General features: G+C 43.2%; 7 protein-coding genes and 5 long non-coding RNA genes across 47 annotated transcripts in view; 4 read left to right on the plus strand and 8 right to left on the minus strand.

Moving 5' to 3' along the window:
• Positions 1 to 8,445: 8,445 nt before the first annotated feature.
• LOC119845041 (chymotrypsin-like elastase family member 2A) lies at positions 8,446 to 16,266 on the minus strand. The gene is given in 9 exon segments (XM_038376770.1): positions 8,446 to 8,610; positions 9,048 to 9,193; positions 9,938 to 10,074; positions 12,458 to 12,552; positions 12,554 to 12,587; positions 13,920 to 14,017; positions 15,851 to 15,915; positions 15,918 to 15,932; positions 16,224 to 16,266. Coding segments are annotated over 9 exon segments (798 nt in total).
• A 2,760-nt stretch (positions 16,267 to 19,026) lies between these two features.
• Positions 19,027 to 29,384, minus strand: LOC119845040 (chymotrypsin-C-like). 3 transcript variants are annotated; one of them, XM_043500021.1, is made up of 8 exons: positions 27,893 to 29,384; positions 27,084 to 27,172; positions 26,887 to 26,984; positions 25,966 to 26,088; positions 24,445 to 24,581; positions 23,494 to 23,639; positions 22,245 to 22,394; positions 19,027 to 21,317 (listed from the first exon to the last, which is right to left on the minus strand). In XM_043500021.1, the coding sequence occupies exons 1-8, from the start codon at positions 27,930 to 27,932 to the stop codon at positions 21,300 to 21,302; spliced, it is 801 nt and encodes a 266-aa protein (XP_043355956.1). In that variant the 5' UTR covers positions 27,933 to 29,384; the 3' UTR covers positions 19,027 to 21,299. The 3 variants fall into 3 exon arrangements, with proteins under 3 accessions (XP_043355956.1, XP_043355955.1, XP_038232697.1); XM_043500020.1 differs by having other exon boundaries at positions 19,027 to 22,397; positions 23,497 to 23,639; XM_038376769.2 differs by having other exon boundaries at positions 19,027 to 22,394.
• A 7,965-nt stretch (positions 29,385 to 37,349) lies between these two features.
• EFHD2 (EF-hand domain family member D2) lies at positions 37,350 to 58,310 on the minus strand. Its single transcript, XM_038376942.2, has 4 exons — positions 57,930 to 58,310; positions 44,327 to 44,474; positions 40,105 to 40,239; positions 37,350 to 39,492 (listed from the first exon to the last, which is right to left on the minus strand). Exons 1-4 carry the CDS (start codon positions 58,205 to 58,207, stop codon positions 39,358 to 39,360), a joined length of 696 nt encoding a protein of 231 aa, XP_038232870.1. The 5' UTR covers positions 58,208 to 58,310; the 3' UTR covers positions 37,350 to 39,357.
• An 11,829-nt stretch (positions 58,311 to 70,139) lies between these two features.
• FHAD1 (forkhead associated phosphopeptide binding domain 1) lies at positions 70,140 to 141,215 on the minus strand. 5 transcript variants are annotated; one of them, XM_043500163.1, is made up of 31 exons: positions 141,029 to 141,215; positions 139,347 to 139,429; positions 138,105 to 138,216; positions 136,439 to 136,645; positions 128,679 to 128,952; positions 126,859 to 126,950; positions 126,159 to 126,386; positions 121,649 to 121,772; positions 120,581 to 120,711; positions 116,320 to 116,385; positions 115,579 to 115,683; positions 113,829 to 113,936; positions 111,317 to 111,397; positions 109,543 to 109,695; positions 107,739 to 107,934; positions 104,167 to 104,237; positions 103,684 to 103,821; positions 102,138 to 102,245; positions 101,191 to 101,280; positions 100,407 to 100,636; positions 99,602 to 99,682; positions 98,378 to 98,484; positions 97,265 to 97,424; positions 96,787 to 96,916; positions 92,810 to 92,945; positions 87,233 to 87,357; positions 86,099 to 86,194; positions 83,844 to 84,064; positions 77,583 to 77,748; positions 76,676 to 76,756; positions 70,140 to 72,248 (listed from the first exon to the last, which is right to left on the minus strand). In XM_043500163.1, exons 3-31 carry the CDS (start codon positions 138,198 to 138,200, stop codon positions 72,150 to 72,152), a joined length of 3,900 nt encoding a protein of 1,299 aa, XP_043356098.1. In that variant the 5' UTR covers positions 138,201 to 138,216; positions 139,347 to 139,429; positions 141,029 to 141,215; the 3' UTR covers positions 70,140 to 72,149. The 5 variants fall into 5 exon arrangements, with proteins under 5 accessions (XP_043356098.1, XP_043356099.1, XP_043356100.1 ...); XM_043500164.1 differs by having other exon boundaries at positions 126,859 to 126,932; positions 141,029 to 141,214; XM_043500165.1 differs by lacking the exons at positions 116,320 to 116,385; positions 139,347 to 139,429 and having other exon boundaries at positions 126,859 to 126,932; positions 141,029 to 141,214.
• On the plus strand, positions 140,416 to 180,101 carry LOC122457093. 2 transcript variants are annotated; one of them, XR_006276417.1, is made up of 3 exons: positions 140,416 to 140,667; positions 149,219 to 149,309; positions 179,698 to 180,101. It is a non-coding gene; the product is annotated as an uncharacterized LOC122457093 (long non-coding RNA). The 2 variants fall into 2 exon arrangements; XR_006276418.1 differs by lacking the exon at positions 179,698 to 180,101 and adding an exon at positions 150,004 to 150,388.
• TMEM51 (transmembrane protein 51) lies at positions 147,042 to 184,762 on the minus strand. 8 transcript variants are annotated; one of them, XM_043500169.1, is made up of 5 exons: positions 184,145 to 184,242; positions 174,464 to 174,537; positions 160,549 to 160,627; positions 153,796 to 154,273; positions 147,042 to 148,015 (listed from the first exon to the last, which is right to left on the minus strand). In XM_043500169.1, the coding sequence occupies exons 4-5, from the start codon at positions 154,140 to 154,142 to the stop codon at positions 147,592 to 147,594; spliced, it is 771 nt and encodes a 256-aa protein (XP_043356104.1). In that variant the 5' UTR covers positions 154,143 to 154,273; positions 160,549 to 160,627; positions 174,464 to 174,537; positions 184,145 to 184,242; the 3' UTR covers positions 147,042 to 147,591. The 8 variants fall into 8 exon arrangements, with proteins under 8 accessions (XP_043356104.1, XP_038233047.1, XP_043356105.1 ...); XM_038377119.2 differs by lacking the exon at positions 174,464 to 174,537 and having other exon boundaries at positions 184,145 to 184,735; XM_043500170.1 differs by lacking the exon at positions 160,549 to 160,627 and having other exon boundaries at positions 184,145 to 184,250.
• Positions 184,763 to 194,593: 9,831 nt separating this feature from the next.
• KAZN (kazrin, periplakin interacting protein) lies at positions 194,594 to 922,938 on the minus strand. 9 transcript variants are annotated; one of them, XM_038376718.2, is made up of 17 exons: positions 921,940 to 922,938; positions 796,269 to 796,426; positions 605,410 to 605,599; positions 351,094 to 351,285; positions 274,889 to 275,025; positions 268,007 to 268,177; positions 262,338 to 262,527; positions 258,005 to 258,135; positions 254,116 to 254,166; positions 251,235 to 251,358; positions 224,062 to 224,267; positions 223,132 to 223,250; positions 219,908 to 220,139; positions 218,039 to 218,140; positions 217,555 to 217,721; positions 203,543 to 203,675; positions 194,594 to 197,618 (listed from the first exon to the last, which is right to left on the minus strand). In XM_038376718.2, exons 1-17 carry the CDS (start codon positions 922,058 to 922,060, stop codon positions 197,454 to 197,456), a joined length of 2,589 nt encoding a protein of 862 aa, XP_038232646.1. In that variant the 5' UTR covers positions 922,061 to 922,938; the 3' UTR covers positions 194,594 to 197,453. The 9 variants fall into 9 exon arrangements, with proteins under 9 accessions (XP_038232646.1, XP_043356110.1, XP_038232648.1 ...); XM_043500175.1 differs by lacking the exons at positions 796,269 to 796,426; positions 921,940 to 922,938 and adding an exon at positions 606,940 to 607,078; XM_038376720.2 differs by lacking the exons at positions 796,269 to 796,426; positions 921,940 to 922,938 and adding an exon at positions 605,857 to 606,081.
• On the plus strand, positions 225,932 to 250,335 carry LOC119845024. 2 transcript variants are annotated; one of them, XR_006276422.1, is made up of 4 exons: positions 225,932 to 226,766; positions 227,116 to 227,214; positions 245,802 to 245,882; positions 246,236 to 246,383. It is a non-coding gene; the product is annotated as an uncharacterized LOC119845024 (long non-coding RNA). The 2 variants fall into 2 exon arrangements; XR_006276421.1 differs by lacking the exon at positions 246,236 to 246,383 and adding an exon at positions 248,345 to 250,335 and having other exon boundaries at positions 226,550 to 226,766.
• Positions 606,208 to 615,472, plus strand: LOC119845023. 4 transcript variants are annotated; one of them, XR_005289485.2, is made up of 3 exons: positions 606,208 to 607,022; positions 607,728 to 611,582; positions 614,542 to 615,470. It is a non-coding gene; the product is annotated as an uncharacterized LOC119845023 (long non-coding RNA). The 4 variants fall into 4 exon arrangements; XR_006276419.1 differs by lacking the exon at positions 606,208 to 607,022 and adding an exon at positions 613,554 to 613,712 and having other exon boundaries at positions 607,604 to 611,582; positions 614,542 to 615,472; XR_006276420.1 differs by lacking the exon at positions 606,208 to 607,022 and having other exon boundaries at positions 607,604 to 607,932; positions 608,284 to 611,582.
• LOC122457094 lies at positions 733,893 to 748,841 on the minus strand. Its single transcript, XR_006276423.1, has 3 exons — positions 748,675 to 748,841; positions 735,707 to 735,716; positions 733,893 to 733,903 (listed from the first exon to the last, which is right to left on the minus strand). It is a non-coding gene; the product is annotated as an uncharacterized LOC122457094 (long non-coding RNA).
• Positions 776,333 to 800,678, plus strand: LOC122457095. Its single transcript, XR_006276424.1, has 4 exons — positions 776,333 to 776,343; positions 786,846 to 786,858; positions 798,795 to 798,800; positions 800,515 to 800,678. It is a non-coding gene; the product is annotated as an uncharacterized LOC122457095 (long non-coding RNA).
• Positions 922,939 to 946,635: 23,697 nt separating the features above from the next.
• Positions 946,636 to 1,071,832, minus strand: part of PRDM2 (PR/SET domain 2) — a 127,741-nt gene continuing 2,544 nt past the window's right edge. The window contains exons 1-13 of one of the 10 annotated variants that reach the window (XR_006276388.1): positions 1,068,184 to 1,068,302; positions 1,052,620 to 1,052,693; positions 1,052,329 to 1,052,393; positions 1,039,559 to 1,039,601; positions 1,037,068 to 1,037,185; positions 1,033,292 to 1,033,395; positions 1,025,133 to 1,025,285; positions 1,014,858 to 1,014,984; positions 980,920 to 981,024; positions 974,769 to 979,242; positions 950,944 to 951,070; positions 948,227 to 949,168; positions 946,636 to 948,091 (exon numbers count right to left, since the gene is read on the minus strand). Coding sequence is in view for 1 of the 10 variants with exons in the window: in XM_043500041.1 (XP_043355976.1) it covers positions 972,530 to 972,542; positions 974,769 to 979,242; positions 980,920 to 981,024; positions 1,014,858 to 1,014,984; positions 1,025,133 to 1,025,285; positions 1,033,292 to 1,033,395; positions 1,037,068 to 1,037,185; positions 1,039,559 to 1,039,601; positions 1,052,329 to 1,052,393; positions 1,052,620 to 1,052,628 (5,211 nt within the window). In the remaining 9 variants the exon portion in view is untranslated. Of the gene's footprint in view, positions 948,092 to 948,226; positions 949,169 to 950,943; positions 951,071 to 970,927; positions 972,543 to 974,768; positions 979,243 to 980,919; positions 981,025 to 987,011; positions 987,071 to 1,014,857; positions 1,014,985 to 1,025,132; positions 1,025,286 to 1,026,917; positions 1,026,965 to 1,033,291; positions 1,033,396 to 1,037,067; positions 1,037,186 to 1,039,558; positions 1,039,602 to 1,052,328; positions 1,052,394 to 1,052,619; positions 1,052,694 to 1,054,978; positions 1,055,026 to 1,059,726; positions 1,059,795 to 1,068,183; positions 1,068,303 to 1,071,832 lie in introns of those variants that run through there. The other 9 variants (XR_006276391.1, XR_006276393.1, XM_043500041.1 and 6 more) reach the window with 9 other exon arrangements.

Here is a 1,071,832-nt window from a genome sequence, read left to right on the forward strand (position 1 = left end):
AGTCTGTATTCGCAAAAAGAAAAGGAGTACCGGTGGCACCTTAGAGACTAACAAATTTATTAGAGCATAAGCTTTCGTGAGCTACAGCTCACTTCATCGGATGCATTTGGTGGAAAAAACAGAGGAGAGATTTATATACACACACACAGAGAACATGAAACAATGGGTTTATCATACACACTGTAAGGAGAGTGATCACTTAAGATAAGCCATCACCAGCAGCAGGGGGGGGAAAGGAGGAAAACCTTTCATGGTGACAAGCAAGGTAGGCTAATTCCAGCAGTTAACAAGAATATCAGAGGAACAGTGGGGGGTGGGGTGGGAGGGAGAAATACCAGGGGGAAATAGTTTTACTTTGTGTAATGACTCATCCATTCCCAGTCTCTATTCAAGCCTAAGTTAATTGTATCCAGTTTGCAAATTAATTCCAATTCAGCAGTCTCTCGTTGGAGTCTGTTTTTGAAGCTTTTTTGTTGAAGTATAGCCACTCTAAGATCTGTGATCGAGTGACCAGAGAGATTGAAGTGTTCTCCAACTGGTCTTTGAATGTTATAATTCTTGACGTCTGATTTATGTCCATTCATTCTTTTACGTAGAGACTGTCCAGTTTGGCCAATGTACATGGCAGAGGGGCATTGCTGGCACATGATGGCATATATCACATTGGTAGATGCGCAGGTGAACGAGCCTCTGATAGTGTGGCTGATGTGATTAGGCCCAATGATGGTATAACATATATGTGTATATATACACATAACCACCACCCTATATCGGAAACCTACTGACCGCTATTCCTACCTACATGCCTCTAGCTTTCATCCAGATCATACCACTCGATCCATTGTCTACAGCCAAGCGCTACGATATAACCGCATTTGCTCCAACCCCTCAGACAGAGACAAACACCTACAAGATCTCTATCATGCATTCCTACAACTACAATACCCACCTGCTGAAGTGAAGAAACAGATTGACAGAGCCAGAAGAGTACCCAGAAGTCACCTACTACAGGACAGGCCCAACAAAGAAAACAACAGAACGCCACTAGCCATCACCTTCAGCCCCCAACTAAAACCTCTCCAACGCATCATCAAGGATCTACAACCTATCCTGAAGGACGAGCCATCACTCTCACAGATCTTGGGAGACAGACCAGTCCTTGCTTACAGACAGCCCCCCAATCTGAAGCAAATACTCACCAGCAACCACACACCACACAACAGAACCACTAACCCAGGAACCTATCCTTGCAACAAAGCCCGTTGCCAACTCTGTCCACACATCTATTCAGGGGATACCATCATTGGGCCTAATCACATCAGCCACACTATCAGAGGCTCGTTCACCTGCGCATCTACCAATGTGATATATGCCATCATGTGCCAGCAATGCCCCTCTGCCATGTACATTGGCCAAACTGGACAGTCTCTACGTAAAAGAATGAATGGACATAAATCAGACGTCAAGAATTATAACATTCAAAGACCAGTTGGAGAACACTTCAATCTCTCTGGTCACTCGATCACAGATCTTAGAGTGGCTATACTTCAACAAAAAAGCTTCAAAAACAGACTCCAACGAGAGACTGCTGAATTGGAATTAATTTGCAAACTGGATACAATTAACTTAGGCTTGAATAGAGACTGGGAATGGATGAGTCATTACACAAAGTAAAACTATTTCCCCCTGGTATTTCTCCCTCCCACTCCACCCCCCACTGTTCCTCTGATATTCTTGTTAACTGCTGGAATTAGCCTACCTTGCTTGTCACCATGAAAGGTTTTCCTCCTTTCCCCCCCCTGCTGCTGGTGATGGCTTATCTTAAGTGATCACTCTCCTTACAGTGTGTATGATAAACCCATTGTTTCATGTTCTCTGTGTGTGTGTATATAAATCTCTCCTCTGTTTTTTCCACCAAATGCATCCGATGAAGTGAGCTGTAGCTCACGAAAGCTTATGCTCTAATAAATTTGTTCGTCTCTAAGGTGCCACCGGTACTCCTTTTCTTTTTGTAAGGGGGAACATGGGTGAATACTGACATTTGGGCATGTGTCCAAAGGGGCAAAGGCCTGGGATGGGCCTGTATTGAAGGGACGGGCATCAGAATATTATTAGACCTTGCCTAAGTTGCCTTTTTCCCGGGGTGAGATGGGAAGAACAGTGGGCACTTGGGAGCAATAATTATAGTCCCCACCCCCAAAAATATAAAGACCCAAAGACAATTCCCCTCCTCACCCTTCTCCTTCAGCCCCAAAGTAATTGGAAAGCTAGAAACTGTCTGTAATAACTTTTTCACAGCCCTGATAAAGCTCTTCCTGATGGAAACTCACCAGGCTGCTACGTATGGGTCCCACCACACTGGGCCGTGTGAGGTTTAGGCTATCCTTGGTCTCGGTAGACTCCAGCACTGTCTCTTTCTTTTGGCCTCTCTGGCATGGTCCCATGGCACAGGCTGTCTATCTGTTTCCCCATCATGGCAATGGGACATCAGGGGCTAGCTGCCCTAGGCCCCCCAGGATAAATGCTGGCTCCACAAAGACACCCCAGTTGCTCAAGCACTCCTGGTCCAGGTCTCCCACCTTTGTGAGCTTTCTGGTTTATACTTGCCAGTTGATGCACACACCCCACAGGCTTTGCAAAAGGGGAATCCTAAACCAATTCCTCTCTACTTCAGGCAGCACAAAAGACAGACAGATCCAGACATAATAATAAACACACCTGCACCTGTTTCCCCTTCTCAGTGTCTTCACCACTCTGGAGCATTCTTTGGGCATAGGTCAGAGTTCTTTAGGGTGTCCAGGATCTCCCTCCTGCAAGTCATAGCTTCTCCTTCAACTCATGGAGTTTGTCAAACTTCCTTTGACCATGGCTGGTTGTGCAGTATGAAAAGGTCCCTCAGCTAGGAAAGTAACGTCCATTGTTCCTTTCTCTTGACACAAGCTTCCTTTTATCTCTCTGACTGGCCCAGGCTCTGTGTTTGTAAAGGGCTGTACCCTCACCTCCTCTTTGTTCTCACTCCAAACTCCTTCCCTGCAGACACACTTGGTCCAACTGGGTTTCCTAGACTTCAGCCATCCCTTTGTCCTAAGGTGCTCCAATATGAATGGGAGCAATTCATGTTAATGACTCTCCATTGTCCCTGGATTGGGAGAGCCATGCTACCAGGCCTGAGAGCATATATTCCCACACCCACTGAGGCATTCAGTGATACAGCACTTTCATAAAATCATCCAGAATTCATATGTTCTACATAGATTCTCCAATTTTCCACACTTTACATAAAGAAGTATTATTATTAATGATTGAAAACAAACAAAAATATAACCCTTCTGCCAGTTGGAGTGGCAGCAAGAAGGGCCAGGTTCAATATCTAGGGGGGTTCTTTTTCAACAATATAACCAGAACCGGCTCGAACCCCCACCCAGTAACCTGGGAAAATTTCAGTCTACCCTCTGGGCACCTCTAAGAGACATTTATTCCCCTCTCGCAAGCACTGAGACAGAGGTAGAAAGAGTTTCTTTAATAAAAGTAATCTAGCATTAATCTGAAAAAACAACACACACGGTATTCATAAACATAAAAACAGGAGCAAGACACCCTCCCCAGAGTACGCTGGGCAGTGTCCTTTGTTTCAGGTTCTTGAGGCCAACACCAAAGTTCCTATAGTGTGCCCTCCCCCTGCCCTTAACTCCCCACTCACAGTCTCTGTCCCTGGTCAGTGCAGACCTAGAGTTCAGAGGTGCACCTGCATGAATTCTCCTCCTGCCATGAGTGTGGGGGGATGGGGGGTAAAAGCCACCATGCTCCCTCCACTGCTCACCATCCCCGCCTCTCTGCTGTGACCTCTGCCAGTCAGTCGCCCTGTGATTTTCAGCTCTGGGCAGAATATGATCTTACCACAAGTAATTTCAACTCTCAGCGATTGTCAGCTCTGGGCAGACACATCGTCCCACTGTGACATTGCACTCCATGTGCTTTATGAAATATGCTTATGAATGTGAATATGATGTAACGGGAATATGCTTCATGCAAAAGGTCTCTTGTAAAGTAGCATTAAAAATCTTATAATCTACTGCGTGTGCACCTCTTGTTTGTTTGCATGGACTAGTTCTAGGGCTGGAGTTCGGAGAATAAGATACAAACTTGTGTTACTGATGCAAACATACTAAGTGGAAGCCATTAAGGATGCTTCAAAATCAATGACCTGTGAATGGCTCTTGTGGCGGGTTCGGTCACAGAGACCCCCATTGGGACTGTCACCTGGCGTGCTGAGACTGCCTCTGAGCCCGTTTTCTCTGCCAGTTTGGGCCTCCGGAACCTGCCTTGTTGAGCCAGACATGCTGCAAACACAGACCCAGGCCACACCCCCAAAGCTGAAAACATCTTAGCAAGTGCTCCTGTCTCCAGCACCCACACACCCAGCTCCCAATGGGATCCAAACCCCAAATAAATCCATTTTACTCTGTATAAAGCTTATACAGCATAAACTCATAAATTGTTCACCCTCTATAACACTGATAGAGAGATGTGCACAGCTGTTTGCTTCCCCAGGGATTAATTACTTACTCTGGGTTAATTAATAAGCAAAAGTGATTTTATTAAGTATAAAAAGTAGGATTTAAGTGGTTCTAAGTAATAACAGAAAGAACAAAGTAAGTTACCAAGCAAAATAAAACAAAACATGCAACTCTAAGCCTAATACAGTAGGAAACTGAATACAGGTAAATCTCACCCTCAGAGATGTTCCAAGAAGCTTCTTTCTCAAACTGGACTCCTTCCTTGTCTGGGACCAATCCTTTTCAGACCAATGTTGTAGTTTATCACTCAAACCCCCGTAGTTACTGTCCTTTGTTTGAGTTTCTTTAAAAGGCATCTCTTTGGGGTGGAGAGACCATCTCTTGAGCCAGCTGAAGACAAAATGGAGAGGCTTCCAGGGCCTTTTATATTCTCTCTCTTGTGGGTGGAAACCCCTTTGTTCTTCTGTGCAAAATCACAGCAACAAGATGGAGTTTGTGGCCACCTGGACAAGACACATGTCCATGAATGATTCAGCTTTTTGCAGTCTGATGCCATTGTTTATATGTTAGTTTGAATGTTCCCAGAAAAGCTCAGATGTGAATTGGCGTCTCCCAAAGTCCATTGTCAGTTAAGTGTTTCTTGATTGGGCACATACTCAGAATAAGCCTTGCTCAAGAAGTTGACCAAATGCTTCACTAATGCTACTTAGAATCAAACACATTGAGATACAAGTACAGAGTCAATATTCATAACTTCAAATACAAAAATGATACACACATACAGATAGTATAATCATAACTAGCAAATTACAACCTTTCCATAGACATCTTACTTGACCTCCTTTGTACAAGATTTGGTGCAACTATAGGACCTTGGTTGCAACAATGATCTATATGGTCACAGTTCATGTCAATAATGTCACAGCTCTATTTACTTGCAAACCAGCCTCTGTACATGTGGGCCAGCAAGGGAAGAATGGAGGCTGGGGTCTCACAGGACATGTAACCATGTCACATGATGCTGGAATCCATTTTAAATTTTTCCATTTAGAAGGAGGGGGTGGGGACCCAGAGAGACAAAAGATTCCTTCCTTGTGCCAAAGCTATAAAAGAGGGTGGAGCAGGACAAAGAGGCTGCCAGTCATAAGAAAGCCCCTGCTTACCACCTGCGATGTCTGCTGGAACTAACAAGGACTGTACCGGCGAAAGGATTGGGCCCAGAGTAGGAAGGAGTCTAGTCTGTGAAAGAAGCTTATTGGAACATCTCTGCGGGTGAGATATTACCTGTAATCAGTTAATTAATGTATTAGGCTTAGACGTGCATGTTTTTGCTTTATTTTGCTTGGTGACTTACTTTGTTCTGTCTGTTATTACTTGGAACCACTTAAATCCTACTTTGTATACTTAATAACATCACTTTTGTTTATTAATGAACTCAGAGTAAGTGATTAATACCTGGGGGAGCAAACAGCTAGGCACATCTCTCTATCAGTGTTATAGAAGGCAGACAATTTTTCAGTTTATCCTGTATAAGCTTTATACAGAGTAAAACGAATTTATTTGAGGTTTGGATCCCCTTGGGAACTGAGTGTTGGAGGGGTAACCTACTGAGCTGTTTTGGGTTAAAGTCTGCAGCTTTGGGGTCTGTGTGGGAGTCTGTGTGCAACAGGCTAGCATGTCTGGCTCAACAAGGCAGGGTTCTGGAATCTCAAGCTGGCAGGGAAAATGGGCTCAGTCGTAATTTCAGCACATCAGGTGACAGGCCCAAGGGGATCTCAGTCATTGACCCCATCACAACTGATTTTAAGCTCTGATTGAGTATTTAAAATAACAAAGACGTTCTTATTTAGCTCTAGTCTTTGAACAATGGGGAGAAACAGACTAAACTAGTTTGCAGAGAGCCCTTGGAAACAGTTTGCAGTCCTTTGGCTTAGATATCTGTCTCAGCCCCTCTTACTTTCTCAGGATTCTGGCATTCATGCTCCTGGCTTAGTGAGGTTCTTTCAGCTGAGTGTGACTCCCTCATTTAGGACAGGTTAAGCACAGTCCTGCTTCCCTGTATTCCTACAATTATTACCACATTGGTAATCATATTTCACTACCCCTGCATTAAGTACTAAGGTGATTTGTAACCCAACACCAGCAAAAGTTGATCACTTTGACACAGCTCTGTCTGCTGAATATCTAAGCAGAGCAGGAGCAAACTGTATTTACATAAACACAACCAAAGTCTCTCCCCCTCCAAGCTAGCTGCCAGGGGAGCATTCATTCAGACCCTGCTTACAAATATGGCACTTTTCATCCATCTGGCTTTGAGTCGGAACGTTTCCCAGGCCATAGCTCATCCTGATTCTTGCTCTTTAGTTGATAGAAAAATGAACACTGGCTTCAATTTTCCCTCTGCAGGTGCACCTGGAACTCCTGTTGCTATGAGATTTATGGGCTGCTGGGAAGAGATAAGCTCCAGGGGCTCCATTCCCCTTAAAAGGGTAAAAATGTATCATCAGAAATTATCCTCAGTCTTTAAAAGCCTCCCTGATATTTCAAAGTGGCTTTCAGGTGGTTCCTTGTACTATGGCATGCAATTCAGCCAGTAGCCACTCCAGGATCATTTCCAACGGTCGGCCATAACACAACGAGTAAAGGCATCAAATCACTGAAAGGGGAAGTGCCGGGAGCTCTGCATTGCGTATTTTGGGTTCCCATCAAGAGCATTGTCAGGTTCTTGGGATTTATAGTTCTTATCATTCCCCCATGCTCAGGTCTGAGGCAAAGGGAGAGTTGGCAGCTGGAGCCTAGTACAGGAAGGTGGCATTAGAAGGGAGTGTGGGGACACCAGGGTGACAACACACATTTGTCATGTCAACCACTGTGGAAGGAGATGGCTCTGGGTGAGACCCAACCACCATTCTTGTGTCATGCTTCATATTCCACTTCCATTCACGTTGGGTTTTATCTAATGGAAGAAAATGCTCCATTGCATAACTTCCTGCAACCGTGTCATATACTTCCATCCTAAACCCTCCCTTTCCCCAAGGCACAGGCTATACATGTATGTTGCAATCAAATGTTAGTTATTTATCATTCACAGATTCCTTCAGCACCTCAGATTGGAATTTCATGATTACGACTTTATTTCAAACAACAAAATAGCTTCCCTTCCCCCAGCACAGGGTTAGTCTGTTGTCCACGGCTCTTCAGGTTAGTTGTTTGCCATAACCTGAAGAAAGTGTAAAACAAAATGGGACGGGAGCAATCAGAGCAGAAAACTAAAGAAATCTGTAAACAGGGACATCGAGATTCCACAAATTGTCCCTTTAAATACATAAACCAGTCCTACAACCCTCTCTCTTCCTAAGGATTTAAAAAAGGTGATTTGGCTTCTGAGTCATCCTTTACATTAAGGGTTCATTTATAGTTAATAAATATTTGAGAAGAACGTTATAGCCATGAGCAGTATGTGTTACTGATTATTATTATTAGTAATAGATGATAGATAATTAAGTTGTTGGACATCAATTTACATTTATTAAAATTCTATAAATATACCCTTAATATAAAGTGTGACAGATTTATTCCAAAATGTCTGAACTTTGGTTAGAAATGAAGAACATTTGGATAGTTGCATTCAACATGAAGACACCTCACCTTCTCTGCAGGAATTAATTCCCTAGAAACAAGACAACATTCTCTTTTATTGTGTTAAGGGATTGTCTATGTGGTGACATTATAATGGAATAAGTTAGGGGGTGAATTTAAAGTGCACTAGCTATTCCGGGGTAAGTGTGTCCACATTGGAAGCTACTGCTGGCCAATATACCCATATGGACAAACCCTCGGTCTTGAACTGTTTTGCAGGTGTTTTGTTTTACCCCGAATGACCATTTAGAAGTTCACAGCAGAGTTTATTCTTGCTCAGCAGCAGACACTAGACCCTTACCGTAGTGATCCAGTTGTTGAAAGCGGAGACCCGAGTGAAGACGGAGGGTTTCTGGTAATAATTACAGCTTAGTGCAGAGCCGAAGCTGACTACACCATGCACTGCCCACCTGCCATCAGCACCTCTGCAGTTCAGTGGACCACCAGAGTCCCCCTGCAAGGAAGGAGAGGCAGAGTCATTGAACTCCAGATTGGAAAAATCCACGTCTTTCTATGGTGCATGAGAAGAGAAGTCACTGACAGGGGTCTCTTATAATTGGAGATGGGACATGGGAGAAAGGCAAGAGTGTGAATGAAATTAATATAGGCTCTGTCTTATGAGATGGCTCCCAGCTGCCATGTTCAGGTCCAACATTTAGGGGGAGTTTGGATTCAGGGGTTTGTGGTGGGTCCTTCTTGTAGGTGGGGGTATAGAAATGTGTTTATTAAATAGTCTTTCAACACGTTAATTGGTATCAACCTCTACGAAGGGGTTTCAAAGACCATCTAGAATGGGTAGATCCTAGTACCCTGCCCCATCTTCAGAGTCCCTTCCTATAATGGAGAACTCTCGAAAACCATGCCCATGAATGCCAAGTTCTCCAGACTCACATTGCAGCTGGAGATCATCCCGTTGCCAACTGCGCAGATCATAGTGCGTTTCACTATGCTACCCCACCAGGTAGGCAGGGAACAGGTGGCGTACTCCACCACAGCCAATGGACCTTGCTGCAGTTTATTTGGGAGAGGACCATTTGCTGGAAGGGAAGAGAAACAAAAGAGTAGCATTAGCTCCTGGCAGTCAAAAAACAGCACATGACACATCCAGGTACAAGAATCAACAGGGATTCCAAGCACAGAGGGGTTGCAGAATCCAGTCCTTAGTGCATCCCTCCTTCAGAAAAGTGTCTGAACTAGATGGATAATCCTTGTCCATTTTAACAACGTCTCTGTCAATATCGCATGGGAAATCGGCTGGTGGCCTAGCACTTTAACATTCACATATCAATACCCTACTGGCCGTAGCATCAGCAAACAGGCCAAGGAATGAATAGGCCAGGATCCCTGCTCTGTGCTCTCACCTCTCCAGGTGATGCATCCTCGTCAGGATTGATGCACGAGGCTGTTGCCTGCATTGTTCCCGTTCTCTGCACAGGGACTTCCCTGTTCCAGGCTGGCGGTCCATCACTAACATTCCTTTCTTTAAAGTGGCTTTTCAACTCTTCCATGAGCACTAGCAGCCCCAGCCTCCTTCAGTCCACTCTGACTTGGGTTACAATTGCATCTCAAGGCCTCAGCTGGGATCCTGACAAAAGCTAAACATTCTGCAAGGAAAATGCAAAAACATCTCTGGTGAAGGAGTGGAGCCAGAGCCTGGTCAGCTCTCTCTTTGAATTGAGGGCTGAGGGGCACTGGAAAAAAGAACCTTATTCCAGCCAATCCCAAAGGAGACGTTAACACAGATGGACTTAGTGTTACCACTGAACTGTATTAACACTTACTGTACAGCCTTCCCCATCCTGTTACGTAGCAGACGACACCAGAGGCCAGGAGACTGTCTGCCGGAGGGAGGCAGGCCGGCTGGATTTGATTGCTCAGGGCAACGCTCCGGGAGAGTTTGATCAAAGCAATGTCGTTGCTGTGTTTCCATGTGCACAAGCCGGGGTGGGGGAGGGAGCGCGCACAGAGGGAGAGTGGAAGAAAACACAGACGCATTAATACATAGCATTTATAGAGTGTTCCTCCTATTCGAAAGAGGGGGCCCTGCCTTTAGCGGGAGAAGGAGGGAAGAAATGTCCTCAGGCCATGGCAGAGGCATCCCACCCCTTGGTGTTGCCCATACCACATGCAAACACATGCCTCAGTGCCCATAGGCCCTGGTGGAGCACCTTGATTTTCCTTCCCCATGGCTCAAAAGCCGCAAGGAAATCCAGGCACCAGCATCTGCAGCTCCTCTGCCTGCTCTTCCCTCACAGCAGGGCAGTGTGCTGTACCTTTCCTCTCCAGACAGGGCAGCATTTAAGTAATTTTTCAAGCCTTCCTGAGCCTCAATAAACATCATCATATTGTGCCCTGTAACTGCTAGCCTGAAGTGTAATAAACCAGTGGAATCTAAAAGTGTCGGCTGCAGTTGGACATAGTGTAGCTCTGTTTAATGGTGTTCAGCCCTACATTTGATAGATAACATAATGTAGCAAGTTTCTCAAATGCTTGGTGTTCGGGCCCCTAAGGGAGGCTGCTCGACCCTGGGCAGTTATCATAAGAGCACAATGCCATTCTATTAATCCCTGGTACGGCCACACTTGAATATTGCGTGCAGTTCTGGTCACCCCATCTTAAAACAGATATATTAGAATTGGAAAAGGCACAGAAGGTCAATAAAAATCATTAGGGGTATGGAACAGCTTCTGTATGAGGAGAGATTAAGAAGACTGGAACTTTTCACCTTGGAAAAGAGATGATGAAGAGGGGATATGGCTGAGGTCTATGAAATCATGACTGGTGTGGAGAATGTGTTATTTACTCCTTCATGTAACACAAGAACCAGGGCTCATTAATAGGCAGCAAGTTTAAAACAAACATAAGGAAATACTTCTTCATACAACACAGTCAGGGGATGTTGTAAAGGTCAAAACTATAATGGGGTTCAAAAAACAACTAGATAAGTTCCTGGAGGACAGGTCCATGGATGGCTATTAGCCAAGATGGTCAGGGATGCAGCCCCGTGCTCTGGGTGTCCCTAAGCCTCTGACTGTCACTCAGTGATTGCCCTGTTCTGTTCATTCCCCCTGAGGCATCTGGCATTGGCCACTCTGAGAAGACAGGATACTAGACTAGATGGACCATTGGTCTGAGGCAGTATGGCCATTTCCGTCCTTGTTCTTGTACTACTGCCTTGGGTATCTGGGCTTGGCCAGATATTTGGGGATGAAATGCGTAGAAAGTTGGAAACAGAGCTGATTCACGGAGCTAATGCACTAGGACTTTAATGCTAATGCACTAGCACCAAGGAGTCCTTCAGCAATGTGGCATCAATCCAAGTTACTAATAATACTTTACATACATTAATTGAACCTCTCCACACACCTGTCTGGTGAGAGCTCCCCTCACCCACTGCTAAGATGCAGGAGACACTGTTGGGTCGAGCAAGACAGCTGTTAAGCAATGCACAGCTGTGTCACGCAGCAGTTTAGAGGCATTGAATTGAATTCAGTTGCAATAACTGAAATCTGAGTAGGACACTGGGGTTAATTCACTTGTACTCTTACAGAAACTGCTGTGGACTCTTCAATAGTCACAAGTGGTCAGCAGCTCAGGTGAGTGTGTCCGGAAAGTTTCTGAGATAGTGGAGGCTGAACGCATCACTTAATTATTAGGGAGGTGGCTCTTGCACTTGCATCTGTCTTTCTGGGGGTCATGGGCATCTGATCATTGAGCCAGACACGCCCATCCTCCATAGTGTGACAAAGGTTTGAACTGGGGAAAGAGTTCACCACTCCCCACATCCAGTCTCCTGGTATTTTGGAATCATCAGTATGAGCCTATGCCAGTGGTCCCCAAACTTTTTACCTCGCACCCCCCTTACTGCAGTCTGCACCCCCTCTCCCCCAGGCTGGAAACAGGGCCACAGCTCTGGGTGGGGGGGATGCAAATGGTATAAGGGGGCCAAAGCTGGAGGCCAAAGTGGGGCTGGGGCCGGGAGCGGAGCCTCGGCTGGGGGCCTAGGATGACTGCCGGGGTCCCAGGTGTGGGGCTGGGAGTGGAGCCCTGGGCACGGGGCCAACCGTTGGGGCTGGGGCCAGGAGAGGAGCTGGGTGGTGGTCCCTCCCCACCCCTCATGGGGGGGCTGGCCCAGGCCCCAGTTGCATCACCCCCCCCGAATGTTCCTCCACCCACAGTTTGGGGACCTCTGGCCTATGCTGTAATAACTAGCTCCAGATTTGGAGCTGCCCACAGTGCAGGGGTGTTTGGTTTGGGGCCCTATCTCTCATACTTTGTACAAACAGCTTCTATCAACTTACCCGTCTGCGACACTGTTTGGGTTCCAGCCTTCATGGACAATGATTTTTGGTGGATTGACTGCAATTGATCCTTTTTCAGCAACACTTAGGTCAAATTTGACCAAGAAACACTAGATAGGTCAGAGAAGAGCTGGGGAGGAAAAGGAACAGGGAGACATGCTTAGCTGTGTAGCTCCCGGCTTGTTGCACAGTCACACGCCTCTTTGGGAAGGGTGGCCAAATGCAGCCTGGGGTCTCCAGTGGGAAACCTCTGAGAACTGCAGGGGCCAGCATGCATTGATCTACATTAACAGCTGTTGGCTTAGGATGGAGCATTGAATGCTGGGACCTATAGTGGCTAGAGGCTGCATCTCCACATGGTCCTCTGTCTCTTGCCAAGATTCCTGCTAAATGTGGGCCCCAGCTGATCTTCGAGCTTGAGGCTGCCATTTCCTGGCACATCTGAGCAATTCTGAAGGCCTCTCTGGTAGTGTGACAATGTCTATTACGAAAGCATCTCCACTGGTAAAAAAGAGGTGTGTGTAAGATTATTGTGTACCCTGGATATCCGACCTCACACACAGCGCGCCCGTGAGAGCTCATATCTGCTCTGACGATGTTTTCCGTAACTGGAGTGTTAGTAACTAGCCCCGGTGCATGTGTGTACAGGAAACAGGCCTGTACTGCGTAGTGAGTAAGACAGCTGGCCTAGACTGAGGCATTTAAGGTGATGAAGTCAAAGCTGATCACGCCCCTCATTTTGACACCATCCCATAATCTGAGAACAAGAAGCTCTCACTGAATTCGATGGCAGGTGATTTTAAACCCAAAGGGAATATTTCCTCATGGAAGTGGGTGCGCTAGTGAACCTTTGGAACTCACTGCTATATGCGCTTGTAAAGAGAACACAGCTGATTTTAAAAAGGGCTGGATAATTTAATAACTAATATTTATTGTTATACATGCAAAAATAAAGCCAACAGTGCAGGGCATGGCACAAGCAGGGGAAGAGGAAGGTAGTTTTCCCCTTTCAGTGAATCATCGGGTAGGGGCCACTGCCAGAGACATGATCTAGACATCGTTACCTTTTTGGTGGGGGGAGACACTGTTGGGTCGAACAAGGCAGCTGTTAAGCAATGCACAGCTGTGCCATGGAGCAGTTTAGAGGCGTTGAATTGAATTCAGTTGTAATAGCTGGAATTTGGCTCAGACACTGGGGTTAATTCACTTGTACTCTTACAGAAACTGCTGTGGACTCTTCAATAGCCACAAGTAGTCAGCAGCTCAAGTGAATGTGTCTGAAAGTTTCTGAGACAGTGGAGGCTGAAGGAATCACTTAACTAATGGGGAGGTGGCTCCTGCACTGGCATCTGTCCCTTTTGTTATTAATATGCATTGGCTTTCTCTTTCCCTCAGAGCATTGACAGCTTTCTGCACGTTGACTTAAAAGAAATGATTGTCCAGGCTTCAGCAGCTAATGTACCTGATGCAGTGAGCAGCTGTCAGGACCCAGCTGGGTGCAATGAGGGTTCCACCACAGGTGTGATACCAGCCACCATTGACAGCGTATGTCAGGGACACCTAGGAATGATAGGGTAAGAATGCTACTCACTGATCGACTTCTGCTTCTGTTGCGAAGGTGAAAAGCTGAGCACCCAAGTGCTCCGGGTACAGATCACTCTCTTGTGATAAGGCTTTTTTTCAAAGTTTCATTCACTGTTGCTTTGCCAAAGCAATTTACTAAGCATGGGCCAAACAGAGGGTTGTATTTGCTACAGAAGAAATGGATTCATGAAAGACCTCTTTGTCACTCTATGTAGATATAGGGCCCTGTAAGTGGTTTGGGGTTTTTGTTTTGTAAATATTTTGCTGGGTTTAGTGGGCTTGTGGCCTGATCATGGAAACGGAATCTAGGGAAATAGGGATCCGGGAACGCCCGTGTTGTCGCTTTTGTTCTACCTTTGACTCATTGTGTGACCATGGGTAAGTTGCTTAGCCCATCTGCCACAGTTGCCCAAATATGTCATTTGGATTGTATCAACTGTACAGGGTTGTCATTTATTAACCTTTCAACAGGTGAAGAGCTAAATAAGTGCAATTTTTAAAATGTATTCTAGGAGTTAAATTGTCCCTATTTGGAGACACCGGTTACTTGCTGAGCATGGCTCTGCATACCTAGCAAAATATAATGACATCAATCTCTTATTCCTCTAGAGCTTTCATCCTGATGGATCCCAGCAGGCTTTGACACTTAGCTGACCTGTCAGCTGTAAATGGGAATCGCTTCACTCCGCAGTTAGTTCTTTAAAAGAGCACAGTAACACTGCACAACCATCTGGGATGTTGTGATTAATAGTAGTCATTAATTGGTAACTCGTCTTTAGCACACTCCATACGAGGAGCTCCAGCATTAGCAAATGAATCCCGACACACGCCCTTGGGAGGAGGATCAGAAACGGAGGAGCCGTGTCCCAAAATAGCATGTCAGGATCATTTCCCAGCATGCTCCTTGTTTGCTATTTATTGACAAGCTTATCAAAGGGCTCACCACATGGGGCTGGGCACAAAAAGAGCCAGTTCCCACACCCACTGAAGCCAGGGATAGTTCCTCCTTCTTCACTGATTTCAATGGGAGCTGGCTTGGGTGCTAAGTGACTTGCTTAAGGGCAGGCAATGAGTCTTGGCAGAGCTGGGGTTAGAAATCAGTTCTCTCACCTCTTCCTGCACCTTAAGCACAAGGCCAATTGGCTGTGTAGTGTGTCCCATTCAGAATACAGACATGATACATCTACACGGTCTCCCACTTTGTTGCCTCTGTAGGCTGAGCTCACCGCACCCACCATGGGTCCTTAAGTTTCATTCCCCATTCTACCCCCTAAGCTACTTGTGTGTTGCCCTCCCATCCCCCTCACGTCAGGGACATGTGTAAACAGTTAAATGTTTATAATCTGTTAAATTATTTCTTTTCTTTCCATGTGGGAGCGAAGTCCTTCAGGGGGTCAAAATCTTCTGCTCCATTGGGATGCTGGGCAGGGCTGAGATCTGGGGCATGTTGTTACACTAGAAGGGGTCAATGGCTGCCATCAAGCACATCACTGATCTATGTCTATTTTTATAGATCCAGCTATAGCTGCTGGGTTTGCTAACCAGATGCCGGGGGCTCCAGGTGTCCTCCACTTTCTTCCTTCTCGTTTTCCGATTTTTACTAAACTCAGTAGGGCTCTGACCACTGATGCCTAGCATGTTCCCTGGAAATTTGGAATTGATTGGATACTGTGTTCAAAAGTTATTGCATAACAGATAGGGAAATGCCATCAACACGAGTGCAGGCTGAGCAAAGCAAGTCCCAACGTAATGGGAAGGCAACATGGCTCAAGGTATCCTGGACTCTAAGGAAACCCGGGAATCACTAACCTGCCAGGGCCAGCTGAATGCATCTTCTCCTCCAACCACTCTGGTCAAGACAGGCGGATAGGCGGGATTTCACAACTGAGGGCTGCAAGAGACACAAGATGGGGTCCGCTTTAGAAATCAGAACAGATCAAGCCACCAACCAAAACTGACCTGATCTCTGTGTATCACATTTGAACTTAGGGGACCAATCTGGCGCCCTTTCTATCGCTATAGATGTTTCTGAGCCATAGTCTATTCTGACCCTTACACTGAGCCCATTTCTCTAATGTCTGAGCAGCTCCAGGCTCCTGGTCAGTGTCAGGACCACAGGATGAAGCTCGAAGTCTGTGGTTGGTAAAACAGATGAAAACCTACGTCTAGGTGGGATACATACCCCCAGAGGCCAGCAGCAGGGTAGCGAACAGGATACGGATCATGATGCCCTGTAGCTGTGTCAGGAGCAGTGCCTCTTCTGAGCCCGTTATATGGCTGTGGGGTTTATCTCTGGGAGATACAGCCTGGAGGAGGCGGCGTGCGGCTCAGTCACCACTGGGAAGGTTTCACACCCATGGGACATTTTCCTGTGTGTGCACATGCTAAAAAAAGATGGACCTTGAGATGCAGGCTTCAGCTCTGCCTTGGGTGGGGAGTGCTGCATGAGCTGGATTTTGTTTGTTGCAGCTGTTCGCTCTCCCGCTACCTTGAGTCCTGGTCGCAAATATGTGGATGGAAGGGAAAATTACCTGAATTTGGGGGGGGTGTAAATCTCCGCCCCAGCAATTCATGGGGAACCCCTAATCCACAAAGTCCTCCAGGAGCCTCTGGTGTTGCAGTGAAAGGATGGGGCTTAGGGCAAAACTACCAGGGCCTGGGTTTGAGGGCTAGGTAAGGGGGGTGCATGGGTGAGGAAGGACTTCGGGCTTGTGGCCAAAGGGGCAAAGGTGTGGGAAGTGCCTGCATCGAAGGGACTCGTATTGGCATATTATTAGACCCTTATCTAAGTTGCCTTTTTTCAGGTGGTGAGATGGGGCAAACAGTGGGCACTTGGGAGCAATAATTAGAGCCCTCCAGCCCCAAAAATATGAAGACCCATAAACAATTCCCCTCCCGCACCGCCACCTTCTCTTTCAGCCCCAAAGTAATTGGGAAGCTAGAAACTGTATGTAAGAACTTTTTCACAGCCCTAGTAAAGCTCTTCCTGCTGGAAACTCATCAGGCTGCTGCGTCCCACCAAACTTTGCGTTTGGGTCCCACCAAACTTTTCCTTCCAAAATCCATTTTTGGTTGTTTTCCAAACATTTCACAGGTAATGACGGTTTAGGATATTAAAGGGGGCTAGTTCTTACAATCACACCTTGGGTTTCCCCATCATTTACTTGCTTCTGTTGCATTGGAGGAGGTGGTTCTTGAGAGGTGGTAAAAAGAATTTAAGTCCTTTGGGGGCAGGAAGCCGGGCTCCTCCAGACCTGCCAGTATAGTGCCTATCACACTGTTGGTGCCAGATACATAATGTGGCTTTCTTACTGTTATCTGCATGGAGAAACTGCCCATTAATTGATCGGTTCTTGGGGCATCTTTCTATCTACAATACTTGTCATCCTGTGTCACTGTAATATCTGATAGGTTTCAGAGTAGCAGCCGTGTTAGTCTGTATTCGCAAAAAGAAAAGGAGTACTTGTGGCACCTTATAATTTGCAAACTGGATACAATTAACTTAGGCTTGAATAGAGACTGGGAATGGATGAGTCATTACACAAAGTAAAACTATTTCCCCATGGTATTTCTCCCCCCCACCCCACCCCCCACTGTTCCTCAGATGTTCTTGTTAACTGCTGGAAATAGCTTAGCTTGCTTGTCACCATGAAAGGTTTTCCTCCTTTCCCCCCCCCCCCCGCTGCTGGTGATGGCTCATCTTAAGTGATCACTCTCCTTACAGTGTGTATGATAAAACCCATTGTTTCATGTTCTCTGTGTGTGTATATAAATCTCCCCACTGTATTTTCCACCAAATGCATCCGATGAAGTGAGCTGTAGCTCACGAAAGCTTATGCTCAAATAAATTTGTTAGTCTCTAAGGTGCCACAAGTACTCCTTTTCTTTTTGTAGTATCTGAGCACCTCACACTCTGTAATGTGTTATACTCAAGTGAAGTGCCATTGACCCCATATTAAAGCTGGGGAACCCAGGCACAGAGAAGCTATGTGACTGCCCAAGGACGTCAGTGGCAGAGTGGGGAATAGATACTGGGTCTCCTGATCCCTACACCATGGCTATGAGTAGATAAACCCTCCTCTCACGGGGGATGTCAATATGTTTAGGTTTTCAGTCTGGCTCAACTAAAGAAACTTGTAGCATTAGCTTGTCTGAGCTACTTCAGTCCTGTCTGTTACCCCAGCATGTGATCTCAACTCCCATTAAACTTAACCACAGCCCCATCTCCACAATACAACCTGAACTTCTGCCCCAAGACCTTTGGATCTGCAGAAGTTGTTGTTCATTACCTTGCTGTTCTTCCTTGCCTTGATGACGGAACTCTGCAATGCACCTGGGGTGGCTCAGATTTGAGACGAGTTTGGTCTCAGTATCAATTCACAGCAGCGGAATATTTGAACGAAGAGCAAAACCCACTTCAGAATTTGGAGCCATTAATCCATGTACTCTGGGAAGACCCAGCACACTGGCAGGGGAACTGGTGGCAAATAGCTGTGTGTGCAACAGGAATTGGGCTGTTTTTAACCAGTTTGCGCAATTCCCCAGTGTCACGGGCACTTTAATTTAGAAAGGCCAATTGACTTATACAGAGAGCTAGGGATGGTGGTGGGGCGAGGTGTGTGTGTGTGTGTGTGTGAGAGAGAGAGAGAGAGAGAGAGAGAGAGAGAATGAATATTTTACAGTATTTCCCTTCTACAATGTAGGTTGTGTAGTGAACCTAAAAGTCACCAGGAGGCACGGTTTGGAGCACATGGATTGGGTGCTGCCCCTTCATTTCTGGGGCCCTCTGCTCTAGCTCTGTGAAGCCTCTTGATCTGTCTTTGTCTCTCTGCTGTGCATGTGCATTCATCCCCAAAGCACAGACCAGCAAGCCTGCTCTGTGCTCCCTGGGAAGTAGGGAAGTGTTAACCCCATTTTGCCAAGAGGAGAATGGCGAGGTGGCTCATGTGAGATAACAGTGAATGGGTTAGAACTCAGCAATGAGATGCAATACAGAGTTAGAGCCAAATCTTTTCTCTTCCCCTCACCCTTAAAAAAAAATTGTGTAGCAATCCCTGATTGCAGTCAAACAGGTACCATCCCCCTGCCCATGGGAAAGTGGGACAGGATTCCAGGAGCCCACAGATGGATTCTACAGAGCCATGCTCCCTTCCCCAATGCATGGGTGTTTTTGGAGGAGCAGGTCAGGGGAGGGTTGGATCTGGCAGGTCTAGGACTGCATTAATGCCCTAGCCACTCCCCTATGCAACATGGCTGTGCGACAGGGCAATTTTCTGCATCATCCAGGAAAATCCTTAGTGAATTAAGGTTAAGTAGCTCTGGCATCCTTTAAAAATGCAAAGTTTATGTGTTAGTGTGGAATTGTACACAACTTCTCTAGTGGCAAGAGGTGACCAGTGTAAACTCTGGGACGTGTTTTGAGCCTCAAAGGACTATTTGAAACAATGTGCCCGGCAAGAATGAACTTTTGGGACAAATAAATTTAAATGGGCTTCCCAGAAAATCATCGGGGGGGGGTAAATGCAAATATACAACCACCCCTCCTTCCCAGTTGTGCAAAACCCCAGCCTTCTGAAGCTATGCCCTGAGGAAAGGACCTTTGTCTGCTGATCACCTGTTACATGAGGACAACAGCAAAGACCCAAACCTTAAAAAGGAAAAACATAACCTATGCATGGTTGTTCTTGCTCTGAGCTAAAGCAGTTGTGAACTTGTAGCCCCAGGAGAAAACCGTGCATAGGGTTTGAAAGACTGACTCCTGCCAGCGCCTGTTGGCGTTAGAGTGCTGAACTCCAGTAAGCTTAATAGCAAGCGTGTCGGTTCTTTTATCGTTTCTAATGATTTTGCTGTAATGCTTTCACCTTAAGAATAAATGTGCTTGCTTAGAAAGGGCTGCACAGTAACTTAACTGTGGGCCACTACCTTGTTGTAGCCTCTGGAGAGAAAGCAAAGCACAGATGCTGGCTGGGTTAGCAGTCTGGCTTGCTGGAGAACTCACCATGTAGGCAGGGAACAGTGCAGCCTGGAAATACCCTGGTCAAAAATGGGAAAGATGCAGGTCTCCACCCAAGAGAGGTGACAGCTGGGGAGGGGGTGCTTTGCTGGACCACGGAGGGGGAATACAGCTGCCATTGCCCTGAACTATGGCAGGGTGCACAGCAGCCTCCATGGAGTGGCTCCACTGCTTTGCTCCTCCTCCCCCCATGGTTGGGGATCTCCTGCAGTGAACATCCCAGTCACATCAGACCAGTGGTGTTAACGGAGATGGTCACTTGTCATTTTAGCCCTGTGTTCCCTCAGACAGTTCTACTGCATGATCTCTCAAAGCATATGGGGGCATCCAAACATCTCTTTCAACGCAAAAATGAAAGGATCAGGCAGAGAGTGATTCCAGGTAGGACCAGCACCTTCCCCCTCCTTAGCTTTGTTGCTTGTGTATAACAAAAATCTTCCTTTGAGTAGTTGCGGGGGAATGTGCTATGCGATTTTGCAAGCACAGGACAGTAAACATATGGGTGAATGCTTCCCTCTGCCACAGAGGGAAATGGTTTATACTTGTTCAAACGGAGCCTGAAGTTACTGACCAGTAAGACAGGGGATACTTTATAGTTACATTCCACAAAGAGCCAAGCCTGGTTGTGTGCAACTGACGCGGGTTCGTGGGCTTGCTGGTTTAGGATTCATCACTGGCGAGATAAAACCATTGTATAAGCGAATGTATCAGCATCCAAAATCAAAGCATGCGACTTTCACTTGAGCATTATGTACAGGTGCCAGAATAGCTTTGGTCATTTCACTGCTGAGCTGATACCCCTTGTTTTTAGCCCAGCCTGGGCTCGCCAATCCTTTAGGAATTGGCTGTTTGAGGTACAGACCATATCTCTGTTGTGTGTTTGGACAGCGCGTGGTGGAATAGCAGCGGGAACTCTAGGTTCTGCTGCAGTAATAGCAGTAGTAAGGACAATCATCCACTTTCAAGTCTTGCCTATTGATAGTCACACATGATTACACAGTTTAGTCTCAGGTATTTTCTCCCCTGTATAAGTGTCCATGGGAATAGGCAAAAAGCTGGGCCAGATCCTCAGCTGGTGTCAATCAGTGTAACTTAACTGAAGTCACTGGCACTGTGTGTATTTTCTGTAAATAAGTATCCATGTGTCAGACACATTTCAAGCAGCCTCTGGACCAATGAAAGTTATGATGAGACAATTTATTAGGGTTTCCTGGGATTTACAACCAATGAAATGAGCTGGACTCTTCAGTTGAGATTTATTTTCTGGTGATGGGGGAAAGAAAAGAAGCAGTGTTAATCATTTTTTTAAAATAAGTTAGTTTCTCACTAAACCAGACTAAATCGTTCCCAGTAAAGCAAGTTCTTATTTACAAATCCAGTCTGTCTAAAGCATCAATGGCTCTCTCCTACTGGAGAAGTGTAACGTATACTGTGGCAAGCTAAAATAGATGGCCCGAAGTCCTGGGTATCCAATTAGATTTATACACATGCAACAAGCTGGTCATAAAACTGGGAGATTTCTTTATAAATTTCAAAAAGTGTCCGAACAGCTGACTTTAGAGCTGACTCCTCTAAAGTAAAGTCCGCATCTGAGGCAAACCCCCAATCCTTCTGCATGGTGCAGCTGAGTTAAGTCTCTCTGGGTTGCCTGCTCTCCTATTGGCATTTCCAGCATTGTAGACTATTTCTAGGCCAGGAGGCTCAAAGCTAGGGCCTAAATAAATGACTGGACTTTCAAAGTTGCCCATTACCTAGTAGCTCTCACTGAAATCCCACTGAAGTCAATGGAAGCTCCTTGGTGCTCCAATTACTTACTTCAACACCTAACTAATGACTTAGGAGCCTAACTTTAGGCCTTCATTTTTGACACTGGAGACAAGAATGCCTCATTTTTGTAGGACAGCAGTAAAACCATTTGCTGTGTAGAGATGGCACCAAAGATGGGCCAAGGCTGTTCAGTTGCGATCCTGCTCCAAACTTCCCCAGAATTTGAGGGGTTTGGTGCAGGCCTGTACATTTGATTTAGTCATCAAGAACGGACTGAAAAGGAAACAGAGATAGTAGTTCTGGGATGGGTCAACTGGTTTTCTTTTAGGTACTTAAATAAAAGCAACTAGATAATCATTTCACTTAAGTGTGCAGAAAGCTAGTTAAGCACTTGTAGCTTTGCTTTAATGGGCTGATACCTACCTCATTTATCCAGTCGATGTAGGCAGACACCCGGGTGAAGACAGTTGGCTTCTTTTTAGTGTTGCAACCCAGCCCAGATCCAAAGCTCACAATGCCGTGTACTTCCCAAGCATTAGCGCCATGGCAGTTCAGTGGGCCCCCAGAATCTCCCTGACATAATATAAAACAGAGAAACTTTTATTATAGTAACAGTCCTTCTGGCTCAGCGATAAGGCTTGGCTGATTTTCTTAGTATTAAGACTTTGGGAGGATACAGAGAGAATATCTGACTTTTTTTTTTTTGTCTAGTGTCCTGGACTTCTTCAAACTCTTGGGGATAATGCCTTCATTTTGTACTGTGGTCACTGTTCAAAAAGTCAGTATGTGACCCAGTGTTGTACATAGGATACTACCATTTTTCTCTGTACTCGGAGTAGGAAATAACCAGTAGCTTTGACTTTTTCAAGGCAGCCTTGCGTATCTTCATTCGTGCATTCGAGTAACTCGTTCTATTGGATGTGTGGCCAAGCTGAATTCCACTGTTCTATCAGAAGTGGATGAATTGGTGTCTGCATGAAAATAAGAGGCTTTGGGTGAGGCGAGCACCTTCAGACTTCTTCTCCACCCAGGCACTTCAGTTCTAACCTGCAACAGCTGCTTCAGTTCAGACGATGGGCCTTGTGCTCAGCTATGAAGTGGATAAATCTTTTACATTTGTGTTCTGCTTTGTCAACAGCATACATCAATTACCAGTGAAATGCAGCCACTCTGGTGTGGTGAATAGCCAGATTAGCTCTTTCTGCTCAGCAGTTAGAAGAGACACTGGGATCTTATGAAAAGCACTGTGGGATCTTTCATTAATTTGCACAGATCAAATATGACATTGGTTTGCAATATTGAGTTCAATCCTCTCCTTACACCTCCAAAAAGAAGAAATAACATGGCTTGAGGGGTGACTTGATCCCTGCTTAGGTTTGACCCTGTAACTCCAGGGAGTCCTGTATTCCAAACTTGATACATGGACTGCTCAGCTGTGCCACAAAACTCACTCAGCTTGTTAGCAAATATCAGAGGTGCCAAGTCTCACTTCGATGTCATTATCCAGAGGACTTTCTTGGTTGAATTTTCATAGCTAGGGAGTCCCTAGGAGCCGCTGAGATGCAGCTGTGAACCCATCAGCACATGCCCCTGTTCCTGCCAACAGGATTTGCTCACCTTCCTTGAGAGGTGATGAGAAAGGATGCAGCACTACCATGCTGGGAAGACTTACATTGCATCCAGAAACGACTCCATCTCCTCCGGCACAGACCATGGTTTTCTTGACCATGAAGCCCCACCAGTCCCACCGACTGCAAGTGGCATGGTCCACCACAGGTAGCAATGCCTGCTGGAGATCATCAGAGATGGGGCCATTGGCTGGTAAATAGAGTGGATCACAAAAAAAGAAAAAGAACCATCAGGAGCATTTTACACAGGTGAGAAGCCAAATCAGGAGCTGTCTTCTACACAAGGGAGGTTATTCAGAAAATGGAAACATCAGATTGACTGGCTATTGGTGATCACACAAAATACCAGTATATGAAGGATGCAAACAGCAAAGGAAGGAGAAGAATCACTGACGGTGCATAAAAGCATTATGGGAAGAAACTGAGTAAAGGTAAATTTAAGATGTTAATCAGAGAAGACTAGACTGGGAAAAGGACTAGAAACAAAGAGTAGGGATCAATGCTGCATTGTCAAGCAGAAAAATAGTAACTCTCCTCCTAACTCTCTTCCACCTCTAACCTCTATGATTTATTAGCTCTCTTGGGAGTCTGAGATCTGATCTGGCTCCAAGGGAAATCCAAGCTCAGATATCCCTTGGTTTCTGGTTCAGGAGCTCAGTCAGTCTGAAGGCACTGTGTCCTATTTGCTCCAGCATAATAGTTTCCAATCTTTTTGGCCACCTGCACCAGTACCCCATGCTTTGGCCTCCACTGAACCAGCCCATACTCACTCTAGCCTTTCACAGTGCATGAGCTGTTCCAAATCTTAGCTTTGTGAGAGGGCCAATGGCCATGGCATGTCAGAGCAGGACCAGTGACATGGGAAGCTTGCAAAGGAGGCTCATTGTTAAAACAGGTAGCCTGGAGTAACACTCAGCAACGACTGGAGTATATCGGTATTGGGCCACGTCCTAGGAGTGGGACACCACGGCTGTAGGAGAAGGTGCTCTACTCACTCCAGAGGAGTCCCCATCCGGTGATGTAGCAGGGGAAGCCTTGTGTCAGGATTGCACCATTTTCAGGCAGGCAGGCTGGCTGGATCGTCTTGCTCAGTTGCACGGGCTCCGCTAGCTTGATCAGGGCAATATCATTGCTGAAACCCAAATCAGATTGGGAAGGGAAGTTTAAACTCAGCTGGGAAACACTGGACTCCTGAGGATTGAGAGACCCTTTCAGACCCTCTTACCCACATATTTCTTTTCTAGCTGAGTAAGATGTTCAATTTCTTGTTCGGTCCACACTCAAGAGTGAGAGGACTCACTAACAACCTTCCTTTCCTTCCTTCGCTCATTTCTAACTGCCGGATGTCTATGTCAATATCTATGCTCAATCCTGACTTAGTGTGGAAGGCAGACCCACAGAGCAAACAGCAACTCTCTCAAGCAGAGAGAACACAAGTCCAGTTTTTTTTTCCCACTGAATGCATCCGATGAAGTGAGCTGTAGCTCACGAAAGCTTATGCTCAAATAAATTTGTTAGTCTCTAAGGTGCCACAAGTCCTCCTTTTCTATTTGCGAATACAGACCAGCACGGCTGCTACTTTGAAGTCCAGTTCAGTAGCTCTATGCAGGGCCAGATTTCAGTGAGAGTTTTGCCTGTGGGAAGGAAGCTGCCGGGTTGGCATCTTTAAGTAGTATTAGAGTAGGATCCAAATTTCAAAACATGGTATTAAAAAAGAATCCCACCGTAAATAAAGATGCAATATTAATAAACTGGATAAAGAGCAAAAGTGTCAAAACGGCTTAAGTCCCATTTTCAAAAATGACCTGGGTACTTAAAGCCTGTGTCCCTTTGACTTTCAGTGAGACTTAGGTGCCTAAGTCACTTGGGTCTTTTTGAGAATTTTACCAACCACTTTTTCGCACACATTAAATATATGCCTTACAAACACTTGCAAACTTGAGTTATGAGAATAAATGAAGTGTAATATCTGAGCCAGTCAAAAAAAAATACATGGACAGCTAATGTAGCCATAAAACAACTGCTGAGGTGTTTGTGCCTTAACCCGGCCTGTCTTCTTAATTTGATTGAATTGATTTAATCTGACCCGTGACATTCCATTACAAAAGCAATCCTTCACTAGAACTACCTCACCAAAGCACATCCCACACAGCCGCCGTTAGAAAGCAAATGGAACCAAAAATCTCCCCTGCCCGCTCCTTAGCTTCCCAAAGGAAACACGTCACGTGACTCCAGGTCAAAGCAGGGAGAGGCTGGCAGTGCGTTTGGGGTGGTGGTGGGAGAATGAGGGTTGGTGACATTACCCAATAATTCTCTTTACACAAGAGTGGCCCGTCTGAATAGCAACTTTCCTTATTGCAGTTGTCAGAGGCATATTTTAATCAAAGTGGCTTTGGGGGCAATCAGTGAAAGAGAGCCAGAACTGGCTGATCTGAGCTAAGCTTTCACAGCACAATTGCTGAAAGAGAAACTGCAGAGCTCCCACCACCAGCACCCTGGGGCCTTAGCGGATTTACATGATCAGGAAGGAGTTCCATTTCTCATGGACAATGATCTTCTCCACCGCAGCGGCCACAGAGCCAGGTTCCTCGACCTCCAGGTTTTGTTTCCCCAGTAGAACTCGGTATGTTCTGCTGCTGCTATAGGAACAAACGGCAGGAGAAAACACCGTTAAACTTACGCCTCTCTTGATTGCCTCCAAATTCACAACTTATCTGCTAGGTCTTGCATTAGTTTCCTAGCTGTGACAAGGCCATCAATGAAAGCTAAGGCAGTAACTCTGTTAGCGGACAGCTATTAGCCTCATTGTGGATCAGGCACCAGATGAAGGCAAAGACCCACGCGCCCCTAGCACGAGTTGTGTATTCTCACTCTTGGTCCCCTCCCCCAGCTTTTCTCACCTCCATTTCTGCACTAAACACTTGGACTTCCTGGACAAGGATTTTGGGCCTGTTCCCTTAGCAAAAGACTTCAGCTCCTAGTTTGTGCACATGGCTTATCTGCCCTCTTTCATCCACCATGGCTATTTGTTTAGCTCAATGGTTCTGAGCCATGGTACATGTATCCCTGGGAGTACGCAGAGGTCTTCCAGGGGGTACAGTAACTCATCTAGATATCTGCCTTGTTTTGCAAAAGCACTAGCAAAGTCAGAACAAAGTAAAATTTCATACAATAACTGGTTTATACTGCTCTGTATACTATACACTTAACTGTGAGTACAATATTTACATTCCAATTGATTTATTTTTATAATTATATGGTAAAATTGAGACAGTAAGACATTTTTCAGTAATCGTGTGCTGTAACACTTTTGTGTTTTCGTGTCTGATTTTGTAAGCAAGTTGTTTTTAAGTGAGGTGAAACTTAGGGTACACAAGACCAATCAGACTCCCGCAAGGGGTACAGTTGTCTGGAAAGCTTGAAAGCCACTGGTTTACCTGATGCAGTGGGCTGCAGTGAGGACCCAGTTGGTAGCAATAAGGGTCCCGCCACATGTGTGAGCCCAGACGCCATTTTTGTCGTATTGGAGGGAAATCTGGAATTCACCGAAAGCATGAGGACATTAGCCTGGATTTCACCCAATGGTTAAAAAAATAAAGCCCGATCTTGGGCAATAATAACGCTGCTTCTTTACCTGCCAGGGCCAGCTGTGAGGATTGGCATCTTCACCTCCGACCACACGGGCGACATAAGGTGGGTAGGCAGGGACGCCACAGCTGTAGGCTGGGAAATGCAGCAGGGAAGAGAAATGAGCATTTACAAATTACCACAACCTCATACTAATGGCCTGACCCTATGTTCCTGTCTGCTAACCAGCTCAAGGAGCCCCAAGTTCATTTGGGGACCGGGAATGTGCTTGTGAGCTTTATTTCCACCTGAACTCCCCCGCTCCTCCATCCGCCCATGTAACTGGATTGAATGCAAGTTTGTCATCAAGCTGAGCTGGGCATCCGCAGAAGAGATGCTCACTAAAGGATGTGGTGCAACATACCAAGGAAACTTAGGAGGGAAGAGGAGAAGCCCTGTGTATGGTAAACCTGCATTCAATATGCTGTGGGCACTGACAATAAATTGCACCAAGGAAATTCCCCAAGTTAACTGACTCAAATTGGGTCCATTCTCAATCGCAACTGTCAAATTCTCAGGAACAAGCATCCATATTGCAGCGGGTGTGAACTAGTCACCTTGCCTGGAGTCTCTGTAGTGAGACCAAGGTCTAACTGGGCCAAGGTAACTGAATTCCCATCTGGCAACTGGAAGAAGTCCCTGTGGAGTAGGTTTGAGGGACACCGGCAGGAAGCTTGCTCAGTGCTCCAGCTTGTGGTGAGTGAGAGGCCTTCAGTAGCCAAGGCTGTCATTTGGCAGCCCCTGCACTCATTTCGCGCCTCCCCTCTCCCTTCCCATCCAAGGAGACTGGAGTTGCCAGACATATAAAAAACTTACCATAGCCCAGGAGCAAAGCGAGGAACACAAACCCGAACATAGTGACTATCTAGGTTCAGCGAAGGGGACTGCTGACTACTTATAGGGTAAGACCAGTTTGACCTGAAGCCAAGAATGGAGATTAGCTGCAGCATAGAACCAATACGCGGTGAGATAAATATTTGTTCCTAACCTTGGGAAGTTATCGTTCAGCAAACATGATGCATTGGGCAGTTTGGAAGAAAAGGCAATGTCTTACCTTTAAAATGTGTGACCTAGCAGGATTTCTCTCTCTGGAGAAAGAAAGGAGTACTTGTGGCACCTTAGAGACTAACAAATTTATTTGAGCATAAGCTTTCATGAGCTACAGCTCACTTCATCAGATGCATGTAGCAATGGCTCACTCACCGTGCCGTGCCGTGAAAGCCACAGTTGCTTTTAGGCATACCCATGATGTCACGTACAATGAACCAGGCAATGCTTTCATTCTGTACAGAGATCCTGGGGTCAGTAAAGAAAAGGCAAAACTTTGCTCTCTGGCCTCCATACGCCGGGTTTGTACCGTGTTTAATCCGCTAATGGGCAGTCGTTTTGGGCTCGCCTACCTGATCTTCTCTGTGCATCAGTTTTTCCATCTTAATTAATGCTCCCTGAAGGCCTCAGATGGACAAGGCTATAGCACAGTGTTATAGTCAAGTATTTTATCATTTCGGAAACTTTTTCTTCTCAAGTGGGAGGCTTGGGTTGGTCTGGGTTACTGGGCCACCCACTGCTACTGTATAACAGTGGGGCCACTATAAGATGCGTATGCATCTACAGCACCTAGTTTTGACACTGAAAAGGGGTCAAGCCGGTATCTGCCAAGGTATTTAGGTACCTAATGCTCATGGGAATTTGGTGCCTCAAGCCCTTTGAGGCTTTGAGCCTCACTACTTAAACAGTCCAGTGATAACCTTAGCAATAGCTTCAGTCCAGCTGAGCACTTGCACGCTGTAGCAATTTCCTGGACAAGAAGCCACCTGACTTCAATGGAACGACAGTGGAGTAAGATTGCAGACAATGTGAATAAGGGAGGCAGAACCTGGCCTGTCGCTAGAGAATCTGTATCATTTTGCCTCACCTTGTGACAGATTAGCGAGGATTTTCTCTTACTAGTTACAAGATCAGGGTTTCTAGGCCTCTGAAGGACTTCTGTAACATTTAAGCACTTCCGTATTTTCAAGGTGTGTTCTCAAAAGGGCTCACGCAAGTGAATCTGTGGGCCAATTGTTTTTGGTAACGGGATTAAGGAAAAACCATCTGGTTACTTCCTAAAGTAAAGCTGATGTTCCAGCTTCTGCAGAAAGCATTTTAGGTGCCGCTGGCATTCACAAAATCCCCATCCAGCTGCTGCCTGACCTGTAGGAGCCTCAAAGATATTTAGATGGTTTCAGTGGGAATTAGGTGCCAAACTAGATTTGGATTTAGGCACCTAAGTTTCCACTGTGACAGTCCCTAAAGCCCCTGACTGGCTAATGCAAGGGTGGGCAAACTACGGCCCGCGGGCCGGATCCGGCCCCTCGGGGCTTTGGATCCAGCCCACGGGATTGCCCCCGCTGCTCTGAAAAGCGGCTGGCACCATGTCCCTGGGGCCCTGGGGGGGCAGGGGGCTCCGTGCGTTGCCCTTGCCTCCAGGCACTGCCCCCCCACTGGCCGGGAATGGAGAACCACGGCCAATGGGAGCTTTGGGGCGGTACCTGGAGACGTGGCAAGGGCAGCGTGTGGAGCCCTGTGCCCCCCACCCCCAGGGGCCACACAGGGATGTGGTTCCTACCACCTTCCGGAGCGGCACGGGGCCAGGGCAGGCAGGCAAGAAGCCTGCCCTGGCCCCAGTGCACGCCGCTGCCACCCTGGAGCCTGAACCCCTCCTACACCCCGCCCCCCAACTCCCTGCCCTGAGCCCTCTGCCGCACCCCTCCTGCACCCCAACCCCTTACTCTGAGGCCCCTGTTGCACCCCAACCCCCTTCCCTGAGCCCCCTCCCACAGTCCGCATCCCTGCTCTGACCCCCCTCCTGCACCCCAACCCACTTCCCTGAGCCCCCTCATATACCCCGCACCCCTCCTCTGCCCCAATCCCTTGCCCTGAGCCCCTTCCTGCACACCGCACCCTCTCCTACACCCCGTACTTCTTCCCGCACCCCAACCCCCTGCCCCAACTCTGCATACCATTTCCCCACCCAGATGTGGCCCTCGGGCCAAAAAGTTTGCCCACCCCTGGGCTAGTGGCTAGTTTAGGCAGCTCACCGCTGAGCTTGCTGGCTTTTGTGACTCGGTGCCTAACGCGCCCCACACATTTTGTGTGTGGGGAGCCTGGACACCTAACGCGGAGCTGTGAATTCCCCTGGGCGGCCCAGCACCTAAAAGATGGGTGCTGCCCCACTCCGCCTTGCAGCACTTAGTTCCTCCTTGAGCACCCGGCCCTTAGACTCAGCCTGGAGTCTGGGTGACCGGAGCTGAGTTGCAGAAGGCAGGGGTAGCCCTACATGAAAAAGGAAGCCAAGCTTTAGAAGGGTCAGTGTGTCAACAAGGGGAATGGAGAGCCCAGACTCTGTGAGATGGACACTGGGCCTATCAAGAGGGAATCTGAGGAGCAAATAGCCAAAGGCAGAAATAAATCACAAGAGGCAACATATGGGCTTGTCTAATTCACAGGGAATTGGGGAATTCACAGGGCCATGAGTGAAGAATAGCCAGGGTGGGAATTCAAAGTGCAATAACTGTTCTGCACTAACTCCCTGTGTGGACATTTACTCCACAGTGGATTGACCTAACCCACACAAAGACACTCACTTGGCAATAAGAGTGTTCACACGAGGCGCTTTGCTGTTCCGGGCTTTCCCCCCATGGAGATAACACTAGTATGTCAGAGACAGTAGATCTGAAACAAGAAGCCTGTGAGAGAATCGGTGGATTTGCTGGAATACTAGAGAACTGGGAGTGTAACTACAGAGACAAATGTTTGCTTTGATGTTCATCACAGAGGATGTTGAGGCGATAGCGAGCCTAGACCCACCTTCTCAAGTAATAAAGGTGAAACGGTGAAAGATGTGGAGTCATCAGAAGAGGAGGCGCTGGAAGAAATTATGACGTATCAGCTGGGTAGATCTCACGCCATGGTGGGGCCCTCAGGCAATGGTACTCCTCAGGTTTCCCTGTTCTCTGCCTGTCGCACACAGTAGCTTAGTCTCTTGAAGGTTGTTTAATTTGGTCTTATTCTGACGGTTGGGTTCAGTGTGTGGGTGCTGGGTAGAACCTGTGATATTCAGGTCAGACTAAAAGATCTAGGGGGATCCCTTCTGGACATAAAGTCTGACTGACTCTAAACTGATAAGTCAGTGGGGCTGGAATCCTGGCTCCATCAAAGTCAATGGGAGTTCTGCTATTGACTTCAATGAAGCCAGGTCTTCACCCCAATATCTGAATTTGGTAAGAGACCGCCCAGAGTGAGGTACTACTCCAAGGGCCTAATCCAAAGCTCAGCGAAGGAAGTGCAAATGTTTTTACTGAGTTCAATGGCCTTTGGGATCAAGCCCTCAGGAAGTAAGTGTGGTAGAACTGGGTCTCCAGATGAATGGGGAGTTGGGCGCCTGAGATTATCCCTGGGTTTGCCACTGACTGACTGTGTCACCTTGGGCAAACCCCTCATTTCACTCAGCCGCACGACCCTTACTGACCTCCCGTCATTAGCGTTTGGGAAGCAGATTGCCAGCACAGCTGGAGAAGGACGTGTACTTACTATGTTAGTCTCCTCCACTCAGAACTTCACAGAGGCAAAACGCAAGCTGTTAAAAGGTTTCTGCCATGCTTTTTACCTGTTTGACATTGAGCCAACAGGGGCTGCTTTGTGGGGGTTGCCATGTATCTGAGTCTTGCAAATGGCCTTGTTTGCTATGGGCTAAACAAAAACCCCAGATCAGAACCCTGGGAGGGTTCAAAGTCCTGATCCCAGTTTTGTGCCTTGAGGCTGATCCAGGATTGGATGTTGCTGTAAACACTTCAGGCTGACTGTAAAGAGTTTCAAAAGGCTGTCACTGAACTGAGTGTCTGGGCAACAAAATGGCGATGAAATTCAGGGTTGATAAGTGCAAAGTAATGCACATTGGTAAACATAATCCCAGCTATACATACACAATGATGGGGGCTAACTTAGCGGTTATCATGCAAGACGGAGATCATGTAGTTATTGTGGCTTGTTCCCTGAAACCATGAGCTTAATGTGCACCAGCAACCAAAAATGCTATCAGGAACTCTTAGGAAAGGCCTAGACAATAAAACAGAAAATATTAGAACACTGTTATATAAATCCATGGTACGCCCACACCTTGAATACTGGTTGCAGTTTTGGGTGCCCCATTTAAAAAAAGATATTAGAATTGGCACAGCTGCAGAGAAGGGAAATGAAAGTGATGTGGAGTATGGAACAGCTTCTATATGAGGAACAATTAAAGAGATTGAAGATTAAAAAAACCATGACTATTCTTTTTAGAAAAGAGATGACTAAGGGGGGATAGGATAGAGGGCTGGAAAATCATGACTGGTGTGGAGGAAGTGAATAAGGAAGTATTATTTACCCTTTCACATAACACAGGACCCAGTGGTGGGGGGCGGGAGGTGTCAGACAATAAAAATAATGAATTAAAACAAGCAAAAGGAAGTCCCTCTTCACCCAACTCATAAGCAACTTGTGGCACTTGTGGCCATGGGATGTTGTGAAGTCCAAAAGTATAACTGGGTTTAAATAAGAATTAGATAAATTCATGAAAGATAAGCCAATCAATGGCTATTATCTAAGATGGCTGAGGAGGCAACCCCATGCTCCGGGTGGCCCTCAACTGCTAGAAGCTGGGATTGGACAGCAAGGGATGGATCACTCAAAATTGCCCATGTCTGTTCGTTTCCTCTCAATCCTGTGGTACTAGCCACTGTCAAAGACAGGATATGGGGCTAAATGGAGCATTGATCTGACCCAATATGGCCATTCGTATGTACTAGCCAGTCTTTGGGGATTGCTAATTCCCATGCAGCCCAAAAACAGGCCATGCTGGGTAGGTGGGAACGTTGAGGAAGTTTTCCCAACTTAAAGAAGAAAAGTCAGATTAGAGTCAAGATCTGAATGACGCCCTGTCAGGGTTCCCTCCCCACTCTGAACTCTAGGGTACAGATGTGGGGATCCATGAAAGACATGAAAGACCCCCTTAGCTTATTTTTACCAGCTTAGGTTAAAAACTTTCCCAAGGCACAAATTTTGTTTTGTCCTTGAACAGTATGCTGCCACCACCAAGTGATTTAGATAAAGAACAGGGAAAGGACCACTTGGAGTTCCTATTTCCCCAAAATATCCCCCCAAGCTCTTACACCCCCTTTCCTGGGGACGCGTGAGAATAAACAAGATGAGCACAAACCAGCCTTGGATTTTTTAGACCCAAAAAACCCAATCAGAGTCTTAAAAAACAGAACTTTATTAGAAGAACAAAAAAAGATAAGAGAACAACTCTGTAAGATCAGAATGGAAGCTGATCTTACAGGCAGTCAGATTCAAAACATAGAGAATCCCTCTAGGTAAAACCTTAAGTTACAAAAAGACACAAAAACAGGAATACACATTTCCTCCAGCACAGCGAATTTCACAAGCCAAAACAAAGAAAACCGAATGCATTTTCTAGCTAGATTACTGCCCTAAGGTCAGTTCTCATTTAGCGCAGCGAGGCTGCTCATGCTCAGTGTAGTAGCACCCCTAGGGTGAAGGGAGCAGGGCAGGGAGTGTTGAGATATTTTGTCCTTTTAATGGTTGCTACCCAACAGGAAGACATTGCAAAGGGACTGGCCAACCCTTGCAGAGAGCTCAGCTGTGAGAGGCTCCAGTTCTTTTACACGTTGGCGTGAATTCAGGCAAGCTACCACAGATTGGAGCATTAGCTTTGCTTCTGGTGGGAAGGCCCCTGAGAGCGAGGAGGTTTGCTAACAGGTGTTTCACAGAAAGACAAATATACAAATACTCAGGGACCCATTTTTCAGCTGTGTCATGAAACCTGTGTAACCAGCTGCTCAGTTCCCCCCAGAGCCCTCGCTGGTAGCAAACCATCAGCTTGGGTGCCACAGATGCAGTGAATTTTACTGCCAAACCTCATAGTCAGACATAGAACCATGGGCCTCCAGGAGGGCGCGAGGCAAAGTGCTGTGTTCTCACGCCCTGGGAGGGCACAAACCTTAGAGCGTCTTGCAGCCCACGGACTGACTGACGCATCAAAATACAATGAAGCTTCCTTTCCTATAGAGTTCCTGATAGAGTCCTATGCAAACTATCCCCGGCACGCTTTGTAGATGCCAACGCAACAGTTGATGCTGGGTGTGAAATGGTTTTGGCACCCCTTACCGGGTAGCCGTGCTCGAACGCCAACGGAAGCTATAGGTGCAGGTCAGCCTGTGTTACGTGACCATAATGGTCCCGTCTGACCTTAAAAATCTATTAATTTAGTTCTTACAGCTTTTGCATAGCTACTTATTATCGGAACCTGAGCAATGGGGTGGCATGGGGGGGATGTCTTTGCAGCCTGCCTATTTGCTCTCCTCCCCTCTATACACTAGTGTCAGTTTTGTGGCTGCAAAATCTGCAGCCCCACTGAACGCCCTTGGCTTTCAAAAGCAGCCTGGAATGACCTCTAGCCACGGATGGCTGGCACTGGAGCCAGGGTGGGACGCTGGTACAGATCATCCCTCACCCCTGCTGGCTTAGATGGGCTGCTTAATATGGGACTTGCTGGCTGCTTCTAAAACTTCATGGTATCATCAGGGCTGGATTAACCTTTTGTGGACCCTGGCACCTGGACTGTGGCCACAGCCCCCCACCCGCTTCACCTCTTCCCCCAGAGGCCAGGCCCACCACTCGCATAGGGGCTAGGGGGCAGAGAGGAGCAAGCAGCAGGTGGGGGTGGAGAGGAATGAGCCAGAGGTGGGGCATCCGGGGCAGGAGAGGCCAAGTGGGGGAGTGGCCTCAGGGCAGAGCACATGTGGAGCAGGGGGTGTGGCCACAGTCTGGGCACCAGGGCCTCTTCTGGCACCATTGTAAACCCAGTACTGGGTATCATACAGATTGCACCAGCCCGGGCTGCACTGTATCAGGATGTGGAGGGTGGGGAGAAAATGGCAGGACTGGGATTAAAACTAACTGTCACGAGCTCAAATAAACCTAGCATGGTCATAGCCAGCATCACCTCCCATTGCTCTCTACTGAATTGCCCCATCTTAGATCCACCCTATAGAGCACTTTGTATCTCCACCCCGCTCATGCATCTCCTTGGATCTAGTTTCCCACTGCTGTGGCCTCCCAACTCCCTTTTCCCCCTGGTTCTTATGCTGGGGCTCAACCTCTCTCCAGAGTCTCCCTCGCACCCTTCTGTTTCCCCGTGTTGTTTGTGTTTCCCCTTCTGCTTTAGCCCATCTTTCTTCTCCATCTCTTTTTTCTAAGGGAGGCAGGCGCCCAACCCGCATTAATTTTCCGCTGGTGCTTAGTGACTAATTTCCATTAGGCCTCTCTGGAAATCTTATCCTCAAGAGGAAGCTGGGAGGTTCGGCTTGGCAGCCGCAGGGGATTTTCGTGGGCAACTTGCTCATTTCATTATGTTTTATAAAACATTTCTTAACACGGACATGTGTGCCATTTCCGCCTTCCCATTCCCCAGGGTCGTGAGCAGGAGAATAAATAGCTGCTGTGATTTAACTATCTAACAAATCCACAGCCCACATGGAGATTTTGCTTACTAGGGGGCTGCTGGTATGAAAGTAGGGTTTGGGCTCATGAAAATTTCATCTGGGGCTCCCCATGCTGGATCAATGAGTCACGAGCAGGAGGATTAGGGAATAAGTTTTAAGAATCCCTTTACTTAGGAACCTAGATCCAGACACTAAAATGATGCAGTGAAAAAGCTCTTCTTTGGCAAGAATTCCATTGGGTCAATTTCTAAGGTCAAGCATGGACGCAGACATACGAGAGGGGAAATGTTCTACTATATCAGCTAGTCCATCACCTAGGAGGCTGCACAGGGTAGTCACCTACCTTGTTCTCTAGCTCAGTGCACCTCAGCCTTTCCTGCATCAGGACCCCAACCCCTTTTAGGGAGCACTAGGGGATCCCCAGCTTTGTCCAGTCCATTTTTAAGTGGTCCCAGTAATGAAGTTTCCATTACTTACACCTTGAAGCTGTTACATGATCTAAGATCCACTGGCAGGACAATTTTCCTTATCTTCAGCCTCAGTGTATATTTTCTGAATTTCTTCCCAGGTCTCCTAGTTATTGTTTCCTGTACCACATGCTGGGTCGCAACATGTGGACTCCTTGCTTGTAAAATTAACTGCTGACAGAGGTGCTGCAGCCAGCATTCCAGCCTTGTGCACACAGACTAGCTTCCTGGTCCGTCCTCCAAACTTCTCCTGCAACTAGTGCTCCTCCCTCACAGTTCCATACAGGTTGCTACAGCTCCCCAGAAGGTTAGGCTGCTAATCTATGGGCAAGATGATGTCATAAAAATTAAATCCCAATCTCAAATACAACACATACAAACTCCTGTTGGTTAAACTAATCCTAAAACTTCTCTCCATTTTCTAGTCTAGGCTATGGGTCTCAATCTGTGGTTCCCAAACTGGTCTGCAGAGAGGAGCTGGTGATGTGGGAGAAGAGGCATCCATGGGTTTGAGATGTGGGTGTCACTATGAAAAAGCTTACGAGTCACTGGTTTAAGCAGAACCAGGAAAAACAAGTGAACAAAATTGCCTATTGCAATTCTACATGCTAGGTGGCAGTGTGATTTAATTCTCAATTAAACGGCCACGTTATTTTTGCAGGGGTCTATGTATTGCTGTCATAGTGGCTGGCTGTACAATACTGCATGTGCATCTTCTGCACTGTTTCCATTTTAAGGGATAGTGACCAGAAGTATTTTTGAGTAATATTTGCTGCCAGCAACATAGGGGGAAAAGTATGTTGCTCTTCGCCACTGCAGTGTCATGCTCAATTTCAAACAGAACCTACGGAGAGTACACAGGTCAGGGGCTACACAGATGTTCACTTGCAACAAAGCTGTTTTGTGCATGCGTTAGGCAGCTTGATGCCTAACGCATGCCCAAAACAAGGTGAATGGGCAGCTTTGCACCTAAACAGCAGCGCTGCTGCTAGGATTTAAACAAGCAACTGATGCACAGAGTCAGAGTTTAAGGCCAGAAGGGACCACCAGAGCATCTGATCTGTCTGTCACAGGCCAACAACACCACCCCTCACCTGCCCGCTAAACCCAACCAATTGGAATGAGACCACAATATTACAGCCCACGGGAGACTAGACAGACTTATGGGTCACAGGCAGAGAATAATGCCTACATAATAGTAATAATAATAATAAATCTCTTTGCATTTTAAATTCGCCAGCCATCAGCCACACACAGGCATAAGAAATATAGGTTTTATTTTAGTTTAGTTACAAAAAATAATCAGACCACTAAATGGAAGGAGCTTTTGAAGGAAAAAATAAAAGCAACAACTTTTAAATTCATCTGTATAAACATTTGCTAAAGAAAAGCAGTAAAAGAATGGAAGAAACGAATATAATCTTTTAGCAGATAACCGTATGAAAAATAATAGAGCCTCTAAATCCACCAATGGGTTTCTTCTTAAAATCTTTTACCAAAACACCAGGTTGGTCTAAAAGCAATCAAGCAACTAATTTTTCAGGATGAACATGACAATCTGAATTTTGCATACCAGTGGCAAGGATTTTTAAAACATTTTTTTCAGTAAACATCAACACTTAAATGTCAAGTCTTCTGTTCTCACACTTCACTTCCTCATCTGGACGATGACATTAAAGGTTAGTTTGGGCTTTCCATGCTTACAGGCAGGCACAAAACAATTCTATTGGTTTTCATTACAAACACCTCTTAGTGCAATGGAGGTTTCTGTGTATTCCAGTTGACCTCATCATAAATGCAGTTAGAGACATTAGTTATGTGTACGGTTTCGTTACAAAACCTGAAAGGACTGAACAACGGTGATTAGAGTTTGTCCCTTTCTTTTAAAGATCACAGTGCATGCAAAAGACATATAAAAGCATTTTTCAGAGAGGTGTTTTTCCAGCCTGAATGTTTATTGGTTGTTAAAGAGCCGTAGCTATATTCAGCAAGTTTCCCCAGCATGCCTGTGGCTTTCCCCTAATTTTTTGCAGGTGACCAAAATATTTAAGCCTGATACTGAGAAATCCCCTGCGTTTTTTCTCCCACCATGGCTCTTTCTGCACAGGGAACACTGTCTACAAACCAATTCAAGTGACATACACAGGATTATGCTAGCGCTAGCTGCATCTTCCAGAACTAGGATGTGTCCTTTTCCCTAACACCTCGGTACTAAGTGTTTATCAAGAGGGAATGCAGAGAGAGGCAGAGCTTTGTCATGAAACACAGCACTTGGGTCTCAAGTCAGCAATATGCCAAGTAACTCCTGGAGGTGCTGTGAGTCCTTAACTCCCACTGCCATCAAAGGCAGCTCAGGGAATTGTCCAGATTGTAAAGTTGAGCCGTTAGTGTATGCAACCATTTAGGACCAGTCTGTGGTGCTTAGCATCTCACAGAGAGGCAAGCCCTGCTCAAAATCCACCTTCTCGTCCGCACCCCCGGTGAAGGGAGGTGGCCTTGTCCTCATTGTATGGGCACAAAAAGTTTCAAGCAACTCATCCAAGGCCACACAGTGAATCAGTGCCAGAGGCAGGACTGGAACTCAGTGTCCCCAACTCCTCATCCCACATTCAGTTGACTGACCATGCTGCCTTAATGTGGGCTTTCCCCCACATGATTTTTGGAACGGTTTCAGCTACGGGCCTTTAAAGGGACTGATTTAAAGCATTAAGTGTAGACTGTTTCCAGAAGACCGCGTGCACTAACAGCTGCCTGAGGCACTTCTGCACAAGCAGGAGATGCTAGTCCAAAGTGCAGTACATTCAGTGCCGGGGGCATAGCCACAGTGCTTATCATACGGTTTGGTTTACAAAATGGTTCACAGCTAGAGAACACACACGAGTTCAGAACCCACAGAAAATTTTTTTTGTTTTTTGTTTTTTTAAAAGCAGAGTTACACCCCCACCAATTTACAGACGCACATCGTCACAGAACAGCTAACAGACCAATGGGAAACAGCTTACCAGGTCTTCACTTGCCATATTTACATTGCAAGACAACAGGATGATAAACAAAACCATCAGCAGCCTGTCCCTGAAGATGTCCCCACAACTCTGGATTCACAGACAAAAAATGTTTTTTATAAATTGGTCCATTCAACCATCACTTAGACAAATCATTCCGGATATTTCCCAGACAGCAGTTTGCTCAGCACCTCCTTGGCACTCTGTACCGTGGAATTCCTTTCCAGGGCTGCTGCCACCCCCCCCCCCCCCCCGCCAACCTCTGATCATTGCTTGAACGCGGACTGTAGTTCCTTAAAGGCGGCTTTCCTCTGTTTCATCTCCTCCGCCTGCTTTTTCTTCTCCTCCTGCTCGGCTTTGATCTCCTCTTCAAAGCGGCTGGCCTCATTAACAGCTTGGACCTGGAAGTTCAATCGCATTAGGCAAGGGAGTCAGAAGAGCCAACCCCACAAGGCCTTTGGCAGCAGGATTTCTCACAAAGAGTGTGAGCCAAAGCCCAGCAGAATCTAAGGGAAACTTTCCACTCCCTTCAGTGTGTTGGGGATCAGTCCCTAACAGCGAGGCTTCTAGCCGGCTCTTTGGGCACTACTCATCTACAAGTCACCATCCAATCTAGTCACATGTGAACCGGCAGCATGTGTTAAGCCACGGCACCTTTGCTGTCTCGGCTGTGATTCAGCAGACTTGCAAGGAAGAGCAGATGCTGCATGCAGCAGCTTTGCAGGCTACAAGCCAAGCTCTACCCTCGGGGGCACGCAGCTGCCATTGGCTCACATAGGAAATGCACGACAATGGGTGGTGGTAGGGGTCTGGCTCCAGAGTGGCTTTCTGTAAACCGTAGTGCGACACACACTGGTTATATAGGACATCTGAACACTGGGCACTATGGTCAGAATCATCTACCAGTCCCAGAACACCCATTACCTTGTGATAATGGAAAACACCCTCATTTGTTCCCCCTGCCCCCCTCCTAGTTGCACTAAAATGACTTCAAGTTGTATTTTTATCCTTACTTTGGCCTCGAAGAAGCTTTTGGCTCCTTTCACACCCTCCGTGGAGACGTCGATCTCCGAGAGCCGTGCTAAGGCGTGAAGCCCGCTGTCCTCCTGCAATTCGCCCGCCGCGGCTTTGCGGAAAATCAGGAGAAACTGTCAGAGGGAAGAGGCACAAAATTGCAGTAAGTGGAACTTGGCTGGAGGGCCTAAGAGAATAATCCTGGGAAGAGAGACTTGCTCTCCACTGTGTTATTTATTACTGACCAAGATGAGGGCCCCACTGCACTAGGCACTCTGCAGATACATAGGACAGTCTCTGCACTGAAGAATGTACACAATCTCCACCACCGAAGAGGAGAAGGAAAAGCTGAAGTGACTTTCCCAAGGTGTCACAAGCCAGCAGTGGCAGAGCTGGGAGACGCCAGGTCTCCTCAGTCTTGGTCCAGTGTCTTGCCCACTGAACCTGGCCCGATACAAAATGTTCAGAGTCAGTTGTATCAAGCACGAGAGGGCGAGTTAGGAGACGCCGTGTAACCAGGAAAGACAGGTTAGACACTGAAAATTAGGTCATTGGGCAGCATCACCATCTTATTTAGCTACTGTAGGACCAAACACCATGAATATTCATCTTGTGAATGACACTGAGCTGTGTCACATGTCTGCTGCACATCTGCTCATTAATATTTTAAGGGCAAATGCCGAGATAACTGCATGGAGCAAGCAAGCAAGCAAGCATGAATACCAGCTGCTCAGGGTTGCATGCACCCATGTCCCTCACAGAGAATGAAGGCGCTGGCAACTGCCTGGACAGTGCGTAAAACAGGAAGATGTAATCCCCTGAGTGCATTATTTTCCCTCGCTGCTAAAGTCTCACTTGTCTTTTTGGAAGGGGATTTCACTTGATCTGCAGAGGCTTCATTACGATGCCCCAAGAGCGGAGTGCTTTTGCACAGATGCTGTTTAAGGAGGCAAGCAGCCCGTCTCCCACAGGAAGCATGTTTAGAGCGATGCCATCCCAGGGTCTCCATGCAGTCAGTGTAACTCACTGGAAATCTCTCGCAAGGAAGGAAGACTTTTCAATGCAAGGGGCTGCATGTCCGCATGAGTGTCCTACACTGGGGGCGAGGTTCAATGCTGGAGAGACCTAGAGAGCTGCAGGAATGCAGCAACCTAAACATGACTGCCCCATTAGACTTACCCTTGTTCATATAGCACCGTAGGAGTGCACAGTGCTTCACAGCCGGAAGAATGTATTAATACCTGCCAGGAGCTTACAATCTAACAGACATAGCGATCCTCCCCTGGGTGGGGCGTCAAGAGGGGAAGACATTCTGGGGAAAGCAGGTTTAATCGTTTCTTACATTATCCTAGACAAGCTCCAGAGCAGAGATGGGTGCCAGCCGGATGCTAGGCCAGAGGGTCGAGAGGGGGGTCTGAACCGAGGACAGCGAGGACGTGAGAGGCAAAGGGGGAAGGAAGATTTTGTAGGCGAGATTGGCAGCATCCGCAAAGGCGTAAGTGGAGGGAGAGAAGGAAGGGCACAGAAGCATCAAGGCAATAGCAGAATTAGGGATGTAAATATCAGTTAAAAAGTTAACCAGTTAAAATTATATTGTTTAACTGGTTAACTGAGGTCGCTCTGGCCGGCCTGGCAGGGGTCCCTCCAGCCAGCTGGTGTGGGGCAGCAGGGGCTGGGGTCCCTCTGACCAGCCGGCACGACTGGGGTCCCTCCCGCCAGCCCGACCCGGCATGGCTGGGGCTGGGGTCCTCTGGCCAGCATGGGACTGCCGGGGTTAACAGTTAAGGTCAGTTAACGGTAAACCTAATGCTTACCGGTTAACCTTTACATCCCTAAGCAGAATGTGGGGCCCAGCAGGGTGACCACAGAAGTGGAGGCAGCAGCATTGATGGGGAGGAACATGCAGCAGATGACACCGGGGAAGGATGTTACACCACTGTGATGTTTTATCTATTTTAAGTGGAAGGGACCATCCTCCTCCAGCCTGACCTGCACAACACAGGCCACAGACCTCACCCTGTGATCCCTGCAGCAAGCCCAGCAACCTGTCATGAGCTAGTGCAGATCTTTTAGCCTTGATTTAAAGTTTATGTGATGGAGAATCCACCACATCCATAGGTAAGTTGTTCCAATGGTTTGTTGCCCTCACTGATTTAAAAAAAAGCACCTTATTTCTAGTCTGAATTTGTTTAGCTCCAATCTCTAGTGACCATTCTGCCATTGTCTATTAGACTGACAAGCCCGCTATGAAAAATCTCTTGCCTTGTAGGTACTTCTAAAGCCATGTTCAAGTCACCCCTTAACCTTTTGGTTGTTAAGCTAAAGAGATTGAGCTCTCCTAGCCTCTCCCCATCAGGCAAGTTTTCCAGACCTCAAATTTCAGCAGAAGGATTCTTGAAGGGGGGAGATGACAGCTCAGAGTGAGAGGGGACCAGCTGCATGGAGGAAGCACTCACAGTTTTGATTTAAACCCAATACAGATATTTGCAGGGAATCCAGCTCTGTTAGCAGTGACCCTGTTTGCCCTTCCATTTTCCAGGGAGAATTTCTTGCCAAAAAGAAATGGCGTGGGGCATGTTAATTTCTCATCCAACTGAATAAGGAGTGGCTGAGCACTTGTAGACCCGGGAATCAGGTTAATTGTGTGTGGTCTCCTGGGAACCGTCTTATTTAAGCGCGTGATGGACAGGGAATGGGGAGGGGCACAAGGCTGCGTTACTAGTCTTTTCCAGTTCCCAGGCTCACATTAACAACACTGGTTTTGCCAAAAGTACCTAGTAGGTGAAGCAAAAAGTGCATCACAGAGTAACAGAACCAGACCCCCTCCATCCTATCTGTCATTCCCAGCCCCGTGCCAACTCCCCCCTCTTCCCTGCTTCATCTCCCCTCGAAGAGACACTGGGCCTGGGGCCAGACTGCCTGCTGGCCCTCCGACAGAGCTAATGTGTAATGGGGACATGTTGCACTCCAGACGATGCAGGAAGAGGGTGAGCTAAGATCTGGACCAACGGCTGCTACAGGGGACTCCGAAAATGGCACAAGCATCGCTCAGACAGGAGGCACAGCGTCACGGCTCCGCACAGAGGCAGCTGGACCCCTGGTGCCCAGAGAGCTTTTCAAAGGTGGGAAGGAGGGAGAGGCCTTTATCAATCACTTGAGCAGCAGCCCAATCCTTCCCGTAGCAAACGCCCAGAGCGCACATTGACACTTACCCCCTCCCCTCTAGTGACTGGGCACTCAGCCTTTATACGCCGTCCCCCAGTGCGAAACCCGCCCACGCTGCGCAAGTCAAACTCCGGTATAACCTCACCATGTCATGGAAGCTTTGCAGATCCCCAAGAAATCAGAGTCAGACAAGCCCCTGGATTAGTGAAATGCTGGTGATTTAAAAACACGGGAGCTGAAAAAATAAAGAGCCCCAAATTTGGCAGGTTACTGAAGTCAGTGGGACTGGTCGAGGCTTAAAGATAGGCACGTGCTAAATTATCTTGCTGGATCAGGGCCAAGGGAGAGATCACACAAGCCCCACGCTGCCAGCTACAGTAACACAAAGATGCTACATCTGCGCAAGGTGGGAACCTCAATCACAGCCCAGCGGCCAGTGGCCTCCAGGTTGAAGTTGCCAGCTGTAAAACCGCCCGAATGCAGTTTCGCTGGCATTTAAGCACAAGCTTCTCCCCAGGGCACAGCTGCTACAGACATGTATACGGGGCACATGTTGAATTCTCCTGCCTTCGACTGGGAGGCCATTCCCTTAGGGCTATGGCAGAAGAAACAGGTTGGTGGATCTGGAAACTGACTCAACCCACCCTGACTCCAAGCTGACCCAGATCTAGCCCTCTAAAGCATTTCTAACACACCCATCACCATGGTATCTACATCCTTCTACAGGAGCCAATAGACACATCAGAAGAGCTTTTAGCCAGCTACTTTCTAGGGCAAAAGGCAGTCTTGTTGAATGTTCACAGCACAGATATTCAGTGGTAGAGGGTTCAGAGGCACATGCAGCGTGAGTAACTATACACTGTAACCGAGGGTACAAAGATCACGGTGGAGCAAGTGAAGGAGCAGTTGTCCTGCTCTGGCAGAGAAGAGAAACATCTAAAAGTCTCAGTATCCCCGGAGAGGAGCAGGTGCTTCCATGGATCGGGCACACAAACCAGGATGGGCACACTGTCCTGGAGCGCTCACTCTGATACTGCTCGCTAGAGAAGGCCTTACCTCCCGGAAGCTAAGCTTGCCATCAAAATCTTCGTCAACTTCTTTGATCATATTTTTCAGTCCAAGGTGCGTTTGTGATGCTCCTAGTTTTTCCATCATTAGCTTCAATTCCATCAGGTCAATGAAGCCATCTTTCCCCGTGTCATACCTAAGAGACAGAAACAATAACTACAGAGACCAGCTTCCCTTCAGAAGTTGCTAATTCAGATCCTGTGAATTTGCCTCTGTGTTATCAGCACTTTTCTAGAAGGCCCTGTCCTATCGCTCCCCATCAGTGCTGTCTTTGCAAGCCCACCTGTACCATCTCTCTATGCCGTGGATTCATTAAATACCATGGAGTCAGTGGAACTCAGGGATTTCAGTATCAAATGATCAGGCCTCTCCCAGTTGAGCTAAATGTTAGCTTAGCTAAAATCTTAGCTGTGAGCAATAGCAAGCTGTCATCCTCTGTGGGCAGCAGCTACTCGAGGAAGACATGATCATACATGATGGATGAAATTTGCTCTCCTCTTCCCACAGAGCCATGCAGCAAAGCATCAGGAGGGACATATATAACATACTAAGAGTGAAATCCACCTCTGTACAGGAGACCAGCAGAAGTGATGCAAGGAGACAGTACTGACCCTCTCTATTATGCATGCAACCCCTGATGCTTGACTACAGCCGCGCCTGAATGGCTAGTTCTCAATCAAAAAAGAAACGTAACTCCACAAAGCATCATTCCAGATGGCAGAGAGTGAATCGAAGACTTTTGCCTAGAGCCCCTGGCAAGGGATTGAACTACACACCCAGTAAATGCAATCCCTTTCCTGCTCAGGACCCTGAAGCTCTAACTTTCAATGCCCTCTCCAGCAACACAACATACAGACTGTAAAAATAGCTACAGTTAGTGACATTCAGATCCAGCTTAGGAAGCTGATCTACTGCCCAATGGTACAATTTCCCCACTGTACAAAAGCCGACCAGGTGAATACCACAACAGGAAGTTCATAGTCCATAATAAAGTAAGTTCTTAAAATAATGGATCTGCCTTTGTCTCTTAATGGCCTACCGCCATGCATTATGCAGCCTGTTGTCACTGAGTGCAAGTAAGAATTATGGTATAGCTCAGCCCCTTCATTGTACTTAGTGGGCGAGTCTGTTAGCTTTCCAGCCTCCAATCCTGGCAATAGCTGGAGCTTATCACAATGTCCACAAACAACGCCATGCTAAGGACAAAGATCAGACTCTGTGTGGGTGCGGAAAGAGCATGGGGACATGCCAACCTGAATGGGGCAAGGCAGGAAGCAAGAGCAGGAAGCATTTCAACATCGCACTACTGATTGTACAGAGTGCAGTGGCTTGCAAACAGACAAGGACAAAGCGAACAAAGGAGGAAATTACAGGGTTGGTTGTGGGTTTTTTTGCACCATTAAAATATTTCTTCAACTTATTGTTCCAAAAATTGTACAGGGGGCATAAACAAAACCAGAACTTACTACAGCAGTTGCTCTGATAAGAATCGGGGCAACCCTAGAAAGTGAGCAGAAGTTCGGGTAATGTGCCATCACTTCCTTCAGTGGAGATTCCAAGGCCAGAAGGGACCACTGTGATCATCTAGTCTGACCTCCCGTATAGCACAGGCCAGGGCACTGCCCCACGATAATTCCTAGAGCAGAGCTTTTAGTAAAACCTCCAATCGTGATTTTAAAGTGGTCAGTGATGGAGAATCCACCATGAGCCTTGGTTAATTATCCTCACTGTCAAAGATGTACGCATTATTTCCTGTCTGAATTTGTCTAGCTTCCACTTCCAGCCATGGGATCATGCGTTAAATCAAGCAGAGAAAGGGTTAAGAGCCCATTATTAAATATTTGCTTCCCATGTAGAGATGTATAGACTGTGATCAAGTCACTTTTTTAACCTTCTCTTCGTTAAACTGAACAGATTTAGCTAAGTAGATGGAATGGCGGCACTTTGGCAGTCTCAGTACACTCTGCATCAAGCAATAGCTCTCAAACGGCTTGGGGGAAGAAAGGGAGAGAGACTTGGCACAAGCCTCCAGGCCTGGCAGCTGAACTGTGAATATCAGACATGCAGAGCCCCTGCTGTAAGAGAGAGCCTCACAGATCTCCAGTTGGTGGCTTCAGCCGGTTATAGACACATCTTTATGGAACTTGGCTGCTGCACTCCAAGTTGAGTACTCTCAGGGAATTTTGTTTCCCACTCTGAGGAGGAGATGACGCATTCAGGTATGAAATTAGCTACCGGGACGGGAAGAGAAGCAATTAAGAATCTGCACATTCTAGGAAAGCCTCTCCACCCGCTTAGCGTGCAGATGATCTGCCTGGTGAGCTGTCTAAAACCTTCCTGTTAAAGGAATGAATAGTGGAAACCATACACCTCCCCAGAGGCTTATGATATTGTGAGGTTTTAGATGAAGAGCTGGTTCCTCTAAAATAATGACAGGTTTCAGAGTAGCAGCTGTGTTAGTCTGTATTCGCAGAAAGAAAAGGAGTACTTGTGGCACCTTAGAGACTAACAAATTTATTTGAGCATAAGCTTTTGTGAGCTACAGCTCACTTCATTGGATGCATTACGATGCATCCGATGAAGTGAGCTGTAGCTCACGAAAGCTTATGCTCAAATAAATTTGTTAGTCTCTAAGGTGCCACAAGTACTCCTTTTCTTTTTGGTTCCTCTAAAGTCTCTCAGGTCAATGCTCAACACGTATTTAAAAATAGTAGCCAGAATGTAGATAGCCAGGATGTGGCTGGAAGCACCTAGTATCGAAACTCATCACCAGGCATGTACCAATGGACCTCAAAACACCCTCAGTCTCCTCTCTTAGTTTCGTCTCTGGCTAGGAATTCTCTGTCACTAAGGAGTGCATAAAGAGACATGAAGTTTTATCATCCTCAGATGCAGCCTCCCATTCACGCTGCCAAGAGCTCTGTGGCTACAATTATTAGTACCGGTGTTGCTTATGATCCACTGTGTCCTGGCCCAGGGGTTCCCCATAAGGACGTCAATATCCCACTATAATAATAGTCAAGGTTCATTGTGAACATGCCCCATAAATCCCATCACAGAACATGTTTGTACTGAATGTTTATAGCAAGCATTAAGATGAGACAGGCTGTGCTTTGGTGGCTTACTCAAGATGGCTTTGAGTGTGTTTCAAAACCACCGGAGGCATGTGTGAGACCACTAAAGGCACCCGAGAGTGTCTTTTTATAGCATCTAGTTTTACTTTTGGCTTAAATGAGATTGGTTTGCAATGGTATTCAAGCCCTCCAGGACACATCCAAGTGCTCCATTTGCTTATCACTCTCGGGGCTTAGAATGCATTTGCACTAAGCATTAATAACCCCACTAAAGGGCTCCCTGCGGGGGGGAGTGGATGCTTTTTGAATGATACTTTGTGTTATTTCTGAAATTAATACTCCAGATGCTTTTCTCCCCAGTGAAGCATGCACCACTTCAGCTAAAGAATTTGTTGCAGTACAAGAGGAGCTTTTCCAGGTAAATCTTGCCATCGCTACCAAGCATGGAAGATTGGTTTGAGACCTGTGCCTTGATAATCCCCCTTCAACCTAAGCCAACCTACTTCTGAAGTGGTATCACAGCTGTACATGTGCTTTGAGTTGAGTGGATTTAATTTGCTTCATCATCTGAAGACATCCTACAACTCTTTGTTTAAGTCCTACATGGTAAAACGTGCACATGCTATATGAGGTTCAGTGTTTGCATTACTTGGCATATACGAGATTTCCAATAAAGTGATCACTCTAAATCCATTCAATAATACTAAATTAGAAAACATAGTACTCCAGAGGCAGATTAAATATAGGACTGGTGTGTGCATCAAGACAGCACCCGCACTAATGTAGCTATGCACATCCGTTAAGGAAGGAGGAAAACACATCCACTTCAGTTGCTGAATCATTATAAACTCTGAAGAGAAGTTTAAAATCTACATTAGACATTTGATCGCACTAAGCAACAGGACTGAACCCAGAGACTGATGTCTCTGCCAATATAATGGGGTGGAATAAATAACCTAAATGTTCTTATTTACCATTCTTCTTTCTGCCATGATGTCCAGACACTGGAATGTTGTGCTGAAACAAAAGGATTTCTGCTAATATACATGTCTATGTTGACAAAAGAGACGTGTATGTTAAGGCATAGAGTAGCTCTGCACTGGTTTTCAAACCAGGAGAGATGGCCACAGGATCAGTGTTTTAACAAGGACTTCATTTCTATTGAGCAATGAGAACTGGTGAATCAGCTAACCTGACAGACACTTTTCAGAGTAGCAACCGTGTTAGTCTGTATTCGCAAAAAGAAAAGGAGTACTTGTCCTGTACTGTCCAGCTGTAGCTCATGAAAGCTTATGCTCTAATAAATTTGTTAGTCTCTAAGGTGTCACAAGTACTCCTTTTCTTTCTTCTGACAGACACTGGTACTGAAAGCAACTATTATGCTGCTACGCCATTTACCTGCTCTATTAAGATTGGTTTAGAACAAGGTTGCTGTTCTTTAACGAATCAGAATAGTTTGTTCATAAACTAGAAGGTTCTTCTGATTAGGGTGAAGTCTTCATACCTACTCTTATCAGTGAATCATTGTCGGGCAGCCAACAATTGTAGAAGTCACAGATGGAAACAACCCTTTAGAACACCTCTTCCTGCAAATGCTAGATTAATCTGTCTAGGAAAGCAGATTCAAGTCATATCCATACTTAAAAATTTCACAAAGACATCTAGTGAGTTTGTTTGAAGACCCTGATGTTTTTTGTCCCTAGAATACACCTGCTGAAGTTACCTGACTTCCCTAAAGAATCATAGAAGATTAGGGTTGGAAAAGACCTCAGGAGGCCAACACCCTGCTCAAAGCAGGACCAACATCAACTAAATCATCCCAGCCAGGGCTTTGTCAAGCCGGGTCTTAAAAACCTCTTAGGATGGAGATCCACCACCTCCCTAGGGAACCCATTCCAGTGCTTCACCACCTTCCTAGTGAAATAGTGTTTCCTGATATCCAACCTAGACCTCCCCCACTGCAACTTGAGACCATTGCTCCTTGTTCTGTCATCTGCCACCAGTGAGAACAGCCAAGCTCCATCCTCTTTGGAACCCCCCCTTCAGGTAGTTGAACGCTGCTATCAAATCCCCCCCCACACTTCTCTTCCGCAGACTAAATAACCCCAGTTCCCCCAGCCTCTCCTCATGAGTCATTAACAGATGCCAGGCATATTACACTAAACACCTGGTGTCTGACACAGTAGATCCCAGCAACGTCCGGCAGGAATTACTTCATCTCCTTGAGCTGACTTATTCAGAAAGACGATGTATATGTTTGATCTGGATGATCGCTGCACCTAGCACAGTTATCCCAGCACTGCTTGATGGTTCCCCATCAGCAGTTCTTTTAGTTACTTGGCATTGTTCATCTTCAAAGCCCTTTGCAGACATCCTCCCAACACCCTTCGGACACAGGCAGATATTTTTACAGGTTTATAGAGGGGAGAAGCCCGTGGTCAGAAAGTTGAGCTCAGAACTCAGGAATTCCTGGCTCACCATTAGAGTTGGTAATTCAACGATCTGGAGCGGGTAGCCCTGATTTCAGAAGTTCTGAACTCCCCTAATCCAGCTGAATGGCAGCCCCTACCAGCCCCGCTTGCTTCAATATGGTACAAAGGGTTGGGTTTGTAGAACATGCAGGTCAACATCTTGTCTACAAAAATGAAGCTGGAACAGTGGTGGATTTAGAGTTAGTGGGGCCCTATGGGCAGCTTCATTTTTTGGGGCCCCCCCAAGAAAAAGAACATTCTCTCTTATCTCCCCTCCCCCCCGTTTTTCACTCTTTTTTTCTTCATCTTCCCCCTATATTGTAAGTAATGGGAAGTAAATGAAAATAAAGTGAGCTACCTTGATTGGGGCAAGGGTTGGGGTGCAGGAGGAGGGTAAGGGGGCAGCGCTTACCTTGGGCAGCATGGCTCCCAAAGCAACCGACACCCCCCCACACTCCGTCAGCGATTGCTAGGCGGGGGGAAGGGCAGGGGGTCCGCTGCCTGCAGGCACCGCCACCGCAGCTCCCATTGGTCGCAGTCCCCCCCCCCCCCGCCAGGGGCACGCAGAGACGTGCCAGCCTGCCAGCCTGAGCCCTGCTGCACCACCTGCCGGGCCTCGGGGCAGGTTGTCAGATATTTGTCCTGCATTTGGGGAGCCCCCCCATCATTGGGGGCCCCGTGCCACCCCACGGTTTGTTTCATGGTGAATCCGCTCCTGAGCCGGAAGACATAACAGGGGGTGGAGGTGGGGAAAAAGTTTAATCTTCCAATTTTCCAGGGTTGGAAACAACCCTTGCACAGTACTGGAAAAATGGAGCCCACTGCTTCCCAGGGATACACACCGCTCTCCATTAGGCATGGGGCGTCAGGAAGCGTCCCTTAAATCTCTGCATGGTCCCTCAGCCGAGCGGAGCCTTTCTGGCACTCCTCCAGGGATTAATAGAACAAAGGCCTTGGATCAGGGTAATTTCTGGTCCTGAAAGCGAGATCTGAAAACGCTCCTGGCAATTCTCATAATTGTGCTTCGGAGGTTGGAGATGGAAAGTCTCAGCCGTGCCTTGTCTGATCCTCTGTGAACAGAGACCTGCTTTTCAGTCCCGGCTGCCAGTTCGCGATACCCGATGCCCACGCTGCTAGCCAAAGTTAAGAGCTACCCTGCAGCACAAACGAAGGCTTGGTCATTTTTCACCTTTATCGGGAGCTAGCGCTGTGAGTAAGTGGTGGCGGGCCAAGGTTCCAGATTGCCTTCCATTAAGTATCTTGCCTGCAGAACATTCATCCAGCCCCAGCTTGTGCCGTCTGCTGCCAGAGGACAATGTTCCCCACACTGAGCAGAAGAGAGGAGAATGTGGGGCTGCCCCGACAGCCGTCTCTCTGTCTTACTCATTATGGACAACGTAGCGTAACTCACGACTTCACCACTTGTGCGTGCCACACTCTCTCCCCTGCACGAGAAGGCCTGAAGATCCCAGTGGCGTGTCTCCAGCTTCTCTGGCTGTCCTGGAGCGAAATTGGACCCGTGAAACACAGACCCGGGGACAGGTCCCCACCCCCAAGGAACCTGCCAATTGCGTTGGCTTCAGTGGCAACGGGGGTCAGGCTTCTCCTCTGCAGGGCGCTGAACAGAATAATTTGATTCCTCTGTTCAGAATTCCTTGACGCAGGCCCCTAGAGAATTAGTGATCCACATGGCTGGGATTCTCGAGCTGCTACAGTGACTCGTGTGTTGGAGAGGTGGACACAGCGAAGAGATTCCCAGACAGACATGTATCCCTTGGCTTTGCTCCTCCAAGGATGCCAAAAGGGCCAGGCCAGGCTCACTTTGCTGGGAGGGGTCAATCTCACCCTCCCCTCCCTGCCACAGTAGCTCCAGCTAAGATCAGCTGGAGAGCAGTGCCTTGGGGCCACCTCAGCTGCTGACTCTGATCCTAGTGTTAAGAACCGAGGAGGGAAATTGGGCTCTTAGATGTGGGCCAGTCAGTGCCCCCACTGTCCTGAGAGTTCAGGGGCAGAGGGACTTCTCTGTGCTGTCCAGCTGCAGGAATCCGGCACTTCACCACCATCAGCAAAGCACAGGTGATCCTGAAAACATTCCCAGGCCCACCTGATCATTTCCTTTCTTCCAGCAGGAAAATCCACAGATTGGTCCCACCTTGTTAGTTACCGCAAGCAAGACTCTTTTCCCTCTGGAGGAGGGGGGAGAAGTTGTGTTTAGGCTCTGCAACAAGCAGCCACTGTAATCGCAGCTCGATGAGCTAGAGCTGGGTCCGAATCAGGCGTGTTTGAAGCTATCATGCAAGGGGAGCAGAGGCTCTTCACAATGCAGAGCCTAAACCTGCGCCAGACTGTGACTCAGGGGCACAGTTTGCTTTTGGAGCAGCAATGGTTCCTCTCATTCCACATGCTCTGTGGGCCTTCCTACTATATTAGGAGAAAGGACGTTCTCCTGAAGCCTGGGTACATTTGGTTGAATGTGTAGCTAATGACAAAGCCAGCTTGGGAGGGGGAAAAAAAAGCTTCTGTCTAGACTGGGTTCTCTCCAAACAAATGCAGCTCCAATTCCGTGGCTACTACACTGGCTGCCTTGAATTAGGCACATGCCCCGTCTTTTCCCTTCCTTAAGTTATTCTAGGGATCCATTTTAACTTCAGTGCGATAGCCTGGGCTATAAAGGAAATCTCCCCTCTTGCTAGCATGACTCACTCTTTGCGTGCCAGGGCTGGTAGCCGCTCTCTTGCTGAAAATCCCACCGCCCTGTATGTAACCCAGTCCTTCCTCTTCGCCAGTAGGTTCAATTCAATGCAGCATTTCAACAAAGCCTCTGTCTGGATAACATTAAATACACCCTGTGGATGAATTATTGCAGTGTTGCAAATTCCCTCAGCTTCCTAACTTGGAAAGGGGGATTACCTCTCTTGGAGACAGGCTTCAATTGTGCCCCTAATGTCTGGCTAAGTGGTAAATGACCCCATTATTAGCAACCTCAAAAGAAACATCATTAGAGCATTTCTGGTTCAGAAGGGTCAGTCAACGGCTCCTTCAAATTCTTTGCTAGCTTGTGTTACTTAGTCTTCCCCAGTTCTTTGCCTCATTAAACAGGACTGTCCCAGAAACCCTTCATAATTTAAAACAGCCATGTTTAGCAGTTTGACACCAACAGATCGAATAAGGATTAGGCCAGGCAAAGAGGACAAGGACGGACTATGTTAAAACCAGGCTCCTAGCTAGAGACAGCATGTCCTTCGCTGGTTTAACCCCATCCACACCGGGTTATGTTCGCTGGCACCAACCAAGCACGATTTTTAGAATTTGGGACGTAATGCCTGTGTAGATGGAATCTGGAAGATGCCAAGATTCTAGAATCTTGGAAGTAACGGGGCTGCAATGAGAGGTGCTGGATAGGAGGGGATGGACCGTTTCTTTCTCTGAGGAAGAAGTATCCCCTAATCTGCCAACTCCTTTCAGGAAGAGAGCATGGCACACAATTCAGCAACATCTAACAGCATTTTGTCTGACATTATATATTATACCGTAGGAAAAGAAGTACTGATTAGATCTCTACCACAGTTGCTTCAGGGAAGACAGATGACTAAGTATGTGACTGACCTATACTATAGAAGCAGATGACTGTATTTCCTGTGTCTTTCTAAGCCTCTGGTTCTATGGTCTCCTTATAAAAATACTTAATTGCTGTAGCAGAGAGAAACACACACACTCAAGAGACTGCAGAAAGCAGTGAGCTCATTTCAAATTAAGTGTAAAGGTATTTGAAACTTACAGAACTAAACGTAAGTATGTTGATAGCAACGCGGCCTTTTGAGCAGGAGCTAATAAATGCAGAACCAAAAATACACCCCACAACTCAGAAGAAAGCCAATGGGGTAGAAGAGGAACACCCTGCAAGCATATACCGGAGGAGAAAAGCAGAACTAGAAAAAACAGCATGAAAGGAAGAGAAGTAAAACCTCTAAAGCCGGAACAAGCTAACACAGCTTTGGAGGTGGACTGACTTAAATCTTTACCTATGCGGTTCTGGTGACTAGGAAGGAGAAATAATTTAAGGCTAACTTTTGTTTTTCTTTAAAAGATTAGGGGAGAAGCAGAACTTAACAGAGGGATATTCATGGGCAGAGCATTACTTCTGCAACCTTTTCATTTTACAAGAAATATTTTAATTGTTGCTTTCCCTTCTGGACATCTACAGAAATGCCTTACACTGATTTAGGAAGTGGGGGATAAAGTCAGGGTCCCTTAGGTTTTGTTACTCACACACAACCAGGCTTTGCAAGCTCTGCTACTGCTACAGGCCAGCACAGCTACACTACAAGAGATTAAAAAGTAGCAATTTGCTGAATTCAATGCGACATCTAAGCCACCGTCCGAGGGCCTGATCCAAAGACCAAGGAAGTCAACGAGACACTTCCCATTGACTTAGACAAACTCTGAATCACATCTCGTGTTAATACCCTGAAAGGGAAGCAGGAGAAGGGAGAGAATGAGAAACGGTCCATTCAGTAGGTTTTAAAAATGAAGAACAAGGGAGATCACACATAGGCAGATTACAAAGCAGCTAATTACAAAATTCCTGGGTAATGCTAGATCTCAGGACCCAGACCAGTAACTCTTACTCACATGAACTGTCCCAATGAAAATTGAGCTCTGGAAATCTTAGTACAAATACACATTTAGAAACTGAATGCCTCATGCTATGATTAATCACTTCCCTATCACTGAGGTGGCCTTGGGCACTGGTGCACCTCGCTCCCTCCTGTTCTCTAACTGTGGCAAATAACAGGTTAGTCTCCTGTGGGCTCTGGTGCTGTGGTTTAGTTTTGGTTGTTGGGTTTAGTGTGAGGGTGCTGGGTGGTGTTGGTGGCCTGTATTATATCGGAGGTCAGACTAGATGATCTGGTTGTCCCTTCTGGTCTTGAACTCTATGACCCTTTGATTCCACTAGGCTCCACAGGGCGAGTATTACATCTCAGGCCTCAATGGAGAAAAAAAAACTTTCCACAGACCCTCATATTTTACCTACCAAATGTCTGTTAACACTATCAGAACGGGGGCAGTCTTGTCACTAAAAAAGGCATCTGTGCAAAAGAGGAGCAGCAAATTCATCTATACCAATGAGAAAATCTTCGGAGAACAAGTCAGATACAGAGAAATTAACACAAGAATCTGACAGGGATTGCCACTGCTCTAGTTTTCATCAATATATAGACAACACAGGCAAATCCAGAAAGTAACCTGAACTTGTATTCTGGCTACCTGGATTTGCCAGCGATTTTGGGTAGAATTCTCTAGATTTTGCTAATTATCCAAGTTATGCCAGTGGCACTAGCTTGATACATAAGAATGCAATTTGCTTGGCTTTACTCTGCAATCTAGCCTTACAGCTCCCACACAGACTCTCATTTCTCATGCTGCAGCAAAATGCTCGGAAGTGTGTTCAATGTTAGAACAAATGAGCTGAGTGTGTAGAAACTGCTCACTCTGTAGTTCTGTAATCTGAAGTAGGCATTGGAGCTGGGCCAGAATATGGCTAAACACAGCTTTTGCCCAACAATACAGCATTTCCTCATTTTAGACTGCAACATGCAATGCCCCTCCCTGAGCAGTGGGTTGTACTCCAATTTTAAAAGAACAAACCCAGATCAGAACTGGTCCAAAATTAAGATCTCTGTAGCCAGGAAAAATGTAAGTTTCAGGGGAACAGATTAACAAACCCCAAACAAACATTCCAAAACAATGCATCAGAACAATGCCCATGTAAAGTATCTGGAAGTGAAATTGACTAGGAACTTACGGTAAACAAAAGCAGAACTAGTCCATTTTTAATGTCCCAGCAGAAAAACATTTAAAAAAAAAAAAGGCCCCTCATAGTGAAAAGTAACTTATTCAAACAAAGTGTTTCCAGTATAATTTCAGATTTTGTAAAGATGAGGAAACGGTTTTTTTTCCCAATAGCATCTCCCTTAGTTCCATCACTGTATTTATTTTAAATCAGCGTCAGAGTTTAAAGCCAGAAGGGACCATTAGATCATCTCGTCTGACTTTCTATATATCACAGGCCATTAAAATTCACCTACTTACTCCTGTATGTAGCCCAGTTAAGAGCTTATGGATCCTGAAGATCCTTATGTTTTTTTAGTGCAGCCTTTCTAGTTAACACGCTCAAACTCTCTAAATATTTGTTCCTAGACTGATTTAGCTAAACACTGTTTAAATAAATGGCTAACAACATATGCCACGTCTCAGCTGGATGCTAACTTAAAATAGCTGAGCAGGAAAGGTCAGGATTTAAAGAGCAATGATAGGCCCTTATACTGATGGTAGTAACATACATAGAGCAGCATCCTTTCCACCGATTTCATCCCTGTTCCTACCCCTATTGAAGCCAATAGTAAAACTCCCAGCAATGGTGCAAGATTGGGCCCTCAAAGCATTACACAACTGACCAGGCACATTATGGGATTTTTCCACTTTGCTTTGAAGCATTTGGTGCTAGCCAGTGCCAGAGGCAGGATACCAGACTACATGGTCCATTAATGTGATCTGTATTCCTGGAATTTTAACTTGTTACACTGAGAAGGTAACGTCTGAACATCAAGCTATACATCAACCAATTTTTACAGAGGAGATCCAGTCTATTTTACTTATTAATGTTGCAGCTTGTAACTTAACCCATAGACTGCAGAATTCTTATGTTTCCAGAAGATCAAAATTTGCGTTTCTTTTCGGTTTCCATGAGAAATCTCTACAACTCTAAGGTTTCTTCCCTTATTTGAAGCAAGCTAGTACAGTAATTGTCAGAGCGCGAGCCTCAGGAGGGACTGAATGGAGAGCAACCGAAAAGAGGAATACAGCAGAAATTAATAGAGCCGGAAGTGTTGCTCTGATGTGTGAAATTTATTGCCATGTCAGGTTTTTCTAAAAGTTGCCTTCTATCCTCTAACTCTACTGAAAAGAGCAATGTCTGCAAAGCATAACAGGCACGGCCTGGTTAGCTGGGAAGAGATTGAAGGATTTTCTTGTTAAATCCAAAACAAGAGCAAGTCATCTCCAATTCTGGAAGTGGAACTTGCAAAACACACACACAGACACACACGACAAAAAAAGGTACAAGATTTCCTAAGCTTTAACTATTACAGAAGCAGCACTGGGTATTATCTCAGCATGCAGCAGAAACGCGCTCACACCACTAAGCCTTCTTGTGCAGGATCAACTTTTTCTGTAGAGGTCCGGAGGCTTCACACCGTTGGCAGACTCACTTAAAAGGAGAGGGGGGGTTTGTGCAGAGATCTTTTCCCTCCTCTATCCACAGGCACACTGCACACCCTGCTTGAAATCAAAAGCCCAGCCTCTCTCATGCAGCTAGGTCTGGCAGTCTTTTGGGGGAGGAAAGGGGGAATTCCTCATGCTCCTAATGTAACCATTCCTACTCCCCCCAGCGTCACATGGCTGAGAGTGGCATCTCCAAGCCGGCTGGAAGCCAACACCCCACTTGTGCATAGGTCGGTGATGCCCCGAGGGGCAGAGGAGTGTCTGCGGGGCAATTCTCCCCCCAAGATAGAGGCCAGTGATGCGCCCGGGGCAGGCGATGAGGATGGGGAAGCGGCTGGGTTTGCTCCTCAGGCGGGGAAGGAAAGGGGCTGGATTCCCCCCACCAGAGAAACAGGTGTCTCTGCCCAGAGGAAGGAGGCTGGGGAGGAGGAGGATCTCCATCATCTCCCCCCCCCCCCCCCCCGGCACGCAGTGGTTGCAAGTGGCTCCATCCATGCCCTGTCGTGTGTGGCTAGGAGGTCGGGTGGGGGGCTCCCCTTCTCCCCGGCACCCGAAGGCCCCCCTCTCCCCCCCCCCGGACTTTACGGGGGTGGTGGTGAGGGGGGGGGTCGCTTTCCCGGTACCCAGCACCGGCTGCCGAGGGGAGCGGCTCGATTCCCCGGTCCTCCTCTCCCCGGGCACTCACTGCGCCAGCCTGCACGGCCGCCGGCGAGCTCCCTGCCCTGCCCCCCCGGCCCCCCCGTGCCCCCCCCGGCCACTCACTGCCGGAAGAGACGCTCCATGTCGCGGATCTGCCGGCGGGAGAACTCGCGGAACTCGGGGCAGGGGTTCAAGAGCTTGCGGCCGCCGCCGGGCGAGGGCTCCCCGCCGCCCTGGCTCAGCTCCGGGCGCCGCTGCCGCCGGGCGCTCAGCTCGCCGCCCAGGGGCCCCGGGCCGTCGGGCTCGGGCGCGGCCGCCTCCCCGTCCTGCCCCTCGGGCCCGCCGCCCTCCTCGAGCTGCAGCCGGCGGCTCAGCTTCCCGGCCAGCTCGTCCGCGGCCATGGTCCCGCCGAGCCCGGGGGGCGGCGGCTGGCGCGGCGGAGACTCTGCAGCAGCCGCGGCGCCGACGGGCCCAGCGCAGGAGCAGGCGCCGCCCCCCCCCCGACTGACAGCGGGGCCCGGCTGCGGCGGGAGCGAGCCACACAGCGCGCGCGGGGCGGGGCACGGGACAGACGGACAGGTGAGGTCGGTGCACAGGGCAGGACAGACAGACAGGTGAGGTCAGTGCACAGGGCAGGACAGACAGACAGGAGGGTCAGGCTAGACAGGACAGGGGCTGGGGCACGGGACAGACAGACAGGTGAGGTCAGTGCACAAGGCAGGACAGACAGACAGGTGAGGTCAGTGCACAGGGCAGGACAGACAGAGAAGCAGGTCTCGCTGGACAGGACGTGGCTGGGGCACAGGACAGACAGACAGGTGAGGTCAGTGCACAGGGCAGGACAGACAGGAGAGGTCAGTGCACAGTGCAGGACAGACAGATAAGCAGGTCTCGCTGGACAGGACGTGGCTGGGGCACAGGACAGGACGGACAGGTGAGGTTGGTGCACAGTGCAGGACATAAAGACAGCAGGGGCAGGCACAGGACAGACAGGTGAGATTGGTGCCCAGTGCAGGACAGACAGACAGCAGGATCTGGCTGGCCAGGACACGGGCTGGGGCACAGGACGGACAGACAGGTGAGGTTGGTGCACAGTGCAGGACAGACAGACAAGGGGCGTCAGGTTGGACAGGACATGGCTGGGGCTCAGGACAGACAGATGCATCAGGTTGGTGCACAGTGCAGGACAGATAGGACAGAGGGTCAAGCGCAGGTCAGACCGACAGGAGGGACAGGCTGGACAGGACACGGGCCGGGGCACAGGACAGACAGACGCGTCAGGTTGCTGCCCAATCCAGGACAGACAGACTCAGGCTGGTGCCCAGCACAGGCCAGTCTCAGGGGCTGCAGCAGGATACAAACAAACAGGGGAGGCTAATAAGCTGCCTCTCTTCCTGACTCTCCCCCAGTCCAAGCGCCACCTCTTAGAGAGAGAGAGTTTCCTTCTGGAGCAAACTTTAGCAACCTGCGCAATTCTCTCGACCCCCTCCTATGCCCTGCACCTCCAGCTGTATCATTTCCTAGGGGAAGCAGTTCTTGGTGTGCTAGTCTTCTACACTCCCACGCTCTAGTCCAGGAGTTGTTAAATTGTCTCATAAAGTGGCCCACCTCTTAAGGAGATACGGGCCAATACACCCCTTCCCTCCCATTGATGCTGGCATGAACCGTTTTCCCTCCCACTGCCAGAACGCCACTGGCAGCTACTGCGATGGCTGACATGACAAAGTCACAAGGGTGGAAACAAGGAGAACGCTCGGCCCTACTAGACCAGCCAGCTTGCTGCAGTCCATTGGGGGTCTGATGGATGGCTGCTGTTTGGGAACCATGGGTCGAGTAGTTAGCTAGAACCAGAAGCCTAGACTCCCGGTTATATTTCTGCCTCTGCCCCAAACTTCCTATGGGATCTTGGGCAAGTCACTTAAGGCCAAATTTTTAAAGGTAGTTTAGGCTCTTAACTTCCATTGATTACTTTTGTGAATCTGGGCCCTGGCCCTTAAAGTCTCTGTGCCTGGCCTTTGCTTGTTAAACAAGGACAGACTGAGAGAGAGAGTGTGTGTGTGTGTGTCTCTCTTCCCCCTTAATTTGTGTTTTGAGATCCTTGAATGGAAGACACCACAGATTTGCAAGCTATCTACTCCCTTGTGGTGTTTGTGACCATACTGTGTGTAATAATGGCATATCTGCCCTGGGAGATTATGAGGATGCTGAGTGCAGGGAGGGACACTGGATTAGCTGGTGTGTGTAGAGATGTCAAACTAATTATCTGCCAGCATTTGAAAGAGATTAATAGGTTGGAGTTTTTTTTAATACCAAGCATTGCTACGATAGATGAACATCTCACAACAATTACAGACAAGGTAACATCACAGAATGCTATAAAAAGAAGAGCATGCTTGGCAGGTAGACCTTAAAAGGAATCGTACAAGACAGTAGCTTTTGTAAGAGCTAAGCATTATTATTGCTGCCTTTTAGTATTCAGATCCCAAATCAATTTACTTTGCACATTAAATGTTCATTAATCAACACCATTAAAGGAAACCTCTAATTTCACTGTCAGTAAAATGAAGTAGACGGGGACATAGATATTTTATGAAAAAAATACAACCCCTAATTGGGGCTCTCCCTCCCCTAGGGTGATGAGCTGATCTTTCTTCTCTCCCGCCAAGCTTCTCCTTCTGCCGGAATCCCCTGTAGTCAAGTCATAATCCTCTGTTTGTGACACTCGTCTGTTGTTGTGAAAGTGATGGTGATGGGCAAGACTTGGCACCGACATAGCAGGGTTACCCAGGAAGAGCTGGCTCAAATAAGAAAAAGAAGCCACTGCCTCCCCAAAGAGAGTATTTTTTTATTATTGTCAGGAATAAATATGTGCGCATATCTATATGTACAGAAGCACCACTATATGTGAGCTAAGTCAATGCCAGCATCAACTGACAAGTTAGAAAACGGCTGGTAGAAACACTGCATTTAAGGATGGATTTATATCCTTTTATTAAATTAATATTAAACACACAACAGCAAACTATCCCCAGGGGATGGAAAGATAGGAAAAATAGTACAAGGCCAATATGGCTCCATCAGGAACTTAAAGTGCAAACTTGGACAAATTGCTAGAGATGGGTACAAAAGAAGAGTGCAAGCATCTAGGGACAAAATTAGAAAGAGTAAGGCACAACATGAATTACATCTAGCAAGGGACAGAGAAGGCAATAAGACAGAGGTGGGCAAACTACGGCCCGCGGACCACATCCGGCCCACAGGACCGTCCTGCCCAGCCCCTCAGCTCCCGGCCGGGGAGGCGTCCCCAGCCCTCCCCTGCTGTTCCCCCTCCCCCGCAGCCTCAGGGTGCTGCGCCACCAGCGCTCTGGCCCACCGCTCCTGCCGGGCAGCTCGGAGGTGTGTCTGGCTCTGGCATGGTAAGGGGGCAGAGAGCGGTGGTCCCAAGGGGCAGTCAAGGGACAGGGAACAGGGGGCGGTTGGATGGGGCGGAGATTCGGGGGTGGTGGTGGTCAGGGGACAGGGAATGGGGGGGGTGGACAGGTGTGGGAATCCCAGGGGGCCTGTCAGGGGGTGGTGGTGTGGATAGGGGTCGGGGCAGTCAGAGGACAGGGAGAAGCGGTGGTTGGATAGGGGCAGGGGTTCCGGGAGGGGACGGTCAGGGGACAAGGAGAGGGGGGGTGGATGGGTCTTGGGTTCTGAGGGGGGCAGTCGGGGGCGGGAAGTAGGAGGGGGCGGATAGATGGAGGCCAGGCTGTTTGGGGGAGACACAGCCTTCCCTACCCAGCCTTCCATATAGTTTTGCAACCCCAATGTGGCCCTTGGGCCAAAAAGTATGCCCACCCTTGCAATAAGAGTTTATTTATATATTTTAGCCCTGGTCTACACTAGGCGTTGAGGTTGAATTTAGCAGCGTTAAATCAATGTAACCCTGCACCCATCCACATGACAAAGCCCTTTTTTTCGACTTAAAGGGCTCTTAAAATGATTTCCTTACTCCACCCCCGACAAGGGGATTAGCGCTGAAATCGGTTTTGCTGGGTCGAATTTGGGGTACTGTGGACGCAATTAGATGGTATTGGCCTCTGGGAGCTATCCCAGAGTGCTCCATTGTGACCGCTCTGGACAGCACACTCAACTCAGATGCACTGACCAGGTAGACAGGAAAAGGCCCGCAAACTTTTGAATTTCAATTTCCTGTTTGGCCAGTGTGGCAAGCTGCAGGTGACCATGCAGAGCTCATCAGCAGAGGTGACCATGCAGAGCTCATCAGCAGAGGTGACCATGATGGAGTCCCAGAATCACAAAAGAGCTCCAGCATGGACCGAACGGGAGGTATGGGATCTGATCGCTGTATGGGGAGAGGAATCCGTGCTATCAAAACTACGTTCCAGTTTTTGAAATGTCAAAACATTTGTGAAAATCTCCCAGGGCATGAAGGACAGAGGCCATAACAGGGACCCGAAGCAGTGCCGCGTGAAATTAAGGAGCTGAGGCAAGCCTACCAGAAAACCGGAGAGGCCAATGGCCGCTCCTGGTCAGAGCCCCAAACATGCCGCTTCTATGATGAGCTGCATGCCATTTTAGGGGGTTCAGCTACCACTACCCCAGCCATGTTGTTTGAGTCCTTCAATGAAGATGGAGGCATCACGGAAGCAGGTTTTGGGGACAAAGACGACGATCATGAGGAGGTTGAGGATAGCTCACAGCAAACAAGTGGAGAAACCGGTTTTCCTGACAGCCAGGAACTGTTTCTCACCCTGGACCTGGAGCCAGCATGTTTAATGATTAATTTGCCCTGGCATTCGTGGCTCTCCTGGATATACTCCCAAAGCCTTTGCAAAAGGTTTCTGGAGAGGGCAGCCTTATTCCATCCACCATGATAGGACACTTTACCACTCCAGGCCAGTAGCACGTACTCAGGAATCGTAGAACAAAGCATTGCAGTGTATGTTTGCTGGTGTTCAAACAACATCCGTTCTTTATATCTTTGCATTATCCTCAGGAGAGTGATATCATTCATGGTCACCTGGTTGAAATAGGGTGCTTTTCTTAAGGGGACATTCAGGGTGCCCATTCCTGCTGGGCTGTTTGCCTATGGCTGAACAGAAATGTTCCCCGCTGTTAGCCACGCGGTGTGGGGAGGCAAAATGCGACCTTGTAACGAAAGCACATGTGCTATGTATGTAATGTTAACAGCAAGGTTTACCGTGAAAGAGTGTACCCATTGTTCTATAAAATGCGTCTTTTCAAATACCACTGTCCCTTTTTTTTTCTCCACCCGCTGCATGTGTTTCAAGGATCACAGGATCTTCTCCTTCCCAGAGGCTAGCGAAGATTAGAAGGCGAAAAAAACGCACTCGCGATGAAATGTTCTCTGAGCTCATGCTGTCCTCCCACACTGACAGAGCACAGACAAATGCATGGAGGCAGACAATGTCAGAGTGCAGGAAAGCACAAAATGACCTGGAGGAGAGGTGGCGGGCTGAATAGAGGGCTGAAGCTGAAAGGTGGCAGCAGCGTGATGAGAAGAGGCAGGATTCAATGCTGAGGCTGCTGGAAGATCAAACTAATATGCTCCAGCATATGGTTGCGCTGCAGGAAAGGCAGCAGCAGCACAGACCGCCGCTACAGCCCCTGTGTAACCAACCACCCTCCTCCCCAAATTCCATAGCCTTCTCACCCTGATGCCCAAGAATGCGGTGGAGGGGCCTCCGGCCACCCAGCCACTCCACCCCAGAGGATTGCCCAAGTAACAGAAGGCTGGCATTCAATAAGTTTTAAACTTTTAAAGTGCTGGGTGGCCTTGTCCTTCCCTCCTCCACCACCCCTCCTGGGCTACCTTGGTAATTATCCCCCTATTTGTGTGATGAATTAATAAAGAATGCATGAATGTGAAGCAACAATGACTTTATTGCCTCTGCAAGCGGTGAACGAAGGGAGGTGGGGAGGGTGGTTAGCTTACAGGGAAGTAGAGTGAACCAAGGGGCAGGGGATTTCATCAAGGAGAAACAAACAGAACTTTCACACCGTAGCCTGGCCAGTCATGAAACTGGTTTTCAAAGCTTCTCTGATGCGCACTGCACCCTCCTGTGCTCTTCTAACCGCCCTGGTGTCTGGCTGTGCGTAACCAGCAACCAGGCAATTTGCCTCAACCTCCCACCCCGCCATAAACATCTCCCCCTTATTCTCACAGATATTATGGAGTGCACAGCAAGCAGTAATAACAGTGGGAATATTGGTTTCGCTGAGGTCTAACCGAGTCAGTAAATTGCACCAGCGCGCTTTTAAACGTCCAAATACACATTCTACCACCATTCTGCACTTGCTCAGCCTGAAGTTGAACAGCTCCTGACTACTCTCCAGGCTGCCTATGTATGGCTTCATGAGCTATGGCATTAAGGGGTAGGCTGGGTCCCCAAGGATAACTATAGGCATTTCAACATCCCCAACGGTTATTTTCTGGTCTGGGAAGAAAGTCCCTTCCTGCAGCTTTTGAAACAGACCAGAATTCCTGAAGATGCGAGCATCATGTACCTTTCCCGGCCATCCCACGCTGATGTTGGTGAAACATCCCTTGTGATCCACCAGTGCTTGCAGCACTATTGAAAAGTATCCCTTGCTGTTTATGTACTCGCTGGCTTGGTGCTCCGGTGCCAAGATAGGGATATGGGTTCTGTCTATGGCCCCACCACAGTTAGGGAATCCCATTGCAGCAAAGCCATCCACTATGACCTGCACATTTCCCAGGGTCACTACCCTTGATATCAGCAGATCTTTGATTGCGTTGGCTACTTGCTTCACAGCAGCCCCCACAGTAGATTTGCCCGCTCCAAATTGATTCCCGACTGACTGGTAGTTGTCTGGCATTGCAAGCTTCCACAGGGCTATTTCCACTCGCTTCTCAACTGTAAGAGCTGCTCTCATCTTGGTATTCTTGTGCCTCAGGGCAGGGGAAAGCAAGTCACAAAGTTCCATGGAAGTGCCCTTATGCATGTGAAAGTTTAGCAGCCACTGGGAATCGTCCCAGACCTGCAACACTATGTGGTCCCACCAGTCTGTGCTTGTTTCCCGAGCCCAGAATCGGCGTTTCACCGCATGAACCTGCCCCATTAGCACCATGATGCCCACAATGGCAGGGCCCGTGCTTTGAGAGAAGTCTGTGTCCATGTCCTCATCACTCTCGTCACCACGCTGATGTCGCCTACTCGCTCAGTTTCGCTTTGCCAGGTTCTGGTGCTGCATATACTGCTGGATAATGCGTGTGGTGTTTAATGTGCTCCTAATTGCCAAAGTAATCTGAGCGGGCTCCATGCTTGCCGTGGTATGGCGTCTGCACAGAAAAAAGGCGTGGAACGATTGTCTGCTGTTGCCCTGATGGAGGGAGAGGCGACTGACGATATGGCTTATAGAGTTGGCTTACAGGGAATTAAAATCAACAAAGGAGGTGGCTTTGTGAGAAATTGAATGGCCGCCTCAAGAATAGAACTCAAAACCTCAAGGATAGAACTCAAAACTGGGTTTAGGAGGCCATTGATTTCACAGAGGGAGGGAGGGAGGAGAAAATGAATACAAAACAAACCTGGTCTATTTCTTGTTTTGAACCACTTCATCTATCTTTATACATCATGCTGGCAGCAGACTGTGCAGTACGACCGCTAGCCATCATCACCTCCTGGGTGCTCGGCAGAAGACGGTGCAGTATGACTACTGGCCATTGTCTTCTGCTAGCTGCAGATTAAAAGACATTGCACTGCCGGTAGGACTCAATTGCCATGAGACGAAACAAGGGAAATGACCTGGCTGAGTCACTCCCATGTTTGCCCAGGCGCCCAGTTAAAAGAGCACCCAGGACTACGTTGATGACGGCTACCAGTCATGCTGCACTGTCTGCTGCCAAAAGGCAAGAAACTGCTGCTGTGTAGCAATGCATTACCACCGTCCGCCAGCACCCAGGAGACATACGGTGACGGTTAGCTGAGCGGGCTCCATGCTTGCCATGGTATGGCGTCTGCACAGGTAACTCAAGAAAAAAGGCGCAAAATGATTGTCTGCCCTTGCTTTTATGGAGGGAGGGAGGGAACGGGGGCCTGATGATATGTACCCAGAACCACCTGCCACAATGTTTTAGCCCCATCAGCCACTGGGATTTCTACCCAGAATTCAAATGGGCGGTGGAGACTGCGGGAACTGTGGGATAGCTACCCACAGTGCAAAGCTCCGGAAGTCGACTGTTGCCTCGGTGCTGTGGACACAGTCTGCCGACTACATGCACTTAGAGCATTTGTGTGGGGACACACACACTCGACTGTATAAAAACGCTTTCTACAAAACCGACTTCTATAAATTTGACCTAATTTCATAGTGTAGACATACCCTTAGTAACAAGAGAAAGACAAAGGACAGTGTAAGTCCTCTACTTAGCAGGGAAGGAGAGCTAATAATGGATGATATTAGGAAGGCCGAATTGTTTAATGCTTATTTTGCTTCAATCTCCACTAAAAAGGTTAATTGTGACCAGATGCTTAATACAATTAATATTAACAACAAGGGGGAAGGAATGCAAGTCAAAAAAGAGAAAGAATGGGTTAAAGAATATTTAGATAAGTCAGATATATTCAATTCAATAGAGCCTGATAAAATTCATTGTAGGATACTGAAAGAACTAGCTGAAACAATCTCAGAACCATTAGCGATTATCTTTGAGAACCCACAGAGGATGGGTGAAGTCCCAGAGGACTGGAGAAGGGCAAACAAAGTTCCCATCTTTAAAAAGGGGACTCGACAAATTGTAGACTAGTCAGCCTAGCTCTGATACTTGGAAAGATACAGGAACAAATGATTAAACAATCCATTTGTACGCATCTCGAGAATAGGGTTATAAAGAATAGCCAGCATGGATTTGTCAAGAACAAATCATGCCAAACCAGCCTAATTTCCTTCTTTGATAAAGTTCCTGGTCTAGTAGATGGGGGGTGAAGCTGTACACATGATATTTCCTAATTTTAGTAAGGCTTTTGATACAGCCCACATTATAGTCTCATAAGCAAACTAGGGAAATGTGATCTAAAGGAACTTACAATAAGGTGGGTACAACACTGGTTGAAAGACCGTACTCAAAGAGCCGCTATCAATGGTTCGCTGTCAAATTGGGGGAAAAGCATCAGATATGGTCCTGGAGGGATCTGATACTACTCATCATTTTCATGAATGACTTGGATAATGGAGTGGACAGTATGGTATAAAATTTGCAGATGACACCGAGGTGGAAGGGGAGGCTAGCACTTCGGAGGACAGGATTAGAATTCAAAATGACCTTGACAAATTGGAGAATTGGTCAGACATCAACATGATGAAATCCAATAAAGACAAGAGCAAAGTGCTACACTTAGGAAGATAAAATCAAAGCACAACCACAAAATGGGGAATACCTGGCTAGGTGGTAGTACTGCTGAAGAGAATCTGGGAGTTATATGGGATCACAAATTGAATACGAGTCAGCAATGTGATGCAGTTGTGAAAAAGGCTAATATCATTCTGGGGTGTACTAACAGAAGTGTCATATATAAGACACGGGAGGTAATTGTCCTGCTCTATTCAGCACTGGTGAGGCCTCAGCTACAGCACTGTGTCCAGTTCTGGGCACCACACTTTAGGATAGAGGTGGATAAACTGGAGAAGAGCAACAAAAATGATAAAAGGTTTAGAAAACCTAGCCTGTGAGGAAAGGTTAAAAAACTGGGCATGTTTAGTCTTGAAGACTGAGGTAGGACCTGGTAACAGGCTTTAAATATGCTAAGGGCTATTATGCAGAGGATGGTGGTCAACTGTTGTCCATGTTCACTGAGGGCAGGACAAGAAGTAATGAGCTCCATCTGCAGCCAGGGAGATTTAGGGAAAACTTTCTAACTACAGGGATAGCTAAGCTCTGGAATAGGCTTCCAAGGGAGGCTGTGGAATCCCCATCTCCATCACTGGAGATTTTTAAATACAGGTTGGAGAAATACCTGTCAGGGATGTTCTGTGTTTATTTGGTCCTGCCTCCGCACAGGGGGCTGGACTGAATGACTTCTCAAGGTCTCTTCCAGCCTCACATTTCTATGATTTATGGTTTTGGAGTATTTATTTAAAAAGAAAGGCCCCCAACAGGCTAGCCACTGGGCAAATGCGTGAAAAAAGACAGCACCTGATCTAAAGATCTTACAATCTGAATATCAGGATAAAAGATGGAGGAAATTGCTGAGATGTCATCTCAGCAACAGAGGGGTATGTATGTGTGGTCTCAAGAGTCTTGACACACTTTAAAAATGGCTGCAAATGTCACCTGAATTACATTCAACCTGAATTACACTTCTAAAAAACAACCACCAATAGGCTTACTCACACAGATGATATGACCCATAACAGGCCATTTTGATCAAGAGGTCTTATATATTCAGGGGTAAATTTTCCAAGGCGTGGTGAACTATGCACCCACAATTTAATTGCTGATGAAAAGCAGACTATTTGAGCAGCTGCAATCAGGTAGCTATAGCTCAGTGCCTGCAAAAACAGGCTAGGTTACAGAGAAGCTGAATATATAACCCGTAATGATTGCTTTGCGTGTTCAACAAGATAAAGATTCTTCTTTTGTTTTCTTTAAATTATTCTTCTTTGGTTCAGGTCTTAAGTTTTCTGGCAACAGAAATAGTTTTGATAAAGGTGATTTATGCTTGTAACCAGCTATTTTAAGAATATCAAGCCTGAGGATGGTAGCTGGCTGACTTGAAACAGATATTTCTGAATGCCAGCCTCTTGTCAAAACCTCCTGGTTTCAACATGAGGCCTGACTGAATGAGTGGGAGAGAACTGCGAGCAGCAGTTTAAAGCGTAGTTGTTTTGTGTCCTTTTCAATGGCCTGGGAGTAAGAAAAAAACCAAACATAAAAACCCCATCAGGCTAGAGTGCGTGAAAATGATATTTAATTAAAGCAGCAGTTCACAGTACTAGAGATGCAATTACTAAAGGACATTTATAATTGAATTAGTGGAGCAACTTTTCAGAAGCTGTTCTATGAAGTACACAGCAGTGGTGAAGAAATAAACAAAGCAAACAAATATGTCTAAGCTATAAAGGAGAACTTGTTCCATAGATTCCAAAGCCAAAGGGACCATTGTTGTCATCTAGTCTGACCTCCTCTATAACACACTCCAGAAAACTTCCCCCAAATAATTCCTAGAGCAGATCTTTTTGAAAAACATCCAGTCTTGATTTAAATATGGTCACTGATGGAAAATGCACCGTGACCCTTGATAAATTGTCTAACAGTTAATTATCCTCACTGTCAAAAATGTACACCATACTTCCAGTCTGCATTTGTCTAACTTCAACTTCCAGTCATTGGATTGTGTTATACCTTGCTCTACTAGAAGTGAAGATCCCATTATTAAATATTTGTTCCCCATGTAGATACAATGCATCCGATGAAGTGAGCTGTAGCTCACGAAAGCTTATGCTCTAATAAATTCGTTAGTCTCTAAGGTGCCACAAGTACTCCTTTTCTTTTTGCGAATACAGACTAACACGGCTGCTACTCTGATACTTACAGACTGTAATCAAGTCACACCTTAACCTTTTCTTTGTTAAGCTACATAGATTAAGCTCTTTGTTTCTCACTGTAAGGCATGTTTTCTAATCCTTTATTCATTCTCAAGGTTCTTTTCTGTACCTTCCTTATTTTATCTATTTCCTTCTTGAATTATGGGCACCAAAACTGAACACAGTATTCCAGCAGCGGTTGGATCAGTGCCAAATACAGAGATAAAATAATGACTCAATGCAAGTGTGAATCGCAAAGATGTAGATATTTCCATGCATGAGGTTGCTGGAAAAGGTTATTGTAGCACATTGGCTCTGTGCACTGAATCTTGAGAATAGGTATTCTATTCAAAATAAGCTTTTTAAAAATAATTTCCCCGATTTTCAAAGGTGCTGAGCACATACGTGTTCCCACTAACTTCTACAGAAAGCTGCGGTTGCTCAGTACCTCTGAAAATCAGGCTAAATTTACTTTATTTATATATTTTTAACAATTTGGGAAGAGCAGTAACACACTAAGTACATGACTTGTACTAGTTTCCTCAACTTCTCAGATTGTTGGACGTTACTAGACTTTTGGCATCACATGCTGAGAGCAAAGCTATTGATTTTTGGTGTCATCAGAGCTCTGCAGGAATGATATAACCTTAACAGGTTTCAGAGGGGTAGCCTTGTTAGTCTGTATCAGCAAAAACAACAAGGATTCCTTGTGGCACCTTAGAGACTAGCAAATTTATTTGGGCATAAGCTTTCGTTTTAGCCCATGAAAGCTTATGCCCAGATACATTTATTAGTTTCTAAGGTGCCACAAGGACTCCTCATAACCTTAACAGTTTCCCTGGGTTGCAAAATATCTTGAAACATCTGAAAACATATTTGAGCAAAGGTCTGATGATCAGTGATGACCTGTTGTTTAGACACAATATTGACTGACATATGGGAATTAGACATATAGATAAAAAAGCTGCTAAACGTATTTGCTAGAGAACTGTTTAATTAGACTATAAAGGGTCTGAAACTGACCACAAGCCATCAATTATTCTTTATGAAGTCACTGAGTGACTGCCCTCTGCAGATTAAAATAATTATGATCAAGCTTCTGAGATGACCTGAAAGTATTCCACTTGTAGCAAAGCTACATCTACAGCTGATGCACTGGGAAGAGCAATGGATAAGAGTATGAAAGAAAAAAACATAGGAAATAAGGGAGCATATGCTAGTTTGGTAATGATTACCTTTCTAGCAGCTGACCAGAAGATTAAATTTATCAAAAGCAAGACAGAGGAGACTTTTCAAATCTTTGGGACAATACTGAAGTGATAGCCACATGCAAATCTAGATTATTCAAGGTACGGCAGCTATAGAAATTAGCTAATGTTATAGGGCAGAGGGAAGGGCAATATATGAGGATTGCAAAATAATGATGCCCCAAAAACGCTCAAGGAAGAACTGCTGCAAAGGTTCAAACAGAACAGATGGACAGGGCCAGAGCAAAATGTTAAAATAAAACTGGCATGTGAGGTCATGTATTGACCCCAAATAAACTCAGGACATTGTACAAATGGAAGCACATTGCATATCTGGTAATAAAAATAGGCCAAGTCCTAAAGAGAGACAGACTTTACCCAGTGTGTTAGGAACTAAAACAAGTCTGCACTAGAAAAGAGCTATTAGTTATGGACTATTGTACCATACATAACATTAGCAGTGAGACTCTGACTAAAGCGTGTCCACGCACTGGACATTTTAGCACTAATGAGCCAGTTTGTTAGTGCCAAAATGTAGACAATTTGCAATCTAATAAGACTTTATCTATACAGCCTGGAATCCAAATTACCCATTGTTGAAAGGATCTGTGCAAACTGTTCAGAATACAACAAAGGGAGAATGACTGTGGGGACAGTGTGTACCAGAACCACTAGTTTACTACGCTGACCCAGCAGCAAATGGGCTAACACGTACCTCATTACTTAGCAAGATTAGCTTTCTCAGATATCAAGGATTATTTTGGGTGGTAGCTAGTACGAACATTTTGCTCTGATTTTGCAAAGAAAAATAGCCTTTAGTTTTCAAGAATGCTATAGTAATAAATAATACATCTGATCAGAGTAACAGACAGGTGAGCCCTTGCTGTTCTGTATTCACTGGAATATGGGAATTTGGGTTGGTCCCTAAGGCTGCTTATCAAATGTGGCTCCCAGATTGCTCATGCAGGTGTATTATTTAAGTAACATTCTAGAAAATGAACGGTGTTCTTTCAATTGGTTGTAATTACACAATGGACTCAGAATGGTTCTGTTCAGTCACATTTATGCAATGCTGGAATTTAGTTGCCAGAACCTGGTGGTCCATTTTCATACCTCATGCTGGAACTCTATCATGGACCTACTTGGATTTAGGATTGTGTTAGGGGTCAAGTGAGCTACACCAGCATAACAAAATTTAACCTAAGCAGACCTTAGGAGTTTGAGACTATTTAAAAAAGGATACTTATAAAGATAAAAAATACACTTCTGAATTTATATATCAGTTTGTATTAAAATGACCATTTTTCTTACACTTCTAATAATCAGAAATACAATATGGTACATAAGCAACATTTTAAAAAAACAAGTCCTAAGTAATTCAAGATACACTGCAGCATTTCATGTATTTACACAAGGGCTAAATGGATTCTCATCAAAACAATACAATTAATAACAGGTCTAACCCAAATAGTATTACAGTACTTGGCAAATTCCTACCACAGGATTTTTGCAAGAGAAATGCCTATGAGGTGGCATTACTATGTGCTCTCCTCTTAAATGTTTCTATCACATGGTCCGTCGTCTTCAGCTTTTCGGGGAATGATTTTGTTTTGGGTCCAAACTGCGAGACAGAGAGAGATTAAAAAATTGTTCTTATACGGGACAATTTAAAACTTGTAGATTGCAATGTAAACCTTCTCATGCTCATGTGTTCTTCACATCAGTATTATGCACTTTAAACCAAAGACTAAACTTGCCAATGTAGATTGCCAACATGTACCAGGTAGCAGTAACACCACACGGAGGGAGGTGCAATGGGGCAAGTGTTGTCTATGATGCCTGCATCTAGTTAGTGCAGCACACAAGATGGAAGGCCTGGATGAGAGGATGAGGCCTGGTTCAGTGTGTGGAAGCTGCTGCATATCCAGCACTTAAGAAAAATCAGGCCACTTATGATACCTAAATATGAATCTCAGAGCCAAACTTTAAACACCCATTTTTTAATGATTCAGTTCAATCCTCATAACAATGAGCTACTGATAAAGCTGGGTTAAACCACAGAATCATAAAAATGTGGAGCTGGAAGGGACCTTGAGAAGTCATCAAGTCCAGCCCCCTGTTGTAATGTATTTACATTTGAATGAAATGTATTTCATTTTTAGACTTGAAATTAGACGAAGGTTTCTAACCATCAGAGGAGAGAAGTTTTGGAATAGCCTTCCAAGGGAAGCAGTGGGGGCAAAAGATCTATCTGGTTTTAAGATCCTACTCGATAAGTTTATGGAGGAGATGGTATGATGGGATAATGGGATTTTGGTAAGTAATTGATCTTTAAATATTCAGGGTAAATAGGACTAATCCCCTGAGATGGGATATTAGATGGATGGGATCTGAGTTACCCAGGAAAGAATTTTCTGTAGTATCTGGCTGGTGAATCTTGCCCATATGCTCAGGGTTTAGCTGATTGCCATATTTGGGTTCGGGAAGGAATTTTCCTCCAGGACAGATTGGAGAGGCCTTGGAGGTTTTTCGCCTTCCTCTGTAGCATGGGGCATGGGTGATATGAGGGAGGCTTCTCTGCTCCTTGAAGTCTTTAAACCATGATTTGAGGACTTCAATAGCTCAGACATAGGTAAGGTTTTTCGTAGGAGTGGGTGGGTGAGATTCTGTGGCCTGTGCTGTGCAGGAGGTCGGACTAGATGATCAGAATGGTCCCTTCTGACCTTAGTATCTATGAATCTATCTATGAGGAGTCTGTCCAACTTCTTCTTAAAACCTCTGATGATGGGAACTCCACAGCCTCTCTTAGACGCCTATACCAGAGCTTAGTTTGTTAATTTCTGCCCTAATATTTAACCTAAACCCCCAGCTGCCGATTAAGCCCACTACTTCTTGTCCTACCTTCAGTAGATACGGAGAACAATTGATCACCATCTGTTTCACAACAGCCCTTAACATATTTAAAGACTGTTATCAGGTCCCCCCTCAGTCTTCTTTTCTCAAGACTAAACATGCCTACTTTTTTAATCGTTCCTCAAAGGCTGGGTTTTCTAGATTTTTTATTATTTTTGTTGCTCTCCTCTCGACTCGCTCCCATTTGTCCACATCTTTCCTTAAGTGTGGCACAGAACTGGACACAGTGCTCCAAGGCCTCACCAGTGCCGAACAGAGAGGGACAACTACCTTCTGTGCCTTACATATGACACTCCTCACACAGCCTCACATAGCATTGCCAATGCACTTTAATCCTAATGAGCTATACTCCTGTTTACTACAGTGATGAAACTGTTTGTAGGAGAATGCCAGTCCCACTGCATTCTGCTAACTTGTCTGATGATTTGGTGACTTGCATAAATGCAGATTAGACCAAAGTATGAAGGCCCTGGACACTGGGGCACTGCTTTATAAGATGATACTTGTGATTGTGCAGAGCCAAAGGAAGTAGGACAAAGGGAGGTGAAGTATTTTAGAAATATTCCCTTCACTATTATCACCACTTCCTTTTCATGAACAGACTGCATGTGACCTTCAAGTGGAATCCCTTTCCCTGTTTCTTGACTCTCTTCTCACACTTCTGAGTAAGCTCTGTTCTTTTACATCCTGGTTTCCCTTCCAGTTGCATTTGTTCTGAAAATGAGTACACGCAACTACAAGTTCTTTTCTCTGGTGTGTGACTAAGACCGGAGGTTAAGACAATCCCTGCATCACTCATCACCTCTCTTTATCTGACCAGTGGCACTATGCCAGTTTTTCGTCATTAACACTGTAATTACTAATCTTATACACAGTACTTCACAGTACTTGATGGTACTGTGTTTAAACCCTCTTGAACTCCTAGCTGATTATGTCTGCTGCCTCTCTCCTGTCAGCTCTCATTGTAATTTCCACAAGGAAGTTAATCAGATTTGTTATGCATGACCTACCCTTTATAATCCTTACTTACTGATCGAGAGAATCTGGTGCTGGATCCTGTTTTTTTAAGCATCTGCTTGTTAATACAAATGAAATGTACTAGTTTCTTTTCCTTCCCTCACAGGGGAATGTCAGATATTATTTGTGAAACACCACAAGTGTACATGGAGCTTTATGGTAACTAAGCAGTGATCAACAAGTCACAAAGAAATTATCTCGTTTCATCTGTGTGGACTGCCTAGTGAATATTAGAGATTTAAGTGAGCTGTGTAGGGTAGGTGGGTGTAGATCTGTAAAGAAGATTACCAATTACTGGTTCATAACCCTACCTTGGGATCCCCTCCGTACATCCTTGCACCTGGGAGAACTAAAACCAGTGCTTCACAGTGAAAGGATGGTGAGTGTGAGGATGCCATCTGTGACAACAAATTCAGAGGATTGCCAGTCCCAAGCACTAAAAAATAATGAGTCAGGCCCCCCATATTGACCATTTAACAACTGGTTAAAAAAATCTTGAGAGTTGAAAAATAATACATCTTGGGTTCTTTTTATTCTTTTGCCTTCGGGATTTTGAGCCTCTGGGGATCACGTTTTCAGGCTTTTCTCTGCAACCATGAGGGCCAGAGATTTACTTTTTAAAAAAAATAAATGCTGAGAGTCTCACGTAAACACATGACTCCAGGAGATGGATCTTTAAAACAAATTCCAAATATACTAAAAAATTCTAAGCACCACTTTACTAGAGTGAGCCCCCTATGTGGTATATCAAGACCATATTATTTCCTACCTGGTAAAAAGTAAAATGTAATACCTCGTGTTTACAGATGCTTAAAGCAAATGGTGTGGCCACATCCATAAAAAAAAGACCATTCGGACCTTCTGGACTAGGTATTTTCATAAGCAAATAACAGATTCTGCACAATTCTGTTTCAGATAGAGATATGGAGACCTTTAGATTCCATAAACGGAGTGTGATTTACAAAAAAGACCTCTCAGCTGCAGAGAAGGTAAATTATTGCTTCAACAATGTCTTCCCCTCTAGATATAGAGGGTAATGTTTTCAAAAGGGCCCAAGCAAAATAAATCTCATTTAACTTTTAGAGGGATTAAGGCACTTTTGAAAATTCTACCCAGGTTCTATAAAAGGGGATTTACAATCAATGGGTTAATTAGGCATAGAATGCATTAGACAGAGCACAGGTTAATTAAGGTGATTGTCTTAGGCCGACCAAGTGGTTAAGAGACCATAACTTTATGCAGTATGATGGGGGGTTTACTGCAAGAATCTACAGTTCACTAATTCGTTATGTAATCAGAAAAAGGCATGCACAGTCCAGACACCCAAGTGTAGGGAGAGGATGACTCTGCAATGGTGATGCTTGCAGCTTTGAAATGTACAACGTTTTTAAAGGTTCTCTAGGTAGAGCTTGCAGAAATTTCAAATTCTGTACCTGTTGATGTTTGTAGTGCCTTGCACATAGAAATAACAATAGTCAACTAAGGAATGAAGAGGCCAGAGTTCCCCTGAGGAGTTCAGGATGTGCATACACTGAGAGCTTGAGCGCCTCTATGGAATTATACTCATTTCACTTATGTTCCAAATTTGGCCCATTTTAATTCCATACATGGCTCCCTCCTTCTTTGGCAGCCCCTCCCAGTTTTCCCTGTGTTGTCATCTGCTCCCCAGGCTCCTGCTGTGTGCGATTCCTCCCCTCCACAGTTCGTTGCAGCTTCCCTCCTGCTGTTCATTCAGTTGCAGCACTAGCTTTCACCTACTTCACTGTGGTCAGAACAGGGGACTGGAAATCAGGAGAGCTGGGTTCTGTTCCTGCCTCCAGCTGGGTATGTGATCTTGAATGAGTTACTTAAATTCTCTGTGCCTCAGTTTCCCATTCTGTATAATGGGGTTTCTGCTTTGAGTTCTTTGGATAAATTAATTTTACTACATTAATATTACTACTACCTTACTGACAACTCTTCATTCATATTACTGGGCCAGTTCAATCTCTTCATTCATGGGTGTTATGACACACAAATGAATTATTATTAGATGGACTGAAGTCCATCACTTATAAGTTAGGCAAAATGATTACACTGATCCTGCTACTATGAGCAAGTGTTCAGACATATTCATACCTTCCTGGCTCTGTCTTTTTGTGAACAAGTACAACATGGTGACAACTTTTCACTTCTCTTCTCCAGTTCCTCTAAATGGCTCTGGGTGAAAATACCAGTAAAATGACATCCAATTGCAAATCTTGCCTTGGACATTCTATCAAAAATATAGCTGAGACACATCAGAACTAAATATGACTCCAAATTTTATAAGATCAACAAAGCGGACTTAGTTACTCACATTCCCCAAAGCCAACAGCAAGCTGCAATGAAAAAAGCAGCTAACTGCTGACAATTATTGTTTAATCTCAATACTGCCTTCAAATATGAATTGTCTTTACTTGTACCAATGTACAATTCACTCTTCTAAGGGTCATTTTGATGAAGACCCAAAGCATCAACTAAATATGAAAGTCTGGATAAAACCACTTATCAATTGGCCTTTTGGGGCTACAAAGCATTCTTCAAGCTCATGGCACTACACAGATTAGAGAAATCAAGGAAAAAATAGCAAATATACTACTATTTTTGTCCCAAACCTCAGCTAGTTCTATTCTTGGTTACATACTAAGGTGATAGGCTCCTTGGGATCTTCCGGATCCTGTGCAAAGATAGACACACAGAGGCCCTTCCAGCTTACTACCTGTTTGTGATTAGCTCCCTTTCCACCTCCACATACCCAAGTCAAAACTTGCAGGGTCTTGTTCTATGGTGTTTGGATTGCAGGGTGATGTCTCAGTGCTAACCCTGCAGCTATAATATAATCTTTCATCGGTGCCTGCCACAGTGAGGATGTTTCCAAGCAGGACCTACCAAAATTTAGCCCCCTAAATAATTAGGTTACTGCCCAACACACAGCTGGAGAAGAGGATGTTTAGTTACCAGGTTCATGGAAGCAGTGCCATGACTTTTGTCCCTAGACCGTTACCTTATGCAGTTTAACAGCTCTGTTCAACCTTTTCTCCTGATTCAGCTGGAACTGTGTCCTCTCTAGAGCCTCTTTTAGCAGAGCATTCTCTTCTGCTTCTCTATAGACTTCATCTTCCAGTTTAGTCATCTCGGCCTGGTATGCTTGCAAAGAGACCTTATTCGCCCTGTACAAAACAGAAGAGGTAAAATCTCCTGGGCTTTATTATCATCTACACTACAGCCTCTTGATACAACTCTGGCAGTATAAGGGGCCTTAAAAAGAGAGGATAAATTACATTTACACCCACTTTAAGGGTATGTCTACACTACAAAATTAGGTCAATTTTATAGAAGTTGATTTTTAAAAATTGATTTTATACAGTTGATTGCATATGTCCACACTAAGCGCATTAAGTTGGTGGAGTGCGTCCTCACTACCATAGCTAGCATCGACTTATGGAGCGGTGCAATGTGGGTAGCTATCCCACAGTTCCCGCAGTCTCCGCCACCCATTGGAATTCTGGGTTAAGCTCCCAATGCCTGATGGGGCAAAAACATTGTTGCAAGTGGTTTTGGGTACATGTTGTCAGTCACCCCTCCCTCCGTGAAAGCAATGGCAGACAACTGTTTTGCGCCTTTTTCCCGTGCAGATGCCATACCATGGCAAGCATTGAGCCCGCTCAGCTCAGCTCACTGTCACCGCGGCTGTTGTGTCCTGGGTGCTGCTGTCAGCAGACGGTGCAGTAGGACTGCTAACCGTTGTCATCCACCACTTCCGCTGCAACTCTGCTCTCCTGCAGACGCCATACCACGGCAAGCATGGAGCCCGCTCAGCTCACCGTCACCGCTGCTGTTGTGAGCATTGTAAACACCTTGTGCATTATCCTGGAGTATATGCAGAACCGAGGAGGATTTTGATGAGGACATGGATACAGATGTTCCTGAAAGCCCGGGCTGTGGCAATTGGGACATAGTGGTGGCAGTGGGGCTGGTTGATACAGTGGAATGCCAATTCTGGGCCCGGCAAACAAGCACAGACTGGAGGGATCGCATAATGTTGCAGGTATGGGATGATTCACAGTGGCTGCAAAACTTTCGCATGCGTAAGGCCACTTTCCTGGAACTCTGTGAGTTGCTTTCCCCCACCCTGAAGCACAGGAATACCAAGATGAGAGCTGCCCTGATAGTTGAGAAGCGAGTGGTGATAGCCCTGTGGAAGCTTGCAACGCCTGACTGCTACCAGTCAGTCGGGAATCAATTTGGAGTGGGCAAGTCTATTGTGGGGGCTGCTGTGATCCAAATAGCCAATGCAATCATTGACCATTCTGTTATCAAGGGTAGTGACTCTGGGAAATGCGCAGGTCATAGTGGATGGCTTTGCTGCAATCGGGTTTCCTAACTGTGGTGGGGCGATAGACAGAACGCATATCCCCATCTTGGCACCAGACCACCTTGCCAACCTGTACATAAACCGCAAGGGGTACTTCTCAATTGTGCTGCAAGCACTGGTGGATCACAAGGGACGTTTCACCGACATCAACATGGGATGGCTGGGAAAGGTGCATGACGCTCGCATATTTAGGAACTCCGGGCTGTTCAAGCAGCTGCAAGAAGGGACTTACTTCCCAGACCAGAAAATTACCGTGGGGATGTTGAAATGCCAATAGATATCCTTGGGGACCCAGCCTACCCCTTGCTCCCATGGCTCACGAAACCTTACACAGGAAGCCTGGACAGTAGTAAGGATCAGTTCAATTATAGGCTGAGCAAGTGCAGAATGGTGGTAGAATGTGCCTTTGGACGTTTAAAAGCTCGCTGGTGCTGTTTGCTGACTAGGTCAGACCTCAGCGCAACCAACATACCCATTGTTATTGCTGCTTGCTGTGTGCTCCATAATATCTGTGAGAGTAAGGGGAGACATTTATAGTGGGGTGGGAGGTTGAGGCAAATCACCTGAAATCTCATTTTGAGCAACCAGACACCAGGGTTAGAAGAGCACAGCAAGGCGTGCTGTGCATCAGAGAGGCTTTGAAAACCAGTTTCATGACTGGCCAGGCTACGGTATGACCGTTGTGTGTGTTTCTCCTTGATGCAAACCCGCACCCCTTGGTTAATTTTAATTCCCTGTAACCAAATCACCCTCCTTCCCCACTTCGAAATAAAGAAACTATTGTTTTGAAACCATGCATTCTTTCTTTATTAATTAAAAAAAAAGTGAGATAACTGACAAGGTAGCCCGGGTGGGGGAGGAGGTAAGAACAAGGCCACATTGCTTTTTGTAGCCATACTACAAATCGAACTGTTTGAAAGACAGCCTTCTGTTGCTTGGGCCATCCTTTGGAGTGCAGTGGCTGGGTGCCCGGAGCCTCCCACGCATTCTTGGGCATCTGGGTGAGGAGAATATGGAACCTGGGGAGGAGGTCAGGCGCTTATACAATGGATGCAGCGGGGGTCTGTGCTCCTGTTGGCTTTCCTGCAGCTCCAACAGACGCTTCATCATGTCCGTTTGCTCCCCCATTAGCCTCAGCATTGCCTCCCGCCTCCACTCTTCGTGCTCCTGCCTCCGGTCTTCGTGCTCATTTAATGCTTTCCTGGCCTCTAACAATGAATGCCTCCATGCATTAAGCTGTGCCCTATCAGTGCGGAAGGACTGCATGAGCTCGGAAAACATGCCATCGCGAGTGCATTTTTTTTGCTTTCTAATCTGCGATAACCTCAGGGATGGAGATGATAAGGGGAGCGTAGAAACATTTGCACCGGGGGGAGGGGGAGGAAGATAAAAAGGGAGAGTAAAATTTAAGATGATACATTTCTGAGAACAAAAGAGATACTCTTTCACAGTGAATCAAGCAATTCACAGCAGACAGCACATGCGCTTTAGGTACAAGTTCGCATTTTGCCTTTCATATTGAGCGCCTGCCGGTATGGTGACACATCACACACGTCTGGGCAACAGAATTCGGTTTCCAGGCAGCCATGGTAAGGCACAGGGTACGCAGGGTTGGCTTCTTAGATATAACATGTCGGAACGGTTTCAAACTGCTGCACCACCCTTTCCCATAGCAAGCAATGGGTTGGGTTTTATATTTAAAAAGAGAGGCTGCGGTTTTCGGGTGGATGTGCAGCACACACCTCCCTCCACCCCACTGCATGGCTATTCTCCAGGATGATCCCTTTTAGCCAAGCACAAACAGCCCAGCATGAACGGGGTCCTTTTACTATTCCCTTACAAAAATTTCCCTATTTCAACCAGGTGACCATGAATGATATCACTCTCCTGAGGCTAACACAGAAAGATATAGACCGAATGTTGCTTAAATGCGACCAAAACCCAGGACCATTCGCTGCCATGCTTTGTGCTGCAATGATTCCAGAATACTTGCTACTGGCCTGGCGTGGTAAAGTGTCCTACCGTGGAGGACAAAATAAAGCAGCCCTCCCCAGAAACCTTCTGCAAAGGTTTTCAGAGTACCTCCAGGAGAGCTTCATGGAGATATCCCTGGAAGATTCCCGCTCCATCCCCAGACATGTGAACAGACTTTTCCAGTAGCTGTACTGGCCGCGAATGCATCCCAATTCTTCAGGGCAAATCAAACATTAAACACTATTGCTTTTAAACCCTGTACTGTAGTTACAAATGTGCACTCACCAGAGCTGCCTTCTCCAGCTTCAGGGTCAGGGATCCTGCCTTGGGAGGGTATTGGCTCCAGGATGATGAAAAGGTCCTGGCTGCCGGGAGAACGGATTCACCGCTTGCCTACTGCGCATTCTCCTCCTTCTCCTCCTCTTCCTCATCCACAAAATCCTCCTCCCTATTGGGTGAGACTCCCCCCTTGCAGGTGTCCACAGACAGTGGTGGGATAATGGTAGAGTCCCCCCCCCTAGAATGCCATGCAGCTGATCATAGAAGCAGCATGTATAGGGATCTGACCCAGAGCACCCCCCATTTGCCTCCTTTGTCTTTTGGCAGGCTTGCCTGAGCTCCTTAACTTTCATGCAGCACTTCTGTGTGTCCCTGTTGTAGCCTCTCTCCATCATGCCCTGTGAGATTTTGGCAAATATACTGGTATTTCTTCCTTTTGCTCTGAGTTCTGCCTGCACAGATGCTTCTCCCCATAGAGCAATCAGATTCAGTGTCTCCCTTTCGGTCCATGCTGGAGCTCGTTTGCGATTCTGGGGGGACTGCATGGTCACCTTTGCTGCTGAGCTTGCCACGCTGACCAAACAGGAAATGAAATTCAGAAGTTCCTGGGAATTTTCCTGCGTACCTGGCTAGTGCATCGGAGATCAAAGTGCTGTCCAGAGCGATCACATTGGAGCACTCTGGGATAGCTCCCGGAGGCCAATACCGTCGATTTGCGTCTGCACTACCCCAAATTTGACCCAGCAAGGTCGATTTTAGCGCTATTCCCCTCGCCGGGGAGGAGTACAGAAGTCGATTTTAAGAGCCCTTTAAGTCGATGGAACAGGGTTGGTTATGTGGACGCATCCATTTTAAAATCGACCTAACGTAGCTAAATTCGACCTAACCCCATAGTGTAAACCAGGGCTAAGGCACCTTTACACTACCAGAGGCATGTAAAAGGCCTTAGTGTAAATGAGAAATAGGCCCCCTGTTTTTTCCTGTGAAATGCTGAAAATATTTGAACAAGGATTTCCCACAAAAATTTCTCCTTGGTCCATGATAAACCCCTCTCTTTAGGGTACATGTCTCTGCTGAAAGAAGTGGCTAGTGATGGGGAATCTACTCATCCTATTGAAACAAAAACGCTTTCTCATAACCACAACCAAACAAGGAGGTAGCATCATCCCACAGACCATACTGAGTGGGGTTTGCTAGGAATGTTTATACTTGATTTCTGCAAAGTACATGGAGTGAGAGGATAGTACAGCACAGCATTCGGTGTGCATGATTGGGAACACTAGGTGAAGACTCAGTAGGGGCTCCTGGGAGTTCCTTCCTTAGGAATTATGTTGAAAACACCTGCACATTTGGGGCAATTTTGTACATTTCAAAGTACAAAAAAATTCCTTTAAAAAGCATTTTAACGAGTCCCAGGGATAAATAGTTCCGTTAGGGAGACTTTACTATCCACAGGGATGGGGATTTCTTCACAGGCAGGGAAATAACCCCAACCTTCCCTTCAATTTCAGGGTGGAATATTAACCAGAGATTCCAGAGAATCTCATCCAACACTCCACTGTTCTTTTTGGCTTCATTTTCCAAATTGTTTAGACATTTTTCTAGTACAAGACAAACACCACATGTGATGCATATGATTAAGCAGAATAACACCGCATTACTTGCCATGGATTGTTCAAAGAATCATATAAATAATTAAAGACTATATAATTATTATATCTGTTACTAATAATAAATCATGAACAGGAAAAACAGTCCAGAGTAATGTTGCTGTAGAATAAAAGCAGCAGATGTCCCTCTGCTCATACTACAAACCTTTAGATATCATTTTCATCTGCAGGATCCTATTTTCAAAACTGAGTTTCTGTGGTAGGTAGTTAAGTGATCAGCCCTAAACTTAGATTTCAAATGGGCACTCAGATGCTTAAAATGAATGAATGCCTAAGTGCTGATATAGGGGCTCAGAATTTGGATGTCCTATTAAAATATCCATTTTTGAAAACTGGGCATACAGTTTCCAGACATAGTTTGTAATGGACAATCCTACCAACACATAGGTATTTAGTACAATAATAGACATTGTGTCATCTTGAATGGTTAGTTTTTAAATAGAATTCCTCATTTATTTAACTGGTTAGCTCAGTAGTTCTCCAACTTTTGTACTGGTGACCCCTTTCACATAGCAAGCCTCTGAATGCGACCCCCCCTTATAAATTAAAAACACTTTTTTATATATTTAACACCATTATAAATGCTGGAGGCAAAGTGGGGTTTGGGGTGTAGGCTGACAGCTTGCGACCCACCATGTAATAACCTTGCGACCCGCTGAGGGGTCCCGACCCCCAGTTTGAGAATCCCTGGGTTAGCTTGATGTGGCCTTAGAAGATACCATTTTAGAGAGCTATGAAGTTCAAAGAGGGCATTTCCTAGCTTACGCCAGCTTTATTTCCACGCAATAACATAGTGAATGTTTTTATAGAAACACAAAAGTATCCTGTAATTAAAACTGAATTGTAAATATGCTCCTTCCACTAAATTTCTCACAATTTTTTGTCACAGTTTTGGGTCTTTTTGCTAAAATGGCTGGATCCACGGTCACGACTTTTAGTAAATAGTAAGTAAGTGTGTTTTCTCTACCTGAGTTGCCCAATGTCAGACTCATACTCTTTCAGAAGTTCTTCTTTCCTTTCTAGCCGACTCTTGAGTTTACTGATCTTATTGTACAGCAGCTCAAGGTCCTTCTGTCGCTGCATTCTCACTTTTTCCCTCTCATCCTGAGAAAGATGCTTAACAGACTGCACTCCTGTCAGCTCCTTCACATTCATCAGACTTCCAAGAGCATGAATTAAGTTAAGATACTGTATGAAGAGGAGAGAGTGAATTATTTACTAGGTGTGCTGACTCCTAATTAGAAAAATATCACACTGCTCAACCAATCTGCTTTCATTTTGCTTTAGTGTAAAGGATTAAAAGGTAATACATAAGCTACTGTGTGCAAGCCTCTTCATTTAAATTTAACCTATTTTTTTCCTTAGCTTCTTTGTGTGTTCCTAAGGAATCAAGCAGAACAATAATGTACCAAATCATTCATTCATAATGTATTAGACAAATTAATTTGACTATGAAGCAGTTAGGTGCAGAACTGGATCAGCATCCAATGGTTCTAAAGTCACTAATTGTTGGGTTGTCACAATGCCCATGTAATGGAGGCATAAGGACTTGAAACTAACTAGACCTTGGAGAAAGAAAAGGAGTACTTGTGGCACCTTAGAGACTAACACATTTATTTGAGCATAAGCTACAGCTCACTTCATTGGATGTATGCAGTGGAAAATACAGTAAGGGGATTCAGTGTTGTTTCCAGGAAGTAGAAACCAGGATGAAATGTTGCTATTGGGTTTAAAATAGGGAGATTTTATTTACAGTGCTTTGATGATGATCAGCATATTTTAAAAAAGAGGAGATAAATAACACACAGTAATTGGGACATAAATAGAAATAAAATGAGTCAGTGCACTGACTGTGTCCTAGGGCAGTGGTTCTCAGCAGTGGCTCACAAAGCCATTATTGGGGATATGCAGGATCAAGTTGAAACATTCTCAGACCCAAACTGTGGGGAAGCGGAGAGGTGTCACTCAGATAACCTGTTCTGAAGAGGAAAGATTGGAGAGTCTCTGACACAGGTGAAGCATTCAGATTATGGGCACGCTATAAAGGCCTAGACTGATACATAAGATATATCAAAATCTCCTTCCACCTCCATACAGCATGGGAGTTGAACCAGTTGTTTTACTGGATTTTTGGTTCTGTATTCCACTTCCAGTCAGTCAGAGGGATACCCAACCATTTATTTTCATACAGAACACTCAGGCCCCTATGTCTCCTGAAGTTTAGGATCGTAGAATATCAGGGTTGGAAGGGACCTCAGGAGGTCATCTAGTCCAACCCCCTACTCACAGCAGGATCAATCCCCAATTTTTGCCCCAATCCCTAAATGGCCCCCTCAAGAATTGAACTCACAACCCTGGGTTTAGCAGGCCAATGCTCAAACCACTGAGCTATCCCTCCGCCTTCTCTATATACACAGCCCTTCTTATATCATGCAACACACAGGCAACAACAGGCTTGGTAATGTTTGACGGAAACACCTTGCCCTGTTAGTAAGTCTCGATTCTGACAGAAAAGTATTTAGTGTGTTTTGCTGTCTCACTAACGCGCGTGGCTCATAATCCCATTCTGCTACAAGTAGAGACAGAAGAGCAGTTCGGAGGTAGGAACCCTAGGAACAGCTCAGCTTGGGGAAAAGGCTTGAACTAAACATTGCTAAATTGCCAAACCTCAGAAAGAAACTGAGTGTTTGGCTTTACATAGTGTGTGGTCTGTGTTTTAGAAAAGGTTAAGAATGGCACTTGTTCCCAACACATTTAAATACATATTAAAAATCCCTATGTCTCAGGCTATTTATTCCTACATATCCTCTCTTCTTTTAAGGCAAAGCATACTCCAGCACATATCCACGACAGTAAGCTGTCATGCCATTGAAGGGGCCCATTAGCTGGAGGGCAGTCTGGCTCCATAAATCATTTGGGCTTTATTTTAATGCCATGCTAAGGAGACATTCAAAGATCTAAGGTCTTTTAAGGGAACATTTTTTTGGAGGTTAAAATTGAAGGGAAAGAAAACACATGCCATTGGGAGCTGCTCAGACTGTATATTTCCCAGGCAGCTAAAAGAGGTTTTGAAGTTCCTGCAGATATGAATTCATACTCTAAGAAATACATGAGATTCCCAGGGTACCTGGAAGCTGATCACTAAATTCTGAAACTGACTTTAACAGGACCCACAATATACGGTTCCTGAATGTGATTGTACCTTGTCTTTTATTTACATACCAACTTCTCGCTGAGGTCTAAAGCATCAGACATTTCCAACTTTGCTGTCCTCTCTAAGGCTACATTTGAATATGTGTTGGGAAAATGGCTTGGAAGCTGAAATAGATAGAGTAATGGATCACCTTACTACTTGTAGACCAAATCCTGTTCTTCCTCTCACAGAAAACAAACAAACAAAACAACCGCAACAACCCAAAGCTGTGGTGAAAAAATACCCACCAATGTCAAAGTGTGTCACTTCTGGCTGTCAGAAGGCCTATTATGTTGTTGTGCAAAGTACAGCATCGGGTCTAAACAAAGTGTCTGTCAGCAAGTATCTGCTTACACTAGATTACATGTTAAACACACCTGATTTCTGGTTAACCATGCCTCTTTCCTCTCTTATCCACCCTCAAAGGGGCACCACCTTGACATGAAGCTTTCTACCTGCTTTTAATTAGAGTTCACCTCTTGCTCAATGCCCAGTGATTGTTGGGTTTTGGTGGTATGTGTACTGTTTATTTTTTCCGGCAAGCACACTCTTCCCTTTAGCTAGTGCTTGCCCATATTACCATTGACTTCTTAAGGCAGAAAATGATTTAAAAAACTATAAATGTAAGCATCAAAACATTCACTTCAACTTAAAAGCCACTTGATTCCACCAGTTGGCTTCCTTGGTTTTTTACAGTCATTCACACTATCAGAGCAGTTCCTTTATTATTCTCCATATACATTTTGCTACCTTTTTACATGGTTCACAGCCTAAAGGCAGATAGAAAAATGGACCGACAGAGGATGTATGGGTAGTGGGGCCAGATCCTCTGCTGGTGTAAATCAGCACTGTTCTATTGAAGTGAAAAATATTGAGAACTGGGTGTCTGAATCTCCTATGCAGCTTTGAAAATCTCAGCCTAAAAGTGTTAACTCAACATTCATTGTGTAATGCTGAGTTAAAGGAGAGAGATATTGGAAAAGTTCTATATAGATATAGTTACAGGAAGTCACTTTTTGTAAGGACAGATGACTTCAAGAACTGTACTAAAAAGTCAAAGATATTAAGGAATATTTATCTGTAGTTTTCTTATTGCACCTTAAAGATGTTCCTACATATTCTAATGAAACCACAACTAAAATAATATATAAAATTCTGTTTACCTTGGCCTCCATTTTTTTTATTGATGATGGCACACGTTCCTTTTCTAAGCATATTTTCTGAGCTATTTTCTCAGATAGGTCTTTCTTTAGCACTATAAGTGGCTCAGGAACCTTCTCTTTAACAGCTAAGGGAACAAGAAAACCCCCCACGCAGAGTTGTTACCTTGTCACATGTAAGATGTAATGGGTTTACTAAAAGCACACTGTTTTAATAATAGATCTCAATATTTCCTGAAGAAATTTTCCTGTAAAAATATAAATATAAAACGGGTAACACATGGAATGTATTTCTCATAAAATCAGGAACGGAACCCACAATAAATCTAGTAATCAGACACTGTACTCCAGGTTTGAAATCTAGGGATTGCACTGGAAATTACTATTCTAATCCTGGAAGTTTAGGGGGATTATACCTACCTTCAATATTTTTCTGAAGATGTATAAATTGTGGACAGAGAATGGGGCTAATTCTATACTTGGAGCTAGGGGTGTGATTCTCAGCTCGCATAGACACATTCACACAAGCTCTGATCTAGCTAGCGCACTACATATAACAGTGTTGCCGGGTAGCACAGCCAGCAGTGGCACAAGCTAGCAGTGCTAAGTATGTACCCAGGGGGTTCAGGCACATTTGTACTCAGCATGGGCTAGCCACGCTGCTACTGCAGCTGCACTACTATTTTTAGCGGGTTAGCTTGATGAAAACTAACGTGAGTATGTCAACACGAGCTTTGCCCAGCTTCAAATGTAGACATACCCAGAGCGAAAACAATTAAAAAAGTTAAATTAAACCTGGAAAGGAACCTTACTGCAAAAACACATGTAATTTACTGTATTAATACTGCTCACAAAGCCAAGTTCGTTGCTGGTATAAGCAGGCATAACTATTGATTTTAGTGGCGTTGTAACTGCATATATCAGGAGTAGATGTGGCCCATGATATTTAGATGTCTAGTCAGACCTCTGCTCAGTATCTAAATCTTAAAATATAGTGAATAGAGCTGAAAGGGTTCTTCTTGCTGATTCATTTTGCTAATCTCTGAGCAGAATAGAGCCCCTTCATACATATATACCTATATACACTTGACTGTCTCTGAATGATACACGGTATGCACCAATTATCATTTAACTGTGGGCCTGGTTTTGAAGAAGTGTAAATCCATTCAACTCTATCGAGTTATGCTGGTGAAAGCAAGAGCAGGTTTTGGCTATATAAGGGCAAAGGTTGCACAATGTAGGTTAGTTGGCTTTCCTAGCTTTAAACATTCTATTGGTTCAGGCCCCACTCACGCAAAGACTTACACGCATGCTTAACTTTAAGCATCTAAGTGAGGGATGGCCAACCTGAGCCTGAGAAGGAGCCAGAATTTACCAATGTACATTGCCAAAGAGCCACACTAATACGTCAGCAGCCTCCCCATCAGCTCCCCTCCTCCCACCTCTAGTGCGTCCCGCCCGCCGGCAGCCCTGCCGATCAGTGCTTCCCTCTCCCTCCCCATGCCTCCCACCCGCCACAATCAGTTGTTTCACAGCATGCATGTATGGCCACTGTGAGGCATTCACGGACAGAGGTCAGTTCTCTCGGGATGGACTTCATCTGAGTAGGGAAGGAAATAGACTTCTAGGATCGAGGCTGGCACAACTGATAAAGAGAGCTTTAAACTAGGAATTGGGGGGAGATGGATGGGAGATGTCCAGAAAATCTCCACGCCAGATTTTAGCAATGAGAGGGAAGAAGATGAAGTAAGAAAGGATACAGCCGTGGGTAGGAGAATGTATATAAGGAGCGAGGGCGGTGTGGATACTAATCTAATAGGTTATACTGGCTGTAGAATGACTGTGCCTAATAGGGTACAAAATGTGAGTGAGTCCAAACAGCAAAAATTAAGATGTTTGTACACCAATGCGAGGAGTCTAGGTAACAAAATGGAGGAACTAGAGCTACTGGTGCAGGAAGTGAAACCAGATATTATAGGGATAACAGAAACATGGTGGAATAGTAGTCATGACTGGACTACAGGTATTGAAGGTATGTGCTCTTTAGGAAGACAGAAACAAAGGTAAAGGGGGGTGGAGTAGCATTGTATATCAATGATGAGGTAGAATGTAAAGAAATAAGAAGCGATGCAATGGATAAGACAGAGTCCGGTCTGGGCAAAAATTACATTGGGGAAGAAAACTAGTAAAGCCTCTCCTACGATAGTGCTTGGGGTGTGCTATAGACCTCCGGGATCTAATTTGGATATGGATAAAGCCCTTTTTAATGTCTTTAATAAAGTAAATACTAATGGAAACTGCATGATCATGGGAGACTTTAACTTCCCAGATATAGACTGGAGGACCAGTGCTAGTAGTAATAATAGGGCTCCGATTTTCCTAGATGCGATAGCTGATGGATTCCTTCATCAAGTAGTTGCTGAACAGACTAGAGGGGATGCCATTTTAGATTTAATTTTGGTGAGTAGCGAGGACCTCATAGAAGAAATGGTTGTAGGGGACAATCTTGGCTCAAGTGATCATGAGCTAATTCAGTTCAAACTAAATGGAAGGATTAACAAAAATAAATCTGCAACTAGGGTTTTTGATTTCAAAAGGGCCGACTTTCAAAAATTAAGGAAATTAGTCAGGGAAGTGGATTGGACTGAAGAACTTATGGATCTAAAGGTAGAGGAGGCCTGGGATTACTTTAAATCAAAACTGCAGAAGCTATCGGAAGCCTGTATCCCAAGAAAGGGGAAAAAATTCATAGGAAGGAGTTGTAGACCAAGCTGGATGAGCAAGCATCTTAGAGAGGTGATTAAGAAGAAGCAGAAAGCATACAGGGAGTGGAAGATGGGAGGGATCAGCAAGGAAAGCTACCTAATTGAGGTCAGAACATGTAGGGATCAAGTGAGACAGGCTAAAAGTCGAGTAGAGTTTGGACCTTGCAAAGGGAATTAAAATCAATAGTAAAAGGTTCTATAGCCATATAAATAAGAAGAAAACTAAGAAGGAAGAAGTGGGGCCGCTAAACACTGAGGATGGAGTGGAGGTTAAAGATAATCTAGGCATGGCCCAATATCTAAACAAATACTTTGCCTCAGTCTTTAATAAGGCTAAAGAGGATCTTGGGGATAATGGTAGCATGACAAATGGGAAGGAGGATATACAGGTAGATATTACCATATCAGAGGTAGAAGCGAAACTGAAACAGCTTAATGGGACTAAATCGGGGGGCCCAGATAATCTTCATCCAAGAATATTAAAGGAATTGGCACCTGAAATTGCAAGCCCATTAGCAAGAATTTTTAATGATCTGTAACTCAGGAATAGTACCGAATGATTGGAGAATTGCTAATATAGTTCCTATTTTTAAGAAAAGAAAAAAAGTGATCCGGGTAACTACAGGCCAGTTAGTTTGACATCTGTAGTATGCAAGGTCCTGGAAAAATTTTGAAGGAGAAATTAGTTAAGGACATTGAAGTCAATGGTAAAGGGACAAAATACAACATGGTTTTTACAAAAGGTAGATCGTGCCAACCAACCTAATCTCCTTTTTTGAAAAAGTAACAGATTTTTTAGATAAAGGAAATGCAGTGGATCTAATTTACCTAGATTTCAGTAAGGCATTTGATACCGTGCCATATGGGGAATTATTAGTTAAATTGGAGAAGATGGGGATCAATATGAACATCAAAGGTGGATAAGGAATTGGTTAAAGGGGAGACTGCAATGGGTCCTACTGAAAGGCAAACTGTCAGGTTGGAGGGAGGTTACCAGTGGAGTTCCTCAGGGACGGTTTTGGGACCAATCATTATTTAATCTTTATTACTGACCTTGGCACAAAAAGTGGGAGTGTGCTAATAAAGTTTGCAGATGATACAAAGCTGGGAGGTATTGCCAATTCGGATAAGGATCTGGGATATTATACAGGAGGATCTGGATGACCTTGTTAAACTGGAGTGATAGTAATAGGATGAATTAATAGTGAGAAGTGTAAGGTTATGCATTTAGGGATTAATAACAAGAATTTTAGTTATAAGTTGGGGACGCATCAATTAGAAGGAACGGAAGAGGAGAAGGACCTTGGGAGTATTGGTTGATCATAGGATGACTATGAGCTGCCAATGTGATATGGCTGTGAAAAAAAGCTAATGCGGTTTTGGGATGCATCAGGAGAGGCATTTCCAGTAGGGATAAGGAGGTTTTAGTACCATTATACAAGGCACTGGTGAGACCTCACCTAGAATACTGTGTGCAGTTCTGGTCTCCCATGTTTAAAAAGGATGAATTCAAACTGGAGCAGGTACAGAGAAGGGCTACTAGAATGATCCGAGGAATGGAAAACTTGTCTTCTGAAAGGAGACTTAAGGACCTTGGCTTGTTTAGCCTAAGTAAAAGAAGGTTGAGGGGGAGATATGATGGCTCTCTATAATATATCAGAGTGATAAATATAGGAGAGGGAGAGGAATTATTTCAGCTCAGCACCAATGTGGACACAAGAACAAATGGGTATAAACTGGCCACCAGGAAGTTTAGGCTTGAAATCAGAAGAAGATTTTTAACCATCAGAGGAGTGAAGTTTTGGAATAGCCTTCCAAGGGAAGCAGTGGGGGCAAAAGATCTATCTGGTTTTAAGATTCTACTCGATAAGTTTATGGAGGAGATGGTATGATGGATATGGGATTTTGGTAAGTAATTGATCTTTAAATATTCAGGGTAAATAGGCCAATCCCCTGAGATGGGATATTAGATGGATGGGATCTGAGTTACTATAGAAATCTTTCCTGGGTATCTGGCTGGTGAATCTTGCCCATATGCTCAGGGTTTAGCTGATTGCCATGTTTGGGGTCGGGAAGCAATTTTCCTCCAGGGCAGATTGGAGAGGCCCTGGAGGTTTTCGCCTTCCTCTGTAGCATGGGGAATGGTTGACTTGAGGGAGGCTTCTCTGCTCCTTGAAGTCTATTGAACCATGATTTAAGGACTGCAATAGCTCAGACATGGGTGAGGTTTTTATAGGAGTGGGTGGGTGAGATTCTTGGCCTGCGCTGTGCAGGAGTCGGACTAGATGATCAGAATGGTCCCTTCTGACCTTAGTATCTATGAATCTATGAATCTATGCAAGAGGCTCTGGGGGGGAGGGGGGAAGGGAGAGGAGCGAGCGCATGGAAGGCTCTGGGGAAGGGGTGGAGTGGGGTCAGAACCGTGGGGCAGAGCCAGGGGTTGAGCAGTGAGCACCCCTGACACATTGGAAGTTGACTGCCTGTAGCTCCTGCCCCGGAGTCGGTGCCTATGCAAGGAGCCGCATGTTAACTTCTGAAGAGCCGCATGTGGCTCCGGAGCCACAGGTTGGCCAGCCCTGATTTAAGTATTCCTATTTGTTGCATTGGGCTACTCATGTGCTCAATGTTAAGCACGTGGGTAGTCTTAGAGAAGGACTGGGGCCCTAGTCAGGGTATACTACGAAAATTTAGCAATCCCAACATCACAAATTTGATTTCTTTCACTGTTGCACAGAGCCAGTATCCCTTTCAATTATATTCACGCTACACAATTACCAAGATATGTTCTAGCAGAAGAACTGCGTCCTGGACTTACTTAAAGACTGAGTCTTTTCCAGCGTCTTGATTCTGTCTCGGAGCTCAGTCAGTGCAGTTTTTTGGCGCTGAATTGTCTCCTCATGTCTGAGGCCTTTACACTTAGCTCCTAGGTCAGCGAAGTCCAAATTCTGCTTCTGAAATCAGAAACCCATCCAAACCATCCTTGATTATATTACAAATTACTGTGCTCTGCACAAACGAGCACCATGCAACTCTTGAATAACTGCCGTATCATAACCTTGGTTCAACGTAAACATATACATGCAGGTGCTTGGGCCCTAAAATTCTGCAGCTTTCCTTAAAACTATTATCCCACTTGCAGTATTTGTGATTCTGATGTCACCAGCTAGAGCTCATATGCTAGTCATCTTAAGTATTTTGAGAATCAAATTCTGGTTGGTGTGAGAAAAGTAGCTCTCTCCATTGGTTTTAGAGATAAGGAATTAAAACAGGAGTAGTCAGCTAGCTAGCTATACCTATGTAACACATGGAGAATATGTGTTATAGGTCCCCCTCTGCATCAATCCACAAAGGACAGGAGTTGTCCTAGCTGCAAAGCTTTGGCTCTTCAGTTCAAGCTGTTGCAGCTCATACTTTTTAGCTCTGGAGGTTTCTGGTTCAGTCCCTGCTGTGTCAGCCAAGATTGCGGCCGACGCACCTCGATGCAGCTTATACAGCATTGGTCTCAACGTATAAACTGAATGTAAAGTCAGCTTTTTCAACTCCTTTCAACAGAGGTTTAAATTAAGGCACTATTCTCTTCAATTATTCCATCCCTGCCTTCTCAAGAAACTGCATCTCACATTGATTGTTTGTGTTTCCAAAGCAATTCACTCTGTACGCAACATCTGAAGGTGAGCTTATAAATTACGCCCCATTTGTCTTTTAAAAATATATATAAATTATGCATTTCAGTATTCCACCACTGTTCAGTGACTGGCTTTATGATTAATATACATATATAGTAAGCATGTTAATTCAAAACTGCATCCAGCTAATGATAAATGGATGATACTATCTAGGGTCTCAATGCTATTTTCATTTATTGTTTAAAATCAACTCATTTAAAGATTAAAAAATATATAGCTGCAAACTTCCCACCTCACATGTATGGAATAAGTGGCTGTTGATAATTCTCAGTGCAATGCCCAGCCATGATCACCACTTTGGCTGCATAATCAAGTCAGTTGGTCTGCATGTGCCTGTCATTATACAGAAGATTTTCATAAAGGCATGATTAAAAAACCTCTTTCTGCGATTACCACCTTTTTGAATCTGTTTGTATTTTTACCGTAATATATCAGCATTCAATACAACGCAGGAAAACTGCACAATTTCCCCCTTTCTTATTCACAAAAACACCCTATACTGTACTTAGACCCTATCTACCTAGGTTATCACAGGAAAGAACAGGAATGTGTTGTGGGAGAGCTAGAGTATGGTATCTTTTTTCCAAGCTGCTTTACACAATCTAATTGGCAATTAAACAACACTTAGCACTTTCCACCTTTCACATTTGCAAAATGGCTGTACAAACATTAGCTAAGTAATCATCACAAATGCCTGTGCAGTATGTAAAAACTGTTATCCTGAGTTTTCAGAAGGGAAATGAAAAGATTAAGGCCAAAATATTTCAAAAGTTGCTAGTGACTTGATGAAGTGGGTTTTACCCCACGAAAACTTATGCCCAAATAAATTTGTTAGTCTCTAAGGTGCCACAGGGACCCCTCGTTTTTGCTGATACAGACTAACACGGTACCACTCTGAAACTAGTGATTTTGAGTACTTCAGTATTTTGAGTATCTGACTGGGGACACCATAGGCCTAGACTTTCCCAAGTACAGAGCATTGACAGAAGCCACTGGTGCTCAGCAACCCTGGAAATCAGGCCCTTTTGAGAATTTCAGAGTAAGCGATTTGCCCAGGGCCAACATGTCAGTGGCAGAATTGGGTAGAAAACCTCAAATTTCAGACTCTCAGTCCTGGGCTTACCCCATTAGAGAATGCTAGTTGTCTAACAGTGAATGTACTTCTATGACAAAGCCAAGTAAACAAACTTGTTCAAGAACTTTGAAGCCACTTACTTTAAAATATTTTATCATTTTCTTCTTACTACCGTTATGGTCAATAAAGCCATCCATCATAAATCCCACATCTACATCAATATTGCATTTATTGGTATTGTGGTAGCACCCAAAGGCCCCAATCATAGATTCAGAGATACTAAGGTCAGAAGGGACCATTCTGATCATCTAGTCCGACCTCCTGCACAGGCCACAGAATCTCACCCACCCACTCCTACGAAAACCTCACCTATGTCTGAGCTACTGAAGTCCTCAAATCGTGGTTAAAGACTTCAAGGCGCAGAGAAGCTCCCTCAAGTGACCCGTGCCCCATGCTACAGAGGAAGGCGAAAAAACTCCAGGGCCTCTCCAATCTGCCTGGAGGAAATGCTTCCCGACCCAAATATGGCAATCTGCTAAACCCTGAGCATATGGGCAAGATTCCCAGCCAGATACTACAGAAAATTCTTTCCTGGGTAACTCAGATCCCATCCATCTAATATCCCATCTAGGGGATTAGTCCTATTTACCCTGAATATTTAAAGATCAATTACTTACCAAAATCACATTATTCCATCATACCATCTCCTCCATAACTTATCGAGTAGAATCTTTAAAACAGATAGATCTTTTGCCCCCACTGCTTCCCTTGGAACGGCTATTCCAACACTTCACTCCGCTGATGGTTAGAAACCTTCGTCTGATTTCAAGTCTAAACTTCCTGGTGGCAGTTTATACCCATTTGTTCTTGTGTCCACATTGGTGCTGAGCTGAAATAATTCCTCTCCCTCTCCCTGTATTATCCCTCTGATATATTTATAGAGAGCAATCATATCTCCCCTCAACCTTCTTTTACTTAGGCTAAACAAGCCAGGTCCTTAAGTCTCCTTTCAGAAGACAAGTTTTCCATTCCTCGGATCATCCTAGTAGCCCTTCTCTGTACCTGCTCCAGTTTGAATTCCTCCTTTTAAACATGGGAGGCCAGAACTGCACACAGTATTCTAGGTGAGGTCTCACCAGTGCCTTGTATAATGGTACCTAAAACCTCCTTATCCCTACTGGAAATGCCTCTCCTGATGCATCCCAAAACCGCATTAGCTTTTTTCACAGCCATATCACATTGGCAGCTCATAGTCATCCTATGATCAACCAATACTCCAAGGTCCTTCTCCTCTTCCGTTCTTCTAATTGATGCGTCCCCAACTTATAACTAAATTCTTGTTATTAATTCCTAAATGCATAACCTTACACTTCTCACTATTAAATTTCATCCTATTACTATTACTCCAGTTTACAAGATCATCCAGATCCTCTTGTATAATATCCCAATCCTTCTCCAAATTGGCAATACCTCCCAGCTTTGTATCATCTGAAAACTTTATTAGCACACTCCCACTTTTTGTGCCAAGGTCAGTACATCTGGTCACCCTACCTCCACCTCCTTCCCTCACAGCTGCCTACAGCACCAAATCTAGCAGTGAAAATTTCAAATATATGCCAGGAAAGCAATGGATCCAGCAGCCTCATTCTCATCTCACCACTGTACAGGTTTACACCACTGTAACTCCACTGACTTCAACTGGTGTACTCTGATGTAACGTACTTGGTGTAAGTGAGATCAGAATCAGGAGCCGTGTCTGATTAAAGAGTGGCCCTAGTGAACAAAACATCTCAAATCAAAAGGAAAATGGAAAATGTTATGAATATTGCGGATCCTTCTCTCTCTTCCTTTTGCTCTCTGGATATTGCTTCTCATAGATTGTTGACCAGGCCTTGCCCATTCAATTTGATTCTGTTACTGCATAAGGACATATTGCTCTAGGTTTTCTTTATTTAACAATTGTTTATTCTTTATTATTCAGTTTAGTCTATTGCGTCCTCAGTTTCTTGGCTTGTTTTGATTTGGACTTGCCTTTTTGGTTTTGGGGACTTCATCCTTTGTGGTGTTACTGGCCTGCATATCTGTTTGTGGTAGCTTTTCAAACTCACTCTCCTTTTCTTTTGCTGCATTCTTCAGCTTTTTCAGTTTTTCTTTCGCATGCCTATGTCAAGAGCAGAAAATATTGCTGAGAGGATGACTGGTGTGAAGGTGAATAATCAATTTGCTGAAAACAGCAACATGAATAACTATTAAAGCATACAAATGCACAGTCAGGAATAGATAACTAGCTGTGATTTAGCTCCAACTCAATTTGCAATGGCTCTTCCAAATCCCTGTAGAAGACTGTTTGAGATTTCTGCAGAGGAAAGTAAAAATTTACATTTTAAAATGTTTCCAAGGGAAGTAGTTATCTAAATGAAGCACTAATCTGACTTATAAAGTCGGTGGGTTTTTTTGCTGGGCTGGCTAGCTCAGCCTCTGCTATTCTTTATGTTGAGGTTGCTTATACCTTAATTCTTCAGCTGAAGTTCTCAGGTCTTTATCCTTCTTGTCCACAAGGTCTGACATCTCAAATAGCTTCTCTCTAAGCATGTTCAGCTCACTCTCTTGGCTTCTAACAAGAATTAGGTTCTGCTCCAGTTCCATCTTTTGTTTCTCACTGAGTTCTCCTGCATGGAGAGAGGTTTCAGTGGTTATTGGCTACCTTAGTGTCTGATGCTGCCAGATGCTAGATGCCTTCAATTCTATAAGGATCAGGGCTTTGGAGAATGCCTCTGTTCCCCATGCAACATCATGATGTCTGAGATCAATGAAGGTGCTTTTTCCAACAGTCCATAGCTGTGTACACCCAAGGACCTCCGCTGTAGAACTCACTCACTCTGGCAGTCCCTTAGAGCTTGAGTTTACTGCCCCTCAGAAACCAGAGCAAGGCATATCTTTTCATTTCAGCAGTTGTGTCTATACCATTGCTAGTGCAGTTTTTCTTCTGGGTTGGAAAAGGACTGGGATGAGATAGGCTGTATTGTTTATTGTGGACAATTTAAATGAATATCCTGTTTGTAATGTAGGTACATGCACCCATATTCCATGGCTACCAGCACACTAAATAAATCAGATACACTCATTTCTAGTTATAAAACTATTCTTTCAGACTCTATTCCACAATATTCCTTCCTTCCTATGCAGAGGACAATATTTAAGCCCCTAAAGGATACAGCATTTAAGAATTCTGGCCAAAGTTTTCATTAGTGTCTAGTGATTTTGGATGCCCAACTTGAGACCTCTTAAAGGGGCCTGACTTTCAGAAGATGGACACCCAGCACTTTCTGAAAACCAGGCCCCCTTAAGGTGTCTCAAGTTGGGCATCCAAAAATAGAGGTATCCAAAATCACTAGCTACTTTTGAAAATCTTAGTCTCTTTTTGCTAAGTCCAAAGTGGAATCTACCCAGCCAAAGAGAACAGACAATTTTGCTTTTGCCTAAACCTCAATGAAAATGTTCCAGTGAGAAAGTAATATCCATTTTCACTATCTTGTTTCTCCTTCCATTAACACCTATTCTCCAAGTACGTTTTGGGGGAAGTCATGGCAGTATTGTAAATTACATGATACATTTCACAAACCTATCATATCCGACATTCTGGCTTTGGCTTCTGAAAGGTCTTTCTTTAATCCCAAAATGATAGCCTGTTTGGACAGGATTTCCTTCTGAGCAGCTGCTAATTCTCCTCTGAAATTCATGAGACAGATAATTGCAAAACCCAATTTCATTTGAAAGATTAATATTACTTAAAGTGTACGTGTCATGTAGGTTAAGATCATATAAGTAATACACACACATTATTTTAAAAATACGATTCTAAATCCCCTAAACCCAGGCACGTAGAATTAGGTATTACTGTCTCTCTCACTGCTTAATTCAAGCCAACATGCCTAAATGTTGCAGAATGGATGACAGATAAAATGACACGACATTTTGTAACAGAACCACTCCAATCAAGATGGAACACTATATAACATAGTCTCAGCTGGATGCAGCTCAGCAGTGAAGATAAGAGCAGCTATGGATCAGTGTAGAACTCTGAGAGCCATCACTTGGCCTATGGGCAGTCCATTGGCCATCCATACTCAAACCCACAAAAGCAATGAATGTAGTAGTCCAGGCAATGTCAGAACTACATGCTATATGTTTTTGTAGCTTAATATACTTTAAGTCCCCAGAAGTGATACTGATCTGAAGAAAAACCACAAAAATAAGATGATATAAAGACTGGCTCCCCTCTCACATACAAATCATTTCACATCTAGATGGGCCTCTATGCACATTTATTAGATGTTCTGGGCCTGATTCTCATTTACAATAAGGGTATGTCTACACAGCAAAGAAAAACCCATGGCTGGCCCATGCCAGCTGACTTGGGCTCACGGGCTTCGGCTGTGGGGCTGTTTGATTGCTGTGTAGATTTCCAGGCCTGGGCTGGAGCCCGGGCTCTAGGATCCTGCGGGATGGGAGGATCCCGTGCTCAGGCTCCAGCCCAAGTCCAGAAGTCTACACGACAATGAAACAGCCCAGCAGCCTGAACCCCGTGAGCCCGAGTCAGCTGGCATGGGCCAGCCATGGGTTTTTCTTTGCTGTGTAGACATACCCTTAAGGACCTGAAAGCATGAATAACTTCAATTTACACCCATGGGAAGGCTCCTTTCTATAGCCAGAGAGGTATTAAGGGGGCTTCATGTAAATGAGAATCAGGCCCTTGGTCTTTTTAAAAGTCTGTTACTGATTACTAGTTTTCCTTAAACCCTTTTACATGACAATCAAAATCAGAGAATAGTTGTCCGCTGCTTACATCAGAAGAACATGGTCCTCTTCATTGTCAGAAAGCTCTGTGAAACAGACAATGCTGACTGCTGAGGCTCTTTCTGAAATACTAAAGAAAAAAATAAAACTGACTATCTACAATTAACTAAGTTACTAGTTTATTCTCAAAACCTATGGATACTTGAGGTCTGTTTGCTTTTCTGGTGCAACCTGAGTTTAATAGAGGGCTTTTGAGAGATTGTTGAGTAGATTTCCCATCAACAAATTAATTACGTTATTTGATTAGGGTCTTTCTTTTTGTAAGTCTGTCTGTTCAAATCCAGACATTAATATCTTTGTATTAATAGGCAGCAAGCCACTACAAGGAAATATTTGTCTGAGCAACCCTCGCACATTATACAGAAAATGTTGGATTTGGTTCTTCATCCTGTCAATCACTTAGGCCCCAATTCAGGAAAGCTTTTAAACATGTACTTAAGTCCATCCTTATTCAGGTGCACTTAAGACTTGCTTAACTCTAAGTATGGGCTTAAATCCCATTGCTGTCAAGGGTTACAGATCCTTCACTGAAGCAAGGCCTGAGTGCACCTGGAAAAGACATACAAGAAAACATAGTAAAATAAAAGAGACTTTTTATAGATATATTATTCATAATCTGATTCATGTCATCACTGAATTATTAAGATATCCAGACCCACCTCAGAGTAACACACAAGAGAATGATCTTCCAGAGTAGAAGTCCATGTACTACAGTTTATGTAAGTATGCAGCTAATTTAAAAGTAGCTGAGAGTTTACAATAATAATAAAAAACAATCTTATACATCCATTTACCTACTTTCTATTTTTTCCTGTAGAGCTAAATTTTCCTCCTCTATATTCTTCTGATGCTGTGTGGCTTCCAGCAGTTTGTCTTCTAAAGCCACAATTGTCTCTGAATGTTGCTTGATTTGTTCTTTATATTCCATTATCTCTTTCTGAATTTTCTGCTTCAATAACTCATTCTCATCCTGAATGAGTGTTAGATGTTTGTCTTGCATCAACAGGTGCTCTTGCAACATGGCCTAGGAAACATTTATTAAGTCTCTGAGATGTGTTTAACTTTAAACATTTTTTAAAAGGGATAATGAGCTTAATCCTCAGGCTAGTAGATACTGCGGAAATTTTTCAAAACTCTGCTCCAAACTTTTCTTCCATATCGTAAAAGGAGTATAGGAACAACCTGTGTTTCATGAACAGTAGCAAGACCTGAGAACCGTTCCCAGTCCCAGCCCAAATGCGTTAGTCTGTAAGGTGCCATAAGAACTCCTCGGTTTTTTTGCTGATACAGACTAACACGGCTACCCCTCTGAAACCTTTGACTGATTATGTAACTGACCCTGTTTGAGCCTGGGACCTACAGAGCTAAAAGCATGAGCTACTACTACAATAGCCACACACTTCTAATGTAGATTACAGTTACATAGGAGGTGACCCCTCAAATGAATAGGTTTGCAGGGGGCTCTGGATGTGCTTGAACCAGCCTGGCTCATCAAGGTGCAATGAAGAAATTGCATTCAATCAAAAATGTGTTTAATGCAAAACATAGTAAATATATTCTCCTTTCTACTGTAGTTACCTCTCTCTTTCTAGCCTCTTCTAAGCTGTCCACTGCTTCTATCAGTTTGGCATTTACAATTTCTTCTTCTTTCATTTTAAGTTCAATTACCTAAATCAGAAAATAAGCAGTAGATGAGAAAAAAGAACTAGACTCTTTCCTTTTAATCCTAATAGAGTTGAAATCTATCTGAATCCCACTCAAACCATTACAAACATGGAATCTCTGGGAAAATTCATCATGTGTAAGTAGGCGCACTCCCCGTGAAGTCAATGGTGACGTGCCCGCTTACACCAATCATTAATTTGGCTCATAGTCATAAACATGATTTACATTTTTTATTTAAGTACCAGGAATTTGCAATAAATCTAAGAAATAAGTGTATGTAGTAATTATTTTTTAAAATTGTGAATATTAAATATTTCAACTGGAGAAACTCACAATTATGTACTTTGCGTTCTACTACAAAGATTAAAAAAAAATGTCAGAGGTCACTAGCTATTACTGTACCAGAGTTAATTCCAATTGGTGCCAAATCTATTCTTTTGAATAGGGACAAAGAAAGTATATATAGGCCTGGGAACACCAACAGGGAAAAGAGAACTTGGCTGCACATCACTGTTGCTGCAAAGAAATACAGCTGCAGGTGTATTGATCTGACTATAAATAAAGTGGTGCAGAGCCTCATCTGCTTTACCTACTGGCTGCTTCCCTTGCTTCTAGGTCTTTAATCAATTCAGAGCCCTATGGATGATTGGCACATACTCAAAAAGGTTATCCCAAAGCATGTGTGTTTGGTGTGGGCATACACATGTTGGATGTATAGCTAACATGTTGATCTCCTGTTGAAGTTTTGCCTGAGATTGAAACTCTTGATGGAACAAAATCCAATGGGCTCCAAGGTTAGAATGGATTTTGAAAATGGGAATGTAGGATGTTCTATTTCATCTCTTTGGTTTTCTAAATACCTCAGTCAAATGTCTCCATTGATTTTCCAAATGTTGGACCTTTTTCTTTTCTTCCTCCACAGATTCCTTTAATTTGTCTTTTTCTTGGGCAACAGCACTGTCCAGAATCTGAGAAAACATATCAAATTATCACCCAAGTGCCGACGGTTTGTGTAACAAATAAAGAAATATTATTTAGAGGAAGGATATTGTTGAGATGTAAAAGGCAGAGAGCAACTAATATGAGTCAGGGTTTTGGAGGGAGGATGGATTACGAAGGAAGGTTAGCTGGACTTGGCACAACTTTAAAAAGAAGAGTGAAGAATGCTTCACGAGAGATACTGCAGAGGTCACAAAAATAAAAGAGTAAGTGAATGGTCTACTGATCAACTGATTAATTTGAAAACCAGAAGTCTGGGAAGGAACTTCAAAAGGAGACTGATGAATAATTCAGGCAAATTTGTAACACACAGTGTCATTTGAAATATGGCTACTAGCAAGAAATTAAGTCAAATTGGAGAGAACTGTGATTTTTTTTTAAAAGTAAGTGTGTCCCCCACTAACTCCAGATATTGTGAAGATCTGTATTTCCTTGAATTTAAAGGAAGTCAGTGAAGACTGGTAAAGAGACAGCCCCAAATCTGACCTAACAGGGATATTTTTCTTCACAAATATATATGTTGATATATTTCAATTGTGGAGAGCTGTTTCCACAACAGAGGCTACAGCAGTTTTACAGAGATACATTTATGCCATCATCCCACTGTTCACAAACAGCCCTATAATATGCATTCCACCCGTGTGGCCATGTGAGGGGGGAGGAAAAGGTGAGATGCAGATTCCAGCTTCAGCCTCCCGGGGAGTTATTCTAGACAATATCACTACTGAATACATTATAGTACTTCTATAAAGCATCTTTCATACAAAATTATCACAGCATTTCACAAACATACTCTGAGGTAAATTAATCTCTTATTATCCCATTTGAAATATCAGTCATCCGATACACAGAATGGTTTACATTTTTTTGCCCAGGCTCCAATGAGGAGTCAGCTGTGGAGCTGTGAACAGAAGGGCTCCTGATTCTCAATTTGTTGCTCTAAACCATGAGTAACAAAGTGTCTCGTGGCCCACTAGGGGCTTACCCTGAACAAGCAGCAAACCAAGTTTGGGAACCCCTGCTCTAAACCTTAGACAACAATATGTTTAACAGCGACATTATTGTTTTCTACTGGCCCCTACTTATATTCATTTAGTATTTGTGCAGTAATTGCAAGTCTTGATTTCTCTCCTCACTTTAACAGAAACATACATATATGGGCCCAAAGCAAAGCACCAGATCTGGGGTAAAATCCTGGCTCCATTGAAGACAATGGCAAAACTCCCATTGACTTCAATGCTACCAGGATTTCACCCCTGGACTTTTTAGAAGTTTGGATCTGGATCTGAATTTTGGGGTTAGAGTTTATCTTCTTTATACATGCAAAACACAACAATGTATTTGTATATATTGTTTGTGCATATAAGAAACATACTGTATTTTTAAAAATACACTGCTTTACAATACCTTTTTATTTTCTTCCTCTTTTTCTAAAAGTATTAGTTTTATCTTGTCCTGTAATTCTTTCTCATGTTCCACTTTTAGTTCATTCAGCTTTTCGTGTAGCAGAGAATTCTGGGATTCCTGTAATTTGTCTAATTGGGCCTACAGAGAAATGTTAGAAAACAAAGATATTAAGGAACTGGCCCTTTAAGCATAAGAAGAAGGAAGTGTGTGGACATTCACTAACATTTTAACAAACTGTTCAGAAAAGAATGATGTTTAAACAACATTCGTAATTAGTGACTTCTGAAAAAAGAATTCATCTATAAAGCTGGCTCTGGACATAGAATGTTTCCATAACACTGCATTGCAGGCATATCCTACTTCACATCTCAGCTCCACTCTGGATTAATCAATCAAAGTCTCTAAACCAGATTGCTAATAGTTATCACCATATTTTGTTTTAATACAAATCCACTCAAAGAGTTTTATGACTTTTTTTTTTACCTGCAAAGTTTGAATTCTGCCCACAGTTTCATGATTATTCTCCAGCAGACTCTTCATGTATGAGGCCATTCCTTGGCAAGAAATGAAAAATTAAAATGACAGGGGTTTATATAATCCCTTTTTTACTACCTGGGGATTTTCTCAGTTCTGGTCATTTACCAAAGGAATGTGATGATGCATGGAAAAGCCTAGCCAAGGGTGCCATTTATTTTGCTTTCTAAATCAAGAGCTTCAAGGTTGGCCTTTTTAATCCTAGATTTCACTATCCTCACTATAGGTTCTATCCTCCCTCCCTTTTACAATGCTGAGGAGACCAAACAGATGTAAGAGAGTCAGAAAATGGCCTCCATGGAATCATCCAATGCCATGGTGTAGCTGCTACTGCCCCCTCTTTACCAAATACATGTGCACAATCCACGCTCTGAGAAGGGAAGGGCCTGGGAGAAATCAAGGAACAGACGCTCTACATGGCATGTTCATCTCACAGATACATAAATCAAATGTGGGAAACAGCTGCAGGAGCTGATACTACTTGGAGCAGCATAACTTTTTGCCCTCCTCCTTCTCTCTCCCCCCTCCATGGCCTTTGTGACCTGTTACAATACCTGGGAGACTGGGAGTGGTTGTATGGCAATGGAACAAGTATTGCTACTAATGCAGGGGAAGAACCTGGAGTCACACTCTGGTGGGGACACTATATGGAATGGGCTGAGACTCATGGGATCTTCTTTAAATCTATTGTTCAGGATTTTCTGACTTATGTGTGAATTTGAGGTCACCTGCTTTGCCCTTTCCATGCTGTCCTTCAGTCCTGAGGAGAAGATGCAGTTCATGCTTTGGTGCTCAGAAGTAGTGGGTTAATGAGCATAAATTCTCTCCTTCTGCTGTTTTCACACAGGAAAGGAACACACTGCCTATTCATTTATTTATGCAGTAACTAGTCTGTGATCAAGAGGGCACAACTACCAGGTTTTTCCTTGGATGCCAATCATACTTCAATGGAGCAGCATATTGTCACTGGATAAGAATCACTTGCTCATACTGGAGAGGCAGCACTGGCTAGTAGCAAGAGAGCCAAGAACTCCTGGGTTCTTGTCCCAACTCCACCAGCGACTCTCTTAAACATCTCTGTGCTTCAGTGTCCTCATGTGCGACATGGCGCTAATAATTAGCTACGTCATATGTATGTAGTGAGGAGTGTCATGTTTGTCAAGTGCTAAGTATCATTATTGGTATATAGATCCCAAAAATGCAGAGTAGATGTCGTTTTGGATGTGTTATTTAAGATACGCACAATTTATCCCTGTCATCATCTGCTAACTGGGTGAGGAAAACATATGCATACCACACCCTGTGGTTTCATGATACACTGTGGTCTATAACATGCTACAGGGTATGTTTTAGCTAAGAAAACTATAGCTATTTGAAGAGATCATGCAAAATAATCAAAGAAATCAATGGGCCAATACCTGCAACATAGCCACAATAAAATGTCCCCCTTAACTGAGGTTCGTTTTAAGAACATCCTGAAACTAGTACTTTCCCCTGAAAGGATGATCACAAAATGATGGTGTTGCTTAATGATGCTACCATTGTTGCTGTGGTTCAACTTATTTCTGCTTTGGGGATTCCTTCAAAAGAGGAGGAATCAACTTTCCCTTAGGTAAATGTTATTCTTAGGCCTTTTTGGCACTAAGTTTAAAACCATGCTAACCACAACAGCGTTAAAACACAGTCCTAGCATTGTTTCCCTAAACAGTGTGGGTTCTCTTGCCATCCTCTTGCCTTCCTGCACCCTTTTAATTCAATTTGTATGAGTAGATACACTTTTTACAGCTCTGTAGGCAACCACCATGTGAGAGAAAAGTTAATTTCCCCTCTTCTCAGTGCAAGGAATCACCTCTGGATCAGATTACATAATGTGAGTTGCATGACATGATGTATTGTTCTGCATCAAGACATAAAAAGCTGTTTGTTTTTCCACTCACGAAGTTAACTTATTTTCAGTAAATCAGAATAGAAACAGCTCTGTTTCACAATACAGATTAAAGTGGAAGGGAAAGACAGGACAATCTGTTACCTTGCACCATTGAGTTAAGATAAGGGCTCTGGCACTAGAACAGCTAGCAGTGCTAAATTCACTGCCAAGAGCCTTTTCTTTTATTACAAAAGGAAAAAAAAACACCAAGATAGAATAACTGGCATGGAGGGAGATATGAAACTGCATAAGAGCCAAAATATAAATAGTATATTTAGAGGGGCAAAGATCAAAATATGGTTTAGGTGATATCAACTGACTTTGGTATCAATTTGGCCATAAATATAGGGATACAATAAGAAAGATGGACAGAAATTACTTCAGGATCTGATTCTTTAAATGCCATAGGATGAATAATGACCATAACAGAAATCAGCTGATTTGATAATACCCAAGCACTTGCTAAACCCAAGAGATGCAGAGGTAGCCAAGTTTCAAACTTAAAACAAAACTTTCACAGTTTGGGAATGTCAGGAGCTGGAGTTTTGGTTTGAGCCATGATAAAGATAGTGACCAGCCGTGCAATTTCCACATAGCTTGGACCCAGATCCAAACTTCCCCAAATCTGGGGATGTTCAGGGCTGGGGGGTTTTGGTTTGGACCTGTCTCTACTAAGAGGGTCTAAGAAACTGGAAGCCCATACATATTAGTATTTTAAAGAGGAATTAATAATGATTGAAATGTTACTTTTGTCACAGACATGACTTGCAGGACAATAACTGCCTTTTAGGTTTCTCTTGTAAAAATGATCCTTATTACCCTGAATCACCTACTATTGAGCAAGACTTCTCCATGAATTTTAACACATTTGACTCTATATAAGTCCAGGGGAATGGAGTGTGGGTTTTAAGATACATTGCAACTATTAGTTAAATATTTTATTGTAAAATTAAGGAATTTAATAGATTGTTCTCAGTTTCCCTAAATAAACAACTTTAAAATATTGTATCCTGTGACTTTCTTCTTTTTTGCTAAATACTAAAACGACAATTTCTTTTTTGCCATGACTCATCCTATATTTTTGCAATAACCACCATTGGCCTTCATGATGATTTACAATGCTGCAGGTCTACAAACTTGTTCAAAATAATGACGGCTGGTATTCTCACAGGAGAATAAGGAAGTTAGGCAAACAACTACCATTGAATTTCAATAGGAGATGAGCACCTAGCTCCATTAAGCTTTTCTGAAAATCCCAGCTACAAATACTAAAAGGAGAGCTGGCAAGTCTAGTATTAGAACTATCTATTGTGGTTTTGCTCACGTGTTCCTCCTTGTTTTGCTTGTCTATTCAATTCCTCTGAGGAAGTATGGTATTGAAATGCACAAGAATCTTGCTTTCTGCTGCTCTCCAGATGTCCCCAGGTGACTCTATCTTCTAAGACACTGTAGTTGCTAAGCCCAGCCTTAGTTATTGTGAAACACTGAGTCTAAGATTAATATGTGATAGTATTTTAAGCTGCATTTTGAACTCTCATGCTTAGTATATGGAAAAAGGTTACACATCAGGTAAGAAAAAGAAAACTCGAAGAACCTTTGTCAGAACAAGACACGTCAATCCCCACATCATGAAGGAGCTGCTCCATTGCTTCTACCCATGAGAGTAAACTGCTTAGAATTTCAACTACTGGTGTGTGGATCCACAAAACAGAGGGGTGAATGCACAGATCTTGAAGGTTACAAATCTCTCTTTTCAAGCTACTGCTGCAATAGGAGGTATTTAAGAAAACCTGAAAGAGAATTAATAACAAACAATCCAAACTTTATGATTATGGGTCATTTGTGTCTTAATACAATAAACCCTTTACAATAAAATACATTCTATTATCACTACAACAGTCATGCTCTGTTTTAAAGTTGCCTATTTATTTATTGCAACAACTTTCAGGAAAGTGGTTTCTGAAGAATGTGATGCAACTTTGTCCACTCCATCAGATACTGCATGTGTGTTGTGATGCATAGCAGGCCCTATCCTGCAATAACCATTTCCATTGTCGTCTGGACTCAACTGGGTTTCAACCAACATTTCAGACAACTTTTGATACTTCTGTGATGGGGAGTAGTTAGTGCTCCACAGTAAAACATATTTGTATCTCTGGTACTATTACCCCTACCAATTTTTAGGGACCTCAGCCACAAACCTGTTTTCAGGTAGACTATCTTTACACACACACACACACACACACACACACACAAGGTCAGATACTGTTTAAAATATAAAGTCAATCAAGCACACATTCAGTAATAGGATCGAGAATAACTATAGTTATTTCAAGACAATTTGAAAAAGCAAAATTATGTGATTTTCCACTCCCATACACTAGAAAAATTATCCAGGCCAAATCAAGAATATACTTTATCCTCCAGAGTCTTGCATCTAGCACTGAAAGACACTTGGAACTTGGTGCCCAACTTCCTTGAGTTCCTTTGAAAATCCCAGTCTAAAACTTTCTCCTGTCATCTTTTTTCCAGTTTCAATAAATGCATTTTGCTGAGCAGTCTGCATGGCCAAAAATGGAGTTTTCACATTAACTGTAAAGTTTGTTCAGATCAAATGGACAATGGATCATATTTTTCATACCCCTGTGATGCACTGAAGAACCTAACTTGGAAGATTAAAAATAATTTAAAAAAAGAACTGCATCTTTTTTTTAGAGTTGCATACAACATTTGTATTCACAGTAAATTCACATGCAAATGGCCAACCAGAGGTCTAACTTGCATTTGTACATGCAATTACCATGATTTTGTTGTGTGCAGTTCTAAAAATCTGGGGCTCCCAGGCTCCCAGCAGCTTGGCAGCCTGCCTGGCAGCCAGGAAGCCCAGGGAACCCCAGCTCGACAGCCCACCAGTGAGATGAGAAGGAGCCAGGAGCCTAGAAGTCCCAATTCTGCAGCAGCCCACCACGCAGGCTGCCAAGGAGGCAGGGAGGCTAGGAGCATAGGGATTCCCAGCAGGCAAGCTGCTGAGGAACAGGGGAGATGGGCAGGTAGGCGAGCTGGCAGGAAACAGGGTACGTTTCCACTGGAATCCTGTTTGGTTTCCTTTGAAAGGTTCGCTGAAATCAACATGCTCCAGTGAAAAATTTTGCTTTCGACTAATCGGCATTTTGTGATGGGAAAATGTTTCATCCAAATATTTCTGTCCAGCTGTAACAACAACAAAGCATTGCCACTGATTTGTAGAGCAGGAGCACATCTCTTCAGTACCATATGCAGCAGATCTTTTCTCTGGTTAAACATATAGATTAAGTCACTATTTAGGACAATCATGTGCAATATATCTGAATTATCTTCTAATTCACTTTCAGTATACAAAAAGCACTTAAACAAGTGACCTGGAATTCATCCAATGATTTCTTCAACATCTCAACACTTTCAGATACTTCCTTCTCTTCAGAGTCCTTGGAACTTATTTCCTCCTGTAATAACTTTTCCTCTTCATGATTCTGCAGATTTTCATTTGTGATCTGTCTTATCTTTTCCATTAACTGACAAAAGGATATGAAGGCATAAGAAGAAATAAATGCACAAAAAAATGGAAGACATTCCCATTTTCACTTGAAAAGAATGGCTTAGTAAATGTAAGCTTACATTTTTCACAACAATTCTTATTTCAGTGTCAAATAATTGACTAAAATAGTTTGGTGCTTTACTCATCACTAAGGCCCAGATCCTCAAAGGTATTTAGGTGTCTAATTCCCATTGACTTCTGGCTAAATACCTTGGAGTAACCTAAATAACTTTAAGGATCTAGGCCCAAATTAATTTTTATGAGTTGGCATAAAGAATATCCCACCATCAAGAGGCCAATTTTCAAAAACAGCTTCTCAAACCACATGCATATTTTGTGCTCTGAACTAATTTTCACCGCCATATGAAAGAATGCGTGTGCCAGCACACACACTCAGGATTGCTGCATGCAAACGGAGTAATTTTAAAGTAGTTAACTGCCAAATCTGTATGCTGCTCAGTATTGACTTCAATGGATGCTTAAATTTAAACACGTGCTTAAGTGCTTTGCTGAATCAGGGCCAGAGCACTCAGCACCTTGCAGGATCAAGGTATCTCTAATGTGCAACCCAATTTGTCTCCATTTTGTAGAACTTCCATGCAGTAAGTGTCAGCAGCAGATCCTGCAGACTGAAATGAAAGAGAAAATGAGCCTCTCCCCAAGTCATGGGCAAACTTTCGGAGTCTTGGAAATCTAGGATGCAAACTATAATTTGGTGCAAAATTTTACCCACCCTGAAATGTGTTTTCCTATTAAAGCATACTTGCTCAACCCCAGATTTGGAGGGGGGAAATGATCACATTTCTTCTTAAATACAACAACGTTAGATATTGTTGATTTTTCAAGTGAAACCAGTAAATCATTATATTTTAACTACACCTTCTTCAAGTATTTAACTTTGATGGTCTCCTGAACCTAGATGAAGAAAGTGTTAGAGAGGCAGAAAGCCAACTCCTGGAGCAGTAAAATATTTGAATGTAACATTTTTCTTAAAGATGAGCTCCCTCCTTTCTTAATTGGTATTCCAGTGAAATAAAACTCAGATATAGTACCAGATTCATTTACCTGGACTGTACAATTTATCCATATATTATTCAACTCACCTCTCTCCACACCCCCCTGCTAGAAAATTCTCCATTAAGGTACCTTAGCTCTGTACTCATGAGCATCTTTTGGACCAGCGTCATCTGCCACCTTGTGAGGAGGGAGGGCTCAGTGGTTTGAGCATTGACCTGCTAAATCCAGGATTGTGAGTTCAATCCTTGAGGGGGCCATTTGGTATCTGGGGCAAAAATTGGGGATTGGCCCTGCTTTGAGCAGAGGGTTGGACTAGATGACCTCCTGATCTCCCTTCTAACTCTGATATTCTATGATAAGGTGTCTGCATGGAAAGAATTCCAGACAGGATGGATACAGAGACAATTACAAAATTATCTTTGTTTTTCAATTGGTAAAATGAGTCTGTATCATTAGGAGTGAGGTCCAACAAGATAATTGTGTGTAAACAAATAAAATCAAAAAGATCTGCTCCCTCAGTATCAGAAGCTCCCAAAATGTAAAAGCACCAAGAAGTTGTGTTTGCTGTCACGTGAACTAACCTGTTGATCTGTTACAGTCTCTGGAATTTCCACTTCTTGTGAATAGAAGATTTCAATCATTTGCCTTTTGAAACACTCCAGCTAAAAGCAGAGATTGATAAAGTAAACAAAATCACTAACAGCTAGAGTCAACAGAAACTCCATTTGGCTAGTCTGCGCTAGTCCTGAAAAATCAATTAGGAGGGCACACCAGTTTAATAATTATGTTGTTCTATGAAAATTTTCAATAATTATAGAGGGCAGGAGTAGTAATTTTGAATTAATTTTGAAGGTATTCTGCTCATGATCATTGACTTTGGAGCCCAGTGACCACACTTGCCCTTGCCTTAGGCTATAAATTCAGCTCACAATCAATTTTCTATCAGAATAGTCCACAACAAACACTACTACTAAACTGACAGGTTTCAGAGTAGCAGCCAGGTTAGTCTGTATTCGCAAAAAGAAAAGGAGTACTTGTGGCACCGTAGAGACTAAGAAATTTATTTGAGCATAAGCTTTTGTGAGCTACAGCTCACTTCATCGGATGCATTCAATGGAAAATACAGTGTACCGCTGTATGCATCCGATGAAGTGAGCTGTAGCTCACAAAAGCTTATGCTCAAATAAATTTCTTAGTCTCTAAGGTGCCACAAGTACTCCTTTTCTTTTTACTATTAAACTGTAAGTTTACATCACATAGATAGAATAGCCCTGTAGTTAGTAATATTACTCATATTGTCTACTAAGTTAAAGGGTATAATCAATAGTGAGACACCAGGTGGATTGTTAAATCATTATCAGTGAATTAAAAGTGGTTCTTGAAAAGTGAATGCCATCTTTTGTAAGTACTGTATGTTGGAAGGAATGTGAAGAAAGTATGCATAAAAATAGAAACATAAATACATTTAAAAAACCAGAATAAGGATCACTATAATCATTCCTAAGCAAAGAGAGCAAACAAAATACAAAACAGAATAAGAAAAAATTTAGCTACATAAGTAGTAAACACACAAGCAAAAGGCTCCACTGAGGAACTACACTGGAAAGCTGATGTCCAAATCTGCTCCCACATTAGAGTCAATACAAGTTTTGACATTTATTTTACTGTGAGCAGGATTTGGCCTACACTAACAAATGTGGAAAAGGTCAAGTGCTAGACGGGGCTCTTTGTAGCCTCTTGTTAACATTACAGCCCCAATCTGTAGGGAAGATTGAACTGAATTCTCTGCCTCTGATTGAGTCACCTCTCTGGATACTGCTAACACACTTCTGTCAGAGATGATTTATCTGTGAAACTCATAAAAATGTTTCCAGAGAGCAAAGGCACCAGATTGCATCACACGTCAGATATTTAAACAATTGTCCGAAGATACTTCTACAAGGTTTTAACTAGCCTTGCTACCATTTTAAATTTCACAGACTAGACAGATTGCTGGACTAGAACAGGTTGCTAGGTTGTATGTTCTCAGTGCGATTTTCTCAAGTAAAATTCCCATTGCCAGCACTGAAGGCTGTTGAAAATGCTACCCACTGTGTATTTTTCAGAAACAAATTATAAACATTTCCAGTGAAGTGAACTTAACATAACTTTGTTTGCTAGGTGGTATTTGTCTCTTCCCTTGGCTGTGACAAAACATTACCCAGTCTTTCATCTAACGCATCTACAAAAACATGCACTCCTGGGACAAGGAGTTTGTAATCTGTGACAATTGTGTGGGTTCCTGTTAGACACTGGCAGGACTTCCAGTGAAGTAGCTGTTACTAGGGGCCTGATATTTACCCTTTGCTCCATTAGTCACAAAACTAATGGATAATTAGCATACACCTGTTCAAAAAGTTAATGCTATAGCAGAGCTTCTCTGACCAAGGTCAACAGGATTTCTTTGCCGAGAACCTTGCTAACAACACTGGGCTATAAGCCACTGAGGAAGATGGGATGTGAGATGATGGCATAGTTTTATAATACTGTTCTAATATGATTGTCAGACCAAAAAATATATCCCTGTCCATACCAGTCAGGAAACTTTACTGAATCCTGCTAGCAACCATCGTGTTTAAAGATGGTGGTAGCTGGCTCCATTCTGTAAGAAGAGGGCCCTAAATCAGGAAATTAAACATTTAAAGGATTTGTAATTGCACCAGAGCAGATACTTAAACAAAAGAATTTTACCAAGGCGCTTGTTCTTCTTTGAAGTAAGTCAGGCAGCAGTTGTCGATGATTTGTGGGTGATGGAGAGGATAACAGAAAATAGAAGGAGCATATAATGCCTATGCATCATATAAACAATAGTCATCTGTAAATGAAATATGGAAAAACACCCTGTAGTATAACCCAGCCATGATCTACACAATTTGGAATTAATACCAATGTAGCAACCACAGAGTTCTGTGCTCCAGGTTTATATTTGCTCTGCGGCACTCTATCTTTCAATAGCTTTTATGGCTATTACAAATCATTTTTTCCTAGAGAAACGCTCCTATTGTTAGCTATAATGCAGGGTACAGAGTAATGTTTCTTTTCAGCAACCCCTACCTGAGCTTTTGCCTGATCCAAGTCAGCTTTAATGAGGCCTTCTCTGCGCCCCATCTCTTGTAACTGCAGACATTTCCTTTCACATTCTTTTTTCAGTTCCTCTTCGGCCTGAAACAATGAAATCACTTGAATATCAAAGTGATACCATATAATAATGCCATAAGCAGATCTATCACTATTTCCTACAGAAATCTTATTTGAACAGTAGAGTCCACATATAACTTTGTGTCATGCGATGTCACTTTTTATTTTTTAATTTGCAATGCTGGGTACTTAAGCTGTTTAACATCCTAGCTATAGGTCATTGGTAGCTCACCAGTCATATAGTTCTAGCCGTGCTGCCCATGGTTTTAAATTAAGTCACTGGTACTGAGCTTTTTGGGTCTCCTCTTGCACAAGATAAAAGAGTTACTGAATGTGCTTCATTCTACAGCCATTCTACAAAGAAAGGATTCCTGTAGGCTCCCTTACTTATGAGCAATATATAGACAACTCCTTTGATTCTCGACAGTACCAGTATACCTGATAAATCTAAAAAGGACATATCTAATTCTCCATGCATGTGTCATGTACCAGCTAGGGTGTGTGTGTGTGTGCACGTGCATGTCTTTCCTCTACTGAATGTAATCAGACCTATTCAAGTACCAGGTAGTTTGCAACCATCATACCCTCTAGTGACTGGCCAGCAAATATGTTTAGTGCTCTAATACTATGGCCGATTAACAGAAAATGTCATTCTTTAGGTCAGGTGGTAGACATCTGTTTTCTAATTGCTAACGGCTGAGCATGTGGTTTAAGCAGATGATCTTGGAACAAAGTACAGTTACAATTAACATCCACTGAATTGAAGGTAACAAAGTTGGAAACCACTGCTAGACACAAGAATTCTATCACTTTCATGGAAAGTAAGAATTCTTTATTGGAGAGCAAGTAGTGAGATCAAAGAAATAAAAATCTAGGCAATAGTTCTATAAACCCATTAATGGACCTTTCAAGGGGGCAGGATTATACTCAGGAACATCAGAATGGGTTTCTGCTTATCTGACTCCACAAGTTGCAGCCTGAGTTGCACAATAGTCTTGCTTTGGAAAAGGAGAGCATTATCAAGAGTTATAGAAGAAAGAAAACTGAGATGATACTGGGGGACTATACCAAAACACCACCCAAGAAACAGCAAGGAAGCGTAAAGGCAATAAGAGCAACTTTAGCACTTTAGCAAATTCTCCTTTGTAATGGACAATATCACATTGCAGAAATACTGTAAAAGCATCTTAATTTTATTTTCGTTCTAAGTCACTAAGAACAATAAAAAAAGCTATGCCAGCAGAGTATCTGAACATGTGCTGCAGAGGCTAGCCCAAATCCTGAGCTGGCCTCTGCTGACACATTAGAACCAAAAGCAGGAACAATGCTGCAGCATGGCTGGGCAAAGCGGCAAAGAATTTCCTTGGGGGGCATCCACCCTTGTATGTGTGCTGGGATGAATCCTAATCAGTGGGTCTCCACAAAGGAATGTGAAAGGGGGAAAGCGGGCATGTCACTCAAAAATAAACAAGAAGCTGCATAGCCAAAGATCAGCACAGGAACTGTGCTATGGTGCTTACCACCACAGTGGAGTCAGGGAATCCATTCCCAATCTCAAGACTGTGTTAGCCTGGAGTTTCACACTTTCCTTTTATTCAGAATTATAATTTCCTTTTCAGGATTGTACCTCATGAGAGAGAAGCTAGCAGGCAGAACGGAAATTTACCTTTGTTTTTTCTGCAAGCCTACTTGTTATGATTTCTTGTTCGGTGCAGTTCTTCTGCATTTCTCCCTGCAGCCCCTTCACTTGCAGCTCCAGCTCTCCAATGCGCTGTAAAAATCCCAATAAAATGGAATCAGCCACACAAAATAGTAAGTCACCCAATTTAATGAGATTATATTTCGATAAATCACCTAGTTTCATTACATTAACTTCAAGACCTTTTTTGTTTTATTAAACAATCTGAGTAATTCAGTTATTGCATATCTTAAACCTTTAACTAATAAGAAATACATTTGCCCTATCTATCATTTTAAAGATATTGGATTTACAGAGCTGGGTGAAAATAATCATTAGCTTATTTGGGAAATTAAGGAGTAACATTTCATTTACAGTACAAAACAGACAGGTTTATGGTTTCATTTACCTCTGATGCTTTGCTCTAAACTCCAAATAAATGAAAAAAAAATACATTTACTAATCAATATAGTAATTGACAATTGTAGTTTAAATCTTATTTCAAACAAATTTCCACTTCACAGAAAACTACTATTAAAATATTTCCAGGAGTCGACATTTCTCTAATCTGTTATGTAGTTACATCCCTTTCCACGACAAGACCCGGATTATAAATACAATTCTTAACGTGTTTAGTTAATTTTTCTCAAAGGGATGCAGAGTTTCATTTGTTGCTTGCCTATATGCTAAAACAACCCAGGCAACTAAAAACTAAGAAAACTAACTCACATTTTGGTATGTAATTACTTCTCTCTCTCTGAATTCATGCTTCATTTCCTCTTTAATTCTAGAACACTGGAATGAACAGCAACCAAGGAAAAAATCATCAAGCAAGGAAGATATGATCATTTTTATATTATGTTGAGCACACAGCAAAATAGTATGGCACCACAGTAAGGGCCCAATACCACAGATTGCTGACTGTCCTCAACTCACAATAAAGGAAATGAGAGAAGGGGCTGCTCAGCATCTTTCAGGGTTGGACTTTTAGAAAAGCATTCCCTGCTTGAGAAAAGAAAAACAGAAAGACAATTAAGAGTTAACAAAGCTACATGAGACAAACCCCTTGTGCTTCTGAAAAAGAGTGCTATTGAAAATGCAGAGGTAAGGAAGAAAGGAATAGAAGAATTTTTGAAACCTACAAGATGATCAGAACTAGTGTTAAACAGAAATTTTAAAACAAATATATGAAACAAAACGTGTATGTTCTGAGATAGTATTCTGAGCCTAGAGAAATTGGTCATATTTATAGGACCAAATGTTATCAGAAGTTCAGATAATGAGCCAGATTCTGACTGACACATATATACAGACACATATCAGAAAGCCCCTGGCTATAGGGTAGCGCAGTGTGAAAGTTGTATGCCCCAACTCTGGCTCTTTCCAGAACTCATGAAGAGGCTTCTCTGCAAGCCCCCCAACAAGGGAAATGATGGAGGGAAGTTCTGGGATGGGGCTATATGTAAGGACTTTATGTTTCCTGCATATAAGCATATACCTCCTGGCCTGGTAAAAGAAATTACAGTCTGCCCATTCCCACTACAGCTGGGTTAATACTTGATTTTTCAGTTCCACAGGCAAACCACAAAAATCCCAAACAACTTTTGTTTCAGGTCAATGTGAAATGACAATTTTTTGTTTTTTCTTGTTGAAATGAAAAACAAACAAAAAAATCATTTTGGGTAAACCAAAACATTTTGTTTAGTTTTCAAGTGCTTTTAACCCTTTTGTTTTAGTGAAATTGAGCTACATTTTGAAACAAAGTTGTTCTGAAACAAAAAGTCTTTGACTTTTTCAGCATTATTTCCCCCATTTTTTTTTGCAGTCAAAACTATTAGCTGAATTTGACCCAATTTGGTGCACAGTTTTGATTCACCCAAAATTGCATTTTTCAATAAATAAACTGTTTGCCAAAAAAAAATAATTCATCCTGCTCTATTCCCATTGCTATCAGGATTAACTTGAGGGGCCAACATGGGTACTTTTAGCACAACATTTTGCAACTATTTGTTTTCCACAATCCTTAGAGCTCTATCCTGCAGCCCTTTGTCTCATCACTAATCTCACTGGTTTGAAAAGAACACCTCACACAACATGGCCTGCAGGCCCAGCCCTATAATGCCATCAGTTTGAAGGAAGTGTTGAATCTGTGCAATGGAGTTTGTATGAGATGAAAGATCCCTGTCTTCTGTAATGCTACCCAGAATCATAGAGCGCTGATCCTGAAAGGAGCTGAGTGACTCCTGTAAACTGCTAAGCATATCAACTCCTGTGTTCGGTGATGGAACCGTATCCACTCGGAGTCACACAGGGAGCTTAGGATCTAGCTATTTTTAAGAATTTCAGATGTTCTCACAATGAATCATTGAGTCATATGCCTCCAACCATCAGCTACTTTGTGCCTTCCAAGTTAAAATTGAATAAACTGATCCAAAAATCTAACTCAGAAGGAAAGGAGAGGAAATACATTTCTTCATTTACAGGCAAGAAAACTGGGTTACTTATAATTAATTGGTATTTTGCTGTTACAGCTGCCTGCTCCTTAGGAATTCTACAAGTATGCCATTGTGGTACTCCAGAAAACCCCACCAGTTGAACTCTCAATAGTAAACTCTCATTCATGCACCATTGATTGCTCCTTCTCATCTAGAAATATGCATCTTGCACAACTCATCCCTCCCATGTTTCAGCCAACTCAGTATGATGTTAAGGGGGAAAGATCTGAAATGAAGGGGATGTGGACAGACGAGTGGGGATTTGGTGAACATTTCTTGGTCACAAAAATCCAGTATGCATAGTTTTTGAGGTCTCCTTCCCTTACTGCTTGGGAGCTACAAAATAATAGTGTGGTTTTAGGTTACAATATTCTGTAATGCAGCCTGACCAAAATCAAGCATCTGCTCTAAATTTGATTTGATTATGCTGCCTTTGCAAGGAGTAGAAGCACAGCTTGAGAGTAGCATCTTTGTAAATACACAGGACATGTTTAGGAAAAGCCATACCGCAGCTTTCTTAAAGAACAGAATTGAAGACAATCAGAAGTGGGCCTGGTTGTGAGACGGAGCAATGATGGGATCTCAGACGTAGAAAATCCCTGTTTGGAAATAACCTGACGCAAGTGTTTTGGACAAGCAAACAGAGGAGATGATTCATTGAAATAGCACCACACCGCACAATGGGAGAAGGCGGAGGAAAAATCACAGCGGGAAACTGGTAACTGAAAAAGAAGGATCCATAAAAACACCCTGCAACTTGCTGGCTTTACAAATGAACCTATCACTATAATACCTGAGCAATGTGGCTCAGCTTTCCATTGACTTCTATCTGAGTTAGATCAAATCGGAAGCACCAAACAAACAACAAAAACAAAAACCACTCACTAAGCGAGAACAGGTGATGAGCTCCATTTGTAGAGGCTCAAACCTAGGGTCCCAGAATTGGATGAGGATCAAATTCAGGCCCTATGAGAGAGGAAGAATTTCTCCTGCTGGAGGGTACCTATATAGTAGCCCTTTCAGGAAGTATCAGACACCAGATGATGATGATGAAGAAGCAGCTCTATGATGAAAAGCTGAGACAGCAGCCAGATGAACTCTCGGAGAAGGGTCAGATTAAACAACCGCCACCACCATCAAAAGGTAGTAGTACTCTCCCAAAGTCCACCCAAATCCCAAGATCTGCTCACATCCCAGAATTCTCCAATTCCACTACCAAAAAGAGGCACCAAATTTTGACAAAGTGGTTTGAGTTTGCTTTCCTCCTGGCTGGCATGCAAACATGCTCACATGCACAAATAAATCTACTCCCACCAGCTTGGTCTTTTCTTCCCTCCCCAAGGCTTCCTGATAGGGTGTCCAACCCATCAGGGAATATGCTATTCCTCTTAGTTGGCTGGAGGAACCATAGAACTCTTCTCTCAGGCAGAACTAGGAAGTTCGCTGGTGAGGTTGCTGAGTAGTTGATTTGCTCTTCAGGGTACAGGGCATGCAAGATGGCTCTCTTGCAGTCATGTACCAGGAAGATCAGTGGCTGCTCCCACTGGATTTGGGGACAGGAAGCAACAGCGTTAAGTGGGGAGCCAGCAAAATTTTGAATTTGGCACCATTGTCTCTTGTGAATGGATAGTTGTGTTGTCGTTACTCTAATATGGCCACAACCTAGCAACAGAGCAGTCAGAATAACACAGCAAAGGGCGTGAACAAACCTGTTGGACACAAGCTTATACACGCTTTCTTTGAGAGGATCTTGGAGAGGTTCACTGAACTGGAAGAGAATGACCATGCAGACTAGGAAAAGGATTTTCACTTGATTGAAATTGTTGCTAAAATTGGAAGGAGGAGAATTAAAAAAAAAGACGTATCAGCTAGCGCCTGAGTTTTTCACCTGCCTTGCAGTAAGGGGTGTACTTTTAACAGGAACTCAGTGCTATTCAGTGGAATTCACCATGCAGGGCAAGTGGGATTCAATGTGCCAGAGCCACACAACAATCCTGAAGCACATCTACATGAACAGCAGAGTGAAATTTGAGACTGATACAGAAACTGCATAGGTAAAATTGAAGTCTGGCATAAGAGGATGAGACACTGGTATGTCAGCACTGAAATCAGGTGATGTGATTGAGACTATGTAGACATACCTGAATTAGCTTTAATCTAGCTAAATCAAAGGTAGCTCAAGTAACAATAGCAGAGAAGCCATAACAAAATGGGTTGCAGCCACCTACGGATGTGCCTAGGGTCCTGGGTGGGCAGGACATACCCCATTTCCCTGACTCTTAGTTCTTGCCTAGTACGAAACTACTGTACAGATACAGAAACTATAGACGTTGTCCCAAATTTGGCTCTGGTATAACTCTGGTGAAATCAGTGGAGTTGTTGAATTGGGTCTGAATTAGGTTGAATTGAGTTGTTGAATTGAATTTGTTGTTGTTATTTTACTAAACCATTTGTTGTATAGTAAATAACAGTGCATATAAGCATGGGGTGTCAACCTTGGCAGAAATGACTGCAAGCTGATTATCCTTCTCCCTGTTTTCCTTCTTTAGTTTATCTGCATTCAGTTTTAGTTGCAGTATTCTCTGCTCTTTTGCTGAAATGTCTCTTTGCAAACTGGTCACCAGTCCTGTGAAGAACAGAATTTAGGTCAAAGAATACCTGCTAAACAATATCATCATCATATAAACACTGAAGAAGAAAAAATATTTAGCATATATTAACAATATCTGGTTTTGAAAGCAGATCCAAATTTAGTCCATACAATCTGGGAGTTATTTAGTGTGACCATTAGTCCCAAGGAATTCAGTGCTTTGCTCCTTTGGGCAAGAACAATTCTCTTACAGCTCAGTTTTTCTTGAAAAACTATGCTTAGGTCTGAAACTTTGATAACTTGTCCCTGTGGACTGGTGTAAGTAAATATAACACACTCTGTTTGCTTTTGGAAAACTGAGATGGAGTAAAATGATTTTGCTAACAGGACTTTATTGTTAGCTACTGTTTAAATAAAAACACTTGAGTATTGTGTATAAATATTAAAGTCCTTTTGACTACTAAATTATTATATAAAGGAAGGCTGGTAATTGGAAAATGGTTTGCATTCTGAGACAGGGCCTTTGAGAGATGTTCAGAACACTGGACATAGGAGCCGGATCCTCAGTAGGTGTAAATCAGTAGTGTCCCTGAAGTTACTGAAGCTATACTGATTACACAGCTGAGGGTCTGACCTACAGTGACTAACAGTTCCTTATATCCCAGGGTTTTTTTCCCCTCTTTTTTTAAATAAACCATCTGTCCCACAACTCACCCAGGTTTAGGTCCCAATGCTCCTTATTTCTACTCTAATAGTTCTTCTGTCAGAAGATATCTGTAAGCCTCAAAGAGGTTAAAATGAAATAGAAAAAAGGGACGAACAATTTTAGAAGGTCCACAAAGCCACCAAAAATAATTTCTTGCCAGAAAAGTTTTCAAGTATACATTTTCATTGCTAAACTATATTAACTGTGATCCTAGCCCTAAAAACTTCATATTAAAGTACACTACCTGAAATGCCAGAGGAAATATACCTGTAGTTAAAGCTTGGTTCCTCCTTAGCTTCTCACCCTCTTTTTTCAAGTTTGCAATTTCTAAGTCTCTTTCAGAAAGGGAATGGCACAAGACTTGGCTCGAATCTCTCTGCAGATTGCTGATCTACAAAAGATATGTAAAGAAAATAAATTATTGGTCACCTTAAATAGGGAATGGGCGAACCAGCTCAGGTCAAACAAACCCTACCTTTGTTCTACATTTGAACCAGACTTGTTTTGAGGTTTGAAATAAGTTAAATGGCTTTTTGTTTAAATTAATCAAATATACTCATGTCCATACTTCCCAATTCAGTCGTGATCAAAAGCTGCTATGAGAAAAGTGTTCTTGCTACATTTCCAACTCCATGGATATGCCAGATATTTAGACAGTCTGTCCAACAACAAGTTAAGGAGGGCCTTTACAGCTCTCCCTTTTCACTCTATGCAGACAGCTAACCTAAAAGTCTGATATACGGCATTGAGAAATGTAATCACCTCTGTCTGTGGGGCTTTGGGTAGGTGGAAGACCTACCCCATTACTTATGATTTTGTAATTTGTATTGCCACTTGAGGTCAAAATGGCTTTCTGTGTTTTTGTCCCAGATGCCTGTTTCTAGAAAAAAGAATATTTGTTAGGAATTGAAAGTGTATCTGTGATTCAAGCAGTTGCCCTATTTGCATGGTCAGCCGCTACAATAAGGAAAAGACAAGTGGCACGGTGATTATATATGGTTTAATTGTTTTTTGTTCTTTTTAATTGGTTTGTACATATATTTTAAATATTTTATCATTCTGGATATAACTTTAAGTTTTATTGTAATATATTTTATTTTTTGTGCATTGAACTATGGCTAAGTTGCTATTAGGAAAGTTGATTTGATATTTCCAACTGGGAAAAAAGCATGAGAAGCTTCATTTGTGAATTTGTTTTCCAAGATCTCCAGCCCAATTCTGACAGGTTTCAGAGTAGCAGTCGTGTTAGTCTGTATTCGCAAAAAGAAAAGGAGTACTTGTGGCACCTTAGAGACTAACAAATTTATTTGAGCATAAGCTCGATGAAGTGAGCTGTAGCTCATGAAAGCTTATGCTCAAATAAATTTGTTAGTCTCTAAGGTGCCACAAGCCCAATTCTGCAGACCTGAGTGGTTTGAATAGTTTAGGCAAATATTCAAACCAGAGAGTTTATCCAAATTGAACAGGGTTCAGCCAAGATTACTCTAAGCACAAACAAAAGTCAAATACTCTTTGCTACTGAAATATTCCAGCAGTCAAACATTCAGGAAAAAAAAAAACAACCATAGATCACAGATCCTTCTCAGCTAACTCACGTGAGCAGCCCCAGGGATGCTTGCATGAGTAAGTCAACAGGATTTATATATCATGGGCCAACTTATAGCAACAGAAGAAGTAAGCGTAGTATTTCAAGGTCATTGGTTTATGTGTTTTTTTCGAGAGCCTTCAGCCAATTGTCAAGAACAAATATTTCAGATAATAACTTACTGAAAGCACTCGAAGTCATTTACATTTTCTAATGCAAATAAAGATCAGCCACATTACTTCCTGGCCGTCATGAGTGAAGATGAAACTTTGCAGTCTACTTTTGCATATCATGGCCAAAGAAGGGAGGAAATATAAATTTCCCATTGTTAAAATAATTGGTTTCATGAGCCTAATTCAGAGCGGATAAGTAGTCTGTTTGAAGGAGTCCACTGGGGGAGCGTGCAGCTCTACCTGCAATATATCGTCTTCAACATAATACAAAACCAGAGCTGCTGACAACTCTTTGAAAACAATCACCAATGCTCTGTATAGCAATAATTCTATTTTATGTATCAGATTTTCAGTACTGCTCTTTATCACTGTGTGCATTCATAGATTCATAGATACTAAGGTCAGAAAGGACCATTCTGATCATCTAGTCTGACCTTCTGCACAGCGCAGGCCACAGAATCTCACCCACCCACTCCTATGAAAAGCCTCACCTATGTCTGAGCTATTGAAGTCCTTAAATCATGGTTTGAAGACTTCAAGGAGCAGAGAAGCCTCCCTCAAGTCAACCATGCCCCATGCTACAGAGGAAGGCGAAAAACCTCCAGGGCCTCTCCAATCTGCCCTGGAGGAAAATTCCTTCCCAACCCCAAATATGGCGATCAGCTAAACCCTGAGCATATGGGCAAGATTCACCAGCCAGATACTACAGAAAATTCTTTCCTGGGTAACTCAGATCCAATCCATCTAATATCCCATCTCAGGGGATTAGTCCTATTTACCCTGAATATTTAAAGATCAATTACTTACCAAAATCCCATTATCCCATCATACCATCTCCTCCATAAACTTATCAAGTAGAATCTTAAAACCAGATAGATCTTTTGCCCCCACTGCTTCCCTTGGAAGGCTATTCCAAAACTTCACTCCTCTGATGGTTAAAAACCTTCGTCTGATTTCAAGTCTAAACTTCCTGGTGGCCAGTTTATACCCATTTGTTCTTGTGTCCACATTGGTGCTGAGCTGAAATAATTCCTCTCCCTCTCCTGTATTTATCCCTCTGATATATTTATCGAGAGCAATCATATCTCCCCTCAACCTTCTTTTACTTAGGCTAAACAAGCCAAGCTCCTTAAGTCTCCTTTCAGAAGACAAGTTTTCCATTCCTCGGATCATCCTAATAGCCCTTCTCTGTACCTGCTCCGGTTTGAATTCATCCTTTTTAAACATGGGAGACCAGAACTACACACAGTATTCTAGGTGAGGTCTTACCAGTGCCTTGTATAATGGTACTAAAACCTCCTTATCCCTACTGGAAATGCCTCTCCTGATGCATCCCAAAACCGCATTAGCTTTTTTCACAGCCATATCACATTGGCAGCTCATAGTCATCCTATGATCAACCAATACTCCAAGGTCCTTCTCCTCTTCCGTTCCTTCTAATTGATGCGTCCCCAACTTATAACTAAAATTCTTGTTATTAATCCCTAAATGCATAACCTTACACTTCTCACTATTAAATTTCATCCTATTACTATTACTCCAGTTTACAAGATCATCCAGATCCTCCTGTATAATATCCCGATCCTTCTCCGAATTGGCAATACCTTCCAGCTTTGTATCATCTGAAAACTTTATTAGCACACTCCCACTTTTTGTGCCAAGGTCAGTAATAAAAAGATTAAATAAGATTGGTCCCAAAACCGATCCCTGAGGAACTCCACTGGTAACCTCCCTCCAACATGACAGTTCGCCTGTCAGTAGGACCCGTTGCAGTCTCCCCTTTAACCAATTCCTTATCCACCTTTTGATGTTCATATTGATCCCCATCTTCTCCAATTTAACTAATAATTCCCCATGTGGCACGGTATCAAATTCCTTACTGAAATCTAGGTAAATTAGATCCACTGCATTTCCTTTATCTAAAAAATCTGTTACTTTTTCAAAAAAGGAGATTAGGTTGGTTTGGCACGATCTACCTTGTGTAAAACCATGTTGTATTTTGTCCCATTTACCATTGACTTCAATGTCCTTAACTAATTTCTCCTTCAAAATTTTTTCCAGGACCTTGCATACTACAGATGTCAAACTAACTGGCCTGTAGTTACCCGGATCACTTTTTTTTCCTTTCTTAAAAATAGGAACTATATTAGCAATTCTCCAATCATTCGGTACTATTCCTGAGTTTACAAATTCATTAAAAATTGTTGCTAATGGGCTTGCAATTTCTGGTGCCAATTCCTTTAATATTCTTGGATGAAGATTATCTGGACCCCCCGATTTAGTCCCATTAAGCTGTTTCAGTTTCACTTCTACCTCAGATATGGTAATATCTGCCTCCATATCCTCATTCCCATTTGTCATGCTACCATTATCCCTAAGATCCTCTTTAGCCTTATTAAAGACTGAGGCAAAGTATTTGTTTAGATATTGGGCCATGCCTAGATTATCTTTAACCTCCACTCCATCCTCAGTGTTAAGCGGCCCCACTTCTTCTTTCTTAGTTTTCTTCTTATTTATATGGCTATAGAACCTTTTACTATTGGTTTTAATTCCCTTTGCAAGGTCCAACTCTACTCGACTTTTAGCCTGTCTCACTTTATCCCTACATGTTCTGACCTCAGTTAGGTCACATGAACACAGAGCTTAAAAGGGACACGGTCAACTTGAAATATAGTCAACATAAAAATGTCTTTAAAGTAGTTTCAGATATTATACGTGCCTTCCAGCCACCCTCCCAATTTATATAGCTTTTCAATCAGATTTCCATATTTTAAAAATGTTTTCTTTCTCCTGTTGTTGTATGAAAGACACACACAAACAAATAAGGAAGCTAATTAACTGTCTATACAGGGGAAACAGTGTCTATATACAAAGGATTGTCAAAAAGGTGAACAAACTGAAAAAAAACGCATCCCTTTTTCTCCTCTAAACTCTTTTATTTCTAGCAACAATTGTTAGAAAAAAAAATTCACAAAGGAGTCCAATTAAAGTTGACAGTGTCCCATTAAGAGTTCAATACCTGCTCTTTCAAGGCTTTAATCTCTCCTGTCTTTGTTTCAATATCTCGCTCAAAGGTCAGAAGTTTTTGAGTAAATTCGACATCATTCCTAGCAGCCTGAGCCATCTTCTTTGTCATCACTGCAATTTCATCCCGAAGATTGGCTATCACTGTATCTTTATGTTTTGACTCACTTTCAAAACCCAAGAGACGACTGATTTCATCTTTCATTTTCAGAATTATTTCATCCTACAGGCAGAATAAATGTGAATATTATACACAAATGTGGATACAACATTGTGCCTATTCCAAAAAAAGGTTTTCAAATTATTTTATTTTATGATAAATTTTCTGTCTCCAAAACACTACATTTGCTCATTCTAGTATTATTAAAATATAGTGGTAGTCCAACAACTTTAAAACAAAATTTCAAATACTCACATTTGCTACTTACAGTTCCTCACCCTGAAATTCACTAGCTTCAAGACATCTCATTCCTTTGTCCACATAGTAATTCTCACTCATGTATGTAGTCCCATTCAAAATCAGTTACTCTACACTGATGTGCATGAAGGAAATTTTACTATTAGTCATTTAAAGACCCTCTTTGTGTAGCGTTTCTGCATCGTTTGCCCACTAATCACACTATTTGCTTCAATATATTCCTGTTGATATAAACAATGTTTTTGTGATCTACCTCCATGTCACACTCATACATCACCTTTTCCTGAAGAAGTAAATCCATATGATGACTTCCTGATAATGGAACTCCACTTGCTCCAGATTGTCCATTTCCTGGTACATTTGTCAAGACTGAATATAAAAAATAAAAGGGCCTTCTAATGACTTGCACAGAAATTCAACACTAGACTATGTTCTAATTAGGATTAATGCATCTTTATCTCCCTAGTTTGTCTACAAGCATTTCCAAAGCAACCATCATTTTAGTACCTATGCTCTTTATCCATGCAGCTGCAGAATAATAATAAAATGTTATAATACATGACATTCACCGGCATAAACAAACTATATAATCAGTGAAGTATAATATGGTTTCAAGATAAGAAAAATCCTCAAGTGGAGGAGGAATAGATATAATGTCTGAATGTTTTTCGGAATATTCAACGTTGAATAACTATGCATATACTAGCTATAATGTTATGACATATGAATAACTATGACTATGTAACCTATAACATTATGAAATACAGAATATGGATCATTTTGGCCCTGATTAAGAAAAGCATTTAAGCTTCAGTCCACCACTATTCAGGAAAGCACTTAAGCATAAGCACGTGCTCAGAGCTAAGTGTAAGTCCCATTAACTTCAATGAACTTAAACATTCAGTTAAACACATGCTTAAGTGTTTTCCTCAATCACTACTTTTCTGTTGTGCTGGCATGATTGTGCAGCAATGTTTTTTTGTCTGAAACAATTTCAATTCAATTTGATGATATGCTGTTTAATCTTTTGTATTACTATATGTATAAAAACAAGAATAAGAAAATTAAATATTTAATTAATGTCACGCTATAATGTTAGGGACTAGAGTAGAGTTAGGGACATTACCAAGTTTTAACTATCATATGGCCCTAAAATTTGCTGGCATGCAAATTCTTATATAATGTGCCAACCATGGTTAAAAACTTGGTTCAGCTTTTTCAGTTATATTTGGGTTTAAACCTCTAGAACCTTTCCTTAACCATGACATTGTCCTGTTCTTTACACTTAGAAAATATATACAAGATATGGCTCTTTTTTTAACTCACTCCCAATGAAAACGGCTGATAACCACAGATCAAAGGGAAAACAAAGTTACTCCAACAAACAGATGTAACAGTTGAATGTATCACCAATGGAAAACACAGTAAGTAGTAACAGAGCAAGTTACACTTTCATAGAACCATAGGACTGGAAGGGACCTCGAGAGGTCATCTAGTCCAGTCCCCTGCACTCATGGCAGGACTAAGTATTATCTAGACCACCCCTGACAGCTATTTGTCTAACCTGCTCTTAAAAATCTCCAATGATGGAGATTCCACAACCGCCCTAGGCAATTTATTCCACTGCTTAACCACCCTGACAGTTAGGATGTTTTTCTTAATATCCAACCTAAATCTCCTTTGCTGCAGTTTAAGCTTGCTGCTTCTTGTCCTATCCTCAGAGGTTAAGAACAACAATTCTTCTCCCTCCTCCTTGCAACAACCTTTTATGTACTTGAAAACTAAACAGCAATTCTATACTATGAACCTGATCCAATGCCCACTGAAGACAATGCAACAACTCCATTGGCACTGGATTGGGTCTGCACGCCTAATTCTCCTGTCACTTGCCAATGTAAACCAGAAATAGCTCCACCAAGGTCAGTGGAATTACATCACTGTGAAACTAGTGTGAGAGGAGAATCGGTCCTGTCAATCCTTCTATAGACTGACAAGTAGATACATGTGAAAAAATATCATTTTGCATGGAAGTCATCACCAACTTTACTATTGTGCAATGCTATATAAAGGGTTAATAATGAAAGCACCATGAAATACCTTGTCTGACTGCAGTAGGCCTACTGAAGGTATCTGGAGAGAAAGAAGAAGTCATACTTCTCCCCCAAGCACTCACGGGTCTTTTTCTGTTTGGTGGATGGGGTGTAGTTCCATTTGTTCCATGTATCCAACTGTTGTGAACACTGGATGGGTGTTGAGACTGGAGGAAAGGAAGTTGAGGAGGAGCTGTTGAAGGGATATAAAGTTTTGTCTCTGAAATTAACTGGAGCTGCCCAGGCCATGCTGTGCGATGTTTCATTGGTGGGCAAGACATCTGCAGGGGGAAAAGAATGCAATCTTGTACAGAAGGTGGGAAAAAAATTACTTAATACAGTGTGTGTATGTTATATATTAATACAGAACCCTGCAACATGTATGAAAAGAAGAAAAATTCAAATCAACCTGCATTACCTTGCCATTTTCAACTTTGAATTTCATCTTTCATCATGCCACCTAATCACTTAGCTTTGTTTGGTCTTTTCGTAGTTCTTCACAGTCTTCTCTAAACTACTGTCATCTACAAAATCTGCCACCTCTTGATTCACCTTTTTTCCAGATCATACATGAATATCTGTACAACATCAATACTAGTAAAACTCATCCCGATGCTCTGTTAGCATACTTTGCTATGACGACAATAAAAATGAAGTCTTTCAAACTATTCATGTGCTTAAAGTTAGGCATGTCCTTAAGCGACTACTGGCCGAGGCCTGAGTTTCTTAATCAACTCTTGAATAGAATTTTGTAAAGGCTTTGTAAAAGTCAAACCGGTTCTCTTTTATCCATTATATTATTGACAGGATTTAAGAATTCTAGTAGATTACAAAGCACAAATTTCCTTTACATTGGTTTGTACCAATCATATCAAGTTTGTGGATCTTTGGAGGCAAATCTGGCTAGGTATTCATAAAGCTTGTGGTTGGGTTATGGTTTCATATGGAAACCACTGGTCTGCACGATTTCAACCCAAAATCCTGGCATTTTGGCAAAGTTTCACTTTGAGACAATGGATGCAAAGAAACTGAATAAAAGTTTGTACCTTGGGGTAATTGTATGAAGGGAACTATACCAAATAAAGTGGTTAAGCGAATGGTTTGTGAGCAACAACACTGTGTTGTGGACAGGAGACTAAACTGGAGGCTATTTTCTTCAGCAGTTCTCAGACTTTTGTCTTGATGATCCCTTTCACACAGCAAGCCTCTGAGTGCGACCCCTTTTATAAATTAAAAACAATTTTTTTATATTATACACCGTTATAAATGCTGGAGGCAAAGCGGCTGATAGCCCACGACCCCAATGTAATAACGTCATGACCCCCAAGAGTTCATGACCCCCAGTTTGAGAACCCCTATCTTAATCTGTCATTTGGTATTCTGAAATCCCCATGAGGACATCTGGCTTGAGATCAGATTTATCCAGCCTGATAGCCCTATATGTCAGAGAAATTATGTAGGGCACTGCATGCTCATCTGTTAATTAGAGCACCTTTTAATTGTTGTAGAGATGAGCCAAAACTGAAGCTCTGAATTCCAATTCCTTTTAATTTCATGCTGTGGCTTTATATTCCTGCCCTGGAATACAAACCTAGCCTGTGGTTTCGGTCTTGGGTCAGATCCAAAATCAAGAGAGGTCTAGTTTCCAGTTTGGTTGTGACTGAATTCTGATGAAAACTGCCAAAGTCTTGTGAGCTATGATCCATCCTATCCAAACCCTATCCCTGGTTCAGCATTAAACCTGAACCCAACCCTAATCCTGAGCCACAACTGAACACTGCTAACTTGACCCATCTCTAAAAGAAGCTGGACCTTCCACAAAGGGATGACTCCACTGGCAAACAGTAAGTATGCTGTACAATACTTCCCTTGCTACAGGACAAGTCCCAGAATTTGGAAAGGGGAGAGCCTGAGTTTATCAGCTGTATGGCCCATGAAATCAAGTTCTTTGGTCATCAGACTAGTATCCTTCCACAGAAAGTGTGAGCCAGGTATCTCTCTAGGTAGCTACCCAAGTTTTCAGGCAAAGGCTAATATTGCTCCCTGGACTTCAGTGTTCCTCCAACTATCATTCTGTAACACCATCCTTTTTGGATACAGGTCTGCACTACATGACTGATTTTCCAAGCAAAGGAAGAGGCTGGACTCAAAGAATCTCTTGATTGTGGCCTAGCTGCAGCTGGAAAAATATAACCACTTTGGGAGATAAACAATATTTTGTCTGTTTTATTCTTTTAAATCTGTTTATCACTGAGGCATTAGCAATTGACTCCTCAGAGTTTATCTTTTTCTCTGTGACGCTGTGGAAATATAGGTTTCAGAGTAGCAGCCATGTTAGTCTGTATCCGCAAAAAGAAAAGGAGGACTTGTGGCACCTTAGAGACTAATAAATTTATTTGAGCATAAGCTTTCGTGAGCTACAGCTCACTTCATCGGATGCATCCAGTACGTCCCTCGACCCGCGCACCTTCCTGCAGCCCCCATTGGCCAGGCACAGAGAACCTTGGCTAGTGGGAGCCGCGATCAACTGAACCTGCGCTCGCGGCAGGTAAACAAACCGGCCCAGCCCACCAGAGGCTTTCCCTGAACAAGCGGCGTCCCAAGCTTGGGAAACACTGACTTAAGGTGAACTGAAATACTTTTAAAATACATACAAAAAAGATCTTAAGTCTCAAACAAAATGCATGCATGAATTAAAAAATTATAAATAAAATCTGAAGCAAACAATGTGAAAATAATGTCTTCTTTTACTTATCTGCCCAGACCCAATTTCAGGGTCCAATGTTTCCCCTGCAAGAATTGATAACATCATACACACCTAAAGCAGCATTATGGATGCAGCGGCTCACTTTGTATAGGTGTTTGTGATGCTCAGATCTTGACAGGTTAAAAAAAAAGGGCTTTTATTTACCTTTAAAATGTATTTGTAATTTCAGGGCTACACATTGTTTTGTTCAGGATTGAATAATTTAACATCTTATACAATTATAATTAAAAAATTGTTTCACTTTTAATACTAAAAAAAAAGGGAAAATCGTCTTTTTATATATATAGTAAGTACTTGGTGTACTGAAACTTAACCATGATTTATCCTCTACAGTGAACAATGTCAAACATCAAAACTATTACATCAGAAAGGAATCATAAAGCCTGAAGTTTTAAAAAGGCACTGTTGTGCTGTTTCTGTGTCAGTAAGTACTGTACATAAAATATTTTTTTAAATGAAAATGCTTGATGTTCTGGTATGGATAAACTTTATTTAAACAGTTTTTCTGCCACAGCATTGGAATTCTAACTGCATTAGTTCATCAAGTTGGTTTCACCACCTAGAATCAGGATTTTTCTCTTCAGTTATCAGCTCTCTGTGTATCTTTGGGGAGAAGAGTCCAAACTACTAAACTGGGCTAGGACACCCAAAATCTGCATCCGGATACTCAAATTAGCACTCAGGGACTATTACGTGTATTGAGGTGGTGCTTAGAGGCCCAAGATGAGGGCTTAATTTTGCTTGGCACTCTACACACTGCAGAGATAATCCCAGTCCCTGCCCAGAAGAATTTACAATCTAAGAGGAATTATTTAAAATCAGTACCAATGTGGACACAAGAACAAATGTATATAAACTGGCCACCAGGAAGTTTAGACTTGAAATTAGATGAAGGTTTCTAACCATCAGAGGAGTGAAGTTTTGGAATAGCCTTCCAAGGGAAGCAGTGGGGGCAAAAGATCTATCTGGCTTTAAGATTAAACTTGATAAATTTGTGGAGGAGATGGTATGATGGGATAACGTGATTTTGGTAATTAATTGATCTTTAAATATTCATGGTAAATAGGCCTAATGGCCTGTGATGGGATATTAGATGGGTGGGATCTGAGTTATCTAGGAAAGAATTTTCGTAGTATCTGGCTGGTGAATCTTGCCCATATGCTCCAGGATTTAGCTGATCGCCGTATTTGGGGTCGGGAAGGAATTTTCCTCCAGGGCAGATTGGAAGAGGCCCTGGAGGTTTTTCGCCTTCCTCTGTAGTAGATGATCATAATGGTCCCTTCTGACCTTAATATCTATGAATCTAATTTATAATTTATATGTTAGTCTCTAAGGTGCCAAAAGTACTCCTCGTTGTTTTTGCTGATACAGACTAACACGGCTAATTCTGAAATCTAATTTATGTATAGGAAATGTAGCCTAGTGCTTAAACCACAGGATTGAGAACCAGAATTTCTGGGTTCCGCTCCTGGATCTTCTAAGGATTCACTCTGCGACCTTGAATAGGTCATTGAACAGCTCCCTGCTTCAGTTTCCATACCCATACAATAGAAGTAATGCTTCCTTAATTTACAGGGTGCATATGAGGTTTAATTATTATATGTTGGTAAAGCACTTTAAGATACTGTGATGGAATGAGTTATAACCGTGCAAAGTGTTAATACAAATGTGCATTGTGTGTGCCCAATGTTAGTTTGAGTGATAGAATAGGTCACCGCATTAAGTCACCCATTTTGGAAAGTTAGGCCTTGACTATTTATTTGAAGTGCAGCATTTCTGTGTTTGCAATATGGGAATACAAACTATTGCAACATCATTTGCTACTTGCTGCATTTGAGCACTCCTCCCCAAATTCTGGAGACATGTCTCCAAAGACAAGCCTGAATCTATCAGATTGTTTTTTATCCTATTCCAGGAAGATTTCTAGATCTCCAATTTCTTGAGATCTTCAAGACCCAAGCAATAAAGGTATTACGGGTTCTTATCAATTCCTTCCCATATAAATTGCCTGAAATCTTGGTGATACTAGCTGACTGTCCGGTGACAGGAGTACTACACTTCCTATTTTAATGTCATTTCCTATACATGTGAATGCTTTTATTTTCACTGTGTTCAAGGTTTGTGGTGTGACACTGTTTCTTTGCTGGATGCCTGTCTCATGTTAAGGACATGAATGATACTATTGCTAATAAAGTAATTACATATAATCCAGGTATACTTTTGAGTTTGAAAGTGCAAATTTTTAAGCGCAAATTTCAAAAGGTAACCATTTTTATAATCTGTTATTTTTACCATTTAACTTTTGAAAACACAACTTGAAAAGGGAATTTTCCAGTTTGGATACTCTGTACTTCTGAAGAAGAATCAGAAAAAACTGGAGATATTTCTGAGTTTTCTGGAGGCTTAACTTTTCTTGTCCCTCGTGCATTTGTAGAAGAAAAAGCCAGGAGGTTATACAACCTCTCAATGAAGGGCCTGAGATTGTGCAGCAGGTGGAGCTAAAGACCTCTTATTTTCCAATTCCCTCTCACAATGAATCCATGAACATTTCTTTCCCTTTTTTTTGAGAGAGAAGGCGTCTCAAATGGAAAACAATTTGCCTCAGTACCATATCTAGCTATGCTGACTTTTTGAAAAATAAAATGTTAAAAACCTGAGTAAGATGTCTAGGCTGTGATTAAAGTACAATTATCATACTTTATTTCTGAAAGAGTCTTCTGTTTGAGATGCATGCCCTATACCTAGGGCCCTACAAAATTCATGGTCCATTATGATCAATTTCATGATCATAGGATTAAAAAAAATCATAAATTTCATGATTTCAGCTACTTAAATCTGAAATTTCATGGTGTTGTAACGGTAGGGGTCTTGACCCAAAAAGGAGTGTGTGTGGGGGGGAGGTCACAAAGTTATTGTAGGGGGGGTTGTGGTACTGCTCTCCTTACTTCTGCACTGCTGCTGGTGGTGGCGCTGCCTTCAGAGCTGGGCAGCTGGAGAGCAGTGGGTGCTGGCTGGAAGCCCAGCTTTGAAGACAGAACCACCCCCAGCACCTGCGCAAAGTAAGGATGGCATGCTATGGTGTTGCCACCCTTACTTCTGCGCTGCTGACTGCAGAGCTGGGCCCTCAGTGAAGAGCCGTCACTCTCTGGCCACCCAGCTCTGAAGGCAGCAGCACAGAAGTAAAGGGTGATATCATATTGTATTGCCACCCTTACTTCTGCACCGCTGCTGGCAGCGTACTGCCTTCAGAGCTGGGCGCCTGGTCAACAGCTGCTGCTCTCCAGCCACCCAAATCTGAAGGCAGCGCAGAAGTAACAGTGGCAATACCATAACCCCCCTAAAAAAACCTTGTGACTCCCCCGCAATTCCCTTTTAGGTCAGGACCCCCAATTTGAGAAACGCTGGTCTCACCATGAAATCTGTATCGTATAGGGTAAAAGCACACAAAAGACCAAATTTCACAGGGGAAGACCAGATTTCACGGTCAGTGACACATTTTTCATGGCCGCAAATTTGGTAGGGCCCTACCTATACCTAAAACAGGGTTTACAGCTGGAACCGGCAATATCTCTCAATCCAATAAAACCTGTTAAAGTATACCCACTGTACTAGTTAAGGAAGTGAGTATCAGACAAGGGGAACATGGAACATGCAAAGAAAAGGATGAGGGAAAAAAACAGAAGGAAGAGAAAAGAAGATCCTTAGGCATGGACCATCTTTTTTGTACAGCACCTAGCACAATGGGAGCATAATGGAGGGGCACACAGAACCCTTAGTGTCAGGCCTGGATTAACCAATATGCACTGGGTGCACTTGCACAGGGTTCCCATCTCACGGAGTTCCTCAGCCACCAGAAAAAATAAACAGGGTCAGAAAGGGGGCAGGGCATCACAGACATGGGCCATGCCTGAACACTGTGAGGAGAGCCATTGGGCTGGAGCAGGGAGCTAGGCCAGCACTACAGCACCGGAGGCAGGACCAGACACCCTCCCTGGGGCCTTTCACTCCCCTGACAGCAGGAAATATGGGGGGCCCCCAATTGCCATAGTGCAGAGAGCCTCTGATGGTAGTGGTGGGAGATTGATGGAGCCATTGTGGAAGAAGGAGAAGCATACAGGCCTCCAGCCATGGGGGGAAAGGCAGGGAGGGATGGAGGTAAAAGGCATATGGGGAAGTGAAAATGGAGATAAACCCAGAGTCACTGGTTTGTGTGGGGGAGAATGGGGGAACAGAAGAAATGGGAGGTACACAGATCCTCTGGTGCTGGAAGCAACACGGAGTCCCTGAAACAGAGGAGGATGGGAAGGCACCACACAGCGAGTTGTGGAGTGAGAAATGGAGGTATGCAAGAAGCCCTTGGTGTGTGACCCTCTAGTACATAATAATACTGAAAATGAGTGAAAACTACAAGGTGAGGGATGGAAAAAAGGACCAGAAATGCAGACATTACAAGAGGTAGAAACATGAGAGAGGGAAACAACTAATAAAATAAGCAGAATTTTTTAGCTTTTATTTTTCTAGTATATTAATATAGTAATATATTTGGGTTTTAAATGTAACCAAATACATAGCTATTGGAGCCTTATTCCGCACTGTAGCTTGATGTCAAAGGGAGATTTACCTGAGAAATGAGGTACTGAATCGGACCAAGGAAATAGTCATTTGGTATAATCACATGATTAACAAATCCAGTCAGACTTCTGCAATTTCAGCCCATTTTTTACCAAACATTTCACTCCATTCTTTGTATCAATATATTTACTTTTATAAATAAGGAGGGTTGTCCATTCCTCAGTTCTAGATTTTACACATCTGTCAGGTTCCACTCTGCATTATTCTTACATTGGCATAAGAGGGTGAACAAATTAATTAAAAAAGGAATTTCTAAAAGGTCTTGGGTGAAAACTCCTCAAAGGGGCCAGAATGTCACCCCTGGAGCAGACACTCATATGCAGCTACCTTACAAAATAGGAAGATGTTATCCACTCATGGGACATTACCTGAGAAGTGTTTTCTATCACTAGCTCATAGGATGTTCCTCCTGAACCAAAGCGCAGAATATCCCCTGCGCCCACTTTCACTGCTGCATTCTGTATATGGCAATCATTAATGAAAGTGCCATGAAGAGAGTTGAAATCTTGAAGAACATAGCTGTTTTCTGAATCACTGAATTCAATGACTGCATGGTGATCTTCAATACCTACAGACTGAAATTGGATAACAGTTTCAGAAATCAGTGCAAAGAATTTCCCAGAGTTACGGATTGCAATGGGGATTTTGCTGGGATTTATTTTGCTTTGTCTCATCTGGCTAACATCATACCATAATATGTTTTGGCTCAGAGGTAGTCAAAATGGCTGCTGATTACTCATCTATTATGCAAGATACTGTATTTTTTTTATTTTGTTCAATGGCTAGATTTTTTTTTAAAAAAGCTTCACATTTTTGCATTTTATAAGTCAGACATGTCATCTGAATAGGTACCAAAACATACAAGATCCCAGCAATAAAAATGGATAACTGATGTTACAGATAGATGCATATGATAATAATGAAGGTATCATTTTAAGAACTTTTCCCTCACCCTTGCTTCTTGTGATCTTTCTCTATAGCATTTTATTTCATATCCAACTTAGGCCCCAATACTACAGACACTTAAAACACAGGTAACTCTTTTGCACATTTAGTACTTCCATTGAACTCAGTGGGACTACCACTCACATATGCAAATGTTTACAGTATCAAGACTCTAGCTTGTAAGCTACTTGGAGCAAGAACCTATCTTTTTTTCTCTCTGTAGTGTAAAGCATCCTTGACACTTACTGTAGAGTGCTAATATACAAGTGTTAAACAGTACCAACATTAAGATCTACTACATACATTTAGGTGTGTGTTCTAAATAAATAAACACTATTTGACCACTTTTGATTATGAAGGTGCAAATTGTTTTCAGTTGGCTCTTTTGGTGACTAACTTGGGTGTTGTACACTTGGGTGTACAATACCCCTAATGTATGCTCATGGTTTAAAAACCCTCCTGCATAGAGACATCTGTGGTTTTTAGCAAACTAATCTCAGAAAAGGAACTATTTTTAATTGTGATCTTAAACTTAATCACAGATGAAACAGCTGTAAAATGACATTCTGATCCAACCCTTATTCACATAGGGCTTGATTCAAAGCCCACTGAAGCCAAAGGAAAGATTCCCATTGACTTCATTGGGCTTTGGATCTAGTCCCTAGCACTACTGAGGTATTATTTTCTATAATACCCTATCCTTTTCTAAGTGTTATAGATAGTTCATGTATGAACACCTGTAATGATGGTGCTTAAGCAACCTCCTTGGCAAATTATTGAGTTTTCTAATTGAACTGGTGGTTCCTAATGTCTATGTTAAGTTTTCCTTTGTTTAGGATGCTGTTTTCAGACTGTTGCTTCATGTTATATGACCCTAACCAATATCAAATAATTCCTCTCTCTTTTGGTTGTCTAACTTAAATATTTAAACAGGTTCTGTAATTGCCATTTCATCCCTGTTGCTCTAAATGAAATCAAATAAACCACTGCTGACTAAGAAAGGCTGGAATTATTATAAATGGGGTAATGAAGTTAAGGAAGAGTAAGTGCTATAAAGAATAATAATTAAAATAAATTTTATGCTCATACCTTCAGAACGAGATCTGAATCTTCATGTCTTCCTATAGTAGTTACTTTTGCTCTCAGCATAAAAACACCATCTGAACTTTTTAAAAAGGCTTTCATTGTCTCTTCTTTTTATCTGTAAGGTTTTATTTTTAAAAAAACCTCAATTGCTAAGTGTTATCCAATGCACTTTTGCAATTACTACAGTCAAAACATTTTAAATAGCTTAAATGAACAGCATCAAATAACATAGAAGAAATATCGTAATTTATTTACATGAATGCTGTCAGACTGAAATTAAAATTAAAGACAAATTCTCTACCCTCTATAACTAAAAATAAAATAAAATTTAAAACAAATTTTCAAGTCAGTCTGAGAGAGTTAGACATCCATTTACCATTAAAATTCAAATTCCATCCTAAGACAGAAAGAATTTTAAATATCTAATTTACTTTTTACACCATTCATGATATTTGGATACTTTGAGAACTTCACTTTGAGACTGAGAGGCATCTAGAGACTTGTCACCTTCACTTTCTCGGTCACTAACAGATGCTGCAATGTTTGGGTTTCATGCAGGGTGAAAATATTTAGATCCAAACAAGCAAATACTTTTATTAACCTTTTAAAAACATCATTACCAATGTTTCTTTGTAAATTTGTTTCCCCACTTGCAACCTAGACTAGCTGACAGTGTCACTTTAGGAGGTCAAACATTCACAGTAGGGTGAGAAATTTGTGCACCCTCTGCAAAATTGGTATCCTATGCAGCTGACATCACACCAAAAAGATCACTACCTCCCACAGTGAATTTCATCTGTAAAATATCATTCCGCTTAAAAACTTTGTGTTCAGTCCTGCAAGTGCCCTATGCACAGAACTCATACTTCTGCTGGTATAAGTTCTGCATATCATTTTGAAATGCATTTCACAGTTCATCAGTGATGTGCTACCAATATTAAACAAGGTTCTCCAACAACCATTTGCTCACATAGCCAATGACAAATCCTCTGTTCAAGAAGCACTGGAGAAACTATTCATTTGTATTCCACTATATATGGATATAAAAGGTATGTTTGTAGACAGGAATGAGAATAACACCACTTAGCAAACAAACTAAAGCTACACGTCATTGGAAAAGCTTGTACTATGATACTGAAAATTACACAGCAAATATTGAGAGAGCAGCAGAGTTCAATATGTATAATTTGAAGGAGGGCATGAAGCGCTGTTAAGGTCTCCAAATGTAAAGCTACATTCACTAACTTAATACGCCATCATCGGATCCATTGCTGGAAAGCAGAGGGAGCGGTTTGGGAGTCAATGCTGCCCCACTTCCTCTCATGAGGCTGTGGAAAAGCAGAAGGGCGGCAGCTTATGTTGAGTCCAAGGGATACATAATCATGCAAAAATCGTGTGGAGAGAGGATATGTGTACCTGCAAGGGAGGTCAAGTTTCTACTGAAAAGTGGTTAGAGTTCAAGGGGCCACTGGTTCCTCAGGACAGTGGTTCTCAACCAGGGGTACATAGAGGTCTTCCATGGGGTACATCAACTCATCTAGCTATTTGCCTAGTTTTACAACAGGCTACATAAAAAGCACTAGCAAACTTAATATAAACAAAAATTTCAAACAGACAATAACTTGTTTATACTGCTGTATATACTATACGCTGAAATGTAAGAACCATATTTATATTCCAATTGATTTATTTTATAAGTATATGATAAAAAATGAGAAAGTAAAAGGATTTTTTCAGTAATAGTGTGCCGTGACACTTTTGTATTTTTATGTCAATTTTGTCAGCAAGTGGTTTTCAAGTGAGGGGAAACTTTGGGGTACACAAGACAAATCAGACCTGAAAGGGGCACAGTAGTCTGGAAAGATTGAGAGCCATTGGCTCAGGATAACGTGTGGGGGAATTCTGGGCTTTGGGTAGTAGAAGGGCAATAACCAAGGGTGAGAAGGGAAACTAGCAAGCAGAGCATGGTGACGAATCACTAGACTGCTTATTTCTTTGCTTTTTACGGTGCACTGGTGTCTGTCAACCTTAACTCAGTTGTCCTGCTCTAACTATAATTAAAATGGTACAACTCCCCTAGTGGGGGTTCAGCTATACTGGTCTAAACGTGCTTATACCAGGACATCTTATTCCTACCAGGAAGTGGAATAATAATCTATCACAGAACAAGGCATTGTTGAACGGGTAGAACTGCGTCCACTCCAGGTGTTTGACCAGTATAACTATATCACACCCCCGCTACCGGATATAGTTATACCTGTACATAATCTGTGCCTAGGCCTGGCCTTAGTTTTGAAGCCGTTTGTGGGGCAACATGCTTGGGTCTCGCACACACTACCGCACATATTGTTTTTAGCCCTTCGTGTAGAGTTGCAGCCTCCGTCCCCGGCAGATTTCTTGCCCACCCGCAGAACAGCCCGTGCCGCACTGCACCAGGGAGTCTCCCACACAAGGCTTCCTCCCCCCCAGAGCCCTTAATGGCGAGGCGAGGGCTTAGCACAGGGCGCCCTTCCTCTCCACGAGGCCCTTGGGGGCAAGGGGGATGCCACCCACATGGGTTTCTTGGGTAAGTGGGGCACCTGGCCCCTGTGGGGCTCCCCGGGAGCCTGGCACGATGCAGGCCGTGGAGGTCACTACACCAGGGGGCCCCTCACACCGGCCAGGCCAGTGTCTCCTGGAGGTCGCTGGCGGCCTGGCACAAGGGCGTGCCTGGGGTCAGTGGGGTCCCGCGGGGCAGCGGGAGCCTGGCCGGGTGGGGGCGGCAGGGCCCCAAGGGGACCGGTCATCCCAGAGGGGGTGAGGGGAGTCTTGCCCCTCCGGCCAGAGGGGGCCTGCTCCACCTTGCGCCCGCCTCGGAGTCCCTGCAGTAGCCCCTCGGGCTGGGCCGTGCACTGGGGCGCCCCCAGCCCCAGCTCGCCCCCACTCACCGGCGCTGCCGAGCCCCGCCGCGGGCACTAGGGCCCCGGGGCCGTCCCCGGCCGGGCCGCGCCTGAGGCGGTGCTAGGCCTCTGTGTTACCCGGGTCTCCGAGGCAACGGAGGCGGAGCGGGGAGGCCGCCCCCGCGCTCGGGGCCGGGGCGGGAGCCGGCAGCGGGCGGGCCCCCGGCCTAGGGCTGCAGCCCCGAGCGGGCGGCGGCGGCAGGTCCAAGCCCGGCGCTGTGCTGGGGGAGGGGGGAGGCAGCGGCCCACACACCGCGGGTTGCAGCCAGGCCGGGGCCGGGGCCTTGCTCTGACGCAGGGCAAAGGGGAGAGACGACATGGGCCAGCTCCAGGGCTAAGCGCAGGCAGCGCTGACGGAGTGAGATCGGGGGGGGGGGGGCTCACCCTTTAGCGGCCCCCCGCCCAGGGCCCCCTTTTTGATTGACAGTTTTTCGGGGATAAAATAGTCAACAAGGAACAAAACTCCAGCGCCAGTTGAGGAGGGGAGGGGGATGTAGGGTGAGCAGATGTCCCGATTTTATAGGGACAGTGCCGATTTTGGGGTCTTTTTCTTATATAGGCTCCTATTTACCCCCACCCCCACCCCACACACACACACACACACACACTCCTGATTTCCCACATTTGCTGTCTGGTCACTCGAGGGGGATGAGCCCTACTAATGAAACGTGGGACTTCAAAAGGGGTCATAATTATAAAGATTACACGGTGCACAGACTAGCCCCCTGCCCCCAGTGCTTGGATGTTGTATTCCTTCCCCCCCCACACACACACACACAAGCTTGGGGGGGGGGGGAGAAGAGGGATGCTGTTTCAAATTGTAAGGTTTTCAGTCCAGAGCCCGTCACCTCCGCTAAGAACATTAAAACGGCCGCACCGGGTCAGACTAAAGGGCCATCTAGCCCCCCCAGCTGTCTTCCGACAGTGGCCAAAGCCAGGTGCCCCAGAGGGAATGACCAGAACAGGTCATCATCAAGTGATCCATCCCATCGCCCGTTCCCAGCTACTGGCAAACAGAGGCTCGGGGCACCATCCCTGTCCACTTTGGCTAATAACCATTGATGGACCTATCCTCCATGAATTTGTCTAGTTCCTTTTTGAACCCTGTACGCTTGTATAGCACCTAACCGGCTTTGGGCACCATCCTACCGTAAATAATAATCAGCTAACCACAATAGGGCTTGGGTGGACCTGCCTCCTGCACAAGAACAGAACATCCTTGTGTAAACACAGCTTGTTTTCCCATCTAGACCTTATCATCTGTATCTGATTCTATAATACTGTGGGCTAGGGGAAAGAGCTGTTTTAAAAACAAAAAACAACCACAGGTAACCTGCATGTGAAGAGGGATACAGAAATTAGACAAACTTAACAATGAAAAAGACAACTTAAAAAAAAAACAACCAAAAACCAAGGACTAAAGTCTGCCCTGATTACACTCCATGCAATCCTATTAACTTCAACAGTCAAGTGCAGATCAGGGCAGAATCTAGTTCAAAATTAGATACAGAAAAAAAATCCCAATAACTTTGCCTTACCTCTTAAAAACAATGCTTTCACAATCCAGAAAAGTACAAGTTCAAAGTAATTTTGAGTTTGTACATTGTGATCATACATGACACTGTTTAATCCACATTTTCTGAGTTTTTTAACCTAGACTCCATAATGTAAAATAATGAAAAGAAAGAATTTTGTTCCTAAAGTCTCGCCATTTTGACAGACATTTTTCTGATGTCAGTTTTGCAAACCACAATTTCTTAACTGAGAGCAATTCTTCTGGCAACACAATTAGAAAGTAGGATAACTTGTACCTGTAGAACAAGTTTGAGCACACAATGCCAGTAATTTTTTTTATTTCTTTTGAAGGCATATCAGTTCTCTTGCTTGGTTTACAAATATCTTTTACAAATATAATTTTACATTTCCACTATTACATGTTTTCATTTTTTGCATTTCTCAGTTCAGAGGAGGAAAAGTCGGTTTAACTTTTCCAAATTATATTGTCAGATGGTATTATATATTCCTTTATACAAGTTATTTCCACTGAATTTTCTTAAAGAACAGTAGAAAAATAATTCTTTTTAAATAAAACCACATTTTTGGTTGTAAATTGATCCAACTCTCTAGCTCATTCTTTCCCTTTTACATCCATACTAGTTCTTGATTGAAACTTTAAAAAAGTACTTACAATGAAGTCCTGTTATTTTACTCTGGCTAGAAAACAATAGATGACATAGCTCAGCTCAGCTCACTTTAATGCTGTGTCAGTGCTGGCCAAGAAACTAACCTTTCTAGCAATAGCATTTAAGATCAGTTCTTGCTAGAAACATGCCTTACGAGGAGTTTAAAAATTGACTTACGAAAACATATTCCCTTTGTGCTACAAACATTATCATCATCCAGAATGTTTTAGGAGATAAGAATAGCATAAAGGTTAAAAAAGCTTAGAGGCCGACAGATAACGAAGGCAGCTATTGTGTAACTGACATGTCAGGGAACAGACTTGGACAAAGGAACTGTGGAGTTTTACTGTATTACCCAGAAACCAATATTCACGTCTCACAACTTTCAAGACTTGTGATGGGTGTTGCAACTAGCCAACTGACATAATGGTGCAATACTCAAGCGTGCAGTTTGCTGGTGAGGTTATAGCCACCACAGATGTATGCACCTATAAAGGTCAGGTACAAAGTGTAATTGTGTGTGTTTGGTTAATGAACTTTGTAACTTATGTGATACCAAAGAAAAATTCTGCAACCACGTTGTACAGATATTAAGAGGAATAGAACTCTTGTTTTACTACACATGCAGTCTTTCAGTATCTTGTATTGTACCTATTTGGTATATTACGATCCCTGGTATAAATAGGAGCAACTCCATTGGCTTCAGTGGCCGGACACTTGCTTAAAGCAGGTCTGAATTTGACTCAGAATTCTTGACGTGCTTACATGTGGGGCTTATATAAAGTCAGAACAATCGTGTGATTTATACCTTTTTTCCTGTATATGCACAACATAGCTTACGATCTTGTTTCTTGGGTGGTGATCTTCCTTTTCAGATTGGGTCTCAATTCATTTTGACTTCTTGTCTCATTCTCCCATAGAAAATGTGACCCTTGACTAGTTCATACACTATGATGAACCATATCCAAGTGGCTGTTGTGGAACAAGAATGTTCACCCAGGTTTGATTTTGTTACCTTTTTTCTTGACTATTGCAGTCTGGGGTCCCCAGGTTATTTCCCAAGGAGATGGAGTAGTAGAGTCCCACTACTCCAAAACTATGCAGAATGATTTAGTATAATCATCTTAATTAGCACACCTACTCAAAAGAGAAGCATATCATATAAATGACAGTAGCCTATGCTAATTAGGACAAAGATATGGGCTGATTATTCGTTTGCTGTATTTCATTAATTTCTGTTTTTTAATCCATTAACACATATTAGATGTTTTATGGCACAGCTGACTAATCTGACACAATAGATTTGGGAAGTGAACAGAGATTTTTTTGCTAGCAAACACCCAAATCATACATGGTAGTTGCTGGAAATAGGCAGACAGATAATACCACCCATTGTTCAAAATCATTGAAATGCACTACCTTGGAGCTGCTCTCCCTAGCAATTATCCAGATTAAATGGGTGTGTCATATTTGATGTAGATTTAGTATATCTTACATCGGAGTCAACTCTGTCCATTTGCTAGCACCAACACATAGCTGGTGTTTCCTTCAGCAACAGCCCTGAGGTTCGCAAAAAGAAAAGCAGTACTTGTTGCACCTTAGAGACTAACAAATTTATTAGAGCATAAGCTTTCGTGAGCTACAGCTCACTTCATCGGATGCATCCGATGAAGTGAGCTGTAGCTCACGAAAGCTTATGCTCTAATAAATTTGTTAGTCTCTAAGGTGCCACAAGTACTGCTTTTCTTTTTGCGAATACAGACTAACACGGCTGCTACTCTGAGCCCTGAGGTTGTTTCTTTAATGACCCAATGCTGCTCCCAGTGGAAGAACTCCCACTGAGTTTTGGAGGGAGCAGGATTCAACCCTCTGTGCCTAGGCAATCTTTTGATATAGAGAAAAGGAACTACAGTAGTCACGAAAATTGCGCGACGGGTGGGCGGGGGAGACTTGCTTATGATGTGGATTAAAAAAAAAAATCATAGCAGGGTGCAAACTAAGTGTCAGACCTAAAAAGCCAGTTTAGGAAGAAAATGACAAGACTATGCTGAAGGATTACTTTGTAGTCAAGAGACTCTGCCTTAAAACTTGAGTGGCTTCACAGCCAAAGTGGCTTCACAGTCAAAGAAACAGATTATCCTCAAACAGTATCTGCATTTTTAGGGGGTAGCTTTATTGACCCTGCAAAAGGGCAGTTCAAACTGTCTCATTTTTCCAGAGATCATCTGCCTTTTCACAAAAGTGGTTGAGGGTCACATTTGTTGCTCAAGAGCAACAGAGCAAGCAACTAGCTGACTGAGCTGGAATTTGAACCTGGGCTGCTCTTTCTTACCCTTGGGCTTTAATCATTACTGCACACTCCCCCCCTCTTCCTCAGTTTTAGTTCAGTAAGATATAGTGCTCCAAACTTGATCAGAAATTGCCAAAAATCAAGCTAGAATGGGCAAGGGGTTTAGATGGGCAATCTGTTTTAGAGACCTGGGTTGGAAAGGAAGGTGCTCCCTTAAGGAAAAGGATCAGGTTTAATAAGTTTCTCTCAATCACTTTATTGTACCAACAATTTCTTACATTACTGCTCCTTTGGAAACTAGCAACAGAGGGTTTAAACTACGGGCCAAAATCTGGACTTCAATGGGTTTGCTTGGATACAGCACAGCAAGATTTGGCCCTTAGCATAAACAAAATAGCACTCATTCTATTATTTTCCAGTTGAATGTGGAAAACTAGAAAATTTGACTCACAGACAAGGATTCAAAAGTTGTGCCTTCTTAGAGCTGCATATGGATAGGTGCAGTGAAAAACAAATCAGAATGTGCTGGCAAACAGGAACATAGGGTACTGGGAAAGCTTTTCCCTATAGGCTATTTTAAAATCTTGTTCAAGTGGGTCTTCCCTACCAGACACAAAAATGAGACAACTCCCTCCTCCATTCAACTCCAGAATAGATGTCACTGAATAGTAGGCATTGCACATTAGTGAAATATTATAAAAAGCCTGATGTCTGACAAGGAGCAAGGCTCATTCCACTCTAGCTGGGGCCAGCTTCTGGGTACAGAGAATATGCCTCAACAATACATCTATATGTAGCATGATCGCTGAAGCGTTCGTCACATTTTCCAAACACCAAGCTGGAAGAAAAGCCTCTTTTCTAGCTTATTTTTACTATTAGATAAAGTCTAGTGTAGCAAAGAGCGCCTGAAGGAGTTTGCATCAAAATTGCCCTGTGACAGGAGACATTCGTTAATCTTGCAAGTGTTACATAATTAAACTTAATGTTGCATTTACATCATACATACTAGGGCATAGCATTGTCTTATACAGGCCATCCACATTATTTGAGTGCATTCTACCTTCTTAATGTCGTATTCTTTGCCTTATATCACGTCACCACATTCATCAATGCAAGTGGTTTCTTCTCAGCTGCATCACCAAACAGTTGAGACCATTACCAGGAAGAGGCATCAGAGGAACTGGCTGATTTTGGCTGGCCAAATGCCAGAGCAAGAGCACTTAAGCATGCCAGAGACATAGGGATCAAGCTTGAGTTTGCATGTTGAGAACTTCTACTCTATGAGTTCAGAAAAGTTTATCTTCTGACCCATCAGGTATGCATATTCCCTCATTTGGCATCCCAGCTTGAGTGAGCATGCTTTTGTAATCTTTGTGGGCTTACTAAAAACCCAGAAGAGAGATTGTGTGCTTCAAAGTTGCTGAAACTGCCATTTTCCAAGCTAGAATGGAAAGAGAATATATTTCCCTACATTTCTTACAGCCCCTGATTAAAAGTACCTGTGTTGTTCCCATTTACAACACACACATACGCACAAAACAGTTATTTAGAAAAAGTCTCCAATTGCTCAGCATATTTAATGCTAACTTAAAACAGAACATTAAACATTTTTGAAGTAGCACAATGGAGTAGATACCAACTGAATGAATTTACAGGTTAACCTTAAACACACTCTCCCATCACACTCAAAAACCATCTTCTCCTCTATGGTTGTCAGTGCTTAGAAAGCTTCTCACAGGCATCATGAGTACTGCTGAAAGGATTAAACAAATCTGATAGTTCAAAACTGTCATTTCATTCAATAGATTTCACAGCATGACTATGAAGTGTTACAAAATGCAGACTTGCTTTCTTCAGTTATCTCGACTCCATTTTAATGGAAGCGGAGAAAGCCACAATGTTGTTTGGTTTTTCTGACGTGGAAGAAGAGAAACTAAAAAAAAAAAAAATTACTTTTCCTTTTCTACTTTTAAAATTACTGGTAAAAAAGACAATTTAGTGGCTTAAAAAAATATAGTGTAGAAAAAAGAACTATAAAAGAGAGGCATACAATGTACTTCCTTGCTATCTGGTACTTGCTATCTGTCTTTATCTGGTACTTCCTTGCTATCTGGTGCTTTATCTGGGACATCATCATACTGTGGAGGAGGGGTCAATGGTTCTATTGTTATTTGACCTGAACTGTTTCTGTCTGGAAGGTTTATTCGGAAGTCCTTTAGGTGCAGCTTATCAGACTTAATTCTCCGAATTTTCAGGGGTTTCAGTCGTTTGTTCAAGCGAGAACTGTGCCTGCTTGGCTGATGCTGTATGTTTGAATCGACATTTACGGTGGTTGAAGTTGGTGTATTTTCATCAATCCCAGTTAGAGATTCATAAGAGGGCAGAGACATGCTGATCCTGGTGTTTCTGTCCAATTCTCTCATCTCAGGATAGCCTTCGTTCATAACCTCCTCATAACTGGGAACATAGTATCGCGACAGTGTCTCATCATCCTCTTCTTGACTGTAGGAGACAATTTTAATACTGTCAGCATCGTAAGCCATTTCAGCTGCATTTCTAGTCATTCAAATTTTGGGACCAGAAATACATGATGATACAATATAAATTTCTACAGCACATTTCATCCCAGGATCACAAAGTGCCTTACACGCATTAGTTAAATCTACAGCATCTCTGTGAGCAAGGATTATTATCCCTATTTTACAGTTGGGAAACTGAGGCACAGAACTTGTGCCTTGCCCCATATGTGACAAATTCATTTCCGGGGTGGGAATGCAATGCAGGAGTATGGTTCACAGTTCCCTGCGTTTATCACTGGGGCACAGTAATGTTTTAGGGTGTACAACTGAGTTCAAAGTATCCATATCAAAGTAAAAATTAGCATCTTGGTGGTGTCACACATTAACAAGTTGGGTTCTTATAGCAATGATTGTAGACTCAGAAGTTAGAAGTGGAAAAGATCTGTTTAGGACATCTAGTTAACCCTCTCTCACTTTCCACTAAACTTTCTGGAGAAATCTGTAGGTGTAAACTGCTTACTTTTGATCTATCATATGGCTTTGTGTACACTGAAAAAGACAGCAAAGACACTTTACACATTGCTTTCTGTAGTCTAGTCTAGTGTGTCATTGAAATGAGCAGGCCAAGAACGATTATGCATTTTTTTTCCCCATCTTTAGTTATTTTCCAGATACAAAAGTCCCAATCTGCTTGCAAGTCTGTGACTGTGTGGCAGGAATGGGGGAATACTAACAGCCAGGACTCACTGCAATTGACAATTCACTTTACCCATCTAAAAAAAAAATCACATTTGTAAAACCCTTCACGATCCTCAGATGAGAAATGCTATGTTCAACTATGTTGAACAGTGTTAGAATTTAAAATTCTTCTGCAACTAACATTCAATCAACTGTTAAATGTAACACCATCCCACCCAAGTTAAAAAAAAAATAAATCAAGAAAGGAACAGACAGGAGGAGTTACAGTTGCATCTTTACAGTGTTTAAATACCAGGCTGGAAATGCCAGTTTTTCTTTCCTTTGTGAAACTGACTATAGCACCATTATTTTGATGTTAAGGTGTCTTTTCATTGCCCTATGACTAATGAGTTACAGATCAGGCATCTTTCATTAATTATTCCTTGTTTCTCCATTCCATTTCCCACAAATAGAGATATCAGAATAGTGATTCTCTTCCAACAGACAGGTGAAGAATTACCCTAACATCTTCCTTGCCAACTGTACCACTCAATTGGAATTAATTTAGAAGGATATCATTTAATGCCTTTGTAATTAAGGTAAGGTATAATCATGTAAACCTGGTTATTTTTTTTTCTTTTCCTTTTTGGCGGGGGGGGGGAGTTAGGAGAGAGGAATTCTGTTAGCTACTATTAACGGACATTGTGCCAATCTATAACATGGGTATCTACATGTAGTCTGCGTAAGTACAAAGTCTGCATTTTATTAGCATTAGTAAGTTTCTCTTCACATAATCGGTTATAGTACAAGAACCTTCTCTGCAGATTCTGGTTTTCTATAGCTCCTATCATGGTACTTTCTAATTAAATGAAGCTGGAGAGTTGCCGTCTCAGACTCTCTTGTTACATATTTCTTATGAAAAGCCTCTTTCCCTTCTTCAGAGGGAGTGAATAAAACATTGCAATTTATCTAGTGATGCCCTGTTGTCCACTCCCAACTTCTAGCAGTCCTTCTTCAGAGGGACAGAGCAATGTTTTGGGGACAGGATACAGTCTGAATCAAACACCATCACAGTTTACGCACGGCCAGGCTAGGTTGTCAAATTCCCTGGGATGTTGAATCAATGTTAGTAAACTGAGTATTTAAGATTGTCTCTGTTTACTAGAACATCCTTACTCAGTATTTATTGGAGTTTCCCTACCATCAATGGATGTAAAAGTTTGCTTCGTTTCTCTGCAGCTCTTATAGGTACTTTCGTAAATGCTGTTGAAAGGCCGTTTTGTAACTTTACAGAATTACTGGACTTAACAAGCCACAGCAGAAAGAGAGATACCACATTACCCTCTAGCAGTGGCACACTCCTTTTTACTTCTCTGCCGTCTAGAAGCCCTGCCTGGCTCACGAAAAGGATTTTGTCTCCTCTACAGTTATACCAGTGGGGTCTTGGTTTTAAGATACATACCTCACCATAGCATTTTTATGCTAGAGAAGGAATCTCCTAAAGCTTTGTATAATAGCAGAGGTGGGAAAACTACAGCCCGCAGGCCACATTTGGCCCGCGGAACCGTCCTGCCCGGTCCCTGAGCTCCCAGCTGGGGAGACTAGCCCCCAGCCCCTCCGCTTCTGTCCCCCCTCCCCCACAGCCTTAGTGTGCTGCACCACCGGCGCCCTGCTCAGCCGCTCCAGTCGGGCAGGGGGACGGGGAGCAGGAGGATTGCATAGGGGAGTGGGGTCCCGGGGGGCCTGTTAGGGGTGGGGGTGTGGATAGGGGTTGGGGCAGTCAGGGGACAGGGAGCGGGGGGGTTGGATAGGGGTGGGGTCCCGGAAGGGGTAGTCAGGGTCAAGGAGCAGTGGGGGTTGGATGGGTCAGAGGTTCTAAGGGGGGCAGTCAGGGGGTGGGAAGTGGGAGGGGATTGGACGAATAGGGGGCAGGGGCCAGGCTGTTTGGGGAGGCACAGCTTTCCCTACCTGGCCCTCCATAAAGTTTCCACAATCCCAATGTGGCCCCTAGGCCAAAAAGTTTGCCCACTTCTGGTATATAGGATGTAGTCTATTTGTTCTAAACATTGGTCCATCCAGTGAAGTACGTTGTTTCCAGCTGTGGCCAATAGCTTATACTTCTGAGGAAGATGAACATTTATCATTCCCTTAGCACATTATACTATGACAGGTTTCAGAGTAGCAGCCGTGTTAGTCTGTATTCGCAAAAAGAAAAGGAGTACTTGTGGCACCTTAGAGACTAACAAATTTATTAGAGCATAAGCTTTCGTGAGCTACAGCTCACTTCAACGGATGCATCCGATGAAGTGAGCTGTAGCTCACGAAAGCTTATGCTCTAATAAATTTGTTAGTCTCTAAGGTGCCACAAGTACTCCTTTTTTTTCACATTATACTATGATATTTATAGAGGGATAAACTCCTCCTTGACCTCTAAGGCAATCAACTCATGCACAGAATCATAGAAATGTAGGGCTGGAAGGGATCTCAAGAGGTCATCTACTCCAGCCACTTGTGCTGAGGCAGGACCAAGAATACCTAGTCCATGCCTGACAAGAATCTGTCTAATCTGTTCTGAAAACCTCCAGTGATGGGGATTCCACAACCTCCCTTGCAAGCCTGTTCCAATGTTTAACTATCCTCCCAGTTAGAAAGTTTTTCCTAATAGCTAACCTAAATCTCCCTTGCTGCAGATAAAGCTCATTACTTCTTGTCCTACCTTCAGTGGACATGGAGAACAACTGATCACTGTCCTCTAACTAACAGTCTTCAAATATGTTAAGGGCTGTTATCAAGTCCTACCTCAGTCTTCTTTTCCTAAGACGTGCCCAGTTGTTTTTTTAACCTTTCCTCATACATCAGGTTTTCTAAACCTTGTATCACATTTTTGAAGCTTGAGACTTAAGAACATGAGAATGGTCATAGTGGGTGACACCAATGGTGCATCTAGCCCAGTATCCTGTCTTCCAGCAGTGGCCAGTGCCAGATGCTTCAGAGGGAGTTAACAGAACATGGCAATTTATCAAGTGATCCATGCCCTGTCATCCACTCCCAGCTTCTATCAGTCAAAAGTTTAGGGACACCCAGAGCAAGGATTTGTGTCCCTGACCATCTTGATTAATAGCCATTGATGGACCTATCCTCCATGAACTTATCTAATACTTTTTTGAACCCAGTTATAGTTTTGGCCTTTACAGCATCCCTTGGCAACTATTTTGATAGGCTGACTGTGCGTTGTATGAGGAAGTACTTCCTTATGTTAGTTTTAAACCTGCTGCCTATTAATTTCATTGGGTGACCCCTAGTTCATGTGTTATGTGAAGGGGTAAATAACACTTCCTTATTCACTTTCTCCATATTATTCACAATTTTAATAGATCTCCATCATATCCCCCCCCCCAGTCATCTCTTTTCCAAACTGGACAGTACCAGTCTTTTTAATCCTTCCTCATACGGAAGATGTTTCATACCCTAATCACATTTGTTGCCCTTTTCTGTACTTTTTCCAATTTTTATACATCTTTTTTGAGATGGGGTAACCAAAACTTCATGCTGTATATAATGTATGGGCACACCATAGTTTTATATAATGACATTATGATGTTTTTTGTCTTATTATCTATCACTTCCCTAATGGTTCCTAACATTGTTAGCTTTTTTGATTGTCACTGCTCATTGAGCAAATGTTTTTAAAGAACTACCCATGATGACACCAAGATCTCTTTCTTGAGTGGTAACAGAAAATTTAGAGCCCATCATTTTATATGTATAGTTGGGATTATGTTTTCCAAAGTGTATTACTTTGCATCTATCAACATTGAATTTCATCTGTCATTTTGCTGCCTAGTCACCCAGTTTTGTGAGATTCCTTTGTAACTCTTCGTAGTTTGCTTTGGACTAAACTAGCCGAAATAATTTTGTATCATCTACAAACTTTGCCACCTCATCATGGTTTACCCTTTTTTCAAGATCATTTATAAATAAATGGAACAGAACTGGTCCCAGCACAGATCCTTGGGAGACCCCACTATTTACCTCTCCATTGTGAAAACTGACAATTTGTTCCTACCCTTTGTTTTTTAAGCTTTTAACCAATTACTGATCCATGGAAGGACCTTTCCTCTTATCCCATGACTTCTGACTATGCTTAAGAGTCTTTGGTCAGGGATGTTGTCAAAGTATTTCTGATAGTCCAAGTACACTATATCCACTGGATCATCTTTTTCGACATGATTGTGGACACACTCAAAGAATTCTAATAGATTGGTGAGGCACAATTGCCCTTTACAAAAGCTGTATTGACTCTTTCCCAACGCGTCATGTTTATCTGTGTCTGATAACTCCGTTCTTTATTATAGTTTCAACCAAATTTGCCTGGTACCGAAATTAGGCTTAGTGGCCTGTAATTGCCACGTTCACCTCCAAAGTCTTTTTTAAAAATTGGCATTGTATTAGCTATCCTTCAGTCATCTGGAACAGAGACAGATTTAAGTGATAGGTTACATACCACAGTTAGCAGTTCTGCAATTTCACGTCTGAGTTCCTTCAGAACTCTTGGGTGAATACCATCTGGTCCTCGTGACTTGCTACTGTTTAATTTATCAATTTTTTCCAAAACCTCCTCTATTGACACCTCAATCTGGGACAGTTCCTCAGATATATCACCTAAAAAGAATGGCTCAAATGTGGGAATCTCCCTCACATCCTCTGCAGTGAAGACAGAGGCAAAGAATTGATTTAGCTTCTCCAAAACTGCTTTGTCTTGCTTGTGTGCTCCTTTAGCACCTCAATCATCCAGTGGCCCCACTGATTCTTTGGCAGGCTTCCTGCTTCTGAGGTACTTAAATTTAAAAAAAAAAATTTTTTTTTTGGCTGTTTTTGTGTTTTTTTGCTGGTTGCTCATCAAATTATTTTTTGGCCTCCCTAATTATACTTTTACACTTGACTTGCCAGAGTTTATATTCCTTGACGCCTATAATTTAGGCATGTGGTACAAGTTTAATTTCTAAATGTGATTTTTTTTTTAAAAGAACACCCTTTAATTTTACCTGTATACCAGACCCAGCACCCTTTTACTGAAAGACTTACCTATCCTCCTGATGTTGAGGTTCAACAGATGTTCTTTGCTGGTTCCTAGTAAGATTCTCATTTTGTCTTTTCTTTTTCCTGTCCCGGACATTCAAGCAAATGGAGAGCAAAAGGAGCAGCACTCCTGCCCCAACCAATACATAAGCCACCGAAAAGGTCTTACTCTTCAATATTCCTCCACCATCATGCTCTGGATTGCTACTATTTCCAGCAGATGAGGGAGGCTTATCAGTATGGCCAAATCCTGGGACCAGGTTCCAAACTGCCATTATGATCCCAAGGACAAGCATTCCTAACCCGATAGCAGTCAGGGCATAGTAAGATCCATTTGACCTGGACTGGGCCATTATATCCCGTGCTAGATCACTAGATAATAAGCAGGGTCAGCTTATAGCATGCCACTTCCAAAAAACAATGTGTAAAATCCAAGCTTCGCACTTTTATGAATCCACCCAAATGCTTGAGTTTAGAGAGAAATCTGGAAAAGGAAAAAGAATAGCAATTAGTACATGTGACTTAGAGAACGAGCTACAATTACGGTGAACAAGAAGGCCACATGGCATCATTTTGTTTTATCAACCTTAATACTGGAAATTAAAGCACATTTTTATGACCCCATGCAGAGTAAGCCAAGGGCTAATATAATGGCCAGACTTAAGGAAGGATCACTACTGGCCATTCTGATAAAGCCTGGGAATATCTCTTCCCATGCATATTGTTCCATGCTGCTTTTCTGGTACGAGGCGTGAAAGACAGATCCTGGCCATTTGTCAAAGTCGCCCCCTCCCTCCCCACGTCAAGTTCTGCAAAAACAGGAGGTACTGAAGCATCCTTCTGGCCAAATTCCAACTTGAGTGATTACAGTCTGTCTAAATGCAATTCACCCTATAGTTTCAACTGGAGAATCTCTCTCTTCCCTTGCTAGGTGGTTTAAACACCACACAGGGAACGAGAATTCCTAGGTTATAATCCTGCCTTTAAACAGAGACACCCTTTTCTGTTGCATGAAGGATCCTGAGTCAGAGCTTTGGGTAATATTTGCAAAAGCACCTAAGAGATTTAGGGGCCTAAATCCCATTTGAAAAAGTGATTTAGGTGCCTGACTCCTACATTCCTGGTGCATTTGAATGACACTTACTAGGTGCTTTTGAAAAATTTACCCTATGTGACTTACCTACTTCAGAAAGGTGTCAAAGTGATTGAGTGTTAAGCACTTTCAAAAGGAAGACTGCTAGGTATTCGTGCTAGTTATTATTGGTGAACAATCGCACCTTGATCACACATATAATCTGTACACTGCTTTGGAATCTCAGAATGAAAGCTTAGAGACTAACACATTTATTTGAGCATAAGCTTTCGTGAGCTACAGCTCACTTCATATGCTCAAATAAATTTGTTAGTCTCTAAGGTGCCACAAGTACTCCTTTTCTTTTTGCGAATATAGACTAACATGGCTGGTACTCTGAAACCTGTCAGAATGAAAGGTACTTTAAAAAAATACAATATGGTAATATACATTTAAGATTCTTTATGTCACACACCCTATGGGGCTTCACTATTTTGAAGACTAATTCCAGTTGGCATAATATACTGGTCCCAATACCAAAATGGAAAATCACAAGCCTTAAGAACAATACTTTAACCAGTTATTCTTTCGAAGATCTGTCTGGCCATAGCGTGGTGGTGTGAGGGAAGTCTCTTCACACACAAAAGAAAAGCAAGCAAGAATTCTGTCTCAGCATTTCTGCAAGGGAGCAAGCTGAACCACAGGTTCCTCTTCTCCCAGCTATTGAGAGAGAGAGAGAGAGAGAGAGAGAGAGAGAGAGAGTGCCCAGAGAACAGTCTCTCTTAAATACAAAGATGCTTCACTGACATGAAAGGCATTCTCCTGGTAAGTGATATTAATACAATAGAAACTAGTGATGACAAGATTCGGCCATGTGTCTCCAAACTGACATGCCACGCATATCCAAGTCAGAAGGTCAAGTTGTTGAACCAGCAGGCGGACAGGCATTGTAGTTGACCTTAGAATCTCCTACCCCTGGCCCCCAACATCTTGTAAACTGAATTTTTTTCCCCCCCACCATTGATGGAACTAATCTTGGTTGGCTTCCCAAGATAATATAGCAACTGGCACCTTATTAATGCCTGGATAGATGCCAATCCAAAGCAATTTATGGCTAGCCTTAAGCTAACAAAGTATTAATTCCAAGGTATTTAGGGACCTCTTTGGTGTGTTTACATCAGTATGCCTGTAACCATTTATATCCTCTGGAAGGTTTTATGATAGGTCCCTAAATCTCTTATACATGTAGAGCAAAAGCAAAGTAAATCAAGGAGATCCATTATAAAATTACTGCATTTTGCCAATTAGTATGTAAATAACAAAGGACACTGGATTACAGAACATACTTTGTTGATTTTGTTTCGTTTTAACACTCCTAAACATAGTAACAGGTTTCAGAGTAGCAGCCGTGTTAGTCTGTATCCGCAAAAATAAAAGGAGGACTTATAGCACCTTAGAGACTAACCAATTTATTTGAGCATAAGCTTTCATGATCTACAGCTCACTTCATTGAACTGTAGCTCACAAAAGCTTATGCTCAAATAAATTGGTTAGTCTCTAAGGTGCCACAAGTACTCCTTTTCTTTTTGCGTAGACATAGTAATACATCCTGTAAAAATAATGAAGTCTTAGTATTCTGAAACCTCACTTCAGAATTTTACTGTGAAATCTTTGCTGATATAAAGGAAGGACTTGAGTTCAATAACAATGGGTAAATTAGCAAAGTTTCACTGGCATTATTGCTGTATTTTGGTGTGTTTTTCCACGTTTTACATACGTACTTCCTGAGCTGAAATACTGTGGTTTAGTGTTAATTTTTACCTTAGTCCAGGCATACGGAGTATTATTGTGCAGTGCTAATTACACTATCAAAATTTTCAGATGTATCATGACGACTTTGTTGCTTATTAAGAATCTGAAGCAATGCTTAATTTGTAACGAAGGAGGTGCCAAGGCTCAAGCCATTTTTTTATATTCATAACTGATGCAGCCCAGAGGTGCTGGGGCTATGAACTGCCAAGCCTAGAAGTGCCAGGGATCTGCCCTGGCAGAAATTAAGCACTAATCTGGAGGAAACTGACCATACAGGTTATCTGAAGCATCATAATGTTAGAATGCTGAGCAACCACTTCAGAATTCCTCTCCACCTCCCCCAAAACAATCATGTTGGAGAATGAGATTTCTCTTAAATACCAGTTGTGATCTCTTCCAAATGTGCCTCAGATACTCAGTTTCTAGTGTGTTTGATTTGCAAAAATTGTTATGGAGATGAATGAATTGTTTGCGGAGTATTGGCTGCCAGATAATTCATCCATTGGCACCTGCAGTTACCTTCCCTGATGACACATGCTACTGCAAGAGTGCTCAGAGTCCCAGTGATGTAGCAGATTATACCAAGCAGTAATGTGGCTTTAAGGTCAACACAGAGAAATGTGAACAGCATTTGGACTCAAGCAAGGCTTTGGGTCGTATTAAAAACTAGCTGCATAGTCTCTTGTTGGGTCAGCCCCATATATCAATCTGGGGTCGGAGCCTCTGCACATGGTTACTAATAGCATTTAATACGGACTAAGGTCTGGTGGAAGGCTGCACATAGGCAATTCTATATTTTATTCTACCATTCTGTCATGCTTGAAAAATGGGTTCCCCTCTAATCTGTTTGAAGCTCTTTGAGGGCAGAGTTTTTTCTAATCAGGAACTCCACCTGTGCAACTCTCTGCCATTTATGATCATTTGCAGTGTTTTGTTCTGCATTCTGCGCCTCGGCTTTATGTCGCAGAGCCCTGCGAGATACTTTTCAGAGTAGCAGCCATGTTAGTCTGTATTCGCAAAAAGAAAAGCAGTAAACTTGTGACACCTTAGAGACTAAAATTTATTAGAGCATAAGCTTTCGTGAGCTACAGCTCACTTCATCGGATGCATTCAGTGGAAAATGTCTGTATTTTCCACTGAATGCATCCGACGAAGTGAGCTGTAGCTCACGAAAGCTTATGCTCAAATAAATTTGTTAGTCTCTAAGGTGCCACAAGTACTCCTTTTCTTTTTATGTACACAGAGAACATGAAACAATGGGTGTTACCATAAAGACTGTAACAAGAGTGATCAGGAAAGGTGAGTGCCCCCCCCCCAGCTCTCCTGCTGGTAATAGCTCACCTTTCCTGATCACTCTTGTTACAGTTTGTATGGTAACACCCATTGTTTCATGTTCTCTATGTATATAAAATCTCCCCACTATATTTTCCACTGCATGCATCCGATGAAGTGAGCTGTAGCTCACAAAAGCTAATGCTCTAATAAATTTGTTAGTCTCTAAGGTGCCACAAGTACTCCTTTTCTTTCTGCGAGATACTGAATCCCACTACGCTATCGAAGCATATCATGGAAAGCTCTTAGACGGAATATGAACTTTTGATTAAAATTCTACTGCATGCAGGAAATCTACTACATTATGTATTTAAGCACTGTGGAAATCAGGAGCGCGGCTTATATTAATCTCGGTAAAAGTTAAATAAATTATAAAAGATGACTGGACGCTCTTTTGTTAAAAAAAATAAAAAGTGAGCTAGGTCCAGATGACATCCTAAAACCTGAAAGATAAGAATTGCAGCCAGTAGTGGAATCTATATAAATGTATCTTGGAACTCTGTAGTGGAGATCCTAGCATTCTACAATGCGGACTAGATAAACTTTGCAACTGATTTTGTTTGGAATGTTCCAGCTTTAATTGGCTGCCACGAAAAGTATCCCAGCTGCACATATATGGACACATTTTCTATTCCTTCTGCGCCTCTATTTTTCCATGGTTATTTATGTTGGATGGGACCTCATGAGTATATGGTACTTGGGTATTTAGCGCTGTGGAACGCTTATTTTTTATCATTTGCCCCATACCTTTTATCACTGACTTACAATTCATCTATATTTAGTATTGTGATTTCTTGGTTAGATTAAGAGAAAGGCTAGTTCTTGTGTCCTTTAAACTGCAGAACAGCCTTCCCAAGAAAGTGGTAAGTGATCCAGTTACTTGAGGGAACAGACCCACACTGGCCAGGTTGGAAAGAGCAGTGGATTGCTGACAGCAGGCATAATACCACAGAGAATCTGACCCCAGATTTTCATGGCGATCCTACATTCTGATGCTTCGTAGCAATTAACATCTAGCCCTCATGAAGGACAGATTTCTCTAACCACTCTGAGTTGGAGGATTGATCCCAAGTCAATCTAGATAGTATCTGGCAGAGAAAGAGGAATCACTGAACCAGTCTAGATATAAGATGGTTGCTTTGCTAGATATAAGATGGTCTGCCAAATGCATTGGCCAATTAAGTTTGTAGAAAAGTCCTTAGCGTCCAATTGAAAAACAGAGTTCGATTATTTTGTATTTCTCTATTGAACAAAGATTAAAATAATGAATACTGCAGCAGATGGGGGATTCCGTAAATGCTGAATCCCAAGTTCTCTCCAGTGAAAATGTCAGTAACGAGAGCAAGTAAACAAAATTTGAAAGTAGTATTTATACTAAGTAGAAAATTTGTTACCCCAGGATTTCCTTTCCTGGGACTGACCTCTCTCCTCTCAGTTTGAGCCATATACTCTGTAGACCTGCTATAGGGTCAGACCTCTCTGTTGCTAAACTCTTCATTCTTGCTAAACAGTTTAGTTACTAAACATGGATCGTGTTTCAAGTGGAGAATGAATGCTGCAGTTATGGCACCAATGGGAGAGGTATATATTATGGAAGATTGTACATACCAAAAGAGAATGTGGTATCTATTACAGGCAGGATATGGGCCTAGAGGCTGCATGGTTCTTAATGAGGCTACTTCCTACTTGTGACATATGCTAAAGAAATGGAAATGTATATAAAAATTTGGTAAAATTTTTTCATTGAAAAATAAAGCCAGGCCAGGCCAGATTTGTGCTTATCAAGGATTGTTCTACTGATACAATGGTCAGTTTTAGCAAAGCCATTTGAGTAAGAAGAGAGCAAACCCAAAAATCCCAACTTCAAGAAGATGTGTAGTTATAAAACAATTCTCAGCCCGACCCATCTTTAACCAAGTTCCGCTCTTCTCTTTAAATCTACTCAAAATGGATTTTCAAATCAATTCCCATAGTAACCATGCGGAGGATCATATCTGCCAACTTTTCAATCTGCTCTTGAAGATGAAGTTCACAAGAAAATTTGGGGGGAGGGGAGGGTCTGCTGTAACCATATGATCAAATATTTGGGCAAGGGTTTTCACATGTTAAAAAAAAAAATCAGATGTTATGGATGATGCCACACCTCAAGGAATAACAAAGCCCAATTCAAATTGCATCTTTTAGGTGAATGACACAGAAAATATCACAAAAATAATGTATGTGTAAATAAGGCAAACAACACGTCAGGGGCCAGGAACAAAGTCCATGCAAATTAAGGAGGTAAAGTTCATGAACAAAGAAGGCTATTTAGGTCTTAACTATTGGGAAGGCCTTGAAGCTATCAGTTAAATATATGGCTGCAGTAAAAAGAGAGTGCTGGAATGAAAAAACAGAGGGGATACAAAGTAAAGTCTTCTCCCTGTAAATGCCCGTTAGGTACAGCTCTTCTGCTAGTCTATTACAGTGCATGCAATAACTTTACCACTAATGTGTTTCTTTTCAGTTGCTCCAGATCAGGTATATAATATTTAAAAAGGAGTTACCTCTTTAAGTGCTGTGTCTGTGTGTGCATTGCCCAGTCGTGCAGAGTTTCTGAATTTCAATTTGTGAATTTACCGAATTCTGTAAGTTTTAAAAAAAAAAAAAAAAAGCCTGCTGTATCATACAGCTTATTTTATTTATTTGCTACTGCTGCAGCTAAACACAACAGTTCTTTGCTACATTTTATGGAGCCCAAGCTTTCTGTGATGAACATTAATGCATCTGGATGCTACTGAAAGTCATTCACCTTATCTTGTAGATTTGTTGAAACTTCCCTGGTCTTTTCCCCTTCCGACTCCTGTCTTTAATAAATATGCTCCAAAAGGCACATATGGTGAATTAAATCCCAGTTCCTGTATCCTGGTATCTATAACCTTTCAAGCCCAATGGATGGAGCCAGAAAGTTGTCGCTATCTGATATGTCTGCCATTTAAACTAGCCCTTGTTCGTCAGTAACTTCCAATTTAACAGTTGACAGCTGCTTACATTCCCAGGCTCCATCCCATGTTGCAGGGAAAATATGAAGTGTAACATCTGTCCTTTGAAACAGGTGATAGCCATGTCCTGCAGTATGGTGTGTGGATGTTTATCTGAATTACAGCAGACCCTTGCTAACCAGCATGCACAGAAATAGAGCTCTCTCCTCCTCTTGGTAAATTAACAGGAGAGTCCTGTACCAAAAGGTTTATATTAAGACTTCTTCCCCTCCTCCATTATTATACATTTACCAGTTCCTTATGAAATGTAAAATTAAAGGATTACCAAAAGACAAAGGACATTTTGTCAGACATTATCTTTGAGATTTTTATTTGATCACTTACTAAATTTGCATAATGCTTTCCTTTGTGGTTATGGACCTGATCCATAGCCCATTGAAGCCATCAGAAAGATTCCCATTGACTTCAGGGAGCTCTGGATCAGACCCTATATGGACAAGTTGGCAGGATTCTACAGGCATTGTCTAGCTCCTTCATAAGAGCAGGTGATTAACTTTATTTTACTCTATTAGGAGTACTCATCACTGTAGTTTCCAGCCTCTTCCATACCACAACTCCATATTATGACACCCAAACGTTTCACACCTCCATCCCATAAATCTGGGATTACCCTTCGTCTAAACTTAAAGAAAGGGATAGTGGAAGAGAACCCACAAGTGGCAGAAATCAAAATTGTAATTGTCTTTGTTCTATTTCACCTTCCCTCCCCAAACTTATTTTAAGACCTATTAATTTAATGTTCCTTAAAGCGAGCTGAAAGCACTGCCTTGAGACACAGCTGACATAGATATGCACTGAGTAAGCCTCAGCTAACTCCACCCTGCTACCTCTTTTTCTCCCATGTCAGTATAATAATGCACAGGACAGTGGTTCCTTTGACTTGTTCTCTTATTATTGTACCACCATAAAGGGTAAGAAATTATTTCTCAGACAGAGGGTAACATTTCCAAAAGCATTAATATACTTAAGTTTCTCAACTCCCATTTTCAGAAGTGATTTCAGCACCTAAACCTCACAGAAAGGCAATGAAATTTAGGCTCCTGAACTACTTAGGTGCTTTTTGCAGTGTTGTAGCTGTTTTGGTCCCAGGATATTAGAGAGATAAGGTCGGGGAGCTCATATCTTTTATTGGAGCAGCTTCTGTTGATGAAAGAGGCAAGCTTTCGAGCTACACAAAGCTCTTCTTCAGGTCTGGGAAAGGTGCTTTTGAAAGTTTTACCCAGAGTCCTTTGAGTGTTAAAATGCAGTTGGGAACAGGGCAAATTAAACTATGATTTTTTATTTTTTTAAAAAATAGTCCACTTTTTAACTGAATTTCCCTCCTCTTCCTCTTTGTAAGATGACAAACCTCTTTTCCTCTGCTTGTGATGTCAGTAGTTAGTGCTGTCCCCATCTGTTTAAGAAATATCTGCTTGGAAGCAAGGCCTGTGCTTTGAAGTACAGGCCAGTTTGGTGGGACTACAGCTCCAATCACTTGCTGGAAGTGCAGAGCCAGCTTCAAAGGGGAGGCAGCCTGAAGAAGTATTCCTGGCACCTTATAGGCTGGTTTTGACCAAGCCACTTGACTCTTTCCTTTCACTTCCAATCCCATGTGGTGGTGAGTGCTCAACTCCGATTTAGTCCTAAATTGGGCCTTAAGAGACTCACCCTCACTTTGTTTATTTTTTAAGAAGATAAAGGGAGTTCAGTATTTCCAATTCCACTTTAATGAGAAATTGCCCTGCCCCCCACCTCACAATTAATCATACTTCTAGGAGACGGGTCGAGTCCCTGCATTTAGACCCAGCTCTGCCTCACTCACACCTGCCGTTATCGCATTTCCAGGACTGTCAGTGATTTACACTAGAAACACTAAATGACCAAACTAGAACTGCTGTTATCAAAAAGGTTGTTTATGATGGAGAAGTTAATTCCCCCTGCCCCCACGTAGAACTGTAAACCAGGTTTTTCTTGTGCTCCTCATTTTATCCCCATGACCAAGCATAAGAAAAAATCATGAAGGAGACAATATAAAATGGAGATGGAGAGATTACCGTGCCAATCTGTATGCCTCATCAGATCCACTTACAATAGATGATAGACTATTGATAGGCGGATAGAAAGGAGAGCCATCAATCCTGCATGAGGAAGCAGCACATGCGATTATGAAAATGAAGCCCAGGACAACACCAGGGCTAGATAGCGTACCAGTAGAATTGCTATAAGTGATTGGTGACACCACTATTGTTCTCATGTGGAAAATTTGTAACCACGAGTGGATGAATAGAAATCGGCCAGGCGACTGGAAGAAAGCCATCCTTTGCCCTTATCAAAGAAAGGGGATATAAAAAGGACGACTACCCAATTGTATCACCTCCCTGATAATGCACACAAGTAAAGTGCTGCTCTGCATAATTCAGGATCACATGAAGCAACGGATAGAATCAGAACTACTGGTTCCAGAGAGGGACAAGTCACACAGAATCAAATCGTGAATATCTTCTCATATCACTGAAAAGTACAAAGAACATAATCACCCATTGATTACATGTTTCATTGACCACTCCAAAGCATTTGATACTCTCCAACATGGCAATCTCTGGAAGATACTGGCAGACATGGGGATTCGGAAGCATCTCGCTTGACCTCATTGCAAGTCTCCACTGTCAACTACAGACCGCAGTGCAAACTGTGGGTGACTGCGAGTGGCTTTCCATTAGTCAGGGTGAGAGACCAGGGTGCATTCTGTCCCCCAAGTCTTTTCAATATGTATGCAGAATTTATTATGAGACAAGCCCTGGAAGATTTTCATAAAGTGAAAGGAGCTGGCATTTCAATTGGTGGACACTTCTTAATCAACCTCAAATATGCTGATAAGACAACACTCTTTTCTGTAACCATTGTTGCAATATAATAAATGTTGGAATCTGTAAAAAGTTTGCGAGGAATATGGACTATTCCTGAATGTGGCAAAACCAAAATGCATGTATGTTGACAAATTAATAACAATAGGATGCAAGCGGGCATCACAATTAAAGGTCACTCTGTAGTGGCAGTAGATTCATTAAATTTTCTGGGATCATATATATCCAACCAAGGAGGCTACTCCAAAAAATCAGACTCCAACTAGGGATGGGTTGCTCAGCCATGGCCTCCCTTCAGAAGTATAGAAAATCTGTGGCATCTCAAAAGGTACAAAAGTTCGCCTGGTGAAAAGCTTAATTTTTTCTATAGCAATTTATGGATGTGAATGCCACTGACAAGAAAAAAACCTGAAGCCTTTGATATGTGATACTGGCATGTTTCCTGGATGGAAAAGATAAACATTTGTTAGAAATATTACTGGAGAGCAGTGGACTCCGCTCTTGGAAATCAACAGGTATGAATTTATGTGCTTTGGTCACATAGAATCATAGAATATCAGGGTTGGAAGGGACCTCAGGAGGTCATCTAGTCCAACCCCCTGCTCAAAGCAGGACCAATCCCCAACTAAATCATCCCAGCCAGGGCTTTGTCAAGCCTGACCTTAAAAACTTCTAAGGAAGAAGATTCCACCACCTCCCTTGGTAACGCATTCCAGTGTTTCACCACCTTCCTAGTGAAAAAGTTTTTCCTAATATCCAATCTAAACCTCCCCCACTGCAACTTGAGACCATTACTCCTCGTTCTGTCATCTGCTACCACTGAGAACAGTCTAGATCCATCTTCTTTGGAACCCCCTTTCAGGTAGCTGAAAGCAGCTATCAAATCCCCCCTCATTCTTCTCTTCCGCAGACTAAACAATCCCAGTTCCCTCAGCCTCTCCTCATAAGTCATGTGTTCCAGTCTCCTAATCATTTTTGTTGCCCTCCGCTGCACTCTTTCCAATTTTTCCACATCCTTCTTGTAGTGTGGGGCCCAAAACTGGACACAGTACTCCAGATGAGGCCTCACCAATGTCGAATAGAGGGGAACCATCACGTCCCTCGATCTGCTGGCAGTGTCCCTACTTATACATCCCAAAATGCCATTGGCCTTCTTGGCAACAAAGGCACACTGTTGACTCATATCCAGCTTCTCGTCCACTGTAACCCCTAGGTCCTTTTCTGCAGAACCTTTGCCAAGCCATTCGGTCCCTAGTCTGTAGCGGTGCCTGGGATTCTTCCATCCTAAGTGCAGGACTCTGCACTTGTCCTTGTTGAACCTCATCAGATTTCTTTTGGCCCAATCCTCTAATTTGTCTAGGTCCCTCTGTATCCTATCCCTACCCTCCAGCGTATCTACCTCTTCTCCCAGTTTAGTGTCATCTGCAAACTTGCTGAGGGTGCAATCCACACCATCCTCCAGATCATTTACGAAGATATTGAACAAAACCAGCCCGAGGACCAACCCTTGGGGCATTCCACTTGATACTGGCTGCCAACTAGACATTCATCACTACCCGTTGAGCCTGACAATCTAGCCAACTTTCTATCCACCTTATAGTCCATTCATTCAGCTCATACTTCTTTAACTTGATGGCAAGAATACTGTGGGAGACCGTGTCAAAAGCTTCAACAAGTGTAGAGATGGAAATAACCTAGAGAAAGTTATCACGGACAGAATAGTGACAGGTCATCATACTAGGGGATGAGTAGCGAGGAGATGGATAGATGGTGTGCAACAGATCAGAGGGAGGTCAGCTGCCAAGAGTGCAGAGTCAGCAATAGATTGAGAAGGCTTCTGAACATTCTGATGGGATGTCCCCAGTATTCAGATATGAATTACTAGACCTGACATATTCACTCATTTTGGTCTCTTGCCGGCACGCTGGATCCCACATCCAGGTCACAGCAGGTTTGTTTTCTCCCTTCCCCCTATTACAAGTCTAAAGTTTTCCTATGTGAATCTCTCTCTCTCTCTCTCACACACACACACACACACACATACACACGCCCCTGTTTAAATAATTAGATAAGCCAATGGCTAAAGAGGGGAAGCCACTTCTGTTTTGTGTTCCTTTAAAGTGCTCAGTGCCCTGGAGCACAGGAGTTTAAGCCTTCCTCAGAGATGCTTTAAGGACGGATAAATCAGAATTGGAGGGAGGATTTAGGAGCCCTCAGCCATGTGAGATCCAGATGGATAACTGCACCTCTGTTAGGAAAATGATAATATGTTGGTCAGTCTGCAAAGGACACGGAACAGAGGTCAGGTACAGAATTCCAACCCAAAGGCAGCTACTGATACCACCTTTGGAAAGAACACAGCTTCTTTGGAACTTGGAGCTTTTTTAGTGGAATCATGCTGGCAGGTGCACTTATGCAGGTCTGTGAGCTCTTTAGAGATCACTGCCCACAACAATTCACCTGTAGGGGCATCTGAGGATTCCTCCGCCTGCCCCCTCCCAACAAACTTTGGACTGATTTGTTCCCCATTATGTTGCTCCCCTCCCATGTTTTCAGAAATATCAACAATCTGAGTCATGAGATAGCCATAGATGAACCCACAGTTAAGGGAAAAGGTCAAATCCGTGACGCAGCCATGATGCATAACAAGCCTATTAAATTAGGCTTGAGGGCTATTTCACCCTCCTGCGTGAAATCAGGGTAGCATACAGTGTGCATTCAGAATTGCAGGGGTACGCATCGTTTGAAGTCCTTTGTTGCAAAACTAGACTATGGGGTTCTACTGGAAGTCATAAAGCAAAGATGGAATCTACCCATGAGACTACTGAATTAATTAGGCATTCCCAGACAAGACGGACAAATCTACCATTGATGCTGGTAAATGAGGAATCTAAGCTAAGATGCCAGGTATAATTTTTCTCCCTCGACAATTGCTGAAGATAAGCCCATCGTTTGCTGCAGCAACAAATTGTACTTACTGTAGTTTGCACAATTTAGGACTAATCCAGTTTAAAAGAAGACAGTTATATCCTAGCAGAAATGGTAGGGGGTGTTGGTCTATGCTTTCTGCTGCCATCATGGTCAGACTTCCCATTAGCCTGCACACCACAGATTTAAGCACTCAATAAATACAGTGGACCCTTTAGGCCATTGATGAATTTGAACCGTGAGGATGCAATTAAAAAAAAAAAGTATACCACAACCTATGAGATAAATTTTACAACTTTATAAAGTTGGCAAGAAAGATAATGCCAATGTAATGCAATGCTTGGGCATGCTTTGAGAATTGATTGCCATTTAGAAAGTTAAATTACTGTGGTTTACAAAGTATAACACTGCCAGATAGCTGCTCTGAAGTTTGAGTGAATCATTCTCTAAACAAAAAAAATACTATTTCTTAATGCTTTCTTTTTTGTTGCCAAGAGCGAGTGTCATATATTCAAGGCAACTGTGCCTGTACTTCCCCCTCAGTGATCTCTTGAGGTCACCCACTTAACAGTTTCCATCTCCCAGCAGTCACTTCCCTGAACAGAGACCCACATCTCGCTCCCTTCTGAGTGGGGGTTTTAAGTTCTGCACAGCTCAATGAATTTACACTGTGATATCCAAAGCAGGTCCAACTGCCTAAACAGGCCAGTGCCTGCACTTCGCTTTCTCTTCAAAGGCTGTGACCAGTGTATTGCCTGCAGTTATAGAAGTCACCACACAGCTCCTTCTAAGCAAGCACATTTCTTCCTAAGGTAAAATCATTACAGAGAAATATATTGAAACAATAAAAGAACCTACACACATGGTAAAAAGCTTACCAGAGGACTCCCCCAGCTCTAACATAGTGCTCTAGTAGATTTTAATCCTTCAGAACCCACACTGGGTTTTCTCTGTGATTATAGTTTATCTGACTTAGATCCAGAACCAGAACAAAGGTTGGGAAAATCGGCCATTTCTTTATACAGCTTGGGCCTTTACCTGTTACAGAAGGCCAAGATCAATCAGCAGACAAAGGCTCTCTCTCCTCAGGCTTAGCTTCAAAAGGCTGTTTCTTTGCATAACTGGAGGTGGATAATTTGCATTAGGGGAGAGCCCAAGGGATTCCACGGGAAATCCATTAATACTTATTGTCCCAAAAGTCCATTCTTGTCTGGCACATTTTCAGTGTAGTCTTTTGAACTTCCAGGTCTGACCTCTGTCACATCAGATCCCTTAGAGAGGTTACATGCAATCGCAGCCCACAATAATACGTAAATTTAATACTGTAAGGTATTTGAAGGCCAGGAAATTGCCCTGTCATAGCCTGGATTCCACTTCATATTAATTTTCTTTGGGTTATGGATGTGACGGGTTCCCCCCACTCCAGGGTGCCACCTGGAACTGGGGAACCACCGAGCCTGCCTGAACCACCAGCCTGGGCTACCTTTAACTGTACTGCTGTGACAAGCTGCATACCTGCTCCCAGTCTGACACTTCCACCAGCACATATACAGGTAGGGACAAACCCAGCTGTTGTAAAATGCAAATAGGCTTTCTGACTAGCCCCTGCATGGGAAGGCTTCAGCTAAGGAACTGCCCAGTACTCAAGTGCACACCCCCCTCTAGAGGGTAGACCCAAAATTGTACCATCTTGCACTGCACAGAGAACTGTACAGCATAAGCTCATGAAATTTACTCTCTCCTTCAATGTGGAGAGAGATAGGCAACAGCTTTTTGCCCCACAGTTACGAATTCCACACAGGTTTCAGAGTAGCAGCCGTGTTAGTCTGTATTCGCAAAAAGAAAAGGAGGACTTGTGGCACCTTAGAGACTAACAAATTTATTTGAGCATAAGCTTTCGTGAGCTACGGCTCACTTCAAACGCATCCGATGAAGTGAGCTGTAACTCACGAAAGCTTATGCTCAAATAAATTTGTTAGTCTCTAAGGTACCACAAGAATTCCACACACTGGGTTTAGACAAAACAAGTTTATTAACTACAAAAGATAGATTTTAAGTGATTATAAGGGTTAGCAAACAGCTCCAGGAAGATTACTTTAGTAAATAAATACACACTCTAACCTTAAGATACTGGTTAAAAGTAGCAATTCTCACCCTAAATGTTGTTATAGGCAGATTGCAGAGATTCTTGAAGGCCAGTTGCCCTGGCCTGCAGCTTAAAACGTCAGGTATTTCATTCACAGGCTAGACACCCTTCCAGCCTGGGCTCAGTCTTTCACCCCTCACCCTTTGTCTTTGTTTCTTAAATGTTTTCAGCAGTCATTCTGGGTGGAGATTCAGTGAAGAATGAACCACAATAATGCCACTCCCCTGCCTTAAATAGGTTTTACCTATGGCGGGAACCCTGTTTCCAAACTTAGTTCCCATGCCAGTCATTGGAAAAACACTGGCATTCCAAGATGGATTCCAGTTTCAGGTGACTTGATCACATTACCCTGCAGCCATAACTCAAAGGTTGGTTGTAACATCCTCAGGAAGACTACCCAGGAAGGCGTGAGATTAGCATCTTCTAAAACTTATTGTTCTCCCTAATGGTCCATTGACTTGTTCCCAGCTAGCCATCTAGACTGCCTGCATTCTGTCTAGTGGGCGTTCCCCACATGTAAACACAATTTGTACTACAGATACCTAGTCAATATTCCTAACTTCAGATACAGAAATGATACATGCATCCGATGAAGTGAGCTGTAGCTCACGAAAGCTTATGCTCAAATAAATTTGTTAGTCTCTAAGGTGCCACAAGTCCTCCTTTTCTTTTTGCATACAAATAGGATAATCATATTCAGTAAATCATAACCTTTCCAATGATATCTCACATGACCTATCTAGCATAAAATATATTATGATTATGTCACAATCATATGATATATTACTATGAAAAATATGAGCAGTGTCACAATGGGTTCCCTGGTTTAAACTGGGATTGTCAGTGGGAGTCAAGCATCTTAGGCTCTTTTAAAAATTCCAGCCTTAATGATTATTGGCTTAGATCTGTCAAAGCTTTCTAGACTCAAGGAACAGACATCATAGAGTTTGCACCTCTCAAAAGCTGGCATTATTGGAAGGCTTTATCCGCAGATGTTTACTGGGAAGTTGAAAAAAAAACAAAACAAAACACCATAGAAAGTCCGCAGAGTTCAGTTGCCATTAGGAGACCCAGGGTCAGATTATCCAATACATTTTACTCTACCCCTCTTCAAATCTACTAAAAATGTAAATTAGGGACCTGAATTTCAGAAGTGCTGAGCCCTGGCTTCCACTTGCCATTGAAGCCAATGGAAGCTACAGTTGATTAGTACCCTAGACTTATATTAAAAGCAGCTACCTTCCGTTTTCATGTTTACTAGCTATTCCACAGCTATTTTCTGTATGAGGTGGAACTGAACACGCTGGCGAAATCTTTATTAATACTGCAAATGCCAATCAGCTTTTGCTCCATTAGAGGGTTCTTTAGGAGCAGTCACCTGCATTTACCCATTTTGTGCACAGTCATGATTTGTAAAAGGATTTGACTCCACGAGGAACAGTACATTCAACAGAGGGCTAATACAACAATGAACCAGAGTCAGGATTCCCTTGCATGCTTCTCATTGCTGGGAACAGGATGCACTAAACAGTGGAACCCCGTGCGTAATGAGGATAAGCTGATTTTAAGAATTTAATACTGAAAACACACATGGCTCTTGTGTGCTTTTCCAGGAGCAAGCCAAAGAGGCACTCATTAAAGTGCACCAATTCTTTCCTGAACCAAGTGCTTCTGGAAATCCATTTGTCTCATTATTCCTTAACGGGCTCAAGATTTCTAAAGGCGTGAATCAGAAAGTTCTGTATGTAGCAGGTCCGATAGGTTTTAGCCATTGCAATGTACATGTTGAGTACATTATTCCATAAAGATATGGAGAAGAGAAATAATCCACTTACCTTAAAGGGGCCAATCTCAACTCTAACAAGCCTATAATTATACCTTCCACTCCATAAGGAACACTCAAGGCCTTGGGTAAGTTGGTTTGTAATTCCATTGACTTCAATGGAGCAGAATAGCATTTAGGGAAAGTATACGTAGAGCAGGGTTGTCTTATATTTGGATCATTTAATTACTGGTTTCAAATTAACACCGGCAAGCAGTCACATTAATATAATTCTGAGGAACAATTACATTTTTTTACAAGTTGAAATGCTTCCACTTCCTGCCAAGATGCTACATACTGCACCCAAATTCCAAAACCTTTTCCATTCCTCACAAATATTTTTAAAAGTTATCCCTTGAGTCCTCTCAACAAATGGCCTTATAGGTCCACCTTAAGTAAGACCAGTTATCACCCTACACAGATAAGGAATTATGCAAGAAGTTAGATTTTTTTTTTAAACTGGTGGTTGTGTTTTGCCAATATTGTAGAGCACCTAGAACTATGGGGCCCCAATCCTGACAAGCAGCTGTGGCCACTAGTGTATTATAAAGAGCACAAATAATGGGAGCACCTATATGCACCTAAGCTTGAGCAAAGAGCAATGGTGTCAGCATCCCTGCTCTTAAGACAGATACTGCACCCATTCTAGGTTCACCAGCTCTTAACACAGTAGTTGCCAAAGCTATGATGGTGAAAGTGATATAAATAAGGTAACAGCACAGACCATTCAGTCAATCAGATTGGATAGCTTCCATCAGCTATATATAGGTAAAACTTCCTTCCTAACCCCCACAGCCATCAGCTCAAGAATAAGCATGACCTTTAGCAAGTCTTACCAGTCAGATCCAGTTCTTTAAAATCAAGTGGTGTTTTTAAAGTTTAATCGCTATTGGCATTTCAAGCCTAGCACCTGGGTTGGCCATTTTGATTTAAAGGGATACGATTCTGGACACCAGAGTATTATACTATAGAAGAGGGTATACATTAGCTACTATTCTGCTTTAAATATTGTCTTAATCAGCAGAAGAAAAAATGTCAACGTTCCATGTTTTTAAGTCAACTCTAAAATTTAAACAAGTCAACAACCAGCAAGCTACTATGAAATTAGGATGGTAACACGGCTTACAACCTCTTCCATTGGGTTCCCAATATATTAGCATCACCAATGATAGTGTAATCCACCAGTGCATGAGGACCATCCTTACTCCCCGGTGGGTTACAAGAACACTCTTCTGCAATCCTGTACTAGATTCAGAACTGCCCATTGTAAACTAACTTCACACTAAAAAACACTTCAGTTAATTCATGGCGATCATTTCCAGGCGGCTACACTGACCAAATGGCTGCAGTTTTCATGCAAGCACATCATGCTGGGAAGGCATTATCTACTGATCCGGGGAAGGGAAGTTAAATCCCCCTGAAGTCTGAAGTGAAGTAGTTGGATTTTACCTGCAGCACGTGCAAAACAACCTAACCAGTTTAGAGTCAGTGAGAACTGGCAGGTTGATTTAAGTAGCTTACATTTGTCCATGTTACGCTTCAGCAGGAGTAGCAAAGAGCATGCCTGCCCCAATTTACAACAACGTAAGTGATCCATTAGCTCTCAATTGTATCCTGTCCCTTTTATGAATATCTTTTCAACGCCTTTTGCACATCAAACAAGCAGGACAGCCTGACCTCATTAGCCTGCCCAGCTGTCTCGCACATTCCCCTAGTGCGGAGATTGAACCATTACAAACTAGAGAAAATGCAAACTCTGTTCTCTGCCAGCTAGAGGATTCAATCAGCTGGTCAAATGACACACTGGAGGAGGAAAAACAACAAGGAGTCCCGGTGACACCTTGAAGACTAAACATTTATTTGGGCACAAGCTTTCATGGGCTAAAACTCGCTTCAAAGCTTATGCCCAAATAAATTTGTTAGTCTCTAAGGTGCCACTAGGACTCCGCATTGTTTTTGCTGATTCAGACTAACACGGCTACATACTGGAGGAGGAAGTAGCTTACCAGTCAGCTCCAGGAAAACAGCCACGTGAGAAACTTAGCACTCACACTTTCTGGGAATAGGAAGAGTGCTGGAATTTTTATCAGATTGATGTCCCTAGGCCCTGCTTGCGGGCTGCATCTTTTGTCCCAGACATCGTTAAGCAGAGGCTGCTAAGTCTGAAACCTCTTTGCCATATCTTGCTGATAGAAGTGGGGAGGAGCAATCTCCCCTGCTACAGCTCTTCCACAGCCTGGTGACTTAGGCATGGGAAGTCTGCAGTACTTGAAGGTGCAACCAGCCTCTAGCTGCTCCATCAGCCACTACTCTCTCTCTCTTCCTCAGTCTCCATTGCTCACAGCTCTGCCAAGCACCAATCCAGTCAAATTGCAGTATGCTTATCAGTTTTACAGCTGCCCTCTCCCAGCCCTGAAATCGTCTAGCAACTTTGTCATTTCACTCTGCTGTGGCTTGGCACGCTGGGGCTCTTGGGCTGGGAGACTCAAGTTGACAACAGGCTCATATCTGCAAGGTGCTTCACAACTTTAAGGGTTAGAGAATGACCTTCTGTTTACCAGAAACAAATTTTTCAGAAACTAATGGTCTAGTGCCACCCATCCCTATTCACCAAGAAGAGCTTCCCATATGTTGACAAGCAAACAAGGGGCTATTTGTAAGAACTATTTGTGCTGCCCTATTTGGGAAATCCTAAACTCCTGAAGTCTGTTCCAATTGCCTAGTGGTTTGACTGACAAGGTGGGTGAGGCAATACCTGTCAACAGAAGCTGGTCCAATAAAAGATATTAGTTCACGCACCTTCTCTCTAAAATATCCTGGGACCAACACAGCTACAACACACTTGCAAATAATGATCTGACTGTCAGATACCTGCTAATGTTCAGTTGTGCACTGACAGTGTTTGTCAGTCTCTTCCCCAATCTCCATGTTGATGCTTAGCTGTACTAATAGAATGTACGGTCCAAAAATAATCTAGAACAAGGTTTACAAAAATAGGTGCCTACTCCTGGGGACCCAGGTAAGTGGCTGAACTCCAAGGATGCTGAATGCCCTGTGGCTCCCATTTACTTCAAGGCAGTTAACTGTTCACACCTATTTTTTAAACTCAGAGGTACCCATCTGAATGGTCTCTCTGGCCAACAAGTCCTTAACAAAGGAAGGAACTGGGAGAAAGAGTGACTTGATGAAACCACAGAGTCTACTAAATTAAAGCACATGTGGTCCAAGAAAGTCCGAAAATCCTCCCCGATAGGGAATGGCTCAGTGCTAATTATGTCAGCAGGTTTTAAAAATTTTAGAAGCGGAGCCTCAAGACTGAGCAGTCTCATTTAGTGTCACTGTTTTTGCATTCCTAAACTATCAAAGTCCTTGGGCACATGCAAAAAACAACACTATGCTCAGACTATAATATACTCTTCAGCAACCAACAAAAAAAAAATAGAAAAACGGGGAAGTCCCAACATTATGGCCTTCCTGAGATTTCATGAGTTTCTCCAGTTTACTTTTGAGTAATACTTAACATGTATGTAGCACTCTGATTCATCTTCACAGCAATCCAGTGAAGCCCAATAGGCATTGTCTCCATTTCACGAAGGGCTTGGGGGAGAATAGAAGGAAATGACTTTGTCAAGGCTCCTTAGATCAGTCACAGAAGTAGGATTAGATCTCAGCAGTTCCTGCCTCACAATCCTGTGATAAATCCATTAGGGAGATATGGTGGGTGAGGTTTTATCTTTCACTGGACCAAGTTCTTTCTAGGCAGGACAAACACAAGACGAAACTACCAGAATCTGGCAATTAAGATTTAGTAAAGTAAGGAAAGTCTATTTACTGTGACGAATGTAGTACCCCGGAACAGGCTCTGTCAAACAAACAGATTCAAGAACACTTTCTGCAAGCCTATAGATTACTAATGCTACATATTTCAGCCTTATGATGGAAAAGCTAGATAGAAGGCTGCTCTCCTTACCTGGACCTCTGTGGAGAAACTTATACTCTAATAAAAACTTAAGCGCTTAGTTCCTATGAGCATCTTGGACAGTGATCAAAAAGAACTGAGCTGAATTAGAACCTAACTATAGCCACATCTCTGGTTTTCCAAGAGCTAAATGCAGCTGCAGAAGGCTGGATAGTTAACAGATAGATTAGAATGGGTGACTTAGATCCCTCCCTTCTTCTCAGTTGGGTTTAAGGTGATTTATATATACTGGGTACCTTTATATTCAGTTCCATAGCACTCAGGTATTGAATATTATATTTCTAGTATTGCAAACAGCAGCTACAGACCTAAGGGATATTTAGAAAAATGTGAAGCCAGGTGTGGCATTGGCAATATCCTCTTTTTCTTTTGAGCCAGCAAAGTATTTTCTACCTATTTATCTATGATTGTTCATACAGGGTCATAGATGTGCATGATCCTATGCATAAAGAGAGAGTCTCCATGTCCCCAGGTTGCTTACAGTCTTAAACACATAATCTTAAGAGTCCAGTGATTTCAATGGGAGTTTGATTGGACCCCAATTTTCTACAACTGCATCCTGAGACATTCTCTCGCCTGTTCATTTTTTTAACTAGCTGTTCACCCATCTCTACGCTACCAAACGGCACCTTTTACATTCTCCTTGTATAGCATCAGGTAGAGACAAAATTTATTTCACTGCAACAGTTGTCTACTGACAAGGAGACAATCATAAGTAGTACACTTTCTTGACAGGTGCACATTTATTACTGTAATTGCTTCATCCTTGTTTTATTCTATTCTATATAGGTTCTTATATTGTGCTCATCACTGTAGAATTCAAGAGCCTTCCAGTAGCTCATTAAGCAATATGACTAACATGTCACATTTGTTCTTTCACCACCGTTCCCAGAAGGGTGTTTGTGGTAGAATGTTTTGTTATTTTAAAAAATTACAAATGTAGCAACACTTATTTTAAAGAAGGCAACGTCAATTGAATGCTCCTTGCACTTGGAGCAGAAGGTGGTGAGGTTTGTGAAGGTTCTTAGTTCCTGTGGGAGTTCATTGAATTTGCAATTGACGCTGCTATAGGAATTATGACCAAATGTAGTGATTAAGCCTAATGTTTGTCAGAAGCTACATAAATTTTTAAAAAAAAAAATCTCATTTCAATATATGGCTTAAATTAACCCATTTTTTCAAAATATTTCTTTTTTTAAAATCATGCAAACTGATGAGATATGGCACTTGTATGAAATCAAAAACAGAGGCCACTTCAGTTGACAGAATTTCATACCTAGGGCTTTACTTATCTCCAGTTAGCAGCACAAGATTTTGCTTCAATATTGCTCAACATTCCTGTAGAAATGCATGCTGTACTTGTGAAGCACACATCCAAACATTGAAAAACAGAGCTAAGTCGAACTTATCCCACCTTGCCAAAAAGGAATTACTTTCACATTCCCAAACTTCAGGAACTGGCAAATGTTCTCACCTGTGCATTTTACAGGATGCAGGTTTTCATTCAGGTTAGAGCCATCTGGGTCTCTGGTTTTAAGATGCCAGGTAACTTCCTGCTCATTAAACCGATATAAAGGATATACTAACATATTCATTCAGATAGGAGAACAGTAAAAAAATACACACACACACACACACACACACTTTTGCCCCTTAAGACAGCAGGGCTGAGACATCTAAAGTGTATTTACAAAATGAAGCCATCACCCTGCTCATACTCCACACTGAATATAGTCAGAAATCAATATGGAAGTTCTACTGATGTTGTGGTGCCAAAGCTACTGTAACAATCTTATTAAAAAAAAAATCAAACTACTTTGACGTTCATGGTAATTTGCATCTAAGCAAACTCAACTATAGCTGTGTAAAAGGAAACATCTTTCCCTACTACTCAAACTTTATATTCTCAGTCCCATCCTCAGATATCTGGGCACAAATTGGGGTGAATTTTATGATCAACTCTTGTTGCAAATGCAGTCCGGCTCTACAGAAGGGCTCTACTTTCTTGTTCAGAGCAAGCCCTAAAACAGATCATCAGTTTTCAGAAGCTGTAACTATTGACACAGAGCGATAGGAGAATTTTTGCTACTTCAGGCTTCTAACACATCATCTCTGGGCATAACACCATGCTGTAGTTTGGAGATACTCTGAACACATTTAGTTAATTTCAAACCTAAGCGACTATCCCAAATCTACATATCGCTTTGTCAATTATCTTCAGCATAAAATCTTCATGACTTGATCCAAAACTCACTGCTATTTACCTTGTGCTTTTAAGAAGGGAGTAGAAGGCCTCCCAAAATCCCATTCTGTTAGGTGTGATGACCAGGGTTGTATAGGAAGCACATGAGCTGAGGTTTATTTATTGCTTTCTCAAACACCAATGCCATCCCCTGCTCTTTAGAACCCTTACTCCTGGGAATGCATTCAGAAGCAAAATCAATTGAACATGACTAGGCTTAGCACCTTCCCCTGAAGAAACTGGCCCCTTAGGTTGGGATTAACCTAGGAAAAGCTCCCTCTTCCAGTCTGTAAACCCTTGCAGAGCAGGCTGTATCTTGTCTGTCTGTGCAGCACTGCCACTCTGTGGGTACTATGGAATCACTCACTTCATACAGTGTCTAAGTGTCTCTAACTCCTTGCTCCTGTGTCCATGGAAAATTGTCCCATGGTTACTGTTCTTTGGGTTACAGAACTCTGCACAAATCAGTTTCCATAATGTGTTGGCTTTTACATTTATGCTTGCGAAGCATTAAAAGTGTCAGCCATCTTATGTTGCCATAAATGCTGGGGTTGGTCCAAGGCCTTCTCCAGTTCTTTACTATATTGTCTCCTTCAGTATGGTAGGGTTAAAAAAAGAACTAGATAAATTCATGGAAGATAATCTGTCAATGGCTATTAGCCAGGATGGGCAGGGGTGTCCCTAGCCCCTGTTTGCCAGAAGCTGGGAATGAGCGACAGGGAATGGATCACTTGATGATTCTTGTTCTGTTCATTCGCTCCGGGGCACCTGGCATTGGCCACTGTTGGAAGACAGGATACTGGGCTAGATGGACCTTTGGTCTGACCAGTATGGCCGTTCTTATGTTTTATGGTGCCTTCTCGCTCGTAGTTCCCGCCCCCCTTCTGTTTTTAATTCAGTTGCACTTTTTCAGTATCTTTCAAAGCCCTGCCACTTCCCTCTTGCATTTTGATGACTCCTACTGTATTACATCACCTCCAAAGCCTTTTTTTTACCCTCTTCAGCTGAAGTAAAACAAGCTAAATAAGGTCCAAAGTCATTCCTCTTAAAAAGACTGACTGGATCCATTCCAACCCTTATGTTCCTCTTGATCTTGTCTCCCAAGTAATTTTCCTTCAGTACCCTTCAGAATTTTAGACTATCTCCACTTGCAGTCTCCTCCTTCCAGTAGAAGCCTATTTCCTATATTTGGCAAAACATTAAAATTGCCAACTGACCATCTTTCTTCATTTCCCAGTCCAATTCCCATAGCTTCAGAATAAATACAGCCTCTGTATATCAGATGTGGTTTTGCATAATTTTTTTTATGCACACTAAATATTTTGCAAAGAAAACAGCTAAAATTAAATCAGATCGCGAGAGTAATGTTCAAACACTCACACTGCTAGGAAGCTCCCATCACCACTCCTGACCATGTTTGCCATTAGAATGCTGACAAAAGAATGCTTTTGGGCATAGCCTACCACGACTGTGCCCAAAAGCACTGCATGAGACAAGGGTGACAGCTACTAATAGTTGCAACATGCCGATAAGATGCATTTTCACAGAACTATAAATTCTGCTTGAATCACAGTGTGAGTTCACTCATTCCTTGCTCAGTGGCACAAAATTTGGAGTTACACCCACGATTGAGGAAAGTTATCTGCTTTGGGTAAAAGACCTGAGAAATTTTAGCCTGAGAAAGCATCTGGTAAAGTTTCTAAGTCCTACAGGTCTCTGCATGGGTTCGGAGTGTGGGGGAGAGGTGGCAGGAGAGCCGGAGCCTGACAGGATAAGTTAGAAAAGGGAAGTACATGAAGGGGTGGGAGGCGGGGGGAAGAAAGAAAAAAGAAATTTTAACAGAAGTGGTAGAATGCAAGGTGTAGGGCAGAGGAGAGGGAAAGAGACAGAAACTGAAGACAACACAGGAGAAAAAACAGACCAGGGCCTACTGCAAGAAAAGGAAGGAAATAACAAAAGCATGAGAAATGCACTGAACAGTTACAGTGGAACAGTGGTCAGGGAATCACTGGATGAATTTCACTGGTATTCCGATAATTTACTCAAACCCTTGTCTATGCTATTGGATCAGCTCTGTATAGTTGGCCAAATACTGTTCAGGCAATGTATTATTTTACAAGTACCTACAAGATTCAAATAATATATTGAACTCATTTTTTTTCCTCTTTCTTTCTTTCTTCTGCTGTTCAGCCAGTCCTAATTGTAAATTACTCACCAATGTGCTGAGGGTGGGATGACTGGTCATGCTCCTTTCTCTTCTATTCCTATGTATCTGAGGTGGAAGTAACCTATTAGTGCATCTAATCTGTCTTCACAATTATGTAGGATTGTTCCCTACAATACATTCTCAAATGATTCAAAGTTAAGTGACTCAAGCAATGGGGCTTTCACCACATCCCTTGGGAGACTGTTGAACAAACTACTTGACCCCTCTAATTCATCTAAAAGTAAATTAACCCTGTACATACCAGCTGGTCCTGTGTGCTCCTGTAATTTGTTCAAATGACCACTTGCATCAACTATTCATAACATGCATTTTCCAATTTTCTATCCCCCATGCATGATCTACTCCTAACAAATGCCTCTGTATCTAATATATCTGGGGGCAAAGGGAATGGGAAATAAATGACAAGAGGAAGGAGATGAAAAAAGGTTAATGGCTAACTTTAAGACAATTAAATTTTACACCTAAAGGATATAAGAGGCAAAGACTGAAGGCTTTTGAATCTATGTGGTAACAGGGCAGGTTCAAGAAGAGAGAGGCGGTTTGCTGCAACACGTTTACTTTCAAAGCAAATGGAAGGAATGGCTTGTCTCTTCTCTAAATACTGTAACAAACAGAATTTGTCACTGCTACAGCTGAAGATAAGATCATTTTGAAAAAAAAAACTGGACTAGAATGTTCAAAATTCTAACCAAACTGCCTAATAAAGTCTTTTAGGATGTTGTCACGCATTACTCGCACACTCCTGCCAAAAGAACTGTTAGAACAAAATAAGCTTGCTTTTATTTCTACTACCAATTGTATTGGCATTACTGTCAACTTAAAACATTTACCTATGTTATTAATACCATCTTAGATTATTAGACGGTTTTTGTCATTATTTATTCTCTGTTTGCTTTCTGCATCCCTTGGGTAAAGTCAGCTTCACTAACAGGTTGTTAGTACAGCAATGTTTGGGTTTCAGGGGGTCGCTAATAGGTTCTAAAACCAGCTATTTTAATTAAATTTTTTAAAATTTTAGAAACATTTCTAGCGGTTCTTATAAAAAACTGTTGGCTGGTTTGCTTTTAATAAAGAGCTAGGGTAACATTTTTAAAAGCCCCTAAGCGACTTAACAGCCTAAACCCTATAGACCTTCATAAAATAGATGTGCCTAAGTCACTCCTGAAAATGAGAGACTTAGGCTCCTTACCTCTAGTACATAAATTGGGTTTTTTTGTTTGTTTGGGTTTTTTTTACAACACACCATGTGGCAGAAGTCCTTTTGTTTTGTTCTCCCACCATATGCCTGTGTGCAAGTTCCCTTAAACAAAGCCACAGACTGAATCAAACTGGCGTTAGACAAGTGGAGTTTTCTGCTAACTACATCAGTTCCACTTTTTCCTTTTAGCCCCAATTGCTGCAAAAGTTCACATGCACATTCATCATCAGTCACATACTTAAGCATACGCAAAACAAGGACTCTTGAGAGAAAGACAGAGGCCCAACTCTCCACTGCCTTGCACTGTGTATCATCATTTAGATCGGTGCCAAATGGGCACTAAACACAACTGATCAGGAAGTGTTCACATCCCCTTTGCACTGGTGTGAGGAAATACACAAAGCACAAGACAATGCAGAAGGAAGGTCACCATTTAATTTTCTTACAATTAACATAAATGAAGAATGATTCTTCATTCTGACACTCTTTGGAAAGGTACAAGCACACAGACACACTGGAATGCCAAAATATGATCCAACATTCAGAATAACCATAAGCCCACATATGATTTATAAATATATCCTGTCAGAGGACAGGTTCTCAGCTAGTAAGATAGAGTGAACCATTATGAAGTCATAGCTCTCTATACTAACAACAGATAGTACTAAGATTGCTTTAGTGACATATTCCATGCTCAGTTGCTCAAAAAACAGGTTTTTCCACAAGTGTTGTAAAACCAGTTTCCATCTCTCTATTTTAGAAGACTAGTTTTCTGTTTATACTGTATTTAAATTGAGTGTTTTAAATTTCTTAGACTTTCAGCTGCTCCTCCTTTGTCTTTGGGAATGAGTGAGGCTGACTTTCAACTGGACTTTATTTGCCCCCAGGTGGTTGTTATTAATTTTTAACAAGAGAAAGTTAGAAGGCAATATGAAGGCCATGAAAGTTGCAGTTACACATGAGAAAAGAATCTCTGTAAACAGCAGATCTGCTCGCATGGTCATAAGACTCAGGGCATGTCTATACTATCCTGCAGTTTGGTTCACTGGGGTGTGAACAGCAGTGCACACCAAAGAGCTACGTTGTACCTCCCCTGTGTGGACACCATGGGCAAGAACTTAAGTTCCTATTTCTCATTAATGTGACCCTGTTTGAAGAGGGTTAATGCGAATTAAGGACCTTTTGGTTTGTTCCTGCAGCATCCATACAGGGAACTTTTAGCACAGAACTTTGGTGCACACCGCTATTCACACCCCAGTAGTCCAAACTACAGGGCAGTGCAGACATGCCCTTACTTCCACTATTCATGAGTGAGACAATCAACATGATTCACAGAAGCCTACACCAGTGCCAGTGGGTGGGGTCTGGATCAGACTGGGAAAAGCCAAGTAGCGTAGCTAGGAATCTTTCAGACTCCTGGCTCCAAACGTCTCTCTCTTCCCTTTTAATACAAAAAAAAAAAAAAAAGAAAGAAAGACGTTTTACCTAGCAATTTTTCTACTAGCCCCCATCTCCGTAAACTCCAACCTCCCCCCAAACCCCTGCCCACCTACAGAAGTGGGATATGTTCACTATAAATCAATTACACAGTTTAATCCCTCCTCAGTATTTTTGCTGGAAGTTAGGCCCTCAGCTCAGAAACCTGGCCAGCTGGTAAGGCAAATTTTCTTTTTTGATTAACCATTCCACTACAATCAGGTGAATTAAAACACACTAGAGATGCTGAGAACACCAGCTTGGGAAATATTAGATATAAATCTATTCTTAGGCATACAATCTTCTCATATGAGATAGTAGTGCCAACTTGTTCAAGTTGAGGAACCACTCCAATCTTTCCCCCATGTTACTTACAAGGTAGCATACTGAAAGTACCCCCAAGGGTCATCTCAGAAGTTAATGAGCATCCAGAATTCCCCAATATTCTGCATCATTTCACCCCAGTAAGTTTTCCCTCTAGCCTAATTCAGCTGTGCTCATCAAATGCCCACAAAGAGTACTAATAAAACTGCATGGAATTATAAGCTACCCAAGCAATGATTGGATAATGAATTACATGCCGCTGGGGGGTGCAACTTTATTGACAGGACAGTTGTCTCAGTTGTAATATACCCGCCAAAGTCATCTCTGTAGTTCTCTATCATACCAGCAGTGAAATAATCCTCTCATATCCTCTTGACACCCAGATACTATAGCAATTACTGCCCTGGCCTTCGGTATTATTGTTTATATTGCAGTAACACCTAGAAACACAAAACAGGATCGTGGCCCCACCGTGTTACGTACTGTAACAAACAGTCCTTGCCCCCCAAAGAGCTTATGGACAAGATAAATGGTGAGAAAAAAAATATCCTATCTCCATTTACAGGTGGGGAACAGAGGCACACAGAGAGATTAAGCAATTTGCCTGAGGTCACACAGGGAGTCGGTGGCAGAACAGCCAACTGAATCCAGAGTCCCTGCTGAATCCCTCGGACAGAAGGCTACCCTTTCTCATAGGGCAGAGGTTCCTGAAAAGGATACTTACGGTGAAACCCATTTATAGTGAGAACTCCCATTGATAAGAAAATGGCATTCAAGTCCTGTTGTTTCCAGCATGCAAACTGCAACACCGATTATTATCGGGGTGGCCAAACTGCAGCTTGCAAGCCACACGCGGCTCTTTTACAGTTGAAGTGTGTCGTCCCCATTCTCCACCTACCAGACTGGGGGGCACGGAGGGGACGACTCATGGCTTCTGACACGGCATCAGCATGGTGGGGCTAGGGGCTTCGCCCAGTGGGGAAAGGGGTCTCGGGGCTTCAGCCCCAGGGGAGGTGCCCACTGAGGCTGATGGCTTCAGCCCCACTCTTGCTGAAGCCCCGAGCCCCGGCAGGCGCCTCCCTAACCACACCGCCCTGCCGCAGGGCAGAAGCCCCGAGCCCTGGCGGTTGCACCCAGCTCTCGAACTTCTGAAGATCATCGTATGGAGTTCGGAGAATCAGTAAATTTGGCCACTCCTGGGTTACAGGCTGCTTGGAGGGCAAGTTCTGGCTAACCAAATAAGGTGATCTCAGGGCAAACCATTTCCAGTTCAAGGAGATGTTCGGCCCGCCCTGTTATGGAGGCTCGCTGTTCAAATCCGAGACAATCTGCTTCAGTGGCAAGTTCCCTAACGGCAGCGCTGCCAGAAAAGTCTACAAGGCCACTTGGAGGAACTCCGGGATCCCACCCAGCACCTTTGAAGCAAAGCAGAAGCCCGCTGGGACAGCCCGGTGCGGCAGGGATCCTGTTCCCAGGCTCCGGCCAGGGCCAGGTCCGGGGCCAAGTGTTACAGCTGGAAAAAGAAAGCGACTTACTCCAGGCCAAGGCGGAGGAACGAGTCCGTCCGGGAAGCGTGGACAAGAGGGAGCCGCGCAGGAGAAGCGCCGGGTTTCTCCTGGGGCAGGACGTGGCACAGCCCGTCCACGGGAGACTAGGGCGCACCGGAGCGCGGCCAGTCCGCCGGCGACCCGAGCGCACCGGGCAGGGGAGGCGCCTCCACCGGGGAGCGCTCGGAGCCTGCCTGGAACCAGGGCGCCAGGTCAGGGCACAGCTTCCCCCGGGAGGCGCCAGGCTGGGTGAACAGCCCCCGGCGGCTGGGGCGGACTCAGCTCCCTCCCCCGGGCACGGGGAGTCAAGTCCGCGGGGGAAGTTATCGGGCTCCGGGGGCGTCCCGCCCGCGCCCGGGCCCCACTTACCTGCGCGCCTCGGACGCCGCTCCATGCCCTGCGGCCCTCCCCAAGCCCCGCTGCGCGCCGCCTCCTCCCCATGGCAGGGGAGAGCCAGGGCGGCAGCAGGAAGCCAGCAGCAACCGGGCGGCTCCAGCAGCGCCCTCCCCGCGGTGGCTCCACGCCCCCTGGACGCCGCGCCCGGGTCCTAGAGTCTCCCGGCACGACACAGCAATGAGGGGCGTGTGCCGGGACGAGCGCCTCTCCGCGCAGCATGGCGAGGGGGCCCTTTCCAAGCCGACAACCGCCCTAGCCAGTGGGTGGGCTCGGGCCAGGGCCCCCTGGGGTCCAGCTGGCCCTTGCTGGGGACTCCAGCCTGCCTAGACAGGCCTGGGCTCCGGGTGCGGGAGCTGGATTCTGCTCTTCCCACAGCTGCTTCTTCACCTACAGCACAGGGGTGTTACTTGACATTCCCATAGCACCTCTCCTTCCACCGGGTGCCCGGCGCTCCCTTCCCCAGCCCTGAAGGGCCAGGCCACAGGGCAGAACAGTCAATGGGCCCCCCTCGCACCCCTGTGGACAGGGCCCACCGGCTGCGCTGCTGAGCGCACTCTTCCAGCAGGGCCAGGGCTTCCACCTGCCCACCTAGTAGGGTTGCCAACTGGCTGATTGCGCAAACCCGAAGACCCTTTCCCTGCCCCGAGACCCCGCCCCTGCTTACTCCATCCCCCTCCCTCTTTCACTCGCTCTCCCGCACCCTCACTCATTTTCACCAGGCTGGGGCACGGGGTTGGGATGCGGGAGGGGGTGAGGGGTGCAGGCTCTAGGAGGGAGTTTGGATGTGGGAGGGGGTGCGGACTCTGGGAGGGAGTTTGGGTGCAGGAGGGGGTTTGGGGTGTGGGCTCTAGGCTGGGGCAGGGGTGCAGGAGGGAGTCAGGGGGTTGGTGCTTACTTCCAGCCCCTCTCGAAAGCAACTGGCACACCCCTGTGGCAGCAGCTCCTAGGCGGGGGCTAAAGGGAGCTGAGGAGTTGGCACTCGGTATTTAAAGAGCATGAGAGCTGAGATTCCCATGTAATCACTTGTCTCCAGGAGCTGGAGGTCTAAGTAAAATTTCAAATATCACGGGACTTGTGATAAATTCACAATCATTAGCAACAATTTATTTAAAGCTATTGGCACAAAGGACTCGTTGTAAGGAGTAGACGGTGCCAAAGACTAGACCACTGCTCAACAGAGTTTACAGTCCATTCTGGGATTTTCAAGAGACTCTAACAGAGTAAGGAACCCAAATTCCAATTGGTGTTGGGTGCCTAACTCCCTTTGGCATCTTAGAAAATCCACCCTTAAAGCATAAGTGGGCATAATGTAGAAAGATAAACGTACAGTTCCCATGAGGCTGGGGTGAGGGCGGTGCGGTCATGGCAGCGTTAGGACACTGAGGAGTGATGTCAGAGCAAACAGTATCTTCTGGGGGAGGGGCAGGATCTCCCTGGATGAGTGACTGCTAAAAAGATAACAAATGGCAAGAGTGATCCAGCACCAGAATTTCCACCTGATAGCTCCCAAATACAGTGGTCAGCCAGGAAGGATGGGTCTGCTGTGGAGGATCAGGGAGAAGAACGCAGCCCCTTAGAAGCCCCTGCCTGTTGATCTTTAGACCCCATCTCTGGTTCCGTCTGCCCCATCCCAAGCGACTATGCTGCAGTTATTATAGCCGACAAGACTATAATATAATGGGAGGAAGAAGGAAATAGTCTGTTGGGAAACTCGCCCCTCCTCAATGCAACTTCCTCTGAAGCAGCTGGTGCTGGCCACTGTCAGAGCCAGGGTCCTGGACTAGGTGGACTTTGGGTCCAATCCAGCCTGGCAATTCCTGTTTTCCTACAAATTAAACCCTGTGAGGAGAGGACTGACAATGAGGACATAACCCCTCAGTTTCTTTTCCTTATTGAAAGGCCTTGTCTCCAGGCTCGCGGAGAAGAACTGACAAAATCATGGCATTTTCAGGGCCCTTACTTTGTCCTCAGCCACAAATCATGCCCCATACTGGGTCCTGGCTCATCTCCTTTTTCGGTCCATAAACTGAAAGTGCATCAAATCATTGACCTTGGACAGAGATCTTTATCCATATTTGTCCCTGCCTGGTGTCACTCCATTGTGATTTTTCAATGAAAACATCCAGGTGGGACAGAGGGGGCATTCACTACTCTGTGGAACACGCAGGAAATGAGGCCTAGATCCCTGAAGTCCCCAAAGTGCAAAGAAAGTGTCTGCAGTCAGGCCGAAGGTATGAGGGCACTTAAGACATCCACTTCTCTCCATTGAAAAATAGGCCATATTGCAGATAATCCACATTGTCCCTACCCTCTGAGGGATGGTGGGAATGGTATCATCTGTCCCACCCTTTTGAACAATCAGCTAGTGAAATTTCTAAAGCACCTTGCAATCTTTTTGAATGGTACTGGTGTCTAGTAGTAGTAATGGTGCTTTGAGGCCCCTACCAGGATCGGGACCCCATTTGATAAGTGGGGCACAAAGCCAGAGCAGACGCAGTCCCTGCTCCAAAGACGGTATACATGAATAAACATCAGATATAAAATGCCGGATGATCACTATAACTCAGTGTTTTGACTTCCAGTTTTCCATTTGCAGTGGTGCACTAAGGACCCGATCCAAGGTCAATCTGAAGTCACTGGAATGACATAGATTGACTGCAATTTCCTTTGGATCAGGCCCTAAGAACAAAAAAAGAAACCAGAGCTGTGGAGTCTCTGGGTTAGAGAGCAGCCTTCTCCTCTGCACTTTTGTTTTAAACTCTCACTTTTGTTTTAATCTCTGTTTACCACGGTGTTTTCAAGTATATCAGCTTTTAGTAGGTCAAGAGCCCCACACACAGGCTTTTGCTTTGGTTGTCAGTAATTACATCCGTTGTGCTGTACTGTGAATACGGCCCTGGGAAGAATGCAAATAAATATCCCATTTACTTAATGGCTGGAAAGCAACTTTGGTGCAAACATGAACTAAGTCATCCTGATCCCGTAAGCATGGCAGGGCTGATGCTTGAGGGTTAATCGCTCGCCGCCTTCTTTTCCTCTGGATTTGTGGTGTATTCCTTCGGGCAGCTTTTTTGAATAATGTAGCAGGTTCAGCCTCATAAAACATCAGAAAAGGGCAACCAGAAAATCTGATTTTGTTCCCTTTCTCTACCAAAGGCTTTGATGATCAAACAATAATCTTTTTATGAATAGGCTTATCTCTAACTAGGGCTATATATGCAGCCAATAGGATTTTTATGGCATCTCTACTTTGATACCTGTTTAAAAATACTGCCTTTTCCTCAAACATGATTGTACATCAGAATATAAGCATGGCCATACTGGGTCAGACCAAAGGTCCATCTAGCCCAGTATCCGGTCTTCTGGGCCAATGCCAGGTGCTTCAGAGAGAATGAACAGAACAGGTAATCATCAAGTGATCCATCCCCGTCACCCATTCCCAGCTTCTGGCAAACAGAGGCTAGGAACACTTCAGAGCATGGTTTTGCATCCCAGCCCATCCTGGCTAATAGCCATTGATGGGCCTAACCTCCATGAATTTATCTAGTTCTTTTTTGAACCCTGTTATAGTCTTGGTCTTCACAGCATCCTCTGGCACAGAATTCCACATATAGGCAAGACAGGAATTGAATCCAGGCTGCCTGTCTCCATCCCCTCCTCTAAACACTAGACAACACTGCCTCTGAAGTTACTTTCTCCCTCTCTAAATTCCCCTTACGCAGTTTCATCTGGATTTGGTATTTTTCACCTACTATCCTAAACTAATGTATAGGGTTGTCATGCACTGTTAAACTGCTGCTATGTTTCAGCCCAGAGGTGGCTGTATGTTAGTAGTGGATGAAGTAATTCTTTCCTGTGTAGAGTCTGTAAAAAAAACCCCTCTGGGTGAAATTCTGGAAATGAGCTGACAGTCTGAGTAAAGGGCATGAGGGAAGAAGGAAGTAACTCCTTAGCCACAATCAGAAGTCAGGTCCGAGTAGCTCCACAGCTGCTACTGCAGGGAATGGACCCATGTCAAAGCCCAGGATCATTGTGTTCAACCCTAAGCAGGTTCGTGTACTAGTGGATTCATGATTTTCCTGGAGCTGTCCTTGCCCCTGGTCCTCCCCATCACGTCTTTCTCCCCGTGGTGGGTGTCAGACATGGGGCTGCTGATTTGCTCTGAGTGGCTTCTGGAACCTTGTCTACACTGTGGACATTTGGCAAACTGTTTCTAACATAGTTCAGTTCCCCTCGATGGTAGATGGTGTCTCAACCTTCATCAGTGACTATCATGTCATCTAATTCTGTTCTGAGGATATGTCAGCAACATGGTGCTGAAAATGCTGCCACCAGCCCAGCTAGTCTGGGGTTCCTACTAACAACTATTATTAATTATTATTATTATTAAGCAATATGTATATCTGGTCACTAGGGCTGCAGCAATAGTTACTATATCAGATAAGGGAGGAATTATACTGAGAGGAAGAGATGAAATTGCTTAGATGTATTCTCTCTCATTTCACTAGATGTGCAGTTTTGATCAATCAGGGGAAAATTATTTGAATGGTTGAGAAATTCAGACACTGTTTGCTTCATTTCTGCTGTTGTTCCCCATTTACAGCGACTAGAACATATCTAAAAGACCAGAATACATTATGCTGAATACAGCCTCACAGAAGAGCTTGCAGTGTTGATGAGAACAGTTACAGCAAACACTGAAGTTAATTCAGAACTGAATAGTGATTTCTGATGCCTCAATTTTTGGGTGTCCAACTGAAGACATCTTAAAGGAACCTGATATTCGGAGGTTAACTTCTCAGCACTTCCAGAAAATCAAACCCTTTTAAGGTATCTCATGGTGAGCAACCCCCCGCCCCCCCAGTTTATTTTGCAAAATTAGGCATGAAATTTCATGTTATTTTGCATCTGAAATGTAGGATTATTTTATTTATCTAGCAGACATCCAGCAAGAACATTTAGTGTGTAGTATCCCCATGAGCAACTAAACCAGGAAAAGCCAGAAAGATTTTAGAGGCAAAATTGAAGTGCAAGGCCTAGCTCTAATACAGATCAGTACATTCCAGAAGTTTGGAGTTGTATCGAGACAAGCGTGAACAAAAGAACAAATCCTAATCCAACCTTCCTCCATCCAGAATTCTAGATCAGACTCATCTCTAGTTTTAAAGGAATAATATTTAGCTTTTATACAGCGGTTTTTCATCTGTAGATCTCAAAGCATTAACAAAAAAAAAGAGAGAGAGAGACAAGGTAGGCGAGGTAATATCTTTTACTGGACGAACTTGGTGAGAGAGACAAGCTTGCCTCACCCATCTTGTCTCTCTAACATCCTGGGACTGACACGGCTACAACAATACTGCATACGTATTAAAAAAAAAAAAGGACACAAATTTTTTCCATTTTTCAGGTGTGAAAGTGGAGGCACAGAGAGTTTATATAACTTGCCTCGCATCACACAGTGAGTCAACGGAAGCGTTAAGAACAGAACACAGCTCCCCTGACTTGCAGGTCTTTGCCCAGACCAGTGAACCAGGATGGTACCCACTATAACAAAAGAATACATAACAATGGGAGGTCACAGTGAGCGACTCTAGCTGTACTGGATAAAAGGCATGCATCCACTCTTCAGATGGAGCTATTACAATCTACACAGGGTGAGGATCTAGTCCCCTTGCCACCATTATCTATGACACTGGTATTCATGCCTTTAAAAAGCTTGCATTTTATTACTATTAAAGTTTATTTAAACTTAGCTCCTTATTAGTCTGGAGATTTCATATGGACCAATCCATTTTGGTAATATATGTAAAGTTATCTTAATAGGCACTAGATAGCTGTAACAGGATCGCCCCAAACTCAGCATCAGACCCTGCCTCTGCTTTAGTTTCTCCACACTCATGTAAGCCCACAGGCCAACTTACCAGCCAGCTGCATCAAAGGAGTTTCCACCACTATCAGTATTGCCTTCCCTTTTCCTAGGGTTGCATTTATTGTTCAAATACAGTCCAAAAGCAATCAGCTAGGTAAACCAGGTCCTGCTGCCTGGCCCCTCCTAAGACCTACTGCCTCAGAAGGCTGCTTCTACTGAGAGAACAACAGGTGTCACTAGCCAGGTCTGTCCCTACCTAGTGTAACAAGCCCCTTTCTGGTACTTTCCCTGGATCCAGAATCTCCAGCAATCCCTTCCATACAGCTCCTTCCCAGCCCCCAAGTAAGCTGCTTGTTGGTCCTATCTCACCATTTGAGATGCAGCTAGTCAGTCACACGCGGGGGCCAAGGGCTCTGCCTGACTCCCTTAAAGAGGTCATCTCACCCTGAAACAACAGCCCTAATATGTGGGACAATATTTTCTCCGTTTCTTTTCTTATTAGTATCATCTTCTTTTTACTGAACTAGCAAAACTTACAGCCTGCATTGATTTTGCTGCAAATGCAATTTTGCATTCACTTAGAGCTTTGTCTGAACTCTTTAGCCCCTTCAAACAATTGCAGTTTGCTTTTTCCCCCTAATGCTTCCACTGTACTCATCTGTCTCTATGGGCACTCTCTAGTTGGTGGCTAGTTCAACATGATGCCTTTGGAATTTACCTCTACTAAGCTTTTGTGCAGCTAATGCAACTGCCTTATGGTCGTGTGTTCCTGTGGTTTGCAAGGTGCATATCCTTGGGAAATGCAGAGACGCAGGGACAAACCTAACAGATACCACTGTTGCATAAACATGTTCCTTATGTGATATGATGCCATAAGACAAAGTCATAGCTGCAATTTTTCTATAGTAGCACAATACAGTGTTGTGGCTTGTTCAAAGTTAATTGGAACGGGGGCGGGGTGGGAAATTTCCATGCACAGCTCTGGTGCCGATTATCTATGACTCATCTGCAGTATAATACAAAGCCCAAATGAGAAGCATTGCCCCTAAACTTTTCCAGCTTGTGACTGGCAGGCAACCCAGCGGAACAGACGTACCAGTTGGATCTGTCTAAGAGCCGAGCAGCCAGTGTCTACTTCACGCTGACCAACTTGGCACACTCTGCAGTGATTATGACTGTGTCCAGTTTTACCTCCCCTTGGCTGGCATGTGTCCATTAATTGGGGCTTTCATATTTACAGGCTCTTTCCACAGCTGACTGCCGTTCCTGCACAGAGGTCTGGATTTTAACTCACATGGCACTATACAATCAGGATGTCTCTACGTACATCAGGCATTCTCCTGGTGCAGCTAAGAGTTTGGTAGGTTTGTATCTTCTAAAATGCATGGCAACTCTTGTTGTCATGTTTCCCCGTGTCTAGTGGTAGTGCTTTCTTCCAAAGAGTTTAGCCATCTATCCTTCTGCAGTTACTAAGGATTTAATTTAGTGGCATCAAACAGCTGTTAGATATTAAGGGCCCCAATCCTAACTCCATTGAAATTCCATTGATTCTGATGGGCTCACAAATTATATCTAAGGATTCAGAATCTGCTGGGGCTGAGTTTTCATTGCATCTTTTCTTGCTGGGGAGTGAAGAAGACCTGTAGTCTCATCAGACAAGACGTGCCTGCTGCTTGTCCTTAGGAGTTCAGTTTTACTTGTTACCTAAGGCCTTAAAAGTCAGACAGAAGTTTCCTGGGAATATGAAACCCAAATTACATCCCCTCTACCTCTCCCCAGTAGAGGTGAAAATAGCTCACTATGTGTTCCACAGGGTCACCTAGACAAATTAGTCTACATGGAGCTATGGGCTCTTGCCTTCATCCCACTGCCTGTTGTTAATCTTCTTCCCAAATGAGACAAGCCCAGCCCAACCCAGCATGTAACCATGAGCCATCAGCCCTGCACCAGGTGGCCTCTGACTCACTTGTGGATTTGGGTCACTTCCAATTTCAGGGGCTCATTCCTAGCGATAATGCCTTAAATTACTCTTAGCATGAATTGGCAGGCCAGAGTTTTGGCAGAAAGGCAGAGCAGGCAACGCTCCCTCTGTTGATTTGGTGAAGGTCCACCATGCCCATCCAAATTAAGGGCTTTGCTTGCATGGGTACATGCAAATAACCCTCTGTAAGTCCAGCTTCAATGGGAGCACTGTCATGAGTTAAGGATTGCAGGACTATATCCCGCTCCTTGTTTCTCCACTCTGGGTGCTTTTGTTATGTTATGTTTTCAAGATGGCAGCCCTCAGACTGGGGAAATTACTTAAGGATGTTTGGTGTGAGCAAAATTCCTTTATCCTGAGCAATGGTCATGCGGATGTCTTCTTGGAGAGGGGGTAGGAAAGCCTCCATGCACAGCAGTGTCAAAGTCCAATCTGATTAAACAAGCCTTTCTCCACCTGTTCTACAACTATTTTTCAATAAGCTTTAGTAACAAATGCCACCACTGGTCAACCCCAGGGTCTGAACTCAGAACTAGTGCTGGTCAGAGAAACTTTGATGGAACCATATTCTTTCAGTTCCATCAAAATTGAAACATTTTGGGAAATTGGGTCAAAAATAGTTCTGACAATGTCGTAATTACTGGGTTTGACATTTTTTGGAATGAAAGGTTTAAACTTTTGTTTTGAAATGACTTAGTTTAGATTTTTTATTTTATTTTGCAGTTTATTATATAATAATCAAAAATCTATAAAAGTCAAAATGGAAGTGAAACATTTCCATTTGTCAAAATGAAATCTTCTGATTGACCTGAACCTATTTTCCCCTGGAATTTTCCATAGCAGAAAAATTCAGAATTTTCAGTTTTTGTTCCTCTTTGGAATTAAGCTAAATTTAGAGATCTCAAAATTCTTCACAATGTGGAACTTCCATCCTCCCACAGCTCTACTCAGAACTCCCAGTATTCAGACCCAGACCTTGATTTACCTGCCTGCATATAACTACATCAGTTCTTGCACATTTCCTCTCCTAATCACTTATGTAATATTTGTGAAGGCTGTCATATAAAGCCTACTTGATCTACAGGAGTAACTACAGTAGCTGGCAGCAATAGTGGGCTGTTATATGTTCTTTGTGGATTAGCCACTAGAGGAAGACACAACATACACTTTACATGTTTACATTAATGTTACTGGTTTTGTGATCTTATGTATTTAAATTGTTACTTAATCTGTCAAAAACGTGACTATTAAATGTAGGACTGAAAACATTCAGGAGATGCTGCTTAATTAATATTTCAGATTCTGCCCAGTTCAATTTTTAACTGGGTATCTTTCTAAGTGTGTGATTAATGCCTAGCAATTTCCACAAGGCACTCTGAAGGCGGGCAACAAAGAGTGGAGTTTCATCTACATAAATAAGCTCCTTGTGCCCTCAGTTTCCCGCTAGGCTCCCATTCTGTAAAGCCAAAGATCTTCCAAGGCTGGACGTTTTAGAAACCATGGGCTGAGGCTAAGTCAGCTCTGTAATGAGTAGAAGGGAATGTTAAGAACTGACCTTGGTGTCATTTCTGTAACAGTGAAAGAAAAGTAGGCCGTACTGATGAAAAACAGAACCATGAGTTGCAGCTTGTAGCAGACAAGAAACAACAGAAATGTCTACCAGAATGTTAAGTGGAATTCCCTTGCCAAATTCCCATGTGGTGATTACATGCTCTCTTCCTGCATATAGTTATGTCAATACTTGTGTATTTCCTCTCCTACTCAACGGTGTCATATTCTCCTGTTAAACACCCATTGCCTTTCACCACAGAGGTGTCTGCATTTCAGAGGTAGATGGCATGATTCCTGTATGTACATATAATTGATTTATCCATACCCAGATAGTTTGTTTTATCTCGCCTCTCTCAACTCTGCCTTTCAAAACAGATTTACTTCTCAGTCCTTGTCTCTCTGCTGCCCATTGGCCCCGGCTTTCTCCTCCCTTCAACTCTTTCCTTAAATCAATGGGACTTGCATACACATATCAGAGGGCAGAATCTGACCTGTTGTCCTTATGGAGCCTTTCCTATGTCCCCTCCCCTTACCTCCCCTTTGGTAAAAAGAAAAGGAGTACCCGTGGCACCTTAGAGACTAACAAATTTATTAGCTAACGCGGCTGCTACTCTGAAACCTCCCCTTTGGTACAGAACTTCCTGATAGATCCTGATTCATTTACATGACATCTAAATAGCTCCTTTCCTCCTATATCTATACTAGAGTCCACAGGGGTGATGTATTTTTAAGTCTTTGACTCAGTCGCACTGCTGACCTTGCCCGTGGCAGGTTTGTCTCTCTTTGGGGCTCCTGGAGTCAAATATGTGATGATAAACACCTTGCTGCTAACAAAGGAAATGATTCCTAGGTGAGCTTTCAACAGGTAAACAAAAGGGCCATTCAAAGTGACACTTGATGCCACTGTACTAGAATAGAGGATAGTATGTTAGTAGGTGAAGTGATTTTTGAGGTTACACTTTTGTGGAGGAAATTGGTTACAAACATATGCCCCATCTCTGTTTCAACACAGTTCTAGTGGTTATTAAAACAAGGTATTTAACATCTGAATACACCAATGATACTGAAATAGCTTTCACATGACACACAAGTCATGGTTCCTTTCCTAGAGAAACAGTAAACGGTATCTTAGTGTTCACTGAATGGTTGCTTTCAGTTGTCAGCGGAGCTCATTGATGCAAAGCTGGCATTTGGACTACAGATTTCCCTAGAGAATTCAGTAAGTCTTAATATCTGACTAAAATGTAAGGGCCTGATCCAAAACCCACTAATGTCAATGGAAAAACTCACATTGGTTTTAATAAGCTTTAGATCAGGCCCTTAGTTAAGAAATTGTGTGGGGGCCTGATGCGAAGCCATCTGAAAATGTGGGTCTTTCCATTAACTTCCAGGAGCTTTGGATCAACTCAAATATGCTCTCTGCAGCCATTATGCCCATGGAGCAGCTGCGGTATTGGGCCTGGAATGTGAAATTCACCCCATGCAGAGAACACACACAAGATTTATGTGTCACTTAAGATCTAAGCACTTAAGCAGGTACCTAACTTTAAGCACACAAGTGGTCCCACTGAAATCAATGGGATTGCTCACATGCTTGAGGTTAGTCACATGCTCAAATACCAGCTGAATTAGGGCCAATAGGCCAGATTTTTAAAGCTGTTTTGGTGCGTAAGGATGCAGATAGGCACCTAACTAACTCTCATTGATTCAATGGGAGTTAGGCACATATGCCCCTAGCAGGTGCAGCCTCTAGCATGCTAGCTGATTGCTCCTAAATCCATATTCAGGCAGCTAAGTTGCCTAATTTTCAGAGATGCCAGGCACCCTGGACTGTGGCGCTACCTGTCTGTAAGTGAGATCAGAATTCAGCTCCGTATATTTAAAATTCCTTTTTCTAAATACTTGTTTGTCCCGCTCAATACCCAAGAGGAAAAGAAAAAAGAGAGAGAGGAAAAGAGTGAAGCAGAAAATATGTGTTGTAAGTGATGTTCTCCTCTGGACAGAGATTTGAGTTTCATATTCTGCTTTCTTGATCTCCCCCCCACCCCGCCTTTCATTTTTCGTCATTCATGCTAATGAACCTTGTAGTCCCAGGGAATCTCTTCATTTCAGTTTTCCAAAAGGCTTGTCTGACATCTACTCTGTGGCCTTAAATGTGTAAAATTGATCTTTCCTCACTGTGAGCCACTCTGAGCTACTCCCCCTTAGTGAGCCACTTGACTGTACTGGGCCAGATCCTCAGATGGTGGAAACTGGCAGAGCTGGAGCAAGGCCATCATGCCTAAAACAAACCCAACAGCTGCCTGCCCAACAATATGTTTCATCAAAAAGAAAACATTTACTTAGAACCCAGAGCTCCGATGAGCTTCAATAACTTCTAATAAATAAATGAAAGTGTCCTTTGTACCCAGAAATTTTTAGCAATAATTGTTCCACAGTAAGACCATACTGATAATAATACAGAACCACTGAGCCAGAAAGTCCCCAAAGTGCTTTACAGACTGCAGCAAAGAGCTTGCTCAGTCACAGCTGAAATGCATCCACCTCTGGGGAGGAAGACAGTACCCATCCTATGCCAGACACACTAAACAATCATTCATAGGGAGGGAAGGGAACTATTATAAGACGCTAGGCACGTGTGTACCAAGGTTTGAATTTGGCCAAGATATCAGGACCAACACTCTGTGAGCAGGAGCTCATCTTTCCACATTTTTAATTGGAGCGAGGACACCTCCAACAGCATAAGCTCCTCAATGCCGTGCTGGGGCACTGGCTCAGGACTGACTCACAGGGAAAAATGTCACCTACGGAATTGCCGGCATTGCTTCTTGTAGCAACAGGCACTTCCTAGCAGGTATCCCACCCAGGCACTGAAACCTTGCCCATGTTGGTGAAATCACATGGGATTGCAGGCTGAAAGTGTAGGGCTGCTCCTACAGATGGTATCTGTCAATTCTGGAAGCTGTGAGTGCTCCAGGGGCTGAGAGGTGAGTCAGGTTTTTGAACTCTTGCTGCACAACGCTGAAGTGACTTCAGATGAGGAAGTACTGCCCTTGCCTGACATTACTGTCTATCCATGGTATTTCTAAAGCACGGCTCACCATGGGATCTATGCACTTGAGAACAATGAAAGGGCCCGATCCTTCAAGGTTCTGAGTGGGAGGCGTTTCACTGCCTCACTTCCCACTGATCTCCCTGCAGCGCTCCCAGCAGGTGTTCACCACTTTGCATAATGAGGGTCAGTGGCAGCACGGAGGGTGACCCAAAGGGCCATATCCCTCCCGGCTCCCCACACTGTTCCAAAATACGGGTTGATTTTCATTCACCTAATTTCGCTTCCTCCTCATGTTTCCTCTCTCTTTTTATCCTTTCTCCCCAGTGTGACATTAAAGCAGTAGACAAACATGATGGGCTGATGCTGGGTCATGACAACTGGAAGCAATCTCACTGGGGCTGGTCTTTCCTGCCCCATTCAAGCTGGCAGTCCTGGGGGCCCACAGTCATCCCATGAGTGCATTTTATATTTTTGGGGGTCCCACCCAGAGAGAAGAATGGATCAGTCAGGTCATTGGCTGGACATCACTATCATTTCACAGAGGGTCTCTGAAAATTTTCTGGAATGCTTTCTGGAAATCTTTTACTATAGGGAATCAGTACTGGGTTTATCTGGGTCCCCCAGCATTAACACAATACAGACACTTTAAACAAAGACATGCCACGGTGTTAGGTTTGAACAGAGTTTGCCTCTAGCAACGGCTACAATATGTACAACCCAAGAAGCGTGCATTTCATTCATCCTTTTCAGATTTCTTTCCCATTTGCTGGCCACAATGTCACCGTTGATTTCAGTGAGTCCTGTGTTGCCTGAACAATCCAATTCATTACACATTGGTGACTTCCAGACTACCAAAGCGTTCCAAGCGGCACTGCTCTGGCCTACTTAGCTTCATGTCCTCACAGCACTCTTCGTTTCTGAGAGATCCATAGTCATCATGGAAATCAGTGTCTTTTCCACTGAATCCCCTTCCAATTTTCCCCAGGGGAAGCTGCAAATGAAACCAGAGGAATGTAAGGATAATCACCATCATTGTATGGCAATTTTTAAGAGCAGGTTAGAAAAAACACCTGTCAGAGATGGTCTAGATAATACTTAGTCCTGCCACGAGTGCAGGGGACTGGAGTAGATGACTTCTCAAGGTCCCTTCCAGTCCTATGATTCTAATCTCATGGGGAGAAAGAGACAGGATGCACAATAGTGTCATGGAGGGAAGGAGGCACCAGATCTGCTTAATCAAGAACTGACCCCAGCTCCTTTAAAATCCACGTACAGTCAGAAGTAGGATTGTAAAGATGTCATTGCCGCAGAGTTCCATATCGCAAGAGCTTCCAGATCCAAATTTGCTCAGAATACAAATCAAAGGTTTGTTTCTCTAATTGCCAGCACTGGAAACTCAATCTGGAATCTGAGGGTATTAAAAACCCACAGCTGGCCCCTGCCAACAGACTCGGGCTCAGTCTAATGGGCTATCTAATAGCAGTATAGACTGGAGCCCGGGCTATGGGACACTGCAAGCGGGGAGGGTCCCAGAGCTTGGGCTCCAGCCTGAGCCCAAATGTCTACACTGAAATTAAACAGCCCCTTAGCCCGAACCCCACATGCCTGAGTCACCTAGCACAGACCAGCCATGGGTTTTTAATTGCAGTGTAGACATACCCCTGAGGACAAGATCCTTGTCTGGTGTAAGTTAGCATAGCACCACTGGAGTCAATGGAGTGATGCTGATTTACACCAGCTGAGGATCTGATCTGCAGAGTCAAACCCTGTGAGTTCTGCCTCTTGCACCGATAGCATTAATACCGATTCTGTAATCAGAATGGCAAGGGCACTGGTTGATTCCCAAGGAGGTATCAAATCCAGCTCACTCACCAGTAGCTGGACTGGCTGTTCTAAGAGGAGACAAGAATGTTTTTTGAGTAAAAGTCAGCAGGGCTGCATTTGTATTGAGTAAGAAAAAGGTATTTTTTGTTAAAGTGTAGTAATAAGCACAAAAGTGACTCTAAATCTTGCTCTTCTTTACACCACAGATCTGGTTCCCTGAGTCTGTCTTACTGGCTCAGCTGACTAAAACAGGTTCCTATTGCTTTTGTACGCTTATCTTTGTCCAGCCAACACAGCTGCAGGAGAACAAGATGACAGGTTTCAGAGTAGCAGCCATGTTAGTCTGTATTCGCAAAAAGAAAAGGAGTACTTGTGGCACCTTAGAGACTAACAAATTTATTTGAGCATAAGCTTTCGTGAGCTACGGCTCACTTCATCAGATGCATGTAGATGAATGCATCCAATGAAGTGAGCTGTAGCTCATGAAAGCTTATGCTCAAATAAATTTGTTAGTCTCTAAGGTGCCAGGAGAACAAAATGAATCTATTCTGGCTCAGGTGTCCTCAATAGAATTTTTAAGTTCTGTCTGCAGATTCTTCATTGCCAGTCATATCAGCCAACAGCTTGATTGTCAGCTCCCTTGCTGAGGGGCCCAATTCTGCCACTTGTACTCAGGGTACTTCCAGTCAAACTACCCACATAACGAGGGACGACTCGGCATGAGTAAAGGTAGCAGAATTAGACCCACAGTTTGCAGGGCTGGCGGTTAGGAATTTATTATTTTGTGCTTGTAATCTGGGTGAATCTAACCCCGAGTCACTGAGCTACAACCACCAGGGAAGTTCCAGGGTGGCATTTTTACAGTTACTTTTCAGAGGAGAATCCACCCATACTTTAAAAAATGGCTTCTCTGATTATAGCCTCAAATTAAGGCTTGAAATATGTTTGCATAGTTTGCATCCTGCTCCATACTTCCAAACAACCACCCTCCAGCTTCCATCAGGGACTCTGTGTTCTCTATCTGTTGTTCCTAAGGAAGAGGTTGTTGGGGGGGATGGTTTCATAGTCTGTCCTGAAGTCCCCCATTGTTTCCCCTTTAACCCTAAAGACCCAGGTCCAGTTCCTCCACTGGCATTAATCAGTACAGCACCATTAAAGTCAATGGAGAGATTTCAGTTTGGACCAGCTGAGATTCCAGCCCTTTTTCAGGCTGAACCCCCTTCCAGCCATCTGGAGTGGCAGGCACATTGCCAGTCAATGGAGTTCATAATGCTGGCCAGCAAGGGGCGCTAGAAAGCAACATAAGATACTAACCCTGCAAAAAGAAAAGGAGGACTTGTGGCACCTTAGAGACTAACAAATTTATTTGAGCATAAGCTTTTGTGAGCTACAGCTCACTTCATCGGATGCATTTGATGGAAAATACAGAGGGGAGATTTATATACACACACAGAGAACATGAAAAAATGGGTTTTATCATACACACTGTAAGGAGAGTGATCACTTAAGATGAGCCATCACCAGCAGCAGGGGGGGGAAAGGAGGAAAACCTTTCATGGTGACAAGCAAGGTAGGCTATTTCCAGCAGTTAACAAGAACATCTGAGGAACAGTGGGGGGTGGGGTGGGGGGGAGAAATACCGTGGGGAAATAGTTTTACTTTGTGTAATGACTCATCCATTCCCAGTCTCTATTCAAGCCTAAATTAATTGTATCCAGTTTGCAAATTAATTCCAATTCAGCAGTCTCTCGTTGGAGTCTGTTTTTGAAGTTTTTTTGTTGAACGATAGCCACTCTCAGGTCTGTAATCGAGTGACTGGAGAGATTGAAGTGTTCTCCGACTGGTTTTTGAATGTTATAATTCTTGACATCTGATTTGTGTCCATTTATTCTTTTACGTAGAGACTGTCCAGTTTGACCAATGTACATGGCAGAGGGGCATTGCTGGCACATGATGGCATATATCACATTGGTAGATGCGCCGGTGAACGAGCCTCTGATAGTGTGTCTGATGTGATTAGGCCCTATGATGGTGTCCCCTGAATAGATATGTGGACAGAGTTGGCAACGGGCTTTGTTGCAAGGATAGGTTCCTGGGTTAGTGGTTCTGTTGTGTGGTGTATGGTTGCTGGTGAGTATTTGCTTCAGGTTGGGGGGCTGTCTGTAAGCAAGGACTGGCCTGTCTCCCAAGATCTGTGAGAGTGATGGGTCGTCCTTCAGGATAGGTTGTAGATCCTTGATGATGCATTGGAGAGGTTTTAGTTGGGGGCTGAAGGTGATGGCTAGTGGTGTTCTGTTATTTTCTTTGTTGGGCCTGTCCTGTAGTAGGTGACTTCTGGGTACTCTTCTGGCTCTGTCAATCTGTTTCTTCACTTCAGCAGGTGGGTATTGTAGTTGTAGGAATGCATGATAGAGATCTTGTAGGTGTTTGTCTCTGTCTGATGGGTTGGAGCAAATGTGGTTATATCGTAGAGCTTGGCTGTAGACAATGGATCGTGTGGTATGATCTGGATGAAAGCTAGAGGCATGTGGGTAGGAATAGCGGTCAGTAGGTTTCCGATATAGGGTGGTGTTTATGTGACCATTGCTTATTAGCACCGTAGTGTCCAGGAAGTAGATCTCTTGTGTGGACTGGTCCAGGCTGAGGTTGATGGTGGGATGGAAATTGTTGAAATCATGGTGGAATTCCTCAAGGGCTTCTTTTCCATGGGTCCAGATGATGAAGATGTCATCAATGTAGCGCAAGTAGAGTAGGGGCATTAGGAGGTCTCCTCAGCTCTCGTCTCCTAATTCCACCATGATTTCTACAATTTCCATCCCACCATCAACCTCAGCCTGGACCAGTCCACACAAGAGATCCACTTCCTGGACACTACGGTGCTAATAAGCAATGGTCACATAAACACCACCCTATATCGGAAACCTACTGACCGCTATTCCTACCCACATGCCTCTAGCTTTCATCCAGATCATATAACACGATCCATTGTCTACAGCCAAGCTCTACGATATAACCGCATTTGCTCCAACCCCTCAGACAGAGACAAACACCTACAAGATCTCTATCATGCATTCCTTCAACTACAATACCCACCTGCTGAAGTGAAGAAACAGATTGACAGAGCCAGAAGAGTACCCAGAAGTCACCTACTATAGGACAGGCCCAACAAAGAAAATAACAGAACGCCACTAGCCATCACCTTCAGCCCTCAACTAAAACCTCTCCAATGCATCATCAAGGATCTACAACCTATCCTGAAGGACGACCCATCACTCTCACAGATCTTGGGAGACAGGCCAGTCCTTGCTTACAGACAGCCCCCCAACCTGAAGCAAATACTCACCAGCAACCACACACCACACAACAGAACCACTAACCCAGGAACCTATCCTTGCAACAAAGTCCGTTGCCAACTCTGTCCACATATCTATTCAGGGGACACCATCATAGGGCCTAATCACATCAGACACACTATCAGAGGCTCGTTCACCTGTGCATCTACCGATGTGATATATGCCATCATGTGCCAGCAATGCCCCTCTGCCATGTACATTGGTCAAACTGGACAGTCTCTACGTAAAAGAATAAATGGACACAAATCAGATGTCAAGAATTATAACATTCAAAAACCAGTCGGAGAACACTTCAATCTCTCCAGTCACTCGATTACAGACCTGAGAGTGGCTATCGTTCAACAAAAAAACTTCAAAAACAGACTCCAACGAGAGACTGCTGAATTGGAATTAATTTGCAAACTGGATACAATTAACTTAGGCTTGAATAGAGACTGGGAATGGATGAGTCATTACACAAAGTAAAACTATTTCCCCATGGTATTTCTCCCCCCCCACCCCACCCCCCACTGTTCCTCAGATGTTCTTGTTAACTGCTGGAAATAGCCTACCTTGCTTGTCACCATGAAAGGTTTTCCTCCTTTCCCCCCCCCGCTGCTGGTGATGGCTCATCTTAAGTGATCACTCTCCTTACAGTGTGTATGATAAACCCATTGTTTCATGTTCTCTGTGTATGTATATAAATCTCTCCTCTGTATTTTCCACCAAATGCATCTGATGAAATGAGCTGTAGCTCACGAAAGCTTATGCTCTAATAAATTTGTTAGTCTCTAAGGTGCCACAAGTCCTCCTTTTCTTTTTGCGAATACAGACTAACACGGCTGCTACTCTGAAACCTCCCTAACCCTACAAAAGGGCTCAACCAGGGCTCCCTTGACATCTCTAGAGAAAGCTTTGACTCTGCCATTGCACTGGACTGCTTTAGACTGTTGGCCCAACACCCACGTGTATAAGACTATTTAAAATAGTCTTAGAAATATTTAGAAAGTATTTTTTACATTATATATAATGTAAGAAATAGTTTAATACACACACACACACACACACACACACACACAGAGCGCTAATTTTAAAATGAATGCAATTAATTATTTCATTAGCTCACACATGCCTCTTCTGAGTATTTACATCCCCAATTATCATGGAGATGAAATGACAACTCCAAGCAGAAAATCAGTCATTTCCAGCTGGGAGAGGGGAGTAATTTGGATGTGGTAATTAAATGGCCCATCCTGTGCAAGTTATAATTGGTTTGTTATTGAGCTACTCATCACATAAATTCCAGGCTTAAAAATGCCAACTTTCCCTGGACACAAAAAGGTTTTTCAGTGCAATTTAATTACTGTAAAGAATATGATTTATAGTCACCCATCTTGCATTATGCTGCTTAATGCCCTTACTCACACACCTGGTTGATAACTGTTATTAGCATCAGTGGGGAAAAAATGCAGAGGGGTTTACTAGGGCAATCTAGAGTTGTATTGCCTGTCCAGTTTCCCATTGGTCTCTATATGAACCTCCATAGGCTGTACTGATAGGACCATAAAAGTGAAGAGATCAAACCTCAAAGGGAGAGCAGCAGGGAAAGGGGATCTGAGCCCGAGTAAGCAGTCATCAAGTCATATTTTCAAAACAGCTCAGGCTCAGATTTTTCAGTAGTGTTTAGTAACCAGTTCGAGTCATAGTGTCATATTCACCTCCCCTCCAGCTTCCGCTGTAAAAATGTAAACAGACTTACCCGGCTTGCTTTGCATTTTAAGCCGTTCCCCTCCTCCTTGCTCTGCTTGGTAACGCTGGAGGCCCACCTGAGTGAACCCTGTTGGATGACAGTCGACGGTCCATACCGCTCGCTCTCTAGAACACCTGTAGGGCTGAACAATGAACAGGCACTCATCTCACAGAAGTTTTTAATGTGGAGCCAGTAAACGAAAGAGCCACATTCAAAATCCACCAAACCAAACAAGTGGTGGCTGGATTTTTTAAAAGGACTGGTTCATCTGATGCCCAGTTATAACAGGCATCCGTGAAAGCCAATAACTGAGGCTCAAATTGTAACATATATGCTAGGGCAGCACCAAAGGTGAAAGTAAGCCGGTACGCTCCCATACGGCGTACTGGTAAGAGCCAGTGCGCCGTACCGGGACCAGCTTTCCCAGGTGGCAAGTTAAAGCCCTGGGGTAGTGGCAATGGCGGGGCTCCAGCAGGGATTTAAATGGCCCCAGAGCTCCAGCCACCGCTACCGACCCGGGGCCCTTTAAATCCCTGCCGGAGCCCTGTTGCCGAAGCCCTGGGGTAGGCTCCGGAGGGGAATTAAAGGGCCAGGACAGTAGCAGCGGCTGGAGCCCCGGGCCCTTTATATCCCTGCCAGAGCTCGGCTGCCGCTACCCCAGGGCTCGGGCAGCAGGGCTCAGGCCGGGATTTAAAGGGCTCGGGGCTCCGGCAGCCGCTACCACAGCGGAGCCCCAGGCCCTTTAAAGCTCTGCCAGAGCCCAGAGCCCCGGGGTAGTGGTGGCAGCCGGGAGCCTCCAGGGCTCCTCAGTGATTTAAAGGGCCCGGGGTTCTGCTGCGGTAGCGGCAGCTGGAGCCCTGAGCCCTTTAAATCGCCCCGAGCCCCCAGCCGCCTCTGCAGCCGGTAGCTCGGGGGTGATTTAAAGGGCCCCAGGCTCCCAGCCGCCATTACTGCAGCTGGAGCCCCGGGCCCTTTAAATCAAGATTTTAAATCAAGATTTAAAGGGCCTGGGGATTTAAGGCCCTGCCTCTTCCGGTTGAGGCCACGCCCCCTGCTCAGGACTCCGGCGTACCGGTAAGTCATCCAACTTACTTTCACCTCGGGCAGGACTAATGTGTTCTCATTCTGCACAGTGTATTGTGATGGCCGCAGGGATCAAGAAAGAATCCCCCCCCCCCAGGTGTAGAGGTGCATACCTGGCCAAGTGTACGGCTTTTTTGCCTTCCTCTCAAGTGTCAGGTACTAGTGACTGGCCAATAGTCTCATGAGCCAATACTGTCCGCCAGAGTCAGGCCCAATACAAAACTTCAACAAACCCAGTATTTGTGAAAGGCCAGATTCAGAGCCAAACTTTCCGCCTGGCCCCTGTGTCTATAATGAGGTGAACAAAAACCTGGCTCCACATCCCCAAAAGCTTCAGAAGAGGTCAGCTCCATCTGTGCTCTGACTCGGAGCAACAAATTCCTGCTTCCCAAAATAATGAACTTCAGGCACTGATCAGCACTCCGGGCTTTCCAGTTGTATATAGATGAGGGTACATTTGCCAAAGAGAGATTTTTACAGGGTGCAGGGAGGAAGACATACCAGGCCCCTTTCCCGTCTGCAAGGTTAGGTGGCTCCAGATGCTCCCACATGCATGTACTAGCAGTGGTGGGACTTCTTTGACATACCCAAAGTGGACCAGAGCTCTAAACTGGCTTGGCCAGAAAAATCAAAGGCATTGGATAGTGAACACTAGGATGGCCTCCAGCAGAGAACTGATTACAACACAAAGCAGGTGTATGTGCTAATCTGGACAGCTGACCCTGCTTTGGCACTAGAAGCTCTATTCCAAAGGAGAAATTGCTTTGGCTTGATTCTAGGATTGCTTTTCCTGGAGGAGGGGGGTGTAATTCATCCCCTTTCTTGCGCCATCCACAATTAGAACGGCTGGCTCCAATCCTTTTGTGCTGTGACAAAGTCCAGTCCTCTCCATTGCTCGCAGTGCATGTCACCTGCTCCTTGCTGTCATCTAGTCGCTTTCCATTTGCCTTCCCATCAATCGACACCCTGGCTTTCTTCCTCCCAGCAGCCATTCCGCCCAGTGCCACAGTCCCTGGCAGCCAGGTTTTCTTCTCGCTCTGCAGCGTTAGATGGTAGGGACACGGCGGCACAAAGAAATCTTTTTGCTGCTCCTCTGCTCTCTCGAGAGACATAGGGTCCAAGTCAGTCCCTGCACCTGCCTCGCTTTTGTGCCTTTCATGGACATTCCCCTTTTCTTCACAAGTGTCATTTGATCTCACAAGCCAATCTCCTGTGGCCAGCAGTGGGCTAGGCTCCATTCTGAGACATCATGGGGCCAGGATCGTTCAGCCTCTCCATTGTCAATGGACGTGCTTTGATTTTACACAACTACTTGGGAAGCAACTCTTTTATCTCACCAGCCTTTCCATCTCCTCCTGCTGCTGCTGCTGCTGGCCCCTTATTAGCTCTAGCTCTCTGGCTGCTATGCTGGTCTTATTCCCTCTCTGCAGGAGGGAGAAACCATTGCTGACAACTCTGGATTCCTCTAATGGGAGAAACGGATTCAGGATGGTGCCTCCTGGTTCCCCCTCTGTAAGGTCCCTCTCAGGCACTACCATGATCATCTCATATCCTGCTTCACCCCTGAACAGGTATAGCCTGGAGAAAGGCAGAGTAAACTTCCTCTCACTGCCCCTCTATCCTTACCTGAAGGGACCATCCCTGGAAATGAGGATGGGGATGTTTTCCAGACACATTTCAGCCCTGACCTCTCTGCCTCTTCTACCAGTTGGGATGATGGACTGAAAACCCCCAACTTATTCTGTATAGGTCTCCAAAGACCCAGTAATATGGTAGCATCTTTAAAGTTACTCCTGACACATTGGATTTCAACAGCTGACCTAGCAGTGAAATCCTTCCCATAACTCATTAGCAATGCCATGAGCCATCCTTTAGACAGCTGGTTTTGATGCCAGGTTTTGTGCCTTTGCCATTCTGACTGCTGCTTCTCATTGTGACAGTAACAGAGCAGTCAGTAATCAGGGCAGGCAGAAATATCGCTTTCTAGTGGATGGGTTCTGCAACGTACAATGCTGCCATCCCCAGACAAAGTCTTCTGCTGTCAACACAGCAAATTGCTTGTACAGTACTGAGAGCTCAGAAGCTCTAGGGCTCCCAATTTGCCTGTGCTCTTTGCGGGTGTGTGTACGTGTGTGCAAACAAACGCACAATATTTGCAATGTGAACCATCTGTTTCGGGTGAGCCAACTAACCAGAGCCATCTGTGTAGTCGGGCCTGCAAAAGCTTGAAATCTCACTGCCTCCACTGGAAATTTGCAGGAGAATTCCCTTCTCCTCTCTCAACTGGATACTTTGCATAAATCCTGCTTGCGTGGACAGAAGTGCCATGCAGTGAATGAGTGCCAAATACGCCCTGCAGAGCCCCAGTGCAGCAGCCTGTACTCTATGTTGCCCCAGGTAACTGAAGTCCAACTCAGCCTGTTATACAAAGTTGTTTGTAAAAGTCAGCAAAAAGAGGCGATAAAGAGCCTGATACTAACTGGATTGTTTAAGTTACAAGAACTGTGCTAAGGGATTTGCAAGGCTCCTGGTAAAGTCACAGGGCGGCATAAGAATGAGCGGAAAGATTCTAGAGATGGGTGAAAATGTTTATGTTGGAAATTAGTGGCATATTTTTCCATTTCCTTGGACATTGTTGACCGGGGGGGGGGGGGCGGGTGGTCACAACATGGATGCGGGGGAAGAGGAAGACATGGACTGGAAGGAGTGAGCTTAACAAGCTAAAAGCAATGCCCTAAACAGCCCTGCGCTGGAACGAGCTCAGTGTAGCTGATAAGACATTGGGCCGTGCCTGCGTTACTCCAGCAGCAAAGTTGCAAGTGAAAGTCAGCACCAGAAACAGAAGCTGTATTTTCTAGTTTAGCTGTTCTTTTTTTCTCCCGGTGTGTGCGCGTGTGTTCTGTCTAAAAGAAAACAGGACTGGACGTCACCAGCAGCAACAATACCCTCTCCAGACCACCTCAGCTAACTTCATCTCTTTTTCACATCCAAAAGGACAGTTAATACCCTCTGAAAGACTGTCACACGGGGATTTCTTTCAATCAACAAAAATTAAAAACAGCTCAAATGTTTTTTTAATGGGTGGTTGTTACAATTAAAGTAAGCCGTGATAATTTGACACAAACCTAGGCTGACCACATTTCCCAATGCTGAAAAGGGACACCTGGTAAAATTACTCATATTCAAATGAGTTCAATGGCAATCAGTCAGAACTATGCTCTATAAACATTCAAATTAACTTCAAGCTGACTGAGCCCCTGTTAAAAAGCTGCTTAAAGATAAGAAGGTAAATAAAAAGAATCCAACTACTCAGTATAATTGGATTCTTTTTATTTACCTTCTTATCTTTAAGGCTTTAGTGTCCACACGGGGAGAGGTCCCACACGCACATGTCCACCTCTCTCTCGCTGGGGGTGTGTGACTGTGACTGACCGACCCAACCCTCCCTGCCTGGTGCTCTCTGCCCTTCATGCCTGGCTGGGGCCTTGGGATGGGCCTGCCTCTCCTGGTACCTGGCACCTGGCACCGTGTCTTTCCAAGGCAACAAATGGGGGCGGGGAGACTCAGGGTCTCTTGCCCCCCCCCCAGATTTCAGCCAGGATTCATACCAGAATGTGGCCAGCAGCAGCCTTTCGGGGAGGGAAGGGATGGGAGTTGCTTCCAGCCATGGGGGGGCAGGGGTGGGGGAAAGGGATGACTTGGCCCATGTCTTTGCAGAACTCATCTCTTCCCACCCCCATTACTCCCCTGTGGCTAGGAGCAGCTTGTCCCTTCCTGCCCACACAGTGTCGAAAGGCAGCTAACACCTCCAGGCTTCTGCTGGCCACCAACATAACCCAGCCGCCACCTGTCCCCTGACTACAGCGCGGGCAGGAAGGGGTTAAGCCCTAAGGACGCATTGGGCACCAGGGCCCAGGGAACCTGACTACAGGGGCTTCAGCGAACCCGGCCAGAGAGGTGGCCCAGCAGAGGAGGGTACTTAGGGGATGGAGCGGGTGAAGAGGGTCCTAAGCCCCTGCCCGGGGGGCTGCTGTGGAGCCTGCAGGATCGGGGTGCAGACAGGCTGGAAATTGCTTCTCCCTGTCCTGCCACTCCAGAGCTTAGCTGGGAGGCAGAGAGGCTTCCCCTTGCCAGCGCTGTGTGGGGCTTTAGCATATGCAGGGCTCGGCTCCTCCTGGCCAGTGCCCCAGGCTGGAGGGTCTTGGGCTTTCCCAGGGCGCCTGCCCAGCCGGAGGCAGTGGGGAAAGGAAGGAGCCTGCCGGCTAGGCTGTTGGTGAGCTGAGCGCTCTGACCAGGGGCTGGTTCTCTGCACAGCGCTGGGAGCAGGACACGCCCTGCCGGGGGGGGGATATGGAGGAGCAGTGGGGCGGGGGGGAGTGAAGGGGCAAAGCAGGGAGAGCGCAGCGAGAGGGGGAACATGTAAAGGGCCAATGGGTAGGCAGCAGAGGAGACACGTAACCAGCCGCCGCCTGGCACCTACCCGCACTCACCAGCCGCCGCAGCTCGCAGCCAACGCTGGCTGGAAACGGGACGGGGGTGTGGGGCCCTGCTGGTCGAGAGCTGACAGACCAGCAGGGGGAGTGACTGGCCCCCCCGCGCTGCAGCTTTGTCCCACCACCAGGCTTGCACCCCCACCCCCATCATCGGTCACCGGACCCCGCCACTCACCGCTGGTGGGCGGGTGGTTGGCGAGCAGGTATCCAGCCAGCAGCAGGACCTGCCAGTACTGATGGGGAGGGGGCAGGAGACAGAAAATTCAGGACAATTTGCCCGTTTTTAAGAAAAAGTCAGGACATCTGCAGGAGGGCTTAAATATTGGACTGTCCCTTTAAAAATGGGACATTGATCACCCTACACAAACCCCCAGACCACATTTTGCTATTGAATATTGTAACAGTGAACATGGGTTTTATTACCATCTTATCCCTTGTTGGGACTGACACCCCCCCCACCCCCCCCCCCACTCCCTTTCAATACAGCAGATCTCCCAGAGAGGCAGATTTTGTCCCTACTAGAAACGATGAAGGACGACAGTTGACTCAGAGCTCCCCAAAGCACAACAGCCGTGAGCATGGTACAAATGCTTCAATAGATTAGATTGGATCTACACAGTCCAGCTATAATCACAACAGCTGGCTGTATTTTAGCCTCAATCTACAATCATCGCGTGTCAGTGTGAATGCTGTGCAAGGACCGATGGGAGAGACCCGCCCTTTATGATGCCTCCACAATGATCAGAACTTTCAGCAGGGCCTCAGAGCTCGCCAGCTGGCCACTTATCAGCATTTCATCCACTGGCAGCGGCAGTCACTCAGTTTTTTCCATCTACAAATCAATAGGCGTGAAACACATTCCCTGTGCACAAGGTTTATGCACCACATAAATCGCACTTAATCCCTCAAAATAGAGCTTTATCTGATACTTGCGTGATAGTCACCGTCTTCCGCCAACGACAGGTACTGAAGCACAGAAGCCTACAGCTGAAAGCATAAGTCTCTACAGTTTGAGCTAAAAAGCCAAAATATGTGTGAATTAGGCACAGAGAGTGCATATAATAGACACTGACTAATGTGTTACACAAGAGATTTATACTGGCTCTCTGACAATGGAGAATTTCACAGTGGGATTGTAATTCCAACCCAGTGGTCCACAGGACATTATTTCAGAGCTTTAGAGAGTTTAAGGCCAGAAGGTACCATTAGATCATCCAGCCTGATCCCCTGTATATCGTAGACTATTACATTTCACCCAGATACCCCTATACTAAGACCAAATACATTAGTTAGATTAAAGCGTTTCAGTCCTCAGAAGCCAGACAGAAAACAGGGGAGACCGAGATGTTGCCAGTGTCTGAGGCCTTGCAATGGCAGGGGATTGGTTAGGTGAGCTATGCCCAGATGATCTCAGCAGTCCCATGTCCCAGAGTGTGGAGGAAAGAAAATATACCCCATGGTCCCTGTCAAGCTCACCTGGGAAAAATTCCTTCATGACCCCAAATCTGGTAAGCAGTTAGACCCTGAGCACGTGAGCAAGACCACCAGCTGTGCATCCAGATACTTAATACTTCAAACTTTTGTCTGCCCATCTCTTCATTTATATATGACCAATTTATGTGCTAGGAAATTCCCTTTTCTGCGCTCTCCTCCCATGTCTGCATGATTTTAAAACGAAAATGGAGAGCTGCCTAATCTTTGTTTGAATTGTTGAACATACTCCTTGGAAGCCAGTCTGAAAGTAAAGTTCTCCACAGCTAATAGGTCCTGTCTTGCTTTGAGCCCATTTGAAGTGCAGCTGGGTCCCAGCCAGTGGCAGATTTGGAGTTAGCGGGGCCCTGTGTGCAGCTTCATTTTTGGGGTCCCCCCTTGGGACCCAGACAAGAAAAAGAACATTCTCTCTTATCTCCTTCCCGTTTTTCATTCTTTTTTTCCCTTCATTCTCTTCCTATATTATAAGTAATGGGAAGTAAATGAAAATAAAGTGAGCTACCTTAATTGGGACGGGGGTTGGAGTGTGGGAGGTGGTGCAGGCTCTGGGAGGAAGTTTGGGTGTGGGCTCTGGGCTGGGACAGGGGGTTGGGGTGTAGGAGGGGGTGAAGGGTACAGGCTCTGGAAGAAAGTTTGGGTGTGGGCTCTGGGCTGGGGAAGGGGGTTGATTTGTGGGAGGGGGCCAGGGGGCAGTGCTTACCTTGGGCAGTGTGGCTCCCAAAGCAACCGGCACACACACCCCTCCGACAGCAACTCCTAGGTAGGGCGGGCCAGGTGCCCGCAGGTGCTCCCATTGACCACAGTTCCCAGCCAATGGGAGCTGTGGAGTTGGCACTCAGGGCGGGGGCAGCGTGTGGAGATGCCTCCCCCCGCTCCAGGGGCCGCAGGGACATGCCGGCCACTTCCGGGAGTGGCATAGCATGGTGCGGAGGGAGGGTCACAGAGTGGGCAGGGAGCTGCCTTAGCACTGCTGGCACATCACTGCGCGCCCTTTGGGGGAGTGGGACAGTGGGTCTCCATGCGCTGCCCGGGGCAAGGGCAGTGTGCGGAGCCGCCTCCCCCACGCCCCACCAGGGGCATACAGAGATGTGCCAGCAGCCGGCCGCTTCCGGGAGTGGCGTGGGGCCACTGGCCACAGCATGCAGTCAGCCTGCCTGCTGGAGCCCTGCTGCACCGCCGGCCGGGGCTCAGGTGCAGGTTGTCAGAAGAGATTTGTCCTGCATTTTGGGGGGCCCCTGTCATTGGGAGACCCGTGCCACCACATGGTCTGTTTCATGGTAAATCCACTCCTGGTCTCAGCAGCTGTGGAGAGACATTTTTAGAACCTTTGCACAACCTCTTGCAAACTAATTCGATGAATCTAACCTGTCGGCCTCTTTCCTCAGCAAAGGATCATTTTTTAATGATGTGCCTCGGCTTTCGGACGAGTGCATGGAGCGAAAGCTCACCTGAGGTTTGCCAGGTGATAGCAAAGATTGAGGAAAGATCCCTCAGAACTGATGGGATATCTACACCTTGCAAAGAGTTCACCAACAAACTGCTAGGTGGCAAATTGCATTGTGTTCTTTTGTACTTTGAGGAAGATTGGTCACTTAGGACACTTACTAAGGGACTTTGGTTTCATATAAAACCAGGAAACTAACTAAGTATATTCATGCAACATTTGGCTGACGTTTCAAACACAGAAAAGTCAGGAAACCTAATGTTCTGGCTACCATGGCAACTGTAACTCAGCTGCATTGTGCATGTAAAGCGAACACCACAGGCAGTAGTGGGGGTTGATATCATAATCTGTTACAATCGGATTTAGCTGTCAAAACTAGAAATGCTAACTAAAGATCCAGCAGCATTGGCTCTCTTTCCCACAGGAGTCTCCTTCAACAGCGCTGCATAGGATTTGGGAGCATGGGATAGGCCCTGCGGACCCCATGGGATTTCCGTGAAGTAGCATGAGCTCCTGCTGGGATTTGTCCTGGTTGCTACTGTGTAGTCCTGAGGCCACTCTGCTGGCTAGAAGAGCGGAACCAGAGTGGCAGAGATTGGTGGTTCCATTTCAGAGTCCAGGAGCTGCCCCCTTCACCCCATCAGTGGGCCCCCATCTGTCACCCCCCAGGGAGCTTCTTGAGCCTTCCATGGGTGTTTCCACAGTAGGGTCTGATCCGTCTTATGCTTTTTCTTGCTCTGAATATACTTCTGACTTTCAGAAATGTAACTTGGCTAAAGAAGAAAGAAAATACTCTAGCTGCCATCACCACACATTGGATTTGGGCGAGGGACTTTTTTAGCTTTTCCTAATGGTTCTTTTGTGCTGGGTGGCGAGATCTCGAAGCCAAAGCCAGACAATCAAGAAAGCATTGGAAAATAGCTTTGGAAAACGAAATCCAGGACTTTAACATAATGGGGCTGTAAGATAAGCACTGGGGTGGTATCATAGCGACAGGAAAATTGAAAGTTGAACAGAAGTTGAATGTAGCTTTGCAGAATTAGGAAAAGATGGCTAGTGAGGGCTTATGCTGAGAGAGAGAAAACAGTGGAAAATATGTTGACAGTTATGATAAAACACCGAGGAAGCCTTATTTGGATACAGATCTTAGACACTGTAGGCATACTGCAGCTCAAATATCAGAGCAAAGCAAACAGTTCCATAGATTAGGAGCCGGGATAGAGATTCATCCTCACTCTGGGTGAAATTTGCTCCTGTGCAGACAGCCCGCATAAGACCTATGCACCTCAGTACAAGCTATGGAAGGTAGCATTTTACCTAGATGAGATCCATCTAGTCCCTGTCAGAGAGATCCAATGATGTGAGGCTCTCCTCTCCTTAGGGGAGGGTTGGTTGGCAGGATCCCAGACAGAAAAGAGCTCTATGTTTTATATATATTGGTAATATGGCGACTTATGGTTATACCATAGAAGAGCCAACCCATGTCACCACCATGTCACTCTTAGCCCCAGTGCCAGTGGCTGGTCCACGTAAGAGGTTAATGGGCTACCAACTAAGGACAAACATCCAATACAAACAGAAGAATTCTCTGGGTAGCTGGGGAAGAATCACTTTCTTCATCAACAGCCTTATTTTAAACAAAAAAAGTAAAAAGAGCATGAAATTGCGCACAAGGAAGATGATGAGTGGAACTTGAGCCAGGTGAAATTGTTCAGACAAAAACTTTTTTTCCAGTTAAAAAATGCAGCTTCGGCAATATTGAAACGTTTTGTGAATTCATGTCGAGTTGGCTAAATTTGTTCATTTCAGGAAAAAAAAAATCAAAATGTTTGATTTTGACATTTTCAGAATAAAACATGCTGATATTTTGGTTTAAAATGACTTTTTGTTCCAAATTTCCTTTAAATGAATACTAAAAATATAAAAAAAAAAATTTAAATGGTGGAATTCAAAATGAATGTTTCAGTTTTATCAAAAAAAACCATTTCATTCAACCTAAAATGATTTTTCAAACTTTTTGATGCACTGAAAATTTTGAATATTTTCATTTTTGCTCCAACTCAAAACAAATTTTTTCCGACTTTTCGAAATTGTCAACAAGTTGAAAAATCTGTTACTCACTTAGCTGAAAGTGGAACCACAAGCTGATGTTTCCAGTCATGACACACTGCATGGCCGCTTTGTGATAGCACAAAAGGACTGACTAAGTTAAGACCATTCACATGCATTTTTCATGTTCAAGCACCAATCAGGATTTTAACTGAAGACTTCATAGCTGTGGAGTGGTGCACTAATATTGTGCTTTATGACACTTATAGCCAGTGCTTTTAAGTTCATATGGTTCACTGATCAGAGGCCCGAATTTCTTCTTGAAATATTTCCTGCTATCTCCCTCTGGCACAGTGTAAGGGTTTCACTGCTTGGGTGAGAGATCCTCAGCACTAAAATGTTGTTGTTTTTTTAAGGAGATGTGGGGTGAAAAGATTTCTTCTGCTTCCAGTTGGCAACTAGGTGTGGGAACAGAGCAATGTACTGGTTGGTGGTTCTACTGGCCTCTAACTGGATGTTTTTCTAAAAGATCTGCTCAAGGAATTATTTTGGGGAAGTTCTCTAGCCTGTGTTGTACAGGAGGTCAGATTAGATGATCACAATGATTCCTTCTAGCCTTGGGATCAAAAAGAGAAAACATAAGCGGCCAGTAGAAATCAACAGAGACCAGTAAGAACCAGCAGAGACCAACTGGAGGATTCTAATGGAAGCTACTGCAATGTCCACTGGGGAAGAGGACTCTCCGCACAGAAAGTGAAAAGAGCTCCTGTGATGTGTCTTCTTATCATTCCACATTCTCACGTGGCAACCTGTAAAGAGTTCCCAGCCTGTGCGCAGCTGAGTGACAGCTGAGGATCACCCACAGCAGAGGGATGAATTGAGAGCACTACAGTCAATGGATGGATTCTCCTGCTCAGAGACCTCCTCAAACCAAGTGTCTTAAAAAACATGAACTGTCCTGCTGCTTTATTTAGCTGTTTAATATATATAAATATGTACATACTGTAATGCTATTTTGCACTGTCATCTGCATATCTCAAAGCAAGTTACAAACAGGTTTCAGAGTAGCAGCCGTGTTAGTCTGTATTCGCAAAAAGAAAAGCAGTACTTGTGGCACCTTAGAGACTAACAAATTTATTAGAGCATAAGCTTTCGTGAGCTACAGCTGACTTCATCGGATGCATTACAAACAGTAATTATCACCACACTTTTGTGAGGTAGGTAAGTATCATTATGGGCACTTTACAGCCAAGTTAAATGACTCACCCAAGGTCACAGAGTGAGTTAGTGGCAGAGCAGTAGAAGAACCCAGGAGTCCTGACTCCCATTTCTCCTGCTGTCACCACCGGAACACACTGCTTCCCTATCTATTTTAATACGTTACTGAAACATGACAGACATATCACCAAGATGCATTAACGAGATTGCTTGGAAATAGTGCAGACAGTTTCATTACAATTTCAATATTATGAAAAATGTTCAATAAACTTAATTCAAAGACCAGCACACAGCTCCTGAAAACATGAAAATGGGCTGTGAATGCTGATGAATCCTTAGGAGCGAAAGGATAACCTCTTCCTCTTTGATTTGCCAAGCCCCACCCTGTAATTTCCTCCTAGCAAGTCCACACTGTCCCTGGCTCCAACATTCCACTGTGGACAATTCCTCCTGCTTCTGGGGTGCAAAGGTAGAAAAGCAGATGGTTAGAATTATCGCCAGGGTGATATTTCAGCTGGGATGGCACTGAACACTGTAGACAATAAATAACTGCCGTGCTCCCAAACATGAGGGGTAGCAGGTAATCCTGGTGGCCCCTGGCTTGCCAAGGGCATCATGGGAACGGCTGACAGAAATGTTGTGTTGAGTACCAGCAATAAGTGAGGCACACTCCGCACAGGTGCCCATATCCTACTGATGCCTCTGTGCAATGCTAGGTTGTCTGTCCCTGCTTCATCCTTGGGAATCCCCATCCATTCACTGTGCTTTCAGAATTCACCTGGGTGGGGCCAGAATTCAGGCCTCCTTTTCAAGGCCATGTAGTGCAGTTGCCCTGAAATATGGAATATCTGTTGCCTCTTTCCCCAGATCAACCATCAGCCTGCCTGAGGCACTTGAGACCTTCAAGGAGGAGGGATTCCAGGGTTTCCTCAGACATCCTTGGGCAGGCCTTGGCGCAGGAGCCATCTCTTCTTTCCCAGACTGCCCCTTGGGCAGGCCGCGCTCAGCAGAATTTGGCTGTGAAGAGGAACCAGGCGAAGGGTGGGTGACTCCCTCTTTTGGTCCATGCAAAAATCAATATTCTTCGTTATCTCCTCCCCTGCTGTGTTTGGGCTATTTTTAGCTCTAATAACGGATCAATTGATTTAGATTGGGGTGAATGTAGTTGGCAAAATTATCTCCTAACTCCCCATGGGGTGAAAATCATCTCTGTGCAGCTCTCCCACACAGAACCTGTACACCACCTAAATCCCACTTAGACCCCTAGACTTTAGCTGTGACTTGGGTGGTCTATATATGGTGGCAAACGGGACTTGAGCATTGGAGTTTTGTGCTGGCCTTTTACACGGGGGGAATTTCATTTTATGCCCTCCTCAGACATATCCCGCCCCCCTAGTACAGTATTCAAGAATGACTCTCTGTGGAGGCTGCATACACATATATACGGTGTCTTGAGAATCTGTCCTACTGGGAAAGGACCACAGGCTGGTTTGTGCTTGCCTGGGGAGTGAAGGAGGTGTGTTGCCTTTATGGTTGTTCTAGTTCTTTAGAAGATTTCTATTTCAGTAGCTGTTGGGCTTTTGCTGCCTGGAGAATTACCTGCTCTTTGAACAGGTCTGCATCCGATGAAGTGAGCTGTAGCTCACGAAAGCTTATGCTCAAATAAATCTGTTAGTCTCTAAGGTGCCACAAGTCCTCCTTTTCTTTTTGCGGATACAGACTAACATGGCTGCTACTCTGAAGCCTAGAACAATCAAGCTGCAGATGTCTAGCATGCAATGGGCTTTACCCAAAGCCCTTTGAAGTCCAGGGAAGTCCATCCCATTGACTTTAATTTGATGGGCTTTGGAGCCGGCCCAAACAGAATTACATGCTGGTGGGTTAACAAGGCGTCCGCTCCCAGGCTGCTCTGCAGCTGCTTCTGCATCAGAAAGCTGGAGCAACCCTCACGGTTGCTGTTCCCTCTGTATGCAGGGAGAAGGGAGTGAATGGTGGATCGGTGGCTTGCCAGATCCGCTAGCCTTACCCCCATCACCCCCTTCCCCCAAAGCTCCCTGCATCTGCAGAGAACAGAACCATGGCAGATGGGGGGCTGCAGACCCCCTGGCTGTGTTCCCACCATCCTGTCCCCCACATCCCCAGCCGAACTGCACCATCCCCAGTGAGTCCATGGGAGGAGAAGGGGCAGGAAATCCTCCACCCCACCCCGAGAGCCAGTGAATGAATGCTGCAAAGGGCCTCACTTGTCTGGGTTGACGATGGCGTTCATCTCCTCTGCCAGGTGCCGCCTCAGGATGTGCTTGCTGCTTGGGATGCCCAGCGCTGTGGCCATGGCTTCTGCGTTGAACGTGGGCTCCAGGATTAGCAGAGCCCCATGCACGCCGCTGTTCGTCAGGTTATCCGCGTACTCCTAAAAGCGGCAACCAGAGCACGGATTTACCCTGTCAAGGAAGAACACCTCTGCCCGTTGCCCTTGGTGGTAGATGCTAAGATGTCAGTGGGTGCTATTCACAGTGGCAGCTGCTAGGGGGAGCAGACAGGTTCCTCTCTCCTGTATGACCACCATGCCCCGACTACCCTGTCCCTGGTGCTTAGCTAGTTCTATACCTGGTGCTTCCAATGCCCACTTGAGATCTGAGTGATGAAGAGTGAGCCCTGCCCAGGCAGACTCTTCCCCTCCCTGGACTTTTACACCCCACCAGCCACTTCCTTACAAGCAGGTCCTACCTTCAGGTCAATGTCCCGCACCCACTTGAGCACCCGTTGATTTGTCCAGACAAGTGGATCGATGTTCTGGATCTCACAGCGAGCTCTCCGCTCTTGCAAAACCTACACACAAGGACACTGACATTATCGACAGTAAAATAGGCCCTGCCCTCTCCTTATTCGGATCCCTCCTAAAGTCTCACTTCTTCCACAAATACCAGAGCTGTGCCCTCTTCGGCCTTTGGAGAGCCTAAGATCCGGAAGTCCCATTCCCTAGAGTCTTGGCCGGCCAGAGGGGAGGAAGGGAACTAGCAGCTCAGTAAATTATTTGAGACCCAGGCCAATAAGAAATTAATCAAACATGAGGGATCACTTCTTGAATTATGATTTCCATTTGCCATGTAACTAACTATCTAGAGAGACAAGGTGGGTGCGGTAATGCATTGGATTAGATTGACATCTGTTGATGAAAGAGACCAGCTTTCCAGCTTACACAAAACTCTTCTTCAGGACCACGTAAACTCAAAAGTCTGTCTCTTTCACCCACAGAAGTTGGTCCAATAAGAGATATGACCTCACTCACCTTGTCTCTAACATCCTGAGACTCACACCACTACAACAACACTACAAACAATCGTATCTACCTATCCGTCCATTCAGCTGTCTAAGAAGAAGAATCACTTGATGTTGGGGAAACAAAATGGGTTAACATTACCTGAGCAATTGCCAAATCTCCCAACAACAGAGTTCAGTGCAGCTCTTTTGTTCTCCTTCCTTGCCCAAGCTAAGGGGTTATTTTGTTCCTGGTTCCATTTTGAAGGTGCTTTGTTGGGAGAGGGCAGAGTTACATATTTCAGGTTCCCAAAAAGAGGACACTGCCAGAGGGTGGGGGAGCTGGAGAAGGAGAGGCTAGAGGGAGCCGGAGGGACTGTACAGTTGTGGGTACTGGAGGGGGTATCTGAGGGGTGCGGGAGGGGTGTGTGTGTACTGGGAGAGCTATCTGGGGGGGGCGGGAGTGGATACCTGCAGCCTCACTCTTGGGGTGGGAAGGGCAGCGTAGCTCCCACTCTCGGTGGCAGGGTGGGTGGTGCAAGCCAACGACACAGCGCCAACCATCAGTCAGCACTTCCCTGCAGAACCCCCCTCTCCCCCCCGGGACTGGGATCCGGGGCCTGGAGCGGAGGAATTCGGCAGGTGTGGCTGCAGTGGAATGGACCAATCAGCTGCGGATGCAGGGATGGACCAATTGGGATGTGGACCAATCGGGGTTTTTTCTGAGCTACAATGACTGCTCTGCAAAAATCCCAAACATCCCATAATCCACTCAGACAGAAGGTGGAGGATCAAAAGAGAGGCAATACCCAGGAAAACCCGGCTGTATGGTAATCCGAGGTGAGGGCTGCTCCGGCAAAGTCGACAATCTCTGAAATCTCCACTCCCTGGAGTTGCTGAGTGGTACAGCTATTTCTATAAAAGAAGGCCAATGGGAGACGAGGGTGCGCTGTCCCTAATGATCAATGAAATGCATAATGAAATGCATCCGATGAAGTGAGCTGTAGTTCACGAAAGCTTATGCTCAAATAAATTTGTTAGTCTCTAAGGTGCCACAAGTCCTCCTTTTCTTTTTGCGAATACAGACTAACACAGCTGCTACTCTGAAACCTGTCCCTAATGTAATTGATCTATTCGAGACAGGAACTTGGAATTGCGAGCACTCAGAGGAATTGCACTGGCCTGGAGCGATAGAAAGTTTGGGTTGGTCCTGCTTTGAGCAGAGGGTTGGACTAGATGACCTCCTGAGGTCTCTTCCAACCCTGATATTCTAGGATTCTATGAAAGGCTAATTGTTTGGCAAACCAAACCACCTGTTTTAACCATTTCTTGTCTCACCTCTTTGCTGAAGTTGACTTGAAAAAGCAGCTCTATTCCTAGCAATATGCTGACCTGGTGGAACTTTTTAGACACATTAAGATATTTCTCCAAGTCTCGTTTCATTAGCGAGTTCAGCATCCTTCCATCCACGAGGTGATTTTGGAAACCCTGGGAATACTGAGACAGCCCAATATCATTCAGCCAGGCCTTGGCTACCCAGTGGTGATCCAGTTCAGAGGCTTTAGACAAGCTGTGGAGTGTAAGGAAGACAGGAGGTGTAAGGAAGGTCATGAAACTTCTGCTACCCTGTGTTAAAAATCATGCAAATACCTTGCACAAGGGCTGTGCAGGCAATGGGCCGGATTCTCTGGTCCACTCCAGTCACTTTGTGCCACTGAGCTTTATGCCAGTGGAAAATTCTCTTTGTGGAGGAGAACTACTCATTGGTATAACCCCCCAGAAGTTCCTACCTCCACCTGGCTTAGGGGGCATGCCACGGAAGGGGTAGGAGTGTGGCAAATGTGAGTTAGGGATGAGCTCTGGGCAGGCAAAAAGCATGGCAGCTCTGTTGTAAGTCTTTATAGAGATTCCATTGACTGGAGTGGGAACACTGACTGCATAAAGCCAAGCATGTGCTTAAGTCTTCTGATGGATCAGGGCCTGACTTACAGTTGGGAATCTATGTATGCTTTAATGTCTTCACAGAAAGTTGTTTTTTGCTCCCTAAATTTAAAAACAATGAAGGAAGTGTGCTGACTGTTTGGTGCTGGGTTGATTATTGTGACTTTCCCCCTTTGAAACAAATGCCAATCTGAGATGGGTGCAATTATTCAGGTTTGCCTGAATAATTGGATAAATATTGGATAATGATTGAATAATTTTAAAGGAATCCCTGGAGTCACCTCCACAGAAAGAGAAGGCCTACACCCGTGCTGCTCATCAGCTAGCCACAGGAGGTCAGCATTGCAACATGGAAGACCGTGGGTGAGGCACACCAGGATGTGTGTTTTTTCTAATGGGACAGGCAAATCCAGGAGCATACATTTCTGCACACTTCTCATGTCTGCCTTATTTGTTGTGAGGGAATGCAAACAGGGGCGAGTCACAGCACCAGGAGACGTGTGTCCACGTTAATCACTAGATGCCTTCACTGATTACATGATTCAAAACACCACCCATTACAGGTGGAAGAAACAAGCCACTCTGAGCCTGATTCTCACAATGTTTGCCCTATGTATTTACAGGTCTATAATCCCATGTGTTTCCTTAGAGACACACCTGTGATCTGCTGGCTCAGACGTGTGTTTGTTCACTTACAACTAGATGGGAGTTGCCCAGCTGCTGTGGCAGCTGGCTCTACATCATTCAATAGATTAATTAATTAAAGGATTAAATAATCCTTCATTAATCTAGCCTTGCCATCCCTATTCCTAGCTCTGAAGATTATAATAAAGCAGAAACTGAGCAGAAAGCCTGGCTTCAAAGCAGAAGAGTCTTTCCAATTGTCTCCCTTAGCACTGGTAAGGAAGCGTAAGAGTGATTTACAGCACACTCTGTTGACTAGCTGTTTCCTCTCTTACTCTGTGGAGACAGTTTTCCCAGAACGAATCTCATTGGCGGGCAACAATGAAAAATGCTTTAAAAAGCAGGTGAAATAGCCATTCACAAATGGTTAATGCCTGTCATTTCTTTCCTCTGTGAGAGTCATCTGTTCCCATGAAGCCAGGTACATGCAGACCTGGAGCTGCCAGTCACAAGGGATTTAAGCACGAGCCGTGTCTAAGCGCTGGTATGACAGTTATGTCGAGACAGAGTCTGGAAAGCAGCACCCAGCTCCGGGAGCTGAGCTAGGATCTGGTGTTCTTGTCCCCAGGGAGCAGAGCAGCAGCATGTGTAAGGCTAGTCTCTTCTTTGGCTCCAGTCCCAGTGATCTGCAGGGGTACAATAGCCAGCAGAGGTCTGTAGTAGAGGATCCCCCGACCCATCACTGCTCCCCCGGGCCCACTCCTCAGAGGCTCAGCTCTGGGCCGTGCAAGGTGCAAAGGTCGTGTGCAGCTGCAGCCTTCCCAAATCTCATCTGCCCTCAAGCAGCAGAACAGCAACAGTTTCGCCGTCTCTGGGGTCCTCTGCATTGGCAGAGAGGGGATGGGTCCTGCCCCCGAGTATGGCTCCTTCCCTGTGCTTCTCTCCACTCCTGGCAAATAATGAATCTCTGCTAGGAATGGAATACTGTAGGGGCATGTTGTTTGCAATTCGACCCCAGTCTGAGAAGCTGAATACTACAGTGCAGCTACCAACCATTAAAAGGTTCTAGGATATAATAGTCCTGACTAAGCCCCGGACGAGGCAGAACCTGGTTTTAACGCTTTAAGATCTAGTATGAAGGTGAAGACAGAATAGCAGCTTCACTCAATCCATCCAACCTGCCTATACCTCTCAAGTATGTAACCTGTCCTAGTTTGGTGGGCCTTATGTAAAACCTGGGAATGAATTCTTCTAGACTGCTTCATTTGTTTTAAATCCTACACGAGGAAACAGAGGAGATAGCTCCATAACACTGAATTCTGCCAGGTACAAGACTGAGAGCTATTGGTTTTGCTTCCACTGGGGTCATTTGATTTTAGGAAAATCTTGCTCTAGCCTCTTTGCTGAATTGGTAGCTAGGCTCACTCCCAAAGCTCACCGGGGTGTTTATGTTGTTGTTGGTTTTGTGGCTTTAAATGCAGGAGACAGTTTGATTTCTTTCTTTTTTTAATCACCCAGGCTAGCTCTGTGAGGAGCAGCACCATACGCTAGAGTTGATTAATTAGCAGAGCAAAAATGAGGGGGACGTGACTGAAGGAAGTAATTATGCAAAACAGAAGTGTCAGTTTTGTTAAAGTGAGTTTTCTCTCAAACTGAGCACAGCAGTAAGAATTGTTCCGAAAATTGTTTTTTTCCCCCTCTCTCTCATTCTCTCACTCTCTTTTTTTTTTCCCGCCGCCCCCCCCCCCCAGATAATTTGGCTGCTGTCTGAGGAGAATATGTAAATACACACACACAAACATGCACACATCAATACACATGTATGCACATGCATGTTTGCATGCATATGCATGCCTAATGCTCATGTACACATACATACAGACATTTGTATACATACACAAATGCACACACACGTGGACATGTGTATGCACACACAAGCATGCATACACACAATGAATGCAGAAAGTGGGGTTCTGATGCCCACTGGCAGAACTTACCATTTGCCTGCTTCTGCCTCCCTGTAATCCTCTATTGCCAGCCTGAGTTTGCGGCGGTGAAGGCAGCTACAGATGCCAAGCCCTGTCGCCAAATCTTCATCACTCAAACTTAGCAACATCTGCTCTCCAAGAAAAAAAACAACAACAAAACTCAACCATTGACTTTGGTCACTTACATAACAGCAATGCAGTATGCTGGGTGGGTTCTTATAAACTATACCCCAAAATGCTTTACAGCGTAACTAACAAAACAATAGAGAAGAAGGGAGGAAGTGGTTAAGGTGTCAGACTGGGGCCCAGGCAATTTGGGTTCTGTTCTTGGCTCTGCCACAAATTTCCTCTGTTATCTCAGACATGGCACTTAGTCTTTGTGCCTCGGTTTCTCCATCTGTGAAATGGGGATAATGTTTCCCCCCCCCACCCTCGCAGTGGTCCTGTGAGGATGAATTAAGTGATTCATCCTATAGGGGAGTGCATCATAGAAAAGCCTACCAGTGAAATAACATCAACAGAGATTAACTAACAATAGTGGGTGAGGGCAAAGGGGGGGAAGCTGAGCTTTGCAACGAGGTAGAAAACTGTTGCAAATGGCAGAAGCTGCAGTGGAGAAGGCTCTCACCTCAGCAGTGCCCAGCCTGCATGTGTGGGGGGGCGGGGATGACAGAGCAGGTCGGGTTGTGCTAGTGAATCGGAGGGTACAGAGAGACCTAACAATCCCCTGCATTAACTGGGGAACCCTGGGCCTAACTAAGCACTTTTTCCCACCAAAAAACTTGGCTGCGAGTGTGGATGGGGTAGGGCTGGGACAAATGGCCACAGCTCTGGCTTTGGAAGCCCCTCGTCACTCAAAAGGTTGTTTGGGATCACGTGCTTTGGCGCCGACAGCAGATTGTAGACACACCAGTGCAGAGACGTAGCTTGCTCTCCTACCTTCCCGCTCTTGACGTTCTCCCCACAGGCTTTGACGTACATGGGCATAGCCATGACCACCTCCAGCCATGCCTGCACAGTGCCTGCCTTCCAGTGGGACATGGGTGTGGTGCGGACCAGCTCCACCTGCTGCAGCCGGTCCATCTGTTCCTCCCCTTCAGACAGGCTGAGGCTTAGGTGAGTGGGGCTGGAAAGGCTGTCAGAATCTGGAACACAAAGCAAACGGTGGAAATGCTGCTGGGCTCCCTGCCCAAGGGGCTCATGGGGATCTAACACTTCAGCTAGGCAGCTCTCCAGCTCTCTCACCGAGACCCTGCCCTGAACCAATGTCTAATCAGGGTAGATCATCTTCCCACCCTCTGGGTGCAATTTCAGCCCTGGCCCCTTTACGGAAGATCTTCTTGCCCAGGAATGTACTGACGTACTGACGTACTGACATACTGACCGTTACCTTTCCGTCTCCTCTTTCATTGGAATTACCGCACAGCAGTCTCCTAAATAAAGACCTGATAGAAAACAAGCGTTGACTCTCTTGTGGCTGCAAGAGGTAAGAGCCAGATAGAGGAAAACGGGGCAACTCAGCACAGTCAGTCGGCTGGTCGCCGGAATCAGTGGGCGTGTCCAGTAGCTACTGCCCATCACCGACGCTGACTCTCGTGCCGGCTCCTCCTTAGGTCACGAGAGGGGCTGAACACTTCCCCATGGTTGGTCGGCAGCAGTTCTGCTAGGTGAGACGGATGGAGACTTCCCTCTCAGACCTTCCTTACAAGGCTCCAGGCAAGCATGGCCCGCGCTGCCAGAGCAAGGGCATCAGGTGACTCCTTCTCCCTCCCCAGCCCCAGTGCCACTAATAGAGAAGGGGGAATTTGGCAGAGTTGACTCTAGTCCCATAGTGGGAAGGGGAGAACAGGCAAGCCCCTGAGTCTGTTGGGTGCTCCAGAACTGCAGGGCCCCCGGCTCTATTTGTGGCTTGCGGTGAAGGCTCATCTTGCTTCCCCATCCCAACAGAGGCAGGAGGAGCTGCGCTAAATCCTTTGTCGCTCCCCATCTCACTGCCAGGGGCACAGCCAAATCCAAATGCTGCTGGAATGGGACCCAGGTCTGCTTATTCGACCAGGCTACCACACAGCCTCTTCCTCTCTCTGTTTGCAGGGCAACACCAGGGCTCCTGGAAGGAGAGGAAAAGAACTGACTGGTTGGAAGGGAAATGCAAATGCTGTTTATTGCAAAGAGACATATCGCCAATAGGCACAGACCGATCACCCCCAAGGGATCACTCGCACAGTAGGGCAATAGCTGCCCATCCATCAGGCTGATTACCAGCAAGGAAAGGCTCTAAGCTGGGCTAAACAGGCTTTCAGGACCTCTGAAACCCAAGGCGAGGCAGTAATTTGCATACTCTGGATGGCAGGGGAGGGTTTTATGCTCTGTGCATTGATTGGTTTTCTGCTAGCTGACCATAATCTTAGGCAAAACAGATTGATGGGATACATAGGGAGGAGGATAGCTTGGCGGGGATGGGAGTCCCTAGGAATAACTAGCGGGGTGTGTCCCCACAGCCCATGGGCTATGAATATGGCTGGCTTCTCAAAAATACCTTCCAAATCAATGCACTGCAATGAAGAAAAGAAAGACTGGCCTTTACCAAGAGATCGGGGCATTTGCCTGCCCCTTTCCCCACCCCTAGCTCAGCTCATCATACCCCCACGCTGCCTCGCTAGGCACAGCTGCCCAGGTCCCTGTCGAACCAGCTGTATGGAAGCGCCTACACATGTGGCTGGATGTGCATCCTGCCCGTGATGTCGTATTTTTCATTCCTGGCCTCATCCCGCAAGGCTGAGCACCAGCGGCCTGTCAACCTGTCTGGCTGACGTCCGCTGGAGCTGTGGGACCCACCTCACTCCCGCACAGTTGCATCCCTCCACCTCCCTGCGGGGCAGTTGCCAAACCTGAGGCCTGCTGACAATGAACTTTGGCGGGGGGGAGGGGCCTTTCACACCCCCTGTGCAGAGAGGAAGTACAAACCTCTGCCTGACATGAATCACATTGCAGGCCTCGCAACACGGCTCAGGCAGGCTGTCAGCGTTGCATGGGCCCGGTGCAGGCTCCTCTGTACAGAGCTGAATTTCAGTCGTCATTACTGTGTCTTTAAAGCTGTAGCAGGAAGCCAAGCAGGCTGAGGTTGTAAGCAGAAGCTTTAAAGTTGCTTTGTTTTCAAGGTTCCTTGTTCCCTGATAGGGGTCACTGGTTCTCTTACTGGGTCATGCTTCATGATGCACTCAGCTAGTTTAACTGCACAGGTGCAGCGTTGTTCCTTGGTGTACAAACGGGGGGTGTTCCTTTGCCTTTCCTCCAGCTTTCAGCTGGGTCCTCTTTGTCCATATTGTACTGAGCTGAGGGGAACACTTGAAATCCCTTTCTCCTCTTCTTTAAAAGTGTTCAATAAATCGCCCAAAGAAAAGGACATACCCTGTGAGTGCTTTGTATTGCCACATGGGCCTAGCACACAGGTTGGAAGCGATATGCCACTGGCCTGAGTATGTTCCCAATAGCTATCAGGTGGGCTGTAAGCATGAATTGTCCACTAAATAGGATGCACAGGTGTTTCATGTGAGCACTAATACAGCCAGAGCAGAGGGGAAGTGGCTTCTAAGAGCAAGTGCATTGCAAACTCTCAGCTTGGATCTTCAGCCTTTTCCATATAGGTAAGTTTATAGTGTGATGTCTTGGACCCTGATCCTGTAAGCGGGTGGATTCCTGCACTTGTGCAAAGCTCTGTTGAAGTCAGTGGGCTTCTGCAGGGAGCAGCGGGCAGGTGGGGGGCCTGGTTTGAATCACATGGCTTCAGTGCCTTTGCTGTCTCCTTGATTCATTTGTCTTTGACAACTAGTAAAGGCCTGAGCATCAGCAATATTTGTGTCTGCATTTGCACATTGGAACACCCTGCCACACTTAAGGCAGCCTGGGTTTTAAGTATTCTACACAACGGTAGGAAAAAACTCTCCCATCTTTACTTTGCTGTCCCTGATCTCATTAAATCTGGGCTGCCTGTAGGCCTGGATGGATGATCTGGGAAGAAGAGCAGGACGCATGCTGTGGCTTGAACTCCCTGCAACCGTTCCACAGGGATCTGGGTCTGCTTTACATTTGCAGGTAGGCTCCCCTCTTTTAATTAAAGGTTCGTTAAGATGATGAGTAGTAATAAAAGTGAGTTCTCAATTACAGGAGGAATAGTCAGAAATGGTGGCTCTGTGATAATGAATGATTACAGTGGTGCTTACTCCAGGCATTCAAAAGGTCATGATTCAGAATGCCAAAAGCATGAGATTTACTGAAATATCAGGAGCTTTAAGAAAAACAGAGCTGCTTTTTCTTTGCCTTGTGTTGAGCCTTTAAGGGGGCACTCGGGTCACATTTGCAAATTCTTCTGTGAAATCATGTAGGGAGATTCTAGACTTTTTTAAAAAAAATATGGACAGCTAAGATTCTTCTCTAATCATGTCAGTCCAGGAGCTGGGACTTTTTTTTTTTTTTTTTTTTTTTTAAGTACCAGATACCGTAGGAGTGGGCAACATGATGTCATTAGGAAAAAGCTTCAGCACACATTTGCAAAATAAACCATGTGGTTGCAGAGAGGGAAATGTGCCGAGTTTAAGATCTGTAAAGTTATTGCTTTGGTGTTGGCTTTATCAATGAAAGAGCAGTACTTCCCCCCTCCTCAAAACTAAAGTTTGGTAGCAGTTTCAGACTAAATGCTAAAGAATACATTGTGATCTTTTAAAAACAGGCTTTGATTCTGTAAATATGCACATACTTAATTTGCTTCAGGGGTACTGCTTATGTGCTTCAAGTTGAGCATATGCATTAATATTTGTAGGACTGTGGTTGGTATAGGTGCAGGTCCTGCATTATCTTTAAGCATATGAATAGTAGCATTGATTTCAATGACTCCATTTATGGTAGTAAAGTTAAGCATGTGTTTAAGTATATTCAGCACTGGGGCCACAACGTGGAAAATTGTTACCTGTCCTGTATTTGTTCAAAAAACCCAACTGATTTATTTTTGTGACAAATTCCTCCTGCTTTTTCTTCTGTCAAAAGTTCAACAAAAACCATCAGCGTTTTAACACTGAGAACATTTGGCTGGTTTTGTTTGACACATTATTTGCTTTTGTCATGTGCTTTTGTGTTAGTAGTGCAAGAAATGTAGAGTTGGTGTGAATGTGATTAGCTGTTCAGGGAGATGTTTTTGCTGCAAGGGTGTGAATTCCCTGTAACACATCCATAGTGGTTGTCTGCTGCATTGTATTTGCAGAGCTACTAAGATATATCCAAGAAAACACCCAGAGCTGTCTGTGAATATAACACTTCTGGGTGCCCCTTAAACAACCTCTCACCTGCGCCAGTGGTGGCAAAATCCACTGGGGAGAGGTCTGGCTGAGAATGTATTGCTTGTTATACTAATCCAATCAAGAAATAGAAACAATGCCATATTACCTGAGAAATGCATCTCAAATTATTAATTTATTTGACTTCTTCCAATAGGCCCTCATTAGGGTTGCTAACTGTCTAATCACACAAATCCAAACACTCTGGTCCTGCCCCGACCTACGCCTTGTCCCAGGCCCCACTCACTCAATCGCGCACCCCCCCCATTGCTCTATCTTTCCCCACCCTCACTCACTTTCACTGGGCTAGGGCAGGGAGTTAGGGTGTGGGAGTGGGTGCAGGCTCTGGGCTGGAGCCAAGGGGTTTGGAGTGTGGGAGGGGGCTCCAGGCTCAGTCTGGGGCAGGGGTGCAGGAGGGGGGAGTTTAGGTGCTGGAGGGGGGCTCAGGGTTGGAGCAGGGGTGCAGGCTGGAGTGTGGGGTGCAGGCTCTGGCCAGGAGGTGCTTACCTGGGGCGGCTCCCGGTCAGTGGCACAGTGGGGCTAAAGCAGGCTCCCTGCCTGACCTGGCCCTGCCCCGCTCCTGGAAGTGGCTGGCACGTCCCTGCAGGACCTGGGGACAGGCCCTGGGGCCCGCAAGCAGCACCCCCACAGCTCCCATTGGCCACAGTTCCCGGCCAATGGGAGCTGTGGAGTCTGTGCTCAGGGCAGGGGCAGCACATGGAGACTCTCTGCCTCCTACCAGGACCGCAGGGATGTGCCGGCCACTTCTGGGAGTGGCATGGGCCCTGGCAGGCAGGGAGCCTGCCTTAGCCTCACTGCACCGCTAGACTTTTAATGCCTAAAATCTCCGTTTGGCTTCGTAGCCTCGGGGAGATAGAGCCTGATTCCAGGAGACTCCCGGCGAAACCGGGAGGGTTGGCAATCCTAGTTCTCATAAATGAGCTGCAGACTAAGTAGGGTTGCCAACTTTCTAATTGCACAAAACCGAACACCCCTGCCCCTCCCCTTCCCCGAGGCCCCACCCCTGTTTGCTCCATTTCCCGCCCCACCTCCGTCTCTTGCTCTCCCCCACCCTCACTCATTTTCACCGGGCTGGGGCAGGGGGTTTGGGTGAGGGAGAGGGGTGGGGGCTCTGGGGTGGGGCTGGGGATGAGGGGTTTGGGGTGCAAGAGAGGGCTGGGGCAGGGTGTTGGGGGAGGTGCGGGGTCTGGGAGGGAGTTTGGGTGCGGGAGGGGAGTCCAGGCTGGGGCAGGGGTGTGGGAACAGGTTTGATGTGCAGGGTCTCAGTGGCACTTACTGTGGCTCCCAGGAAGCAGTCGCCAGGTTCCTGCAGCCTCTAGATGCGTGGTTGGCCAAGGAGGCTCCACGCCTTACCCTCCCCCCTGCAGGTGCCTCCCTGCAGCTTCCATTGGTTGCAGTTCCTGGCCAATGGGAGCTGCGGAGCCAGCCCTCAGGACAGGGGCAGTGCACAGAACCTCCCTGAACCCAGGGGCCACAGAAACCTGGTGGCAGCTTCTGGGAGCCGCAGGGAGCCTACCTTAGCCCCGGGTCCCCATTGCGCTGCTGACCAGACTTTTAACAGCCCGGTCGGCAGCGTCAATGGGAGTCGCCAGGGTCCCTTTTCAACCGGACGTTCTGGTTGAAAACCAGATGCCTGGCAATCCTACGACTAAGAACTATTCAGAGAGTCGTAATGCCACTTGAGTCCTACGTAAGTGGCGCGTAGGCCTGGTCTTAGATCTCTGCAGGGTGAATTTCACCTAGAGTACTGGGCATTTAATTCTAAAGAGCAGATTAGGATTTGACAGAATCTCACGGTGCTCGCAGGCAATTTGCAAAATGGCTAAATTCACAGAATGCGTTAGTGCTAAATACTCCTCCGAGTGCTTCTGCATTCTGACCGGGTTTCTATCAGAGCCAGTTACAGTCTCATAGTCACTAAAGCACAGCCATGGGAAGATGTATTTATCTATCTGGGATGCCTTTGTATTTTGTTGCCTCTGGGACTAGAAACTAAAAGCACCATTTGCCAGATCCTGCACAGCCTTACACTTTGACTTCAATGGGTCTACTTACATGACTGAAGTTAAACATGCGTGTGCGGCACTGATCCCGTGTTGTCACCCATGCGGGCAGACTATTGAACCTGCACAGAGCCCCATCTGCTCACTCAGGTCAAAATGCAGGATCAGGGCCTAAAATACCATACACAGGAAGCTACTGTATAGTATTTCTGATCTAGACCAAATAGGAGGGGTAAGCAGAGTGAGGAGAAATTTTTATATCCAAGGGGCTTTTGGGTAAGTGCAGATAAACCACAGAACTTTCCAGTGCTTCAGTGAAGCTATGAGGTTTGTTCATAGCAACCACCAGTCCAGATAAACTTTCTGCTGACAGATGTGGTGATTTTTAGTCATTTAGAGGCACCAAAAGTGATGACACCCGGCCATATGTTAGCTTTTAGTCACTTCTTCCTCGTTTTTTAAACTCTCTTCTGAGTAATGTGATTGCCAAAATAATCTCCAGCTGATAAAACTTTATACAGATTTCCTCTTAGTCTGTGATCAAAGTGATTAAACTCTAGAAATAATGATACTGCATCCTACTGACACCACTTTACCATGGCGTTACGTGCAAAAATGCCCTGATAGACGGTAATTTATCTATTAACAAGCTTTTAAAATGCAAATGTTCTACTGCTATTTTAATGCTTTGTATTATCATAAAAGAAGGTCTTTATTTCTGCTTTCCATCAAGTCCCAAAAGCCAGTGGCCTGTAATCATGACTCCATTACATCCCTGGAGATGCAAAGGCAAGGAAATGCATAGGTGCAATAAACGTTTTCTTAAGACACAAAATATATGCTTGAGTGCCCTAGTGAGATTAGTGGTTGTCTGGGTAGATGATGTTGGGGGGGTCAGCTCAGCTGTATGGCACCAAGCCATGTGTCTCGGGTTTTTCTATAGCACTCATCACCATAGTATCTGAGCTCTGTAACTATCACCAAAGGGCCACAGACTGAATTGAATTGAGCATCCTGATTAGGAATAAGAATGGCCCTACTGGGTCAGACCAAAGGTCCATCTAATCCAGTGTCCTGTCTTCTGACAGTGGCTAATGCCAGGTGCCCCAGAGGGAATGAACAGAACAGGTCATCATCAAGTGATCCATCCCGTCGCCCATTCCCAGCTTCTGAAACATTACTATAAACTGGAGACAGAACTTAACCCCACAGGTAGGAGCTTGGGTCCAAACTTTAAGGCTAGGGTGTTTGGATCGCTGGTCTGACTGGGTTTGGAGCCATCTTTATCTTTGAAGCAGCCATAAAGTGCACTCCTATCCTCTACAGCATATAGTTATAGCTGGCTTTAGCCCACCATCATTGACTTCCTGACAGTGCTAGGGGTGGTGCAAGCCGACCTCTGCCCCCTGCCTTGGGCTCAGTAGCAGTGCATGGTGGAATTCCCCACTCCACACTGTCCAGTAGGTTTAGAAGTTGAGCAGACCTTACGCATGCATGGGCATGTTAGTATACAACAACTCTAAGTCTAGGCAAGCAGCTTTCCTTACTAGCAGTCGTATAGCTGGGAGGTGAGGATGTTCAGGATGGTGAAGGGAAAAAAGCAGCTTTATGGTCAAAGTAGGGAATTGAAAATAGGAATTCTGGATTCTGACTCTTGGCTCTGATGCTCATTTGGGTCAGGCATGTCACTTTGCCGTGCCTCAGTTTCCCCACCTGAAAAATGTGGAAATACCACTTATCTACTTCCAAGGTCTGAGACTCGGTTCATTAATGTCTGTGCCACACTTTGCTGCCCAGAGGTGAAAGGTGCACGGTATATGGCCTTGGTTTTTAAAACCTGCCCTTCCTTTGTGCACCTGCAATTTCAATGGCAAATAGCTGCAGGCACATTTATTTAGGGGCACAAATGAAAGCAGGTAGATAGTTAACTCCCTGAATGCTCCTGGGTCTGAGACTTTTTCATGTCTTACCCACAAAATTGCTCCCACAATTACATCTGGGCTCAAAATTTTGGAAGGAAGGCCCAAAGGTTCATAAAGGAAGGTCAGGTAAAGACCCCATTTACAACTCCAGTCTAATAATGCATTGGCTCACTAGCATTGCCATGTGCCCCATATGTCAGATCTGACCCGCTGTATCCCAGCTAGCTAGTTCTGAGGTCCCTGAAAGGCTCAGAAGCTGCCAATTCTCCTGAACTCTATGAACTAGCATGATGCCTGTGTGAGATGGTCCTATGTCTGCTGGGGGAAAATGCCAAACTCCTCTGCACAGAGATGTGGTTCTCACGACCTCTGCAGCAAAGAATTCCTTAGGAACCCCAGGATCAGTAAAAAAAGCCACAGTAATCACCGCTCCATTACTCCATCACTGACTGCAGTATGCCAAGGGGAGTGATGCTGTGGAGAACAGCCCCTTGGTGTGAAAAGGGGACAAAGCAGCATTGTAGGAGTTTAGATTTTGACTGCATTATTAGGAAGCACAATATACTTATAGGTGCTGGAACTAGGGGTGCGGCTGCACCCCCTGGCTTGAAGTGATTTCCATCATATACAGGGTTTACAGTTTGGTTCAATGGCTCAGCACCCCCAGATTGTTCAAGCAATACAATACAAATTGTTCCAGCACCCCTGGATATACTGCCTGGGGACACAACAGGAGAAGGCAAATCTGGGGGTACTGCACTACATTAGCCAAACGTCGTCCCTTATGGCGATGGGATGAAACTTGAGTCCATTGTCTTGTTTGTTTGTTATCAACAATGCTGTGTTAAATGATGTGAATAGGCGCTAGAAGTGAGGAAGGGTTGTAATAAAAGAGCAGCAGATGTGCATTATGGTTAATTATGCCGGGAACACGGTGACGAAAAAAAGTGGGGAGAATTTCCTCCATAATGCCATTGCAGCTGCCCATTCCAGCCACTTGATCCAGAATTTCTGTTGGAGTGAAATGCGCCCCTATGCAGAGGACCGTGACAAATGATGCACAGTCTTTAAGTAACACTTACTCCTCAAACCAGCATCTAAGTGGCACTTGAGTGGTGCAGGGGCTAATGTTTGCCATGTAAGTAAAGAACTATGTATGGGAAGATTCCACGTGTTCCATGCTGATCTTGCTTACACTGGTGTGTAGCTGATGGCAGAAAAGACCCGGTGTGAGCTGCTCAGGTGTGGAGAACGGGGATATTTCTTGGTCCAATCATGATGGTTTTGCTGCGTAAATGGGGATTGGATAGAGACACACTGTAAAGCTGGCCAGATCTCAAGAGTACATTAAGACTTTGTTGCAGAGCTAAATGCTCAGGCTTGTTGCGAGATTAGCAAGGTGGTTTTTTTTCCATCTTGTGTGCATGAGTCTTACTTTTTGACACATGAGTCCACAGGCCCAGTATCGTCGATTGAGGTTAGGATGGAGAAACCAAAAAACCCTAGGAAAAGTGACTTTTGTAAAACCAGAATGAAAATGTACCAGCCAGGTACTTGTCTACTCTTTAATAGGATAATGATGGGGAGGGAAGAGAAAGTGCCATTTTACTCTTCAAAACAAGGTCCTGGCCCCAGCTGAGTTAGCTAGGAGAATTTTGAAGGGCTTAGGCCAGGTCAGCTATTAAAATAACCCAAACAAATTCTTGAACATGTTTCCTAGAGCAATGAAGATGCTTGGGTCTGGCTGAGCTGGGTTCATCACCAGGCAATGGAGGAAGGTTAAAGGTGACTTTATGCCACCATTGCGGCCCCTGGATCCTGGAGACCGATCCAGTGTCAAGTGAGCATTAGAGCAGCCCAAAGGCTGCTCTAACTTATGTCTGGTTGCTCATGGTGCCAAGTGGCCATTGCGGCAGCTCACGTGGGCAGAGGCACTTCAGGTCAGGGCCCCTGGTGCTCAGGGATGATTGATGCTATGTCCATCCATATTCATGTTTTCTAAAAACACATTAACAACAAAATGTAATGTATTCCCCTGGATCAACTGCTTCCAAATAATGCTTTGTTTTCAGATAAAGTGTTTTAAAAGATGCAGACAAATACCAGTCAAATTACAGGCATGTTTGGTGTCGAGAAGCAAAGTGAGCACAGCAGTTTGATCATTCACTCCTTGTATCAAACCATCCCAGACCTCCCTCACCCTCTTTCTCCTTTTCTCTTCTCGTCTTTACCTGGAAGCTGGCTGCAGGATAACTGTGTGGGCAAGATCTAGGAGAAACAAAGTTCCATCCAGCATTGCTTTCACACCCAGCCCTTGTCTTACTGTAGAACGTTCTCTCTTTCACCCTCTGCACTTGTTTACAGTGGAACAATTCCACTGGAGTCAGCAGTGGCGGTGTGCTGGATTTACCAGGGGAAGTAAGAGGCAATATTGATCCAGTTCTTTATGATCAATGGGTTACTTGAGCTGCTAACTCGTGCCCAGCTAACACATCTGTATGTCCACTAAGAACTCATAGCTAAAGATGACGCGACAGGCACTTTAACAAAGCCCAGCCAAACTTGGGGTCTGGTAAAAATGAATAAGAAAGGGGATCGCTGACAGATCCAGTCCATCCCACCAGGGACCAGTGCCAGGATTATTCCCCGCAATGGGCCAGTCCCTCAGCTGGTATAAATTGGCATAGATCCAGTGAAATCAGCAGACATATGCTGACTAAAAACAGCCGAGGTTCAGGCTCAATATGTTTCGAAATTCTTAGTCCAGTGTAGTTTTAAATGTCCCCAGACATAGGTTTTCCACATTCTAATCAATCAATCTTGCTAACAGGATGTTTTCCCGATAATCAGCCTTGTTTCCCTTTTCTTAGTTTCATCTCATTACTTCCCCATGCACAATGCTAAACAATTCCTCTCCCCTTTTGGTGTGTATGTAACAATGCCCTTGGCTGGATCATCAAGCAGGGCTGAACAAAGGACCTCAGCATCTAAAAGCAGGATCTGCTACTGCTTGAACTAAAGGAGCAGGTGCATTAGCTTAGAGGCAGTAGACGTATACTTGATTCAACCATGAGAGGGATACAGAGAGCCACACCGGTCGTGTGGATTACATTGATCCCTTTCAGATGACTGTCTTGTACCCTGTAGAATCCAAGACCTAAGAGAAATCTCTCTGCCTTGATATTGTGTAACATGTTGATATGGATCAGAAAGCACCCGAAACTGAATAGTTTTGGTGTTTGAGTTTGCTGATCTGCCATTGGTTACCCTTGTCTTCAGCCGGTGGTTATGCAGCTGTGGGACAGGTTTCATGACAACCAGCTCTGTCAGGCCTCCTGGCTGCACTTTGCGCATCTCTGACAAGCATTGCACAGGGCAACATTGGGCATAGCAGCATGGGGCCAAATACGCAGAAGGTTGTGCGTAATGCAAACCCTTACAGGAAACCAGCTTATCGTGTGGGATTCCATTAGCCGAGCACGGTGCTCCCAGGCTTTAGGCAAATGCTCCTGCCCTTCTGCAGAAGGGTGGTTTCCCATCCAGGATCTTCCGAGTGTTGCTTTTGCAGGCAGTTCCGCTGTTGCTCCTTGCATCTTGCAAAATAAAGTAGCTCTAGGGATGGCACAAATTGTAGCTCTTCACCCAAGGCTGCTACCTTAGATGATCAATGCACTCTCCATTCAGTTGCTTTCATTGATATTTAAGTCCTTTTCCACTCCAAAAGCCACAGCATGTCCCAGGTTGTGTCCATTGCTCAAGGTTATTACCACTGCAGGATTAGTTTCTTGAGCAACTAACGTGGGCTCACTTGTGGAGGTGTAAAAATAACAAGTGTTTGGTACTAATGCATTTGTGATTCAGTTTGACGCAGGTTCCTTTGCTAGTAGACATGGGCCTAATCCAGATCCAACGTTCAAGAGACATTGGATATTCCGGGGTTTAGTTTACTCTGTTGTAGAGATGGATGCAACAATCAACTTCAGATCAGCGGATTGTACTTGGATACCACCATGTCAGGGGTGTTAAAAATACTGTGAGAGACAAGACTAGACAAATGGTCCAGTCCTGACTCTGAACAGCACCAGAGTTTGGATGTTAAATCAGGCCCATCTTTACATATAGTTGTTTTTAATTACACTGACTGCATGATTTCATAGGGGAAGAAGGCACCATACAGTTTAGATCATGCCGCAGCCATACACATCGTATTGGTTTGCTGTGTACTTCTAGTACTGCTGCCCAGCCCCTCAGAGGGTATTGCCTTCATGAGCTGCATTTGACAATGTCATTATTAGTCATGGGATCCTATTGGCCTCACTAGCTGAGGTCCCAGGAGCAGCTCTGTTATGTCTGAGTAATGGCCTTGCACACCGTTGTGCCAGCAGGCCTATCACATCAGAGAGCGCTGAGCTCCATCCTGATGTGACCTGGGATCAGTCCGTAGGCCCATATTCCTCAGTGTCCAAATACTCTCCGTAGCATTACATGATTTAGTGCCGCAATCCAGGGTGCTGGTGTAAAGGATTCTTTGCTGGTAACCCGTGGAAAAGCTGAGGCAATATTACAACTGTCAATCACTGTTAACTCTATGATGAATTCTTGAGATCTCTCCACCTTTCATTTCAGCAGGGTGAGTCTGACTCCCATCAGCATGTGCCAAAGGTTTGGGGTAGGCCTTGCTTTTAATTGACCTTTCCAGCTCTAAAAACATCCACTCTGTACTGAAATCTCTGCACTGGCCTAGTTGCTTAATGCGGATGGTAGGTTTTGACACCATAAGGCAACTAACTATACATTGTACAGAGTATTTTTGCAAACTATACCATGGAGTTATATACTACAATTGGAGAGATGCATAACTGCTGGAGAAGAATGAAATAAAGTGGTATAGACAAGGAGAAAAATGTCTCCTTAGCCAAGATGTGAAATAAAACAGAGTCAATGAGGTGGAGGGTGGAGCTGGGTGAATAATGGATTTTTTTTTTTGGTTCAGTGGCAATTTTGAAAAATAAATTAAAAATATTTTGGGTCAAATTGCAAACAATTTTCAAACTTTTCAGTTAATTGAGAGTTGGGAAAGAATTTTTGGCTGAAATAAAATGTTTTATTTGACCCTGAAATGTTTAGATTTTGAGCATTTCTTTATACATTTTTTATAAAGAAAATTAAAGAAACTTTCAAAACAAAAAGTCCAATCAAATCAAGAAGTCAAAAAGTTTCACTGAAAAAAATGTTGAAACAAAATATGATTTTTTAAATGTTTTTTTCCCCACTGAAACAATTAGGTGAAATCAACACAAATTGGTTTCAGTGTCACCAAATCTGCATTTTTTGAAGAAAAAAGGTATAGGTTGAAATATTTCACCCAGCTCTAGTGGAAAGATCTAGGAAAGCTGTTAGAAGAGCTACAGAGAAGAATATTCTTGCACCAGCAATGGTCAGATTGCATGGAAGGCCACACAGGAGACCAGTACAAGATGAATGGATGGAGCAAACAGGGAAGGCAAGAGATAGAAGGTGCGACAGCTGGCTGGAGCAAGTGGATGTGGGTTTTAAAAAGAAAGGGCCAGATTCACAGCTGGTGTATATTGGTGTAACTCCATTGTTTTTCATAGAGAGGCCAAAATACACCAGCTAAGGATCTGCTATGAAGAGGCTAGATTTAAACTGGATACTGAAGTGAGGGGGGAGCTAATGGGGTTGGCTGAGAATATAGCTGCTGTAGTTGTTTCCTTATACGTGTGTGAAGAGGCTGGGAGAGGAATTCTGCCAGGGCCGCAGTCTGTGAAAAATTTTAAATCAAAATGGGGGTCCTCGGGTTGCTAAAGTTTGAGAACCGCTCCCATAGTGCGTAGGTCTCTAAAGGTTTCAGTTGGCAGACTACTAGGCAAGGCTCACAGAGTTTAAGGCCAAAAGGGACTATCATGATCATCTTGTCTGATCTCCTGGACCACTCTTTGGACCTCTATTCCCTCCCACAGCCAAATGCAGGATGGTTCCTTTCAGTATTTTATCTAGTGCTTTAACTAATCTAGTTTTAAATAGACCAGACAGTGGAAATCCCACATCTTTTCTTGGCCCTTTAGATCTCACTGTCAGAATGTTTCCTCTGACAGTCAACCTCAAGTTACCCCTTTCTTGATTTCATCCCATTCTCCTGAGTTAGACCTCCTTGCACCTCCCCAAATACCTCCCTCCTTGGTGTTTCTCTCCCTCCTTCAGGTATTTTTAGATTGTTTTCTTGCTCTCCCAGACATTGCTTAGCCAAGGTGGGGTTGTTGAGCTTTCCAGGTTTTTGTCCATAAATCATCTCTCTAGTTTCCTAGTCACGATGCGCTAGATTGTGGACCCTGGTGAACATTTACTCAGGTCAGTTGACTGACTCGCGCCATTTGTCCGAGTAAATGTTCATCCACCTGCATATGGCTTGTGCGGCTCTTCTGCAATGTGCGGCTCTTCTGCACAGACAGTTTCACAAGGCAGGGCCCCATGGGGAATTCCTAGGCACCACATTGGTCAGAATATGACTCCTCTGCTGAGACCTTCAGTGTCATACCTATGTCGGGTGTGAAATTGACTATGTTGTGTCAATTGCAAGAAAGAGCCTGGGGGGCCTGACAATTGAATAGCTTAAAATAATTATCTGACGAATATTTTATTCACACTCCCTGTCTCCAGGTAATTCCACTCACGCTCAGTGATACGCTCTCATTTTTTACTCCTGCATACTCTGAGAGACCCAGTGTAATCGAAATCAATCACACAGCTATTCACTCCATTTTAGACAGCATGACACCCTGCTTTCCTACTTGGGCATACATTTTTATTAAGTCATTATTGATTAGCATCTCTCTTTTCCAGCTAACTAGGCCACTGTACACTCCTTAGCCGATATAGCGGATCACGCCCAGACGACAGATCTCTGGGGAAGCAGGAGGGGATAAAAATTATATTAGACACAGTCCTAGAATTTAGCACGATGGTTTCATCCTGGGCTTTAAAAACAGAGCACACAGGCTACTGCAGGAATTAACTGAATGCAAATTCTGGGCTCAAGTTGGAAAACAGCTGCTGAAATTCAGAGGTTTATCCTAAGTCTGGAAAATGAGGGAGGCACTCTCACAAGAATGGGGCTTTTCCTCCTTATGAGATTTCGGGTGTTTCCAGCAGGGAACAGGTGTTTGACAACGTCAGCCAGTTTGTTTCTATTCCTTTTCCTACTTGTCAGGGTTGGGGACTGAAGTTTGTGCTCTCCACATTTTTTCAACGGTCAGGATTGTACATTCTAGGGATCCTGGCAATTCATACCACATAGTTATTTGCGGAGAAGGATGGCCACACATACAAACAAGTTCAACTCTGTAGGACAGGAATGCGCTATGTTTGTGAAATGGAGAGCTGCATTAGCAAAGGGGTATACAAACGCACCCAGCTGTAGCATTGGCTTGTACATCCCCTCGGTAACGGAATGCAAATGGCTGGTTGGTTGGGAGAAATACCTGCAGCTCAGCTTTGTCCTTGCTCTGCGGTTGCATTTTATTGCTCCGCAGTTTGCACAAGGGCTACATGTCGGGCACTCTTGACTCATAAGAACCATTTGACCACATAGTTTGTGCAAGGGGGTTATAGCCTCCTCATTAGGAATCGGCAGATAGTCCCAGAAGTGTTGATGGGAGCTATGCTGCACAGGCATTAAGGAAGGCAGATGCAGAGAGGTCTGTAGTGAATAAAATAGAAGCTGTTGCTGTATCTTCTGCATTCCCTTTCCAGCAACACAAGACAGCGAAATGACTACATTAACCACCAGCTGCTGGCCCGTGCATCCAGCATTACACTTAATCTTAAAGCACATAGCCTTTGAGCTCTTAGCTTGCACAACCATCCTACGAGTGAATGGGGGTCTGCAGGGGTGTGTATGTTCTGAGGCCTGGATGGGTGATATTGGGATTTACCAGAATAAAGAAAGATATTACCCTATCTGAGATGTCAGTAAAAAGTCTCTTTAAAACACTATAGTAAATGCTTTCATTGAATGTTCATTAAAAAATTGTTTCAACTAAGAGGGGTGGATTTCATTTGGGTTTTTTGGTGGGATTTAAACAGTCCCCTGCAGTTTGTCATCACAATGTTGTTCTAGGGTGTGTCAGATGACAACTGTAATAACTAGACCGGTCTAGTTTCATTGTCTAAACCTGAGTGAAAAGCAAAGAGGGAAATCATCACCACTAAGAGCAAGAACTAAATTACTCCAGCAGTTTGAGCACTAGCCTGGGACCCAGGAACTCTTGGCTTTGGCACATTCATAGATCCCAAGGCCAGAAGGAACCATTGTGATGGTCTAGTCTGATCTCTAGTATAACACAGGCCAGAGAACGTCCCCCAAACAATTCCTAGAGCAGAGCTTTCAGACAAATATCAAGTCTTGATTTAAAAGTTGTGTGATAGAGACTCCACCACAACCCTGGGCAACTTGTTCCAATGGGTCAGTATTCGCATGATCAGAAATGTACACCTTATTTCCAGCCTGAAGTTTTCTAGCTTCGGATTCCAGCCAATTGACCATGTTATACCTGCCTCAGATAGATTGAAAAGCCCATTATTAAAGTGGTTCCCATGTAAGTACATAGACTGTAATAGTCACCCCTTAATCTTCTCTTTAAGCTAAATAGATTCACTATAAGGCAAACTTTCTTATCCTTTAATCATTCTTTTGGGTCTTCTCTGAAACCTCTCCAATTTATCAACATACTTCTTGAATTGTTGACACTAGAATTGGACACAGGATTTCAGCAGCACTTGCACCAGTGCCAAATACAAACATAAAATAATCTTTTTACTCCTCTCGAGACTCCACTGTTTATGCCTCCAAGGACCACATTAGCTCTTTCTCCAAACTGCCATACTGGGAGCTCACGTTCAGTTGATTATCCACTATGACCCCCAAATCTTTTTCAGAGTCTCTGCTTCTCAGCATGGAGTCCCCCAGCCTGCAAGCAAGGCCGAATTTTTTTGTTCCTGGATGTATATACTTACTTTTAGCATAATGAAAATGCATATTTGCTTGCGCCCAGTTTACTCAGTGATCCAGACTGCTCTGACTCAGTGACCTGTCCTCTTCATTATTTACCACTCCCCCAATTTTTGTGTCATCTGCAAACTTTTAACTTTTAAAATATTGGCACAGCATTAGCTTTCTTCCAGTTTTTTGGAACTTCCCCGTGTTCCGAGACTTATTCAAAATCAAAATTAACAGTCCAGCATGCTCCTCAGACAGCTCTTTTAAAACTCTTGGGTGCAAATTAAATGGACTTGCTGGTTTAAAAATGTCTAACTTTAGTAGCAGCTGTTCAACATCCTCCCACTATATTAGTGGAATAGAAAGAGTGTTAAGAGTGTTATCATATGATATGACTACATCTGATTTTTCCCAAATACAGGACAGAAATATTTATAAAACACTTCTACCTTTTCTGCATTACTATTGATAATTCTTCCATTTCCATCTAGTAATGTACCAATACCACTATTAGGATTCTTTTTGTTCCTAATATACTTAATAAACCTCCTGTTTGTCCTTAAGTCTGCTAGTCCTTCAGTTCCCTTATCAATTTTCTACAATTCCTAGTTTCTGAATTATATTCATTACTATCAACATCCCTTTTCTTCCCCCTGCCTTCATTTCCCCTCTAAACCAGGTTGTGGGTTTGTTTGTTTGTTTTTTTTTTTTTAAACTAATACAACCTCTTTCCTCAATTGTTGGACTTTGGCTTTTTGGGCAACTAGTAAAGCATTCTTAAACAATTCCCAATCATCATTCACATTTTTCTGATTAAATTCATCCTCCCCCCACTTCATTTGGCTCATAGTTGTTTTCAGCTTTGTGAAATTGGCCCCTTTAAAACACCAAATATAAGTATTACTGGTCTGGACTTTTTTTCTATTTGTACATTTAAGTTACCATTATCTTTTAGTTCTGTGATCAGTTCTTCTTATCTGTCAAGATTAGGTCTAGAAATAGAATTCCCCCAGGTTGGCTGCAGCACTTTGTGAGTTAGGAAATGATAGTCTATAATGCTTAGAAATTCAAAGGATGTTTTAGTACTGGCACCATTAGACCTTCAGCATGTATCACTCAAATTTATGTCCCCCATGATCACTCAGCTTTCCCCCCCTACACATTGTAGGCAGGTGCGTAAGGAGCCGTCTTCCTGTTCCCTAATGTGATTTTGTGGTCTGCAGTGGATTCCAACTAACACCCAGTCTTGTGCTTTATCGGCTAGGACATTGATCCAGAAGCATTCAAGATCATTTTCTTCTGTGTTGTCAGTGACTCAGAAAAAAGGTGATACCATTTTTTGACGTAGAGTGCCCCTTCCCCTCCCCTTTTGCCACTCAGTCCTTCCTAAATAGGTTATAACCATTGATTTTAACATTTCAATTACATGAATCATCCCACCACGTTTCAGTAATACCAACTAGAGTGAATTTATGCTCATAAATGAGCCATTCCAATTCCTCTCATTTGTTACCTAGGAGACTAGCATTGGTTTATATGCAATTAAAAGTTCTTCTCTTCATGTCCTTTCGTTCCTTGATTAATTTTGTTCTCAAGATCTTGAATCTTTTCTGTGTCTTCACTCTTTTTACCCTCTCCTTTTGTTATTAGTTTAACCCCCTCCACAGTACTCTAGCCTGCCTGTCCCCAAGGAGATTTGGTCCCCTGCTACTGAGGTGGAGGCTATCCAAATTATTCAGCCCTCTCCCCCATAAAAGAAGGTGGATCAATGTTCCACAAAACCCAAACCCTCCACCTTACACCGCTTACCTAACCAGCGGTTCACTTCCAGAATCTTCTGCCTTTGGTCGTCTTTTGCTTATGGGACAGGAAGGATCTCCAAGATCACTTGGACATTCTTCTGCTTCAGCATGCTTCCAAGTTCTCTGAAGTGATGTTATCTGTGAGCTATCCCTTGATGCACTGTCGTTACTGTCGACATGAACTATCACAAATGGATCCTGACCTGTTCTCTTCAGAAGGCTATTCAATCTTAGAGTGACGTCTTGTGTCTCGGCTCTGGGAAGACAGCATCCTGTCCTGTTGTCCACTTGTCCCTTGCAGAATGCTCTTTCAATTCTTCTGAGTATTGAATCCCCAACAAGGATCATCCGTCTTCCTTCGATGGCTGGAGAACTCGTTGTGGGCAAGCCTGCTTTTCTTACAGGTTGGGCTGAGCTGCCATCCTTAGTGTGTCCCATACATCTCTCCATTCCCATGGACCAACTGGATCTTGAGAGGCAACTTCTACTGTTTCCACACTGAGGAACTAGTGTCAACTGGAAACTTCTAGCTGTGTCGAATTCCTCCTGGTCCTCTTCTCTCTGGTGGCCACAGCCTGCCCATCTTCGTCTGTCTCCACTGGTAAAGAATGCTGATGTGATTTCTTGTGTCTGATGGTTAGGAACTGCCAGGCCTCCTCTGACTCCTTGGTAGCCAGCTCCTTGCTTCCTTGAGCCTGGCTGTCCAGAAACAACTTAGCTACTCTGATTCCAAGTAGTGTCTTGAATCCAAGAAATTTTTCCTCGAGCACAGCAACCAACTTGCACTTCATACACCGGAACTCCCTTCTGGCTTCAGGTAGGAAAGAAAACATGGCACCTCTGTTGCAGGTCACCACCATTGTTCCATCACTGGCCATCCCGAAATCGCACATAGCACTGAACCCAGAAGGAAAACCTCACACTCCCTCTCTCATCTCCCCCCGAAACTCTGTTAGTTGCCTCTGATCATGGCTCTCAAGGTCACCTGGCAAGTGACTTTTTATACCAAGTCTCCTGCTTAGCTCAGCTTGGCTCCACCCGACGCCACTAGGGAGCGATGAACCTGTCAGAGACTTCAGATGGCAGGGCTGGTCAAAGCTCCAAAGGGCAGAGCCTTATAAGATACTAAACAGACCCCTCTAAGCTGCATACTCAGAGGCCCATGGTCGCTATACAGCCTGGGCCCAGAGAACAGCCGACCCACAGACGGACCAAATGCACCACTCCCCAAGTCCCACTACCTTCAAGCACTAAGTCCACCTCTGTGTCCTCCAAAACGCTCCTGTTAGCGGCTTGTTGTGGTTCTCGAGTTCGCCTAGCAAGTGTCTCGAATGGCCTTGAACAAACTGCTCTGGTGCCTCAGTTTCTCTCTAGGAGGATTACTGATGCCTAATTTAGCTCACAGCAGATTTTAATGTAACGGTTGCAAAGTACTGTATGGATTTTTGAACCCCCCCCAGGTGATATTAATAACAGTGGTAAGGAATATATTAAATATGAAACCTATCATCGTGCCCCCCCCCCTTTCATTGCAGGCTGTTGTCTTTCTCTTTAAGCAGGATGGGCTGGCCTTCTTGTAATTTTCTAATGAATGATCAGGCCAGATCCACCAATGGAGTCAATCAGTGCTGTTCCATTGAAATCAAGGGGCCAGATCCCCAGCAGGTGTTAATTAGTGCAGCTTCCCTGAAGTTGGTGGTGCTATGGAGTTGTAGGCCAGTTGAAGAGCTGGCCATTATGTTCAGAATTTGGTTTGGACACAAAGGGTGACACTGGTTTGGACACATGGTCTGGGATAATTGCTAATAATCAGTGTTTATGCAAAGGATTGGGTATTTATAAACAAGCAGGGAACCTGGTAGGGTAGCTAGTGTTGCACTTGTGGCATGTCTTGCAGTGTTCTCAGCAGACAAGAAAATAAAAAGGCGAATGTCTCCCACCACTTAACTTAACTTCAATCAGGAGGTAAGTTAAATGAGACCATTCTAAACTGTGAAACACCCCATAGAGCAAGAACTGACCTTTCTGAGCAGTGTTGTTTCTGTATTATTTCTCTAAACTATTGGTTGCTTGTTTTTACACTTTGCTACAGTTCATTTGTATGGCAGGTGGTTGTGTATGTATATAGATGGGACATGAGGAGGCAGAGCTCCTAGGTTCTATTCCCATCTTTGCCAGGCAAGATACTGCACCATTGTGCCTCAGTTTCCCCATCTGCCTCACGGGGATGTTGTGAAGCGTAGTTGTTTGTAAAGTGCTCTTAGAGCTTTAAAGGAAAGGTCCTGGGGACTGGCAAAAGAATGATTATGCTCTCTGACATGTTTCTCTGTTACAGAAATATAGCTGGAAGGATGGTCCTTGCAAGACCTGGGTTCAAGTCCTAGCTCCCCCACAGCCTTCCTGTGTGACCTGAGGCAAGTCACTTAGACTCAGGCCCTCAAAGGTGTTTAGGTGCCCAACTCCCACTGAGAATCTGTGCCTGTTTCCCCTCTATGCAATGGGGAGACTAGTAGATTTTATAGTAATGGGGGCGCTCTCTTTAACTTAGACATTACACTTGTGTCACTTATGTGTTTCTGTCTAAACAGGAGAAACGGAAGATGGGAAGGCTGGAGGACCACCAATCAGAGGGCAGGACTGTGTGAGAGATGCCTAACTGAATGATCCTGGTAAGCACTTCTCTCTCCCCATACAGGAGGGGGAATAAACTGTACTGGTATAACTGCATCCACGCTACAGCTTGTATTGCTATTTCAGCAAAAAACCAACAACACCAAAGCCAAAAACTACCCCAAAACATCCCGTAACCGAGCTCGTACAAAACCCTCCGTACTGGTACAAAACCCTCTGTAGGCTCGGCCTTAGACTACGACTCCACCAGCAGCTGTGGTTCTGAATAAACAAGCCTCCTTTAAGCCTATAGCATCACAGGCAAATTAATCCTCTCTCTAAGCAGTTATCAGAAAGGGATAACTCCCATGGAAGAAGGAAGTGGAGTAACTCCTGTCTCTCCTCTGTGCAGGGAAAGTAGAGACCTTGCTGTCCCAATTCCATGGTCCCTGCACAGGTCTGACTCTGTAATGCAGGCCTGACTGCAACAGTACCTGCTCTTACGGACACCAATAATCCTACTGGATTTTGTCAAATATAATAAGCCTGAAGTTCCAGCAACTGGGGGACAAGAATAATCATTGGATACGTTCTTAGCTTCTCGAGAAATTGCACCACTTGGCACTCGAGAGAGCCCATGTTTCCCATGAAGAGGCCCTGACTTTCTGCCCTCCTGCATTTTGTTTCCATATTCTTCTCAGAACGGCTCCATGACTTTCCTGCTAGTGCCTCTGGAATCACTGCTCCTGATGCATTTTGCACTGGTCATGAAATTCTAACTGCCACCTTGAAAGACTTACAAACCAAAGTTGGAGACCGCTTACTTCACCTCCCGGTTTTCTGGTCTACTAAACCTTTTCCTAGATTCTCGCTGCCAGTTCCAACTCTAAAAGCCACTGCCCTATATTGATTGGGAGATCAGCCTGAGACAAAACTCCTGGTTCAAAGATCCTTAGATTTTAGAATAGTTTGGCTCCACGTCCAAACTTTACAGCTGGCCCTGTACAGGGCCAAACGCAACTCCCAGTTCTAAACATTCCTGAGCCATGGGAAAGCTCAGATCCCAGAGTCAGCATCACTGCTGGACTCTCTCAAGAGACTGGTCTCACTTCTGTTCTTCACCAAGTGAGTGTTTTTCAAGCATTGTTTAGGATTAGCAGCTTTCTCTGCTGCTCCAAATTGAGCTGCCCTAGGTAAGGATTTCCTAGGTCTCCTCTACTAAAGCTAGGTTATGTGCCTGCTGCTACTTCACACATTTCTGAGTGCTACAGTATTCAACACATTCAAAGCCAGCCCAAGTCAAGTTTCCTCTGAAGTGAAAGATGGTCAGGTTTTCTTTACATCCTCTCCCTTTCCTCCCACTCCTCTTTTCTTCTGTAGTTTTCACTATGATTTTTTTCTCCACTTAAATCTCCATGTCCCTCTTCTCCACTCATTCCCTGATGGCCCCGCATTCTCCCCTTTAAGTTCCCCTCCCTCCTCTCCCCTTTCCCCCCATATGGTGGCATTCTACAAGAGAGCAAGGGACAGACAGAGCCATTCTGTTGCCTTGTCCTCCCAATAGTGGGGCTGGAGTGCGGTCCGGTGTGGAGGACACTAGCTTGGGTAAATACATTTGACTGAGAGGTGCTCTGCTACGTGACAATAGGAGCCACATACCTTTAGAATGAGGGGCAGTGGGTGAATTTGGCCTAACAGTTTGGCCTCATTATTCACTCTATCTTGGGTTGTGAAAGGACATTTTTAACAACATTGTTCTTTCACTGATTTTGATTTTTCTTTGCATTTTGCTCCGTACAGAGGATGAAACTAGACCAGTCAGTTTCAGCTGCTGTTTCTAGACAATTTTCACTTTCTAGTGAACCCTGCCATGTTTGGGTTGGGAGCACTTCAGGGGGAATGTTCAGGTCCACCCAAACCTTGGGGTTGAAATTAAAAAGAAAGGAGGGGAAGCATTTCAATTTCACGCAGGTTTTGTGAAAGTCAGTTCAGTCCTCAGTGGCCGTACTTGATAGCAGCTATAGAATCCAGCACATGATGGGGAGAAGGTGATGGTGATTCACAGTTAGGGTAGCCTACAAACTATAGCTTCATTAGGGTGTGAATTGGGGCATGTCTAGTCCCCATGGTCAGCTGACATTCACACTGCCATGAGCAGCAAATACTAGCTCATTGATTTTTGGGTCTGCATGTTTTTCCTGCTCAGAGGATAAGCAAGGCAGACTTAAGGGCGTGTCCTCCTATTCGAATCCTTTCCTGGCCAGGGCTTCTTGCTGCCAAAGACCCAATGGACAGAGTCTCTGCTCCCTTCACCTTGCTGTCTTGACTGGGACATGGGAATGATTGGGCTTTAAATGTATCTTTTTTTCATAGGCAAGTCATGAACGGATATTTTCCCCCCCTTTCTTTTGTTAAGGTGGACACAGCCACAAGGGCTGGAAAATAATGGACAGCAAAGGAGAGTTTTTAAGAGGAAATGAAAGTTATTGTCTATAGGCCTCAATTCTCTCCCCACCCGCAGGCAGTTCTTGGAATCTACCTCAAAAAAGTCAGTCACTGGATTCCAAAGCTGCAATAGCTTCTGTGTGTTGAGTCGAGTTTCTGAAACTTCATATCCTTCCTAACTGTCTGGAAAGAAATCGCTATATTAGACAAACTCTGGTTCTGAGGAAATGAACACATAGAGCTTCAGCTACCCTGCTGGCATGTGGTATAAATACTTAATTTGTGTTACAGTATGTGATAATATATATGATCCGATTTAATCACCTGGACTAGCCAAGGATCCAGGCCTAGCAAACACAACTTAGAAACCATTAAATCACATAGAATTCATTCATACTTTAAAATAAGCTTTATTTTTTTTAATATTTTTATATTTGCATCCATGCCTTCAAGGACTCTTCCGCACTCACATGGGAAAAGTTAAATCTAATGTTACCCATAATTCATATGCTATTAATTGTAGTTTTCTTTTAAATAAATCATCCTCTTAGTAACTTTTTTAGATTATTTCCTAATTTAGAAAAACTGAAATGAAAAGGAAACGTCTAAAATAACCAGGAGTTTTGCTTGCTTGTTTTTAAATTATAAAAACACAAGAGGGGGAAAATGTATAAAGATGGTCCTCTGCAGAGAAGGATGCCACAGGGTTGTTCTCCCGCACCCTGGTTTGGGACAGATCCCCATTGCAAAGCAGTGCAGGTATTTAAAGCTGCTTTCCCTAACCCCCTGTGGTTTCTCCAGATCATTCTGTTAGAAGAAAATATAACATGGGGGTATTTTGTGTTTTAGTGTCATAATTAAAGACCAAATATCCCTTTCAAACAGGGTGCACATATTGGAATTAAAAAAATACACAAAATTTTATTAAATAATCTTAAAGTTAAGAGCGTAAAATTGTATTGTAAGCATTAAAGCACGACACACTGTAGTTTGTAGTAACCAGATAGCCGTGCACGTTAGTGAAAAGAGAAAAAAAAATCACAGATTTTGAAGAGAGCCTAATGGATTTAGGAGCCCAAGTCCCCAGTAAAAAGAGTGGGCTTTGTGCTTCTAAATCTTTTAGGTACACTGGCAAAAGTCTCTGCCCCCCCAATAAACTAGAATTTAGAAGAGAACAAACAGACATGGTTTCAGAAGCAACTACATCAAATTACCAGATCTTTCCAAAATGCACATTTGTTTGCCTGTGAAGTAGAGTTAGAAGGAAACAATGCCCCACACTAAGGGTTGAAGAGATGCAACTGCCAGCTTTGCTTACCTGGGGGCACCAACGCTATTAGACTGCTCCACTGTGGGGTGAATGACAGGAGTAGCCCAGACCCAGACCAGTTTTCTTACAGACAAAATAAATATTCCTGGCCTGAGTTAACAGCATTAGATACAGAACGGTTTTCCAGGGTTCCATGAGTGTCTGATCGAACGCTGTATCCTTATATTTAGTCAGTCAGACTCACTCCCAACTTTACTCTGGAGTCTCTTAGGATCCCATTCAACAAAGCACAACTTTAAGCAGGTGTTTAAATCACACTGAAGTCAATGGGACTTAAGTATTTTCCTGCAAAGAGATGGATTGCTGAATCAGGGCCTTGGTTCCTTAAGACACGCTTTATCCCCCTTTCTTATTAATAACCCAAATGAATCCAGTAAATAGGAAAAGCCTCAGACATGAGGCAAAAACTAACTATGTTTCTGTGGACAGAAAATACAATCAAAGCAAAGGTCCGTGCTTCCTTCCAAACCCATACAGTACTGAAAAGGCCGGTCTGCTTTGCAGTCTAACATTTTCCTCCACATTATTCCATAATAAATATCTCTGTTGCTCTTTTCCAATATGTTGAGCATTGTTGTTTTTTTTTTTATAGTTTTAGATAAAGACATCTGAAAATCTCTGACCTGGTTATACTACCTATATAGCAATCTGGCTCCCCGATCCTGCTGTCTGGATTGACTGCAGGATAGGGGAAAGTACACAATGTTAGCACGAGAGACAGAGAAATGCAACAGAAATTCATTTGGAAAAAACCCACAAAGACAAATAGAAAAATGGATTCTCTCAGCTTCTACCCAATCCTACCCTAGCTCTGCAGACAGCAGTTTAATAGAACAGTACGGTATAAACACACCCTCCCATCCCCATCCAAACCATTGTGGAAAAATATAAATTCCAATCTGTATGCAATAATTTAGTTAGAATAGCTCTTCTGGATTTGCGCAAATAAATTAAACTAAAGAATCAAAGGAAAGTTAAACCATCATTCCAGACTGGCAGGCATTAAAAAGAGAACAGTGTTGCCTCCTGCGATTTTGGCCAGGAAGACGTCACACTGAGTGAGATTTTAAGGTCTTTCTGGATAGGCAGAGCCTAACGGTTTTTGTAACTCAGGTGCACCCTGTGAATAGGATACTGTCCCCTCCAACCCCCAACTTTTAGAACATACCAGATACAGAATGCACCAACATGAGGGGCTCAAGAAAACAGCGTTTTTGGACAAGAGACGTCACAAGCACAAAGTGCACAATATTGTTGTTATTTACAAATACACAGCAGTCCTTCAAGTTTCAAGTTTCATTAAGAAGAAAAAAGTAAAAATCAAAAACCAAAAGAAACCAAACAAAACAAAAAATAGAAACAAAACGAGAGGATTACAACACAACTGCATCGCTCCAAAGACAACAGTTAACATAGTCACACACAGGCTTTGTTTGTAGTATGTACATCAGTTACAGAAGTGGCGACGCAGAGGGAAAAAGGCTCACTTTCTTTTTTAGTTAGATGCATCCGCGCACACACAACCACACACCCACGCACGCACACCGGCAGCAGAGGAAGGAGGCAAGCTACCAGCTTGGGGAGGGGAAGGGTCACCAGTCTGCGTCTTCCTCTATGTAATAATCGGGAGCAGTACCATCAAAGAGGCCCGGGTCTAGGGATTTCCGCTGCTTCCCTCTGGCAAATACCCTGGAGATGGAACCAAATCCCATCTTCTCTTTCTTCTTTTTTCGTTTTTGGTCTTCGAGGTCCTCTAGAGACTGCAAAGCAGAGGGAGAAGAAAGAAGGGGAAATAACATGAGTGTTGACAATAAACAGTCTGGGGAGAGAAGGTGCTTAGATGCTGGGATGGGGCAGGAACCATATGAGGGAAAGGAGAAGATCCAGAGACTCCATGGAGGCCACTGGGAATGGCTAAGGTTATTGGTTTTATGTGGAAAGTGCCCAGATGCTATGGTGATGGGCAGATGGCTAAAACCGTAAGATGGTTTGCTTTCAAAAATCTCTATCTAAGAGACTGGGAAATACCCAGACATCCAAATTCCTTTGGTGGCTTTAAATATCTCAGCCTTGATAACTAGGACAGGGGGATGGTCCAGGCCGTCAGAGAATGCCTACAGAATCAGCAAAAGCGCTCAAGCTGGAGCTTCCATAATGTAAATGAGAAGGAGCTGCTGGCAGGGGCCCTCAGTTCTGGAATGTGCTCCCCACCCTTGGGTCCACAAGAGCCCGGAGTTGTTGCTCTTCCAGGCAAGCTGGTGAGGAGCCTGTGGGTTGAGGTGGAGATGTTTATGGGCTGTCCCTGGCCTATCTATGTTATAATTTTTCATTTACAGGTTAGGCACCCTGAGCAGAGGGTAGGTGCCTATTGGTGTACTTTAAAATGTGAAGAAATTAATAAGGGCCTAATCTGACGTCACTGAAGGCTAACTGGACTTTGCTTTGGCCCCTATACCTGGACTGTCTCTTATCCTAAATAATAACCATAATATTTATTTACATAGTATCCATGCATTGGAGATGTTATTAAAATTAATAATACTTTGTGAAAAGGCAACAGGGTCTAGTAAATTCCAGCACCAGAGTGAGGGGAAAAGAATCCAGCCCCAATAACCCCCTTTCCTGCAATCCAAAAGAAACCAACTTCAACCTAAGGAAATGGGATCTGAGCCTGCTCCCATTGTAGCAAAAGACTCATTCAACTCTATGGAAGCCAGAGTGGATCTTTAAGTGAAAGGATGCTACAGAGAAACTTGTGCCTGGGGAGAGGATTGCAGATTAATAGGATGGAAGTTCTTGTTTTCTTATATCCGGGTGCATTGCTTTGTGCAGAACGTAGCCTAGCTGGATGCGCTTTTACATAACCCCATGGACTCACCGACCTGTTCTTTAATCTAGGCTAGAACACTAGAGCCAGACAGAACAAGCTCAAAACTTGGTCCTGTCTGTCAGAAAGACTATGGAAACTTTTGAGCAAACCTGGGAGGATTTAGCAGAGTCAAGATTTCACCCTTGGAAGTGGGTGTTTTGCCACTTACTTCAAGGGGACCAGGTTTCACACTGGGCTTAGTGAGGGGGGTTTTTGAGGGTAAAATAGGAGAGTCGTTTGACTGAGCTCTGCCTTGAAACTCTGAGTTTATTCAAACCAGAGACAGGACTCTAAAGCCCAGATCCTCAAAAGAATGTAGGTGTCTAACTCCCATTGAAACCTAAATACCTTTGGGGATCTGGGTCAAAGTTATTACAGCTGGATTTTGACCACCACAAGTGCTCCTGGGGGCAGGGGTGTCAGTGTTTGGACCCAGGGTTTTGGAGCGGCTCATTTATATTTGGAACACCACACAGTGCAGGAATAGCTGTGGCACAGGCCCATCTGCAATCCAAACCCCCAGGTGTGTGAATCCACATGGGCAATATTCACACAAACCCTTGTGAAGAGAAATCTCTGAGTCTAAAGGAGGTGTTTTAACCGTTTTTCTTCTCTCTCATCAACCTTCTCCCCTCTTGTTTTTCTTTAGTAGCAGTGGGCTCTAACTTGGAGACAGATCAGCCATTGCTTTTGCTTTTCAGACCACAAGGTGTGGTTTACTTGAAACTTTCTTTCCAAATAAAGTGTCTTGAAGTTAAAAAACACTGAGTCAAGGAGCAAACGCCAGCTCCAGTGTCTCACTCCAGAACAGGTAAATTTGTGCAAATGGCTGGTGCGGAATGAGTCTAAGGTCCGTTCTGCTAAGGACGTTTACAACAGAATAGCTATTTCAATGCAGTTACCTAGTGCAAGCCCCTAAGGTATCTGGCTCCCCAGCTGCAGCTTACTGGGGGATGTTACAGGATGATGATGTATCAGATAAAGGCCTGTGTGAGGCTGGTGCAGCACATCATTTAGTTACACCACTGCAAATTTTTTTAATGTAGACAAAGCCTCAGTTACTTTTGTTTCCACCATTCTGCATCCAGGTGCCTGAACCCAGCCTAGCTAGCTCATGCCGCTGCTTGCCCCTGCCTGTTCTGCCAGGGCTATGCTCCTTTTAGTGCTCTAGCAGCTCCTTGAGTTAGCAAGAGCATGTCTAATGCGAGCTGCCAATCACCGCCCCTTGCTCCTGGTGTAAATGTAGTCTACGTTGGTGTAACAGATACCGAGCAGCTGGCAGAAGGTGCACTTTACACCAGATTGGACTCTTCTGCATATGACCCAGCGGGTCCATCCCCCTCTCTGGAAAAGGCAACTGCTATTCCTTATATCGGCCATTCTCTCCCACCTCCTCGACTACAGCTGGGCCGGTGTCAGAGAGTTTGGCTCTGGATCCAAAGTTGAGGGCTGCTCAAATCCAGAGTTTTGATTCAGGCCCATTTCCAAAACTGACAGACGTTACCAGTCGTGGTCTACCTATAGACTTGCAATATACCTATTAGGCATGGCACGTGACTCTAGCCTCTGCACCCTGTGTGTGCATCAGCCACGCTGCGCACTAGTAAACTGTATTTCATTAGGAGATTGGTCAAGAAAGGTTTCCTACCTGTACAATTGGGTTGTGCAAGTTCTTCTGTACCGGGCCAGGACTATCCCCCTACAGGTAGAAGGAGACAGATCACATTGAAACAGCATAAACACAGCCCTAGTACCACCCAGCACTGTTAGAGGAAAACCGGCCCAGGGATACAAATGCCCAGCCAGGAGCTCTCTCTCTGGAAATCCTGCTTGTTTCTGGGCTTCAGAGCATTAGCTGGTGCAAAGTTGCTGCTGTTTAATGCTGAAGCCAGTTCTTTTTGGGAAGGAGAAGAGGGGTTTGGGAAAAGAGAAGATCATGCTGACGCAGGTAAAACTGTATGTCCCCTGTTATTTTATTGCCATATAGACTAGGCTAAGGGGAACCAAGGGGGAAATTCGAACATGGTTTTGGAAAAGTCAGAATCTCAGAATAAAGAAGGGTGAATCCGCTGAACTCAACCAAACTTCCTTGAACCAAGACAAGATTCATATAACCCTTTGTTCTTAGGACTCCTGCACCTGTGTCTCATCTTTGCAAACCAGAGAAATGTCTGAGAAACACCCAAACTTCGGGGTGCTTCTCGGGGCCCAGACACACGCTCCCAACCCCCACATTAGTAACAAAAATAAAATCCAGACAAATGCAGACATTTCGGTCCAGGTCCCTTTCCCCTTTGGGTGACTGGTCAAGGAACTAAAGAGAAAAAATTTAATCTGGAGCCACCATTTATGCTGTTCTGAGTTGGTCTGCCTCTGCCCGTTGCACGGGACTAATGCCATTGGTTCTGGACTGGTATAGGAAATGCCACAGATTATCACATTAATTCATGTCGGGCCAGGTTTGAAGGCAATGGATTTAAGTTACACATTGGTGAGCAGGTGGAAAGGAGCATGCATTGGTGAAACAGACATGCCAAGTGACCAAATTGGTGTGGAGATGGGTCTGCTTTACTACCACTTCTCAGCTCTTTACTACACCCCTCTCTTCTGGCCCCCTAATCATGGAGTTTACACCAGCTTACACTCCCTTAGACTGAGATCTGCTCCCTGAACTCAGATCCCCTCTGACTCGTATCTTGATTCAAATGCCACAGGTACTGGAAGTAATTGGTCAAGCAAAAATGTAACGAGGAGGACTGAAGCTAGCCCCTCGTTAACGAGGAGGGATGTGCCTGACTATCACCAATTAGGAATAAATCATTATTTGTACAGCACTGCCAGGGTGCTGGATGCTTTATGTGGGAATGGTCCAGGACTCGATGGGAAATGGCTTTATCAGCTTGCACAATTTTGGGGAAGCTGCCTCATATTCTGCCCATTTGTGTTTAGACCCAGCTAGGAAGCACCATCTGAGAGGGTGTGTGTGTGTGTGTGTGTGTGTTTCAAATGGGAGGAACAGCCAACGTGAAAGCATAACTGTCAAACTACAAAAGACGCACAAATAAATCTGCTCACTAAAAGTTAGCTCTAAGGGTTTGTCTCCACAGCAAGCTATTTCAGATTAGCTAATATTCCTGATTAATGCCATGTGTGGTTGCCCTTATTCCAGAATAAGAGTACTTTATTGTGAATTAGTTTAATCCAGTTGGTCCTTTCTGTAGTAAAGCTCCTTAAACTAACTTGGAAACAGGCACTCTTAGGGCTTCTTTACACAAACAGTTAGTGCATGGTAAACTGAGGTGAAAATCTACCTTGCACTAGCCTGCTGCACACTAACTGGCTGTCTGAACTCTGCTGTTGTGCACTGAAAGTTCCCTAATGCACTTTAATCTGCTCCCATTTTGAAGAGGGGCAGCTCAAAGCACACCAAGGAACTGCTGGTGCACAGCAGCAGGGTCTATTTTGGACACAGTGCGTGGCAGGCTAGAAATAGGTAGATTTACATCCCAGCTTGCCGTGAACTGCTGGTCTAGACAAGCCTGTATTCGGGAATCAGGAATAGTTAATCTGCTTTAAATTCATACCGTACCTTATTCAGGATTAATTTTCATGCGCAGACAAGCCCCAAGAGAGAGCTTGTGCCACACACCCCACTGGTCTCCCTGCCAGCGAGAGGCTCGGTGAGCCTCAGCTGTGAGGGGGGGACTTTGGAGATGCCAATTCCTCTAGGAGCGAGACAAATGCTACCCCCTCATTTCACACAGGTCACTTGAGAGCGATCAGATGCTGCCTTACAGATGTAAGCTGGATTTTAATTGGTGACCCACAGCTAAAGGGTCTGTTATTGATACACTGAACCAGACAGTCCTCACACACTGTTCTTCTGACTGCACAGTGCAGACACCCCCCCCATCTTTCTCTCTCTCCCATTGTGGTGGGGCAATCGCCTGAGGGGCTTGGAGATTGTTCTCTCATTCCTATATGGTTGCCTTAGTCAGTAGGGCTTTCTTATCTGGCAAATGCTCACTCCCTGAACTCCGCTCCTAGAATTAAGTTACATTTATCTGCATCTATTAGCCAGGACATCTTAATTATGAACCATACAACCCCTCTGCTCTCCCATTGCAATGTTTCTGGATATTTCCTGCACCTTCCAATTTATTTTCTCTATTGAACTTTGAAATATTCTCTTCCATGCCATCGCTCCAGTCATTTAAATCAATTCTACTGATACCGAAGCAAGACTCCTGGCCTCTCTTTCTTTGCTTCTTTCATTAGTAGAAAAGGCTGCCGCCCTCAGGTCGGAAGCTCTCTCTTTTCTCCCCTCCCCCAATTAAAAAAAGTGGAATGCAAAGGGCCAAATTCTGCTCTCATTTACACAGTTATACATCAAGAGTAATTTCACGGATGGAATTACTATAGATTTACACCAGCCTAAAAGGAGAGTAGAAATGTGGATTTACACCAGCTCGGTGTGTGAGATCATGTCTCCCTCTAGTGGCTAAAGAAAGTATCAGCCCTAAATCTGTTCACTAATGGAGATTCTCCTTTAAACTCACAGCTATGCTTTTTGGAGAGGAAGTTGCTAGGTTCTGTCCCCAGTGTTGCAGGTGTGTGGTTTACCCAGTGACTGTGGCTGGTAGCCTCAGTTCACAGGGAGTTTGACAAACTGTGTTTTCATTTTGACTCATGTGGGTTCACAGCTCTCAAGTTTGATTCAGAGGAACTTGAAAGCTCAGAGTGAAAGTCTGTCTATGTGGCTCAATTTTGATTGATGGGGGGGCAAGGGGGTGTCCCATCATGAGAAACTTTAAAGCTCTGCACGTACTCAATCAAAACCTATAAAATGCAACTCAAGGGGAGAAACACTTTGTCAAAGTCTCAGTCCAGGTCCAGCTCAAACGTAGGCCTGTTTTTAAGTACGTTTGTAAATTTTTAAATTTTTCACTCTGCTGAAGCTTGTTCCTTCCCTGGAAACCTGAGAGATTCCGAATATCTAGTTAGGAAAACTGCCATTTCAATAAACCTCTTTTCAATCAATCTTCCAGGCTGCAAAAAATAATGGCCTGGCACAAAATGATAGTAGTTTGTTCAGGACATTTTACTAAAATAAGAGATGCATCATTTTTGCACAGGTCTTGAAAAGAGGGACTTGGATTCCCCCACTGCCTCGACTTTGTGTGGGCATGGCCACCAGTGCAAAGTGAGAGCAAAACACTGCCCCAGCCACTCTGGGAGCCAGGGAAACTCACTTTTCAGAGGTGCAAGTGAGCACAGAGACTTAGGCAGTGTAGAATCAGCTCCTGGTTGGTATGTGGATAGTTTTAAGTTTAATTCAAACACAGGATTTACATTAATAGCCTGATTGAAAGCCCAGTGAGAGGCTTTGCCTTGTCATTGGTGGACTTTGGCTCAGGCCCCAGAAGAAGGGGTGGCAAAAGACAAGCAGATAAGAGTGATGGTTAAGGATAGAAACATTGGCACAGAGGTTAAGAGGACAGCTTTAGGAGTCACAAACGACCTCACAACCGCCTTACATTGCAGAGAGAATGCGTCCGATGCCGGGGTGAGTTGATGTCACTTGGCGTCGATGACCTATCGCCTTCTGCTGCTGACACATCGGAGATTATGGAAGGCTGCCGTGAATGGCACGGACTCACTCTGACAGCTGGAAGGCAAGGAGCAGAGTTAGGGCTCAGTGGAATTAGTATTTTCATCTCCATGCCCTCCCTGCTTTAGCTCGGATACTATACCATTCTCAGTACGTGAATTTGGTTCTCTCTAGTGCTGTGTTTATACATGGACAGTCGCCGGCTGGGGCATTGGATGAACGTTTTAGACCACAGCATAACGCCACAGATCTACTGTCCTGCCTGTAACTTGTGGAGGGGCAGTTGCAGAGATAGAGAGGGTGCGATGGCTCAGATGCTGGACTAGAGACCTGGATTCAGGTCCCAGTTCTGCCACAACTTAACTGCGTGAGCTTTGACAAATCCCTACGTTTCTCTGTGCTTCTGTTCCCTATCTATAAAGTTTCTTAGTGTTTCTTAGCGAATAGCAAAGCTGAAGTCGGTACATCTTAGGTGACTTACCTGGCCGTGAGGATGGCAGTGAGTCGACCGCTGCCACTCCTCCGTTGACTCCGCTTCTGCCTCTCGTGAGCTGGAGTTCCAGAGTCAACGGGGAGCACGTTTGGGGATCTATTTATCGCGTCTAGACAAGATGCGATAAATCGATCCCCTATAGATCGATCACTACCCACCAATCACTACCTGCCCTTAGTCTCCCTTCTTTATTTAGGCCCTGACAGAACAAGGCGCAATGGTCTCAAGTTGCAGTGGGGGAGGTCTAGGTTGGACATTAGGCAACACTATTTCACTAGGAGGGTGGTGAAGCACTGGAAGGGGTTACCTAGGGAAGTGGTGGAATCTCCTTCCTTATAGGTTTTTAAGGTCAGGCTTGACAAAGCCCTGGCTGGGATGGTTTAGTTGGTGTTGGTCCTGCTTTGAGCAGGGGGTTGGACTAGATGACCTCCTGAGGTCTCTTCCAACCCTGATATTCTGTGATTCTATGATAATTAGTTAGATGGGTAACAACTTGTGCCAAAGGGAGAAGCATCTTCATTATCAAAGCTAAATAATATAACTACTTTCTTTGGCCCCACATGGAATGAGGTTTGCTCAAAGAAACATGATCAGTTTAGTTTGCACCCCATAGTTAGGTTTGGTGGGTAAAGGACAGAAAGGATGAATAGACACATTAATAAATGTTGCAGGTTTTCTTTTAAGATCCCTTGCAATATTGTGAAGTCAAACCCCGGAGCATGGTGTTGTGGTAAGAGACTCAGAAACTTACCAGACTAATTTCATGGTGAAAGCTGAATGAATTTAATCTATCGCTAATTTATGATATTTGTAAAGCGGGAAGATTAAATGTACATATTTAAAAACAACCACTCTTGATATTGTCCTTTTAAAACAACTCACCCTAGAAGTTTGTAGCTCTAATATGACTGCAAACATTTTTTGTAGGAATTTCTTACATTTCAGATGATGACACGCACTAATAAGTTACTAGTTTCTTCCATCCTTCCTGCTCGTGTTGGGGGCTCCCCAGGCTTGCCCAGTACCCAGAATGCTACTCAATAGTTTGAGACAATAGTGACCATCCCAATATTCGCTTTCCTTGGTGAGTTCCTGAGCATGAAAGCCACTGAAATGAAGCTCTCTTGTGCCGGACGACTTCAGCACGGGCAATGGTTTGAGCACAGCACTGGCTGTGAGGACACCTGGGTGCCATGCCTGCCTGTGACAGAGATGTGTTGTGTGGCCATAGGCAAGTTTTTTAATGTTTGGGCTTCAGGTACCCCACTTGTAAAATGAGGAAAGTAATAGTCATTTCGATAAATTAACGTCTGTAAAGTGCTTTGAGATCCCCAGGTGAGCAACGCTACAGAAGTGCAAAGATTATTATTGTTGTTAAAAACAGGATCCTTGGGGCCCATCCAGGCCCAGGTATTATCTATGTCATGTGAGAAGGAAGGATAATGTCCTTTTGTTGAGAACAGACCTTTAATCTGGATCCCAAAGTGCTTCCTAAACATGCTGACGGAGGTTTTCAAAAGCAGCTAAGAGAGTAAGATACCTAAATCTTGGGAGCTGGGTGTCTAACTCCCTTAGGCTCCTTTGAAAATCTCCTGGAGTCACCCAACACTGCAGGGCAACCACCGATGGCCTTGAACGTGGCAGCTGTTTCACAGCCCTGCAGGACAGGTACGGCAGTGAGGAAGCATGCTGATGAAGCCAAAATTGCAGGGGTGTGTGTGGATTTACAGAGGCAGACTGCAATCACCCCCGATAGCCGTATGAAGGACACTGGGATACTACAGTGTGCTGCAATAACAGCTCATGCGTTAGAGCAGTGTCACTCTCGTGTTCTGAGCAATTACTGGAGTATTTGTACTAAACATTTACAGTTAATATGCGGCTCCTTGTATAGGTTCTGACTCTGGGGCTGGAGCTACAGGCGCCAACTTTCCAATGTGCCGGGGTGGTGCTCACTGCTCAACCCCTGGGTCTGCCACAGGCCCTGCCCCCCACTCCCTCCCCCTTCCTTGAGCCTGCTATGCCCTCGCTCCTCCCACCCAGAGCCTCCTGCACGCCACGAAACAGCTGATCAGGAAGTACATGGAGGGATGGGGAGGTGCTGATCGGCGGGGCTGCCAGTGGGTGGGAGGCACTGGGAGCGGGGTGAGGGAGCTGACGGTGGGCTGCTGATGTATTACTGTGGCTCTCTGGCAACGTACATTAGTAAATTCTGGCTCCGTCTCAGGCTCAGGTTGGCCACCCTGGCTTAAAGGAACGAGGCACTGAGGCCTTTGAGATCACCTCTCAGGAAAGGCTGGGAACTGCTGCTTCCCGAGACCTGGGATGCAGACAGTTGTGGGGCTGTGGAGATTATTGGAAGAGGGAGAGCACATAGGGTAGCTTAGAATTTAAAGCGAAGAGGGCAAAGCAAAGCACTCAAGCAGGTGAGTGTAGGCTCCAGCGAGGCCAATGCTTTCAAATGTGGGCATTTAAAGGTAGGCAGCTCAATCCATTTAGCTTGTAAAGCTCTACATGGCAGGGACTCTCTCTTACTATACGTTTGTACAGTGCCCGGATCTCACTGGGGGCTTTAATGTGCTACTGCAATACAGATAATTATGAGGTGCCTAAGCCTGTACCCTGATTTCCAGAAGTGCTGAGCTCCCATTGACTTAGAAGCTGTGGCTGCTTAGAAAGTCAGGCTCCTTACTCAGATGCCCAACTCTATGCCCCCGGCTTGGAAAACCCTGGCCCAAGTTCACCGCGTGGAAGGCAGAGAGTGGGGAGATCAGCCTCCATTTACTCCCGCTGCTGCTCTGAAGCGGAGTTAAAGCTGCTCCCTGAAAGGGGATTAGTTCAGCAGGCCACCTAGCTTTGCAGAGAGTCTGGACTCTGAAGCCACAGGGGAAGGTGAGGTTATGCAGCCCAGGTCTGAATCTGTATTTCGAGACCTGGTCAGGTTTCTTACACGCCCTTGTCAAAACACGGGAGAGATTTGTCCCACAGAGGGTAGAACCAGCTAATCCCTCGCCCTCCCACAGCGCCCCTTCTCCAAACACCTACACGGGCTTTACAGGTAGGCCTCGCTTAAGCCTTACAACATCTGGAGGAGACGGGAAAGAGAGAGCAGAGGATGACATCATCCCAACCACTGAAACTCAGCCAGCCTCTGGGGTGAAAGGTGGCAACTGTTACAGGGCACTGCATAACTGCTCGGAACAGGAAGCAACAAAGAACGTTGTGTATCCATTGGATCCTGCAGGAGGCAGAACGTAATTTATCTTAACTGGGATTCAAAAGAATCCTAAAACTTCAATGACCCCAAGGCCTCTGGCTTACACCTCATCTGAAAGAGGGGAAAAACACGGGTGAAAATCCTCAGTGCTAAAGATAAACCCTCATTTTAAAAGGAATGAGAATTGTTGATATTCAAAAGGGAAATTGTTAAGCTTCAGATCAAAGTTGGCTCAAGCCTGTTGGCCAGATCCTCAGCAGGTGTCGACTGGCATAAATACACTGCCTCCAGTAAAGCTACGACCTGGGGATCTGGCCTCGTGCCTCCAGAACGCTCATATGTATTTAAATCTTTCTCCTATACCTGCCTCTCCTTGGAGCGGAGTCATACCAAGCTACTGGACTTTATTTCCCTTCTTGCCACAACACACAAGATTAACCCTTTGCTGGAACAAGGAGGTGCTCGACTTCATCAAGAATGCCATTGTCTTAAAGGCAGAAGAGATCACGGAGATTTCCCAAAGGGGTTAGCGGCTGGCTTGGAGCTCACCTTGTCGGTCTGCTGAGTGCTGGGGGTGCGCATGGTAAAGCGTCTGCTGGCTCTGCCGGATAGCAGCTGTGAGCGGGAGATCTGCCTGCATCACCCATTCCTGATTCCCATTCAACACGGTCTCACCTGGCATGGCTAACGAGTGACGCTTGGGGACATCCTTGGTTAACGTGGCTAAGGACTGCTTGGCCTGATGGGATAAAAGAACAAAATACAGGACAATGAAACACTTCTCTCAAGACAGCACTCGGATTGCAATGAGTTCAAGTCACCCCTGTGCAGAGGAGCTAACAATGCACGGGATCAGTTTCACACTCCAAGAAAAGAATATGACATAGGTGCTGCTCTTAGGGTTAAAAGAAAAGGAGTACTTGTGGCACCTTAGAGACTAACAAATTTGTTAGTCTCTAAGGTGCCACAAGTACTCCTTTTCTTTTTGCGAATACAGACTAACACGTCTGCTACTCTGAAACCTGTCATTATGCAAGGCTCTTAGGGTTAAATCCTTCCAAAAGACATGGTTTCTTTTACCAAGGTTGATAATTAACTATTCTGGGGATCTGCGTGCTGCCACTGTTGCAATAATTGGATTTCAAAATGCAAGCAGCTACCATTTAGATCTGATTGAGTGCAAAACAGAACATGCACTTGTTGAGAGCTGGGAAGCCAGCCCCAACGTTCCTGCAGCCACCAGGTAAGACGAAGCATGAATGATTGAGCTGGGGGCAGGCTGACCAGTTAAAGTCAAGCCTATTTGGTCATCACAAAGAAAACAAAAACAGCACAACAAAGTGTTAGCGTATGATTTACCTTTGAGAGAAATCTGGACCAAAAACTGAAATAGCTGTTCCTGCAAATACAGGAGCCAGTGATTTATACAGTAAGCGGTGCCAAATTTCATGAAGAAAGGCAAAGGCACACAGAGAAAGTCAGCGGTTGGCTTTGGTTCAGATGTGTTAAACAAGCCTGTTGGTTCTTCTGCTGTTCCCAGTGGACTTGGCAGGCTCAGAGGGACGTTTTCCCCCTGTTCAATATTTTGATTTTTTGAAAAATTAAACAGAAGCATCTACAAAGTAAAAATAATTTAAAAATTCTCATTAAAGAGGTGCCAGTTGCTTGACTGTACCTTTTAATTAGCCAGCGGAGAACAGCTCCCATGATTCACTTGATGTTTCATAACTAGGAAAACACAGAATATTTCCACAGTTCTAAAGTGCCTTGGAAATCATAGGCTGGCTGGGTTTTTTCCAGTCTCTCAAGGTGTCGCTTATTAAAGGCCCAGTCCTGCATTTTGATCCCTGCCTGTGGTCCCTTTATGCCCGTGTGATGCCCTGTTGACTTCCCTGGGACTCTATGCAGGTGTCGAGGTATGTCAGTGATCAGATTAAAGGATCAGGGTCTATATCAAGCCTGACTGTTGCCTTAAATGATGTGGTGCCTTTGGTCCAGAGGAACAAGGAGGGCACGAATTTGCTCCTAAGGTACAGACAGAGCTGCTAGCAGCAACATACCATGCACCTCCCATTCTCTGCCTCGAGTCCTGCAATGGGTTTCTTTGGGGAACACCCCAAACATTGCACTGCAGAACACGCAAACCACGAACGAGGAGCTACACACAACACCTCTGGGGCCCAATACTGCTCTCAGTGGAGTGAGTGGGTGCAGAATCAGCTCCTACGTGCCTGAACCAAAGCCTACTGAAGTCAATGAGAGTCTTCCCTTTGACAGACTCCGGATCATGTCCATGGGGAGAAACGATTATTGGTAAACGATTCACTTTTTAAAAATTAAAGAGGAAGAAAAAAACCCAATCAAATCACGACCTATTTTTTTTTGTAGCTTTGGAATGAATACTCAACTTACCTATGCAATATTCCATTCCCACTGACTACAAGCAGGGAAAAGAGAGACTGTGTCATACAATATGATTAAAAACAAAGCCCCAAAACTCTCTGATGCATCCGATTCCCTCTTTCCCCCTCCCTCCCGGGCATCCTACCTAGTGCTTAGTCTAATCTGTTCTACCAAACTCCATCTAATGCTAAGAAAGTGACTCCCAAATCCTGCTCTTATGCCGCCATTACAGCAGGGAGGAAAACAAAAAAACACACAGCACACACTGAATGTAAATATATGCATCGGTAAGTCTCGTATATTCCACATCTCCAGTGTGTTTTGCTTTTGTGGAAAAGCCTAAGTAAAAGGGATCCTGCAACAGTGTGTGGAATTTGCATATAAATACCCCATAACAGGCCACAGAAATAAAACATACACCGATCTGAAAGGCAGTGGAACATTATGTACAATGGCCCAACTTGGAGAACATGCATAAATTGCCAGCAGTGCTGCTGCAGTTTAGGATCTGTCAGCATTTCCATTATAAAACCTGGTTTTCAAGGGTTAGAAGTCAGCTAGGAAAAGGCCCTCCAGGATACACCTTGGCCATGCACACAAGATCTCAGCCCGTAAGCAGTTTTTATTTTTTAAAAGCACATTTTCAAAAAAAAATCCCCAGTTGAAAATGTTTAAAAGTGCTTTTCGACTGTGTAAACATGTGTTCTGATGAGCCTCCATGTTTACTGGGTCAAAGCCACTTCTACCTCACATAGGCTTGGTGTACAAGGAGAGAGAGAGAGAGAGAGTTTTCCTAACTCCCTGCAAAGCCACCCTTGGCACAGAGGCCCAGATCCCTCAAGGAGAGTTAGGAGCCCAAATCTCTTTGAGGATTTGGGGCCTGAGTCTCCAAGTTGGCCTCTTCCCTTTTTACCCCTCACCTCCAAAGTTCTGTAGGTGGAACTCTGCCCTCCACGAACCTGTACAATGCTGTTCCTTCATATCCTGCTTGTCTGTCTTACATCGGCACAACCCCCTGCTGTTTTCCAGGGGGCTTTGGCGAGCTACTGAGTGAAATATCTGTTGGTTTAATGTGTGCTGAATGTGTGCACAATTGCCACAAATGGCTCCAACACGAAAGACTTGGTTCATTTCTCCAGATCTAAGGGCAAATATCTACATCCTTCAAGTGAGGAAACAAGGCACCTTTTGGACTGCTGAGGTAGTGATCAGATCACAAGCACACTGCTGGTTTAACGTCCAGTAAGCAAACACCCCTGGATTACAATCAGACTGGCAAGATGACAACTTGCTGCCAAGGCAGCAAACATGTCTGAGCTGGAACTCAAATGAGGGACTAAGGGCTAGATTCTCCTGTGGTGAAAACTGACATAGCTCCATTGAAGCCAACGGAGCTATGCTGGAGATTTGGCCCTATTAATGTTTTAATAAACAACAAAAAAAAAAGCAATTCTCTGAAAAGCAGAGCACCTTTAAAGCAATGCATCTCAAATTCTTATCCCTGGGAGTTAAATAGTTAAAAAAACAACACACCTATCCGACTATGATTGTTATCTAACAGATATTCTTGTCACACTGTGCTATAAAAGTTGTAAGCTCCTTTATGGAGATACTTGCCCTAAAAGTTGGTGCTGTGAATTCACCTGTATAACACCAATGTTAATATGCTTGATTACCCATCACACACTATAAAATCTCTAACTTTACTTCTTAAATATGAATGACTCTGGGCCCATTCTTCCACCTTTACTTAAAGAGTCGTGCCTTCCTTTGCAAATAGCCCCCTTGCTTTCAATGGAGCTAACTGCAAGATACCACTCACAGTGATTAAACATGACCGAATTCTGGCCTAACATTAGAAACATTGAGCTCTCAACAGACAGTCCAATAAAGGTAAGAAAAATCATCACAGTGCCCTTTCCTGAGATCTGCTGTCTTTACTGTGAAGCACACTCCTTTCTCAGCTAGGTGAGAAACCACAATCTTCCTTCTCTCTGAGCTACCCAGTCTGCCTTCTGGAGACAACTGAGCTTCAAACACTAGGTGTCGCAGTTAGGCAGTGACTGTGCACAGTGAAATTATGCAGCGCAAGGTGAATCAACGCACAACAAATTGTGATGTATCTATTTAATACCGGGGAATATTTCTAAGCTGGGGAGAAAACTGACTGCATATCCAGCTGTCATTTGTATTTTATGGCAGAAATTTGCTTTGAACAGTGAAAACATAGGAGGCAATTGACAACCAGAGTGTTTATGGATTTCAGAGCCAAATGCTGAAGAATATGAAGGCAGATATGGCACGGGCAGGAGGGTGGGTGCATGGACACATGCTTGGAGTGGTGAAGGAATAGGGTTATGGATACGCTTGCGTGTATGTGGTTGAATAGATCCAGCACTGTATGTATAAGTAAAGGGGCATATGAACTTGTGTATTACAGTGGGGACAGGTGGGTACTTGTGATGTGGGTATATGTCTGCACCTGTTTGATAATTCTAAGCCTTTCAGAGGCATCAGTCACAGCGGTATTAGTCTAGATAGGCGGGGAGGTCTGTGCACTCCCATGCGCTGGGAATGGGGACATCCATATGTATTTCATGGAAGGAAACTGCACCTCATACTGAAGCCTGCCAGGCTTGCCAGACACCCTTTCAACTCTTTGCCTTCTCTACTTAATTCATTGGCCAGATGGCACTCAGGGAAGCTTACAGTGAGCAGTCACAGACACACAAGTAAGAAGGGTGCCAGCTTTCAATGACATTCACCTTAGGCTTCCAGCATCATGTCGATCTGCAGAGAAGCCAGACAAACAAAATGGTTCCAAAGAGATTGTTTTGTTTTTTGCTTTTCCTGGCAAGCTTTTGAAGGTAATTAGGGTCCTTATGTGGGAATCGTACCTTTGGTTGGTATTGCAACCCCCTTAACGAAATGAGATCATTGATCACCCAAGCAGGTCAACATTGATTTCAAGTGTGCTTCCACAGCCTAGTCATGCTTTGCAGCACGCGGGGAAAGCTGCAGGTTGTTCAACAGCTGGGAAACAGAGTTCACATCACAGGCTGCTATGGCACAAAGGCAGCAAATAACAAGTGCTGGGGGAATTGCCAAGGGTTCTGGGGTGACTGTAGAATCTGAACCGCAGTGTCTTTCCAGGGTGGTTTGAAAGGTTTGCTGGACCAGAAACATACGACCATCTGCTAAGGTGAAAGTGTCCAGCCAGGAGACATCCACTGGGCAGGGGCTGTCACAGCAAATCAAACCAAAAGCAAATCCTACAGAATTCATGGTAATGGCAGAGACTCTGGACTGGCTGGGGTTTTCTAGGGTATGTCTCCGCTGCAGCTCGGAGCTGCAATTCCCGGAGTGGGTACCTGTACACACACTAGTTCTGCTTGGGCTTAGATGCTCAAGGATGTCCCTAGGATCTCAGATAGTATGGTACTCGGGCAGCTAGCCTGAGCTGCAAGGGATTGAGGTTGGATATTGGGAAAAACTCTCTTACTGTAAGGTTAGCTAAACACTGGAACAGGCTTCCAAGGGAGGGTGTGAAATCCCCATCTTCAGGGGTTTTTGAGAACAGGCTGGACAAACACCTGAAAGGGATGGTCTGCTTGGCCCTGCCTCAGAGCAGGAGGCTAGACTAGATGATCTCTCGAGGTCCCTTCCAGCCCCACATTTCTATGATTTTTAGCTAGCAGGTGAACATCTTCCTGAGCTGGGATTTACACCTCCCAGCTGCACTGTAGAGGTGCCCCATCTGCACGCCAGCCTAAACAAATGCCTCCAGCTACCGATGCAGGAGGGAGGGCTCTCACCATGGCTAGCTCAGCTTCCAGTTCCTTCATTCTGTTGTCTTTCAGGTCCAGCTGGGAGCGGAGCGAGCTGGCGTGGTCTGTCGCCTCTTTGGCTTGCCGGCGTAGCTCCCACTTCTCTCGCTCCAGAAGATCCTTTTCTTTTGCAAGTGCTTTCACCGCATCCTCGCTCTCCTGCAAAGACACCAGGGCAAAGGCAGGGAATGAGAGAACAGGCCCAGCTTGCTTCCCCAAGAAATCCATGCTAGGCAACACAGGGCAGCGTTTTATCCTGTGTTAGAAACACTGGGCAAAATCATGACTACACTGGAGTCAATAGCAAAGCTCCTATTGGCTTCAATGGGGCCAAGATTTCATCCCTCTCTTCACTAGCAGGAACTCTTCACTATTCCCGTTTCATCTCTTCCTTACCTTCTCCTACCATAGCCTATAGCCGGGGTGAATAGGGAGCGTTGTAAGGAAGCTGCAGGCCTGTGTCAGGGGTAATAAGTAGGGACAGAAGCAACACACGGAAAAACAGAAGGACAAAAACAAAAGTAAGAGATGGTTTTCACTGCCTGCGTCTCTTTACCACACTTTGGACTAGACCCCTCCTGGAGACCATCTGAGTGCCACCGACCAGGCCCATGGGGCAAAATGGATCTCCACTGCAGCCCATGGGTGGCCATAATGAAGTGCCAGCGTTTCACCAGAAAGTTAGCACTGAAACGAACACTGGAGAGAAGCAAGGAGTTCGCTGCTTGAGACAGAATCCCCAGTGCTAACCCCCGGTGCCAAAGAACCTAAAGCGAAGGCAAGCTTGTTCGCAAGCCCAGCTGTCCTGAAAACGCATCATTTTCTACTGTTTGACACAAGCCTGTGGTATCTCTTCCTGAATTGCACATTTAGTCTATCCTCTGTGGATACAGTGATGTGAGAACTGGTCTCATAGGAAACCCATCCCCCCCTTCATCGTTCCCAACAGAGCTTAATAAAAGTGAAAGATTCCCTGTTTCTACAAGGAAACAAATATTGAAAAAAAAATACAGGTGGGAGCTGCTTTGTGTGCAGCTTCGGTACAGATACAGAAGTTTTCTGTGTTTTTAATCTGTGTCTGTCTGTCTGAGTTCTTCTCTCCTACCTACCATTGTGATATCTGAACACCTGCCACATAAAATTTGGTGGCAACAGTCTAGTCCCTAGTGGGATTCAAGGAACCCTGGCTCTTCTACTTTTCTGGGTTTGAGAGCTTTGTTATGCTTCTGGAGATTAGTCATGTTCAGGCCTTCTCCAGCCCTTCTCATTCATAGATCTCAATGCACTTTACAATGGCAGCTAAAGTACCATCATCTCTGTTTGACATGGGGGGAAACTGAGGCATGGTGGGGTCATGTGGTTCAGGACAGAGAGTCTGTGGCAGAGACAGGAATTGAATTGTAGTCTCCTGACTTCCACTCTGGTTCCCTGCCCACTGGACCACACTGTCTTCAGGTTCCTGTGCCAATGAGATGAGATCCCGGAGCCACCTGGGAGGAGATTGCTGGATGGGAAATTACCTGGATACAAAAAACACACAAGCCAGCTTGCTTGCGCTGTCAAGGCCATGCAGGACTGGGGGGAGCCCAGCTGATGCAGAATGCCAGCTAACCAAGTTATTAGTTTGACGGTGGTCATAGCCCGGTGCAAACTAGTTCAGTGAGGCGAAAGCAGCACTGACGTGATTGTGCTAATGGCACCGTGCATCCTGCTGGCTGTATTTTTCACTTTTCAATCCATTATTTTTGGTAAAAGAGACTGTAGATGGCAGCTGCATTTGCATGCTGGGTATTACATTCTGCCAGGGATCCCTCCCCATGACACGCTTTAGTGACTGAGCGATTAGCAGCTGCAGAAAAGTCCAGCTGTTTTGTGAGTCCGCTCCTCCAGGAACGGGTCGAGGGACATGAAGCTTGGTGCCACCTGTGCCCGTTCAGGGGAACAAATCACTGAGGGCTGATTTGGCACCTCACAGCCCAGGCCACATAGGGGGCAGTGCACAGCGTACTTTGCCCAATGGACAAAGGGGGAAGCAGGGAAGGGAAGTGTGAAGCTGTAATGCCTTTCTCCTGGGTCCTTCCTTGGTTACTTCCTTCTGCATGGCAGCTCAGCTAGAGAGAGGAGGAAAAGGTGGAGCCAAGGTTGCGTCTGCCCTTCGCCCCCTGCCCACCCACCCACGTGAGATCAGCAGCTCAGCACCAACTGCTTCCCCAGACACCATGCAGGGGCTGGGAACATAGATAGCCCATGCACAGGGCCTAAGGGCACTGCTTACATCCCCTTATGTCAACATAGATAGCCCATGCACGTGGTTGAGCCCAAAGGCTGAAATTTGCAAAACTGCCCATGGGAACTGGGTGCCTAACTGCCTGGGAATCTCAGACTAAGTGGTAGTACATGGGAGTGGTGGCTTATACCAAATAGGACCAGGCTGACATGCTTTGCAGCTAGTCTCATTTTTTTTTTTTACATTCTAGCCCTACCGAAAACCTCAGTGCATCCCTCTCCTTTCCAGGACGGCTAAAGAGACATTCAGAGAGCAGTTCCTGTATTTGATCATGTCAGTTTCTGCAAGGCCAAGCTCAGGAAAACACGAACAAACCCCCAACCACCCAACGTTGCATGTAACGAAGGCAGCAGTGTTCTCGCCTCACCAATAGATTTGCATATATGTAGAATTCTAATGACCTCAGCCAAACAGCGCCAGTCCTTCCACATACAGCACTGGACTGAAGAGTGCTGAGTTAATACTGGGGACACAAGGAAAGGGTATGAGCTTCAAACATCAGCAATGCCATCCCTCTGTCCTGCTTTCCACTGAAATCCCCTCCACGCTCCAAGCTGTTACCAGAGCAAGGTTGAAGCCCTACATTTTTATAAAGAAGAGCCAGCAGATGTTTTGCATCACCCATCAACCACTGTGATGGAACATTGTTGGCTCTTCCCCACACTACACATGAAACTGTTCTATTAACACCAGCCTTCAAACTCTGTTGCCGAGGGCATGGTTTCCCCAGCCATGCAGACAAGTGCTTTTTCCTGGGCAACTTGTTTGAAAGCCATGCTGTTGTGAGAGTCTATAGCATGGTTTGATCAACAGAGCTTTCGGAATAAGCAGATCCTCTATGGTGATTAGGGAAAACATGATAAAACCGCTGCTAGCCACAATCATGTTCTGAAACACTGAACACCCTCAGCTCCCAATGACCCCAGCTTGAGGTTGAGTCTTGAATGCTCAACACTTCTGATAATCAAGCCTCGTTATTGCACAGTTTCCAGTCACACTGCGGACAAGACCTAAGCCGCTTACGTCACTGCTACAGACTATGGGTGCGGGTCCTTGAGACCAGGGTGGCAATAACATTTCTCCACAGGCCTCAAAGGAAATGACATGTGATGCCCTTGGAGAACAAGCACAAGGAAGAGGAAGGGTGATTTTTCTCTCGTTTGATCCTCCTCCATGAATACAGGAGGTGACATCAGAGTCACCCAGACCCCAGTTCATAGGTTATTTCATATACCACGTTTCTCTAGTGAATCAGTGGTGAAAATATGCAGGCTGCCTGTCACAGAGTGGAAATGAGGACATGTCCTAAGCTCTCTGCAAACACAGTCCCCAGGGAAGAATTGCCTCCAAGACACCCATAAAGATCCTACCAGCAGATCTGGATGAAGCAAGTGGAGGGGCTGCAGAGAACATAAGATCTTCAGCATCCTTGCAAGCAAATAATCAGCGCACAGAGCTTCTCCCCAACCTACATGCCTTCCTCCATGCATTCCTCCCTCACTTGTCTTTGCGTTTTTTTAAATTGCATTGATTTTCTCATATGAGCAGGAAAGAAAAATACAACTTTTGGAAAAAGTTGAAAGCTGGATTCGAGTGATCTTTGTTATGATACTTTAAAAATAGAAACTTTCTCCCTTTGCATGGAAAAAAGAATAATTACAGATGTTTGATTCCCATGGCTGTTTATTGGAGCGGATGGCTTTATGCAGCCTAATCAAAAGCAAAACAGGAAACTGTCTATATATATATATCCTCTTGCAAACAGAGCAGAGATGCTGAAAACCATTTCAGAGAAATGTTATTTATTATTGAGCGACTTAGTCTAGAGTCACTGCAGTTTGTATGTTCTTTTAACAAGCTCTTAACTTTAAGGACAATTATAAAACCTGTCCTTGAAATAACCAGTTGTAAAGGTTCATTCCCTTGAGCAAGGAGAGAGAGAGAGAGAGAGAGAGAAAGAGGCACACCATATTGGTTCAGTGATTTCTCCCAGTTCGATCTGTTACATGATACAGATGGAGCAGTACTCAAATCAAACACTGCTAACTTTGCTCATTGACCTGACTTTTCCTGTATTTATTTATTTACTAGTGCTCCAGTTTCTACAGTTATATTGCCAGCTGCCTTACAATATTTTATTTGCTCACTCACCTGAGATAAGTTTTTTTTTTGATCAGGGAGTGAAAACTCTCCAGGTCTTTTCACTACCATCATTCATCACAGTAATGCAAGTAGATTTTGGACTCGATCTTGCAGCACTGAAGTGAATGGGACTTTTGCCATTGACTTCAATGGGGACAATCAAAGAGTTTCTGCGTGGGCTGGTAATGTTTTCAGGACAATTTAGAAAGGCCAGTGCACAGATTCAATACAAGCCATTGTAGGACTGTGGTACAGAGAGAGCCAACAGGAGATCAGCCCCTTGCTTTGGATAGTGCAGATGTCATGGCTTTTAGAGTCTAATCCAGAGCCCACTGATATCAATGGAAAGGCTTCCACTGAATCCAATGGTATCAGCATGTCCCCAGGATGTGAGAGAGATGGAATCTGCAGCCCCCAAGAGCATGGGAAGGTGGACTCTGTGGTGTGATACAGGCTGCTGGTGCAAATGGCACCAAGTAAGTGCTCATATACTCTACAGATACAACGAGGAGTCCTATCTGCAGCTACAGTATCCTGCAGCCCTAGTGTTACCAGCAACAGACTGCAGGCTCCCTTGATATAGATTGCACTAGCTAGGGGGAGAGGGGGTGTGTGTGTGTGTGTGTGTGTGTGTGTGTGTGTGTGTGTGTGTGTGTGTGTGTGTGTGTGTGTGTGTGTGTGTGTGTGTGTATAAAATGGCTGGTGGTGGGTTGGAGTTTGTACATGCACAGACCACACCTCCTTACCCTTACATCCTGGAGAGTATGCATCAGCGTGGCATCTCTGAGGACTCTGAGGGTGGAATCAGGCTCACAGAGGATGATTTCCCACCCTGATCCCTCTCTGCCTGGGGGCTTTGTCTAGTAGGAACCTTTAAACGTGGCAGCCATGTTTAAGAAATGTACAATATTTTTGCATTTTGACAGCTAAAGTTTATCACTTACACTATGTTAAACACCTATGTCTGAGCTAAAATGAAGCCACAGTATAGAACAACTAAAATCGAAGAACATCAGAATGGCCATACTGGGTCAGACCAATGGTCTGTCTAGCTCAGTGTCCTGTCTTTGACAGTGATCAGAGCTAGAGGCTTCTGAGGAAACAAACACAACAGAGCAATTTTTGAGTGATCCAGCCCCTGTTATCCAGTCCCAGCTTCTGGCAGTCAGAGGCTTAGGGACATCCGGAACATGCGATTGTGTCCCTGACCATCTGGACTAATAGCCATTGATGGACTTATCCTCCATGAACTTATCCAATTGTTTTTTTTAACCCAGTTATACTTGTGGCCGTCACAACATCCCATGGCAATGAGTCTACAGTTGATTGTGTGAAGAAGTCCTTCCTTATGTTTGTTTTAAATCTGTCGCCTATTAATTTCATTGGGTGACCTCTGGTTCTTGTGTGACGGGAAGGGGGAAATAACACTTCCTTATTCACTTTCTCCACACCATTCCTGATTTTATAGATCTCTATCATATCCTCCCTCAGTTGTCTCTTTTCTAATAGAAACAGTCCCAATCTCAACTTGTACGGAAGTTGTTCCATACCCCTAATAATTTTTGTTGCCCTTCTCTGTATTTTTGCCAATTCTAATATATCATTTTTGAGATAGGGTGCCCAGAACTACACACAGCATTCAAGCTGTGGGTGTCCCATGCACTTATATAGTGGCATTATATTTTCTGTCTTATTTTTTATCTCTTTCCTAATGGTTCCTAATATTCTGTTAGCTTTTCTTTTACTGCTGCTGCACATTGAGCAGATGTTTTCAGAGAACTATCCACAATGACTCCAAGATCTCTTTCTTGAGTGGTAATAACTAATTTAGACTCCATCATTGTGTAGGTGTATTTGGGATTATGATTTCCAATGTGCATTACATTGCACTTAACACTGAATTTCATCTGCCATTTTGTTGCTCAGTCACACAATTTTGTGAGATCCTTTTTAGCTCTTTTCAGTCAGCTTTGGACTTAACTGTCTTGAGTAATTTTGTATCATCTGCAAATGTCACCTCACTTTTTATCCGTTTTCCCAGATCATTTATGAAGATGTTAAATAGCACTGGTCCCAGTACAGATCCTTGGAGGACCCCACTATCTACCCCTCTAAACTGTGAAAATTTACTATGTAGTCCTACCCTTTGTTTCCTATCTTTTAACCAGTTACTGGTCCATGAGAGGATCTTCTCTCTTATCCCATGACTGCTTGCTTTGCTTAAGAGCCTTTGGCATGGGATCTTGTCAAAGGCTTTCTGAAAGTCCAAGAACACGATTATCAGTTTGATCATCCTTGTCCATATGCATGTTGACATGCTCAAAGAATTCTAACAGATTGGTGAGGCATGATTTCCCTTTACAAAAGCTGCGTTGACTCTTCCCCAACATAGCACATTCATCTGTGTCTGATAATTCTGGACTGGCTATGCAGGAGCTTACTTTTCTGTGTTGCTCGTAGTTCCTGATGAAGTCACGTAGCTGTTCCTCCCGGCTCTCCAGCGTGGCGTAGAGCTGTTGCATTTGGCTTACCAGGTCTGTCTTCTCTGCTTTCAAACGTTTTCGATCTGCCTTCATGGCTGCATGAAAGAACAGTTACAGCTCAAGGTCAGAGACAAGAAATGGGGCTCTTCTCTATATTCAGAAAGTCAGATCTCAATCTTTCCAAAACATTCTGGGCTTATTTTAAACACAGTACAACTACAATTCTACAAAGGACTCCGAACTCCTGATTTCCCTGTAATAATTAGCGTGAATAGGAACTGCCACAGATGCTCTGCCATAGTTAGCTGAATGAAACAAATGGAATCAGAGCCTGATCTACACTAGGGATCTCTGTAAATTCACCAGTCTATATCCATGTATTATGAATGCCTCTTTCCATGATAGGAAGCTAAGGCCCTTATCCAGCAGAGAACTCAAGCACATGGCTAACCCAATTTACTTCAGTGAGCCTATTCATGTGCTTAGGACAAGGATGTGCTGAAATGCTTTGATAGATTGTGGCCTAAGTTTGATCTAAAAAAGGAAAGACCCATGTTATTTTTAATCTAAAATGTTACCAGTCTCCTACAACCAAAACCAATGTAGTTTTCAATGCTGTGCAAGTTAAAAAAGGAACAGTGGAGTTGGTAGTGACTAATCCTACTAGATTTTAAGAACTGGTCTGATCATTTACAGTTCTGGAGTCTTTCAAATGCACCTGTCTGCCAGAAGACAATGCCTTTATTTTTGAAGCATGAACTCAGTGTTATTCAGTGCAATCTATGCCGGATGGCAGGAAATTCTTCTACTGATTATGCCAAGTTTCCTTCTAGGGTGGAGATAAATCATGCCAAGTTTATAGCTAACCCTAGAACCACAAGGTAGAATCCTGGTTTCATTGAACTCAGTGGCAAAACTCCCACTGACTTCACAGTGGGGCCAAGGTTTCACCCATAAAGTCTGAAGGGGTTTGAATTTAGCATTCCATCTCTATGCCAACTGCAATTAAAGAAAATAACTAAGACCTGAAATGACAGTCCCGGGGCTAGATTCTGATCTCATCCATGTTGGCATAAATCCAGAGCAGTTCCACTGAACCCAATGTTGGCGTGATGCAGATCAGAATTTGGTCATCAGACCTTCCAAGCCCAGCTCAACCTGAGCCAGCAGGGCAGCACTAACCGTTTGGATGGAATAATCACACCCAGCTGATTTTCAAATTCCAATTACAGAGCAAAACCAGAGGGGTGGGGAAAAAAGCATTTGAGATTTTTCATCTCCTAAATTTCAGGCTAAAGGCATTTCCCAGCAGGCATGTTCCTGTGCTGTGCAGAATGCTCCCTTCTGCTCGTTACTGAAAAAATAAGTCACCCATCGAGTTACATCACATCAAGCATCTCTCAAGGGGGAGGATCAGGGGATATTTGGGGTGCTTGAATGAAACAGAATAAGAAACTGAGGAAGGGAGACCAAAGGGCAGGGAGGTTGACTCTAAATAAACAGGGTATTTCCTCCTTGCTCACAAACTAATGTAAATTACAAACACCATGACCCTTTCACAACACTGAAACATCACAGCGGTAGTTATGGCTCTTAATCGTCCCACCTCCCATTAAGTTACAATGCAGCAAGCTGATGGGGAGTAGCAGAAAATGAATGCCCACTTCTCACCAGTTCACTTCATTTCCCCAAGCCCTCCTGTACCAGCTCAGAGAAGTAGTGCTGTCCTAGCTGTGGCTTCCTGGTGGGAGGAACGAAACATGTACATCTGAGCTGGAATAGGAGAATAATGGAGAAAGTTCATTGCTTGGCTTGTTCCACAGATTACAGGTGGAAAGAGAAGTCAGAATCAGAATGCAAACAGAAAGATATGCCATGATAAAGGGGGTTCTTGTGATACTTTCAGTCCAATCAGAAGTAGGAAGTGCCAGGAATCTCAAGAAAACTCGTGCCCATGAATCTTCTAGCCTAATATTGCAGAGTCAAGGGTTTTGATAGTTCATATAAACATGCTCACATTACAATGCTCCTGAGGGCATGTCTACACTTGCCAGTAGATCGAAACTGCTGCAATATAAGTGTTAATTTAGTGGGGCTAGTGAAGACATGCTAAATCGATGGGAGAGCACTCTCCCATCGATTTGTGTACTCCACCTCTCCAAGAAGCATAAGGGAAGTCAATGGGAGATGCTCTCCTGTTGACACGGTGCAGTGTTGCCACCGCAGTAAGTGGATCTAACTACATCGACTTCAGTTACATTATTCACATAACTGAAGTTGGATAAGCTGGATTGATTTACTGCGGTAGTGTAGACAAGGCCAATGTAGGGTTGGAAGAGACTTCAAGATTCATCCCCATCCCTCTGTGCTGAAACAGGACCAAATATACTTAGACATCTGCAGGGATTGAACCTGGGACATCTGGATCTAAAAACATGAGCTTCTTCTGCTCAAGTTAATGAACCTGGTCTACAACATTGGGCTGTTACACTCATTTCCGGGCTCTTATTCAAACCGAATCCTGAACCTCTTTGGAATTTGCCCAACACCCACTGGTACATTCTTCAATTTTATGGAATACATTTTAAAAAGGGCCAGATTCTGTCCCCTTTAGATATGTTAAGTCACTTTATTTCATTGCTTTCAATGAGACTATTTGCAGCACAAAATGCTAAACTAAGCATGAGCAAGAACATCAAAAATGAGGCCCAAACGGTTTCAATTTTCAAGTCTTGTTACTTTGAACTCTCCCCACTGATTTCAGTTCCCTACAGAATTCCCGTATTTTACCAGAAAGAAAATACCAGGCATTACAGCAGAGAAAGGCAGAACAAGCACCAATGGCTGGAAGTTAAACCCAGACAAATCCAAATGAGAAATCAGGCACACACTTGGAATAGTGAGGGTGATTAGTTATGGGAGCAAAACTACCAAGGGAAGTGGTGGATTCACCATCTCTTGATGTCTTCAAAGCAAGACTGGATGCTTTTCTGGTTGATGCTTTAGCCATTGGGCTCAACAGAGGAGCAACAGGGTTAAATTCAATGGTCTTTATTATAGGGGAGATCAGACAGATGACCTCATACGAATTCTGGCCATAAAAATCAAAAAGTTTACATTGCAAAACTCTGCAGCCGTTTGAAATCATGTTGGCTTGAGAATCGCGTGGGGGGAGGGGAGGGGAGGGGAAAACAAAGAAAACAACAACACAACACTTTTGCTTTAGCTTACATTAAAATCAACTTATTTTCTCCCTATTTGTTTTCTAGATGCTCATTTGCAGTGGTGGAATTTTTTGCCTTATAAATACTGTATGGAGCAGAGAAAAAACAAGGCCAAATAATGATATCATAAATCAGGGAATATTAATTAATGAGCCAAACTGCCAGTAGTTTCCTCTCACTTCTCTTCTGCACACATTTCTCTAATTCTGTTCCTGGCCAGGCTTGGTGTTGATGGCTGAAAGCAGCAATCAGTTCTCATCTTTTTATTCTTCTAATAATTACAAGACTTGGTGATCTCTTCCAGGGCAGAACAGCTTCAGAGGAGGCTTGAGATGAGTCAGAGCTGGAATCTGAATCCAGCAATGCTTGGGAGATGGTGTGAGAGACCCACCTGTAGCTCATGCTGAGTGTGGAGGAGCCAGCTGTTGGCTTCTTGCAACTGCCGGAAGTCGCCGCTCCCTGCCCTCCCTTCCACAAAGCAACTTCAGTATAAGTAAAATCTCCATTTATATGTTATATAAAGGACAGGGAGCCATTATTCTTATTAATAATCACTACATGTTCCATCTACATTGGTTATTATTTGCATCACTGTAGCAACCAGGAGCTCCAGTGAAGGACCAGGACCCCATGGTGCTAGGCGCTGCACAAACACAGAACCAAAGGACGATCCCTGTCCCAAAGGCTCAAGTTGCAGAGTGGAAAATCAGGTTAAATATAAGGGAAAATATAGATAATGGTATTGGTTCAAGAGTTGGAATGAGATGCAAATGGTGATTGTGGCATCATGGGAAAATCCAAGGAAAAGCCCTGATGCCATCAGGGATGAGTCAGGAATAGTTGAGTCCATCCTGCCACAATGCAGGAGGAGGGTCCCAAGTAAGCCATGAGAAGGTATTTTTCCAACCCAAATCACTCTAGGACTCTGATTCTGCACATAGGAAGCAGTATATCCGGATGGTGCTAAAAACAGAATGCATGTGTCACAAGTCCGGCAAATGAGACAGCTGAACATCTCTCACTACAGATGGAGCTTGTGGAGAGGGTTGGTACACATATACTGATCTATCATCTTCCAGTGTCCCCGCCCCACACACACAGAGAGCAGAATCTCTGCTTATCATTTAATAGATCTCATGACTGGTTTAGCTTGCAGAGAAGACCGGTATACACAAATGTATTTATCATGTTCCAAGCAGAGCTCACAGCAGAAGCTCTGCTAACCATTTGGCAAATCATTTTTTTTTCTTTACAAGCGATTCTGTGATATGATCAGCAAACTCCTTAAAAAAACAAACACAAAAGTGCCAAGGGCGTACATCAGAGGACAAATATCTCACAGAGGTGCCACTGAACAAGCTGCAGGCAATATATATATTTATACACAGACAAAAACATTATGAAGGTTGCGAAGTCAAGGACTCAAAAGTTAGGAAGTGCCAGAACTAAGGACGCACCGGGCAACCTTAGCAACAGGGAGCACCCTGTCTATCTCTTGTGCACGCGTACACAGAGAGCAAGAAGACAGGAGAGCTAATTTTGTTGCCAAGAAGAAGATTCCAATTTTACAGCTTGGTGTGCTGGAGAGATTGCACCCTTGCCAGGCATTGTCCAGCCTGCAGGGATTAAAGAACAGAATCAGGTCGAACAGAAACTCTCTCATAAGACCTCCATCAACCATAGGTATTTTCTCTTCATGATACTGCTGATGGGATTCCCCCTGAGACGTTTCCACTCAGCTTATCTAGAACAAGTTTTCTGGAATCCAAAAAGCTTGGTTTGACTCCAGCTTGGCACTCAGGTTACATTATTAGGTAAGTAACAGCTCTTTGCACATGCTGGCAAGGCCCAAACTCAGGCGTGTAAGGGATGATACCACAGTTCTAACTCATGTCCCACACCACACAGTGTAGATCACCTTTCCTAGCTATCAACATCTATACTTGCATGAAAGGACCAATCGCTGTGCAGATTGCATTACAGCAGGCTTATCAATTCAGGTGTTTGTGCATACTTTGTTCACTATCAACATATCCACAATAATTAGTTTAGTTGGTTTCTACCTCCCTTATTTACTATACACATATTCACAATGACAGATTTCAGAGTAGCAGCCGTGTTAGTCTGTATTCGCAAAAAGACAAGGAGTACTTGTGGCACCTTAGAGGCTAACAAATTTATTTGAGCATAAGCTTTCGTGAGCTACAGTTCACTTCACAATGGTTAGTTATTTCAGCATTTACTTGTTCTGGCTTGCTCAGCTGTTACTTGTTCGGGCTTGGCTTGTCTAAACTTGGGGCTGCTCATGTCATCACCCCACAAAGATCAGGGGGATTTTGCTTCAGTCCCCATCACTATTAGACCAGTTTGACCTGCCAGCAATCCTGCTGTGCATCACATACCTAGGGTAATGGGGCTGGTATAATGGCAGACAGGGTTATTGGTGGCAAAATCCCAAGGCAGTACGAGAACCAGCCAAGTTGAAACAATCAGCGAGCACTTCTAGATCACCCTTGCCTGGGACCTCACAGCCTTTTAGAAACAGCCAGTTGAGCTTCGTAACAAACCTGCGAGGTAGGGTCAGGATCATCAAAACTTTACAGAGGCACAGAGGAGTGAAGGGAATTGCCTGCTGGAAGCATCCGGCAGACATAGGATTAGGCCCAGTTCTCCCAGGCTTGTCTACGATCCACAAGACCATCCTCCTGGCTATGGTGGAGCAGCTGCAAGTATCAGAGAGGTGGCTCTTTGGGAAGAAACATTTTCGACTCTCTCCCTCGCTCACGTACTAAGATGAGAAAAAGTCTCGGAGCACCTTGGGGTCGACAACCAACCCAGCAGTAGCTCTGATGTGTGCCGTCTTCTCTCTTTGATAAGATTTCCATGGCGCATTATTCCGGCTCGCGCATGTGGCAGATTAAAAGCAGCTTTAATTACCAAATTTGTTGAGGACAGCAATGCCGGAGGGTGGGGTGGGGGAAGACATTTACTGTCATTACCTACTACTGCAAAGCTCTGTTTAAAGTTACAAAGTCCTGAGGGTAGTACAGATCCGGGAATATAACCGTCATTGCTGAGAAATTTCACCAAACCGTCTATGAGGCAGAACACTTTAGGCAAATACTCAGTGCAGAAAGCATCTAATACCATATTTATCTAATAAAAGGGAGCCAGAAGGACTTTCACCGTGCAACAGGCCAGTCTGAGTTTGTTAAAGCGATGCTGTGAGAAGCTTCAGGACTTTAGTGTACCTCAGCATGATGGAAAATCCCCTACAGGGCAGTGCTAGACAGGGTGGTCGTATGTCTACAACTCCACAATACAAGAGTTGTCTCCCAAGTGGAAAAAGTCCCATTACTTGAGTCACTGAAGGGTAGAGTAGCAGAGACTATCCTAAAGGTCACAATCCAATTGGCTGAGAGAAAAGGACTATGGGCAATGTTCCCTCTAATTTTTTACATCCATGTGTGGAATGAATTTTGTTATGTGCACCAATATGGAGGTGATGAATGGTGGGAGTGTGGGAGGGGGCTCAGGGCTGGGGCAGAGGGTTGGGGTATGCGTGGGGAATGAGGGCTCTGGGGTGGGGCCAGGGATGAGGGTTCGGGGTGCAGAGAGGGGACTCAGGATTGGGGCAGGTGTGGAGAGTGAGGGCTCCGGCTGGGGGTGAGGGCTCTGGGGTGGGGCTGGGGATGAGGGGTTCAGGGTGCAGGATGGGGTCTCAGGGCTAGGGCTGGGGCGGGGGAGGGGATGAGGGCTCCAGCTGGAGCCAGGGATGAGGGGTTCAGGGAGGAGACTCAGGGCTGGGACAGAGGGTTGGAGTGTGGAGGGTGAGGGCTCTGGCTGGGGGTGAGGGCTCTGGGGTGTAGCCAGGAATGAGGGGTTTGGGGTGCAGGCTGCTCCAGGGAGAGAGGACTTGCCTCTCTCCTCTCCAGTCCAGGCCCCTGTGATTGCGCGCCTGTGTGGCCCTTAATAGCCTGCTGCGCTAAAGGGAACTTAAGACTACGTGACCTTCTGTTCTTTATTATTCATATTATAGGAGTACCTGGAGGTTCCAACCCAGACCGAATCCCCATTGTACCGGGCTAGGCCCAAACACACAGAAAGTGACAGTCTCTGCCCCAAAGATCTGACAGTTCTAGTACCCAGGAGAGGACGGATTATTGTCCCCATTCTGTAGATGGGGAATTGAGGCCCAGCGTGGGACTTGACCAAAGTCACACAGGGAGACTGTGGCAGAGGCAGGAGTGGAATTCAGATTTCTTGAATGACAACCTGATGTCTTAACCACAAGCCCATCCTTTCTCCTGGATAGGTCTTCTCTGTCGTTCGCTTCCACTACTCAAGCTCCCAGGGCACTGATGATGTAAGTAAGCCAGAGCCAAGTTTTGTAGGAAACATACAGGGTGAAATTCACCCCTGGGCAGAGAGACAGCACCAGACCTGTGCACTATTAGCCCTCAAAACAGGGCTTAAGTGGCTCACAAGCATCATGCTGGCCCCTGCACAGGGCAAAATTTCACCTATGGAGTGAAACAAGACACACCTACTGTATGTGTAATTTTAAGGAGTGCTTGAGAACCTCTCAAATATTACTGGCAAGTTTTTGACAGTAAGCAACCCAATGAGAGCCAGTGGCTTATGGCAGACAGCAGAAGAATTATTAGCTTGTCGTGTGTGCAGATTTCATCTCAGGAAAAATATACAAGGAAGGCTGATCTGATGAATGGAGATTCCCTCCTAGGCTGAAAGAAAAGGAGTACTTGTGGCACCTTAGAGACTAACAAATTTATTAGAGCATAAGCTTTCGTGAGCTACAGCTCACTTCATCGGATGGGATGCCAACCATGGGGGAATGCTCAGAGCAAGCTGGCTGCAGGTTTTCAGACACCACTTGCTGTGTGCATTGTCGAAGGAAAGCGCCCCCCCAAGTCCTAAGCCGAAGGGACCTCTCTCTTTTTAAAAGGGCTCTGCTCCTGCCCTGAATGATGCTATTCATCTCAACATGCCTGTAGTTCCAGTACCAGGACTCCAGTACCTTCAAGCAATGCTCCTGCTGACATAGTGCTGTCCACACCGGCGCTTAGGTTGGCGTAAGTTACATCACTCAGGGCGATGGCATATTCACAGCCCGGAGCGACATAAGTTATGTTGGTATAAGTGGCAGTGTAGACATGGCCTTAGGCTCCCCTGCCTTATAACCGGCCCATTCTGTTTAGGGATGAGACAGCGCAGCCTTGGCGACATCAGAAAGGCCAACACTTGGCTGCATTATGATGCTCCCAATGCAGGACTGCAGTGTTACTTGATAAACCAAAAAGAGGGGCATAAGTATGAGGGAGCCAAGTTTCTGTTACACCCAAATTAAGATCCTGACCAATAACAAGGATGGGAAAGGAACACTGACTCGGCACACAACGATATGAAGGATTTCAGTCCCACATTGCATTCACTTTTATTATGGATGATGTCAGGTTGCAAAATTTAGATCTGGATCTGCCCCACAGCTTGGGAGGCATCTGGCTTGGCCCATCAGAAAGAGAGGAGCCAAAGGCAAAATACAAATTCCCACCTTGAATGGCTGCCAAAAATGTAACCGTCTCCGTCTCTAGGATTTCAGTCCAATTATTTTAGAACAATGCATCAGCAATTCTTTAAAGTTAAACCTGCTCCTGCAGCTCCCTATTGCCAAAATTCAGGCATGTTCTTGCCTCACAAATTAAGAAGCAGCTTTCCCTGACTATGTCCCTGGCATGACCTTGGATCCAGCTTTTAGAACAGCAACACAGCCAGCACTAATAAAAATTCAGCGTCCCATAACTCCTTAGCCTCCATTAAACACAAAAGCATGCAGCGTGGGAGGGTTCTCCATTAAGCAGCTACACTAACAATGTTCCCCACAGTTTAAAACTCCCTTGCTATGATAAGCAGAACAGAGAAGGACCCGTTATCATCATTGCTGTGGCCAGCAGAGGGCTCCCCAGTTTATTTTTGCTAGGCTCGGTCTCTTCGCCTCTGAACAGCACAGAGTGTTTCTCAGTTTCTGAAAAGAGCCCCAGTTCGCTAACAGATTCCTTTAACGCCAGGTGTCCCATCAGCATGCAGTTCACATGCAAGAGAAACAAAATTTGTCTTAAGCTAAGTCTCCTTTCCTATGCATAGCGATTATTGGCAAGTACGCCAGGCCGATCATAAAACTTGCAGCCACTTTAAATTCATGCCAGGGCTACAGACGGCACTAGCATGGAAATCTGACATGATATTATTTATGAGCTATAAGACGGTGGTAAATTCCAGTGCAGCTTTAAAACCCATTCCCCAAAGTGATTAAAAATTGATGAATCTGTGATTACTTTTGGACTGCAATTCTTTAGCTTGCAGGGCACGGGGTGCCATAAGCTGCATAGAGTGCTGTTGGGGAGGAGGGAAGAATGAGCGGATGATGGATACGCAGATCTTGATGTGCTATGTGATCTGACGAATACAGCACCTTCTAGCAAATGAGTTGCTTCTGCAAGCAACATGAGCTAGAAAGTGTCTTTACTGTGCTCCTATCCCTTTGAAACCTAGGGGCCTCTTGAGTGGCTTGTTCTCCTCCTGGCTTCTCCGCTCAGGTCCAATCCTGCCAATGCCATGGGGGGCAGTGCTTACTAGCCAGGGCATTACCACTGACTGCAAGAGTAGTCAGGGCAGCAAATGTTTGCAAGATCAGGCCCTTGGGATGGGATTTTCAAAGGTGTCTAAGGGAATTAGGCACTCAGCTTTCACTGGATTTCAAAGGGATCTGGATGCCTAAACCCCATGGCCTATAGGCTGGGAATTTCAAAGGTGGCAGGGTCCCGGTACAGGTACACAGGTGTGGCACTGGTGGGAAGGGGCAGTGGAAACCTGTCTGCAAAACCCTTGCAGGCTTCAGTTCTGCAGCATTCAGAGGGGGGAACCACAGCTGGGGCTCCTCACTTAGACCTACCCTTCCTCACTTGTCGAAGGGCAATATCTGCCCACAGGAGGAAACCAATAGACAAATAGCAGCGTATCCGTGGCAACATGCGGTCTGGTTCGTAACTCTTCCAGACATAATCAATTAACTTTTATAGAAATTTTTTATTTTCTTCTTTAAAAAATAACAAAACACAAAACACATTGCCAGGGTTTATAAATAGCAAATAGTGAGCTCCAGGCCAGGCATTTCCTGGCTGATAGTGATTGTTGGGTTAGCTCCTCTGGCCAGTCGCTCTGATTAACTGCGTGGAAATGCCTCTCTGCTTGTCACTGTTTAATTAGGTCCTATGTCAATTTCCATGATACCCCCAAGCAAAACAAAACTGAACTGAGAATGGACACAGGCTGCAGCTCTGGCACCTTCAACTGCAGCCTTGCCCCAAGGAAGCCGCAGGAGGAAAATGAGTGTCACCTTGGCAATGAAAACCAAGCCCCACAGACTGCAGAACAGAGCGGCTGGAAGAGTGGGTTTTCCAAGAGCAGCCATTATTGGTGGTGCTAATTAGCACATCCCAGCATCTATTTTGCCCATGATGCTACTTGTACTAATTTTCAATGAGGGCAGGCTCCGTGGCTTTGTTATGCAGGGCCGTTTAGAATGATAACAGCATGACTCTGCCATTGGGAGTGCAGGAATGTCCTTGCTAAGAGCTTGTCTTCATTACGGGGGTAAGTCGACCTAAGTTACGCTACTCCAGCTGCTGGAGTCAACATAGCTTAGGTCAATTTACCCTGGTGTCTTCACTGTGCTGCGTTGATGGGAGATGCTCTCTGGTCGACTTCCCTTACTCTTCTCGGAGAGCTGGAGTACCGGGGTGGACCAGAGAGCGCTCTGCCATTGATGTAGTGGGTCTTCCTGCTGCATCGATTGCAGCAGCATCATAGGATCATAGAATCATAGAATATCAGGGTTGGAAGGGACCCCAGAAGGTCATCTAGTCCAACCCCCTGCTCAAAGCAGGACCAAGTCCCAGTTAAATCATCCCAGCCAGGGCTTTGTCAAGCCTGACCTTAAAAACCTCTAAGGAAGGAGATTCTACCACCTCCCTAGGTAACGCATTCCAGTGTTTCACCACCCTCTTAGTGAAAAAGTTTTTCCTAATATCCAATCTAAACCTCCCCCATTGCAACTTGAGACCATTACTCCTCGTTCTGTCATCTGCTACCATTGAGAACAGTCTAGAGCCATCCTCTTTGAAACCCCCTTTCAGGTAGTTGAAAGCAGCTATCAAATCCCCCCTCATTCTTCTCTTCTGCAGACTAAACAATCCCAGCTCCCTCAGCCTCTCCTCATAAGTCATGTGCTCTAGACCCCTAATCATTTTCGTTGCCCTTCGTTGTACTCTTTCCAATTTATCCACATCCTTCCTGTAGTGTGGGGCCCAAAACTGGACACAGTACTCCAGATGAGGCCTCACCAGTGTCGAATAGAGGGGAACGATCACGTCCCTCGATCTGCTCGCTATGCCCCTACTTATACATCCCAAAATGCCATTGGCCTTCTTGGCAACAAGGGCACACTGCTGACTCATATCCAGCTTCTCGTCCACTGTCACCCCTAGGTCCTTTTCCGCAGAACTGCTGCCGAGCCATTCGGTCCCTAGTCCCTAGTCTATCAATCAATCTCCCCATAAACCAACCCGTGTGAATAGCTGGCTGAAAACAGGATCATAGTGAATCAGAGCAGTGGTCTATCCCGTTCCACATCCCGTTTCCACCAATGGCCAGTACTAGCTGATTCAGAGGAAGGAAATCTCACAGAAGGCAGTTATTGGGTATTTGACCTGCCAGAAAACGGTCTTCTCAACCCCCAGTAGTTAGAGGCTGGTTTATGATCGGAATCATGAAGGGTCATCTCTCTTTCCAAACTTGCTATTACTTTTAACCTTTTTTATTCATAGACTAAGGCCAGAAGGGACCACTGTGATCATCTAATCTGACCTCCTACATAACACAGTTTCTCACTTTGCATCCAACTTCCACGAATCCCTTGAAATTGGGAAGGAGGAGGATTTTGTGCAGAACATATTTTACACAGCAAGGGAATCTATGGGGAGGCTCTGAATTTACAAAACTAATTGAAGGAAGTTTCAGATGGACTCGACAGATTACAGGCTGCTGAGCCTATCATCACGGTCTCTGCAGAAATCTGGTTTGGTCTATTGGATCACGGGCACCTGGAGCCACACCATGGAAAAAAAGTGAAAAATGTCTCAGAGAAGCTGTGGAGCTTTTCTATTATTTAGCCCCATGACTGGTCAAAATATCAAGGTCATATGGTGAGCCCAGGACAGCAAGGTAGTGTGAGATGGATCACCATCCTGAGTTTGTTTCTTTTTTGTGGGATTTTTGAGACAGGGAAAATCACAACTCTTGATTGAACTCCTTCTTGGCAATCCCAGCAGAGGCACAAAGGATTGAACGGACCACAATATTTAACTCCCCCTAGAGCTGGTAAGTCTATTGTCAAGGTGAGATACACTGGTGGAGAAGTACTTTACTGATGTTGCCAGTGCAGCTTTTCCTAGCGTGATATATCTCAGTTTGCAGGAACTCTCCTGGCCTGGTTCCTCCCGGTTTTAACTCATCCTGCTCTGAAGGACTGTCAAATCCAGCACCTTTGTGAACCCTAGACCCTCTAAAGAAACACCTTCCATTCCTTCATGCTCACATCCTGCAGCACAATCCATCCCTGAGAGGTGATCACTATCCTTACAGTGTGTATGATAAAACCCATTGTTTCATGTTCTCTGTGTGTGTATATAAATCTCCCCACTGTATTTTCCACCAAATGAATTGGATGAAGTGAGCTGTAGCTCACGAAAGCTTATGCTCTAATAAATTTGTTAGTCTCTAAGGTGCCACAAGTACTCCTTTTCTTTTTGCGAATACAGACTAACATGGCTGCTACTCTGAAACCCATCCCTGCTTTGTCTGTCTTTGTGAATAAGACTTAACTGGAGACAAAAGGGCTTCTTAACAACCACCCCAGTGGGAAAAGTTTATCACATGGGGATAACAAATCTTGCAAGTGCAGAGATTGGTCAGTAACCAGAAACAATTTAGGTCTTGACCATTGCTTGTGAACAAGTGCTGATTTAAGGGTGAAGTGAATAAGTTATTCGCTTACTCTGTCCCATGCACTTGAATCTCTCCCAAGGGAAGTACGAAAGGCTCCCGTTTTGGGGTGTATTTTTAAATCTTTATTTAAAACAACCTGCGCTATCCGACATGCCAGAACCTCCCACAAGAAAGAGAACACGGTCCTCCTGGATACAGTTGCCATGGAAACTACTGCTACAGACTCTACATGTACAACAAATCGGTTTCATTTTATCTCAGCCTCTCAGGGAAGCAAAGTTACAAAGAGACGTCATAAAAGAAAGGGGAAGCAGCTCTTATGGGCATATAATCTGTAGCTAGCTACACAAGTTGCTTTCCAGAAAAAAAAAAAACCACCCAGTATAAATATTTAATCTTTCAAGTGAAGCTGGGGTTGATGAAAGGCTCGGAATTGACAGCTGAAGAGAGGGGAGTCCTCCAGGAGTTCAGAGGACAGGTACAATCCAGTACAATCCTGACAATGGCTCATTGCTAGTGACTGATAAGAAAGCACTAGAAGATGCACTGAGGACAATCCAATTGGGTTTTCATCTCTGACTCCAACCTTGGCATGGATGGTTCACTGTCAGAGATGCTCAGCTTCAGTCCTTGGCCTCTTTGGAGACTGTCAACAAGGATGTGAGGCACGATGGTGAACAAATGTCACTTCACAATCACCACCAAACAATGGTTCCTTCCAGTCCCTTCTGGCCTGGAACCCGTGAGCTAGTGAAAGGTTCCATACCCTCCATTAGCAACTCTCTTGAATTCTGTTGTATTTAACAACACAGGAAGGTCTTTGAGCATGGTGGGGTTGAGTTATGGGGTGGGAGGAGCCCTGTAGGTTGTTTCCCATAAGACTAACTGCTGGAGATGCCTCAAACACACCTTTAGAAAGGACCTCTCTCCGGATATTTCCCAATTAAAGATGCTCCCATTGCTGTGTTTCTCTCATTAAATCCGTAAATATCAAAACTGGGTTCTCAGTCTCTGTCTCCTGATTCTCCGTTGGAGGGACTGGGGGCTTCCCTAGATGTTGTGCGAGTATCGCTTGTGTCAGTGGCAGCCAAGTTCTCTCTCTCTCTCTCTCTGTCTCTCACGCACACTTTTTCTTACTAGCCGAGAATGCAACATGCACAAAACAAGTCAAATACAAACAACCAAAAATATTTTCCACAGGAATTAATGCTCTTCTGAGCCCATGTGAGGGTGGCAGCACTGCAACGAAGTTTCATCAAGAGCCTGACATGAGCAAGTTTCAGAGTAGCAGCCATGTTAGTCTGTATTTGCAAAACTAAAAGGCGTACTTGTGGCACTTTAGAGCTACAGCTCACGAAAGCTTATGCTCAAGTAAATTTGTTAGTCTCTAAGGTGCCACAAGTCCTCCTTTTCTTTTTGACATGAGCAAGACTCCAGAGCTAATGCTCATGCAAGTACATTACACAACTGCCGTACACAGGCAATTTTAAACAGCGAGATGCCACAGTGCAGCACAGACCATTAAGGGTATGTCTACACGGCACCATAAACTGGGTCTGTGGGCTTATGGACTCTGTTTCCATGCCTTCGCTTAAGCGTCCACACTGCACTGGAAACCAGGGCTTACAATTCCTGGACCCAGTCTCACTGCCATGCTAATGCGCCCATACTGCATTCTGCAAACCTTCTGACTCAGATCTGTGGCTTGAGCTGCACCCATGCTGCAGAATGACAGGGCCCAGACCTGAAACACAGCAGGACTTGGGCTCTCATCTCTAGGACCAGGATCCTGAGTGCTTGCTGACCCAAGCCAGACTGATTTGTGTGTGGATGGAAGTGGGGGCTTGGGCTCAAACCTCAGACAGAGCCTGGGCTTAGTGTGTAGTGTAGACATACCTAAAGGTCCTTGCAGCCCCACGGAGCATTTTCTGCAGAAATCACATTACAAAATAACTCCCTGAAACATTGTGTATTTCAAAAGGTTTTCACTATAACTGCCCACCAGTGGAACTGATTTATTCATGCTGAACATTAACGAGCAATGCCTGAAAAGGTGTAGTAGCTTCAGGAGACCCAAGCTCACCCAGCATAGTCAAAAGACTGGCCCTTTGTAGGCAGCTGTTACATAGCAACATGGGACTATCGGAATGTAGTTGTTTTGCTGGTTATTTTTATCTGATGGCCAAACCTCCTCTAATGGTCCCAGCTACAGCAGACACAGGAGTTCTGTACATTTTGCAGCATTTCATTCTCCAGAATCACAGGTTTCAGAGTAGCAGCCGTGTTAGTCTGTATTCGCAAAAAGAAAAGGAGTACTTGTGGCACCTTAGAGACTAACAAATTTATTAGAGCATAAGCTTTCGTGAGCTACAGCTCACTTCATCGGATGCATAAGTGAGCTGTAGCTCACGAAAGCTTATGCTCTAATAAATTTGTTAGTCTCTAAGGTGCCACAAGTATTCCATTCTCCAGAATGGTTGTTTACAGCTTTAAGACATTGCTCCTGGGAAATCCAAAGAGAGTGGATCATCTGCGAATGAGGGTCAAAGGGTATGGGCAGAAACAAATGCAAGCAACACCTCCTCCACATTAAAGACTTGCAAGGAGCAGCACCCCAGAGAAACAGCCGTGGCACGTTACATGATTTGTGCTCAAATCCCCTTATGTTCCTGCTGCCCTGGGTTAGAGAACAGTGCCGATATACTAATGCATTAAAAGTGGGGAAATAGAGAAGTGTACTGTCAACTGCAGGCCACTTTAATTCCATTGTCCATGATTTCACGCTTGACTTATGTGACATGCAGAATATGCTTGCGGAAGTCAAGAAAATCAGATGAAGTTTTGATAATTTGCACATGAGTTTGCAAGGGACACCACTGAGGGTGGCAGTCCACATCTGAGCTGCAGCAACTTGGTAAGCATGCACATTGCTCTGACCATTCAAGTTCCCCCCACCCTCCGCCCTGTTTAAACTGACAAGTGTCTCCAAGAACTAGTGCTCTCTCTCTCTCTCTCTCTCCCTCTCTCTCTCAGAGATATCTAGTTCATTTCAACAGCACACCTGTCCTCCAGTTCAGAGAAGCCAAACATAGCAGGGAAACAGAGGAAAGAGATGATTCTACTGTGTATGAGCATCACAGTCATCACAAATCAGACCGGGCAGTTTGGCATTGTGTCCAACTCTAACTGATTAGTGCGAGAGCTGGTATATGCAGTGCTCATTTGAGAACACTAGAGTAAGCAGGGAAAGTGTCTAAGAGGAAGAGAACAACTGGTGGAAAGCTGTTGGGGAGCTGGATGAAAAACAGAACAGATTTTGTAAAAAGTTTCTGTTTCCACTTTGCAGGATTCATAATTAGCCCTGTGACTCATAACTGATTTAACTCTTTAACTGATTCTTTTAAAAAATAAATATAGGTTTTAAAATGTTTCGTTTTAAAATGTCCCGTTTTTCTGCTCAAAAATGTGGTCTTGGGTAAACAAAAAATGTTGAAAATTTGGTAAACAAAAATTGTGGAAAATGTCCTGAAAAATGGGACATGTCCATAATGGTGACAAATTTTTGGAAAAAAAAATAAAAATTTTTAAGTCTTCCCCCCCCCCCCCCCCCCCGAAACAAAATTGCGTTAAAAACGTTGGCCAGCTCTAACTGTTATCTTTGATGGGTTAGTTTCAGTGAGGAATCCAGTTTAATCCTGTTAACTGCTTGCTTACTTCAGCCAAATCATGACAATTGAAAAGCTGGGGCTAGGAGCAGACATGAGATTTTGGGAAGAGATCAGACTTCAACTTTTTTCGTTGAAGTATTTTTTTTAGCTCTGGTTCGTTTCTGGCTCTGTTGTCAACCTTAACAGAGACTCCAATTCTGACCTACAGAAATCAGCAACTTGAGAAAAAAATCTCTCTCTCAAAGACAGGCCTTCAGTTCAACAGAATTCCTTTATGCGAATTTGATCATATGGGTGTGTGCAAGGAATGCTATGCTTGCCAGAGTCCTGGAAGAAGCGGTATGTGCAAACCACATGTTGAACTGGCAGAGTGCAGTCTGCAAGCTGGCTCATTGCAATGCTTTGAGCCGAAAACATACCCATGACCTCTCTTATCCATACACCAAACTGGCTTCTCGAATATATCCTGCTGAAATAAATCAACATTGGGTTTCAAAACCTGAAATGTTTTCGGGGAATGAAAATGGGGAAGTCCAAAAGCCTGCTTGTCATATGTTGTTATAATAATAATAGTTATTAATTATCTGTATTACAACACCTTGGCCCCAGTTCAGATCAGAGTCCCGTTGTGCGTGGGGATAACAGGATACAGCTCCTGCCTCGGCAGGGCAGGGCACAGTAGCTCTGCAACACGCATTCTCCTGCTGGTCCAGCACCGCAAGTTAGTTCTTTTGCAGAGCAAGGGGGGTTTGAGATGTTAACAGCCCCCACTACAGGTGGCCAGCACTGTACTCTTCTGTAGTTACTAGGTGGCTGGCTTAAGCATGGGCTTGAGCAAAGCTGCAAAATCAAACAGGAGAGACATATTAGTATGTCGGATCTAATCCTCCAGCTGCCACTTCTCCTTTTGTCGTGTAAGCCGTGGTAATACCAACGAGGGGAAGCAACAGCCTAGTGGTTACAGTGTTGGACTGAGGTGTGGGTCAATTTCTGGCTCTGCCACAGATGCCCTGTGTTACCTTGAGCAAGTCACTTCATCTCTCTGCCCATCTGTAACATGGGGATTGCAACAAGGTGGCTTGCCTGTAGGCCTCGGAGCTGGGGCTAAGCCAGCCCTGATGGCAAGATGAGCCCACCTGAGAGGAATCGGGATTTCTGTATAAAAGGTAGCAGGAAGTGTAGGGGGGGTGTTGTTGAGAGAGTAACAGAGCCTGCTAGAGGCAGGAAACCTGACAGTAAGATGGAGAGGTTCAGGAGAAAGCTCTCCAGGCAGGCGTGGCCTGGGAGAGACTGTGAAGCCTGCCTGGAATGGCCTGTGGAGAAGGACAGGCCAGGCAGGAGGTCCTGGGCAGCAGACAGACAGAAACCCTTGGGGAGGAGCGAGTGAAACTGGGGTAAGGCTGCGTGAGTTGGTGTTTTGTTTCGAAAGACTCTGTCGGACTGTTGGGAGAGAGACAGATCTAGGGTTGGGGCTTGCAGGGCCAGTGTGCGCCTCAGGATTACATCAGTGGGACTCTTGGGGCCGGGGGCGGCTTGTGGGACATGGTGACCTGAGAGTTTTTCAAGGGGCCATGAAGAGGACAGACGGCCACCGAGGCAGGGTGCCGTAGAGTGACCTCTGGCCACAAGGTCGCTCTTGAGAGGCAGTAAATGGCAACAGCACTACAGGGATAAACTTACTTTCTCCCATCTCTTGTCTATTTAGAGCAGTGGTCCCCAAACCTCACACCGCCCCCCACCCCGTCTGCACCCCACCAGGGCCGTGGCTTCAGGAGGGGGGTGGGGACATGGACAGGGGTACGGGGGCTGAGGCTGGGGCCAGAGAGGCCAGATGCTCCCTCCCCATCCCCCCATGGCCCAGGTTCCAGCCATGCCCCCCCCCCCCCGAACATGCCCCTCTAGGGATGCACGCCCGACTGTTTGGGGAGCTCTGATTTAGAGGGTCAGTCCCAGAAAAAGGCCCACCGCACAGTGCGCCCTCTAGGGGCCATCAACGATAGCGGCAACACACATTGGTACCTAAGAAAAGGAGTACTTGTGGCACCTTAGAGGCTAACAAATTTATTTATAAATGCATCCAATGAAGTGAGCTGTAGCTCACGAAAGCTTATGCTCAAATAAATTTGTTAGTCTCTAAGGTGCCACAAGTCCTCCTTTTCTTTTTGCGAATACAGACCAACACGGCTGCTACTCTGAAACCTGACATTGGTACCTGTGCATCGGCCCTCATTGCATTTCAAACAGCTTAGCCTCTTTACATTGTGCTTTAAAAAAAAAAATCTTCAGAACCTGGCTTAAAAATAAAGCCAGCTCCTTCTGTATTAGACACGACAATGAATGATGATTGCGTGATTAATACTTTAAACTGGAATGCCGAGGTTCAGCTGTCGTGTAAAATGACCCTCCCGCTTTTATTCTTTTAAGTGTTTCGAGGGAACTTAGTGCTGGTGGAAGAGGGAAGAGTGACAGCCCCAGGGTGTGCAGATCCCGATTCACCTACAGGCAGGTTATGCACGATTTTGAGACCTGGATGCCTGTCTTCTAGGAACCAATCTGAGACCCAACCAACTCATTACACACAGCAGTCACCAAACTCATGCTTTGAAATATCGTCCGAACTTCTTGTCTGGACCCTGAAACTACAGCCAGGTTTGCCCATGTGAAGGCCCACTCAAGGGTGCAAAGGTCCACTCAGGTGGATCCAATTGCAGGATAGGGGCCTCACAGTTCGTAACACCGTATTATTTAATATTCATATCACAAAAGCATCCAGAATCCCCAGTCAGGATCCAAGCCCCACTGAGCTCAGTGATGAACAGGCTCCTAGGAAGATGCAATATTCTCACCTCCCTTTTCCATTTTATGCACAGGACAGAATGTCCAGGTAAATCCAGACAAAGCCACGATTTCCTTCTTAGGAGAGATTCCAATAAAATCACACATTTCTTACTAGGTGGAATTTACCCTACAGAAATGAACAGGTGAAACCCACAGGAGAGCAGAATGCCTGCCCCAGATACAGCTCATTACTGCCAAAGATTCAGGGAATAACTCTTTTCTGGCTGATTCAGAATGCTTTGAGTCTTACAGCTTTTGTCACCTTCATGAGATGACTAACTCTGATCTTAAGCTGCTGTCACGTCTTCTTAAGCCAATGTGACCTGGTGGGCGTATACAGCGGGGCGCACACAAACCTTCCCCTGCAGGGGTTTGAAACTGACCTCCATGCCCTCTGCTGGGCTGAGAGGGATGTTTGCAATGAAACATTTAAACAATGTTTTTTCTAGTTGACTCTTTTCTGCAGGGAAATGGGAACCAGCTTTGCCCAAAGCCCTGCAGCAAGCCAATGCCAATCAGTGAGGAATGTGACAGAAGCTTCTCTTCACCTGACTCAGTCATTAGGAGCAGGCAGCTTGTCTAGCAGTTAGACCATGACACCTGGACCTGAGCAACTTGGGTTGTATTCCTGGCTCTGCCACAGATTTGCCGTGTAATTCAGGGCAAGTCATTTAAGGCCAGGCTATCAAGACAACTCAGGTTCCCTTTAATGTGCCAATGTCAGCAGCCGGATTTTCAAGGAGCCCAGCCCTTTGGGTGTAGGAAATCTGGCCATGAGCATCATCATGGGAGCTGCCAGGTGCTAACCATTCACAGGGCCTTTTCAGCCATGCTGAGCAGGAGCAAATCCTACTGACATTCCTGGGAAAGGAGTGCTCAGCACCTCTGAGATAAGGCCTATCCCCCTCAGCGCCCCTGTGTATCCCGTGTGTAAAGCCGGAATGCTCCCAACTTGCCTTTGTCAAAGACTATCCTAGGATGGAAAATACCACGTAAGCGCAAAGTCTGCTTCTGATTACAAGAGGGTCACTGCTGAGATAAAACTGAGATTTATAACAACCCCTGTTCCACGTTAGTAACAATTCTGCAGAGTCTTATAAACTGACATGATTTATTGATACATTTAATTCTTTTTCACTATTTTGTTTTGATTTTTTTGCATTTTACTCAGTTTAGACACTAAAATGATGCTGTCAGTTTCACTTTCCACTCCTAGTAAGTTGAGCTTTTGGGTCCTCACTTGCTCGCATAATATTCTTTTGTTTGGGTTTCCAACACCATAAGCCAATGTTTAGAGATAGGCCCACTACATACATGTCTGCGCACAGACACGTGCTGCTTTAATTGAATTCAAAGGCCAGAAAAGCATTTCTACTTGCATTAAGTTCGATAAGATTCCCCCAACTCTCTGTTATGTATTTATTTTTTAAACAAGAACTTCATTTTGTGGCTTAAACTACATAATGATGTGCCTTTAGCTAAAGCTCTCTCTCATCCTGACAAGACACATATGGGATGAAGACCTGGAATAAAGGATACAACAAAGTCGTTACAAGAAGCATAAAAGGTGATTAATTTCCTTAGCCCAATTAACACCTGCTGTAACCTTTGGCGCCTGACTCTGTTCCTTATTAGAAATGGGCCTGGGCTGCAAAGTATGGATCGGGTTCTGAACCACCCCATAGTTTAAGGCACTTTGGGTCAGATGCTCAGGTTCTGATCTCTCTCTATTTCTGATTTAAAGAATAAAGAGAGAGAAATTAAATCTGCATGGGGAAGAGATAAAAGTCTTAACTGAACAACAGTGGAGAGATTAATCTGCTGAAGAAACAAGTGCACTTTCTCCCTGAAGGTCTCTCTTCAGAACTGTTCATCAGCTGCTGTGTTTTAGCTCAGAGGTGGCTGCATTGTAGTGGTAGGCAAATCATTGTGGGGTCCCTTTATAAGAGAAAAGCCTTAAAAGAAAGTTCTTTAAAGAATCAGCCTTGTCTACCCAGGTTTCCATGCTTCCTTTTTGGGTGATGCCTTCACAGTGAAAGCCCTAATTCACACAGTTTGCAGCTATCCTATAGATTCCAGATCAAATCCTCTCTCCCCTCATCGTGGCCTCAGGGTGTGTGACATTTACTGTTCCTCGCCCATATCTTCCCCCCCCCCCAGTCTTCAGCACAAGTTTTAATTTCATTTTACTTTCAGACATGAAGTAGCCTGTTTGCTGTGATGTTTTCAAAGTTAATATAAAGGTTATTGTTCTTGCAAAATCGCTGTAGGCGGCTGATAAAAAAACCTCTACCCAGTGCACGGCTGCTTTACATTTCTATCACTGCCTCCCAGCTGGCTGTGGGATACGCTGTCAGGAGAGAGAGGAAGGAAGGAAAACGGAGAGAGCGGGGAGGGGGGCTGGAAGGGGAGAAAAAGAAGGAAGATTTTCTATGAACAAAAGCTTCCTCAGCCTGAGATTACAAACAGAATCGTCAAGAGCTTGGACACAACAACCAGTTGCAGATGCACTGAGCTCAAGCTGAAGGAGGATCACAATGTGATTGTCAAACTGCAGCAACATGAAGAGTCCATCCCATCTGATCTCCCAAGGAGGAGCTATCCCCACTCGCCTTTGTCCAAATCTCTCTCGTTTTAGCTCTTCTTCACTTAAGCCCAGATTTTTAAAGCTAGGTAGGCATTGCTGCGCTCAGCAATGCTGTCGCTACGTGATTTAGGAGAGAAGTCTCTTTTCCAGAAGGGATTTAGGCACTGAGGAGTCTAAATCCCATGGAATTTAGATTCATGTGTGCCTAAATCCCATCTGAAAAAGAGATCTAGGCTCCTAAATCAGTTTAGCATTGTAATTCTGTGCCTAAATACCTTTACAAACCCGGGCTTTAGTGACAACACTGGTGATTTCTGTCCTTGAACCTCACCCCTGCCACCAAAACTGCATGATCCAAGGGAACAGCTGCAGTTTGTATTACTGGTAAGGGCTGCTCATTCATCGTGCATTAAATTCAGTCCGTACGTCTACAGAGCAGCCTTACTACGTTCGCCTCGGCCCCTGCTCGTCGCTTGGCTGCCAATGCTCACCTTCACTCTCTTCACATGGCGAGCAGAGGGGAATGGCAATTGAGTTCCTGGGAAGGGTGCCAGACTGGCCTCCTCAGAGACCGAAGTCCTCTGTGGATCTACAGGACACTAACCAGCCTGGGTTGTGGCTATGCAGCTTTCCCCTCATGTGTCCCATAAACGGACATGAACTCTGCCTTGGAAGGGCCATCTCTTGGGGTGAGAGAGCCATTCTCTGTGGATCATCCAGGCCTTGCTGAGGAAGTTGCTAATAAAGGCACTAATGTGCCACTGTGGCTTTTACTATGTGGACACCCATCCGGTGGGGATTCAGACGAGGCACCAAACTCGTGGGACAGAGGTCTGTGAACAGGGATCAAAGGATAAGGACTTCTGGCTAGGACCAGGTGAAGATATGTGGGAAAGCGGGATACCGGGAGGAAGCACAGGCAGGAATGTCTGTGAGGGGAGGGCTCCTGCCTCATACTGGGAATGAGGGGCGATCAACAGGTTATCTCAAGTGCTTATATACAAATGCACAAAGCCTTGGAAACAAGCAGGGAGAACTGGAGGTCCTGGTGATGTCGAGGAATTATGACGTGATTGGAATAACAGAGACTTGGTGGGATAACTCACATGACTGGAGTACAGTCATGGATGGTTATAAACTGTTCAGGAAGGACAGGCAGGGCAGAAAAGGTGGGGGAGTAGCACTGTATGTAAGGGAGCAGTATGACTGCTCAGAGCTCCGGTACGAAACTGTGGAAAAACCTGAGTGTCTCTGGATTAAGTTTAGAAGTGTGTGCAACAAGAGTGATGTCATGGTGGGAGTCTGCTATAGACCACCGGACCAGGGGGATGAGGTGGATGAGGCTTTCTTCCGGCAACTCACGGAAGCTACTAGATCGCATGCCCTGATTCTCATGGGTGACTTTAATTTTCCTGATATCTGCTGGGAGAGCAATACAGCGGTGCATAGACAATCCAGGAAGTTTTTGGAAAGCGTAGGGGACAATTTCCTGGTGCAAGTGCTAGGGGAGCCAACTAGGGGGAGCGCTTTTCTTGACCTGCTGCTCACAAACCGGGTAGAATTAGTGGGGGAAGCAAAAGTGGATGGGAATCTGGGAGGCAGTGACCATGAGTTGGTTGAGTTCAGGATCCTGACGCAGGGAAGAAAGGTAAGCAGCAGGATACGGACCCTGGACTTCAGGAAAGCAGACTTTGACTCCCTCAGGGAACAGATGGCCAGGATCCCCTGGGGGACTAACATGAAAGGGAAGGGAGTCCAGGAGAGCTGGCTGTATTTCAAGGAATCCCTGTTGAGGTTACAGGGACAAACCATCCCGATGAGTCGAAAGAATAGTAAATATGGCAGGCGACCAGCTTGGCTTAATGGTGAAATCTTAGCGGATCTTAAACATAAAAAGAAGCTTACAAGAAGTGGAAGGTTGGACATATGACCAGGGAAGAGTATAAAAATATTGCTCGGGCATGTAGGAAAGATATCAGGAGGGCCAAATCGCACCTGGAGCTGCAGCTAGCAAGAGATGTCAAGAGTAACAAGAAGGGTTTCTTCAGGTATGTTGGCAACAAGAAGAAAGCCAAGGAAAGTGTGGGCCCCTTACTGAATGAGGGAGGCAAGCTAGTGACAGAGGATGTGGAAAAAGCTAATGTACTCAATGCTTTTTTTGCCTCTGTTTTCACTAACAAGGTCAGCTCCCAGACTGCTGTGCTGGGCATCACAAAATGGGGAAGAGATGGCCAGCCCTCTGTAGAGATAGAGGTGGTTAGGGACTATTTAGAAAAGCTGGACGTGCACAAGTCCATGGGGCCGGACGAATTGCATCCGAGAGTGCTGAGGGAATTGGCGGCTGTGATTGCAGAGCCCTTGGCCATTATCTTTGAAAACTCGTGGCGAACGGGGGAAGTCCCGGATGACTGGAAAAAGGCTAATGTAGTGCCCATCTTTAAAAAAGGGAAGAAGGAGGATCCTGGGAACTACAGGCCGGTCAGCCTCACCTCAGTCCCTGGAAAAATCATGGAGCAGGTCCTCAAAGAATCAATCCTGAAGCACTTAGAGGAGAGGAAAGTGATCAGGAACAGTCAGCATGGATTCACCAAGGGAAGGTCATGCCTGACTAATCTAATCGCCTTTTATGATGAGATTACTGGTTCTGTGGATGAAGGGAAAGCAGTGGATGTATTGTTTCTTGACTTTAGCAAAGCTTTTGACACGGTCTCCCACAGCATTCTTGTCAGCAAGTTAAGGAAGTATGGGCTGGATGAATGCACTATAAGGTGGGTAGAAAGCTGGCTAGATTGTCGGGCTCAACGGGTAGTGATCAATGGCTCCATGTCTAGTTGGCAGCCGGTGTCAAGTGGAGTGCCCCAGGGGTCGGTCCTGGGGCCCGTTTTGTTCAATATCTTCATAAATGATCTGGAGGATGGTGTGGATTGCACTCTCAGCAAATTTGCGGATGATACTAAACTGGGAGGAGTGGTAGATACGCTGGAGGGGAGGGATAGGATACAGAAGGACCTAGACAAATTGGAAGATTGGGCCAAAAGAAATCTAATGAGGTTCAATAAGGATAAGTGCAGGGTCCTGCACTTAGGATGGAAGAATCCAATGCACCGCTACAGACTAGGGACCGAATGGCTCGGCAGCAGTTCTGCGGAAAAGGACCTAGGGGTGACAGTGGACGAGAAGCTGGATATGAGTCAGCAGTGTGCCCTTGTTGCCAAGAAGGCCAATGGCATTTTGGGATGTATGAGTAGGGGCATAGCGAGCAGATCGAGGGACGTGATCGTTCCCCTCTATTCGACACTGGTGAGGCCTCATCTGGAGTACTGTGTCCAGTTTTGGGCCCCACACTACAAGAAGGATGTGGATAAATTGGAAAGAGTACAGCGAAGGGCAACAAAAATGATTAGGGGTCTAGAGCACATGACTTATGAGGAGAGGCTGAGGGAGCTGGGATTGTTTAGTCTGCAGAAGAGAAGAATGAGGGGGGATTTGATAGCTGCTTTCAACTACCTGAAAGGGGGTTTCAAAGAGGATGGCTCTAGACTGTTCTCAATGGTAGCAGATGACAGAACGAGGAGTAATGGTCTCAAGTTGCAATGGGGGAGGTTTAGATTGGATATTAGGAAAAACTTTTTCACTAAGAGGGTGGTGAAACACTGGAATGCGTTACCTAGGGAGGTGGTAGAATCTCCTTCCTTAGAGGTTTTTAAGGTCAGGCTTGACAAAGCCCTGGCTAGGATGATTTAACTGGGACTTGGTCCTGCTTTGAGCAGGGGGTTGGACTAGATGACCTTCTGGGGTCCCTTCCAACCCTGATATTCTATGATTCTATGATAAGAATCAATTTGTCCGTTTGGTGGTCTAAACATTTCCAATTTCCGCCCCCGCCAGCCAAAACTATTGGTCAAATTCGCTGGTAGTTCTGGTTGACCCAAATCCACATTTTTCAGCGAACAAAAAATTGAATGAAAAGTTTCACCCAGCTCTACTCCCAGAGGAAAGGAATGGCTCTACGGCCCATTGACAGGGTGGGTGGGGAGTTGATTGCTGACACCTGCGCTGTAACCCCCTCTGTGGGGTACGACACTTCAGTACCACAAGCCATCCCTGCTGGGGCACTGCAGTGACTTTCATGTTAGGCTTTTTTTAAACTGCACTTCTGAGAGAAACCCTCCTTTCCTGAAGTGACCGTTGCTAAACCCAGTAGTCCCCATGACCAGAATACTCATGCCCAGCCCACTGAGTGACCTATACACAGATACTGATATCAATGCCTAATTCTTTCTTAAAAGAATGGAGTTCTGAAATCAGTCCTTTGAAAGAAGATCAAGACAGCATGGGCTAGTGGAAAGGGCGCTGGACTGGGAGTGAGGACAGGTGGGTTCTATTCTTGGCTCTGCCACTGGCCTGCTAGGTGGCCTTGGGCAAGTCACTACACTGCCCCATGCCTCAGTTTCCCCTCCCACCCTTTGTCAATTTAGACTGTGCTTTTTGGTATTCTCTCTCACTATGAGTTTGTACAGCGCCTAGCACAACGGGGCCCTGATCTCAGCCATGGACCTTCCACACCACTATGCTATAAATAATAGAGTCAATGTTGAGTCTGTAGCTAAACAGGCCATTAGTCAGGTGCCTAGAGCGCTTCTCCGGGCTTGTGTTTTGAAATCCTTTGACGGAAGATGTTGGGTGAATTTCCCAGTATTGTCATCTTCGAAAAGAAAAGCAGTAAGTGTCAAGAAAACAAATCACTAAAAGAAATCTGTATCTGCAGAAAACCTGCTACAGTCCGATGGACTCCCTGGCTGAGAGCAGGGAACTGCGACACTAGGTTTTAAGGGATGGATGAGCTCTGGGAGGAACATATTGTGCCGAAGGCCAGATTTTTTATAACATTCCATCACCTTCCTTACCCCCAAATCGAACCCAAGCAGAGAGCTGTAAAAGGGAAGTCAGCATGCTGAGTGCAATTAAGAGAAAAATACATCCTGTTGCAGTCTGTATCCTTCCAAGATTTGTGAGAAATATCTCCTTCCATAAACACAGCATCCCAGCTGCCAAGCAAAGAGGGCGGCTGCTTGGGATGTGGTGGAACAGGTGATCAATACTCAACTGGCTGGGAAGAGAAAGAAAGTAAGAAAACAGAAGAGATCCGAGGTGGCAGCACTGCTGATAAAGCAGAGAGGGAGAGAATTGCTGGCATCGCCCAACCAGAAACCAATGGTATCGACTTCCAATAGCTAATTTGCTTTCACTTGTGATTCCAACACAGGCTCTAGCCCATGTCAGGAGGTATATACCACTAGCTAACACCACGGCAGAGGGGATGCTGGAGATGGACTGGGAAAGGCATTGCTGGCAACAACAGTGGACAATAGGGGTGACTGATCACAGGGAATAAGTGGGAAGGGAGAAAGAGGAATGATATTTAAAGGGGCAGTAAGAAATTAAATGCAGCAGCTCAACAATGGGCTGTCACAGACTGTAGACTCTGATTCTGCAATGCGCTCCATGCATGTGGACCCCATTTGCCCACAAGTCCTGCCAAAGTCAGCCCCTTTGGAGCTCATTGCAGGATCGGGGCCTTGGTGTTTGTAGCTAAACCAATGAGAGCAGTGATCTCACATGCAAAGCAGGGCTGGGCCTAGGTGCTGAATGGGGGGCCTTCCAGCAACACCTTCATGATGGTACTGGTGACTCGTGAGGTGGGACTCTTCCCTATGGGTTTCAGTGCTGACCAAATGCCTGGTGATGATTGCAGACAGTCCTCTCCGAAAGCACCAGGAGCCACGTGCCAACAGATTATAGTCATGGCAGCCAAGAGTCTCTCCCAAGCTCTGCTCTGTTTCAAACCCAACTTTCAGACAAGGCTGCACAAGTGGTACCGTTAAGTAAATTGCAAACAGCATGGAGAGCCCTTGACTTCCATGTAAGTACAGTGTGGACAGGGATGTCCTTTCGTAACACTTCCAGTTCTTACCCACAGGATGATAATGGACAAGTTAAGACTAAATTCCTGTTCTGACCTAACACAGACCTTTACATGAACACACAATATGTCACCAGAGAACAGGAAGTGAAAAGGCCATGTCACATTGCATTTACCCGTCATGGTGATGATAACCATTGGGGATGATCCTCAGCAACTCTCAGGATCAGGCCCTACTAGGGCCAAATGTAATATCTGAAAGGCAAGCTGCATACTCTAGTCAACACCCTCTTTCTACCAGGCAGACCTCATCTCTCCATTGCCTGCCTAAAATGGTTCCCCCTTCTTGACTTCACGCATCTGAAAAGCTCCAGTTGACTTCACCTCTATTCATTGCCAGACAAAGCAGAAGAAAACAGCACCTCTTTAACCTTCCTTCAACATTTGAAAGTGCAAGAAGGGGAACTAAGATATGAAATGAATGAGTGCCAGTCTCCTCTGTGCTTTCCTGTTAGCATTCAATGCTTTCCAACTTCCTCCCACTTTAGGTTTGAGCAGGCATTCATGTGAACATTAATTCGGCAAATTAGCCTGTATATTATTTTGATTTTATTTGGTGCTACAACAAGCTTTGTATATTGAGGCTCCAAAATAATGTTGACGTAGCAATACTCATTTGGCAATAATGCCTCCTGATGTAAGAAGAAAAGAAAACAGGCCAATAGCTAAGTCTTGAAGATTTAGGAGATCTGACAGCTTCAAGCAAATAGTCACCTGGTACCATTCAATAGAGCTACATGGATTTGTACCGGCTGAGGCTCTAATCCACGTAGTTTAAAATGGCTAAAAGAACTGTCCATCAATTGTATATGGTAACATGAAGCAGCAGGAAGGCTGTCCAACTCAGCTAATTACCAGAACACATTTTCTGTTTTGTGAACAATACATTAGATGACAACGTTTTCCCATCCTCCTCCTTTTACATAATAAAGCACAGGGAGATTGTCCAAGGCCATGTAGCAATCCAATGGCAGGGCTCTGTACAAAACCCAAGAGTCCTGAATCTCACTCCCTTGCTCCAACAAACAAACCATCTATCCCAATTAGGAAAGCAAAAGCTGATGGGGCGCTGTACATTTTCCCCAAATGGCTCTTGGAAAAAAGTGAACATACAAATGTTTTTCCTCTACTGCATACCTGCACATTAGTTTGTTATTTATTGTTGAGTAGCTTCTATCTAGCATTAAAACTGAAGGCTCTGACTTTTAGTATGAGGTGGGCAACAAAAGTCCCCATTCCCACACTGTATGAAGTTTGCAGAATGATTTGAAAATGAAAAAAGAAACAAAAACCCCACCAGATAATACAGGTTATTACTTAGGGTCTATAAACCTTGCTAATGGCCCCTTTGAAGCCAAAATATTTATTTTATCACAATGTATCCCTGATTATTAGGATGGTGTGACACTTTGTACCTCAAAGCAGCACCCTGGAACCCCCATATTCACCGCTGTCATATAATGATGATACGCTTGGTACAAAGCATGCCTTGTGAGGTATCATTTTGAAAGTCTTGATTTGTTGAACATTAATATCCTTTTAGATTGTATGTGCTCTCATTGGATGGGATGTTATGAAGTTTGGCTGCGTATGTGTTACTGAAATATGTGGTGAGGTTGGGAACACCTACAACCAGCCTTTCCGGTAGAATGGAGCAGCCAGACAGCAGTTAATGGCTCATCAACACCCATCAATCCACTAGTATAGAGATTTCTCAGAGGAGGCTAGTACACCATGGGAGTGGACTAACCCACCTCACAACAAAGATCTTTCCAGCAAGCTGGAAGAAAGTGTAAAAGAGGGGAAGTGACATCATGACTTGGTAGGATGACCATACGTCCTGTTTTGGCCGGGACAGTCTCTTTTTTAAGCTTGGTCCCAGTCATCCTGTCTTTTTTTATTTTCTGCACAAAAATGGGCATTTGTCCCATTTGCTCTTCCTGACTTGATCAGTTGGCAAAAGCAAACGGGACAAATGCCCACTTTGGTCAAAAAAGTGGGGTGCAGTGTGGAGGAATGTGCAGGGGAGTGAGCAGAGCTGCCAGCCCCATGCACAGAGGGAGGCAGGACTGGGAGGGAGGCAGGGTTCCAGCAACCAGCAACAGCCATGAAGGGCTGTGCTTCAGGTGAGCAGCTGGGGCCAGCCCCAGGGGGAGGGAGGTTCTTGGGTGAGTGGCTGGGGTGTCCTGTTTTCCCTTTGGGAAATCTGGTCACTCTATCACTTGGCTTCTCTCCCCTCTCAACACATAACCTGGAGGAAAGTTTGGAGGACAAAGACTTTGAATGGGGGAAAGGTGGTCCTGGGCTGGAAGGCAGTGCCAGCCTGTGCATTGAGGAACTAGAGCATCTGTCAGGGTGAGATGCTACTTGATTCAAATCCTGTTTAGTTTGTAGAACTCGGACAGCGTATTTATTCTTATTTCTTAGGTAACCAACTTTGATCTCTACGTTTGCTATTTCTAATCACTTACAATCTCTCTCTCTCTAGTTAATAAATCTGTTTTATATTCTACCTAAACCAGTGTGTTTTGGTTGAAGTGCTTGGGAAATCTCAGCTCAGTTTACAAAGGCTAGTATGAGTCCTCTCCACTTCAAGGGAGGGGTTGACTGAGTAATGAACTTACAGTGGCCAGGCTCCTGACCAGTGCAAGACAGTACAGTTCTGGGATGCAAGGCTGGGGAGCTGAAGGGAATTGGCTGGAGCCTCCCTATTATTGGCTCATGAGTGGCTGGGAGATCATTCATGTAACTCAGCTGGGTGTGTTCCTGCCTGTGGATGTCTGTGTAAATGCAGTATCTGCCAGAGATCTGGGGCTTAACAAGTATCACAGGCAACCCAGCTTGGTGCATTTGGAGGGCTCAGTGGTCCCATGCTCCAGGCTGCACCCCGGGGACCTTGTCACAGATGGTCTTTGAACTGGCTTGGAAGGAATATGAAATTGCAACATATGATTTAACCAGCAACCACCATCATTAAGATTTAATCTAATTATTGTCAGCTAAATCTTTATCAAATGTATATGGCATAAGGAACGAGCGCGGCCAGGACTTTTATTAGCAGATGCTCCACTGGGGACCCAAGATTTCTTTAGGGGATGAACATAATAACTAAATATAAAACATCCTGGTATAAAAGGTACTATTAGAATGTGTAAAAATAGCTCTCTAAATAATAGTGGCTTTACTTTCTACTTTTCAACAAGCTGTATATAATAAGTTTCCATTATCTCAGATGTCCTACGCTGAGCGGATTACAACAAACAATGGTAGGAAAAAGATTTATTCAGATAGAGATTTATCTGCAAGGAGGTTTTTACTCCTAATAGTTTACTTGAAAAAAATTATACAGTAAAACAAGGCTGGTTCAGGAGGAAGATGGGAAAGAAAAGGAAGGTTTGCATGTGAGACAAACCGACAAACAGAAGATAGAAGAGAACTAAAAGGAAAAAAAAGGAGCGTGTGGGAGATGAGGTGAGAGAGGGAAAAGTGTATTTTTTATTTAAAATATTTAGGAGAGATTTTTTAAAGCATCCAAGGGATTTAGGTGCTCAACTCCAACCAGAATCAATGGTGTGCTTCTAAATCACTTGGGCACATTTGAAAATCTGCCCCTTACTTGACATCCTAAGAAAGGACAGAGGCGAAGTTGGACTGGCTCATTCAGAGCCTAGTGCAGACCATAAAAATAGCAGAGGGAGGTAGATTTATTTAGGGTACAACACTGCTGTCTCAGAGACATAGGATCTCCGGATGGACTTGCTGCCCTGGTTTATCATATGGTCAACGTATTACATTTTCTCACCCCTTCCTATGTTTAGTTTTGGTCTCTGTCTAGGACTCACCCCATGTTGTCTGCTGAGAGGTAACCCCCAACTTACAGCCCAAGAGGAATGGATGGACAATCCACCCAAGGCATGCTCTCCACTGGATACTTCGCAGTAAAGATCATACTCCAGTGACTGTATTTGATGCTTACACAGGGTGGGGTTTTGAACTGCATGGCTGGACTATTGTTTTCACAGCTCTTATTGCTTATTTGCTCCTTTCTGAACTGGCTGCTGCAGCTTGGTTTCCCTGCTCTGGAGCGGAGATGAACTGGCAAGATAGCAGTTGGGAGGGAGCAATCTGGCCAACTGCTAGTTGAGAGTCTCGCTACCCAGGGCCTTGCTTTCAGCACTCATTCAATGAAGTGAGGCAGAGCATTCGAGGAGTAATCTGCATGAAAGGACTTTTCCACAAGAAAATCAACTTTGAATTCCTGTCTGCATGGTGATCATGTCTGATGGCCAATGCCTACATTCGCAAAAAGAAAAGGAGTACTTGTGGCACCTTAGAGACTAACAAATTTATTAGAGCATAAGCTTTCGTGAGTTACAGCATCCGATGAAGTGAGCTGTAGCTCACGAAAGCTTATGCTCTAATAAATTTGTTAGTCTCTAAGGTGCCACAAGTACTCCTTTTCTTTTTGCGAATACAGACTAACACGGCTGCTCCTATGAAAAATGCCTACATTGTAATCCTGCAAACACTTATTATTGAGAGTATTGGCCAAGCTACTTACATGCCCCCTCCCCTTTACCAGAGCACCTTAAAGTATTTAGCTTTGCAACATCCCCGTGTGGTAGGGAAGTACTACCACCCTCATGTGAGAGATGGGTTAAGTGAGGCACAGAAGAATTAAGGCCTGAGTCAGCAAAGTACTTAAGCACACACCTAACTTTAAGCATGGGAATAAGCTACACATACTAGGAACACACTTAAACCTTGCTGAATCGGGGGATCTGCAGCCTAAGTATGATCACAAAGGAGTTGTGTGGCAGAGCCAGGTATTAAACCCCGACCTTCCGAGTCCCAGCCCAGGCTCCATTTCAGAAAAGCATACTTAATCCGGAAAGTGCTTCAGTCCCATTACTAGGGCCCTACCAAATTCACGGTCCATTTTGGTCAATTCCACTGTCATAGGATTTTAAAAATCATAAATTTCATGATTTCAGCTATTTACATCTGAAATGTCAGAGTGTTACAATTGTAGGAGTCCTGACCCAAAAAGGAGTTCGGGGTGGAGGAGATGGTGTTGCTATTTTTACTTCTGCATTGCTGCTGGTGGCGGCACTGCCTTCAGAGCTGGGCAGCTAGAGAGTGGTGGTTGTTGGCCAGGATCCCAGCTCTGAAGGCAGAGCCGCCTCCAGCAGCAGCAGTGCAGAAGTAAGGGTGGCCTGGTGTGGTATTGATACCGTGACCCTCTTAAAATAACCTTGCGATCCTGCTGCAACTGCGTTTTGGGTCAGGAGCCCCAATTTGAGAAACGTTGGTCTCCCCTGTGAAATCTGTATAGTATAGGGTAAAAGCTCACAAAAGACCAGATATACAGATTTCACAGGGGGAGACCAGAGTTCATGATCCGTGATGCATTTTTCATGGCCATGAATTTGGTAGGGCCCTACCCATTACCGTTAATGGGATCTGAGAATGTAGTTAAGTACTTCCCTGTATTGGGGCCTCCAGGCCTTAACCACACAGCCATTCTTGTGCTTGAAGTCCATGGTAGTGCTGATCAAATTGTTTTTGTCTGAACAATTTTCTGACAAAAAATGCCCTTTCAATAAAACTGAAATTTTCCATGTGAAAATTTCAGTTGTGCTGAACATTTTTGATTTTTCCGCCAGGCTGTGACACTCCAGGCTGCCCAGCTGTGACCCAAGAATTTCTAATACCAGCTGACAAGGGGATGCGTAAGGTCATACAAACTGGATACCATTAACTTAGGCTTGAAGAAAGACGGAGTGGCTGGGTCATTACACAAATTGAATCTATTTCCCCATGTATCCCCCTACTGTTACTCACACCTTCTTGTCAACGGTCTGAAATGGGCCATCTTGATCATCACTATAAAAGTTTTTTTTTTTTTATCTCCTGCTGACCATAGCTCATCTTAATTAATTAGCCTCTTAGAGTTGGTATGGCAACTTCCACCGTTTCATGTTCTCTCTCTCTCTCTCTATATATATATATTACACACACACACACACACTATACATACACACACACACACACCCGTATCTATATATGTTCCTACTGAATGTTCCATTCTATGCATCTGATGAAGTGGGCTGTAGCCCACAAAGGCTTATGCTCAAATAAATTTGTTAGTCTCTAAGGTGCCACAAGTACTCCTTGTTCTTTTTGCGGATACAGACTAACATGGCTGCTACTCTGAAACCAGTGATAATCAAAATCACTGTGAAACGTATGGACATGTACTATGTAAGGAGTTATGTATCTGGACTAGAAAATTATATTCTTAAGCATGCATGATAAAAGCAGATCACCAAAAGTTGATATGCCTTAGACCAGTTCCTCCAGGCAAGCATAAGAGAGGTGTCTCTCTCTGTAGGGATGTAAATTAAGCATTGTAAGCTAACACATTGGATGCCCAGTTACATACGAAGTCAAACATTAGCAAAGAGATGTGAAGTCAACAGGAAAGGTGTACACAGTAAAAAAAACAAGCTGCAGGGGGTTATCCTGTTTATGGGAAAAGACAATGAATTTTGGGGGTATTTCTAAAAGACACCTTGGTATCCTGAACCTAGGAAGTGTATGGACAGTACGTCCGCATTCATGAAAGCCTTTGTTGAAAACACTACAAAGGACCTGAGTGAGATAAACTTAAATTTAGTATCTAAACAGCGTGTTATGATTTTATTTTATACACAATCACTTGTTTCCAATACTCTTATTCAACATTACTTGAATCTCTGATAATAAACTTATTCTTTTTTCCACTATAAATATATTTAAGCGCTGTGATGTTATGCAAAGTGCTGGTCCAGAGTGGAAACTTACAAGCTGGTGTGCTCTGTTCCTTTAGGAATAGCAAACCTGGTAATTCTGTGAGTGCCCAGTGGACCAAGGGCAAGACACTACAGGGTTCGAGGAACTGGGGATAGGTGTGTGCCTGTTGCTACATGTACAGAGAGAGGCCTGGAAGGCAGTGCTTGTGCTGCGAACACCTGGTGGTTTCAGGGAGCTGATCCACAGCCAGCACTGCTTTGTGCTAAGGGCAGGTATTGGTGAGGTGCCTCACAATTTTAGGTATCCCAGGTGAGTATCACAAAGGCTCTTGTTGCTTGACAAATTGACGAAATTGACAAAAGGTTTCCCAGAGAGTGCCCAGGCTCACTGCCTGCCTCCCATCAGCTCCTGGAGCTGGAGAGGCAGAGCACCCACGGTCTCTGCTTCTCCAGCTCATGTAGCAGAGGAGAGGCTGAGTGATCAGGCTCTCTGCCAATCCAGCAGTTGGGATGGAAGACAGGCAGCCAAAAATAAAAAAAGCCACATTGGTTCTCCCCAAAGATCATTTCTACTGATTTCCCTTCCTGCAAACCCCCCCCCCCCAATGTTTTTGATGTTTCGTCCTGGTTCAAGACAATTTTTTCCCCACAACACAAAGTTTTTTATAGGAAAAGATTCACAGTTTTCAACCAGCTCTAGTCCATGGCTCTATGGACAGCAGGAAGGGATTGCAGGATCGTCTCCTGAAATGAGGAATGACTGTTTCAACTGGTGGCATTTCAGAAGGGCTCTCTCCTCTCCCTCTCCATGAAGTACTTCTTTCTGCTGCCGGTTGGTTTGATTTTTGATGACAGCTGGGTAAGCAAACTGTTCAATTTCCTACAGAGGTCGAGGCTAGTGTGCGTCTGAATGCAATAAGGTTTGATTTATTGCTGCCAGGGCTGGGTTTTGTTATCCAAAACAAAATCAGTGAAGACCAACTGAAACATATATGCTCCCACCATTTATAATTTTCTATTCTAAAGCTTTAGCAATCCGAAATGTAGGCTTAAATATTAATTTAATTAATCTTTCAGCTAATTATACTCATTTAAATAGTTATAATCATTAATATCTTTAGGCAGACTGGTTTTTTTTAAGGGAGGTTTAATTATTTTGAGCTTCTAAATTTGCTATCCAAAGCCCATTTCAGATTCCTAAATAAATGAATGTTATCAAATAGTTTATAGGCTTTGGATTTGACCTACTTTAAAATTGTTACAATCTAGGAAGGCAATTGCTCTCCAGAGTTTAAATATCTGCTTTGCATCCTGTAACCCATGAGCATTTGTGTAGTACTTAAGTGTGTGCTTAACAATAATACCAACCAACGCTTACGAAACCTTTTTCAACAATAGATCTCAAAGCACTTTACAAAGTATCACAGAGCCACATTGGCTTGTACTCCATTAAAAACAAGGGCTGAGGTTAAAAAAAAATAAAAGGGGAAATAACATTTACAATGGACACTGCTCCATAATTAGACATCGCTAGCAGTTCTGGCTATTCAATTGGAGATACCCGATTTTCAGAAACCTATGTGCCCTTTAAGATGTCTTAAATCAAGAAACCAAAATTGCTAGTGACTTTTGAAAATCTTAGCCTTATGTTTTAAAGAAAAACCCACTATTATGGTCCTGATTCAGCAAAGCAATTGATAACATGCGTAAGTGCAAATTGGAGTTAAGCATGTGCTTAACTTTTTTGTTGAATAGAGAAGGGATCATCCATGTGTTTCAAGTTAAGCACATGCTTAAATGCTGTGCTGAATTGGGGCCAAGCGTAGTATTTTTACAGCCTTGATGAATAAGTTAGTATACAACAGCTCGATACCTACATGAACTAAGAAAGCAAACCAAAAATTGCCCAATTAAAGTTTTTTATGGTGGCAATGGATAATTAAAACACCCATAATGAGTTCAATTAAATATCATAATGGGTTCAATTAAAACCAGACAAAATATTACTGAGGATATAGTGGCAGTAGGATGCAGAATTCTCATGGCTTCCATATGTTTTCCCCACCAATGAATGTTTTTCATTCTTGTGGTACTCAGGGGTTACGAGGTTTTCCCCACTAATAAATACTCTAAGTATCCCCCAGGAAGCTATTAAATATCCTCCTCATATGTAAATAATGACTTTTCATGTCATCAACTTCAGGATTAGAATTCCCAATGTCCTACCATTACGTACTGTAAAGAGCATTCATGTTGAGACCTACCCAAACAACTCCTGATTAGACTTGGCAGGTTTTGCCTTGATTATTAAAATGCTCATTTTGTTCTGTTAGCAATAGGATTTGTATTTTTATTTATTTTACTTATTTACCCATCAACTCTAGTTTTTCCATCTCCAGTTTCCTAACTAATAGCCTGTGACAAGCTGACTTTCCCAACCCTGCCTTGGCAAAATTCCAGGGTCTGATAATTATCCAGCAACTTGGCATGGCCAGTTATTTTACCCCGAGGAACCACTGCATGAGAAAAGCAGCAAACCACACATGCGTGGGGCGCTGGGACTAATAAACTTGCTATTTAACAAAGCTTCATTCTTGAATTGACAGTTGAGTTGGGGTGAAGAGAATTCCACTAAGTTTGGAGAGATGCAAAAAGGACATATGACAATTGGCTGTCATGTTGACCGATGCAAAACTAAATAAAAGCGCGCTGCTAGGTGATCCAGTGAAGCACATTAGCATGCGTTTAACCTCAAGCACATCAGTGGTTCCACTGAACCCAACTAGAATATATGCATTAATGCAAATTAGTACCTTTTAGTTCGCACCAGCAAGGTCTTCGCAGGGCAGTTTGAAACACAGAAGAGCATTCTACAATTCACACCCTCATAGTCTGGATTGTGTCACTGTGTGGACAAGCCCTGAATTACTATTATTTTTAGAATTTAGTCAGCTCTATTGACTAAATGCATCTTTGTAGATTAATTACAGAATATTTACATTAAAAAAGTGTGTCTTTTTGGATACCTGCTTATCTATGTTCTTATATAGTCCTCTTTACGATGCTAAGGGAGCACTTCTCAAACATTCATGAATTTATCCTCATACCATCCTGTGGGACAGGGAAATGCAATCACCATTGTAGAGATGGGGAAACGGAGGCATGGGGGTTAAGTGACTTGGACAAGGTCACATAAGGAGTCTGGGGCTATGCTGGGAATTAAGCATAGTCCTGAGTCCCACTCTAGTACCTTAAGCACTAGACCAATCCTCCCCTAGCTCATTAATACCTAACAGAAGTCATCGGTCATATCCAAGGTCTTATTAAAAAAAAATACCAGAGGAAAAATCTCCAACAATCTTTCAAATTGTATAGGACATAACTTTCAATGGCTAAAAGTCTAGAGTCCCAGACCAAGCATTCATTCATTCCCCATGCCCAGATTATACATCTGAAATTATTATAGCTCAGACTAAGTCATGTTAGCCTTGCTGGTGTCTGGTGGTGGCATTTGGTTGGCTGCAATGGCGGATTAAGTGAGTCAGTTCCAGTAACTGGATAAGTGGCCACACATTTTGAGAGTTTTGGTTTATTCAGGGATTAGGACAGCATTCTCCCAACCCCCAGAAGTACAGAAATTAAAAAGTGGCAGTCAGGGGAGAGGGAAAGTTAAGATACACTTTTCATCCTCCTCCTGTTCTACATTGTTCTTAGACTGGGCCTCAACAATGTGCTGCATCCCCTCTTCCTCCTTTAAAAGTCCCTCATACCAAGACACTCTGAGCCCTGGTCTACACTAGGCGTTGAGGTCGAATTTAGCAGCGTTAAATCAATGTAACCCTGCACCCATCCACATGACAAAGCCCTTTTTTTCAACTTAAAGGGCTCTTAAAATCGATTTCCTTACTCCATCCCCGACAACGGGATTAGCGCTGAAATCGGTTTTGCTGGGTCGAATTTGGGGTACTGTGGACGCAATTAGATGGTATTGGCCTCCGGGAGCTATCCCAGAGTGCTCCATTGTGACCGCTCTGGACAGCACTCAACTCAGATGCTCTGACCAGGTAGACAGGAAAAGGCCCGCGAACTTTTGAATTTCAATTTCCTGTTTGGCCAGTGTGGCAAGCTACAGGTGACCATGCAGAGCTCATCAGCAGAGGTGACCATGGAGTCCCAGAATCGCAAAAGAGCTCCAGCATGGACCGAACGGGAGGTACGGGATCTGATCTCTGTATGGGGAGAGGAATCCGTGCTATCAGAACTACGTTCCAGTTTTTGAAATGCCAAAACATTTGTTAAAATCTCCCAGGGCATGAAGGACGGAGGCCATAACAGGGACCCGAAGCAGTGCCGCGTGAAATTAAGGAGCTGAGGCAAGCCTACCAGAAAACCAGAGAAGCGAACAGCCGCTCCAGATCAGAGCCCCAAACATGCCGCTTCTATGATGAGCTGCATGTCATTTTAGGGGGTTCAGCCACCACTACCCAGCCATGTTGTTTGACTCCTTCAATGGAGATGGAGGCAATACGGAAGCAGGTTTTGGGGACGAGGAAGACGATGATGAGGAGGCTGTAGACAGGAACTGTTTCTCACCCTGGACCTGGAGCCAGTACCCCCCGAACCCACCCAAGGCTGCCTCCCGGACCCACCAGGAGGAGAAGGGACCTCTGGTGAGTGTACCTTTTAAAATACTATACAAAGTTTAAAAGCCAGCATGTTTAATGATTAATTTGCCCTGGCATTCGTGGCTCTCCTGGATGTACTCCCAAAGCCTTTGCAAAAGGTTTCTGGGGAGGGCAGCCTTATTCCATCCACCATGGTAGGACACTTTACCACTCCAGGCCAGTAGCACGTAGTCGGGAATCATTGTAGAACAAAGCATTGCAGTGTATGTTTGCTGGCGTTCAAACAACATCTGTTCTTTATCTCTCTGTGTTACCCTCAGGAGAGTAATCTCATTCACGGTCACCTGGTTGAAATAGGGTGTTTTTCTTAAGGGGACATTCAAAGGTGCCCATTCCTCTTGGACTGTTTGCCTATGGATGAACAGAAATGTTCCCCGCTGTTAGTCACGCGGGGGCAGGGGGGGAGGCAAAATGCGACCTTGTAACGAAAGCACATGTGCTATGTATGTAATGTTAACAGCAAGGTTTACCGTGAAAGAGAGTGTACCCATTGTTCTATAAAAATGTGTCTCTTTAAATACCACTGTCCCTTTTTTATTTCTCCACCAGCTGCATGTGTTTCAAGGATCACAGGATCTTCTCCTTCCCAGAGGCTAGTGAAGATTAGAAGGCAAAAAAAAACGCACTCGCGATGAAATGTTCTCTGAGCTCATGCTGTCCTCCCACACTGACAGAGCACAGATGAATGCATGGAGGCAGACAATGTCAGAGTGCAGGAAAGTACAAAATGACCGGGAGGAGAGATGGCGGGCTGAAGAGAGTAAGTGGCGGGCTGAAGAGAGGGCTGAAGCGGAAAGGTGGCAGCAGCGTGATGAGAGGAGGTAGGATGCAATGTTGAGGCTGCTGGGAGGATCAAACTAATATGCTCCAGCGTATGGTTGAGCTGCAGGAAAGGCAGCAGGAGCACAGACTGCTGCTACAGCGCTGTGTAACCAACCGCCCTCCTCCCCAAGTTCCATAGCCTCCTCACCCAGATGCCCAAGAACGCGGTGGGGGGGCCTCCGGCCACCCAGCCACTCCACCCCAGAAGATTGCCCAAGTAAGAGAAGGCTGGCATTCAATAAGTTTTAAACTTTTAAAGTGCTGGGTGGCCTTGTCCTTCCCTCCTGCACCACCCCTCCTGGGCTACCTTGGTAATTATCCCCCTATTTGTGTGATGAATTAATAAAGAATGCATGAATGTGAAGCAACAATGACTTTATTGCCTCTGCAAGCGGTGATCAAAGGGAAGAGGGGAGGGTGGTTAGCTTACAGGGAAGTAGAGTGAACCAAGGGGCAGGGGATTTCATCAAGGAGAAACAAACAGAACTTTCACACCATAGCCTGGCCAGTCATGAAACTGGTTTTCAAAGCTTCTCTGATGCGCACTGCACCTTCCTGTGCTCTTCTAACCGCCCTGGTGTCTGGCTGTGCATAACCAGCAGCCAGGCAATTTGCCTCAACCTCCCACCCCGCCATAAACATCTCCCCCTTACTCTCACAGATATTGTGGAGCACACAGCAAGCAGTAATAACAGTGGGAATATTGGTTTCACTGAGGTCTAACCGAGTCAGTAAACTGCGCCAGCGTGCTTTTAAAATGTCCAAATGCACATTCTACCACCATTCTGCACTTGCTCAGCCTGTAGTTGAACAGCTCCTGACTACTCTCCAGGCTGCCTATGTATGGTTTCATGAGCCATGGCGTTAAGGGGTAGGCTGGGTCCCCAAGGATAACTATAGGCATTTCAACATCCCCAACGGTTATTTTTTGGTCTGGGAAGAAAGTCCCTTCCTGCAGCTTTTGAAACAGACCAGAGTTCCTGAAGACGCAAGCATCATGTACCTTTCCCTGCCATCCCACGTTGATGTTGGTGAAACGTCCCTTGTGATCCACCAGTGCTTGCAGCACTATTGAAAAGTACCCCTTGTGGTTTATTAGAGACTAACAAATGTATCTGAGCATAAGCTTTCGTGAACTACAGCTCACTTCATCGGATGCAACGATGCATCCGATGAAGTGAGCTGTAGCTCACGAAAGCTTATGCTCAAATAAATCTGTTAGTCTCTAAGTTGCCACAAGTACTCCTTTTCTTTTTGTGAATACAGACTAACACGGCTGCTACTCTGAAACTTGTGTTTTATGTACTCGCTGGCTTGGTGCTCCGGTGCCAAGATAGGGATATGGCTTCCGTCTATGGCCCCACCACAGTTAGGGAATCCCATTGCAGCAAAGCCATCCACTATGACCTGCACATTTCCCAGGGTCACTACCCTTGATATCAGCAGATCTTTGATTGCGTTGGCTACTTGCATCACAGCAGCCCCCACAGTAGATTTGTCCACTCCAAATTGATTCCCGACTGACCGGTAGCTGTCTGGCATTGCAAGCTTCCACAGGGCTATTGCCACTCGCTTCTCAACTGTGAAGGCTGCTCTCATCTTGGTATTCTTGTGCCTCAGGGCAGGGGAAAGCAAGTCACAAAGTTCCATGAAAGTGCCCTTACGCATGCGAAAGTTTAGCAGCCACTGGGAATCGTCCCAGACCTGCAACACTATGCGGTCCCACCAGTCTGTGCTTGTTTCCCGAGCCCAGAATCGGCGTTCCACCACATGTACCTGCCCCATTAGCACCATGATGCCCACATTGGCAGGGCCTGTGCTTTGAGAGAAATCTGTATCCAGGTACTCATCACTCTCGTCACTGCGCTGATGTCGCCTAGTCGCCCGGTTTCGTTTTGCCAGGTTCTGGTGCTGCATATACTGCTGGATAATGCGTGTGGTGTTTAATGTGCTCCTAATTGCCAAAGTGATCTGAGCGGGCTCCATGCTTGCCGTGGTATGGCGTCTGCACAGAAAAAAGGTGTGGAACGATTGTCTGCTGTTGCCCTGATGGAGGGAGGGGCGACTGACGACATGGCTTACAGGGTTGGCTTACAGAGAATTAAAATCAACAAAGGGGGTGGCTTTGCGAGAAACTGAATGGCCGCCTCAAGGATAGAACTCAAAACCTCGAGGAAAAACTCAAAACTGGGTTTAGCAGGCCGTCGATTTCACAGAGGGAGGGAGGGAGAAAATGAATACAAAACAAATCTGGTCTATTTCTTGTTTTGAGCCACTTCATCTATCTTTATACATCATGCTGGCAGCAGACTGTGCAGGCTTCTCCAATGCAGCCTCACACTCACGTAAGTAAGGTATTAGCGGAGAAGGAAAACCATCCCCCCCACTGGAAAGTTACAAGGATAGCCTTAGATCTCCTAAAGGTTCCATTCATTAGTGCTTCAGAAGGCTCTGTTGTGTGACCAGCTGCTGAGTGTCAGCACTGAAGGAATAGGCTAAGGCTGTGTTTTTTGAAATGGGCCAATGGGAGTTGGGCACTTAATTCTGTTAGGTCTCTTCGGAATGCCGAGCCTAAAAGGATCAAGTATTGCTGTTCCCTCTTTCTGTTCTCTGAGCATAAGGGTTAGTGGGAGAACCTAGAGAGGCCCCAGCCCCTAGAAGGAAGTGTTACTGAATGAAGGAACACAGAGAAGTGGGACAAGGGGAAAAGAAAACCAGTGGCTGTGCTTACAAACGTCTCAATTGCCTTTCTGAGGTGACCTTGGTATTGCAGCATTCCCTACTAGATGACCTCCTGAGGTCCCTCCCAACCCTGATAGTCTATGATTCTACTTTGGACTTACTATGCAGAGAGAAATGCAGGGAATGCATCAAAGACTAGCTGGCCCTTGAAAGCCAACTTGGAAAGATTTAAAAGGTAACCCCCTGCGGTTGCTGCCACAAGCTGGTGAGATATCAAGCTACAATTGGTCCCAGAGCTGGATGGGGAGAGCAGATTGGCAGGACCTGAGAGTTTGTTTGCTACCTGCTACCCCTCTTCCACCTCTCCCCAAATCATAAGCCTCACTCATGTTAAGCAGTCACTTGCATCTCTTGTGTGGCCAGCCCTGACCTAACTTTAGCTTCATTACCCAACATGCCTGCTGTCTGGGAATGTTTTTTTTTTTTAATCTCCTAACTTTCCTATATCCTTCCTGCTGTGTTTCACCACCACACCCCAGCATTTCCTCTGGCAGGGAAAGCAGAGGAGGGGCTGCATGCCTTGTTGAGACCTTTTGGCTTAGATCTCGTGGCTGGACACTGTGCCCCAGTTTGGGAGGAAAAGCACTCTTTGGCTGAATCATGCTGCCTCTGTGCTTGAAAGTTTGGAGGGATGAAGAGGAAATCAGAAAGAGAATTGAAAGAACAAACTGGGGCTCAAGTAAGACAAAGGTCAAGCTTATGATTGCTAGGAGCTAAGAGACAGGAAGGAACCCAGTTGTCTAGAGGCCTCTGGTGCACCTGTAGTTCCTCAGATTAATTTCTCATGGAAATATGTGTTCCTTTCATTAGATGATTCAACTTTTAAAGGACACCACAGATCATGTGCTGCATGGATCCTGGCACCTCTTTGGCATCACCAGACCCTTCTCAGGTTTGAACGATACATCTGCCCAGGTATTTGTTTGTAAAGCACCAGCTGCTATTTAGTTCATTTGAAACATGCCAGAAAGAAAGGAGTTTCAGATGCTCTTAAAAAAGACAAAGCTACTTCAGTGGGTCAGATTCAGGCCTTATGTGAGTGGGTGAAGCAGCGCCATGCCTGTCCATGGGGTTTTACCTGCTTAAGCCTGGCCTGAATTTGGTTCCATACGTGTACAGTATCTGGAGATGGGCCAAGGGGGTGAAGTTTGGATCAGAGTCAGGTTTATGGTTCAGGTTTAAGGTTAAGGTTCATGGGTTCACAATGAACAGCATCAGGATTTCACAGGCTGTTTGCAGGACAGAGGCATCCAACCTGGAAAAGAGGTCTCCCCAGGGCTTGGCTCTGTCCTGGAACCAGAACTGTAGGGGGGTGAATTTGGAGTCTACTATTCAGCACTCAACCTCTTGAAATTCAAAGGAACTTGGAACGGAGGCCAGAGAAAAATCTAAGCGTAACTGACTTTCCATGAGTGCTCTCTATTTCCCAGCCTCCCGCCCCATTTGCCTGAGTTCTTGGCCTCTCCTTTCTTCCCTCTCATCTTCCTCTTTCTCCTACTTCCAAGAGCCCAGTGCAGAGTGGTGGGACTGAAACATGGCAGTGTGCTTGGGACTTGATGAGACAGGAGTGGCCTCATGTACTTGATGCTACTCTCACTAAAATCTATGACAGAACTCCTGTTGATTTTCATGAGGGCAAGCCCAAAGTTATTAAATGTACAGAGATGCTAATTTGGCTGCGGAATTATTGGGCATTTACAGAGATAGGCTCTAATCATCCCTTAATAAACTTCCCTGCATTTGTTTATCTCACTAGAAAAAGAAAACAAACACCAAGATATGAAACAGGCAAATATTGTGGTCATGGGTTACTAATGTAACAGAGAGATCAACTCTACCTACATTCCTATCTAAGAGATGAGACAAAAGCCAGGTTGAACTTTCCAGGCAAATCATAATTATTCTGCCTCTCCAAGAGGTGAAAATAAGTGCACTACCCACACCTCTACTGTTCTGTGTTTTCTTGCGTAAATGTTGTAAACTGATAGACTGATCCAAAAAATGTCTTATGTAAATGCATCACTGAGGGCAACAGCAGTGAAGGAAACAAGTTAGTGAGCAATGAAGGAAACAAGAGAATGGAGCTATGTTCCCAAACAATTTCCCATATATCTTGAAATTAGCACTTTACATGGCTTGTTAAACCATCTGTCAAAAAATCAGGCCAGATAGTTATCAATTTAGCTCCTGAGTGTTTGTAACAAGGAGTTAGTCTAGGCAGGTTCCCTTTTCAACAACAGCCACATTGTTAGCATTCCAGGCTATCATCATGGAAAGGAAAAAAAAACAAGAGGAGCAAATAAAACCTCATTTACAGCAACAAGTTAAGCATCAAGGTGACACTCTCAATTTGCACAGCAAACGTGTGATTCACAGTGTTGCAGAAACCTGAATTAAGCCAGCTGGTAATCAGAGACTGCACTGTCTCTTGCCACCTGTGTTCTCTTCAGTCACAAAGTAGCTAAGAGATACGGAGAAATCGGATTCCAAAATGCAGTGTCTCTGCTGCACCTGCAAGGACTTTAGATTCTTTGCATGGCCACAAGGCAGAAAATCTAGGCCATTCTTAAAGGGAGCTAAATCAAGTTCTCAAGGATTTCTGCAGGAACTTTTTTTATTATTTAAATAACATTTGTTCTCTATTCTGGGTGGCTGTAATCTTATATGAAAGACCATGCTTCCCTCCCTTCCCAAACTCCAATGGGAGCAGAAGGATGCCACATCTCTATAAATCAGGCCCTATGAGGATCAAAGTGGGGGCCAAAAATGGAGGCATCCCAAATCACTGGCCATTTCTGAACATTTTAACCTACAGGCCCAGTCCCGGAAGCTTTTACTGAGGCAAAACTCCGAGTGAAGTTAAGAGAGTTTTGCGTGATGAAGATCAGCAGCACTGCCCCAATGTGAGTAAGTCATTACTATTATTTTGTATTAACATTTGTAATACAGGTAGGGCCTCCAGGCCTCAACCAGGTCAGGGACCTGTACACACATAGGAAATTAGAGTCCCTGCAACCCAGGAGATTACAGCTTCATTCTTCACATAACTCTTGGTGAATATACACTGGGGCACAGACAATGGATGAAATCCTGGCTCCACTGAAGTGAACAGCAAAACTCCCGTTGACTTCATTAGGGTCAGGATTTCACACTCCCTCCGTAGTCCCTGCAGAAGTATCTAGCCCCTGCCTCCGTCTTATCTCTATACGGGCAGCTAGCCTCACATGTCATATGCCCTTGCTGGGCTGAAGCTGGGCGTCTTAAACATAGTTTGCCCATTCCCTTATTGTAAGAAGTTACATGTAAAACATTTCAGTTCAGTTTGGTACAAATGAACCAGATCAAGTGATTTGTAAGATTTTTTTAGAATGTAAACTCTTTGGAATGGGGGCTGGCTTCTAGCCTATGTTTGGGCAGTGCCCAGAACAATGATGTTCTAACATTGGTTGGGGCCTTTAAACAGTGCCAGAATACAAGCAATAAATAATAGTCTAAATAGAGCACTGATTGTCTAACCCAATTCTACCACCAATTCCAGGGATCCTTTGCCAGAGAGGTTTAAAAGAAGAGACTGATCAACTGGCGAGAAACCCTCTATAATCTTGAAGGCAGGCAGTATAGCCTAGTGGTTAGCACACTGGAGTGGGATTTAGGAGATCTGGGTTCAATTTGAGGCTCTGCCACTAGTTCGCTGGCTGACCTTGGGCGAGTCACTTCCCCTCTCTACGCACAAGTTTCCAGATTGGTAAAATGGGGATAACAAGACTGGCCTACTTTGAGATCTCTGGATGAAAAGTGCTATAAGAGCTAGGTATTAATTAATTAATTATTATTTAATACCCCAATCAAATTGGATCTACCCAACAGATTTGCTTGGTCTTGAAGTCTTGTCATGGATAACAGTTTGGGGGCAGATAAAAACATTTTTAAAAACTTTCATGAGGATAACGAGACTGACTTATAAAAATTTAAGTTACATTGGTACTTTTTGGGGCTGAAGGCGACAAAAGACTTATATGAATTTAATTAAACAGCTAGTGCCCTATAGTAATAATCTACTCTAATTAGCAGTAGTCTTTAGGGGATCCTTAAGTATTTATGGAAAATACTTCATCTCTATCAAAAAGAACCCCAAACCCATGTAGGAGTATTATTAGAAGAATGCTGTGTAAAGTCTCGGTTTAATATTTGGTAAACACTGTCCCAGTCCATCCAAGTCTGGGTTAGCTCTACACATCCGTCACCTTTTAAAACATGGCATGGCTCTGGAAGGAGTGGGAGCTAAAAGTCAATACTGAGGGGCCTAGTTTCAGCTGTGCCACAGTCTCACTCTGACACCTTGGCCAAAGCACTTAACAGCTCTTTGCCTCAGTTTCCCCAGCTGTAAAATTAGGATAATACCAATGTCACAGAAGGGTCATGAGGCAGAGGTGAACATTTTCAAAAGTGACTATGATTTTGGGTACCCAACTTGAGACAATTTAAAGGGGACTGACTTCCAGACAGGTACATGTGCAGCACTTTTTGAAAATCAGGCCGTTGTAAAGCCTCTCAACTCAAGTACCCCAAGTCACCAGTCCCGTTTGAAAAGGTATGTAGATATTTGCACAGCACTTTGCGATTCTTTGCTGAAAAGTGTTGCATAAATCCAAAGCACTTCAACACTTTTGTCCACGTGATGACTAGTCTTCCGTCCAAGACAAACACTTGCCATGCTCTAACAAGGATATTTCTCTCCACACAATGAAAAACTACAACCCTTATGAATGATGAAAACCAGCATGTAAGTGTTTCCTGGTTTGTTTCTCCAAGAGAACCCATTTTTAGCACTACATAGCGTAGATTTTAACCGCAGAGTGGACCAGTCTGTACATTGAGCCCAGTGGCTCTCAACCTTTCATGAACACTGTACCCCTTTCAAGAGTCTGATTGATTTGTCGTCTCTCGCCCAAGTTTTATCTCACTTAAAAAAAAATACAGAAAAGTGTCCCAGCACACTATTACTGAAAAATTGCCGACTTTCTCATTTTTACCATACAATTATAAAATAAATCATCTGGAATATTAATATTGTACTTACATTTCATTGTGCAGTCTACAGAGCAGTGAGCATTAGAGCTGTGGAGCTGCACTGGTGTGCACAGGAGGAGAAGCAGGGCCCAACAGACTGATGCAGTAAGTGCTGAGTAATTTTTCTTGATCTAGCCGTTACTACTTGTATTATTCCGTCAACGCATCTCCCACTAAGCCTGAAGACTCTCTCCTCCACCAGGAAATCATCTGAGCATCAGTGTATTCAGAAAGCTGGCCTCCTGACTAGATTCATAGATTCATAGATACTAAGGTCAGAAGGGACCATTCTGATCATCTAGTCCGACCTCCTGCACAGCGCAGGCCACAGAATCTCACCCACCCACTCCTATGAAAAACCTCACCCATGTCTGAGCTATTGAAGTCCTTAAATCATGGTTCAAAACTTCAAGGAGCAGAGAAGCCTCCCTCAAGTCAACCATGCCCCATGCTACACAGGAAGGCAAAAAACCTCCAGGGCCTCTCCAATCTGCCCTGGAGGAAAATTCCTTCCCGACCCCAAATATGGCGATCAGCTAAACCCTGAGCATATGGGCAAGATTCACCAGCCAGATACCCAGGAAAGAATTTTCTATTGTAACTCAGATCCCATCCATCTAATATCCCATCTCAGGGGATTTGGCCTATTTACCCTGAATATTTAAAGATCAATTACTTACCAAAATCCCATTATCCCATCATACCATCTCCTCCATAAACTTATCGAGTAGAAACTTAAAACCAGATAGATCTTTTGCCCCCACTGCTTCCCTTGGAAGGTTATTCCAAAACTTCACTCCTCTGATGGTTAAAAACCTTCGTCTGATTTCAAGTCTAAACTTCCTGGTGGCCAGTTTATACCCATTTGTCCTTGTGTCCACATTGGTGCTGAGCTTAAATAATTCCTCTCCCTCTCCTATATTTATCCCTCTGATATATTTATAGAGAGCAATCATATCTCCCCTCAACCTTCTTTTAGTTAGGCTAAACAAGCCAAGCTCCTTAAGTCTCCTTTCATAAGACAAGTTTTCCATTCCTCGGATCATCCTAGTAGCCCTTCTCTGTACCTGCTCCAGTTTGAATTCATCCTTTTTAAACATGGGAGACCAGAACTGCACACAGTATTCTAGGTGAGGTCTCACCAGTGCCTTGTATAATGGTACTAAAACCTCCTTATCCCTACTGGAAATGCCTCTCCTGATGCATCCCAAAACCGCATTAGCTTTTTTCACAGCCATATCACATTGGCAGCTCATAGTCATCCTATGATCAACCAATACTCCAAGGTCCTTCTCCTCTTCCGTTATTTCTAATTGATGCGTCCCCAACTTATAACTAAAATTCTTGTTATTAATCCCTAAATGCATAACCTTACACTTCTCACTATTAAATTTCATCCTATTACTATTACTCCAGTTTACAAGGTAATCCAGATCCTCCTGTATAATATCCCGATCCTTCTCTGAAATGGCAATACCTCCCAGCTTTGTATCATCTGCAAACTTTATTAGCACACTCCCACTTTTTGTGCCAAGGTCAGTAATAAAAAGATTAAATAAGATTGGTCCCAAAACCGATCCCTGAGGAACTCCACTGGTAACCTCCCTCCAACCTGACAGTTCGCCTTTCAGTAGGACCCGTTGCAGTCTCCCCTTTAACCAATTCCTTATCCACCTTTTGATGTTCATATTGATCCCCATCTTCTCCAATTTAACTAATAATTCCCCATGTGGCACGGTATCAAATGCCTTACTGAAATCTAGGTAAATTAGATCCACTGCATTTCCTTTATCTAAAAAGTCTGTTACTTTTTCAAAAAAGGAGATTAGGTTGGTTTGGCACGATCTACCTTTTGTAAAACCATGTTGTATTTTGTCCCATTTACCATTGACTTCAATGTCCTTAACTAATTTCTCCTTCAAAATTTTTTCCAGGACCTTGCATACTACAGATGTCAAACTAACTGGCCTGTAGTTACCCGGATCACTTTTTTTTCCTTTCTTAAAAATAGAAACTATATTAGCAATTCTCCAATCATTCGGTACTATTCCTGAGTTTACAGATTCATTAAAAATTCTTGCTAATGGGCTTGCAATTTCAGGTGCCAATTCCTTTAATATTCTTGGATGAAGATTATCTGATTTAGTCCCATTAAGCTGTTTCAGTTTCGCTTCTACCTCTGATATGGTAATATCTACCTGTATATCCTCCTTCCCATTTGTCATGCTACCATTATCCCCAAGATCCTCTTTAGCCTTATTAAAGACTGAGGCAAAGTATTTGTTTAGATATTGGGCCATGCCTAGATTATCTTTAACCTCCACTCCATCCTCAGTGTTAAGCGGCCCCACTTCTTCCTTCTTAGTTTTCTTCTTATTTATATGGCTATAGAACCTTTTACTATTGGTTTTAATTCCCTTTGCAAGGTCCAACTCTACTCGACTTTTAGCCTGTCTCACTTGATCCCTACATGTTCTGACCTCAATTAGGTAGCTTTCCTTGCTGATCCCTCCCATCTTCCACTCCCTGTATGCTTTCTGCTTCTTCTTAATCACCTCTCTAAGATGCTTGCTCATCCAGCTTGGTCTACAACTCCTTCCTATGAATTTTTTCCCCTTTCTTGGGATACAGGCTTCCGATAGCTTCTGCAGTTTTGATTTAAAGTAATCCCAGGCCTCCTCTACCTTTAGATCCATAAATTCTTCAGTCCAATCCACTTCCCTAACTAATTTCCTTAATTTTTGAAAGTCAGCCCTTTTGAAATCAAAAACCCTAGTTGCAGATTTATTTTTGTTAATCCTTCCATTTAGTTTGAACTGAATTAGCTCATGATCACTTGAGCCAAGATTGTCCCCTACAACCATTTCTTCTATGAGGTCCTCGCTACTCACCAAAATTAAATCTAAAATGGCATCCCCTCTAGTCGGTTCGGCAACTACTTGATGAAGGAATCCATCAGCTATCGCATCTAGGAGAATCTGAGCCCTATTATTATTACTAGCACTGGTCCTCCAGTCTATATCTGGGAAGTTAAAGTCTCCCATGATCACGCAGTTTCCATTAGTATTTACTTTATTAAAGACATTAAAAAGGGCTCTATCCATATCCAAATTAGATCCCGGAGGTCTATAGCACACCCCAAGCACTATCGTAGGAGAGGCTTTACTAGTTTTCTTCCCCAATGTAATTTTTGCCCAGACGGACTCTGTCTTATCCATTGCATCGCTTCTTATTTCTTTACATTCTACCTCATCATTGATATACAATGCTACTCCACCCCCTTTACCTTTGTTTCTGTCTTTCCTAAAGAGCACATACCCTTCAATACCTGTAGTCCAGTCATGACTACTATTCCACCATGTTTCTGTTATCCCTATAATATCTGGTTTCACTTCCTGCACCAGTAGCTCTAGTTCCTCCATTTTGTTACCTAGACTCCTCGCATTGGTGTACAAACATCTTAATTTTTGCTGTTTGGACTCGCTCACATTTTGTACCCTATTAGGCACAGTCATTCTACAGCCACTGACTGTCTGACTACGCCACCAGCCTTCCCTTTGAACATGGACCAAATTCTGCTCTCAGTTATACATCAACCTCCAAAGGGCAGAGACAGTTCTGGGGCGAGAGTCTGAGCTGGCATAAATCAGGGAGAGTGCCATTGACTTCAGCGCCAATTTACACCAGCTGAGGATCCAGCCTTGAGCAGTAAACACAAACTTGTCTCCTAGTTCATTTTCCTTGCCTAGATTTTAGTTCCTTTCAAATGAATGAATACATTTTATAGACCAAAATCTCAATTGGTTTCTTCTAAAACAAATTGCTCCCTATTTGAAGTTAGACAAACTGTCCTAGCCTAATAAATAATAAGAAAGTCCCAAGTACTTCACAATTTGTTCTTGTTCACTTTTGAAAGAGAGTTACTGTATATTAATTTTAGTTTTAAACCACCACCTCTCCCCAGCTCAAAAAGTGATTAGCTTGTAAGCTTAAAAGATTTATCAGCCATTACAGAACTTCATTCCAAAACCGATTAATAGGAAATTAATTGAAACAGCCATGAAAAAGTTATGCAAAGATGAACAATTACAGCCGTAGATTTATAGCTGCTACTCGCAGAGCATACAGAACATTTTTGGTGGGGGGTGGGGTCACCATTTTTAATCATCATCTAGTAGGGTTTCAGCTTCACAGAACAAAGTTTGGAGAAAAAAATAATGACTAGATATATAATGCCTCAAACGGTTAGATTGCACCAATGTGCGCTGTTAAACTGCTGCTGCGTTTCATCCCAGAAGTGGCTGCATTTCACTGATGAAGTGCATTAGGCTCCACATACCAAGGTCGTTTTAGCGAGTACAAAGCTCCCATGATCATTAACTTTGTCAGATTCAAGATCAGACACATAAGGCTTGACCTGCTGGGGTGGCTGCTGCAGCAGCAGTGGGAGACCCCCATTTGCACCACTAGCATTCTGGAGCGGTGGAGCCCTGTGAAAGTGACATGCTTGGCTTGCAGCAGAGCTGGGAAGCTGGTGCTCAAGCAGAGCACAACTGCCTGCTAGCCTGTCTAAGGAGCAAAATCAGCCTCAATCTCAATTCAGATGATAGTAAACAAGTCTCCATATCACAGTCCCCACCTCCACAACTATTTAGCTGAGTCAGCAGGGGGAACATGGACTCAATTCTCTTCTTGCTCTGGAAGGTGGCCCAGGATCAGAGCGATGCAGGGAGGCTTGTATTATAGGCTGCCCATGCTGTACTTGTTCTGTGGATAAGGGCTCCAGCATTCAGGCATGGCCACCTGGTACCTTTCACCCAGGCTACTAATAAACCAGAAGTCATTACCACAAACCAAAGGTGAAAAACACCAACCATTTAACAGCCATGTAATAAAAACTTGGCAGAAATCTCAAAGGCTAAGCGCCTCCTGATAACACGTTATAAGATACCACGAGAACTATTTTAAAGGTCCCCCTTCTGCATTTTTAATTGCCTGTTGTATCACACAAGTATCTGGGTTACACTGGCAGAGTTACATTGACTTGAATGGCGCAAGGGTGGTTGACACTCACTGGGGATCTGGCGCTCAGCTTTCATCCCTGCTCTAAAATGCATCCTCCGGCTCTGATTCAAAATACAATGCAGCCTTCGCATTTTGAACAGGCGTTTGCGGTGAAATTTGCTCCCACTTAAGTATTAGACAAAAGTTAGACAAACTCCTGTCAGGGGTGGTCTAGCCAACACTTAGTCCTGCCATGTATGCAGGGGACTGGACTAGATGACCTCTCGAGGTCCCTTCCAGTCATACGATTCTATGATTATTTTCTTAAAGCAGGTAAAAGTACCTAGCAAGGAACACATTATCCAAGGACTTTGGATCTGAATTAAATTCCTTGCCTATAAAAGGAATGTAAGATGCTGGACGACTAGTGTGATTTCCCTGCTCTCCAACCCCCACCGCAACTGCTTATTTGCTCTGCCAACTGGTAGGGGCGGCAGAAATGTACAGCACTATAGTTACAGAAATATGGTGGTGAAGTTGTTTGGATCCCTGCTCAACTGTACATTTGGCATTTACTTGTCACTCGCCACCTCCTCCTCCATTGCTGTGACAAGGGTTAAATGCCACGCCCATGCTTCTCCCGTCCCTTCCAGTGCAGCCTGAACTCGTACCATGGAAGGGTCGCAGGACCAAGTCTATGCAACTGTTGATTAGAAAGAGAGTCCCGGACCGTGCATTTTTCTATTGCAAACATTATTTCCTTACTGCTCAGAGGTTAGTGTGATAAATGCTAGAAAGATCTCGGAGATCCAGTGGAAGGGGTAGGGGGCTTAGGCATTGATGAAAACTGGATGAATCCTGGATGAACTTAGAAGTTTACATCACTTCTTCTGAGCACTTGGCAATAATCCATTCATCTACCATCAAGCCCCCTTTCTATTCCTAAAAATAAACCTGAATTCCAAGAACCGACCCAAAGCTCCCAGGTCAGTAAAAACAACAAACGTGACTCATCAAGAAAGATCAGCCATGGGTGCTTCCTGCCTGCACATTACACCTCTAGCTGCTGTCACACATGCCAATTTCTTATCCAGGAAGCCGCAGCCTCCCTTGTGTCTGGGATACTTTCTCGCGATGCCCAGGACTAGAAATCACCTTCTTACCTCTCGGCTTTAGGAAAAAGGGGTAACAAGGCGACTCGGAATTCTGGGGGCCCCGAGAAAGCGTCTCAATGGCACAGCTGGAACAGGATTCACCCCCAGTTTGCTGGTTGGCAAAGGGTTCATTGTCATGTAATAGTAACTCCCATCAGAGAGCTCAAGCCAGCTGAGGCATTGCTGTGGCCCACACTCCAGAGAACAAACAGCGGGAATACATTTCAGAGGTTTACTGGACTGTAAGAAGAAGGGGGAAAAGGATGTTTTGTTAATCATCACTGGGGGAGCAAAAGTTCAGCACTTTTTGTATCCATGAAAGCTGGATCCTGGCTCTGGGGGCTGTGATGCTGAGAAGCTGCTATAGGTGAGAAAAAAGAAAAGGAGTACTTGTGGCACCTTAGAGACTAACAAATTTATTAGAGCATAAGCTTTCGTGAGCTACAGCTCACTTCATCGGATGCGATAAAGTGAGCTGTAGCTCACGAAAGTTTATGCTCTAATAAATTTGTTAGTCTCTAAGGTGCCACAAGTACTCCTTTTCTTTTTGCGAATACAGACTAACACGGCTGCTACTCTGAAACCTATTGGTGAGAAACTTAGCCAAAGATTTTAGCCTGCTCAAGTTATGGCTGGTCTCTTAGAACTGTGTTACATTTTTGTTTTAAATTGTAACCATATCTGTTTCCACTGTCCTCACTCAGAATCACTTAAACCTCTGTCACTGATAACAAACCCCAAGTCGATCTCAGGGCTGTAATATTAAGTCAAGTGTGAAGTCTCAGCTGAACCAAATAGGCTGGTGTATATGCTGTCTCTTTGGAGACAGTAAACTTGGTAATTTCTGTGTCCAGTGACAGGGGCTGGATAGTACAGGGGGACACTTGCCCGAGGGGCTGATGGATTGGGATACACATGAAGTTAACCTGCAAGGCAAAGTAAAGGCTGGCAGAGCTTCTGAGGAGATTGTTTGGGGGTGGCTAACACACTGGAGTGACAGGGAGCTGACATCCTGTGTAGCACCAGCAAGTCTCTCTGTCACTGAGACAGGCAGGTAACACAGTGACTTATGATCCTCAGCGCACCAAGACAGCAGCAGTGTCCCAACACCCAGCGGAAGGTGCCCCACACAGAAAGCAAGACTCAGCCGGCAGCAGACTCACGAAGGTCCACCACAAAGGAAATGGAACCACAGAGATAATGGCTCCCGGGAAAGGTAAACAGGAAAGTTACTTATATTGCAGCAGCTTAGTCCATCTCAGCAAACGAGCCGGTATAATTGCTTAGCCCAGACAACCAACCCCCATTTAAATCCACACTGCGGTGGGAGAGCCAGCCAAGAAAGATTAAGCTAGACATTTTTTGCTTGTTCCTTTTAAAGCAGCCAGGAGAATAATATTCATAGTTCATAGGATTTCATTGTGTCACAAGGACATTCCTGCGATGGACTCTAACAGGCCTTTCATGTCTCTTGCTACTATCAGGTCAATATCTTGCCCCCCTCTCTTTTTTTAATAGTGCTCACTCAGTTCAAGCTGCAGGAAATGTCTTACCTGGGTCCTGATCCAACTCCCATTGGAGTCGATGAGAATCTTTCCATGGACTATAACAGCAGCTTCATTGGGCCCTTTTGGGGGAAATTTCATCTGAGACAATCTCTCTTCCAGAGCCAGAGGGCCAGGCCAGGTTCTTTTCCATTCTGAAAAGCCCAAGGGGTATTTTCATGGAGTGCCTGTCGAGCTCTGTCAGTTGTATGAAGAGATGGCAGGTTGTACTGAGGGTAGCAGCCTGGGTCACCATCCAATTAGAATCTCCCTGGCTCTGATCCCAGTCCCTGCAGCCCTGCCAGTTATCATGTCGCTTTCCACTCCTCTAATGCAACCTCACGAGAATGCTCCAAAAACAAGCCTGCTCTGGAAGCCGAGCTGGCCCGATCTTGGCCGTACAGGCCAGTGGGCAGCATTGTGCAGGGCAGCAGATGCCACTGTTCATATGATCAATATTTATTTGTGTTGTACTAAGAGACCCGATCAGGGCCTCACCGTGCTGTACAAACACAGAACCGAAAGGTGCTCCAAAGTCAGTCTACCGCCAGCCAAGAAAGGTTTCGGGAGGGAGGACTTTTTTATAATATGAACCACATCTAAATAGTCTCACACAGACAGCTCCTCCCCAGCCATGATTGCACCAACCTCGGCCTTTCCCATTCATCATTGCATAACATCCCCTGGGGAACTGACATTTGGAAAGTTCTTTTGCTCTTTATTTCACCTCCCCCTCCCGCCGTGCTCTCAGATGGAAAGGAGAAGAGCCCAGTGTGACCAGCCAGTGCGCCCCAGCAAAGGAACCTCTCTGCTCTGAGACTGTTGGCAGGAAGCTCAAGGAAATGTTTTAAGAAGCCCTCATGGGGCTGCCTTTTAAGGTGTAAAGCAGCTGGGGCTCCTAACGAGAGCCCCCAACCTGCTCATGAAGCCGGAGGACAAGTCAATGGCCCTGAATGTTTACACACTGCTGCGCTGACCCTCTGTGGCATACCCCAAAGCCAGCCCGCTTACCCCAGGGACTTTACATTCAAAGTGCAGCTGTGCAATAGTCTTATTAATATGTCTAGTGAGAGGCCGGGGGAGAGCGGGTGAATGCGTTAGCCCTTTGTCGCTCCAGACAGGGCCGTACCGTTTAACTTCAGCCACTGGTGAAAATGAGGTCTCTCCACCTAATCCTTATAAGATATTTGTCTACATCATAAACCGCGCAATGCAGTTTGACAGTCTGGCTAAGAAACCCAACACCTGCAAATCTTTGCTCACACGAGCATAGCAAGCTCCAGGAAGGTTTCAGTCTGCACGGAGAATCAGGATGGCAAAGCTGCTATTTGAGGTCTAAGAGAAGCACTTTGCAAATGACAGCAAATGTAAGCAATCATTTCCATTCCATCCCAGTGCAGGACACAGCAAACCAGCATGCCTAGGGCAGGGACAGTAGATTAGGATACTCTGTGCATATCTGAATGGAAAAACCTCACTGCTCTCATCCAATAATTTTATAATCAAGCCTTTTCAGTCAACAGGAAGCACGATTCTTGGGTCTCGAGTCCAAACACCTTGTTCTTGATATTCAGATCTTCTACCACATAGCCCTGGTCTCTGTCTGACCTGCGTCCTTTTGTGCACCGGTGACGCCAGCCTCAATCCCTCTGCATTCTCTTCTCCCACTTCCAACTCTGTGCCTGCCACCATGTTGCTCCCTGTGCATGGAACTTCCCCACTCCCCAACCCTCCCAAACCTACATGCGAAGCTACTGCTTCTCCTTCACAGCCCTTCCAAAAAACCCAACACCCAAACCCAAACCACTTCTGCTGTTCCCAGAAGAAAGCCGACACACTCAGAAAAAACTACATTAACTCACTTGTTAAAATGAATTGTAATATCTAGTGATACTTTAAATTAAAAATTTAATGCAAGCATCAAGGAGTGCACATGCCTCCTTAATGGAGCAACTGTAGGACCTTATCGGTATAATGCTTGCCCTTGACCACTGGGTCTGCTGAGCCTATGCAATGCCAGCTTCCTGCATGGTTAACTTGTCCTCCTACAACCTTCATTTTTCATTCACCTGATGTCAATGTCTAAATGCCAGACTGTGAGCTCTTTTGGGCAGATGCAACCACAACAGAAAGGATGAATTGTGCTAAGTCTCCTTTTCATCCTACTTTGTTTTTCAAACGAACATTGAGGACCCAACTCTGCAAACACCTATACACACTTCACACCTGAGGTCCATTAACATCAGTGCTGTGTGAGTAAAGTTGTGCTATTCCTCTGCTATGCAGGAGGACATCCTAGACGGATGCAGAATCTATGAAAAAGTTCCTCCCAGGTATGACCATTTGCCAGATTGGGCCTTGAAAGCATGAGCTCTTCAGAGCACGGATCACCTCTTTAATTATTTCTCTAAAGCTCTTAGCATTAAAAATTAATTGATTGAGGAGATGACGATGAGGTTACTGAGCTGACAGACTTATGAGCAGAGGACTGTAGCGTGCAACTGCAAGGCACATGGTGATACGTTCCTCGTGAGGAGCGGTGCTGTGATATGGGCAGATAGGTAGCCTGCAGAACACAATAAGAGGGACCCATTGATTTTTTTCATGTTGCTTCAAGAGTTGCTGAAAGGCCACCTGGTAGGTTGGTCGGGTTCGTAAAGGAGGCTCTCTTCTCTTTGCACTTCGGGGGGGAAGAGGTTAGCCCAGCAGCATTCCAGCTGGGGAGCTTTGAAAACGCACAAAGGGGGCCAGGAGATGAGAGAAGGGGAGGAAGGAGCAAAAGAAGAGGGATGTGACAATGGAAATAAGGGGACGGAGAAGAAAGGGCAAGAAAAAGGGCAGAGAGAGGAGAAAAAAAACAGAGTAAAAAGGGGAAGTGAAGGAGGAAATTTGGAAAAGACAAGGAGAGAGGGACACAAAGCAAGGAACAGGAGCGGGAGAGAGAAAGGGGGCAGGACAGCAGGGAATGGATGGGGAAGGGACTCTGTCACTCACACCAGATGGGAGTGAAGATGGCATCAGGCCAGGGGAGTGGCTCCACCTAGTACCCAACTCCTCTGCTCTTTGTACGGCCAACAGGACTGAAAACACAGGGGATTCAAATGGGGGACGCAGAGGAGAAATAAGAATTTTACCCAGCTCAATCACTCCTGCTTCCTCATCCCTGCTGAGTGCATCAGAGCCCTGAGCAGAGAAATCATCAATCATTCCTCACACACGTGCAGTCATTGCCTTTACACTGGAGTGCTTGGTCCTATGGCAACCTGGAGAGAATTTTGAGCCCGGACCAAGCCGGCTTTCGCCAAGGCTGGAGCACGTGTGACCAAGTACTCGCGCTGACCACGTTTGTTGAAAATGGCTTCTAGAGACACTTGAAAACGGGCGCTGTTTTCATCGATCTAACAGCGGCATATGATAGGGTAAGGCACACTGGCCTGCTTGTGAAGATATCACGAGTCCTGCTACCTTGTGTCTCAGGCATCGTTGAACTGTTCCTCCACGATAGACAGTTTAGAGTCCATATTGGGGAGAAGACTAGTGCTTGGAGGAGACAGAGCAATGGGTTGCCCCAGGGCTCTGTGCTTTCTCCAACCCAGCCATGGAAGCTGAGCAATCAAACCACCCTTTGATGGAACCTGGGACCTCTGGATCCTACAGTCTGAACTTCCATTAGCTGAGCTAAAGAAGCCAGGTCTGTCAGACAAGGTGATAGCAGGCTCATTGACCTCTATATGGGGCCTGGTCACAACATACTGAGGTGTGGATTACGTAGACCAGGCAAAGTGTCATTTTAACACATGTGGGCTGAGGGTGTACTGCAATCAGCTAACACATGTTAAAATGACAACTTGCTTAGTCTACACTAGTATTTTGACATGGGACAGTTAACATATGTTTAAAATACACCCCCCCCACTGTGCACATGGCCTTTAATCTTTCCATTTCAATTAATGCTCTCCCCATCACTTCAAACAACAGATTCAACCAATACCTTTCACCCCTGTCCATATACTTCAAACAGAAAAGACACCACCAACAAATGGCAGCGACAGACGAGGAAAATTAACTGCATAATTGTACTATTTAACTCGGTGAAGTGTTTAGGGATATTGAAATACACAAAATAATTATGTATCTCAGTAAACGTGACACTAGATGAAAAATTCATAGCAAAGGAAGACAGAATAATTTGTCTATAATTCAGAGTGACTAAATACTACTGTAATGAAAAAATTAGATTAGAAAGATCAAATAGATTGTGTGTGTTGTGCATAAGGAGAGGAAGAGATTAGATATCTATCTATCTAGAGAGAGAATAGATGGAGAATACCTCACTCAACACATATAGTCTCTAAAGAACCTATTATTAAACTAAGGACAGGCAATAGAGAATGATTCATTATTGAGACCTCTGCCTATGTGAAATAATGTAGGAACAAAGAGGACAAATCCCAGGAATTCCTTTGTGTTCTAGGCATCAGAACAAGATCTAAGAAATAACCATTGCAACTTGGTTTTAGAGGAGAAAGGTAAGAAGAATACAGGCAGGAAGGAAGGCGGAGATTGTGCAGCACAGACAGGCAGAGGGATGGCCTTGTGGTTAAGGCACTGGACTGGGACACTGGGGATTTGCCACCTATTCTCTGTGTGATTCTGTGAAAGTCTCAATCTCTGTAGGCCTCAGTTCCTCATCTGTAAAATGGGGATAATAATTTTTCCTTTCTACTTACACTGTACAAAGTAATTACAATTTGTCTGTCTACTTCCACTGTAATGTTTTCAGGGCAGGGGCCTTCTCTTACCTTGTTTGTACAGTGCCTAGCACAATGGGGTCTCAATCATCTTGGTGCTACTATAATACAAATAGTTAATAGTAAGTAATAATTATCTTTATTACTTGTGATAATAGATTAATCAAAAGTAACCCAGCTCGCTTTCCCCAGCTCAGGCTGGGTAGGTAGGGCTGGCACAGGAAACACATTTTTGTAATGTAAACTGAAGCCAAGGTGATATGAAAGACAAAGAAACATGAAACTCCCTGGGTCACTTTTCCACAGCAGAACTGCACCTTGAAGTTTGTAAGAGGTGCCCTAGGCTTCCCTTTAGCTTGATCCTAGTTTCAAAATATTCTCTAATTCTCTGGAATACTAAGGGCCCGATCCAGTGAGCACTGAAGTCCATGGGAGTCTTTTCAATAGCTTCAATGGTTCTTGAGTCAGGCTCTAATTCTCTAATGCCGGGAAAGGCATCTTCTCACAAGGCCACAGTGCTCAGACCTCAGCAACATGCTGTGAAAGAAGAATGCAGAGACCAGCTTGTCGCATTAACATTCACTTAATTTCTGCTGTAGCTATGTCCCAGACATGAAATTCGGTATCATCACCACGACTGACCCCTAACATTCATCAACCCCATGCACAGTTTACACACACAACAGTCATCCTGTCTCTACACTTTGCTATAGACTGAGTCTTCAGGCTTAGTCTTTAACGGTGACTTCATAATAAAGGTGTATGTTGGAGCAGAACCATTTCTCGTGAAGGATCCGGAAGCGCTTTACAGATGGTTTGCCCAGAAACTGTGGAACAGAGTCGTCTCTGGGGCTGAGTGCAGCAGTTGTTTCAGAGAATAATGCAACACTGTGCACATTGAGTTAGGACAGCTAGTCAGTCAGACTCAGGGCAAATTTCCATAGGCAGATCGGAACTGCCCTAGCTGGAATTTAACCAGTAATACGTTGCTAAAAGTGCTCTAGGACCTTTACTGAACACAGTAGTTTTACATCTCTTCTGAGAAACAGACCTTCAGAAGCGTAGGCCATACTTCTGGCAACCCTCCAAGGTGGTGGTCCAGTACTCCTCAAAGACTATTTAGTCTGTAATCTCTTTGGGGCAATTTGTCACATATATTGACATTATAGGTGCTAAACTGTCCCTTTGTTCTGGGTCTATATGGAGCCTAGAGCTATGGGGCCCTGATCCACAACCAGGGCCCCAAGGTGCTACCGTAGTACAAATGATCATTATAATCAGGGACTTGCCTCCACTGTCCAATGCCATTGTGTTTTCACACGTTAACGGAGACGTTAAATATACGTTCACACAAAGGATCCTCAGGGTAACCATGACCCCAGTCACCATCTACACTGAGCAGTATCATATCTATTATCATGTTATAACAGGTCGTCATTTTCCGTGTAAACTAATCCTTGGAAGGGAAAGTACAACCTACCTAATCATTAACCGCATCCACCAGGCCAGACTGCTTTGCTAGGATCAGCAGATCAGCCCATCTCCAAAAGTGGTCTGATTGAGGTCTGTGTAAACAATAAAAAGAAAAGGAGTACTTGTGGCACCTTAGAGACTAACAAATTTATTTGAGCATAAGCTTTCGTGAGCTACAGCTCACTTCATCGGATGCATTTACTGCATTTTCATGAGCTGTAGCTCACGAAAGCTTATGCTCAAATAAATTTGTTAGTCTGTAAGGTGCCACAAGTACTCCTTTTCTTTTTGCGAATACAGACTAACACGGCTGCTACTCTGAAATCTGTGTAAACAATGTGTCATCCCACTGAGTAGGCATTGCAAAATCCCAACAAACAGGCAGCCGACTTTATAAAATCTAACAAACACCTGCTCCCAATTCAATTTATCCCAAGAATATTGGTGCTTCCAACACCAGATAAATCGAGAGTGCAGGAATGCAATACGGCATACTCTGTATCATTATACTAAGTTTGCAGCAGCTCTCTATTTAATTAGAATTCCCTTTAGAAGATCTTCTTTAGTGCAAATACCAGCAGGCAGCAATTCACTCACTAAACAGATTCCTTTACTGCAAAAGAAAAGAGTCTCTGGGAAAAAAAAAATCAAATCAAAGTCAGCATTGGTTGAAAATATTGCTGTAGGGATTCGAATACAATTTGTGTTACATATCAAACACTTTCAGAGACTGGATGAGCAAATCACCTTAGTCTTTTGTTTGGATTAATAAATTAGGTCTTTGAAAAGCTGATTGGGTTTTTGTTCAGAGTCCTGTGCTTCTAATAGGGAGGTAAAAGAAAATCTGGACAATCTCTATAGATAGCTTCTGCTCTACACAGCAGGCTGGGAAGTCTGTGTATCCATTTCCACAATTAAATATATGTTGTTGTGGCCAGCCTGGCGCTCAAATAGGATTAAGCAACCACACAAGAGGCGGCGATGGAAGGAGAGAGATAAATAAATAAAATAATCAGAGCTTCAGGGCCTGAGCCTATCTTAAAACAGAGCCGTAAGTGCTTTGCTGAATGAAGATGGATGGAAGCAGGCACTTAAGTGTTCTGAATTAGTGCCTTAGTCTGTTCCTTTTACCGAGCCATGTTTGTTCCCTATGCTACAATCTCCAATACTGAGTCCTGTAGAGTTTGAAACCTCCCAAGAAACAAGGCTTCTGTCACTTCCCAAGGGTGACGGCTGTACAATCTAATACAGCTCATTCATCCAGGTCTTCATCTCAAGCTCCTACAATTCTGCAAAACACCTGGGTACAGCCAATTCCCATGACGCAGCCTCTTAATAATACAACTGTCCGCGTCTGCTCTTGCTGGCTATTTACTTGTTAGACAAACAACCTTACTCTTGAAGGGGTCTGAAGTAAAGTCTCTTTCAAATGCAGTCCCTAAAAGTCATGATAGTCTTGAAAGTGCGGTTTGCACAATCCAGGGTCACAGAATCAGAATGCTAATACAGACAGGGGTTAATGGGCTGCAGCTCAAAAGGGTGTTACTTGGACAGCATGTGATCAAAAATAGAGATGGCGTGTGATGGGATTAGCACCCAAGGAAGGAACAATGGGATAAAGACAAGCAGACTACACAGTTGTGTTCTATTAGGAATCAAGAAAACCGCTTGGTTTATTCAAACATCCAGCCCTGCCTGGATTCAACCTATATTCTGCTAAATAAATAGAATGTTTATCCCATTTATTTATATGAAAACACAGGAAAGTCAGAACTCTGTTCCTTTCCCCCACAGAAGGGTTTTAGTGAGGGAAAGGGACACTGCATTCAGCTTATCACCTTGTTCATGTTGCATTAAAGCACTAACAAAAGCGTGAGAAATGTATTTCAAGTACATAAAGAGGGACGATTAATCCGTATTTTGCATTCAGACTATTACAAAGCAAACCCTTCAGGAGATCTCTGGAATTTAAGAACAAGAAAAGTGTTGTCTCAGCATTTTGTGGGATTGCAGTTTTAATATTTAAATATTTCAGGAGAAGTAACATCACAGTACATGAATTTTCTAACTCCAGATGAGAATTAACATCTGTCACTAATCACTTGGCCAGCATCAAGCTGGTGTCAGTGAAGCAAAGTTATGCAAAAGTGAGGCTGTTAAAATTACTGAAGCCTAGTAAAACAAACACTCCAGGCAAAGCTATTCCAGATCTCAATGCTTCCCTCCACTTTAAGCACCAGGTATTCCATATCCATTCTAAGTTTCTGCATTGCACTTGCAGGTTTAAAACCAACAGCAAGAATAGGCTTCTATAATTTTTCCACTAACAACCGTAAGTGTCACTTTACATGATCTATACACTGCTGTAAGAGCACCTTGGCGTTTATTGTGTACAGAACCTAGAAGAATACATGTTTTTACACAGAGGAATTACTGAGATGAGGTAGCTTAGTGGACAGGGCACTGGACTGAGAGTCAGGAAAGCTGAGTTTTATTCCTGGCTCTGCTAATGACCTGGAGCGGGTTCCCTAGGGAGGTGGTGGAATTTCCATCCTTAAGAGGTTTTTAAGGCCTGGCTTGACAAAGCCCCGGCTGGGATGATTTAGTTGGGATTGGTCCTGCTTTGAGCAGTGGGTTGGGCTAGATGACCTCCTGAGGTCTCTTCCAACCCTAATCTTCTATGATTCTATGATGTTTTGTGACCTTGGGCAAGTCACTTCACTTTTTATACCCATGTCTTCTCTCACTCTTTGCCTTGTCAATTTAGACTGGAAGCTTTTCCAAGCAGGGGCTCTCTCTTACTATGTATTCTCATAGGGCCCAGCACTTCTGTCATGCAAATAAATTTTCAACTGCATTAAAGATACAGATTTATTTCTTATTCCTCATTGTGTGTAACAGCTTTTTAGAAGGTGGACAATAAAAAGCTAATGCTCTCCCAGCAATCACACACACACACTTTATGATGTTTCACATTAAGTAAAAGCCAATATGGTTGCCTGTGTTTACTTCCCTGTCTGTGTACCAGGGTGTCTGATTTCTCTGCTGGCACACAAGTGCACCACCTGCCCCAGACCAGCAGGAGGAAATCACACATTGCTTTTCAGCATGACACACCAAAATTCTGGATATTTAATTTTTTTTTTAAAAGAAAAAATTAGGAACTGCCACAACTGCCAGAATCATTGATTCACTCAGTGTAGTATCCTACCTCCTACACTGACAAACTTCAGCAGACAAACCCCTGTCAGCAGGCGCCTTTCTCAGCCTGCTCTACAAACACAGCCAGAGAGTATGCAACGTGCAAACACCCTCTTCTCCAAGTGTTCAACACAAACCCTCTTCCCAGGCTTAGCAGCTCCTTAATTTCCTTCTCGGGACTGCTCAGGCCACACCCTGGATCTTCTCTCTTATAAACAGCTCATCCTGCTGTGAGGGTGTCCAGTTTTCAACCAGAAAATTCGGTTAAAAAGGAAACCTGATAGTGTCTGAGCAGATCTACTGACTGGACACCCAAAGTCCGGTTACTGAGGGAGGGGGAGGTGCCGTGTCATCACCCGCACCAGCCCCTACTCAGCTGCAGCTCCCAGCCCTGGCTCCATAGGCAAGTCCCTCCTGACCTGGCAATCCTACCCACTGCCCTTATTTCAAGTTGGGATAACCAGTTATATCTGCCTGGAGAAATGAGAAGGACCCATGCAATTCTCTCCCAGCAGGATCAAGAGCTGGTAACAGAGCGGGAGGTTTCAGGAAGCAATGGCCAGTATATTAACCCATATAGCCTCGTGACCCATCAGCTTACATGCCAAGTATCAGGTTGAATTGCTTTTGTCATTATTTTCCTAGCTAGTGTACATACAAGTACTCTGTTATTCACACATCTAACCACTACCTCCTTTTTATTTGCAAATTTCTAACACATAATGGTTACTTACCAAACTACTGTTTTCACTGACCTATTTGCCTCAACAGTAACTATTTCAAAGTTGCTTTCTGCCAAGTCTGCATGACTTGGGTTGCAATAGATTATTTCCATAAAAAGTTGATGCAGCCTTTTGCTCACGGCAGGATTCCAGAGTCTATTTGTAAAATAAATCAGACTGTAAAATAATTAAAAACAAGGGGGGAGATTGCAGCAACTTTGTGAGGCGTGTGCAATCTGGAGCTGCTCAGAATGACGGTAGAAAGCTTCCACTATGGCTCTATCCCCTCCAATATACCCCTTATGCTCAGGGGGGAGACAGACTATATTAGAGCAACCTATGGCTGTCCCATGCAGTATCTGTGTGAAGGAATTCACACAGGTTGCTGCTGTGAGAGATTGTATGGTTGGTTACTTGGTGCCACATGGTATTTCCTCTTCCCTTCCAAAACTACGGCCCAGTTCCTGCAATGTGATCTGTGGGAGCAGATCCAGCATAGCAAACTCTCACAATTTTATCATGAGCCTCGCAATATTTGGAAAATATGAACCCTAAAGGTTCAAATACCAGAAGACAAATAAAAAGTCCCCACATTTAAGCTGGACACACTTTTTTTCTTTTTGAGAATCTGACTAATGATTTTTGAATGTTTATGAATGGCAATACTGCAGATCTATGCATGTTCTCTGCCTGAATTGGTTTCAAAACATTCCTAAAGTAGTTTTCCTCTAGCATATTTGGCAATTGCAGAACACATGATGGTGTAGTATAAAGGTTTTATTGGCATTCATTCAGGATCAGCTGCATAATTTCATCACAAGATTAATGTGCCATTCCTAAATTCATGTTGATAAAAATGTTTATTTCACTCCATACTAATATGTATTCTATGGACATATTAATTATATACATATATATTTACACACACACACACACACACACACACACACACACACACACACACACACACACACACACACACACGTACATAATACATACTTACTAGGGCCCTACCAAATTTGCGGCCATGAAAAATGTGTTACAGACTGTGAAATCCGGTCTCCCCCCATGAAATCTGGTCTTGTGTGCAGATTTCATGTGGGAGACCAGCGTTTCACAAACTGGGGGTCCTGACCCAAAAGGGAGTTGCAGGGAGGGTCACAAGGTAATTTGGGGGGAGGAGGGGCGGGTGTCACAGCATTGCCACCCTTACTTCTGCGATGCCTTCAGAGCTGAGCGGTCGGAGAGTGGTGGCTGCTGGCTGAGGGCCCAGCTCTGCAGGCAGCAGTGCAGAAGTAAGGGTGGCAACACCATACCAAGCCACCCTTACTCTGTGCTGCTGCTGGCAGTGGCTCTGCCTTCAGAGCTGGGCTCCCGGCCTACAGCTACTGCTCTCCAGCTGCTCAGCTCTGAAGGCAGCACTGCCACCAGCAGCCGTGCAGAAGTAAGGGTAGCAGTACCGCAACTCCCCCTACAATAACCCTGTGATCCCGCCCCCACCCCCAACTCCTTTTTGGGTCAGGACCCCTACAATTACAACACCGTGAAATTTCAGATTTAAATAGCTGAAATCATGAAATTTATAATTTTTAAAATCCTATGACCGTGAAATTGACCAAAATGGACCATGAATTTGGTAGGGGGCCCTAACAATCACACACAATAAACAGAAACCAACAAGGTAACACAGCAAGCAAACCTCAATCTCTCTCTCTCTCAAGCCAAACACTCAATGCAAATAAAATAAGGAATTCTTAAAACAACTATAAAACCCAGACAAGCAGCGCAAAACAGGGGGAGGTACATTCCACAGGGCTGCTATCATGACAGATCAGAAAAAGGACAGGGAGGGAAAGGTTAGTGAAACGAGAGAAATGCTAACATGGCATTTAAAAAAAATAATAATCAGCACTGAGGCATGCGGTGAAGCACATTTCCTGGCCCCTATCGATCCCTGGGTTGTGTTCTGTTTACAGTTTCCATCCCCCTAGAGTTTTCAAGACAGATGTGCAAGACTGCAGGGAACATTCACAGATGAGCTGCTCTCTCTTCTCTAAGAGTTTAGGTTTTTTTCTGGCTAGATGAATGCTCTGTCAGCTGCACTGGGATGGAACAAGAGCTGCAGTTAAGGCTACATATCCATGTATTTTCTGGGGATATTGAATCCAGGATATTGAATCTCAGCGAGATCTAGAAAGAGGTGGATTGAGACTAAAATGCGGCTTCCAAAACTTCATCCTCTGATCACCTAAACATCCAGCAGCCCTCTTCTCCCATCCTCCCCTGTCATAACCATAAGGGTAGCCTAAAATTCCTCCTTACCTGTAAGGGGTTAAGAAGCTCAAATAACCTGGTTGGCACCTGACCAAAGGAACCAATGGGGACAAAAGATGCTTTCAAATCTGGGGAGAGGGGGGAAGAGGGTTTGTTTTGTGCTCTTTGTTTTGGTGGTTGTTCTCTCTTGGGACAGAGAGATCAGACAGAAATCCATCTTCTCCAACCCATCCTAATCCAAGTCTCCAATATTGCAAACAGTATAGGTAAGCCAGGCAAGGCGAATTAGTTTATCTTTTGTTTTATGTGAAATTTCCCTGTGTTAAGAGGGAGGTTTATTCCTGTTTTCTGTAACTTTAAGGTTTTGCCCAGAGTGGGATCCTCTGTGTTTTGAATCTGAATACCCTGTAAAGTATTTTCCATCCTGATTTTACAGAGATGATTTTTATCTTTCTTTCTTTCTTTTTTTTTTTTTTTAAATAAAATCCTTCCTTTAAGAACCTGACTGATTTTTCCATTGTTCCAAGACCCAGGGGTTTGGATCTTTGATCATTCTGTAACCAATTGGTTAGGATATTATTCTCAAGCCTCCCCAGGAAAGGGGGTGTGTAAGGCTTGGGGGGATATTTTGGGGGACGACGTCTCCAAGCGGTCTCTTCCCTGATTCTTTGTTAAATCGCTTGGTGGTGGCAGCATACCAGGGTTTAACCTAAGCTGGTAGAAATAAGCTTAGGGGGCTTTCAGGCGGGTCCCCACATCTGTACCCTAGAGTTCAGAGTGAGGAAAGAACCCTGACATCCCCTCTAGACACTCTTCATCCCAATCCCATGCCTCTAAACTTCCATCTCCCCCCTAGATTAAATGCTTTGCAGTCCCACTCCAAGACACTTCCTACCACTGGAATTCTTTGAATCCTCCTCCTCAGATAAACTCAGTTCCAAGTCTTGTGTCCCTTCATGAGCCTGATCCAACGCTGGCTGACTTCAGTGGGTGTTGAACCAAGCCCTGAACAACAGGGGGGTTTCGAGAGAGTGCATTTCAGACTGCTGTATCACTCTGTTTAAAACCAGATTTTAAAATAGTTGGTACTCTCCATGGATTGGTATAACAAGACCCTGAGAGAAGCTGAATAGCTACGGGTCAGATACTCGGCTGGTATTAACTGGCGTAGTCCACTGAAATCAATACAGCTACACTGGATTTATACCAGCTGAGGATCTGTCCCTATTTCTCTTTTCCTTTTGCCAATTTTATCTTCCATTTGACAGTCATTGATTCCCCAGCTATTATTGCTAGCGAGGAGCTGAAAGTCATTAATGTGCTTTTAAAATAACAGCTGCAATTTACATAGCATTTTTCTCCAGCTCAAGCATCGTTGTGCACCAACACTATCAATGCACCTCTGGAGAGCCCTAGGAAATTGCATTTGAGTTAACTGCAGCTATACGGGGGTGAGGAAGAGTGATGGACAGACGAGGCACATCCTGCTAACTAGGAACTCCAGAGAGATTTTATCGATCTCCCTAGACCTGCACTTATTACAGCGTTACCAGCTTCCGCTGTCACAAGTCTCATTATATATGTTTTTTTCTTAAGGTGCTAGAGCCTGCAGGCATCTGATTAGAGGAGAAACTTGGCATTCCGTTCAAAATAAAAAGAAATTTCCAGCTCTCATCATTCTGGAATGAAGCCTGAAAATGTGAACCCTAAAGGTTCGGAAACCAGAAGGCACGAGAAAAGAACCCCACATTCATGTTTCTTTAATTCTCCCGATTTTAACACCGGCCTCACGATAGCTGGAGGGACCCAACTCAGGACTTTTCAGTGCTTGGGATCTGCAACACTGTTATTGCTTTGTACTTTTACATTTCGTCAGCCTCAACCAAGTGCTGGTGTAAAACAAAAAGCCCGCCCCTTGCAAGCACTTTCCCAAACAAGGGTGGTGGTTACTTTCACTGCCATCCCCGTAGGCCCACCTCAATCAGCTCTGGGCACAGCAACAGTCTCTGCCCTGGCTCCAGTGAAGCCACCAGCAGCCTCTGAGGCTCCCTGCCTGATTAAAGCCACAGCAAGCTCAGCCGGTTTTAGCTGGCCTAGCCACCACTAGAGGGGGACAAAGCGCCACTCCGAGCAAGTGGGGGCTACATTTATATTTAGACCGGCAACTTTGCCAGCATTTGAAAGATGAGTTCCTTCCCTGACTGGTAGGTGCATTGGAGCCATCAGGATAGTCTGCTGGCTCTGGGTAAGAAATGGTGCTTCCTGATTTCATTTACAGTTCATTAATAGAAGGGTCTTGTGCTGTAAAAAATCCACTCTCCATATTCCAGTGATGTCCCAATGAGCATCCACCAGTAACCTAGCTTTGTGTTTCTTTCCCTGTCTTGCTACATTTGTTCTACAGCAGCCGTTCTGGGCTCAGCACCCAATTGTAAATATTGATAGCCTCTTGCAACCCCGTAAATAGGCCGGGGAATGAAGGGTCCTCCCCCTTGGGGGGAGTAGGAGGCCCAGAGTGGGGGATAGGTCTTGTCCTAGGAAGGGGGTACAAGACCCTGGAGGGGGTGGTGTTGCAGAGCCCACCCCACACTCATCCTGCAGTGGCAACTCCGGTCCCGGGGGGCTGGCTGGCTCAGTTTCCCGCTCGGGGCAGTCTAAACTCTGGGGTTGCAGCGCTGCTCAGGTTTGATCCTGCCCCCACAATGGGGGCCAGCTGGGCCAATTTTGAGTGAATGGCATTGTGACCAGGCACACGGGGTCACAGAATCACTCACTCAAATCTGGCCTGGCTGGCCCCCATCATCCTGACAGAGCAGCGGCTGGGCCAAACCTGAGCAGCACTGAGACCCCAGAGGCAAAGCCCCTGCATGGATACCCAATTTATATCCACAGATATAAAGCGGATATTCATGGAGCTGAAGGGCTTTAGCAACAACGAGTGAGATGAGCAGGGCCATGGCCAACGACCGGGCAGGAACCACAGCAGTAAAATGAGCAGCACGTTGGGCCTCGGGGCTGGAGAAGCCAACGCCCAGCCCAGGCAGCTCCTCCGCTGTGGCTGTACTGCCCCCAGCCCTGCCCCATGGGGCAGGCACCAGGCTCACCGGCCGCTGTCCCTGGTCATGCTAGCATGGTGAGCTGCTTATCGACATAAATTGTGTATCCGCGCAGGGCTCTACCCAGAGGTCATGATGCCCAGACAGGGCAGCTGAGCCCAGCCAGCCCCGCGGGAGTGGGGCTACCCCATGACCCCTTGATACATTCTGGCCACCCGATTTTGGGTCATGACCCACAGGTTGAGAAACCTTGTTCTACATAGAGTGCTAGCAAGGTTCACGACGCACTGCTGATGCAAGGGACTGCATCCATCTGCTCAGAACAGGCTGGTGAAAAACCACAGCAGCAATACTACGGCAAAAACCACGGCAGAGCATTGAAGGCGGTGGGTAGTTTTCTGTCCCATACACATCTTTGCAATTTGTCTTTTGCAACCAGTAAGCATCTCCATCCCAGGTATGCAATTTATGGCGATGCTTAGCCAGCATCCTTAGGGCTATGTGCTGTACCTGCTTCGGGATCAGATGCCATTTCTTGAGGCAGAATAAATAACTGATCTTGTTCATACGTCACTAGCCCTTATATGCTTATTGTTTCTCTGAGTTTAGAGTCCGAGGCAAAATGAAAGGTGGATACGCTGGTTACTATTGTAATGCTGACTTTCACCACAGGCAAATAATAAACATTACTTCACTAATATAAAGGACAGCCATACCAGGAACCATGTTATAACATAACAGCAAATAGGTAACCTTCCTCCTCTTCGCCTCCCCCAAGATGAGACAAAATTAGTAACATCAATAATGTCAATTGCTTGCAAGTTGCAGATCACAGGATCTGAATATCCCTGATCCTAGAAATCAAGTCCATCCAGGCAGACTCTTCATGGAACCCTCTTGACTGCACTGGCATGCAATCTGAGGGTAAGAGTCCAGCTGTGAAGATATGATTGCAGGATCTATGTTCTCTGACTTGTAAATTGCTGGAATTAAGTTTTGCTCATTTTGAGCTCAAGTTTATTAAAGCTCCTGCTCGCTCCAGGGTGTCATCTACGCAGCGGAGCAGAGGCCTGGGAGATAAGTTGTGGGGTCTATTCTGAGCTGATCCATTCAGGGACCTTGGAGAAGTTACCACTTGCCTTTGAAAAATTCACTTTCCTGTGGTCCATAGCTAGGCTGACCTAGTCCATGGTGTAGATGTGGCTCGGTTGAAATTCCTCCTTCGACATAGCTACTGCCACTCAGAGAGGTGGATTAGCTACCTCGATGCAAACACCCATCTGTTGATGCAGAAAGCATCTACATTATGGCTCATAGCACCGACATGCCCTCAGTTTCCCCCTCAACACGGATAACTCTTCCCAACCTCACGGGTATTGTGAGGTTTAATTCATGCTTGCAAGTGAGTCTCAGCCAAAAGACACTACGCAAGAGTCAAAAAAAATATTCATAGCCAAACGGGAGGTAATTGTGCTGTTAGGGATTATCTGAACATCTTTCTGAGTCTGAAAGTTGGGATTCATCCATCCCTGGTGTGACTCTTCTCTTGCTCTTTTCCTACAGGCCTGATACGGTGGTGTTAGCAGATGTTGCCTGACAGCTGCTGCTTGCTCGGTTTTTTTCCCTAAACAACCAACAACAGCCACAGATTGTAGTTTTTCATACTTTGGGCCCATAAATTCCTTTTATACCAGTTGCATTCAGATTACACCTGCCTGCAATTTATCCTCTACATTTTGTAGCTGGGTAGAAAGCACTTTCAGCAATTACATTCAGCTTTGCTTTGTCATTCCATGTCCCTAGCTGCACCTCCAGCACTCAGGGGGAGTTGGTTTGCTTCCCCAGCTGTGATAATGCCAGCCGCTGTGCACTTGACCTTGAAATCTCCAAGACGGGATGTCTGCATTTCGGGCTGGGAAGTGATTCTTAGCTTGAGGAGACATACCCATGCTAGCTTGCTAAAAATATAGAGTAACCAAGGCGGTGCAAGTGGTAGGAGGGGCTAGCTGTCTGAATACAGACCTAGCACCTTGGATGGGTACCAACTCAGGTGGCTTGTCCTGGCTGCCATTTGCACCGCTGCGGTTACATTTTATTTTCTGGGCACTAGCTCGATCAGATCTTGGAATCACACCCCCACGCCAAGTGTCGACAGACCCTTTACTCACATCAAGAGTTTTTAATTCTTCCTCTTCAACGTCTTTGTTGTTTTTTCCCAGTTTACCTTCATGTACGACACTCAGTCCCTCTGCTTTGGGGACACGTCTGCCAGAGATCCAACTCAAACTAAAGGGAGCAACTTGCATTTTCCCTGAGCTGGTTTTCACACCACGAACTAGAGCAGCTAAAACATCCTAGGAGATCTTCTTGCCGCTCCCTCTGCTGCTTTAGACTGCCACTTTGTGCCCATCATTTAAATCACCACCATTCTTCTTAAGGGACCAAGCAGCATCACGGCACAATAAATCCTTGGTAGGGACAGTGATCCCCATACTGCATGCCTTGAGCCTCACAAGCTCTGTTGTTTCAACCAATAATCTTTTCTTACAAAATGGTTTAATTTTAAAGGGGAATTTCAGAGCCGAATATTTACTTCCCTGTGTGTAGTAGGATCAAATCCAGAAACTATACAGATTTTTTTCCCCCACCCGGTGCTTCTTAACATCACAGCTTATGCAAGATCAGAAATAACACTGCACCCCCTTTAACAGTACAGCTCAATCCACTGGAAATCCAAATGCAAAATCTTTTATTTCAACTTTACCTAAGGGCTTAGAGCAGCCACAGAAGAGGATTTAGGCCAGGTCTGCACTCAAAGTTAAGTCGACCAGCTGTGTCGCTCAGGGGTGTGAGAAACCCACACTTTTGAGTGATACAGTTAAGTTGATCTAACACCAGTGTAGGCAGCGCTAGGCCCATGGAAGAATTCCTTTGCCAACTAGCTGCCACCTCTCGGGGAGGTGGATTAACTACAGTGACAGGAGACTGGAGTGAATGGCTACAGTGAAGCAGCTACAGTCCTGCAGCAGTGTTTCAAGTGTACACTAGCTCTGAGCCCTAGTTCGCAAGCTGAGTAAACTGGAATGGTAGTTTATCAATGTTTTCATTTGGAAACATAGGCTCATTCTCTCTAATACTCAGACAAGCCATGCAAGTCACCAGGAGACAAAGGCAAAGCCATGAGCAAGTTCATTGCCACCTTCAAGAGGAAACTTGAAGTATTTATAATATAATTTTTCAGATTAAACTATCTCACAAGCGTTGTGAGCTGGAAAGCAGTAGCCAGTGTGACTAGCTCAATCCCATTATAACCTCACACAGGAGACAAAGAGCAGCTCTGCAAAGAGACAAAGAGTAGGAACGACAACAAAATGTCCTCGGTTGTATTCGTATGCAGGTTGGTCCCGGCCATTCCTGATCATTCTGCCATTGGCAGCACATTGTCCAACTTGCAGGGTGACAGTGCTCAAAGACAGTATTGCAATTTAAAAAAAAATCACCCAAATCTACAGTGGTTAGAGACACAAATAAAGGTACAACGTCCTGAACAACCTGTCAAGAGGAGGAATTGTAGCCAGCTCTATTAAGAAAACCTCAGTTCTGCTAGGATGGGTCACCGGCCACCCAAGTCAGTCACATACACACCCATCTCAAAGAGACAAAGCAAGGCAAAAGTCTGGAGGAAAAAAACAACTAAGGAAATAAGAAAGCAGAATGATTTATTTCAACCCAGGGAAACAGAAAGCTAAGCCCAAGGGATTCAGCTAAGCAGACTCAGCCCCTCCCCTTCCCGTGCCCCTCCGCCCCCTTTGCCCCCATCACTACACCAAGCCCTGGCCGAAACTCAAGGCATCGGTGCATAATTTGTTAAGTCTCTGCAGCTTTCCTGACATCCACTGGCATTCATGGCTACGCCCACCATCTAATGCTGAAACAGGGCATTGGGGGTGGAATGCAGACAGGCACACACACGGATAAATGACATTGGGACACCATCCATTTCAAGGAGAAAGCTCTCTGCTGAAGAGGTTGCAGAAGGCTTAGTGAATGTTCACCGTATAGCAGGGAAATTCAGGCCTGTCTATCGGGCTAAGTGTGGAAACAAGGGACAGAATTTTGGTGGGAGTGAAATCATTTCACCTGGGCCCTTATAAACAACTTCCCCTTCACCCTAAACTAAAAGGCCCTTAAAAAGAAGCCCGGTTCCTTCTGACCCCAGCAGATAAAGGCAGGAGGCTCTGGGGTGACTATAAACCCAGTAATCAGAATGAAAAGGGCAACTTTTTGTTCCTCTTTGGTAAATATTGTGGACGAATCTCAGGATGTGACAGATAGACAGAGGGAGGGAGAAAGAGAAGGGAGGAGAGAGACACACGGAGATGTTCAGAGACAGTGTGTAAAGCACAGATCCTGTGACAGAGCCACGCACAGAAAACAGTACTCAGAAAGACCTGGGCACAAAGACAAAGGGAAGGATTAAAGGCTTACCCTGTAGGGCTTCTTTGGCTCGCGCTAGCTCTTGCTCTTTCTGGGCCAGTTGGAGTTTGAGCTCAGTGGCGGAGAGAACCTCCGTCGACTTGCTGCCATGTGTCTCCTCCAGATCTTTTGTTAGCATTTCCTTCATTTGTCGGAGCAGGTGAACCTCCTCTTGAAGCTGGGTCACTTCTTCTCGTAACAGCACTGGAGGAAGAGAGAACACAATTCGAGGAAGTGACTAGCTGCTCTCTTCGGCTCTGGCAGGTTTTCAGTCGCTCGGGCAGTTAGACAACCGAAACCTGGTTGGTGACAAGAACCCAGCACTGGCGTTGTGCGTGCAACTCTCAAGCCCCCACAATTCCACTGAGTGGGAAGCACAGCACCCTCAGGTTAACCTGTTTGTCCTGCTTAGACACATGGTGCCAGAGGCACAGGTAAAGTGCCATGGCAGTGAAATCAATTTTATTCTCCTTAGAAATGCTTCACTCTAATTTGATAAGGGATACTGCAATCTGCACACTGCAAAGCACTGAAGATATTTTGGACGGTCACCCAGGGCTACTCCATAGGTTTAAAAAGATGAATATGGTAGAGCAAATGCACCCTTGATGTCAGAATTTTTCAGAGAAGGGATGGAACCAGTAAAAGGGAGCTCAGAGAGCTCCTGCCAGTAACTAGTTTCTATTCTGTTCCTTTTCCAGTTCTTATAGCCATGATCAGAGAGAAAATTTCAGCCCTTGGAGAAGCACTAGCAAAGATTTTCAAGGGTGATAGGTGATTTTGGGTGTCTTTATTTTTGGATGCCTGACTTAAAGCAGCTTGAAAAAAGGGTCGGATTTTCAGAAAGGGCTGAGCACCTACCTTCTGGAAATCAGGGTGCTTTAAGATTTCTCAGACTGGGTACCCAAAAATCACCCATCATTTAAAAAAAATCTTGACCATTACCTCTTAATTCTGCTAATTTTTAAGGCCCCTGCTTTTCCTTAATGATTTTTGCTATAGCCACAATATCTAGAGAAAGCAATTGTTCAGCCTGTTCTCAGTAGATGTTGCCCTCAACTCTCGATCTACTCCACTGAGTTTCACTATATCTAAGTTAAATGCAAGCAGGTTCTGCTTACATTCACCCATGTGCTCAAACTCTGCCCAAGAAATCTTAGCAAAGGTGTTTTGAGAGATCTTGGGGGGAGGCGGGTGGGAACCTCCTTTCATTTATGGGCAAAACCCAAAGTTTTAAAGCTTTCAATTCTTGTTGTCTGTATCTAATTCTTCTATATTAATTACTAACTATCTCTAGCCCCTTAAAGTACTATCCCTGCAAGTATGGAAGCAGAGGGAAAGGATCCTGAAAACGTTAACAAAGCAAGTCCAGAAATAGTCCTTGAGAGTTAAATTCCATTAATTTTTTTTTTTTGCATAGTTCATGTGTGTACAGGAAAGGAGGTTCTGATTGGCTCTAGAAAAACACCTGCTTCTATTGAGAACCATTTGGTGGCCAACTAAAACCCAACCAAATGCTATCCAGAAGCATCTCTAAGAGTCAAGGCAACAGAGATGAAGTATCCTCCATAGGTCATTTACAAAATATGCATCTTTAAAGAGACTCATGAGAAGCCATTATTACAAACTGCTGTAAAATGATGCATTTTGGGCTGTGACGCATGCCAAATACAGCTTGCCGGAGCGTTGTAGTGCATCAATTGTCATAAATATTGCAAGTGTGTATGCGAGTGGGGGAGGAGAGAGAGAGCCTCATACATCATAAGGTTAAAGTGATACACTGGAGCAGATCTGTTCCTCAGCTGAATAATGGAATCCCAGACAATACTGTAGGGGGCTAGTTTCTGAACCATTATCAGCAATATGGAGCGAGAACAGCAAAGATACTTACTGCCGTTTAAAAAGGGTAATACAAGACGAGACTCGTATCACTGCTGGTTATAGATGAAATATTCAGAGACACCGCACTCAGAAATGCATTATGCTCTATTGTTCTTAGGACCTGCTTGCCCTCGCTTTCCATTATCCTTACACCCACTGGGTTTTCCCCACCTAAGTCTTTGGAAATCTTCATATATATTGCTTTAAAAAAAAGTAAATAACCCCTCCAAACAAGCAGTTGTACTTTCAACAGGGCATGTATTCAAACTCCAGTTTGACCCAGGGTCACTCCTAGAACAGCAGCATGAACATAAAACAGGAATCAATGAGCATATTCAAGAGCACAGCCGAAAAATCTGCCAGCGCCGACTCCACCAATAACAATGTTGCAATGAAGACCAGTGGAGCCAGAAGTTAAAACTCTACAGTCCCCTGTATTTAGGTGCCATTCGGTGCCTGCCAAACTGGTATTTTTAGACCAGCCAGCTTTCTGCTACCATTGGACTGCCGTTGTGGAGCCCCTAATTAAAAAGGGCACTGAAGCGCTGTATCTACCCCTCACCACAGCACCACTGTGGAAACAGGGCATGAAGGGAAGACAAGAGCAGAACAAGGACAGTTGGGAGGGGGGAAAAAGGAGGGTGGGTTTTCTTTAAATAAATGTACATGGTGGGAAACGGGAAGGACATTTTGTTTGCAGCTTCAAAGTGGTCACCCCTGGTTACCCAGGGAGAGATTATACCTGCGTCGCCTGCTTCTTTGGAAAATCCGTTTATCTGCCAAATCTCCCTCCTCTGCTGATAGCTGGCTCTGGCAAGGGTAGACTAACTCCAGGCTCTTGCCGAGACCTTCGTCTGTGCAAATCTTAGGCCAAATTTTCTGCGGCTGGAAATTGTGCATGGCCTCCAGAGAGCTGCACCGAAGTGCACCACCAGCTTTCCGTGAAACAGGCAGCTGGCACAGAACCACGCTGCGGGGAGTGCCGGCGGCCCAAGGCCTCCCAGAGCTCCCCTGAGCACTGGCTGCATCTTTGAGGGTGCAGCACATGCTCCTTTTGCATCCAGTTAGCTGCACCTACAGTACTTCTCTTTCTCCCTATTCCACTTGAGGTGGCCAAAGCACACGGTAGGGGAAAGGGGGAGGGAGTGCAAGGACTGAAGATGTGGCTGGCCCCTGGACAGGGAGTACAAAGTGGGGGAAAGCTGCTTCTCTCCCCGCCCCGCCTGCCCCTCCTGTTCAGGGACCAGACCATCTGGCCAACAGCATTAAAAGGATAACCCTGTGATATCAGCCTGTCCTGAGAGGTACCAACACTGTGCCATTGCTCAGCCCATCCTGTCTCTAGAAAGCAGCTTTCCAGGGAGCAGACCCGCCCTGCGTTTCCAAAGGGCGGTCTGATCCCCCTCGGAGCCTCCAGCTCCTTATCTATTCCTCTTGTTGGCCTTGAGAGGGCAAGACAGAGAAGCACAAGTTGATCGTGATACACAGAATCACGGGTTGCTCTGATCACCAACCCAGAACCTGGATTCCTTTGGATCTCATTGGACAATCATCAAAACCCCTCCAAAAGCAGACATTTGTCCCAAGTTTAAACTGCTCTTTGCTCTTCAGACCTAACTTTAATCATGACAACAGAAAACCCCCATCTAAACCAGCGTTTGACTACATTTATACTGCGCATTCACTCCCCATGGTAAATAATGGACCCCGATAAATGGTGCCTCTGTGGGCAGCACAGAAGCAATTTGGTTTCGTTAGTCCAAGCAAGAGGAATATTGCTAGTTCATATTGTTTTGAAGGGTTGATTCCAAACCATAAATATCTATTTGTTACATACAGGAATAAAACGTGCAAGAAATATTTCAAAGGATTTTATTCAAACCAGAAACTCTGCCTTCTTACTGATCCACATCTTTAAAGAGGCAGCAACCCCAATGTAATACTAATTGTACTTATCGACCTGCACATCTGTGGACATCCACTTTATATCCACAAACATGGCCTGTGGATTGGATGCAGAACGCAGGGCTCTACTGATGAGCTAAATAAAGCAGAGAGGAGTCTTACAGAGAGTCAGTATCCGAGTGGGATGGTAGAACCCAGGGGTCCTGTCTCTTTGTCCCCTACTGAACTACAATGTCACTATACAGTGTGGAACAAGGAACCATACATGTCTTAATCTATCCAGCTTGAGTCAGCCCCACTGACAAACTACACATGCTAGTATCTGCATGGGGCAGGTGTGTCCCTGGATGATTCACTCCCAGGGGAGTGCACTGATGACAAATGGAGCCTGCAAGAATCACCCATTTTCACTTCTCGTCCTCCAGGCAGAGTTTGCAGGTGCCTTGTCCCGCTGTGACAGATCAGGCCACCTATCCAGGCAGACTTTCTGCCCAGCTCTTGCACCCAAGTTTCTGCCAACTTAACCCAGAAGCAAGCCTGCCTCGCTACACGTGTCATTTCATCATTCTGGACTGTCCCCCCTCTGTGACAGCAGCATACACCTGTCCTTATTTCCACATTCTGCCCATTGAATCCCAGCTTGGATTTACACCCTTGGAAATCATTAAATTATGTGGGCTTCATTTACATCCTTAGTGTACCTCCATTCATCTTGATTCAATGGAGCAGTATTGAAGCAATGCCACAGTGTGATGTCAGGGGGCACAGTCTAGTTGGTGATTGTATGAGCTTCAGTGACTGACTGGTACATAGGCTAGAGGGGATGCCAAACTGAGCTTGTAGGGGCCAAGAAGAAAGCTGCTCATTGCCACAACAGAACGCGCCAAGCCTAGGCAGGCAACTAAACTGGGAGGAAACAATAGGAAAAAAACCCCACAACCCCGCCCCCAACTCCTGCAACTAAAAACAGGTCGCTGTACAAAGGAATCCCATAAAAGATCGCACAGATAGATGATAGGTTTCAGAGTAGCAGCCGTGTTAGTCTGTATTCGCAAAAAGAAAAGGAGTACTTGTGGCACCTTAGAGACTAACAAATTTATTAGAGCATAAGCTTTCGTGAGCTACAGCTCACTTCATCGGCATCCGATGAAGTGAGCTGTAGCTCACGAAAGCTTATGCTCTAATAAATTTGTTAGTCTCTAAGGTGCCACAAGTACTCCTTTTCTTTTTACAGATAGATGAGGCTTCTAAGGATACATCTACATAGGGATAAAAGAGTGCGCTGTGCAGGAGGTCAGAATAGATGATCAGAATGGTCCCTTCTGACCTTAGTATCTATAAATCTATGAATCAAGAAGTTAAACAGAATGTCACTTCAGAAGGAAGCATTTTGCTCCCTACAACAAAACCAAGCTAAGAGCCATGTACATAACACATGGTTTAGTCTCATCATATGATGATGATGATGATGATGATGATGATGATAACGATAACAACACTCTTTCCATTCCACTAGTATATCAGAAAGATGTTAAACATCAGCCACTAAAGTTAGACATTTTTAAATCAGCAGGGCCTGAACACTTGCATATAAGAGTTTTCAGACAGCTGGCCAAGGAACTCATTGGGCAGTTAATACTGATTTTCAATAAGTCTTGGAACAACAGGGAAGTTCCAAAAGACTTTAAATATTGGCACATTAGCTTTCTTTCAAAGGATAAATGGGATGACTCGGCTAATTATAGGCTTGTCAGCATGACATCGATCCCAGGCAAGATAACAGAGTGGCTGATACAGGACTCGGTTAATAAAGAATTAAAGGAGGGTAATATAAATTAATACAAATCAGCATGGTTTATGGAAAGTAGATCCTGTCAAGCTAACTTGATATTTTTTCTATGAGATTACAAGTTTGGCTGATAAAAGTGCTAGTGTTGATATAGTATACTAAGACTTCTGTAAGGCATTTGACTTGATACTGCACAACATTTTGATTAAAAACAGATATAAAATTAACATGGCACACATTAAATGTATTAAAAACTGGCTGATTGGTCTCAAAACGTTCAGCAGAACCTCAGAGTTACAAACACCAGACCTACAAATTGACCAGTCAACCACACACCTCACTGGGAACTGGAAGTACGCAATCAGGCAGCAGTGGCAGCAAAAAAAAACGCAACAAAACCCCCTGGAAATACAGTACAGTGCTGTGTTAAACGTAAACTACAAAATAGAAATAAATAAAGGGAAAGCAGCATCTGTCTTCTGCATAGTAAAGTTTCAAAGCTGTATTAAGTCAATGTTCAGATGTAAACTTTTGAAAGAACCACCATAATGTTTTGTTTAGCGTTACAAACAACCTCCTTTCCCGAGGTGTTTGCAACTGAGGGTCTACTGTAACAGTAAACAGGGAATCTTCATCAAGAGAGTGTGTTTTAGTGGGGTCCACATGGCTCTTTTCTGGGCCCTACACTATTTCTATCAATGACCTGGAAGAAAATGAAATAATCCCTGATAAACTTTGTAGATGCACAAAAATTGGGGGAGTGGTAAATAAATGGAGAGGATAGGTCACTCAGAGTGATCGGGATCGTTTGGTCAACTGGGCACAAGCAAACAATGTACATTTTAATATGGCTAAATATAAATGTGTACCTCTAGGAGCAAAGAATGTGGGCCATACTTACAAGACGGGTGACTCTATCCTGGGAAGCAGTGACTCTGAAAAAGATTTAGGGGCCGTGGTGGATAATCTGTTTCCAATGCAACACTGTGGCCAAAAGGGCTAATGTGGTCCTTGGATGCATGCACAAGGGAATCTTGAGTAAGAGTAGAGAGGTTTTTTGACTTCTGTATTTGGCACTGGTGCAAGTGCTGCTGGAATCCTGTGTCCAGTTCTGGTTTCCAAAATTCATGAAGCGTGTTGAAAAATTGGAGAGGCTTCAGAGAAGAGCCACAAGAATGATAAAAGGATTAGAAAACCTGCTTTATAGTGATTGAGCTCCTTGAGTTTATCTATTTAGCTTAAAGAAAAAATCCTGCATCCTGCATGTTGGCAGGGGGTTAGACTAGATGATCCTTGAGGTCCCTTCTAACCCTATGGTTCTATGATTTTAAGATTAAAGGGTGACTTGATTACAGTCTATAAGGATCTATGTGGGGAACCAATATTTAACAATGGGCTCTTCAATCTAGCAGAGAAAGGTACAACACGATCGAATGGCTGGAATCTAAAGCTAGACAAATTCAGACCTGAAATAAGGCATACTGGGAGTGGCTGGATCATTGCACATATTGAATCTATTTCCCTATGTTAAGTATCCTCACACCTTCTTGTCAACTGTCTAAATGGGCCATCTTGATTATCACTACAAAAGTTTTTTTCTCCTGCTGATAATAGCTCATCTTAATTAATTAGAAAAGGAGTACCGGTGGCACCTTAGAGACTAACAAATTTATTAGAGCATAAGCTTTCGTGAGCTACAGCTCACTTCATCGGATGCATTAATTAATTAATTAGCCTCTCGCAGTTTGTATGGTAACTTCTACCTTCTCTGTATGTGTGTGTATATATACATCTTCTTACTATATGTTCCATTCTATGCATCCGATGAAGTGGGCTTATGCTCTAATAAATTTGTTAGTCTCTAAGGTGCCACAAGTACTCCTGTTCTTTTCGCGGATACAGACTAACACGGCTACTACTCTGAAACATTTTTAACAGTAATTAACCAGTAGAACAATTTACCAGGATCATGGTAATGTCTCTATCACTGACAATTTTTAAATCAAGATTGGATGTTTTTCTAAAAGATCTGCTCCTGGAATTATTTGGAGGCAGTTCTCTGGCCTGTGATACAGGAGGTCACACTACATGTTCACAGTGGTCCCTTCTGGCCTTTGAATCTGTGAAAAAGAAGAACCTACCACTGGCTGAATTAGTGCCTGAAACACAGAAGTACAGGATTTACTAGATACACTCCAGAGAGCAAGTATCACCTGACAACTTGTGCAGATGAAGTGGCTATTTCGCTTGCCCGGGACACAACGGAATACTTGACAGAGACTGGCTCCACCTGAGAGTTTGCGTATTTTAACAGCAGGCTTGCCAGTCTTGTGACTGAAGCCACAACTGAACCCCAGCCTCTAGGGACCTATCAACGGAGCATTAACACAGTGATTGGCAGGATTCAAGTCAGAAAGTTCGCCAGCTCCCCGATTAGCATTAATAAAGCCAGATCTTTTCATCTAATAACAATCCAATTACAACAGTGCAAACTCGTAAACAGAGATCTACTCAGTGGGTCTGCCCAGCTGCAAAGCAAAACTCCCTCCTCCTGGAGACACAGAGAATGTTTTGCCTGCAACATTTCCAAGAGCAAAACTCCCAACTAGGGGGCAGATTCTGGAGTGAAACTAGAGTAACTCCAACCACCTCAGTGGTTTCCCCCTTCAGATTTACACCAGTGTAACTCAGAGGAGAACACTGGCCCCTGGAATTCGAAATGCCCAATTCTCAACCCATTCTGGTCATTACAAAGTCTCACCCTTGCTGCTTTTCCCACTAGCATTTAATTAAGCTGGGCTATACTTGCAAATCAAGGGCATTTTATTTCCAGGAGAACTGCATGGTAACGAGGTACTAAGTGGCGCTAGGAGCCTAACTCCCATTAACTAAATGCCATTTGGGCCTTTGAAAATCCGCCCCCCCCGAACCTTTCACCTCTTGGTGACAAGGTTAACCCCCCCCCAGGTAAGTAATGACAAAAGGCCATTAACATCAGGTGGTTTCTGGGTGGCCTGTGTGTGATGAGTCTGGCAGGTCTCCATTCAGCCACCCCCCAGCCTGTGCACAACTAGCACTAATTGGCAATCTTATCTGGGCGCACTCAGACGAAACCCCAGGACTGAGGTGGTCCCTCCATGGTGGGGTTTTGGCACACGGATGTGAAGCTGACACTTATGCTGTCACTACCAATTGTGTTGTGGGTATAAAGGGATGAGTCTGCAGTGCTGGCTGCGGTCCCCTCCTTCTGACCCTATGACCCGCACCCCATCCCAGGCTTTGCATTCTGTGTCCCGCATGCTTGATTAAGTCCTGGGTCCTGTGGCCCTTCCTTACCTGAAAGGGCAAGTCTTTTGTTGTTCTGATGGACTCTGCCTGCCATCCCAGAACTTAAACAGGCCAGCACCTTTCAACCAGCACTACATTCACTTTGAAAAGATTTTAAAAAATGCTCATTTGCTCTGTTCCAACTGAGAACTAGGCTATAGATAGGAGACAATTGTCTCAGGCCTCAGGTTGCTTTGTGTGGCATCACTTCTCCCCCTTCATTATGCCCGTGTAACCCACTGTTCTGTACATGTGTCACCCTCTGCGCCTGATCCAAAGAGGAAACAAGCATGCTACAGCTCCTGCCTCGGAGACTCAGCCCTTTAGCTCTCCCTGTAGAGGTTCATGAAGTCCTCAGTTCAAATCCCAATCACTAGCGGTGATAGAACCAACCTCTTACATTTGCTAAGCTAGACCTGAAATGTATAAACACCCTTTGTGGCCATAACACCACTCTACTGTCCTGCTAAGTAGCAGACCGCAAGTAATTAGCCAGAAGCAAACTATTCTACCTGCTACCCGACAGCGAGTCAGATCTGCCATCACGACATATTTTTGGCCAGAAAACACCATATCCTGACTTCCCTGAAAACAAACCAGCTCTCGGTGCGAGAGAGACAACAGCTTATGCGATGCTGTAGGCGTAGGCATGTATCACATACAGAGAAACTGAAATGTTTGCTAACTGCTGTCCTTGGAGTCTCATTGGAAAGCACTTGTGTCCCGCTCCTCAATCCCTACACCAAACGAGACAGCCCATGCACTAATAGGAGAAGGCAACGTAGCAATCCGCAGGCAGCAATCAGGAAACTCACAGCGAGTCAGGGTACCATTTCACCTCCACAAGGGGGTGCCTTGTTAAAACAGGACCCACATCCCAGCGAGCGGTGGTGTCCTAGGGACTTGAGGGCGCCAGGCATTTTGCAGGATTGGGACCGTATAGAGTGGATTAAACCGGATTGTGTGCGTGTAGAGGCGTGCTGCTTTCCTCTCCCAAATGCAGAGGTACCAAACACTCATGGCCCTATCTGGCGGAAGTACTGCCCCCATCCACCTTTAATCTAGTTGGCCCAGGTACCAATGCAGTGAAGCCACAGAAGCACCAGCTTCCACACAGGCTATAAAAGCCTGCCCAGAATCCTGGGTGCTTACTTGGGCGCTAGCCCATGTGGAAGCCTGTGGTGCCCTGGCTTCATTGCTACAGGTACTTGTACCAGCTAGATTAAAACTACCTTGGATAGGTCTACATGTGTTGCAATTACCCTCCCCCACCAGGTCCCGCCACTGCAGGAGTGTTACAACATTGCAAAGCAGCACCACACAGACACAAGTTGCGATTCCTTGGTCCTGCAGGTCAAAGGTAACTAGGTGGCACGCACCTAGACAGATCTCTGCCACCACAAGAATGATGAGCAACCCCTGCTAACAAACCATTCGCCCGCCCCCCCCCCCCCCGGGTCTTGAACACGTAGCTGCATCGGTGCCTGGCGTCAAACGTTCTGCAAAGCCACATGAGAAACAGCATCTGCCACTCTTCAGAAATGGGCACGGCCAGTGCAAAACTTTTCACAATTTCCACCACCCTCCAAAAAGTCCTAAATTCCAATGCCGCCGTTACCAGCAACGTACTGCCAAGATTTTAAATCCCAGACACCCCGCTTCCCTTTATGCTCAGTATACTGGGGTACAGGTGCTTGCTGAGCCTCATCTAAGGGCCACTAAAGTCAGTAGAAAGACTCACATTGGCTCTGAATCAAGCCCGAGGCAAAAGCATTAAAGAACTAGGAAATGTATTCGTTTGTTTCTTCCTTTCATTTAAACAAAAACATTTGGGAAACCAACTGCTGATACCAAGTGCAACTGGCTGGAAATATTTATGCTTTGTTCCTGAAAACTATATGGTATTTTCTGAGAATACAGTTACAAAGTTCAACTTTTGGAATTTCAGACAGGGGCAGGGTAAAGACCTTCTTAGAGGAGATGAGAAGGCCTCTGGACCTGGCACTTGATGCAGTCTGGTCTGGAAGCAAAATGTTTGCCTTTGCTAGAAGCAATGTTATGAGCTCTGGAGATAGAGAGCTGGGATGATCTGACAGAGATAGAGGTGACTCCATCTGAGGCTGAGGAATTAGGCTCACCTTCAATTTATTATTTGTACTGTGGTGGCTCCTAGAGACCCTAACTGAAATCAGGGCCCCACTCTGGGAGGTGCCATACAAACTAGTGAGACAGTCACAAAGAGCTTATGGTCTTAAAGACAAGAGAGATGAAGCGGAAAGGAACCAGAGGCAATTAAAGGAAAGAGTCTTGCTTCGGGTCCATCCAAGTTCAGTGCCAAAGGCAGGAATAGAACCCAGGTCACCTGACTCCCAGTCCAGTACCCTACTCACTAGACCATGCTGGCTTGGAGTTGGTAGTAACATTTTTAAGAGCGGCTTGCTCCCAAGAGTCCTCTCCGGCACATCATTGCTTTGGGTCCTTCCTAGCCCCACCAGGACCTTCTTCACATTTCGTTTCTTTGTGTCTGACGGTACCCATCACATGAACTACGCACTGATTGCCCAAAGCTTTGGGCATAACACACAGCCTCCTTTCTAGGCAGAGCGGGGCCTCAGCTTCCGGAAGACAAAGAGACGATATGCTTATTACAGCGGGCAGGCCTGCCATTGTCTTCTCATCTGTTAGGGTAATTTTTATAAGCCACACAAATCTATTGATTTTTTGAAAAGGGTCATTACAATAGGAGATGGAGAAGGAGAGATGCATCCAACCATGGAAAGGCACAGGGAATTCCTAAGGAAACATACAACACAGATTGTACTTCTCTAGAGACATCTATGATGCCCGATAGAGGTTTCCAGCTTTCATTGAAAGAGTTGATGGTTCCTTTGATTTTGGACTTGTCTGAGTGGGGAAATTGACTGGACCAATTATTCGGCTATAGCTGTGCTGGTCAATTTCTCCATATAGACTAGCCCGTTGGTTTTGTCACCCCTCCCAATCCCATACCTGTTAATTTTACAGATCTATCTATGAAACTGATTCTAATTAAACTGTGCAGTAAATGATCCTTTCAAGGTATCTCATCAAATTGCAATGGCCTTTTTTGCTAGGTGTCAGTTATAAAGAATGCTGACAGCTGTGCATTTTTATTTTAAACCTGTGCAGCTGGACTGGGAAAGAAGATTTGATTTTAGGATGACTACCAGTGATAATGGATCCCAGAGGTGCAGAGCATTATTAATTATTTACATTACTGTAAAACTGAGAGGCACGAACTGAGATGAGGACCACATTATGTTAGGTGCTGTACACACACACACACTCCCTGCCCCAAAGAATTCACAGCCTAAATAGACAAGACAGACAAAGACAGGGAGGAGAAAAGAAGCACGGGGAGGGGAAGTGACTTGCCCAAGGTCACACAGCAGGTCAGTGTCGAAGTCAGGGACAGAACCCAGGTTTCACAACTCCAAACCCAGTGCTGCATTCACCAACCTAACCTCTCAGCCTTGGAGCCAAAAATCACAATCTATATTAGTCACAAAACACATGTAAAAAAAATACTGAAATCTTTTGTATACCAGACAAAAATTATCCAGCTCAGCATCCATATTACCATTGTGGAGTCTTTGTTCTAGACCCTAAATATAAGTTTTGTTCAAAAAGCGGTCTCTATCCCACATTATTCTGTTTCTGCTTACTCTCTCAATGCACCTTTCATCACAGACTTGCTCTCATACGTGCATGTGCTGCATATCAATCATCTTCCCGAGCCTGAATAAAGTTTTATTTTCTAAAAATGTTGTAGGCAACATGGTTTCATACAGAGAGTTGGATACTAGAAACACAGCTATGCACAGTTCACTCAGGGCTGGGAAGAACCAAGGCTGTGGGTGGATATAGACTTAAAAGAACATACAACAAAAAGGATGGAAATTCAAAACCTCTGGCACTAAAATCAGATTCTTATTTGCAAGCTAAAGTTTTTCCCTTCCCCACTCACTGGAAGCTGAAGTAGAAGGATATTTGCTCTTCAGAAAACCGAATGTAATGCTGATTTACATATCTGTAATTAATTTTTTTTTTAACATACTTGAATCTTTTTGCATTCAAGGCTCGTTTGAAAATGCACTTGAATGATCTAAAAAAACCCCCAAATCTCCCTTCTTTGTTTCTAGCAGGCATGTCAGGTCAGGAGGGGCACCAGTAATTCCACAGCAGCAGGTTTCTAGAGCTCAAGATGACAGTCAAACAGCTGGTTTCTGGAAGTTCCTGTCCCAGGTTGCTGAGAGAGAAGAGGAGAGGCTCCCAGATGGAGGTGGGTGGAATAGACACTAGGGGCTGTCACTCAGGGGGGTGACAGCGAACTGGCACACATCTGCTGCAATTCATTAACAGCAGCAGGAAGGGCAGTGGGGAAGGGAAACTGGACAAAAAAGGGGGAGGGAAGAAGGGATGTGATCTTAACGTTTTCAAAACTGAGTTCCTGGGTAAGAGATGATCTGAGTGGGGAGATGGAGAATCTCTATGGGAGGAAGAGGAAGAAGAGATGAACGAGAAAGGAAAAGTAAACAGAGTCCCACTGACAAGAAATGAGACCAAGACCTATTTTGGTGGTGATAATCCTTATATGGCTCTCAGGAACCACAGTGATGAACAAGGCCTGGATAGAGAGGATCAGATCTGTGGTCCCTCTAGCCCAGTATCCTGTCTCCAGCAGTGGCCTGCACCAACTGGTTCAGAGGAACTTACAAATAACCACCCAAGAGTAGATGTGGCATAATCTGTCCCTCCATTAAGGTCTGATCCTAACCCTGAATAGTCAGAGATTGGCGTAAACCCTGAACCAGGAGGTTTTATATGCCTTACGAACTTTTTTTTTTTTATATTAACTTTTATACCGCTGGATATACTTGCTAGCCATAGAAAGGTCCCTTCCCTGCTTGAATGTTGCTAAATTCTTGGCCTCAGTGACACAAGTGGGTAGATAGATTGGATGGATTTGCCAGTCATCATTATTTACAATATGGAGAACAAGAGAAAAAATATGCCAGCAAAGACCCACTTAAGATGTAGTTGTCAATCTCTTGAAAGCAGTGGTTCTCAACCCGCAGCTTGCAGGCCGCATGTGGCACAGTTGTGTGCTAAAAAAATTTGTTTTTGAAAATTTGCCGTTCTGGACTGTCAGGGGGCAGGGCTGGCTGAGAGGGAGACAGTGTCTTGCAGCCTGCACCAGCACTCCTGCCAGCAGGGGGCTGATGAGTGCCATAGTGGGTGGGAGAGTGGGTAGGTTGGGGGGCACAGGGAATTAGGGTTTTGCCGGGGTTCTGCAGCACCCACGAGTTTTAGGTAGGGCTTTGCTCCTGGGCCCCCTTTGTGGGTCCTGGCTACTGGCCCATTCCAGATGCTCTGCTCCTGGCCCAGCACTGGGAGTCCCAGCTGCCCGTCCGCAGCCCGTATGGCGGCACTCGAATCCAGGTCTGGCTGCTGCCCGGTCCCAGGGTCCGGGGTCTGGCTGCCCGGCCCATGCCCAGGGCTCTGCTCCTGGCCCCTCTCTGGGTGAGTGTGCTGGGCATAGGAGATTGTGGGCAGTTTTTTTGGGGAGGGGGCGGGGGGGGGCGCTGTAGTTTTCAACCTGTGGCCTACAATGATGAACAGGTTGAGAACCACTGCTCTAAAACATCTTGAAAGATAGTTTCTTTGTAGAGCACACATGCTGCTTTAGTACTTCAACTTTTGAGGGATATATACTGGGGAGGTTGGGGGGGAGGAGAGAAGAGGGGGCACACTGGATTATTCTCCATCCCAAATGAGCAGCTGCTTCAGGAAGACAAAATGTTTTGCATACTTTAAATGTTTCCCTTACGAAAATTGGCAAGGACGGGCTCTGTAAATTATTTAGCAATAAAATCACTAACTAGGAACAGTTGAGCTTTGGACTGGGGATTTCATTAAAGTCCAAAGTGCTCTTTGAATTCCTAGCAAAACTACCATAAATGAGCGTCCAAGGGCGATGTGACAGCTTGTGATACCCTGCCAATGCAGTGTTACAGTTTCTCAAGGGTGTGAATTTAGCTCCTAAATTCCAGCATTTGGGATCATTCAAGAGAACACAAGTAGCAGTCATCCATATCCAAACATGCTGCAATCAAAGCTGTCATCTGGAAGTTGATCCCTGGGTATGGTTCCACGGGGAAAAACAGCTTGTTTCTAGTGAATTTTCCCACACTACAGTTACTGAAGAATTTTCAGCAAAGAGAGGCTAGATACATTGAGAAGAACCAATTCAGTCATCAGCCATTTTGAAAATGCACAAATATACTTAAAAGGTCGCCAAATATTTTAGGGCCAAACTTAGACCAGATAATAAATTCACCCAAGACATTCTAAAATATAAGGCCTGACCCAACATCCAGTGAAGCCAGTGGAAGTTTCTTCCATTTACTTCAATAGGCATTGAGCACTCATTAACGAGAGGGACTTAGAGCTGGTTTACACACAAACTTGCACCTATTTATTTCACTAAATTGGTTTCCTAAACATTGATTTGTTACAAATTCAGCTAAATTGGTGAGCTAAACTGACTTCAGCCACTTTCATTCCAAAATGAGTATCCACACACAGACAGGCACCAAAACAGCTAACGCATTAGTTTGAATTCACACTTTTTAACTGTTAGCACAAGCTTATGTGGACACTAGCCAGACCTACCATACATGGGATGGAGTCAGCATAATACAGGCAGTGGCTGTGCAAGTTTCCTCCCAAACAGCTCTGCTAGGGAACCTTCATGCTGAAATACAATAGCCATTGTCATTCTGGAGCTTGTTCCCCTACCTGCTCTCTCCAACACTGAAAATCCTACAATCAGCTTTTCCATAACAAATAACCACCAATGATGGAAACACAGTGGAGAAAATACCTTTAAAATACAGACCTTTTCCTCTGGTAACAACTATGATGCAATTTCTTTTATTTTTGCAATAGCTGGTAATTAATTATATGAGGTACTTCGTACAAGAGCTATTAGTTATTCCTTGGGAAATGATTGATTAGAGACTCAAAACAAACCCAGGAGAACCAGATTTCATTACAACAGACACGGTTCTCCAAGCCACATATTATTTCTCCTGTACCACAGAGAAATAAGTCTCCAAACTTTGGCATTTCTGTGGCAGACCCCAAGGGTTTTCAGTTGGGGAAAATAGCTTTAATTCACAGCTAAAATTAGAAATGGGTTCTGTGACAACACATTGCCCTTTTAAGAGAAGGAAAAGCTGGGGAAAAGGTATAAAATAAGAGTCAGCAGAGTGAAGTCAATCTGAGACAGTGTTTGGTGAAGGAAAGACCAGAGGTCACTTGTAAGCCAGGGAACCCAGGCCTGGAGGTACCTATGGGTTGTGTCTGTTTTTTGTTTCTTTTTCTCTCTCTTTTGCATGCGTTTCTTTCCCCTCATTGTTTGATTTGGCCTTGTATCCCAGGGGCCTGACTCTCCACCCCATTACATCAGTTTTATGCGGGTGAATCCTTGAAGTTAGCAAGCTACACCAGCTTAAAAATGAGGTAATGGAGGGGAGAATCAGGCTCCTTGATCTCTGAAATTCTTGGCTTTGTGCCTCAGCTGCTGTATTTAGAGCTGGGACCCCAAATCTGCAGAGTTAGGTGTGATTCACTGGGGGGAGTGAGGGGGAGTTGTTGGTTGGACCCCATTTGCAAAACTTGGGGGAATGATAAATAGACAGGTCACTGATTCAAAGTGATCAGGATCGCTTGATAAACGATGCACAAGCAAACAGTATGTATTTTAATATGGCTAAATGAACACCTTTACATCTAGAACATAAGAACAGCCATACTCGGTCAGACCAGTGGTCCATCTTGCCCAGTATCCTGTCTTCTGACAGTGGCCAATGCCAGGGGTCCCAGAGGGAATGAACAGAACAGGCCATCATCAAGTGATCCATCCCCTGTCACCCATTCCCAGCTTCTGACAAACAGAGGCTAGGGACAACATCCCTGCCCATCCTGGCTAATAGCCATTGAGGGACCTATTCTCCATGAATTTATCTAGTTCTTTTTTTAACCCTGTTATAGTCTTGGTTTTCACAACATCCTCTGGCAAAGAGTTCCACAGGTTGACAACAGTGGAACAAAGATAGTAGGTCACACTTACAGGATGGGGATTCTATACTGGGAAGCAGCAACTCTGAAAAAGATTTGGGATAATCAGTTGACCAAGAGCTCCCAGTGCAATGCTGTGGCCAAAAGAGCTAATGTCATCCTTGAATGCACACATGGGGGAATCTCGAGTAGAAGTAGAAAGTTATTTTACCCCTGTATTTGGTACTGGTGCAATAATGTGTCCAGTTCTGGAATCCAAAATTTATGAAGGATGTTGATAAACTGGAGAGGATTCAGAGAAGAGCCATAAGAATGATTAAAGTATTAGAAAACATGCGACAGACGCAAAGAGCTCAATCTATTTATCTTAAAGAGAAAGGTATGGGTGACTTGACTACAACCTATATGTACCTATACTGGGAACCAATATTTAATAATGGGCTCTTTAACCTAGCAGAGAAAAGTATAACACTATCCAATGGCTGGAAGCTGAATCGAGACACATTCAGAATGGAAATAAGGTGTCGATTTTTGACAGCGAGCGTAATTAACCGGTAGAATAATTGACCAAGGGTCATGGTGGATTTTCCGTCGTTGGCACTTTCAATATTAAGATTGAGTATTTTTTCTAAAAGATCTGCTGTAGGAATTATTCTGGGGAAGTTCTATGACCTGTGTTATGCAGGAGGTCAGTCTAGATAATCCTAATGGTCCTTTCTGGCCAAGAATCCCTGATATATACAAGCCCCGAGTGTCTGGAGAGGTTAGTTTTCCCCTCTGTTCAACGCTCCTTTTGTATTTCAATAAAACTCTGTTAACGTGCTCTAGCTGCCGTCAGTGCTTCTTTCCTCACTAAGCATTTTCACTTACTACAGATCAGTCAGTGCTGTGGCAGGCAGGCCATGGACAGAATAAATTGAGCTTTTAATAAATCACTGTCAGGCCAGGATTCATTGATCAAAATGATACAAACTGTTAAATGGTTTCAGTTATTTTTCCAAAGGATTTTTCCATTTCACTTACCAGAAGCAACACATCTGTAATTGGTTGCCATTGCATTATAACTGGAATCACAGGCTAACAGATCATACAGAGCAGCGTGATTTTATTTGCATGAAGCACATTATAAGAAGAACTAGGCTTTAGAAAGAGGGATTTTTCCCCTTTAAAATTGGTGAAGTTAAGGAGTTCTCCCAAACCAAACTGAGAATATCACTTATGCCTCTATTTCCCTATTTATCCTTATGCACATAGCCCAGGGACCCAAAGTTGGGCTCCTAAAATCTCCACTTGGACACTTAAATGACCAGATTTTAAAAAAAAGTGCTGAGCACCCAACAGCTGCCAGTGATCTCCATGGGAGATGCTGGGGGCTTGGGACTTTTGAAAAGCAAGCCAATTATTTAGAAGCCTAAATTTAAACTCTATTTTTTGGGGAAATCTTTGCCAAGAAACCTGTTATTAGACTGTGTCTTCTAATTGCATCAATGTAGGCAGCTGGACAATTATACACACACTTCCACTTTTCCCTTATATTCCCAAATGGTCCCATTTGACTGTACGATTGACTATCACAAAGGGTGTTTACAACAAAATCTGAGTTTCTCCCAAAACAGCAAAAAGTTTACTTGCTCCAGAAAAGTGGAGAAAGATTTTCAATAAGCACAGCTAACATTTCCTTCTGAGCAAACCACCTCGCCCATTTGAGATGGGAACCCCGTTCAGCTTCATGCAGCTTCTCTCACCTACAGTCCATGACAACCTCATTTTAAAACAGGAAGTGAGTGGACTTTTTACACCTGCAGCGGTGCTCTCTGTAATCCTGATCACTCCCAATCAGCTATTCAAGAAGGAGGCGAGCATTAACTTAGGGCAAATCAATGCTGAAACCTCAGGCTGCAGCGGGTTACAAAACTGAGTGAGCTGCGGTTCACACTTGTAATTAATAAGATTCCTCTTCACACTTTCTGATAAACCAGTGTGGGACAATTCCAATGTGAGCAGTAGGTTTAAAAATTCTTTACTCTGCATTCTTTTCTTTCAGTTGTATCTTCTTCCCTATGGGCTGCAGCACACAGGGAAACTGAGTGCAGTAATTATTCTGGAATAAAAGTGTCAACACAGGGGAGTTATACCGGCATAGCTACAGTGGAATAATTATTCTGCTAGCACTAGGCCAGTCAATTTACCTATGTAGACAAGCCCCTATAGACAAGCCCCTAGTTTCATGGCAGTTCATGCTTCAATTCTTGAAATCATCACCAATAGATAGCTATGGAATTAATGCATATAAAAGATTTCTAGACCAAGTGATGAAGGCTACAGTTAACTTTGAAATAATTAAGAGCTAACTTAATTTTATTAATTAAGTTATTTATAAAGTATTATTAAAGTTAATTTATTTATTAATTATGTGAACTTTATTTCAGTTCACATAATTAGACTTACACGGCATTATAAGAAGGAGTCCAGATATTTTATGCTTTAAGATCTGATTGGTGATTATAGATTTATCTATGTAAATAATGGAATTTTTTTAAAAATGTTTGAAAGTTTTGAATAAAAAAGGGGCATTTAGGGCTGAAGTCACAGAAATCTTGAGCCTTTACAATCCCATTCCTTTCTACAAAAGCACAAGAACTTTTCTAAGAAAAAAAATTAACCACCTACCCACTCTTTATGAACTGTGGATGTGACCCAAAGCCCACTGAAGCCTATGGAAGCCTTTTTATTGACTTCACTTGGCCTTGAATCAGGCCCCATTTGAATTTTTATTTAAAGGAATCTATGTAACTCATTTGATATGGCTTCTGGGTGTATTTTTCTATGTGCACTTATTTTAAAAAGTGTATTAAACATATAAACAAGCAATTCCTTTTCACAAAACCCATGCTTGGGAAATAAGTGTCCTAGAATGAAAGCTGTGTGTGTGCTGGGGCGGGGTGGGGGGTTAGGGGGCTGAATCTATTCTCCGATTTGAGGATCAGAGAACAGAGTCTAGCTTGCATAGGCCAACTTTAGGGGTAGTTCAGGGAAAACTTCCAGAGGTACAGTAATGTACTGAATAAATGAACTGAACATTTGCACCGAAACATTTCAGTTTCAGCCTCATGTAGCTTTAAAACTGAACAATGGATACAGTTCACGCACAAACCTACACAGGTCATTGAGCCATACCCCTCGGTCCGTATGCTGGCAGGGCTCCTACTGACTTCAGTGCCTGTACAGAACTAGTATTCTTCACTCCGCAATTTACCCTAGGCTAGAAGAGTGTCTACAGAACACACACTGCGTAGTGGGGACTTATGAAAATGCAAATTGGAGCCTGTCTTTTCTCTAAAGTTACTGAGAAGTTACCTATGTGCTTTTAGGTTTGATACTAGGAAAAGCTTTCTAACTCTAAGGGTAGTTAAGCTCTGGAATAGGCTTGCAAAGGAGGATGTGGAATCCCCATTATCGGAAGTTTTTCAGAACAGGTTGCGCAAATACCTCTCAGGGGTGGTCTAGGTTTACTTGGTCCTGATTCAGCACAGGGGGCTGCACTAGATTACCTCTCGAGGTCCCTTCCAGCCCTACATTTCTATGAATTGTGATTCTATGACCAAGATGGGGTGGCTGCATGTACCAAGCAGCAATTTCACCCAGCAGACCTTCCCAGTAATGATCCTGATCCTGAGAAGTGCTGAGCGTCCTTCACTTCCACTGGTTTGAAAAAGCAAGCGAGGGTGCTCAGCACCTGAAGGCTCAATCCCAGAGCTCAGAGGGGAAATATCATGGCCTGAATTCAGCACTGCTTGTGGGTTAAAGACCTTAGGATGTAGCCCAGGATATGGATTTTTAAAGCCAAGACTGTCCTCCAAATATTCAAATGAGCTACTGTAGTGTAGCGAAGGGGTTGAATTGATTAGTGGGTAAATCACTGACATACCCATTGCAGCTGGATCCAGGCTCAAGCGCACTGTACCTGACCCTGCAGGGTCACAGAAAGGTGACTCATCACATCATGTCTGTGGAAAACGAGCTCTGGTAGTGAGCTATTGAGGTGGTACAATCTTTCCCTCACACCTACACTATCCAGCCTGAATAGCTGAGGTCATACTTTTTGCTGCCCATGCTCAAAGCACGACAGCACGTGCCCCTAACTTTAAGTCAACGGGTTTTAAATGGGCGGTGAAGAGCTCACACCGATTTGGGATCTATATTACTGTTATTCAGCATGTGAATGCAGAGAAATTTAGTCTCCACCTCTCTTCATTTCTTCTATAAAAGAGGAAGAGGAGAAGCTGGTGCCAAATGGAGAAGAAAAATGGATGGTAAGAAGAAAGTCATCCCTAATTACCACCTACATATGCGACTTTATATCTCATTCCCCAAAGACAGTATTGTACAGTACAAGCTTGGGACTGTTTACAGGAAATTCATGCCACTTACTATTTGGTAGTACAGTCTCACTCCACATATATAGTTTGTCTAATATGCTTTGCAGAGATAATAGGACAGTTGGTATGCAGTCTCAAGATCAACATGACCAGAAGCCTGCATAGGTGGACTCACCTGTTAGCAAGCATTAGACTAAATAAATCTTCCCTCTATTTCCCTTCTCTACTCTTCTGAGAGTAATTCTGATTCTGTTTCAGAATTATTACTACTATTTTTTTCTGATTGGGAGGAAAGTTAGAACTTGGGAAGTCATGAAAAAAATTATTAAAAGAATGATCATTGGTTGGGAAAGCATGGACTGCCAAACGAGGGATTTTTTTTTAAAAAATCTTATTTATGATACTAACACATTTGATTATTAGAACTTGGTGACATACCTAAGAACGAGAGGTTTCAGAGTAGCAGCCGTGTTAGTCTGTATCCACAAAAAGAACAAGGAGTATTTGTGGCACCTTATAGACTAACAAATTTATTTGAGCATAAGCTTTTGTGCATCTGATGAAGTGAGCTGTAGCTCACGAAAGCTTATGCTCAAATAAATTTGTTAGTCTCTAATGTGCCACAAGTACTGCTGTTCTTTTTAAGCACATGAGATATACCATTCACCACATGTGATTAAAATTAGGCCTATACCTTAGTGAATCTGGGGTGCAAAAGTGTATTGAAATCAGACCTAGTTACTCCATTTATGCTGGCTATTAAAGTGGTGCATCACTACTTCTGTTTAAAGGTTGACCTTTCCACATCCTCTAAAACCAGCATGATTAGTTGGAGTCCTTTGAAATTTGGTGTGCCACAAGGCAGGGATAATGATCTAAATTTGGGGTATTTGTGGCGGGGTTGCAGAGATATAAGCCCTAAAACAATAGCCATTTTTCAAAAAGTTTCTATGTTTTGGGGGAGTGGGGAGGATTGTGTAGTGCTAGAGAGCAAACTATTGATGTGATATAGGTTCAAACGGTCTCAATCTGTCAAGTTTTACCCATTATGGAGCATGATACCCACTAAATCTTTGGGGGACCCAAACTGAGAACAGTATTTAAGAAAATACACAATTATACAGTGTGCATGGGCCACTACAGAAAAACTGGCTAGAGGGTTTCCATCTTACGTGCTTAAGGCTTCACTTACAAGAGTCGTCTAAAATCCGAACAGTTATGCAGAATGCTTTGCAATTTGGGGCCATTTGCTGCAGGGTAGCATTAGAGATCCGAATTTGGGGCCATTTGACCAATGGGTTCCTGTGTCACAGGCTCCGCAAACAAGTTTCCCTTCTGCAGCCTTGTACAGTTAAACTGAGATCCTAATGGCTGCATGAATCACAGACCTCGTTGAGTTTCATGGCTGTGAACAACTCACCCTTCAATTAACGTAACGGAGGATACGTTAATCACAAGTCCCCACCTAAAACAAAAGGAGTTTTAGACTGAGTGGCTGGAGGTTGGAAAATTTGTGAGTCACAGGCAAAAACTGTATTTTGGAGGGAACGTAATAAACGTATTGTTGGGGAAAAAAATTAGACCTATGGATGCCTCCGGAGAAACGGGAGAAGGACATTAGGGGGCCATGGAGGGGAAGGGGTGGGTTGGGGTTGCAGTGAGTTCAGTTTTACCCAAGGTAGTGCATGGCACCCCTCTAAATCCATGTTTTCAACCGTACAATCCGTGTGAGCAAAAGGAAGAGCTGCATTTGTACCTTCGAAATCTAGAAGGCATGATTTCAGTGCAGAATTAGGGCTTCTGATTTTAGGTTTTAACTGATAAACACCAATAAAACATCCCCGAGAGCAGAAAAAAAAATCAAATTGGGGTTTAGCCAAACAATGAAAAACATCAGAAATGGTTACTGAGATTCTGTTGACTTCACCCCATTCCCAGTGCACTTTGTTTACATAGGCAATGTCCCTACTCCTTGCCTTGTATCTAATTGCTTATCAACTATGGCGGTGTGATTTCTAAAGGGCACTAACATGTCGCACATTAATGGGTCAATGTCGCACATTAATGGGTCCGTGTCAACCCAGCTGATAAGCACTAAAGGTTTCCTAAGGTGCTTTAATGTAGCGCTGTTTGAAACGGTACTATGTTAAAACTCACCAGGGACAAACGCACTAAATGCTAAACCAGGGAGTCAATAACACCACACACAAGACATTTTTACACATATAATCCAAATTAAAATAGATCCCATTTAGACAAGAATTTTGGGAAACACCTAATAAAACAAACAAAATCTTCTCACAGCAAAGGAAAAGCTCCCCTCCCCTGCAAAACCCCTGAATTTGGGACATTTACATAGGAGCTAAAAAAAACCCTGAAAATTAATAACCCCTCAAACCAGAAGTCCTATGTCTGTTATATAATTAGCCAGGCACTGGGGTTTTATTACAAAGGGCATTGTCAATAGTGAGTTCGGATATGACAGCAGTCTAAGTATTTATTATCTGCGTGTGCTCCAGGTAGAGCGAGTGTGGTCAGAGCCAGGCAACACTCTACTGACTTTTGCAGGTGGTAGTTTGCTCTGTTTTGCAGAGATGTGTTTGTGAGATGTGTGGATTACTTTGAGGTGTGCGACACAGCTGAGCTTATGACACGAGGAGATCTATGTGTTGCACCCTCGCGTGTGTGTTTGGAAAGGGACGAGGTGCCTGGGTATGTTCAGGATGTAGTATGCATCATTTCTATTGAGTATTGTGTAGGTTGTGTCAGTAACAGGGCATCAGGCTTTTATTATAAAGGATACTGTCAGCAGTGAGTTGGAATATGAGATGATCTTAATGCTTTAATGACGGTTAATTGAAAGAGTAGGCTGCGATGATACCCTGTGAGTAAGTGTAAGGGAGTTGTAAAAGGCCATGAAGTTGCTCTTAAATTATATGCATGTGGTATTCTTTTGGGGGAGTTGGCTAAGTGTGTGGGTGTATGCCAGGCTCTGGTACCTCCAGAATCTCAGTGAGAAGGGTCAACACGAGGCATTGCTTAAATAGGGTAGAGGGAAGGTGGACTGGAAACCATTTTTTTTGTCCTTTAATGGTGTTAGATGGGATTCTGTGGGTGAGAGTGAATGGGTTGTAAAAGGAAGTAAAGAGCTTGTACTTGAGTCAACATTGTAACACAGTTGCAAAAAAAGCGAACATCATTCTGGGATGTATTAGCTGGAGCACTGTAAGCAAGCCACGAGAAGCAATTCTTCCGCTCTACTCCGCACTGATTAGGCCTCAACTGGAGTACTGTGTCCAGTTCTGGGCCCCACATTTCAGGATAGATGTGGACAAATTAGAGAAAGTCCAAAGAAGAACAACAAAAATGATTAATGGTCTAGAAAACATGATCTCTGAGGGAAGATTGAAAAAAAAAAAATGGGTTTGTTTAGTCTGGAGAAGAGAAGACTGAGAGGGGACATGATAACAGTTTTCAATTTCATAAAAGGTTGTTGCAAGGAGGAGGGAGAAGGATTGTTCTTCTTAAACTCTGAGGATAGGACAAGAAGCAATGAGCTTAAATTGCAGCAAGGGAGGTTTAGGTTGGACATTAGGAAAAACTTCCTGTCAGGGTGGTTAAGCACTGGAATAAATTGCCTAGGGAAGTTGTGGAATCTCCATCATTGGAGATTTTTAAGAGTAGGTTAGACAAACACCAGTCAGGGATGGTCTAGATAATACTTAGTCCTGCCATGAGTGCAGGGAACTGGACTAGATGACCTCTCAAGGTCCCTCCCAGTCCTATGATTCCAACAACTATGGGTTGGCAGCATAAAGGTATGTATGTTAACTGGGTATATTGGAGCATTGCTGAAAGAGGGCAGAGTTAAGGTTACATGGGCAACTTTAATTCTGTATTTCCTGGTTTTCAGAATTTTGCGTTTTGCTCAACTCAGCATTCTGCAAGGGAATGGCATAACGCAAGCAACCTTAACTCTGCATTAATGTAGGGGTTTTTTTTTAAACCTTGAAATACAAAGAGTAAATTCAGTCAGGTTGGGCAGTTAAACTAGTTTAGGTCAATTGCATTCCCTGGCTTCACAAATACTATAAATAAATAAATAGCCAGCTCTTATATAGCACTTTCATCAGTAGAGCTCAGAGTGCTTTACAAGGAACATAGCATCATTTTATAGATGGGAAAGCTGAGGCACAGAAAGGTGAAGTGACTTGCCCAAGGTCACCCAGGAAACCAGTGGTAGAGCTGGCAACAGAATCCAGGTCTCCCAAGAGTTCCAGTCCAGTGCTCAATGGAAACACTGCCTCTTCTCTAACAAGCACATTGTGGTTGTGTTTGAAAATGCTGATTATTTTTCCATTTTTTCATCAAAATTTTGAAATTCATTCAGCCAGCACTAATTTGTAGTACTGAAGAATAAAGTTTGAAAACCAAAAACCCCTTCAAAAACTGTCTTTGTTCATATGTTTTAACTCAGATTGAATACAAAACATTACTCAAGCAGATGGTAGGATTTTTTAAAATTAAAATTAGAATTTTCTGTGGGCACATGCAGGCTTTGTGTAACACTCTCCGCTAAGCGGAGAAATAATGCCAATTGACTTCCACAACAAATGAAAACCAAGCAATAGATCAAATTTCACCACGCCAGTTCACTTCAGTAGAAGTTGGGGATTTTCTGAAGTTCAGGCCACTTAATTTAAGCCACCTAAAGATGGGGGAGTTTGGTGACCAAATTTGAAATAATTGATCTATATTTTTCTGAGACCACATTACTGGTTATGTGTTTCATAATGGAATCTCTCACAGACAGTGAAATGAACTCTACAGATAAGGTATAAAACTCTTTATTGCGTCAAGCAATTTGCTATTGTATGGAACATTTTGTTTATGGGCCATTAGGAATACACAGCCTAACTGATCATGTCAAAGATGCTGATGAAGACATGCCTCCATTCCTGCTGGAGTTGTTTGTTTAAATGTTCTCAACTGGCTGAAAAAGAAATCACGTTCACACAAAGAAAGCAGAGGCAGTGAAGCGGACAATACCCTTGGAAAAAAAAGGTCTAAGGTCTACATAAGAGATGTGATGGGTCAGTTTATAGTGTTACTATTTTGTCATGACCACATTGCACAGAGCCACAAAGTATGCTCTGCTAGTCTCTCCTAGATAAGTGGCAATAAACTTTTTATAGCATCCCACATCATCATGTGTTCAGTTTATGCCATATATATCCAATTACACAATTTGTTAATTGACTTCCTCTGTTCTGCTTTAGTCTCACATGGTTCCCCCCCCACCCTCTGCCCATTTAAAAAGAGGGGGAAGCTAGTATTAAGGCTAACTGGAAGTCAAGAGATCCAGGTTATAATCCCCAGACCTCTTGTGTGATCTTAAGGAAATTATTTACTAATCTCTCTGAGCTTCCATTTCCCCATCTGTAAAATGGGGTAATAAGAGTTAGTGACCTGCCAGGGTTGTAGCGAGGCTTAATTAATGTTTGCAAAGCACATTGAGGCCTGGTCTACACTACAAAGTCAGTTGCAATGTTATTGTAGCCATGTTGATCCCAAGATATTAGGCTGTGGGAGATAATATCTTTTATGTTGGACCAATAATAGCTATTATCTCACGCACTTTGCCTCGCTACAAAATTAGGTCATTCAACTACATCGCTCAAGGCTGAGAAAAATTTCACGCCCTGTGCAATGTAGTTAGGCCAACCTAAACTGATCCCATTAGGTCAACGAGCTGGCTACCACCTCTGGATGGAAGAACCCCTTCCATCGCTGTAGTGTCTACAGCTTGGCGCTGCAGCTATGCCACTGTAGCATTTCTAGTGTAGACATATCCCTGAGATCATTCAATGGAAAGCACAATGTGTTTATTTAGACAAATCAAAACGCTCCTAAAACATTAAGTGCAAACTTTTTGGCCAGCCCCTCAATATCTAACACACCCAAAAATCTTGGAGAAGTTTGTCCACTTTGTATTTGAGCCATTTCCAGTTTTGATGCAAAACCATAAATCTGCCTAGATTGGCTTGAACCAGGGCGCTGAGTGATTTTAGAAGGAAACTCAAAATCACGCAGTTTTCATATGGTTTCAAGTTCATGAACAGACACAGTTGATCTGATAGCTTTCATGACCACTTCTGTGACATAAATAAGTCAAAGACAAACACGGATACAAGCTGCACTGGGTACACAGACATTCCAATAAAGACCTACAAGAGAGACCAAGTTAACAAAACTTGGATTAGTCTGCTAGGGCAAAGGTTATAGCTCTTGCAGAAGAGGTTTGACAAGCTAGTTCTGGGGAGCAGCCTGGGGTATTGAATGAGATATACTGAGAGAGAGAGAGAAACAATCAGAGATCATTAAAAAGAAAAAACAAACAATGACACCTTTTCTGGAACTAGAGCAAGGAGATGCACAATCGTGTTTTCTGTGAGATTACCAACTACTGCTAAGAGTGGATATTTTATAAACAGGTGTAGAAGCATGAATGTGCCCCTGGATGGCTATCAGAGCACAATTTGTTTTTTGGCTGTTTACGGAAAACACAGAGCAGTACAGAGGGTCTGTACCTCAGTTGTATAGAGGGAGAAGAACTCTCTCTAATATGGAGAAATTGCTGGGACAGCATATCGATTAGTAAAGATGAGAACAATGAATTTTGGTGAGGGAGTGAAGGGTTAAATAGAAGAATTCTTCTTATTATTATTAATTACTGTATATGTATTGTGGTATCACCTAGAGACCCTTATCAGGGCCTGGGAGTCTCATTGTGTTAGGTATATGCAAACCATCTGTCATACTTATATGGCCCCCAGCACTGCAGTACCTGAGTGTTTTCAAATCTTAAATATATTTATCTTCAGACTAAGGCCATTTCTATACGTACCGCGCTTTAGCAGTGCAGCTGGACCGATACAGCTGTGCCACTGCCAGCACGTCGGGTGAAGACGCTCTCTTCCATCTGCATAAAAAACCACCTCTGCGAGCGGCAGAAGCTATGTCAGCAGGAGAGCTTCTCCTGCTCTGCTGTGCACACGAGCGCTTACACTGGTGTAACTTATGTCACTCAGGGGGGTGGAATAGTCACACCCCTGAGCGACATATATGTTGCTGACATAAGCTATGTCTACACTACAGCTTAAGTGACTTGCCCAGGGTCATACAGGGAATCTATCTGTGGGAGACCAGGGAATCTGGATCTCCGACAGCCTACTGGGCCCCCTACCACTGGGCCAACCTTCTTCTCTACAAACGCATAATGAAAACATAGCCCCCCTTCGTCCACAGTGTCCTAATCAACACAAGAAACATTGTCAGAAGGAGGAGGGGGATTTGGAAAAGTTTATCATCACTTATTACAGTTATGAGTGCCTGGCTCAAGGGTCAGCTCTTCATGGTGAATAAGCAAATTTATTGCCACGCGAACTAAGCCTTGGCTGGATCAAGAGAGCAAGCAGGAATTTTAAAAGACAAGGATAGAAAATGTTTTATGGATGGGTATAGACAAAATGGATCAGAGTAAGTGGTGTCAATAGTGGCATGGGGATGCTAAAAAAAAGACAACACAACACTATTTTGGCTGAAGCAGTAAGCACAGCTTGGATCGAAGTTAAAGACAATATGGCTGTTTTATCCCCCCACGCAGCTCAGAAAAGCAGGTGCAAGAAACATTTTCATAGATTAAAGAGAGGCCTATAAGGAGGCATGAACATTGGCTATGGGGGATTTTATCACTCAGTGGATTTGAACATGATTTCAGAATTAATGCACGAGTACTTTATTGCGTTGTTTATACAAATAGGGAAGATGAGAAGACAGACAGAATGGGCTGAGGCCATTCTAGGCTTATGATAGTACTGAGAAAAATCAAATACGTAAGTTGGGGAGCGTCAAAAAACCTTTAGCCACATTAAACACATTGTTTTTCTTTAATAATCAGTACCACTGCTTGGAAAGGTTCACTGGCCTGAAAGCATTTACACTGGTCCCCCCCCAGCCTGCTTCTGGAATTGTAAAATCACACCATTTTGATTATCTTGCTTTCATCCCCACTCCTACTTCAGTCCTGAGCTAATTTTAAGTAGGCAGTTTCTCACAAACTACTTGTGTAAAAGCTGAATGCCTTTCCCAGCTGAAAGCTGAGGTTTCAAGTGCGGTTAATAAAATGGTCTAGTTAGTTTTGTTTTTGCTTCTAGTCAATTGATAGACATCCTTACTTTCAGGTTCTGGTGACCTAGCAAATTGCTGCAGGGGCAAGAAAATAAAAAAAAGTTTCCTTTATAATGAAAAGAAATATCATGGAAATATTTGGATCTAGTCTTTGTAATTTTTTTAAAATAAAGTCTAAATGAGGGTCCTTTTAAAAATTAAGGATAAAGCTGAATTATTCCACATGAAAAGCAAAACACAGGATGAGTTGCAAAGGAAAGTCTCTGAAGCAAACAGAGTGCAAGGCATTTAGGCAGTGGAACAGAGCTGGTGGAAAGATGGAAGGAGGAGATCACTGCAGAATCCATGGACAGTGGGGCTTAAACTTAAATGGGCAGCTATGCTGGGCCAGAAATTTCTACGGAGGAAATTGACCTTTGGGAACCACTGAACCACCAGAATATTTGCATTGGTTAAAGACTTGGGAAGAGCCAGAACTATACAAATTATCTTCCTGCCTGGCTTGCCCATCTCTAACTGACACAGGCTAACAGAGAGAAGACATTGACCAATGTTAATAATAAGCATTCTAAGATTGTAACTAAATTCATGTTGCGGGGCCGGGGGAGAGGGGAAATGGAGGAGATTTAATCTGTTCAAGAATTTCACGCAGATTGCTTATTAAAAAGCAAAGTAACTAAGATCCTAACCCTGCAATGTACCATGTGCCCTCAATGCCCATTGACTTCAGTATCTCAGATGATCAAGCGCTACTATATAAAGATGGTGAAGGAGGAGCAGCATGATGTTTAAAATCCCTTGAATATAGGAGGGAGGTGCATTATTGGAGAAAATAAGAATCTACAAATGTCCACTAAATGTTAGGGGTTCACATGGGAACGTAAATTGATCTAGTCCCTCTTATCAAGCTAACTAGGATTAATGGTCAAGGTCTCTAAAGCCTAAGCAGTAGGTGCTATGCTCCCATTGACTTTCACTGAGATCTTCAAGGATCCCTTCTGAAGCGGAGTGCTGTAGAGGAGGCACCTCACTCCATATTCAGACACTTGAATAAGTAAGTGGCCTGATTCTCAGAACTTGAGAGCCAAATCCAAGCAGCAACCCTTTCTTTTAGGGTTTTTAAATAAAGCTTCTAATATTTCTGTTCAAAACACTGTCTGCTCTTGTTTCAAGTTCCAAAAAGACTCACAATACTACAGATACCATGTCAAACTGCCCGTAATATCACAGGCAACACTTGGAGTAATGTAATGAGCCATAGCAGTAAAGTTGTAATGAACGGCCTGCCTACTGGTTGGTCTCAAGATTGCTCATCTGTATGTCACATGGCCTGTACAGCTAACAACCAGTACAAATTCTGCTGCAGTTCAAGCAGTAAGATTCTCGTGCTTTTAGATCAGGAAGATCTAGGTTTTATCCCCATTATTTCCAAAAGAGAAAGTTGACAAGCATGGTGACAGCCAGGAAGTCAGATCTATGGGCAACTATGTTACAATCGTGTGTGTGTGTGTGTGTGTGTGTGTGTATATATCTCCTTTGATTATCTAGGGTACAGGGAGTTTTCAGAAATTATATTCACAGAGTGCGCATGTGTATATATCTATATAGGGATATGCACCCTTGCAGATGCAGTGTAGATTATTACAACTACAGCAGTACACCTAGATAACGCACACACATTATCATACTATCACAGAAGTTAACAGTGCCAGTCAAACCAGCCTCTATTCATCATGAAGCAGCTGAACAGTGTACAAATCCTACACTCACGCTCAAGTTAACTCACGCTGCCCGTTTCCTGTGTTTTACCAACTTGCTGCATCTACTTCTTTTTAAAAACAGGATGATGTGTACACTGTTCGGCCAATCAGATTCTCGTTTTGGCTACCCATTCCCAGCCTTCTAAGTCGGAACGGAAATTGGCATGTTCCTTATGCAGAGTGACAGAGTCCACCACAGACTGTTTCAAAATGACTGTACTTTGGGATAGGGCTAAGGGGGAGTGAGGAGGGGAAGAGGAGAATATAGGAGATAGGGAAGGAAAACTGGGAATATTGCAAAGACTCAAAATTATTTTCCACTCAAAATAAAGGGCCAAAGCAATGAAGCTCCATCCATTTATGTCAGCTGAGGAACTGGCCCAAGTTCCTTAGGGGCACTTTATGCCAAGATTTTCATCCGATCCACAGGTTCATCTGAGTTTGAATGAGAGAGCACCTCATACACAATTCAGGCAGCCTGGATACAATTCCTCACCTGCATTTTCCTTTAGCCCCACATCTGAATAACTCACAAGCACCATACAATTCAAACAGAGGGTCAACTTGTAAACTTCCAGCCTGCTCGCAAGCAGTTTATAACCTTAAACTTCTCTTCTCAGGTTTCTGTAATGACCTGAGATGAGCTAACTATACACAAATCAACCTAACACCACATGTATCTTCTCAGCACTGTAATTTCCCTTTCTGTGTTGGTGGAGGTTCTCAGTTTGAAAAATTCAGCAATTTCCCCATTTGTAGCCAATCTTTCAACCTGAGAGTATAAAAACTACAAAGAAGCCAGTTATTTTTAATCCATTTGCTGAGCAACTTGGCAGTATTGGAAGGGGAGGTACAAATAGTCTTAAACAGTTCAGAGAAAAAAACCCTAATGCACATTAAATGAAACTGCAACCAGCCTCATCAGAAGCAAAGACAGAGAGTAAGATTACCCGAGGCAAAGAATGCACAACTGCCTCTCCACTGCTTTAAAGCCAGGCATGTTGCAAACTGTATCTTACAATCCTATCACCGTACAGTGATCACTACAGTTTTGAAACTAGCAACAGGGAAGTCATATTTCATAAATACTTGAAGACTGTTTTTTTGGGCCGCTGCTCCTGGAATCAGCTTCCCAGACTGAGCACTCACCTTTCTTTTAATATTGCAGTGACCAACAAGAGGTATTGCTTCTGGCCTTTCTGTTCATGATCCTCAGCGAATACTCGAACGGTTAAAACAACCGCTCCACGAGTTAACCACTCATTCGCAAGTTTTGGAAGCAAGAACTTTCCCACACAGCTCCCTTTGAACATCTGCAGCCCAAAACATGCTTGCGTTTAACAGACAGGGTTGCTGTATTTTTTTTTTCTCCTCCCACCGACAGAGCTTTTCCCCAGCAGCAAAGGAATGAAGGAACAGCAACTAACCAGAATTCTGAAGGACTGTTTGTTTCAATGAACAGCCAGCTTGGAAAAAAAAAATCACTGGGCGTGTAATGACCCAAACAGGCAGGGCCTGAAAGGAGGACTCAATCAGCAATTTTCCCATAAACGCACACACGAGTGTTGTTCCAAACTCTCCTAACCTGCGTCTAAGACAGTGCGGTTCCACTGGGACAGACGTACCTGGCTTGGTCTCCTCGCTGTCCGATTTCATGTTGGGAGATTTTTTGGGTGCCCTGCGAATGGCTGGAGATTGCATTCTGTCACTCTCACTCTCCTTCCCCCGACTCCTCCCCAGCAGGGCAGGAAGTGCAATGTGCTCTACCTGTGCGGCTTGGAATTTGACCCCTTGGCAGGTTGCTGACTGTGCTCCCATGATGTCACTGGCAGGGGGGTGTGGTTTTCCAGCCCGGGGAGGTTTCTAGGCAGAGAATGAAGGTGCACAGAACAGTGATGTCAGAATTCGTGGCTTTTAAAAGCTCTTTGGGCACCATCTCTCTCTGCCTCCCCCTCACTCCTGATTTCTGAGCTAATTCTTCTCACCACAACTGACTGGGTCAACTTTTTGCCGAGTCCTGTAGATGATCTTGTCAGTGACACTTTGCAGAAAACAGGAGGGAGAGAATTTAGCACTAGCTGCCTTATATTGGGAAGAAAGGATTCTTCCCTTTACAACTTGTTCCTCGAAGAAAATAAGTTAATATAATCAAAATCCGTCATATACTCTGCAGCTCCTGTGTGATTAATGAACTCTATTAGGTTACTTTTATGAATAACCCTGGAGGATCAATAACTTGTCAGGCAGCATAGTCCAGTGGATTACTAAACATAATCCAAGCATAGTCCAGGTCACTAAACTAGGTGACACAAGCTGTATGCCCAGCTCTGCCTCTGACCTGCTGTGTGACATTGGGCGAATCATGTCCCCTTTCTGTGCCTCAGTTTCCCCCACTCCTTGTCTGTCTTGTCTATTGAAACTATATGCTCTTTGGGGATAGAGACTGCCCTGATTGGGGTCTTTAGGCATCAAAAGTGCCAAAGTGACTTAGGCTCCTAACTCCAATTCTCAAAAAAGTGACCTAGGCAATTTACCATTAACTTTCAATAAGGCTGAGGCTCCTGTGTGCCTAAGAACTTGTCCACATGGGGCACCCAGTAAAAGTAATCCAAATTAACTAAGGGTGTGAATTTAAAGTGTCATAGTTAAACCACATTATGTGTGTGTGAACTGAATACTCTTCTTCAGAATTAAAGTGAGCTTAATTTAATTGATCTTAATTCATTTCATGAATTAAGTTAAATCAAATTAAGGTCTCTTTAATTCTGAAGAAGAGTGTCCACGAAGAGGTTTAAAGCAATTTAAAAGGTTGATTCAGATTCATTTTTGTGAGTGTCCCGATGGAGACAATCCCTTTCCCTATGGCAGTGCAAATAGCAAGGAAGGGTAGCAGCAGCAGGTTGTCTATACACTATTCTCCAAGGTCCTACCTATACAATAACTGTGTCTACACGGGCCCTTTTTCTATCATATTATTGCCAACAATGCAGCTCCATTGCTGATAACAATGGTGAGAAAACTTAAGCACAGGGAGGTTAGCTTCAGCTCTGTAACACTGTCTTGTACACAGGATGACTCAGGGTCGTGAAAATGGCCTTGTGGATGACTGGCTTGACTCCAGTTTGGTAGCGACTGAAAGCTGTTACCAGCTACTGGCTGTTTGATAGTAGATTTTCACAGACCAGTTGCAAGTGGATAAATAGCCACAACACAAACCCGCCCCTTACCACTGGCAACTCTATCTCAGAATGGAGATCAAGAACGAAATGGGTCGTGGAGCCTGAACTCCCCCTGGAAATGGGGTCTCCAGGACAGGTTTGGCACTTTAGAAAGTGAGAAGATGGCAAGGGAGTGAAGGGGAACAAATACAACAGCAACAGGGTAAGAGAGGGAAATGGAAAGGTGTCTTTATAATATAACGGGAAGGTAAAAATACGTTGTAGGCTGAAGAGGCCATATATGAATGGGAAGAAGTCAAAGGGAACAGGCACAAGTTGTTACATTTTCTGCCATGATTTGGGTTTTTTAAAAAAAAATCATTTAGGATGTTTTACAGCTCCTGCCCTCAAAACCAGGCCCTATTTGTAATTTATTTGCCATGTCCAACAGGTGGAGAAGGCAGACAACACTTGGGGTGCATGGATTTATGTCTATCTCTTTATTGCGCCTTTGTAATGGCAAAAGTGGAGCAATAAATACTGATTGATTGGATGGGTTAGGACCCCGGACAGGCAAACACATTCCAGCTGCCGAGATGAGGTCATATGACCTTGTTCCACACTATTGTCCTGCTAGCTGCTCAAGGCTGGTCTGTGATTGGCCGAGACAAGGTCACCTGACACTTTTTGTGTCTAGCTTACAACAATGCAGACTTCTTACAAAATAGCTCGTCTGGTTTATTTCCATTCTTCCCCACTCCCACAGGGCCAGCTTTAAGCATAGGCAACAAGAGGCAGTTAACTAGGCTGCAACATCCCAGTGGGCACTGGAACCCTGCTGAGGTCACTCCCCTCGAGGCAAGCAGAGTCCAGAGTAAAAAGGCCACACGGAGCCAAACTTTCAGCCCCAAGGAACTTACACAATAGCCTCATAAATCCAAATAACCACAGTATATTGCCCTCTTGCAGCCCCTTCCAACCACCCACCTGCCAATGATAGTGAACGAAGCCTCACAGCCTGCATGGCAGTAAGTATATGGGGAAACTGAGGCACAGCAATGTGAATCGACTTGTCCAAGGTCACACAGTGAGCAGTAATGCCAAGAACATAACCCAGATCTCCCGAGTCCCCCGTCCCATGTGCCTTAACCAGAAGCCAGGTTCCCCCATTGCAATGAATGCAACAAGCTAGCGTGGGATGAAACCAAGGGTCAAAATCTTTTCTTCTCACAGTCAGGACAGGTGGCATATAACCTGGAGTGGTTATCACTGACATCTCCCTTCTGAGAGTCTCCTGAAGATGCGTCTCTCTATACGTCAGTCACATCTGCCCCAGAATCTGAGCTGTGTGCATTACAAATCTCTTAGCTAAACAGCAAGAGCAGTTCCCAAAATCAGTGTCACGTGCATCTCATTCCTGCTTCTCCTGCTAGGAGTGCACCATCTCCCTTTCACTGTCCACCAGCTCCATGAGGATACTTGCAGGGGCACTGGTTGGCAAGATGATGTCATTCAAAGCAGGCATCAGCCTTTCTCCCTGTGACAGCCTATAGCGTATCGTCAGCAACAGTCCAACATCCAGCAAGGTAGATAAAGTTCACCTTTCGGTTTGTCACCTCATAGTCCTGTCTCATCTCTGCCCCAAAGGAGCACTGTAGGCATACACACACTGCCCTCCTGGTTTCAGAGTAGCAGCCGTGTTAGTCTGTATTCACAAAAAGAAAAGGAGTACTTGTGGCACCTTGGAGACTACCAAATTTATCTGAGCATAAGCTTTTGTGAGCTACAGCTCACTTCATCGGATGCATTCAGTGGAAAATACAGTAGGGAGATTTATATACACACTCAGAGAACATGAAACAATGGGTTTTATCATACACACTGTAAGGAGAGTGATCATTTAAGATGAGCTATTACCTGCAGGTAGGGAGGGTGGGAGGAAGCTTTTTGCAGTCAGTTGTAAGGCCTCTCTCCCCTGTTGTGAATTTACGATCAGGAGGAACTCTAGGACACTGGTAGATGCATCCTGCTCTGTCCCTTGGTAGCAGCTGGAGTATTTTCATCGGGCCAGCCAGCAGAGCTGGGCCACAAAGTTCAGATTCAGAACCAACTACCTCTAAAGCCCAGAGTCATTTGGATCTGTGATTTTGGTTCAGACCCCTCTACTAGCCACATGTGCTTTCTGACACAAAACAGGCAGTCTACAGCACCCACAGACAGGGGATCCATTATGTACAGGGTTTGCCGGTGACTCAAGACTAACGCTCCTAGGCCCCTGTGCTGCACGCTGACTTCTCACGTTTTCACAGCAGCTGTGCATGTGAGCTCATTTTGCTCTTTGTAAATAAGGCTGTAATCCCATGCAGGGCCACTCGTATTTCCCTGGCTCACTGCAGTTATAACCAGTTACTGACTATAAAGGAAGAGGGGAGAGAGAAAATAAAAAAAACCTCACTGTCTCCACATTATGGTTTGAAATCTAGGCTGTGGAATTACTGTCTTCCCAGGCAAGGCCCCGCTCTCTCCTTGTTATGACTCGGGTCAGACAATGACCTGTTGCCCTGACCCGATGCTGACATGAAAGAAGGCAAAAGGGTTCACTGGTGATAACTATGGGAGAAGGTCAATTGGCAGTTTCCATTTGAAACATCCTCTTTCTCAGGGGCTGAGAGAGAATTTGGTTATTTTAATCCGCTCTAGACTGGAGAGATGGATTTTCTAAAATGGGGAGAGAAAAAAAAAAAAAAAACCTTGAAGGGTTTGTTGTTTTCTCCTCTTTTAAATTATTGCTACTTTAGAGATGTCCAAAAGGTTGTTTTGATCATATTCTGGTAAGGTTTAATTTTTGTTGGTTTACTGTTTCTAATTATCTATCTATCTCTGGTACTAACATGGCCTCCCTCACAATAGTTTCTGAACATCTCATGATCTGTAATGTATATATCCTCACCCCACCCATGTGAGCAGGGCAGATCTATTATACCCAAATGTACAGATGGGGAACTGAGGCACTCAGAGGCTAATGGACCTGCCCAATGTCCCACGGGAAGCCTATAGCAGAGCAGGGATTGTGATGAGTGAATTCCCAGCCATGGGAATACAAGACACTAAGGGCTCGATCCTGAGAGGTGCTGGACAGCTGCTACTCTAATGAGAAGTCATGGGCACTCAGAAGAACTGCATGGAAGATGAAAGTTCTCTTTCGTGAAGGATTTTGAGATTTCAGAACCTGGCTTCATTTGGAATGGGAGGGAAAACTGCAAGTTTTGAAATTCTCCATGAAGGAAAGTTCAGAATTGTTTGTGTATTTGGGGTCAACTGAATGTTACCTTTCGAGAAAACCTAAACATTTCATTTCAATTTTGACTTTAAAAAATAATTGTCTTACATTCGCAGACACAATACAGAACAAATAAAACATTTTAAATGAAAAGTCATTTCAAAATGAATACGGAACAAAATGTTTCCATTTAACATCTAAATGACCTGTTTGGACACCATCAGCACACTCCCGGCCTTTTTTCCCAAAAAAGGGAATTTCGGTGAAATTGGTCTGATTTCACAAAGTATTGTGATATCCCCAGAACAGCATGTTCCAACGGAATATAGTTCCATCAAAGTTTCTCCAACCAGCGCTGGTACTTATCACCCTGCCTTACGTGCATGATCCTGCTAGTTTGGAGTGCCATCAACCCCCACTGAAGCCAATGGGTATCGAGGGCTATTCACAGCTCACAGGACAGGGCCCTAAATGATCTCGTGAATTGCTGTAGATGGCTTGCGCTGGGAGCTCCTCAGGGGTGGTTCAAGCCTGCCTTGATCCTACCATTGTAATAGTAACAGGAGCGTCACTGTGTTTGCATTGTTTTCCTACAACGCAATGTTCTTTGCCAGCATCACAGCTGCTCTCTGGAAACAGATGCAACTTTGGGGATTAAAGACAAACCTGGAAAAATACTGTAGAATTTTGAACAGCGTTGCTCTGTGTCCTCATAAAACTGTTTGGAAGTGGGTTTTGTTTTTGTTACCTCATTTTAATAAGAGCCAGCTCCTACCATCTGCCTTTCTTGTGCTGTCTTGGCTGGTGAGTGATGTTTGGCTTGGCACTGCCAGCCCGGATGCTGGCAAACAATTGGCCAATGCTTGACATCACTTGCATTGCTGATGCCAAATGCCACCCTGGAAAAGAGTCTAAGCTCCCCCAGCAAAGGACTGATAGCATCTGGCCTTTAACCCTTTCAGGTATTCCATGGGAAAAGACAGCATGTTTTCCACAGTTGTGTTCCCCCCACCCCCACCTTTTCTGGTTGCCTTGATGGTGACATTGCAGCAGGTACTCCATTTGGCCACATCCTGTGCACAGAAGGATCACACCCCTTGGGCAGCAAACCTTTTCCTCTGCCTCTCTCCTTCCTCTCCTCCAGTCAGACCCAGTCACTGGCGAAGCTCTGCCTCTATCTTCTCTTCTCTCCTGTGAGGCCTCACTCCCAATCTCGGATTCTTTCCACTCTTGCTTTCTTTCTCTCCTCTTCCCCTCCTGCTCTGCCACCCCCATGCCTCACTTTCCCCATCTCTCCATATGTATTGGAACAGAGGAATCAGTGTTTCATCCTCCTTCAAATCCTGTTCATCCTTCACCTGTTATTCTCTTTCCTAATGTTTCTAGCCCCTTCTGTTTGATGCTCCTTCCGCTTACTCCTGCGGATGCTTCACTTCTGCTGTCCTCCCACTCATTTCATACTGATTCTTCCCCTCAGTTACCCTCCTCTCATTCTCTGTTGATCCTCCACATCTCCCCTCCCCGTTCAGTCCGTAATCAAGTTCTACCTTCTCTTCAATCCTTGCTGGTGGTTACGCCTCTTCCCACAATCCCAGTGATATTCCATCTCTCTGCTCCCAGAAGGCCTGGGTGACGCTCTGCCTCTTCCCCCCATCTCAAAAGACACGGCCTATTCTCTCCCCACTGGATTCACTGGCCGGCCAAAGGTTTGGACAGCACTTGCCTCAGATTTCTACAGGATAGTTGCTAGTGTACGTCAGAAAAGTTAATGCTTTGAAACAGAAAGGAGAAGTAGAAACAAGCACCGAGACACCAGACCTGCCACATAGTTCTACAGCCTCAGGATATCTCTGTAAATGGAGCTTGTCCAGCTGTTAGTCAGGTATTTGAACTACCCCAGCTGCCCCCTGAAACCAGCAGGATGCAGTGTCTGATCTCCTGTCAACCAGGTAGGGAGTAATGCTACCTGAATAGAGGAGCTGTCCTTCTGAGAAGAACAGTCCCACAATGCATGTGCTGATCAGCTGTTCAGAGTTATCACCTTTAGCCTTAGGTACTCACATACCCTCAAGGCAAACCTGCTATTGCTGAGACACCTGCTGGCAGCATGGCTAGCAGGACATTCACTTCATAAACCATCTCTACCTGCCGGTAATACCAGTGAGCAACTGCAAGTGGGTTAGGAGCCTGAAAATCTTTGATCCAGGTACATATCCCTCGCCAACATGTTACCTCCTATCTCCGATTGTTTGCATAACCCTTCTAGTGATGCACTGTGTTCTAGGGCATCATCTGCAGCATTAAATCACCGGGCAGTTCTTCATGCAGGGTTACCTTGGCTTTCCAATAGTCGAGGGCATCTGCACCGGAGCACCAGCCGCTAAGATCAGGTCCCCATCTCCACACAGCAGTTAACCCGATCCAGACTAAACAGGGAGTGCTGAAGCCCACACCATCAGGAGAGCTCGGTTACACTGATTCTATGGATTTGCACCACCGTTACAGAGATCAGAACCATGGCCCATGGAGTTAGTGAGCCTCACAGGACTTGCCTGGACTTTAAGACAGTGGTAGAAGAAAACAACCCAAAACTGTATGGGATCAGTTCCAGCAAAGCAGGACTAGCCATCTCAGAGCTAATGCATGCCACTCGCCAATGTTTTCTGTAAGAGGTAGTGATGCTTAGCTCCCTATAACAGGGTTCTGATATGTTGCCTGCTGAAATCTGTTCAGAACACCCTAATAATACACATATTTCTTGCCTTGTTAAGGACTACAAGGGACCCTGCTCCAGGTTCGCAGGATAATGTAATAACCTTGTGCTTTTATGCACATAGGTCTTCATCCAAGGATTGTAAAACACTTTGCAAAGGTTCATTTACTGAGCAGGTATCATCACAATCATATACATTGGACAGTTGGAAAAAAAAAAAAAACCTTGGCACGGAGAGAAGGGTGGGAGAGTCTTGCCCAACACCACACAACGCCAGCAGACCTAGCTCCCAGCCCCCTGCATGAACCATGAGACTGAAATCTCCCAAACCCCATAAAGGTGACTTTAGAAACCTCCACGGCACTGCAGAAACCTGTCTCAGGAAGGGCTATGAGTGTGGGTATAAGGAAACACGCTGTTGCCAGTCCTCACTATAAGTCTTTACCATGCACTTGAAACTCCAGTTACTGTTGTCCCAACTGTCCCAGTTGTCCCTGACCAAGAGCAGGATTGAGTTATAAAGACCAATGTTATTCACGTCACATTGAGATGTGAATAAAAATGTGCAGTGCCCTTCTCCCTTCACTGCCTATTGCATTACAAGCAAAGCAAGGGGAGGTTGTGCTTTCGCAGCAATACTTGTGCCATGACAATTACATAGCTACGAAGCTGCCCACGAACATGTTCTTTGCAACCTAAACAAAAGGTGCTAGGCTCCTCCCTTGGGGGGAAAAAGTCACATGGCTAAGAGTGGAGGAAGGTCTGGGCTTGCATGTTTGTATTACTGACTAATTGTGGGCTTTTGTTAGCCAACTGGCATTAGTCACATCTGCAGAACCAATACCACTATGCTCCCTTGTATTGTGTCTAGATAGATAGATAGATAGATATAGATAGTAGGGGCTGCCAAGGTGGTCAGATGAGGGGAAGGCACTGCCAGCTTTTTATTTAATGATGCCGCCTGTATAGATTTGCTTGCCAGTTCCTAACTGGTTAACTGATTAAAAGTCTCATGGGAAAGTCCATAGGGAGTGGGTATTAGCTAATTAAATTACTATGGATGCAAGAAGCTTGTTAGGGTTTTTATTTGCTATGCCTGGGTTTTAATTTGTGACTGTGACCCTGGGGGCCAACGGAAGGGGGGCTGGATTGTGTGTCATCTGGATACATTTCTATTCAGAGTCTTTTGGGTCAGGGTCTTTTTCCTCTCTTTTTTAGGGTGAAAAAGAAATCTGCCATCAGCTGGTTACCAGTGATTCCTGCTAGATAAGGAGATGCAGAAGTTGTCATGGTGACAAGATGATGCTCTTCTGCCTGCTGCTGATCTAACCAGCAGTTCACAAACATCTCCTGAGACATCATGTGAAGAACAGATGGATCCTAACAAACTTCAGGCTTTGAAGGGATTTCACTACGGCTTCTGATTGGATGGTGGGAAAGAGGCCAATGCAGTTTATACTTCACATGTGGCTGGGTTGGGTTTTCTTAACCATGATCTTTAAAGGGCCAAATCCTGTGATGTGCTGAGCATCTGCAACACCCAGCGTCTAGCACTAAGTGAGATTGCTTTGAGAATTGGGCAAACAGGTCCAGAGAGCTGAAGAGCACTCAGATTTCCAGGAAACCTGAGGGGAGGTCACGAGCAGATGGAGCAGTTGTAAACAAAGGTTATGCAGCCCAAATAGCATATGCATGTCCATTAAATTTGTCTTGCAAAGAAGAGCTTCAAGTAGCACATGTCACTAGTTAAATACATCCTTAAAAATTAGGCAATGACTCTGGAAATGAGTCTTGACCACCTGCTGGTATTATACCTTCGCAAGTTTTACTTTGACAAGCAGGGTGTAACAGGATCAAAATACAGAGCATGAGAAGACATGATCCAGATACTGTGATGGGGATGGGTGGTCAGGGAACTGTTACCTGAAGCACGATCAGGGCTTCTGGGGAACAGGATTGAAGGCCAGGTTTGTGGAAAGGTTGCAAGCCTCGGAGTGAACGTGGACAAGTTTCATGCAAGCCTGGGCTGATTGGTACCTTGGGGTAAAATGATTTCCACCCAAAACCAGGCAACGTTTGGCAGTTTCGGCTGAATTTCACTTTGATATTTTTGGGTTCATTCCAACATGAAGCTCAAAGCTAAAGTCAGAGGAGAAAGTGTGAAGGGGAAGGAGGTGAAACCAGAGGGCTAGAAACTCATCTGGTATAAAGTGGTGTAGCTCCACTATAGTCAAGGAGAAGGGCCTTATGGGTGAGACTCAGAAGATCTGTGTTTGATTCCTGGCTCTACTACAAGTTCTCTGTGTGACCTTGGGCCAGTCATTTCACCTATCTGTGATTCAGATCCCTCTCTGTAAAAGGAGGGAAAAGAATCCTCCCTATCTCCCACCCAGTGTCTAGCTCACTTGTTTAGACGGTCTATCTCATTATGTGTGTTTGTACAGCACCCAGCACAATGGTACTGCAATTCCAATAATAAATTAGAACAGTTTGCACGATCTAAGGATGTAGCCCAGAACATGCCAACTCATGTAAAATTCAACCATAAAATGGCCCATACAAAATGGTGAAGCTTCACCCAACACCAACAGCCGTTATCGAACCAAGACAAGGAATCAAAAGCTTGAGCCCTCACTTTCACTTGAAAATGGGAGAGAAAATCAGCAATGCCCTGGAAGCTGAGCAGTCTGCTGACGAAATAAATGACCATGAGATTTCAAATTGGATTTATACTTTGCCATTTGCATTTTCCTCACAACTGTCTCCTAAAGATGCCCTATGGGCAAAGAGGTATACGGCTCCTATGTAGTTATCTATATAACCCTGCAATACCTTTCTCGAGAAGCAGCGTAAATTAACCTAGTCTTAAATTCACTAGGTTTCTTGCACTATAAACCTAGAATGGTGTCTGCTCTCTAAGGGGCCAATTATTATTTTTAAAGTCCTTATTTTCTCAAAATTCTTCCCCTTCCTTGTCCTGTTAGTTCATTCTAAATACTTATTCAAAAAAAGAGAGGGGTTTTAAATAAAGTTTTTAATGGGAAAAATAACTTAAAAAAACCTGATCTGTATTTTAAATGAAAGGGAAAGCGTGTGCCCGCGCACGTGTGTGTGTGTAATACACACACTCATTTATTTATTTAATTTATAAATATATAATTAAATACATATACACATACATAAATACTAAATAAGATTCCAGAAATGTCACTGTGCGTCTGAAGCCATATGTTGAAAGAAAGAAAAGAAAAAGAAACAAACAAACAAACAAACAAACTTCAAACACAGAGTGCAACATTCCTGGAATCTTCTTATAAAGATGGAGAATAGGATCCTCTGTCTGAGGAGAAGGAAAGGCTAAATTCAGTGCAAGTTTTGTATTATGGTAGCTCTTAAGAATCCTCAACCGAGATCTGGGCTCTGTTGTGCTAGGCACTGTACAAACAAATAGCAAGAGACGGTGCAGCTAACCGAGTGCACCTTCGTCAATTGATTAACTTCCAGGAAACCCAGTGTGTTGTGGTATGTTACCTGTATGGAGGTCACTAGTATTTTGTGACAGAGGCCCAAGTCTAGAAATCTGTTACAAATCAAGAGACAATGATCTGTCCATGGCAGAGTCTTCAATTCCAAGACTAGGATAAATTTACATCAGACTGACCATTGGTCCAGAATGCCCACATGACATGCTGGGGGCAAAGGTTTGTCAGCAGAAGCTCAGGAGCCGACCAATGCTGTTTATCCGGCAACAGGCCACAGTGCTGTGTGAATGCGGTTGACTCCACTTCATTCACTGGAGACTGTGCATATGGTCAAGGCAGAGACGCTTGACGAGCGACCCCGAATTAATATTGTGAAAGTGCCCCAACAGTGACAGCAGTGGAGGTTGCTAGTCAGAATCCAGGAAATGTATTCATCTCTAACATGTTTGTTTTAACTCCCTTCCCTCCTGCTTCGTGCTGGCTGGGGAAAGCGGTGGAGCCTTTCATTCCTCGAGATCAGACAACAACCTCATGGCCAGCTCTGTTTTGAACCCAGCCTGTGCTTAGGAGGATGAAGATGGTGTGTTGTGTTTCTCCATCCTCCCTCTCTAGTCCTGATAGCCCAGTGGGATCTTCCAATCTGCTACACTTCAGACATGAGGACAGCAGTTGGCCATTCATCCTATGGCAGGGAAGGTGATGCAGCTTACTCTTGGGGGCAATTGCCTGCTGACTTTACAATCCACTGACATCCAGAACAAGATCTTTGGTGTCTCTTTCAGTGGGAGGGCACATGGTACCCAAACCAGAAGCATAAGTGCTCTCAGAGCTCTGTCCCCTGAGAGTTAGAGGCTTTGTATTCAAGAAGCACAAAGGGTTAATCAGATAAGACCAGTCAAAAAGTACAGAGCAGTACATAGCTCAGGTAATGCCACCTTTAGAGCATGACGCAAAACTCCTCTCTTTGTAAAGGGACAGGTAACGGCCCCAGCAGAGCTCTCCTGAAAAGCAGCCCCCAAGGGCTAGGAGAGGAGTTTTCTCAATTTACAATTATGTAAATGATGCCTCGGTTCCAAGGTAACGAGTGCATTAGAGATCACAGTTCAAATAGGTCAACTGTTCCCCGTTCCATCAGGGCAAATTTGAAGCAACTCTAATGACATCCAGACTGACAACAGCGTGAGCGAGGAACGATCTGTATTCCGAAGTGCTTATTGGAGCAGCATCGCCGAGCAAATGCTTCACTCCATCCCTCTTGTGTATGGAGTCAGTGAAGTCACGCCAGAGTTACACAGGTGTAACAGAGCAGAATTTACACCCAGGGAGTAGAGAAGGAGCCCTAGCTCAGGGTACAACAGCTCCTGGGCCAAGTTCTCTGTTAGCATAACTATTCATTGCAGTGGAGTTGCGCCACCCAACTGGGCCCCTCATGAACTCATTCCCCAGGACGACCTCGTGCTTCAAAGTCAGGGTGCAACAAACCATGATCATAACATGCAGTGACCAAGGCAGCAAACTGATTTCGTGGACTGAACAGCAACAAGGAAACGGTCATCACTGGGCCTAATTTCCAGTCGGATACTGATTTTGACTCCCGCTGCACAAGGGGCATATCTGCCTGAGGATGGACTAGAGAAGTCAATGATGCATGTTACGGGTAGCAGTGAAAGAAATCAGCGGAGCAACACGGAGTTCCTGTGGGCTGCAGTGACACAGAGAACTCCGCAGTCGCAGCTAGGAGGCTGGATTCCCAGAGCTACAATACAGCAACAGGAGTTGCAGCATCAAACAAAACCACACTGGGGGGGATTCTTCTCTTCATTGGCCTATTTAATTCCCGTTAATGTCTGTGGGCATTCCAGGAGGGAGGGCAAGAAAGGGATTTATGGACTCTCGGTACAGTAATTACAGCCAGCCAGCCCAGACGGCACAACTGTATTTCCTCTTCACTTCCTGGCCTACCTCGCATGACCCCGTTGCTGTGCCCTGTCAACCAGCCTGGAAGCTGCTGCATTTCAATGGTGCTGTATGTGTGCAGTCTACGAAGTGCTTTGGGATCCTTTAGTTGACTTTTCCCTCTATGTGCTGTATGTCTTCCTCCTACCCTTGAGGAAACCTGATTTGCTAGGGGAATGAAATTTAATGGACAGCTTCTTCCCAAGGCCAGATCAGGGCAGCTCCATGAACAAACCAAGAGGGGACTCAAAAGGGAAGTGCCACTTGGGTAACAGGACAAAAGACTGACTGCATTACCCATCTCATCCTGCTGCAGGGAACCAGCTTTGCCATTGCACCAGAGATTTACTATCACAGGGTCCAGCCTGAAAGATGCTAAGCTCCTACTGCTCCCTTGATGTCAACTAACTTCAATGCCACTTACAGTGGTCAGCACCTCTCAGGATTTGGGCTGGGATATTCAAAGGAGCCTAAGGGAGGTAAGCACCCAAATCCTATTGAAATCCAATGGAAGTTGTGTACTGAATTCCACTAGGCAGAATATCACAGCCTTGGCCTACAAGGGACAGACATTATGAAGAGATTGTTCTAAGAGGAAGCGGTTTTGCACAGAAAAAGCATCACAAGGAGGTAGAATCCAAACCCTGGTTCACAGCATAGCCAGTGTTATGTGTATGTACCACTTGAGTCGCACTTAAACCCCATCTTGATGACTTAAGTGGTGTGTAGACCTCAAGCTAGTTGGGGTGAGTTTCTCCTCAAGAACTGTGCATGTGGTCTTTGTAGAAATTGATCAAAACGATTTCTGGCCAATGAAATATCCATCAACCAGGCTATAAAAATCAGATGGCCTCTTAATAGCAAAATCATTTGTCTTCCCTGGGCCCTCTGCTCTGCTTTATTGGAATTAAGTGAGTAACATAATTTGGCTTGACTTTTACTACAGAGCATTTCCTCCTCTCCTAAAAGACCAGCATAGCCGCAAGGCCAACAAGATGTGAAAGAAATGGTATTATCCCAAGGTTGGATAAAGAGCAGCAATGACATTTAAAAACAACATGATCTTTATGTTTGAACAGGTAACCTTAATGAGCAGGACACAGATTCCTTCATTATCCCTTAACTCGGCTAAAACGGACAATGACAAGAAAAACGATATTAAAAAAGCTTCCCAATATTCATAATGCAATAGTATTTTGGATCATCATCAGTGACAGAGAGGCAGCGTGAGCTAGCGGATATGGCACTGGACTAGAAGCAGATGGCCTAGTTCTGCCACCGACGTATGTTGTGATCTTGTGCAAGTCACATCACCTCTTTAGGAACGTCTACGCACTTACAGCAGGATGTAGAATACAGACACCGGATACTCAGCTAGCACAGGTCTAACTAACAATGTAGATGGTGAGGCAAGGCTTAGCAGAGTAGAGAGCCCTACAGGCCTGAACCCAACAGGGTATATACCCCACACAGCTTTCTACATACCCAAACAGGGCCTCCCATGTGTACATGACTATTTTTAGCAGCATGGTGTCCCCGTGGCCAGAGCCTTTCCCTGCAGCATGTAGCTCCACATGTAAAGCCTGTACTCTACACACAGCCAAGTGTGGACATAGCCATTGTCACTCTGTTGCTCCCATCCATCCTTTGTCTGCCTTGTCTATTTAGACTGTAAACTCCTCGGGACAAGGACTGTCTTACGGTGTGTTTGTACAGGAACTAGGACAAGGGGGCCGTTGGACCTCTAGATGGGGAGGACTAAAATATTTTAGTTTAAGTCAGTGATACTCAAACCTCAGTGGTTCAGGAGCCAAATTAGCAATCAACATTACTCAAAAGAGCCACAGTCATGTGAATTCATTGTCTCGTTTACTATAGTACCTATAGATTGATATTTAATCAGTATGACGGGAAATATTTAGTTCACATATATTGTTCTCACTGCAAAATGACTGACCAAGTATTATTTTCTCAACTACAATTGGTTAATAACATAGTAGAAGCCTCCTGACTGGTTAATAACTTAGGGTGGTTAATAATTAAATCACACAGTGTTTTAATACTGTGTGTGCAAAGAGCCACAGGAAACACATTAAAGAGCCACTTGCAGCTTCGAGCCTTAGTCTGAATATCACTGGTTTAACACAGGGAATTTGGGTGAAACGGAGTGTCCTTTAATATTCAGGAGGCCAGACTAACTGATCTAATGGTCCCGTCAGGCCTTTAAACTCTAGGAAGCTATCAAACTAGGCTACTGTAATACAAATCATTCATACTAAAGATCCAAGAATTTTGAAACTCCTGTTTGGCTTGTTGCCACCTGTTTACTTTTCACACAAAGGAACAGATCCCAGGGTTAAATCTGAATCCCACCACCAAACATTCAAAAGGGATCTGAATTTATGTTCTAGCTTGGACCTCCAATCTCTAAAAAAGCAGACTGAAAAGAACTTGCCTGCTATTAACCTCATTATCTTCTGGGAAGACTGATAAATGTGGGTCTGATTCTGTGAAAGCGCTGAGCCATGCTTCAAAGGGAGAGGAGGGCGCTCAGCATTTTGCAGACAGTGCTTGTTACAGGTAGAACCCAATCCTGCAGGGTGTAGAGACCCTTCCTCTAAGATGCTTAGCTCCCTCCACTGCATTGACTTCAATGGCGTGGCTGGTGCACAGCACTGCGCAGAATTGGGTCCCTACATTCGGTACAGTTTGGTTTGTTCAGTGAACAACACAAGCTCGTTTAGGACTCATTCTTTGCTGCCAGCCCACAGAAAGTTTTGCAAATGACCAAAACAGTGGCATTTTCCATGAGTTTACAACCTGTTCTTGTCACTCAGATCTTGGACGCTTTACAAAAAAACAAGGGCTCGGGTTTGTTCGACACAAAAATGTGACTAAACAGCATAGCAGTGAAAGAAAGGTCGTCCCATGGGGAAAGCAGGACATCAGGCTGTGTCAGAGGCAGGCCCAAGTGTCAGCCGTGAAAGGCAGCAGGGAAAAGCAAGGGAAGAGAAGCAGGGAAATTGTCGGCAGCAACCCAAAATGACAGCTCATGATTATGAAATCATAAGATACCTAGATTTGTTTTCAGGAGGAAGGGATCGAAGAGGAGGGTGAACAAAATAGGGAAACGGAATCACAAATGTGCTAGGTATTTCAGTTGCTTGATTAGTTGATTCTTTTTCTTAAAGGGATCCTCGCTATCAAGAGCCAGGGCCCGATTTTCAAAATTGCTCTGTGTCTGTTATTCAGGGGAGCTGGGGTCTTTGGAAAACTGGCCCTGAACTTATGGAACAAACCCCACAGTCTGAAATCGGCATGGATGCCCTTAGCAGATGTGGCACCCAAACCAAGTGCCACAGCCTGGTAATGCCATGGTCTATGTGTACTTGAGGCCAGCCTAGGTAAGCAATGTGCTCCTGGTTTGCTCTGAGGTCTAACACACACACACGTTTAGGGTTATATGCTTCTGATTGTAGAAAAAGACACAGCCCCCCCGGTTAAATTCATATTTGGGTTTAGTCCTGAAAGCGTCTCAAATACGAGCCTGATTCTGTGACAATGCTGAACGCGGATATCAACAGAAGAGGAGGACATTCAGCATTTTGCAGACAGCAGTTGTTACAGGTGGAACCCAATCCTGCAAGGCACAGAGGCCCTTCCTTTGAGATGCATAGTCCCCTCCACTGCATTTACTTCAATGGCGTGGCTGGTGTGGAGCATTTCACAGAATTGGGTCCCTACAGTCGATAGTTTGGAGGAGCACCTGACTCAGCGACGCTTGAGGGGAACAGCTCCTGACATCAACACCCCCTAAAGTAATGCACGGTAACTGGGCAAGTCAGAACCTGGTGCTGTTGGGTCCGGGTCAGGATCCGGCAGCTCCAACCCCCCCCCCCACTAGGAGATCCTCCTTTTATTTGTGTTGTTTTCATTCCCCAGGCAAGTGAAATGAACGAAAGGAACAAACTAAATGGAACGAAAGTCAAAGGAATAGCGGGCAGGCCAGCCTTAGCGAGCTCATTTCCCAGGGGAACGTTGCATCCCAGCTGGGCAGGGAGAGGGGCCAAAAGAGACAAAGGTGCATTCTACTGCTCATTGAATAAAAGGGTTAGGTCATAAGCATGACTCCTGCCTTCACCTGCTGCAAAGCAGCTGATCATCAGCTCCACCGCATCCTCCACCTCACCTAGTCCTGAGTACTCCCATGCCTGCCTCCCTTTTCACTAAGCTGCCACCTCCTAGTTCCTGACTTTGTCCTTCTAGCCGCCAATCACGCCTCTTCCCTGACCTGCCTCTGCACACTGCACCTAGTCTGCTGCAGCCCCTGTCCACCACACCTCGGCCCAGCGGGCAGCCACCCGTCCTACAGGTTGCAATAAAATTTTGCATTAGTGACATAGACCAAACCATGCCAAGTCTGTGTGGTCTGGGTCCAAGGTCTGTTTGACCCGAACCAGCAAAGTTCTTTGTGGTGGGAAGGGGTGCAGTTTTGGTTTGGGTCCCTCCTCCCTGGACCAGGAGGAGAAAATATGGACCTTACTACTCAGCTGTTTACCAAAGCATTTGTTGGGGTCTGTGAAGAAGGAAACGCTTGCTAATTCAGAGAAATCCAGCTCTTCGTTATCTCTGTCTAATCTTTCCAGATGAATCAGTGAGTGTCCCTGCAGAGTCTGGATGGCAGATACGCTACCTAGCAAACAACTAAAAATCCTTGAAGTGAGCAAACGCTTAAAACTATCCAGTCAAACACGTTGTTGTTGATTTGCAGTCAGTGTGTGAGTTTAGTGTCCAGGAGAGGTGCCAGTTGGAAAACCCTGGAGAGCAATAGCATCTGTTTATCCACAGGAATGGACAGCAGAAGTGCAAGGCTGCTCTGCTAATGGGCTTCAATTCTGTTCTGGAAGGACCACATCTAGGGGTTACAGAGATGTGCATTCAATAATTATTATTAATTATTGTACTACAGTAGTGCCTAGAGGAACCAAGTGAGGTCAAGGACCCTTTGTTCTATGCACTGTACGAATGCCTAAGCAGCAGCAGTCCCCCCCCCCCCCCCAGTGAGCTTACAATCTAAATAGGCAAGACCAACAAAGGATGGGAAAGGAAATAGCAGCACTGAGAGGGGAAATGACTTGCCCAAGGTCACAGAGCAAGCCAGAAGCAGAGCTGGGGATAGAACCCCCAGCTCCTGACTCTGACTCACATGGTGTTTCCAGCTGGCCACCCAAAAATGAAAGCCGCCAAAATCATTAATTGTTTTTTAAAATCTTGGCTCAAGGCTCCTGGTTTCTATTCCAGCTCTGCCACTGACTCCCTGTGTGACCTTGGGCAAATCATTTCACCTCTGTGTCCTTCCATCTCAGTATGACAATACAGTACCTACTGCAGAGGCTTCATAGCTTGCTTGTAAAGTACTTTAAGATCTTGAACTGGAAGGGGCTATTGTGGAACAAATGATTATAATAAGCAGATCAACTTGCAAAAGAATGGGGATGGAGTGGGTTGAAAAGTTCATGTTTCTTTATTAATGCAGGAACAATCGCTAGTGAATTAAGAATGGAAAATCAAAACCCTTTTTCTCAAATTTTTCTTTCAAAATGAACTGTGATCAAAATTGACATCTTTTCGGGAAACAAACTGGCATTTTCCGATAGAAAAATATTCCAGCAGAAAATTCCCAACTGGCTCTAGGAAGTACAATTAGTCTCATTTTAGGGAGGAGAAACTGAGAGGTTAGGTTACTTTCCTTAAGGTCACATGACAGACTCAGTAGCAGAACTGGAGTATGGAACCCAGGAACCCTAGGGCTCGATTCTCCCCTCCCACTAGTTTTAAACTTGATTTACATAGAGCTGCTCCTGATTTACACCAGTGTAAGTGAAAGGAGCATCAGCAGATGCAGTCAGCTGGAACCATTACATGACACTGCTTCTCAACCCTATGGTATTATCAAGTCTCAAATACACTAGTATTTTTTTCATATTTTCTCTGACGATTATGACTCTGTCTCCAAGGCAAAAATGCAGTGAAGTAACAGAGCGAAATCACCCCAAAGATAAAACAGGGTATGTTACAAGGCAAGAAAATTAACATGTCAGATTTACCTATGAAACATATAACACACCTACGGAGGTAAGTACTAATGAATTTCTCTGGTCTCAGCTCGGATCGCAATGAACTGCTGTTTTGATGAACAAGGCACCATTTGCCATTCTCAAGACCACTACAACATTTCAAGAAATCAAAGGCTGCTCCTCAAATTTCTCCCTGCAGTAACTGTTACATCTGTGGCCCTGGATTGCAGCTGCTGTGAGTATAAAATATGTTGCAGCCTTTCTGATCTGACTTGTATAGCTCTGCTCCCAACCTACAAGTGTGTTCTACTGGTCAGTTACAGCAAGGGGGTGGGTGGAGATGTGTGTGATTACTCTCATTAACGCTAGAAGGAAGTAATTTAAGGCTCCTAAAAGCATCCTTGCCCATTAGTGCAAGAACAGATCCACAAAGGCCTGGTCTACACTACAGTTAGGTTGACGTAAGGCAGTTTACACGTCAATCTAATTATGTCGGTGCACACACTACAGCCTTGTTCCACCAATGTAAGTGCCGTACTGCACCAAACAACAACTCTACCTCCACGAGAGGCATAGGGCTTATGTCAGTGTAGTTAGGGCGATGCAGTGTCTGGGTAGACACTGTTACTTACATTGGCTGTCTTGTCAATTTCAGGGCTCCATGGGGAAGCCGTGAAATTGACAAGAAAACCCAGCAGCTAGAGCCCGGCTGCCCCTGGCTCCCAGCGGGGAGGTGAGAAGCCTAGGCAGCTGCTCCCTGTTCCCAGCTGGGATTAGGGAGCTCAGAGCCCAGAGGGCAGCTGGGCACAGAGCTGGGAGCCTGGCTCTCAGTGCCCCCACACTGTCCCAGTTCATTTGGTGGAGACGTTCCTGGTGAGAATGCACACCACCGACAGAAGGCGGGTAGGGTGCACATCAGCCACCACAGTAATTACTGCTGTGGCTATAAGTCAACTTAATATAGGTTGACTTAAGTCTGTAGTGTAGACATGCCCGAAATTCATCTAGACCCGCTTTATTCCCCAGAGGGTTGGAATCACCTGGCTCATGGCACCTTTCAAAGCATATTGAATTAAAAAAAGAAAAAAGTTTAGCTGCAGCACAGAAATGAGAGCAAAAAAATCTCACCGCTGCCCTCTAATGTTTGGTAAGTGCCCAAAGGGAAGTGACCTTGCTGTGGAAAGGCCTCTCTGTTGCAGATCTATAATGTAATTGCACAGAATATTTGCTGGGCAGGATTAGATGGCCAACTGCTGTTTAAGATCCTCCAGCTCAAGGTTAGCTCTGTTTGTGTCCCTAAGGTTTGCAAACGTGTGTTTGCTGTACTTCGCGTTTGACCCAGCTGCGCTGTCTGCAGAGGTCACTGGCAGAGGTCTGCGGCACTACGGGCCTCAATTACATTTTGCCACTGCTCCTCATAGCTCGGTGCCATCTGGGCTAAAGACGGGAGGTCAGGAATTGTTTCAGAGAAACATTCAGAAATTGGGATGCAAAGCTGAATCTCAGACTTCTCATACCCTTCCCCACCTCCCATTCACAGTCTCACTCCTGAGCCATCCTATGCTAGCTAGACCTCACTCAACCCATTCCCCAATGCACGGGGTGCATACTTAGAATCATCACAGAATATCATGGTTGGAAGGGACCTCAGGAAGTCATCTAGTCCAATCCCCTGCTCAAAGCAGGACCAATCCCCAATTTTTGCCCCAGATCCATAAATGGCCCCTCAAGGATTGAACTCACAACCCTGGTTTTAGCAGGCCAATGCTCAAACCACTGAGCTATACCAGAAAATCCTGGAAAGTATTTGAGTTGAAAGGCCTTATAACCCCAGCTACCTGTGCCAGAGAGAATGAGAGAGAGCCTAGCAATAAATACCACACACTCAAAATGAAGCAAAGAAGCGTTGAGTGGCATCTTGCAGATCTCACAATTGTGCCCTGGCAAATACTGAATGAGAAAAGAGTCCAGAGTTACAGATCCTTGTCACAGAAGGTCCTAGCTCATGTCATGGCATCCTTGTAAAGTGCAGTGAAGGATACTGATTTTGACAGGCATTCTCTGAAAGCAGCCTTGGATGCTGAAATCCTTTATTTGCATGAGAAGTCCAGCCCAGGCAGTAGCCATGCAAGCTTTCTCCTCACTTCCCATCTCACTGTGCCTCAGTCCAGCTCTAGAGGGACCACTGATCTTCCCCTATCTCATTGTTGACAGAAGGAGCAGAACTGAACTCAGATGAGGGTTTCCCATGGATGTATATAACTAAGAACAGTAGGAAAATGGCACAAACTGCTGTGGGAAGTCATGCACTCTGCTTCACTGGAGGTTTTCAAAAGGAGGCTGGAGAGCCACCTATCTTGGATAGTTTATTCACAATAAATCCTGTATCTCAGCAGGGAGTTAGACTAGATGACCCATGTGGCCCTTTCTAACCCTATGGTTCTATGGCCCCCGGGGAACAAAGGGAGGTTCAGCCTCCTTATCTAGCCAGTCCTTGTCTTTCAGCTGACACTGCCAGAAGAGGCTTCAGAGGTGACAGGGGTGCTGGAATGGGGTGAGGGGCAGGGAGCCATGGCTCCACTGGCCATAAGGACGAGCGACAGGCACTTGGGGACAGAGAGAAGTGACTGCAAGGATGGGGGCTCAGAGGAACGGGCAGCATGAGGGTAGGGCCACAGTTTGGGCGCCGGTGGCCCCCCCACTTTTAGGGCACTTCTGCCACTCCTGAGTGGCGATATGGATTGCGTGTGTGTGTTTGTGTTATGGACATCTGTCCCCTAAAAATTGGATTGACACCACCAACACATCTCAGGCGGGTCACCAGACAACAGATGGCCACTGGCTGCATAGTTGGGTTATGAACCAGTGCCTGGGGCTCTGTATGCCACTACTATTCCTTGATTCGGTCAGTCCGCTAAAATCAACTTCTGCTCCCTCTGTTTCATGGTATTCAGTTCTTATGAATTCTAGCAGAGTTTTTACACATTCTCAATCTAACCTCCTGTTCCCCATATCCCTTTCTAAACGCCATACTGACCCTGATTAAGGAAGAGTGGGTCTATAGCTAAAAGCAACCAGTAAAGATCAGCAACAACAACTTGCCTAAGCATTCAAAGGCCAAAAACATTCTAGATATATTCAGGACAGTTTTCATCTCCAAAGAAAACAATCAAATGAAATGAAGTTCATGCACCATAGGCAGCGCTAACCTGGATTTAGCAAGGCTGATTTGGAAGTTTCTAAACAGTTGCAGAGGAGTGTAATTTACCAGCAGTTCAGTTTCCACAGGAGAACACTGCTCTGAAGTCAACTCTGTACTTTCTCAGCCAGGTCTAACTCGGCTAGAGTTTGGCTCCATCTGCGTTATACAAATCCTGACTCTCAGGCACGTGAACTGATGCCCTCAACCAAATTTGGATGTGGTATCTTCCCAAAAACAACTTGGCGAAGAGCTGTGGAAGCCGACCTGAAAACCCTGGGGCACAGCTGAGGAACCATTGAAAGACTTGCCAGAAACAGACGGGAGTGGAGGAGCTTCGTCACTGCCCTAAACATCAGAGGTGTAATAGGAACATGATGATGATGATCTTCCCCACAGGAGAAGGGAGGAAGGTCTTGGAGTCAATTAGAGCAGAGTACTCTCCGATACACTCCTGATTGCTCTGTTCCTGTAGCGGGATAGCAGGGGCAGGAACTGCTTCTGGGGGCCAACATAAGACAAGGTTCTAGTTCCTGATGTGCAGGCAGACATGGAAATGTCCAGATCCTTTATGTCCCATGTGGCACCATCCTCTACAAGGACAGGCTTGAGGCCTCTCTAAGCTTTGATTGTTGATACAGTGCTCGACTCCTTGGTGCTATTGTAAGTACACACTGATGTATGTTCCCTCTGGGACTGCTCCTGAGATGTGCCAAACGGTATTGACAGCCTGCAACTACAGTGATTTCATTGTGGGTGGCAGGGTTGAAAATGGCATTCAGGATGTGATCAGTGCCTCAAAAGGTCACACTCAGATGGAGCATTTAAAGGGAAGAAGGGGGCCTGTTGCCCAAGGAGCTTTCCCCTTTGGCTGGCTCAAGAGAAGTCGTTTCCTGCCCTTCCAGTTTGAGGAATTGTTTGGAGATGGGCCAGCTGCTAGGTTGGATGGAAAGGAGTAAGGACGAGGAAGCTTTGTGCAGGGCCCGAGTGCAAAGCATGGGTTGATTTGTCTACCGTACGCCTTGAATCCGCTTTAAAATACTTACACTTGCTACTGCATTTAAATGGAACTCTTAAAACGAAAGCCTCCCTCTTCCCCCCCACAAGCTCCAACATTTCATCTGTGGATTCCCAGCCCCTGCTGTGGGCAATCCATTAAGAGCTGCCCTTTTGGATATTTATCAGCGGGCTAAGAGGAAGCACGACTGCTGCGAGTGTGACTGTTAATATGCAGTTAACTAGGGAACATAGCATGGAGCTCTGGGATGCCCAGATGCATCAGCCGGAGCTGGCACTTAAGCGTTTTAGGGGTTTTGTGCAGGTTGGCAGAGCCCCATTAAACTTTTTGTCTTTAACCCTCTTATTCCAAAACACCAGCTTTGCAGCAGTGCCTCCAACCCAAATTCCACCTTCAGCGACTGCAACTGCTTTCACCATGAAGACACTCGTTATTACAGGCATGGCGCACTGCTTGAGTGACAGCTCCGGCTGATGCATCTGGGCATCCCAGAGCTCCATGCTATGCTCCCTAGTTAACTGCATATTAACAGTCACACTCGCAGCAGTCGTGCTTCCTCTTAGCCCGCTGATAAATCTTCCTAATGTTGTTCTGTACATGTTACCACTTTGTCTGCCACTTCATCAGAGCAGCCCAAGAGACTGGAACAGCAATATTAATAAAGTGGGTGCTTGGGTCTGTATAATATATTCTGAAGGAAGAAAAATTCTAAAAGGATTTAGCTGGGAGCGGCTAAGATCTGGGCCTTCACTCTTCTGGGACCATTGGTTATGTTGCATGTTCATATACATTTGTTAGTAACTGTGCTTAGTTTTGGTTTTGCAAAATCATAGGACAATTTGAATCCCCACATTTGGGAGTTGGAGAGCATTAGACGGTTTTGTCCTGTCATTGCTTACAATGCAGTCCCGGCTAAAAGAGCAACCTACTACCTGTAATTGACCTAGCTTGAGTGTGTGGTGGAGAAAATACCTTTATGATCTTTGTGAAGTGTCTTTTGACTCATTTTTCTCACAATGTGGCTCTGAATTCACCTCTCTGTGCCTTGTGCTCTATATTTTAGCATCCCTGGTGCTGGCTTTGCTAATGCATTTGGTTTTGGCTCCTTTTTGCATTTGGTTTGATCCTTACCTAGTTTCAAAGGGTTATTCCAGGCACAGTACGATACACTGGTTAGAGCAGGGGACTAGGAGTTAGGGCTCCTGGATTCTGCTACCATCTTTGTGTGTGACCTTCAATTTACTCATGTGTGTGTGTTTTAAAAGGTGAATAATAATACACTCCTACATAGACAGGGTGTGCGGGGTGTGGCTTTAATTGATGTTTGTAAAAATGCTTTGAGATCCTTGACAGGGTGTTCTGTAGGCCAGGACTGTAATTAGATCAATTTGAATTTACCTCAGGTTTACTGTGGCCACACTGGAAGTGCTGTCCTAATTTAGAAGGCCCTCCAGTTTAACGCACCTACTCATTATTAGTTGATCACTTCCTGAAAGAGTGCGGTATAGTCTGAGCACAGGACAGGGAAACAGGAACTTGTCTGACTTCTAATCTTGGCTCAGACACTCTGTCCCTTGGTGGCTCCTTTACCTTCTCGATCTCAGCTTCCCCATCTTAGAAAAGGGGAATAAAGCTACTTTGCTAACTACTTCAGAGAGGTATCGTGGGGACAAATGAGTTGTTTGCAAAGCATTTTGAAGATGAAAATATCTATAAAAATATTAACAGAGGCCTTATGGGGGAAGTTCTGAAGAACGACATAGGGCGGACACCAACAGGCTTCCCTACAAATTTGATAGGATCCTATAGCAGTCAGTCTAAAAATGCATAAAATCGGATTATCAAAACCAATGAGCTTTGACCTAACTCTGCCTTTATTGGCATCAGTGGAGTAAAACTACCATTGATATCAACAGGAAACAAGTTAAGCCAGGCCTGAGCTCTTCTAAAAAACCCCACTCATAGGCCATGGGATTTTTTCAATGGGTTTATTAATATTCCTAGAATTTCTATAAGCAGGGATAAAGTCCACTGAATTCTATAGAATGCTTAAAAAAATCATAGAAAGTGTGTGATTTTCTGTTAAATTCCACAGGACTTTTCTATATTTAGACTGACATTTATTGGACCAAGAGACAAACGTTCAAGCTCCAGAGAGCTCAGCCTGAAGACGACCGCTGTGGAGTTCAAAAGCGTGCCTCTTTCAGCAACAGAAATTGGTCCAGTAAAACATATTACCCACCTCTCATATCCTGGGACCAACAGAGTTGCAACAGCACTGCAAACAACAGATGTTTAGACTGGCTCTATGAATTTATACAGCACCTCGCACAATCAGGCCCTGATCTCAGTGGTGGTCTACTACCATAACAGAAATAATAACAATAATGAGAATAAGAGGAAATGAATGATCCCATAAAAATGTTCCACAGTGACTAAAAGCCCTGCACATTGAGAGACAGCATTTAATGTACCGCAAATATACTATCATCATCAACAGTCCACAATTATGCTGAAAGGACTTCATAAGCTGCATTCACAGAGCACTATGAGATGACAGAAGAGTCATGAGACTGGTTAATTTCCATTCCTCATTACTGCATGGGCAACAAGGACAAATGTTGTTGTGATATTTCCCCTGTTCTCAGTTACAGTCTACAGGCTGTCAAACAACAGACTAATTTGATACCATTTCCTGGACTCATCACACTTTCTTGTCATAAGAATTAGGGTAGTTATCACAGAACATTATGCCTAATGGGTTCTGGTTTCCTTTAGCTATTCCCATTCCGATGCTAAAACACTATAACGAGACGAAGAAAATGGCCCACAAAATTAATGATAAAGATCAAATAGAGACAGCAAATTTAGCAAAATAAAATAAATAAAATATATAAATCATCCATCCCAATTAGAATCTAAAGATGGTAGCTGAGAAATCAAGGAAAGAAAAGGCACAACGATGCATTCCCAGGGAAATGGGCTTCATTTCTATTGCAGATCTCAGAGTTGATAAAAATCACTAACACAGGTTAAATGTGGGATTTACAGAAGATAATAAAAACACCAGATCCTGCAACTCTGACACTAATAGTTCCATTGAAATCAATGCGATTACTCACATGTGTAAGGATCTGCAGGATCCAGCCCAGTGATTTGTATGCTAAGGCCCTGATCCAGCAAAGTATTTACGCTTAACATTAAGAACACGAATGGTCCCATTGGCTTCCATTTGTTTAAGTGCTTTGTTCAACTGCAGCCTAATGTAAGCGGGGGAACAGTCCCGCTATTGTGGGGAACTTTCTTGGCTTCTGCACTACCCCGGTGAAGTGGGCTAGCGAAAGGATCTGTGTCCTCGCTCCCACTTCCTTTACCCAGAGGCCTCCCTGCCCTTGAGAACTCCCCTTCCCCTCTTCTGTCTGGCAGAGTCCTCATAGCCCCAACAAGGCTGGGTCCAGGATTCCTGGGGGGCTCGACCCCCAACCCTGCTGTGGTCACCTAGGACAGGGGCTAGGGTGTCCCTACTCTGGGGTACTCTCTCTGCACTGGGCACTTCTCTGACCCACTAATTATTACATACAAGTTAAAGCAAACGCAAGTTATTTAATCAACAATTAATTTTAAAAAGAATAAGGAAAAATGGGAAAGGTTAAAGGAAACACATCACCCCGCTCTGTGGCAGGGAACTTCACAAACAGCGTCGCTGGAATGCCCGAGCAGTTCACAGTCTGTTCCTTGCAAGTCCCAGGCCACCTTCTCCGGCCCTGGCTGTGCTGCACGGATGCTGTGGGTTGGACACTTGCTCTGGTGGTGGCCACACGCTCTCAGGCTCTAAGTGGTACAACCCTTCTTCCCAGTGTCACTCCCGCCCTGTCGGGGTTATGATCCAAGCCTGGCCTCCAGAGCCTCTTGGCTGAGGCATCTCCCTGTGCTGGGCCTGCTGCCCAGGGTCCCCCTCGGTCTCCCCAGCTGCTCACCACACCCAGCTCCGGATTGCTCCAGCCCCGGCTCCACCACTTGGTCTCAGCGGCTGCTGCTGCAGCTCTGCCTCCAGCTCCCTGGGCTGCTTCTCTGGCCCCTCTGGCTCTGGTTGCTGCAGCTCTGCTCCCAGGACAGGTCTGCTCTCTCTGGGCTGTGCCTCTAGCTTTGGGGCTGCAGCTCTGCTCCCAGGACAGGTTCTGGGCTGCTTTTCTGGTCCCTCTGGATCTGGCACAGCTCTGCTTCCCAACTTAGCTCGGCCCCACTCTCTCTGACCCAGGCAAATCCAGCTCACACAGAGGACGGGACCTCCCTGGCCTCCTGACTCTCTGATTAGCCTGCCCGCCCTGTCATTCAGGCTGACCTGGAGCATTGGCCTCTCCCCATTGTTCCTAGGGATAGTCTCAGGGTCCTGGCTTCCCATAGACCCTTTCCCTTTTAGTACTAGGAGCTAGCCAACCAAAACACCCCCACTGAATGTTAGTAAGGGGACAACAGTCCCCTTACACTAAAGATCAGATCCCAATCTGTTGTAAATTGGTGGGGTTTGCTTGACTGCAATGCAGCAATAGCGATTTACACTGGATGAGGATCCAGCCGTAAGATCACGAGCTAAAATGATCTACTACTGTTAAGGGAGTGGGAAAAACCACAAACCAAATCTTAAATGCAAGTTGTGCCCGCTCCTGCCAGGGAAATGTGTCTATGTTGTTTAAGGGCTTTTTCCTTTCCTCAAGAAAATCTAAATAAATAAAAAATGGAAAGCACTTGGAAACCAAATCATACAAAATTAATCCAGTCCCATGGCAAGCATCATAGCAAGGAAGGAAAATGGCATCATTTAGGAGGATTTGTTCATTTTATTTGTGGGCTATACCATAGTATCAGAGAGTTCACGGTAACAGCATTATTAGCTTCTGCCCAGATGTTGAATCTAATGTGTGCAAGTGCTGAATATGTTTTCAGTGCTGCTCAAACAAGGTTGCTTAATGTCCATTCCCCCACCCATCCCTCCTCATATCTGCTGAAACAGCAGCAATTTCTCTTGATGGTTAAGCAAACAACTGATAAACGGTATGTTCCTCTTTGCTAATCTCAGGCAAACCTCTGGCAGATTCTTTCCTCTTTTCTTCTAAGGTTAATGGAAATCTAATAGGATACTTCAACTACCCTACTGCATGGAAAAATGGCACCAGAGTAACCATATTTTTATTGTAAGCAAAGCAGAAGTCCGTAGTATCGATCCTGTAAACTCTTTCTTGCACAAGGAGTCTTCATTCGGATCAGCCCTACTGAAGTTAATGAGGCTACTTGGGCTAGTAATCGTTTGCAGCATTGGGCTCATTCACAGGATATCCAATACAGATGTACCACAATAGCAGCAATGGACAGACACCGTAGGCCAATTATTCAAGCAGCCGAAGGCTTGCCTCCATTTTTCCTCAAGTAATGACTGTCTACAAAAGTGGGCGTGCACCTGTTTTGTCTTTGCAAAATAGGTTGGTATAGTCAGCTGTGCATCGATTTGTTACATTTTTGTTACAAGAAGAAAAGGAGGACTTGTGACACCTTATTTTATTTATTTATTTATTTAAATTTATTTGAGCATAAGCTTTCGTGAGCTACAGCTCACTTCATCGGATGAACTGTACCTGTGACCTCCTTCACAGTCTCCGTCCAGGCACCTTTCAAGTGACAGACCTACACTTCGCACTTCTCTCAGATTGGAATCCTGCAATTCACCCCACTTTAGACTGGATCATCAGGTTACAGCACCTCCCATTTACCATATTACCCAACTGTTATTACCTCCAGAAGGTTTGGCCCCTGCTCTAGAATCCTGTCTGGGAGCTGTGACCCAGCTGGTAAACTTGGTGACAGAACAGCTTGTTCAAAGGGAGTATGAATTATTTATCCGTAACATCACAAGCAGAGAGAAAGGGGTTAAAATAATAAAAAAGTCTAAACTCATTATCTCACCTAAACCTTGTCCTTTTCTTGCCAGTTTAGGCAGATTCCACCTGCCCTTGTCAGCTCTTCTGAGGCTAAGGTTCAGCCTGCATCTCTGCAGACCCTTTCTCTCAGTCAGAGTTCACTTTTCAGTTCACAAGCAAACGTTTATCCATTTAAAAAGGTCTTCTGTCTGACCAGGGACACTGAACCCAGTCCAAAATGGTTTATGCATTTCTCCAGAGAGGATCAGAGGTAGTCTTCAAACATTGGATTCCCTGTATTGTCCATTTGAGCACCAGACTGTTTAAAGTCATTAACTGGGGTCCTGCAGCCCAAAAGGTAACTAAGAGACTTAACCCTTAACAAGCAGCACAATCTATCAGACCCACGAAGACACATTGTAAACTACAGACACGTAGTAAACTAGACAGACAACCTCTATCTCCTTTTCATTCAAACCATGTATATACACATTATAGCCAGCGTATGCATATATATATATATATATATATATATATGCATAAAATATATATATTATATATATATTTTCAGAATTTTCAACAGGATTTCCAGTGAGACATTCACTATTCAGAACTTCTGGGTGTACAATATACAACATTATGAGGTTGTGAATGAATCAAAAACTGAAATTTCAAGAAGCTGGGGAATTACTGAATTATTGCATGTAAAGCAATGGCAGAGGATTGTATGTTTAGTGAAATATATAGATAGATAGAGAAGTGCATTTATTATATGCTACAATGACTGGTTCAGTGGAAGTTCAAATATTCCATGAGGAAAGCGCCCAGGTCTTGGGGGAGACAGATTCAGTTCCACGCTCCATTACAAGTTTCCTGTGTGACCTTGCACAAGTCACTTTGCCTCTCTGTGCTTCAGTTTCCCATCTGTACAAGGGGCATAATAGCACTCCCCTACCTCACAGGAAGGGTGTGAGGATAAGTGCATTAAAGACTGAGTCGCTCAGATACTGTAGTAATGGGGGCCATGGAAGTACTATCCATAAAGTGGAGTGGTACATAAAATAGTAACTGAGTGTCTTGGAGTGGAAAAGGCAGACAGTGGACTCCACAAGCTGTCTGGGATGGGTGGTTGTCTAGTTGCGTAAAATCCTGTCCAGCTCCTCAAAAAAAACGGACAGGTTACATGTCCCCTGGTGGATTCTTTTCTGCTTCACCCTTGTTGAATGTTGGTCCTTCACGGACATCTGCCTAGCCAAGTCAACAAAAATCTTTATTCCGGTGGCTGGCCACAAGGGCTTCCTGCACTGATATTTCTCATTAGGTGGCAATGAGATCCAGGGTCTCAGCATGACCCCAAATAGCTGCTCCAGGCATGTTGTGGGGCTTCGGAAGTATTATTGGAGGTCTTGTGATAAACCTGAATCCAGGAGCAAATGGACAAAATCTGTCTGTGCAACAGCTTATAAATGGGAAAAGGGACATCTAGGCAACGTGACTCCAGAGCAGGAGAGGGCACACAGGTAAACAGAGAGGTCAGTCATGGGTGATGCAAAGCCCTGTTGGATAGCTGCTGGAAGACCGCCAATGTAATTCACAGAAGCATTGCGTGCACATGAATAGATCGGATCTGCAGCAAAGTAAGTTCACTTTGAAACAAGACTCCAGAGTTTGCGATAAATGTGGAGTCAGTGCACTACAATAAATAGCATTGTGTGTACGCAAGTATTTTCAAAGCCGATTAAATAAAAAAAAACAAAAACAACCCTATGGATTAACCCCGCCGACCCTGTGTAAACAAGCCCTTAGTGGCCAGTGACAGAATCCAAAGCAAAACAGTGGAATGAAACAGAAATGGCTGTAGCAATAGCAAAGCCAGAATCATGTGAAGCTCTAAAGTTATAGTTTACCAGAGTCCATTGGAATATTATTTCCAAGTTTGCTACTTCTGGGTTTGCTCTGCCTGAGTTTCAGTTTTGGATGAACCCCAAAAAGAAAAAGAAGAATCTACCATGCTCCCCTGGTTTTAGACAAAATTATAAACCAATCCAGGTTCCCGCAAAAAACTAGAGAACTTTTTGGCTAACGTGGTATGAGTTACACATTTGTAACAAAATCCACCAAACAGCTGATTTCTGCCTACTTTGGGTTTTTTTTCCCCCACAGAGAACATTTTGCAGACAACTAAGTCCCTCTTCACCCAGTGGGTTCCATTTGGAAAGGAGTAATGATTAGAAAAAAAATCTAGCTGCAAAATTTGCATCTGGATCTGAACTTTCCCAAACAATGAGGATAACTGGACTTGGGTTTTGGTTTAGTCTGGTCTCTAGTACAACTCCATTTTCTATTCATCAACTACAGGCTTTTATATGGATGCCCACCACTATAGCACGTGAGTGTAGTGGTCTCCCTACAAAACCATGTTACTGTCATTGCATGACAATCTCCAGCATGGCGTAAGTTGGCTGTTGATCTAGGTCAAGTTTTTCAAGTGGTTCTGGTTGCTTTAGTTATTGAGCACCCAACTTGAGACACATCTTAAACTCAGCTGCACCTCAGTCCCTGCAAAAATCATGGAGCAGGTCCTCAAGGAATCCATTTTGAAACATTTGGAGGAGAGGAAGATGATCAGGAACAGTCAACATGGATTCACCAAGGGCAAGTTATGCCTGACCAACCCGATTGCCTTCTATGATGAGATAACTGGCTCCTTGGATATGGGGAAAGTGGTGGGTGTGATATATCTTGACTTTAGCAATGCTTTTGATACGGTCTCCCAGAGTTTTCTTGCCAGCAAGTTAAAAAAATATGGATTGAATGAATGAACTAAAATGTGGATAGAAAGCTGGCTAAATCGTCAGGCTCAATGGCTAGTTGGCAGCCGGTATCAAGCAGAGTGCCCCGGGGTCGGTGCTGGGGCCAGTTTTGTTCAACATCTTCGTTAATGATCTGGATGATGGGCTGGATTGCACCCTCAGCAAGTTCACGGACAACACTAAGCTGGGGAGAAGAGGTAGATATGCTGGAAGGGAGGGATAGGATCCAGAGTGACCTAGACAAATTGGAGGATTGTGCCAAAAGAAATCTGATGAGGTTCAACAAGGACCAGTGCAGAGTCTTGCACTTAGGACGGAAGAATCCCTGCCTTGCTACAGGCTAGGGACCGACTGGCTAAGCAGCAGTTCTGCAGAAAAGGACCCGGGAATTAAAGTGGACGAGAAGCTGGATATGAGTCAGCAGTGTGCCCTTGTTGCCAAGAAGGCTAATGGCATATTGGGCTGCATTAGTAGGAGTGTTGCTTTCACCCTTCCACTGCCAGAGGCATTTCTCAATCATACTACCCACCTGCCCCAGAGTGAATTTTAAGGAGAACAAGGCTGCTACTTCTGATGCCATCTCACATTGCAATCTGCATTTCTACTTCAATAAAATTAACACAACAAAAGCAGCTCCAGGAGGACAGGTAACATTGAAGTATGTGATCACTTACACAGGACCAGCAAAGTGGAAGTGATACTGCTGAAAATTCTATAAAAGAAACCCAATCTATTGTTTGCTTTTTACACCATGTCTCAGCAGCACCCTAATGAGAGAACATCTGTTAACACCACATTCTGGGTTTTCTCTCTTTTTTTGTTAGGATAGAAATGTTTTGGTTTGAATACAAAGATTAAAAGCAGTTACTTGCCCATTAAAAAAAAAACACCCTAACCAATTACCCTTTCAAGGCTGCAGAGAGATCACACACAAACACAAGATGTGATTTGGAGGCAGATGTGAATTGCATCTCCCTAAGCCAGTGCTTCTCAAGCTTTCTGGGCACAAGACACATTTGTAAATGTTTATGGCCTGTTGGGACCTAATAAATAAATAGTTTTGGGGGGGAAATCGCCTGGGGTGGTTTCAATCAGGTCCTGCTCCCCGTGGAGGGAGGGAGGGTTGTGTCCTGCCTAGCACTCACCCAACAGTGATGGCTCCAGAAGCTCCTGTGCTGTGGGGCTGGCTGGGCTTGGCTCTCCACTCTGGGTGTTGTAAGCAACCTCTGGGATTGCAGCGCTGCTCAGGTTTCGCCCCGCCCCCCTGACTGGACCAAATTTGTGCGAGTGGAGTTGTGACCTGGATCCTGGGGTTGCAGTGCCACTCACTCAGATTTGGTCTACCCAGACTCCTGTCATCATGATGGCTGGGCTAAACCTGAGTGGCTCTGGGACCCCAGAGGTTGCAGTGTCTGGAGCAGGGAGGCAAGTCCAGACAGCCCCGGGGGACGGGAGCCACAGTAACTGCCACACGACCCTTTAAAACATTCTGGCGACCCGATTCTGGGTCCCAACCCATGGGTTGAGAAACCCTGTTCTATACCACTTGCCCCTGGGTGAAAGGTGCTTGCACAATGACATCCCTAATGGTTCTGCCAGGAGAAGGAAGCCCTAAGGTGAGATCATAAGTCCACAGGAACCCCCTATTTGCAACTTCAGGAACCCTGGCCTTAACCCCTAACTGATCAGCATTGTTCATTTTTGGATGATGTCGTCTGGCATAGTGGGGAATGGAGACAATGTGCATCACAGGGAGTTACTGCCACTGTTAGGTTTGGCACCAGCTGAAGCCAGTACAGACCCTAAAACAGGAATCGGCAAACTTTGGCACACGACCCATCAGGGTAAGCCGCTGGTGGGCCGGGCCAGTTTGTTTACCTGCAGCGTCTGCAGGTTTGTCCGATCACAGCTCCACTGGCTGTGGTTCGCTGTGCCTGGCCAATGGGAGCTGCGGGAAGTGGCATGGGCCTGGAACAGCGAACCACGACCAGTGGGAGCTGTGATCTGCCAAACCTGTGGACGCAGCAGGTAAACAAACCAGCCTGGCCCGCCAGGGGCTTACCCTGACAGGCCGTGTGCCAAAGGTTGCCGATCCCTGCCCTAGAATCAAACTAATACAATGGTCACTGCTAAAAATCAATCAATCAACATTTAACACAGCAAAGTACCTGAAACCCTGAAGATATTTCCTATTCCAAGTGCAGAGAAATACTGCAGTATCTCAGATACCACAGCATGGTAACTATCGGTGACATCTGACCACAGTACATACAACGTGTATGTGTGCATGATGTGCAATTGTCTGTGCACTCACACACACATGTACGTAACAAGGCCCAACCAGAACCACAAATCAAAAGCCATCCACCTCCATGAATTCCAGGGGCAAAGGGTGTAGGGGAGGTGGGGAGCAGGGAATATCACATTCAGATCCCCAGTTCCAAGCTTACTTCCAAGGTTGTAGATCCATTTTGAATTCAGACCTGGAAGGGGTAGGCAGCATGTTTAAAACCCCAACCTAAATTCATATCCACCTTTTGCAAACAGCCCCTATATACAATGGGCCAAACCAAACCCCCTGGATCTGAACACCCCTGAAACCTGGATCCAGATTTGAATTTTGCAGCCTCTCTTCTTAATATTTTATCTTACCGCTCCCCCCGCTTGATTTTCTCACCATGTCTCAAATTCTTCCCTGGCTTGTTAGCACTACTGACAAAACACTTATTGGTGGGGGCAAAGGCCAGCAGCATCGCGTGCTCCTGTTCTTCCTGAAGATCTTAATAATGCAAACCTCCTGGAGCAACTTGGTAAGCTAATGAAATCCATTTCTTGCAATCACTGCAAAATGGAGTGCGACTTACCTGAAAGCCTGTAATTTGCAGACATGAAGGGGAATAGGATATGGTGCTCAAACATTACCAGCAACTAGGTTTAGAATATTGATTACAAGCTCAAAAGTGTAGACACCCCGTGTGAGCTTTAAACCTCTGAACCCAAATCAAAATCAATATTTTCCCCCTCTTTAAAAAAAAAATAAAGGCTGGGAGAAAAGTACATTTAATATGGATTCAGTGTTATTTGAGGTTTTACATTATTCATTGGATCCCATCGTATGTCATGCTGCAGTGAATACATTACCATAAGTGATGATAGAGAAATTATAGCTCTCCTAAGAAATGTATAACAAAGCAATAGCCTTGTGTAGTAATGGTGCACTAAAGTGCTACTCTCCAATTAGCAGCATGCAATTAAGCCTGGGCCCTCTGAGCTTGTATCTACTTGCAGATTTACTCCAGTAAGATTGAGTACAACAAACAGTGTTGCAGCTACAGGTCCGTCTTCACTGTCTGGAGTGTTGGCCCCAACCCGACACCTGGGCACGCACAAAAATCTCTAGTTTGAGTTAGATGGTGCTTTAAACTCAAGCGAGTTACCTCATCTGGGGAGTCTGGTTTGAAGCTCAGGGGCTGGAGAGCTGATGCTGGAGTTAGTCAAGCAATGGAGATGCGGCTACTCTGTGCTGTTAGCTGTGCAGTAACCCAATCCCTCTCTGCAGCTCGAGTGCTGTATGTTCACTCTCATGCAAGCCAAGCAAACTCTCAAGAGGATTTACCTGGAGGGTAGATAACTCACGATCAAACCACAGTGAAGATAAAACCCTCTATGGCAAAGGCCAAAGACCTCTAGAAACTTTTCTTTGTTATTTAACCTTTGCAACTCCCCTGTGAGGCAGATGTTACACCCATTTTACAGTCAGGTAAACTGACTTTCAGAAAGGCTAAGGGAACATCTACACTGCAGCTGGGAGGCGTGATATCCAGCTCAGGGAGATATATGTGCGCTACATCTGCTTGAGACAGCACACTAAAAGTAGCAGGCTGGCCTCGGAGGCTCGGGTTAGCCATTTGAGTACATACCTCAGACTGGCCAGCCTGAGCCACCAAAACCACACTGCTATTTTTAGCATGCAGCTCAAGCAGAGTTAGCTGTGCAAGTTGACACAAACTGGGAATTACACCTCCCAGCTGCAGTGTGTAGACATACCCTATGTGAGCTGTACAAAGCCACTGAAAAGCCTGTGAGTAGAACACAGGAATGCTGATTCTCAATCCTCTATTCCACCCACTTATCTACACTCCCCCATCAGCCAGGAACAGATTGCAGAAGTCTCGACTCCCAGTTACTAAGCCTCTTGTCCTCCAGAGACAGGAATAGACCCTAGGAATTCCCAGATTCTAACCACAAGGCAACATTCCCACAGAGCCAAAACAGAATGGAGAAGTCCTAGCTTCTATTTGCCACTCTAACCACTAGCCCACTCTAACCACTAGCCCACAGTACATCTCACAGATTACGCAGCACTGCTGAGAAAGCTAAGCACATTCCACCACCACAAGTAGCTGACCACTCCGGTTTTGTTTCAGTCCTGCGGTCAAAGTCCAACAATTTTTGGACCAAAATTTTCCAACCTGCTCAGACATACGCAGTGTGATTCTCCCAGATCAGATTTAATAATGCACAATAAATCTTCAAGGGAAAAGTGGGGAAAAAAATAATCAAAGTGCTGTTTTGTTGCTCAGCTGGTTAGGTGGAGAGCAGAGGACTACTGAAATACAGCCCCCTTCAAGGCAGAAGTCAGTTGCACAGCATGTTACACAATAATGGAGTTGGAGAAGCAAAGTGGAAGGTGAAATTTTGTCTAAGGAGATTTTTCTTCCTCTTTGCTTCCCCTTCCTGCATTCCCAAACCCTGATCCCTCAACGCTCAGAGAGCCGACCCTGATCGTCGGAGCCCTGGGCGCTTGGGACCCCTGCAACGAGTGCGTGCTGCAGACCTGTGGGATTGGTCGACGCTATGCACGGCTCATGTGGCGCCTCATGGTCTCGGACACCATCTGATGGTCCAAGGACATCTACATCGAACACATCACCGGCCACCGTACCAGGAGGTGTGAGCTGGTACGACATCGTGCATCAACTATGGGAAAGGGACTGAGAGACTTTTTCCATTTGACCATATGAACTGGAACCATAAACTCACTGAACATTAAATTCCACCAAATGAGGGTAGATCCATCTTCATCATCGTATCCACTCATTATACTCCACACCTGAACATAGCCATTATATGGACAACATACCTCCATATCTCAGGTTTCAGAGTAGCAGCCGTGTTAGTCTGTATTCGCAAAAAGAAAAGGAGTCTCAGTGTCTGTACTTTGACCCGTTAAACTTTTACCCCCGATCAGGGAGATTGCAGATTATGTATTCCTTACAAAAAGAAAAGGAGTACTTGTGGCACCTTAGACACTAACAAATTTATTTGAGCATAAGCTTTCGTGAGCTACAGACACTCATTCCTAAACTGAATTTCTCACCCCTTGATAATCTTTACCTTATTCCCTGATAACCAGAAACTTCTATGCTTAAACTCTGTACCGTTTTCTTTTTACTTCAACATTATCTTAATAAAATTTTTAAGGACTCATCTGAAAGAAGCCCTCCCACTACTCCCACGTCGAATGACCACCTATGGAACCCAATTTACTTGGGAGATCTGCGTTCAAGTCTCTGCTCTGCTACAAGCTTCCTTGGGCATGTAATTTAGCCTCTCTCTGTGTCTCAGTTCGCAGTCTTCCCTAACCATTATCCCTCCTCTCTTGCTGAGTAGTGGCGTTTGTTTGAGGTAACAGGAATTGCTACACTAGATGAGATCAGTGGTCCCTCCAGTCCAATATACTGATAGCAGCCAGTTCCAGATCCTTCAGAGGAAGTTGCAAAAAGCCAAGGAGTAGCAGTTATGGGAAAATCTATCACCATGGAAAGGCTCTTCTGACTTCCAGAAGCCAGAGGCTGGCTTAAAGCCTGGATCATGAGTTTATAGCCCTTTCAAAACTCTTGGCTATTTTTTTTTAAGCATACACTATTAGAACTAGGCTATTCTGATTAATTCTAAATGCCTAATGCCTTTTTCAATCTTGCTAGGCTCTTGGCCTCAGTGATATCATGTGGCAGTGAGGTCCATATTCAAAGAAAGGGAAGGGAGACACTGGGTAAAGCAACAGGTTGTTCCTTGATGGATGAGGGTCAGACCAGCAAGCAGTGATCTCTTCTTCAGGGGAAATTGCTCATGTGGCTTCCAGGAAGGGGGCAAGGAGAGCCCTGAAAGGAGTTGTCAAGAAAAACAAAACTGAGGGGAGAGGGGCAGGGAAACACATCAAGAAAAAATAATAGTAAAAATATTTTAAATGAAAAATGTACAGCCATTTGTAAAATCCATGACACCAATTTCCATCCTCAATTAAATGCATGATTTTAATGGCATTGAAGGGGTGTAACTGAGAGCAGGTTTTGGGACACTATCTTTATAAACCAGATGCTATTGTATTGTGGTTTTGTTTGCTTTTTAAAGCCACGCTTTAGCTCTCACAGATAGCTTCTAACAAGAAATTCTAATGGATCATCTTCATTAATTATTCCATTCCCACCACAATTTAGATGCATATTGGAGAATCTGGTGTGGAAAAGCTTCCTATAAAATATCTACCCCTTGCATTGTCAAAATGGGCATATGCACTGTCATGCTTATCAGTATGAATGGAATTTACCTGTAAATGGCAGTTTGTCTCACTGAAAACTGGTTACATTCCAATTGCAAATAAAAGCCCCGTTCTGCATCCCTAGCTTCAACTGGACTATTCACATTAGTAAAGCTTTATTGGGCACATTTATAGTACAAAAAGATTGAAAGCATCTAATTCACATCCAGGTCTGGATTTGAAATAACACAAATTTTGGGGTATGGAAGAGAATTCCAGGGGCTTGGTACAACCCACAATACTGTACAGTTGGGTGCCATTTGCAACATTCAGATTTGGATTTCAGACACTCACAACATTTTAAGTGTTTGGATTCAGGACAGTCTCTCATCAATGTCCAGTTCAGCAAAGCACTTAAGCTTGTGCTGATCCTTAGATCTTGTCAAAGTCAATGGGACTTATGTATGTGCTTAATAGCAAGCCATGAATCCATATTTCCTTTTACCCATTGATTTTAAATGCTGTATAAGAGCGAAGTGTTATTATTAGCAAAAGAATGATAGAATTCAAACACAAAGAGCTGTGGAATCTGCCAGCATTTCTCAGAATCTGCTTCTTTGGTCCATTTAAAAAAAATGGAAGTCAGTCCTCATAAAGTAGATCGATCATAAAAATCTGCTGTCTTTTTGGAACAGACTTAAGCTAAATGGAGCCAAACACCTAGACAGACAGACTAAACTTTTAATCACTAATTAGAACATGTTTTAGTGAAAGATACAAATGTTCTGATGGCTAATTAATAGAGGCAGTGCAGGCTAACAGGATTTGGAGACATGCACCGGCTAGGATGATGGTAATCAGACCCGATGCTGCAGGGCTTTAGTGGATTGCCTGTAGGAATCAAAGAATAAACAAACAGTGTCTGTAATGACACAGCATTAAATAAATGACTAAGTAAGTTCTGGGCTGCTTCTATCTTCCTCCAAAGCATCACATGTGAGACAGTGCTGGAGGCATGATACCAAACCTGACAGACCAGCGGTCTGATCTGGTATGACAGGAAGCAGGATGTCAGAACTGATGGGTCAATGACCTGATGTGCTATGAAATAGCCTATGCTCCTGCTGTGTGTTGTAGATATTAAGTGTAATACTCATAAATCAATTGAAAGCAATTAATCTTTTACAAGAAGAAAGGGGAGAAAATGAAGGTCTGATTAGCTCATGATACTCCAACAGAACTCTTCCCTGGAGAAACCTTTGTGGTTGGAAAGCGCCTTTTCAAAGCCTTTTAATTCTGCTTTTTAAGAAGAGGTAACCTGAATGATTAAAAGGAAATGTTAATGGCTCATGCTAACAGTTTTTACAAATGACTGTTTGTAACAAACACAGCATATTGGTTCGGTTCAGTACATTATGGAACAATCAAACATGCAAAAAAACCTTCCCCACTGTGAGGTGAGAGGTGAGGTGAGAAAAATCTCATTGTCTCCAGTAGTAACTGAGAGCGCTCAGGAATGAAGTCTAAAGCGTTCGCTATCCTGCAGGATTGAGACCTCATTTGGTAAATCAGGATAAAAAACCCTCTTACCTCTTGGATGGGGGCGAGAGAGCCAGAGCGACCAGTGAAGTCTCTGCCCTTTGGTTTAACACAGGAGGGAGTGTTATCTAGTGTTGAGACCAGGGAACGGGGATTAAGAACACAAATTGGCCAATGACTGACTCGCTGTATAGCCTTGACAAATCCCATTGCCTCAAGTTTGCTATTCTGTAAAATGAAGAGCATAGGAACTGACAGATTGGATCAGAACCAAGGTCCATCTAGCCCCGGATCCTGTCTCAGAGTGGCCAGTACCAGCTGCTTCAGAGGGAGACAGAACCCTGCACTAGCAGAAAGGAGATAATCTGACTCCCACATCAGGTCTCATCCTCCTGATCAATAACAGTGAGAGATTGGCTTAAACCTTAAAGCCTAAAGACTATACCTACCTCACAGAGCTGCTGAGCACTTAAGTACATTAGCCCTTCATTCTCCTCTCCCTTTCAGTGCAGTTACTCCCAATGTCAACCAGTGAAATCAACTTGATGTAAAACTATTGTGAAAGGAGAACGAGGCCCATTAGCGTCTCTAAAGAGGTGCAAGACGCTGAGCCAGAAGGTGCTAGCTAAGGCCCAGTCTACACTTAAAAGTTCGGTCTCCATAGTGACAGTGACAAAGTGTGAAGAATTCACACCCCTGAATGCTGTAGCTATGCCAACCCAACCTTGGGGGACGATAAGGCTAGCTACTGCCACGCAGAGAGGTGGATTGCCTAGTGATGGGAAAACCCTTTCCATTGCTTCGCTGTAGGAAACGTATATCAATCTCCCCTCTGTATTTTCCACCAAATGCATCCGATGAAGTGAGCCGTAGCTCACGAAAGCTTATGCTCTAATAAATTTGTAAGTCTCTAAGGTGCCACAAGTCCTCCTTTTCTTTTTGCAAATACAGACTAACACGGCTGCTACTCTGAAACCTGTAGGAAACGTGTACACTACAGTGCTACAGTGGCATAGCTGCAGGCCGTGCACATGGCCGAGAGAACTGAATTATAGTTATGAGGCACAATCGGCTAAGTGAGTGTACTTTTAGTTGCCACATTCACACACACATCCCGAAAAATAGGAAATACACTGGTGTTTTCTTGGCCCAGTTCAGCAGGGTTTAGTGAAGTGACCTGCCCCTTAATGCTGGGTTATAAAAAAAACAGTAGCCTAATGACTATATAACTTACAGAGAAGCCTCTGAGGATATAAACCCTAATATTATCCATTTGACATATCCCATGGCACTAATCCGTCCCCTTGCAGTAAGATAAACATTAAATGTACTTTCATTTTGGTGTCTGATTGGAAACAAAAATTTACTTCTCAGCTTTCACAGATGCATTTTACATACATTTTAAAAACATTTCTTCTCTTTCTCCACCTGATTCCATCCTCCCCACCCCCAGCTGCCATACTTTTGGGGAAAAATTTTTGGTCACCTCAGGCCAATACAACAATCTGCTTTAACAAACTTGCAGGGCTGCTTTGGTTTGCAACCCCTACCTCCTCGCTAAGTGAGCGAGGCAAACAACAAAGTTGAGCCTTGTCTTAGTAACAGGTTTCAGAGTAGCAGTCGTGTTAGTCTTAGTGTAATTTTCTTCGTCGGCGTGAACAGGACAGCAACCTCAGGAGCAGTTTATTACTCAGACAAATTATCCTTTACCACCTTTACAGGCATTTAGGATCATTGGCTAATTCTATTCTGCTTAGTCCATGTTGAGAAGAGAGGGAATTACAATACCCCATTTATTTACACGTAACCTCAGTTCACCTGGTTCGACACACTGGTGCTCTGGGATTTGACCGACTGAAACGCTGTATATTAGGGTCCTGTAACTGAGCTCACTCACCGCTAGGCACCCCGTGGTGACCAGGCATGGGGTCACAGCTCTTGCGCTGGGCTGGCTCCCCCTGCCGACAGTTGCTTCAGTGCGGTGGTGGTTTCTCTGTCAATAATTCAGCCCTCCGGCTGGGTCACCATCTTAGAGTCCATCCCTGCTGGGGTCCCAGTCGTTCAAACTAAAAGTCCCCAAAATATCTAACATAAAGAAAAATCCTTCCCCCACTCTGGGGCTCTTCCTCAGTCATCTTCAGCTCATCCTGGAGCCCTCTTCCTGGGCCCAATAACCTTTGCAGTGGGTTTCTACCCCCCCATTCCTGGGGGCTGGTAGGGGAATCCAGTCTCACCCTTAACTCTGAGCACTGGCCTCAGGATCCTGGACTGAACAGCTACATCTGCTCCTTGAACTGTGCTGCAGCTTTCCCTGGGCCACTTCCTACCCTCTCAAGCTTTACCCTGCTTCTCTCTGTCTCTTCCCTGCTTAATCAAGGTCTCCCCTAGGCCTCCCTGCCTGGACAGCTTTCCTTACTCCCTGAGCTTCTTGCCTGGCTCTTCCTCAACCCCTTTTCCCAGCTGGACTTTATCACCTCTTAAGCCTGGCTCCATTCCCACTAGCGCAGCCTCCTGCTGCTCATTATGGGGAATTATTTGATTCCCTCCAGGTGGGGATCATTCTGTAATCAGGTTGGCTTAGTCGCAGGGTGAAGCCACCCTGCTATAGTTCCCAATTCTCCCCATGTAAAATTCACCGCTGGGCAGAGTTGCCCATACAAAAATGCATCAGTTACACCCTCAAAATTAGAATTAAGTGGGATATACGCAGCACGAAAGCCTTGTGCTGGACCGCTGCACAGGGGGGTAATTCATCTCCTCTTCAGGACTGGGGTACTGCAACTCCCCCTGAAATCAACAGGAGTTTTACTACTTGTTCCCTGGTGGCAAAGCACCTAAACTCTGCAACTCTAAAGTTCAACTCCTAGTTCAAAGCTGCTAGACTCTGCAGTTCCACTCCTACAGAGCTATAAGAGCTGAGATTCAGTTCAGGTGAGGTCCAACGCTCTGTAGAGATGAAAGCACCAGGTTAGACATTTCTCTCTCATTTACCCCCAGGCTTTGATTTATGTATTTAATAGGAGTTTCATTCTGCCAAAATAAACTACCCAATGTATGGAGTCAGCAAAAGACAGACAGTTATTCTTAAATCATCAGATTATACTGCAGCATTGCCATATAAAAGGGGTGGGCAAACTTTTTGGCCCAAGGGCCACATCTGGGCATGGAAATTATATGGCGGAAATTGAATGCTCATGAAATTGGGGGTTGGGGTGCAGGAGGGGGTGAGGGCTCTGGCTGGGGGTGCAGGCTCTGGGGTGGGGCCAGAAATGGGGAGTTTCTGGGGTTTGAACCTTTAGGCTACACCCAGGTTATGTTTTCAAGCTTTTCTTCACCATTATGAGGGCCAGAATGCTGGTGGAGATTGTTAGTTTTTGTTTGCTTTTATTGAAAGCTGAGATTTTCACTTATTCATCTGATTCCAGGAGCTGGGGCTTTAAAAAATACCTACACCTAATATGAGAGTTGGCAACGCTGGATTGTATCTGAACCAGATCATACTGGTTCAAAACTTAGCCCCAAAGGCATTCATGACTGAGCACAACACAAACGCTAACCTCCAATTTGGAGGATTTTATTAAGAATTTCAATATGAAATGTACCACTATAAAGTATATTTAAGAATGTAATATTTGAAAATTTTGCAAGATCAGGACTCAGACCTATACATTGGAGGGGGAGAAGCATCTCTCATTGCTATTCACCAACTTGCAAAGCAGCAACTTAACCTTTAAGGAAAAATTCATTTAGTAACAATCGTTATCTACAGGCTGGGGGCAGAACAATTCTATTGAGAACAATATATAATAGATAAAAAATAACTGTACTGCAGCAAGACCACCAATAATATGGTGCAGGGCAGTATAGAGACTATTTCTTACTTCTAAGATAGAGGATTAACGTAGTGCCAAGTTACAGCCAGGCAGCAGGAAAGCAGCTACAAATTCTGATGTTTAAAGGGGTACTGTCAACTTAAAGACAGGTTTCAGAGTAGCAGCTGTGTTAGTCTGTATTCGCAAAAAGAAAAAGGAGTACTTGTGGCACCTTAGAGACTAACAAATTTATTTGAGCATCACAGACAGCTACGCGGGGCAGGCCTGTCTCCCGGTTCCGAGTACTCCTTTTCTTTTTGTCAACTTAAAGACCATACTTCTGTCTAGGGTTTAACTATTTGTTGTTCCAAGTGACAATTAATGTTAGTAAGAGATCAGAGCAGAAAATATATTTCAATTTATTTATTTTGTGTCCTGGCAGCACTTTGCAGAGAGGCTGTTTTTTTTAAAAATACCCAACTTATAACTGCACAGCTCCCGTTACTTACTGTATTTTTCACTCCATGCATCTGATGAAGTGGGTTTTAGCCCAGGAAAGCTTATGCCCAAATACATGGGTTAGTCTCTAAGGTGCCACAAGGTCTCCTCGTTGCTTTCGCTGATACAGACTAACACGGCTGCCCCTCTGAAACCATTACATTTCAGCATCCCTGCACTAATCAGTTCCATCATTTCCCAGGTATGGAGAGCTTATGTTCTGATCTCCCAACCACTGAATCACATGCTTAATTTTACTCAGCTGAACAGTCCCACTGAAGCCAACGGGATTACTCCAGGGCATAAAGTTACTCACGTGCTTAAGTGTTTGCCTTAAGTCTCCTTCCATTTGCTTGTGGGTCTTTCCTACAGCAACGTGGCACATTGATTTCCATGGGATTTTGGTGCCTGGGTGCTTTTGCAAATCCCAGTAAAGCCTATGGGCATCTTTAGGCACTTAAATACCTTTAAATCTGGCTGTAAGTGCTGTAGAAGTGTAAAAATGATTTAGTCAAAATTTCATTGCAAGTCTCACCAAGGTGCCCGGGGACAGAATTTTAAAGGTATGTAGGTGCCTAAAGATGGTGATAGGCACCTATCATATCACCGCATCTCAGAGCCTCAGTCATAGATCATAACCCCACTGTGCTAGGTGCCGTAGGAAAGAAAGAACCAAAGAAGAGTTCCTGCCCCAGAGCTATTACAATGTAAGCCCAATGGGATATTAAAAAGCACCTACACAGGTTAGGTGCTTAAGTCCCATTGATATCAACCTTATACAGCCTTATTTTCTAGCATAATAATACAATTAACTTTTCCAGCAGATGCCTGTTATAATCTTTATATAATCCTTCAATCCTTCAAATAACCAGTCATGAGCTTACCTTTCCCTCTGACATTCACTATCAGACTCTTTTGGCCGGAATCACATTTCAAATTCCAAAACTAGCAAAAAGTACTAAATTCTAGTGGAAGGGTTTACACAGCCTATAAATTTCATTTCTCTGTTTGCTGTCAGTTTTTTCAGAGCAGCTCAGATGTACTAGTTTTCATGACAATGCATAGAATCTGAAAAAAACCCCAAACTACAAAAATTGTTTTATGCAGAAGGATTGCAGAAAAAAATCTGTTTCACAGCCTATGTTGAAGCGTTGTTAACGTCCTTACAAATATTGTAATAGGTGCTTTCTTTGCAGTACTGTACTTTCAATCTTCTCTGCATATCTGCATTGTCCATTGCATCACATATACAAATATTCCATTGATAAGAATATGGAAGGCTCCCACAGCAAGAATTTACAATCTATAAACAGGAAAAATCCTCACCTGTCATCCAATTGCAGCCACATCAAGGGAAGAGCATGGCAGCTGTCTGATAATGCACAGCAACACTAGATAACAGTTCTGGCCAGTAAATGAAGAAAATCCTATCTTACTGAAATGTTAAAGAGCTATAATGATATAATAATAATAATTAATATGTATTTAGGAAGTTTTAACAGATTTACAAATCATTGCTATGTAAAATCAGAAACAAAATGATAATCATTACAACAGAGATTTTATGTGTTGGTATTATTTTTTACCTTATTTATTATTATAAACTACAAAGGGAATTTAGACAGACTGTAATTAACAGATCTGGGAGAATACTGCACAAACATCTTCTGTGCATATCCACTTGAATGTGCAATAGTGAGGTTTACTGGTTTCAGGTGAATTCTAATCCAGGGATAGTGAAAAGATCTGGCAAAAGTCAACACGAACCTTGCTAGGTTCCATCATTGTAATGAAATACAAAGCCTGGCAAAATGGTTTCAGGTTTTGTTGCAATAGTCTGAGGTTAACCAGTGACACAGGGTCAATTTAGTGGGCGGCCTTGAAGGGGACCTGAAAGCAGAATCAGATTTCGAATTGCCTGTCCTGAGTAGCTAAAGAAAGCTATGTGCTTGAAGGATATACACTTAATGGCTGGTGAAGAACAAAAATGACTGCCCAGAGTAAACTCATGCAAGCATCTAAATCAGTCATGGTGCTGAAGTAAAGGCAAATGCTGTTAAAGTCACAAATTTGGAGGAAGCTGTGAAAAAATGAGCAGCTTTTTGCAGCAATGCTTGAAACAATAAAAGAACTCATTTGGTCCCTTTTCAGATGGAAAAAAATATAATACATTAGTTCACAACAATTACACAACAGCACAAACAGTCTGCACAGAGAACTCTGCCAAAGGGCCTCTGCTGAATCAATGATGCAGGAGTTTGGAGCAACATACATGCAGGTTGCATGCACAAATAACATTTGAATCAATATGCAGTGTTGTTGTGGTCATGTCAGTCCCAGGATATTAGAGAGACAAGATGGGGGAGGTCATTTCTTTTATTGGACCAACTTCTGTTGGTTAGAGAGACAAGCTTTCAAGCTACATAGAGCTGTTCTTCAGGTCTGGGGAAGGTACAAAGAGTGTCACAGCTAAATACAAGATCTAACAGATAATTTAACAAAAGTAGTTAGCTCACATATTCTAAGCCAATGGGACAAATTCAAGGTGAAGTGGCCTGTTATTACCCCGTTGTCATAGGACAAAAGGGCGGGTTAGTGGATTACAGATTGTTGTAATAAGCCATAAATCCAGTGTCTTTATTAAGACTGTGATTTTTAGAGTCTAGCAAAGTTATGAATTTAAGCTCCGAGGCTAGGGTGACCAGGTGTCCCATTTTCAAACGGAAAACCCAGTCAAAAAGGGACCCTAGTGGCTCCGGTCTGCACCGTCGAGCGGGCCATTAAAAGTCCAGTCAGTGGTGCTGCGGGTTGAAGGCAGGCTAGTCCCTACCTGTCCTGGCCGGCACCACGCTGTGCCCCAGAAGTGGCCAGCAGGTCCGGCTCCTAGGCGGTGGGGCCACGAGGCTCCATGCAGTACCCCTGCCCCGAGCACTGGCTTCACACTCCCATTGGCCAGGAACCGGCCAATGGAAGCTGGGGCGGCGGTGCCTGCAGGTGAGAGCAGCATGTGGAGCCTCCTGGACCCCCGTCTAGGAGCTGGACCTGCTGGCTGCCTCCAGGGCGCGTGCAGCGCTGTGCCAGGACAGGCAGGCAGCCTGCCTTAGCCCCCCACCCGCTGCGTCACTGACCTGGAGTCGTCTGAGGTAAACCCGTGCCCCAAACTTGAGCTCCAACACCCTACCCTAGCCCTGAGCCCCCCCAGCCTGGAGCCCCCTCCTGCACCCCAAACCCCTCATCTCTGGGCCACCCCAGAGCCTGCACCCCCAGCCCAGAGCCCTCACCCTCTCCTGCACCACAACCCCTCTCCTGCACCCCAAACCCCTCATCCCAGCCCCACCCTAGAGTCAGCAGCACCAGTAAGAGCCCTCACCCCCTTCCACACTCCAACCCCTGCCCCAGCCCAGTGAAAGTGAGTGAGGGTGGGGGACAGCGAGCCACCGAGGGAGGGGAAAATGTAGTGAGTGGGGGCAGGGGCAGGGGCAGGGGCAGGGCTAGGGTGTTTGGTTTTGTGTGACTGGAAAGTTGGCAACCCTATCCAAGGCTGGTCTTTAGAAAGTATTGTGCAGGTTTCCCTTGGGGATGAGAACAGATGGGTCAGAAATCAAGTCATGGCTTTGTGAAAAGTGTTCACCCACAGGTGAGAGGGTGTTTTTGTCTTATCTTTTTCCCATATGAGTTCATTCAAGAGCATAGGAATTGTCTGGTTTCACCCACACAGTTGCTACTGGGGCATTTAGTGCACTGGATGGGGTACACCACATGTTGTGATAGGCATGTGTCGTACTCATGGATCTTGAAAGGTGTGTCGTGGTGGATGTTGATCATTGTAGCAGTGGAGATATATCAGCAGGTTTTGCATCTGTTGTTCTGGCAGGACTGGTGCTGCTTTGAGTTGGTGGGCCCTGGTCTGTGGGGACTTGGGGAGCTTGTTTTTGATGATGAGCTTGGAGAGGTTGAGGATCGTCTGAAGGCCAGAAGAGAGCTTTCAGGAAAGAGTTCTTTCAGGATGGGGTCTCACTGAGTATGGTTTGTACTTGTTTGATGATACTCTGTATGGGTTCCAGTGTTTTTCTTCTCTATACATTTGATTTCTAAATGAAAATAATAGCTACATATTTAGGGAAATGTAATTGGGTTTGAGACTGCAGGACCAGCTATGGAGGAACAAAGCTAGATTCCTGACTCACCCTGGTAGCCAGAGCAATAGGGTCTGATTAGCATCATTTGGGAACAAAAAAGGCCAACAGTCTCCCTGTTGCAAGAAGGAAGAGCTGGAGGGTTCTGTAGGGAAAAATCTTAATTAGACCACCCCAGGACAAAGAGTGCGAGCTAAGGCTTATGTTTGTACATACAGTCCTGTCCTAGGAATGAGATACTTTTAATAAAGAATAGAGGCAAACCATCCCAAGTACAGATGTTTGGGAGGGTGGAGGAGAGTTGTGGGTGAATTTGGACAATATCCGTTGTGTGTGTCCTATGCCATGACTCAGCTGGGGGCACCCACCACCTGCTTACTGGGTGAAACTAAAATATGGTCTCAATTCATATAACACTGGTGATACAATGAAGCAGCAGAATCTGCCAACTACAGGGGCAAAATGGGTACGGCAATCTCTGGATCTGAGCTTGGCTGAAGACCAGTGATGTGTGAACGTTAGAAGGGCCAGTGATTCCGTTAAACACACAAACATTCTGATGCTTATTTGAACCTTACCCGATCCAACATGGGCGGCACAAATCGACAGGGAATGTCTAATCCCCAGATGAACTGGGAATACCATGAGGTCAACGACATTTTAAAACAAAGGCTAGAAGCCTGGATCTTGTCCTTATTACATGGAAGAGGTGGTGGCTGTGCAAAACCTGCTGGGGCTTGAAACAAACTGAAGCAGAGCTCTGTGTAGCTCAAAAGCTTGTCTCTTTCACCAATAGAAGTTGGTCCAACACAAGATATTACCTCGCCCGCTTTGTCTCTCTCTGAAACAAAACAAAGTCAGAGGAAGTGCCCTTGACCTCAGTGAGGCTAATGCCTTGGAATCTAAAACATCTGATTCTTTCCATGGCCAAGACAAAGCTCCAGAGCAGAGGCACAATTTAAAACCCAGCAGTCTGGAGTCCCCCCTGCCGAAGACACAGCGTTTAAAACGATTTCTGGAATTATTTCCACCTTTTCAGCATCCATCAGCGTGTCTGTCAAAGTGCCAGCACATTAAGCAGTATTTCACCAATGCTTACTCTGTTTGCAGCCTGTCACTCTGTCTTTCCCTTTGCGGCTCTGCTTACTCCAGCACTAGCTTTGCAAATGCCCTGACAATATAAAAATGTTCCATTTTCCTGGCTTCTTGCTGTACTTACCATCCCCCTATCCCCAGCCAGTGATGAGTGTGTTTTAGGTCCCAATTGTGCAAGCTGCTACATGGAGTAAATGCAATTAGGGCACACACTATGCTAAAGCCTTTTTTTTTTCCTGGGGCTCTCTATTTACATGTTCCATGCCAATAGGCTTTTAATGATGTTCTAATGGTTTCTTGTTAGCTGGGGCTGGGGTGGGGGAGAATGTTAACAAGATGATTCCCACTGGCCTGGGATGAAATCAATGACCTACAGTAATAAGGTCTTTCTATCGCTATCTTCTCTCCAGTTTCAGAGTAGCAGCCGTGTTAGTCTGTAATCGCAAAAAGAAAAGGAGTACTTGTGGCACCTTAGAGACTAACAAATTTATTTGAGCATAAGCTTTTGTGAGCTACAGCTCACTTCATCGGATGCATTCGGTGGAAAAACCGAATTCTCTCTGTTAAACTCGAGTGTGTGTTGGTGTCTGGGGGTGAGGGAACGATGGAGCAAAGAGCCTTTTTCATTACCAGGGCAGAAGCCCAGCAGATCACTGCTCTACTGAGCAGTTGATAAGGAGCCTAATTGCCTTTGCTTAATGGCCCTAATAGATAAGGTCAGACCCTGCCATACCATTCATGGGTGGATAGGGAGTACTGGCCTAGGACATCTCTTTGATGCATTTTCTCTCAGATAATCATTAGAATTACCAATCCAAAGTATTCAAAAACCACAGAAATCATGAAATTGGCTTAAATATCGTGATTTTTAAAAAGGCAGGTTGGGTTCTTTTTATTTACTTTTGGGGGGTTAGGCTACATCTGGGTTACATTTCCTGGCTTTTCTTCACCATCATGAGGGCCAGAACCTTTATTTTTAACCCCAAAATGAAAGCTGAGATTTTCACATATTCACGACTCCAGGAGTTGGTGCTTTAAAACACCCTCAAATATTCTGAGAGTTGGCAACACTTATATATGAATCGGATCACAATGGTTGAGGGAAAAAACTCCAAAACGCATTAATGATTGCATGCAGTGGTCGCTAATGAAGAGTCAGCATTCATCCCTACTGTTAAAGCATGTTGTTCTGAGATACTGCAGTTGAATGGCAAGCAATTTTGTGGGATCTCAGATGGCACAGTGTGGCTGGCTTTACAATACCGGCCACAGTAGACCTATTTCACAAGCACCGCACAAAGCAGTTTAAAAGCTTTGATAGCGGCAGTTCATGCCTGCCTGGAATTAAATAATGCAGTAGATTACAAAGTTAATAAAAGTGACAGGCTTTTATTAATCTTAGCTCTTGCCATAATGCTCTGAGACAATAGGCACCAGTTTTGATAAAGTTATCATTGCTTCACATGCGACGAGCTGAGTGCTCGAAGAAAAAAAAAAAGAAACCAAAAAAACCAGCAAACATAAAGCTTCTGACAATACCATCAGCATTAGTAACATTATATAACCTAGGAAAGCCAGGAGTTCTAGATCCAGGAAAGAACGAATGCCCCCTTCCCTCCCTCCATTCTGATATGGTGCTAACTGGCAGCAAGGCTGGCATAACATAGGCAAGGCGTGATGTTAGCGACAGCGAGCATTCAGATGCTCTGAGGACAGTAGTTCTGAGCTAGGTATGGATAACATGGCTGTTGGTCATGGGAATGTCACGTGCCATCAGTACTGTATGCTAGCAGAATCCCACCGGTTGTGCTCTGCAGAAGATCATAAAGGCAAAGAAACATGAGGAGAAAAGGAGCCAAAATGTTTGTGCATGGCCTAAAAGGAAGCCATTAATTACTCACACGCACAGCTTGTCATAGCTGCATTCCCTGTAGGCCTCTGCTAGAATCGTCCCTTTTAATAGCTGATATTAACCAAGCCCATTACTCTTCCTTTTTTTCACGTGCATGGATTCAAGCCAGCAGTGTGAGTAGGGTGCAATTGCACCAGAGGCCATATACTCCTTTGAAATACATCTTCTGGCACCGAGCGAAGCCTTGGATAAAACACCAACATGGCAATTTTCACAAGCTTGCCCCCTCCCTTCCCAACAGCTGCCAACAGTGGCAAGAGAAAAGGCGACCATGGGTGACTAGACACTTGCGATTCCTGCATCTTGCCAGGGGGTTAGACTAGATGACCCTTGGGGTCCCTTCTAACCCTAGGGTTCTAGAATTTTGATTCGGACGTTTTGGGGGTGGGGGAGAAATACCCCCGAGCAGGAGCCGTGCATTTTAAAATTCTCCAGGGCTCTAATTGCCATGCTAATAACTGGAGGTTTGACGCCGCATAGCAAGTTCAGAAGCAGTACAAAATAAGTTGCTCGGCATGTATCAAACGTGCCGTTGTGCTTACACCACGGTGCACCACTTGAAGGATCTTATTCATTTAGCTTTCTGATTGCAGAGCAGTTTCCAGACGCCATTCGGAAGCAAGAGAGATGGAAAAACAAACACTTAAACCTGTTTATTTTGAGCAAAACAGAATTTGCGATGGAGATGGGATTGCTCGAAAGCTGAGCGTTGGAGAGATTTTAGTTGGGGGCTGATTCTGCCACCCAGAATCCAACACATCATCAAGGATCTACAACCTATCCTGAAGGACGACCCATCACTCTCACAGATCTTGGGAGACAGGCCAGTCCTTGCTTACAGACAGCCCCCCAACCTGAAGCAAATACTCACCAGCAACCACACACCACACAACAGAACCACTAACCCAGGAACCTATCCTTGCAACAAAGTCCGTTGCCAACTCTGTCCACATATCTATTCAGGGGATACCATCATAGGGCCTAATCACATCAGCCACATTATCAGAGGCTCGTTCACCTGCGCATCTACCAATGTGATATATGCCATCATGTGCCAGCAATGCCCCTCTGCCATGTACATTGGTCAGACTGGACAGTCTCTACGTAAAAGAATAAATGGACACAAATCAGACGTCAAGAATTATAATATTCAAAAACCAGTCGGAGAACACTTCAATCTCTCCGGTCACTCGATTACAGACCTGAGGGTGGCTATCTTTCAACAAAAAAACTTCAAAAACAGACTCCAGCGAGAGACTGCTGAATTGGAATTAATTTGCAAACTGGATACAATTAATTTAGGCTTGAATAGAGACTGGAAGTGGATGGGTCATTACACAAAGTAAAACTATATTTCCCCATGTTATTTCTCCCCCCCACCTCCTCCCCCACTGTTCCTCAGAGGTTCTTGTTAACTGCTGGAAATGGCCCACCTTGATTATCCCCATAAAAGGTTTTCCTCCTCCCCCTCCCCCCGCTGGTAATAGCTCATCTTAAGTGATCACTCTCCTTACAGTGTGTATGATAAAACCCATTGTTTCATGTTCTGTGTGTGAGTATATAAATCTCCCCTCTGTATTTTCCACCGAATGCATCCGATGAAGTGAGCTGTAGCTCACGAAAGCTTATGCTCAAATAAATTTGTTAGTCTCTAAGGTGCCACAAGTACTCCTTTTCTTTTTGCGATTACAGACTAACATGGCTGCTACTCTGAAACCTGTAACAATAATAGTGGAAAGACAATTGATCCGAAATTGAAAACTGCATCTCACAGTGAAAAAATGAAGACATCCAAGCTGAAAAGGAAAGGAAGACTGGTCAAGAGCTTTAGCCTGAGTCCTAAAAGACCCAGGTTCAATTTTTGGCTCTGCAACAGACTTCTTATATGACCTTGGGCAAATCACTTAATCTCGTTGTTCATCTGTAAAATGGGGATAATAGCAGTCTCCTACCTCACAGAGGCATTGTGATGATAAATATATTAAAGTTTGTGGGGTGCTCAGATAGCACAGTAATAGAGGCCATATATGTACCATAGACAGATGGAAAAACAGGTATTATGCAATCTCTGTCTCACCTTAAACAGGGTTATTTTTCGTTATCAGGTGAAATGAAGCAGAATATTTCCATTCTTTGTATGAAAATATGCTGTGAAACAAACCCAGAAGATGCAGAAGGTTTTAACACTGCATTTCCTCGGACTATGAAATGCAAGAGAGCCATCAGCATACGCAGGAGGTTGCACCACAGAGAAACTTTGTGTGTAGACACAATTCTGACGAAGCGAAAGAAACGTGGTCTTTGTGGTTACAACGTGTGACAGGGAGTCAGCCCCCAAAGAGGCACAAATGCAGTCAGAGTGAATTTAATTCTTTAGCTGAGTGAAAACTGGCATAAAAGTTGGTTGAGGAATTTGCTCAATTGTTCCGCTGCATAAAATGCTTTTCAAAGCTCTCCGGGAGGGCTTCAGCAGCTATTTAAAATTACAGCACAGTTTGGACAATCACCAACTCTCTTTTTATTTTAAAAAGGCCTGTTACTTTTGTGAAGGTTGCAACGATCATTTACTATATTACACATTTAGGCCCCGATCCTGCACCTGGATCTCCATGTGCAGACTCCCATGTTCACAGGGAGCCTTATTGACTTCCATCGGGCCCGCCTGGCTCACTCTGCCAGCGTGGATCCATGGTATTGCCATGGCACCTAGAGGTTCCAGCCAAGATCTGGGCCCCGTTGTGCTCGGCCCTGTACAAACACGCAGCAAGAGGCAGCCCCCATCCTGAAGAGCTTACAAACTAAACAGACAGGACAGAAAAAAAGGTGGGAGGTGGAAGTAAGGAGAGATTAAGGGATTTGCCCTAGGTGATGCAAAAAATCTGTGGCAGAGAGAGGAATTTAGTCAAGATCCCACTGAGTCCCTGTCCAGTCCCTTAACCATAAAACTAATCCTCCTCACTGGATCCTGGTAATCTGGAAACTAGTCCTGCTCTTTCCAGAACCAAACAGAAACAGCTTGCTCAGGCCAAAAGCTGTAACTCTGTTTCCTTTTTCAATAATGTGAAATAGCAGTCTGTAATAAAGCAACTTTTGGAATTATGAACTTCGGTTCCAGAAAAAACACAAACTCGGTGATGGACAGCATAGTATGTCCTGGCAATACCCCATCTGGGTCCCTGACTGGGAAAAAATAAAAAGCTATGAAGAATGCATTGCGTTTTATTCAGCTCCTGATTAAGTACCAGTGCAGTGATATGATGTATGAAGAGTAGGGTGGATGCAGACATTTTAATCACTCAGACCAAGAGAGGGATGCTGCTTAATGGAACTGTCGATCTTACTGACAGCCTACATCCGTAAATTCAGGCTTAGGAGCTGATGTTAGTGTTACCCCCTCGCTGTACCTGCTGTATAACTCCAGAACAAACGCAGCCCACTATTTACACAGAGGCAAACCCCTTAATCATTGATTTCTAAGCAAAGGAAGAGAGAGCTTGGGCAACCCCAGAACCATTTATCCCAAGTTGTCCCCCTGCTAGGCCTATATTTGTAGTCCATAACTGTCTACTGCCGGGTTTCCTTTCTCTTTCCTCTGCAACTGATGATGGAGGATACCGGCCCATGGTCTGATGTCATATGGCCATTCCTGTGTTCTTCTAACACTGGCGTGAATGTATTATGGATACAGAACCATCGTCACAGCGCTCACAATTCCATATTCGCTTGGCTCACGTGACTTAGTGTTATGAGACCCTCCCTCCAGACTCCCCTCCCCCCGCCGCAACCCTCCATCCCTTTTCAATCTCAGAGGAAATATACAGGTTTCCTCCCCTCCTAATGCCTGCTCATTCTGCTCTCCACTCCAGTCTTCATGTCTGTAATCATGTTATTTAAACTTCATACAGTATTTGGGATGCTATAAATGATGCTATAGTTGTAGTGTGATTTAATGGTCATTATCTTCCTCTGGACAAATAGTTTTTAAAGAGCTAGAAATTAATTCCCTTTATATATTCCACTGGGGCAGGCACCATGCCCCTCTCTGTGTTTGTGTACCGCATGTAGCACAATGGGATTCTGATCTTGAGTGGGTCTTCTGGGCATAACCATGTACCAATAATAAATAATATTCATGTATGGCTTTCAGAGGGGGAAATAATGTTTGTTCTTGGAGTATTTAGAGAAGTGTAGCAAAAAATTCCATCAAAAGGTGCTTGCATTGTTCCACTACACATGCTGTACAATTGTGTGCTGCTGTCATCTAGTGGATGGAACGAGAACCACTTAACTGTGTGTCATAAGACCTCCATAGCTATTAGAAAATCTTCGTTTATCCAAATGGCAGGTGGCTGCATCTTCTCTGCAGTAGGACCCGAGATCCAAACCTGCTGTCCACATGACGTTTCAAGTGACAATGATATGAAGCACAGTGAAGTTGTCAGATGGCCATGAAATTGCTACACCACAAAAATCTTGCATTTAATGTATATTTAAAACTAACTTCCATACACAGTATTCCACACAATTAAATAATTAGTGTAGATTACTTTAAAAAAAATCAGTGCAAAGAGCAACATTTATAATTGACAGTAATTGTTGCCAGCTTTACAGTTCATTAATTATAGTAAGAGCACTTTCAATGGATTTGACACAGCCATCCTGAAATCCTGGCTGTCACAGATGCAGGAAAAGGCATTGAAGAAATGCCAAGGATTTTGTGGCCTAAATGCTCAGAAGTACTTAGTGATTTGGGTGTCCAATTTGGGACACCTTTAACACGACCTGTTTTTCAGAAAGCACTGAGCATGCAACGTCTGAAAACCAGGCATGGTAAGGTGTCTTAAATTGAGCACCCTTTTGAAAATTAAACTCTGTCTCTTCCTTACTCTCCCTAGTTTATCAATGAACCAGGAATAGGACTGCTGAGATATACCCTATGGAAGAGGGAACACCTGATTTTTTTTTTTTGAAGCAAAAATGTCTCTGTCAGGGCAGGTCTACACTACAAATTTACATGAGTGCAGCTGCACCAATGCTCTCCCGTTGGCTTAATAACTCCACCTCCGCGAGAGGTGGTGGCTATGTTGGTGGCAGAAGCTCTCCCACTGACACAGCTCTCTCTACAAGGTGGTGAGGGGGTAAGCTTGATATAATTATGTCGCTCAGGGGTGTGGATTTTTCACACCTCTGAGTAATGTGACTATACCGAAAGAAGTATGTAGGGTAGACCGAGCCTCAGTAGTGCAGCGAGTCATCAATTCAGGATAGGTGCATGGTCTGAAAACAAAAACTAGCAGCCAGAGAGAACTGTGCAAATCTATTACAGGTACAGAGCTTATTTTAATTTTGGATTCTATCTCCTGCACTGGGAGGGGGATGGGAGGAGGGAGGAAGAGAGATGGAGCGATTTCTCTGCTCCACTTTGATACCCTTCAAAAATTCACTGCATCAGAGCAAGGAAGCATGATTGATAAAGGGAGGAAAGGGGAACTCGGGAAGAGAGATGAAATGGAATTTTAAAATGTAGACAAGGAGTGATGGGAAAGGAGGAGAATGTGGATTATCTGAATAGGATATGAAAGGATATGAAACTATAATAAGAAGCATTGCCAACTCTCACTATTTTACAGTCTAGCAATAATTTGTGCTTTTTGTAAAGTCTCAGCTCCTGGAGACATGTGAATACATGAAAACCTCAGCCTTCAATTTTAAAAAAAGTATGTTTATAGCCCTTATGCAGTCAAAAAAAGCTTGAAAATGTGACCCCGTGTACTATTCAAACTCAAAAAAGGCAAAGAAAAAGAACCCAAAAGGAATTTTAAATATATATCTGATGACTTTTTAAGACAAATTCATGGTTCTGCGGAGGCCTGAATCATGATTTTTGAATGCTTGGGATTGGCAGTATGGTAACAATTAACAAAAATGATAACTATTATTGTTATTAGTGGCAGACAGATACCCAGGAAGCAGTCGTACAGAATGAGAACTAAAGGGGATAGTCACCAATCATTTGGATTTGCATTTGCAGTGCAATATGGCAGCAGAATAAAGACTATGTAATTTTGGGCTGTGTACTCCAAGGCTTCACATCATGGACCCTGCTTCTACAGCTTTGATAAGATCTCACCTGGACTGTGTTTGGTTCTGGGCACTTTATCAGAAAGAAACTGATGCAAGTAAGAAAAAGAACACTAATTACCAGGGGGCTTTAAGGATTTGGAGGATAGATTTTTTTTTTTAAATGAATGGGTGAGATCTTCGGTTAGTGTGAATCACTAACTCCACTGATTTCACCAAGTGAAAATCTGGTTCAATATGTACAGTTTGGCTGAGCAATAACAGGGGAACAGAAATGCCTCCAAAGAAGTGAAGCGTGTAAACACCACACAAAGTAGAATAGGGTAATTCACAGTGATACTATTAGGAGCAATGAGATAAAATTAATTTTAACTAGGTGTCAGGAAAAACTTCTTCTGAATCTTTACCTCCCACACTGCATATAATCAAAAATACCAATGAGCGAAATACACAACGGTGTAAAAGATCTGGGATTCAGCTCAGTTTGATGCATGGATTAGGTCACTAGGGTCTAAATCATGGAATTACTCCTATCCCTGTTTGGGGAGAGTAAATGGCTCTCAGCAGATTAACACTGTCAAGTTTTTATTAATTTAAATCCTAATCACAGAATCCAGATCTGATTTTAAATTGGCCCCATTCCAAAATGGAACCTAGCAAACATCTAAAAGTGAACTGCATTGATTTTCAAAACAAATACAAACATTAGACACTGGGCCCAAATACAAGCACCCAAACCACTCATGCACTTGGGCCCGGTGTGCTTAAACGCCATCAATTTAAATGCAATTTACGTACCTTTTTAAAGTTAAGCATATGCTTAAATGAGTTCACAAATTGAAGCCTTAAGCAATCCAATGGAATCAATGGCCTGATTACTCAGTTGTATAAATTTGCTCATGTGCATAAGTGTTTCAAGGATCAGGACTGAAGCAAGGAACTGAAGGAAATACATGAAGCAGCCAATATCACATACAATTGCATGTGCTATTAAGTGATTTGTAATCATCACTTCAAACCTAGACCTCTCTCAATTTAAATGGCTTTAGGTCAGATTTCTTTAGGACAGAATGGAGAGAGATATTTTAATTTTTCATAAAGTGCTTTTGTCTTTCCCTACACAGATGGAGAAGGGAATGGGGGGAGAGAGGAGGGAGGGAGGGAGTACGATGCTTTGTATCTGTGACATTAAATCTACTTCTTCTATATCAGCCTGGATTCTTAAGATAGGGGGCTCCTGGTTGATTTATGGTACAGGCGAGTCACATTTTACGTGGGGATTAGGTTCTAAAGTCAGTGCGTAAGGCGAAAATCGCGTGTAGTCAAAATTACCCTTGAAAATCCCTTAAATCGTCCATAAACTACAGTACAGTATACTGTACATGGTTTTGTGTATACCATACAACCCTGTACAGCCGGGGTTGGCAATCTGCGGCACACGTGCCAAAAGTGACAGGTGAGCTGAATTTTGGCGGCACTCTGCTGCCACTCTGCCGCCGGCCCTGCTCAGCCTGCTGCCGGCCTGGATGAACGGAAACTAGGGCCAGCTGCGGGCTGAGCAGTCCTGGCCCCTGGCACCGCTCAGCCCGCTGCCAGTCTGGGGTTCCAGCCGCTGGTCCCTGTAAATGTAAAATGTATTATTGGCACACAGAACCTTAAATTAATGAAGACTTGGCATGGCACTTCTCAAAGGTTGCCGACCCATGCACTAGAATCCACTCAGCACGGCAAGATGCTCACACATAGGGTATGTCTACACTACCCACCGGATCGGCGGGCAGCGATCGATCCAGCGGGAATCGATTTATCGCGTCTAATCTTGATGCGATAAATTGATCCCTGAGCACTCTCCCGTCGACTCCTGTACTCCACCGCCGCGAGAGGCATGCGGGAACTGAGACCGACTGAGGGAATAGCAGATTCACGTGTCCTATCTCACGCTCACTCCGGTGCATATGCTCATTGAGTAGAATGGTGGGCGGAATCGTTATTTTTCTTTTTTTCTTTCTTTTTTTTTTCTTTTTTTTTTGCCAAGCGCGTACAGTTGAATTCGTGTAAGTTAAATGTGCGTATGATGCAACTCGCCTGTATTACTTTGAACAAAGAAAAAAAAACAAATACGGACTCAAACTCAATCTTCACAGTTGTCAATATTAATGTAAGTTTTCAGGTTTCACTGACTTAGATCTACGTTTACATAGGAGAAACCAAAAAATATTTTGTATTCTCTGTATGGAATAGGTGACTAAGAGACCCACCTTTTTTCCTTTCATAACCCCAAAAGAAGCTGATATTACAGAATTCTCAGAATAATTCAAAACTCTTTTTCTTTCCCATTAGGTCTACTACATTTTAGAAACATCATCTTACAGATTATACATGGCGGGGTAGATTCTGATCTCAGTTACACAGAGCAAATCCAGAGTCACTTCAGAGAGTTGGATATTGACAGTTACATCAGGACTATTCCAGACTCACTCCCACTGGGAGAGATTCTTAGGGCACTTTAGGCCTTATCTTCACTACAAAAAAAAAAAAGTGTGTTCTTAAATCATGTTAACTAACTCAAGGTAAAATCCTACTGAAACTAAGGAAGTTTGTAGGTTTCATGTGAATTAGCTGGTTGATCTGCTACCTCATGTGAAACCTATAAACTTTCTTAGTTTCATTAGGATTTTACCTTGAGTTAGTTAACCCAAATTAGCTATAATTTAGATATGAGTTTGCAATGTTAAGAATACATCTTTTTTATTTTATTTTTATAGTGAAGACAAGGCCCTATTCTGGCTTTACACCAGTGTAACTCCATTGTCTTGAGTACTTTTGATTTATACTGGTGTAATTGGAAATCAGAATTGAGCCTAGTGACTTGTTCTATCTCAGTGGAATTACTTCAGGTTTACACCAGCATTAACCATGATTCAGATGTGGCCCAGTTTCTTTGTCTCAAGCTAATTGCTTCTGTTTTTATAGTCAGTATTTCCTTAGAAGCTACTGTCAAAACGCAGACCTTTGTGATCTGAGGCTGGGATTTTCAAGCAGCCTAAGGGAGTTAGGCACCCAATTCCCAAATAATTTCCTCATTCTCTCAGACTCTCTTGAAAATCCAATTTTAAATATCTAAGCCTTTCTTTGAATGAAACAGGCAATGGAGTAGCTGACCTCACAAGTGATCTATACATGAAGGACCCATAATGCTTAGGGTTGCCAACTTTCTACTTGCACAACACTGAATACCCTTGCCCCGCCCCTCCTCCGTGGCCCCACCCCTGCTCACTCCATCCTCCCCTCCCTCTGTCGCTCGCTCTCCCCACCCTCACTCACTTGCTCATTTTTACTGGGCTGGGGGAGGAGATTGGGATGCGAGAGGGAGTGAAGGCTCCAGCTGGAGGTGCCGGCTCTGGGGTGGGGATGAGAGTTGAGGAGTTTGGGTGCTCTGGACTGGGATCAAGGAGTTTGGAGGGCAGGAGGGGAACAGAGCTGGGGCAGGAGATTGGGGTGCAGGGGGGGAATCAGGGGTGCAAGCTCTGGGCGGCTGTTACCTCAAGCAGCTCCTGGAAGCAGTGGCACGTCTCCTCTCTGGCTCCTATGTGGAGGTGTGGCCAGGTGGCTCTGCACACTGTCCTGTCTGCAGGCACCACCCCTGCAGCTCCCAGTGGCCGTGGTTCCTGGCCAAAGGGAGCTGCAAGGACGGCGCTTGGGGCAGGGGCAGGGGCAGTGTGCAGACCCAACTGGCTGCACCTCTGCATAGGAGCCGGAGGAGAACATGCCGGCTGCTTCCCGGGAGCCACACAGGGGCTAGCAGGGAGCCTGCCAGCTCTGCTGCACAGCGCCGCCAACCAGACAGTCAACGGCCTAGTCAGTGGTGCTGACCGGAGCCGCCAGGATCCCTTTTCGACCGTTTATTCCAGTCACCCTATGCTTTAAATTTACTATCCTGAATTAAAAAAACATAAGAATCTTTTTAAAAGGCAGTGATTGGCAACTCAAGGTATATAATAGGTTACTTTACTGTAACATAAGGTGTACTCAAAATACACCAATGGCAATGACTAGAATTAGATCTTCATCTTGAGGAAGTGTTTGGGTTTGAGGTATTCACATTCAAGTGCAACACTGTTAAACTGTAATGAGGTTTTGGCCATTTGGGGCCCCGTCTGAGCCAAGGACAGCTCTGAGTCCTAGCTGCAAATCCAGGTTTAACTCCAAGTTCACAGCTTGAGCTCACTGTCGAAGTTACTAGGCTAACTGGTCCTCTGAGCCCCTTCCCGGTCTCTGAGTGCACCCCTCAGGTCTCTGGACTCTAGCCACCGTCTTGCTCAGGACGAAAACACACAATTCTTCCATACTCCAACTGGGCCCTGGACATCAACTATGATAACCTCAGCAGGTCCGACTTATGTTCAGCACATAAGTGTATAATGAACATTCCACTATCCCAGGATAAGCGATAGTGTCTCTCTCAATAACTAGGTTGCATATAAGTAGTTTTAAATGATTATGCAGCAGTCCTACCTCCTATCACACATCCACCATTGACTCCTCATGGCAGGAGTCTTCAGAACTTAGGGCTTTGGTTTGGCCCACTATAGAGATGAAAAATAAGGATTCTTATCATGTCCCAATCCAATGCCTTAACCACAAGTCCATCCTTCTACTTGGCTAACTGCTCTTTTATTCTTTAAGTCTCTTTATATCCCACAGCATTGAATAGATTATAAAATACACTCCAGTGCTGACGACTAGTCTAGCATGATCGCATTTCGCAAGCCAAGAAGGAAGGAGCTGGGGAGAAGGGGCAGCCGACATGTGCGCATCCCAAGCACAGTGTAAGTCATGTAGCAGATACAGGGAGCAGGAGGCCTTGGAGAAGTCTCCAGCCTTGCTGAGGGGATGAGTGGCAACCACAGCCTGGTAGGGTGGAGGATTTCTTCTTCCTCTGGCTACCCTGAGCTGCTATCACTCAGACTAGAATTGCTCATGTTTGTTAGGTCTTCTGGCAGGGCAGGGAGAAAGACATATGCGGGATTTTGACCATCTGTGTTTTTGTCATTGAGAAATCTCATTTAAACCTTGACTTCACTCCAGAAAGAAAACCTATTAAGATGAACTCTCCAGCACACCTATATGAAAGAGGCATGGATGCACTTGTATCAATAGTCTGGCAAAGGCCCTTTATCTAAAGACCCACTAATGCAGCTATTACTAACGTTTCTAATGACACCTGCAAATTTGGGGGAGACATTAACTTGAACTTCTCACTCATTTCTCTCCAGCCTTCTCCCTGCAGGGTCTATGCTGTCTTAGGTCACACAGGACTGTTCTTTGCTTCCACAACAAAAAATTCACTTCTTCAGCACTCTGTTTCCAAAAGCAAGCCAACCAAAACCAAAAGGAACTAGTATAGTGTTTGTATGCAACCCTTCATCAACAAACTGGAGTGGACAGCCTGGACTCTCAAACTACCTATGAAAACAAACCAATGGGCCAAATCTACCCCTGGTGTTACTCCACTGAAGGCAATGGTGTTACCCCAGGGGATAAATTTAGCTCAATATTTTCAAAAAAGTGGTAGCTCAACCTGAGACATCTTAAAGGCACCTGATCTTCAAGAAGCGTTCTTTGGAAAATCAAGCCCCTTTAAGGTATCTCAAACAGGACATCCAAAAACTGACATCCAAAATCATAGGTACTTTGGAAAATCTTGATGACAGTCCAGCGGTCATGCTATCGTACAGTAACAAACCAGTGCATATTAGGGAGGGATGAATGTGACTGCTTAAAACAAGGACAAACTCAAAACTTTTCCCACATGGAACTTTTTTCAAGTTTGACAAAGGGTTGGTTAGCTTTATTTCTCTGCTCACTTTCATTCTTTGGCAGTTTTGCTAGTATACGCGGGATCAGCACATTATAAAATGATAAAACATTTCATTCCCGCTTGAGTGAGAGTGACCATAGCAACACAGTCCCTCTGGGATTACAAATATTTGATGTGCTTGAAAAGAAAAGAAAATTGTCCCAAAATGACACCCGAGACAGAAGCAATCTGGCTTTGCGAAGAAGTTTAACCTTCAAAATATGTCACTTAATTCATGTCAAGATTTCTGCACAATTAAGAGGTTAAAAAACAAACCTTCAGAACAGTATGTGCTTCTCTTTTTCCTTCTTTATAAACTAAACTGCAGGAAATAGATTGTTTTTTTTAAATAAAATGAGTACTAATAAACTTAATACCATTAAAATTCAAACTTCAAGGAAGATTGACACCCCAGTCATTCCTGGGTACAAATCACCCAATGCATAGTCATTCTGTACTGCCCATCGCTGTTAATTTTCTCCTTTATTTAAAACAAAACAAAAAAACAAAACAAAACCTCAAGGAAACAAACTGTTCATCAATCCAACTCACTGGCCTACATTCAGTGGATGCAATTTAGCAGGGTAACACAACTCTCTGCAAATTTTCACAGCTTTTGCTGGCACAGAGCCTGATGGACGACATCTGGCAGCGTAAAGCTCATTGGGGTTAGGGGGTAGAGTGAGACAACACAATTTTCGCTCAGCTAGTGGGCTCTGCAGGGGTCCGCAGCTTTGGGGCAGCGTGCCGTGGGGACTGCCTCAGAGGTGGAGACCTCAGTGCTTTCAGGCAAACTGCCCCACAGCTGGGCTCCGTTCCTCTTTGCAAAGAATTTTGAAGTGTTTGGTTTTCATTCCATATCAGAGCAAAAGCCAATTCCAAAATATTGAAATCTTTGGCAAAATGGAATTACCCATGTCCACCCCACTCGCCTACCGCACTCAATGCCAAATCCTAGGGGAAACAAGGCACTTGTTTACCTCAGGTGAGAGGGTGGGTACAGGGTTAACCTCAGCTCCTTACATCAAGGTAAAAACCACCTGTGCCTTGAGTATGTCTACACTGCAAAGAAAAACTCACTGAGTTTCAGAGCCAGGGTCAATTGATTTGGGCTGCGTGACTAAATACAGTAGAGTGTAGACATTCCCGCTTGGGATAGTGCCCAGGCTCCAAAACCCTCCCTGCTTACCAGTTTTTATAGCCTGGGCTCCAATCTGAACAGGCAATATTTACACTGCTGTTTTTAGCCCCATGGCCCAAGCCCTGCAAGTCTGAGTCAACTGACACAGGCTCTGAGAGCTGGCACCGCGGGTTGTTCTTTAGTGTAGACATACCCATTGTCTCCATTAGGAATTGACATCAAGTTAGTTATTTCCATGTTAAAAAAACCCCAAAACACGCCTTTTCTGCAGTGAAGACCAGACCCAAAATATTAATGCACCAGTACAAATTGAACCCAGCCCCACTGCAAAATATGATAAAGCCACAGCAAACACCCCCAGAACCTACCTCATTGTGTACTCTTGCCATCCCAAGCTCTGTATACAGACTGGCTCACTGATAGGTCTGACTGCTACTTATTTACAAATTGGATTTATTGCACTAAATACCAGATTGGCTTCCTACTACCAGTGTCAAAATATTGACAGTTTCTCACTGTGTGCATTATCTGCCGGTAGAGATTCATGTGCATTCTGTGTACCTGTTTGCATCTTTTACCTGTATTACCTCAGCTTCTCTGTGCTCTCCTGCACTTATCCATCTGGATCACAAATGAACAGTTGATAGGAAATAAATGTGTCAGATTACTCTCTATGTAATCTAATCTAGATGAGATCATAGATTACATTGGCTGGTCTAGGCACAAACCCACATAGGCGAGAATCAGGCAATAGTGCTGAATTACCCTAAGAAAGGGTGCTGCTCACTCAGCCAGAATCAGGAAGTGAGAAACGATTTAATCCAAGGGTGAGGAACCTCTATATAGACAGGTGGGGAGAGATGTTGGCTAACCATTATACCAATCGGTGGGGCGAAACATGCAACCCTTATTCACATGAGCAATATTTACTCACACAAGTTGTTCCATTGATTTGAAGAAGACAGTGCTTGTAAGTAAGAATGACACCGAGTAAGAGTAGCGGGATCTGGTCCAATTATTTAACGTAAGGGTTCAGACTGGAAGGTGCGAGCCAAAAGCAAATGATATTAGCATCTAAGGCCTTGGTTCTGCCAAAATTTATATATGTGCTTAAATTTATGCATGTGCATAATCCCACTGATCTCAATGGGAAAACTCCTCTGCATAAAGTTTAATACATATATCAGTTTTGCAGAATCAAGATCTAAATCTGTAAAGCCCCTTAAGGATCACTTAAGAGCTAAACACATATACATATATATACATATACATATACATATATATATATATATATATATATACACACACACACACACACACACACACACACACTATTATTTATACATGCACACTTTTTTTTACACTTAAGGTTGGATATAAACTTGATATATTCCAATTAATCCTATATCTGGAGATTTGACTATGTTCTTCAGCTACTTGGGAAATCCTTCTGAAAGATTGCTTGGGGTTATAGGGGGATTATATTGTTTAGTGAGCCAGTTATTATCCCTCAGATAAGAGGATCTGATCCTAACAGAGAGGCAATGGCTGTATGATATTTGCAAATAAAAATTAAAACAGATGGCAGCAGGCTTGCTTAGCTTTGTTCTTTTATCTTAAAAGGGGGTTTGTAAAGAGGAAAAGACATTATTTGTTCTAACTCTACCTGAAACAGACACGGCTTGGTAGGGATTTAGCAACGGCAAAACTTTAAGACATTAGCAGCCTAACTACTGAAAAAAAAAAGAAAAAAAAAAAGACACCAGTTCAGTAGGACAGATTCTGTGAATGCAACAGGGACTTGCATGCAAAAAAAAGTAGCTCTTTGCATGCTCAGCAGTCCTGTCTGCATGCTCAAATGTCCTTTTGCATGCACAAATACAGAGCTTGTGCAGGCAAGGGGCACACACATTTTCTATTATCTCAGTTTAGGTGCAAACGCCCAAAAACCGGACCTTTGATGACCAAGACTGAGGAAAGCATCCCATGTCAGGAAAGCATCCAAGCAAGTAGGTGTTGAATCCCACTGAAGTCAAAGGGATTTAAGCAGACACTTGAAAGCTAACTATGTGCTTTTGTGCTTTCCTGAATTGGAGCCCAGGTTAGGTAAGCTGGACATGTTGTGCAATTTAAAAGGTTCCCTCCCTCATTCCAAATAATGGAACCTCGCATGCTGAGAACATCCACTACCTGCTAATCAGCAAAGATCGAACTTAAAATCCCATCGGTGCTTATTTTAGCTCACCTAAATTCAGCTCTTATGACATCACCAAAAAAACTGAAAGATAAGGAGTCAAAAGGAGCTTTTCCCCCTGCAGTTATAAACCGAGTAGGACTGGATGCCATTTGCAATGCTTAACACAGTCATTTATAACTGAACCTCCATCATTGTAGAAAATCCTTTACAATTAATACAAGATATTTCTTCTTCTTCGTTAATCTAGGGCCAAGGATAAACCCAGCTGGAAGGAATTCATTTCCTTAATCTGTTTTTGAAAGGGCAAAATTCTCAGCACTTACTTTCACCAGCCAACATTCAATAAAGTAAACAAGCTTGCATTATTCACACTCTGAAGGATTTTATTTTGCGTTCACAAGACATTGATCAGACAGTTAAAGATTTGGGAGCATTTCCTTGTGACAAAAAGCAGACGTGCTCATGGAATGAAAGGAGCAAATGTCTTCAATGACATTCCTCCCTCCCGAATACTGTCAAGGCTAATGTGACCCTAAGGATTTTCCCTACAATTAGGCTCAAGTTGCAAAGTTCAGATCCAAATTGGATCCTGAAAATTGAGTGTTATTTGAATCTAGGATTCTGGGACAGGCCCAACTCTAATTACCCCTCCTGGAACGTTTCCATGGGCTTGAAGGCAGATCCTCTGGATTTCATTACCAGCTAGTTCAGGTCAAAGAATAGACACTTTGTAAAAGGCAGTGTCACCCTTCAACAGGACCTCAATAGGAGGAAGGTAGTGCTTCATTGTAGACTCCAATTTAACACCAGGCCACTCAATTGGATGTTTCCCTTACTGCTCATTACTGGGGAAAAATAATGTCAGAAATGCTGAATCTCAAAAACAAGGTTATAGGAGACTTCAAATGTGTTCAAGAAACTAAACCCCAGATCACTTCAAACGCCTGCCTGCATTCCTGTGTTGTGTCCCTCTTGAGCCCAGAGAGTCCTTGGCCTCTATGCAAAGAATGCCAGCGATGGGACCAATTAGTTTAATCACATGGACATCATTCCACAGGGAGCTGGTGTATGGCGGCCAAATAGGCCATTAAATAGCTATTGGATGACAACTACTTTCAGTCACGATCAACTTGGTCTGAGTTCAATGGGGCAATCCAGAGGTTAAAGACTCTGGGCCAGATCCTGAGTTGGTGTAAATTAGCTTAGTTCCACTGAAGTCAAATGAGCAATGCCGGTTTACACCAGCTGAGGATCTGGCCCCGCTGATCTCATTCTTAGAGCTGGCTGGAAAATTGTGCCTGAAAGTATTTTTGAAAAGAATTCAACAAAAGTTTTTGCAGTTCTCTGACAACACACACACATTTCTCAACCATCTCTACCCTTCACAATCCCTAAAGGCCAGCCAGATCTCCTCTTGTTTTACCTTCAGCCTCCACTTGCTATCTGACATGAACATTTGCTGCTTGATTTATATGTACTGAGACTAGCTACTCTTTTTTTCTTTGCTAGACCTCTCCTGTTTCTTAGGGCTTTACGGCAGAGGTCTGAAGAGGCTTGCTGACACTAATTGCCCTGTCTGTTAAATATGAATCGTGCTCCGATTAAATGATCTGTCACCGGACTCCCTTGGCGAGGAAGGAAATATAGCGGGATCCAGAACTGCTAGTTACTCTTAGTTTTCTAACAACGTTTCAGATTTGGATCTCCACAGCATTTGGGGAAACTAAACTCAAAAGACTTAGACTTCTTTACTCCCCAAATACAAGACAACAATCCATATAATTCAGAGCCAAATTGCATGGAGAAGGGGGAAGATGGGGATGGCTTTTATAGAATTAAAAACAACAACAAGCAGGAAACGAACTAGATAGGTGGCAAAAACCACTTAGATTGCTTTGCATTTATGATTGATTATTTGTACTGTGGTAGTATCTAGGAGCCCCAGGTTGTGACTTCCCTATCCCCCATCCTTTGCCTGAGGTTTTCCAGTCTTTTTTTATGGCTTGGTCTTGTGCCTAGGATTACCTTTATTCATGGGGTTAGTTCTGTTATTTCAGTGGAACTGCCTGTACATAAAGTTACTCATGCTCAGGCTGGCAGTTTTCAAAGGCACATAAGGGAGCTAGGCACCCATATCCTATTGAAAAATCAATGGATCTCAGTTGCTTATCTCCCTTAAGTTGCTTTTAAAATCCCATCCTTAAATATGTGCAGAGGCAGGCCCTTAAACCTCATCCTGAAAGGTTTCAGAGTAGCAGCCGTGTTAGTCTGTATCCACAAAAAGAAAAGGAGGATTTGTGGCACCTTAGAGACTAACAAATTTATTTGAGCATAAGCTTTCGTGAGTTACAGCTCACTTCATCGGATGCACTTCACGAAAGCTTATGCTCAACTAAATTTGTTAGCCTCTAAAGTGCCACAAGTCCTCCTTTTCTTTTTGCTCATCCTGAAAGTAACTCTGCACTCTTCATGGAGTGCCTTCAAAGAGGCACTGTGACACAGTCAATGGGCTTCAGCAAGGTCTGTTCACCAAGCATGATCTCCAGGATCAGGCCCTTACACTGTAAACTCTGTGAGGCAGATATCAAATATCCCCTCAAACCCCCCAAAGTTTTAGATAAAAATGGACAAATTTCCATAAAACATCTGTGTTGTTGAAAAGCCATCTTCAATCCCGGAAAGTACATTTTGACCAAAAATTTCTGGCCTGCTCTAATGAACAACAGCAATGCACGTTGCCACCACTGGGCTTCCACAGAATTGGGAGGAGTGGTTCTGCTCAATCCCGCCACTTCCTTTCCTTTATTTTATTGCTCATGTATTAAAAAAAGAGAACATAGAATCTTTTAACATTTCTGCTGCATGGAGAAGGAAAAGAGCTGAGTTACAGAGAGTTCTGCAAATCAGAAGCCCTCTCTACCATTTCAGGCACTCCGTTACAAAAAACCCCCATCCCCACTGCATGTCAGTGCTTTGCTTTCACTTACCATGCAAGGAGAAATATTTTGACTTGCAAAGCCCTCTGCAGAAGCCTGCGGTAGTATCGCTGACACACGTTCCATTAGCCAGGGCAGTCTGACAGGTCTCTATAAACCTTTAAATAAGAAACGGTTATGCTTTGATCTGGTCTCTTTTACAGTTATCTTCAGGCCAGCGCCTCGGGAAGTAACAGTGTGTGTGTGCATGTCTGTCTCTCTCTCTTGGTCTCTTGCTTAGCTAAAATTCCACAGCAACTTACATCTGTTTTCTGTGCTGTTTCTTTCCTGATTTCTTTAATGGTTTTTATTACTTAGGCTAAATCAATATCACCGCCAAAGGCTGTTTCAATTCAGATCAGAGTGGGATTCCGCTTTGACGTGTAGCTGGGAAGTGAGCTATTAGCCTTGGCACTTCTGCAGAGGAATCTACTGATTACGCGCTAGACAGGGTCCAGCCCTGAGCGGATGTGAAAGGAATAGGAGAAGGTGCAAGGAGCTTTCCCTTGATGGAGCCCATCGGTAGGAACTTCTGGCGCAGATGGGAATGGAGATATTCAAGTCAGTGCAAGACTGATCTAGCAGCAGAGTGGAAGATGGGACCATGGATGTTAAGAGAAGGAGAGGTGCCATGGACCCGTCTCGTGTAGCTAAAAAGAATCAGAAGGAAAAGTCTCGGGGAAGTCTATTGCAGTGGTTCTCAACCAGGGGTTTGAGGCCCCCTGGGGGGCCACGAGTAGGTTTCAGGGGGGCCGCCAAGCAGGACCAGCATTAGACTTACTGGGGCCCATGGCAGAAAGCTGAAGCCCCACTGTATGGGGCTGAAATCCAGGGCCCTGAGTCCTGCCACTCAGGGCTGAAGGCAAAGCCTGAGTAACTTAGCTTTGTGGGAGCCCACTGTGGCATGGGGACCCAGGCAATTACCCTGCTTGCTACCCCTGAGGTTGGTCCTGGCTTTTAGAGGCAGAAAAATGGTTGCTGTGCACCACGTGGAGTTTTATAGCACATTGCGGTGGCCTCAGAAAGAAAAAGGATGAGAACCCCTGGTCTATGGTACCACATGTGTCTGCACTGTTCTGTCTGCACCTAAACTAGACGAGCACCCTGGGGCAGGGACCGTGTGTGGTTACTGACTTGCAAAGTGCTGTTGGCGTTCAGTAAAAAAAATAATCAAAGTAAGGGTGCAAGTGTGGGGGCGGTGGGGGGGGGGAGGAAACACCACTTAGAGAAAAGACAAAGGAGAATAACGTTCATGAGCTTGGGGAAAGAAAGTAGCTCAACTAAACTACCCTCCAGGCCAGCCATGGAAAATGCCTAGGCTAAGCAATGCTGCCCCAGTGCATCCTATTCCTTGGAATATACCCCCCCACACACACATACTTGCACAGTGAAAGGATTTCTGTACCCAAAATAAAGTTGCCAGGTGTCCAGTTTTCGACCAGAATGCTTGGTCGAAAAGGGACCCTGGTGGCTCCGGCCATTAGAAGTCCAGTTGGCGGTGCTAAGGCAGACTCCCTGCCTCCGCAGCTCCCATTGGCTGCAGTGCGGGTGGCATGAACCATGCAGAGCTGCCTGGACATGTCTCCACCTAGGGGCTGGACATGCCCTCTGCTTCCAGGAGCAGTGCGGAGCCAGGGCAGGCAGGGAGCCTGCCTTAGCCCCACTGCACCGCGGACTGGGAGCTGCCTGAGACAAGCGCTGCTCAGCCGGAACCCACACCCTGAACACCTGCCCCAGGTCAGAACCCCCTCCCGCACCCTAACTCCCTCCCAGAGCCCACACCCCCCCTCCCACAACCCAACCTCCTACCCCAGCCCTGAGCCCCCCCTGAAGCCCACACCCCCTCCTGCACCCCAACCGCCTACCCCAGCCCTGAGCCCCCTCCCTCACCCTAACTCCCTCCCGGAGCCCACACCCTGCACTCCCTCCCACACTGCAACCCTCTCCCCCAGCCCTGAGCCCCCTCCCACACTCCAAACCCCTTGGCCCCAGTCCAGAGCCCCCTCCTGCACCCCAAACCCCTCATCCCCAGTCCCACCCCAGAGCTCACACCCCCAGATAGAGCCCTCACCCCCTCCCACACCCCAACTCCCTGCCCCAGCCCAGACCCCCCTTCTGCACCCTGAATCCCTCATTTCTGGCCCTACCTGGGAGCCCGCACCCCCTTCTGTACCCCAAACCCCTGCCCCATCCCAATGAAAGTGAGTGAGCGAGCGATGGAAGGGAGGACTGGAGTGAGTGGGGGCAGGGCCTCAGAGAAGGTGCAGGGCAGGGCCTCGGGGGAGGGGGCGGGGCTGGGGACAAGAGTGTTCGATTTTGTGCAGTTAGAAAGTTGGAAACCCTAACGCAAAAGGTCCCAGCCCTCGTGTGGCTGCCACGTTCAGACAAATCGCACACAAGGATCGTGTGGGACTGGCATGCTCCTTCCAGGTAACAGCCGTGGAATTAGCAGTTCTCAAAGGAAATAAAGGTGCTGCCTGGCAGAGCCAAAAGTCTTTCCTGGGTCCAAGGATACTGCGAAGTGGCACTGTGAGCAACGATGGGAAGCATCCGGACTTGGCACCGAAGTGAGAAAGGGCCTTGCCTTTCATCTCAGGCTGACATCCCAGTATAGGACAGTCAGAAGAACCTGTCAATGAAGTGATTTGATGTTTTCCCTCTGCAATAGGGGGTCTATAAATCACGCCCTTCTCTCTCTCTCTCTCTCTCTCTCTCTCTCTCTCTGAGTTTTTCAGTCCCTACTCATTGCACTGAGTCAAAGAATAACTGAACATACTCAGGTTTGGTCTATGCTTAAAAGTTCGGTCGACATAGTTATGCTAGTCGGGGTGTGAAAAAACACCCTCCCACCAATTAAGCTACGCTGACCTAACCCCTAGTGCAGATACAGCCACACAGACGGAAGAATACTTCCATTGATGTAGGTACCATCATGGTAATAGGATGCATTGGGGCAGCATTGCTTAGTCTAGGCATTTTACATGGCTGGCCTGGAGGGTAATTTAGTTGAACTACTTTCTTTCCAAACCCCATCATGGGCGCAGGCTGTGTGTACGCTACAGGGTTATGTCAGCATAGCTACAGCAACCTATGGTAATGGTGGTACTGTCTCCATAGCACAGCCTCGGGGCTTGTCTACATGTAAAACACCACAGCAGGACAGCTGAGCGGCTGCAGATACACCACTGGAGTGCTTCAGTGTAGATATTACCTATGCAGATGGAAGGGGTAATCCACCTCCTCAAGAGGCGGTGGCTAGGGTGACGGAAGAATTTTCTTCCATTGACCTAGGTCTGTCTCCAGGGGGACTTTGGTCAGCTTAACGACACTGCTCGGGGTGTGGCTTTTTTCCACCCTTAGTGGCGTAGTTAAGCCAACCTAATTTTCTAGAGTAGATGAGGCCTCAGACACTTTCATGCAATGAATTGAGAAAGCTGTTGCCTATTTGGAATTAGTTTAAAAGGACCAGTTGAACCTCTCTCCTCTTCTCACATCTTTCGAGCAGCAAGCATTGGGTAGCTGACACATGCACCCCTAATGATTATATCACCACCACTAGGGAAGAAGAAAAGCCCCAGTGTTTTTTGCCAGTGGGTTTTGTAACATGTGATTAGCTTCATTTGGAATTTGGAAACTTCCAACAAACCTAATGATTTCAATTGGCATAACAACAACAATAATGGGAATAACTCACCTCTGCAAAGAAAGACGCGTGGGCAGAAATGTGCAATTACTCTTTCTAATCTTCCAGACCCATTTAAGACGCAAAGGGAATTCTTAAATCTTGAACAGCCAATAAGAATAATATGATTAGACAGATTACTTGCAGGAGATTCTGCACAAACACTCTTTAGAATTCTATAGAAGTCTTTTTACAAGCAGGCAAGGGAATAGGGAGGGATGATACCAGTTGATAGGATCGGTGTTGTTCCCACTGAAAGCCTGTTCTAGTCATCTAGGTGCTGATGAGTGTCATTAAAAATAAAGAGCGGAGGGATCTGAAAACAGGGTCAGAGAACTAGTATCTAGGCTAACACACAACAGCCAATTTCTCCTGGTTTCCTACTAGACATCACAGCGGGGGAATCAAGGGAGACAGATCAAAACATCATGCTGGGAAAATAACGGGCTTTGGTTCTAATGGCTGCAGATTTGCCATAAGGTAATGATGGAGATGTGAAGGATGGGTAGGGGGATCTACAGATAATAGGGCAGATATATTACATGATGTATAATCCTATAATTGTTGCTGTTGCTTAGGGACTTATATGGCTACCTTTAGTTTAGCATCTGAGCTCCTCACAATCCATTAATGTATTTATCCTCACTACACACCAGTGAGGTAGGGCAGTCTTTTTATTCCTCTTTTACATTTGAAGAGCAGAGAGGCTAAGGCCCAGATTTTCAAAGGTATTCAGGCACTGCTGCGCTCAACGTGGCAACACCTACTGACTTAGAAGCCTAAATTTCATCTTCGAAAGATAATTTAGGCATTTAGGAGCCTAAATCCCATTAACAGTCAATGGGAACTATGCTCCTAATCTGTTTTGAAAATGACATTAGGCCCCTAAATCAGGTAGGTGCAGCAACACCTAAATGCCTTTCAAAATCTGGGCCTAGGTGACTTGCCTAAGGTCACACACACGAAATCTTTGGCACAGCAGGGTGTTGAATGTTGGTCTCTTGAGTCCCAGGATAGTGCTCTAACCACTGGACTAGCCTTTTTCTGCCTTACTAGGGAGGCAATGCGGAAGACACATGGAACTGGGAAGCAAAAGGTTTGGATTCTATCCCTGACGGTTTTATGACCTCTGTAGTATGGGGCATGGTTGACTTGAGGGAGGCTTCTCTGCTCCTTGAAGTATTTGAACCATGATTTAAGGACTTCAATAGCTCAGACATGGGTGAGGTTTTTCATAGGAGTGGGTGGGTGAGATTCTGTGGCCTGCGCTGTGCAGGAGGTCGGACTAGATTATCAGAATGGTCCCTTCTGACCTTAGTATCTATGTATCTATGAATCTATGACCTTAGGCATGTCATCGCTCTGTTCTCGTATCTCTAAAACAGATAATACTAAGCCTCTTTTGTAATGTGCTTTAAGATCCCTGGATGGAAAGTGCTGTATTAAGACTGTGGAGCATCATTATTACCACCACATTGCAGGAAAGAGGAGCAGAGGCAGAGAATTGGAACAACGCTCAAAGGGCCAGATTCTCCTGGCACTGATTTCACACTTGGTTAACTCCATTGACTTCAATGAGGTCACGTCTGCTTTTCACCTGTGTAAGTTAGAAGAGAATGAGGCCTGCCAGGAGAAGCAGGTGAAAGAAAACTATCAGGACAAAACTAAAGACCCTCACTAATGTGACGTATTATTCCTGTAGTATGTACTACACAGAATCCCATTCACTGTAATGGGCAGGGCTTAATTTATATGAACACAAGCAATAGAGAGAACAGAACAGGTGTATCTTTGGTTATCTGTATGCAGGGAACTGAAGACAATTTTTTGTTTTTAAGATATGCTCTGAGGATATTCATTCAATGCAGTCTTTTGTGGGTGCGGGAGCAGCTAATATACAAACTAGACATGGACTTAACTCGTAACATTCGCTTTGGATCCTTGCTTACCCATTGTTTAGATCCAGGTCCATTATAGTGCTTTGCAGTGCAGATCCAATCCAAATTCTGCAGCTTGAACCCACCTCTCGAGGACAGTAATGTAACAGTTTGCATCGCAGTGCATCATTTGTACTTTCCCAATTTATTGTTAACAACAGACAAACGCTAATCCTGCACCATAATCTTCTGGTATTATCAATTCTACAATACTGTGCGCCTCCGTCATTACATTACGAAGTTTATATAACAGCTGGATAATCCTATCAGAGCAGGTGATAGGAATGCAATGTGATTTGGATTTTGATAAGCGCTCCCTTTCATTTTCACGATAGGCACATCTACGAAATGAACATCTTATTTTCCTACATGCAAACTCCAGTGCTGCTGACTAATTCCAGATTGTATTAGCTAGCACTAACCTGTGCCATATGAATCTGTAGGAAATCTATTGAGCCATGTCTGAAAAAGTAGCACAAAAGTAAGGATTTAATAAGCATATCTGGCTTTTTCTAAGGTACAGAGAAATAATGCAACTCAGTGTATTTCAGAAGACTCTGATGTGACATATTGTAAGTAAAAGATACTTTAAAACACTGTGTTGCCAACTAGAATCAGCAGAAAAAATTTTTTTTCACCCAGTGGAAAATGTTGATGAAACCCTCAATTTTTTATTTTGTCTAAATTTTCAGCCAAAAATTCTGTCTCGTCATCAAAAAACCAAAAGCGAAAATTTTTTGATTTTCTAACAAAAAGCTGAAATTTTTTTGAGGAAAGTGGCGCTTTCTGTGGAAAATGCAATTTTCCAGAGGAAAAAAAAAGGTTCCAATGGAAAATGTTCAACCAGCTCCAATGCCCTGCCCCCGGGATTCCAAAACCAGGAATCTGGCCCCCAAAATAATGAGATTGACTTAAGAATCATGAGTTTAAAGGAAGAAAACTGGGTTCTTTTCATTTGCTTTCTAGTTTTTGAGCTTCTACTTACTTCTTCCTCATTTCTTTCATTCAGTATCTTCTTAGCCCCTTTCCTCCCCTAGAAAAAGAGGGATGGCATGTTTTTCCAGCATCTTGAGCCACAGCAATATGTGTTACAGTGTTGCCAACTCTCATGACTTTATTGCAAGTCTCAGAATACTTGGTAGGTTGTTTGTTTTTTTAAAACAGCTCCAACTCTGAGAGTCATGTGATTAGACTCAGTCTCTAAGGACAGAAGGGACCATCATGATCATCTAGTCTGACTTCCTGCACATCGCAGGCCACAGAACCTCACCACCCACTCCTGTAATAGTCCCATAATCTCTGGCTGAGTTACTGAAGTCCTCAAATCATGATTTAAAGACTTCAAGTTACAGAGACTCCACCATTTACACTAGTTTAAACCTGCAAGTGACACGCATTCGATGCAGCAGGCAATCATTTCATTTAAAAACAAAAACCAAAATCAAAGCAAGTTGCTAGCCCTTCCAGTTGCAGAAAAGAATTTGAAAAGATTTTTATGCAGATCCTGGGTGCCATAGAGGCTTATTATGTGGTATACAAACAAACAAAATACATACACACTTCTGATGCCCACTTCTGATGCCCACAAAATACATACACACTTCTGAAGGCCTATACAGGGTGTTGCTGATGTTGAACAAGCTTCTGAAGATGCAGAAATAAACACTTTGGGCAAAATTCTCCATGGGTATAAACTGGCACAGGTTTATTGAAGTTACTTTTCACCAGCTGTGGATCTGGCCCTTATCCTTCTATTCAGAACCAAGCTGACACTGACCCAGGAAGCTAAAGGGCCTGTTGGATTAAGATCCTTATCAAGCAGCATAATAAACTATGCAGGAAAAAACATCAATACTCGCATAATAGTAAATTAGGGAACCTGCCAGGGTAGAAAGAAAGCCAAACAAAATATCTGCCTATTAGGAATGTCACTAGTTTATGCCTTTCTTAATTAAATGCAAAGCTTTTGGAATCTGTCCCACCTGGGCATGAAATATGGCTACACAGTTTGCTCACGGCTGTTTTTAGAAAAAGCTATGGGGGAAACCCCTGGAATACTGGCAAACATCTTGGAAACCGAGTAATAAACAAATCCAGGGTCAACATTTCCAATACACAGATGCACCCACAGCTCCCACAACAGTAGCAGCAGCAGTGCTCACAAAATCCTGTTCGCCAAACAAATCAGCTCTTGCGTTGATTATTCTTACCAGAAGCATAAAACATCTGCAACTCACAAGGGGGAATTCTTTCCACTGAGGTCTCAGGGGCCATGGGAGCAGAAATATGTGATGCTTGCCCCAGGGTGTTTGAGATATTCTTCTCCATGGCTCATGACACAGAGGAGCTGCTGGGGAGTATTGTGAATAAATCCCTGGGGCTGGGAATTAAGAGACTTGGGCTGGTCCCTGGCGCTCTCACTGACCTGCTGTGTGACCTTGGACAAGTCATTTTGGATATAATTTTCAAAAGAATCTAAGGGATTTAGGAGCTTAAGTACCATGAGCTTTCAAGCAGACTTGCACTTCTAAGTTCCTAAAGAGCTTTTGAAAATGTTACCCCTCAATTCAGTGTTTCAGTTTCCCCTCCCATTCTTTGTCGCTCTTGTCTATTTAGACTGTAAGCTCTTCAGGGCAGGGGCTGTGCTTGCTAGATGATTGTACAGTACCTAGCTCAGTGGGGCACTGATCTCTGTTGCAGTCTCTAAGGGCTTGTCTACACTACTCGCCGGATTGGCGGGCAGCGATCGATCCAGCGGGGGTCGATTTATCGCGTCTAGTAAAGATGCGATAAATTAACTGCTGAACGCTCTCCTGTCGACTCAGGTACTCCATTAGAACGAGAAGCACAAGCAGAGTTGACGAGAGAGCGTCAGCTATTGACTTACCACAGTGCAGACACCATGGTAAGTGGACCCAAGTACGTCAAGTTCAGCTACACTATTCACGTAGCTGAAGTTACGTATCTTAGATTGACACTGCGCAGTAGTGTAGACTAGCCCCAAGTGCTACTGTAACAGCAATAATAATAATAATAATAATTAATAATAATTTTGAGTGAGTCAGAACCGAGCTGCAACACTTTCCCCAAAGGGCTGGAATTTCAACCACTGTACACTACCAACCAGAGTTGGACCCACATTTCCAGCTGACAGGCAGCTAGTTGCACAATATTATTTTGCACTCCGTTTTCTACGCATGGATTTCAAAGATCTTAAACCAAATTAAAGTGTCTAACACTGCCCCCTGCAGAGCAGTCAAGTAGTAGCATCCCCATCTTACACACTGGTTCTTGTGTAGCATTGTCAGCAAACATGGGTTGGTTTCAGTTGCACGAGGGGAGAATAGCACTGGATAAAAAACTATGACCAACATTTGCAAAACTGGTCATCTAAATTAGGCACCGAAATCAGCGATCTCATTTGCAGAGCAACTGAACACACACGTCCCATGGACTTCAGTGGCAGCCGTGAATTCTCAGCACCATGGAAAATCAGGCCACTTCTTTCAGTCCCTAAATATGGATGTAAGTATCTAATTTTATGCACCCAAGTTTGAACAACAACAAAAAATACTGGCTTATCTTTTTGCTCCACTACACTTTTTGCAAAAAGACAGTTTAAATAGTGGGCCAACCAAGCTTGACAGCACCCTGTTCACTCAAGTCACCAAGTCATCAGCAGCAAAAATGCTGATGGTGAAGTTTAGGATTGCAGAGTAAATGAACAGAAAGCCTAGTGAAAGAAAACAGACCTTGAAAAGCACTTGCTTGCACAACTGCACAGAAATAACTACTTGGAATAGCCTGCCAAGCAAAGATTGTTGAAGCACAGATGCTGAGGTCAAGAAAGAAGCAATTAAATGCCACATCTTGCAGGGAATAGAGTATTAAAAAATATAGAAGAGGCCAAATTGTCTGTTCTCTTTCCCATCATGTTATATTCTCATACAGATTTTCTTTAGCCACCAGCAGACCATTAAATAATCCATAACTTAATTAACACAAATTGCAAAACTGCCCCTTGCCTCCACCTTTCCAAACATTCCCAAGCCCCTCATCTTGGCCTCTGGCTGGGAATTCCTGAGGAATTCAGCTATAGATCTATGCAAGTAAACAACAGAGACCAAGAGGGCAGAGTTCAGAGGGCAGAACATTCATAACACGAAGAAAGTGTCGTTTGAGGAGGGGAAGTAGAGGAGGAAATCTTGACGCGGTGTCACAACCTGACACCACAGACTAAAATGTATAAGGAAAAACAGTGTCAAGAGAGGCTAACTGGGGTCCCCAAAGTGTCCCAATTTCATTAGAATGTGGAGTTTAGAACAAAAGATAAGGAAATCCTAAATCACACCCCATAAATTTTGCCATCCCATCACAAAGTCAGAGCTGGGGCTGGCATGGAGTCACTAGCTGTGGTGAAATCCAGAGCTATTAGTGCAAATTAAATGTGGCATATGCTTTGTATTTATACTCAGGCCTTTCCCACTCCACGCAGCCCCACCACGGAGAGTAAGCTGTTCAAAGGGCCCATCCCCATGCTAGCAACGTATGTCATAACGTCAGTCAGCAAAGGAAGTCACCAAGTCCTATACTGTGGCTAGCTTTAAAATGGGGCTGGGGTAATCTGATGGCCAATGGTGTGTGCAGTTGTTCAGGCTGGGATTAAATGATTAAAAGTGGGGTCCTTAGCTACTCTACAGAACAACTCCTTTCTCTGTGCACGCAATCCCAGCAGCTGAACTCCTCCAAGAGACTGTCCACAGGCCTAAACTGCAATCATTAAAGTGAAGGACACGTTGCACTTCTCTAGCATCCTCCACCTGAGGTTGTCAAAGAGCACGAAGGGCCGGATGGTGATGGCCTTTGCTTAGTGGTGGTGCAAGAAGCATCTGCACCCTCGCACAGCTCAGTATGGGCCTCCAACAACAGCCATCCCTATGCTCAGTGGAGGGCAGATAGCTCACTCCTGCTCACCCCAAGGAGCCAGCTGCCCAAAAAGAGGACAAAGAGGAGCTGCAGACATCACCCCATCCCCCTTCTACATCAACTAGGGGAGTCAGGCTAGAGCACGGGGGAGTAATTTGCTCCATTCTATTGCATAGAGCAGATTGTGTGCACGGAGCAGTCCCCAGATAGATTTTGCCTATCCCCTCCAGGGGCAGCAGAGTCCTGGAACTGACCCCTACACCAGACAGGGGCATCATCCCATGATCTAACCCTAATGACTCAAGTCTCTCAATATTGGCGTAAGGCCCGGTAACTTCAGAACCACTAACATTATAAACACATTAAAAAATACATTTCCAGAACTGAATACTGCACTAACCCTAGAGGGGATGGGGAACCCTCCATCCGAATAATTCCAACAAACATATTTTAATTGCTCCTAGGATGCTTGAATGAGGCAATGGAGCTGCACAGCCAGGAAAGTCCTGAGCATAACGTGGTTAAGTTTCCCTAACTAATACCAGCCTTGCCAGGCTGCTTGGCAATTTTTGCCAAAATATTTTAAATGAAGCAGCTGTGTGCTAACAAAAACACCGGGAATCACTCTTGCTTCAAGCATGAAGCTGAATCATTCATGTACTGTATTTGACTGGCTATGTAATTACCATAAACCCTATTATCTTCCCTACCAGTTGTTGAAGTGTCATTAGGACACCTCAAATGAGAGGCTAAATTCTCCTATACACACAATTTTAATAATTACAGTCTTTTTATATTGAGCAATATACAGTGTTCATAACATACTCAGAGCAAATGCAGGCTTCTGGGTTGAAAAACGGATGCCAGGGGACTTCCCAAAATTGGAAACTGATGATTTTCCCCAAACACATCTTTTGAACAATTCAGGTTTGTAGTATTGTATCCACCCAACAGCTACCTGCAGCTGATGCTTACTTTCATTCCTCGTTTTCATTATATATTCAATATTTTCTGTATTATACATTTATGTTGAAGATAAATCCAGGGCCAAATCCTGTTCGCTTCACTCAGATAAGTAATCTCACTCTAGTCAATGGGATTATTTGCATGAGTACAGCAAGTAGGATTTGGTTTTAGTATCAGGTCTAGGCTGACTGCAATCTACCTAGTCTGGAGGAATCTACTGTGCCCTCACAGGAAAATCAACTTAACGATCTAGTAGGATGTTTATTTCTAATGCATATGAGCCTACCAGACATCTTTCCAGCACTTCAGTTAAGGCCTCATGTAAAATTCTGAGATACATTCTCTACATTATAGGCCAGATTCAGCCCTGTGCATCGTTCCGATTTAAGACATTTCAGAGCAAAACTTAAGTCAAGTGATTTCAAAGTTAATGTAACATTAGAGGTACTGTGCAATGCCTTTGCATGGAGATAAACAATCTGTCCCCAATCCAAACAAGACAGCACCCATAAAAAAAACCTCCCCCCAAACTGAAGCATTCCAGTACTGCAGCAAATGCATAAACCTTGGTTAAACATATGTGGTTGGAATGAGATACATTACCCAAAGGGAATTACACAAGAGAGCATAAACTATGTGTCATATTTACTCTGCACACACGCGCCCAGCAACAGCTGGCACCCGGTACCTCGGAGACAGAAGCGTATTGACTAGAAGAGATTAAATCTCAAGGCATCTCAGCAGAACACACAGACAATGCTGCCAACAATAAATGATTGTTCTCCCTCATTGTCGCTGGTCTGATTCTGAGAATGATACTATCATATAAAAACAAAAAACAGCCAACAAACAAGAATGCACAGCAGCCTCAGGTACCAGAGTGAGGGATCCACCATCTGTTTAAAGATGTCTATAGTTACCCAAACTCGCATGCACACAAAAGGGAGATAAATGCCAAGTTTGATTGTCTGCTTCTCCTAATTTAATTGCAGTGTGATTTCTAGAACCGCTTCTATTGCTCTGATATTTGGAAATAGATTTATTTGTCAGTCAACAGTGGCATCCTCCAGACTTTTAAGGAGTAATTAGATACTATTTCATTCTCCCCAGCTAGGCCACAAAACAGCAGGAAATGAGTGAGTTCAGTCGAGCAGAAAGGTAGGCCAAGGGGAAAAAAAGAGTAAAGGACAGTGCCACAGCATGATGTATGATTTTGCAGACTATGTCTCACCTGCCTGTATTAGGCAAAACCCAATGAATTTCAATTGGAAGCTGTGACCTACCAGGGCACAATCCAGACTAATGAGTAGCTGTGTCACCCCTGCCCTCTAACCTGGGGTACCCTTTACACTGCTTTTCTGCTGTAGCCTGAGCCCTGGACTGCTCACCAACAGCCTCCAGCAAGTCACTCCCAGCTATGTCTGTGTGCGTGCTGCAGCCAGCCACACCGGGGCTCTCTTGTGGGCAACTACTTCTCTCTCTTTCAGCTTCTCAGCTTCCAGGATGCACTGGAGGGGGCTGCTTCTCACTCTTTTTTCACTTCTCAGCTGCTATTTCTTGTTCTTTCAGCTCCCTGGCTTGCCGATGGGCAGCTGCCTGCTTCTTGATCCTCATCTTTGCTTGCTACCTTTGGTGCTCAAGTCCTCTGCCTCTCTTCCTTCTCCAATCTGGCGAGCTCTAGCTTTGAAGTAGTTTTGCTGTGGATCATTTTTATGCTTTACTGTTTCTATGCACTTTACCCAAAATGAACAGAAAACAACAAACTGTGACCTCTCTGTTTCCAGCCACTACGCTTGAGACTCACTTAAAATTGCTACACCCGTGCATAAAGTGTCAACCTCATTTAAAATAACAAGCTGTACATAAACCCTAGTTCCCTCACCACTGTGACATGCCAGAGCACAATCCAGATTAATGAGTAGTTGTGTCATCACCCCTGCCCTATAACCTGGGTTGCGCTTTACAGTGCTTTGCTGCTGTAACCTCCAGCCTGGACTGCTCACAAACAGCCTCCAGCAAGTCCCACCCACCTATGTGTGCTGCAGCCTGACAGCCACACCTTGGCTCTTACCAGCCTGGGTTATACTGCAGGGTGACCCCAACACACCCCCAGTTTTAGATCTTCCCCCAGAAACGTATGTCCTGTCCTGTCTAGCTCTCTCCTAGACAATACAAGTTTATATAAAAGTCCACTGTTTCTTTAATAGAAATAATATGCACACAACTTGCCACCCCAAATGGAGTATCCCTAACACTTCAATTTAAAAACACTGGATAAAACAATAAATCAAGTTTATTAACTTGCAAAGAGACAGATTTTAAGTGAGAACAAGTAATGAGGAATAAAAGTCAGAAATAGGTACAAGAAAAATAAAGATAAAACACAACTGGTGCGTAACTTAACAAACTATGTTAAATTAAAAGCAAAGTTTTCTCACCCTAGGCTTTCAGCAGTCTTACTGACTGAACTTCTTAGGTATGGACCCCTTCTCCCAGAATTCAACAACTGCTTCCTTTGTCTCTTCAGGTGCCCTCAATATGATGGACGGGGTGTGTGTGTGCCTATCCCTACTTTTTTTAGTTTCAGTCCCCCACTTGAAAAACATTTCCAGCTGGGTATAAGGACACAAAATGTCTATGGGGAAGGATATTCCCTGCTGCTTTTCCTTCACCTATTTAAGCTTCCCTTGTTTCCCTTCCTGCTTGATGATGCTTAAATGAAAATTAAACAGAGCACATGTTCCTTTGCTTGAGACAGACTTGTTTGCCAACTTCAGTTTGCAACATGTGTTAACGACACAATACAGTGTAATCATATAATTTCACATGCAAGCTTATGGCACCTTAGAAACTAACAAATTTATTAGAGCATAAGCTTTCGTGAGTTACAGCTCACTTCATCGGATGAATCGGTGCACTTCATCGGAAGTGAGCTGTAACTCACGAAAGCTTATGCTCTAATACATTTGTTAGTCTCTAAGGTGCCACAAGTACTCCTTTTCTTTTTGCGAATACAGACTAACATGGCTGCTACTCTGAAACATACAAGCTTGCCACACATTTTACCAGGACAACAACCACCAAGTTTTCAAATGATACCTCACAAGGCATACTCTGTATAAAGATTATTATAGTCGTGTGTAGGGTGTGGACACAGGGGTACATTCTGTCACAGAAGCATTTGCAACTGGAAGTGATGTTGTGTTGAAGATGGTGGATAGAAGCATTGTTAAAGTAAATGCATGGAGGGAGGCAAACAGACATACAGGTAGGTAGGTAGGTAGGGGGATAGAGAGACAGACAGATAGATAGTTCAACAGACAGGCAGGCAGGTATTTAGACAGACAGACCTGCTGCACCACAACACCATGGAAGGTACTAGAATAGATAATCGCTATACTATAGCTGCATCAAATCAATAGGCAGGATCTGAAGCCTGGGAAACCTCTCACTGACTTCGGTGGGCTTTAATTTAGCCCTAAAATTGCCTATGGAGAAGCAGGGGAAGAGAAGGGAATAATCTGAGAGAGGCACAGAAAATACACATTGACACCAGTAAGTGTTCAAGTGAACCCTCATGGTGGGCTCACTTACTCCGCCTTACAACTGTCCCGCAGAGGGAAGCTTAGGGAGAGAGAGAAGGGTTTTGCAAAAGCCTGATTGGCTCAGAGTGTAATTCGCTATCCTGTCAAGGAGTTGCCATGACAGCAGATGGGAAAAGAATATAATTAAATGTCAACAAAAATGTACATGGTTTCATACTGACTGACATGCCAACTTCTTCACAGAGTCTGAGTGATACCCAGTGCCAATCACTGACCCACTGTCACTTTAATTGCACATCACTGGTTTGATGTGATCTAACGCCACTGACATCTGAGAGAGGGAGGGACCAGTTTTACTTAGCAGCTGACAGCAGAAGATTAATTGTGAAAGGCCGATGACTTGATCCTGCCCTCCAATCCGTGCTGCTCACGGTCCTTTGGAAAAGGATCACAGCTGGTTTTCCAAACTGGGTGGTGACAACGCAGCGGGCTCCAGGAACAGGGGAATGTGATATTACCCACAGCACGTCTGACAGAGACGCGATCAGGTGCTGTCACAGAATGGAGATGATTCTTTAACTCCAATTCAGGCACAACACCTGGGCTACCACCCCTGTTCCTGCCTAAGTCCCATGACATCTTCATGAACACAAGTTGCTAACATCTATGTTTTACACGCCTTCCAAATTGCAGCATTTCCACCAACACCTAACACCTTGCCAGAGGGTGGAGTACCACCCATGGCAACTTAAGCACAGGTGTAAGTTTGTTCATATGTGGAGTCCCATGGGATCACCAATAAGAACAGAGACATGCTCATGCCTGTGTTTGCAGCCTAGCTCTTTGACTTTTATTCCTTTTCCTGGGACTAAAAAGAAATGATGACATAAAATATGTGTGGCTTCATTTCAGAACAAGTTTTTAAAAGAGAAGGGAACTCTAAAAGAAATGTACTATTTCTTAAAAAGTGGGGGGAAATGACCTTCTGTGCTATTCCAAAGTAGATTAACAAATATTTCCAGAAACAGCTTTTCCTTTAGCTATTTTATCCCTTTGTTAATCATAGCATGTCTCACCTCACCAGGAGCTTTGTTTACTCACAGCCACTTGACTGGATTAGTTTGATAGCCTAGGAGATAATGGCCACATCTCTTCATGGTGATATTCAACGGTCAGTTTATTTCCAATCTCTTTAATGGTACCAGTGGGTCCTCTACAATTAAAAGCATGATGCAGCCCAGAAGCTGCACTTTCTACAAAATGTCAATTTTCAAGAGGTTTCTGGTACTATTAATCTCTGATAAATCATCATCTAATGGATGCTTTGGTACAATTTGGTTAGTTTATTTTTACATTTAAATCATTCAATTTGAAAGTTAAGCCATGTTGTACATGGATGTCCAAAATGATGAGAGTGATCAGGCAAAAATGCCTAATTAAAAAATTAAATCTTTGCAAGTGATCATTAAAATGCATATTTCACTGCCTCCCTCTCCCTGAACACTTTGTATGTTGTCATTTGCCTTCTTAGGCCCCGAGCCTGAAACCAGAAATTTTAAAGCTAAATCCTGATTCTAATTGGAGGTCAATGGAACCAAGATTTGGCCCATCAGTAGTTCTAAGTATAGACTAGGGTTGCCAACTTTCTAATTCCAGAAAACCTAATACCATTGCCTGCCCCCTGCCCTGCCCCCTGCCTGAGGCCCCACCCCCACTCACTCCACCCCCCTCCCTCCGGCGCTTGCTCTCCCCCACTCTCTCTCACGTGCTCATTTTCACCGTAAGGCCCAAACAGGCATATTTATTGTTTTGATAGATGTATTATGCAAAGTTTGGGTTTTATTTGTTACAGGATGGTAGACCTGGTAGCAAAATAGTCAAAATGAGTAATTTAAAAAAAAAAAGAAAGAAGAAATTTCGCAAATGTTTTCATGATTCTTTCCCTTCTCTCTTACCATTTTTCATAACTAGCTCCATGTTTTTTGTTCACTAAAGTCACTGTAATTTTATGTGTGGAATTAGGACCACACATTATCTATCACAGCTGCAATGGGTCCATTAAAGGCCCATTCTCAAAGCCCAAATCCAAATCCAGAGAGCACAACCACAGAAATGCACACCTGTCCAGATACATGTAAAAATAAGTCCGTAGAAACTGACTCCCACACCTACATGCAGATACACATGTGTATTCATGTGTACAGCTCTGGCATGCACTAACACATATACTTCCACATTCTTTATTATTACAATAGTTGGTTAGTGCCTAGAGATCCCAACTAAGATCAGGGCTCCAGGGTGGTAGGTGCTGAACGTACACATAAAAAGAGAAAGTCTGCAACAAAGAGTTTATAATGTAGCTAGACAAAGGTGGGGAGAAATGTATGATATATTGGTTCTTCTGCAATTACTAGTCAACAATATTCACTTTTGAAGAAATAATACATTTCTTTTAGAGTTCCCTTCTCTTTTAAAAACTTGTTATGAAATGAATACACACATTTTATGTCATCAATTTTTTTGTGCGCAAACCATCAAAATGAATAAAAGTCAAAGAGTTAGGCTGCAAATTGTATTCACACAGGTATATATACATGCGGCAATACACGCATCTACCTACACAAAGACACACAGTCTCTTACACACATACACTGCATGCATACATTTGCCTACATAGAGACACTTTTTCATACACTTTTCCAGAGGCTGCCTAAATCACCCAACTGGGAAGGGAGGAGGGTGGGCTGGAGGGGAAAAGATGGGGTGGGGACCGGGATGGAGGAGAGAGGATGGAGAGGGAAAGAGGCCAAGGATGAGAGCAGGGTGGGGGTGAGAAGAGGCAGTGAAGGAGAGAGGAGGGGTTGTGAGGAGGTATATGGGGTGGATGGGGATGCAGGGGGAGGCAGAAGGCTACAGGTGCATGAGGATGGGGGGGCACAGGTGTGTATAGGAACATAATGGGAGTGCAGCAGTGTATGGAAGTGAATGGGGTGCAGGGCTGTGGTGGCTCTGGGAGGTGTAGAGGATGGATGGGAGAGCGCTATAGGGGGTACAGGACTGGGATGGGTAGGTGTGGGGGGCAGGATAGGATGGGGGAGGGATGCAACGACGGGGGGATGGCGTCTCGCAGAGTGCTCACGAGTGGATCTAGTTCCTCCCCTGCCCTGACACAGACAATGGGAGCTGCGCCTGCGGGTGGGGCAGCACGCGGGTCCCCCCCGGAAGCCCCTAAGGCTAGAAGCCACACATGCCATCTGCTTCTGGACCCGGGAACCATGCAGGCTGTGGCACGGCGCTAGCAGGGAGACAGCCAGCCCCGCTGCGGTGCTGTGAACCAGCATTCAAGCGGTGCTGTCTGGAGCCATCAGGATTCCTTTTTGACCAGGTGTTCCGGTCCAAAACCGGACACCTGGTCACCCTAGTATAGGCATGTGATTAAATTTACTCCCCTGCATCAGTGGTTGGGGTGTAAGGTCTCTGGGGTCAGGGCCTTGTCTTCTATGTTTGTGCAGACTCTAGCACCATGGGGTCCTCAACCTGATTGGGGCCTGTGGTTGCTAATTCAATATAAATGTTAAATAATATTAATGCCTTGACAGCTCAATGCTCCTTGCAATCTTGAGTCTTTTCTGCTTGCGGAAATTCCTGAGGGCCTAAATCTGGCCTCAGACAAGCCTAGGTGCACCAATCTCCATGGAAATTGTGTACAGGCAAAGAAAGTTTTTGGCCAGTAGTATTACAGGAGACTTCTGGGATCAGGCCCATCGCCCTTCTGTACATGGAGGTAATGGGACTGGCGGGAGTCCAGGATCTTGCTGGATTAAGCCTCAGTTTGGTAGGAAGATAGAGAAGAAGGCTTGGAAATCAGAACAGCTTTATTTGTAATGTCTCTTAGCCCTCTTCATCTAGAGGTTTAACTCCTCCATATCATGTCTCCAAGATTACAAGGGTTGTTTAGTTGGCAGGGTGATAAGCTGAGAATATTTAGCCTAAGGAAAGGCAAATTGATTCGGATGAAAGATGAACCCATTGCACTTTCACCAAAACATAGATTAAAATAGTGGGCCAAATTCTTCACACTGGAGTGAAGGGAACAATACTTTGCATTAGGCAATGATTCACAAACGCACATGGTTAATCCACCTGCACTCAGAACACTATGCAAGTATGACTTTGACCTTAACCATGGGCTTAAAGTTGAAGTCAATGGGACTAAAGCATGTGTTTAAGCTCTTTGTTGACTAGAGATGGATTTACACACACGCTTAAGTGCTTGGTTGAATCAGGTCCTCAACTTAGCATGGTATCTTTACTGTAATTTTTCCTATTCAAGTATTAAAGCCTTGAACCAAAGCTCCAGATCCAAAACACCTTCAGAAACAGTTGGGACCAGAATTGGACTTTGCAGCTTGGACCCATCTCCTATGAAAGGGAAGGAAATTCCTCCCCAACACACAGCAGCTTACACATTCTTCAGAAACTGCACCCGTGCTAACAAGCACAATATGTTCTTCTTGGTTCATTAGGTTGCCAAACATATTTGGAGAGACTGTTTTCTCCACCACCAGATGAATCAAAGCCGCTGTGCATCCTGAAGTTAGCTATTGTGCTGCAGCGGGGAAAGTTGTGTTGCACGAGAGAGGCCAAGAGGGATTTGACATTTAAGTCTTAAAGGAGACGAGCACAGGCTGTTCCAGGAATGTACACGTCTGTGCCAGGAAGCTCACAGTGGGCTGTCAGGCAACACACACCACTTCTCACATCAGCAGAAAAGTTCTCTTATAGGTTCCCACGCAATGAAACCTTATTAAACTGCACAAAAAGGGTGCGGAAGCAGATTAATGCAACAAGGGGAGTTCAAAGAGGTGCATCAATTCAAATGCTACAGATGCAAGTCAGTACCGCTGCTTAAAGCATCGTCTGCCTCTCTCAGGAGCAGAACCTGGCTGGCGGGGATAAAACAGGGGGAAATGAGCTGAAATGGGATGAGATAACAAAGCATGTACCAGGAGGCAGATGAGTGAAAACATTCAAACACAAAAACTGATACCTCCACAATACCCACATGCCCGTGGGCACATTGATGCAACACACTTACACACCATCAATCCTACTGCTTGAAAGCCGGGCTGTCACGCACATCCTGTGACTCCTAGGGTATGTCTATACAGATTTTTAGAGCACTAGTGTGAGCCCTGCTACCCTGAATTTGTCACTCCAGGCTGGGAGGCTCACCCCTGCGGGCTGTGTAGACATATACCTAGGGACCCATTTAACTGCCCTCACCAAGTAACAACTTAATTTCCTGCCATGGCTGGCATGTGATCAGGTGCAAGGGTGCAAAGTGCTAGGAGGGAAGAGAAGAGGGCTCAAAGACAGGCCGGGGGCAGCTTTCAGGGAACAGGGTCCTCCTACGCTTTGTCCCTTGGATATTTCCCATGCCCTTTCCAGACCATTTCAACTTTTCAAGTGCTGTCTTCATGTACTGGCACATCAGACAAACTGCAGCCCCAGGGCTTCTCAATGTACTGGCTACATCTTCCTCGATTCACAGCTGCCACATTCTGCTGTGGTGAAGAACAGCATGACTATGATAGGACAACAGCGTGGCGGAGATATTCTAGGCAGTGTGTAACACGCTATCACTGCTTTAAATTTTCATTCGCCATTAAGGTCATTCTAAACATTCAGGTTGGGTGATTTATCCTGACATCTCAAACGCAGACACATTTTCCAATTAAGTTACTTATTTCAGTGAGACTGAGCTGAGGAAGAGCTCACCAAAGTGAGAGGCTTACAATCTGGTCTTAAAATGTACTTACCCATTACCTCTTTGAGAAACCTAGCCCTTTTGTACCCAAGGTTCAACCCCCAATGCTTTTTAGTAGTAGAGAAAAGAAACACAACGTGAGGTTACTTTTACACGACCGCCTATATCGGCATAATTTATGTCACTCAGAGGTGTGAAAAAAACCACCACCCGGAGCCACAGAAGTTACACCGATATAATGGTTGTGTGCCCAGTGCTATGTCGGTGGGAGAATCAATTTCTGCCGCTCGCGGAGGTGCTTTTATTATGACAGCGGAGAGTTCTCTCCTGTCGGCATAGAGCATTGTCACCAGACGTGCCGCAGAGACACAGCTGCAGCACGGGACGTATCAACATGGCCTTAGATGTTATGCTATGATTGATAGACAGGTAGACAGACAGGAAATGGTCACTAGCGGAGCTAGTCAGTTGCCATAATACTAACATCATCAAAGAAAATCTTGCCAGACCCAGGAGTTAGGGTATTTGAATCATGGCTCTGCAGCTAGCATTTTAGGTGTCTACTTTGTCTGGAGACATCTTTTGTTCATGCAGTTAGAGAACAGCAGCACGCTCCTCATGGCTTTAGCCCCGATGGTGAAAAATGGCAGCATGTGCTCAACATTAATCTTCTTGGAAAATAACCACCAGCTCCAGGAATTTCCTTCAGTTCCCCTTTTTTCCTCTCCAGACTCTGAATCTAGTTAGCGCATCTCTGCTTCCCCGAAGTGGCGATAGTGGTCTTAAATCATGAGCCATTTTCAGCCAATGGCTTATTTTATTTTCCTTTAAAATGCAGTCCTGCTCTGAGAAGAGGCATTGTTGGGGTTCTATATGTATTTTCTCTATGATTTTCATGTCAAATGTACTCAGTTTACAAGTAAAAAGCTGAGGAAACGGGTAGGTAGATTCCTAAGTGCAAGCCCTGCAAATTTACCTATAGATCTGACAGTCAACCTGGGTTTTTTCCTTTATCTCATCATCACCAGCAAAAAGGGTCTTCTAAGCCACAATAGGTTGACTTTTGCAACCCCATTGCTTTCAGTGGATGTACAGCTCTGACTGCCTGGAATTTAAGCGTATGCAGTGTTGTAGTTGTGTTGGTCCCAGGGTATGACAGCAATAAGGTGGATGAGAATCTCTCTTATTGGACCAACTTCTGTAGGTGAGAGACAACCTTTCGAGCTGACACAGAGCTCTTCTTAGGCTAGCTTGGATACTGGAGCAGTGAAACTGTGGCAGCATGGGCTTCAGAGCAGGGTAACCCCTCCACTAATTGGAGCAGGGCTTCACTCCTCCAGTAGCTGAGCTAGCTGGATTACACCCCATGATTGCACTACAGAGATACCCTCCGCTCAGACACAGAAGAAGCAGCAGCTCCATGTAAGCTCAAAAGTTTGTCTCTTTCTCACCAACAGAAGTTGGTCCAATAAAGGATATTCCCTCCCCCACCTTGTCTCTGGAACTTAAGTGAACATTTCTGTGGACGATGCACGGGATGGACTAGAACCCAGCTCACGCTCTCTTTAGCTGGGCTGGCCTTACACGGCTAATAGAAGCAAAAGGTAGTAAAGACTCATTTATGCTCCTAGGTGTGACTCTGAATACACACAGAGAACAGATCTGCTGAGTAAAAAGGAGCCATTTTACCACTGTCACTTCACTGAATACATGGGCACTATACAGAGGTCCTCTTGCTTCAGAATTTGTATTTTATTTACTGTTTGTTTAGAGTTTCCATCCCCACTCACATTAAATGACCACCCTGCTGACTTAAGCTCTGTTCATGGAGCAGGCAAAGTATGAGCTACAGCACCCAATCCCCCCAAATACTGGGCCTCCATCCTGACCCAACAAAGCCATCTCTATAGGTGAGACAGTTGAGTATTGCAATGTACTCTTGATAGCCATTTAATCACCAGTTGCTTTTCCTTGAGACCTATCACAGACAGATGTGGAGGAGAAGGGGTCCCTTATATCAGTGAATTTTAGGACACACACCTGTACATCAAGTAGAGTACAGAGTCTTTTCAGAGAGGGAGAAAGCCCCAAACAGCTTTCAGACTGTAAGTGATTAACATCCAGAGCCAGATTTGAACTGCTGACCTACAGCGCAAAGGGTCTATATTCCATTACCAATCCTCTCAGCCATCTAGGCCCTTATTTAATTTCTAGTTAAGCCTTTGCCCTCTTTACTTAATCTTCCAAGTTCAGTTAAAAACAGTTCCTCAATTACAATTATCTCAGCCGCTGCGCTCATGATTTGGAACACTCCAATTTAGATTTCCCCTCTCACTTTCTCTACGATAAGGCACTCACAGCTTTGCAACTTGCCTGCAATATCGGCAGCCCCAAGATTCTGTTGCTCCCCTTTGCGATAGTTTGCAGGAGCCTGACATTATCTTTGATCAAGCTGAAGGTGTGAGGAAGGGAGACTTTCAAGGATGGGTCTGAAAAGAAATGCACATCAAGGAAACATGCGGCTTTTGAAGGAAGTGGGGGATTCCAAAGTTTTTTCAGAGACATGAATGAACCATGCAGTCTTCAAAAATGCCCTCACCAGACACGACGGTATCGCAGTAAAGACTGCAGCTCCTTGCACTTTCATAGACTTCAATTCTTTTTGTGGACATAAGGAGGAAGGGAGGAAGGCCTGTGACAGCGTAGTCCAGGGGTGGGCAAACTACAGCTCATGGGCCACACCCAGCCCGTCAGACCATTTAATTCGGCCCTCAGCTCCAGCCGGGGAGTGGGGTCGGGGACTTGCCTTGCTCCACGTGGCTGCCAGGAAGCAGCCGGCATGACCCCTGCTCCAGCTCCTACGTCGTACTCAGAGGCGTGGCCAGGTAGCTCTGCGCACTGTCCTGTCTGCAGGCGCTGCCCCCGCAGCGCCCATTGGCTGTGGTTCCTGGCTAAAGAGAGCTGTAGGGGTGGCGCCTGCAGACAGGGCAGCGTGCAGAGCCACCTGGTCATGCCTCAGAGCCGGAGCAGAGACATGCTTCCAGGAGCTGTTTGTGGTAAGTGCCACCCAGAACCTGCACCCCTGAGCCTCCCCGCACCCTAATCCCCTGCCACAGCCCTGATCCCCCTCCCGCCCTCTGAACCCCTCAGTCCCAGCCTGGAGCCCCCTCCTGCACCCCAAACCCCTCATCTCCAGCCCCACCCCAGAGCCCACACCCCTCCGCACACCAACCTGGAGCCCCCTCCCACACCCTGAATGCCTCATTTTTGGCCCCACCCCAGAGCCCACACTTCCAGCCAGAGTCCTCATCCCCTCCCACATCCCTACCCCAATTTCATGAGCATTCATGGCCCACCGTACAATTTCCATACCCCAATGTGGCCCTCAGGCCAAAAAGTTTGCCCACCCTTGGTGTAGTCCTATGTTCCTTGCAATTCAGTGCCCAAGGACCTACATGCTACACTAACATCTAGCCCCAGGTATATCAGGGGGCTGTTGGCACCTACTTCACCTGCCCCCTTTCTACAGAGAGACACGTCTTGGAAACCTTCGTGCATTGCTGCCCATTTAACTGTCCAAATGCGTGCAGTGCTGCGGGAACAGAGCTCTGCACAAAGAAAACGGACGAAGTACATATTGATTTTTCTAAGTATGTGTCTTAATAAACCTGTCAGAAAGAGGTGGGGAGGAACTTGGTCTCTATTAAATGAGCACAGGGGGCTGAGCCAGAGTTTGAATGGGCAGGAATTGACGGTGATTTTCCTTGAAGCTAGTCTGTGAGCTGTATATACCCACCAGGGTGAGGTACACACCACATGTACAAAATCCCCTTGCAGAGCTTGACACAGTGAGATGTCCCAAGGGCTCACTGAAGGAGCCAGACACTGGATCCAAAAAGCAGATTTCTCCCCATTTTCCACAGATTGACACTCTCATTGCAAGCTGTGGTATCACCATCCCCATTATACAGAGAGGGACACTGAGGCAGGGAGAGATTCGCGGCAACACCTTGAAATGTGTCTAGTGGTTCCAGGTGTGCAACTTGAGGTTTGGCCTGGCTTTCAGAGCTGCTGAGCCCCCTACAACTCCAGCTGAAGGCAATGCAAGCTGAGGGCATCCATCATCTCTGAAAATCAGGCCCTGTGTGTCGCAAGCTGGTGGCTCAAATACTGAAACACACCAAATCAGAAGCCATTTTTAAAAATTTTCTTCCAAGGTCACACACGAAGTCTAAGGCACATATAGGATTAGAACCCATATCTTCTACCAGACAGGCTGTGCCTTAACCCTATCACTATCTTTCCTCCCACCCTTACCTAACTCAGGGTTTGTTTATACTGCGAAGTTGCACCAGTATAATGTGAATCAGCTTTTGAACCAATATAGGTAAACCAGTGCAGAAGGCTGTGCGTGGCCAGTCTTATTTTGGAATAACAGAGTGGCTTTTTCAGTTTAGCTTACCTTGATTGGGAAGAGCTTTAAATGAAACTGAAATAAGCCACGCAAAGCAAAATAAGAGTTTGCACCAGTTTAACTATAGGGGTATAAAACCAGAGTTAAGTTAAACCAATGTAATTTGCTGATGTAGAGAAGGAGTATGCAAGGCTCGTCAATAACGCATTCATTGTCAGCTGTGCTGCCGGCTAGAATCTTATTAATTCTCCTGTGAATCTCTCTGATAACTGAGAAAGTGAGGAAAGGGCATGCCTCTACCGGTTTCGTTAGTATCATGTCAAATACACTTTAATCAGTGTTAATTTCTCATGCCTGCTATATCCAAGTGATAATAAAAACACATTTCCCTCTCATCTTTGCCCCACAGCTTAACACTCCCCAGCAACTTGCAGAAAACTGAGGGCAAGAATAACCAGGAGAGGGATCAAGTTAAAGGCAGCTCTTTATCCAAAAAGAAAGCAGAGCATTGCATGCTACACACAGAACGTGAGGCTGGTGACTACTTAGAGTGGGAGCAGATAGCAATGCCATCTTTTGAAAAGAAGAAACAAGGAAAATTGGTTTGTTTAGTTTCATAGCAAAGATAAATAATGATCAAAGGGGTAATTCTAAAAGGGCTATTGGAGCACAGAAAAGAGCTAGTATATGTCTCCCCATAGCCCCAGTGCTGCAGCTGCATCTCGTAGTGTGGATTCCCCACATCCAAGTCCATTGGAGTTCTGCCTGGTCACAGGGGTCTGCACTAATGGATCCTACTGCAAGATGGGGGACTAGTGGTACATCTGTGAATTGTGGAAAATCAAGCCAATGAAGGCCCCCACTCTATTATTTTATTTCTTAGTGCCTACCGGCAAGAAGGCCTTAGGTCACTTCCCTCTGCCCTTGGTATTTTCTAAACCGACATGCCATACAGGTACGTATACTATACCCATCACCATAGTAACCCAGGGTCTCATGATCATTAATCCTCCCCAACACCCCTGTCAGAGTAGATAAGAATTATTACCCCATTTTACACTGAGGCACAGAGACTTGTCTAAGGTCACACAGAAAGTCGTTGGTTGAGCTAAGAAAACAGAACCCCCGAGGGCTTTAGCCACAGATTATCCTTCCTCCCTGCCCACTGTGATCCCCATTCAGCATTCCCCATAGCAGTAAAATGCTGTTGCAAAAAAAGCAAATGCAATTTTAGGTTGCATTAACAGAGGCATAGCATGCAAGTCCTAAGAGGTGATAGTAGTACCACTCTACTTGGTGCTGGTTAGGCTAATTTTAGTTACTGATGTTGAGACAGGATGTCGAGAAACTAGAAAGGATCCAGAGGCGGGCGACAAAGACGATCAAAGGGATGGAATGCAAGCCATATGAGCAAAAGCTGAAGGAACTGGGTATGTTTAGTTTGGAAAAGAGGAAATTAAGGGGGGGGGGAGGAATATGATAGTCTTCAATATTTGAAAGGCTGCCATAAAAAAAGATGGAGACAAGTTGTTCTCTTTTGCCACAGAGGGCAGGACAAGAGACAATGGGTTCAAACTGCAGCACTTATTTATATGAAATTTATATTTATAATAAATCTCAGAAAAAAAACTTCCTAACTGTAAGACCAGTAGGACAATGGCACAGACTGCGTAGGGAGGTTATGGAAACTCCTTCACTAGAGATTGTCAAAAGGAGGCTGGAGAGCCATCTGCCTTGGATGGTTTAGCCACAACAAATCCTGCATCTTGGGAGGGGGTTAGACTAGATGACCTTTGCGGTCTCTTCTAACCCTGTGGTTCTAGGATTCCCTTCTCAGGTTAAACCAACACCAAGTTCTACAGACCAAATTCTGAGGTTCTTGGTCAGGCCAAAATTCTGCTGGCTTCAGTGAGAATTCCATCTGGGCAAGGAGTGAGTCAAGGGTGCTCTTGGGAATGAGCAAGTGTGATCTCTGGGTTTGACAGTCTGCTCTGTGTAATACCAAATCAAGGAGCTGGAATTTCTGGATGATTTCAGCATCAAACCAGGGGATTTGAACTCACATAAAAAAGCATAACTATGTGTTTCAGGCCTCTGTAAATGGCAGTTTACAGAAGCACCGAGAAGTACTCACTGACATGGAGGAGTATAATCCACATATCAGACCATCACATACTAGCACATTACAGCAAATTTAAGTACAGCACAGATGACCTGGGAATTCTGAATTGGGGATGGCAGGTTAATCTGTTTTCTGCATTGGCAGTGGGGATTTAGTCAATTTTGGTTAGATGCTATATGAGAAGGAAGTAATAAGAGCAGGTCAAAAGGCCCTCTGTTTATCTGTCCAAGTTGCTAGGGGCAAATCTGGCTCTCTTTTTAAAAAAACACCACTAAAAACACATGCCAGGTTCAAACTGAAAAAGGAAAGTTAAATTCGCTTCACTGAAGACTTGGACTGGGGGGAGAGAAACTACTGAAGAATTTTTGGATTAACAAGTAAATAATTCATCCCAGCACAGCTTGGTACTAGAATGAGACACTCCACAGATTTTAAAAACAACTCCCTTCTATGCCCAATTGATTAAAGAACACAGGCAGGGTACTAAAAGGCTCTACCATGAGGTCACATTCACCGTTACAACAATGGACTAGACAATACGGTTGCTTTATATTCAGATGATGTTGTAGCAGGTCTATATAGTCTCCACTTGAAATTACATCATGATTTATGATGTCTGTTTTACACCTATTCTACCTACAAACAGAAGGAACAATTTCATGTCAGTGTAAATATTCTACCACTGTATTTTGATTAATGGCTGTATTCTTAAGAAAACAAGGATATTTGCAAGCAGATGAGAGCATTTGCTATTTATTATTCAATATTCACTATTTTCCTACTTATTTTCCTCCAATCAGGGAACAAAAGCAAACCCATGAAACTAATCACGTGCCATAAAGAGCAAATATGATAAGCAGACTCACACTATTGGCTCACACTATTCAGCCAATACTGACGAAGAACAAATCCATTTGCAGAAACCTGAATGGGATGAGCCCAACTCACAAAGAGTAAAAAAAAAAAAAAATCACTGGATAATTTTATTTCCCATGATTAATTTGGCCCACTCTATTTACATCATAAAACACATCAATACTCCTAATCCTAGTAAGGTCTGCGCCTTCTCCCATTGAAGTTGACTCCCACTGGAATTAGGCTTCTGCAAGTATTTGTCACATACAATATTTAACAGTTTCAGACAGTTTGCTGTCTATGTGTCTAGAAGCAGAATAAACAAAGAAACTGTTCAAAAGGGAGAGCAGAACCACCCTCTGCAATGAGGCATCTTAATCTAGATGGATCCTGATCCCATGATGCCAAAAGACAAACATCACAAAAGGAACAACCTATTAGCCAGGCATACAGCCCGTTATTGTCCAAAGCAAACTAACATAGAATGCAATAAATAAATCAATAGTCATCAACCTGGCAGATCAGAAACAAAGTTGCCCTCAGGACCTGTGTCGTGTTTGCTCAATATTGCGAGGAGGTCGGATGCCTGTGTGAATTGATTATAGCTTTTAAATTCAGAGATTAAAATTTAATTTAATGTCTACTGCACCTGCTGCTGCAGCATCTAAATGCTTCATTTTTTGCTCTGATTTTTTTTTTGGTTATTGTAACTCTGCTGTTTCAAATATTGTTTTTAATATGTGTTTCCAACAAGTATGAATCTCACCCAGTGCAGTTCCTCACCCCAACTGGCACACAGCTACAGGAATTGTTCTGGGGAAGGTCTATGGCCTGTGTTACATAGGAGGTCAGATTAGATGACCACAGAGATCCCTTCTGGTCTTAACTCTATGGATCTATGTTTCTACGGAGAACCACATGGTATGAAATGAATCGAGTTTATACTCCCAGGAGCAACGAGTGCAAACCAACAGCCAAGTCCTGAAAAGGCAATGAGTTCTTACAGCTCCCACCGAATCACCTCTCATGATTTCAACCCCAAATGTGCATTTGTGGAAACTGCTCTGCAGTCTTAGAGCTCCTTAGAATGTAAATTTCTTGGGTCAGTGATTGTCTTCTCATTCTATACATTAGTACAACGCCTTGCACAAATTGGGCCCTAGTTCTTGACTAGGGCCTCTAGGAACTACCACAATAAAAATAAAATAATAATAGCCTCGCTGCCAGCTCTCAGGAGCAATAAGGCAATATCAAACTTTTGACAGTTCTTGGGAAAATCAGATGAAGCCTAGAGAAAACTCCCAATGGCAGTGAAGCAAAGAGTCTATATCATCTCCAACTGGCTTAGATTGATCTGTCAGCATCTGCAGCCAGACAGAATTCCACTCCTTAGTACTGCATATCCAATAAGGTAGGCAGGCAGCAATCCTGTCCCCTCCAGCTGGAGAAATGCCCTGGGCTATTTCAGAGGCAATAGGATATTTTAAATGATACAATGAGTAGCCAGCCGATACACCAGGGAAATGAAACCTTGTGGACTGCAACCAAGACTTCCACTTTAAGAAGAACATTCTAGGGTCCTTTCACCTTAAGTTTCCTGCAGCTCCAGGTAGTTTCCACATTATCTAGTATAGCATAAAAAAGACCTATCCAGTAAAGGTTTTCTCTAACACTTTGGAATCCAACCCAGTCTCTGGAAGCCCCAGGCTAAAGAGGCACAGAGCCATCTTCCTTTTTCAAACAGCATATGCAGAACCACACCTTTAAGAAGTAATTGAACGAGCTGACAGAAGAGAGCGAGGGCATAACAACTCAGATCTTCCCTTGGGAGTGCCAGATAGCATCCCAAGTTTCAGCTGTACATGAAAGGAAGCATTTGTGCTTGGATGATACCACATTTACGTCAAGTTTGTGGAATCACTGGGGCCGACACTGCTAAAAAATATGGAATCAGAGCTGATTGCTGCTCCTTCCCCACCCTACCTTTGGCAAACCCAACTTATGAACAAAATCCACCAAAGCTATTATTTCCTCACCTACCACTTTTTTTTTTTTTTTTTTTGCTTTGCCTTACAAATAAGAAATACCTATTTACCCGGTCTATCCCCACAAGGTCTGCAACAGAAATCTGTCTTCAGCTGACTTACTGCAATGCTGTAAATGCATGCATGCTTGTTGAATACATCCTTGGGACATCAAAAAAAAAAAAGGGAGTGTGGTACTAAAGGAAAATCGGCTTTTTTAGACATAAACCATGATATTCGAAGGAAATTTAAAGCACAGGGGGTTTTTATAATTAGTTTTGAGACATCTTTGCCCCATGTTTTGCTTGAAATGTCTACAAGAAAAATCAATACAAGAAATATGATTTTTATTTTCATTTTGGCTTCTGAAAGCATTGAAGTTCACTAACTATGAGTTTTCTGGAGCTTAAGAAAGTGTTTAGAATATCACATTAATCAGAGCAGGCAAATACCGAATCAAATATTCAGTGAAAGCCTCACTAGTGACATTGTGTTGTTAAACTATGTTCATGAGAAACTGACTTCTTTAGAATTGAATGTGGATGGATCACAGAGCTTCTTAGCAACTGGGGAAGAGAGCAGTGTTAATCCAGGTCCCTGTGGATGGGTGCCTACATCAAAAAGCCTCCACACTTCCAGAGCTGACACTAATGAACACCTTGGTTGGCTATCTAAGCAGAGGGCTGAAAAGACCATGGACACTTTGGCGTGATCCCTGCAGAAACGGGGTGAAGTCCGTTGGGATAGCTACATGGGATTCTGCACCAGCTCTTCCTGTGCTGTCCTTGTTCTGGGGATAACTAAAGCATCTCAGACCTCTCAATCTGGCATCTTTTCAATAGTGTCAAATTCACAGCTAAAATCTAGAAAAAATTCCTGTTGAGGGAAAAAAAGGAATTCTGCTTCTTTAGATAACATTGAGTTAGCTAGTTGGTTTCACGGCTGCAGTAAGCCACCAAGTCAAATACTCTATTGAAAATGCTGGCCTCAAGAGCAGTGTTATTCCAGCACATTTCACTACAACATGAACAATGTAAAGGCAGGCCACAACCAAAGGCTTGTGCAAAGTCCCATTGCCTTCAAAGGAGGCACGGCAGCTACTACACCCTTTAGTGGCCTGAAGCATACATTTCCCATCCATGCCCTTCCAACCTCCCCGGCTCTTCGGGTGGCTGGCACTCAGAGACATGTTAGCAGAGAGCAGCCAGAACTTACTCCTTTGCCAGATGCCTGGGTGGGGAAGGAGATTTCATGCCACTTAGACAGACAACAGCAATGATTTGGCTCAATATTTGCAAGAGGAGACCCCTTGCCATGAACAGGTCTCTGAATATGGTTGAGGCTGCATAGTAAATAACTTTGCATTGAAACACACACTGGAAGGCAACTCTCCCTTTCACGAAGCCATTTGTGGAGTAGTTTAGAAAAAGTCAGTCAGCAACAGGAAAACCACCCTTAAGGAAAACACCTACCATATCTAGTAGAGATGTAATTGCAGGGTTCTAGAGAAATCACTCCAAAAAACCTATAGAATTCAATCAAGAATGAGACCATTTTGCGCAGGTATTTTTTTTAAACCACCTTGTAGAATATTGTAGCAGGGTGTGATTATTATTATTTATACATATTACCATAGCACCAAGGAGCCCTAGTCATAGACCAGGACCCCATTGTGCTAGGTGCTGTACTAGCAGAGAGCTAAAAGACAGTCCCTGCCCCAAGTGACTTACAAACTAAGTATAAGACGAGAGAGGACAGTTCGATATGGACAGATGAGGAGGTACAATGGAACAATGAGATACTATTGATCAGCATGATAGGCAGAGGCCTCAGTGCGTCAGCAGCCTAACTGTTGTCAAGTGTTTTGTAGGTGTCACACACAGGAGGGTTTTGAGGAGTGATTTGAAGGTGTATAATGAGGTTGCTTTGAGGATGTTTACGGGGAGCACCTCTCAAGTGTGATGGGTAGCATGGGAGAAAGCAAAAAGGTTTTGGGATCAGGATTTGGGCTCAAGTGGGTAGTGGAGGACTTACGTTTGATATCACAGAGAAAGGAGAGCAGTGGTGGGATTCAAAGAGGGGGTGACATAGTCAAAGCAATGGGCTAGGCAAATGATCTTTGCAGCAACATTCTGAATGGACATAAGGCCAGGCACGACTGCGTTTCTCAAGGTCAGAGAAAGATGTTTTGCAAGGGTATAATTTTCTATTCAGTTCTGCAGAATAGTTCACAAGGCAAAATAAACGGGGCTGCTTTTTTCTATTATTCTCTACAGGACTATTCCATCAGGCATTTTCTATGCACACAACAAAATTGCAATTCAACTTTCTTCCTTAGCAATAATTAATGTTACAACATCATAAAGCCCTGATCTTAACCTCAACAAGGTAGGAAGCCAATACCCTCTGGTTTTATCAACCCCATGGAAAGATCCTATACATTTAATACAGAATTATAACCTTCCTATGGAATGGGCCAATTTATACAATTCTATAGCAAGATTATTATTCTCTGCATAAGGTTTAGAAATCCTAGAGAAAGTATTTGTTCTCTATTAAATTCTATAGATTTTTTAGTGTAATTCCTGTAGAGTCCTATTTCATTTCTGTGGAACTCAGTTGGTTTCATCCCTATTAAATTCTACTCCACAGGACTTTTTTTTTTTTTTTCACAAGAGTCAGTTCCAATGGGCTTCTGCACTGCTGCATATATTCTCCTCCAATAGAGGATCTAACATGTTATGTGAAACAATAATATTAGGTTAAGCAATTTGTATCAAGATTCTGATCTAAGTTACACTATAAATCTGGAGTAAATCAGCTACAATCAGTTGAAGTACCCTAGGTTTATATTAGCATAAGATCAGACTTTGTCCCACCGCATAGGAGACATTAAAAACTTTATGCGTTGGAGAGTTAAAACAACATTAGCATTATACTCACTTTGTTGAAGTTTATTTAAGTATGTTGATCTCTTCAGCTACTAGATAACAATGGCCAGAAATTAAAATTCATGTTCATTCTTTGCAGGGTCATATCTCTGATTTGTATTTGCCTTTCATGGCAGCTCTATTAAAAATCTCAGATGCTTCACTCATAAAATGGCTGTAATCTATCAAAAATGTACCTTGGACTGATCCTTAGACATCCATTATTGAACATCTGTCTGTCTGTTCAAAGAAGCTGACATTCACCTGATTTGCAGTTCTGAAGGGAATGCAGAACTCCCTGTAGCTATGTATCTGTAGCTAGTGCTTCTTTTGGCATCCTCACCTTAAATTTACAAAGCATCAGATGTCACTTGATCTCTAGTGACAGCCATAACTTACACTGAGAAGATATAAATTAATGCTGAATTATGAAGCCCTAACTTCTCCAGCTAGCTAGCTACACTGCTTGTGTAAATTCTGTTCCTTGGAGAACTGTATCCTTGAGGGAATTCACTGATGCTACTATGAGAAGACACGTTTTTTTTCTCGTTAACCATTCAGAGACTAAATGCTAAGGAAGTCAGCTTGGCTTTTTAAAGAAGGGAAACAGAGTTACCAATAAATTGTTAGTCTCTACGGTGCCACAAGTACTCCTTTTCTTTTTGAGAGTTACCAAGCTTTCTGTATCAGCCAAGTCAAGTCTCAAGCAAAATAAAAGCCAGTGTTCGTATCACTGCTAGCTTACCCTCTGGGATTAAACACTGTATGTCTGCTCTGGTTCTCCAATCTACTACATATGGATATGGTTGTCAAAGTCATTCATTCTAGTGTGTCAAGTCTGGTATTGTTCTCTACACAGATGGGGAGAAAAGACAGATTTATAGATAAGCGAAACACCTGAGATCTGGGTTCTATCCCTGGCCCTACCAATTGCTGCCTGTTTGTCCTCGGGCTTGTGACTTAACCTCTGTGTGCCTCAGTCTCCCCAACCATAAAATGGGGACCATAGTTATCTGCAGAGGGTTGAGAGACTTATTTGTAAAGTGCCCTGGGATCTATGGATGGAAGGCACAATACAAGCACACAAACTATCAGAGTTCTCACCACAGACTATAGGAAGCAAGTTCACAGATAAAGCATGCAAATCTCATTTTCATCCACAAACCCCTACACACTGGGGCAGAATGCTGCTAAACACGAGCCGGGATTTTCAAAAGACACTAAGAGCTTCAATGGGATTTGCGTGACCAACTCCTATAGGCTCCTCTGAAAATACAAGCCACTGTGCAGGATGCATTTTGTGCTTTATTTCTTTACAAAGGAACTGAGATCCAATCCTTATGCTGCTTTGTATGGGACTCAGGCTGTTTTAAACACTAACAGTAGCATCTGTGGACAAGGAATTAAATAGATGGATTGTTGATGGGGAGCAGAATCTAGATGCTAGAAAATCACACTAGTAAATAAATGCTATCGAAGTCACTAACACGGGAGACAGGCTAATTTTGGCACTAAGTGATTTGGGTATAGACTGAATTTTCTCCATCTGCTTTAAATCTCATTTATTGCTATTATGTAGCCTTTGCATCTCTGGTGGAGAAAATATTCCAAGAATCAGACACTCTTTAACTAGGGGAGGTGTCGACATAAATAATATACCTTGTTTACACAGAATGAGGCTCTTACAGAGCAAGGTGCTTAGTGAAAGACAAATCAGGACATATAGGACTAATCAGCCCACTTTGTCATTATTACTGGCAGTCCTATATCCCTTAAGGAGTGGCATTGCTTCATCATAATGAAATTCTTCCCTTTCTCATAATGCACATTTTACATGGCAGATACATGGTTTAATTGTATCAAGCATAAATATTCGCCCTTCCCTTTTAAGGCTTCGACACATGTGCCAATATATAATTAGCACTAATCACATCTGCATCAGATAAGTTTATGAATGGTTTGTGTATCACTGTGGGCCAGGGACTGCATGCAACTCCAAAGGGGAGGGTCACTACAGCTCCTCCAGGCACCAAATAACTTAGTTTGTAAACACCTCCAGAGAGGTGCCACCTGCTGGGTTCTGATTCAGACTAGGATTTTCAGAGACCAACAGATAAAGTGGGATTTTGATATAAAAAGGCTGCATTTAAATTGAATGGGGACCTTCCTTCTGATCCAGCAAACAGACAGGACATTCTGCCAATGCGGGGCCCCAACTGTTGCAGAAGAATTGGAAAGGCCTATAAGTACGGTCAGTGACTTGGGATAAGCTTTTAGCATACATATAGGAACTTTTATTATATTTTGTATGTTTTCTCTGTGATGCTTTTACCTTAAGAATAAACCTGCTTATTAGAAAAAGCGCTGTTGTAACTTGTAACGGCTGCCAATGCACTGTTCATAGCCCTCAGGGGAAAGCAAAGCACAGGCACTGGCCTTTAGGCAGACTGGCCTGCTGGGGACATCACAGCATAAGGCAGGGAGCTCTGCAGCCTTAAAACCCTGGTCAGGAGTGAGAGACGCAGGTCTCCACCCAAGAGAGGTGATGGCTGGGGGCCAGAAACTTCAAGTGGGTGCCTTCAAGGGACCACGAGGGGGGATACAGGTGCAGTGACCCTAAAACTGTGACTTCACCTCAGTTCACACTTATAATAACAAAAGAATTAGTCCGGTTGTGCCTCTGCATTTGTTCATTTGGCCACTGACCTGCTTGAGTAATTATAGATTATTAAAACATCACTCCACATTCACCACAATTCAAATCAGTCCCCTACAGAAAAATGCCGTTAGGCCTGATTTCTAGAGGTGCGGAGCATCCGCAGCTCCTATTGACCTCAGTCAGTGTCATTGGTTCTCAGCTGGTGGAAACGGGCATTGCTCCACTGAAGTGAATTAAGTATGCCCATTTACACCAGTCAAGGAGCAGCACCATAGTGTTTGACTCCAGGGGGGAAAATATCTGTTCACTGCAGTACTGCTATTTTCTCCTGCAGGCAGGCAGACTACAAATATTATGCTGGATGGAGTGAAGTTGGACACAGATTTGATCTGTGAAGTCTATGGCATGTGAATAACTAAACGTTTGCATTAAGCTATTGGGAAGAGCACAGCACCATTGTCACTAAGCATTTGAGAAGTCATCAGGAAAAGTTGGCTCTTTGTTAACCAAAATAACATGCGAGAAGATTAATGATCGACACGGTTTCATCTCGGAGTTTGGAAAATGATTTCTGTGCCTAGATGACTGTGAAGCCTATTCTAGCCTTGTGCCATAAATACCTATACAGAGAACCCAGCTAATTTTCTCCTTCAAATAGTATTTCTTCAATTCGATTTACTGGCTTGACATCTCTATTGACTATGTAAGTCTTGATGACTTTAGCAGAGAGCTGCAGAATACAATATTGAGGGCCAAGGTTAGCGGTGCTGAGTCAGAAACACACGGCTCACAATTCCACAATAAAACACACACCCAAAGAGAGGAGGCCATGAATGGAATGCAAGATAAGAAAGTCTCACCTTGCAGAGAGAACAAATTTGCATTCTTTTCCCTGATCAGATATTTCAAAACAGTGTGAAAAATCAACTCATTTTACAGAGTCCTCCAATGGTAACTGCTTTCTGTCATTACTGACCTAGGTCAGATCCAAACGGGTTACCTAGGAGATTATTATATTGTAGTGACCATATAGCCAAAATGTGTACTGATTAAAACTGGCAGGTGTTATGCGTCTCCTGGAGACACACACAGGGATCAACAACAACCATCCCCAAATACTCGGGATGGACTTGGCCATCAAAAGACCACATGTGCAAAATAGCAGCCCCGTTTTCCTCAAACCTGGTCTTGTCATCAACACAACATCTATGACCGATGATGACATTTAAATCCTCACTGTAGACATTGGTGGCATTTCCACCACATCTGTCTACAAACCACTGTGCAAACAATTCAAGTTCACTAGCCCATAAAACCTTGAACACGATAAAAGGCAGGGGATCATCAGCGACTAACAATTTATAGCGTAACTGAAGAAAATGGTGAACTAGTTGAATAGTGGCAGATGCACAGCACCGGAGCTTAATTCAGGACCATCAGCTCCCCAGTTCTTTCAACAGAAAGCTGATGGAATGCAGTGTGCTCTGTCTCAAAGGAGCATAGTCCGTAAGGCTGCAGAAGAAATTAAGTGCCAGGACTAACATCTGAATTATCGGATTGGTACGCAAAATACAAGTAAAGGTTTGAAGCAGACCCATTCACTACGGGATGCCGTTGCAGCCAGCCAAGAAATGGTCTCTGCACTGAAGGAGGAAAAATAGAGGTCATGGCAGAATCTCGTTGACTGTGTGGACATGACCGGACAGCAAGGCAGAGTAATATTACAATTTTACTGCAGACTAGGTTGCACACCAGCTCCTAGAAAATGGCAGGGCACTGAACAAACAAACCAAGATACAGCATAAGCAGCAAGATGACCAGGAGACACATCATTTTGGGGCATGGTATATAATGATTTAATTAACGGCCTCAAGAATGGCAAGCTGCTGGCTTCGATGACTTTTGACTGAAGAAATCAGGCATTTTGGACCAGCAGAAAAGAACTTGTTACTCAAGTTAACACATGCTCAGCCACGTACAAAGTACCTAAGATCTGGCGATGAGCACATGTTGTGGCTCTCCTGAAGCCAGGGAGGGATGCAACAGAGCTGAAGAACTTCAGGTGTATATTACTATTATGTCTACAAACTGTGCAAGCGTCTCATCCTAAACCATCATCAGCATTCACTGAAGAGCACCTAATCCCAGAGCAAGCTGCATTCCACCCAGGCACATCATGCACCAATCAAGTGCTGAACATCACTCAAAATATCAAAGACGGCTTGGAAAAGGGTATGGTAACAGGTGCTGCGTTTGCAACCTATCAGCAGCATACAAAACAGTAAATCAGCAAAAACTCCCCACTAAAATATATAATACAACAAAAGATCACAATCTTGTGGGAAGTGGAGCCAATGGCAGCAACAACAAAAATGGCCTACCACAAGGGAGCATACTCTTGCCAATACTTTTCAATATCTATACGAATGACCAACCAATCCATATCAGCACAAGAAGTTTTATCTATGCCAATGACCAGTGTGTCACTGCCCAAGCTGAATATTTTGCCAAGATCAAAGGTATGCTAACACTGGCTCTACCTGGGCTCTCAGTCAATTACACGAAGAATCAATTGTGCACCAACGCAGCCAAAATGCAAGACTCTTCCATTTTCAGAATCGTGAGTCCAATAGACAACCCAACATCATCTGGAATGGGGTACCACTTGCCCATGACTGGAATCCTGTCTACCTTGGAGTGATGCTAGACTGACTCTCTCCTTCAAGGCTTACGACGAGAAGACAAAAAGAAAAGTTAGCACCCAGAACAACACACTCAAGAAGCTTGCAAATTCAAAATGGGGAACCAACCCAGCAACACTAAGAGCCACTGCACTTGCACTTTGCTGTTTGGTGGCTGAATACTCATGTCTGGTGCAGGAAAGATTGGCTCACAGAACGTAGCTGGGCCCTGTCTAACAACAAATCGGTCTAAAATCAATAAACGTGAACAGCCTTTTATGTGCTTGTCGGAATCGTTCCATCAAATATCAGGAGAGTGGTCACAGGCAGAACTGAATAATTGCAAAAGGCTGAAGATACCAGACATCTGCTACATGGCCAAACTGTGGCAGTTAGCCACCTAAAACTACAGAAAAGCTTCCTAGCAGCTACCGACCCCCATAAGAGATCAGCGACGGCTAAACAACTGGAAATATGGTGTGCACAGCTCAAAATACTCAATGAGGATGTCAAAATGCACACTGACATGGCTGCATGCTTTCTTGCAGGAGTGGAGAAGGATTGGTCTACCTGGAGGTGTTTAAATTGCCTCTGAACAAGAGCGGGCAGGCCAAAAGTCAATATGCAGAAGTGGGGCTATGCGAACGACCATTCGTTGGTCTGCTGGCTCCGAAGGAACCAGGCATAATGGAAGATCTCGCCAGGGCTACGTATCGAGCAATATCACGTGGCCAACACTGAAAAAACATATGATTGAGGTAGAAGGACACGAGAAGAACAACAACAACTTAGGAGATGGAAAGTTTTAACTCCCGTTACCAGTGCTCTGAACAGTCTGACCCTGTCCCTACTAATGTCGTAACTAGCCTCTGGAATCCCAAAGCCTTATCATCATTATTATTATTTGTATTACGGTAGTACCTAAAGACACCAGCAGAGCTCAGGGCCCACTGTGCTGGAAGATGCTTACACACATAGTGAGAGATAGGTTTCAGAGTAGCAGCCGTGTTAGTCTGTATTCGCAAAAAGAAAAGGAGTACTTGTGGCACCTTAGAGACTAACAAATTTATTTGAGCATAAGCTTTCGTGAGCTACAGCTCACTTCATCGGATGCATTTGGTGAAAAATACAGTGGGGAGATTTATATACACACACAGATAACATGAAACAATGGGTTTTATCATATACACTGTAAGGAGAGTGAGAGACAGTTACTGCCCTGAATAGCTTGCAAGTTAAACAGGCAAAGGGTAGGAAGGGAAAAGCAGCACTGAGAAAGGAAGTCTCTTGCATAAGGTCACACTGAAGGAATGGAATCATTATCCAGGACTCCTGACACCCAGTCCTGTGCCCAGTCCACTAGATCACAGTGCCTCTTTTTAGGGCTCGATTGTGGAGTCTTTGCTCAAGTTGGTGGGCACTAATTCAAGCAGTCCCACTGAAATCACTGGGTAAAATTCTCACCCCTACTCTGTCCCTTTTACACCAGGTACCAGGGCCGAGTGGCATAAAGGGGCTCTAAAAGCCCTGGATCCAGCTGGAGGAGAATCCCCCTGATGCAGGAACGGAGAAGAACAGCCACAGGCACATATAGCGCTGCAGATTCTGGGCAGCCTGGGAGTGTGGTTTGCAGATGCCTTAGCCCCCCTTCCCCTAGGCTGCAAGTTTTGTGCTGTAGCCCTTTAAGGCGCTGCACAGAATCTCATCTGCTCAGAGTAAGAGGTTCTCAATCTGGCTCTTAGGAGTTAACGATTTCTACCCCTACATGCCACATCTGTGTGCATTTCCCATATCCTGTAACAGCTGAGAACATCCTCGTTTGCTGCACTCATCACTGATTTCACTTGTCTTTGAGCCCTTTTCTGCAGAGTAGCAAGCATCCTTAGAGAAGGCATGAGAACCCTCAGCTTGCCTTCAAGCCAGTGAGAACTGAGGGAATGCCGCATCGCTCCAGAGGCCCTCAGCATTTTGCAGGACTGAGCGCAAATCATTCAAACACTTGGGCCCCAATTCAGGAAAGCACTGAGGCAAATGCTTAAGTTCTTTGACTTCAATGAGGTTTAAGTACTTGCTAAAGAGCTTTTTCAGTCATTGCTTCCAAGCCAATATCACAACTAACAAGACTTTGCAGGATAGGGCATTCACTGGTCTTACCCAGTTTCTACCTGTTGAAAGGCCATTTGTTTAGGTTTCTATAATAATATAATCATGCACGTATTTAGCAGGGTCTCAATTGTCCCTTTGGAAGATTTACATCCCAAAGAGGAAGGAGAAAGCTTGGCGTGGACTCCATTGTGTGAAAAAAAATATATGTAACAACACCAGGCCAGATCCTCATCTGAGAAATCTGCACAGCTGTGTTGAGCTTAATGGAGTAATGTTGATTTACACAAGCTTACGATCTGACCCATTAGCTTCCAAATGAACAGTACCCTGGGTTTTGATGTGCATCTACTGTTCACTAAAGGTCGAACTGATTAGTTGTGCCCAATTTTCTGTCCTCGTCACGTTGTTTTCTATGTATGACACTGATTCTAAATTGATATTCTGCCTCCTCTGGATCCATGGCACATGCCTGTGGACATGTGCTACTTCGCTGATCTGATCAATAAGAAGATATAAAAATGGTGGCTCCTTTCTGACACACGCTAGTCCTGCAAATGAAGAACTCCAGGAACACTCAATAGGCCCCTGCCCTCTTTATGCCATGCGGCAACCCTGCTAGGAGGAAAATGAGGATTACCCTCCACAAAAGATACAAATGTGCACATTGTTCTCTTCCAGACACATTGATCCAAGACAAAATTCTTCCCTCTTTTCTATGCACACATGCCGATCCCCCTCAAATCGATAGGAGTTGTGAGCACATCACCAATGGGTTATTTTCATTTTAATAATGATTTTTGAAGAAGTGAATGAACTTTCTGCAGGGGAAAACCACAAGAGGCATCTTCCAGTTGCAGTGTGTACAGTCAAACATCAAGGGGCAGGAATGACAGTGGAAAAGCATTGGAGTTTGATGTCACCTCCCACACACATCTGTGGGTGAAAGGGTTTGATAGCTGGAAACAGGTGCTAATAATTTAGACAGACATTACAAGAAGTAAACCAGAGCATCTACTTTTACTGTGGGAGGAAGGAAAATGGGGTTCACAACGAGACAGCCATGTAGGATTTGAGCAGCTCTGAAGGGGCCCTTCTATTTCATCCTTCAGGATGGTGGTTGAACTCCTTGAAGACCCTGTCGCCAAGTGGGACGAGTCAAGGTGATCCAGGACATTGTGGGGGGTTTGGCTGTGTGCCTGGAGGAAGTGCTGACAGAGCACCAGGTCCCATGTGTCCCAGCACTAGCAAGAACACCTCACAGCCCATAGGGGAGCGCTGACTGGAGAACAACATTGTCCTCTGCATTTATTGCTGTACTTACAGAGAGGCAATTTTTGAAAGATAAGAGAGGCGCCATTTTCAAACGTGCCACATCTGTACTGTGACGTGGCCACAGCTGGCCTGGGTCAGCTGACAGGCTGGCAGGGCGTGGGCTGCGGGGCTAAATACTGCAAGGTAGACATTTGGGCTTGGGTTGGATCTCAGGACCCTAGGCTCCACCCCAAGCCTGAACGTCTACACCACAATTAAACAGCCCCACAAGCCTGAGTCAGATGACATGAGTCAGTTGCGGGTGTTTAATTGCAATGTAGACATAGGCTCCGAGATCACTTAGGGTAAGTCCCATTTTCAACATGCAACTTGGGCATGTACGAGTCTAAATCCCATTGGCTTTCAGTGAGGTTTAGCCGAAGTGACTTTTGTAAATGGGACTTTGACTCCTAAATCACTTAGGCACTTCTGAAACTGTTGCCCTAGATGTTTATCTGTGTGAACACGGGAGAAGATGAGCACCCCCCCCAGATTCCTGCTCTAAAGCAAGAAGCAACCGGTCCTCCATGACTGGTGGGGCTCACACTTGGCCTTGTTATGTGCTTATACTCTAACATGTCATTTGGTCTCCATAGTTCCTCTGCACTGGTTTATCTACTTATTTATTTTCATTCCTGTGTAAGGATCAAATTCAGATCTGATGTTAGAGGGTCAATACCCCTGACTCAGCATTGCACCTGCTTATACCAGGTCTGAATTTAGCCCAGATGCTTGACTGGGGTTGCTCATTTCCATTATTCTGCCTTCCCACGTAATATCCTTGTGCAGAATAGCAAACCTGAGTCAGGTCTGTCAATACACCAATCAGATCTCAAATTAACCCCAGTCCCACATCACTGGGAGACAAAGATGGGCTGAGAAAAAAATGAAATCAGGCACCACTAGAGCTTTTCCTAACAATTAGAAAAATCAGACTAGGAAAACTGCCAGGCCATTAATTTTTTAAGGCTGCTTTCAGAGTCAACACCTCTGTGCGCGTCTTCTGGCAATCAACAAACTCAGCTCATGCTACCTGGGACCATGCTATTCCTTTACATAACACCCTTTTGTCATTGCAGGAGGATGGACTTTCCAAAAAGCAGAATAGAGCCAAAGTCATTACAATCAGATTCACATTCATCTTGAATCAGTGATAAACTCCCCACAAGCCAAGGGAATACTTTTATGATAATGTGCTATTGAAGGAAGGCAAGAGTGAGCAAGCTGTGAAGACTTAACATATATTTGCAAATGCAGAGCTAGCCGAGATCTTGAAAATGTATGTAAGCCCCTGCAGCCCTGATGGATTGTGCACCTACATGCAATACCACCTTTATGAGAGTAGACCCAACTCCAAAGAACAGCGTCATTGACTTCAAAGGTGCTTCATATCGACTGCAAAGGGACAGTTCAGATAAACAGGGGCTACTCGCATGAAAAGGATTTGCAGCATCTTTCCCCATATCTGTCACAGGGAACTTGAGTGAGAACACCTCAGATTTACTTTGGATTCTGCTGTAGTTCCCATATTTACACAATTACCTGAGTTAAAAGATCAGAAAATTTAACATGTTTGGAAAGGATTTTGAGCTGGTTGTATTAATGTGATTATTTTAGTGCTGGCTTTAATCAATTCCATGCAGCTCTCTAAAAATTTGTATTATTTGTTAATGGCCAATTGTGTGTTTGATGCTGTACAAGACACACAGGAAAACAGAAAGATATGGGCTGAGATTTTCAAAGGGATTTAGATACAGCCCCTCCATTCATGTCAACCACAGTGTCTCTCCAACATAGCAGACACTACAGAAGACAAGCAAAGATCAAATTGAAACACCGTGGGGGACCCAGAACCCTAGAATTTGACACTGACCTGCGTGTCACAGAAGACAAAAGTTATTGGGAGCACACTGAATGCAGAGAGGTTGGGCACACTGTGTAGGGTGACCAGACAGCAAGTGTGAAAAATTGGGACGGGGTGGGGGGGTAACAGGAGCCTATATAAAAAAAAGACCCAAAAATTGGGACTGTCCCTGTAAAATTGGGACATCTGGTCACCCTACCACTGTGCACTGGGAAAGAGAGACTGAAGGGCAGTCTGCCAAATTAGATCACTTCACTCACGAAACGCTAATCTCTCCATGGGCCAAATTCAGGGGTGACGCAAGTTACATGATGGTAAGTGTGTGTGACCTAAGACAGTGTTACTTACACCATATCATACCAAAGGGTGTAACATGAGAGTGTAAGAAGAGGTAAATTAAATTAGGCCACCTCACACTTCAATTTATACCTTCCTTCATCCCCATGACATGTACCACATCATATTAGACTCCTTTACAACCACCTTGCACTTACATCACCTCTGAACGTGTCCCTGTGCCTTAAAACCATGAAACCTGAACCTACTCTCCCCTCCCAGCATCCCTCAGATGAAGGGAGAAAAATATCAACCCATATGCCCCACAGATTGCTGCTTCTCTTCCCTTAGCATTTCAAGATCGCTTTGCAGCATCATCATACACACACCTCCACAGGAAGAGTGATTCATCTCAACATTGTGTGCTAAATTGCCTCGCCAGTATGAAAGGGCCCCATACAATGCACTAAGTGCAAAAATGTCACCACACATCACGCGTACATATGGCTGCAGAGATGCTTTTGGGACAGCTGTGAGCTGCAGCAGCTAGCTTATTCGAATGACTCTCTTATTTCCCCTCTGTGTTCAAACTTGAAATTCAGGGCCTTGGTGTGCTCAGTTCTTGTCTGGCAAAATCACTCTGCAGGCACACCGTTTTTGTAAACTTCTAGCTTTAAAAAAAAAAGCCCCCTTAATTACTTAATCCAAAGGGAACTCCTGCAGTCAAAATAGGGGGTAAATGTCCTCTGAATTCTAAAGGTTATCAGAATATCAGGGTTTGGACAAACAGGGCTGTTATTAAAGAGCGACACTATAAAAACAGTAAAGCAATTCCTTCAGAGAGAGAGAGAGATAAAGAATTTCTTCTTCCAATGGCAATAAATCAAAGGGCACCATTTAGACAGTGGAAATTGATCCTCCCGGCCTGCTTTGCATTTACATCTGGAGAATCTTTCCTATGGCCCCAGATGAACAGAGTTCTGCTCAGCCAAATCAATGAACCACCTAAGAAATATCAGGAACGTTTTTAGCACTGACCTGATGATACAAATCTTTAGTGCAGGGCACGTCAGTTATTTTTTGGCAAGGTCTAAATTCCTTGGTCAAGGTATAGTCAAGATCCAGACTCCAGAGAAAATAATAAAAATAAAAGAACAATAAGGATAAGAAGAAGTAAATAAAGATTTTGAGAGCCATTCCAAAGTGGCTGGTGGTCCGGATTTGGCCCACGGTTTGCCTATTGACTATCCATGCTTTCGTGCAACTGCCCTGGGCCACCCTTGCTTTTCCAGAGTCTCTCTCATTTTGAGCCTTGCCTGCACTCTGGACTAGCCCCACTTCAGCCATCAGTGTAGCTGAACTGGTGCTGCTGACTCCGAAGAGCGGACAAGGGCAAGTCAAAATTAGTACCAATTGCAGTGTAACTAGATTACCACAGGAGGTGGGCAGGGGGCCAAGGGGTGGCAGCAGCAGCAGCATGGCAAATCCCACAGGGACATAGCCTCCTTGCAGACTGAGTACCACCCAGATCCATCTCTAGCTAGTCTGTCTGGATATTCAATTTATGGTCAACACTGGCAATCTTATTGCACTTCTGAAGCTTTTGGTGGCCACATGATCAGCGGCATTGCCTGGTAAACACACTTTGGAATTTCTTGGTCTTCCACCCTCATAACATGGGTAAACACACCTTCATTACCTCAGGGCAAACACATGCATGTTCTCTAGGGGTCAGCACTGAGAGAGCTACACTGGTTGTTAGCCACCAATGACTGAATCAGGGCTATTCCAGTCTGGAGACAAGACCTAAATCTAACATTTCACCTTCTTGCCAAAGTTAACGTCTACCATGGTTCTGCAGGAAACCACTCCAGAAGGCTGAGCAATGCCTTTCAATTGGTTTTCATTCATGCACAGAGAGAAAGTACTTTCACGTGCACGTAGGGTTACCAGATAGCAACTGTGAAAAAATGGGATGGAGGGGGAGGGGGGAATAGGCACCTATATAAGAAAAAGTCCCAAAAAATGGGACTGTCCCTTTAAAAACTGGACATCTGGTCACCCTATGTGCAAGTCAAAATGGAGTTTGTTTAGTTTTTTTAGTTTCATCCCTTAGAAATGGCTTCTCATTCCCACCAACCCTTTTATGCTAATATGTCTGTGCATCTCTCAAACATGTGACTTTCTGGCATTATGAGCAGAGACAGGCTTAAGCCACAAAATTCAGATTTTAATGGAGGGTCTCAGTTCTGCAAACATACCCACCTTGGTGGATCCTGGCACCCATGCAGAGAGACACTGACTTCAATGGAGCATGGGTCGGCACCTTGCAAGGATAGGTGTTGTAAATCAGTGTAGATCCTGAAGTCAATGAAGCTGTGCTGATTTACACCAGCTCTGGCTCTGGCCCCTTGCCCTCCTGTGTGTGTCTGTAAAGTTCTGTGTACATTCCTGAACCCTTGGAATTGCAGCTGTTCTGAAGTTTACCTCCTGCCTTACAGGATGAGTTCCACTGAACAACACTGAATTCCTGTTAATACTCATGTCCCCCATACCCCTGGAAGAACTGGAGGGATTTTACATCTTACAAATAATAGCTGTTACACCACTCAAGAGAGAGATCTTGGAGTCATTGTGGATAGTGCTCGGAAAACATCCACTCAATGTGCAGCAGCAGTCAAAAAAGCTAACAATGCTGGGAATCATTAAGAAAGGGATAGATAATAAGACAGAAAATATCATATTGCCTCTATATAAATCCATGGTATTTATATTTATTTATTTATTATTTAATATTTATTTATTTAATATTTAATAAATATTTATATATTTATATAAATCCATGGTATTCACATCTTGAATACTGCATACAGATGTGGTCGCCCCATCTCAAAAAAGATATATTGGAATCAGAAAAGGTTCAGAAAAGGGCAATGAAAATGATTAGGGGTATGGAGCAGCTGCCATATGAGGAGAGATTAATAAGATTGGGACTTTTTAGCTTGGAAAAGACATGACCAAGTGGGGATATGATAGAGGTTTATAAAACCATGACTGGTGTAGAGAAAGTAAATAAGGAAGTGTTGTTTACTACTTCTCATAACACAAGAACTAGCCATTACCGAATGAAATTAATAGGCAACGGATTTAAAACTAACAAAAGGAAGTATTTTTTCACAAAATGCACAGTCAACCTGTGGAACTCCTTGCCAGAGCATGTTGTGAAGGCCAAGACTATAACAGGGTTCAAAAAAGAACTAGATTAGTTCATGGAGGATAGGTCCATAAACGGCTATTAGCCGGGATGGACAGGGATGGTGTTCCTAGCCTCTGTTTGCCAGAAACTGGGTGACAGGGGATGGATCACTTAATGATTACTTGTTCTGTTCATTCCCTCTGGGGCACCTGGCATTGGTCACTGTCGGAGGAACAGGATGTGGGCTAGATGGACCTTTGGTCTGACCCAGTATGGCCGTTCTTATGTTCTTATCTAATAATTAATAGTTTACCCAGCCTCATAACAGATCAATGTGTTACAATCTTCTTCTCCTGTGCTGCAACCTAACAATGTTATCCCTAATGTTATCCCACTTTAATTAAAGGGTAAAAAAAGACATTTCACTAGAGGTTCCCTCAAGGTGACAAACTGAAATCTTTTACTTTGCAAGGGCAGGAGGAGAAAGCATTGTTAATGCAGAAGCCCAAAGAAGCCATTCATATGAAGAGAAGATCAATTCGTCTCCCCCTTGCCAAAAACTCTCTAGTAACAGTCATTCAAAGCCAATGATTCTTCCCTCCCCCTTTTTGTATTTAGCATAATCAGTCACAGAGAGAAAAAAACGCATGAGATTGATTTAGTTTCATTTAAAATCCTGATAATATCCTGAGGCTGCTTTATATAAAACGGGTGGCCTGATTTAACAGGTTATAAAGTTCCATAGTTTTCTTACTATTGACTTTTACTGTGGTGTAAAATTTTTAATGAGAAATAAATTGATAGAGATACATTGCCATGAAGAAGCCATGGTCTGATCATTTGTGAGCCGTAAATGGAAGGATCACATTTTTAAACCTAAAGAAAAAAGTAGCCTCCTTGTATTAAAGTTACTATTTAACTGCACTTGGCATTGGCAGTAAAACACTGAGGTCTAGATCCAACCTTTGCCTGCAAGAATCCCCCAAAACACTTAAATCCCTTCACTCAAGTGATCAAACTAGTAAAAAGCCAGCATGGACCAACAGCTTCCATAGCCCAGCTCCCAAATTTGTCTGAACATGCAGCTCAGTTTAAGATGCCTCTTTTTCTCATTTCGCTTATCTAGTGTCTCCCTTCACTCTGGCTTTGCTTTACTGCCTTTTTAAAATTCTAAACTGGGGCAAGACTCAGGGTATCCGAGGTCTTGAAACAATTTCTGACTCTGTTACAGGACCTGTCTATACTGCAAACACAGCGGAGTTAGGGGAGGGAACACGGGCCTGTGGCTAGAAGCTAAGGTTCTATCTTCAGATCTGCCACAGACATCCTGTGTGACCTAAGGCAAGTCACTTGATCTCTCTGTGCCTCGGTTCCCCATCTGTACAATGGGGACTACAGTACATCCCTTTCTCACTAGAGAGTTCAGAGGATAAATGAATTATTGTTTGCAAGGTGCTCAGATACAACAGTGATGAAGGCCATATAGACCAATAGCTTGATGACCTGGTCATAATACAGTAGGGCTGTTTCCAGCATGATTCCTGATCACAGTCTTTCAGGGACCTTAATTATGAGAAGTGCCTAAAGGATAGCACACTTCCCACTGGCACTACAAATTGAAACTGAACAGCCATGCTGTATCCAAGCCCCTGACTCAGCTGTGCCTGCAGTGAGGACAGGCCTTCAGCCACAGCCCTGTAACATGCTCTGGGCTCTGTGTGCAGGGATCAAAACAATCAGCTCTTCCCATCCTCACACTCAATCCCCATAGAGCCTCCGGAGACAGATAAGAGGGGCTTCAGCACAGCTCATCTCTCATTCAACATTTCACCACCCTGTACAGTGCACAGCACAACCGGATCCTGGTCTAGGGCTGTGGCTCTGAGATGCGACCACCATGCAAGTAATAAAAAATGACTTTTTGTCCATCAAACCCCTCTCTCCTCCTCCCTCCTGAAACCTCATTTCTCCCATGAACTCCTCTCCACGCTAGTCTCTTTACCAGTGATCCCTCCACACACCACTTGCCTACAGGTTGCAGTGTTGTCTCTTATTTACCTGATGTTAAAAGCTCTTTGGGACAGGGACCCGTCTCTCATCCTAGGTATTGTGCACATTTACCTCAATATAAAAATGCTCAACAATCAGCCATTGCCAGGGCCTCCCCTAGTCTTGGATTGCTCTGAGATGGGCAATTTCAGCTCCTTTCTGTTGAAATGGATAGAGGAGCAGACTGCATCGCTAACGTTACTCAATAAAACTAGGTGCTGCCTGGTCAGGTCTCTGGTGGAGCCCCAAACCGTATGTTTGAAAATGCCTTGAGATGGGACAACAAGGGGGCGGGGGAGGGGGGAGGAACAGCAGATTAGCCACATGATGCTCAGACCCGTTTGTGCCCCTTGAGGCAGACTGAGCAGCAGGGCAACCCAATGTTATAGGTTCCCACTGGAAGTCGGGATTGCAGTGGGGGAGGGGGAGGGGGTGGGGGGGGAAGAGTTATACTGGGATACAATGTGAAAAGAAAGCCTCCCCCAGCAGCACCAGGCCCCGTCTCCTAATTCTCCTCCTTCAATAGCCAGGAAGTCGGCACCCGCCTGCTTAGAATTAAGGTGTGGCAGCACCATCTGGTCTCAGCAAACCCTGGAAGGCTTCGAACGGCTGATATTGAACCAGACAAAACCAGCAGGGGGTCCCCTAAAAGATCACCTGCTTCAGGCCTGAAAAGGGGATAGAAAAAATACCCACAAGGGGAGGGGAGAGAGAGGTGGACAGGAAAGAGCCACGCGGGAGGAGCACAGAGGGGCCGCCCTCTGCCCTTTTCAGGCCATTCCTTCTTCCTCTCCTCCATACCCTGCCTCGCTCTTTCCTCTGCACTCTTCACCTGTCTCTCTCTATCTCTGCTACATTCCCTTGTTCCACCCGCCTGTGAGGCCAGGGAGGAGCCAGGAGTCCCCGCTTTTTAATGAGGAGCCAATTTAAAGTGTGTGTGGGTGAGGAAACGCAAAAAGGAGCAGGAAGGGGAGGGTTATTTTTGTAGCATAAAGAAAGGGAGCGGAGCTGAAGCAATACAAATAATAGGGCTGGAATGTACAAGGCCCAGCGGATGACCCATCGCTACGGGCATTCACCCCTTCACGGCTGGCTAGGCTGTCATAGGAGAGCTCAGCAGACCTCTTGTCAGCAAGACAATTTTCCATTCTAATGTCGGCCCTCCCAAGGGGACAGAGTGCTGCACCCCAAGCCACACTAGAGGGTTTGCCCCATATATTGTATACTTGGACAGTAGTAATGGTATTATTATTGATTTGTATTGGGGTAGCATTTAGGGGTCCCCGTCCCCTTGTGCTAGGTGCTGTACAAACCCAGAACAAAAAGAAAGTCCCTGCCCCGGCAAGCTGACCATCTAAGTAGTAAATGATCACTCCTTTCCCTTTGTCGGTGTCACAACCTCTCCCCCACCCAACCTTGCCAAAATCCAAATGTTTCCAGGACCCGAGACACAATAACATGCTTTGTGAGATTCTCCCAATGCCAACGGAGATTTCATAATCAAACGCCCCCCAGAATAAGGAAGCAAAGTAACCTGCCTTGCCCTTTGATCAATGATCGCTAGATGGCTTTTCATTGAACACTATAAAGCCGGTTTACAAAATGACCCTTTTTTGTAAGGGAGAATGTGGAGGAACCACTACACTTATAGTTCCACTCCAAACCCTTTTGCCTGAGAATAAATGCAAAAACTGAGCATTGAACCACCAACAATTAGGCAAATCACCTGTATGTAGCTCATTTCCTTTCTCCCTGCATGCAAGAAAAATCCTCAGACTTTTCTTCTCATGGGTGTTGCTATTTGGGATTAAGCATTTCCTCAGTGCTTATGTTTATTGTGAACGATGGACTAAGACACACCTTCTCTAGTACTGAAACACCAAGAAGAACTTTCTATGCTTCTGAAAGCGATGGTTGGTGGAGGGCAGGACTGGATATATTTGAAAGCTTGCTCTCTCTCTCACACACACATAATCTGTTATTCTAACTGATCATCAAGCACCAACCTCCACCACTATGCCAGGAGTAAAGCATTCTGTTAAGATTTACCTGGATGTGATTTCTTCGATACAGGAACAAACTCACTCCATTCACAAGCAGAGCTTATCCTTTCCACGTGTGCTCAGGGCTCAGACCACAGGGCTTGCATGAAATTGCTGGTATGAGACCAAACAGTGTTCTGGGTATTGACATGAAGAAGAGAACTCAATGGGTCTCACATCACTTCAGAAATTCCCATCTCCGGTATGGACACATCAGGTCACTTTTGTTCTGGAGGCAGGTTTACCCAGGACAAGCGTTACAACTCAGCACCACTGGGACAAACCGATTTTTGCAATTATAAACATGAAGGTCATGAAGTCTTCTGATTAGAGCAGGGCACTGGGAGTCAGGATTAAAAGAAAAAAACGTAGGATTGATTAGTGGCCCTCCACAAATTAACCCCTGCTGCGAACAAACAGCAGACTGTTCTCAGCAAGAGCTGGGACACAACAGGTTATGTTGTGCCTAATGTTAGTCAAGGTTAACCCTACATGTGTTCTAAGCAGAGCACTTATCTGCAGTTCAGGCAACCTGATCTGACAAAACCTTCAGATAAGAATATTCATTACAAGTTCATTTAGCTACGCCTGATAAAAGGCTTCCAGAATTGTGCTTCCCCTAGATCACAGGTGGATGGCCTTTGACCCGAGATGGAGCTACACGATGGTAGGCAGTCTTTATAGAGATTAGCTTGGAGGGGGGTGGAGGTGGAAAGAGATTAGCTTGGAGGGGGGTGGAGGTGGGATTAGAGGTTTTCGTCACTACAACAGTAATTAAAGAGTGCTGGAATGAATCAAATCAGGCTGCCTTTTCCCGTAGACAGATATGGAGCAGAGAAAATAGTTTAAATGCCTTTTCAAGAAGGATATTGTGATGTTCCACATACTAAGACACATTCTGCCCTAAGTTTCAGAATTACTAAGACTGCACTGGTGGTACTGAGAGCAAACTTTAGCCCACTGCGTTTATCCAAAGGAGGGGTGGATCACTTTAAATATGGAAAGAAATTGTTGTCTGGTATTTATTATGTGTTTTTTTAACCAAGTGACTTTACTGACTTCCAAGTCGTTATGGGTGCTTAATAACAGATACACAACTCCTATTTACGATAATGCACATAAGTCCCAGAATTATTGTCAATAGAAGAGTGATACCTTATACTACCAGAGTGACCTTTATTAATTAATTAAGGCCAACAACAACCCAAGACAGACGTATTATCACCCCCTTTTATAAATGAGTAAAATGAGGCACATAGAGATTAATCAATTTGCTTCAGATTACTCAATGGTAAAACACATGTAGAGGCCCAGAAGTCCTAGTTCCCAGTCTCTTGCTTCAACCACTAGACATCACTTCCTCACTGGGAGTTACAGTCAAAGGGGGAAAAGAGAGCAGACCCTACACAAGCTTCCTGGAATTTAACTCCCACTACAAGAATGCCCTGGTTAGAAGAAGTGTTGTTATAGCTATGTTGGTCCCAGGATATTAAAGAGACAAGGTGGGTGAGTTAACATCTTTTTATTGGACCATCTTCTGTCAGGATGCAAAGAAAAGCTCAGTGTAACTGTGAAGCTTGTCTCTCCCACCAACAGAAGTTGGTCCAATAAAAGATATTACCTCACCCACCTTGTGTCTCTGGTTATAAGAGCACATTTTCAGGTCTCTGTTTCCAACTTGGAGCACCCAGCTGGATTTTCTGCTCCCCTAAGAACACAATCTCCAATTACACAAAATACTTTGAAAATTAAGAGATCTATTTAGGAAAAAGAATCTTTATCGCTCCCTGCTCAGCTGCATCCTCATTTGTTTGCAGACTTTTGTGGAAATTAGACAGAAAGAAAGAGAGAGAGATGAACATAGTCACAGTACAGATTCTAAAGTGACTGTCCGAAACTCTGCATATCGCTACTGCCTTTGGGACCATTACTGTAAAATATCATAATATATAAGGATGGGGATTTTCAAAGGAGCCTAAGGGAGTTAGGCACCCAACCCTGATTTTAAGCCAATGGTGGATGGGTTCCTAATCCCCCTATACTCTTTTAAGAATGTCAGTCTAAAAATTGTAAGGATGTCTCTGTAAATAATGCAATAATAGTAAATCATTGCGCTTTTCTACAATCAGTGTACGGGGGGGGGTTACATAATGGAGACTTTCCTCTTTGGTATGAAGAATCCGGAGTTAGAGACCACATCCTGGACTGGGAAGATCCAAAATAGGAATGGCTATAGGTCTTGTCCTTCTTACTTTTTGATTTACATCATAAAAACACCCAGAAATTCCCGTCACTGAGCATGTTCTCACAAGCAGTGAAGTTACTCAGAGTGTCGATGGCATTTTAAAGATCCCCCTTTTAATACTTCAAACAGTTTCATATCAGCGCTAGATGAAACAGGTTGTTTTGGGAGAGGGAGGTTAACACAAAGCCACTGTGAAGCAAGACTAATCATAACTACTTTCAAACCCCATATTCCAAACATTTTCTCACCAATCCTCCAAGGAAACATCAGTGACATCCTGATCTAACAAGATTGCTTTCAACATCAGTAGGAAAAAAACAACACCCCCCTTCTCAACACACACACATAGCACAAAAAGAAAAGGAGTACTTGTGGCACCTTAGAGACTAACAAATTTATTAGAGCATAAGCTTTCGTGAGCTACAGCTCATAAATGCATCCGATGAAGTGAGCTGTAGCTCACGAAAGCTTATGCTCTAATAAATTTGTTAGTCTCTAAGGTGCCACAAGTACTCCTTTTCTTTTTGCGAATGCAGACTAACACGGCTGCTACTCTGAAACCTGTCACATAGCACAAAGCCTCTCTTCCTCACTACACTGTGACATGCCAATCTTGTCATTTGATTCACATTACAACTGTGTGTCCAGACAGTCCTGGTCTCTGCCAGACAAGAATAATGTGTTTGTGGCGTGCATCCCATGAGACTCAGATTCCTCACAATCCATTTATCCCAGTGATTCCCGACAGAGAGGAAAATCCCCACTCTCAGATCCACACAGCTGACCACCACTCTCCTACTACACTTGCCTTGCATGCAAGGAGCAGTACCATGTAGGAAGGGCAGAATAGCTGGGCCGAGATGCAGAGCTGAGAGCAGGGTTTCGTCCCAAACTGGCAGGTCCTCTTTGAGTTATTGACATTAGTCTGGAAAAGTTCACATAACCCCCAGCAGCAACGGGGTCACTCTGGTGAAGCTAGTGAAATATTGGTGACATGATTCATATAATGACTGGCATATTTATTTGCTACTCTCTACCCATTCCAGACAAGCCAAAACGGTCCCCCTTGCCCAAGTCCAGCGGGCACTTTAGCCAACAGCAACTGAACTTTAATTTCATGATACCGTTAAAGAAAATGCAATACATTTCTAAGAATCTTAGGTACTGTAGTGATGGATGCCAACTCTAGACAAATAAATGGAAGCTGGAAAGATGCAAATAATAAATAATAATAATATCCAGATCTTATATAGCTCCCAGATCTCAAAGAGCTTTACAAAGAAGGTCAGTGTCATTATCCACATTTTACAGATAGGGAAACCAAGGCACAGAGATGTGAAATGACTTGCCCAAGGTCACCCATTAGGCCAACGGCAGAGCTGGAAACAGAACCTTCTGAGTCTCAGACTGGTGCTCTATTCTCAGTGTCACTTTTCCTGACTATTAGAGGTCTCTGGTTCAACCCCTGATGCCAATGATCCACTCAGAAGAACTGTATTACAAGTAATTGACTTCAGTGGAAGTAAAGTAGGAAGAAACTGGACTGTTGTCTCTGTGCCTTTTTTAGAACAAAGGACGCATGGTATCAGAAATGGGACAGTCCCATGAAACAAGCACCATGTAGCTATGCTAAAGCCATGGAGTAGAGTATTAAAAGGAGCTCTCATCTCACGCAGAGTTAACAATAATTAATAATCACCTACTGCACATATTTCAGTATAGCAGCCGTGTTAGTCTGTATCCATAAAAAGAAAAGGAGGACTTGTGGCACCTTATAGTATTTTACAACTTCAGAACACTTAAAAATATAAATTCCTGTGACTCGTGCAGCAGGTACTCACCCCACCTTACAAATGCAGGAACTGAACTGGGCAAGCTAAGTGATTTAACCAAGACCACAGAGTGAGTCGGTGGCGGAGACAAGACTTAAAAACTCAACCGCTCCCAATTTCTACCTCAGGCTCCACTGCTCTGTCTTTAACCCTCATTAAATAAATCATTATTGTACTATAAAACAAAGGTGCAAAGCATTATGGTAGATGGCAATATTACTACACAGTCTGAGCCAGCCCTCGAGAAAGCGTTTGGAGACAGAAGTTTTGGTCATGTTTGTACAGGACTTTGCAGAATGGGGTCCTGCTCCAAGACTGGGGTTTCCTAGGTGTTACCACAACACAATGAACAACAGAGAATACGGAAGCATTTTATTTTGTTTTGTACATTGGTACCAAGGAATTGCAGGCCACAAGATTTTGTGCTTTGTTCTCACTCAGGCCGATGTTATTATAAGCTCCTTTAGCAGAAAATAAACAGCTTATGAAAAACAACAGGCTTAGCCTGACATTATCTATACGGCCTGGCTACCACTAAATCTGGACATCTAAGAACGATTTTCTTCTCCTGGCACCGCATCTCTAGGTGCCATAGAGACTGTGCACGCTTTGACTTGCATGGTTTCATTAGCGGTTTGAAAGGGAAATCACTGAGCAGGATGTTGAGGAACCCATGGCATTCAGATAAGCCAGGAGATCATTTAGGACATGGCGGTCCAACCTTTGGTCCCCAAGGGTCTACATTTTGGCCTTCAAGGGTGTCTTATCAAGACAGAAATACGCATTTGATTATCAACTGGAATGGATAACGCCCTGCGGCTTTTCAGTGAAAGTGTTTGACTCGCCAGCTACCCCGCACCACTTTCCCTTGCAGCCCCAGGAGCAGCTCTGGTGTGATCAGGTAGTGATCAATGGCTCCATGTCTAGTTGGCAGCCGGTATCAAGCGGAGTGCCCCAAGGGTCGGTCCTTCGGCCGGTTTTGTTCAATATCTTCATTAATGATCTGGAGGATGGCATGGATTGCACCCTCAGCAAGTCTGCAGATGACACTAAACTGGGAGGGAGTGGTAGATATGCTGGAGGGTAGGGATAGGATACAGAGGGACCTAGACAAATTAGAGGATTGGGCCAAAAGAAATCTGATGAGGTTCAACAAGGACAAGTGCAGAGTCCTGTACTTAGGACGGAAGAATCCCAGGCACCGCTACAGACTAGGGACCGAGTAGCTAGGCAGCAGTTCTGCAGAAAAGGACCCAGGGGTTACAGTGGATGAGAAGCTGGATATGAGTGAACAGTGTGCCCTTGTTGCCAAGAAGGCTAATGGCATTTTGGGATGTATAAGTAGGAGCATTGCCAGCAGATCGAGGGACATGATCATTCCCCTCTATTAGGCATTGATGAGGCCTCATCTGGAGTACTGTATCCAGTTTTGGGCCCCACACTACAAGAAGGATGTGGAAAAATTGGAAAGAGTGCAGCGGAGGGCAACAAAAATGATTAGGGGACTGGAACACATGACTTATGAGGAGAGGCTGAGGGAACTGGGATTGTTTAGTCTGCGGAAGAGAAGAATGAGGGGGGATTTGATAGCTGCTTTCAGCTATCTGAAAGGGGGTTCCAAAGAAGATGGATCTAGACTGTTCTCAGTGGTAGCAGATGACAGAACGAGGAGTAATGGTCTCAAGTTGCAGTGGGGGAGGTTTAGATTGGATATTAGGAAAAACTTTTTCACTAGGAGGGTGGTGAAACACTGGAATGCGTTACCTAGGGAGGAGGTGGAATCTCCATCCTTAGAAGTTTTTAAGGTCAGGCTTGACAAAGCCCTGGCTGGGATGATTTAGTTGGGGATTGGTCCTGCTTTGAGCAGGGGGTTGGACTTGATGACCTCCTGAGGTCCCTTCCAACCCTGATATTCTATGATTGGGCAGAACACTGAGCAGCTCCTATATCTTCCCTCAACAGCTCCCCCGCTGGCTGCCTGCCGCATTGCAGGTCAGGGAGGAGAGAGTAACTTGCAGCTCTGTTGCTTCTGCTTGCCTTCCCCAATAGGGGGTCCTCAAGGAGAGCGAGACAGGGGCTCTTAAAGGCTGGCTCCTGTCCCCAGTGCAACCACCCAGGGCAGCTCGGGAGAGTGGAAAACAGAAGTTGAGAACAAACAGCCCAGTCATGGCTCTGATTCTCTGTGCTAGACCCAGCACAAGTTAGAGCAGCCTCACAAGAGCTGTACTTTCCGAGGGACCATACAGCAATGGGAGGCAGGTGAAACACAGCATGCTCCAGCCACCCTCCAGTCCCACAGCCAACACACCCTCTGTGCCAGGTACACTGTGTCTATGCCTGCAGGGGACTCTCCTACATGGGGGGACTTCCCAGCTGGGGACTTGCAGGTAATCTCAGTTCCCTTTGCACTGCATGAGCAGCCGCAAAGAAGTGCAGTGGTGAAGAGAATCTGCCCCAAAGTATTGACTGTGGCTCTTTCATCTGTTGGAATTAACACATTCAATCCTCAGGCTGACCACTACAAATGTAGGACCTGATTCTGATTTACTTTACTTTGGTGTTACTCCACTGACTTGAGTGGCACGCCTGCTGGTTTACACTGGTACAACTGAAAGCAGAATACAGCCCTTAACTTTCAGATGAGCTCACAATAATATAAGGGATACACCCACATTTCATTTTGTGCTTTAGGGCCATAGTAAAGCAGAAAGCTAGTCAAAGGTGAGTTTAAAATAGTGTCAGGTGCTACAACTGCCACCAAGGAGAAACTGACTACACACTGCCCAAACACACATACTGACTACATCCAAAGAGCTGTCAAATGCACAAAACCCACCAGGGGGAAATGCACAAAGGAAAATGTTTTTCCTCCATCCTTTCTCAATTATAGTGATGGTAGGTGTTTCTTTTAACAACAGAAGGAAAGAAAACTTCAGGCAATGATTTAACAAGTACTTTAGTGAAAATGTATAATATAAATAAATTAGGAAATCTGGACACATGAAAAACTGAAAATGCCAAGGATAACAAGTAAGTTACAACAGGAAATGCTTGGATATCATGGTGAAAGGTGTAACAGACCAGAAAGACTATTCAATAATTTAGTCCATCCTTTAGTGATGCAAGATTGTCTACTATAGTGTATTCCCCAGGGTTTTGTCTAGTCCAGTTTGAAATGACCCAAACAACAGGGTTAGTCTTACAGATAATCAGGACCGAGGCATCAAATAAATTTCTCCAGACCCCAAGAAGAAAAAGAAATTATATATAGTGTATTCTAACCCCTTTCCTTCCAACATGGAAAGCTGCACGTTCATTAGTGAAAAGAAAAGGAGTACTTGTGACACCTTAGAGACTAACAAATTTATTTGAGCATAAGCTTTCGTGAGCTACAGCTCACTTGCATCCGATGAAGTGAGCTGTAGCTCACGAAAGCTTATGCTCAAATAAATCTGTTAGTCTCTAAGGTGCCACAAGTACTCCTTTTCTTTTTGCAAATACAGACTAACACAGCTACTACTCTGAAACCGTTCATTAGTGAAACATCACTTTCCTCTACATGGTTCACCTCTCTTTTTGGGTATATCTACACTGCAATCCAAGGTGTACCCACAGCTCGGGTACGTATACCCACGATTGCATGGCATAGAAATATCAGTGTAGATGGGGTGAAGGGGGCCTCCATACGGGCTAGCAATGCAAGCAAATACTGCGGTCCCCAGGTGGGCTTGTACTGCTCACACTGAGGACCACATGACCGCATCTACACTGCAACTTTTAGCCCTGCTAGAGCAGGAAAAACTAGCGGGGATATGCCTACCCATGCTGCAATCACACCTCAGATGGCAACAAGCAGCTCACAAAACTGATCATCCTGAAGCAAACTATCAAGCAATTTTCCCTACTATCAGTAGCTTAACCCGCAGGATCACGATTACCCAGACATTTTGTGCTTGCAGGCTGCCAGTTGTTAATAAAATAAAAACATCTCCTCTTGGGCTGTGTTCCAAACTTTAGGACAAATTCAGTGATCTTTAGCTCACAAGTTGTTAGAGTTTAAAAAAAAACAACTCTTTGTCTGGCACTTGTGAAAGGATAAACCTGCGTGGCCTTTGCCATAAACTTGGCACAGAATGCACTCAAGTGTGTTTGGGTGTTTTTTTTTTTTTTGAGAAGTAAAGACCAGTCAAGCTAGCCTTGAAAAGGCCAGGAGTAAAATAATTCACATCTTTGTCACTCGCTTTGTTCCAGTTATTGTAGAAATGAGCCCAACCTGCAGAATTTGATCACAGATTTCAAACCTGCCAAAGAACTCAGGGATTCAGGTCAAGACACCAAAGCTCCTCAAAAATTCAGGGATGGTCAGAATCAGAACTTTGATGGGAGACCATCTCTTGGTATTGAGAGGAAGAGATGTGATAAAACACATCTTGGTTAAGTATTCTGATTAACCAATTCTCTCTATTAAATTTCTCACTCTTCTTTGGATCGCTATTCCTTAGCTACAGTACAGACTGGAGACCTATTATAAAAGTTTTAGCAGCCAAAATAGAATTACAGAAAATAAGACCTTACAGAAAGCAAAACAAATATGGCTAGATAACAGTTTAGGGCAGTGGCTCTCAATCTTTCCAGACTACTGCACCCCTTGCAGGAATTGGATTTGTCTTTCATACCCCAAGTTTCACCTCACTTAAAAACTACTTGCTTAGAAAATCAGACATAAAAATACAAAAGTGTCAAAGAACACTATTACTGAAAAATTGCTTACTTTCTCATTTTTACTATACAATTATAAAAATAAATCCATTGGAATATAAATATTGTACTTATATTTCAGTGTACAGTATATAGAGCAGTATAAACAAGTCACTGTCTGTATGAAATTTTAGTTTCTACTGACTTTGCTAGTGCTTTTTATGTAGCCTGTTGTAAAACTAGGCAAATATCTAGATGAGTTGATGTATCCCTGGAAGACCTCTGCGTACCCGCAGGGGTCCACATACCGCTGATTGAGAACCACTAGTTTAGAGAATTCATAAGAATTCAACATGGAATGTTACAACGTATCAAGAGTTATGCCAAAGATTTTGGCCTATATGTGAATGCGTACATTATTATTGTTAATACATTCCATATTTTCTGTGCGGTCAATAGAGTATTTTGCTTTATATTCGAGTTTCCATGGATTTGCAGTGAGAGGCACGTCAGCAATGTTCAAAGGCTCCAGACCCTATTACCAGCCCAGTACCTCAGTCCCGCCACCCATTAACATTTGCAGGCCGTTTCTCTGACTGCTAAGCAGCATGTCACAAGCACAGAACCTCTTGCCATCCAGCGAAGTCACTCAGAAGAAGCCTCCTTTTGGTTTTATTATTATTACTATTAGCAACTGTTAATTAGAGTTTTGGAAGAGCAGTGATAATTTTCCCGTTTCTCAGAGAGATAATCATTCTTGGCTTTGCTACCAACAGTTCTCTAACAAATGCATTGTTCTGGGGGAAGCATTGTTTACCATCTCGCATTATCACTGCTACCTATTTTAGGCTGTTTATCTTCAGAACTCTGAACAAATATGCCCTTTTAGTAAAAGCCCAACATGATTGCTCTCTTTCACCGCACCCACTGTGAAAATCAAACACTGGCATCTTAACCACTGCAGGGCTCTGTAGGTTATGATGTTACATCTGTGAGTCAGCAGTTCTTCCAAAGTAATCAGTTGTGATTTCTAGCATACAGCTACACAAAAATGCACCCATCAGGCCTTTGGCTTCCCTTCGAGCACTTCCAAGTCATGCCACAAATCATTATAGCCATCTCCCACTGATTTCCCTTAAATGTAATAATGCATGAGGTCTCGAAGGCTGCAGTTTGCCTATAATGGCTTAAAATTGCTGGGGGGAAAAAAATAAGAAAGTCTCTGTTGCTTTTTCCATGAGCCTTTTTAGCCTCACATCAGTGGTCAGACGAATGGCAGGATGACTGCTCTATTTGCTGCTAAAAAGTGTACCATTTTAATTCCACTCCTGCACATGAAGATGCAAAGGGGGAGGGGTGGTTATTAGGCACCCACTCAGGTTCAAAAGTGACACAAAGTTGCATTTTATTTTGTTCTCTGTCATTTACAGCCTGAAATCCTGCCCAGGCACATTAACTGGATTAGAAATGTCTGCCTTTATCAAGGCTCACTTTTGTCTACATCGAACCTCGCAATTGCTTTCAAAGGGCCATTGCAGAAAAGTCATGTTTTAAAGGGGGACGTTAAGCAAGGTGTCAGTAACAATATCAGACTTGTTAATGGATCAAGAACCGAACCATTTAGTTGCTTCCTTTTCCCCTCTGAAACAGAATTATGCAGATCAATTAAAAAAAACCATCAAAAGCAGAAGATCTCAGAGCCTCGCTGATCAAACAACTGAATTTTATAAGCGTCCCAAAATTTAAATCTCATACTAATGAAATTATAGTTAATTAATTTCCCAAGGGAATAGTCCCACTCATGTGGCAAACACTTCATTTGGCAAAAAAACAAAGTCCCAGAAGCTAAGAACCAGGAATTGATTGGTGGGCTCAGATCTTACCTGTTAACCCACCAAGATCCACACGTAGGTCGTTAAGTGTGGCAAAGAATGACAAAATATTATATATATATCCATGTGGGAAACTTATAATGTTGTGAAATTCCTTTCTTCAGCGTAGATATCTCCTTCTATCTCATTCATCATTCTTTATTCTGGACTTAAATCATTAAACAATGGAAGCGGGAGAGGACACTGAATTTGTGCGGGATGTAGGTATCTTTGGGACTCAAATTAATGGCATATCTAGAAATAAGAAACATTAAAAAAGTGTAGATCAGAACCCCTGACGTGTGGGGCAACTCTCATCTGACTGGTGAAAGCTAGTGGGGGGAGAGCTCTGGGTCCACACCTGTGGGGCTGGGGAGGGTGTTTAAAAACTCATTCCAAGAGGACAGGACATGTGTGCTGGATGCAATGCTGATGTGAAGACAGCAGACATGCTTCCTGGCATTTTCTGCTAGACCTCCCAGTGCAAGAAATATTTCAGACTGAAAGGAGTCCATGTGGCTCCTGTAGTGCCCATCCACCTGTCTATGCAGTGTTTATACAAGGTAATGACAGTTTTCAGAGTAGCAGCCGTGTTAGTCTGTATTCGCAAAAAGAAAAGGAGTACTTGTGGCACCTTAGAGACGAACAAATTTATTTGAGCATAAGCTTTCATGAGCTACAGCTCACTTCATCGGATGCATTCGATGAAGTGAGCTGTAGCTCACAAAAGCTTATGCTCAAATAAATTTGTTCCTCTCTAAGGTGCCACAAGTACTCCTTTTCTTTATACAAGGTAATGTTCTTCCCCTCTGATTCCATCCTCCTTATGCAGACAACTTCCACTGAAAGCAATAGGGGTCCCTAAATTGCCTCTATTCTAATCAATACAAACAATGCTTTGTAATGCAGATTGCCAGAGGAAACTCGATACTTAAGGGCAGGAATTCTTCATTTTCTGCTGTTCCCACTGCAAAATTAACTAGCTAATAGTGATGCATTGGGTCACACTTTGCTCTACAGGATATACAAACTGTTCACCAAATTAATTAAAATAGGGAGGACTATACACCAACTACCAGTATATTTGAAGTGAGCTGTAGCTCACGAAAGCTTATGCTCAAATAAATTTGTTAGTCTCTAAGGTGCCACAAGTACTCCTTTTCTTTTTTGCAGTATATTATGAAGCACTGAAGATCTGTGGCCTGTTTCTCTGTTTCCCTACAGCCCCTTAATGGCATTCTGGCAGGAGAAATGGGTTGTAAACTGGGTAGAAATGGCCCTGGGGAAATATCCGTGGCATAAGGGGATTCTCCAGACAGCTTAAAGCTGCTGGAATGACGCAACACCAGACGCCTCGTAGCTTAGGGGACATGGCCAATTCATGCTGCATTGCCACTATTATTGGCTGGTGGATGACCTAGAGGGACCTGATGCAGCCTGAGGATAAATTGGAGCAGCCCTGATGCTTCTCTGACTTATGGTGGGAGCTGAGCAGTTCCCTGGATGGCTCAAGAATATGAGAAATGCCAAGGTGGCATAAAGCTATGTTTGTCCCCTCCCATCCCCACACTCCTATGCCAAGTGGAGGAATCGAGAATCCGAGCCCTGCTTTCTCCCCTCCCTCCCCCCAGTGTAAGGAGGGATAACTTTGTAGCTCACTATTTTCTCTTTGTGAGCATTTTATTTCCTTTCAGTCTCATCATCTAGAAACTGCTTTTCAAGCAAGCAGGGGCTTAGTCAGGGTTCTAAGTAACATAACTGCCTTTGCTTTGGAAAGCCTTTCTAGCAGTCCTCCACCTCCCATCAGCCCTGTGCACCTCACTGTAATCGGTTCCACTAAAGTCTTTGATATGAGAATCTAATAGGTTTCATGAGTTATTGTCTTAAGTGTGTGGTCTATGAAATTAGAGTCCTTTCCCCACAATATCCTAAAGAGATTAAAAAGAAAGCCCAGATTTATGCGAACTGGAGAATGAATATATTTATAACCTAATGAAAGGCTGTAGTAAAGTATCCAAAAGCAGGTATTTTTAACTTACAACTCTGCTTTAGCCCACAGATTACACACAACTATTTTTTCCCATCATCTGGCAGTGGTATTTGAACTGCTGGTTAGGAGGGAGGGGAAAATATTGGGCCAGATTCTCTGCTGGTGTAAACAGGAACAGCTCTATTTACTTCATTGGTGTTTCATCCATTTTCACTGGTGAAGAATTTAGCATAACATAAAATTAACTTTCACTCCGTACTTCTAAATTGACTCCTGTCTGGGGCCATCAGTTCAGTTACTCCGAATGTTGCTGTCTCTAGGGTTTGCCTTTTAGAAACTGATGCATCTTCTAAATATATATTTGCTAATAAGGGTTTATTATTTTGATTAGGATACATAAATGTCCATGCAGTCCTATCATTACCCAGGTCTTTCCATTCACATCCCAGCAAGCTGACATGCTAGTTAAAGCAGCGACCAGGCTGGTGTTCTGTTTACTTCTCCTTTTTGATGTATCACCACAGCCTAAATTAATGTATTAACAGGTTCACTTTCAGTCCTGTTGAGCAAATGGACCTCTGGAGGACCGCATCATTAGCATCAATAAACACTTCACAATGCAGTCATACACAAATTAACTTAGGCTTGAATAGAGACTGGGAGTAGATGGGTCATTACACAAAGTAAAACTATTTCCCCATGTCATTTCCCCCCCCCCCACTGTTCCTCAGACGTTCTTAAAAAGAAAAGGAGTACTTGTGGCACCTTAGAGACTAACAAATTTATTAGAGCATAAGCTTTCGTGAGCTACAGCTCACTTCATAGGATGCATTTGGTGGAAAAAACAGAGGAGAGATTTATATACACACACACAGAGAACATGAAACAATGGGTTTATCATACACACTGTAAGGAGAGTGATCACTTAAGATAAGCCATCACCAGCAGCGGGGGGGGGGGGGGGGGGGGAAGGAGGAAAACCTTTCATGGTGACAAGCAAGGTAGGAAGAAAAGGAGTACTTGTGGCACCTTAGAGACTAACAAATTTATTAGAGCATATGCTTTCGTGAGCTACAGCTCACTTCATCGGATGCATTTGATGACCAAATGCATCCGATGAAGTGAGCTGTAGCTCACGAAAGCTTATGCTCTAATAAATTTGTTAGTCTCTAAGGTGCCACAAGTACTCCTTTTCTTTTTGCGAATACAGACTAACACGGCTGCTACTCTGAAAGCAAGGTAGGCTAATTCCAGCAGTTAACAAGAATATCAGAGGAACAGTGGGGGGTGGGGTGGGAGGGAGAAATACCATGGGGAAATAGTTTTACTTTGTATAATGACTCATCCATTCCCAGTCTCTATTCAAGCCTAAGTTAATTGTATCCAGTTTGCAAATTAATTCCAATTCAGCAGTCTCTCGTTGGAGTCTGTTTTTGAAGCTTTTTTGTTGAAGTATAGCCACTCTAAGATCTGTGATCGAGTGACCAGAGAGATTGAAGTGTTCTCCAACTGGTTTTTGAATGTTATAATTCTTGACGTCTGATGTGTCCATTCATTCTTTTACGTAGAGACTGTCCAGTTTGGCCAATGTACATGGCAGAGGGGCATTGCTGGCACATGATGGCATATATCACATTGGTAGATGCGCAGGTGAACGAGCCTCTGATAGTGTGGCTGATGTGATTAGGCCCTATGATGGTATCCCCTGAATAGATATGTGGACAGAGTTGGCAACGGGCTTTGTTGCAAGGATAGGTTCCTGGGTTAGTGGTTCTGTTGTGTGGTGTGTGGTTGCTGGTGAGTATTTGCTTCAGATTGGGGGGCTGGCTGTAAGCAAGGACTGGTCTGTCTCCCAAGATCTGAGAGAGCGATGGCTCGTCCTTCAGGATAGGTTGTAGATCCTTGATGATGCGTTGGAGAGGTTTTAGTTGGGGGCTGAAGGTGATGGCTAGTGGCGTTCTGTTGTTTTCTTTGTTGGGCCTGTCCTGTAGTAGGTGACTTCTGGGTACTCTTCTGGCTCTGTCAATCTGTTTCTTCACTTCAGCAGGTGGGTATTGTAGTTGTAGGAATGCATGATAGAGATCTTGTAGGTGTTTGTCTCTGTCTGAGGGGTTGGAGCAAATGCGGTTATATCGTAGCGCTTGGCTGTAGACAATGGATCGAGTGGTATGATCTGGATGAAAGCTAGAGGCATGTAGGTAGGAATAGCGGTCAGTAGGTTTCCGATATAGGGTGGTGTTTATGTGACCATCGCTTATTAGCACCGTAGTGTCCAGGAAGTGGATCTCTTGTGTGGACTGGTCCAGGCTGAGGTTGATGGTGGGATGGAAATTGTTGAAATCATGGTGGAATTCCTCAAGAGCTTCTTTTCCATGGGTCCAGATGATGAAGATGTCATCAATGTAGCGCAAGTAGAGTAGGGGCATTAGGGGACGAGAGCTGAGGAAGCGTTGTTCTAAGTCAGCCATAAAAATGTTGGCATACTGTGGGGCCATGCGGGTACCCATCGCAGTGCCGCTGATTTGAAGGTATACATTGTCACCAAATGTGAAATAGTGTGATATATGCCATCATGTGCCAGCAATGCCCCTCTGCCATGTACATTGGCCAAACTGGACAGTCTCTACGTAAAAGAATGAATGGACACAAATCAGACGTCAAGAATTATAACATTCAAAAACCAGTTGGAGAACACTTCAATCTCTCTGGTCACTCGATCACAGACCTAAGAGTGGCTATACTTCAACAAAAAAGCTTCAAAAACAGACTCCAACGAGAGACTGCTGAATTGGAATTAATTTGCAAACTGGATACAATTAACTTAGGCTTGAATAGAGACTGGGAATGGATGAGTCATTACACAAAGTAAAACTATTTCCCCATGAAGAAAAGGAGTACTTGTGGCACCTTAGAGACTAACAAATTTATTAGAGCATAAGCTTTCGTGAGCTACAGCTCACTTCATCGGATGCATTTTGATGAAGTGAGCTGTAGCTCACGAAAGCTTATGCTCTAATAAATTTGTTAGTCTCTAAGGTGCCACAAGTACTCCTTTTCTTTTTGAGAATACAGACTAACACGGCTGCTACTCTGAAACCTATTTCCCCATGGTATTTCTCCCCCCCACCCCCCCCCCCACTGTTCCTCTGATATTCTTGTTAACTGCTGGAATTAGCCTACCTGCTTGTCACCATGGAAGGTTTTCCTCCTTTCCCCCCCCTGCTGTTGGTGATGGCTTATCTTAAGTGATCACTCTCCTTACAGTGTGTATGATAAACCCATTGTTTCATGTTCTCTGTGTGTGTGTGTATATAAATCTCTCCTCTGTTTTTTCCACCAAATGCATCCGATGAAGTGAGCTGTAGCTCACGAAAGCTTATGCTCTAATAAATTTGTTAGTCTCTAAGGTGCCACAAGTACTCCTTTTCTTTTTGCGAATACAGACTAACACGGCTGCTACTTTGAAATCAGACGTTCTTGTCAACTGCTGAAAATGGCCCACCTTGATTATCACTACTAAAGGTTTTCTCCCCCCCCCCCCGCTGGTAATAGCTCATCTTAAGCGATCACTCTCCTTACAGTGTGTATGATAACACCCATTGTTTCATGTTTTCTGTGTATATAAATCATCTCCCCACTGTATTTTCCACTGAATGCATCCGATGAAGTGAGCTGTAGCTCACGAAAGCTTATGCTCAAATAAATTTGTTAGTCTCTAAGATGCCGCAAGTACTCCTTTTCTTTTTGTAAAGTAATTAAAAGTCTGCAATTTCTGTAGCTGTGGCTGAAAGACCTCATCAAGTTGCTCCTATTCTCTTACTCACCACGGTCCCTATTATTGAAATGACAACTCGAAGCCACAACTTACCCAAGCTTCAAGGGGATATTGTCATCTGGATGTGGACTAGAGATTCAGTGAGCACTGGATTTACTGGGGAGAAGAAATCAGTTATGAGAAGGCATTCTGTTTTTCTTATACCAGGATTAAGCACATGGCCAACAGCCCAAACTGAGCAATTCACTATGGCACAGCAGGGAACTTCAAATGTTCTCTCGCATGCAGTTCTCCATCTATTAAACACAGGTGACCTTATAATAAGATGAACAAACTCCATGAAGTTTAGACATACTGGGCCAGTATGTTCTCAGCTACTGTAAATCAGCATAGACCTGTTGACTTCAGTGGAGCGATGCCAATTTATGCCAATTGACAATATGGCTCCCTGTGCCAGTTAAGTGTTGAATGCTGCTGCTAACCAGCCTGGGATGGTCATTCAGCAAGGTCTGGGCGCTAAGGCCCCAATTCAGCAAAGCCCTTAAGCATGTGGTTAAATCCATTCTTGTGCAGCAAAGCATGTAGACTGGGATTTTCAGAAGTCTGTGGAAGTTAAGAGCCCAGCTCAAATTGACATTCAATGGAAGTTGAGGGCCTAACTCCTTTTTAACCCTTTGACAATTAAGTACACGTTTAATTCCCATTGATTTCAAAGAAACTTAACATGTGCTTTGCTGAATTGAGGCCTGCTCAGAATTTGGGCCCGCCATCGGTATCAAAAAGCCTGTTGATCCTCATGATCTTTTACTACCAAGCAGCACCACAGACCAAGAGCGAAATATCCCAACATCCTACAACGGCCATTTGTCAGCAGCAGCATGAACAGGGCAAACTACTTATCAGATATAGTCTATCATCACCAACACCTGTTCTGGATTTATACAAGCAACACACCACATAATAGCCACTTAACGTGCAGAAGAGAGAAACAGCAGTCATTTTACAAAGCAGCCTCATTCTCTAGCCCACTGGTTTACATTCGTACAATGGATTTGCTTTGGATATACAACGTGTTGCCTTACAGATATAGGGCAAGATTTTAAAAAATGCTTAAATGACATAGGAGTGCAAATCCAATTCACTTTCAAAGGAGCATGTGCTCCCAAGCCTTGGTCTGCATACACATTTTGTATTGATAACTATTTCAATTAGGGATGAGATTTTTTTTTTTACTGATATAGTTATAGTGTTATATCTCGCAGTATGGATGCAGTTGTCCTGTTATATAGGTAATTTAGTACAACAGCTGGAAGTTGAAACGTGACAATTTAGCTTGTTATCCTGCTTAGGAACGGGTTTAAATGAAATACACACAAAAAAGCCTCTCTTATATTGGAATAAGTGTGTCCACACTGGGGGCGGAGGGCGGGAATGGTATACTGGTGTAATTAACTAAATCAGTATCACTGGTATAACTTTCTCATGTAGACAAGGCCTAACTCCATTGGCTTCATGGAGTTACATAGAGAATGAACTTGGCCCAGGGTTCAGATAAGCATCTAAACTATTGGATGCTTATACAAACTGAGAAGCTAAACCATTTGAAATTCACCCACTTTAAACTTCCACTAGCACAAACAGTTGATTGGTTGCATTTTTTTTGAAAGCAAATGAACAAGAGTGCCCAGATAAGGGGAAAAAAACCTCCAAAGATATGGATGATAGCCATGTATGTGCATCATCAGAACTGCACTGGCAACTGAAGTCCTGTAATTACCCACAAAGCATTCTATATAGCTGGTCAAACTTAGGAAAATCTTCATGTTTCTGTACCCAATAAAGGAATTTAAATTTAATTGCAGGGATGCTTTGTGTAGTTTCCTCAAGGGATAGTTTTGGAAGGTCCTGACATAGCAGAGGAATTTTATATCCATCATGTACTATTATTTCTGTATAAGTACACTCCATTATTTTGGCTCTGCTAGGAAAGGAATTGGAGGAGCAGGAGAGGGGTCTTTATGAAGATAGCTCAGAGATTGCAATGAGGTGAAGGACCCCTACATAGGTTCTGGCAGGGAGAGAGTGGTAACCCCATACTTTCCAAATATAGGCGAGACAGAGAGGTAGCCCTGCTATTCCGTTTAAGTGAAGTCTGAAGGAAGTCTTGTCTGATACTAGTTTCTTTGGAACTTGGCTGAACAAAGCTTTGCTTTATATGCTTCATTTCAGCCTGTGGCTTGGGCCTTCACAGAACAGGTCATTTCACTACAATGTTCTGGTTTGCAAGAAATGGCATGTCACAGATGCTTACACTCAAGTAGGGCTGCTGCAGAAATGACCTATACCAATGGGCCAGACCCAGGAAGCTATACAAGCTGCTCCAGGTCCCATGAAGCATTTTCACTCTCTCAAAGCTGATGTTTGAGAAGAATAAACACAAAATAAATCCTATAATTATTATTTACATCCTGTAGTGTGTAACTATCAGTGTCTCCACAGCTCTTCTTTCCCTTTGCCAAGCAGGCAGGAAATTCCTCTAGTGTTAGGCCAAACAGTTCTCCCTTTCTAAGGTTTGTGGTCCATCTTGTGCCGAGACGAAGCCAGACATGGTTTTCCTCAGTGTCATGGATGGAGAACGGCATTTTGAAGAGTGAGGTCACACTGGTAGGGGCAGGGCGGCACGCTCTTAAAAAAGGGCATCCTCCGTGCAGTCACGCCAACAGGAGCAGGGTCACAGTGGCGGGGTCACACTGTTCCAGAAAGTACCAGAATGTCTGGTATTCTGGGGATGGGCAGTCTTACCAAGTCTTCTGTATCCGATGTTGGAGGGCATAACTATAGTACCTGCGTGCCTTCATTCAAGACGAGTAGGAGGGGAAAGATGAAACAAAAATGTTTCATGCTTTACAAGAGACTATGCATTCCTGTTTTGGGAAGGACTCGATTAATCATTTGTGGATGGCTGTGATTCTAAATAACCCTGAAAATGCTCCCATGTGTGTTCAGATTTATCTCTTGTGTTTCATAATGTGTACATCTGTTTTTTATAAATAGCTGTCTAAGCCAATGCATCTACCCCTTTCCTCACTACCTTCCAAGGCACCTTTCCAATGACTAATCATCAGTGGTTTTGCCATCACAGGATTGGTGTTGATTTCCTTAGTGGCCTCCACTGTGTTATCTTCAGGCTTGACAGAATTTGATTTTTATTTTTTAAACAATTTTGATAGGTATCAGTTTATTTTAAGCACTTTTTTCTATCTTTATCTATTTAAATTTTCACAGTTGTAGGTAATTATTGGGGAGGGGGTTTCAGATAATTATTTAATTACAGTAGATGTTGAGATTCAAAAAGTTAAAGCTCTATAACGGTTAAAACACAAATTATCGACACCACATGTCAAAATATACACAATGAATATCCTTAGATCAAACTCTATTAAGTTCTTAAGCAGCATTTTTCTTTCTTGGCCTATCTTTAAATTTCTATGATTAATCAATGGAAATATTCTTTCACTGTTTGTGTGTAATGGGTGAAATTGACATTTACTGACATTTACCGATAAAAAGCTAATCCTTCCAAGCCTACTTATCTTGAAGATCTAAAGAATGATCTATTACACCAAGAGAAGGTGTTTAGGGTATTGAAGTCTGAGCACAATTTCCCATTCTAAGTTTTATTTAATTCCACATATCCCTTTGTACAGCCATTACCAGAATATCTCTAACAGTATGGTAACACCTCAACATTTACTGAAGACTTTCAGAGGAGATGAGAACATTACTCAAGCCAAAATGAGTAAGCAAAGATTGTAAAGAAGTCAAGGGAAATAAAAAAGAATCTGAAAGAGTAGACTATGGGTCTAAGCCCATTGACATCCAGAGCAATTATAGGTTAGATACTCAACTAGTGTTGAGTACTGATTTCACTGAACATTGATTTCACTGAAGCTACATAGGTTTACAACAGTGGACTGGCCCCCAGGGGGAAGTTAGAATCAGAAGCTGATCAAACAAATCAGACTTTCAGATAGGAAAAAGGAACTTAGTGGGAAGAAAAGATTATGACAAAAATTTAATAAATACATGATGAATAAGTTAGTTTTAATGGAATACCTGAGTTACCCAGACAAATGGAACATGCAATATGTAAAAGATGGAAGAAGGAAAAAGGAATGGAGCAAATATTGGAAAAGTTTGGAGTGGCTGTGAAGATGATGGATCCAAAGGTGGACAATTACCCGAGCAACTAAATCTCTTTTTTTTTTATTAGAATTTAATTAAGATTCAATCATTTCTTTTTTCTTTAAAAAAATGCCATCAACTGAGCTACTGGTGGAAGAAAAGCACAAGTGAGAGAAAATGTTAGGTAAAATCATATACACCTACCTTCTTAACAATGTATAAGAAAGCCATCAATTTAGTATCTAATTACTGAGATAAATTGGATAAAATAATAGAAAAGAAAGCTTTAGAGGGAAAATAGAAAGTGCTTAGAGAGAAATTCCTGTTCTAAGAGTTAAACATTGGTATTGTGGAGCGTGTACAAATGTATGTTACTATTTCCAACATTCACCTGACATAAAGGATGTGAAATGAGGCCTAATAGTTAGGAAAGAGGTTTGGGATTCAGGCCTCCTTGGTCCCATGCCTCCCTCTGCCACTGACTCACAGCATGGCCTTGGCAACCCATTTAACCTCTCCATGTCTGGAAAATGTGTATGAAAGTAACGGCCAACATCACAGGCTTCATTAACTAACATTTGCAAAGGACTTTGAGATGCTTAGATTTGACATATCAGGTCAGTGCAAAGTGAAAGCACTGGAGTGAGATGGATGATTTTATATCACATCCCTTTGGGTTTTTTTCTTTTCAGCCTCTAGTAAAACAGTTTAAAAATAAATGAATATGCCCAAGAGCTAATCGTGCCCTCTAGCATTGGAAACATTCGGCACAAGAGCAGCTATATATGAATAAGAAAGAATCAAAAACTGTCCCTTTAGGGTTAAGGGAAAAAAACAACCAAACTATCAAACATATGTAGACATAAATGGAAAGATTAAAGCTGAGTGTATAAAAATGATAAGAGCATAGACGGAGACGGAAAGGAAGATTGCAGAAGCTGTTAAGGTAAAAAAGTTCCAAGCACATACAGAATAAAAGGTCAGCGAAAGGAGACAGTGATGTTGCTAAGAAATTGCAGAAGTAATTTATTGACAGAAGACCAAGATATGTAAAATTAATTCCACTCCTGGCCTCGGTGTTCATAGAGGACGTAGGGGACAAAAGGCAGAAAGAGACAAAGATCTCCTGCAATAGGGGGAAGAAACTGCTGAAGGATATCAGGATATTTGAAATAGGAAATCATGGGAAAGGAATCATGATATCATGTGGGGGCAGATGAAATGCATCTAACCATGACTCCTCTTGTCTTACTGATTTGGAATGAGCTTCAGCCAGCAATTTTTTGTCCCAGTTCAACCAGATTTTGTACTTAAATGTGGGGAATTGATGCTATAAATTCTGCTACCCTCTGCTAATGTAAATTGAAGTTCAACAGAGCTACACTGATTTACATCAGCTGTAGATCAGGCCCACTGTATCATCTTTTATATAAATAAAAAAAATAAAATAAGAAACCAACTGTGAAAACTGGAGTCCCTGCTGATAAATTCCTACCTTTCCCCCTCACAGTCCCTGGGCTGGTGGGTTTGAACCGACATGAAATAAAGAAAAAGCCCAAGGACAAGCCAACTTTTCTTCATAAAACAAGCAGGGAGGAGAAAACAAAACCCTTCAGCTTTTTTATTTAGTAGTCACATGTTGATTAAAGATCAGGAGTTGGCTTCACCTTTATCCAATTGCTCTAAGCACATGTGAGATTTTGGCCAAAGCTTCCCCCCTAATTGTGAATATTTTAAGAAAGCCACACGTTGTAAAGCAATGAGTGATAGTGGCATGAGCCAATGCTTCTGTTGCTTGGAGAGGTTTTAATTGCGATAACATTCTGTTCATCTAAAGAGGCCTGTTAAAAATTTACTTGACCAGGAAAAAAATAAAGGAAGAGATATTGGATCTCAAATGCATTTAGTACGATCACAGAAATGTACTGTACCAGACTTAACCTTAACAGTGCAGCTTATAGAGGACAGGCAAAACTTCAAGCTGAATTAAGCCTTAAATGATGATATGGTCCTTGGAGAAAAATGAGCTCGTTTGATGCATGTTTTCTTTTATAAACATGTTTTGCAGGAATATAGAGGGGAAAAAACCTACCATTGCAGAAGCTTTCCACAGTGCGCTTCACAGTAGGGTTTCACCAGAATCCTCTCAAATCCCCTCTCCTCCCCATTCTAAATTTCGGTAACCACTGACAATACTGTTACTGAGAATCACTGCTATTTTATTCCAGACTACAGTGGTCTGTGGCAGATAGAGAAGAAATTAAAGCCCGGCTTGGTAACAGAAGTAGTTTAATAGAAAAAGACCAATTAATGATTTCTCACCCCAACCCTCCCCGTAAACCCATTCTGGTTACTTTAAAAATGTCTCACGTTTTCCCGCAGGCCTTTATCCTCTTCCCCAATCAATTATTATTGATCACACCTCAAAATTTCAAATTCTCTTATTATGTACCCAAGTAAGTGCTCGTGACTGCTTCTCCCAGCATCTGCTCTGGCCAGACTGGACGAGAAATTTTTGCTAAGAATCACCTCAACATAGGAATTATTTTCTCCATAATGCTGGAAGCGCAAGGAGCAGTAGTACACATGGTCTCAGGGTAGCTCCTAGGCCCTGATTTGGAAAAATACTTAATGCTTAAATCTGAAGCATTAAAGCACACACTTAGCTGAATCAGGTTGCTTTTAAGGAAGTACTTAAGTACTCTGCTAAACTGGTGAACTGATTTCTGGTACACAAAACGATCACCTCAACTGATGTAATTGCCCCATCTCTGAGGCTGCAGCAAAGAAGCCAGGAGTTGAATGAGCTATGGAGACTGAATGTTCCCTTCCCCCACCGACATGTGGCCCCTCCAGAACAGTGTAGGCGCATTTTGGGGGAGCCTAGCATTGCCTATGCATGTCTTGGATTTTCACAGCTGTCAATTCAGTCCTTTACAAACAAACAATGTGCAGACGGGTAGGCCAAGGGTCGTTTTCACAAGCAGGAAATTCACTGTCTGTCAGTTAATTAAAGCCATTCCTTCTACTGCAAACGCCCCCTTTTAGCTTCACAGGCACGTTCGGAACATTCGGGCAGCAAAACAACTGTCCCTGAGTGGAAGCCCAAACTCAGAGCTTTGGAAGGTGCGAAGGTCTCTCGGTCGCCTTCCGCCTACCCCACCCAGAAGAATGGATACATCAAAATACAGGCGAGAACAAAAAGTAGCAGAGGACCGATTAAGCACGTCATGCTTCTGCCAAAAGGAGGATGAGGAAGGGGAGCTATGCACATCTGTGACTGACAGGTCCTTAGCCTTCTTTAAGGTGGTGGATTTAACCGAGCTCGTTCCATCAGATGGGAGAACAGGGCACATGTGACAATGGTCATTTTAAATACATGCATGGAAATGTCTTTCTTCCTGCCAAACCTCATAGGCAAAGAGCTGATATCCCCAGATACTTCTCCCTGGCCCATGTGCAGTACCTAGGTCCCAGATTTGCAACCTGACACAGCCCCAATGGTGTTTAAATACTCAAAATGCCGCTTGGCTCAATCTTCTCTCCTCTGCGTTCACTTCCACTTCTAATTTGTAGACTTTTGCGATCCATGACTCCGGAGCCCAAGGAGTGGGAGGTGTGGCAACAAGCAGTTGGTTCTGCCTGTGCAAGCACCGCTGCTTAAGTGCAATCTGACAATTCATGAAATGGTGTCTCTCACAGCCAATTGCTCATTGTCTCCTGGTGCACAGTGGACATAGTGTTCCAGTTGTCCCGCCAGCCTGCAGAACATCCCCTGCCCTCCAGCTTAGTTCACCATAGGAGACTAGCAATATACCCTACTCAGCAGCTCCAACCCCAGGATTGAGTCCTGAAATATTAATGTATAGATGGCACCACTGGTGAATATAGCGTTTTACTGATACTCAAGAGGAGAAAAGGTCTTGCTCAACACTGCATGTGATCCACCATGGTTTCCAATTAGCTACTCTATCTACTTGGGTATTTCCTCTTTACTGGCATGATGTGTGTCTGTGCCACAACTATGTGAACCAATGACAGACAGAGCGGGACTAAGAGTTCAACTTCTTAGCATCACAAGACTATTAAAAGCAAAAGTGCCTCTTACTTTGCTCATCAAGTTCTCAGCTTGGCAGAGGTCAGAGGGCTTCTTGAAAAACCTTGGATAGCATAAAAATTGTTGTGGTAAATTGATGTTGACATTAAGAGGGTCTGACTGGATCATTTACTTGAAGTCAAACTACAAAATAAAAGAGGGAAACTGACTCTGAGCTAAACCCAGATGTATGGCCCAGATTTAGCAAAGCACTTAAAACACGCGGAACTTTAAGCATGAGTAGTTTTACCAAAGCCGATGGAATGATCCTCATGCACGTATTTAAGTGCTTTGCTGGATCAGCAACTGAGGCCAAAATGATCCAGGCTGTGTGTGTGTGCGAGGGGGAGGAGGGAGGGATAATTGGGGGATGTATTCAGCACAGCAATCAGTACCAGTTAACCTCTTAGATAAGGAACACACCCTCCTCTGGGAAATCACCTCGGTATGAAAGGTCCTAGGAGGATAAACCCACAATGCATCATTCTGCAACACTGCCAGTGCGACTGGCACATACACCAAGTTTTGCAATATCACAGAATGATGCATTCTTGTGGATCTACAGTAGGATCTTAACCAGGAAGTACTAAGACCATAAGACCATTTCAGCTGATGGGCAGGAAGGACTTTAAAAGTTTCATTGAAATCTGATTTTGGTGTCAAATTCCTCCCACAGACCAGGATGGGAGGCTGTTCAGCAGTGGCGCTGGAACATTTTTAGTAGTGGGGGTGCTGAAAGCCAGCACCCTTACCCCTGTCTTCTTTCTCCCTCCCCCGAGCTGAGGCTGGGAGCAGGGCTGTGTCTCCAGGAGGGGGGGACCCGGACAGGATAAGGGGCCCAAGGCAATAGCTGGGTGTGTGTGTGGGGGCATGAGCGGAGCCCAGGGCAGGAGCCAGCAGCTGGGACCCCACATGCGGGGACAAGAGCAGAGCCCCATCTGTGGGGCTGGGTGTGGGGCCCAGGAGTGTGCCTTGCGAGTGAAGGCCTGCGAGTGGGGGGTGGGGCCAGACACGGGGCCAGTGGGACCCCAGGAGCAGAGCACTGGGCCAGGAATGGGGCCCTGGGCACGGGCCCCAGGTGAGGGGTTGGGGAGCGGAGTGCAGGCAGAGGACCAGGAGCAGGGCATAGGCGTGGGAAGCACTCCCAGGTTCTATGTGTGGAGCCCGTGGCTGGGGGGTGGGGCTGGCCCCCAGGACCCAAGCCAGGGAGTGGAGCCCCGGGCACGGTGCCAGCAGCCCCCTCATAAAACCTGGGGCACCGCAGCCCTGCTTCCTGCGCCTATGCATCACTTTTACTTTTACTCTGTTTGCTTTTAAACAGGTGGAGAAAAAACACCACTCCGGTTTACGTCAGCTTCTACCAAGCCAGGCTGCGGTATCCACATCGGTCTAAAAAGAGATGTGGAGGTGGAACAAAGGCCAGCCCGGGGCTAGTACAGACCCCAAAGAGGGCAGCCCTGACTGGTGCTGGTTATAAGCTTCTCGAGCACAAGCCTACTTCAGTCTGCAGCAGCTGGGCTCCCATGAACCAGTGCTGTCATCCCGATGCAAAACCGTGCTGGTGAGGGCATCATCGGAAACACCGACTGCCCCCTTTGAGGTGAACCTCCACGGGGACGCAGCAGGTCTTACTGGCCCAGGGAGTTGCAGCTGGTATTTCTCTGGGCCAACGAATTTGAATCTAGCCTGTCACATCTAAATTGTTGCTTCCACAAAGCTTGGACAGATGTAGATGCACTGGACCAAACACCTACTGCTGCTACCTCTGTCATTCTAAACATTTATTATCTGCATTATGGGAGTGCCAAAGGCCCCAGTCTGGATGGGGACATAGATCATGTGACCAGGTTCCTGCTTGGAGTTTACAGTCTAAAACAGGAGTGGGCAAACTTTTGGGCCCGAGAGCCACATCTGGGTATGGAAATTGTATGGCGGATGAATACTAACGAAATTGGGGGTTGGGGTGTGGGATCCAACTGGGGGTGCAGGCTCTGGGGTGGTGCCAGAAATGAGGAGTTCACAGTGTGGGATGGGGCTCCGGGCTGGGGCAGGGGGTTTGAAGGGTGGGAGGGGAATCAGAGCTGGGGCAGGGGCTTGGGGTGTGGGAAGGGGTCAGGGGTGCAGGCTCTGGGCAGCGCTTACCTCAGGCAGCTCCCAGAAGCAGCGGCATGTCCTCTCTCCAGCTCCTATGCAGAGGCACAACCAGGCGGGTCTGCACACTGCCCTGTCTGCAGATGCTTGGGGCAGGGGCAGCGTGCAGAGCCCCCTGGCTGTCCCTACTACACATAGGAGCCAGAAGGGAGATATGCTGCTTCTTCTGGGAACTGCACAGAGTGGGGCAAGCCCCTGACCCCGCTCCCAGCTGGAGTGCCAGAGCGGGAAAAGCCCTGGACCCCACTCCCCAGCAGGAGCTTGAGGGCTGGATTAAAACGTCTGGAGGGCCAGATGCGGCCCCTGGGCCGTAGTTTGCTCACCCCTGATCTAAAAGCCATACAACAGATGAAAGGTTGGAACCAGAATATGCCAGCTGAGTACATGAATATGGTCATTAGGCTCATTCATTAGTAATGCCACAACGTTCTGCAGATTGTCTCCCCAGCCCCCTGTAGTGCAATCATTTTGGAGGCACTATATGAAGAGACAGAGGAAAGTGGCATTAAGTTTGACCACAGTTTCTACCCCAAATGACAGCTGACGAAAATGAAAGCTCAGTCCAGCAAGCAGAGATACCGCGGTACATTCATCTTCCAGTACAGTGAGCCACCACAGTGCTTAAGGGAAAGGGTTATTAATGAGCCTTGTCGACCTATACGAACAATTGGATGTCTCCTCAGTATTTTTTTTCTCCGAGTCCACCTCCCCTCAATGGTGGACGATTGAAGCTGTCGATGTACCTAGTCCCTATGATCGTCAACTGCTTTTCAGGGTTACTTCAAAACATGTCACAATCCTTGATTAAAGAACCTGACCTGTCTGTGTTCAGAAATTACCTAAAGTGAGGGGGAAAATTATGCCAGGCAAGTGTCTGACAAAAAATTCTATGTTGCCACTTTAAACTACACTAATGGTTATTATTCAGGCGGAATATGCAGTACTTACATGACCCAGATGAATGCATTTCACGAGAGTGGCAAGGCTCCTGGGGTTTCGCAGCACGTCCCATGTTGACAAGTGCTCTGCAAAGGCTGGCAACTTAGCTTGGAGTAGACAGACAGACATGCAAAGTCAGCTCTGGCAACTCATTGCTTTTTTGACCCATGATGTCTGCATGTTTGGCGCCACCTTGGGAAAGCGTGCCAGGATTCATTATCTTGAGCCTACCTCTGCTGAAAACCTGAAGCTTTGAATTTAAATCAAATCCTATTGCAATTCCCTTCGTTAGTGCTGGTACATCCCTACTTGCTGACAAGCTTTGGGGGTACGTGGGCAGAGAGCTGGGTTCAGGCACCCCCCCATCACTCCAGGAAGAATAAGCAAATCACTTATCTTACCATTTTAATTTATTTCTCTGTCCATCTTCAAATCCAACATAAAATTGCCCTGGTTTCCCAAAATTCTCTTTGGACTTGCCTCCCTTCTATTCTACTGTCCAAACAGTCTATTCTGTGGGTGAAATCCTGGCCCCAGTGAAATCACTGAGAGTTTTGCCATTGACTTCAATGAAGCCAGGATTTTGCCCTTCATCTTGACTTTCTTTCTCCCCCCCCCACCCTCCCCAGCCCAGGATATACACTTTCTCTCCTTCTTTTACCATGCGTCTGTCACTCACACTCCAAATGTATCGGTGTCTGCTGTACATCCTGTGCCTGGACACATCGGTGTGTAACGTAGGCGGGTGTTTTCTAAAAGGTAGCCCAGGAGAATGAAAGTCTGAACTCCCAGCTTCTGTTCTCTGCTCTGCCCCTGACTTGCTGAAAGGACATTGAAAACAGGTCATTTCATCTCTGCACACTAAATTCAGCCCGGGCATCAGCTGGCACAACTGGCATCAGCTGACTCCAGGGCTGAATTTGGCTCTGACTGCCAAACTGGAACACCTGTAAAATAGGGACCATAATTAGCTACGCCTCACAAAACCCCCGACAAGTAGATAGCAAGGCTTGCAGAGCTCTTTAAGATCTTCAACAGAAAGGTCCTATGCAAGTGATAAATATCGTTAGTAGTGGTCACAAGTGGTTCTTTTAATGAAAAAACACACATGTTAATGTAACATTGTTTCAAGAGGGAACAACCCAGGCTTGAACACAACACCCGAGTGTTACCTTCAGGGAAGTAAAGAGAAAAAACGGTATTGTATGTGTGTATGGACGTTCACACCTTCATAGAGAATACAGCCAGAGAAGAAGGACAGGGTAAGACATCAGGCCACCAGGAAAGGAGTATGGTCCTCTGTTTAACTAGGAGTCAGGAGACCTGGGTTCAAATTCGGATTCTATCAGAGACTCCCTGTGCAACCTCCCTTAATCTCTCTGTGCCTCCGTTTTCTCATATGTAAAGTGGGGATAATAACACTCCCCCACTGACAGGAGAACTGTGACCTTAAATCCATCACTGTTTGTGAGGTGTTCAGATGCTATGGTGACAGAAAGAGGATAACTTCAGAATTCAAGATAAGGTTGCACATCTAAAACACTGCATGTCTCCACAGACCACCGCTACATGTTGTCTCTAAATAACTGGCCCCAGGAAGCATCCCACTGCTATTTACTGTGTTTGTAAGTTTATTCACTCTCCAACTCCTAGCGGTTTGCTGACAGCTTTTGATTTCACCCAGGGGAATGGTTTTGCCCTCAAATCATTAGGCTCTTCCTTCCCCCAAAATTTCAGACTTTTATTTTTGCTTTGCTCATTGATGCACAGCTTTGTTCTTTCTGAAATAACAGATGATTTAGCAACTGTTATGTTCCGGCGCTGAAGAGATTTGAGGGCAACCTTTGTTAAATAAAGCGAGCTTCCGCAGAGCGCCGCAGGCTGATTCAGAAGGCCTAGCAAGGAAACCAGATGACTGCAAAATTCACCAGCTTTCTTTTTAATGGCAAAAAAGACTTGCCTATCTACAGGCTCATTTGTACCATTCTGGGTAGAATCCCCCATGACTCTGCTTAAACAATCTTTGAGGAATTCCCCCCCACCCCACTTGCCGAACAGTAAAAACCTCGCCTATCGGTGGAACAGTGCTGGGGGAAAAAACAACTTCAGGATTGCAACAAGCCGATGATGTGGGTTAGCCTGGCAACGTGATGGAGCTCTGCTGAAATTCTGACTGGTCAGAAGGAGCACTCCCCTTGCAAGGCAGAAAACATCCCCGTCACACAAGCACGCAGACCAAGAAGAAGCAGGCAGCTGGAAAAGAAATTCCTTATCTATTTTCTTAACCCGAGATGGGTCCAAGTTTCAAGATCTGGATTCTGACCCCCTTCCCTAGGGCCTCACCCCCTACTCCACAACCAGAGAGCATGTAAATCCAGGCTTTTGATCTGGGGCATGTTTGAGGAAATGTAACACGTGCACAATTGAGACAGCGTTCAGCGGCCACACCCCCGCCCGAACTTCACTGCTGTTTGGTGCGGGGGGTTTTGTTGTGGGCTCATCTCATTTCCATATAGACACAACATGCTGCTACAGCCATAGCTACTCTCAGACCCCCAAGGTTGCCTTAATAAATGGGCTGCTCACTGGCAGCTTGCTGACACATCAGCCTTCCCCGGGCAGTCTGGGAGCTGGGCCTAAGTTCATCCAAAAGAGTTTTTAGCTATTCAACACATCTACACCGATATCTGGAGTCAGAACAAAACCAAGCAATTTCTGTGTCATTTAGAGTTTTGTAATGGAAGTAACACGTGGCTTTAACTCAGCAGGAATGTTACGAATTATTACAATGAGCCAATGCACCGTGCACACCACAGCCCATACACCTCACTTCACCTGTATGAACGTATACATGCCATTCACTCAACGGCACTCCATCTGAACCCGAGCCTTCATATGCTAGGCCAAGCTACATGGGAACCCTAACACGCCATACGCACCCTTGCACTCCACATGAGCATGTGCAATGGATACGACCGTCGGCACTCCATAAACACTACACTGCCCTCTATACAATCACTGACTATACAGACTATTCAAAGTACTCGAATCTGCAACATGCTTCACTAAAAAGCTACAGAACACACAAAACAATAACAATGAATGAACAGTGAAGGGGAGTGGGGGCAGAGAGACACCTTTTTAAATCATCAAAATTAACTGCCAGACTAATACTCCTTAGGTGCACGGAGATACTACAGCGCGTGAATTGTGTTATATTGATTCCAGCGTGTTAGTCAGAAGGCCGAAGGCCAAGTCCCATCAATGAAATGAGGCATGAATTGATATATTACCTTTCTTGCATTAGAACTGCAATTCCTAGCAGCGATGATAAAAATATTTAGTCAAGGGTGGGGTTTTTTCCCTCCCTCCTGAATTGACTGCCCTGTTCATACCCCTTTGCTTTATCCCTGCAGCTCAGTCTTTCAGACCTCTCCACTGCATTCTCTTTTTTAAAGCTAGTAAATCCCAAACACATGCATTTAATGACAATCGGCATCAAAACTGACGTTGAAATTAGAAGGGAACAAAAGAGCAAACCTTGCTCCTCCATCGCTGGTTCACAGCCTTGCACTTTAGAGGTTGATGATAAATAGTGCAGACAATGGACCCATCTGTTCACGGAGAAGAATCAAGCGACAATGAAGATAGGCTTGAACATGTAAAGCAGTGGGGAAGAGGGTCCTTGCACTCCAGGGATAGACTAATATGCATCTCATTGGTTACCTGTCAGCCTTCCTGGGCAGTTATAAAGTGCACACTCTGCTAGGCAGAGAGAGGAGGAGTTATATGGAGCTGTGGGCATGGGGGAAGAGAGGGAAAGGGAAGGAAAAATACAGTACCAACCCTTAGACACCACAGTGACAGGTGCCTTAGAAATACCATGCATTGGAAAGATTAGGTTCGCTAGATAGAGGCTACGAGCAGCGGGGAAGGAACTAAAGAATGTCTTGATTTACTGAAGATGCACTCTGTCAAAATTTTCAGAAGCACACACGAATTACAGGTGTCTCAGTTTGGGGTGCTCAACATGACCCTCCTCCAGTCTGCTTTTCAAAGGTGCTGAGAACCTGCAGCACCCACGCTCTTCTGACAATCAGCGCCTGGTGTCTCCAGTTGGGCACCCGAAAACCTGCGGCACCAAAGCCAGTGGTCACTTCTGAAAAAAAAACAAAAAAAACAAAAAAACCCCCAAACTTTGACTAATTTCTTGCCCAAACCTCTCTTCTCGCTTTGAGTTTATTGCTTCCTACTCTCAATCTCTGCTCTTGGCTTATCCATATCTTGTGCCCTCTGGTGCGTTAGAGAAACCAAGTTAAAACTACATGACTAACAAAGGAGAATTGACAGGCTGTGGGGAGGCGGGGAGCTCAATTTTTCCAAACCATTATTAAACAAAAATAGCAAAAGATGAGATCATAACTTCACACCTTTCAACATATGTCTTCGTCTGAGCACCTCACAATCTTTCATGTATTTATCCACACAACATTGCTGTGAGGTGGGGCAGTGCTATTATTCCCATTTACAGCTGGGAAACGGAGGCACAGAGAGGCTAAGTGACTCACCCAAGATCACACAGGAAGCCTGCAGCAGAGCTGGGAACTGCACCTGGGACTCCCAAGCACTGTCTAGTGCCATAACTAAGGAACCTCTTTATGACTTCATTGCAGCTGTTTTCTCCTCTAGTCTTTCCTCCCTGCATCCAAACTAACAAAGGACTCTATGGAATAACATCACACCTGGGATGTCTGTGAGGAGCATATCCTCCACCAAAAACTGTTGCTAGGATTATGGGTTTCTTGTATTTGATTTGCATTTGTAATGCAGCCAAAAGAGAGACATTTTGTATTCAGCTCCAATGGCATCTAGCAAATTGATCATGGGTGCATAGGCAAAATTATTACTTCAATATTTTTTCTGCCAAAATATTTAAGCTGCCCCTCCCCCTCGCAAATGAAACAAATTCCTGAATGATCATCACCCAGATGCTAAATTAGAGTGAAATTATGTTGAGTGGGTAAGGACAGCTCCAGTTAATCAGGAAACATTCCAATGCACCACTCCATGGTGTAATACAGGGTAGACAATAGGGGACCATGGGCCAAATCCAGACCACCAGACGCTTTTGAACAAACCATGAAATCTTTTCATTTACTTATTATCATTATTGTTATTGCAGTGTGAAAAATGTTTCTCTGGAGTCTGAACCCTGACTGTACACTGCCCAAGAAATTTGGACCTTGACAAAAAGCAATTGATTGCCCCCAGTGTAACACATACGGGGCTAGGGTGTATGCACAGCATTGTCTGTTGGTGGAAGGAGTCAGCCCTGATTTAAAGGCTGTGGTCCTGTCACCCCAAAGGAAATAAAAGCCCTCCCCCTGATGACAATGGCGCAAAACGTTTGCATTGAAACCAGGCTACGTTTCCATGCAAGCCCCAAACTCAGGCCAGGTTTGTCTGAAAGGTCCACGAACGCCTGGGTCAAGTTATGGGTTTGGATGGAAGCTCACACAACGTTCAGTGGCTCTGCAGTCTGAAGGCAAGAGCAACTCAGCCGGTGTGGCCGGGTTTCACTTGAACCTGCAAACCCTGTGGGGAGGCAGAGGAGGTGATAAGCCCCGGCAACCAAACCAGGTTCTCGTGTGACCTGAACATTCAGAGTACTGCTGGACTCTAGACTTGCCAGTGAACAGGGATGCTGTGGCCTCAAGTGGCTGGGGTCTGTGTTTTGGGAGCACAAAGCCCTGAGTTATATTTCCCGGGCCTCATGTGAGTGAGTAGTTGAATTCGGGACCCTGCTTTCTGTGCATGTGCTGCATGCGGATACAGCTCGCTGCTAAGAGGCATTGAAGGGTCCTAGGGTCGCTCACGCCACCCAAACTTGTAGGGAACTGGGAGAGCCACTTGTGAAGGAGAGCCTGCAAGTCCCTGCCCCACGTCCCCAGTCTGGAATGGCAGCAGAACCGCACTCCATAACTGCCATTGCCTCTCCAGGGCTGCGTTCACCACTCAGGGAGGCAACGGCCAATGATCCGTGCAGCGGTAGCTCCATCCACTCTGTTCCTGCGCCCTGCCCACAAACTCCACTGCTATATGTGCTGTGGGGCTGGAGGCACCAATCCATTTTGTGGGCTTCTGAAATCCTGCTCCTCCAGGGAGCTGCACCAGATAGGGCCTTCCACAGCCCCGGTGTAGGCACTTCTGGACAGAGACTGTCTTATTATACGCACAGACTCCCTCACACAATAGAGCCTTGATCTCAGTTGAAGCTTCCAGGCACTATATTGATCCAAACAATGAAGGAGGAGAGGGAAGGGACATGATTTTCCCCTTGTGCAGGAGAGACTGTGTGAGCAAGATGAGTGAAAGAGAACAGTGTCTCAGAAATTCAGTCAGGAAGAAATAAGATCCCTGGGTAATAAAATACAGGACAGCTTCTCAGGCAGTGTAAACTGCCACAACCCCACTGAATAGTGCCTCACCTGCTTTGTCTTTCTCTAGCTCCACTGAAGTCATCTACACCCGCAGAGGATCTGGCCCTTTGTTTTTAAAATGGTAAAGTGACCCCCTTTCTCCACACACTCTCTGAGCCTCCCGAAGCCCCGCAGACTTTGTTAGGGGCCCAAATTGCACTGTCTACGTTTTACTGACTCTCCCTGCGAAGACTGACACGAAAAGGTCATTGATTTATCAGAGCAGCTCCATTTACTGTGTCTTTATTACTGCAGCGCGCACACTGAGCAAGAGCTGAGATTGATTAGGGTTATCTCGGGCAGATCATATAATCGGCGCGGGTTTGTCATTGTTTTATAGTCTCATCAACAGTGAATCCTCAGATTCTCACCAAGGAGGAGAGGCAGGCATGCTGCATTTCAGACTGCAGTGCTAGGACTGGGACAGGCATCCTTTGGGAGTGCTCCGAATTGGAAGCCACACGTCTGCCGTCTTCCACTGTCTGATGAGCTGGACTTTCGATTAACCTCAGATAATAAGATATAGGACAGGGAAAGCATGAGGTCTAACTCAGAATACCCAGGAACTATGGAAATGGAATGCTTTGGCTACACAAAATATTTGCCATTGTGTTTTCTTATGTTTGTCCTACATCGATAGACATAAGTGGATACAAGCGGGGTAGAGATGAGTAGCAGGTGGGTTAATGAATGCGCTAACCTATGACCTCCAGAGATTAAATTTGATCAATGTCACTGCAAAATATGAGAAACCAGGGACTGATTGGAGGATAGGGTGAGTCAGTTGCTGGCTATGTTTCTTCTGCCTCAGTCAAACTAGGGGGGAAAGCAGGAGCCTTCCCCGATAAAACAGAAATGTCATCTCAGCTAGTTTATCCAGAACAAATACATCACAAATCCAAACCTATTATTGGTGACTGGCTACAAATAATTCATAGAGCAGCAATTGTCACAGCTGAACAATGGACAAGAGATGTACTCTGCATCAAATAGCTTATAGAGCAGGGCCCAATTCTAGACCCAGAGGTTGCACTTTCTATGGTGAGTTGGTCCATTGCCTCTAAGTAGCTGCAGGATTGGAACTTAAGTTGGACAAGAGATACAAACTCAAGAGATAGTTTGGGTTAGGGAGAGACTAGGGATTTGCTGAGGATGAGAAGGGAGAAACGACAGCTGAGCGGTATGTTCTTTAAGGAGGAATTTGGAGGAAGAGAGGGGATACCTGGAGGACAAGAACCAGGGAGCTTGTGCTTGCAATATTACTTAACTCTCATATAGCACAAACACTGCACGTCTCCAAGTGCTTCATAAATGTAGGAAGAATTGCCTCTATTTGACAGGTGGGAAAACTGAGGAACTGAAAACTTAAGTGGCACATTCCCCCACTCACACAAGTCAGTGGCAGAACCAGGAGCATAACCTTGCCTTTTGACGTCTTGTCTAGTGTTCTACCCCTGGGCCGTGCTGCCTTATTTCCTTAATGCTTTCAATCTAGTCCCCCATAGTGATCTGGCCACCTGCCCGCACTCAGCCCCTAGCTACACCCCTCCCTGCAGCCTGAGCTACCCCCTGCCTGCACACAGCCCCTAGCTACCCCCTTTCCTGTACCCTGAGCTACCCCCATGCCCGCACACAGCACCTAGCTACCCCCTGCCTGCACCCTGAGTTGTTTTCAAACTTTTTGAGCTGAGCCTCCCACCTTTGAGTTATAATTTGTGGTTGCCCCATCAACAGGTGGGTGGCCTGCTGAGGTGAGCCAGGGGGTGTAGGTGGCACCCCCTCCTTCCCTATGCCTGAGCTCCCCCACCCCTCAGCCCAGAGTCCCATCCCATCCATCCCCACCCACCGCTTCCTCCCTGCTGGGCTGTGGAGTTTTTATAGCATGTTGTGGGAGGCCTCAGAAAAAAAAAAAAGGTTGAGAACCCCTGCTTTATAGCACGGTCCCTGGCTCTTGCCAACTTGAGCCATTTCTTACTTCCATGAACATGGTAAGTTCTACCCCTTTCCCACTTTCATCTCAAAAATACATCTTCTAGCAACGGGGCGGCGGGGCAATCTTCAGACTCGTGTCCATTGCCACTGCTGTCACTTGGCATGACTCCATCACTGGACAAGAGCCGAGACGTGACTTGCACCCATACGTTCAGTACATTGCTTAGTCTGCTGAGAGCATGGGGGAAGGAAACGACGACGGCAGAGGCAATAAGATTTAGTAAATTAGAAAATAAAACAACGTTTCTAGGCTCAGCATAGTTATTTCAGTCTGAAACCAATAAACAATGGCCCAATAGCTTAATGGGATTGAAATATGATAGTATTCAAAGGGAATATCAAAAGCGTTAATAGGCTGTCTCCTTCTAGCTCTATGCTAAAGCCAGATTATGGCCCAGAGTTAAAACCATGCTTAGCCTGCATGCCACATTTTAAATCTTCTCCATTAAGTGCAAGCCAGCGGCATCTCAGGGGGGTAGGGAGGGGGAATTCTCGCAGCTTCAGTGCAGGTTAGTGCATTTCTGCTGTTCTGCCTTTGAATGGCCATGACACCGTGCAGCAGCAATGTTCAACATGCTGAACCCAAAAGAAAATAGATTATGCCCCCACTGTTCCCGAGCCTGCCTCCGCACAGCCAGGAGATGCTGTTTGTCTCTGATCGTGACGCTGCAATTACAGGCGTTGCGGAACAGCAAGCTGTTCAGAGTGGGGACAGCTACTTATTTTTGTTACCTACCTTTTATTTCCCCTCCCAAAAAAACATTTTTAAGTTTCTCTAATGACTGTAGATAGAAACAAAAACCAACCCTGCAAGGACTACAATTTTTGCTGCTGCTTATAACTTCTCCATTGCATTTCTATGGCTACGTTGTGAATAATTTCCTTCCTTGCATCTGCCATGTCCTAAGTTGGGGCCATACAGTTTACTCAGCTGTGCACATGATCCAAAGCCCACTGAAGTCAATAGGAGTCTTTCCATTAACTTCAGCGGATTTTGGATCAGGCCAATAATGGGGGTGAGCGTTTTACTGGAGCATCTCCCAGGGAATCAATTTCGTGAATGAATTAACAACAGTGACTGCAGCTTAAGTGGGAACTCTTATTAATGGAGATGTGTTTGGCTTGTGCCAAGTAATTAAGTGATGCTTAACCAAATGTTAAAAGTGAAATTCTAATATTAGGCAACTTAATATCAAAGTTCTCAAATAAATATTAAAATAAGAAAAAATAAAGAGCAGAAATGAAATGCAGTAAACATAATTCACACCCCCTCCTCCCCCCGCCATTTACCATTCAGGACAGAACATTAAAAGACATTTTAAAGTGTTTCATGTGGTTTTTGGTCCTAATGCTTAAGCTTAAATGGGCCTGCATTAAAAACAGTGGAAGCACCAATCTTGTGCACCATGCAAGGACTAGCACAGGGGTGGGCAAACTACGGCCCGTGGGCCGGATCTGGCCCTCAGGGCTTTTGATCTGGCCTGTGGGATTGCAGACCCCGTGCCGCTCCCAGAAGCGGCCGGCACCATATCCCTGAGGCCCCTGAGGGGGGGGGCAGCATGCGGAGCTCTCTGCCCTTGCCTGTGGGAACGGGGAACTGAGCCAATGGGAGCTTCGGGGGCGGTACCCCCAGGCAAGTGCAGAGTGTGAAGCCCTCTGCCCCCCTCTCCCCGAGGAGGAGCAGGAACATGGTGCCGGCCGGTTCCCTGAGCAGCATGGGGCTGGGGCCAGCCGGGGCCGGGGCCGGGGCCGGGGCCGGGGCCGGGGCCGGGGCCGGGGCCGGCAGCCTGCCCTGGCCCCGGTGCATGCCGCTACCACCCCGGAGCCTCTCCAGGTAAGTGGCGCCGGGCCGGAGCCTGAACCCCTCCTGCACCCCACCCCTCAACTCCCTGCCCTGAGCCCCCGCCGCACCCCACACCCCTCTTGCACCCCAGCCCCCTGCCCTTAGCCCTCTGCTGCACTGTGTACCCCCTCCTGCACCCCAACTCCCTTCCCGGAGCCCCCTCATATAACCCACACCCCTCCTCTGCCCCAACCTCTTGCTCTGAGCCCCTTCCTGCACACCACACCCCCTCCCACACCCACACTTCCTCCTGCACCCCAACCCCCTGCCCGAGCCCTACATTCATGGCCCTGCAAACAATTTCCCCACCCAGATGTGGCCCTCAGGCCAAAAAGTTTTCCCACCCCTGGACTAGCAGAATCACAGCCTGAGTAAAGATTTGGCCCCATGAATGCTATTTTTATAACTGGTCAAAACTTTCCAAAATTTCAAAAATTGGATGAAATTTCACAATTAAAAAAATATAAATTTCAGTGTCATTTTCACGCTATATTTCCTGTTTTTTCAGCCAGTTATGGAACTGGTTGAAAGTTTTCAAAAGTTTGAATTAAAAAAAAGAAGAATGTTTTTAAAAATTTGTTAAAGTTTTTCCCTTTATTTCAGACCAGTGCTGATTAGTTGTATTAATTCACACAATACATTTATATGGACTTCCAGGCAACAACAAAATGATCAGCTTTCAAAAGATGCATTTTTATAGAACATTCCATTCCAAAGGCACTAAAATATTGACAGATGTTCTAATATTTTACTGTATACACCAACTTATGTGTAAAAAGAACCGGAGTACTTGTGGCACCTTAGAGACTAACAAATTTATTAGAGCATAAGCTTTTGTGGGCTACAGCGCACTTCATCGGATGCATAGAATGGAACATATAGTAAGAGATAGATAGATAGATATACACACATACATACAGAGAAGGTCGAAGTTGCCATACAAACTGTAAGAGGCTAATTAATTAAGATGAGCTATTATCAGCAGGAGAAAAAAACTAGATACCATTAACTTGGGTTTGAATAGAGACTGGGAGTGGCTGGGTCATTACACATTTTGAATCTATTTCCCCATGTTAAGTATCCTCACACCTTCTTGTCAACTGTCTAAATGGGCCATCTTGATTATCACTACAAAAGTTTTTTTCACCCCCAATGCACCTGATATTGCAAACGGAAATTCAATATTAGCTCTTTAAACTATACGTTGTTTTTTTAAATTAGCTTAGCCATCAAGTAACTGTGCAAAATTAGAAATAATAATTAATAATAATCCGGATTAGGAAATAAACCAGGATCAAAACACCCTCAGAAATCATCCTGCACTCCCTGCACATGGGTGAGTGTGCTTATTTTTAAAAAATCAGGTAAACATTGTTTAGACAAGGAAAATTGCATTAAGTGGAGGGGGGGGGAGGAAGCCCTGGATGAACTATGGATATTAGTTATAGAAGTAAGTTATTAAGAGGCTTTTCAGGGTTAGTGTTCCACGGATGACATAAATGTAAATTTTTTGCATTGAGGGGAAAGTTTAAAAGGTAATGTTTCTCTTCCACTAATAGCCTTTGCATAAGATAATGTGTCCCCAAGATGGACAATTAGTATAAAAGGAGTGCAATCACTTCAGGATTGCTTCTGCAGTGCTGCAAAAAGAAAGGAAAATATTTGTACGCCGAAACACAGCAATCTATCCCCCCAAATAGAGACCCCAAGTCTGTATGATGTATTTGATTTGGATCAAGATAGAAATTTCCCACTGAAGAAAGTAGGTCCAAAATCAGATTACTGCTTGCTATGGTAGGTCTCAGTGAAAAGTACTAACGATTCATCCCATTGTATCACAGGGAGCTCATTTCAGACCTGGAGAGTAAGAATTCTTGGTGATAATCTTTGTCATGAAAATGAAAATATATTCTGAAGATTTTTTATCTGACATCTTTTGACTGGGAAGGAGGCTGTATGTATCCAAAAAAACAAACCCCTTATCGGTTTTAGAAAAATATTTGAAAAGTCCCTTTACATTTATTCACAGGCAGGAATAGGATTTCTTTTAAGGACTGAAATTAGGGTGTGCAAAATCCATCCTGAAGCTGATACTTATCACTCTTCCCCCTTTCTTGCTACAATTCAAGTAATTCACAAGATTCTACTTAATCACATTGGAAGGCAACATCATACATTTATACGTATTATAAAGAGTGACACTATCATTTTAACCCAGTAAAATAAAAACTGGGTAGAAAACATCATTATATTTACAAATGAATGGTTCAAATCACGGCAGGTTAGACTGGAAGAGCTCTCATTCTGTTTGAAGGGTACGGGACTGATCCAAGCCCTTGGAGATCAATGGAAAGACTCCCACTGACTGCAGTGGGATTAGAATCTGGCTCTGGATATCTTTGTGGGAGATTTTTCCCTGATAAACTATTATAACCCAGTGAAAGAAAAAAATTCCCACTAGGTGACATGTGAAACCATTTTTGCATGTAATACGGTGTTTCTCGCTCCGGCTGTGTATACTTGGAAGCTCTAGCTGCCTGTTGGTTCTACTGTGCCCTCTGCCCTCCGACAAGCTGAACATGGTGAAGTTAAGCTTCAGGACACTGGTGCCAGTTTCTAAGCGCCCCCGAAGGAGCACGCTTCGCTCTGCATGCCAATGCTTACCATCTGGTTCGTCAGACTGTGCATTATATTCAGAGCTCTGGACAGCAAGCCGGGACGTGCACCGGTTTCTTTCTGTAGGCTATTTCAGCTCTGTGCTGTGAGCATAAATTTCCTCTTCACCAGAAATGTCAGAAGGGCCCCTCCAAATGGTGATCTAGGGAGAGCAATCCCCATGCATTCATCTGATCAGCACTTGAATGAAATCCCTAGCTGGCTCCAATCCAGCAAGTTATGACAGCAAATGGTTACTGTAGAGGAGGAGTCTCAGAGTTGGAAATATCAAAACCTTTGGGTGGGTTTTCAGGCTTTTTTTGGTGGTTTTTTTTTATTTTCCCAAAATGCACAAGAAGTCTGTGTTATCATCAACACTGCAGGGAAGGATAGCCTTGAGATAAAGGTGCTAGCATGGACACTCAGGAGATTGGGGGTCAATGCCTGGCTCTGTCACAAGCTCCCTTTGGGTATGTCTACACTACACACTAAGCCCAGGCTCTAACCCAGGTTTGAGCCCAAGTCCCCTTCTGTCCACACACGAATCAGTCTGACTCGGGTCAGCAAGCACTCACAGGACCTAAGGCTCTGCTAGGAGGCTGGATCAGGCTGGATCAGTGCCAGAGTCCTGCTGAGGCTCAGGACCAAGCCTGACATTCTGCTGTGTGGACACAACTCAAACCACACACCTGAGTCAGAAGGTCTGTATAATCCAGCAACTGTAAACCCAGGTGTAACACTCTGTGCCCCAAAGCAATATCCTGGCACCCCCATATTCACCACTGTCATATAATGATGATACGTTTTGTGCAAAGCATGCCTTGTGAGGTATCGTTCTAAAAGTCTTGATCTGTTGAACGTTAATATCCTGTTGGATTGTATGTGCTAGCATTGTGTGTGAAGTTATGAAGTTTTGTTATGTGCATGTTACTGAAATATGTTGTGAGGTTGAAAACACCCACAAGCAGCCTTTCAGGTACAACAATGAAGAAGCTAAACAGTATTAATGGCCCCGTTAAAGAGAATCCACACACCCTAGGACTATCTCAGGAATTGTTTACAATGGAGGCTCTCTAGAGGGAGCACGTAGGCAGTGGAGGATTCTTGATGAGGTGGTGCGGGCGGGAGAGGACCCCCACATCATGAGCAAAGATCTTTCAAGCAAGCCGGAAGAAGCTATCAATGTGGGAAAGTGACATCATCACTTGGCCTCATTTCCCGGCCCTGAAAACATCTTAGGAACAAAGATTGAACAGGGGAAGGGAGTCTCAGGTGGGAAAGAAGGAAGCCCTGCTGTGTCTGGAAGATTGGGGGGACTGTTTGTACCATCCAGGAGAGACACGGCTTAATTCAAATCATGTCTACTGTATAGAACCTAGATTGCAGTTTTGTTTATTTCTTAGGTTTTTATTTTCCCACCAAATGCATCCGATGAAGTGAGCTGTAGCTCACGAAAGCTTATGCTCTAATAAATTTGTTAGTCTCTAAGGTGCCACAAGTACTCCTTTTCTTTTTGCGAATACAGACTAACACGGCTGCTATTCTGAAACAACTTTGATCTGTACACTATTACTTATAATCACTTAAAATCTATCTTTCTGTAGTTAATAAGTTTGTTTTATATTTTTTCTTTAAAACAGTGTGCTGCTTGAAGTGCATGGGAAATCTACTCAGTGAACAAAAACTGGTACATGTCCTCTCCACATTGAGGGAAGGGTGGACTAGGTATTAATCTTATACTGGTCAGGCTTTTGATCAGGGCAGGATGGTACAGTCCAAGGGTGCAAGGCAAGGAAACTGTGGGGAATTGACTGGAGGAGCCTCTCTATTGTTAGTTCATGTGTGGCTGAGGAAAAGCATTCATGTAACTGCAGCTGGATGTGTCCCTGCCTGTGAAAATGTTTGTGTGAGTGCAGGACCCGGAGCAGTCTGCAGTTTGTCACAGCCTCACAGTGTGAGAGGAGGCTCAGATTGGTATGCCAGAGGGCTCAGCTGTACTCCAGTTCCAGGTTGCACCCTGGGGAAGCCCATCACACCAGGTTCACAATTAATGTGGCTGCTCAAGCATAGGCTTGAAACCACCAAGTCCACAGATCTGGGCTTACAATGTAGTGCAGACATGCCCTTTGTGACCTTGGGTGAGTTCCTTACTCTACCTGTGCTTCAACTCCTCTTCTGTAATTTGGGAATAATAAACCTTACTCTCTCCCACCCTTTGTCTTGCCTTTTATAGCGTAAGAACCACAGGACAAGGAGTGTTTTTTACTACATGGATATATAGCACAAAGTACCTGGATCTTGACTGCGGTCTCTAGGTAAAGCAAATACAAATTAAATAAAGCAAGAAGAAATAAACTAAGTGGGGAGAGAGGTAGGAGTTTAACCTCTTACTGTAATATTATTATTAGAGGGGACAATTATTTGCCTGGACCAGCATCCCAATTGTTTCATTCATAAATATTTTACCAATAGAGAATCAGCTTGCCCAATCTTTACAATTGAGCTTTGATGAGCCAGAGAGAGAGAGAGAAAAAAAATGATTTCCATTAGTGCTTTTGATGTTCTTTGCATACAGAATAATGAACATGAAGGATTCAACTTCTCTCCCGCCTCTGTCCCCCTCACTTTATTCTTTTATCTCACAGAGCCATGCACAGTCTCAGGGGTCCTGAGAAAATTAGGGTCTGCACTGGAAAGCGGAATATACTTTACTTACTGTGCCCTGATGGAACTCTTTCATCCGGACATCGTTCCTGCTTTCCATACCGCAGCTCTTCCGGATCACTAACGGCGGGGGGGAGGGGGGGAGGGCGTTGGGGGGTTGGGAAGGCTTTTGTAACCATGCAGGCTGCTAGTCCAAAGGACTAAATCCTGCTCATTTTACTTTCCGGAGTAGTCTCGCAGAACCGTAAATTGCCAATGCCCTGAATTGCACCAGTACATCCACACAGTGCTAAATCCTGTGGCCTGAAACTTATCCTCCTTCAAACTTCCTCCTGGAGAATTCCTCTGCAAAGCCCTCCACTTGCCAGTGGCTAGGTTGCCAGTGAGCCAGAACCTCCTGCTATCTGTGTGAGAGTTTGCTGATGTTACTATGACCTCATTCTCCTTTTCTTCTCGTGAGCTGTGAGCTCGTTGGGACTGTCTTTACTGTGTCATACACAGCATCAAGCTCAACAACCTTTGATCAGTACCCCACTGCTATTGCAATATAAGTGATAATCATATTGAACTGCATCTTGGGTAACCTCACAGAATTAATTTTTCCTTGACCTGCAATGTGGACAACCTGACTGATTTCTTTGGTTGGCACTGACGTGAGGTTAGGATTTTGCCAAACTGGCTTAATTATAGTGCAAATATGGTCTAAGGAAACAACAAAACAACTTTCTTTTTGATTGTTAATGAAACCTAGCAGCATAGGGAGAGCAGGGACGGGAAGCTGCAGGAGAACAACTGTTTAACGAGCTTTCTACATTTCTCTTTTATAAATCCATAGACAAAGCCTTTTGAGAACTCTGCACAATCAATGATGTGTTATAGCTGGACAAAGCAGCTGATGGATTTGGGATCCAAGCACGCAAGTTCTTCCATGTGAGCATTTCAGGACGGATCCTTCAAAATACGGATCACATCTCTACTCTCATGGACTTTCATAGAGAGTTGAGGATGACGCCTAGCAGGAGGTGCCTGCATCTCCTAGAATCAGGCCCCTTTGCATTAGCACAAACACCATTAGTAGCTTTCCCCTGTCCCAATGGTGCATGGCATATCAAATGGTGCCAAATTAGAGGAATGTATTTCAGTGCAGTGTGTGCTCACTCTATGGATGGTGTTTAGCTGCTTTCTGAGAGTTAGTCACACCCAGATAATACCTAGCTTTTCATCAGTAAACCTCAAAGGACAGTATCATTATTCCAATTTTACAGAATGGGAAACTGAGGCACAGAGAGGCAAAGTGACTTGTCCAAGCTCACACCCGGAAGCAGAGCCAGGAATTGAATCCAGATTACCCCTGTCCCAGTCCAGTGCTCTAGCCACACAGCATATATTATATATATATATATAGGCAAAAAAATACTTTGCACAGAGCTAAAACGATTAAATTTTTACTCAGATATGCAAAGAGAAAGTAGTTAAAAGTCAGGTGAATTTGTCACAGTCATACAGCAAGACAGCGGCAGGTTCAGAATGCAGGACCTTAATAGACAGCTCCCAGGCATGTGATCAGGATGATGTTAAAATGGATAAAAAACCCTAGTGTTGGTAGATACTTTATTCAGATTAAATGCAAGTGTCAATGCAAGCTGTCATTAAAAGGAAAGGAAACAAAAGGTTACACTAATGGTTCTGCAGATCACCAGTGGTCTAAAGCAGTGGTTTCAAACTGTGGGTCGTCACCCAGTACTGGGTCGCGGAATGTAAGACACTGGGTCACGGCGGCTCTGGTCAGCACCGCCGACTGGGCATGAAAAGTCCTGTCGGTGGTGCTGCCCGGCTAGGGCAGGCTGGTCCCTACCAGTTCGGACACTGCGCTGTGCCCCAGAAGCGGCCAGCAGCAGGTCCGGTTCCTAGGTGCAGGGGGGAAGCATGGGGCCCTGCGCGCTGTCCCCGCCCCGAACATTGTCTCCGCACTCCCATTGGCCGGTTCCAGCTGGGGGGGCGGTGCCTGCGGGTGCGAACTGCGTGGAGCCATTTGCGTACCTCTGCCTAGGAGCCGGACCTGCTGCTGGCCACTTCTGGGGTGCAGCGTGGTCCACAGTGCCAGGACAGGCAGGAAGCCTGCCTCTGCACCCCTAGCCGGGACTGCCTGAGGTAAGCCCGCGCCTGAACCATGCACAAATTCCCTGCCCCTGCCCTGAGCCCTCCCCAAGCCCAGAGCCCCTTCCTGCACCCCAAACCCCTTATCCCTGGCCCCACCCCAGAGCCCTGACCCCCTTCCGCACCCCAACCCCTGCCCCAGCCCAGAGCCCCCTCCCACACCCTGAACCCCTCGTTCCCGGGCCTACCCCACAGCCCTCACCCCTGCACCCCAACCCTCTGCACCAGCCCTGAGCCCCTCCCACACCCCAGACCCCTCATCCCCAGCTCTGTTGGGGTGTGGGCATCAACAATTTTTTTCAACTGGGTCACCAGAAAAGAAGTTTGAAAAACACTGGTCTAAAGAGCCCATCAGCAAAATTACACTATGAGACTTAAGAAGTAGAGGAAACTGGAGTAGTAGAAAGGGAAAAGGGTCCATTACAGGAGCTCTCTCTTCTGTCTTTGGGGGACCAATGTTCTATTGTACTTTAAAGTAACACTGAGGTTCAGAGAGAAGACAGAACAACCTGACCTCAATCTGGCTTTTCTAAGCACCGCAGCATAATGTGGGCATATCTTTCTCTCAGGGGCTCTCACAAGAGGCAGGGGATCCTACATACAGCATCACAATGCAAATGCAATAGTGCACAGTCACACTGAAGATGCAGGGAGGTGCAGTGACCTTCACACAGGCTTTCCCTGTTTTACAGATCTGTATGCATTCCTCCTGGCATGCCAGTGCCAATATTTTCAAAGCCTGAGCTGCAAAGCTTTAAATTGCATCTTTTATTGTCTGTATTGTAACACTGCACCAAGGCAATTATAGCCAACCTATTTTCCCTGCACTCATTCCTAAAGTGGAGCTTTCATGAATGAGGCACAGACCAGGGTTTCCGATGGGTTTTCAATTCACGCCCCCTTTCCATCAAGGACTCAGCACCAGTCATCTCTTCTTTCTCCTATGAAACTTGCCATACCTGTTAGATTTGATAACTGCAATTTAAAGTAGTGGAGGAGACTATAAACAGAGTTTTTGTATGAAGAGGCCTGAAAATACAGATCGCATTTTAAGGGACTTACTGGGAACCGAATTCAAATGAGAGTGACTGGGATGCTAATGTCTGCAGGAGAATTACCACTGCTCATTATTCATCCCCTCTTTTTGTATTAAGAATGATTCTGAAATCCAGCGCGGGCCAAGTGATGACTTCACTCCAGGGTTCTGCTGGGTAGGAAGAACTGAGCCTGTTAACATAACAGAATGCTCCCCATGCAAGTTGGCGGAAGTTTTATAAAACATAGTTCTTCTTACTTTAAAAAAACAAAAGGAAACAAAAAACCAACACCTCATCCTCGGACCCAGTCAAAACCCATTGAAATGCAAAGTAGAGGGCAGCCGCTAGGAGGATATGAAGGGGGGGTGGCCAGCGCATGCCCCCCTCTCCTTAGGAGCCCTTCCAAGGATGTTTTGGGTATGGATAGGGGATGCACCAGTGGGACAACTGCTCTTCCACAGCATCACCACCTTCAATTCTGTAGGACAGCCCAGAACACACTACAAGAATGGTTGGGAGGGGAGCGGGGGGGGGCAATGTGGATGTAAGGGCCTGTTTTGTAGATGAGCCTGGCCCCCTCAGCTGCTCAGGGATTTGGTACGTCTACAAAATTCAGGGCCCACCCCTTGCATGTGGCGTGGGAGGGGTGATCTCAGTCTATTTCCCAGGAGCAATGTTCACAACACACATCCTACCACCATAACCAGCCCCTTACTGGCAATTGCAGCAGAAAGGCTAAGGATGGGCCTTGGCAACTAGCACTTCAGCCGTGAATGGGTTCACTGCAGGAAAAGGTGGGTATGTTGGCAGGAGGGGAAGAAAGGCAGTTTGCACTGTGTCTGCCCATGATGTCCTGACTCCACCTGTAAATAGAGTGCTCCAGTCTTCAGGATTGTCAGTCTGGTACTTTTCATAAGTATGGATGTTGCCACATTATTTTACCCTTAAAGCCTTCATGTACCAAATTAAAAAAAGCTACCAATGGTATATGCCTGGTGATACACTTTCCAAATGACTGATATGAAGCTTCTCATTTTGTTCTCTGTTTTGCAGGCTCATTCTCTTAGCCTTCATTTGTGTTTTCCAGATTCTCCATATTGCGTTACCATACTGTCTCCTATGAGCTGGTGTCCTCTCCTGCTAACATAGCATCATGAGCGAGTTCACTCCTGACCCAGGGAGTAGAAAGCATTCCATCTGAGCTGGCTATGAAACATATTAAAGAGCTTCATGCTTCCTGTAGACAAGTTTCTCCTTGGAGGTAGCATAAACAGAGGAGCTGCATGATGGTGCAGTCGATGGGAAGTTATGCGTTAGATGGGAAGAAAAGTGTGGCCAAAACAGAGATGAGGAAACTGTAGGATGCACTGGATCAGAATCTACACAAGATCTTTAGAAAACAATGGTGAGAATCCCAGTGTTGCTTGTATCGATTAATGTGTCTGTTACCATAGTGGCTAGCGGTCCCAGCAGAAACTGGGCCCCACTCATCTGTACAGACACATACTAAAAGACAGTCCATGCCCCCAAAGAGCTTCTGATCTAAGATAAAGACACAGAGAGGGGAAGTTACTTGTCATACAGCAAGTCATTATCCAGGGACCACACTGCTTCTCACAAACTACACATTTGCACACGCAGACCCTGCCTACAAACAACGGGCCAGACTGACATGCAGAGGTGTGTGCAAAAGGAGATCCTCCCCCATGCCCGTGCTCAAGTCCAGGAGCGAGGGAGAAATGCTGTCCCTTGTACTGCACTAGGTGATAACCCGCCAAAAGAGATCAGGAGGAAGCAGAGCCATGACACGACCACACCTCCCACACCTTCCCTGAGCAGGGAGAAGATTGCAGCATGCTCTCCCCTCTGCAGGCACACACTCATACACACACACACACACACACACACACACACACACACACTCACGCTTTCTGGTTTTAATATCACTTTCTCCTGAAAAGCAGACCCTTCTGGAAGGCGCTGCTAGGGACATGGCAGGGGAACCATGCCTTTTAAAACCATTCATTATGCAAACAACTCACTTATCATGGCTGAGCTGAAAGCAAGAATTCCAAGCACGCAAATAAAAATAACTGGGGGAAGAACAGCGAGTAACTGTGCATTCAAGTCTGGTTAATGAAGAACTCAGGTGATAAGTACCCCAGATCCAGCAGACGGAAATGAAAAGGTGACACAGTGAGAGAGACTGCAGCTGATGGAACCATTGCCCTTCCTTACACTCACCAGCTGACAGAAGTTATTGCTTTGGGGTTCCATAGGGCCTTACTCTAAGAGGATCTCAAAGCACTTTAAAACATTGAGATTGAATTCGTCCCAATGCAGAAGATATGCACAAAGCCCTATCTATCATATAACCCTGTAAGATGAGGCTTAAATACAGCACAGAGCTATGCATGGGAACTCTGTGCTGTGATGCAGTGTGTCATTCGTTTGGCCACACAACAATTCAATTTTACAAATGGGGAAACTGAGGCACAGAGCAGTGACATAACTTACCGAAGGTCGTACAGGTCATTGGTAGAACAAGACATGGGACCCGATCTCCTGACTCCCAACCCTGGATTTTAGCCACCAAACCATAATAACCTTACCATGACCTATTGTAAATTACACCAGTAAAATTAAATCTCAGGGAATGAGCTACTGTGATGGAACTTTCTTATATGTCCTTTAAAATATTCCAGAGGGGTTGTTAATGCTGGATAAACTTCAGAAGACACAGAGTCAGAGTCTGATCGGGAAAGGAGACAACACTTTGGATGCTTATCTGAACTATCCACAACTCTAAAGTCATCAATAACTGACGAGAACAGTCTGCCCCGTGGTGTTTCAGCACTTCTTTTCCTAGATGCAGAACTGCAGAGTTGCATGTGTAATCCATGCTGGCAGAGCCTGAGTCTTTGCCCTCTGGAGTATGGACCATGTGAAGAGTCTTAGGGGTCTGCTATGGCCTCCAAGCTACTGAACCTGTGTCAGAGATTCAGTGTCTCAGGTTTGAGCCCTGCAGATGACCCAGACGGTGGTGGTATTATGTTTCTATCACTCACATCCAGGGAGTGGAACAATACTTAGGTCTGAAGAATGTCAACCAATCAGATTGCATGTGGAGGTAAGTGCTCCCTGCCAGGCTGCAGCTGAATTCAGTGAGCTTAGATGTGGGGAGCGGAGCGCACAAGTTTACCAGGGCCTCTAACTTCACACACTGGCATACAACGAAAAATGGTTACACTTTTTATATTTATGACCACAGTGGAGAGACTATTGCATACTTCAAAGGAGAACATTCGCAACACTGTACATGTAACAATACACTGATGGACTTCATGAGTCAGTGAACGTTGAGATGCACTGCCCTTCGAGATAGATGAAGGACAACCACTCGAAACGGAGTGGCATCATTGAGTAAAGCTACTCAGGCTGATATGTGCATGCAAGTCTGGGCCACACAATCAGGGGAGAGGGATAGCTTAGTGGTTTGAGCATTGGTCTGCCCAACCCAAGGTTGTGAGTTCAATCCTTGAGGTGGCCATTTAGAGATCTGGGGCAAAAATTGGGGATTGGCCCTGCTTTGAGCAGGGGGTTGGACTAGATGATCTCCTGAGGTCCCTTCCAATCCTGATATTCTATTCTATTCTATTTCTTCTCCATCGCAGCCAAAGTGAATTGCTGAGGCTTCTTATTGTGATGTCACGCTGCTGACTAATTCTTGAGGAATTATTATTATGATGCCTAGCTTTCATACAGCACTTTGCATCTACAGATCTCAAAGTCCTTTAACAAAGGAGTAAGTATCTTTGGCATCATTTCACAGGTTGGGAAAATAAGCAACTTGTCCAAGGTCACATGCAGCGGGCCAGTGGCAGTGCTGGGAATAGAACCCAGGTCTCCTGTGTCCCAGTTTATTCCCAGTAACCAACCTTGGGGAAAAAAAGCAAAAAAACCCCAAAATCTGCTCCATGGAAAATACTGTAGCATATGGACAAGTTAATGGGTTACTGGAAGTCAAACACAGTAGGAGAAAGCCCTAATGTATTCATCTCAGATGTTTATCTCTAGAGAAGAAAATAAATGGGATATTACTGTAGGACTTGATCCCTTATTTACAATGAGTGCTCCCTACTCATTTGGAGTAGTTCTGTTAGCTCTGAGGACTGCTAGCGACAGTAAGAACTGCAGAATTAGGGCCATCAGTTGTGGAGTTAGAAGAATGAAACATACATCAAAACATGAATAACCACCACCCAGAGTATTACATGCTTTCTGAATTATATGTCAGCACACCTTGCAGAAGATCTAACTGCACTGGAGGAACCATCATTCATGGCAAGCAGATGATACCAGAATAGCTGAAAGGAGCTGGGAAGACAGATACCCAATACTTCCAGTGGAGAGACAGTGAGATTTGTTTTTTGCGGAATATGGAAAATGTGTTACTGAAGAAAACGAGCACTGACATGGTTTATCATTACTGATGGGGATGCTCATTGTAATATGACCAGCCATGGAGCACAGAAGCACACAGCTGCACTGATCAGGTATAACATGCTATAGAAATGAACTGAGATGCTTGGACTTTTTAATCATAGGAAACAACAATCAATGAAAAAAAGAAAAGGAGTACTTGTGGCACCTTACAAGTACTCCTTTTCTTTTTTGCAAATACAGACTAACACGGCTGCTACACTGAAACAATCAACGAGTCAATATAACAATATTATGGCGCCACCATGAGAGAAGCTCAAACCTCATGGTTTAAGGTTCAGTTTGACTTTAAGGTTGGAGTTTTTAGAAGGGCTCAGCAGCCACAAAATGAGGCCAGATTTGAAGAAGGGGGAGGGAGGGGAGGAAAAGGCTCACAACCCAGCATTTCCCATGAAAAAAACAGGAGTTCAGTTCTTGTAAAAATCTAGCCACTTCATGTAAGTACCGACATGCGGAGCTGAACTCTTTGGAAAATCCAACCCCAGCTTGTGGGTTCTAAAAATTCGGGCCCCCATATATCCAAAATGTAAAACAAGTACCTTTAGCAAACAAAACAAACCCACTAACCAAACAACGATACTGACCTACTTCACAGGGGGTTGTCAGACTAATTAGTGTTTGCAAAACACATTAAGGTCCTTGCATGACTAGGGGAAGGAGTGGGTGTCAAGGGCTTGACTCTCTTTCAGTGGAAGTTAGGGGCAAAGCTCACACTGACCACAGTAAAACGGAATCAGGCTCCAAGGCCTTGAGGAACAACTTCCCCCGGAATAGTGAGGCTCTGTGGAAGTGAGAAAAGGCATCCCTGGCATGTATGGTCAGGGTTCTGAGAACAGCCCAAGGTCAGATATTGTTGTTCAGCCTTGAGGACAGAAATACAAACTCAGTAATGGCAATAAGATGTCAAGAATGAAGTGAAGTGTTTTATAGGCAAGTGTGAATCATACAGATACTGGTCTTTCCTATCATCCTGTTTGTGCCCAGTGCTGCATTTAAGATACTCAAGATCCATGCCTCAGTAATTAATGAGAACCCATCGCAGGCAAGGCTAGCAGCATATAATTCCAAACTTGAGGAATGATTAATTATAGAACAGGTTGCAATTACAAACTGATGTCAAATTCCGTGCTTTGCTACCGGATTTGTCCCACTACCATGCATCTATTGTATTATATCAAAACACAACCACAAGTGAGACATGCAGTAAGACAAGCCAGGATCACATTTACAGCTGAATTCTCGCTAAATCTTATTCCTGAATCGAAACACACAGTAGCAATTGTAACAAATTTTCTGTAGGGGAATGAATTGTCAAATGAGTGACAGTCTAGTTCAGTCTCTCACTCTCTCTTCACAGCCCATATCCTTCCAGTTTGGGGAAAGAGGAGTACAAACACTGCACATGTTTACAAAGTGTAAAGTAGAGGCACTCAGCATGAGTCAGGGTCTGGCCCTTAATATTTATAGATCCCCGGCCTTCAGAGTAGCAGACTTGACTATGCATCTGCTTTCTAGTCAGTGCACCCACCATTGTAGCATCTGGGCACCATATTCAAAATTAAGGGTCACCATTACATCTATTTCCCCCCCCCCCCATTTTCAGGTGCCTCCTCCAGTGAGATTAATCTTGGTGTCTGTAACCCAAGGAGAAACAATGCAGGGATGTTCAGCTGCTCTCTTATCAGGGAAAGGCCGGTTACAGAGCTGGCCTATCAAAGCAGCAGGCCGCTGGCTCCTCTTGTATGTGCAGAGAAGCTCCTGATTATTGTTTAAATGGCAGACTATGGAGACTGAAACTAAGAACAACCAATTCAGTCCTTGCTAGGCTTCCAGAGGCTTCTCGTGAGGGAGATGCAAATGAAAAAGGAATCTGTTCAGCCAGTTGCCATGTCCCATAAGAGCCTATTTTCATAGACTATGAAGGTTGGAAGGGACCTCAGGAGGTCATCTAGTCCAACCCCCTGCTCAAAGCAGAACCAATCCCCAATTTTTGCCCCCCAGATCCCTAAATGGCCCACTTAGGATTGAACTCACAACCCTGGGTTTAGCAGGCCAATGCTCAAACCACTGATCTATCCCGCCCCCTACCTGCTGAGTGTCTCCATTCAGGTTCTAAAAAACAGACACAGTCACGTCACTAAGAACCCCACCACCACCACAGTTGTCACCAATTAGCTCCCTCATTGGCAATCACCGCAGAGGTGCCAAGGACAAAGTGGACAAGGCTGGGATTTCCATGGGGGCCTAAGGGAGTGAAGTACCCAACTCATCTTTAGTCAAACGTAATTTCAATGGGTGACTTATTCCCTTAGACCCCATGTAAAATTCTAGCCTAAACTACTCTTCAACATCACAGAGATGGGGTCCTTCAGAACAGGGCTGAGGCCCCGGGGTGGGGAAACTTATATTGCCAATGCCCTTCGGTGCCTGTTCTGTGGGTAGTAATAATAATAATAGGTAGTACTTCACAAGGGAGGCGAGTATTGCTATCCCCATTTTACAGATGGAAAAACTAAGGTACAGAAGGGACTTGCCCAAGATCACTCAGCAAATGAGTGACAGAGCTGGGGGAAAAGCCCACATCTCCTGACTCCCAGTCCAGTGCTCTGTCCATCAGGCCACAATAAAGAACTCTATCAAAACTGAATTATCCAAAATCAATAATTACTCCTGAGTATCTGGACCAAGATCATTTGTTGAGAAGTACTGTGCACTGGAATAGAAAGCCCCACATGTGAAGCTTCCACAAAGCTCTACCCTCTCAGAAGTGTTTTACGACATCATTTATCTGGGCAAAAAAACAGGCTTTAATCAGCCAGCAGAACCGCAAAGAAATAGAATATTTATAGGTAGCTGCGTCCAGTTACCAAACAAGATGAAATCCTCATAGGAGGCTATTAAGGAGATTGCTGGATTTCCTCTCCGCCAGGCAAACAAGATTATCTGTAACAAGCTTATCGACTTGGAAAAAATATAATCAGAGCAATGATGAGATAGTTTTGAAAGATAATTAATGATAGGTGTGGGGGTGAGGGAGACGGGAATAACAGCTGCGTAACAATTGGAAAGGGACTCCATAAACATAAGTCTTCATGTGTGATGAGACATAAGAATATTACATGACCCATTATATCATCGAGGAAGGAAACAGTATGTAAAGATGCTTACAATGCTTTCTTGCTGCGACTTCCCAAAAACAGAACTGCCTTTATCTTCTTTAAAATTCAAAGAAGGAAAAATCCCTTGCGAGTAGGTTTGATAGCACCAGTGTATCTTTCCATATAGCATAACAGTGTTGCCTTTATACATAGCTACAGTGATGTTTGCCAGCAGGAGGGCTATTCTTGTGAAAGGTATGCTCCAGGGCCAGTTGAAGTCGATGGCAAAACTCCCACAGACGTCAGTGGGGACAGGAGCAGACCTAAGAAGGATGGTCTTGTGGTTAAAGCACTGGACTGGGACTCAGGGAATCTGGGTCAAATTCCCAGGGCTAGCACAGACTCCCTGTGTGACCCTCGTCCAATCACACTACCTCAGCTTCCCATTTGTAAACATTTCCTTTCTCCAACTTCTATTCCACCTTGTGGATTTGTATTGTAAACTCCTTGGGGCAGGGACTGATGCTCACTATATGTATATATGGTGCCTAGAATTATGGGGGCCCAATTCTGGGGGAGGCCTCTAAGCAGCACCATAACACAAATAATAATCTGATTCTCCAAGATGCTGAGCATCTCCTGAGGATCAGGCTCCTTAGGAATTAATGCTCAGCGAGGATGCAATCAGAAACTTTCAGGACACAGTTAGTGCCAGAGTTGGACAATAAAAGAGTGGAAAGTAGAAAGGGATTTAAAAAGTTCTACATATACTGTTATTAAACTGGCGAGGTTTCTCTCTCCCAGAATTATTCTCAATACTTTCTGACCTGGTATTAAAAGAGCATATCTCACAATGCAGATAAAATAGAAAAGCTCGACCAGAGATTGTTGTTGAACTGAATGGTTTAAGGACATGGGATTTTTGAAGTTTTCCACGGGGAAATCTTCCATAACGGATGTGCTCTCTTCACTGGGACTTTCCCCAGCATTTTGTCTGTTTGTTTCGGAATAATTATCATCTGCCTCAGGTCAAATTCAAATGTTTGATACAGTGAAAATACATTCTTTTTTACTGGGGAAGCATAGCGTAATCAGCATTCTGATATCGGTGGCATAGCTGATGCCTTTCAAACCATAATCAAGGGGACACTGGAAAATATTTCACTTCATTCTCTCTTGGACGCCCCTGGACTTTAACGCCCCAGGAACCCATGAATACATGGGCTGAACTACTCTCCTTCCAGGATGGGAGTTGATGATATAATCCCCCTTTCTCCATCGCCTCCACCCGTCTCCAAATTCAAGTCAGACCTGGCTCACTGCATCTAACCTCTCTGGTCCCATCCACTCTCCTGTCCACCTAAGCCAGTTCCATGTCTCTCCCTCTCGGTACTCGTATAGTTCCTGTCTGAGCACCTCACTATGTATTTGTATTACGGCAATGTCTTGGAGCCCCAGTCAAGGATCAGGACCCCATTGTACTTGGCGCTGCGCAGACACAGCAAAAAGATAGTCTCAGAATATATAGGAATAATGAATTTAACCTCACAACACCCTATTACAGCTGGGAAGCTAAGACACAGGGAAATAACTAACTGATCTGCTTAAGGTCACGATGGGAGTCAGTGGTAGAATGGGGAATGGAACCCAGATTGGGAACTGAGATCCAGCCCAATGCCTACCATAAGGCCATCAGTGCTGGCTTCTTCTGTCCCTCCCAGAGACCCCTGAGAGTTGGGATTCCACTTCCACTCATGGTGCATCATCCAGCCATCTGGACTTTTCTACCCCTCCAACCTGCTAATTTCCTTCTCCACTCTTTAAACCTCACCTTCTGGTATTCTCCCCCCATCCCTCCATTGCCAGTTGGAAGGGATCCAGACCACAAACAATGCCAGCACCAGAGCTAGCAATTATTGAGCTCTGTGTTGACAGTCTCAGCAGAAGAGGGCAAGGAAGATGAGGGAGCGGAAGTCTCACACTGCTCACAAATGGCGTCTGAGTGACGTGGAGGAGCTCCAGAATGAGCACCTTCTGGCCTTTCGAATCCCAAAAGGAGGAATCACACTGACACAGGGCCTTCAAGAAGGGTTCAGAGAGGACCCCGCTGCACCAAAAAAAATAAAGGAAGGAAGAATCTCCTACAGTGTTTTATCACGTGTCACATGCAAGCTGATCAAGAGAAGCATCATTTGCAACTGATCTCCAGTGCAAGGCACTAGGCACTTTTGGATGCAGTAAAACAACAAGTAACAAGAGAATCATAGAAATGTCGGGCTGCTAGGGACCTCAAGAGATCATCAGTCCAGCCCCCAGTGCTGAGGCAGGATTAAGTATATCTAGACCACCCCTGACAGGTGTTTGTCTCACCTGTTTTTAAAAACCTCCAATGATGGGGATTCCATAATCTCCCTAGATAAGTGCTTAACTATCCTTAGAATTAGGAAGTTTCTCTTAATATCCAGTCTAAATCTCCCTTTCTGCAAACTAAGCCAATGACTTCTTGCCCTACTCTCAGTGAAAATGGAGAACAACTGATCACCATCCTCTTTATAACAACCTTTTACATATGTGAAGACTGTTGTTGTATCCTCGTGTGGTAATCCTCCTCATGGTCTTCATGCACATAGTCCCTGATGTGTTAGAAAAACCTAGGCTACATCAGCAAGTTGGATAGATCACCCAGAATAACCAGAACCGGTCCTTCATGCTTGATTAAGAAAAACATGATGGCTTTATTTCTCATGATGCTTTAACCATCACCCAGGGCTATGCAAGTTGCAAAGCTTTACTTGCACTTTTGACAGCAAATATGAATGTAGAGCACTTAAATAATATATCTCGATGCTACAGAAACAATTACATAACTTATTCATCCATCTCCTTATCAACAGAACAGATAAAATGTCACTTATTTGAGGCTCAGAGTACCAGGAAGTCTGGAAACATGGGCACTAGTGAAAAAGTTGCATAGTGAAAAACAATGACATTTTTAAAAGGCAATGAAGAAAAAGTGGTTGTCCAGCACATTTGCTGATAACATGATAGATAGAAAAGAAATACAATTATTTCTGTCCATTAAAATTATTTTGCCATCATCTCGGTCCTTTCACTTAGCTCTGACTCATTGCTACTGATTACTCTGATACCGAATGTGCCAAGTGCCTAGAATCTTAAACAACTGTAACAACTGCATGCAGGAAGCCCAAAGATACAAATCCATGTTTTTCCCAGTTTTCTCCTGTTACCTTCACATTTTCCTAGACAGTTCACTGCTAGCCTCCGTCTATTTCAGTAGATGAGGAAGTCTTGCCTGTCTAATAGTTAGACCACGGGATTGATCACGACTTTGGGCTGCTATTATTAGCATCTGCCATGGACTCCATTTATGACCGTGGGCAAGTCATTTAACCTGTCCATGCCTCAGTTCAATCCAGTCAGGAGCTGGAGCCCAGATCAGTAAAGTGGACATCGTTCCATTGATTTCAATGGGCTTTGGATCCAGCTCCCGAACAATGTACCTCCCAGAGCTACTGTGAAGCTTAATTCATTAGCATTTGTGAAGTGCTTTGAGATCCTTGAATGAACTATGCCAAAGTACAGTGTGGTATTATTAATAGCAAAAGAATGAGAAATACAAGTATAATGCTTCAGTCTGAAGCATGTGTAGTAAGGGCTTGTGAATGAGGTCACCCAAAGATCCCTAAAGGAACACCGCTCAAGACTTTTACAAAATGTTAATTCAATCAATTTTTTAAAATGCCCATCCAGCAATGTGGAAGAGGGACAATACAAAGTCCTTTGTAGCCAGTGGAAAGGTTCTCATTCACCTTGATGGGTTTTGGATCTGTCTGGGTATGTCTGTGGCGAGGGGGGGCGGAGGGAAAGAGACAAGGAAGTGTAACGTTCAAGTTTGAAGCTGATGAGGAAGGAGACACGACAAACAAGTTATTTTCTGCTGCATCACAGCGGTACAGGAGCAGAGTTTTCTGTTGCTGGTAATCCATGCAGAATAGCACCGTCTGCATCCTTCTCTCAGAGAGCCAGCCCCAATCATGCAAACATTAATCACATTATCCAGATTATCGCACTATGCGGCTGCACTGGGACTTGGATTTAATATAAGAAGGGTGTGGGGGGAGGGAGATTAAGCAAAACACTTTTGGGGAAAAAAGGCTAATTTCCCCCTCAACTGGGAAAACCGTGGCCAGAACACCCTTGCAAGAGCTTTCTGAAAGAGCAGCAATTCAAATCCAATTAAAAAACCAACAAAGATTTTCAGTCTCACTAACCCTAGGAGGAATCCAAATTAAAAATGAAGGCAGACAGGCAAAGCCCTAGAAGAAGATAAACGAACAAGAAGTGAGCGTGTTAAGGAGATGCCCTGTCACTCAGCCACCCCGGATGCAATACTGAAAAGCATTCTGTATCACAGAACAGCATTAATTCCAGCAGGGTTTGACCACAGGGCAGCTATTCAGCAATGAATCCCTCCTGTAATCACTGACAATGGAAAATGAAATTCTATTTAATACACATTTCATGCTGGCACCACAATGAAATTAAGTAAACCTTTAAATAAAATGAAATGCCAAGAACAACACCTACTCGAAAGGAACTACGAATCTGAGTCTGTTCTACAAGTCTGAGACTTTCCATTCATTACAGATGTTCATCTGCTTCCCCTCTCAAGTGGATTGAGTGTTGGTGAAATATTACAGCTCTCCAAATGGAAGTTCTCTTTTATGTCCATATAACAGCAGCAAGGGTAAGTGTCCTCTCCCACACCACCCCTAGTGGGAAAGGAGTTCAGCTTTCAAGGACCATTCAATTCCTTGGCCTGCCTCCTGTAACTCCCGCAAAAGGTACCAACTAGTTGTGATCTGGGCACCAAGAACTGGATTGTTCCAAACCACTTATTTCACAGAGGCTCCTGGGAAGCCACTGAAGGTAACAGTTTTCCCCCTACAATTATACCTTGATTTTAGTGCGGAGAACAGTCCTTAAGAGGGAAATCACTAGGGCTGAGATTTTCACAGCCACACAGGGGCTTTAATGGGAAGTGAGCAACCAAAGCTCTTAGACCTTCTCTGAAAATCTCTAACCTCAGAGCCAGTTACGGAGGACTTGATTCTGTTCTCACATGGGTAGAGGCCAGGAGAAACTCCACTGAATTTGATGGACCAATGTAAAAGCAGCATGAGAACAGAATGAGGCCCGAAATGCATGGGAAGCCTGGTGTAGCCAAGTATTGCCTTACGGATGTTAGGATTTTTCCTCAGGAAATCATTCTGGATCGGTAGAAACGCTGGCTGCAGCCTACACACAGTCACAGGAAGATGCACAATGTTCTCCACTATCATTTCTCTGGTGCAATAGGTTTCGACTTCATCCTGTTTCCTTTGGCCTCAGATCAAGCAGGCTTCTCACAGGAATTTTCCATGATCCTGTGGCAAACTCCCCAGAACAATCCAGTCCCTTAACTGACTTGCACTCTGACTTCATCTGTAGAAGGATCGAGACTGTGCATGAAACAAAAGCTTCCTTCAGTAAAACTTAATGTTCCAAATGACAGAGTCCAAAAATTGAAGAACTGCAGGCAACAATTGGCTACATTATAAAGCTACATGGGAGGTGGTTCATGTCACCAGGCTCAGCTGCTCTCTCTCTCTGCTCATTATGGTGATCTTTTTTTGGATTGGTAATCTCTTGCAACTTCCAGTCATCCCTCCCTATCCACACCATGATCATCTGTGATGAGACTCCTGCGCACTTCTCCTCCTCAGAGACTCCTGAGGGCCCCAAATGACATCTCTCTACTGTTTTTTCCACAGCACACTCCAATAACTTTCCTTGCACAGCCTCTGCTGTGATATTAGGGACAGTACTTTTAAGGGCTGCGCTTCCAGGCAAAAGGCTATGAAGCTCTTGTTATGCTCAGCCAGTTGGAATCAGACACAGAGTTCTTGCAAGCACCTTGAATACCGAGTGACCACTGAACATCACAGCTGCAACCATCCCACAATCTCTGCTACAGAGCGAATCCTTAACTTCACCTGATTATTGCCTTGCTTGGATTTGAGCTCCACGAAGCACCACATAAACTGGGATATTGACAGCCAGGACCTGATCCAAAGCCCACTTAAGTCAAGGGGAGACTTTCCACTGGCTTCAGTGGGCTTTGGGATCAGTTCCTTAATCAGGAAACACATTTATTCAGAAGGAGTCTTATGAAGCAGATTTGAACCCCAGGACACTTAACTGCAAAGACGGCGGATTAATGAGGATATCTTCAAATGACCGGTGATTAGAAGGTCTTTTGTATCTCTGTCCCAGTCTGGTGCTGCCTATTTGCTCGTAGCATAGCTCCAAGTCTGTCCACAGTTCTGATACAGGCTTAAAAGCATATTGTGCCACCACTGCGTCTTCTCAGATGATGCTTAGCATCGTTCCATGCCAACTACACTTGCTGTATCCACAAGCCAGGCACCTCCCAGGTGTTCTTGTTCAATCCCTACACCAGGGCAGATAATGCCTCCTCTGATCACCAGAGATATTTCCAGCAACACTGGGCTCTGGCATTACCTAGACACATGTGTTTCTATTAGAGCGGTGTCTTCTGTTAAAGCAGGGATTGCTTTTAATGGGGGCAAAAGATGTCTGTCAATAAAAGCAAGCCAATTAAAAAGAATGTACCATATCCGGTGGGAATGATGCAATGATTTGTCTTCTATTTCCAGTAGTCAGGGTTTGAATAATGAAAGACAACTCAGCTATAGTTACGTAGTTAAAGTTCTTTTTATTGCATGGACCATAACAACAACAAAAAAACCCATCTTCTCCAAAAAGGTATGTTCTTCCCACATGCTTAAGCTTAAGCACGGTGCAGAAATAATTCTACTAGTCTGGGCCATATTGGGCTACTACACGGCAACGCCAATACATCTCAGCTCTTTAATATTTATATTTGATTCGTAATGTACTGAGGGTTTTTCCCTCCTGTTGAAGCAGACCAAACCAAATAACTCAACTTGAAGAGGTGAGAAGGTGACCGTAATTATATATCCTGGAGAAATAAAAAGTTTTGCATCCAAGGTGATATGTGGCTATATTATGTGTGCTGAATGCAGGTAAAAGCAAAAAAAGTTCTCCCAGCTACACAGAGCTCTCAGGGACACGGAGCTCTTAATGCATAAAGCACTGGGATTCAGTCCAGCAGTGGGATTCGGTGCTAGGTAATTAACTCTGGGAAAAGCTACAGCTCCTTATTTTGTGCAGGAGGAAAGCCTGTCTATGATAACTGAGCAAGCTACCTTGGGTTTGTCCATTCTGATCCAGTTTGTGTTCTTATCCCCCTGAGCTCTCATGCTTTCACTGCCACACTCCACCCTGGGGTGTAGGGGCATGAGGGTGCTGAAAGTTCACATCCAGCTGTAAAGAGCCTTAAAATATCAGACCTGACTACCAAGCTACTTTCTGAAGATTTTTTTTAAAGTATGCATATGAAAGGAATTGTGAAAGAAAATAAGCACCCTGACTTTGGAAAGCATGGTGCATTATAGTAAAGAGCATCAGATCCTAAATCTCTGTATGACAGAGCAACAGAGGAGGGTAAAGATCACAGGAGTAATAATAGAAGCCATGAATTCCACCATCTGGTTTCAAGGAGAGAGAAAGCATATTGCACAAATGTCATGTAACAGTGCCTCCAAGAATGCTCTTATCCAGGCTACCCATGTATCTTGGGCAAGTGCTGAGGCAAGCATGCGAAAGCAGAGTGCCTTGAGCAACCTGAGTAGAGCTGGGATCCAGTGTAAATGCATGGCCTTATTTACTCTCTGGTTTTATAAAAAAGTGGGCATCAAGGTGGTCTCTGGGCACACACAGGCTGAGATTTCCTATTAATTCTGATGGGAATTGGGCCTCCCAACACCACTTAAGCACGTGCTTAACTTAAAGCACGAGTAGTCCAGTTTACTTCAACTGGATTTACTCACTTGCTTAATTTTAAACATGTGCTGGATACCAGCCAGATGCTCAATGCAATGCAGGATCAAGTCCTTTGGTAGCTTTTAAAAAAATCTCAGCATTAAAAATTTAGTTTAAAAACAAAATTATGTAATCAATGTCCAAGGTAAATAAACAGACCCTGCTTCAAAATAATTGAGATTATTTAATCTCCTGAGTTCAAGTCCACAGCTCTAACCAATGAATCACGGTCAAAGTGTTGCCAGTTCTTGTGATTTTATCGCAAGTATCATGATATATAGTATGTTTATTTAAAGCCCGAGCTCCTGGACTCGTGAGAGTTTCAAAATAACTAGTAAAGTAAAAAAGTTTCTAGCTCTCATGTTTGTGGAAGAAGTTTGACAACATGACCAAAGTGCCCCCTAAAGGTTCAAAGAGTAAAGAAAAATAAACCAACTTTTTTTTTTTTAATCTCAAGATTTTTAAGCCAATCTACTGCTTTTTGGGGAGCGTGACTCCTGTTTTTTGAAGTCAGGGAATTGGCAGCCCTGCACTCAGTCAGACACACTTGAAAAGCCAAGCACTGGTTTGCAGCCTCTTTTGGCCATTCTTACTTACCTTTACATTAAATTCCATCTTCAGAACTTAGTGGGAGCCAACCACATATATACAAAGCAAGAACAAGTTGCTTTGGACCCAGTTAACCTCCCATGCAACTCCTGATGACGGAGTGACACCCGGGGATCAATTTGGAGAATTTGAAGAAACACAGCCAGCATCCAGCAGCTAAGAAACACCTCTATGGATTGTATTATATCTATACATACACATATATTCCATAGAAACCTGAGGGCCTGATTCTCAGATTCTTTGTTGTCCTGCAAAAAGAACTAACAAGTCATGTTTTTTATTTAAATTGCTCAATGCAGTACCGCATGGCACTCATAAACCAGTCATAAAGAAGAAAAGAGAGATCAGTGCACAGGGATTATCATCGTTATGATTATTTTACTGTATTTGTATTAACTGTAGTACCTAGGGATGCCAACAGAGGCCAGGGGCCATTGTGTTAGGTGCTGTATGAAAAGAGAGAGAGATGGTCGCTGCCTCAAAGAGCTTATTCCCTAAATAGACAGGACAGAATCTGATTATTAGTGTTCTATGCACACTTTACACTGGTGTAAATAACTATCTAGAGCAATGAATAACCAGGTCTTCAATCTTTTCAAACATTTTTATTTGTTTCTCTGTTTAAATTATTTCAATGCCCTCAATCTTTCTGTCAGGAGGAGAACGTTCAGTAATTCAAGGGGGGGGAGAGTCACTTCACCTGAACCACTCTATTGGAAAATCAAAGTACTACCACATATTAATCTGTACTTACAAACTAATCAGTACAGACAAAATAACTTGTCTAATTATCAGACCGTAGTCACTTAAATAATGAATTATATGGCCTATTGAAAAGTACGATAACAGATTGGAGGTTGGAACATTTGCAATTAGCTGCTCCAAAAAAGAAAAAAGTATGAGCTGAATTTGAGAAACTAATCTTACAAAACAACAGTTGATCTTTCCAAAGACACATCAAATGTGACGAACCTTCAAAGATTAACTGTGACTCAACAAATGCAATTTGCCTGAAAAATGACAAATTTCTCTTAAGATCTTGCTTTCGCGACTCAGCCTGCTGTACTCTCTTACACACACACACACACACACACGCCCCCTTTCACATCTATAAGTGAATAAACCTCAATCTGTTTTTTTAAACTTCAACATGCCAATTCATTTGGCGGCATGCTTTAGTGTTCATGGCCCTGGCTTCATAGGGAAGGAAGGATAGCCGGTAGCAGTGTAACTGTACAACAAATAATGATCATTTACTGTCTTCTTCCTGGCAGGCCCTTTGATAATGGCAGGGAACAGCAGCAGACGGGCTGTGTCCCAGCTGGCACTCTGTGACCCTGCCACAGAGCAAAGACGCTTTCCTTCTGCCCACCGCACTTCCTACTTTCCCCAGGGGCTAGCTCAGGGGATGGAGTCCACAAGTCTGCTGGGCAAGCTCCAGCAGCAGAATGAATGGGAGGAGAGGGGAAGATGAGTCAGACACTCGTGTGTTGCTTGCAGGGAGGGAGACTCCTGCGAAAAGCAATGACAGAGGAAGCACACAAGCCCTTGACTTTCTTCTATAGACCATACTGAGTTCATCTGCTTAGATCAATCACTGCAAGCAGGGTGCTGGCTCCTTCCCAGTGCCAAAGACTGCATCTTTTCATACCCCCTCCCCTCCTCTCCCCTTCCTGGGGAACCAGATCCATCTAAACCTCGGTGTATTGTACAAACATGGCATTGGATAGAATTTCACAGCACTTCACGATCACTAGTGAATTAAGCCTCACAATAGCCCTCAGAGGTAGAGGAGAATCTGTCTCCTCTTTACACAGAGAAGCCACTGCTCTAACCCTTCCCTTCAACTCGAGAGCCTTAGCCCCAGTTTTCCTGGGTAACCTGCACTGGACCAGCAAGACTAACTTCCCAAAGAAAGCATGTCAGTTAATATTCTTCTCTGCATATAACCGGGTTGTTAAATGAAACGGGAAGAGGGCAATAATGCTGCTACTGGCAAGTTTTATGGAAACCAGGGGTGCCTTTCAACACTCAGTATTTGCCACACTGCAGTGTTTGCAGTCCTGTGGTATCTCCATTTTTATGTCAAAACCCCACTGTGCTATGCCCTCTGCGTACACAGAATAAAAGACGGTCACTGCCCCAAAGAGCATCCAATTTAAATAGACAAGACAAGGGGCGAGAAGGGAAACTGAGACACAGAGCAGTGATCTGAGTTGCCCGAGGCCACAGAGCCAGGAACAGAACTGCATCTCCTGCCTTCCAATCCAGCGGTCTATCCACTAGTCCACAGTGTCACTTACTGCAAGTATTTGGATGGAGAATGGAAAGTTTTCTCTGTAGCACATCTTTAAATGGCTGCCCTGCTCCTCTTCTCACCTTTCACGCATTTCTTACACACACACACACACACACACACACACACACACACACACACACACACACAGAGTTATCTGCATTTTGAGTTCAGAGGCCATCACAGTGCAAAACCAGAGCAGGTTTGAAGCATCAATAAACCGCAGAGATGTGCATACAGCCCGGTTTGCAGCACACCTGATGTTATATTCTATACATGGCATTATCATGCATCATTTTAAGAAGAAAAACATTTGTTGAATCCACATGCAAAGTGCTCCTTCCCCCATCTGCACTACTACAGGCTTGTATTTCCTCTGTTTACGGTTGAGCCGTTTTTACAACCCCCAATAAGCCAACTCTAAGAACGTAATAGAATTTTAAACATTTGCTCAAATGTCATAATTCGCAAAAACTGAATTTTCCTTGTGGTATCCCAGCCCTTCTGGCTACAGTCTGCCTATTAATCTCTCAGCTACTACAAGTATGATAACTCAGCAAGGAACATTTTACCTGGACCCGTTTATGTGAATTTACAAAATCCAACATGTTTAAGGAAAGGAGGCTTCAGAGACCCCCAACTCCCTGACAACTCTCCAGTGGAAATGGGATAAGCGGAATTTGACCCCTTCAGGTATCCTGTTCACTCTGTCACACAGTAAGTACCTTGCCTGCTCCATCCTGGGAAAGGGAGGTTCTCTCTCCAAGGCAAGGGTTCTCAAAACTTCATTGCATCGCGACCCTCTTCTGACAACAAAAATTACTACACGACCCCAGGAGTGGGGACCAAAGCCTGAGCTCACCTGAGCCCCACTGCCCCGGGCAGGGGGGCCAAAGCTGAAGACAAAGGGCTTCAGTCCCAGGTGGCAGGGCCTATAATCTGAGCCCCTCTACCCAGAGCTGAAGCCCTCGTGCTCAGGCTTTCGCCCCGAACAGTGGGGCTCAGGCTTCAGCTCCAGCCCCAGCTAGTCTAACGCCAGCCCTGGCAACGCCATTAAAAGGAGTTTGAGAATCGCTGCTCTAGGGCCCTGCCCTCCGACTCTCTATCGACTGCATGTATACACAGGTCACGCTTCAGACTGTATTTCTTTGATTTCTCTATAAGTTAAAAAGCAGTTATCCTATGTGCTGGACCCCACTCAAGAAAGCATTTAAGCACATGCTTTAGTCCACCCTTATTTAGCAAAGCACTTAGGAGGAAATGATAAGTTCCTAACTTCCCCTGGAAGCCAATGAAAGTTGGGCAGCTAAGTCCCATTTGTGCCTTTAAACGTTCCCCCCTTAAGCATTTTCAAGCATACTATCCTTAGTGCTTAAGTGATGGGTTTTTAAGTACCTAAAGACCTTTACAAATCTCGCCCTATGTGACTTCAGGGCCTACATCCCATTTTCAAAAATGACACCGCATCTAGGAACCCCACTCCCAGTGACTTTCAATGAGACTTACGCTCCCAAGTTACTTGGCATTTTTGAAAGTTTTACCCAAACTGCTTTCCATATGCTTAAGTGTTTTGTTGAATATGGATGGATAGTGGAATAGGCACCTCAGGGATAATAAATTCCATACACCACAGCTGTCGTAACTGGGTACCATTACAATCAACTGGGTACCATTACATTACATACCAATACATTATGCTTGCAATGCATGCTCTATGGGTCATGGAGTTCATTTGACTGTCTGTACAGCATCTAGCACAATGAGGACTTAAATTCTTGAGTAGTGCCCCAGATACTCCTAGAATTCAAATGACAAATAGCAATAACACCTCAGAATTTGCATTATTCCTTATGGTGTCAGGGGCTTGTCTACACTTAAAATGTGATAGCAGCAAAGTGTGTCGCAGTAAGGCTTCAGTGTAGACAGGTTCTCCCATCGGCGTAGGTAATCCACCTCTAACAAGCGGTAGCTAGATCAATGAAAGAATAATTCTGTCGACCTAGAGCTGTTTACACAGGCACTTAGGTCGGCTCACCTACGCCACTCAGGGATGTGGATTTTTCACACCCCTGAGCAACATATACATGCCAACCTAATTTTCTAGCATAGACCCCACCATAGGAAACTTCATCTAGCTATGCAAGGCAAACTGTTGGAAGTGTGATCACTGCAGCTCCCCTTGCTGACTCAGCTGGTTGCTCCCAGGACATGACAGAGGGGACCAGTGAACAGCGTGGTGCTCTCTGCCAGACCACAGAGCACTGATCTACAGTTAAGGATGGGCACACCCAGTTTGGAGGTCAGCTCCAGTTCAGACACTCATCTAAAACCCTCTAAGACTTAGGAGGCTAAACATAATTCACAAGCCCTTTAAGGCCCTTTTTCACTGCCAGAGCAAGGCAAAGTGGTCTTAGCGTAAATGAGAATAAAATCTTGTCCACAACATGTACATGCACTGCACTAGGTGAAATTAAGGTGAGATTTTCAATCCATCGAGTTAAACCAGTTCAAAAGACTGGGTGGACATTCCTAAATCAATATAAACCTGGCCAACGTGCTTATAACTTAAGGTGATGATGAAAAGGTTTTAGCTAAACTAAAATAAGAGTCTCCACTACACAGTTTAACTAAACCGAAGCAAAGTTGTGTGTAGACAAAGCCTAAGGAACCTGGAGTCTATAAAATTGTACTGTATACCACATGAGAACAAGCTCTCTTTCTCTGGTGACAGCCTCAGCCTGAGAATCTCATGAGAGAGTCTTCAGATTTGTTTGGAAATGCACTGAGGACAGCCCATCTTGCTATTTCAGAACTTCCAGTTAAAACCAGAAGAGAAAAGCCCCTCCCCTACGATAAAGCTATAAAGACAATCTGGTTCAAGTTCAGGTGGATGTTTCTGATCTGATCTATTTCAGTATAGGTTCTTAAACCACACTCATCATTGCAGTATCTGAGCACCCTGCAGTAGCGAACTAAGCGATGTGAGTACCCATTTGTCAAGCTGTTAGTTCCTCATCCTCTCTCAATGGGAAGAAAGGTGTTGCAGAGGAGTGTTTTGTTTGAGATTTTTATTTTTACACACACGTTACTGCATGTGTGTATCAGAGCAAGCCAAAGCAATGCACTTTGTACTTGGTGTGGAAGGTGGTGAGAACTTTGTACTCCAAAGGGGTTTGGCCAGGCCTGGTCCTTTCCCTTGGTAATCTTCAAGATTTCTCAGCTTCAGAATCCACCTTTCAGCTGTCGGAACTGTGCATCAAGGAGAGGATAAATGCTGAATACTGAGCCCGTTTGAAAACTATGGTCCTTGGTGGCTCTCTCAAGATCAGCAAGTGAGTTGCAAGAACATAAACCTGATCACCCGTCCTGCTGTGCCTTCACAACACAACAAGCCAGATCACACAGCTGATGTAAATCAGAATCACTCAATAGATATTCATGGAGCTACACCAATTTATGATGACACGATCTGTTTTGATTTGTATTTGTATTCCTCAGATATAAATAAAATAAGGCAATCAATCTATTTCTCTAGAGACAGATATATGACAAAGGCAGTTAGAGCTCTGGAGAGAAGACTATTTTATATAGAGATAGTATAAATCCAAATAAATATTCTGAACTTTATATATCCTGTAACATTTTTTTAAAAACTCTCCATAAATCTACATTTTAAAAACAGGTCACTGCAGGAAAGCTATTTTAAAAAAATATTCTTAAAGCCCAATAACCTTTCCAGTGTCCCTTTAGTAAGAGCAATCCCTAGATCCCCAAGCTGTGCCTCTGGCTGGCTAGTTCTGCTTCATCTTGACGATGCTTAGATACTGCAAACATTACACAAGCAAGGCTGCCAAAGCTATTCACCAATCACTGCACGCCATTTCTTCATAGGAGCAGGGCACTGATTTAGGGGGTGGTGAGGGTGCAGGAACTCCCCCTGGAAACAAATCTACAGAGGGAAAGGGGTGGAAAATTCTCAGCACTATATAGGGGAGTTTGGCCTAGGTCAGCACGATGCAGAAGGTCGTCATCTTAAAGCATCTGCTGTCACAAAGCTTAAAGGACTCCCTTTAATTCACAGGCATTAACTTTGCCTCATATGAAGAAATGTTTCATGAATGACTCCTGTTAAAGCTTCTACAAAAGGCTCAAGATGGATTCTTATTCCCTGGCTTTACAAGCTCTTCTTGCTCCAAAGCATTAGTAGCATCAGAATGCCTTGAATGTAACCCTTTTGCTTTTCTTACTGTATAAACCAGGAACTAAGCAGCTACTGCAGGTTTAAATCTCAGTGTGCTACTTAGCCATCTGCTGTTCTCTATAATCAGGAGTGATGCGAAAGTTTCCTTCTTGTGCTGTTACACGAACTAGCTTTATTGCTCTCCTGAACTCAAGGGCCTGAGCATTTTCCTTGATCTCCTTTGCATGTTCTGATTTAACACTGTCGAAGTCAAACTTGCGATTTTGTGCTCAACAGAACATCCATGATGCAGATTTGAAAAGAAAACAATTTGTCAAGCCTAGGTAGTAGAGGGGGGATGACATTTATCTACTCAATGTTTCAAAAATATACACAGATTTTATTTCTTACAAAAAATGTGGTACAAAAATATTTTTCATACAAGCTCACTTTTGATACAGTTTCAGCCAGATGCAATTAGAAATGGCAGGGATATTATCACACAAAAATGAGGGGAGGTTACCAAACATAACACGCACATTGGCATGGATTGATAGTTTGTTGTCTTAGGGCATGATCCTGAAAATACTTACATCTGTGCTTAACTTAAAGCATAGAACAAGTCCCACTGAAGTCAATGAGACTGTTCAGGCACTTAAAGTTAACTACATGGATGTTTCCAGGACCAGATCTTTAGAGTTAACTTTGACCTAAGACTTATATGTATGTGCGCGCACACACAGACACACACAAATCTGGCATAAACAGTGTAATAGAAACAGTTTTTCCTTCAAATAATAAACATTCCTCTGCCGTTGTTTGAAAGCCAAATACTTCAGATTGTGCTAGTGCACGAGAATTAAAAAGAATAACCAACTAGAAACTCCATACAGAATAACCAACAAAAAGTGGAACTAACTAGACTGTTTTCATTGTTGAAGTCCACAGAAATGCAAGAAGTGAAACCAACAAAAGTCAACAGTGAAAAGTGAATCAGATTTTAAAAATTCTTTGGACATCGTTCTCTCACTATTATAATACACTGGTGTAAATCTGGCCTCACCTCAAAGGCATCTCAATAGGATGATGGCAGATTTTCACTGGCATAATGGCACAGAATATGACATTCTGAGTTTAAAGTACCTAATGCAGTATCTGTAGCACAGCTAATTTTAACCTGATGTTATCACATATTTCAATGGCCAATTTTTTAAAGTGGATGCATAGACTGTAGCCACATAACCATGTACTTGCTGCAACCACAAAACCTGCATTTGTGCACGTAAATAAGCATTTACTTGTGGAAATCAGCTCAAGGGGCTTCCTAATGGGTATTTAATTATAAAACAGCCCAATCTGCCTGCACATGCAAATGTGCAATCTGTGAATGGATGCAGCAGATGTGCATGCAAAATCTGCAAATGCACGTTAGCTGCCCTCCTACAATGAAAAGTTAGCCCCAAAAGTAGCTACTTCAGGCCTTTTGGAGTAGTGTTCGTTTCCTGAAATATGCTAAAAACCAACACATTTCACATAATAGAGGATTTCAGGTTCTGAAGCCAATAAAAGTGGCTGAGTTATGATTCCTTGGAAAGAAAGAGACAGACAAAAAGTGGGCTGGATAGATTTACAGCAAGAAGTTGGAAGACTGCTGTGACAGTTTGGTTAGGCAGCTAGTCTTCATGCTGCCACTTCCGATGCCTTCTGCTTCCACAGACTCTGCCTGCAAGGGTCAGGGTGGCAGTGCTCTGACCTTTCTCATGCTGATTTGGAGAAAATCTATTTCGGTCCCCAAATAGACAAGAGACAGACTCTGAGTCTGAACCCCGCTCTTTGAAACTGTTTGCGTGTGGAATACTGCCTTCCCAAATGTACCAGGCTAGAGTTTGTCTGTTATTCCTTTGATATTATTGGGTATTTAAAACAGGAACTCTCCTCTTCAGACTCCAGCTCTTCTCGTTGATCATATGAGGATGCTAATGTCCAGGGCTTGCAATATCCTGTGCTGCTACAATGTCTTTTTTTTTTTCTGACCACCAGTTTGCAAGCCAATACGCCGTCTGCTGTCCCCATCAGGTCTTCTCAGCATTACCGCATTTCCAAGTGGTTCCCTCCCATTGACTATGCGAGTTTCAGATTATTCTCCATCACAACCACATGGATGGGCATACACTTGACTATTTGCTGTGCTCTGCCCATATTTCTGACCCCTTTGTGCTTAGCTGCCATGCTCACTGGTGTTTGCAGCACCTTCCAATTTAATAATCATTTACTAATTTAATTAACATTCTGCTTATTCCTTCCTCCAGATCACTAAAAAAGTTGATAAATCAAACATGCACTCAGGAAACATTATTTGGATTTGTAATGCTCCCTGGAGGACTTGGGTCTATAAGCCAATGAACGAAATACAATGAGACATAAATACAGCATTTTCATCTGTGACAGTCAGATAGAATCATTCTCCAGCACTGTGTGAGTTAGGCAAAGGAAAACCGTACTCCTTCCCCTCCAAAGAGCATAGGAAATTCCCCATGAAGACCACCAACATACAAATAGACTGAAAACTGAAGATGGCAACTCCTTTGATACATCACCACCTTTCAATCACTGTACTATCAGGTGCTTTTGTTTCAAGAAAATGCAAGAACAGAAGCAAAGAGAAATTGTTTCCTCTAAATGCAAGGTGGAGGCACGGAACGCTGTGCTATGTGTCTTGTGTGTCAGATCCATGAGGTTTAGAGGGGTAGGGCTGGCTGTTATGACTGAATCACAGGTTGCTCTACACCATAAAGTAGCAGTGTCATGGTAGAACCTAGGCATCTCGTCGCTGCTGAAATAGCAGCTTTGTAGCATTCCTTTCCCTCCTCTGGCATCTAATGACACACATCAGGAATTGCAGCAGCCCTTACTACATAAAGTTGCAACGTATGACACTCAGGTGTTATTATATTGCTGGGCAATGCAATTCAGTGCTGGGAAGAAGCTTAGTTCTCTCTTGCTAAAGGAGCACTACACTGTTATATGCACTAAATCATTTTGCCTTCCTCAGATACAATACGTACAGTGTCATAGATACTGGATAATACTTATAGATAAATATAGGAATCCAATTCCCCAGGCAGCAAATTCACTTTAAAGAAAACAAAACACCACATAAATGGATGTTGGACAAAATTTGAAAATTGTGATGAATACTGAAAGCCAAAGGAAGAGCTTAAAGGTGTTTATGTAGATAGTATCTTTTACGTATTTTTAGACCATTACCTTCAAAAGGAAAGAAAACAGAAACACAGAACCTTTAACCTCAATATCAACTGCAGAGATACTGCCTAGATAGCAGCTTTTGCTGGAAAGAGAAGGTTTATATACTTCTTTGCATGGCAGTGGTGACAGGCGGTAACTAGGTTGACCTCCTGTCTCCTATTTTAAGGGACATCTCCTTTGCTCAATGCTTAATGTCCTGCAACCAGCGGCCAATAAGGACCTATTAAGAGGCATCTGTTTGATAAAAGACTATTTTCCAGAAACAATCATACAAAAGATGCTGCACTGTTTCAGACAGTCATCCCTTAGTCCCTTGAAACACAGCAGGGATCCATAATTGCAGGAGCCCACGTGTCCATTTGCAATCATGAAGTTTTGCTTTATTTATGGATTTGTGCTTACAAGCTCCGTCTGGCTTGATGGAGGACTTCCAATCTCCGAGAGTACAAGTAGTTTGGAAAATTCCTATGGCGCCCAGGAGACAGGTTATTTAAATGCTAATGAGAGGTGGCGAGACGGAAAAATTAAGAGATGATGCAGGATTGCCAAGGTGTATTCACCCAACACTGCTAGAAGGTCTGAAGTTGGAACAAACCTCATAGGAAGGATTTGAATGATCAATCGAGAAGTGCAGAAGGGTTAATATTCCCTTCCCCCACCTCTCTTAGATTCACAGATACTAAGGTCAGAAGGGAACATTCTGATCATCTAGTCCGACCTCCTGCACAGCGCAGGCCACAGAATCTCACCTACCCACTCCTACAAAAAAACCTCACCTATGTCTGAGCTATTGAAGCTATTGAAGTCCTTAAATCATGGTTTAAAGATTTCAAGGAGCAGAGAAGCCTCCCTCAAGTCACCCATGCCCCATGCTACAGAGGAAGGCGAAAAACCTCCAGGGCCTCTCCAATCTGCCCTGGAGGAAAATTCCTTCCCGACCCCAAATATGGCGATCAGCTAAACCCTGAGCATATGGGCAAGATTCACCAGCCAGATACCCAGGAAAGAATTTTCTATAGTAACTCAGATCCCAGATCTCTTTATATAACTGAACAGAGGAAACAGTCACAGAGACAGATGGAGACCTTCTCCAAGGGAGGTGGTTGAGAAGTGGAAAAGTCCCTCTTGGATAGCCTGAAAGACATGAGGAGGTTCCAGTAGAACGATATGTGCAGCTCATCCTACCTAGAATGACTGAAGAGTGTTTTCCCCCAACAGTGTGAGAAAAGCTTATAGAAACAGCTCTCAAAGATCAGAGTTGTGGAGGCATTTTCGGACTGGTGTCTCCTCAAGAGACAGAGACTAGTCCTAGAACTGCATGGACCAATGACCTGAGGTAAGAAGGGCCCTGGTCTTTACCAAGTGTAATTCCAAGTTAAGATTACTTAGGGCTTTCAGCAATAATGTAGTTAGAGTCAGAAACATGCCAAGGCTACTGTGCTTTGTAATTAACCCTAAAAATCTCTAAGGTTTTCTTTGTTATCATCTCTACATAACTACCAGGGGGGGCTCATGCTGTAAAGTCAGACCCTCATTTCCCCCAAGTTCAGATCCATAGATTTTGTTTTGGACCCAACTTTGATAAATATCACTTTGCTTTTTATCTGTCCGTGAGTCCCACTGTAATAATGGTGGACAACTGCACTGGTCGCAGCATAGGAATCTGTTACGTGACTTGTTCTGCCTAAGTGGCTAATAGAGAGAAAGGTAAGGGCTGCTGGTTAAAACAGAACTGGACAGTGGGTTTCAAGCCCCAGCCCACAGAAATAACCCTGGCAAAGCACAAGGGTAGCACTAAAAAGAGCACAGACCAACTCCTACCACAGTTAAACCGTGTGCCAGTGACTTCTACCCTTGTCAGCATTTTTGGACCCATACGAATGCAAAAAAAATGTTCATTAGATCATCAGAAAGTACCTACTCTTCCTTGCTATTCATCATTTATGAAAAGCAAAATAACTAACAAAGCAAGTTCATACTTGCCTGCATAAACAGGCAGGAAGGAAATTGCCTGCCATAGGCAGATTGTAACGTGTGAAAGTCACACGGTATGTAATCAGAAAGTTTCCCCCATGCACAAGTTCTTCTTAAGATTCCTCTTTTGTGATTATACTTGTCATGGAGACAGTTACTGTACGCATGTTTACTGAGTTCACCACCGGACCAGGAACTTGTTACCTCCGGTCACTATACTTTTAACAACATCCACAATCATTTGCCTACGAATAATACAATTTCCTTTTATATTGCTGCAGATAGCATCTTTTTTCTAGGATTATGAAATGAAAATGTCTGCAGCATCAACAAAAAGAGGGGGGACACCCACCAGCATTTTGTGCTCTGAGATACTCCACTGGGCAAAGCTCTGGGAAATATTTTGCAAGCAGATGTTGCATTCTGCCAGGGACAATATTTATCTCGCCAGAATTCCTTAAGTATGCACACGGTGATAAATACTTGTATTGCTATCTACAGGATCGGTTTTCCTCTGGATACACTCCTATAACTCCCATTGACATTAATGGGGGCTATGCATACATATAGAGACAGAAATAGACTTCTCTATGTAACATACATATTAAGATGGATTTTTAGTCCAATACAATAGAACACCTCGATAGAGATGTCTACGCGGGGGGTTTGCAAGATCTAGGCAAGGAGGCAGTTGAGTTACGGGTTGCAGAGCTGAGAATATTCTTGATTTAGTGCATTTTAGTCAGAACTGCAGCATCTTTGTTTTTCTATTTTTTGCCCTGTTGTGATCATTTCTCATCATGCCGCAATGAAGAACAGCATAACTAATGAGATGGCTGTAGGCCTCTCACGCCAACCCAAAGAGGACAGCATCAGAGAAAGGTCTTGTCCACTGGCATGACCTAAAAGCTCTACAGCGGTAACCATCTGTTGCACTCTGCTTAAGGTGAGTTCCTTCATCATCAATTGTCCATATCTACCTACCCCACACTACAGGAAAGGAAGGAGAAGAGGGCAGGGTCTCCCAAGGCTGAGAAATGTTGGGGAAAAAAAAAAAGGTCATCTGGGCTGTAAGTTAGATGGGAAACCCAAGACAAACTGAAGAATCCCGTGGAAAGTTTCATCCTCATAAGGGTTTTATTTTAATCACTCACAGGTTTCCAGAATAACTAGATTGGGGACATTCTGACCTTACATGTGATAAGTAGAGTCCAAAATGTGGTTCATCTTTTTTCTTCCAAAACAAAATTGCATCATGCATCACACATCTGGGAGAATTTGCCCCAAAGCAAGTTAGATACTAAGAGGCAGCAGGCATCTGCAATTCATATTTTAGGGGCCCAATTCTGCAAGGTGCTGAGTGTCCTCAGTTCTCCCCAGAAAAGTCAACAGAATCAAAGAACCAGAGAACTAGAACAAAAATTGCACCAGAGAAGTAGAATTTTTAGTATGTAAAATCTCAACGATTTTATTATTAGAAATAACATTTTCAGCTCTCCTAAATTTCCCAAATGCAAATCTTCCAGTTGCTAGTTACAAACCCAACAGAAAACTACATCTATCTTCATGGCTTTATCATGTGCATTATTGTTTTAAGCTTTTGTTGAGTTTTTTCATTGCTTTAACATTTTTGTACCCATTTTTTACTGAAGGAATAATGAACTTTTTTTGCAATTTTAATTATGAATTTCATACAGCTATTCTAGGGACATATACAGAGATCCAGGATGAGATGAGTGCAGCTCCACTAATCAGGGATAAATCTAGTATACTATAGAGGGATATACCACCTTTTATTAATCTTTCATGTTGGTCTAATTAATGGTATTGCCCTCTGAACTACGTACACATGCTTACGGAAACTCAAGACATGCAGAAAACAAGCACAAGGGGAACCAGAGAATGTTAAATAAATTTCCACCGATTACCCTGGACACTGACTCTAATTCCATCTATAACACCTTTTTGTAACTGATTATACCACCTCAACCTCCCTCATCAAGCCATTTTGTCTGGCAAATGTCTTTGACTGCTGATATCAAAATTTAGGAATAAACCTCTCTTGAGAGCATCAATCCAAGTTCTCTCTCTCTCTCCACCAATCTCCCATTAGGGAGGCATCACCATTCATTTGTTTTTCCTTATTAAAGCGCTGTTGAGGCCAGGAGAAATGTGCAGAATTACATTGCCAGGGGGGTGAAGGAGGGAGCTAATATTTGCTTCTTTACTAATGACCCAAAATAAATTCACAAATGAGAGCACTTTCTCAGTAGTTTTATTTAAGCAAAAATATTCCCTGTTTGGATTCTTTAATCACCAGCTGCGAGGAAAATGGGCCAGCACGAAACTCAGAAAACTCTCAGTGCTCTAAGCTAATTTTTCCTTTAAGAGTTAAACACAGAAGCCAGAAGCAAAACTGTCTCCAGCCAATGCTACAAGGAATCGGTTTTGTGTATCCAGATTCTGATCCTGACATTTTCAGGAGTACAATATCCACTGATTCTGCATGCCCAACTTGAGATGCCTTGGGCCTGATTTTCAGAAGCAGGTATCTAACAACCCAAAATCAGAGGCCACTTTTGAAAATTTTGAGGTCAGTCTATAAGCGCTAACCTCTCCCCCGCCCTTCTCCTCTTACCTGCTAATTAAGGGGAATACAAAGGGCAATTCACACAAACCCATGCAGAGCCAGTAACAACCCAGCACCAGTCTGATATAAGTGCAGCATTGAGATATGGAAAAAGTCTGTTTCGTTAACAGAAACAAAACTTAGAGGCAGCACCAAAACCGACATGGCTAGAGACAGCTGATCTTGCTTTATTCCGAAATTAAAAGACAAAACAAAACCCCCCACTGTAAATATAAACCCCACTGTAAAATGTAACATTCAGTACACTAGGAAAATCTGTCAATTAAAGTTATTAAATGGGGAACTGGAAAGCTCAGTTGTCTGATACAAAAAGCCTTTCACTTTTAGATCACAAATACGAACCCAGGTGAGGCTGATAACAACATATAGTCATTATCTTCTGATGGCTGCTCAGTGGCCTGTGTGATATAAATTGGTGGATTTCAGTACAGTTCTCAGTGGACAGATGTCCATCTCACAAAAACCATCACCACAACTGACAATACTTGGTGCCTTTGTTGGAATTCTCAGGAGAGAATCCAATGAATGAATGGGCCATGCACAATGACCTACCTTCTAAAGCAGTGTCTCCTGATTCGACTCGAGGTATGCTGGTTGGGCAGACCTCACTAACCAAGGTCTTCAATTGCCCGTGCTAGCCAATGCCGATCATTGGAGAAGAAATGCCATTCATGGTCAATTAAAACGTCTATAACTGTGACATCAGTACATGGTTCATTTTCTACCTATATTTGGTATTTCTAAGTCACCTATTACCATGAAATCTAAGGACCCTGTAACAGAGTGGCACTCACCTCTCACAAGTGCCCCCTTCTAGTTGGGTGTGTCTGCAGTCTTTCAGTTTATGGTGATCCCTTTGGTGGTTTCTCAGGTGGCTTTTCAGTGACTCAGCACTCCTGCTGAGTTACACCCGTAGCCTGTTTGTGAAACAGAACAAACCCCATCCAGGGTATACAGTCTTTAACTTGTCCTGGCCCTGGTATGGGGCTGTACCCCCAGTGATTCCTCCCTGGAGGCACTGTCTTCCTGCGGCCCTCTCTGTTCTCAGTCCTTAGTCAGTCCCAGTAGCCAGCCAGTAGCTCTCTCTTGCTCCCCCACATCCCTTCGAGCACTGAGCTATCCATGGTCCTGCTGCTCTTTCAGCCAGCCAGGAACACAGTTCTCTCTCCTCCAGCACCAGGCAGCAACTGAGTGACTCTGACCTGGCAGCTCCTTTTATGTGAGCCTGCTGGGCCCTGATTGGCTGCTCCCTGCAACCATTCTAGCCTGCTTGGAGGACTTATCTTCTGCGCCTCTCTGGGATGAAGTGTGTAGGATCCTGAGGCCTCCAGCAGGGGGGCTTTGGGCCTAGTCCACCCCATCACAGTCCGAATCCTCCAAACCTTTACTCACACAAGTAGTTCACTTGAAGTCAAAGGGATTACTCATGTGAGTAAAGACTGTTCACACAAGCAAAGATGTGCTTGATCAGTCCCCTATTACCATGGTGTTTAATCTAGTCTTCACCCATAAGAACAGCCATACTGGGTCAGACCAATGGTCCATCTAGCCCAGTATCCTGTCTTCTGACAGTGGCCAATGCCAGATACTTCAAAATGAACAGAAGAGGGCAATTATCAAGTGATCCATCCCCTGTCACCCATTTCCAGCTTCTGGAAAACAGAGGCTAGGGACACTCAGATCATTGTGTTGCATCCCTGCCAATCCTGGCTATAGCCATTGATAGACCAATCCTCCAGGGATTTATCTAGTTCTTTTTAAAATGTTGTTATAGTTTTGGCCTTCACAACATCCCCTGGTAAGAAGTTCCACAGGTTGACTGTGTGTTGTGTGAAGAAGTACTTCCTTTTGTTTGTTTTAAACCTGCTGCATATTAATTTCATTGGTGACCCCTGGTTCTTGTGTTATGTGAAGGAGTAAATAATTCCTTATTCACTTTCTCCCCACGAGTCAAGATTTTATAGACCTTTATCATATCCCCTCTTAATCGCCTCTTTTCCAAGCTGAAAAGTCTCGGTCTTTTTAATCTCTCCTTGGATGGACTCTGTTCTATAACCCTAATCATTTTTGTTGTCCTTCTCTGGGCCTTTTCCAATTCCAATATATCTTTTTTAAGATGGGGTGACCAGATCTGCACACAGGATTCACAATGTGGGCATATCATGGAAAAAAAGAAAAAAAGACTTTCAGGATACGTTTACATTGGAATGTAAACCCAGAGTTAATGAGACATAAAAGTCAGCTGACCTTGGGTTAGAGAGCCCAGGGCTTCAGCGTTTACACTGACTGTGAATCAGACACTCAGAATTTTTTAATCCAGGCTTGAACCTGTGGTTCTGGTGTCCACACTGCAGCATACAGACCCGAGTCAAACCAACCACATCCCAGATTCCCTAACACAGCAGTTTCCAAACTTTTTGCTAATTATTTCCTCCCTGGACCCCAGACAGCATGGAGGATGCCCTTTGTAGAGCAATATGGTGTCTTCCACAAAGTGTAGCCTTGCTCGTACGGTATACGTGAGGTCACGCCGCATGGGAGATGCCATTTTGCTCTACAAATTAGCGTCTTCCGCACAGTGAGACCTTGTACATGCGAGGTCACACTGTGCAGATAAAAATTGCATCCTCCACATGCTAGCAATTGCCACAACCCCACCTGCTGATGATGCAACTCCACTTCAAGTCATGACCCACAGTTTGGGAACTACGGACTAGCACACTCCTGAAATGTGACCACTCTAACTCGGAGTGTGGTGCGCTGTGGAAAAACTTGATTGTCCAAGCTGCCTGCTACAGGAAATTCGAACGCATCCTGGCAAGCAGTCGTTTTGGTTGGTGCACTCTGAGCTACTGGAGCCAGCAACTTGGAGGAGGCACTGTTTGGAGAACTCCTCTTGCTGGCGCTTTCACTCCTGTGTCAGCAAATGGGCAGGGCTTCCATGAGACATTGGTAGACATTTCAGCAGCATTTTCTGAACCACCAAAGGCTCCTGACAGAGCTTATGATGGAGCAGGGGGAGGAGGAGGAGGATGACACAGACATGGCAGACTCAAAATGGCTGATGCTGCTCACGATGCTCGGTACAGTCACTGATGTCCCCTACATATACCGGCGCTTCTGGAGCAGGGTCACAAGCACAGGCTGGCAAGATCACATCGTCACGCACACCTGGAATGACCAGCAACGGGTCCAGAACTTTCTTATGAAGAAAGCTACATTTCTGGAGCTTTGTGAGCAGCCTGCCTCAGCCCTCCAGCATTAAGACACTTGCATGAGAGAAGCCTGGCCAGTACAGAAGCAGGTTGCTATAACCATCCAGAAGTTGGTGACCCCACGCTTCTACAGGTCTGTTGCCAATCAGTTTGGTATTAGAGAGTTGACGGTGGGTAAAATGGTGGCGGAGTTTTCTGAAGCAATCGGGGTGTTGTTGACCCCAACATAGGGGACATAAAAGATATTCCTGAAGTAACTGCTGGCTTTGAAAGAATGGGGTTTCCAGACTGCACCGGGACCATTGAAGGGACTTGTGTGCCCATACTTTGCCCTCCCCAAGGATGACATGAGTACATAAACAGCAGTTCGCTAGTCCATTGCTATGCAGGCCCTCATGGACCACAGAGGATGATCTATGAACGTCAACATGGGTTGCACTGGAAAAGTTCATGTTGCCAGGGATTTTTTGCTCATCGGGAGTCTACATTCATGGAGAGGCTGGGGCACTATTCCCACCATATGACATTGTCATAAACAGAGTTACTGTCCCTACTGTTAATTTGCGAGACCTTGCACACCTCTCATTTGCCTTGGGTTATGAACCCTGATTTCAGAGGCTTGGCAAAAGACGGTTTCATTACACTCGCAATAGGTGTAGAATGGTTACTGAATGTGGATTTGGCAGACTGAAATCCCGTTGGAGATGTATACAGACCCATCTGGGTTCCAGTGACATCAGTGCTGTTCACATCATTGTGGTTTGTGCTCATCATAGTCTTTTTGAAGCCAGAGGTGCGCCATTTCCCCCTAAATGGGTCTATGGCAGCGAGGGGCCACTGACACATTACACTCAGCCAGAAAGTGCACCTGCCACAGCTGCAGCTGGATGCATCTGGGCAACAGATGCTTTGTGCTCCCACCTTGTGGAATTGTATAGGCCAATGGAAGAGGGAGAACAGTACCTGTACGAATGCGCTTCTGGGGCCATGGAGGTGGGGGAGATGATTGCCATGCAATGTATTTATTAATGACATGACCACTTATCTGTGGGGGACCGGGTTGATTCACAGTATGGATTGATGTAAAGAAATGACTGAAGTATGGATTGATGTAGATAAATATTCTGAGGAATAGTGTTTGCATATTAATTCCTAGATGTCCCTGCTCATGTGTTTAGCTTTATTATTTTAAATTCAAATTGTATAATGTGATGCAGTGATAACAATAAACTTTCTTATTAAAATAAAAAGCTTTATTTACAAACATGTATTAGAAAAGTACAATATTAACCCATTGCCAGGCAGGTCAGCTGCCAGAACCACACCAAAACACCCATAACAACAGAACCTTATCAAAAAAAGTGCATGAACAATGCAAACAGTGAAACCATGTACAAGGCAGAAACCCCCTCCTGTTACATGTCCCCCGCATTCTCCTTTCCCTTCCTTCCCTGTTTGCCACACACTTGGCACTGGGAGAGAGGACTGGGGGCATCCTCAGAGGGCAGGATCAATATAGAGGACTCCATGGGGCAAAGTTGCCCTGTTCAGCTGCTTACAGGGCCTGACTGCATAGGCCACCCAGCCATGGAGTTTTCCAAGCTGTTTCTGAATTGCTTCACAGTATACCATGCAGGTGATTCAAGTTGTGGTTTACGTGATGCAGCAGAAGCTGGTTCTCTTGAGGCCACTAGTGATCTCAGCTGCTCAAATTGCTCTTTCTGCTGAGCTCTGGCCTCCTACCCTAGCCACCATTACTGCTCAAGAAAATGCAAAGCAAGTGCCTGTTCCCATGATGAAGCCATGTCTTCTGTGCAGCCAGGCTCAGCCTTTCCTCTTACCATGCCTTTCCTCTAGCCGCAAGTCCCTCTGTCTTAGGTACTGGACCTGCTTGTTGGCCCTGTCCAGAACGCCAACCATAAGTTAGTCATGGAAACACTTCCTCTTTGAATGATCCATGAAGTTATGTTGGCCCAGGCTTCTGCTGCTGCGTGGGTGAGCTATGTGGCTAGTAGCAGTCAAGGGGCCTGGAACAGGACAAGACACAGAGGTTGATTGTCTCAAATAACTCAGTGCAGGAACAAAGTAAAATCCTTGTGGAATTTCAAGGACATAAAAGGTTACTTTTCCAATCTGAACCTCAATATATTACTAGAGGGATGCATTAGACAACCGAAGCTCCCTGGAAACAGCCGGGTTAAGTGCAGTGAAAGAAGTGCAGGGACAATGGTATGTTAAAAATTCAAAAGTTGTTTTTTGTTTTCTAAAAATTGCAGGGTTGCGGGGGGGAAGGGAGGGCAGTGGCTGTGCTAAAAAAAGCTTTTTCTATCATTTCAGGCCCTCCACACTCCAGGACTGAACAATTCTTATGGTGCCCAGCTGGCAAAGGGAGGTGTTATTCCAAGCTGCTGGCGGGAACCCTGCAGTTTATATAGCCAAAGTGTCCCGACGTACAGTGACTGAACAGCACATTTATGAGCGGAGTGATCTGGCCCTGGAATACACACCCATCCCTGAAACATGCCTACCCCTCTGGAGCTCCCGCTTCAGGAAAAATTTGAAGTTATCAGCACTCAGGATTGGGTTAGAATTCTTAAGGGAAGCAACAGGATGATGGATTAGCTTCTGCATGACATAGCTTGTTACGGCTATATACAAACATATAGGACTACACAGCCTTCTTCTCTCCTGTCCCCCTCCCTCCCCACCCCAAATCCGGTTTCTGGACAAAATTTCCAACCCCTGTTGAATTTGGCACAAAGGATTTGGTAACCTATGGACTATGTGGACTACCTTTAACTGAAACGGAGTAGATTTGTAAATGGAACACGTCTACCTCCCCTCCCCTCAGCTCACTGTTTCCAGATGGCGCGTTACACTGTTGAGTGGCTACAGAGCAGGGTACTTACAGGCATGGCAATGTAGACCTATTATTTTCAAGAAACAGGAATGCCCTAGCAAAAATCTATGTGCTTCCATTAAAAATTCCCTTTTAAGTGGTTTTTACTGTTTGCATTTCCTAGTCACCACTTTGACTCGGTGACATGGTGGGAAGGGGAGGAGCCAAGCTACTGGTGACACTATAATCCACCATTAGTGGATGCACATTGCTAGGAAGGGCTTCTAATAACCTTTGCATTGGTTCACTGAACTGAAATCCCTCCCATTCCTATATCAATAAGTATTGAAATGGAGCCAGAAACTTACAAGGGTCCAGGGTGACTTCTGGCCCTTCCATGTCTCCTGCAGGATCTGTGGAGGTCTGTTCCTGGGGCAGGTGGGGAGCATCAAACAGCTCCTCTTAGTACAGCCCCAGGATGTGCTGCTACTGGTCCTGCTGCAAAGCCTCCTCTGGGACCATTTTCAGCAACAGAATCGCTCCACTGTCCTCACTCAATGCCTGCTGCTGCCTCCCGTTAGTGCTCATGCTGGATTCTGGGGCCAGCAGATTCCATCCCGGCTACGATGGTCCTCATGAACCACTGTTGGCTCCGTGCCGGGCGCAGTCCCCAGCATCCCGTCAAACTCATCATAAAATCATCTCGGCGAGTTGCCCATGATTTGGTTCTGGTCCCTGATGTTCCTGTATTTAGTCTTGGTCACTTAATTTGCTCCCTGCACTGGTCACGGGTCCAGTAAATTTGCAGTGCTGCAAGTTCCTTCACTAGATGCTGGTATGCATGATCATTCCTGGTACTTTTACTACTATCCACTGTTTTGCTGGCCTCGCACCAGAGATGTACCAAAATCTGGCGCTGTGCCCATGACCATGAAGCAGTGCACTTTGTGAAAGACTTCTTCTGGTCAGTCTCCATTGCAAACACTGAAGGGTCTTGGATGGGGTGTCTGCAGCTCGGTGTTCAGAAGACAATGGAAGGGTTAACGCTGACTTACTGAGCTGTTGCACTTCACCAAGTGGTTTGCTTCCATTTCCCTGGAGTCAACAGGATATTCTTGGAATAGAGAAGTCAAAGGAAGTTGGCCCATGGGATTGTGGAATACTTTTGGCGGACTCCCTGGACCTGAGTTGGGGGGGGCTACATCTACACTGCAAAGCAATAGGGCTCGAATTCTCATTCCTGGCTTGACTTGGGCTCGAACCCTCCATCCCTGCTAAGCAGGAGCCTGAGGGTACATCTGCAATTAGACACCCTTGGCTGGATCGAGCCAGCTGAGTCGGGCTAAGGGGCTGTTTAACTGCAGTGTAGTCTTCTGGGCTCAGTCTAGAACCCAGACTCTAAGACCTGCAAGATGGGTCACCTGGCCACAGACTAGCCTGGGGAGTTTATCTGCAGTGTAGATGTGCCCTGAGAGATTTGTGTGTAGACAGAAGAGGAGTTTGGGCTCAAGCCTAAATCTGAACCCAGGCTCACACTTCAGTGCAGACGTGGCCTAAGAACAGACAAGGGATTCAAACTATTTAGGTTTCAGAGTAGCAGCCATGTTAGTCTGTATTCGCAAAAAGAAAAGGAGTACTTGTGGCACCTATGAAAGCTTATGCTCAAATAAATTTGTTAGTCTCTAAGGTGCCATAAGTACTCCTTTTCTTTTTGCAAACTTATTTAGGAAAGTGCTTCCCATTAATACTGCGATAGGTATAATCCTGAATCAAAGATGTGTTTTGCCATCGCAGAATAAATGCGACTATTGGAGGAGTTACACAAGGGATGAAACCAGTCCTCAGTGAATACACTCAAACCACACTAAAGAGCACAGTGTAGCCAGATGTATTAGATTAGACCGTTTACCAAACTATCCTAGAAACGAGGCATATCCAAGGAGAAATAGCACATAAAATGGTTCCCTGTAAAAGGGACTGAAGTGCAAAGTGGCTTTTACTGCCTTCACTTTGCTTGAAAGCAAAAATAAATTTTATTCCACTCCGTGTTATGAGAGGTGTTCACAATCGCTGACAGTCTATAAGGAGTTTTGCTTTTAGCATGCCCGGTCTGCTGCATGTAATTACACAGTTAGGATGTTCCTTTATGCATCTTGGGTAAACTTTTCCAAAGCATCTAAATGATTCAGAAGCTAAAGGCCCAGATCTACAAAGGGACTTAGGTGCCTACGCCTGCAGTTTAAGTGCCTAAGTCCCTGTTTTAGGTACCACTGTGATCCACAAAACCCCCGCTCAGCTGATAATTAGGAGCCTAAATTTTTGCTGTGAAAGTTTCCTAAGTGCCTACATGTCTGCATCTGGGCATGTGTACTGCTTCCCCAATCTAGGCATCTGGGTGCCCATCGGACGTCTAAGCTCCAGTGCAATCAACAAACCAGAAGAAGATAGGCAAAGGAATGTCAGTCTCACCTGGGGGACCCAATCTGAGGGATGCCTACATCAGAATATCCCTTAGTACAGTAGGCAGAGCACTCTCTGGAGAGATGGGAGACCCCTACTCAGATTTGTACTGGTTTCAACTGTGCTCTATTCCTTAGGATGACAATGATCATCCGTAACATTTTGATTATATGATGCAAACATAACCGAATACACACACGGTGTAGCATTGAAGTGCTTCCTCTTCAAAGATTCAAACCATCACCTCAGCATGTCAAAAATACTGGCAAATCGGGACAAAGCCTTCAAACACTCCGGGTATGTTAATAAAGATGGAAAAATTCAAGAAATGAATGAAGATTGTGCAGGTGAATAAAATGAGAGTTTGTTTTTTCCATAGCAGATAAGGCATAACTGCTAAAGATAAAAGCAAATCATTGGGCATATTAAAGTTATTAATGTTTATTAAAAAATAAATAATGCAGAAAAGAAAGGTGCGCGGGGGGGGAACCCTTTTATGATCACAGGATGAAAAATCTGCCTTCTGTAGGGGCTGCTGTCAAATTAAACCACAAAAATACTGCATTCAAATAGCACGGACTGTCTACTGCAAAGTCAGGAAATTCAGAGCCTGATTCTCCTCCTTACGCAAATGTAAATCAGGAGTTGCTCCATTAAGTGAATGGCGATGCACATGTGTAAGGGGTGTAAATTCATCCCACTGACATTTTCCTAAACAGAGCCTGCTGTGCCCAAATATTGCAATATAGATGGTGAAGGACACAGTCTGGCCAGAGAACCTCACTGACTCTCTGCCAGAAAGGGTTGTAAATAATACCACCACCTAGCTCTTAAATACAGTGCTTTTCATCAGCACATCTAAAAGCACCTCACAATCCGCAATGTATTTATCCTCACGACATCCCTGTAAGAAAGGGAAGTACTATTATCTCATTTTTACAGATAAGTCTCTCCATGCCTCCATTCCCTGTGTGACCCGTGGTCACACAGGAAATCTGAACCCTGTGTCCCAAGTCCTAGGGTTGTGCACTAACCACTGAACCCTCCTTCCCCTCTGGACCAGGCTTTGGTCTCTTGATGAACTAAAGGGAAAAAATGCATCTGACAAACAAATGGGTCCCTGCCTCACTGGTCGTGTTTTGAGTTTGTGTCTGAGTCTTTATTTCTTTAAGTAGTTATTAAGCAAGCTTAGAGCTTGTAAGAAGAGCCAGACTGACAGTCCTGGAGGCTAAACAGGTAATTAGGTACCCAATGTCCATTGACTTTGAATGGGACGTGGGCACCTAAATGCCATTTGTGCCTTTGCAAATCCCCTGCCCCCTCCCCATCCCATCTCTCTGTTTATCCACAGACTAGGGACAGCACAAGCTTCCCCCACAGCACCCTGCCAGCATGCCTCAGCCGGGACTCCGCAGGAACTCCTCTAGGGGCACGAGACAAGACCCCAGTCTCTGAGGCTCCTTCAGATCTTGGCCACCCTGCCTGGGCTGCCAAGAAAGGGGGGAAGTCAACCGAGGGATGGTTGTGTGATCAAGATGTGTCCAAAAGGAACTGGAGTGAGATTCACAGCATCGGGGTGAACTCCTGGCCCTATTGAAGGCAGTGGCAAGAGTCCCGAGACTTCAATAGGGCCAGGATTTTGCCCAAGGTTTATTACAAATAAGAAGCTTTGTCCTCTTGTTTAGGAACCAACCCTTTCATTCACCTCTTCCCCTTCCCTTGTCCAACAGAAACCCAGAACTCTACAACGGCCAGGTGGCTTTGCTCAGCTCCTCTGACTCCTAAAGACACGGTGCAGGGTAAGAGCAGTGGGGAGAAGTTCCTTGCAAAAGGCCCGATCCTGCTCACACTGAAGTCCACAGCAAAACTCCCACTGACTTCAATGGGAGCAGGAGCGGGCCTTATATGAAATGCTGGATTGACCCTCTATTTGGAAATGTTCCTATAGGAAATTCCATTAGACTCCATTACAGGGCTGCTGGAACCATTTGTATAATGGAGGTGCTGAGACCCATTGAACTAAACTGTAAACCCTGTATATGATGGAAACCACTTCATGCTAGAAGGTGCCACAGCACCCCCATTTCCAGCACCTATGCTCCATTAGAACCTTTTAAAGTGATCTCTGGGGGTTTCTGCTGGACACGTGTACCCCTGTACCGTCTTGTTCCGAAATCTAATTGCCAATTGGAACCATTAGGAAACAGCTGTCGTTTATTCAATGCCCACTAGGGTCCTGTAACAACCTAGGCATAGTGTATATCCCTGGATAGGATGGCAGCTAGCCAGTGACTGCTATGATCGGTGAGAACAGTTAAACAAACAAAGCCATCTTTACTGTTCCTTCATTGCCCACATCTCACCCATTTGCCCGGTCATCCACTTGTTGAATCTTGTCAGACTTCTAGACCTATGAGTTTTCTGCAGCAGGGACTCTTTGTTCTACTCATCTGTATGGGGCCTAACACAGTGGGGCCCTGATCACTGATGGCAACGAACAGCAGCAACAGGACTAGGAGAAAGGAAGCAAAAACCACTCCACTTTCCTTTCTTTTGTTCACTACAGCCAAACTCCTAACATCATTCTATATTTTACATAAATAAAATAGTAAAGAAAAAGTAATAATAATAAAAATGGTAATAAACCCACAAACCGATTCACTTCGCTTTCAACCTTTATGTAGCATATTTCTTTCAAAAACTGGAAAGCCATTTTCATGCCAATGCTCCTACAGCAAGCTTCACCCTGTAGAGTCATACATGCCCCCCAGAATACAGCTTTATGCTGGAAGTGCAAAGGCAGCTCAGTTTGGTGGTGAAGTTGTAAGCAGAATCGTTACATAAAGGCAACCCACACCAATACATCTCTGAAGAAGCCAAGAATGATCAGCAAGAGCTGAGCAAGAGCAGAATAAAGTGAATCAAACTCTTGGGGTGTCTTAGGGCTTTTTTTATTGTTAAGGAGGTGGTGGCATGAGTAACTAGTCATGGCAACAGTCCCATTAAATCATTATAGTCAAAACCTAGGGATGGCCTGTTCTCGCTGTTCAGCTCCTGGCCAGTGTAGACCAATATTATTCCCAAGTTATTTAGATGCAGTTTGTTTTATGGAAATGAGGATGGGCAATTTGCTTAGAGGTGATGGACTGACGCTTGGCTTAATGAGACACTACAAACCGTCATCTGTCATAAGCAGCGCATTTGCATTGTGTGTATCTGTTTGCCTAGGAAAACTGCTGGAAAGTCCTACCCATTGCTGGCCAAGAGGCTTGGAGCGCAAGTCTACTTTACGATAACCAAACTGCAAACCCTGTATATAATGGAAACAATTCAAGCCACAGGGTGCGGCAGCACCGCCAGCACCTCTCATTCCAGCACCTATTCTAGCTGTGGGGGCAAATCTTGGTGGCACCGTGGAGGTACAACACTCATGGGCTGGGAAATGTGTTTGATAACACCTCAGGGTGTTATTCCTGAGGCGCATTGGAGCCACACTGCAGCAGTTTTGGAAGAAGTTCTTTGGGCAATCGCTCAAAGGGATAGATTGAAGGGGTAGGCTGGGAACTGCGTGCATATGGGGGCAAAATGTTGCCTGTGGCCTAGACTGAAAGAACTGAAGAAACAGTAAACCCCTTTAAACCAGGCTCAGACCCTAAGGCCGTACAATGGAGCCATAAACTGGAGGCTTTCAGCAAAAGACAATAATTCTTGCTGTGGCCAACACCACACACTTTTTGATCCCTAAGGGAGCACAAGCCAAGCGGCATCATATTGGCTTTTTACAATTAGGAAAACAAAAGTATGTTGATTTCTGCCAATGCCATGTTTTTGCAAGAATTAAAAGGCAAGCAAAGAGTGTGACTCAGGTCTCAGAGACTCTCCCATTACATGTCCCAGACACAGCCATTGCTGGCCCTACTCTTCACTAATGGAGGCACATGTCTTATTTTATTGTCACAGCAAAAAAGCTATTTATACACTTGCAAGTGTCAACTCTCCTGTTTTAGACTACTTCTTCCAGGAAAAATGGAGGAACCCCACCTTGGAAAGAGACAAAAACACATGTTCCTACTTTCCTTAGAGCCCTCACCAGAACTTTTAAAAACTTTTTAAAACTTACACTATTGCCAACATAAAAAATGGTTCACCCTCCCTCTCTCCAGTGGAGGAAACAAAGACAAGCTCTTGGATTCTTGAACCAGCAATCATACAAGGAGAGAGACAGGTGAATAATGGAGGGGACACGGGGGAACAGGTATGTCAAAGGTGGAGGACTTGGGAGGTTCCAGTTCTGTGTTGACTAATTTGCCGAGTGCACCTCGCAGAGAAGGAGCATGACATTTCAGTTTAGAGGGGGAACTGCCTCCGGGGTGAAGTCATTGGGAGGAATGGCTCAGCCAAAAAAATAAATAAATAAAGAGAGAGAGAGACAGGCAGCAAAGTCACATCATCAAGGGACGGTGCTTTTAATAAGGAAGTTAATATAAGCAGAAAGGAAAAAAAGAGAACTCTGCAAGCTTCAGGTTCAATGCAGTCCCTGCATGTTGAGCCTGCCCTTCCCAAAGCCATGCTTCCCACATCTTGTCTCCCAAATAATCCATTTATGGTTTATCTGTGCAAGGAAGCTGCAGGTCTTAATTGCCCCCATCCCCACTCTGGCAGCAAGGTCCTCCATGTCTCAAGTTAGCCAGGTTGCAGGCTCCAAATGTTCCTGCCATCTCTTGGTGGGCAGGGAAAATCTGTCCCTCCTCAACCCCTCTACAGGAGGGGCTTGTATTTTAAATGTCATGATGTTTGATCACAGGCTCATACATGGCGAAAAAGGCTTTCACTTTTCTTTTGCTTTCAATATAGACCCAGCTGTCCTAGCACTTGCCCCCCAAGTTGATGGTAATCAATGAGACACAATTTCTTTACAATCAATTCTGTAAAAGGCTCATGGGGAATCACAAGACAGGAGCTAGGAGCATAGACCAGAAAGTCTAAAGATAGAAATCCATTCCTTACCAGGTCTTGTAGTGTTGGAACACGGCACCCTCTTTTGGCTCATTTTCTGCCCTTGAAAGCACAGGTTTTAGTTCCTCATTATATGTCAGAGTGAGGAATACAGAGCAGCAATTTAGCTTTCAAATATAGACCTGACAGCTCGTCAGGCATGGTGAAAAGGGAAAGCTACCCCCCAAAAGCCACCTACACAAGGGGCCAATGCACCAGCCACCATACCTCACCAAGCAGACCTGCACAGAGATGTGCAACAGCAAGTGACAGGACTGTATGCTAATGATAATCACTGAGGTATATTTGTCCAACCGCTCCATCACTGTGGGTGCTCATTGAGGGGATCTGAGAAAGGGAAAGACTAACAAGATCAGAGGAATAAGTAATTGATCTGATTACTTAACTCAGACAAGAGCCTGGCTGGTTTGCACTGAAGCATCATGACATCTTTGGTATTTATAATCTCCAGCCTGTCCCACATTGCATCCTAATAAATAACACTGCCAAGTTGTTCCTACTCTAACTATAGAGCCAGGGCATATCGTCCTAGGTCCTCTTGGTTCACAGTCTCTTATCACCATTGCTTGGTCTACAACAACAGGTCTCAGGGCCTCTTTTGTACTGTGACCCCATGTCCCAGAATTATCCTTTGTTCCTGATTCCCACAGCCTCACGGTAATTAGCACACCGATCTACGAGGCACTCCTAACACCCCAGGACTGGTAACTAACCAAAGTGGCTTCAGCACAATGGGAGCGCAGGGAACTCAGAATGCCAGCAAGCATCTCCAGACAATTGCTGGCTTTTCTTTCCTTGGAGAGTAGATCCACAGGTCTAGACACCTCCGGGTTTCCCCAGCAGCCTGCTGGGAGGTGACTTTACTGGAAGAAGCAAACACAGCTAAGACCCTGCACACAATAATTAAAATCTCAGGGCAAGCCCAGGTTACACAGACTTTGCCAAGACAGTCTGACCTACAGGAAACATTTAATCTCAAACCACTTCTGTGGCTTCCTGGTGCAGCATCCTTCCTGATTTTAGGCCCCAATTTCCCTAACTTTTTGTTTTGCTCGCTCTCTCTCGGCCTCAAAAGCTCACTGAAGACTGTGTAATAATACTTTGCACTAATCCAGCAACTTTCACCCCAGCATCATCTAGCACTTTGCAAACATAGGTGAGAATTCATCCCTATTGTGCAGCTAGATGGACACAGCATGAGGGTTAAGCCAACGGTTTCTTCCACCTGGTTTTTCAGTGATGCTGAGCACCCGCTGCTGCCTTTGACGTCAACGTGCATCTCCGAAAATCAGGGACAGCCATTTCCCCAGACTGAGCTCCTACAGACTGAAGCATCCAAATATCAATGGCCACTTTTGAAAACTTTGGCCCGAGTGACTTGCCCACAATTATGTAGCAAGATGGCAGCGAAACAGATACTAGAAACCAGATCTCCTAACTCCTAGTAACTTGAGCAAGCTGCTAGTAAACAATGAAGCCCCTGTTCTCCAAAACTCTTAAGGCCTAGGGAATCTTCTGCCCCAAATTATCTTCAGTCTTTTCCGCTGCTCTTGTAAACATCGTAATTCTTGCTTCTCTCCATGACGTTACCTAGAGTGAAGGGCTCATTTCCAATGCACTGAGTCCTTCAGTCTTCCTCAAGTGAACATGAATTCTTCAGATATTTGGAAAACAATGCCTCTGGGCAACTGAGCCATCAGGGTATTGAATATAAATATAATTGCTGCTCAGCTATAAACACATGTCATCAGTCATATTACAAATATACTGAATTTGCAAGCTGCTGTGTCAGTATCAAATTCTCTTATCTCATGCACCGCTGTCAACAAGAAATTATGAGAATTGAATTTTAATAAGCTGGAGACTAAAGCACTATCATACATCATGCCACCACTGAATCTTTGTGCATGAATTAAAACAAGTAAATAAGTACTGTTTGATAGTTAAATAAAATGTATAAGCTAATCAAGGAACGGGAATTACATCATTTGACAGAGATCAGGAAATATGTCTTGTCAATGCATTGCTTATGCAAGTGTGAACAAGCTAGCAAATTGCCAACACCTATGGAAAACATAAAAAAAACCAACAACCTTAAATTCCAAGTCTACATATTTTGGTGTCGTTTCAGTATTTAAATCAATTGCTCTCTTCTCCCATCCCTCTGTGGCAGGTTCACATCATGAATATTCACTGATTGCATATGATGTGCAAGTAACTTTCCAGAGTTAACACCAATGCTATTCTCAGGTGGACTGGCAGGAATTTGGGGTTCATATCTGCTGCCTTTTGGCAAATAGTCAATGGAGCTAACTGAAAGGGGAAGTACAACTAAGTATGAGTAAAGGTGGCAGAAACAAGTTGTACATTTGTAAAGTGCCCAGATACTATGGTGATGGACATGCTACGAGAATGTAGGCAGATCTGATCAGACAGATATAATCCTTCTTGATCTTTTGAGATAGGGCTGAGTACCCCACCCTACACATCCAGGAACCCATGAGTGAGTATGGTCCAGTCATTAGAGAAAAGGCCCTGGGACTCAAGAGTCCAGCATTGAGCTCCTAGTTCTACTTTCCCCATAACCTCAGTTTACTATCAGTTATATCGGAAAAGGAGATATTCATAAGGCTAACCCTAATCTCCTAGTGCAGCTTAATTAACGTCTGTTGTAAAGCACTTGGAGAGCCTTAGAGGAAAGAAGCTCTGAGTGTTGTTATAAATATTATCCTACTAGTTCTAAAGGAAATTACCTGATTAGGCAGAATTTGGAAAAAGATGTAAGAGGGATATTTTTAATTCAAAACACCAAAAACTTAAGTGTAACTGGGACCTAAAGTGCTGTCTGCAAACTGGTATGCTGCGCCTAGAAAAAAAAATCATTTGAACATCATTGTGCACAGATGCATTTTCCAGTGTATATTATTGTTCTGCAAACACACAACTCACTTCACCCTCTCAGCTGGACAGGGAGTCAAAGGAAAAAAAGTGGGAAATACGTTGAAAAATAACAATGATGAAGGCCCCAGTCACGCAATGAACTCTGTGCAAGAGGACCTCTGTGCTCAACTGGATTTGAGTGCCTGATTTCTGTAGTCTCCTTTCAATATCCCAGCCTTAAAGCTTTGGAAGAAAAACCTACATTGCTAGGAAAATGAACACTGTAGATTCAGAACAACTCTTGCTGATTATTCACAAAGTCGCAATAGCACAGATTGCAGAGGTAACTGATTGCCTATTGGGCTAAAGGCAAAGTCTTCCAGCTATAGCAATGAAAGTATAAGATCATTAAAGGAAAAAAGAGAAAACTCTGTGTGGAATGTCAGGATGATAAAGGTCCCTGGCCCTCTGGCATCACTGAGCACCACAGATGCTACTGAATTTCTCCAGTACCGAATATGCTGCAGACTGTAGTGGAATACAGATAATGGGAAATCCCTGAGTAGATCAGTAGGGTGTTAACCCTGCTGTCTTTAAAGAAAGAACATGTGGACCTTATTCTCAGAAGTGCAGACATGACAACTGTCATCCAGGCCACAACTGGGTACTGAATCAGGGATCTCCAGAGCTAAGAGCATGAGCCTCTTCAGCTGAAGCTAAAGGACCAAGTCCAGAAAGCTAGGAGCTGTAGCAAACTCATATCCTCTGTAATCAGACAGAGGGTGACATACAACCCACACTAACCCGTGAGTTACATAACAGCTCCTACTGACTTCAGCTGGAGTTGTGGGTGCTCACTACCTCTGAAAATCAGACCCTATGGTCTTAACTGCACCAGCCCCCTTAGTAGCTATAATCCTCTAGGCTTTCAGCGCCATTCATCATATCAAAGACAACGCTTCTCAACACAGCGAGTTCTAAGCACCACTATCATTACCAGCCAAACAGAGTTGTAAAAGACGAAGCAAGAGTAACCAAATGCTAAATGAGATGTTGTTACAATTAATACCATTTAGCCATTTACAGTGCTTTACATCTTCAAAGCGCTCTACAAATATTAACTAATTAAGGTGTTCGCATTTGAGGCTGCAGGTAGAGACTTCAACTAGCAGCAAAACACTAGGCTAGATGGACCAACTCTCTGTTCCAGTATTGCAGTTCCTCGTGGCACAATCACCGGCTTTCCCATAGATTTTGCAGCAACTCCTTCTGATGGCGGAGTATGTAGACGCAGACTCAACAAAGCACTTCAGCAGAAGTCAATGAAACTAAAAGGCAGGTTTAAATCCTTTGCTGAACCGGGGCCGAAGGTGGTACTAAAACCACCATAATTTGGGGCCATCGATTATGGAGCAACCCATGCAGAGTTTGCCTCAAAAATCCAACTAGTTTACTTTTGCAAATCCGTCTGAAACTCCAAAGGTCTAAGCCCAGATGCTGAAATTCACCCCTGTGCAAAGGGACAGCACATGCACCACTTAAATCTGAGGGTTCAAGAAGGATCTAAGTGGTACATGGATCCCTTGTGCTGACCCCTCTGCACGGGGGTGAATTTTACCTAGAACAAATTGCTTAACTGATGTAAAGCATGGCAACAAGAACTCAGAACATATGGGGACTAAATGAGACCAGGCATCTTGTGCTCATCCAGTAAACTTAACACTTTGTGGAGTGGGGAGGCGGTCAAGGTTGTTAGGCTGAAATCCTGACTGACCATGTGCGTTCAGGCCTGTGGGAGCGAACAAACGTTGATCACGTGTCCCCACACACACCTCCCTCCCCAGCAGTCCTCAGCTCATTCTTGCCATGCAGTAAGTAAATTAAAAACAAAACATTACAGGAAGAAAAAGGATCCTTGAAAAGTCTCTCTTCGCTGTTTGCATACAAGAGAAAAATCCTGACAGCACCTCAGAGAAGAGCATCATCATGCACACTGGTTTGTTATTGTGGGGTCCCAATCAGTACAACGGTTTTAAAAACAACATTTGCAGCAAGTTACACTGAGTTATCAGCCTTGGAGCACAAAGGCCTTTTTTTTCCCCACAGGACAGATCCTCAGGTTGTCTACCGAGCTTGGGCAGGGCAGAGCAGGCTTTCCACATGCACTTCCCCATATCCAATGTACATTAAACATAACCTGGAGTGTGTACCTGTAGGACCAAGAGAATTTGGTCAATCCTCAAGCTCTCTTCTCACATGGGCCTGCAGCATTTGTGGAGATTTTGTAATGTTCTTATCCATTTAGAACTGGTCCATTTAGAACTGACTAGTTTCACGTAGTCTATCAATGCGCTATCAAATGGTAAGAACTTTCAGCTACTACCAACACGGGCTGCATTTGAATCTGTGACCTATGGGTGAAAGGCTTTCTATCCTGTAAGCCATCCCCTGATCTATCAGTCCCATTGCTTTCCCAAAGTTTATTTACTTAAATCAATGAGCTTGGCAGCCCGGCTATTTAAAACCCATCACAATTAAGTTATTCAAAGAACACAGAGACAGATATTTACAGGGGTGTTGGAACAATTTGTATAGTGGGGGTGCTGAGAGCCATTAAACCAAACTGTAAATCCAGTATATAATGGAAAGCACTTCAAGCCAGGGGATGCAGCAGCACCCCTAGTTCCAGCACCTATGGATATTTATTTTCACTATCATCCTTCAGAGTGTCCCTTTAAAATTCTTGGGAGACAACCCAATGCCCAATACCAGTCTAAAGAGTTAACCTATAAAAGCAAACACAGAATGATATAAAAAGGTATTTGCCACAAGACATACAGTAGTAGGACAAATTAGGAAGAAGATACAAAACACACAGGGAATCTAACTGGTGTTTTGATGAGACAAAGTGTTCTTCCCATTTTCTCCCATAAGAATGAAAAATGCAATTCACTTCAAATGTAATTTTACACTTAACTGATTGGCTTCTGTTATAATACTAGCAGTATGTGGTTGTAGTCACATTTAAAATAATAGCCTCCTCTTTAACTCAGGCAAAAAATAAAATAGAAGTGTCGGCTACACCGCCACAGACTCTCACTTCAGCAGGAAAGCACTCTCTGTCATCACTCCTACACAGACACCCTGGACCCAATCCTGAGAATTGCCTTGTGCTCTCCACTCCCCCTGACCCACTCAGTGGCAGCAGGCCTTCAGTGAGAGCTAAGGGTGGTGTGGGAAGCTCTCAGAATGCTGCAGAAGCAGGCACTGAGTATACCTGAGCGCAACTCCCTTCAGCAACTTTACAGCTGATCCACTGTATATTGATGGTTGATTTTCACCAGTGCTGAGTTATGGTTGCTCCTCACCTCTGATCATTGGAACCCAACTCCTTAGATAACAGAAACATCCCACTGACATTTACATTTGTATTTTTAAATAATGCATGTAATTATAGTTATTAAACAGAAATAAGGTTCTCCACTGGGCACAAATTAACACTTTGATAAATGGCTTTTTTTTAATAGGTTACAACAAATCTATTTTTTTCAATTATGCTGAGAGTAACACATCAAACTGAATAAGCTCTTTTCAGTCATTCATCAAATTACAAACTACTATGAACAAACAGCCTTTTCAAAGCATCCCTTTAGAAAATACAAACACACTCACACAAACACACCAGGGTGTTACATAAACAAATCAACTTTGTTGCTGCAAAAAGAGGACAAAAACCCAACAAGTACTTAAGGCTAAAACATTTTGCAGGGGCAAGGGGGAAAATGTAAGAAAGGATTCATAAAAACAACAGACAATGGGATTTGACAGGCTTTGCTAACCATAAGGAGACATTTTTAACCTGAGAATCTAAGCTGATGCCCTCTACAGTACATCAATATTCCTATTATAGATCATTCAACTCGAAAAGAAAGATGAAGGGAGGTTCTTCTTCACAGGGACTTTTGACAGAGATGTTCCAAAAGAGTACTTTCGTGAGTAAAGTCCACTACATTTCAGGGGTAATTTATTTTTAGCCTCAGTTCCTTTAAAGTCCACAAGGATTCAATGAGATTAAAAGGGCAAATAAAATACTTTTTTATTGTAAAAGTAACTGATAGGTCCCCACACAGAGAGGATACGAACACATTAGAAAAATAGGGGCCCAATCCTGAAAATGCTTAAAACCACAGGTGGTATTTTTTTCTTATGTGACTGGAAGGGACTACTCACATGAGCAAAATTAAGCATTAGTAAGATTGGTCGCTCCATTTACTTGGACAAATTCCTGATTGCACAGGTGGATTAAGTTTGTGTAATAGCTACAATTCCCTGTGCAGCGTAAATAGAAAAATATGACAAATTTGATGGAACAAATCCACAAATTACTCTCTCTAAATCAATTTGTGCTAATACTTTAATAATGCAACACCAATGATGTAAAGGAATAGCAGTCTTATGAGAACAGCTACACTGCATTTTAGAAGAGCGACTACTTTTTAAAAGCTACAGATAACATACACAAAATACAGTTGTTAAATAATGTATACACATACCAAGAGACCCTTGCAGTAAATATGTAATAAGTAAATAATATCTGCTGACATTTTTATCACACAGGTACAAATTCAACTCAGTTATAGCTCTCTCAAGGCAGGGAAGGGTTCAAACTATTTCTGATCAGACATAAACACTGTTCTGAGTGTGAATTATCTTGAAATTCAGTATTTACCAGTTCAGTATTTTTTATTTAAATGTTTCTAGAGAAATTGTGACCCTTCACTATTTTCATGAGTATAACATAGCATAATGCAGCCAGACAAGAAAAAAGACAAACCCTACAATCGTAAGAGCTGTGCATCAACAATTTAGCATTCATTTGGTAACCCTCATGCAAAATTAAGACCATACGTCATTCACGACATTACATACATCAACCTGTTTTATATGCTCAGTCTTTGCTATTGAATCTATAAGACTTGCTAGTAAAGTCCACCTAACTTTAGTCAGGGGGGCGTGTAAGGGTTAATTGTTGGAAAAACATATGGATTCTTTACTACTTTTAAACCCTGGGTCTTTATTCTTAGCAAAACTCATTTCATTGCCATTTGCTTGTTAGAAGACAGCTCTCTCCTGTATTTCATAAAATCCCCAATACCTTGCATTCTGCAAATACAACACTCCTATACTTTTTGCTAAGGTGAGGTAATCGAAATGCACATATTAGTAATGCCTTCCTCCTTCCCTCCTCCCGGACAGGTTATGCCATTTGCCAAATTCCATGCTAGAAAACTATGCATTAAACAGCAGGATCGAAACACATTAATCACAATTATAACATGGCTGCTTTGTTACCAAATTACTGATCTGATTCTTAGACCTTCATCAAACTCTAGGCACCAGAGAGTGAATTGAGAATGAAATTCAACCTGAGCAATGCTAATTTGCAGGTTAAACAATTCACAATTGCCAAAAAACAAATATTTTAATTTTTACCTAAAGACATTTAAACTGAACCCAACACTGAAAAAAAAACGTAAAAATGATCACCACCTATTAATTTTAAAAAAGAGAAAATGTGAGATCTAATAGCTACCCATTTGTTGTAGTAACCATTCCATTCAATTGCCCTATTTTAACTCTTGTTTGGGATTTCTGCAGCTGAAATTGTAATAAATTGAATTTGCGGAGACCATATGATATTAAAGTCAAAAGCTGATTAACAGAGAATGTCAGATGCATTTGCCATTTGACTTCACCAATCAGGCAAACAATGCATTTTTAGGACCACCTCATCCAAATGTTAATCCTTGAAGGATTACCAACAGCTGCCGTGGTTGACAGTGTCAACATAAACTGGCAACCTATTTCTACCATCTCAGCTACACAAGGAACCAGTTCAAGATAAGCTCGCATCTACCCCACTGTCATCAGGAGAGATTAATCCACACCTTAGCCAGATTTGGGACGATGTCCACCAAAAACTAACCAAAACAACAAAAAAATCCCACAGATGGACTTGTTTTCATAATGCCCCAGATATTTAAACTCCATGCAGTGCAGCATCCCATTGTCTTATTTATTTTACTGACTGGATACAGTGCAAAGGGGGGGGGGAGTAAAGCTACAAGGCAGGTATAAAAAAAATCTCAGTATCAGATAAAAGGAAAAGTGTGAACATGTCAACACGCTGCCGTTTAAAACAAAACCTTGTTTTGGCTACAACATCTGGAGCGTTTTTAACCCCCCCCCCCGAGGAAAATCTGCAACAGGAGTAAAAAAAAAAAAATCATGTAGGGAGACGGGTCTTAAAACGTTGCACTTCACACCTCACAGGGACTGAACACCCCAACCCTGCAATTAAAAGTTTACACACAGAACCGGTTCACAGTGGGTGGGAAGGGGGTTACAGGGATTGCTTGGCGGAGACCCTCCCCTCTTCCAGCCCCCCTCCCCGGCACATACAGCTCTGGCTGTGGGGCACTTCCCCCGCCCCAGCATCCTTGCCTCAAACCGCCACCGAAGAGCAAGAGGGAGAAAGGGTTAAAAGTTGCCCAAGCCGGGAGTGCCCGAAGCAGCAGGGGCGCCAGGGGGTGAGCGCCACAAGCTGGGGCCGGACCCCCGCCCCGCGGGCCCCTCACCTTGCGCGTTGTGCTGGTTGTTCTCCATGACCGAGGGGGTCGCGGGGCTGCCGCCCAGCTCGGCCAGTCTCCTGTTGGTGGCCGTCAGCTCGGCTCGCAGGTTCGTCATCTCCTGGCCGGCAGACTGGATAGCTCCATCGATCCGCAGCGCCAGCTGCTTATTGTCTTCCATCATGTTCAGGATTTTGGCCTGGGGAGGAGAGAGGTGAGAGAGAGCCGCATGATGCACCAGCCAGGGGCGGGTGGGGAAGGGGGGGGGCGGGTGGCTGCCTCTCTCTCCTCCCCCTCTCCCCCGCCCCCCGCCACCTGTTGGGTCCCCTCGCTGCCGCCTCCCTCTCCCCAGCGCAGGGATGCGCGGCGCGGCTCCGGCCGCAGGGGAGCTTTGCCGCTTCGCAAAGGACATTGGCGGGGAGAAAACGGGGCAAGCACCCTTTAAATGGAGCCTACCATCTGCGGCAGGGGAGGTGGGGAGCCCTGCCAGCGCCGGCTCCGCCGCAGCCCCGGCTTTGCAGGGCGCCTTCCCCAGCGGCGGGGGGCAGCCCGGGATGCACCGCGGGCTTTTCCCTCCCCGGCCCCGGCGCGACGCGCTGCCTCTCCAGCCGCGGCCACCGAGCGCACGGCCCCGCGCGGGGCTCCGGCTGCCTGCGCGCTCGGGCGCCCGCCGCGCCGAGCGCTGCCCGCTGGGGGCAGAGGGCGGGAGGCCGCCGGGGACGGGACGGGGCGGGGAGGCGGCGCAGGGGGAGCCAGGCGCTCCAGGGAGAGGGGAGGGGCGCAGGGGCGGGCCGCCCCGGGGAGTTTGTTTTGCAGGGAGCCGGGCCGGGGGAGGCGGCGGCCGCGGCGGCGGCTGCGCGCCCGCGAAGGGGCCAAGCGGGGAGCCGGGGCGCTGGGGCCGGGCGGAGGCACGGTGAAGGCAGAGGCGTCCGTCCCCTTCATCCTGGCGCGGCGCGGGGGAGGGAGGCCCGGCTGGCTTCGGATCGGGTTGCAGCGCGGCCGGTGGGAGCCGGGTGACACCCCCCTGCTCCGTCAGCCGCGGAGGGGGATGGGGCCGGGAGAGAAGCGCTGGGCTGGAGTGTGCGGTCGCCATGCTAAGGGGGGGGGACGGGCTCCTTTGTGTGCCCGAGGGGAGAGCTCCTGGGGTGCATGAATCCCGCCCCGCAGCGCCTCTCATGGCACAAGGGGACGCCTCGTGCAAAGCGCTGCCCCGTCCCCCGACCACCTTTGCACCCCGAAGTGGCCCCAGCCCTGGTTGCGCCCCTGTTGGCGCTGGCTTGCCACGAGGATCGGAGCGGCTGTAAGCGGAAAGGGCCACCGGCTTTAAAGCAAACGCTGGGGAAGGAGCAGCAAACGCGCCATTCGCAATCGGGAGCGTTCACGCCACGACCCCGCTTCTCGAGTTCCAGCCGCGGGCCAAGAACGGAGCCCGGAGCCCGAGCGCAGCAGCCTGGACGAGCAGTGTCTCGTACTGCACCGGCTCTCCCAAAGAAATCCTGCAGCAAATCACTGTGAATGCATAAAATCCAAGAAACTCACCGGCCACTTGGTGACCATTTGCAAATAGAGCAGGCGGCAGAATTCATGGAATACCCGCTATTTCTAGCTACTGTTCCCTTGGGGTAAGAATAGTTCCTCTCGCTGCCACTTTTATCATTGGAGCATGTTCTCGGGGTGGTGGGAAGTCAGGACTCCTGCGTGGTGGTTGTTTTGTTGTTCCCTGGTCTACCACTCAACTCAGTACATGCCCCTGAGCCCATCAGTTCTCTCTAGAGACAAACAGAACTTGGCGAGGCTGGTTAAATCTGCCAGGTTGAATTCATTGTCTAAATCTTTTGAGGAAAGATGCAATGAGAGTGCAAATTCTTCTTCTTTGTCCCTTCCCTACACTGGCCTTTGCGCAGAAGTCTGCTGCATGTCAGTGCTCAAAGAAGAGTAAAATGGACCAAAAATCTCTGGAAGAGGATGGGGGTGGGGAGGGAAAGGCAACGGCTTCCCTGGTATTATTGCATAAGCCACCTCCACCCAGCAGGTGCTGCAAGCTCAGTGGGTGCTGCCAAGCTCAATGGGGCATGTACCCATTGAAGCAATGGAGAATTACTTGGCATCATAAGTTATTGCTTCTAGAAGGAGCAATACCATTTTGCAGTGTCTTTTCAACACACTGCAGGTAATCTGCTTGCATGAGGACTGTGGGACCTTGATTGCACCAGGCAGCAAAGCTGTAGGCCTGAATTCATGACCAAACAACTCATGTGTTAGGGGTTAGACTAGATGACCCTTGCAGTCCCTTCTAACTCTATGGTTCTATGATTCTCTGTAAGCAGGTTTCTGCCACCTGGAAGCTCTGAAGAGCCAGACCATCGCTCCCTGTTTTCAAGAGGGAATGATGCAGTGGAGAACAGCAGTTCAGGAGACACAATTTTATCTCCATGCACTCTTTAAGGCATGAAAGGGAGGACTGGTCCCAAAGTAAGCCATAGCTCCCTGGGAACTGAGCTGGGCCAGTCTCTAAGTAGCACTTCTCTTGAGGTACAAAAAATGGCTCTTACCCTATTGTTTGAACAAGGGAAAATATTATGCAAAAGATTAAAATAAACATTTTGGGGAAACGGGAAAATTGAGCAGTTACTGCCATGCTCCCTGTTGCTGCAGTATGCTTTCAGGTCTGCCCTGTGCTTTTGGCTCTCCAGCCAGGCCTTGAGAATGCTCTCAGGACTTGCAAATTCAAGGAAGTTTCCAAAATCTAAGCACTTTCAGCTGCATACGCAGGAGAGGGACAGAAAGGTGGGTCCTGTCCCAGCAGGCTGCAAAGATGGAGACATATTATTTTCTGATTTAGAAAAAACAGAATTGATCTCAGGTTTGTTTTTCCTTTGACAGTGTAAACACCATGTGACAGTGGGGTTGAGCTGACCGGAAATCATGTCAGTTTCCAATTGCAGGCTGGCTTGTGCCAGCTGTGCTCTTCTCTGTCCAGACTTGTACCATGGCATTACAAGAGTGGTCACTTCGATAAGCACAGAGAATGTCCTCATTGGCCCCAGAAGCAGTTCTGGTGTAAAATCACCATTCAGCATCTGAGGGAGGAAATGGTTTAACAAACCAATGGGCTGACAGTTTCTGCTGCTCGCTCACAGGAAGTGAAATGAGGTAAAGCAAAAGTGCGTTGTTCTCCAGCAAGACAATGATCCTACTGGGACCCGTGGAACAAGGTACTGTAAAGCTGTGAATCTGGAGGGGGTTGGCATGCAATGAGCCTCCAGGCAACTTTCAAGAATAACAATAAAATGAATCTGTGTTCACATGCTGTCAGTCTGCTGTAGATTGCTTTCCGATTGTGCAATGCTCCCTTAGAATGTCAGTTCTCATCCTGACTATACTTATGTCCATTCTGCACTGTCATAACCTCCACCAACTTCCACAGGGTCGCTTGGAGCACACTGAACTAAGAATAGACAGTGAATAGACTGTGCTCTACCATTCCCAGGATTGAACCTGTAAGTACTTAAGGGCAACATGTCACTTAGGGTTTGTCTACACAGCAGGGGAATGTATTCTGTGGGGGAGCGATTTCTAAATCGCACTCATGTGCATTAGTGCATTGTGCATTAGTTGGTCCATGAAGACACAGTAGTACATTAAAGCACACTAAGTAACCTTTAGTACGCACCAGCAGGATCTACGCAGACCAATTAATATGCAACACGAGTGCGCTTTAGAAATCACACCCCTGTAGAGCACATTACCTTAAGGTGTAAACAAGTGCTAAATTATGGAAAATTTGGAAACAGTATTTCAATAGACACAAATAGTGCCAAACCTTCTTCTGATTTAATCTCAGATTAAGATGGCCACAGCATTTATGGGGTGAAACTGCAGCCTGTGGAAACTCTTAATGAGGTTGTCACTTGAGGAACTTGGACTGTGTCCCACCTAGGGATAAGGGATTGGCCATCCTATGGGGTACTGAAAATTAATCCCCTTCAGTTTTCAGAGTAACCAGTATGAATTCTCCAATACACAGGGTAAAATTCTGTTCTCTGCATATTGGAGCTATATGCTGATATTCTGACAAATTCTGACACGGCTGCTACTCTGAAACAGCTGATATTCTGGTCTCTCTGCAAAGGTGGATCTCTCAGTGATATCAATGGGTCTCCCACATATACGCTGTGTGGAGAGAATATTGGTCTGAAGTCCTCTCTAAGGGCTTGGCTACAAGGGGACATCCAGGAAAATAAATCTGAATTAACAAAAGGTGTGAATTTGAAGTGGATTAGTTAAACTGCATTAAACCCTGTGTGAACACCCTCCTTCAGAATTAATGTGGCCTTGCTTCAAGAAGGCTGCTTAATTCTGAAGGAGGGTGTTCACACAGGAGTTTGATGTGGTTTAACTAATCCATTTCAAATCCACACCTTCGGTTAATTTGGATTTATTTTCCTGGATGACCCTGTGTAGAGAAATCCTTAAGACTTTGTTTACACCACAAAATGAAGGTGTTTGGGTTTTTTTATAGCACAGGTAGGTTTACCATTGCTATCTTTAATCTAGCTAGCCACAAGTCCCAGTAGTAGTGAAGACAGGTGGTATAGGCTATCAACCTCGGTACAAGCCTGCCAGAGACTCTGGGTACATATTCTGGTTGCTAGTCTGTGGTGTAGCCTATGCAGCCATGTCTTTGCTAGTATTGTTACCCACACTAGCTAGATTAAAACCAGGCATACACTGTAAAACCATCAGCTGGAGAACTTTGTGGCATGGGTATATTACCTTGAAACAAAAGCTACCTCAATAATAATCTTATTAAACTAACTACAGGCTCAATAGATTGGTCTAAACACTAAATATCTCAGCTGTTTCAACTCCTTTTAATAATATCAAAAGAACTTGGCTCATTTTAAAGCTACAGTCAAGCAGATGAAATCTACATTTTGTGATTAGTGGGTTTTTTTTTTACATAAGATGAAAGGATCTAATTAATAGAAAGTATTTAATGGTTATTTTTAAAGGAAAAATGATTTTTGACTGACAATTCCCAGCAGTGTCTGCAGCCCAAACATTGCAACACTTGAACTAGTGCATGAAAACCTCAAAGTGACTAGAAACAGACGTGGAAGTGAAGGTGTCTATTTTCATTACTTGCATTTTTTCAGGGTGGATAAATGGCATAAATGAAGAATGAATTTGAATTTTGAAATTCTGTCTTCATCGTTTAGGTTGTTATTAATGACAGAGGCAAGGACACTTGTTATGTAAGCTTTGTTTTCTGAACAATGTCAATGCTTGTGTGCATGTCTGACATGTATGCACATTTTAATGCAACTGTGTATGCAAACTAGAAAATTACATATGTAACTAGATGATTGAATGTGCAGTTGCAATAGCATATATGTAAAACCATGATCCGGGCAACAATTTACATTCTATTCTGGAATAAAATATAAGCTTGTGTACTATCAGGGCTTAAATTAAACTCAACTTCTTTAAACCCCAGGCCCATTTTTTTTAGCCTACTGTTTTTTCTTTTAAATTTAAACCCGATGTGAGCCTTCCAGGAAAGCATCCAACATCGAAGGCAAAGCCCAGATTACACTTTTAGTCAATGTAACCTCAATAATAGACTAGTCAAGGTATTATATTGGTAGCATTGAAACCTTTTTAAATTGGGGATATGAAAAAATTTCTACACTATATTGCCTATTTTTTAAAAATTGTTTTAAAATCTTGAACGTTACCATAATAATCCAGCTTTAGAAAGCTTCCTTATTCCTTTTAAACCCCTTTGAGAGTCCCCTAAAGATATCCAAAGAGATTTTCTCCTTCCCCCTGTCCAGTAATAGGGAGCAGCTGGGTCTATTTAAAATTGATTTTGATCTCTCCAAGCAGGATTTGATTTCTCCGCACACTGAGCTTTTGCCTGAAGAGAGTGTACAGTAGAGCAGAAATTCTGAGATGTCAGCTGGCATGGCAAGAGTCGAAGAGAAAATGAGCAGCTCACTCTGTGCCCACAGGCATAAGCATGAGACGGCGACATGGGCAAAGTGATTGTCAGTGTGACAGTGGTTGGAGTTTGCTGGCCGTATACAATTAAAACAGAATAAATCCATCTTCTTGCTGAGCTCCAGATCACAGATGGTCCCAATGGGGTGCAGCAGCATAAGAAACACTCATGCAAAGTAAGCTGCCTTTCCATTAATTCCTATTAATTGGGTGTTTCAAGGGCTTCAGGCACCATGAAAGGGCCAAGGGATCATAAAGGGACATGAGGTGTTCATTTAAAAACAGACAATGCTGCTCTCTGAACAGGCTGAGTGGTGCAATGGCTGAATGCTCTGTTCTGAAGAAATGCTAGGATCCTCTTGGTTCAGATGGAAGTTAACCCCTCCGCCGTGATCTCAATTTTCTCTCTCTCTTTCTCTTTCTCTTTCTCTCACACACACACACACACTCTCTCTCTCTCTTCGCCAAAAGCCAGATCAACCTCCCTGAGATAATGGCCCAATCCTGAAATCATGCCTCCATGGAACTCTGTTCACTTCAACAGAGCTCCACACAGGTCTGACTGCAGGAGTGGGGCCCTATTTAGACATTTTGCAGTGAACTAGACTAAGTATTTGAGATAGATGAGGCCTTTCATTTCTGTAGACCTAGGTCAAATTCATTGCTGATGTAAGCAGGTGCAACTGCACTGACTTCACCAGAGTTATGCCTGCTTCTGTCAACATTCATATGTATGATCCTTGGTCTCAGTCTCATCCCTGCTGAGTCTGTTTCTACATCACAAAGCCACTACTTAGTTTGGGTTGACTGGCAAGTTTTCCTTAGGAACTGTATTGGAATGGCAGGCCAGGATTGGGAGCACTGGAGCAGCCGGGGATCTGCCCAAAAAAACAGAGAGTCAACGTTTGTGAGCGCTTGGGATTCGTCACTTGACGCAAAGTTTTAAAATTACTTTGTAGAAGACGTAAAGAGGAATTAAACAGGGGAGGGAATAATGAATTCGTATGAAGCCATTTCACAGGGCAAATGTTTTTTTTAAGAGAATATAACAGAAAATGATGCAGCTTGAGTCCCCTTGATTAGTCTGAGCCAAACACAACCCAGACTACATGAGAGAGCATAGAAACACGCTCCTGTGAATTTTATACCCATTCTACTCGTGATGTGAGATACAAATTACATGTTGAAATTCCTCAGCAGTACAGGGCCTGATCATTGCTGCAACAGCAAAATTGAGAACATGACCACGATGTGTGGTAACTATAGAATACCTCAGAGATTATTATGTGTGAGATTCATTCCTGTGCAGAGGGCCAAGCATCACTTCAATCCTCAAAACAGGGATTAAATTAGACTTTAGTGGGGCAGAGGCTTTGCTCTGCATAGGGGTGAATTTCACCTGACATCTAGCATATTATATTCTGACAACAGCGTTAAATGCTATGTTGTTAAGTGGGCACAAGCAAAAGGAGGATCACAGTGGAAAATCTCGGTACAAGTGCCTGTTCCATAAATGAACCCAAACTAAGAATTCAAGCATAGACAGCAGGTGACACTGGTTGATACTGCAATCAGATGATGCAGCTGCACGACGGAAATGCAGTTTATCTTTGAATCAACCAGATAAAGACTATTTTTAGTTAAATGGTGTCCACATTTTAAAAAAAAACATTTTTGGGATGATTTACGGTTTAAGGGTGAACTTTTCCAAAATGCCTAAGGGATTTAGGAGCACAAATGCTATTGAAAAATAAACAGAACTTCTGCTCCTAAATCTCTTACGTGCTTTTGAAAGCCTCCTTATACATTGTTTACTGCATCTAGGATTTCCCCAGCTGTCACATAAAAGCTTTTATAACAATCAAAAGACAAGGAGAATCAAATCCATGTTTTCCCCTAGATTATTGGAATATTCTGGGGGTTTGTTGTTGTTGGTCTTTTTTAAATTCTGAGTTTCAATCAAACAGCTTGACATACACAGGATCAGCTCCATTGTGCCTGGTAATGCCAAATACTCCATGTACTCTCCCCATATGTGGTATATAAAAGGAGATTGACAATAGAAAAGACAACTAGCTAAATCAAAAGAAAACATCAAATAAAGCTTTGAAGATTCATGGGGGCAACAACACATTTGACTTTTACAGAGCCTGAGGTCTATTGCCCTTTTCTGTCTATGCACAGACTCTTTGGAAGGGAGAACATGCCACTAATGTGAGTTGAAAAGAGGGGACTCATTGTTCAAAAGAAGCATTCCACCCACCCCTTTCTAACACTGCTTGCTATGGGTCTGGACCTGGGAAAATGTGAGTGTCTTCAATGCCCATGGACTTCAACAAGAGTTATTATTATTTATTTCAGTGCTTAGAGGACCCAACATGTAACCATGCTTTACAAATAGAATAAGAAACAATATCTCTCCTGAAGAGCTTACAATCTGAAAAGACACAGCAGATAAGAAGTGGGAGAAAGAATAGTTAGTGGGGTTCTGTTTTTCAGAGTTTATTAATTTCATTTTTCTGGGTTTATTTTTAGCAACTTTTGAGTTTTATGTAGATGTCCAAAAATCAGGGTTTTTTGCAGGTCTCTCTGTTTGTATATCTGTAATGAGTAACGTAGATTATATACATTACTCATTACAGTAGTAGTATACAATGTAATGAGTAATCTCTTTGTAATGTTCCCTAGTGCACTTTAACAAAGTGTAGTTTCAAACAGCACTACATTAAAGTATGCTAGAGAACTTTTTGTGTGTACCCAGTTGGGTCTGCACAGACCAATTCACAGGTGACATGTTAGTGTGCTTTAGACATCACTCTCCAATAGTCCTCATTACTGCTCCTTTTCCATGTACACAAACCATTACATCTAAGTAACCAGTTCTGATGTTTTCCCAGTGTTTATTGGATAAACATCAATTTCTTTCTCTCGCTCTTTTTGGTGTGGTACTGCGGGTGTTTTACTGGCTAAAACCGAAAATCAGAAACTCTAATTATTGCTCCATTTTACAGATGTGGAAACTGAAGCACAGAGTGATTACAGGACTTGCCCAAGGTCACACACAAAGTCTGGAGTGACACCAGGTCCTCCAAGTTCAGTGCCTTACCTCCACTGTCATCTTCTCTCTTATTCTAGGTGTTCAGCATCTTGTAGAATCAGACCCAAACTTAACACCAGTATTCTTAAATACCTGAAAAGTTGAATATTGAGCAAGAAGTTTCAGGAAAAGTTGACCTTCAGAGAAGACTACATTCTCCAAATTGTTATAGAAGATGTGTGGGTGCATGGAGGGAATCCAAGTAATATTTGGAAATATTAAAATACAGTGTATATTGTTTGGTATTGCTTTAGATTTCTGAGTTTTTTCAGGACAGGGAATGTGAGGGAAGTCAGAAATGAAAGAAGGTGGGGAGTAGGAACGAGATACCATTAAGAGTTCTAGCCAACCACTAATTTGCTATTCAGTTTACCAACCTGTAGTTTATTATGTATGGTATGTGAAGGAACCTGTTTAGCCAAAAGGGAAATGCCTTTTGTGTTAAGAGTGACCCTAATCTAATATGGCCTTTTGAGTTGACTCAATTAAATCCTTTCTGTTTCAATTAAATAATCAGCCACAATTTAATAAAATGAATAGCCGTGTGTTGTCTCCGTGTCTGATGACTTTAGAGATCAAGAAGCCTTATGTAAATTCTGTGAATTACTTTTTATCGGCTTGTGTGTCGCTTCCACCAAAAAATGGCGCCTGTCAGTGTATTAAAATTCTTTCCCCATCTTCTTATTGCAACACTGTTTACAATAATGATTCCCAGCTGATGGGGCTTGAAATATCTCTAGTTTCTTTTACATCTGCCAACAAAATTGACCCTTTCTGATTGGAAAAAGGGACCATCCAGTATAGATAAATTTCCGGTGGGGTCTTCTGTGTCCCCTTTTTCATTGTGAACTTGAATTCTGTGCTGTGAATAGCAATGTCTTGGCCTATTCCAAATTTTCCAAATTTTAGTTGAGCCATCCACTGAGCAATTTGATAGCAAAGCAAATCTAATCCCTCCCCCAAATCTAATCAAACAGATGAGCAAACTTACAAACTGGCCACTAGAAAAAGCTTAGCCTTCCTCTATTTATTCTATAAAATGAATGGGACTGTTGCAGCATGTATACTGCAGACATCTGTTCCCAGTTCTTCAGACTGTGAACTAAGTGACTGGTTCTATACTTACAGAATTTTTTCCCCTCTAAAGGGCACATTTTTTATTTTGTATATTCATAACTGCATCTGACCCTCTTCTCACTCTTAGAATATTGAGCAGTGATTCAAAGGACAGTGAATCTTTTCTTCCCAATCTGAGAACAGACCAACGCTCTAATACAAAGGGTGACCTTGCTGGATGCATTACTGCTATAGCATAAATCACATTTTAGTGTTTTGCTCTTGTTTTAAGGAAGTATATATTGCACAAATTAATGAGATGCTGGAATGCGGTCAAGTGGTTGGAGCAGAAGACTGGGAGGTCAGAAATCCCGGGTCATACTGTCAGCTGGCTCACTGATTCACTGTCATAACTTATGTGCCTTCTCCGTGTCTCAGTTTCTCTGAGGATTGTGCAAATAAATTGTGTAATGTTTGTAACGTGCCTTGAAACTGCGGAATCAAATGAACTACATCACAGCTAAGGAATATGGACCATATGTAATAGACCAAAGCACTAGCCTAGATCCAAACACTACAAACTCATAGAAAACTGGTATAAACCTAGAGTAACTCCATTGAGAAGGGGTAACTGAGAGCAAAATTTGATCCAAGAGATTTTCCCTGGTAACTCCCTTTGGCATTAATGGGAATCAGACATCTAGACCCCAGAAAACAAATGACTCCAAAGCATATTTCACAGCTGAGTGCATCTATGGCACACATCTCAGTATCCAATTCTATTAAATCCAGCATTTGTTTAATGAATTACAGCAATCCAATGAGTCTGTAGATGGGCGGCTTGTATTTGACTTTTATGTGGTAGACTCCAGCAGCCAGCTTTAAAAAAGGAATCAATATTTGTGAACAAATTTTAATACAGTTTATTATGAACTCCCCCCCCGTTGACATATATGGATGCTTGATATATTTCGCAGGGGTTGATGAAATGGCCTTTATCAAAACCAGTAAGGGAAATGCTTGGCAAACCCAAATGAAATATTGCAACATTTTTCTCATTTCTTAGTTACAGTTTCTATTCGGTTCCAAATTTCAATCGACGCTACTAGTAGCTGTCTCCTCAATCACTAGAGGGAGATCTTATTTTTCAGGATTAGTTTTTTAAATTAATTAGATAAAATATGCTTAATGGAACCACTGTGAATATTTGATTTTTTAATGAATTGGTGTAGAGTAATAAAGAGCCTTCAAGGAGCAGTGGACATTTCTCCATAGAGGCTTAGGACCAATCTTGTCATTTAAGGCCTAGTCCACACACAGTTTTGGTACAAGTATAACAATTTTAGAGATGTGATTTTTACCAAAATACTTACAAAACCCCAAATGAAGACACAGTTACACTGGCATAAAAGGTGCCTTGTACTGTTATTATGAATATTATTTATTTGTATTACTGTAGTGCCTCGGGACCCTAGTCATAAACTAGGACCCCGTTGTCAGTTAAAAGTTTGTTCCCCCTCATGTACAGGAAAAAGTGATATTGGTATAAGCACTTTGATACCATTATAACTGTGTCTACACTACTGGGGTGGAATCACTTTCACCATGCTGGTCTAGTTAAAGAGTGTGTAGACAAGGTCCAGTACATTTTGAAAGGTGTTAAAAACCTTGTCAACACAACATGCTAAGTGGTTTTAAAAAAACAATCCAAAACATATGAGCTAACATGTTTGTTTGTTTGTTTGTTTTTAACACCACCCTCCCTGTCAAAGTCTAGACAAGGCCTTAGAGACTAGATCTGGAGGGAGAGAGAGACTTTGAAAGCCAGGGCTGTTTTGACAGTGAAGGCTTTAAAAAAAAAGTGTGAAATATTCCTTCACTTTCCTCCATACTTGGAACAGTTGCCACTTAAAAGCCCTTGCTTTCCTGTTCGAATTGCCAGCCACTTGAATGCACATCCACTCTACAGAGTGACACAAGCACACAGAACGACCAGCACATTGCAAATATTAAGTCCCAGACAGGGGGCAGCCAGCAATTTGAACCTGCAACATATATGGAAAGATTTTCCAGAGAGCTCAGTGTCCAGCAGCTCCCACGGAAATCAAGGGAGAATTGCTCCCCTCTCCATTGCCAACACAGAGAGAACAACACGAGTTCCCAGGCGTGGAGCTCTTCGGAAAGACTCGCCCATTGTGGCCAACTCATCACCTCCCCGCACCCCAGATGGAATTATAATTACATGCAATCTAGCAGCAGGCGCAGTTAGGGAGCCCTAGCTGTGTGATGATAAAAAGATACACCCACCAGACACCACAACAAATTCCAGACCAAGGTAGTTGAAAGCTGTACACATCCAAATAGCTGGCATACTCCCACCTGCACCCACTGTCCCAGAATACCCTGTGGTAAGACATTAAAATAAATGGTAACATCAAGTCTGTATGTAAAGCATCACTGTTTAGTGAACTCTTTCTGAAGCACTCTTTCTGAAGCATTGGCCACTGTCGGAAGACAGGATACTGGGCTGGATGGACCATTGGTCTGACCTACTATGGATGTTCTTACGTTAACTAGCAAATGAATTATGCATTAACGTACATTGTTATTTGGGGCTGAATTCAAATGGCTGCATTTCTTTAGATGGGGACTGCAGAAAGTGGGGGTGATAATTCAGTAGGTGGTATTCATCCCTCTGGGAGAGCACTGAATGCACACCCCAAAGTGGACTTATGTGCTGTTGAAGGAAACATCTTTCTGATGAGATGTAATACCAAGGCAATTAACTATCCTGCAACAGTCTTCACAAGAGTTGGGCTTGTTAACTGTGGTGTTCTGGCCAAATCTAGTTGGGGTCTGAACATTCTGCCCACTTAAAATTCTTCCTTTGGTTGCAACTGGATGAAGAATTCTTCAGTTTCTGCTCTACACGGATGCATGGGGCTGGTGTGTGCAATTAAACCACCACCGTCTCACCCAAGAGGTGTCCACATTTCAGAAGTGGGTGAGTGACTCTGATGCAATTATAGTTTATAAAGCACTTTGGGATTCTTCAACAATGAATGCCACTATAAAAACCCTACGGAAGATGACTGAGAATTGTGGCCATGGATATCATATAAGGCAGTGTGGTCTAGCGGAGAGAGTGCCAAACTGAAATTCAGGAAACTGGGGTTCTACTTCTGGTTCTGCCACTGACCTTGGGTGAGTCACTGCACTGCCCTGTGCCTCAGTTTCCCCATATGTAAAATGGCGATAATGATACTACCCTCCTTCATAAAGCACTTTGAGATCGACTGATACAAAGCCCTATATAAGGGCTAGGTATGATTATTGTTATATAACTGAACTGTATGACTAAATTATAGAACTGCCTCCAGGTCATAGATCAGGGCAGCAGCTATATCAAAATACACACACAACTTGTTTTCCTGTAATCATCTTTCATGCACACTGTCACAGAATGGTTTACAGCTAGACAGATGTGTAGGAAGGGAACATCTAACAGCATTGATAATAGCCACTCTCCCTATAGGCAGAAAGAAGGAGGGTAAATATGGAGAGGACATAAAAAAAGGAACATGAATAATAAAGAGGCAGTAAGTATTTCTGCAGCCTTATTGCAGTGAGCAGAGAACAGCAGGGTGCAGTAAGTAGTGGAAGTAAGTAATGGTTTTGCTCCTTAAGTAGGTGACTGAAGACTATATAATATCTCCATTACTAGATATAAATCAAGAGTAATCGTGTTGGTTTCAACTGAGAAGAGTAACTCAGTTGAAATCAACAAAGGTATTTTAGATTTACACCTGAGAGCAGAATTTGACCCTGATACGGGAGCCAGTATTTCAAGCGTGTGCCGTGCACTATGATCAGCACTGATTGTCCTTGCATAACTGGAGCTTTTAAAAATAAAAATATCTGGAGAGTCCATTGCTCACGGCTGCTGTTAATGTTTAGTTTTTATCACCCAGAATAAACTGGGCTCCTGCAAGTTTTCAATCAAGACAAATAAACAATCCTTGCAGTAAATAAGGAGCTTTTCCTTCGTGTTGACAGTTTTCATATGCGGCCTAGTTACTGTCAGCTACTGTTAGCTTTTCAATTAGCTGAGGGTAGATGTCCCTTAGCAGCTCTCTATGCCAGAGATTGGTCTCAGTGAAGTCAATGGGAGTTTTGCCATTGAATTTAGGCATTCAGGTTTGTCCCTCTTGCCGAAATGTTCCAGGGACCCAGTCCTCATTACTGGTGAGATTCTGCAAAGCACACTGAAGTCAGGAGCAGGCCTCAACTCAGCAAATGTGCTTTTCTGTAGCTTATTTATTGTGAGGTCCTTATTTCACAAGATCTACAGAGCCCCGGGCTCCAGCCTGAGCACAAATGTCTACACTGCAATTTTATAGCCCCATAGCCCAAACCAGCTGACTGGGGCCAACCAGGGATCTTCTGTTGCAGTTTAGACACACCCAACGTGTCCAATCAAATCCACGAGTAATGAGTTGTGAATACTCATTGAGACTATTCAATGAACAGCCCACGTAGTCTACAATTAGTTTGCATAAACTATTTGTCAAATATTTATAAATAAGGGAATTTCTTTTTTGCGAATACAGACTAACACAACTGCTACTCTGAAACCTATAAATAAGGGAGAAATTCATAAAAATTGCAGAACAGAAAAAATGGCTAAATTCATCAAATATTGCATTATTCAATGCAAATAGTTTGTCAAGGTCCAACACAATCAGTGGTCAACATTCTTTTTTAGGTTTAACCTAATTCTGAATCAAAAGATGCATTAGCATCAAGAGGTCTTAGACCATCCATCTAATGTGCCTTTTATGAATTGTTCTGCATACGATTTTTAATACATTTCATTGTGGCTCTTTAAAAAAAGAGCATTGGGATTTTTTTTGTTCAGATTCCTGGCCACACTTTGTATTAAGGGCAGATTCATAAATAGTTAATAAAGGGTTAATAAATGATTAATTGCAGTTTTAATAACAGGTTAATCAATTGGTATAAACTGTGATAGGGCCACTCATTTCATGGGAGCGCCCCTGTTGGCTGGGGTGTCTGGACCTTGCCATGACCCCTGCTGGCAGTTAAACTTCTTAGGCAGATTTCAGTGACTCGACCCTCTGGCCAAGACACACACTGTCTGTGTGCGTACAAACAAAATAGACCCCTTCCAGGGTACAAGTCCAGCAGGGCTTATCTGAATGCTCTCAGTTGGTCTTTTCCGGCAGCCCTCCCTGAGCAATCTCTCTCCAATTGCCCCTACTCTGGTATGGAGCAGTGCCCCACAGGGATTTCCTCCCTGGAGACTCTTCCTCTATTGCCCCAGCTGAGTCACTCTTTACAGTTCATTGACCCCTTCCAGGATAGTATCAAAAGTCTCACAAATGCTGACCCTCTTTCTGGGTCTTCAGCACCTACCCTGGGCCAGTTTAATTTCTCCTTCTTTGGGGCTTCCAGGGAAGAACTGTGAGTGGGACTGGTGGAGATTCCCAACTCCTATATGTGATTCAACAGACAAAGGGGATCGAGGGGAAACTAGTTACATCTGATGCAGGCAGAGGGAAGTGAGAGCATTTTGCTGGAAGGAATTTAATGCTCAGTTTTTAGGTGTTTGTTTTTAAAATGTTCACTGCACTCATGCTTCCTAGCTGAGTTTGGCTTTCATGCCTTCTTTGGTAGAGTTCGTTTTTGTCTCTGACCTTTTCATTTTTGACAAGTGGAAGATTCCATCTGTGGTTTGAAATTGCCCATCCTCCCCATCTTAGAGGAAGGTGTTTATTGTGGGTTGCAGGACTTCATCCTCTGAGCCAATTTGGTCAGCTTCAAAGCTATCTTCCACCAGGCCACTCTTCTAGGCCTCTGCTTTGTGTGTGGGTGTTTGTTGTTTAACAGCAGCGGAGCGAAGTACTCAAGAAAGCCTAGGATCTTTCAGAGCAGTGCATGGGTGGAATGCAGCTAAGTCAGTGACATCCCCAAATGCAGCCGGAGTCAAACACTCAGATATCTGGGCCTAGAAGACAGACCAATACACGTGCAATGGCAGTGCAAGCCCTGCGTTTACACAGGCAGAATGGGTGTGTACAGATAGGTCTTTGCATGCACGAGTACCCATTTGCATGCTATTCATGTGAAAATTTCATAGAGTTGAAGGGTTTCCAAAACCTCTCAAACTATTTTTTGCCTTTGCAAAGCTAATTTGAATTTCTCAACCTCCCTCAACAAAATTCAGATCCATTCTACCTACCCTCTGCTTCCCCTTCCACACACACAAATGAAAAAAAAAATGCATGGGATTTTCAAAAAACACCTAAGTGACTTAGGAGCACAAGGGCTATTGATTTTTAATGGGACATACATTCCTAACTTATTTAGGAGCTTTTGAAACCCCCGTCCTTATATTTCTAATTCAAAGGAAGCTTTTGCTACCTATTAGCACCTGCTCCCATCCCCAAAAAACACACACCAACCAGACTAGCACAAGGGGTAAAATACAACTTTGCCTTATCTTCTAAAAACAGAGGGATCACATCTAAAATGCTTAGATACCATGATAATAGAGCTATGGAAACCCCTATGATCGACTGATGGGCAGGCATAGTCTTAAGGTAGGTTTCAGTGGGGAGAAAGCAAAGAAGGTGATTAGAGGTTCTCTTTGCTTTTTCCCCCTCTTTGAAATGTTGTATTTCCTTAGGAACAATGATGACATATTGAGGTGGGTAAATCTTGGTGACATCCATACATGCAGAATAAAGTTAATTTATTCTCTGGTTGGCAAAACATCATGATTTATGTGACAGTTAATCTGTGCTATGAAGTCAATTGATATAAAGTTTGATATCTACCCTAGAACTTGTGAAACACGGCAGCCCGTTTCATGGTTTTCATGACCATATACAGTATAAACACAATGATTATTTTTCCCTTTAACTGTCTGTCTCTTCCATAATATTTTTACTTCCATTTCCCACCAAACATTGCTGATTGGTATGTGTTGGTTGTAATTATCTGTTTAATATAACATTTCACTTTCTACTAAATTTGGAATCAAGAGTTTTGGGGTACAATTGTGAAAAAGGGCTTTAATGATTTAGGAGCTTAAATCTCATTGACTTTCAGTAAGATTTAGAGTCCTAAATCCCTTCAGACATTTTTACAGATTTTACCCCATGCTCTATTTCTTGGCTGTGGCATGGACTTCATGATTATATGACCTTGGACAAGTCATTTGTGCAGTACAAAATATGGCCAAGATTTTCTAAAGGCCCTATTGTATTACAGGGGCCCGATCCGAGATCTCTTAAAAGGACCTGGTTTTCAGAGGGTGGATGATCAGCACTTTCTGAAAATCAGGCCCCTTAAGCAATCTCAGATTGGATACTCAAATATCAAGCACCCAAAATCATTAATCACTTTTGAAAATTTGGCTTCTGTGCTTTAGTTTTCTCACCTGTACAATCAACATTTTGGACTTCTGTAAAGTGCCTTGTGATCCTTGGATGTGAAGTGTTATATGAGCCCATATAATTATACACTTTGACTATAACAGATATTGAACTTCTTTGTGGATTCATAGTTGAAGCTTGCATAGAATCCTCGATTCAAAAGAACCCCCTCCCATAATTATTGCTAGAACAATAGAGCTAAATCTGGTAGATTTAAGACAAGAGCTCCGTGACCTAAAATATGCATTTAGGTGGAAATATGCCTTTGCTTTTCATCTTAAAAAACCTATTTGCATTTTGGTGGAAACTAACATCTGAATCTCAAGGATTTTTTCCCCCCACTCAAAGCAAAACATTTATTAGTAAGAAGCAGTGAGGTTTTTGTGGTATAGCACTTTGAAAAAACAAGAGATTGCTGCTAATATTTAGCGTTGCTTAAGTACAGATAGAGAATCCTGTAAACAGAAGGCTTTTAAAATGATAGCAACTGTACTCTAGCTAATATTAGGGGGGATTATTGTACGCGTACATGAAAGCCAATATACCAGGATCTTACAAAAGCCTCAAGTGATAGATGAATATCTGCAAAATGCTTATCTCTGAAACTGCTTAGACTAGCTTCAGATATAATCTCTTATGCCAATTGAGAGAGGAAAGGAAAGTAATAGACAGGATGCCTAATAAAAAGAGATGGAATGTAACTTGTACAATAAGTAGTGACGATCACATACACATTTTGAGTGGATTTGTCTTGCAAGGTTTTCCTTTCATTTCATGGAGGGAAAAAATATGGCTTGTCCCTCTGGCTTATAAAACCTTAATCATCACACTATCAGAACAGTTCACCAATATATAGGACTTCGTCCTCACAACACCCTTGAGAGGTAGGGTGAGGTATTTGACTGGCTTACATGTGAAAATGCCAGTCTCCCTTGTCTTCACTAGCATCTCATATTAGTTATCTCATGTTAGCTAACATGAGGTAAAAACATATATTTTATTCCCTAGTGAAGACAAGGCCCAAGTGTTCAAAAACAATGGGCCAAAGTCCAAAAATCATGGCATTGTCTTAAAACCCATGAGGATTTTTTAAAAAGTAATACAGTTTGGGCACTTTTTGTTTGTTTTCAAGTCTTTAGGTTTCACTTGGGCTCCATTTTCAAATTTCTCTCCACAACCATGAGAGCTACAAACTGACTTTTTTATTTCAGTGAAAGCTGAGATTCTCACCTAACACATGACTCCAAGAGCCAGAGCTGTAAGCAAAACACGAAATATCGTGAGGCTATCAATAAAAATCATGAAAGTTGGCAACCCCGCTGTTGGCAGAGTGATGTACTACTCAGTGTGATTAAAGGTAACAGAATCTGACCCACATTTAGAACATGGATTCCATGACTCCTAAAAGCCACCTGCCAACCAATGTACATACTAAAGTCAACACAGTTCTCTCTAAGGTGTTTTGTTTCCTTTGTCTGTATAAAGAACCATAACTGACTACCAGCAAAACTTAATATATAAGCAAGATTCTGCTCTCCAAACCAACTACATTCCTTCCAGTTTCTATGGGGAAGGAAATTCAACTCTGCTCTAAATTATTTACTTCCTTTATTTCTCAATAGCATCACCAGTGATGTCACCACCATTCTTGGCTTTTTGTTGTTGTTATCCTGTGCTCCCTCGGCTGTGAACTGGCTGCTTCTGCAGCCGATGAGCAAAATTGCTGAACGGGTGACATGAACTACGTGTATTTTTAAAAACCCATCAGAATCAGAGAGGTTGGTGTGTGGGTATCTTAATAGATAAAGATTCCCACAAAATTCTGTAGCGCATCTCCCAGTCAATTATAAAAGTTTTAAAGTGTTATTCAGACAGTACTTTAATAACAATAATCTGTTGATGAGAAAAAATTGCTGTTTCTCAAGGATAGCAATAATACTAATTTCCACCTATACTCTCAAAACAGTTTACAAACATTTAATTAAGCTATGAGGTCGGAAAATATTATTGAACCCATTTTACAGCAGGGTAAACTGAGGCACAGAGAGGTTAAATCACTCTCCTAAGGTTGCACAATGAGTCAGCGGTAGAACTGGAAATAGTTCTGAGTCCCTGCTCTGTACGCTGTAACCATGCAACACACCCTCAGCATGTAGTAGTCATGAAAGCTGTGCAAATAACAACAATACCAACAGAAATTTGCTCAATTTTTTGCTGTCACTACATCTGCGTTTTTCACTGAAAAGTTAAAGGAGAATTTCACCTGGCTATAGTAGTCTCAATACTGCAGTGTATTTGTTAATCTTAACAAATTTTTTATGTTTTTTTGTTTATGTTTTTTATTTTTTATATTTCAGGGAAGAATATATGCATATATACAGCCCTGGAGTTCTGGCTGTTTAAACAACATGAATTTTTGCCATCCAATATCACTACTGGTGTCAGTGTCAAGATGCAAACTTAACAGCAACATCTACTTCCTGAGCAAATGCAAGGAAAAAAACCTATCATCCCCAGAGAACTCACCAGCTATAACCCTCTGACCACTACATACAACTCCAAATCACCTTGAATGATCTCTTGCAACATGTGTTAACTCCTTTTGCTTAACAATCTTCCATCTTGTATTTAGCGGTAACACTCTGATTACCTTTCCCAAACCTGAAGAAGAGCTATGCGTAAGCTCGAAAGTGTGTCAATTTCACCAACAGAAGTTGGTCAATAAAACATATTACTTCACCCACCTTGTCTGAGTAAATGAAGGGCTAATAAAAAAGATGAAGGTAAGAGGGATCAGAAAGAAAAATCAATAGGAACTCAGAGGAATATGTTTGACCACAACATGATCAAATAATAACCACGCACAGAAACACCACAAATGCATAACCAAGTTTGACAAAAAGCCAGACACTGGACTGGGACTCAGGAGATAAAGGCTCAATTGCTGGCTTTGCCACAGAATTCCTACTAGGATTATGGAGACATTTTTAATAGCTCTGTGCCTCAGTTTCCCATCTGTAAAATGGGGATCATAATATTTCCTTTCTCTAACCCTCTGCTTGTCTTATTTATTTATATTGTAAGCTCTACAAGATAGGGAGTGTCTATTATTTATTAATTATTATTATCAATAATAATATTTATATTGCAATAACACCTGGGATTCCTCAGTTATTGACCCTCTGGTGCTAGTTGCTATACAAACACAGAACAAAGAGATGACCCCTGCCCCAAACAGCTTACAAACAAAGTGTAAGACAAGAGGCAAAAGGTGAATAGACAGACAGGCGGGGATATACAAGGAAACAATAAGACAATATTGATCAGTGTGAGGGGCAGTGGTGTCAGCACCCCATCTGCCTACCTTTGGTGTCTTGCAATATGTTTGTATAATACCTAGCACAATGGGGTTTCAGGCAAGTCCTTCAAGATATGACTCTAACACAAATAATTAATCATGATTTTTGTTGCACAGGTTTCTCGTCTCTGTATTGTAGAACCTCCTGGCTGGGATTTTCAAAGGCGTTCATGGGAATTAGGTCCAGATTTTTAAAAGTATTCAGGTGGCGCCGCTGAGCACCTAAGTGACTTAGGAGCCTAAGTCTCGTTTTCCAAAATGACTTAGGCACTTAGGGCTCAGATCCTCAAAGGTATTTCACAACCCCTTGTGAAGAGTATTTCAATGGAAGTTAGGAGCCCAAATACTGCTGAAGATCTGGGCCTTAGGAGCCCGACGCTCAATGAAAGTCAATATGACTTATGCTCTTCAGTCAGTTAAGCATTGCAGTATTAAGTGGAGCAATGCCCAAACACCTTTAAAAATCTAGTCTTATCAATATGCCACTTGTTTGCAATGATGTTGTAGCTTTGTTGGTCCCAAGGTACTAGAAGAGCTCTTTGTAGCTTGAAAGCTTGTCTCTTTCACCAGCAGAAGATGGCCCAATAAAAAATATGAACTCACCCATATGCCACTGAAATTAAGTGGCAGTTGGGTGCCTAACTCCCTTAGGCTCCTGGGAAAAGCCCAGGCTCTTGCAAAACTTCAACAAACGTTGCTTTCCCTGAGGACAGGTTGGGTAATGGTCAGTTTCCCTATCAATCTCAAACTGTGGAGACATTGAGTAATGTCTTTTCTCTCACAGTGTTGTTCCCAGGAGAAGTGCTAATTAAAACAGGTTGATAAATTTGAGTGACGCTCTAAAAGCTGCACGTTTTTGAATAGGCCATGACTTGATTCAACAATATGAGACAAAAAGCTCGAAATGCACTTTTCATCAGAGATATTTTTCCCTCCTGTGCTGCAGCTGACAGAACTCTCTTGGCTTTATTCATAGCAGGCAAGTAATCTATGGGTTTTAAGTACCGGTTTTTTAAATTTTAGGTCAGTGACAAAAGTGCAAAAATGGCCTTCTGTGTCTCAAGGAAGAGAGCATCTGCCCTTGCTACGGGCACCAAAAATGGAATAGGCATGAGTCAGAGGCAGTCAGTTGCCTACACATGACTCAATAGATCATAAAGGAGGGGGGAGAACTGAAAGCCCAAAGTAGTTTTATGGAAAAGAGGAAAAACTGCACTGGAAAGAAATTGTTAAAAAAAGAAGAAGGTTGTAAAGTCAGGTCCAGGTTATTGTTATTATTTATAATATAGAAGCAGTTAATCACCCCCATTGAGACTGGGGCAGCACTGTACAGACACGTAACTAGAGACAGTGCCTGCCCCAAGTATCTTACAGACAAGGGGCTGGAAGGGAATCAGAGGCACAGAAAGATTAAGGGATTAATCCAAAGTCACACAACGGGTCAGTTACTGAACCAGGAATAGAACCCACAGCAACTCCTGACACAATGCCTTATCTAGCTACTGAACCCTGCTGCCCCTCCAGGTCTGGATCTGCATTCCTTGCACACCCAAATGCTCTATGACTTCAGTGGGAGTTTTGCTTGAGTAGCCAACTTGGGCAGGATGACATTTTAATTAAGACACTGGATTGGGACTGAGGAGACCTGAGGTCAGTTCACAGCTCTGCCACGGACTCCTGATGTAACCTTGGGAAAGTCACTTAATCTCTCTTGGCCTCATTTCCCTGTAATAATGCTTAGGTTTACAGTTGCCTTGCCTGGGACAAACTAGTGCAGCAGATTTTTGACCTTATTGCTGTATTCAGAAGAGAGACACAAGTTTTAAAGCATTTTGCTAACCACGAGGTCACAACTAAACAGGTGCTTCTTCCAGTAAAAAAGAGATCTACTGGGAGTTGATTTGCCAAAATGGATAAATGTAGCAGCTCGCCATAGAAGGGTGGGGGGGGATGATTTTTCTAATAAATACTATTCAGTCCTGACACAGATTACATTTCTTTTTAAAATAACAAGAGTGATAAAGTATCTTAGTATAAAATCAATAGCAAGCAGTTTCAGCAAGTCTCTGAAGTATTACGGCAGGGTTTCTCCTTTGAGTCTCTATACAGCCGAGATCAAATGAGGTGCTACCAGCTCACATGGGGGTTTCACTCTCTTCCTGACACAGAATAGTTAAAAATTCATCTAAAACTGTAGATCAGAGCATCACTTCCTACCCCCACTCATGCCCCAAGCACAATCAAAGTATCTAGGAACTACCACCCCGTATCTGACTGGTAGTCCATCTAGCCCACTATTCTGTTTCCCCATACAGTGGTTAGTTCTAGCTGCTTCAGGAGAAAATGCAAGAGATCCTGCAGTGGACTGTTTTAGAATAACCTGTCCACAGCTTCTTCCTGAGCCCCTCAGGTAGAGTTTGACATGCCCTGAAGCATGAGGCTCTCTCTTCTAAAATGCAGTGTGAAATTATATATGCACATGTGTAAGCTTTCCTGATCCCTTCTAATATGCCCCAAGATAACAACAAGATGACATCGCTGAACTCTCCCCCATGGCCCCATCCACACACCTTAAAAAGTCTCCTCCATAGTTCAGAAAGCTGTGATATTCAGCAGGAAACTCTGAGCTGTCAACACTTCCTTATCAATCCCTGCACCATTGGGGAAAGCTCAAGATAAATCCAACCAGCTGTGAGCTGCCACAGCAAGGCCTAGATTCAAAAATCCGATTCCCTGGCTGCCGGTGCAAATAATCTACAGTCCTTAATTGATAGTGCTGACCATCAGCTGGAGCATCTCCACAGTGATGCTCCAGCCTCTATTAAAAGAAAAGGGCCTGGACTGTGATCTAGCTCCCAAGCTTACTCAGGTGAAAGAACATAAGTTACTTTCTAAGGAAGCTGGAAGATGCTGAGAATCCAGGAGGAAACTTTAGTATGAGCAGCAGGGCTCAAGTCAGGGACGGGTGAAAGTGTCAATTAGATGGTTCTATTGCTACTGAATTTCTTCTTCACAGTTATCTGAAGTTCTGACAATCCCACTGTGTTGGGTCATAGGGAAAATGCCTTCAAATCAAAACCAATGGGGCCCAAGCCAGCTGATACTCTGGCATCACAAAGATCTTTGATCCGAGCGGCAACGTTACATGTGATAGTGTAAGAGGCAAGGAAGGCGTATGAGATTGTCTGCAAGGGCAAGGACCATGCAAAGAGGCAAATAGGTTGATATGCATCCATATATACAGCCTCTGATCCCCCTGCAGTGGGTCTTTGCCAAAGCAGGAGCAGAGATGGCAAATGACGTACGATCCTGCCAGGATGGGGGATCTGGAATGATGTGTGTATGTTAATAATGCTGCTTTACTACTATCACAGCTTTCATTCAGGGGTCTCTAAGAGCTGTACAACCATTCACGAATGAAGGCTCACACCATCCCAGTGCGACCAGCAAGTGTCTCCCACTCCATTCTACAGGCAGGTATAAGTCAAGGGAGGCATATAGTGGCTAAGTGCCTTCTCATGGTCACATGTTGTCAGTGGCAAAGCCAGGAATAGACTGTAGAGATTCTGAGTCCCAGTCCCCTGCTCTAACCACCAGGTAAAAATGACACCCCCAGGCTCTCCCTCCTGTTCACACCCTTGTCCAGCAGAGGCAAAGAAGGGGAAGTGGCTCTGATTTTCAGAGGTCTCAGGGACTGCAGCCTTCAGAAAAGGAGAGTAACAGCTCTGTGGTAATGCATCCAATGAAGCGAGCTGTAGCTCACGAAAGCTTATGCTCAAATAAATGTGTTAGTCTCTAAGGTGCCACAAGTCCTCCTGTTCTTTTTGCGGATACAGCCTAACGCGGCTGCGACTCTGAAGCTCTGTGGCGCTCCTGAGCTCCATGGAAACGACTCTCCGCTCTGCAGGAGTGAATTGCAGAGGAGGCACCTTTGCTGCAGAGCACGGGAGTCGCCAGAGAGCAGGAGTTCTTCTGACTTCAGCCCCACTGTTTCCCTTCTGTGGAGGCCAGTGCAAGCCTGGGGGATGCTTCAGTTAAGTTGGCATTTCAGTTAAACCCGAGTTTATAAGAGTCTGTCGTTACCGGGAGTCTCTTACAATCAATCATGTGTAAAGAGGATCATTTCTAATGCTACAACATCACTTGAAGTCAGAGAGTGTTCTAGGCAGCTGCACCATGTGCTGATCCTTTCCTGGGACAGGCTTGTGGACAGAGATGTGGACTGAAATTAACACCCGTGGGGTCTCTCTTGCACCTAATCATGAGTCATATGGAAACCTGGAAGCCAATTATTTGAGAGCTTGTATTCAAAGCTCTAATTGGCCCTGGTCCACTTTGGAAAGTACTATATAGTAGTTCCAAGGCTCTATGTGTATTTGTGTGGGTGTGCGCACACACTCCCTTCAAAACCCCTGTGGATAGAGAAAGTTAGTTTCCTCTTAGTCCCTTTATAAATCAACAGATTAAGGAAATGAAAGAAAGACATTTAAACAGCATATTGTATGCACTATATATTACATTCCCAGATAAGTGGCGGGTATTTTCATATGGTAGCTACAACTTCTAGTCTATGCTATGGGTAAAGTTCATGCATTAAAGTGTTTGCAGCTTAGACTAAGCAAACCTATTAAACAGTTCTTCAGCATGATGGGAGGAAGGAAAATGATTCCCTATCTCCTCTCCTCCTGTGCTTAGTAGAGGATCATCAGCCTCTAGTAGCAGATCTGAGCCTAGATACATATAGGCCATCTGCTTGGCTATCTGCAGTTTACCTGGAGATCTACATTAGTAGGCAGGAAGCTAAGCAGAAGAACACAGCAGCTTGGGGAAGGGATTTTACAGCACATCAGGCTGCTTTGTGTTTTTTCCTAATTTCCTCTTCCTTCAGCCCACTTAAGTGACTTGCACTGGAGATGGAGAGTACTGCTCCCTAGGCTTCAGCCCCTTAGAATGATTTCTGCAGTGTCTCTACTGTCCCACAGCTCCAGCTTGCTTTTAGTAGCATTTCTGCTACCTTCCTTTCTTCTGTGAATTGCACAGGCTTAGAATCGGACGTGAGATATGTGGGAACAGAAGGAATATTGTAAGTTATACCTTGATATGTAGGTGTTGAGAACAATCTACTGGGAGAGATCAGTATTATTTCTTATTACTATGATATGTACCTCGGTTTATCTGTTTGATATTATTTTTACTACGTGGAGTTAAATCAAAACCAACTGTTTGGAAGAACAAAGAGGAAATAAAACAATGGTCAGAGAATAAGACACCTCTGGGCTAGCAACCTCAAGGGAGTTAAGAGAACAATGGCTTAGCCATCAATTGTGGGAGCTGCTATTTCCATCACTATCACCACGGCAAATTCCAAAGGGATGTGGCCTCCTTGAAGATTGAGTTCCACTCTGATAAATCTCTGGCTAAGTCCTTAAGGTGGCCTGGCTGGAGGCCGTTCAGCAGCCTCTGAGGGGACTTTGTGACATGAAGCTTGCCATGAAGCTGCACATTTATAGAACCATGATCCTACCAGTTCCATTGTACAGAGGTGAAACATGGGCACTAAGAAGGTTTAAAAACTCCGGATTGATGTTTTCAATTCTCATTGTCAGCTGCTCCATATTAAGTGGCAGGACAAGATCAGAAATGAAGATATTCAAAGCCAAACCCAGCAACCACCTCCATCAGCACCTCAGTTTTGCCGCTTTGTTTGAATCATAGAATCATAGAATATCAGGGTTGGAAGGGACCTCAGGAGGTCATCTAGTCCAACCCCCTGCTCAAAGCAGGACCAATCCCCAGCTAAATCATCCCAGCCAGGGCTTTGTCAAGCCTGACCTTGAAAACCTCGAAGGAAGTAGATTCAACCACCTCCCTAGGTAACCCATTCCAGTGCTTCACCACCCTCCTAGTGAAAAAGTTTTCCCTGACATCCAACCTAAACCTCCCCCACTGCAACTTGAGACCATTACTCCTTGTTCTGTCATCTGCTACCACTGAGAACAGTCTAGATCCATCCTCTTTGGAACCCCCTTTCAGGTAGTTGAAAGCAGCTATCAAATCCCCCCTCACTCTTCTCTTCTGCAGACTAAATAATCCCAGTTCCCTCAGCCTCTCCTCATAAATTATGTGCTCCAGCCCCCTAATAATTTTTGTTGCCCTCCGCTGGACTCCTTCCAATTTTTCCACATCCTTCTTGTAGTGTGGGGCCCAAAACTGGACACAGTACTCCCGATGAGGCCTCACCAATGTCAAATAGAGGGGAATGATCACATCCCTCGATCTGCTGGCAATGCCCCTACTTATACAGCCCAAAATGCCATTAGCCTTCTTGGCAACAAGGGCACAATGTTGACTCATATCCAGCTTCTTGTCCACTGTAACCCCTAGGTCCTTTTCTACAGAACTGCTGCCTAGCCATTCGGTCCCTAATCTGTAGCAGTGCATGGGATTCTTCCGTCCTAAGTGCAGGACTCTGCACTTGTCCTTGTTGAACTCATCAGATTTCTTTTGGCCCAATCCTCTAATTTGTCTAGGTCCCTCTGTATCCTATCCTTACCCTCCAGCATATCTACCACTCCTCCCAGTTTAGTGTCATCTGCAAATTTGCTGAGGGTGCAATCCACACCATCCTCCAGATCATTAATGCAGATATTGAACAAAACCGGCCCCAGGACCGACCCTTGGGGCACTCCACTTGATACCGGCTGCCAACTAGACACGGAGCCATTGATCACTACACACTGAGCCCGACGACCTAGCCAGCTTTCTATCCCCCTTATAGTCCATTCATCCAGCCCATACTTCTTTAACTTGCTGGCAAGAATTCTGTGGGAGACTGTATCAAAAGCTTTGCTAAAATCAAGGAATAACACATCCACTGCTTTCCCCTCATCTACAGAGCCAGTTATCTCGTCATAGAAGGCAATTAGGTTAGTCAGGCATGACTTGCCCTTGGTGAATCCATGCTGACTGTTCCTGATCACTTTCCTTGGTTCGGACATGTTATCAGAATGGGAGATGCTATTTCCAGGTGTTAGCTAAAGTTAACAGTTGGTATGCCAAGGCTGAGGGCCTAAAATCTAAAGAACACTAAACAGGTAAAAAACTTTCTCTTTATAGAAGCAGGGGGCTGTTCACAGGCAGCAGGCTAACTGAGATGCAGGCCTTGTGCTGTTTTAACTCTTTTCTCTGATTGCCATGCACCTTTGGGTGAATAAACAATGTTTGTATTGAAGAGGCTGTTTTGAGCCACTTTAATCAGCCAGTGGTCACAAGCTCTAGGAGGGAAGTTTCTTGCAGGTGCCAAATACAGCCAGGCCGGTTGAGTTTACACAGTTTGAACACAGGGAGGGCTTCAACCCAGAGCTCCAGTCTCAGAATGGTTGAACCTTGGAGTGCCAACTTTGGGAGAGGAGAAGGTGCACTTGAGAAGAATTACAAAGGGGTCTAAGACACCACTCGCCCTGTAACCATAACAGGTATTCAATGGCAGTACAAGCTTCACCCAGTACGGCTCCTGCTGTCTGCCTCTACTGTGGAGAGAAACACTAGGGGCAACAGGGGAGTTCAGCTTCCTTGGCTCATACAGTCCTTGGCTTCTCTGCTGAATACTAGTGAGGTTGCCAGTTTTGATGTGGTTTCTGTGATGGGAATGCCTGTCAGCTAGTGACTGGACTGAAACCACTTACTTGTGAGATGGTTTTGGTCCTCGTCTCTTACTGGTGTGGGCAGGATTTAAACCAGTAACAGAGTCTTTCCTGCAGTGCATCATTTTGCTGCTCTTTCCTCTGCTCTCATGTCACAGGCAGGAAGGAAGTAAAGCCAGGAAAAGTCTGAGCATCAGATAGCAGCAGCCATGGAATAAATGGATTGAGCTGTGCTCACACTGAGAAATGGGGAAATTCTCAGGAATCCATGAATCTGGCAACACATCCTCTAAGCTTGCAGGTTTGCTTAGCAGAGAAGATTACGTCTCTTCTATTGCAAAGCATAGAATAAAATATGCCTCCCTTGTTTCCTGTGAACTGATAGACATGTCCTTTTGATTTTCAAAATTATTTGCACAATGAAAATATTCTGGGAGAGCTTTATTCTCCCTCACAGCTGCTTAATTCACCTCATGCTGTCAATGTCCCAGAAACAATTCTGGAAATAGCACCTTTTCCCCTTGGATACGTGGTCCCTGGGGCCAGGGAATCCACAATCATGGACTCTATGCACAAAATGGTAAAAGTGACTATTACAGGTTCAGTAGCTGCTTGGTTATTTGTCTGTATTTTGAATAATTACTGCTTCATAAGTCACAATTAATCCATCTGTCTCAACAATTTTGATTTATGGTTTGGGCACTAACAATGCCAAAGCAGTTTGATGGATGGTCTCCGTGCTAACAGCCTAAACTCTCACACGCTGACATAAGTGAGAATAAGGTTAGGCAGCCTGCTAAAAAATGCAGAGAAACCAAAATGATGTGCAATGAGGAGCAAAGCAACAACATCCTATTCTCCATTCCAGCACAAATAGAATAATCTAATTTTCTTCATTGCAATAATTGTAGTAGTGTCTTTCTGTAGGATCTTAAAGTATTTTAGGGCCTATCGATAAACCTCACAACACCCCTCAGTGAGACACCACCCCCAGATTGATAAACTGAGGCTCAGTGAGGCTAAGGGTCTGATTCTCAGTTCACAAAAAGAAAAGGAGTACTTGTGGCACCTTAGAGACTAACAAATTTCTTTGAGCATAAGCTTATGCTCAAATAAATTTGTTAGTCTCTAAGGTGCCACAAGTACTCCTTTTCTTTTTGTGACTACGGACTAACATGGCTGCTACTCTGAAACCTGTCAGTTCACAAAGGACCATTTACATGAGTCTGGCAGTATAATGCTGCCTTACAATAGCTGTGAAGCAGTTTCAGTGTAATTGAGCGTCAGGCTCTGCATCACTTACCTAGAGAAATGTAAATGGAGCCAGGAATAGAATTCTAGAATCCCGACACCTTGTCCACTCCTCTACCCAACTAGATAACCCATCCTCACAGAGCTGGGGAGAGAACTGTGCAAAAAGTGGATTATTTGGTTCGCTGATTTTGAAACGCAAAAAAGAATTGTTTTGGATCAGACTAAATATTTCATATCGATTTTGACCATTTTAAAATGTTTTTGAATGTTTAAGAATACAATTAAAGGCATTTTTGAAAGGAAAAGTCATTTCAGACCAGAAAATCAAAACATCTTGACCTCTAAATGTCCAAAGACAATGTTTTCTTTTTTGCAAATTGCTGTTGTTTCTGAAATGAACAATTCAGTGAAACTGACACCTTTGTAAAATATTTTGGTGTTGCCAAATGTGCATTTTTCACTCAAAAGGAGTTTTGGCCAAAAAAAAAATCATCCAAGTTTACTCAGGAATCTTGGTTTCTAGTCCCCTGATCCAAATACTAGACTATGCTCTCCCTTCCTCTCATAACTAGCCTCCTAATTTATAAAGGATGTTCTTCAAAAGTAAATATTGAAAAAAATACACATGTAAAAAAATAACAAACCCCCAAAGCCTATGATTGATCCTTTTAGTGACATGAACCTGAAATGACACAACTGGATGAATTTCTTTAGAAGAATATAAATAGATTATTAAACTTTCGTACATAGAAGCAGCTCTTTGAGTAACAAATGACACAATAATAAATAACAAAAGGTCCTCCAGGCAGGACTCAAGGAAGCTTGGAAGGGTTATTAAGATTTCAAGAATGTACTACTTACAAAATCTACCAAGAGCCAATAAACAAGGCAGGATCATTGCCAAGGGATGGTTGTTTGCTTCGGCACCCACAGACTAGCTCTCAGTCAGCTGAAATATGAATGAGTTTTGTCAGTTGCTTTTTAAAAATTTAATGTTTCCTATCCCACTATCTTATGGCTTGGTATTGGGGCATTGTGTTTATTCCACAAATGTTAATGACTTCATAACTCAGTGCTCAATGCTTTAGGGCAATTTTTGTATTATTAAGGTTTCCTCTGATGCATAAAATGTAAAGTCTCAAAAGGTAATAGGTGCACAATTAAAAAAAAAGGTTTTGCACTTCCAGAGAAAGGGAGATTTAGAGAGGTTTTAAAGAGATAAAGTTGTAGGTTTTTCACTGAGGGTGGTTAGGAGGAGGTTGTGATCAGTGTACGTACCCCATGCCATTCCCCACTAAAAAAATAATCAAGACATCAGGATGGAATTCAGATGGGAATTTAATTTTATGTTCCTCTTTGTGTTGCCTTAGCCCTTCATGGGTTCTTATGTTATTAATAACAGGGAGTTCAGAGATAGACAATGATAATGACAAGAGGCATGAAGAGACTCCCCAGATGAGAAGATTCAGACAATTTACTTCATACAAGAGACAAATAAGAGGGGATTTAACAGAGGTATAGAAAATAACAAATTGTCTGAAGCAAGTAGGTCAGGCCCTTCTATTAATTCTTTATCACAGTACAAGGACAAGGAGATGCAAAATGAAACTTTTGGTTTTGCTTTGGTTCATATGGATTCATAGCCCCTAAATTTTACATTAAGGTTTGGGGTTAGAAACTGAAACTCAGTCAGAACTTCAGAGCCACTTGTGACTTTGGATTGAATTCATGCAAAACCAGAGTTTTGCATGGCTTGTATCTGCAACCATAAATCAGTTAGATTTATTTGCCCCACGCAACACAAACAAAATGGATTACAAATGGATCACCACCAAATGGCTCACAAACCTGATCGTAGTACTGCATTTTCCACAATATGTCATAATTTTCTCTGCTAAATAAATTTGTGCTGAGCTGTTGTAAGGATTCCTAGATTGATCAGCAATGCACATGGCTTCCTGAGGAACTAGGATAATGAACAATCTGTTTTGCTCTATGTAACCAGTGAAAGTGCTGATTTCACCTTGTTTACAGATATCCAACAATATCTGCTAGTGCTTACAAATTCTGTCTCCAGAGGTAGTTTTGTAGCCAGGTGTTTATAAGCAACCTGAATCCAAATGACTTCAAGTGTATTTGGGCTTGCACAAATCACGCTTTGTGCCAATGGAGGATGTGACTATCAGAGAGGAATTTGACTGCAGCCTATGTGTCTTGTCTCAGGTGCTTGACTATCATAGGTTTAGAAAGCATCATTCATTTTGTTAAAGTGTTTTACAGAATGGATGCAAGTGCTGGTGAAAGGTGTCTGATTGGCAGGCCTAGAGACTATGTCCTCAATTTCCCTATGGAACAGGTACAGCCCAACCGCTCAAAAACTTACCAAGCTCCTTCCCCCATGTTGACTTGGTGGGGAGCAGTACTAGGATGGGACGATAGTTCTGTGGCTCAGTCAGTCTCAGCTTAGTACCTGCCGACAAAAACGTCTACCCCCAATGAGTGGCATTCACATTGTCGACAAGAGAGCGCTCCTGCCAGCAACGCGCTTTTCACACTGGCATTTCTTGCGGCAAAACTTTTGTCTTTCGGGGATAGGGTGGGGGTTAACACCTCTGAAAGACAAAAGTTTTGCCAGTGTAGACATAGCCTAAGAGTGGGACTCAGGACCCTCATTCCCTGTAAATTGTCAAGAGGCCTACATAGTTCCAAGCGTGATTAGTAAGTGCCTCTGTTTGTCTGGCAGACTCCTGAAAGGGGCCTGATTCTCCGACACACTGAGGTGCAGATTTTTGACTGCCTGTGGGATTTGGGCTCCTAAGTGCCTAAATCTCTTCCGAGAAGAAAACTTCAGACTCTCAAATCAATTAGCTGTTGCAGTGCTGGGCACAGCAATGCCTAAATATCTTTCCAAATCTGGGCCTGAGCTCCCATCCCAAGGACCATTTAAGGTGCTTCAAGATGGGCATTCCAAAATTGAGACATCTCAAATCACATGAACTCTTTTTCCCTTACATCTGCTTTCTCTGTGCTGGGACACAGCCTAGTGACTTGCCTCCTCCCATGCCTTCAGGGAGAGCCAGCTGTATCCTGGACACTTCAGGAGAGATCTGCTGGGGCCATCTCCAACGGTGATCTGCTGGCCAACTTTCTTCAATCATTAGTCTGAGAGCCAGCAAGCGGAGGCTTCCAAATACCTGGAATATAACCAGGGAGCTGAGTCTAGGCTAGAGCATTATGGGGCATTATACACGCCACATGCCCAGTGCTATAGAAAGGTCCAGCACGAGCGTGGAGCCTGACGTAAGACCTCAGAACACTCGGCTGAAGTTCATTCAGTGAAGACACATGGTTAAACCTAACAGTTAATAATCCACACCAGTCCAGTTTAAGATTAAAATTTGCCTTCATTTGCAATTACCTAATTAGCAGTTACCCTAATTTCACATGTACCAAGTTGCATTTTTTAAAATAAATGTGATATCTTATGAGAAAAAAATAGCGCCAATTTACTTTAGGGTATTTTATATAAAGCTTCATTATTATCCTGTTGCTAGAATGTATGTCTAGATACTTTTAATGAAAAATTTCATTTTTGCTAATTTGCAATTTCTTTTAATTCTAGGGCAGAAATCAAATCAGAAGCAAGCATCAAAACAGCACATCTACTATCTGGGAGGGAAAAGGAGATAACGACCCTCAAGCCCTTCAATATATAGGCTTGGTTTTGATTAAAGAAAGAGCCTCTGAAGTGTAAGATCCCCCTATCACTCTAATAATTAAGGCCACCATGACATTAAAGACAAGCAGAGAAACTGATGCAAATCATAGATTGTAATCTGAATCCAAACCCTACAGCTTTAAAGAGATAGAGAAAAAAGTGAATCTCACCAGCAACCACCACAAATCTTATGCAAATCCACCTCAGATGATTTGCTCTTGTAAAGATGTGAAGCCAGACTGAATTTGGAAAGTTACTGTATGTAAGGGGTTGGTGGAATACACTTTCACATCCAAGCAATTCACTAGGGAAAGCCTAAAAGAGATGAACTGGAGGGGAAGTGATAGCTGTGTATATAGAAGGAATAAATAAATATTCCTTCTATACACACAGTGCCGTACTCAAAGCAGGTGCAAGCAAGGAGGAACAGTGGGGGGAAATCCTGGCCTTGTTAAAGTCAATGGGATTTTTGCCACTGATGTCAATGGGACCAAGATCTCACCCTGTGAGTTTAAGGTTAGGATTTTCAAAGGGAGTTAAGCACCTAACTCCTTTATGCATCTTTAAAAGATCACAGCCTTAGATCTTCCATATGTGCTGGAATGTGGCTGTGAATCGATGTGATGATGTCACTTTTGGGGGTAGAAGGGATTGTTTCCCAAGATAAAGTGTATTTAAAACAATGTTCCTTATCTGCTGTTAACAATCCTTTAGATTAATAGAAGGGGAAGATCTGTATATGTTTGAAACTTGCACCTTGTTAAGCTTGAACTAAACTGATATGTTTATAGCAAAGCTGAATAAATACTGCAAAAAAAAAAGTCTGAATATTCATTAGAACTCTTAAGGAAATTTGTCCTCATCATATTTGCATCTCTCTTGTGTTTGTTTCCTGTGCAAAGGAGTTTTACATGAACATTCACAGAAAGTGAATGTCAAGCTTGAAGGCTCACGGGAAATGAATTTTAAATTCACTCTCTGTGTGCATTCACCCAGGAAACCTGATTACAATTATTTATTACACTCAAACATTTATTTGCCATAGCACCTAGTAGCCATCCAGGCTGAGGTCCCCCTGGGATGAACACTGTACACACATTGCAAATGACAAAATGACAGCCTCAAAGCGCTTACAAGACGTACACTCCTCCACTAGGAACAGATGCAACACCATGTGACGTAGGCGACCAATCTCAACTAAGCGACACAGCTTGAATTGGAGATTTCAAATATTGAGCTGCCAAGTAAACAACACTGGGGAGAAATTGTTCGAAATAATTTTGCATAATGAATAAATCAGAGAAAGTCAGAATCTGTTCACGGACATTCTGTGAGCAAAGAGAAAGGCAACAATTTTCAACCTGATTCATTCAGAATGATTTGCTCAGGTTGCTGGAGAATGACTCATTTCTTGGTTGTCATGCACGAGTGCAGTGCTTCAGCATTTGGGTTGCAAATACTCTCGTGTGTGCACGTGAGATTTTTAAATTAAAACGATCAGCTTTCAATGATGACAAAAATCACCAACACTTTTTTCTTTTATTATTAATATTGTGCCAAATGCCACAGTCCTCACTCAGGCAAAACTGCCAGTGAAGCCACTAGGGCTTTTACCTGAGTAAGGACTGAATCAGAATTGACTAAGGGATTCAGGGTATTGGAGCACCAGGTTGCACAAGATTATTTTATACTTTCCCCTCTTCTCTCATTCTCCCTATTTGTATCTATAAGTGCTGCATAAAGAAACACCCACTGCCAAACACAACAGCAGTCACTCCTACAGCAGATTGAGGATGGGACACCGATGACCCTACAGCACAAACTGTGTACAGCACACGACGGAGTCAATATTGCCCCGTGTACTAAAGGCTTTGGCATGAGCAGATTATGAAAAGGCAGCTCTGGTCATCCATTAACTCCAGTAATTCCTATGCTCCTCCCATTGCAGAAAGGCTGCCTCTTGCTGGTGAAAATGGAGGGCACATATTCACACATGGGTTGTATCCTTGTGGTTTGAAAGGAAATCCTCATGTCCGTCCCCTTCTGCATTTACTGGCTAGAAGCTGCTGCCATTCCCCTCCCTGCTTCCTATCACAGGGGGAAGATACAGTCCCAAGTTCTGCAACTCTACCAGGCAGGTTGGCCCACATCATCTGCATTTGAGGGAGCTCAAAGCAAGGGCTGGCACTGTTTAAAATAGCTCTGCCTGCACAGGACTTAACTGACTGACTTAACAGGCATTTTTGCAGAAACAGCTCCGATCAGGCTTTTCTTGTACACTATGCCATTTCACGCCATCCATCAGAACCCTTTCCAAGCTTCTGTGTATAACAAGTTCAGTTGCCTTAGCCACATTCCACCTTTTCCACCAAGTGCTGTGACTCTGAAATCAGCCTCTCCATTCACTCACTTATTCTTGAAACAAACACATGCTGTTGCACTGACAACTGTCATATCCCAGCACCTGAGCTGTGTCCGAGATCTAGGTACATTTCCATACAAACATATACAAACATCAATACTATGCTTTCAACATCTTCACTGGAAAGAGGTTCAATTGGGAGCATGTTTTTCGCCCAATCTTAATAATAAACTGAGCCACTGGCTTTTTTGCTTTCCTTTGTCTGGCTCAGCGCAGCATGCAACTGGGGAGCAGATTTTTGATAATTAGGGAGAAATAGATGATCATTCAAATCCCTGTTGGAAGTGGCTGGTGAATACAAAGAGCTGAAAGTGTGACTTAGAAGAGGATAATAGGTGTTCAGGAAGGATGCAACAGGCACATACCCTTGTATTAGCTCATTTACTTAGGTCATTTCCTCATATCATGTGCTCTCCTTGGGCCAATTTCAGACTTGACATAAAGAGATGCAGTTCCACCGATTGGAATTTCACCTGTTTATTGCCAGGTCTGAATTCAACCTTGTCCCTAATGTGCATGAATGTGGGAGCTATAGAGAGGAAGCAATACCCTATATTTAACACACGAGAATGGGGGTCTGGAAAACTGATGAACATTTCTATTCTTGGCTCTTCCATAGGCTTCATGCAGGACCTTGTGCAAGTAATTTAGTCTCTCTATGGCTCAGTTTCCCTATCTGTTAAATGGGGATTGTCATTTTCTGCCATACAAGGTATTGTCAGGCTGAACTGAGGTTCATAAAATGCTTCAAGAAACTTGGATGGCAGGTGCTACAGAATGAAGTGGTATTATTTGAAATAATTCACCTCGTTTTCCAAAATCTGTCTTGTATTCCTCGTCATGGTTTTAACTTTAATCTTTTGTTTTCTTTCTGTCTTAATACGAGAGATTTATTGGTTTGTATAAATGGATGCAACTTCAAATGACTGTTGTTCACTCATGTTACAATTATGTCAATATGACATTTTCAGCACAGCAGGTTACAATGATTCCAATATTCCTCCCTATAAATACTAGGCATTATTGACAAAACAATCACATACCATGATTAATTAGAAAAGACTGTAAGTTGTATAAATGATGTTAGTAACAAAATCAGTTACAATATTTCATGGCTGGTGGGTCTTGCCAACATTCTCAAGGTTCAACTGATTGCCATATTTGGGGTCAGAAAGGAATTTTCCCCCAGATCCGATTGACAGAGACCCTGGGGTTTTTTTTGCTTTCCTCTGCAGCATGGGCCATGGGTTGCTTGAAAGTTTAAACTGAAGTAAATGGTGGAGTCTCTGTAACTTGAAGTCTTTAACTCATGATTTGAAGACTTCAGTAACTCAGCCAGAGGTTAGGGATTTATTACAGGACTGGAAGGGTGAGGTTCTCTCAGGAGGTCAGACTAGGTGATCATGATGGTCCCTCCTGGTCTTAACAACTATGAGGCCTCCTCAGACTGTAAACCACGTAGGTGATGTTGGCATCACAAGTGAAAACAACAGCCATTATGTATAATGGACAGGAGAGTTAGGAGCTGGTCAATGAGTAGGGAGCTGGCCTGGGACCTACAAAAGAGGGGCCCATTTCCCAGATCAGTTCAGACTTTCTTTGTGACCTTGGGCAAGTGACTTAGGGCCAGAATTTATTTTAGGTGTCTATCTCTCATTGAAATCAATAATCTGAGTGATGCTGGTATTACGAATGAAAACGACAATGATCATGGAAATTAAGGTGAGCTGGGGCCTAAATACCTTTGAAATCTCGCCCTTAGTGCCTCAGTTTCCCAACTCTAACCTGCACTTCCCTGTGAGGATAAATACATTAAAGATTGTGAGGCACTCAAATGGCCCTGTCACCATAGTATCTACGTACCTAAGGGTATGTCTACCTGGGAGAAAAACCCCAGGAAGCAGCAGGGCTCAGAGCCCAGGCTACAGGCTTGGGCTTGTGCTATGGTGCTGAAAATAGCTGTGTAGCTGTTTTGGCTCAGGCTGGCGCTCAGGCTCTGAAGCCCAGGGAGGAGGTGGGTTTCAAAGCCCAGGCTTTAATGTATTTATCATCACCGAGGAATGCTATTATCCCCAGTTTAGAGATGCCAAGAGGCCGAGAAGACTGAAGTATCCAGAGGAAGGAGCAGAAGAATCTTCGGTAGTAACTCAGAGATAGGCAAGGAGATAGAGAGGTAGGCTAGGATACAGCCACGGGAAACAGCAACAGGTCTGAGATTGGGCAGACCAGGATTGCTAGTCATAGATCTCTGGGCTGGAACCCTGAGTAGTCGGCGGGCCTGGGTTCCCCTACTAGCTGCTGGCAAAGTGGCACAGGAGGACCAGGAGATGGAACAGAAGACTGCCTGAAATGGCATCTGGACAGTTTGTCCAGGAGGACTTTGTCACCCCTGAAGATGGGGGGATCTATATAGTGACCTGGCTGCAGGGCCAGGCCACAAAGAAGGAGCACTCCAAGTCATGGAGAGAGAGAAAGGGACCACTGTGTGAGCAACCAACGGAAGAGGGCGCCAGATGGGATGAGAACTAATTCCCAGACCCAGCCACAAAGAGGCCACCTGCAGCAAGAGGACCCCCTTCACACTATCCCATCAGCCCCCCTTTAATATCAGCAGTTTGCAGTATTGATCTTCGCAAACTACCAACTGAAGCCACCAGTCAAATTGGTGGACAAGAATCAGGATGATAGCTACAGCACCTATCAGCCCTGTCTCCAGAAATATTGTAACATGGAGGCTGGATCGCACACGTCAAGTGTAAACTAGTTGTGCCTCTGACGTAATATAAGAAAAATTGCTGTCAGATGCCTGGGAAAGGGTAATCATGGCATCAGAACGTGCTGCAAATGTGGGTGCAAACATGTTGAACGTGATTCCTGCATTAGACCTGTCGCAGGTTTCTGGCACCCTAATCTTTATGTATAAGAGGCTCTGGCAAGCTAACACTCTTTGTTGTGGCTAGAGCAACATCCCTTTCTGAGACCACATCCCATGCCGTGTGGCCACTTGTCTGGTTTCGCAGACAAAATCCTTCCACTGTGGAATATTTTGGGCAGGGTAGAAGCAGTGAGAAAAGGAGGGGGAAGGATATAAGCTTAACTCCTCTATTATGAACATCACTTTGCTGTCTAAGTCCTGCTCCATCTCTTTTTTCCCATAGTGGCAGAGGGCATTATTGTGGCATGGGAATAAGAATGAATATAAGGAAAGGCTCGGAAGGTCATAAACTCACTACACAATTGATCTTCAGGGTGGTTACCATAGGGAAATGAAAGTACAAAACTGGCAGAAAATGTTTACTCCAGGACAATATGTCGTAGCTTCCGAGACCAGAAGTGTCCATTGGAAGCCAAACTTTTCTTTTATGGCTTGAACTGGTTCAACACGTGACTTCTACGCATGAGAAAATGAATGACACTAAACTGCACAACAAAAACAAAAAATTAAAGTCAGCCCCAAGAATGTTCTCCTAATTGTACCAACCTGCTACATTGAGGCTGAAAAAGGAAAACTCATTTTCACTTCAGTTATGAAATGGCAAAACATTGCCACCGCTTTTATGGCTTTATATTCCTCTGACCAATGTTGTATGTAATTACTCTGCAAAGCAGCCTCATTTTTAGGAAGTAACATTGAAATTGTAAAATCCTTATAATTTTATGTTTTCAAGATCTAATTTGTACAAAATAGGAAAAATATAATGGATCCAATTTTCTTCCTGGAGACACCCTGAGGTTCTAGTAGGTGTTTTGGATCCTTCATTGTGGTATGGGTTTCAGTTATGATCACACAGACTGTTTATGTTCCATTAGAGAGAATCTGCATAATTTAGCTCGTCACCAAATATCCCTATATGGCCTCATTCCATCACTGGAGCAGGAAAGGCCTCTTCACATGACACAGTATGTCATTTTTCTTGAGGCAAGTGTAAAACACCTGTAGAGAGAAATGGTGGGTGAGGTAATATCTTTAATTGGACCAACTTCTGTTGGTGAAAGAGACAAGCTTTTGAGCTACACCAAGCTCTTCTTCAGCTCCGTGTATGCTCAAAAGTGTGTCTCTTTCACCAACAGTAATTGGCCCGATAAAAGGTATTACCTCACCCATCTTGTCTCTCTAATATCCTGGGACCAACATGGCTATGACAAATCAGCATGAAACTCCTGTAGATTGTATCTTGTGCTCCCTTCTAGTTGCTAACCCCACTACTGCTCTCAGCTAAGCGAGTTGCTTCTTTAACTCAAGCAGTGGAGGTCTGTGCTTCAGCATTAAAGGTCCAGATGACCCATGTGAGGGGCTGTTACTAAGCTGGCAGCTGATCAGCTACAGGGCCAGAATTTAAATGAGTGCTGTGCTAGGATAGCTACAGCCAGGCAGCAAAGAGAAGGGAGACAATTGCCATTAATTTTAGGAGGAAATAGAACTGATCTTGGATCTGGACTTCCTCCAACCCTGATTCAATCCAATACAAAAAATAGAAAAGCATTTTCTGTCTCTCTCTCTGTCTGTCTTTCCCACCTCTGAAAAATTGGACATAGCACAAAAACAGCATAAGGAGGCATTAACCATATTTCCCAAGCAGAATAACCAAGTCATTAAAAGATGAAAATAAATTCATATCATGTGCCTTTTGTACCACACTCCTTGAGGGTTGGAGAGAGATGTCTGATACTAACTGAACCCCTAGGATTCTCTTGAGCAGATTAAAAAGCCATTTTTGTTAGATATGATTTGGTGAAGCAGTCTACTGTCCAGCATGGATCCTGAGCATTTCAAAAAAAGACTTCAGACTAGACTCACACTAGCTAGAAAGCCTTGGAACTTAGTCTATCAAAGAACAACAGAATATCACATCATTCAGCTGCAGGAAGATTCTCAGGTGAAATGAGTGGCCAAGTGAGCATGACACATCACAGATGTGATTTCATGAGTGCTTTCTAACGACCTGATCCAGCAAAGAACAGCTCCCATTCTCAATTCCCATTACTTTCAATGGCACTTAAGCTCATACTTAAAGTCAGGCAAAAATGCTTCAGCACTTTGCTGAATAGGGATGGAGTGTATGGGACCAACCTAGGTCCCACTGAAGTCACTGGAAAGAATCTTGCCTACTACAAGATTTCATGCACATTCCTCCTGAAGCTTTTGTTACCGGCCACTGTATTAGATGGACCAGTGCTCTGATCCAGTCTGGTGATTCCTACCATCCTATGTTCCATGGGAGTTAGATTGGGCTATATGTTGGAGACTGACTGTCACAGAGGAAAGAAAACAAACCGGTATTGTCATCTCTCATCATTTTATCACAAGTCTTATGCTATTTGGTGTTTACTTAAAGCCCCAGCTCCTGGGTCATGTGGAAATGTGAGCATCACAAGAACAAACAAGTTTCCAGCCCTGACGGTTGCAGAAAAAAGCTTGGCAAGATGAACTTTAGTGGCTAAAAAAACCCAACAGAGGGTAAATAAAAAGGAACCACTATTGATTAGTTTTTAAATTCTCATGATTTTTCATCTCATGATCTTCTCAGGACCTGACTTGCTATTTTCGAACATCTCAGGTGAATGGAAGGAGTGTTAAGGAGGAATCCCACAGTCCAGGAAAGACTAAATTCTCAGTGGGTCCCCACCCCACTGGTACCCTTACTCAGTGGCCAGGTATGACAATTCACATGATCTCCCAACCAGTGGGGATTAAGAGGACTCACTGCAGCCTTGAGAATTCTAGCATTACAGCAAAAGCATTTATTTATGCAAGAGGCATCTCACCCCGCTACAACATTATGAATCGTTCCTTAGAAGGGCTGAATGGCATCCGCCTCCCCCACTCTCGCTCTTTAACACATGACTGTGGAATCAGCCGGCTTTTGCTGCCAATGCTAACAAGGCCTAACTTTGTGGGATTATTTAATATTTATTCAAAATATTTGCGGCAGATATAATGACATAATCACTCAGTCCAATAACCTGACATGGTTACATAAGCATGTTTTCAAAAACAACATCATCATCTACAGTGAGGGGGAAAATATGTTGACAGCTAGAATAATTTATTCTATTGTGTACAGAGCCTGCCAACGCAATTCAGACAAGCTTAGGGTAGATTTGCTAAGAGAATCTAGGTTGGAATTTACAAAGGAACCTAAGGGAATTAGATGCCCAGATTCCATTGAAATTCAGTGGGAGCTGGGCTCTTGAAAATCTCTTCCTTACTTCTTTCACTTTCAGGTTTGTAACACTTTAAGTCAACATATAGCAAAATAATATTTTTTCACGAAAATTTTTTTAAGGAAAACTGATCTTTTGAACATGATTATTATTTGTATTATTTATTATTTATTTATCTGTACTGCAGTAGGGACCCCATTGTGCTAGGCACTGTACAAACACAGAACAAAAAGAGTCCCTGCCCCAAAGAGCTCACAATCTACATATAAGACAAGAGACAACAGATGGACAAAGAAAGATGGGAGAGGACAGGGAAACAATCAGACAATATTAATCGACGTGATGGGTCATGATCTTGGCACACCAGTTGCCTAAGTGTTGTCAAGTTGGAAAATGTAAGTTTCCATGAACATTTTTATTACAGCCGTTATCTTTTTTTTTTTATGACCAGGAATTTTCAGCTTGGATTTTTTCCATTAAAAAAATTCAAAAGTTTCATGAGAAATTTTGGAAAAATTAACATTTTTTTTGGAAAAGTCCCACAAAAACAATTGACATTTTCTACCAAGCTCCACAAAATAATCCGTTGGCTTATACTTGGCTCCATTAACCAAAATCCTGCCCCAGACTCTCCAGTTACTGCTAGCTGTACTGACACACATTGCTGAGGTGAATTGCATTCAGCCAGCGTGTTTCTCTCACCTTCAGCACATGCCTCTGCTGCTTATGTGAATGGAATTTCATTACTTGCCACAGGATTCTTTACCTGACACTTCTCTGCTGGGAGAAAGCTGCTAGAGTGCAACTCTTACGAAATCTCCTCTCACAATACAGCCGCGGCTTCAAAGGAAGAACGCAGCCTGGATTTTCCCTGTTTGCTTTCCACTGCATAAAATTTTACAAGATATGCCTTTGTTATCAGTCATTTTAATTTTTTTTAAAAAATTAGTTACAATTAAAGGGCCTTTTTAAAAATGATTTTTGGTGAAAACCTTCCTAAACTTTCTTTTTGCCTGTTGAACGTTTTCATTAGTTTGGTTTTGTTTTCAGTTTTTTGGTCTTTTCTCTCTGTCCAATTGTCAGTTCATGTTGGTCAGCTCGGTCCCATGGTGTTGTTTTTCAAAATGTATGATTTCCAGCTTGAAATAGGAATGTTTAGTTTTAGCAAATTCTGATTTTTCAGAGAAAGAGGAAAAAATGTCAATTAAAACTTTCCACAGAAGTTTTTGAAAAATAAAAAAAATTTGGTGGATTTGAAAAAAAGGTGGAATGAAACCATGTATGAAATTGTAAGGATTTTAAAAATTTGGGACAATTCTTGTATTAAATGTTTATAAAAGTTGTAATAATTATAACAGTGCAATAGTAAATTTCAGGCAACTAGTATTTAATAAATTATAATAATAGTTATTATAATCAATTATAATAAATAATAATAATATTTCCCAAACCGTGCAAGGGGTCCAGCCACATGACTTCTTTTCATGTCAATGGGGGTTGTGTGGTTAAACCCCATACAAATAAAGCAATGCAGCAACCTGTGCTGATACTTTCAGCCATGGATCTCAAAGTGCTCTACTAACTGTAACACAATAAGAATTTCAGCACCTCTGTTACACAGATTTTATGCCCATTGCACAGATGGAAAAACTGAAGCCCAAGGGTTAAGCAACTTATTCAAGGTCACACAGCCAGTCTGTGGAAGAGCCAGGAATTGAATTTAGATCATGTGACTGCCAGCCACCAGAGCAAAACCACTGCACATGTGGAATAAAAAATAATAAACCCAAGTAGTAAAACAAAAGAAAGGTAAATTGGAAGAGCTATTATTATACAAATTTAGCGATATATAAAGATGGGATACCTAGAACAGCAATGTTAGAAAAGGATGAGTTTTTCAGCACCTGAACTTCCAAAGCACTGAGCCCCTGCAGCTCTCACCAATTTTATTTGCGTTGCTCAACAGGCTCTCATTGTGAATAGTCAAGTTAAACAGTATAACAGCTAATCCACCTTCCCTGTATTCATATACTCTGTTTTATTCCAATTAATATAGCACACAGAGGCCACGTCATGCTGGCTGTTGTAGAAACACAGACAGTCCTTGCAAAAAGAGCTTACTGTTGAAGAAGCTCCACTCACAGGAGCCGTGAACTGGGGAGGAAGTGATAACCTTCAGCTTGAAATGTACTCAATTTTTCAACAGTTAAAAGTTTTGTCAGGGTTTCACGCCTGAATCTTCCTGCCCATCTTTGTGGTTTTTACACGTTCCTCTATTTTAAAATATTTTTCTCTCCCCTGATGCTGTGTGAAAGAGCTCCACAAGCTCCCAGAAAAATGGCAGAATGTGCACAAAGTGCTGTCAGATGCTCAAAGTCAACCAAATGAAAACTGTGAGACTTTCCCACCCCCCACTAATCTTCCTTCCCCCATCTTCCCGCCACCATGATAATGGTCTCCAAACTAGTAGGTATAGCATTTTCAGACAGAAGTGTGATTTTGAAGTGGTGGAGTCTCTTCTGTAATAATATCTAGCTCTTGTAGAGAACTTTTCATCTGTGAATCTCAATAAAGATCAGTATCCCCATTTACAGAAGGGGAAACTGAGGCACAGAGAGATACAGTGACTTGCCAAAGTCACAGAGCTAGCCAGTGGCGGAGCTGGGGATAGACACCTTATCTTCTGAGCCCCAGTTCAGTTCCCTATCCATTGAACCACTATAAATACTGCCTCTTTGAGAGCCTGATCCAAAGTCTCCTGACATTAATGGGCGTCTTTCCATTGGTTTCAATAGGCTTTGGCGTAGGACCTGACTCTTTCATCATGCAAAATGCAAACAAAGCACCCTTCCATGCCTACTGAAGTGAGCACAGAACTCCCTTTTGAGGGATTAATCACCTCCTCTGCTAACATGGCTGGTTCTCCAAATATCTGTTGGTGATGGGGCTGTTTCTTTTATAACTTGGGTTTTTGAACAGGCAAAACCCTGTAGATTAGACTTCATCTCTTCTTAGCATGGACTGAGTGTCAGGAATAAGGAAAATACCATCAGCAAATGAAGGGGAACATACATGCTCTAACATCAACCATGAAAAAATCCATGTGGTTCCACAAGTGCAGTGGAGACATTTAGCCAGGCAAAGGCAGAGAGAAAGTAAAATCTGCTACAGAATTTGAAGTGCAATCATGTGTGTGCTGTGAACACGAGCAGTTCAAACTCGGTAGCAGGCCATTTTTCTTTGTCTGTGCAAATGGCCAAATGAGTTCTGGCACACAAAACATCCTGATGCAAAGTGCAAACAGCTCTGGATATTGCCAACATGCCCATTTTCACAGACCGAGGACAGTAGTCCTTGTACAAAATAACACCAGCAGCTACCATAATTGCATGGCTTAAGTCTATGCAGAAGCTAATTAGACACCTTATGGCTTTTTGTATGTGAATTTAATGTACTTGGCTTGTACATACAGTAAAGGTATACACAGCTGTGATGCATGTGTGTACACTTTTTTCACATGTGGCAGGCTTATCTGTGCTATGAAAGGTGGCATTACTGGATAGACCACTGATCTGAGCACCAGGAGACCTGGGTATTAATCCCATCTTTGCCACACTGTCTCGGTTTGTGGCCTTGGGAAATCCCACCTATATCTTTCTGTTTGTCTGTTTCTCAGTATGTTAAATGAAGATAATGAGGCTTACCCAGCTTTGTAAAAACACCTTTGAGATTTCCAGATGAAAGAGATTATGCAAATATGAAATGTTACCCTTTGAAAATCTGGTCCATGGTCATCTTCTTGTCCTCCTAAGCATTCATGCGGCTGATAATTCAACCTTGAGCTACACACTCAGCCTTTCTGGGTAAGCCTACACTGCAACAAAAGACCGGTTGCATGGCCATGTCTGTCCTGGGTCAGCTGACTCAGGCTTGTGGGGCTTGGGCTGTGTAGACATTCAGGCTTGGGCTGGAGCCTGGGCTCTGAAATCCTGCGGGGGGGGGGGGCGGTCTCAGGGCCCAGGCTGCAGCCCAAGCCTGAATGTCTACACTGCTATTTTTAGCTCTGCACCCCGAGCCAATTGGCTCTGAGGCTTGGTGATGCAACATTATGATGGCAGTGTAGACTTAGTGCAAATGTCTCAGCTGTGCTCCCGGTCTGTAAAATAGGGAGGGTATGTCTCTACCTCCCAGAGGTGTTTTGAGGCTGAATTCACTGCAGCTTGTGAAGCACTTAGCGACAACAGCGATGGGGGCCATAGAAAAGCCCATAACAAATACTGCCTCTTTAGACTGAACTGTGTTGTGAAATACCTTAGGATGTGCTGTATGTAAAGCGCTTGGCATCTGTGCTTCTGCCCGGCTGACCTCAAGAACAATAGTACAAAGTGGCAGCAGGGAATGTAGCCTTTTTAATGGACTGAATAATGAGATCAGAATAGATAGGCAAACGCCAGAGCAGATGTTAGGATAATTAGCAGTGATTTCCCTGCTTTGCTTGAGATAACTAAACACATAGAGCCAAATGCATCCCTGGTGTAAAACCACTGGCCTCAAAGAAAGCCACCAAAGGAGGAATGGGACTCATCCCCGAGAGCATAGTAACATTGCTGCTGAGTTTGCCTGTATGAACTCCCAGCTGCCTAGGACATGGCATCACCATTCTCCAATGCTACCTTCGAACCGTGCTCCTCTCTTCCTGAATACCAGGGCATTTCCTTTGGCCCTTAAGTCCTAAATGGGATCTACTCCCGGCGCCCTACCTCCAAGTGATTTCCAGCTCTTTCCATTGATTTGAGTATAATAAGCAGGGGGGTGAGCCCTTTCCTGACGGATGAAGGATGGCGCCTGGCCAGCCATGTCACGACAGTTCCAAGGTGAATGCTGTTATATTGCAAGAAAGCTGAGGAGCAATTAGAGTTATCACAGCTGCTCAGAAGTACATGGTGACCAGCTAGATACTATTCAGATCCTCCGGCTCCAAAAGCAGCGGCAGCCACTGCTTGAGTTAAAGAAGACTATCGGTTCACTATAAGCCATGTAGGGCCTATGATAGAAATTATGCAGTTCTGAGTCCATGCTGGAGAGGTCAGGAGTATACACCTGTCTATTTCAGTACAGCATTGAAAAACTCCCTTGCAACAATATGGAGACAACTGAAACTATTGGTGTAACCCCTGGTGAGCGTGTCTCATGGATGATCCACAGAGGATACGAGTTGCTACAGTCACCAGCTACAGAAATGTTGCTTTTTTAGCTCAAGTTGCAGCAGCTCCTGTGTTTAGCTCTGGAGTTTCCCGGTTCAATCCCTAGTGTATTGGCCAAGTGGGTAGTGGTCACATTGGCATAGTGCACTACGGACGTTCCGGAGATGCTACAATGTCATTGCACTGACAACGTGAATCCCTTTTCAAAGGAAAAGGAGTACTCGCGGAACCTTAGAGACTAACAAATTTATTTGAGCATAAGCTTTCGTGAGCTACAGCTCACTTCATCGGCTGCACGATGAAGCTTACGAAAGCTTATGCTCAAATAAATTTGTTAGTCTCTAAGGTGCCACAAGTACTCCTTTTCTTTTTGCAAATGCAGACTAACACAGCTGCTACTCTGAACCCTTTTCAAAGGGAAACCTTTGGCTTTTTAAAAAACCTCTTTACGGCACTGACTGCTTTTATGTTGAAAAACTGATGGGAGAAAACAGAACAATTATCTTTAGCCCCATCACCAGCCTGCTATACAAGAGAGACGGGAAGCAGCCTCTGCCTCAGTTGTTGCAAGGCATGTCTCCTCACACTCCTGCAAGCCTCACGAGAGGAAGATATTGCTATTTGAAAGCACTCTATTGGCTACATACACTGTAATATGCCATGTGTATCACAGAGGTTGCAGTTGCTATGGTGACTCATGGTGTAGATTTTCTTAAACTACTATAAGAAAGGAGGAGAGAGAAAGTCCAAGGAGCCTGAGTAGCTACAGTTCCTTTGCAGAGGGTTTATAGTGCCACAAATGTTGGGAGATGCTTGTCAGGGCACCTGGTTCTGTTAAATACGAGCCAGAAAGTTGACATTGACTCAGGCTGACTCAGTGAGCTGTTGCTTCCAAGAGGTTCATGTTTGCAGCTCATTGGCTACTTCTGTGCTGTGGTCATCACCAGTCATTAGCACTTTGTTAGCTTGTCTTCAGTGAACTCAGTACTGGTGAGCGGTGCCAGATTGTGCCAGACCAGCTTTGTTCATAAGGCAGGTGCTGTAGCGACCCGTTCTTCACTGGCACAGAGATGAATTACCTGGATCTAATGGACTTTCCCTGCACTAGCTATCAGGGGCCTATTCCTGCAACTTGTAAATGGATCTGTTCCCTGCTACAAAACTCCACTGACTTCAATGAGTGTGTTTCTCATGTTGAACTATAGCAGGATCAGGGCCTAGGATTCTGCAACAGGTAGAGGCAGCAGGAGTACAAGCTCTTGGTTCTCTGCTCTGCTCATGCCTAAACTGAAAGGTCCATTGCTGGGGGCGAAGAAGAGTTCAGCCCTATTCAGTCAGTCCTGAGTATCTGTCAAGACAGCCAGTTAATGATGGTAACTACTGTGATGTGTAAACCCACCCACCAGGAACTGGTCTTAGAGTGAGATCACTGGCTCCTTTTATCCAAGTCCATCAGCAGTCACCCATTGATAATTACTTTGAGTCACCACTAATCTGATCAGGGTTAGAGGCAAAAGCTTGTATGTCCCATTAAAAGCCCCCAGCACGATCCAGTTCCCTTCTTCCCCCCAAATCAAGGATAATTATTTTTCAGCAATTCTGATGAGAAGTCAATGTATTTCCCCCCACAGGCTAATTTTGTGCCTATATAAATGCTGCTGAATTGGCAGACCTGGGGAGCGAAGTCATCTATTTACCCAGATTGTCGCTTAGGCTATGGGCAATGGCAGCATAAACTTCCTCCATACTATCCCTTCCAGAGGCCCTCAATTTAAAGGTAACATACCTAGGGCCATGGGGTTAGAGGTCAGTCTCCAAACCTTGTCAATCCCAAGACTCAGCTGAAAGGTGGCTGGATGTGGCGATGACTTTTGCAATGTGAATGTGAACCTTTGTCCTGTGGGAAATTAACTGAGACCCCCAACTCTTTTCAGACAGGCCACCAAACAGCTATCATATGGTAAGGGGTTTCAGGCATTACCAATCTGGGTCCAGTTTGAACCAGTGGTCTTGTCATAAACATACAGCTAAGGGTATCATAAAATCCCTCTTTTACCTGTAAGGGGTTAAGAAGCTCAAATAATCTGGTTGGCACCTGACCAAAAGGACCAATAAGGGAAGAAGATCCTTTCAAATCTGTGGGGGGAGGTTTTTTGTTTATGCTTCTTTGTTGTTCTCTCCAGGACAGAGAGAGACCAGGGCAAAAAAAAAACAAAACAAAAAAACTCCTCTCCTAAAACCCTACCTGAAATAAGCATCTAGATTACAAAAATTGTAAGTAAAGCAAGGAAATGCGTTAGATTAACTTTTGTTTTAGCTTGTGAATTTTCCCTATGCTAAGAGGGAGGTTTATTCCTGTTTTTTGAAACTTTAAAGTTTTGCCTAGAGGGGAATCCTCTGTGTTTTAAATCTTATTACCCTGTAAAATTATCTTCCATCCTGATTTTACAGAGGTACTTCTTTTACTTTTTCTTTATAATAAAGTTCTGTTTTAAAAAACCTGATTGGTTTTTAGTGTCCTAAAAACCCAAGGGGCTGGTCTGTGCTCACCTTGTTTACCTATTTGGTTGGTATATTATTCTCAAGCCTCCCCAAGAAAGGGGGTGAAGGGGCTTGGGGGGATATTTTGGGGAAACAGGAACTCCAAGTGGTCCTTTTCCTGAATCTTTATCTAACTCACTTGGTGTGGCAGCAATCCCGTCCAAGGACAAGAAAGAATTTGTGCCTTGGGAAAGTTTTTAACCTAAGCTGGTAGAAATAAGATTAGGGGGTCTTTCATGTGGGTCCCCACATCTGTACCCTAGAGTTCAGAGTGGGGAGGGAACCCTGACAGGCCTAGACACAAAAGCCTCTGTATTCCTTTACCGATTCCCTAAGCTACCTGATCCCCTCAAAAGTAACCAGTTCTTAAATTACACTTTGTCCTGGGCCTTAAATAAAAAAACTTCAAGGGCAAGAGCGTCAGCTGGTAGAAATCAGTAAATTCTAACGGCTGATTTTCACCACCTAAGGATCTGGCCCAGAATTCCAGTGTGTGTCAGTTTTGCAATGATTTGTATACATGCTAGGAGAGCATTTTAAAAACGAATTCAGTTGAATTAACTGGCAAAATCCCTTGTGAATTCTTAGTTAGTATGAATGTATATGTATATGAATGTATATGAATCCTGGCATATAAACCCATCCACTTTCAAGCCCTCTCTCGGCAACTTTTGTTTCCATAGTAACTACTGTTTGTACGTAGATCTATTCAGAATGTTTTTATCAGATTTTACTTCTCAGAACAGTTGTTACAAGTCATTTCACCAAGACAGATGATCCTGATAAGGAACACAGTTTCCAATCTACACAAATGCACATTTTGTTCAATAAACTCGAACAATTCAAATCCGGAAAGAACTGTGCTTTTAAAAGCTGACTATCAGTGCAGCAGTATGATGTAAAGAGACCACAGAATAACTAATTCAAAATAAGTGGAGAGATACAGGCCTGATTAAAAAAATAAAATAAAAACCACGTACAATTCTGAAAACACTAGTTTCCTTATTAAATTAGGTCCTGATCTTTTTAGATTAGGGTTTTATTCATGTGTGTTATGCCTAGAAACGGTCATTTGGTCCACACATTTGGTCATTTCTTTGGTCATTTGGTCCACACATTTGCATTGCTATAACTGTTTTAGCTCTGTAGCTAGTTTAATCTAATCATACAATCCAGACAGATTTAAAAATCACATGGAAGTAGTATGAGGTGCACAAAGTATACAGAATTGGGCTTGGTCTAACTGGCTCATGTGTTTTACTGACTGATGCTTTTCCAGTGTCCCACCACTGTGGAATTTAGACACCATGTCCATAATTAACCACACTTTCCAAGCCAACCTTGTTTAACACTTCTTTCTTAAATGGGGTTATTCATGGAGCAATATTGCTGAGACATTCTTCGGACTTCTTAATGGAGAAATCTAGGTCCAAGGATCACTGAAGTCAATGGGAGCCTTTCTATTGACTTCAGTGGGTTTCGGACCAGGCCTCTGTAGACCTACTACAGGATCCATGACATTTCCTGAACTAATCTTGCCTTAGATAACTCTGAGAAAGGTGACACCTCAGGGTCCCTGAACAATTTATCATTATTTAATTATCCTTCCAGTTAATCTTGGTTCCCCTCCCGCTTTATTTAGCCTACACTTTGCTTGGTTTAACTTCTACTTGAAGCCATTACCATGGAAAATCCCTTCTTTCCTTTTTGCGGCTTTCTCGGATTTACAGTCATCGCATTCCCTCCTTCAGTCCTTTTTAATTGCTAGACGGTACATATCTAACTTGCATTAACCTTTCCTCTCAAGCCACTTTCTAAATCTTTCATCCACCCCTCACCCCCACCTCCCTTCTGAGTATATCCGGTTTATGGATTTTTTTCCTATGAGAGCTCAGAGGTTAGAATAAGGAGGTTAGGCCTGGAGCTCTGTGAATTTCAATTTGTAGGGCTTCATATAGTATGGTAATTAGGGTCAGTGAATAGATGAATGATATGGATATACCTCTCTTTAACCAATGCTTCCATAGTATGGCTCTCTGACATCCTCTAGTGCCGGGACCACACGGATGTATTACATGGCTACAGTCTTTGAGCTAACAGACCCAAATGTTTTAGCTCCAGTAGTAGGGGCTCATGCTGTTAGATACAAGTCCAAGCTCTGCTGCAGACAACCCGCCCAGGAGTGCTGTGGTAGACTGTCATTTCAGTTGAAATGCATCATTTGTGCCCCGAGTTTCCTTTTTGAGTCTTATACTTGAAAGAACTCTGAAACACGAAGAGAAACTCAGACCAAACTGCCAAGTTCCACGTTATTTCAAATGTAAACCACTGACTTTTTAAGGGTTTCCCCCTGAAACACAAGTCAGCACTAGGGTGCTGAAAGGGTCATGAACTTGAAAAACCTGAGACTAGGTTTTTAGATTTGTAACTGGCCAGGCAGGATGGGTAAATCTACATCAATCAAAGAGAGAACATTATTGTAGCAGGATGTTGTCAAAGGAGTCTCACTTTTGTCTCAGCAGTTATATGGCAGCAAAGCTTTGGCAAGCCAGAGTCTAGTCCTATGCAAAAGCCCAAGATGAGACACGCAGCCACTCAGAAAGACTAGAGAAAGGAGTTTAAAAGGAGAAGCAATTCATTTAAAAGCCATAAAGTTACCTGTTAATCCAGATCCATGATTCAGCCTTCCTCTGATAGTACAGGGTTCCTCATGCTACTGATATGTTCCCTCTTGGGGCGAAAGGGGAGTTCAGGCTCTATGGCCCATTCAGTCCTTGGACTCTGAGCTGAGATGGTCCATAAAGGGGGACCAATTAGTATCACTGTATTGTGGGGTGCCATTCCTGCCTGGAAATGGGCCACCACCCCATCCCACACAGGCCAGCAGCCATCAGGCAAGAAGATGATAAATCAAAACAGAATAAAAAAATTTTAGTAACAAACGTGGGTGGCCTGGGGGGGGGAGAGGGGGTTGAAATGGTCACTCAAATATGAAAGGATTTGGGGTGAAATTCACCCTTGTGCAGCGGGCCAACACCGTATAATGGCTGGAGATCTCAGCTAAGGTTTCATAAGCTTTGTGCTGATCTTTTGCATGAGGATGGATTTCACACTTTTAGGCAAAAGTCCCAACCCAGCAATTGGGTGGACCCCCCATGCTGGCATGGATCTGCACTGAAGTCAGTGGGGCTCAGCAGGGGTACAAGGATCCACCCATGCAAAGCAAGTTGCAGAATTAGGGCTCAAGGCATTAGCCATTCCCAGGCCTTAGACCAAGCCATCCATCCTGTTCTCCACATATTTGTTACCATAAATAGCTGAAGTGCCTTGGGACTGGCAAGAGGTGTTAAATTGCTTATTATTTTCATCAATTTTAAGTCCGGGCTCATCACGCTGCAGAACTTGATACCTAAGGAAATTATTGTCATTGTGAGTCTCCTTTTTCTTAATTTGAAATCTTCCTGAAAGTAATTAAAATTCCTGCTCTGTGAAAGCAAAATGTTATCTGCTGCTTTGCTTAATCAAATTAAAAAACATGGGTCTTGATTCCAGTTTACGTTTGCTCAAAATTATTTTCTGCTTTCAGAAGCATTTATAACATTTTGCCATTCTCCCTCCTTCTGTCTGCAGAAAAAGCACTGCACCATTTTAATCAGAAACAAGGATTATGTCAAAAAGTGAACTGTCACACAGCGCAATCAGCTATCTGATCCCTGCAAAGCTTTTCTCACTGAGGTTCGGGCTTTGCTCTCCTGTCTCTTTCTGTATCAACCAATCTTGGAAAATAAAGGCATGGAGCCAAAATTATTCTGTCATCAGTGACTAAAAGTGTTCTAGTTAAGCATCTGTCAGAGCTTCCATTATTAATCTTGATAGCCCCAGTTCCCTATCTCAGCTATTTCATATTGCACCAGGTTGAAACTTGGCATGCACGGTAAAGATGACACTCACAGTTTGCTTAACAGCAGCCTTTTAATATTCTTGGAACCAAAACAACACAGGGAGGATGCTATTTTTTTAAAATCTATCAGGGCCTGTGCTTCAAAAGCCCTGAGCACCTGCAGCTCCCATTGACTGCAGCTTGAGCACCTCTGGAAACCAGGCCGAATATTCACCTTCATTTTGTCCAACCTCCAACCCCCTTTTGAAATGCAATGACAGAGAGCAGATTCTGCTTTCTGTTATGCTCTTGTGAGCCCGGCATGAGACCTGAAGGCAGTGGAATCACTCCAGATTCACGAGGGGGAACTGAAAGTAGGATACGGCATAAGGTACGAGTGTAAGGTTTGATTTGTAACTTTGTAACGCCCTCCTGGTAACAGGTTTCAGCAAAATCTCCCTCCCTCTCACACACAAACGCTCTTTTACACCTCTCTTTCCTCCCCATCTTACACCCCAGCACACAGAGTCCAGATTCTCCCCCCACACACACAATTCCGGCCCCATTGCTGTGCTCAACCTATGCAATGCAGCAAATTCTGGCCTTAACTGGTTAACTAGGAATTTCCTCAGGTTGGGGACAGGGGGTTCTCAGAGGACACAAAATGGCACAAGCTGGCTCCTATGCTTCCTGCCTCCCTGCACCTTAGTGGGGTGGGGTGTGGGTCTGTGCTCTGCCAATTCTCAGCTGTGGTCTGGGTTCCAGAGCGACCGCAGCCAGCTGGTGAACGTTAAAGAAGCCTGTAGGTCACTAACTTGTGCCAGTAGGCTGGGGCTGATAAAGTTGAGACTCAGGGAGTCACAATTTGTTCTCCGATCCCCACTCCTCGTGGATCCTGATGCAGGAAAGGACCTGGGCAATACATTACAAATCTTTCCTGCATGTCTCAGCTTGGAGAAAGCACGGGGTGCAAGCAGGATGAAAAGCACTTTGAAATTTCCCAGAGATTTTTCTTTCATGATCATCCTGAGGAAATCCTTGGGCTACAGAGACAATGTTGCCATTCTCTTTGTCACAGCTCCAATGCTTCATTTCCAGCCCCATACCCGCATATGTCGGTCACAGAATTCTTCCTCGGCAATAAAATCATTAATAATTAAAACCCTTCACATAGTTGTTTCAGCCCCATGGGAGAACATTTGATTTGATTTTTCCTTTAAGAAAATAGGAATATTTAAAGACTAGTCTAGCAGGGACTACATATAACCCTATGTAATCTACCCTCTTAGTGTCCTATCCTTATAAATTTAGGACTATCAATTTATACACAATTTATATGATCCACAAAAATCTGAGACGCTGGTTTTGTCTGTAGCTGGATACAAGAAGATGTAGTTCAAAGCAATTTTCCTTTTCAGATTCACAGCGGGCCTTTTTTTTCTTTCATTGATGAATACGGGAGAGTAGTATGGGGGAACTGGTAATCACAGCACCTGTAAAGCCTAATTTATCAGAATTCACATTCTAACAAAGATCTTTCATCCTGCTGCTCCTGGGCAATAGCACTAACACAAAAGTTCCCACACAAAGGGTGGTCGGGGGCTGTGTTGCCAGTATGGGGAACATTCGCTCACAGCCTTCAGAAAGCCAGCCAGCTACCTGGCCCTGATCCTCCTCTCCATCTCCAGCTGAGAGAAACAGAGTAGATTACGTGTGTGCGTGTGGCTGTGTGAGCAAGCGAAGGCAGCGGGTGACATTTGCAAAAGCGCCTACACCATTTAAAAAAGGAGAACTTGTGGCACCTTAGAGACTAACAAATTTATTTGAGCATAAGCTTTCGTGAGCTACAGCCCACTTTATCGGATGTACGAAAGCTTATTTTTAAATAAATTTGGTAGTCTCTAAGGTGCCACAAGTCCTCCCTTTCTTTCTGCGGATACAAACTAACACGGCTGCTACTCTGAATACACCATTTAAGAGCATGAGTCGCATGTTCAGAAGTGACTTATTGAAAGTCAGTAGGACCTAGGTGCCTAAGCCACTTTGGAAAAAAGAGATTTTAGCCAGATTTGGACATTTTACCCAGTGTGATTAACATTTTCAAAAATGTCAAGACATTTACTACACTGGAGACAGCTAAATACACACAACTGCTTCCCTAATATCATTTCTCCATGTAAGCAATTGCTGTAGTTGACACAGAGATATAAGGCAATGTCGAATGGCAGGGGATGTGTCCACAAGAAAATCCCTTTAACATGTGGTCCACACTATGAAAATGATTGAGAACCTCTGCAGTAAAGCTACTGAAAAACACAACTGAGGCAGTCACTTATAGAGAGTTGCTTCCCCGTAATGTATCAACTTTCACTTATAAACAACAGATGGGGCAAACACTGGAGCAATTTAGCTAAATTCCCATCTTGGAGGTTTGGATGAAATGCCTCCAGGATATGAATCAACTCTGATTTTGGTTAAAAATCTAAATCCGTATTTTGCAGGTCAGGCCTATCTTTACTGCTGAAGGCCCTCAGCCCCTGTGGAGCTGAGCAGTTTCAAAAAAATGCTCACAGATCCTCACCGTGTTGAGCCCCAGAATTAAAGCTGAACCCAGACTGCAAAATTAGGATTCAGATTTCAATTCTCAAAAAGTTCAGGGGTATTTGGCTCTGGGGTTTTGCTTCAGCCTTTTATAGAAGAGCGGTGGGTCAGCTGTGAATTGAAGACATGGATCCATTTTGCGACCCCATCCCCAGAAAAAGTTCTGGTTGTTCCACATTGGTCCATTTTTAAACAAACCTTTGGTTTTTAACATTTAAAAAACTACTCCTATCACATATTCAGCCCATGTCCAGTTACATTCCTAAGGCTTCATGCACCATAGAGGAAGGATGATACTGAGGTTCAGGCATTGGATTGGGGGCTCAGAAACTCTGGGTTCAGTTCCCAGATATGCCACAGACTCCCTGCGTGACCTTGGTCAAGTCACTTATTCCTTCTTCCTGCCCTGGTTTCCCATCTCTAAAATGGAGATAATAATGCTTCCTCCCTCCCACTCTTTTTTCTGTCTTCTCTGTTTAGATTGCAAACTCTTTGAGGCTGGGACTGTGTATTTTTATAGGACACATCACATGGCGGGAGGGGAAAAGGGGAGATGATCTCATCTGATGCCCCTAGGTTCTATTGTGATATGAATAGTAATAAATGATTCTGCTCTCACTTACCCCGGTGGAGGTTAACATGTGTGTAAAACTTGGGAGAAGCACAGAACCAGACCCTGTGTTTCAGAATAAAGACGTTTAATTTATGGATGAATTATTAAGACAGCAAAACACCTATTACTTTATAGATGTCATTATTCCCACCTATCTTTCTTGAGTCTTTGAATGAGTAAGTACGTACTCAGGGCAATCTCATTTTCTAGAAAACCTGTTTTACTGCCTAATATTCTAACCAAGTCTATGGCAGATAAGTTAAATAGACTTTTTCCAGGAAACATAGGCTGTGCCTCTCATTTCTTTCTTATTCCCTGAAGCAGGCTCCATGTGGGTGTGTGGGTGGGGAGAGAGAGAGAAATCACAGTGAACATAATATAATCATTTTCTGTCAAATTAAAATTCTGATTCATTCCAATTTACTACTCTTGGCTGAGAATCCTTAAAAGAAACCAAAACCTCAAGCAGAGCGTGAATTCACTGGCACAGCTGTAGTATGGGTCTTCCTATGCTGTTGTTAGCACCAGTGTTCAGACCAGTGATGGAGTATGCCCACCCTGCCCTTCCTAAACTGCTAAATTGGACAGGGATCCATGGGTAATCCCAATATGGAAAAGACTGAGAACCACTGGTGTATTTATTTACAATACCCAACAACTCTGCTAAGAAGGTAACTATATACTTCACCTGTAAACCTCAAGAAGTTCAGAGATTTGGAGATCTCCCACATATGAATGCTGATCCCAACCACAGGCAGTATTCCCTTTTCCCTTCCTCCCCTCTTTGATACATTCCTTCTTACTTCTCGTTGTCCCATTCCCAGACAACTACATCTGTTACTTTCCATGAGTTCTTCATCAGTTCCTCCCTCAACTACCAGCTTTCTCCACTCTTTGAATTCCAGTTTCCTTTCCCCTGTCCTCAACATTGATTCTTCGGTATCTCTCTCCTTCCAAAAAAGGCTCCCTTTGCTCCTTATCCATGATAGAAACAGCTCCTAGAACTCTCCAGCCCTCTTCTAGTAAGAGTCATAGGGAGCCATTTGCAGTTCTCATTGTGAGCCATACAATGAACTATAGGGTTTTTGGAGGCAGCCCAGAAAGCTTTGTTTCCTCAGCAAGGGGACGGCCCAGACCTGCTGGGAGACACTCTCTGAGGAAGATTTCGTCACAGGTCAGGTATAGGGTATTTATTCAAACTGTAAAAGCGACAGGTTTAAAGTTCAGCTTAAAATTTTGAGCTGGTTCTGATTTTTGCTAGATTGGTTAGACTCTCCCCATCATATTTATTTAATTTTTTTAATTAATGACTTTTAGTGCTGGTGAAGGGTGCCAAATTCTTTAACCACAGAATAGATGGTGGCAGTTCAAGATTCCCTTGATAATGCCCTGACCTGAAGGAACTAATCCCACCTTAAGGAGGAACCACCTTTATGAGGATGAAAGTAGCTTCTCTCTGCTGAGGCTGCTAACACAGGCACCAAGGAACACTTGTTGTAGTGAATCATTTTATAGTGGAGTCAACACGGTTTAGTTATTAGCACACAGGCCTCTGAGTTAAGAAAGCTAGGTTCTAGCTCTCCCACTGACTTACTGTGTAACCTTGGGCAAGTCCTTTCTCCTCTCTGGCCTTGTTCCCAACCCTGGGAGCTCTAGGGGGAGATGATGTTTTAATCAGTGTGAGGGCTTGTCCACATGGTGGGGTAATGTAATCGGGGGGGGGGGGGATTTCTAATGTGCAGTAAGATGTTGTACATCAATTGGTCCACATAGACCCTGTGTGCTTTAACGTGGTGCTGTTTGAAAGAATGCTATATTGAAGTGCACTAGGGAACCTTGAGTGCACACCAGCAGGACCTATATGGACCTCAATTAATGTGCAACATGTTAGTGCACTTCAGAAATCATACCCCTATATTGCGCATTACCCCGCTGTGTAGACAAGCCCTAAGACAACACATGGTTAAAAATACTTGAACCCTCTCCAAGAACTTCTGCCATTGCTACAACCATTGGAGTTACACCAATAGGTGTCAGTGAATTATGGAGCCTATTTTTGCCAATTTAAATTTACAATTTCTGCTGCAGCTTCCCCATCTTACTCACTTTTAAAAGATTCTAAAATCCTAAAATTAAGGACAAATTGATGTGAGCAAATTTTGAGGTGGCAAAGTACGTTGCAGGATGAGCTCATTTCGTTATATAGACACTTCTCCAGTAGGAACTGAGATAGCTTCCTCTATTTAAAATACCACTGGCAACACTGCAAAGTCGTTTAGAGCCTTAAGAAGCCAGACGGACCTTACAGAGAGACCAATGTTAAATCGATAATTTGCCACATGTACAGTCCTGAAGAAATGATAAAACCTTTGATTTATCCCTACTGTCCTCAGATGCCTTCAGCAAAGCACACTCTAGTGATTGTACACATTGATTTATTGCAGCATATCTAATCTGTATGTGCAGGTACACAAAGGAAAAAAGATGATCCTCAGACATATAACCAGTATATTGATTTCTCTATTTAACTTTGCTACCCACTACACAGCATACACACCATATGTTGTTGAGGATGGGAAAGCAGAAACAGCATATTTAAGACCTGATCCTGCTTTAACTGAAATGAATAACCCTTAATCTTAACTTAAAGACCTCACTCTGTTTAAATTTATCAGAAAGAAGATGGGAAGGCAACTTGATTGTAGAGTGTAAGTACTTTCATGGGGAGAAAATAGTGCGTAATAAAGGGCTCTTTAATCGAATGGAGAAAGGCAGAACAAAAGCAATCACTGGAAGCTGAAGTCAGACACATTCAAATTAGAAAATAAGTGCAAATTTGAACAGTGCAGGTGATTATCCACTGGAACAAACTATCAAGGGAAGGAATGGTTTGAAGACATCATGAGATGGCGAATCCTTTGTGGAAACCAAATATACATTATTTGGCTAACTCTGGGAGTACCTGGGTGAAATGTAAGGGCCTGTGACATACAAGAGATCAGACTAGATCAGAGGTTCTGAAACTAGGGGGCATGGAATGTATTCTGCGGGTGTCTGAGAAACTTTAGGGGGAAAAAAAACTTACTTCCCCCTTTTTTACCCACAGCAGTGAATAACTAGCAAAGCGGATTCCTCCAGACCCATCAAGTCCTCAGATGGCACTGTGCATTTGACTCTAGGTGGCACTGTGCATTTTGACAGATTTCTGTTAGGCTTGCCTAGCATTATACGAAGTCGTTGCTGTCTGTACATCAATCAGTTTGCTACAACGCAATGCGCACATTTAATTGTAAGCATCGACCACAATCGCCATTTTGCTTTTGCTCTTATTACAATAGAGAAAAAAAAACAAGTGAAAAACAAAGAAGCCAAAACTGACTGAAGTGAAGCACCCCTGCTGTATATATCGGTATATGTACTTGTGTGGCCAAGGGTGGGTGGTGGGAGGGGTAAACTGCTACAGACTACTACATAGAAGGGGGGGCAGTGATCAACTAAGTTTGAGAACCACTGGACGAGATGATCTAGTGGCCCCTTCTAGCCTGAAACTGTATGAATCTATAATCATGCCAATAATCCCTGTGAAGTCAATGTGAGGAAAGATTACTCAGATGACTAAGGATTTGCAGGATCTGGCTCTAATATTGTAGCAACATAAAAACCAAGCAGATTGCTGGCCCATGAAGCCAGGCATTCTGCTATGGCAGTGGTCAGTACCAAATACTTTAGAGAATGACAACTCCTTCTCATCCAATAATTCATTTGGTTCAATACTTTGTATGAGGGAGTTCCTTATTAAGCCGTTCAGTAAATTTATCATCTGGCACACTGAAGCATGGGAGGTTGATTACCCTTGTTATCTTAGCCTGCATAATGACCATTGTTATTATTGGTCATAAACTTATCTAGTGCCATTTAAAAACAGCGCTCAAATTTGAATATTTGTCATTCTGTGGCAAGGAGTTACAAAGTTTTGCTATATGCTCTAGGAAGCAGTACATTCCTTAACGTATTGAAAATGTATCAGCCATTAATTTCATAAAGTGGCTCAAAAAAGCTAATGGAATGTTAGAAACCATTAGGAAAGGGGTAGATATTAAGACAGAAAATATCATATTGCCTTTATATAAATCCCTGGTATGCCCACATCTTGAATATTGCATGCAGATGTGGTTGTCCTACCTCAAAAAAGGTGTATTGGAATTGGAAAAGGTACAAAAAGGGCAACAAAAATGATGAGGGGTATGGAACGGCTGCCGTATGAGGAGAGATGAATGAGCTTTGGACTTTTCAGCTTGGAAAAGAGACGACTAAGGGGCGATATGATAGAGGTCTATAAAATCATGACTGGCCTGGAGAAAGTAAATAAGGACATGTTATTTACTCCTTCTCATAACACAAGAACTAGGGATTACCAAATTAAATTAATAGGCACCAGGTTTAAAACAATCAAAAGGAAGTATTTCTCCACGCAATGCACAGTCAACCTGTGGAACTCTTTGCCAGAGGATGTTGTGAAGGCCAAGAGTATAACAGGGTTCAAAAAAGAACTAGATAAATTAATGGAGGATAGGTTCATGAATGGCTATTAGCCAGGATGGGCAGGGACGGTGTCCCTAGCTCTGTTTGCCAGAAACTGAGATGAGCACCAGGGGATGGATCACTTGATGATTCCCTGTTCTGTTCATTCCCTCTGGGATATCTGGCACTGGCCAGTGTTGGAAGACAGGATACTGGGTTAGATGGACCTTTGGTCTGACCCCAGTATGGCCGTTCCAGTGTTCTTAAATAGTCCATTTTGTAGTCAGCTGAAGCTTCTGATTATGAGAATACAGTCCAAGAGAAGACTGAGTTCTGGAAGCATGTTTAATTTAATAAAGGTTCCCCTTAAATGTTTTCAATCCTACAGCATGACATTTACTAAATCATCCATTATTACACAAAGAACAAAGCTGTGCCTCAATAACCAACAAAATGATGAAAGTTAGTCTTAAGATTGGGAAGAAATTGGAAAACTATTGGAGGGCGAGGACATTTCCACGAATCAACCAACAGTTGTCAGCAACCCTGGGGGTTGGAGGAAGAATAGAGGTAGTAAACAACATTGCAAAGTGGCTGGGTGCCAGTCCCTTGAGCCACTAAGAAAACTCAAGGAATAATTATGGTAAAAGAAGAGCCTGCGCTGTGCAGGAGGTCAGACTAGATGATCAGAATGGTCCCTTCTGACCTTAGTATCTATGAATCTAAGAGAAAACTATCGTAAAAAGTTCTCATGCTAATAATCATGCTAATCTACCTACCCCTCTGTGTTGTGAGTAGTGTACTACCAAACGGGGTGGTTCCAGTCTGTTTTGAGACAGATAAAGGGTTGGTAGCTAGGTTCAGTGCACGCTGTATCTGTAAAAATGATGGTAACACTTTCTTTCCTTTACCCTTTATTTTTCGCAGCACAATAGCACCCAAGAGCCCCTGTTGTGGACCAGGGCCCCATTGTGCTAGGTGCAAAACAAAAAGCCCTACAAAGCTGACAATCTAAGTGTGAGACAAGGGATAACAGATGGACAAAGACAGATGGGGAAGTAAAAGAAACAGGGAGAAGACGCTGGCCAGCATGATAGGCGGCCTGACTATTGTCAACTTTTTTGTGTTTATCACAAAAAGGGAGCGTTTTAAGGAGGGATCTGGAGGAGGACAAGAAGGTGGCTTTATGGATGTTTCCAGGGAGATTATCCCAAGTGTGACGGGCAGAACAGGAGAAAGCATGAAGGTGTTTGTCTGAAAACACAACAAGTGGGTGATGGAGGCTTCATCCGTCTTGGGTAAACTCTCCAGGGCCAGGACTGTCTCTTACAACATGTTTATATGACTTTGCCACCGTGCCATCAATACACTAGACAATAGTTAGGTCACTGATTTCCTTGTACTCACCTGTCTGTTGTGTCTTCTCCTATGCTTAAATTGTCTCCTATGCTTAGATGGCAGGGACCATGTTTTTGTTCTGTGTTTGTACAGCACCTTGCACAGTTGGGGCCTGGCCTATGACTAGAGGTCTCAGGTTGCTACAATAATACAAATCAATAATGACAACAAATAATAATACTGCAGCTAGCTCAATGAGGCCCTGATCTCAGCTGGTGCTTCAAGGTAGTTCTGTAATACAAACAAATTATCAACAGTAATATATGAAGCCATTATTTTTGTTTTAATAATTTTTTGTATGAATTTCTTTGTTTTCCTTAAAAAAAAATCCTTCCTGAAAGCATGAGTGTAACTCCCTCCCTGCTACAGCTGGGCAAAAGTTTTTGGGTGAATAGCTTATTCACAGAAAAATGCAGTTTCGGGTCATCCAAAACTATTAGCAAATTTGGTTTAAATTCACCAAATTCTTTGAAACAATTTTTTTTCAGGCTAGATTCATAAGGGGACTTAGGTGCCATTAAGAAAACAACTAGAGAAGGTGATTGTGCTTGTGACCTTATAACCAATAACCCATGGTAGGTCACTCACGTAAAACGTGGGCAACGCAAGTTTGAATCCCCGTTCCAGAGCAGGGACTTGAATGCAGGATCTTCCCCACACCCCTGTGTGAGTGTCCCAACCACCAGGGAATTGTGGGTTGGGGCTCTCAGTTGCTGCTCATGCTGTTTGACTTTTTAATCAATAAAAATTGGAGCAGGGACTGGTATCTAGGTGTCAAACAACCCAGCTGGGTGCCCTGACCAGCAGGCTATATGTTCATTTTCATTCACTTGCTGCGCCAAGGAATAGTTAAGTATTCATACAAAGTGGAACAGCTTCAACAAGAGAGATGGCAAACATTACATCCTACAATAGATTAGTGATTAGGGCTAAAGTACTGGGATATGGGGGGGACACCACCATGCCACCTGTTTTGTGAATCTAACCTTTCCTTTCTGTGTACTTTTAATTTTAAAAAATGCCCAAAACAAAACCCAGAACAAATCTGATGCAGAACATTTTTTTTGTCAACTTTTGATTCACTGAAAATTAATAAGAATTTTGGTTTTGGTTCAGGTTGAAACAGATTTTTTTTTCGGAACTGCCAGTGAACTAAAAATCAGTTATTCACCCAGCTCTAGTCCATACTTTCAGATAAATATTAATGTGCAAGTATAGACTATATCTGGAAACATATCATTGTACAGATTATTTACCTGGTAGAACATAAAGACCCCAGGGTTAAAATATATCATGTAAATGTATAGGAACATTTTTATAATGCTCCATTTCACCCCATTAGATTGAATCTGTTACGGTCCATTGAATCAATAGGTACTTAGAGTCTATTAAGTTAAAGTGGTTGTACATAGCATGGGAGTTTCTTTTAAAGAACCATTAAAGACCAAAGGCCTGAGAAAGTTTCATTACAAAGCAATTCTGAGCTACAGGAGCCTTCTGACTTGCTTGAAACCTGTGATTTTTGTACTTGAACCTTGTTTTACTAATTTTATTTTTTAAAATATAATCCCAAAGGGGCTGAGATTTGGAGAAAACAATGAACACTGGATTCATTAGGTACAATGTATGAGTGAAAGTGTGAACCAGTTACCATTTCTTGAATTAAAATAGCATCTAGAGGCCCCAAGAACACTAGGTGCTGTACATACACATAACTAAAGATAGAGTTTTATAATCTAAATAGATATGTAAAGCATGTGAGAAAGGTAGTATTAGTATCTCCACTTTACTGATGAAGAGCTGAGGAACAGAAAGACCAAGTGCATTGCTCAAGATTACCCAATAAATTGATAGTAGAGGTGAGAACTGAACCCACAACTGTCATCCATTGCTTTAACCTTAAGACCCTCTTCTTTCTCGGTTATGGTGGGAAATTTGCAGGAATTTGTATATTTTAAGGTCAAAGTTTCAGAGGTGCTGGGCCCTTGAGTTCTAAATGATCTAGCACTTTCAAAAATGAGGTCCCTGTTAACTATATGTTGGTGGTAATATCGCTTTTGATGTTACCCCAAACAAACTACTTCAGGGGATTTCTGCTTTTGACCATTGGCCACCTTTTGAAAGGTTAAAGAGTTTCTCTTTCCCTTTAGAAGTTAGTTTAAAGGGGGGAAATAAATTATTGGAGGGAAAACAAAAACATCCTAGGCATCATTCACTGTATGGCATTCAGTAGTAAAAGGGACAGAAATGGGAAATAAAAAAAGAAACCAAAAATCTGAACACTCAAAATTTATGAATTTTTAATTCGACTGAAAAACAGAAAATGTCATACACCTGAAAGCTTTTACCAAAATATTTTGGTTTTGAAAAAAAGGACATATTTAATTTAAAATGTTTTAAATTAAATATTTTGACCAGGTCTACTATGTTTGAATATGCTGAAATCACAGTACATCAAAAAAAAGAGAGAGAATTTCAGGGGGAGGCCAGTGACCCCAAAAATTGATTGGCTCACTCTGATGTGCTGAGAGTTAAAATGGAGTCCTCTCACTATGTATTGAAGAACAGGAGTAATTTATTACATGCACTTTTCACTGCTTCACTTTAGAGTCTCTTTGTTCCACCACAATTCAGGGCAACCAGAAAACCAAAGCAAATAGGAGGTTTTTGCTGCAACCACTACAGCTTCTGAAATATGCATGTAGTCCTGCAGCCATTTTCTATCTATCACCTGTTCAAATGAATGCAACATCAATTTGTGCCAGGTATATTGGGCAGCTCTATAGACGGATCTTCAGAGAATGAACCCGGTTCTTGCTTTGCAGTGGAAGTGCTTAGATACTATGGTGATGTGTATTCTAGAAATATGCTAGGTGCTTGTTAAAAGTCAGTGTCACAAGCCTGATCCTAAAAGTTCCTTTTCCCAGGCAAACATCAAGTGACTAATGTGTCTGCTAGAAAATGGATCGCAGGATCGGGACCTAAAAGAGCATTCCAGGAGGCTTCAAATTCCATTTTTTTCTGCCATTTCCTGATTTCTAGAATAAGATATCTATAAGAGGAAGTTAAGGGCCTGATCCTTTGCTACATTATTTCTTGTACCTTGCTCTGCTGGAAGACATAGTTTGTTTGTTTGTTTTTTTAAATAACAAGGACAAATTGGCTTCATTCTGCAAGGTAAGAAATTCCCTGCAGGAGAGACTGAAGGTTAAGGGCCATGCATAATATGCTACTGAGTTATTCAATCACTCGAGTTACATTCCTCTACTACTCAAAACTCAAACAGCACTACAACGGAGACTGAAAAAAATACTACTACATTTTAGCTTTTCCCTAGCTTCCCCTGATATATTGTACCGCACTCCAGTTTATCTCCACTTCCAACTGCCCCTCCAGGTTAATCTGATTAGAGAGAGAGGAGGATCTGGCAGCCTTCTGCATTGTTTTGCCTTGTTCACACTGTCTATTTCACATTAATCAAACTGATGGCTTCAATGTTCACAGTGCAGTTGATATGGAGCAAGGGCAAACAAAGGATTAGACAGAATGCATAACGCCTTCAACTAGCATGTCAGTAAAAACATTTTTGTTATCTACTCAAAACCTGTGCTGATGAAACATTTTGGATTCAGTAGACAGTAAATATGAAAATACATGGGGAATCATAAGTGCTTTCCAGCTTCTTCCTGGACTAAACATACAGCACATACCAAAGCACTTTTATTCTTAGTTATAAATTAGGGCCTGAATCTCCACTGCCTAGAGCCTGGTGGTGGCTATCTACATCTATGCAAAGTGGATGCAAAATGCTACCAAATCAGGTATGGGAACCCATGGGGTTATGCCAGCGTACACCAGATGGAGATTGAGTCCCAGAATGGGAATGTTTTGCACAGGTATAAATTGATCATGCAAGGTGGTGGAGAATCAGACCCTTACCGTCTCCTTATAGGGGCCCAATTTTTAGGGATGGGAAAACTTGTTTGGAAAAAGTGGCCCTTGTCAAGGTGCAGAACTGAAATCAGATGGAATCTTATTAATCGTAGAATCAAAGAACATCAGGGTTGGAAGGGACCTCAGGAGCTCTCTAGTCCAACCCCCTGCTCAAAGCAGGACCAATCCCCAACTAAATCATCCCAGCCAGGACTTTGTCAAGCCTGACCTTAAAAACTTCTAAGGAAGGAGATTCCACCACCTCCCTAGGTAATGCATTCCAGTGTTTCACCACCCTCCTAGTGAAAAAGTTTTTCCTAATGTCCAATCTAAACCTCCCCCACTGCAACTTGAGACCATTACTCCTTGTTCTGTCATCTGCTACCACTGAGAACAGTCTAGATCCATCCTCTTTTGAACCCCCTTTCAGGTAGTTGAAAGCAGCTATCAAATCCTCCCTCATTCTTCTCTTCCGCAGACTAAACAATCCCAGTTCCCTCAGCCTCTCCTCATAAGTCATGTGTTCTAGTCCCCTAATCATTTTTGATTGAACCTATTCTTAAGGTTCTGAAGGATGATCCAATGTGATCTCCTGCATAATGCAGGCTATTGAATTTCAAACCCATAATTCCCACATTGAATCCAAGGGTTTATGGTTCATCTCTGGCTTCTGGAAAGGTGAATAGCTGTAGGACTTTTGATAGCATCAATCACCTTAATAGAACCATAGAAATGTAGGGCTGGAAGGGACCTCAAGAGGTTATCTAGTCCAGTGGCTCTCAATCAGGGGTACATGTACCCTTTGGGGTACACAAAGGTCTTCCGGGGGTACATCAACTCTCCTAGATATTTGCCTAGTTTTACAACAGGCTACATAAAAAGCACTAGCGAAGTCAGTACAAACTAAAATTTCATACAGACAACGACTTGTTTATACTGCTCTATATACCATATACTGAAATGTAAGTACAATATTTATATTCCAATTGATTTATTTAATAATTCTATGGTAAAAATGAGAAAATAAGCAACTTTTCAGTAATTGTGTGCTGTGACACTTCTGTATTTTTATGTCTGATTTTGTAAGCAAGTAGTTTTTAAGTGAGGAGAAACTTCAGGTACTCAAGACAAACAGACTCCTGAAAGGAGTACAGTAATCTGAAAAGTTTGAGAGCCACTGATCTAGCCTATCCCCTGCCCTGAGGCAGGATTAAATATACCTAGAACGTCCCTGACAGGTGTTTGTCTAACTTCTTGTTAAAAATCTCCAGTGATAGGGATTCCACAATCTCCTTAGGTAACCTGTTCAGTGCTTAACTATCCTTAGAGTTAGAAAGTTTTTCCTAATATCCAACCTATAATTCCCTTGCTGCAAATTAAGTTGATTAATTTCCATACGTTTCTCAGAAAAACTAAATCTACACAGTGAGATCCAGAGGGAACTTGAAAGACCTGTCTGCTCCTCTCATTCTCTGTAAAAAACATTGTGTTTGGAGAATATATATGATTAAAAATATCATCGTGCTAGTTATGGTGGAAAAGCTTTGTCAAAGGGGAGGGTTTTGCACCCTTGTCAGACTTCGGATTTATCGGATTCCTCCCAAAGTTTGTTCCACAGTTGAATCACTGTGATATAAGCAATTCATGGGTACAGTGAACTGAGCAGAAATTGATACACTTCAGATAGCAGATGATTATAATCAGGATAATTGGATGAACATTCAGCAGAAAATAGTCACCACCAGAACATTTTCAGCCAATGGCAGAGGAAAGTCTTGAAGACTTATGGTGAGAAAGCCCAATTCTGTAGACCCAAGAATTTCAACATAAACCAACGAGGTTTCACATAGTAATGATATTTGATCACTGTTGAGCAAGGCTGGGATCAAGCCCCGGATATTTTTGCTTCTACGGGACCTTTGCACAAATAGCTTATTTTGACTTTTGGGGCCAGATCCTCAGCTTATGTAAGTTGTTGGGGCTCCATTAAAAATTCACTGAGAGCAATCTATGGTTTGTCTTTTGCAGGACATCAGACTAGGTGATCATAACAGTTCCTCCTGGCCTTAAAACCTATAAGCTACGCTAATTTACACCAAGGACCTGCCCCCGGGCCAGTTTTCAGTGATCAGAACACACACACAATTACATAGTTATGTGCAGCACAAACCTGGCAGGCTCACAATCCAAATTATTTTTGGTCAGGACAACGGAAACACCATTTCACTTGTGATCAATGCACAGGCAGGATGAAGAGCTATCCATAGCATGTAACTCCATTATATCCAAAGAATTAGCGGTTTCCGTGTTTCCCACTCTACTGTATACAATGCAGCACGTTAGCGGCAGTAGAGTTAGCAACGTTAGCTCCACAGCTTTGCAAGCGGACCTGACACCAGCATTGTCCCAACAGCGTCACACATATGAGGCCAAAACTTCAACTGATATGAAGCAGTGTAGCAGCACATACTTCTGTGGAACTGTGGTGATGCATACCAGCTTGCTGATCTGCCTGATGGTATTTAATACTAATAATGATAATATTTAGCTCTGATATAGTACTTTTCATCAGTAGATCTCCAAGTGCTTCACAATCTTAAACACAAATCGTGCTGATTTCCTTAACTGACAGAGATAGGAGTCCCTAATTTTCTTTTTTGTCTCATTCTTTCCTTATTTTGTTAGCATGCTTTTAAAAATATGCTTTCCCATGCTTCCTGTGGTCCGAATCCAGGTGAGCATCTGACTATATTGGCCTCCACGGAGTTCTTTTTTGTTTTTACATGCAGCTTGTCTCAATTACCGATGATGCATTTCTCTCCTCTCTGTTTTACATCATGTACATCGCACAATAAAAGCGAGTAGCAATGCAATCGTTTATGGCTTCCTTCCCCACCTGCTTTAAATTTCATTCACACTTTCATCCGAAGGAAAAGATTCAACCGGAGTTGCCTTTCCTGCCCTCTGAAACCTCCCAAGTCAAACCTTGGCCTCTAATAAATATGGCTGATCAGAGGGTTCAGCCACTTCGGAAGGCAGAACTCAGCTGTTGGACGGTTGCTAATGGACTACAGTTGTCTGATTTAAATGTGCCATTGAAGCAAGGCCCTCTTGCCTGATAAGAGCGTGACGTTGTGAGCCATTTAGGTCAGAGAAGGGTAGAGCAAAGCTGCCTAGTTAGATGCCACAACTGCTCTTGTGTAGATAAGGGGACACCCAGAATGATGCTTTACAAATCATTACAATATGGCAACTGCATATTAGAAAATAGGTGCAATTGGCTTGCCAGAAAATTAGATGTTTAAAGGAAATTATTTCCAGTGGGATCCTCCTAAAGTCATTCTCTATTACCCGTTCCCCTCCCAGTAGAATAACTTCACTGTACTCAGAGCTTTTCTGTAATGAGAACTGTACATGGCCATGTTTTGAAGCAATGAAGGACTCAGCACTATGAGGATAGGTGCTGTGGAAACACCTTGAAAGAGAGAGACTTTCTTTCTGTCTCACTGCGAACAGAGTTTCAGTACGTCCCAGTTCATCTCTGTGAATATGCTGCATTATAGCCCCCCATTCACTAAGAAAATGAAACATTCCGTTTCATGTCACCTCTGTAAATTATTATGAATTATGTTTTTTGCAGTCTTGCCTGGGAGCTTCATAGTGCCAGCATTGCATGAACACAACATCACTGGGTACAACTGGTGGCTGGGGTAGCAATGTTTCCAATATCTAAATTTGCTAGAACCACAAGTTCAAATCTTAAGCAGGGCCAAATCAACCCCTTGTCCTTCCTAAGGAGATTCATTGAGTTCCCTGCCACTTTGACACACAAAAAAAGTGAGAAAGCACATAGATCTTCTTAGCTGATTCCCTTACTGTCATTTATAAGGCTTTCCATCACTCTGGCAATGTAGGGGACCTTGAAATTTTTACAGGGTTTTTATGCTCCTGGGGGAATTGACTATTGGGGGAACAGTTAACTAAAACCAGAATAATTAACAATGTTACTATGCAGACAGGTTGCTACATTTCTGCCTCAGAGAATGAGATCAAATAACCATCTACAGCAACATTAACAAAATGTGGGTTTTTTTTTTTAACAAAAGCTATTTTCTTTAACTTAAAAACAAACCATGTTCAGTAACATGATACTAATATTTAATTAAGTATTTTTTCAGTTCTCAAGAAGTTATATTTTACTAAGCAGGCAGGCTACTACACTTCTGCCTCGGGGACCGAGCCTTCCTCCTGCATAACAAAGAGGCCTGCCCTCCTCCACACCCCTCGAGCCGCAGTATCAAGAGAGAGGGACACAGTCTCTTTCGCTTGTTGGCCAGCCATGCCCCCTGACGGTGATCAACGTCTCCCCCCCGCCAACACGCATGCCGAGCCCTCTTCCCCTGCAGTGATTTGCGTCTCTGAAGCTGCTCCAAGCACACTGGAACTGACCTGCTGCCTGGGCTGCCGGGGAAGGGACGCATGTCTCCCCGCAGATTTCTTTTGCATTTTTTTGTACAGGGGGCACAGAAATATGTGGGCCATGTGAATTCTGCACCCATGCAATTCTGCACCCCCTGCACGGGTGCAGAATTCTGTTAGGAGTAACTTAAGCACATGATTACCTTTAAGCATTAGTTGTCCCACTGACTTTGACGAGACTACTCATCCTAAAAAAAGAAAAGGAGTACTTGTGGCACCTTAGAGACTAACAAATTTATTTGAGCATATGCTTTCGTGAGCTACAGCTCACTTCATTGGATGCAGCATCCGATGAAGTGAGCTGTAGCTCACGAAAGCTTATGCTCAAATAAATTTGTTAGTCTCTAAGGTGCCACAAGTACTCCTTTTCTTTTTTGTGAATACAGACTAACACGGCTGCTACTCTGAAAACTACTCATCCTGGGTCCAAAGTCCATTGAAGACAACAGGAGACTTTCCATTGAGTTCAGTGAGTTTTGGATTACCAGATCCGGCCTAAGTAAGGCAGATACTACATAGAACTGGATGTCTTTCTCTAACTTTTCAGAAATTTAGGGCAGAAGTACAGTGTGCATGATCAGACTATTGACGTAATGTACAGACTTATCTGAGTAAACAATGCACCTTTAAAAATGCCAAGTCAGTAGCTTTGTTGCAAATATTAGCGGGAACAACTCATTCTGGGGATTAGAGTCTGGGAATGGAGGAACACAAGATACCTTTATATGGTAATCACATCCTGCTGTATCTTTCAGAGCCAGTTGATTCTGTAATCACTCATAATCAGAGCACTGGAGAATTCTGCAACCCATTGAGCTTTAGGATCAATTTAAACAAATCCAAAGTCATCAGTGTCCCTCAGCCACCACCAGAATTAGGAGCAGACAATTTTCATTCGAACTCGGCTAAGTGATACTTGATTTCAAATCAAACAAATCTTCCTGCACTACCTCAACATGCTCCATGCTAATTTGTTATCTTAAAAGAGACCCTTAACCCAGAGAAACAGATTACTGGCCAGAACTTAATTAGGAAACATTTGAAGATGCAGGGGCCACTTTGGCATCGAGCCATGTTATCTTGCAGCCCAGAATTTCCCCCAGGAAATATTTGTCCTTAGTATCAGTGCCCAGCCTTCAGAGGGATGAAATTTATTGCTCATCTGTTTACCATTAACAATCTTTGCTCTTTCATGGATTGCGGAGGAATTCAGCATCTCTCATGCAGAAGTCTTCTGTATTTGTAAACCAAACTCTCTTCAACAGAGTTAGACTATTTAGCAGATTCATATCTGTCCCAAGCGTCTTCCTGAACAAGATTAGAGAGGACAGAGCTTTCCTCTGAGAAAAAGGAAATATTAGACATTGGCAGGAGACACAAGAAGTGGCGTGGCAGTTAGAGAAGAAATGCCTGCTTCCTCCAAATAATCTCGTCCTCAAAGGTTTCCCCCATAAGCAGCAGTATATCAAAACATTCGGTTTAGTATTGGATTTTTTTTAAGCAATGCCCAAACAAGAAGCTGCTTATGTTGTCTGCACCAACCATCAGCTCTGTATCGTTGCATTAAGGGTGTCAACAGTATTGATGTACCAGCTGAGTTTAAACGCTGGTGGGCAAGTCAGATTTCATTCAGAAGCAGGACAATTACGTCAGCACAATGCAGCAAAGCTGTATAAACTAAACACTTCCCATTCATCCCAGTGGTTATTATGCTTCTTTGGAAGTCATATTTGCTGGCTACATTGGGCCGGGGTGTAGATCAGACCCAATTGCCTTTGCTTTGTGTCACCCGTGGAAGACACGAATGGGCCAGGGCAGGAGTCAGGAGAAGCTGGGGTGGGGGGAATGCTGCTGTGAATTGATCTAGCTGCAAAACCAGGGCAATTATTTGCACAGTCCATTGTTTCTGATTGTAAGGAGAGGTGTGAGGAAGGAAGGAGGCATGGGCTTTCTGTGCTCTTGGGGTCCCGGGCACGACACCATTTTGCCTGATATCTGAAAACTGCTTGCTAGTCTCAAATGACAGTTTTAAGGGAAAACCACAAACTTTAAACATTCACATTTTGCCAGCTTTGTTTCCGAAAGTCATTGTCATCACGGCAGCTATGCCTGAGCCTCAGGAGCAGAGGAAATCGAATCACAGCAGGAGCTGGGCTATGTGGAATCATGTGGAAGGGGAGTGGGCGGGAGGCAGGTCCCTCCCGAATAGCTGCAGTCATTCTTGTCTCACTGGCGGGCATGGGCAAAAGCTAGGAAAGAGCTACTGTTTTCTGACATGTTTCATGAATAAACCTGAGCAGGATGGAAACTGGCTGCAGTGGAAACAGAAATGCATGGGGATGATTTGTTATCACCGTTTCTAATAGCTGCTGCTACAAATACCAATGGCTATGAACAGGAATAGGCTTCTGCTTCAGGAAACACAGATTCCATAACTGATTGTTTTTAAAACAGGCCAGACAGGCAACTCTGTTATCTGTAGTGCTCATCACCACAGTATCTGAGAGCCGCGCAGCTACCGAAATTTCCTTGTGAAGTCAGCCATTCTTCCCCATTTACTTGTGATGACGGGCCTTAGGGATTAAATTTAAGGGATTCCCTAGGGAGGTTGTGGAATCTCCATCATTGGAGATTTTTAAGAGCAGGTTAGACAAATACCTGTCAGGGATGGTCTAGATAATACTTAGTCCTGCCATGAGTGCAGCGGACTGGACTAGATGACCTCTTGAGGTCTCTTCCAGTCCTATGGTTCTATGATTTGCCCAAGTTCACCCCCTCAGAGATTGGCAGAACCAGGCATAGAACCCAGATGGCCTGACACCTGTCCCATGCCTTAACTTCAGGACCATCCTTCCTACAGCCAGAAGTGTGATTATGGAGCGCTACCTAAGTTGCTCTGTGCCTCAGTTTCCTCAGGTGTAAAATGGGGATAATGATACCAATGTCCTTTGTAAAGTGCTCTGACATCTGATAAAAAGTGCTATATAAGAGGTAAGTATTATTATTATAACCAGGTTTCAGAGTAGCAGCCGTGTTAGTCTGTATTCACAAAAAGAAAAGGAGTACTTGTGGCACCTTAGAGACTAACAAATTTATTTGAGCATAAGCTTTCGTGATTATAACCACATGAGCGTATTCCTCTAACCTTCCTGCTCCCTTCCACTGTTCCTTCTTCCCCTTCCATTTATTGTTGTTGCTTTCTCATATTACAGTGCATCCAAATTTAGATTGTAAGCACTCTAGGGCCGAGACTGTCATGCCATAGCTACACAACATCATGCTTGCTTATGGTGCTGTATGAACCACAACTGTGACTGTGGGGAATTTAGTCAGTGATTAGGTTTCTTGAAGTCAAAGATTCTGCAGTGAAACTCAAAATCTGGACAACCAGCAAAAACATAGGAATTATCGGACCGGACCAGAGCCTCAGACACCATCCGCTACCTGTTTGCTTCACAAGGTGCAAGAAGCCCAGTACTTGGCCAAGCATTTTACAAATGAAAAGCCCTGGACTCTAGAAAACCAATCAGTTATGGTGCAGCCCTTTGTGACTGCCCTAAATATCCATATATTCATACCCAATGCTTTCACTTGGTATCGCTAGAGAATTCTACAGGACCACAGTGGGAAATGTGGCCCATTTTATGCTTTCTACTCAACAGACAATGCTGCCTGGGTGCAGAACAACTCCACATAATGCAAAGCAATTTAAGAGAGCCTTTGCAATGAGCTGCTCTCTCTTTCAAGGAGGATTTGTGGCTTTCAGTCTCTCCTCATAGAAGCTGGTAGCACAGGGCAAAAAAGGAACAGATACGTGCCATCTTGCAAAAAGTTAATAAAATAGGCAATTTTCTATGGGATGTGTGCTTCCTCCTCCTGATTAAATCTATATCTTTGGCAACTCGCAAAAGATCTCTAACGAATCAATCCCTATTACCTGAAGAGTCATGGTCCTGTTAAAATTAGCGCTAGAAGAACTGTAAATTTCCTATTGAGTGACATAATTTGGTAGACATTACCTCCAGAAGTCTCTAAACACTATTACTAGCTCCCAGGAGAGTGGAAATCATTATCTATGTGGCCTTATCTGCTTAATCCCATTACAAAGGCCTGCAGCATGAAACCCTACCACTTCTAATCCCAAACTTCTGTGGCAGAAGTTTCTGAAAACTGCAGCTGAAAACTTCTGTATTCAGCTGGAGCCCCTAGGTGCTCCTATAATACCACTTCTGCAGCTGAAAACTTCTGTATTCAGTTGCAATAACAGGCAATTGACAGGTGGGAGGGAACAACAGGTGTGTGTATGGTACAATGAACTGGATTCTTAGCCTCACAGTCTGGAATGATTCCAAGGATCTGAGGGCATAGGTGCTGACTCCAGCCCTGGAGCACCCACGGAAAAAAAATTAGCTGGTGCTTAGCACCACCGGCAGCCAAGCTTCCCCATCCCCCCAGTGCCTCCCACCCACCGATGACTCCACTGATCAATTCCTCCCACTCCCTCTCAGCACCTCCAGCCTGCCGCCATCAGCTGTTCTGTGGCCTGCAGGAGTCACTGGGAGGGAGGGGGAGGAGCGGGGATGGGGTGCGCTCAGGGGAGGGGGCGGAACTGGGCGGGAAGAGGCCGGCCTGGGGCAGAGTGGGGGCAGAAAGAGGCAGGGCAGGGGTGGGGCCTTGGGGAAAGGGGTGGAGTGGGGGCGGAGCCTGGGGCTAAGCAGGGGTTGAGCAGCCCCGGGGAAAGTTGGAAGCCAGCGCCTGTGTCTGAGGGTGAGTTTGACCACATATAGAAATGAAAGGAAGAACGGTTTTAGGATTAAGGCACTGGCCTGGGAGAGCTTGCATCCTCACTTTGCCATAGACTTTCTATGTGATCTTGGGCAAGTCATTTAATCTCTCTGTGCCTCAGTTCTTCATATATAAACCGTGCTGTCACAGGCGGGCTGGCCTTTTAAGGCAAGCTGGGATCAACCCTGCCCGCAACCTAGCAACTCAGGGATAATTTGTGACTGCTCCTGAATCTGTTTGGGAGATTTAATACGAGTACTGACTCCAGCTGTAGGGGGAAGTGAGGAAAGGCTATATAAGTGAGGGTGGGAACACAGAAAAGAGGAGACCCAGTGGTTTGGGGCTAGCTGTAGAGTAGCATTGAGCCATGGGGGAGTAGAGCTAACTTCAGTGGTGGGCCCATGGAGTCATGCAGGGAGGCAGTCCTGCAGACAGAAGCTGCCAGAGTCCCCAGGGATGGGAGGCGGCGGAGAAACCTTGAGAGGAGGCAAGAGAGGAGAAGCTCTGCAGGGATCAGAAGAAGTAGCCAGGAAGCAGTGGGGCACAAAAGGGGCTCAGGCTCCAGAGCTGAAAAATCAGTGTGTGGATGCTTGGACTCAAGCTGGAGCTCATGGTCTGAGACCCTGCGGGGGTGGAGAATCCTAGAGTTTGGGCTGGAGCCGGAGCCTGAACGTCTACACAGGGATTTTTAGCCCTGAAGCCTGAGTCCAGTCCAGCTGTGGCCATGCAGCGGGTCTTTTATCCCTATGTAGACATACCCTTAGACTGTAGGCTTTGCAGGGCAGGGATTTTTACTGTGTGTGTTTTACTGTGTGTGTGCGCGTGTGTATCGGCTGGAGCCCCTAGGTGCTCCTATAATATCACTAGTGCCATCAATCACCCCTGCCAGCTGAACTCTCTTCGGCTCCCATGCTGGCTGGCCCCTGCAGCCATTTCCCCCACCATAGGCAGCTTTGCCCAGTCACATGATCTCACCATTGTTGGTGCAAGACCATTCTACTCTGTATTTCCTTTCATTTGGAGTACCCATCCTGTAATCACACGGACTCCCCCTCGCTTTTCAGCTCTCATCTGCAAATGCCATTGCTAATATCTCCCAGTCTCATGTAGTTAATACTGAAGTCTGTAGCCAGCACATTTTAACTCAAAAGGCAAGATCCTCAGCTGGCATAAATCGGCTATACCCATGTACAGTCAACGGCTACACTGATTTACAGCAGCTGTCTATCCATCCCAAAGGGCGTTGGCTTACAGTATATATAAAATATGCTGTCCATAACAAAGTTGCACTGTGCTGTATCACTGTTGCTGTGAGACGTGTGAGTGCTCTTATACCCATTTTACAGATGGATGAAGCGTGGCCCGGAGAGGTGACATAACTTGCCCAAGGACACAGCCTTTCAGTTGCAGCGTCAGGAATAGACTCCAGGAGTTCCGTACTGCCAGTCTCTGACTCTAACTACTAGAATCCAGTTAAAAGGAGCTCCCTTAACAGCTTATTCAATGGAAATCTCATTATGGAGGAGCTCTGCCAACTGTTTATTCGAAAGAAATCCATTGTGAGGAGCTCTGCCAGTAGTTCATCAAAAGGAAATCCGTCACAAGTTCAGCCAGTATTTTATCCCAATGGGACCCCAGCAAAAGATGAGCTCTGCCACTAGGATAAAAGAAAATTCACCGCGGGCCAGTCTGCTAGTGATGGAATAAGAGTGCTCAGTTAAGCAGGACATTAAACACAGTCCCACTCTGGTCCAAGCACTCAGACCTTGAGCAGGAACCCCCGAGAAAGTTACTGGATGGGACAAGAAGCAATCGGCTTAAATTGCAGCAAGGGTGGTTTAGGGTAGTCATTAGGAAAAACTTCCTAACCATCAGGGTGGTTAAGCACTGGAATAAATTGCCTAGGGTGGTTGTGGAATCTCCATCATTGGAGATTTTTAAGAGCGGGTTAGACAAACACCTGTCAGGGACGGTCTAGATAATACTTAGTCCTGCCATGAGTGCAGGGGACTGGACTAGATGACCTCTCGAGGTCCCTTCCAGTTCTACGATTCTGTGATACTATGTGATCTATTTGCTTGACACATAGGAGTGGGTGGGTGAGTTTCTGTGGCCTGCAATGCATAGGAGGTCAGATCATGATGGTCCCTTCTGACCTTAAAGTCTATGAGTCTCTGACCCCAAACAGGCCAAGCTTTCATGCAAAACATGGGCCATAGTCTACTCCGTGTTGTCCCTTGCATGCTGCTTGGCTCTTTTTATGAGGTCTCGGACATTGTTTTCCCACCTGATTCTGGAAGCTCAATTGCATTAATTCACAGCCCTGGTTGCTATGATAGCACAGAACAGCTTTCTTTCTCTCCCTTCCCCCATCACTTTTGGTTTTCCACCAAGATTGGATCTTTCGATTTGACCTTTAAAAGCATTACACTACGATGAGCAAAAGCTAAGGAACAATAAAGAAAAATGATGAGATATCCAACAGAAGGGAAATTATTTCATTAATAACTTCCACAGGTTACTCCAGCAACTTGTCCATAGGGAGCGCCGTTAGAGTTGCCTTCATCTGCTGACTCTCTGAAATCATCTTCCTCTCTCCACAGAAGTTCTTGATTAGTGAGGCCATTCAAGTCAAGCACCTTGTTGGGAATTGGGGTGGAACATTCAGGATCCCCAGGAACCCAAACACAGGGACAAGGGAAGCTCAGATTTGCTTTTGCAAAACCTCATTCGCTTTAGTTTGGTTTTGCACAAGTTTTGGTGGTTCTGATCTGGATTCAACTTCAACTAAACTCTCCATGTCTGCGGGGTTTGGAGAAAGGTTTGGATCTGGTCCCAAGTCTGTGACAGGTAAATCCAAGGTGGTTTTGGTTTTGAAAAAAACATATCAGTCAGAGATTTTGATTTTTGCAGAACTAAAAACCCAAGTTGGTTTGAACTAAGATTCATTTGCTCTGAACCACCTAAATTCAGCTGTTTCTGATAATTGCCCATCTCTAAAATCATCCTGGCTCGTTTGGTATTTGTATTTTTTTGTTTGTTTGTTTTGTTTTAGCATGTGATTTAAAGAAAAGGAGTACTTGTGGCACCTTAGAGACTAAAAAATTTATTTGAGCATAAGCTTTCGTGAGCTACAGCTCACTTCATCGGATGCATTCAGATGCATTATGCTCAAATAAATTTGTTAGTCTCTAAGGTGACGCAAGTATTCCTTTTCTTTTTGCAAATACAGACTGACACGGCTGCTACTCTGAAACGAGTGGTTTAAGGGATCAAAAATGCCAAACCTGCTCTTTGTACTCAATTACCTCCTCCCAGGAACTGAAGTACTGAAAGCAGAGAAGATTTCACTCTATTTCAGGCACATAAATGGCTGTTGGGGCCCGTGCAAAAATCCCAAATATTGGAATACAAATACAAATACTAGAACCTGTTCATACTTCTTGTAACAGTGTCTCTTGTGAGAGAATTTGGGGTCTACAGGCACCGGCACCCAATAACTCAGTATTTTTAAGTAAAGGAAAACTGCACCCCATTTTGCTTAACCCAACAATTTGCTAATAACATGCATATGAAATATTTTGAACCAGCATTGTTGGGAGCCAGCACTGGGAAGTGGAAAGCAGTTTTCAACCCACTTTCCTAACCATGGTCTAATCATTAAAGTTCTGCTAACAAGCCTAGGAGGCAGGGGTTTGCATTCTGTTCTAGTGCAATGATACAGCGTGGCACTTTAGCCGAGAAAACAACGCCAATATTTTTCAAACTTGGGTGGCAAAAGGTGCCTGATTTTCAGAAGTGCTGAGCCCCCACAAAATCCTGGTTTTGTCATGGGGGTGGGCAGGGGCACAGCACTTCTAAAAAAATCCAGTCAGTGTGCGATGCCCAATCTGGGGTGAGTTATGTGCTTCCCCTTCTTTGAGAGCCCCAGCCTGGAAGCCCCTCAAGTTTGAAGATTTAATCTCTTCCGTTTCCCAGTCTCCCCATGTATAAAATGGGCCTATTCATACTTGTCTACCTTGCAGGGATGTTTATCATGAAAGCTTGCAAAGCACTTTGAAATTCCTACCTGGAACGTACTCTAGAAGTGAACAAGAAAAATGAAATCTTCGTTAATCCTGAGTGGTGTCAATGATTATTAAATCACGATTAAAACAGATTTGAAACATGTTTGCCACCTTGGACAGCACACCGCTGCTTCCACAAATAGCATCTTTTCTCAGCAAGAGGCTGACCTTCTCCGACAAGGTCCAGGTGATGAAAGAAACCTTTCCTTCTTACAATAGACATTTGTGTCACATTTTCTTGCCCTCCGAACTCTCAGGCTGTTGGGGTGAGCAGAATGTCTCCAGATTCCCTTTAAAATGAGTATCCCTCCCTCTCTCCCCTGTATCATTTCCTTGTGTGAAACTGTCTAATCAGAAAGGGTTTGGGAAAGCAGTAAAAACCTACAGTGAGATGTCAATGAATATTCATAACAAAGGCTTTTACTTGAGGAAAAACCCAGCCAACTTTCAATGTCAGCATACGTGTAGCTGTGAGCTGCAAGTCAAAGCAGAACTGAAACTGGGATTCTGTACAAAGAAGGGACTAGGAGTTCTGATCAGCCAACAGAGGCATATCATTAGGGGTCATACTTCCTTCTCTAGTCTGGTTCTTACATTGCACCCATCACCATGGTCTCATGCTTTTGCACTTCTGTACTGGAATGCCTCTCACCCAGGGACACTGGTTCTCAATCTGGAACCCACAAACAAGCATCCAGGGTGGGGTTAACATATTACTAAATGAGGAGTAGGTCTCAAGGGGGTCCTGCTATGGAAGAGACTGAAAAATTCCCCCTGGGATGTAGGCACCTCCCATGCTTAGGTGCTTTTGAAAATCCTACTATGCACCTAAATATCTTTGAAAATCTGGCAAAAGCCATTGACAAGCACTGACTGACTAGGTTTCACTGAAAACTGTAGAACTGTTAAACTCACTACACCTATTTTTCAGATGAGTAAGTTGAAGCCCAGAGAGGCTGGTGCAGCATCACACAGAGAGACAGTGGTGGAGTGGGGAAGAGAACCCAAGAATCCTGACACCTCTTCTGTTGCCTCAACCACTATAAAAGGGCTTTTAAGCTGGGGCACTTGGCTAGTGGTCTGTAGAAAGCTGGCAGGTCACACGCAGTTGCACCTCCATCATCAGCTCCTGAATCACATTCCAAGGCAGCTAGAAATGCATTAAATGCTCCCCTAATGTTACTTTCCCATGTCAGCACTTGCTTTGGTTGCCACAGGCCTGGTAGATGATTACAAACGGGGAGAGAAGAAGCCCCCACTAAAGGGTGAGGAGATATCCACAAGGCAGGCAATCGCTGTAGTCAGACAAGTTCCATACTGTGAAATCCTGGGCTAGACAACGCTTATTAGTCTCTTCAGCTCTGCAAGGCAGGTCAATTAGCAAAACTGCATCAGACCTATCCTCATGTGCCCGCAGCTCCTGCTCTGAGGTTCAGTTCCAGCTCCCTAAATGAGACGCACTAAATATTGTTGCTAGTATGTAAAGGCAGGAAAGCCTGCTCTGTCCTATCCAGCAGCCACAAACCAATCCCCTTTGGCTGCTCCCTTTGAGCAGAGGGAACTCTCCTTTGTCAAACTGACTTACATTTTCTCATTACAATCTCCTTTTGCATATCTCTGTTCCTGGTCAGGGAAAACCAAAGAATTTAGGATGATTTATGGCTGTTATAAAGAGCTTTATGCTAAACCAAAACATATGTGCCGGCCCAGTGGCTTTGCTAGCCGCAGCTCTGTGCAGTAGGGATTTAGGAGCACACATTGGACCCCTTGTTCTCCACCAATGAAGCTTAGGTACATGTGCTTGAGGTCTGGGTGGGAGAAGGCTGGAGTAGAGGTTTATGGGTTGCTCGTTCTTCAATTGCTTCTTACTGGCTAGTACACAGCAAGATCCTTTGGGCTGCTGTACAGATGTCTCACAAGAGCAGGTAGAAACCTCACTGCTTGAGCATATACGACTAAACTGGACAAAGCACTAGGGGATACTACGTAGCCCTGTATGAGTGAGAGATATGGGGATGGACAAAAATGACCTGATACATCTTTTCCTACTCTAGCCTCTGTGAGGAAGGTGGCTCACCGCACTGCAAGCAATAGACAATCTTGATGGCCATCACTCAGTCACAGAAAGCTGCAACCCTCCTGTCTACCTAGATATCATCCAAGCCGTGTCTGAGTTCCTCACATTCTTTTCAACACCCCGGTGAGGTAGGGATGAATTAGCTTTATTTTAAACAGCTGGGGAATTAAGGCACTGAGATACACAATTTGCCTTAACTCACTCTGGGAGTCCAGGCCGAGCCAAGAACTGAACCCAGGTTTCCTCAGTACTGTCACCACAAGACCATCCTCTCCTCCTGCACCAGTCACCACAGACAAACTTTGGCTTAGTGACAGCTGATGCTGCAGCAGATCACCCCCTCACCCCACCCCAAAGGCATGGAAGTCAGAAGTTAAGGGGAAAATCTCCAGCATTCATTCATTGCCACCTTTCCATTGCCTACAATGCTCTCAACAACACATGCAATACTCCATGAGGCCTTTGCCTCCACTGCCAACAGATACCGAAAAGTGACAGGCCCTGCAACTGCATCCAACTCGCACTCCAATGCAAAACCTGAACTCTGACTTCACATTCTCCTGTCTCAAGATACAGGCTCATCTGACTGACACACACTCCACACATGGGTAAGTTTATTCTCCCTTCTCATTGCAGAGGTTGCCTCACTATCATGTCATAGTGTTAAGTGGAAGAGAAGTGAAAAACAACTCCTTTCATTGAAATGAAGCAGGAGTTTTAGGACTAGTAATAGAGGCTTTAAAAAGTCTATTTTTTAAAAAAATAACCCCAATGTTATCAAAATTACTGACAGATAAATTGTCACTTGTCTCTTCCAAGCTCTGCATCATGGGCTGCATAATAGAGCGCTGCGAATGATTGCCGTGAGCATTGTGTACCACCCACCTCCTAACTGCAATTCAGTGAACTTCACTCAGATGAAGTTAATTGCAAAGAATTTTTCTCTTAGATGTTCACAGCACCTCAGAGAAAAATAGAGCCTAAAGGCTTTTCTTCTTGCGTAGATGGAAAGATTCAGGGGGGAAGAAGAAGTGGAACAAATTATTTGAACTTAAACCAAAGACCTACAAGCACCACCAAAAATACTATGAAGAACCTAGACACTGAGGTGATGGGGACTCTAGGCTGCAGTCTCATGTGACATCACAATTCAGCGTCTCCAAGTCTTGCCCATGGCCTCCATCAAACAAACCAACCTCCTCGTGTTTCAGATGAATCAAGAAAGCTGGGGTAAAAACAAGTTAAAAAATCCCTGAGACACTGTTTATTCATCACAATGGAGCCATACAAAGCAAAAATAATTCACTGAAAGGATGCTGCATTGTAAACTTTCTTCACAACTCAACTCATGTTAAATGCCTCCTGTAGTAACTTAAAAAGCAACCGGGAACTGGGGTCTGGAATCACTCTGTAGATTCATGTACCAGTACAATGCCATATATTTAACACAAGAACATAGCAAGGAGTTAAAAGCAGATACTGAAGGAAGCCAGATCAGTTGTGGAATTTTGGATATCCAGTACGCTGAGATCATAGATCATTGCTTCCAATCCCACTGAGATCAGTAGATACTGAAAGCTGTTGCCATCTGACAGCTGTTCAAGATGTGGGAGATGAGTCACTGATCTTGTTTCAGTTCCTAATGCATAACTGTCCACATCACGTAAGCAGAGGATATCAAAGACTAAGTGGGGTTTGAGTCCACTACTTCTACCTCCCAATGCAGGTGGCCTCTGTAGGTGCATTGGCGGGTCATTATGCAAAAGCATACAGGGTTGCTACTATATGGACAAAAAGAGCATCAGTTTTAAGAGCTGTTGTTAATCTGGTCGCTTTCATGAGTGCTCAGGGCAGATCTCGATTGGATAAAATAGAACAAGATGCTGACAAGTGTATTATAGGAAGAACTTGGCACCATGGGAAAAGTAGCCCTGTGTTCCCCCTTGCTCTTGTGGGATGCTGCTCCACAGTGTGATAAAATTCATAGCCGTAATCGAGCACGCTCTAAACAGTCAATCTAGTACAAGCTGTGTTTTAGGATCAGAATGCCCAATTCAGAAGCAGTTTGAAATCCAGAGGGAAATAACCACTTCTGCAAGCAAGACACCTTAATGCCCCCTTTAAGATGGAAAAATGCTGAAATCACTCTGTCCATACGGTACATTCAAATTAGGTGTGACCTGCTCAGGACTGTTCCATTCCTAATGAACGCATCCAAGGCAACACCAAGATGGAACCTATTACCCTCTGAATACATTAACGGAGATATTGACTTTGAGCACATGCTGTTTAACTGAGTAAGCATTAGCTGCCTTCAGAAGATCTTTACCTGGGACTTATTGGAATAATATAATAGACTTAAACTGTAGCTAAACCTGAAAGAAACAGGGAATGCAGTGGAGTGAAACAGACCTGGACCGCAGGTAGACACTGCTACCTAGACCCTACTGAAAATATGATAACACCACAATGATGGGTTGATTGTTAGTGTTCTTATAAGGGGCAGTATGGTTTAGTGGACTTGTCAGGTATGGTCTAGTGGACAGTATGGTTTAGGTCCTGCTATAAATCTGCTGTATGCTCTTGGCAAGTCACTTCACCTCTCTGTTGCCCCCATCCCATTCTTCATCTGTCCAGTCTTTTTAGACTATAAACTGCTTGGGAGCAGAGATTGTCTCTTAATCTGTGTAGAGCACACAGTACAATGGGTTCCTGGTCTTAGCCTCCTGGTGCTGAATCTCCTGGTCTTTGTATGTATCACTGGCTCGACAGCACCTATTGCCTTCTCCTATCTATTCCTTTCAGGATTTCAGGTATCTCAGCTAGCAATGGGCAAAACTCAAGATTCGGACAGTCAATCTGACAAAGCAGCCAGAAATTCAGGTGTTTACCTGAAGTGCCAACCAAACTAGATAAACCTCTCAGGTCCATTAAATTGGTCAGGAAATCTTGAGAGAATGGGTTTCTTACAAGAGTTCCATTACTATTACAATCCACCTAGAAATAGTGTGAGAACAGCCTTTATTGCAGTATTTCAACACTAGTCATGTCAGAACCCAGAAGCATCAATCCACGTGAAAATGAAGAATACCGAGGGAGGTAGATAACTAGAATTTTAGGACTTTGGGTTTACATTCAATGCAAGTTTCTGATGAAGTATCAGGAGTGTTTGCCCATCTCTAAGCCTCCCTGCCCTCCTGGGGCCTAGTTCTGAAGTTTTCAGAGAGATAAAACTCCTGTTGGCTTAAGCTGGGAGATTGCTTTCAGTAAGCTTTTTATCTGCATGATGATTGGAGGATGAGAGCCTATATCTGCTTAAAAAAAAAAAAAGTTAGCCACCCAAATCATATTGAAATTCAATGGGAGTTTGGCATCTAAGGCTTTTCTGAAAACCTTTTCCATAAACCTTCTTCTCTGGCCTTACTAAGACGCGCTTGGTCCTTGGATCATTATTACTGTTGTTGTCTGTCATGCCTTGTCCCCTTCTACAGATAAGGTTACTTGACTTTGGAGAAATTAAGGCTTCTTCGAACAGTGAAGTAGTCATCTGGCCATGAATGGGTATTTTATATTACTACTTGGGCAGCACTTAGCTTTCTAACAGCTGGCCAGGGAGTTCTGCCAGGAGGTTTGGAATATTTTGCTACTCTTCCCAACCAGCACTTACACACTTTAAAACTAGTTCAGAGCTTACCTCTTGCATCATTCCTGACCTGGCTTTGTTGGGAGTTTATAGTTTGTTTTCTGCTATGGAACAGATAACAGAGCTGGTTTGGAAATGGTTTTCTCATCCCCGCAGAGGTTTTGAGATTTAGAATCTTTGCCCGGGTCCCAAAACAGGATGAAAATTCAAAATCTCAAAATTTTCCCCCAGCAACATATACAGACCCGATCAATCAAAATGTTTTGATAATTTCAAAATCTTTCATTTTGATTTAGACCTTTAAAAATGTTTTAACCTTCATTAGGATAAAGGAACTTAAATTTCAAAATGAAGTCATTTTGATTCTAAAAACAAATCTTCTCATTTTGAAAAATATCAAAACTGAATCTTGTGACAATTTCAAACCTTTTGTTGCCCTCCCACCCAAAACATTTTGGTGAATCAGGAGATTCATTGAACCTCACCCTTTCTTGTGAACGGTTTCAATTTTGATGAATCAACATTTTCAGATGAAAAAAATGTTTAATCAGAAAATTCCCAACCAGTTGTAATAGAGAACAACAGCATGGCCCAGTGAATAGGGTACAGGCCTGGGAATCAGGAGATTTCAATTCTATCCTGGCTTTGCCAATGACCCGGGGTAAGTTGTGTTGCCTTCTCTTTTGCTTCAATTTCCCCATACATAAAACAAAGATAATGCTACTTGCCCTTTTTTGTAAAGCATTTTGAGTGTTTTTCTCAGTGGATGAAAAGCATTACATGGGAGCTAAGTATTATCCATGTTGTCAAGTATGAAATCACTAGACAGAAATCTATTAAAGGAGAAGAAGAAATATATAAATATATCAGTTCAGAGGCTCACTTTCCTTGTTTGGCTTTACGAGCTTTCATATCTACACCTGAGTTGACTGGCTTATATTACAAGGTCAAGTGTGTTATGACAGTGGCTGGACTTGCAACAATATTGCATGCCAAGAATTATTGATATAATGCTCAGAGGCCTGAGATTAAGACAGACATGCTCGATAATCTCTTCTCTAACTGTGCAGCTGAAGACTTTTACTGCCCCAACTGTACTGTGTTTTAAAGCATATTTAAGCCCCATCATTTTCAGTTTAAACTGATTTTTACTGAAAAAAAATCCTGGGTTTTGCAAGAAATATTATTCATTTTTCCCCCAATTTTCACCCTACTTTTGTATCATTCAAATATATAAAAAATAAATTGTTTTATTAGGAAAATACAATACAGTGTATGAGATATATGTATTACATCCCATGCAAAAAGCACCTGCTACTAGGAATTTTAAGTGGCCACAAAGATCCATAGATGGGCTGTAACTTTCTTCTTTGAAATAAGAATTTTCTGGCAACCCCAAACAGCAGTGGGACAGACTCAATGGTACCCTGGGGCTTTTCTACCTCTTACTGCTACTCTATCGCTTTACCCTATGAGAGTCAGGTCACTTCCTAGCTGCAGAAGCACTGTCTATTTTCTCTGACCATGTGTACACTAGAGGAACAGCTCTTTCCTTTTAACTCAGGTTGGCTAACATCTGTTAACATCCTAGTGCAGTTAATTAAGGCAGCTGCAATTTTGACCCATGTTACCGAGTAGGTGTAAATCCTAGAGGGAAGCCTAGGGTTTACTTTGACCTGCTAACATTTAAAACTTGTCTTTACTAGGATTTTAACACATTAGTTAACATGTTAAAAATGCACCTTTTTCCTAAGGAAGACAAGGCCCCATGGTGAAATTCTTGCTTGAGCAGAGTACCAGCACGTCATATGAACCACTTAAGCTCTCAAAATAGGGCTTATGCTGTTTTTCTAAAGGGGGTGATTTCACCCTGTGTGTGTAAATTTATGATGGGGTCGAGGCCTGTCTGAAAAAGCGGTCTACTATGTAAATTCATTTTGGCTACCCCTCAGCTCCTAGCTTGCCGGGTTTCCCCATATCTGTGGCTGATAAGACAAACTTACACATCTGTGTCAGTGATGATATAACTGGCAAACACAGCTTTAAACATGTGTTTCATTTGTTAACAGAGTGAATACAAATAAAAACAAACATTAAGATATTTGCGTGTGTGTTCATTCACACACGTTCACTAATGTTTGTTCATGATAAAATCGTCAAAACGATCTTAGACTCATAGAATATCAGGGTTGGAAGGGACCTCAGGAGGTCATCTAGTTCAACCACCTGCTCAAAGCAGGGCCAATCCCCAATTTTTGCCCCAGATCCCTAAATGGCCCCCTCAAGGATGGAAGTCAAAACCCTGGGTTTAGCAGGCAAATGCTCAAACCACTGAGAATTGGTCTGAAATCAACAAGATGAAATTCAAGGGAAAAAAGTGCAAGATACTACACTTAGGAAAGAAAACTCAAATGCACAGCTAGAAAATGGGGAATCACTGGCCAGGTAGTCATACTGCTAAAAAGGATCTGGGGGGCTATAGTGGATCATAAATTGAATGCAAGTCCACAGCACGACACAATTGCAGAAAAAGGCTAACATCATTCTGGGGTGTATTAACAAGAATGTCATATGTAAGACAAGGGAAGTAATTGTCCCACTCTATTCAGAACTGACGAGGTCTCAGCTGGAGCACTGTGTCCAATTCTGGATGCCATGCGTTAGGAAAGATGTGGATAAACTGGAGAGAGTTCATAGAAGTGCAACATGAATGATTAAAGGTTTAGAAAACCTGACGTATGAGGAAAGAAGAAAAATCTGGGCATGTTTAGTCTCGGGAACAGGGTACTAGGGAGGGGGATCTGATAACCATCTTCCATTATGTTGTTATATATAGGATTGTTCTCCATGTCCACTGAAGGTATGACAAGAAGTAATGGGCTTAATCTGCAGCAAGGGAGATTTAGGTTAGATATTAGGAAAAACTTTCTAATCTAGGGATAGTTAAGCTCTGGAACAGGCTTCCAAGAGAGGTTGTAGAATCCCCATCATTGGAGGTTTTTAAGAACAGGTTGGACAAACACCTCTCAGGGATGGTCAGTTTACTGGGTCCTGCCTCAGAGAGGGGACCTGGACTTGATAACTTCTCAAGGTCCTTTCCAGCCCTACATTTCTATGATCCTATATATTCACATACACACGGGCATATACATAGATATTTATTATGGGTCAGATCCTCAGCTGGTGTAAATCAGTGTCACTCCATTGAAGTCAACAGAGCGATGCTGAATTACACCATTGTGCCCAACATTACAACAGTTTAAGAGCACACGCAGCACCGAGTGAAATTGACTGGGACAGAACAAAAGAGGGAAAAGACAGGGGGAGAGAGTAAAATGGAAAACACTCTAAGAAAAATGAATACATGTCCTGAAGGTTATGAATGCCATTTAGCAATAAATGGACTATGAGGACAAAAAAAGCCCAATGTGGATGAACTAGGAAGTTCAAAAGTAATCAATGGTCAGAAAGAGGCATATGAGAGCAATAAACCATCAGGTGCAGAGGCAAAAAAGAATGTCGACTGGAATCAAGAGAAGAAAAAAGTGATAAGAGAAAGCAAAGGGAAATTGCACTGGGGAGGTTAAGATATATACAAAGTGGGTTTCCCCACAAGTGTGGAAGACACTAAAGGTCACTGAAGGGGAGAGTAGGGGAAGATAGCAAGAGCAATTTGTTGACAGTCGGAATGGATGTTGCTGAAATATAAAGAAGAAAAGTATGTGGATGCATTGCCTTGGCATTTGGCAAGAAAAATGGGCGAGATGCGCTTGAAACAGCTCCGTGATTCCCAAGAGGAGGGAGGAGAGTGAACCCCATTGTGACAGGTAGATAAAATGTGCAATAAAATTTCGCATATGAAACCTGCTTTGCTCTTCCAAAGTGTCTTTTGTCAAAAGATCAAAAAAAGCAGTTTACACATTAATGAATTTATCCTCCCATAAGGCAAGTCAGTGACATTATCCCCCTCTGACAGAGGGGGAAACTGAGTGATGAAGTGTTGCAAAGATGCTGAAATTAGTAACAACAGACCTGGTTTTATACTGTTGACTGATGTATTGAGGAGTGATTCTGAATGCTGTTTCAGAGTAGCAGCCGAGTTAGTCTGTATTTGCAAAAAGAAAAGGAGTACTTGTGGCACCTTAGAGACTAACAAATTTATTAGAGCATAAGCTTTCGTGAGCTACAGCTCACTTCATCGGATGCATTTACCCCGATGCTGTAGCTCACGAAAGCTTATGCTCTAATAAATTTGTTAGTCTCTAAGGTGCCACAAGTACTCCTTTTCTTTTTGAATGCCGTTTAAATATCTGCTTATGGCTGCAGTTATCTTGCTTGTAGTGTTAAGATTAATCTATTTCTTAATTTGAAACATGGAAGCTTCTCCTTTAAAAAGAGGGCAGGACCCATGGCGGGAGCTCTTGCAGATGTCTGTGAAAAGCGTGTGCATGTTGAGAAATCTATGGGCAGCCTGAGAGTGGAGAAGATGCATCCTGTAGGAAGCTCTCTAAGAAAAGGTCACAGCTCAGGACATAATGATGTTAGCCCCTTCGAAGAACTAGTCTCATTTATCACTGAAGGTGTAACCATGATTTGCCCAATATTACAGCATTTGGATCACAGTAACAGTGAGATTCAGGGTCTGGAGACCTACCTGTGTCATATTGCTTGGCAACAGGAAAAAAATTTGCTTGGAGGGACTTAACAAGAGACCTGACAAGCTGGGCAGAGGCAAGGCAGACCAAATTTGGGGAAACAATAGCCCCATTCTGCAGGTAGGGAATTGAGGCACAGAGAGATCAAATAACTTGCCCAATGTCACACTGTGAGGGGGCTCTGGCTGAGCCAGGAACTGAGCCCTGATCTGCTGAGGATCAGCCAGCTGGTCCTAATCACAAACCACCCAACTTCTTGCTACCCACACAACCCTGAAAGAGGTTCAGAGAAGATATCCAAAGCTGAAGCTGGTTCTATCAACTCAGCAGAACCCTCTGATGCTTTGGAGATTGCCCCATCACTAGAATTTATTGGAGTGGTGGTTGGTTTGTCTCTTGTTTAACAGCTGTTCATATAGGCGATGGAGGCACTATAGACATCTGAAAATGTTTGCTGCCTGTTTGTGCCCACCACAAACAAATCTGATCACCACATTGCTTAGCAACGGAAGATTCACTTTTAGGACTCTTGGCCCAGAGGATTATTTACACCACGCAGACAAGCCTTGTTCAAGTTGCCAGGTGGAGCATTTTCATATTGTCTGTTATTAATGCTTCACAGAATCAAAGTCACTACATTTTAACGAAGCAAACTTTTAACAGTGAAGGTACTCTGGGAAAATAGACAATGTTGGTTGAAATGAGGGTGGAGAGAGACAGGAAGAGGAAATGAAGATATTTTTAAAATAAATCTGCTCCAAAGCTTAGGAAATGAGTTGGCTGCTTAGAAATATTAATACAAGAAGAGAGTTAAGACAGATATGGAGGACAAAGGAAATCAGAAAACCTATAAAGAAAATAAGAGGATTTCTGACAGGTGAGTCATTGTGAAATGTCACCAAAGAGTGTGGACAAAACTGAAAGGGTATGAAAAACAGATTAAAATGTACAATCAGAGCAGGATTGTCCATTGGGTGCAAGTACAAATATTGGAAGGGCAGGGACGGTCTTATGGCTAAGAACTGAACTGGGACTCAGGAGATCCAAGTTTGATTCATATCTCTGCCACAGATTTGTGCAATCTTGACTAAGTCAACTGATCTTCCTGTGGAAGATTTCTCCATCTGTAAAATGGGGACAACAATCCTTTTTGTTTTCTACCCTTTGTCTGTCCTGTCTATTTAAATAGTAAGCTCTTCAGACAGGGAACATATGGCCACTGCCCAGCACAATTAGCTGGAATCTCTAGGTGCTATCGTAGTACAAATAAAGAATAACGTTTTGATTAGTATTAACTAACTAACAATCAACAAAGGAAGTCATTAGACCCAGGCATAAAGTAGGAAATAACACAGGAAGAGGATATATGTAAAAAGCAAATACTTTGCATAAATGTATCAATTTTCATCCTAATATCTCAAAGCCTTCTACAAACGTGAATGAAGAAAGCTTCCCAACACAGCCATCTGGTAGGTTAGATATGGTCATGCTGATTTTACAGATAGATAAACTGAGGAACAAAGAGGTTAACTGACTTGTCCAAGGTCCCACAATAAGTGAGTGGCAGAGCAGGAGTGAGAAAGCAGGAGTTCTGACACTGATGCTCAAATGCAGTAGACTATATACCTGACCATTTATTTTCCTTTGAAATCTCAAAGGAAAACAGATGCCAGAAACGAACATCTTTCTCCCCCAAGATATCTACAAAGCGCTGTTCAGAACTCCCATGGAAATATATGGGAACTGAGTGGGAATTAGGTGGCTGAGCTTCATGCAGATTGTTAAGAACAAATACAATCCATTGGGTCAAAAGGCACTTTACAACCTCTAGTACTCCTGTCTTCCTTGTCTGCCTAATGTAGCCGTCCTGGCTTTTCATTACATTACCCGTATTTAAGCTGGTGCTTGCAGTGGGTTTAACTCATCAAGCAACTGACCAGACACAAAACAAAAGCAATGTAACTGTTCACCAAGTGAAAATGCTATTTACATAAACAAGGGGGAAAAAAAATCCAGTTCAGTCCCTGTTACTAACTGGGTGTGAAAATCTCCTCCAAGACAGCTTTCTCCTCTCAATGCAACACGGAGCCTCCAGTCCTCACCCCTGCTCCATTATTCTGTGCTGTTCACCTGGGGGTAATCAAAGCAGGGAGTTTGCTTCCTGCTCTTCGGCTGGGGCTGATGCCCCTTGTTGCACAGTGGGTGTAACAGGGTAGCCATCTCCTGAGTTCCCCTTAGGGCCTGAGGTCATTGCAGCACCCTGCCTCTGTCTCCCCCTCTTCAGGGCCCCTGAATAACTCCACACTGTCTATCTCATCAACAGTCCTTCTTGGGCTCTGATTTTATCATCACACAGCTCCAGAAAACAAGCACCAAAACTTTTCTACCAAACCTGCAGATGGGCAAAGTCCCTCGGCCCTGCTTTCTGAGCACCAGGGGAAGATGCAAGGCTTGGCCTGCCTTTTTTGCCTTCTTTCCAAAAGGAAACTTTCAGCTGGGTCTTTTACCCAGCCCCATCTCCCTTCCTCAGGGACCACTGCAGGAGACCATCTCTCCCTGAACCTTGACTCCGCAGTTCTGCTGCTCTGGCTTCCTACAGCACACATATAGGGGCTTGCTTGCATGCTTGTGTGCGCGCGCGCGCGCGCGCTCTCGCTCTCTCTCTCTCTCTCTCTCTCTCTCTCTCTCTCTCTCTCTCTCTCTCTCTCTCTCTCTCTCTCTCTCTCTCTCTCTCAGCCAGTTCTGTTCCCTTCTAGCTCTGATCTCACTGAAATGTCCTCTGACCCTTTATAGGCCAGGTGAAGCCCTGCTCCCTTAATTGGCCCAACTGGGCACAGCTGCTCTGGCACAGGGATGCTGGACCTACTTTGGCCATAGGGCTAGCCACCCTCTGACAGTGGGACTAAATATGAAAGAGAGGGGAGAAACCTCAAGCTTTCTACGGTCAGTTTTTTATGTTTCATAACATCAAGTATTGGTATCATCCTGCCACCTGGATAAAGCAATAGGGGCAGATCCAGATAGCAGTTTCACCAATGCAAATAAACAGAGTCACTCCAGATTTAAAGCAATGTAATTAAGATCCAGTGTTAGCCCATTGTTCCTCTACTGGGAACATCTTTTTATTGTCTTTAGCAGTAAATAGTAGCTAGGGGAAAGCTGTTCTTTCCTCTACAGCATTTCATGCCAGAAACTCAATGCAAGAGCATTTCTGGTGCTTACAATAATCAGGTTACAGTGAAAATTATTACATTACAGTACAAATACACACAAATATCACACAGCCCAGCAGTGTGGCGATTCTGAAGCAGCAAGGAAATACACTGTTTTTTTTTCCTTAAATGTAAAGAAACGGGGAAAGATATATAATCATTTAACACAGAGACTGCACTCTGTATGTTTTCAAATTCACCATTAAATCCTTCTTTGGGGAGATTGGACATTTATTGGATGCTGTATCAAGAAGTAGCTCTCCAGTGACATTCAACAGAATTTTGTATCAAAGCAGAATCCATCACAGCACAATCCAGCTTTGCAAACGTGCTGGGAATGTCAATGGAAGTAAATTACATTATTGTGGGATTATAGATAGGATAATGCATAAACAAGTGGCGATTATAATGCTATAGTGCCATCACGGGGAATCTGATAATGCACCATCAAAACCCTGGGATGGAACTGTAGCTGTATAATAAACACCACTCTTCTTCCAAGCCTTGTTCTGTTTAATATTTTGCATGCTGCTATTACAAGAGGGGACTGAAGCGTTTGCTATGGTAACTGCTGCCGTTCCCTGAGCCAAATTCAACACCAAAACTCTGAGACGGGGGGATTGACAATGGGAAGAGGAGAAAGCATGTTGAGGAAGGCAGACTGTGATGGTTTAGAAAAGAAAGCTTTGTCCACCCCAGGAGGAAAGGCCGTCCATGCAAAGCAGAATAACTGGATGGGCATATTTAACAGAGTTTCAAACTGTGTGTCGCACCCTCCCCAAAGGCTAGTCTGCACAAAGGAGAAGAGCCTACTACTGCTGTCAGCTATCATAGTCGATCTGTTAGATCAGAAGCTGGCGATTTCTTTTTGGCCCTGAAGGTCCAAGTTTCAAACTCTGCTGATTGCTCCGATTGTTACATGTACATTTTGCGGTGTGTAAATGCTTTCCCATAATGCTTTCTGCTTCGCACTGAGGCTATGGCACTGTTGAAAGAGCCAAGATGACAGGGAGTCCCACAATTTGGAATGTCGTCCTACAAAGCTAAGTTGGGGAAATACATCCTGCAGCTTAGACTTCCTGTGCTAGGCTATTTTCAAAGCTGTGGCTTTAGAACTGCTGAAAGGCTCACTAAAATTATGGTGCCATCTGCTGTGCCATCTGCAGGAAACTTTGGGGGGTGTTCATTCTCCCGCCCCCTCCAAGGGTCATTGGAAGGGGAGGTCCCTTAAGAGGACCCAAAGGAGGCACACACTCCCCTGGTTTGTATGGTGGCTTGAAAGACAAGGGCAGCAAGAACTGGCCTCAGGAGCAAAGCAATTGGAGGTAGCTCCAGGGTTCAGAGCCCCTACATCCTTCATAGATTTCAGCATCACCATGTGAACATTGCAGCCCACAAACCAGCGGGCCAAATTCCAACATATTTGCAAGTGCAATTCCATTGACATCAGCAGAACCACACCTGCTCGCCCAGATGTGAAGGTGGCCATTCGTTTGCTGGATTTCCTTCATTTTCTGAATCCTGGCCAGAGCAGCTCTCTTGTTAATTTGCAGTGGCATCGTCTTCAGTATGGCTCCTGCTACGTCCTTTTAGCTTTCCCCCTTTGTTCACTCCATGCGTCATTCAACTCAGCATTCATTAGTACTGACAGACAGTCAGTCAGAGGAGACAGCTCTAAGCGGATCTTGAAAGGCGAAGGTTCTATGTGGATAAAGGTTCCACAAATTTAGCGACTGATCTGAACCTCCATCACAACATTTCTGGCCCCTGCTACTTCCAGGCAGGGCGGGAATACCATAAGGCCATCCCCTTTCAGGGTATTTTGGCAATTCCTGTTCCAGTTCGGTCCTGGCCGTAAACTGGAAGCACAGAGGCTCATGGAAATGAAGAACCCTTGAGAACAATTGGCTCAGCACAGGGCATATGAAGCATTGCATGAGACAGGCCCAGCTCTCTTAATGGGGGGAGATTCATGCTGCAGGTCCTCACCCTTTTTTTCCTCCTTTAAAGACAATACTGCCTAGATCTTTTCTTTCCTCCCTCCTTCCACCCTCCCCCGCTCCTTGTTCAGTAGCTCCTCTCTTGTTTCTTTCCCCTGATTAGTTTCTACTATTTGTTTTTCTCACTCTTCACTTCTACAGCTCCCCACCCACCATTTCTTTTCCTTCCCACGCAAACAAAAATAACTACTCCAGTTAATATGCTGCATTCAGCCACTCAAGGAAATGTCCTGATAAGATCCCTTTGGCATTCTGTGCTAGAGTAATGCCACAGAGCTCCTTGAAGTTACTCTGGATTCTCAAGTAATTTGAGAGCCAAATTTGAACCCAGGATTTAGACACCGCTCTCACCCACCACTCCTCCCTCCCCCAGATAATCTGCCTCATATTTTACATAAGACTCAGTGAAAGTTGGAACAGAAAACCTGCAGAATTTGCAAACACATAGATATATTGAATTAAATAAAACAGCTTGTTCTTACCATTTAGGCCTTGTCTAGACTGGGATTTTTATACTGGGCTATAGCCCTCATGTAGACATACTGCCATCGTGCAAAATAGTTGTGACTTACTGGAGTAAGTGCTGTTTTACACTGTTACAGCACAACTACATAAGGACTTTGCATTGGGGTAGCTGTAACTAGTTCAAATTTCCCTTGGCAGACCCTTAATCTTAGGACCAAATTCTGTTTTCCATTACACCAGTAAAATCCAGAGTGATTCCAGTGAGTTCACTCGCATTATTCCAGATTTATATGGATCTATCAGCAGAATGCAGCCTTCTGGACATTAAAGATGCTCAGAAGTTTTAGGCATGATTCACAGTACAAGGAACAGAACTACAAGAACTACAAAGACTTTGCATTTATTGTAAGATGTTTTTAGTTTAAAGGTAGGCCTGAACAAAAATTTCAGATATCCTCATAGATTCATAGGCTACAAGGCCAGAAGGGACCACTATGATCATCTAGTCTGATCTCCTGTATAGAACGTCCTCCCAAAAATTCCTAGAGCAGCTCTTTTAGAAAACCATCCAATCTTGATTTAAAAATTGCCCATGATGGAGAATCCACCACAACCCTTGGTAAAAGCGCAGCATCCAAATCTGGATCTAAATTTTGTCAGACTACTTTTTATCAAGCTCTCATCTAGGATTGTTCATCTTTTGCTCTCCAAGTGTTTTTCAAAGGAAGATCAGTATTATACTCCTCATTTTATAAATGGTAAACTCAGGCATGGAGAAGGAAGTGACTTGACCAAGGTCATACATCAGATCAATGCAGATCTTCTAATTTCCAGTCTGGTATCCTATCCACTAGACCATGCTCCCTCCCCCTCTATGTGGTGGACTCTAATGGGCCCACCCCAAACCATGGATTCCAAAAATGACGTGAACTTTGGGGAAGTTTAGATTTGGCTCTAAAACTTTGCAAATCTCTGTATTCTACTATTATTCTTTGGAACTTCATATGATCCATGAACTCTGTCCATGCACCCTATTCTTATCGAGAGCTCTGATAAGCATAAACCTTTTGGGAAGTTCTCAGCTTCCCAGCAAGTGACGCAGTAAGTTATCAGCATCATTGTATATATATATATATAAGGATCACATTGTTTTAGGCATGGTGCAAACACATGGTGAGAGACCATCCCTGCCTCTAAGAGCTTAGCGTCTAAACAGAGCGGAAACTGAGGCACAGAGACGGGACGTGCCCAAGGTCACACATATAGCAGATCAATTGCACAGCTGAGAATAGAATCCAGGTCTACTGAGTCCCAGTCCAGTACTCTATCCATCCCAAGTGTTATCTTAGTTTTGACCATTATATCCACATCTGCTATACCAAATTCTGCCCCCAGTGCACACCTCCAAGTGTAGCAGTGAACTTGACGGAATAATTAGGTTCCTTGGTTAGAGAAAGTGAACAGCAGATTTTCCCCAGTGAAAGCTACTTAAAAATACTATGGGTGAGTTGATAAAACTATCCCAGGGAGAAAAACATGTTTTGAAGTGAGTAATGAAGAAACCCCTATTTCCCCTTGTTTCATCTCAAACTCCCAAAGTTTGAGCCTGGCTCTTGTTGCAGTAAAAAAATAATGATGCTTGTCTTTTATTTCAGCAATTCAAAGGTTACTACTGCTGTGTCCCCAGCCTTACACGCTGAAAAAAAATGGCTGGATAGACATCCCTGTAAACATATATAATTCTTGGTTTAGATGCTTCATAAATCATATTCTTTATCCCGGGGGCAGCCAACCAAATTCTATTATTGCATTCTCATTCTAATAGGCCCCAGCTCCATACAGTAAATCACACATTTTCCACAGCTTTCCATCACAAAATAAAGAGTCAAGATGAAGAATCTGCATTTCAAATAATTGTTTGTTGTTATGACAACATCGTGTGAATTTGTTCTGGGCTGAATCTCTTGCAGGCTTGGATTCCAAAGCATTTTTTTGAAGCCTTTATTCATAGAGTGGTTGTGAAAGACATTTTTATATATTTATCTCTTAGAAAACCATCAGCCTTCCGAGGTTAGCTCAGTGTGGTATAAACCATCCGGGGGAAAAAATCAGGGCACGTAATTCCAGAGGACAGGATCTAAACAGGCTACATGGTAACTTTTCCTCCACACAAACTTTACTTAAAAATACAATCCACCGAACATGTCAAATGCTCAGTGAAACCTTGCTAGCTCCTACCAGTGTTTAAGGGCTAAAGGGCGTTATCTCAATGCAGGAGCACTTTCTGGCCCCCTTATTCATACTGGATAGCACTTTACTTCACAAGTGGACTTTGCTGGGACTATTTGCGGAGGAAGGGAATATTCAGTATGAGTCAAGGTATTAGGGAGGGCTTGTCTACACAGCACGTTACCGCATGGCAAACCAGGGTGTCAATCTACAGCGCACCAACTTGCCATGCAGTAATATCCTGTGCAGACGCGGTGACAGCACGGTGCAAGTCGCAGAGTGCAGCTTAGTGTACTGCACTTTGAAGTAGTATGTTAAGTTCCATTCCAGGACTTTCATGTGGGTACAGCTATAGCGTAGAGAGAGGTTACTGCATGACAAGCTGGTGTGCCGGAGAGTCACACCCTTGCTTGCCACGCAGTGACTTGCTGTGAAGACAAGCCCTCAGCCTCTGCCCCATGGAGAACATGGACACAGAAAATAGGAGGAGAAATATCTGATTGGGGCCTCTATGTCCAATAATTATAAAATAACCCCCCACATACATATTGTTAATACTAGCTATAGCCTTTAAAGCCAGTATGGATCATTCTGATTATCTAGCCTGACTTCCAGCATAACAAAGGCAGGGCCTAGATTCCACCCAATGATTTCTGCATCTAGCCCAACAATGTGTGGTTGAACTAGAGTATATATCTTAGAAAGGCACCCAGTCTTGATTTAAAGAGGCCAAACGATGGAGAATTTACTGCAGCCTTTTGATAAGATGGCTCAACGAATTAAAATTACCCTCACTGTGGAAAAAGTTCATCTTTTTTCTAATACAAGCGTCACTGACTTCAACTTCCAGTCAATAACAACCACCCCTACCTGCATCATCAAAGGCTTTTGCATTGATATTAAATGGGCCCCGAAAGAGTAATATCCTATTTTGAATGTGCAAATTACCTCACCTGTGTTGTTAATTAGGCCTTAAATTATTCAAATTGGAAGAGATTCAGAAAGCTAATTTACCCTTCGACCTCTTGTTTATCTTCTGAACTTCATTCACTTTGGACAATGAAAATAGGTTAGTGAAGTCTGCTGTTTCTAGTCAGCTTCCCTTTCGTCTGTCATGCACCAACTAACACGCCACTGCAATATCTGGGCTGGAAACATTGCAGGGAAATCTCCAGATCCAAATAACTCATTTTCTTATATTTCATGAAAATATAGGTATTTAATAGGAGATTAAAAAATAATACTTGGGGCCTAAATTGCCTCACAATATCTGTAACCTGAGAATATCGGAGCCTAATGTAGAATAATTATTATGTATATTGCTGTAGCCCCTAAAGGCTCCAGTTGAGATTCTGTCATGATTGTGGGCATGTCCATGCCCCTAACTAGTCAAGACAAACATCGGGAGAGTTAAACAGAAGCAGAGAAGTGACTTGTCCAGGATCACACAGAAAGTCAGTGGCAGAGCGAGGATTAGAACCCTGGCCAGGCATCCACCCACAGGACTATGCTGGGCAACATATTGAACAGTCCCATAAGCAGACTGTGCTAAAGGACAATGACTTGTCCAGCCAAGTTCATATCAAGGCACTTTACAACAACCCTGAAATTAATAGTCAATCCATCTGCAGTTAATTACTAACTAAAACACTTTAAAGCCAACAAAGACAGATGTATCCCAAAGTTAGAGGCTCACAGAGAGGGTAAGAATATTCTTGATGTTATCCTAGTTAATGAATTTCAAAGCCATCATGTCTTACATTTTAGTACCACCATGTTTCATCCCTATGATTATATATGGATCCCGTAAAGGCAGGAGGAAGGATCAAAGCTCCTTTCAAAAGCATTGATTTTGATTGAAGGCCACCCAAAAGTGTTTGAAAGGGGTCTTGACACACATATATAATTTCATCCCTCAGCTTTTCCATTCTGGACTGGATGAAAATTGAAACATAAAAACCTGCTGTGCTTACACGTCAGAAAATCCTTGGAGAACCTTGAAGCTCTGACTGTCCACAAAAAAGGAGCATAAAGGCCAAATGGAAGGACTTGGCAACATATGCTTCATGGCCAGGATTTTTTAAAAAGTCTACGGGAATTAGTCATTGGGACTTAAGTGCCCAACTTTCTTTGGTCTGTTTGTAACTCCCAACCTATATCCACATACTACTGCCATTTGCGATTCACATCTATAACGTGTCACCATTTCCTCTGGTTTCTTTCCCTGAGTTGGCAAAGGAAAAGATTGCATTGATACAGTGCAAACATCACCAGCAGACTCCCTTTTTACTGTTAGTGTAATTGATTGCTTCAGTGAGTGGCCAGAAACAGCCTTTCATTCCATCAACAGTAATCAAATACTTGTTAACAATTTTCAGGTCCTGAAGGACCAAGAAAACAAGTTTCTGAGAATGGGACCTTGCTTCATAGCTGTTGAATCTGAAGCAATGATGAAGGGGAGAAAAATTAAGCACAGGTATGCATCCAATTACTCTCCCCAGACCAGTGGGGAAACAGAATATTTCAACTGAGTTTGAAAGAATTGTTGCAAACCAGGGGGCTATAGGGAAGCCCTGGAAATCATTTAGGACTGATTTCTTACAGCAACCCAAGATGCAACAATCCAGATGTCTCCAGCAGAATTACTGCATGGGGGAAGTTTGCCGCCCAAGTTACACATTAATGTCCTCCCGAAGCCCTAGACCTGGTGTGCAATGGAAATTTGTCCCAGTTTCAGAGTCAATGGCCAGCCATTGATGTATCTGCTCCGGTGTAAACCCCAAGTGTAGACAGGGTAAACTGTGATTTGCCCTGGGTGAGATAAGTTCCACTGGTATAAATCTCAGCTTTCCTTTTGTGTAACTTGGAGTTTGCACTGATGCAGCTGGCCTTTGATTGCTGAAATCAGGACAGGTACCCACTGTGAACAAGGCCTAAGCCTGATGAAAAGGTACAAAACTATTCAGCACAGGAGAAAGGCATTGTTCAGATAAGTTGTACCGAACAAACACCATAGTAAAATTTAATTGCTCCATTCACTTCAGTGACTGCATTGATTTTCGCTCTAATTCAGCCATGCCAGCCGAGATTTGGCCAAAATTTCAAAGCACCCAAAATTTCAATCTGGGCCCTTTTAGAGAAGGGCTTCATCTGACCCTCTCGATCTAATCACCCCCAAACTATTTGATTGTACAGTCAGGGTCTGTGGGACTTAGTTGACAGTGGTTTGACTAGGGCTGGCTGGAAAACAAGAGTTTTGTTTCACATAAAAAATTCAAGGTTTCTCTCAATCTCTCCTGTTGGAGCTGGTTCATTTGGTATGAATAATTAAATGTTAATTGGTTTACAGACTGAGAGAGTGACTCACTCTATAGCCTGGTGGTCAGGGCTTTCACCTGAGATGAGGGAGATCCATATTCAAGTCCCTGCTCCATATCTAGCAGAGCAGGGATTTGAACCAACATCTCCCACATTTTATTTGAGCTTCCTAATCACCGGACTATCTGGCTTGGGGCTGTCTCTCCTATTCATATCCATTGTTGCGATGAAATGACATTTTGATGGAAAATGTCCAGCTCTAGGTCTGATCTCTAGTCAATATTATCAAAAGCTCAAGTCCTACCAGCATTTGGGCTCTTCAGGGCCATGCATACAGCTTTCATAAACCCTGAGAGCCTGATCATTGCAAGAAGAGGTGAGACCAAGCACTGAGTTGGAGTTGTGATCACAGAAGTACTCCCTGCACTGCCCAGTAGATATGTACACCATCTGCACAGCTCAGTATATTCAAGACAGCATGGAGAGACATAACATGGACCAGCAGTTTGGGAGCTACCAGAAGTATTTTCCCCACAGAGAGAGGCAAGAAAGGAACTGCCAAGATCCCATTCTCCCTTCAGGCCACCAGTAGAGAGAGCCATGAAGGTGGAGTGGTGCAGGAAGAAGCGACATTGTCTTCTCTTTGAGCAACCAGGGAAACTGAGATCAATGATCTACTATCTCTCCTAGCATCCAGGAGATGAGAGAAAGGAGAATCACAGCCTATAATCTCTCTTTTCACTGACCTAGCACAACTCCCTTAGCTCCCATAGAGTTAATTTGCTTTATCATGAGCAAGAGGACCCAGTGTGTTGGGTGGATGTTCCCAAGTCACAAGAACCAGCATGTTCCAGTTAAGTCAACATCACCTTACCTTGATACACCAAAATAAGCTGCAACAAGGCTGCATTATTGCAGACTGATGCATCATTGCAACACATTCCCAGGGGTCAGGGCTGGCTTAGTCTCACAGCGCTGATCAAATACAAAGAGCCTCCAGCCTCTCCAGTGGTAACTGACCCCAGACATCAGTGAACAGAACAGAAAAACAGCTATTCTCCACCCTCTCCAAATAAATGCTTATTTGGCCAACATTTAGGTATTTTAAATAATGGTGCCGGGCTGGGTCTCTGGATTCCCTTGATCTGCAGTCACTGCAGCAGCTCATTTGGAAGTGAGAGGCGCTCAATTATTTTTCATCGCATTCCTTTTGAACCCATAGTGCGTGTCTGCCTTTATCTCCATGTGACATTCACAACAGGAGGAAGGCAAATATTAAACCAAGAAATACAAATACATAAAAATACTGGCCCACCCATGCACATCCCTTGCCAGAAAGCAAGGGTTAGTGTGTGCATGGGAGAGGTTTTTGTTCCATTGCCTATGGTACGGAGGTGATAGGAACATCAGAAAGCACAAGGCATACGCACATAACCACAGCACTTCTTTGTTCATTAAAATCCACACAACAAAGCCCCAGCTCTCATGATGCTGATCAAGTAAATTTTAAAGACTTGTATTTTCCCCTTCTTCTCTACATTCATATAGCTGGGTATCTGTGCCTACTGTCCGCTGGATAGCCTGGTTTGTAATCAGAAGTAACTTACTGACTCAAGAGTCTTAAGACATGACATAGTGTCCTGTAGCATTGTTTGTCAGTGCAAATACCTTGTCACAGTTCTTGCACCTCAATGCAACATGGCAAATAGACAAAATGATTACAAATACAGAAGTTCCCACATGCAGTTTATGTGATTCTTTGTGAGCAACTGTCATGGACCGAGCCCTCCTGCTTCCCAGCTGGGCATCAGATATCACCTCCCCCAAGTCCTTCCTCTGTCCATTGTCTTCTGTCCTGGTCAACAGGGTCACTTGGGCCTCCTCTCCTCTCAGCCGCCCTTCTGGCTGGAACGGGCTGGTCAGGTCACCGGAGTCCTCTCTATGCAGCCCATTGTCCTCCCACTGTCCAGAACCAGCTGTGGCTCCTGAGCTGGGCCTCCCGGTCAGCAGGTCACCAGTCGCTGGGGTATCCATTCTCCAGGCCATTGGCTGGGGTCCCAAGTTCCATTGCTGGTCCTCTGGAAAAACCAAGAAACCCCCCACTTTGTCACAGCAACACAACCACAGCAGGCTTAACCTTCCGTGGTAGAGACGTTGTGTGGTCCCTTGGGGTATGAGGCAGCAGTGACAAGGGTTCAAACATAAAACATCCCAAGTGAACCTGAAGGTACTGAACTGATTGTTAACAAAAGCTGCTCTTTCTGATTTACGGGACCCATGTGGAAAGAAACCAGCTGGGTTTTGCTCAGTGTAACAATTAGCCTGAATTGTGACACCACCTCCCCACTCTCTGCCTGCAAAGCTAGAGGAAGGCTGGAGGCCACATTCATAGAGATGGGGCCATTATGAAAAGTTTGGAGCCAGATCCACAAATTCCCTGCGAGTGGCTCAGAAGTAGGGTCTGATGCCGTCCCATCTGTACAGCTTTCGGAAGACAGGGCTGGAGAGTGGCAGGATTTTTCTCATGAGTCTTACCTGGCTGCATGTCTTGAAACAGATGTGAACTTCTGAGAACCTCTGTCTAAAGCAGATGCTTTAAAGCTTACAGGAAAGTTAGCTGCAGCTTGTCGGTATGATGAGTTCGGTGTTGTGTCAGCTGTATTGACAGCCATAGCTATTGCCCGTGGCCTGTTGCATTGTGAAGAATGGAATGCGAGGAGACTGGGACTCTGGGAAATTGAAGGTGGGGGGCATTCTTTGGTAAAACCAATATTTCATTCACTCCGTTCCTGCAAGCAACGTTGCCACAGAAAGAATTTTCTCTTTGATAAAACTGAGCTGGACTGCGACTTGCATCGGTAGTAATGTGAAATCGTCCTTATCAAAGACAAATTCCAGATTCAGCCTGACCTCCAGAGGCTCTCTTGGGTTTCCTTAAAGTGATTTTGACAGACAAAGGACTTTCAGAATCCGCGGCCTGAGTATTAAAATACCCATTATGTTAGAGAAAAGGCCAGTACAAAAATAATAATAATAAAGCACTGATTGAAATCTTGTCTTATTTATTTTCATACAAATTATTAGGCAGAAATGCTGCAGGCATTCTCTGTGGGATTATTTCTATGCAGTGATTCTCAAACTTTTCAGGCAATTTTAATCAACTAACAGACTAAAATCTCCACTGTACCAGGCAGTGACTTTCTCATTCCCTCACCCTGCAATCAGGAAGCACCTTGTCTTCTGCCCTGTACCTCTAGCAACCTCGTCCCAAGTCCAGGATCTTCCTATTAAAATATTTTTGTTGGTAGATAAATAAGACCTAATTTTCAGAGATACTGAGCACCCCGATGCTCAGTCCCTCTGAAAAATCAGGCCCTAAATAAATATGAAGAGAGACTTAACATGTTAAAAATAACAAATCTTATTTAAAAGACAAAACCTTGCAGAGTTTCAACATGGTTAAAGGAGCGCAGATGTCCCTGAGGTCCTTCCACAGACGGAGCACTTTCCTCAATCTGACAAACACACAGAAGGTCATGGAAAAGCTGCCTGAAGGCAACAATTTTTGGACTCTGTCAACTTGGATCAATAGCATGGTATTTGTGGTTTACAAAAAGCTGGTAGAAGTGCAGTGGTTGTGCTGCTGGCACTGAGGGCTGCCTGACAAGAGCGCTTGTGGCATCTCTTCTTTTGCGTGATTTGCGACGCATCATGCAATGGATGGAGAGCGCACCAACACACAGGGGCATCAGTGTGGATCCACACATCTCCAGAACCTCCTCCGTGCCCTTTGTTAAGTCTCTTAGGCACAGCCTAAGTGTTCAGCTGCTTAAATATCTTCCCAATGATTAGCAAGAAAAAATATATCTAAATGCCTCTTGGATGTTCAGCTGCACAGAGGCTTGAGTGGATGATTAGTGAGCAGTCAATTATAGCCCACACATTTAATTTTTCTTTGGTTTGCATCATGTACACCTGCCACTTGCCTGGAACGTGCTTGGTTGCAGAGAGGGGGAAACTTGGTTTCTTGCAGATTTAAATCTAGCTTTGATTCGCCATAGGTTCTGTGCACACTTACTTCAGAAGCATTTCTTGTATTATGCCTCCATGTAATTGTGCACATACAAAAAATGCAGGAATGAGTGGAGAGATGGTGATGGGTCAGTTAGCCTGGCAGGGACCTTGCAGGTTTGTGATAGTTCACCTTTTTCTGAAGTACTGAGAAGGGATCATCAGTTAGAAATATCTAGATTAACCCATGTTACCAATTTCCTGCCATTGCAAAAGCAGTGGTGCACCACAGTCCTTGCCATCTTCTTCTGTACTGCTTCTCTCTTAAAGACTCCAATCAGTAAGCATCTCTTATGAGGTGCTAAACACTCGCAACTCCTACTAAAATCAAAGGGATGTTAAGGGTGCTGACAGATCATGCCCACACATAATAAAAAGTCAGTGCGGACCAAAGGGAGTTCTATAAATTGGCCTGACAGAGGCAGGTTCTTCGCAAGGAAGACACTTAGGTTTGCATTCCGCAAAAGAAAGGAGGCATTCTAAAGAAATAAGCTGCAGTTGGTGGCAAGTGACCGAGCAGCAGGAAAATTAAGCTTTGGTAGCTCATTAAACTGAGTGAATACGGTGGAGAAGCCTGTAAAGCCTTTACTGTGTTCTAAAAAAAAAAAAAAAAGTTCTGGAGTTAATCCATTGCCATCTGTCTTTATTTTGCTAACTTACTTAATGGGAAGCCACACATTGATGGAAATTTATAAATAGTTTAAGAGCTCTATTACAGGTTAGCAAGACTATCTTTGCTCTCTCTTCCTTCTCTCATTCATTCTAGATGGAGGATTTTACTGGTGCAGGATTCAAACATCAACACACAACTAAAATTGTATTTGTTCACTAGGGAAATATAGTTATCCAACTACCTATGTTTATGTCAGTTCTCATCCATCTCTTTCCATCTCTCCCGCAACTGAGTTATCTAGCATAGTCAACTTCCATCACACAGTCTATTCCCCATTTAAGAAATACCTGAGAATGGATCTTAATCCTTACTGGTGATGTTTATAAACCTGTTCTTTTTGCATCTTCTCACTGCTCCTAATTTTTATGTTCAGATAGTATTACAGAGGGATGCGCTGGTCTGGCTAAAATCAGAAAGTTCGTATCACCACCTCAGCTTCTTGGTTCCAAAGAAAGACAGAAGCTGAATTACCTAGCGAACCACACTGTAGTAGAAAACCCCAGAAATCCCATAAAGGAACCTATTCATAGGAGATTTCCAAATGGTCAGTTTTGCAAGCGGTTCCAGCTATTTCAGATATGGGGCAGTTTATCCAAATCCGAACGTTGAACCTTTGGCAGTTCATCTATCAGCCAGCAGCACGTCACAAAGGTGTGCTGCAGCTTGAAAAGTCTGACTTCAGTGACTCTAAGATGACACGAAGTGCCAATCGTTCATGTTCAAGTCGCCCTTGTTAATTTCACCATCGATCACTCTCCCGCTACCACATTCACTACCTGCTAGTTATTTGAAGATTGTGCAACAAACCATTAACATTTTCCCTTTTCTGACATGACCGGATACTTTGTGTTGCAGTAAAACACTGCTAGTCCACCTATGTAAATAGGTAATAGCATTATTCTTGGCACTAAGTACACCTTAGCCCAACGTTTGATGGTGCACTTTTGACGGATTGCCTTTTTGAGGGAAAGGGTTATGGAGGGTGTAAATAAATATCTCAAAAGCGCATTGAAGAAGCCATGCAGAGAAGAGGAAAGACCCTTTCATTATTTTCTATTTCATACTCCCCACACGTTATGTACCATGGCAATACCGTGAATCAAGGTCTGCCCTCTTTGTAGAGCCTCACCACCTGTCACCCTGTGACAGACATCAATGCCCGCAGTGGTGATAATGTGTCAGCAACATAATTGCCATGAAATAACCCTAATTATTTGTCTGCAACTACAAGGTACAGTTATTACACAGGAAACAATATTAATTAAGTGGTAACTCAGATTCAAACAACCGTGTTATCTCCTTAAAAGCATTCAGCGAAAGCTGTGCCTGCATTAGCCATGTAGCTTTGCAAGAGGAAAATCAAGGCAATGTTTGACCTTTTAGCATGGACATGAACAGCAGTGAGCCCAAGGTTGCCATTTTCAGAAGCATCTAAGGCTTTGTCTTCACTGCTAACAAAGGTGCATGTTTTACTTAGGGATGAACAATGCACACAAGCTTTCCTTAGGTAAGAAGTACAGTGAGTACAAGGCACTTCAGTTCTACCAGGAGGCAAACTAGGTGAGGACAACCCCAGACAAGAGCATAACGCTGACCTCATCTAGTTTAGCTGACGGTAAAGCTAAAGAGCATGGCCTTCAATGTGTTTTTACCTCGGGAGAGCTCACGTGCATAAGTTACCCCAAAGCAGGATGCACACCTCTTTTAGCAGTGCAGACCAAGCTGTAAGTTAGGTCTGCACTGCAGCTGGGAGGTGTAATTCTCAGCTTGGGGAGTCATACAAGCGCTAGCTCTGCTCAAGCGAGCACACTCGAAAGAGAAGTAAGGTACTGTGGCGTGGGCAGCGGCTCAGGCTAAATTATGCCCCTGCTATAGAATTGCATAAAATGGGGGGAAACCATAGGAAATAAACCAGTTTCTATTAAACACTACAGGTTTCCCAATGGAGAGGGAAGTGAACTGGGAGTCAGGAGACTTGTGTTATATTCCTGGCTCTGCCACTTATGTGCAGGGTGACTTTGGGCAAATCACTTCACCTCCTGGTGCCTGTGTTTCTCCTCCCATACTTTGTCTGCCTAATCTAGTTAGATTGTAAACTCTCAAGTATAAGGACTGTGTCACAAGGTGTTTGGTATAGAATCTAGCACAGTGGGGCCCAGATCTCAGCTGGGGCATCTAGGCACTATTATAACACTAAATCCATTTTTATAGAACCCCATTAGGTTCCATAGGACTCTTCCATAAAGCTTGTCCTTATTCAAGATACTTGTGTATGAAGGTTAAATAGACTCTTTCTCTCCCTTAACCTCACTCTTGTACCTGTGCTCCTTGCCCTGTCATGCCCATGAAGGTGTTGGAAATACTCTGCAAGGATGCAATCATGGATTCATGCTGAAATAGATAACGATCAGACACGCCTCTTTGCTCTCTCCCATTCTCTTACTGCCACTCTGTGCATAGGGCTCTCTCTCTCTATTACCACAGCTACTTTATGAATCTCTTATAGTCAGTTTTAGGTTTCTTATTATGACTGAGCCAGTGGCAATAAATTCCTCCCTCTGCTGTCTGCTTTCACACAATGGCAGCCTGCATCAACCTTTACAGGTAAATATGATAATGAAAGTATTTTGATATTGCTGAAATTAACTACCCCAAGCTTACTGAGGAAATTAAAGAGCATACAATACATTTCTGACACTTCTGCTGGCCTTCCACAAGCAGCAGCTCTGCTATTAAATAGAAAATCCCATAATCCCCGCATCCTTCTAGTAACTGATCTCCACTTGGCATCTGCTTTGTGCCTTTGTACCGTCTCTTGTGTAGTGCTGTGAAATTTGACTCCCCTGCTGTATCCCTCTTGCCCGCCCTTTTGGATTTACTGAGAATTATTGCGTGAAAAGGACGTTTTACTGCAAAACACCTTTCAGCCCTGAGAATTACTGGGGAAAGATAATAAGAGAAGGTTTGAAAGAGCACAAGCCAAAGTGGGCAAAGAGTGGAATTGGCTTGACAAAAGCGCGGAGGGACTGATTTAGTGTGCAACTAGAAACAATTTTGCAACCATCTCTCTGCTTGGAAATCTTTCCAATCCTCTCACTCACTGTAAATTCTTTAAGGAAGAAAGGGGTGGCTCTGATCCATGTACAATTTTCAAAAATGCCTCTGCCTAGAAATGAAATGTGGATGCTTATTTCTTTTTTCTCCCTTTGTAGCAGTTTGCTTCAGTACCCGGGGAAAGGAGAAGATGCTGTCAATTACAGAACATGGAGTCAGATGCCTTCCCCAGCATATCACCAGAATAGTCAGCTAAAACACCTTTAAATATTAATGGCAGGTTAGACTCCTATTGCCCCAGCAAGAGTAGTTTGCTTGTCAATTTTCTAAGGCCTCTTGTTAATAATGGATATGCTTTGCTCGTTGAAGTGTGTTGCTTTTTTTCTTCTTGGACTTCATGTACCTTAATTTTCTTACAGTAGAGTTTGTGCTGGTACAGTGCATCCTGAGAATTTAGGCTCATGGGGAATTATCAAATGCAAAGTGTATCTGATTTCTGTATACAGTTTATTAGCTCATACACTTCCCTTGGTTATAGGGTTGCCAACTTTGATTGGATGTATTCCTGGAGATGTCATCATATGACATAATCTTTAATTGAAGAATCTTTAATTCCTGGAGACTCCAGGACAATCCTGCAGGGTTGGCAACCCTATGCAATTTCAGATTTGCGCTTCATGCTGCATGTCTTGTACAAGATGGTATTCCTTTCCTTACAATTTTTAAGTGAATTTAGTGTTTGCGACAAGTGTTAGATCAAAAACCAGAGATGGTTTTTCTTAGGGATGGAAAAGAACCACTAGAATCTAGTAACTAAAATCATCTACTCCATCTTCCTGGCAATGTAGGATATTGGAGCGTGGATCTGATATTAAATTGATAGCACACCAATGTGATTCAAATCCTGCTCTGCAGGAAGCAGTTAGGAACATAGCAATTGCCATGGTCTGTCTACTCCAAAGACCAGAACCAGATGCTTCAAAGGATGCTGCAGTAGAAATATGCAGAATAATCTGCCATTCACATAGGTCTCTGAGAGTATGGCTACGCAGCAAAAAAAAGACACACAGCAGCGAGTCTCAGAGCTTGGGTCAACTGACTTGGGCTTGCACAGCAGGCCTAAAAATAGCAGCATAGACAGTCAGGCTTGGACTAGAACCTGGGCTCCGAAACCTGGTCAGTTGGCTGGGCTCTGAGACTCTGTGCCGTAGTTTTGTGTGTGTGTGTGTGTGTGTGTGTGTGTGTGTGTGTGTGTGTGCTGTGTAGATGTATCCTTATAGTTAGAGATTAGCTAAAGCCTTGAGGCATAAGCTTTAATATCCCTTCCAAAAATTTTATTGTCACTGATAGAGCTGGGTGAAATGATGAATGACTTTGAATAGCCACCATGCATGACAATGAATCGTCATTGGGCAAGAGAAAGAACACAAGCATGATTCTATCATTTCTATGGCTTGGTGGTTAGGGCACTCAGCTAGGATGGGGGAGACCCAAGTTCAAGCCATGCAGGAATTATTAAATCATAAATGGGAAGCGTAACGTACTGAGTATTTTAGCTCTCATCTGGGTACTTGAGATTTGCATTCCATCAGATTTATGAAATGTCAAGCAAAAGTGGCTCAATGAGACTTTGCATATATCCATCTAATGAAAAATATTCCATATGAAAGATCATAAAAAAGAAGAAGGAACTTTGTAAATTTGCTGTGGTTTCATGGGAGTTTCACACACACAAAAATAAGCGCGCTTTTGATAAGAAAGCATTCACAATGGTTATTTCACCCAGTCTACGAGTGGATCTTGATTAGGACCACGCAGCCAGTTCTCATTGGCATGACAAATTTCACATCCATCACACCTAGTGATTTTCCAACCTACCCTAACATTTGTGATTGCCTGTTAGTAGCGTCCACCAACCCAAAATGATCCAACCAAAATATTGACCTTCATGTTTGAGCTGTTCATCAGAAAGGCAGAAAACAAGTTGCAACATGGAAAATGCAAGCTAATGCTGTCTGGGGGGAAATAAACTGAAACAGAGAGATTCAGTAGGGAAACCAGCCATGCTAGAAGAGATTTACTGGGATGAGATGGTAGAAAGCAAATTGGATATGAGTTTGTAATGTGATATGGTTGCATAAAGGACCAGTGCAATTTGAACTGCATAATGAAAAGAACCTATTACAGATCAAGGAGGAAACAGTCTCTTTCTTAGGTGCCTCTGTAGCAACTCCACATCCAATTTTGTGGAGCACCCTATTATACAAAAGATACTGACAATGTGAACGGAGTTCAGAGAAGAGAAACCAAAATGAGCTGTAACTGGGGGCTTGATTTACAAGCAAAGTTAAAAGAACTAAACATAGATATCATTACAAAGTGACACCTACAGAAGGACATAAGACTAAATGTACTGGAAGGATGTCAACACCAATCAGGCAGAGGAATTATTTAATGTCCTGAAGGGGATTATAACTAGGAATAATGGGGCAAAAAGGGGAAATTTAGGTTGAATATCAGGAAAATTTTCCCAATAGTGATATGTTTTAGATTCCGGAATAGTAACCCAAGGGAAGTGGTGGAAACTCCATCTCTTTAAACTTTTCAAATATAAACTGGGACTAGAAAATGGATTGTAGGGAACAATCCTGGATTTCCAGGGAGATGAACCGAATGCTCTATCATGTGTTTTCCATCATTATTTCTGTAATCCCAAGTTATAAAGGGTATGGTGGGGGATGGTAGCTCTCAGAATGAGCCATCTTCTCTTACATCCTTTCATAAATAGGTCCTCTTTTCTCATAATATGGACACTGGGAATAAGCCTCCAAACCATCTCCCCTCCACTGCAATGTAAATAGTTGCACATTTTTTTTGAAAATGTAAATTGCAATGATCTTAAATCATATCTGGTCACAGTGCAAATTTTTTTTTGCCTCATGCTCCTTATGAAATGCTGAAGATTTTAGAATCCCTGATCACATCTGTTTCATGTACTGGGAACTGGGTAACAACATGAGAGGACTCCATGTTTCTAAAAACTAAGCTGGCTTTTTACTAATGGAACTATTTCCTGAAATGCTGCAAGTTACAGATAGTATTCCAGCCATGTACACACAGACTGTCTTCCTAGTAGGAAGCAGGTAAGTATCGCTGTTCCATTTTACAGATGGGGGCACTGAGGCACAGAGTGACTTGCCCCAGATGGGGGCACTGAGGCACAGAGTGACTTGCCCAGGATCACGTGATGAAATGATACCATGTCCGTTGTGCATCATGCAATTTAAAACCAAAAATAAATCTCCTGTTTTATTTCAAAGGAGATAAATGCCTGTGAGTAGTGGATATTTTGCTGGTACACCAAGTACAGACACTTGGGGAGGTAGTCCACTGCTGACTGGAATACCTCGAAAAATAATTATTCTGAATTGCCTAGCATTTCTTCAAGATACGAGATAAATTTTACTTATTTGGAGGGCACTGTTTTATTGTTGGTATATAACCAAGTTGTAGTTTAAAATGTAGATCACCTCCAAATAAATGAGATTGTGTGACATCATAATAAAAAAGATAATGACTTTTTCCTGAAATACACATCTGTCCCACTAAACTGTCTGCTAGACCATTGCAGCTGTTCACATTTAAAACTAAACATTTCCACATAATCTTTTACAATGGAAAGTTAATAACAAAACATAATGCAAATAAAAATCTTCATCAAAGTGTTTTGGCAAAAATATGCTTTATGAAATATAACACTTTAAATATCCTATTAAGAAATCAAATATGGAAAATTCTGTCTGAATTACTGCTGCGGGATGGTGACCCGCTCTGGGGCTGCGAGAGGGCTGCTGCTGAGGAAAGCAGCAAACCTCAGCTGATTGGGGAAGCAGCCACAGCTTGGCCACGCCCCAGTCAGGGCGCAGCTGGGCCCTATAAAAGGCTGTGAGCCAGGCCCTCAGGCAGTCTCTCTCTGACTGTAGAGAGGGAAGGACCTGGCTGCCTGGGAATTGAGCAAGCTACCTGAGTAGAGCAGCGCTGGTGGAAGGCAAAAGGAACTGGGGAGCTCCCACCTGGAAATCCCCCTGGCTGCAGGGCCTTGTGCGGGGTCTAAATAGGTTCTGGGGCTGCGAAGGGGCAGCCTGGGGCTAGGTAGAGGCAGTCGGTCCTACCCCCCCCTCCTCCCCGCCGCCTATGATGACTGGCTCTTATACTGCAGTCTGCCCCAGGGAGCGGGGGCTAGATGATGATTGCCAGTAGCTGCTGAGGCAAGGTGGGATTAGGGGCTTGGGGGTTCCCTGGGGAGGGGAGACCCTGAGAGTGGGGGGATACTGCTGGGGCAGAACCCCCAGATAAAGGAGCACTGGGGTCCAGGAGGGACATGGGGGCCAGCGATGCCCAGACACTGACAGAGGGCGCTCTGGAGCTGGTAAAAAGAGCTAATTCCTGGAAAGCCAGCAGGAGGCGCCGCTGGGTGAGTCTCGCACCATTACAATTACCAAGGGATGATTTTACTTTTGGTGGCCTATAAAAGGATTTGTGGACTTAGTTAAAGAGTGGATGGAATAATTTGTTACAGACTATTATCTGTTTCTTCTTCATAATAATTTTGGGCCTATAGATTTTTTTTGTGAACAAATTCATTATGAGTGTTCTATATTGGGAATTTGGGCTGGTTTGATTTGAATTAACAGACTCAATTCTAGCCATTCTACCTCTTGACTGGATGAGCATAACTGGCACACAGATTTCTACTGTGAATACTCGTGACTAAAGCTGGTTGAGATTTTTCAAATTTTAAATATTTGATGAAAAATTATGCAAAAGTCATTTTTTCATTTAAAATTTTTGTCATTTAAATAAAGTTACAATGGCTGTCCCCCACAAAATCCTACCCCAGCATTGGTGTGGGCCTGAACGGGGTTCAACAGCGAAGTACGGTGGAGCGTATGCTCTGGCAGGTCTTACCAAGCAGAGAAGGTGTCTAGCTAGTGTCCAGGGTAGTAGGGAGTCTGACCGTACTTCGGTTACTCTAGGGCAACCTGGCCAAAGTGGAGGGGGGTACTGAAGCTACAGGGCACAAGGGCTTGCACCCCGAATGCACTGCTGCAAAATTCTCCTGCCAAACAAGCCACACAAAGCAGAATAAACCGGGAAACTAAGCACAGACTCGTGCGTCGGCCTGACCAATGCTCAGAACCCAGGGTAGCACAGGATGAAAAACAGAAAATGGCTAAAAGAATAGTCCAACTATTTGTTGCTAGTCACAACACAAAAACACTATCATCTGATCCATACATCTGTACTTACACTGAAGTCACAAAATCAATAAAAGCGGACGTCATTGGGATATGCAAAACAAGAAGAACAAAAGACCTCATTGCACAATAGAAAAGCAGAGAGCAAGTATTCCTAGGAAGATCATTCGACAATAGAAGCAAGGACTAGAGGCGTTGGTTTCATTGTCAGGGAAGAAACAGTTCCGAGGATAGTCAGCTGCGACACCATATCACCCTGGATAGCAGTTCTCATGCTTCAGATAAAACGAAGATGAATGATTAAAATTATTCAGGTGTATGCTCCCACGCAGCAAGCGGAAGACGAAGAAATGGAACATTTCTATGATGGGCTGGAGGAGGTAATGCAGAAAAGATCCACCTATACAATTATCCAAGGGGACTTCAATGCAATAGTAAGTGGAAAGGAGAGAGAGAAAGAAAAGTACATGGGAAAATTCGGTGAAGGTGTAAGAAATGATGGCGGAGCACGTCTGGTTGCATTCACAGAGGCAAACCATCTCCACATTATGAACACGATATTTCAAAAAGAACAGCGTTGGCAGTGGACATGGAAAAGCCCAGATGGAGTCACACAATCAGTTTGTAATGAGAGATACCAAACATGGTGGTTGTGCGGAGATGGTAGCAGGAAGGGACAATGCCCACTCTTCAGGAACTCAACCTCATAGTGTGATGAAGGAGATAGTGCTATTCTACCACCACCATCATCAGAAAGAGTATGGGCTTGAAATCACCTATTTCCGTGCTTCTTAGTTTAAAAAATATACACTGGGGAGCTGTTAAAAGAACAAGATGCTCATGGCTAATCCTGTTTGCCACTGTATTACAAAACTCCACCAAATTAATACAAACTCACTTGTAATATGAATTAGAGATATTTGAATCTGGGGTTTTCATCTGATCCACCATAGTGCTGGCTGCAGAGTTCCTATCCAGGTCAAAACATCTTCAAAAGGTAAGGACACTTATCATCCAAGTTAGAATATTTTTTAGAGATTTCCACGATACAACACTACCCTCCCTCCTTTGAAAGAAAATAGTGAGACATAAAGTTGGAGCTGTGGTTTCCAAACGTCTGGAATTTGCAACCTCCTTCTCTCCTGATGTGTTACAGGATCTAAGAGTCACTGAACATGATTGTTTCATTGCAGGCTTTCTGAAAAATTATTTGACTTGTCCAAGGAATCAACTGCTAAATGAAAAGATGTAAGATGTGCACTAGGAGCTTGTGTGCACCTTCCCCCAAACAGCATTTTCCACTTCTTTGCTTTGCTAGTTACACAAAACTCTTATGCCTTGCTCAGTAGTGTTGATCTGCAAAATCTGATTTCTAGCAAGCGAGAGGGAAATATCGAGCAGTAGAGAACACTTTGCAAGTCAAAGATAATTGTTTTTCCTTTCAACACAATCTGGGTAAAACTTGGTTATTCTTAAGGAAACCAGATCCTTTCCCATCAAGAGTTTAAAACATAATAAAGTGAAAGAAAGAAGAAAAGGGCAGCTGACAGTTAGTATGAGAATGTAGTACTCCTGAGAAGTACCAGGCAGCCTTGGAGAGAAACCCTCCTTACGCTCACAGAATAGGGGCAAGATCAACAGTGACAATGCAAACTTCTTGCCACAACGTTGATCTGCCCAAACACTGATCTGGAGTGACCCCCTCTTGGGAGAAGAGGGGAACTCAGTCTCAATGGCCCATTCAATGTTTCTTTGTTGTGACTCTCAACAAGGGAATACTACCATCTGTAGCAATAGGTTTTTTGGGACTTGGATACCAGTTTATAAAACACTTCAGAGAAACCACCAACTCATTGCATACTAAGGACACATCAGCTGGTAACAAGATAATATCTGGCCACTAGCAACCTGAACTGGATTGGAACTGCTGACCTAGGAGATGAAAGTCATCAAATCTTATTAGCAGTCTCCTGTGTTGTTCAACCCCCCCTTGAATGGAACTGTTCAGAATGCAAAATGCAGCAAAGGTTTCTTTCACTATCTCAAAGGGATTAAAAGTGGTGACCCAAAGGTTAAAATATCAAAAATTCAGTTTGATCTTCATGACCATAAAAATTAATTTTAAGACAGGGAAAGAAAAACTTTCTGGTTCAGGGCATAAACTAACTACTAACTGCCTGGAGTTAAAAAGACACTTCCTTCAGGGCAGCTTATTCCACTGATTTTTTTTTTTTTGGTTTCTTGCACCTTCCTCTGAAATCGACCAATGTTGGAGACATTGAATACTGAACTAGGTGGGCCACTGGTCCAACTTTACACAGCAATTCCTGTGTTATTATGGAACTGCTGCTTATTCAAATTCTGAACAGGGTGCGGCTCTTTGTAGTTAACCCACATACAGATGAGCCTGCCTTGGCGATAGCAGCGCTGGTTCTTTAGCCCTGATGCAGCATCAAATGCTTTTAGATACACAAGTCCTTGGTTCAAATCCCACCGATGACGTGACCAGTGGTGTATCATACTAGGTCTCAGGGGAGTCTACACAGCTCCTTCCCATACTGAGCGACCCTTTCTGTTCCAGCAGGACTGCCTCTCAGTTGTGTGCACTCCAGACATTCCCTCTCATGAACTGAGGACTAACCAGCAGGCACAGGGGCAGTTGAACTCCCCCATAGTTTCCTCATTTGTAAAATGGAGATAATAATTCTGCCCTCCTTCATGAAGTGCTTTGAGGTCTCTGGATAATAAGCATTATATACGAGCTAGGTATTATTATTATTATTATTATTATTATTAAAGAGCCAGCTCACCTTTGTGACACAGCCTTTCAATTTGTGACATGCACATTCACATGCTGAAGTCACAGAGAGAGTTAGGTGAGTTCAGACTGAGAAGTAGCATTAGAAGAAAAAAAAAATTGTTCAGGGAAAAAAAAAGATTCTGGTTTTGGGCCATTGTCCCTGGTGATGAAAATAAATAAGGGATGAGACTTGCATTAAATATATATGATGCATAAAGAGAATGGTTTTGAAATTACATGCTTTCTAGCATTTTCAGAGAGCCGTCCATCAGTCCTTAGAGCCTCAGGCAAGTGGCACTCTTTGGAAAAGTTCATTAAGACAACGTCTTCAAGATGTTAGTGTATGTTTTATGTAAGGAAATGTAACTATGGAGCACCAAGTGCTGGCATGGAATGTTCATTAACAAGAAATCTGTTCCCTTTAATGAGTCATAGTCACTGATTTTGGAATCTGTGATTAACATGAGCAATATATAGCTCTGCCTCTTGCCATTTACCATTCCTGGCATCTAGCAAGGACTGAAGAAAAACTGCCCAGGAATCAATGGTAATTTGAAATAAATGCAGCTTTTATAGCTCAGTGTTCATTTTCCGATCAAGTAGATTCAAATAACTACTGCAGCACAGCTGGATGAGGCTAGATCAGGAAATCAGCGAACACGTAAACATATTGGGGTCTCTTGTTGGACTTCATGTTCCTTTTAGTGAAGTCAAGTTTCAGGTTAAATACTCAGGGCCGGAGCCTCAGCTGGTGGAAATCTTTATCTCAGAAGGAGCAATCAATTGAACTATGCTGAGGATCTGCCCTTCACATCTAGATGGGTCTGTAGGTGAGTGCATGCAGACTGTATATGTTACATAATATATGCTGTATGTGCGTGCAGTCAGGGCCTCACACACAGCTCATTGAAGTCAATTAGAGTCATTCTATTGCCTTGAATGAGCTTTGGATCAGGCTGTAAATGACTGCCATTTAGCACCTCTATAATTAAGAGTATGTCAGCATCCCATTAGATTCTAACACAACCATTTTAATTTGTATCAAGCTGAGATTTGGCTCACAGCTTCCCAGCCTAGATGAAAGCAAGAAAGAGGGAGTGAGAAATCTGCTCAGATCAGTTTGGTCACCTAAGATTTAAAGATATGCAAAAATCTCTGGCTCTAAAATGCTACTTTAGTGAATAAGTGTCCAAGCAATAAAGCCAGACCATTTTTTGAATCACTTTTTGTATTTACATAAAAAGAAAAGGAGTACTTGGATGTAGAAGCCCTCTACACCAACATCCCACTTAAATTTTGTTAGTCTCTAAGGTGCCACAAGTACTCCTTTTCTTTTTGCGAATACAGACTAACACGGCTGCTACTCTGAAACCTGTATTTACATAGTGAGTCCTCCGAGTGGTCTACTCACTTTGGTGGCTTTAAATAAAAAGAAATGGAGTTGATGGGCAAAATTAGTTTAGGGTTGTGTTTGATTTCACCATGCATCATGATTCTGCCTTCTACTGGAGGTGTCCAAAAATACTACTGATCACTAATCGGTACTGATCAAATTCTGCCTTCTGCTGGAGGTGTCCAAAAATAGGTCACATAGAAACTGCAAAAACAGAGTTCCTGAATGTCCATAACGCTGGCTAAGAATATGTCCTCCTAACCAATGGAAATTTTTCCATTATCTTCAGTAGGCATTAGATCAGGGCCTTAAACCTGAAAAAAAAAATACAATCGGGAGATGAATGAGTTTAGTGAGCCATGCATTGTTCCCTATGGTCTTGATCCTGCCAGTAAATAACTTTATGCCCATGACACATCTTTTTAATGCTGATGGAATTATTCACAGGTGCAAAGTCGCTCACATAAACGTTTACAGAACTGGGTCTGTGTGTCCAACCAGTGATTGGTTTTGCAATGCTGTAATATTTTGTAACTCGCAGCTCTCCGCTTATAGAATTTCCTGTGATTTAAAATGCCGATATCCTTGACCAGGTAAAATTCAACAGCTCTTGCTCTAAGGGAAAGAAAATGCCCAACCCTATTTTCTTTTCTTAATAGTGCTTCTTGTTTCTCTTGTTTTCTTTAGGTTTCAGAGTAGCAGCCGTGTTAGTCTGTATTCGCAAAAAGAAAAGGAGTACTTGTGGCACCTTAGAGACTAACAAATTTATTTATGCATCTGATGAAGTGAGCTGTAGCTCACAAAAGCTTATGCTCAAATAAATTTGTTAGTCTCTAAGGTGCCACAAGTACTCCTTTTTGTTTTCTTTAGTTAACTCACTCGGGGCATGCAAGTAAGTGCTTTGTTTGGCTGGTGCTTGAGTTGCCTGAGGTGGTGATTAGCAGCATTCCCTGGGATTGTGTCTCAACTATCTCATTGAATTTCATGTTTTTTTACTGGACTACTATATTTGCCCATGTCTGGTCTGTCTCTGTGGGACAGGAATGGATGGGTGGGTACATTTCCAGTGTGACGGGCAGGAGTGGGGAAGAGATTAACTGAAGAATTCTCCCTGTTAAAGTTGTCTAGATGTGCAGTCATAATCTCTCAGTCTCATGAGATTTGCCAAGTCCCAGGGGCTGGGGAAATATGTTGTCATGGAACAGTCTCTTGGGGATTCCAAATGAAGTCATCTCAGGCAGGAACTGTATTTACTTCGTGTGTGGGCGGTTTTTCCTCCAAATTTAACAACATTCCACAAGATGCAAATAAAAAGGTGAGTCTACACAGATCAACAAGGTCACAAGCTATTTTCTTCAATAGTGTAAGCATGGCTCCTGTCCAGTTCTAAGCTGATGCCTGATCTCTGACAGCACATCAAGAGTGTTGGGTTTGATGCAAGATTTCATCTACGCTACAAGAGAACTTGACTTGGAAATAGCTAGGGAGAACTGTATGCCTGGTCCACTACTTAAAGACCCCAAATGTAGAGCACACATCCTGTGACAGAACCTTGTCCACGACCATTTGTGAAAATCAGCCTGTCTTTAATAACATGCATCTCACTATTATTTATTCACATTCTATATAACATGGCGTGGTGTATTGGATAACGTGAATATTGGTAATGATTCTAAAGGATGCTTTTGGGGAGGGGAGGTTTAGAAATATACAGTTTTGATGGCAGGCACAACACCAAACTTAAGCAACACAGTCACATGGGTGGACCCCTTCACCAGCACAGAGCCCTACTGAAGACACTGATAGGCCTGCATGACTCTCTCTCTACTGGATTAAGGCTTTAAACTATGTTTCTCTGATAGTGGAAGAGAGCAGGTGGCTCGGGATCGATCATTGACCAAGTAATTCATTCACCTCTGAATTGCAGGCTCAAAGCCAGTCCATCTTTGTGGTGACTGACTTCTTACTATTTGATGGCAGCTCAACTGTCTGGATAAAATGAGTTTTGGTGGGTTCACTAGACAGATATGCACATTACAAATGCACGATCACATCAGGAACTAATTTGTTGGCAGCCTCAGCAGAGTCCCTCAAAGCAGAGAATGAGCTACCCTGCCAGCTCCATGAAGTAGTTCCTCTAGGGCAGGGTTGAGACTAGAGTTATTGGCTTTAAAAAAAAAATGAACGGAAATTTTAGTAAATTCCAACACATTTTAAATTCCATGATGTTTTGTAACAGTCAGGGATTTTTTTTTAATTCTCTGAATTTCCCTCTGAATTTCAGGACATGTTTAAAAATTTCTCATATCTAAGAAGACCCATCTTATGATTATGCTGACCAATCACAGGTTACGCAATGGCACTACAAAAAAACAAATAAACAAAAACTCACCCCAATCCATGCAGATGTCTAATGTACAAGGAGCGAAGACATATGCTACTTTGATTATCCAGTTTCTATGCCCAATAGTTTCCAGGCCATATTTCACTTTCCTGCTCTTAGCCTCATGTACTGTATATGCTCGATACATTCCCCCAGCTGGATGTACTCTTTGTTACTGCTAGCTGTTTCATGTTGCAAATGAATGTATTATTTAATCAAGGGGAAAGTGTAGATAACAGTGAGCTTTGAGCCTACATTAACTAACTGAAGAATCCGTTGAATAATACAATATGATTCAAATCTTCACAAAAATCCCAGAGTGCCTCGCCAAAATCAGAAAGAGCAAATACATCAAAACACATGTTAAGCCTGCTTTGATTAGCACAGGAAGTCTTCAGTTTAGGTCTTTTAAAAAAATAATAAAATAAAAATCACCAGCGGAAGTTTCCAACCTAACACATCCAGATAAAGAACTCCAAAAGCAAAAGGCATACTGTAATGTATAAAATACCCAACACCCAAAATGTATCTCTGGGTGCTGATAGATTATATGCCAAGGGCAGAAGAAATCCTAAAGAATCTAAGTTACAATCATATTTGTAAGGTATGGTACAGGAAAACTGAAATATGGCCTGAATGTAAACCACTTCTCCTGATGTTTCACTGGAAACCAGGTGCCAAATCTTCTGCCTTGCTGAGAACTGCTTGATGCAGCTCCCTGGTTCCAGCAGAGTTTAAAGCAATTTAAGGGCTGCTCTAAACTCTGCCATCTAAGAACAGGCTGTCGTCCCCCCATGCACCCCCTGGGACTTTATGCCAGTTGGGATTGATGGAGCAAAGTGCATTCCTACCACACACTTTTCCATACCCCTACACTGGGGCCAAGAGAGGAAATGGCATAGAACCCAGCTACACGGCTTTATGCCAGCTGAGAGCTCCCTCAGCTGATCAGATATGAATAGATTTCAGCCTCTTTGAACCACAGGAGAAAATCTGTTCCCAGGATACTTAGAATCCTGGCAGCATCCTTTTATCTTAGTGGCAATTATCTGTGTTTTCTTCTTTACCACATTTGTAACATGCCCATCACTTCAGTATCTAGACACCAAGTAGAGAAGGTCTTGAACTGGAACTTTCAGTCAAAAATTCCCATGATTTTATTTTATTTTTTTGGGGAGGGAAATGGGGAGAAAATGTTCTGGATTCAAATCCTTGGATTTGAACCAATCCATGCCGTTTTTGTTTCAGGCTTATTCAGAACCAGTTAAAATGCAGCCAAAGATACAGGAAAAAACTTGTGAGAAACAACTCATCTCCCAACATTTTGGGCCAGAATCTTGTAAGAACAGCTCGTGAGGTTTCATCTTTGTTGAAACTGAACCGAAACTCTAGCCCAGGGTTGTCCTTGAATCTGAACTCCAGTCACCACCCGAAAGCTAATCCAGAAGTGAACACTTCCCCTTGGTCCATGTCTAGATGTAATCAATGTACAAAATGTTCCATTTGGGAAGACCTCCAAGAAGAAAACTGAAGAATTGTACCCGAAACACCTAAAAAGCATGGCTCCATGATTTGCTATCTTCCCGGGAAAGATAGCATCATGCTGTCCTTATAATGCTCCTATCATTATGTCAATTTCAGATGACTGAGTATAATGATCATTGAAATCTACAGTCATATTCCTTTTCCCTCTCATGTTATTTCTTGCCAGTGAAGGACCTAGCATTGTGTCAAAATGAAAAACATAGAGAGAGGGAAACATAACAACCCTACTATCAAGAAAAGTTCAGTTTCATCATTACTGAGGCCCATGCTGTTTATTTTACATCCAAGCTTTGATTTCATTAAAGTACAGCACAGCAATCTGCTTGGCTGGGATTCTTGGGAGATGGCCCATAAATTAAGTATCATCCTCAATTCCACATGCTCTGCGGATGAACATTGTGATGGCATCAGTTTTAGACAAATCTCATACACTGGAAAATATATACTCAAGATAATGGAGATCCTAATATGGAAGATGAACAAAGTTTAAAAAAAAAAAACTAAGGAAATTCCTAAGTAAAAAACCCAACTCTTTGTTAATCTCGAGTTAAGCTTTAAAAAATCCTTTCACGGACCTAGTGGAGCAATATGATCTCCTCAATAATTAATTAAATCACAGTAGCACTTAGAGGCCCCAAATGAGACCAACTGAGCCCCACTGTGCTATGTATTCACACAATGAGAGAAAGAGCCCCAGCCCAAAAGAACTTGGAGTTCAAACAGACAAAATAAAGGGGTGGACTGAGAAAGCGGGCACATAGGTGTGAACTGACTTGTCCAAGGTCACAGTCAGAACCATGGCTAGAACCCAGAGTTCCTGATTCCCTGGACAGTGCTTTATCCACTATTAAATACTTCCTGCTGTGAATTTTACTGACTAAAAGAATTGTTACGTGTTAAACATGTAAAATAATCTGGGCTAGTATTCACTCTGCAAAGAGTGAAATTTACCCCTGTGTGTAAGGCCAAGCATGTGCCTCTAAGCACAGGTCTCGGTGCTGCTGTCTGGGGTGAATTTCATCCAATGTGAACATGACATGTTAGGGGCATTTGTCTTCAAACACCTTTATGTTGGCTTTATGTATAATCCTCTAGATCTTCCGCCTGCTGTTTGATGACATTACCACGGAATTTGCTGCTTAGCCTCACGCTGTAATAGTCTTCCTTTTATTTTGAACCATCCCCATGTTCACCCTTACAAACCCAATCTGTCTCTGCCTCAGTTTTTGCTGCCAACTGGAGAAAGAAACGAGTTTCTGCTACAGCTTCCTGATTTCTTTATTGTCCTTTCATCTTTCCCTTCCTGGTGGGCGAAGTCTGGGCTCCCGGCCTCCTCCCGTGAAGCCTTATCAGCTGTGTTTGGCTGGGTGTTGGTGACAAGTACTTTAAACAACGAAAGTCTGTTATCTCTTATTCAATGTCTTATGTGACTAATTTGTAGGGAAGGAGGTTTAAAGGAGCAGCTCTTGGTATAATTCAATATAAACAGACCCTTGCTTGGCGAGAGTTTGACTGAAACATCTCCTTGCCACTCTAAATGAAAGGTGGTTTAATTCACAGAGGACTCTTGGCTATTCATCGCCCTTTATTCTCCTCTTCAGTTATGTGGTAGGCATTGGGCTTTATTTGCAGGCTGTGTTTTGAGTGTTTACCAAGTCAATCAGGACTGTTTGTATATTTTTGCACCCTAATGCAAATTTTTTTGTTGAGGGCATGTTGCATATTTTGGGCATGTTTCCCTGTCTTTGTTGACAGGCTTGTGTGAAAGATCAGCCCTTGTTCCCAGCCAGAAAACCTCTAGTCCACCCCCTCAGAGTATAGGGCAATTGCTCCCAAATTTCCCCTCCACAGCTCACCAAGGGCACCTGCTCTCAGGATTCCAGCTCCCTGGATGGTGCCTTTCGGGTTCGAGACCTTCTCACCAGGGTATTTCCAGGCTGTACAATTCCCTGCCTTCACCGTGTTATTCCCAGCACGGACAAGTTGTCCAAGGATACCTGCTTGCCTTCTCTTCCGAGAAGGTTAACATGTGTAATTGCTACAGTTATAAGGTACCACACAGCGCTACCTATGCAAGGCTACTTCATTCTTAAGGTAAAAGAGCATTACAGAGAAAACATATTAAAAACAATAAAAGAACCGTCACACATGCTAATAAACTTTACCGGAGATCTCCCCAAACCTAACATGGATTCGGGCAGAATCAGCCCTGATCACGAGTGTTTCATTCTAGAAATGGTCACACCATACTCTAGCATCCATTCAGGTGGGATGTATGGGGATTTTCATTTACCTCCCAAATGATTCAGCCTTTTTTTTTTTTTAAAAAACACATGCCCACTTGCATTTTATTCCCTTACTAAATTTTAGTCTGCAAACTAAACTTAATCCACACAGTAGTTAAATAAAAGGCAATGAAATCCAGTCGGTGCCAGGACCTATGCTGAACGAATATTAAGGCTGGGAATGAAAATGAAAGCCGGGAAAGTCGTAATTAAACAGGGAAAGGAGAACATTCCACAATGCCCAATCAAAAGTGGGGGACCTCCTGTTTTGACCACTTAGCTCCATTTCTATTCCAGCAGCTACTACACTTCATTAGCCTCGAGTCTCATGAGATCTCGCGAGTTGATCAGATCAGGTGTGGGTCTGAGTCAATACTTGGTTCGGAGGAAAACTGCTCTGTTGCCATAGGTGGTCCTTCCAAGTCAGTTGTGCTGAACTAGTAACCCGGCATGGCGCTAGAGGTACTGTCTTTCATATGAGTAAAAGCTTTTTCCCTTTGTGCTCATTGAAAATCCCACAGCACTTTCTTTTTTCGGATGGGCAGGGGGAGAGGGAGATGGGTGGGCAAAGTCATGGTTTTTGCCTCAGTGTCCTGCCAAAATTTCAGTCAGGGTAATACAGCTACACACCCTAGGTATATGCCCATTTGCTTGAATTGGAAAGAGTGTTTTTCTTTGCTTTGTGTGCCTAAACTTTGGGGTAATGTTGCTGGTGTGGTTATAATGGCTGCCATGTTCCACCCAGAGGCAGCCGCATTTCAGTGATGGATGTTATGACACCAACAAGGACAAAGGCTGCAATTCCATAGCTCATTCTGAGGCTGGCTAAAGGCATCATACAGCTGGGTGGAATTAAGAAAATATTTAGTGGTGTGATATATCCAGGCATTGGGAAAACACGGGCCATTTCATTTTAACATCCTTACATTTCTGTCCTTTTTAAGGGACTGGATTGGCCCCTCTGATTATGTGACTGGAGGGGACTGTGCAGATAGAATCACCCTTTCCCTTCCCTAGATCTTGCTGCTGTTGTTTCACTGGCAGACTTCCTTGGAGCTCATGGGAGTGCTGGGCCCGGGAGAGGGAGGAAGAGGGTACCAACCATTCTCTGCAGCACTTGAGCCTGTACAGCCCACAGATTTCTGCCAGGAAAGTCCACGGGGGATTAATGGTGCAGCAGTGCAGAGATCAGTGCTTGTTGCTGAGCAGCAACCATGGGTTTGAGCAATGGCAAAACATGGCTCTTATGGGACGCCTATGGCCACAGAAGAAGGGCCACCACCAGTGCAAGAAAAGAGGCAGCTGGAGGCTGCAACATACGGCATGCTGCAACATGCGAACACAAATGCTACTTGTGAGCAGCATGCAAAGCTGTAATCAAAGCAGCTGGTCATGCTGAAGGGAGTAGACAGCCAGAGCTGGGACACTAGAGAAAAATGCACAAGTACGATGCAACCTTCTCCCTTTCATCCATCAGCACGGACGTGTGGGAGACATGAGAAACGACACTTGGCACACAGAGAGGAAAAGAAGGAGAAAGAGAAGAAGGCGAAAGGCAACTCAGACATTCATCAGCTAACTAGCTCCTGCAGCACTCTCCTCACATGCACCACACAGGAGACACTGCAGAAATCCACGCCAGCACAAGGGCTTCATGAAAGTTTAATGCCTAAGGGGATACTTTGGACAAAGCCCATGTTTTAAATTCCATACAGCAGCCATATACATATCTAGAATGGATCATTCTCTGCTTATGCAATGGCCCCACATGCTGCTGTAACCCACTGGTGAGGGTGTGTTACAGGTCTGTGCCTCATCACAAAGGATATCAGTCTGTTACAGCCTCCGATAAGGAGCCTTGGATCTTTATCTCATGATGTAGCAGCTCTGGTTCAATGTCCTGTGTGTGCACCAAGCTGGCAGCTACCAAACTGCCCTGGAAGAGCATCTTCCCCACCCATTATATTGCTTGTCTGGTTCACCTTCACTGTGTTTCTCAATAGAGTCCAATTCTCTGATGCTAAATTAGGTTACATCAGCACAGCAATCTAGCTAGATCAAAGCTAGCTTCAGCATGTCTACATATACAGTCACCTCCTAGTCTGGCCGCAGGGGTTTGAAATGAAACATGCTTACACTCATTTGCTCATTAAGAGTTAGGCCCCTTTCTCTTCATTAAATGTCCTTTTATTTCATGTTTGGAGCAGATTCTTACCACTGAGCAGCAGCACAAGGCACTCCCATCGGTGTCCAGTGAAGTCAGGACAGGAAAGCTATTTCTGGCTCTGCTACTGACATGCTTCATGACCTTGGCCAAATCACTTCTCTGCACCTAAGGTTCTCCGTCTGTAAAATGGGGGTAATGATACTAACCTTTGTGGGATAATTTGAGCTATCTGGAGGGGAAATTCAACATTAAATTACTGGCGAGCACATTGTATGAACCTTTCCACCATGCATCTCAAAAAGTGCTATACAAGCCGGCACTAAATGCTACCATCAATTTACTGGTGCATGCTCTAGATCAGAAAGGCGAAGTGACTATCCAAGATCACACAGGTAGGCAGAAGCAAAGCAAGGTGTAGAACCCAGGCATCCTGACTCACACTACAGTAGACACACCACTCCCTCCGAAGGCTGTAAAATCAACAAAAACATCAATTGTATTCACTTCCCTGCAAGGCTAGCTTGACACTACTGGGAGGGGTGTGCATTGTCCTAACCCTTTCTAGGAAAATGTGTGGAGTAAGTCATCTCACTCTCTACCTCCAGTGAGAATGGAATTCCAGGGACCTCATGTGGCCCAACAATGGGTTGGCCCCTTGTGCTGAAATTGCTCATTCCTGATCAGTTGTCTGTCCTGGCTTTTTGTCTGCAGTATTACCAACCTCAGGCATTCATACATCCATCTATCTGCTATATGGCTACACCATGGCAGTTAGCCACCTGAAATCATGGAAAAGCTTCCTAGTTGCAATGGAATTGCTTAAAAATTACCAACACGATTGGGAAGGTGGTGCACATGGCTCAAAATACTCGATGATGCTGTCAAAATGCATATTGACATTGCTGAACACCTTCCTGCAGGTGCAGAGAAGGATTGGTCAGCCTGGAGTTGTTTAAATTTTCTCTGAAAAAGAGCTGGCAGGTCACAAGTCAGGATGAGGAAATGGGGCTATTCTAAAGACCCAGACACATGTCTGTGCTGAAGAAATCCATGGAACATCTGTTGATCTTCCAGCTCCTGAAGGAACCATGCACCATGGAAGATTTCACCAGGGCTACACGCCAGGCTATATCATGTACCCAATCCTTGAAAAACCTATGATTGTGGTGAAGGACAGGAAAAGAGGAAGGTTTTAAAAATCTTGAGTTGGCCTCCTCAAAATCACAAGCGTATCTTAAAAATCACGAGATTTTAAAAACAATCAATTCTGGGTTCTTTTTATTTGCTGTCTGTTTTTTGAGCCATTTGGGTCAGATTTCCAAGGTTTTCTCTGCAACCATTAGGATTAGAAACATATGTTTACAGAGGAAAGCTGAAATTCTCATTTGACAGGAGCTGGGGCTTTAAGAGAATCACAATGAAATTACAAGAGCTGGCAACATTGCAGCTAGGAGTGGCTGAAATATGAAGCTTTCAGGAGTTTGCCATAGATGCTAGATCCAAGTCAATATGTTAGAGAAATCAGCTCCCACTGAGCCTGATTTTCAGAGGTGCTGAGCATATGCAGTTCCCCATCGATTTTAACTAGAGCTGTGGGTGTTCAACACCTCTGAAAAATCAGACACAGTGTATCTAGCCTCATCTGTAGAAATGAGAACCTTGGAATACATCATCGAATTGAACCTGTCTGATTAATCTGTAAACTGTGAAATCAGATGCACTGCCAAACTTCAGCAGAGACATATTACAAGACCACTCACAACCAAGTTTGTGTGCAAAACTGGCAGGGTGCTAATTAAAGTCTCTCTCAATGATCTGTCCAGAAAAATATCATTCCACTCGGGACAGGGCAGAGAAGTGAATCAGTTTCTTCTAGCTTTAGGAACAGATGCTGCCTGAGGAGACTTCTTCCGAGTATTGCTCCTCATCAAGTTCATTGTTCAAATGAGTTTTTAGATGAATACCTGAAACTGACACTTTTTTTTTTTCTGGCACAGCTACATTTGCAGGGCTCTGTTTGTTACAATGCAGCTGAGAATGATTGATGCCAAGATGATTAGTGTATGCAGTGGTAGGCAAGGACAGATTTAGCATGAGATTAAGAATGAGGTAGGTGGCTTTTCTTAATGGAGTTAATTGATTGCCATTTAATTCAAGGTAGTTAACACATTTATCTAGGTTAATGTGAACACTTGCCAAATGTCTTTTCTTTACCCAAAATTTGCCAAATCGATTTCACTTGAGGCAAAATGTTGCTAAATGCAAAATAATGCACTCTGGAAAACATAACCTACGCAGGTCAAAGAAACACACCTAGAATACTTACCAGAGATCACCAAGGACCTGATAGGTTTTAGTGCTTAAAAACTCACAACTGGGTTTTCCCCAGGGTTGCAGGTTCATCCATCTTAGATCCAGAACCAGAACCAAGACTGGGCAGATCAGCCATTTCTTTATACAACTTGGACCTTTGATCTTTGCCTCCTGTAACAGGTAATCAGCAGACAGTGACCCTCTCCCTATGGTGTAGCTTCAAAAAACTACATTTTTGCATATCTGGAGTTGGGGAATTTACGTTAACTTCTCGTGAGGAATTCTCCAGGAACTCCAGTAACACATATTGTCCCAGAAGTCCATCCTTGTCTGGCACATTTTCAATATAGTCTTTTGAACTCCCAAGTCTCACATCTGTCACATCTCCCCCTACCCCAAAGATGTTATATACAGTCCTGGCTCACAATAATGCATACACTTAATACAATAAAATCTTCCAAGAATATTGCAGGAAATTGTCATATCTGCCAGTCTCAGAATTTAGGTGGTTTGCTAAGCCCTACTGACTTGGATGAGTTTTCCCAAAGCCATGGTACTTATTACTTGCTCTCAGCTGGCTGAGCTGCTAATGTGAGAAATGACTCAGCGGATCTGTAATGGGAAATTACAGCCTTGTAGCTCCAGGTCACCAGTTTAGTTCTAATAAATTTGTTAGTCTCTAAGGTGCCACAAGTACTCCTTTTCAGTTTAGTTCTGTGACTGAACATCATTATAATCTAGCACTGGTCAGGAATTTTCGACAAAACATTTTTTCATCAAAACTGATCTGTTGAAACGTAAATTTTCACAAGAAAGGGTCAGTTTCAGATTTCCTGTGTCAATTTTTTGTGAAGTTGTTGAAATGGCCATTTTTGACATTTTCAAAGTAAAATGAATATGTAGTTCAAAATAACAATTTCAAAATCTAAATTAAATTATAGTAAAAATAATTACAGTTCAAACTAAATCTTTTGGAATTATTGAAATGAAGCAATGTTGGTGCATAAAAGCTTCCAAGATTTTAACATTTTGTCCTGATTTGAGATGGGGAAATTTTATCAAAGTCTCAAAAATATTTGCAGGACAGGAAAACTACTTTCCACCCAGTTCTTTTATAATCTGTGGAGTGGCTGGGGTGAAATGAGCTGGTGGTCGCTGTCTAGTCTTAAGCATGCATGTCACAAACCCCACAATCAAAAAGCTCAGTAATTGGCAATCCTGCAATGGTCTCCAGAGAGCAATCAACCATTGAAGGGGGGCACTGAACAACAGAACTATCCATTTCTCCAGGCCAGACCTCACACGGCATGGAGAATCTTGCACTGCCTCTGCCCATCAGTACCTGCTTTGTGGACAGAACACTTCGTGCTGACAGACTATGTGTGTGGCACTCTCACTCTGCAGCTATGGGGCTTTTCCCCTTGTTCGGTCAGTTGTCTGTACAGCGCTCCTATGGGTGGCATCCTCTGATGCCCTGGACTCCTTGTTGGAGCAGTGGGTCTGTGTAGGGTTTTCTGTTCAGGATCCGTTTTTCTGACCCTGCACCCCGACCCTGTTTTTTTCAATTTTGTCTCACAATCTGTGGATTACTAGGCTCTGTGACCCCTTCCTCACCTGAGAGGGTGGGGCCTTTTCTTACTTTTCTGAGCTCCGCCCACCAATCCTAGTTATCAAATAGGATGGCGCCTTATACTTGCACTGAATTTAAATGAATTTACACTTGCACTTGGGGTTGGTGGGATAAAAATGCATTTTGAGCTCTGAATAATTAGATTCAGAAAACATTGCGTCTTGAAACATTGTGCAATGCATCTACAGATTGCTTCTGTTCAACTTTGTTCATACTTAAGTTCGATACTAAATGTTACTTTAAAAAATCATTAGTAGCTGTAACTACCAACTGGAAAGAAACGATCTACTAATCTTTATCCTTAAAAGTAGTGGGCAGGCACTTACTCAATACAGTTTATTCTTACTGATGTACACCCCAAGCACAGAGGTAAACCCTGAACACTACTTAGAAACAATGTTTAGGTGGAATAAAGAGCATTTCCCACCGGGATATATAATAGAGACAAATTATTATAATAAAAACATTTCTATAGCGATGGAAATTGACCTGGTGCTATAAAGCGTATAGGTCAGATATACCCCCTGTCCCAAAGAACTTACAATCTAAACACAACAAGACAAACCCAAGAATTCCATCTCATCATCTGCCCCGATTCTTTGGCCCAAATGACTTGCTTTGCCCACAAAGACGTGTTGCTAGATTTATTTTCCTCACTAAAGGGCTGTAGAGTAGAACTTCGGTGATTCAGTGTCTTACTGTATGCAAGAATGTCATTTTACAATCTGCCCTAGGAGCACACAGACAGAATGAGACTCAGGCAGTCACAATCTGCCTCCTCTCTATTCTGCTCTGCCCGGGTCCTTAGAATGTGCTCATCAGAGTAGTATCTGAGTGCCTTCCAGTAATGCACTGAACAGTGTGACTAACATCTGTTACATATTTATTCTCTCATCCTCTCCGCGGGGGGAGATGTGTCTATAGATGAGCAAACCTGGCAAAGCGCTAATTGTTATGTCTATGTTAGTGCAGGCAGGTCAAAGAAACACACCTTGGACTTGGAGCTAAGGGGAGGTGGTTTGTGATGGTCCTTAGTTCTTGCAGGAGTTCATTCCAGTCTCAGGCCAGCCCCTGAGGAAGCTCTGTTTCCTGGTATTCCCCTATTCTTGAGAGAACATACATAACACGAACGCTATATCTGGCTCAGGATACACTTTCCAGCACATCGCAGAGGTAAGGAGCCAAAGATCTGCCTATTTCCTGTCCCATCCCACCTACATGCATGAGGTGTAGGGGAAACAGCAGCCTCGTGAGGAGGCTGCTCCCCTCCATGTTGCTGCCTGTGATACAGATACTCGGCCCACGGAAGTAAGAGTATACTGTGTACCTTCTTACTTCTCTATGGGGACATACAGGATGGCTCACCTCCTGACCCTGCAGCATTGCTAGACATTGTGGGGCAGATCCTCTGCTGGTGTCTTCAATGGAGCTCTGCTGATTTGCAGCAGTGGAGGAGATGACCTTGTGTTTGTCCCTTTTTAACTCAGAAACCTCTTGCTGCTCTTCCGCTCTGCTCCAAGAATGAAGTACAGATTGCCTGGCTAATCCCATTTCTGGCCCGTTGCTGATACAGAACCTCTCAGAGAATTATAGTAGTCATAGCCTGCTGGGTGAATCCCCCTCCTAGCTTTTGACATTAGTGTCTTTGGGTACGGCTACATAGCAAAACCCCCAGGGCAGCAAGGTTCAGAGCCTGGGTCTGCTGGCTTGGGCTCACTGTGCAGGACTAAAAAGAACAGTGTAGACATTTGGACTCAGAGTGGAGCCAGGTTCTGAGAGTCTCCCCCCTCGATGGGTTTGCTCAGGGTGTGCTCAAGACAGTGTTGAGCTTTTTTTTTTTTCATCTTTAGGCTGCGGGTTCAAATCCAGCTCACGGTGTTAATGACAAAGCTGTTATCATTTAATTGCTTTTCAGTGGCCAGCATTGCTGTTAAGAATTATTTGTGTTGTGAGGCAGTGCCCATTGTCGCCACTCAGAGTCATGGTCCCATTGTGCTAGACACATAAGAAGACTGTCCCTGCTCTGAAGAGTTTGCAATCTCAAAGATGCAACATGGGTTTTGCGGTCCCAGTGCTCTTCCCTCTAGTTGAATGTCAATGTGACAGACCCCCATACTAACTGGCACCCTATTGGGCAATTTCAGTAGATAAGCTACAGTGGAAAAACTGAAGCCCCTGCTGGCCCCTTGCAGTCAGGGTAGAGGCACAGTGGTGTGGGCAAAGCTTGCATATATCTTGTCTGTTCTGTGGATAAATAAGGAACATCAATGGCCTGCTTGGGCACCTGGAACTTTTATTATTTCTTGACTTAAGGCATGAGACACAAGAATTGAGACCCAAGCCTGCTTGGCCTGTATTGCAGCTGAAGAACATTAGCATAGGCCCATGAGATGAAGTTGCGGGTTAAAGCCTTCATCCCATAGACATGCCCGAGCTTACCTTTAACTCAGGGGAATCATGTCATTGAACTCTATGGGGTCACTTATGAGTAATGCTAGGCATGCACACAATTGTCTGCAGGATCAGGATCTTTGGAAACCAGGCTGCCCAGTCAAAGTGGGCCTGATGCAGAGTGCTGGCAGCAGCATGACACATGACTGGCTACAGTGTAGAAGGGACGACGGGCTGGGAAGGAAGATTCTGTTGGCAGGAGCCTCACAGCTTTTGGGATGATACTGGACCCGCTTTTAGCCCTAGCCCATTTGAACTGAGACAGCCACACCACAATCTGGATTTTAAAGTCTGATTTAAATAAGATATCATGAGACGTTTCCACTGTTAGAACTCCATCCCCTTGTTCTGTAAAGCGAGCCTGAAGCATTCACTTAGATTTGAAATAATGCCAGAGGACCGGGATCGACTCCACACTGGGCTGGAAAGTTGCTTCTAAGTCAGTTAGCTGCAATTTGCCTTGCAGCTGACTCACTCTATCTCTGTAGAAAGCAACCCTCCCAAGCCACTGCTGATAAAGATATGTGTACATTTGTATTGCCTTTGTCCTTCAGATTCTATAGTGAAGCAGGGAGGGGGTGGAGATATCAAGGGTTTTAGGATTATGGAAAAAACTCAACACTCAGTTTTACACACTTCCTAGAGCAGGAAGCAGCCCTAAACAGAGTAAGATGAAGGGAGTTGTTCTCTCTCAACTAATAAAAATAATCATTTACATTCCGCGTTTAGAACTGGATTTCAAACATGGAGTTTGGGGTATTTGGATCCGGAGTTTCACTTTGGCCCATTATAAAAGAAAAAGGCCATTTAAATAACAAACATTTATTAGCTACACAACAAGACAGAGGATGGTGATAGTTCCTAGTTCTTATATAGCACCTTTTGTTCATAGATCGCAAAGCACTTTTCAAAGGAGGTCATTATTATCACCTCTATTTTATAGATGTGCAGGGAGGTGAAATAACTTTTGCATAAGGTCAGAGAGAGGAAACCATGCCAGAGCTGAGACCAGAACCCAGATGTTTTTACTCTCTCCCTTGGGATCGAGCAGCCTGGTGATACAGCTGTAAGCTGGCACTAAGACCCCTTTGAGCCTCACCTGACTGCATTAAGTCCTTTGAATATAATCACATTTTACTCTGCAATGGCATTACTCCACACCTGACTTTGTGCCACTAGGACCCCTCCCCGCACTGCCCTCTGTTACTCCAAGCTTTCCCTTTTCTGTTGCTCTTCATATATTATGACCATGCTCTTTTAACCAAGAGGGTACAAAGTAACCCGTCAATTATCCTGTCTCTTTGAGAAAGGACTGCCATTTCTATCGCAACTATGAAAATCTGGCAAAATGTTCATGCTCACAGCTTTGTTTATTGTTTAACAAAATTATGGAAAAAGAATCTTTTTCTAAAGCTGCCCCTAGCTTAATGATGGTGGCCAACTATTCTGATTCTAGTGAACAAAGACCTTCAAATTCAATGGCCAAACGTCCAGTGCCTTTTTATTCAGGCTCTTTGTTCACAGGCTAGGAAAACATGCTAGCTAAACCACTTTAACAGAGCACAGACCTGGCTATGAAAGCTGAAACAGACAAGGTGGATGGTCTTGTGGTTAAGGCACTGGATTGACATTCAGTAGATCAGCGGTCACTCCCCAGCTTTCCTGTGTGACCTTGGGCAACCCTCTTAATCTCTCTGTGCCTCAGTTCTCTGCTGTAAAACAGAGATAATACTCCCTTTCCGCCACCTTGCATTTTATCTATTTAGATTGTAAAGCTCTTCAGGGCAGGGACTGTCTCTTATTATGAATTTGTACAGCACCTAACACAGCGGAGCTCAGATCTTGGTTGGAGCCCTACGTGCTACAGCAATACTTATAGACTCATAGATTTTAAGGTGAGAAGGGACCATCACGATCATCCAGTCTGACCTCCTGCACACTGCAGGCCACAGAACCTCACCGACCCACTCCTGTAATAGACTCCTAACCTCTGGTTGAGTTACTGAAGTTCTCAAATCATGATTTAAGGACTTCAAGCTCCAGAGAATCCACCATTTACACTAGTTTAAACCTGCAAGTGACTCGTGTCACAGTCTGCAGAGGAAGGCGAAAAACAAACTATCGTTGTTTACATGGCCTAGTGGTTTTGAGTGGTTCAGGTCTTTCTTGTGTTCCCCTCCTAACTCCAATAAAATGCAGGAGAGTCCTTTTCCCAGCTTTGAGATTTTCTATTTGAAAAATTACAGGAGTTACTTTTTTTTTTAAATTAAGAATGCAAATCCTGCTGATAAATTAAACAAGGCAGCCACTCTCCAAACACTGCAAACTGCACCACAAGCCTTAATTAGATTTTGAAGCCTAGCTGTGAAAATCAGGGCCTTTAATTTGTAAGTTACAGTACCTTTCTAGGATTTATTAACCAGCAGCTTCAAATTCTAGGTTTCATACCATTGTATATCATCATTCAGGCTGTAAGTGGACAGCCCTACAGATTTGGTAGTTTCCAGACGTTTTTCCACCCTCATGGAGAAATGAGAAACAGCTAATTATATTTGACTGTCCCAAATGGATATAGTCAGTTGTTTCCAAGATTATCTCATGTTTAATGTCTAGTGATTGGGGCCCCAATACAAACAAGCATGTTAGTACCATGGACTTCAACAGAACTACTCACATCCTTAAAATTACACACATGTTTCAGTGTCTTGCTAGAACAGGGCCTAAATCAGTTTGACCCTGCCAAATGAGAGTCAGGATCAGACCTAAAGCTGGTCAGGAAAATGCCAATTCAAACCCAAACTGTTTGGTGGAATTGTTTTGGGTTCAATGAACTTTTGTCCAATCACAGTTTCCTAGTTTCCTGGCAGGCTGTTGGGCAGCTGGGGCTTTCAGACTCTGGAGCTCTGGGCCAGCTCTGCCATGCAGACTGCCCTGAAGCTGGGGACCTCAGCTCTGGACCTCCCAGGCTCCTGGGCCAGTTGGCTCGCTCAGCTGTCTAGCTTCAGAGCAGCAAGCCCAGGGAGCCAGCTGGCCCAGAAGTCTGGAAGGCCTGGAGTCCTCGGCCCCAGGGCAGTCAGCATGGTGGAGCTGCCACAGACCCTGGGAAGGGTGCATTGTGGCAGTCAGGCAAGATGAGTTGGGTACAACTTGACAGAGGAGTAGGAGGGCAGATCTGTTATCAGAAGGAGGTAAAGAGGCTAAGGTAGTGAAGTACCCTTGATTTCAGTGTTTTAATGGTTACTTATCAGTGCTGTTACTGAGCCAGGTATCTGTGTCTCTGTCTGTCCTGAGTTACCCTGCTGCCTGCTACGTTTCTGGTGGCGCTTCGCTCTGATCAGAATGCTATGTTCCTGATTCAGATCCTTTGGTTCATTTTATTAACCAAGACTGGAGTCTCCATCGCTGTAAAAGACCCAGTTGTAGTTATGAAGAAACAGACTGCCTCATCTTCAGCTTAATGGCATGTTTTATGCGGGACAAAACCTACCTTTAAGCACCCTCTTAAAAATTACAAATTCTCTGTGCGCTTTGGTGCTGTGAACGCCATAATTACCTAAGAGTTTCCTACAATCTAAACGTAAAGGAAAAATGCAGCAATGATCTTACATGCTAATTTTCAAAGGCATTCAGGCTCAGACTCATAGATCATTCCCCTCCTCCTCAATTCAAACAGAACAGTGGTTGCTCCTGCTTAGGGTTTAAATTGGAGTAACAAACCCAGTGAGACAATATACATACAGCTTTTTAGATTAATACAGAGACCACAGCAGTGGAAAATGGTCTCTTCTGTTCTCAGTCACAATGTTAAAATATGTTAATGTCACTACAATGAAACAGATTGAATGCTGGGGTAAACATAATTCTGATGTTAGAAACTGCCTGGTGCGACTAAATTTCAGGTAACTGAAAGCAGACAGTATGCAGGGCTCAGTATGGAGGTGTTTGCAGATATGTTAGGTATTGTCATCACACCCGTCTAGAGGGCTGAGTAGTGCAGATTACGTTTTGTCGTCAACCCCACTAGGCCCAGCTATCTGGGCTTCAACATGCCCTGACACACACAAGGAATAGGGTACTGTACCTTCGCTCTTCAATAAAGGTTTCTATTCAGCAGAGTATTTAAGCATGTGCTTAAGTTCCTCGCTGTTTCGGGATGAACACATGCTTAAACTTAAGCATGCACTTAAATGTTTTGTTGAATTTGGGACCTACATCAGTTCAAGGGGCCTGCTCCCCAATTACCCTTCCCCACCCATATCTGTTTTTGTCATATGCACCCTTCCCCAGATGCTGGGTGTCCTACAGCTCAGTGAACAACCCCATTGACTGGAGAGAATCTACTTCATGTTTGTTATCAAGGAGAGACTTCTCTGACTTTTTCCTTAATATCACATGGAAATAGTCCTCTCAGTATAAAGTCAGTTGAGTAAAAGTATGAGACTATATATAGTCAATAAAAACCTTTAAAGGTGGAAATCAAATATCTTTGTTCATTTTAATTGTGGATCAATCACCAATACATCATTTAATATTCTAGTTTCAGAGTAGCAGCTGTGTTAGTCTGTATTCACAAAAAGGAAAGGAGTACTTGTGGCATTTTAGAGACTAACAAATTTATTTGAGCATAAGCTTTCGTGAGTTACAGCTCACTTCATCGGTTGCATTCAGTGGAAATATTCTGTTTTGCATGCTAAAGTGCATTTTAAATTTTGTGGGAATTTTACCAGCTCTTTAATTTTTAATTTCTCCTTATATAGATCATCCAAATTGTTAAATGGTTCTGCACTTGAAATATACTAGATATTTAAAATCATATCAAGGAATACATAAGCACATGACTGTATATAGCACATACATACAATCAAATGGATGCTTAATTTAAAAGTTACTTTATCAAACAGCTTCGCTTACCTAGGTTACCCAGATTAGAACCTGCAGTAAGAACTGTTCTAGGTTTCCTGTATTTCCAGATGGGAGAGGGTACCTGGCTTATCCTGGCTAAATGGGGCCAGGGACCCTGGTATAGGAAAGGAGGTCCCCAGTGTAGAAAAGATTGAAAAGAATTGCCTTAAAGTATTAAAACTTAAATCATTTTGAAAAATTATTTCTCCCCACTATAATATTGTTTATTTGTATTTTTCTCCTAGCCCTAGCTGGGCTAATGGACAACAAAACCACACTAATCAGTTTCTGCTCAATTTCGTGTTCAAATGCTTATGCCCAAGCACAAGGGTGTGACTTCTAGGCTCCAAATACTGCAGGGAGTGAGTTTTTATTGTTAAGAAATCACTATTTCCATTTCATAAAGGGAGAAACAATAGGATAGCATTTGCTTTAGATTTTATAAAAGGGGGTGGTTCTTAAACAAGACTTAAATTTGGGGCTAACTTTAACTTGATTCCACCTCTTTAATTGTCTTCAGTCAGATCTTGAAACTGTTATACTAACAGGTTAAAATTGCATACAACTCTGAAGAGATTACCCATTTACAAGTCACTCAGAGGAAAAACACAAAGCAAGCAAACATTTGTAGCCTCGAAGTCCAGTGTTGAGTTGGTATCCCCTCTCATAGACCAGTCAGGTGTACCCTTTCATAGCTAGCTGATTGTGGGACCAGAGAAAGGCAGCAATCCAAATTAGTGGCCCAATTTCTATCTCTTTCCCACTGCTTATGGCCCTTTCCAAGTCATCCACATGACTTTGATAATCTTTCATAGAATGTGTGTTCATTTCCAGGGAACAGTATTGTCTAGGGATCTAGAGTACAGGACTCGGTCTGGAATCAGGAAACCTAGTTTCTATTTCTGACTCTGCTGTTGACTTGTGTGATCTTGGGCAAGCCACTTAACCTCTCTGGACTTCAGTTTTCCCATCTGTAAGATGAGGAAACAAATAATTACCCACCTTTGTAGAGCACATGGAGATAGTAGGATAAAAATTGCTCTGTAAGTGCCAGTATAATTATTTCCCCTCAAGGCTTTCTATAATTTGTGGGTTGCAATAAGAAATCACAAACAGCTCATATTTATAGTCGTTCTCATCGTTTCAATTCTTTAACCCGCTTTGGATAAAATGAAAAGTAACACAAACCTAAGATGCAGTGTCGGTTCAGAGCTGAGCCTGAGGCATGCAGAGACGGGTCCAGAATTAGAACTGCCCAGACCAGAGCTCCTCTGAGTTTTGTTCTAAATCCGGATTCAGATCAGAGTTTTGCAGCTTGGGCCCATCTTCAGTGATGCTGCACAGTTATCAAAGCAAATGAAATTAGGCTAACGTGTTTTTCAGCCACCAGTAAAAGCTTAGTTTACCCAATTATCTTGTCTAATTGCATTAAAAATTGACAGATGAATGCATGATCCCTTGATATTTCAGTTTGCCACCTATAAATCTGTGAAATAGACCCCATGCTTATTTACTTCATTTGACTTGGATCTCCTTTTGAGTCACTACAATAACGGATTTTTTAAAAATTAACTGTTAATTATGTCAAACCAAATTTATCTTCTCAACAGCAAGGGAAAAAATAAAAAAGGTTGGCACCTGGCGATTCTGAAAGAGACAGAGTAAGATAACATAACAGACCCTTCTACTGTTTAATGATGCATTACAAGGAAATGGGTTATATATACCGAAATCAATGCATGCCATAGAATAGAAACTCCAGGCCCATTCTGAGAAGCACCAAGGTTACCAATGGAAGCAATGTAGTAACAATGACCTCTTTAGTATGAAGTAAATAGAAAAAGCAACAAAAGTGAAATGAATTTAAACACGGAATTATATAAACAACTGGCCCTCTAGCACATCTTTCACCCAAGGATCCCAAATGCTTCACAGTCACTAACTAAGACTCTCATAACCCACCTGGAAGTATCTGAATGCCTCACCAATATGAATTAACTAATTCTCCTTTGAGATATGAAGTTTTGTTATCCCCATTTTATAGATGTGGGATGGAGACATAGACAGAACGAGAAACCTGCCCCAGGTCACACCAGAAGCCTGTGGCTAAGCCCAGAACTGAATCTACATCTCCTGAGTTCCAGTCCAGTGCCTTAGCCACAGAAGGTATCTTTCCACTATTATCATCCCCATTTTATCAATGGGCAAGCCCAGGCACAGAGAGGTTCAGTAACTAGTCAAAAAACTGGTCAATAGTAAAACCAGAAATGGACTCCAGGAGTTCTGACTTCCAGAATGATCCCATTTCTAATCACTGGACAACATTCCCGCCGAGGAATGCGAGAAAGCATATGGCCCTGTATTTTTTAAACAAGGCAAACTTCAAAAATACCAATAAATGACAACTAAATGAATTAATTAAAAAGGGATTTGTAAAATGAGTCCAACATTTCTTTTAAAAGGTCTGCACACCTGTAAAACTGGATAGTTTATACTTTTTATGAACAAGCACTTATCTACCCTAAAGAGAGAGAAAGCATGATCTTAGCTAGCTATCACATTACCTAGACACAATATGGCTGCTGGGGGACATTCAAAGTCAAATATTGTAAGGAAACAATTAGGCTGCAGAGGGCTATTGAAACACTGCAAGGCAAAGAGAATTCACCAGGACTATTTACAAGAAGTTCCCCAGATCTCTGCCTCCATCATTTTCTCATCTTAATACTAATTTATTAATTAGTGCACAAAGAACATTAATGCAGTAGGCACTAAAGCTTGGGGTTGTTCAATCATCTTGCTGCGGCTTTTATCTGTTTGACCACCCACAGCATGTTGCAGAAGGTTCAGGATGTCTAGATAGAGTCTGAATGCAGGGCATCTCTGAATATAGTTATGGTCCCCAAAAAATCAACGGTTGGGTTTCAAGAATGCTAGGGCTCATTCCATTACTACAAAGACACAGCAAGATATATATGCTGAATCAAGTGAACCACAAGCATCGACAAGAACACAACAACATCAGGGGAATGATTAGCTACATTATAAAGGCTCTTGCCCAACGTTTGGGTTGATGCTCCATCATCTGCAGAGCATTGCCTTGTAACAAGTATGTAGACCCACCTGCTAATGGTCAAGATGATGGTCAACACCGCTTCTTTAAGCAAAATACCTACCATATGTACCTGTCCTCACTGCAGATATTACCTTGTTAATGCAATGAGAAGAATATGTTTTGGGTTCAGCTAGTGCAAATGCTCAGCAAAACTAAACTTCTGAGACACTATTATGGAAGAGTTATAGAATTTACGAGAGATTAAATCAATAAGGTTCCGTAGAAATTATTCCCAACCCCATAGATTAATGGAGAATGGGATACTTCCTAGAGGGTTATGACACACCCAACAGAATTCAATAGCAGGGATGAAATCCTCTCTTAAATTCTACAGGATGGTTAAAAAACACTCTAGAAAAGTTATCATTTTCTGTCCAATTCTGTCAGAATTTTTCATAAGGCCGGTTTGATTTGGCAGCCAGTCCCTGTGCCTCAGGTAAGACTGATGGTGAAAAGAATTTTGCCTTAATTCCTTTGAACCCCAAATCCCTGAATTGTTTCTCATTCACCCAAAGCCTTGACTCACCTGGCCTGTCATAAGGCAATCGTGCCTTCTTGGAGTGCCCCTTGTTCATTACATTTGACCCCTTGGGTCACTGCACTTCGGTCTAGACTCCGAATTTTTTTTAATGTTTCTTTTGCTCCTGGAGATACTGTAAAACAAAGCAGACAGCTCAGGAAGACAAATTACCATTCTAAAGTGGGCGGTGAAGCTCATACTGCAATTCCTGAAGCGTATCACAGCACCCAAAGCCTTGCTGAGCGTCTCATTTTAATCTGCCTGAACCGCCCCTGTCAGATGATCATATATACAATTCCAAGAAGACAAAGCACTCACTGCCTCTCAAATGCTTGTTTCTTACAAGGTACTTACAACTTTAGGAATACATCCTACTACAGATCTGCGCGTGGAACTCCCAAGGCTGTCAAAATACTTTCAATGCTAATGGAAGGCTGGATACGACTCTCAAAGCACTGTTTTAGGGCTCTCCTCTATTACCGCAGAAGCTTTTAGTTTAGAAAAATCACATCGACCTGCCTGCTAGGCCCCTGCACACATCTCCCACTTTCTGTGTGCATCGCCAGGGCATGTAGGTGCTAAAGCTCTTCTGCTGTTGCATGGCAGGAGGCCCTCACTGTGCTGTTATAGAATTTGCCCTGCTTTGTCTCAGAACAAACACAAAAATGCCCTGAAATATGAGACGCGCCCTTTCCTTTCCACCGTTCTTCCCCATCTCTTTTCTGCTCATTGTCCTAGAGGATTATTGAAAATGCTTTTAGATTCCTAGTCCAACCATTCCCATTGCCTTGTCCCCCCCCTTTTTGACCTCAGAGATGCTATTACAGAAATTTAGACAGCAGCTAAATTTCATGCACTAGCTTTCAATACTCAGTGCATGTGCTCTCCTTTCTATGCACATTCATCACTGTAACCCAAGGGTTCTCAAACAGGGGGTCGGGACGCCTCAGGGGGTCGAGAGGTTATTACATGGGGAGTTGCGAGCTTCAGCCTGAACCCCAAACCCCGCTTTGCCTCCAGTATTTATAAAGGTGTTAAATATATTTAAAAGTGTTTTTAATTTATAAGTGGGGGGGTCGCACTCAGAGGCTTGCTATGTGAAAGGGGTCACCACTACAAAAGTTTGAGAACCACTGTTGTAACCTTAGTTTCATTCACCTACCTTAGAAAATAAATCCCAGTTCAGAGTGATTTGGAGATAAATCTTGCTCACCTTACTCATGCAAGTAGCCCCACTAAAGTCAAGTGAACTTTAGTCAGGTGAGTAGGGTCTGGTCACTAGCCTGGTCTGAGATGTTAACTTTAAGTTTAAGAAACTCACTGGGCACTCAAGACTAAAGATGAGAAACATTTTTCCTGTCCTGAGAAAAATTTTGAGATTTCAAAAAATTTTCCCATCCCAAATCAGGACAAAAAGAGTCAAAATGTTGAAAGATTTTTTCAAAGGAAAAGTCCAAAGAAAAATGTTGGTGTCGGTCAATTGAAAGGTTTCATTTAGGTATTTTGGAAATGTTTTGTTTTGATTTTTATCTTTGCTTTTTTTTAAAAAATGACAAATAGCTTACATTTCAAGCACAGAATTATTTTAAACTGAAAAGTTTTTTAGTTAGAAAAGGTCAAAATGGGATGTTTCAACAATTTTCAGCCCTTTCCCCCTTAATTGTTTGAATTGAGAAATTAATTGAAATGTATTTTCCAACAAAAAAAAGTTTTATCGAAAAAATCATGACCAGCTTGAAAAGTTCTAGTTCCCTGCAGGTTTAGTAGCAGCAAATTCTCACCTTTCCTTCACATTCACTCTTCATCCAGAGCATGACTGAGGCAAAGTCCAAATCTGGTGGGAGAGTAGGCCTATTGACTGGATGCCAGCAAACTTTGGAGGGCCTGGTTGGCCTGAACTCAAGAGCAGGGCAAACTCTTTGATTCAACTCAACTATTCCATTGCAAACGTAGAAACAGATGCTGGCCAACTTCAACTGACCTTTTGTAACTCTCTCTATAAATTCCCCATAGAAGACAATCCAAAAATCTCCAGCACTGGGAGAGAGGCAAAGCATCTCGTTAGCGCAGTGTGTTCAGGATAACAAAGTATATCCATTTATTCGATAAGGATCTGTTCATTACCCTTATCCAGCTAAAAGAAAAAAAATTATAATTGAAACCCAGTCATGGTCTGTGACTAATATCAGAAAGAAACTTTATTTTTCTAATTAGAGAACCAATGGCTATTTTTAGTGTTTGAGGCAGCAGATCAGATACAGAGGATGTTCAACTCTGCTCTGTAAGACATGTCCGGTTTTAAATCATGGTGTAATTAACCCATCAGATTAACCCTTTGCTCTTGGCATATTCCTTTACCAAAATGTCCATTGACCTTCGGCAAGGGTTGCAGCTGCTGGACACTATACCGTCAATAATATGAGGACAAAGTGAAGGTGACGGCTTGCCGCACGAGGGCCTAATTCTCCTCTCAATTACGCCAGCTGTAGATTAATGTAACTCCATTGATCGCAGTGACCTATTCACAGCAGTGAAAGACAGAGAGAGATCAAGTCCACACACTTCACTCACAGTACAGTTCTCCATCACATTCCCATCAGCTCTCTTTGCACAACGCCGCTACCCATAAGTGAGCCTGAGATTCCTCTCTCTGCCATACACCTCTCACGGACTATAGCTAGTAAGGAGGTCGTCATCTATTTCCCTCCAAGCCCCACAATGCCAAGCAGCAAAGGGTTCACTACTCTGTGTCAGCAACTCCGATCAGGACAAACAAACTCACTACACTTAACATCGTATCATAAAGAGTGCCATGTAAGATCTTAAATGAAAGCCAGGATCATGCCGGTCATTAATGTCATTGTGCAATGTATGGACTGATGACGTTTTAAAAGGTTATGTCTCTATTCTAAAAGTATGTCCTTATCATTTGTCTCAAGGTGTTACTCTCCAGTAGAGGCTAGTTTCCTGCCTGACCAAAAATGTTTATGCATCTATCATCTCAACAGACTCAACAGGAAGAGGAGAGCATCAGGGGGAAAGAGCTTTGTTGGGGTTGCACTTCAAAGGTTAATTTGGATTACAGCTGGGGGACAAGGGAAACTCCCTGTCATTCTGCACTTGAGGACCTCACAGGGTGGTGCAATTAAATTCATAACAATGGGATCCCAACCTGTCCTGGCTGGAAATACTGCAAGGAAGTTTTAGTTGAGAAAACACGTTGGACATGGATTTTAGCCTGTTAAGGTTAAGTTTACACTCTAAGAAGCTTGTTATACCTTTTGGGTTTTGATGCAATCATTTCTGTTTCCATTCTCCTTACTCAGCATCTCTTAAAGTCCTAACCTTTGACGTAACAGGGTGACTTGCCCCAGGGGCTGGAGAGCCAGGGGTTAAGCCAACCCTAATTACTGGAAGAGCCTCACCTGAGAGGGAACAGGAAATTTCCTATAAAGGACAGCAGGTGGCTACAGTAAATTTGGGGAGGCCCACGAGACAGAGGTTTGAGAAGCAGATGCTGGCTGGAAGGAGCAGCAAGATTAGCTCTTGCAAAGACTTTGAACTCTGTCCAGCTCTCGGAAGAGGGATGAGAACCCCCCAAACTAAGGGGAGAGGGACATTAAACTGGGATTGGGGCCTGGAGGGCCAGAATATACTTGGAGTGAATAATTTGGACCCCAGGTGGGGAATGTTTTTATTTCCTTTGAACTGTCTTGAGTGTGGTTAAGGAACCCTAGGAAGGAGACAACAGGGGCAGATTATTGCAGAGCAACCTCTGGCCATGAGGGGGTGCTTGGGCTGTGGCCAAGCATGTTACATTTGCTAATAAATTTATGATTCTTTCACTATATCTCCATGCAGTGGTGTTATAAAGGACCTGATCCTGTATTGTACCAATCAAGCTATGTGTATACTGTACCAGGTGGCTACAGTACGTGTCCAATGATGGGCTGGACACGACAGGGGGATGCTTCAGGGGAGTTCAGGGTCTGGGGTACGCCAAGTGTTAATCTGCTAGACTAAGTAAGGACTGCTGGAGCCCTGAGGAGATTGTTCGCGTGGCTAACAGACTGGGGATGTCACGGAGCAGACATCCAGTTTATTTAACCCCAGCAAGTGTCTCTCTCTTGCTGAGGCAGGAGGATAACATGGTGATTCACAGTCCGTGGCAACTCACAGACCTGAGAAAAGAAAAGGAGTACTTGTGGCACCTTAGAGACTAACAAATTAGAAAAAAAAGACCTGAGAAAGTGTCACCTCATCTTCTAAACCACCCCTTTCCTATGAATGACCTCCAGTAAAGGAGGGGCATGTAACATAATGGTGTGCAGTCTGGAAGTATTTGTGCACACTGTGTGCTTTAATTAGTCATTATGCTAGGAGACATAATGATCTGACGCTATTTCAGGCAATGGAAATAGGATGTATTATCCTGAGCCTTTTACTATTTTCCCGACTTTTCAGCTTGTCCCTTATGCTTATGTTCTCGGAGCTGGCTGCTCATAGACTCTGTCCCTGCAGGACCTTCTGTTCCTCCATCTAGCTCTCTCTTGTCTTGAGACAGAGACCGAGAGAGAGGGAATAGGGTTGCCAGCCCTCCAGGATTGGCCTGGAGTCTTCAGGAATTAAAGCTTAATCTTTAATTAAAGCTTATGTCATGTGATGATATCTCCAGGAATACATCCAACCAAAACTGAGGCAACCCTAAGAGAGAATCCCAACCTTTCACACTCCTGGGATGGAACTAATGGGACCCATCTGGTCTAGCTGCCAATGTGAATCAGCAACATAACTGTACATGTGCTAGAACTGACTCCTTCTTGCAGCTACCGTGGATTTTAGGAACTTGAAAAGAAGTATTGGTATTTGTCTCGATACAGTTCAGGGAATGGAGCAACAGAACCTCCATTTTACTTTTACTTACTCCATTAACAGCTTGCTAAATGTATTATCTTTGCCCCACCTAATCACTAATTTTAAAAAATCTTTTACAAACATGTTTTTTTAAGATCAAAAAAAGATCCTTGGCTAACATTTTCAAATGCACCCAAGTGACTTAGGAGCCTAACTCAGTCACTGAGAGTTGGGTTCCTAAGTCACTTGGGTGCTCCTGAAAATGCTGCTACTCATCTACAGTTTCCCACCCCGACTGGAGGCCTTGGGATATTATGAGGCAGCCTGAAGTCTTTTATAAGAGAACATCTGTGCTCCATAAAATATTTTAATGGCGTAGCCAGGAGAAATCCTTATCTGTGAAAAGACAGAGACCTGCAGGGACAGAAATTATTCTATTTTGGCTGAAAAAATCAAATGTTGCCAGCTTGCTACATTTTTTTTGCTTTGCCATCTGCAGTGCCCGCCCATCAGATGAAGCAAAATACCACCTGGAACAGGGGGAACACTTTAAACATGCCTAGAACTGCTGAAATCCACCTTTCTTGGTATTTACTGGAATAATATAGTACTGGATCTACCTATCAGTTCTGCAGCATCTAGCAGCATTGCATCTAGGCAATAGAATCACTTGTTAATTTAGTTTGGGATCTTCAAAGGTGCCTAGAGGAGTTAGGTGCTCAAATCCCATTTAAATTCATTAACATTTGATTAGATGCATGAGCATTTTTAGGAATCTTTATCTTCTGCATCAAGTTCAAGTGATGTTAAATAACAGAATAATCAGAGAACCCATTTACATCTTCAAAGTGCTGTATAAACACTACACGAACTCACAAACCATTATAACAGTGCTAAATGGTAAATGAGGATTATTGTCTCCCATTTTACAGATGGGAAAACAGATGGTGTGGGGTTAAGTAGTTTGTCCAAGGCTGTTCTGTGAGACAGTGGCAGAGCCAGGGTGAGAACTCAGGAGATCCTAGCTGCAACTTTCATCCTCAGTTCACTAGACTACATGCACATCCACCTCCCCCAGAGGTGAAAGTAAGCCAGTACGATCCAGTACGGCATACCAGCAAGAACCGGTACATAGCTGACCTTACCGGCAGGGGGCAGCTTTCCCAGGCGAGCAATTTAAAAGGGCCCGGAGCTGCCGGCCACCGCAGCCAGAACCCCAGGCCCTTTAAATCACTGCTGAAGCCCCAGGGTAGCAGCAACAATTTAAAGGGCCAGGGGATTTAAAGGCCCTGCCCCTTCTGCCTGAGTCCCCGCCCCTTCTGATTGAGCACACCACCCCCGCCCCCCTGTTGCGTACCAGTAAGTCCCTTAAGTAACTTTCACCCCTGACCTCCCCTAAAAATAAACACCACAGTCAGGTAAATGGGGGAAGATCACAGACCCATTGGTGCTATAGGTGCAGGCCTAGGCCCTCAAGCATCCCAGTAGACAGGGCAGGGTGTGCAGCCTACACAGGCCAGATGATGCTGCCTGTTCCCCGCTCACTGCAGAAAGGAGGGTTGGGTTTATTTGCATAATTCCTCCCTACCCCCTTCGGAGCAACATGTGTCCTCCCGGACGCACAACAGAAATGTTCACGGCAATGACTACAGCCAGCTCTTTTGCAGATCATCCAAGGAAGGGAAAGAGCCTTTTTGAGACTTCCTCCCACCCCCCATGCAATGCAGTCGAGTGCACTGATTCAGATATAGTACTAGAAGCTCTGCCTGTAAAGCAAAGGGAGAGGAAATGTCCTTTGCATAGCCAGCTGGCCCAAGGAACTCCCAGGGAAATCATACATGTGTGCCTAAGAGAATGACAGCACCCTCTGGGTTTTTCCTATCTACAAATCCTCCCCCCCCCCCCACCCCACCCAGAGGAGAAAGGTTTGTGAGAGGGCCTCCTCTCTGAGAAGTTCAAAGTAGTTCTAGACTCCAACACTCTACTCTCCAGACAGGCGCAGGGCTCAAGCACACAGGGAGAGCAGAGCATCAGAGACGAGGTCTTGCCTTGAGATCTGAAAAGCCTCCAGTCAAAGTCAGAATTTGGATTCTGAAGCCTATTGTGCAAAACTTGTATTTGTCCCCTCCAACTTTGAACCACCTTATGCTCTGCTATTCAAACAGGTTTTAATAGACCCCCAATTACAACCCAACAATATATATATATTAGATAAACATGGTTTGCGAGCAGAAAGATATTGTGGCTGACGTTGCTTTTAAACTAATCAGATTTGCAGCTTGCACAGGCTAGGGAAGAGCCAACTGCTGTGATGAAGAGATGGAAGAAGCTGCATGAGCCAATGCACTGCAAGGCTTGCTGTATTATAGCATTAGAATAAAAATAATGCACTAGAAAGTAGTGTCTTAAAGTAGATTGGATGGCATAGAGTTTTCCTGGCATGTCACCATATCAAAGCTGGAGACAGTTGCATGATTTATTCAAAAACAATGTGAAGTTTTTGTTTAAAAATATCTGAATCACAAGCTCATTACACTGCCAGGAAGACGTGTAGCATTTTTTTTTAAAGATTAAATACATTTGTGCAAGCCACCCTCACATGCATTTTTATCTGAATTTGCAAATTACTGCACCAGTTTTGATCAAATATGAAAAACTGTAGTGTTTGTATGCCTCAAGGATTGTCAATCACGTATGCCATAAGTGCTTGTTTGGCTTTCATAGCAGACACGATCAACAGTTCTTACCCAGACAATATGGGCAGCCCAGCATATGTATATTGTCCTGTCCACCTTGGACATACATGGAACAAATAAAGAAAATCATTTCGCTATACATTCACAATGTACACCAAATTCTTTTACAATAACATCCAGGGGTCTGAAGTCTGGTGAAAAAGTCCTCAAACTCCACCTTTATACAGTCAGGATTTAAATTCACATTAAAAATGTTCCTTTTATTAAAAAAAAAAACAGATTCCCTACATTACATGTTTTTTAAATGGCTAGACATATGATCTCCAGCTTTGATTTTGTCAGATTTTCTCACAACTTGGGGGTTGCCAACAGGTATCAATCTGCAACTACACTGCCCTTCCCATATTGATAAATGGAAGCAGAATCCTGGTACACAGAAGGATCAGAACCACTGTCTTAAGCTAAAGAGTGTTGGGGCCGTTGGAAACATCTCAAGGGAAAAGCTCAAAAGTGGCCAGAAGAGGTCATAGTGACTCATATAAATAGGGGACACTCTTCCCTAGGTGTCTGTTTTGAATAGAGCTGGGGAATTATTCACTCTGAAGAATATCCATAGTGAATTTAGTCATTCTTTCTGCTTGTGAATGGTTTGCAAACTAATACTGGTTTCTGCAAATGTCCCTCATCTCTGGCAAGCACCCACTGAATAGTTTGCAAGCAACCTATTAAGCAAAAATATTCAGCCAAACTGTTCACTGAGGCTATTTGCTATCTACAGTGTGTTATTTGGTTACCTAAGTCACAGGATATTTTCTCGTTCCCTGACTGGATAACAAACTTCTGTTAAGAAATGTATGGATGAATGCTGAAATTCATGAAACTTTCAGGATTTGTGGACTTTTTCACAAATACCTGGTGGCTAATACTTGTGTACACAAGCAATGCACAGAAATCAGCACTTTTTCTCATGATTGAGCATTTGAGTTATGTCAACAGCTGTAACATTGCACCAATGTCCCAATAAGGTGTTAAGACACATTGTTATCACCATTCCTCAGACAAGACCGAACCCCCCTGAACTGTACATACAAGAGGCATTAACTCTGGTGTCTACATAAGTACCCTTCAGTTGGATATAACGTTCTTCACTCTCTGTCCTAAACAGTTGTGGCAATATTACTGTGTGTTCTTTTGCCAAGTTTTGCCCAACTGGTTGCCGGACTGATTTCCATATTTGCACCCCAAATGAAAAGAATGCAGGAACAGATCCAGATTTTTAGCAGAATCAGTCAAGCCTGTAAAGCACTTAAAATCCACTGAGATGAACGGAGTCATATAATCACAAGATCCTTCACATCAAAAGGGCTGTGATTTTTACCCAATGAAAGAAAGGTTTGACATGTCTGAATGTCAAAAAGGGTCAGATAGTGGGGAAAAGTAACTCCCCCCCACACACACACACGCACATCCATGAGACTTTACATTATCAGAACCTATCCCTGGTTTTGTCTAGATGCTAACACCAACATTTTCAAATGTAAAAAGAAAAGGAATACTTGTGGCACCTTAGAGACTAACAAATTTATTAGAGCATAAGTTTTCGTGAGCTACAGCTCACTTCATCGGATGCATCCGATGAAGTGAGCTGTAGCTCACGAAAGCTTATGCTCTAATAAATTTGTTAGTCTCTAAGGTGCCACAAGTACTCCTTTTCTTTTTGCGAATACAGACTAACACGGCTGCTACTCTGAAACCTGTCATTTTCAAATGTAGTCACTGATTTTGGGAGTGTAGCTTTGGGATATTTCAGCCTGAATTTTCAGAAGTGCTGAGGACATGCAGTGCTAGTTAAATCTTTTGGAGCTGTGAGTGCTCAGGACCTCTGTTAATCAGGTCCTCCAGAACCACTAATCACTTTTGAAAATTTAGCAGCAAGCTTTCCAAGACTCATCCAAAGCACTATTGATTTGTCCCTCACTCTGAAGTTCTGCTTTCTTTCTGGTTACCCTTGCAAAAAACCCGCAGCTTGTAAGAAAACCTAAATCCATTTTGAGTTGTTTATGCCAGCCTTAATTACTGTAATAGGTGTAGACTGGGGTCTATTCACTTCTCTCTGTAAATAATAGGACTGTGGATAATATTTATACAAAAACTGCAATATCTAAATACTATTACCGCTCAAACTCACATCATCTAATGACCACATCTTCTCAAAACTATTATCATTGCAAGAAGCACTTACAGACTTTCATAAACACATTTGTAATGCAGATGTGGATTGTTAAAACAAAACACTTGAGATGCCAAAACCAAAATGCATTTCTATTATACATTTATTTGTGAAAAAGCCACAGAGAAAGAGCTTAGGTTTGCTGCAATTTAATTAAATAGCAACAAACTACACTTTTCATTGTTGTTTTTAGGAATGGGATTGGCTGAGAAATATTTTGTGTATCCCAAAAGAGAGGGCATAACAATATCTTCATCCAACAAATATAACTACGTAATTAAAAGATACACTGTTAAATTCACTTGCAGAAATTTTTTTTTCTTCCAGGATATTTTTAAAACTGCCCCAAGTCTTCATACTGTTTCATATGGGGAACCAGCCATGCGTAGAGAGCTAGAGTGGAAGTCACATGACTAAGATCTCAGGTACCACTTCTCTTTCCCTTGCCAAAACCAATGACAAAACTGGAGATTTCCTGCTAATGAAGTTGAAACAACTAACATTTTATAAATTTATTTTTAAAATTAGCTGATCAAAAGAAGGGGGGAAATTGCAAATTGTTTTTGAATTTTTTAAAAAATATTCCCAATTTTATTTTTTTAATTGAATTTTGAAATTTTGATCAGGGCTATAGTTACTGGCAAATATTTAGTCAAAATTTATGAAATTTAAGTCAGTTTTTCCTCACTTTTTTCTTTTGTAGAATGGGAACAAGTGCTATTTTATCTGAAGTAGTTTGCCCCTCTTTCTTATATACTTAATAGAAAATCAAAGGTACCACCAATGGCACTATAGCATGCATCAAATTGGACTATGAATGCAATTTCACGGAATTTAAGGCCAGAAGGGACTACCAGATCATCTAGTCTGTCCTCCTGTATATCCTTGGCCACCAATAGCACCCACCTGCTAAATCCAACAAACCAAATTAGATCAAACTGTTACAGCCCTGCGGCGACTAAAATATTATGTGACACAGGCAGAGAATAGGAGGGACCAACATGCACCAATGTCCGAGGCCCATGCAATGACAGGGAATTGATTAAGTGAGATATAACCAGATGATCCTGGCAAGCAACCCATGCTCCATGTTGCAGAGGAAGACAAAGAACCACCAAAGTCATTGCCAGTTTGACCTGGAAGAAAATTCCTTCCCAACCCCACATATGGCAATCAGTTAGACCCTGAGCATATGAGCAGCAACCAGCCAGCCAAGCACATTCAGTTCCAACTGCTGGTGTTTTACCCACTCAAGGGCTTCGGATGGTCAAAAATTTTCCAATAAACCATTTTTCCCCCATCAGAAAATGCTGATCAGACAGAATTGAAACATTCCACAGGAGCATGTCGATTCTATCAAAACTTTTGATGTAAACCAGCCTGCCCGGTCTGCCTGGCTGGTGTGCCAGCTACCAAAATGGATTGTTCCATTTCGCAGGAAACTCTGCAATGTCAATATTTTGCTCCAATGAGGAACAAAATGTCAAAAGCCCTGAATTTTCTGCAACATGGAAATTCCCTTTTCTAGCCAACTCTAATTTCTATATCAAAGCAATATTGGACCACTAGTCATTTTGTACCACTACATTATGTCCTTGCAGATACAAGTGACTGTGCTCCAGACAGGCAAGCAGAACAACTAACTGTGTGTACTAAACAATTTCAGATCCTTTAGTGCTTTTTCTAACTACCGCCCACACCCTTCAGGTAACGAATGCAATCGTAAGAGCTACATTTCCTCAGAACAGGGAGGCTTACTGTAGGACATAATTTGCACGGGTGAGATGCACAAGACTCTTTTTATGCACTTGAAAAACATCAGATAACAAACCTGATTAATGTCACCGCAGTACATAGGGAAGACCATACAGCCCAAACATCAGAGAAATTCCACATTAGCTCCAGCTCTGGCATAGTACCCTCATAGTTTAAAACAGGGCTCCAAATGACTCCAAAATATCTTCCAGCAAAGTTTATTTTTCCTTCTATTTTTTCTGCTCCCCATGTATGAAGATTGACTTTCACATCCAACTTAGTGCTCACTTGGCCCTTCTTCACAGATTGTGCATAGCTACAGATGAGTCAAATGCCTAGGGTTCTTATTCCCCAAGGAGTTCGTCTCAGTCCTGCCGGTGCTCTGTGGATCTCCCCATTTTCTCTGTGGGAAAGCCGTTGAGGCCATGCATTGTGTCTAAAACAGGCTGGCTGGCAATCACTTCATAAGCCCCACCAATGTCCTTCCTTACTCATTCATACAGGCTGCTGCTGAGCAATGTAAACAGTCTTCCTTCAAAGGATAAGCACAGGTCTGCGGCAGCCTTCCCAGCACTTGCTGGCTGAGAGTCTGTTACTTCCAACATTCTGCCTATAAAGACCATCTGGTTCACAGCCAGGAAAATGCACAGCTCCAATTCAGTTGAGTGAGAGTAACATCCAGAGGCAGCTAGGGCATGCCTACAGTTGCCTTCTTGCAACTTCGCCTGCTTGGCCTGGCTTCTGGCTAGCTGCTGCCTCTGTTTCCCCTCACTCAGGTTTGGTCTCCTGACCTCCCAAGAAGGACTCCCTGCCAGGCCCAAGTCTCTTTTTGGGCACCATTTTAGTCTTCAAATATAGAAGTTAGGCAAAAAGAGCAAACCCCAAAAGAAGTTAATCTGCCCCCACCCTACTCCGGGTGACAGTCTTTTGCAGCTTTCCCCCTTGCCTCTGTTAGGGTGCGTCTACATTTGAGCTGGGAGGTGTGATTCCCAGCTCACATAGATGTGCTCAGGCTAGCTCCTAAAATAGCATTGTGTCTGTGGCAGCTCAGACAGCCACTCGGGCTAGCCCCTCTGAGTCCAATCCCACCCGACCCCCTGGGTACATACTTGGTGGCTAGCCCAAGCCACCGCCTGTGCCATCGCAGACACTCTATTATTTTGGGGCACCAGCTTGGGTACATCTATGCAAGCTGGGAATCTCACCTCCTAGCTCAAATGCAGGTGCACCCTCAGGGCTGAAAGGAGGGCGCACCCTTCCCTAGATTCCCCTTGCTCCAGGGGCTCCTGCAGAAGCCCATCTCTCTCCTGCAGCTCCTCTCTTGGCTGTCTGCCCTCTTTCTCCTGCAGCTTCTTGGGCTGAGATCTCTCAGCCCTTTAGAGTCACCATCTCATCCCTCCCCCAGCGGGGTCTGATAACAGAACAGGGCTGGCTGTACCGAGGCCCCTGACTCATAAAGAGGCAGATGACACCTATTTCCTACTGATGTTCACTGACTACTATATAGGAGTTAGCTTCTGCTATTTAGTTCCTTATATCCCATACTGATATCCCACCGACTCCCATTCAGGACCTATAATTTTCTACTGCTTAGTTCCCTGTAGCACATAGACTACCATATCTGAGCTATCAGCTTTTTCTGTTTAGTTGCCGATATCCCATATAGTCTATCATGCAGGACTTATCAACCTTCTATTTTTAGTTCCTGTAGTACAAATCTATTATTGGGCATTTTTGAAAGTTTTTTTTTATACGTCTGCCACTACTGCTTTGTGATGTTCAATTAATTGTGGAATAGGCTGCTGACTATTAGTCTTATCTCTTGCTTTGTCTGTATCAAAATTAGCCAAACTTTAAAACCAAAACTACACCAAGGTAGCATGTAACACATCTGTGTCTTCTCTGAAAACAACCAATATCCTTCTAATTGGAGTATATAGCATAGGAAGCATGCATTTATCAAATATTTACCTCTTCAAAATTTGTGAATGAAATTCAGTGTTGATAAATGCAAAATAATGCACATTGGAAAACATAATCCCAACTATACATATAAAACAATAGGATCTAAATTAGCTGTTACAACTCAAGAAAGAGATCTTGGAGTCATTGTGGATGGTTCTCTGAAATCATCCACTCAATGTGCAGCGGCAGTCAAAAAAGCGAACAGAATGTTGGGAATCATTAGGAAAGGGATAAATAGTAAGACAGAAAATATCATATTGCCTCTACATAAATCCATGGTACAGCCCACATCTTGAATACTGCGTGCAGACGTGGTCGCCCCATCTCAAAAAAGATATATTGGAATTGGAAAAGGTTCAGAAAAGGACAACAAAAATGATGAGGGGTATGGAACGGCTATGGAACAGAGGAGCAATTAATAAGACTGGGACTGTTCAGCTTGGAAAAGAGAAGACTAAGGGACGATATGATGGAGGACTATAAAATCATGAGTGGTCTGGAGAAAGTAAATAAGGAAGTGTTATTCACTCCTTCTCATAACACAGGGACTAGGGGTCACTAAATGAAATTAATAGGTAGCAGATTTAAAACTAACAAAGGAAGTATTTTTTCACACAACGCACAGTCAACCTGTGGAACTCCTTGCCAGAGGATGTTGTGAAGGCCAAGACAATAACAGGGTTCCAAAAAGAACTAGATAAGTTCATGGAGAATAGGTCCATCAATGGCTATTAGCCAGGATGGGCAGGGATGTTGTCCCTAGCCTCTGTTTGCCAGAAGCTGAGAATGGGTGACAGGGGATGGATCACTTGATAATTACCTGTTCTGTTCATTCCCTCTGGGTTATCTGGCATTGGCCACTGTTGGAAGACAGGATACTGGGCTACATAGACCTTTGGTCTGACCAAGTATGGCCGTTCTTTTATTAACAGACTATCTTGTTCATTCTGAGTATGTACAGGTATTCTATGGGGACCGAAGAAATGTCACTTGCCACCACTTCCTGCACATTTGCTGATGGATTACCTCTGGATATTCATTTTTGGAAGGGAATCTGTGCTCTATCAAGCTTTATTCACCACAAGTGTAATATAATATGCAACAGTTCCACAGAAGGGGAGCGTCGGGACCCTGGAATGGTACCTGCTGAATGGATTTGCAGCTGCCAACATATTTGGAACTTGAGGAGGCTTTAATTATCTCACTGTCAGTGTATCAATGAAATACTGCCTCTGATAATATTTTTCCCCCCACATCTTGGCAAACGACATCTCTGGAAAAAACATCTCCAATTCACTGTCGAGAGTTTTTCATGGTCTTCACTGGGAGTAAGAACAGGCCCGTGATTGCCTTAAGTTAACTTTGTTTGCTTTTTGTGCAGCTTTTTGCGTGTGGTAAACAATTCTTGGGGGGGTGTGGGAGACGATATTGGTTGTTTTGATGTTTATATTCTTCATGGGCTTTTGAATGCCTCAAAGCAGCATTTATGAGGCTGGAACAACAAAAAATATAGCCGCCTCATCTCACAGTATTATGGGCCCATAAATGATTCCCGGAGGCAAAAAAACCCCACCCCAAAACAAACAAAAAAAAAAGTCATGATGAACAAACATTAAAAAAAAAAAAAGAACATAAAATCCAAAGACCACTTTACACCACTTTTCTGCAGAACCTAGTGCATCTTAGTTATGTCTAAGATGTCCTGTCATTAAGTTATCCATGTTCCAACCCCAGAATTCTTAACGTTTGCTAGTGGCAGACCATCTGGTGGTAATTCCCGTTCAAAAGTGTTCATGGACATATCTGTTGGTATTGGCAGCACTCTCAACTTTGGTAAATAGCTTCCTGTTGCCTTTGACACCACTTTTCTAATTCTGGATGGAAGTGTGCTTTGTAGCAAATGTCTTGGTTACATACTTGCTTATCAAGCCAAAAAATGGAGCTGTGTTCTTCACAAGCCTCACAAAATGTCTATAGGGACTCCTTTGGGCTTTTGTCGGTCAGGCTTTGTCTATTTTGGGGACTCAGGAATCAATGGCTAGCAGCCAGGGTAGCCACCATTTGTATTAGTTGAACATCCTGCTTGAAACAGAAATAGGTGCTGGACACCAATGGCAGAATCAGGGCAAATGCCAATTATAGACAAGGGGTAAAATTTTCAGAAGTGCTTAAGTGACTTAGAGGCCTTAAGTCTCATTTTCAAAAGTCTCCTAAGTCCCTTTAGAAAATAATAATTAAAAACCTAAGTCTCACAGGCATTTTTGAAACATTTACCCAAATCCTTACTTTGCTCTCTGCCATCAACAGAATCCACAACGCCTGTTGTTACAATATCCCTTAGTAAAAAGGAAGCCAGTAAATCCACCTTCCCTGCTTCATTCATCAGCTCCTTAGCAACGCTGGTACGAGTGAATCCAATGCAAAGCATGAGCACTGCATTGTGAAAAATCCAACTTTCATATTTATTAGCGTTTGCAATATCCGCTTCCTGACAAAATGTGCTTCTTAATAAAGCTAACGTAGCTCAGGACACCTGACATTTTATCATTTCTTCTCTGTGACCTTCATCTAACTTCTGCTTTCATACACAGGGTGGAATGAGTTATTTTGATTAATAATGATTGCTTCCTTGTAAGACCAAGTAAATCAACTAAAATAAGAATCTCGCACCTTGACAGATTTAAAGGGAGCGCTGCCAGGTATTTTTATATGGACTTTATTCACTCTCCATTGTGTGCACTACTCTCAAACATGCCGCAATAAAATTCCTTGTCCTATCAATTCCCCCTAACCCTTTTGCAAACACTGCATTTTTCCTATGCTTTCAGTGGAGCCGATATATTAATATAGCTGTCAAAATAATTTGACTTATTTCCTTGTTTGTGCAGAGTCATCATTGATTATGTGAGTGATGTGTGTGTAGCAGTGAGAACAGCATTAACTAACACCTTTGAATTTGGTGGGAGGTTTGGGCTAATAGTGACAAGGGCGTATTTGAGGAGAAGGTAATTATGATATGCGGCTACTTTTTTATTAAAAGTCAGAATAAAGACTTTTTTAAAAACAGTGTCTTTTTTAAAGGCCTGATTTTATTCTCATTTCACTTGTGAGTTAAGTTTCCAGTCTGGAGGGGATTTTTGTTTTAACACCTGAACTACAGTAACCACTGAATACAGCAGACAGTGGGAGTAGCAAGGAGGGGAAGGTGGTCCAGTGCTTAGGGCACCAGACTGGGACTGAGAGATAGGGTTGCCAATCCTCCATGATTGTCCTAAAGTCTCCAGTAATTAAAGATTAATCTTTAATTAAGGATTATGTCATGTGATTAAACCTCCAGGAATACATCCAACCAAAATTGGCAACCCTACTTAAGAGACCCACATTAAGTTCGCTGCTTTGTCACAGAATCCCTGTGCGACCTTGGGCAAGTCACTTAGGGCCAGATTTTTAAAGGTATTTGGGTGCATAAGTCCCACTGAAATCAGTAGAAGCTAGGTACCTAAACACCTTTGAAAATATGGACCCTAGTCTCTTTGTGACTCAATTCCTTGTCTGTACAATGGGGTTGGAATAGAGGCTTACATTGGGCCTGGGTGAGCTATGGTTTTAAACTGAGTTTGGATGTTAGGAGGAGGAATAGACCCAAAGCACGTGACCAAAAAGAATGAAATCATGAAAAAGAAGGGTTGTTTGTATTAAATCTGTAGTGGTCCTTGAAATACCAGCATTCTCTTATTTAAGGCTGGGGCTGAGATAACCAAAATGAAGAACACATGGTGAATTGGGTACCTGGTATGCTAATCAATTGGTTATATAGATTTGTTTAATTTATTATACAGAAGTGCTTGAGTTAGTAGTTAGGCAGAAATACAGCAAATAAGACAAGAAGAAAACTTTGAAGAGAGGAACCCAGCCATTAATCTTGCCTCAGCTAGGCCAAAGAACAGGGCTGTGCTCTAAACCTCCTCATCTGGCTTTAGCTAAGGTCTGATAACCAGCAATGACATCACTTGTGTATTATTGTGTATAAAAGGGCCTTTTTTTTTTGTCAGAGCTGGTTCTTACCCTACTGGAGTTGTGCCATGTTGGGTTAGCATCTCCTGAGCCTGATCCTATTGTGAGTATTTGGCTAATGCTTATAACTCTCTTGTTGCTAGGATATAGAATATGAGTATGCATACACTTGATTTTTTTTAGTTTGGATGTAATCAAAACCAAGTGACCTTTGAGGTAATAAAGGAACACTTGCACGGAAGCTGAGTTGTGATAAATCTTTGTAAATGTACTAGGGACACTATTTCCACAAATGGAGATAATAGCACTGCCCTGCCACACAGGGATGTTGTGACGATAAACACATTAAAGACTGTGAGGTGCTCAGATACTATGTCAATTAAACCATGTTGATAAACCCAGCTGAGACTTACTGTCAGGGACCATGGGTCTCAAACTCTTGGGAGCCAGTAACGTTCCAAGCGACTATCTAGTGACCTAGTAACCATTGCCAGAACTAGAAGCTCAACTGCAACAGAGGACCCAGTCCTGGGAGCTGACTGGTGGAACTTTATGGGTCCTATTGTTACCCTGCTTCCACTGAAACCAAACATAGGTACAGAAAGTTGCCAGGAAACTGGGTTTCCCCTGCTTTAGGATGCTTCCCTTGTTCTATCTGCTCCCTTATGCTACTGCCTGATTCTGATCTCCTGATAACCTGACCCCACCTGCTTCCTGACACATGACTCTTGGTTTGCCCTCTGGTCTGTCTTCACACTCTGATCTACTGATATCTGAGTCAGCCTAGCTCCCGACTCCTGCTCCGACCGCTAGGTCAAACCGCCTACATCCCAGCTGTGACACCTACTAGTGGATAATGCTATTATACTTTGGCTGCAATGATATTTTCTAAATAACTGTACTAATACGCTTCAAAGCTTCATGTGTCTTTACTAATTTCAAAATGTGCAAGCTAGGAGGGATTTGGCTACTGTTACAGCAACAGCTATGCTTGGATGAAGCCTGTAATTCTACCCCTTACAGACAATCCTGACAAGGAATAGAAATGAATAATACAGTATGACAATCATTTTGATTTAATTCTCTTGGACACTTACTGACCTGATCGACTGCTATAAAAAAAATATTGGAAGGGTTTTCTAGAGGGCTTTCTCATTCCAAATATAAATGAAAAGGATTCTAATACTTCCAGTGCATGAAACACAACACCAGGTGTTCTGCAGCCAGCATACTCTTCAGACCAATTTACTCCAAATTGTGAGAGTCCCTTGAAAGCAGCAACTGACTCACTGACTAAAGGCACAGAACAATTTTCTTTACACCCATGATTCATAAAAACAAGCACGTCCATTGCTCAAGCCTCTGGACTTATACACATCTATAACAACTCAAACACACATCACAAATTGGCAGCAAACAGACAAATCTGTAAATCCATTTTTTTCACCAGCACTGGACAGACCTCAGAGCTCCATTTAGGTGCCATATTTTCAACCAAGTTTCATTTATGGGTATGCAATTGTATGTGTACATACAGATTTGCACTTTTAAAAAAATCATTATCATTTGTTCACTTGCACTTACATGCCCCAAATCCTCCTGTGTATGAATGCAATAATGCTAAAACACCCTGCTGCATGCACTCAAAGGAGTTGGGTTTGCAAAATTTGGTCCAAGGTATCTCTAATGGGAAGTTTCAGAGTAGCAGCCGTGTTAGTCTGTATTCGCAAAAAGAAAAGTAATACTTGTGGCACCTTAGAGACTAACAAATTTATTAGAGCATAAGCTTTCGTGAGCTACAGCTCACTTCATCGGATGCATTTGGTGGAAAAAACAGGAGAGATTTATATACACACGCACAGAGAACATGAAACAATGGGTTTATCATACACACTGTAAGGAGAGTGATCACTTAAGATAAGCCATCACCAACAGCGGGGGGGGGGGGGGGGGGGGAAGGAGGAAAACCTTTCATGGTGACAAGCAGGTAGGCTAATTCCAGCAGTTAACAAGAATATCAGAGGAACAGTGGGGGGTGGGGTGGGAGGGAGAAATACCATGGGGAAATAGTTTTACTTTGTGTAATGACTCATCCATTCCCAGTCTCTATTCAAGCCTAAATTAATTGTATCCAGTTTGCAAATTAATTCCAATTCAGCAGTCTCTCGTTGGAGTCTGTTTTTGAAGCTTTTTTGTTGAAGTATAGCCACTCTTAGGTCTGTGATCGAGTGACCAGAGAGATTGAAGTGTTCTCCAACTGGTTTTTGAATGTTATAATTCTTGACGTCTGATTTGTGTCCATTCATTCTTTTACGTAGAGACTGTCCAGTTTGGCCAATGTACATGGCAGAGGGGCATTGCTGGCACATGATGGCATATATCACATTGGTAGATGCGCAGGTGAACGAGCCTCTGATAGTGTGGCTGATGTGATTAGGCCCTATGATGGTATCCCCTGAATAGATATGTGGACAGAGTTGGCAACGGGCTTTGTTGCAAGGATAGGTTCCTGGGTTAGTGGTTCTGTTGTGTGGTTGCTGGTGAGTATTTGCTTCAGATTGGGGGGCTGTCTGTAAGCAAGGACTGGTCTGTCTCCCAAGATCTGAGAGAGCGATGGCTCGTCCTTCAGGATAGGTTGTAGATCCTTGATGATGCGTTGGAGAGGTTTTAGTTGGGGGCTGAAGGTGATGGCTAGTGGCGTTCTGTTGTTTTCTTTGTTGGGCCTGTCCTGTAGTAGATTTCAACAATTTCCATCCCACCATCAACCTCAGCCTGGACCAGTCCACACAAGAGATCCACTTCCTGGACACTACGGTGCTAATAAGCGATGGTCACATAAACACCACCCTATATCGGAAACCTACTGACCGCTATTCCTACCTACATGCCTCTAGCTTTCATCCAGATCATACCACTCGATCCATTGTCTACAGCCAAGCGCTACGATATAACCGCATTTGCTCCAACCCCTCAGACAGAGACAAACACCTACAAGATCTCTATCATGCATTCCTACAACTACAATACCCACCTGCTGAAGTGAAGAAACAGATTGACAGAGCCAGAAGAGTACCCAGAAGTCACCTATCTTAATGATACATTCAGCATACATTCTACATTCCAATTAACTATGGCCTAATTATTAACAATGAGAGGAGTGTAGCACCAAGGTAACAAATGAAGCTAAAGAATTTTTTTCTATGCTATAAGACAAAACAAGACAGGAAAAAAATTCCTTAGTTTCAGCAATGCCTTAAAGGAAGGTAAAAATGAGAGCAAAGGAAATGTATTCTAGAAAAACAGAGTAATTTCTCTTTCAATATCAAGAATATTGGAGACTGACACCATTTGGAAGAGAAAAAGTGATGACGGGGAACATTATATGGTGCAGGTATAGCACCGTGTTTCTGAATTTTAAGGTGTTAAAGGATTGAAAAGGACAAGATATTGTAACAAACTTTCAGGCCCAAGCACTTAACACACATGAACTAATGGAAGAGATTTAAAATAGATGTTCAATTTAAAGTTTTTTTATTTTTATTTTTAAAATATGGGTGAGAAAACTCTTGAACAGGTAACAGCAGCTATTTAAAAACAACCTTGTGCCAATGATGAAATTGTCTTCAATGTTGTTTGATAGGCAGTGGTTACAATGGATTGAAACAGGAAAGGGAGCTCTCAAAAGGAGGAGGGGAAGTTGTTGGGAGAAATTGCTATCCCAGGAGACAAAGCACGGAGATCTTTCCTTCTGCTTTAGCAGAGGAGGGGAAGCTGTCCAGGTCCAGCTGGACAGATTTTGTGGTCAAGAACTGAAGCTAACTATAAATTTTTTCAAATTCATCCACCCCTACAGATTAGCATGCCCAGCTGCCAGCCTTTTGCAAGATCTATAACAATATCCTCGAGCTGGTGCCCTTTTAACAATCTGCAGGAAAGAATACAGATTTGAAACTTAATTTAAAAAATAAAATCTTACTTTCCCAGCTTTTCATAACTGCGCATACTGTCTGTTACCCTAAAGCAGTCTCTTGATGGCTTCTGAGGTGAATTTCTCGTGTGGAATTTAGCATTACTCATTAATTCAAAGATGGTAAAAAGCATTTCCTTAAAAAGAAATGAGAAAGGTAGCAATTGAACCTTAGTAGATCACAAGCCCCTTGCAAAAAAAGGTACTGTCATTCCTTTTTGCATATTAGGAATCACACTAATGAATCCTTCTAACTGCCCTGTACACCAATCAGCCTCCCTCTTTCCATTCAAATCCCACCTTTTAATTCTCTTCCCCCCTCAAAGCCTTCAAAACAATAATGCAACAAGTAGGCAATAATATTAAAACCAAAAGTGTCAGCACTGACCCATTTAGCCCTCCAACTGTGTGTCCTCTGTCTCTTGTTATCTGTGCTTGATCATACTGTAAACTCTCTGAACAAAGAAAGCATTCTAAATTTTGTTATACAACTTGGGCAGCCAAAAAGTGTTAGAAGGGTGCCTTATACCCTGTAGAGGGAAGAAAGTTTGCTATAAATTAATTAAAGCACCTGAAGCCAATTAAAGCACCTGAAACCAGTCACATGATAAACCCCCCCCCAACACTTCGATCAGACAAGAGGAGGAGTTGAAGCAGAGTGGATTGGTGTTAGAGCAGAGAGTAGTTTGGAGGAGTTGAAGCAGAGTGAATTGGCATTAGAGCAAAGAGCAGTTTGGAGGAGTTGAAACAGAGTGGATTGGTGTTGGAGCAGAGAGTAGTTTGGAGGAGTTGAAGCAGAGTGAATTAGCATTAGAGCAAAGAGCAGTTTAGAGGAGTTGAAACAGAGTGGATTGGTGTTGGAGCAGAGAGCAGTTTGGAGAAGTGTTGTGATAGGCTAAGAAGACCAAGACCCTAGGTAAAGGGACACCAGGTTTGTGCAGAGGGGAGGGTAGGAAGCCTCAGAAGCTGAAGAGCAGGAGAGGGAAGTAGCCCAGGGGAAGGAACTGCTAGTCCTAGTGGTTTACTGCTATCCCTGGGCTGGGATCTGGAGTAGAGGGCAGGCCTGGATCTCTCCCTCTCCACTCTCCTCCTCCTCCTCTAGGACACTAGTGGGGCAGTTAATATCCCAGTTCAGGGCAAGAAACAGTGCCCTGAACGTGTGTGTGTTTCTCTTCTCTCCCCCCCCCCCCCCCGGAAGAGAAAGCATAAGATCTATCATAGTAGTGCTGGCAATTTGCCACAATTGGAACAATACTATGCATTAATCTATGGCACTAACGGTACAATTTTCAGAGGCACTTAAGTCATGTAGGAGACGAAGTCCCATTTTCAAAAATGACTTGGGAACCTAAGGCTCACTGATAATCTATGGAAGTCACTTTTGAAAATGGGACTTGGGTGACTTTGAAAAGTTTACCCTAAATAATTAGATTCCAGTACCCATGTCTGATGTCACACTGAGTGCCTGATTTCAATTCCCACATCTGGACCTCATCTCAAATTTATTGGGCTTCTTAAAATGCTACCACAATATGTACCATGTTGGCCAACTCTCTCTTTTCACATTGCCCTTTTTTACTTAGGCAAACTCCTATTGACACTGGTTTCACCAACATTTAATCCTTTCTGGACATGTACCATTGTTATCATCAACGGATAGCCAATATACTTGAAAGGTTGGGCATTCTGTATGAGGGGAACCCCCCCTTTTCAGGATAGTAACTACTGTTTAGTTCATAACCCAATAAAGTTTTGATTTTAGAGTCTAAAAAGGAAAAATGATTTTTTATCATTGATACCAACCGCATGGTCTCGCAGCAGGAGATTAAGGTACCTGAAGTAGAACTAGTACAACAATATCAAAATGTCCACAAAATCTTTCACTGAAATGCTGAATTTCACAAACAAAGAGGATGAATTTTTTTTGTAAAAATTATTACGAAAATGTTGACTCTCCATATAGAAGCAGCTGCTAATCCCATTTCTTTTAGTGTTAAGCTAACTAACCTCGTGTGGCTACACTTTTAACTCCGTCACTGAACAGTAAGATCACAACAGGTGTTCATATTGCACAGCAATCATCATGCAGCCCTTGGGGCCCAATTCTGCTGCCCTTGTATCTGTTCAGTAGCTCTTTGCTGTGCAATTCACATACCAGGGGCCTACTCAGTGTGAAGGTGTGTGACGGAACTGGGTCCCAAGTGAGTGTCTTTTTTTTTTAAATAACTAGGGAAGATTGGGAGATTCAGAACTTTGTGTGGCTCAGGCTTATCTAGAGCCTGACCTTATCTAGGCTTATCTAGAGCTTATCTAGATAGTTAAAGTCCCCAGGAGTTTTGCTGGAGATTCAAAGGGAAAAGGATCAAGGCTATAAATAGTGAATCATGATTGCTGGTTAAACTGGACCCAGTTCATACTCATGCCTAATTTTAATGGAACATTTGTTTTGATTTATGGAACAAAGAGATGCAAGTGATATCATTGATGTATCCGGAACATTGTTCAAAAGCATGATGGTGCAGTAGTACATTATTGTTCACAACCCTACTTTCTAAAGCAACCTTCATTTAAGGGTCTCCAAGCACTTCATCTCTGAAGTATCATCATAGAATATCAGGGTTGGAAGGGACCTCAGGAGGTGATCAAGTAGGAAGCTAGTACCTCAATCTGGAGATAGCTAAAGTGAGGGAGGGGGAAATTAAATGGATTTGTCCAAAGTTGCAAAGAAAAGTAGTGATAGTCAATAATAATTCAGGAGTCTTGGATCCCTGACAATAGTCCTAAGCTCCCAACCCCTGGCCCCACTTTCTCCCCACCAAAAAGCACAGTGAAGGGGTTCAGACTTTTGGCATCGGCAAAAAAATATCTTTAGTTAAGATGTTAAAGTGGGGTTGGTGTTTTATAACAACCAAATTGATCTCTTTGGGAGAGAGAATTCTAGCCCAGAAGGGAGCAACAGCATATTTGCCAAAGCTCTGAGCAAATGAAAGGGAGAGGGGGACATGTATGTTTGTACTTGAGGAAGCAATTTTCCATCAGAGCTGTTTAGCTTACACAACTGAAAGAATAAAAATATTGAAAACTGGCAGAATATTTTAACGTATCTTTCAAGTACTGGGAGCAGACAGGCATTTTCTTTTCAATCTCAACTCTTCCAGTAGCATTTGCCTCCAAAATCATATTAGCATTTTTCTGCAAAATTACTCTGCTACCCTGCTGATGCACATAACCAGCACCTAAGGCATACACTATGAGAGAACTTCTAGTCAGTGCTGATGCAAAGGGAAAGAATGCAAATGATTTCTCATATTGGCTAGGAGCTCCTGAAACCAAAGGGCTAAAAGTGAACCCTCTTCTATCCCATAGAGCCATTAGATATTTATTGTTTAATTATTAGTATTAATTGTTGATTTATGGATAAACTGTTGCTTGCAAGTCCCAGTGATGTCTGCACATGTGCTGAACTATGAAGACCTTTATGAAGTGGGAGCCAGCTGTTTTGAGCCCAGCATTAGTGGTTGCTTAGTGGTCTAGGCATTCTGTTTCTTGATTACATAGTAAGAGGTTTCGATACACATTGAGCAAACTAGTTTGTCTAAAAACAACAACAAGATAAAAGTAAATCTTCATGTGAGAGTACAGTGTGTTCTGTCTTCTCTGACAGGCTGCAGCAACTCTGAGAACAACATGGCGGCTGCCTCCACGGATGGGTGGAATTCTTAGGCATTCAAGCCTTTTGTTTTTTCTCTGTTGTGCACGTTTACAGGAACAATGGGTCTTGTGATGAAGACTGTGCCCTGGGATTCAGGAGATCTAGGCTCTAGCCATGGCTGTTCCCCAGTCCTGTGTGAACCTGGGTAAGTCACTTAATCTCCCTGTGCCTCATTTCCACAACAGTAAAATGAAGGTAGTACTTCATTTACCTCACAGGGGTACTGGAAGGGTAAATGGAATGTTCTTATATTGGTAGCACTCCTGTGCTAGGTGCTGTATAAACAGTGAAACCACTGCCCTTGCCTCTGGGAGAAGTGCCTGTGGGTAAAAGGTTGGATGGTACCAGTGTTTATGCAAGTATCTGGAAGTTGGGGGAAAACACTAGGGGCATGGCCTGAAATGCTAGCCAGCTCCTGCCATGGGGAATATTTGTGTAGAAGCCTGGCCTGGGGGTTAGGGTGCTGACCTGGGACCCAAGAGAGCTGGGCTCAATTGCCTGCTCTACCACAGACTTCCTGTGTAATCTTGGGTGAGTCATTTGGTGTCTCTGTGCCTCAGTTCCCCATTAGAATAATGGGGGTAACAGCCCTGCGCTCCCTCACTGGGGCAGTGTGAGGATAAGTGCATTAAAAGACTGTGAGGTGCTGAAATTCTAAGGTGACAGAAGCCAGATAAATATATTGGTGTAGGATATAGATATTCAGGCCTGGCTGTAAAGACCTACACTCTAAGAATTTAGGTGTATTCTTATCACTTAGCTAGTTAGAGGTATAAAAGAGAGGGGGTAATGGGAACAGGGACACAAAAGGCTCTGTGGTGTCAGAGCTGGGAAGGAGGACACTGAGGCAGGAAACTGGAATCATGCTTGCTGGAAGTTCACCCCAAGAAACATTTGAATTGTTTGCACCTTTGGACTTCAGGTATTGCTGCTCTCTGATCATGCGAGAAGGACCAGGGAAGTAAGCAGATGAAGGAATAATCCCCCTAACAATTGGCGTGCTAGTCACTTACACATCTTGATTGGAAGGGATCTCTTCACGCTTTTCCACTCAGCACCTCCAGATCCCAAGCCTTGCACAATTATATAAACAGCTTTCTGGAATTGGTTATTGACACATGGTGCAGCCTGAATTTTGGCCTCTTCTGTTTTAAATGGGTTCCATTGAGGCTTCTTACATTTCAGAGGCGATAAGCAGGGACAATGTCTTATCGCTCCCTGCTGCGTCCCTCTTATCTCCACAGTTATAGAGAGTTTTCATACCGAAGTACCACACTGCATTTGGAGAGAATAAAATCACTTCTCCTGAGCTTTCATTTCCTAGACTCATTTGGAAAGTGCTTTTGGAATACAGAGCAGGAGGAATGGAAGCAAGCAGGATTTTATAGTTCCGTTATCTGTTGCAGTTACTGTTTTCTCTTCTTCAATGAAAATCTGCATTGCTGATAAATGGCAATAAGATACACTCCAGTTTCCCCTAATAACTCCTTCCTCATCTAGGAAGAAACTTTCTCATTTCTCTCTGAAACACCAATTAAGCATTGTAGAGATTTTTTTTCTCCCTCCATGAATAAATATAATCTTTCCCAGTAGTTGCATGTAAATGACACAACACTACCCTAATCTTTTCTTTAATTTTTAACTGAATTGAGCTGGGTGAAAAGAACTTGTCTGATGGCCCTAGAGAATTAAGCCCTCTATAGATAATAAGTGGGTCATGTTTTAGGTTTTTCTGCACTACCAGGAGGGCTAGAAACTCCCTTTTTTTGTATAATAAAAGCAGAGATCCTCAGGTAGTCGCATAACCACAAGAGAGTCCTGGCTAGAAAACATGAATTCCATTTTGCATTCCAATGTGGAATGAAACTGAGACCCTATAATATTTTTCCATGTGAAAAAATATGAGCGATCAACCCCACAATAGGCAGGTATTTAGGGCACCTACCTGGGATGTGGGAGATGCTAGTTGAAGGCCCTGCTCTGCCTGCCAAAGAGCAAGAATTTGAACCTAGGTCTAACACATTGTACAAAGTGGAACAGCTCCAACAGGAGAGACTGAGAGTCTGACCTATACCCTGGGGGTGAGGGCACTTACCTAGGAGGTGGAAGAATCAGGCAGAGCAGAATGTGAGTCTTTAACGTCCTCGGCAAGTGCCCTAACCACCAGGCTATTGGCTATGCAAGAGTGCCATGTTCTCTCTCACCAGAAATGTTATCCTGGGCCTGAGAAAGCTCAACACAAATTTCACTGAAACCAATATGTTTCTGCAAAATGTATCCATTTCAATAAATTGGCATTTTCTGGTGAAAACATATTTAGATGTAGATGTTGCAGGGCTTGGGCTGGAGCTTGGGTGCTGCAGACTTGGGGGGTGGGGGAAGTCCCAGAGTCCGTACTCCAGCTGAAGCCACAAAGTCTACACAGCTCTTTTAGCACTATCGTGCAAGCCTGAGTCTCTTGACCCGAGCTTTGAGATTCACTGCCGCTCACTGTGTAGACGAGCCGGCAGAGAGCTCTCTGCAAGGCCTGGGGATGACAGTGCTATGGAAGCATAACAGACCCCACTTCTTCACAGAAGAGTTCAGCATGCAGAAGACCCAGCCTGATGCACATGTAAGGGAATACAATACAGCCCTTAGATAGGAAGGAGTCTGGGACATATGGATAGGAGATCTCACCGATTTGAAATTTCTTTTACGATGAGTCAAACAATATGCTTCATAGATTTTAGTGATTCTGCAGGTGAAGAGGGAAGAGTTTGTAGAGTTCACCTGACTTTGCTTATCACACATTGTGAGTTAGCTTTCCTAAACATTCATGCAATCAAATTTTACCATCATGAACATTTCTGGAAACCAAATTTTAAATTTACAGATACATTTATTTGTGTAGGAAATGATGGTGCACTCATCCAACCAGGAACCAAAATAGCACTGTGTGACTTAACTAACCGCTCAACACTAATGCCACTCACCTGGCTTACTGGGTGGGACACTTGATTGGATCCAAGCTGGACAGCTTTAGAGTGGAAGGGGAGTGTAAACAGAGGTAGGATCCTCCTTTCCCCTGGATGCTCCTTGCTGCCCATTGGCCAGCCAGATGAAAGCCAACGGGCTTCTTGCTCCCAGCAATCGTTAATTTAAACCTTTTCCCATGGTTCCTCAAGCCTCTTGCCCCATTTTAGCTCATCCAATCAAGGAATAGAAATACCACACTGTGACTTAGCTAACCAACCAACACCAAATGCCACCTGACCAGCAAATTCCAAAATACTCACTGAGAGCCAGTTACCATTGATTCAGAGGTTTTAAAAGGCACAAAAAATGTGTTGGAAAATTTTGGAACGAGAAGTAAAAATGGGGGCAGTTGTAAGAGGCTAAATTCATAGGGTATGTCATTTGTTGCTACTTATTCACTAGGCTCTAGTTCTAGTTACTTGAGTTAGGCTCATTCTTTAGCTCTTTGGAGCTTGCACAAAGCATACCAGCCTGATCAATTCTCATACAGTGTCAAAACCAAACTCTAATTCCAATTAAACCATTGAATTCAACGTTCTCTAGAGCCCAAAGAAAAAGGCACAAGCTTCACACAAGCCCCTTGACCCCTCCTTTCCTTGCCACCAGCTGTTCATAGGTGCTCATTATATAATGTATCAAAGGAAAATATCTTTTAGGAATGAGGAGATCAGAGTTCAGCAATGAACCGAGCTGCTGTCTTCATAGTGATACAAAAAGAAGTCAGAGAAGGATGGTCCAGTGGCTAGGGCGGTAGCTTGGGTCTTAGAAGACCAGGGTTCAGTCCAACATACTTCTTGTGTGACCTTGGGCAAGTCATTTAATCTCTTTGTGCTTCACTTCACCATCTGTACAATAGGAATACTAGTACTTCCCTGTCTCACAGGGATGTTGTGAGCATAAAAATATTACATGGTTGTGAGGCACTCGGACTAAGGTAATGGGGGCTATGTAAGTACTTAGGATTGGTTGACAGAAAAAAAAAACGTAGGAATATGAAAGAGACTTAGATGTTATTAGCAACTGTAACATGAACTATAAATTAAAGGAAAACTAAACTCTGTTTATTAAGAGACACTAATTTAAATAAAATGGGGAAAGGAAAATGTAACCATAAATAACCTAATAAATAGTAGCTATAAAGTCTTTGTAAGAGATACAATGAGTGAAAGTCCTTGTCATAGTGAAGTCTTAGGACATTTTGCCATTAATTTCATTGGGATCAGGATTTCATCCATGGATTTTGTTTGTACAGAGCCAAGACCAAGCAAACCTCAATTCCTCGTCTTTGCTCTTTGCAGCCATTCTAGCCAACAAGTTGCCTGGCCAGAACTTTTGCAGAAAAGGCTAATTTTATTTGCTGATAATGAATTTTGAATCTGTAACTCACAAGCATTCTTAGTGGAAACCTGATTCTAACACTCATCCTTGTGCTGTCAGAAAGATACCATGGACCCAATTTTCCACTGCTCTGCATCCTGACTGTGTTCCTGTCCTGAGTTAGTAGCGTCCACTTTGCACTAGTGCAAATAACTGGTAAAAGAAAAGCAAGCCCTGAACGTGGCCAATCAAAACAGCTGGAGTTTTGATTATCAAATACTTGCAACAAACTCCTTGTGACTGGTCTACAGACCAAGCAATATACAAAGAAATTGCTTTGCAAATAATATTGATTAATGATTGCAACCTGCTCATGCACCATTTGCAAATGTAAAAAGAGGTGAAATTTACTGAAAAATTATTCCATACAAATTATTCACTCAGCTTTGCTTAACACAACCCTGAGGCATAAATTCAGTATTGATTCAGAAGGCTTGCTTTGTGTTCTTGTGAATGAATCTAGACGCAATGGGGAAATAAAATGGTTGCACATACATTTATTTTACAAAGCCTCCGTTTCAAAGCAACCCAACTTCCACATCCAATGTGTGCCAGACAAACCATAAGATCCGGAAAAATATTAATTCTTTCCTTATCAGGTGAGGTCTGGCAGCAGCCTATAATCTGTTTAGCTCAGAAGCTAATGATAAGACAATTATTTTTAGGGCCAGATTTCGTTACTGATACAGACTGCTGACAGGTTTCAGTGTAGCAGCCGTGTTAGTCTGTAGCCGCAAAAAGAAAAGGAGGACTTGTGGCACCTTAGAGACTAACACATTTATTTGAGCATAAGCTTTCGTGAGCTACAGCACTGCTGAGTTTCCTCTTCTTCAGTAGGAAGAGCTTCCCCTTTAAATATGCAGCAGAGTGTGAGAGTTTTTGTGAGAGAGGGTGGGATAAATCTGGGATGCAAACAGAGTTTCTCCTCAGACTAACCAGATGCAAGCATTTCCATTACTCCACTCAATGACTGTGCATTACTTTGATTGTAAGCTCTGTGAGAAAGGAATTGTCCCTTAATGCATGTTTGCATAGTGTCTAACTCCGTGGGGCCCTGAGCTCAGTTTTTGGGCCCTCTGGGTGCTGCCACAAAACAAATAGTAATAATGATATTGTACTGCAAAAAATGTCTACTCCTGCCACCCGATAAGAACTATATGGTAGCCACTTTGCTGCATATTCAGACAGATCCCAACTGCCACCATGAAGTGTCATCTATCTAGACATTTCCGCCATATCCTTCACCATGGCAATGGATGGAATTCAGATCATCCTGCTCTAAAAATGTTGTTCCCTTCCACTTCAGCTGAAGGAGAATCTCAGCTGTTCACAGTATAGGACCTTTGGCACACAGATGAGTAGTTCTGATTCCATCCGTTATAGGACAGTGGCACGCAGTATACCCGGTATAGTATTTTAAAGATATTTTCCATTCTTGTTTGCAGCCTCAATACTCTTACTGTCCTATCCTCCAGGGATGAAAGGTGTCTGGAAACCAAGAATACTTAAGGATGATGGAGCCCACAAGCCCAAATATTGATTGAAATGAGGCAACACTGGCTCCTCTACTCCATGACATCTCCTGTCTAATGTCTCCATTCCAGATGGTACTTAGAAACCCTTCCACCTCGTTTTCTTAGTTGCTAGGTTCTTCATACTCTTTTTGAAGAAGTCTTCTTTCTTCCCTTGATGCAGTGTTGGAATGTTACACAACATTCTACTCTTACTTTTCCTCCCCCCATGCCTCCTTCTTGCTGAGCCCCCTTGCTACTAGGGAAATAATAATGCCTTTCTACATCGCAAAGTCAAAGGCAGAGCTGGGAACGACATCTGGATGATCTGATTCCCGCGTCCTCCTACCACTAGCAAATACTCCCCTGTTTTGTTTTCCTTCTCTTCTCAGCCACCATTGTGTCATGGTCCATATGGAATCCTCTTAACCAGGAGGTATTCCAACTAACTCAGAAAGAGGAGCAACTGCATCGCTGCACCAAAGAAGAACAAAATAAGAAAAAATAGCAGGTGACAAAGAATAAAAGCAACAGCAAACTGATGTCACTGTGTTGACGTGTCTTCAACTTAACTCATCATTGCCACTTTTCTAGGAACAACTGGGATGGTGGCTGGATATAATTCTACTCTCTTCCAAGGCCTTTACTCTGGCTCTTGGTGTTAGCTGCTAAGAAAAACCAACGTTTATATTGATGTAGTGCTCAAAATGGATAGGAAGCTGCCAGGATCTGAGTTCCTGCACTACTACCCCCAGTGGAAGCTCTGTCATGACTCATCCCAGATTTTTAAAAGAAAAGTTTCTGCCTGTTCCACTTGGACAAGAAAATCAAAGTCAGAAAGATACAGACGGAGAGAAAACAATTTGCTGTAGGGTCTGGCAGAACCTGGTTTGCATTGCTCATTCTTCTCCTTGCCATCTTCACAGTAGCAATGCATTATTCTCCCCTGCCCCACCCCTCCAATCTCCTCTACTCTGTGCCATGCTCCATAGCCCAAAATCTGACCTGTTTTGCAGCATTCCAGGAGTCCCCTGTAGTGTAACAGGAGTTTCCCCATATCCTTCTATATGACACTCCCTCTAGCATAGACCACATCATGGGTCATGTCCCATCTTTCCCACCGTCCCTTATAATGTGTTCTCTTCCTGAAGCTCAGCCCTGCCCTCATGAATTACAAGACTTCCCCCACACTCCTCCACGCTGATACACGTCTCTTTCCAGGGAACACAGTGTGGATCCGTAAGAGAGGCGTGAGCCATATTAAAAATAGTAACACGTACTATACGACTTAGGCAAAAAACAAACTGAGACATAGAGTGATGAAGAGACGGCTAGTTCCTTAGTGACAAAATGCATCCTTGTGTTATAAGCCAGCTGAATTTAGATTCTCTTGGCGACACAAACAGTAATGTTTTGTATGGATAAGCATTCAACAAATCCAGAATGTCTCTCTCTCTCTCAAGTCTCAAGGGAAGGGCTGAGTTGATGCTGACTACCATACAGTACTGCTACAGCTGTAGTTAAATGACCACTGTGACCCTCAGATGACAATCCTGCCAAGAAATAACAATGAGAAATGTGCAAAGACACCCATTCTGACTACGCTCTCTTGCTTGAAGCTAATCAAATGAGTTGGTGTCAAAAGGAATAAAATGTTGGATGAACTTTGTAGAAAGCTCTGTCTATCCTGGATAAATTACAAGAGCTCCTTTCACGTACTGTAGCCACTCTGGGGTTGGAATTAGAGTGGGTGAAAAGTGGCTGGTGGGACTAACATCACAATAGGACAGCGGTTCTCAAACTGTTGGTCAAGACCCCAAAATGGGTCGCAACCCTGTTTTAATGGAGTTGCCAGGATTGGCATTCGACTTGCTGGAGCCCAGGGGCCGAAACCTAAGCCCCACCACCTGGGTCCAAAGCCCAAGCCTGAGGGCTTCAGCCCTGAATGGTGGGGCTCAAGTTACAGGTGCTGCTTGAGGCTGAAGCCCTTGGGTTTCAGCTTTGGTCCCCCCACCCCTCGCCCAAGACAGTGAGGCTTAGGCTTTGACTTTGGCCCCCCTGCCCAGGGTGGCAAGGCCCGGGTAGGCTCAGGCTTCAGTCCCTACTCGTGGGGGTCATGTAGTAATTTTTATTGTTAGAGGGGCATCATGGTGCAATGAAGTTTGAGAACCGCTGCAATAGGATAAAGTTGTGGCTGAATATGCCATTTTGTCTTATTTTAGAATTTGGCCTAGCGACCTTGGAGCTCATTCATGCTAATTCCGAGAGATCTAGCTGGGGATTTGCAAAGTTGAGTATGAGGGTTAGCTACACAACTCCCATTAACTATGTGACTAAACCCCACCATGGCTTTGAAAAGCTCAACCCTAACATGCACATGCAAAAAATCCAGATTTAAACACTCACAGAAGTACTGACTTGTCTTCAAACCCCGATTGTTTTCCTTCATCGAGGATGACAATTTAAGCCAGCTGGGTTTGAGCTTTCTAGGCTTCAGACATGACTGTTGTGTGGAAAGACTGAGTTATGCAAACCCCACAATTTTTCCATGTGGACCATGTGGGGAAAGTGACAGCTTTTCCAGTCTCACCTAACTGAAGAACTGATTCCATTCAAACTTTTTAGAAAACTTTACACTCAGACTGAGGACGAAGCATGGAAAATGGCCATCTGTAAAGAATGAATCTGATTAATTTCCAAGCAGCTAGCCAAGAAACAGGAGATAGAACCCAATTTTAACTATAGCATTTCAAGGCGAAAATGATACTTCAGCTCTTTTAAAAGTTATAAAGTGCTTTGGGATCTTTGGATGAAAAGAACTGTACACATTGCCAAGTGTCACCATTTGTGGGTAGCAAATCATATGTATTCCCTATATAGTACTGTGTTGGTGCACTTCAGAGTATATACTCCAGCATGCAACTGGCTTTTTAAAAGAGAACTTTGATCATAATTTATTATCCAGGATATCATTCCCCAAATAAATTGGACTAGCCGAGGAAGACCACAATCAATTTCTTCTCTCCCAGCTCAAGAAGAGAAGCAGCGGTTAGCAGGTGCATTGTTAGGGGAATGGTTTGCAAACCTGGCTCCTATAACACATACTAATGATGCCACTAAGTACAACATGGTCATTGATGAAACTCGCTTGACTTTGCATTTTATCCTTTTTGTGTGTGTGTATGTGTATGTGTCAAACAGGTGAGATATTCTTTTGTGCTCAGTTTCAGAAGGGGCCTAACAGGAAGCATTAGTATCTGAACTGCTGGCTTGAAAGTGGGTTAGAATATTTCTTCTTATGAAAATGAGATGACAAGATTCAAGTCAAAAATGCAAGCTTATTTTTCAAGGTTACTTCCAAATACGTAATCATTTTGTCTTCATAGAAACAGAGATGCCTGTGTTACTACACTTATGTATAGATCTATAAATACAATTGTATGTAAAATATGGAGTGACACCAAGGGCAATAGTAGTCAAATATTGCCCAAGCTGGAGAAATGTAGTTGCTAAGACTGTGTCAATATTGTCCAAAACTATGCTCAAGGGAATTATTTTGATGATTGCCATTGCCCTCAGAGACCATCCATGTGCAGCCTGTTCTCTCTCTCACTCTCTCCCTTTTAAACAGCTGGTCAAAATGTTGAGGTTTTGAAATTCCGATGAAAAATTGTCAGAATTCTGCTTTTCATGGGGAAAAATATGTGGTACTTGTTTAAAAAAAAATGTTTCCCTGTGTTTTTGATTTGCTACAGAGCAGGCCAACATTCATATTCAAAATAGTGCTTAAAAATCAAAACGTTGATGGGGGAAAAAAGAGGAAAAAAATGAAAACTTTCTTTATGAAATTTCCCCCTCTTTTTTGAGGTCCAGTTCAATATTTGAAGCTGCCTTGGACCCTTCCCGCACCCCAATAGTGTCTTTATTAGGGAAAGGTGGTAAAGCATTCAACCAGAGAATAGTCCTCAGCAGGGTCACATTTTGACATCGCTGCCTCCATCCCCAGCAAGGGTAACCTTCACTGGGGAGGACACATGGTCTCACCACCACTTTCTCACCCCTGACATTCTCGACAGGAATTCCTGAAAACAACAGAGCCAGCCATTTCACTGCCACAGTGGAGTCTTTCTGCACAGCGGTTCCCTTCTGGCCTAGGGACCTATGAATCTGGGAGCAGGATGGACAAACCTAGTGTGCACCACAGCAGGTGAAAACACGTCAGGTGAAATGGAGGCAGAGCACTGAGTACCTCTCCATCAGAGTTGGCTACACAGTCTTCCAGATCCATAGTGTAGCAGGTGGCCATTGTCCCAAAACCAGTGATGAGGGATCGAGAGGCCAAGCACATGGGAGCTATCAGTGAGACTGCATTCACATTAGGTGTCACTAGAAATACGTGTTTGCTTATTGTAAGCTAAAGGTATACATGCACTGAGCTCACCTTTACAGCAAGAACCCAATATTTTATACCACGTGATTCTTTTTAACCAATTGTGAGTCAGGACAAAACAAAGGGTATTTATAAATTATCTAGCTAATCTTTCTATCTGCCTTTCTAAAGCACTATCGCTGCAGGATCAAGGCAACTAATACATACATTAGGATACATCAAAGGGACCAAAACTCTATGACTTTCCTTTATAAGTCATTTTCCAAGTTAAATCCGCCTATTCTCCCTCCCCCATCGCAGTTTAAAAATACATTTTCAAAATACTCCGTATCAGGGAATCAGTATTCTATCTGTATCTGTGGGGGTTTTTTTAAACACTTTAGTGGGGCAGGGGATATTTTTGGTACCCAGGCACTGTACATTTGTTGACTAGCGGTCAAATTCTACCCACACTTTTAGTCCCATGGATATAAATATGACCCACTCCCACAAAGAGGTCATCAGAGTTTGTTCCTCAATCTATCTGTTTGAAGACTGAAGAGCAGATGGTAGCAAGCATTTAACTGCTGAACAAAATCTTAGAACATATCTTTGTTTAAAAAAAAAAAGAGAATTATTTTTGCAAAAAGTCAGTTGATGAAATAGCTCTGCAACCAGTTCTGCGACAGCTGTATCAGTCATGAAAAAGCAGTAGGTGGGATACCAATCAGCTAAAAGTATGGCAGGATAGATGGACTTTTTCTGTCACTAAAACTTGAGGGCTTTTTCTCCCCTTTTTAGGAGATCGTACTTTACATAATGTATTGATAACATACTGGCATCTGACTTAAAACGCACTCCTGGTGAAGCAAATTGAAATAGTCAAATATTTTTCAAAACGTTATAGGTTGGATTCTCAGTTGATATAAATCAGTGTGCTCTGGAGAAGTCAAAGGAGCTGTGCTGATTTGCACCTGCTGAAGAGTGAAGACCTGGTTCATTATTTAACATGAGATGGAGCAGCACCATGTTGGAAGGCTACTATAAACTTGGGGAAAGAGTATCAAAAGAGATCAGCTCCCATTTAGGCACTGAAATGAAAAGGCCAGATTTCCAAAAGTGCTCCCCACCCAGCAGATCCCATTGACAACAATGGATAATTCCTCCTTTGGATAATTCACCCCCCACCCACCCGCTTACCTCCTCTGAGAATACTGGGAGGGGCTAGTTGATGACCATGGACCTATCAGCATGCACTAGTGCCATTGCTTTGTATTTGAACATGAAGAGCATACCAATTGTCTAGCCTAGAGGCGAGAGAAGCACAGGTATCTGCAGCACCATCCGCATCCATTCATGTTCATAACACTGTTCTGAGATCTATTGATGGAAGGTGATAGAGAAGGGGCTGGTAGAGAAGCCGGTATTTTTACCTCAAATTGTTTCCTAAGCCCTGCAGCTGCCAAACACACGAGTAAAATGTGTTTCAGAGTAGCAGCCGTGTTAGTCTGTATTCGCAAAAAAGAAAAGGAGTACTTGTGGCACCTTAGAGACTAACAAATTTATTTGAGCATAAGCTTTTGTGAGCTACGTTGCATCTGAGTAAAATGTGAACCTTTTTTTGCTTCTCTCCTGTTGCTTTTATGCTATATCCACATTATTTTGTTCACAGAAGTCTTAGCCTGGAAACAATGCCGGTCCTGTTTCCTTTCCTGACTTGGGAGTGTAATTCACCTCCGTGCAGAGGGCCAACACAAGCTTGATGCATCACTCAAACCCTCAAGTTGCACATAAGCTTTCCGCTGACCCTGGGCAGGGGAATGAATTTTACCCTTGAATCTTTGCATTTCCTGAACCTGCACAAGCTTTACTCATGCAGGCAGTCCTTACTTACATAAGTAGCCTTATACAAGGCACTGGTGAGACCTCATCTGGAATACTGTGTGCAGTTCTGGACTCCCATGTTTAAGAAGGATGAATTCAAGCTTGAACAGTTACAAAGAAGGGCTACTAGGATGATCCAAGGAACGGAAAACCTGTCTTATGAAAGGAGACTCAAGGAGCTTGGCTTGTTTAACCTAACCAAAAGAAGGTTGAGGGGAGATATGATTGCTCTCTATAAATATATCAGAGGGATAAATACCAGAGAGGGAGAGGAATTATTTAAGCTCAGTACCAATGTGGACACAAGAACAAATGGATATAAACTGGCCATTGGGAAGTTTAGACTTGAAATTAGATGAAGGTTTCTAACCATCAGAGGAGTGAAGTTCTGGAATAACCTTCCAAGGGAAGCAGTGGGGGCAAAAGACCTATCTGGCTTCAAGATTAAACTCGATAAGTTTATTAAGGAGATGGTATGATGGGATAACATGATTCTGGCAATTAATTGATCTTTAACTATTCATGGTAAATAGGCTCAATGGCCTGTGATGGGATGTTAGATGGGGTGGGATCTGAGTTACTACACAGAATTCTTTCCTGGGTATCTCTGGCTGGTGAATCTTGTCCACATGCTCAGAGTTCAGCTGATCGCCATATTTGGGGTCGGGAAGGAATTTTCCTCCAGGCAGATTGGAAGAGGCCCTGGGGGTTTTTCGCCTTCCTCTGTAGCATGGGTCACTTGCTGGAGGATTCTCTGCACCCTGAGGTCTTTAAACCATGATTTGAGGACTTCAATAGCTCAGACATAGGTGAGAGGTTTATTGCAGGAGTGGGTGGGTGAGATTCTGTGGCCTGCATTGTGCAGGAGGTCAGACTAGATGATCGTAATGGTCCCTTCTGACCTTAATATCTATGAGTCTATGAGTGAGTAAACAGTGAGACTCCAATTACATCTGAGCCACGTACTCCATAAGGTTACTAAAACCATTATTATTATTTATTATTTTTATCACCATAGTGGCTAGAAGCTCTAGCCATTGCCTGAGACCCCACCTGAGCTAGACACTGTACAAAAATCCAGAACGAAAAGACAGTCCCTATTACTGTTCCTGTTTATTTCTATTATAGTAGCACATATAGGGCCCCAGTCAAGAGCATAATTATAGGCCATACTGGGACCAATGGTCCATCCAGCCCAGTATCCTATCTTCCAACAGTGACCAATGCCAGGTGCTTCAGAGGGAATGAACAGAACAGGTAATCATCAAGTGATCCATTTCCTGTCACCCATTCCCAGCTTCTCGCAAACAGAATCAGGACACCATTGTGCTGGGCACTATGCTGACAGAGTAAAAAAACCCAAACAAGTCTTGCCCCAAAGAGCTTATAGCCAACTACAATCCATTAAACTCTTTACAAGGTGGTTAGAGGCTCAGGACTTAAGCAAAGTTTGGAATTTAAAGGTCAGGCATCTGGGAGTAAAACCTTTTGTTTTACATGCATACCTTTATATGAAAGAAAATATTAGCCTAACCTCTAGTCTACTTCCATGAGCTTGGATGCACATTTTCAACTCATTAGAAAAATTGCTTTGGCAAACTGCTAGGGTAGATCTGATCCATATGACTCACCCTGTAGACCTTTTGTACCTTCTGTTCCACACTACTTAAGGCCCTTCCAATATCACTTAACAGAAAAGAATCTAGTAGAAATAATAGTTTCAGCAAAGCTAGCGGCTGGTTTAAAGTTTGACTGGGAAAGACGTAATAGATTCAAGTCACACCTGTCTTGGAAGCAATAAATCTTGCTTAGGAAAACGTCAGAGCAAAAAACACTGCCAGACTATGATATTCCACCTCAGAGGATTATAAAACAACATACGCAGAGCAAACATCCCTTCCAAATGTAATAGGGATGCCAGAAGTGATTGACAACAATGACAATCTATCATAGAAGGTCATATCTGTGAGATGACATCTTGCATTGGGTAGTCTAGCAGATACGAACTTGTTTATTCATTCCCATACTATATGGAGGATGGGATGTGTCATACAGGCAAGATGCATCTTTTTACATAATCTGTTTTTATGCACCAGCACTGTGTGAGTGCATTATATTGCAGCTTTTAGTTCATATTACACTATTTCAATCTCCTGTTGGCTCCTTAACGTCCACTAGCTAAAGTGATTACTTCTTAAGCATGTTTAAGGGAACTTAGTTCCTTTAAGTGCAAGGCTGTCAGTGTGGGCTGCTGAAATCCTCTATTTATCTGCAAAACGGGCCCTGAATATAGGCAGCCAGAAAGCCACGCTGACCTAAAGAAAGGGGGTGAGACTGTAGCTGCCTTCCCAAAGCCCATTGTCTTCTCTGCTGAGGCTGACAGTTGAAGTGCCAGGTCAGCGAGGGACTGTTTTTAATGGAGGTCTTTGTAGTGGGGAAATCTTGGCTGGTGGGATGTGGATGGGTCGAGAGGCGGCCCCGCAGACCGTAATGACTTTAATTTAGTCACTGCCTACCCTAGGCTGAATTTGAGTTGACACTCCGCATACAATGCATTCTCTGGAACATTGCTTAGCACTGTTGGCAGAGCAGACTTGGGACTCCAGGCTTATCAATGTGCTGAGTGGTCAAGGGACTCCTGGCCAGCCTGCACTGCTCCCATTGCCTCTTCTGCACTCATCTAGCAAGTCCAACTTCAGTTGACATCCGTGAAATGTCCGGAGGCAGGACGAGTGCAGAATATGCAAGGGAGAGCCCCATCCTGCATGCGAGAGATCCCCAGTGCAGATGGGAGAGTGGATTCCACTTTAACCCCATCTCTTTGTTCTGCACTTACACAGAGGTGACCTCAAAAACTGCCAGCTTTTTCTGCGAGATCTTCCCTCTTGCTGCAGGAAACATTGAGCAGAAAAGCAACGCAGAGCGTCCTTCTCTTCCCTTCCCTTCCCCGCTGCCACTTGGCATTGCAAGTATCTCCTCTTGTATGTAGCATGCTTTCTTATTCTTGCTGGTTTGGCCCTAATTTTGATTCATTAGGCTTTAAGGTCCCCTTGGAGTCCCTCTCAACACAATGCAATTTGGGGAACGTTTGTGCAAAGTTTAACGCTGCAGCTCACAATGCATCAGATAGGTGGGGATGAGGTTGTGCTGGGGTGAAGTGGGAGCAATGGACAAGTTACGAAGAGACCAATCCCAACGTGACAATCCGGCTAAATGAGTTGCCTGCAGGGATTGAACCTGGAACCTCTTGACCTAAAAGCAGGAGCCTGTACTCCTGAGCTAAAGAATAAACAAACCTAAAGGGCAGTGAGGGTATGTCTTCACTGTAGAATTCATCTGGGCTTGTACTTGGATGTTGTCCCTAACCCCCTCTCCCATCCACACACACAAGCCTCTGACCCAAGTTTGGTGCTTTCATCCAGATGCTAGCTGGCCCAGCTGGGGCTCTAGGCTAAAGTCTGAGTGGGGTTTTCACATGGGCATAAGCCAGTCACTTTGCAGTGAGGATGCAGGCTAAACCACTCAACTGCTAATAATCCTCCACTGCCTTCCTACAATTCTCCCTATGTACTCAGAAGGACAGACAAGTTCACCCACAATTCATTGGGAAACAATCAGAGTGGCTTAACTTACTACAGCACAAAGAACCAGGGGATGTTCTCCCAGGTGTCCTAGCGACCCTCACATGGGTGACAGCTACCCCAATGAGGACACAGTAACTCAGAAAGGGCTTTGCAGTGTGGCTGCTCACACCTGGGGAGGCTAATCTGGGTGCCGATCGCCCACATTAAGTCTTCTCAGCAGTTACTTGTCGGTGCCTATGTCATCAGCCTGAGTACATTCCAACTGCTGCTGCTCAGTGGTACCCATTGTTAGATTCTCCTTCCTGTGGCCTGAACGAGTAAAGAGGCATTGCATTTTGAGGAGGGTGGTTTCTGAATGCTAACAGAATGAGGCAGAATCTCCTTTGATGCGCTGTGGCTATTGTGCATTTCCCTTTATGAAGATTGATAACTGCTTCCCATTATTTCCTGTAAGCCCAATTCAACAAAGTGTCAGGTGGATTTTTGTCTTTTATATGTAGCCTTCACCTGACTGCAATTTCTCAGGTCTAAGAAGCGTTCCCCACAAGGCTTGACTGAGCTAGGTTTAGCTTTAGGAGACCCAACAGCTGATTGGATACTAGGTTCCAGCTACAGCCAGTCATTTTTCTGGGGCCGTTGACTTACTTATGAACCTAGAGTATGGGAGGTATTTATTAATTTATATCTCATATATAAATAAAATTTGAGGCGACACGTCCATTAGAAATAACTATCTGATAACAACAGAATACCAGCAGTCACCTAGTCCCTTACGTTTGAAATCACCTTTCATACAGCCTTGGAATGGCCCAAACAAATGAATATATTACCATAGGACAGATGATACTTAGACTCAGGGAGATAGGGGCTGATCCAAAGCCCACTGAGATAAATGGAAATATTCCCATTGACTTCAGTGGGCTTTGAATCAGGCCTCTAGAGAGCAGCTGAATTGCAGAGATTCACAAGGCAGTCACACCTCTACGTTCTGAATTGCCGTGAAGAAGGGTCTGCTCTGATCCTTGGCCCAGCAGCTTCTTGCTGGGAAGATGGAAGGAAGGGAAGGAGAGTGTGTTTGATCTCTTCCTCTCTTGGTTGCTCCATGGGATTGATGGGGATTTCCATTCTTATCACTGGTGCTTGTAAACATGCCTCTCTGGATGTTTGGTGCTGGGACCGGGATACAACCCTTTTCAGCTGTAGGTCGTTGGTTCTAATCCCAATAAATCAATAGCCATTGCCATCTGGTCTCATTCCAGTTTTCAGTGGATTAATAAAACCCATCCTATCAATTGGCCCATGGCAGGAAGATTCAACAGAGAGGACAAAGATGCAGACTTAGAATAAATTATTCTCTCACCTCGAGAGGTGGGGCTTTTCAAACAGGGTTAAGGGTAGAGGTGGGCAAATAACTAAATTTTCAGTTCGTTGGCAGTTTCCAAAGGTCAAAAAATAAATGTTTTGGGTCAGGCTGAAAATGAAATTTTCCAGCAAATCAAAAAGTAAAAATAATTTGTTTCAGAATATAATATTTCTTTCAACCTGCAATGAAGTGTTTCATTTTAATTTCAAGTATTTTAAAACTTATTTTAATTTTAAGAAGTAAAATTAAAAGAAACTTTGAAACATAAAGTTGTTTCAAACTGAAAAACAAACGTTTTGTTTTGAAAATGTCAATACAAAACAGATTTTTTTCTTAAATGAACAATTCAGCAGAACTGACATGAATTCGCAAAACTTTTCAAAGTTGACAAATCTGCATGTTTCACTGAAAAAGTTTTGGCTGAAAAATGTTGCCGAGGACAGCAGTCTGAGGAAGCAAGCAATGCTTTGACCTGTGTTGAATCTGCTCTTCTTTGGATGACTAGGGGACTCCACCTCCAGTGCTATCAACCTGGTATATTTCACAAGCACTAGTCTATAGTCAACTTACATTTTAAGAAGAAGAAAGAAAAATTGTCAACATTCTGTAAGATAAGCTACTAGAAGGGAAAGAAAGTATGCAAACAAGAAAGCAAGCAAGCTACAATTTATGAATGATTCTATTTGCCCTCTGCTATTGCCAATAATCCAGATAAAGGAGTGCAAGTTAACTAGCAAATTCTAGTCTTGCAGCAATGCTGACACGATAACTAATACAACGATGCAAGGAAGGAAAGTAAGAAAGTATTTATTTGCTTGTACTCCAGTATTGCAAAGCCTGGGGCAGGAGTATCAGTGATGGTTAAATGTAAATGTATAAAACTGGCAGGGAAAGAAACAGTATTTTTCAGAGTCCCCCCCCCAAAGGGAGGAATAAAAGATGGTCTTGCGGGGAAGCCACTGGACTGCGACTCAGGATATTTGGATTTAGTGCCTGGCTCTGCCATAAAATCCCTGTGTGACCTTGGGAAAATCACTTTGTCTCTCTGTGCCTTGGTTTCATATCTGTAAATGGAGGGCAATGCTATTTTCTTTCACTCTTTAGATTGTCAACTAAGAAGAAGAAATGCCTGTTAGTATGCCTAAGTTCAATGCCTAGCGAACTGATCTCAAAACACACAAAGTAGGTACATGTTTAAGGCATAGAGAAGTTATGTGATTTAGCTAAAGCCATAGAATTAAGAAAAGTCAGGCTTAGAATTCAGAAGATCCCAGTTCTATGCTTGGACCACATCTCTCTATGGCCTGATGTGGTCTGAAATCACAGTTCCCGAATTAGCTAGCAATCTAAGTTCTGAGAAAATTCACCTGCAATTGAAGCTCTGCAAGCTTTAAACAACCAAAGTCTGTGTTTAAATCATGCTGTTTTTAATAGTCTCATGGAACTGAGGAATCCCCACTGCCCACTGTTGTTCCCCAGAGAAGCAGAAAAATCACTCACTACAGGTAGGTTAATTGCCCAGCTAATGGCCTCCAAAAGTTCAGGCTGGATGTTCTCTCCTTGAATTACCTGCCAGACAACAGGCAGGCCCATGCCAAGAGAGTTAGGATGAAAGGGAGTGAGACTTTGAGAAGGAAGGGACCAACATTAAACTGAATGTACAAGTAAAATGCTCCTGAGAGAACCAAAAAAAAAAAAAAAAGCAAGCCTAAAAAAGACCAGCTTGAAGGCAAAACAGGGAGAGAATGACCTTCTAGTTACAGTGCTGTTCTCGAATTCAAGAGATCAGGGTTCAATTCCTAGCTCTGACACTGTGCAAGTCACTTAGGTACTTTGAAAATGTTAAGCTTCTAAATCTCTCAGGCTAAGTCCTAGATACTTAAGTGGCTTTTGAAAATGTTATCCTTAGGGCTAGTCTACACTGGCAACGTTAAAGCACTGCTGTGACAGCGCTTTAATGTGGCTTGTGTAGTCATGGCAGAGCGCTGGGAGAGAACTGTTTTTTCACCACCCTGAGCAAGAAAGTTGCAGGGCTGTAAAGTGCCAGTGTAGGCAAGCCCCCAGTCTCTGTGCCTCTCTATTTATGTATACAGTGTTGTTGTAGCCATTTTGGTTCCAAGATATTAGAGACAGAAGGTGGGTGAGGTAATTATCTTTTATTGGAGCAACTTTTGGTGGTGAGAGGCTTAGGGCTTGTCTACACTGGCACTTTACAGCGCTGCAACTTCTCGCTCGGGGGGTGTGACAACACCCCCCTGAGGGCAGCAATTTTCAGTGCTGTAAAGCACCAGTGTAGACAGTGCCCCGCGCTGGTAGCTACACCTCTCGTGGAGGTGGTGTTTTTAGAGCGCTGGAAGATCTCTCTCCCAGCGCTCTGTCATGACTGTACAAGCCATGTTAAAGTGCTGCTGTAGCACTTTAATGTGGCCAGTGTAGACTAGCCCACAACCTTTTGTGCTTACAAAGAGCTCTTCTTCAGGTCTGGGAAATCTACTCGGAGTGTCACCGCTAAATACAAGGTGGAACAGATTGTTTAGCATAAGTCGTTAACACATGTTTCAAGAAACCATTCAAGGTAAGCTGGTCCATTAACACTTCTTCAGTCATAGCTGGGAAAGGAGAAAAAGAAGCTGGGGGAGGCAGTTAATGGGTCATAGATTGTTGTAATAAACCCTAAATCCAGCCTTTTGATTCAGTCCATCATTTTTAGTGTCTAGCAAAGTTATGAATTTAAGCTCCCAGGCTCATCTTTTGAAAGTGTTGTACAGGGTTCCTTTGAGGATGAGAGGTCAGATATAGAAAAGTGAAAAATGCTTTGTGAAAAGTGTTCCCTCACAGACCACATGGCGTTTTTGTCTTTTATCATTTTCATGTGTGAGTTCACTCCAGAGCGTAGCCCCAGTTGTTAGTGGGGCACAGATGGTACTTACTTAGCCCACGTTACCATTGCATCGGAGCATCTCACAGTCTTGAATGTATTTATCCTAGCGAGGACAGCACTATTTTACTAGTGGGGAACTGAGGCACAGAGACACTAAGTGACTTGCCCAAGGTCACAGAGGAAGTCGGTGCTGGAGCAGGGAATTGAACCCTGGTCTCAAGTCCCAGGTTAGTACCCAAGCTGTTGGATCAGGCTTCCTCTCATCCTGCCTGTTTTCCATCTCTACAATATGGATGAAAATAGTTACTTTCCCCACCCTTTTATTTGTCTGTTTACATGGTGGGTTCTTCAGGGCAGGGGCTGTCTCTTACTATTTGTGCAGTGCCTAGAACAATGGGCCTCTGGGGCTTCCCAGCCCAGTGATAGTATAAAGAAATAATACCAATATGGAAGGAAAAGGAGATCTCATCAAAGAAATGGAAATAATTGCATTGGTGATTTTTTTTCCCTCCCAGGTAATGAGGACTACAGGGCACCCTGCAATTGTGTTTACTCCATATCTGATATGCACATACTGGAGGTGATGTTCCTATTTATGTAGTTCGCTGCCAACTTCATGATTTTTGATTCCCCGCAGGGTGGTTGTTGGTTTTTAAGTATTTGAAGTTGTCACCTCGCCTGTTCCATCCTTTTAATCATCATTACCACCTCCCATTTTGTCATCCTTCCAACTTTAAAATCCAAGGCAAACAATGTCCAGTACTGCCTGGGAAGTGTTCCAGATGCATTATGAGGACACAAACGCTCTTGACATTTTCCCCATTGTTATTAGTGTTTCCTTAATCAGGCAGAGTATGATAGGCAGCACTAATATGCATTCAGGGCAAATGATAGGCAATAAACCAATTCTCAGGTGCTCAAAAGAAGTTTCTATAAAAGCGGCTTAGCAGCAGATCCTTTCTTCTTCTTTTTTGGTCTCTATATTTATTTTATTTGCAAAATGCAGATGTCATGAGAGCTCCTATCTGTTCTTGGATGTGCATACCTAGCTACCACTGACACTACTTTTAATTGCAATGGGAGCTGCATTTGTGCAACTGAATGGCAAAATGTAACCCTTAGTGTCTTTCATTTCTCTTGCCCCCTAGTTTGGCTTCTGAGTGATATTTGCATAAGTTAAGGTAAGGAGTCTGAGGCATAAGTGGAAGTGCCTTTGCCAAAGGGGTGCAGTGTTGCATTTGAGTACTGAACCTTCAAGAAAAAGAGTTCCAAACACAGCTTCCTTTGTTAACAAACTGAGAACTCACTGAGCATGCTCCTTTCTTAGCCTCCCCAGTAATATCCCTTCTCCTAGCAAAAGGTGGAGTTTCCCAGTCCCACGTGGCATTCTGGGGGCTGCAGTTCTGCTGGTGCCTCATTAACAGCAGGTATTTCTGAACAATCGCAGCTGTGAAACTAAATCTATCTTCGAAGGAATAAAATGAAGGCATGTAACTTGTCCACTGTTCTCCACATGCTTTATGTTAGGACTCCCAGAATGGAGTCCTTGCTGGTGTGTCTGGATCTGCACAAAAGGTCCCTGCAGTTCCAATCCCTAGTAAAGTTTGTCCTCTCCTCCACAACACTACTTCGGTCACAGAAACAGAGCCACGGGCACATTTTGTGGAGTCCTGCGCAAAGTTAAATGGGAAGGCCCTCAAGCAGATCATCCATAACCCATGCAGCTGGGAGGGATCCAATACTGGCTGAGTTTGAGATGCTTGTTGGATGGCGAAGGAGGACTTTTGCAGCTTGGGAATGGTTCTGACGTTTTTGCCATTCCCTCCTCCCTTTACTCCAAGGACGGAGCATACTAAAGCCATGGGGGTGTATGTGGCACACACCTGAATGCGTAGGCCCGACTCTACATAGAAATGTATTCAGCACTAAAATAGGTGCATTATTGCTACCAGAGATTTCCAGCCCATTTTTTCTGTATAACGAAAGCTCGATTAGCTAAACTAATTAAGACCAAAGGGCTTTAACAGAGAGAGAGATGCGTTTGCTCAGATAACCACCAGGTTCCAAGTGAAAGGCTATGGGAGTAATACATGAAAGGAGTAGTTTTTTCTATTTACATTTCCCATTTAAGTACTTGTAAAAGCAAGTCACAGGAAACAGGTCCACAGAGTGCGCTGGAGTAAGTGAACAGTTTGGTTAACTGAGGTTTGGGTAATCATGTTTGTACACTATCTGCAGCAATCCATGTAGGTATTCCCACTGGCAATACAGAGTTAGCCATGGAATAGTGATGAGGAAAAGCCCCGGCTGAGAGGATTTTGCACATAATGCAGCTAATCTGTGCCAGAATAATTTCCTCCTCTTTTATTTTGCAAACAGTTCTGTGTTTCCTTTTCTTGTTAGGGGTTTCAAATGAAGCATCACAGGCCCAGAATACTCCTTTCATTTCTGTTACTGGCAGTCACCAACTGGCACAGCTGAGCGAAATTAGTCATTGTCAGTCTGAAGAGAGGATGTGGTGAACAGGGGAATGAAAGGACTGGCATAACGTGGGGTGTCTACATCGCCCACGCTATATAAATTCTAAGTATCCTGTACACATCAAAGGTGAGGATAAAATGCACAAATGTTATGAATAATCAGAGGCCTTCTTGGTAGCAGATACAGAATTTAGGACTTAGACAAAAGGGAAGGGAGACTGTTGTGATTTCAAAGAGCCATCCAACATAGGATGCCTTTTTCATTTGAAGATATATTTGTAAAGCTTCAAAGAGAGATTAAAAATATATTGAATATTTTCAGAAATTTCTTATATTTAGAGGAAATTACCCTGGGATATATTTACTGTGCACAGACTTTCTGAGAAATTCTTATATACTAAGGTGAAAAGTTGCAATGAAACATCTGAAAAGTTGTGAGTTCATGTGCAAGTCACAGTTTGGAGCATAGCTAAACCAAGCAATTATGTTATGTGCCTGTCACCCTTAAACTGGAATTCAGCACAGATGTTCAATAGCAAACTCACTTTCATAGAAGAAATGCTAGATTACCATTGACAGGTAGATTACTCCATTTTCTTCTGTGACTTTAAAGCAATTTCCAATCCTAAATCCAACATGCTGGCCCATTACAATCCCAATAGTCTCTAAACCAATATGTCCTTTCCATGGCTGTGAATTTTAGTGGTCTAAGTCAGTGTCAAACAAACATAGGGGACTGACATTTTTTTCACAGCTTAAACCTGCCATATAAATGAAGCACAGCCTTTGGATCTGTGCAATGTGCATTCCCGGGTGTCTTAACAGATACAAGCTTATTGATTTCATACCTGTGCATCCATTAAGAGGTGTCTCATCAGCATCATGGAATTTTTCAGAGACTCTTTTTCACTGGGCAAGAAAGCATCTTTGTCCTCATCCAGCATTTTTGACTTGTTCACGATAAAATGCGAGAGCTGGTCATTTAGGGTATGCATAGATTGCACAGCTATGGGGAGAGAGAAAGAAAACAAAGAGCACTGAAACCATGCAGGAGGATTGGCTGGAATCACTGGAAACATTTGAAATTTCCAAAGGGTGGGCAGATGCTACCATATTCTGGACTAGCTAATTAACCGAGGGTTAAAGCATACATATAAGCAGTTGAGACAATAGCATGTTACATTAGATGAAATAATTGACTAAAGGAAGCAGAGCCATCTACACCATGACTGTATTTAGAGTATGAGTGAGTCACGTGCAATAGATGCTGTTACTCCATTCCATATGCTACAATGTACTGTTACATAATAAGGCTACTAAAGGCTAATTTGGCATTTCATTTCCTTGCAAAAGCCCTGGCATAGCGCTTTGATGAGAAGCTAGACAGAAACTCAAGTGAATGCACCAAACTGTTCACTTTTCCTCCTGAAGATTTCCTTACTTACACATTGTGCTGTATTTGATGGAGCTATACCAAACATAGCTATAATATTTAGAGCTCCTTATGGAGACAGAATTTCATGGGGATTTAGGAGGTTGGTAGAAGCCCATATAGTCTCCCGCTTCTTCTAAAGACAGTGACTATACAGGTACCATACTAGCAGTGGCTACACCTCTGAAGTTGAAACATGCCTGAATCAAAATGCCAGATCCAAATATCTCCTAACTTTGGGGACGTTCTGACCTGGATCCCAATGATGGGACTTGAAAGCATCTCCACTCTAAAAGTTGAGACATTTGGTTCAATCAAGCAACCCAACAACTATTCCTTAAAACATTTCTAGTCTGCAATGTCTGGCTTGATGTCTCATGACAGGTGGTTTTCTTGGTTCTTAGAACTTCCGACTACGCCTCATGTCAGGAGGATTAATGATGATGCTGATGGTATAGATTCGGTTAGCACCCAAAATGTGCAAGATCCGTTTCCCAACAGAAAGAGAGAGTCACTTTCCCCAAAGAGCATGCAATCGAAAACCAGAACCCCAGACACTTAAAAACGTAAGAATGGTCACACTGAGTCAGACCAATGGGTCCACCTAGCCCAGTATCCTGTCTTCTGACAATGGCAGGTGCCAGATGATTCAGATGGAGTGAACAGAACAGGGAAATTTATCAATTGATCTATTACCCCGTCATCCAGTCACAGTTTCTGGCAGTTAGAGGTTTAGGGGTACCCAAAGCATGGGGCTGTGTCCCTGACCATCTTGAACAGTCCCAGTCTTTTTAATCTTGTCTCATACAGAAGTTGTTCCATACCCCTGATCATTTTTGTTGCCCTTCTCTGTACTTTTTCCAGTTCTAATATACCTTATTTGAGATGAGGTGACCAGAATTGCACACAGTATTCAAGGTGTAGGCATCCCATGGATTTATATAGTAGCATTCTGATATGTTCTGTCGTATCTATCCTTTTCCTAATGGTTGCTAAGATTCTGTGAACTTTTTTTTTGACTGCTGCTGCTCATTGAGCAGATGTTTTTGGAGAACTAGCCACGATGACCCCAAGATCCCTTTCTTGAATGATAGCAGCTAATTTAGACCCCATCACTTTGCGTGCATAGTTGGGATTATGTTTTTCAGTGTGCATTACTTTGGGCAACACCACCTTCCTCTTCTCCATTTCAGCACTTCCTCTTTTGACCCCCAGCTGAAAACAGAAAGTGAGGTTAATGGAATATGGACAAATATGACACACGGCTTGTATTCCACAGCAAGGACTTATAATGTTTTAGAAGCCTGTTTAGTTTTAATGAGAGTTATGGGGTAATTTCATGGCTTGTGATAACTGCTGCATTGATAGCCCAGGAGAAGGAAGTCCTCTTCATCACAGAATAGCTACAGCATGGGAAGCAGCAGTGGAAGCTTTCCTAGTTCTGCCCTGCCATTGTGCCTCAATCCTGACATGAAGGGACCCCTTCTAGGGGGGAAAAGGGAGTCCAGTGCTCCATTAATTCCTTGACTTCTCTGCTGAGAGTGCAGATAAAAGATGTGAAACACAATGGTGGCTTTTGTGATTGGGAACTGGACTCCACCTGGCAATCTAGAGGTGAAAATCTCCTTATCCCATTACCAACCGTAGGCAGTCCAGTTCCCTCTATGAACAGCTTCTTACACAGATACTGTCTCAGCACCAAAAATTCATTCTTTTAAGATTAAGAGCATGACACCACAGACATATGGATTATAAAACAGTAGGGTTTATGTATGTTTAATTATTACCACCTACACCTGTATGAGTATTTAGGGCTTTACATCACAGAGTAGGAGAGCACAATTCATAGGTTGGGAATGCTCAGTTGTAAGGTTCAACATTTTGTTACAAAATAATATTTTTGACTAATGTATTATACTAGCATCTAGAGGCCCCAACTGAGACCAAAGTGTCTTTGTGCTGAGCACTGCGAATATGCATAAGAGAAAAAACTCAGTCCCAAAGTGCTTACAAATCTAAACAAAGAAGACAGATAGAGGGCAGAAAGGAAAACAGAGGCACCCTATAGGGGTGAAGTGAGTGACTGGCACAAGGCCATACAGCAGGACAGTGTCAGCACTGTGATTAGAACCCAGGTCTCCTGGCTCCAAATCTGGTGACCTATTCACTAGACCAGGCTACACAATAAGATGATAAAGAGAGACAGAGAGGGGAAAAAATAGCGATTATATGAGTTGCGGGAGGCAGAACTAGAGAGAGAAAACCAATAAAACTCTACAAAATTGTGCCTCAGTTTTTTATGCTGAATAACAGAATGTCAAGGTTCCTTCCCCACTCTGAACTCTAGGGTACAAATGTGGGGACCTGCATGAAAACCTCCTAAGCTTACTTTTACCAGCTTAGGTTAAAACTTCCCCAAGGTACAAACTATTTTACCCTTTGCCCTTGGACTTCCACTGCCACCACCAAACGTTCGACTGTGTTTACTGGTAAAACGTTGTTTGGGAACGTCTTTCCCCCCAAAATCTTCACCAAAACCTTGCACCCCCCTGCCTGGGGAAGGCTTGATAAAAATCCTCACCAATTTGCATAGGTGACCACAGACCCAAACCCTTGGATCTTAAGAACAATGAAAAAAAAGCATTCAATTTCTTTCAAGACGAATTTTAATATAAGAAAAGGTAAAAAGAATCACCTCTGTAAAATCAGGATGGTAAATACCTTACAGGGTAATCAGATTCAAAACACAGAGAATCCCTCTAGGCAAAACCTTAAGTTACAAGAAAGACACAAAGACAAGAATATTCATTCTATTCAGCACAGTCTAATTTCTCAGCCATTTAAAGAAATCAAAATCTAACGCATATCTAGCTAGATTACTTACTACGTTCTAAGACTCCATTCCTGTTCTGTCCCCAGCAAAAGCATCACACAGACAGACAGACTCTTTGTTTTTCCCTCCCTCCAGCTTTGAAAGTATCTTGTCTCCTCATTGGTAATTGTGGTCAGGTGCCAGCGAGGTTATCCTAGCTTCTTAACCCTTTACAGGTGAAAGGATTTTTCCTCTGGCCAGGAGGGATTTTAAAGGTGTTTACCCTTCCCTTTATATTTATCACACATGACATGAAATATTAATCTGCCTTTAGCAATCTAGGGCCAAACCCAGATATGGTATGTGGGGGAAATTCTGCTCCTGCTCCTTTTTCATGTAAAAATGCAGCAGATGCAACATGTGCATGGCTCACTGAGGTCCCCAAGCAAATGCACTTGATGATATTGTAATTTATATGAACCATAATGATATGAACTAATGATCAAATTTATCTCTGCATAATAAAAACCTTTGTGATTCCACATACTGGAAAAATCTATGATGCAATTTGCATTTAAACCATCACAAGTTTTGAGTTTTCATCTTTACTGTAGGCCCATTAAATAAATGAGCCTAAAATTATTCTTCGTGTATCTTTTTTTCAAGTTTCATGCAGTAAAACGCTCTGCTAAGCTTTCAGTAGATGGTAGCACATTATTCTGAACTGTGCTTCAGTTGTGTATAATGTAGATTTGCCAGTCCTGATTTGCCAAGATTGTTTATGAATTAGGAATTGTGTGTAGAGTTCTCTGACAATCTGACTTTAAAAATGCTAAGCAATGAAATTTAGAAAAGGAACTACTTCTTCACACAAATACACAGTCAATCTGTAGAATTTGTTGCCAGGGGATGTTGTGAAGGCTAAAAGTATATATGGGTTAAAAAAAGAATTAGATATGTTCATGGAGGATAGGTCCATCAATAGCCATTAGCCAAGATGGTCTGGGATGCAACCCCATGCTCTGGATGTTCTAAGTCTCTAACTCCCAGATGCTGGGTGTGGATGACAGGGGATGGATCACTCGATAGTTGCCCTGTTTTGTTCACTCCCTCTGAAGCATCCAGCATGGCCACTGTTGGAAGACAGGATACTGGGCTAGATGGACCATTGTTCTGATCCAGTATGGCCGTTCTTATGTCTATACACAAGGTATCACATATATTAAGGGTGGTGGTAGTGGATTGGTTGATAACATGAGCCAAAGCTTCTCCAGGGCCTAGGAACTTCTAACACACGTGCATGCATCACTGCAGCAATATAAATTGTTTCAGCACTGTGAAATATTATTTCCAATGTAATGTTAAAGGGGGGCAGGCAGCTGGATTAAAACTAAATTAAAATCATATTTGAAGGTGAGATACATTATGATAAAGCTGCCCATGGTCACAAGCCAGCAGAATTACTTAATACTGAAAACTCACATTTACATTTGAATGTTATCCATCCCATCACCCAAGTCAAAAGCCATAATGGGAATAAAATGTATATTGGCTCTTCTGCGGGTGGAACCAGCTAAGGGGATGTGTTTGAGGTTCTAAGAATTTAACCCAGCTGTGGCCACAACAGCCTCTCCACATTACTACAGGGAAGAAAGTTAACAGATGCCTTGTCTTTTGTGCATTAAAAAGCATCTCGGAAATTTAGTGGCAGGGTTGGGCGGTGCCTCAAAAAGTTTGAAGAATCACTTGATTCCCAAAGTGTTGATGACGATCCAAACCTTTTAAAGTTCCTTCCAAAACTGGCATCTCTCTTACCCACCCCACCACCCCTCTTTTCTCTTCCTTCTTTATATGAAATACATGCTTGTGAACAAAGAGCCTTTGGAGGATGAGACAGTGAGCATGGAGGATTTAGGAGGGTTCTTATGGTTTGAGCACAGGCGTACCTTGTGCCTTGTATTGTTTTCATAAATAGTTGGCATTGGGGGCCTGGAGCATTGGATGGACATATTTTAAATAGTAATATCAATAATATGCTGGATCATGACTTTGGAATGACTGGGGCCAGAAGCCAAATAATCCATTCCAGCGTTTACACATGCCCTGGTGTGCACTGGGATAGAAGTTGGAGATATTCAGCTATACAGGGAGCAGAATAGCACACATTCAATAAAGCTTCCCATTCTTTGCTCTTACGCTGTCATAGACCTTGATAGTGTCCTACCCTGGGTGGGGACATAAGTGGGTAGGGGGAAAATGGGTACAAGACGCCTCCGTCCCATACCCCTTCTCTTGGGCACAAATGCAGCCCTCAGGACAGCACTTCTCCCCCACAGAGCCTCCTGGGAGGTGGCAAGAAGGGGCAGGACCATCTGCACGTCCATGAACTTGCACTGACACACACACATGCCCTTCACACGCAGACACATGCTGCATTCCCATGAAAGGGTGCCACATGTATTTCCCAGGCAGAATTCTGGCTGACTCAGCCAGAACTTCGTCCCGGAATCCTGTTGCCCTCCGGCCCCTCCACCATGGACTGAGACTTTAAAGCCACTGTCTAGTTCTTCTTTTGTTTTAATCTGAGGCTTTGGAACATCTGATACACAACAAAGCTTTGCCTCCTACTGTGACCAATAGCAAACGGCACTCCAGGCTATCCTCACGGGTGGATGTAGTAGTTGTGGAGTTCTGCCTGGCCATTGCTGCCGTCCTTTCAGGAAGCTGCGTGGCCAAAGAGCCTCTGATGCAGGATCCTGTACACTAGAGCAGCTCTCCTCATTACTCTGTAACACGGCTGCCTGAGCTACCTGACCTATTTACAGAGCTGTCATCAATAAGAGCCTGCAAGTACTTTGAGGTTTCAGGTCATTACATTGTGGACAGTGAGGATAAATTCTGTGCACCGTGGAACTGTTAGAGAAGCACATAACCTCTGAAAAACATGATGCACTTGAAGGGGAAGGAATGAGGGCAAACCATGGTCTCTTTGAGCCAGTGGCAAATTCCCCTCCCTCCACCCCAACTTCAGTGGGACCAAGATTTGACTCGTCAAATCTGCTGTGAGGATTGATGTTCCTGGGTGGCAAAAATCCACATGCTGGAAAATTCCCTCTCTCATTCCTCACTGTGCAAAGAGCAGCTCCTGTGTTCATGCAAAGGGCACGTTAGGCCACTGGCAGGAGCTCATCCCCAAAGGGAACATGAAAAAATTCTTTTTAACATGCAACACCAATACCACCAAAAGAAGAAACCCAGGAAGAGGAGTTCACCTGCCGTTCTGCTCCAGGCAACCTTTGGGCTTCTCTTTCTCCTTGCCATCTACTCTGGATTTGTTTTTGGAAGATTGCTGGTGCCTGCTTTTTCTCCATAGGCCCTTACCCCTTTTGCTCTCCGCCCCCTCTTCTCATTCCACACAGCATCACAATATCCTCCTCCACAGTAAGGGAAGGCCCAAGTGTGCATCTAAACTTACCCCAAAACTGGTCATGTTGAGCTCAGGGATGGGGCAGGGGGTTGGGGTGCAGGAGGGGCTCCTGGTTTGGGGGGGTTCAGGGCTGGGGTGGGGAGTTGGGATGCAGAAGGGGGTCAAGGCTCTGGAGTGGGGCCAGGGATGAGTGGTTTGGGGTGCAGGAAGGGGTTCCAGGTTTGGGGGGGCTCAGGGATGGGGCAAGGGGTTGGGGTGTGGGAGGGGGTCAGGGCTCTGGGCTGGGGCTGGGGATGAGGGCTGTGGGGTGCAGGAGGGGCTCTGGTGGGAGGGGTTGAAGGCTGGGGTGGGGGGTTGGGATGCAGGAGGGGGTCAGGGCTCTGGGGTGGGGCCAGGGATGAGTGGTTTGGGGTACAGGAAGGGGTTCCAGGTTGGGGGGGGCTCAGGGCTGGGGCAGGGGATTGAGACGCGGAATTGGGGCATGGATTTACCTCCAGCGGCTCCCAGTTAGTGGCGCAGTAGGGGTGCAGAGGCAGGCTTCCCGCCTGTCCTAGCACCGCAGACTGGGCTGCCCCCTGGAAGCAGCCAGCAGCAGGTCCGGCTCCTAGGCGGAGGTGCGTAAGCAGCTCCGCACAATTCTCGCCCGAAGTCACCCCCCACCTCCAGTTCCCATTGGCCGGTTGCCAGCCAATGGGAGAGTGGAGCCAGTGCTTGGGATGGGGGCAGCACATGGAGCCCCATGGCCCCCCTTCCTAGAAGCCGCACCCACTGCTGGCCACTTCCGGGGCACAGCACGGTGTTGGAAAAGGTAGGCACTAGCCTGCTTTAGCTGGGCAGCACTGCCGACGGGACTTTTAACGGTTCTGACTTCCGGTGGGGCCTCAATGTGCTACTGTAATACACAAGTGAACAATAATAAAAGATTCTGAGGTAGCAGACCACATAACTAATGAGAAACCTAGTTTGAAAGATGGGCTAATTATCAGCAGCTTCAGATTCTCCAGAAATCCAGAGCTTTTCTAGAGACTCACTGAGTATTAAAATGATTGAATCATGTCTCTTCGGAACTTTCAAGGTAACGCAAGGCAGCATCATGGCCAATACTTCAGCTGAGATTATTGATGTGGGAGGATAATATATTACGCTGGACATGAAGCTAGTCATGCTTTCAGCAGCTCTTGTGATTAGGGTTTAAGTGATATACGACTGTCACCACACGTGGGGATTTTTTCCAGTGCCACAGCAGTTTGTCAGGTGCATTATGGTGGAATCTGAGCCTTCTTTTGTAGCATCAAATATTGGTCACAGTCAGAGGCAGGATTGCAGAGTAAGGGTTTGACACATTCACTATGGTAAATCCTATTGCTAACATTTTCAAGCCTGGTTTGTTCCTAAAGCCATACTTAGGCTCTTGAAAAAAGAAGGGGCCGGGCCCTGATTTTCAGAGGTGATGAGCATCCCCAGATAACTTCAGTGGCGTAGGAACAAAAAGAGATTTTTTTTCAGTTTGCTGGAAATTGATTGGCTAGAACTGAGCAAAAGAATCGGAATTCCCACCCCACAGGGAAACTCCACTATTTCAGCAGATTTTTTCATCACAAATCAGAATGAAAAGTTAAACTATTGATATATCACATGAAATACTAAGGTCAGAAAAATTTGATTAGGAAACAGAATGTTGTTGCTACTAGGCAGCTCTCCAACACCACTTTCTACAAGCCATTACCCTCTGATCCCACTGAGAGTTACCAAAAGAAACTACAGCATTTGCTCAAGAAACTCCCTGAAAAAGCACTAGAACAAATCCGCACAGACACACCCCTAGAAGCCCGACCTGGGGTACTCTATCTGCTACCCAAGATCCATAAACCTGGAAATCCTGGACGCCCCATCATCTCAGGCATTGGCACCCTGACAGCAGGATTGTCTGACTATGTAGAGTCCCTCCTCAGGCCCTACGTTACCAGCACTCCCAGCTATCTTCGAGACACCACTGACTTCCTGAGGAAACGACAGTCCATTGATGATCTTCCTAAAAACACCATCCTGGCCTCTATGGATGTAGAAGCCTCTACACCAACATTCCACACAAAGATGGACTACAAGCCGTCAGGAACAGTATCCCCGATAATGTCACGGCTAACCTGGTGGCTGAACTTTGTGACTTTGTCCTCACCCATAACTATTTCACATTTGGGGACAATGTATACCTTCAAATCAGCGGCACTGCGATGGGTACCCGCATGGCACCACAGATTGCCAACATTTTTATGGCTGACTTAGAACAATGCTTCCTCAGCTCTCGTCCCCTAATGCCCCTACTCTACTTGCGCTACATTGATGACATCTTCATCATCTGGACCCACGGAAAAGAAGCCCTTGAGGAATTCCACCATGGTTTCAACAATTTCCATCCCACCATCAACCTCAGCCTGGACCAGTCCACACAAGAGATCCACTTCCTGGACACTACGGTGCTAATAAGCGATGGTCACATAAACACCACCCTATATCGGAAACCTACTGACCGCTATTCCTACCTACCTAGCTTTCATCTAGATCATACCACACAATCCATTGTCTACAGCCAAGCTCTACGATATAACCGCATTTGCTCCAACCACTCAGACAGAGACAAACACCTACAAGATCTCTATCGTGCATTCCTACAACTACAATACCCACCTGCTGAAGTGAAGAAACAGATTGACAGAGCCAGAAGAGTACCCAGAAGTCACCTACTGCAGGACAGGCCCAACAAAGAAAACAACAGAACGCCACTAGCCATCACCTTCAGCCCCCAACTAAAACCTCTCCAACGCATCATCAAGGATCTACAACCTATCCTGAAGGACGAGCCATCGCTCTCTCAGATCTTGGGAGACAGACCAGTCCTTGCTTACAGACAGCCCCCCAATCTGAAGCAAATACTCACCAGCAACCACACACCACACAACAGAACCACTAACCCAGGAACCTATCCTTGCAACAAAGCCCGTTGCCAACTCTGTCCACATATCTATTCAGGGGATACCATCATAGGGCCTAATCACATCAGCCACACTATCAGAGGCTCGTTCACCTGCGCATCTACCAATGTGATATATGCCATCATGTGCCAGCAATGCCCCTCTGCCATGTACATTGGCCAAACTGAACAGTCTCTACGTAAAAGAATGAATGGACACAAATCAGACGTCAAGAATTATAACATTCAAAAACCAGTTGGAGAACACTTCAATCTCTCTGGTCACTCGATCACAGACCTAAGAGTGGCTATCCTTCAACAAAAAAAGCTTCAAAAACAGACTCCAACGAGAGACTGCTGAATTGGAATTAATTTGCAAACTGGATACAATTAACTTAGGCTTGAATAGAGACTGGGAATGGATGAGGCATTACACAAAGTAAAACTATTTCCCCATGGTATTTCTCCCCCCCACCCCACCCCCCACTGTTCCTCAGATATTCTTGTTAACTGCTGGAAATAGCGTACCTTGCTTGTCACCATGAAAGGTTTTCCTCCTTCCCCCCCTCCCCCGCTGCTGGTGATCTTAAGTGATCACTCTCCTTACAGTGTGTATGATAAACCCATTGTTTCATGTTCTCTGTGTGTGTGTGTATATAAATCTCTCCTCTGTTTTTTCCACCAAATGCATCCGATGAAATGAGCTGTAGCTCACGAAAGCTTATGCTCTAATAAATTTGTTAGTCTCTAAGGTGCCACAAGTATTCCTTTTCTTTTTGAGAATGTTGTTGGATTTTTTTGTTTTTTTTTTTTTTGGCATTGGGGATCAGAACTCAATATTTCCAAATTGAAATATTTCATTTCAGTTTATTGGACTGACCTGGAATGTATCAAATGCAGTCAGTGCCACATTAACTGCATCTCCCTGAGTTGCCATATTGCCTCACAGGAGCTGTGGTTCAATTGCCTGATGCCACCATTCACCTCTATGGGCCAGGATCCCTGTCTGGCCAAAATCTCCCATGATGCACCTGCAGCCATATAACTTCCATGAGCCACCACACAGCAAAGGCCACATCTGCACTTGGAGGTAAAGGTGCGATTCCTAGTGTAGCTGTGGTAACACAGGCTGCAGTGAGCAGTGGATGAGCTAGCTGCCCCGAGTATGAACCCATGGGGTGCAGGCGTGTTTGTGTGTGCAGTGGCTAGCCCATGCAGCCGCTGGCTTCTGTGCATGCAACTGCAGCTGCACCACAGTTTATCTCCCCATCTTGAAGTACAAATTCACAATTATCCAAAATCCTCTGTTTTTAGATAGATATCTGCTTTAAAATGTCTGATTGGAATATCTAAAGAAAAATTGTCAAGTGTGCATTTCTTTTCTTTTTTAAATACTTACCCAAGGTATTATAGAGGTAAAAAGGCTAGGGCTGAAATTTTCTAAGTTGTCTACTGTTTTGAACCTGCAACTCCCATTAATTGTAATGGGAATTGACGATGCAAATTCCGTAGGAGGCAGTTTTGGATATCTCAGTCTAAATGCTTAGTGCTCTTCCGATGCAGAATCAATAAACAGGAGGAGCAGAGAATAACTAGCAAACTCTGTCCTGCAGTTGTGCTGACATAAAATGGAGTAGATGAACTACATAGGAAGTAAATAAGAATGCCATGTTCATTTCAGCTGCAAAGAGAGGGCTTGCCAACTGGAAAAAGATAAAATGGGTAAGGGAAAAATACTACTGTCTTTTTTAAAAAAGTTTTGGAAGGGGGTATTAGAATAATGGAAAGGAAAGTTTCATTAAATATTATAAAAAATAGTAGTGGACTGGCATAGAGACTGGCAAATAGATTTAGAGAACTTGTCTAATGGGCTATGGAACCAGTTATCTTTATGACCCTGTGAGGGGCAGCTGCCCCTCACTGGCTGGCAGAGGTAGCAACCCTTGGAGCAACTGCGGAACCCAGCCAACCAGAGGAAGGCTTAGAAGTAGCCAATCAGGGCCAGGCTGGGCCCTATAAGAAGGGCTGCAGGGCAGAGAGGAGCTCAGTCTCTCCTTGGAGCTGGAGGGAGAAGGACCTGGGGCAGAGCAATGCTGGGCAGGGTCAGGGGAGCAAGTGGAGCTCCAGACTGAGGCCTTGATAGAGTGGCCGAATAGGAGCTGGGGCTACAGGGAAGTGGCCCAGGGAGAGCAGGTAGTGGCAGAGAGGGGAAGGAGAGGCAGTGAGCAGCTATCAGGGCCCAGAGTAGTGGGTGGGCCCTGGGCCTCCCACTCTGCCCCACTGGCCGCCAAAGGAAGTAGCCAGCCAAAGGACTGCAGTTTGCCCCTGAGCGAAGGGCTGGACTAAGGGCTCTCACTGTGGCGAGAGGCCAGGCGAAGGCCTGCCGGTTCCCCTGGAAGGGGGGAGACAATGGAGATGGGGCACAGCTGGAGGGCTGTGCCCTGAAGAGGACGCTGCTGTCCAGGAGCGACACCGGTCCCCACAGATAGCGGAGATGGTGGAGAAGCAGCGATGGAGAGTGAGACACCACAAGAGGAGGGCGCCCTGCTGATGGACAGAGCTAATTCCTGGAGCAGGAAGGCACCACAACCCATTACAGACCCCAACCATGTAATTAGCTCCATTGCAGGGAGACCCCTATCCCCACAAATAGCTCATTAAAGAATCAGGCCCCAAGTTACCAATTTAAATCTGACCTCTGACAACAACGATTGCAATTCACCACTGCTATAAAAAATAGCTCTGTAGAGTGTGTCAGGCACAGTAACCCTAGCAACCAAGTCCAGTGCTTACCAGGAAAGGTTGTGCAAAACAGCCACAAAGCATTTGAAAAATTCAGTCCCAGGGTTGCAAGTTGCAACAGATGTAAACCCAGCCGGAGAGAGAGAGAGAGAACGATAAGAGGCTTAGACTCTTTTTTTAGTAGAATCCTCTATTGTCTAGTTGATGAACTGCCAAAATACCTTCCATTTTGCATGTACTCATAGCCAAGGCTTTCACAACCTCTCAGAAGACTAAGATTGTAACCTACAGCATCTGCAGCACCTAGCTGGAGAAAACCTAGGTTTTTGGATCAGAAGTCTTATCGCTTGCTAGCGTGTTTCTAGCGCTTGCTTTGTTATTCTGGGGCCATGTCAGGCAGATTCTGGCTAGATATCAAAGGTGATTAGGAAAATTTAGAAGGTCTGCTGCTAGCCAGGATGCTATTGTTTTATTCGTTGTATCAATACTTCATATCCTTTTACGACTGAACTAAATAGATAAGCCCCCCCCCCAAAGAAATACTGCTGCAAGCGAAGTCATTTCAGGAGCTCTCTCCAGTGAGTAATACTGAATAATAATGCTTAGTGTGCGTGCTCTCTCTCACTTTAATCCACATTCTCAAAACACTTTACAAGGGTGGATCTGTATCATTATCCTGATGATATATTGGGAAACAATGTAATGGAGTGCCATGCTCCTGGTCACATGGGGAGCTTGTAATGGAGCTCAGAAGAGAACCCAGGTCTCCCTGCCCCCAGTTTTATGTCCTAAATCCCCTGGACCACACTGCCTCCTTAGCTAATAAATACAGCTGTGCACACAAAGACTCTTGTGACACAGTCGGACCTGACAGTTCTGGGAGGGTGACTGAAGGCAGGTATCAGTCTTAGAATGGGTAAAGCCCTTTTTTCCTATGAACTGAAAGAGGTTCTCAGGTTTATTATGGACGCCTGAGTCTAAGGACAGCCTGTTACCTCTTAAAAACCTCTTCCACGGAGAGGGATGAGAAGGGTTGTGTGCAGTGAGGGGAAAAGGCCTTTCCTAGATAAAGGAGTCTGTCAGTGGGACGGGAAGGCAATTTCCTGAGAACATAAGATCTTGGGAGATTTGCACCCTTTGGGTTGGGAGACCAGATCCTGGATGCTGCCAGGGTTCAGATAAAATCCAATCCCAGAATGCCCACTCTGGTGGTATCCAAAACTGGACAGGCCCACTGAGAAGTCAACCCCCCTCTCGTTCCACATAAGCACCTTGCTCTATGATTCACACTTGCTTCTTTGGGGGTTCCTCTTTAGTCTCTGTCGTACCACCATGATACTGAGCAGGTGAAAGTCCTGTGATTTGAAGCACCTTTCCATTCCTCCACTACTAAGCAGTACTGTCAAGACCAAAGCGAAGGAACTCTAAATAGCTCCAGTCATCTGCAATAAGCAAAGGCTCCTGATGCATTGATTGGCCTGGGGGCAGACATTAATACCACTAATAATGTTAGGGGAACTGAAAAATCAACATGTACAAGCAGCGGATTATAAAATTCACACTTGTTCTGAAGGAAATTAACACACTGTCTCCTTCATTTCTCTGCCATCCACCTTGGCAATCAACAGGATTAGCACAACTTTTGCTCCAAATTACATATCTACCATGACACCCATCCCACACATTAAAGCTGAAAGGGGCAGTTTGTTAATGTACACTATTCCAGCTCGCCTCCTTTGACAATCCCAGTCATAAGCAACAGACCTAGAATAGTTTGAGTACCTGGAATTATGTGATCTCCTGGATAGGGCATGGGACATGAAAAGCAGGAGAGCTTGGTTTTATTCCTGCTTTGCCACTGACACAGGTGACATTTGGCAAGCCACTTCAGCCCTCCCTCTGCATCAGTTTACCCATCTGTCAAATGAGGATAAGGATACTGACTTTCCTTTGATCTAGATGTGAGAGAACACTGCAAATGCTAGGCACTGGTATTATCTTCACCTTTTTGAGGTGGATAAAGAGCTTTCGGGAACCATGCTGCCATGAGGCAATGGGAGACCAAGGAACACCATAGAGGGAACCAGCCCTGTCCAGAAACTGCCACTAAACAGACCAGTGCAGACTGAGGCTGGGTTCTCTTCTGAGCCAACCTGGCTTTCAGTGCTCACAGACCCTTCCTCACTGTGAAGAAATGGATGCTGCTCTGAGGAGTGAACTTCATAGAGTTCGGTGTATTTTCTCGCTGCCTCTCCATGAGGAATATGTGTACTTGAGGCTCTGGGGTTTTATAGGGCCTGATCCAAAGCCCACTGCAATCAGTGAAAAGATTGTCATACAGTCTAGAAAGATGAGAGGGTTGGGAATTTTTTGATAAAATATTTCTGTCAGAGAATGCCGATTTGTCAAAACTGAACTTTTTGTGGGGAAAGGGTTGGTCCTGACAAATTTTTGGACTCCAAAAAAATTGGAAAGACCTTTCTGAAGTGGTCAAAACAAAACACAGCATATTTTCAAAATGACAAATTCCAGTTTTCCAGTTCAAAATTAATGTTTGTTTTGAAATTAAAGCTAAATGATAGTAAACATGTTTTTAAAAATAAAAACTGGTCAAAATAGAAATGTTTTGATTGACCCACACCAATGGAAGTTTTTGTTTTGTTTTGTGGGGTCTGTTGATTTTTTTGCAGATATAGTTCATGAAAATTTTCAAGATTTTGACTTTTTGTCCTGATTTGGAAGGGAAAAAAATTTGATATCTCGAAGATTTTTACAGGATAGGAAAACTGTTTCCCACCCAGCTCCACTTTATAGTCCTCTTCCCTGATCCGCTTTTTCTTGCCTTCTCCATCTGCCTTCATTTCTTCTCCAGTTCTCTCTCTCCTGTTAAACATCAAATCAGGGCTAGTTGTTGGACTGCTGCCGATCCACACCCCCTCCCACACCAGCTTTGAACCTGCACTTCAAATAGTCACTCCTCCTTTCAGCATGTCAGGTTCTGCTATGGGAGGCTGAACTTCCCTTGCAGCAAGCTCAGTGTCCCTGTGGAGAGATACCTGCCCTGCTCAGAACTGCATGATGCTCCACTACAATTAGATCAGAATTTAATGCAGAATCAATTATTTAGTTTCTTCCTGCAAATTTTCTATCAGTTCTACTCATTACCCATCATATCAAGTACACAATTTTTGTGCTCGCTTGCAGAATTCCTACACATCATTTGTGTAATATGGTTCTGCACCGTATCATCACAAGATATGTATGCTTCACCAAACTGGGCTACTTGGCTATTTATACCAAGACCTTGGACAATGTGCTTTTCATTTCCTGTGTGTAGTCCTCAGGACCCTCACTAGTTCCTATACTCAGCCATCTTATGGTTTATGTGTTCTCTCTTCCCCTAGGCCCATTACTGTGGCTTTGTTCACACTCTTATAAATTAAGGTCTCTCAGCGTTTCTATTATAAATCTCCACAAGTCAGGCAGAAAAATTCACTCCAGTGAGGAGTGCAGCACAGAAGTAATCTTTCTTCTTAATGAAATCTGAGATGGGGAAATAAAATCCACATTGAACTCGTGTGCTGTTAGAAAAATTAAATACATCTCCTAAAAGAAAGCAGATCAAACTTTGCTCCCTCCCATAATTCTCTGTTACTTCCTTACTTAAAAAAAAAAACCAAAAACATTTACACTTGCATTACACGATCAGTTTATTTTGTCTGCAGGATATTTTGGGCACATGCACACTTTTTTTAATGGCCCCTTTCATGCCAGTATCACACACTTGTAAACTGTGAACTGTGTCTTCCCCTAGTGGCTAGTCCACATAAAGGATAACAGTCTGTCACTGCTGCCAGCTAGCAAAGGTACTCCTTTAGGTCAAGTGGCAGAAGTCTGTGCTTTGGGGAAGAAAGTCCCAAGCTCAAACCCTGTTCTTTGGAGCACTCTGCAAACATAACAGGCCAAATGTTGCCCACCTTCATCCCTACTTGCACCAGTTGTTAAGAGACTGAGACACAGGAGCAAAGAGGGGCTGGTGGGCATGCAGGGGAAAGGAATCTTCCCCCTAACAGCTTGGGGTGGAGTGGCTTCACTGCCAATTATCTGGCAAATCAGCAGCATTATTAGCAGCTGGAAGAGGCTACATTTGCTCTCCACATGGAGGTTTAGGCAGTAGCAGAGCCACTGGTTACTCCCTAACAGTCTCCCCCCCGCACAAGTCCTGCCCCTGCCATGGAAAGGGAAGCACCACAGGGAACTGCTTGGGTGCGTGGCCTTGGCCTTTGCCTGGTCTGCCCTCTGGTGCAATGGAACTACATTGGTTCTGCTTATGGCCTTCCACACTCCCAGGGGAAACATTTGACCCCAACTAAGGATATGTCTACACTGGAGCTCAAAGGTGTAATTCCCAGCCCGAGGGGAGACACCCACACTAGCTTTGATCAAACTAGTGTGCTAAAATTAGCTAGTGCACTAAAAATTCCCAGCTCCAGTGTAGAGATATCCATAGTCTCTTTATCTCACCCCCATGAGATAGGTGTTATTTAACTACTTTACCGATCGATAAATTTAGACACTGAGAGGTTAAGTGATCTACCCAAGGGCATAGAAATTGGTTACTAAACAAAGAAGAGAACCCAGGAGTCCTGACTTTCAGATCCCTTGGAAAATCACCAGACCACACTTTGTGCATGCTTTGGTATTAGGGGGAGCTGCGTGCTCAGTCTTAGCAATGGCTTCAGTACTAGTCTCTGATGGCAAGTGACCAGCAAACAAAAATATCTGCTGGAGGCCATGGCACAATAGATCATGACAACTCCAGCATGGGTTATTGGATTCATCAAGCAAACATCTGTACGTGTCTCAGATGACCAAAGGCCTTAAATAAATACAGAAAGGCAAATTTCTCTCTGACCTGCCCTCTGGATCTCTTTTTTGCAGGGCTAATCCCCACACATAATTCTACACTCACTCACATGGCAATTTCCCAGTAATGTCAGGGATGTTTTGCATATTGAACAAGGGCACAATATGTTGTAGTGATGGAAGAGGACAAGTTTGCCCTTAGGCTCGCTACAAAGCAAAGAAGGAACTAGCAGTTTTATTAAATACATCAGTTCTGGCTTGATATCTCCCTAGAACTAAAGCTCCCAAATACTGAATCCCATCCATTTTGGCCAAGGAAAAATCTGGGATGGATAGTCTGGGACCCATTTGTACTTCAACGGCTCCAAAATCCAGGTTAGACCCATGAGGCTAGGTTCTTCTCTCAGTAATACCAATGTAAAGTCAGAGCAACTCCCTTTAAATCAATGGATTCATCCCAGATTTACTTCAACTGAGATTAGCATCTCACCCATGGAGATATCTTCCCCAGATATTACAATTATAATTTGTTAATTCCGTATGTCACCAAATAAATTTAACTTTTAAAACTATTTGAAATTGTTTTAATCTCCTTGACCGTAACAGCAATTTCATATTCCTCCAATGCTTACTAATTCCACATTTTCAGAGGCATTGGTATTTGATGCTAAGGAATATCTGGTACATTGAGTTATGGGGCAAGCTCCTGATCTCATTTACATCTGTTTGAATCCAGAGGAATGACACAGCAATCAGTAGAGTCACTCTAGATTTTCACCATCTAACTAAGATGAGAATCTGACCCAGGCTGATTTCACAGATGGATTCTCATGTAAAAGATCTTCCTTAGAGCAGCATGATTAAATTTCAGATTGTGAAACAGTTCTTGCCATGCAGATGCTGGAAACTGTACTGGAAAATAAAGTTGTTTGGGTATTTTCTCATTAAAGTAAAAATAAGCATTACTGAGCCTTTAGCCTGCAGGCAACAAGATATTACGGGGGCCTGCATCCCAACTTCCAAAGGACATCAGCCATCTGCAGAAGAACTTCACCGTTTAGTATTTAAATAAATAGAGAGGAACCTCCAGTCACGTGCAAAATCTTAAGCGAGAAGAATAACGAGGCAAACTCTCCATCCCCACCATCATTAAATCTTAACATTTCTGCTGAACTGCAATTTACTAAAATGTGGGGAAACTGCTAGCTATAGTAATGACCTACATAGAGAAACATGTAATGACCAAAAAAAAAGACAATTGGTCCTCAGGTATAAATGCAATGAAGAAGGTATATTTGGCTCTGACTGAAAAATACCTTTGATCCCTGAACTGCAAATATATTACAGTTTCCATTTTAGTCTTCTTGGTGTCGGGTTGAATAATACATTGGAAATAACATGAGTGAGACATTCATCCTAATGGCATTTCACTTACAGCATCCCCATCAGCTTCTTGAGCCTTCTCCAATTTTAATCTCAACATTTCTCAAATGCAAAAAGCAATTTAAACAGGTGAACGTACCACAACAATTCTCCCTTAGTGATTTGACATTACCTTGGAGATGGGAGAAAAAGATACATTTTCTAAGCCCTGGCCTTTTTGCGTTGCTCCTTCCATCAGAGGCGACGCGCCATGTCTCTTTAAATGAGGATGGCATGTCTGACACTAGAATCAGCAACAGGTCAGCAAAGTTGGTTTTTTGGTTTTTTTTTTTTTGCAGGGTGTTTCACAGCATGAATCAAGAGATGAAGGACACACAGGGGAGAAAGGAAATTGCTTTCTGTCAGGGATAAAAAATACGCTTAGGCTGAAGCCTATTTCAAGGAAAGGGTGGATCAGTTAAGTTAATCCAGGAGGACCCATTTTATATTCTTTCCAACTGCTGCCCAGATGAACAAAAAGTAAAGTAAGGTGCAAGTAATGGTTAGTGTTATGACAAAAGCCAACTGTCAAAATTATCCTTAGAGGGAATGACTGAATAGAATCATAGAATATCAGGGTTGGAAGGGACCTGAGGAGGTCATCTAGTCCAAACCCCTGCTCAAAGCAGGGCCAGTCCCCAATTTTTGCCCCAAATCCCCAAATGGCCCCCTCAAGGATTGAACTCACAATCCTGGGTTTAGTGGATCAATGTTCAAACCACTGAGCTATCTTCCCCCCGAGCTATGAGGAATCATAGAATATCAGGGTTGGAAGGGACCTCAGGAAGTCATCTAGTCCAACCCCCTGCTCAAAGCATGACCAATCCCCAATTTTTGCCGCAGATCCCTAAATGGCCCCCTCAAGGATTGAACTCACAACTCTGGGATTAGAAGGCCCATGCTCAAACCACTGAGAACGTAATAGGGATTAAGCCAATAGGATCTGTTGGAATGCCCCTAAGAAATGTTTTGGGGTCAGATGCTATTCCCTAGTTCCATGCACAGGAAGGCAACCTCCACACATGAAAGGGAACTGAGCCACATCCATGGCATCATTTCCTCCTCTTCTGGGAACTGAGGAGGCTTCTCCACAAGGTCCATGTGCTGGGGAAGGGGCTGGAAACTGGGTGGGGAAGACACTAATGATAGATCTTCGTCCTCAGCCACACTCGCCCAAGGAAAAATAGCCCTGGGACTTTGAAGGACAGCTGTATTGGGGTCAGAAACCCTTCTAGGAAACAAGAAAGACTGGTGTGAAGGTACAGGGCCTCCATTTGGATTCTCAGGATCTGCCATATTCAGGGGCTGGCCCTGCAGGCTCTTCCATGGGAGGTGGGGAATTAGGACATGATAGAATGGATATCTTAGCAAGGGGATCCTCACAGAGATTTCTTCCGCTATGTTAGTTGGGAATAGGTAGGAGCTCCAAGACAGGCTCTGCTGTTTACAGCTGTTCAACCTCATTGACTTTAAGATGGGGCTGTGTGGGGTGTAGCTAAGGGCAGAATTTAGCCCTTTTCCTTTATAATCCTCCTGGCTCATCTACTTCATTCATTTTATGGCATGATTCATTTAATGGATTGGACAGAACTGTGACGTCATTAGCCTTAGTTTGTAGCATCACAGAAAGAACTAGCTAGCGGGGACAGGGTAACTACAAACAGGAGTCAGATTTTATTTAATAGAAAGCACCAGTGGTGGGAAAGGAAAAACAACATACCAACAATATGACTGAGAAAATACCACGTTGTGCTGGAGCGTTGCTGTGAGACTGTAATTTCAATTCTGGAAGTAATGTAGCCCAAACTCAAGTAGTTTTGTGACACAGCTACACTCAAATAGCAATAGCAAGAGAAATATCAGGCCAAACTCAAACACAGCATAATTAGGGGCAATTCCAATGTTTTGAATTTGATCTATCATTGGATACCAAATTGATATCTTGAAATAAATTTGTAGCCACTAGTAACTGTCACTGTGCTACATACCTTTAGTCACCTGGAATTTCACGATGATAGTTATGGTAGAACCCAGAGCCATCTGCTCCAAAACACGTTCATGACCCTAACAACTTGAGCTCAAGGAGGATCATCATTAGCTATTAACTACACAGAGCCAATGACACATAGTTGAGCAGTTCTGACTCCATCCAGTAGATGGCTGTAGTGTGCATGGCCACCCTGCCCAGCTCACAACATCATATTGTGAAACAATTTCAGGTTCAAGAATAATTTTTACTCATTTTTTAAATAATATAAAATTTCTAAACCATTTTAGGCAACTTCTTTACCCCCTCCACAATCCACAGTTAAGGACAATTAAACAGTCCATTGACTATTCCTCTGCACTAGAGTCAGTCATAGGTTTATAAAGGCAAAAAGAACCATTAGATCAGGGGTCTCACAATAAATATTTTGGTGGCCTCGAAGTGCGGCCACCAATGCTTGCTGGTGACCGCGCTGACAATTTTTCCTAAAATACTTAATTAACTTTAGGAAAAACAAATATATATGCACATGTCCAAATCACTGTAATTTATTGAATCTTTTTGCAGACTCAATAATAAAAATAATGTACAGGTGTCTCTCTTCTTTACAGGATCTAAACAGAATAGAAACACAAATAAAATGCTCTGCAGGTTCTTGTCTTTTTTGTTGTTGCTTTTTTTGATTGCTTTTTTAAAAAGACTTGTTAGCTAGTAAGTCTGCTGCTGTAAAAAGTGATATTAACAAACATACAAATATCACTTTTCATAGCAGCAGACTTACTCAGTCCTGGCAAGCCAGGGGACAAATTAAGCCTTGGATGAGGAGATCGGTAAGGGGAAGTGGGGGACCAGGGGGCAGCGGGGGTCAGGGGCAATTGGGGGTGAACACCACAGCTGGGGGTTTGAGCCCCGTGGCCAGAGCCTGCTGCCTGCTACTCCAGGGCTGGAGCCCAAGCCTATATCCCCAGGATTTGCGTCTCCAGAGGGGGGCAGGGTCCAACCCCTGCTGGTGGCCCTTGGGGAGGGACCACTGCTTTGCCCCCACCCATCACTGCCCAGGAGGCTGGGGCCGCAAGAAAAATTCCTGGTGGCTGCATGCGGCCACGGTGGCTGCATTTGAGAAATGCTGCATTAGATCATGTAGTCTGAGCTCCTGCCACAGAATTCCACCCTATGACCTGAGTAGGGAGCCCCTAGTGGACATCTGTACCCAAAAGAGCTGTTAAAACATTCAGCCAAAGGAATGACACCATTGACAGATTTTCTTTAGTGACTTTATAATTTAACAACTTATAATTGTAACCTTTAAAATGTGTGGCTGTTCAATGAGAAACCACCCCAAGGGAAAAGTGGATGTCTCCTGGTTGGAGTTGCTTTCTACTAAGCTACAGGAAAAAATATCAAACCAGCTGCTGCTTTGAGATTTCACTTTTACCAGACATTTTGCAACGGATCCTAGCAAGAAGCCTTGAGTGACGATCTACGTGGGTATTTACAAACAGAACAATGAGACAAAGCGGAACACTTCAGCTTGTGATGTTTTGGCAGCCCACAGATTCTTGGCATAAGACCTCCAGAAACATAGAGACAATAATAGCCAGGACTGGTAAAATGCCCAGATTTCCTTAGCAAAGCCCTATTCATGTGTCACTCACCCTTGGCTGTGCAGCCCCCTGGGTCAAGGGACTTGTCTGGAGGTGTCAGTATCAGATAACAATTGCTTGGTTTTCCCTGTGTGTGGTGCACACAATTATACAGATCAGTGCCCTGTGTTTCGTTTGCACAAAGAATAGTCAGTTCATCTTTCTATTACCATCTCTCAAGTGCTCTCCTGTCACTTGGGAATGATTGTTTCTCCCCAGGTGAGTATGCCAGAACCTGAGACTGTTCTTGGGAGATTTTGAATGCATCCAAACCCAAACTTTGGATCCACCCTGGAGCCAAAACCAAAGGGTCAGGTTTGCACCTGGAAATTCAAATTGGAACCCCTTGAAACCATTTGCAATGCTTAACAACAACTTTATGGACCTACCAACAATGCTACATATTCTTATGTGCCTTGGCACCCTTTACATTATCAAGAGAGACAGAAGTGTCTTTTACACAAAACTCTTGTAATACCTTGGGTCTGTGGTAAAAAGCACGGCACACAACAGTAACCTTTGTCTGATTAGTGGCTTTTACTAGAAAAAGACTTTCCATCTGTTTTGTTTGCTAACTGGTGACCAGACACAATGGGGAACTTAATCAGTCAACAAGGTCTCTCCTGATCTGATAGGTGGTCCACTGGGCTTGATTTTCTTCTCACACCAGCATTACATTGGTTTAAAAGGAGTTACTCTTGATTAACACCTGAATAAATGAGATCAGATGAGGTAAAAAAGCAGTGAGTGCTGGGTACCTAACGCTCATTCATGCCTTTTTCAGTCTTCCCCAGATGACTTAGTTTGTGATCACTGCCCTCTGATGAATAGAACCAAAACTGCCCAATGTATGCCATAGCCCTGAATTGGAGATTCTCCTTTACTTAAAGCAGCAGAAACTTCATGTTTTAGAGCACGAGATTCAGTTATAATTTATTATTATTTATACAATGATAGCCCCTAGAGCCAGTTATGGATCAGGACTCCATTGTGCTAGCTATTGTACAAACATCTTGCTATCACTGGTGTCTTCTGAATGACCATTGAATGCAATATAGCAGCAACCTAGGTGATCATGGATTTGTTATCATCTGTACCAACTAAGATGCCTGCTTCATCAGTATCCTGCTTGACTAGCAAGTGTTTCTAACAAGGGCATTATTTTTATAAAGGGACTGAGGGGTATTTTTAGCCATTTATGTGAGTTTTCCATTCATAAATGTTGGCCAAAAGATTCTAGAGATCATGTGGCCTAATCAGGAAAAAAGATAAGAACATGGAAGCAAGCGTTTTTGATTTCTGTGCCTTTGCATACTGCAAAAAACCCCAAAACAAACAAACAAAAAACTAACCCTGCAGCAACAGTCCCACTCAGTTGGGCCTCGGCTTCTGAGACCCATCTCCCTCACCAGATCTCAGAGCCTGGTCTCTGCCTCAGTTTCCCCATTTACAGAGCGTGGTGAGGATTAGTTCTCTGTTTGTCCAGAGCTTTGAAATGTTTAAAGACTAAGTGTATCTCTAGCTGAACTGTTACCTGGGATCCTTCACAGAATTAACGGTAAAGCCCTGTGCAAGAGAGAGAGAATTATAGGAATGATGGGAAGAAAATGTCCCTAATTAACTAGAACTCTGAAGATTTTCATGTCATTTTATTATTTTTTTAATAAGGAAATTGACGATACATCTTTGTTGCCTTAGTGTAGTGTGTTAGATGGGAACAGCTGATGGCTTCCACAGTTCACTGGATTCCAGCAGTCTTTGATATTCTAAATATAGTTGTTTGCATGAACATTTCAAGCAGCTAACTAATTTTTATTCCCTGGAGAGCCACACGCAATCAAACTGCAAGGCCAGGAAAGATGTCAGGTTTAAAGAACTACTGAAGGCATGCTAAGATGGTAAGTCTAACAACCCCAAGACAAGCTAATTTTAAATTTGCAACGACTTAGTACCACCTTCCAGAGGAGAAAAAGATGTAGCTGTGTGCAATATTTCAGTTGCTCTTTTCCTCTCTTTTCTATTAGATAATCATTTAGCAGCTTCCTTAGCTATTTTATGTAATGATTATTGTATTTCATAAACAATAACTTCTTTATTTAGATGAAAAAGAAATATTATCCAAAACTATATATGCAAACACACACACAGATCATGCGTCAGAGCCTCAGCTATCATAGACTGACTTTAATGAATTTACATCAACTGAGAATCTAGCTCTCATTCTCTGTATTGTAAAAATATAGAAAATGCAGATAAATGATTATGTAATCATACAGATATACATGGTAAGGCTTTGGATTGTGACTCAGGAGATTTATGGTCAGTTCCCACCTCGGCTACAGACTCCCTGTGTGACCATGAGCAAATAAACCCTTTGTGTTACACAACTAATACCCATTTGTAAAATGTGACAGATACTACTATATAAGATGCTCAGAGAATACAGTCATGAGGTTATATAGAATGACTAGACAGTTAGACATTGATCCACTGGCCATGCCCCCAACTTCCTCAAAGCCCCGTCAGAAATAGGCTGGATAGAACCCATCTGGCAATGTGGACCCCATACTGCCTCCCTGCATTCATACATAATCAGGAGAAACACATTAGGACTTGTGGGTATAGAGGCATTTGGATGCAGGATTTGCCTTCTTTAGCCTAACATCTCCCTTTGCAAATTATAGGGTCTCACATGAAAATCTCTGGAATACACAGGCTGTTTCATGCCCCCCAGTGTCAGAGATCAAAGAGAGTACTTCCAGTAGAAGGGAATTTCATCCATCATGAACCTTCCTGCTTTGGGAGAGCTGAAATTAGAACACTGCTAGACACAATGTGTCCTGCAATAGACCTGCAAGCGCACGAGATAGAATTCTGTCACTCATATGTTTAGAGAATAACAATACCATCTTGCCAACCCTCAAATGTTCAAAACTCATATGACAGGCCACCAAAAATCCTGAGAATGGGATAAAATTAAGGGAGTTTAAAAATAAATTGTGGGTTTTCATCCCGTTTCCAATAGACCAGATTTCTGGTTTTTGAGCCTTTGTAATCATGAGGGGTAGACTTCTTTTTTTTAAGGAAAAGCCAAGACTCTCATGTAATCCCGATTCCAGAGGCTGGGGTTTTAAGAAAAATGTGAAAAATTATGAGACTCACGATAAAATCATGGAGTTGGCAGCACTGCAAATCTCTCATTTTAAATGTCTATGCTGTTTTATATAGCTGAAAAGAGTGATGGAGGTGACTTATTAAAGTAATTATTTTTAACTTCCCTAGGAATCCTTTATTTAAGGAGATCTGCTGATTAAAAATATAAAAAAGAGAATTTAACAAGATGTTATTTTCAGCAAGTGAACATTTTGGTCTTCCTTTTTTAAAAAAGGCCCATTTTCTCCTTAAAATTACACATGCTCAGCATTATACAAAGTTAAAATCCAGACACTATAAATGTATGACTTGATAAAACTCAAGGAAAAAGAGCCAGTTGAGTACGGCAGATCAAACGGTCAAGTTTTATCAAACACTGGCTTGAAACCAGCTGTCTTAGATAAATTTGGAAAAAGTTTCATTCATCCTGTAGATAAAGGGAAAGCTAGGACCACCCTAAGTGATAAATCAGCACTGATACTCCTAATAAAGGAATGTAACTCAACATCCAATCATTTGAAGTCTTATCCTGTTAACTCCTTTAATATCACTCTTGATGCAAGCTCAGAACCATGTTTTTGAGCGTACTTCTCTCTATCTGCAGTACTTATATGGCCCCCATAACTGTAATATCTGAGTGCCTTGCCAATGTTTTTATCCTCACATACATGCTGTGAGGTGGGGCAGTGCTTTATCCCCATATTACACATGGGGAACTGAGTCACAGAGAGGCTTAGGCCTGGTCTACACCTAAAATTTAGGTGGACCTAGATACATCACTCAGGGCTCTGAAAAATGTCACACTCTGAGTGCTGAAGTTAGGTTGACCTAACCCCTGGTGTAGCTGTGGATCGGATGTTGGAAGGATTCTTCCGTTGCCCTAGCTACCACCTTTTGGTAAGTTGTATAGTCAATTGCTTGACCACACTTTGGTTCATTATGAACTATATTCAAGTGACCAAATAATCAGTATCAGTCAGGTTTATTGCTATGAGCCAATAACAAGATAGCACAGGAATAAGGTTTAATAAAAGAGGAGCAGTTGTGTGTGGCACTGTTACATTCACCTCACACAGAAGGTGTGCTCCCAAAGTAACACCTTCTAACACCATCTTTTTATACCCAACCTGTTTATAAGTAAAAGGTACATCTGAAACTAGATGTAACCAATCAACTTTCTACCTTGTTTTTCTGGTACCATCGTGTATCCCTTATCTCTGTTCTAAATACATGCATTCTGGGTACCAATGGGCATGAAGGCACCTCCTAGGTTTGTACCAGGATAGAACATTCATATATCTTGACCCTTTCCTTTGGGTCCAGTATTAGCCTGTGAGAGTAACATCCTACCTGTTATGGTAAAACATTCATTTGCCCTAATTCTGACTTTTGCCCTACCTACTTAAGCCAAAGCTTACTTCACCAAGTGTAAGGTGTTATGGGATACTTGTCGTGGGTGGACAGAGTTGTGTGGAGAGTATAATATGTTTGGCACCTTAGAGACTAACAAATTTATTAGAGCATAAGCTTTCATGAGCTACAGCTCACTTCATCCGATGAAGTGAGCTGTAGCTCACGAAAGCTTATGCTCTAATAAATTTGTTAGTCTCTAAGATGCCACAAGTACTCCTTTTCTTTTTGCGAATACAGACTAACACGGCTGCTACTCTGAAACCTATAATACGTTTAATTAACATAACTTCCCAAAACTTACATCAATACTATAGCTAACCTACATGGGCTAACATGCCTCTCATAGTGGTGGATCACTTACATCTATGGAAAACCCCTTCCGTCAATGTAGGAAGCATCTACATTATGGCATGACAGCAACACAGCTAAGTGACTTGCCCAGGGTCGCACACCAATTGTGTGGCAGACCCTGGAAGCAAGCACAGTGCAGTGCACAGCACAGGCAAGCCCCCTAACATTGGATCATGATGTCTCTCCTACTTTAAACCCATGGGATGTACAAAGCGTGTAATAAAAATATTAAAAGCATACATCAGAAATGCCTCTGGTATGGATGTACTATACACTGGATATATTTTGGACCATGTGCATTAATTAAAACCCTGACATTTATTTTTAATTCATCTGTGCTCAATAACCAATGGTCTTTCGGCTCTTCAGAAGAAAACAGCAAGCAGCACTTTGTGCTTAGATGCCAACTTTCAGCCAGAAGGATCCAGAAAGCATTCTACAGGCTTTACAAAATTATACATCATCCATCATGTACTGCACATCAGCATGGGACAGGAACTAAGACTAATCTTCCCCTCAGAACAACGGAGGGAATATAAGGAAGGTAGAATCTAATTTATCAAAATGGAGTTTGGGTAAGAGGTTGGGGTTAAAACACTCTTTTACTCTTGCAAAAAGCACCTCGAGGTCACTAATACTCACTTCATTAAACCAGGTGTGTAACTGGTAGATCTGGGAGACATGGGGACATGTGTGCCACCTTCCCTTTCCCCTCTAGGGTTGGTGGAGGAGAGGGAAGGAAATTTGGGCTCGCACTGGTACCCTCTCCCCTCCTTCCCAAACGCCCATGCTTAAGGGGAGGAAGTGAGATCACTGCATCTGCCTTGTCTTATCCCAAACCCTGGTATGTGGGCCGTCCCCACAGTGTCTGGGCCCTGAGCCTCTCTCTCCTGCTCTTGTTACCATTGGGCAGCTGGGGTGATGATGAGCCAGCTGTTGGCTCCCACCTGTGGTAGGAGGAAAGTGGGACTGTTTCTGCCTGCTGCTGGCCTGTAGCCATTTGACCATTGTTCCAGCCACCCCTTTCCCCAGTATGCTGATCTCTTGTGAACTGTGCTAGTCACCAAGTTTTCCTTGGGGTCCGGAAGGGCTTTTTTCCCTTTGGCAGGTGCCTGTGTTGTTGGTGGATTATAAAACCATGTCCCATGTGACATCCCTGTAACTCATGCCCCGAGCTGCCTGGGCATGACGTCGTATACCTGGGCCTCCCCTCATCTCTCCTTCCTCTGGCATGGATGAGGAATGGGTTAGGACTCTGGCTCCCCGCCGGGGGGATGGAGAGAATTGCCCTCTTACCCATCTCAGCTTTGTGGAACCTGTGGCCATTGGTGCTCCATTGAGTTCCGCAGCGAATATCGCTGCCTGGGAGTTTGAGGAGTGGTTTCTCATCGGTTAATAGTTTAATAGAAGTGCCACCTCCACATTTAGCTGTACTCTGGCTGTGTGTGTCTCATTGTTTCTGTGTCCACATCAATGGCAAGTCATCAGAACGCTGGTTCTGCTGTCTACGTAGATATGTATACGGCTCTCCCTATTGTATGCCTCTTCTGAAAGATGGCAGCACAACATGACATCATGCTGGAGAACTTTTTGATAATATGAAAATGTTTCAATTTTTGTGCTGAAATCACTTTTCAAACTCAAATTCTCCTTTTGGCTTGTGGGCTTCTTAGCCACCTGCAGCACAAAAGCAGTAAATACGGAGGATATCAGCTTCTCCCTGCTGCGTATTTGATAAAGGATTATAACAAAAACATTCCGTAAGTCTTTTCAGGTCTGCAACTAGAATTTCAGCTTAACCAGGGTGATGCTAAATGCTACAATGCGTGTGCTTAAAAACAGTGATAGGTGTGTTCGTTCATGGAAATTGCATTTTGTTCTTTTATTGTGCTGGGTGCCGTCCAAATACTTATAAAGATACGGTGTCTGCCCCATATGTCTCTATTAAATTGTATAGGATGGCTTAAAAACCACATAAAAAAGACAGCACTCTCAAATTCTATAGGTTTCCAGAGTAGTATTTGTAAATCCCCATTAAAAGTTTCCATGGAACCTGGTTGCTTTCATCCCTATTAAATTATATAGGACCTTTCAATAAAGAGGGAAGAAACATCTCATGTCTCTACATATTGTAAAGTCATGCCAAGAGTTTAAGAATCCACTAGTAATTTATCTGTTGATGACCAATGGGAAAAAACATTTGCTTTTTTAATTTCCCCAGGTGCAAAACAGAGCCCTCTGTCCAGTTTGACTCTCCTGGTTCTTAAAATTTTATCTCCAAGCCCTGACATTTTACGAAACTTTACATGTTACTTCGAGATAACCCACACAGTAATAGCAAATATTCACTGGTGACATTTAGTTCAGCTATGGGACAGCAGGGGAGGACTGTCGGGGGAACCAAACACTATCTTTGAAATGATCAGACATAGCATATACTATATTAACCGCTTTCTTCATTTTTTTTCATGTGCAGTCTTTGCACTGAAATTGTTCTGGGTCCAGACAATGAACTGTAACTTGCCTCAAGGGCTGGAAAAAGAACTTGAAACTTTCCACTATGAAACTTGACATTTTTTCAAGTCACTGGAGGAGCTGGGGTGCAAATTCCCAGGATCAGACTTCAGAGGACCAGCATTCTGCAGGCAGTGCCAAGAAAGACTTGGGTTCTGGCATTTATCAGCTGGATTTCCAGTTTTGATAACTAGCATTACATTGTGAAGAACAAATACAACAGGCAGGATTCCAGCCATGCATGTGGAAAGATTCAGTAATTACAGTACTGGGCAGATGTCTGACGCAGATAAAAGCAGAACAGCAATAAAGAAGGGAAGGAAAGATGTTCACCCTCCCAAATAATAGAGAATGCTGGCTAAACAGGAAAAGTTTTTGGGTAAAATTTTCAAAAGCACAAAGTGACTTAGGAGCCTAAACCCAATTTTCAGAATTAACATAAGCACTCTGGAGCCTAAGTCCCACAGACTTCCAATGAGATTTAGGCTCCTACATCAGTTAGGCATTGCAACGCTGAGCAGCATAACACCTAAATATCTTTTAAAATCTGGGCTTTAGATGCTTCTGGAAGTTTTGCCTTCAGTGTCCTGACTCAAAAGGAAAGTCTGGGCACTCATGTAAATTCCCCTTCCCCCCCACAAAAGACCTTACCCTTTCCCAGCATACAGAGTGCTAACCTGCAAAAGTAGAGGAAGAGCATGTTGACTGACTAGTTTGTTATGTCAGTGTTGCCATTATTACATACCTAGAGCTAAACCCTGCCCATTAAACCTCCTGGGTCTAGGTTAGGCGGGAGTGAGGGAAGCCGTGCTGGCAGTTCAAGTGCTTGTCAGAACCAGTTTGCTAGAGCAGGGCATGTGGTGTTGGCATCCACAGCTGGGTGCACAGACAGAATGGATCTTGGCTGGCACAGGCTGCACACCACAGTTCATGTGCTGGATGAGGAGGGAATATAAGAACATAAGAACAGCCAAATGGGTCAGACCAATGGTCCATGTAGCTCAGTTTTTGAATGTTAAAAACCAGTCGGAGAACACTTCAATCTCTTTAGTCACTCAATTACAGACCTAAAAGTTGCAAATCTTCAACAAAAAAACTTCAAAAACAGACTCCAACGAGAGACTGCTGAATTGGAATTAATTTGCAAACTGGATACAATTAATTTAGGCTTGAATAGAGACTGGGAGTGGATGAGTCATTACACAAAATAAAACTATTTCCCCATGTTTATTCCCACCCACCCCGCACTGTTCCTCAGACGTTCTTGTCAACTGCTGGAAATGGCCCACCTTGATTATCACTACAAAAGGTTCCCCCCCACCCCGCTCTCCTGCTGATAATAGCTCACCTTAAGTGATCACTCTTGTTACGGTGTGTATGGTAACACCCATTGTTTCATATTCTCTATGTATATAAATCTTCCCACTGTATTTTTCACTGAATGCATCCGATGAAGTGAGCTGTAGCTCACGAAAGCTTATGCTCAAATAAATTTGTTAGTCTCTAAGGTGCCACAAGTACTCCTTTTCTTTTTGCGAATACAGACTAACATGGCTGCTACTCTGAAACCTGTCAGTGTAGACGCTATCTGTGTCGACGGGAGGGGGTTTCAAATTGCCGTGGGTAATCCACCTCCCTAAGAAGTGGTAGTTATGTCAGTGGAAGAATTCTCTCGTTGACCTAGTGTTGTCCACACGGCGGTTAAGTTGGCATAGCTACATCTCTCAGGAGGGTGGATTTTTCATACCCTTGAGAGATGTAGATATGCTGATGTAAGTTCCCAATGTAGACCAGCCCCCAGTTTCTGGTGGTTAAAGGCTTAGGGACACTGGGAGCATGGGATTGCATCACTGATCATCTTGGCTAATAGACATTGATGGACCTATCCTCTATGAACTTATCTAGTTCTTCTTTTGAACTCACTGTTGGCCTCTACTTTTGGCCTTCACAACATCTCCTGACAATGAGTTCCACGCGTTGACTGTGCATTATGTGATGAAGTACCTCCCTATGTTTGTTTTAAACTTGCTGCCTATTAATTTCATTGGGTGATCCCTGGTTCTTGTGTTATGTGATGGGGGAAATAACATGTCCGTATTTCACCCTCCACACCATTCCTGATTATAGACTCCTCTGCCATATCCCCCATGGGGCATCTCCTTTCTAAGATGAACAGTCCCAGTCTTTTGAATCTCTCCTCAGAGGGAAGCTGTTCCAGACCCCTCACCATTTTTGTTGCCCTTCTTTGCACTTTTTAAAAACTCCAATATATCTTTTTTGAGGTGGAGTGACAAGAAATGCACGCAGTGTTCCAGGTGTGCATGTAGTACCATGGATTTATATAGTGCCATGATGGTGTCTATCTCGTTATCGATCCCTATCCTAATGATTCCTAAAATTCTGTTAGGTGTTTTTGACCGCCTCTGCCCGTTGAGCAATTGTTTTCAGAGAACTATCCAAGATGACTCCAAATTCTCATTCTTAGCTTTTTGGACTGCCACTGCACATTGTGGGTAATTCTCTGAAAACAGCTGCTCAATGACAGCAAGATCTCTTTTTTGAGTGGTAACAGCTAACTTGGACTTCATCCTTTTGTATATATAGTTGGGATAATGTTTTCCAATGGGCATTACGTTGCACTTAACAACATTGAATTTCATTGGTCATTTTGTTGCCCAGTCACCCAGTGGTGTGAAATCCCACTGTAACTCTTCACAGGCTGCCTTGGACTTAACTATCTTGAGTAATTTTGTATTGCCTGCAAACTCTGCCATCTCACTGTTTCCAGATCATTTATGAATATGTTGAATAGGATTGGTTCCAGTACAGATCCAGGTCCTTGGGGGACCCTGCTATTTACCTCTCTCCACTGTGAAAACTGACCATAGCTAACCATCTCCACTAGCTGGCAGACCACAGCCTTTTGTTACCAATATTGTACTTCTTTCTAACCAAGCACGCCTTCCAAAATTGCAAGGATATTGAGTGCCAGGCTTTGATCAACCCCCAGTCTGCAACTCTGGAGATAACCATCTAGACAAGTTATCGAGACAAACCTCATGAGCTGATTGCCTGTGACTGGCAATGCTTGCCATTCACCCAGAGATTACATAGAGACCCAGAAGTTTCATTCCAAACTTTAAATCTTGAGCAAGATTTTTAAAAATGTCTAATTATTCTGGGTGCCCAATCTGAGATACCTAGAAGACAACTGATTTTTAGAAACTGTTAAGCACCCTCCATCTGTTGGGTGGGGTGAAACAGCTGGAGTGTAGGAATACTATTGCACTCTTCAGTTTTCTCTAGGTACCAAACTGTTAGCCCTCTAGACTGTTAATAAGAGCTACTTAAACTTTTATAGAGCCTTAGCATGCTGAGGCACCTCAAGGCATTTAAACAACACCATTAACATTAAAAGTTAATCCATCCAGTTAACAACCCCATCAATCTACCTTAGCAGCTGCCTAATGAAACAGCCATTCTCTTTGATGCAGGCATTTTGATATATGTCAAGACATCTTTTCATTTTGGCACTTGACTGACAGGGAGTGTCGCTGGTAATTATAAAAGAAAATCAATAATCCAACTTCATAAACCAACTGTGGTGTAATATTTATGCAGAATTTTGAAAATGTAGGGCCTAGTTCCAGTCTCACAAACACAAGGGTGAATGAAGAGTAGATAATCTCCACTGAGCCCAATGTGTTACACTGGTGCCAAACCAGAGTGAGATCAGAATCAGACCCCTGGTGTGCTAGAGGAGTGTCAAGCATTATACTTAATATTAGGCGTGCAAATAAAAAAGCAACAGTCGCAGTAAGTCTAGCCACATCTAACCCCCTCCCCATGTACACATCAGTTCTCAGTAGCAAAATATCCAGAGATTTGTTAAAGAAGAGATGTGATGCACTAGGCTCTCTGGGATGATTTCTGCTTTCATTTATACTATTGTAAATATGGAGTAACTTCATTGACTTGGATGATTTACTCACGATTTACACCAATACCAGAGAGCAGTATTTGCCCGTCTCTCCCTTGACATCCTGAAATGATTCCAGATTTACAGAAATATGTGGATCTTACGGGTCATGTTAATAACGACTAATTCAAACAGCTGCATGCCAGATATGTATGCAGCTGTATCAACGGAAGTGTTCTTTCAGTTGATTTACTTCAAACAGCTTGGGACCAGCAAACAGGAATCTCTTGGGAAGAAAGCTGCTGGCACAGTGAAAGGACAGCCAGGATTTTCCCTTACAGACAGAGGTCTGATTTCATGGGGGCTTCAGCTCTCCTTTGAAATCGCCTTTCATTCTCTAACTTGTTATTTCCTGCTCCTCGCTATGGCAGTGGCACAGCATACTGATGAAGCAGCACTGATGTTGCAACCCCAGGCCGTTGGTTTTCGGCAGTTGCTGTTTGGCATCGCCACAGCATGTAGGGGAGGAAGGAGTAAGCGATAAAGCCCAGCCTGGCACTTATTACTCAACTCTGCATGTAAATGCATGCACACCAATGTGTTCCATTTCTATACCATCTTCCTCCCAAAGATCTCAAACCCCTTTACAGCTATTGATGACTTCACCCTCAACTTCTGATTATCCCTATTTTACAAACAAGGAAACTGAGGTCCAGAGACGTTAGGTCACTTGCCCAAAGTTGCACTGCACATCTGTAGTAGAGCCAAAAATAGATGCCAAATCTCTTTGCTCCCAGTCCTGTGCCTTAATCACCAGGCCCCTCTTCTGATCTTCCAATGAAGCTGTATCTAGTCTGCCAGAAAACAATGGAGGTTTTCAAAGTTCGCTCAGTACAAATATCCGTAGCAACAGAGGATCCAGGCCTGCACTACAGGGCCAGTTTGCCACTAGTAATGTTAGAAAAACTCCAACTCAGACCTCTGATTTCATTCAAGGGGGTTTCAGCACTACATTTAAAAAATTAGAAATAACCAGTTTTATGGTTCCGTACAGAGGCAACGTTCTCTCATCTGAGGAGTTGCGCTCTTTACTTTCAATTTGCCATGACAACAAGAACATTACGCAGCTCTACTTTCAAACTGCTGGCTTGTGCTTTTTAAATTGTCCTTCTGTCACAGCTTTTGCTAGACAGAGGTATGACATTTCTTAGTTACAAGCGAGTAGAAACCAGCAACCCACTTGTTTTCATGAAGAGGTTGCTTTTCAAAAAACTGCAATACAGTAAATATGTAATTGGCTGCAGAATTCTGCTATTGCCAAGCAGGAGTTTAGCAATTTTGGAAACCAAAAAAAAAAAAAATCACCTTTAATGAATGGTACCGTATGCATTTATAAAACCATCTTTAGTTTTTCCATGTTAAGACTAGCTTTGAGGACTCACTCAAGATGTGAGGGAAGTGCACCCTCATCTGGACAAGCTAGTAATAATGAAACATGCACCTAATTGTCACAGAGTGTTTACCCACTGGAGGAGGACTTAAACTTATACAGACAAATTAAAGTTTCTGATCAACAGAATTCCATCTGGGTATATTAACTTCTTACCCATATGCTAGTGAAACAGGAGAACAATGTAGTTGACATTTTGTGATAACAAACTACATGGGTTAGACTGTGTTAAGTCCTACTAGTGATTAAAGACCACACTTGAACAGCAGGAGTCAAAAGTGAATAGTGGTTCTGGGTGCCTCATTTTTGGGGGGCCCAACTTGAGAGACTTTAAAGGTGCTCTATTTCAAGTGGGCTTCTGAAAATCTAGACTGGAAACCCAACTTCTTGTAATTTATTTCCAATGACTTGCAAATAGGAACTCAAAACAAGATTTTCCAAGATTCTGGATAAGGCTAATGGGACAGGCACAGCAAATGAAAAAAATCAAATCAAATTTGAATAATTCATTTGGGTCAAGATCGATTTAGATCATTTTAGTATGTGGGCTGGCAAAAAAGCAAATGCCAAAATCTAGGAGCAAAAAACCAAAACAAGGAATATCTCTAAATGGGAAGTACTGAGGGCAGATCTTGGCACATTTATTAAAATAATATCTTCCAAGCTCTCATTTTAGTGTGCAATAGGAGTGAACGAGACAAGTACCATGCTGGGATTATACTGTCAAAAACACAGAAGCATGGCTTTGTAGTTCAGCAGGTAGGTCAATAAACACCTGCATGGGAAAGTTCAGTTCAGGAATGACACTGGGATTCTATGCCTTGGGAGATATGTGAAGGGAAAGGGTATAGTCTGCATAACTCCTTATTATCCATTGGTTATGAAACTGCATTGCAACTTCAAAGAAAATCTTCCCTATAAGTCACAGGGCAAATGCTGAATGGGGTAACACAGAAGGGTGCAACGTAGGAAGGAATCCCATTTTATATAAGGAGGAAGGTAACTCAGATTAAGGAACTGGGAAAAGCTTTGGCCTTCCAAATTGCTGTATTGCCTTGGGAAAGGAGTTTCTTTGTCAATGATGGAAGAACAAGCAAGCTCACAGTCAGGGAATGGTGCTTGCCATGACAAAAAGGCAGGCAGTGCAGACTCCTACAGAAAATACTAGGGCCAAATGATTGCAAGGCCAGATTTTTTGAAAGGTATTTAGGCATTGCCACACTCAGCATTGCCATGTCTAACTGATTTAAGAGCCTAAGTCGCATTTTCAAAAGGGATTTAGGCACTTAGGAATATCAGTTCCTTCAACAATCCATGGAATGTTGCTGCCCCAAGTGCAGCAGAACCAAAATACCATTAAAAATCTGGGCCTCCAGCTATAAGGAGAAGCTGGGTTTGGGATTTATTTTCATTGAGGAAAGGACTAAGAAGGTGACTCAAATAAGCTTGTAAAACCATGAAGAATATAGATGGAGAATAATAAAAAAGATTCAGTTTATGAGCTTGATTCTCCTCTGACTCCGGTTTCATTTTTGTGAGACTCCATTGTCTTCCCTGGAGTTACTCAGTTTACATCCAGGAAGCAGCACAGAACAGTGGATAAAACACCGGCCCAAGATTCAGCTCAGGACTAGATGATCATCATGGTCTTTTGTTCCTTTCTGGTCTTAAAAATTATGATTCTATGAAACCTGGGTTCTTCTATTCCCTGCTCCAGCGCTGGCCTGCTGTGACACCTTGGGCAAGTCATTTCATCTCTACATGCCTCGGTTTCTTCTTTTGTAAGATGAGGATAAATCATATTATCTCCTTTGTAAAGTGCTTTGAGATCGACATGTACAACGTGTTGGGTAAAGAACTAGGTGACAGGAGAGACAGGTCCAACAAGAGTTTAATGATCAAGCAAATGTTTGCAGATGACTGAGCAAAATGTAAAAGCCACGAACAGAGAAAGCCTTGGCAAAATGACTTGGAACCAATGGAAAACAACATGCAAACTAAATACCTCAACATCTGCATTAAAATAAAGAACATCAACCAATGTGTGAGACATGGAACTCTGATCTCTAACCGTTCACTGGCTGTGCTTGTTCTGTATAATTATAATTATTATTTGCCCCTACAGCAATAGTGCCTAGATATACAGCCCCCCCACCCCCATTCAATGATCTGTACAAACATAACAAAGAAAGGTTTCAGAGTAGCAGCCGTGTTAGTCTGTATCTGCAAAAAGAAAAAAGGAGGACTTGTGGCACCTTAGAGACTAACAAATGTATTTGAGCATAAGCTTTCGTGAGCTACAGTGAGCTGTAGCTCACGAAAGCTTACACCCAAATAAATTTGTTACTCTCCAAAGTGCCACAAGTCCTCCTTTTCTTATAACAAAGAAAGAGTCCCTTTCCCAAACAGTTTACAATCTAAACTGGAGGAACGTCAACCCAAACCACACGAAAACAAAGTTTTCTTTATGACAGGTTCCAGCTTCCACAGCTGATCATCATCACAATACATGGATGATGAAATATTAATCTCCACATCCAGGATACAAGAAATACAGGGAGTCGGTGGCTCCCTACTTTCAACAGTACAGAGATGGGCACTAAGCCAGTGTCAAAGTTGGTGATTATTTATACGTGCATGTGCGCAAGGCAGAGCGCAAACACAGTTCAATGGAAAGAAACAATCCCAGAGCGAGATGAGCACAGATATAAAGACGAGGGGGAAAGAGGTTCCCAGCCACCAAAATGTGGACTTGGGAAAGCCCCAGTGGCAACATGAATTAGATTTCCCTTCTGCTGCTTTTCTAACTACATACAAATCATAATATCCTTGCTCTGCTCAGTTCAATACAGGAAGTAAAAAACCAGATCTAGATTAGCACAGAGTTGAAGAAAATGAAATTGAATTGTATGGAAAGAGCAACATTAACACACGAGCTTCACTAGAGAAAACAACAGTTTGTCTTCATGTAAAAAATTAGCTTTTAGTTCTACCAGAAAAGCAAAGAGGAAAAGACAAACATCTCAATGGTCCCTCTTTTGATCAGTGGAGATTTTAAGCAAATTGTGACTTTGGGTGAGGGACAGTATATGTTGGACATTATGGCACGGTATATACAACATCTGCCACCCATCAGTTACAGCTATGATACTTTACATGGAGGCAGTGTTGTCTAATGGATAAAGCACTGGACTGGGACTCAGAACAACTGGTTATTCTATAACTTTCCACTATGGGATTTCTTGCATTTGCTACTTGTTGCTTTCTGAATTAGGATCCTGAGAACTAGGTAGATCATTGGTATCATCGGATTTAGCAATTCTTGCATTCCACTGGATGTTTGATATTGACACCTTCCAACCCCCAACTTTCAAAAACTGTAGCTTGTTTCTAAATAGCCTTTCTCCTGGGTACTTTCTCCCTAGAGAAGAAATTGTTTGGAAAGTTCAAGTGGGTTGGAGAAACCATTTTTGGAGCTATGACACTTTGGAAAGTTATTTTGAAAATCATTCTAACTTTTTTTTTGGTGGCGGGGGAGGTCTGCCCAGTTAAAAAAATGACTAACAAAGGACAAAAAGCCTCTACCCCATCATTGTGCGCAGTTTTAAAGTGCCATAAGAGTGGCTTACTTGACATTCAGCAAAGCTGTACAAGCTTGTTCATCTCGCCTTGTCACAGTCTCTCTTTTATTCTATTGTGCCATAAAACATGTGAGATTACACCGACTGGTTGCTTTATTGTGGGGCCATAAGGCAGGATTGAAACAAGAATAGCATTGTATGTCTGAAAGGCAAAACAAGTTTCCAGAGTGGAAATGCAGCTCCCCAACTAAGCATAAACACATGGAGCAATAGAATGTAAATCTACCTCCCTTCCATGAATGATTATGTAATTGACAAATATTTCTTGCTGGACTGAAAAGAAGGAATCTGGTTGTTTTAGGAGCTTACCACTAATATCTAAAAAGAATGGATCTCACTATTATATTTTTCCCCCGGGAAAAAAATAACATCCATGCATAACAAAAACAAAAACAAAAACACCACACGACAACTCCATCAGTGCTCATGGGAAAATTGAACCAAAATTGTTGCGAAAGCTAAAGGTGACCATCTTGGATCACCTGATAACATATTGCTTTCTCAGTTGGATTATACTACCTTTTGGATTATACTTCTCTTTTCCTTTCCTAAGTGCAAGGAAATATCACAGTATTTTGAAAGCAAATGATGACAAATTTTTATTCTGTTTACAATATTGCTAACTCTCATGATTGTATTGCAAGTCTCGTGATATTTGGGGTTTGTCTGGAAGCCCCAGCTCCTAGAGATATAGAATGATCTGAGAATCTCAGCTTCCTTTTTAAAAAAAAAAAAATGACCTCCCAGCAGCAAGGTACTTCAGCTATGAATTTGACCATGCTGGGCTTTGGATGTGAGACTGTACGTGCCAACAATAGCAACTATAAAATGACAGCGGGTCAGAGGGCTGGAGCCAGGCCCTTCCGTATGAAATTAAAGAGGAGTTCACTAGTAATGCATTTCTTTAGTGAATTTTTTGGTAGTGATGAAAGGCACTGGACTGATAGCTTTAGAAAGGCACACTCCTAGCAGGTGAGAGAAGCTCAATCTCCATGCCCCATTCAAGTATAGCCTAGTGAACAGAGCACTGGACTGGGGCTCAGGAGATCTGGAGTCCATTCCCAGCTCTGCCATGGATCTGCTGGGTCAGCTTTGTCAAGTCACTTCACCTTTCAGTGTCCCCATATGTAAAATAAGTATAATGATACTGACCGTAGTAAAGTGCGTTGAGATCTGCTAATGAAAAGTGCTATATTGCAGCTTTCTTGATAAGACTGATAATGTGGGATCCAAACTGTGATGGTGGTTGGTGACATGGACCCCAGTTCCTTGGGACCAGGACTGAAACCAGGGACTCATTTCCATAGGACAACAGCTGACATGACTTTGGGTCACTACTAACCTGAGCTGCAGTGACCTATAGGTGAAAGGCTTTTGTAGCGCATTAGCAGACTGTACCATTATGGCAGCATCTGAAAGACTGCAGCTATTTCCTAATCTAAATACAGAGGAACAAAGGTGGTAACTGTGGATAAATATTGGCTTTTTTGTAGCAACCACTACAGTTCTAACCTGCAAAGTTATCCACAAAAATATTGCTTTCATAATAAGTCCTAACCAAAACCCATTAAAAATAACTCACTGCTGCTTAGATTAATGCAGGCGAAATCTAATTTAATTTATTTATTTATTTAGACAAAAGTGGCTGTTCCACATTAATCCTGGATACTGGTTTTAATAGGTATATATATTGGTACTACAAGAATACAGAACAGATTGAAATCTGTGAGATGTGTAAGGCACAGAGGAAAAAACAGCTACAATCAAGAAATAACTTGAACATCTAATTGCACTGCCTGGATCCAAACCACCTCTATTCTACACAGGCCATTCTCTTGAATCCCCACTAGCATTTTAGCCGTGCCTTTAAACAATTAGTCACCTAGACTCTTGCCAAGGAGGCAATAGTACAGGATATCAGATAGTTATTTCTACAGGGAAACCAAAATCAGTGACATTCCCTCCTTATCTTCTCTTTTCATTGTCTCCAAGGGGCTGGGCCTGTGAACTTTTAACTAGGGTAAGCATGGGGCTGGGATCCAAGAACTCCCAAATGCTAATCCAGATTTTGATATGGAATATTCATGGGCAACTCGCATCATTTCTGACTTTGTTTCCTCTTCTCTCTGAACAGTGACTATAATATTTAACTGCTTACCTCGGAGGGGGTTGTGAGTATGAATGTTAATTTATCTTTGTAAAACACTTCAAAGATGAAAAATGCCTGAAGTACAGACTGCCTGAATACTATCACTATTAATTGATAAAGGGATAATAGGTTCCCAAAGCATATAAATGTTTTCCCTCCCCCTTTATTGTATACATTATTTTTCACTCTAGTTTGTGGTATGATTTGATACCTATATGACTACACACACTGTTGCAATCAGTAGCTTCAAGAACCTTGCACACCTTCACTGCCTTCTGTTTTAGAAGTTCCACAAATCGTTGCAAACATTTCTGAGAAGAGCTGGACTCAGGAGAACATAAGAACAACTTTTTTGACCCTATTAATTTATGAACAGTGCTACTTATTCTTATTTAAGTAGAGAATGCTTTTGGTGGGAACTGTACATGTATTCACATCTCCCTCTTTTATATAGCACTCTGGTAACACTTCCAACACCTACACAAGGCAAGAAAAAAGATTGCTTTGAACTCTGCTTTTGCTGAATCAGCTTTGTTTCTTGTCATACAGGAGAAACAATTCTCCTGGCATCAGAATATGTTCAGAACAAATGGCTCCACACTGTTACACAATGGCATTTTGTTACCTGTAAAAGCTACTCATTTTCCTGGATATAGTTCCATTATGAATGTTATCCCTTAAATAATGTGCATAGACTAATAGCTAGGATAGGTAGAACTAAAGCAAGTGCCTCAGCTCTAAGCTATCTTCTCTTGTTTTGATTCTGCAGCTGTATCAGCTGAAATTCTTTCGAGAGGGTTTGAGCAAGGTCTATGAATCATTTAAGCCTTTAGGGTTTTAAATGGAACTTAAGTGTTGCACAGGGCTCTTAACTCTGCACAGAGATGACTTTTGCCCATCATGCATACGACTCTTTCCTTTTTAGAAACTTCTACAATGCTTGGGCCTCGCTCAACTGGCCCAAGTATCATAGAAGTTCAACTGGAATTTTCTGGCTTTTTTTCCTTCGAGGCTTGCAGTTGTTTCTAAAGGTGTTTTCTTTAATGATGTAAATGAGAGTCTATATGCATACAATTTTGGGGTCATGCTTTAAGCCCTGAAAGAGCTAACATCCTGTACATTGCCATATCAAGGTGAATGAACCACATTAGACTAAAGACTTTCTCTGGAAAAGGAGAGGATCTCAAGCTGTTAACACATCATTATGTTTCTGTTCATTAGCTTCTGCGGAAGCTAACAAATATGTTTTTAATGATGGCTAAAAAAACCACCCCCAAAGCTCTATTCTGCATCTTTAAGGACTCTTTCTTTTCACCTTACTGCTGTGGTAATAAGGTGCAGAAATCTTGTCCTGGAGCTACAAGTTCTTATTGCCCATTACGATTTAATGGGAATATCTTCTTGGGAGTGTAGTAGCAGCAAGTAAAACAAATCATTTGTTATCAGGCAGAGCAAACCATTGTAGCATGCTTAGCAAATTGCAGAATCTGTTCCCTCAAAAGTATCCATCTGATGCCATTTAAAGAATACACCCAATATAGAAACACTGAGGACTTTTTTGGTGAGGACTTTTCTAAGAACTCAGGCCTGGCCTAAACGGGTGTGATTTTTCACCAATATAGTTGTGTTGGTAAAAGCCCTTGTGTAGACACAGTTATACCAGTCTCAGCACTTTTATACAGGTATAACTTTATCAACATTTGGAGAGCAGGACCAGTCTTAGGGGTGGGTGATCAGGGTGGCTGCCCTGGGCACCAAATCAATATCTGGGGAAGGCACCACATTGCTTTGCTGTTTAGATTTGATTTTGGAGTGGGGGCGCGCTTGGCTGCTCAGGGGACACTGAAAACTTTTTTTGCCTCAGGTGGCAGACCATTGCTTCAGGGGGGAGAGGTGTGTCCTGCTTTAACTCTAGCAAAAGTTAAGTGTAGACAAGGCCTACAGGCTAGAATCTGGCACATTTATTGCCACTGAGTGAAATTCACCCTCTGCAGAAAGCCAGCAGAAGGTGCATTACATACTACTAAAGTTTCAAAAAACAAATTTCACTAGTATCTGCATGGTGCATGGGTCTTGTGCTGGCTCTCTGCACATGGATTAGTTTCATCCACTGAGTTACATGTTCACTTCCTGGCACCTTACACCATGAGTAGCTGCCTTGACTTTAGTGGAATTTATCCTGGATTTACAGCATTGTGACAAAGCAGCATGTGGCTCTTGCTGGCATCTAAGAGCAATCTATATTGTTATGGAGAAAAAATAATCCCTAATAACGTTTGTTTCTTCTGCATTAGTTTTCAAAATGAACAGACATTTGAAAGAAGAGCCCCTTGGAAGATTGAAGCAATCCTATGGTTCACTGATTAGAAATAAATCTTTTGCTACAGTTTAAGGAGTTTTTGTAATGCAGAGCCAGACTCAACCAGGAGTGGCTTGTGTCAGCATGATCTAGTCCATGGAAGATATATGGTAGTGCAAAGTCAGACTCAGTCTGGAATGACATACTGCCTTTGTCTGATTCTGCTTATGTTTCAAAATGCTATAAAATGGGGAAGCACCATTTTCAGTTGGGTCAGTATGTCCCAGTGGGGGGAATTATTTGATTTGCACACTCCAACATGAGGCCTGACCCAGCAAAATGCATATGCTTAAGTCCATCTCTGTTCAGCAAAGCATTTAAAGCACAGGTTTAAGCGATTCGCTGTACTGGGCTCTGGATGGTGATAAATGAGTCATTAGTAAGAAAATGATCCAAACTGGGTCAACAGCTGAGCAAGCAATTCGCACTCTCGATTGGAAGTGGAAAACTTCAGCTTCTGAGTCATAGCAAGAAAGAGATGGCTCAGCATAAGTGAACCCCAAAAAACAAAATCAAGGTATTTGGGGAATGATTTTCAGAGGGGCTGAGCATTGGCAGCTATCACTGACTTCCAATGGAGCTTGGTGCGCTCAGCAACTCGGAAAACCAGGCCATTAATAGTTTGAATTAATTCAACAAAAACAAGGATTAATTGGCTCCATCCTCTGTCTCGAGAGTGTAATCATGGTGTAATCAGCTGCAGTAGTTTAACTGGACAATACATAATGAAATATGGTGGGGGAGGTTGGCAGACACTTTCCTGTGAACCCAGTGCTCTTTAAAATAAGAAAATGCAAACTTGGCATTTTAGAATGAGGGCAAGGGCTGTTCTCATCTGCACAGCACCTCGCACATTGTGAGCACTGATGGGAGCAAATAATAGAACAAAGCATAATGCAGACAGGCCCTGTGCAAGTTTAATCACTAGACAGTTATTTACACTATCTAAATTATTATAACAAAAGAAAAAAAGGGGACTTTCATTGGAACTTGTGATGTTGCACCCCATAAGGCTTTATGGAAATATGTTTATGAATGTATATATGACATAACTGGAATATGTTTTGTGTTACATATGCCATGTAACATATCTCTGTAAAGGTTATGATCTACTGAATCTAGTCATCCTATTTATATGTATGTATCATTTTTGTATTCAAAGTTATGAATATTGGCAGCATACTGGTTTGATTTTAAATAGCCTTAGTAAGGCATTTGTGCAGCTTCTTTAGAAAGGAATTTGCAAGTTAAGTGCCCAATCAAGAAACACTTAACAGACAATGGCTCTTGGAAGGCTCCAATCCACATAAGATGTCTACTTGAGGACATTCAAGCTAGCATGTGAACCATGGCTGCTACCTGTAAGTTCTGAGACATACTTGGACATATAACTTACCCATGTGACTCCAAAACTCCATCTTGTAGCTGGGATTCTATACAGGGGGAGGGAGGGGTGTCCACCCACAAGAGAAAGTCTATTTAAACCCCTGGGAGACCCCTCCATTTTGTCTTCAGCTCGCTTAAGAGATAGCCTTTCCATCCCCAAGGATACCTGAAAGAAACTGGAACAAAGGACAGTAACTACAGAGGGTCTGAGTGATTGCTGGACCAGACTAGAAGGAGACTAGTCTGTAAAAGGAAGCTTCCTGGAACACCTCTGAGGGTGAAGTTTTATCTGTATTCAGTTTTCTTACTGTATTAGGCATAGACTTGCGTGGTCTATTTTATTTTGCTTGGTAATTCACTTTGTTCAGTCTGTTACTACTTGGAACCACTTAAATCCTACTTTCTGTATTTAATAAAATCACTTTTTACTTATTATTTAACCTGGAGTACATATTAATACGGGGGGGGGGGCAGGCAAACAGCTGTGCATATCTCTCTATCAGTGTTATAGAGGGAGAACAATTTATGAGTTTACCCTGTATAAACTTTATACAGGGTAAAACGGATTTATTTGGGGTTTGGACCCCACTAGGAGTTGGGCATCTGAGTGTTAAAGACAGGAACACTTCTTAAGCTGCTTTCAGTTAGGCTTGCAGTTTGTGGGACATGGTTCAGACCTGGGTCTGTGTTTGTGGCCAGCAAGTGTGTCTGGCACAACCAGGCAGGGCTCTGGAGTCCCAAGCTGGCAGGGAAAGCAGGGGCAGAAATAGTCTTGGCACATCAGTTGGCAGCCCCAAGGCGGTATCTGTGATCCAAACCGTCACAGAACTGAAAGAAGCAAATTTAAAAGTGATAAAAGGAAATGGTTTTTTACATAATCCATGATTTGCCTTTGGAACTCATTTCCACAAGTTATTACCAAGGCCAAGAGTTTAGCAGAAGTCAGAGGAGGACTGGACATTTCTATGGGTAACAAGGATATGCAGAATAATTTTTTTTTAAATCAGGAGTTTTGAAAGAGCTATAATTTCTTATGCATCAGATCAGAAGCCATCATTGGGGATCTGGAAGAAACTTTCTCTGGGGCAGGTTATTCCACACTGCCTACAACATGACAGGATGTATTGCACCTATCTCTGGATACTGGAAACTGGAGTAGATGGACCATTGCTCTGATCTAATTTGGAAATATCTATGTCCATTAACCCACTTCTATCAAAATCATCGGTTCAAAAATGACTGACTGAAAAAGTATATTAAAATTCACACTCTGTCACTATTAAATGCTTGCCCCAGCAAACCATGGTTTGTTTTTCTTTCAAAATTATCATCCAGCAACACATAACTCAAGCAGGATTTTGATATCTTAGGTTAGGTGTCAGTGCATTTGATGGGTGAGGGGCTTTTGTTGGCTTTGCATGAAGCATAGATTCCTTTATTGAAAGCTGCTTCTGACTTTAAAAGAGTAAAGCTTTAAAAAGAGCATGGTTGTGGATCCATGGAAGCAAGCAATGTTGTTACAGTAACCTATGGGAAAATAAAACAGAAAGTTAACTGCAGAGTCAGGGCCTTTCATCCCTCTCCTCCTCTGATTGGATGTGAGGATGACACAGATTCAGAGGGAGAAATTAATTATATGGTTAACCTAGCTTTATTTAAACTGACCATTCCTTTCTGTTGAGAAGGAGCAAACAATGAGAAGTACCCTCCGCTTTCTTGAAAAAAAAAATGTCTGTCTTCCCTCAGCAACTCCTACACATTGCTTTTCATGTACCTCAAGTGTCTGGGTATTTTTTGTTCATTTGTTTGATGGGGGAAAATAAATAGGAGATGAAAAGGGAGAGGGAACCACCCTGCTGGCTGAAAATCTAAGAATGTGGCTTTTCCCCACTCCCCCATAGTTGTCTTGCATCAAAGATCAAAAATAAAGAGAAAGCAATCACAAAGCCATTAAGCAAGCTGCAATTGACTTAGCTGAAAATAGATTGTGATGGCTTCTGTATGTAGTCTAAAGGTTTTAGTATTTTCAGTAAATCAATTTCCTAGTAGATAGGTCAATTCTTTTATAGTTGAATTAAAAAACTGCCACTGCCCCGCGGTACTGGGGAGGGCAAAAAAAACAAACCCCACTGAGTCAGATTCTCCTCTCACTTACACTGGTGTAAATCAGGAGTAACTCTACGCTAACCAATGAGGTCATACAGGTGAATAATGGGATGAGAATGAGCCCAAATGTCTTCATCAAGTATGTCCTGCCAAAATGATTACTTCTTAAAAACCTTCAATAAATCATCAATAAACAAACTTGCCAATGAAGCGTGGCTTCAATCTGAGCCATTTTACAATCTGATGTTGACTGTAGGATGGGTCTTCAGTTTTTCCTGCCTTTGATGAGTTTAAGTAAGTCTGTTCGAAGCAGTGGTGCAAGTAAGGCGATATGGTCCAGTATGCCATACCAGTAAGGTATTTATAGCTGGTATGCCGTACTGGAAAGACAGAACAAGAGGCCACCAGGCGGCCCCACGCTGGCAGCTCCTCCAGCATGGCTGTACTGCTCCCAGCCCTTCCACACAGCTGTGTCTAGCATCTCCTGTCTGGGGTCTGTAGGCCATCCCGCCGGAGGACAGGGCTGGGGGTGGGGCTAGGGGTGGTACAGCTGCACCAGAGGAGCTGCTGGCATGAGGTTTCCTGGCAGCCCCACGTTCTGTTCCTTTCACCGTTGCTGTTCCGGAGACCCCTGCGATTCAGAAGTCTCCAGCTCAGTGGAAGGAGGACAGAGCCGCCCCTACCCCCCAGGTAACACGGGATGGATCATGAGGCAGGAAGGGGGAAAGCGCGGGGGCCTGGGCTAGGGCGGGGTGGGGTCAGATGAGGTGTCCAGTGGTGAGGACCCATGCTCACCCTGCCCACTTTATGTGGTGCAGCGTACCAGTAAGAAATGAATTCTACTTGCACCATTGGTTTTAGGCCAGATCTACATACAAACTTATATCAGTGTAACTACATTGCTCAGGGGTGTGAAAAATCCACCCCCCTGAGCGATGCGGTTAGACTGACCTAACCCCTGGTGTAGACAGCGCTACATTGATGGGAGGGCTTCTCCCATTGACATGGCTACCGCCTCTTGTGATTAACTACACCAAAAGGAGAAGCTCTCCTGTTGGCATAGTAGCGTCTTCGCTGAAGTGCTACAGCAGCACAGTTGCTTGGTGCAGCTGCGCCAATGCAGTGTTTTAAGACTTAGACTACTGCTTTCATACTTGAGTGAAAGCTCAACACGAGTCCTACTGACTCCAATGGGATTTGGATCAGGACCTGAATCTAGTCATAATATATTGTTCTAGCTAGATACACACTAATTATTATTTTTACTGAACCATAGGTAATCCTGGTGTTTTCAGACATACTATGCAACATATTTATAAAGATGCCCATATATGACAATATCCACATGATTTATTGAGTTAAGTTAAACCTCATTGAATTAATGTAAGTATTTTAGTTCATTGTATTAATAATGCAAATATTTACGTACTCTTGAGGGATTTATGTATTCCATGGGAGAGAGGGCCCACAGCCTTACAGGAACTCAGAAAAGGGTGGTGGTGATTAGGCAAATTAATTCAGCTTGTAACAGCTCCAGAGAGCTACTATCAACTGGAGAAAGGCTCGCATACAATGTTTCAAACTGGACCAACAGACAAAGAAAGGATTTTTGATTAAATAGCCTGAATTTGATCTGACTAGGGGCTTGCTTTCTGATACAGCAAACAGGCAGGACATCTGGTCCAATGTGGCCCCCAATCCTGAGGAAAGGGTTGGCAGGACTTTAGCCTACTAAGGCCCCATAAGACTGAGAAAGTGAAGTCTGAGCAAAAGCTCTTATGGACTGGTAACTATAGGGAAAAAGACTGGGTGGGTTTTGATAGACTGATCATCAACCAAAACCCTTGTTCGAATTAAGGGTGATCTCTGGTAAGCTTATTAGCAGGTGTGTAAATTCTTTTATTGTTTTTAATGTTTTATCTGTAATGCTTTTACCTTAAAAATGAATGTGCTTGCTTAGGAGGAGCTGCATGGTAACTTATAACTGGTGGCAATCACACTGTTTACAGTCTCTGAGGAGAGAAGCAAAGTAAGTTTGTTTAGGTAGCCTGTCATTTGCTAGGGATATCACGGTGTAGGCAGGGAGCTGCGCAGACTGGAAATACCCATTAGGAAGGAGAGAGACATGCATCTCCACCCAAGAGATGTGACGGATGAGGAGCCAGGAGCCTAGAGAGGGTGTCCTTGCTGGACCAAAGAGGGGGAATACAGGTGCAGTTGCCCTGAACTGGGACACATACTAGTTATTATTTTTACACCACCATAGATATGCCTGAAGGAAAGGAGTACTTGTGGCACCTTAGAGACTAACAAATTTATTAGAGCATAAGCTTTCATGAGCTACAGCTCACTTCATCCGATGAAGTGAGCTGTAACTCACAAAAGCTTATGCTCTAATAAATTTGTTAGTCTCTAAGGTGCCACAAGTACTCCTTTTCTTTTTGCGAATACAGACTAACACGGCTGCTACTCTGAAACCTATAGATATGCCTGGTGTTTTACAGACATGCTATTAAACATGTTTATAAAGGTGCCCTAAATCCTTTACAGACATGCTATTAAACATGTTTATAAAGGTGCCCTAAATCCTTTACAGACATGCTATTAAACATGTTTATAAAGGTGCCCTAAATCCTTTCTATTTTCTAAATGAAAGTTTCTCAGCTGGTGGATCATGATCCCCCAGGGTTAATTAAAGGCAATTAAGCATGAGGGAGTGAGGTGTTGAAAATTTTATCACACTCTCCACACACCCTTAACCCTCAAGGTCAAGTATCCTCTGTCAACCTCTCAAAACACACAGAAATAAATTACAAAGGCTTATCATTGTTACCATGAATACATTTTTAGTAAGTATAACAGGGTTGTGAAAACTTTGGACTTTGAATAAGGGGTCAACAACCTGAAAAAGTTGAGAAACAGTGCCCTACATGACTATGTGGATAAGCCTAGACCATACCACTCAATCTGCCGAAGGCCAGATGTGGAAATCCATGTGTGGCAAAGACCCAAAATGAGGGATGTGCACAAATTATTCATGCAGGAAAATTAAAATACAATGGGAACCATTCCCTTGGTGTAGATGACGTTCTATTGCCTCAGTTTCATGATTCTTGTCAATAATAAAACAGAGAGGATATTGAATTTGTGTGGACTATGGGAAACTTGGGACAGAAATGAATTACATCTCTTGAAATGAAGTAAAGCTGAGAGGCACAATCTAAAATTAGATTCAGTTTGGTCAAACTAAACTATATTGAAGGTAATTTTGAAGTTGTTGCTATCTGTTATTTGAACTGAATACTTGATCAAACATTAGTCACCATTTTTCCAAAAGCAGCTTTCTGGAGAGAATTCAGGACTAGCTTCCATGGGGAAGTTATACCATTATAAGGTAGGGTGTGAATTTAAAATGCTACCGTTATACTGGTATAACTCGCCACCTGGACATTCTTGTTTGGGAGGAAGAGTGCCTTTTTGTGACTTAGCTTATATTGCTTTGGAAGTGGTTTAAGCTAAACTGGAAAAATACACTCCTATTCCAGAAGAAGTGTGTTGGCATGGGGAGATATACTGGTATAACAATAGCATTTTAATGATCCTGTTATAACCATACTTATTTAACTTCAGGTATAGACAGCCCTCCAAGAGGCACCTATTTGATAATAGTAGGCTCTTGTACATTGAAAAAGATGAATAGACTTGAAAAAACATAAGATATTAGTGGGGTGTGTGATACTGGCAGCTTAGGTGTAAGCTCTTGCCCAGGCTTTGGGGCTCAGCCAAGCACTGACAAATTCATTTCTGGAAACCAGTCTGTTTCACCTGTGTGTTATTATGGTTAAGATGGGTATTGGCCTTATAACAATGTATTTAGTGTTCAGACTTTATGAAATGCTTGTAAGTTGCTGCATGCATTCATCTTACTTACAATATCTTTATCACATGCTATAATATTTAAGGTTTTGCTTTGTAACTAAAAAACGTTTGCTCTGAAACGGTGAACCCAGTGAGGAGGGGTCGTCTCCTGTCCATCAAGAACTAAATGGGCTATTGTAGGACTTTATAATACAAAGACTTTGTTAATTGCCCCTTACACCCATAGAGAGGCTCTAGCAAAAGGCCTTGTCCCATCATTTTGAATTCTGGAAGAAGGAAATAAAACCAGCTGACAAGAAAATTTTACATCTCTTTTGCTGTTTGTACTCTCGCTGGGCTGGAGCTACGAAACAGAAACAATGGACTGGAATTCATTTGTGTATATATGCTTGCCTGCTTTAACCTTCTAATAACACTCATTTTCTTAGTAAATAAATCCTTAGATAGTTTACTACAGGCTGGCTACAAGAGTTGTCTTTGGTGTGAGATCCAAGATGCAAATTGGCCTGGGGTAAGTGACTGGATCTTTGGGACTGGGAGTAACTTGAATATTTTGTGATCTTTGGTAACCATCTATCACTAAGACTCGATGCTTGGGTGGCAAAATAGACTGGAATGCCCAAGGGAACTGTCTGTGACTCCATGGTAAGACAGTTATAGTGCTTTAGGCATTTACACTTGTTACTGGGTTGATGAAATCTAATTATAGAACATATCACCAGTTTGGGGTCTCTACCCTGCTTTTTGACAGTCTGTCCCAGGGTTGACACTCTCAGTCATGAGCCACTCCAGATATAGCAGATAGAACCCAAGAGTCCTGATTCCCAGCCCGATGCTGTAATCACTGACAAAGGGAGTAGTTTGCACATAGCATGTGTGACTTAATATCTGATCTGCTTAACCACAGCAAATATGAAATGAGTATATATATGCACCTTTTACTTCTGACCACCCACACCAACAACCATAGGCACCGGCTTCATGAAGGCTCTGGGGCTGGAGCACCCACAGAAAAAAAAAAAAAAGGGTGCTCAGGACCCACTGGCAGCCCCATTGATCAGCTCCTCCCCTTCCCTCCCAGCACCTCCTGCCCACCACAGATCAGCTGTTCCGTAGTATGCAGGAGGCTATGGGGGGAGAGGGAGAGAGAGGAGCAGGGCGGGAAGAGGTGGGACTGGGTGGAGCGGGGGTGAGAAAATGCAGGGTGGGGACAGGGCAGGAAGAGGCAAGATGTGGGGGTGGGGCCTTGGGGGAAGGGGTGGATTGGGGACAGGTTTGGGGCAAAACAGGGGTTGAGTAACTCGGGCGAAATGAAGAAGCTGGTGCCTGTGCCAACAACTTGAATTAGAATTAAAACCTTTGTCATTTTGTGTTTGGTTTGCTAATCTTCAGCATGTTAGCGAAATTAAAAAGGCTATATTGCTCATGTGTCTAAGTACACGTACAGCTTGATACAAAGGAAAGCAGGTTCTACGGGTTTTTTCTCTCTCCTTTTAAGTTATTTATACAGCACTCCGACTAGTGCTTGTGAAGATGTTTATATGTGAGTCAGTGGTAGATTGAAGATGTTTCTGGGGTCACAGTCTGTCAGATTCTCCTTCTGCAGAAGATGATCTTGCCCTTTGGATTGATATATTTGGAACAGTGTCTTCTGCCTCCCTGCCACTTGGAAAGTAGAATTAATTTACTGGAAGGTAAGATGTGCTGCTAGCTACAGGTAGTGCCGCTTCCTTCCTTCTCGCTGTTGTTTTTTCTTCTCATATTGATTTGGTGTGCCCTCGTATGCCGCTGGCCCCTCAGAAAAAAAAGTCACACAAATTCTCAGGAACCCTTTAAGCATAAATTAGAGCCATGAACAGTTATGAAACTCACAGCAGAAGGTGATGCTGTGGAATTCAGAACTGTATGACCGACTTCCTTAAGAAGCTGCACACCAACACCGGGCATGCTAATTAGGGATGGGTACTGTTGTAATAATCAGGGCCTATCAGACCTACTTTAATTGTTAGCCTAACTGGTGTAACATGGGTAAAAGTTCATGAATTGTCACAATGATCTGATATATAAAATGGTTTAAGAAAAGATGTGAGAAGGAGACAGTCTCAATTAATTTAAAGAGAAAGGAGCTGCTGAAACCACTCCGGGCCTGTGTGAAGATTATGACTGGTAAACCAGAGGGGTAGAAGATTGAAAATCAATGAAACAAAATTGGTGTGTCAGCAATTAGGCATAATTGCTGGACAAAATAATGAGAGAATGGACTATTCCGCCCATCACCTTTTTGGGGCCCTTAAAGGAAAAGACTTTGGGGGAAGAAAAAGGTGAACATTTTACCATCACCACAGTTGTGGCAGAAGGATTATTGCCATGATGCCAGACCTTGATGTTCCCATGGGGACATGGTCATCATCACTGCACCAGCAAGGACCTCAACCTGATACATGTAAGATCCTGCTCTCTCTGCCCACCGTCATGTGCTCCTTTCTGTCCCTGCACTCTCCATCCTCTTCCTGTCCTATTTCTCTCTCAGCTTTTCACTTGATCCTGAAATTAGCTGTACTGCTTGGCACCAGCACGGTGAGAGGAGACAGCCCATCCAGCTCTGAGGAGAAGGACCAGTGACAGAGAAGGACCTGACCAGACCAACTAGATGATGTCCCTGACTAGGGAAGGTGAGCCGGTGTCTAAAGCAACAGCTGCCATGACCAGCCTGCCAAACCAAAGCATCCATTCATGACTGACCAGCCATGCTGTGTCCTGAGAACATCTACAAAAAACATATTTCCCTCGTCTTTACTATTCTGTCTCTTCTGTGTCTGTCTTTTTGGCCTAAAGAAGGGAAGTGACTATCCTTCCTAACTCAGAACTGAACAACAGAATTAACCCCTTTCTTCCCCGCCAAAAAGGGCTGTTTGACTGACTCAGACTTTAACCAATATTCACTGTCTCCAAAAAGGAACTTTGATAGGTTTTTATTGTGTTTTGCATAATTAATCAATTTTTATTTCAATGCTTGTCAAGGTTCCTTCCCCACTCTGAACTCTAGGGTACAAATGTGGGGACCTGCATGAAAACCTCCTAAGCTTACTTTTACCAGCTTAGGTTAAAACTTCCCCAAGGTACAAACTATTTTACCTTTTGCCCTTGGACTTTATTGCTGCCACCACTAAGCATCAAACAAATATATAACGGGGAAAGAGCCCGCTTGGAAACGTCTTTCCTCCCCAAATCCTCCCCAAACCCTACACCCCTTTCCTGGGGGAGGCTTGATAAAAATCCTTACCAATTTGCATAGGTGAACACAGACCCAAACCCTTGGATCTTAAGAACAATGAAAAAGCAATCAGGTTCTTAAAAGAAGAATTTTAATTGAAGAAAAAAAGTAAAAGAATCACCTCTGTAAAATCAGGATGGTAAATACCTTACAGGGTAATCAGATTCAAAACATAGAGAATCCCTCTAGGCAAAACCTTAAGTTACAAAAAGACACAAAAACAGGAATATACATTCCATTCAGCACCGCTTATTTTATCAGCCATTTAAACAAACCAGAATCTAATGAATATCTAGCTAGATTACTTACTAAGTTCTAAGACACCATTCCTTTTCTGTTCCCGGCAAAAGCATCACACAGACAGAGAGAGCCTTTGTTTCTCCCCCACCTCCAGCTTTGAAAGTATCTTGTCTCCTCATTGGTCATTTTGGTCAGGTGCCAGCAAGGTTATCCTAGCTTCTTAACCCTTTACAGGTGAAAGGGTTTTTCCTCTGACCAGGAGGGATTTTAAAGGTGTTTATCCTTCCCTTTATATTTATGACAATGCTTTTTACCTTGTTTGGATTCTTTTCCTTTTGTGTGTTTCAATCAATAAATTTCAAACCTTTGGCATAAATTTTATAGTGTGTTTGGCATCGTACTAAGCCAGTTGAGATCTCTGCAGACCAAACCTCAAACCTTGTTTAATAGTGTTTAATGTTGAATAGTTTCAGGGTCATGGGAAACATCTTTGACTCTCTGGGCCCTTTATTCCATCTAAATTAATACAACAGTACAAGTGAAGAATTCCTACACTTAGAGGGCATTTGGATCTGGTGCTCTGGCTCAGGTTCATCTGAGAGAGATGAGCTATTAAATTCAGACACAGCTCTTCCCAAGTTCAAGGGATCTGGATTCAATATTCCAGGCCTAGTGCAGGTTTGGGAACCCCATTTTAAAGACAAAGTGAAGTGAGTTCAGAGAACAAGAAGTGCCTAAGCAGATGCGCTGACAATGGCAGCTACACACTCCTTTTGCAGATCACACCTGTTCCTAGCAGGGATAACCTATATAGAGGCTGTAAATAAATCTGTTGAGAGTTAAGATTTGTGAACATATTAATTGCTGCTTCTGTGATAATGATATGCACCCTTGTTGATGGCATTTATGCAGAGATTCTGAATTTGGCCCTTCCTTTGAATATAATGTACATATGTATACATGGAAACTTAGTGTGCAGCAAGATAGCGAACTGCAGATTCACACTGGCATGCTGCGCACTAAGTCTCCATGTAGACAAGCCCTTCGTTTCCTTGAGAACCTGATTTTAATTTTCCTTAATGTCTATTTGTGGTGGTTTATCTGATGTCTAATTGCCTTGCTGACACACTGCTTTTGGACACACAATTTAGAAAGTTCTTCTCAATGCTCTGATCCTTACATCAAGTTTATCCTTTTTGGTGATTTCTTTCTCCCATGAACCATGCTAGTTCCATCATTTTGATGGCCTCCTACACTATCTAATATTTCATTTAAAAAGCAGCTACTTTAATTAGCTTCCCAAATGCCTACTCTTTAAAAATGAGAACAACCAGATGCCCAGGACTTTCTTTGAAAACCGCATACCCAAAGCCTTACACTTCTTTATAGTTTCATTGTATTCCCCACGCCCCTAACAGTGGCTTTCATTTCTATGGTAGGGGTTCAGTTGCAATGTAATGTACTACGCATGAGGTCTCGATAGAGCATTAAAATGCAATAATTCCATAGCCTTTGATTTATGATCCATTCCTTAGAGCAAAGCATCATGCATTTTATTTGTCGTCTTCTCCCCTACAGCTATTCATTTGGCTGGAAGATTAGAGTACAGAAAAATTATCCATGCTTACCTGAAAATTTCCTCTCTTCAAGTAACAGAGTTCATGGGTGCTAACACTGGATCCCTGGCCAGCTAGAAGCAGTGGGATCAGGAGCAGGCACTGGCAACTGCCTGTACTCTTCCTTCCCACTAGATCTGATCAATTCCACAGCTAAAGATCATTTCAGCCTGCTTTAACCACATGACTTTTCAGGGCAATAAGCACCCAGCTCCCACTTTCAGTGTGAGTTGGTCACTGTTAAAAATCTTCCCCTATAGGCCCATTGCAGAACAATGGAAAACTTTATGAATTCTAGGGTTTCCATAGGTGGGTCAGCTCTGTAAACCTTTCTGCTCAAAGAGAGGAAATTTTCAGGTAAGCATGGATTTTTGTTTCTGTTCTTCAGAGAGACAAAAAGAAAAGGAGTACTTGTGGCACCTTAGAGACTAACAAATTTATTAGAGCATAAGCTTTCGTGAGCTACAGCTCACTTCATCGGATGCATTTGGTGGAAAAAACAGAGGAGAGATTTATATACACACACACAGAGAACATGAAACAATGGGTTTATCATACACACTGTAAGGAGAGTGATCACTTAAGATAAGCCATCACCAACAGCAGGGGGGGGAAAGGAGGAAAACCTTTCATGGTGACAAGCAGGTAGGCTAATTCCAGCAGTTAACAAGAATATCAGAGGAACAGTAGGGGGTGGGGTGGGAGGGAGAAATACCAGGGGGAAATAGTTTTACTTTGTGTAATGACTCATCCATTCCCAGTCTCTATTCAAGCCTAAGTTAATTGTATCCAGTTTGCAAATTAATTCCAATTCAGCAGTCTCTCGTTGGAGTCTGTTTTTGAAGCTTTTTTGTTGAAGTATAGCCACTCTTAGGTCTGTGATCGAGTGACCAGAGAGATTGAAGTGTTCTCCAACTGGTTTTTGAATGTTATAATTCTTGACGTCTGATTTGTGTCCATTCATTCTTTTACGTAGAGACTGTCCAGTTTGGCCAATGTACATGGCAGAGGGGCATTGCTGGCACATGATGGCATATATCACATTGGTAGATGCGCAGGTGAACGAGCCTCTGATAGTGTGGCTGATGTGATTAGGCCCTGTGATGGTATCCCCTGAATAGATATGTGGACAGAGTTGGCAACGGGCTTTGTTGCAAGGATAGGTTCCTGGGTTAGTGGTTCTGTTGTGTGGTGTGTGGTTGCTGGTGAGTATTTGCTTCAGATTGGGGGGCTGTCTGTAAGCAAGGACTGGTCTGTCTCCCAAGATCTGAGAGAGCGATGGCTCGTCCTTCAGGATAGGTTGTAGATCCTTGATGATGCGTTGGAGAGGTTTTAGTTGGGGGCTGAAGGTGATGGCTAGTGGCGTTCTGTTGTTTTCTTTGTTGGGCCTGTCCTGTAGTAGGTGACTTCTGGGTACTCTTCTGGCTCTGTCAATCTGTTTCTTCACTTCAGCAGGTGGGTATTGTAGTTGTAGGAATGCATGATAGAGATCTTGTAGGTGTTTGTCTCTGTCTGAGGGGTTGGAGCAAATGAGGTTATATCGTAGAGCTTGGCTGTAGACAATGGATCGAGTGGTATGATCTGGATGAAAGCTAGAGGCATGTAGGTAGGAATAGCGGTCAGTAGGTTTCCGATATAGGGTGGTGTTTATGTGACCATCGCTTATTAGCACCGTAGTGTCCAGGAAGTGGATCTCTTGTGTGGACTGGTCCAGGCTGAGGTTGATGGTGGGATGGAAATTGTTGAAATCATGGTGGAATTCCTCAAGAGCTTCTTTTCCATGGGTCCAGATGATGAAGATGTCATCAATGTAGCGCAAGTAGAGTAGGGGCATTAGGGGACGAGAGCTGAGGAAGCGTTGTTCTAAGTCAGCCATAAAAATGTTGGCATACTGTGGGGCCATGCGGGTACCCATCGCAGTGCCGCTGATTTGAAGGTATACATTGTCACCAAATGTGAAATAGCTATGGGTCAGGACAAAGTCACAAAGTTCTACCACCAGGTTAGCCGTGACAGTATCGGGGATACTGTTCCTGACGGCTTGTAGTCCATCTTTGTGTGGAATGTTGGTGTAGAGGGCTTCTACATCCATAGTGGCTAGGATGGTGTTTTTAGGAAGATCACCAATGGACTGTAGTTTCCTCAGGAAATCGGTGGTGTCTTGAAGATAGCTGGGAGTGCTGGTAACGAAGGGCCTGAGGAGGGAGTCTACATAGCCAGACAATCCTGCTGTCAGGGTGCCAATGCCTGAGATGATGGGGTGTCCAGGATTTCCAGGTTTATGGATCTTGGGTAGCAGATAGAATACCCCAGGTCGGGGCTCCAGGGGTGTGTCTGTGCAGATTTGTTCTTGTGCTTTTTCAAGGAGTTTCTTGAGCAAATGCTGTAGTTTCTTTTGGTAACTCTCAGTGGGATCAGAGGGTAATGGCTTGTAGAAAGTGGTGTTGGAGAGCTGCCTAGTAGCCTCTTGTTCATACTCCGACCTATTCATGATGACGACTGACCTAGAATCCTATTTTCGACGTCTCAGACTCAAGGAATATTTCCAACACACCTCTGACCAACATATTAACCCACAGAGACCTTCCTGCCAACACTACAAAAAGAAGGATTCTGGGTGGACTCCTCCTGAAGGTCGAAACAGCAGCCTGGATTTCTACATAGACTGCTTCCGCCGACGTGCACGAGCTGAAATTGTGGAAAAGCAGCATCGCTTACCCCATAACCTCAGCCATGCAGAACACAGTGCCATCCACAGCCTCAGAAACAACTCTGACATCATAATCAAAAAGGCTGACAAAGGAGGTGCTGTCGTCATCATGAATAGGTCGGAGTATGAACAAGAGGCTACTAGGCAGCTCTCCAACACCACTTTCTACAAGCCATTACCCTCTGATCCCACTGAGAGTTACCAAAAGAAACTACAGCATTTGCTCAAGAAACTCCCTGAAAAAGCACAAGAACAAATCCGCACAGACACACCCCTGGAGCCCCGACCTGGGGTATTCTATCTGCTACCCAAGATCCATAAACCTGGAAATCCTGGATGCCCCATCATCTCAGGCATTGGCACCCTGACAGCAGGATTGTCTGGCTATGTAGACTCCCTCCTCAGGCCCTTCGTTACCAGCACTCCCAGCTATCTTCAAGACACCACCGATTTCCTGAGGAAACTACAGTCCATTGGTGATCTTCCTAAAAACACCATCCTAGCCACTATGGATGTAGAAGCCCTCTACACCAACATTCCACACAAAGATGGACTACAAGCCGTCAGGAACAGTATCCCCGATACTGTCACGGCTAACCTGGTGGCAGAACTTTGTGACTTTGTCCTGACCCATAACTATTTCACATTTGGTGAAAATGTATACCTTCAAATCAGCGGCACTGCGATGGGTACCCGCATGGCCCCACAGTATGCCAACATTTTTATGGCTGACTTAGAACAACGCTTCCTCAGCTCTCGTCCCCTAATGCCCCTACTCTACTTGCGCTACATTGATGACATCTTCATCATCTGGACCCATGGAAAAGAAGCCCTGGAGGAATTCCACCATGATTTCAACAATTTCCATCCCACCATCAACCTCAGCCTGGACCAGTCCACACAAGAGATCCACTTCCTGGACACTACGGTGCTAATAAGCGATCGTCACATAAACACCACCCTATATCGGAAACCTACTGACCGCTATTCCTACCTACATGCCTCTAGCTTTCATCCAGATCATACCACTCGATCCATTGTCTACAGCCAAGCGCTACGATATAACCGCATTTGCTCCAACCCCTCAGACAGAGACAAACACCTACAAGATCTCTATCATGCATTCCTACAACTACAATACCCACCTGCTGAAGTGAAGAAACAGATTGACAGAGCCAGAAGAGTACCCAGAAGTCACCTACTACAGGACAGGCCCAACAAAGAAAACAACAGAACGCCACTAGCCATCACCTTCAGCCCCCAACTAAAACCTCTCCAACGCATCATCAAGGATCTACAACCTATCCTGAAGGACGAGCCATCGCTCTCTCAGATCTTGGGAGACAGACCAGTCCTTGCTTACAGACAGCCCCCCAATCTGAAGCAAATACTCACCAGCAACCACACACCACACAACAGAACCACTAACCCAGGAACCTATCCTTGCAACAAAGCCCGTTGCCAACTCTGTCCACATATCTATTCAGGGGATACCATCACAGGGCCTAATCACATCAGCCACACTATCAGAGGCTCGTTCACCTGCGCATCTACCAATGTGATATATGCCATCATGTGCCAGCAATGCCCCTCTGCCATGTACATTGGCCAAACTGGACAGTCTCTACGTAAAAGAATGAATGGACACAAATCAGACGTCAAGAATTATAACATTCAAAAACCAGTTGGAGAACACTTCAATCTCTCTGGTCACTCGATCACAGACCTAAGAGTGGCTATACTTCAACAAAAAAGCTTCAAAAACAGACTCCAACGAGAGACTGCTGAATTGGAATTAATTTGCAAACTGGATACAATTAACTTAGGCTTGAATAGAGACTGGGAATGGATGAGTCATTACACAAAGTAAAACTATTTCCCCCTGGTATTTCTCCCTCCCACCCCACCCCCCACTGTTCCTCTGATATTCTTGTTAACTGCTGGAATTAGCCTACCTGCTTGTCACCATGAAAGGTTTTCCTCCTTTCCCCCCCCTGCTGTTGGTGATGGCTTATCTTAAGTGATCACTCTCCTTACAGTGTGTATGATAAACCCATTGTTTCATGTTCTCTGTGTGTGTGTATATAAATCTCTCCTCTGTTTTTTCCACCAAATGCATCCGATGAAGTGAGCTGTAGCTCACGAAAGCTTATGCTCTAATAAATTTGTTAGTCTCTAAGGTGCCACAAGTACTCCTTTTCTTTTTGCGAATACAGACTAACACGGCTGCTACTCTGAAATCAGAGAGACAAGTTCTCTACACTTCAGCACTGGGATTCTTATAAGCAATCTTTTATGAGCAAGTTTTAGGTAGGGAGATTCTGTAGGATTAAGCAAATAATTCCCCTTTTTATTAACTCTAACTTATCTACTCTTTTAACGACAGTGTTCAGCACTCTTCTTCTAACATTGTATCTTCTGATGGTGACAATTCTGATTTGTAGAACACAACAGATTTAGGGGCTTATGACCATGCTGTCCCTATTATAAATTTCTCTGCAAGATACCTAACATCTGTCAGCACAGGACAATGCCACTGCTCTGGAGGCGTGTGCTCTGGCTGGTGGATGAACCCTCCTACTCTATCATGCACACCACTGACATATATTGCTCAATGGAAGTTGAGGAATTTGAGTTCTTTGTGCCCCTTTCAGAAAGGCAGCCCAAGGGCAAATAGTTCTGTGGATCTGCAGTGGTTTTACTGTGTGATTTAAATATATTTTGACTGCTTTGCACATGAAAATTTTTCTTTGGAGATGTACTAGTTTAGAACAAATTAAGTACATTTCCTGTCCCCAGTGAAATTCTGTCTACACCTTAAGAATAAAACTTCACTGCAAGTGCTGTCCTCCTGGATGGTGCCATATTGTGCCTCATCGGATAATGATGCTAGTTCAGACATGTCTAGCTTACTCTGCAATCAGGACTCCCACCTTAGAACTGGCCAGAAGAGTGTACTTGCATTTACTGGGAGACATGTAGACTAGGATCTCTACAGAACAGGCTAACAGTCATAGGACAAGCTAGGCATCTAAACCCAGTCCAAAAAGGCATTGTATTAACATACAAAACTGCGATAGCTTTCGCTTATCAGCAGAATTAGCTAATCAGAAAAACCCAACTAAAGCCAGCAAAATAACAAACTGCTATAAACTATGAGTCAGCTTGATTAGGTGGAACACTTTATACACCATTTTTCAAGGCATCAGAGGGCGTAATATGGAAACTTGTAAATCAGATGAAAATATTTAATGTTCTGAAAATGTCCTGCTGCCTTATAAAAATGTAATCTTCTCCAACCACATTTGACTTGCAGTTAAAAACAAATATGAAATTGCACATGCTGTATGGATCAAAAGAGTGCTTGTCCAACATGAGCAGAGAGCAATTAATTGTACAGCTGATGTTTCCATTAGTCAATTACAGGGCTGTTATTTACATTATACCCAAAAGCCATTTCTGGCTTATTTTATGGATGCCCATGATAAATTATGTAGATTTTGTTCAGTGTCCTTTTCTTCCTTCTCCTTCTCACTATACTCCAATCTCCAATATTTTTCTACAGTCATACTACAATTACAGCCATAATTCAATTAATTTATGTACATAACAGCACAGAGGTCACTTTGGAATGACCCCTGCAGTCAAGAGTGGCACCACAGGTGAGCCCTGCCTCAGTTTCCCTCACCTAGGGTACAAATAAGCCCAAGCCGGCCCTTCTAATATTAAAGAGTGCCCTCTTCAGAGGCTCTCACTTATTTAACAAAAAAGGACAACATGAAAATATAAATGAGAGCTTCAGTCAGCTACTCACCAGAAACTCTCCACCTCTGGGTTAATCAGTCCTAGGTCTAGTCCCTCTAGCGAGGGTACCTCTGCAGGTCCAACGGCACCTGCCACCATTTTTGTTGATGTTCCAGATGCTGCGGGAGAACAGCCCAGATATGTTTTGACTGCTAGGCTGCTTCTTGCAACTGGAACAGGACCTCCGGTGTCAGTAGCTGTCCGTCCATACTCCAACTTGGGAGGGTAAACATCTCTCCGCTGAAGAAGCTTCTGCATATTTCAGCTCTATTTTTTCCCTTATCTGTCCTGGATTGGAGGGGGGTTGGGCAGATCCCAGACAAGCCCCCATGCATGATAAAGTTGCCACCCCAACATGCCCCCTGCTGGCTGACTATGGCACTGCAGCACCTTTTGCCTCAGTTTCTCCAATCCTCTTTTGGCCTCCTCCAGCCGTAGGAGTCTCCTGGCCTTTTGGACACACCACATTACAGAATCCAGTCCCTCCCAGACCCACAGAGTCTTTACCAAAGTCCAGCAGAAATACCAAACCTTTGGCCTGTCTGGTCTCAGCTTGCAGCCACCTCACAGCAGGCATGATGCTGCTGCTGCTCCAGCCTGTCCTCCTGTGCCTCGATCAGTCCTGCGACCCAGGGGCTGGCACACTTCTCCCCTTACTCAGAGGGAGTAAGCTCCGGCTTATCAGGGCCATGTCTCAGTCAGGCTTCCTGCTCACCCCTGGGGAAGCCTGTCTGGTCTTTTCCCCTTTCTCTTTCGCAGCCTTCTTTTCAGGCTGCTTCCCAGGGAAAGGCAAGTCCCCATCTCATCTCCTCTCCTCTCCTCTCCTCTCCTCTCCTCTCCTCTCCTCAGGGTCTCCTCTCTCCAACTGGGCTCACCCAGCTTTTCATGGTGGGAGGGGGAGAACAGTTCCCCCCACAGCTGGACTTTAACTCTAATTAGGCCTGGCCCACCCTCCAGGTGCAGCCAACCTAGGTAATTGGCCTCTCAGGCCTATATTAACCCTTTCGCAGCTTGTGTGAGGTAAACATTGCATCACAACTTAGTGTAAAGGCAGATATGTACCAGTAAGCCCAGGATTTTCCTACCTATCAGAAACTATTTTCTGTCAAATCACAGGAGAGAAAATGTTAACAAATTAGCAAGAAATGGCTGTGCCAGATCAGACCATTGTTCCATCAACAATGGTACCTTCATGGCTGTCACATCGGACCAGACCATTGGCTCATTATTACCCTCTATTATTTGTCAGACGTGTGGCTCTTCACATCACATAATAGAAGTTATGATTCATGCCTTGAAGGACTTACAGAGGCCTGATCCAAAACTCCCACATGACTTCAGCAGGCTTTGGGCCAGGCCAGGCAGAAAACAAAAGTGTTTGTTGAATATATTTGACAAGTTTCAAATTTAAGCCCAGATCTTGCAACGAGATACTCATGAGTGGCCCATGCATCTGTGCAGAGCCCCATGGACATCAATATGATATGTTCAGATGCAAGGATCTGCCCTAATGGATGCAATTGCAGGATCAGAACCTTCAGCTGTAACTCCACTGGGGAGGGATGCATCCTACATTATTGCCTTGTTATGCTGTTGACCCCTTGATAAATTAATATCAACATTCATCAAACAACATTTCACTCCTCTGGCATTCCACCAGTGGTAGAGGGAACTGGATGCTGCAAAAAGTATTTGGCAAATAAAATATTTGTTGGGAAACAGTTCAATTCACCAACTTCCATTTCGACCAGCTCTGCAATATAAATAGCCGTTAAACATGGCACCCCTGTTTCCAGCAGTCATTGCTACACGATACTTTGGAGAAAAGCAAAACACCCTGCCTAAAGCAAGAAGGCAAGAATGCTTTGCTGAACATATGGGCCAAATAAATAAATAAAATTCCCTGACCCCTGCAGCAATCAGTTTATATCCAGATCAGCCAGATCATAATGATACTCATGTTTAGTATTAGTTGGTGTACTGTGTGCAAAACACCACATCTGAAGGATATTGGAAAAGACAGAGAGCAAGAGACATGCATTTGTTTAGCTCTAAGTTCCCAATGCTCCCAGCCAAAGGTGCATCAGACAGCTGTGCTGGTTTTTGTCATACCCTTGTGCTCACTATGACGCGTTTAGAAGGAAGAGACCAATTCCGTTGTTATTGCTTAGGGTATGTCTACACTCCAAGTTCAAGTAGCTACAGTGACTGAAAGGGCTTTCCTGTCATTGCAATAAATCTACCCCTTTGAGAGGGGATAGCTAGGTTGACAGAAGAATTCTTCCATTGACCTAGCAGCATCTACACAGGGCTTAGGTTGACTTAACTATGTCTCTTGAGGGGTGTGCATTTTTCACACACCAGAGCAACGTAGCTAGGTCAACCTACGTTTTGGATATAGAGCAGATGTTAGACAGAGAATGCACAGGGCACTTGAGCTACCTCATCCACACACTGTAAGCTTTCCCTTAAGGACAGATTTAATGAAACGCATGGTCTGGTTACTCTCTTAACAGACACTTAACCAAAGGCATTGCAGTCTGACTCTGGTGCTGCACCTACCTAATAATGTCTACTAAATACAGCCTATTTACAAGCCTTGTATATGAAAGCTGATGCTCCAATGACTGGGAATCATTTAGTTTAATTAATAATCCAATTACCAAGACACTCCCAAATCACCAGGAGAAGTTAACAACCCCCCACCCCTCCACCTTTTCCCCCCAGACAAGGTTTAATTTGCACATTTAATGAAGGGGAGATTTAGGTCTTGATTCTGCAAAGCACTTAAGAATATGCTTAACTTTAAGCACATACTTAAATCCGTCCCTGATTGTAAGTTCTTTAGGGCAGGGACCATCTCTTTGCTCTATGTTTGTACAGCACCTAACACAGTGAGGTCTTGGTACATTACTGGGGCTCGCAGCTGCTATGGTAATACAAACAAACAAACAATGATCAGCCACGCATGTGCTTAACTTTAGTCCTGTGAGGAGTCCTGTTAATTTCAATAAGACTGAAACATGGGCTTGCATGTTTTGCTGAATAGGGATGGATTTAGACCCATACTTAAAGTTAAGCATATTCTTCAGTTCTTTGCTGAATCTTTTCCGTGGGCCATGCAGCTTTAGCAAGCCTTTGGCCTATTGATTTCTTTAGGGCTGTGGTTGTCTGTAGAGTCCAGTCATTGAGGGTTGGTCCATACATTTCTCACTCATTGTTAGATTTGATTATTACTTTTTAATCCTTTTAGTCCTTAGAATATTGGCACTTTTCAGATTGGCAGCCAAACCAATCCTTAGTAGGCGTATGAGGTAATGTAAATGAATGATACAAATTATAAGACCAAATCTGTCTGGCAGCCCTTTCCAGATGGTACATTTTGGCATCACAATTTTTTTGAAGGACGATATAAAATGTACATATCCTTGAGTGGAATTTAAAATACTGATTAGGCTGATTACAAAGGGACTTATATTACCTTGGCTTTGAATTTGATTGTAGAGGTTTTTAATTATATAAAAACTCTTTAAGTTTGCACAATGATATAATTGTAAGTATTTGATTAGAACATTAATTGCATGTTTGCATATTGGTGTAACTGTTTAACTACCTAAATGGACCTGCAGTCCCCTAGGATGCCATGGTAAACAAAGTACTTCTTATCACAAAGGTGCATTCATCCTGAGCAGAAGTTTAAATGCATGAACTAATAATTGCATCTGAAAAGCAGAATTCTGACTTAAAGCAGCAGCTCTTGCTATTGTTCAACCTTCAACCTCCATTCTAAGGCCAGGTCTACACTAAAAAGTTAGCTCAACCCAGCTACATCACTTAGGGGTGTGAAAAATACACACCCCTGAGGAACATAGTTAAACCTACCTAAGCCCCAGTGTAGACAGACCGAGGTCAAAGGAAAACTTCTTCCATCACCTTAGCTACTGCCTCTCAGGGAGGTGGGTTAATTATAACAACAGGAGAACCCCTCCCATCACCGCAGTGAGTGTCTACAGTGGTGCAGCTGCAGCTCCATAGCTCTGCCACTGAAGCACTTCTTGTGTAGACACCGCCTAAGAGACTGCCTTCAGCTTATTAAAACAAGCCTACTGATGTGAATTAAGAGCGAAATTAAAGCTTAAGTCTGTCTCTGGTCAATTGGCCCTCAAATATGAGATATTAATAACAGGGTGCAAGACTTCATTCTCCTCTCCCAATCCCATTGTTTGTTAGATACTGGCTAGAGGCCTCTCTGAAGGCATGCCATGATGCTGCAGCGTCCAGCAGTAAATAGTTCTTGACCCAACAGACTTGCATCCAAGCTGATCTGTTCTATTACTTAGAGGCTATTACTCGTCTTAGACGGTACCTAGAGGCTACTTAGTTGGCAGATCACTGATCCAGTGGAGTATTGCTCTCCAGTGCAGAACTAGGTCAATGCAGATGCATTTGTACGTAGACCTAATTGGAAACTAGAGATGAGCTGATGCATTTTTTCTTGATTTTGAACCCACTTGAACACTGTGGGTTCAAAGGTTCACTTGAAAGTTTTGGGGGTTGTGTTCTGCTTAGAAGACTATGGGGGGATAGAATGAATATAGGGAATGGAAGAAAAATGTTAATGAGACTTCGAGTATTGGAAATATAATACACCTGGCATCCCCTTGTATCAAAGATTTTCTTGGAAATCTTCTATCCCCAATTCCAAGGCAGATTGTTGGTTGTTTTTTTTTAAAGTTGAATCACCTTGAGACTGGGGGGTGGGCAGGAGGTCTGGACTCTAACCAATTATACAAACCACAAAACGTTGTAATTTGCAGATTTTAGGTCTTTTAAGCTGTGTCAACTTTATAGGTAAAGCATGTGCCACTAAAACTAAGATTTTCAAACCTCAGTAAAAGTTTGGGGTCACTTCTTTAACTGACCAGGTATATCAATCATCTAGCCATAACTTGGACAGTATATAAAGAGCCAGAGAGACCCAAAGGAGGCAGATTATTAATAGTATATCAGCAAGTTCACTAACAATCATATTTTCTCTCTGCAAGACAAAGGGACTTATCCAGAGTATAAAAGGGGTTTTTTTTACATCATAAAATCAATCAGGAAAATGAGTGCTATATCCCATTGCCATTTTCCCCTATATCTCCCGGTTTGTAGTTTAATTTGATAATATAAAAGAAATTGGATATGGACTTTGAATTATCCCTTGTCTACAGAAGAATAGTCAAAATGATGGAAATTAATTCGTTTTGTATGGGCAAAAGACCAAAGTTTGTGCATGCATGATGCAAAGATCAGTTGCTATTTAATCAGGACCAGCTGAAATTTTTTCTTTCAATCTTTTTTCCAAAGGAAACTTCGATTTTCAACTAAATTAAGATGTTGGAAAGTATCTATTGTTCTCAATTTTTTTCAGGTTTTCATTGGAAAAATTAAAATCAAAAATGTTTGGCCAAAACCATTTCTTCCCCTCAGTTTTTGAGCAAAATGTTTCTGTTTTCAGTTTTGTGGCTTTTTAATGAAAATTCAAAATTTTCTGCAGAAAAATGAAACCTTTTCCAACCAGTTCTGCATTATTATTTTTCTTTTTAAATGCAAGGAGCACCCACATTCAGACCACTTTTGCACATTCCATCTGTGGGATTGTTGCATTTTTGTCAGCGTGTGACCATGAAGAAAAAAAAAAGACAAAGCCACACAAACTGATGCTGCAATTTTATATAACTCATAGCTTGTGCTCATCACCATTTTGAATATATTAACACAGCGTGGTTCACCAGAGCTCAGCATGTGCAAACTGAGATTTTCACAGCCTCATAACTTGATCATGTTTGGGCGGAACAGAAAAAGACACACCCCTAATACCAGAGCGGTTCCTTTACCAAATTTAAAGTGTCTGCTCCAACACATGGAAATGTTCTCAATGGAAAGATTCTAAGAATATTTTTTTAACATGGGTAAAAACAAAACAACAAAAACACCCAATTTTCCCGTAATCTCATTCTTGAAAATATCTGAATAGTTTAAACTAAAAATTTAAAAAAAAAATCAGCCTGAGACACAAACCCAGCCTGGGCAATTCAGCTTGAATTGTTAAAGTTTGGCAAAGTTATATGCAACTGAAAACAGAGTCTTATAATGGCAAGTATTGTGCAACCTTAATTAATGGCAGCATTATCAGCTGCGTCTGTATAATAAATACACACACACGCAATATGTTCTCTAAGAATTTCTGACAAATATCTATAAATGGTTCAGGAAATGCTAACTGTGCATATGCCTTGTGCAGGGAATGACCATACTTTTGCTATAAGATGATCACAGTAGTGGCTTTCTTGGTATGGGCAGATTATTAGAATGCAAAACGAACAAACTCCGAAGCGCATGTACCAAGGAATGCTACTACACAGTCAGCAATCGCATGAGTGTCAAAAGCTCTGATAGCACATTGCCAGTGATGGACATAAACAGAATACAACCAGACCACCTTGAACAGCTTGCCAGAGATCAGTCTGGGTGGGGCTCAGATCTGCAAAGAGGCCACATCTCTTTGGGATTTGCCATGATGATGATCCACTTTGCTTGTGATCCACCTGCTCTCCCACCTTGCGCAATCAGATAACACCCAGGGGGCAACCACAGCAATTTCTTACATGGAGAAGAATCTTTAGGAAAGGATTTAATTTTTTAAGCTGTCTCTTAATGCAATTTAGCATCTGGATATGGAGAGCCAGCACCATGTGACCATGTGTGTCTGTAGGCCACTAACGAGCGATCCCCACTGACTGTAGGCTGAAGACCTGTCCTTCCTTCTACAACTTACATATGAGCTTACAGCCAAACTAAACCTACGCCAAAACCAAACCAATTTTAGGATCATGGAATATAGATTTAGTTGGGGGTTAGTCCTGCTTTGAGCAGGGGGTTGGACTAGATGACCTCCTGAGGTCCCTTCCAATCCTCATATTCTATGATTCTATGATCCTAGGAATGGCAATGGCAGGCTCTTATACTTCAAACAATATGAACACAGAACAGGAGAGGGGAAAGATGCTCGTGTGGTTTGGGCATAAGACTGGGAACCAAGAGACCTGGATCTATGCCTGGCTATACCACTGACTGACTGAACACCTGAGAGACATTAATTAACTGAACCTCACAATACCCTTCAGAGTAAGGGAAGTACCACTGTGAAGGTCAAGTTCATGAATGCTCGCAAAGTTCTCCGAGACCGTGCTCCTGTGACTAATACCATACAGTCGTTCGTAAAAGAATACAGCTCTCTTTACAAAAGATGCATATTCTCACTCACTTTACGTGGCTGAGAAAAGGGCAGAGATTGAAGTGGAGACAAGGGGAGGAAGGAATGCTCTTTACACCTGTCATTCTAGTATCCAATACTTACTACCCCCACATTCCCAGCATTCCCATCTGCCCCCCTCACCCCCATCTTGACCAGGTCACCCATATTTTGTATGATATTCCCAAACTTAATGGACTGACAGCCCCAGAAAGGGGTACTGGAACAATTTTTATAGTGGAGATTCTGATGATGGAAACCATGTATTTGGTGTTTGTTATTACGACTTCAAGGCAGGGGGTGCAGCAGCACCCCTAGCTCCAGCACCACTGGCCCTGGAGACCAAAGATGTCTAAGGACAGAATAGAAACAGCCAGGCTAGAGGGAGTACAAGCTTCCCCCATGCTGCTCAGGTAATAGTCTCCTCCCCACATGGCTGCCCCAGTTCTCATGCTCTAGCGCAGGCCTCTTGAAATGGAACCATGCTAACGCACTGCTGCAAAAATGTTAACATTGTTTCCTGATAGGTGAAGAGCAGCTGGGAGAGGGCTGGAGAACAAGCAGAGCTCTAACGAGAGAACGAACAGACCGACTAGTATCAATTTTAAGAGGATTAAGTGAAGCACTCTCTCTTCTTCAGGGACTTCAGTAGAAACTTTTCCAGGGTTGGAAAGATATTGTAGGAAAAGTGATTTAATTCCTTCCCTGGCATTTATAAGTGATTAGAAGTAGTTTCAGAAACCAGTTGTCAGGTTTCCCAGTGGTTATGGCTATGTAAGGCAGGAAGAGGAGAAGATGGGAACCAGAGTCAAAACAACTCTGTCACTAAGTGGTACCTGTGAGCACTTCATGAGTTAATGGAATCACAACAAAAATAATTCCTTGTCCTTCATTCTCCTCTCCCTCTCTTACATTCCTTTCTCCTGCCTTGCCCTCCCCCTCAATTAATTTGCAAGCTGGGCTCCTCTTGCTTGAATGGAGACAGACAAGGACACCAGGTTAGGAGCTTGCAAAGCATTTTGAGGATGGGATATTTCAAGCGGTCTCAGTGTTGGCCAAACTCTGCTCCCTTTGAAGTCAACGGGGGCTTTAGTATTGACTTCTGAATTAGGGCAAATTGAGCACTGTTGAAGATACCACCTGGTGGGGGTAGGGGTGGGGGAAGATTCTGTTTGCAAAACTAGAGAGGTAACTTCTTCAGGCCAAGATCTAGGTAGAGAGGAAAGTGGTTTCTATTTGATACACTCTAAGGATAATACTTTACCCCCAAAGTGCCTCAGAAAGAGGAGTGTTACCTCCCTTATTTCAGATATGAAAACTGAGGCATAAGCAAGTTAAGCACCTTGTCTGAGGTCACATAACTAGTCTGTGGCAAAGCTGGGATCCAGAGTTTCTGACTGCCAGTCCACCGCTTTGATAATTAGACAGCACTATGTCCAATACTGTGATCAGAAGTATAAACAGGACTTGCATATACAACTTAGAAATGAAGAGAACCTCAAAGATAGGAGCTGGTTGTACCAACTAACCTGGCTGTGGGGGACAGCACAGATATTAGTACAAACAATGTTCTCCATCCCACAGAATCACTATGCTGATTCTGGCTTCACTAGAGACACCACAGAATGCATCATTCTGGGAAGTCTCCATTAAAGCCAGAACTAAAGTGAGTTTGTGGGGCAAAGATTTATTTTAAAAAATGAATTTAAATTAATATATGTGCTGACTGCCCTTGCCCACCACAGGATTAATGGAGCATTCGGCTCCTATTTCCAAACTTGTGGTGTGGTTGTGCTCTGTTTTTGGGTTTTTTGCGCACAGGCCTGGAAGAGGTTTGACAAAGAGAAGAGAAGTAAGTAAGAGGAACAGAAAACACAAGGGAAAAGTTGGTAACAAAAGATAGAACAGGAAAACATTATTTTTTAAATGTATCAATTTTCTATGGGCAAGTTATTCTACTAGAGAATTGCACACAGAGGGGTGAATTTTAATGCATAAATGTATTTATTCAATGCATACAATATTTGTAAAATGTCTTAAACCTTGAAAGGTGCAAGAGATTGGCACTCGCTATTTCAAAATGTTACAGGGCACAATCCCCAAAACCTTTTAGTTTTTTTCCCTTTTGCCCCCACTCCTCATAGTTGTACCACACCCCCCACTCCTGCACTGCCTGAGGTGGCAATTCCTCTAAAGATCACCCACTTGAATTGGTCCGCTTACTCACAGCTCCTTCTCCAGAATCCACTCCCACAACACAAATTAAAAGAGCATTCAGACAAGCCATACCAGTGCTTCTTTAATGCTCTCATCAGCACAGACTCTAGTCACCAACAAAGACTGTGTTAAAGATGATGACTACTGAAATATCCCTACCCATTCTTATTGGACCGATGAAAGCTACTACAATGGACCTAGTCACTTAACACAGAACAGTCCAATAGCCCTAAGGAAATACCTGGAATTACAATGAACAGTATTTGGAAGGCTCCACTGCTGGCATTTACTTTTGTACAATGCAGCTATTACTGTTATATTTTAAACCCATTTCATACTTTTATGCTTCCCAGTAATCTGTGAAATTAAACACCTAATTGGAAAGAAAAGAAATATTGAGATTCATAGTAGAACAATGACAGGATCATTTACAAATACAGCACCTCTATTTCAGATTAAAAATACCAAACTCTTTCCATATTAGAAATGTAAAGTTTAGTCATTTATCTGTACAATTTACAGGGGGAAGTCCGGTACTTCTTGGAGGCCACAATGGAGAATGGGGCCCCACTGTGCTAGGCTTGGTGCATAAATCCAGTAAGAGAGTTCCTCTTTCAAAGCATTTGCATTCTAAACAGATGGGGGGGGGAAGGGGCTGAGCCATAGAAAGGTAAGTGATTTGCCCAAGGTCACACAGGAAGTCTGTGGCAGAATGAGGAATTGAAAGGTAGTGAGAGTTAAACATCTAACTCCCATTTGTGCCTGTGTAAATCTTGTCTTGAGCCCAGTTCTCCCAAGTTTCAGTCCAGGGCCCTAATCATAAGATCATGCTTCCTCTCAGCTAGAAACCTTATGACTGTGCCATTTGTTTAACTTGATATGTTTGGGTTGCGCCGCTCCAAATGTAGCTGTTGGGTAAGATTTGCCAAAGCACTCAGTATTCGTTTACCGCGTGAAGAGTTTGGCCAACGTGGAACACTTTTGAGATCTCACCCACAATGAGATCTTTGAAGAAGGGACTCATTTATGATGTTATGGCAGGAGTCACCAAGTGGCACTGTTACACAGTCTTGATTTTTTTTCCTTAGTGGGCAAGCAACGTTCAGTCTTTGAAGAACTGCTGCATTGTTGGTTTTATGATGCAGTCTCTTTTGTGGAGAACTGGGGCAAGCAGTGGATGAGTTTTTCTTGACATCTCTCTAACTAGAGTCAATTCTTAAGACAAACTTCCTCCCTGGGAACCTGGCATTGGAGTTTTGGCTGTGAATTGTGAAGGAAAGAATTACTGTATGCTGTTTGTAGATTTAAGGACTAGTATATAAACAAGTTACACTAGGAATATAGCCAGACTCTGCACCATGTATTTCTCCTCCAACAGGAAGCCAACCTACAAGATATTGGACATCTACCACCGGGGTACTCCACAGGGGGTCAACAATATATTTATACAAAGCCTAGAACAAAAGAGCCCCACCCTAGATCCCACATAAATGTCACCATAACATAAATACTAAAAAATAATTATATCTTGACCAGTTGATACTGTTGCACCATTTTTTATTCTAAGATAAGTCTGTTATTGAGAAAAACAACTGCAACCATCTTGTCACCTTAGCAAGCATCAGAAAAGTCTTCATTAAGAAAAAAATTAAAGCTAATTAACCATCTGATATTCTCCTGTATTCCAACTGCTTTAAAACCATGAGCAGCTCCCCTGCACCAGAGGACTGGCTTCATTCAGTTCCAGTTAGTATATCAAAAATGATCTATTCTGCTTACAAGTTCAAGGCAAAGCACATTTGTCTATGATAGCGAGAGAATGGATTTACATTTAAATGGTGTTCTTTCTGTATCTAATAACTCAGTCCAATAATCAAAGTGATACAAGAGCATGCCTATGTTTGGCATTAATATAGCCCTCTAGATTCACGATGCACATTACTCCTGAATGTTTGGTGAGCAGGGAGAAAGAATAAAACACTTCCATCTTCCAGCTGCAGTCAGCCAGGGAACAAGGTTAACTCAGAATTAAAGGCTTTTAACAAGGTTTACATTTCATTTAAAAATTCAGACTCAGTGGTTCATAAATCTCAGCAAGAGAGAGAGACAAATCAACACAATAAGAGGATTTTTATTGCATTCATTATTATTATTATTATTGGATAATAATTCATCCGAAGTGCCAGGAGAAGTTTGGCAACAAAAAAAGTTACCATTCCAAGAGCAACATGCACACAGGTTTTTTTTAAAAAATCACTACAGGTGGAACATATTGCTAAAGGCAGGGGCATATTCCTGTAACTTTATCTTCATTGAGAGCTGTCAATTCTAGTGATCTTCGTATCGGAAGTGGGAAGACAATGTAGAAACCACTATAAAATATAACCATGCAATGAGTTTCTATGGCAACTTGACTCCAATATTTTTAAAGCTCACTGGAGAAACCTCATTGAAGTTGTGCAGGATTGAATATGAGATTAAAAGGTACATGCACAGACAGGAATAAGGCAAGTGTGTAAAGAGGATATCCTCCCACACAGGTAATTCTCTATCTTTGGTAGGTATTTATAAGACACCTATCACACAGCTCTCTAAACTTCCTGAATAGTATGTATTGTCTCGTAGTGATGAGTTTCCTTCTAATATATGACAAGAAACTATGCATCTGACTTGTCACATGCTGCAGTAGCTCCTTGTTATGCTTTGGAGTTAATTGTGGAAAAAACCCACAGCGTCACGTGATTACAAGTCATTTGCCAGGAAAGTTAGCACTCTGTGAGCAAATGCTCCTCTAAACAAATGCTTCCAGTCCCCAGCAGCTATTGCTTCCATGTCCTCAGAATCACCTGCTCTGTGACTTTGGCAGGATGTGAAAAAAGCTCTTTGACTGCATCATTACCTGACGATACCATAGGAAAGACCAAGAAATTCACAAGGAAAGTGGATTATCAATGCAATTTCCATAACAGCCATTTTTATTAGAGAAACAAATTAGTAGGTGGAAAGAGGAAAAGGTCCAGGGAAGGCATACATGGTGGAATAATGCAACAAATCACTTTGTGACTAATGCTTACAGAGTCACATTTAGAAAACATATGGCCTCTTCAAAAACAGAACAATACAGACACAGTGATCTTTCTGCTCTCCTCATGCCTTTCATGTAAATAAGAACTTGCTGTAGCCTCCCAATCTGTAATCTGTTTCTCTACACTTTACAAATATGGATCAGACACTGGGTATAAAATACTCTCATTCATGTCAGCTCTAGCCATTCATCACCTCCCCCTGCTGTCTCTCTCTTCTTTTGTTTGAACTGCTGCCCATCACGGCTGCCCCTGGGAAGTATCTTGAGCGAAGCATGCTAAATTTTAGGAAGGAAAAAGCCAATCACCACATGCTAGGGATTGCCCTGAACCACAGCCCTGGATTAAAATGCTGCTAAACTTTGGGAAGGCTCAGATTCAGAACCAACCCTTAGCTAACCTTCATCTCTAGACAAACATTTTCATTTTCATTAACTTTCAGAACTGATGAATATTTTCACAAATCCCCAGTGCTGGCTGAATCTTTATGAACAACAAACAATGGTGAATGGACACTGAGTCCTTCGTGTATCATCTGACAGGCTCTGTGTCAAAGAATGCTCTTCTTTCATTCTCCCCCCTTTTATTACCTTATTGCAAAGCAATCCCTGATGTTTGCTATGGGGAAGCCAAGCCTTCCATTTCCAAAGCAAGAAGACAGGGAGCGAGCATGATGGTGCTAATACTGTAGGAATTGCCACTGAAAGGAGTAAGCAGATGAAACCATAATGTGCTAAGCACATACACAGCCCCATCATCAGCTTTGCTTTTGGCCTGTTCCCAGTACATTTCAACTGTATCATTTCTCCAGAAACCGAAACCGTTTCATTACAGCTTAAATATCTGACCAGACAGCTGACTATAGACCTGTGAAAAGCAATTATTTTGGACATTGATTATTACCACTGTAGGCACTGCATACTTGTAAGTGCAGATAGCTGGGAATCGTGGCAGCTTTATGTGATGGACTGTGGTATCTAGTGGAGTTAATTGATGTTGCAAGATGAGTGGCAAAAGAGAAACTAAGCAAACAGCCAGCTTAACATGCAAATTAATTGACATGAAATAAATTCATATGTTTAATTTAAATGTGATTAATTTATTAAAGAAAAACAAGTCTGGGGACAGAGAGCTGGTGCCTCTGGCTTAACACCTAGGTCATCAAATTACCATAGCAATCTATTTGTTAATACTAGGCAAAAAAAATGGGGGTTTTTTGTTGGCTGTTTTTTTTCCCCCCCAGAGCAAGGATGAATGGGCCAAAAGGATTTAAAATACTGAAATAAAAATTGGACTGATTTAGAGGCAGAGATAAAGCTGTCTTTCATTTTTCTTTTTTGAAGACGAACATAAGAACAGCCACACTGGGTTAGACTCACAGTTCATCTAGCCCAGTATCCTGTCTTCCAACAGTGGCCAATGGCAGATGCTTCAGAAGGAATGAACTGAACATGGCAACTGTCAAGTGATCCATCCCCTGTTGTCCTGTCCCAGCTTCTGACAGTCAGAGATTTAGGGACATTTGCAGCATGGGGTTGCATCCCTGATCCTCTTGCCTAATAGCCATTGATGGACAAATCCTTTATGAATTTATCTAATTATTTTTTGAACCCAGTTATACTTTTGGCCTTCACAACATCCCCTGGCAACACATTCCATAGGAACTGCCCTATAATCAATTCTGATATACACCTTAAACTTGTGTGGCTTATACTGGTACAGTAATTATGAAGACGCACCAATATTCCATTGGATCAGTGTTCCGTTGGATCAGTATTCCTCTATATACCATTCCATACCTGTGACGCATGGCTAGAAAGAGTTAAACATCCTGCAAAATAAAGAACCCTCAAAATACATGTGGGGAGATAACATTTGTGTTTTTGTATATTTACATATGTATGAGTAGGGTTAACAATGTCATCAGCAGTTCCTGTCTGTAGTGTATTCTGGTAATTCAGAGGTCAAAAGAAGATCCTAGCGTTTAAATGAATTGTAAACATGGGATATCTTGGTATTCATCTCCCTTTGAAATGTACTGTGAACGGGTGGAGGAACAAGCAAATTGCCTTATGTTCACTGGTACTTAGCTATGCAAATTATGGACCTCCTTCAAAGTCATCCTAATTACCTTTTGTTCCCCAAGGAACTCCCAACTTAGCAAAGAAGACATGAACTTGTATAAAAGATTCTTGGGTCCTGATTCTGTTATCTCAGATCTGCTTAGGCTTCATCAGAGGAAGTTTGAGTCGCAAGACTGAGGTCCCAGGTATGCTGGTGTGCCCTGAATTGGATATTTGGACATTAGACTATAACCTATGAACTATTTCTAAAAGAATTCTTTGCAACTACAAAGCTCACCATCTCTGCTATGAATCTGCACCTAAATGAATTGAACTCATGTCTGTTTGTATATTGATCTTTTAACCATACTCTCTCTCTTTTGTTTTTTCATACATTTTAGTTTAGTTAATAAGAATTGGCTGTAGCATGTATTTGGGTAAGATCTGAAACATTCATTATAAGATCTGAAACATTCATAATACTTAGTCCTCCCTTGAGTGCAGGGGACTGGACTAGATGACCTCTGGAGGTCCCTTCCAGTTCTATGATCCTATTATTAACCTGGAAGGTAATGTGTCCGATCCTTTGGGATTGGTAGAACCTTTTCTTTTATATGATGAAATAAGATTTACAGAAATTGTCATCATATTTGATGTGGGTACCTGGATGGAGGCCTGAGGCTGGATCACTTTAAGGGAACTGCGTTGTTTGGACTTCTGAGTAATCAGTAAGGTAATAAAGAAACTGTTTTATGCTAGCTTGGTGAATCTAAGTATTGGAATATCTACCAGCTCTATGGAGATTGTCTGCCCCATTCTTTGCAGTTCACCTGAATTGAGTGATCATAGCTGGCCCCCACTGGGACACCAGTCACAATACCATTTATAAAGGTGGATGTAGCTTAAAACCTATTATTACTTGTTTTCTGTGTATTGCCACTTAAGTTTATGGAGATCTTATGTGCCTCTCCCTCTTCCAATAGCTACAGCCACCATTTTGTGTTCAGAGTTACTCTGTTAGTTCAAGTAATAAAGGCCTGTGTTGCAGTGCCCAAGTTCTGTTCCCCTGATGACCCCTCATGGTGCGGTCATTACAAAGGCTCAGAAGTTTATAGGTGAGTGAGGTCACACACAGGATTTTGAGAAATGCTTCCTTAAAATACTTAAACTAAATATGCAGATTATATCTACCCAAGCACCAGTGAATGAGCCATAGAAAGGAATAATTCATTTTTTTCTTTCTGAGAGCATCCTATAAAGGACAAGAAAAAATACCTACCAAAGTATCAGTCATTACCATGAGACACAAAATGGGTGAGGTATATCTTTTATTGGATCATCTTCTGTTGGTGGAAGAGACAAGCTTTCAAGCTTCACAGAGTTCTTCCTCAGGTATGGAGAAGGTAACCAGATTGTCCAAGCTAAAAACAAAGTGGAACGGATTATTACTCATATGGGGTTGCAGGAGACCACTCGAGTGAAGTGGGCAATTAATACTTCTGCAGTGGTAAGACAACGGACGGTTAGTAGGCAGCAGGGGGTGCTACAAATTGTTGTTATTGGCTATAAGAACCAATGTATGTGGTTAGTCTGTTTTACAGTCTAGCAGAGTTATGAATTTTATTTCCCAGCTTCATCTCTTGAAGGTAGTGTGCACAACCTGCTGCCAACTAACCCTATGACTGCAGATGTATTAATTGCCCACTTCATTTTAAGCGGTCTCCTACATGGGTAAATCCCTTATGTTTAACAATCTGCCCCACCTTGTATTTAGCTTGGCCACTCTGGTTACTTTCTCCAGACCTGAGGAAGAGCTCTGTGAAGTTTGAAAACTTGTCCTTTCCCCCAACAGAAGGTGGTCCAATAAGAGATTTTACCTTCCCCACCTTGTATCTCTTATATCCTAGGACCAATAGGGCTACAACGACACTGCAAACAGTTATTACCAGGGCTGTTTAGAAAGTGCAGTGTCTGAAATTTATTGCAACTGCGGAACAGCAACGCCTCTTATTGCATATGCAGCTGTTCCAAAAAGTGCATGAAGATTCAGATCACCTACTCTTATCCTTCCAGGTATTATGTGTCCTTTTATGTATCTGTCACTGGAGTATCTGACCATCTCAAAATCATCAATGGATTTTACCTTTTCAACACTCCTGTGACAGTGTGGAATCATCACTATTTTACAGAGGGGAAACTGAGGCAGACAGTAGTGTAAGTCACTAGCCCAAGGTCACCCAGGAAGTCTGTGACTAAGCCAAGAACTGAACCTACATCTCATGAGTCCCAATCCAGCCCTCTTTCCACTAGATTATCTTTTCCGCCCAGTGTCGTGCCCTGTGGACAAGACCACCCTTTCTGAGAACACCCTTGTGCAGCTTTCATTCCAGAACTGGGGTATATTGCAATAACTGAGAGTTCACAGCAGCCTTCCTAAACCTGGAGATTCAGAAGACATTCGTAATTTATAGCCCATTCTATGTATTTTACCTTTGAAATGCAACCACCTCTGGGGCAGAGGGAGGCATCCAGGTAGAAAATCAGCTTTGTTGCACCACAATGGTGGGGGAATGAGCAGTTTTGACCAAGGACAAGAGGCATAAACCTCTGTTCATAGGGAAAGTGCCTTATGATCTTTAAATGCCCATGTTACATTTCACACGTCCATTGGTTTTCACTGCCTTCCATGCAGAAGACAACAAAGAGCTCCATTTATCTGCCCCAGCTCTGCCAGGGTTTGAACCTGGGCTTCCAGAGTATATGTATTTATTTCAAACCTGATGCTTTTGGTCATATTTATCCAGTGGTTTTAGATACCTTTAGTCTAATAGCAGGAAAGAACAAGCCAGGAGGTGTGTAGACTCCATCCCTGCTGTTAACACTGGAACACAGCATACAAAGACTGCCTTGTAACTCTGGCCCTGGTGATCTCTATTTGCTAGCAGTCCTACTCCAGTTACTAGAGGTGAATATGAGCAGACAGAATCCCCCTACCATTGTCTGGCTATACCACAAGGAGGACAAGAGACACAGGATTTGGTTTAATCAGGCCGCAACTTTATTATTAGATGTCCGTGCCTCTCTCTCATCCCCCACCTTTAAAGTGATATATACCCTTTTCCCGGCAAGCCAGACAACAGCCCCCCCTGCTTAAGGTGCAGTGGGGTCATTCTTTCTATGAGGCAAACACAGATACTGGGTAAGTATCCAAATTCATCCGCTACCTTAGGATTTCCCTTTATTGTTAAGTTCAATAACAAGACATAAACCAAGCTTTCCCCTGGGCTTGGCATGCGTTCAAATTTCTCCCTGCAAGGCTCAAATCTTTTGTTAAACTCCAGATCTGATGGCGCTAACAGGACTCATAGTCTGATGAGTCAGCAGAAGCAGAATGCATCTCTACAGAAGGTGCTAAGCACAGTTGCCAACAGGGTGACTCAGCAGAAATAACTTCTACATCTTGTCATATTGAGGTTTAGGAGAAAGCTAAGGATACAGCTTCTATATGTGGGGCAGCTAGGATATGGAAGTCACTTGCTCTTTCTCAAAGGACCATGCACTGCTGGCACCTCCATCTTCTAACATGGACAACAGCCAGAGTGCTAGATGCAGTCTTGCTTTTTCTGAACACCATTTATTTTCATATAGACCTAATTGTGAAACAGACTATTTGTGATGTGCTGTGTACGTACACAAGATGCATTTTTTGATTCTTAATTCAGAAAGCTTCAACCATTCATCGTAAAGACTTTCATATCTGAAATTTAATTAAGCTCCAAATAGATATATGTGGGTTTTTTAAATGATAAATGAGAATGCTAGAAAGTGCTTTATAGTTTCTGGACAGACTTTTACCAGACAGATATTTACAATTTGATTTTCTACATCTCTTTTAATTCATTGTAGGCAAATATGCAACCAGGGCACTTTGCTCTGACAAATGCAGGTATTGGCAACCTGCTTTGGATCTGTTCTTGGACATTTGTTTTCTATTTTAGACCTTAAGTAGTCCCCAAAACATTTAACATGGTATTTTCTTTAAAAACTCACACCATAACATTTTTCTTTTTAAAGTCTAGAAGATGAAGTGTCATGTAAAAAATAGTTATGGAATGTGCCAAGTTTATGTCAGACAAAGCGACAGGAAGGTCTTGCATAGAGCTGTTTGAATAATGGATTTTTTGGTTCACTGGCAATTCCAAAAAACCCTCTCTTTTATGTCAAAATAAAAGATTGCATGTCCCTCTTGACCAGTGTCATGTGATTTTTTAATTTCTTTCAAACCGAAACATTGCAGCATTTCAGTGTGTTTTTTCCAGGATTTTGGGCAAAACATTTGGGTCACAGAATCTGCATTTTGCACCCCACCAAAAAAAAAAACCCAAACAAAATATTTTGGCCAAAAATTGTCACCCAACTCTCGTCTTGAGGTTAAGCAATAGAACTGGGAGTCAGGAGAGCTGGGTTCCTTTCCTGGTCCTGCCATAGATGCTTTCTGGAGATCTTTTGTCAGGTCACCATCTGTGCCCCAAATTTTCCTGTCTGTAAAATGATGTAATGCTTCCCTAGCTGGGCTGGTGGGGGAAGAGCTCAGTGATTTGAGTATTGGCCTGCTTAAACTCAGGGTTGTGAGTTCAATCCTTGAGGGGGCCATTTAGGGAGCTAGGGCAAAAATTGGGGACTGGTCCTGCTTTGAGCAGGGGGCTGGACTAGATGACCTCCTGAGGTCCCTTCCAACCCTGATACTCTATGAGGTGCAGCTTAATTGACTTATGTTTGTGACATACTTTTTCTCAGACAGAAATTACTACAGAGGTGAAAAGTATGCATGTGCAAATATCAGATAGTAGGTGCCATTAAAATAAACACACACTCCCTGGTCAGAGTATCCTCCTTGTTTAACACGGCAAATTCCCCAAATCCTGTGACAATATGTAGAGAACTGAGGTTGCTAGATATAAACTCAACTTGTAAATACATCATACAGATAGTGTGAGATGCTTTGGTCTAAGGTACCGTGTCCTTATAAGGCACGGATACCCCCATAGTACCTCTGCTGGCCGAATGTAGCGCTGCTAGCAGTCCCTGCCTCTGTTGCTTTCCCTGAATGTCCTCAGCTCTCCTCACACCAGTCTGGGCTGGAGCTACGGCTTAGCTCTCCAACCAAATCACAAACAAACATAACCCCTTCTGGGATAGCAAAAATCCAAACAAAAAGTCCCATACAAATAAAAAAGTTTCCTCTGCCCTTCAGGGCTTCTCTTTAACCCATCCACTGAGCCCTGTTCCCCACCCCTTGCTGGGTCACCTTTGAGTCTTTCCCCTGCTCCAGTATTGAGCACTTAGCCCCTCCCCACACCAGACTGATTCTCCATGGAGTACTGGTCCCAGACAATTGCTCAGGGCCTTCCATGGCAGCCTGCTTACTTGGTGCCAACCTCCAGATTGATCTCTCTCAGCCCTCTTAGAAGACCCGATGCCCATTAACTATCACCTGACCCTCCTTAGTCCTGCTCCTTCAGACTGGGAAGAAGATAATTAACTATCTGGCCCCATCTCCTCTTTAAGGGGCCAATCACCCTGGAACTGTCCTCCAAACATTTTAGCTAAGACCCGTGAGACAGACTTCATAAGGAATGCTTTTGAAGAAGCTAAGTGTTTAAACTCACAGCAGCTCGCTTTGCCCTTCCCAAGGGTGCTGGAACTAGGGATGTTGGGGGTGCGGTAGCATCCCCTGGCTTGAAGTGATTTCTGTCATATACAGGGTTTACAGTTTGGTTCAATGGCTCGCAGCACCCTCGCTATACAAATTATTCCAGCACCCCTGTGCTCTTCTAGTTCTGAGTATTACAATGAGACAGGACTGTAAACGTACGCTGAAATGTATTGTGACATTACACTGAGGGGCAATTTTGTGTGTGGAGGCAATTAGAACTTTAGGGGATACTGGATATCCCCTAAAGCAGAACATGCACTTGGTCAATATTACAAGACATTTTTTAGCAAAACTCCTTTTTATAAGAATGAGAACACTATTTCCAGAGTGAGTTATAAATGTATTTCCTTTCTTTTAGGTGTATATATGTAGAGAGGCAGAACTGACTCATTTTGCAAACAGGCTGAAGAACATGAGCAGTTCAGATAAGGATCAGAATTTAACTGCACCACTTTGAGGTTTGCCCATCACACTCCGTAAGCAGGGATTAAGGTATGTGCTGGACAGAAAATAATTGCGCTGGAGAAAACCCTATTAGATGGCAGGCGAGTCACACCAATATGAGCATCTTGTGGTTCAATCCTGAGGAGAGTTTTAACTGGTGAGACTAGGGAGGTGATATATCTGTTATGCTAAACTACCGTGCAACTATTCAAGTCGCTCTTCTATTGTTTCCTTTGTCTCAAAGCATGAGAGCTGGGTTCGAATAGTGAAGAATGCCTTTCATGTTGCTTGTTTACTTCAGGTTCTGATTTTCATTAGCCAAATAAGGTTTGCGATAGGAATTGTTGGTGTTCAAGTTGAGCAGGAAGCTTCATGGTACTGTGAAATTCAAAAGTCTAAGGCCCCAGTTCAGTTAACTACTTAAGCACATGCTTAACTTCATTCACAAGTAGTGCCATTGACATCATATGTGGGTAAAATTATGCCCATATCTAAGCATTCGAGGGATCAGTGACAAAACACTTACAGCTGGGATATGTCTCAAAAGCATAGTAAAGCAATCCTTAGAAGCCTTTCACACATATTGAAATTCTTATATTTCTAAGATTTAAAATGAGCTCACAAAAACTTTTCTCGGAGCATTTTAGTTCTCTTAGAACTCCCCAACTAACGAAGTTTTTTTCAGTATAGAATACACATTAGCTTCTAGCAGGGGAAATGTAATTATCATAATAAGATTTCTTAAAACTTGACTTTTATGTTGTCAGCTGCATTAAATTTAAATCTTGTTCCAAGTCAAGAAAATAACTCTAGAAATGTGAGAAAAATGTACAGCAAAATCAATATTATTAAGAGTGAAATGGACTGTACCAAAAGCAATCAAACCTCTCAGGATACAAGGAAAATTATTGTTAAATTATAATAAATTACCCTCATTTTATCATTTGGTAAAATATTAGTGTCACTGGAACGACATTGCTTTCACCCAAGGAACACGTTACCACTTCAGCTATTACAAAAATCTGACTGGATTTGCATCATTTTGACAATATATCTTATTAACTCATATGCTACCTCATTATTTTATACATGCTTCCACTTTGTAAACCTCTTGTATACTTTTTCCCCGATATCATTTATTATATAGACACATGCCCACTTGTTCTTAGTCTTCAGGCTACTCATCTCAGAACACAAAGTTCTATTTTCCTGGCTCTTTTATATACTGTTGCAAAAGGAAACTTGAAAATGCATGGATGTGCCTATTTGGTCTTTAAATGGCTTCATTTATATTAGATTGCATTACATATTACTTTGATGCTGTCTACTATATATACTGTTATGAGCTTAATGAAGCCTTATTATGGGTTATGTTAAAACCCCATTGATGTTGATAGGTGTGAACTCACCCACCAGTTAACATAACAATAAACATAAGCCCCACCTAGGATAAAAAGTGTGTGCGAACCTGTCTAGGAAATTTTGGGATGGGTATTGTTTTGGGTAGGTGTGTGTGGGAATGTGAGTGAACACACAAATATTGAGGTCACAGACATGAACAGAAAGAGAGACAGAGAAAAAGAGGCAGGAAAAGCTAAGCAGCAGGAGCCTGTAAGCACAGCATGACCCAGGAAAAAGCTAGAGAACACACTTTGGGGACGGGTGTTAGCTTACGTAATCTGTACATCACCTAGCACCTTCCCAGGGCTTCTGAGAGTTACCTCAATTCCAACAATTAATAAGTGGCAACCTCTGCTAATGGTGGTATCCCCTACTCTGGCAGGTTGTCCCGTTGAACTACTTGTGTTACAGGACTGAGTCCTAAATGGTAGCTCTGTTAAGTAAGGGTGCATGAAAACCAGCCATTGACTTAATTCAAGAACATAATTAGCAACTCTTTAAATGCCATGTAAAGCTCTAGGGGACAACCACTGAAGGTTTCTCTTCATGTACAGCGTTTCCCAGGTGTAGCTGTGCCGCTTTAGCAGGCCCTGAGAGCCGTAGCTATGTCAATGGGAGAAGCTCTCCTGTTGCCGTAGCGCTGTCTCTATAGGGATTTGGGTCGCTATAACTACATCACCCAAGGTATTGATTTTTCACACCTCTGAGCAGTGTAGCTATACTGATATAGGTCGGTAGTGTAGACCTGGCCCAAGATTTAGAGCTTTTCCAGCCTGTGTGTTGGCAATCATTTTTTAGACTGTCTCCAGAGCATTCACCACTTTTTCTGTCAACTCACTCATAAAGAGGAGGTTAAATACAAGCTCAGACTATTTCAAATTTCTAACAGGAGGATACAGAGTTCAGTGCATTTGCAAACCAGCCAATATCTTGAGGCTTTGGGGAAAAAATTATTATAAGGTGATGATTGTTATTACAAGTTGACATTTCAATGGCTGCTTTCTCCGGATCCCTTTTCACCATTTGCTTGCTGCTAGGAATCTAGCTTCAGCCCTTTGTATAATCCATGCATGTATTCTGCTTTATTTGTTAGCAAATTTTGGCTTATTTTATATCATAGAATCATAGAATATCAGGGTAGGAAGGGACCTCAGGAGGTCATCTAGTATGTCAGTGCTATCTATGCTGCTATAGTCACTTGTGCACCAGGATTTCTGGGGGGAATAGAATCCTGGTTTCTTCTCACCCAGTGTGGTGCCCTAGCCAATAACCCTGCTGCCAGCCAACAGTGGAGCTCTAACCCAAGGTCCCAAGCCTCTAATGAGCTCTGTGCAACCAAACCCCTGCATCCATGAAGTGCTCATTACAGGATCAGGCCCCATATCTGTACTCTAGCCCCTTTAAAGGTTCCACCATCATCACTCAAGGATCAGTTTATGGGCATACAAGGAAAGACATGGGAGAAGTTAGCAATCACCTATTTTTTTAAAACTGCTTCAGCAGAATGCACATCCCAAGTTGAGCGTGGAAACACATAAGCAGACTAATAGCCTCAAAAAATCACCTGCAAATTGTAAACATTTACAATGGTAAAAATACTTACTAATCTCTTGGAAAAATAATTGGGGTGGCTTTGAATGTGTGGCAACATTATTACTTATCTAATAGATAACAAAAGTTCTAAATGAACTTGGCTCCATTAAGGAGAAATCTTTCTACAGATAAAATCTTTTTGTAAACCCTTTCTGTCTTGTACATAGAGAGAGGCTTTTATTCTTGATCAGGTACTCATGTCTTGTTCCATGTCTTCCTTTTCTTGAAGGAACACATTTATTTTGACACACAGTGAGGAGGTTTCTTGTACTGAAATGATACAAAGGGAAACAGTATGAAGGTAGCAGCATGGGATTTCTTGTCTTTTGGAAACTATTTATCCCTTTTGAATTCTGGGGATTGAATTTAACCATTAAGTCTCATACTATATAAAGTTTATCATAAAGATAAAATTGCCATTCACTGTTTTCCTCTATAGCTGTTTTGTACATATTACAGGCATTTATTGTATCAAAAAATTGCAATCAGATTTATTTAGTAAAATGAAATGTTGCAGAGCATACCACATGGGTAAGATGTTAGGAACTGCCAACCTGGATCAGACATGGGATCCTTCTACTCCAGTATCAGATGCTTCAGGGGAAGATAGAAGAAACCTTGTGGTTGGCAGGTTTGAGATAGCCTGTCCATATGGAAAATTGTTTCTTTAACCCTCTCACCCAGGGTCTGGCTTATGCTCTGAATCATGAGGGTTATATTCCTTCCAGTATCCTAGGGGTTTTTTTTGTTCGGTTTGGTTTTTATTAATAATTACTGCCATACCTTTATTCTTGTTATCCATATAAAACAGGATGACCTTGCTATCCATATGAATGTCCCATCGCTGACTACCTGGTAATTATTGCCATGCAGTGGCGTAACATGACATTTGTCATTGCAATTGTATGCTTGCATGAAAAATGGTGTCCTCCCTGTGGCGTGACCTCACATGCACCATCATGTTGTGTGGTGAATGCCAGTTTGTACAGGGACCGCTCAGAGTTGTCATGCAGACACTGTCGGTCCTGGTGCATGTACTGCATGCCTACACCGATGGTGCACCACTGCCATGTAGTGACAGGACAGTTACCTTGTGAGTCACACATAATAGTCAATCCTAATAAAAATAATTATTGGCATCTGGCACCACCCCTGTCCTGGATGTCCAATTCCTGCTTCCAGAAAGCTTCCATCAGGAACCAAGAACGGTAAAGGAGTGCTAAAAATCTTAGGAGAAGGGAAAGGCTATCTATGCTTTCATATTCCCCCGCCCCCCCCCCCCGCTTTTTTTTAAAAAAAAAAAACTACACTCAAAATTGGTTTGGACTTCGGGGTTAGATCTAAATGGACTTCTCCATCCCACCACAGAATTACATTTCAATACCCTCCACATCATTGTGGCCCTCCACTTCAGGACAAGAAAAGGATCGCTATTGTGGCTAAAGCATCAAAGCAGTTTGTACAGGAGCTAGAAAAAGAGACCGTGGTATCACACCACTATCTGCCAGTAACACTTGGGCAATTGCTGAATTCAGTGGAGCGCTATTGATTTTTGCAAGCATTGTAACCTAGAGATGCTGCTGGACCTGGAGTGGGCATCTTTTGCAAAAGAACTCTCACTCTTTGCATCTGCACCTCTTCGCCAATCCATAATAAACAGACAATAGTATTTGCACAAGGGAAGGACTGCATGTTTTTTCTCAACCTCAGCTGGCTATAATTTTCTGTACAGTAAGTGCCTCCCAAGCCAAGCATTTTAGCAACCTTACCAAACCAAACAACCTTTCCCCTATCCAAGAATGCTTTTCATAAACAAAGAAGCCCTTGTTCAGATGCAGCATACATCTGCTACAGTCAATAGCAGAAAGAGAATTTCACTTAAGTAACTTCCCTTTGTGTTTGCTCCTTTCTCAAGTAACAGTCACATCAGAGCAATTGATAGGAGAACAGAGTACATTTACTTAGAGCAAACACTCCAGTTTTATCTACTGAGCAAAACCACAGCGCTATCTAGGATTCCTTACCAGCCAAACCCCGCAGGACCAGACCTCAAATGCTAAACAAACCAAGCAGAATAAACACCATGTTTAGATTCAAAAAACAGTCAAGCAAAAGCCCTCATAGCAACCCAGAGGTGAAGGCAAACTATTCCAGATGTACCACAGCAGTACGTTGTTTGATTTCATACCACTCCTTTGAGTGTGTGTTGCTGGTCCTCTTCTGGGTTGATCCAGAAAACTCTCATCTTCAGAGCTTTGGCCCAATAGCACATGTAGTAGCAGCTCTTGCTTTTAGCTCTAGAGGGCCCCAGTTCAATCACCAGTGTCACCCAAGAGGACACCCATCACACTTCTACAATCTGTGTAGTTCTTAAACTGAAGATAAATAGCTCTAAAATATCCCATGAAATATTCATTCCTACTCAATTTGCACCCATCCTGCACCCATGGGAGAAGCGGTTCCATTTAAGGTACTCCCCACCCCCGCTGGTAGACATGCAGCAATATCACCCCACCCAGCCCAGGAATCTGTCAGTAGAAGACAGGTTCACTTTTCAGCCAAAGCTCAGCTCAAGTAGCTCCATCAGCAAGGTGCTGAATCAGCAAATCACCGGGGCCTTGCCCACCCCTGGTACTGCAGTGGGACCACCAGTGAAGAAAAGTTTATAGGGGAGAGGGGAGTTTGGGCAGCTGCACCTGCCTTTCTGGTGGCCATATGCCAGAGTCTCATTTCCACCAGTTAAACCGCACCTGGCCAATTCTATCTGAGATGGGGGATGAAGAAATTCAGTGCTGCCTTTGTAAGAGGAGCAGACCACTGCCAGTCTCCTCTCACCTCCACGGTCTTGCTGCTTTTGCAGCCAGGGAGCTACCTTTTGTTCCACTCCCAGTGATTATAGGCAAAATCCTGGCCACAACAAAGTGGTAAAACTCCCATTGATTTCAGTGGGGCCAGGATTTCATCCTCTATGCTTTGTGGAAGTGAAAACCATTATGGCAGAATAGTGAGCTACCGGCAAATTCTTCCTCCTTCAAACCTGCTTCAAACAAAAGCCTTATAAACTGAAATTACATTGTACTTTCATTTGGTTTCAGACAAACAGATAATCCGATGTTCTGACCTTTCTCAGCGCGCAAGACTTGAGTGATTTTGTCTCCTCTTTAAACTCCATTACATGGATGTGACATTCAGTCAAGATCATGCTGATGTGAGAGTATTCCCAACACAATTATCAAATCCTCTTATTCGGCTGCTCCATATGAATCAAGGATAATGACAAATCAGAGTGGCTGAAACTCATTCTACTCTTATTTAGCTAAGAGAAAAAACAACTGCTTCATTTAAAAAAAAAAGTCCCATTATGATCCATTTCATCTCATTTCCACTAAGTCTATTTTAAAAAGTACCAGGAACCACTTGCAACCCAATATGTTATTGCTTTAAAAAAAAAAGTTTATCTTCATTCAGCATAAAAGACTAAACTGTTAACTCCTTTACCATACGTACACATAAATAAAATAGAGGTGTTGGTTGCACCTACATAATTAAGGCTGACTTGGGTTTTTCATAGGTTCAGAGATTCCAAAGACAGATGGGACCATTGTGATCATCAAGTCTGACCTCCTGCATAACCCAGGACACCGTGTTTGCACTTAAAGCAGGAATTCCACCTTTGTTATGAAAGATATCATCCACAACGCTTTACTGAAATAATGCTGATCATTTCTGCTTTGGCAACTAACCTATTATCTTGGTTCTTAAGACATCTAATATCAGGTTACAGGTATTTTTCCTTTAAGTGTGTTTACATTCAAGAGTGTGTTTAAAAAATTAGATGGAGATTTTATATATATTCTCTTACAGCTTCTAGATAAAACATGCTTAAGTTTACAAGCTAAAAGAATTTCTTCCCAAGTTGTTTTTCTTTCTGGAAGTATTGCAAGATAATACAGGAGGAAATACCACAATAATTCAACCTGTATTCTTTGTCTCTTACCACATGACCAGTGACGATCAGTCTACGCTCAGAACTTAGCTGACATAAACTGAGATCTGTGCCAGAAAAGTCTCTATCTTGCTGTCCCATGGCCATTTTGACTATGCAGTCAACAGTAAGAGCCTGTTTTTGTTGGTAAACTAAGCAGATCTCTCTCAAAGATATACAGAAGGAAAGGGTACTTAGAATAATGAAATCCCTTTTTAGGTAGCCATTTTTGAGGAGTACAAGCACTTCAGGATGCAAAGCCCAGATTCGGTGGTTCCCAATCAGAATGACTTTCAAAATGAAAAGATGAACACACGTGTACTTCATTCTAGCATGTCAAAAAGTCATCAGTTATTGCTTGTAATAACACATTGATCATAATGTTTTCATTTATAGCCATGTGGATATTATCTGTACTTCTTACAGGTGTTCTAATGCAATTTAAGATTACTAAATGGACCCTTAAAATAAAGTGCTACCACAGTGTGAAGTATATTGTATCTTTAAAAGGAAATGAAAGTCAATCAGATTTGCAACCAGGAATTGCAACACTCTCTATATTTTATAGTATAATGACTCTCTTACTAGGATATCTGGAGGGAATAATCTATAGGAGAATAATGTTTCCCCTTTGTGATTATATTACCATATGGAGTAATTTTTCCTTGACATGAAGGTCAATTCATTTGATGAGCTTTTGAGTGGAGTAACAGGCGCTTGCTTCTTTGACAGCAAAGGACAAACTGAGTTATTAAAAATGTTATATTACTGACTTTTATTAGTCAATTTCTCATTTGTTCTCCTGGAAGATCAAGACATGAATACATTTGGAAAGTCCCTCAGGAAAGATTTAAAATATTACATTGAACGGCAGTTATTCTGGATTGGAAAAATCATTCACAAATAGATATTCCAGATCTTCTTTCTTCCCCTAAATAATGATGTCTTTTATGAGGATACTATTATGGTATGTCCAGTACGTTTCTGTTGGTGATAGATGGAACTCAAAAAGGTTTACAGTTCAAGTTTGGGTCAGATAAGCAATGAAAATTTCAAAAGTTGCCCAAACGATCTGGACTTCTCAAGGCTGCAAAATCTTAATCTGGAAAATTCTATTCATTCTAGTATGGCTGGAAATACTACAAGAACATTTCAGTATTCCTCTCTTTGGAGGGACCATCTCTTTGTTATAGGTTTGTATAATGCCCAAAACAGTGAGACAGGGAATTCTGAGGTGACATCACATTACATATGTTAACGAACAACTTCCAATTCCTGGTCAGAAAAGGGAAGAGTGGTGGTAAAGCAAAAGTGAAAATAACCTCCCCAGTAAATAGATTGCCCGAAAATCATATCGAACCCAACACAAAGATCTGAGGGTTTCCCATTTTAGTTGATTTAAAAATAGATATATAGGCAACATGGTCTTCTAGAGGATTAAACATAGATCTGGGAAGTCAAGAGATCTGTGCTCTAGGGGAAGATTTTCAAAGGAACAAATGACAGCTAGGTACTTCACTCTCACGGACTTTGGTGAATTAGACACCAAACTGCTATTTGTGCCCTGGAAAATCTCCCTCCTCTTCTCATCTCTGCCATGGAATTGCTCTGAGGTTTTTGGCACATCATTTAGGCCAAAACGTTCAAAAGTTGGTACCTGGTTTTCAGAAGTGCTGAGCAGCAATGGCTTCCACTGACTTCAGTGAGCATCCAAGACGCATAACATCTCTGAAAACCAGCCCCAGTGATGTAGATTCCTAGGCACCAAAATGTGAAAATATCAGCCTAGACCTCTGTCCCAGCTCCTATTCTGTTAAACGTGGGTACAGTATTTACAATCCTCCCTCCCTCTCAGCGGTGTTATAAAGATTTATTAATACATGTCTGTAAAAGAGTTATATGAGTGCTACGGGTTAATATCCCTCGCTTCTTTGTGTGTTTGCTACATTGGGAGATGAATTTAGATTCAGGTTATCAAACTCTATCTGAATTTTCCATCACATGTAACACCAAAGTTTCTGCAGTTTTATGATCATGTGTTCAACCATTTCTAATATTAAGTATGTTTTAGACACTATTGTAGGAAGAGAGAGAAAAGGAGTGAAAAAATAGCTCAAGAAAATACTTTGTTCCAGTTCAGGTGTTTCAGAATGGGCTCCAAAATTATAGAGGGTTTGCCAAGTTTTCTGTAGGTAAAAAGCTTTTCTAAACAGAAAATAAATAAAATGAGGTCTCAAGCTGCACAACTTGAATGTCCACATCTCAAAATAGACCTGCTATGTCTTTGTACTGAAAGAGCCTCCAAAGCTAGCCAGTAAGACATTCCTAACCATAGTGCAGTTCTTCACTGGACTGGAAGACTCAAATTCAAAAGGAAGATTACATTGTATGTCAGAAAACTCCCCCTCCCAGTTTGATTCTAACTCACAGGGGGAGTGAGTGCCTGCTGACTAAAAGATGTTTTTAAACGTTACCTATTTTGCCAAGAAAAGGTTAACTGTTGAACAAGTCACAGGAACAAAGCCACCACTATATAAGTTTTGCACTGTCTCCGGTTAGAAAGTTGTGTTGGGTCTAATGAACTTCCTAGCCTCTCTCATGCTCGAGGTGTCAAATTCTTAGTTGATTTCAAACCAGCCTTCAATGTTGTGCCCACAAAACTGCACAGGCAAATGTCTGCCTGTAAACTTGTGCGCAAACACCTCTGTGCATAGCGCTTGGGTAGGCGAGCACCCAACTAACCACTTTGCATGTGTAAAGCTTGTTAGTACCTCATGGATATTGCATGCATCACTGAATGTTCTGAAAGCACTCGTGCGCCCAATTCTGTGGGCAAAATTCAGAGGCCATGGCGGAAAATTTGACCTATAACCTCTGTGCTCTGTTGGAACAAAAGTCCAAAACCAGATTTTAAATGATCAATTATTTCCCTCTTAAAATTTTAAGGAGAAAGTTGTTCAGGAAAGATACAGAACTGAAAGTCCTATAGCTCCAGAAGGTGCAGTGGGTTATTTTAAATTAAGAACCAAGAGGAATTAACAAAAGCCCTAATGAAGAGAAGATAGTGGTTCAAAGAACATTCTTTTTGTAACTATTGTGTCCAAAGCAAGGTTCCTCTGTTACATCTTGTTGGAAACCTGCACAGATTTCTTGCCTCACATGGTAATATTTGGACAATAAATGAATTTCAGACTCATTATTAAAATATATAACACTTATTCTATGTTAGCCTTGAGTAAATATAGAGTTCTACTCAATATGCTGATTTACAGCTCCCAAACAATTTAGCCCACAAGGAGTGAGTAGGATTTAAGTTGTTCAAATTTGCCAAAAGTTTTAGCTCTTTTATATTAATTTAATGGGCAGGATTGTCACAGTTTTTGCTTTCATCATATCAATGGATTTTTACATATATTTTTTTGAAAATGAAGTAGCTAAATGTTGATCATCAAATTAAAAGTCCCCAGGAATGCTTGGAGGAAATTTAGCAGGGCTACATGATCTAAGATTCATGGCAACACTCTTCAAAACCTGAGTGAGTCTAATTTTCTCTGTTCCTGTCTACATTAGATACATTTGCACCAGTTTAACTATATACACCAAAGCAAATCCCTGGTGCACATATGCTGCATGGATGTCAAGCATGGCTTTCATCACTATGACTTCATCCATAAGCCCCACGCTACCTCTTCTGTAATCCAAATGAGCTGAATGGCTGCAGGTGCATATTTCTCCAAAGTAGAGAGTCATTCTTTACAGTGCTTTGGTTTTACATCCCCTTTGACAGATGATACCTCCCCTGGCATGGTGCTCCGTTACTTCCATCCCAGGGTTTATTTTCCAGCACTGACAAAGTCACACCAACGCATTTTCCTGCTCTTCGCTGCATGCTGTTCATTTATAACCCAGTTTTCTTCAGTAGGCTCAGAGGGTGCCCAGTTCCTCTGTGAAAAGCTCAGAGCCTTGCAGGATTGTCACCTTACTCAGCCTCTATCAGATGTTATGAAGTTTCAAGAAATGACGCATCTCCAATAACCTTCTCACTTATTTTCAGATTTCCTTTTGAGGTTTTTGATATGATATGAAATGTAAATGTAGAAGCCAGACATAAAGCTGAAATACTCACTATATGAAATTCAGGCTGAGATTTTAAATGAGTTGGGCACTTGACTATTGAATTTTTACAGATTTGGGGTACTTAATTCCCTTAGGCAGCTTTGAAAATCCCAGCTCTTTTCATGCACAGATGTGATATGATTCTATTTTTTTCTCCTTGTGCATTGCCTTAGACATCAAACAGACCTCTGTGACAGTTTGCACCCCTTTGTTCACCCCTTTTGCAAGATGACGTTCAATTTTGTACAAAGCATACTATTTAAGCTATCATTTGAAAACTCAGGATTCGCTGAACATTACTGTCCTGGTAAAATATGTGTAACAACGTTGCATGTAAAGATATAAGATTCCACTGTACAATGTTACCAAGACATGTTCCAACATGTTCTAGAGGTCAGTCACACACAAGTTCCCCAGAGACAAAAGGCTAGCCAATGTCTCAGCCAGATGTCAATGAGAACAAATGGACCACCACCTGATTAAATGGCCACTCTTCAGCAGGGTATGGGCAAAAAAGATCTACATTTTGACAAAGAAGCAGGGTAAGGTTTCTGGCCTCACAAACTTTCTGTCTCCTGAACCTCAGATGGAGATGATTCTTGCGCAAAATAAAGGGTAAAGAGAGAACATGGCAGATTCCCCAAATCATCTCTCCCTTGCTCTCTGCCCACAGCATCATCAACACCTGAAGAACAAAGGAAGTAGCATTGGACCGGGGAAGCGGGGAAGATATCCTTACTGAAGGCTTTTGTATTCTCTTAGCTTGCTAAGTTAGATGTTAGTTGCATTTTACCTTTTATTTCCTTGTAACCAATTCTGACTTGCATGCCTCATGACTTGTAGGCATTTAAAATCCATCTTTCTGTAGTAAATAAATTTGTTTTGTTATTTTACCTAAACCAGAGTGTGTGGATTGAAGTGTTGGGGAAACTCCATTTGGGATAACAAGTTTTGTGCATATCATTTCCTATTACTAGATGACGGACTTTATATGAACTGGTCTTGTCCAGGAGAGGACTGAGCAGTACAGGACACACGTTTCGGGGGGAAAGTCTGGGACAGGGAGTTTGCTGGTGTTGTCCTGCAGTGTAATTCATGAGTGGCTGGCTGTAGCACTCACAGAATGTAGCTGGGAGGGGTTTACATGCTGGAAGCTGTGAGAGCAGACCAGGATCGGTTACTCTCACAGTGTAAAACTAAAAGCCACCCCACACTGGGGAACTGAGGGGACACAGCTGTCCATCAGTCCAGATTGTACTCTGGGTAATGTCGCAACCACCAAATAGGAACATAAAAGACACACAATATTAGATGAGCCATAGGGATAAGACACAAGACAAGACAAGACATGTCTTTATAGCATGACAGTCAAAAAAATAGGTTTTTATAAACCAATAAATATTACCAGCATCACTGGCAATGTATAGAGAGAGAAAGTTAGCTAGACTGAACACTAATTCTTATTTCCAGATTCCTTCACATCTGTAATGAGGTGCAGTTCCCCAAATGGTTAATCCATATATGTCTTGATGAACAGCCTGCCAGATTTGATCATATGCCCAAAGACCATGTGATATTCTCTCAAACTGGATGATTTCTAGCAGAGCTATTGATTTATTTTAACTACCTATCCATATATTAAGCCTGCCAGCTTTAGAGAGTGTGGCCAGTGCTTTTCTTCAGACATATTATTGTTTACTATAATACTGCATTCCTGGAAAGTCATCTCTCTCACATTTACTTCAATTTATTACAAGAAATATAAGATACACTGCGCTGCATAATATACTTGAAGTCGTATTTCATGAACTAGGCAAAAATATGCCCTAAAGGGAAGTATCTTGTAGTGGACACACATCTTTCCATGTAATAAAACAAATGAAAGGAGCCATTCATCCACTTAACAGCCCCCTCCAGCATCTAAGGAAGACCAGGAAATTATGGGCTTGAGATTGTAACAAAAATGAGTTACAGTACATTTATACCATTCCTCCGTTTTGCTCTAGTCTGTCACCAGGTTAGATTCATGTTGTGCCATATTCCATTCCTACAGCAAGTTTGACATGAGAATTATTATACCTAAAGGCACACTGTTCTTTACCGTGTTGACCTTTCAGTTGTTTGGCATTTTGATTGGCCGTCTCTTCTCACAAGTGGCGCTGTAAACAGAAAAAGCAGCGGACTGTCATATCTCACTGACAGGAGTAGAGAGGTCTGACTCGCCCGCGAGACCATTAAAAATCATGGGCTGGATGAGGCAATCAAACCCCTAATGCCTCAGTCTTGGGGTGAAGGGGAGGAGGGAATGTTAATATGAACAGAAAATGGCACCCAATCTATGTCCTAATGAAGTACAGTCTCCCCATCTGCTTGAGAAAATTGTAAGTGTAAACTCCACTGTATGGAGGTGACGTCTCCTGCCAACAAACAAGCTGATCATAGAGGTGTTGCCTGCTGGTTTTTCTACAGCAAAGAATCTCTTAGTCTAATGTCATCCCCTTTAGATTCCTTGCCAGGACTTTTTATAACAACTCAAAACCAAAGTGCATTGTATGAGTAGCCACGCAATCCAGGCTAGATCCTGAGCATGCACTAGAAGGATTCTTGGGGTGACAAGGGAGGAGGGAGAAATGGTCAATAAAGATCATAGTTATGTACTTCACGACTGAGTCTCTGTGCTCTGATTTAAGGTACTTCCCAGCAATTTGAGACATAGTCTACTCTGAGTATGTTCATTATTGGCCCCCAATGGTTCAGTCCCAGAAGGTACAGCTGCCCAGTTTGCCACCCCATATGCACAAAATTCAGATGCTTTCCTGAATTCAAATTCAAATGTACAAATCGAGATCTCCAAATGTCTTGTTTAGAGATGGACAGAAGAAGGCAATATTTTCATTTGTACAAAATCTATTGGTAGAAAGGTGATTCAAAAGCAAGTTCCACGTTTTCTGAACCATCAAACATTAGAGTGTGAGGAGAAATGGATAAAAATGTTCTAGTTTTGACCAATCTAGCCTTGGGTCTGAAAACTCAGAAGGTCAGGTCTTTGTGATGCAGCCAGGTCAACCTAAGTAAGTCAAGTTAGACAGACAGTAAAAACAGCCTCTGTACCTGTCAAAAATCTGGAAAAGATTTTTGTAAAAAAATATTTTATAAAAAATTAATTAAAGCAAGCTTTTCCAGGTCTCAGAAAGTGATTGGCTTGAATTTTGGACAGTAGTATGGGTTGGTTATCCCATCCTAGAGTTTTTAAACTGATAATTATCCAAATACATTTGTTCAAATTTGGTTCTGTAAAACCACCACCACTACACTATTGTGTTCTATTCCCACTCAAAAACCCTAGTTCAATTGCCGCAAAGGCTGCAGATGTTTTGCATGATTAGCAGCTTTTAAAAACATTAAAGTAAAAAAAACAAAAAAGTTAGAAGCCCAGGAAATACAGAATTCAAACACAGATCTGGGAACCAAGGGTGAAATCCTGGCCACAGTGAAGTCAACAACAACAATACCTAGCTCTTATACAGAGTTTTTCTTCAATAGATCTCAAGGTACTTCACAATTTTAATGTATTTATCCTCACAACACCCTCTGCCTCAGCTCTTCTATGTGTAAAATGGAGGGTAACTAATAATATTCAGCTACCTCAGAAGGGTATTACAACACTTATTATGTTAGCTGATCTAATTAATAATATACTAGTTAGAGAGAGCAATTCCCTAATAGGATTATCACTGAATTATGAGAATAAATGTTGTCTGAAACTTCACTTAGCATTCCTTGCAAAAGAAGAGGTTTGTAGCTAAGTGCAATTTGCCATATGCTGCAGTCACTTGATTATTTTAGGGCTGAGCTATTTCAATCTTTGATAACACTGTGTTTCCTTTAGGATACTTGAGGCAAAGCCAACATTGATTTCTCTTGGCACACAAGCTGTTTGCTTCCGACACTAGGACTTTGTGGCTATTTTGGTCATATTATCATAAAGTCCATCCAAAAGATACACAAAATGTAGTAGCATGATTAAGTGTGATGTGTTTAGGTCAAACTTGAGAGCATCTCACTGATTGTTATATGAAGCCGAATTAAAACAAATTGCTCTAATCATTGTCCAGGGGCTTATCAAGAATGCCAGGGGCAACAAGACATGTTTGTTTAATTCTTATATAGGAAGCAAGAGCATTAAATCAAATTCATATTTTATAGCTAGGGCCAAACCTCTATAGATGATAGATCCTAAGATGCAAATAAGAGCCCTAGCTCCTAGTATGTTTTAAATCTCTTGTGACTCCCTATTAAAGCAAGACTAAGGGCAGCAGAGCCATCTCACACTGCAAAATTTTGTTGTTCAGTTTGTGAGGCCCAGACACAGGGATCTGTGAGAAGACTCAAACTCCATTTTTCCCCATAGTTTTACATAATGGGATTCCAAACATGCTGAACTGCTGGAGGCTGTAATATTTTGGTCTAATTTCAGTTGCTGGGTTTAGTGTGCAGTGGTTGAGTGGTGGGGGTGGCCTGTGATATAAGGAGGTCAGACTGGATGATCCCTGGTGGTCCCTTCTGGCTTTAAGCTCTATTACCAGCAACTTTTACTGACCATTCCTGGATAATGCCTTGCTAACTGTTCTTTCTTTTATACCAAAGAGGTGCCAATTGACTTCAGTGGAATTTATGGGTGCTCAGCATCTAAGAAAAAAGATCAGGCCATTGGGTTTTTGTTTGGGTGTTTGTTTTTTCATGCTTCCCAATTTTCAATACCTTTGTAGCGGATGTTGCTACGCGGAGTTAGAATATTAACACACAGGAGTCTTTTTTGAACCACACTTAAATCCTAGACGCTGGCAATGGAGCTGACTTCAGGACAGAGACTTCGGACTCTGGAGCAGCGAATGTCTGCTGTGTTTGTGTTTGGCATAAGTGCTGGAACAGGTGTGATGGAGGTTCTGCAGCCCCCTCATCTTAAAGTGATTTCCATTATATACAGCGTTTACAGTTTGGTTCAATGGCTCTCAGCACCCCCACTATGCAAATTGCTCCAGCACCCCTGCCCACGGCGGTCAAAATACCTGATTGAGATCTGTGTGTTCCTGCGATACCAATAAATAATAGTCCATCAGTTGGTTCAGTGCATAAGGTTTGAAAACCACAAGCTCTGAGGAGATTTGAAATAGACTCAAAAGTCCCTTTGCTTTACAGTGTACTCTGCTTCCCTCTCCTGGCATCTTCCAGGTCATTATATAAATCAGGAGCTTCGGTGCAGGAAACTTCAGCTCCTAGCTGATAAGCAGCATTACTGTCAGATCAGGACAACTCTTGGCTTATTGTCTATTTACTGTGTTTGTTCATTGAATTTAGAACAGGCTCTTTACTAGCATTTCCCAGAATCTATTGGAACGTTCCAAAAGGAAATCTGTTCTTTATGGTTATCGTAGGCCCTGTTCCTGCACTATAACTCACGATGGCAGATCCCTGTGCCCATGTGGATTGGGGCGTAAGTGAAACACATTTCAAAGGTGTCCCAAAAAGCTAGAGGATGTGTCATCTCCTGCACAGTCGGAGAGAAGGGAGCAGATGGCTGAAAAGGCCAAACGCTCCATGCTTAGGAAAAGAACAAGCGATGGTATGAAAGCCTTAGAAAGACCAGGTGGGTGAGTTCATATCTTTTATTAGACCAGCTTCTGTTGGTGAGATACACAAGCTTTTGAGTTCACACAGAGTTCTTTTTCAGGTCAAGAGCTCTGGGAATCACGAGAGCTTGTCTCTCTCACCAACAGAAGCTGGTCCAGTAAAATATATTACCTCACCCACCTGGTCTTTCTAATATCTGGGGACCAACAAGACAACCCCAACACTGGAATCCAAGCCTGGCAGGGGTTTGGCTTTCTATTCAGCCTATCTTAAAAGAAACCACTTACTTGGGGATCTTCTAGCCAAAGGGTGGGTGGAAATTGCCCTCTTCCATTATTTGTTTATTTTGATTTATTGCAACATGTAGCAAAAGAAAAGGCACTTAGCCTAAGCCAAGATTTCAAACCCGTGAACAGCAGTAAAAACAACAGCTGCTCCACAGCTCCAAGCCAAATATTAACAACCAGCATAAAAACCAAGCATAATAAAACAAGCTCTCTCCCTACGCACACAAACGGCTCCCTATCAGCCCCTCAACCCCAAAATACTGGAGAAATAATCCTGGCATCCCCTGATGGTTGGCATATTCAGACTATTGGGGGGCGGGGTTAATTCTTAAACTGCGGGTGACTCCTGGATAATGCACAGCCCATAGCTCCCTCACTTTCCCACAGGGCAGGCTTCCAGCTTGAGTACCTCCACTGATCACAACCGCAACAATGTGTGTAACGGGAAGAAAGCCTGTCTCTTACATTGGCAAGTGCCTGACCATGTAGGGATTTATAGGTCAACACCAACACTTCCAATACAACCCAGAAATTAATAGGCAGCCAGTGCATTATCCTCTTTTCCTTTATGCCCTCCCCCTAGGAGATTAAGGAATTGACTATCTTGGCTCCTTATATTTGCAGGAAACAAGTGTCCCTGTGGGTTCCTAGCCATGGGAAGGGGAACAAACAGACTTCCCTATAGATTTTCTGTCCAGCATACTTCCCAACCTCCTTTCGGCCTCCATTTCTGCATTACTTTTAACTGACTGGGATTAGGTCTGATATGCCTATGACTTTACTAGCTGTCATCAGACAGTCTGTTTGCAAGGGAGAGGCATAGTTTCCTCAGAGCAGAATCAAACAAACAGCTGGAGGGCTTGGTCGTACCAAAATGGTGCTCGAGAAACCTGGATTTAAAAGGCTACCAAGTGATTTAAGAGCTACCTTGAAGGGAAAAGCAATGGGAAAATCCCCAATATACTTATAAAGTAGAGAACAAGGAGCTGCAAACGTCACTATTCAGTTGCGTGTTTTCATAACGAGCACTATAGGACCGAAGGCAGCTGGGGTTTTCTTTGCAATTTAAAGGGCTGGCTACAGACGCGGAGTTTGCTAGGGATAGTACTTAAATAGTGATAATGTTAAAAGACATAAACTTGTGATAGGATGGTGCTGCTGTGATCTATCACAGGCCTGATACTTGAAACATATGCACAACTATGGACATGAAAACACGCCCATTGAAGTAAATGGGACTGCTCATACGCATAAAGTTACATTCATCTTTAAGTATTGGCAGGATTGAGGCTGCAGGATCAGATCTCTGGGTATGGCTGGAATCTGGAGTGGTAACAAGGGGCTTTAGCCCCTTGAGAGTCACAGTTTGGTTTTAAATTTTCATATTGGCATATTCCTAATAAAAGTGGTCAAAATTTTCTCAATTTTCAGCTTTTGATTAATTTTTTGTGTTGAAACTTTGATTTCAATAGTTTCAACTCCCAAAAATGTTTGCTATTTTTTTATTTTTTTGACCAACTCGATTCTGAGCAAGGCCTATTTATTTGTACTGTCTATATTGATGGTTTGTGTTTTGTTAAGTAAGTTAAAATAAAAATCTATATAGTGTTTGGAAAACTTCCTCACACGTGCAGTACTATTTCTTAAAGGGGCTGCTTGTGATGGATGTGTTTGCAGGAATAGAGCCCAATGCAGCAAACTGTAAATGGTAAATTGTTATTGTAATGCATTGTGAATTATTAAATAATAATCTACAGTTTGCCATTTACTTTTGAGATAAGAATTCAATATCTGTGAGTATTTCCACCAATAAAGTGTGAATGTTCATAGATAACAAATGTAAAAGTGTCTCTGTGTTGCCAACTTGTGCGATTTTCTTGAGTCTTATGATAGCTGGGTTTTTTTACGCCTTCAGTGATGTGTTTACAGGAGAATCTCAGCTTTCACTTTAAAAATGCAAGCTTCTAACCCTTCTGGTTGCAGAGAAAAAGCTTTAAAATATGAACCCACATTTCATTATTTTTTAACTCCTGTGATTTTTTGGATGCCCAGCTCACACTCTTTGCATATTTGCGGCTGGCAATACTGTTGTGAATGTTGTCAGGCTCAAATTCACAGACAATTTTTCTATTGCCAAACCAGCATCCAGGTGCACATTCAAAAATAGCACTTGGATGACAAGAGGTCTCTGACCCCGATCTTGCAATGGGATCCATACAAATATGCACCCATGTTGCACAACTGGGCCTTAGAGCTACAGTCCAATTTGAGAGAGAGCTTTACATTTCAGTGGGACCTTCTGTACTATAGCTACAGCATGTTTTAATTGAGAAGTGTTTCTCTACCTATGCACCTTTGAAACTGAGAGAATCTCTTTAGCTTGTCCCTTCCTTAGTAATTTACGGACTGATCTGACTCCCATTGAAGTCGATGGAAAGATTCCTATTATTTACAAGAGGAGTTGAATCAAGCCCTTACTCCTATAGCATTTATACATACGTTTATAAAAGAGATGAATCAAAGCACACTTCCCTTTCTTGTGCACTTGAGAATGAGAGAGATGAAAGCCTTGGAGGCTAGCAGGTCTCAGTAAATACATGATAACAGATCAGAATTCAAATAAGTATGCTGAAGGTACCTCTACACAGCCTGCAGCAGTAAGCCTTCAAGCCCAGTTCAACAGACTCAGGCTTGTGAGGCTTGCTCTCCATACTAAAATCAGCTGTGTGGATACTGAAGTTCAGGCTGGAGCTTAGCCCCCGAAGCTTAGGAAGGCTGTCAGCCTGGGCTCTGAGGCTCACTGCTTTGGGCTGATGCTGGCTGTATACTCTGGGCTACTTCCTTCTGGGATCCCCTTGCTAGATGAAATTACTGCATGATTATTAATCTGTTTGGCCACTGGGGGTCAGTATCACAGCACATGAAACTGAAAGGACATTTATACTGCAAGGATATTTTGAAAAGAAAAGAAAAGAAAAGAAAAGAAAAGAAAAGAAAAGAAAAGAAAGCAGTAGAATTGCTCAAGTCATTGATATTGGCCATAGTTAGGGCTTAATTTGTGCCAGGGCTGAGCTCCAGCACCTCTAGGCTTGGCAGTTCATAGCCTCCGCATCTCTGAGTTGCTGCATCAGTTATAAACGTAAACAAAATGGCTTGAGCCCCAGCACCTCTTTCATTACTAATTAAGCACTGGCCATCGTCCTATAAGGATTTATGGGGAATGCCGTACCAGAGACAATGGCTGTTTTTTCAACCCCAAAGCTGCGTGAAAATTAGTCATTTAATAAAAATACCCTTGCTGACCTTTATTATATGGACTTATCCATAGCTTTCTGCCCAGTGCTTGCAGTATAACCATCATCTCCCAAGGCAAGGCATAGAGCATTAAACACACTATGTTAGTGATCATTAACCCAGCAGACACAGTGAAACAGACCTCTAAGCAGTGTGTTAATAAAAGGCCCAGCAAAGATTCAAACCTTCTTAACATCTGCTGTCAGGCAACATTTAAAAAGCCTACTCTTGTGACATGCCTGCCACCTCCCCATCTGTACATGCTTTGATATAGCCATTCAGATGGCTCCAGTGCGTAAATACCCATTGGCTTCTCCAGTTCCCAGCTCACACCCCCAGAACACTCCTTTCCCACAGTGGTTTCTCTTCGCACCTGAATACATACCCAAGTGATCATTAACAAATCTCGATATTGGTAAAGACTATGGGTCAGAAACCTCAGGGATTAGCCCTATCAGTTCTTTTTAGATCTGATGAATCCCTTGTATTTACTATGGACCACAGTTTCCAGTGGAAATTAGCTTGAATAAGAACAAAGTAAAAACTGAGCTATGCAGCATTCCCTGTGTTGGCACCAGCTCCAGAAGAGAGATTGTCTCTCCCTGTTTAGGGTCTTTGGTAAAGAGTGATGCAGCAGAAGCCATGTGCAGTGCATAACATCAAGCTTTATTAGTCCTGGAAGCCTAGGAATCCATGCTACCTATAGTTGAGCACCACCGACTGACACTTTAGCTAATCATTTACATATACACAGACATAGAGCACTCTCAGAACAAATGGTGGATAGACTTTGTGCTGGTTCCCTATACAAGGGTGAATTTTCACCTTTTATAAAAAGGATCTTATTTGCAAATGATTGGAGAACCGTTCATTTGATTCTATGATTAACTCTGGCCGCTCTGAACAAGACCCCTGAGTCGAAACCCAGTGGAGCAGGCTGGCCTGGGTTTTCTTGCCTCTTCCCCAGACTAAGAAGGCAGAGGGAAAACGGTCAAGAACTATAAGTGTTAGAGGCCGGAGGAGAGACTCCGAGACCACTGGACTTTGAGTTGCTTGTTTGTGGACTTTTCTGTTAACCACAAAAGGGGATAGACTGAGCAGTACCTTAGATGAAGGGCTAGGCCACATAAGACGACAGGCTGTCTTGAAGCCAGAAGGTTGGTGAAGGCATTAGACTAAAACGGCCCCTGCAGCACCATGCCTGGACACAAAGAGGTGCTTCAGAGGCAAGAGCGTGTTCTTACGGGGCCTGGCTCATGACGTCTGAATGCATGGGAAGCGCAATAGTGATGTCACTTGCTAGTACATGTCAGTTCTCAATAGTCAACTCTCCAAGGGATCAGCATCCTCGGAGAATAGCTGAATAGTAACATATCCAACGAAGCAGTTAACAACTGATGGCTAAATCCCCTCCAGACCTGGCAGTCTCCATCCAGTCCTTCATTGTCAAGTGTCCGCATCACAGCTGATACAGATGGGCATCTTAGCAGAGAGGGCAGGGTGAATGAGCCATGGACACGAACCTCCTTACAATGCAGGCCCTCCTGAAAAGATTTGAAGCAAATGGGGGAAGTAGCAGGAGGGAAGCTTTCAGTAGCACTGCCCCAACTTTACCTGTTCTGTGCATAAAGATGAAATTCATTCCTGTGCAGAGGGACCAGTAAAAAGCCCATGCACCACTTAATAAGTGCAACTTTGAGGGCTTAAGTGGGACATCAAAACTCTTCCCAGCTGTGAATTTTACTGAGAGGGAGAAAGTCAGGCACCAGAGCTGTCAATCTAGCCTCTCACCCTCTTGCAATATACATCATTATTTTAAAGGACAATGCCAAATGTTGAAACCTACATGGGGGCACTGTTTAATATAACCATATTGTTGAAGTTATTATATTATAAAAACATCCCAGAGATAAAATCAGTGTCATGACTTGGAACCCAGCCTCAGCACAACACGAATGAAGCCCCCTGGGTAGCATATTGCAAAAGCAGATAGAGTACAATTACGTAATTAATTAGTGGTCTCAGGCAATTTCTTCCAAGATTAACATCTTGAGCCGCATAACTGGGAGCTGTTATTTCAAGAGGAAATAAAGTTACTGTCAGAGTTTTACACATAACTATCCACACTGTGCCATATGATAGAGTGCTGTGGAGTAACTGAAGGCAGGGAGAGTAAAGGCACAAATTGATACCAGCTTTATGGCCGTGCTTAGTTGTGTGCATCACTTAAAGGGAGACTGCATGGTCCAGGCAGAGACTGCAGAATCAGAGGAGGGCCACTGGTACAGCCCTTCTTGGTATGATGTGCCAGGAATCAGGGCTGGCAACAGAGCCAGTTTCTGGGCAACCTAATGAGTGCATCCATCTGGCCTCTAGCAGGCTGTCTGATTAGCCACACTTCCTGATTAGTTGGAAGAGGCAACAGACCAGCTATTAAGTTCAGCAGCTACTCAAAGCTTTTGCCCAGGGCTGTAGTAGCTCCTGCTCTTGCATTGGTCTCAGCCCTGCTCCTGGTAACCCAGCTCTGACCCTCAGCTCTGATTCCTGTATTTTGACTCCAGTTTTGACATCTACTCCAATTCTGACCCTCAGCTCTGATTCCTGGTTACCAACTCCTGCTCCAACCACTAGACCTGAATCCTGCTTCAATCTTTAGCCTCAGTTCCAGTACCTGACAACTGCACAGTGAAGGCAGAAACTGCAGAATCAGAGGATGGCCACCTTCTTGGTCTGATGCCCTTCAAAGCATAAACCTCAGTTTAGCTGGTGACCAAATGCTCCCACTGCACTATGTTCCAGGTGCAACCAAGGGAAAGAAGGGAGCGTAATGGTGAAGGAGCACTGGTGTGCAGGAATGGTTCATGCCACTAATACATTGAAGGAGTTTGCAATATACATTATTGGCACACCTGGGATTCCAGCTCCAGAATTCCTGGCTTCCAGTTCAGTGCTCAGCTTCTTAGACTACCCTGCCTTTTCATCCATACCTCACAACCTCCTAAGAATTGCATCTTTTAGATCACAGGGAAAGCTGTGCCTTAGCTGGTTGCAGGTTAACGGGTACTTTCTGTGTCACATCTTATTTGAGGAGTGATCATTCAGCAATGCTTTTATGCATAGATTGCCACTCTGTTACTTGTCAGAAATCCAATGAACTTCTGGGTGTAGGGTGACGAGACAGCAAGTGTGAAAAATCAGGACAGGGGGTGGAGGCTATATAAGAAAAAGACCCCAAAATCGGGACTGTCGCTATAAAATCGGGACATCTGGTCACCAAATCTGGGTGTAGCATTTTGACTTTCTTCTCAAAATTATCTGACCATTGTCCTAATACCTTTTTCTTCTACCCGGAAGATGATCTGAGTTTGGAATAGCAGTGCAGCATCAGCAGAAAACACATCTTTCCAGAGAAATAGGGCAAAAGCACAGTCAGGACCTAAACCAAATCACCAGCTCAGGGTCACATTCCCTGGAGTTTCTTCTGCTGCAGCAATGTGATGCAACTGAAATGCATCCCAATGCACAGTGCGATTTACTAAAAGAGAATGGCTAATTCATGTTTATAGTTTACCACCCTAATTGTACCCAGGCTCTCTGCTCATTACTGCAGTGTCATAAAAATATGGTGCCCGTTTTCAATTTCAAGGAATCATCATTTGCTTAGACTTTGATGTTCACTAATATTAATTGGCAAAATTAAATCATTGCATCCGGAATGGAGATAAGTGATTCCCATTATTTAGTCAGGACCAAACCAACTGGTTGGCAGTTTGTGCACAGATGTTGCAACAATGGGGGTCTTTCTGGCGAGACCATTGAGAACGTTTTATAATATTTACCAGTAATTCACACACAGGAAAACATTGGAAGCCTTCCTATGAAATACCCACCTGACGTGATTTATTTGATCTTGAAAAAGCCATTGTGCAGATCAAAAAACACACGAGCAAGTGGGTTAGAAATAAAATGGCATGAAATGTTATAAAGCCTTTTATCCTAAAGTGGTTTACAAACCATGTCTCTGTGACATAGGACAGGCTGCTGAAAAGCAGGCACCACTGGGATGGAACAGGGTGGCCATGTAAAATTACACAGAAACACCATGCAGCAATTTAGTATGGGAAGGGAAAAACAGCATATCCATTTGAAATGGCAAGGGCAGATTTACACTGGCACAACTGAGCTTGGACAGAGGATAGCGCTTCTATCCTTAAACCGTCTGGGTTAGGACTGTGATGGTCTCCTGCTAGGCAGGATTTTTGTAAGTGCTAAATTGGCTTTAGAGAAGATGGAGAAACTTGAGGGGCATCTCTGAGTCCTGCCCACGTATCTTTCCCCCAGCTGTTAGCAGCATGCAGAGAAATCACTGCAGACCTTTTCCAGTACAATACACTGAACATACCCTGCTAAGTCACCAGCAACCTCTGGGTATCATTGACTCTGGATTTACCTAAGTCATCCGCAACATAAAAGAAGACAAAGCATGGATTTATTACTGCAGCCTTCCAGGTTGCAATGTACAGACATTATAAACCAGATGTTCTTTGGACCTGGAAGAGCAGTAGAGAAGTGCCTACAGCTGCAGCTTACTCAACTAGCTCAGCAAAGGGCAAACGTAACAGTCAAGTGCCTGGTTCACTAAAAACTTAACGCTCGGACTTGTGTCGGGGGGTGGGGGGGAGAGTGGGAAAGAACAGATACTTGTTGGATTTTGTTTGACAGACACTTCACATTCCCTAGGGATTTGAATGATTTGCAGTGTGTGACTGACATTGGAGGAGGTCACATCCCTTTATGCTGGACAGCTCAGTGGAGGGGGAAGGTGTTGCAGCATGAGAAGAAATGAGTCCGACCGAAACTGTGCCTTTGGAAAGTTACCATTAACAGCTAATGTAAATTCCTGCACAGAAAGGGGGCCATTTTCACTGCACAAGAAGTATTGGTCCTACACAATCCAGCAACTATGCTACTATGCTTGAATGCCATCTGCTGGCACTATATTTATTAACTATTTACAGCTCTATATAGACCTCTCTTGTAACTATTAGTGGGCCAGATTTGGGCCCCCACTGTGGACAGTTTATGGCACAAAGCAATTGTAAAGGTGGCTGAAGTGGGTTCCTGAGGATTCCCGCAGCACCAGGGAAGCCCAGGTGGTACAGCACTCATACAGTGGGCTCTTTTGCCAGCCCCCAGTGCAGGGGGCATGCCCAGGGAATTGCTATGTCTAGTCAGTCCTCCAGCTGCTGGTACCAGTTTGCAGCTGGATACAAAAGACCCAGCATGCTTCTGCAGGGAGCACAGCATCCATACTGTCATCTGAAATGAGAATTTGTCTTCACCTTAAGCCTAGATTTCCACACCTCACTTATACCCCCACCATCTAGATTCCCAGTTAGGAAAATATTTCTTCCTTTTGCCACCACTCTCCTTCAAGCACAATCTGTCATCCACAGGAACACACCTAATCTTTGCTCATTTGTAAAAAATTATCTCTGCTGTAAGAGATCCCTGACCAACGACTTTAGCTATGCATCACAATTGCCAGGTATTTAAATCAAAAAGACCTCTGATCAATAACAAGCCCTTCTGTTTTTGAGGCCCCATTTCACTTGCTATGCTGAATGTTATGTTTATCAATATGCAGGACTTCTCATACACTTCACTGCTGGGTTTTTTTAGCTACTAGTTAATAGTTATCTTCCAACTAAAGACAAGGCAGACCAGCATATAGTGAAAATCTGTGGCCATCTAGACCCTCATGGGCATACTGTGGTCATTTGGAATTTCCTGTTGATAGTAAGAATAGAGCACAAATCCAGATTCAGAACACAGTTAAAGGAGACTCTCTGATAGGAGTATGTGGCCTATGTCACATGAACAGTTTTAATTCCAGCCATTAGAGGGTACGTCACTTCTGATCTGACTGAGAGAGCAGAGCTGGATAAAAATGAAGGGGAAAGTAAGTTTCTTTTTAACTTTAATAACAGGTTTGATTCATATTGTGGTTTAGATGAAGGCTCATGACATTCTTCTTTTTTTTTTCTTGCCCCCCCTTAACCTAATCAACCATCCTGAGGCTGGATACATTTTTTTCCCTCTCTTCCTTTGGTTCAGGTCACCAGTAGCATGTCATCTGTCGGGCCCACCTTTGTTTACTGCCATCATGGAAAAAGGTCTCATAGATTCATGGAATATCAGGGTTGGAAAGGACCTCAGGAGATCATCTAGTCCAACCCCCTGCTCCAAGCAGGACCAATCCACAATTTTTGGCCTAGATCCCTAAATGGCCCCCTCAAGGATTGAACTCACAACCCTGAGTTTAAGCAGGCCAATACTCAAATCACTGAGCTATCCCTCCCCCCAGGTCACTGTGTGCTCTGCTAGTCTAGGGTTGGTGCCAGATACAACTGGACTAGCCCTCCCCCCCAAAACTTCAGCCTTGAAAAACATTTGGTTCAATTTCTATCAAAGTATTTGCATTTTCTTCCATGTCAAAAAATGTTTTTCACTTTGGTACAAATTGTACCTTTCTCTGACAACCACCACAATTCCACCCAACATGATGTAACACAGCACCCCCTGCTGCGAGGCCCTGGATACCATAGGATATTTATGCTGCATCCATTACTATGTCATCAGGAGCTCATCAAAACTTCATTCCAATTCTTGAACTTCTGAGACTTGACACACCACTAGGACAAACTCAGAGGATACATCCATCAGAAAGATAAAATTTGAAAGGGCATCAGAACTTAGTAAAAATCTGCCATTAAACTTCAATGAAATAAGGATGAGGCTCTAATTTTGCATTGTTGTAATCAACAATTTACTATCTAGTTTCCTCAGGAGTTAGACAGCAGCTCAACCATTCCCTGAAACATACACTGAGTACCAACCTGATACCCAGAGGGATCAAAACCTCATGGATCATTGAATACATCTCTCCACACTTTGCTTGATGTCGCTCTCACTTCAGATTTTCATTAAACTGAAGTGAGAGCCAAGTTTGTGGATAAATGTAGCCTTAGCAGCCATACACAAATTAGCAAGACTGCTGCAATCAGCTTTTGAAATCAAGCCCATTTATTGTATACACACACTCACAAGTCATGTTTTCATGAGAGATCAAATGAAAAAACTTATCATGAAAGATTAATCACTGAGTAATGAGCATAGGAAACCCAAGGCATTCAGTACCAAAGAGTACCTTTCCAGTCATAGAATCATAGAATCATAGACTCATAGAATATCAGGGTTGGAAGGGACCCCAGAAGGTCATCTAGTCCAACCCCCTGCTCAAAGCAGGACCAAGTCCCAGTTAAATCATCCCAGCCAGGGCTTTGTCAAGCCTGACCTTAAAAACCTCTAAGGAAGGAGATTCTACCACCTCCCTAGGTAACGCATTCCAGTGTTTCACCACCCTCTTAGTGAAAAAGTTTTTCCTAATATCCAATCTAAACCTCCCCCATTGCAACTTGAGACCATTACTCCTCGTTCTGTCATCTGCTACCATTGAGAACAGTCTAGAGCCATCCTCTTTGAAACCCCCTTTCAGGTAGTTGAAAGCAGCTATCAAATCCCCCCTCATTCTTCTCTTCTGCAGACTAAACAATCCCAGCTCCCTCAGCCTCTCCTCATAAGTCATGTGCTCTAGACCCCTAATCATTTTTGTTGCCCTTCGTTGTACTCTTTCCAATTTATCCACATCCTTCCTGTAGTGTGGGGCTCAAAACTGGACACAGTACTCCAGATGAGGCCTCACCAGTGTCGAATAGAGGGGAACGATCACGTCCCTCGATCTGCTCGCTATGCCCCTACTTATACAACCCAAAATGCCATTGGCCTTCTTGGCAACAAGGGCACACTGCTGACTCATATCCAGCTTCTCGTCCACTGTCACCCCTAGGTCCTTTTCCGCAGAACTGCTGCCGAGCCATTCGGTCCCTAGTCTGTAGCGGTGCATTGGATTCTTCCATCCTAAGTGCAGGACCCTGCATTTATCCTTATTGAACCTCATTAGATTTCTTTTGGCCCAATCCTCCAATTTGTCTAGGTCCTTCTGTATCCTATCCCTCCCCTCCAGCGTATCTACCACTCCTCCCAGTTTAGTATCATCCGCAAATTTGCTGAGAGTGCAATCCACACCATCCTCCAGATCATTTATGAAGATATTGAACAAAACGGGCCCCAGGACCGACCCTGGGGCACTCCACTTGACACCGGCTGCCAACTAGACATGGAGCCATTGATCACTACCCGTTGAGCCCGACAATCTAGCCAGCTTTCTACCCACCTTATAGTGCATTCATCCAGCCCATACTTCCTTAACTTGCTGACAAGAATGCTGTGGGAGACCGTGTCAAAAGCTTTGCTAAAGTCAAGAAACAATACATCCACTGCTTTCCCTTCATCCACAGAACCAGTAATCTCATCATAAAAGGCGATTAGATTAGTCAGGCATGACCTTCCCTTGGTGAATCCATGCTGACTGTTCCTGATCACTTTCCTCTCCTCTAAGTGCTTCAGGATTGATTCTTTGAGGACCTGCTCCATGATTTTTCCAGGGACTGAGGTGAGGCTGACCGGCCTGTAGTTCCCAGGATCCTCCTTCTTCCCTTTTTTAAAGATGGGCACTACATTAGCCTTTTTCCAGTCATCCGGGACTTCCCCCGTTCGCCACGAGTTTTCAAAGATAATGGCCAAGGGCTCTGCAATCACAGCCGCCAATTCCCTCAGCACTCTCGGATGCAATTCGTCCGGCCCCATGGACTTGTGCACGTCCAGCTTTTCTAAATAGTCCCTAACCACCTCTATCTCTACAGAGGGCTGGCCATCTCTTCCCCATTTTGTGTTGCCCAGCACAGTAGTCTGGGAGCTGACCTTGTTAGTGAAAACAGAGGCAAAAAAAGCATTGAGTACATTAGCTTTTTCCACATCCTCTGTCACTAGCTTGCCTCCCTCATTCAGTAAGGGGCCCACACTTTCCTTGGCTTTCTTCTTGTTGCCAACATACCTGAAGAAACCCTTCTTGTTACTCTTGACATCTCTTGCTAGCTGCAGCTCCAGGTGCGATTTGGCCCTCCTGATATCTTTCCTACATGCCCGAGCAATATTTTTATACTCTTCCCTGGTCATATGTCCAACCTTCCACTTCTTGTAAGCTTCTTTTTTATGTTTAAGATCCGCTAGGATTTCACCATTAAGCCAAGCTGGTCGCCTGCCATATTTACTATTCTTTCGACTCATCGGGATGGTTTGTCCCTGTAACCTCAACAGGGATTCCTTGAAATACAGCCAGCTCTCCTGGACTCCCTTCCCTTTCATGTTAGTCCCCCAGGGGATCCTGGCCATCTGTTCCCTGAGGGAGTCAAAGTCTGCTTTCCTGAAGTCCAGGGTCCGTATCCTGCTGCTTACCTTTCTTCCCTGCGTCAGGATCCTGAACTCAACCAACTCATGGTCACTGCCTCCCAGATTCCCATCCACTTTTGCTTCCCCCACTAATTCTACCCGGTTTGTGAGCAGCAGGTCAAGAAAAGCGCTCCCCCTAGTTGGCTCCCCTAGCACTTGCACCAGGAAATTGTCCCCTACGCTTTCCAAAAACTTCCTGGATTGTCTATGCACCGCTGTATTGCTCTCCCAGCAGATATCAGGAAAATTAAAGTCACCCATGAGAATCAGGGCATGCGATCTAGTAGCTTCCGTGAGTTGCCGGAAGAAAGCCTCATCCACCTCATCCCCCTGGTCCGGTGGTCTATAGCAGACTCCCACCATGACATCACTCTTGTTGCACACACTTCTAAACTTAATCCATGCTCTTAAGTCATGCTCTGCTGTGATCTTTCCCAAACTGATCCAAGCCAATTTTCTGCTGACTTTACTAATTGTTGTGAAGGAGCTGTCACAAAAAGTTTGCTCAGATACTCTTGCAGACTGAACTTGAGCCAGTTTTAACAATGTTGTACCTGGGGAGACAAAATGATCAGTAGCTTCACATTTGGGAACATTCACCCCTGGGCAGAAAGGATGCTCAAGATCTATGTGCCATTTAAGTCCCACTCAAACTAGGGCTTAAATGGGATTCCAACAATGTAGAATCCTTGTGCATATGAATTCCACACTTTATGCACAGCTGGCTTGTCTACAGTGGAAACTGACTATAGCTGTGGGCTACAAGTTATTATAGGAGGCATGTTTTCCAACCAAAATGGGAAACATTTCAACTGAGTTTTGTCATTAAAAAAAAACCACACACACACACACACACACAACACAACGCACATGGGAGGAAAAAAGCTGTCCCGCAGTGTATTTGTGAAGTATTCACCAAATTGAACGTTTTTTCTCTCACTCAGAAATGGATTTTTTTTTTTTTTTTTTTTTTAAGCAAAAGTGGATTCGCAGAGAAAACACATGCAGATTTCAGAGACATTTCGGTCATGTTGATGAAAATGAGAAATTCCCAGGGTGAAAAATAGTGACTATTTCAAGATAGCAAAAGAATTGTGACCACTTTTGCATTCTGTTCTCATTGCAATTCCTGGTCAAGTCCCCAGTTGCAGAGTTCCTCCAGTTTCTTATGGCCCTAATCCTTTTGATGAGCTCTAGGCAGGCACAGAGGCCTTCGAATATGGAGTTTGTTGCCAGATCTGGATTAAGGAATGGTGGTGTTACATACAGGGACAGGTTCCTTTCATTATGCAAGGCACTGAATTTAGCCTTATGGAATGGAAATCCATCAACTTCATGAATTTGCAGATACAGGGACAGTGGGCTACTCAGCCATGGTTAGGGGAATATTTACCTGGCATAATTACCATGGAAACCCTCAGCTGGTGAATGTATAGTTGATGACATGTGACCATGGGCAAGGCACTCTGTGTCTTAGTTCCCCATCTGTACAATGGAGATAATACTGCTTCCCTATCTCACAGGGGTGTTGTGCAGATAAATACAGTAAACATTGTGAAGTGCTCAGAAACGGTGATGCTGGGAGCCATTAAAGTACCTTATATAGAGAGGTAAATGTTCGCTTACAGAGACCCCATTGTTGGAAATGCAGAGAGCCGCACCCACAGAAAGCTCTGTGATGTTTCCCATTGCAGTCACTACGTGTCTCTGATGCCGCTTGTGCATCTGAAGAGGGTAAGTCCCAATAACAGAACATCCTACTTAAAAAGGGTTTCACTCGACTCCCCCCCTTATGCATGCAGAACTCTGCTAGGGTTAGTGGGCGCTGAGCCTGGAATTTGAGAGGAAATAGGATACTGCTTTAATACAGTGCAGATCACAAATCTATTTCCGTCCCTTCCCTGCTCCTTGCAGATGCCTCTCCTGTGACTGCCATACTGCAGTCTGGTCTGGCAGCAATTAATTCACATGACTGCAAACTAGATTTACAGCTGCATCAAAACAACAGAGAGCTACGCTGTAGTGATCTTAGACTCCCCAGCTGTGCAGTCGGATCCCTTTAGGGCCATTGCCTAAGAACGCTACAGTCATTTTAAACGAGGGTTGGCCCATTCTCATCGCTTACCATGTGGCTTAGGCATCCTCTGACTAATGATGTCAGCCTCATCCACCTCCTTATCAGCTTGTAACCCAAATCTTTTCCCACCTTCTGCTATGCTGCTCCTTGCACACAGAACATCCTCCCTGAACTGATTTAGAAAGCTACTCTCCTACCCTGTTTACGGCCCATCTCTGATGCCATGCTGGGGCCTCTAGGCATGGCGATGACATATATATTAAATAATGTTTCTTGCCTTTTGGAAGAGAGCCATTCCAGGAAAGCCAGGAGAAGAGACTTCTGTTTTATCTCATCGCAGGTCATTTCACTCAGCTAGGGCTAGATTTTCAAAGGGGCTCTGCCCACTCGCTGCACACTTAGTGTTGAGCTATTTTGAGAAATCTCTCCCTTATTGACAAGAATAAATCAATTGTACCCATTTCAGAAGTGAATAATGCAGCTTGGATGTAAAGCCCTCTTCCAGCCGGGTCCATTGTGCACAGATATTTTTCATAGTAGCTTAGGGCATCGCCATCTTTCAGTTACAGCTCGGTTCTCATCCCGGCTCCCCCTGCCCCCCACTGACCTGCTCTGTGAACTCAGCCATGCCATTTCACAGCTGTGCCTTTGTTTCCCTGCCCTTTGTCTTGGCTATTAAAGACTGTGAGGTCCAGAGGGGAGGGAGTGTTTCTTAATATGGGTCTTTACAGAACCTAGCACGAGACACCTAATATCTGCTGGAATCTCTTATCACCAATGCAATGCAAATAATAATAGCACCAAGAAATCAAGGGGCAAGGGGAGTTGGTTTTGCAAAAGCAAAGCATCATTAGCTACCCTTATGTTGTAATGATGAAAAAGCAGAAATACCATCTGAAAATGTAATTCTATGTGAATGTGAAATCTTTCCTTCTGCAGTGAAGGGTGGGGGTTGGGAGGGACTCAACCATACTCAGCACTACAGTGCTAAGAGATCTATTCCAAGAAAGCCAGGAAGAGAGATTTCTGTTTTAGCTTGTAGCAGGTCATTTCACTCAGTTAGGGCTAGGTTTTCAAATGGGCTCCATCCACTGGCTGCACACTTAGTGCTGAGCTATTTCGAGAAATCTCTCCCTTATTGATGGGTGCAGATCAATTGTACCCACCTCAGAGGTGAGTAATGCTGCTTGGATGCAAACTCATTACACCATTGCCTTTCCCCCTATTTATATTTCAGAGACTCTAAGCACCATAATGCAGCCCTCAATGAACAACACTGATGAATGCCATTAGTCTTCACCTAGTTGGAAGAAGGTGACATTTATCCGTCTGCCCCACTTCAACCTTGAGTTAAAGGTGTGGAAAGTCACCACACAGTGGATAATTAAACCCAGCAAGAACACAAAAGGGATTAAAAAAATAAAACAAACAGAGGAAGGATATTGTCAGTAAAGCGTCATCATCTCCTTAGCGCTGTTCTGAAATCTCGCCACTTTCCTTCAGCATCCTGTTAAACAGAGAGGCTTCTTCATAAATTCTTTGTCATTTGCATGACACATTCCTTTGATCACAGCTGCCATCAGTAAAGTCCTCCTACCCCAGTCCTTGGTCCTAAGTAATTTATTAGAAGTAGCAAGCATCCCGCATGGAAAAGTAATGAGCTGTAGATAAGCATTGATTTGTGGTTCTGCTTAAAAGGAAACAACAGAAACAAACAATGTAAAAAACCACCCTGCTCGGCTTAGCGGTGGTTATGTTCCTTTATTAAACAATCTGTCAACATATTTTTAATCCTGCTTTTTTTTTTTTAAGGAGTCCAGTTCTGAAGCCCTCACTCAGCATGAAGTTGCAGAAGTTGCGTCACTGACTTCAGCATGAGACCTCCACAACCTGGTCAACAATGGACCACGAAGAAGCGGATAATGAAACTGTTGGGAAAAACATTGGAAATGTTCATGAGCAACCCCACCATCTCCAAAAAGTGGTCATTTTCAGCCTAGTCGACAATATCACCACTGCCAGCCTTCTGCCAGTCTGTCTCCGAAGACGCCAAGGACTGAATGGGCCCTGGAGCCAGGACGACCTTCTCAGCATTAGAGGTGGTCACTTCAGAGCAGTGTGTGAATAGGGCAGCATGGGAGAAGCTTGCACTGATGTACCCAGGCTGTGCTTGTTCTCTGGATAAGAAAGGATCAGCTGGGCTGTACGTTCAATATCTTTCACAAACACTAAATTCATATGATTTTTTAAATAAATACTTAGTCATCCACTGTAACAAATCAAGGCACTTTTTGGTACTACAGAACTCTACTGCCTTCTGTAACAGTAACGAGCCCATACAGAGGAGAAGTATTGCCTGCTACACCCTCAAAAGCTGAATTACTGCATTACAGAAGCATCAACACAGAGAGCAATAAACCTTCTCTACAATGGATACTTCAATTTCTAGTTCCCTGCTAAGTTTTCTGCTTACTGCTGAAAACAGTTTTCCGCAGGCATTCCTCTGATGCAAAGAGGAAAGAGAAGATCTCTCCCCCACCCCCAACTTTAAAAGAATTTGCATCCTCAGTGAATTCAGCCTAAGGATTTTCTGGCTATATAAAAGCCCCAAATATTTTTAGCTTCATTGTGTCCCTTCTGCTCTTGCTGGGCTGAGTGATTTGTGCTCATTCACACAGTGATTTTGTTTGGATTGGTACTTGCAAGCACACAGGGAGGAGAAAAGCAATACATGTCTGGGAGGTGAATTGCACAGCCCTGTACTGCACTGACTCTGCCTCTGGAAAGGAGAGGATGGCTCCGTAGACGAATGCAGCTCAGAAGCGCGAAGAGCCACGTGCTCCTTATCATGCTCAGAGCAGCCAGGAGAGTGGGGAGGATGTGTCCCTAGATGTGCAGCTCCTAGAGTCTCCAGTCCACCATGTCATTTCTTTGTGACTGGAATCGGTGGGTTAGGCGCCTAAGAACCTTTGTGAATTCGGGCCTGAACTCCCACTGATTTCAATAGGTGCCTAAATACCTTTATAAGTCTGGCCCTAATGTTCAAGCCACAGCCCATTGAAGTCCATGAAAATATTCCCATGGATTTTGCATCAGGCCCTTTGTCCCCTTGCTTGCAGCTGTAGCAAACATCTCTGTGGACCAGCCATTAGAGTGGATGCATAACACACAAACACTAAGCACAAGTCTATATGATGGATGAATGACATGCAAAAGCTTCCCATGAGCTTCCAAAAGCGAAGTGGCTTCTTGAAACGACCTGACCCTCCTTGTTCATTCAAGTCATGCAGAGATTTGAGTTACTCATTCTCTAACTGATGGAGAAAAATTAGTTGGCAAAGTAAAAATATTGCAGGATAACAAAGCTGTGAGTCAAATATGAATTAAGGAAAATGACAATTACCCTAATGCAGGATGTATTTATGGAACGGTGAGTCATAGAGTAATATACAGCAACCCAATCTTGGGAAGTACTGCAGAGAATGACAAATGACTTGGAATTAACTACACAAGAAACAGTGGCTGCTCTTCTGGGGCCCAATTCTGTAAGGTGCTGAAATCCCGCAATACCAACTGAGACCGAGGGGAGGCGAGAGCCCTCAGCACCTCATCCAGAGGAAAAGAGCTCAAGCCTCGTTCTGGAGCACTCCGATCCCCAGAATGTTATTGCATTAGTGGTTCAGAGGAGGAAAGAAATAATAATTTTTTAAAATGGCTCTGACTAAGTACTCACTGCTTAAGGGGAAGCAGTTTGATTTAGAGGACAGAACACTAAACTGGGACTCATGAGAGCTGGGTTCTGTTCCTGGCTTGTTGGATGAGCTTGAGCAAGTCACTTCACTGCTCTGTGCCTCAGTTTACCTACCTGTAAAATGGGGATAGTAACACTGACCTCCCTCAGGATTAACAGATGAAAAGCACAGGGTAAGAGCTAGTCATGAAGTCATGCTGGTTTCTTATTCATGGACCAGCGATGGGCAAACTTCTAAAGCTTCTAAATAGGTTTATCCACCCTTATTTGGCCTAGAGAATGGGACAGGCTCTCTTACAGGATTTTTCATTTCACTCACTTTGTCCAACTGGCTGCTCGCTATCATGCTCCCACTGGACTATCCGAGTTCAGGATTATCTACCCCCAAATGTAGTTCACTGAGTCGACACTCATAAAGGGGCAAACAGTGAGGTGGCAAACTTTGCAGATGATATTAAACTGCTCAAGATAGTTAAGACCAAAGCAGACTGTGAAGAACTTCAAAAAGATCTCCCAAAACTAAGTGACTGGGCAACAAAATGCCAAATGAAATGTAATGTGGATAAATGTAAAGCAATGCACATTGGAAAAAATAGCCCCAACTATACATACAATATGATGTGGGCTAATTTAGCTACAACTAATCATGAGAAAGATCTTGGAGACATCGTGGATAGTTCTCTGAAGACGTCCACACAGTGTGCAGCAGCAGTCAAAAAAGCAAATGGGATGTTAGGAATCATGAAAAAAGGGATAGGCAATAAGACAGAGAATATCTTATTGCCCTTGTATAAATCCATGGTACACCCACATCTTGAATACTGCATACAGATGTGGTCCCCTCATCTCAAAAAAGATATACTGGCATTAGAAAAGGTTCAGAAAAGGACAACTAAAATGATTAGGGGTTTGGAACGGGTCCCATATGAGGAGAGATCAAAGAGGGTAGGACTTTTCAGCTTGGAAAAGAGAAGACTAAGGGGGGATATGATAGAGGTCTATAAAATCTAGAGTGGTGTGGAGAAAGTGAATAAGGAAAAGTTGCTTATTTGTTCCTATAATATAAGAACTAGGGGCCACTAAATGAAATTAATGGGTAGCAGGTTTAAAACAAATAAAAGGACGTTCTTCTTCACTCAGCGCACAGTCAACCTGTGAAACTCCTTGCCTGAGGAGGTTATGAAGGCTAGGACTATAACAGGGTTTAAAAGAGAACTGGATAAATTCATGGAGGTTAAGTCCATTAATGTCTATTAGCCAAGATGCATAAGGAATGGTGTCCCTAGCCTCTGTTTGTCAGAGGGTGGAGATGGATGGCAGGAGAGAGTTCACTAGAACCTTTGGGTTCTGTCCCTCATTGGCAGTTACAACACTGCCCACTGCAGTATCAGCCAGCAGATAGTGAACAGCTGCTTTTACCCTCGATCCAGATTATAAACATTGATCAGACCTCACAGTGCTGAGCATGGCAAAGGATTGGGAGGAGGGTGGGCAACAGGAGAGGACTGGAGAATGCAGAAGACAGGAGAAGGAAGTACAGGGTGTGAGAGTGGGAAACATCAACATTGTAATGCTGGCCCTGCTTATTCCTTATAGATCCCTGCGACAAGTCAGAATTAATGCCTACTTTTGAAATGATACCTTATCTGACCAACTCTCCATTAGAAACAAATGTCTCTCCTGCATCAGACATGCTGAACATATGCTGTAATGATAACTTATTACTTTGGGAAGCTGGAACTTTTTCAGATTGACCTGAACCAGGGAGTTAAATTAGCTGTGTCATAAAAGTGCAACCTCTTCCCCTCCTTTCCCCACCCCTACAAAATATTGCCCTGGAATATTTCCTAATGCTAACTGCTGATAAAACAGGTCACCTCAAAGAACACAGCCAAGCAAACAGATTTACTGGGACATAATAAGGCAGATGGTAGATGTACTGTAAAATATGATAAAAGGAGAGGATGCGCTTTTAAAAAGTAATTTCCCTATGTAAATTTACAAGCAAACAGCATTTCAGGGTTAAAAAAGAGCAAGCACTTATGCAATGGGCCTAATAGGTTTGGAGTAGTGTTCCCTTATGACAATGAACTATTTAGATTAATAGTGTAATTACCATGGTACCTAGGGAATTATGCAAATGTACAAAAAGCATGTATAAGTAATTAGATTATGCAAAACCAGCTGCACAGAAACTTTTTATTTTTAAATTTTAAACTTTCATATCAAGCAAAATGATGTGCAGCTGGGTGGAGAAGAGTTAACTTCCCCCCCCCCCCTCCCCCCATCAATGCTTGGTGTTCAGAAAAAGAGACTGCACAGCAAGATTAGGTGAGCGAGAAAGAGCGTGGTGAATGCACTAGTTTAGGATTCCGTTCAGGGTTTAACTCTGTCACAGATTGCAGGTGTGACCTTGGGAAATTTACTTAGTCTCTCTGTGCCTCTCTGTAAACTGGGTATAAGATCCCTGTTCTATTTCCTGAGGTGCTGTGAGGATAAATACACTCCAGACATTGAGGTGCTCAGACATGATAGTAACAGGAGCCATGTAACTACCATACAGATAGTAGAAAGGAAGTGTCACCTCGGTAACTGTGAAACTGAAATATATCTAGGAAAAACTTAAACAGAATTAATCTTTTTCTTTCACCGAACAGACTATTCGGCAGCAGCGAGCAGGCCCCAGTCCTCCTTCCTGGAGGACGGCAGAGCAAAGAGTCTCTCACCTTCCATCGCAGGACATGAGCCAAACATCCCCAACCAGCACTTAAAATTGCCAGGGAGTTGGCGTGACTGCCATTCCCCCTCATACTTCACAGCTGCAAGCTGACATGGCCTGCCAGCTAGCCCCGCTAAATTACACACTGCCCTACAAAACCCTAAGGTAGCCAGAAGGGTATGCCTACAGGGCCAGGTTCTTCTTTCAATTACTATGAGAGAAGCCTCTTGTAACCAAGGGCAGATTTGGTCCCCAAACATCTATAAGGCAGAGAGAGGTTGGTTTGACTGATACAAATATTCACAGAACAAGCCTCAACAATCAAAGTTTCTATCGTCAAGTTTTGTGGCTCCCAGAAGCCCCGTGCAAACTTTCCACCAGGGTCTTGGAGGGTACTGGTGGGATGCTCTAAAAACCAGAACCCTCTACATTTAAACTCAGCTCAAGCATTGCGAGCCTGCTGCTTTCCATGTGATGAAGGGCAAGCCATAGACAATATTGCCACTTGCAGACAACTTGAAAAGTGCTAATGGGAGGTGTATGGCCAAGTCTGTGATTTACGTAGTTTGGTATTTCTGCAGGTGCACTGTTTGACTTTCAGATTAGGTCTGGACCTTTCATCCTTTCAGCACATCCTCTTGCTATGAAAAAACCCCCAAAATGTCATTAACCACAGTGATGTGATAATAGGAGGTCTACATGTTTTGCTGTTTAAATTTAGGCTCCCAGGGTCAGACTCTACATCCCTAGAGTCCCAGTGAAGTCAGTGGTGCATAGATGTAACTTAAAGCAGAATTTGGCCCTGAGGTTTCTAGGTGCAACCATATCCAAGCACATTACATATACCAATGAATTTGTCCTCACAACACTCCGTGAGGAGGAGCAGTGCTAATATCCTCATCTTACAGATGGGGAACTGAGGTACAGAGAGGCTAAGTGACTTGCCCAAGGTCATGCAGTGAGTTCTGTGGCTAAATCTTTACAATTGCTCCTAGTTGTTCAAAGGTTCCCCTGGACATCCATTTTCCACATTCAGTCATGTTTTGTAGCAGCGAGATGGCATTTCAATAGATTACATCCAGAAAGGCCTAGGTCAGAAAGTTTCATAACTGGAGCGGAGCTTCCCCAGACTTCTGGATTGTTTGGAAGAGAACTTTGGTCCTAATCCCTCTCTAGTGTTAAAGACACAATATACACGGTCATATCCATATCTAGCTGCCCAGCCACCAACAAAAAGTACCAGTATCATTTACCAGAATTCTCCCTCAGGTTTGGGTTAAGGTGCTATAAATGACAAACTGGATCTTTCCTTTTGGAGCAGGACATCTGAATCTCTCTTGGTTTCATCTCCTTATCCTAGATTTGCAGGAAGGAATTTTAATGTTAGTGTATCAATAGGGTGGTGTACTGGCTATTGGGTATTTTAACTACTGCCTTGTTCTGGATAGAATCAGAACTGCTCCTCTATCTTATAGGCCATAACAATGAGCAGAGATTCTCTTTTAGCTCACGTGATAGACACCTGTGGTTGCAGAACAGCAGAATCAGAGTTCTATCATTACTGTCTGCAAAGTTCTGAGTGGCCAAGATATGCAGTAGAACTGCAAACATGCAAACCCAGGTAGTATTTGCGTGTTTGTTACAATATGTTTGCTCTGGCTTCCTCCACATGTTGTTGCTAACCAGAGACCCCCCCATTCTAAGCAGCCAGTGGAGGAGACAGCTGTTACTACTGCATTAGTATATGCACAGCCAAAATCCGCACTTGTTTTCGTGTGGTTGGCTAAAGAACATTGCCAATATTCATTATTACATTGTTCTTTATCTTCTCAGGGTTAGTGTGGTGGGAATAAGGGCTTTTTCAGTTCATTGGTAACTTTAGAAAAGTTTTACAACATTCCATTTTGGGTCAAACGAAACATGTCGTTCTGCCAGAATCAAAGAATTTCATTTTAATTTTAATCTTCTTAAAACTTTTTGAAAAAAAATGTTTTTTAAATAAGATTCAAGGACATTTTGAAACTAAAAGTAGTTTTAATCTGAAAATCAAAATGTTTCAATTTTTTTCAGAATTTTTGTTTCTCCCCTCCCCCCCAAATGAACAATTCAGTAAAACTGACAAATTCATGAAATATTTCAGTGTCACTGAATCTGCATCTTTTCATGCATGCACACACAAAAAATTTTGGCCAAAACCTTTCACTCAGCTCTACTTGGGTGCATATTCTGTCGTCAGTTACATCTAGGCAACATCATGGAAAACAGCCATTGAAAGGAAAGATGAGTTTGTGGTTGAGGTACTGAACTGGATTTCAAGAGCTATCAAATATTGGCTCTTCCACAAACTCTCTATGTGACCCTGGGCAAGTTTCTTCATCTCTGTGTGTCTCAGTTCCCCCTTTTAGAAGTTAAGCTACTATTACTTATTTTCTCCTATCCTTTGTCTGTCTTGCCATTTGGAATGCAAGACCTCAGGGCAGGGACTGTTTTTAAGCGTGTTTATGTACAGCACCTAACCCAGTGAGGCTATGATCTTGGTATCATTGATAATATGATCTGAAATATGCAAGGGAGAAAAGTAAAGCTGCCTTGGATTATTCCCTGACATTTTCTTTGAGAGCCCAACACAATCACAAGCTAGAAAATGAAGCTCACCATAGGTCTTAACATCCGATGAAGTGAGCTGTAGCTCACGAAAGCTTATGCTCAAATAAATTTGTTAGTTTCTAAGGTGCCACAAGTACTCCTTTTCTTTCTGCGAATACAGACTAACACGGCTGCTACTCTGAAACTTTATCTAGGTCACTTTCACAGATTTCAATGGAAATCATGTGGGAATAACACAGTGTAATTCTTTCGGAATTCACCCTCTAAACAGTAACAATGTGGTCCAAACATAACTTGTAATAGGATCTGGGGGGACATATTGATCTTCTAGGGGAGACAACTATGTGTCTATGTTCTAGCTTCACTCCTAGAAATTCACCAGAAAATAAGTCCTATTCTATAGTCATAACCAGTATTGTGAAAGTGCCAATGGGTCTTGGCAACATGGACACTGTATCAGGTCAATACAGTATGTGATTAAGAAAGTTCATTGTAAAGTCATCATCAATAGTTGCAACTACCAGTCCTCTCTCTCCGCCCCTTGTGGAGAGAGCGTCCCTTAACCCAGCACTGGAGAAAAAACGAAGACTCATGAATTTCACTAGGGTCCTTGTTTGCCAGGCCACTTTATTAACTCAGGAAGTGTTCAGATACTATGGTGGCGGACGCTGGTACAAAACATTAACATAGTTAGAGGCAGTGGGCTTAGTTCTTCATGGCCTTGCACTTTGCGTAGCTGTTTGCACTGCCGCAGAGTGAGTATGAAGAACAATCAGAGGGAGAATTCTGATTTAGCTATGTTTTACATAGTCGTATGTGACTCCACGAGGTGAAGGGCATCAGAGAATCAGACCCACCTTAGGGGAGTTGCAACTCAATAAAAATCTTTGGAGCAAGGACCTTCTTTTTGTGCTGTGTTTGTACAGCACCTATCACAATGAGGTCCTGGTCCATAACCAGGACTCCAGGGCACTACAGTAATAATGAATAGTCACCTGGTCCTTTACAGAACAGAACACCTTCACCAAAGGTCCACCACACCCAGAGATGCATCGTGCTACAGTAGTCACTCCCCAACACAGTACAAATCCATGTTCCCTGCCCAGCTACTCACCAGTTAGAAACAACTCATTCCCTACAAAAGCTAATGAGGCAAAAAGATGCAGCAGTGGAATTATCACTCATGCCCTTGCTTGACTCATTATTTCAGCATCATTTGTTTTCATGACTCTTAGTAACTTGATGAGTTATCATGCATACCATTTACTGTTCAAAACACAGTGGCAACCTCTCTTGGACCATCAGCTCAAGAGTGGTTGATTTCAAACCATGTTAATCCAAACAGCATAATGTCCATCCTACCCCATGGTTTCAAATATGCGAGTATTTGGATTTAGGAATCTTAAGGTGGGATTTTCAAAAGAAGCTAAGGAATTGGGTGCTTAAATCTCTTAGACTCCTTTGAACAATCCCAGACTTTGGTAAGTCCTGGGTCTGGGGAGAAGATAATTTGACAATTAGTGGGCAATAAGTTAGGAAATTAAATATATACCCCTCCTACCTGCCTCCATAAGTTGACATTGCTGGCCAAAGACCTGTGAAAAAGTAACAGGGCCTGCAGCAGAGTTGGAGGTCACAGGTAAAGCATCCATGGCTCTCTTAGGGTCCTTCGTGTTAGTCATGTGGCACAATCCAGAACCCTTGAAGAAGTTTCCCGTTCCCCCACGGTCCCAGATTGAGAACCTGGATGGATCGGAGAAGATGATCTCCACCTGGCTAGACAACTTGTTCTCACTGCCCAAGGTTCTTCCCCTGCTTTTTCAAAGAAAGGAACGGCACCACCTGCTGTTTTCACTTAGGTGTCATTTGTATTTGGAATGAGACTAACCTTCTCTATTCAGGAGCTGCTGTACCTGTTTTAACCATTTCCGAGGGCCTCAGACATAAACCAGAGAGTTGAAAAAAAAAGATAGATATTGATTAACTCCCCCGCTTCTTGGGGTAACTGCAGTAGTTGTAGGAAATGTGCAAGTTTCTCCCCAAAGCAGTCGTGTCCTCGTTCGACTTCAGTGTCTAATTGTGTGATTAACTTGTCTGTGAGCTCTGGCACATTTCCACGCGAGGACCATGAAGGGAGTTTTCCCAGTGGTTTAGTAACTGGGCTTGCTAGGGATATTAAGCTTTAATCATTTCAGTCTGCTAGGTGGACACGCAAAGATCCATGCATCGACTCCTGGCTGCAAGATCCAGTGATGTTTGTTACCTGGAAGATCTGTCAGTCTGTCCAGCTTTTATGTCTGGACTTCACAGTCAGCAGGCAATCACAGAATGAAATAGTCTTTTCAGATGATCAAGTTGGTGCCAGAACAGTGCTTCAGGGAACCTTCCACCTGCAGCAGTCTACCGAAGATAGTCTCCTTCCTCTCCAGGTGATCTGATTGAATTTCTCTGTCTCCCTTCCTGAATCTAGTAGCAATCTGCAGCAGGCAGCCTCTGCTGTCACGGACTGTATTGGCTCTTGGCGTTAGTCCCTGGTTAATTCCTTCCCTACAGATCTGCCTCTCTCTTTTCCCTAGCCCATCAGGCAAGTGGGAGGAGATTGGAGCCAGCATTAAATAACATTTCCTCTGACTTGCTGCAGTGTTGCCTCCCCCCCTCCTTCTGTGATGCAAAGGCTGTTCCTTGGAGTCATCCTGGAAGCACAGGGAAGTGCTAACTCAGCCAGGCAGGAGAAAGCTGGTTGCTTTAACCCTCTCGTTTCCATTTGCAATTGTCAAGGATCCAAGAAGCCCAAGCAAAAGGGGGAAAGATGGTGAGGGATGAGTTGTGTACACATTTATCTTTAACTCCAGCTGTTGTGTCACAGTCAGGATGGTAGCAGCTGCTGTCTCAATTATTTCAATGTAAAGTAGCAAGGAAGGCCATTTCCATGGAAAAGGGACCAAGTGTTAACTCTCAGCAGCATCTGTGACAGCTGATGCATCTTTATTTTAAAAATCCCATCTGGCGATGCAAAGGATGCTAACTTTGGAGAGCACCGCATGATTTTTATCCTTTGTGAGTCACAGGCGCCGTCTTTGGGAATTCTGCCGGGAAGAAGAACCGACAAATCAGGATGAAAACAAACACTGCAACCTAAGCAGGACTATGAAACTGTAACACATCGCATGAGGGTGATAGAAGTCATAGGGCCAGGGTGGGCAGCGCACCTAAGTGTGAAAAGGGGCCTTAAAGTTGCATCTGGCTGGTTCCATGTGCTGCATGAGAACAGCACAAGGGTTGGCTAACTTGCTTATCTAAGGCACTGAGATGGCCCCCCACGATTGTCTGAGCACCACAGTCTTTAATGCATTTATCCGCACAACATGCCCATGAGGTTGGAAAGTGTTTATGCCCATTTTATAGATGGGGACGGAGGCACAGAAAGTAAGTGCCTTGCTTACGGTCACACCGGAAATGTGTGTCAGAGCAAAGGAATTGAACCCAGTTTTCCCAGTGCTATAGGGTTGCCAGGTGCCCAGTTTTTATTTCTGACCGGACACCAAAAGTCCAGTTACTGCAGGCCAGGGGGAGGCACTGGGTCATCAACCCATGCCAGCCCCTGCTAAGCTGGGGGTTGCCTCCTACCTACAGGCAGGCTCCTTGTCAGGCTGCAATAGCTCCCATCCCAGCCCTGAAGCAGAGCCCGGTTCGCGGGGGGTTGGGAGGGGGGAGAGACATAGGTGCTGGAACTCGGGGTGCTCCTACACCCCCTTGGCTTGAAGTGGTTTCCGTCATATACAGGGTTTACAGTTTGCTTCAATGGCTCTCAGCACTCCCCACTATGCAAATTGTTTTAGCACCGTCATGGGGGGGAGGGAAGAGAGTGGAGAGGCTCCAGTGAGCGACGGGGTGCGGGGAGGGGAAAGAAGCGAGCGATGGGGACAGTGCCTTGGGGTGAAGAGGTGGGGCAGGGTCTCAGGGGTTCGGTCACCAGCCATTAGAAAGGTTGCAAGCCTAGGCGCTAAGGAGGGGGGAGGCAGAGGGCTGCCCCCCCCCCACAATGGACATATTGTAAACTCATGCAGGCTGGGGGAGTGGGGAGTGTGGAAGCGAGAGCGGGAACTGGAGGGACTGGAGTGGGCCTGGAAGCAGGTAGAAACCCCCGGAACCTTCCTTCGCAGCCTGGAGAAAGTGGTCCCCTTTGCCCCTCCCCCCCAGCCCCCAACTCCAGAGGCTCAGCGCCTCCCCTCACTCCCCACTCCTGTACCTCCACTCCCCCATTTGCACGGAGCTTCTGCCACCTCCTCCCGTCCCCTCCTCGCAGCACCATCCTCCCTGAGACAGCCACAAGCAGCTAAACAGACCCACCCAATTCTTCCAGCTATGCTCCCGTTTCCCTACTAGGCCAGAAACTGGCAGACTGAGACGACTGGTTGAAGAGCCTCTTGGCTGGTTCTGTGCTCGATGAGGCTGAAGGCTCCCTCTTACGCTGGGGCGATCCTCCCCGAGCCGGTTCAAGCGGCGTGTTTTGCCCAGTTTGAATGAACGCACAGCGAAATCCCAACAAAGGGGCCGATGGCTTGACAAGGTTATAAACACGACAAACTTTGGGCCAAATTCCGTCCTCTAGTGCGAGTGCACTTCCCTCTCCCCACCCACACTGCAAGGAGAGCAGAATTTGGCCTGTTTACTTTAGTTGCCTTAGTCAATATATTGCGGCTCCCACACAAATAAAATGGATCCTTTTCCCACTATTTATCACAGCACGGCCCAGCCTAAGGGTTCTGGGTGGTGGCAGGGGGTGGTTGTGGGAGATGATGCTTCCATACGCACCCATTTCGTTTGAATGCATTTCTACAAAGTGAGCAGCTTGTTCCTTTCAACCCGAGTGCCTAGTTTACATCATCCAGGCAATCTTCAGAAGGACCAGGGCTGCAGACGTAATATGTTTGTAATGCCTCACTCCTCCATTGCCCTCAACGTGCTTTAGAAAGAACGCAACTAGCCTTGTCCACCTCTTGCATAGGGGGAAACCAAGGCACAGAGAGAAAAGTGACTGTTGCAAGGTCAACAAATAAGCAAGCAGCAGAGTCAGGAATAGAACCTCACATTCCCCAGTGCCAGAACCCAGCCCTACCTACTAGGCTATCCTGCCTTCCTAAAAATGAAACCAGAGTCCCCTTCTCATTTCTAGTTCCTCCAGGGAAAAGAGGCCCATAGCTACAGGTTTATAGGGCCAGGGAGGCCAGCAGTGTCTCTGAGTTGGATTATGGGAGAAATTAGCATTGGGACAGAAGCTTGTCCTGGAGTCAAGGTAGCTCCTATCCACCGGTCTAGTATGTTTTTACAGCTGGAATATTTGGGGCTGCAGTAATGTGATTTCCAGTCAGGTCCCCTCTGTTCCGGTCAATAACAGAGATGGACTAAAGATGGTTTGCAAGAGTTCAAAGACAGCTGAACAGGGGTGTGAGAGTTTTAATACTCACTTTGCTTGAAATGAACTCTTCTTCCATCATAGATGTTATAGGCTGAACACGAGAAGAGTCTGAAGCAAAACCTTGTCTTCAAACTGCAACAGGCTGACCACCACCCCAGCACCTCCTTGTGGCCTAAGGTCACGGTGCAGGCACCCTGCCTCAGTTACCCTTTTTGGATGCCTCAAGAACGTCACATCACAGCACAATGGTAATTAAAACATTCCCCTGCTGGGGTCTAGTTGATTTAGTCCCTACACACACTGATCCTCTAAACCCTAACCTCACTTCCAAGTCTCTCTCCTTGAATCAGAACAACGCCCCAGCCCTCCTTCTTGGAGCTGGGTTTGTTTTTTGAACCCCATTATAGTTTTGCCTTTCGCAACATCCCCTGGCAACGAGTTCCACAGATTGACTGTGCATATAGGAGTCTTCTAGCTCTCTGCTACATCTTCCTATTCCTGTTTCCCTTTCACTCTTTATAGAGACTGGCTTTCCTCTATCAAGCCTCATCAAGGCTATTAATGAGGCACAAGTGGGCTGGACCAGTTCCCTCATAAAGGGCCCATCCACCCTGTGACACCAACAGTGCAAGCTTTGGGAACTTTTACACCTGTGAGAAGTCATGAGGCATGTTCTACCTGAGCCAAACATCCTTGTGGGGAATGCTGCAGTTGGACGAAGGCAGATGTGTTGTGCTGTCTTCTGCAAACCTGGTGACAGGTTTGTCCCTAAATAAAATATTGTTACCCTTTTGGGGCTGAAGGTTGCCAATATTTGGGGTCTTATAGGTTGGTTTTGTTTAGGAGGAGAAATTGATGAGTCTGGTATGTCTCTGATGTGAAAGTTTCATTACAAAGAATGGATGACGTCCTGTTTCTCTGCACAGAAGGAGTCAAACAGGAGACAGTTTCTGTACTCAATATTTCAGCCTTTTTTTTTTTCCCCAGCCAGCACTCTTCCCAAAGAGCTCTCCTTGAGGGTCATTCTACACGTGCTTCCACTGCACACACTCACAGCTCCAAATAATGCTCAGCTCCCAGTGAAACTTCTCCACCCCCAAAGCTCAGCTCTTGAGCCACCTTCGTGGCCTGCGTCTGGGGTGGTAGCTCTTACTGCTTCACGACAAAAGGAACTCAACTGCTTCTTACATTGATCCTGAACAAGGGTGGCTGTTACAGCCCCCAGCTTTCAACAAGGTTTTCCCAACTCCCCCATATTACAGTATCTTCCTACGGTTAAAGTCCAGCACAGCATAACTCACATCCACTACTGCTGCAGGCTGCAATCCGTTCTGCGTTAGCAGTGGGCGAGTTTAGGGGAAAGGCCCCAGTTCCATTCCCATGGCAAGCAATGGAGCTTGTTTATCTTGCATTGACTTCAGAATGAGCCGGCTCAGCCCCAGCTAGGTTTTCCCCTTGAGACTGGCCCACATGAAAGCATGTTACATTGACAAATGACTTCTGCAGTACCAGGGGAATGTTCCTTTGTGATTAAGGGAGAGAATGGGGAGGCATGTGAACTGGGTTCTATTTCCAGCTCTTCTACAGGCTCATTGGGTGACCTTGGGTGGGCCCCTTGACCTTTTGGTGCCTAAGTTTCTCCTTCTGCAAAATGGGAATGAAAATGCTCAACCACACGGGGCAAATTCATTTATATGTGTAAAAAAACGGCTTGGGTACTTCAAATGGCAGGTGTTGGAGCAGTTAAAAGTTCAGTGGGGGCAGTGGACAGGATGCCCCAAATAGGCACACACAAAAATTGAATTTCAAAATATAATCCAAAAAATTTAAAATTTCCCCTCTGCCCTCTTTTTTTTTTTTTACGTATTTGGTTAGATTTTCATATTTGGACAATTTCGGATTTTTAATGTAGAAAATACACAAGAAAAGTTTGTGGGGTTTTTGCCTTCCCCTTATCTCTTAAAAAAGGTGTAATTCACCCCAATGGCTCCAAAGTCAATGAAAAGCAAGACAAAAGAGTTTAAGAAGCATTTAGGATGCATGTGTGAAGAGCTGGGTGGGAGGTGAGGGTGAATGTCCTGGATCTGGAAGAGATTCCTTTCACGACAAGAAGGGACTATGTTAAGTTGAAATTGTAAGATGGGATGGAAGCTGCACCCAGACTGCTTGTTTGGAACCTTGGAGGCTTGGAATTTGAAGGGTCATTGCCTGGCTTTTGACTGGGGTGGGGAGCAGGGGGATCATAGAGAGGTTCTGGGGGCAAGATGGTGACCAGGAAGGGAAACTCTGCCAGGCTTTCCCTCTGGACCTAGAAGGGTTACTGGATACTATTGTGATGTTTATGCTGGTTAAATAAAAGCGTTGAGGTTTTTCAAACCCAGAAGTCAGAAGGTGTCATCAATGTGTGGGTTTTGAAGAGAAATGTGCAAGGCCCACCAAAGAGTTAGGAAAAGCAGCCAGAATTGCCCACTATTCACAGACAACTATCCTGAAAGGGGTAAGAAGGCTGTGGGATCTGGGCTTGCCCACATGGTATTTCCAAGGCCGGGCTTGAGTCTCCACCCTGCATTTTGAACCTGGGTTTACAGTTTCTGGACCCAGGTCTCTCAGGTGTGGTAACACGGTCATACTGTTCTACACAGACCTTCTGACTCAAGTGTGCAGTTTGACCTGCGTCCACACTGCAAATGACAGGGCTTAGACTAGAGTCACAGTGGGGTTCTGGCTCTGACTCACTCCCATAACAAGATCCTAGGACCTGGATCCTGAGTTCTTGCTGACCCAAGTCAGAGTGATTTGCGTGTATGCGGAAGGGGGGCTGAGTCAGAGTCCAGGTTATGGTGCAGTGTAGACACATCCTTAGAGGCATAAGAGGACTGTACTGGCACCCAGAGACACCAGTGTGGAACAAGGTGTGGGCCCAGAAAGGGCAGGGGTGAAAATAACTTAAAGGACTTACTGGTACACCGGAGTCCTGAGCAGGGGGAGGGGCCTCAATATGAAGGGGCGTGGCCTCAACCGGAAGAGGTGGGGCCTTTCAAGCCCTGCCCTTTAAATCAAGATTTAAAGGGCCCCGGGCTCCTTAGTGGCAGCTGGGAGCCCCAGGCCCTTTAAATCACTGCCGGAGCTACCAGCTGCAGAGGTGGCCGGGAGCCCCGGGGCTTGGGGGCATTTAAAGAACCTGGGGCTCCGGCCGCCACTACCGCAGTGGAGCCCCAGGCCCTTTAAATTGCTGCCTGAGCCCTGCTGCCGGAGCCCCAGGGTAGCAGCAGTGATTTAAAGGGCCAGGTGCTCCCAGCCGCCATTACCGCAGGACTCCGGGGCTCCAGTAGCAGGGCTCGGGCGGCAATTTAAAGGGCCCGAGGCTCCAGCCGCTGCTGGGAGACCCAGGCCCTTTAAATTGCTGCCTGGGGAAGCGGGTCTGGTACGGCATACCAGCTTACTTTCACCTCTGAGAAAGGGGCAGATCATGACAACAGTGTTCAGATACACATGCTAACATCTCGTTATTGTTTTGATTTCTGGAGTGTGCCTTAGGGCAGCAGAAGTGGGGAGACAGCAGTCCTGCCACCATATTCCAATCTCTAAAGAGAAGAGCTTAATGTTTGTGTATGGTGTACTGTGTGTATAGCACCAAGCACTGCAGTGATTACACACCATCATATTCCTTGCAAACTGGGCGGCTGCACTTCATTTTACATCATTGTTCACAGCTTTCAGTAATCAGATCGAGTCAATACATGTCTCTGAAACACGGACACAAACACAATGAGATCTCTACTGCATGTAGATTGGAAAGCAGGGTACATTCACTGCATCAACTTTCTCCTTGCCCAGACATACATTAGGGACACGCTGAAAGCAGTGTGGCAGGGTCTGGAGGTACAGCATCTTTATTCAGAACAGCAGTGTGATGCATGACCAGAAAGGGTTAAGCATCCTGCAGGATAAATGACTCAAATTCAACCCTTAAAAACGTATGGGTAGATAATGTTTGTGTTTTTGTGTATGTACATGTATATTGGTAGTGGTCAACAATGTAATCAAACAGTCCCTGTCTATGCTGTATTCTGTTAATTCAGAGATCAAAAGAACATCTTAACATTTAAATGAACTGTAAATATAGGACATCCCTGTCTTCATCCCTTTTTGAAATGTATAGTAAATCATCTGCAAATGGTGGAAAAACAGGCAACTGCCTTATGTTAATCTGTGTGAATAATTACTAGCGATGCTTAGGAAATGAGTGCCTATTGTTTGCCGGAAGGACCCTGAAACTGTATAAAAAATGGCTTGGACCCTGATCCTATCATCTCAGACCGGCTTGAGGTTTCATGCAGAGAAGCCTAAACCACAAAGGCTGAGATCCCAGTCCTGAGTGGATCGCCCTGAATACTAACATTGGACTATAACCTATGGACTATTTCTTAAAGAACTCTCCGCAACTACAAAGCTCTCCATCTCTGCTATGAATCTGAATCTCAAGATTGACTTGTGTCTATACTTACACTGATCTTTTAACCATACTCTCTCTCTTCTTTTTTAATAGATTTTAGTTTAGTTAATAAGAATTGGCTTTAAGCATGTATTTGGATAAGATCTAGAATATTCATTAACCTGGGAGGTAATGTGTCCAGTCTTTTGGGATTGGCAGAACCTTTTTTATATGATTAATAAGATTTTCAGAAATCCTCACCATATTTGACTTGTTTCAGAGTATTCACAAAAAGAAAAGGAGTACTAGTGGCACCTTAGAACTAACAAATTTATTTGAGCATAAGCTTTTGTGAGTTACAGCTCACTTCATCGGATGCATTCAGTGGAAGTGAGCTGTAGCTCACAAAAGCTTATGCTCAAATAAATTTGTTAGTCTCTAAGGTGCCACTAGTACTCCTTTTCTTTTTGCATATTTGACTTGTGTATCTGGGGGAGGCCTGAGGCTGGGTTAATTTAAGGGAACTGTATTGTTGGCTTCTGGATAACCAGTAAGGTATTATAGAAGCTGTTTTGGTGCTGGCTTGGTTAATCTAAGTATTAGAATATCCACAAGCTTTGGGGATTGTCTTCCCCATTCCTTGCAGTTCACCCTAATTGAGTGACCTCAGCTGGCTCCCCTGAGATTCCGGTCGCAAGCAGGGTAAGATAATGCAAGTGTGTTTTGCACTGTAGAGATGTATATCACTGGGCTTGGATGGCCCGATAAAGTAGTAATGTTTTTTCAATGACATTGCTGTGAGCTATAAGTTTCCTTACAGCTGCCTGAACTTTTCCCCACACACCTGATGGCTCAGGGGTTCTGTTCTCAATTTAGCGTAAGCTTAAGAGGGTACATCCCCCCAGGCTAGGGTGACCAGAGAGCAAGTGTGAAAAATTGGGGTGAGGGTAATAGGTGCCTATATAAGACAAAGCCCCAAATACTGTCAGGACTGTCCCTATAAAATCAGAACATCTGGTCACCCAGTGCCTCAGTTTCCTCCACGGTACAATGTCAGTATTAACATCTTAGCAATGGAGTTGAGGTTTAATTAGTGTGTACAGTAGTATTTTGAGAGCTCCACATAACATTATAAAGGTGGAAGTGTTTTGATTATTTTTTAAGGCAGGGGGTTTGTCTTCTGCTGTGGCTAGAGTAGATTTCAGGCATTCTACCACCCCCATTATGCATTTTGAGGCAAACGCACAATTACTGACACAGGCTGCATCTTGCTACCTCCCACAACTTCACTGCCTGGAACCATAAACCGAAGCAAGGAGCCTACTGTTTCAAATGGTAAATTCTGCTCAAGGACCAAGGTGTAAATTTCACTCCTGCTTTTATTGGTCTCTTGATGACACTACAAAGCCTCTGTCAGAAACACTGTTACCCCTCAGATCACCTCTGCTAATGACTTGGTAGAGTGCTCTGAATTTAGAATGAGTTTGGCTTAATTCTGAATCTATTTGAATATTGTGGATTCAAGAGTTCAGCTCACATTGGACATTAATTAGGAGAGACTTATATGGGATGCTCTATAAAGGCCATGCATTTGAAAAAAAAAGACTGAAAATAAACAGTAGCAGAAGGGGCAGGGGGAGAATCTAATAAAACTACAGGGACAAATGGGACAGAGGCATCAGAGGAAGGTGGGGGGTGGAAAGATAAAATACAGAGGGGAAAATTTTCAAAGCCACAAAGGACCCAATTCATTAAAAGGCCCTGGCTCAGCTGTTTCAGTGACCAAAGCTAAGGAAAACAAATATGGTTTTTCCCAATGTTAAAAAATGGTGGTGGCCATTTCTTTGATTAACTTTAGTATCACTACGCTTTGGGTCAGGGACTTCAAATTTGGCAAGAAGGTGGCTTTTATGTCAGGTAGGTGCCTTTAGCCTTTCCCGTATAACCTTAATTCATCCCTTCTGTGCATATGCATTAAATCAGGGATGGCCAGCCTGTGGCTCCGACTCCGGGGCTGGAGCTACAGGTGCCAACTTTCCAAGGTGCTACAGGGTGCTCACTGCTCAACCACTGGCCCTGCCCCAAGCCCTCCCCTCCTTCGCCCAAGGCCCCCGCCCCTTCCCCTGAGTCTGCTGTGCCCTTGCTCCTCTTCCTTCCTCCCCCCCACCCCAAGCCTCCTGTACACCACAAAACAGCTGATCATGGCAGGTGGGGGGCACAGGGATGAGGAGTTAGGTGCTGATCGGTGGTGCTTCTTGCAGGTGAGAGGCACTGGGCAGGGGGAGCTGACAGGGGGCTGCTGAGGTGTTACTGTGGCTCTTTGACAATGCACATTGGTAACGTCGAGCTCCTTCTCAGGCTCAGGTTGGCCACCCCTGCATTAAATGATAAAGTCTTTTGTTACGTGATCAGATATGTTCCCCCCCCCCCCGCCCCGGAGCCCTGCCTTATTCAGTGCACAGAATGGAGCATACTCAGTGAACAAGCAGCTAGTCAATATTCTTGTTTTCTTGTTGTTCAGCGTCTGATCCTGGGTGTTATTCATGGCACACACTTCAAAGTCTGCTCTGAAGACGGAAGTATTCATTTCCTCCTGGGCTCTTCTGTGGAGCTCAGCACTACAGCCGCGGAGTCGTCAAAAAGATTAATGTATTTTTACAACACGCCTGCATGATAAGGGCCAATGATTATCCCCAAGCTACAGCTGGGGAACCGAAGCTCAGAAAAGTTGAAGGTCAGACGTACCCAGTAACTTGGGGTGCTCAAGTTTCAATTTAAACCACGATTTGAGGACTTCAATAGCTCAGACACAGGTGAGAGGTTTTTCGCAGGAGTGGGTGGGTGAGATTTTGTGGCCTGCGTTGTGCAGGAGGTCAGACTAGATGATCATAATGGTCCCTTCTGACCTTAATAATAATATCTATGAATCCCTGGGACCTGAATTTTCACAGCACTTAGCATTATAGAGCACTAAAGCACAGTTCCCATTGGCTTCAGCTGCAACTATGAATGCTTGGCGCTTCTGCAAATCAGGTCCAAGGTCTCACACAGGGCACCCAGAAAGCAAGGAGCACGCTACTAGTGACCACCTCTGAAAAGTTTGGCTTAAGTGACTTGCCTCGCAATACACAGCAGCTGCGTGGCAGATGAAGGGACGGATGCCAGTTCTCCAGCACAGCATTCAACTGTCTTAAACCGAAGACCCTCCTTTCTCTTCCTACAGCCCCTCAGCCTTTGTCCACCTTCCAGCTTCTGTGGCAAATGAAGCAGGGGTCCCATTGACCTCACCATCCTGCTTTCATCCCCAGCGCAGGTCCATCCTGTGCACTGAACAGGTCCTGTGTGAAAAATAGTATGTGAGCGTGTCGTTAAAGCTATCGCAACACAATGGGTGTATGCGCATGAGTTTTACAATTGCACAGACCCTAATTTTGGCGTGCTTGACTTCACAACCATAATGCTCTTTTAATGTAATTTGAGTGGAGGTAGTTACATACAGCACACAAAATGGAGGTGTGTATGTACACACTGCATCCATTGGAGTGCACCAAACTTTTGGGGTATATTGATCCCCAATATGTAGCACTGCCATCCCTGAAGCTAGAAAACTGTCTTTTAAAATAATTACTGAACCCTGTTGCTCCAAAGATAACAATTTTCAAGTGTTTACAAGCTCGTTTTGTGTCCTTCAGAAACAGCTCGGGAGGGTTGCTATTTCCAAATCCCCAGGGGTTCCCCATCCCAATTTTAATCTTTTTGCTTAGCTAAGCTGTGAAAAGCTTCCAAACTTCAGCAATTGAATGTTAGAAGTCAAGCTCCTCCCATTTGATGGCCTCAGTGCATCCAGACGCTGAGCCCTGCAAGCCTGCAAAGTGGCTGTGAGGGCTGTGCCAATTGTTGACTTGTTGGGGTGCTGGTTAAGGCCAAATGTTTTTCGTGTATTTTCTGCGCTCAGTGAAAACTCAAAAAAAAAATCATTTTGATTTGGGGCTTTTTTAATTAACAACAGCAAAGGAAATTTAGAAAAGTCATTCACAAAACCACCAGAGAAATGGGTGACAGTCATACTGCTCCTTAGTCCTATGGCCAAGTTCATGTCCCTGATCTGAATCATGGACAGCGGAGACTCAACCCCCACGTAATAGGGGAGGGCTGTAACCACAGGGCTGTAGGAGAGTGCAGTGGGGAAGGGAGGGTTCTGGCTCCTCCTCCTTCTCTAGCGGTTTCACAAATGGCACTGAAGTCCCCTTGTGAATCTAGTAAAAAAAAATCCGAAGTATTTCACGCACCTTTAGCACATGCTTCATTGTAAGCGCACAAGCAGTTCCCCTGCCAGCAGGGGAAGCTGACCCTTTGCAAGCCCGGCACTGGTGTAAACAAGTGACTCTCAAACTGGGCAAGCCAAACCAGTGCAAGTAGGGTCCATCACACTAATGCAGCAGGTATACGCTCATACCTATAGTGACCCCCTTCAGTGGAGCTCTACTGGTAAAACACCCATCCCAACTCATCGGTGTAAACAAATCCTCATGCAGCAAAACCTTAACTTGAAGCTCAGGTAGAATTAAGGTTTTGCCTTTTGGTGCAAGTGGAAAGGGTTCATTCTGCAACATGTAGGGAGCTTATTGCAGAGCATCAGAATACATGGAAGTGTTGGAGATCAGGATGCAAAAATGCTAGAAATCTTCATTCAGAACATCGACAAAGTTGGCCTTGTCTCAACAGTGAATTGCTTTTTTCTGATTGATAGATAAAGTGAAACATTGGAGGGGTGCATTGGTTTTTCAGCAATGGGTATGGGATACACATGCATACACGCTTTCAGTGGCAACATGAAAAGCAGGGGATAAGGGAGAAAAAATGGTTTTAGTTCCCAAAGAATATGAAATCTTTCCAAGCAAACCTCATAGTAGAGATGGCTGAAAAATGGCAAATAGGGTTCATGAAGAGGTGGGATGGAAAGATATGTTTGCCTCACTGAATCTCCCTGTTTTATTGCAATTTCACTAATAAGAAATGCACATGAGCCAGCTTACCTCCTGTGTTCATGCATCATTCAACCTGCTGCTTTTGCATGTATCTATTTTTGCTGTTTGAAAGAGCCCTGGTGCCTGGACTCTGATTTATGAAAGCTACTCTGAAGGCTTTTTGGAGTTCAGCCTCTATGTGCATGGCTAGAGGAATATCAACAGCTGTGATCAATGAACTTTGACTAATTGACTCTATTCAAATAAGTGGATCTGTAAATGCCAAGGTTTTTCTTTAATTTTATAAGCAAATTGTTCATGCCCTGTTGGGCTTTTACTGCCTGCATATTTTCACTGTACTAACGAATACTGATGGTGCTCTTCTGTACATATTATGGCACGTTATTCTTCATAAATAGTAGATATTGGGAGCAGCCTGTATGAATTTCTTGTTTTCCATGAAGAGTATCGCTCTTTCAGCCCAGTAGTTCTCAGGGCCAAATCTCCCATCCTTGCTGATGGGCTTTATGGGGAGGGGGGCTGCTCAAAGGGGTGGTATATCAGCCCCTCCTTCACAATTTCCCCCCAAGCCAGGGAGCACCAGCAAAATCAGCAGGAAAATTAAAAATGCCTATGTTTTCTCACCACACACACAGCAGTTCATTTATCCAAGTGGGAAACCCCTCATTCCACTCATCTACTTAATCAATAAACACAGAGCAGCAGACTAACTCCAGTCACTGAGAGCCACTGCTGGAAATGGCCCACCTTGATTATCACTACAAAAGGTCTGCCCCCCTTCCCCGCTCTCCTGCTGGTAATAGCTCACCTTAAGTGATCACTCTCATTACAGGTTTCAGAGTAGCAGCCCTGTTAGTCTGTATTCGCAAAAAGAAAAGGAGTACTTGTGGCAACTTAGAGACTAACACATTTATTAGAGCATAAGGTTCTAATAAATTTGTTAGTCTCTAAGGTGCCACAAGTACTCTCATTACAGTGTGTATGGTAACACCCATTGTTTCATGTTCTCTATGTATATAAGTCACCCCACTGTATTTTCCACTGAATGCATCCGATGAAGTGAGCTGTAGCTCACAAAAGCTTATACTCAAATAAATTTGTTAGTCTCTAAGGTGCCACAAGTACTCCTTTTCTTTATACAAAACAAAGGGGCCCCTGATAAAGTGCATTCATATACCATGCTTGCAAAAACCAGAACTGTAAAGCACAACTGGCAGCAAACTATAAAGAGAATCAAGGTACTCAAACAACACAAGGGAGACCAAAAAATCTTCAGGGCAGGTTCACCAATCCCATACTCTGAAATTTGGTAGAATAATTCACTAGGACAAACACTCACTGCATAACTCATTTTTCCTAAGGACAGTATTTTCCATAACTTGCTTGGCTTTATTCCTTTTTGTATAGGGTTTCCACTGTGCCCACCGCCGAGTCCCTCATAGTAAATATTTGCAGAATATCCCCTTTGAGGGAAAAGATCATCCAATGGTTAAGTGCATCATGAAACACCTGGATTCAATTCCCTGCTCTGCCACAGACTTTCTGTGGGACTATGGGCAAGTCACTTAAGCCCAGATCCTCAAAGATATTTTGGCATTTAACTCCCATAACATCATAAAAGAATGGCCATACTGGGTCAGACCAAAGGTCCATCTAGCCCGGTATCCTGTCTTCTGACCGTGGTCAATGCCAAGTGCCCCAGAGGGAATGAAAAGAACAGGCAATCATCAAATGATCCATCCCATTGCCCATTCCCAGCTTCTGGCAAACAGAGGCTAGGGACACCATCCCTGCCCATTCTGGTTAATAGCCATTGATGGACTTATCCTCCATGAATTTATCTAGTTTTTTTTTTTTTTAACCCTGTTATAGTCTTGGCCTTCACATCCTCTGGCAAGGATTTCCACAGGTGGACTGTGCATTGTGTGAAAAAATACTTCCTTTTGTTTGTTTTAAACCTGCTGCCTATTAATTTCATTTGGTGGCCCCTAGTTCTCCCATTCATTTCAGTGGAAGATGGGCACCTAAATACCTTTGCGGATTAGAGCCTTTGCCTCTCTGTACCTCTCCCCCATCTGCAAAATGGAGATAATATTTTCCTATGTCCCAGGGGTATTGTGAGGATAACTACATTAGGAACTGTGAGATGTATAGTGCTGGCCAGCTAAGTACCTACAATAGACAGACCACAGGAGGATTGTTATTTGTATTCCAGTAATAACTAGAGGCTCTGGGGCGCTCCAGGATCAGGACCCCATTGTGCTAGATACTCTGTACACCCATGGAAAAGATGGTTACTGCCCCAGATGACTTGCAATCTGAAACAAGAGATTAGAGGTTGGTGCAACTAACAGATGGGGGAGCACAAGGCAACAATGAGAGTTATGATGGATGGAGGAAGAGCACCAGCTACCTCGTCACTGGCCAGTGTTTTGTAGGTATTGCAGCATAGATGGATAATTGCAAATTGCATAAAATGGAGCCAACAACCGATGGGAAACAGAAACCAATTAAGTGACTTGCCCAAGGTCACAGTGACAGAGCCAGGAATTGAATTCAGCTCTCTCAAATCCCAGTTAACTGCCTTAAAGTTATTCTTAACAGCATTCAAGTTCTAAAATGCTTATCATTCATCTGACATGTCCTATAGTCTTGGGAGAATTTCTGTTACACGGGTCACAATATTGTAACAATGTATGTTTTATAGGATCCTTAACATATGTTAGTAGCTGCCGTTTGTGCCAAAGCTGGAGATGGGTTATTCTAGCACCTTCAGTGATTTGTACAAGTAGGGAGATTTGAGACTCACTTTTTGTTGTTTTGAAGACTCCTCCAATCTTTTCGTCTTTTGAAATAGCCCGGTAAATGGTTCCTCTTATCGCAAGATCAAACCAGATTCCCCTTGAAAGTTGCAGCACAAACATGAATCAATGCTGTCTGACTTTTCCATTAGCTCCTCAGTCTTGTGGGCACTTCGAGTAGGGTTTCTATTCTTGGCATGTTGTGAACCGCAGCTAGGACAGGGGAACTGAAATACTGCCTTGAAGCAAAGAAAAAACAGACGGCAGCAGATTTCCCTCAGTACCAGCTGTGGACAGCAGCCAAAGCAGGAATGAGCTCTTTTCTATTGCCAATAGTTCCCTGTGGATTGTGCACTGTGCAGTAAGGAGTTTGAGAAGTCATGACTATCAAGCCTGAAAGGAAAGGGTAGAAACAGGGCTGCACTGGCAGGTACAAGTACTCTTGGCAATATTCTTGAGCAGCCTGGAAATTACTAAGCTGCCAAAAGCAAAGCCTCCTGGTTCACTATCCCAGTGAAGGTTAGATTTATTTTTCTGAATGTTGAAGGCTCTTTGGGACCATCTGATGCATGCAACCAGTGATCCTCTATGTAAGTGTGAGCTATTTAACCCTATCAGGCACTTCACTATTGTGTCTATTTTACGTGAAAGGCACTCAGTTACTATAGGCAGAACAGCAGTATAAAACACTAAGACAATCTATCAACATTTCTGTCTTTTAAATACCATTGTATCGGCCTCTGGTTATAACGTCCTTCACCCACTCATTGATGTGATCTGCTTCTCTCTCTCCCTCCACTTCCACTTCCCCTTCCCCTCCCCCCAAGTGTTAAGTGACTAAGAAGGTAGCAAGTGGGAACAGCAATAGGTATCTCAAATATTCATAGGCTGGTGGCTACCCATGACTATGCAGACCACTGTGACTGTTTCCCCTGTCTTCCCATCCCCACTCTGTAACTTGCATATCAACTAAGGGTTCAGTTTTGAAAGTTATTATTGCAGTTGCATCTGGGAGCCCCAGTGATGGGTAGGAATTCATTGTGTTAGGATCTGTACTAACAGAAAGCAGCCCCTGCCTGATAGAGCTTGCAATCTCTCTCAGCATTGGCCTGACTCTGCTCCCATTAAAATCAAAGGGATTTTGACTCTTAATGTTAATGGGAGCAGAGTTAAGCCAACACAGAGTGCTTGGAAAACCCCACTGTAAATGCTCAATCGCGCCACTTCTAGTATTGTCGGGCTGTGATCAGGGCGCACAGGCAATGCCACAATAGAAACAGTAAATCCTAGTGGGGCATTGAGAACCTGATCCACCATCAACCCACGAAGTTCCTTACTTGAAGCACAAGAACAGGGATGGGGACAGGGCAAGCCGTGTGAAGATACCTGATGCCTAGTTTTAAGTTGTTGCACACTCCCAACTCCAGCTGAAACCAGTGGGAGCTGCAATTGCTTGGTCCCTGTGGGAATCAGGCCATCACCATTTTACATTGTTACAGTGAATTCTCTCCCTTTATATCTCAATGCTCCCCGGCTTCTGATGAAAAGGTCAGCTAGGCAAGGTCTCAACTCAATGGGGCCTAAAAGCGATGACATCATGCTAAATATATGCTGCAAACTTCTACCAAACACAAAGTAACACCCAGGAAATTTGATTACTCCCACCCTTCTCCAGATATCAAGTGTTCACGCACTGGGCGCATTTGTGAAGTACCTGGAGAGTCAATATGAACAGTCTTGAAGCTCCAAAGCCATTCTGCCCTTTGAGCATATTACTGGGGCTACCTTGTTGTCACATCGTGGAAACAGTGTCTCCTGAAGAAAATCACAGGACCAGCCAGTCAACATAGCCACTGCTAGCAGTTCACTTCTGATATGGCCCTAAAAAGAGAGGATGGGGGGAAAAAAAATAGGTCTGACCACCCAAACTCAACTCAACTGAGTTCTAGATTTGTTGACCCTGATTGATGGTATGCCTGTGAATTTTCACCTTGAATCCTAGGGCAAAGCCTAGTCATTAAAGCAGAAGATCAATTATTCTTCTGCCAAATAGATGTTCTTCCATTTCTACAGCTGTTCTTTGGTGTCCTTGGCAGAGTGCTGGTCATGATGTGGATTAAGAGTTTGAGCCTGCTAAATTAACTCCTTGCGGGCAGAGATCATGTTTCTATGCGTCCTTACAGCACCTACCACAATAGGAGCTACTCTCCATTGGGGTTTCTGGTTGCTACAGTAATTCAAACAATGAACATGCAGGTCCCATTGCTGCATACCGTATCTATTGAATTTGCACCAGTTTTATAACATATGGTACACAGTCATGGGGCATCCATTGTCCAAGGGTAGAATTAAGCTCCAAGGCAGATATTTTGCTCTTTAGCTTCAGTACAAGCATGTAGAGGAAATCTATGCTCCTTGCTGTCATTTTTGTAAGTGTCGGTGCAAGTGTGTGACAAAGGAAAGTGATGCAAAGTTCCATTCACGACTGAAAGTTTATGGTTATAGAATCCCAGAGAAGATGGAAGAAACTTGTTTGCTCACTGGGGTCAAAGCAATATTGTACCCTACAGCACATCTACACACACTTGGTCCATTCCACTTTTAAGTCCTGACCAACAGAGCATCTAACATCTCTCTTGGGAGAAGAGGCCACACCTACTATATCTGAAGCAATAGGACTTTCAACATGTCCCATAGAGAGAGAGGCCAGGACTGGATCCAACAGATCTGTCCATTGAAATGTTTCCCTTGATAGAGTATCCTAGGCAATTTAGTAACTTTAAACCAAGTTATTATGGAAACGGGTGATTTGACAGAGAAAATTCAGCTTTTTCAGCTTTAGTAGTACTCTGTCTGGAATGACTAACATCCCTGCTGACAAGGTACTTAATATCATTTTATGAAGATGTAGCAATTTATTTTCCCCATGCTGACGCTTAGTGGATCTAACAGGAAGTCAAGAAGTCTTGCAATGCGAAGCTTTCTGCAAAATTGGCAAAGAAAGTCTAAAGTGAATGCAGAGTGGAAGCAAATCACTTAAGGCCAGGCCTTGATAAATGCAACCCGCTTGGTACTGGTTTTTCTTCCATGTTTAGTTACCTGAGTGGAAGAACAAGCATACAGCAGAGGGCTTAATATAGAGGTCAGAGCAGGATGGCACAATATACAAGGAGCTGTCCCAGCAAGAAAATGGATTATTTTATTATAACATGCTTTTCACTTGTGCATGTGTATGTATGTATATATACACACACGCACAAGAGAGAGAGCGAGCGCGCGTGCACACTCTGGAAGAATCCCTGCACACAGTATGGGTACTATGCCATGCAGTGCTCCCCTATGGGAGAAGATGCAGGAACAGAAGAGGAGGAGTTTAAATGGAACAGTGAGGAATTAACTCATGCTTTTGACTGAAATTCACCATCAGGACATGGAAACAAGCAATTGTATCATTACTGAAAAATATTGACTGGCAAAGTGTTAAAGAATTTTTGCTGTTCCCTCAGTTTGCCGCCCCAAGCACGTTCAAATGCAGATGAGGAGAATTACTGCACATTTAAAGATTATCTCCTGGGATTCGATTCATGTGCGCTGGAAATAGATGCGTCATTCATGACTTGCAGTTTAGGAACAAAAGGAAGGGGGGGAAATACAGAGAAGAGTCATTAGGAGAGTAGTTCTTGGCAGAAAGAATAACGAGTTGTTTGATGCCAGCAGCATAAGCCACATTCCAAGAAAATAACTAAAGTAATTTTTAAACGAAGCAATTGCTGTGAGAAAAACTCGAGATGGGTTGAGCCCTAGTGTTTGGTATTTGAAGACTTCTGACATTCCGGAGACAGGTAGTCAGGGTCAGTGTGTGGCTGGAGAATTCAGAGATTTACTCGTCACACAAGCCAGGGTTCTGAAGGCTGATCAAACCAGAGAGCTGCCTCTTGCAGCTAGATGGAGGCTTTGGTTTCTGCACAGTTAGGTGGATGTAAAGGTATAAAGAGAAGCTTTTGTTAGTAGGGTGACCACCACACTCCCTACTAGGAAGGGGAGGAAATTTGGTATGTAAGGATTTCATTTGCTGGCACTTTGAAAGTTTCATTGTCATCTTTCTCAGCCTTCTAAAAAAAAAAAAAAAAAAAAAAAAAAGGTATCAAAAGGTACTTATATGGCCCCATACTGGAGTGTCTGAACACACTACAGTCTAATGCATTTATACTCAACACCCTTGTGAGCTAGGGAACTACTATTCCCATTGTGCAGATGGGGAACCGAGGTACAACACGTCTTGCTTAAGTCATACAGGAAATCTGTGGTGGAGCAGGGAATTGAAGCCAGAACTCCCGATTCCAAGTCTAACCCCTAGACTGCCCTGCCTTTCATGGTTTTCTGTTCAGTATCTAAACATCAATAGTTAGGGTGGGCCGACTCTTGTAGCAGGAAAAAGAGCCTGCTGAACCAGCCCCAGTGTAGCATGTAACAGAGCAAGCAAGTTTGGCAGATGAATCATCGCAGTGGGATGTTTGCCTTGCAACACAAATATTGCGTCATGCTGCTGGCTTAGAAAAGTTCTGCAATATGCAAACCTAATTGGACAGGATAGGAAGAAGTTGAGAGACTTTAGGCTAGATTCTTCATTGCCCTGCACTATACATAGCCATTTACAACTGCACAGAGCAAGGGTGACGTAGGAGTGAATTGCTGCTAGATCAGAACAGTGCAAGTCACTACACATTGTCCAGAGCAGCAGAGAATCTGGCCCTTCATAGGCAACACCCCAAAAGGAACTGTGCTAACTTCATTGCCCTGTAGTTCCTGGCTGAACACCCCTCCTTCAGGAGTGCATTTCTTTCCCTTCCTGTTGTGGAAAAACTGGTAGTGAGTTAAGCGCTCATGAAAAGGTTCCAGTCTATTTGGTCTGTGGAGCTTCAAGCCTACTATTCACTTGAACTGCACTGTACTGTCTGATCAGTGGCAAGACTGTAAGGGTTACTTCTCCCCTTTTTTATCACTTGCTCTTATATGAAAATAACGTTGATGGGCCCAACCCTTTCTGCAGAAGGAGATTCCAATAGCTGATGAAAAACACAATACATACTTCTTTTTTTAAATAAGGATACAAACATCCCTAAACTTTCACAAATGGAGCATTTACCAAAGCATAGCAAAGGCTTCTTGCAGAGAGATTCATTAACAACTATTAACCATTAACACCACATAACAAAGATGCTACAAAGTCAAGGTGACTAACAGCTTAGTAGAGCAGCACAACAAATCCTAGAGGAAACTTGTACCTGGGAGGAAGAACCAGTGTGATTATCTACTTCAGCCTCCAAATGCAAAGGGCATTCCAGGGTGGTCTTACTTGAGAGGAATTACTCCCTTCTTCCAAAGCAGGAGCACAACATGCACCAAAGCAGCTTAGTAGAGCTTGAGTTTTAAATCTAAAGAAATGCCACAAACAGTCTCCAAACGCCTGCCTGCTCCCACCTGCTCTGCTTTTCCACAAGCTGACCACTGCAGGTGCTGCCTTTTATTAATCTACAGCCAAGCACACACCCTTTGTGGTCTGAAAGCTCTGTTCCACAGCAAGCTTCCCCTGGCCACACTCCCCTTCCAAACTAGCTCATCCCTGGCTGAGAGGGACTGTCTCTAGGGCTGAGGGGCTTCATGGGGCTATTCTGTTTTTGGCCTCTCTGCTGACAGCACCAGCTGTGATGGGTCATGTGCGTGTGCTGGGGTCCACTAGATACGGAGAGCACCCCCGGCTTGTTTCACATAGGCCACTAGCCATCAGCTAGTAGTGACTTTTGGTCCCAGACCTAGGCTAGACTCAAACAAGTGACCTAGAGGCAAAAGGCTCCCTTCCCCATGAACAAGGAAAGCACGTTCCTTAGTGCTTGACTCTTACACTATTTCTAGTCTGTCCCCTCAGGAGCTTGCCCCGTGTCTAATACACAGTGACAAGCTGCTAGGGGATCCTGACACTTGCAAGTGTCTTCCTTGTTTAATTTTTTTTAAACCTTTACAAGCGCTGTTCTCCAGACATAGCCTACAAGGAACATTATCTGGCCATTGGTGTCAAAGATGGTAATAGATAAACCAGGTTTCTCCTCTCCTGTGAGAGTCTCTGTCCTCTGTCTTGAGAGGCATGAGGTTTTTTTTCCCCCCAAAGGGTTTGTTCATCAGCTGCTTCATCATCTCCAGCTTTTATCCCCCGGGAGACTGCAGCTGTGGGTGATTTTATGTTGTGGCACAAGGGCAGCCACAGTAATATTTGGAGGGTTTTCCCCCTTATCTTTGTGAAGGTATCTTCTTCCACAAGCCAAAACACAAAGCCTGTCTTCATTCCTTTCAAAGGGGAGATAAGTGTGGCCACTTGGACAGCACATGAGAGTAAATGACATCTAGCCAGTCAGCTAAGGAACACTTCAGAGCTGCTCTCATGCAAGGAGAGATTTATGGTCAGAGACGTCTGGTTTTGCTCATCACCTAATTAAAACTAGGGTTTTAAAAAACCATCAAGGCTGCAAAAGTGGACTGCGGGCAAAAGACAGCCCATTGACTTCGGTATGCAGCTTCAAACGAGCTAACAGCATTAATCAGCAAGAACATAAAGTGGTGACTTTTAAATAACAGGACAGTCTTATGCAGCATGAAGGAATCTCCAGATGCCAAAGGGAAAAATCGCTTTTAGCCTCAAAACTACCCCTCAAATACTCCCAGTGGAATGGCTCAATAAATCTGCCATTGTTCTGAGAATGAAGGATGCTCCTGAAATGAATTCACTAATAATGAAACCTCCCCACCCTCCACCCTTTAAAAACCATAATAAACTTTATAGCCATATACAGAGAGTGCACCACAAGGAATGGCATAGAATCTCCTTTTCAAACCACTAATTTGCTCAACACTGAATGCGGTTATACTGTAACAGAGATGAACTAATGGGTTCAGTGAACCCTTCTCCACACCCTACTCACCTTCATCCAGTTCTAGAGCAGACCTCAGATAATGCATTCAGATGAGAAATGTTCCAGTAAAAATCCTACCTGCCATCCCACCTACCTTCTCTCTATTCGAGTTTTGCTTTGACCTTAGCTCAAAAATCATGTGCAAGCCATGAATACACATATTTCTCTGATATCAAGTGCATGAGCTGCATCATGCATGATAAGATTTACCTTTGGTGCAGGCGAGGGGGAACGTCATTGTGGAAACACTGGAAAGGTGGATGGATCGTCACAGGCTGTTTGTCATGTTCAAGCATCCAAATACGTTCCAGCAACACCATCACAATTAACAATCTAGTGGCATTCAACTCTGGACAGCTCATTTTCAGGAGGTAATAACTACAAGCTGGGGATGAAGAATGGCATATAAAGACTCAGTCTGGCTGGGATGGATGGATACAGCTGACATAACTCTGTTCCGTTTCTGAACATGTATACTGTTCTGTATAATTAACCTTGGACTTCTTTCCCAGCCCTACTGCTCCCAGAGAGAGGGGTCTGAGGAACCAGTATCAGACATATTTTCATAAACAGATTGAGCAAAGGACCTTTCCTTTGGGGAGGGGAGAGAGAGAATAGGCCAATCTAAGAAGGCGGGCAATCAAAGGAGAGATGAGTGAGCTCGCATAGATGACATGACTAACTCCTTCATCCAACTGTCTGGAGGGTTTGGAAAGATCAAGATCTTGAGTTCTCTTTAAAGCAGAAAGCTACCTCCTGAAACTGGAAAATAGGGACTCTTGAAGAACTCCAGTAGAGTGGAAGGAAAAGTTGTGAGTGCTGACAAGAGCAAGCATAGTGTGATCATCGAAATTTCTCTCCATTAACAAACTCTCTAACCCCTATTAGAGTAATTTTTTGCAGTCTGTGTCCAGATGCCACATCATTAAAATGCTCCTGTTTATTTCCTCTGGCTCTTTTTTCTCAGATAAGCTTTCTCCGGTTTAATTTATTATTTGTACATATTGTGGTGGTTCATAGAAGCCCCCACCAAAATTGTTGTGCTGGGTACTGTACAAACACATCATAAGAGACAGTCCCTGCCCCAAGGAGCTTGTAGTCTACATAGATTAGACAAAGATTTGGAAAGGACACACAGAAATGGGAAATCATTTGCCCTGGGTCACTGCAAAAGCCAGGAACAGAACTCAGATCTCCTGAGCCCCAGGCCAGTGGTCCATCCACTAGACCATGCTGCTGCATCATCACATAGTGAGTGTGAGCACATCCCTGAGAATGCAGGAATCTTTGCTCTGCAGGAGCAAAGAAAGCTGATGGGGTGGGTGGAGGGCCCAAAGAACACAGAGGTTTGGCTGATGCTTTTGCCTTGTCCGAAAAGATGGCAGATGGTGGTGACACAAAGGGAGCACGCAGCCCTTCCTGTTCATAATTATTAGCAGGTCTGGGCCCTTGACACCCAGTGTTACACTGGGAATATTCATTTATTTACAGAGATTTTCTCCCCTCCACTCTCCCGCCTCCAAAAAAAAAAAAATCCTTTGGCCGCATTTAAGTTACAGGAGATACCCATAAAGGAATTCTCCATTTCAGCCCTTCCTGTTGCATGGTTGTGATTCAAAACTTGTGAACTGAAAGTGCTGGCAAATCAGTAACCGTTCCCATGCGGCAGTTTGTCACATTAGTTTATTGTTTTTTCTTTACATGGCAGACAGAGTCTTCAGTTTTCCAGAGCAATGTTCAGAACTCAAGCCCCACCAGGTAACACCATGTCTTCACATTGTTTATACTGAATTTTTTATTTTAAAAACAAGTGTCATGAGAGTGCTGCAGAGCTACCAGTGTCAGCCTTGCAAATTTCTACATGCAAAACCTGGGTCTCCCCCCCCTTGAATTTTCATGAGAATTTGTGATTTTGGGGGCAGGAGGTCAAAGGCAAAATTTCACAAGTTTCACCAGCAGGCATGGTGGAGGGTTGTTGCAAAATTGAAATTCTGCCCTGGAAAACAATGGTGAATTTTCCTGAATATGCAGAGGTGAAAATGTCCCCATCATCATATAGAAATGCTATGAGTTTGAATCAATTGTTGTGCAAAGATGGACTCCCTGCCTCCAAAGAATCTTCTTTTGTTGTCTGAGGGGAAAACAGTGAAAAGTTTACTGCAATAATGGGACATTTCTTGTTGATGGTGTGGATATTTTTCTACCACGGCTCAGACCGTAATGGATTTTTAATGTGGACTGATGCAAGGTCAAACTGGGTGCTGCAATCTTTAGTGGAGTAACAAGATACAAAACTTTAAAAATGGAGCATTTACAATAGGGACGCAAAGACGTGCTTTTAAAATTGTAAATACATATTTACAGGTTTGCATGATAAACCAAAACTGCTCTGGGAAAAGTATTCATATATCACAGCATTTACACATTTCTCTCCTTGAGTTTCTTGAACAGTATCATTAATATCATTCTAAAAAAAACCCAAAGAAAAGTAAACTGCCCAAAATTCAGCTTTAGTAAGGTCACAGGTCTGCCTTAAAGGCACTAAGCCCAGCAGAATCCAAGCCAGAATCTCCATTTTTAAACACACCTTGCCCACTCCTAGATACTGAGAGAGGTCTCAAAAGAGTGGGCTATTTTAGGTATAGTTCAGGCTGCAACGTGAGGCATCTCTTAAGCAAGAGCCCCTGAGTGACAAGTGAAAATACATCACTTAGTAAACATGCTCATTGTCTAACAACATTGCACTGGAAACTTTAGGGATACCTCAAAGTGGTGCTTGAAAACACAGGTTATTGGTTGGAATTTTTCTCTAATTTGTTGCTACAGTGTTAGGTGCTGTCAAAACATACAGGAAGATCATCTGTTTTCTAAAGTGCAGGTGTTGCCATACAAATTCTGGATCATGAAAAAAGAAGAAACAAGGACAGGTAAATGAAATAATAGAGAATTTGCTGCATCTAGTACAGCAGAGGCTAATGTGGAGACCTTTAGATGAAGCTAAATGACTAACTTGGAGATTAGATACAATGGGGCAAGCTCCTAGACATATCTAAGACCCATAAATTGTTTTATCTGTGTGCTGAGATTTTCAAAGCTGCCCAGTGCCTTTGGAATGCATCCGATGAAGTGAGCTGTAGCTCACGAAAGCTTATGCTCTAATAAATCTGTTAGTCTCTAAGGTGCCACGGGTACTCCTTTTCTTTTTGCGAATACAGACTAACACGGCTGCTACTCTGAAACCTTTGGATATGTGGTTTACATTAATTTTTAATGGGTATTGGACATCCAAATTCATTAAGCAGCTACAAAGGTAAAGTTTGTGGAAGCAAGAAGAGGTCACCTCTGCCATATGATAGACCTGCGTGAACGAGGCCCTTTATGAGCAAGAGAGAATACATCTCTTTGTTCAGCCTTCTCACTAACTGCAACACCCTGAAACTTCGTCTTTACAGGCTGTGGTCAATCATCATGGCTCCTTCCTCTCTAAGCCTAACCAAACTAGATTGGCTCTAATGGAGGGTCACAACTACTAACCTCCCTATTTGTGGGAAGATGTTGCTTGGTACCATGCACTGTGATGGGCATTTTAGGAATGCTTGTAAAACTCAATCATGGCAGCAATGAATGGATGACGAGCTAGTGCCAAATGTAACATAAGTTTTTGCAAAATGAACGCTTGTCCCATTAGAAAACTGGACTGGCACCATCACTGCATTTCAGAGACCACTTAACAGGTGAGTTTCCAGGAGATGTGGGTCCTACCATCTTCTAAAAGTAGTGGCATCACTACAATGTTGCAACATCTTAAAGGTCATGATATACACTCAGATTGGGGTACCCCCAGATTTGGGATATGAACACCTCAGCAAACGCTCCACACTGGGTGGATTTTCAGTGGGTTGCCCAGTTCTATAAAGTGTACAGTACAGTTAGAAGATAAAATGATGTAACAGTCTTTTGAAAATGTAATTGCATAACATGTCCAACCCCTCTACGTTCCAACAGCACGAAAAGAATTGCCCAAATCTACCTGCCCTCCCAATGTGGTCAAACAATCTACAATTCTCTCTGAATATTTTCCCATGCTGTTCCACTGGCTCTGGATGAGTGGACTTCACGTTGCCCGGGATGCTACAGAATCATCCTTTCACCGGCCTCCATAGTTCATGACTCGCTCTCTGCAAAGAAGGACAATGACAACGAGGTGCCGTTGCTTCTGGCATAGAATACCACTGGCCCCCCTCTTTCTCCTGATGAACTCCTGATCTCACTCGAACTGGGAATGAACAGAACAGATTATGATATCTAAGGATTACTTTGCCTCATCTTCTCAGTTCAGCACTGTCCTGTGCCTGCACATACACATAATCACCTGCAATAACAGTGGTCTCCATAGAAAAGTCACCATTTACCCAAAGTGGTATGTGAAAAGTCACAGTCTCCCCTATTCTTACAACAAGAAATAACAGGGGAAACTCAGATATCACTGTCCAATCAATGTTAAATTTTTACTATTCGCCACCATTTCTGATAGTGCAGGAGGCAGTTTGGTTTTCTTATCGTACTAACTTTTTCCCATTATACTAATTTTCTCTATTTCATTTACAGTTTAGTTTAACCAAATATAAACCTATTTCAGGGTTCAAGACCCTGCACCCATCCAGGGTCTCGACCCTGTAGGCATTTGCACATGTATTTAACTTTACTCTCATGACTAGTAATAATAATACCTTGCTCTTATGTAGCGCTTTTCATCAGTAGATCCCAAAAGAGGTCAGTATCATTATCCCTATTTTGCATGCGGTGAATCTGAGGCTCAGAGAAGAGGTGGCTTGCCCAAGGTCACCCAGCAGGCCAGTGACAGAGCCAGGACTAAAATCCAGGTCTTGAGTCCCAGTCTAGTGTTCTATCCACTAGGTTCTATCCATCAGCACTTTAGCAGCTTTCAACAAACTTTTTATTACTGAGTTGGGCTTCTTCAACTACCCGGATTAGTCAAAACTTCCTCTGACGTACGGAGAAGTGAGTCATTTCAGTATCACTAGGGAACTGGGCCAGATCCTCAGCTGAGGAAAATCTATGTCGCTCCCTTGATTACAATGAAGCTACGCTGATTTACACCAGCTGAGGATCTGCTCTAATGTATTTAAAATGCATCATGGCACTATATTTTTTGTATTAAAAATGTCTCTTACCAAAGAAGCAAATAGTAAAATCAAGGCTATTAAATATGTAAATTAATATGCAAATGAGGGGTCTAGTTCTTAAGCTACTGGCACATTGCCAAGGCATCCCCCAGTGGTTTGGGTGCAGTTGCCTTGATATTAAGAATAGAGTGACATTAAGCCTTTGGCCTTTTCGTCCCATAGGATCTCAAAGCACTTCAGTGAACAGCGGAAAAGAAATGCAGTACTGTCTGAGGTGGAGGATGGTAAGCAAATGGCACACAGGTCCCCGCTCAGCCACAGAGGAGGAATGGAGAATCGGAGCACTTATAAGAATTGCCAAGGGCTCAAAGATCCAGGAGTGGCACAGTGAGCTCTACGGCCTCTTTCACAAGGCTCTCACATAGGGTGTGGAGTGGAACTCTGTTCTCCTGTTGCAGGAGAATGGAGTGCTAAATCAACCCTGCCAGGACTTGAACCTGTGGGTCCAACGGGTCTAGGTGTTTCAGAACAAGAGGAAAGGATGGTCTTATGGGCCTGGCTAAAGCAGGGGACTAGGACTCACATATGGAGTTCTATTCCCAGCTCTCTTTGTGACCTTGGGCAAGTCATTGAGCCTGTGTGCCTCAGTTTCCCCACCAGTAACTGAGGACAATAATTAGCTGCCTCACAGGGGTTTTCTGAGGTGAGCCAACATTTGTAAAGTGCTTTGGCTACAGAAATGGAAAGCATCACAAAGCGCTGTGTGTTCATCAGTATCACGGGGCAACTGCCTGGCTGTACCTGTTCTGATTTGATGTGCAGAAGAGTCTATTCCTTGAAGAAGTGGGCTGTCGTGAGGTTGGATCTCTTGCATTGCCTGGTGCTGGTGTTCTGAGAAGAGGAGGGGGGACATCTAGAGGCCGTGCGGAGTCTGTAACTGCATAAAGAGGCAGGAGAAACTCTCTCTCACACACACACATCATATTTGGGATAAAAGCAGAGGCAGGCCACATATCCAACACACAATCTCAGTTCAAACATTTATCCCAACCTACTTGCCAGGCTGGTGGCCCAGTATCATATGAAAGCCAGGGTACCTTTCCCGGGCTTGATCCAAAGCTCACTGAAGTCAGTGGGAGACCTTCCATTGGCTCCAACAGACTTTGTACAAAGACTCAATACCCAGGTGCCACCAAGGTTGCTCATGAAGATGAGGGGTTGTCCTAAACTGCATGCCCCATCACCACGAAAGCACTTGCAAATCAGACAATTGCACACACAAATAACCAAAAGCAGAGTGGGTTAACTCTTTGATTTTATTGCAAGGCTTTTGATATTCGCTTTTTACCTTCAGCCCCAGGTCCCCGGATCATGTGACTATGTGAGAATCTCATCTTTCATCTCAAAATAAAAATTACGTTTCTAGTTTTCAGGGTTGGTGATAAAAGCTACTGACAAGGCGAAGAGAGCATGTAAAAGGCTAAAAGACCAAAAGGCAAGGATAAAAAGAATCACACATCTATTATTTTTTGAAAAAGCATTCCGGCTTAAAAGAAATATCTCATGCTTTTTGAACACTTGTGGTTGCCAGTACCACAGGACCGGTTATTTGCACAAATCTGCACAGTGTTTGTACACCCAGCTGTGGTAACTACTCTGCATATTGCACATGCAAATTCTTTGAAAGCCTGACCAAGACTAACACTATGTTATTATCAACTTACATTCCAACAAAGGGACCTCTTTCAAAAATATATTACTACAATACTCAAGAAGCTAGTTTTTGCTCCAGCATATTTTTAGAGTTCAAAAGAAATCTTTGAAAAGGGACCTTTGACCTTAATGTTAGTCCCCAGCTGTAGGTTTTATAAAATGTTTCACAAAACCTGGTATCAAATTAGAACTGTTTTTTAAAAAATTGTGACAATGGTTTATGAAATTTAATCAATTTTTTAAAAGTGTGAATTTGTCATCAACATTTGGAAAATAGAAAAATGTCAGTCAGGCCAAATAAAAATATTTTCTGGGATGTTTAAAAATAATCCATGAAAATAGTTGTTTAGTTTGGATTTGAGTCTGCAGTGTTTGCATACTTAACATTGTACCACTGGGCAAGTGCATGAGAACCAGAAAGTGAAAACGGCCAGTAAAAAAAAAAAAAAGCCAATTTTCATTGCCCAAGATGATGAATGCTCCCAAATGAAATAATGAGAATGGTAACAAGTAAATAAAAGTTTGAACATTCTTTTGATTTTAGCAATTAAAACGTTACTGGTAACACAAGGAAGAAAATAAGTTTGGTTTGGATTTTTTTTAAGCAGAATGTGTCCATCTAAGTATCGATTAATGTCAAGGATGCCTTGCAACTTTCAAAAGTCCTTTATAAAATTAATAATAATACACATTCCTGTATTAGGCAAATGCCCAAAGACCTTTGTGCACCTTAACATATAGAATGAAAAATAAAATATAGGCAGGCAACATGCCTGAAAAGATTCACCTCTTACCCCTCCTCCCAAAAACTCATCCCCCAACATTAAGGTAGATCCAAATTTATTTTTTTTTTGCATTTCAACTAGTTCTTACAGTAGATCCCTCATCTAGTTTTTTGGGGTGTGAGAGACTGAGAATGTTTTTTTAAAGAGCCAGACTGAGGTTGAAAATTAACTCCTGGATATTTTATTGACCACCTTGTCTCGTGTTCTCTATTTAAAAATCACTGAAGCCATATGGTTAACTATGGACTGTTTCCTGTGCCAAAGGCTAGCGAGTGCTGTCTGTTGTAAGAGTGCCTGTGGGAAATCAGTTGCTGTGCCTTTGTGTTGGCAGTCCTCAAATTCCATCAGACTCCTGCGTGGTGCATCTTCACTAGGAAAGGTGGTGTGTTCTTGCCTCAAGTTAGCTAGTATGTGGTAACTCAAGAGGTCAAATGTAGACAAGGCAGTTTGTAATACTAATACGTGTTAGAAAGTTGAGGTAAACCTTAGACTTCCCCATAGTCTTTACCTTGACCTGCTAATGTGAAAACTACAACCTGCCTTAATGACAGGTTTCAGAGTAGCAGCCGTGTTAGTCTGTATTCGCAAAAAGAAAAGGAGTACCCGTGGCACCTTAGAGACTAACAAATTTATTAGAGCATAAGCTTTCGTGAGCTACAGCTCACTTCATCCGATGCATCCGATGAAGTGAGCTGTAGCTCACGAAAGCTTATGCTCTAATAAATTTGTTAGTCTCTAAGGTGGCACGGGTACTCCTTTTCTTTTTACAACCTGCCTTGTTTTCATTAGGATTTTACTCAAGAACACACCTTTCTTCTTAGTGAACTCAAGGTCTAAGAGACTCTACATCAGGTCAATAGATCCTGATGGGGGTGTGTGCGTGTGCAAAGAATCCACATATCTCCTGCTGCTGTAAGGGGAGAAGCTTGTGCAAATTATCTTCCACCCTCCACCCTGGACTGTTCTGCAGCTTCTGGTCCTCTCCTACCCTCCTGGGATGGTGGGGGAATGTGGTCCAGTTACTTGCCATGGAGGGCCCGACTTGTGGTGGGGAGGAACTGCTGGACTCCTTGGTTACCTCACCCATCCACAAGTGGCATGGAGTGTGTGTGTGTGTGTGGGGGGATTATCTTTACCCCAGTTGGTCCTGGTTTCAATCCATGGCTGATATCTTCATTTCAGAGCTGTCAGTCGAGATCAGACATGCACTGGCTGTCCACCCCTGCTTAGGAGGGAGTGTCCTGTTCAGGGGATATTTACTACTGGCCCTCCCTCCCCCATTTTGTCCCTGCAAAGCTTTCCTCACTCAGTAGGGCTCAATGCTGTTCAAAGGGACAGTGCACGAGTTGTTAATTGTGTAGATCACAGAAATCTTCCGCTGAGAAGCACCAAGTAGTAGTATCGTTATTTTGCTGTGTTGTGCAATAGCAAGTCCCAACACCACCATTTACGTGGGGATTTTCAGAAAGTCAGCCAGCTAAGAATAAAGGGAAGACGCCCCCATCCTGTGTGAGAGGGGTGAAAAAGTATTCACTGAATCATGACCTTAAAGCTTGAAAGCGGTCGCAGCAAAGAGGTGTTAAAAACCAAGGAAATGAATGCGTTTTAAATACCACAGCAGGCCAGGGCCTTTTCACAAAGGCACAACACTTGGAACTTTCTCAATGCAAGCTAAACATCATTTATGTCAATGCACGCTAGTCTGTGTGATGGGACACACGCTGACCTCTACTCATCAGAGCAGCAGCCAGCTCCCATCCTTTGCAGCAAGAGCCCTGTTCAGAGAAGTACATAACAATCTCCCACATGGTGGTGCCATTGCCTTCCCAGCCAGAGAGAAGGCGTAGCATTGTCTGGAGCTGGGCAAGAGATGGCAGAATGAACAGACACTGATGTAGCAACTTAATGCATCAGGAATGAACTCAATAATGACAAACAGACGCAGGGGATCAAATCCTGAACACCACATGAAGCCCATCTGGGACAGATGTAGGATGCATTGGACCTGTCTACAACAGCAACACAAGGCTCTTCTGTTCCACTTGCATTTTTGCAATATTTATGGAGCTTGTTATGCCCACCAAGTGTTCTGAATGGGTCAGGATGGAGCCCTGCACTGTTATGAACAACTTTAATGATTGGATCCCACAGAAAAACAAGCCAGGTCTCTATTGACCTTAAATTAACCTCTTGGGAGGCTCATGAGCTTGCTTCTTACGATAGTTGCAGCTCTGCTTTTGGGACAGGTGGATCAACGAGCAGGTGAGAGATATTGCCAAGTCAATAAGCCACCGCACACACATTAAAGCATTTGAAAATCCTGCAACTGCACTAGCTCTAAAACCAGTTATCGCTCTTTCAGCCGGCATGGACACTGGACATCTGCAGATGTTCTCCCACCATTGCTACTTCCCCACCTGGGGACAATAATGACAATGAGGCACTGTAACCAAACCCCGTGCCTCACTGATGCTAGCGCCCCCACCATGGCTAGCAGGGGGGCAGAGCAAAGGGGAGAGAATTTCTGAAGATGCCCAGTGGTGGTGATGCCCAGTTATGATGCAGCCTCAGTAGCGTATCAAATCCACTCCTGCACCACAATTCAAGAGATTCTTCTCACTGCAGAAACTGGGCTGACCTCAGAAAAAAAATAAGGAGTGTATAGGGGGAAGGCAAAGAGAAGTATCATTAAGTGCTTGTTTCTGCACAAGGTTTTTGTACTGATCTAACTCAATTGGTTAAAAAAAAAAAAGATTTAGTTAAATCAGTGCAGCAGCTTGGGTTGCCAACCCAATTAAAGATTATGTCATGATGAAACCTCCAGGAACACATCCAACCAAAACTGACAAACCTACAACCTCCTAGAATAGACACGGTTACACTGATATAAAGGGGGTTATATTGGTCTAGCTTGTTTTGGTAAACAAATTCCTAATTGATTTAAACTAAGTTATAAGAAGATACTCAAACTATAATAGGAGTGTCCACACGGGGAGGGAGGAGGAGTTTGCACCATATTAACTAAACTGGTTTGAGTTAAACCAGGGCAACTTGCTCATGTAGACAAGACCTAAGACGACTCCTTGTAAGTTAGGGACACAGCTCCAGTATGCTGGACGGCTGTGCTGTTGATTTTAGAGAGAGAGAGAGAGAGAGAGAGAGAGAGAGAGTTACACAAGTAGAATCTACCGCAATGCTCTGAAATGTAGAGATGAAGGGTTTGAAAGTAATCGCCTTTCAGTGAAAAGTAACATTTTCCAAAACCTCTAATGTCTACTGCTCCAACCGCCCCAAACCCTTGAACGCTGGGTTGGAAGCAGAAGGGTGTGTAATTTAGCTAGTCCATTAGAAAAAGGTACATTAAACATGCACTCCCCTCCTTTACAAAGAGCACTTGGCATTTTCATGCAAATTACCTTGTCTTCCACCACAGGTGAGCAATTACGTTCTTGAAAGGTGTTTGTCAGCCCTCCACATTACCCAATTAAGTCCCAGAAACATCAGCTGTGTAACTAGTGGGAATGAAGCCCAGAGGCTATTTGTCATGATTGCTAGATAAATCAAGATCCAAAAGGATTAAAGATCCTGCTGAGATATTATAAATGGGGCAGTATAGTAACAAAATAACCAGTTATCAGAGTAGCAACCGTGTTAGTCTGTATCTACAAAAAGAAAAGGAGTACTTGTGGCACCGTAGAGACTAAAATTTATTTGAGCATTAACCAGTGTTAGTATATGCTGAAGAGGACAGAATTTAAAGGAACTGTAGTAAGGATTTTAGGGTTTAATATTTGACTTAATAGAAAAATGTTTTTCTTGGACAGCTCAAGTTTCTGATCCCCTAATTTAACAACAAAATATGTACATGGTCAGAAGTCTCTCTTTCCCCCTCTGCTCCACATCCTCCATACCCAAGCACAATGTGGTTTAGTTCTTAACATAGAGCATGTTTATTGCCCTCTGTCATCATCAATTTAAGATCCATAAGCAAATCAACTTCAGCAGATGCAGATTAACATCAGTAGGTTCAAAAATCCTCTTGGACAAGTGCACGAACGTTCACACATTTAACTGAAACTTCTCCAAACTGCCAACCTTCTGGGTTTGCAAAACTGGGCTGGTTAACCTCCTGGGAACAAGGTTTTTAGTACTTCCCTCTTCGGGTCAGGTATGAAATGCTGTGAGTACATTACCCTGCTAAACAAACTCTCCCTCTCTCAGCCGCATTAGAATAGTGCTTACTAGGAGAGTGAATTCACAGAACAGCCACCAGGGGACACTGAGAAATATTAGCTAACATCAGTTCCATGGATTGTACTGTGGAGCAGGGAACTTTTCGAAGGGAAACACGGGAGGGCCGACTGGACCAAAAGAAATTTGTTGACAGATTTTCTTGCACATTTTACTCTACAACCATATACTTAGGAACAGGAAAGTCCTTGTTCAGCTTACCAAAAAGGAGGATTTCAGTGTGTACCACTGCAGTTCTTTTGAGAGTATGTGCTCAATTCAGACCAGTGGGAAGGAGGCTGGGTCATGGGGCTAGATTTGATTTTACAGGCACCAAACGAAGGGACACAAAGGAATAATCCAAATAATGTGATGTTATGGTCAGTTCTCTCAAACCACCAAAGCTAGAAAAAGCTGGTTTATTACTGAGAAGTTGGAATGCCCAGCTTTCTAGAGGTGCAGAGACGGAGTGTCTAGCCATCGTGGTTTAGGGGACATCATGACAATGGTCACTGCTCCCTCAGGCCAACACAAAACAAGCATGAGCTGTAGCTCACGAAAGCTTATGCTCTAATAAATTTGTTAGTCTCTAAGGTGCCACAAGTACTCCTTTTCTTTTTGCGAATACAGACTAACACGGCTGCTACTCTGAAACCTGACAAAACCAGCAGGCCATCCCCAAATCAGTTTCACTGTGCAGATGGCCTCCTAAGGTTGACATTTTCAAGAGTGCTCAGCGCTGGCTCAATTCTGCTCCCATTTAAATCAATGGTACGATTCCTACAGACTCCAGACATAGGATCAGTGTTAGGCCAGCGCTGAGACCCCTGAAAACCTCACCCTTTGTTTAAAGCCTGATGCAGTTCTTATTGGGAAGGGAGGAGGGGGCAATCTGAACATGTGAGAAGGTGAATCCATGTAACAAAGTGACATCTTACTCACCATTTACAATTACATCCAAGATTTTCAAAAGCAAATAGTGATTTCTGGGAGCCCAGCCTCAGAGGCCTGAAGGGTCCTGATGTTCAGAGAGTGGATGCTCTGCGCTTTCAGGCCCCATCGAGGTGTCTCCAGTTGGGCTCCCAGAAACCACTGGTCACTTTTGGAAATCTTGGCCTGAGCCTTTACAGTGAGATGGACTGGATTGCTTCAGCAATGTATCTTGCGGCCCTTTTTAAGGCACACATTGAGTTTGGAGTGCCAAAAGATGAACACTACTGGATTAAAACGAGAAGTACTCAAATGCATCTTTTACACTGCTAAAATCTAAATAAAATCTAATTGGCTAGTTTGATAAAAGTCTTCCATGTGCACTGAATTGCCCTCCTGGTTGGGAGAACGAATAAAGCTCATAATTTAATATTAACAAAGTATATCATAGATCGGGAAGACTTCATACAATTTTTATTTACCCTCTATATGAATGTGCTCACCCCAACTGAGTTATAAAAAGAACACGAGAGAGAACACTGTTGGTTAGCACTAAGGGCTAGCAGAACTGAAATGGCTTGGTTCAGCCCTGCATATCTCATTACGCAATTTGCTTCAGACAAAACAACACGCACAAAAAGAAGCACTGGAAAAAAACGCTTTGGGTGTAGCCGATTTAAAAGACGCTTTGATGTGATAATGTGCTGGCAATACTGCAGGGAACTGAAACATACACAAGTCAGTCTAGTTGCTAGTGTAATAACTGTCATCTTGATTGTCACTGGGGATTGAAGCTAGGGCCAGCAAAGCTAAGATCATGAACTAAAGGGCTAAGTGCCCTAGTTGGCAGATTTAGCAGACATGTTCTCTGCAGCTCAGGCACAGAAGGGGTTACGTAACAAAAACTGCACCATGGGTTACACTTCTAATACGCACTTGTGCATGGACAGAGTCTCAAGGAATCTAAAAATGGAACCCTAAGAAAGGGGCCATGTAGTTTGGCGAAACCACGCAAGTCAGCACAATGGGGCAAGAATTAATCATCTAGCATTTCTCTAACCCCTCACACCCCAAAGAATTGAACAGCCGAACTTGCGCCCAAGCAAAACACAATCAAATCTGAACCCTGCAATACACCGAAATAGCAGCATAACCGCTACTCAAATGGAGGCCTGGGGTACACTTAAAAGTTAGGTTGACAAAGCTAGAGAGTGTGTGTGCGTGCGTGTGTGTGTAGAGAGAGAAATTCACACCCTGATCACGACAGCTATGCCAACCTAATCCCTGCTGTAGATGCAGCTAGATCTTCTGTTGAACCTTGCTACTGCGTCGGAGAGGTCGATTACCTCCAGAGATAGAAAAACCCCTTCCCTTGCTATAGGTGTCGTCTATGCTATGGTGCTACAGCTGCTGTGCCACTGTAGTGCCCATAGTGTAGATATGGCCTCAGTTAAACCCAGAGGCAGCTACACCAGCTCCTGCTGGAGTGAATGCCCTAAGAAAGGGCAAAGAGCCATACAAGGTGCCTACAATCTTCCCTCCAAAGGATAGGATATAGCGAGGGCAACTGGGAAGATGCATTGATTCAGCTCATCGCTACAGCAGCCTCCACTGGCAGGGCTTCCTGAGGAGTAAAAGCTTCTTTCTCCCCAGCAGAACCCTCGTGGGGAGAGCAACTATGAAAACACCACCTATCCTCCGCTGTATGCGAGTTTCCCCTTCAGGGTACGGTGACTCTCACTTCTATAGTATGTGCCCTGCCTATGCAGAGCAACAGCACACAACAGGTTCAGACAAGAAAGAAAACGTACCCAATTAAAACTGCAGGGGCAACTGCGGTAGACTCTGTGCTTTACCTTGAATTGGGCCCAGGTACCGGGATTAACTCTCTCACTCTTCTTAAGTGGCATAGTGACAAGTGGTCAAAGCCTGTTTTTCATCTCATCTGAAAGGTGGCACTGCTCCAAAAGCACAATGCCATCAAGCACTCCACCTGGGCACTGGGCCAAGAACGACTCAGAAAAATGGAGCGTCACCTGCTCAATCAACTAACGCCACTTCTCACAGCTCCTTGGCAGTTCTTGGATCCAAGTAATGACTCAGCCAGCCCTGCTTGGATTGTGAAACTTAAAAGGATCACGCAGCATGAGGTGCTATGCCTATTTTGAAAGGCTTGTCACCGGTTCTCAAACTACTATCTGCAGAACAATTTGCTATTGTCACTATGGAAAAGCATCTGTCAGTCTTCTAGATATGGGTGTGTTGGGTTTTTTTCAACCTAACCCAAGAAATCAAGTACTTCTGTGCATTTACTTGACTGGTTGCTTCGTGCTGTTCTTTGACACAAACTCAACCAAGGAGTGACAAGACAAACCGCAACATGACAAGAGGAAGCTGGGAGCAGCAGGGAGAGAGAAGATTCAGTACTAATAAATATAAATTTCTACCCCCAGAGGAGAAATAGCACAGGGGTACCTATTCCAGCTGCCACATCCTTCAGATGATGGTGAATTTATTGTCATTTTTATCTCCCTTATTATCCTAATATTGCTATTTCATGTAATGGAACAGTAAAGATAATGCAGGGAAAGTGGGAAAGGGGTTTTGGAAGGGGAGCTACTCCTGAGAGTAAAAACAATGAGGCGTACACAGCTACCCCTCTAAAACCTACTCCCAAAAGGGATCTCGTATCTTGGAGAGATAAGATGGTCCAGTGGATAGAGAACTAGACTGAGAATCAGGAGACCTGGCTCTGCCAAGGACCTGCTGTGTGACCTTGGACAAGTCACATCAGCTCTCTGCACCTCTGTTTCCCCACCCATACTTTGTCAGCTCTTCCAGGCAGGGACTGTATGTTTGAAGAGTTCCCAGCACAAAGGGGCTTTGATCTGTCCAAGTCTTTCTGCATTGCTTTGATATTGATTACACACACAAAAACTGTTAAAAGACTACTGTATGAAGGTTGCAAAAATCAAGCACTTCAAAGTTAGGAAATGCCAGAATTAAGGTTGCCCATGCAACCTTAACTTGGCCCCTGGGTGCATCTGCATTAAGAAATGGTCTTTACTTGCATTGGTTACACACTTTTCCCCCCACAGGATCACTGCCATATTCAACACACAGACTGGACTGGGTTCATTTAATGAGCTGCTATTCAATATTTTCTTTTTAACCCCATTGTTCAATGTGTGGCCCTAGGCCTTATTTACAGTGCAATATACAAACCCTGCTCTGGAGGCAGACTTGTGAACTGCCTGTTGGGTTGCTCTATGGGGCTGATCACTATAGTACGAGTTCTTCACAAACACCAATTAATCTTCACAACACCCTGGGAGGTGAGGGGGTATTATCTCCAGTTTACAGATGAGGAACGGAAGCACAGAAAAATTAAGGTCCAAAGATGTCATTAATTGTGGGTGCCCAATTTGAGACACCTAAAACCTGATTTTTCAGATTTCATAGCATTATAATAGAATGGGGTTTTTTAAGCACTGCTCCCATAAACTTCAGTCACAACTGTGTACTCTCAGCACTTCTGTAACTCAGGCCCCATGTCTCAGTTTTGGGCATTGAGGAAATGAGAAACAGAGTTAGCGACCATCTCTGCGAAGTCTGATTTAAGTGATTTCCCCAGCAACACACAGGAACTACGTGGCAGAAGCAGGAACAGAGCCCAGTACTCCGACGAAGCCTTCTCCTGTCTTAACCCTGAGACCATCCATTTTCTCTTCCTGCAACCCTCTGCCTCAATCACTACATTACATACACACCCCCCAGTGTCTGCAATACAGAACCAGGGGGCCTACAGTTTCCTTCATCACATGCCCTGATTCATCCCCAGAGCAGGTCCCTACTCTGTGCACTGACTCCAGCAGGGGTCCTGAGGAAAAATAATAATATGTGATCACGTAATTAAAGGCTACAATAATGTTCATGTACAAAGGCGCCAAGTTAAGGTTACATGGGCAACTTTAATTCCGGCATTTCCTGACTTTTGAATGCTTGACCGTGCAACTTTAATAACCTTCTTTTAACAGAGTTTGTGCGCGTCATTTCCCAGGTTTTAAAAAAAGCAAAACTGAAAAAACAGAAATGGCATCCTATTGACACCCACATGGGTCAAACAGGGGTGGAACCTTTAAAACCACCACACGGAGCTCTCCCACTTGGGAGACGTTATCTGCTAAGCTCTAGCATGTCTTTATTGAGCCTTTGACAAAAACCACAGTTTGCAAATGATTAGGACTTGGTCAAAACCAGGTGTTTTTTCTTGGGGATGGCAAAAAGGCACATCTCTGACAAAAAGGCCACACCCTCTGCCAAATTTCAAGTCCCTGCTCCAGAGAATGGGGAGTGCTACACCTGTTCAAAGATAAGGTCTTAAGTACTTTTTAACAAGAGCAAAACAGCACACTTTTCCATACTTTCCCTTGGCCTTGCTCTTGGAAATGGCTGAACTATTTTGGCTGAAATTTCCTCCACTCCCCGCTCAAAAAACAAACCACGATTTCAGCTTGAGACAGACAACCAGTATGGAAAATTCCAGCCCAAATGATTAAAGTTGGCAAAGCTATAAGCAACAGAAAACTACATCTTTTAAGGGGAAGTATCGGGAAACTTGAATAATAGGTAGGGCTCCCAGCCCCACCCATAGGCGCTGACTCTGTGGGTGCTCCAGGGCTGGAGCACCCACAGAAAAAAGTTAGCCGGTGCTTAGCACCCACTGGCAGCCAGCTCCCCCCCCAGCACCTCCTGCCAATCAACTCCTCCCTCTCCCTCCCGGCACCTTGGTCCACCGTGCATCAGTTGTTTTGTGACATGCAGGAGGTGCCGAGAAGGAGGGGGAAGAGGCACACTCTGGGAGGAGATGGAAAGAGGAGGGGAAGAGATGGGTCAGGGAGGCCTTGGGGGAAGGGGTTGAGTGGGGGGCAGGGCCTGGGGCAGAGGTCAAGCACCCCTCAGGTAGAGAGGAAGTCAGCACCTATGGCCCCACCTATATTAAATTAAATGCTCCACAGTATAAACAGTCTGAGAATCACTCAATCATATAGGGATAATGGAGCCATTAGATGGTATACAGCTGAAGACCATGCTCTTCCATTCCTCGTATCAGAGCGATGGCGTACTGTTTAGACCATACGCACATGCCAAAAACCCCAAGCATTTTAGGAATAGAAGGTCAGAAGACTTTGGCTCACAGAAGGGATCATGTGATCATCTAGTCTGACTTTATGTATAACACAGCCCACAGAATTTTCCCCAAAGTTAAAGTTAAAACACCAGAAGTAAAAACCCATTTGTTTTTCATACCATGATTATATAGATGATTACTAGCACATGCACTGAAACATGGTTTATATCATTGCTAGAATCCCTTTAAAAAGATTTATTTCCTCATATTTCATTTCAGACCATGTGTATTATTCCCTAGACAGTTTTATGAATAGATCGCATGCAATTATTCCAGGAATTTACTCTGAAATGACAAATCCATCTACTTCCAACTGAACTCGTATATTCATCAGGCTGTTCAAGAGTCCAAATCACTTAGCCAACTCCTGGGATGATTTCTGATCAATGAGTGCAACAACTGATAAGTGACCTCAGTGAGAAAGGTTTTCCCCTGAATTTAGGAAGGATCATTAAATAACTTGACATTGATGAATGCCACACTGAATACACTCTCCATATTTAACAAGTCCAGATGATTGGTAAAATCCAGAAGTATGTGCTTTCTTCCCGGGCCCCCACCGCATTGGGCAACATTACAAGACAGTAAAATGCCCTTCAAATTTACGCAACTGGAAGAAGTTACTTGACATTAACAAATATTTCCAAATCTGTGTGCCTAAATTTAGGTTCTTTAATCATATAAATCTGAAAAATAGCCCAAATCTGGTGACTTTCCAGGCAGGCTGCAAAAGACATCTGTTGAATAGGGTTTTGGAGAGGGTCGAGTATGCGTCTCAGTAGAGGGAAGCTTTTTTTTTAAAAAAATAGGTAGTAAGCCAGAAGAGTTCCCTTTTTGAGTACTTTCATGTTGGGATTTTGCTGTATTATGTATTAAGATACCTAGAGCAAGGATGGGCAGCTATAAGGCAGTAGAGGACCACAAAATCCTCTAACACCTTCTGGCAAGCTGGGGTGTCTGTTGGGGGTGGATCCTCTCACGGGCTATGACTCAAGCTGGGGTGGGGTTGGGTCAAGTCCTGCCTCTGAGGGGTGGAAGGTTCTGGAAAAGCGTGGTTGGAGAGCAAGCCCACCCCACACTCAGCCTGCAATGGCAGCTCCTGTCCCACAGGACTGAGTCTGGCCCCCTGCTTCAGACTGTTGGCTGTCACCACAGCACCATGTAATGCCTGTCTTTGCACCCAGGCAGCCCCTCCACCCTAACACCCCACCCCACCCCCCTCCCGGCCCTGGTGCTACCAGCTCCCCTGTCCTGAGCTGGGCCGTGGCAGACCTGATGCAGTTGCTGGGCTGCCAGTTGCCCATCCCTGACTTAAGAGCTTTGTATACGCATCTTTTTTATTAAAATTGAAACAAAAAAAATATTTGGGCACCTTAATAGATGTGGCCAGTTTCAAAAGGTGCTCAGCTTCTGCAGGCCCCGTGGACTTCAATGGCAAGTGTAGGCACACAGCTTTTCTGTACAGGGGCATAAATATGGAGTTAGAGGCCTAATTTTAGATACTGAGGCTGGAATTTATAAAAGGGATCTATTTACTAGTCTATACAGAGTTAAATCAAGGCACCCCCCTAATGTGGGCACAGTTAATACTCAGAATGGGATTTACAAAGGAGTCTAAAATCAGGCTCCCAACTCCCACTGAATGTCAATGGGATTTGAGCACCTAACACTCAGGTGCTTTTGAAAATCTCAGCTGAAGGCTCAAAAAAATGGCCGTAATATTCTAATAAAAAAAAATTGTATAATAAGCATTAATCTTTTCTTAGAATACAGGACATGGATGATCCTAAGTAGTTAGGCATTAATGCATGGTTTTGCTTTATTATAAACTCTAGGGTCTCATTTTTTCAGTTGTGCTGTAAAATTTTATATTACTTCCAAGACTTTAAATTCTAATTCTCTAATACATCCTGCATTTTATAATTTACTTACCATGCAAAGGTCAGGTCAGCTGCAGCTCCTGGTAATCAGTGAAATAATTTGTTTTACCTAGTTTCCCTAATGAGCAGACCATGGTACAGAAAGTCAAATGACTTACCAATGTTGCACAGGGAGTCATTAACTAAGCAGCTGAGATTAGAACCCAAGATCCCAGCTTCTTATCCATTGCTCTATCAGCTAGGATGCATTTTCTCTTCCAGGTCATTTTACAAGCTGATGGCCTGATTTTCAGAGCACTTCCAGCTCCTGTTGACTCAATGGGAGCTGCGGATGGCCCACACCTTGGGAATTTCGGCATGAACATATTTTAGGGACATATTTTTGTAACGGACCTCTCAGTGCAACAAAACCAAGTCTGCTCATGACAGGACTATAGGCTGGAAACTTGCTGCTCTCTCTCTCTCTCTGTGTAACTCCTACAGAAATTGAACCATGACTACCCCACTGTATTCTGGCTAACCCAGTTAACCCGATCATGACTGCTTTACACTTATCAAAGTAAAATAGTTATTTCTCCCTGTGTACACTGGTTTATATGCCACCCAAACAGCTCAAAGCAGCCTGCAGTTCAGGACTCTTAGTTGATGCTGGGCTTTCATTTAGCAGCATCCCCCTTTTACCATTGCTAATTGGTTAGGGGACTGTGGCACAATACCCAGGCCCGCCATCACCTCCCAGATGGATTATGGCAGTGTAGTTTACTTGGGTTTGAATCAGCCGTAAGAAAACTGCAACTAGTGCAGAATGGAACGGCACAATTTCAGCAACAGACTACCAAAAGCACAGCACCCTGGGGCTTCCCCGCATACACTGACATCTCATAGAACCCTGCTTTGTTATTGTCCAAAGAGCTAAATGATCTGGGCTAAGGAGACCTAAAAGGCCAACTCTGTCTCCAGCATCTTGCAATTAGCCCAGCTCAGGGCTGGTGCCGGAGATGGGACCTTCTTGAGGCTGATCCAAGGCTGCAGAATTCACCCCCAGAGGAACTGAAAGTTACAACTTCACTCCACTCTGGCCTAAATGCCGTTGAGGGGGCACTGGCCTGGGGAGTCATGAACTTGGGCTTTAATCCTGGTTCTACCATAGACCTCCAGGTGTAACCTTGGGTAAGTCACTTCACACCTCTGTGCCTGTTCCCCCTCCCTCCCTTTAGCTCTCTTCGCTATTTATATTGTAAGCTCTTTGGGGGGGGCAGAGATTGTCTTATTCTGCATATGTTCATCAACTAGCACAGAAAGACCCTGTTCTTGGTGGGGGCTCTAATACTATTAGACAAATTATGAAATTTTTAACTTGACTTCTCCAACAGCACCCACCTAGCACATTAACTTTAAAAAAGTACTATACATGCATTTTTCCCATGGGGATGAACAGAAATGGAGAGGAAACTCCAACTGACAGACGCAAGCCTCTCTGCTTAATTTGCTGACTCTGCAAAGTGCTCGGGTATGTAGTGATGGGTGTGGTATGGGAACCTAAAGAGAATACAAACACAGAAGTAATAGGCTGTCACAAGCTTTCCTGTGCACAACTTACTTAAATTCATAACATTATAGAGGGATGAATTTAAGAACATGGATCTTTTCTTGCTCACAATAATGCAAAGTAGAAGCATGCTCACTGTAAGGCTATACAATGCATATTATTACTTGCAGCTATCAAGACATATAATAATCAAAATGCAGCATAAAAGTACCCGATGGTTAATCATGATGATGGGCCCATTAACAGACAAACAAACAAAACTGGTTTAAAATAAATAAGGGAACAGGACTATAAACACTAAAGATTATGCTAATTTGTTTCTTGTAGAATAAACTCCTTGATAAAATTTAAACCCCCTTCCCCCACTGATTCTTTTATTCAGTGTGGAAGTTCTGTGAAGCCTTCTTAACATTTTGGTGAATTTTATCCTACGAATGTAATGAGAGTTGAGATAGGTGTCTTCTGAAGAGAGCGTACAACACAATACACAGCATGTGAAATTCAATACCAGAGGTGGTCACGAAATCAAATGATGTACTTGGATTGAAAAAGGGGCTGGATAATTTCTTGTCCACCAATATTTTCAGCTATTCATTCAGGGTGCAATTTGCCCTAGAGTAACAGGAATGCACAAAGTCCCATTTAAGATCTCAACATTAGGTTTAAGTGGTGTGTAGGGCCACTCCGAAAGGGTGAATTTCACCCTCTCAGTCGTACCCCCTACATGGGGGGAAACTGGAGAGGTACGTACAGCCATTACACCAATTCTGAGTCACGTGGAACCCCTTACACTGGAGATATTCCCTAACAGCTAGATCCATCAGTTTATAGCCCCCATTTCGGCTGCTGGGGCAACTCTGTTGGTACCAGGTGGGGCCTTTAAAGCTGCTATTAGCAGGCTACTGAGGATTCCTGAGCAAGCCCTCCCTGGTGTGAAAGTCCCATTACATAATAGATAGAATCATCAGGATGCTCTGACAGAGCTCTGGTGCACTTTAGGATTAAGCTTTTGATACCTACCAAAAATGGGACTAAGAAAAAGATGACTTTTGACATTGTCATGTTTATAAATCTGCAAAAACCCTTGGAGAATGAGCTCATGCACCCCAAAGGAATGTCTATTAAATGAACTGAAACAAAAAACAAAAACAAAAATCAAGACATCTATCCCACTCCAAGTTTGAAGGATACACAATTTTCTTGTGTTTAATGGGGGCAAAAAATGAATTGTCCTTAAAGGGTGAAAGGACACACAAAATACACACATTCTTTTCTATGTATGTTTTCATATACAGTAGAACTGCAGAGTTACGAACCAACCAGTCAGTCAAACACACACCTCATTTGGAACTGGAAGTACACAATCAGGCCACAGCAGAGACACTCTCCCCACCCCGCAAAACAAAGCAAATACAGTACAGTACCGTGTTAAACATGAACTACTAAAAAATAAAGGGAAAGCAGCATTTTTCTTCTGCATAATAAAGTTTAAAAGCTGTATTAAATCAATGTTCAATTGTAAACTTTTGAAAACAGCCATAATGTTCTGTTCAGAGTTAGGAACAACCTCCATTCCTGAAGTATTTGTAACTCTGAGGGGTTTTATTGTCCCACCTATTTTTGTAGTACCTGAATGTCTATAGATCCGAAGATCAAAAGAGGAGGGCTACATCTCAGATCTAACGAAAATTCACTTTTCTGGAATGAAAAATAAAATGGGAAATTTCAATAAAATATGGAAATGAGAGACCACCAAATATTTAAGGAAGATTCATCCAGGAACAAAACAAAAGTGATAGCAAATTACTAATCCTTTCTGTACTTTACGGTTAAAAAGAAAAATTATACATTAAAAATTTCCCATAAACATTTTAAAACCATTAACAGCTGTTTGTCTGAACCTTTAAGATGTCTTTACTGCCAAGTAATATTTTATAATCAAATTAGACCACCGGCTTTAAAACAAGGCCTCACAATGGGAAAAGATGACACACAAAATATAGCAGTAGAAACTGGCGTTAATATGCAAAGTCTTCATTTCAGAATAAACACATGAAATGTATCTTAGAGGACACACCGGACTTTCCCAGCCAGCATGGGATTGTGGGGCAGAGTCAGGTCAGGTCATATCATCTGGTTGGTCTGTGAAGTGTCAGCCAGCCAATGGGGCAGCTTCACTGAGGGGAGCTCTCATTGAGCAATCAAGATGTTTGCAACAGCTTCCTGAATTGGCTGGCTGGGGCAGCTGACAAAAGGATGTTAGAGATAGGAAAAGAGCTAATCCACAGCCCTGCCAGGGCAGCATTGTTCCCTACACTACTAGTCCTAGTCTATAGGTCTAATTTCTAGTCTAGAAGATAATAGTAGTTAAAGAGGTGGAAAAGACCTACTAGCTCACTAGTTCCATAGAAGGGTAGACTATAGTGCCAGAGTATGTATTAAATATTAAACTGATACCTCTCACTTCTTTTTACCAACATGTCAGGTATATTCTCTCAGTAAGAGGGAAGAGCTTAATGTTTTCATTGTCTGAGTCCAGATATTTCAGCCACCTTCATTTTTGCATCCATGTTTAGATCATAAAGTGATGGTTATTTATATCCACATGGTAGTCAATTACACAAATGAGATGCAATGGTAAATGTAAAATTTCTTATCTGGGAGAAAAGAGCTGCTTTGAAGAGCACGTTCTATTTACTGTCACCTCTTTTAGCAATGGCAATACCTGTACTCTCTTGGAAAAGATCCAATTTCATTTTGGAATGCAGATCTATACTATTTCACACTTTCCCCTTTGGAAAATGTTGTGCGTGAATTCTGTGTTTGTGAAAGGTGTCAGATTGAGAGCCTTGCAGAGCGAAGGATACAATCACAGAACAGGCAAGATACAATGGCAATGGAAGCTTCTACCAAAGCATCAAAACCAGGAGAGCAGTGACCAATTCATTGTTGATCTCACTGCTGAAAAAGATTCCAAGGTGCCAGATTGTGGTGAACAACTGTCAACGGGAAAGTGGTCTGAGCACTAAAGCATTTGATGAGAAGTTTTAGTGCCAGTGTTGAAAGGACTGGAAATGAATAGGTAAATGGATCTATAGTCCCTAGGCAACTTTTAAAAATCTCAATCTAATATCTAATGTAATGTGTAGGATGCTTTTCTAAACTTGTTTCGCACTTCTTAATTTTCTTGGAGTGTGCCATGTAACTATGCATAAGTAATAAATAAAAAATGTTTTCAATCTCCAAAAATTGCAAAACTTAATCAATTATACATTTTAAAGTGTCACATGCTATTCAACTGAATAGTTATACAATTGCTAATGTAACCAACACTAACAGCGTCTCTGCAGCATTCTAGTGTCTAGACCACACTAGGCATCAAGCTACAGTGCACATTATGCCACATACAAAATGCCTTTAAAAGTATTTGCTTATCCACAATTTGCAATTAGTCTTTATGCATAAAAAATGTTCAAGAAAACCACCATAAAAAACATAGCCTCACTGGACTGAACTTTAGCACAGATTGGCCCTGCTTTCCTTACAATTTTTAAATGGCTAAAAGATTTGAATACTACTAGAGGGAGCAGCCTGAATATTTTAAACATGTTAAAAAGGTGAAGTGTTTCAGAGGGTTTTCTGCAGAACTATGCCATTTGCTCGTAACTGGCACCCCTGGTATGGGTAGCACAATGCCTACAAAATAAATACTTGTAATGTGGTATTTACTTCCATACCAGGAAGTAAACATGGAATTATCCGAGAATCTCATGCAAATAAATAAAGGTATTTATTTGAATAGGCAGTCATGTAATAGACTTCAGTTTTGGATATTTTCTATTATTCAATGGCAAGTCCGTGTACCCAGTGAAAGGAATCATGGAAGAATATCACATGGTATCTTGTTCTATGTTTTCATGTACTGTAAAACATTAACTTGTTCCTGCAGTGTTAATGATGGATATTCTAAAATGTCTGTGAATAAAGATTAACTTAATACAGTTACAGTCTGAACCACGATAAACTAAACTAAGTGTCATGCTAATGTGGGCAGGTCTTAAGTTGGTAAATTGTAACAGCTATGCTATTGGAAGATTTCAGCTTGGATATCAGGCATGTCATAACTCCTCCTTGCTTTGGAATGCAACATTCTAAAAATCCAAATTGTTCAATAAACCTAAAAATTTATTTTTGTGATAAAGAATTTCAGAAATTAGGAATACAATCAGGGCATAAACTTTGAATTACTGTGTACATGGAATATTTATTTCCCTCTTACAAAAAAATATCTAAAGATCACTGAGTATTACGCAAGTCTAATGCCCTTGCATTTGTAGTGGTATTATTTCAAGGTATTAATTTTACCCAAAACAACAAGAAAACCCCCTGAAGGATTTATGTGTATTTGCTTTGCTGAGCTCTATGTTATTATATAAAGGATGCAAGCTTACTTAATTCCTTCTAGATGTTTTTCTCATAGTCCACATTTAGGTACAAAAAGCAAGTTTTTCACAAGTTTTTAAAAAGTTTACTTTATTGGTTACAGTTATATAAAATGTACCACGGTAGTCCCATCTAGCTGGTCATTAAGTGCTTGCAACAGCAGAGAGATCTTATACATCTGAGAGATATCCAAGGTTTATTTCATGCTGGAGGAAAAACAAAACCAAACCACTCTTCTTCATTTGCTTGCCTGCACTTTAAATATATCCAACAAGGCTAAAATGTTTAAAAGCAAGGACAACCCCATTTGTATGTCAAATTGTAATTTTTAATGTTTTCATTAGAATAGTCTTTATATCACTCTCCAACAAAAGAAAATATAACTAACAGCAAACTTTAATACAGGCACACTCTCCAGATTAACAACCCAAAACAAAAACAAAAAAGAAATTAATGTAAAATGCAAATCACATATAATACAATTGAAGTGTCCAAAACAATTTAAATAATTTTAAATATTTTATTTTTTTTAAACTTGCTACAAATGCTTTATACAATATTTCAACATAAAGTCCCCATAACAGAAATGTAACAAAATGGGAATGATAGTGAAAGTGAAAGTGGCACAAATTCACCAAACAAGTATTAAACTACAAATTTTAAGAGGTAGATTACTTGTTAAGTCAAGGGGGGAGGGGAAAGGAGGGGGAAAGGGAAGAGGGAGGGTGCATAATGAAACTAGCTGCTTTCTGTCAACTGAGTCATTAATCCGGCAGGGTGTATAAATGCACGAGAAATGATATTTCCATGAAAAGCTCTTTATGAGCAGTAGGTCAATTTGTTGCTTTTAAGTTATTAGATAATGAGGCGTCAGACCTTTTACAGTAATTTTATTATACATTTATCTTTCAAAATATACACCTACACAGCCCCGTTTCTGGCCTGTTTATTAATAAAATAGTACATGGTATCCAATTATATGGAATTCAGAAATTGGTGCCAGTATTTCATTTCTATAGGAAGAAAGTTTTATTTGCATGTATAAATAGGAGATTGGGAATTTCATAAAATGTCCAAACCTGGTTTTTCCCACATGTATGCAGGGCATCTAAAAAAGACTTAAAAACAAAAACAAAAAACAAAAAAGTGGGGGTGGAAGGAGAAAATGAGGAAATTCTGTCCTCTCTACTAGTTAATTTAAAAGAAAAGCTTCAGGAGACTCAATACATGACAAAAATACTTTGAGTGCAGCAACATTTGTTGTCCCTGACTCTACAATGAACTATTGATAAAACAAGAACCTGCTTTGCAAAGTTTAAGCTGAAATGTCTTTTTGCATGCCATTCATCAAGATATGGGCAAACCCAGAAATCTGAGCTATCAGTTCAGTGGTAGCAGATCCTGTTCAGTTTAGCCCATATTGTTTCCTTCTTTTATTTATTAATAGTACCCTTCTCTTTGCATCTAAAACATCCTGTAGCCCAGCATATGTATCAGGCACCAATGAAGAAAACATATGCCTGACACTAAACATCAGAGCAAGAAGCCTGCAGGCAATCAGCTGCATTTTATGATTGTGAGTCAGTTTCAGCTGGTTTCGCAAGCTTGGTGGATTTCACATCCATTGTCGTAGTGCTTATCCTAAATTGAGCATTTAGGGAATTTTGTATTGTTTTTACAGGAGATTCCTAGAAAATAAGAAACAAAAACTGAAGATAAATGACAAAAATAATAGTATAAGCTGTTTATGAACTGAATATGCTTCCAAAGAAAAACACAAACCAAAGTGTGAGAAGTAGACTTGAAGACAAACAATTGCTTAGTGGAGCAGATGGTTTTGAAAAATACTTAATTAAGATTTCCTGGAAAAAACAAATGTTTGCGTGCAGAACAGAATCAAAGTTTGCTGCCTAATGCCTGGAGTGTATGGTATCAATTAATGTATTAGGGCAAGAAACCCTTAATTCTTGACATAAATATCATGGATAAAGCAGGCAAATAAAATCCAGGTTTATGAATTTAAATGGCATATTCCTAAAACAAAACAGCAAACTTCCTTTTTAGTTGAACTATCCTTAAGACCAGCCAACAATGCGAGCTGCAATGGGAAACGTATAATACTTGAGACAGAATGTCAAAGCTGTCTCTATGTAAATCCTTATTTATGCCATGAACACTCTGAAACAACTTCTGTGCGTGCGAAGGATCACTTTTTTTTCAATGTACATTATTAAATAGCTAATCAGGATATACATCTCTGGCTCCAAATTCTACTGATTTCCAGTATAATGTCTCATGGAAAATCCTTGGTTACTAACAACAGTTTTACAGACAGCTCTGCAAGACAGCAACTGATTTTGAGGCAAGTACTGTAATACGGAGACATTGATGTTGTGAGATAATTAGGGCTAGCTGGTTTCTCTTGCTCTTTGAAGACATTCTTCTGTATTACTGGCTGACAAAAATTCAAAACCTTTTTTCTGCTTCTCTTTCTTGTGTGTGTGTATTGATTTTATTTGTTTATAGTTCAAAGTAACTGGAGTCTATTTCCCCTTTAGCCCACTGGAATAATTCACCTGTGTTGAAACCTGTACTTTTAGACAAAGTATTTCCTCCGAAGGATCATTAAAAATGAAAGGCCTGCATTATTGTTTAATCACAAGCACTGTACTGCAACCAGAACAACAAAACAACAACAACAGACAGCTCTCTCCCCTATATGAGTTTTGAAACAGTTAATTTAGGAAGAAAAAAATATAAGATCAGGCAGTTAAATCTGTCCATCACATCTGATGTTTACTATAATCACTCAAGGAGGGAAGTACTGCTAAAAGAACTGAAGTATTGAGCAGTAAAACTCAGTGGCCTTGAGGTTGTAAATATGCCACCACATTATCCATTCCAGGATGGAAGGGGCTCAACAGCATTAAAGGATAGGAGATCTCCCAAACTATGGACATCCCTAGACACACAGGAATTCCCAATTATCTCAGAAGCACCTATACAGAGGGCTAGACCCTTGTGCAATATGCCTAGGACCTATGTTCCCAATATGCCTGGGAGTCCCTAAGTCAACACATTGACCTTGAATCCCTGTCAACACCCACATCACAACTCCTTTGGAGAGACTGAGAGATTTGGACCAGGAAGCCGTAAGAATTTCCACCCAGGATTTCTCCGCTGGTTTGCTGGCAGAAAATGCTGTGTAGAGTTGGGAAGCCCGAGTTAGCCATTCCCCCAAAAATCTTCTGAGAGGTTTCAGCTATGCTTTGTGGAGGATAAGGGAGATAATGCTTCTGCTCAGGCTCAACTTGCTGACAAATTTTGGGCCTGATGAGACGGTTTTCCATTCTTATTGGTAGCTAAAAGTGGAGTAGAGCATTTTGCCCTTAATTATATACTGGGGCAAGTAGTTAACAGATTTTGACCAATAATTATATTGTTATCTCTGTATTTATTTTTTCATTATATTCTTGTATTGTTCTGTTATGAAGGCAATACTTAAACAATAGCTGATCCAAAATATTTAGGTAAATAGCTGAGGAATTCAGTCATGATTCTGAATATACAGAACCACTATGTATTAAATCAATGATTACTGTGTTTGACTGCACATTATATGCTGTAGCAAGGTCATGTTATCCAATGACATACAAATTTTGTTAAATATGTTTGCCAGGCTTTCCAATTCGGTTTGCTCCATCTCTCTGTGGATATTTCATGACGTGATTTGACAAAATACTGAGATAATGAAGTATGTGCAATGTAGCTCAGCAGGACTGAGCAACAGATCCTGCTGTAAAGCTCAACTTTCTGTACCTTAAATTTGAGAAAAATTCTAAAAAGACCAGGGAACTGGAAAGCCCATATGCAACGTGTTGCTGTTTTAGTCAAACTTGAAGGTAAAAGCTTACCTGAAGTCTTTTAGTTCTTGTTTTGTACTGCTCTCTTCTCTCTTGTTTTCTATTGTGTCTGCATTAGCTGCCTGCTGTAAGCTCCGAGTGATAGGTCCTCCAACCCTCTCTCTAGATTTTACACTGAACCTATCTGCCTTTTTCTTGTTTGCCACGGCAGACTTACTTGGCAAAACAGCTTTATTCCTTTGTATTCTGACATGCAGTTTCCGGGATGTTTTGCTTGAGATTCCAGAATTATTCTTGGCCACCACTTTAGTTTTTTTCCCCTCGATGTAAGTCATTTTGGCCACTCTTACAGGGCTGGAGTTCCTTAACACTGAAGAGGGACTTGGCTTTTTGGATCTAATTGGAGGTATAAATTTTACGTTTTGCTTTGATTTGAAGGATGCAGTAGGCAGCTGAATCTGCACAGGTCCTGAGGTTCGTGCTCTCGTCTTGCCCAAGTGAGCCTGCATACTCTGCATTTTGATCTCCGCATCTGCCGTTCGTCTGCGCTGGCTATTGCCTTTATCGCCACTTGCGGATGATGAAAAGCTCCCACTTTTTTTGGATGCATTTTTTTTAGAGGAAGGGGAGATGGGTTTTTTGGGACAGCTGTAAGATGCATGTTTGTTCAAACTTCCAATGTAAGTGAATTCTCTATTACAGTAGGGGCAGATGTGAGAGTCTGACTCCGATACACTATTTTTCAAGTCTGCCTTCTGCTGTGCAGATTTCTTTTTTTGCAAGATGGCTTTCTGGACAAGCTGATTTTTCTTCTTCAATGCACTTAGTTTTAGCTTATTAGAAGACATTTTACTAATCTCAACATTGAAATTAAGTCTTTTAGGTTGTCCCATTCGTCTGAAGGCATTTTTTCCAGTGCCAGCTATAATGACCATGCCATTTTTAGGCTGCACAGTCTGCTTCAGTGGTACTGGATTTTTTTTGGGCGTGTATCTCTTTTTGTCACTGGCAGAGGCACATGCCAAGATGTGTTTGTGTAATTCAGGCATGTTATCAACGCTTTTCCCACATTTTGTACAACGAATGGCAGTAGTAAAGGTCTGTGGAATATTATGGGTAGTGAAATTTGTAGCAGTGGCTCCAATACCCATAGGATTTCGGTGGTGATACTGAAATGGAGGTGGTTTAAAGCTCGGATAGTGTTGATTGAGGCCCAAACGAACATCTGGATCTTTTGACTTTACTCCAGAAGCCATTATTTTTATGGTAGTATAAAGCTCTTCAGAGGAGTCATTTAGATCCTCCTCCTCCTCCTCCTCTTCTTTTGAGGGTTCTAAGGAAACTTCTGGTAGGCTTTGCATATGTTCTACATTTGCCTTACTGGGATCTGTAAAATTCTGGGGTCTTAGAGTCCCACTTTCAAACTCATGATGTGTGCATTCTTTGTCTGGATGGAGATCTCGCTGATGTTGTTGCAAATTGCACAAAAAGGCAAATTCCTTTTTACAGACTGAGCATACAAAGATATTTCCTACTCCATGAAGCAAAAAGCGATGTTCTGACAAGTCAGTTTTTTCTCTAAATAGCTGTACGCAGAATTCACATTTGAAGGGCCATTCTTCAGCATGAACAGATAAATGCTTAGTTAGGTCTTTAATAGAAAGAAAAGGCGATTCACAGACATTGCACACAAAGCTTTTATTGAACGTTTCCTGAACTACATCTGCTTCACTTGAAGTCTCTGGATCGTCTCTTGGCTTCAGGTGCTCACTTTCCATTTCCTCCTGTTTAAAAGCTATTATGGGGAGAGTACTTTCCAGATTATCAGCAGGGGAAACAACTGAAGAAACTACTGAAAGAGGAGGAGGAGAAGGAGATGAGGATGAGGAAGAGGAAGAGGAACAGGAGGACGACGATGAAGAAGAGGAGAAAGAAGAGGAAGATGAGGACGACGACGACGAGGAGGAGGAGGAAGAGGAGGAGGAGGAGGAGAGGTTTGGAGGACCAGGTGAAGCAGTAGTAAAAAGTTCAACAGAAGGAACAGGGGATGGAGAAGGAGATACTGTAGGTGAAAGGATTGGAAGTGGGGACTGTGTAGCAGTGTTACAGAGTGGTGATGGGCACAAAGGAGTGGGAGTGACACTGGCAGAGGCATCTGGAAGTGGTAAAGGAATAGTAGGAAGGAGTGGGGGGGGTGGCATAGCAAGTGTTAACAGAGGAGGACAGGGTGGTGGGGAGGAAGGATTTGTTGGCGTTAGAAGAGGGGGCAACTGACATGAGGAGGATACAGCAGATGTTTGAGGCAAAGGGGAAGCAGAGGAACTATGAGAAGGGGACTCAACAGTAGGTGCTGACAGACCACGATCAACATCAGTTTCTGGCTGGGGTACTGCTGATTTACATGGACTTGGGCTTCTATTCAAAGTCAAATCTGGTGTGCTTTCAGTAGCTTCATCCGTTCCGTTATATTCATTCAGCAGAACTTTTTGTAACATGCATGTGGTTGGTTTCTTCTTTTTAATACCACTACACGTTGGCTGCACTGAATTATTTTCTTTGTATTCCTTAACTTCAGTGTCGCTATATGGCTTCTTATTCACACTTAGATCCAACACTAATTCCCAAGGAACCTGAGTCTTGCTTTTGACATCAGACCTTTGTTTTACACCACTAGATAAATCCAATGGCTGCTGGTTGCACACACTACCAAAAGTTGGAGGAGTTGTCCATTCCTTAGATATTTTATAGTCTTCAAAGCACAGAGGACTCATAGTCTGTCTTTCCTCCCTCCCACATAAGCTCCATGCAGGTGAGTTGCTGTGACTTTCTAATTTTGGCATCTTTGAACCTAGAACTGTATCATTCCACATGGTTTTTCCATCACCTTGTTTGCTGAAGTCTCGAAGTGCTGGACTGTGCTGTGGAGAACTAGGAGGAGAGCTGGTTCTCCTTTTAAACCTACTAGATACTGAAGGCAAAATGGGTGAAGATGTAGCAGAAGGACCTAATTTAGGGATTTCAGTTGCTGCTGCTGATGGAGTTATCTTATTACTATCTTGTGTCTGAAGAAGTTGTTTTAACTTGGACGACAAATAAACACTTTTTTCTTTATGAAAAGATAAGCTCTCAGCTGTTGAAATGCTAAGAGGAAGATTTAATGAACACGAAGGAGTTACAGGTTCTGGATCTATTTCAGTTTTTATTTTAGGTAAAAGAGGAGGGCTGGCAGTTCTCCTCTTTTTGGATTCATTGCTTCCACCGCTAGAAGGCTCCTTAGGAAGATCAGTCGTGTGTGTTTGTGTAGACTTTAAATTTTGAGAAATTTCCACTGTGACTGGACTAAGTAAACAATTTATTCCATACAGGTCTGCAGAATTGGATTCCATCTCAATCACATCACAATTGCTAGTGCTACTGTTGGACTGAATTTTACCATCAATATAGTAATTTAAATTTTCTGAGATATTGCTAGAAATATCCATAATATATATGTCATCTGCTTCACCATCCTCTTCTAATTCTGTACTTGCTATATACACGTTCTGGGCTGGTTGGGCCTGCTCGGTTTGAAGTTGCGGTTCTTCAAGAATGAATCCTTTTCTCCTGACACCTTTGGGAATAAGATGACGCTCATGAACCCTACGCTGGTGCCTACGCATGTTAGTATGAGTTCCAAAAACCTTTTTACAATATTTGCAAGGATGCAATTCTTTGGGTTCCTTGTTCTCCTCAACAAAGGTAGAATTTGACATTTCTTGGGAGACCTTCTCAGAATCCAAGACTGTGAAGTCTTGCACAAGTTTGCAAACGTTGACTTCATCTTTAAGACCATCATCTGCAAATGTCTGTCCATCAGCAACATCATCAGACTGCGGGGCCGAAGTTAGTGTTAAGAATGGTTTCCTTTTTGGCCCTGCTTCATGACGCCGTTCATGCCTTCGCCGGTTAATTTGAGTGCCAAAGGCTTTCCCACAGTATCGGCATTTGAAAGCATGATTGACACTAGATATATGAATATGCATGTGGCGTTCAAGTCCTTGCTTTGTTGTAAACTTCCTCTCACAATGCTGACAGGGAAACATAAATGTTTCCGGGAGGTCACCATTAGATACATCTTTTGCTTGAGGAATTTTTAGAACAGGTGTTTTCTTCGGGGAGTTCTCTGGAGATTCTTCCGATATGCTTTTTTGTTCCTCCATAGAGTCTAGCTTTTCTTCACACACAGCTGTAGGCTCTTTTCCAGGACTTTCTTCAGGTAAATTAGCATCTTCCACCTCCTCTTCATCTTCCTCTTCCTCCTCCTCCTCCTCCTCCTCTTCTTCCTCCTCCTCCTCCTCCTCCAAATCATCTGATCCACAACTTATTGCTCCTGGTTTGTCTTCAGGCATTGTTCGTGGCTCACTGGTAGGACTTGGGATCATTAGTTTTGGAAGAACATCTTGATTTACCATCTCCTGAATCACAGCTGTTTGTTCCAGTGACAGCACAGCAGAAACAGATGGCTTTTCATCTTCCTCTTTATAGTCTAAGAAAGAAAGAAAAGGAGGAAGAGAAAGAAAAGCATTAGTGAATTTAGCAAATTGTCCACAATATTATAATCCCTTTCATGTCCCGTGCCCCCCGCCAATATGCTCAATATTTATGAGTACTAGAATGCTACTGTTTCCTATTGTTAAGATGCAGTGTTTAGAACAAAAAACTGTATTCATATTTTCCTGTTTACATTTTTTTGACCAACATGTAGAATACACTGAGAAACTGAGAATTACTGCTAACATTGTGGCCAGCTAAGCCTCTTCCAAGAAAGAGAGCATTTCATTTCACGGTGTATTTCTGGATATTAAAACAAAAAACATCAGATGAAATTAATTGACTTTTGTCACCATTTTTAAACTTGGGGAAACAAGACCTTAAATTTGAACTCTGCCTGGACACACATCTAAGTCGTCAGCCAAACAAGTTTTAGAATTTGGCTGAAAACTAAAATTACTTTAAATTTTGTTTATAATACACCAGTCTGGGTTTGTTTGGTGTTTTTAAAACACATTGTAAAACACATTATTCAATCCAATTTGTTATTTTCCATTCCCTAAATTCTGTTTCCTGAGTAGCTGTAGAATCCCCACAGGCACATCCCACCCTCTTCTGAATCAGATACACTAGGAGCATCATTTGCTGCTGTAAACTGGCTCTGAAGGTACCTTTGTGTGCCAGTTTCATCTACCTGCCTTCAGACATCATCAATACCTCCTGATGAAGGGAATGCAGCTATCCTGCTGATAACGTGCACCAGCAGAGTACATCAGCAGAGCAGCTATGCAGTTAAGGCAAAAATTCCTCTCCTGCCTCCTTTATATGTCTAGCTTGGGAATGCTGAGGTGGGCGGGGGGAGGGGAGGTGTCAGATTCCCAGGATTACTAGTTTTCAGTGGGTTGGTCAGAGGGTAGTTGGAGGAAAAGATCTTGAATGAAGCCGATAGTTACATGCTGCCCTTACCTCCTTCAATTATATCTCCCACTGGTCCAACAACAAAGCCAGGGAAGACAGACTTTACATTCCTGATATTTCTAAACCAAAAAAAACAATCAGGAAAAAAAAAATCTTAAAAAGATCTTTCAGGCCTTTAAAATACATATCACAATGTGAAAAAGGGCAGAAACCAATTTTCAAAAATATGCTCTGCAGGTCACCTTTAAGATAGACTGCATCAATTGTTGTGAGAGAATTTTTAGAGGTGGTATTTTATTCTGTTTGCATTATACTGCACTTTGTTTTATTCTGTTGTATAGCAATCCAAATGGCTGGGCAAAAGGCTAGGGCAGCCAGTGGCTATATAATAAAATTATTATACCATGATTCCCAAAGTCATTTGGTACTACATCTTGATCCTATTTCTAAGTTTCAGAAGACAAATTTTAAATAAGGACTACTTTATTATGTTCCATCTGAGGGTTTGGGATTTTATGTTTAAATTCTGTACTAAGCTAACTCTTCTGCACTGTATAAAGTGTGAACAAATGACATACTTCTCTGAATGTACAACTAGTAACTTCAAGTTATTTAGCACAACAAGACAGCTGGGCACACAGTTTAAACATTTTCATAGTGCTGCTGGTTTTAGTATATAATGCTATATATATCCTCCTTTAATTCAATACGATACCTAAAGAAATTCATATGAGATAACTGAAAAAAATCTTACCTTCTTTAGACTCCCTCATATCTGTGGAAGTAAAATCCAAATCAGTCTTTCTCCGCTTTGTATCTATTGCCTTCCTTCCCTTGTTTTTACACTCCTTTTTCTTCCCTGAAAAATAATACAAAAAATTTGTCTATTGCTGCTCAGCAATTTTTAAAAAAAAATTTGAGTGACAAAATTCAAAACCCAGCTTTAGAAAAACTGCACATTTTTGAATAATTACTGCATTTTCCTGAGGAACATAAATGGCAAATCCTCAATTTTTTTAAAAGGATAGCAACATTCAAAGGATACATTAAGTGCATGCAAAAAGATTGCTCAAGGGCAAAGCATAGAACAAAGGAAAAGAAGGTGACTTGCAAGAAATTAACAGTTTAGCAAATTGAATTTTGATACCTGTTTCATCACTATAACTGATAAAGCAGTAAGCCTACAAATGCCTAGAGGAAAAATAAATGATCAGTACAAGGTAAGATGAGTTTGTCAGAAACAAAAACATGCTGAACTAGTTTTCTTTCACTGATGGCACAAAGAGGATAAAGGAAATGCAGTGTAACTCAACTAACTCATCAGACAGTTATCTGACATCTTCATAGGTATATTAGACAAACAAGACTTCTATAAGGATGATATTACACATTAATGGTATCTTAGACAATTTTATGAGACAAGGTGGGTGAGGTAATATCTTTTATTGGACCAACTTCTGTTGGTGAAAGAGAAACTTTCGAGCTCACACAAAGCTCTTCTTCAGGTTTCTCTCTCACCAACAGAAGTTGGTCCAATAAAAGGTATTGCCTCACCCACCTTGTCTCTCTAATATCATGGGACCAACATGGTTACAATGCCACTGCACTCATTAATGCTTAGTGTCAATTTGGGAAGTGCTGTCAACTGGTATTCAACATGGGTTCCATGTACTTCTGTTTTCAGAGTAGTAGCCGTGTTAGTCTGTATTCGCAAAAAAGAAAAGGAGTACTTGTGGCACCTTAGAGACTAACAAATTTATTTGAGCATAAGCTTTCGTGAGCTACAGCTCACTTCATCGGATAGGTTTTCAAAATAATTCTACATCTCTTTTCAGCCATGACTTGGAAGAGGGTGATACAAAAAGCAGAGGAATCAAATATTCCAAAAGAAAATATTAAAACACAGTATGATTTTTACAAACTGGAGAAAGATGAAATTCAATAAAGGTAACTATAAAGTGGTTTACATAAAAAGAGTAATCAAATATAAAATTGGGTAATAGTTGTTAGTGAGCAGAATTTCAGAAAAATAGGGATGATGAACATAATATACATGAATAATGCAATGCTGACACAAAACCAGAAAATACTAAAGGAACACTACAAGAAAGCAAGTCAGGTAGCTAGTTTGCTCTATCAGACTTTGGTTAGGCCTCACTTGGGAATGCTGCATGTAACCTTTGGGCAGCACATTCTGATACACTTGACAAAGTTAAGAGAATAGGAAAAAAAGGGAATGGTTTAGAAAATAAGACCTATCATGAAAGCTTAAGAACCAGACATGCTTACTACAGATGAAAGGACAGACAGTTCTCTTCCCGAGAAATAGCTAATGTGAGACAGAAAAGAATACAGAAAAATTCTCCATCCAAGAAGCTGTAGCAAGAAAAAAAATGTAGGTCAAATATAACTTTGTAACTATAGCCAATATGTTGCTCTCCATTTGTGTGTACACTATCTGCAAAGGGAGGCCTTGGGGGGGGGAGAAGGCCCAAATATGGAATTATCAGAAGACTTAGCCAATGATTTGAAAGATGCACAGAAACTTCATTTACAAAATTGGCTTTGAGGGTATACTCTCCAGAGTTTTCCTCCTGCTCCTATATATGGTCTCTCTTCATCCAATTCTATGATATTCAAAGGGTAAGGGATAGGCTCTCACAGGTGTATGTAGGGTGGAAAAGTGTTTATTTTCATCTTCATTCTGGGTAAACTTTCCATCCTTGAAAAATCTCATACTTCTGATACATTGATGTATGCTACATATTTCCCTTGCAGCTAATGGCTTGTCTACACATGGAGTTATTCAGTTATTCAAAAGTGGATTAAGTGAAACAGGAACAAAGAACTCTTATTCCAAAATAAGATGGTCAACATATGGAGTTATTCAGGACTAGCTACGGTACTTTAAATGCACACTCTACCTTAATCTGAATTAACTTTCAACTGTGTACAAGCCATAAAAACAGACATCTCTTTCAAAATGTACACCTCTGCCTGGCCAACTGCTAGAATGGTACCGCTACAAGAGAAGTAATACATCCTCTGCCAGGCTATCACAGGGTTTAAACTATACTATAACAGGGTTTAAACGAGAACTGGATAAATTCATGGAGGTTAAGTCCATTAATGACTATTAGGATGGGTAAGGAATGGTGTCCCCAGCCCAGAGGTGAAAGTAAGCCGGTACACGCCCCGGTACGGCGTACCAGCAAGAGCCAGTGTGCCACACCGAGATGGATCGGCTTCCCCAGGCGCAATTTAAAGAGCCTGCAGCTCCCAGCAGCAGCTGGAGCCCCTGGCCCTTTAAACTGCTGCCAGAGCCCCGCTGCTGGAGCCCTGGGGTAGCGGCCATGGGGCTTGGCGGCGGTTTAAAGGGCCCTGGGCGGTAGCGGCGGCCGAGCCCTGGGCCCTTTAAATCGTCCCCGGAGCCCCACCGCCGCTTCCCCAGGGCTCCAGAGACGATTTAAAGGGCCCAGGGCTCCAGCCGCCGCTACCGCCCAGGGCCCTTTAAACTGCCGCCAGATCCCCCGGCTGCTGCTGTTACCCCGGGGAGGGGGAAGGAGGCACTTGCCAATACAGGGTGGGCTGGGGCTGGCTCTGACCTCCTCCAGCCTCACCCCTTCCGGGGGCCAGAGCCAGCCCCATACCAGTAAGTCCCTAGACTTACTTTCACCCCTGTCCTAGCCTGTTTGTGTCAGAGGGTGGAGATAGATGGCAGGAGAGAGATCACTTATGTTCTTATGCCTCTCAGACACAAAACTTTCTAATGCAGGACCTTCCGACCAGAGATGTGAAATGTATTCTGGAATCCATGTCTCTCACTTAGAGGCACACTCTCCTACCCAAGAAGCCATTGGACTTGCCTCATATGAACCATTTTGAACTTAAATCTGAGATTATTCCTTTACTCTTAGAAGTATTTTGCACGTCTTTTGCTGAAAGTTTTTCCTCTCTATTCCTACTGAAACTTTCTAACCTTCCTACAGAAATGTTTAAAGATCTTTAATGTTTAAAGTTTTATTTGGACACCATTGATGTATGAACTAATTTTGTATTTTCTCCCTCTTCTTTGATGAACTTAGGTTTAATTAATTGTCCAGCGTTCTTCATATAGCTTTATCAGTGTGTTTCTTTCCATTTTTCGTTATTTTCTTGTTTTTATATTTTTTTTTTACTTAACAGATTTTTTTCAGATCAAGAAATTACTATACATTACAATTTTTTTTTTTTTTTTTTTTGCCATCTCTGGATCATACATTACTATATGCAATGCCTTCTCTCAACTGAGCAGCTTTGTGCCTCATCTTATCCCCAAATACTATAATGTTTTGTCTCTAAGAACTTCCTGACTATCATACCTACCTGGAATTGTGTGATAGGGCATCATTATCAAGTGCTGGGAAAATGCAGCTGGAGACTAACGAGAAGTTTCAGCATGCTTTCTGATGCTCCGACTGACCATGAGTTTCTCTGTGCATCTTTACCTGCCAAGCTCCGCAATTCAATATTATATGCCATTAGTCAGAACCTCTGATAACCTTTGAAAGAAGAGGAGCCACAGCCATGATCTTTAATGCAATTCCCTATCTGTGCACAAAGGGCTTCAGAGCTGTGTGATGAAGTGGGACCGTTCTTAATGTTTTCTCTGAATATTGTAGGGGTGCCTCAGTTTCCCCTATGCAGTTCTTAAGTATCTAGGTGGTGGGATAAGGGTGTATGATCATTGCAGAGCCCTAGAGGGCAGGTGTGTGCAGGGGTCTGGACACAGAGAATGGCCAACACCCTGTTTCATGGCAACTGATGGCCTGGCCCTTCCCCCCTGCAAGGTGAGAGCTAAAGGGTTGAAGACAAAGAGATAAGGTGACCTCCTGGCCGGGGAAAGGGACAAAGCCCAGAGGAGGAGGGGCTGGAGGGTAAGCCAGTTTGGGGCTGGCTGGGGACGAGGACTGAAGTGCAGACGTGGTTGTCTGGCTCACTGCCCCCCAAAATGGACCCGGCTTAGGAGTCCTGTTCTCTGTACCTACAAGCTCTGGTTTAGACCGTGTTCCTGTCATCTAATTAACCTCTGTTTTACTGGCTGGCTGAGAGTCGCGTCTGACTGTGGAATTGGGGCGCAGGACCCTCTGGCTTCCCCAGGACCCCACCGGGGCAGACTCCCTGTGGGAAGTACACGGAGGGGCAGAAGATGCTGAATGCTCAGAGGTCAGACCCAGGAAGGTGAAAGCTGTGTGAGCTGTTTGCCCTGCAGACAGTCTGCTCATAGAAAGGAGACTTCACCAGAGTGCTGCCTGGCTTCGTAGGGAGCAGTTCCAGAGCATTGCCCGGGGACTCCGTGACAAGTTGTACACATCCAAATATTGGTGCTAACACACCTGTCATCCCTGCTGAAGCTTACAGCAAGTGTAATTGATGCAACTGCACCTCTGGGACCAAAAGTAAAACATAAAAATGGCTCAAACGTTCACTTCAACAGAGTCTAGAAACAATTGTACACACCAAGTGCCATTATGTATCCTTTGGACACTGCCTCTAATGAGCTTTGAAACAACGTATGGGTTGAAACCCAACAACAGAATTTTGAGAGCACAGACAAAATTCCACAGCTCCTCCTCTCACCTTCTGGTGAAGCGGGAGTTGGGGAGAAGAGGAAAATTGGGTCTCCTGGTCCATATGCCAAGACCTCTAGTGTTCTGAAGTAGTCTGACCACAGTCTCCTCTTCCATACACAGAGGGAAGCATTCCACTCGAACAAAGGAACGTGTTCAGGATCTGAAATCTCTAGGAGCCTCACCTTTGCATCAAATATGGTGGTGGCTGAGGACTATATTTTGCCTGCCCTACATGCTGTGGCAGCTGAAGCTACCGTAGATTAAAACTATTTCTAGAACAGAGTGGAACAGGTCACTGGCACTTTTAAACCTATAGTGCCACCTCTAATGTGACTGCTATAAAACCTTTGAAATGGAAACACAACTAACTCTTCACTTCTGATAAGCTGAGACATACATTGTGATAATTAAGAGGCTACGTAAATGATGTAGAAAACAATCACAACGGCTTTGCTTTTGTATTTTTTTTAAAACGATAGAGAATGCAAACTTTCCCAAGTTTCATCCATTTGTACAATACACTACCAAAAATATCATCCCCACTATGACCTGAAAAACAAAAGAAGAACAGTCTTCATAACTGAAGTTATTTACCTACAGCTAAAATTAATGTGTCACCTAGTTGCTTATGGGCTACTAAAAATTCCTCTCTCAATACCAAGATGAAAAGAAGTTAATTTCCAAGCCCCCTCTAGACAGCCTCCTGCTTTAAAAAAAACCCAAAAAACCCTAGTTGATATACTTAGAACATTTTTAAGTTCATGGCCTTTAAACAAGTAATTTGAAGAGAAGATTCATCTGGCACCTACTTGCCTTTACTCAGAATAGCCAACAAGCTGACTTGCATGTATATATAATTTTAGATTAGTCAGATCAATCTGCAAGGAGTAACGGAAGTATCTATTGCTTTTCAACAGGTTGGGGTTTGTTTGTTTGTTTTTTTAAACATACAGCAGTTAGCCACATCTTGCCTTTTTTCAGATTCTGGTCTGCTTATAAAAAAGTATTCAAGACAGACAACTCTCAAAAACCTGCATGTTTTATCCAACACATTTCCAAGCAAAAGCAATAACCACAACACTGATAAGAACTGATACCAATGATTAGCTAATGAATTGTTGCCCCTTAATTTTCTTGTACTTTAAGACTTCAAGGCCAGCAGAAGACCACAGAGGGGAAAAATACAGTATTGAACCTGGTGGAAGCCTGAGTATAAGTACACAGGTGCACTTACCATCAGGTTCCTGAAGGGTCCTACATGGCTGCTACTGCCAGCTGAATCCTCCACTTGGTCTAAACAAGAAAGATACAGGAATGAAACACAGGGAAAGTGAAATGGAAACAATGACTAAAGAATAAATGAAAGGTAGAACTAAATATATATGTATATGCATAAAAAGAATTGCAGAAGAAGGATGCAAAAGAAAACTGAATGAAAGAAACAGAGGGAGAACAGCTACACTGCCTACAATGACAAAGGTCAAAAGGGAAACGGCCACAATTTGCGCATTTTCATTTTCAGTGCAACATTGTGTTGATACCAATTGTGTTTCCATTCTCTCTCCTGCCACTCAGCCAGCATTCTATAGGCACACCCACCCTATTGCCGACTGCTTGCCCACCATTGCACTATCTGCATAGTGTTTGATATCTAACCACATAGGTACAAGAAATCCTACATTACTGACTTTGGGCCAGATCCTCAACTGATGTAAATCAATGCAGTTCCACTGATTTACATTAACTGAGGAGCTGTCCCTAAAAGCCTGCAACTCAATCTGTCGGATAAACTTCAACAGTGTTTAGCAAAAAAGTAGCACCCTCTCTATTTATCCCTAATGTAAAGGACTGGCAACATTTTGTAGCTCAGACGAGGACAACAGCTTCAAAACAATCTATAGTATTTATGCTGATGTGGACTTTGCTAATAACCAAAAGCTGCAGTAAATTAAATCCTCTGCTGATTGTGATTTTTAGAGAGATGGAAGAAGGCACGTATATGCCAGGAGGGGAGAAATCCATCTCCATCTTTTCCTAAAATTGGAGCTGCAGAAGATCAATAAGCATTACCAGCTTTGCCAAGGTGCTGCTGTCTCAAAGGGATACCCAACTAAAATAATAAGGCTTCAATGGGATGCAGAGTGTGCCATAATTCAATACGTGGATCTCATAGTTAATTCTTCTCTCTCAGACAGTGCTCTGATCATATACAAGTACAGAACACACTTCTCTACACCAAGAACCAGGGATAATGTTTAACAAAAATCACTGGTCACTGAAGATCAAAAATTCCCTCGAAGTCTAAAATCAACGTATCACATTGCAACTGGTTGTGGGTAGATACACACCTCTAGAAAAATATTCTACACATGTGTTGCTGCTGAAGCACACAACAGAGAATGGCTGCCGAAAAATCCTGGCTCCCCGAAAAAACAAGGGAGGAGCTACTTCATCTTAAAAGGAACCTCCAAGAGCAATAATGACTATGGCCAAAGGGCAAGAATTTGCATTTCAGTCCACATCCACTCTGGACTACACCATAACCACTACACTCAGTTCTCAATGCAAGGTATTTTTTCTTTGAGTAACAACAGAATGGGCAGAAGAGGACTGCTTATGTCCAGAATACAGTTGCACATTAACAATAATTTTGCAGTTATGTTTGCCTGCCTGGTTTTGGAGGAAACGCTGAATTACATCAATCTCCAGGCACCTGCAGCCATCTCACTTGTTGTATATTCTAGATATAAATGCAGTTTACACATATGGAAAGACCATGTCCAAAATAGAAGAGACATTGTTCCAAAAATGTTAAGTCCATGTTAGAAAAATACAAGAACAATTTAAAGTTCTGCATGACTTAAAATACTCTATTTGTAAATGTTATGTTTCAAACTTGGTATAACTAGGTAAGTCAGGGACAGCCAGCTCTTTTTTCACCCTGATTTACTTCCTTCTGAATTTGTCATCCTTCCCCATGCACATGAGGAGCAGCACAAAATACAGGTGAGAACATGCTACAGTGCTAACTTATGCATTTTTAAATGTGTGTGTGAACTGTAAGAAAAAGAGTTGCAAAGCACAACTCTGTCTAGAATAGAGCCCAATATTTTTAACAACTCAGGTTGACTGAATGGGTCAAAAATTAAAATGATAACATGCAGAAACATGCTAGCAGCAATGTGGCTCCTAGCACAGTTCTGCTCTGAATGTGGAAGGGCCTAAATAGCAGCAATGCTGCGGGATGGGAACAGATTTAGTGGCAAGAAAGAAAGCTAGAGAAAAAACAAAACAGATGACAAAATGCCAGTTAGTTAGTATAGATGTGAACACTTTAATATCGTTCCCATCAACATACATTTTCTTTCTGTTAACACTTTAAGAGTCTTGGCATTTGCTTTTTGAAATATCTTTATCATTACTCATATCTCACCCCATAAAGAAATCCTGTTTTCAAAGCCTTTGATTAGGATTATCACATCACCTGCTGAGACAGTAAAACCAAATCATAAACACTTTCTGACTGATAAGTCAGTACAAAGCCTGTATGTTAAAAGGGCTGCTTAAAGTCAGTAACACTGGAAAACTGCCGGAAATTTTTCACACTTTATGGAAATTTTGTATATGCTTTATTCCACATGCTGAGAGTGGATTTTTGTATAACCACGGGGATGACTGAAATCTGCTGAACCCTCTCCCTGCTCCCGCCACAAGATTCTGCAGATTAATACATGTAAAGCTTAGCAATAAAAGTGAACATAAAACGCAGCTGTACTTTTTTTTTTTTTAAGGCTATATGTGAAGCATTGCCAATCTATACATCCACCAACACTGCTGCACTGGAAAATATTTTTTTTTGATAACTTACACTACAATTCACATAAATGTAGCATCCAAGATCAAATATGGAATATTGCACCCACTTCCCAGTTCCGTAAAACAAACAAGTATTGAAAAGTTGTCCAGAGATTCCAGTAGTCTGATGGAGGGCAGGTGACCCCACTCCACCATTTTGCCGTGCAACAATTAGAGATCAGATGCCAATCGACCAGGCTTAAAATGAGATGCTACCTGGCAAATGCGGGGCAAACACTGGACAAAAGAAGAAACTAAAGGAAAATAATGACCAGGATAATAGGAATGGGAAAAAAATAATGCTCCTAGACAAAGCACGCAAGAAAAAAAAAATCAAAAGAAAAACTCTCAGAAATTCTGCCTCATCACAAAAACTTTTAAACATTTTAATATTATGACAAACTTTGAATATTTCTGACTTAACTGTACAAGCATTACAACAACATACCAAAGAAACTTTTACCCACGTCCAGCTAAGTTAATGTATGGAGATTTATTTAATTAGGGCAAGTTTCTTGAGAAGAGGAACCATTCTAAAGTATATTTTTGGAAGTTCGTGTATAAACTACAGACAAATTCTTCTACTCAGTTGGGTGTCTCTTATGAACTCAAAAGCTTCCACAATTGAAACTCAAGAGAAATACAGAAACTTGTTAAATACATTGCAGCGAATATTGCTGCACTGTTAGGGGAAAGGACTACTTAACCCAATAGGATTCAGCAGCTGACAGACTCTCAGACTCTTAGGGCCTATTTTCAATCAGCCTATAATGGCCTCCAATTTTGTACCCACCAAAAGACAGATATAAGCATGTGGCACATAACAGCTGAAAACTGGCAAACAAAAAATAAAAGAAATCCCCCAAAACTCTGGCATGACTGGTGTTTATTAAAATTACTACATTTATAAAACTGGAGACAAACCATTACTATGGAATTACACTAAAAATGCTAGTCTTGTTCCACAAACACGCAACTAGATAAATTACTACAAATGCCCATCACATATACTACAAATGCCCAAACACTACTGAGGGTAGAAGGTCTACAACAGAAACTTCTGCAAAGTATATACTGGCCAAAGCCCTAGCTTACATGCAATTATACCAGCATAAAAATGCTTTTGACCAGTAATAGCTTACTTGGCTCACTCAACTGGTATAAGTTCTATCAACAAAAGCACAGTTTTGCTGGTATAAGCTGAACCTCCACTAGGTATAGCTATAGCAACAAATCTTTCCTAGCACCAACAGCCCAAGTCCACTGCTAAGGATTGTGTGTCCACCTCCATTACTGCCTCCTAACTTAAGGAGGCATGTGGTTGCTTCTGTGTCCTGTTCCCTTCATAGGGCCACGCCAATGTGAGAGAATCATTCAAGGTAAAAATCTCAGATTTGTGTACTCACTCTGAAATCCAAATAACTTCTAAAAGGGCTGGACAAAATGCAGCCTTCTACCTTAGTGGTCTCAAAGCTGTAGATTAAGCGCACATTGGAAGTGAAGTTGCTGCAAAGTCAGTGAGTTGGAGACAGGTGTAAGGATTCTAGACACTATCATTGTTCATGTTCATATTCTCGCACTAAAAGGGCAAAATTCAGAGCTAGTCAACTCAGATGCAATGTCAAAGGAGTCGCACCCGATTAGACCAGGTATCAATTTAGTCAGCAGTGCTGTACGGAAGAAGCATTATTTATTAGACTTGTTTTATAAAGATAATGTCAAAGTAAATATAAAGGCAAATATAACATGTAAAATGCAATGGTAGATAGTACTACATTTAATACTTGTTTGTTATATATTGGAAAGTATATAGTGCCATTACATCTCTCAATATTGATAGATACGATGGTGTGGCATTGTCATGTACAAGTAGAAGAGCTGCACAGATCTTTTGCTGCAGTATCGTTATACTGTTATAGGGCCACACCAAGTCAGTGTAGATTTTATGCATTGATAGGTAAATAAGGTATTTGGTGCAGGTTGATTAAACCACTGCTGAGTTACAGGCAGGTGTCAGTATAAAAATATACTGGTATCTTTTATATATTTTACAATTTAGCTTAGAACTATGCTTGGGAGCTGCTCAAGCTTTTTGGTACAGAGCCTATTTTATATACACAGGTACACAGAAGAATGACTACAACGCCCTGACACATGGAGATCCTAATTCAGGTCGGGTGCAGAGTCCCTTCTCTGTAGGCTGGCAAGAGCCTCAAGAGCTGTAGGAACTATACCTGCCTTTGCCCAGTGACTGCCTCTAACAAATCTGTCAAGTGTTACTGAAGGGCTCCAAAGGGAGCTGTCCTCTATTAAAAAGAAAAGTCACTGAAGTGCAAGACCTGACAGTGGGAATTGTTGGGCCCAAAAACTTAAGATGCTGCACGTGTCAAAGTTTTACAGCCATTGAATTTGCTACTGAAGACACTAACATCTGAACAACACAAATACACAAGCACAATTGAGAGAAATCTCTTCTGCTACAATGGCAGTTTACCAACAAAAAAAGAATACACTTTCATTGATCAAAGGTTTTTTTTCCTTGTACCACAACTCATCTCTTTCCTCGCTACATACTTAAATACATTATACTTAAGGTTCTCAGGAGAGCGAAGAGGAGGAGGAAGAGGATAGGCATGCCAGATGTCAGAATAAGAAATAGAAGCTTCACAGTAATTGTATTGCTGCCAAATCTGGGAATTTAAAATTTCTTCCCCAGCCCACATGAAGCAAGCTTAATTACATACACACCAAGCACTAGCCTCACACACACATACCTCAGCATTTATTAATATCATACAATGAATGCCCATCAAAATTACAACTGTGATACTTAAGTTTATAACAATGAGAATTCTGTCTTTTCTTAGGAGGATACACCCAAAACATCTAAACACTGTATTTATTACACACACCGGAGGGCTGGCCCAGAGTATTCCACAAGTCATATTTTCCACGTGATGGCGCTACCTGAGGTATTCCCCAAAAGTCTTTTGCTACTGCAAAGCAACAACTGAATCATGTACAACAAGATGAGCCAATATAATTTTGCCTGTTAAGTACTATTTCTAAGAAATTAGTATTGGAATATGGGTAGGGAAAGGCTATATCCTCAGAGATTCTGTTTCTAACCTATATAAAAGATGAAATTAGTCAACTGCAAGTACTTATTACTGAAGCGTCCAAAAGCACGCTAGGAGTCTCACCAACCAAAAAACCGAAACATGTGCCCTGCGAAGACCTTACATCCTAACTATAATACCAGACATTCAAATTAGGGCAAACAAAAAATGGTTACAAATACACTGACTTATGTCTGTCATGCACACTACAAAGTTAGTAAGATATATAACAAAATATACTATTTAATCTACACTATTTCAAAAGATGTTATGTACTAGTCAATAAAAATAGGTCTTGCAAATATAGCAATTAGACTGTAGTACAATTACGAATGATCGATAAAATAGCTGCATAACAAAAGCTGCAATGCCATGGAAAGTGTGACAAAATTATGTGACTTATGGAAGTTTAAATTAGTTTTTATAGATACTCAAAACCTCTCTGGTGGACACTTTAATGGCACCATTAGGAAGCAACACTTCGCTATTTCATCTCACCACAAATTCCTGCAATTGTATATTATTAATCCCTATGGGACAAATGAAATTGTGACGCGTGTCATGAGATGATATCAAATGAGACAGTGACTTGCAACAGCACAAAGTAACATCATCATTATAAGAAGTTACACAAAATCCCTGAAAAACTGAGCTCAAAAGGACCACAGGGTCCTCTGAACAGAATGGTTTTATGCTGAAGAGCTATAAAAGATGGAAAGATGTCTACCTGCACAGTACTTTAATCATCAGGAAGAAGTGACATGGGAACATCCTGTGCCATTTCTCATGCACTTGCTGTATTATTTATTTGTACACCATCGCCATTCATGACAGGAAGACGAGTAGAAACAAATAAGCTGTTTGAGATAACGTACTCTCTACAATGCCAGGAGTTTAATTCAATTCACTAAATGTACACTTTGGCTTTACGGATGAATATATACAATTATAACATACACAAACTACTGTAGCTATTGAATACTTGGGACTTAGTTATCCATAATGATTTAAATGCTGCACAATGTTATGAATTATTGAAAATGGGTAAACACACACTTGTGGTTTAATTCCCTGCTTTATCACGTGTTTGCAAGACTCTGAGTAGAAAAGTTCAGACAGCTAGAACTGGACATCTATGTGGGTGGACCTGTCCTACCAGAACAGATGAGAGGAATGTCCCAGGAAACACAATCATGATTAAATCTGGATACAGTGAAAAAACAGAAGCAGCAGCTTTTGTTATAGCCAAGTCATTAAAACAAAAAATATTCACATGAAAATTGCACTGAAAAAGTTATTACACAATGAGAGAACTAAACAGAGGAAAAATAAATTGTGGGAGTAAGAGGAATACACAGGCATCAAGAAGAAAAGAGAACCAGCTATTACTAAAGGCTAACACTGTCTTTAGATTCTTAGTGGAAACAGCTGAAATTTGACAATGTTTCATAGTAAGTATGGTATCAGTTCTCAACTCAGTAGGAGGTTGTATGTACACAAAATAATAAAATTTAAACTTGGCAGCATGTTTACATCCTGATCTGAAGATATGCATTCTTTTTTGCAACAAAATAGCTTTCCCAGTTAAAAGAACAGGAAAAGAAATCTATGGAGTGTGGCCAAAATTTTCAAACAGGAGCTTAAATTTAAGTGGGGGGTTTTCGAAAGTGTCCCACTGAGGTCAATGTGACTTGTGGGCCTAAATCATGTCAGGGCATTGGAAAAGTCCCACTTTTGAAAACTTTGGCATCCGTCAAAACATTTTCCTTGGGAACTAAAGGTAACTTAAGGATATTGGCAGGAATCAAGTAGTTAGTTTCTTCTGCAGTTTACCTTTCAAAGATAACAGCATTTCTTTTGCCTGTGTACTAACACTGTTTTCTTCACACAGCAAGGGAAATTATACAAAAATTGCAAACTGGACCATGGTAACTGTTTCTTTTTTTTAAATCAAATACCACAGTATGGTACATGTTGATATTTTTAGCCATGCCATCTATCTATAGGAATTAAAACAAATGAATGTAAATAACTAAAACTTACGATTTTTACAGTCTTTATGAAAATAAAAAATTGCTTCCTACACGCATGTTGACACTTAGGAAATTAAAAGAGCAGCATGTATAACTTAAAATAAGCAAACAATCAGTATTATAGAATGCCAGAACGGTGGTAAAAATTTTCAGGTATTACAAGCAAAGTACCTCCCACTCTTGCTAATAACATGGCTTCCGACACTTACAGATAGATTCATAGATACTAAGGTCAGAAGGGACCATTCTGATCATCTAATCCGACCTCCTGCACAGCGCAGGCCACAGAATCTCACCCTCCCACTCCTATGAAAAACCTCACCTATGTCTGAGCTATTGAAGTCCTTAAATCATGGTTTAAAGACTTCAAGGAGCAGAGAAGCCTCAAGTCAACCATGCCCCATGCTACAGAGGAAGGCGAAAAACCTCCAGGGCCTCTCCAATCTGCCCTGGAGGAAAATTCCTTCCCAACCCCAAATATGGCGATCAGCTAAACCCTGAGCATATGGGCAAGATTCACCAGCCAGATACTACAGAAAATTCTTTCCTGGGTAACTCAGATCCAATCCATCTAATATCCCATCTCAGGGGATTAGTACTATTTACCCTGAATATTTAGAGATCAATTACTTACCAAAATCCCATTATCCCATCATACCATCTCCTCCATAAACTTATCGAGTAGAATCTTAAAACCAGATAGATCTTTTGCCCCCACTGCTTCCCCTTGGAAGGCTATTCCAAAACTTCACTCCTCTAATGGTTAAAAACCTTCGTCTGATTTCAAGTCTAAACTTCCTGGTGGCCAGTTTATACCCATTTGTTCTTGTGTCCACATTGGTGCTGAGCTGAAATAATTCCTCTCCCTCTCCTGTATTTATCCCTCTGATATATTTATAGAGAGCAATCATATCTCCCCTCAACCTTCTTTTACTTAGGCTAAACAAGCCAAGCTCCTTAAGTCTCCTTTCAGAAGACAAGTTTTCCATTCCTCGGATCATCCTAGTAGCCCATCTCTGTACCTGCTCCAGTTTGAATTCATCCTTTTTAAACATGGGAGACCAGAACTGCACACAGTATTCCAGGTGAGGTCTCACCAGTGCCTTGTATAACGGTACTAAAACCTCCTTATTCCTACTAGAAATGCCTCTCCTGATGCATCCCAAAACTGCATTAGCTTTTTTCACAGCCATATCACAGTGGCAGCTCATAGTCATCCTATGATCAACCAATTCTCCAAGGTCCTTCTCCTCTTCCGTTACTTCTAATTGATGCGTCCCCAACTTATAACTAAAATTCTTGTTATTAATCCCTAAATGCATAACCTTACACTTCTCACTATTAAATTTCATCCTATTACTATTACTCCAGTTTACAAGGTCATCCAGATCCTCCTGTATAATATCCCGATCCTTCTCCGAATTGGCAATACCTCCCAGCTTTGTATCATCTGCAAACTTTATTAGCACACTCCCACTTTTTGTGCCAAGGTCAGTAATAAAAAGATTAAATAAGATTGGTCCCAAAACCGATCCCTGAGGAACTCCACTGGTAACCTCCCTCCAACCTGACAGTTCGCCTTTCAGTAGGACCCATTGCAGTCTCCCCTTTAACCAATTCCTTATCCACCTTTTGATGTTCATATTGATCCCCACCTTCTCCAATTTAACTAATAATTCCCCATGTGGCACGGTATCAAATGCCTTACTGAAATCTAGGTAAATTAGATCCACTGCATTTCCTTTATCTAAAAAAATCTGTTACTTTTTCAAAAAAGGAGATTAGCTTGGTTTGGCATGATCTACTTTTTGTAAAACCATGTTGTATTTTGTCCCATTTACCATTGACTTCAATGTCCTTAACTAATTTCTCCTTCAAAATTTTTTCCAGGACCTTGCATACTACAGATGTCAAACTAACTGGCCTGTAGTTACCCGGATCACTTTTTTTTCCCTTTCTTAAAAATAGAAACTATATTAGCAATTCTCCAATCATTCGGTACTATTCCTGAGTTTACAGATTCATTAAAAATTCTTGCTAATGGGCTTGCAATTTCAGATGCCAATTCCTTTAACATTCTTGGATGAAGATTATCTGGGCCCCCCGATTTAGTCCGATTAAGCTGTTTCAGTTTCGCTTCTACCTCAGATATGGTAATATCTACCTCTATATCCTCATTCCCATTTGTCATGCTACCATTATCCCTAAGATCCTCTTTAGCCTATTAAAGACTGAGGCAAAGTATTTGTTTAGATATTGGGCCATGCCTAGATTATCTTTAACCTCCACTCCATCCTCAGTGTTTAGCGGCCCCACTTCTTCTTTCTTAGTTTTCTTCTTATTTATATGGCTATAGAACCTTTTACTATTGCTTTTAATTCCCTTTGCAAGGTCCAACTCTACTCGACTTTTAGCCTGTCTCACTTTATCCCTACATGTTCTGATCTCAATTAGGTAGCTTTCCTTGCTGATCTCTCCCATCTTCCACTCCCTGTATGCTTTCTGCTTCTTCTTAATCACCTCTCTAAGATGCTTGCTCATCCAGCTTGGTCTACAACTCCTTCCTATGAATTTTTTCCCCTTTCTTGGGATACAGGCTTCCGATAGCTTCTGCAGCTTTGATTTAAAGTAATCCCAGGCCTCCTCTACCTTTAGATCCATGAATTCTTCAGTCCAATCCACTTCCCTAACTAATTTCCTTACTTTTTGAAAGTCAGCCCTTTTGAAATCAAAAACTCTAGTTGTAGAGATATTTTTGTTAATCCTTCCATTTAGTTTGAACTGAATTAGCTCATGATCACTTGAGCCAAGTTTGTCCCCTACAACCATTTCTTCTACGAGGTCCTCGCTACTCACCAAAATTAAATCTAAAAGGGCATCCCCTCTAGTCGGTTCAGCAACTACTTGATGAAGGAATCCATCAGCTATCGCATCTAGGAAAATCGGAGCCCTATTATTACTACTAGCACTGGTCCTCCAGTCTATATCTGGGAAGTTAAAGTCTCCCATGATCACGCAGTTTCCATTAGTATTTACTTGATTAAAAACATTAAAAAGGGCTTTATCCATATCCAAATTAGATCCCGGAGGTCTATAGCACACCCCAAGCACTATCGTAGGAGAGTCTTTACTAGTTATCTTCCCCAATGTAATTTTTGCCCAGATGGACTCTGTCTTATCCATTGCATCGCTTCTTATTTCTTTACATTCTACCTCATCACTGATATACAATGCTACTCCACCACCTTTACCTTTGTTTCTGTCTTTCCTAAAGAGCACATACCCTTCAATACCTGTAGTCCAGTCATGACTACTATTCCACCATGTTTCTGTTATCCCTATAATATCTGGTTTCACTTCCTGCACCAGTAGCCCTAGCACTTCATTACAAGCTCCAGGCAAGTCTCTTGATAGCTAATTACACATACATTCTGCAACCATATAAGAAATGCACTTTTCTCTTTGGTTACATTCCTTTAGGTTTTGTTTAACTTACTATTAAACTAAAAGCAAACAAATGATTTTGGGGATACAACTACTTCAGTGAGATTTCTAGAAATAACCACTCGATACAGTCGGTCACTCTTCACGTGCAATACAGTTAGGAACACATTACTATACAGTGACAAAAATGGAGAAGGGTGTTGTTCTAGAAGCTAAATCTGAAATACAACAAATATGAATGATTACTTTGATTCAAATAATTTGTCTATTCTTCCCCACTCTCTAAAGTAGGTATTTTTTTCCTCACAACCAGCCACTGCTTTGAGATAGTAAGAAAGAGTATGCACTTTAGGTGCCACTATTTGCATCATAGGATCTCACCCCACAAAGCTCATATGTAATGTGCTTAAAATGACATTTGTTCGAAAGTAGTAGTGCTTCTCGGCTACCTATGATTTGGATAGCAGTTCCGTTAAGAAATGTTTGCCTTATATAGACTAGTATTTTAAATTTTAAAGTTTACTCAAGAACTGTACTAAAAACCATTGTCTTTATGATATTCATTATCCAATCTGTTATACAACGATATGACAACTTTTATTGGTATTTTCTATTTCTATTGAAAAATATATTGAATTCCAGTACTGGCAGCATAAAGATATCGCATGTTAAGGCTGTAGTAGTGTTAATGCTGACCCAAGAGCTGATGTCCTTACTATACTTCCTGTAAATGTTACTGGTGCTGCTGCCACTATGAAAGGCTCCTTCCTGCACCTTCACCCCAATCAGAGATTTTAAAGGATTTGTGCACCAAGACAGGACTGCATGGAAGTCTGAAAATGCAAAAGGAGTCTATCCAAATGGTTCTGCCCAAACATGGGCTGTGGCTTCACTTGGAGAACACTGCTATGCAATGACTGCAATACCCAGGAACAGGGCTGCCATTGTATCTAGTTGGAGCATTGGGACTGTTGTCATAGGACTGGCTGTTTACCACTGGGAGAGGAAGACCAAAGTCTTTCAGAGATGTTGAAAACAGAATATTACCAACAAGTGTTGTAACCCCCAGGTATTGCCCCCCCGAGTGTGAAATTAAAAATACTCAGAGTTGCTAAATAAACTGCACATGTTAAATTCACATTTATTCAAGTTTTCCTTTTTGTTAGCCACTTTATTACAATATTAAATTGTTTTATTTTACCTAGGTATTCCTGCAGGATCCAGGAAATGTTATTTGTCAAAAATGTTCTCTACCACCACCAAAATGGAACATTTCTCTCCGCATTTTCACCTACCTTATCATTATACATTGCTAGTTTCCTACCATTAAACCCTCTCTTCCTCTTGTTTGTAAGCAGAATGAAATCACAAAACCTGTAACTAAAAGTGCTCACAAAAACTGGGGGAGATTAGAATTCATGTTTTACGAAGATGGTGATAATAGAGAACCATTCAGTATGTATGCTTACCAATGAGAATTATTTCTGTAACACTACCAACATTTCCAGCCAGATGTGCAACACCTTTAAGTTCCCACTCAGAAGTTCAAGAAATTAATCTGGATGGAATGATCAGCAATAATTTCTGCATCACAATGAGTCTCATTGCCTTACTGCTATATGCAAATTCTACAAACTGCAGAACACTGTGGGGTCAGTTTTGATTCATTATGCAAGTCTAATTTATAACCCATACATGCTGTTGTCATCTGTTGCTCAAGCCAAAAAGGGCTATTTATTCACCTCCCACTTACAGTGCTTACTCTCCTCCTTGGTCTTTTGCTCTGCATTTAAGAATTTGACACCACATAACAGAAATGATAATAGTGCATATATTCTCACTGCTGAAATAAGCATATTAGCTGCATGGAAGTGTATGTCAAATGAAGTGTAGTCATGTTTTTATAATTTGCCACGAAGAAAACAATTACATTTTCTAAAAACCTCTGAATAGAGATGATGCAAAACTGGAGGTTAAGCAACAGTCTATTCCAGCCCTCAGTGAGGCATATAAACCCTCAGAATAATGGAAGACAAATATCAGTGTACAATGTTAAATACTGCAGACCGTTTTTTTCAACAAGTACTGCTGGACAAAAAAAAAAAATGCTCTTTCAATATTTTCTTAAACTTAGGCCATAGTGAAAAGACTCAGTTAATACTACATAAACTGCAATTTTCCAATCTAACAATGCTCAAATATACCTTTAACTGCTGCTAGGCAGTCACTATTAAGGCTATGTATGTATTTGCATGCATGAAAACTTTGCTTCCTTCCTCCATCTGTTAAACTTGCAGTCATCTCCTTCCAATTCTGAAGTGACAATTCATCTTTTTTGATCAAGAGAGACACAAAGGGAGGGTAACAAGCGAAACACTATGTAGACCCATTATTTTAATGTGCAATATGGTCTCTGAAGGAATAATTTACTTTCTCTTGCACATTTATGAAGGAGTACTGCTGGGTTCCAGAAGATTCCCTCAACTTTCTATATGAAGGCAAAAATCGCATTCATTTCAAGAGCAGCCGCAAATGAACGTTTTTCAAGAGGAACACATTTCAGGCCTTTATAAGACCAAAAGTCTTATTGAGTTGCATATCCAAAGGACAACTATAGCTGCAATGCTCCAATTGCTCAGTCAGTGCCTTTCTTGCCTAACAGAAGGAGCAATACAGTTGGTGTATTGATTGACAGAACAAACAACAGAAGTTATTTAAGTTACAGTTTGCATCAAATCACAAGAGAACAAAACAAACAGCTAGATATAATATTTACTGAGCCAAGAAAAGGTCACTAAACATAAAACTGCTATCAAGAACAGCAATTTCTTCTATTTTTCCACCAAAGAGATATAAAATTTATACAAGTGGGAGCACAAGTATAATGATACTCTTATCAGGCAGTTAATCACTTTAGTAAGCAACCTATTCTGAGCAAATTAAACCTCTGATCATTATAAAGGCTCTTTTTGCATACACACTTCTTTGGATGGTTTGGAATATAGCTTTAAAAAGAACACACAAAATATGATTTGCACTAAAATACACTTAGGGAAATTTTTATTTATGAAAGAATGAACAGGAAAAACCTTCTGATATCTGGGACAGCAGAGAACATGGAAACTGACATTCCACAGCTAAGAATGTGGTCGCCACTAATAAAGTTTTAGAACAAAGTCCACCTGGCTTTTGCAACTCCTGACAAGGGTCCATATGAGTTGAAACACCGTACTTTTTACTTTACAACAACTTGAAATAAATCACTAATAATAAAGTGATTTAGACAGTCAATTATTTACCCTAAAATTGGCTGAATTTGAGTGTGAAGCTTTATTACAAGGCTGAATATAATTTCAATATTATATCCTGATTTATACCTCTCTTACAAGCTACTCTTTTTTTAAACCAGAGTGAGTGAACATAATGTGTAATCTGGTTGCACCATTTAAGCATTTCTTTACAAACCATGTATTTAAATTTATGATTCAGAAAACATTTGTACTATTACTGCTTTGTAATTCTTATGTAAAATGGGTACAAAAAGCTCAATTTTACTTACTTGACAGCAAAAGTTAAGCTCTTACTTTAGATGTCTTATTCCAATAGAAGCGGTTTGGAAAAATATTCACTCTTCAGCACTTGGAATAGTGGCAGAACGTGAAACTCCTCACAACGTTATTAGGTTTAAACCACTTTCAGAATGCCAGGATGTTTTCTTAAGCAAAAATCTCATTCAAATGGAAGTTGCATGTAATTAAGACTGGATATTCAAAGGGCCCCAAGGGAGCTGTCTCCCACTGAAAGTCAAAGAGTTATTCATCTTATAAAACCCTTAAGAGGTTAAAGCTCAAAAATTTTAAGTTTATAATTTTCAAAATCTCTCTCTGAAACCTGGCAACATTTTGGTAAATGTCCATGTATAACAATATTTTTATTTATTTTCTAGCCTTTTCTACAGTCAGTCAATCTTTAGGAATAGTAAAGGGTCAAATATAAATATTTACAAAATAGTTGCAATACAGCCACTACAATAAACTATAGCATTATCTTCAATTTTAAAAAGCATACATCTTAACATTCTGTCAATGTTGCTGAGGAGCATTTTGCAGAGAAGATTAATAATTAAATCAACTCCTAACAAAAACTACCTACCTAGAAGCAAGCAGTCACTGAGGGTGGGGTTTTCAAAAGCATCCAAGTGATTTCAGAGAAAAAATTCCCTCGACTTAAACCACTTAGGTGGTTTTGACTAGCCCACCAAGAATAGCTAAAATTCAATGTTTCATGCAATGTAGCAGCTGTGTTAGTCTGTATTCGCAAAAAGAAAAGGAGTACTTGTGGCACCTTAGAGACTAACAAATTTATTTGAGCATAAGCTTTCATGAGCTACAGCTCACTTCATCGGATGCAATGGTGGTCAAATGGAGGTTGCCCTTCCTCAAGCAAAGGGAAAGAATGATATGGGAGGAGAGATTTGTTGAATCTTGAACATTAAGGAATGAAAATTTGACACTCAATAGGAGATTCTTAATTCACTGAGCCAAAAGTTTTAAAGATCATTGAGTCTTTTCTCAGTAACAGGTAAACTGGGTCAAAACCAACTGAGTTATATAACAACATCTAAATGAACATAATATAGTAGGCATAAACCAAAATAATTTCTGTAAAAGGAAATTTACACCTGTCAATCCTACTAGAATTCTCTGAGAGCATAAACAAGAGAGTTGAGAAATTTAGCCATTTGAAAAATTAGCCATAAATGGTCCATTTTAATATGAAAGGTGGTTAACAGTGCAATGCCCCAGAGATACATACTAGGATCAGTGTTATTTAATGTATTTATTAATGACCTGGAAGAGTAGATAGACAATGAAGTGGAAAAATCTGTTAATGACAACATTATGTAGGTTAAATAATCAAGATTAGAGGTATTATAAGAAACTTAAAGGGTTAATTAAAACTTACTGACTGGGCAAAATACACAATGATCAATAACATTCAAAACGTAAGTAAAAGCAAAGAGACAATGGAAAGGAGCAGTCCAAACTACTCACACACCGATGGATTCTATACACAAACAAACTCTTACAAACAGGGCTTTGGAGCGGAGCCCGGAGCTGGAGCAGCGCCGCAGCAGTCGAGCTGCAGGTTTTTGCCTGATTTAATCAACTGGTTTAAAGGTCACTTTTTGCACTGATTTAATCAACTAGTTTAAAATTCCACATATTATGTTGCAACCGTGCATGTTGACAAGTCCTTAGTGAAATGTTAAAAACAAATTTTTTTAAAAATCAAGAACTATGAAAATATTAAATGAAAACATTCTCAACGAACAAAAGATTGCAAGGAAGGTGTTGGATTGCATTAAGGAACAAAGAATACTATTGAAAATATAGCATTATATAAATTGATAATATGCCCTTATCTTGAATATTATTGCTCAAATCATTTCAAAAAGATCAGCAGAAGCGGGCTAGAGATGGGCACTTAAAATGATTAGATACATGGCAAGACTTCCAGACGAGGAGAATTTAAAAAGATTACAACTAGTTGATTTAAAAAGGAGGTGAATAAGATGTGACATGATGAAGATAAATAAGACTACATATAAAGTCAATCATGCGCTCTCTCCTGTTCACCTCTCATAGTAAAAGAGCCAGAAAAAATCCAATTAAATCCACAGGCAACAAATAAAAAATAACCAAACAGATGGAAGGAATTACTTTAAACAAACTACCTCTTGGAAATCAATGCTGCAATAGAGGCAAAAAGCTTAATGGGATTAAAATAAGGATTAGAAACATATATGAACAAAAACCATTTAGTTATAGTAGTTAAAATACAATTTTAGAGAAGACTGCTATCTTTATGCCTTGGGACATGTAAAGCTAACACTAACTTCTTGACGTTATGAAGACACTTCTTGCTGCCCATAAATTATTGCGTAACTATACAACTTATTCTGAAGCACCTGGTATAGGCCAGTGTCAGCAACAGGATACTGGATTAAGTGAACTTCTGGTCTGACCCGGCAAGGCAATTTCTATGAAATGACTCTGCAGAAATAAAAATTAGCAGGCTGCTCTGCCATTCCACATATCTGAACGCAATTTCAAAGTGCACTGAAAGCTGTTTCCTAAATCAGTTGCACCCTATTTTTAAATGACTTACATTAGCAAACGTCTAAATAGTTTTTCCATGAGCTGGAAAGAAATGCTCTAACCAAGTATGGGAAGGCCTTCATACAATGAAACTTTGCTGCACGAAGCCGATTTTTACTGGCTACTTATGAACATGTAGTTCACAGCCTTATGGCTCACCATCAAAGTAATGAAAAATCTTCCTCTTACAAGTAAAGGACAATTTTAAAAGAAGACTGGATCAACTAAAAAATTAGTATTGCAATACTGCTCTCCCCGCCCTCCTTCCTCCCCCTCCCCCCACAACTTTCATGTCCCTCATTCAAATCCAGCCCAGGTTAGATGCAAGTGAAATTCATTAAGCTTGGAGAGCTGTTTGTGATTTATGTGCAAGTTATTTTCAATATGGGACCCATAGCTGTGTGTATCACTAGACAATGTGTTCAGAAATGTTGTGACTTCAGTTTAGAACTTTATTGGTATAGTCAGAAAAACAAATACAGTCTACAGAAATGTGGTTGACCAGAATAAAAGAATTAAGAGAAATAGAACAATTTACTGCCTATATTAGATTCACATCTTAACAACTTGATGTAAGATGGACTAAAGTTTTTTTTTTTTTTTTAAAGGAGTATACCTTATACAAATATGCATACCTGATGGAACTCATAACCTATAGTGCCTCAACTCTGCTGGTATGCCCTACTTCTTTGTATTTGTTACTCTTTGTATTTACAAAAATAATGTGTGCTGTCAACAATTCTGTTGATATTAAATAAAAAAAATAACTAAAAATACTATCAAGTCTGAATAGGCATGGTAGCCATGTTATTCCTTCCAGTTCAGAACTAGCACACACTGACAGGATAACATGAGGGACTACAGGGGATGCCTGTACTACCTGTTCTGTGAATAAACAGTGGATGCTTGTTGCGAGACCCCATAAGTTGCTTTGGTTACTTAGATGAAATAATGCAGCCCACGTGAGCAGCATGGGGAGTTTACACATGGTTTTTCTGTTGCTACCACCAGTTCAGCTCCACTAGTGGTGTCAAGAGTGGGGACGTTAGTGCTGACTTTAGAGACAAAGCTGCAGACAGCCATTTCCCTTTTAAGCACCACACAGTCCTGATCTGAGTAAGGTAAGACAGTCAGTGACATCAGGTCGATAGTAGTGCTCCCATTGTTACTAAGTGTGAAATTAAATTGTGGTAGGCATTTTGGAAATTTTCAGAGAAATTTTATATACACGCAGTAGACAAGGCTTTTGAATTTAGCACGATGCTGAATTAGTCAAAGAGTACACAAGGTTTCCAGTGTTCACATGAAACTGTAACAATCTCTCTAAAGCAAAAACTTTCAATTTTTTTTCTAAATGAAATATATAGCGAAGTTACCTGAATTTGCCAAGTTCCCACACTCGCTGGGAGCTTATCCCTGGAAGCATGGATCTTTGAGGGAATCAGTTTACATAATTTGAGAACATATTTACATCGTTCAAGGCAAAAAATTTTTAAAAACAGATGGTTTTTTTACTCCTAAAAAACTGAGCCACAATCTTCTGCTATGCTGAACCCCGTGGGCAGCAGGAAAGCTAGAATGAATCACATCAGTTTCACTCTTGGGAAAGTTCAGAGCAGCAGCAGAGGCAGGAACTGGAGGCATTTACTGGGGAGGATGGGGGCAGAGAGAGGGAGAAATATGGAGATAGCAACACCCCCCCATGCAAAACTGCCAATCAAGGGGCAAAAGAGAAAAGTTTCATTGTCCTGGTGACCTCAAATTTATTGGATATGTACAACACAGGCGCTAACATGAAAGATGCAATCTCCAAATAAGGCCAGAGGCAGCCCTCTAATAGGAATACCAGCACCTTCGCTCTTCAGATCAGCTGGGGAAGAGGAGTGGGAGTGAAGCTTCTCATTATGGCATTACCTCTGGACCTTGCTGCTGGCCTCCCTCCATATCTTTTGTATGGGACTCTGGCTAGTAGGTTTAAACTTTTTAAAGTATCTAGTAAGGTTTTTTCAACCACTGGCCCAAAACAGTTTCAGCTGATTGGCAACACTGTGTAGCTAGAATGTTATTTCATGTAGGGATCTCATCACAATAAAGCAATATTCAAAAAGCTGAACACTAACAAATTTACAGTTATTTAAAGCCCAACTTATAAATGATATTTAATATGTCCTTCGCCATGGAATATACATTTCATTTTATATTTGGAAAGTGTTTTTAAACACTTCCTTTAAAGTGTTTTTGGAGTCAATATTTTTTTAAATATAAAAATGTACCAAATATGGTACAGTTTTCAAGGTCACATTCTCCTTTATTCAAATGAAATTATTCTTTTAACTTCAAATGGTAACTCAAGGCCTGCATTGCGTCATCAAGTTCAAACTGTATATTTAAGTGGTTCTCTTAAAAAAAAAAAAAGTGCAAATGTGGGTAGCACAATGTGCAGCAAAGCACAGGATGGACTAAGGTCTACAAGAAAATAATCTGAAACAAAACAAAAAGCAAAAGGACTTGTGAAAACTTTGATTTCACATCAGCAGGAAATTGCAAGGTGTCCCAATAAACACATCCCTTTAAGGCAAGTCATTTCACCCTTCTTTAATTTTTTGTTCTGCAAGAGGTCAAAACACAGCTACTTCTGAAACAGTTTCTTCATGGGAAAAAAATCTTATCAAAGAGATGTTGATATTCCTTCCTACCTAACAAGTTGATTATTATTAATCCTAAAGGGGAAGTTAAAGAAAAAAAATGTAGTATTTCTAACAAACAAACAAACAAACACACACCATATTATTCTCAAGAGCCACTACTCAGAGTACCACAGTTCTTTATATAAAGTTCCATGTGAGAAAACCGTCTCTTAAAGGAGCAATGCCAAAATTGAAATACAGACCGCTTTTAGACAAAAACAAAATAAAATTAATCCCTCTGCCAATTTTTGTGGCGTTGCAATTGCGTTTTCCCCACTTCTCCCCGTTTCTGTGTGAAAGACCCAAGAGAAGAGGAGAATGAGTGTTCCTTTAATGTCTCTGAAACAGGAAAATAAAACAACTTTATTTGCAGCCTTTAATTAAGATGCCATAATAACTAAGTATAACTGATCAGAGTTAATCTAATTGTTAATTTACCCTCTCCAGATCCACACTGGCTCCAAAATTAACAGCATCTGTTAAGGAAAACCACTGTACCTTTCAGGCCCTGTCTGAAATCTGATTAGAACTATGCTAGATATCAACATTTATACTATGGTAGAGCCACTTATGGAAGCAGAGTTTTAACAAGGATTTGTTATCAGTTGCATTGGAACTGTGTTATAAGACTACTACTATCCCCACAGTGATGTTGGTATGATCTGACGGTATGACCAGATCCTGTCTATACTACAATGTGTGTTTTCACTGGGTCACCTGACATGGTTGATTTTGTAATGCAGACAGGAACTAGAGTATCACCACAAAATTCTACTCACTTCTTCCTGCAAGAAAATATTGCGCTTGCCAAAATGCAGTCACATACTCTGTTCTAATCTACTAGCCTGACTCTGCAGAGAGGGGAGAAATGAAGGAGGCACATACAGTTTTCATGCCAGACTGTAACTGAGTTTATACCACTGGGATTTGGTGTCTGGATGAAGTACCAAGTGAAACACAGCAGACACACAAATACACCTCAGAAGCACAGCATGGGGAGAACCATCACCAGGACAAACAGACACAGAAGAAAAACTGTTAAAAAGTTACACTGGAGGGGAGTGTGGGAGACTATGAAAGCAGTAAAATGAGAAACCCTAGTTTTATTTGATTAAACTGGACCAATCTTTCCTCCTCTTGGTTCAGAGGGTCATTGGTTGTAGATATTCCAGATAAATGAAGGAAAACTAATACCTCAAAGCAGTAGATTACATTAGATAGTGTGATGAATCCTAAACATCCAGTTTCAAGAGAGTTTTAGTTCTGAAAAAACACTTCTGAAGACAAGGTGAACTATGAAAGCAGGTGTGAAAAATAATGAAAGCTTAGAAGTCCTTGGTTCCATAAGAGGTGGTTTACCCACCAAACCAAAAGATAGATACACACACTGATTGAATAAATATTAGAAAAAGCGTAAGCATGAACTCCATCTTCTAGTCTTATCTAGGGCTTGATAAATTTACCCAGAATTCTAAAAAAATTGCTTGCTACAAGAGTGAAATATATATGCTCTCTCCAACCTCCCTACTGCAATTTAAAGAAATAAAACAGTTATGTACTGTATTTAATTGTATATTGTCAATCAATTTTTTATTTACCACTACTTTATAATGCAACTGATTGCATTTCTCTTGCTTTTGGTATGGTATCTTAATTGCAGCATAGCCAAGCATGGTTTCTCTGCTTCTCTTTAAAAAACCATGATGCATTTCTTCCTGCACGATTTTCAGTGCATCACTTTTTCCTTCTCACACCCTTTTCTTTGCACTGACTTCTCTGCCGCCTCATTTATATTTATCTCTCCTTTCTTCTCCCTTCTAACACTTTTTTTTTTGTTTTTTGTTTTTTAAACTTACCACACACACCTTCACCTCCACCTATGCTCCTATATACAGGAACTGAATAATGTATCAGACACCGAATGTCTACATGATTAAACCTACACATACGTGCCAAAAACTGGTATAAAATATGGGGAGCTGCCTCTGTTTAATGAGGTAATGCCCTTATGTGAAACCAACCCTCACCCCCAGCATCTAGAAATGGGCAGATGCTGTCCTTGGACCTTAGCTAAGGGCTCCAACTTTTGTATTTTTCATTAATTTTATAACACCTAAAGTGTGCTGTGTAGAGGGGAAAAATAGGCTAAGAGAAGATAAAGAGTAATTAACGACTATCCTACTTACCTGATGTAGTTGCAAACTTTTACTTTTCTTAAAAAAATTAAATGCAAAGAAGCAGCCTATCTTAATGCCATTGATTGGCTTGAGACAGTTTTCTGCAATCCTGGGTTAGGAAAGTCGAACACACCTCACTTTAAAAGTGACAATTGTATTATCACAACAGAAAAATAGAAGTTAAGCTTTCTTCTAATGAACGTTTGGAATTTACAGAATTCAGCTTAACATATGCTTTTTAGAGGATTTTTCTGCATGCTGTGGCCTCACTGAAACAATCTTCTCATGTAAATTGTCCCAGTCCCACCTGCTGTCACTTTCAAATCTAGAGTTCTCATGTTTTCCTATATTATGTGTGTCACAAAGAAGATGCTGCTTCATTAGGGTCTGAGAAAAATTTTAGATGCCACCTAAGAAAGCTCAAAAGAGATTTTTCAGTTGTTTATTTACTCTGAATTTTCCCCCAAACCTAGAATACACACTCCACATCAGTACTGTCTTTTTTACATGCAAAGTTTCAAGTATATATAAAGAATAAAGAAATAATTGATTTTGAAGTCTTTTTTCAGGAACTCTTCCTAGCAACTCCTAGGCTGACATGAAGTGTTAAGAAAAATGGTAAATCATGCATTTCAATCTGAAGAGCTAGAAGTTAATCAGACACTAGCTGTTTGCATGTTTACATCTTCTTGTATCTCATTTCGGAAGTGAGTTCTAAGAAGGATGCAGATACTAAAGCTGGGCTGTATGATCAGAAGTGATAAGTAAAGAGGCTGAGAGAGTATATAAAGTGAAGATGGAATTATGCGCGGCATAACCTAGGCATAAACAAAACGGTTGCAAAGGCAACAGGAAACATCAGGATAAATTGGGGAATACCAGAGGTCCTCCAGTGTTTCCTTTAAGAGGGATTATAATAATACCCCCATCCATGACTGCTTGGAAACAAAGGTCAGACCGAGGCCAGAGAGAATCAGTGGAGAATATACAATTTCAATATTATCCTTTGAACCTATCTCATCCTCTCCCTGCCATGCTTAATTGCCCATCTGATTTTAACAAAGTGAATAATTCCAACCTCACACTAACAGAAACCACTGTTGAAACAGACTTTGTCTGAGAGGAAACTGTGGGTTTATTTGGAAATTCACCATGGAGTGTCTATGATAATTTGGAAGAGGTATTAATTTGTTAGCTAAACAGTACAATCACAGTTCTGAAATAATCAGTTGGCTAAATAAAATCCAAAAGAATTGTTTAAAATCCAATGACTAGTTAAAGATAGTTCTTGCCCACTAACTGCATTACACTGGTTAAAACCCAAGGGGATAGCTGTTTAATTGAATACAAACATGTGTTGTAAAAATATATTTAGTGAGCTGAATAAAAAGATACTGTTAAAAAATAAAGACTGTTTATAGGTTTTTTTTACATTGTTTACATTTTAAACAGTCAAAATGTCTCTTTTGTAAAAAAAAAAAAAAAAAAGAAAAAGAAAAAGAAAAAGAAAAAGGCATATTTACTAAAGTAAACACTCATTCATAGCTGTTTAAACTATATGCTTTTATATTTCCTAAAGAGTTATTGCTATATTTGAGATCTATGAAGGGGATAAACTCTGTAGCTCAGAATACAGAACGTCAAGTGCAGTTAACTATCCTGATCAGGTTTCTAATGATCATTCAAATTTCACAACGCTCCTGAGGAACTAAACCACAGCTTTGGTAAATTAGGAATTAACCTATAAAATTATTTGACATTTCGGCTTCCAGTTCTACCAACTACAGTCAAGTAATATACAGGTTTCAGAGTAGCAGCCGTGTTAGTCTGTACTCCTTTTCTTTTTTCAAGTAATATAGTATCTTTTAAACAACTGGGGGTAGAATTTTTTCAAAAGGGAAAGCTATTCTTCTTTTTGCATCATTGCTGAATTCACAAATGACAGGTTGCAACTTCCTAACTTTTCCATAGAAGTTCAACCTCTGGGCTGAGATCAAGCTTGAATAATTTCAGAAATGAGATACAATTTCCAGAAAGGGGGAGGGTGAGTGAGAGAGAGAGAGAAAAAAAAAGACAGGAGGTAATACTGGAAACCATTTTGCAACCGTACTATGGCTGTTGCTCCCAATGAAAGCAAAAAATACTGTATTACTTACGTGTATATTAGCTTGAATACCAAAGAATAGCAACACAGTATTACAAATACTGATGTAACAGATTGTGCACACCTTTTTCCTCCTTTAAAATTATTCCAATAAAATTTGTTAACAAAACCAAATAGAACAAGGAATAGAACTCATGGCTGAGCACCCAAAGGATGGAAAGTATGGAACACTGACCATAAAAATGACTCTAGTGGGATAGACAATGGTCTATCTAATCTAATATCCTGTCTTCTGACAGTGGCAGTGCCAGTTGCTTCAGGGGGAATAAACAGAGCAGGGCAATTTCGAGCGATCCATCCTCTGTTGTCCACTCCCAGCTTCTGACAGTCAGAGGGTTAGGAACATCCAGAGGTTGGGGTTGCATCCCTGATCATTTTGGCCAATAGCCATTGATGGACCTATCCTCCATGAACTTATCTAATTCTTTTTTGAACATAATCATACTTTTGGCCTTCACATCATCCCATGGCGATGAGTTCCACAGGTGGACTATGCACTGTGACCGTGCAAAGTACTTTCCTTTTTTGTTTGTTTTAAAGCTGCTTATTAATTTCATCGGATCACCCTTGGTTCTTGGAGGGGGGGGGCAGGGAGGGTAAACAACATACCCCTTTTCTTTTTCTCCATAGCACTCACAATTTTATGGACCTCTATCATATCCCCCCTTAGCCATCCCTTTTCTAAATTGAACAATCCCCGTCATTTTAATATCTTCCCATATGGAACCTGTTCCATACTCCTAATCATTTTCATTGCCCTTCTCTATACCTTTTCCAATTTTAATGCATTTTTATTTTTTTTTAAGATGAGGCAACCAGAACTGCACACAGTACTCAAGGTGTGAGCGTACCATGAATTTATACAGTGGCATTATAGTATTTTTTGTTTTATCATCTTTCCCTTTCCTAATGGTTCCGAACATTCTGTTCGCTTTTTTGACTGTTACTGCATATTGAGCAGATGTTTTCAGGGAGCTACCAACCATACATCTAGATGTGCATGTGCTATATCATTTAAAGCATGGATTATGAAGCCTTAATGGTTGGCAATTCTTTGTGATCAATTTGTTCTATTTTTGCCTAGTGACCAAAGAGTATAATTCCACACAAATAACCTTTTACAAACAGTTACCTTTTTTTTTTTTTTTTATTATTTTGGTTTTTCGATAGATTGTGGTTTTGTTAATTTGGTAAGTGCCTAGAGCCTGGGATCTGAGGTTTTTAAATAAACAAAATAGAGATAATGTCCTCTATGTGATTATTTCTAATTAAAACTTTGTTGCTACTTGACAATACTAACAGTTTGGGATTATTAACTGTTCGTGTCTGGACAATTTCAGGAACTGTGAGGTTAGTTTAGTGAAGATTTGTCCACAATTGCATTAATACAAATACAATTTCAGTATCCTGGAAATGTTCCACTCCTTGCTTTTGTGATTTAAAAATAAGTAAATAAATAAAACTCCGAGGTTACCGTTATTGCCTATTGGGTAAATAACATGCAGACCCAAACTGTATTTTACCAGACTAATGCACATTTATTAAAAAGCATAAATCTGCCTTTAATGGACTTAAACAACTTTTGCTAAGTATGTGCTAAAGAGGTGTTTTACCACTGTCATCAAAATAAAAATCAGTGTTTGAATTTTAGATTTTTGTTACTTACTGCGACCTCAACATTCATTTAATGCTTCTCCCAATGCTAAAATAAACTTGAATTAAGGACAACCTTTTATTTTCCAAAAGCCCTGCTCCTGCTTCCAATATGAGCTTTACAGTTAACTTCAGCGCAAGCAGGACTAGGCTATAAATTTGTATTTAAAGAGGATATTACAGGTATGATTCCATTTCAAAATTTCACTATCTTTTTTTTATTGGTTCATTTAAAACACATTCAAGAATACTACAAAATATATATTCCCAAGACAAAAACAGCAGCAACACACATGCACATTCCTGTACATATTTACTTTTTCTTTAGTCCTTAACATTGTTAAATTGAGTATCATCACCCTTAAAAAATGCGATTTTGACCTAATATAATTGAATCAAGACAACAGCTAAATACAGGCACACATATCAACCTGGCTGCCCTAGAGGCACATTAAAGTCAACATTTTTAACATCTTTATTAAATTATGTATGGAAAAATTAAGACATTCAGTTTTTCCTACTTATAAATTAAATAATCCCTATGCCCCCCAAAATTATTCTCCGCCTATCCTAAACTCTTCAAAAAATTAGCCAAAAGCAATCATTCATATTTTCAGGCTGCACGTTGTCATAAGCCACAAAATTGCTACTGTCCTAAAAATTAAAACTTGTGAATCAACATCTGCATTTTTCACTTCTACTGCTGAACAGCTTTTTATAATTTGTAAAAGAAAATTATTGCTCGGTAGACACTCTGCATGATAAAATTATTTGCACACAGAAAGTTAACCCCACTCAAGCAGAAAGAACTTACATTTAAAAAAAAAAAAATACTGACCCAGTCTTAAGTGTTGTGGTGTGAACACATCTTATGTTCTTACAATGATGTTAACGCACCAAGGACATGAAAATGTTAGGATAGTATTTGGTAACATTGAATGTATCATCACCTGAACTTCAGTGGAGCTCATAAGCAGATAAAGAACTAAACTTAAAACTGTGGGCTTTAAGTTAACTACTGCTCTTCTTACAAGCGTACTTGTGACCATACAACTACTGCTCTTCTCATCTTCTGTCTGAATTCACCCAGTGAGGCCTGCAATTTACCTTAATCCATTCTAAAATGTCAGCTAGAGATCAAAAGCTGCAAATGGGAAGTATTGTTATTTAATATACCACCCTGCAAATCATAAAAATGCCTAGGGGTTAAAAAAAAAAAAAAAAAAAAAAACAAAAAACCAAAACCAGTTGTTACGTATTTTTAAAAATCACAACGTTTTCCTCAAGGTTTATATATATATAATTAGGACACAGGTAAAACGTGAACATTTCAATCACCAATCCACGATTCCGCCCCTTCCTGCGCGTTTCCGATGGTCTATGTTCAGCGTCAGGAAGCCAGAAACGCCACAAAAAGTAGCCGAGGCGTCCGGCACGACTTTCAAAAGGAGAAAGCGCTGGCAGGCCCGGGTGACTTTGCGGAGGGGAGGGAAGAAGGGGGGAGGGGGGGGCGGACGGGACGGGACGTGTCCCTTTAACTCCGAGCTGCTTAGCGGAGCAGGCGCGGGAGGCTGGAAAAGGTCACCCAGGCATACCGACTCCCGGCGGCAAAGTCCTGCGGTGGCTACTGATCGAGCGCGCGGGGGGGGGGGGGGCAAAAGTTTGTAAGTTTCACTCCAGGCCCCCCCTCGCTCCCCGGGCGCACGTTTCCATTCCGACCCGGGGCGAGCTCCTCCTGGGCCGGGGCTGCCGGGGGGGGGGGGGGGGGGCCGGGAGGCAGCGCTTACCTTTCTTGGCTTTCGGAGAGTTCTTCCTGCCCCGGTGGCTGGCTCGCTCTTCCTCGATAGCGGCGGCTATCTCCGGGTGGTCTTCCCCATTGTACCAGACTAACAGCTCTTCGCCGGGCTCAATTGGCTGGGGGGGGGGAGGGGGGGGGCGGCAGAGAGAGAAAGGCAACGCCAATCAGCGGGAGGCTTGTTCGCGCGAGGCAGCGGAGCGGGGCTCAGGGCCAGAGGGCGGGGAGCCTGCCGCGGGGAGGGCGAACAGCGGCGCGCGGCGCCGAGTGCCCAACGGCCCGACGCACCGAACAGGAAGAGCTCTTTCACCCCCTCCCGGCGGGGCCGCGGCGAGCCGGGGAAAGGCTTGCGCCCTTACCGCCCCCTGCTGGCAGGGAGGACGCCGTGCGCCCTGCCCCGGGGCGCCGGCTGAGAACAGAAGCAGGACTCAACGTTTAAAGCAAAGAGAGACAGGAGGACGGGGGGGGGGGGGGGGGCTGAGAGCCTAACAAATGGATTTAAAGCGACCGCGTGTAAGGTCGTAGCCCTTGTTGCATGTGCTCTGGGTGCGTGTATATAAATCTCCCCGAAAAGGAGGACGGGGGGGGGGCCCTTAGAGACCAACACGTTTATGGGAGCATGAGCTTTCCTGCGCTACAGCTCACTTCATCGGAGGCCTTCCTCCCGCAAATCTCCCCCCCCCCGCCCGTGTTTTCCACTGAATGCCTCCACTGAAGGGAGCTGTAGCTCGCGAAAGCTTATGGTCTAATAAATGTGCTGGTCTCTCAGGGGCCACAAGTCCTCCTGTTCTTTCTGAGGATACAGACTAACACGGCTGCTGCTCTGAAACCTGTACTTGGTTTGGCAAACGCAAAAAGAACAGGAGGACTTGGGGCACCTTAGAAACCAACACATTTATTCGAGCATAAGCTTTTGTGAGCTACAGCTACACCACTCTTCCTTGAAACCTGACATAGCAAATAGCGATCTCTCATCGCCCACCCTGTTAGGAGCTCCGTTTATGCAGAAAATGCTGCAGGTTTGATTTGAAGAAGATTTTAAAAGCTGGCTCTTATTAAAAAGGAAGGTATGGCAGAGAAAGTAGATCATAGAAGATGTTAAATTCAGATATAGGATGGAGAACTATATACTATAGCCTAGGAGTACTTGTGGCACCTTAGAGACTAATAAATTTGTTAGAGCATAAGCTTTCATGAGCTACAGCTCACTTCATCGGATGCATTTGGTGGAAAAACAAATGGAAATGTTTTTCCACCAAATGCATCCGATGAAGTGAGCTGTAGCTCACGAAAGCTTATGCTCTAATAAATTTGTTAGTCTCTAAGGTGCCACAAGTACTCCTTTTCTTTTTGCGAATACAGACTAACACGGCTGCTACTCTGAATACTATAGCCTGTAACTTATTTTCCTCCTAGCAGGGGGAAATGACAACGCTTTGTTTAACAAGATATTTTCTAGATTATTTCTCCCCAATCTACTGGTTGTTTTTTTTTTATAAAACGAATTTTAAAAGGTATTTGAAAGTTCAGGTTAAGCCGAGCAAAATTTTACTAAGGAGTAATTGTGCTTACATTTGTAAGTTTGATCTGCATGTATATATTACATATGTTTCTTTAAAAAAATGCAGTTTCTAAACTCAGAATACACAATCTTACAGATATTTTTAATTAACTATATACTGTAATTTTAAAATGTTTTCTTCATTTTAGTAGATTTAACTGCCACTATCTACATTACACAAACAAGACAGTCTTGTCTGTAATACAACAAAAAAGAGTAAGAAATGTCTACATATAGTAGAAACCCATATAGAAACAGCCGTCTATTGAAGTTGACAGTTTGGAACTTAATTTCAGGAATACATTGACAGGAAAAGTTTATGGCAGAGGAAGAGAGGAAAATGGAAGGTAATTACTACATGTTTCTGAGTCCCCCTGAATTAAGCCCAATAATAAGAGAATTGTGTGCCATTCCACACTTATTTATAAGTCTTTATGCAACACAGAAACTCAGAAAAAAGGAAGGGAAAGGAAAAAGAAACTGAACTAAACAGAGGTCATTGCTATTACTACACTCTGATGTCCCAGTGCCATTACCATGCTGCTCAATACTAGAATTGATAGTTTTACTGGTAATTTTATGTGGTCTTAAATAGCATCATCAGGATCATACAATTTTTAGTGAATCCCCTTAAAGATTTTCCCAACTTGAACAGAGTAAAAGGGGAAAATACTTCTGTACCCATATTTTTCAAATAATCTTCCAAACATTTCTCCATTCAGAACAATTCTACTCAAGTGTGGGAATAAAATCCATTGGCCCTTCTTCCTTGTGACTGCAACTACCCTTTTCAGTGGCTGAAGAATAATATGGTGCCAGAAAGAGTTTATAATTTTGAAGTAATTAGGTTAGAGCAAAGGGGATCTCAACTTATTTTAAGTTTCACCTGAGCCAAAGAAGGGAAAAACCCCTATTTTACCTTCATATGCTGGAAGAACTCAAGAGATGGAAGGTTCCAGGTATCTACATTATAACCCTCTTTACCATAATCAGATCTAGCTTCTGGGGCTTGTGCAATCCCTCGTGCTTTGGGATGAGGGTGTGGGGACGGAGGGACACCTAGAAACTATCAGTTTTACCTTTTTTTTTTTACGGGTATCTAGAAGTTTTCTTTGCAAAGGAAATGTAAATCAGTTCATAGCATTAAAAATGTCATTAATTTTTCCTAAAGACCATTGGTTATGCAGAGCTCCCTATTCTCCTCAACTGCCAACTCATGGTCCCCTATTCCTGCTGAACTGATTCATATGTTATGATGGTTCTGTGGAAATTTTTGCGAGCAAAAGGCCTACACCAAACTGACTTCAATAAGAGTTGGATCAAGGCAAAATTCTTTACATAGTACTGTTTTTGAAAGTTAGTTTGCAAAAAAATGGTAATTAAATTTGTTTTGAGTACTTATAAACAGAACCTCTTCATTACAAGATGTGACATGCACAGCTTAGCATTCATTACTGGAAAAGTCTACTGACGTAAAGTACTGTTACAATATAGAAAGTTTCAAGCTTTTGGTATAAGTGGATTAACTTTACTTTATAAATTAGATATATTTCAATAATATTTACATTAAGTGTTATCTAATGGATACCATATTAACTAAAAAGAAAAGGAGTACTTGTGGCACCTTAGAGGCTAACAAATTTATTTGAGCATAAGCTTTCGCGAGCTACAGCTCACCGCATCGGATGCATTTGGTGGAAAATACAAATACTGTATTTTCCACCAAATGCATCCGATGCAATGAGCTGTAGCTCACGAAAGCTTATGCTCAAATAAATTTGTTAGTCTCTAAGGTGCCACAAGTACTCCTTTTCTTTTTGCGAATACAGACTAACATGGCTGCTACTCTGAAACCTGTCATATTAACTAAGTATTGCATAATTTTTAGGAAAAGAAAATATGTACGGTACTTTTTAAAACTATATACTTTGTTGTTAAAAGTGTTTATCATTTGACTATCAGAGCCATTTTCTCCTGATGTGCTAAATTCCAAAGCATATACATTTTTCAATTAATCCTCACAATAAAGAAAGTGAAAAGGTTTGTTTCAGAGAATCCAAGTGTAAAATTGCACTGACCATTATACTTGATATGTTCACATACATAAAATATAAGGCCAATGCTAACTAGATTAACCTAAATCAATATATGCTAGGTTTAAATCAATTTGTGTCTACATAGAAATTTACACAAGTTTAAACTGATTTAAAATATGGTTCAACAAGTGTAACTTTTAATATAAGCAAGGCCTAAGATTTTGGTTTCCATTTGCAGTTTTGGAGACCTGATGGAATAAGTGTTGGGTAAATTATTTATTTACCACACTGACACTGTGCAGTGCCATGCAACCAAGAATAAAGGCAAGGTTCCTGCTCCAATCTAAACCTAGAATGGGTTGACAACAAAGAGCAATGCAATTCAGTTGTGTTAAGCATGCAACTTGTCAGTACAATGGTTGTTTGTTTTTCCCTTTTAATTTGCCGAGTCTAGTGTTTGAGTTGCTAAATCAATGTCTAAATAAATTCTTCTGACCCTGTCCTTCCAAAATGAGATGCGGCCTGCCTTCATCAGTCCAAGCTCGTGCAATAGAACAGCTCCTATGTTAGCAATACTAATTAAAGCAACCGCTCTACTTTGAGGAAATCCACGATCACTTGATTTTGATGTAGAGTAAGCATACAACTATATCGAGAAACAGGCGGCTAGGATCAGAGAACCTTCCCGTGTAAGAGTTTTCAATAAAAAACGTATAAAAAAATCTAAAATTTACCTACCTGAGCAACCCTTAAATTCTGTCTACAACCACCTTTTTTAAAAGTTACAAAAATTAATATTGTATCTTAAAGGTAATGCATAATTCAATAATATGTACATTATAGTAGTGGTGCTTATTATAATGTACAGGATCTTCCAAACTTTGAAGGTCATGTGTTGAACATAAATACACAAAGAACTTTGTTGTTTGCAAGTTCTTCATAAGAGCAGTAAAGGGTTGCAACACACATAAAAACAAGGAAATGAAAAGTTAAGCCACTGAACAATACATACTCCACACAGAGGCACAAACCTTAATCATTACTACAACTACCGTAACACTAAGGACCACACATTGAAACCTGAATTCTGACCCCTTCAACACAACCCTCACAAACGCATCTCATTACCAACTACCTTCTCCCAAAGCTATTAGATTGGCTGTTCGGTGTAGTAGTGTTGGGAGGAAACAATTTGGTAAAAGTATGAAGTAAAGTATGGCATCCTTAGTGGGACAGAGTTAAGGCTGTGGTGCATTGTCTGTGGTACATTCCGCCTACCCTGTCGTGTTCTCTCTTCTAAGCTGAAGGCACTAGATCAGTGGTTTTCAACCTTTTTTCATTTGCAGACCCCTAAAAATTTTCAAATTGAGGTGTGGACCCCTTTGGATATCTTAGAAATAGTCTGCGGACTCCCAGAGATCCACGGACCACAGGTTGAAAACCACTGCACTAGATGAAAACAAAACTGCTTTCACCCCCAAATTATTAATAACCACAGGTATACATATCAATTGTAGAATAATCCTTCTATTGTACATTTACTGTACATTGTGACCTAAGTGTACTTATTTGTTTTGTGTTTCTTTAACAGTTCTGGATTTGCACTCTGGAACTGGGAGGATGAGAAACAACATAAGTAATTTTCCAGCATTTGTCTATCTTGACTAATTAGATTGTAAATTCTTCAGGACAGGAACATCTCTTAGTATGTGTTTATACAGTGGCTTTCATGGTGCTACTATAATAATAATGAAGCACTTTTTTGGATGGAGGTGTTTGTGCTTCTGTGCAGTGTTTACACCTGAAAATATCAAATTCCATTATTTGGTTTACATTTGTGGCACTACAAATCAAGTCTTTGGGCTATTATGTGTGTCGTGTACTTACGTTGATTTTATTTATACAGTACTGTAACTTGATAGAATGGGATCTTCCATAAACAAATTAATTTCACCTGAAGTTGGTCACATCTTTTTAATCAAGCCGATTTAGAAAATTTCTTCTAATTGAATTTTCACTGCAAGTTATTGTTAGTTAGTATTTGAAGACAAAGTGCTAAGTACCATATTGTGTGAACATACTTTTTCCAAGAACTTTAATGTGAACTTTAAACCATTTCATTAAAAAATAGTGTTTTTTTTTTTACATGACTGATTTAGAAACCAATTAAAACTCTTTAAATAGTAGGGGTGAACTGCCCCCAGTTACATATGTGCACTGGAAAGACGTACACCAAGCAGCCTACAAAAGTCCTCCTAACTTGAAAGCACCACCTTGTAAAGGGTGGCAGCGTTATTCATTTTTTCTCACTTTAATATTCAATCCTAGACCTTCATTATAACAAAGTCCCAAATGAGCAATTTTGCTATTAGCTAATAACAGAGAATGGGAAGAAAATGAAAGATCTACATAGCTCTGAGGCCCTACTCTACCAAACATACTCAGACAGACAAGATTTTGCTCATCTTGGCCTAGAAGTTTTCAAAAATATTACAGTACTCCAATATTTTGAAATTAGGCTTTTTGAGTCACAGACTAAAAATCCACAAAGCCATGAAAAAACTTAAACTTGGAAAAAATTAGGTGGGAGCAGTATTTTAATTAGTTATGCAGTACTAGTTTGAATGCCAAACAATAAAATAGAGAACATTATGTATACACTTGCACTGCGAAATTCTTCTTTTGTGGGGTAGATTTCTCCTTTTTTTACTTCCAAGAGGAATCTCCTTAGTTTTATTAATTATCATCAATTGTTGTGACAAGGGGCAAGTGAGTAAATTGTGTCCCTACACTAGTAAAATCTACATGACAGTTGTGAAAGGTTAATATATACAAACAAAAACATACTGTGCAAAATTTCTAGGCGAGGAGAGCAGCACCATTCCAAATGTTCAAGAACCCATGTTAACTGCAAGACTACTCCATCCAACATTGAGAGTATTTCAGCTCTCTGAATAAATTCATAGAACGAGTGGTACCTGCCACTTTAGATACAAGGACAAAAGTCCCTTCCCCCAAGAGCTTGCAATTTAAATCAGACATTAGAAAGAATGACAACTGAACACAGTGGGTACGACATGGGAGGAAACATTAAACAAAAAGAAACTGGAATTAATTTTAAAGAGCATGTTATCAAGGACATTATACAGCTCCACGTTCTCGTTTTCCGTATTTATTACATTACTTTAAAAAAAAATGGTCATGCATCAGAATAGGGGTGAACTGTACCTAAGAGAGATCAGGGTACATTAAGAAGGAAGCAATTTCAGGCACACTAAATGATGTGAAAAACAAGCTTTGCATTCAAGGAGATAGACAAGTAACATTACTTTTTGAATATATGTTTTAAATAATTTAGTGCAGTAATATGGCTCTGAGGTTCCAAAAAGTTTGAAATGCTTTTCTATATGATACTATGTTCTCAAAGTCTTTCTGCAGCTAAATTTGCTTGCTTTTCTTGGCAGTAATTTAACTTTGGGAATCTGGCTCTTATAATTGTGCAGGCTAATTACCACTGATTTAATCATTTTGGGTAATTTATAAAATTCTGCAAAATACTAGATCTTGTAATGTTGTGGATCAGACAAGCTTCAGTACCAAACAAAACATCAGATTAATTTAAATACTCTTTAAAAAGTTACAAGGAAAATTACTAACCTGCGTACATAGAAATCTGTGCTAAGTGACTCTCCAAAGCCTAATCTATACTAGGAAACTGACCCAATGTTGACAGTTGAAACAGTACTAAAAACTGCTTAGCTTCTAGTATAAACTAAGATGAGGAAGACAGGAGTTTGCCCCTTGTCCTACTTCTCAAGAGGATATATGAACAGGAAAAGCAAAAGCTGTTGAAACAAATGCTTTCAGATGTGATTGGGAACATCTGTAAAGCTGGCAAGGTAGGTTTATTTATTAATTTGCCAGTAAGGGAGGCAGCCGTGTAAACTGAACCTTATATCACAATCTCTGTTATTTCCATTTATTGGGAAGTCCTAAAAGCAAACCATACATCTATATTTAAAATTTGCATTAAGTACATCTTTGACGAAATCCTGCTCAGTGGATGGAGAATGGCCATGTTGTCAGTGGTCTTTTTGCAAAATATTTTCTCCCCTCAATGAACAGATCTTGTTGTGCAGTAAAGTTGCAAGAATGCAACACAAACAAATTTTCAAAATCTGGATAGATTCATAGATTCCAAGACCAGAAAAGACCATTGTGATAATCTAATCTGACCTCTCTGTGTAACAACAGGCCACAGAACTTCCCCAAAATAATTCCTGGAGGATAACTTTTAGGAAAAAAAATCCAGTCTTGATTTTAAAATTATCAGTGATGGAGAATCCACCAAGATCCTTGGTAAATTGTTCCAATGGTTAATTATTCTCATCATCATAGGTTAAGATGCTGATTTTTTTTGCAAAATCCTTCTATATTTGGAGCTTGAAAATGCAAGAGCAGTTACAATTTTTCTCTTGGTTGTTCTAATCAGGCTTTCAAACTGATCATAGCACACAGACCATGTATGATAGCAGATCCCAGACAGTTTTCCACACTGATAGCTGGTACAATCTATGTTGTTTGTGATACCTTGCTTGGGAAATGCTGCTTACTGACTATGTGGACAAGTTGGGATGACTATTGGCAGAGTAAGACTCACTAGCATTGAATCAATTCTCATGAATGAACAGAATGTAGTCCATAGACAAAGAGCACTTCATATATTAAAGTGAGATATTAGATAAACGAGAACAGTGATGAGAAGGTTAGGTGTACATGAAGCTATTTGTCTTTATTTGGAACAGTGCTATCAACGCTCATTGCTATCAGATTAATTCTTCCCTTAATCAGAGAAACAAAGTGCATCTCATGAAACCGTGGTTACAGTATTTTCGACTTCTTTAAAATATATGTAAGCCATCAGGGCTCTGCTTTTTTTAAGTTGGGGATACGAGAGTTGTCAACGGTCATGCATCATGAAATGAAAAAATGGAGAGGAGTAAAATACAGACCCTGCCTACATCTTTTATTAAATTATTAAAAGACCAATAGGAACTGTGGATTTCTTGTTATTCTCTGAAAGGATACATCTCAAGTAGGCAGGTTGTGCTGAGTAATGATTTGTATTCTTTGAGCATGCCTAGGAACTGAGAAATGCTGATCACCTGTAGTCGCTTGCTATAGCTCAGTATTAACAGATGTGCTGTATCAAACCATTAACTAGCCCAAATGCAAAATAGAGCGTTCATACATATCTCAGTTTGTAACAGTGGCTTGCAATTTTATTCACAGAGAAAAGACACCTTGGACTGCTAGAACTGACATTTCAGGTACATTTTCTCACTGTTCAAGAATTTGGTTTCTAAGATCGGAAGTGTGACATTTTGTTCCATATTCTTTACGAAAATATGCGTATGATATGAATATGACATAACAGATGTACTTTATGCAAGATGGCTCATGTGAGATATTGAAAAGGTTATGATTTACTGAATGCAATTATCCAATTTGTATGCCTGTATTATTTCTGTATCTGAAGGAAGGAATATTGACTATGTATCTTATTTCAACCATACTACTTTGGGTGATGTCCACTGATAACACTTCAGGTACAACAATGGAAAAGCCAGACAGGGTTGATGGCTCATCAGCATGGACAATGGACTGTGAAAAGGCTTGGCCTTCCTGTGCACTGCTCCATACTACCAATGACTCATGGATGCTGTGATACTACAGAGTCAGGTGGTCTGGTCACTTGATACTAAACATTACCTGGGACTTCTTGTAACTTTCCACTGGAAGGGAAAGGGGGCAGTGGCGCGGCGCGCAAGTTTGGGAAACAAAGGATTCCTGCCTTACATAAATCCTATTTAAGGGTGGGAGGAGGGCAAACGGGAAGACTCCTCTCCATGGCCTATCTGCCCAAGAAGACAGACTGCTACAGCTACCTCAAGGGAAGGCAAGGGGAGAGTCCAGACTGAGACAAGGGTCCAGTCTGAAAAGGAATGTAATTAGAACTCTGAACCATAGAAACTTCGCAACCTGCCTAAAACAACATTTAGGGTGAGAACTTACAATTTTTAACCTGTTTCTTGACTATATTGAGCCTAGCTTGCGTATTTTGGTTTATTTGCTCAATAATCTGCTTTGTTCTGTCTGTTATCTCTTGTATTCACTTGAAATTCACCCTTTTGTAGTTAATAAACTTATTTCTTATTTATAATATAACCCAATTTATGTAATTCCTAATGGGGGGGATGGCAGGGGGCAAGGCAACAAGAAGTTGTGCATATCTCCCTCCACATTGAGGAAGGGAGTGAATTTCATAAAGCCTTTGAGTTTGTACCTCTTAAAAGGGGTGGGCACCAGAGTGTTGTAACAAGCCCTAAAGCTGAATCTTTCTAGAGCTGATCTCTGTGTCTCTGTGCAGCTGGGTGTGGCCCTGCCTGTGTGCTTGGTTGGAAGAGGCTTGTGAGCCTAACCCAGCAAAGCCAGGTAAAGGGGACCCAGGCTGGCAGAATAGGCTGACTCAGTGGCACCCCAGCACATCAGGTGACACCCCAAACGGCCCAAATCCATCACAGAAAGTACAAAAATAAAACAGGTTCTTGAAGGAAAAGGAAGAAATGGATACCAAAAAGTCAGACACTTCACAAATGGACAGTGCTACCTTTAAGGTTTTGTAGTAAATGGTCCTGTTGATCTCCAAAGGGAATAGATTTTGCTCCTTTCCTGAAAGAGCCCAGTTCACATATCGCAGCCAATTTCCTTTCCTTGGATCAGTTGCATCAACACACATCCATCCCAAGTTTGGATAATATACCTTCGAAATAAAGAATGAGTTACTCATGGGCAACTGAATTAGCCTTAAATATAGATGCTTAAATACACAGGAATACATGTTCAATAATTTATGACAGAAAGGCATTTCTTGATTAAAAGATTTATGAGAATGGTACAAACTAAATATTTTACTGAAATTTGCCAAACCAGATAACACCCCTCACCCTTGGGAGCATGGAAAATAGAAATCTACAGGCATTTTCCCTCACTCTGTATAGAATCTGACTGATTTTTGAGGAGTGGGGAGATGTTTATGCTAAATGGCTCTTAGATATTAATGGCATATTAATCCTAAAACACAAGGGTTGAAATTCTGACCCCACTAGAATTAATGGCAAAAATCTCATTGACGTCAGTGGGGCCAGGAATTCACTTTCAAGTTATTTGAAGCTATTGGCTTAGGAAAGGTCAGAAAGCATTATAAACTTGTAAGTCCTCTCAAATGCAGAGCATACTGTTTACCTCAGGTTACAGTGCTTGGTGCACTGCAGACAAAGAACTACTAACTTGATTGAATTGGCATATTTTCCTCTGATTTTGCGCTTGCAAATAACTGGAGACTTATTTTATAGTACTTAATACTCTCTGTGACTGTGCCTGCAGTGAGTTGCTAGAATATGTGCTATATAAGGTACCTGCAGTTCTGTGGATGCAAAAGTATGGGAAGTCAAACTGGGAAATATGACTTTTTAGCACATTACGTAACTGAACTCTGAAATAGCCCCACCTGGGCCAATGCTGGCAGTCAGAGCACAACGAAACGAACCTTTAAAATTCAAATTAATGATTGTGTCCTCCCAGCCAAATATTAATCCAGAAAATGTTTCAGTACTTTGCAGATGCATCCCTCGTGCTCGGCACTGAGATTTCTGATTAAGGTCTATGTATATCCATACATGCTAATATAGTAACTGGTTCTTTTATATAATCAATGTTTTAAATAGTTTGTTAGATTTCCCTCTTTCTCTAGAAGTGGAGTACACAAGAGAACTACAAGTAGGTAAAGAGTAAGTGTGTGTGTGTGTGTACGCGTGCGCGCGCACAAGTAAAAAGAACCTCTTGCTCTAGGAAGAGAAAACTATTTCTCACTGTGAAATTAAGAGATCAAAATTAATTTGACAAAGTCGCAAAAGGGTTATGTAATCATTGTGTGCATTATTATTGTGGCAATGAATTGTACATTACAATTTGACCTAATGTGCTCATCTTTTCTTCCTATAATAGTTCTGAGATTCCACTGGTGAAATACTTCAGTGTTGAACGTATCTATGTTGTATTAATATTAGGCCTGTCAAATGATTAAAAAAATTAATTGCACTGTTAATAGAATACCTTTTAAAAATATTTTTGGATGTTTTCTGCATTTTCAAATACATTGATTTCAATTACAACACAGAATACAAAATATACAGTGCTCACTTTATATTTTGATTACAAATATTTGCACTGTAAAATATAAAATAGTATTTTTCAATCCCCCCATTACAAGTACTGTAGTGCAATCTCTTTACCATGAAAATTGAACTTACAAATGTAGAACTATATACAAAAAATAACTGCATTCAAAAATAAAACAATGTAAACCTTTAGATTAAAGTCCACTCAGTCCTACCTCTTGTTCAGCCAATTGCTCAGACAAACAAGTTTGGTTACAATTTGTATGAGATAATGCTGCCTGCTTCTTGTTTACAACGTCACTTGAAAGTGAGAACAGACGTTCGCATGGCACTGTTGTAGTCGGTGTCACAAGATATTTACGTGCCAGATGTGCTAAAGATTCATGTGTCTCTTCATGCTTCAACCATCATTCCAGAGGACATGTGTTCATGCTGATGATGGGTGCTGCTCGATAACAATCCAAAGCAGAGCGGACCGATGCATATTCATTTTCATCATCTGAGTCAGATGCAAGAGGCAGAAGGTTGATTTTCTTTTTTGGTGGTTCAGGTTCTGTAGTTTCTGTATCAGAGTGTTGCTCTTTTAAGACTTCTGAAAGCATGCTTCACACCTCATCCCTCTCAAATTTTGCACAGCACTTCAGATTCTTAAACCTTGGGTTGAGTGCTGTAGCAATTTTTAGAAATTTCACATTGGTGCCTTTTTTGCGTTTTGTCAAATCTGCTGTGAAAGTGTTCTTAAAACGAACATGGCATTCATCAGAAAATGTTAATCTACTTTAAATTCACACTCCATCTTATTCCAGATTTACTTTCATGTGTAGACAAATCCTAATACTTGCAATTAAAATAAACTGAATAAAATTGTACTGTTCATAATGTTTTAAATTAAACCTACATTAGTAATTAAGGTACATTGTTTTAAGAAATTTAAAGTTAATTAACAAAATGATTTAACTATATCAATTTGGCAAGTCTTCAAGGAATAATTCTTTAAATGATTAAATAAGTCTACTAAACGTTAGATTATGCATTAACTTTTATTGTCCCCATTTGATGGATTGAAAAAAGTAATCACATCAGAAAAGTTGGAAGTTAAAACAATTTACTTGTTATCTGTTTCAGTGGAAAAGTACCATTTTACCGTGTGAAGGCGATCTTGAGAGTTTTTATAAAATTTATCCAGCTACAGGTTTGAAATGTTTGATATTCCAAGATCCTGTATAAATTGTTTTCAAGTGGGTTGTAACTCCATTTAATTATCTTTAAATAATCAAGACATCTTGCAATAAATGAGTTCACTGACAAGTGATCTGTTTTCAGCCAACATATAAATCCTCTTTGCTTTTAAGACATGATATATGCCTACCACATTTACTATTTGAATCAAAGATAGATGTCTATAAGGGTATCATGAGTTGTCATACATTCTTTCCAAAACACAGCAATAATCACTTTTTGCAGCTGGAGAGATCTTTTTTTTCTTCTTTATTTAAAATTGTTTTTCCTACCTCGATACATATAGTGGATTGTGGAGTACCAGTACAGGGTTGCTCACATAGAAATTTCGGGGGAAAGATTTACACACGTGCTACGAAAAGAAAAAGAAGAAAGGAAAAGTACAGACAGATTCTGGAAGTTTGTTTAAACTTAGTATTTGCTTCTACTCCTCTCAATTCTATTTAGGAATTATAACTTTTCTCCACCCCCAAGCTCTCTTAGGCCCTGGCATTTTGTACTGTTTAGCACAGCACAGTTCCCCCAATACTAGCAACAGTGCAAGTGCTATTGTCTACCAGGCATAGGGTCAGACGATAATGGCAAAAATGCCTGCACCTGTGCTATACAAGGCCTATAACACTGTGCTATTCAAAGAGCATTTTAAAATAACCCCTTTTCAGAGGCTAGAGTTTGCCGCCCCTGGAAATGGGGCATAACTTTCTTAAAATGTTTTCCTTTTGTTAAAGCCAGGGAATGTCTAGTCTTCATTTAAATAAAACAAATTACCTGGGCCCTATCTACAGCATAGACCTGCTAACTGAAACCTGCTTTTTTAAAATGGCACTGTTTTAGTGTAAACTGAATTGTAAGAACTACTTGTTTGTCCATATATTTAGCAAGAATGATGATGTGTTATCTGGTAGTTATGTATACTGCAGCAGCACCTACAGGTCTCAGCCACGTCAGGGCACCATTAGGCTAAGCACTGCACAAGTATATAAATAAGCGACAGATTTGGCTCCAAAGAATATATAGCATGTAAAAGACATAAAAGGTCAGCGAAACAGACAGACAGTGGAAGTGGTGGAAGATGTGGATGGGGTAAAAAAAATTGGATATTTTAGCATAGATTGGGTGAAAAATTATAAGTAATGAGCCAATCCTCTTTCTACATTTCTAAAATTTTCAATATGGCATCTTTTCTTCGGCTTCAAATATACTTTGGCTAGGGGGAAGCTACACAGTGAACAGACTTTTGGCTTATGCTGAAGCTTCAGCTAGTATATTTGCAAAGCCTGAGTGATAAACCCAAAGCCAGACTTCATCCTGAGTCTTCCATTTTGCTGCATGATGTTGCATCATTTGAATTATTTCTGATGTTTAGTTTAGAAACACTTGAAGTATACATTTTTGTTCCTCCCCAATATTTTACATATCTTCATTTGAAAGTATACCTCCAAAGTTCATTAAAACAGAGACCATTTACTAAAGTTTATTAGTTCTGTAATGCCCACACCATGCTGGTTTGTAACAAAATTGTTGACTGAGGGTAAAATCTCAGCAGAATCTGCCAAAAATTTCTGCACATTTGTTAGTCTTCTCGTTATACCACAGATAGAGTGAACATTGTCCTTGTTAAGTGTTCAGATTTCATCAGCTGATTTCTAGGAGTGTGCTTGTAAGTGCACCAAATCCTTACATCTGTGAAAGTAAACTCTTCCACAGATCAGGACTATAAAAACAGTCTGTGTAGTTAAAATGAAAGAGCAGCACAACGTAACATTGTTAGGGAGTGCAATCCCAGAATGGAAGACCTAGCAGATACGGAATGCATGGTCAAACTAACTAGATTACTTATTATTTCAACCAGTCTTCACTGTACTGACTTTCTTTTAAGTCTTATCCACAGTGGGCAAGGAAACAGCGTTGACAACTCTCTAGGATGCTGTGACTAAGCATAATTCCTGCTGGACAGGATCTAGATGGCTCGGCACAACATGCCTCAAATTCTGGGCTCATCAGCAGATAGCCATTCATCCATGGGTTTTCAAGTAATGCCACCACACTCCTTTTAGCCGCCTTCTCCTCCAAGAAAGGAAAACATGTACAATCTTTCTTCAGCCAGGCTCTGAGCATACAGACAGAGCTATACCATATAGAGCTGATTCAGAAATGCCCACTTCGCCTGAAGTTCTGCTAATTATTAACTAGGTGGAGATACTGACTTCAAGGGTCTCTACCTTTCTCCAGATTACTTTAGTTTCTTTCTTAAACATCCACTGCAGAGCAGCACCCTCTTTCACAATTTACGTTGTTCGAGTTAAGATGCTAGAATGGTTTTCAGATGTGAGAGAGTTGGTAAATAAGAGTATGGGGGCCAACTGCTGCAGATTACAAATATCTTTTCAGCCTACATTTTTCAACTGCTAAACCAGTACTAAAGCAAGCTGTAACTGACCCTCGACCCTTTTATTACCTGCATTGCAAAGCAGATCACTTACAAGTGGTTCAGAAATGTCAAATTAATACAAGATGTAATTGTCAAATAGAATTGGTAATTTACTTGGTGTAAGAGGTTTTTGCTGTATGAACTTTCACTATGTGCTATAGAGAAAAAAAACATGCAGCTGAGGTAAATAATTTACCTGACTGATTTCATCTTGTTAACTGTACTTATACTAGATCTAAGTCGGAGATACACTGCACTGTAGTATCCTCTTGTAATGTCTAGAGGCACTTGATGGCTTATCAGGCATTCTACTTGAATTATTTTGATTCTTATTTTACTGGCTGTTAGTTTGCTTTTATGGGAAATTACCATTCTGGGTCCATTTCTGTGCCAGGGTTCAACAACTAGCTTGATGTGTGTGTGTATGCATGTGCGTACACAGTGCTTCATAGTTTGTTTTATTTTATTAGGCAGGTGGCCAACAGGGATTACTGTTGGCAGGTGGCCAACAGATATCATTAAATCTGTTTCTTGAAATCTGTAAAGTGTGCACATAGCATGTCTATTAAATAATGTGTTACTATCACTGTTACCCAGCCTTCCCCCGACTCTTTCAGTTTGTTTGTAACACCCACACGTTGCACAGTCTAACCAGTTTATAAACTCTTTAGGGCAGTATAATGAACTGTCTCTTACTCTTTCCCTCTACAGCAGTCTTAACTCTGTCTTCTTGCCAAAATGAAACTCAGACTTGAATAGTTATGAACTACTTGAAAAATGAACAAACCAAAGTGTGCTCTAAAATAATTTTAACATGTAAGACTGTTACAGCAAACAGAATGGCTTTTAATGGAGCTACATTGCCTATCTGATAATTTCCCACAGAAGATATTCATGTAATAGAGATCTACCTCTTACCTTGAGACACTGGGGAAGATTACAGATTTCCATATTGTATTTTAATCCTTTGTACAATCACCAAATTAGCCTTCTAATTTAAAAAAACACTACTAAACAGAAAAATCTCTTTTCAGAGCCTAGTTTTACTTTTAGCTTGGATTTCTATTGTTCATTGTTTAATAAATTCTCAGCGTTACGACTGAGAGATTACAGCTGCATACTGTACTTAAAAATTGCTGTTCCTACTTTCCAGTTTGCCCACTAGTCTAAAATTTCAAGGTAGCTTTTCTCCAACAAGTATACTTTTAATGCCTCCCATGGACCCATCCACACCTTTCAATGATCTTATTACTTCCTAATATCTATTAATAGATCTATTACAAGTCCCTAAATTATCACCTTCATGAAGACAGAGGGATTTGAAGTGAAGATAGCTTGTAGTCACATTTACCCAAAATGCTGAAACAAATGAGCACAGAAATGTGCTCTCTAAATATTCTATACACTGCTACATTATCTTCAAATGAAAGATGATTTAAAATTATTTGGTATTCTCTAAATTCCTCAACATCCTCTTGTACAAATATCTGAGTTCTTCTGAAAGTACTATGCAATACATTATACGAAGACAGCCACACACGCTTGAGGTCTGTGCTTTAAGTTACATAAATGATAGTGTTCAAATTAATTCCTTTTTGTACAATGATAAACATTATTTCTCATTACCAGGGGATGTTTTGAAGGTCCAACCTAACAGGAATCGAAAATGAAATCCTTAGATAAGTTCATGGAGGATAGGTACATCAATGGCTGTTAGCCAAGATGGTTAGGGACACAACCCTTAGCCTCTGACTGCCAAGATAGGACTGCACAACAAGGGATGGAACACTCAATTTCCTTATTCTGTTCATTCCCTCTGTAATATCTGACATTAGCCACTATTAGAAGACGGGATACTGGGCTAGATGGACCATTGGTCTGACCCAGTATGTCTATTCTTATGGTGTAAATTGCTACTCAGACTAATGGTCTGTAAAGCATTCTATGATGTTTTTATCCATAGGTTTTCTTCCATAACACAGCATTTGTGCACCAGTATAATTTATTGTCAAAGGAACAGATATACAGTTTAAACATATTGCATCAAGGTATTCTGATTTTTACAAGACTGGAGTATTTTGTGATATTCTTCCTTCAGGCTGCGAGACTATGCTGGATTTCACTATTTGTTTTTGACAAAAAAGCCGTTCTGCAGTTCTAAAACAGATTTCAAATTTATAAATATTAGAATTAGAATAAATGGAGCAGCAAAAAAATAACGTAACATGGCTTTATCCCATTTTAGCTGTGTATGCTGCATCTACTTGGAGAAAAGTGTTAAATGTCATAAATGTAAATTTTAAAAATACTAATTTGTCTAAAATTATAATAGGATTTTGTAGTTATGCTATTTTATTTACAGTGATAAATGCTTCCTCCTTTTTATGCATTTATATCATTTCAGAACAAGTTGATCATACTGCTTTGACAAATGTCAAAATGGAGCAGCACAGATGGTACTCTTCAGTAGTTTAGTTTTCCTGAAAATTGCAAGTAAATGTTTTATGCTGTAAGAGAAATCATGTGAGGTGCCAAACCCTTCCTGAGAGATGCGAAGCTCCTTTCACTTCCACTGACTTCAGTGAAAGTTGAGGGTACTCAACTCTCATCAAGAAGTGCAGTACCTTTCAGGACTGAGGGGCCAAGTAGTCGTGCTTAACATATTTCATATTGCTTTACAAAACATCTACTTAATATTTTATCAATGACAATGGCAGGGTTTTAGCTGTGTAATTCAAAACAATTGCACAGTCTGATCTGTAGTTTCAACTAACTATATTTTCTGAAAAGAAAATAGTTCCGATTTAAATAATCATACACAATGATCAATATCTATAACATCTGGAAAAAAATTAAATGTCAAATAGAAAATAATCACTTAACTATAGCTGGCTACTTCCTTTACCAGCTGTTTCTTACCTCCCACATGTATACATTGCTCTTAACTTGGGATCTTTTTTTCTTGTCACCAACAAATGGTCCGAATTTTTTGCCTTTTAAAATTGACTTTGTTGCCCAGACACCTGGAGAGTTAAATCAGTAACTGTAATTAGTCTGACAAATAGCTTTCTTAAACGTTTCAAATTTCATAAATTATCAAAATACATGCCAACTATCTTCAGGGAGCATTTGCAATACCAAAAGAATACAAAAGAAATAAAAATTTACTCAAAGTCAACTTACAAAACTAACTATGAGCGCAGAAAAGAAACTTACCCATAAAAGACCTGAGTAAATTTATAGACCTTACAGATGAATAAACTCCATATTTGCTGAACCAAATGGCAAGCGAATTACAGACCAATTTCTTTACTTACAAATGAGAACAGTGTCTCTACCTGACCAGAGTTCAAATCTGGAGACTACTAGCTGGAATGTCCCTAACTGATCAACTGTTGGGATGGTGAAGAGGACAAGAGATGGTCTTATGAAGGAAATGAAACAAAAAAGAGGCGATATTCTGGACCCCACCCTCCCAGCATGACATCATCTCTAATTAAAGCAACAGAATTTGTAATGTAGACAGAATTGCAGAATCTATTTCAGAACGATGAAAAAATAGTACTTATCTAAAAAATTTTGTTCTGAGTCCTTCATATCACGTCACCATGTAAAAGCATTGAATCCCCACACTGCTGTATGCAGGATTTTATGGTAAGTTTCTATAAAGCTACACGAACAGTTTGTCAAACCATTTTTTGCACTGTTTCAGTTAAGCACACTATTCAGCTGATGATATACAGACAGCCCACACACCCTGGTAACAACCTCCGTTGTCTCAGACCAGTTCAGAATAAAAACCAAATGCTATCTTTGTTGTAGATATAAAGTCAAATTCTGCATACAATTATACCAGTGAAAATCTAAAACAACTACACTAACGTCAGTGGAGTGAACTTTGGAATTACACTACAGTAATTTATCCCAGTTTTTTAATGTACAACTGACAAAAGGGAAAGGAAGAGAATTCTCTATTTAGTACCATGTACTGAACTCAGGCATTTTCCCATCTTATCTTGTATCCATTATCCCAGTCTTTATACAGTAAGGTAAAGGTGACCTCTCCAATCCCTCCTGTTTATCTGATCATATTCACAATACCTTACTACAGAGGTTCTCAACCTTTTTCTTTCTGAGTGCTCCCCCCCACCCCACACACATCCCCAACATGCTATAAAACCTCCATGGCCCACAACAACTGTTTTTCTGCACATAAAAGCCAGTTCTGGCATTAGGGGATAGCAAGCAGGGCAATTACCTGGGGCCCCGTGCCACAGGGGCCCCCACAAAGCTACATTGCTCAGGCTTCAGCTCTGGGTGGCAGGGCTCAGGGACTGGGGCTTTGGCTTTCTGCCCTGGGCCCCAGTGAGTCTAATGCTGGCCCTGCTTGGAGGCCCCCCTGAAACCTGCTCGAGGCCCCCTAGGGGGCCCCGAACCCCTGGTTGAGAACTGCTGCCTTACTATATTATCTTGGTGTTTGTTTGTTTTTTTAATATAGTTAGTAAAGACCCATATGTCAGCTACTATGTAGGGTTGTTTAACTTGTTAAAGAACAACTTATGAAGTTATTGGAGGACAGTTCTAGGAAAAATGCATTTTCATCTGCTTTACATACAATAATGGAAGAAAGGCAAATTAAATGCATACAGAAGTTCTTAGGTGGTATTTAATAGCATATCTAAAGAGAAAATGTAATTAAGATTTGTTCAAAATCTACATGTTTGGCCCTTAACTTATTATCCACAAACCTTAACAAAACTTTGATCTTTTCAAAACATCTTACTCTGAAAAGCTGTCAAATTATAATTAAAGGTTCATGTTTTATAATAAGAAAATTAATTATATATGGACACAAAACTTGTGTTTCAAGCAACCATCCATCCTTCACTAGAATTAAAAGACAAGCTCCATGCACAAACAATTAACCTCTAGTAGATACATACCTGTTGGTCTACAAAGATAAAACATTTTGATTTCATTGACAATTTAATACTTGCTTTAAAATTACTTTTACCAAACTTTTCATTTTCAGTGAACACTTATACAGTTATATAACCTTCCTAACCAATGAAAGTTTCTATGTTTTTCCCCCTACATCTGACAACTCAAGGCGTGACATTTCTAATTAGACCTTGTTTATATTTTCAGCAATGTATTTCCTCGTCTCAGATTGGAAAAGCAAGAGTCTTCAAAATTGATTCTAATATTTTTCCATTAGCAGGTTATCATAAAAGTCCTCTTGTACTTTAAAGATCAACAGGTCACTTAATCAGTCCAAAGCATTATTTATTATTTGTACTACTGTAGCACTTTGTAGCTTCTATTAGGATCAGGGGGTCCTATTGGAAAGCACTGTGTCTGATTCAAACAGCTTACAATCTAATTGGTACGGAAGTATTTCGTTTCCAATTACATTTCAAATTCTATCTCAAGCTGCTAGCTTTCTGCACAAATTCCCTATCCTATAGAACAAGCTCCATCAAAGCTAATAATGGAAACTTTACCTCTTTGAAAGGCATTAGTGCAACTGCATGGTGAAGTATTTCTGCTATCAAATTTGCCCTCTCAAAACACTTCTCCATTGTACTCTACCAGCTGCTGAATATCCAAGCAGACTGCATGTTTTATGCCATATCATGGAAAATATCTGTGGCAAGGAAGCCAGTCTTGTGTGGTATTTTCCAGGTCTGCAGTGAATTCCTTCTTGCAGGCTGAAGTCAAAGAGCTGTGATTGTGATCATCAGAGAGCAAGAAAGGGATTTGGATGGAAACAGCAAGATGACTGCACAGAACTACCAGCAAAAAATTAAGCTGTGGAGCAGGTAAACGAGCAGTGAGTGAAGGAGATTCAGCCTAGTGATGTAACAGTATTTCTTAATAAAGCTAAGAAGCAAAAAGCTCAAATTTAACTCCGATTCACATCTAATGTTCAATTCAGTGCAGACAAGCATGGTCTGTGGAAGAAGTGCAGTGACAGATCATTCTCACTGAGACCTTACTAGCAAGTTCACTGTGGATCATTCATCATGAGCTCAACAGAAGTTTGCCTTTACTCTCCATCTGGGAACCAAGTTGTCATAATAAAAGTGAAAAACTTATCTGAGTTCCTATGTAAAAACAAGTGGTATAAGTAGAAAGTGTCCAATAGGGAGACTGTGGAGAAGGACTCACAAGCAATAGAGAGGAAAATCATAACTAGATTATGAAGAATTTTCCAGTGCAAGTTTAACTGGTGGAACACTAGATACCTATTAAACATCACTTCTGATCTGATAAAAATGCATGATGCAGGAGAACAAGCAAGCATAAAAAAGGCTTTTTTTCCACTACAAACTCAAAATCTCATTGCTACACAATTGCAATCTTTGTCTTTAACAAGCATTTTCATAATTCAAGCTTTGTTTTAACTTCCCACGCCATTTTAACAGGTTTCAGAGTAGCAGCCGTGTTAGTCTGTATTCGCAAAAAGAAAAGGAGTACTTGTGGCACCTTAGAGACTAACAAATTTATTTGAGCATAAGCTTTCGTGAGCTACAGCTCATTCTTCACGTTTGTTTTTTCTTTGAGGAATGGGGCAACTCACGCTGACTGCACCATTTCTTTGTTACTTTAATGTTTCACTTTCCATAGCTACCAGAATGTGATATATTTGTCCTCTAATTTCTCCATTATCTCTTCACAGTTACAACACTTACCAAGCCGTGTCTTGTCAACAGCAGATGGGAAAAGCCTCACTTCCTCAGGAAGTCCTTTAAACACATGTTCAGGTACATCAGCCAAGGTCTCAGCTGCTCCTACAGATTCAGTTGTGTTCTACAAGTCAAAAAAACAGAAGCGCCATGACCATGATGAAAGAAAAACATTTTAGCACAACAGATCAACCCATACAAGCTAGAAAAAACTGGTGACAAAGTGAAAGTGAAATTATAATTTGGGATTTCAACTAGGGATTCAATATTGCAAATGTCTTCCACATGAAGGCATTGCAGGTTCTTTGGTACACCCATCACACTTGTTTATACTTTTGTAGAGAGTTCTAAAATCATGTTAAAAAAATCTCCTAGTAAGAAATGTACCAAATTGTTCCTTTGAGAATCTTCCTGCTTTGTTCCAGCTCTTCTATGCTCGTGTTTGATACTGACAAGTCGATTCATGTATTTTGTCTATGATCACTACTTGGCAAGCAAATGTAATTTAGGTTTGTTTATATCCCACAGGCCATTTGCCACTTACTTCAGCCTTGTGTTCTATTTAAAATTCAGAATTTCCATCTCAGAAATATTTAATCTCATATGTACCTGGACTTGGTATACGTGTCAATGTTGGTATGGGTTACCTGATCGCTATTAATAATAGCTATATATTAGTAATATTAAAGGCAAAACGTAGAACAAAAACAAAGGGTTCCACTCCTTCTATGCCTTTGAAAAAATGTATTTTTATATTTCTTCCATTATTCAATTTATCTAAATCAACTCATTTTTCAAGTGCGTTTTTCATTCTAGTTCAGCTAATGTTTTGAGAACTGTGCAAATTTATATATTAATCAGGTAAAACTGGTCTACAGAGCAGAATTATAAATCAACCTTAAACAAGAACGTTACACAAGCATTCCACACATTAGAAACAAAATGTTCAAAGTAGGATTTGAAATCCATAGTTAGGCACAGGTGCACACAAGTTTGAATATTTGGTCAAGATTCCTGAGTCTAGCTATTTATACAGCCCCTCTGAAGGAAAGCAATATAAGAAGGTAACAACTGAAGTCTAGAGCAGAACTGGGACTGAACCCATACCTCCTACGTCACAGTCCACTGTATTAGCCACAAATCCAACCTTCCTCCTTAAAATGTTTTCCAAAAAGTTTAGTTTTCTACATTCTTAAGAACATTCAGTTCAGTATAACATTCCCTTCTCAATTCACAGTGGCTCAGTCAAATTGTTATGAAGAGATCTCAGAACTGTAGGTAACTTGGCATATCCTGTATGTTGCAACGTGTAGGCATGAGCAGGCAAAGTCACGTTTGCTATGGCTAGACACAGTTCTTAACTCCCCCCACTTTTCAAAGTTGTGGGCACTTAAAAGTGGTGTATAAAAGCCCCAATTCTGCAACTGCCTTTAATGGGACTCTGTACAAGCACAGGAATCCACCTGCACTCCATCAACTGCAGGATCAGAGCATGATGAATACATTTGTAAAAAGAGTTGATATAAACATTGGTATATGAAGAGCCTATAGACTATCATTATGAAATTTCAAATTTCTACAACTTCCTGTTGAGGTGCTAGAGTTGTTCTAAGTCTGCTAAACAATTTTTTTATTTAAAAAGTGTAGTTTTTTTTTCCACACTCTGCAAACTGGATAATGGCTGCACAACTTTTGCTCTAGGTTTAAAAAAAATCCCAAGAAAATATCATCCCAGAGGTAAATAGTCTGAGAAAGTTTAAAATCACTGAAAGAGTTTAGAGAGAAAATGCATACATAACTTTATTTATAGGAAGTGCTACAAATGATGCATTCAGAACTTAACTTCTCTAAAAATGAGCAGTAAGAAAAGGAAGCTTTTTAAATTTTAGGATTTTTTTTTTCAAAAGTGTTAAGCTGTAAGAGAAGCCAGTGTCACAGCTGTTAGCCAAGACATACATAAACAGAAAGATTCATGCCCCAAGTCACAGAATAAAAAGGTAGGTAATGGTTGACCCAGTGGCCTATCCTCCTTGACTGAGTACATGACGACACCGAACAGGTTTGAAAAAGAAGAAATCAGGTTTTAGTAGCAAAGTGCATTTTTTAAATATTTGACCCTTGACCAAAGAAGCTAATTGAGTCAGGCAAGCAAGTGCATGTTGAGATTTACTCTTCAGGTGCAGCATGTTTTAAGTTTAATATGACTTTACTTGGTAGTTCAATATTTTTATTTTGAGCTTTGAATATTTGAAGAAAGTTGACAACGGAGTCATGTTAGACTCTGAGCTCTTCAGGGAAGGCACTGTTTTCATCTGTACAAATGATACAGCACAACCCCGTAAGTCAGCAAAGGTAACTATGAAAGCTGGTCAGCTGCTGTGCTAAGTACATTAATTCAAATTAGTATCAGCAATACAGCCAGAACAGCTGTATATTATAAAGCCACACTGATGGAGAACATATTTTACCTGTTAGGTACCCAAAAGACAATACAAACCTGAGAAAGCCACGGGACTGGTGGTATTGTGCCCACTTGGACTCTATATTAAAATAGATTCAGTCACCATTAAATTAACCATTTATTTACATTAACTATTCTCAAAGCACTGCTGAAACGTCAAACTATCTTGTTTGCCTTAAAAAAAATGAAATCTATGCTTATTAAGAAATGAAGAGCAGCTGATCTACTTCTCCCTTAACTTATGTCTGCTGTTGATTTGATTCTTACAGTCTAGCACTGTGGTGATTTTAGAGAAAAATGAATCCAGATGAAATAAGTTTGTGGGGAATTAGGAACACATCTACTCAATTACAATCCACAATAAGTAGGGCCCTACCAAATTCACAGCCATGAAAAATGTGTCACGGACCTTGAAATCTGGTCTTTTGAATGCTTTTACCCTATACTATACAGATATCATGGGGGATACCAGCATTTCTCAAATTGCAGGTCCTGATCCAAAAGGGAGTTGCCGCAAGGTTATTTGTGTGTGTGGGGGGGGGGGTGTCACGGTATTGCCACCCTTACTTCTGTACTTCAAAGCTGGGTGGCTGGAGAGCAGCAGCTGTTGGCCGGGTGCTCAGCTCTGAAGGCAGCACCCAGCCAGCAGCAGCACAGAAGTAAGAGTGGCAATACTATAGTACGCCATGCTTACTGCTACGCTGCGGCCTTCAGAGCTGGGTGGCCGCAGAGTGGCAGCTGCTGACTGAGGGCCCAGCTCTGCAGGGGTGGGACATAGAAGTAAGGTGGCAATCCCATACCATGCCATCTTTACTTTTGTGCTGCTGCCGGCATCAGCTCTGCCTTCAGAGCTGGGTTCCTGGCCAGCAGCCCAGCTCTGAAGGCAGCGCTTCCACCTGCAGCAGCACAGAAGTAAGGGTAGAGAATAATCTTGTGACCCCCCCATCCCCAACTCCTTTTTGGGTCAGGATGCTACAATGACAACACTGTGAAATTTCAGATTTAAATAGCTGAATCATGAAATTTAAGATTTTTAAAATTCTATGACTGTGAAATTGAACAAAATGGACCATGAATTCGCTAGGGCCGTAACAATAAGCTGGCTTCAGCTCAGGTTAGTAAAAACTAATTTTCTTCAACAGGAGAGTACTTTTACACAGGATTGCTGGATCTGTCTCAAATGTCTGGCTTGTAATTCATCTAGCTTCATCATAAATTGACAGTGTAAGTGAAAAACATAGTTAAAGAAAATATATCCTATTTTACTTTTGTTTACAGATTTACAAATACCTTTTATACCAGTTCAAATAGCTTTTTTATACCCGAGACTTATGTTTAGGATATAATGAGTCAAAAGATACCAAGAGATGGTAATGATATGGTGTTGAAGAATGTGTCACAAGTTGGCTGGGCTATGCTATCTACTGGATAAATATTTACTATTTGTATTGTAGTAATAGCCACACAATGTGGTAAGTGCTTTCCCACCACACATTTCTCTGGTCCGAAAAGAGCTTAAAAATAAAAAAAGACAGGACATAAGAAAAGAGACAGGAAAAGAGATGTAACATGCAAGTAGAGTGATTAGGGTGATGATTAGCCTGCTTATTTATTATTTGTATTACAGTAGCACCTAGAAACCCCAAATAGGATAAAAACCCCACTGTGGTAGATGCAGATTTTTTAAGGGACATTACGTTGAAATCTATTCAATTTAAAACAAAAAAAACAAAGTAGTAGTTTCAGGTACCACACCATACCCTGAATCTCCCTGTCAATTTTTGCAATCATATTTCTTAATTGTATAAGTTTTTCTTCTCGTCTGTTGTGTGGAAAACAAAGGCAAAAAGGAGGAAGTCATTTATACAGGACAAACAGTGAAACTGACTACAAAAGAAAGTGCTGTGAAGTGCACAGAGGAAATTGAATAGTGGAAAATGTTTCTCTTTCATTTATTGTAATCATTGGTGTTACTCGTACCAATACAGTAGAACCTGAGAATTATGAACACCTCGGAAATGGAGGTTGTTCGTAACTTGGAAACGTATGTACCTCGGAACAAAACGTTATGATGGTTCTTTCAAAAGTTTACAACTGAACATTGACTTAATACAGCTTTGAAACTTTACCATGCAGAAGAAAAATGCTGCTTTCCCTTTATTTTTTTAGTAGCTTACGTTTAACACAGTACTGTACTGTATTTGCTTTTTTCCCTCCCCCGCCCCCCCCCCCATCTCTGCTGCTGCCTGATTGCATACTTTCTGTTCCAAACGAGGTGTGTGGCTCATTGGTCAGTTCGTAACTCTGGTGTTTGTAACTCTGAGGTTCTACTGTAGTAACTAAAAAAATTCAGAATAAGGTGATTTTTGAAGTTGATGGTGTCTCTTTAAGGACACTTCACAAAAGGCACTGCAGATTGCTTTTTTCTCCATATGCCTTTCCCTGCCAGTCCATACCATTTTGCTCCAAGCACGATGTATGCTGCACAATTCAACTTGATAAAAGACATTGGGAAGGTTCACTTTGCATTCTGCAAAATACAATGACTTGGACCAGCAAGGCACCAAAATGAAAGGCAGGCTTTCATCCAGGAAATTTACAAAAGCCAAAACATATAGCACCCCTGCAGGAGTGCTGGGGGGATTACTGGAACTATTCCTATCTACAACTAACCTTGTAGCTCCAAAAATTAGCATGAAAACAAATGTATTTTAGTGCTTCTCAGTTACCTACTTTGCTACAAAAACATTATAAATTGCTGTTAGTTTAAATGTCACAAAATAATAATGTTTCTAATATTCTGAATTTGAATAATGAACATTCTGAAGTCAGAATTCTCCAATAGCCACATATAGATAATAACTAAAAATAATAATTTGGTCAGAGTGTACTAATGGGAAAAGTTAGGTTCTAAAAGGTTAATAAATTATTAGATATTTTAATAAATGGCTAATCAATTATTTTAAATTGTTAAGAAGCCCAACAGGTTGCTTCTAATCAATTACAACATCTTCTGTTGTGCTCATTATTTGTACTACACGTCTGTAACATGCTTACAACATAGATTAATATGTTAACTCTATAAGCTATTTATAAATGTACCCATAATTTCAAAGTTACTGAGCATGCACAATTCTCACTGAAGTCATTGCTCTTTAAAAGAACTGCATCAGGTGGGAACTGAAGATGTTTCAGTAACTGAAAATCTTTAAAAAGAAAAGGAGTACTTGTGGCACCTTAGAGACTAACAAATTTATTAGAGCATAAGCTTTCGTGAGCTACAGCTCACTTCATTGGGCTGACGAAAGCTTCTGCTCTAATAAATTTGTTAGTCTCTAAGGTGCCACAAGTACTTCTTTTCTTTTTGTGAATACAGACTAACACGGCTGCTACTCTGAAACCTGAAAATCTTTAAATACCTACCTTTTGGCATCCAAGTTTGATAAATTCTGGCCATAGTTACTCATCCTAGGCCACAGTAAAAGATAGTAGCAAAGAGGGAAACAACAAATCTAAATATCTAGAAAAGGTATCAAAATATCAATCAAAACCAGGGGACTGCATAACTGGCCTGGGTAACCGTGCTCTACTTTGAAATCCTCCTTGCTTCTACATAGGAGACAGAGCAGAGGGATGCTGAGAATGCTCATATGCATACCCATACTCAAAAGGTTCTTCCAGTGCATGGCTTTTTTTTTTTTTAAGCAATGAAAAGGTAAATGTTTGAGGGGAAAAAATTACAGGCACATTTGTGTATGCACCAAATTCAGGTGTGCATCTTCAAGCACAAACTGAACCCTCCTGCCCCCAATCTCCAGTGTCAACACCTTGTGAACCCAGGGCTCTTTCCAGAAACAACCAATCCTTAAGATATGGTTTGAGATTAAAAATAGTAAAACGCTTCCCAGTACAAGGTACACAGTATAATCAATCAGTATAAGCAGCGTTTTCAACAATTTTTAACATTATAACTGTGTAGCTCTGATACTAACTATACCACATTGATCACTGTTACATGTACTGTATAAAAACGTAGTTATCTGAGATAGTTTTTCAAACAAAACAGTCAATATTGTGTACATTGTACATATCAATTACATTCAATAAATAAGGTGACAAAAGAAATAAAATTTAGGAGAAGCTTTGGGGTACACTACTGCAAATCTTGGAATCAACTATATAAAGAAGTGAGCTAAAAACTGAAATGTGTAAGACCATATTTTGACATTTAACTGTATTTTCATGTAGGACTGTAGAGTATATGGTATATTCAGTTCTCCTAGGTCTTCCTTTTTACAAATTTAATAATTAACAGACTAAGTGAACATGATGAGCATTAATAAAATAAATGGGAAACCTTGTTTGGGAAATAATCTTTAGTATCCCTTTTACCTAGGGAAGATTACAATATTTTCTGAGCTGGGTTTTCAAGAGCTGCACTGATTTGAAAAGTCTAGGTCCTGTGATTTAATCAGCAACATTGACTATACTATATCCTTGAGAAGGCTACATTTCCTTTGGCCAGAAGTACTGACAGAGTAATGACAAGACAGCGAGAACCTCAAGCAAAAATATATGGCAGATCTAGAATGTAAAGATAAGCAGACAACCTATGATTAGGTTCCTGCAAATGAAGACATGGTGTTAACAATTCAGTTGAAGCTAAGTATTCAACACAGTTCGATATCTACCACCTACGTAACCACTCCCTTTAGTGTACTCTCAGAATGGGGTAATCTACCCACTATTAACTATTGGTACTGTCCTCAGAACATTTGTTTTTTCCCCCATCACAAATTTGTTTTCTTAGAGTTTTTCCCATCCCTGGGATGTTTCTTTACAAATGTTTCATATCTGACTTAAGCAATGAGAAATGTATCCTTGTAGTAAGATATTTTCAATATAAGTAATAGGCATTTGGAAAAAATACACAATATTAAGATTCAAACACCAAAACATATAATAGTAAATAAGGCTAAGGTATACCATTTTCTATATATTTACTGTAATAGGTGTGTATTTAAACATTTGAGACTTGTGTGGCCAAGTGATAAATAAAACCAGTAAAGTTTCAACATCGATCCAGCAGTTTAAAGAGTACACCCCAAAATGTCTACTGCCTAACAGTTACTAAAATAAAACTTCCACTGCTGTCAATCAACACTAAGCATTAATGTATCGAAGAGAGGCCTGCACCATCAGGTTGTTTTAAACTTGTTTTGACTCATCAGCAGGAGTCACTAGATACTTTTTTCCAGTAGTTTAAAACATTGGCTTTTTGCCATTTTTTTATTTCATACAAAAAATAGATAAAAAGAGAGGCTTGCCCTGCACCTTCACGCACTTAAATACTAAAATAAGTTAAAAATTCTTGTATTTGTTGTATCATGAACCTGTGTGTGTCTGTATGTATACTTATCCACACACGCAGCATAAGCAAGATCTGCTGAAATCAGACATGTTTACTAACACATTATTAATATGATCTGAGTTCCAAACACTTAAAATAAAAACAACACCAATCTTAGATTTGAAGTTTCATTTAAAAGGCAGAAATGTAAGAGTAAATATTTTAATGCATGTAGAGAGGGTCATTTTCTACTTTCTCTGTTCTTTGCAATGCCCTGTGAAACGATATAGTAACTGGTTTTTGAATGGCTGTTCTGACCATATTTTAATACTCAAACCAAAAAGAGGGTTGGAGGCTCAAGACCAAAAAATATTTTTATTTAAATGTAGTAAGTAGTCTATATAAAAAATGCAGACTTTGGCTCATTAGCAATTTTAAAGGGAAAATTACTTACCTGTAAATGCAATTCTCTAAAGGAAGGTTCCACTATAAATCTGTACTCTTGGGATCTCATGACCTTGAAAGCTGACTGTCTAGCACAGTATAGTTTAACATCCTCTGACAGTGAGGCAGTCCACACACATGCCTCATGCCCAGGTGGATGAATATATAAATATACATAGACAAGAGGTCAGGTGATGGGTAGAGACTACCATACTTCCTAACCTCCAGCAGCTAGAAGTCCGTGGAAGGAGAGAAAAGGTTACTTTCCTCTTTCAGCAGGCAGAGAAAGGCAGGAGTAATGGGGACATTTTGTCAGGTTTCAGAGTAGCAGCCGTGTTAGTCTGTATTCGCAAAAAGAAAAGGAGTACTTGTGGCACCTTAGAGACTAACAAATTTATTAGAGCATAAGCTTTCGTGAGCTACAGCTCACTTCATCGGATGCATTTGTGCATCCGATGAAGTGAGCCGTAGCTCACGAAAGCTTCTGCTCTAATAAATTTGTTAGTCTCTAAGGTGCCACAAGTACTCCTTTTCTTTTTGGGGACATTTTGTGACTTTCAGACACTTACTAGCCTTAAACAAATATAGAAGCAGAAGGCACCTGAGCTTACAGAACATGGTGACTGGAATTCCAGCACCTTTTTCCCGTTCCCAGTATCTCGGACAAATGGGATTGGGCTTCGTACCGGGGTATTGCACATGGACTTCATTAGTGACCCCTCATTTTATTTTTCATATTGGTCTCTGGCTAGTAGGTGTCTTCTAGAATACATGAAGAACTGCAAGATAGTAATCAGAATTAAGTAATTTTAAGGTCTGATTCTTCCCAGTATGTCAGGGCCAGAAGATGGTAGCAGACCAGGACATGTTCCCAGTACTGCTCATTTTAAAAATGTTAATCCCCATTTAACTACATAATTTCTCATGAATCTTTTTTTTAAAAATAAATAGTACAGAGTCAACTAGTTTGGACAAAATTGTATAGCATTTTACTAGATTATCCACTTAGGTCTGTCAGAAATTCTTCCCTAAATACTAGCACTACCCTTCAGCCTCAAAAACCTCAGAACAGTCTGAGCATGTAACAGAGCATGTGACCTACATGTATCTGCAGGTATTAAAATACAAATCAGTACCTAAATTTACTTTTACTTACAAACTCGAAGAGATTAGCATCTAAAAGTCATTCAACATAGCAGTTTGAATTCCACCTCCACTGTACTAACGGAATTCACAAATCATTTGTTCAAGAGCATTGACAATGGCCCAGTTCATGACAGTAGATTTACACCTCCAAAACAGAACTCTTAATAAGTAACCAAATACACTATTCAATACAATAAACAATGGACCAAATGCTGTTCTCAGTTAAAAATCAATGCAACCCCATTTATTTGCAACTTGAATGCAGTTACATAAACATAATCCAGAAATACTATGGTTTCAGTCACTTTTCACAGACTTTGAAGAAACTCATTCAAATAATTTTTGCTATAAAAGAAATTAGTTTACCTCTGGGATATTTTATGGGGCTACTATATAAGTGCATGTGCTACAAGCAATGTTAAACATCTGGATAGAACCAGCCTGAAAGAGTGAAAGAGAAATCCTAAAACAGTGGGTATTGTTTTAACATTTTCCTCAGAGTCCGCTACTTGAATACTTCAAGAAAGCTAGCACTCACTGAATAACAGAATGACTCATCAGCTTCATTACTACTTTTTACACTTGTTAATGTGAAGTCGCAGATAAATACTGAGCTGTTGGCATTCAAATTTAAAATGTAAATTTTAAAATGTAAATTGTACATTACATGTAAAATGTAAAATGTAACATTTAAGGTAAAATGTTAGAAAAACCAACAAAAAAGCATTTGAAGGGGTGGAAGTGAATCCTATATAGACAGGTTTCAAAGTAGCAGCCGATGTGAGCTGTAGCTCACGAAAGCTTATGCTCTAATAAATTTGTTAGTCTCTAAGGTGCCACAAGTACTCCTTTTCTTTTTGCCTATATAGACAGAAGACTAAAGTTAAAATAAAATGTTGAGCCCAACTAGCCGTCCTTGACAGTATCTCTGAAGACATTTCTGAAGCAATATAATTATTAATCATGTTTATTATGTTAGTGCCTAAGGCCCAATCAAGAATGGGCCCCGCTCTGCTAGGCACTCTACACACAGTGAGAAGTAGACAGTCGCTGCCTTGAAGGGCTTATAATCTAAATAGGCAAGACAGACAAAGTGAGGGAAGGAGTATAACACAATCGGATACCAGCAAATGTTAGTTCCACATTTTTTTTAAGGTAGGTGCTGTTAGGAGGCGACAAACCAAATGCAAAGTCAAGGAAGAGGGGCCATGGAAAAGAAAGGGTTGAGAGGGGCAGGGGAGAAAAAGGTAAGATGGGTAGGGGTGCACTGAAGCAGAGGTGAAGATACTACAAGCGATTGGGGGGCCGGGGGAGGAGGGTTTGGCGCAAACAGCCAGTTATAACAGAGCAGAGACAATCTAGTCAAAACTGTAGGAAGTTCTCAGACTGTCCAAAGATGCATGTTTTGGCTGCTGCAGCAGCTGCTCCTATTGGCAGTGATGTTAGTTTCTGTTTCTGAAAGGGTCTCTAAGAAGGGATATTAGTAACAAGTGAATGCACACAGAAGAACTCTGATTTGATATTTAAGAGTATGTGTCATTTGCTCACTTAAGCAATATATACTCCCATCCTTTTTTAAATGGCCACCTGTACAAATATCCCAGATAGCATGCGATGTCTTCTCCATACAATCTTAATGCAGTCTGAGATGCATGCGTAAGAACAGCCATACTGAGTCAGACCAAAGATTCATCTATCCTAGTATCCTGTCTTCTGACAGTGGCCAATGCCAGGTGCCCCAGAGGGAATGAACAGATCAGGTAATCATCAAGTGATCCATCCCCTATCATCCACTTCTAGCTTCTGGCAAAAGAGGCTAGGGACACCATCCCTGCCCATCTTGGTTAATAGCCGTTGATGGACCTATCCTCCATGAATTTATCTAGTTCTTTTTTAAACCCTGTTATAGTCTTGGCCTTCACAACATCCTCTAGGAAGGAGTTCCACAGGTTGACTGCGCGTTATGTGGAAAAATACTTCCTTTTGTTAGTTTTAAACCTGCTGCCTAGTAATTTCATTTGGTGACCCCTAGTTCTTGCGTTATGAGGAGTAAACACTTCCTTATTTACTTTTTCCACACCAGTCATGATTTTAATCGACCTCTATCTTATCCCCCGTCATCTCTTTTCCAAGCTGAAAAGTCCCAGTCTTATTAATCTCTCCTCATATGGAAGCCGCTCCATATCTCTAATCGTTTTTGTTGCCCTTTTCTGAACCTTTTCCAATTCCAATACATCTTTTTTTGAGATGGGGGCGACCACATCTGCATGCAGTATTCAAAATGTGGGCATACCATGGATTTATAGAGGCAATATGATATTTTCTGTTTTATTATCTATCCCTTTCTTAATGATTCCCAACTTTCTCTTTGCTTTTTGAAATACCCTGCACACTGAGAATTTTCAGAGAATTATCCACAATGACTCCAAGACCTCGTTCTTGATAAAAGCTAATTTAGACCCCATCATTTTATATGTAGAGTTGGGATTATGTTTTTCAATGTGCATTACTTTGCATTTATCAACACTGAATTTCATCTGCCATTTTGTTGCCCATTCACCCAGTTTTGCGAGATTCCTTTGTAGCTTTTTGCAGTCTGCTTGGTTAGTATCCTCTGCTAGATCCAGGTTTGTTGTTTAAATAAGTTATTCACCTAAACAACTTCATTAGAACATCTTCTATGTCTACCTCAAGAATGTTATGGAGTGATCCAGGAAACAAATGTCTGTGACCAGGGACCCTTGGCGCCAACTGGCAGTGTGCACAATGGGTGTATAGGGTTGTACAGGGAGCCCCGGATCAGATATCTACATAATAGTTCAACAAAGGGTGGCATGTGAGGTCTCTACCAATAATCATTACAAAAATGTATGTACGAATAATATGTAAGGAGTTATGTATCTATATTGAAAAGTATGTTCTTCTGGTCTTAGAGTTAAGGCAGATTACCAGGAGGTGACATAATTCGGAGAGGTTCCTTGCAGACAGGAGGTAACTGACACCTATCTCCTTGTCTGGCTATTTATGTATTGTATGCCTCACACTGCCGCCTATTTATTTGCGTATTGGGCCAGACACAAATTAAGGGAGTGGAAAATCTACAAGACAGGAAATCTACACGAAGATACAGACAGCAGGTGGGTGGGGAATGTGGTGTCCTGTTTATGAACAAAGACAAAAGGACTGGTCTGGTATATCTGGAGTGCAAAAAGGACACATGGAATCCTTCATCTGGGATGCAAATTGACAGCATGTTTTTCTCATGAAAGGAGGTCACAGCCAGGGTGGCTATAAAACACTAAGGATTCAGGATGAGCAATACTCTAAAAGACATGAGAGTATCTTGTTAATTAACTCTAGAATCTATAACGTGTATGAAGATTGTTTCACAAATGTTTCCAATACTTTTACTTGCTTCTATTGAATTTCTATGCTTTCTTAAATAAACTTATACCTGATTTCACGGTAAGCATATGTAAATGCCAGCATTAAGCCGAGCAGTAATCAGAGGTTGAACTGGTAAGCTTGGGTATACTATTTCTTTGGAAGCAGTGAATCTGTGACTACTGTGAGTGTCCAGTGGACAGGGACTGAACACTCAAGGGTTGGGGTTTTGCCAATCGCTAACCCAGGGGTTGGCAACCTTCGGCACACGGCCCTTCAGGGTAATCCGCTGTTAGGCCACAAGACATTTTGTTTACGCTGACCGTCTGCAGGCACGCAGCTCCCAGTGGCCAAGGTTCGCCGATCCCGGCCAATGGGAGCTGAGGGAAGCGGTGGCGAGCACGTCCCTGCAGCCCACTGCTTCGCACAGCACCCATTGGCCGGGAAGGGCAAACCGCAGCCGCTGGGAGCTGTGGGGAGCCATGCCTGCGGATGGACAATGTAAACAAAATGTCTCACAGCCTAACAGCGGATTACCCTGATGGGCCACATGCTGAAGGTTGCTGCCCCCTGCGCTAACCTATAGTGACAGCAGGACCTGCAAGCCCTTGAGGGAAGTGCTTATGTTGCCCAGGGCTGGTGGAGTCAGGGAGCTGACTCATGGCAGGCATAGACAAAGCTTCCTCATGCTAAGGCAATTGGTAGCAAGGGTGCCTCAAAACTGTGGATACCCACAGGAAGCGGCACAATGTCCCTCTGCATAATGTGAGTGAAAAAAAACTCCAATTAGCTTGGGGGTCGTTTAAGTTAGACCAAAAGCAGAAATAGGAAGAATTAAAGTACTATGAGAACAGGGCACTTGAGAGATGTTTGGCATCAGGTATCAAAGACAGCTCTTATATAGACCTGGCACTACAGCTTGTTGATAGTGAATGAAATCACAAAGGCACTACAAAAAAAACAAAAACACAGAGCTGATGCTAAATATATAATTAATCTGAATGGCAATTAAACCTTACGAAGCCATATGTACTCTCTACACTTTGAAGACCAAATCTGAATGTGCGAGATGCCAAAAAAGATTTCAAACTATAGGAAAAAATCCTTGGGGCAGGGACCTTTATTTGACTGCAAACAACCAAGCACACATATGGCACTGAATAAATAATATCAGCAGTTTCACAGAAGGATTTTTTTTTTTTTATAGAGCGTGGAAATCATATTTTAACTCTAAAAATAAATCATTGTTGAAAAATATGTGAAAGAAGCAGAACCACCAACAGCAATTACCAAAATCTAGAATTTGGAGCTTACAGAATCTTAGCCATTCCCAAAGTGTACCGGAAGTAGAACTACACCACTTACTATTCAAGCAGCTACACAGCAACAAGCTGTTCTCCTCTCTCATATTGCTGAGTACATACAAAAATACCTCACAAAGGAAGTTGTCTGGTTGCAATTATACATGTAACAGTGATGAGATATTTCCCCCAACCATCCCATACCTGACTGCAAAAGAACAATAGCACAAGTGTTAATGCATAAACTATAACTACCATATTACTTTAAAAGCTGGATAGTTCCATTGGTAGAGATCTTTTTATATTACTGTATATTATAAATCTATTTTTTGTTTCCACACAACACAATAGGAGAAGGGGAGCAGGAGAGGGGAAATCCCACCAGCCAATTTCAAACCGTAATTAGTTATAATTAGTCCATTGTAATGGTAGTGGTCTGGTGTTCTTCAGAGAAGTAGCACCTGTGTTCTGTGTTGATGGAGATAATTACATTATTCCTCAATGACATGTTGGGAGCATGAAGGTGATAAAGCCAGCCATTAGGAACAGTGAACATCAAGGAAAAAGAAGGTGCAGAACTAAGTTCTTTATGTCATTGTGCAACCAAGGTTGTTTCTGGCCAGAGAAACAAGAAACATCTGCTCAGGGTCATTTTTTTCAGTAAACTCAAAAACTGATTACGTCCCTTTAGTATCATAACCTATTCTTCCATTCACAGTCAGAAGGGATTTTTTTAGCTCCATCCAAAGAGAAGCCTTTGTAAGAATTAAAAGGGAATGTTTACCTATTTCATAAGTGTTCTTAAATAACCCAAGTATGTACAACTGGCAAACATAAATATAATAGTCTTAATGATTTCATGTAAATTCAGAATAAATAAAATCATATATCGTATCACTGCTTAGAACACCACACTACAGGACACGCAAAAACCTCACGCCAATATATTCGTATATCCAGGCATGCTATAAGGAAAAATGCTTATATTTCAATGTATGTTCTTAACTTTTCAGAGATTTTAAGGATATATAACAGTGTGAAGGTTTCTTCTTGAATCAGTTTCAGTCTTCATAATAGGTTCTGATGATTGTGGGTTTGAAACTGGAAAACAGACAGAAGGCTGCAATTTTCAAAATGTTCTTATAAGCAGGTAAACCAATAAAAGTAAAGTACAAACTGACATGGGTCTCCTGGAGAGGTTTTCTTGTAAGTGGTGCCAGCAGCAATATCTTACATCTGATTCACACAGGAGTTCACACAGGAAAGCCAATTAAAATAAATAAAATGAGATCAACTTCACATACACCCACACTGTGGATGGAAAAGGACTATGAGATTTAACAAAATCAAAGGTTTTAAAGAACAGGACTAACATTTTGGCTTTCTAGCGGATCACTATTACTATTCCTAGTAATAATTAACTGGTTTAACATCTAAATAAGGTACTTTGAAAGTCTTACATTTAAACTCACCTGATTCATTTTGAATTCCTGTTGTGTTCTGAAAAGATACACACAACAAAGAAACTCCTGTGATTACATGAGCCCTAAAAAGAAAAACAGACAATTGTAATACACGCCTACCTACAGTGATTTGAAACTAAATAAAGATCTGTAGAGCTCTATTTAAAAAGGGGTTTATCAAAAAGAAGCTTATTACTTTATATCAAATCTGCTTCAGACTACTACATTGTCATTATAACTGATTCAAATTTAATCTTAAAACCCAAAGAAAGGTTTCTACGGCATCTTTTAAAACTGAGACAAGCTGTATTCAGATGATTGACATTGATTTAACAGTTTTTATAAACAAATTAGCTCTGTTAGCATTCTGCAATAGAAAGCATTGCTGAAGAATTAGTCTAATTTAATGATTTATTTTAGTTAAGCTACACAGTCATGATGCTTACCCCCATAGGTAGCACTTTGAAAGGACTTAGCTGCACAGTTTACATTAAAGGCCCCAGGTTTGAAAAAGCATGTTTCCATAAATAATACACAGCTTTAAGTTAAATTTGGGGCCCCAATGACTTGTGTCTATATTTATCAGGAGAACACTACGCCTTAGATTGTAGTTATTTGCTGTTATTTATGTACAAGGAAGCATTATTGCAAGTACATTGTAATTGTTACATGAACATTGTTTAGTACCATGTAGTAAATTAAATATACTGTACCACATTATTTCTCTTGGAGATTAACTGGTGTCTACACTGCTAATGGATTTTATGAAAGTACAATTTTTCCTGTTACTTTCCTGACTTCAGTTTTCTTAAGCAAGATAACAATCACTAATACCGGTATATTAACAATACATGTTTTCAAATGCTCGGGCTAAATAATGTTAAAATTACAATTAATTTAAAATGTGTTTTAGCAAAACACTCAAAATAAATTACTGGTAATTCCTCACTTCTCTGAATTATACAAAGGTAGAAAGGTTTCCGAGTAGCGCCATGTTAGTCTATATCCGCAAAAGGTTGAAATGCCTCATAACAACATAGCAGATATTGTCATGTATATACCTATAATGATTTCTTAAGAATAGAGGATCATATGAATTATAATGAAAGAAAAACTTTCCTTGAAAAGAGAACCTCTTACTGTATTCTAGTCCTCTATGAATAACTCATTTTGGCCTGCAATCCACTTACTACACTTACGTTTAGACAAAAGGCTGAGAAACTATCCAACCTAAATCTGGCAACTTGCTCCACAGGTATAGGTCTGTCTTAACAGAACCGGTTGCAGGATCAGCCACTGATTTTTGAATAACTCTGGGACATTCGAAGAAGGACCTCTTTTTGGAACTTTAACTATGATATTCCAAAAGATTTCAGCGCACCCATCAAGCAGGCACAAATCATTCAAAAACATTTCATTTTCATGTTCAGTCCCAATATGTTCACAACTTTCCTTGACCCAAAACTTTGACTTTCCAGATTGGCAGCACCAATGAGATCCAAGAAAAATAGATAAGACTCAATGCTTTTCATTTCTATTTTCAGCAGCTTCCAAATGGCATCAACATTTTGATTTTGTTAAGTCCTGCAGTGTCATCAATATGTCCCTTTGACCCCTAGTCCTTTGGTTGAGGTTCATAGTCTTACGTTTTATCACAGTCTTTCTTCAGGGGCCTCCCATACTGCCCTCAGCTTCGATACCTTTACTTGCCTCTCCCTCATGAATATTGTAGTTTTTCCTTTAGATACTGTTACTTAAATACTTTACTCAAGAGGTTCCTGAAATATGATTTATGGACTGCTAGGGTTCCATGGAGACTTACTAATGGTCTATGGAAAGATGGCTTGTTACACAGAGGGTGTGATCATATGTAAAGCAAAAGTAGACAGTATGACAAACTTCTCTGTTAACATGCAGCCTATATCATGAAAAGGTTTGAGAGTACTTTAGCAGTATTGCTGTTTAAGTACTTATTAACTGATCCATTGGGCTATGTATCCATATCTAAGTCAATTTATAGATAAAATATTGTGGACTAATATAGGACTCAAAACATTTTGCGGTGTGAAAGACTCAATTTTTTATATTTTTAGTAAAATAAAGGTCTTGTTTTCACAATATCTTGCTTCAACACCAAGAGAAATTCCTGATATAAAGAGCATGGTTTTGTTTTGTTATACAGATATGTTAGCATTTGTGTTCGATCTTGTTGAGCTGGAACAATCTGGACACAATACCAGTAAATGTTCCTAAAATTCAAAACTGAATGCATAGGGAACACCTTTTGAATTGATTTACCTATGAAACTGTAAAGCCATTAATGCAAATAATGAGGAATAAAAACATTCCCTGAAAAAGGCATACTTACATCAGCACCACTTTCTCACCCACTGAACGTTGGTTATTTGACACGGACTGAAAATAAGTGTAAACAAAGCGTATGCATTGAGGGATAGGTGCTAAATGAAAACAGTCAGATTAAAGTCATTTCTAAAAAAAAGCTTTCTTACCTGTGTTAATAAGGTAATCATAGACACACTATTAACACTGAAATAAATGTAAACATCTAATTCACTTTACGCTATTTAATTTTTTAACTTTGTTCTATCTGGACAATGGAGCTAGACAGTTTCTCCCTGGTTTTCATATACTAACTTAATTCTATGATACTGAGAACACTATAAAGGTGTATTTAAATCCAGCACACACAAAATGGTCATGGTATTTTTAAGAAAATCTTTATAAAACTAAATATTAATAGAAATGTTTTATTAAACTTTTTAAAAAGCTAGCTGTCTACACTTCTTGACAATGTCTCTAACAATATGAGGAGAAGACAGTGAACTTCAATGTACTGCGTTTTTTAAAAAAAATGTATATATTATTTTTGTGGACAATTTCCTAAACATACACAGTAGCTATTAGCTACTTTTGAAACTACTACAACAAGGTACCAAAGTCAAGAACTAGGTACCTTCAAGGCAGAAAACTAGAAGAGAAAATAAAATTAAGCCTAAAGCATAAGTATAGCTAGAATTTGATTTTATAGCAATACCTACTGAAATTTGGTGGTTAAATTTTTTTAACCACTTTTGTTACAAGTCCCATCTATAATGGAAAGAGATTTGAGAATTTTTCTTAAATCCTTTTCAGTTTTGTATTTTGGTGCATTTGACAATACTTTGTAATTAATGAATTTCACTGTTAAACTGCTAGGAGAGAATGTAATTAACTTCTATTACAAAAATGTATCAATATTCATTATGAAAAAGAATAAGACTATTAAATATAATCTCCTAGACAGTCACTTGGCTCCTTTTACACCTACAGCAAGGATAGTATCAGGACACAAAACACAAGTTATTTTTTAACAGCAACAACGTAATCTTCAACTTCCACTAGGCAGCCAAAAAAGATTTAAAAATTAGAAAACCGAATAAAATGAAAGACCCTGATTCTGCAAACACTTGTGCATGTACATGTACAAAGTCTCGCTGAATACAAAGGGATTACTGATATGTAAAGTTAGTCTATGTCTACACTACAGACTTTACAGCAGCACAGCTGTACCACTGCAAGCTGTGCCGCTGTAAGGCCTCCCAAGTAGCCACTCTATGCTGGTAGGAGAAAGCTCTCCTGCAGGCATAATTAATTACCCCCAACAAATGGCGGTAGCTACGTTGGTGGGAGAGCATCTTTTGTTGGTGAAACTTATGTCAGTCGGGGGTGTTTTTTTTCACACCCCGACTAACAAAGTTTTGCTAGCAAAAGTGCTAGTGTAGACAAAGCCTTACTCAACATATGTAAATGTTCATAGGATAAGGACCTAACTACATAATCAGATAAAATGACTTTTACACCACATATAGGATAATTTTTGGACTAAATTCACAAATCATTACATAAATAAAAATTAAGAAAAAATAAAGGAAATCGCATCACTTTTATTTATGATCAAGAGAATCCTGACATACCAGATTCCAATTAGCACAAACACACTAAAAGGAAATATTTGAAAAATGATAGACTACAACTGTGTTATTACTATGGAAAAAATCTCACATGAACTGCTGTAACAGATTAGGAAGAGGTAAAATACATATTTTAGCTGACAGTGTTTTCATTCAACAGTAACATACAGTTGTATCCACCAGGTAAGCTCAGTCAATAACACAGACCAGAATATAATATTCAGACATTGACTATACTACCGGAAATGAACAAAGCGTCAAAAGTGTCCATATCAAATACTGTACTCTAAATTATGGCTGTATCTCAAACATTCTATTTTTGCTAATTCATGTTCATAACATTCATTTCTGATAATACTATTTCTAGATGCTAGAATACATAATCTTTAATAAGTAGTACATGAACAAATCGGAATTTGGAAGGAAATCCAGATTCCTTTACAACAAACAGCTATAATTAAAGCAATAAGGTTCACCACCCAGACAGTTTTCTGGACATTTAATGGCCACCTAGTTAATTCTCCAGGTGGTTGTTAAATGACTTGCAAAGAACCAAAAAAAACCCCAGAACCTTGTAAAATAGCTTTATTAATAAAAATGAAATTGTAACTTCCAAAAGGGGTTTAAGAGTCACTTTCAAGTTTTAAAAACTCCATATTACCCATTTGATGCTGCTGATCAGCAGACAGGATAACAGCAACAGGCCGATCAAATCAAGAAAACTTCAAATACATTGTAATTATGGAAGGTGAGGCTTATACACACCAGATACAAGAATGATTCCAAGATTAAACTTTACTAAATTCATATTGTATTCATTACTGATTAAGCTGTATGCTTGAAAAATATCTTAAATTATTATATTTATTATAGGATAGACCTACAGCACCTGCTCAGTAGATTTCAGTCTTTCACCAAAAACAACTGATCAAACGTTGCTGGCAAACTGATACAATGCAAGCATTAAAAACTGGAAAATATTTGAGGAAGCTGTAACCTGATACCAACATAATAAATTCCTCAAACCAGAAGTGACATTACATAACTTGTCCTTTGCTTAACTTGTAATTCCTTAAATGTAGCAGTCCATGTACTCTGACTAGCATTAAGCAATCACTGCAATGACTAGCAGCAGAAAGGGTGCTTCCACTACATAAAAATTAACATGGGAAAAATATAAGAAAGGCTTAAGAATTCCCTCCTTCAAGTAAAAAAACAAGTAAAAGAAATAATTCAATACTGCAGAACAGCCTGCCTAGACATTAACTGTGAAACGTACAGACCTTTGGTATATTATATATTTGCCTTTGTTCACTAGATGGCAAAAAAAACTCTACTAATAACATACAAAAGGATAATTTAACATTTCTTCTATCTCCATTACATGGCAAGATATTAACAACAGTGTAGCAGACAATCAGTGAACACATTTATAATTGTCATATGCCCATTTTCCAGCCACACATCTTTAAATTAAGAATTTTCACATTCTTCAGCAGCTGCAATTACAACTGCCCTCTGACTAAGTGGTATTATCTCTTCACTTTTCCCAGCAACATTGATAAAACAAATTAACTGCCGAAAACTAGAGCAGTCACTATTCTCACATTAAGTTACAGCAATTCCACCCTACCTAATGCAGCCTGAGATTTTAAATCCACTGCACTACCAAGAGGAGCATACTACTGCCATAAAACAATACTGAGAGATCAAAGTGAACTGATTCATTACGCGACTGCTTCCCAATTCATTCTGCTAAATAATCAGAGCAGTGTTAAATTACCATAAAATTACAGTGCATCAGAAACATATTTATTGTCAAACTATCATTACTGTGAAAAAAAGGTTTGACTCTACTGTATTGTCAGTAAAAACTACTATGGTCCACCATTATTTTCCATTATGGCCATACGACTGTGAAGTGTTCTCTCCAATAGATCTGGGAAGAATGTGTAACTCCCCTTAATTTTTAAAAGTCACGTGAAAGGTGAACTGCAAAGAGCAACTTAGAACTGAGATACGGCTAGATTTAAGTGTCAAATTCCCCCAAACTCCCCATTATACAATTCAGCACAAATTTCAAGACTCAATTCAATACTGAGTTTCCCTTTGAAGTTCCCTTTTAAACATTCTCAGAAGCATCATTTAAACTTCCACTGAATGCATCCGATGAAGTGAGCTGTAGCTCACGAAAGCTTATGCTCAAATAAATCTGTTAGTCTCTAAGGTGCCACAAGTACTCCTTTTCTTTTTGCGAATACAGACTAACACAGCTGCTACTCTGAAACCTAGCATTTAACTTTACACTCTCATCCATACAGAATAAGGGGAAATGAAGGTCATAGAAAGATAAAGGAGGATGTTTTGTTGGTTGGCCTTAAAATGGTGGTTTTTCTATCTTTAAATCAAGACTTTCTTACCACAAGGAACTTTTAGAAAACTAAACACAGGCTCAACTGTAAAAATGTATGAGAAAGGTGAAACACCCATGCCCAAGCAATAATTTTCTTTTTAAAACATTGGGCTCATCAATGCAAAAGAAGATTGTTAAGTATGGTTAGGCCAAACTTTGCTCTCAGTTACAACTGTATAAATTAATCCATTGAGTTATTCTAGTTTTGAACTGGTGTAACTGAGATCAGAATTTGACCCACTTTTTGGAAACTGCAAGGAAAACCAGCATGTCCTCTCCTTCTACATTTGTCTCTTCTCCATAACCATTTGTCCTTACTTTCAAGCCTCTTTAATTCTGTGCCTGTTCCCATCTCTTCTTTCATTTTATCCTACACTCCCCTCCTACTTTCTTCATTGTATTATCTCTAACTGCTCCCTTTAACTTTCACCCAGGCCACTCACAAAAGCTTGAAACAGCTACCTCTTTGCCAGTTCTTTATGTTTTTAAGAGGATGTGAACATTCATTTTCTTTTAATATCACATCATTTATAGCACTAAGTAATGTAAAATCTGCTAAAACTACTTATTCACATCTCCCACCCCAAAGAAGGGTAAAATCCTATACTGAGCATGATTTAATACAGGGCACAAGGCGTTTTGCTTCCCAGGACCAATCATGAATGTCACGTATAAGGCTTTTTGCCCTCTTTCTCCAAAGTGACAATTTTACATACCACTGAAGTAACCAACCTGAACTGCAAGCTCTTCAAGGAAGAGACTGTTCTCTCGTGTGAACGGTGCCCTGCAGACTGAGAAAGCTATCCACATGCAAAAATAAAAGAATGATAATATGACTTAGTTGAGGAGTATCCTCAACAAATAGTATCTGTTTTACAATTCAGGGTATTTCTGAACCAGGGAATAGTTAAGGAACTCCAAATGGAAGCTTAAGTTGCCTTAGTTGAGAAAATCCAACACAATTAGGTTTTTGGGGTTTTATTTACTTAACTCTTACCTAGGCTGAAAGTTTTTTCCAATACTCTATAGGATAGCTAAGATAGCCGCTTTGCTTTAGAAATTTATTTTTCAACTTCATAGTTTTTCTTGTTTATTTTTAAAATGGGTAATATTGGCTAGGTTTGCATTTTCAATAAACCTTACAAATGATGAAGAAGGAACAGACTGCCCCAAAATTTTCAGTATTCTCAGATATTATTTCACGTTTATTAGTATTAGTTACATATTAGGTATAATATTCTCTTCTTCCCACCCCCACAATGCTCTAATGGGAAGCGCAATGGCATGGGCGGTTGTGCCAACATCTCTCTGTTGCTAAATTTAAAAAAGGAAAAAATGTGGAGAATGTTGTAGAATACCATCACTTTTTCCTCAGTAGGAGCACTGCATCCCCTGCACAGAGAAGGCAGATTGAGGGGCCCGTATGTGGTTAAACATCAGAGGGAAAGTCTCCAATTAAGTAGTTTGAGCAAACAGGTCCTTTTCCTTTTGAGAGGGTGCATAATCTTTTATACAGTGTTTCATATTATTGCATGCTTCTGTAGCAAAAAAGTGCAGTGCAAAGTTCTCAAAACTAAATACATGACTAAAAATTAAGAGCTCCAAATAGGATTCTGGGTGGGGGTTTTGGGGGGGAATTGCTTTATTTTTATTTTACACAATGCAAACTGACAAGAGGTACAAGAAAAATACTTATCTCCATCTCATTAACCCCAGAAACCTTTAAAATTATCTGGATAAAGATGAACTATTCCCACTAAGCATTTCAAGGAAGGGATAAATATAAATATTGAACGAAGAGCTGGATAAATTAAACTAAAAAGGCAGTTTCACTGTAAATTCTGTACCCTCTGCTGAAATGTTGTTTTATAATATTATTCAGACTCATTCCCTCAGGGAATCACTTTTTTATCTCTCCTACAGAAACACTATACTTGAAGGCTATTTTCTGGCTCTCTGGTGGAGAATGCATCAGAGCCAAAATTATTACTGGTTTCAGAATGGTAGCCATGTTATAGTCTGTATCAGAAAAAAACAAAACACTACTACAAGGAGTACTTGTGGCACTTTAGAGACTAACATTTATTTGGGCATAAGCTTTTGTGGGCTAAAACCCACTTCATCGGATGAAGTGGGTTTTAGCCCACAAAAGCTTATGCCCAAATAAATTTGTTAGTCTCTAAAATTATTACTGTTTATCTGTTTTGAGGTACCACCTGCAAAGTGCTAGCCATTTTTCAAACATGACACTATGATATTTGCCCCAAAGAGTTTACAATCTCAAAAGACAAGACAGAAGATGAGAGGAGAAAAGTGATGCAACAAACGGGCAAAGCAGTCAGGATGCTTAGCACAGGTTTAAGCTCATGTTATGTTATATTTTTATGTATCTATTATATTTTACTTTTAAAATAAATATTTATTAATTTCTTGCCATTGCCCATTTTGTCCAGGTACTTAGTACATGGCTTTCTCCATTTGGGGTTTTTTAGCCTCTGCCCAAAAGTTTGTTTCTTTTTGTTTTTGTTCTTTTTGTTTGTTCACTATCATCCTTCTGCCCCATTCCGATCATAAGTTTCTTCTACATCAAAATATTTTCAATGATTTTATAAGTATTACTAATTGTTTTGCTTTATTTCCAAAAGTCCCTGTTTATGTTCTGCTTTAGCTCTTATATTTCTAGTGTAATTGTAATTAAAAAGCCTATATGATAGCAATAAGTCAGTCCCCAATTATTCCATTTTTTTCTGACCATTCCCTCCTTCAACTTCAGTCACTTCAGCTCCTCTAGAAATTGCCAAGTCCCCTTTAAACAAAACACACCAAAAGCCAACAGATGGTGATGTCAGTTGGATACCTGCAGTAAAGAAATTATGGCCCCTGCTATTCGGCCCTCCTAGGGAGAGATGCCCTTTTATAGGCACTCCCAGGGAACTAAAGGAGTGGGACTCTTACCTCACATGCTGGTAGAGAGGAATTTGGTAAAAGGCCCTGGCTCCCAAATCTAACTCACCATATGGGTGGGAGGAAGTTGGCTACAAGAATCCCTGCTACATTGTTCTTTACCGAAAACAAAACAGAACAAAAAAAACAAAAAAAAACAGTAGGTTCTGAACTTGATGTGCAAGCCTAAAAATAGTCTTCAGTCTTTTTATAAACAGTTTTAAGTAAGTCTATAAAAGATACTCCCTGAGGTCCACCTGAAATACACAGAAGTCCTGAATGAAAGGGTTTGCCAAGTATTTTCCAGGTAGCACTCTCATTAATACAGCAATCTCTGAATTTTTTTAAAACTAATTTAAAGGAAGTATTGCCAAGTAATAGTTGCTTCAAACCAAAACCTGCCACAAGATTAAATTCTACAGAATTACTAGGTCCCTTCACTAGTTACAAAATTGACTGGAAAATAAACAGTTATAAGTAAAACAAGAATTGCTGCATCTCATAACCTTGATTGGAGTTTCAGAAAAACCTGTTTAGAAACATTCAGTCTTAGTCAACAAGTTATGTTTATTTTGAGGAAGCTATGCATGACATTCTTAGTAAAGAAAGCTTTGCAATAGCTCTGAAATAGAACACTGGTTTAATTTACAGACAAAATACTTTGGCCTTGTTCTGAATTCTACTTGCAAAGCTTATGATTAAAAGATATTTTATACTAAAAAAGAAAAACACACCATAGATGGAATAAAGTTAAGAAATAAACAAAAAAGTCATCCAGCACAAAAACTGTATTTGCAGACCATATTTTATCTAGATTTTACAATATGTTTAGCAAAAGTTCTAAGTTTAAACTAAATAGGATAAATTCTGATTATATAAGCAATATCAATCATCTTTGTACATGTGGAAATTCTTTAGGACTTCTACCCCAAATTTATAGATCTGAAAAACAGACAAAGATTACTCCCATTTTAGACATTGAAAACTAGGTGCAGACAGTTTATATGACTTGCCCCAGCTCAGACTGAAAATCAGTGACAGAAGATGAAAGAACTCAAGTCATACAGTGCAATTTTCCATCACTTTTGACCAGAAAAGGTGTTTTTGTTTTTTTTAATTATACCACATAAAACATTTTAATTAAGAAAAAGGATAGTCACTTTTCCATTTTTATTCCTACTATTTAACATTGAGGTATTTTTAAGATATAAAACAATTTAGAACAAATTCAGTGAAATAAGACTTGTAGAAATATCTTAATTGATGTTAACTCTAAAAGGCTTTTTTAAATCCAGATCTTTAAAAAAAATAGAAACAATTAGCATTGTCTGTGGGAGCTTAATTACAAAGACATTTTCAGTCATTCCGGACTGTCAAAACAAAAGCAAAGTGAAGATGGGATGCAAAAGTCAATCAGTGATCCCACAGAAACCATAAGTAAGCAGGTTTCAGAGTAGCAGCCGTGTTAGTCTGTATCCGTAAAAAGAAAAGGAGGACTTGTGGCATCTTAGAGAGGTAAGTAAGCACTGTTGCATCATTAACCCTCGGGGGGGAAGGGGGGACCCTGACTAGCACCACTATATTAAGTAACCAAGTGAACTGCTTTAACCTAAATAAATACTTTTAACAGATAACCATGCTAAGATATCTTCAATGCAAAAATAAACCCTGAGTTCGCCACATCTACACATCAAGCTCTCCACAACAACTAATTTCTTCCCATTGTAGTTTAAGAAATAGGATAGTCAGAGGACAGTTACATAAGCAAGGATCTGAAAACTAAAAACAACAGACTATTTGCACATATTTAAAGCTGTGTAAAAAGTAGGGTTTGATTACTACCCAAACTAGGTAATCGTGGGTTAAAGCTCCCCATTCTTCCTGAATATTTACCTGTGTGGCAATCTACAAACTAGGAATATTCAATACTCGGCCACAATAGAGAAAAATAAAACTGAAAAGAACCAAAGCAAAAAGCTAACGCTTACGTGTTACAAATACAATGTTAACACTTTGTGCTCATCTAGTCTTTCATCAGAGGATCTCAAAAAAAAAAACTTTATAATCAGCAATTAATTAATACTCAATACCCCTGATATAAGTATTACGACAATTTTAGACAGGTAAACTCAGACACAGAGAAGTTCAGTGATTTGTCCCTGTGTCACACAGAAAAGTAAACAGAATGGGAACTGATTCAGCAGTCCCAGCTCCCAGTCCCTTACTCTAACCGCTAAACCATGTTTTCTAAATACCAAAAAACAAAAAACCCTAAAGAATATAACCCCCCAAAATAGATAGATAAACTTTCTTTGCTTCATGAAGCCCATTTTTGTTTTAAAGATACAATTCAAAAGAAATCTACAGGAACACAGTTAACTTAAAAATTACACTTCAGCCTGAAAAAATGGGACTGCAATTGTTGCAAGCAGCATTTAAGTGTAACTGAAATATTAAAGTACAAATATTTTTTCAGATATTTACATTATTGATTTTACAGCTCATTATATACCGTCAGGGTCACTCTTTACTTTATATAGTTAATTAATCAGTTCTCCTCCCCCTTTTGCGTCTATGAGTCTTCAATATAGCAGAGAAAAAATTAAGCCAAAGTATGATTTCAAAACCAAACTGGTATGGCAACTTTTTTTTTTTTTTAAAGTATTAGATTTTGAGTTGATGGCTGCCCTTTAAAGAATCAAACAAAGACAACATGAAATAAGCATCAGAGCTATAAGGATCTCCTAAGGTGCATCAAAGGCACACTTCAAAGCAGCCTCAAAAAACTCTGCTGTAAGTAGGGCACCCAAAATTATGAGTACCGCCTTGAAATAATAGGCACAATACAAATAATGTTTCAGAAAGAAACCTATTGATAATACTGTAGAATTGTTTGTTCATATACAAATATTTCCATGATGCGTAGAAAGTCAGTGTTTTGAATAGGACCTGTGACGGTAAAATATTCATGTATATCTTAAATGTATCTTAAATATACTGATGCACAAGAATAAAAACGCTACTGGTATCTAAACAATTACGTAAAGCTTGTGAAAACGTGATCCAGAAGGGCACAATAGACAAGAGTGTTAAAATTACACATCTGAAAGCATTAAATACAACAGCAATGCTAACTAAACAGAGAAAGATTTAAGTTAAATTTGAAGAAAAGATCTGATGTATAAGTTTCAGCACCATGCATTCTTTTGTCCAATTGAGTTTATATACCTCTGGAAAGGGTATAGAGCAATCTTACTACACCTGTCAGCTACAGTGTGCTGCCTGCACATTTCTGTCTGCAGTAGAAAGACACCTAGAAAAGGCACAATATTTCATATTTTACATCTATATCATTCCTTCTCATCCCTAAGCACTTCAGAAAGTACCTGCATATAGCACTGAAACACAGCTATTTCTGCAGTGGAGATTTGACGCTAACGGGCCTATCACAATCGGCACATCAGCGCTGGGGAAAGGAAGGTTGGCAAAGGAACCCAGGACTCAATACTGCTCTTACACAGAGTTGTCTAGGAGATCTTCATTGTCAGTGACTTACACACTTGACTTCAAAGGAGAGGGGCGGGGACTTGGAGCATCAGCCCTTCTTCAACCATTTCAAATCTTAACAGCCCAGGAAGTTATTGAGAGAAATTTAGATTCACTTTCATTTACTGCTGTATCTTTCACCTCCATTTTTAGGCAGGGGGTGATGCAGAAAGCCAAAATAAAGGAAACTTGTGCATGCGTGTTTCTTTTACTCCAATGATGCATACATTGCACACATGCAGAGTCACGTGTTACCTACTTCTTAACAATAAAAACTCACATATACAAGTTTTTTTTTTAAAAAAAGCCAGTCTTTCTATCTGGACAGTTCCTACTCCTGAAAAGGGAAGAACGAGGGTGTCCGGTCCAACTCCTGAAAACCTGTCACCCTCAGCTAAATACACAAACAGCACCCCCCTTCACGCCTTCCTCCCTGAAAAAAGACTTTGTTCTCAGAATCCCCAAATCTGCACAACTGTACATCTACAGTTCTGTTCCCAGGGACTTAAACCTTCATCTCCCCACTAACACATCCATCGTAGAAAATTGCCAGGAAGATAAAATAAGTGTGCTGTCTTACACATGAAAGTTGCCCACAATGTTGCTGAGCCCGAAGTTTTGGCCATATGTCTACAATAATTGCCAAGGATAGCAAGAGGGTTGCTCTATTCCTTTCATTCCAAGAGATCCCAGGGGACAGTGCTGACCCATCAGCCTGAAGCTTTTCATGCAGGGCATCACATGAGTTCTATCTTGTCACACCCACTATTCAGAGTGTCTGAGGGGTCTTTTGTTTCTTAAAATTGCCCACCACTGCTGTCAGCAATTCCATTTGTAGCAGCAACAGTGGGAGTGCTAATGTTGACCCACTGCCAGTGTTTTAACCACTGTCATCTCACCTGAACAGAGCAAGTCTAGAGAGCACAGGTGTTGCTGTAGGCCAGTCTATACTCGTGCTCACACTTGTAGAGCTACACCAGTGGTGGTGACAGTTTTAAAATCTTAATAAGAAGACTGTGTAAACATTGGACTTTGCAGGGTGTGTGAAGAGGTTGGTATAAGCTATTGACAACACCTTACTCTACCATCTCCATCCTCTCTGATTCAGCTAATGAGATGGATGACTAGCCAAGAACAGGAGTTGTACGAGAGAGTTGGTAGCTCAATCAGACAGAGAATGTTGGTAAGTTGGGAGAACAAATTGGAGAAATGTTAGCAGCTCCACTAGAGGGGAGAAGCATATCTTCTGTTTATTACTCAAATTCAGAATATGGAGGTTATTAGATTCTCTGCTGCATTTGGATGCTCAGGTAGCGACTGACAAAAGCAGCTTTTTTCCCTTCTGCAACTGATGAAAGAGTTTGACATTTTCTTTGTCCCTCAAAATCGAAGTCCTGCAGTACACTCTACAGTTTTTAAAATCATTTGGAAACTTTAGTGAGAATGTGACTATCCACAGTGCTTTGCAAAGAGAACATTTCATCATACCAGCACTCCATGTCCTGCACTGGCTTCCAATCAGTCTGAAACTGGAGTTTTGATCTACACAGCCCTAAGTGTTTTGTGTTTGAGGCTACCTGAGGAACCATCTCTCTCCCCAGTGATACTGCTCCACCTCCAAGCAAGAGCTCTCTGGTTTGTGCAAGAGAGCCTGTTACAGGGTATTTTCAGTGAGGAGTCTGTGTACATCTATACCATGGCAGCACAGCTATGGTGCTGCAGCTGTGCCACTGTAGCACCATAGCGTACATGCTTCCTACTCCAATGGAAAAGCCTTCCATCAATGTAGTTAATCCAACTCTCCAAAAGGTGGTAGCTAGGTTGATGGATTAATTCGTCAACCCGTTTAGCAACGTCTACAGCGATGGTCTGGTCAACCCTACTACATCTCACAGTGCATGAATATTTTCACACCCTGGACCAACGTAGCAAGGTCAAGCTAATTTTTATGAGCAGACCAGGCCTTTAACTCTGGGATTCATTTCTCCCTGGTCAAACAGAGCTTGGATTCTTGGTCTTTAGGTGAGCTGCAAGGCTCATCAATTGTCATGGCTTCTGATGAGAGAGTAGGCTCAAGATTATTGTGCGTCTGAATGAGGTTTATTCCATTTTGCACGTTCAAACTGGCCAGGTGGGAATATCATTGCATTTGGGAGGTTTTTCCTCAGGTTTGGGCATTTCCAATATTTGTCCAAACCTCCCCCCTCCCAGACCGCTGCAAAAACATTATTCCGCGAAGAAATTTTTAAACAGCCTTCAATGGACGCGGCCCCACTTTTCCAATGGATTCCCACCCCGCATTGCCCCCCCCCCCCCATGCGCACAATACTCCCTTCGCTCTGTCAGGGCTCTGGCCCCGGCCCCCTCCTCCAGCGCCCTCGGCAGGGGGGTGTCCCTAGGAGCCCTGCTCGCCTCCTCCAAGGCGCAAGGGTGGGGTTCACGGCTGAGGGGGGGCCTTTCCTCCCCACAGCCCCCCCCCCCCCCTCCGGAGCCCTCCAGCCCCGGCCGAGGAGCATCCCATGGAGCCGGCTCCACGGCGCTGCCCCCAGGGACCCCCTGACCGCCCCTCCCACCGCAGGGCCCATCCCCGGGCTCCGGGTAGGGCGCCCCCAGCGGCCCCGTGCGGAGGCTCCCAGCCCGGGACCCGAGGCCCCCCTGCAGCGGCGGCGTCTGCGGGCAGCGCCGCCGGGTCCCTCTTACCTGCGCCGCCGCCGCCGCCGCCGCCTGCCCCTGCGGCCGGCCCGGGTCTAAGTGGCCCGGAGCAGCCCCAGGCTCCGGCACCAGGCGGACGCCATTTTGTCTCCGGCCTCGGAAGTGACGTCGAGAGGAGGGGGGCGCTGAGGAACGGGCCCCCCCCCCAGCAGGGAACCCCGAGCCAGTGACCCCCCTCGGGTCTGCCCCCAGCCACCGCCCAGGTCTCCTGCGGGTCACCCCGACCCGCCTCTGCCCCCTCCACCCCCCCCAAACCGGTCTCTGCCCCTCCCCTCTGCCCCAGCCTGTCTCTGCCCCCTCCACGCGCTCCCCCCCAGCCTCCCCCAACCCTGCCTCTGCCCCCTGCCCCAGCCTCCCCCCAACCCTGCCCCAGCCTCCCCCAACCCTGCCTCTGCCCCCTGCCCCAGCCTCCCCCAACCCTGCCTCTGCCCCCTGCCCCAGCCTCCCCCCAACCCTGCCCCAGCCTCCCCCAACCCTGCCTCTGCCCCCTGCCCCAGCCTCCCCCCAACCCTGCCTCTGCCCCCTGCCCCAGCCTCCCCCCAACCCTGCCCCAGCCTCCCCCAACCCTGCCTCTGCCCCCTGCCCCAGCCTCCCCCCAACCCTGCCTCTGCCCCCTGCCCCAGCCTCCCCCCAACCCTGCCCCAGCCTCCCCCAACCCTGCCACTGCCCCAGCCTCCCCCCAACCCTTCCCCCAAACTCTCTATCCCCTTCCCACTCCCCCCAACCCTGCCTCTGCCCCCTGCCCCAGCCTCCCCCAACCCTGCCACTGCCCCCTGCCCCAGCCTCTGCCCCCTGCCCCAGCCTCCCCCAACCCTGCCTCTGCCCCCTGCCCCAGCCTCCCCCCAACCCTGCCCCAGCCTCCCCCAACCCTGCCTCTGCCCCCTGCCCCAGCCTCCCCCCAACCCTGCCACTGCCCCCTGCCCCAGCCTCTGCCCCCTGCCCCAGCCTCCCCCAACCCTGCCACTGCCCCCTGCCCCAGCCTCCCCCAACCCTGCCTCTGCCCCCTGCCCCAGCCTCCCCCCAACCCTGCCACTGCCCCCTGCCCCAGCCTCTGCCCCCTGCCCCAGCCTCCCCCAACCCTGCCACTGCCCCCTGCCCCAGCCTCTGCCCCCTGCCCCAGCCTCCCCCAACCCTGCCTCTGCCCCCTGCCCCAGCCTCCCCCCAACCCTGCCACTGCCCCCTGCCCCAGCCTCTGCCCCCTGCCCCAGCCTCCCCCAACCCTGCCACTGCCCCCTGCCCCAGCCTCTGCCCCCTGCCCCAGCCTCCCCCAACCCTGCCACTGCCCCCTGCCCCAGCCTCTGCCCCCTGCCCCAGCCTCCCCCAACCCTGCCACTGCCCCAGCCTCCCCCCAACCCTTCCCCCAAACTCTCTATCCCCTTCCCACTCCCCCCAACCCTGCCTCTGCCCCCTGCCCACTGCCCCAGCCTCCCCCCAACCCTGCCTCTGCCCCCTGCCCACTGCCCCAACCCTTCCCCCAAACTCTCTATCCCCTTCCTACTCCCCCCAAACCTGCCTGTGCCCCCTCCCTATTGCCTCAAATCCACCTCTACCCCCTCCCTCTAATCCCTTCCTGACTCCCCACAACCCTGCCTCTGTCCTCTCCCTCCTCCCCAAACCTGCCTCTGCCTTCTCCCCAAACCTGCCTGTGTCCCCTCCCTATCCCCCCCCCAAACCCACCGCTGGCCGCTCCCCTTTACCCTTCCCTACTCCCCCAACCCACCTCTTCCCCCTCCTTACTCAGTCCCAAACTCCTTCCTCATGCCCTGCGCCTCTGCCCCCTCCCTAGTCACTTCCCCAAACCCCCAACCCACTCCTCTGCCCACTCCCTAATTATTCCCAAACTCTCAAGACTCCCAAAACTTCAACCTTGACCCCTTTCCTCCATGGCTCAGAACCCTCAAAGTAGAGGTGGGGAAACATTGAAATTTTGTGATGAAAAGGGAGGACAATTTATATAAAAAAATATAATTCCCATTTTATGACCAGTTCAAAAGGCCCCATTTCCCAAGACTCCCAAACTCTGATTCTTCCCCCTCCCTCAATATTCCTCCTGACAAATCAGTTGCCAGTGCTCACCTCCATAATTAACCCCCACCCTCCAAGGGCAGATTCTTCTCCCTTCTTAGCCCTTTCTTGCTTCTCTCCCCTCAGTAGTTCAGCTCCACAAGGGAGTTCTTACTCCTCAAGCTGATTGAGCTCAGGGGCTGTCAGAAACTAGTTGGAATGAATGGAGATGTTAAATGTCAGAGAGAAACACTTCATCATCAGGGGGCACAGGTTTGAGAAACCTTCCTACTCCCAAAAAGTAAGATTTGGCAGGTGTAGAAAGGGAGGGTGATGGTGAAATTCCTGACTTGTTGGGACCTAATGTGAAATTTTAGTGTCCTTTTGAAACAGCAAACATATTGTGATGTCCTGTAGCAACAAACATCTTCTCTCTGTAGTTTCTGAGCAGGTATTTAATAAAAAAAACAGAGTCGGCTCATTTCTTGATACATGTATGCGTATGTATCATCGAGTATAATAGGGTCTCTCTTTGTATAATCTGACTATAAGGATTTGAACTTGAAATTCTATATACGTAGAATTAGGTGGTCTGAGTTTCTTCCACAGACAAGCTGAGAATGTGCCATTCATAACATAAATGGGGAAGGATTCTTTGGTTAAACACAATTGGGGATGGAGAGGGTTGATATTACCAGACTGTTTATGGTTTAGAGATCTAAAATGTAGAAGGATATTTTTGTAGTTTGATTTGATTTCGTTTCAAATTGTGCACGTACATAAAAAGAGTAAAACTACTGATAAATATGGGCAAAGTATCAATACAAACTATACAATATCTGGTTTGAAGAATACTGTTCCACATGGTGAGTTGGAAACTTTCCCGAGCAAGCAAGGAAAAATTGCCTAACTTGACAATTTTTGCTTAATTTAAAATAATCCATTCAATTTCTAACACTTATGGTTGTAAAGATAACCTTTCAACTTTAAAAAGTGCAGAGTCTGAAGCCAAACTAGCTATGCCAGGCAACAGCAGAGTGAAATTACCAGGACAAAAGCCAGATTCACAGCTGCTCTTCAGAAATCAGAACCCTGTGGTCAGCATTGAAACAGTCAAGAATAATGTTCATTTCTCACTGCAGCTGCTTGTCGAAACTACAGGTAGCTGAAGCAGGTCCCTGGAGTTATTCATGGAGCAAGTCCCGAGAACACAAAATTGGAGAAGGAGAGGAGTATAACAAGAACAGACCATTTCTCCCTCCTAATAACTAGGAATCTCTGAGGGACAGAAAGTAGCAATACCCATTCCTCCATCCTTGTAGCAGGCAAGGAAATCCTGGATGTAGGAGAGGAGGCAGAAAACTCCTTCTCCCTTCCAGCAGAGAGAGGTGAGTAGAGTTTCAAATTTAACTCCTGCTAGCCAGAGACCGATTCAGAAATTAAGTCCTGATCAACGTTCAGGGACAGCACCTTGTCAGAAATCCCAGGACCTTTCCCAGAAGTTGGATAGCAGAGTAGCTCACCAAGGCACCTCCTTGCTCCTCTCTGATGCCCTTCCCCCCTTTACATTTTGTAGTTACTTCAGGCTATTGGGTGTCTGGTAAATTCAAAGACTGTACAGAATATACAAAGA

This window comes from Dermochelys coriacea, chromosome 18, assembly GCF_009764565.3.
Source record: "Dermochelys coriacea isolate rDerCor1 chromosome 18, rDerCor1.pri.v4, whole genome shotgun sequence".
Classification (NCBI taxonomy): domain Eukaryota; kingdom Metazoa; phylum Chordata; order Testudines; family Dermochelyidae; genus Dermochelys; species Dermochelys coriacea.

Coding starts and splice junctions, on each gene's coding strand:
- FHAD1 (XM_043500163.1), bottom strand. CDS start 138,200: ATGAAAGCCTTTTTAAAAAGTTCAGATGGTGTTTTTATGCTGAGAGCA. Junction 111,398..113,828: donor TGGATCAGGCAAAAGCTCAG/GTAGGGGTTGCT, acceptor CTCTGCTTTTAG/CTGGAGTGTTTCAAAAGGCA. Junction 99,683..100,406: donor CAGGAAAAAATAGAAAGTAG/GTAAATGGATGT, acceptor TTTTTTCTTTAG/TATTTCAGAAAGAGCCTCAG.
- EFHD2 (XM_038376942.2), bottom strand. CDS start 58,207: ATGGCCGCGGACGAGCTGGCCGGGAAGCTGAGCCGCCGGCTGCAGCTC. Junction 44,475..57,929: donor ATGGAGCGTCTCTTCCGGCA/GTGAGTGGCCGG, acceptor TCTGTCTCTTAG/GTATGACACGGGGAAAGATG. Junction 39,493..40,104: donor AAAGCTTCTTCGAGGCCAAA/GTAAGGATAAAA, acceptor TTGAACTTCCAG/GTCCAAGCTGTTAATGAGGC.
- LOC119845040 (XM_043500020.1), bottom strand. CDS start 27,932: ATGTTCGGGTTTGTGTTCCTCGCTTTGCTCCTGGGCTATG. Junction 26,089..26,886: donor ACTGCAGCCCACTGCATCAG/GTAAACCAGTGG, acceptor TTGTTCCTATAG/CAGCAGCAGAACATACCGAG. Junction 24,582..25,965: donor TGGAACTCCTTCCTGATCAT/GTAAATCCGCTA, acceptor TTTGGGTTTCAG/CAATGATATTGCCCTGATCA.
- KAZN (XM_038376718.2), bottom strand. CDS start 922,060: ATGACTAACACGAAGGACCCTAAGAGAGCCATGGATGCTTTACCTGTG. Junction 254,167..258,004: donor GGACGCATTCTCTCTGCAAT/GTAAGGCGGTTG, acceptor TTCTACCTGTAG/GGGGATAGTCCTGGCCCGGT. Junction 217,722..218,038: donor TGCGGGACATTGACCTGAAG/GTAGGACCTGCT, acceptor TGCCGCTTTTAG/GAGTACGCGGATAACCTGAC.
- TMEM51 (XM_038377119.2), bottom strand. CDS start 154,142: ATGGCCCAGTCCAGGTCAAATGGATCTTACTATGCCCTGACTGCTATC. Junction 148,016..153,795: donor CCTCAACATCAGGAGGATAG/GTAAGTCTTTCA, acceptor TGTCTCCTACAG/TCAAGAAGAGGATGATGAGA.